Raw genomic sequence first — 819,709 nt, 5'->3', positions numbered from 1 at the left:
GAACCGGCAAGAAATATGGTGTTTGCTATAAACCGGACTATATCTTATATAACCACACCAAGGAAGAAAGAGACGCGGCCTAAGAACGATTCTAAAGCAAATTTCAAAGAAATCAACAAGGAAGCTATAAACCCGCATACCAGCAATTCATCACTGATATAGAAGGACTACTAAACCAGGAGCCGACACCCGATGATGAGAGCGATAAGGAAATGGATATATTCCTAAATAACTACCCAACCACGAAAAGCATAGGACCCGAAGACGACTCGGACTTAGAAAATGAAATCCTCTTCACGACTGGTTACGGAGCCTTAACACCAGGATTTGCGGAACAACTTATAATAGAGCTCTCTAATAACATTATGTTAGAAACCCTCGCAAAAACTCCCTATATATAATAGGAGAACTCTATAGCCTAAGGACTAAACACACCCCGGATAGGAACCGAGGAGGAATCGCCGTTTAGTTATAACGCAACCGCGACGGCAAAAACCAGGTATACAACGACGACTTTTATGGGAATAATCATTAATACAGGAGCAGCCTATATATCAACCGCCGGGCACAACCAATTCTTGGCCCTACAAAATTCGGACCCCTCAGCGACTCTAGACACTTCCATAGCTAACCAGATCAAGGTTCGCTTCGGAATCGGAGAAGCATCGTCGGCTGGTTCGGTCATATTAGAGACCCCGATTAGTACACTCACCTTCCACGTTTTCCACTCGGATACACCATTCCTCCTATCCCTTATAGACATAGATAGACTAGGCATCTACCTGAATAATCTAGAGAACCTCCTTATCCGAAAAGATGGCCTAAAAGTCCCGATTATACGCTAGTTTAGACATCCGTTCATGGTTTAGGACCAATCACTTAGGGCCTATTTGTTAAACATAACCGGAAATGACACGACAGAGAGCCGATTGACCGATATCGCATACTATTTAACTGACACGGAGCTGCGAAGACTACACCGCAGATTTGGACACCCGTCCGTCCCTCGCCTATATAGGCTACTACACGCCTTAGGACACGAGAACACCTGTGAAGGGCTAAAGCTAATCTTGAATTCAGAACTAGCTAGGCACATACTATTTACAAAATCCTTGAAGAACATGAACAATTCGGGGTGGAATCGTGAGGTATGCGGTTGGTGGGTCACGTGGTACAACCACGTGATAGTTCACCAGGATTCAACCTGTTATAATACCCCCCTCCTATTCTCCTGTTTTCCGGGGTCCATTCGAAGTCGTAATTGGTCCGTATCGTAGTTCAAAGGTGTCGAGAGCTGTGCAGTTTTCCATTGCGTCGATAGGTTCCTATGTTAGTTCTGCGTATCCTCGCCATTTCACTAATGCTTCCCTCCGCGATCCACATCCAATTTTTCGTGTCCTTGCTTATAGTGTGAAGGGCTAAAGCTAATCTTAAATTCAGAACTAGCTAGGCACATGCTGTTTACAAAATCCTTGAAGAACGTGAACAATTCGGGGTGGAATCGTGAGGTATGCGGTTGGTGGGTCACGTGGTACAACCACGTGATAGTTCACCAGGATTCAACCTGTTATAATACCCCCCTCCTATTCTCCTGTTTTCCGGGGTCCATTCGAAGTCGTAATTGGTCCGTATCGTAGTTCAAAGGTGTCGAGAGCTGTGCAGTTTTCCATTGCGTCGATAGGTTCCTATGTCAGTTCTGCGTATCCTCGCCATTTCACTAATGCTTCCCTCCGCGATCCACGTCCAATTTTTCGCGTCCTTGCTTGTAGGATCTCTTCAATTTCGTATTCTAGATCTCCTTCGACTAACAGCGGAGGCGGTTGCGAATCGTCCACGATTTATGATGGTAACGGGTCCGTTGCCGCGGGTCTTATTAACTCAACATGGAAGATAGGATGTATGCCGCTTAGCACATCCAGCTTTACTATATAAGAGGATGGCACTTCTAGAACTATGTATTTGGCGTGAAGCTAGTCTAGTTTCTTTGAAGGCCGTATCGTGCGTATATTCCGTAGGTTTAGCCATACTTTATTGTTGATATTATAGACTAGAGCGGCTCGTCTTGAACGATTCGCTTGTTCCTGTTAGCGTTCTTGGGCGATAGCCATCGCTGTATTTGCCTAATCGGTGGCGTCTTATAGCTGGTTCGTGAACGTTTCCGCTGCGATCTCTGGTCCTTTCTCTGCTTAGACTTCTATTACTTCGACTGGATCGATATAGTATCCGTGTGTGAAGAAGAATAGAGATAGTCTAGTAGAGGTTGCGTCTCGGTTATTGATCGCCATAGCTACGATAGGTAGTAAACTTGCCTAGTCGTCCTATACGTACGTAGTAAAGGCGCGTAGAATTCATTCGACTTCTTGATTTACGTGTTCCGTAGCTCTATTAGTTTAGGGGTGGAATATGGTAGATAATCGGCGTCGAATCTTTAGCTTTTCGCACACGATTCGCTAGAACCCCCCTACGAACTATAGGCCGCGGTCACTAGTGATCGCTATTAGTAAACCATGATATATATAAATATGCTTTATAAAGATATCTGCGACGCTTTCCGTAGTAATACTATGCATATCTATTAGGATCACTCCTTTAGATAGCCGATCAGTAATTACTAGACAATTCGTCGCTCTTTCTTTCCTAGTAGGTGGAAGTTCTGTGATGAAATCCATAGATAGTTCGGCCCAGATTCGTTGTGGAATTGGTAATGGTTTAAGTAGGCCTTGCTTCGAATCTCTCTAAATTGTGTTTCGTCCGTAAATGGTGTAATTCCTTAAGAATCTCCATATATTGTTCGTTATTCCTAGCCAAAAGAATCTACGGGCTAGTATTATATAGGTTGCGTCCCGTCCTGGATGTCTAGTCGTGTAGGAATCATGGACCTTCTAGATCAAGGTTATGCGTAGTGGTTCGTTGTCTAGAATCTATATCCTTTTCCTAAAGCGTAGAAGATTTCGTTTATCTAAATCACACTCGGATAGGCTTATTTTCAGGTTCGATTCGGCAGGGATTCGTCGGTCTCCCTTTTCAAGTGCGAGTGCGAACTACTAGTATATTTGATCTTCCTTCCGTGTGTTATTCCATGCTTCCTGCGTTTCTGCTTCTTTAAACATCGCTACTGGTATATCAAAGTCTAAAGGTGGACTTGGTTTAGTGCTATTGTTACGGATTATTATTAATTCGAAGAGTTTCCGGAAACGATTCGTGAGCCTCTTATCAGAGATTCCTTTAGGTTCGTCTTATCCTCGCCGGGATAGAGCATCTGGTTGGATCGCCTGTTTCCCGGGTCGATATCGTAGCTTAAAGTCGAATTCGGCCAGGATGTCTGCCTATCTTATTTGTTGTTCGCTTAGATCCTGCGCCTTATGAAAGTATCGTAGATTTTTGTGGTCCGTTAAGACCACGAATCGCGGGACCATCTTTAGCTCTGGCTTCTATTTCTGTAGCGCATGGATGATAGCGAGTAATTCCTTATCGTGTATCATATAATTGGTCTCTATAGGTGAGAACTTACGCGAGAGATAGGCGCATAGTCTTAGTGTCCCATCTTCTTGTCTTTGTGATAAGACTACTTCTATCGCCTATCTAGATGCGTCTGTTTCTACTATTGTTTTAGTGTCTTCTCGGAAATGAGCCAATATTGGTGCAGAGATAAAGAGGTCCTTTAGGGTCTCGAATGATTCTTGTTTCTCCTTGTCCTATTTGAATATTGTATCTTTCTTTGTCAACTACACTAATGGTGTAGAGATATCTACGAATCGTGGTATAAACGTCTAGTAGAAGTTAGCGAATCCAACAAAACCATGTACTTCTCGGATATTAGTAGGTGCTTCCTATAGCTTAATGGCTTCAACTTTCTTCGGGTCTATATATAGACCTTCTCTAGCTCGTATGATGAACCCTAGGTATTTCATAGAGCTCTGTTCAAATTCAGATTTCTCGATATCGCATTAAAGTCCAGCATCTCTTAGCTTCTAGAGCACCTCGCGTACTTTTCGTCTATGATCCGTGATCGATCCGTCGGAGTAAATAATGATATCATCCATATATGCTGACACAAACTCGTCGAGAAATTCGCGTAGAACTTCATTAATATACCATTAGAAGGTTGCGGGAGCGCTAGTTAGGCCAAAAGGTGTAACTAGCCACTCATAGAGCCTATATTGTGTTCGAAACGCTGTCTTCTATTCTTCGCCTTCCTGTATTCTGATCTTATGGAAAGCCGCTATGATATCGAGTTTGGTAAACCAGCGAGCCTTCGACATGTTTCGTAGTATTTCTTGAATCAGAGGTAGGGGGTAACGGTCCTTGATGGTTATGGAGTTTAACCCTCTATAATCGATATAGAATCGGATGCCTCCACCAGGTTTTCGTACTAATAATACTAGTGAAGCTGCTGGCGATTTACTGACTTGTATAAATCCTTTTCCTAGTAGATTGGTAAGAGTTTTTCGTAGAACTAATAGCTCTTCTCTATTTATTCCATATAATGGCCTATAAGGTAGTGTCGATTCGTTACCATTTCTATCGCGTGTCAAGGGTATCTTATGATCGATCCCTGGGTGATGGCTCGGAAGCTTGTCTGCTTTCTCCTGGCTAAAAACATCTAACTAAGGGAGATATTGTGGGAGAAGTTTAGCTCTCGGATCGGTGAATTTCTTAGGTTATAGCGCTTTATCGATATCGTCTATAGTCACTTTAGCTATTCGGAGGTGGTCCGGCGACGAAACGCTATCGAATAGTTCTTTGATTTCTCCTATAGATGATTGCTGTACTTTCAATCTCTTTACTTTTATTGGACCGATTGATGGGTCGATATGGTTCTAACAACAAATACACTCTCTATTTCTCGAATGGATATCTAAATACCCTCGTTTCGTAGTGTAAACTCCGTCGATATCTTTTAACCAAGGCGTCCCAAGTATCATTTCGTCTGACTATCTTGGAATGATATAGGTAAAGACTTTCTGCTATTATAGTCCATTAACATCAAGATCGAAGTATATGGCCTAAGTAATCCGTCCTTGATTCTTGATGACTCTATTCAGGATTCGCGGTGGAATCGGGATACGCGGAAGGTTAAGAGATTGCGCTAGGTGTCCGCTGATAGATATATAGCTATCGCTTCCGTTGTCTACTAAAGTCTTCGCGAATTAAATTCTATTAACTCTAGCATCGATATAGAATAACGCCTCTTTCTTTAGTAGCTTCTTAACCCCCTTCTGCTCCTGCTCGCGGTTTAGTGCAGGAGCTAATCTTTTCCCGAATCATTCTCCGCTTCATCTTCTTCGATCGCTGGCGAATACTCCCTTCTTCAGGGGTGGCTCGATCTTGGTTCTTCGACTATTGTATTCCGTACCACTACTTGGTTCGGATTCCGTGCGGGCAGTAAAGGGCATATACTTTACCAATAGTTATCTCGACTATATTATAGATATCTCTTTTCTATACGGCGACGTTGGAGTTCTTCTTTCTCGACCTATTTTATATGTTTTCCCACGAGATGTTGATCCTTTTTACGAACCTGTCTTTTTTTGTTCACGAATCGGGACGAATTTATCTATATGGTGTTTATGTTTATTATTGGAGTCTAGTCCATCCTATCCTCTATGGCTATGGTTGATTAATCTCTTTAGATTCGCTGGCGAGTGGATAACTGGCGTCTGCCTAATACGATATTTAGTGTCTCGCTATCAGTGTCGATTTCGTGGAGCTATATGATAAGACCTATAAAATCATAGGGAACACCACGATTTATAAGCGAATTCGTCATATCTTTATTAAGAGTATTTAGTAAGAGTTATCGTTTTGCTTCGTCGTGCTATTTGGTTGCACTAGCATCTACGAGCTCTCTTTCTAACTAGGGAAGGAATCGTGAAAAAGGCTAGTCGGGCTTCTATTTAAGCTGATGTAGACGCCGAGCTGCTCGTGATCGAGCGTTAGGGTCTCTATACATCCTCTCAAGATATTCTAGAAGCATATATGGGTTACCTTCGCTTCGTTGTGTCTTCATAAACGTTCCGGTGTTCTTGGCGGCTATTTTCTCTAGGCGGGAAAATATATAGAGGAATTGCTCTTGTGGGGTACCGATGGCAGCTCCGTCTACTAGCAATTTGTTCTCTATCGAGATTCTCCAGGTTGGCTAATCAGAGATGTTTCCTGTATATATCGCGGGGTCGGGGAGACGAGGGCGAGGTCGTCGACTCTGGTTATTATCGCTGGTTGATTCGATTGGTATCCCTTGTGGTTCCGTGGGTGGTTCGGGAGCGGCCCGCTCCTGGGACCGAACCACTAATTCTTCGAGTCTTCTAATTCTCTCATCGGTACTAATACTTATCTGACTGATGTGCTGCATCAACGTCCTGGCCTACTTGGGTGGGCTCGACGGTTCGCTTACAGCCATGATGATGAAGATATTCGTTTTCTTCTTGTGTTTGAATCGGATGCTTTCCGTCTTCAATTCGTTTATAGGATGCTCAACTAGATACTTTCTAAGAGCTTTTCGTATTCATTGGTATGCTTGATCGGATTCTTTCCGAGAGCGATTCGTTCGTCTGTCGTATATGGCTCGATCAGATACTTTCTGAGAGCGCTTTTCTTATTGTCGGTCGTGGGTTTTACTCTCGTTAGAGGAAGGATTTTGTATGTGAAGGGCTAAAGCTAATCTTAAATTCAGAACTAGCTAGGCATATGCTGTTTACAAAATCCTTGAAGAACGTGAACAATTCGGGGTGGAATCGTGAGGTATGCGGTTGGTGGGTCACGTGGTATAACCACGTGATAGTTCACCAGGATTCAACCTATTACATATAGGATCTCTTTAATTTCGTATTCCAGATCTCCTTCGACTAACAGCGGAGGCGGTTACAAATCGTCCATGATTTATGATGGTAACGGGTCCGTTGCCGTGGGTCTTATTAACTTAATATGGAAGATAGGATGTATGCCGCTTAGCACATCTAGCTTTACTATATAAGAGGATGGCACTTCTAGAACTATATATTTGGCGTAGAGCTAGTCTAGTTTCTTTAAAGGCCGTATCATGCGTACATTCCGTAGGTTTAGCCATACTTTATTGTTGATATTATAGACTAGAGCGGCTCGTCTTAAATAATTCGCTTGTTCCTATTGGCGTTCTTGGGCGATAGCCATCGCTATATTTACCTAATTAGTGGCGTCTCGTAGCTAGTTCGTGAACATTTCCGCTGCGATCTCTAGTCCTCTCTCTACTTAGACTTCTATCACTTCGACTAGATCGATATGGTATCTGTGTATAAAGAAGAATAGAGATAGTCTAGTAGAGGTTACGTCTCGGTTATTGATCGCCATAGCTACGATAGGTAGTAAACTTGCCTAGTCGTCCTATATATATATAGTAAAGGCGCGTAGAATTCGTTCGACTTCTTGATTTACGCGTTCTATAGCTCCATCAGTTTAGGGGTGGAATATGGTAGATAATCAGCGTCGAATCTTTAGCTTTTCGCACACGATTCGCCAGAACCCCCCTATAAACTATAGGCCGCGGTTACTAGTGATCGCTATCAGTAAACTATAATATATATAAATATGCTTTATAAAGACATCTACGACGCTTTCTATAGTAATACTATATATATCTATTAGGATCACTCCTTTAGATAGCCGATTAGTAATTACTAGATAATTCGTCGCTCTTTCTTTCCTAGTGGGTAGAAGTTCTATGATGAAATCCATAGATAGTTCGGCCTAGATTCGTTATAGAATCGGTAATAGTTTAAGTAGGCCTTGCTTCGAATCTCTCTAAATCATGTTTCGTCCGTAAATGGTGCAATTCCTTAAGAATCTCTATATATTATTCGTTATTCCTGGCTAAAAGAATCTATGGGCTAGTATTATATAGGTTACGTCCTATCCTAGATATCTAGTTGTGTAGGAATCGTGGACCTTCTAGATTAAGGTTGTGCGTAGTGGTTCGTTGTCTAGAATCTATATCCTTTTCCTAAAACATAGAAGATTTCGTTTATCTAAGTCATACTTGGATAGGCTTATTTTCAGGTTCGATTCGGCAGGGATTCGTCGGTCTCCCTTTTTAAGTGCGAGTGCGAACTACTAGTATATTTAATCTTCCTTCCGCGCGTTATTCCATGCTTCCTATATTTCTGCTTCTTTAAACATCGCTACTAGTATATCAAAGTCTAAAGGTAGACTTGGTTTAGTGCTATTATTACAGATTGTTACTGATTCGAAGAGTTTCCGGAAACAATTCATGAGCCTCTTATCAGAGATTCCTTTAGGTTCGTCTTATCCTCGCCGGGATAGAGCATCTGGTTAGATCGCCTGTTTCCTAGGTCGATATCATAGCTCAAAGTCGAATTCGGCCAGGATGTCTGCCTATCTTATTTATCGTTCGCTTAGATCCTACACCTTATAAAAGTATTATAGATTTTTGTGGTCTGTTAAGACCACGAATCGCGGGACCATCTTTAGCTCTAGCTTCTATTCCTATAGCGTATAGATAATAGCGAGTAATTCCTTATTGTGTATCATATAATTAGTCTCTATAGGTGAGAACTTACGCGAGAGATAGGCGTATAGTCTTAGTGTCCCATCTTCTTGTCTTTATGATAAGACTACTCCTATCGCCTATCTAGATGCGTCTGTTTCTACTATTGTTTCGGTGTCTTCTTAGAAATAAGCTAATATTAGTATAGAGATAAAGAGGTCCTTTAGGGTCTTGAATGATTCTTATTTCTCCTTATCCTATTTAAATATTGTATCTTTCTTTATCAACTATACTAATAGTGCAGAGATATCTACGAATCGTGGTATAAACATCTAGTAGAAGTTAGCGAATCCAATAAAACTATATACTTCTCGGATATTAGTAGATGCTTCCTATAGCTTAATAGCTTTAACTTTCTTCGGGTCTATATATAGACCTTCTCTAGCTTATATAATAAACCCTAGGTATTTTATAGAGCTCTATTTAAATTTAGATTTCTCGATATCGTATTAAAGTCCAGTATCTCTTAGTTTCTAGAGCACCTCGCGTACTTTTCGTCTATGATCCATAATCGATCCGTCGGAGTAAATAATGATATCGTCTATATATACTAACATAAACTCGTCGAGAAATTCGCATAGAACTTTATTGATATACTATTAGAAGGTTGCGGGAGCGCTAGTCAGGCCAAAAGGTGTAACTAGCCACTTATAGAGCCCATATTATGTTCGAAACACTATCTTCCATTCTTCGCCTTCCTATATTCTGATCTTATAGAAAGCCGCTATAATATCGAGTTTAGTAAACCAGCGAGCCTTCGACATGTTTCGTAGTATTTCTTGAATCAGAGGTAGAGGGTAATAGTCCTTGATGGTTATAGAGTTTAACCCTCTATAATCGACACAGAATCGGATACCTCTACCAGGTTTTTGTACTAATAACACTAGTAAAGCTACTAGCGATTTACTGACTTATATGAATCCTTTTCCTAGTAGATCGGTAAGAGTTTTTCGTAGAACTAATAGCTCTTCTCTATTTATTCTATATAATAGCCTATAAGGTGGTGTCGATTTATTACCATTTCCATCGCGTGTCAAGGGTATCTTATGATCGATCCCTAGGCGATAGCTCGGAAGCTTATCTACTTTCTCCTAGCTAAAAACATCTAACCAAGGAAGATATTATAGGGGAAGTTTAGCTCTCGGATCGGTGAATTTCTTAGGTTGCAGCGCCTTATTGATATTATCTATAGTCACTTTAGCTATTTAGAGGTGGTCCGGCGACGAAACGCTATCGAATAGTTCTTTAATTTCTCCTATAGATGATTACTATACTTTTAATCTCTTTACTTTTATTAGACCGATTGACGGGTCGATATGGTTCTAATAACGAATGCGCTCTCTATTTCTCGAATAGATATCTAAATACCCTTATTTCGCAGCATAAACTCCGTCGATATCTTTTAACTAAGGCGTCCTAAGTATCATTTCGTCTAACTATCTTAGAATGATATAGGCAAAGACTTTCTACTATTATAGTCCATTAATATCAAGATCGAAGTATATGGCCTAAGTGATCCGTCCTTGATTCTTGATGACTCTATTCAGGATTCGCGGTGGAATCGGGATACACAGAAGGTTAAGAGATTACGCTAGGTATCCGCTGATAGATATATAGCTATCGCTTCCGTTATCTACTAAAGTCTTCGCGAATTAAATTCTATTAACTCTAGTATTAATATAGAATGACGCCTCTTTCTTTAGTAGCTTCTTAACCCCCTTCTGCTTCTACTCGCGGTTTAGTATAGGAGCTAATCTTTTCCCGAATCATTCTCCGCTTTATCTTCTTCGATCGCTAGCGAATACTCCCTTCTTCGGGGGTGGCTCGATCTTGGTTCTTCGACTACTATATTCCGTACCACTACTTAGTTCGGATTCCGTGCGGGTAGTAAAGGGCATATACTTTACTAATAGTTATCTCGACTATATTATAGATATCTCTTTTCTATATAGCGATATTAGAGTTCTTCTTTCTCGACCTATTTTACACGTTTTCCTATAAGATATTAATCCTCTTTATAAACCTATCCCTTTTCGTTCACAAATCGGGACGAATTCGTCTATATGGTATTCGTGTTTACTATTAGAGTCTAGTCTATCCTATCCTCTATAGCTATAGTTAATTAATCTCTTTAGATTCGCTAGCGAGTAGATAACTAGCGTCTACCTAATACAATATTCAGTGTCTCGCTATCAATATCGATTTCGTGGAGCTGTATAATAAGACCTATAAAATCATAGGGAATACCATAATTCATAAACAAATTCGTCATATCTTTGTTAAGAGCGTTTAGTAAGAGTTATTGTTTTACTTCGTCGTGCTATTCGGTTGCACCAGCATCTACGAGCTCTCTTTCTAACTAGGGAAGGAATCATAAAAAAGGCTGGTCGGGCTTCTATTTAAGCTAATATAGACGCCGAGCTGCTCGTGATTAAGTATTAGGGTCTCTATATATCCTCTCAAGATATTCTAGAAGCATATATAGGTTGCCTTCGCTTTGTTATGTCTTCATAAATGTTCCAGTGTTCTTGGCGGCCATTTTCTCTAGGCGGGAAAATATATAGAGGAATTGCTCTTATAGGGTACCAATAGTAGCTCCGTCTACTAGCAATTTGTTCTCTATCAAGATTCTCCAGGTTGGCCAATCAGAGATGTTTCCTATATACATCGCGGGGTCAGGGAGACGAGGGCGAGGTCGTCGAATCTGGTTATTATCGCTGGTTGATTCGATTGGTATCCCTTATGGTTCCGTGGGTGGTTCGGGAGCGGCTCGCTCCTAGGACCGAACCACTAATTCTTCGAGTCTTCTAATTCTCTTATCGGTACTAATACTTATCTGACTGATATGCTGCATCAACATCCTAGCCTACTCGGGTGGGCTCGACGGTTCACTTATAGTCATAATGATGAAGATATTCGTTTTCTTCTTGTGTTTGAATCGGATGCTTTCCGTCTTCAATTCATTTATCGGATGCTTAACTAGATACTTTCTAAGAGCGATTTCGTATTCGTAGGACACTTAATTAGATACTTTCTAAGAGCTTTTCGTATTCGTTGGTATGCTCGATCGGATTCTTTCCGAGAGCGATTTGTTCGTCTATCGTATATGGCTCGATCAGATACTTTCTGAGAGCGCTTTTCTTATCGTCGGTCGTGGGTTTTACTCTCGTTAGAGGAAGGATTTTGTATATGAAGGGCTAAAGCTAATCTTGAATTCAGAACTAGCTAGGCATATGCTATTTACAAAATCCTTGAAGAACATGAACAATTCGGGGTGGAATCGTGAGGTATGCGGTTAGTAGGTCACGTGGTACAACCATGTGATAGTTCACCAGGATTCAACCTGTTATATCGCCCTTCAGATGTCTATAAAAGCCGCGAACAACATATCCGGCCTATATGGTCTAATACCTACCCTTCTCGTCTTTAGAGCATACCCATGTATGACAGAACTAGACGCCCTATCACCCACGATTACCTAACGAGCAACTACCATTCGAAAGGCGATGGGGGAAATCCAGAAGATGCGCGCCACAAGAAATGTGTCCGAAGCCCTGGCGACACGTAACGGACCCAACGTTACCATAATCCATAACCTCCTACTAAACTCGCCTATATTAGTATAGAGAGAAGGAAATGGCGGACAACTTGGGAAATGGGACGGACCTTTCGCGCTTTTGGCGCTTAAAGGCGAAACTTGCATATTGAACCTACCATATGGCCCGACTCCCTTCCGATCGGTTATCGTAAAGCCATACTATATAGACATCGAAGATGTTGTAACCAAAGCGCAACCTAAACCAATAAGGATATAGACAGAGAACCCAGCCGACCTAAGGCCGAACATGGTGGGAGAGAGGATGGAGATAAGAGCATCGCATAAAGAAAAAGAGGAACCCCCTAAACCAAAGAAACCTCACCTCTAACAAATACTATATATTAAAATCCCGATAATCCACCTATAGATCACACAACACACACCATTCGAGAAATCTAGGCAAAAGGAGATTTCGGGCCTACTAGAAAAAGGAGTATTTGAATTCGCAAGACGAAGCGACGTCCTACTAGGAACCCGGATATTCAACTCACGGTTTGTGGACGAAATCAAGCACCTAGGCACTAAGAAAGCCTTTAAGAAATCGAGACTAGTAGTCTAGGCGTTCAACGATGCTAGTAAAGAGACGATTCTTACCTAATCACCTACTATCTAACATATAAGCCAGCGAATCATCTTAGCTATAGCGGCGATGCAACCAGATATGAAACTTTACCTCCGCGATATCTCCCAGGCTTATATATAATCTATAACCAACCTAAACCAAAAATTCTTCGCACACCTACTATATGAACTCCGGGAGTTGTTCAGATTACTAGAGGACTTAATACTTAGGGTGATTAGACTATTATATAGGATCCCTAAAGCTAGAAATCATTAGTTTAAAATATACCATTCGCACCATATCGAGAAACTAGGAATAACAACATCAATATATGACCCCTACTTATTACACTAGAGCAATATAGGGGAATTTGGAATTGTTAGACTATAGACGGATGATACACTTTTCCTAGCCGACCTAGCCTTCGCAACCAATGAATAGAAGCAACTAGATAAAGCGAAGTTCTTAGTAAAAGACCGTAAGACACTCGACCACGGAACGCCCTTAAAGTTTAATAGAGGAATGATTTCTTTAAACCTAGAAGGAATCACGCTATCCTAAAAATAGTAATATAAAAAGTTGTCTATAATTAGAAAAACCTAGCACGAACCAGCCAAAATCAAGGAGCAGTATATTACCTAACGCGTAAGAGGTGCCTACATCGCGACCATCTTACAGCCAGAAGCCGCGTTTAACTTAAGTCACGCAGCTTAAATCATCAACCTAACAGCTAATGATATAAATAACCTGGATAAGTAGTTATCATAGTAGATTCAAAATACAGCGAGAGGATTATCATTTATACCATTATAACATAAATCACTCCAAATATTAGCATTCGTGGATATATTGTTCGCAAATAACCCAGACCTTATATCGTAAATTAGCTTTATTATTATCCTTACAACCCTAGAAGCCGAGGGCAAAAACGCTAACATCCTACACTAGGCATCTATTAAATATAAGAGGGTCACCCGGAGCGTGCTCGCGTTAAAGCTATATATAATAGCTAATGGTTTTAATGCTGCTATCGCTATTAAAACAAGCCTAGACCGGATACTGAATACCACCCTCCGACTCACCATTTACATAGATTCGAAATCCCTATATAACTATCTCGTGAAACTAGACTCCATAACAGAAAAACGACTCATGATTGACGTGATGGCACTCCGTGAGGTATATAAGTAAAGATAAATAGAGATCCTCTAGATCGAAGGCGACTCTAACCCAGCTGACATAATAACTAAGTCAAAGCCCTATAACATACTAATAAAGTTGATAGACTCTAACAGAATCAACTTAAAAACCATCGAATAGGTTAAAAGAGAGGAAAATCTCTCCATATAACCTATCATAAATCGGGCATCACCCGGCGATGATAAACGGCCCTAAAAATATCATCGCCAACCACTTTCTTTTAACCATTTTTCGGTATCCAACATACTTCTTTTATACACCTATTCAATGATAATTCGGCGACGGAAACACTAGGCCATTTTTCCTTTCAGAAAACCAGATCACATAATACCGTTAAAGGAAAAATCCCTGATTTCCCCCGCATCAGACACGGAAATCGCCCTTTTTCCTAGAAATAAAAGAAGAGAAAAGCCCCCTTCTCCTTCTCTGTTCGTCTATCACCTAAACACTCCTCCACCCATTATCTAAAGACCCCAACTGCCGAAAACCTTCCTTTTCCCACAAGAACGCCACCCCCAGAAGCTACTATAAACCACCCGATCGATGGCCGGAAGGGTGACAAAAGCAAAAGGAAAGGGAGCAAGAGGACCTAAAAGAGCGAAAGCTACAGGTCTAGTAGCAGGTCTAGCGGCAGGTCTAGCTCCAGCAGTAGACCCAGCCCCAGCCCTAGGAGCACCAGCAGTGCCAGCGGAACCCACCATAGTATTATCGCCGACAACCCCATAGGCGATACCAGAACAGCTAAAGTTCATGACGTATATTAGATATATTAGACACGAAAACATAAACTAGGAAGGAGAAACATTTCCCACATTCAACTACCTTTTCGATACCATAGCCAGCAAGAAATGCAACCAATGCAGAGGGGCTAGCAAAGCCATATATCACCCACCACTGTTCGGAATCTAATATAATAGCTAGATATTCCATATACTTATGGACTACGCCAGAAATACAGACCCTACCACAATATATGCGAGTCAAGGACTATCAGCACCATTTAGCACACCAGGAGCAACTAACATAGCGTTCACCTAGGCAGAAACCGCACCCAAAACAGCCTAGGCGGCAGCTAGCAACCTGATGATAGCATTCCGACAGCTAATCATAATCCACTTGACGGAATCGGGGATCGAAACGGACAAGAAATATGACCTAAAGCTCATCAGGGAATATATAGCCGTCCAGCGGGAAAAGCACAACGCCTAAATCAGACTCCTACCGCATCCGATTCGCTTCCCAAACACCTTATGCAGACTAGAATCCTTAGAAGGAGGGTACACCATGTGGCAGTCCGCCATATTATCCTTTTTCCGGGAATTAGTAACAGCTCAACTTGCGAACACCGCCGTTATCATAAATAAGGCAACAGAATACCATTTGCCATTCTGATCTTAGGGGATCAGTAAAATACCGCCAGAGAGGACCACGGATAGAAGACGAAATGGAGACTGGCTTCTCTAGGAAAAGCCCACTTTCGTGTTGTCCACTTTTTATTATTTTTTTTCCACTCACCACTTTCTTTACCCCGCACAAAGGCTGATTCTTCAACAAAAATCGGCCACCCAACAGATACAATATACAGGGCACTCGGGGGCATATCGTGCACCTATCCACATTCATTTATTTTATCGATCTATGTATATAGCGACTCAAGATTTTAAAGTTGCTCTAGTGTCGGAACATGGATATTGCAATCATGCAATACCATAAACCCGGAACGGAACAAACAGACCCCCGAGTCACGGGGGAACAACTATATTAGGAACTCAAGTAGCTATATGAATCGAACACATTTCACACCACTTTGCACAACATATATACTAAGAATCTAGGACGAACCATACCCTTTTCCAGTGTATATAGTGCAACGTGTGAACCCTGTCCTTTCAACGTAGTTGATCGACACTAACCAGGAGACACTTCGTACAAGGATGATGTGAAGGGCTAAAGCTAATCTTGAATTCAGAACTAGCTAGGCACATGCTATTTACAAAATCCTTGAAGAACGTGAACAATTCGGGGTGGAATCGTGAGGTATGCGGTTGGTGGGTCACGTGGTACAACCACGTGATAGTTCACCAGGATTCAACCTGTTACAGATGATCTAGGAAACCCATGACTCAAAGATATATGTAGACATGTTCATTGGGTTGGGTAAACCCATACCCAACCCAACCCAACCCACAATGGGCTGGGTATGGGTCAGAAATTTTACCCAAAACCCATATGGGTTGGGTATGGGTTTAAAGTAAAACCCACACCCAGCCCATAAACCCATCTTTTTGCCAAGACTTTTATTTCACGTGATATTTGTCACCTAGTTAGTACTAGATTGAGGCAAAAATTAGGCACTAAGGCACTAATTACCCTAATTTAGTTGAGGTTGAGGCGAAAATCAGGCATTAAGGCATCAAAAATACCCATATGGGTATGGGTTTACCTTACCCCTGATGGGTTGGGTATGGGTATGAATTTTGACCCATACCCAACCCATGCACATGTCTAATCCTGTCTTCCATGTTGATTTAATAAGACCCGCGGCAACGGACCCGTTACCGTCACAAATCGTGGACGATTCGCAACCGCCTCCGCTATTAGTCGAAGGAGATCTGGAATACGAAATTGAAGAGATCCTACAAGCAAGGACACGAAAAATTGGACGTGGATCGCGGAGGGAAGCATTAGTGAAATGGCCAGGATACGCAGAACTGACATGGGAACCTATCGATGTAGTGGAAAACTGCACAGCTCTCGACACCTTTGAACTACTATACAGACCAATTACGACTTCGAATGGACCCCGGAAAACAAGAGAATAGGAGGGCGGTATTGTAACAGGTTGAATCCTGGTGAACTATCACGTTGTTGTACCACGTGACCCACCAACCGTGTCAAAGGCCCGATTCCATTTACAGTTAGTCTATTTTAGTCAGCATTGGAATCCCACAATGGGATTCCTCCATTCTACAATAGATACACATACACACTTTGGTACGCATACTGCGTTCTCATTTGCCCACTAGAATCCACTATTCCTTGGTAGTCGACCTCCATTTGACAAACCGCATACCTCACGATTCCACCCCGAATTGTTTACGTTCTTCAAGGATTTTGTAAACAGCATGTGCCTAGCTAGTTCTGAATCTAAGATTAGCTTTAGCCCTTCACAGACAGACTTTGGACAGCGACGAGGGACTCTGAATTGGGAGGTAAGAAAAGGATCTTCATGGGAGAGCTTTGAGGATGGTGCCGAAATCAAGGATGGTAACCCAAGGGTATTCTACATATTTTGCCGAAAAGATTTCGGACATCCTAATTTCAAAAAGAACAAAGCTCAGAAATCAGATGATGGTCGAATAGTCATGGCTCCTGGTCCCACGCAGGGAACAAGTACTATGACACACCATGCTAAACTCTGTCGTGGCCATCAGCGAATGGCTCAGCCTCCTATTTTAGAAGCAATTCAGAAGATGGTATACCCTCTACTCTACAAGACCTTAGTGAAGGCTCTGCAAAGGCTTAGTGAAGGCTAACACTAGACGATTATAGGGCAATCATACTCCCCAACCTTCCCAACCTAGACCCCAACCGCATTGGACTCTAACCCTTACAAAATGATTTAATGTGCTTCGATGCGTGCCGCAATAAAATACTATCCAATCATAGTATTTCCTAGTATTTTTCAAGTTGCTTATTTCGGGCTGGGTACATTGCGTTATGTGGCTTACTCACTTTATGCAAGGGGCCCAGACCTTGAAATAAACAAAGTGAGACAGTACCAATATTTCACCAAGACTACGTGGTAGGTTCTTGAATTTTGAATCTCGCGCCTTCTCCTGCTCACTGTCCTAGGTCTGAGACAATTGAGTTGGGGAGAGAGGTTCAGAAATAAAGTCGTGGAAAGTCAGACTTCCACCACACCAAGTGCTGCATCCTCGCCATTGGTGTTGCAATACAGCTGAAGTGAGTTGCTCTAGTCCCTTATTCTTGACCAGAAAATTAGTGTTCCTACTAATTTTAGACTGAGTAGTCTTGAATATAGTAGTCTTGGGGCTGCTACGGGGTATTCCAAAGCAATCGGCATCCGTCATGGTCATGGCGAAATGGATCAAGAAAAGGGAGATGAAGCTCGCCCATTTGGTTGGCATGGGGAGCCAAAGTAATACTGCTGATCCAATCTCCAGCGAGGACGAGACTCGGAGTCTTCTGCGACCACACGATCCTGCTACTGCTCGAGGGTACCACACGACGACTCGGAGTAAACCGTCTCCATTCATGGCCGGCTTGTCAACAGCGCAATTCTGGACTATATTTTCGCAAATACTCACAACGCAGTTCCTCTGCTTCTTTGATACAACCATTATGGCATCCTCCCACCCAATTATAACGTCATACTTTGATGCGGCCAACTCTGCATCTTGGCTTTCGACGGCTTTCATGATAGTGACAACTGTCTCACAGCCTTTCCTCGGCCGCCTGTCGGACGCATTCGGGAGGAAGCCGCTTTTTCTCGGTACCATGGCGATTTTCTCGGCAGCCACGCTGTGGTGTTCCCTCGCCACAAGTATAGAAAGCCTCATTGCTGCAAGGGCAGTCTGCGGAATAGGTGCTGGAGGCACTTTGTTGATGGGGAGCATCATGATGAGTGACATGATACCTATCGAGTAAGTATCCGACCGGCCAACATGTTCAATGCCTTGATGCAAAACCCCTAAAGGTTTAAGATAAGCCTAACTCACGATACTTTAGACGTCGAGGCACCTATCTATCATATATCAACGTTGTAGTCGGCATCGGTGGCGGGTTAGGGGCCACATTCGGTGGTGCTATTGCCGAGACAATAGGTTGGCGATGGGAGTTTGGCGTGCAGGTTCCCCCGCTCCTAGTATGCTTAGGGATTTCTGCAGTGGTCATTCCAGATAACTTGGGCATACTTGGTGAGAGGGAGTCTGTAAGAGATGTTTTTAGAGAGCTTGACACGCTTGGTGCTTTCTTGCTTACCCTGGCTGTGTCGACGCTTGTCCTTGGTTTGAATCTCGGCGGCAATATCCTTCCTTGTAAGTTCTTCCACACAACCTGCCTGTGCCTGGTATTGTTGGAGTAGAGATCAATTAGACTAATTTGGTTACCAAGGGTCCCATCCCCTTGTTGTCGCCTCCTTGATGGTGTTTACCAGCGCTTTCCCAACGTTTCTCCTAATCGAGTCTCGTGTGGGAAAGCCGATCATGCCACTGAGATTTATCTCTGTGAGGCCCTGTGCTAATCTCATACTTTCCAACTTCCTTGGTGCGATAATATCAAGTGCCATCCTGTTCAACGTGTAAGAACAGCATGTCCCTTCCCCTCCCAGTCGTCCATTAAAATCTCCTGCTAACCACAGTCCTTTGAATCTAGGCCACTATATTTTCAAGCCGTGCTTTTAACCAGCGCCACCTCGTCTGGCCTCCAACTTATGCTTCCGACCATCGTAGCATCTGCTACAGGTGCTTTGATCGGGTTCCTAATCGCTAGAACGCGGCGCCTGCATTGGCCACTAGTGTCAGCCGCAGCATTGTATCTGTGTTCTGTCATATGGCTCATCTTCATACAGCGTGGCGCACCGACTGCTGTGTATTTGCTCGCATTAGTTCCCTACGCTGTTGCGAATGGACTACAATACACTACGACCGGTGTGGCGGTCCTTGCCACTGCTGCGCATGACGAGCGGGCCATTATTATGTGTACTCTCTCTATCTGGCGCAGCATAGGCACCGTCTTAGGCGTCGCACTCAGCAGCGTCGTTGTTCAGAATGCACTCTTACGATATCTCCATAACTTTGTTCAGGGGCTGCGAAAGGACGAGGTCATTGCCCTAGCGCGGGCATCAGTCGCGGCAGTTGCAAAGCTGGACCAACCATATAGGGAGCAAGTAGTGCAAAGCTATGATGCTGCATTACGGCTAGGATTCGGGTCCTGTCTCATAATCGCAGTTATATCTGCGCTCCTAATTGTCCCCATTCACCTGCCGCGTTTGCCGTCGCCTGCAAAGAGCTAGATTGGTCTTTATGCTTACAGATACCGTGCTTCAATTGCATGTATTTTTGTCATCTGATTCACTCTCGTGTAGACTTAATTGCCCACCGGGCTACTTGTCTACCATGCAAATGCCTTATAGTCATTGCTGTGGCTATCATGGCTACCGCAATCCATATAGACGCCAAGTATCCCTTTGGATACTCCGGTGCCTCGACCTGCTGCCAAATCAGCAGCGGAAGCCATGTCTGGACCACGTTCGCCATCTCGTTCATTGAACCCGCCACCAGGGCTCGCTCCTCGTTATCTTCAGCGCAAATCTCATGCATCCACGCATATATTAGCCCGCTAACTCCACTCGAGCAGCCGGCTAGTATGAAACATCCCCATTTCCAACCCGTTGGGATGTTCCATACCGTCAAGCTCGTATTGACAATAATAATCATGACACCTGAAAAGATAATCGGCGGCCATCTCCTGCCTTGCAAAATGGTGTCCGACATCCATGCGTAAATTAATGTGGTAATGATCTGGACCGCTGTTGTCAAGGTCGGATACGTATTAATCTGTGTTAAGCTGTAGCCTTGCTGCTTCAGCCAGATAGCAAATGCTGGCTGCGCCGATACCCCACCGCCGTTCAAGTAAAAGATGTACAATAAGGTCAAGAGGTAGATATGCCAGCTGGAGAGAACTTTCTTAACCTTGTTCATAGTGTATGGTGCCCGATTAGCACGCCCTTCGTCTTGCATGCGTGTCTGCGCCAGCACAATCTCATCGGGGCTGAAATATGAGGCCCGCGTGATCTCCGGCACATCAGGTAGGAGGAGGAAGCCAGACAACGCAATGGGCAGTGATATAACTGTGTTTATGATAAACAACCATTGCCAGCCTTTAAACCCATTTACACCGTCGAGATGGTAGACGGCACCCATGACGTAGCCGGAGAACATGCTTCCTACGGCACTGCTTGCGTGGAATACGCATGATCGCTTGCCAAGCTCGTGTTTTTGATACCAAGATCCAATGATATACTGCATGCCCGGGTAGAAACTACTCTCCGCGAGCCCGATGAGGAATCGTAGAACGTATATTTGTTGTACGTTGCTGCATTTGGCCATGATAATAGTCAAAAGGGACCAGAGAACTTCACATGAGGGAATCCATAATGAAGGGCGAATGCGCGTCAAAAGAAGATTACTATAAATGACGCCATGGTTAGTTCTATTTATTGTTTTATGATTGCTGGATTTGCACTTGCCTTGGAATTTGCCCTATAACGTAGCCAACTGTCCAACAAGTTTGCATATAATTCAGCTCGTTACCGTCGAGTCCCAAGTCCTCTTTCATGCCAGAAACAAACGCATTGTTTATGTTGATCTGATCCAAATGCTTTATAAAGTAACCGAGCGACGCTATGGTGAGGATTGCAGCGTCGAGCTTCAATAAAAACCGCTGTTCCTCAGGCGATTTGTCAAGTGTATCCCACAAGTACCTAGTCCAGTGAGGCTTGCTAGACTTGGGGATTAGGGATTCGGATTCCTCTGAGATGGGCGACGGGAACTGATCCACTTCCGGACAGCGATTCGACGGTGTTGACATTGCTATATTCCATGGGATATTTGAGAAGGAGTCAAAAAGACAATGTTGGGGTTATAGTAGTAACGAGCAGTGAGCGGCGAACGGTATAGGATAGGGGACAAGAAGATATCTTGTGACTTTCAAGTTCCTTTAGCAGCACCGGTGGCCTGCAGACATGTGATCGTTAGACACATGATCACTGCCTCAGCTGATCATCGTGGGCATTGTGTATCACTAATCTTTACAGCTCATAGCTCTGGCTCCACACCCAGGCCTCAATCACTGAAGGGATCATCCATGGATATGGTATCGCCACTAGGGCTGTGGCAGGTTATACCATATAAAGTTACTGGCCTCTCTTCATTGAAAATATAAACTCCCTGTAAGCCTTCAGATTAACCAGGAGAATATGCGACCAGGCCCGAAGTATAGTAAAGAAAATACAAATAGATCTAAGACCGTGTCAACAGAAGTGATCCAGTACTCTGAACAATAATAGATCTCAGTAAATCGATGATTTGAATCAGTGGACTCTATGGTGGGGGTTTCAAGTTTGAAAATACTCGTATATTAACTGGACAGCCCTTGGCAAACATTGTGTGGGGTATGATACGGTAAGTATGATACGGTAAGGGGTCTATTATTACAAAGATCGGCCACCCACTGGCTCTCTTTCAAGACATCTTTCATACTAAAAGGTATTTTTGCGAGACAAGAATAATGCCTTTGTCAGTATAGATCTGCCAGGCTTTTTTTCGTTTCTTTTCTTCCCCGCGCCACCCGCTGAGGCATTTCTCAACAATATCGTCAGTAAGCGCTACTGCACAAGGAATGCATGTTGTCACCTGACGCTCCGTTTGTAAGGGAATGAAAAGAGAATTAATTAAAGAACCTGGATTTGCAGTTCCCAATACGAGTTCCTTGGAGGTCTTTCCCAATTACCGAGTGCCAGACATCGATCATGTACTCCGTACGGAGTACAGCCGTTGACATATGCAGGCGTTGATGCCCCGATACTTGATGGAGCCGGGCTTGGCTCAAGAGGCCTAGATCCTGTACTTAGGCCTCTGGCGAGAACCTAAATGGCATGCATACCAGTGGAACAACCATGTATGCTGTACAGAGAGCTGCAGCAGAGGCTGGGGGTCTGTGTGCAGGTAAATGTAATGTTATGTTCTTCTGTTTCGAAATCGCAACGCTTTGATGAGATTGTCATTGCCTACTTCGTCTTGAGTGGAGTACAGCCGCAGGATATCATTCTAATCGAGCCAGCAGGGATGTTGATAGCCACGATACCTGGCCCCATGCAGTATTCGGGGAGGGGGGAGGGGGAAGTAGACCATAGCAAATTAGTTAAAATCATGTACGAATACGTAGCAAGTCTCTGCCAGTATACTAGTTATGGTGAGGATTGGCATCACCCCAGAATAGGGCTACCACTAGGTCCAAAGTCTTCAAAGTGTCGAAGCAAAATAGGACTTTAACTCTCGTCCACGCATTAATTATTTACTTGACATATCTCATCTGCGACCTGCGCAACCTCAGACGGCAAAAGAATCATGACAGACGAGATCAAAACCCCTTGGATAGAAACGCCTCTGGTGAGATCGACTAATTTGTCCAGAGCTGCTGGCTGGTGTGATCAACCCGTCATGGATAGAGCAGACAGCAATTCGAGTACTGACCACGCTTCTCCACTTCCAGTAATATATTCCTGAAATTGGAAAATACGCAACCTTCCGGATCCTTTAAATCGAGAGGAATTGGCTACTACATAGTGTGCAAATTGAAAGCTCTTCGCAAAGAACGAAATGAACCTTCAGCCAAGGCCCACTTCTACAGCTCTTCCGGCGCCAACGCCGGGCTGGCATGTATTCACACTGCAAATTTATTCGGATGCAAAACGACCATCGTAACCCCAATGTCGACGTCGGCATTTTTGCGTGCAAAGCAAAGGCAGGCTGGAGCTGTGGAGGTCATCCGGTACGGAAACACCTGGCCAGAAGCTGATGACTATCTAAGAGAGACTGTCATGATGAAACCTGGAACTATCGATGAAACTCGTATATATGTCCCGCCGTTTGACGCACCAGAGCTTTGGCAAGGCAACTCTACCATGATGCACGAAATTGTCAGGCAGCTGGGCGAGGCGACAAGTCATTACCCCATGAACACAGCACCAGAAAGGAATGGTAGTACGGCTACAGAGCTCACACCTAAAATTGATGCTGTTATATGCAGTGTTGGTGGTGGTAGTATGTTCTGCGGGTTAATGCAGGCGATCGAGGAATTGCACCTGAAAGACCGCACCCAGGTGATTACTGTGGAGGCAGATGGAGTTGACTCGCTGGCACAATCTGTAGCAAAGAGGGAACGCATCACTTTGTCTAGAATTGGTAGTTTGGCTACCAGTCTAGGGGCGAGGAGAGTTGCGCAGAGAGCATTCGAGTATGGCTTGGAGAAGCACGTACGAACAGTTGTTCTGCCCGACGCTGAGGCTATACAAGCATGTCGTCGGTTTGCTGACGAGGAGCACTACTTGGTAGAGCTGGCATGTTCTGTGTGTCCTGCCTTGTGCTACAACGGAAAGTTGCCAGACTTGATCCCTGGGTTTAATCAGAACACTACGGTCGTGATTGTCGTCTGTGGCGGAAGCAACATATCATTTGAGATGATGGAACAATATATGGCCAGCCTAAGCTAAAGAGAAAGAAATAGAAACAGGCTGGTGCCAGGTAGAGTAGCAATTAGCTCATGTTAGAAGTAGATGCCCGTTGAAGATAATGCTCTCTGTTCCTGTTCATCCGCGAAATCAACTGGCCGATCCTCCTGATGCCGTCTTCAATATCTTGCTCTGCCTCCCAAGAAAACGAAAGACGAATACTGTTATCGAAAAGTGCGCTTCTCTCGTCTCCATGTACCGCAAACAAATTACCATGGCCAACGATGATATTTTCTTCAGTCTTTAGTACATCTGCGATGAACTTTGTAGAGGATTCGCTTCCAAGCTCCAGCCAAACAAAGTAGCCACCAAAGATTTTATAGCCATTGAGGCTGCTGACGCGGGTTCTGGCCCCCAGAGGCCAAAGATATGTATGAATAGCGTCCATCATGAGCCTATGGCGTCGCTGCAGCGTAGGTCGTACTGTCTCGTCAACAAACCTTTGCAGCTGACCATTTTCGACTACTTCAGCCAGCATCGCCGCGCAGAGTTGACTCGGCGCGCCGCCGGACCTTGTAGATGCGGTGCGAGCAAGGCCAGCTATAAACACGGGCGATGCCTCTGCCCAGCCTGTCCGAACACTGGGACCGGACAACTTGCTAAAGGATGCGTTGCTCACCGCATGGCCAAACCCATGGGGATCGTCATCAGAAAGCCCCATGGAAAGGTCAATGTCACAAAGGCGTGGAAGCCTCAGTTCAGCCTGTCGGTCTTGCGTTACTGGCCCAGCCAACGGCCACTGGAGGAGATCATAAACATCGTCACTGATAATAAGAGCATCGTACTTTCGGGCAAGCTTGACAAGGCCCTCTCTCCTCCCAAGAGACATGGTTAAGCCCGAAGGATTCGAGCATGTTGGCACGGTATATATTAGATGCCTGTACAGTTTCCTATCTGCAGATGGGAGTTTAAAGGGCTTCAAAAGTATTCAAGCCACTTGTCAGCTCACACTCATTATAGACTATATCAGCGGGGTGCATTACCTTTTGGTCCCTCTTCTCCTTATCCTGCTTTTCGAATTCTTGCAGCTTGCGGTCAAAGATTGGTAGATCGATCCCCTCATCATCCTCAGGCACAGTGTGCAGTCTGCCTGCGAATCCAGAGTCCTCAAAGATGCCACAACCAAGATGATAGCACGGTGCAACTACCCAAACAGCCCTCGTGTAATTAACATCGCTGAAGCATTGCAGAATGCATACCAGGTTCTGGCTAGCGCCGCCAGTAATGCAAATACGTTCTGGGTCAGGGGTGACTCCATAGTGAGGCCCAACCCAATTGGCAAGGCCCTTCCTGAGACGAGTCAAGCCATGACAAGAGCCATACTCTTGCATTTCTGTATACTCGTCTTGGTTGGCGAGGACACGCTGGCACGCGGAGGACAGAAGTTGTGTGGGGAGGAGTCCCGGGTTCGGCCATCCGCGGAGGAAGTTGATCTGTTTGTGAGTGGTAGACATGGTAGATTTATGGCAGAGAAGAGTAGACTTTTTTACTTGGAATTAAAGTAAAATGGGTGTTCACCGCATAGGTAGTTGGTGAAAGGAAGAACAGAATGTGCCCACAGGATGCAGTTGTTAGATGCACCAGTTAGTCAGAGTTTTGCTTGGCCAATGCCAGCGGGCACGCAATCAGTATATCTAAATAAAGGGATAAATATGCAGTGCAGCTCATAAACTCATTTTTAGCAGATGCGGAGGCTGTCCTAGTATACGACAAAAGACGGAAAACTTTGAATTTCATCTAGATTTTGTATTTGTGCTATCTAGGCCATCATTCTTCTCCATTTGAATCAAGGCGTGGTTTCTCCTACTCGCTGCTAGCAGTCTGAGCCGTCCGGCCTTTGAGAATAGTATTGAAAAGCTGGCAGAGTCTTTCAAATGCAGCATCGCTAATCTGGTAATGGAAAACCAGCCGTCCCACAATCAGACTATTTGATACTTTCAGATTCAACTGGCGACCCAATGCATAAAACTCATCACGGTCTACACCAGATGCTGGCAGATCAAGCCATAGCATGTTCGTCTCCGTCGGCACCTGAAGCTTCCCTCCCAGGCCTTGCCAAAGTCTCGCCGCACGTCTCGCCTTGTCGTGTGCAAGGCGCATTTTCCCACCTAGGAATACATCCTGAATAGCTACCTTTGCCGGCGCCGTCATGATACCGGAAGAGCGAACGCCCCCGCCCAGTAAGTGGCGGCTCCATTTTGCCCTCTTGATAAAAGACGCGCTTCCAGTTATTACACTGCCAAGTGGTGCTCCAAGACCCTTTGTCAAGCATAGCTGGATGCTGTCAAAGTATTGCCCAACGTCTTCCAGCTTGCAGCATCCTGCAGTAACTGCCTCCCAGAGGCGAGCGCCATCCAGATGCATGTGAACGGGCGGGTTCTGGGCGCGTGCCCAGAGCGAGATGTCTCTCATGTCGGAAAAGGGCATTATGGTGCCACATATTGTGTTCTCCAGACTAATTATTCTGGTTGGGCAGTCGAATACTGTCTCCCTCAGTATGCTGTGTTCCTTAACGTCCTGCAAAGTGAGGTGATGCCCATTGGATGGAACAATGGTTTGTATCATCGCCCCACTGACGCTTGTAACTCCACCACCTTCCAATGTGGCGATATGGGCTCGATGGTCTGCTAGGATGGCATGTGGAGGAGCGTGTAGACTTGTCCGAAGGGCTACCTGATTGCCCATTGTTCCGGACATGACAAGAAGTGCGGCCTCATGGCCTACCAAGTCGGCAACATAGCGCTGGAAAGAAACGGTGGTCGTGTCTTCATCTGCTGTGCAGTCCCCAAGTGTTGTGTTGATAATTGCCTCTAGCATAGGCAATGTCGGCCTGGTAAATATGTCGGAGCGAAAGTCAATGGACGCCTCGCTGTTATCTGCCCACGACAACACATTGTCTGGCTTGCTCTCAGGTGGCATGCTGCAACTTTTCCCATCTGCCAATGGTATGCCGGTTTCTTTCTCGGAACTCAAGGGACCCAACTGCAAAGTACCATGCGGTAGAGATAGAATTGAGAGTGAATTTTCCATGGCTAGCGGTCTGCTCTGCTTTCCAACTGCGGACTTCTAGGTGAACTTGAAGGACTCGGAGCTTAACGTTTAACAAAGGAGTGTCATAAAGGCGTAGACAGGCGGGTAAAATATAGACTGCCAGTGCTGGATTAGGAAATTTCTATATAGTTCTCCGTACCTAGGTAGCAACTCTTCAGCTTGCAATCATTCCTTCTCAGCCAGAAAGACGTCGCTATTGTCTGTATTACCATACCACAAATACCTCCTACCCCGCCTCCACTGCGTCAGAACTTCGCATATATGAGTACCTTCGCGACCCAAACTGGCAGCTGCAAGCAGCCTGCAGAGTTCTGCACAGGCACCTGCAAGTTTGCGGGGTTTGCATCTTCCGAGCCCCGCCGGGCGGCTGCTCTACTGCTAGACAGACGATACGTGCCGGAAAAATAAATCTTTCTGCCTGGTCTGCATGCATATCGTGTACATATAGCCACGTACAGAGGTGGTCCAAGCGTTGACCGATGCTATGAGATGATACGCATCTAGATCTAGCGGGCCACATACTACTCTGGAACCCTATCGTACACCTCTTGGCCGGATATATCCCCGACCCACTGCCCCATTTTTATTTTAGCGGTAAGATATAACAAAACATCTATCCATGACCCGGAATATTCTATTGACTACTATTGAAATGGTATACATATGAAAATATCTGTAAAAACCGGTTTGTTGAATTTTATCAGAATGCTACGTTGTTCTGGAAGAGGAAAGCTTCATACACATGCAGTACCATACAGTAGGGACTCCGACTAATGGAAGTTAGCGAAAAAGGTAGATCGCGAATATATGCGGCCAGGGGGGTACTACCTGCATTGTGTTGCTGGAAATATACATGACTATCCCGCCTTCCTGCATATGCTCCGAGTTAGTGTACATATTACTACGTAGTAAAGCTATTTGATCAAACTCAGCGACTTTCAAGACAAATCTAGATGCTGAGGGATTTTATGAATTGTCGAAAATTGCTGAGGATATGCGTGAGGTGTAAACAAAGATCTGCAGGTATTGTACTGTATCTTAGTATGAGTGTGAAGGGTGGTAATGAAATATACGCTGTAATTATCAAGTATATACCAACTGTTCAATGGTTGACAAAAGCCTCCTACTATCACTCGGCTCAACAACCGATAATAGCCAGGAAGTTATGTGTTTTGTGTCTTGATGGTTTCGTTTTATTATATTTATCTTCAAGGTACACAAACACGCTCGGAGCTATAGGCACTTCGACAGACCTGTCATTGCGAGATGGTACCCCTGTAGCAAGTCTTTGTACCGTGTATCACCCGTATTTTGTAGGTCCCCAGCACACTCCTCTAGGCTTGTCTTCTCTCTTGTCACAATAGCCTCTAACAAGAAACAGTTCTCCCGGTCTAGCAGATCAGGAGCTCTCAGTATAGCATACTTAAACTCCAAAAAGGCCAACGCTATTCCTAGGAGCAAGCCGAGATTCCCTGTGGGCCGCGCACTCCACCGCAGCATGTTGTTGGCCAACCTAGCACTATCCTCACTCTGACCATGCTTAGCCGCTAGCAAAAGAACATCATGCAAACATGAAGGTTTAGCACCGATCGTGGGATGGCCAAGTTTCTGGACAAGCTCGAGGCCAATATCAACGAGACTAGTGCAAGATTCTCGCCTCAACTCGTCCATGCCCGCAACGATGTCGGATTCAATATCAAAGCCCGCTTGCGCACGTAGGAGGCGCAGAATACAAGAGTAAAGAGGACATACCGTTCGGGAGGGTATACTGGTCGTGTTCTCTAAAAGACTGATGTGCGCAAACCAAAGGGCAATGATGTCAGGGAGCTGATCCATCGAGGGTGTGTTCAACCTTGACTGTTCTTTCCACGGTGGCACTGAAACAACAGAGTCAAGTCTCTGGCACATTGTAGGTATGCACGAGTCCGCCGCCTGGAGCATTTGGGCCTCATTGTCGGGAAACACGGATTGATAGTGGTGAACCGAGTCTCGGAGCGCTGCGACGGCATCTTGAGAAGTCACGAATTGTCTCTGGGTAAATTTCCAATATAGCAAGGGTTCATCTTTTGGTCTCAATGCATCTATCCATGAGCGAAGAGTAGCAACTTCGTTGTTTGTGAAAGCGCCAAACATGCGTCCTCCCCACGAAAGCTCCCGCAAAAGCAGGCTCTTGCTGCTTTCCCCTGCAAAAACCCACGGCTTGGCTTCGCTGAGGGCTGTCAAGAGATCCAGCTGATGCAGTCCATTGGCATGCTTCCACAAGTCCGCATCAAGCCATTCAGACAAGGTATAGGGTCCTATACGTGTCCTGCTTTGAGAGTGGATACCGTCCGATACCAGAGCTTTGGATCGAAGGATGTCCATCACTTGAGTGCTAAGTGGTCCAAGTAAGACTTCTGGGCTCGAAAGACCCAGATTAACTGTTCCAGGGGAAGAATGACTCCCTAGAGTCTGCGACAAGATGTATCCCACCTGAACCCGTTTCCAGGCCTGCTGCACAGCTTCCTCCCCTTCCGTTGCTCGCACCACTTCAAGATATTCCATAACAGCGTGAGCGGCTATGGCCGTATGTCCGGAATCGGCATTATCTATTGTAATGTGGATGAGAAAGTAGTAAGGATCAATGGCAAAGCATTTCAGCTCATGGGCTGCTTGCATAGTGTCGAGCGTCACGGTTTCGAAGTGCATATTAAAGCCAAGAATTTCAGGAAGAAACTCGTTGGGGAAGAGCGAGATGGTAAGCTGGCCCACGGCAGCCTGCCAGGCCTCACGATTCTCGACTCGATTCCACTCGGGGAGACGTATAAAATCTGCACTGTGGCCATTTGGCAGTGGACATCCAATATCGTTCAGAAGCCTGTGGTAGAGATTGACGTGGTTCTTGGAAAGATCTCCATCTCCGAGCTCTTCTGACAAGAGATGCCACAGCTGTCTGGTGACGCCCCGAAGGGAAAACAGAGTGGTGATTTTGTTTACGTGTCCAAGCCATGCGCCGTCCACAAGCTTGATGGGTGCCTGCTGGACGAGCCAATCTTTCGCAGCTTCAGCAGTCCCAAATAACTCGGTATCTTCCCCCTGTTTCCGTCTCTCCAGATAGCTGGCAAATTCTGACTGAGTCTTTTGGTGTGTGTGTTTGAGGAAGGTGGAGATGCCCTCGACGCTGTAATCTTCGATGCTGAGTATGTTGCTGCTACTGTCACACTCTACCTGCCGGAGGGCGAGTGAAAGTGCACGAGAGAACATGGTCAATAGTTCCTCTCGAGCTGGTTCCAACGTTTCTGGGTGATCTTCGAGATTTTGAAGCTGAAAGAACATGTCTCGATACCATTGTGTTGATTTGAGGTGCGCGATCCTTGGGCCTGCTTTCTTCACATCCTTGGACTTGCCCACCGGCGTATTACGGACGGACGCAAGGTGGCTCTTCCTCTTGCTAAAACCGAACAAGTAGACCACAGCAGCAACCAAGACAGCTAGAAGAGGGACCAAATGGTGCTGTAACCAAGAGAGATCCCAAGGCAGATTCATAATAATGGCGCCACATATATGACCAAGAAAGGGCAGCTTCAAGGGGGCCAAACAACACGTCGAGATGGGAGGGCTGCTTGGCTTTAGGGTGGGTGTGTTAGCGTCAAGCAATTCCAGCATGAAGAATAAGAGCGAGAAATATAGCTTGGTGGGTAGAATAGTCATGAAGATGCTGTGAATGGGATCACGATCTGCCCCATCGTTCTACTGGCTTATGGAAAGCCCTGATAGTATGTTTCCTTGGAAATCTATTTTTATGAGAGTTTGCCTACGTTGCATCGAAGTGGATGAATTATATTACAATGCTGCAGTCTAGGTAATTTTATAGTATATGCACAAGTATATATTACCGCAAACACAGTACCAGTACAGTGCATGTATACGCGAGCAAATGGTCCACTAGTCGCCTGTCTGCTGTTACCCGGGTGGGCAAGATACATTCAAGTCAAGCAGGGTCAGTGCCGAGTAAAAAGGCATCTATGTGTGGTTTATAAGGCCTATGATTTTGCTCTCTTGTTCTTCTTCAAACAGGGAATGGCCGATAAATAGTACTCGTACTTTCTTCTTTGCCTCCCTCTTCTCGTCTTTGAACGTTCGTCCAACTTTCTTTATCCCAAGCCCACTATGACCGTCGAAGAAGAGATAGCATCCCTCGCGATAATCGACTACGAAGCCTTAGCAAACAAAGATGGGAAAGAGATCCAGAAGCTCGTCCAGGCGTGCAAATCTGTGGGCATGTTCCACCTCAACCTCGGCAATTCTAGGATAAAGGATGTCTACGAAGACATCCCAAACCTCATCCAGGCTGGAAATGACTTCTTCAATCTGCCAATCGATTGTGAGGAAAAGAAGCAAAGTATCCACAATGGAATGGAACGAGGGTATGAAAGGACGCGCCGTGGCTGTCTGAGCAACCATCATCGACATGTCGCCCCTACTAACTCGGTTCTCTTGTTTTCATGTAGGTATCATGCTGCCAAGACATTCGAGTACTACGAGGTAAGAGTGTTCATTCAGAAAACTATTCTCATTACTCAATCAAATCACGCCATGGCAGATTGCCCGAGATGCGTATGTACGGGGCGAATGGACCCTGCCCGCTAGCCTGGTGTCCCACGAAAAGCGCATCACCCGTACCCTGCAATCCTTGCACGGCGCCATTCAGACGATCTTGACCGAGCTCTGCACTGCCGTGAATGTGGATATCCCCGAGCTGAGCGACGATAAATCCGTTCCTAGCGACACTGCCCTCAAGCTGGTGTACAAGCCTCCAGTGCAAGAGGCTGGTGCTGTGGTCCAGCCATGGCACACCGATTTCGGCCTCATGACGCTAATGTGGTATAACGAGGTGAGCGCACAGATACCAATCTACGATGCAGACGGCAGAAAAACAGAGCGCTGGCAGGCGGTCCCCGTTGTCGAGGGTGCTGTTCTCGTCAACATTGCAGATGAGCTGGAGGCCAAATCTGGTGGCCAGCTGCGATCGACTTTGCACCGTGCGGTGACTCCACCGGGACCTAAGAAGTTGAGGAACGGAATGGTTTATCTTCTTCGGCCATACAAGATTTAGGATCAAGTTTGCTACTCAATTGGTTGGCTGGTCAGCCTTGACTGTGCCGTGTCTAATACTGCCACAAGATCTACATAGGGTAGCTAGTTATAGTCAAGGTTAAGAAATGGCAACGCAAAACTACATTGTTTGCACATATGACGCCGATTTGCTGCGGGGTTCATGTCTGGCGACAAGTAATTGATGAAGGGAAGAGAGGTGGAGAGGCTGGGGAGAGCCAAATTAGGGCATGTTATCATTAATTACACTGCACCGATTACTAGTTGCGCTGCAACCCCCTCTCTTCAAAAAGGAACCTGAAAACTAATTCAAACCTAATAAAAAAGGAAGGTAAAAAATAATCAAAAAGATGACTAAAGAAATCTCTTTTAAAAAAAGGAAGATCTACACCTGGGCATACGTATGGGAAATTGACAAGACTCGTAATCTCATGGACCTCGTGAGAGAATATTCCATCCCGGCTTAGATCCCAACATCACAAAAGTACTATACATGTAAAGTCAATTACTTGTGGCTTGGAAGAGCACGTGGTAAGACACGGCACGACAGATGGCCAGTGCTTTTCCAGTTCAGTCTATTTCCATTCCTCTCTAGCCTGGAACCTGGAATGTGAGCGCTGGTATTAGATTTCCCGGTCCCACCGCAACGCATTGCAGGAAATGCATGAAACCAGATATACATGTGCTTATTACATACATACAAATCATACATACAGTCGCCTGTCTGTTGAATCTACTACGAGATTGGTTAAACTAGGTGAACCATCTGCTTTCCCTTCTTTACGTTGAGACAGACGCGGGCTTAAGGCCTCAATCTATTCACATCTCTCGGAAACAGCGTAGTCTCGCGCACATCATCCAGTCCCAGGAAGCTCTGCAGCAGTCTATTTACGCCCAGTCCACAACCACCGTGTGGCGGCATGCCGGCCCTGAATGCATCCAGATACGGCTGCCACTGCTTGGCCTCAGGATCCAGTGGTGGGCCACACACTCCGGCACGCATGGCTTCGCACATCTCGTGGTATGAGTGGATACGCTGACTACCAGAGCAGATTTCCCGTCCACTGACTATGATGTCCCATGTATTCGAGAACTCTGGGGCGTTGGGGTTGGCCTTTGAGTTAAACTGACGCATAGATGCAGGGTATTGATCGATGGTGAAGATGTCCGTGCTTCCACGATGAGGAGAGTCGCGGAAGTGGCGGCCGAGGTCAGCCTCCTCTTGTTCGCTGTAAGGTTATCATCAGTGACTGGAATTTGGCTGTGGGAATATGGCATAGCAATGTTGGTTATGATGCGCATTGGTGGAATGTTTCTCACGTAAAGTTCTTGCTATCATCAGATTCGAGGTTCATATCCTCCCTTAGGATGCGTTTGGCTTCTGTAAAAGTGATGCGCGGTACTTTGCCATGTTTGTTGAAGCCCACTCGTAACGGCCGGCCACAAGGATAGAGCCTTTGAACAGCCTCGATATGCTGCTTGTACTGTTTGCGTCCCTGGAGTTCCCTGAAGATAAATAACAGCATGGATTCAAGCAAGTCAACCACCTCGTGGTAGTCTTCATAGAAGGTCATGGCTATATCCAGAACGGTAAACTGCATATGATGTGCGTTAACAGCAATTCTGGAGCCGTGGAGCACCTGTCGGTGGTCTTGACTTTGAGCGGTGACCTACCTCAGTCAGATGCCTAGCAGAATCACTAGACTTGACTTCAGCTCGAAATACAGGACCGATCTCAAATACACGCTCCATGTCCATAGAAAGGGCCATCTGCTTGTGTTGCTGCGAGCTCTGGGCTAGCCATGCGTCCTGGCCAAAATATGGCAGGTGAAAGTACTCGTTATCCCCTGGGACCGTGGCAGTTATAATACGCGGGGTATGAATCCACTGGAAGTTGTTTGAGCAAAGGAATTCGACAATTAGCTGGCACATCCCTGAGTGGAGCTTGAAAATTGCCCCGGATGCGGCGTATCGCACATCAAGGATGCGATTACTGAGTCGTTCCTCAAGGCCAACGCGGGACAGCATTTCTCTTCTGTAGGATGAGGATGAAGGCAGGTCTGGAGACGCCCAGGCAATGACATCTAAGCCCGACACATAGACTATTACATGCGCAGCATTTTCACTGGCTTCGCCATTATCGCTGGCCTGTGGAGCGACGTAGCCTGTGACCCTGATGATGGACTCGGTGGTCAGCTTCTGTGCCGTGTCCCATGTCGCCTTTGGAACAGAGCTGGTACTGATAATAGCTGCCAGTGACTTGTTCTGAACTCGAAGCCCCAAGTGCATCAGTTTGAGATGCTCAAATTGGAAGACTGAATCAATCCTAGCATCAAAGCTCAGTTTCTGCCCTTTCATATCGTGAGCGAATGGGCCTGTCTCATTCATTTCTGAAAGAAGCAAAGCCTGCGAGGAAAAGAGAACAAAGAGAGAAAATTGAACGAATAAATAATTGATGATATTCTAGCGCTTACAATTCTGTCAAAACCTATTGGGTTTGTCCGTATTGCGTTCAGAGCAGGACACGATGCTTGCAGGCATTAGAAGTAGTTTTGGTACAGGAACAAGCAGAAGGGAGTCTGTCTCAACCCCGCACTTGCTTATCATTCCATTCATTACCTAGGTGGGCTGTTATGGATGGCTACGAACTACCTTTCAAACAACCCTACTGTTGGACGCGCTTGCAGCGGGGTTTTTTCAATACATCAAAATGTACAGTCATCAGAAATTACTGCACGTACTTTGCATGCACCTAGGTACCAGTACGCGTAGTGTGCACTGATGCTCTGCCAAGTGATGTGGTAAATATATTCCTCTTATTGTGCAGGCTGATACAACAGTTAACGGCCACATCCATGTTACCGTTCGACGTACCTGAGCTACTAGGACTCAGATGGGTATTACGATTACGGAGTTATCTGTAATGATACCTGCAGGTGTGGATACCCCGTATAAGATGCAGAAAATCCCCTCAACTGTCATCACCACTGGGTGGGTCCCTAGAAGGTACGGGCCATGATGATGCGGGCCGTGCTGATGTGGACCGTGCGGATGCGGGGGGAGCGCATGCGCTGTGGGGCGTTCGAGGCTCGATTATCGGAAGAAAGATCTTCTGCTGATTCGATGGTCTTGCACAATGACTGCAGAGGCAGCAGGAAGTACTTTGGTTAGATCAACTGTAAAAAGATCGACAGTCATGATGTGTCATTCTTCAGCCAGCCTCAACAGTTTATTTCTGGGAATTAGTATAGACGATCCCAAAGTGCTAAGCATACCCCGCTCATTGACGCCCTGTGCTTGTAACAGATTACGGTACGATAGCTGGTATCAATGAACTCTTACTCTATAGTCTTGTTGCTCACTATTGTATGCATGTCTTGTTGCAACCACAGATGGAACATGCAACTGTGGACTGTCTGCATGCATATACCCCACTGTTGGCAGAGTAGTATAGCATACGCTGTAGCAACAGTTACGGAGGTATTGTGCGAGTTCTAGGTTTTTGTAAAATACTTTGCCAGTAACAGCGATGGGCCATAATCTCTCATCCCGTGATAGCGTGGGTTTTATGATGCGAAGACCAGAGTAAGAGATAGTATTGAGACAGGGATTGAAAGCCTACACCAGGGTGTATAGACCACAGCTTTATACTAGGACCTGGTTTTCCTGTGATAGATATCTACCTTCCCTTATCAGTTCTACGTACTTTACAATGACTGCTATAGAAGCTCCGACTAGACGGTCCTCGAGCATGCTCATAGAGGACAATGTCGGCCTTGACGACGAGTTGCGACTCATTTCCCACCCTATTCCATCACTGGACGAGTTTTGCAACAGTTATGGGCTCGAGAAGGATTGGATACTGAGATTCACTTGGGGCCTAGTTTTGGGAATCTACAGTGGTGAAAGCAATGTTTGCTTTCGTTGCATTCGTCGCGGAGCTGTTAGTAACGAGTCAACTCTGGAAGAATGGGTACATCGAATGGAGCTTGACAGGAGTACCCCTATCATAGACCTCCTGAAGAAGCTTCATGGCAATAGGTCGTGCCAGAATGGTGGATTCTCAGAAGATGTCGTCCAGGATTCAGCCCTGGAGGGTCATGACACCGTCTTGATGCTCAATATTGGTCTTGGGAGAGCTTCTCAAGTGTTAGAGGAAAATGATATGGCCAATGTAGGTCCCATCTAAATGTTCGGCGGCGGCGCCAACAGTGAAATCACCCACATTACTTACATTCGGACAGATCAAAATGATTTTGGAGGTCGATGGGCTGGTCATGAGCCTGGGCTACTGGGCAACAAAAGTCGGTAGCCTCCAGGCAAGGAGCATGGTAGCCGCTGTAAGCAGAGTCATTAATGCTCTGTTAGAGCAACCATTGATTGCCATAGGGAATCTCGACCTGTGTGATGAAGATGACATTGATATTCTTCAGAAGTGGAACAATTTTGAAAATACACTGCAAGAAGAGTGTGTTCATGACCTGATGTCCAAGCAGGCTGTGGAGAATCCCAACAGTGTGGCCGTTGATGCCTGGGATGGCCAGTTTACTTACCATGACTTGGACCGTCTCTCGTCAAATCTGGCAGTCCATTTACAGGGAATGGGTATCATTCCTGAGACCTATGTGGCTTTATGCTTTGAAAAATCAAAGTGGCTTGTTGTTTCCCTACTTGCTGTTATCAAGGCTGGAGCGGCATATGTTGTGATTGAGCCATATTATCCCCTTAAGCGCATGACAGAGATCTGCATCCAACTTCAAATTAATGTTCTTCTGGCCAGCCCAGATTTACTCCATACGGCAAGCAAGCTATCTGATCGGGTCTTGGTCGTCAAAGAGGGTTCCGAATACTTACATGACGACCGCAACGGTGAGGAGCAAAAAGCAGAGATGTCCACTAGCAACCCCCATAATGCACTCTACGTTGTGTTTTCCTCCGGATCTACCGGCAATCCAAAGGGAATTGTAGTAGAACATTCTGCATTCGTTAGCTGGGGTATGATGCTAAGACAAGCAATTTTCTTGGATAGCCAATCTCGGGTGCTTCAATTTTCGAGTTTTGCCTTTCTTATAGCTCATCGCGATGTGCTGCTCACCCTCATGCTTGGAGGCTGTGTCTGCATGCCGTCTGAGTCACAGCGCCTCAACCATCTCGAGACATTCATGACCGAATACCAGGTCAACTGGGCCAACCTCACACCTTCAGTGGCTGCGTTACTCGACCCGGAAATGACACCTACCCTCGAGACCTTGCTTCTCACCAGTGAACCGATGTCTCTTTCTAGCCTTACTACGTGGGAAGGCCGAGTAAACCTCATGTTTGCGTATGGTCAGGGGGAGAGTGTCAGTCTCTGCTGTGTGAGGCACAACCCAACAGTCGGTTCTGACCGTAAGAATGTTGGTCATAGGATCGGCAGATCAGTCTGGCTCGTTGATCCCGATGACCATGATAAGCTGGTCCCCGTGGGGGCTGTTGGAGAGTTAGTCATTGAAGGGCCTGTACTGGCTCGTGGATATCTTGATGCTGAGAGAACGGCACTCGCGTTTCTAAGTAATGCGGCGTGGGTACGAAGGCTCAAGCCAGGCCAGAGAGGGCGGCTCTACAAGACGGGAGATTTGGCACAGTTTACCGATGATGGATCAGTCCGATATCTCAGTCGAAAGGATAACTCGACCAAGCTCTACGGACAGCGACTGGACATGGATGAGGTGGTACGCCATATTCAGGGCTGTCTAGCAGGACTGTCCGACACGACAGTTCGCGATGTGGTGGTAGACCTATGCCACCCACCCAACTCCAATGACATCAAACTAGTGGCCTTTCTTGGATTCAGCCGCACCTCGCCGAATACAAGCGGTAATGTTCTCTTGGGTCCATTGGACCGAGCCTCCGCCTACCTCCAGCAAATAAAGTCCCGCTTGGCTGGCCTCGTTCCTCGTTACATGGTTCCAGCTCTTGTCGTCACGGTCTCCCGCATACCACTCAACCTGTCCGGTAAAACCGATCGCCGACGGCTGCGCGAGCTTCTTTCTCGTATGACGCCTTCTGAGTTGAATTTATCCATGGGATCCAATGTCAGCCATGAAGCCCCATGTACCGACCAGGAGCGGAGCCTGTGTTCACTTTGGTCACAGACCTTGAAGGTTGCTGAATCGAGCATCGGAAGACATGACGACTTTTTCCAGCGGGGAGGTAACTCTCTGGCAGTGATGAAGCTAGTCTCAGCCGCACATGCGGCTGGTCTTTCTTTGACATTCGGTGATGTTTTTGCAAACCCATTGTTACTCGATCAAGCAAACCTGATGGTCTCGGGGCAGGATCAGGAACAGCGAAATTACAATTGTGCTCCGTTTGAATTGATCACAAAAAGTCGGAAGCATGCTGTTCTTGTAGTGGCAGCCAGGGAATGCGCATTATCAGAGTCACAGATTGAGGACATTTACCCAGCGACACCAATTCAGGAGGGCCTCATCGCACTTAACGCTCTACGGCCGGGTTCATATGTGTCGCAGCGAGTCTACAAAATTGAAAGCGACGGCTTTAGTGTGTCCAGGTTCAAAGCAGCTTGGAATGCCACTTTGGATGCGAATCCATCCCTGCGAACCCGTTTCATACGGTGCTCTGATGACGGCTCAACTTATCAGGTCGTTGTTCGTACCGACTTTAAGCTTGACTCTGACAATGACTTGGAAAATCATCTGGCACAGGACAGGGCCAGTCCAATGAATCTAGGATCACCACTGGTACGGCTGTGCCTCATTGCCAGCCCCAGAGGAGAGGCAAACCTTTGTGTTGTCACGATGCATCACTGCATATACGATGCCTGGTCCATGTCCGTGCTGTTGGAACAAGTTCATGCCGTGTATCATGGAAACGTTTTGGCCCCACAGCCCTTCAGCGGGTTCGTCAAATATGTTCAACAATCGAACGAGAATGCATCAGAATATTGGAGAACCGAGATGGCTGATGTGCAGGCCGAACAATTTCCAGCCTTGCCTTCTACAACACATTACCTGAGCACCACAGAATCTGAGACCTTGGATATTCCCCTGCCTCCAAGCAACGCAACAGCAAATATTACACTCTCTACTCGTCTCCAGCTAGCATGGGCAGTCACTTTGGCCAACTACACCCGCCTCGACGATGTGGTATTCGGGTTGACGGTTTCCGGAAGAGGATCCCCAGTGCCAGGGATTGACAAGATGGCTGGGCCTACAATCGCAACATTTCCTTTGCGGGTTCAGTTGAGGTCAGACTCATCAATCAACGAGGAGCTTCAGGCGTTGCAGAGCCGTGTAATTTCAACAATGCCATTTGGTCATTTCGGCATGCAGAATCTCAGTCGGGTTGGGGACGACGCTGCCAGAGCATGCAGGTTTCAGAGTCTTCTGGTTATCCAGCAGAGCCAGTCCACATCCGAAAGGTCTGGGATCCTCCGCAGCATTGAGGGTCTTGGGATTGCTGCACAGGCAACCTGGGATACATATGCATTAACAGTCCTGTGTACTCCTGCTGACGATGACATGATTCATCTGGAGGCTGTTTACGACGCAGCTGTAGTACCCAAGCCTCAGGTACAACGGACACTACAGGTCTTTGCCCATGTCCTGAGCCAGATAGCCTTGTTCCCAGACAGAAAAGTGGGTGGTATCAATGCTATAAGCGCTGAAGACTTGCATCAGCTCCAAATTTGGAACAGCTCGGTGTCTCCGGCAGTGCCAAGGTTTGTCCACGACATGATCCACGACCATTGTATTTCTCAACCAGACGCAATCGCAGTTGATGCATGGGATGGCCAGCTTACTTACGGGCAACTAGATGAGTGGTCTTCACTAGTTTCGGTGATTCTAAGAGAGAAAGGACTACGCCCAGAAATGTTTGTCCCCCTTTGCTTTGAAAAGTCGAAATGGGTTGCCGTTGCCATCCTAGCAGTCGCCAAAGGCGGCGGCGCGTTCATTCTTCTGGATCTCTCCCATCCACCCCAGCGACTTGCATGGATATGTAAGAATGCGCAAGCAACAATGATTCTGTGCTCCAAGGACTTTTCTGCCTTAGCAGCCCAGATATGTGACCAACATGTGGTCCAGGTGGATGAAGGAATCACCGGAGAGACCCAATCCGTTTCACCGACAGCCTCCACACTCTATCAAACAGGTCAGATACTTCCCAGCAATGCCATTTGCGCCATATATACCTCCGGATCGTCGGGAACCCCCAAGGGAGCCGTCATGGAGCACTCGGCCTTCGCCACTCAAATTACCGCCCTTGGGCCGCGATATCATCTAAATCGACAATCCCGTGTCTTCCAGTTTGCTTCCCACGCGTTTGATGTGGCCGTTTCGGATTACTTGTTCACTCTGGCCCTTGGCGGCTGTCTGTGTGTCCCCAAGGAAGCTGAAAGCCGGGACAGCCTAGCTGGTGCCATGAGAGACCTTAAGGCAAATTGGACCTTTCTGACACCATCTGTAGCTCGGACTCTGGATCCCCGTGCTGTGCCAGAGTTGAAGCTCTTGTTAATTGGTGGCGAGTCCGCCAAGCCAGTAGATTTCACCATCTGGTCAGGCGCGGCGAGACTTATCTACGTGTACGGTCCTGCTGAATGCACCATCTACACCACTCTACAGACCAACACCCTGCCTAATGCAAATCCCACAAATATTGGATCCGGAGTGGCAGCCGCATGCTGGCTGGTAGATCCCAACGATCCAGAGAAGCTCGTTCCCATTGGGGCGGTTGGGGAGTTATTGATCGAGGGCCCGATTGTTGGTCGTTGCTATCTGGGAGATGAAGAGCTCAGCAACTCGTCATTCATTTCTCCTCCATCGTGGCTACGTGCTCTGCGGCCAGGTAAACACGGCAAGAGGCTCTATAAAAGCGGAGACATGTTGCGATATAGCCCGGTAGGAAACGGGTCGCTCGAATTTGTCGGCCGAAGAGATAAGCAAGTCAAGCTTCGCGGACAGAGAATGGAGCTTGCAGAGATCGAGCACCAGGTTACGCAGTCCTTTCCTATGGCAACTGATACTGTCGTGGAGCTGGTTATACCCTCAGGCTTGGACACCCAGAAGTTGCTTGTTGCGTTCATCTGGGACGGCGCCAATAGTACAGAACAACGCTCAAGTCCAAACACAGGCACGCTGCCTGAAACAAACCTCTTTGTCTCTCCAGATAGATCTTTCGAGCTCCGATCTTCGAGCGCAGAACTGGCCTTACGGAAAAGTTTGCCTCCTTTCATGGTCCCTTCATTATTCATTCCACTAAAGAAATTTCCACTTGGGCCTACCGGAAAGGTCAATAGGCGTCTTATGAAGGAACAAGCTTGTCTGCTCTCCCGAAAGGAGCTCAGTGTCTACCAGAGCTTTCAGACATCCGAAAAGATACCTCCATCTAATGAGTCAGAAATTTGGATGCGCCAAGTCGTTTCTGAGGTGCTTGGTTTATGCTCCAATGAAGTGGGGATGAATGACAACTTTTTCCACCTCGGCGGCGATTCCATCAGTTCTATGGTTATTTCTGCGCGCGCGACTGAGAATGGTCTGAGACTGACAGCTGCACATATCCTGGCACATCCACGCCTTCGCGATATGGCCAGTGTAGCCATGTGTGATAACATTGACGATAGCTCCTCCTTTGAAGAACACCCACCACCACTACCTTTCTCGCTGCTCCAAACGAGCCATCACCACGAGGAGTTAATGCGGGAAGTGACGCAGCAATGCAACACGGACAGGAGTAATGTTGAAGACATATATCCGTGCACACCACTGCAAGAAGGACTATTCGCTCTCACAATAAAGCAGCCTGGAGCGTACGTCTTCAAATTCACGCTCAAACTCGCTCAACAAATTGATGTGGATCGTTTTCACAACGCATGGAACACTGTAGTGGAGGCAAACACCATTCTCCGCACGAGAATCGTATGTGCCACCAGCATGGGAGGCAGTCTGGTGCAGGCCGTCATGCGCAAGACTAGCTACCGAAGTACACCTCTCGCAGCTGGCCAGTGCCCCGTTGGCCTAGGCGAGCCCTTGTTCTGCATTCAAATTTTGGCACCAGATGAGGAAGCAAATAGATACCGCGCAGTCGTGACTATTCATCACGCTCTTTATGATGGTGTGTCGCTGGGGATGATTATGACACAACTATCAGCGGCCTATTGCAATGGTGACAGTCCAGTCTCACAGCCATATAGTTGCTTCATCCGACATTGCCTCTCATTACCGGCAGAAGATGAGATCAAAAATTTCTGGGATGCCGAGTTGGGAAACGCCACTTGTCCTTCATTCAAGGCAGCTTCCATTGATTCCTACTTGTTGCAAACTCCTAAATACACGGAACGTCGGATTGCTATTCCATCCGATGCACATCTCAAGTCCCCCTTGTCAGCAGCTCTCAAACTTGCATGGGGAATAGTCCTGTCGAGATTCACTGGAGAAGGTGACGTTGTATTCGGCACAGTAGTCAGCGGCCGGATGGCGAATTTGAGAGGCATTGAGAAGATCTGTGGGCCGACAATTGCGACTCTCCCGTTTCGCATCCGTCACGTTCCCTCAATGATTATCCAGGAGGCTCTGGATGAAGTGCAAACACGCAGCCTAGGAATGATTCCCTTTGAACAGACTGGGCTACAGCGAATCCGTCAATTCGGGTATGCGGATGCGTGTCGATTTCAGAGCCTCTTGATAATACAATTCTCAGAGGACGAGGATGTTCCTGATAGCCCCTTGTACAAATTCATTCAAGGAGAGCCAACTAGGACCTTTCACACCTATCCTCTGACAATAACTTGCATTCCCTCAGCTGAGTCGGTCCATGTTCGCGCGACGTTCGATTCGGAGGTGATCACTATGGTCTTGGTGGATCGACTGCTGGACCAATACTCTCGCGTTCTCATGCACATTCATACCGTGGCGTGGGAACCCGTGTCTTCCATCCCTTCACAGAGCATAGATGATGGGAGACGGATGTGGGCCTGGAACGAGACTGTCCCTCGCAGGGAAGATACGTGTGTACATGAAATCATTACAAGCAACACTGGCAATCAACGAGGTGCTTCTGCAGTCTGTGCGTGGGATGGTGATTTGACGTATGAAGAGTTAGAGGATATGTCTACCAGACTCGCAGCGCACTTAAGGAACTCCGGAGTAGGCGTTGAGACAATGGTTCCGCTTTGCTTCGAGAAATCACGATGGGCGGTGGTGGCCACATTAGCCGTGCTCAAGGCTGGTGGTTCATTTGTTCCTCTGGATGCGTCTCAGGCCACAAGTCGAAGAGACACGATCCTGGCTTGTATAGAAGCAAAGGTGATAGTTACATCAGCGCAATATGCTTCAACGCTTGCTGCTGCTGATCGTATTATAATACCCGTGGATGATGCAAGTATCAGGGCTTTACCCATGGTAGCCCCCTCTCCAACGTCTGGTGGGCAGGCCTCGTCTCCAGCCTACGTATTCTTCACGTCTGGAAGCACCGGACAGCCAAAGGGGGTCGTTGTAGACCATGGCGCCCTCAGCACCAGTTGCCTCTCCCATGGGTCGAAGATGGGGTTCAACGAACAGACAAGAATGCTTCAATTTACAGCATACACCTTTGACATAAGCCTTATGGAGATATTCACGACACTCATATACGGGGGTTGTATTTGTGTACCCTCCGATGCTGACAGATTCACTGATCTGGAGCTGAGCGCTGACACGATGAAGGTCAATGCCGTCTCTCTGACTGCGTCCGTGGCAAGACTTCTTGAACCACGCCGCATCCCTTCTGTGCAAAAAATTATCTTTGTAGGGGAAAACGCAACTGACGATGATTTCAAAAGGTGGGCACACCTTCCTGAGATATTCGACGCATATGGTCCCACCGAATGCACCATCTTCTGCTCGATCAACAAGGTCCAGGTCAGCCATGGTGGTGGCTCTCATATCGGCAAGGCTGTCGGCTCAGTATCTTGGGTCGTGTCTCCGGATGATCATAACCAGCTGGCGCCGATTGGAGCCGTCGGAGAACTACTTGTGGAGGGGCCAATCCTAGCTCGAGGCTATCTAGGCGATGTGGAAAAAACATCAGCGGTCTTCATTGAGGATCCCCCTTGGTTAGTACAGGGCATTGCTGGTCACTCTGGCAGACGAGGTCGACTTTACAAGACTGGTGATTTAGTGCGGTATAACGAGGACGGTAGCTTGATCTACTACGGGCGAAAAGACACTCAGACTAAGATCCGTGGCCACCGTGTGGAATTAGGCGAAGTGGAATGTCACGTATGCGACTGCGTGGCCGGGGTGAGCCAGGCAGTAGTGGTGGCTACTACTCCGGACGAAGGGGGTGCTGGATCTGTGTTGGCGGCTTTCCTGTGCTTTGCTGATGCGAAACATTCATCGGAACTTGAAGACGATGTCCGTGCCGTTACAATCCCATGGTCGACAAAGGACACTCTGGCAGATCGCTTGCCACCGTACATGATGCCCAGCATATATCTTGCCATTGGGCAGTTGCCACTCAATACCTCTGGCAAGATGGATCGTCGTCGCCTTCAGCATATCGCCACAAATCATTTCCAAAGCCGGCTGGCCAATGGAGGCATAAACCAGACCGAGCAGCAGCAGAATGGCCTCAGATATCCTCCATCATCTCTACCCTCAACATTCCGTGACTCCTCGAATGAGACGGAAAAACGGCTAAGAGAAGCTTGGGCGACGGTTCTTGGAGTCCAGAGTGAGACCATCAGTGTCGATGACAACTTTTATGATATTGGCGGGGACTCTATTCGAGTCATCAGCCTTATGAGGCTCATCCAGAATGAATTTGGTGTTCATTTGGCCTCTTCACTGATCAACAGCCGCAATACAACAATTGCCAAGATATCCCAGTTCATTGATACGAAGTCAGAGGCCGCTCCGACATTGGATTTGGAGGGAGAGATAGAGGCCTCATTGTCCTCCACCTGGACAGACGTAGTTTCTCAGCCATGGTTCAACCCATCCAAGCTAGTTGATGCACCGGTCAATTTATTTCTCACTGGCGGAACGGGGTTTCTTGGTACTCAGATTCTGCGTTGTCTCCTATCGTCCAATAAAGTTGAGCGAATTGCTACTCTTGTCCGTGCCGCCTCGCCTGGTCAAGGTTTAGAAAGGTTGAAACAGACCGCAGCCGTCGCAGGGTGGTGGAGAACTGAGTACGAAAAACGCATCGAGGTGTGGACAGGAGATCTCGGCCTTCCCAAACTAGGGCTGAGTGACCCCCAGTGGCAGCGGTTGTCAGGGATGGCAGCAGTCGACAACATCGAGGCAATCATTCACAATGGCGCTGTTGTAAATTGGAATATGGACTACGATAGCCTCCGGGCACCCAATGTGCTGTCTACTATCGATCTTCTCAAGACTGCAGCTATGTCCCGTTCTTCGCGACGATTTGTCTTTGTGTCTGGAGGTGCCATAGCCGAATTGGATGTTAGCCGGGGCAATACTGCCGCTTTTGACCAGATAAGCAGAAGCAATGGGTACATTCAAAGTAAATTTGTTGCAGAGACTATTGTCCGTCGCTTTGTCTCTCAGCTGCCACTTTCTCAGAATCGGTTTTCGGTCATCAAACCGGGCATGGTAATCGGAACTACCGAGGAAGGGGTTGCGAACCTCGACGACTTCATCTGGAGGGTTGTTGCCGCTGCTTCGCGGCTACAGTTGTATCCCTTAGAGACCGAAGAAAGCTGGGTGCCAATCACAGACGCAGGGTTTATTGCAACACAGACTATTGCTCAGGTCCTTTCGAACGATATCGACATTTCGTCATATGTCAATATCGCCAGCAAGTTTGGCCTACGCGCTTCCGACTTTTGGGAGCAGGTAAATTCTGAGCTGCGGCATACATGCGAGCCAGTCCAGTGGTCTCTCTGGGTCGAGCGAGCCCTGAACGATACAAATGAAGTTGGCGAAAGCCATCCGCTTTGGCCGGTGCAGCAGTTTGTGAAGGGGAGAAAACACGGCATTTCGATACCATCACCGCTCTCACCCCCAAATAGAACGGCTCTTTGCGACGCTGTCAAAGCTAATGTGCGCTATCTAGCGCAAGTTGGATATCTCGAATGCCGAAAAGGCAATCATTCGGACCCACAGCCTGGAATTTTTAATCGGTCTACAGCTGTCCCAGCGTTGAGCGTCCAATCAAAATTTCCTACTCATAGTACGTAGAAGATTTAGTATTCCTAGACTTATTCAGCTTATTATGTGTTTTTGTAAATTTGATATTATCTCCTGTAAGTGGTTCCTGTTTAGTATTTTAGGTATACTTCAACTTATTTAATTTTCCCTCGCTCTCTATCCCTATGTGCGTGTGTGCGTGTATTGGTCTCGCGAATCTGTCAAAATCATTCAAGTTGACAAGTTGGCAAGCTTCTTTCAGGTCATGAGTAACCCACCAGAATATTTAAATTCCTGATTATTGATTCTAGAGTCAAAAACATAATTCAATAAAGATGATTTGGGTTGCTGCCTGGGTAACATCGGTGGTAGAGGCAGTTGTTGTGTTGAGAGACCTGCGCAAATTACCTAGTGATATCCTTGATGGTGCAATGATATCTGTCTATATCGAATGCAAGAATTGATTTCCACTCCCTATCGATCATCGGATGTGCACAGCCTACAAGGATTCCCTTACTTATCTGAGTCGTTTTGGAAATGCTTCTCCCAGTTGAGAGAATTATCTTAGTCAGAGGATATCATGAATAGACGACTACAAGACACCCATATGTCTTAACTCAAACTTTAGTACATGTCAATAATTGGAGAGACAATTTTCCTATTCAAATGAGCGCTCAACACAAATTGAAGTCAAACATCTTCATTTTGCAACAAGTACCACTTGATCGTCTTCATAGTTGGTGTACTTCATGTGGATTTTGGATCAAAGATGCTTTGATTGAGACATTCATGTAACATGAGGTGAGCTGACCCCATGTATTTAAATTTACGCAATCGCGGTTTTGACACAGTGACAATCTATTAATATCTTTCATAAGGGGAAATTTTCAACCATTTGTACGTAGTTGATGAACAAAACAAAGTTTATCTGAATAGATCCATGTCTCATCATCTCACTCGAATCTCATATTGGGTATTCTTTGTGACGAGAACTTGAAGTGAAGTGACGACCCCAGGAACCAGAAGCCCCTTGCTAGTCCAGCCACATTATACCGCGCTAGTTGGCTCTGTCTTGTTCTCTTTTTCCAGCTCTTCCAGCCGACTCGCCTCTTGCACGTCGAGACCCGTCTTGTTGATATTGTGTTCCCTTGAGAGGAGCTGTTTACTGATACCCAAGCTCATCAGAAGCGCTGCCCCACCAAGCGCGGTGTAGAAAATCCATTCGCTCCGAAGGGCAGTGTTGTATCGATCCCTAACCACGTTCCGGGCTGTATCTGGCAAGTACCGAATCTGATCAGACGCTGTGGTCGCACCGCCATTTGTGATCAGCTCGGCCAGCGCATGCAAAACAAAGCTCTCAATGTCACTCTTATAATCGCGGATCCGATTCTGGAAAATCACACCCCCGAAGACAATTGACATGGCGGTTGCCCTCAGAGTACAACCAATGGGTCAGCCAAGACGACTTGAACGCAGACAAACTTATCAAAAACTTCCGAAAAAACAAAAAACAATAAACCGATTGGAACCTGAATTCCGGTCGAGACGCCCTCATCAGAGGGGGGATGGCGATAATGAATCAGATCGAATTGGTATATTTTGTGGCCATGTTCAAAATCGCCATCTCAACATTTACTGGAGGAACCGGAGCTCCAGCAGGCAGAACAAATTCTTGAGAAATATCATAGAAAAAGGCCTTAATCGCAGTATTCCATGAAAGGAACCCCGTCTCCCCGTGACCGATTCGACACAGAGTATCAGGAAACACAATAGGAGGAACCTTTATAGACAGTTGTCTACGAGCCTTATCCTCCTAAGACGCGAAGTAATTTCGCAAGTTCTTGGGGTCAAAAGCCTTTTGGAGATCAAGCGCATGATCACTACAATGACTCTCAACCAAAGACCGAAACGCTACCGAAAGGGCACCGGTTGCCAATCGAGCCGCCGCTGTCCCTGCTGTAGTCCAAGGGAATATCTGAGGAACCACTCCAGGCGTCCCAAATTTACCAGACAAACCAGTACTTGGCAACGCCACCGCTGAATCAGCGTTCTTAGCCCAGTCCAAAAGCTCGTGAAACACCCCACTTCTTCAGAATCCAGGATGCGACCATCTTGAAAACTCCTTCCTAAAACAAATCATAGGCAATTCGGCCGCGATTCGTACACGAACCGAAATGCGAGGACGAACCAATCCTTGCCTCACGGGAAAACAAAGAACTCAAAGGAACCTAGCCGACCAAGTCGTTCGGCGTTGGGAAGGGGAATAGTTGTCACGGAGTTGATAATCTGTCAGAAAATTGGGCGGAAGGAAATGTTAACGATTGATTGATTGGCTAATTACGTGGGAAATCCACAGAAACTAAATAGTCCAAATAACATGCAAACAAAGCAAACAGTAACCGTCTGACACACCCCCTCAACTTTGGATGTAAGCATCGAAGTTGCCTAGATACACGCGAAAAATACACTAATATCATGATAAAATTGCACAAAAACGAGGCTTTGTTGAATGCCTTTGAACATGTGTTGAAACTGACGCTGTTGGAGCTCAGTTTTGTTATAGAAACCATATTCCATAGATTCCTACATGATTGGTCTTTGTAGACCGACGCGGAAAATTTTGATCAAGGGGTTTTACTCGATCAATTCTTCCACATCTTCCATATTGAGTAGCTTTACCCAAGATTCGAACCGTTGTCTGGGTAAGATCTTGGTAAAAACATCAGCTACTATCCGGGCGGTTAGGACCTAATCCACCTTAATGGTACCGGATTACACCTCCTGTCGAAGCCAATGTCGATGAATGTCGATATGCCTAAGCTTGGTTTCGAATCCATCTTCCGAGGTGAGTAGGGAAATGGTGCGTTGGTTATCGTAATTAAGGGTGACTTGGTTAAAAGGCATCTCTAATCCGATATGGTTCAGGATCCTTCTCCACTAAATCAGGGTCTTTCCTGCGTCGGACAACTATAGAAGCTCTGCTTCTATAGTTGATGTAACAGTTTTCTGTTTTAACGCTTTCTAGTCTATTGGTCCACTATATAGGGAGCAGACGAATCTAGCAGAGCTTTTCCGATCAGGATGATCGCTGTACGATGCATCGCTTGAGATCTTGTGAAGGGATCGTGCCTGCGTCCACGTCCATCCCACTGAGCCAAAAGACTATAATGATTTCGCTCTCAAGAAATCATACGCAGGTTCTACTTATATAGTGCCACTCTTGATCCTACACTAAACATCATTTGTCAAGGTATTCTTTTAACCTATGACAGATCTGAAGAGCTAGATCATCTATTTCTAGTTTTAGGGCGCTATAACAGAGTGCCTGATACCGCGTTTGGTATAAGTAGATAATGACTATAACAGGTTGAATCCTGGTGAACTATCACGGGTTGTACCATGTGACCCACCAACCGCATACCTCACGATTCCACCCCGAATTGTTTACGTTCTTCAAGGATTTTGTAAACAGCATGTGCCTAGCTAGTTCTGAATCTAAGATTAGCTTTAGCCCTTCACATACAAAATCCTTCCTCTAACGAGAGTAAAACCCACGACAGACGATAAGAAAAGCGCTCTTAGAAAGTATTTGATTGAGCTATATACAATAGACGAACGAATCGCTCTCGGAAAGAATCCGATCGAGCATACCGACGAATACGAAAACGCTCCTAGAATTATCTAGTTAAAGCTACCCACGAATGAATTGAACACGGAAAGCATCCGATTTAAATACCAGAAGAAACGAATATCCTTATCATGACTATAAGCGAACCATCGAGCCTACCTGATTAGGCCAGGACGTTGATGTAATATATTAGTTAGATAAATATTAGTACCGATGAAGGAATTAGAAGACTTGAGGAACTGGTGGTTTAGTCTAGACATGTTCATTGGGTTGGGTAAACCCATACCCAACCCATGCACATGTCTAATCATAGCAACATGACCGCGGAACTCAACTAGCAAGGTGCAACCTGTTTGCTGATTTGGGACGGCGGAGAGATGAGCACCTATTGCGCTAGGTGGGTACGCAAGCGAGGTACCAAGCTGAATAGTGATGCGGTCAACTGCATCGGTATTATCCGATGTCCAAATCTGAGGGAAGTATTGTAGGACGCCAGAGTCGAAACGGCCACCGCCAGAACCATGGCCTTCTTAGAGAACATCCGGTGACCGAGTAGTTAATATACTAAACTCTCGATACCTCCTAAGCATGTACTCATGGTCTATGGATGAAGAAGGCATTTCGTGGATTCCTCTATTGTTATCCTACTTGACATAACTGATATCGGAGCTGTTCAGAATATTAGAGACAGAGTTGATGATGAAATCTTGGACCTTAGGTAAAGCAATATTCAAAAAAAATTGGTTGTGAGCTTCTTTGCGAGGGTAAGGTCCGGCATGCAACGCCACTCTGGGTGCTTATGATACAGAGTCGATTTCGGGTTCACCATTTCGAGTTCGAACCATAGTCCAAAGCACAGATTGGTGGAGGTATTAGCAGCTTTAAGAGTTGTGATTTTATCCACGGTAGGAGTCAAGCCATCAGGAAAACGTTTGGGATTCGGAACCCAGTCGCCCAGCCCGGCCTCGTCAGAGGTACGAGGGTACTTATCACCGAACCAGCCATCATCCAAAACGAAAAGCTTGATGCCAAGTGCGGCCGAATCCTTGGCCAATCGATAGATAGTAGACTCATTGAATGTATCACCCAGCCCTTCCCAACTATTCAAGAAAGCAGGCCGGTCCTTTGTTGCAAACTTGTTCTTGATGACGTTCTTCTGATAGAGGTTGTGAAGCGAGCGAGACATCCTGCCAACTCCATTATCCGAATAAACAGCGACGCACTCAGTGGAGATAAGAGACTCGCTAGGGCCCAATAACCAGGATGGCTGACTGGGATTGACTCCAATGAGAGCACGTGTAAAGCCCTGAGAACCTTTCTCAACATCGATAGCGAAGGATCCCGAATAGACCAGTGAGAAACCCTAGGTGTCACCAGTGGATTCTGTACTGGCGGGGTCCATAATAGCAAGGAATGGATTATGAAGGTGAGAAGCATAGCCAGTAGTGCTCCCAAAGCTGTCGCCATTATTACACCCCGTCAGTATGTTTTCAAAAACCTCATAACTGGAGAGATAACTTACCCCTAGGTGCCATATTCGACCTTTCTTCGCTCACGCTGTGTTTCCCTTGCCCAGTCTCCCCGAAGGCTGATCATGTCCATGTCCTCATATGGGAAGTCCACACTCATATTGACTAGCGATTCGACCGTTATATTACCCTTGCTATGGTTAGTGATGTTTACACTACGCATAATTATGTTGTGCTTAGGAAAGACCGAATACGATAGATCCGCCGCAACGGAGCTATGGTTATCATAAAGATGCACAATCAAGATTGAGACCTTATCTTCTGTACCGAAAGTTGCTGGCAAGCCCGGCAGAAGTCATCCAAAGGTCCGGATCCCCACCTAACCATGCGTAAGTCAGGAGTTTTCAGAAGCATTAATTCACGCAGGTATTATTCTGCTCTTCTATAGCCTTGCTCGCATCCTATGTCCAAGAGAATAGATTGATTATGGAATATTTGAAATTTCTCTTTCGGTCATAGAAAATGGTCTTTGTGAGGATATCGACTACATTAGTGGCAGCACTGATGCTGCAGGCCCAATATGCTAGTGCTTAGGGAAATACAGATACGCTCTACATCAACACATCTGATAGTCTGGCTGGTATCTCAGCCTCTAAAGCATGTGTCGATGCCATGGCCACCAACGTGTCCTGCTATACGGGCTTAAGTCAGGTAGTCATCAACACGATGGCATGGTCAGCCAGTACACTTTCCGATATTTGTACTACTGATTTCTCCTCCTTCCTGTCCAGCTATGTCTCCTCTATGAACAAAGCTTGCGGTGCAAGCACCAAGTACAACATCTCTGGCACCTCACAAACTGCGGCTGATAGAGGAAGAGAAATTTAATGGCATTGCAACGCCACCTGCTTAACTGATACCTCCTCTGGCACCTATTACAATAATCTCTTTCAGAATGCTATTTCCAACGGTACTAAGAGCATTCATTGCAGCTCGTGCTATTTGAACTACATGTTAACGATAATGAACTCTGAATGGGGTCAGGATACTTTGCTCAGTCCTTCTGCTCTGGAACGCCAAGTATCATCTTGCTCAACCAGCGGATATTCCATGACTTATACGTCAACCTCCACTGTCTCTTCAACATCCTCGGCCTCGACCACTGTTGTCGCCAGTCACTGCAACACAACTGACCCTGATCAAACTGTCTATAAGGTTGAGTCCGGGGATACCTGTGTTGCAATCTCAGCAGCTCAAAATGTCTCCACCCCGGTCTTGATCAACCTGAACAGTCTTGATATGGGATGCACCCACATAGTAGTTGGGTCGGAAATCTGTCTTCCCGACGTCTGTGAAGTCTATCGTGTTCAGAATACGGATACCATCGACAGCATTTTTGCTAGGCTCTCTCGTCAAGTCTCCGTGCCTCAATTCGTTGCATGGAATACTAATCTTAACTCAGTGCAAATCTCTAAGAATCTGATTTCCATTGCTGGGAAGTATATCTGCGTCAGCCCTCCAGGTACTCTGACACTTCCCGATACCCTGGCTCTAAGGCCCGCGTCCACTGCTGTGTATGTTTTCCATGCGTATATCCTTGCGAAGTGAAAAGATCAATCAAATGTGCAGCTCTGTTCCTACTAACGCAGTCGCTAGCTCCAGCAAAGACTGTGGCCACTGGTACCAAATTCAGTCTGGCGATACTTGCCAGTCTGTGTGACAAGTTCAGCATCTCGATGAACGATTTCGATTTCTTGAATCTCCAGGCGGCACTAAATACGACTTCCACTTGTGGGAATTTGTGGAAAGGAAACAGCTATGTACGTTTCATTCCAATATCACACGCTGTTTTTCCCAGACTAACCTGTCCAACCACAGTGCGTACAAGCAGTGGGTAACATCAACACCTACACAGGCTACACGTCCAACTCCAGCCAAATTCGCACCACTCTTGCCAGCACCATCAATCCCAATTTTACCCGTACAGCTAATCATAGCACCACACACTTATCCTGGTCATTCCCCGCGGATCTGACCACAACCTCGACCTGGACCCCCGACTCCGCATTACTCGCATCCCTTGCTTCCTACACGCTCTGCGACCAGGTCAACACGGTCTACAATATCACCGATGGTGAACTATCAAACGAGATGTCCAACGATGAACAATGGCTGAGTTTATACGATCGCGTTTGCGGCCTACTTCTCAACGGCACTTGGCCGACTCGTGGCTTCAACTTCAGCATCACGCTAACCGATGACTCCAGCGTGGGAAGCTCAACGATGTTTATCTCTCACACAGCTAGCCCTCACGCCTCTTCTCAGATCATTACTGCGACTGCGAGTTCTACTTCCTCGGCTGCAAGCTCGACGAGTACTATCTCGCCGAATGGTCTCTTGGCTCGTCTAATAAGGATTGGACTTGTTTGGGGTCTGAGTTTAGTGATTGTTGTAGTCACTATGGCTATTGTGGGAGCTCGACGGAGCATTGTTCTAGCACCAACTGCAATACTAAGTATGGCTCGTGTTCGTAAATGCTTATGGTTAAACGAACACCCTCGTGAATCTCGCCCAGTCCCAAGGTGGCTCCGCAGAAGCTTGGATGATGGGATAGGCTGCAGTACATTCAAGTGCTTAGGTAGAACTTTTTTAGACTTTCGGCGTATTGATCAATCGATTAGAGAATCTGGAGGTATTGTATTTAATTGAGTATTCAATTGTGTATTCAATTGATCATTTAAATAGGGGTTTCCTGTGTTAAATAGGTTGATTTGGACCTGGGGAATTTGTGCTATCTGTGCTGCCTGGGGAATTTGTGTCTAGAGCTCGGCACGAATAATATTCGCACTTATTTCAGGTTATTTGTATTCGCAGTTGCTACCACTAGCTATTATTCGTATTCGCACTCGCAGTTGATGCGATTATTCGCGAATATTCGCAATTTTCTGCCACCGCCTAGTTATACTTGTACTGTCCCTCAGCCTTCTTCTATTTTTATGGTGAAATGCCCACAAAGGTGAATATCCAAGGATGGCAGCAGCTGCAAGAGACTATCTAGCTATTCCAGCAGCAGAGGTATTAGTAGAGAGACTATTTAGTAGTGTCATGGACCTACTTGGTGTTCGTCGACACTATGACAGGCGAGACTACGCGAAAGAATGTGCTACTTCGCAATGTCTTTCAAGTCAATTATCATGAGTCTGATGATCAGTCTAAGTCTTATGTATTTAAGGATAGTGAGAAACTACTTTGATGCTAGAAATTGAATTTTGTTGGTTGTGAAACCTAGTCATCTTGAAATAATTGATTAAATTGAATATGCATGAGTAGAAATATATATTTGAGAGATTATGAGAATAGTCAGCTGACACCTATTTGGCACTAATAATTAAGCCTGATCAGGAATAGAATATTTTATTCGCGAATATTCGCATATTCGTGCCGAGCTCTATTTTTGTCTTCCGGTTTCGTACACCTTTTGGGCATCCCCGTTGTTGTACACGAAGTTGATTCTGGAGGAGTATGATATGGAGTTTGAAAGATGTAAGTTAGATATTGAAATGGGGAACGCTCTAGGCAGCACGGTCGGAACGTGCAGGTCGATTCAGCTAGGAAAAACCAACCACAAGCACGAGGAAAATCTCAGTGAAGGTAGGGAGTCAAAAAGTGAAGAGGTGTGTAAAGGTGTTCATTCTGTAACTATCACAACTTCTAGATAAATGGTACTACTCGGTTCTGCCGTTGCAGACCGCTTTCGTCTTCATACTGTATAGGGCTCCCCACTACAATATTGAGAAGATTCAACTACAAGGCGGTCAAACGGTAAATAAAGCGGTATACAATCAGGCATTAAGGCGAAATTAATGCAGATATCAGGCAGAAGGGCGTCTGTTTAGCCAAAGGGGGCATCTGTTTAGCAATCTCCTATTAAATGGCCCTGTCCCGTTCCTCGCTTCCTTCTCACATTCACCTCCCCACCACCTAAAATTGGCCCTGTGACCTTGACAAAGTGGAACAGACACTGGCTGTTAGGGTCACATGACCAGATAGCTACCAGATAGCTTATAGCCCGATAAGATAGGTAGCCACAATGCATCATCTTTCACCACCCCACCTCTCAGCGTAACACTGGCCCGGAGTCATCCCATTGTTCCTTCGCAGACATGACGAACAGGTGGAAGATGTAGCCGCCTCCTCTCGCGTATGGAGATTCTTTGTCCGTGAACAGTGGGTCGACATTGAAGACGCCGCGGCGGATAAACAGAGACGAGCTCTGATCGAGCGATGGGCGACAGCAGATCAGGTATTCCGCGATGTAAACTTGGAATTTTGAAGTGGTTGAATGGATTTCTCCTTAATGACTAATACTAAGATAGAGCTATGAATCCCGAGCACCAGAAGATGAGCGTAAATTTGAAGACCCTAATGATGTATACTTTACTCCTCCATTATTCTCGACGCGAGTCTAAAAGTACTAGGATGCATGCCTTAGTGGGTTAATCCGAAGATTGGACGACGTCTATATTTGTCTCACGAAATGGACACCCGAGACACAAGAGTCTATAGTCAAGAGAAATGTTCGCTAGCATGAGATAACATCTTGATTCTTGTCAACTGCGCCATGTAGATAGTGAAAAGTAGAGTGTAGGACATCCAAGCAAAGACCTAGGCTCATGAACCCGGGAGTAGAGACAACTGTCAAGTTCTTAACTCGTAATTGATATAGGATAATGCTATACTCAGACCCCCTACTTTATTCTCAAACCCCCCTGCCTTAATATTAGGGCCTTTAAGGCATCATTTTATTTTGCCAGATATCCTGCCAGAATTATGGAATAGGAGCCCTTTATCTGTATATCTGTGCCGACCACTAAACATACAGTACTATTCCTTAGATAAATATCAGGTATTCAAACGGATTATTAATTAATTAACAGTAAGTCCAATGAGATAGAGCATAAATGCAGGCTAATGTTCTGGAACCCTTTCACTGTTCACGTAAATAATGGGGCAATTACGGCCGAACCCATTGAACTGAGTTGTAGTCGCCAAGGTATATGCTAAATGAAGTCAGCCATCTAATTCAAACTAATTAAGAAGCAGCGAAAGAAAAATTCTCGCACCTCCCATATTATTGTATATCAGCCAGTCTCCGGCTCTGACCTCCGCCTCAAATTTCATATCTCGTACGACACAGTCCGTGCTATCACAAGTAGGCCCCCAAATTGAGTATCTGTAGTTTGCAGCTACCGAAACCGTACCATTGGTCTTTCTTTTCTCTGACTTGTGCATTGCCCTTGCAATTGATCCATTTTCTGACAATTTTCTCCGGAGTAGACGGGGAATCATAACTTCTTTTTCCATTATCACATTCATAAAGTTACCATATACGCCATCATTTTGATAGAGCATGTCTGGGACACCAGTAGCCGCTGACGTCCCGATCTGACACCGTCGGGCAATCACTTGAGAGATGAGTGTATAGGCGCTGCGAGCGTAATATCTCCCTGGCTCCGCAATAACCGTGACCTGGGAGTCGAACTCGATCTTAATGGACGCACGAATGACTGATGCCATAGAGATTAAGCTATTGTCTTGAAAACCGCCGCCGATATCAAGTATTGTTGGTTGGAAACCCTGACGCTTAGCAAGGCTAAATACGTGTCGGGCATGTTCGACAGCTTGACAGAACGCTTGGGGATCTGAAGCTCCCGTTCCTATCAAGGACTCAATCCGTTAAAGAATTTCTATCACCATAGCACAAACATATGAATTTTAACTTACCGACATGAAAGCTCACTCCAACAATGTTTAGCTGTAGATCCCAGGCCCGCGATACCAGACTCTTGGCCATGTCCAAGTGTGCACCGAATTTCTCACTCAAGCAAATTAGAGCACCATCATCATGTGCATAAATTCGTAAGAGAAGAGCTGCATCCGGCAGGTGGACTTTGATTCTCTCTAATTCATCCAGGTTATCAAATGTTGTAAGCATCACACCTGCCTGATGTGCAAAATTCATAGCTGTAGCAGATTTACAGGGATTGGCGAAAAGGATTCGAGATGGGTGCACACCGAGGCTAAAAACCGTACGCATCTCTTCCACGGAAGCGCAATCAAAACCGGTGCCCAAATCGGCGAGGCATTTGAGCAGAGTCGGATCCGGATTGCATTTCACCGCTGAAAGTCTGTCAGAGAATGTAACGAGCTTGGAAGCATAGTTATATAACAGAAAGCTCAAGATGGAAATGGAAATGAAAAGGTTTACCATAGTATGGATGCACTTCAGGGAAAAGCTGTTTCCAGGTTCGATGTAGGCGAGCGACCTGGCCCAAATCGGCGACAAAAAATGGATTATCAGGTTCAACAAAGGCTTTTTCTATTCGCTCAATGTTGCTTTCAATTGCAAGATCAATCAATGTCTCAGGGCATGAGTTTTGGAAGCCTGCGCCTTGAATATTTGTGTTGCTGTCGCGAAGCTCCTTGGGTGTAGAGAGCATATCCATTGCGACGGGCAAAATGGAGTGTCCAGGAAGATGTACCCTTTATATCAGTGAACTTTTGGTCGACAGTAAGAAATACTTGACAGTAAGAAATGCTTGACAATAAAACTTGAGTTTGTTGCTTTGAAATGAAATGGACCAGATCATGTCATAACATGTCCCTGAACGCAATATCACACTATTCATATCACTTCATACCGGGGCTTCTTACAAGAAAAGAGAGTTTTTCGAGGTTCGTACGCAGTCCTCCAAAGTGGTCTCGCTTATTTCTTGATAGATGTTCTATGAACCCACTTTTGGTAAGGTGATGTATATATAATGCTATATTACAAAGGACTTTCGGCCACAACTACGAACTAGACCTTAGTGATGAATAACATTATCGCAATGAAATAGATCCAGTCACATTCATGTCAGCGGCATCTATGCATGGCGATCCACAGCGGCTGACATAGTACATGGACTAAAAGCTACCTGCATGTATGATTAATCAAAGCAGGGCACATTGGTATATTAAGTATATTATTAGGACTGCGGTGGGGCAGCTGAAAGAGTCTCCTTGACCTCTGGATAGATCATGATTTACGGGACTCACCGACTTCGTGATTCCTTGTGCATATTTCTCTTTGGATCTTCAAATTTTCAATCTAACGCCATCCTTCCTGTAATTGTCGATACATGTAGGGGTGAGATAATCAATTAATACGACTATTGAAAGCTATTCATGTGAGTAAGCAATTATTTACGCAATCGATTGACTGGCGCTCAAAGATGTTCTTAGCCTGCATATTTTCGTATCACACATTGAGGAATTACGAAGCCCCAGTCACAAGGACTTGGATTTTCCCATTTAATCTCTTAGATTATATATCTCTGAGGCCATGAGCCTTCATTTGAAGAGAGTCTCCAAAATCTTATGTCGTTTTTTACTATCATGGCATCAGAAACCTATCAAATTTCAGAGGTTTTGGCCGTCGCACGGCTCCACCCTTTCTATATCCCCTCGATCAAGTACCCACCAGATGCAGAGACCATCAAAGGGGCTCAGGAGCAAGCAGTTCGCAGTATCGAGAAGTTCGATCTCAGCTCCCAGGGCTTCCTAAAGAAGAAAGACCTGTATGTCATCTATCCAGGACCTATTCATCGAATTGTCTAACGTTCAGAAAGCTTCCATAATATTGATCGTCTTGTGAACGACATGAGTCCCCAGAATACGTATCGTAGAAGCTGCTATACAAGCATGACTGGTGGTGGATCTGGCGGAATTCAACTGCTTTTTACCACAGATGTGCATGAAAACCGCAAACATCGGGCCTATTTTGGCAAATTTTTAAAGGCAACTGGCGTTGTCGAGGAAACGGACTGGATTCTAACAACTCATTTTGAAGGTCATATATATCGGCAAGTTCTAGGTGAATCAGTATGTAATGACACACTTATCTAATGTGACCTCTATAGATCTATGGATCTCATGGCCGAGCTCTTCGAAAATGGGGGAGCCAGCGTGCTGTGTGGTGGCAGTTATATGTCAACAGCTGAGGTTGTTAAGACGCTGACTGACTACCACGTCAATGTTCTGGCCGGAGAAAGCAGTCAAGTTATTAATACAGTACAGTATATCTCAACACTTTCTCAAGAAGAGAAAGATCGAATAAATATCGGAAAGGTGATCTATACCTCAGAGATGTTGACCTCCGCTCAACGATCATTCATTTTGGAAATACTTGGGTGCGTCAAAATTTGCTCCATCTATGGAAGTGCTGAAGCCGGCCCTTGGGCGGTCAGTAGCCCCGAAATTTTAGAGCAGGGCTCTGGAGCGTCGCAAGATTTCATTTTTGATAAGCGCTCAATGGTGGTCGAAATTCTTGACCCTTCAATCATGGAAACAGACACAAGTTCTTGCTCTGCTCCTTGTTTGATTCCGGATGGAGAGCGTGGAATTATTGTCCAGACATCTTTGAACCGTCTACGAAACCCGCTTGTCCGATATGTTACAGGAGATCTCGGGTCAGTTCATCCGTTACCGGAGAGTGTTCGATCACGCATCTCTGATGCAGATTCGCGATTCTGGCAGGTTCTTCGCCTATATGGCCGTGATCGACGATTCAGCTTTGAGTGGGATGGAATGTATTTTGAATTTGAGAGCCTTGCTGCTCTTCTGAGTCATGACGAATGCGGAGTGTTGCAGTGGCAGGTGATTTTGAATCGGCTAGACTCATGCCCGAGGTCTACAATCGAGATCCGCGTCTTTCTTTCGTCCCACGACACATCATTGCTATCAGAGGCAGATTTGAAAGGGCGCATTATGAACTTCTTCAATGCCTATGCAGGCAATCAAGCTCGGCTGTCTGTTACCTTTGTCGAAGACAGGAAGGGATTTGTGCGCAGTGCCACTGGAGATAAAATTCTGAAATTCGTGGACAAATTCAACTAATATGTAACTAGAAAATAAATATCAGTTTCTGGAGATTTGTTTAAGTTCGGCCCACTAAATCTGATCTCATCATTTTCAGCCTTACGCTCGATTTCACAACATATCAATCTCACTAGATAATGTAAAATTTATCAGATCACTCCTTGATGTCATGGGGCTTTCCTACACCTGTGATCGCCTGTAAGATGAATATGCCAATTATCTGACTCGTAAGAGAGGTGTTCTTCAGCTACGCCACATATAATTACATGATGGCCACTGTGGGGCCCCTGTGTGACGAACTCCTGCCTCTCCATGTTACAATACATCTATCGATCTAGTGCATCGTATGCATCCCAATATCAACTTTGCATATGTCGATACTACTAGACCAAAGTGGGGCACAGGACCAATGGTTCCGATGCTGTTGGTTCGACATGAAGTGAATCTAGCGAGTTTTGTCTATTTAGTTACAGCGAGGATAAGATTGAATAACACACCTCTTACAACTTCGCATCGACGCACCTAGATCTATTCCATCAAGAATACTAGTTGCATATGCACCATAAGAACGTCACCGTTCCGACAGCATATTATTGACAGCAAGAAGCCACATTGTCTTAAAATAGAGGCGGGGTTTCCAACGAATTACCTCCAAGCATCTGTTTGGCCCGTTTCCCAATACTCTCAGCTGCAGCTGGGTCAGTATGGTCTATTGTAAATGTGATGAAAGGTATTTGATAGATGCAGCCGCCATTTAGTGGCTTTGACGGCTGATCTGCAAAGGAGAGTGAGAATAATAAAAATATTCATACAGAGGCAAGCTAGTGAATCCAGAGGTCTGGAAATTCCTTAGCTGACCTCAGTACAATACACGTATTCATCAAAGCTCATCAAGAATCTACTATAATTGGTCAATCTATGCGGATTCTCTGCATATATAGTGCGACTTGACAGTCAGCTATTCCTTAGCCAAACCGTTGATTAGCCCCATTCATCTGCGAAGCATATGTAGCATGCAAGTTACACGTCAATTAACATTGTTATTGCTAGTCCTGGTACGTGAGTTGCAAGATGTGCATTTCTTCTTTTCTCAGCTATATTTTTCTGGTGGATTCATTAGGGAGTAGGAGAAATTTATATTATTAAATAGCGGTGAAGATAGGTCTCAGCTCTGTAAATGACAGTGAAGAATCATCAAGGATAAGACTGTCTGTTCGTGTTATATTACCTTCACAAAAATTGCTGACAGTGCACCAATTTGATATTGTTCGAATCCATTGCCCTGTGTTTATACAAGATGTCGAATCTGTTTCAAATCCTTCGCGTCTCTAGGTTAAAGGGTAAGGGGTTTTCTACATGGCCAATACGTAAATATTGCCTTTTCTTATGTTTTAAATCACCAAATGGTTTGAAAGTGCTAACAGTGTAAAGTTTCACAAAAGGTGTCTAGTTTAGTTCCTCTGATCAATACATCCAGTCGAAATCTCGCACATGATCCGGTTCACGTCGGAGCCATCCACTCTCTTCTGAAGACGAAAGGAGCTCTTCAACTGCAACTTGACTTTGACGATGACGAAAGCCTCTACATGCACCAGCTCATGCTAAGCCTTCATAAATATCATCAACACGGATTACCCATAACACACAGTGCTCAACGCGGCTGGTTTTGGGATGTTCGGCCGTCTACAGACAAGTTCCAAAGCCATAACCATCAAGCACGATCAGAGACTATGCATCGCTTTGACTGGCACACCGATTGTAGCTATGAAGAACATCCACCAAAATATTTTGGCCTTCAAGTAGTTCAACCTGATCGATGTGCTGGTGGAACATTGTCAATACTAAGCGCTGATCAGCTGTTGGGCCCACTCTCCCGCTTCGCGAGAGAATTGCTCTCTAGCCCAATATACCAAATCAACGTTCCTCCAGAGTTCATAAAGAGCGCTGAGAAAAAATATATTGTTGGTAATCTGCTGGCAATAACAGCAGGGCCCGAAGCTAGTTGCAAACTACGATTCAGGGAAGATATTATAACTCCTTTGACTGCGGATGCATCACGAGCATTGGATGAGTTGAAATCTATTCTCTACAGCAATGAAGCCCAAAAAAAGGCCATCCATTTGACGCCGGATACTCTTCCTCGTGGGTCAATTATCATGATAGATAACCATAGATGGCTTCATGCAAGAGATGAGATCAATGATCCCAATCGTCACCTCCGCAGAGTCCGTTGGAACGCGACTCCATTCCAGATTTCAATCTGATAAAACTCTTTCTGGCTTGGTAGCAGGGCTCATTTCTTGTTCGAAATCCATCTATTTTGAATTCATTTTTCGTTATTTTCTCATTTAAAAATTGACCTCATTTTCCGAGTGCTGACCATTGATTCCGGGCAAAATGATATTGAAGAATGGCTATCTCTGATATTTTCACTCTCTGTTGGTATTTTTTACCTATACGGGCGATAGGAAATTCACATTCAGTGCCTCAAACTGCAGCAATATGTCCTTAATACTGTTCTGTAGATACTTAGGCTTTAGAACAACACTTTTTATGAGCACAGGAGCAAATATTTCGATGCAACTTACATGTATACCGTCATATATCTGTGATATTACGTCTTATGCACGAGAATTCACCTCAAGGATTTTCCAAGGTTTGCCAAACAGGGTACGGTAAGCCGCGTGATCCATATCAGCTAACCCAATGGCGCTTCATGTATTTTCGTAATACTATTACCACTTTTCAATAATGTGCTGTTTCGAGAGCTATTACACCGCTGTATATATAATCCCGCTGCTCTGCTCACAATCTCCGGCTTCCCCCAAATATTCCTCGAATACAAAGCAATTGTCAGAATGACGGACCCTCGTTTGGATAGACTTCGTCTTATTAACCTCTCAGAGGGCGGAGATTCATTTCCAAATTCCTCCGAAGGGTTAGATGTCAAGGTTCGAGCCCAAGAACGTGAAAAGTATATCGCAAATTTGAGCAAGGAGAACTCTTCTTGGCCGGCCGGTGCTGTGAATGCGTCCTGCCCTTGTCCATTGTTAATCACAGAAAGACACTCAGTTACAGTCAGAAAACTAGCTGAAGCACTTGATTTAGCACTTCAAGATATCATTGGACGCTGGTGGACTGATGAAGGGGCTTCCTTCCCTCAGCGTATGCCACTGGAGCCGGAGGAGGAAGATCTATTGCGCGTAAGTAGTACGCTTCAAAATCCTATTATGATTCCTAGATGGAAGTTCAGCATGCTTACTATAAGCCTTTTTGGCAGTGGATAAACGACAATCAGGGCCTCTGTCGCCCTTATACTGAACGAAAGGGCTCCTGGAGGCCAGATTTTGTAATTGAGAATGATGAGACAGGAGCAGAAAACTTTAGAATCTGCGAAATCAATGCTCGTTTTTGCTGGAATGGCTATATGTTCATTGGCTATGGGCAAAAAGGTCTTTGCACGTCTGATGCTGAGCAGCGGGGACTGATAAACGCGTCTGATCCTGATGTTGTAAGTGTCTTATTGACGACTCGAAAAACACTTTGTTCATGTTATGTGCTTATGATTATATAAACTGAAGATTTTCAACGGGTTGCTGAGTCTCTTTGACCCGAGTTTCCGCTTGCACCTTGTCAAAGGAAAGGAACGTGGGTGTGACATTTTTATGTTCATGGAGTTTGCGAAGAAACTCGGACTTGATCTCCAACTCATCAACCCCGATGATCTTCGAATCATGCCTGACCCGGCAGGAGTAAACGGTTTTAAGCTTTGCTGTCTTGCACCAAATGATGGTATTAGTACCATTTTCACAGAGTCCGGCGAATCGGTTGAGGAAGTTCGTCAGATTTGTCTTGAGCTTCATCAGCACGAATTTCGTGCTCTGGAATCGGAAATGCAGCGACAAATCAGTCTACGGTGCTTGAATGACATGCGGACTATACTTCTTGTTCACGATAAGAGAATGCTTGGAATTATTCGTGAAGAACTTGGATCCTTGAAATCTCGGGGCGTCATCTCTGTTGAGCAGGCAGATCGCCTTGATAAAGGCATCGCAACCACCATTTTGCCAGGCTCTTTGAAGCTTTTGGCCTTTATGAAGGATTGTCAAGGTCTCGACACCTTAAAGGATAAGTATCTTTTGAAACCTACTAGAGGAGGGAAAGGCGCAGGAATATTGTTTGGTGACGAGCTCAGCAATTCTGACTGGTTGGTTTTACTTGAAACCATGAGATCCGCCGAGATATCTACGAAGGAAACTTCCTATGTTGTACAGCGCAAGATCTGTCAGCCCCATTACGATATCCCTTTAGGGTCGGACGTTGTCCCATCTCGCTGCTATATGGTTGGAACATTTCATATCGTTAATGGGATATTCCTGGGGCTCGGGATCTGGAGATGCAGCACTAGGAGGATGTGTGCTATATCCACTGGTGGGGCAACTTGGATGGTTTCAGTCATGAGACAGCAACAGTCTAGCCATACAGCATTTCATTTTTTTTACCAGTTATGGTCAGGAGTGATTGCTACATTGAACACGTTTTCGTTCTAATATATTGCTGTTCCATCTTTGGATTTTAACGACCTCAAAAATTGCTATGTAAAATCAATGTTTAAAGCCTATAAGATAAAGCGCAAATCCCTGGATAAAGGTCTCAATTGACTGAAGATATCACATCGATGAGGTGAAATCATCGAAGCCGCTGACGGTAGGTAAAGTCACTGGTTGATACAAAATGCAGTCAGCAACCAGTGGCTGAGGTATGTATCTTCTACACAACGCAATTCCCTTGGGGTATAATTTTTACTTTCTTGCTTTTTCCTGCACTTTTATCGAGCGTCATGCGTATGATACTACAAGAAATCAATTCACAACATTGTAGCATTTATGCATCATGGCTCAGTCTCATAGTAGATTTTCAAATGGCCCTAATTTATCGATAAACGTTTCAATTATCTATTTTGGAGAGAAAATCTTCTTTGGAATTAAGCGACTAGTATTTGCTTTTTTATCTCATGCGCTCTGAGACTTTGTGTAATGAATATAGATCCTAAATTGAGGATGATGTCACCTAGGAGAAGTATTCCCACAAACGGCGGAAATGCTGAAGACTGATCCTTATAGAGGAGTCGCGTCGATTTCCGTCATCTCAAGGGCTATTTTTTCTTTGGAAACTTTTGACTTGACTTTTGTTCTGGCGACCTTCATTCTGAGCGCGCCAAGCCAGCCCAAGCCAACGCTCTCCTTCTAGCCAAATCTCACCTGCGGGGCAAAGGGTTATTGAAATTCGTGTTGCTCAGAGTTTATTTTTGAGACATAGGGGTCAATATTCAAACCAACTCGCAGCTTTGCTGCATATAGTTAAGGAATGTCCACTAGTCTATGCGCGATCCATCTCATCACGTAAAACCCATCTCAGAGCAAGGAACTGTGCATATGTTACTTGTATTAAAATAAGTTTGTAACTCGTATGATCTGACCTGTAAAAGGGATATTCACCTAGGACTTCTGGTCAGCCTCTTGAAGATAACAATCCAAGTCAGTACAGATCTCTTTTACGAGAAATTCGACCAGCGATCCTTTGGCAGAGCCCTCGATAATGAAAATCCCTTCATGGTTGAAAATGCCGAATCTCCAAGGCAAATTCAATTTGCTCTATTCGAAGTGGTTCATCGTTGTAACTGTGTTTGTCGCTTTATTTAGCGGTCGGTTTAGGCTTACTGTTTATATTTCGAATGATCAAATGCTGATCAAAGTTATCAAGAGTACTTTCTCTATGGATTTATTGTTCCGATCATAGGGTATATGAGCGAAAATCGTCTACACATAGACCCCTCACATACACAGAAGCTCACTTCCGCCGTCCTCTCCTTTCATGGGGCCACTGCCGTCATCTCAGGTCCTATTATCGGACATTTTGCAGATAAATTTGGAGGCCGCAAGATACAGCTTCTTATATCTATAATTATGTGTATCATTGGTACTCTAATTGTCGCAAGTGCTCACTCAGTTACTTTACTCTTCATTGGCCGGGCACTGCAAGGTGTAGCGGAATCCATAGTGTGGATTGTCGGTCTAACAGCGGTGACCGAAATTGTTGACGCAGATCAGCTCGGTACAGTGATTGGTTTTCTTTCCTCGTTTGTCAATTTAGGAATGCTCACAGGGCCCTTGGCTTCCGGATTTTTAATAGAGAGCACAACATGGTGGACCATGTGGTCCATACCGCTCGTCGTTTTGGCATTGGATCTCCTTGCGCGCATAATGATGAGTGATATTCCGCCGAAGGACCACCGCAAGCCCCAAAATGCAGCAGAGACAACAAGTCTGTTTTCTAAGCTAGATATTGCACAAAATACGTCAACTTCCTCAAACTTTTGGAAGGTGATGCTATGCGACAGGCGCGTACTTACAATCTTGCTAGTTGGAACCACCACCATGGCTATCAGCACAAGTTTCCATGCGACACTTCCCCTCCATGTAAAGGAGACTTTTGGATGGGGTCCCAGTAAGACTGGACTCCTGTTTGGATGTCTCATCTTGCCAATCCTTTTCGTAAGTCCTATTGCGGGATGGACTCACGACAGAGTCGGTGTACGACTCCCTGCTACAGGCGCTTTGGTTATACAGGCAGGAGTGCTTGCCCTAGCTGGAGTTGCTGGGAATGCTAGTTTCCCTTGGGCTACTCTTAACCAAGCTGGACCAGTGCTTTACATTATCTCACTCCTTGCTATTGGTACATTAAGACCCTTCACATCGACCATCGGACCGGCCGAATTGTCTTGTGAGTCTCTATATCCTATTTTTTACATCAACGCGCTCACTTTAAATCGTAGTTATTGTGAGAGAGTACGAATTTAGGAATCCGGGGATCTTTGGTCCCCAAGGAGGCTTCTCCCGCGTGTTTTCCATGACTGATGTTTCGGTCTCTCTGGGTATGATGATCGGCCCGATAGTTGGTGGTGTACTCAAAGAGACGGTGGGCTATACCTATATGACTTGGGTTTTCAGTAAATTTGTTGGTCTCTAATACAATACAAAGCTAACCTTTCCTAGGTTTAATTAGCATAGCTCTCTCTATACCTGTATTCATCTTCTTACAGTCTGGTGACACGGATGAAGATGCCACTTAAGAGGCAACATCAAAGGTGCAAGTGAACACCAGGAAATTTGGGGAAATTTGGAGAAAATTGAGCAATATTTCACTTTCGATGCAGCCTTGTTCAAATTTTCGAGGCTTTGAGTATTTCATGAACCGATATCTTGTCCGCTTGACATGCTGTTTGATGATGACCATCGACTGTTTTTTTTTGATAGCAAGACAGCTGTAGTGGTGGAACTTGTCATGTTGCTATATGCTTTCTTTATATCATTCGAATGCACCAAATTCAACTCCAGTTGGATCTCCAAAAACGTTTGTACTTAGACACTCCCCGGCTGGTGAATGTGGTGATTATCACAAATGGTGACAGCAAGTGCATTCCAAAAGATACCTCTAACCGAGAAAGATTGTTGAATTGAGTGTTATTCGTCAATTCCAGGGTATTCAGAGTGGTTTTTACGTGTGTGGGTACACACTTACACCTGCGAAAGTGGCAGTAAGTCTACAATGGTAGCTAGATGCTTTGTTCTCGCTGAGTATGGCATGTGTCATTCTTCTAAATCCCTATTACTGGATTCTATCTATTCTTCTTATCGCATGAACTGATTGAAATTGAATTCTTCGGAGTTAGGTGAATACCATCTTCAGTGAATGCGATACCAACAACAAGGAATCGTAGTCTCAGTAGTTTTTTCACCGCTAATTGGCCAAGGAACCAGATAATTGTCCTTTTGCATCAAGAAAACAATATCGCAGCTCAATTCACTAACCGATAGTATCCAGATAACTAAAATATTCACCGAATAGACGCTATTCATCGGACTAGGAACATGCAGATGATATTCAAGTTAACAGACCTTATTAACCTCCGTATCTGGGATGCACGTTACCGTGCGCAGTTACTGACGTCGAGACCTGTTAAACGCCGCCATAACTCCTGCCTTAATTAAGCCTGACAAATTGAATCTTCCAGGACTATGCGCGGTAGATAAGAATTCAATGTCTACGAGAGTCTGTACGTTCCTTTTGATAACTTGAGGACGAAGACTTTTAGCATCCTCAGGTTTATGAAGTCCCAACCCTTGTTGTGAGTCTTGCAAAATGGCCAACAAGGGACGGAAAACGTCGTCTGATTCCAAAAAAAACATTTTGCCGACTCCTTCCCTAATTCCTGTGGTTTCCTGGACCATGTCCCAAAATTGAGAAACAGTGCTTCCAGTTTCAACATCCATAACTGAAGGGGTGGCCGCGTTTTGCTGTGCAGTCTCAAATGCTGAGTTGCAGGTAGTGGTCACCACTTCTTCCACGTCGGCCATACAGAGCCACAGATTCCCTTCTTCCATAGGATATGATCCCATTCGGAGGCATACTTGAACAAACTTCCATTGGAAGTCGTCAATATTTGGAATACCCTTCTCAGTGCCGATTATAAGACCCGGTCGGACGATTGAAATGTTGTTTTTCGATTGGCGGCTTGCAAATATGGACACAAGCTCTACGGCCACAAACTTGGTTTGGCTATATCCATTAGACTGCTGGAGAACTTCCATGAAACTCTGTATGTCCTGTGTTGGGGCTCGTTGCAGTCTTCCGGAGATGAATGTGAAGCTGCCTGGTTAGACCCATTGATCGAGAGCAGCTAACAAGTCGAGGGTGGAATCAATGTTTACGGTTTCAGGGACTGGTATGGGGCTTGCCAATGAACGGCTGCACCGTTGTGGACAGTGGCAGTGATCCTGTCCTCTAGTTGGACACCAATATTGCAAAGCACCCGTCATTTCTCGGGCTGATGACCTAAACGTGGGGCGGACAAATCTCCTGACACGCATTCAATGCGGTCAATATAGGAAGAATACCACCACTGGGCCAGCGTGGCAGTGGAAACAACAGGTTTCAGCGCCTCTGCCACGGTAGGTGCTCGTACATGAACGACCACCTTATCCACGGAGGGATCGTCGAGCAATTGGCGCAATATTTGCGAACCTAGTAGTCCAGTGGCGCCAGTCAGGAAAACTCCTTTTCGAAGACGCAGCGTTTTGGACTGTCGGTTAAACTGATGATAGACATCCTTTATTTCTCTCGACAGATCAACTACTGGCAGTAAAACCTCTGCGCCACAGTTTTGTCCCTGTTGAAAACTTGAGATCATCTCAGCTAGTCCAGTAACTGTCAGCTTGGGATCATAAAGGGTGGCTACCGCAACTTCAACACTGAATTCGTTACAAATAAATGTCACGATAATGATCAGTTGAATAGAGTCCAAGCCCAACATAGACAGGGGGAAACCCCAATCGATGAGTCCGGTTCCGGTTTCGCTCCGGACACGGGAGAGTATATTTTTGTTTAAAAATAGAGCCGTGGAATTGGTCGGGTTAATCGTTTGGAAGCCAGAAATTGGCTCCTGGAGTTCAATGACAGTTGCGCTCGCACTAGGACTTCGAAGTTCAGCTTATAACCGCTGGCGATTGAGTTTAGCCGACAAGGAAGTGGGCATAGAAGCCCACATCTGATAACTTGTAGGGACCATATGACGAGACAATGTTTCACCCAGCTGGGCTTTTATGTCCGATACACTCTTGATGGTGGGAAGCACTCCCCAGCAATGGTAAGAGACTAGCCGGGTCCTTGGTACTCGGTCTCTTCCGTATGTCGTCACCACAGAAGATAAACGCCACTGGTTCCTGTGGATTTTGGGTTTTCGATCGAAATAGTTCTACCGCTGAGCCAGCAGCAAGAGGAAATAGCTGGGTGAGATAATATTCGATCTCTGCGATCTGCACACGCTGTCCTCTAATCTTCACTTATCTTTGCGGCCTTGGAAGATGAGCGACCCGTCTTCGTCATACCGAACCAGATCATCTGTCTTGTAGAACCGTGATTGCATCGAGCCACTTGGCGATACATTCGCCCAGCGAGGAGATTGAACAAAGCTGGTGGCGGTATTCTCCGGGTTGTTGAGATAGCCAGATCCAACAATAAGACCTTCTACTAGGAGTTCTCCAACCGCACCAATAGGCGCCAATCGTTCGCAATCGGTAGGATCAACAATCCAAAGCCAATATCCGGCTCCCACTCCAATGCTAGAGGGGTCGGAGTTCACCGTGAGTTTAGTCCGAACAGTCGAATTTGGGCAGCATTCCGCAGGACCGTATGCCTAAATATGGTTCAGTTTACTGGCCCGTCGATGATGTCTCGATTGAGAGGTTCTCCACTGACAACAACTGTCTCCAAAGACGGCACTTCTTCCGGGCGGACAGTTCGAAGCATTGGAGGTGTGATCTCGATGAAGTTGGCTCGCAGCCGACTAATCACTTCGGCCAGATTTCCGATGCGATCAATGCTCGATGGGACACAGACACAACCTCCAGTAATCAGTAGGTCCAATATGTCTGTGATACTCACATCAAAAGCGTATGATGCAAATGAGAAGGCCCTTGTGTTCGGTCCGACGCCCATCGTGCAAGAATATGCCATGGTCATTGAGCTGAATGCACGATGGGAAATCACAATGCCATTGGGCTGCCCAGAGGAGCCAGAAGTAAAGACCACATAAAAACAATCGTCTGGTGTCACGATTGTCCTTTTTACTGGACTGTCTAGGGCGCAAATTTGCCGTTTATTCCAAGATGCGGCATCTGCATCGACGGTGATAATGACGACTGGTGCCAGCAGGGCCGCGCTTGAGGCTAAGCTTTTGGAGCTCAGTAATACAGGTGGCCCGACAAGCTGGCAAATTTCACGAAGCGGCTGGGTTGGGTGTCCGGAGTCCAACAGTAGAAAGGGTCTTCCAGCCTTCATCACTGTGAGAACAGCAACGGAAGTCCATTTGGAAGGATCTAAGTATATTGGTACAATAGACTTTGGATTCAGTGCAAGGGAGAGGATTTCGGTCTCCACTTTAGATGAGAAGTGATCCAATTGCTCGTATGATAGGTCTCCATCCCAGGCAAAACCTGCTGGGGCTTTCGAGGCTTAACTACACTCCGTTGGATGAGCTCATGGAAGCAAAGATTTTCTTCGACAACTGGTGGCAACTTCTCATTCCAGGCCTGTAACTGCACTAGATCGGACACGCTAATAGAGGGGATGTCCGAGATAGGTGCCCGCCACGTTGCAGTTAGATGTGTGAGCAGGTGTCATATGGTTTCAAAATCCTCTGGGTGTTCTCTGATTTTCCTTTTTCTGAGAAGCGTGCATTCGTTCTAATTGCTTACTTCGGTCTTTCGCCTTTTCCCCATAGTCGAGCCTTCTTGCGATGGATTCCAGTCTTTGCATTTAAATAAAAGAAATAAGAGCGTAACAAGTGAGGTAACATTGGACACTTTCTTGTTGATGACGAAAGGCTTTGAGCGTTGTGTCACGCGAAATGGTCACACTCTACTACTCTCTCTCTTTCTCTTTTTGACACAAGGGCTTTAAACCCACTATGAAGCGTTTCCATCACTAAGGCATCGACTTAGTTTTGGGCAAACATCTCGGCTATGTCTATAAACTCTGATTGTTCGTCTTTCCCCGCGGCAATCCATATTTCGAGCAAAATTCTGCGTAAAATATCATTGCGGCATCGAGGATCATTCGCTGCAATTGCAAGGTTTTCTGTAATAAGAGAAATTGGGCCGAGGTTGCACTCATTCGCGCAATGCTTCTTTATCATACCATCATAGATGTTGCGGTAGTAGGCAAGAGCTTCAGGGGAATCTTCCCATACGCCCTCTGGTTCCATTCCCTGTTATATAAACTCCTTATATCTATAAATAGATGGATCCCAGTCCCGCTTGAGCCACCCGGGATATCTTTGGTTACTAAGAGTACGAGGCATAGTAGCGACTCCATCCCAATCAATAGCACTGCGGAGCTCACCCTCTTCAGAGACTCTGAAGTTCTGAATATCAAAGTCTGGATGTGTAATAACAAAGGGGTCCAGATCTGGCTTAGGGATCCAGCTGATGAGTAGGCGTAAGAGCATCATGGAGCCCTTAGGAATCGGGTGTTGTTCCTCTTCGGCGTGTAAATCAAGCATCATAGTGTAGTATGCTTTTAGGTCGTTAGGTACTACATACTTAACATATATTGGGTTATCGTCTGGATCTTCGTGAATAAACCATCGATCGAGCATAGCTTTTTGATCAAATCGTCTTATAGGCCTAATAGTATCTTGTGACAGGCTACCATCCTTCTCGAAGAGAAGACAGCCGCCGACTCAAAATAAAAATTTGTCGAGCTGTATCATTGCTGAGGCAATGCTATCGAGGGCGCGAATCCGCCGTAATTGAGTAGTATCAGGACTAACACAAGCGCTATCAAGGTGATGTCCAAACCAGATGTCATATAGAGGAATTCTAGAAATGAAGGTCATCATGATGTAAGGGTATTGAAAAGTGTTCTGCATGGTTGAGGAGAAATCCAAAACATCAGGCAGAGGGATATTGGTTTCGCGCTTTAGCAGTCGCATTATGTTCGCCTCGGAGGCCATAGCGGAGGCAGATAAGTCATCCCACTTCCTTAACATGCCATTGATAGGAATTTTCATGACCCAGTGAAGTCCGATTCAAAGATTAACGGGAAAAGTACATGATAAGATCCGAATAAAGGCTTGCCGACAGAAGGTTCCACATCGGTAGTTTGATTAGGCTGGAGGCTGCGAAGAATGCTGTTTGTAAGCAGGGGCAGCTGCTCGATATCAAGCGTCTAAAGAACTTCAGAAAACAGTTCTGCATTTTCATCATCCTCCGGTTTCTCAATTTGATGTATTTGCGCCATTTTTTTAGAGTAGAAAAGCTGAGAGGTAAACATAGGCTAAAGTTTGGTGGAGGCTGAAGCGGAGAGAGAGAGACAACTTTAAGTGTAGTATATAGGCGGGGTCGACCCTGCCACCCCGCCCTGGGCAATATTCGTTGGTAAAAATATATGTTGATTGCAAGATATGAGGGGAAGGAACGTGTCTGTTCACTTATGATAAACTGGAATAATTCTCTTGTTATCTGATTTTCATTCCCATATCACCTGAGCATATTTAAAGCAGCTTGGTCGTAGCAGCGAATGTGATTCATGTCAACAAACTCGACTTACAACCACAAGCATCAATAGCCTTCCAAGAATCTCGAAAGTTCATCTCTTGTATCCAGCTGGAATCAGAGATCTCCTATTATTCTACCTGATTACTCGATGAAAAAACAATAAAGCACCCTTCTTTCTCTGTCGGAGCCATGGGACACCATTGGTAGCTTTATTGATCTCCAAACAAGTTGAATGTTTATACTAACCCTGTAGCAGTCCTATATGCAAAAATTCTACACCTCCAAATACGTTAAAAAATCTCATGTTTATAAGTGTTCAATTCATGGTGAATGCTACATGCCAGGCACCTAGTGTGCCTCTTGCAAAAAAGCTGAAGAAAGAGCGGCCAACGAAGAAAGAGCGGCTAACGAAGAGGGGAAATAGAAAGAACTCGACACAAAATGAAGGAGTAAGGCTGGTAAAGGGAAATGAGAGATTGGAATCTTTTTTGTTGCGCACCATTGATAGAAACTTTCTTTCTTTTCTACTTGAGCCCGTCTTCGTAATCAACATTTCCAAGTTGGGAATTGATAACAACCACAAAACCAAAAATACGTATTATTAGTAAACCCGCTCCCATCAAATTCAATTTAGTAGTCAGATCAAAGTCTATACTTTTGTTCTAACTTTCTATATCAATATCTAAATAAAAGAACCTCTCGATATTCAATTAAATTAATTGAAAACCAAGCTAATATAACTAGAAGAGTTACCCCTAAAGCCCCTTTATCAATATGTACTAACCCATCTACTAGGTCCATGGGTTTATCTTGTGCGTATCGAATTGAACGTCTATTAGCGCGAAAACAACCTATTCCTTTATGTGATATTCATCCTTTTTGGAGAATTAGGTTTAAGACTATAATATAGGTTGGATTCCACTACTAGAACCTTCAATTAAGCCACTAAAACCAAAGAAGACAAATCCAGGTGTTTATATCGTCAAAAAAGTAGCTAGAAGGTGTTCAAATTGCAATAGATTGGGCATACTATTAGGACATGTCAGGTGATGCGTAAATTGTAAATAAGGTGTTTTATATCAAATTATATGTTCATTACTATATTCTGTCTTTACTATACTTAAGCTAAACATCAGGGAATATCTCCAATCTCTGGGGGCCAAACATAGTACGTTTCCCAGTCATCCCAATCCCGCATCTTATGAAACCCTGGCAGCTCTACCTAACGCCAGCACATTTTCATCCAACCCACATCGTTCTGGGTACACCCCTTAATATCTGGCCCATACACATCACTATTCGCAATATCTTCTTCATCAAGCATCTCTGGTTTCCATTCAGCGTAAACCACACGAACAAATGCTTCTTCATCTTCATCTTTGGGGGCACTCAATCCCGAATCCATAGCTTCTTGGTCCACCGTAATGAAAAACCGGTAGCAGCCGGTACATGGTCGGTAGTCTTCAGCAATACTCTTTTCTTCTTTTAACAAAGTCTTAGCCCACTGATTGAAGTGCTCGCGTAGAGTAGCGATTGTTGCGCCTTTAAAGGAGGGGTCTTCCAAGACCGTTAGGGTGAATGTGTCGAGGAGATCAAGGCCATTATAAAACTTAAGGCATTCTGGGACGGCGCTCACGAGGAGAGCCATAAAATTCTCCTAGTCAGTATTGTTTTGGTATGTGTATTAATAGATCACAAAGCCCCATTTTTTGAATTCGTCCTCGTCAAGGAGGTTCTCGAGCCAGCCCGCCACATTACGACCGGCATCTATTAGGGGATCACATTTTGAGGGGACCATTGTTGAAATTGTGGTAATGGTATTCCCGAAATGTGGTGGTATAAACGCGGGCTTCACGAGACGCGAAAAGCGGCTAATGGGAGCAGGAGAGCGAACAATTCTTGGGCTACTGGAAATGGGAGATTGGGTGTAGAAGCGGGGGAATACAGAGCGTGGAAAACGTGTAGTTCGAAGGAATTTTCTTGTAATCATCGGTGTGAAGGTCCCTGTGTTTTCATGAGGCGACAAGAGGTAGGAGTCGGTTAAGGAGTTGGGCGTGGCCTAGGGGCAAGTTGGGGAATTTTAAGGTTACAGGGTTTCAAAGTGGGGATACAATTATTTTCTCCAATGCTCTAATTTCTCAAATCTGCATGTTGCCAGGGTAAACTTACTTATGCCTGTCTGGGGTAGCGAAGGAGGGTATGCTACGGAGTATAACGCCACCGCCTTGCCGTTTTGCATAGTTCTAAAGATCATCCGATCACCATCTCAGCCATATTTATTATGGCGTTGTTTTACATATGAGTATTGGTCCTCCGCTAGTAATTAGTGACTCAGTCACGAGCATGAATCATACCGATTGCCATTTTTGTTCTTATTGTCGCTCGCTTAGCGAGCGTAGCTAGCTAGTCGCCGATAACTGAGAACGGTGCTCGAGGCCTTACTGCAGTAAAAGGGAATTGGAGTTTACTGCAGTAGAGAGGAGTTGGTGAGCTTCAACAAACCACTACTCAACACCGTAGACAATCCACCGATCTGGTAGTGGATTCCTACTAGTTGAATATTGCAGTTGTTGTGAAGTCTGCTTTTTCATTGATGAAAGAACTAGCTACTTATAGTACATGGGCGCCCCTCTGCTCTGGACGAATGTTAACATTCGTCCGAGACAGAAGAGACGGTGAAGACGGGACATTACTGTCGCGAATGCGCATCGCTCAAGGGTGTCGTTTGCGATGAATGCATATCGTTCAAGGATGCTGTGATATACTAATCCAGTTCCGGAGTCGCTGTCTCGGCAGAAGCTTTTTCGGCCGAAATACTTTCCGTCTGTTGATGGCCTTGTTTCTCGGCTGTCGCAACACTTATTATCATCCTTGACTCATCAGGGGCATTCAAAATCTATATTGTCCAAGGGAGACTCCAGCTATTGCAATAATATACCAATGTGACACACACGGGGTCTTATCAAGTCTAGTTCACGAACTATAGCTATCTGGGTATTCAAAACTCATCTTTCAATGTAGAAACTCCCACGCACACCGAGTACCCGACCCCTAGATAGTCAGTACGATCCAATCGCAGGATTCCACTGGTATAGTTCAACGAAAGTGAGGCTAAAATCGTAAATAATCTCGTCGCAAGTGTAGTCTAGCCAAAATCATTAGTCTTCGCTCAATTAGGGGCAAATCGATTACAGTTCATACCGCCTAAGTCAGATAGGTCAACGGAAGTGAATCAGTTGCAATTGGATGCCGTCCAGCCTCCGTAGCGTTCATCGGGAAACAGGAAGTATTATCAGCGTCCTCGGTTACTGCGTCTACAGTTAGTCTTTATCTATTTGTTCTCACCAGACATTACAACTTATAAGCAGTGCTATTCTCATACCGCAGGATGCAGTAACTATTCGCCATATCGAGAGTGCAAGTGCTCGCGTTATTTAAAAGAATCGGATTCTACGAGACCAGTCGGTTCATCAAGATACCGTAGTCTGAAGCCATGTCAACACACTGAGTATAGTTGGAGGGATTCTCGTAGTCATAGGAGTCTAGAATAGTGTCTGAAGCAGTAGGGAACAGCGCCGTTCCGGTAACCGCATACCCAGGATCACTAGTGGCGGTAGGAACATTGGTATTCATGTAATCGAAGGTGATGGGCGTGACTGTGATAGGCAGGACTCCCGTCATTTGGGTAGCTAGTGATTGAACCAACGGGCTTAACATATTATGCCTCGTCAATCTCGAGGTTGGTGCAGTTCGCATCGATAGTTAATCTTATAACGCACACTTTTCACCCCAGTGCGATTATTAGCCCGCGTAGCTTCATCTCCTTTACCATCTCAGCTGCGTACACCAGCGAGTCGATCACAGGTGGATTCCTCACTATTCAAATTCCGGTTCACTCGGATCCTTTATCAAATTCCTCCTTGCAGGAAAAAACCCAGTCTCTCACACCGCGGTGAACGATATTCGCCAATTACGCCAGCGTAGAGAGAGTCACGCCATTACCCCGGCACAAGCTAAACCTGACCTTACTGGAAATCATCACCCTCGTATCGGATGGACCATGGCAATTACGTCCGATTCAGGTGGGTCAATCCCAAAATGGGTCAAAGAAACTGGACCCTAGGGGGAGAACCACGTGCTGTAGTCGCAGATGAGGACCTTTTCATAGGGTGGACGATGCGTAGGTGTGAAGCCGTCTAGTATTCCGAATCAATATCTATCATAACTTAACATTTGAATACCATAATGCTACGTACGCTTGAGCTTGAAGAGCATTATCCCTCTGAATTCGGATATAAGCTTAGTAGTCGAACTTTCACCGAGGTATTCAACCTGTAAAGGACTAGATCCGCAAATTTAATTCTAAAATTGATCCATCATCTGCACCAGAGATGGTAGTACAGTTTCGATGCCCCGCCATGTTCCTTATTTGGTTTACCGCCTCATATACAACCCCACATATACTGTATTGTAAGGAAATTGACCCTACTGTAAAATTCTTTTTTTTGAGGGAGAACGTGGCCGAAGAATTGGAAATTATTTCAGAAATCTCGATAGATAATATTTAAGTCATATGAGCCGATGCACGACGCACGTTCGTTGTCCCCGGCCTAGGCCTTCTATTCGAATCTTCCAACCACCCACGGGGTGTACTCACATGTGCTTAGTCCAAATAATATGATAGGTACATCTTGAACTTCATGCAAATACTAATATCACGCAGTACGCTTCTACCTCTGTATTTTCGGGAAAGATGTTGTAATCGTCATTTCATCTATCAAGGCTCTAAGTTATATTCAAATGGCCCCTAAGATCATTGTCTCAACAGCGTATATTATGGAGTACGCTAGGTAAAGAATAACTATGATATAAAAACTTAAGCTTAGTAGTCAGAGTTGCCGCCACGGCCACCCTGGTTGGACGAGCCGTAAGAGTTGCCTCCATTACCATCCTGGTTAGAGCCATAGGAGTCGTTGTTGGATGAGCCGTAAGAGTCACCACCACGGCCGGACGAGCTCTTGTTAGATGAGCCATATGAGTCGTTGTTGGAAGATCCGTAGGAGTCGCCTCCACGGCCAGACGAGCTCTTGTTAGAGCCGTACGAGTCGTTGTTGTTGGAGCCGTAAGAGTCGCCTCCACCGCCAGACGAGCTCTTGTTAGAGCCATACGAGTCGTTGTTGGAAGATCCGTAGGAGTCGTTGTTGGATGAGCCGTAAGAGTCACCACCACGGCCAGACGAGCTCTTATTAGAGGAACCGTACGAGTCGTTGTTGGACGATCCGTAGGAGTCGTTGTTGGATGAGCCGTAAGAGTCACCACCACGGCCGGACGAGCTCTTGTTAGATGAGCCATACGAGTTATTGTTGGACGAGCCATATGAATCGTTGTTGGAAGATCCGTAGGAGTCGCCTCCACGGCCAGACGAGCTCTTATTAGAGGAGCCGTACGAGTCGTTGTTGGACGATCCGTACGAGTCGTTGTTGTTGGAAGAGCCGTAAGAGTCGCCTCCACGGCCAGACGAGCTCCTGTTAGAGGAGCCGTACGAGTCGTCGTTGTTGGAAGAGCCATAAGAGTCGCCTCCACGATCACCCTGGTTAGAGCCGTAGGACTGTCATTTAGTTAGCAGATGTCAATTAGAACAGGAAAACCTCGAAAAAAAACAGAAGAATGTGTGTGTAGCATAACAAGCAAGAGTTGAGACAGTAGTACGTTTATATCAACTTACATCGTCGTTCTGGTAAGACATTTTTGTGATTGATTGTAAGATCTTTTAAACTTCAAATATTATTTGGAAGAAGAAAAAAAATTGAGAGCTACAGGTCTGGGAAACTGGTCTATTTATCCATCTTCGGGGTCTTCGGATGCACTAGCTCATCAATAACTCAAACTGTAACCATGTAGAGGATTGTATGGTACGGAACAGTGTACTGAGTGACGTGCTTCGATTTAATCTCGATTAGGATCGAAAGAGGGGTTCACTAAGCGCTAATTTATGATTCGCCCATCTAAAGTTGATCGATCCTTCGAGCTCATGAACCTTGATCTCCAGGGGGACTAAGATAATTCAATTCCGATATTCCGTAGTGAGATTCCAAGTTCTGATGCTCATGATGTGGCATTCAAACAAGTAATCCATACGTAGAAAAAGAATCATAACAATAGCTATTATACGCGAAGTGATAGCATAGAGGGGTAAGGTGGGGAGAGCTTCGAAGTAGTGAACTTAATAAATAAAGGGAAAATAGGGGGTTTAACGTGATTCACCATTACCCAGCCCATAGTTATCCGTGCCCATGTTTACCAAACTCGGAAACGAGTTTGGTGCGCCCGGACCAAACTTCTAATTTTCCCAACTCCGGGCCTAAATTCTAATCCATACATTCCTGTCGCACTCGCTCAAAATACAGTATATATCTCTCTATCGCAGCTAATAAGCTAGGATCCTGATCATAGCTTGGTTTATCTTCCATTTCTTGCTCAACCTGCTCCTGTGGCGTTGGTATAACCTCCTCTTGTGGCACTGGCATCTCACGACCATATCTCTTTAAACGCTTTTGCTAGCTTATTATGCTCTGCTATCTCTTCCTTAGCTTTCCTAGCGGTAATTAAACGATTTGCATCACCGATAGTTAATATGCCAGTGTTTTGAAGTGGAGGTTGGACCTGTCGTTTGGCCTTCGCGCGACGGAGTGGTTTTTGTTGAACCCTAATATTCTCAACCATAGATGTAGAATTTCGATCACGTTTAAAGAGTAGTTGGTGGTCACGGCGAAGATATTAAAGGCCTCTCTGTACTCTTGGCTCAAGAATATCTAGATCGATATGCTTAAATATCTTATCCTGGGTAGCTTGAAGTCTTTCCAGAGTTTTCGGTGGAGTATATTTAATACTAGATGAGGAGAGTACTAGAGATGGTGTAAGACGTTTTATAAAGGAATAAGCCTAATTCAGTGGTTCTCGGCAAGACTCCACTACCAGAGGACTATTAAGGGACCTTCACAGAGCAGGTTCAGGGTCTTCTGGTTAGTGGGAAGATCAAGCCAAACGGTGATAGAGACAAAGCAATGCAGGCTGTGTACCAGGTCATTACAGTCAACTCTCATGGCCTGCACACCCGTGAGTTGCACACATTTGTCAGCGACACACTTTTTTCCTGTCTAGACTAGTTTTGCCCCACTCTTACATATAAAACTCTCGTGGGCTGCACCATCTATGGTCTGCACACTTTTTTTCCCCCTTCTGTTCGCTTACTCAGCATATCTGTCCAATCACAATGCAGGATTCTACCTCGCCGTCGCCGTCGCTCCCCTCCACCCCTTCGATCCGATCTTCGGTCGCCCTTTCAGCGAAATTACCCTATCCAAAACGATCAAATGCGACTATATCTGATGCTCAGAGAAAAGCCTTACGTATCTTTGCATTTGATACACGTCCTAAGCCTACCCAGAAAGCTTGTGCTGCATGGTTTCAAGAGAAATTCGGCCGAATAATCGATCGTACGACAGTTTCTCGAACCCTTTCATCTCAATATAACTACCTAGATAATAGCGAAGCTGGGACTAAATCAAGAAAGTCTACCGCACACTGGCCGCTGTTAGATGAGGCTTTATTTCAGTGGCAACGACGTCATACAGAGAAGGGGTTTCCTATGACTGGACCTCTGATTCGGCTTAAAGCTGCAGAATATTGGAAGAAGATGCCGATGTACAAAGATCAGACTATGCCTGCATTTAGTGATGGCTGGTTGACTGGCTTTAAACGTCGATATTCAATCAGATGGCATACCTTCCATGGTGAAGCTGCCTCGGTCCTAGACTCGATATATCATGAGATGAAAGCGATCCAGATTATCTATGATGAATATGCACCTGAGGATATCTATAATATGGATGAGACTGGTCTTTACTGGCGTCGTATGCCTAATGGTGGGCTTACATCTGAAGGTCGACCTGGCCAGAAAAGAGACAAGACTAGGATAACTATTGTCGTAGCATCGAATGCGACTGGTTCGGATCGATTACCTCTCTGGATTATTGGAACTGCAAAGACACCTCATGCATTAAGGGGTGTTAATATGGCTTCTATTGGATGTAAGTGGCGTCATAATAAGAAGGCTTGGATGCGACACGAAATTATGGAACAATGGTTACGTACTTTTTACCTATGGATCGGTAGGCAAAGACATGTACTTCTGTTAATGGATAATTTCAGTGCACATCTTGTAGCTCTTGAAAAGGCGCCACCGCCGTCTAATATAAGGATAGTCTTCTTCCCAGCGAACGCTACATCTATCTACCAGCCCCTTGATCAGGGTATTATCCAAAACCTCAAGCATTATTATCGCAAGAGCTGGATGTATTAGATGATAGGTATGCTAGACCATGGTATCGATCCACGTGAACGCATGAGTCTAAACTACATAGTACAGTGGTTAACACAAGCGTGGCGAACAAAGGTCAGTAATAAGACTATTCAGAACTGCTATATCAAGAGTACTGTTGTTCCCGGGTGCCGACCATCTAATCAAGATCTGACTGATCACGATCAGATAGAAAGTAACCCACTGGATCCTGAATTAAAGCCTCTTTATAATCAGGTTGTTGAAAAGCTTGCATTTCAACCAGATGCGGATGAAATATTACCATTTAATGAGTTTCTCAGCCCATCAGATGAAAATATTGATACCGTAGAGCCAGAATTAGAACATATTATGTTTGACTTCAGTGGTGAGGATATCGACGATGATCTACCTGATCCTGACGAGGAATATATATTTGGGCCAAGACCAGAGATTCCTTCTGATGCGGTAATTCTACGACATCTATCAGATCTATCACTATGGGCTGCTCATAGAGAGGGATGCACAGAGGAGAATATGTCATCAATTGAGGCTTTAACCAAAGCTTTCAAGAAGCTTGAGGTAGATGGGAAGAGACAGAAGACATTGATGGAGATGGGATTTAAACCCAAATAGGAAAAGCTTCATGTATATATTATATAATCATCTCACGAGCTGCACACATTGGGTGTGTGCAAGAAAAAATCCAAGCCTCAGAGGGTGTGCAGCCCACGAGAGTTGACTGTACTGGCAAAGGGGTTGTTGGTGAACGCTGTCAAGCTGAGAAGCTTCTCCCTTTAGGAAGTGATATGACTCCTCGAGTCAAAGTAGTCTGGGACTATCTCCACCATGCTTTAGAGGTGTTTGGTTTTTTGTAACTAATAGCGTGGATGTCGATAAATAGAATGACTATTTCAATATCAATTTCATGATTTGAAATTAATGATATCAGTGACTTATAATGTACAATCCTGCCACCTTGCTTGATAAATAGTCTGGAGATTTACTTAAATTTCACATTTGCTCCACATATAGACACTAGAAATGGCTAAATACCATCACCAACAAGCGCATCGATATTAAGGAAGTGATATTGATCTAACGCCTTTGCTCGACTGCCCTACCAAGGCTAAGGCGCCACAAAAGACCAAAGTTTCTAACAATAAAGCATAAATTCATATAGATCACAGAGGTTATCAAAGACGGCAAAGCCCATCATCATCCCAATCCTCACTACCAACACCCTTTCGAACGATAAACAGATTATGTGGGTTTCTAAGTGCTTTTATAGCTCGCAACCGAGGGTAATTGATGCCCCAAAATGCTTGCTGAAAATCAGGTTCATCGGCATCGGCTTCATTCAAATACGCACCCATTATACCTGACTCAAGAGATTCAAGGAGTGGTACATCCTGACCCGTAATGTTGGCGGAAATAGCTGCCTGCTCATTAGATGTCATACCTGGACTCATAAGGCGGGCGATTAAAATATGGACCATTGAGTCTCTCCATGAAGGGTTGAGTCCAGACTCGATATCACGGTTTTTGGCAACTTGACCCCCTGCAACGATAGCCCCAATGACCGCGTCTCCTGGGTGGAATTCAAGGCTTGAGATAGCTGTGGTAAGCTTTGTAGAGTTATTTGACTCAAAGAACGACCGTGATATCAGGCGAGAACCTAACCGAGTTTGAAAGCCTGTTGTGTCGTTTCCACGAAGTAATGTTGTATAGAAACCCGATAAAGATGGAAATGACACGACGTGCAGTGATGGCTCGGATCCTATCGCTTTTCTTAGGTCTGATAATAACGGCGATAAAAGCTTTCCAGCCGCTTCTGTGCTTGTTTGATTGATAAACGCCAGATGTAGCACAAATGTCGATAGACTCTGGGAGTTCGGCACTGGAGTGTTAGGTATCATTGAATAGTACCCTGAGCCACCATTGTCGTTTAGGTTAACTATGTGGCGATGGAATGCCTCTGAGCCTTTCCAGAAGGGTCCAATACTCGTGGTATAATTTAGCGTAGCGAAAACTACGGGGTAGTTAGCGTGACTTTTCACGGTTACACTTAATACTACCCCGAAGCTCCCACCACCACCACCACGTAATGCGAAGAATAGATCAGTATTCTGGTATTGGTTGACGGAGATGAGTGAGCCCTACCCTAGTAGAGTGTTAGCAATAAAAAGCGCACATGTGAATGCTTTATTCGAGGACTTACATTAGCTAGAACAACCTGGAACTCGAGAGCATTATCGCTCGCCATCCCATGAAGCCAGCCTTGATAAGAATGCCCTCCGCCTTGAATATACCCACCCGCAATGCCAATAGTATTTGCTGACCCTCCGACAACCATAGTATCCTTAGATCCAAGGAATGAATACAATTCGTGCATCTGAACACCAGCTCCAATGGTCACAGCCTTGATACTCCTGGGGACACTCATCCCGAATGGGACGGTAGGCACGAACTCATCAATGATGGAGATATCTTTGAAATTATGAGTAAAGATTTGTAAAGAGTTTGGCGAAGATGAGCGTCCAAGATAGTCGTGCCCTGTATTTTTGATGACAAGCCGGATGTTGTGCCGTGCCGCAAATTCGACAGTATTTTGAACATGTTTGGCCGTTTGCACTTTGGCCGAGTAAAGTGACACACGGCCTTGTTTGCATATTGTTGATCTAGGAGACTCAATATAGCATTGCTCATCTTCCTTGGGCCACGATTCCCAATTCGAATATTGGAGAGCACCTGGTTGCGTGAGTAAATGGCTAAGGTAATAAAATATTCTATGGACTTTATTGAGTTTTACCTGGCTGGGATGATCGATAAGACGAGTTATATGCATTCTGTTTTATCATAGTGCATTCAGCAACATTAAATTCGGTGTCATGGCAAGGGTAAGCAAGCGGCTTCACTGGAATCAGATTTCCTTCAATTGATGAATTGAGAGCAGCCCAATGAGCCTCGGTCGGCCAGCATGGTTGATATGGTTGGCAACGACAGAATGTGGCATTAACTGAACCACTACAAACTATCAGCACACTGATGCTGAGTAACCATATATTCATATTGCTATAAAAACTGGCTCATGGGCGTACTATATCTTCTATTTACGAGAATTTCGATTTAGAGTGCCAACATAGCATATAAATAAGTCCATTAAAATGTGGTAACGTGATTTCTGTGAGTGAAAACTAGGAAGGCTATGTAAGTAAGGGGCAACAGGTACAAAAGGCCATCGAAAAATGGAGGCTTTGTACAGCAACAAACGTCACAGCTCTCTTATCCATGTAGCATCAATTTCCATGTCTTCGTAACATCAGAGCAAGAATCTGTTTATCAATGTCATAATACACCATGAAGTATCAAATACCTGGGTATGCAAGCCTCTGCAAGGGGTAACTCGAACATACAGGCTCGAACATTTTTGAAAAACAAATGCTATAAGAGTTTGTAATCCAAATGTAACATCAGCACCCTGGGATCGGCCACTCCCTAGATTTGGCCACGAAAGTAATTTCATAACTTTTCTAGACGAACCCGAAATTATCCATATCAAATATATCAAGTTTGATGGTAGCGAATACCCCGGTCTCCAAAGGTACCGACGAACACTGAGGGAACATGGATTCCCTTGGTGGGCTAGTTAGAGATTTTCCACTTGGTATTATTATGAAGAAGGGCAAGGTTGGGCAGCTATTCACCAATAGGTGAAAGGTTCTAGAGCAAGGGGCATCTGGTGAGTCGAGCTATCCACCCCCGCAGGGGTTTTGTTGCGACAGCCGAGAAACAAGGCCATCAACAGACGGAAAGTATTTCGGCCGAAAAAGCTTCTGCCGAGACAGCGACTCCGGAACTGGATTAGTATATCACAGCATCCTTGAACGATATGCATTCATCGCAAACGACACCCTTGAGCGATGCGCATTCGCGACAGTAATGTCCCGTCTTCACCGTCTCTTCTGTCTCGGACGAATGTTGACATTCGTCCAGAGCAGAGGGGCGCCCATATACTATAAGTAGCTAGTTCTTTCATCAATGAAAAAGCAGACTTCACAACAACCACAATATTCAGTACTGTAGAGACCACTACACTGCGAGAGCACAGATCAGAGCACACTCATGCTCTTCAGTCCCAACCTGCTGGTTTAAGAGCTCGATACAGAAGTCGAGACAAGCTCTCTGAAGAGCGTTCAGTTTCTTGCTCTCGTACGACGTCTGTTCATCGTCGAGCTCTAGCTCTGAAAGTGAGCAGGAGAGTCGGGCCTGTCGCCACAGAGCTCTCCATGCGAGAGCCTGGCGCCGAGTGAAGCTATATCTTGGACTGTCCCAGTCATGGTCAGTCCTTGTACGAGCAAAAAACATCAGAACACGCTGCCATGGCTCGACGTGGCGCCGAATGCTGTCCTGGTCCATATACGCCTGGAGTGGGCGAAAAGGGCTCTTGTCTTTCTCCGTACGAGCCACCTCGACCCGGATCAGATGACCAGTATTTTTGGTGGCCCACTGGCTGATGCGGCCGGCTTCGCCCATCGCGTCCCAGATGGCTCGTACGAGCTGCTCAGTGCCTTCTGCATCTTCTTTCGGAGTTTTGATTGATGCCAGTAGTGGCTTGAATCTGATCCTGTCAAGGTAAACAGCCCACTGCGTACGACGTAGCCACGGGTTAGCCTCATCGACCTGTCAGACAGAATAGAAAAAAAAAAAAAAAAAAAAAAAACATACAACAGCCAGGATTCGCATGTGGTCACCCACCATACAACTAACTGGCCGGCGTGTGGCTTAAGTATGGCTGAGCGGACGGGAAGCCCTGTTCTCCACACCCTGTGGTCGTATGTGCTTGTCTTTTTAATAAGGTAGCCTATCAACAGCCTATTTAGTAAAATAAATTAACTGCTTCGTCAAAGGCGCTCAAGAATAAGGTGTTAGGAGAATTTATCCTGGTCTTGACTCTTGAACTACATTTTCTCTTAGTCACAGATGCGATCTCACTACGCGTATTATCCTGAATGAGAAATACTTTGATAGCACTTCATCATCTAATCATAGTAAGCTTGATAGGCTTCACTATTGATTTATTGCCGACCTCACGCGGCTAAGTGGAGAAAGAAGAGTGTAGTTTGGCCATAACGGGTCACCTGTTGCTGCGATCGTAGAACGTAGCGTCAGATGGGGGCCCGTTCGCACTCCCTGGTAGGAGGCAATTTGTCTGTATTATTATACATTCTATGTACAGAGGGGAGCGGGAGGGACAAAATCGAGACTTGACTACGCAAGAGATGACGAACTACCTATATAGGCAAGCAAATGACTCTCATGAGGCAAGGACTGACTCTCGTGAGGCTGCAGGCACTATGAGGCAACCCTAATAAAACTACTCTCTTTAAAAATTTTAAAAATTATTGTTCCCCGCGATGCCATATCTTTTTTGAATAACGCCCCAGCTTCTTCTGGGCATTCTTGTAGATCTCTTGCCAATCTCTATATGTCCGCTGCCTAATCTGAGCTAGAGAATCCTTGCTATGAAGCTCCTGAATATATATCTCTGCGTGCTTTATCCTTCTTAGCAGTCTTTGTGCTTCACGGAACTATGTCGTCATTTAGGATAGTTGCCTTATAGATCTCTCATCTTTTCTTAGGAGATTACCTGAGTCAGAGTCTTCCACCTCTACCCTCCTAATATAGTCCACCTCAATATGGCTTAGGCCTTCAATAATTTCGTTGTCCTTTTTGAGTTGGCTGAGTTGGGCTTTTCTCAGTGATCCCTGTTTATTAGAAACTTGCTGTCGTATGGCCTCAAGCTCAGCTTTTAGAGAAGGGATAAGAAGGGTCTTCTGCCACTCGCTGTTAAGATGTATATCGTGCTGAGAGACGTTTCTCGATTTCATGAAAGATCTGAGATGTCGCCTGCTTGGTGCAGAGTTTTTAAGGAATTCTCCCAATTAGCTCTTTCGCACGCTGGGAAGAGGAAGTGGAATAGCTCTGCCTTGATAATAGCTTAGAGTCTATATAGTGCTTATGGTGCTTAATAGATAGCTATCTAAGTCTGTTGGCAGGATCTGTAGTTTGTGGTTGAAGCTACTTGGCTTTTGACTTCTTTGCCATCCATCTACTAGTAGAGTCTCAATATCTTCGATCAGAAAAGGGCTCTACTGTTCACCATATTTTTTCTTATAGAACTCTTCAACTCCTATATAGACACTATACCAGACTTGTAGCTTGTTAGTGCGACTCTGACGGCTCTAGAAAGCCGACTGGCTAGGATACGGAATAACCCAACATGTTCAGATAAAGGTCTCCTTTAGCCATTGACGCCATGAACGTACCTATTCCATCCCGATTATCTGAGCGATTACATCAAAACATTGATGGAAAGCTAAACGATATGGCTTATTTTCCCAGCCTTTTCGAGCCCTATCACCAAGATTGCCATCCTTTTGCCAACCCTAAAGGAAGGTAAAGAGGACTTCAATATCGGTTTAAACTTTATGACCTATAGGATGAAAGGCTAGAAGACTTCTATCCTGAAAAAGAGATTGGAATCCAGGATCTATAAGTGGAACCTGCCCCTCTCTAGCACTCTTTAATTCGTCTAAACATATTGCCATAAGTGAATTTGTTAAAAGATGATTAGCAAGTGTTTTAAACACCTCAAGTCGAAAAGATCGGAGACAGAGCTATATAAGGAGCTTCAGCAATAGGGTAGAGAATATCGGGTTTTCAGAATGTTTAGAGAGGCGATCAAAGATATCATGAAACATAATGAAATCATTCTTCATCATTTTGACTGAAAGATACCGTTGGCGATAGGCAGACTGGAGGCTTGGTGTGTTAAACACCATATATGGACGGCACGATTGCTCAAAAACCATTATCGACCAATCGACCTTTTGAGCCATCCATGCATATCCAGTGTCTCTTAGCCGATTCCCTATCCCCATCCCCTCTTTTCTTTCTCTTTCATCAGATGGACTAGATCTAATATAGGGACGGCGGTCGAGCCAGAGCCCAAGGCTTTATTAAGGATGCCCACCTCCACCATAGGCAAACTTAAGATATTTTATAAACATCATCATGACTCTAGAATGCTGCCAGTGTATATATGTCCGGGGATAAAGGCTATATGTCATTTCAAAGCCAACACAAAACTTGTTTATGTTCCAACACCACTAGTCTACCATAAGCGGGGTCTTATGCTTCCAAAATGGTTAGGTGATAGCGCCTTGAGAATCTGCGGTGGTCTGTTGCTGAAAAATCTCATTCATCTTAGCCAACAACATCCCTGTAACTCGATATTCTTCTCGGACACCATAAGACTTGCTAGAACAGCCCTTTAAGGCCTGATTTGCACGCTGCTTGTTGTGGAGATATGCCCGAAGAATATGAATAGGAGAATGACTGACCGCACCTCCAACATGTTGCCAAGTTCAAACCATAGCTGGATCTAGGGCGAGGGTATCAAGGCCTTTGTTCTGGAAGAGGTACTAATTACCTGCAGCAAATATTTCCTTCGATGTATTATAATGCTGCACATATAGCAACCCTTCTTGGTAAAGCACGCTTTTATGCTTTGGCTTAAGCGTTTAAGACCCCTGATCACGAGTATAGGATTGAGGATAAAAAGTTCTTGTCCAGGGGCAAGATCGATCATGATCAACCTCATCTTCAACCTCATCAGAATCAGAATCATCAACATCAACATCAACATCAACATCAATATCAACATCAACATCAACATCAACATCAACATCAACATCAACATCAACATCAACATCAATATCAACATCAACATCAGCATCAGCATCAACATCAACATCAACATCAACATCAATATCAACATCAACATCAACATCAACATCAACATCAACATCAACATCAACATCAACATCAACATCAACATCAACATCAATATCAACATCAACATCAACATCAACATCAACATCAATATCAACATCATCATCAACATCAACATCAACATCAATATCAACATCAACATCATCATCATCATCAATAACATTATCATCCTCAACATCGCTCTCTCTTAGAGTATTACTTAGGACAAGCCAATCTGAAAAACTCTTTAAGCAGCAACCACGCCAGCTAAACGCGTATTCTTTTCCAGTGACTGGGGTGACCTCTTTAGCAATATCGTAGAAGTCATTCTTAAGGTAATCTAGATCAACCATCTGATTCCATTGTTTAAAGAACTCCATATATGCTTCAGACCAGGTTGGTTTCTGGGTTTTAAGTTTCAGGTTTTTTGCTGTTAGAAGGATGTGGCATCTAGAGAAATGAGAGTTCCCAGGTTGCTGGATTTTGTGTCCAATAACATTCCAGAGCCGACCTAGTCCCTCTTTCGGGAGATAGTAATGGAAGTCCTAGGGAGAAGTTTTATGGGAATCACCTCCTACCTGGTTCTCTTTTGATGAAGCAGTAGCGTTGAGCTGGATATGGGCTGCACTTGAAGGAATGTGCTGGTTGAGGGATATAGGGTAGACCTCCTTGATTGCTGGAAGTAAGATCTTATCCGTCCAGGTGGTATACTCATCACGAGTTATCACCCATTTGTCACGGGGGCTATAGAGACCAGGGAAGATGAGGTAGACTTCAGTTCTATAATCACCTTCAAGATTACCAAATAGGAGATGTGGAATCTGGTGAATAGGTCGATGGACTTTATGGCGGCGGTGGCTTTCTGGATCATCCCATTCCACTTCTATCTTTGGCAGATGTAATGAGCTTCGGAGGTTGCTTAAAGAGATACAATCAGATCTCCAATTAAGTCCAATACGAGCGACATCAAGACTAGAAGCAAACCCACCGCAGCTATCAATATCGAAATAAACCTTAACATCATTGAAGTTATCATCATAATCAGAGATCAGATTAATACTAAATGGCGATAGCGTTTCGGAATTCATTAGTGCTACCAAGGGGGCATTATTATATTAAGCCTCTAGTGGTGTATCCATTAGACTAGGAGATTGTCTTTCAGTACCAGTATACACCTTTTGCTGATCATAGATAGGAAACTCGTCTGCCCAATCTATTTCCCCATGTTTCATGATTGATATTTTAGAAAGAACATCTGGACATTTCCATTTGATGATCTCAGAGATTGGAACGGAACGCGGAGTAGCAGCTGGCGGTGACATATAATGATGTGGGCATCCATGATATCTATAGAGTTGATCCACAAGGGACTCAGCAAGTATCAAGAGAGATGGTGTAGCCTTTCGAGAAAATTGATTAGACTTAGCTAGTCTACTCCGACTGCTGCGCTGTTCGGTCTCTACAGAAAACATTTATTAACATATCTGATAGAATAAGTTAAGGAATAAACTCACCTAGACTGTTTATTGTTTATTAATAGTCATCTAGCATACTATCTGATTGGGCTTCTATCAAAAGAGAGCTCTCGCCACCAGGAGTAGTACTAGTATGTAAAGGCCGATGATGGAACAAAGTCTGCGATGGCCGATTATCTATCATCTCTAGATAATGTCAGTATATTAGAATAAGTTTTGAGAAAGTTGAGCCATACCTGAAAGCGGTTCTTCTACTTCCCATGCAGGATCAAAAGAATCAATCTCAACATCTGGATTGATAGAGTCAAGTGTTTGATCTATAGGACTAGTATCAAGCGAGAGCTGACGGTCAATAAGTTCAGGGGTGAGATGGACATCAGCATCAACCGCACTCTCTAGCTCAGAGAGAATAGTAGAGTCTGGTTGCTCAACAAGAGGAGCAGAGGGTAATGGTAAGGGATTATAGTGAATGAAAGATATCACTCCATCCTGAGGATTCACTAGAGGCGTCTGTTCTGTCAGGCATATAGGCTCCTGTCTTCTGGCTCGTCGAGTCTAGACATGTGCATGGGTTGGGTATGGGTCGAAATTCATACCCATACCCAACCCATCAGGGGTAAGGTAAACCCATACCCATACCCAACCCAACCCATATGGGTATGGGTTGGGTATGGGTCCCATATGGGTATTTTAGTTGCCTTAATGCCTTAATAATGCCTTACGCTAGTCTGAAATAGAGCTAGTTTACTTAGCTAATTATACATTATAATGCATGTAATTTTTGTTGTTTTAATCAATATCTGTGTCATGTGCACACCCGACTCGTTTTTTACGAGTCGGGTGTGCTTCACCGGTTCTGCCAATTTCACCGGTTCTGCCAATTTAAAATATTATTTTACTCTCTCTCTATCAATTCTGCTTTAAATACAATTCTGCTGCATCTGTTTAAAATATAGTATATCCCTTTCCATCGCCTCCAATATTTGGCCATTTCCCCCTGAATTGGCTCCTGAATCTGCTCCTGAACCTGCTCCTGAACCTGCTCTTGAACCTGCTCCTCGGCCTGTTTTTGAGCTTTTAGAGCTTCTTGGGCCTGTTTTTGTAATTTTTTTTCTAGTTGTAACTCCTCCTTGGTTTTCCTGATTTTCACAAAGCGTTTTATATGGTGTAGGTTTAATACACCAGTCTGCTGGAGGGGTGGTTGGTTAAGCTGTCGTTTGGTTTTAGAGCGCCGAATTGGTTCTTGCGCAACCCTAATATTCTCAACCGTAATCTTAAGATTTCGATACTCTTCTTGGATCAATTGGGAATGGCGAGTAAGATATTTAAGACCCCTTTAAACCCTTAGTTTGAGGAGGTCTATATCAATATGCTTGATAATCTTCTCTTGGTTCATCTGAAGTCGTACTAAGGTTTTTGGCGGAGTATATTCAATACTAGAGGAAGAGAGTGGTAGAGATGGTGTGCGTTCATCATTGTGTTGACGAAGAGGACCTATAAACCATATTGTTATGGGATCGTGCCTACGTTCACGTCCATTCTACTGAGCTAAAAGACTATAATGATTTCGCTCTCACGAAATCATACTTAGGCTCTACTTGTATAGTGCCACTCTTGATCCTACACTAAACATCATTTGTCAGGTGTTCTTAACCTATGACACCTCACTAGGTTGAAAACCACACTCATCAAAGTTATAGATTAACCGCGAAGGCATACCACGAAGCAGATCATACCAATGACCTATCTTAGCTGGATTTTTAGCCATCATTCGCTTAGAATCCTTGACTTTCTGCTTCTAAGGACCTAGTTTTAGACCTTTAGGAAGACGCTTAGTAAAGCGATATACCCAATTTGGCCCAACAGTTCTAGTATCCTTAGTATCTTCAGAACTAGAATCTTGAAGTAGGCGATTTGCCCACATCTCAACCTGTTTTGGTGTTGGTGGCATACGCCAATCAGTTAGCTGGGTAATTTAGCGTACTAAAATCTCCTCCTGGATATCGGTAAAAACCTTATTGACTGGTTTTTGTTGAGTTTTCGCGGTCGCATTGGTTTTAACGCGGTTATGGAGAGTACGTCGATTGACACCAAATTCGCGCGCAATCTTAGAGATATTTGGGTTTTTTTCGCGTTTGGCGCATCAAAGGCCTTAGAGAGATGGGCCTTAGTCGATTCAAAGGTTTTAGGCATGGTGGGTGGGAGATATTGGGTAAAATAGAATGGAATGTGGAATTGGAAGAACCGGTGAAAAAAAAAAAATTGGCAGAACCGGTGAAGCACACCCGACTCGTAAAAAACGAGTCGGGTGTGCACATGACACAGATACCATCTATAATTAAAATTCAAACATTCAAAATTTGATACTAATAACTTAATACTAACTAGAACTACCTTCACTAGCATCACCACCACCACCACCACCATCGCTAGGTAGAAGGGCGCCATCATCACCACCACCACTACTATCATCGCTAGGTGGAGGGGCGCCACCACGAACACGAGCAGCTTGTCTTTCACGTCGACGTTGTGCTTGACGCCGAAGTTGTGCTCGAGTTGGTGGTCGAGCTTCTAGTAGTGGTGGTCGATAGACATGTTCATTGGGTTGGGTAAACCCATACCCAACCCAACCCAACCCACAATGGGCTGGGTATGGGTCAGAAATTTTACCCAAAACCCATATGGGTTGGGTATGGGTTTAAAGTAAAACCCACAGCCCATAAACCCATCTTTTTGCCAAGACTTTTATTTCACGTGATATTTGTCACCTAGTTAGTACTAGATTGAGGCAAAAATTAGGCACTAAGGCACTAATTACCCTAATTTAGTTGAGGTTGAGGCGAAAATCAGGCATTAAGGCATCAAAAATACCCATATGGGACCCATACCCAACCCATACCCACGTGGGTTGGGTTGGGTATGGGTATGGGTTTACCTTACCCCTGATGGGTTGGGTATGGGTATGAATTTTGACCCATACCCAACCCATGCACATGTCTACAACTTCCTTTAGTTATACCTCACCAACCAAGCATCGTAGACGAATAAAAAGAGAAGATTTAGAATACTGTGGACAGCAGAACTCTGATGGTACTAAAATGTTAACCATAACCCTTGCTGTCACGGTTATTCTCCCAATTAGGCTTAGCTGTCACGGTTATTATCCCAATCGGGAAGTGCAACTATCTTTGTTTATACCTCACCAACCAAGCATTGTAGCAGAATAAAAAGAGAAGATTTAGAATGCTGTGGACAGTAGGAATCTGATAGTACCGGAAATTTAACCATAACCCTTCTTTGAAGATTTTGGGAGCTGTCATGATTTGCTATGTAGAATCAATCTAGCGTATGATATATCAATTTTTAATACCGAAAATGGACTTAAACGATCTTCCTTTCTGTCGCAATAAATCAGGCGATCCTTGTTCAACAATCCTTCCATTTTCCATCACGATGATCGAATCACTTTGTGAAATAGTCTCTGGCCGGTGGGCTACTACGATCATTGTGTATTGCCGAAACTCCTCGCGTATCACTTGCTGAATCAATACTTCTGTCTCCTTATCAATGCTACTTGTAGCTTCGTCGAGAAGAACTAGTTTTCCGCGAGAAAGTCGAAGCAAAAGAGCGCGTGCCAGGGCGAAAAGCTGTGACTGGCCATGCGAAAGCGGCCACTCCTGCATCTGTACGTCCAGGTAAAGACCTGGTGACAGTCCAATGTTTGAAACTCTTGCCTCTAAGATAGGCCATAGATGGACCTTCTTCAGAGCTTCAACGATGTCATCATCTGAAGTAACGCCCAGAAGATCCAGATTTTGACGAATGGAATCACTTGGGATAATGAATGCATCCTGTGGAATTGTAATTATCTGCGATCGGACTTTTTCTCGGGGGATGAAGACCGTGTCTAAACCATCAATTGTGATCGTTCCATCAGATAACTCAATCATTCGTAAGAGGCTAAGAAGGGTAGAGGACTTGCCACTGCCAGTTCTGCCGCATAAACCGATCTTATCGCCCGGTGCCACTTGAAAAGAGATATGGTTAATTGCGTGAGTGAGTTCACCAGTACCGGTATAGTCGGCGGTAACGTTATTGAACTCAACTTCACCTCTGGTTGGCCACATATCTGGGAGGGAAGCCTCCTCTTCGGGCTCGGACTCCGGCGTAACGGTCGTAGCAAACGTTCTGATGCGTGAAATGACACCCAGGGATGCATCAAAACTTGCCCATGTCTGGACAGTGATCATCAGTACGATGTTGACTGTGAGGAGCACATTCATACTGATGCCAACATCGCCGGCTGTCTCACCACCCTTTAGCGTGACGATAAAAGCAACATTGAACAGTGCCACGGCGGCGATAATCAAATCTAGCACCAGCGAAAGCCACTGCTCAATAGTAAGCAGTGTGTATGACGGGACTTGTGATTCATCAAATGCCCGATTGTTATCCAAAGCATACTCCCGCTCCCAGCCAAAAGCGCGGATGGTGGCTATTCCCTGAACAGTTTCCACGAAGCTGTTATTGGGTAAGGAATTTGCCTCCATGCTCAGAAATCGAAGTTGTCGACTGGTGCAAAGGTATACCTTTTGAATCAGATAAACTGCCAGAATAAGAAGGGGAAATGTGATCAGGTTATATGACTGGGCCATATAAAGCAAAATGAGCTGGGCTAGGAGTTTGAAGACTTGGCTTCCTAGTGCCGCAATTTGACCCGGAAGCTGACGGTCAATCTGCTTTATATCCTGAGTAAATCTCGAGAGGGTCGTACCAATGTCGGCTGACGTGATGAATGATAGAGGTGCCTTGATGACTGTGTTTAGTATTTGACTATGCAGAGCCCTGCCAGATGTGGGCACGACTAGAAGTGGCATTGTGCCTATCCCTGTCAATGAAACCCAATGTCCGATAGCCAAAGCAACGTAAACTCTAAGATAAAACCAAATGTGTTGGCTTGCAGTGTTACTCTCAGTCCAGATCCGAAGCCAGCTCTGGATCAGGATGGCGAAAATCGCAGATGAGAGGAATATCAATATTGCAGACAGAAGGCGGTATCCGCCAATTGCACTGATGTAGTGATTGTATACGGCACTATCCCCATTCTTTCGAAAAGGATCCAAAGATTCGGGACGGGACGGGGCTGTTTTGGTTTGGCAGACAGAGAGAAACTTGTCTTCTGGCTCTACTTCATCCCAATTCTCAATTGTTCTAGCGCCTCGGTGAATTTCCAAACTTTGATAGAGAGCCTGAATTTGGGGCTGATGCCAGGTCCCCTGTTCACGCATTGATCCATCGGAGTTAAGAATGACGATCCAATCAGAATCTTGTAGTATATGGGCTTTATCAAAAATTAGCGCCCCAGGAAATTTGTATCAAGAAATTGGCGAGAGACTCACTGGAATTTGTGACCAAGATTATAGTTTTGTTGAGTTGTCGTAGAAGACCATCTAGACCGAAAAGTCTGTGCATGATACAGGTTGCAGTCCGGATGTCTAATGCACTAAACACATCATCAAGAACCATAATATCTAATTTCGAGTATACCGCACGAGCAAGAGCCTTTATTAGGATTAGCGCGTTAATGTATATCTATAATAGACGGGATCACTCACCAATCTTTGTCTTTGACCTCCGGAAATAGAAATACCCCGGTCTCCCACTTGAGTGTTATCGCCATTTGGAAGATTCTGAAAATCAGAAGCCAAGTCACAGGCAAAAATAACTTGTTTATACCATTTCTCATCGGTCACCTTGGATCCTGGTGGCCCTGCTATGATGTCGCGAATCGTACCATTTCTTAGCCAAGGGCACTGAGCACAGTAAGCAACTTTGTCGTTCAGTATTGATATCTTTCCACTTTGAAGTCGACCCTCTCCGATGATTAACCGAGCAAGCGATGTCTTTCCAGATCCAGTTGGTCCAGTAAGAAGCGTAAGCCATCCAGGCTTAATGTTCATGCTGATGTCTTTCAGTACGGGGATTTCTGCCTCTTTATACTGAACCGTTGCATTTTGGATAGATATTGCGTAGGTCTCAGCGTTACCGGCGTTATCGGCGTTATCGGTTAGTAAATCTCGGTATAGCTGGTTATCATGGCTATGAGGTTTAATAGCATCTTGACATAATTCGCGACTGTTTTGGTGAACGAGCCTAGTGAGAAAATTTTGCACCCTGTCAAATGCGGTCATGGCCGTGAGCAATTCAGGCAGGATAAACATAATCGAATTTGCGGGCTGTGTGACCATCTGGATTAGAGCAAAAGAAGTGAAAGCACGATCTGTATCAAGCGGAGGGTGGTTGGTCAGTTTGGCATAGACCGCGTATATTCCAAGTGTAATCACAGGTCCAAGAGCGTTCAAAAATGTTGCTAACAGATAATCTTTTAGTGCGAAGGGCGAGATTTGAACCAGGAAAGATTCCTTACCACAAAATATTAGGATAATATCAAGCCAGTAAGTAGCAACACCTGCTTTTAGCTCGCTCTCGCGCGCTGTCTGCACCTTGATCTCCATCACGCTAGAGTATCCCATCATCTTGATCGTTTGCAGATGCTCTAGCAGGATTGTGACTAGGTCTACTCGATTCTGCGTTGCCTCGCTCCATGCTTTCTGTTTGCCCGTGAAGTGCTTAGAGACCCAATTTCCAGCTTGTGATGTAGCTAAGATATTGATATTAGAAATCGGATTTTGTGCCTCTCAGATATTATAAATTCCTTACCGATCAGCATAAATAAGGGCACTATGCTGACCCACCCAAGCTTAGACGTAAGCAGATATAGGCCCAGGCACATTGAGAGGAACGAAGACCATATAACATGAACCCATTTCATGGCCCTTTGAAGGTCCTCAACGTCACTACTGGCGAGGGTAATCACAGAATGCCCATCATTATCAGAATTCAAGGTTTTTTCGTGGAGAATACCCATCAATGAGCCTTTCGTCGCGATTGCCACTCGGCGCTCAGCAGTTTCTCGTCGACCTTTGAAAACCTATTTTCATATAAGTAAGTGAATTTAAAGAAGAGGGCAGCAACTGACAGCCAACCCAACGTAGATCAAAATGGTTGTAAGGATTAACCTGACGGCTTCCTGTTGGCGCAATTCTTTGCTTAGAGGGTCGCTGACATAGCGAATCAAGCTAGAAATCAAAGTTGGCTGTGCGTATTTCAGACCAATCGAAACCAGGATAAATGGAATAGCCCATAGATTCTCGCCCAATGTGCTTCTTAACGTTGTTAGTAACAGCGCATGTCTTTTCTCGGGGTTTACTGTAAGTGAATAGATTAGTGTTTTATGCCGATTTGACTTCATAAGTCGAATTCTACTCACCTTGGTTCTCCCAGTGATGGATCATTCTCTCTTTTAGACGGCTGGAGAATAATGCATCAGGGACTGGAGGTAGATCCGTCGCTTTTAATATTTTTGAATATCCATCTCGTATCAAAGATGTTATCCACCAATAGAAAGCCTGATTTAGAAAGCTTTCAGTTTCTTCAAACGATTTCCGCTGCCATGCTTCACGTAGAATCGGTCTTTTGCTTCTTAGTTCTAGACCCAGAAGCCCGACTTTTATGATGATCAAAGCCAAGTTCAGAAGCGACACCTGACATCCCTTTTCTTTCGAGTATAGAAAGAACACCTGGCCAAAGTCGACAAAAATTGAGAAAATTAATAGAGAATTCAGAGCGTCAAATGGACGAATCGATCGGCCGTGGTTCAAAAATGAGAAGAGTGGAACACTTGATAAACCAACAAAAGCGCCGGCAGCCAGGTAAACATATAGCGCATTTGATGCTGTCTGAATCTCAAGTATCATAATGATAAGTTCTATGAGTACCAGGCTGAATGAAAATATCTTGAAATGAAGTCCAATGTTAGAGCAAAAACTGAGGAATGGGAAGAACTTGGAATAAACAAACCACCTTCAGGCCACCTGCATAATTTCTGTTCACTTTCACTTGCTCATTTCGTATTTTCCAGTATTTCCAAGGCAGATAGAGATTGAACAAAAGTACCGGGCCCAACGTGTAGAGAAGACAGAAAATCAGATTAGATCCGTTAAGATGCTTTATAAGATTCGAACTTCGTAGTGAGGGGGAACAAAGTCTCTCCTCCATGAGACGATCACTGGAGACTATTGCCGATGTCATTTTTCGTGCCTTCAAGTTTTGCCAAATGAAGTCACGAGCTTGATTGAAGCTATGGCTAAACAGAATACCAAGTTGACACTTTTTCAGAAAATCAAGGTCAAAAGTGCAGCTTAGGATATACTTATATAATATTTTAGAAGAAACAGGTAGCTAACTAAGGTACCTGGATAGATCAACTCATGATTAGATGGGTAGCCTTGGATGCTGTTTCATTCTCCGCTCGGAGTCCGAGTCTTATCGGCAATGATCACAAGAATCTGTTTCCAGCACTTTCCTTGTTCTGGTAATATGACCACGATAACATGGTTGTATTGACTAATGTAAATCCAGGTACGGAAAACGTCAATAAAGCTTTCTTTACTAGCAGAATTCTTAGCTTTGCCGAGGTATGATACCTATCTAGGTACGGTAGCGCGAATCCTTATGAGACAAAGTGACAGGTTTGATATCCGAAGAGGGTAGACATACCCGTAGGACAGGATTTAGTGTGAACCCTCGCGGCGTTATCAAAAGTACAAACATTATGTTCATCCGAGAGCCCTAGAGGTAGTCTAGACCCAGGAATAGTGCCCCGAACCTACACGGAGCTTGACTTAAAAGTACATATTGTGTCAAACTTTTATCTCTACAATAAGCCAATAAGCTCCTGTGAAGGGATCGTGCCTGCGTCCACGTCCATCCCACTGAGCCAAAAGACTATAATGATTTCGCTCTCAAGAAATCATACGCAGGTTCTACTTATATAGTGCCACTCTTGATCCTATACTAAATGTAACAGACCAGGAACTGCTACGTGATGTTCGTAATAAGTTGTGTCAATGTGATCGAATTCTAAGTTAAAGAAGGAAGAGGAGAGAAGCTCCTCCTCGTAATGTAATCTACCTGCCACTTCGGCGGTCAGCTAGGCGGTCAGCCGATGCTGCTCTTTCTGCCTTTCGCCTGACCCGTTGTATCTGTCACATTACCCCCCTTATTGGTTCGGTTTCGTCCCGAAACCGGTGCCTCTGGTTTGTCGTCAGCCGGATCGTCTTCGAGTTCAAATCCGTCGTGCCATGCGGTCATCCACTTCTTGATGCCTCTAGGAGTCGCGAATGTCGGGTGTCTCTCGTGGAAGTCTTCAAGCAGGGCAGGGCACCCCTTGAAGTTGGAAGCCGGATACCAATTTTCCATGTCCTGCATTGTGCCCTCCCACTTAGCCTTGTATTGGACTTTTCCGTAGTGTAATCGCGAAGTGAGAATCTCCTCTACTTCCCATTCGGGCTCGTCGCTGTAGAGCTGGCCCGTAATCACTACTGGCTCTGCGTCCTGGTCTTCCTGTCCAGGGGTGGGATCTGTTGCTGCTTTCTAGAGCTTTTCGGCGTAGAACACCGGATGTACCTTCATCTGTATAGGTAGGTCTAGCCTGAATGCTGAGTGTCCTTCTTATGTAATGATCTGGAACGGTCCTGCCATCTGGTGGTCTAGTTTCTTACTCGGCCTATTGGTTGTGTAGTCCTTCATCGAGAGCCACACCATATCTCCTATCCCGAAGTCTTCTTCTCTACGATGTTTATTCGCCTGCACCGCTTGTCGAGCCTGTGCGGCTGCCATCTCTTTCTGTGCGAATGACCATGCTTCTTCGAGGCGCTGTATCCGTGTGTGGGCCTCGGCCCTCTCTAGCTTAATTCGCTTTGAGACGGGTGTTTCCCTGCTCGCGATGCTTGACCAGTCGAACGACGTCCGTGGCTGGTAGCCTAGTTTCACCTAAAAAGGGGTCGCTTATATTAAATCCTGTGTTAACGAAGATGCGGCGTGATCTAACATCGGAACTAGCTAAGGCCAGTCGTCCTGGAAGTGGTTCACGAATGGCCGAAGTCGTATGGTTATATGTTGATTGGTGATCTTGGTCTGGCCATCTATCTATGGATGCTGCCCTGAACTCAACTTCAACTTTACCCCGAGTATCGCGCAAAATTCTCTCCAGAATTCCGCGATGAATTGCGGTCCTCTATCAGAGACTATTATGTCTGGGGCTCTGTAGTGTCGATATACATTCTCGATAAACAGCTTTGCTATCCCTTTAGCATCGATCGTTTTTCTATATGGCAAGGTTATCGGTGTCTTACTTAGCCTGTCAATGATGACGAATGCCATGTCGAAACCTTCCGCGCTCCTCGGGAGCTCCTTATAGTCTATCGCGATGTGACTCTATGGGCGCTCTAGGATCGGGAGTGAATGTAGAAGACCAGGTGTCTTATCCTATGGCGTCTTATCCCGCTTACATATATAGTTATTAATATACTAGTCGCAAAACTGGGCCCAGCCGGGCCAGTAGTATTGTGCGCGGATCAGATCTTTTGTCTTCGCCTTCCCTGGATGGGCGATAGATGCCTGTTTATGTATGTCGTTCAATAGCCGTGTCTGTAATATCTTGTCTTCCTATATCGGTACCACGAGTCGTCCTTCGTAGAGCAGAATCTCCCCTTGGAGTTGAAACTTTCCGTCGCCTTGGCTCGCGAGCATCCGTTCCTCCTTCAGGGATTCAGCTTCCTTATTCGCCTAGAGTAGCTCGTCTATCAGGAATAGCCCTAGAGTTTCCATGGCCGCGATCGTGGCTCGAATCGCTGGATCTATCGCTCTCTCTGGTATCAATTGCTGGTGCCTCGGCCCTTTCCAGGAATCCGCGATATCCCCTTCGAGCTGGCCTTCTGGTCGTGATAATATATCTACTACCACGTTCTCGCGCCTAGGCCGGTAGCGTATCTAGAAGTAGAACTGACTGAGGTACTCGGACCACTATGACTGCCGTGTAGTCAGCTTTCTTTTTGTCATGAAGTATTCTAGTGCTCGATGGTCCATAAGTATATCGAATTTTTCTTTCTAAGTCAATCCTGCGAGCTCGGCTTCCTATTATTCAAGAGATTTGATGATCGCCAACATCTCTTTATTATATATATCATAATTCTGTTGGTGGGCATCTATCGTCTTCGAGAAGTAGCCTATAGGGTGCCATCGTCTATTATGTATTTATGAGAGTAGGTCGCTGACAGTCTTATCCGAAGCATCTGTCTCGAGCCTGGTTTGAATCTCTGGATCATAATATCTTAGCAGCGGGGCCTCTACTAGTAGGCTCCGTAGCTTTTCGAACGCTAACTAGCATCCATCTGACCATATAAATGGTATATGCTTCTTCGTGAGATCGTTTAGCGGCTTCGCTATCCTGCTGAACTTCGGAATGAACACTTGGTAGAAGTTACAAAAACCAAAGATTGCACCCCTTTCACTGTTTGTGGCGCCTCCTATAGGAGTACTGCAGATATCTTCTCTAGGTCGACCTTGATCCCGTCCGAGGATACGATAAACCCAAGGAACCGTGTTTCCGCTATATTAAATTCGCACTTATGGATGGCAGCCTATAATCCTGCCTAGCGGAGTCTCTCTAGCACTAGCCTAACCTGGTTGGTGTGGTCTCTCCTTACTTGTTCTATGCCGCCGCCGTCGTCGTTCGTGAATATCAGAATGTCGTCTATAAACACTACCATAAAGACGTCCAGGATATCTAAGAAAAGGCTGTTCATATATCGTTGGAACGTCGCGGGGCTATTTGTTAGTCTAAACGGCATCACCTTGAACTTGAAATTGCTATACCTCGTCTTGAATAAGGTTAGGTCCTCTGCATCTTCACTTATACGGAGTCTATGGAATCCTTGCTATATATCGAGCTTAGTAAACCTCTTCGCAGAGGATAGTTTCTCGAGTAGCTCACTGATCAATGGGATGGTATAACGGTCTTTCTAGGTGATGGCGTTTAACTTCCGGTAGTCTACACAAAACCTTAGCTTGCCATGCTATTCCGCCATAAGGATTGGTGAGGCGAACGGAGCATCACTTAGTACTATGAAGCCCTTATCAAGGTTCGCCATGATGTATTTCTTGGCAGCTTCTAGCTTCTCTGTGGACATCTTATAGAGTGGAGCGTGGCCTATGGCTTTAGAGGGGTCTGCTCCGTCTATGACTTTAATCTTGTGATCCTTCTTAGGTGCGTGCTCTGGTAAAGTATCTGATGCTGTGGCTGAGAAAACGTCTAATATATCATGGTATTCTGGCGGAACCATCGCCCTAAGCTCATCTTCAGTTTTCGGGGTGACTGGCTTCTCGCGTCGTTTGCGAAGGGCTAATACTAATCTTGAATGCAGAACTAGTGATGCCGACAAACTGTCTTTATTAAGCTTGAAGAGAAGAGAGAGAGACTAGCTATGGACATGTGGCAATATAAGGGATGCGGGTGCGGGTGGCACGTGACGAGCATGAGTGGCACAGGCATGAATGCTAAAGCAGGCACCAGCCTGTTACAATAGCCCCCTCCTATGGGTCGTCGTCGTCGGAGGCGATGTAAGCTGGAGTTCTAGAGCAGGTTGGGGTTGGTGAACGGCTGGATCGTGGGCTAGTTAAATGGCAATCCTTTATATAATGTGTTTCGGAACCGCAATAATAACATAGACCTAGGAACTGTCGCGTATCGTGGCGTACTTGGGCACGTTCTTGGGCCTGTCTCTCGGGGACGATGTATGGTTGGATCTGAGCTGTTCTTATCCTTACTTGGTTGCTTGGTGAAATCGGGCGGGTCTTAGTAGTGTTGACTGATAAATCCATTGGTTCGAGTTGGTTTATGAATTGACTAGAGGTAGGCTGGTTCTGGGACTGGTTCTGGGACTGGTTCTGGGGTTTCTTCTGGAAATTTGGCTGATTTCTGGGTTCTGGCTGGGTCTGGAATCTTGGCTGGCGACGGTCGTATCGTTGTAAAAACTCGATATAAGCTTCATACGAAAGGCTAAATAGCGAATCGCTAACTTGTTCGAGGGTCTCGCGAAGAGGGCGACGGAGTCCACGGTGAAGTGTGGTTATCGCGAAAAGCGCCTAGTCCACGAGACCTATACTTGCTTCATGCGAAAGGCGTTCAAATCTAGCTAGATAGGCGATGAGGCTTTCATCATCTCTCTGCCGGATATTGGCGAATCGAAGAATATTCTCTTGTTTCTCGCGGGGGTTATAGCATAGACGCTGAAAGTACTGGAAGATCTGATCGGGGTTGGCTTTATCTTGAAGATGTAACACTGATGCTTGTTGAGGTGGTTCTAGGCGATTATAGATATAGTTGAATGCTTGTCGTCCTGTAAGGCCATCGGCCTCTAACTTGGCTTATATTGCTGGGAGCCATGTACGTAGTGTGAAGGGCTTGCCGTCAAATCGGGGTGGGTCAGGAAGATGGTAATGCTGGTTCTGGTTCTGTTGCGAAGCGATCGCTAATAACTGGTTTTGCTGGTCTGAAAGCTGCTGCTGCATCTGCTGCACAAGAGCTAAAAGGTTGGTCTGGTCCATCATGGAAAACTGGCGGTTCGTGTACTTCTCGAAAAAGAACCGGAACCGAATCGAAAAGGAAGCTTAATAAATGCGAAGGGCTAATACTAATCTTGAATGCAGAACTAGTGATGCCGACAAACTGTCTTTATTAAGCTTGAAGAGAAGAGAGAGAGACTAGCTATGGACATATGGCAATATAAGGGATGCGGGTGCGGGTGGCACGTGACGAGCATGAGTGGCACAGGCATGAATGCTAAAGCAGGCACCAGCCTGTTACATCGTTCGGCTAATATTCGTTCTATCTCCGGAAGTAAGATAACATTTAGAGGTGCCTTCTTCCTAATGTAGTACTGGTGGAAGGCCGGAGCGCCGATTACTGCGATATGAACCAGCGGCTTCGGTTTATCGGCCTGCTTGTGTGAAGGGCTAAAGCTAATCTTGAATTCAGAACTAGCTAGGCACATGCTATTTACAAAATCCTTGAAGAACGTGAACAATTCGGGGTGGAATCGTGAGGTATGCGGTTGGTGGGTCACGTGGTACAACCACATGATAGTTCACCAGGATTCAACCTGTTATAATACCCCCCTCCTATTCTCCTGTTTTCCGGGGTCCATTCGAAGTCGTAATTGGTCCGTATCGTAGTTCAAAGGTGTCGAGAGCTGTGCAGTTTTCTACTGCGTCGATAGGTTCCCATGTTAGTTCTGCGTATCCTCGCCATTTCACTAATGCTTCCCTCCGCGATCCACGTCCAATTTTTCGTGTCCTTGCTTATAGGATCTCTTCAATTTCGTATTCCAGATCTCCTTCGACTAACAGCGGAGGCGGTTGCGAATCGTCCACGATTTGTGATGGTAACGGGTCCGTTGCCGCGGGTCTTATTAACTCAATATAGAAGACAGGATGTATGCCGCTTAGCACATCCAGCTTCACTATATAAGAGGATGGCACTTCTAGAACTATGTATTTGGCGTGAAGCCAGTCTAGTTTCTTTGAAGGCCGTATCGTGCGTACATTCTGTAGGTTTAGCCATACTTTATCGTTGATATTATAGACTAGAGCGGCTCGTCTTGAACAATTCGCTTGTTCTTGTTGGCGTTCTTGGGCGATAGCCATCGCTGCATTTGCCTAATCGGTGGCGTCTCGTAGCCGGTTCGTGAACGTTTCCGCTGCGATCTCTGGTCCTCTCTCTGCTTGGACTTCTATTACTTCGACTAGATCGATATGGTATCTGTGTGTGAAGAAGAATGGAGATAGTCTAGTAGAGGTTACGTCTTGGTTATTGATCGCTATAGCTACGATAGGTAATAAACTTGCCTAGTCGTCCTATGCGTATATAGTAAAGGCGCGTAGAATTCGTTCGACTTCTTGATTTACGTGTTCCGTAGCTCTATTAGTTTAGGGGTGGAATATGGTAGATAATCGGCGTCGAATCTTTAGCTTTTCGCACACGATTCGCTAGAACCCCCCTACGAACTATAGGCCGCGGTCACTAGTGATCGCTATTAGTAAACCATGATGTATATAAATATGCTTTATAAAGATATCTGCGACGCTTTCCGTAGTAATACTATATATATCTATTAGGATCACTCCTTTAGATAGCCGATCAGTAATTACTAGATAATTCGTCGCTCTTTCTTTCCTAGTGGGTGGAAGTTCTGTGATAAAATCCATAGATAGTTCGGCCCAGATTCGTTATGGAATTGGTAACGGTTTAAGTAGGCCTTGCTTCGAATCTCTCTAAATCGTGTTTCGTCTATAAATCGTGTAATTCCTTAAGAATCTCTATATATTGTTCGTCATTCCTAGCTAAAAGAATCTATAGGCTAGTATCGTATAGGTTACGTCCCGTCCTAGATGTCTAGTTATATAGGAATCGTGGACCTTCTAGATCAAGGTTGTGCGTAGTGGTTTATTATCTAGAATCTATATCCTTTTCCTAAAATATAGAAGATTTCGTTCATCTAAGTCGCACTCGGATAGGCTTATTTTCAGGTTCGATTTGGTAGGGATTCGTCGGTCTCCCTTTTCAAGTGCGAGTGCGAACTACTAGTATATTTGATCTTCCTTCCGCGCGTTATTCTATGCTTCCTATATTTCTGCTTCTTCAAACATCGCTACTAGTATATCAAAGTCTAAAGATAGACTTGGTTTAGTGCTATTATTACGGATTGTTACTGATTCGAAGAGTTTCTAGAAACGATTCGTGAGCCTCTTATCAGAGATTCCTTTAGGTTCGTCTTGTCCTTGCCGGGATAGAGCATCTGGTTGGATCGCCTGTTTCCTAGGTCGATATCGTAGCTTAAAGTCGAATTCGGCCAGGATGTCTGCCTATCTTATTTGTTGTTCGCTTAGATCCTACGCCTTATGAAAGTATCGTAGATTTTTGTGGTCCGTTAAGACCACGAATCGCGGGACCATCTTTAGCTCTAGCTTCTATTCCTATAGCGTATAGATGATAGCGAGTAATTCCTTGTCGTGTATCATATAATTAGTCTCTATAGGTGAGAACTTACGCGAGAGATAGGCGCATGGTCTTAGCGTCCTATCTTCTTGTCTTTATGATAAGACTACTCCTATCGCCTATCTAGATGCGTCTGTTTCCACTATTATTTCGGTGTCTTCTCGGAAATAAGCTAATATTGGTGCAGAGATAAAGAGGTCCTTTAGGGTCTCGAATGATTCTTGTTTCTCCTTGTCCTATTTAAATATCGTATCTTTCTTTATTAACTACACCAATAATGTAGAGACGTCTACGAATTATGGTATAAACGTCTAGTAGAAGTTAGCGAATCCAATAAAACCACGTACTTCTCGGATATTAGTAGGTGCTTCCTATAGCTTAATGGCTTCAACTTTCTTCGGGTCTATATATAGACCTTCTCTAGCTTGTATGATGAACCCTAGGTATTTTATAGAGCTCTATTCAAATTCAGATTTCTCGATATCGTATTAAAGTCCAGCATCTCTTAGCTTCTAGAGTACCTCGCGTACTTTTTGTCTATGATCTATGATCGATCCGTTGGAGTAAATAATAATATTGTCTATATATGCTGATATAAACTCGTCGAGAAATTCGCGTAGAACTTCATTGATATACCATTAGAAGGTTGCGGGAGTGCTAGTTAGGCTAAAAGGTGTAACTAGCCACTTATAGAGCCCGTATCGTGTTCGAAACGCTATCTTCTATTCTTCGCCTTCCTGTATTCTGATCTTATAGAAAGCCGCTATAATATCGAGTTTAGTAAACCAGCGAGCCTTCGACATATTTCGTAGTATTTCTTGAATTAGAGGTAGGGGGTAATAGTCCTTGATGGTTATAGAGTTTAACCCTCTATAATCGACACAGAATCGGATGCCTCCACCAGGTTTTCGTACTAATAACACTAGTAAAGCTACTAGCGATTTGCTGACTTATATAAATCCTTTTCCTAGTAGATTGGTAAGAGTTTTTCGTAGAACTAATAGCTCTTCTCTATTCATTCTATATAATAGCCTATAAGGTGGTATCGATTTGTTACCATTTCCATCGCGTGTTAAGGGTATCTTATGATCGATCCCTAGGCGATGGCTCGGAAGCTTGTCTGCTTTCTCCTGGCTAAAAACATCTAACCAAGGGAGATATTATAGGGGAAGTTTAGCTCTCGGATCGGTGAATTTCTTAGGTTGCAGCGCCTTATCGATATCGTCCATAGTTACTTTAGCTATTTAGAGGTAGTCCGGCGATAAAACACTATCGAATAGTTCTTTGATTTCTCCTATAGATGATTGCTGTACTTTCAATCTCTTTACTTTTATTAGACCGATTGACGGGTCGATGCGGTTCTAATAACGAATGTGCTCTCTATTTCTCGAATGGATATCTAAATACCCTTGTTTTGTAGTGTAAACTCCGTCGACATCTTTTAACCAAGGCGTCCTAAGTATCATTTCGTCTAATTGTCTTAGAATGATATAGGCAAAGACTTTCTGCTATTATAGTCCATTAACATCAAGATCGAAGTATATGGCCTAAGTGATCCATCCTTGATTCTTGATGACTCCGTTCAGGATTCGCGGTGGAATCGGGATACGCGGAAGGTTAAGAGATTACGCTAGGTGTCCGCTGATAGATGTATAGCTATCGCTTCCGTTATCTACTAAAGTCTTCACGAATTGAATTCTATTAACTCTAGCATTAATATAGAATAACGCCTCTTTCTTTAGTAGCTTCTTAACCCTCTTCTGCTCCTGCTCGCGGTTTAATGCAGGAGCTAATCTTTTCCTAAATCATTCTCCGCTTTATCTTCTTTAATCGCTGGCGAATACTCCCTTCTTCGGGGGTGGCTCGATCTTGGTTCTTCAACTACTATATTCTGTACCACCACTTGGTTCGGATTCTATGCGGGCAGTAAAAGGCATACGCTTTGCCAATAGTTATCTCGACCATATCGTAGATATCTCTTTTCTGTACGGCGATATTAGAGTTCTTCTTTCTCGACCCATTTTGCATGTTTTCCTATAAGATGTTGATCCTCTTTACGAACCTGTCCCTTTTTGTTCACGAATCGGGACGAATTTGTCTATATGGTGTTCGTGTTTATTATTAGAGTCTAGTCCATCCTATCCTCTATAGCTATGGTTGATTGATCTCTTTGGATTCGCTGGCGAGTGGATAACTGGCGTCTACCTAATACGATATTTAGTATCTCGCTATCAGTATCGATTTCGTGGAGCCGTGTGATAAGACCTATAAAATCATAGGGAACACCACGATTCATAAGCGAATTCGTTATATCTTTATTAAGAGCATTTAGTAAGAGTTGTCGTTTTACTTCGTCGTGCTATTTGGTTGCACCAGCATCTGCGAGCTCTCTTTCTAACTAGGGAAGGAATCGTGAAAAAGGCTGGTCGGGCTTCTGTTTAAGCTAATATAGACGCCGAGCTGCTCGTGATCGAGCGTTAGGGTCCCTATATATCCTCTCAAGATATTCTAGAAGCATATATAGGTTGCCTTCGCTTCGTTATGTCTTCATAAACGTTCCGGTGTTCTTGGCGGCCATTTTCTCTAGGCGGGAAAATATATAGAGGAATTACTCTTATAGGGTACCGATGGCAGCTCCGTCTACTAGTAATTTGTTCTCTATCGAGATTCTCTAGGTTAGCCAATCAGAGATGTTTCCTGCATACATCGCGGGGTCGGGGAGACGAGGGCGAGGTCGTCGAATCTGGTTATTATCGCTGGTTGATTCGATTGGTATCCTTTGTGGTTCCATAGGTGGTTCGGGAGCGGCTCGCTCCTGGGACCGAACCACTAATTCTTCGAGTCTTCTAATTCTCTCATCGGTACTAATACTTGTCTAACTGATGTGCTGCATCAACGTCCTGGCCTACTCGGGTGGGCTCGACGGTTCGCTTACAGTCATGATGATGAAGGTATTCGTTTTCTTCTCGTGTTTAAATCGGATGCTTTCCGTCTTCAATTCGTTTATCGGATGCTCAACTAGATACTTTCTAAGAGCGATTTCGTATTCATAGGACGCTCAATTAGATACTTTCTAAGAGCTTTTCGTATTCGTTGGTATGCTCGATCGGATTCTTTCCGAGAGCGATTCGTTCGTCTGTCGTATATGGCTCGATCAGATACTTTCTGAGAGCGCTTTTCTTATCGTCGGTCGTGGGTTTTACTCTCGTTAGAGGAAGGATTTTGTATGTGAAGGGCTAAAGCTAATCTTGAATTCAGAACTAGCTAGGCACATGCTATTTACAAAATCCTTGAAGAACGTGAACAATTCGGGGTGGAATCGTGAGGTATGCGGTTGGTGGGTCACGTGGTACAACCACGTGATAGTTCACCAGGATTCAACCTGTTACAATCCTTACGAGAACGGGGCACTAGTTGAGAGCTTGCCTTTCCGGAAACTCGACTCCTGATATATGCTTTCTTTAGTGCCTCGCTGTTATAGTGGTCGGCATTACCAGTCAGTTTATCTTCCATCTGCATTAGCCAGTCTTCGAACTCGTAACCGTCTGCTCCGGTAAACAGCGGTGGGTCGCATAGCTTTGCAGTTCTCTTGCCTCCGCGAGCTCTGGTGCTCTCTAAAGTTTTAGTTCCTGGGGTCTCGTCACGACGGAGGTCAGGGCTTTTATAGCGTGCCACGCGGAGTAGAGATGCCTCTAAGTCAGTGATCTCTGAGCGAGAGAATTCGATAGCATTCTTCAGGGTAGTATTTTCCTCTTGGAGGCGAAGGACGACCTCATCGGAAGTCTCCTTGGTTTCTCTGAACTGGTTGATGATACTCACCATTGACTCGAATAGGTTCTCAGGGTTCTTACGGAACCAGGCTTGGAACTGATCGAGGTTCATGCCTTCATCGTTTAAGATGTTCAAGTCGTGTAAATCATCGAGTAGGGCGTTCACGCCCTTAACAGGTTCTTTCAGCAGACTCATACGTCGTTCTGCATCAGCTCTCATGGCTTCCTATTCGTTCTGTTTTCCGTTCATTGGCGAGGAAGTGTCTCCGCGAGACGATCGAACCTCTCGAACCATTAAACGCTATCGTCTTAGTTGCGTATTCTTCGCGTCACGCCTTCTCTGATATGATCTGGTGGTTGCAACCTTTTGACGGTGAAAAGCTGCGAAACGGAGGTGGTTTGGGGTGAACTTAGAATAATGTAACAGACCAGGAACTGCTACGTGATGTTCGTAATAAGTTGTGTCAATGTGATCGAATTCTAAGTTAAAGAAGGAAGAGGAGAGAAGCTCCTCCTCGTAATGTAATCTACCTGCCACTTCGGCGGTCAGCTAGGCGGTCAGCCGATGCTGCTCTTTCTGCCTTTCGCCTGACCCGTTGTATCTGTCACACTAAACATCATTTGTCAAGGTATTTTTTTAACCTATGACAGCTCCATACTTAAGTCTAGAACCAATTAGCATGAATTTTACCGACCAAGGTAGAGAGACACGAGTCTAGGCCTCGCCCTCACCCGCACCGAGTCCCACAAACTGGAATTGGGAACCGACCCGAAACCCGCATTGCTCCGCCAAGACTCACCCGCACCCACCCGCGTTACCCGCAAATGCATAACTATTTCCTAATTAAGCTGTATAAAATTGATGACTCGTCCAAAAAGTCTTATCAACCAATTATATGTCTTCATAATTAGTATAATTTGCCAAGAATTAGGTGTTTGTCCTGTTTGTGGACCCGAAACGAGTCTGCGGGTGACGCGTACCAATTCCCTAGCCCTTCGAGAGAGGAGGATCGTCATGAGAAAGGACCCCATAGTGTAATCTTCCCCTCCTCAAGTATTTCAATGACATTTATCCGTACCAGTTGATATGTACCGAGATCCCTGCAATACGCTTACATACAGCTCTTTTGCGTGGTAAACTTTTGAATTCAACATATTTTGCCCCACTGGAGGCTTGGTGGTATGTATGAAAAACGCGCATCATATACCACTGTGGGGTTAGCGCGGCGAATATCCATTTCGTCATCGATATGCTGATTGGCGGCCATTTGTGCTGGACTCATGTAAGTCACATATGTGGCTGCAGCCAACGGATCGAATTCAAGATCAGCACTCTGCATGGAGGAACTGGGACCGAGGAATGACGGCTCCAGTAAGCCTAAAAAGACGCTCTCGGGCAAAGTCATCACTTTGTTGTGAGCCATCAAATCTAATGTTGTAGCATCGGTGCTAAGATGGCCAACATCATTGACCAAGTCAAACTGGGCCGCCGTAGCGGGAAGGCCTAGACGGTGACTGTATGGAGCGTATGGAGCAAATTGATACTGAAAGTTGTTTGCAGCGGTGTAAGAGCCTGAGTCACAAAGCTGAGTACAGAAAGAATTGAAGTCGTCATTACGAAGAAATCCAGTGGTAAAGTCTTCGTGGCTTTGTGTAAATGTGTCCCGTGGACTTCAGCATTAAGACCATCCTGCCAACCTTTCAGATATATTTTGTCGAAAGAGATATCCTGATATAATACTGCACAGTGGGTTACATCTTTCACCGGTCGGATGTTGGATGCTCTCTCAACAGCACGCATGACCTGCATCTGGTCTGATCATTTTCATGTGTTGGACCCGCGTTAGCGCGGGTCCGTAATAAATTGGTAATTTATGAAAGGGACCGGTTAAGGCCTACTTTTAGCGTCCAACGGTGTTTAGTGTTCATTACCAAGCTAGGCCCGTCCTCTTGTCAATGCACATCGTCTGAAGCCCGGTCATCAAACTCCTGAAGCTTATTATCGGTTTCTCGATTACTTGACACGGTATAATGCAGGCTCGAGGAAAGCGTAAGGTGTCTTCTTGCATCCCTTGCTACACAAGAAAACAGAAGGTGCTGGAAGAATCCTGTTTTTTCGAGCAAATGTGTGCAGAATTAATAAATATGTAAAGTGCAACCGGCAGTACCCATGCAATCATTGTACTCGCCGCCGACGCCCAGATGACTGCGCCTATTATCCATCGGAAACGCCTCAACCGGTCAACCCACCGGCACAAGCGAATGTTCAACGCAATGGAAGTGAACAAAGAAGCAGCACTCAGCCATCTGTTAGCGCTAATTTTGTCTCCCGTGACCCGTTCCCTGATTTGCAAAGCAACCAAAGTCCACAGATAGACCTAGGATCTCTGTCACTAGCAGAAGTCTTTGGCTACTCGGAGGATAGTCACACCAACACATTGGCGCTCTTACGTCTGGTAAGCCGAATTTCAAGAACAAAGCGTCCTCTAGCAACTACAGCTTCTGTATTGACATACTTTGATCAGGGAGGGCCATGGGAAGAACGCAGCCTTGATGATAGAGACCAGACCCTATCAAATGACGTTGTCGCAGACTTTCAACAAAGTTTTGACAAAATGCCGGATCGTTCGATCTTGGATTTTCTTGTGCAATACTTTGTGGCAGAAGTAAATTGGTATGTATTAGATCTCCAAAATCAACTCTCGGGCTGTTTGATCGATCGGTTGCTTTAGGATTGACCAACTGATCTATCCTCCATGGTTCCTTGAACAATATCAGCTGTGGTGGGATATGGAACAACCATCAACTGTGTTTGATATAGAATTCGCAGTCGTCATTCTAAGAATGTGCTCCTATGCCTCCGAGTTTCTCCCTTCCCAATCGTATACCATGGAAAGTATTCGTGGTATGCCGCTGGGAAATATTCGCCAACTTTGTGACAATACTGCGGACCAGTTTTCTTTAATATGCAACCGTATTAACCCGAGAGGCAGTCTTCTTCGCGTGCAGCATCTGCTATTCGCAGGGCTCAAATCACAGTGTGATGGGCAAGTGAGAGAATTTCGAGAGATACTTAAATTCGCAATACAGACTGCTTTAAGGATTGGAATTGGCAGAGAGGCTATACCGACCTCAGGTCTTGGAGAACTTGAAAAGGAGATGCGACGTCGAGTACTTTGTAACCTTTACATATGGGATAGGTATAAGCACCATGATCTCTATTAATAATTTCTTGCTGACTTTGGCTCGTACATTCTTTAAGCCTTCTATATAGGCAACAAGATCGGATTCCTATTTTTCCCTGTCTATTAAGTCCTGAAAATATGCCGCGCATGCAACTCGGCCCCGAACTTGACTACAATAAGGAAATTGATGAATTTACAGGACATCTTCTTCAAGCCCGCTTGGCGAACTTTTGGAAGGCCATATACGCTGGCTGCTGCCATTTTCAATATGACGTTGTCGCAGCTGAGGAACGATACGAAAAGTTTTGCCATGAATACCTCACCATAATACCATCTGCTTTCGCGCTACAGCCCGACACTCAATACGATAAGCGTATCTCGACACTCCCGAAACAAAGAGAAATCTTCCATATTTCCATACTTGAGTCTCTTTGCTACAACTTCTGGCCAGTGCTTATGCAAAAGCTAAGCCACATACGACCCTTCCCCAAATATAAGCAGGTCTTGCTACTATCTCAGCAAAAGGCCCTTGCAATTGCCGCGTTATATACTCTCAAGAGCACTTCCTCCCTTTATGCTTTAATGGGCAACTCCTATACTCGCCTTGTACACATTATTCGACCGACTTTTGAAGCTGCAGTGCTCCTTGTGTACCTTTCCATGGACCCAAGTCTGTTTATGGGAGATGGAAATCAGCACTCCAGCCCATCAAGGTTGGATCCCCTGAGTGATAGTATGATAGATCTTAAGGAAGACCAGTGCACGATCGCCATTCAAAAGGCCATCCACTGCTTGCAAACGCTGGCAGATTTTAGTCACATGGCTGAGATAGTTTCACGGTCTCTCATGCAACTTCTTCAAAAAACAACAAAGCAGCCTAGTACAGCTCTGAGATTGGAAAATAACGGACTATCACAAGCAAATGAAGCTTCAGGGAATCCGCCATCGCTGAATTTTACTAATTCAGACTCAATAAATTTGCCTGATATCACCATGATTGCTGCATTTGATCATCCTGATTTGAACTGGGAAGCATCGACGCCTGAACTCGGGAACCTTTTATCAGGTGAATTCGATCTCTGATTTATTTCTTGTCCATGTATAAAGATATGGCGTTCAGAGGATTTGCTGAAAATATTTTTTGTACTCAAGTACCACCAAGATCCATGATGGATATGATACGCTTGACTCCTTTAGCCTTCAAGTTGTGGATAGCTAGAGGCTGCGGCTATATGCCCAGCTTGTATCATTAATATATCTCCTATGGTTTAAACTCTATGAGACTGTATATCTCCTTCATCAGCTCCGTTCGTCCGCGTCGAATGATGATATCAGGTAATATCGAAATCTGCATTGCTATAAGGCCTGTAGCATAATCACGCTAACGGGTTCATTGATTTAGTCGCTCTATATTAAGTCAATCAATTTCTAATCAATTACTAAGAAGATTTCGGGGGAGCGATCGAATAGTGAATTCGACATATCCCGGGGCCGAAGGCGCTGGGGACATCTGGATGCCAACCGAATTATTGCGGGTTTGTTCAATTTTTTAAGAAGCTTTAGATGAAGCCGATAGCTAAAGTAACTAGGTCCAAGGAAATAATGGATATTGCCCAGGTTCTCAGAGCCCTGCTACCCGCCTAGGTAGCGAGATGACCAACTCTTCGAACCTTTCTTATCTTGGAAGTTGTAAGAAACTCCAGCACTAGCTACATTCATTCTCAGATGACAAGCATTTGAACAACCTCGAACATTAGACCTTTCACTTATCTTCAAATTTCCAAGATTCTAAGGTTTTTATCAGCCTTAAGCGCTAGGAGCCGGGTAAAGCGGTATGTAGATACGTCCATAAATATGTTCCTCAACTTTTTGACAATATTTCCGAAGGCTTTGAAATATGAGATTTTATCTATCGATGGAATTTATCGACAAAAAACTGCCATTTATAGACACAGCTACTCTTAGGTCAACACTAATTATCCTGCTCTTGCATTCCTAAAGGCACAAACGTGATCTTGATTGCCAATGGACCTGGCTTCCATGAGCCATCATTCAAAGTCGAACCTGAACTGCGTAGTATGACTGCTAAGCCCAACAATTGGGATGAAACCCGCGACTTGAGCATCTTTGACCCTGAGCGATGGCTTGTCTACAAGGAGGGAGAGTCTTGGAAGGACGCAGAGTTTGATGCAAATGCGGCTCCACAGATCGCTTTTGGTATGGGACCACGAAGCTGTTGGGGGCGCCGGTTGGCATACCTAGAGATGCGTATGATCACGACACTTGTTCTCTGGGAGTTTGATCTACTACCGGTGTCACTACCACTAGCTGATCCTAAAGCTAGCTATGGAATCGTGCACCGAGCTGATCAATGTTATTTGAGGCTGAGAAGCAGAAATTAAATTTGAGTTTGTTCCAATGTTGAGGAAATTGAGATGGAATATTTCTAGTTATTATTACAAAAGGAATCCTCTTTTTTACCTAGGTACCTACTAGATAGAGGTAGAGCACTAGACTAGGTAGTTCAAATGTTCTAGGTAGTAAAAAATTAGATTCCAAGGTTATCTTGCCTCTAACTTCTAAGAGCCCCAATAATCACCCAAGCCATCCATGGATCCTTTCCGACCCTAAGAAATTTTAAGATCGAATATTATGTTACGCAACCAGTTTAGCCAATATGCCTGCATTTTCTGGTTTCAAAAACTACCTAGGCAGACCTCGGGAGTTTTCCAAGGTTGATGCACCAAAACTTATCCTCCCTCATTCGGAATCGTAAGGCGACCTGGATACTTAAGCGACCATAACTTCAGGAGCACCACTAAATAGTTTCTGACGGCGCATTAGTAAGCTCGAAATAGATACAAGTGCTCCGCCAGTAATGACAAGAATGTACGTTTTATCGATAGCTTCGACAATGGCGCCCAAAACTTGGGTTTTGAGGTAGTGGCAATAAGGGTCATGCAGCCAACATAGAGCCCTGAGCCACCTACTCCAGCGATCACACGCCCGAGAATCATCACATTGATAGATAGAGCCGCACCACATATGGCTGAGCCAATTTCAAAAACAGTTACATGAAAGATGAAGAACCACTTAGCAGTGAGATAGCCATACATACGCCCCCAAGCCAGATTTGTGGCTGTCGCACTAAGTAGAAAGGCAACACTTAACCAGGGCATCTTTTTGATACCTCCAAGATCTTGTACAATGATAGGTTGTACATCAGCTATCACCGTTGCATAAAGAGCATACAAGAAGGTAGAAGCGAGAATAGAGGTCAGTGTCAAATACCACTTCCAGCCAATTATCTCTCGCGGTGGTGCCTCAGGTATTTCAACCAATTCTTGCTCAAGCTTGATACCAGCTTGTGTTGGCTCAGATGTATTGTCATCCGCTCGACTAGTCGAGCTTTCCTGGTATGCCTTTTCGTCGACTGGGCTACTAGCTCGTTCTTGCTTTTTAAAGAAAGTCATATTCACAATCAGGGTTGACCTCTCTGAGATGCTGACAGGATTCGAAGGATAGAAGTGTCGTTGTCGTGCCTGCAATTGTTTCGAATAAGGAATAGGTCGAGGTAAGGTAGGATGAAGACGGAAAATCGAATGTAAAGTTGACGAAAAACACAGGTATCTTAAGCTCGAGATTTCTGAGGATAGCTGTTAGCTTTAATTCCATATAAAGATCTTATAAGAAATACCTTCTGGCTGCTTTTAGTGATTTTTAACGTAGATTCCAAGGTTGATTTGTAGGAAGATGATACATGAGCTCGATAGATGAATGCGTAACTTTTATTTTGTCTTGATATCATTTGATTTATAATTATACCTAGGCTATGACAATAAATCTATAGATTTTGATAACATTTACATATAAAGGAATGTGCCTGAGCATTTACTCATCAACTAAAATATCGGCCGAAAGTTTACGGGCTGACAGAGCTAGGCCGAAAAATACCGGGCCCATACCTTCAAGCATGAACTAATTTATATTAGGATAGATAATAACTTAATATCCACTCATAAGCAGTATTTGTCGGTTGACTAGGTTATTACCGAAGCAGACAGCTATTGATATCGTTTCTGTACGTATATAATAGGTGTATGCATATTGGGTAAAAGTGAAGTGTCATTCTAAAATGCTCAGATGAAAGAAGATATAGTAGCTGCCATGCCAAGATCACATGATCTTGGTATGTCAGCTGATATTCGTTCCAACAGTATTTATTTACAGCCTAGCCTAACTAGGCTCCAGTCCGTTTTGGTTACTTACGGACAAACAAAAAGTACTGGAACATCATTTATCATCGAAGTTTCTAACCCATGGAGGTTGCTGGGATCTAGTACATCCCAATTCATTTCTTGAGTACATCCCATTTACTTTTTTGGCTCGTACGAGGCTGAAGATTTCAAATGTTTGAAATTAGTATTAGTTCTTAAATAATTTTTAATTTCAAGCTCTTCGAACATCGGGAAAAGTTGTGGTGGGTAACCCAAATTTGTAAGATATTTTGATGGGATGCGGTCGCAAAGTGACAGTCAGTATCAATCAGTGGGACAACTCCGTTTACTTCAATGAGTGTTAGGATTAGAATGGACAAGGTATCTTACCACGTGTGTGCCAGACTTCCCCAAGCGGCGTAGACCCCATGTGGCTCATGAATATCAAAGAAATCCCACTCATACGCACTAAGCCAAGAGGCCTTGGTACTGGAATATTTGACTTATGACGGTCAAGATATTGTAAAGCGGTGTATTCAGTATAGTGCTCCATGTTGCGAACCGCTTTGACAACGATTTCTGCGGAGCATTTGAACACTCCCTTCTGGCGAGCGAAGGGGGCTTTCCAAAGGACTTGACTACTCTTGAGAACTTCAAACAGCCTTTGAGAGAGTCCGACCGGTAAAGCTCGCGCAGTTTCTGACACCGGCTCGATTAATTTTGCAACCGCATCCGAAAAAGGAAACACAATTTCAACCGGGTCTGATGGGCAAGGGGATCGTCAGATGTCTTCATCGGCCTTGACAAAACCCAATGAATTAAATTTGGGTTTTTCTGGCAGACGATGATGTTAGCTATGCCAATAAAGAGCGACTGAATTGCGGTGCTTACTCGAAGAGCTTTCGGTTGGTTGTCTCATTTCCATGAGACGTTGCGGATATTCCGCGGGGAATTGCTCGGCCAAGTTGGTCTCTGGATCTTTTGTGACTGCGGCTTGTAGCTTTTTCAATACATGGGTATTGAACCTCGCGACTTTGGACTTGCTGGCAGGTTGAGCGCCCTCTAATGGCCTTTGCTCTGTCATCTTCCAGACAGCAATTTGAAGCCTCACGATCAAAAAATTTAATGTAAGTTATAACGGATAATAATTCAGGAGGCCGAATGGAAGGGGGTATATGGGTGAGTAAAAGTGAGGATAAGTGAGAAATCGGGAGTTGTCATCTGGCACAGTAGTCAGCCAGCCAATGGAATCGCTATTTAGTGCATCTTCAAGATCGAACCACGCGTTTCGGACATGAAATGTCAAGAAAATAAAAGACTACGAACAGGAGCTTTCGGTAATCTTGTCAGGGATATATACATGAAGCATACAGGACGAATGAGATATGATCTGCAGGGCCCGCTTAGTACATCTGGATTCCCTGAACGCGAAGCCTCTCTTTTTCACTTCCTCGCGCTATTTACGTCTTGTATCTAGAGCCAACTATAATTGTTCTTAACACAGATTTTTCATCGAGACACTATCCATCTCTATGTTTACGTGAGGCCCCCACAAACACACTCGTTTATCGGAGCTACGTCATCCACTCCTGGGAGCTGTAAGTCCCCTAGGAACTATGATTCTGATTCCTAGGAGCGGCAAAGAGCGTACCGAGGAAACTATTATGGATACTGGGGCCGGATATGATCCTAGGAACGCATGGGTCTCACTCGCGCAATGAAGCGAAAAAGAGGGGGAGGTCGGGCCCTCCGTAAAGCGTCCGCATTATTCGAATAGGGCCTAGCCCTTGAGCCTGAGCTGCAGGTTGTATAGTGACATCGTGAGCCCCAAGTTTAACTTGATTAATTTAATCCACTCTACTCCCTATTTTGTTGGTCCATCAAGAATGTTCACTTGTTTAAGAACGAGTCTTAAAACAAGTATTAAATGACATTATCATTGTTGGCTTCCGGGAAAAAAACAAAGACATCAGTTGGTAATCGTCAATTTCATTTAGTCTACGCGCTTGCCTTTGTACGAAGCTGCTCTCCGTACTTGTAAAAGAGGACAGGCGCTGGCACAAACGCCAAGGCAATGAACGCCAACAGGGAATTTTCCCACCCATAGTTCAGACTACTGTACATTGCGGGCCCGGCAAGGGGTAAAAATGTGCTAGACATGTACCGGAGTAGGTTGTTAGCTCCCAAGGCTGATGCCGCAGCCTCAGACCCGAAGACATCGATCAAGTACAGTTGTGCAGGTGTCTAAATTGAAATATATTAGCAACAAAACTTGAGGCTGTGATCATCAAGTAGATGAAAGCCTAACAGCGGGAACAGGATATTCGAGCTGCCCTTCAAATATCCAGGTCTATTTGGATGCGACGGAGTTCCACTTCCAAAGAAGCAACAAAAGCTGCCGAAACTGCTAGTTTCGTTCTCGCAAAGGTTGGCGATGATCATAAGTCCAACTTGTCTTTTAACCAAGATTTTTCCTGCAATTTACAAGACAATTATCAGACGAACGCTTTACTCGAAAATTCCGCCGAAATAACCGGTCAACCCCTGGACGATGGGCTGCTACTACCTGATGATATGAGTTTATTCGAGCGTGAGTCTTAGGTCAAGATCTTCCTTTTACATGGTCTAACTAAGCTATAGCCGATTACTTTCTCATGACAAGCTCCTTTAGAATTTTCACTTCGTCCAACCAGCAAGGTCAACAACTCGGACTAAACTTCAATACACTGAAGAGACCAGCTGACGATTGGATGGTGATAGATAAACCAAGGCAACCATGGTCATAAATCGAACTATAAATAGTACTACAACAAATTAGATCGTTAACAGTGGACTCTGAGACCGTACCTTGCCCTCTTTTATTTATTGTAAGAAATGTGTATAGTCTGTGAACTACGTTCCATGCTTCCTTAATGCAAAATTACCAGTACGTGATATCGTAGCTTCAACCAATTCTCTGCGCAGATTCTATCGCCTCTTTTCTAGCATTACATTTAGTCGATAAGAAGCATAAATCATGCAATTTGGATTAAATAGCGCTTATATATCGTGGCCGACCCAGTCGGTATATCTTCCGCGAGTCAAGATCCATGTACTTCTTTGAATTCTCCGAGTGAACTAGCCCTTTTAGGCCATAGAGAGACTCTTTACCGGCTGACATGCATTACTAATCCGGAGTTAATGACCGAAAAAGTATGCTCGCTGTGATTTGAAAGTGCTGCCATCGGTAGAGCCCTAATCAAAGGCCTCTGGTGGCGTCTAGATGCAACCTTCATGTCTAAATTGATAGACGTGTCCCTGATTGCTCTATCCTCTTCTGAACATTCGGCACACGCATGACCCACGAACAGTTCACGCATGTCATAAAGCCCAAGGTACTTGGCACAGAGCTCGACTTCTTCATAGTCGCCTCCAGTATCGCATCTGTGATGGATGGAGTGGACAAAGCAACTACTCTGCGGCCAAAAAATTCATGACATCTTTGGTGGACAAGAAACGCAAACGCGGAGTTGCCGGCTCCGCGTTGAACATCCCCGCTATCCTCGGCGTAGGCTACGCCGCATACTCCGATACTTTCGACTTCGATTATTTCCAATCCTTGGGATATATCAACATCAGTGAGCAAGATCTTCACATCCTGCTCTTGGAAGCAGTCCTCTCCGGACGTTTAGGCTCAAATAATACCGAGCCTCAAGTTGTCATGGGGCATCAACTAGAACTCTACGTCAAGGAATCCCACCGTCTCCTTCGAGGGACAACTTTGGCAAGACTGATGCCAATGATGTTGTTGGAAGGCTAGATAAGTCATTGGAAGAAGGGGAAAGGGTATCTGTTGTTGTTTAGTCTGTGTTTTTAGATGGAGTTTTAAATCCTATACTGATCGATATTGAAGCTGCATGCTGCATCGCTTTGTGTTGTTAAGATGTCTGAAATGATTTGTATTATTTTTTCGGGAAATTCGGTCCTCATCGCGTCCAAGTTTCACATAGCCTTGATAGAATAATCACAAAAAAAAGCGGTAAAATTGGATTCGCTCTATGTTTTTTTATTTCACCTTAGACATGGGCATTTGACGATAGTCTTCAAGAGATCTTCGAAATCAGACATACTTAGGACGAAAAGTATGCCAGAACAAGGGTATTGAAACCAATGGAATTTGGCTTACTGTAGTGAATGGACTCGGGAAGAGAATAGAATAAGTGAATGGACTCATGAAGTGAATAGAACTAGTGGAATCGGGGCATATCCGATTCCATCGCGGGAACTTAGAATAGACACACATCTTACCGCACACCGCACACTTACTCCATGTATCAACGTAGTAGTAATGGTGCATCGAGATCCATGTGAACCGACAAAAGGGCTTATGTATCTGTGAAACTATGGGGTCGAGATTTTAGGGCAAAGGCCCGGGGTTCCAAGTTCGCCCAAATGTCTTGCCCGGAGGTTTCTAATGGCTTTTGGATTATTGGCCACGTTCTTAGTCGTCCGTCAAGAATCAAAAATGACAAATACAAAAAAATACATATAACAGTCAGAATTCGCATTTCGTCACCCACCATACTACTAACTGCCCGTGGGGCTTAAATAAACGCGACCAATAATTTGAAAATTAACAAATGTCAGATTTGCCCCTCTATTCTGGTGTTCTGTCGTCGTACACCGCCTTTATTCAGGCGAAAAGACTCTATTCATCCCAACTTGACTGATAACTGAGAGTGGTGGTTGATAATGATGTGGTCCAATGCCGAATATAAATCAAATTTACCAAATTACGTTACATAAAGTATAATCTTACTTGTTAGATCTTGCATAATTATGCCTCCTTTGGCAACTATGTGCTCCAAAGATTCCCACATGTCCAACACATTCCTTTGTATTGCGCGCCCTTGATTCCAAATCAACCAAACATCAACGGGAATCAGTGACTCTAGTCCTTCATTATTGGTTAAAAAATGTGTAGACTAGGAGCCAGAATATGCCGACGCCCTTACATGACATGACAGCTTTGGTTGTCGCTCAATTAAACCCACCGAGTGGTAGGGGGTCACCATTACCATCTAGATCTTCCGGAGGATATAATAATATCCATGGAGTCACAGAACGCTTAGCTGGTTGCTTAGTTATGTGACATTGCGAGCGACATCGACCGAAGTTTGGAATGAGAGGCCACATGTACTAACATTCTTTAGGTGAAGATGAAGTCCAGAAAGGTCAAGTGAAGGGGAGGGATCTATGTCAGTGAATGCAATGAAATCGTATAAGGGGAAATCTTGAAGCGCTGTTACTTCTTTCCCTACCTGTTCACCTCTTCCCCTCATCTCTGTCATTTTCTTACCTATTACTTATATTATCACACCCTCCTTCTTGCAAAAATGCTTTTTTTGCTGTACTTCATTATTTTCATTGCCGGACAAGGTGTCGTTGCTGCTCCTCTAAATGATAAATGGGTGACTATTTTCAATCCACCTGCCACCATTATTGGATCATCTCGAAATGGAATTGACAGCTTTAATGGAATCCCTTTCGCACTACCACCAGTAGGTCCTTTACGATTGAAACCACCTCAGCCGATCACTATACCTTTTGGTATCATTAAGGCCACTGGTGGAGCCAGATCCTGCCCACAGTTCTTTTTCACCACCAACACCAAGAACTATCTTCAATCAATTTTAGGAAAATTCATGAACACAATACTACTCCAAACTGTTGTAGACGCAGGTGAAGATTGCCTTAACCTCAGTATTCGTCGCCCAGCGGGGACCAAATCTGGAGCAAAGTTGCCGGTCATCGTCTGGATTTATGGTGGTGGATTTGAAATTGGATCAACTGGGTCTTACGATGGGGGTCCATTCGTCTCCTCTGCTGTGAAATTGGGAATGCCGGTGGTCTTTTTGGCCATGAACTATCGGGTTGGAGGATTTGGTTTCATGCCCGGGTCCGAGATACTCCAAGATGGATCATCCAACTTAGGCCTTTTGGACCAGCGACTGGCCCTCCAATGGGTCGCCGAGAATATTGAGGCCTTTGGAGGGGATCCATCGAAGGTGACTATCTGGGGGGAAAGTGCGGGATCCATTTCCGTCTTCAATCAAATGTCCATGTACGATGGCAATCATATCCACAACGGCTTCCCCCTTTTTCAAGGAGCGATTATGGATTCTGGAACAATGGTCCCTGCCGAGCCGGTGGACGGTGTCAAAGGCCAGGCAACCTACGATGCTGTTGTTAGGGCGGCTGGCTGTACCGAGGCCATCAATACGCTTGATTGTCTGCGAGGTCTGGACTATCACACCTTCCTCAACGCCGCTAATTCCGTGCCGGGAGTTTTCTCTTACAACTCGGTCTCACTAGCATATGTGCCCCGACCAGATGGTACTGTGCTCACGGATTCAGCTGACCACCTTGCTGCGAGTGGTCGGTATGCCTCTATTCCTTTTATTACAGGGGATCAAGAAGATGAGGGAACCATTTTCGCCCTATTCCAAGCCAACATCACAACCACAGATGAATTGATTGACTACTTCAAAGATCTCTATTTCTTTAATGCATCACATCAACAGATTGCAGAGTTGGTCGCAATGTACCCTGATGACGCAAAAGCAGGATCTCCATTCCATACCGGTAACAGCCATAACTGGTACCCTCAGTACAAGCGGCTGGCAGCAATACTTGGAGACCTGTCCTTTACATTGACCCGTCGAGTATTTCTCTCATATGCCATCAAAGCAAAGCCAGATGTACCTTTTTGGTCGTACCTTTCCTCATATGACTATGGTCTTCCTCTTTTGGGCACGTTCCATGGATCTGACATCCTTCAAGTATTCTACGGACTCTTGCCAAACTACGCATCCAAGTCAATTCACACTTACTACCTATCGTTTGCATACGACCGGGATCCAAACTCTCGCGCAAAAGCATTCATGAAATGGCCCAAGTGGGGCGAAAAGCACAAAATGATGAACTTTTTCAATAACTACGGTGCTATTATGAGGGACGATTTCCGACAAAATGTGAGCGACTTCATTGGAAACAATTCAGAATCTTTCCACATCTAGGATGTATCCTTTTTAAGGTTTAATTATATATACTCAGCGTTAGATCTATCTTCTGCGGCGCCTCTACTTACGAATCAAGAATGAACTGAATTACGAAATAAATTGACTACCCTATCTTCCCAAAAGGTCCAATCAGTATTATGATCTCTTCTTTAGACCTTATACCGGGAAGTCAAGGAGTTTTTCATCATGCCGCCATCAGGCGAAAATGCTCGGCTGGTATGAGGAAGCCGCTGATTTGCCATTGGGTCAACTGCTGGTTAAACCAGGCTTGTGGAACCTCGTCGTATAACACGGCATTTGAAGTTTAAAATCTCCTCTATACAGGAAAAGCCCTCATAACATGCGGGTACTGTTGACCGAGGAGTTTAAAAATTTTACCTCCAACCTTTTCAGTCAGAGGGGATAAAACGAAGAATTAATAGAGAGATTGGGTAAAAAACCACCATACATGGATGTCTGGCCAGCAGTCCAGAAGTTCTTTTGATATATTTCTTCATTGTGGCTCACATACTCTTCGTTATCAAAATATATCCAACGGCGCGTAAGAATAAAGACATCGCTGTCGTCGACACAGGACATAAAAGTTGCAACTGTTCAAATTGCTGCAGATAAACTGATACATGGTTGGTTTCTGGTTGATCCTCTCCTTGATACATATCTTCTTCAGAGCTTCATGGCTCTATGTAATCCTCCTATTGGCAAAATTGGATGCTATTTGCCAGATTTTTGACACTTTTATAATAAAATATTGTGTACGGCATAGTCTGATGACGTTCTTCTTGGCTTTCATTAGTTATATTTTGGCCCAGCTACAATGAACGGTGACTTGACCTATCGCTTCACAATCATTCTCGATCTCCAAGACTATTTGAAGACTTTTTACTTCATCTTCAAATAAACAGTCCCTTTTCAGACGACAGGTTGGGAATCATGAATGAGGCGTTCCCATTACGGTGGCAAAGAGTTCAAATTAATATTTGATGGTATAACATGATCATCTGATTAATAACTTCTGCCGAGCTGGTTTCTTGGTTCTCAATGATAAGGATAAAGACCTCTGGAGCTGTATCAAATACGGGGAGAATGAGTAATCTACGTACTCGAGTTTTCGGAGCAGCCTGTGGAGGGATCCGAGCTTATTGACTCAATAATGCATTTTTGAGAGGGATTAGTCGAATGGCCCTGTTTTTGTCTGGCTCACCTGCAACAGTCCCGTATAAACAATAGTCGATCCAGAAATTATTTGCCACAGTCGCTGGTGCCAGAGTTAAAAGTGGTAAAGAGAAAGAGTGGGAGGATTGAAGGTGTTGTCATAGCTCCAAGTACGGCTTAGGCAAGGTGGGGGTTAAAAGCAACCTTGCATAGCAGAGAAATAGGGGTCATTGTGACCATCATCAAAACTCTACTAAGGATGAATTCTAAGCAAAGTGCACACTGGTATTTGAATCATTGAAAGTAAAGAGAAAGAGAGAGAAAGTATCTCGGCCGAAGAACCTGCGATCCTACAAAGATGGCGGCAAGATTAATATCTATATCTAGTGTTAGGGTATCAGAGGTCTTCGCATTTCACTTTCACTAAGACAGATAATATGATTGGTTGCTGTGGATTCCAAATTTTGATTCACAGCTGGGGTTCCTTAATCCGCACAACTGAAGAAAGTAATGATATGCATATCACAAAGCACCATTGAACTTTGAGCTAGGGTTGTCCACGGGTGCATGATATTGCCTAAATTAGTTAGTTCGACAATACCGAGGTTCGAGCCTCGCCGATCCCTGATTTGTTTCTCCACTTTCAACCTTGCAAGGTTGCCATTTCCAATTTGACTGAAGAGCTCTAGAGTATTTCTACACAGTAGAGACATAAAAAGTTGGAAGGAACCTCCGCTTGGCTGAAAGCACAACTTAATAATGCCCACATCAGATCCTCTAACCATGGGGCGTTTCTGGATTGCGCTCTGTACGCTGGTATTGGGCCATACTGTGGTGGCGATGAACTTGGATGCTCATAAGACTAGCCTCAGCAGCTGGCTAGCAACAAACACTGATATTGCCAGAAAGAGCATTCTGGACAATATTGGATCGTCTGGCGTATATGCGAAGACTGCTGACTCGGGGATCGTGATTGCTAGTCCGAGTACTAGTGAGCCGGACTGTATGAACTCACAACAACCTTGACTGAAAGATGAGAGACTGACATTTCTTAGATTACTATACGTGGACAAGAGATTCTGCTTTGACAATGAAACTTCTGACCGATCTCGTGAAGAGTGGAGATACTGATCTAGTTCCCACAATTGAGGAATACATCAATGCGCAAGCGTATATTCAGACAGTGTCTAATCCATCCGGAGGTTTCTCAAATGGCAGTGGACTGGGTGAGCCTAAGTTCAATATCGATTCAACTGCATTCACTGGCGAATGGGGTAGGCCGCAGAGGGATGGCCCTGCACTGAGAGCAACTGCGCTCATTTCGTTCGGTCAGTGGTTAATTGTGAGTCGGAAGATCTCATCTATTTCATATTTTAATCTTGGCTAGCGCTTATTGATACTAGAGTAATGGATACACGAGCACCGCGATGGACATCATCTGGCCAATTGTCAGTAATGATTTATTGTATGTTGCACAGTATTGGAACCAGACTGGTTTTGGTGAGCTCACCCACTTCATTTACCCCATACATGACTTCACTTCCAAGGTCCACTAATGAAAAAATTTAGATCTATGGGAAGAAGTTCAAGGTTCTTCGTTTTTTACTGTTGCAGTGCAGCATCGCGCCCTTGTCGAAGGTAGCAAGTTTGCAAGCCAAGTGAATTCTTCTTGCGCGCACTGCGATTCTCAAGCACCTCAAGTCCTTTGCTTCCTGCAGTCCTTCTGGACAGGATCGTACACATTAGCCAACTTTGGAAACAACCGCACAGGCAAGGATTCGAACACCATTCTCGGAAGCATTCACACTTTTGACCCTGAAGCTGGCTGCGACGACACTACATTTCAGCCTTGCTCCGCCCGTGCGTTGGCCAACCACAAGGTTGTTACAGATTCTTTTCGCTCTGTCTACAGCCTAAACTCTGGTATCTCAGAGGGGGTGGCGGTTTCTGTTGGTCGGTATCCAGAGGATGTGTACTACACTGGCAATCCCTGGTACCTATGCACCCTAGCTGCAGCAGAGCAGCTGTACGATGCGTTATACCAGTGGAACCTAACTAGCTCTTTGACTATTACTGAAATTTCTTTATCATTCTTCAAGGATATCTATAGTTCGGCTGCAACTGGCACATACTCGTCCTCTAGCGCAACTTACTCGTCTATTATCAGCGCAGTCAAGACTTATGCGGATGGATATGTTGGTATTGTGGTAAGTTGCTTATCTGGGGCCATAAATCTTAAGTATTCGATTTATTTACCAATCAACAGGAGAAATACGCCATGAACAATGGTTCATTATCGGAGCAGTTCTCAAAAACCAACGGGACACAGCTATCAGCGTACGACTTAACCTGGTCCTATGCAGCGCTCCTGAGTGCAAATTTGCGTCGTAATTCCGTTGTCCCTGCAGCCTGGGGAGAAACTTCTGCTAGAAGCGTACCTGCGACCTGCAGCTCGACCTCAGCAACTGGCACTTATAGCAAGGCTACGAATACAGCCTGGCCAACTGCCCTGGCCAGCATTGTTGGATCTAACACGACCGCGACTGGTGCTATCCAGATCGCGGCCAACTCTACAGGTGATCCGACCTCTGTGACTTTGTCATCGTTCGGCCATGTTACTTTTAGAAAATTCTTTCTGGAGTATCTCTCTTGTCTTTGGTTTCTCTTTTGTTTAATCTTTTAACCAGGTAGTGTCATTCCAGTGTATGAGATTCGCAGGGACACATGATTCTGTTTGGTGGAGTAGCTGTGACACCTGGTCTGATCGTGAGTTTGTCAAGGGCAATTGAGAGCACGCTTTGAACTCGAAATAATGAAATGAATCAATCAAAGCTTTTGTATTAGACACTTGAACTTGATATCTATCTTCGCTTTCTAAAGGCGATGGTGATGAACGAATAAACCTAATAATGAGGATAACAAAGAACAGGCCAATGACAACACTAAATCATCAAGTATTAGTACAAGTTAGGGAGGAGACATTGGCTATGAGAACTCACAATAAGTATGTTTAAGACCGGAAAGATAACATTCGACCACTATCTCCCGTACTTGGCCCGTGAGGTGGGCAATATAGTTCGTATCATCCATAGCGCGTCTGATCACCTTTTCAGAACCAGGACCATGAAGATTGAGGCGTAGTTGACGCTGGAACTCCGATCCAAGGATTGAATTGGACAGGGTCACACCGGCAGTCATTGCAAAGCTGACCTGTAGCATGTATCCAGCTGTTGCCATAGCTACTTCCTCCTGTGGAAGCATCGCGGCCATGGAGATGAATGCAGATGCGCCTGCAATACCAGTACCCATACCTCCGGGGAGAATATAAAAAGACTCCCAGAATCCGGTGTGGCCATTCCAGCGAATGTAAAGCAAGATGTAGCTGACTGAGGCAATTAAACCGGCCAAAATCAGTAAAGGCTTGTAGGCGCCCGTTCGTCTAATGAATCCACCTGCTAGCAGAGATCCCACCGTGTTTCCGACGACGGCTGGAACCATGTGCAGACCAGCCACAGTAGTTGATGCTCCCTGGGTCACCTGGAAGTAAAGTGGCACGGAGAACAGCATTCCTAGCTGTGCTATTATCTGAAGGGTGCTGGAAAGATAACTGTTGGCGACATTGGGTCTCCGTAGGATCCGTAAATTGAAAATGGGATCTGCCGCAACATATGCTTCTACGAGGACGAACGCCACGAGAAGAAGGAATCCGCCGCCGGCTAAGACGACCGTCATCCATGACCGCCATGGGAACATCTTCCCACCCTGATCCATGAGACCAGTGAAGGCAATGATTGACGATCCCAGAAGAGCAGTTCCTAGGAAATCCACTTGTCCCAGCTTTGATTTCCCATCCTTGGTAGTGTAAGTTGTATCCTGATCCACCTGGAGTTTTATCACGACGAGGAAGGCGGCTAGAGCGATAAACGGAGCCTGGATGAGGAACAGCCTAATACTTGTCAGAAAAATGACCTGGGGGATTGAAATGAAGTCGTAATTCCACATACCAGCGCCATCCAATTGTATCACTAAGCCAACCGCCCAAAGGACCTCCAATTGAGCGCCCAAGGGTCATTGAGATGTTGATATATGCTCTCCAGCTTGCAATATCTCTTCTGGGGACGATATCCGTAATAATCACGGAGCTGATTGTCATGATACCTGCACCTCCTGCACCGCTAAAAACCATTAGCCACGTTATATCCAGCATCTTATTAACACCACTTACTTACCTGATGATGCGGCCGAGAATAACAAGCCATAATTGGGGCGCGATACCGCTGAAACAATGTCAGAGACGTACTCTTAAAAAAGGCTTCGATAAATACCAAATAATGCAGCCCATCGCAAACAGGAAGTAAGCTACCAGCAGCAGTGGTCGCCGACCGTAGATGTCGCTCAATTTCCCATACTATACATAATCAGCGCTCGTTTCCATTGCGATTTCCGTCTTTCTGTCGCATACCATAGGCTGTGCAGCGCAAACACCCAGTGTGTATCCAGTTGAAAGCCAACTCGCATCGCTCAATCGATTGAATTCCGAGCTAACTTTAGCGGCCGCTGCCATCACTAGTGTAGCATCCGCATTGCTGATGAATTCTCCCAACAATAGAATGGCGATGATCGTTCCGATGCTAGTCAGGACCTTGACTTTGGGCTGTGTTGGATCGGATTGGGGCAGTAGTCGGCTCTCTTCATCGTGGATGGCAGGTTCAGTGACGGCCGACTGTTGCGATTCTACGTTTGGTGTGGCCATTGCTCCTGCAGCCCCAATTGTCTCGGATGGTGAAGATCGAGGGAGAGGGAGGTGGAGAAGGAAGAAAAAGCTTTGACATTTCGATCTGAACGATAGTTCTCGATGTACACACGGGCTTAGACCTGAATCAAATAGCCGAAGCCAATGATATGCTTAGACCTGGAGCACGCCATGGATCTCGGCCCCACAATCCACTGTGCCACATGGTGTAGTCTAAGTAGAACTGCCGGGAAGGATGAGATGGCGCATATAGCTCCAGCAAGGAATAAGATGGGAAGGTGGAGAATTTGAAGTGATATTTCATAATATTCCTTTAAGACTTAAGCCATTAGCTTAGATTTCATGTGATTGATACTGTGTTCCCTACATGAAGATGCGTTGTAATGATTGTTAAAGATCGCAATCTGAGCCACCGATGGCATCATATTTATCAGCTATCGGTGGCTTGACATTGGCTGGAAGTATACACTAGTCCCATAATGGATTAGTTCATATATGAACTTCAAATCTACCTATACCTGTGTCATGTACACACCCGACTCGTAAAAAACGAGTCGGGTGTGCTTCACCGGTTCTGCCAATTCCACATTCCATTCTATTTTACCCAATATCTCCCACCCACCATGCCTAAAACCTCTGAATCGACTGAAGCCCGTCTCTCTAAGGCCTATGATGCCGCCAAACGCGAAAAAAAACCCCAAATATCTCCAAGATTGCGCGCGAATTTGGTGTCAATCGACGTACTCTCCATAACCGCGTTAAAACCAATGCGACCGCGAAAACTCAACAAAAAGCAGTCAATAAGGTTTTCACCGATATCCAGGAGGAGATTTTAGTACGCTGAATTACCCAGCTAACTAATTGGCTTATGCCACCAACACCAAAACAGGTTGAGATGTGGGCAAATCGCCTACTTCAAGATCCTAGTTCTGGAGATACTGAGGATGCTAGAACTGTTGGGCCAAATTGGGTATATCGCTTTACTAAGCGTCTTCCTAAAGGTCTAAAACTAGGTCCTCAGAAGCAGAAAGTCAAGGATTCTAAGCGAATGATGGCTGAAAATCCAGCTAAGATAGGTCATTGGTATGATCTGCTTGAATGTGTGCTTCGTGGTGTGCCTTCGCGGTTAATCTATAACTTTGATGAGTGTGGTTTTCAACCTAGTGAGGTGTCATAGGTTAAGAACACCTGATAAATGATGTTTAGTGTAGGATCAAGAGTGGCACTATATAAGTAGAGCCTATGTATGATTTCTTGAGAGCGAAATCATTAGTCTTTTGGCTCAGTGGAATGGACGTGAACGCAGGCACGATCCCTTAATAATATGGTTTATAGGTCCTCTTCGTAAACACAATGATGAACGCACACCATCTCCACCACTCTCTTCCTCTAGTATTGAATATACTCCGCCAAAAACCTTAGCACGACTTCAGATGAACCAAGAGAAGATTATCAAGCATATTGATATAGACCTCCTCAAACCAAGGGTTCAAAGGGGTCTTAAATATCCTACTCGCCATTCCTAATTGATCCAAGAAGAGTGTCGAAATCTTAAGATTACGGTTGAGAATATTAGGGTTGCGCAAGAACCAATTCGGCGCTCTAAAACCAAACGACAGCTTAACCAACCACCCCTCCAGCAGACTGGTGTATTAAACCTAAACCATGCAAAACGCTCTGTGAAAATCAGGAAAACCAAGGAGGAGTTACAACTAGAAAAGAAATTACAAAAACAGGCCCAAAAAGCTCTAAAAGCTCAAAAACAGGCCGAGGAGCAGGTTCAAAAGCAGGTTCGGGAGCAGGTTCAGGAGCAGGCTCAGGAGCAGATTCAGGAGCAGATTCAGGGGAGAAATGGCCAAATATTGGAGGCGATGGAAAGGGATATACTATATTTAAAACAGATGCAGCAGAATTGTATTTAAAGCAGAATTGATAGAGAGAGAGTAAAATAATATTTTAAATTGGCAGAACCGGTGAAGCACACCCGACTCGTTTTTTACGAGTCGGGTGTGCACATGACACATATATCACATGATCTCGACATTAGTCACACGACATATTTTGTAGGCCTGAATATCGAGCCCACAAATGGCTATTACCAGATGCTTCATAATCCTTCACCCGATATTGGAATGAATACTCTCTGGAAATTCCAGCACTCTGATTGGCTGCTGTGTTATATATCGGTGCCTACGCTGTAACTAAGTACTAACTATGTATCAATGCCACTTTTTATTTGTTGAAGCTAGCCAATACGTCATGAAGTGATAAGCTACAAACTCAATCAACAGTTGCCACAACAACCATGAGCGTTTACCAATCATGGTTAGAGCATGGCTGACTCCCAATGTCAATCATATTCCTAATATCAACCAAGTGCGGACATAAAGCTTCTTAAAACCGGGGATGACAACCCATTGAATGGATTCCAATCCTTCGGTTCCACTGTACTAAGCGCACCATTCCTTCATTACGGGAACTGGGAAATTCGATTTGAAGGTTATATAATGTAAAGATGGACCTCCGTTAGAGCGGAGTTAGATTCTCAATTCACGTTTGAATCTCATTTAATTCACCATGGCTTCCACCGATTACAAGTTCGAGGGCTGGATGGGCCTGGATAAGGAGTCCGCCAACGGAAAGATGGTTTGGCAGGTAAGATGCCTTATTCTATGTTACGCATAAATAGCTTTATCTAACTACTTTTTTAGAGCTTTGAACCAAAGCCTTGGGAAGAGACTGGTAAGATCAGCAGCCTGCAGGTCTGACTCTAAATTCTTATTCATTTTTCATAGACGTCGATTTCCGTGTCACTCACTGTGGCATTTGTGGCAGTGATATGCACACCCTGCGCAGTGGATGGGTATGTTTCTTACTTTTTCCATTTTTTATCCTACGACTTCAGGTCAACTAATCGAGAATCATAGGGCCCCACCATGTACCCTTGCTGTGTCGGTCACGAGATCGTCGGCGAGGTTGTCCGCGTCGGCTCCAAGGCTGAAGGAAACATCAAAATTGGAGACCGTGTGGGTGTGGGCGCCCAGAGTGGATCTTGCCTGGAGTGTGAAAGCTGTAAGGCTGGTCTGGAGCAATATTGCAGCAAGAATACCAACACATATAATGGCACTTATGCGAACGGCGGCAAGTCGTATGGCGGTTACAGTCTTATGAATCGATCGCCTTCTCACTTCGTTATCAAAATTCCCGATACCATACCTTCGTCGGAGGCCGCCCCCTTGCTCTGTGGTGGCATCACCACCTATTCTCCCCTAAAGCGGTTTGGCTGCGGACCGGGCAAGAATGTTGGTATTATCGGTGTTGGCGGACTAGGCCACTTTGGTGTCCTGTTCGCTAAGGCTCTCGGCGCGGACCATGTTGTGGCTATTTCGCGTCGGGCCGACAAAAAAGAGGATGCGCTAAAGCTCGGGGCCGATGAGTATATTGCGACTGCAGAGGACGCCGACTGGGCCAAGAAACATGAGCGGTCTTTAGACCTGATCATCTGCACTGTTTCATCCTCTAAGATGCCTATCGTCGAATACTGTAGTATGCTTCGCCCTCATGGCGCCTTTGTTCAGCTAGGTGCTCCCGAAGATGGCGGTTTAGAGCTTCCTGCTTTTTCTCTAATTGCTAAGGGTATCAAGCTCGCCGGTTCGATGATTGGCAGCCCCGCTGAAATTCGCGAGATGCTCGATTTGGTTGCGGCTAAGAAGATCAAGCCATGGATTGAAGAGAGACCAATGAAGGATGCTAACCAAGCCATCCTCGATATGACCGCTGGTAAAGCTAGATACCGTTTGGTTTTAGTCAACTAGAGACATCATTTAGTCAAAACAAATAGACTCAGGAACAACGGAATATCTATGATATGATTTCAATAGAAATTTCTCGATACAAATGTGGTGAATACAAATTCACCTCGCACGGAGATAAAAGACCTACTGATTATACAGTTGACTAGTAGTTCTGTTGCGATAGCCGTATGAGAAACAAGGCCGTCAACATACGGAAAGTATTTCGACCGAAAAGCTTCTGTCAGAGTGGTAACTCTCGGTCCGGAATAACTACTTGGAGGAACTAGATTAGTATATCACGGCATCCTTGAACGATATGCATTCGCGACAGTGGTGTCCCATCTTCACCGTCTCTTCTGTCTCTTCTGTCTCGGACGAATGGTTACATTCGTCCAGGAAAGAGGAGCACCCATATACTATAAGTAGCTAGTTCCCTCCATCAATGAAAAGACAGACTTCACAACAACCACAGCATTCAGTATCGTAGCATCCACTACCATATTGGTGGATTTTCTACAGTTTTGAGTGCAGTAAGCCACGTTACAGACCACGGCGAAGCTGCAAACAATGGCCTCCTCGATGCTTAACATTTGATGAGCATAATAGAGAAGCTCCATGAGTACTCAGAGATTGAATAAGTAGCAATTGATAACTTTGAAGAAGAAATGAGAGAGCGAACGAGTCGAGCAATACGGATGAGTTGACGGGAATATCTAGATGCCCTCGATTGCACGCCATAATTGAGAATTGTACAATTTTGAGCACAAAGGCTGCTGTAGGATAATAGTGTGGCCAAAGTGAAATATTTGAAATATGACAGAAGAGAAACACTAAACTGTTTTACGAAGTTTGGCTATTCATTGTAATGAAGACTGAAATTGTTCAATTCAGAGCACAAAACAGGAAAAAACTGTCAAGATAAAGCTGCAAAATTACAAGTATAACACAAGAATATGAAGTGTAAAACCAATGTGAGAACGGAGTCATTTACAGGAGAATCATTCCCAAACCGGTCATGGCCGCGATAGCGGAGCAGAGACCAACCTGGAAAGAGCCGAAGACAACGCTAGACTGGACGGTACCAGCGGCAGCACCCTTGGAAGTTGAGGTTGAGCTGGAGCCGGAGCTGGAGCCGGAGCCAGCAGTAGCAGTGGCCTTGGTGGTGACAATGCCGGTACCAGCAGTGCCAGCCTGCTTGATCTGGCTGGAGCAGGCACCAGTGGCGGCAGTGGTAGCCTTAGTGGAAGCAGAGCCACCGAAGCTGCAGGCGGAAGCATCCTGGTCCTGCTCGTTGTAGTACTTGTTCAGGGCAAAGGCGAGTTGATCCTCGAGACCGCACATGCTGTAGACACCGTACACACCGCTGGTGGCGTTGGCGTCGAGTCCAGAGCAGTCAGTGAGGCCACAGACAGTGCCGATCAGGGAGCTCATCTTGGTATCGCTAAGGCTGGCTGCAACACAGGCGGACTCCTCATAGATACAGCTACAGAGGCTGGAATCAGCGGTGGGAGGCAGGGGGGAGGGGTCGGCTTCCCAAGACGCTCCAACAGTGGGGCAGGCCTGGAGCTCAGTGTTGGTGGCAGTGTAAGATGCCTTACTCACACCAGTGGGAGAGACAGTGGCAATGTGCTTGGAGTAAGAGGTGAAGTCGTCCAACAAGCTGACACTGGTGCTGTCAATGACAGACACCAGGCCGTAGTCGTTGGTCTCCTGGAAGTACATGTAGACAATACCGCCAGACCAGACAGCAGCCATGTCATCGCCATACAGAGCAGTCACTTCAGTGAAGGGACGAGGAGAAACCTCGTTGCACCCATACTCGGCGAAGAAGACGGGGACGGTGTAGTTGGCAAATTCTGCGGTACGATCCTTGTAGCCGGAACCCTCATAGGTGGATTTACCACACCAAGAATAGACATTGTAACCCCAGAAGTCAACAGCGTCTTCGGTAGTATCACAGTCGAAGTAGTTAGCGAGATCTTCACGGATAGTAGAGACGTCAGCAGTAGCATATCCGACACCCATAGCCCGGTAGTTCTTCTCCTTAATATACTTCTTCATGTCACGCACGGCAGCCTTGACATAAGCACTACCAGCCGTGGTGTTGACGCTGTTGGCAACCTCATTACCAGCAAAGAAACCGATAGTGTTGTTGTATTGGGACAGCTCATCGATGACACTGGTGTAGCGGTCATACAAAGCGACATTCCAGGCGGGGTCGTTACGGTTAATAGACTCTGTGGTGCTGGAAAGATCGGAAACGACGTAAATACCAGCCTCGGCGAGAAGGTCCATGCAAGCACTGTGGTCGGCTGTGGGATCAATGTAGTAGGTTCTAATCACATTGGTGCGCAATTTCCGCATAACGGCGACATCGCGCTTGCAAGTAGTCTCATCAGACAGAGGGTCTTCAGTCTGGGAGTCTGTCAAATGCATCCTGTTAGTTCACATTCATTATTAGATATCTCTTTATCGACGTACACTGGTATGCAACGCCGCGCATGTAACTATGATATGGTTAGTATCCATGCCTATAAATTTCCTCATGCAAGATATTCAAGCCTTACAATTGAGTCTCATTGCTAGAGTAGAAGAACTTGGAGCCCTTGATAACAATAGGATCCAGGGTAGTCGTAGCAGTGACAGCACCTGCTAGGGTCGCCAGCGACAACAAGGACAACTTCATAATGAAAAATAAGTGGGCGAATTAAGTATCGCAAATATGGATATAGCGAGTGGACTAGAGGAGAACCTCTGTGTTATATTTCAAAATAAACGAAAGAATGGTACTGTGTAATATTTCAAGGTCGAGAAGAAAAGAATGGCTGGTTTTTAGAATGAATGGAACAGGTCAAAAGATAAAAACTTCTTTGTCTCCTATAATCTCTCGTTAAGGGGGTGGCCGCGTACACCCATTCGCCTTAGCCCAGAATCCACCGGGTCAAATTCCTTGGAAGAGTTCTACTGCCAATGCTTGGATCTAGATGCACTGGGCCGAACCGCGTAAAGCTAGGGCTAAGCGGCTCTCACTAGCCACAATTGAAACTTAGGACCCAGCATATAATCTACTACCTCAACTGATCCTGGTTTTTAATGAGTATACTGAAATATCTCTAAGTGATTCTCTGGATAATTCTTCCCTAGCCTTGATGCAGTTGAAGTTTCTCGTGGGAAAAGTCGAGGGGGGTTGCGTGGTAGTGGAGCTTGACTAGGCTTAACTAGTATTGTGGCGTCGATAGTGCGCGTCTTGTTTTTATACATCCCGCTCTTTTTCCTCGAGGTGGAATAAAGAGGAAACTATTTAGCTGGCCTATATTCCAACCTTCAGAGGTTTTCTTGAACTTTTCCTCAGAAATTTAGCTTGAATTATAGGGAGACTGGGGTACAACACATTGCTGTCCTCTCTTCCATAAAAAATTGATGGGTATATCCACCCGTCGAAGCCTAAAAAATTAGTGCCCCTTCATGTCTCTTCTATTTTTAATGAACTCAAACCCCGTGGAAACGTTGGCAGCATCTATATATCATGAAATAAGACAAACCCACAGCTCAAATAGGATTAGGTTGTCTGGCATTTTGAATATCCAATCCAAAGACTTAACAGATACCTGGTGTTGGTCATGGTCATTTGAACCTCGGGATCGGACAAACCGCCCGTTACTGCACAAGTACGCTAACCCAAAATGATCTAGATTATGAAATTTTCGGAGAGAACAAAATTGGAAAATAAGCCACAGCGCCAACCTTGGAAGAACGAAATGGTCAATTAGTCGCAGAATGTGAACTTCTTTTTTCACGGCGGAGTACTGTGTTCTACGTCTCGTTGATATATATTTAGCCACGACTTTTAGCTATTTTTTAGCTTATCATGATTCTGACTAATCGGAGTAAATTTTCCAAAATGCGGTTAGTGCCAGTCGCTAGCAGAATTAATCTAACCATGTTCCAATGTTCCATCAAAATCATGCTGGGAAAACCTCGGTCATTTAATTAGGCTACCTTCATCAATTTTGATTCCGTGATATCGGGAAAGCAGAGGCATATATCATGTCTACTTAGAGGATTTAGGTAGGCATATATTGCGCAACTTCACGGAGCCTAAATTTAGATATTCTATAGAGCTAGACTCCGAGAAATTCTCAGACGTGGTCGGGATCAAATCTGCCTGCCGCAACCAGTGGGCCTTTGAAGTAAGATATCTATATTTTTGAGGAACGTAATTAACAGCAGGACCAAGACAACATTGAAATTTGATAAGCAAAAACTTTGGAATTGTGCGTGAAAGTTAAATTGAACCAAATAATAGCACAACGGCAGTCTTGCCGGGGTCCACGGGTGGTTTGTTTTCAAAGTTCATCTCAGAGCGTAGATTCAATATCTCGAGGCTCAGAGAATAGAATCAATAAAAAATCATAACGCCAGCCAATAAAGTAAAGTCACATCATTAAGATCCCATTATTTCATCGCAACGTAAGCAGACTCTCAAGGTTCTCATCCTTGGCAATTTGTACGCCTCATGCACGGCCTTGTCTGTGATGATTCTCAATGGCAGCCTCGAAGGCTCTAATGGTGTCGAGAGGTCGCTCTAGACGAGGTCGGGTCGGGTTAGAACGATCGGGATCAGCTGTATCACCATTAGCCTGAGTTCTTTTCTTGTCGTCCTCCAATTGAGCGAAAACATTCACATACTGATAATATTGCCGTCCCGGTCCCTGAATTGCTTGTTTCGGAGAGAATATCCATCACGAGTTCCTGGCTCGGTGTTCACGGCAACTAGAGAATTGTAAGAAATTGAACTGATGTCATGCGCATAGGTAGTGAAAGAAGAGAAGACTTACTGGGCTGAGCTTCGTAAAGAGCCATGTTGGGGTCGGCCTTGGTGTGCAAATGCGTAGAGCCGTGGTCAGAATGTTCGCTTGATGGGCTTGACATAATGGTGAATACAGGTTGTGCGGAAGAATAATAGATTATAGTTGAACGATCAAGATAATTGGTTATCTGAGGTTGTAAATTGTGTATGTATATGGAGTATAAATGGGGTAAATCGTGGGGAGGTTATAACCATGATATGATATGCTCTATTTATAAAGAATTTTTGCCTTATGAGCAGAATCTTCCTAAGAATAGAAGTACCTTGTACTTCAAACGTGTACCTTCTAATTACATCAATATCACGCCAGTTGTGGCAAACGTCGACGAATTTGAAATATGCGATTGGACATGATTGGACCGATCGTGATCGGCCGTGGGTCAAGTCACTCCAACAGCCAATTCCATATGACGTTACAGAAAGCAGATGCGGCACGCTGAGTGGATGGCCAATCTTCGACTAAGCAGGCGTAGAATGTTTAACAAGGGGCCAATCCAATCAATGTTTCAGAGACACGCAAGCCCTGGTGGCTGAAATCAGGCACATCTAGACCTCCCGGAGTACTAAATGCAGGTACCAGGTACCACAAGTGGGCTATGCTTACCCCCTCTTTCTCAGAATGTGACAGGATGATAATCTTTCTGCCTTTTCGTTAATTAATCCATGTGAATGTGACAGCCTTGGAAGGACGACCCTAGTTCCTGAGCACTGGCCATATTTGGGGGTAAAGCGGGCCCCCTTGACACAAGAATAAAAAGCTTGAAGCTCTTAGGGCAATCCACTTTGGGTCCAGAATCTTAATGACATTGTGTATTTTGTGCCAAAGGCTGCAAGCGGTGGTGCATTCCATTCAGCGTCACTGATACAATCCATCTCCAGCATTCCTGGAATCGAACTTTCGGTTAATGCCCAGTTGATCCACAACTCGTTGCCCTTCAAGTCATTGGTGACGTCTTGTGTGATGTACCTGGCGTTTTCCATATTATAATGGATCTCTTTGAATTTGATCTGCAAACAGTAGATGACTGTATCTAGGTAGAAGTGGCTGTTTGGTTGTGTAACATGGATGATACAGAGCACCTAAAAATAGAGGTATCAGGGCTACTTTCCCAAAGCCGTGGATGGATAGAGGGCAAAGTTGAATACCATGGGCAGGCTGCTCGGCGCTTAGTTTACTTTTTCACTCACAAAGACGAAGGGTGGAAGCGATAGTTTAAAGAGATAAGATGAGGCTCTGATGAATGACCCACTTGAGAGCATTTCGGAAAAAATATGGCATGATTTGATTCCCAACATGCTCAGTTCAAAGTTGTTATAGGAAATATGCCAGAGAATTCGCTCCGATCGCCACGTCATTGGTCTTGGCCTTGTAGAGACGAGATGGAGGAAATGAATGAGCGGATTTTGACTGGATGATGATGAGGACTTATAAAGAATTTTCGGTTAACGATATGACTGAGCAGACAGTCTGGTCGTGATTTCATGTGCAATCTGTTAGAGGAGCTTGTTGATGTCTTTGTAGTTGTGGAACTCAAATTTATTGTGGCAGACGTTGAGCTCGGAGACGCTAGTGATATTCCTTGTGCAGATGAAATGCCTAAAGATTAAGAAAACGAGAACCTAACAAATGGGGGGGTCGCAGTGTATTCTTGTTATCACGGGGGAGGCGATACCAATTCCCCAGATTCAATTCCCTGACGAAATTCGGATTTACAGCAAAAGAAAAAAAGTGCCCAGTGTCTTCATCGACCGGATATAAGCCTGTCCGGATACTCGGCTATTTCCTAAGGTGGAAATACCGGAGTTAATCTGATAAGCCGATCTGATAAAATCCCCGCTTATTTAGCACTCCGTAAATATATGGTGTAAGGGTCTATCCTTTTTCTCCTCTCATCCTCACTTCCTTCTCTTTTTTTCTCTCCTCCCACAGTCATAATTCATCACCATGGCTAGCAACCCCCTCCGAAATATTATTGTCGTTGGAGGCTCGTTCGTTGGACGGGTATGTTCTATTTGTTATTCCCAGGTTGGCAGATGCTGAATATTCCAGGCGACCGCTCAAGAACTTGCAGCAATCATCCCCAAGACTCACAGAGTAAGATCTGAATATCAACAAATATTTAATTATGTATCCGACCGGTGATTCTGATTATAACTCAGGTTCTCCTCACTGAACCGCACAGCCATTTCCACCATCTCTTCACATTCGTAAGACAACATCTACCAACCAGCACATGTCTTTTTACTAACATATCCATCCAGCCTCGATTTGCAATTGTCCCAGGGAACGAACACAAGGCTTTCGTTCCTTACAGCAATATATTCGCTGGTGTGCCTAATTCAGCATCGCACGGTGTGATTCAGGCTCGTGTTACCTCAGTTCAGCCCCATCACATTGAGCTTGACCAGGAGTGGAATGATTCCAAGGAAGTTTCATATGACTTTGTTGTGTTCGCCACGGGAACGACGCTTTCCAAGCCCGCAGGAATGGAAAAGGACGACAAGTTGTCCTCAGTGGAGTATCTCCAAGGCCATCAAGCGGATGTCAAGAGAGCTCGGTCTATCATTATCGTTGGCGGCGGAGCTGTCGGTGTCCAGATGGCGACAGATCTGAAGGAATATTATCCCGATAAGGAAGTCACTGTTGTCCAGTCCCGCCCCCGAGTGATGCCGACTTTTCATCCTAAATTGCATGAGATTATCACGAAGCGGTTTGATGAGCTGGGTATCAAACTTATTACTGACGCAAGGGTCAAGGTCCCCGAGGGAGGCTTCCCCAACAATGGCACCGAGTTTGATGTACAGCTCACAAATGGAACTACTGAATCCACGGAGTTTGTGATTTTGGCGACCGGACAAACGCCCAACAATAAACTAGTTGCCAACCTGAAGTCTTCTTCACCAGATGCTCCGACTATACTAAATCCAGAAAATGGATACATCCGCATTCGACCGACAATGCAGCTTCTAGATGAAAAGTTTTCCAACCTGTTCGCTGTGGGCGATATCGCTGACACTGGGGCCCAGAAGGCCGCACGACCAGGTGTAGCCCAGGCATCAGTTGTGGCCAAAAATATCAGGGCACTGATCGACGGAAAGGAGCCAACTGAGACCTTTGTCAAAGGTCCCGGTGCCATTCATCTGACTTTGGGCATGGTAAGTCATTCAGTAAACTCATTTCAACAACATCACGCTAAACAACGCAGAAACGCAACGTTATTTTCCGCAACCCTAATGTCGACGAAGGTCAGACAGAGCCCTGGATTAATGACAAGGAAGAGTAAGATCTTTTTGTTTGCCTCCTGCAAGATACCTTACTAACTGGTTTTCAGTGGCCAAGAGGACATGAATGTTGAGGGTATGTGGAACAGAATGGGTTTGACTATTGCTACTCCAAAAGAGTACCACCTCTAATTGATCGAAATGAACCTACAAATTTGGAGTATAGAAGGTCTAGCTGCATGTGCTGAGTGCTCAGGTAACCTTGCAGACTTTGCATATTGGGATAAAATCAAATCGGAGGTAAAGAAATAAAAATTAAACGATTCTCTTTGTCACTGCTTGAAATCCATTTGGATCAGCTTCAACAGGACCATATAACTCTGTCAGTTCCAAAAACAACCTGTATATGTAGATAGACATGTCAATCTCTCTCAAGACCTGGCGTGACCAGGTATATCCTTCCAGTGAAATTTCTTCAGATAGCTTCTCTCCCACGGGGTCATTAGCGAGAAAGTTTAACAAAGCCGGAAGTTCTTCCATGCTCATCGTCACTGGTATATAGTGAGCCCATGGAACAAGTCGATCATCGTGCCACTCCTGGAACCAGGTTTGCTTTAAAACGACTGCCTGTCGTGACAGCAGACGATAAAAGCGCGTACTCATACTGTTTCCGTCAAGGTCGAACAGATATCGGTAGTTCAAAGAAGTATCTTCCGGTTCGTAGCTTGCAGGCCCTAAGACTCTTTCCATATCTCGGCAGGTAGTTCGGTCCCCATTATGCTCGCATTGGGTATATGCTCCGATCTGAACGTCGAAGAAATCTTTGAAAAGAGTTATCTGGCTTTTGTCAAGACTATCGCTCTTGACACCAAAATAACGTCCTACATCAAAGACTTTGGCCGCATCTTGAAGGGAGTGAATGAATGCGACAAAACGCGCCCTGTGTCCATACATCCAGTTGAAGCGCGAAGCATTTCCGCCTGTAGATGATCCTCGCCAGTACAGCCCGGGCTTCTTCTCTAGAAACGGAATCGAGTCTGCCTCGAGTAATGGATGTTTGACGTAGCACGGGCAAGGGATCAGAATATCTCGAAATGCAGACATTCGTCCAAAGCTGAGAATTGGAGCTGGCGAGTGCGAATATGAGAACGAACTTGGCGATGCAATGAGCCCATGAAGCTCCCCTGGATTGGAAAACTGGCAAACGTCCTTTTCATGGCCGAGTCGGCTAGTCAACTCGCGAGGAATTTGGCTGCATGAATCCTTCACAATGTGTTCGATCGATTGAGCGGACTGTTCTTTGAAGTGAATCTGAGATGGCTTTTCTCCAGAAGTGCTGAGTATACGTGGCTCATCAATCGTACTCATATAAAAGAGACTATTGTTGGGTAATGCATGGATAAATGGCTCGACTAGGCTTTTCCATTGATCGTCATACATGTACTCCGCTGAACCATACATCACTCCATCACGTACTGTCAGACGCCTGGTTTGGGGCCAATTTTCCCTTTGCTCATTCATTAAGTTGAATGCTTGACGAGCCTCAGGTGTGCGATACAACTCCAGATCACGATCAATCTGGTCAAAGTCGTCTATAATCAGGGAATCATGATCGAGAGAAAATCGGACCCAGTCATGGAACCCTTTTGGAGGGTCTCGGTTATATCGACGTTTATATTCGATCACTGCCTCCTCTGGTGTTGTGGACTGGGCTCTGAGATCCTCACGAGCATGTGTTTGTGCTTTTTTGATCCGGCATACAAGTGCGGACGGAGAAAAATCAGTATCCTCGATCTTCTTTCCGCATGATGAGTATGTCGGTTGAGTATAAGTTGAGATAGAAAAGTAACGAGGTCGAAATTTCAGATATATCAAACTCAGGAACAGAAAAATTGCGAGAAGGAAGGTTAAGGATGATCTTTTGCTCCGAACTGGGGATATCATGGTACATAGGTAGCTACTACTGACAGGAGATTATTATCACATTCATTATTGCGAAGGCCCGTGTACTTAATGAACATTCGATAAGTACCCTTTGGCGAATGCAGTAGGGTCTGGTTGAGTGGACGTTTGCAGTTTCCATCAGATGTTCAAATGAGTTCCAATGTTTCAGCGCCATAATCCTTTTACACCAAATATCCGTTAATCCATGAAAAATTTTACCTCTCTAGTTAAAACTTTGAAGCTCGTAAGACAGCTACTATGGTATGATATAGCATTTGAAATGAAGGGAGTTTGAGAGGGAGATATATGATATGCTCACATTCCCGCTAGTTTGTTGCACATGCCACATGAGGGCTCCGGTATTTGACGACTTCTGCATTGGGAAGGAATTGGTGATAGCAAGGGGTGGTTGAAGAGATATCCGGGACTGAACATTGAATAAAGTACGGTTCAATCAGAGTCAGGAGTCAGGACTGGAAACCAAAATTAAAATATTAGCGACTCAATGCCCTAGAGGGGCTGATTTGAACCATCCTCGAATGGCCATTGAAGTCGTTGATTAAATCATAGAAGTTTGGGGCGATGAACTTGACGGATTATGTAGAAAAAGTTCAAAAATAAGCATTGAGAGTGTGGAAATGCATGGGTGTACTTCTCTCTAACCTTTGAAGCATTATGTGAATTCAATGTTCTCGTTAAAGATCGAGAATTAGTTGACAAATATGTCAAATGGGTGGTGGTTTAGGCTCGATTGGGCCTAGTTAGCCTGATTTGGCCTGGTTTGTAGGGTTTGCATTACCCACTTTGTATCACTATTTTAGGCGAACTTCATCCCTAGTTTAGTAATTCAGTTTCATTCATTTGTGGCATTTGAATGATTGGCCAGTCTGAACCAGTCGACTTGACAAAATATGTCAAAGGCCCGATTCCATTTACAGTTAGTCTATTTTAGTCAGCATTGGAATCCCACAATGGGATTCCTCCATTCTACAATCGATACACATACACACTTTGGTACGCATACTGCGTTCTCATTTGCCCACTAGAATCCACTATTCCTTGGTAGTCGACCTCCATTTGACAAAATATATGTGTCATGTGACTGCTGAGTCATACAATAGTCAACTAGTTAGTTATTGAGCTGGATCTGGCTTTGACCCCGAAGATGTCATCGATTCGCAATTCACAACCATATCCATCTCTCATGCTTCAAATTTCATCGAGGCGGCCTCAATCCTTCTGGTTCAATGGATCTAGATTTTTTCGTCGGGATGCGTCCTACTCTTCTTACCCTCAAACCTCCAGGTTTACAAAGCCATGGATCAAACCCAGAAACTTGATAATACGGTCGGATACTATCAACAGACGTACTATGTTGACATCTTCAATTCCAGCGTTTGTCTATCCTCCTGCTATCTTCATTGGACTCGTACTTGCCCTATGGACATGGAAATGCTTTTGGATCATCGTCATGCAAAACAAGCTTCTATATCTCTCTTGGCTACCACCATTTACAAGATCTGATCAAATATCTGAATATGCTGCTGAATGTAAACCCGTGCAATGGGAAGAGATACAAATTCGAAGTCTTGATGGGACGCGATTGGCTATCTGTGAGGGAACAGTTTCAGCCAACAATATAAATGCGAACGAAATGCAGCTACGGCAGAAGAAATCGGTTTTAATCTGCTACTTCCAAGGAAATGGTGGGTCAACACCACTCAGACTACCGCTTCTTTCCCAGATTCTCAAGACAATCTCCAAGTCCTCAAACTCTGGCGATACGGATTATAAAATAGCCGCCTTGTCATATCGCGGCTATTGGAAATCGTCGGGTCGTGCAACACAATCTGGTATCTCCCTCGATGCACAGGCATTTTTAACCTGGGTATCACAGACATATTCGGCACCAGACACACAGCTTCAGATTGTGCTCTGGGGACATAGTCTTGGCTCCACTGTTGCGGCTTCAGCTCTCTCTACCTATTTAGAAAGGCTTGATGCTGAAAAATCTACTGATCATAAAAAGCTGGCCCCGATATCAGGGATTGTCATGGAAGCACCGATCTCCAATGTCAAAGAAATGCTGGTTAGTCTCTATCCTCAAAAATGGCTTCCGTATAGATATTTATGGCCGTTTTCATGGAATACATGGTGCAGCTCGACAGCTCTAGAAAGACTGGCTCAATGGCGGGACCATCATCCACAGCAAACACTTGAAATCAAGATGAATGAACGCTCCGTACCGCCAATACTCATTCTCTCTGCTGAAAAGGATGAAGTGGTCGAGCCATATGTCGCAAGCCAACTTGAGAAGAAAGGCCAAAATCTTGGACTGGATATCATAAGGAAAGTTGTGAAAGGAGCCATGCATACAGAGGCCCCAATTAAGCATGATGGGATAAAAGCATTGACTCATTTTATTTTGAACAGCTCCTCAAGATAAGCACTGCACTATATATAACATAGTGGGTCTAAAGACCACTCGACATTGGCTAGTTCAAGTGCGGCATATGTACTTTTCTCGTCCGCATGTACCTCAAACGTACTCCGTATAGTGCAATAAGTCTATTCAATCATGAAAATCAGTAGCGGAAGTGCTAACACTTATCATTTCTATCGCTTCAATGCATTGAGTGAAGTAAAGGTAGGTCATAATTGCAAATTCCCACCCAGCGATTCATGCTTAAAGTTTCAAATCCTTGTTGAAGACTTGGGTGGGGCTTCCGAATCAGATGGTGAATTTTTCACGTATCAAAATAAGTGGACCAAGATAATTAAACAGCCAGTAAGGTAAGTCCCTGTCACTGTTGAGCGACATTATGGGTCTAGATTTAAGAGAACTTGTTCCCCTCACTTGAAAAGTAGTGTTCATTCCATTTTGCTCCACGCTTATTCTGCGTTTTCTGTTATGGTGACGATATCCGAAATTACATCTGAGAGGGCTGATTTGAAGGATGGGGAAGCGGTTACCACTACAAACTCAGAGGATAGGCAATTTCGTCCTACTCGATGGCAGAGTAATGTCACCATCGCCAGCTGTGTATTTCACCCATTATTTAGTAAAAACATCGAAACACTGACATATATCTAGTATATTGCAAACTTCAGTGACGGGTTTCAAAATAGCATTGCAAACCCGACCAATGTCGTCTTGAATCATCTTCTGGGCTCTGGTATAAATGGCTACTCCTCTGAAATGAAGACACGAGTAAGCAACGCGTCGACCGTAGGAGCCATTCTTGGGGTTGTAGTTTTGGGCTATACTTCAGATATGTATTCTCGAAAGACTGGCCTACTTTTCACATCCTCAATAGTCGTTATTGGGACATTGATGTCGACAGTTGCCCTTTCGATACACCCAATTCATAATATGCTTTGGTATTCTGTGATCGCTCGTGGTATAGCTGGCTTTGGAATGGGAGGTGAATATCCTCCAAGCGCGGCTGCTGGAATTGAAGAAACCAACGAGGTTCGTTTATACACGTATTCTTGAGCCTCTGATGAGATTATTGATATGAAATATAGAGAATGAAAAAATATAGGGGTCCCATGTTTGTGTCCTTCACAACACTGATGGCTACCACTGCTGGTCCAATTCTACAAATCATTTACTTGATCTGTCTTATTGCAAGTGATAACAACCTCAAGGTCACATATCACGCCATCTATTCCATTGCAACTCTCATTCCATTTGGAATCATGATTTTGCGTTTATTTATGGTAGATTCTTCAATGTTCTATCGTTCCAATTTCAGTGGCCTACACAAATCACCACGCCTTTTCTGGCTTCTTTTGCGCCGCTACTGGTGGCGGATGTTCACGACCTCTCTAGCATTCTTTCTATACGATTTCATCAATTTCCCAAATAGTATCATGTCAAGCTCCATCATTTCCTCACTTGTGCAAGACCATGACATTCGCAAGACCGCTATCTGGCAGGTCATCCTGGCCCTTCTGCCTGTACCAGGTGTCTTGATAGGTGCCTGGCTGACTAACGTTATTGGGAGACGTTGGACTGGAATCTTGGGATTTTCTGGGTACATGATTATTGGTTTCATAATCGGAGGCTTGTATGACAAGCTTTCCAAGCATATCGCAGCATTTGTGGTCGTCTATGGTATCTGGCAAGCATGCGGTCATATGGGCCCCGGAGCCACCATTGGCCTCATCTCTACTGAGTCCTTCCCTACTGCTATGCGTGGAATGGGATACGCAGTTGCTACTGCTTTTGGTCGAACAGGAGCAGCAGTGGGGACAGAGTGTTTTTCTCCATTGGAAAATGCTGCTGGGAAGGCTTCGACCTTTTACCTCGCTGCTGGGGTTGCAGCTCTCGGTATTTGTGTGTATTTTCTACTTCCCGAAAGTGGCGACATTGATTTGGAGGAGGAGGATCGATTATTTGAGAAGTATCTGGCTGAAAATAATTATAAGATAGAAAAGATCCAGGCTTAGGATAACGTCAGTCCGAGATTGCTTAATCGTTATTAATGGTATGGCTCCATGGCGGGCAGCTCTGGTTGGAATTCAGGGGTTAGGAAAAATGGATCCATTGGCTAAGAAAAATTCCAGCCCGGGATAAATAAAACCACCCACAACATAAATAAGTCGAGAACTACATCTACCATCTATTTTGATTTATATGTCTTTGACGTGGCTTATAGGGTGATTTCTGCTTTTAAAGAAGGTCCTTAGTTGTCGCCCCAACATAAAAGAAACAATTTATTATTTGCTAGGATATTTAGTCGGTAGAACAGCAATTTGCATGAATTTAGAATGAGAATTCAAATTTCTCTCTTGGCGAAATTTCAATACAGAAGTTTGTCATTATATAGATGACTTCTTTTTTTGGGACAAGCAAGAACTTGGATATTACGACCTACCTAGCAATAATTGGAAGGAAAAAAGGCATCTGTTTGTAAATTGATCTTCATCGAATTTGAATATATTTTTTTACCTAAGAAGCAACGATGATCAATCAAGGTGTCAAATTCATAGCTCGCTCATCAATCCTGAGATCCTACACGAGCCAGTCTTTTGAGACTCTATATTGACGATCAATTGATTATTTCATGTATGACCCGCAATTGAAAATCACCGTGTTTGTTTGTATTTGTATGTTGTCGACACCAACATTCCAAGGCTCCAAGAATGGGTCGTCAATTAAGGATCATCCAGTAATATTACGGCATCGTCTTCATCGAGGCTATATGGACATTTGTCGACTTCGGGGGAACTGGAACAATTCCTATTCGGCAGCTACCTCAAAGCCGAGGTGACTTATCATTCCATCTCAAATATTATAGATTTCATGAATGAGACAGGCCAACCAGGTGGTTTTTCACTGGAAGGCATGCACGCTGAATGGTCAACAGGCCCCGGGATGTAAAGACATCCAAAGAGCCCGGCAACTGAGAGCAAGTATTGACAGAGGCCAAGATCTACCAATGAGAGTGCACAGGAATGCCTTTGAGCACTCTACTAAAGTACGATGTTGTTGACATCTTTTGATTGTGTTTTCTCGTCTACTACGTCCTCCAAATTTTGAGTGGAGGCTGATTACAATGTATCGTTTGTCATCTCTTCTGGGCCTTATAGGTATAGCAGTTGCTGCAACTTCAAGTTCTACTGTTTGCTCCAGCACAATATTTGTCACCGAGACAATCCAGCCAAAACCAACATCATCCAGTCAGTGTTTTCGGGTTTGAATGGAGACGCGAATATTAACAAGTTACAGTCTCAGGAAATATCATAACTGTCGGGACAGCCGGTGCTCAATTCACCGCAATTCAGGATGCAGTCTCATATGCTCAAGCACACACTATTCCAACTATTAATGTATTGAAAGGAACTTATCCGGCTGTTACCATCTCTGCTATTCCAGCTGTGACAATTCTGGGCCAAACCAAAAATGAAAACGATTATTCACAAAACCAAGTTGTTGTTTCGAATTCTGGAACTGCACTCAAGGTTTCTACCAACGTCAAGGGTTTGACGGTGAAAAATATCAACTTTATCAACACGGCACCCAACGATGGCGCTGTAGTCATTCGAGGACGCAAAAACGCATTTTATCAATGCCAGTTTATATCATCTAGAAGCATGGGAATCACGACCAACCTTGGCATCGGCCTTATTGCGAACAGCTACATAAAAGCAGCAGACACCATCATCTCCGGCAAAGGAACGCTTTACGTTTTCAACACTGTCATTGTTCCTAGCGGTTCATCTACAGTAATAGCCTTTAACCAAGGCACTACTGTGGATGATACGTTATACAACTCAACCATGGTGTTTGACCGGAATTCTATCGTTTCTCGAGATGGAGACAACCATAAAGTATTTCTTGCCGGAGCCAAGAGAGCTGGATCTGTGGTCATCTACCGCAATTCTGCGCTAGGGAGCTCAGTTGTCACAAATGGTGTAAGCATTGACAGTATCACTCAAGATAAACGCAACTTTTACGGAGAATACGCAAATTCCGGTCAGGGGTCTTATCAAAGCAACGCAGCGGATAGGAAGGTTTATATGAGCCTGCTAGATCCCAGAGATCTATCACGTTTTGCTATAGATCAAGTTTTTGGAAACGCATATCCAAGTTTTGCTACCTTGGATACATCATGGATCGACCATACGACGTTAGCAGAAATTGATAGTGCAGATGTGCTTACTCCTTTGGATTCATCAGATTCGAGTACCTCATCTTCCTCTACTTCTTCTGCTTCTTCAGAGTCTTCTTCTTCGAGTAATTCATCTCCAACCTCTTCCCCTTCGTCTACTTCTTCGGATTTACCGTCTTCGGGCTCTACATCTTCTATTGCGTCATCAGGATCAACATCAGGAGCTTCAACAGACTCATTGTCCCTGGGGTCGCCATCCTCCAGTGTCTTATCAGAAGCTTCAACAGGGTCTTCAACATCAGGATTCCCCTCTTCTAGTGCCTCAGGCTCAACATCGGGGTCTGCAACCGGCTCTTCATCAGATTCTTCATCCATAGAAGCCTCTTCTAGTGCTTCATCGGACGCTTCAACATCAGAGCCATCCTCTGCTAGTGCCTCGTCAGGCCCTTCATCAGGGCTATCACCAGGGTCTTCATCAGCCAGCGCTTCATCATCTTCATCAGGGTCTTTCCTTTCGGGCTCTCCCTCTACTAGTGCCTCGTCAGGTTCTTCAACATCAGGGCCATCACCAGGGCCATCACCAGGGTCTTCCCTTTCGAGCTCTCCCTCTACTAGTGCCTTGTCAGGTTCTTTAGCATCAGGGTCATCATCAGATTCTTCGCCTTCTGCATCCACATCAGCTAGTGCTTCATTATCTTCATCAGGGTCTTCCCCTTCAGGCTCTCCCTCTACTAGTACCTCGTCAGGTTCTTCAGCATCAGGGTCATCATCAGATTCTTTGCCTTCTGCATCCACATCAGCTATTACTTCATCATCTTCATCAGGGTCTTCCCCTTCAGGCTCTCCCTCTACTAGTGCCTCGTCAGGTTCTTCAACATCAGGGCCATCACCAGGGCCGTCACCAGGGTCTTCCCTTTCGGGCTCTCCCTCTACTAGTGCCTCGTCAGGTTCTTCAACATCAGGGCCATCACCAGGGCCATCATCAGGGTCTTCCCCTTCAGGCTCTCCCTCTACTAGTACCTCGTCAGGTTCTTCAGCATCAGGGCCATCATCAGGGTCTTCGTCAGATTCTTCGCCTTCTGCATCCAAATCAGCTATTACTTCATCATCTTCATCAGGGTCTTCCCCTTCAGGCTCTCCCTCTACTAGTGCCTCGTCAGGTTCTTCAGCATCGGGCTCTCCATCATCCGTATCAAACACATCATCTTCAATCCCCTCCTCTTCAACTACTTCGGCCTTGATAGCAACATCGACATCTTTGGTGGTTTCTAAAACTCCTTCCGATGAGCAATTTAAAAGTGTAAATGAAGCACTGGCAGCTATTCCTAACGATGGTCAAGACTACATCATTGAGGTGATGCCTGGTACCTACACAGAGCAAATATCTGTCAACAGAAAAGGAAAGGTCACCCTTCGAGGCATGACTTCATTTTCCAACGATTTTACGAAGAATTCTGTCACAATAGAGAACGCCAATGGAGTATCGATCCAAACCGGGGATGATGAGAAGACACCGATAATCAAGATCCAAAATAGCAACTCCGATTCATCGGTGGCTCTTTACAATATAAATTTCAAGAATACTTTTCCTCAATCAACTGACACGGTTGCGCTCACTGCAGACTTCAGCGGTTTCATTGCCGCCTACGGCTGCGCCTTTATTGGATATCAGCATACGCTTTTTGCAAAATCTGGCAAGCAGATTTTCTCAAACAGCTACATTGAAGGATCTGGCGACTTCATATACGGCCTCTCCACTGTCTATTTACATCAATCTTACATTGCCACAAACACTCCTGGTGGTTCTATCTCGGCCCAAGGCCGCTCCTCGGCGACCACGGATGGAGGATTTGTCTTTGACGCTTCCTTAGTAACATTTACCGATTCGTATGGTACCAGATTAGGAAAAACTTATTTGGGAAGACCAATGGCTGATTACAGCCGAGTCATCTACATGAACTCATACCTGGACGGGCATCTCAATGCGGCTGGATGGACTAAATGGTCACCAGACGCTCCTCATACTAAGCATGTGACTTTCGGTGAATACAACAACTCAGGACCTGGGCAATCATCTGGTAGCCGCTCGAACTTTTCTACTCAGCTGGTCGAAGATCAACTTGGTCCTTTTTCATTATCAAATTGGATTGGTGATACTTCGTGGTTGGATATGACTGCCTTCAGCTACACTCCATCATATAGTGTGGAAAATGCAGATTTGATCATTCCAGTCGCGCCTTCTACTGCATCCTCTACTGGGCCCTCTACAGGGTCTTCATCTGAATCTGCAACAGGGTCTGCAACGACCACTCCAACTGCAACGTCAGCCGCCCCTGCCAAAGGAGGTCATCCATCCACTGGAACAAAGCCGCCGCCTGGCTCTGCTTTAGTTTCGATGTCAGGGGCGATTGATGGCTCATATTCAAGTCTCACCTCAGCTTTAGCTTCTTTGCCCTCAGACAACACAACACAAATCATCTTCATCTACCCGGGCACATACAATGAGCAGGTACCTACAATAGATCGAGATGGACCAGTCACGATCATTGGGTATACGAGCAAAGAGCCGGGTAGAAGCTTTGTTGGCAATGAAGTCACGATTACCTTCTCAGCTGGGATTTCAGTCACACCAGTATTGAGTCACACCAATGGAGAGACTGCCACTATTTCTACTGCCTCTAAGATGATTGCAATGTATAACATCAATGTGATAAATACAGACAATTCTGATGGATCGAATCCATCCTATGTGACAATTGCAGCCTCTGTCTTTGGATCTCATGTTGGATTTTACGGATGCAGCTTTATAGGCTGGAAGGACACTCTTCTCACTGGAGGAGCTCTGGATTATCAATATTATGAGTCCTCTTACATTGAAGGAGCAGTTGACGCTATTACTGGTCCCTCAAAAGCGTACTTCAAAGGCTGCACACTTGGAGCAAAGGGGAAGAATTCCGCCTTGACAGCTCAGGGCCGAGGAAGTCCTACTGCCATAGGCGGCTATATCTTTGACCAATGCCTCTTTGATGTTGCCAAAAACTCGAAACCTGGACTGAAACAGTCTGTCTATCTCGGTCGGCCATACAGTGACTATGCGTTAGTCGTGGTCAAAAATTCTTACATCACTGACGGTATTAATCCCTCAGGATGGACTCTCTCGAGTGAAGATGAGCATCGTGTCCAGCATGTGACTTTTGCCGAGTACCAGAACTTTGGTCAGGGTAGCTGGGAAAATAACAGAGATGCTCGGGAGAAGTTTGGACATTGCGAACTACTAAGTTCAGATAGCTATCCTCTAGAAAAAGTCATGGACTCAACGGATTGGATCGACATGACATATTGGGACTCGATAGTCACCCCCTCTCCATCAGGAAAACCTGGAAGCTTTTCGGCCACATCACCTTCATCTTTGTCTACTGATTCAACAACATCGTCTCAATCTGCCCCTCCTGGTACGGAAGTTCCAGCTTCTTCGGTACGCTCAGCCTCATCTTCTTCCGATGAAACAAACACCGTGACCGTTGTTGTAACAACTAGCTCTACTTTTTTGACAACAACAATCATTGCCAGTACAACATCGACAGTTCAGTCAACCAAGTCACTTGATATAACCCTCGATGCGGTGACAACGACAACGACAAAACAGTCAAGAGAGATCACCACTGTCACTATCACTAAACCAACGACCAAGACTCGAAGCTTAACCAAGACAGTGGATGCTAGCTTCATACTGACCCCGACACCGATCACAGAAACAAAGACTGTGAACGGCAAACAAGTTTTCAAGACTGTTACGGCAGAGAAAGCTACTGAGGTAGTGACAGATAAGACATCGACAACCAAATTTATCACCAAACTGTCCAAGGTCACATCTACTCAAACTGTTACCAGAACGAGCATCAAAACTCCCATCACTCAAGAAACAACAATAGTCACGTCCACGATTACTGTCACCATCGGTTTAGGGGGATCAATCATTAAGCCGGGCACAGAAACCACTATTTATTCAGGTACAACTGTCACCGAAACTAGCACATCGAGAATAACGACTACTCTCAGCTGTCTTCCGGCTCTTAGAGTAGTCCCACGGGATATTGAAATCGCCAACGTCGCTGCCAAGACAACCCATACAGAGTACTCGACGCGTCTAAAGACATCAACGGTCACACTCACAGCCTCTATGACCTTCATCACGACGACTACCACCAAAACAATCACTCATGCACCCACAACAATAACCAATACTGAGACTTTAGTGGCCACTCAGACATCATCTGTCACCATTTCTCAGGGCACCGTGTACACCACCATCACCTCGACATTTTCTAAGAGCATCTTGAAAACTTTGATCCCATCAACGTCAACTTTGACTGCTACGGCAGCAGATAGTACGACGACAACAACGGTTGCAGGTTTAGTCGAAACAACAACGGACCACACAACCATAACTGTCGAGTCAACCGCCAATGCAGCCGTTTCAACTGTGATGGACACGAAAACTACTGTTTTCCAGAGTACTATTCCACTACCAGTGCTCACATCTACAAAAATTGAAACAACGATTTTTAGTTCAACGCCATCTGTCACCATCACATATCACGCAACTTCTACCAAGACGACAACGGTGAAGATTACCTCTACCACAATCAGTACAGTTACCAAAACGGCTAGCGAAGCCACAGCATGCACTGCTTAAGACTATGGATGGAGATCGGAGTTTTGTTTTTGTTTTTATGTTGTTAATTTGTGTCAAGTATAGAGAGAAAGTACTTTTTTTTAATCGCCCTACTCTTTTGATATCCATGGATAATTTTTGAAACTTGCGACTGAAATCTACTGACGGAGATGACTGTATTTATAAACTAAGTAATTGAACATTTCGTACTTCATAAGTCTAGTGAAAAAAGCTACAACGGCGGCGGTGCTAGATCTAGCCCCTCAACGCTTAGCTTAAAGGCGTCATTGCGAGAATAGCTGCCGGCTACATCCATATCCAATCTTCCACGCTCACAATCATCTAAATTGATATGGGTAATAGCCAAGCCGGCGTCTTCTTTGCCAAGCTCAGCGGCATCATCAGTGCAGACTTCCCATATTGGCTCAGTGAGAACCTCGCCCAGCGGGGAGATAATGCAACTTCCACCGCGACAAACATAATCGGAGTCGCTTGATTGCGGTTGATCCTCGCCAGTTATCCACTCCGGTAGCTCAGATCGACGCACACACTGATTTGCTGATAGGACGAAGCATCGACCCTCAGCCCCGACTGTGCGCATAAGTGGGAGCCAGGTATCACGGGCGTCTGCTGTTGGAGCGAGGTAGATGTTCACGTTCTGCGAGTACAGACTTTGGCGTAGCAAGGGCATATAATTCTCCCAGCAGATAGCGGAGCCTAGAGTGAGCGAGACGCCGTTGAGAGTTGTTGTGACGGCACGGAGAGAGGACGGAGAGCCCTGGGCCCAAATCATACGTTCTGCACCAGTCTAGAATGTTATTAGCGTGAATTCTAAAGTACAGTGGAGGTGGTATGTCACATACTGGCATGACTTTTCTTCTCTTCCCTAGGATACCCCGAATAGGATCAACATAAACAACAGAACAATATAAACTCCCTCCAGCCCGTTCAACCAATCCAGTTACAATGAAGACGCCTGTTTCGGCTGAAACACGCTCGAGGAATTCGCGCGTCCCATCTCCACGGTGGGATTTGCCAGCTGCTACCTCCAGTCGCCGTTGCACCCAGTCTTCCCCGGCGCCAACGGGTGTATCGCCCAAATCCACTGCCGCTTTGAAGTATTCGAGAAATTGATCACGGCCTATTGGAAGGCGCGAACCTACAGCAGCACCAAAGGAACAGGTCCGTGGATATCCGCCTAGATAGGCTTCGGGGAAGAGGAGCAGGTGGACGTTTTGACGGGCGGCAATGATGGTGGTGCACTCGAGGGCAGCAAGGGTTTTACTCAGGGTAGCGAGTGTACGAGACTGCGAAACTGCGACTGTGAGTGGCATCTTGGCCAAATTGAGGTCCTAAATACTCGGAGGGGATATTTTTCGCTTGTACTATTTGACTATTTAGTTAAGTACTTAAGGTAGTTTGGTAAACACCACACTAAAGCTTATATAATCCAATATGTAATTTTTCCACCGTAACAACACCAAATTTTAGAAAGCACCATATAACAATAGTAAAGGACAACGAAGAACTTTCTTATCCCATCTTACTTGAACTTCGGTTCTACTGTTTTTCACCAGAACTAGAACATGTTCGAGATGCTTTAGAATGTTTTGCGTATTTTGCTCGCTTTCGACAATAAAAACGCCATTTTCAAACCAAATAACACAATCTTGGGCCTGTTTCCTTGGCTTTATGTGGAGATCTGAGATAAAAAAAAGAGTGAGAGGATAAATTGATTAGTAAATTTTAGTTGCTAGAGTAACTGACTTAGTTCGGAAAAGAATTGATAGGGCTAGCGTAAGGCTAAGGCTGAAAGTTGGGTACTTTAGTTTCAGACATGTCTACTGCTATAGAATCACTAATATTCAATTGAGTTACTGTAACGTAACATCACTTATGGCGACCTGCGATGTGCTTTTGTACCCTCTGATAATATTAATTCAAAGGTACTAATTTGGGTTTCTTGTCACCATATCTGTCTGGGTGCTAGTGATACAGCGTAAGTAGTTTATAAAATCCTCATTTACAGCAAGCCCCTACCCACTTAGTGCATGTCCGTCAATACATCTCCTCTCAGGAAAAATCTCCTAACAGAGACGTCCGAGAAGGCGAAAAATGAGTGGTACATCTCAGCATATTGAGTTTGCACCCAACCAAAGATATGGTATGTAGCCTTTGGAGTCCTGCAAGTTTGATCATCTTTCTAATATAACAAGACCGAATCATGGCCGAGAAGTTTTACAACAAATTCAAAGCAATGGGGAAATCATCCTGGAAAAGTCGATTATTCTCTGAGTCGCCTGAGTTACGAATTCAAAGAGCCATAGGAAACTCCTTTTCCAGTGATAGAGGCAGACGAAAAAAGTTCGGCGGCGCCTCCGGTCCCTTTCAGGCCCTGGAGATGAATTTAAAACAGTATTATCAACTTCAGTCCAAATTAAAGGGTTGGGAAAAGAACAAAAGCCGATATGATGAAAAAAAGAAAGAGGAATTGAGAAAAGAGGTCTTTAGCTGTTTAGCGATCTATATGAACGACGTTCAAAGCACAACAGGTGAATACTTTCGTGATTTATATGCTTCCCGTCTAACATGTACCTGGAAAGATTTCAGATTTCATGACGAATTACAAGACAGAAGAACTTGAGGCTGGTGATGGTTTTGAACTATGCGAGACAAATATTGAAGGAAAGGATTGGATAGCTCAGAAAAAAGATCATTTAGGTGGAGAAGAGATCCGAGGATAGTCGATTACCAAATGTATGAAACTACCCAACACTTGAATTGACATAAAGAGAGGAGAAGAAAAGGGAATATGTCTGACCATTTTCAAGGCTCTACGAAGAATGGATTCTAGCACACTGGTATTCGAAATATCGAAGCTGAAGAGAAGGAAAGAAAATGAGTGAGAAGTAGATTTAGGCCCCACTTCCATAGCGAGCATACAAAAAGCCAATAGAATAGCGCGACCAGCCTACAAGTGCCCGAGCGCTTGAGGCTTAAGTACCCACAACTAAGCTCAAAAGGATTGACTGTGCCATCTCGCCAAGCCCCCCGTGCGGCAATCATACTATTACCTACCTGATCGGGTTAAAAAAGATTGCCGAAGGATTCGCTACACGTAGGCTAATATACCATATCAACAAAATTCTCAGAGGATGAAACGATTCTTTCCTGTCTTTCTCACCCCGTGGTTGATTCATCGAGACAAGTGATGCGTGATAAAAGCCGTAGACAGCGTTAGAAATCATTTTATCTACATTACTGCTCCTTTAGAAGCCCGGTTAATATAAGCAGTCGTTCAAAAGAGGGTTTGGTTCGATAGATTCAAACCACGTCATCCGAGGAAGCGTTGGTGACAGAAAAAGTGGTTGCTTGATTGCATCCAGATGTTAATTTTGACGCCAGCTCCTGGCTCCGGCCAATCTGATTTGTGTATAATTTGAATAAATTAGAGGTTTACGGAGTATCGCTGCAACATATCACACTTATTGGTATTGGGCCGGCAACTATCCATCATAACGTTAATTAAGCTCAGTATCCTGAGTTTGTATATCCTGCAATCCTCATCAAAACAAGACAAGAGACCTCGACCGACTGATTTAGATTATTGATAAAGCTGAGGTTTGCCCAATATGCGAATTACTGGGACTCTTCCACGCAGAATCATCGGAAACAGCAAAATCCTTGAAGGAATTGAGAGGCATAATGAGAAAGACAAATGTGTCCAAAGCTGAACCCAAATATGTTGATGCATAAAATAAGGCCATCGTGAGATAAGAAGTCTAATAAGTTAGCCTAAGTAGTAACTACGTTTAATATTTTGTTGTTGTGGTGAGAACACATAATCTATTAGATTACACCTTGTGGAAATAGTAAAATTGTTTTGAGTATCAATTCCCCAAGTTATTTTGATGGATCATTGAATTGGACCTCGGCACGTAATACCCTGCATAACTCATAATTTGAAGATATAAAAACCCAACAGTGAACGTCGACGGCTCAATACGGAGTAAGGTGGGTTCCAGGAGGGAGTGAACAGTCAAATTGAACCTCATCGACATGAGATTCATCAGTAAGACACTTTGGCCGAGTGGTTAAGGCGCGCCCCTGCTAAGGGTGTTCATTCGTGAGCGCAGGTTCGAATCCTGCAGGTGTCGTTTTTTTGCTACCCCTTTTACCTCCTCGTGGCGTTGTACTATGAGTTAAGCCCACTTTCCCAACATAGGGAGGATTATCGTTGTTCCATCCGTTCCTTTTTTAGTATGTAACTAGCTATTTATTTAGTTATCTTCTATTTATTACTAAAATTACCTGTCATAACAGTAAGCTTAGTGTGGAGTCACAGGTTTGTGATCAGTTCCAAACACCAGAACTATGCTGCCTAGAGACTGGCAGTTAATAATGGTTGGGGTCTCAACAGCTTCGCGTCACTTATGTGGATATGTTTGGACTGTTTGCATCAGGCCAACATTGCATAAGTCAGTTTCATCCCTTGGATAGATAATCTATATGAACATTTTACCTTCTTATAAAAAGCCTTTGGTTCAAAATTTGACAACTAATTAACAGCCATCACGACGTCAGATCTCAAGATGGCTATTGGTGGGTGTTTCTGCGGCAATATCCGCGTTGAATCTACTGCTGAACCCATAGCTTCGGTTAGTAGATCAAAGAGAATTGGCTCTTCACCTGGGCACCTAATGTTTCTTGCCTTCATCTAGGGAGTGTGTCACTGTTATGACTGTCGTAAACTGACCGGCTGTCTCTCCACTATCAACTTCATCTTCAAAACTACGGACTTGAAAATCACTGGAACTCCGAAGGGAGTGTCGAAGACAGCGGATAGTGGAAACCATCTCAAGAACTTCTTCTGCCCAGATTGTGGTGCGTAAAGTACGTTAGTATTGATGTGAAGGAACAATCTGACGAACTCCTAGGTACGCCACTCTACGGGGGCAGTGTTAACTCTAGTGGAACTCTGGCCGAGACAATTGTCGTAAGGGCCGGGATATTTGACGACCTTGAAGAGTTGGATGCACGAAAGCCACAGTTAGAAATCTTCACAAATGGCCGTGTAAAATGGGTAGAACCCATCGAAGGGGCTGCTCAATTTACCAAATCGCCACCGTCATATTCTACTCCCACTGAGATCCCCTAGCTATATACAAACGAGTTGGTGGTCATCATCATCAAAAGTATACTGAATAGTGACCTCGCGTGTCTTTTAAGATGCCTTTCAAAAAATTTCAACAGATAGTAGCAGGAAAATACAATTATATCTCTGAACTATAGTTGTTCTAGTTAGGTCGAAGATAAGATAAGATAAAATATGTCAATCAACCAACCAAGCAACGAAGCAACCAAACAAGACCAACTCACAAGACCAACCAAAGAACCAACCAAACAATCAACCAAACAAACCATTTCCATCATGGCAGCCCAAATTAATGTTGACGTTGCCGAATTAGAACGCAAAATGGTCGCACTTATGGAGTTTGTTTCCCTCAGACGAAAATCTCAATCCAATTGTCTACACTGCGTTCTAATTTTCAACAATCCCGCACACAAGACTATCTACCGTTTCAGACTGCTAACCGTGATCTGATACAGTGCTTTCAGCGACCATCCTTTATTCATGACGCCAGAAATGCCCAAGGCATTGTGGTTCGTCGCCGACTTTGTCAAGAAATCGTGAGACCAGGTCAAGGTCGTCGACCACAATAAGTACGCCGCTGGAGACCGAGCTTCCGTCGCTGCTGTCAAAGAGGTCATGGGCCGTAACGCTCTCGCCCAAATGCTCATCACCGATACCAGCGGTAAATTGGCCATGATGTCTGGTGAAGCCACCTCGCCAGACTGGGGTGAGGAAATCTTGACCAAGGCATCCGCTATGGTTCAGTAATGAATATAAAGGTCATCGCGCACGAAGTCTGAATGTCACTTGGGTTCGGGACGTGGGCTGGAGATTTTAGCCAGGAATTTGTAGCTATGATGATATGCGAATTGTCGAAGGAATCTGACTATAAGCCCGAACATCATTCGCAAGGAAGATACTGCGGGGAACATTATTACCTGTAATGAGGTATAGTGATTGATAAAGATTGCATTAAACCATTGGCCATTTTGGAAGTATCCATTCCACAGTTCCTTTCTGATAAACCTGGAAATCAGACGGTAAGATTTTGACGATCTTCCCAACTGTCATTCTTCTTCCAACTCACTTCATAAATAATATCAAGAGCGACCGATAAATATGTGTCAACTCAATTCATATGCACCCAATATCGATCCACTTCGGACATCCTCGGGTCTGGCATTACCCAACGCCTATTCAACCGCCTCTTTCGAGATCTATCAGCCATCCATGATGCGATTCCTTATGCCTCCTTAATCTTTCCTTCCAACACCCGATTAGGAATGTAATATCTCATCTCCTCGAGTTTTTATTTCGCCCATCAAAGTCTTCACTCATTATTCATCCAGTTTTGTTGCAACATAATAATCCAAAACAAGGGGTTCAAAGCTTGCACAACAGTCACGTCAGATTCTTGAGCCTTCCCAGTGGATAAAAAAAAACGGTTAAAGGTATCTGAAATATCCAGAAACGACTTAGCTCGATTGCGGTATAAAGAGCTTAAAATGGCGAGATTAGTCCACTGCGCTAAATAGGCCTGCCGCTGCTTCCGCTCCAGGGCTTTGCAGTATGGCATAATACCTCACTAATAATTTTATATTTACTCGCCATGTGCAAGATCTAACAAGTTCTTCAAAACGATATTAGTTCCCCACAAAGTACCCACTTTATCTAACAGCGATATATAATTGGTCGAACGGGTCATTCAGTGGTTGCTCATATTAGCCTCCGATGATGCCATCTGGAACTAGATCTCGAAGCACCTTGCCATGTGGACCATCTCGCTTCAAAGAAAACGATAGACATCAAATACTGATCACTGATTTGTTATAGAAATACAGCCGAGATGACCAAACACCATTAGAATGTCGGTGAATAATGGCGTTACCTGACTAGGTACCAATCCATGGCAATGGACTTGATATAGCGACAAACACCATTACTAAAGAGTATGACATCTTATTACTTAATTTTTTTTTGAAGGACTATATAAACAACCTTATCACAAACATGTATAAGTTACTTACTACAGAATTTCTTCTAAATTTGATTTCTGGAGTTTTCCCGGGGAAAGCATCCGCGGAAGAGCATAATGGTTTACTTGTCCCAGAAAAGCCTGTGGTCATTGGCAGGTATCGTTCTGTCTGTCGCTGCCGATAGCCAATATCGCTCACGTAGTGATCTTTCTCCACCGAAATTGAACATTACCATCCCTGCAGCCGACGCCAATGGCACCGAGTATGTCTTCGTAACACCATATAATGGTGAGATCCAGCAGCCAGGTGCATACATCTATCGCAAAGATGGTGACCTGGTCTGGTCTTCTATCGGCTATTATGCCGGGTTCGTTGACAACCTTCATCCTACCACATATCATGGAGAGACTGTTCTCCAGGCTTATCAAGGCACCATTGATCACCTTCACGGCGAAGGTTGGGGCCAATTCGTTCTTTTAAACCATAAATATGAACATGTGGTCACAGCCACAGCAGCAAATCATCGTATCCCCTCCATTCATGAGTTTAATTCGATTAATGGCGAGACGGCGCTCATTGAGATCTATATCCCCACCCTGGCCAATCTGTCAGCTTACGGTGGTAACTCATCCCAGAAGTGGATTGGAAATGGGATTTTCCAGGGTTAGTCCTCAGGATTGTGATTTTAATAGATTGAATTACTGACATAGTATGGCAGAGTTCAATATTGAGACTGGTGAATTAATCTTCGAGTGGAGTGCTCTCGACCACATTGATCCTGCTGGTTAGTTGTTTCAATTGTATCGCTGCATGCTTTGATCTCAATTCTAACTTTCTTCTATAAATAGATTCTTTGGTCGCCCTGGGTTCGTCTACTGCCAACAGTGGTTTGACTTCTGAACACTCATGGGATTTTATCCACATTAACAGCGTTGATAAGAATGAAGAAGGGGATTATCTTATCTCTTCCCGCCACTTGAGCACCATATTTAAGATCAATGGCACTGACGGTTCCATTATTTGGCGCCTAGGTGGTAACTCGTCAACATTTTCTCACGACTTCACATTCGGTTTCCAGCATTACGCACGCTGGATTTCTCAGTCTACTGACGATGAGGTTGAAGTAATTTCGTTCTTCAACAACGGTGGTGATGGGACCATTACTTTCAATAATGTCTCCTCAGCTCTAGTCGTGCAATTGAACACTACAGATTCCACGGCAATTATCTTGCGGGAGGCAACTGCTCCATACGGTCTTCAAGCTGCCTCTCAGGGGAATGCTCAATTGCTCCCCAACGGCAACTTCTTTGTTGGTTGGGGCTCGGCCGGTGCTTACTCGGAGTTTAATACTGACAACGAGGTCATCTTCCATGCATTTATCGAAGATGGTATCAGTTATCGATCATTTGCGGGAAATTGGACTGGTATCTCCAATGAAACCCCCGCTATCGTTGCTTTCGAAGATGGCACTAGCAATTCCACCCGTCTTTTTGTTTCTTGGAATGGCGACACCCAAACTGAGAGCTGGAAGTTCTTTACAGGTCATGGGAGGAAACGGTCGCTTATTGCTCAAGTACACCGGAAATCCTTTGAGACCTCGTTTGTTTGGAAGAATATTGATGATTCGGCAACTTTTTATGTTGAGGCTATTGGTAAGGATGGCCATGTTCTAGGGAAAGCCGGTCCCGTCACAACATCCAACTGGATTGCGCTTTCTTCTTGATAGCAGGAGGCAAGCAAGAATACCTTGGCCCAAAAAACTTGAGATTTCGCCTATTTAATATATTTTCATCACTTTCAGTACACTTATTATGAATTTTTCTGATCAAACTCTTCATCGACAGTAAGACAATCTCCAATTCAAAATGGCCATGGGTTTCTGGCTGTTGCTTCCCGGCTTCTATTGATCCTCGCCTCTCTTGCGCAGCGCATAAATAATACAATCAGATCAGACGCGATGATTCTACTCATGTCGCAAATGGTCCTCTCTCGCACTAAAAGTATCGGCACGTGAATTTCTCACAAACCTAATTGAACTCACATCAATGCGCTCCGAGCATTCTGTCTACATTGAAGCCATGAACAACAACCCAGGCAATAGCGCTCAGTGTGCAATTGATCACATCCCAGCTTACACTGCTACAAGCGGGATGGTCGTAGATCGCAACCAGCAACCGACGAACAAGCTCAGTATAGGATACCTCTGTTCCGATATCACGCATCATCAGAGCAGTCAAGTATGCCTGCAAGATAATAGAAGCTGCCGCAACCCACTGAATGAAGCCGGCATATCGCCGAGTAGTTTTTTCTCCCTGCTGCTTAGTGATGTTTGAAACAGAACCTTTCGGACCCAAGATACAAGGAATGAAAACCATAAGATGGGCCGCGAGTAGAATAGGCATGAATTCTTTCTTGTGTGCAAATATCGGAACAGCGACTGTGTCGAGAAGCGAAAAAGCTACCGGAACGAGTTCATATGACAATTTTGGGTACCATATGAAAGTGATATCTTTCTCATTCGGTCGTTGAGATACGACTACCGCGACAAAGAAGAGGTTCGCAGCGAAGGAGACACTAACCAACTGAGCTAGAAGCATGTAGACCCAGAGATAGGGAATCCGATATCTCCGACCTGAAATATTTGGTTGTCAACATAAAGACCATAGACATTTTTTAATCTCTATCCGCATAACTCACCCACAATTCCAACAAAAAGACTCCATCCGATGGTCCAACCAAAGATCTGCCCACTCCACCAGAACCGAGTTGGATTCTCTACTGCCGTCTCCCATGCTTCTTGAAAGAGTAGCGTTTTTTGCAGCCAGAGGTCCATGCGAGTGATGGTGGAAGTGGATATCTGCGAATACGCAACTCCTTCAAGGCTGTTTGCCCAATTATTGTAGGAGCCCACAAAATATGTGATCATGTAGAACCATGTAGTACCGATGCTCAAAGCTGACAGAAAGAGAAAAAGAGCAAAGTGTGCAGGTCGTTGAGGGGTGGCCCAGTCATTTTTCTTTTGTCGTGCTAGATACCGAACATAGATGATGTTAAAGCAGGTGAAACCCAGGCCTATCACTATGGAAAGGTAGCCCAAAAATAGACCAATGGATATATAATTGGTAGGAGGAACCTGGATGACCTTTAAATCCGCCATTGAAGCAAAATGCCGATTGTGGGATGAAGAGGTGAGTTTGCGGATTGCCGTGTATCTTTCCCCACTTTCATGCCAAGATCAGATTCTACGCTTTTCAGATCTACTTTGTATTATTAGCACTGAATTCCGCCAATCACCGTAAAGATGACAGCCCCAACCTTGGAATCATTATCTGTAAAAATGCGTTTTTTAGCTATGAATAATTACCTGTCACATTCAGTCTCGAGAAGTGAGAAGTGGGGTCAAATGGTGGGAGTTGGCAACCTTCAACTCTACTGCATTCCAAAACTGGAAATAATTCTGACAGCGGAGAACAAAATATGCTCGAGGATGGAGTTCTGCTTTTAGTATGTCTTAGGGATCTTGGATCGAAAGAGATCCCCAAAACAAACAATAGTTCATTCTTAGACGCCTAGCTAGTACTTTGTATATACATCTATTCAATTCCTAGCGATATACTCTACTCCCAGTTGTGAGTAGACCTAGTTGAATTCCTCCAGACTTGAGAGTTGTTCTTGTTGTGGTATTGGGTTGTTCCCCAGTATCGCCACCGCTGATCAGGATTGGGTGAGTAATATGGCTACCCCGACGAGACTGTCACCTCGAGTCCAACAGCTTCAATGCTCTCCATATCTTAGCTAGCTTTATTAATGTTCCTGATATCTCGAAGTTAGTCACATTTCCTTAACTGATGAGCTGAAATGTCTGCTTCACTTACCTACCTTGGAAGCTTTCGATCTTCCAATTCTTGGCAAATTTTCTAAATGAAAGCCGTTGGCTACATATCATACGGCGTTAAATTTATGAAAAGGGCCAGTGAGCAGTTGAGATACCTGAATTTGATGCAAAGTCGAAAGTTCGGTACAGGCTGTTTAAATCACGTGGTATAATACTAATCACGTGATGGAATTTAACATCGCCGGCGATCCCAAGGTTTTTGGTGGTAACAGTTCGATTGACAAATTTCCTCTCTTAAGCATCAGCAACCACGTTGTACCTAGAAGAATCAAACCTGATGCAATTAATTCCGAGGTATCACCCTCGACAGCATGAGCGTTGTCAGTCAAGATGAAGCGGATCGGGTTCTTCGGTTGAAAAGTAGGGAGCGAGAAAGCCATGCATGTTATCCGTGCAAAAAACGAAAGGCTTGTCTTCCTCGCTAAGTATCAATGATAATCCCGAGTATCAATCGAATTAACATGTCATAAGGTCAAATGCGATGGGAATAACCCGTGTCAAACCTGTGTAAGGCGAAAACATCCGCAGATTTGCACCTATGACCTGGCTGTGAACTCGCGTCGCAGGTCAGTATTGCGTCAGAGGGTTGCTCTCTCAGCGTCTCCCTCTTCGTCGAATGTAGCCAGAAGTGAGAATGTTGAACAGCCGCGCCCTGATGATAGCTCCAAGAATTATGTTTACTCTGGAGACAACTCTGTTGTTTCTCTCTTGCGGTTGCGCTCGACAGATGCTAATGATTCGGTGGCCCGGGAGGTCGGGTCTGTTCTTGGGCTTCAAAACACTTTCGACAACTATCCTTTTATGGATATTAATACGCCGAAAGAAAGATGGAAAGCTTTACTGAGCCTGTTGCCCCAACGAGCTGAAGTCTTAAAGTATGTGAAATAGCGAATTCTCAGGGATCATCTTACTAACGAAAAGTAGATTCTTTCACTATTACCGCGTGACTGTCTTTCCTTTCAACCCGATCTTGGCTGATATGGATCGTTTTGAATCAGAACTATGTACCTATTTGAATGCGCATGCCACGGGAGAGCTTCACGATACCGAGAATATCACTGATCGTTGGATGACTAACAAGGCTATGGGTCATATCAGTCTGGTTTTAGCTACTTTGGCAGCAGGAGCTCATTATTCTGATATTGATTATCCACAACGCTTAGAGCTTTCTTCCGATTTTGGTTCGCGAACAATCTACCCCCCAAGACGAGACTATACTAACAGCAGGATAGCTCGGAGATCCTTTCATGCTCTTAGATTGGCCAATTTCCTTTTCCGGCCATCACTTGATGTTATACAGTCACTTCTGATCCTAGGCAATACTATGCAAAACATGGGCCAGTCTGATGCAGCTTGGGCTTTACTTGGTTCTACCGTCCGTCTAGCTCAAACAATGGGACTACACACCGCTAGAAGCACAATACATTGGCCTGAACATGTTCAGACGAAAGCAAGAACTCTATGGTAAGGCTTTCTTTTCCACTTCTTCTATAACAGGCTAATACCATTTGTAGGTCTTCAGTTGTATGGCAGGATAGCCTACTTTGTTTGTGTTATGACCGGCCGCCTATCGTCACTGTAATGGGATGGCCCTTAGAAAATTCATTCTACGAGAGACAGGACCTATCGTATGCTGAAGTCATGCACTTTCTGTGTCGGCTAGGCCTGGATATTATGCGACCTGAAAGTTTTGGCAGACACGAAGCCGATCGAGCTATTGAAGGGTTACAAGCACTAGATAATGCTTGCCAACGCGGTGTGCCTCATCTTCGAACCCGGGAAAGGTGCACGACATTGCAACAGCACCTCGAACACCTAGCCCTTAGGATGCATTCTTCTTTCTGTGTTTCTGTTATTTGCCGTCCTGCGATGAAACAATCAAACTCACTGGATCTTCTCCCTCAAACTGGTATAATGCGCGCTCGTGCGAAAGGAAGCTTGATTGATTCTTCGAATGCATTTTTGGAATTTCAGGCTCTGAGCGTCGTACCGCTTCGAAGTTGGTCAATGGTGCACACTGTTCTCAGCTCGACCTTGCTGCTTTGCATATGGGAGGAGACCCACAATGACTCAGAGTGTCGTAGCCTGCAGCAGAAGGTCATTGATGTTTTCTCATCGTTCGACTCCAAGGCTTCAGATGATGAGGGCAATAAAAACCAGTGGTTATCGGCTCGTCATATTCGGGCTTTGGTGACACTCCGCAGCAACTTGGATCGCCAGGGAGATGCGGTCTCTACTGAGAAGGATAATTTGACAGCCGCAGGATCTAATCCTGCGTTCACTTTTGAGTCTGGGTGAGTGGGATGATTGATGCCCACGGTTGGGAAATACTAACAGCAAGTAGGAATCCGGACTATTCAGAGATAATCAATTCGTTTGACACATCACCCGTATCGTACCTAGAATCGATCATGAATGGTATGTTTATATTTCATATAATGCTAGTACGTACTAATACTCAACTGATAGTTCCCTTGTTTGATTTTACACAGGATATTGGCTTCTTTTGAACACAGACAGTAATATATCACTTTTATCTATTTAAAATTTTGTACGAGGTATTCCGTCTCACAATTTACGATCACCATCAGCGAAATCAAGAAGAGCAAATTACTAGTCCTATACTTATTATAGATCTTAATGTTAACATTTGGGCTACTTTAGGCCTCTGCCGCCGGCACTAGGTAATTTTGCTGCTTTATCAGATCCAGAATCTACTATAAAACAAGCACAAATGCACTACATCGAGCTCTTCGATATAAAAAACCTGGGAGCAGAGTACGAGAACCCACTTTCAAGCCTGACAAAATCAAAATAACTTAAGGTACGCAATAGGGCCAGTAATAGTTGAGAAGATTGGCAGATTCTTCAAGATGATTGAACAGCGATAGATCGACTGAATATGAATAGCAGTTCCAACAAGGAGTAGACGACATGCTCCACTCCTCCACGGCAAAGCCTGCCGACTATTCCGACTCCCGTTTCTCGGGGCCTCGCACATCTCGGATCTCGGGGACCTCGGTCGAAACATATTGCTTCTTCTATGTTTATATCGGCTTTTTACTTTCCTGGAAGCTTCATATTTAAGCTTCGTCACGAATGAGATTTGATATTCAATCTTCAATATCTGCCGCCAATCTCGTCTCAATTCTCAACCCAGTCCTCAGCTTACCTTTCACATCGAATTGCATCAATTTCTGTCTGGCACACCTTAGTCCTCTCCGAGAACGTCTCCTTCAATCTCAAACCCCCTACACGATGCCTGAACAAAACGGACATGCTTCACAACCTGAGCGTCGCAAGCGCATCGTAGTCGCCATGACAGGCGCAACCGGCGCCATCCTCGGAATCAAAGTTCTTATCGCTCTACGCCGCCTGAATATTGAAACACACCTAGTGATGAGCAAGTGGGCCGAGGCCACAATTAAATACGAAACGGATTACCACCCTTCAAACGTCAGGGCGCTTGCAGATTACGTTCACAATATGAGCGACATGGCCGCCCCGATCTCGAGCGGCTCCTTCAAAGCTGACGGAATGATTGTCGTCCCTTGCAGTATGAAAACACTGGCTGCTATTAATAGCGGATATTGCGATGATTTGATCGCGCGCACGGCAGATGTCATGCTTAAAGAGCGTCGTAAGCTGGTTCTTGTGGCGAGAGAAACTCCCCTCAGTGAGATTCATCTTCGCAATATGTTGGAGGTTACTCGTGCTGGGGCTATTATCTTCCCTCCTGTACCTGCTTATTATATTCGGGCTGGCTCGGTGAATGAATTAGTCGATCAAAGTGTTGGACGCATGCTTGACTTGTTTGATCTGGATACGGCAGATTTCGCACGATGGGAAGGATGGGGTGATGGGAAATAGAGGATATTACTGTGGGCTTCGTGTATATTATAGGCGTTTGTATCTAGATAATTCATCATTGCGTTTGTACACTAGAGAGAAAAAAAAATACTAGCTCGAAAAGTCTTATATGTATTCCACAACAGCGTAGATTTCCGGACGTAGAGTAGAGTCTGGATATTTCTATCGTCAAGGAGTTCAACTTGAAAACATTTTTAGGTAGAAGATTTTTAAATCGAAAGTCACCACCAACAAATGACAAGCCTTCATATGTGTTAAGCGGCATAGCAATTATTTCGAAGGTTACCTGAACTGAACAATTTTTCAAACGAAGGTCAAAAAGCCACAGTTGTTGTGGGCTCCTGGTGCATCTCACTAGGTAATTCACACGATGGTCTATTTGATGTAAGAGTGCTCTAGATGCCCTACCTTTGGAATACTATGGCTTTCTAGTTGATTCAATTGGAGAACAGTCGTGCAGAAGACCTCGGGATGAGTCAATTACCCAGGTAGCATCTCCTCTAGTCACTCGTAGATTGACTGCAGGATATAGCCAGGTATCAACTTCCGAATAATGGATCAACATCAAGGACCAGACGACCCGCTCGGTTGGGAAACATGTTGACATGTGTCTGATCAATTCCTGTACCATAGCTGACAAAATATCCGGTCACTTCTTCTTCATCTAACACCTTTCGTATCTCATCTAGATCGCGAGCCACTGATGCTGTGCTTACAAAGCGACCAAAATCACCTAGTGTGCCGTTGCCGGCAGGCAAAGAAGGTGGCATTGTTCATGGCATCCACGATCTCCAGCTGGCCCTTTGGAGCTTCTTCGCGGTAGAATAGTGAAATGAGTGACCATCTGTATCGAATTTTGTTCCGAGGAAAACATGTTGTTGAAGGCAGAGAGAGGTTAACGCCTCGTGGATCCCACCCCAGTACATCGAATAGACCATTGCTGAAGCGGTTCGTCCTCTCCTCTGCAGTTTCCCAGAGGAATGACGTTCCGCTCCCTCCCAGACTGCCTGGCTGTAAGATTATTGTACGATCACTTTTGTAGGTTTGGAATGAGACATTGGACTCGTTGGTATGAGCCAAACCAGCGACCTGGAACTTGGTTACCGCAAGGCGCGGAATGCGAGAGTCTGAAGTGTTAAGATAATCAAGTGGTAGATCTATAAATCCACAGAGGTGGGTTCCCTGGTCTGTGCTACCCGTCGCTAGAGGTTGGGGTTTGGCTCAAATATGGCGGCCTACTATAGATACAGTATTTTACGGCATACAGAGGGTTTGAAATAAAGTGGATGGTTGTGACCAGTAGTTGTCTGGCGAAAGTCAGAGTAGTTCTGGACAAGGTCCGAAGTAACAAAAATGACTGCTCTGTAATAGCGGATGTTGTTGTGATTTCAGAACCAGATCGTTCAGTGTTATCGGAATTCCGTAGTACGCCGCGTCAGATTCTTAACTAGTGTTGACGACAAAATCATCGACTTACTTAACTTTGACTCCTCCTTAAGTGAAAGTGGCGCGAATATGTCTCAAGGTTCAACATTATGTACTAAGCTTATATCCAAATTCAGAGGGATAATGCTCTTCAAGCTCAAGCGTACGTAGCATTATGGTATTCAAATGTTAAGTTATGATAGATATTGATTCGGAATACTAGACGGCTTCACACCTACGCATCGTCCACCCTATGAAAAGGTCCTCATCTGCGACTACAGCACGTGGTTCTCCCCCTAGGGTCCAGTTTCTTTGACCCATTTTGGGATTGACCCACCTGAATCGGACGTAATTGTCATGGTCCATCCGATACGAGGGTGATAATTTCCAGTAAGGTCAGGTTTAGCTTGTGCCGGGGTAATGGCGTGACTCTCTCTACGCTGGCGTAATTGGCGAATATCGTTCGCCGCGGTGTGAGAGACTGGATTTTTTCCTGCGAGGAATTTGATAAAGGATCCGAGTGAACCGGAATTTGAATAGTGAGGAATCCACCTGTGATCGACTCGCTGGTGTACGCAGCTGAGATGGTAAAGGAGATGAAGCTACGCGGGCTAATAATCGCACTTGGGTGAAAAGTGTGCGTTATAAGATTAACTATCGATGCGAACTGCACCAACCTCGAGATTGACGAGGCATAATATGTTAAGCCCGTTGGTTCAATCACTAGCTACCCAAATGACGGGAGTCCTGCCTATCACAGTCACGCCCATCACCTTCGATTACATGAATATCAATGTTCCTACTGTAACAGGCTGGTGCCTGCTTTAGCATTCATGCCTGTGCCACTCATGCTCGTCACGTGCCACCCGCACCCGCATCCCTTATATTGCCACATGTCCATAGCTAGTCTCTCTCTCTTCTCTTCAAGCTTAATAAAGACAGTTTGTCGGCATCACTAGTTCTGCATTCAAGATTAGTATTAGTCCTTCACAGCAACCATATCGAACAAGAGTCGATGGGATTTCGAAGGAAAAAACTATTAAGGAAGTTGAAGAAGAAAAATTATGGAAGAAGAAAAAACGAGAACTGTCTTCTTCTTAAAACCATAACAGCTTTATCCTCTAAACCATCAGGCAAACCCCCATCTCTTTATCACTATCAATCACCCCACTTCAGAATCCAAGATGTGCCCATCTTGAAAATTTCTTCCTAACACAAATCATGGACAACTCGGTCGCGATTCGTACGCAGACCAAGATGTGAGGAAGAACCAATCTTTGCCTCACGGGAAAACAAAGGACTCAAAGGAATCTAGCCGACCGAGTCGTTCGGCATTGGGAAGGGGAATAGTTGTCACGGAGTTGATAATCTGGAAATCATGTGACCGTTATGTAATACCCACAACTACTTAACCGATCCGTACCCGGATCCCCCATGATTTCTCCAAGAATCAGTCTTGAAATGTTATCGAGTTCTTGTTCCCATCCTTGTCTTCTCTGTAAAATCCAGTAACCCTTACAAGAATACCATTTGCCATTCTGATCTTAGGGGATCATTAAATTGCCGCTAGAGAGGACCACGGATAGAAGACAAAATAGAGACTGGCTTCTCTAAGAAAAGCCCACTTTCGTGTTTTCCACTTTTTATTATTTTTTCCACTCACCACTTTCTTTACCCCGCACAAAGGCTGATTCTTCAACAAAAATCGGCCACCCAACAGATACAATATGCAGGGCACTCGGGGGTATATCGTGCACCTATCCACATTCATTTATTTTATCGATCCATGTATATAGCGACTCGAGATTTTAAAGTTGCTCTACTTTGTACTCTGCTCGGAATGACGAATATCACAGCCAAATCGCGAGTAGCAAGTGTGTTAGGTGAGCTGCTGAGGTGAGTAAAAGCTATTTACGTAATTCAGAGATATCGCAAAGGAATGAATAGGTTGATTACAGCCTTTAAGAGAGGCCCAAGAGGAATCTTGGAAATAATCCCTCAAATAATCCATACAGTTAAATTTTACTGCCTGAGGCCTCAACAACAACTATTTTGATATTCTCCGTTTTTCGGCATAGCCCAAGGAATTTCAGTAGCTTTATCTTTATATTTTCAAATAAACGCATTATCGTTACTTCATGTAAGTTAGAGCTTATCACTCAATTATGGCGACATTTCATCCCCGCTCGATGTCGTGCTAAGCTCCCTCTGGTAGCCCTTTCAGCATAAAAAGGCTGAAAACATTGCGTTCCAAACCAGCTCAAATAATTCGCAATTTTTTTGCTTCTTGTAAAAGAAACTTTAAATTATTTCTACGTCTCTAATCCATGGCACAAAAAATCTCAAGGGTCGCCGTCATCGGCGCTGGCCCTGCTGGAGCTATCACTGTCGATGCACTCGCTCAAGAGAAAAAATTTGATGTCATTCGGGTGTTTGAGAGGAGGGAGAAAGCTGGTGGCATATGGTAAGGGCAGCTTTGAAGCTTCAACCCCCTCTCCAAGCGTTGAACATTGTCTGATTACTTTTTAAAAGGATAAATGATGCAAACGAGCATCCCAAGATTCCATCTCTTCGCAAGTTGGTTGATGGAAAAGCTGACGAACCAATTCCAACACCTTCTCTCCTTCCTACAACTACACCCCAAGACCAGAAAGTCAACAGCAAGGACTACCGCTACAACTATACCCCAATCTACCCCGGATTAGTCAGCAACATAGATGATCGGATCATGAGCTATACGAAAGAGCCATTCCCGTTGACCAATTCTGAGGGTGTCACTGATCCTCATATCCCATTTCGCAATAGCGAAGTTATTCGTGAATGGGTTGAGAGTCTCCTCGATCGGAAAGGTTATCGTCATCATGTCGAGTATAATACCACCGTTGAACTGGCCGAGAAGAAAGGAAATGAGTGGATTCTTACTCTGCGGAAGACATTGCCCGGTGGAAAGCACAACTATTGGTGGCAAGAAACATTCGACGCGGTCATTGTAGCCAGTGGACACTACCATATTCCACACTTTTCGGAAGTGCCTGGTATTATCGAGTTCGGTGAGAACCACCCGGGCGCCGTGGAACATAGTAAGATGTTCCGTGGACCTGAGAAGTACCGTGGAAAGGTGAGTAGATATGCCTATGAATTTTTAATCCATCTTGGACCCGGCTAATATCAAAAATCAAATTGACTTAGACTGTTGTGACAATTGGCGCATCTGTCTCGGCAACGGATATTGCTAGGTCTATTGCAGGTGTGGCGAAGAATCCCGTGTATGCATCGATTCGCGAACCACATCGCTTATTTGGCACTGTGCCATTTGAACATCCTCAAATAGCATTGAAACCGAAAATATCCCGTGTATCAACCTCCCCAAGCAGTCGAACTGTGTACTTCGAAGATGGCAGCGAGGTTCATGACGTGGACCACATTATCTTTGCCACTGGCTATGATTTTAGTTTACCATTCCTCCCGTCTATAAAGATCGCCAACCGCAGGATTCTCGGAACATATCAACACATCTTCAAACAGGAAGATCCAACTTTGGCGTTTGTCGGCGGCGTATGATTCTTCTTACACATGAATGCTTATATTACGTACTAATTCTTGACAGGTGTCGGCGGGATTCACATTCCTGGTATTCGAATGGCAGGCCGTTCTTGTGGCAAGATTCTTTGCCGGACGCGCCCAGCTACCTTCGTTAGAGGAACAGCAACGCTGGGAAAAAGACCGACTTGCCACTATTGGTGATGGCCAGCCATTTTATAAAATCGCCCCACATTTTGAGGAGTATTTTGAAGCACTGCGTAAGCTGGCGGGAGAGCCTGGCCCTGACACTCCTGGACGGCGTCTCCCGAAGTGGAATCCAGAATGGTTGAAAATTGTAGAGCAAACCATCAAGAATAGAATTGCGAAGTGGAAGGAAGGGGCCGAACTTGCTAAACAGCAAACGATTCATTTGAAGAACGATAAAGGACCTGAAAGGCTTTCTCGGCTTTGAAAAGACATAGTTGAGAATAAAGGAGATGGTAGAAGATATAAATTGCCTTTTTGATTTCGGTCTCCTATATAATTTCTGCGATACATTATAAGTAAGTAGTACTCGGTAGTCTATCCTTCAGATCCCGATATTTGCAGCTTCATCTTAGCATACCAGTGACTTTCCGCTATTCCAGCCTCAATCAGGAAAATTTGCTCTTTCCAATACTTCAACTACGATGGCGTTGGTGTAACCAATGACCGCACACATCTTTATTCTCAAACTTTGCGTAATCTTGATATCATTCAATACTTTGGCCAGAGAGGATGGGATGAAAGCGGCAGCATCGACGATACCGATCTGCTTGAGCAAATTATCAAAGCATTCCAAAACGTCGAAAAGGATACCAGGGAAGCAGGACTACGTAGATGGGAGGACATTTACTCCATCCGCAGCTATCAAATTTCACTTGGTCAATCGTTGATCTTATTGTTGATCATTATAAGTCGTTCATGCCAAATAATCAGCGTATCTGGACAGGAGTAGGTGTTCGGGAACTGGGAATTCCAGGAATGATAATGATGGTTGAGGTTGAGGCCAAGACATAACCATCCAATTCAACCACAGTGTCTAGTCAAGGAGAGGCAAAGCCTCAATTTGTGTGCACAACGTAACCAATGGTGAGTTTTTAATTTTCAAATTTTTCTCTAAATTGTGTTTCGTCCTTGTGAGTAAACCACCACTTACGATAGTTACCAACTAATCGTTTTTGCCAGCGGGTTGTACCCGCATCAGAAGAGAAGGGCAGAAGGAGAAGGGCAGAAGGAGAAGGCGGTGGAGGGGACCCGTATATGGGAATCCATATTCCCCACCTCACTTAGTTCCTCAAGTAATTCAATGATATTCATCGAGACCTAACTTCATCGTTAGATGCGTACAAGTCCCCTTACAGTTTTCTCTTTATCCTTTTTTTTCTTCACTCTTTCACAAGAAGCTTCGTTCTCTATTTCACCGATAGCAGGAGTAAAATGGGCTGGAGCACATGAGTCAGTAGCCGAAGAAGGGACTGTTAATATCGACAAGACTTACTCTTTCTCCCCCCTCCACCCAACACACTTCCAGCAATCGAATATATGAGTGGGATCATAATGATTCTTGATCTCCAAAAGTCTAGGATAGTTTGACCCAAAGTAAGTTTCCTGCCATTCTGGCTCCAGGTAATGCGCCTCATTGAGATATGCACCACCTCCAGGACTCAATTTTTTCAAAGGGTCCAACAATTCCAGGAACCCATGGGCAACACTTTGTTGTGTATCATGCTCAAGCGGCTCTAGCCATTCTCCGACATGAATCACATGCCAAAGTGCGTCTCGCCAAGCTGGATGGGTTGCCGATTTTTGATTTCGGTCAAGATTACTGACAGGTGTTTCTGGGACAATCTGCGTTCCTGTAAGGTTAAGAAGACTCCTTGCAGTTGCAATACCTTGCAATACACCTTCAACTAGCTCACTTGTACTATCAGACTCGGCAAAGACTTTGCGAGGAATAAGTCGCGACCCCAACAAAGAGAAGATGCCCGATGGCTCGGTGATTTTGGCGTCGGCAGCAGTCACAGAGAGATAACTTGCGTAGTTGGCGTAATATTTATAGGCATTTTCAGAAATCGAAAGGTCTTTTCTCGCACTAAGAAACTTGGCAAATGATGCAGTGGCGGCTTTTAACTTAGAGCCATCGTCCCCGTAGAGCAGTACCAGCCCGACGGTGAACTTCTCAGGGAAGTATTCAATCTGCCCCGTCACCAGCTGGGCCGACCAGTCAATCTGGTTTCGTGCATGGGCAGTGAGAATCTCGCGGAGAGCCACATTCTCTGTCGCATTGGTGTTGTAACTGACACCAGTAAAATTGGCAGTAAAGGTATAAGTGTGAATTGGTAACGATGGATAGACTTGAATTCGGTACTTGGTGAGAATAGCAAAAGTCCCCCCTCCTCCACCCCGCATAGCCCAGAAGAGGTCTGGATCATTACACTGGTTGATGATACGAACTTCACCGTCAGCTGTGACAACCTCGAATTCCACCGCGTTGTCGGCCATCAAGCCGTAAGTTGTTGTAAAGGAACCAACGCCTCCGCCTTGTCCAAAACCACCAGCAAGACCAACTGACTGCTCATAGCCCCCGGGGATATCCATATTATGATCGTTGAAGAAGCGATAGGCATCACCTGCGATGACGCCAGCTCCAAGTTCCCCAATATTCTGCCCGTTTGCTGCAGGACAATTGTTGGCAGTAAAGTTGGAGTAGAATCCCAAGTTATCAAGATGATGAGTCCAGATAGCAAGGGTGTTCGGCACTGAGGAACGTCCGTAGAAATCATGACCGGTATTCTTGATACTGATGCGAATATTGTGTGTCTTCGCAAAACGAAGTGTAGCAGAGATATGGGACGTATTGCGAACATCAACATAATAAGAAGCCAGCCGCCCAATCGAGCAGTTGGTGTACATTGTCTCTTCGGGGTTTGACTCAAGAAGTGTACACCCTTGATTATGACAGGTCTCCCAATTTAGCCAATAGGTTTGCCCAAAGCTATCTCCGCGGGTGACACTGTCACCATAATCATTCTTGACAATCTTGCAGGCGTCTTCATTATAGTGTGGAGAGTTCTTATAACATGAAGCGGCGATGGGAATGGTTTCGTGAAGATATCCGTCGATGCTCGTATTGAATTGTTGCCATTCGTGTAGCATCGGCCAGCATTTTTGACCGGGTTGACAGTCGTAACCAGGATCAGTGGATGCTGGTGAAGCAAGTGCAAGAGGAAATAAGAGAAAGACTTGCGAATAAAACCTCAGATTGACCATTTTGAATTCAAATTCTCTTCGATAATACTCGGCTGGAGCGTAAGAATAAAATGAGCCATATTACCTTGACTCCACAGCACTTTATATTTTCATAGGCTTCATTATCCATCTCAATAAGAATTAACTGCCGCTATCCGTTTTAGCTAATTCGGTACAAGAAAGGTATACTCATCGACTAGAAGTATTGATTGGTCGTGTTTGACTAAGATCGTCGGAAACTAACACGACCAACGCCACACAAGCCATCTAGCGGATCTGTGATTGATGAGTATAACTTTTCAACTAAGATTCTCACCACCAAACTCCAGCTTGAACCTTGCAACCGCTGAACCAACAAAATGATGGAACTACTAAGCATCGAAATAACTGCCCTTTTGGGAAAATGGGGCATTATGGTATGTGGGCCAATCAAATCTCTATACTAATTCAACACGTGTCCCTCGGTTGCTTAGTCAGGCCTCATGAATCAATATCAGTGACGTCCCTAGCGCGAAGGGGATACGTCATGTGAGATGATGTCAAAAAATGCAATTAAATACTTCTTATGGGACTATCCATTACTAGAACTCTGCTCGTAAACAAGACCTTAAATTGTGATTGGTCCTCTAGTCCTCCGATTCATTTTTCTTCAGCGTCTGCTTCTTGCGTATTATACCTCGGTATATCTCAAAATGTTCTATCAACCCGGGGTAACGGATCACAATCTACCTCATGATCCATTCAAGGTTGGAATCTGTGATCAGTCACTATATATGTAGTTGTTGACCAACAATTTAGGCTTGTGTCGTTCCTCGACCGATAGGATGGATATCAACCAAGAATCACGAAGGGCAGTCGAATCTTGCCCCATACTCTCAATTCAATAACCTCACCTTTGATCCGCCATATGTGATGTTCTCCTCGAATCAAACGCCAGATGGACAACGCAAGGACAGTGTCAGAAATGTTGAGCAGACTGGAAAGTTTGTCTGGAATCTAGCGACCTGGGATTTGCGAGAGGCCGTGAATATCTCGGCTGAGCAGGTTCCATATGGAGTTGATGAATTTGAACAAGCCAATGTGACCAAGGAGCCTGCTACCCTCATGGATGTTCCAATGGTTGCAGAGTCACCCGTCCGTTTCGAGTGTGAATATTTCACTACTCTTCGATTGCCTGGAAATGGTCCCATGGGTACAGTGGACGTGGTGATAGGCAAAGTGGTAGCCGTCCATATCAAGGATGAGGTCATGACCGATGGTATACTGGATATCAAGAAGACCAAACCAATTGCCCGATGCGGATACTATCAGTATACTGTGGTGGAAAATACGTTCGACATGATTATTCCTGGAATGAACGAGGATCTGCTCAAGGGACTGGAGGGCAATGCAAAACATAACCAGGAGATGGCCACACGGGATAAATAGATTAGTGCTCCCAAGATATGATAAGTGAACACCATGAATGTGATTTAAATCTGAAAAGTTGACTGTGCTGTGTAACTTATTACGCGTGAGTTATTGCAGTGAATACCGGGGAAATGACGCTCCTCTTTCTGCCTTATTGTCTTCCCCTCCATTTTCCCTTCACAATTCCAACCCTCTTCATTTAATACTTCTTCCGTCATGGAATCCTCCAACACTATCGAGATGACTCAATCCAATGTCCAGATCACCGAGATCAATCCCCCTGACCATGAAATTCTTCAACGCGAGTATCCCAACGAAGAGGAGCTGCGATCTCTTCGACGCATAACTGGAAAGCTGCCCTTCGTCGTCTACACTATTGCATTTGTCGAGCTCTGCGAGCGCTTCAGCTACTATGGAACTGCTTCCGTCTGTTAGTAAACATTAATTATTATAGGGTGAATACCGTTGACAGTAATTTAGTTGTGAACTTTATCCAGCGACCCCTTCCCAAAGGCTCGATCACCGGTGCACTCGTCAGTGGATCATCTTCGAATGGTGTACCTGGTGCACTGGGTATGGGTCAGCGAGCATCAACGGGCCTGACTTTGTGTGAGTGCTACAAAGAAGTGGAAAGGTTTCTTGACGCAGTACTAATGAAGCAATAGTCAACCAATTCTGGTCGTACATTATGCCTTTGGGCGGTGCCTACATTGCTGATCAGTACCTGGGTCGATTTCAAACCATCATGGGAGCCATCGCAGTGGCCCTCGTCGGACACACTATCTTGGTCATCTCTGCAATTCCCAGGGTCATTGCTAGCGGCCATTCTATCGCCTGCTTCACTATTGGTCTGGTCATCATGGGAGTTGGCACTGGTGGCTTCAAGTAGGTAGCTATCCTCCCGTTCTCCATACAATCACTAAATATATTTCAGATCCAATATTTCACCCCTGATCGCCGAACAGTATCGCGATGATATCGCTTACATCCGAGTCCTGCCCAGTGGAGAGCGCGTTATTGTTGATCCTGCTGCCACAATTGCTCGCATCTACATCTACTTCTACCTGATGATCAACATTGGATCCTTGATCGGTCAGATTAGTATGGTGTACGCAGAGCGATATGTCGGTTTTTGGCTCTCGTTTATGCTTCCCACTTTGATGTTCTGTACCTGCCCGGCAGTCCTGTCCCTGTGCCGCAAACGTTACTACCGCGTCCCTCCTAACGGCTCTGTTTACTCGCAAACATTCCGTCTGTGGAAGTTGGCCATGACAGGCCGTTGGTCTCTGAATCCCATGCGACTGTGAGTGGAATGGAAGTCTCAGTTTGAATATTCACTGACCAGTAGCAGTATTAAGCGAAACTCACAGTCCCCCGAGTCTGACTTTTGGAACTCTGTCAAGCCTAGTCGACTGGGTGCGCAAAAGCCAAGCTGGATGGACTTCGATGATGCGTGGGTGGACGAGATTGCACGCGGGTTCAAAGCCTGCAAGGTATTTCTGTGGTATCCTCTCTTCTGTAAGTCGCCATACGTGAGTATCATCCCCGGAATTCATTGCTTATTATATTGTAGGGCTGTCTTACAACCAGATGACGAACAATCTCACTTCTCAAGCCGCTACTATGCGTCTGGGCGGAGTCCCTAACGACATTATCAACAATCTTAATCCCTTCGCGCTGATCATCTTCATCCCTATCATGGATCGTTTCATTTACCCGGGGTTGAGTCGTATGGGGTTCCACTTCACCCCTCTAAAGCGCATCACTGCCGGCTTCTTTGTGGCTGGAATCTCGATGGTCACTGCCGCAGTTCTCCAGTACTACATCTACGCCATGGGTCCCTGCGGAAATCAAGCCAATGAGTGTCTGGAGAAAGAAGGAAAGTACACTGATATATCGGTCTGGGTCCAAACCTTGATCTACGTGCTCGGAGGTATCTCGGAGATCTTCGCGTCGGTCACATCCCTGGAATATGCATTCACCAAGGCACCACACAACATGCGATCCCTTGTCCAGGCAGTTTCTCTCTTTATGAATGCTATTTCAGCGGCACTTGGACAGGCACTCGTCAGCCTCTCTGACGATCCACTTTTGGTCTGGAATTACTGCATCACGGCTATTCTTGCGTTTGCTGGTGGTGTAGGCTTTTGGTGGTGCAATTACAAGTTGGATCGTGAGGAGGATCACCTGAATATGCTCCCTCACAGCCACTATGCCGGACACAAGAAGAGCGATGAGGAGGCTAAGGTTGAGTCTTCTGATGCTCAGGTGGAGACTAAGGAGCAGGTGGTGGGATGAAGAATCTTCATCAGATCGTGACTTCCAATCATATCTCGTATGTGGCATGTGGCATATCCTTTCATGTCTAGTTTCTTAATGAATACTCTTTGAGTGGCTAATTTCAACCCATTACATAATGATATCTGCTAGTGAAGCCTCGATCTCTGTAGAATCCCCACAGTCAATAACACGCCCAACATAGCCCCCTCCGTCTTCTGCTACCTATTCTGCGCAGCCAACATCTGTCGAGATACAAACGATGAAGTGCCCTCCTGCATCTAGACCTGCGTGGCATGAATCATTTTTAGAAAAGTATTTATCGCTGGAATAATAACCTGAACACTATTCCACGTGATGATCCTTTTACAGGTAGCGTCTAAAGCACTCACCACCGATAGGATGGGCTGGCCGAAAGTAGCCTCATCATCAAGAAATGCCTGAATTATGGACGAACCAAATTGGAATCGAGGATGCTAGAATCGTTAGTAAAGGTGTCAGCTACTAATCTCAGTAACTCCCATCGAGATCTATCAGACCTTTTTCAGTATCAGTATTTGCGTCAGTGTTGATTATTCTCGAAAAGCAAAGGAACTGGGAACAAAGTCAGGAGACATGGATTGCGGGGAGACTTGACCAGGTCTTGCTACAAATCCCACTGAGGTTAAAGTCGATTGGGGTAATAAGAGAACTATTAAAATAGTTCTGCACTTCCAATGTTCCTATTTACGGACCATTTTAGGGTAAGTTCAATAAAATAATTTATATTATAACCTTGGGAGTATAGGCTGAGCATATTTAGTGACAAGAGATTGGAATATTTCAAATATGACTGTATGCCGATACGTCTCGACGCTAACTAGAGGTACAGTTCACTCCAATACTCCCCTGAATATTATCACAGGTGATCTCAGAGTACCCACTAGGACTAGTCAAGTTTATTCTTTCCAGGAGAATATTCGAACAAACCGCACTGGGTGAACAAGTCAGGCCCACCACGACCTTACCCCAGTCCCCTGAGGAAGTGCCGTAGATATTATCGAAAATAATATTGGTGACATTGACCTGGGACGGGTATTTGGCACACTCAGTCTCATTCACGTCGAAGTAACACTGATCAAGAACTATCGGTTTATCTGTGTTCTCAATATGGATGTTTCGATACGTGATGTTGTTGATACGGCCGTAGCCCACATCCTCACCAGCCCATGCCTTGAGTCGGGCACCAACCTGAAAAGTGTCAGTATTTTCTGGCTATTCAATTAAAAGGTAAATAACAAACTTACTTGGCCATTGAGCAGGGTCACGTTCTCAATATATGCGTTCTCGATAATATCAAACTCGCCAGAGTACTGTCCAATACTGCCCATACTCACCCCATGGGTATTGTTACACCAGAGATTTTGCACGAATATGTTGGAAGTATTGGGTTTCGGCGAGAAGCAGTCGTCTCCAATATCCACTCTAGTGTTGGTCACACGGAGTCCATTTACATTCAGAGAATCGAAACCATCCGTGTTTGCTGGACGGGCCTATGGCTGATGTGAGATAGGAAAATGAGATGAGAAAGGGTAACAATACCGAAGCATTTGTCGAGTATGCATGAATGTAGACATTGTCAAATGATACATCATTAGTCCTTATGAAGAAATTGGTCCAGCAGGGTGAGTTCAATTGCGTGATTCCTTCCACGCTTAGTCTAGTGGCGTTGTCGGTGAGGAATAGAATAGGACGATAGAATGTGTTGTCAGGATCCTTTTTTCGTCAGCTCTGCAAGCATTCGCCAGAATAAGATACATCTTACCAGAATTTCTTCTCCAGCAAATGAGTTATACCACTCCTGGCCATTTCCGTTCATTGTGCCTTTTCCGAAAATCTTTATATCCTGGCCACCCCACACCCAAAAAGTAATAGACTTTTGGAATGAGTAGTAGAAGTTGTTGGCCTGCCAGTAGGTAATGTTATCAGTGAACTAGAAAGGTCAGCTCAGTTCAGCCTTCAATTAGTCTTGAAGGGCTACCTTGATTTCACCATCCAGTTGCACTTCAATATCATCCAGAAAGGTGAGATCTAATATCTTTCCTATTACATAAAGCTTGCCCTTTTCCAGTAGCAGACGTCCACCATGATTAGCTTGGTGCACGCCCCAGAGGAAGTCAGAGGAGATATCGTCAGTGTCATCTCGGGATGGACGAATGGTTACGGTGCGACGGTTTGGATATTTCTGTCCGTGGGCACCAATATGCTGTAAGGCTGATTTGTCGTGTGCAGGAATTATCTGGGCACCAGAGAGGAGGTTGGCAAGGCCAATTGCAGCGTTTATGAGCAACAATATAAGGACTTGCATGATTGTTTGGTTCACGAACGAAGCTATTGCTATTAACCATTGAAGTTCTATTCATATATAGTCAATATATAGCCCCCTTGCTTCATCGATGACTACGAGCGATATTGATAGATCGGCAGGAATATTGAACATTGAATGGAACGGTATTTCTCCACCTGTCGAATTCTCTCACTACATTGGAATGGCCAAATCGAGTTAGATTGTATTGAAATGTGGAGATGCGGGGGATCAAATGCCGAACATGAACAAGGGTCTTTGGATTCCGTTTCCATCTACCCAGATGCATCGTGGATTTAAAGAAATGGAGAATTTCTCCACCAATCAAGGCACACAGAATTCCCACTTGAGCAATCTCCAGGGCTTCTAGCACCGATATCGAAAATATGGATATATACCAACTATTTATGACCTTAGTTTGTAAAAATCATTTCAGTCTCCTCGCCGCCATCACCAAACCAGTCATACAGCTTATATTTCCAGACCACCAGGCTGCAGACCGGAGGTAACTGAACCTTATCGTTTCAGTATTTGAGTAGAACAGACTAAAGGCAATTCGTGATAATGTATACCACACACCGATCCTGTTGATATATTCATTGGGAACACCAGCAAATGTTGCAGTCAGCACTGTACCTGGTCAGCTAAGTTCAAATTCCAAAGCTCAAAACTTACTTGCTGCCGCAAAGAATGGATATCCCTCGATCGCATTTGCGTTTGCTGCTTCTTCACGCTTGACCTTGTTGAGCGTCCGTCTACTAATCTTGCCGGCCTTTACTGCTGCCTCGCCGATTGTTGCCAGATCTTCTCGAGGAGCAACGTTATTGTCAATTCCAAGCCATATCTTGGTCCCTCGTGGACTCATGTAACAGTACGCTAGCACCCAGTTGGCCAGGATATATGTTGCGACATTATTTGGGACGTGGACTCCTGGATGAGCTCGCAAACCAAGAAAAGAGGTGAGAAAACTGCAATTCTAGTTAGTCCAGTCGAGGATGAAGACAATCGAGATTACCTATACGGCATGGAAACAAAATGATAGAAAGTTTAACCTGAAAGGATGGTATTTTGACAACTATTTCAAGGTTCAGGAAGACTATGTTCTTCTCATCGGCTTTCGGGTTTTATGTCTTGTAGTTTAGTCTCGTGCGGGCATGTTTGATTGCTGGATGATATCATGATGATCTTTACTCTATATGTGACATTTAGTGTTGTTCTAGTAGCTTTTAGCGTGTTTGGAGCATGGAATCCATGGTAGTTGCTAGATGCAGTCGATCGACGATAATTCACCGATCTGGAAAGACAGGGATTAAAGACCAATCAGAATAAGATATACCATCACAAAGCTGCGTATATTTTGTCGTATTCGATCCGTAGATCAATCCTCATTTAGTTGAATTCTGAAACATAAGCTAGAATCAAACTACTTCCAGTTGCCGGGACGAGCTGGGGTTTTTAGGTAGAGAAGCCGCCCGTAGTAATATACTAGTATCCCCCTCAATTTCACCGTGACAAGAGAACCGATTATTGACCAAAACTGAATTGCCATCCACGAGGCTGTTATTAGGAACTGGTTCATTCTGTGTAAGAAGGAGAAGTTCTGTTGGATGATCTCGAACGACAGGAACTCGAAGCCATCGATAGATGAGGTTCAATGCTGGTATAGAAAGTCCATGTACGACGATGGAGAAAAATACCAGAAAATACACAACTGTTACCGGTCAATATTAGTAGAGCGTCAGAATTTATTTTAAACAACTCACCGGGTATCATGGCTGCAGTCAAATGATTGATCTCGGCATCACTGTTTCCATCAGGAAGAAGACGACGGGCATATTCCACGTATGAAATAGCGCCGACTCCTAAAGCCAGAGTTATTAAAGTGACAAGGATTAAGACGAGTCAAACATACCGATCGGCCCAAAATACCCCATGAACAAAGCCTCTTTCCAGCCATTACAAACATTGGGCATAAATCGATACCCGAGCAGGATTGCAGGAATTCGTCGGAAGATTAGTAGCATAATTCCCAGTGCAATGAGGCGTGAAAGAGTAATTCCTGTAATATCAGGTAGGTGAAGCTCAGGCCATGGCATCACGGCACCGATGAAGATAAATGTTGCGAAATTGAGTATCGTCTCGATGGATGAATTGAAGGAATCATGTCGGCTTTCGGATTCGCGGTGGTATGCTCCATCCCAATTAAATGAGCATCCGGCGATAAAGCAGGCCAACGTTTCGTCGGAGCCAAAAAGGCCACACGTTCCGACCACAAATAGCTGTATAGTAAAGATGTAAGTATGGACATGGATAAAGCAGAACATCACTTACTCCAATGGCGACTGGGAAGTAGGAGAAACTCTCCTTGTCGATCCAGCGTCTAAAGTAAATATTAGAATTGTCCCTTCTGCATATATATTTATATATAGATACCTAGGTATCTGAATAAAAAGCCAGACTCACCTCTTCGAAGCTACGTTCAATGTCTTTCGACTGACAAATCCAACAAGTAATCCATACCCAGCACCCATGATAATCATGTAAAGAACGCCCTCAACAGCCCAGTGAGCCAAAGCGCGCCCAACATTTCCTCCAAATCTTCCAGTATCGGTCTCTCCGATCCAATCACGTTTCTTAGGTGCATCGTCGTATCTTAACAGAGAAATCGACAGGAGAAGGAAGGGAAATCCAAATCCGTCATTCCCACCTGCTTCTGCCGAGATGAACTCTCGTAGATGTCGTCGGACATACTTATCGGCAAAGGGACCTTTGGCGATGGCTTGTGATAAGACTGGATCAATACAGATGACACAAGAACCAATGATGAGAGCTGTAAGCTGCTATAAATTAGCGAAAACGCATTCTTATAAGGACAATAAGGCGACTCACAAATGACAAATGAGGAATCGTCAACAAAATACACACGGATGTTGCTAGCCACTGCAATGTCATCAACGGTAATAAGCAGATGGTTAAGTCAGCTAGTCGCTGCCGTATGTACTGCTTGGGTAGTTCGTATCCAACTTTGACCATCTGAATACCAATCATCAAGCGTGTCAAGGCCTATGTACAGTTAGCAGGGGCAGTACTACTATCAGCAGGCCTAGTCATACATAAGCAATCTCCCCCGTGTCATTATCAGCCCACCGATTGATATTGATCAAATTCGCACTATACGGACCCAGGATGGCTCCGACCACAAAGGACGGCACTAAGAAATCAGCCTAGAATCAAGTGATGGCAGGAAAGAAACTCACATGCTTCACCCAGATACCATCTTTGTTTTATCTTGAGAGATATGAATCCAAAAAAGAGCAGAAATATCCCTATTTTAAGGTTAGAGTAGATAAAGTATATAGTGATCCAGTTTATAGTTACCCGAAAATGTAAGAACAACGTTGAAATTACTGATATCCAGAATCGGATGAAGCATCCCGAGTAGACGGAGCAGAGCCGAAACTAACGAACCATTCCAGGGGTAGCTGGGATTAGTTGAACTGCTAGGGTAGGATGAGGCGCGTGGCGAAACGGTTCAGGGGCAGATAGAGATCGGGCGACAAGAGCTTCGCCCGGGTTCAGTCTGGCGGGTTAGGCGCAATTAAATGAGAGGAATACTATCACAAGATTACAGACGTCAGATCTAGAGGAATGCGCCCTTCATTAGGCACTCATGAACCTTGGAAGGTAGGTCTACAGGGGCGTATCCCTTTCTTCATAGTTCGATGTATCATATCGCATTAGCCAGTCCACTCTCAGCCTTTCACGTATATTATGTACGAAGTATGTATGAGTTGAATAGTTCAAACAGACTCATACCTTGTTAATTTAAATGCTAGCTGAGCAGTATAACGGTCGCCTTATGGGCTGCATAGCTGGGAATGAAGAGTGAGGCATAATTCAACATTCCCACCCAATCGGACATCACGGAATCAGTAGAATTCTAGGCAGCTTGAAATCAAATTCAGCTCGTGTACTTGACAGTCTGAACTCATAGTTCTAACCTCCTTTCATTATTAATAAATATTTATAGAATGGGATCGGGTGGTCGTCGGAATACCTTGCGCGACAAACCGGGACGGACCGACCTATCGGGACAAGATTGAACGCCCACGTATGCATAGATCGACAATGCCGATTTCCACCTATAATCAGTTGAATATGGAAAAAGCAAGAACAGCGTATCAGAGTGTGCACTAGCTCTAGTAGGAATTGCTGGAGGACTTGTAATTGGAATGTTCGAGATTGCGTGACGCTTTAGTCACGCCACAAGAGTTCTAAGGCTGTGGCAGTGCAATGTTTTCTAGAATGTTGTCAACAGTACATGATCTACAGTCTGCTAAAGGAGACATGGATAGTGTTTGATATAACGCAAAGGGATAACTATCTGGAAGTACAAATTACTATAACAAAGATTAGAAAAACGGCTAAAAAATACGAAAATAGACGAAAATAGACGTAGCCTCAGAGGGCACTGGGCACGGAGCAAAGACGGAAGAAGCCTTGTTTTCCAAGAAAGTTTAGGAAGCTTAGAGTAATTTCTGGTCTCCTGGTTCTAATCCCCTGTGTCTCCTGCTCCTAATACTAAATCCCTCATGCTGTTTCACTTCCCGGGCTAGTCTGCGTGGATTTTCGACTATATGTATCCTATAAAAGCATCGCGGTTGAAGTGGTTTTTTCTGATACCATCAATATCTTTTATATTTCACTTATCTACTAGAATTTTGACAGCTCTGTCTGTATATGTGAAAATGGCATCTATATCACCATTATCGCCATTCTCCAAGAGGTTCTCTTGGTCCATCAATAAGAACTGCTCCAATGTGTATGGCTCTAAATTTGCCTCTGAGCTTATGCCATCGGCAAAGCTTCCAGAGGGAGAAATGCCTAAGGATACTGCCTACAGAATGATCAAGGATGATCTAGTTCTCGATGGTATTCCTATGCTCAAGTAAGTTAGCCAGAGACTGTGGCTTTTCTGATATTAACCAAATTGCTTCTAGTTTGGCGAGTTTTGTAACAACATACATGGTCAGTATTTTCCTAGCTACATTTTACTCCTTTTCCAGATTCTAATCCCTCGTAGGAGGATGAGGCCCAGAAACTCATCGCCGAATCCGCCAACAAGAACATCATCGATCACGAAGAGTACCCCAAGTCTGTCGAAATCGAACAACGTTGTGTCAACATCCTTGCAGACCTCTTCCACGCTCCAGAAGTCAATGGATCTTCAACTGCAGTTGGTACAGCTTGTATCGGGTCATCAGAAGCGATCATGTTGGCAACTCTCGCCATGAAGAGGCGCTGGCAAAATAAGCGGGAAGAGCAAGGGAAGGATAAATCGAATCCCAACATCATCATGAGTACTGCGGTTCAAGTCTGCTGGGAGAAGGCTATGAGGTACTTCGAGATTGAAGAGAAGCTCGTTCCCTGTATCGAGACAAGATATGTTATAGACCCAGCACAGGCTGTCGATCTAGTTGATGAGAGAACCATCGGCATCGCTGCGATCCTGGGAACCACGTACACTGGTCAGTATGAGGATGTCAAGACCATTAATGAGCTCCTTGTTGAGCGTGGTCTGGATACTCCGATTCACGTCGATGCTGCCAGTGGTGGATTTGTTGCCCCCTTTGTGAATCCAGACTTAGTATGGGACTTTGCCCTTTCGAACGTCGTGTCCATCAACGTCTCCGGTCACAAATATGGTCTGGTAAGTGAAGTGAACAAAGTCATCCCCTTAGAGCATCACTAACTTCTTCCAGGTATACCCAGGAATTGGATGGGCTCTGTGGAAATCCATCCATTACCTTCCTAAGGAACTCGTTTTCAACATCAACTACCTCGGCGCCGACCAACTCAACTTCACCATGAACTTCTCCAAGCCAGCATCCCACATCATAGCCCAGTACTACCAGATGATCCGTCTGGGGAGACGTGGATACGAAGCCATCATGACAAACCTCACCCGTGTATCCGACTACCTTACAGACCGACTTCTAGAAATGGGATTCATTATCATGAGTGATGGGCACGGAAATGGCCTTCCAGTCGTTGCGTTTCGACTCAGCTCCTCTCAGCGCCTTCTATTCGATGAATTTGCACTTTCTCACAAGCTTCGTGAGCGTGGCTGGATCGTTCCTGCTTACACCATGGCTGCAGACTGTGAGACGATGAGCATGATGCGTGTTGTGGTCAGAATGGAATTTGGTAAAAGTCGCTGCGATAGTCTCGTTCGAGATATACAGTCTGCTCTTGAGGTTTTGGCTGATCAGGAGATTCATCATTTCGAACGCTATCAAGCGTGAGTCTTCCCAAATCACCCTCTTGGAATAATGCTAACTCACTGGAACAGCCTCATTCAAAGTCACATGATGCTTGCCAAGAAACCACATGTCGAGGAGCAGGCTCTTGTCATTGAGGCTTAGGTACCATAGCTCGGACTAGCTAGTTTCCTTTTTATTTTGTTTTTGCTTGTACAGAAGACGGAGTAGTGATAACTGGAACCATTGTGACTTGGAGCCGATATAATTTCCTTCTTTCTTTACCTTAGAACACTTGTGAAAGAAATTTGCTTTAGTTTTTGAATTTCAATTCGAAGTAAAGAGTTTCATATCAAGCTGATTGGTAAAACATCGAGCTCCAGTTCCCACAATTTCTTCTTCTAAGGGGTATTCTTATTGAATCGGCATATTGTTGAAGAAATCATTGTCCCAAGTCTCCGTTCCGCTCGTATTTAGACTATCGAACCAGCCTTCAAAATCGAGGGTCTATTGCCGTTAGCACATAATTAAATATGGATGAGAGTTTGCTTACCAAGTCAAAATCTGTCGACAGCATATAGCTAGTATCAAATTCACTCGACACGGGTTCCCCTGAAATGGGTGTAAGCTGCGTAATATTAGGAACCTTTCGAATGTTAGCATGTTGATGATAGAGGGGTCCATGGAAACACACTTGTACAGGCCCACGGTCTGCATATTTTACAGCATCATAATATGAAAGCCCAGACACTATTCCACGGCAAATCATGACCGCCCTTCTAGACGCAGCTTCAACCTTAGCCAGTGGATCCTCCCCCTTAATACGTGATTGGACTGAGCTGAGGATAATGCTTAGGAAGAAGTATGGCTTGCATCCAGAACCACCTGAATCAATTCGTCGTCCAAAATCATCCAGGATACGCTCAACTGCCTGTAGCATGACAGCCTGTTGCGACTGAACCATACTCACCAAAACACTGGAATTGATTCCCTCCAGTGAAAAATCTGTGGAGTTTCCCATTTCATGAGCCTGTAATGACAACTCCACACAGACTGTCATGGCAGCGTGGAAAGCCTCGTCTCGGAACATTCCGTTGCCAAGTTGGGTAATGTATGGACACAAAATTTGATCCGAGGGAGAAGGAAGCTCCATCTGAGAAAGCATCTCGAGAGATGTTTCCAAGCATATTTTTCGTGAATAGGAGCACTTTGGCAGTCGTACAACGCTAAGTGAGAATGGTCGATGAAGCGCAAGTAGCGTTTTGCGCATGATGTGTAAATAGAAAGATTGGGCGAAGAGGTCCTTTGCCATATGGGCGTTATTGAATCCAAATTCATTATCGTCGAACAAAGACTTCGCATGCTGAATATGTTGAAGTAGTTCCTCGCTGATTTGTAAAGCTTCATCATAGGATAGGTTAAATTTCAAAGAGTTTATCCTTTTCGCAATGTGATGCCGTAACGCTAACGTCCTTGTGAGGAGATTTTGGTAGAAATTTGATGTATAAGTCGCCGTACTAACTGGATCTGGGTTGCCTTCTAGATGTTCGAACAATTCAGAATCATCCCAGTTGGATGGAGCATCACAATCGCATTCATTCAGGTCGGTATATGGCAGAAAACCCCGATCAAGCGAAATATTAAGATCAAGTTCCACGATAGTCGCCCAAAGTCGACGGCGCATTTCAAACCAGAACGGCGTAGCTTTCTTGCGGAATCGTTTTGGGTCTCGGTGTAAGCCCATACCCATGGCGATCCGAATGAGTGAGCCCGATGAAGCCCAAGCCACATCGATGTCGTTACCCGTTGCTAGTCTCGCCACTAGAAGCAGACAATATGTTTGCAGCATTTTGAAATCGATCCGAGGAGTCACAAACGTACAAGAAAGCTCTACCTGGACCGCCATGATCCATCTCATCGCCGGCTTTCTGTATGTCTCTCGCTCCTCATCTTCGGGGACGGGTATGTAGAAGCAACTTCCTGCCGCCATAACTGCAAGTAATTGAGCTTCAAACGCTGAATCGGGTTGCTGGTTATTTGCCCAGTAGTCGTTGTACTCTTTCAAAAAAGTTGGAATATGCAAGATTCTATAAGTAGTCTCGAAGCTATCCAGATAGAGCTGGAGTAGTTGATCGGCCACTTTTCGGGGTGGAACTAACTCATGAAGTTTGAAAGCATGTTCTTGAAATGCGACCTGGTGCTCCCTGCTCTCCCGAATTTGATTTTCTCGTTTGAAACTTTTTATATCTAGAATATCTTTGTCCTTGTATTTCTCACGTCCAACACGACGGAGAAAGGATCCAATATCTTGGAACTGTGTTGAGTTAGAAAATACCCGGGTTAATGGTAGGGGAAATACATACAAACGAAACAGTTGTGGTATAATGGCTTCGACCAAAATAATGAGTTTTCCCCTTCTTTCCTCGAAAACTGACATCCGGCAAATGGCGCACTCGATCATCGACCCCCACGGCCTCTGTACTAGATGTGATCTCAGATGACCCTTCGTAGACAGAATTGTCAGGCGTAAATGATGAATTTGATTTTTGAAGTGTTTTTTCTAGAGCCCGCAAGCGATTTTGCAGCTCATGTAGTTCATCTGAAGGATTACTTTTTGAAACACGATTATATTTGTTTCTAGGGCCCAACTTGGAGTCAAAGACAAAGATTCCACTTGACTCTGACTTGTTGGAGGCGTGTAATCGCGATCGTGAAGGTGGTGGAGACATCTTTGTGGATTCGGATGCATCAGGCAAGCCAACAAAAACACACATATCGGCAGTTTTGGAGCGAACACATTGTGCACATGGAAATGAGCGATCGCATTTTACTTTTCTTTTTCGACATTCTGTGCAAGAAAGGGGAGGCCTTCGTCGGCGCTGAACCACTTTTGATGGATCTATCTCTTGCTGTTCAATGTCTGCCATTTCGTCAATCTAGTCAACCTAGGGACGTCGCCACTTAAAACCAGCACGGTCCAGTGAGCTGAAAGTCAATAGCTTTCGATGAAGAATGAAAGGGAATAGGTATTAAGTCAGCAGAAAGTGGTGTGGCGGATTTAAATAATTCTCCTTCTCGGAGTTACCTAATGTGGTGCCAAGCCCGAGAGATCATATCAATCGGCTATCAATCGGTTATCAATCAGCGACTAAAGATCGAAGTTAGGCAGAAGTTTTGATTTAGTGACTAGAAGACATCATGACTCATCGCCACTCTACATTGAAACTATTCCACAGTATATGAAGCTTAACCTTCGAGGATCCATTAATCTGTGTCTTTAACTATTTTTCACTATGACAGCTATAAAAATTCAGTAATGTTCGAATGATCATTTTCTGATTCCTATATCTCCCTATCAAATGAACATTTTCTTAAGCCCGTTCAACAGAGCTTACTACCATAATGTGGCGGGTATTTAAAGCAAATTATTTTAGACAGAACAAGACGATCTCGATCAGTACAGTAGCTAAAAAAATCCGACGCACTAATTTTAAGCCAGATCATCCAGGTATGAAGGAGGCTGAAAATAGTTTGAATATTCACCGCCACGTTCAAATTATTGTCTAGGTAGGATTTGCATCTGAGGAGGCTGATTCAAATCCCACCCTCGTCCAACCTCAACGCTTTTCGATTACCCATGTACATGAGAGATACTGAAAGACAGTAAGTATTCCCTTGATTTATCCATGCTGAGTTCTGTAATTTCTCTTCTAACGAGCACTAAAGTGGCTGTGATAATTGCATTTGATGGATTTCAGGTATCACTCATAAAAACTACAGTACTTACCCCATGGGGAATGACTGATTGATTACGTGAGCTGTCATAACCTCAACGCTGCTTTCCTGATCAATGACGAAACAATCTGCAATTTAATAAGTGGATCTGGCCTTGATTTTTCTTTCGACCTTTCCAAGTTGAAGTGTTTTATTCTTTCATCCACTTCGCAAAGTACATAAAGTACACCGGGGGCCTAGCCAGAGTAGGAGCACTCCAGGGCCACAGTGGTGAATGTACCAGGTGCTTATGAGAAATTGGGCTGCGCTGATTATCACCTACATTGGCAGATACTTACATACAAGGTACCTCAGTCAGAAATATCTTTCTTCCGTTCCAATAGACGACATCCGGAAGATTATGCAGCTCATTTCTAAATATCCTTACATGGTGCAGAAAGCACGAGGGGGGGGGGGGGGGGGTAAAACAGGGATCGGAATAAAACCACAAAATTCATGCAATCTGAAATTAAATCTTCGAGTATTCATGCTCTAGTAAGATGCTATACTCCACTGTCATCTCAATCCCCCCACAAGTCCGACTAGAAAGTATTAGCTCCTCACTAGGTGTGCGTCTAAGATGTGACGGTCCTGATGCATGAGATTGTGAATGAGACTTATTCTCCCTAGACCAATTTTCGATACCGTAGCTTCTCCCGCGACTGTCGTATTTGCGACTGGTGGATCGGAAATCACGCACATAGCCTTTGAATAGGGGTGCTAAGTATGGCACACAAGTTGTAATATTCTAGATCCGGTCAGTAGTGGGTTATACAGTCTAGCTCTGCATTACATACCCCAATATTAAATTCAATTGTACCCCATAGAACCAGCATAGTTGAGTTTCCATCACCAAATGCCACTCTCCAGATCTGACTCAGACGTAGAATCGAACATACGGTAGTGAAGAGGCCAAGGAGGAACAGACACACAACACCGGCTTTCTGAGCAGGTTTAATATTCAGTTGCAGAAGAAGTGGGATCGGTAAAAGAATAATGATCACATCAAACACAATTGTGAAAATGGCGAGTCCGTAGAATGATGCTGCAACTGGAAGACATCTACCTGGGATTAAGGTATTCCATGCCTTTTCCACCTGTTTTGCGGTTAGCAAAATTAAAAAGAGATTGATCTGACAGTATTCCGTACCGGCTGACAGTCCAGGATCAGAACCAAAGCTCCCATGGTATGCCCTAAGGTGGAAAATACAATCACAGCCCATGTTATAATCCGGTAGAATGATTTGGAAGTGCCAGATAGCAGACGAAGATAGCTAAGACAAAGGGAAGCTTTAAACCCAGCGATCCCAAGCTGATAAAAGGGACGACCGGCATAGTTCAGCTGTCGATTTTTCAGTTTTTATCTTTCACAACGATAATTCTATCCACCTACTTTTGTATATGTCTCCAAATTAGCCTTTGGTCGCATTTTGAGTGGTAGCCCAAGTCCATATCTACTTTCTGTGTGACAGTAAGCTCAAAGTTGCTCAACGAAGTGAGGGGAATCATCACTGACGAGCAATACATAAGCCACTGTAGAATATACTAAAAATCTAGATAATCGTTAGCCAAGAAAACCCAACTTATTTTTCATATGTACCTACCATACCCACAACCATCACATAGTCGGCCGCGCCCAATCGACTGGCACGAACACGTACAATTAGCCGTAAACAAACGACCGATACCATTAAAATTGTCAAGCTAAGACACACTGCGAGGATGAGCCGATACTGGGACAGCTCTTCTATTGCAGGCGTAGCATTATAGACCCATGCCATCGCGGTGGACAATTCTTGGAGTTGAGGAGCATCAGAAGCAGAACGAACGGAGAAGTCAAGACTCTACTAATTCCACGTGGTACAATAGTTTTTATAAATTCTGATCAGTATTTGTCAATATGTTTGGAAAAAGAAATCCCAAGTTTCATTGAAATTAGAAATTTCATCGTCTCGGTGCTGATAGGTTCTTTTACATTTTTCGTTACTGTTTCTCCCTTGCATTTAGAAATTATCATCCACTAGACTGGGATTAATATGCACGATAATCGGACTATAGAAATGACAAATCTCTACCAAGATATAATAGACACTCCCAGTGCCTATAATCTAAAGCCACTTAAGGTAAGATGTTCATAAAAGTCCGAAGGATCAAGGGGCAAGTCCTAACTCACATGTGTCTCGTACTCCTACATATCCGGATGTAGCAAGATCAAAACAAACTGTTTAAATTGCTTCCAAGGCTCATAATGATTGATCTACATTTTCAAACTGCATGCACTTACACCTGGATATAGTAGAATATTGCTTTGTGCCACCCTTGTATCCCCTTTTTATTGCTTTTTATTGCGACTCGTCTCTTTACACTCGCCCTCGTGTAACTAAGTCCTTCCTTTTTTATTCTCTTCTATCCCTATTTTTCAAAAGCATCTGAGCGGGTAAAAATATCCAGAATGGATGAAACGCAGTCAATTTCCATGTCTAGTACGCTGGGTAGGCGCCGCGATGATGCTGCGATGTACCTCGACGGCCATGAACATGAGATTTCAGATTTGAATCTGGCAGGTATTCGGCGCAAAATTGATCGGCAGTTGCTGCCTTGTATGTTCTGCATTTATGTTTTGCAGTTTCTTGACAAAGTGATGCTCAACGTGAGTTGAATTCCCCAGCCAGATCGACATGGGATTGATCAAGGTTGAACACAGTATGCCGCTGTTATGGGATTGAAAAAGGATCTCAATCTTGTGGGAAATGACTTTTCCAACATTGCTACCTGGTTTTTCATAGCCTATCTGATAGCAGAGGTCCCCAACGGTAAGTCCTTGGCCTCTTTTTTTACCCCTTGCCTTGTACTAACTCAACGCCAACTCTTCAATAGTATACTTTCTACAGAAGGTACCACCTGCCAGATGGCTTGGGGTTAATGTTTTCCTCTGGGGAACTGCTGCCGCTGCTTCAGCTGGCGCCACAAACTATCACACCCTCCTGACAGCCCGTGTGTTTCTCGGTATATTTGAAGCAACAGTCGGCCCATCTTTAATGCTCATAAGCAGTCAATACTATACTCGAAGCGAGCAAGCTCCTCGGTTCACGATTTGGTATATGGGCTTGGGCATTGCACAGATCCTTGGAGGAATCATCTCGTTCGCTTTTCAACACGTTGGCCATGCGGCCTTGGATGGATGGCGGATTATGTTCCTTGTTCTGGGTCTCATCACAGCATTTGTGGGAACGTTGGCATTCTTCTTTATCCCAGATACACCGATGAAAGCATCTTGGCTGTCTGATGATGAGAAGATCGCTCTCTTGCAGCACGTCAGTGAAAACCAGACAGGCATTTGGAGCTCATCTCTGAAGATCAAACAGATCTGGGAGGCTCTATTTGACATTCAACTCTGGCTACTTACCATTACAACTATTCTAGTATGTCTTATATCCGTTCAATGCCTTGAACCATTGAAAACCGACAACTGATTGATCGTGTTAGATCTCTATATCGAGTGGCGTGATAACCACTTATTCAGCCACACTAATCTCAGGATTCGGATTCTCAGGCCCGATCTCCGCCCTTTTGAACACACCATCTGGCATCGTCAGCATCTTTTTTACTCTGCTTGTGGGATTCGGTATCCGCAAGTTTTCACAACGTTGGGCCTGGCTCATCCTTTGCACAATTCCAGGAATCATCGGCGGAGGACTAATGTCCTTCTTACCCAAATCCAACACCGCTGGTGTGCTGATTGGAGTGTATCTGGTTAACTCCATTGTCGCCACTCTTCCCATTCTCTATCAATGGACAATGGCTAACTGTGCTGGTCACACGAAGCGTGCATTTGCCAGCGCTCTCGTTGCCGGGTCCTTCTCCGTGGGCAATATCATCGGGCCTCAGACTTTCCAAACACATGATGCACCAGCGTATCGACCAGCCAAAATAGCCGTTCTAGCAACACAGCTTGCTAGTGCAGTTTTATCAGCTGTCTTATTCTGTTACTACCGGTGGGAGAATCGTCGTCGAGATCAGAAATACGGATCTGTCATGTATATAGCAGATGGAGTGAAATGGGCAGGTCTTAGCGATCGAGAGAATTCTTCTTTTCGTTATGCATATTGAACTAAGTATTAAGAATACCCTTGACCATGACAGGTCACCCACAACCATCTCCTATCTAAGATATTCAAGCGGTCAAGTCTCCCATCTAATCATCTCTAATCCTACGTGACTATTCATACAGTCTCGTGACCTCTGCTTCTGCCTGGTGAGTCGCGCTAGCACCCTTTCCCTTTAATTTTATTCCCAATCCCATTTCAATCTTTCCTTTCCATTTATTTTTCAGTTTTGTTTATCTCTTCGTCCTGCCTCCAAGCTCTACCACTCTCTCACTCCAGTATGGATAACAATATCGATCCTGCGCTGCAGGGTCCGGTCACTGATGATAAACTACAGGACAGAATGGATGAGTCCCTATCCGCATCTTTTGAAGTCACTGGGCTAGACGCCCAGTACTTCACTGATCTGCACAGGAGACACCGTCACTGGTCTCTCGGACACCCCGTTTTCGGCCATTCATGCGGTTCTCAGACTAAGTCCATTTCTTATTATTATCTTTTATTTTCTTCTAACATTTTCTAGGCCCAATCATTGATCACAATCCCGGTTGGAAGCCGACTGGATGGCTTGAACTTACAGGTGGAAAACTAAAGTCCAGTGCTGAGGTCACAGCCAAACACATCCAACATGATGTCGACAATGGTTTGATACCCAATGGCTTGACCAAATTCAACAAGATGAACTTCGGTCTCTGCCCTGCTGCAGACGAAAACAATGTTATGTGCGGTATTAAGGTGAGTCAGCAGAATACCCTGCGACGACACTTTCGCCGACTCCACACAGGCTGCTTCCAACCATGCGACAGCAGGATGACGAGTGATGCTGAGAGACTTGCTGGAATTGAGAACATTCGAATGTTCGTGCTCCAGGGAGGATGGCGTGGTGTTGTGATCAAAATCGATAATGATCCTGGCGCAGGAAAGGGCGTTGCGATGTATGAAATCGCCGAGAAGTTGGAAGAGATCGCGTGAGTTTTATCAACAGATCAAAGATCTTGGAGGACTATACTAAAAGACTTATAAAGTAGGTCCAATCCGGAGTTTGCGCGCCTTTTTGGCACCGTTTTTCATCGCCAGGAGGTCGACAAGACGAAGATCAACCAGAAGAAGAACAAGCGCTCCGCCCGTAAGCCTCTCGATCCTGGAAAGAAAAAGCGTGCCACCCGTAAGTCTTGCGGAGGCTCTGACAACAAGCAGCTTGGTGGTTCCAAGAAGGAAGACTCTGATCAGGTTAAGGACTACGTGAACGATGCCAGGCGCCATCTCCAAGGCTGATCCAAGACTGACTGCATCACTCCAACTTTCTTGCCTAATCAGGCACGCACAAATCTCTTGAGGGTGTAGTTTTTTGACTTCTTGCCCATGTCAATTGGACATGCAGTTGACAGTTATCTCATATTGATACTGAATTTTATGAGCTCCTCCACTCATATGTTTTCTCAGTATTAACTTTCACTCTATTATGTTCTCAAGTATGAATATCGTTTTATTTGAGGCTATTTACCCTTATGTAGATCAGTATTACGTTGTCAATTTTCGGGCATATGCTCAGAGATTTGGATAGATGCTAAATTCGTTCCATTGAAAATATTATCTGATTATGAAATATTTCAACTTACATAGATAGCTTCCAGCCTGGATAAATGTCTACGATTCATAGGAAATTATAGAAGAGTCAAAAAGTCGACATCATGCGCATCATCAAAGACGTCCAGATTGAGTATTGTCAGCCCATCAGAATCAAACGCTGGTGGTTATTATGATGAACAGCACGTCTATTTCCACATATTCACATAAAGTGTATCATGTTCCACATTATTGTTGTTCAACCTCATCGCAGAATACGTTCTAAGGTTTTGCACATAGAAGAGCGTCGAAACCAGTGTTTTTCAGCAAGGTGTTCAGACTGTGTTGAGAAAGTTTAATTATGAATTGATGAAGAAGAAATATGGTTAGAAAGTGAGGGGATTAGATTATTGAAGTAGTTATCTATATAGTAGAGACAGATTCAGACCTCGGGAGCCGAGAAAACTGATTGAACTTGGCTGGATCGATGATCACTAGGCTTAAGAGAGAAGTCTCAACTTCTCCTGAACTTTTTGACCCTCATCCATCTTAATGTTCCAAAAACTTACCAGCCGCGCCTGTTAACCTTAATACCTTCCAAAAGGTGGTATATTGTAACTTGTAAGTGTAATAGTGACGATAGTGCCTGACAGTATTTCGCTCCCGAGTACTTGAGTTTCAACTTCATTTCCGCGTCATCGATATACTACTCTATTTCTACTTCACCAGGGAAGCTACCTCGGCTTAAAGGATGACGGTAATCAAGAAGGTTCCTAGAAAAAGCCCTTTTTGAAGGGCCCGGTCCGAAGTACTAGCGAGGTGCTGTATTGACGCTCTCATGTGCAGCGTTATTGACACCATGTATGTGATGAATGCGAATTCCCCAGGTATACCATGCAATTAGAAACTCACCTCAAATGGCCAATTACATACCAAGAGAAGAAGTGTGTATGCTCCGGCAACGTCGACTATAGTTTCTTCGTTGGAGACGTCAATCACCCGGCCTGTCAGGCCAAGGAACACCCCGATATCGGAGGCCAGAGCCAACTCCTTTCTTACATGCCCATGGTACAAGCAAATGGTCTCGTGGACAGTCAGACTGGACAGTATTGGGAATGCTGAGCAATGGTTCTTTTAGGAATTCTACATGTTGAACAGACGAAGAGAGTGAACTTCCGTCCGGTACAGAGTAAACGTGTCTACAGGTCGCGTCACCTAACATGGCAGTCGCATCACCTATCATGTGACTTAGCGCGAAAGCTCGCGTCACCTAACATTTAATTAGGCTTAGTGCGGTAAACCATTTTTCATTTCCTTTACAACTCCTCTAAAGATATTAGAATGGCTTAGAGTGGATTACAACGGGTGATCAAACTCTTAATGATCTTCTAGATTTGAGGTCTTATGATGGGAATGGAAATGACGAAAATCTTCCTTATGACTGCGGTCGATGATGAGCCTAATGAAGTGAGTTAACTAGTTATTTATACTAGATATCTGATATTTATTCTTTTATTCTGTTACTCCGTAGGCAGGTAGTACATATCAAAGCCACAAAATACTGTAATTATGTTTTTAATTACAAGACATTATTGACAAATGTTAGGTGACGCGAACTTTTACGCCAAGTCACATGATAGGTGATGCGACTGTCATGTTAGGCGACGCGACCTGGGAACTGGTCCAGATGTCAGTTACCGATAATGTATTTACCATACGGCTAATACACAATACCTGTATTGTTCACCTAATTTACATTTCTAGTTTACCAAGTAATACAGATCTTCATACGCCTAGCCGTATTAGGACTAGGTAGTTTCTGTAACCTTACGTATGCCTTTCTTGTCAAACGCTTCTATGCCAACGATGCCCACCTCGCCTATATCAGAATAATGTTTTATAATGCCCTGATCCGGACTCACCATATCACCTCGCGCAAGAAAGTGGCTGCCCTTAAACGTGCAGCCGATACCCACAAATGTTTTGTCCTCCTACGCTCCGGTGGCTGCCCCGGCATAATGTACGTGGAAAGCGATCAGATGTTACAGGTCGAGTCCTGGGTGGGCATCGTGCGAAAGCTCCGCTATAAGGACTTTCAGCTGGTCACTCGACCCGGACAATTGATGCCTGAGCTGGATCGAATTTCGGACTATCAAAGCGGTCTGTCCGAGGTGGAGAGTGTCAAGGAGTTTGGCGGTTGCATGGCTCAGCGGGGCGTTTGGAACTGGTGGCGGAAAGGTATGGGTTATACTTGAGAGCAGCCCAATCTAACTGGGCTGTCCTCCGACACGGTAGTGTCATGCAGAGGATGGAAAGTGTAATGCTGCTCAAAATACTTACAGAAATATAAATAGCACAAGGAACTGACATAAACAGGTATGAGTGATACCCCTGAAAGAATATACATCTCGTTATAAACACCCATCGCATCATCAATGCAGTTATTTTGATCTATAGTAGTAGACTTTCAACTACCGAGAACTTTTGAATGTCAATATTCAGAAATTACATATATGGTATCAATACCAGCTCACAACTCCAGAAAATGCCCAATCGCTCATGTTCCCACCCCAATACTGTACAACTAGTTCTCATGACTCTGGGACGTGGTGTGTAGGGACTAAATGGGTGCCGGGAAGCTCAGCAGCCGGCAAATATCCTGTAATCTGTGAGAAGTTGAAACAGGGGTAAAAAAGTTGCATTAGGAAATTACCTTTCTTCGCCTTCGGAAGTCATCATAAAGATCTTTCCAAACTTCCCGGTCACGACAACCTTTCTCGTCCATGCTACCCGGATTAATATCACACGCAGGTTGCATTTCTGCAAGCTGCCACGATGGCCACATCACCCAAGGCTTCGGCAGTGGCCAATCGGAGAAATGTACAAATTTGGCTTCGGCCAGAGCTTTGTCTGGATTCCACTCTCCATGATCTGCACCCAGGAATTTCCGATGGTCTTTAGTACGGAACTCCCCAGAGATTAGAGCATACTGCCGATGCGGAAGCACCATGGCAGTATCGCCATACCGGTCATTCAATATTTCCATATCAAATCGTGTAATAGTCAGGTTCAGTTGCACCTGGCCGTTAAGAGCGGGTAGGGAGGCTTCTTGAATAGAATTGAACTCTTGGAAAGATGGCTCGATGACAGCCATAAGGGATGATAGGGTCTTTGTCTCGGGTAATAGCCAGTATGCTCGAGGCATGGCGATCTTTGCTGGAGGGAGGAAAAACAGCTCGTCTAAGGACTGCAGGAGTGTAATATCGGAGTCGAGGTGGATGACTCGATTGTATTGGACCACGCCAAATGCGAATAACTTTGCCGTACTAGTGTCCCATGATGCTCGAGAGAATTCTGTAAAGAGATTAGCCTATTCAGATCTTCAACAGGTCTTAGTCCAAACTTACCATTCTCTGGATCTATCTTGATACCCTCAATGGCAACCGGCACCGGCAGGACATTATATAGATCCTTGGCCATCACCAATAGTTCACTGATTCGATCTTCTGCGTCGTCGATAACCAGGTCCCATTCTAGGGGATAAAATAGTAAACGATCTGCCTTGGATCCGAGACGGTGCAGGGCCTCGAATACCATGAGGCAATTGCAGAGGTATGTTTCTGAGGTCGCATATGTGGTGTAGGCGTACCGCGACCAGTCGACTTCATCGTAGTGTATAGGCGCAAGATGTGACGGTGGAGAATGTTCGCGGCGCATCCATTTAATCAACACGAAAAAGACCGCAAGTATAACCCAAGTACGCACATAACGAAGTTGGCGCTTTACGACAGATAAGATGGATTCTTCGGGGATATCGAAAAAGTCCTTTTCAGAAGAGTCGGATCCCCGACGGAATGGCAATGTTGTCTTCTTGATTGCCATCGTCGAGGAGGGATATCAGATAGTGCCGAGAACAGTTGGTTTATCAGTGTCAAATGGCCAGATCTATTTTAGTCTAGTGTTCTTTATTAGTCAGCTTCCGTACGCTCTTTACTGTAGTAAGATTTACTACTGCGAATACACACATATTTGAGATTGTGAAGTCTTCTGGTTGGTTCCTATAATCCCACTTCCTCGCCCAAGTTGACAATCAGTCTACGTCACGTGGCAAATAGCGTGGAATGCATTATTCATTATGCCTAATCATTGATCATAAAGTCAACTTCCGGTAAGTGATGATCATCATCAATTAATGAGATGCTTCCAGACCAGGTACTTGAGTTCCAAGTGTTCTCGTCCTCAACCAACTAATCTAACATAATTAACTATTTACTCAACATACATATCAAACATGACTAATCATACATGACCAGCACGGTAACTAGATTAAAGCAGCAACTTTCTGACGAAACACTACAAAATTAGTGGACTTTAAAAATTAAGTCCCCTGATTGGTAGCTAGGGTCGAACGGACCTCCCTTTTGCTCTTCGCTACCTCAAAATTCATTTTCGTCGTCATCAACCATCATTATCATCACCATCAATGATGAGGTTGTTTCTTCTACCCTCTATTGATTTATCTAACTAGGCAGCACTCATCAATTAAAATTCATGGCAACCTTAGGAATTGAAATTACATTATACAAAATATAAAAGACATTAGTTCTCCGAATAAGAAGGTTCACCCCCATCTGGTAATAGCCTTATAGCACCCGATGAGGCGCGGGAGTGCCTATCATCAACATCAACCTCCACAACGATATCAGTCTTGACTGTCACACATCCATCATCAATATGATCCGGCTGCATAGCTCTGGAAATCCGACTCGCAGATCGCTCATTCGTCCCATCCCAATGAGCCTGGGTTTCCTCGTCTTTCCAATCTGTTGTTGTTGCTAGCGTCGTATCCATCCACTGGTCTTTGACACGAGGCTTCATCTCGAATTCCTTACGTTGGTTTGTGTTGTCATTAGATCGTGATTTGCTCCAGTAGCCAAATGGTCGACCGTCGCGGCGAGCATCGACAACAGTCCGTAGAAACAATCTTGCGACTGGAGCACAAGATGCGAGAAGGATACTGTAGTTTTCGATTCTGGAGCATGTCAGTTGTGGCTATTAATCATAGGTAAGAGCTGCTTACTTGACCCAGAGTATGAAGGATACAATGTTATAAGTAAAGTCCAATCTATCACCCAAAGACTTGAGTTTCTATGGGATAATTAATAAGATGATACCGTAGAGTTCCGGGGAATACGAACGTATGTCTTGACAATGGAAGCTGCACCAGATAGCAAAAGTGGCCCACTCAATGTCAGCGTCTGCCAGATGCGACGAGACCGAACAGTACGGTTAATGCTCTGAAACTGAGACCAGAAAGAGGTTTTATGGTCTCTCTGTAGAGTTCTTAGAAAGAACTGCCACAATTCCACAGCGGCCAATACCGCCAGAAAGAAGTCAATGATGGAGTTGAAACCACCTTGGACAAAGCCAATAGTGGTTTGGACATTCGGTGACTGGCATTTCACCGATCCATCTTCAGGTAGTGCGGTCCACATATAATGAAAATACTGTGTTCGGTCAACCTATAGACAGTATTTAGATGGTATTCACTGTAAAAGACCGACGGGAAGACAAACAGAGCGGTATGGATTCGGTCCACACTGTAAAATGATCTGTACAGTAGTAATCATGTTGGCAACGATCTGCACAACCGCGCAGACTATGATCGACAATCGAATCTTGCGATCACTGGTCGCAAAGCACGTCAGAAGGAACCACATCATTCCTGTTCGAGAGACCATGGCAGCGGTCACTGCAAAGGGCTGAGAGATAAAGTCCCACTTTAGTGCATTCATTTTTTCCTCTGCTGTTAGGTAGAAAAAGTGTCGTCCTAAGCCCCATTGTGTACTAGTGATGTTTATTAGTGTGGATCATATTGTACTAGACGAATGATTGACTTACCTCATGTGAATCAATATCATATGAGTGAGGTCAAAGCAATAGCCCACGAAGAAGAACAAATCCTCGGTACCCCAGATTCTCTCTGGGGCACTGACCTGAGGTAATGACCATCGAAGCCAGATCTTGACTCCATATCGGAAAAGTAAAGCGAGACCAACGAGAGCCGTGAGAACCTATGTCCTGATCAGTTCATGCAGCTACAATCATGAAACACACTAAGTCCTTGGCTTACCCAGCAAACATCAAAAGTAACAGACCCTATAGAAGATCTATCAGTAAACCTACTTTCCCTAAAAAGTACTACGTAACAGAAGTACTCACCGATGTTGACATCCCCTTCAGTTGGTGGCGGAATATCCATTATGCGATGGAATGCACGCAGGGGGGCTATATAGGAACGAGAGTTCCAGGAGTGACAGAGATAGCGCGAGGGAGTTAGATCATATACAAATATCAACGCTTGTGTAAAATGAAATTGGATGTGTTTTCAACCGGTGAGTTGCTTCGTACTGATCAGTCAGATCAATATCCAGCCATTACCCAGAAGTAGCTCAGCCTGCTGCAAGCCGATGAACTTCTGCTCCGATCACTCGGTAGGTAGATTCCAGGGATACAGGACAAATAAGCATGGAATGAATCACTATAAGAGTCCACTTCTTCAAGAGTCGCTGGTCGCTGGAACCTACTAAGGTTTTGAAAATAGACTGCAGAGGCAAGGATGTCTGGCGGCCTTCACCGTGTGTCCTTGACCTCTGCTGTAAACCCATCAGCCATCCCTTCCAAGTGCCCACCGGGCTGCAGCATTCCAGGCCCCATGTGGATGGCCTAAGAGACATTCCAATGCGCTATATGCAATAACCATGTGATTATATGCAAGGGATGTGAGAGTCAGGCATTGTCATGTAGGAATTGCATGTACCGGAGAATCCCCGTAATGACAATAACATCAGTCGTAGGAATACGAAGAAAGGAGCGCAATATTGAAGTTTATCGATATGGTATAGGGAGTCAAGAAGGGTGCTTTTTGGTTTAATTCAAAGGGAAGAAGTATCCGAGTCTCTATCAAAGCTCATATGCAAGGGGATTCATAGTCGATCATTAGTTGGTTTGGTGGGAGTTTGGGAGTAAGAATTTGATGAATCAGATTACTTTAGGAAAAGTCCATGAGTTCGTCACCGCAACGCCGCAGTTTATGCACCAAGCATTGTCTAAGATAATTATCCTCGTATTCTCTGAGATGAACCCGATCTCCCGCCATAAGATCTAATGATCTACTGATCGCAATCTCGATCTCGATCCACTAGATCTGAAATTTCTGCATCTCTACTAAAGACTCCCCTCCCTGTTCGTATGCCTCAAATGTCACTTTCAAGTCACATACTTCAGCTATTTGTCTCCACTCGGCTGGACTGCGCTCCCTACCTCCGTACAGCGCAATCATATTGGCATGAAGCGATGTATAGGTCATATTCTTGGCGTACTCGATAATCAACAAGCGAGATGAGGACGACATGGCGCGCGATAGTTTCTGCAGTAGCGACACTGCATCTAGATCAGGCAAATTGTGTAGTATATGCTGTAGAGAATAGATCCGAGCGCCAGTGATGGGCTGCTCGGGAGTCACCTTGTAGTTCCATTCCATAAAGCGTACACCTGGTACGTCTTCGATAGCCGCATTAAACTCCTGCACCACCAAACCCTCTGGTTCGAGACGGGGAAAGGCAGCCTGAACCTCCAGTAGAAGCTCACCACGCCCACCACCGATGTCCACCATGGCAATTGATCCAGGTCCGCTCAAAGCTGCTTGAAGATCATACCCATTTGACCGAGCGCGTTCAGGGAATGTGCCAAATTTGAGGAACTTGCCCACCATGAACTGGTTGAAGCTGTCCATACGTCCTTGGGCCTCCATTATGGAATAAGTGTGTTCTTTGGCTAACTTCTCTTCACCCATCAGCCGATAGGCATACTGAATCGGACCATCCGCTTCGGCGAATGGATAGCTGAAGTTCGTATCTTGCAGTTTCTTCATCATAAAGGCGCCTGCCATCATGCCTTCGGTGGTGCTGCAAGTACGGTCAGCACATATTAATTCGTATATTTACGGGAACTGACAAGTGGATTGCTCCATGCTGCGAGGAGGGCATATCAACCATGTGTCGGGTGATGGCATTAGCATTGAAACGGTCTTCTTCCACGCGATCCACCAGGCCCAGACCAGCCATGATGTAAAGCGTGTCCGCTGCAGGCAGTCAGTTTCAATATCTAATTGCGGTTCCGGCAAGAACAGGGATATGCGTACATGCAAGTCTGGTACCTTTTGCCACGTTAGCATACATATGGATCTTCGCCTAAGAATAATATCGTACAAATCTCGGGTTCGTTACTCGATCGAACCTTGATTTTTGCATTGACGGCCTTGGCCACGTCTTCAGCCGTCGTGGGTTCTCCTAGACGGACCAAGGTTCCAAAGATGTCAAAATGAATGGCTACGGGTACGAAGCCAAGTGATGCTGGCTATTTCAGCATTATGATATCAGTTGTTGGAAATGTGATTTGTGAGTAGGCATCCACTTACCATAGTCACAGTTGCTGCCAACACAGCCCCCGGCGGCAAAGGGGCTTTAGAGAAGCCCAAAAGGCTAGATAGACATTCTAGGATAGACATTGGTTTTAAAAAAGTTCGGACTTCAAAAAACTGATCTAGATGTCTGGATGTGGTGGATTTGAAGATAATCAAGAAAATGTTTGGAGTTGGATTTGCGACAAGTCACAAATGTACATAGGCAAGGGGTTTCTATAGTTCTCATACTTGCCGATCACCTCTCATTCCTTTTTTTACATCCGGTGTTATTTGCTGTTTTCTTTTTTCCTTTTTTTGCTGAAAAGGGGACAAAGTGTAATCTAATGCGATCTATCTGTCAGTTGTTTCATATCCTCGTTTACGATCACGTATCATGGAAGTATAGTTTCTCGGCTTTTCTTTCCTATTCACATCTCTTTTCTTCATTTTGCCTTTTTCTTTACTGCAAGACAAAAGCCACGCGGTCTATCTAACCATGTGTTTCAAGTTATTAACTCTTTCCATGCATAAAACCTGCCATGTTACCCACCATCTATATCATCTAAGGAAACGATAGTCCCTTTATCTCCCCTTACTCCTACATTCCGGTCCGGCATTAGGACTACCAAATATGGAGAAGACTTTGCCGACCAACATGGCAGAGTTGAATAGCAGTAGTCTGTTTCCTTCTCGCGAGACTTTGGCCAAGGAAGAGAGTATAGATAATCTGGATCCTAAGAATTGGTCCCCAATGCGCAAGACAGGACTTCTGCTCGCATTAGTGTTCAGCTCTCTGCTTGCTGATGGGTACGTCATACCTTAACGAGATAGCATCACTATACTAACCTTGACAAGAGCAATGACTTGGGGCTCGACACTAATCACTCAGCAAGCAATCGACTGGAATATCACAATCAATCACTCAGCGACAAGTATGAACTATGGAATTTTACTGCAAGGATTCGGTGGTATATTTGCAGTTCCATTAATCGAGGCCTATGGACGGTAAGATCTTACCCTCATCTCAACTAAAGCTCATCGAACTCATCGAAATTGCCGGCTAGATATCCAATTTGGCTTTGGTCACAGGTCATCACAATGTTCATGGTACTAGGTGCCACGCTATCCAACGACTATTCGACCTTTACCACCTTTCGTTCTCTCCAGGGGTTCTTTGGAACAGTACCACAGGTGGTCGGATTGCCAATTATTCACGACATGTATAGTCCAGATGGTAAGCGCTGTTTAGGAACCCGACGTGGATGTAAGCTGACCTTGTATAGAATGGCCCCGCATGATCAATATATGGTAAGTTGCTATCTCGACTGACCAGATCTTATATACTAACAAAGTCAACTAGGGGAACCACGTTCCTAGTTGGTCCGTTCCTTGGTCCTGCCATTGCTGGTTATATCGGAGCCGCCACGAGCTGGCGTGTTTCTTTCGGTGTTCTTACTGCCCTATACGGGCTATCCACAGTCATAGTTGTCTTGTTCGGGCACGAGACCTACTATCTAACTGGAAAGCGTGCTGAGCCCAGCCTTGCTTCATATTTTGGCTTTAAAGATACGCAACTCTCAAAGAAGTCTACTCTTGCTTATTGGACTCGTAGTATTGTGGTCTACACGTTCAAGATTCCATTATTTCTGATAGGTAAGTTTATTTCTGAGCGCTACAAGGTATCCGGGGCTAAATTTCTATCTAGGAATCGCTGTTCTGGTAACATTCACCTGGCCTATTGGTATGTTAACTTATATCTAACATCTTGAATCATACCTGACTTTTATCTTGCAGGAATCACAACTACTATCGATACATTCCTACATAGCCCACCTTACATGTTCGACATCATCCAGGCTTCATCTATGAGATTTGCCGGTGTGATCGGGGCACTTGGAGGTATATATCTACCGTTGCCACTTTCATATGATCTTGACTAACTCGTTCAGGGTGGGTAATTGGTCATTTACTAAACGAATGGATCTACAACCGTCACCGCAACAACTGGTGCGTCGAGTACCGTCTTCACGGAGTATGGATTCCCATTGGCAGCTTAGTCGGTGGTCTTCTCACCTACGGACTTACTCTTAACTTCGCCAAACACTGGATGGGACTCGCCTTTGGTTGGATTATGGTGAATATAGGCATGGTGGCTACTATTGTGTAAGTTTGTCGGTCCAGATCTTGAACTTGAACTAACAGTAGCAGTACCATCACTGCCTACGCTTTGGAAAAATACCCCGACCAATCGACTTGCGTGTCTGCTATCTTAAACATGTGGCGGACCTGTGGCGGATTTGCTGTGGGGTATTTCCAACCAGCATGGATCGCTCGGAATGGAATCGGTCTCGTATTTGGGATTCAGGCCGCTGTTCTCTGTGTCGCCATTATCATGACCGTCACGCCTGTTCTACTGATGGATCGAACCAAGTTGCAGGTCATAGAGGAGACAGAGCTGGGTGACGTGTCTGAGTAATGAGGAATAGATTGGAAATGGCTAACGATATGGGACGGTACACTGTTGAACTTTGCATTTAATGACATTCCTAAGTAAAAAAATTTATTCTATAACTACCTAGTATCGATAATTCGGAAATAGGTTGGATGAAGTGTATCGCTGTAAAAAGACAATGAGCTGGACCTCCAAAGCGATCCAGAGAGAATGCCAAATAATCAAGGGTAATGTCTGACCAGCAGATATATTGAAGTGCCCCAGTATGTCCCAGTGTAACTCCATGCGAATGATCTCGTGGCTCGAGAAAAACAGAAAAAAAAATTCAAAGGAAAATCCAAAACGAGGGATATGGTATATGGTATACGCTGAGAAATGAGAGAGGTATGGCAGTCAAGATGTCGCAAAATCAGTTTAAAGAATGTATTCCACCTGATCACAGGAGGATTGGAAAGTTCTCAGAAGCCGCTGGACACGATGGGTGATCCAACCGGAGGATGTATTGTTGCTGGTTATACCAGCGAAGGTAGTAGAAGCATGCTTACAGCTTCCCTCATCATGATTATAGGCATACTGCAGGCATTCACTATTCTGTTCACAGGCATCGGCACAGGAGTCAACAGACGGTGTCGTGGGGGAATCGAAGATAATATCGGCTCCTGACAGGTTGTCCCAGTAGTCTCGATAGGCGAGACTGCCGTTGTGGATGAACTCCCGGTAGACATCCGCGTGGAGCATGAGAGCATTCTTGCCACTCTTGAACCACTGTCGGTCAAAGCGCCAGAACTCCTCGATATCCCGAGGACTCATGTGGTGGTAGGAGATGACTGGAAAACACCAGGGTTGATGACCGTAAGCTTCTGAGAAATGATCAACCTGCCATGGCCGAGAAGTCATCATCATGGGCCAAGCCCAGGTCAAGGGGATTTTGGTCTCCTCCAAAGCCCGCGCCAGAACGCAGTCCCCGGCCCATTCGCTCGCCGTTATCTTTTCCAGCTTCTCCTGAAACTTAGAGCGGTGCTGACTCAAACGAGAAACTGTCTCATGGGAGAGGATCACTCCTGCCCCACCATATCCAAAGAGAACTTCCCCAATTTGCATCGGGCTACCGAGGTAAAAAGGCTGGGTGTGGTCCAAATGCGCCAACCAGTTGACCAAGTTCTGCCACACAATATAGGTATCGGCCTCGATGAAGACGTACCATTTAGCGTCCGGCATGAGCTCTAACGCCTCGTCGACCATAGGTAAGAACTTCCACTTGTCCAACTTCCATCCGGGGTTTTTATCTTTGCCGAAGGGACCGTTGGTATCATCACCCCAATCCTGAGCGGTCAGCCCCTGGCGACCTTCTTTCTGCAATTGGCGGTAATATTCAAATTCCGGCTCTTTATCCATCACCGACTGGGTGATATTGTTCAAGACGTCATAGGTACGGACGCCGTTAATGATCTCCTCGTAATCGGAGAAGACGGCATAATGCGGAACACACTGGAGACCAGTACGTAATTGTGTGGGAACTTTTTGCAGAGCTTCCGTAGCACCGGTCTTGAGAATGACAAAAACGTCGTTCAGATCCTTGGTCAAGTGCCCACACTGAGTCTCCTCATCCATAATTTCAGGAGGGTGGTTATCGGATTGTGGCTGCTGTGTCCCTTCGATAACGATATAGCTACGATCAGATTGTAACCATGGTTGAGGGGTATGGGCATCCAAAATGACATCCGTTTTAGGGGTGAGTAGGAGACAGTATAGCAAGGTAAGGGTAAGAAATGGAGAGACGATAATAATCCATCGTCTTGGAGAACTAAACATGATAACCAAATATGAAATGAACGTAAAGTGAAATGAATGTGTAAATAGAAGGGAGAGAAGAGAGAGAGAAAGGAGGGGAAGAAGAAATAGGTTAGGCAGTTTAGTTAGAGAAAACCCACTTGAGGGGATGAAGAGAAATGGGACATCATAAGTGCCTTTTTTGTTCCCCACATGGGTAGATTGTCGGATAGACAGGAATGTACGTAAATTGGGGATCATCAAGTTCAACTCAAATAAGGAGTTGATAGGCCAAGCATTGCGGGATTTTGACGGGTTTTGGAATTAAAGGTGGATCATTCAACCACGCGGTTCAGGGCATAAACTGAAACACGGACGAACGAAAGAAGCGAACAAGTTCGTTCCTCTGCCCCACTAGCTGCGTCATAAGTGCGGCCTGATAGCCTGATAGGATAGAATAAGATCGACCGATCGTCAAGGAAAGTCAGATTTCTAATTGGATAGTGTCGGTTGTGGCTGAAGGGGCTGATGGGACAAGGAAGAAAGAAGGACAAGAAGAACGGGATGTGAAACAGTCACATGATGAGTAAGTATACACTATTCACATACTATCGGACCTGGGTAAAATGATAAATAATACCTTCCTTACCTTCAAATGCAATTGATGGAACCTTGAAATATTCTATTGAAATTTATTGAATTATTCACTTTGGTACATAGTAAAAGTACATAGTATAACTAGTACTATTGCACGGAGGGAAGCCCTACCGTGCGGGTATATCGACAATTAACATGATGCCTTTCCATCAATTCCCTTATGAATTCCTTATTTGAAACCACCATCTCACCCTTCTACTGTTCTAGAGTAGGTCCATTCCATCAAGGTGGCAAATCATTCGGGTTTTGGATGGATGGGGGAAAGAAAAAGGAGGACGAAGAGGAGGAAGTAAGGGGTCCAAGTCCAAGGCGAAGGTTTACCTCCTGATCACCTTTAACACAGCACAGACAAGATCTGCCTGACAATCACTACTTAGTACATGTATGGGATCTCCATAGTGGGTCATTTCGACTGGAGGTTAGGCTTTGACACACAATATCGATCATCACGTGGCCAGTAATCGCGAGATCGGCGAGATCGGCGAGATCAACTCACGCACCCATACTGGTCTCCGCTTCTTGGAATGTCTCCGGGAAAAATCCAGGGGGTGGCCATATGTCGGCGATCGATGGAGGATGCACGACAGGGTGAGATCCTACCAACCGATCGGGATCATGACAGAACGCTTGGAAGGTACTATCATCCAGGAATCCAAAGTCTTTCAGGCCAGCCTCGCGGTTGTGAGACCACTCGGTGGTGTCCAAATAGGCAAGATCTTTGAAAATGGCATCGAGGTCGTCCGTGCCTGCGGAGTTGAATCCCATGCCATCACCGCCTGGTACAGATCGATCGCTGGTAAGTTGCTTTTTATCCGAAATCCTAGCGTTGGAGGTGGAAGACTCCGTAGTGGGAGACTGCGAATGGCCATTGCCTAGGTACATGACATCTGATACACTTCGAGGAGTGACCTTGTCCGAGAGAATGGACTGTTGTATATCCATGAGAGATAGATCGGTATTGCCCATCACAGTATCCTTGGGTGTCACAGACTGTCCATCCACGGGAATACTGATCCCAAGAATGGAAGAGGTGTAGTTGACTTGCTCCACTGGCGTGAAGCCATGTGATCCACGAGGGGGTTGCATGGAGCTGGTCAGAGGAGAGGACCTGGGTAACGAAGGGGCAGTCGCATTGCCAGAATACTGTAAACGTTCCATCGCGGATACCAAGGAACCATACACGGGCCATGTCGCAGTCAGTGTGGTGGTCTTTTGACGGAATTCCTCGGCCCACTTGGCGAAAGGAAAGGTGTCAAATGGCTCCACAACCTGTCGCAGTGACAAAGCTTGTTCAAATATGGTTCGTAGGGAAATCTCAAAGATGGGCGGAAGTCCACATGTGTGAAAGTTCTCCAAGTGTTGTGAAAGCATGGGAAGTCCTCGGTATAGGAGTTTCTTGGCACCTTCAGTTGCTGGTCGCTGTGATCGATGCATCTCCTGTTCTTCGGGAATCAGGTACAAATATAGACATAGTAGTGTAGCCACGTAGGTCAGGCCAAGGTAGCTTTGATGAGGCAGCAGGGCAGAGTTTCGTTCCGGGTAGATACTCTCAGCTCCAATTAACCGGCATCCCAGTGGTAATCCATCATCCCATTGCTTCAAATCCAATACCAACTGCTGTGCAAAGGAGACTGGTTTATAGCCCATTGAAATGTTTCGTGAGATTTTGTTGAGCACACCTGCTAGTTCAACCAAGCGATTAAAGCAGCTGAGTGCCAGCAATGGTCCTCTGCGTGGGAAGTTTTTACTGTGGGAAGCGTTGGTGAGAGGGAGGACATCGGGCCATGAATTCCACTCTTCCAGTCCATCTTCCTCTAACAAGCTGATATTGGTCAAGTCATTTGACGATATAGCAGGACGTCTCGAAAGACGGAATGATAGTAAAGACTCGATGACAAAGCAACCCAAGAAGACCGCTTTGCCCTGTCTCAGCTCATCAGAACGTCGCGTATCTCTATAAGTACCCAACCCCATGGCTATGGCCATCCTCACTGCTTGGCCGCATAGAAGCCACGCGGCGGTCCAATCATCAAGGCCCATATTCACCAAGGCCAATAACAGCAGTGCTTGGATATGGCCAAGTTCATATCGTTCCTTTTCAGATGGGATGAGGTTTCGCGACACCGCATAGTACTCTCTAGCTAGAGAGACTGTCCCAATTGGGCTGGTTCGTGAATTAGACTGCGATTGGGAGATGGTGTAGCTCAGGATCGCCCACAGCGCGGCGTGATCTCCGGAACCAGGCGAAGTGGTCGCAACGGAAAAAGGGGCATTGGCGTAGAGGTACGAGGCCCGGAGAATATTATGTTTGGCGACAATAGGGAGCCATGAGTGCGTCGCAGCGAAATACACGTCGAGGAGTTGTGATGTATTGGGCGGCAGCTGCAGTGTATGGAGCCCATTTAATGAGGGTGAGCCATTGCGACCGTCCGAGGCCTGGGACAAGCGAACTCGTTTTGCACTCGGCGAAATACTTGCTGGCCCAACTATCCGTGGTGCATCAGGACCAAGAGGTATCGAATCTCGACTAGCTCTGAATCCCCACTGACTATCCAAGCCATCTTGTTGATCGTCATGAGCGTTCCACGATCGTTTTCCCGTAGTTACCGGAACAGACTCGGAGTTAGATAACATCTTCTCTAGAGCGCCAAACAAGCGACTAGACTTCCAAGTGTCATGGAGACTTTCCGAAGAGCTGTCATCCGCCCAGACCGACATCAATTTTTCGCGACGGCCGGCAGAGTTTGTGGTTGTTCCCAGCATGGCGAGCATTGTTTCTTCAAATCCATCTATGTTGCAGAGCGACAGGGCCCACAGTTTCTCTAAACCACGCACATATCCCTCAGGTAGACCTCGTTTTTTCGCATGGGGGTCGTAGGAGCATGTCTGACCGGATGCCTGGCAAGCGGAGCAGGTGGGACGAACGCCATCACATTTGTCCTGAAATTTTCAGCTGATTAACTTGCGAAGGAGGCTTAACGTTAGAAGCATGACTCACCTTTTTACTGCGACAGCGATCGCAAGCCCTAGATACCCTCTTACGCCGAGGGGCTTTATCGGAGCCCTCATCCATAAGGAAGATTAGTTCGAAGCAACAAACATGTCATGCAGGACTGAATGCAGAGGAATGCAACGACTCGGGTCTCAGCGTCTGCAGGGGAGTTGCCAAGATTCGCCAGACTATATATTAAGTGAGAGAAAGTGATTCATACAATAGCTCAGTGGATATTGATATCAGAGATGTGAAATCGACACGCGCATGTTCGTTCGGGTATCAAGAAAGATCGGGATGCAATCGGAAAGAGTCTCTTTCGGAATGCACAATGGAAGAGTGGAGAAGCAGGGAAGTGGTCTCTATCAAGCCGTAAGCCGTAGACTAAGACTTTTTGTATCGAACTATGATGTCAAAGGATAGAGAAGTTCCAGTTCAGCTCACTAGAGCAACAGAGAGGAGAGGCTCAGACGGATAATCGGGGTTCCCCACGTCCCCCACGAAGTACGGCATACGGAGTACTTCGGTCTAAACCGTTTGAAGTTTTGGACCGCTAATTATTGATTCGTACTACTGGAATTGTCAATAAAGATTCTGAGCTGGGATGAGTTGATTCGTTACATATAGTTAATATCTGATATCTATTAATATTCCCATCTACTCTCACTAGATATCCATCCGATTATCGCAGTTCGGCTGATTAAATAGATGAGGCTGAGTATGTAATCGCGGATAAGACTTTTGCCAGTTCTGAATCTATATCGAAACACTTCGCTATGGTATATACTCAATTGATATGGACATTAAAACAAACTACATGCTACGTTACAATCAATTTTTACCAATGATACATCCTGCACTCTGGGTTCCTTGCCCGCATGAGGTATTTGGCCAGATTCAGCCTTGGACAATACTACCCGTGGACCTACCACTACTTTTTATAGTCTTGGAAGTGATGGTTTGACTTACTAGATAGAAAATTGAAATCAATATCAAATTGGCCGCCTTACCTAGGTAGCAAACCAGTAGGCTGCAACAAATAGGCCAGACTAGAAAATGGGTTGAAACAAAGATTTCAATGATCTTAATGATCTTGATCTTACGCATTCCATAAGCCAAGTTGCCCAGGTGGTGCAGATCTCAAATTTGTATTTCACATTTACCTCTCTTCCTTGACTACTAGTATTAGTATAGCGTACTCCATAACTACTCCATTATGATACTCCATATTCAATTAACGTGGGGTTGAAGTTTATTATAGGCGGTGTGATACACGTGGGTCCAAGCTCTATTTCCATATCATCCAACTCAATTTAACCCTTCTTTTTCAAGGGGCTCAACTCCCCTATTATATATCGACAGGGCTTATTTTCATCCATGCTCAGCTTCTCTGAGCCCATTGGCTCTATTAATACCTGTCGGAAGAAACGCAAACATGATGAAGATTCTACTACCCTGGATAGACCGTATGTTGGTCCTCTAGCCTTACCTGTGATCCCTTGTACTAACTTCTATCTCCTTTTTAGCTCCTCATTTGTACCGCTTAGAGTAGATTGCCATGATCGTGATGGGAACTACTCATTGCCTCTGCCTCGGCTAGAGACCGATGAACGTCTATCCTTCCGCCCTCGCTGTCTTCCCCGCAAGCGCCGACTCGTCCAAACACCATATCTCTCCCTCCCAACCCATCAGCAATCATCACTCCTCTCACCCAATATATATGCCACACCGCAAGACCCTTATTCTCCACCAGTCTCTCCAAAGACTCTTGTCCCACTCGCTTATCCATCAACTACACCATCGGCTCTCCGGCCCTGTCACATCTGCCACCGACGGCCGACGACCAGACAAGTATTAGATGCATATGCAGATTGTGATCTTTGCGGGGGGAGAGCCTGCTTCATCTGCCTGCGTCAATGTGATTCCCTCACGTGCTCAAGCATCAAGTCACAAGGGGATCCTGATATATACAGCCCCGGGCGTTTTGAAAAAGACACTTCTCAACGAAAAATATGCTCGAGCTGTGCTGTGGAAGGCATAACGGAGACTGGTACAGAGACTGTTCGATGCCTTGACTGCGTGCGTGGAAACTGCACAGTATGGCCTCCCGAGTCTATCACCTCTCGGTGGTCATTAAACCACACGGATCACGACCAGATGTGCGGTTAACTCTATCTACATATTCCCTACTTGACGCAGATACATGACTATGGTCTTGACAACAAGTTTGGACACCGGATATGAAACGACAACGACTATATATTCATACAACCCTCTTCATTTTCCCACCCTTTCTACATTTGTTTTTTATGGTTTAGTACTGGCGTTGGATGGATTGGGCATGCATTCGGATTTGCATCTTTATAGGACTTTATTTTATCTTGACCCTTCACTTTAACCGCGAGCATGGCCAGTTTTTGTACTTCTTTATGACATGTCTGGCAAATACTGTTTAGCAATACCAATATAGCTAATGGAGACTCATCTATAACTAAATAATGCTCCGATAAATGACACTTCTGAATGTAGTATGTCACTACTTGAGCTTTCGGGTCTGGAAATTACAAGTTACTTTTTCGAATGGAGATGCATGGATCTCATCCTGCGCCAATACAGATGTATGCAATTTTTATGATGAGAATAAGGGTATAACAGAGAAGGAACAAAGGAAAGCCCTCTCGGGCTAATCTACCTCACCGTCCGAACCGCATTTGAGCCCCAGCGTAATGCCACAATCCCCGCATGAATCCTTGATATTCAACTGCTTCTCCATATCCAGTCATACCGTGGTTATGATCACCGGTACAATACATCTCCGTCAGACGAAGCTGCCACGGAGGATAGCCATCCAGTCTCAAGTATGACCCGAATACCAACAAAAGGTCCGGCTCAGGATTGAGGAGCTTAGACGTGTCCCGGCCAACCGAGTCTTGAAGAGGCTGGGAGGTGATGTCACTGATCTCTGCATCAATGAGCTCTTGTGTGATATCTTCTGGAGATAGCTTTCCATTCTGTGACATTTCGGCCAGAGTCTTGGTCAGATCCACAATCGTCTCGCGGCCATCGGTTGAAGATAGAAGAAGAATAGTCAGGGAAGGATTCTCGGGCTGGGAGCTTGGGGCGTTGCCATGGGCGGGGTGATGGGGTGCATACACCTGTAGAACAGGCTGCTGCGATGGAGAACCATAGTAAGATGCCATTTTTGTGGTTATGATCTGATGTAGAGCTGGAATGCCTGACTTGAGAGTACCTGTATAGTATTGTGGTCAGCCCCTACTCCTCCAGATCTGGACCATCCCAATCATACCGGTCTTTTCATAAATGCTGAGTTGCGGAATCCCGGCACATGCGCTCCAGGCAGCCAGCTCTGCCACCTCGTCCATTAAAACTGCCAAAGCATCGTCGTCCGCGCGCAGACTCAAGATCACACTCAAGTGTTGAGGTAAACGCTTTAAGCCTCTTACATCCTTGCGGATCAGCTCGGGAGTGCGGTGGTGGTGATATACGATAGCGAAGACGCGCTCCACGACAGCATGATACGCCTGCAGCAAGCGTACCACAATACCGAAGATGATGTGTGCCAAGGCATATGTGAGGTGGTGAACTTGCGATTTCACGAAAGCTCTAATAGGCTTTTTGCGACTCGCCTGGCGCTGGGAGCTCGAGGCTCGGGGATTGAGGTCGGAGGGATCTGGTAGGTATGGTTTCAAGAGTTGCTCTCGATCGCTAGGGGAGAGCTTGTTTCCCCTTAAGCGGACATCCGCGCGCAGGAGTTCGCGATCTTGCTGTGAGACCATGGTGTTGAAGAAGACGAGGAGACAAGAATAGCGGGAAGCCGTGTTTTTTTTTCTCTCTTATATCTCGGTCTTTCCACCAAATTCTCAAGGGATAAATTGGAGATATAGATATTAATACCCAAAGAGAACCTGGGCGTGAAATGGTGTTACGTCGTATAGAAATATATGCTGCTAAACGTTTCAAGGGCTTCCGTTGCTTGTGGCCAGGTGTTCGATGTCCAACGTTTAACCGTTAGTAGGTAGTGTTACCAAGTAAAATACAGTAGTAGCCGACAATAATATAAACCCTACAATTATTTCTTTAATAAAATTACTAATATTAGTAGGGGATAATATGTTCCATTTGATGACTGTAGTAAAGGAAGCTCGGTCTGAAGCTATATGGATAAGTGGCAGTACTAGATCTCGTGGCAATAGAATACCGACTCTCTCCGTCTCAACATCTCAGCTTCCCCGGATTTCCTAATTACCCCAAGTGCTACAACTTGAATTGGACTGATTAAACTACACACGTGTCGGTCCTCCGGCCCATGAATCAGACCCTGCCTTCATTATGATGTCCGACAATGCCTCCATAGTGTCCTCCAACCCCTCCCGATCCGTCTTCCCCAAAGGTCCTAGCTTCACACTTGAGGACTTCTCCAGTCGAGACTTCATCGTCAAGGAATTCATTGAGGCGCTCTCTGACACAGCCATATCATCACGCCGCTCAGCAGTGGGAACCACTGGAGCTGCGAACCAACCCTTCGATCCGAAACCCCTCATTCGTACCTTTGAACATGCACAACAGCGTCTGGGTGAGCTATCAGGAGATCTAGAAATTCGCGAAAATGAATTGTCCGCCGCTGTCCGACGGGCAGAAGCCCAGCATTCCCAGAACCTCACCACACTTGGTCGAAAACTACGACAAACCATCGAGTCTTTTCAGCAGCTCGACACATCTCTCAATGGCGGCAACCTGGAGAACTGCGGGGCTACTGGGATTACTGGAGGCACTGGAACTATGGCAGTGGAAACGGGAAGGAGATTAGAGGAACTGGATCGACAACGCCGTCGCGCTTTAGATGCCCACTTTCTGCTGGAATGCTGGGACGGGGTCAGTAATCGCGGGGAAATCTCATTGCTGGAGAACTTGCGGCGATCTGGAACAGCAGAGGCCAAGGTCCGGTCTGCGCATATTGCGCGGCAGTTGCTCCGGATCAGTCAACGACTTGATCCTCAGAGCTGGCAGAGTTCGTCCGGTAATGGCAATTACAGCAATGCATCATCATCTGAAGACTTGAACGTGCACCAGCTGCCACATAGAAATACGCGAGAGATCATTGAGAAATTCTCGGAGACGTTAGAGAAGGATCTCTTGAAACAATTTGATGAATTCTATCGCAAGGCCAACTTTGAGGGAATGAAAGACTGTGCGACTGTGTTACAAGACTTTAATGGAGGCGCCAGTGTAACTGCGCTGTTTGTCAATCAGCACCAGTTCTTCATCGACCGGAGTCAACTAATGACCGAGGAGGTTGGTGGGGATGCAGAGTCATGGGAGAAGATGGCCGACCCTGATGCTGAGCTACCCGGTGTAGAACCAAGCCTTCAATCATTACTCGATGAGGTCAAGGTAGTGGTACAGGAAGAGTCGGCGATTATCCGACGTGCATTCCCATACTACGAACAAGTCCTAGGGAAGTTTCTGCAGAGAGTTTTCCAGCAGTCCATCCAGCAGCGACTCGAGATGGTATTAGAAAAGGCCAGCGGTGTTTCATCCCTGGCCTTTCTTCGATGTCTACAGAGTTCCCGGGGCTATATCATTACATTGATCGACGATTTGAAAGCCCATGGGTTGACGGAGCACCCGGACGCTGTTTCATCACAGACGGCACTCATGTTGGACCAACAACTGGAGGAACTGTTTGTCCCCTACTTTGTCGGGTCATCCTACAGTGAACGAGAGAAGCGTACATTAGAAGAGCTCTTTAATGCGCTGCTATTTAAATTTACAAGCGCTCAAGCCCGTCGCAAGAAGGCTGGAACTACTTTCATGGCCTCCCTCTCGCGACCAGGGACAGAATCACTATCTACCACTCGCGATACATTTATAAGTCGCCTAGAGTCGCCTGATATGTCCCCCATTCAGAGGAGAACGCTTCTCCAGGTGGCTAAATTGGGGGATGTTCCAGAGACCGTACGACTCACCGAGATCAAACTCACTGACGAGGATGGCCAGCCCAACCTGAGCGATGCCAAGCGCATGCTCAGGTGGCTTGCAGAGGCTGTGGGTCGAGGGCTGGAACTCAGTGTGAACAACGACACCCATAAAGACGTTTCAGCTCTGCTGACCCTCCTCCTGGTTACGATGGATGATGGATACGTAGATGTTTGCCTTGACGCTGCCCTGGAGGCGGCCACCCAGCAAGAGTCGGGCAAGAACGAACCGGACTTTGGCTACCTGCTGTCAGTCCGGACCACGATCAGCATCACCACGTTGATGGTGATGTGCGTGGATGCGGTACTGCTACCCTTAGCTACCAGCAGCATCACTACCCGGCGTGACATGGAAAAACGCACCTCTCAAACTACATCCCGAATCGAAGAAAAGATCAACACCATCGAGCAAAAGACTATTGACGGAACTCTCGCTTGGATCAGTCGTTTACTGTCGGGGCAGAAGAAGAACGATTTCCGACCCCGTGAAACAGACAACGCCACCTGGTTGGAGATGCTGCAAACACCGGTAAGTTTGCCCCATTATCTTTAGTTGCTGACAGGATCCCAAAACTTACATGAACTGCTACTATTCTAGACGTGCGCCTCGATCTGTGTGTTCCTTACTCGACTGCATAACATGGCACGCACCTCTTTACCGTCAAGCGGCTCAAACACCCGTCAATTTCTCACCGAGATTGCAATGGGGACGCGTGGATTACTCCTAGAGCATTTCAAGCGATTTGCTATTAGCGGGCCTGGCGGTCTGATGGTGACCAAGGACATGACTCAATACGCCGATCTGTTAAAGTCATGGAACATAGATGACGAAACCAAGGGGCCTGGTGGCGCGCTGGACGTGTTGCTAGAGGTTGGTAGTCTCTTTGTCATTGGCGCCGAGGCTCTTCGTGAACGTATCCGAGGTGGCGCCGCCAGCGGAACAACGGGTGAACCTGGTGGTTCTAGTCGCGGGGCTGGACAGGAAGCCAAACTCAGTGTGCAGGAAGTACGGGCGTATGTCTCTAAACGAGAGGATTCCAACACGTTAGCCATGCAGCAGGTTCTCAACGCCCTGTAAGACGGAAGAAAAAAAAAAAAAAGAAAAGAAAAGAAAAGGAAAGGAAAGGAAAGGAAAGACAGGGCAGCTCCACCACCTTCGCCTAAATGACATGCAGTGAGACACATCATATACCCATATTGATCTTTTTTTATGTTTGAGAATTGGAGGGAAATCAACCATAGGTGCATCGGGAGTTATTCCCAGTTATAATTACTCGTATTAGAACGATCTGGATTTTGAATACTAGAAACGCCAGAAACACAAGCAACTGTGGAAATTATGAAACTCCGGTGGCTGAAAAGATTTCTTTGTTTGTACTCGGATTTAGGAGTATGGACCTATACGGAAGAGTATTCCTCCGACTATAACTTGGATTGCACAACTTATTACTTTTTTTTCCCTTACTTCTCCAGGGCTGAATCCTTAGTGTTATGTGGGATCTACTGTGTATCTTTCAAGGTTGTGGCTGATTTGGTCCTGGAGGAGCCCTAAGTCAGTAGTAGACCAACTATTCTCCGAGTCCATCTTACCTTGTATATCAAATAGTACCATACATTAATGGAATTATCTCCGAAGACCGTTTCAGATTTAATCCTAAGGTCAAATTGACGAGATTCTATATGATCAGTCACAACTCTAACAGGCGATGAAATGGTGTACTTCTCCTTACTCCGTATTGCAGCCATATTAAGTAAGACTGGAACAGTTACACAAAGATATGGGGTTAAACCACCTGCTCAACATTGAAATCAATTAAAAGTATGAGAGTAGACGTAGTTGATCTACCTCGGTAAATGTAGTGTATTCTGCAGAGCCTACTTTAACTCCGATAACCTGTTCTCTAGTGTAAGGATGGTTGAGATGGGTTCATGACTTATCATATTTATCTCCACTTGATAGACTGCGAGTTGACAGATCTAGAAATAGATCTGGTCTGTGCACCAGTTCCCACTAAACAGTGGGAGGTGAAGGTGATGAACAGTTGGTTCCAATCACTGCATATGTGATGGGCCATCCCTGGCGCTGGCGGGGTTCATGATGACTAGATTCTGATCAATTCTAGAACTCAGTTCCAATTCCTGATTCCTGTTCCTGTTTCATATCTTATATAGATCAATGATCCCTTTTTATGAAGTGCAACCTTCGAGAACTTCTTCCAGTTCCCACTGAGTTACGGAGTACATAATACTTCATACTTCATACTTCATATTTTATACTTCCTACTTAGTACTTTTGTACTTTGCACTAGTTCCTATTCCTTCTATTTCTATTCCTTATAAGTATACTATAGTACACTATATGGTACTATAGCATACTATTATTATTTATACCCTTTATCATGCGATATACCAGTGAGGATTTTGATTCTCTTCCTCCAGCAGTGAGACGAAAGGTAAGGCTCTCTTCCCCCCCCCCCCCCCCCCCCCCCTTTTCCCTCATATTTTCCATGTTTCCCCAATTTTCCCAATTTTCTGTAATTTTCTGTAATTTCTTTTTTATTTTTTTATTTTTTTTTCTTATTTTTTTTCTTTCTCCTTCCAAGTGGATCATGGACGGGAGATAGCGGATTCAATAGTCTCGGACTTGGACTTCCCATTGATACCAGGGTTCTCTTCCAACTCTTTGTTTATTTTCCCCCCTCATTTTGTGCCTCTCCCTTTCTCTTAGGAAAAAGCTTCTATTTCAGATTGACCGTTAGGATCCGCTTGAATCATGTTGAGTTTTTGACTTACACTTGTTTTGCCCCCCTGAATCCACAAAGTGGATAATGGCACTAAGATGGCGTGGCTGTTTACTACTTGAATTGGCGTTCGAGTCTCCACCACTATTTACCTCCACTTTCCTTTGCTGACATCCAACAGTTCTTCTCGAATGTCGAGCGGCTACGGATGAGACTAGCGCAGGTTGATCCCATCTCCCCTACTTTCCATCACGCCCGAGACCGGGTCAATGCTCGAAATGGGCCTGGCTCGCTTCATCCTAGTGCCCTACGTTCATCCACAAGGAGTGGATTGGATCAACGGTCTCTCCAAAACATAGCATCCCCGCAATTGCAATCTCCTGGTCTGGCTGATTCTCAATGCTTTTACTCTCTCCCCGCCAAAATTCAACTTCAACTTTTCTCTCCGGAAGAACGTCGTCGTCTTCGTCAAGCTTATCGCCATTCTCTCATTCTGGACGCCGCTGACGAGGCCTTTTATCGTCGAGATCAAACATATCATTCTAAGTCTCACTCCCAGTCTCAATTCAGTGATTCAAAAGACAGCGGCAGCCTGCCTTCAGATTCCACCATCGTGGCCCAACCCACTTCTGTATTTTATGATTCGGATTCCGAGGAGGACTGGGATCACGACTCCATTGCAGACCAAGACCTCAGTATGGATCAGTCCTTCTATGATAGCTTCCGCTGGCTGGATGAGGATGGGGATCTGGACTTGTCTCTAGATGAGTACCATGCTCATGTGGTAGACTCTTCCGCCAACACCAAAGGCTGGCATCGTCCCTCCTTTCGTCGATCCCTTTCATTTTCTTCTCACCCTCAGAAAAACCGTGTCTCAACATCTACACCAATTATGCAACGGAACCTCCCTACAAGTCAATCAGTACCACCTCTCACTTCTTCCCGTCCAGTATCTCGTCACCTCTCAGGTCATGTTCCACAGTTATCTACATCCAGTATGGATCCTGGCGCTCAATACTACCAAGACCCCGATGCCCGTCTCAAACTGAGGGTATATCTGGCGTCTCCACAGAAGTTTGACGAAGCCATTGAATTTGGCTTCCCGGCCATGTACTCTAAGAAAAATAAGGAAAATGTCGCGCCAATATCGACATTTTTCAAGTCTATTAACGTTGAGACGGATTTTGTCGGGACCTTCTTTGAAGACGATGATGGCACGGTGGTCGGTAGCCCCGGTGGTTCAGTGGAAGAAATTCCATGCACTTCCCAGTACCGCCATGAAACGCAACGCCAGCTTACCGACGCTCCAACACTTACTCGAAGACGTCAATCCTTCTTGCTAGGGTCAAAGGCGGTCCCTCAACTATTACCGGATAATCGTGAGGCGACTTTGAAAATGACTTTGACCCGACCTGACCTTCGCACTGAATCTCCCACCCCATCTCATCCTTCCCTTGACGATCCTTTAAAATTGGCTGAACTACCTCCAGCTGATCGTCAACAGCACATCTGGGACTCGAGTCCAGATGAACAAGGAACCGTGAGGAAGATGTGGCGTAAGCTACGTCGTTGTGTTTAGATTTATGACCTTTTTTCATTTCCCACTTCTCTTTTTTAGATTTCAGGCGGAATCAGCGGGTGTAGCTCTGTTCTTTTGTTTTTGTTTTTGTTTTTGTTTCCATTGGGGTATCCTTCTAGCGTAAATCAGAGGCAGGTCTTTCTACATTTGGGTCGGAGGTCCGGCATTACTTTTCTTCTAGAATTGGCAACATATTGTACATATTCAGATATTCCCCTTGAATGAGGCTTTCAATTGAATTGAGAGATTGAGATTATTTCATGTCAGATTTTAGGTACCAGCATTCTTCCTAGATACCATCTTCTACATTGTTTACCAGATAGCGATGATATCACGTGACTATGAGCTCTTGTTTGGCTGCTGACAGGTCCAAGGCCACGCAGTTCTTTCTTAACATTATTTCCCAAGCCAGACTTCCTTCCCTTTCCTTGTCTCAATCTTCTACAGTTAGGCTATTGCCTTACTTGTGCTTACTGTCAAATCTCAATACTTACACTCTCTTGACTTCGCCTCCCGGTTCGGCCCGCTCACAGCTTAAGCTGATCAGCACATACCTCGATTGAATTTACCTTCAGATGCCGAATTACCAAAGGCAATGATCCCTCGGTGGCTCTTGCTAGTGGTTGGCTTGCTGCTGGCTTGGTCAGTACAGCCGATCGCGGCGAAGGGAGACAACCCTACTACCCAGGCAACAGAGCTCAGCCATCCACCTTTCGAGCTGTTCTACTTCGAAGGCACCAATACAATCATATATCGAGATGGAAATGCCAATAATGCCCAGATCTCATTCGACGGCGGTAAAGAATGGGAGGTAGTCGCGGGTGATGATGGGAGCATGAAGGGCGCCGTGACGATGATCTGGCGGCACCCAAATGATGCCCATCGCGCCTACGTATTGGGCTCCAATGGGAAACACTGGATCACTACTGACCAGGGTAAATCATGGAACTCCTTCCAAATCGCTCCTCTTCCGATGATTTCGACGCGTAGCCCACCGTTGAGCTTCAACGGTTGGGATCCGAAGAAGGTGATCTTTATGACCATCGATTGCTCCTTCACCGGCTGTATGACGCAGGCCTTCTATACTATCGACGATTTCAAGACTGTGGAACCTCTGCGCGACATGATTCTACAGTGTTCATGGGCTGCGAGTACTCCACAGTTCGGGAAGGACCTAGACGCGTCAGAGAGGCTGGGCGATAGAGTTCTTTGCGTGGTTCCCGGGCTGCGTGGCTTTGAACGATCGGAGCGCTTGGTCTTCACGGAAGATTTCTTCAAGGGCGATTTGGATGGGACCGAGGTCAATTTGGACCGCGGACGGCCCGTCATCGGCGATGAGATCAAGTTCCGCACCGTGAAGAAGTATATTGTAGCTGGAGTCCAATCGCGAGGCACCACTGAACAGGCCCTGTACATAAGTGACGACTCGACCGAGTGGCATCGCGCAGAGTTCGGTGGACATCGCATTGAGCAGGACGCGTACACATTGCTAGAAAGCACCAACTACAGTATTCAGGTGGATGTGCAAACAACATGGCATGATAATCGGGTCGGCGTACTTTTCTCGTCCAACTCGAACGGTACATACTTTTCACCCAACATCGAACATACAAATCGAGACCTGGAGGGATTGGTGGACTTTGAGAAGATCGCCGATATTCAGGGCATCGTGATTGTCAATACTGTTAAGAATTGGGAGGAGGCTGAAAAGTCTGACAAGGAGGAGAAGAAACTTGTCAGCAGTATCAGTTTTGATGATGGGAGAACCTTCAAATCCCTCCACGCTGGTGATGAGGATGTACACCTGCACTCGATGACTACATACGATGCCTTGCACAAGCTCCAAACCCTGGGTAGAATGTTTTCTAGCCCGGCACCGGGACTTGTCATGGGCGTGGGCAACACCGGCGGCCACCTTAAGAAATACTCGGATGGAGATCTGTACGTTTCCAGTGACGCGGGTCTTAACTGGCAGCGTGCGCTGAAAGGCCCCCATCGCTTCGAGTTTGGTGACCAAGGCGGCGTGATTGTGGCTGTCAGCGATGATGGAATGACAAACGAGGTTCAATACTCCCTCGACCAGGGCAAGGAATGGGAGAAGCCCATTGAGCTGAAGCACAAGATCAAACCCCTCTACATTACCACTACACCCGACTCGACGAGTCTGAAATTCCTATTGGTTGGTTTGATCGCCGATGACAGCTATGTCATCTACCATATTGACTTCGATGGTCTCCACGAACGCCAGTGCACAGAAAAAGATCTCGAGCTCTGGACCGCCAGTGTGGGCAATGAGGGTGACCACTGTCTAATGGGCCATAAGCAAACTTTCCAGCGTCGCAAATCCAATGCTGATTGCTTTATCGAGAAAGAATTCAAGATGGAGTCTCCTGTCTATGAGAAGTGCAAATGTTCGGAGGCAGACTTCGAGTGCGATTACAATTTCCGGCGCTCCGATGATAGAAAAGATTGCTTGCCAGCTGTGTCTCTGGTAGCCCCAGAGGGTAAATGCAACGACCCAAGTGACAAATACATTGGGCCATCGGGTTGGCGACTGATTCCTGGCAATGCATGCATTCGCGAAGGGGGTGTCAACCTTGATAAGGAGATTGAGCGGTCCTGTGGAAACTCCACCAGCTCTCCCGTTACCGATGGCAAGGTCCATGCCGGTAAAGCACAGCACTTTGAGGCCACAAGGAGCATTTATTTCTACTTGGAACGACAGACAAGTAACTCTGGAGATGACGAGACCATCTTCATGCTCACCGATAAATCCGAGCTATGGGTGACCCACGATCACGGCAAGCAGTGGGACAGACCTGCCGAGCTGAAGGATGAGAAGGTGATGGAGATGATCCAGCACCCTTACTACAGCGACGGTGCATATTTCCTGACGAAATCTGGTCAAGTCTTTACGACCATTGACCGCGGTTACAAGTTCCGATCGTTCAAGCAGCCTACTCCGTGGATTCCCGCCGACATGTCCCCATTGGTCTTCCATGAGAAGTACATGGACTGGATGATCTGGCTTGGTAGTGCGAAATGCGAGGGAAACGATTGTGTCCCCGATGCGTACTACAGCAAGAACCGTGGTGAGGAGTGGCATCTGATGCTGCGCGGCGTCGGCCAGTGTGTATTTGGCTACCACGCCGATCGGAAGAACAGCGAGGAGCTTGTTCTCTGTGAACAATATGAGAAAGAGAACAAGAAGAACAATCGCCAACTGGTGGTCAGCAATACCATGGACAATTGGGAAGGTGCCTCTGTTATCAATAGCAACATCGCGCACTTCGTGACGATGAATGAATTCATCATCGTAGCAACTTATCCGACCGACAAACACAAGTTCTTGAATGTCAGCACCAGCATGGACGGTCAGATCTTCGCAGAGGCCCTCTTCCCATTCAATGTCGACGTGCCCCAGTACACGGCGCTACCTGGCTCGACATATGCGCTATTCCTGCATGTGGAGATCAGCTCCAAGGAAGGCCGTAGCTACGGTTCGCTTGTCAAGAGCAACAGCAATGGCACCTACTTTGTCCAGAGTCTGGATGCCCTGAATGTGAATGACCGCGGCTACGTCGACTTTGAAAAGATGAGCGGACTCGAGGGTGTCGCGATTGCCAACGTCGTTGGAAACTTGGACGATGTCGAAAAGAAGGGTGACCCCAAAAAGCTACGTAGTGTGATTACACACAACGACGGTGGTCAGTGGGCACTTCTGACGCCCCCTGCCGAGGACGTGAACAAGCAGAAGTTTGACTGCTCTGTTGAGGAAAAGGGCACCTGGAATTGTGCCTTGCATCTGCATGGATACACGGAGCGACGCGACTTCCGAGATACCTTCTACTCCAACTCTGCCATCGGCATGATGATCGGTGTTGGTAACGTTGGCCCGCATCTGACTGATGTTGATCAGGCCGACACTTTCCTCACTCGCAATGGAGGTTTGACCTGGAAGCAAGTCAAGAAGGGCCGGTACATGTTTGAATACGGCGACGCTGGATCTGTGATCGTACTGGTCAGTGAACTGCTGCCGACAAAGGTCATTCACTACAGTCTGGACGAGGGCGAAAACTGGACCGAGTTCCAGTTCTCGGACGTAGACATGATCATCAATGACATCTCGACTGTTCCCTCGGACACTTCCAAGAACTTCCTCTTGTGGGGAAAAGAGGCCACAGCCTCTCATGATAAAGTTTCGACTATCAATCTTGACTTCAGTGGCATTTGGGATCGCCGATGTATGTTAGATGACCAAAGCGAGGACTATTATCTGTGGACCCCCAGTCACCCGGCTCAAGAGGACAATTGCTTGTTCGGACATGTCGAGCAGTACTATCGCAAGAACACGGGGGCCCAGTGCTGGATTGACTGGCGTGAGCCACATATCAACCGAGTCGGCGGGAACTGTACTTGCACACGAGCAGACTTTGAATGGTAAAAATATCCTCGGCTCCACGATCACAGAAACTGAAATGCCAACTAACATTGTTATAGTGATTACAACTACGAGATGCAAAGCGATGGCAGCTGTGGGCTTGTAGCGGGACTTTCGAAGCCCGACCACAGCTTGAAATGTTTGGAGGACCCCGAATTAGTCGAGTACTGGGAGCCGACTGGCTACCGACGACTCACACAGACCACATGCCAAGGTGGAGATCTTTTCGACCAAATCAAAGCATTGCCCTGCCCGAGCAAGGAGAAGGAGTTTGAGAAGAAGCACGGTATCAGCGGTGTGGGCCTGTTCTTCGCCATCGTGACCCCGATTGCGGCCGCTGCTGCATTTGGATACTTCATATATACCAAATGGGACGTCCGGTTCGGACAAATCCGCCTAGGCGAGAATCGCACTTCCTCCGGAGGTTGGTTCTCTCGAGACTCCATTCTGATTGCGGTACCTGTGGCCATCATTGCAGCTATCGTGGCAGTGGCCCAGGCAATGCCGTTGGTGGGTACGAGTATTTGGCGTAGTGTTAGCGGCTTAATCGGCCGCGGTTCACGGCCATACGCGACTCGTGGCTCCTTTGCGGCGCGCCGGGGTGATTACACTCATGTGGTAGATGATGAAGACGAGCTGCTCGGGATTGATGAATTGGACGAAGAGGAAGAGGCGTGAGCTAGCAGATCACAGAATTTTCTGTACTTGAAAATAAGTTTCCAAAGTTAGCCACTCTACTGACTGGACTTTTGATGTGACATTTATCAGCGACGAATCTTTTGTTTTCTTTTTTTTTTTTTTGACTTTTTTGAGTTCACTCTACTCTATATTACAATGTATCGCCTATTTAGCTAGCCAGAGATTTGGCTTGGCTCTTCCGAATTCTAGAGTTCCTTCCAAGATTCACAGACTTGTTGCATATCAAATGGAAAATATTGAAGATGGGCTTGTATTCATCAGCTCTAATATCAGCCAAACTTGGAACAGTAACATTCCAACTAAACTAGTGGGATAGATCATCGGGACCGAATGAATCCGGCAGCAACTATAAAACAGATCAGCATCAGGTAGATTGAAAGAGATAACATAGACATTTACTTCACCCATAGTCTTGACGGTATGGTTCCCATCAGCATCATACATGTAGACAGGGAAATCCGCAGAAGTAAACTCCCGCATACTGATACCAAGTTAGATTTGCACATCTGCAGGAGAAGCGAAGATAAAACATACAACTGACGACACATTCCACAAGGAGAAGCTGCCGGTTTGATATTTGTCGCGACAGCAATAGCCTTGAACTGCTTATGTCCTGCTACCTATAAAAGATTAGCATTGTAACAGCGTTCATCCAGAAATGATAAATGAATACAATAGCAGTACCGAACGCTACTCGCTCTGCACATGTACCAACAGGATACGAGGCATTCTCCACATTGGCTCCGACGACGAATTCACCCGAGGAGGTGAGGATGCATGCTCCGACTTGGAACTTGGAATACGGGCCTTTGACTGTTTAGATTTAGGCTCAATTTAATCATATGTGAAGAACATACAGTATGCAGAGTCTTTTGCAGAAATGGCCTTTGTGGAAAGGATTTGAAGCTCTTGAGCTGTGACGGGGCTGTTGATGGGAGCCATGTTTAAGAGGTGTAAGTTGAAGCTAAGATAAAAGGTTGGTTTTAAGTTTGCTAAAGGCGGAGAAGGAAAAAAGCGGATATCATTTCTTTATCTTTTTATCTTTTAGGATTAGTCTACAATATCATCATCACTGAGAATTAATTTCTCTTCTTGTCGTCGTCGTTCCAATGTCCTAACTTTCTTTGTTGGTACCTCGTCGCTTTCTTCTCCATCTTCATTGACCTCGCCCATTCGACTACCACGAACCTTACTGATCTGGTTCAATTGCCAACTGTCTGGATCATCCCGATGGGTCTGGATCTGAGCCATGTATGGGAATTGGGTGAGAAGAGCATCGTGGCGTGACATCATCGTCACTATCGGATGATCATCACTCTTTGACACGGTCGCCTGGCGACTTTGTAGGCTTTTCCAGGACTTGACACCAGATTCAGCAGTCTGCGACGACCGCACGTGGGAATTGGTAGGGTCGAGCATATTTTTCATCCATGTATCTACCAGACCATCTATCTCCTCGGTCTTTTTCCACAGGCGCAACGAGGACGGATATAGCATTTTGTGTGCATCTGCACGACGGCCATCTACTGCCACAGCCCGCCTCTTCACTGGGTATGGCAGATGAAAGAGAAGTCCCCGGGTTGAAACCTGGAAGGCAAGCTCATCCTGTCGCAGGATGTCAACTCCGGCATTCAAGGACATCGATCCGATGCCAATTCCCGCCCGTGCACCCTGCATGGACCTGCGGTCAGCACCGAGGAGATCGCTGTCTGAAAGTGCCTCGATACATGCATTGATGTTGTCTGTGAATAAGGACCCGTCACAGGATGGTGGGTAGTTCTCATGAAGAGCGCAGATAAATGTGGAGGTGTCAGTGCCTGTTTCATCAATGAGTTCATTGACCGCTACCTGGGAGACCTTGCGATGGTAATCTGATAGATGGTCGGGTGGAGGTGGAAGCACTACAGTTTCTGCAGGCACAAGACTTGGATCAAGGCGCTTGTTGTAGACTATCTTGCCCACAGCATGAAACATGCCCAGACTCGCCTCTCTCTGTGAAATCAGCTTCAGAGACTCCTCCTCCATGGCTGTTAGTGAAGTTTCTCTGCGAGCCATCCTGGCCCTGGATTTAGTTTTGGCAATAGTACCACCCCATGTACCCGTTTTATCACCTTTTAGGCAAAGAAACTCTAGGGATGAAATGGCACTGCGAATATCTCCAATCTCTGATATGGTGTCCAGTACCGCTGGGCCTGGAATCCGAGCGCGATGAGAATCCTGTGCCTCTTTTTCGAGAATCAATCGCAGCGCCTTTTGCATAAAGGTTGCTGCAATGGCATTAAAGTCTATAATCGCCGTACTGGGGTGGTTATAAAGCGTCGGCCCCAGCAGTCGATGTACCGTCAAATTATCCGAGATAGACGACGCCGAGCTCAACAGCGTCTCAGAAACAATCATCACAATGGGTGGATGTACCAATCCACTCACTACCTGGTCGGTTGCAGCTGCAAGATATCGTTGCAATGAGGCTCGAAAAGCAGACAAGCTAGAAGAATTGCGATTTGGAGCTGTCGGGAACTCTTCCACCAAGAGAATGCGCCAATTCCGCGGCCTCTCATCTTGAGATATCTGTGACTCGACTGTATCCCTTAGGTCGAGCCCTCCAAATCGGTCACCCCGGCCTAAGAATTCCTCAAAGTGTGTAGTAACAGAGGTGTACTCTTGCGCTGTAAAGTCAGAGACAGCTGGGTTCCTCCACTCAATGACATCGAAGCCGACTGATTTGGACAGTAGGGATATTGTCGTTGTTTTTCCCGATCCTGCAGGCCCTCGTAAAACTAGTAATCTCTTGATTCAAGTTAGCATATATGCGTTGCAGCAGTAGTGGAAGCTATGAATGTGTTCAAAGTGCTAACCTCACTGCGTCTTCCGGAAAGTGCCTCCTCCAGCCAATTCTTTACATCAGAGACCTTCTTCTTGTGCACAGCCAGCTCATCTAGGTTAGTTGGCGCAAATCGTTGCGGCCAAGGGCGACGGTCCAATTTTGCAGGTGGTTGCGGAGAAGGGGATGGTAGATCGCTGCTACCACGATCAGGTGGCATAAGAAATCGTTTCGAGGAATGGGGCTGATGTCGCGTCGTCGTCTTTGGTTTTGAAGTTGGTCGAGCTGAATGGGAGGAGCCATGGGTGGATTTCGCGTCGGATGATGTTGTGGTCTTTTGGCTTATGATATGCTGGGTAAAGATCTCATCGTAAGAGTCATAATCGTCCTCGATCACGTCTGCATCGATTGTCTCTACGGATGCGACCGGTCGTCGGTTCTCGAATTTCCGTGATGACCATCGTTGCCCTTCTGTTGCAGGCTGGAAGAAGCTGTGTAAAGACTTGGGTTTGGTTGGCGATGAAGGGGATATTTGAGATGACTTTGATTGATTCTTCAAAGGAACGACTGATTCAGATTCATTCTTCCGGGCAGATCGACGTCGTTTAGAGGGAGGCTCGTCCATAATTCCATGATGTTTGAGAAAGAGAAGATTACAAGCGCGTCCGATAAGATAGTGATTATGACGATTTTCAGATATAACTAAACTCATGAATATATACTATATGTTGTAACACAGCTTGATCTGACCAGCTTGACTAGATTAATAATTTGTTTATTGCTGGATAACACTCCAGGTATCATACATAGCCACATTGGGTATCGACAGTTTCAAGGTAAAAGAAAATAAACAAAACAAACAACTATGCGCCACCAAAAACATCATAATAGTAATCTTCCTCCAATCCATCTCGCGTAGGAACTGGTGGTGCCTCACCAGCAAATGTAGCATCATCAAACCGTACATTGAGAAGCCGAATCTTCAGTCCATAGTTACCAACAAGGTCAATCAGTTTGTTCGTTTCTGCTGTGATAGGTTGCTGTTTAAGAAGCATGAGCAACCCATCCAGCCATTCAGATGCCACGCTGTGCGAGGAAGGCCGGAGTGTGAGGAGGACCACTTCCTTCAGGGTAGACTGGCTACCAGACCGTTTGTGACCATTCTTAGAGTTCGAATGGTCTGTCTGTGCGTGGCCATGGATGGTGATCTTGGTAGCAGGCTGACGTGGTGCTGTTTTGGCAGTAGACACGGAAGCATCTGATTTACTTGACACATTAGACACCACGGAAGAAACGATAGAGAGATTGACTAGATGAACAATTAGTATTATGAACTTGAAAGTCAAGTTGAGAGAATCAAATGTGGATCTCACTCTTTTCTGGCAATGCGTCCAACTCCGGAGCCCGGTCTCCCTTCGAATCAAATTCTCCAAAATGTAGATATCGTCGGTTGTGCGACAACTGAACGTACTGATACGAAGCAGAAGACCCGGATTTGGAAGAGTCCTGTAAGAACCAAGCACCGCGCAGCAAGCAACGGATACGCTGTTCTTTGACAAACTGCAGAGCTTCGTGATGCAGTTCCTCTCGAACCTGTCGCAAGTGCTTTCCCCATGCTTCCTCGTAGGTGAGCTCCAAAAGCTCCATCTGTAGCTCTCGCAACCGGTGGTACTCGAAGTTGAACAATTCTTCCTCGACATCCTGTACGTCTTTGGTCCGAGCAGCCCCGCCCACAACCGACTCAATCAGTATACGCACCAGTTCTACCAACTTATCAAAGTCCTCTGTCTCAGCCGATGTTGCTTTCCACATACGTATGAAGCCCTGTAGACCGGCTAGATGTAAACGAGTCCAGTGGAGTAGCAGCGGTCGGAATAATTTGTCAAGGCTGGAACGCGAGTCAAAAAGCATGTAGTTCTTTGAATCATCCATATCGGGCTTGTCCACGTCAAAATGTTCGTACAATATGGACGTCACCGCCAATGACGCGCGCGCAATTGGGCACCGCTGGCGTGGGGGTTTTGTCGATTGCTCTAGAAGCAACTTCTGAAACTCATTCTGGTGGCTGCGAGTATAGTCTGCCAGATCCATCATACCCAAGAAACCGACCTCGTGGAATTCGGTTGTAGGGCTCTCTGTCTCAAATCCCAGTCGCTGCCACTTTTCTGGACTGTGTCCCTTTGTGGTCTCGTCATTATTCTCCGTATGTTTAGGGCTCTTGGTTGGGTTGCTAGCAACGTATATACCCTTCAGCGCGCGTCGGTGTTCAGGCTTCTCTTGATCCATCGGGATCTCTCTCCACTTCCGAAGCAGAATTTTGGTCAGAGATTGGAATTCAAGTAGCGGCGGCGCCAGGTCGTGTAAGGCTGAGTCCTGCATCAGCACATATACCCCTCGAATAACACCCAGGTCCTGTAGTTTCTGGATAAATTTGGGCCACTCGGCCTCGGAATCATAGGTGATAGAATCGCGCATGAGGGAGTTGACCAACTGCAATGCATTGGCGCATAACGCATGATCTGCCGATGATAGGCGGGTGACAAGCATCTCCAAAAACTGAGGATAAATCGCAATGGCTGGTTTTAACGCACGGAAACCAAACATGTCGGGCTCGGAGCGATCCTCGGCGTGAGGGTGTGAAACAACGGAGACGAGTACTGACATGGCGCCTCGGAGGATGTTGACAAGTGGATGGGTCACGATGAGCTCAACAAGCTACCAAGCGTGCGATTAGCATGCGCGGTTCATGTCTAGAGGGGGGGGGGAAGAGGGAGGTCTACTCGTTCCACCAATTCCTGGTCAACACATTCCCAACCTTTGTCGACCTCAAGTAGTCTCGCAAAACTTGTCAGACTATAGGCAAGGGTATTTCCACTAGCATGTAGAGTCAAATAGCGCAGGCGAGTCAATCCTCCCTCATTGATAAAGAAGTCTGCGAAAGACGGGTCACCAATGCTGCCCTGCAGCTTGAAGACAGCCATTTTGCGCACGGCATCTTCATCACTCCCCAGGCGCTGCACCAGATCAGGGACATTACCAGTATCCATCCCAAAGTTGTGACCAAGTTGAAAGAAAAGTGAAGAGTAAAAGGCAGCGGCATAAGGGGGGGGGGACAAGTTGTGGGGCAATTGGATCTGAGTAATCTGTAGTTTAAGCACGGAGTTCTCCGTAGTACATTAACTAGAACTAGTACTAATTACTCCACAATAGAAATGGATCTAAAAAAGGGTTTTATCTTTATATTTTATGTATTTTATGGGATTTATTTTTCGCAATCCTGGAAATGGAATCAAAAATCAACCATATATCGAAACAAAAAAAAAGTGAAATGGGGGAATCTATAAAACCAGAAACAATTCCAACTCCGGGAAGATGCAGTCGCCACAGTAATACCAGGACCATAGAGGTATGAATCTGTGGATATTTATGTATGGACAGGCAAGTCCTGTCGTAGAGAAAAGGGGGAAATTCATCTTCGCCAACCCACGTTCCAGATGACATGGGCAATATCTCTGGCTGTGTTGACTGAGTTCACAACTCGGCCAAGGATGCTGTTCCCAGCAGGTTCCCCTTCACCTTCTCCGTAAGGCATGAACATCCCTGAAGCTGTGAGCCGTAATGGGCGGTTGGAATCAGCTTCGTCCTCGGGAACGAACCATTGATCTCGACGGTATTGACCTGTGAAGTCCAAACTGGGATCTTCATCATCATCGTCAAGAAGAAAATTTCCAGAGGATGGTGTTGGTCGAAGAGTTTCAACGGAAGGAGTAGGGGATAATTTGGAGGATGAGGAGAAAGCAGCCCAGCTATCAAGGACAGATTCCTCGCGGGGTTCAGGGGTATCCGGACGATATTTCAGAGTGGTAGATGGGAGAGGAGCGATGGTCTTGCTGTCGACACAGAAGCTATTTCGGGGAGTGGATCGATTACTGATCGAAGCTCTAGCAGAGATCTGTCGCATCATGATAACGCCATCATCTGATGATTCTTCCTCAAATGTTGCAGGCCAATCATCCATTTCTTTGGCTTCGACGGCGATACATTGTACAACCTCGTTGTTGAAGTGGATGTGGCGTCGTTCACTTGGAGAGGTCAAGCCGGATGAAGAAGATGCCGTGAGAATTGAATAGGTGGAACTCCCAGTTCTGAGGTGATCAAGATCGGTGTCGGTGGATGATCTCGGATAGGGGGGTCGAGTCCAACCATTCGCCTCCTGGGCCTTTAGAATGGCCCCGGCATGCTGGAGAAGGGTATGTTGAGAGAGCGACCGCTGCAAAATGGCCTCGGACGCAGTTTTCTTCTTGAGGATGGGTTTTGGCTCTACATAGGAGTTGGGGGTCTCTAATCGACTGGGTGGAGGCGAAACACCGCAATTCACCGCGTCCATGGAAGTCGAAGTCTTAAGAGGGCCGTACAGCCAAGTCACGTCACAATCTTTTAACCTGTAATATATTTCATCAGAATTTGGTTGATCCCGAGTTTAGGTCCATAATTGAGGTATACTTACCAGTTCAACGTCTCTGGCGAGATGGTACCCAGATTGTTTTTTGCCTTCGCCCACGTTCTCCATGACGCGTTTTCGAGTCGTACCCCATTGCTATAGTCGTTCTTGCGCGCCGAAACATATCGCCAGGAGGACCAAATATCTTCTTCGCGCCATTCATGGGAGAGGTAATCAACATGTCTTGAAGGTTCATCTTCTACGGCCGTGTCATCCGCAGCCGGGGTTCCGCAAGACCAAATAGCCAAGGGGGTGGTGGCTTCGGTTGATACATCACTAAACATATCTGACTCCTTAGGAGAAGAGATTGAGCTGAGTTCAGAATCAAAGGGGGGAAGAATTAGATCATCATCTAGAGAAAGGGATTCGATGGCGGAAGGGGTATATGGCGAGTGATCATGGTGAGGATGGTCATGATGGTCATGATGGTCAAGATCATGAGTTACGGGCTCAAAAGTAGTAACAGAAGAACACGCGGTTGAATAATCATCTGGCATGGATGATTTTGAAGGGATGCCTTGAAGGAAATATCTCTGCACGGTTGGTGAGCGCAGATCCGGGGAAAATTGCGAAGGCGAATACAACGAATGCCGTTCGCGGGGTGCCAGCACCGCCGTCATTTCCCAAAGCAAGTTATAGGAATAAAATGAGACGAATGTTTAAAATGGATGAACATTCAAATTCAGTTTGAGGAATTGAGAGTATAATTGGAGGGGAGAATGAAGAATGAGAGGGAGAAATTAGGCGAGAGATGAAGAAAATGGGAAATGCAGATAAGAAAAAAGGGCAAAAAGGGCAAAAAGGGCAAAAAGGGTAAGTGGTGACACAACCTCTACTAGTGCCAGGAAAGGGAATAACTATATACATATATATACGCAAAACTTGGAATTATATTATTCAAAAAAAGTTTCTAAAATATAGAAAATGTAATAGACCGGCTAGACCAGTATACTAACACATTTAATTGGTTCGTATTGATCTTATTAGCCTTCCAAGAGGCAAACCTTCGGAGTATCACGGAGGTTACAGATCTCTTAGTACTTGATACTTAGACTTAGTCTATCTTCTCTCTTCTCAGACTTGTTCTGATGGAATTGAAGTTGCTGGGGACAATCTTGATCCTTGTCAAATGGTCTGCTCGTTGGGGTAGGACATGGATTAACATGCACTAAAAAAGCATGACACAACGTGATACGCACTGTTTATTTCTATTTCTGATATTGACACCATATCTATACTACCTAGTATTCCATAGATGAGTATATATTTGACTTGGAACTTCCAAGGTTGGAACTTATAATCTCTAACCTTAGGGTTTCTAACCTCGATCTATATCTATATAGATATAGGAGTATAGACTAGTGACCTCGGGTGAGCCCATACCTTATCGTAGATCTCCTTCTCCACAGATACACTCAATTCTCCAAATCTCACATCAAACCTGTGGAACTGTGCGGTTGCGGATTGAGACAAAAGCACAAACCCGGCGGGAGGATCAGACTCGAGAGTGAACGCCACCTAGCACGGACTTAGTCGTTTCATGCCTGGAACATTGGATGATAGAGTATATGGGCTCTGGACTTTTGATCTGCATCAGAGCTTCCAAGCGAGTTCCATTCTGCTATGGCCTCAAGTCCGTGCGCTTGTATTACCAAGAGCCAAGATGCCAACACCGACTTTACTTTTGGCTAATTTAGAGATAGCTTGATGCATTGTACCGCTCATTTCCCATCTCTGGGCCCTTTTGTTTCTTCTCTTGTTATCAATGCACTGGTTCTGGCCCTCTGTTCCATCTGTCCCCTCAATTCCCTTTCCATGGTTCAGAGCTATCAGTGGCGTACTTCGGGAGATATCGTAAATATGCATGACGAGCATTCTAGTCTATCTCTAGTCTCCATTAAATCCCCGCATTTGTTCTCATTTGTACGCAAAAATAGGGGGGAAGCTTGTGAGAAGAAGCCAAGTATTGCGTCTTACCCAGGTAGTATACAGAATACATTCCTAGTTATTCTTCCACTATTGCCTTATTTCTATCCATTATCTTTTGATCTATTTATACGTAAGCTAAAGTTTCAATTTGGTGTGATGGCCCCGGAGTCGTCGTAATGCATGTCAATGTGTCAATGTGTCAATGTGTCAATGTGCTAATATTTGTTTGCTATGGAGCTAAATAGACCGTTGAAGGTGCATAACTAGTCTCATTTATAGATAGTGTTAAACAACTAATTGGAACCAATAGGTGCTCAATTAGTGCTCAACTGCCAATAGATCTACACCGTTGGGAGGCTTTGAAGCGCTGAAGTGGAGATAATGGCAATCCCTGTTTCTAGTATTATGAAGTATGAAGTACACTGTACTTTTACTCCAATTGACCTTCACTCTCATTCTCATTCTCATTCTCACTTTCATTCTCACTTTCACTTCACCACGCCTCACATAGCTAATCTCCTTAGCGACCATCCCAATTCTCCCGCTAGTAAAAGGTCTCGAACTAATGATAACGTAAAGCCCAGGACGAGAAAGACTGTCGGTAAAAAGGCTCTTTTCATCACCGACGACACGGTAGTCAGTCGAGACCAAGTTGTTGCTCGTAATAGGCAAAAATGTATTATCACACTAACTGCATAACCACAGATTTGCCATATTATTCCTTTCGCCTTGGGTGAGTCGCGCGAAAAGTACAGTCTCTTGAATGAAGAATTCCTTGTCAATGGTGCTCCTGATTGATACAATGAGCTCGAGATGTATTTGGCACCGAAGCTTCTTCAGATGAAAAGCTTATGGTTACGCTACAATTCCATTGTCTTCCACGAAGAACGTGAGATTCGATGACGAAATAGATCTTTCTCAGCAGAAGAACCGCGGCTCTGAAGACAGCCTTTACTACCAGCTTGAGAACTGCCCCCAGTATATCGCTGTGAGCGTCAGCTTGCCATCTGGCTGCCCTGTAGAGACTGGCCACACCCTTAGATTCTATATGAAGGCGAACGAGGTGTCTAATTTTATCGCAACAATTCAGCTACAGTGGGTACTTACACAGATTGCGTCAATATCGGCGTTCGCGGGGATTTTGGAATTGCAGAGCGATGAGGGCTCGGATCTTGATAAATGGCTCCAGTCTCAAATATAACTAAATACCCTGAGCCAGCATCTCCTCTAACCGAGAATCAATTCATGTTTAAAGAAAATTCTGTTCACTTTAGATTCAGCTCTATATAAACTTGTAACTATTCAATATTCACTATTCATAACAATGAAAGTGAGCTAAGACTCTAATCCATCATATATCCTATATCCTCTATTTAACTTATATTCCTTATCTTTATCTTCTACCTTCTATATCATATTCATCCTCAAGTTTGAATCTCTTCTGAACATCTCACTACTAAATGATGCCTTCAGCTTTCATGTTCTCGGGACTGTCTACCACATCTCGGGGCTCTGACTAAGAGCTTGTATATGCCTCACCATCAGTGGTACACGAGATGCAAGTATAAAAAGGACGATCACCGAGTAGGTGGCCAACCCAAATCATTACTGGGCCCCTGAGGACCAGTACATAAGTCAGTTCCATAGTGCTCTGAATATTGTGACTTGAAATGGCTTTTTTGGGGTCAAGGAGGGATGTCGTTTGTTCAAGCCTATTTCATGATTCTTAGCTTTAGTAGTTGATTGTTTCGAGACTTAGTTGGTAATGACAGTGTTTTTTTTGTATGGATTTGATGGCTTGGTCAATTTCGAAAAGATACAATCCTAGATCTCTATCAAAGCTCGCTATTATCATTCATTATCCAAAGGGTAATATATTGAACTATCTAGATAGAGCTATGATAAATAAGAGCATACTATCTATTGATGTTTCAAATTTCATTCCGAAGCTTATCAATTCAATCTCAGTTGCATAAGATTTTGGCTCAGATTACGATCTATTAAGAATAATGTACTATAACCTTAAAAGTGAAGTTGAAGTTGAAGCTAAAGCTGAGTGACGTGAAATGTAGTTCATGTCCTTATTTTTACTTCAGAGTAGATTAAACTTGATTTAAATCGAAAAATAGAGATGTCCCAACGATTCTCAGCTTTCGTAGTATATGGCTTCAGTAGAACTTGGCAACGAAAGTGTTGTTGTGTCGTTCTTACAATGTGATTTAATCTCAAAATGCAAATGCCATTAGGACTAAAGTTCGCTAATATGCTAAAGAAACGCTAATGGTAACAGATATCGAAATCCGGTTCGAGTTCCAATTCCTCGCGAATTTCGCCGCATAAACCGTCTTGTATTTATAGATCGAAATGGGCCCAGGAGTAATAAACCTGCATCAAGGAGGTCTGTGTGAATGGACAGCAATCGCAACACTCGAGGTTGTTTGTTCGAGACCCTCTTGGTGAACTTCTAGACTCGACGAATACCACGAGCGAGGTTCCCCAGACGCCCCCACACCTAACACCGGGCCCCATACATCTGGTGGGTGGGCAGAACTGGACAAAAGATTCAATACACTTGTAGGAGTAGGGATGGGGATAGAGATGGGAGCCTCATCGTTGGATAGACTGATTTCAGGAGACCGTGGAAGAACCAAGGCCAGTAAAAGTACCAAAACGCTACTGGCCACGAGAGCCCAGAATATGCGGAGACGGCGACTCGTTCGCGACTGCCACTCGGATTCTCGTCGCTCCCAGCGATCGATCTCTTGTTGGTCCTTCTCCAGTCGTTTGCCAAGCTCCTCCACCCGTTGTCGTCCTAGTATCATCCGCTTTTCCAGCGCATCCGCTTTTTGGATCTGCGGTTTGAACCCTTGGAGGTCTTGGATTTGCTTCTGAACTCCCTGGTCGAGCTCTGCGGTCTCCCGCTCAAAGTTGCTCAGTAGTTTCGCCGCAGAATCTGACAGGTCTTGGAACGATGCAATCGTTGTATTGAGTGCAGTCATCTTCTCGAGTAGGTTATAGTATGTGTAGTCGAGTCGTCGGGTTATATCAGTCGCCTGCGTTCCGATAGAGGAGAGAGTAGATCGAAGATACCTGTTCCAATAAGGTTCAGTCTTTAGAAATGGGTGCGCGCTTCAGTGATTCTCCTTACTCTTCACCCTGTTTCCTTCGTTTCTTAACCTGCTCCAGGTCCTCCGGTGACAATATTTCCCGTGCTCTAATGGGTCCATATAGCTCAAAATTATCCAGGAGGCTGCCTTTACGACTGTCTGTCCCTGCCCCTGCCTCAGTGGTTGAATCCGAGCCCCAACGGGATTGAGGGGTTCCCCGTATATTCGGTCGCAAAAGTCGGTCATCTCCCTCGCGGTCTTTTTCCCTGCCTGACCAGGTCGGTAGTAGCCCGCGTGCACTTGCTGAGGATGTCAGGTGGCTCATGTGCCGCGGCAAGCGTGGCTTGCTGTGCTTGTAACGATGATGCGGCTTCGTGCCATCGAGACTGAAAGGCTCGACCTGATGCTGATGAGAGGTTTGTCGTGATATGAATGCTGGACTTCCGTCCGGCGATGTTGATGTTTGCTCATCTGCATGAGGAATTGGATACCGGAAAGACCGTCGGTGGTTCACCTCGGCCTGACCTGCAAGTGGCTCGTCCGTCGAGGGATCATTGGACCGTTGTATGGGAGGATCCATAGGTTTGATGGAGAGCGATGGTTTGGTTTAGAAGAAGGCGAAGAGCTTATAGCCGTAGTCCATCTCAGCAGGTGGCTTGTTGATTGTCGGGGGAAGGAAATGCGGAGTTGGGAAGTTGGGGAAAATGGAGAAGCACGCAGAGAACGGCAGATCTGCATTTACATAGTACGAGTAACAATTGATATCACCCATTTATATATCGTTCTTTATTTCTTTGCTTGTTTTCTTGTTTAATTTTCTTCTACAAATGGAGAATAATAACAAATTATCATCTGGTTAAATCATGGCTGAAGATGTAAATTAATCCTGAATCCTGAAACCAAGAAACGCCGACCCAAACCAGGTCTCGATAGCTGAAATCGACCGGGTTATACATGCTATTTTTGATATAGAATAGTAAGATGCTTCTAAGAGTTGAGAAGCTTGTTGCGCTTTTCGCGACGCTTCAGTCGCTCGACGCGCTTGTGATGCATTTTCTCGGCCATCTTCTCGTATCGGGCTTTCTCTTCCTTCGCGGCTCGTCGGTCCTTGATGCGTTGAATCTTGGCCTGAAGTGAAAGCGTGAGTATGATTCAGAGAAAAATGGAGACAGAACGCAGTAATAAGAGGTAAGAGAGGGAGATGGTTACCTGACGTTCAGCCTCCGCCTCTTGCTTCATTTCTCGCTCGCGTTCCTTCACAGCATCCTGGTGCTTGCGAACCTCCTGACGCTTCGCATAAGACGTCAAGCCAGCACTGGGACGGAATGCTTTCTTTGTGCCATGCCAATTTTTGCCTGAAGAAACGAGTCAGTCGGGAGAGAAAGAGAAGGGAACTTCGTGTCGTACCATTCTTACGCATGCCCAGAGACACGCTAGGTGTAGCGGCTGGAGCGGCTGGAGCAACTGCAGAAGACATGATTTGGGAAATGTGGATAAAGAGCGTAGGAAGAATGATCAAATGAAATTTTCACCGGGCGATTATCTGATCGAGATAACACGGACTTGGCGGGAACTAGTGAAAACTTCCCTCGTCTTTGATCCACTAGTTTGACATCTTTCTCCTCAATTTACTCCATTCTTACTCAGTTTACTCCATCTTGTCTAGTCTCGCCTCGTTTTTCTACCTTCTAGAATTGAGGGATTTATCTGGTACTACTCCGTACACCGCCCCGTTACCAGTTAATTCTTTCCCTACATTTCTCCCCCCCACCTCCTACTCCCCCTCTCCCCACTTATATTTCCCTCGTTTCCTCGAAAAATGCTTCGGCGATAACCCCCTTTTCAAGTGTCCGTGTCCGTATATTGGTCCTGTGTGACTGTTTGACGCCTTGATGGCGGCAACCGAGCATGCGATCACAGTCGTCGATGAAGTGATGGAGCGACCATCTCTCCCACCCAACCAGGGACTACAAGCTATGAAGGATATCTTGTTTGGATCGGTATGTTCAGCTTGATTCTTTTTTCCCTGCTGAGTACTCGCACTAATATCATTTCGATGTTTCAGGTTGCAGGAATGGCCGGAAAACTTATCGAGTACCCATTTGACACCGTCAAGGTTCGCCTCCAATCTCAATCCGAACATCTTCCTCTCAGGTATTCTGGCCCCCTAGACTGCTTCCGCCAATCATTTCAGGTCGATGGTGTGAAGGGGTTATACCGGGGCATCAGTGCCCCCATGGTTGGAGCAGCGGTGGAAACCAGCTGTCTGTTCTTCAGCTACCGCATTTTTCAAGGCCTGATACGGACTACTGTCTACCCTGATTTAGAGCAGCTGCCCTTTACCGCTCTAGTAATGGCGGGTGCAGCTTCCGGCTCGGTGACGTCGCTAGCACTCACTCCAATCGAGCTTGTCAAATGCAAAATACAAGTCCCTAGTCAGTCAGCCGGATACAAGGCTCCCGGCCCACTTGCTGTCATTTCGACCGTGTTCCGCCAAGGGGGATTTTTTGCATTTTGGCATGGACAGATGGGAACGTTAATCCGAGAGACTGGAGGCAGTGCAGCTTGGTTTGGTGGCTACGAAGGGATCTCCTCGCTGTTCCGCAAATATAACACATCTCAATCTCAGACTGATAGCCTTCCCGTGCACCAGCAAATGATCGCAGGTGCTACGGCTGGTATCAGCTATAACTGCCTGTTCTTCCCGGCCGATACCATCAAATCCCGCATGCAGACAGAGGATATCTCGCGTCTGCCAGTCAACAGTCAACGCCAGACGTTTTGGAACGTTGGCCGAGCCTTGTGGCAGCAGCATGGTCTCAAGGGCATGTACCGTGGGTGTGGAATCACCTGTGTTCGCTCAGCACCCAGCTCCGCCTTCATTTTCACGGTATACGAAGGCCTAAAACAACATTTTGGATGAATGATATGTACACATAGAATTTTTGTTCTTTTTTCCTCCTAGGCATATACAAAAGTAATAACATACTTACACCAGACCAGGGTAAGCTGTCCAAGTATTATAAGGCTATTTTGTAGCTGTCACTGGATGCGCCCCCTTCGCGCAGGAAATCTTCTTTCTACCTTTGTTTGCGGAATTGGGCAGTTCATGCATCCACCAAAATTTTAATCTTATGGGACAAATCTGACAGATTATTCCTTCGACAAGAGTTGAAAGTGTAGTTGAGACCTTTTTCGACGCCGTTTCTCTTTGCGCCTCTTCAATGAACTTCCAATCATAGCAAGTGTCCTCCCCTCATGGCCCTATCTAGGGAGCTCAACCTCCTGCTCTTTGAGTATCATTCCTTAATTGTTTTATCCGCATAGATCCCTTGCCACTCGGTATCTCTACAAAAAGTATCATCAAGGTCAAATTGAAGGTATAAGCTTATAGTCTTTGCTTATACTAAAGAAGGCCCTATAACGATAGGTTCCAATTTTCAACGGCTCTATTGCTGTGTATGTCCTAAATACATATATTGGTGAAGCTGTATAATGACAGTCGCTTTCTTCTGTTTTGCCGACTACTTTATTAGACATGTTCATGGGTTGGGTTGGATTTGGGTCCCAAATGGGTTTTTTGGATGCCTTTATATGGGTAAACCCCGTTGCTGAGTTGGTACGTTGTAGATGCATACCGAACTTTGAAGGTTACTCATCTGTCCGAACCTGATCTTGCTGGTCCTTGGAGGTAGGGATTTCCAAAGTTTGGCCAATACCACATCTCTATCTGAAGCTGCATGACCCATTACTTGAAAGGTATGCTGGCCCTCTCAACATCAAAATAGAAAGGTTCCGAGTGGGCAGAAGGCTGTGCATCCGGCTGTCCGCGTTCCGTATACAAGGGATCTTGCACCTTTATATCTCTTCCATGGTAACCTAGATCAGAGAGTTGGACGAATTGCAGCTTGAGATAATCTGCCAACAATTGAAAAACTCGCCCCAGAGCCCCTGTATCTCATTTTTGACTTCAGTGGACAATGAGTACCAACTCCTTCTATCTTGACTCACGGCTCCTGGATCCGGTGCTGCAGTTACCGTACCAACTAAGCTGACCCATTTCATACTCAGTCATATCAGGGTCGGTGCTACTGTCCAAAGATAGTTATTCGAGAGTATCCGCCGTCACCTCGATCGAATAAAGATGAAGTTCCTCTAGCTGGGAGAACCGAATATTCTGGGACATATCCTTAAAGTATAGAGACAATTCTTCCATGAGACTCCATTGGGCAAATGTCAGAATCCTCAGTTTCGGTACAACTATGACTAGAACTTCGAGAAGATTTTTGAAGGTGTCTTCATTAAATGTGTCTTGCTCGTGATCTTTAATTCGAATGCTCATATGTAGAGTGAGATCTTTTAGGAGTGGAAGTAGTAATCGATACTGTGACTCTGGCAGTTGAAAAGACCTTGATTCCATGCCGTAATAGTGATTGCCGCAAGTGTAGAGGGCTTAGACCTTTCGGTTGGATTTGATTATGGCGTTGAGCAGTTGTGAGAATGCCAACCCGTAAGTAATAGAGAATTTCTCCTGCCAATTTCACAGCCTTGGCCAATGCCTATAGGTTTCAACGGTGCTAAATTGGCTCTTCAATTCAAGTAAGCCTAGGCAGCGGAAGTCGGTATCCTTTGATCCACCGAGGGTGAAATTTGTTTGGTAAGACTTTAACCCAACGGTGACAACGTTTTCGAGACGTGGTAGGCATTTTTCAAGGGTACCAAAGAGTCCCGAATAGTTGAGGATAGCCAGGTGTTCTGCTAGTATAGCTTCGTAAACGGGAAAGAGATCGAGCTTAGCCTTAATTTCATTCGATTCTTCCATTGTTGGACGTCCTCGTAAGTCTTGCCTTATCCATTTCTTCTCAGCTTTCGAACAGGTTCGAGTTTACCCAGATGTCTTCAACCGAGCCACAAACAGTTTGACTAGCTGCAATCTTCTCTAGACGGTCAAGGCTTTCACGTGTGAGAAGAATTGAGATTTTTTTTGAAATAGCGCGCTGTTATAGGCTTCCAGTGTTTTGCCGTATATTTGGTGGCAAGTGATTTTGAGCGCGCCCCAATCTTTTGCTAGTAACTCCGTATCTCCGCACGGAATGATCCGACCCGTCGATCTTATCAAACCTGATCTTGACCACCATCCCTCTCTTGTCTCCACAACATCCCATTGAACCCCACAGAATGATCAATGACAGTGATGGTTCCAATCGGAATTCTGAAAAACATGTCATTCGCCCTGTGAGCCCTGTCAGATCTGAAGATAGCCCCCAATTGAAGGACATTGGTATCGTGAAAGCCGTTGCCTATGCAGCGTTACCATCCTGGGTCAATGTGGTCTTGATGATCTCGCTCATATTTGGGGGTTGCTGTGCAAATGTGAGTTCGATTTTGGATTATTGGACTGAATTGTATGAAATAATGGACTGACACTGTTTACGCGCAGGTCTTTGCCCTAGAAGCCATCATCAAGTTAGTTGCCCACCTTTCGCACATTAACAGAAATTAAAGGTCAAGGAATTAAACTAATACTGCCATTGTAGAGAACAACCAACATTTGGTAAACATACCGACAATCAACTCTTCTTCCTAATATCCTAATTTTGTTGCCAACGCAGGTCCCTTGATCACCTTCGCTCAGTTCGTTCTATGCAGCATCTTTACCCTACCACACTTTTTCTCCCTCTCCGCCGGACCACGAGCTCTATTTCTAAGTGGTCGAGTGATACCATTACAGTCATGGATAATATATACAGCACTATTCCTAGCGATCAACATGTTGAACAATTGGGCCTTTGCATATAAGATTTCTGTACCACTTCATATCATTCTGCGATCTGGTGGTCCTGTGGCATCTATGGTGGTTGGATATGTCTTCAATAGCCAACGATATTCAAAGGGTCAAATTGTGGCTATTGTCATGTTGACTGTGGGCGTGGTGGCTGCTGCATTAGCTGACGCGCAAACCAAGGGCCAATCCATGGGAATGGAGTCGGGAAAAGATACTGATATAATGACCACTGTCACAGGATTTACTATTCTTGCGCTGGCTACGGTCTTATCATCATTTCAGGGAATATATGCGGACCGTCTGTACGCGACCTATGGACGAGGTCACTGGAAAGAGGCCCTCTTCTACTCGCACACACTATCATTGCCGATGTTCCTGGCCAGCTACTCTCAGCTATCATCCCAATGGCAAGCTGTATCATCGACACCCTCGTTGCTCTCCCAATTGCCCGACTTCAACGCTACTTCATCCTCTGGCATCTCCTCTAGTACATTGAGCAACACGGCACTATCTATACTGTCTATGGGGCAAAAGTACACGCCATTGGCTTTGCTCGCCTGTATTCCCACTCAGGTCGCCTATTTGATCATGAATGCACTCACCCAATACCTGTGCATCAGGGGCGTGCATCTTTTATCGGCCAAATCGTCTTCTTTGACGGTGACGGTTGTTCTGAATATTAGAAAACTGGTCTCGTTGTTGCTTTCCATCTATTTGTTTGGAAACCATCTTGCATCTGGAATTCTCATCGGGGCATTATTGGTATTTATCGGTGGTGGCCTTTATGGCTTTGAAGGAGCGCGACGAAGGAAAACTATCACAAAGAAAACTCAGTAATGATATCCCTATCACCATCGATCTATCTAATGATCGTATATGATCTTGAGAGAAATTGATCACAGTTGAAGAGAGGAAGGAGGACCATCATGTTGAAGTTAAGAGAGACATAAAAATAGACATAACACGAGCATGTGCATTCAGCTCTCGGTAATTGTACATCGACGTAATACAGAAGGTAAACCAACATCCCATATTCAAACAAGTTGCGCGTTCCCCAAACGCCCGATCTGAATCTATAACACCTCACCGACGATCTTGGCGGCCTCTTTGTATGTATCCAAAAGTCGTTCGCACTTCTCCCGCTCCGCCTTAATACCATCATCTTCGTATAGCAGCTCACCAAAAAGGTCTTCCTTGTAGAGTTCACTGACAAGGCGATTTTGTACAACATCCTTGCTGTGGTTGACGAGCAAGTGCATGATCGCCTTAGGAACCTGGTCGGCAATGGTCTCACGAACGATCTGAAAGTATGAAGAGATTAGGCGGCGGATCAGCTCAGTCTCCAGCACTTCCCGCTCGGTTAGAGTGGGCTCTGCGTTGTCATGGGGCTACCGAGGATGAATTAGTCCAAAAATAAGTGAAAAAAGGGAATAACGTAGATAGAACACTTACAAACGCAGCAGACTCCCCTCCATACTCAGAAGGAAGTGTAAAATCTTCCGGGGGCAAGACAGGCGACCGGACCTCAGCCCGGCGAATGCTCTGGCTGATGCTCCTCTCCTGATTATGGCCAGAAGATCGGCTCATTGCAGGCTGGGGCGGTGCAGCTGGATTCTGCATGCCTTCCTTTCCAAAGAAATAGTTCAGGAATGAATCCCGCGCGGTATGCGATCCACCGAATCCTGCAGGGTGAGTTGTGCCATTCAGCGTTGCAGTAATACCATTCTCCGAGTTGCGGCTCACATGAGGTGACATGCTGCGCGCACCCTTTGAAGACTGGCTTCTGGTTGGGAGATTCTGTGATTTGGATTCATTTTGTGTCTCCTCATCTTCAGCTGTGCCGTTCGCCGCTCCGAGCTCCTTCATTCGTCGCTTTTCTCGCTTTCTCTTTTCCTCGGCCAGAATGACCTTTCGTTCCTCCTCCTGTCTGTTCTGAATAATAGAGGACATGGCGGCCGCGGCCCCAGGAAAGTTGGGGTGGTTGGTGTTGATATACGCTCTCTGTATAGAAATCAGAGACTCGACGTAGCCAGAGCAAGGGCCGAGACGTTCACGGAGAAGGTCCGATACGACCTCAATCAGCTTGCCTTGAAGGCGAGGAAAGCGCAAAAGTTCCTGGGAGCCACAAGTATGGCAGATCTTGATAAGTTCCTCGTAAACCAACTCCACACACCTTTGGGCTGGAGACTCCAGCAGCTTGATCTGTGGTTTGACCAACAGATCAAACGCCAGCTCTGGAACGAAAAGACTAGGACGAGGACCGGTTGAGTTACGAATCGCCGTTCTGATGTCAGAAATGGTCAAGTTGTGTGTAGGATCAATGGTCTCCAGGGAATTGCCGAACACATCGTTGAAGATGTAGTAAATACGTGCTCCACCACATAGTTCCTTGGTTGAGATTTCTGAAGAGGTTCCGTCGATGGACGATATAAAGGACGAGGCAAACCGAGTCATCAGCTGTAGAATCAGAGATCCCCGATGCTCCTTGCCACTAAACTGCTTATTTCCGTAACTAGCCAGTTCCTGTTGAGTCTGGCCCATCAGGGTGTTCAGGCGTGCTTTGATATCAGGCAATCGGTCCCGAATATGAGACATCAGGGTCGTGTTCAAGGTTTTAGCAAGGTATTGTGTTCCACACCTATTGGCCATATTTCGATACGCAGGGTGATGACGGAAGAAATCAGCCTCAGCACTGAGGGCTTCGGAAAGCGCCTTTCCAGACTGGATGTCCTGTTGAGACCGGTTGACCACTCCAATAAATCCCAACTTCAATGGATAAACACGGCCGGACAAGATGTCCATGGCATTAGTGCCATGGTCCATGAGATCTAGTTTAGTGAGGACTCCGATCGTTCGTCGACCCATGGCGTCCACTTGTCGAGCCAACTTCAATGCCTCCGAGTTGACCAGGTCCACATTGGCTGGAGAGACGGCCAGAATGATACTGTTGGGTTTCGCGATGTATTCCAAAATCAGGGTGCGGGTTTGCTTCTCAATATCAGACGGTTGGTCTCCAATCGGCACTTTAGTCAAGCCAGGTAAGTCAACCAGGGTCAAATTCAGGACATGAGGAGAGAAAATCTTGAGGTTGATTGGTTGACGATTGATGCCCTTGTTGCTACCAGCGATTCGTGCTGTCTCTGCTTCAATTTCCTGCTTCACCATTGCAAAATCGTCAAACTTGCGGCCAGGCTGGTGGTGGAATTCAGCCCATTCATTTTGGCCTGCTACGCTGGCTGCCGTATGCGGCACATGAACCTCGTCATGTTCGGGCCTATCATGACGATCGCTCGGGATATTGATCAGTTGAAGGATCAGAGGGCGTCTGGTAACGATTCCGCTGCCTCGAGGAAGAAAGTCTCGCCCGACGATGTTCTCTAGGACTGATGATTTACCGGAAGATTGGGAGCCGACGACAACCTGGCAATGCGTTAGTTCATAGTGATATTAACTAGATTTTGGCATGTAAAGAGCTACTCTTCACAATCACTCACAATCTGAGGTAGGTCGAGAGAATCATTGCCAATGGTATTAAAAACCAAATCCTGGAGCTTGTTCACAGTCACGAGCAGATCCTCGCCTAGGGATGCCATGATGAGAGGGGATCACTGGAGTTTGAAGTAGTAACAAAGGATGATCCAAATTTATGGGTCAGATAGGACTGCCCTTCAAGGTGAATGGGGAGAGTAGCGTGATAGAGATCCCTCGTTCTTCGGACTGCATGGAATGGCAGCTCGGGGCTTTGATGTTTATCAGTCCGGCTTTTTGGAGGCACGTGATTCACTGTATTATCTAATATACCATATGACGTCTTTCAAATCCATTTCCATTTAACTACTGAGAAGATAAGGACACAATTATATTTTCAGGGATTCGCATTCTTCTATCTGCATAACGTTCAATAGTTTGGGATTGGAAATTGGAGATGAAGGAGAAGGGGAGGGAATTACTAGTAGTATTTACACACGCAACTCGAATTGATTCAGTCCTCACTGATTCAGCTCCACGTAGTTCGCAGGGAACAGTCCTCGGGCTCCGTTGTACTCCCCAAGCCACCAATCATCGTCAGGGAATTCCTATAGGTGAATCATTAGTATGAGAAGTAACAATAGTTGGACAGGAATGAAAGGTCAGAGGGTTGAGACATACCACGTTCTCAATTATGGCGTCCTCGGGGAAGCTAAGCTCATTGTCCTCTGCAGCTTCATAATCGTAGATTGCTTTGGCTGTCGGTCCCTGAGAACCTGCTGAAGAATGGACTGGAGCCACCTCAGGCTCAGGCTCGGGCTCGGGGATGTGTTCAGGCTCGGGCTCCGCAATAGGCTCTTGAGCATGAGCAGCACCAGCCGCTTCATCTTCGACAATCTCGACATAGTTAGCAGGGAAGAGACCTCGTTCTCCCTGAACATTGACTCCCAGCCACCAATCTTCATCGACCATCTCAATTTCGGTCACATATTCAGTCTCACGGAGATCAATCTCATTATCCTCAGCCTTCTCGTAGTCAAACTGTACTACGGCACGCAGGCCACCTAGAGATTGATCGGCAACGGTGGCTTCCGCTGTAGCACGGCCTAGATCGTGGGTATCATCCTCCAATTCCTTCTCATCCGGAACAACTTCCTGCAAGCTTTGGACAGGCAACGCGGGGGGTGGTGAGTGCTGCTCTTCATGTGCGTCGGCAACTCCACGGCCCACAGGTATGGCAACGCGGATGGGTGAGCTCTCGCGAACCGGAGGAGTAGGGGGAGTTGGGGAGCGTGGTGGTTGCGGCGGCGGTGGAATTGGCAGAGCCTGTTGGGCATCATTACCCACCTCAGGCTCGATAGGTCCAGTTGCGAGTCCCGGAACAGGAACAGGACGGCTGATCTGTGGAAGAGGTGGTGGTGGTGGTGCTTCTGCAGCCACAGGTGAAGGAGGTTCCTGAGAAAATTGGTCACGGACGTCAGCCACGTGCACAGGCTCCGGGGCTTCGACCGCACGGGGGTCGGAAGCCCTGGCATCTGGAACCAGCGGAGTCACCGGTTTGTCCTTGACGGTCTGCACCGTTGCCCATGACTTTCCAGCGTATCCGCTCTTCCACTCTGTCTGGCCACTAGGCTGGCTCTGAAGTGGGCTAGCGGGCACATTGGCTGAAGAAGGGGCTCCGTGTTCTTTGGCCTTGCGTTCCGCCCACAGTTGTGCAGGAGTCTTACCCCCTTGATCAGCGAAGGTTCGGCTGGCACTGCCAACTTGCACGTTTGGAGCGACTGGGCCCGTGCCTGCAGGCAGAGGAGGCTTTGTGCCGGGGAATGATGGACTGGACCCAAATTTGTTCGCAATCTTGGGCTTGGGTAAGTTGGTCAAACGCTCGGCGCTCTGGTTTACTGAGGGTCGCTCTGGCAATGTAGTGCGTTCATTGTGAGGAACCGGGCTCGGGACATCTTCACTAGCCCCTGGTTTCTGTGCGCGAGCGCGAATAGCAGAGATATCCACCTTGCCCACCGGTTCATAGGCTCCCTTCACGATCACCGGGCGATCATCTTTGAGTTGACCAGATTCTGCGGCTTGTTTCCGAATTGCTGCGATGTCCACTTTTCCTATTGGCTGATACGCACCTCGGACGACATCGGCACGGTCTTCAGTGGTGGCAGGAGCCGCCTGCCGGGAAGCTGGGGATTGGTTTTCTGACTTGAGTTGTTGCAAGTTCACTCGGGTTGGTTGATATGCTGGTTTGACCTTTTCGAGCTGAGTTCGGGTGATGGGAGGCGCATCCGGACCCCAGCCATCATCGTCCACATTGGCAGAAGATGGCTTAGAGAGAGGTACGATCGGTTTCGGGCCAATACCACCGGACCGAGTGGGTGTGAACACGGGTTTGCTGGCGACTGGTGGACGAGCAGCGGGCGCCGGTACAGATGTCTGCGATTCGACTGAGTACTTGGCTCCTGACGAGTCCGCGACTTTCTTCACGATGCCCTCGGGAGTCAAGTCACCGTCAGCGCGGGCTGTGATCTGAACATGATATCCCTACAAGAATGTCCAGAGTCAGATGATTGACACTTTGTAGGAAGGATTGATTGAGATAGGGAGGCATCTTACGTGTAGGAACTTAGAAACGGTAGCCAAGTGGCTTGTAAAGTACCCTTTCGTACGTTCTGGTACACCCTCACCACACCAAGCGATGAGAACATTTTTAGGCAAGCCAGTGTTTGGATCGGTGACCTTGACATAGGCGAACTGTACACGTCCTTCGGAAAACTCCTCAATGAGATCAGTTAATTCACCCTCTACTCAGGGAAGTCAGTGATTCTTTCTGATATATGGGGGGTTTGTAGTGATGACGAACCTCCAGAACTTTGAACCTTTAGAACGCTCTCTTTGTTGCCGGCATCTTGCTGGAAAGCATTGACTAGAGGGGTTGAGACGGAAAAGACAGCCCATTGGCCATATGTGGCTGAGCCAGAACTAGGGGCTGCATTTACGACAGCCTGGTAGCTCTTGGATATCGAGGGGCCGTTGGTGGAGAGATTGAGGGAAGCCATTGCTTCGGAATAGTGGGGGAGGATATGAGTAACTGTAAATACATAGAATGAGTTTTCAAATAGGTCTAGACTTTGAGAGTATAGTGAGTATATGTATGTATATACCTTTAAAGGAGAATCACCCTGAATCTGTAGGGGGATATATTGGGGGGGGTTGAAAGTGGGAAAGAGAGGGCGAATCGGGAAGAGCAGAGTTGACGTAAGTTTTGGGGTGCAACCACAACAAACCCCCACATATAAAAAGAGAGCAGATAAAATAACAGATGAAATGGAGAAGGGAAGGGAAGAGAAGGGGGTCAAGATGTAACTACAAAGAACTAATACAGTTAGAGCTAATTAAGTAAATAGGGAGCTAATTGTTGCTATTAGTCAGTTAAGTGGATATTTAACTAGCTAAATATTTATATATTTATGTATATTAATGGTATATAGGAGAATATGAATAACGTCATAGAGCGCAACTATCCTAACTTCAAATATAGAGTACCTATTAAGTACTATATAAGGATTAAATAGTTTATTAGGAATGGGGTTTAACTTACTTTACCCTTAAAGGGATAAGCTCCCCTTTCCTAGTAACTAGGTATTTAACTATAGTACAGTAAAATGTAAAAGTAAAAAGAGGCAGTATTTCCTATGCACGGAGTACTCAGGGTCTGAGTGTATAAATATTTACTAAAGTTGGTGTTAGTATGGTAGAATGTTATCTACTATCTGTTATCTTATCTGTGGTTTTCTCACACCGTTACTGAATGAGGGAATCCTTGCATCTTGAAAATTCTATAGATCAAAAACCTCCCTTGACTTGGATTTCTAGTGCATTTCACCGCCCTTTTCTCTTCCTCTTTCTATTATTGTTTCATCTTTCGTTCCTTCCTGTGGTGCAAGCACTACACTCAGGGAAGTCATGGGATCTTCCGAGTCCGACACGCTCAGTCGCATTCCGAATGCACCTCCTCATAATGAGCCGGACAATGAACTGTTCACCTTGGATTCTGCAGATACTTCTGCAAGTACTCCCTCTGAAGAGATCACAGAGTCAGATGCAAATATCCTGCCTCGAGACCAACAGCAAAAGACAGCGACCTACGATTATGCATACGAGAAGCAATTGAGTCACGCCGAGGCCAAACTCTTCTATCAACACCATCAGTTATCATCGAAGGGTGGTGATAATACGCTGCCTGTTAATCTAGTGCCAACAGGACGTTCAGCGGCGAGTTCATACGAAGAAGGCTCGCCGATGGCCCCCGCACATGCTAGCCCGCGAGACATCAGCCAACCTATGCCCAATGGGTCCATGGTACTCGAGCCAGAATCACAGCTGCCTTCCTCGCCACAATCTGCTCTGAGTGGGTCGTACCATGCGAACATTCAGCCGATTGCGGATAATCCGTCACACACTGGAGGACACTATCTTTCCGGCGCCGAGGGCCCTTATAGTGCCGGTCTAGGAATTGGCCTATCGCATGGTCCCAGTGGGTTTGTACCTGGTGGTGACGCCGTATCTTCGGAATTACAGGCTATCTATCGCAAAATTAAAGACTTGTTGGATAGACGGTCCAAGTACATGGCGCTGTCCCTCCAGAGACCCGGAGATGACCCCAGGGATCAAGCTGGTTGGGAAATTTATCCTCCGCCTCCTGAGCCCGCTTGGGATGATGACAAGGAATTTCAACCTGACAATTCTGGAGGTCCAGCTGATACTACTGGAAAGAGGAGGAAGATGGGCCAAGATATTGGCGAAGACTTCAACTTGGATGAATTGACACCTCTACCAGGAAAGTCTTCCTGGACGTATAGTTTGGATGAAAGCAGTGTCTATCAAGTTTTCGAATCCGATGCCGCCGCTGATCGGAATGAGCCTGCGGTGAAAATTCCCTCCCTGCGAGACTTCTACATGGATCTAGATGCTGTGATTGATGTTTCGACTGAGGGTCCTGCCAAAAGCTTTGCCTTCAAACGTCTTTCCTACTTGGAGGGCAAGTTCCAGCTGTACAGTTTGCTCAATGAATACCAGGAGATTGCCGACAGCAAAAAGGTGCCTCATCGAGACTTCTACAACGTGCGCAAGGTCGACACCCACGTACACCATTCAGCGTGTATGAACCAGAAACATCTGCTGCGCTTCATCAAGAGCAAAATGCGAAAGTCGCCAGATGAAGTGGTCCTATTTCGAGATGGGAAATATCTGACCCTCAAAGAGGTCTTTGAGAGTATCAACTTGACGGCATACGATCTCAGCATTGACACCCTTGATATGCACGCACACACTGATTCTTTCCATCGATTTGATAAATTCAACCTCAAATATAATCCGGTAGGAGAGTCTCGTCTCCGTGAAATCTTTCTGAAGACAGACAACTATATCAAAGGCCTCTACCTCGCGGAAATTACCAAGGAGGTTATTTCCGACCTGGAATCTAGCAAGTATCAAATGGTCGAGTGGCGGATCTCCATCTACGGCCGATCAATCCACGAATGGGACAAGCTGGCCGCTTGGGTCGTGGACAACAAACTGTTCTCTCCTAATGTCCGCTGGCTGATCCAAGTCCCTCGTTTGTACGATGTGTACAAGGCCAGTGGAATGATGGAGAATTTCGAGCAGGTCATTACCAACGTCTGGCAGCCTTTGTTCGAGGTGACCAAAGATCCTTCAAGCCACCCCAAGCTTCACATTTTCCTACAGCGTGTAGTAGGGTTTGATAGTGTTGATGACGAGAGCAAGGCCGAGCGTCGTCTGTACCGGAAATACCCCATTCCACGAGAATGGAACACCAAGCAGAATCCTCCATACAGTTATTGGCTCTACTTCATGTTCGCCAACATCGCCTCTCTGAATACTTGGAGACAGAGTCGTGGATTCAATACTTTCGTCCTACGACCTCACTGCGGCGAAGCGGGTGACCCAGATCATCTTGCCGTGGGTTTCCTCTGCTGCCATAGCATCAACCATGGAATCTTGCTTCGAAAGGTTCCCCTGTTACAATATCTTTACTACCTGGACCAGATTGGTATTGCTATGTCGCCACTCAGCAATAACGCCTTGTTTCTCACTTACGACAAGAATCCTTGCGCCAGCTTTTTCAAGCGTGGACTCAACGTCTCCTTATCCACCGACGACCCTCTTCAATTCGCTTTCACCAAAGAGCCACTTATCGAGGAGTACTCAGTGGCTGCCCAGATCTACAAGTTTAGCGCCGTGGATATGTGCGAACTTGCCAAAAACTCAGTCACTCAAAGTGGCTTCGAAAGTTCGTTGAAGAGACGATGGCTGGGATCAAACAGTAATCTTCCAGGGGTTGCTGGTAACAACGTTGCAAAAAGCAACGTTCCTGATATTCGCGAGGCGTTTCGGCATCAGACTTTGCAGATGGAACTTTCGCTGTTAGTTGATGACTTTCTTGACTCCCTTCATCCCTAGACTGCCGTTCTAATATTTTGAATTGTTTTTCAGTTTCTCGCGTGCTACAGAGACCTCTAGTATCGACGATCGAAACGTTTTAGCCCCGGGATTATTGCACACGGCGACACAAGCGTCTTTGAAATCCGAGAATCACGGTAAGTAGTCAGCAAGTATCGAATATTCATACGTCAAAGCCTGCACAACTGGATTCATTCAGCGTCTAAATGCTCCTCACCCGACATGGAGCTTTCCCAGCCAATTTGGCTCAATTCGTTAGGCCCGGGGATAGTACACATTTTTTTCAAATAGGAAGCCGTGCTCAGTCGTCTTACGACGACCTAAGCCAGAAACCCCAATCAATCAGATGAGACTCCTCTCCATATTATTTCCAAATATTTAGACAGTACTTCAGTAGCCAATCTATATTGAGATGTAACAATTATATATAATCTATCACGCTGCGTATAAAGTTCTAAATACAGAATTTGAAATGGCAAATGGCAAATCGCAAACCATTGAGCCTTTAGATTGCCCAGCTCCCCTTTCGTTCCGGTAAGCCCCAAGATTCCAGGCAAGATTCATCATCTACCATGTTCGGTTGCTGCCGAGCCCATTCCCGAATATAAAGGCGGAGGGCCTCCCACCTCGTGCATGCCACCCCAGTATCACTATCCGGGGCAACAACGTACCCCCGGGCATCGGTATGGAAATCATCCTGTTGAAGTTTTTCAACCGAAAATCCCGAGATCTTGCTGAGTTCATAGTCGTAGTCACGGGCAATGCAGGGATAACCCAGAGAAAGATAGTTATAAATCTGTGTGACAAATTCATCATGGAATTCTTCGGGAACTTTGGAAAGCTTCGGACTAGGAACACACAATGGGCTCAGTAGACCCATCACCTCTCCCTGGACTGGGGTATGGGATTGGGTGGTGTAGTTAGTGATTGATGTTCGATGGTCAGGATCCAATTCCATATCTTCATCTCGTATCATTGGAGTCACGATTCCCGCAAAATTATGTGGCTCTCGTCCCGCGCCCGTTTTGCTGCAAGTGCCCATCCACAGACCAACTCCTTGGTCATTGCCATGAAGATTCGTTGCACACCAAAGACCACAGCAGTCAACACACAGGCTGGCTGATCGGGAACCTATCTCAGCCTTATTTTCGCAGAATGTACCTTCTGGAGACGCGCAACGGGGTAACACGATATCTGCTCCAAGCATTGGCGGACTTGGGCCTAGTGCCTTGGATGCTGCCTTTAAGACTGGGGAGGTCAGATCTGGTTTGCGCGAAATGCCCATCGCTCTGAGTCTCTGCTCTGCCTCTTCCTTGTGCTGGCGCATATATTCAAGCTCCCATGAGAGGTCTGCTGAGGACTCTCTCCGCGATTTCAGATCACGTGGTTGAGTAGAGGCCCAGTCCTCGTCGTCTCGATCTTCCTCAATGGCAAAATGATCCACTGGCTCATATATCTGTTCATTTGGAAAAGCGGCCAGCGTCTGATCCTTGAGTTGCTCCTGCTCTGATCGAACGGCAAGAGAGAGCATGTAGTCTGAAAACTCCCCATCAAAGCTTCCTCCAAAAGATTGCTCAGTCGTGGGGAGAGCGTGGGAGGACTTCGGGGGAGATGAAGAGGATGATGGAGATCTCGAGGGGCTCCTGGAGCCACTGCTGTTTGATGATGGGATTGAAGGGAGCTCTGGAATACGGAAAGAATGTCGCCGCGTCTCTTGTCGGCGAATGAGGTTCGCGTAAGAAAACTTTGATTCAGACGAACCAAATGAACTCTCCCGATGAATGTGAAGATTTAAACGCGCCACGATCGAATGATTAGACTGTAAAGTAGCATGCTTCGCGGGGGGTGTTTGCATTTCCTGTCGCTGTTGCGGCTTCAGTGACCCTGTGACGGTGCGATGATCTGTTTCGATCAACTCGGGTTTAAATCTCCTTAGTCCCCGATGGCTGGTAGTAGTTGTTTCAATCGGCTGGGGCAAAAAACGCCGCGGTTGATTACTCTCTGGGAGAGTTTCGTTCTGCGAAACATCAAATGCCTGATCCTGATGGTCTCGGATATTGTTATCGTCGGAAGGAAGATGTCGCTTGTGAGAGCTCCGAGTAGAATTCTCGACTGGCTGAATGAGGAAACGCCGAGGGCGCTGAGGGGATGAATCAGGTCTTTGTTGATCATGCTCTTGCTCTTGCTCTTGCTCTTGCTCTTCTCCTTTGTCTGTTAATTCCTTCCATGGTGCCTCTTCAGAAGAGCCCATTTTCAAATAAACACAGTGTAGAACTGAATGTGCAACATTCATAAATATATACCATGCTCTCTAGAATAATATGGTAATGAATCAAATAAGGAAGGGCATCGACTCAGGGCCGGTTCTGCCCGATTAACGCACACTGATTCCTCATGAAGATCGGGAGGAATAGGATAGGGCTGAGAAACAAGAGCTGTTCAGATCGTACGATAGGGGGAACGCAAGAAAGCAAGAAAGACGCAAGAAGACTCGGTCAAAAAAGGTCAGTAGTGCAGTTAGTAGCTTAATAGGGGTGGTGTTGTCCAGTGGGGCAAAGCCGAGAAAGGAGGGAACTTATCTTTCATGACATCAGCAGATTAACTTCAGATAAGATTTTCAACCTTCAACCCTTAACCTCCATCAATCCTCCAATACTCAATATGCCTGACATTCATGAAAAGCGCAAACTTGATTCAGATGATGAACAACCTGTCAAGCGGCGGGTGATAGGGCCTTCACTCCCTCCAGAAGCATCAGCAGCTGGATCTGATAGTGACAGTGACGAAGATGATTTTGGGCCTAGTTTACCTCCTCCACCTGGACAAGCTTCGTCTATTTCACAAGAGCAATCTCAGGCTTTAGAATCAGCGGCGGTGCCCCAGCAGATTGAAAATTCGCGTGATGATTGGATGCTTCATCCACCAGAGCAAAGTGACTGGGCCTCCAAGATTGACCCAACTCAGTTACGAAATCGGAAATTTCAAACTGGCAAGTCTGCGCGCTCATCCACTTCCAAACAAATCGATTCATCTTGGGTAGAATCTCCAGAAGAGAGAATACGACGGCTTGAGGACCAGGTAATGGGTGTTGGTAATGCCAAAGACCACATCAATAAAGTTGATTCTTCCAGCACCAAGGCAGCCCACATCAAAGCTATGGAGGGAATGATCAAAAAATTCAATGTAAGTCAGGCTAAAATTTTGTGGGTTCATTCACAGTTGGGAGGTCACTTGCTAATATATCCAATCCTCGCTAATAGAATCAAAAGGAGAAGAAGAATGGCCAACTAGAAAAGCCCGAAAAGGCTACTAAGGAAGAGGATGATCCAAGTGCACGCGCCTTTGATCGTGAAAAAGATATGGCAATATCATCCAAGATCTCTAATGCACAGCGCCGCGATATGGTGAATCGAGCCAGTGGATATAGTTCGCGGTTTACCAAGGGTGATTTTTTGTAGTGGTCGCCTCATCGCTTAGTGTGAACATAACCATTGAATATTTCAGGCAAAGGAATAGTGCACCTGTTACGTTTTATCCGGCAGGATTGAAAACACAGGGTTGTCGCTCTTGTTATGCCCAATGGAGCCGAGTGGAACACATCACGAGACATTTCTCATATGAGATTTCACCTTCACAGATTTACCAAACCTGAGGAAGTGCTTCCGCTTTGCATCATTGATGATAGAACAGACTTATTTGGAATTCTGAAAGCTTCCAATATGAGTGTTCTTACGATTTCTCTGCCACCACATAGCCAGCCACTATTTTCTCGGCTAGTAGAGGATGAAGCCACGAACCTACGCATGTATCAATATGGATTTAAGGTCATTCTCTATACAACCCTGGCTGGCAGCGCAGACACGGAAGGCCTTGAATATAAAATCTACAAGCCGTTGTGACGTGAAGACGTTTCATGCGCAAACAGCAGCATCCGTCTGGGCTTAAGTAGAGACTATTGCGGGATGATCAGAATGATACGTTTCATGCAGCCTTGGTTAAGTGGGATATACGAGTCCACCATGCATCGTAAAGCAAATATGACGGCCGAATTACAGATAACCGCGGGAGTAAGGTTTGTTAGTATTATTATATCACGTACGATCTCCATTGTTACGTGCCGTATACTTGGGGTCCTGTTCCAGTGAAGTCAAAAGACAGCAGAGAAAAAACCTCTTTTATAGCGACTTCCACGTGAATTGGCATTCCATCGTCCATATAGTCGACAGCAGATATTTTGTTCGCGGAAAGCTTCGAATCTTGGATTTATATTTAGAAAACATGTTGTTCTGTCTACAGCCAACAAAAGAGGTACATAGGTAAGACATACCTGCACGGGGGCCATTGAATATTCTCTGATTAGCTGTCGGACCAGCCGGATACCACAAGTGTTGGCGTCAATTTGGGCTTTAATGTCGTTGACATTATCCTGGAAACACCTCGAGCCACTCAAGCCCGAGTTTATGCGGGCTCATCACAGAGGATTCACTTAATATCTTTTTATCAAACTTGCCATCCCTCTCATAAAGAGGAATGAATCAAATACACGTCCTTCTTCAGATGAGCGCTTAGAGGATGGGGGTATAGAGCTCGGAAGAACTTCGCCAACCTAAAGAGATAAGTCTGGGTTATATGATATAAATCGGAAGGCGAAACTCACGTCGGCATGATGACCACGCGATGCTGTCCAAAAGATGATCTGTTTGACTTCTGAATCAAAGACAGGTGCGATGAGGGTTAAGTCTGGGAGATGGACACCGCCATATTCTGAATAAAAGCAGTACGAGCATTTGGATCTTTAAACTAGAGCAATACAATATCACGTACCTGGAGAATTTGAAAGCAGCACATCGCCATCCTGCAATCTGCCCTCCCATTGCTCAATCTAAAACTCCACGGCAAATCCCTATATAAACTGTGAACTTCAGCTAGACTGGGTATTAGGGTGAATATCAGTTACCTACCATGGATCCAATCATATCTGTAACATAGAGTGCATTATTGACGAGATCCCCTCCAGAGGAGAATATAGCACAGCTGAAATTCAAACGCTCTTTAATATTTGCACTCACGCTAACCTTCTGCAAAACACGTCTCATCTCTGCCACACCGTAAAATCGATGGCGGAAGACAGAGAGCTGGACAGGATCAATGACAGTGGCACTGATCAGCTTATTATCTCTGACAAAATCCAATCAATAACAAGAGATCATTGGCAGTGGTCGCAGAGCAACAAGGGCTTAGGATTACAGTTTGCGTCTTGTCGACCATTAACGCCAGGCCCTTAACAGTGTTATTCTGGGACAGAAAGCCTAGTAGATAGACATGAATGTCAACCCAGCCAAGAGACTTGAAGTAAACAGACTTCTTAGTAGTGCCAAGAGACTTGAAGTAAACAGACTTCTTAGTAGTGGGAGTCGGCGCAGCAACCTCTTCATGAAGCTTATTCGAACCCTGCAATTGAGATGGTGCTTCGTTGTCGAAGCTGCTTTGTCCAATAGCCCGTACACGGATATCATCCACAAATATCCTGCGATCTGGGTTGAAGAATTGTTAATGGTGGGCATCGATAAATCTTTGCCTCACACCTTCGTTTTCGGTTACGGATATCATCATGGCAGTAAAGTGGCCTCGTCCTCCAGTAAGCTAGCGAATGGGGGTCACACATGGCCGAGTTGGCGACTTGCAGGAATCTGTGACATTTTGTATTTGTGAAAGGCAGACAAATATACTCGATTCTGGGAACTTACCCATCCGCCACTTCAGCCCATGTCATTAATTGACCAGTATCACAGTTGGTCATATCAGTTAGTTCTTGGAACTTGGTCAACACAATCTTCCAATCCAAAGGCTCATTTTCGTTTAGTCTTTGGACTAAACGAAAGTTTTCTAGAATCAATCATCCCAGAGCCAAGTTTGTATCAGTTACTATCAAAGGACCGCCTTTCCTATAACAATCTGGACCTAGGTCTGACGAGGCATTTTTCGGACCAACGACCATCAACGCATCTTTCCATGCAAGAATACTTCACCGCCAGCGGTGATCGTATTCACATTGAGCTTGAGAGCCTGAATTGTAATGCCTTCTGTTGTCTCAAAAATGTGATGGAATTGGCTATCATATCTTGACACATTAACACTCGTCCCTCTCGTATCATATCTAACAAGGGACCCTTGGACTTCTTGTCATATGTAAAACCGCCAGCTGGACCAGGCTATTAAAAACTGACGAGCACAAGTCTATTAATATATAGACTACGGAATATAATTTACCATTATGTCATGCAATCCGGAAAGTTTGAAGGCAGGTATCAACGCACCATCGGATTGCATGAATTCCAGCTAAGTATGACTATTTTCAAAGCTAGGGAAGTCGGCATCAAACTGCGAGATATATTTTTAATCGTCGGGGCCAGGTAACAGTCAATAATGATATAGCTACCCCGTGGGACAGTCTTTGGTCGCTGTGACACTTGAATATATGGGTAAATCCAATTTCCTTCGCTAATTCCTGAATCTGGAGCTCATGACCCGAGAAAGCGATGTTCATAGATTTTCTGCAGGTATTGAAAGTATTTTCAGCATCCAATGCTTTGATGATGTGCACATTCTCTCCTGATGTACCCACTACAGCATTGAGTGGTAGAGAATCTGTGCACCTCTCCAGTACCACATGCTCATCGACTTCAAACACATCGGAGTACAAGGATTGTAGCCGTCGAATAGCTAGATTAAACATGAAAGGTCCGGATTGATTAGCGACCTTGAGGAAATCTTTGAATCCAGCCTTGACGAGGAATGCGGTAATTTTGTCCTTGCATTTGCAAGGCATTCTTTGTGACTGTCATTCCCATTCAAATCTATTTTGATAAATGTCAATGTCGCACTTAGCATGGACAGACGAAAAGTCCCATATCAACATCTTTAAGGTCTAGTTGAGCACCCCAAGGATTCTTTTCGTCATAGAACTTTTCATAACTGTCTAATTGCTTCTGCAGGGACATCTGAATAGTTTTTGTGTCTACGAAGAGGATTTCGACCACATTATCCTCTTGACCAGTGACTTTGCAGACACAGTCCGCCACCCCTATGTATCGAACAGTCAGCATGAGCTCCCCAAGGTCCACAAGGATCTATTACTGACCGATTGTGGTAATCCATATTAGGCATAGTGAAGAAACTGGGGCTTAATGATATCATCTTCGTTGCTTTAAATTTCAAAAGCATGTCTACTTCGTACAACCCATCGGTCCAATATTTAATGATCATACCATATAGGCATGTCTATTACCTACACAGAGGATCCGAGCGATAAAGCTCTCGATTGAGATTATCAGTGGAGGGGGTGGACAGTGGAGTAGTGAGGGGAGACAGAGGACCGTGTGCATCAAACTCCAATTGACTGGATCGCTTGAAGCCACAGAATCTTGCATTAATTAGTTCCGATGAAATAATTGAAAAGGGAAGACAGGTTGCACATTTATCTCTTCATTCTATTTTCACCTCATACAATCAATCTTCCCACTATTTGAAACATTGAGAACATGGGATCGATAGGTCGAAACGAGCTTCACTCCAACGTAGTGAACAGTCACTCGCAAGATGGTACCTACCAGATCATTGAGGAGCCAAGTAGACGCAACAGAAAGATCCGCGTTCTTGTGATCGGCTGTGGTGCAAGTGCCATCAACCTTGCGCACGAAATAGATACCAGTGATTTGAATCTGGAATTGGTGTGCTACGATAAGAATCCATCCGTTGGAGGTACTTGGTATGAAAATAAGTACCCAGGCTGTGGCTGCGATATCCCATCGGTGAACTATCAGTACTCATGGGCCCCTTCGTCAGAATGGTCATCCTTGTAAGTGGACAGCACTGCTCCAGGATAATCGTGGTAGCCAAATGTAGCTGACTGAATCCGATCGCATAGCTATTCGAGTGCCAGCGAGATCCTTCACTATTTCAAAACCGTTGTGAAGGAGTATGGCCTGATGAAGTATATGCGTCTGAATACCAAGGTCGTGGATGCGCAATGGGACGAGGAGAGTCAGCAGTGGCGTGTCAAGATTCAGAAGACGGATGGTTCCAGTGTCGTTTTTGAGGATACGGCAGATATTTTGATCAATGCCAGTGGTGTTCTCAAGTAAGCGATAAAAACATATTTTGCAAGAACCTGTGCTAACCCTAGTTTCTTAGTAAGTGGAAGTGGCCTACCATTCCAGGCCGAGAGACGTTCCAGGGCCCAATGATGCACAGCGCCAACTGGGATGATAGTATTCATCTGGAAGGCAAACGTGTTGGTGTTATTGGATCTGGATCCTCTGCTGTTCAAATTGTGCCAAATATCCAGGCCTGTTAGTCTCAGTCCTGGAAAAAGCAAAACACTTTACTAAGTTATTTCGCAGTAGCCAATTCTGTGAAATGCTTTATTCGCAGTCAGTCCTGGGTCACCGCTAGCGTTGGCCAGCGCTTTGCTGGAAAAGGAGGCACCAATTTTCAATGTAAGTATTATCCCCGTAGATATCAGTCAGCATGGTCTGATAGGACTTTCGAACTGGACGCTGAACTATTATTCCCTAGACAACGAGGCTCAAAGGGAAATTTTGCGCAATGATCCTCAGAAGTATTTGGCCTACCGAAAGAAGATTGAGTCTGAATTGAACTCTCGGTTCCGTTTCATTCTGAACGGGTCAAAAGAGCAAGCCGAAGCCCGGAAGGTACATACTTCGTTTCTTCCCATTCTTCCCATATTCATGATTGATAACTGAATGATTGAACTCAGGCTGCTGAGTTGGACATGCGTACTAGACTAGCTAAGAAGCCCGAGCTTGCAGACCTGATAATTCCAACTAACTTTGCTGTTGGTTGCCGTCGGCCGACTCCAGGCGCTGGCTATCTTGAGGCTCTTTGTGAAGACAATGTGTCGGTCGTGTCCGAAACTATTCAGGAGATTACTCCTAAGGGAATCAGGACAGCTGACGGTTTTGAGCACGAGTTTGATGTGATTGTGTGTGCTACCGGCTTTGACGTGAGCTGGAAACCCTCCTATCCCACTATCGGACGTGAATCTCGCAATTTGATTAACGAATGGGCCACTGCGCCTAGCACCTATCTTTCTATTACTGTTCCGCATTTTCCTAACTATCTAAGTGAGTTTCATATGTCTTCTGTTTAACAAACAGTTCACTCATTTTGGTAGTTTTCAATGGCCCATTCGGACCCTACGGCCATGGCAGTTTCTTGCCCATTACCGAAATTATCTCCAAACATTTCATGATGATGTTCCATAAGATGTCTGAAGAAGGAGTTACCTCATTCGATGTGAAGGAAGATGCAGTTGCCGACTTTGTTCAGCATCGTCGCGCATTCTTGCAACGAACGGCATGGGCATCACCTTGCCGGTCTTGGTTCAAGGCAGGAACCACAGATGGTGAAATCATGATGTGGCCTGGATCTCGCATTCACTTCTTTGAGACCATGAAGTCCCCTCGTTGGGAAGACTACAATCTCAAATACACCACCGCCAACCGTTTTGGATATCTAGGCAATGGCTTTGCGGAGCGGGAGTCAGATGGTAGTGATTTGACATGGTACCTTGGACTCTTGAATGGACAGGAGACACAGCCTGACTTACCGGATGAAGACTTCCAAGAGTTTATGACTCAATAATTCCACATATTTACGAAATTGACCCTCGTAATCTTTTATCATTTTACAAGTATAATGTATTAGGTTTTGTCTAGGGTAATTATATACGTTAAAGTGGTGTTGGATATATTAATATATCAATATGGATTTATTGAATTTAATATTCATGGTTATTTAATAATTTAATTAGCATATGGAACAGAAAAATGTAAATATATTGGTATGTTGATATATTTGGAAATAGCCTCAGAAAGATATGATTTTTAGATATTAGGGTTTTATACTATAACTAAAACAAGATAAATTAATTTTTATTACAATTTAGACTAGCTAAAAAGTATTTAGTAATAGGAGACGACGCCCTGTTTATCTTGATATGTTTTTATTTATTTGGAAAGCTATATAATGATTTAAAAGTAGGCTTGATATTAGCTTAGAAGCTAGACTATTTGATCACCGTTTCATAGACTATTCAATTGAATTCAATTAACCCGATCGAGCTATACTAGTCGCATATATGCTATGCAGTCGCTTCATCCGTCTGAAGCAAGAACTTATGTCCAACGCCATCCCGAAATCAAATACAAAAGAAAATCTGGGCAGTTGCCCAACAGGTAAATTTCCACCTTGCCTCTTCCGACTCCCCACTTCCCTCTATGCCACTCCTGTAGAATGTCTGAATTCTCTCCCTAGTTGGCGTCTTCCTCTGTTCCCTTCGTCGATTACGTTCTTGTTGTGTTTTCGATGTCGATTCCTAGGTGCTCGATGCCCAGGTTTTCACGGTATCGTTACCTATTGTCATCCCCTCCTGCTCCTATGGCTGCTAGGCCTATCTGTTCTTGGTCATCCTCGTCCGGATCTGGCTCAATTTCAACATGCCGGAACTGGCCGAGGAGGCCTGTTTGGTGCATCAAGTTCGCAATGTAGCGTATTGCTTGTGGGTGGTTCATCAGTGCGTCCCAATCTGAGCGCTTTTCCGCGTCAAGGTCAGTCGCATTGATCTTTCTCCGGAGCCAGACTCTGTCCTCTGTGTATAACGGACACTGGAGAAGGATGTGCATCAGAGTCTGCAATCTTTCGTCGCAGCTACACCGATCAGAATCGATCTCGTTGATGTTGTAAAGCCAATGGCAGAGGCCAATGCGCAACGATTGCATCGGGATGATAATCGACGCATATGGCCTCGATATTCCCTCATAGAGTCGTAGCACCTTCTTCGTCGGCGCCTCTACTAGCCGCCGTGTTGGCCTTAGTTTCATTGTCTATGTAGCAAAAAAAGACAGGTAAATTGAACGATATTGAGTCTATTCTAAAAAACAATAAAAGTACAATTAGATCTTTTATTTTAAGCTTTTAATTTTCCATCTAATAAGGAAACAGATATATTTATCTATGATAAACAAGGCAAACTCTTTGAATAGAAAATTTATATTGAGTATCTATATTAATAATACGGATAAATATAAAGTCTTCATTTGAACTAAAGTATAACAAATACGACCCCTGATTACATACGACCCGCGAATTATACCCACTTTATTTCATTCTTTACATCATTTGCCCCATAACTCTATTCAATTCAGTAGAACTATGTAAATACTATTGAATCGGGCGCTATGGACACTACAACACCATTAATTGACGCGGCGATAAGCCGTTGTGCTTCCTGGAGCGCAAGACCACCTTCAACAACAATTCGGCGGTGAGGGCATGTCTTTTTTCGGCTCTTTTGCATTAGCTCTGCGAAGAGCGGCTATTTCCTGATCTTGTATTGCCATATGTTGGTCTATAGCTGGAGCTATAGATGACTTGCTGCGAGTATTACTTTAAGTCCCTCTCGATCTACTATACGGAAACGCTTCGAGGGTATTATACATAGCCTTCCAGAACGACGTCGGAAGAAAAAGAACCCCTTTAGCGCTCGTTTTGCGAAATACTGGCTTATATTCGCTTAAGAATGGTGCCAGGATATGGATTAGAAGAAATAGATCTTTTAAAAATATTCTATCTAGTAGTCAAATATGCTAAAATTGGAGACATATCTAATTTAATTTTGTTACGACAGCCGAGAAACAAGGCCATCAACAGAAGGAAAGCATATCGGCCGAAAAGCTTCTGCCAAGACAGTGACTCTGGAACTAGATTAGTATATCACGGCATCCTTGAACGATATGCATTCATCGCAAACGACACCCTTGAGCGATGTGCATTCGCGACAGTAATGTCCCGTCTTCACCATCTCTTCTGTCTTGGACGAATGTTGACATTCGTCCAGAGCAGAGGGGCACCTACATACTATAAGTAGCTAGTTCTTTCATCAATGAAAAAGCAGACTTCACAACAGCCGCAATATTCAGTATCGTAGGATCAGTGCACTACACTTGGTGGATTTTCTACGGTGTTGAGTAGTGTTGAGTAGTGTTTCGTTGAAGCTCACCAACTCCTTTCTACTGTAGTAAACTCGAATTCCCTTTTACTGCAGTAAGAACTCGAACGCTTTTCTCGGTTAGATATTCGAATATCGCCCTTTCGAGCGACAGAGAACCTCTTTTTTTAGAGCTGATATAATGTATATAGTAGTCAATCCAAGTCTTAATCGAGTAGTTGAAACTTGGAACATTTTCTACATTTTAGAATGAAATGTAGCTTAGAAGCCTCCACCAGTTGAAATGATTTCAAATCTTGAATTCGGATTATTTGTAGTTAATTAAATAAATATATAGAAAGATGAATTAGAAAAAGATCGAGTAGAGTGTACTTAAAGCTAAAATAGATAGATTACGCCGTAATCTATAATACCACCATCATATATTTATTTAATCTAGTTAAAATGAACTGATTCTTTGAGAATACTCTTATTGTTATTCCTCACTGAATATTTAAATTGTATCAGGGTTGTGGTTATTGAGATGTGATATTCAATTTTTTCGAGTTTACTATGGTGTTCTGAGGTGGCGGCTCGTTTGGAGTTTACTTTATACTAATTCCAAGCTAGATTCTAGCGTCCATAATAAATAGATTGAATATAGAGAGAGCTCTGTATAGCAAAATCTTTTTTTTGGAAAGTTAAAGAAATTCTATTACAAGATAAACCGTAAAATATTATATAATAATGATCTGTAGATCTTTTTGGTGGGCGACCGTATCAAATTGAGGATTTATCATTCAGATGTCTAGAATTCGTGTAGCGCGCGCAGGTCTAAAATTAACGGTGATTTATGAAAGGGGCCGATTAGGTATAAAATTGTTTACACAATCCTTAGATGTAGAACAATCGGCAGTGATCTCGAGATAAATTGAAGTGCCAAAGACTACAGCAGAATTATTTTAGCGGAATAAATGCGGTGAGAGATTTCTTTGAGCATCAATACTTAATTTTGTGCTTCATATTTATGCACAATGTTGCGATAAGCATCTTGCAATTTAATCTTAGGCATTGTTATTAATATAATCTAACCAGAGTAATCCATTAGTTTCAATATTCCTTACATACTTTAAAAAAACTTGGCTATATATAGAATATCTTTAAATTGGTATATCTACTACTACTAGTTGAGTTCAGTCGTTGAGCAGTTAATATTGACGATAGCTTCAATTTAATCGTACTTATGACTAGAAACATATGGTGTTTTATATTTGTTTAATTGAGAATATTTAGTTAGGGTGATTCACTATATATACTCTTTTAGAATAAACTAACACATAATAATGATCGCGAAGGCTTCTTACACTTTCTGCGGCTTGGCGCATTTTACATATTCACATGGTGTAATTCTTGAATGTATACAAGATGCATAAGTATGATAATATCGAATACTTTATGCTTTCCCCCTCCTTTTCATCTGACGGTATATCCAAGCCAGTTGGATTCCCATCGAATCCAACAAGCAAGCTATTCTCTCTTTATATCTGCCTTCTCTCTGAATATTACTTCCCTTATTAGTGTTTACCTCTGGTCCCTGATATTGTATTCACCTGAAGCATCCATACTTCTTAGATACTTCTCTATCTCTTAGGATATCTCTTATCTAGTGCCAACCGTGATTCGTATTCTATTATAATTCAAAAGGTATATATATATATATATATATATAAATAGCGTAAGTTTAGAGACCTTGAAATACTAGTCTTTATATATAGAGTAGAGTATTAATATTGTAAATACTCCATGAATTGCCCTACGACAAACGAGGGCTTTTATATATATATATATATATAGTTATCATTGAGAAACATTATTAAAGAAAATACTTTCATTAATAATAGCATCTTCATCGTTTTTTTCTAGTGAAAACTACTCCGAAATAAGAACTGTTCTATCTAGTTTTCCTGTATTCAATTGAACTAAAATAGTTAGTTAAAGAGCCAATTGCTAGAAGAGATTATTTTATAAGGAGCCAGCCATCTAGATTAAATATAGAGAGACCTAAGCATATTCTAGCAGAAAGATGCCAGGAAGTTGTGATAGTTGTATATAACATTATAGCCAGCCTTTAGGATTTTAAAGATATAAGATAAAGTAAATCACATACGAGCGGCGCACACAACCAAGTGGCGCACCTAGAACACCATAGTAAAATCGAATAAATTAAACATCATATCTCAACAACCATAACTCTCATAAGAATCAATACTGGGTGAGATAAAATCAAAAGAATCTTTATAAAGATCTCATTCATTTTAAGTAAATTAATTAGATGGACTATAGTGATACCATAAATTACGATGTAATTTATTTATCGTAGCTTTAACTACACTTTTATTGACGATTTTATATACCTTCTTCTATATTTTTATTTTATCAACTATAGTTGATCCAAGTTCAAGAGTTCAAGTCAATTCAACGGGTGGTTGTTGACATATGATATTCAACTTGTTCGAGTTTATTATGGTGTCCTGGGCGCCACTCGCATGTGTGCGCCGCTCGTATGTGATTTACTTTAGGTGGTAGTAGTAGTAGTAGTATTAACGTCGGGCGGGATCGTGCTAGCCTCGATCCCTCCCCGGAACCTCCCTAAGGGTATTCCGACGCTCAGCGTCGGCGGACCGAGCTGATGTGTCTGGCCTAAACTAAGACCTTATGGGCCCGTCTTCCTATAGGTTACCCCCTCCGTTCGGAGCTTCCCCGTTTGGTAGTTCTAGTGAAAAGTAAAAATAAAGGAAACGGCAAACGAGTTGGCGCCGTAGTGTAGACCAAGTGGTATCTCAAGGAGTCTGACTCCGCTGTAGTCCCATCTCGTAGGTATCCATCCCTTTACTTACATCCAGGAGGCCCCCTTTCGGGGTCACTCTTGCTGAGAAGGGCAGATTTCCGCGTCGGCGGAGGGAGAGGGTTAGTAGGGGAAGGAGGGGGGATGCGTGGTTTAGTGTAGGGTGGTGGTGTCTGGTGGGGCACCGTGCTGTCGTGCCTTATCGGCCTAGTTGGGGCTACCTGGTGCAGATCGTTAAGTAGAAGCCAGTTACCTCGAGGAAGTCTTTAAAGTCCCCTGGATTTAGGGATTGTAGGTATCTGACTGCCTCTTCCTCAGTGGTTGGAGGGGTGCTCGGCCGTAGGGGCCACTGGTTGAACGTGCTGTGTGTCTTACGGTAAAGTGCTATGTGCTTTGGTGTTTTTCCGTCCGCAGGAGCACTCGAGCTTAGCATCGTCATGGTGAAATTTGCGGTAGTACCAGTCGAAGTCCCTATGGCCTGACCGAAGTGCGAGCCACCTATGAAGGGTGGGCCTACTTAGGTCAAAGGCCGCTGTGGGCTTGATATGATATTCCGCGTGGTCTGCCCACTTACGGTAGTTGTTGGACATTTTGGCAAAGGCCCTGTCCCACCAGGCAAGCCTGGAGTCATTTCGAAGGTCTCGGTACACTGACCTGATGTCGCTGATGGTGGGCTGGGCTGCCTGTCCCGCGGGGTTGCTATAGGCCGCCCCCTTGTTAGTAAGTGCATCTGTAGCGTCATTGCTTTTAATGCCCTTATGCCCAGGGGCTCATTTAACCTGGATTTGGTGTGCTTTCATAGCCTCCTGGCATGCGAGGAAGGCCTATTATGACGAGGTGGAGGCATTCCCCGAACGCACCAGATTACTGAAGTGCTGTCGATGCATAGCCATATGGTGCCAGATTGCTGTTAGTATGCCATATCGTTTCGTGAGGGGGCCACCGTTTCCTGGCAGTGGGCTCTGTTTGGGTACCCTTCAGGGGGGTTTTCCCCACATATGGTAGCAGGGTCCTGAGGCACTACACTTGCGCTTGTAGACTATTTCCTTGAGCCAAAAAGGCTTATAGTAATCTTCCGTTTGGAAGATTATGCGCAAGTTCAATATATGCCAGCCTTGTAGAACACTGAACTGAGCATGATGCCGGTCGCATCTCCGCACGCCATTACAACCTCGCTGAGAGGAAGCCGGGGTTTGGTGCTGGTTTACATCATTACTATCTCCAACACCATTAATTGACGCGTCCATAAGCCGTTGTGCCTCCTGGAGCGCAAGACCACCTTCAATAGCCATTGCCATTTTTGAGCGAATTAGAGTCGGTCTTTCGTAATACAATGATTGAGAGGGTGTGAAGGGCTACGACTAAGCTTATATATCCAGCAAGGTGGTGCCAACAAACTGTCTTTATTAAGCTTAAGAGAGAGAAGGAGAGAGACTAGCTAAGGGATGCTCGGTAATGAGAGGTGCGGGTAGCACGAGCCTGTCATAATTTTTTTAAAATTAGTTTATTGTCTCTAATAGAAAGCAATTGTTATAACAGATTACTCAATATATTTACTATAGAATAATATTTTATCAATAGTACTATTAGCTTTAAATATGTGTCTCTGTTTCTATAGCGCAGGGATTGAATATTAAATTGATTAATTATTAATAACAACAAATAATAAGAATAAAAAACAAATCCTATCTTTATAATTGTTAGGGTAGTGAGAAAACTTATTTAAATCCTTTGCGTATTACACTGTCAGAAATCATGAATTAAGAAAACGCCGGTGACTAATACTTAGATTACTAACGTAGATACCGCTTGTTCGGAATACCATATCAATATTTCAAAAAAGACATAATTTCAAAACTATATTTGAGAAATACAGCCCATAAAATTGACTAAATAACACGATTCTGATACTAACTGATCTTATGTCCTATTTTACCAAATCCGGAGCTTTGTTGGCGCCGAGTTCTAAGCTTTATACGCAAATTGGTTTTAGTAAACACATTCCAAGCAGCTTCAGTATTATATCACTTCACTATTATCCCCACCACTAATATCATTCTAAAAGCTCTTCTGAGCCGAGCTCTTAAACTATCCTTCATTATAAATAGTCTGTTTCTTATTAGCGTCCCCTTTTCACCTGCCTTTTGTCAATTTATCTCTTCTAAATAAGTATAGCATTATAAGATATTATGAGCTATACGACTTAGACAATCCTAATATTTTGAATCGCAATTTTTGTAGGTTATTTAGCATTAATTAAATTAGGTGATAATTCTAGACATTGAGTAATATTCCTAGAGAGTATAGTCAGTTAAATCGGGTCAATTGAATTCATCATCATCATCATCATCATCAAGATATAAAATATAGTGATATATAAAGAGCGAGTGATGATATTATTTTATTCATAGACTTAATCCACTAAGATGATTAAACTATTGATTTAAAAGAGCCTTTCCTTTAAAGATGATATATAGAAGATCCTACATTAATCAAAACGTGTGGAATTTAACTTTCCAAGATTTTCACTTCATTTGCTATTTTTCTTGTTTAAGAGTAAGTAACTCAAGATATTGCATAACGATCTAATATGAACCTTGGGTGCTGTTTAATAGAGGAATTGAAGGTTTTAATTATTTCATATCGTAATGTCATAGTGAGTATCTATTTTGAACAACTAGAACACGGTTGAGATATGATTTCCGGGAATGAAAAGCTTTTTTCAGGGCTGTTTATGATCTAGACTGATAAATCTTTATCTCTCATTAACATATTTCTCGAGAATCTTGAATAAGAATAGATGTAAACTGTCACAATTTCTATTCTTAAGTGCTGATTTATTTGACAGATCTATTCTAAACTTCTAAAACATGCAAGCTGGCACCTACCCTACTCTATTTGATATTTAGTAAATCGATAAGAATTTCTTAATATGGTGGAAATGCTAGTCGCATACGACGAGCTAATAATGCTTACGGATTTTGAGCTCTATTATTTGAATGTTTTCAAAATGCCGCTCTGCCGGCCCTTCAGCGACTATTGCCGTGGAAGCAGTCAATTCTAGGCTTAATACATACACTATTTAGAGATATAGCTAATCTTTTACTATGGTCGCTTTTTTAACCAGCTCTGATGTCCCTCCTTGTATTAGTAAAACTTGGTAATTGGTTTTATTAAGCGTTGCGAACCCCTGGTTTTGTGTCTCTCTCGGAGATATTATTGATTATAAGAGAGCTCAAGCTAAAGACCCTAGAATCATTATACTATAATTTAAATTTACTAAAATGATCTAAGACTATGGAATATCTGTTATTTTGATAAGTCTAACTTTATAATAGTGGTGAGTACGACTTATATAATTATTACCAGTATATAAATATAGAGATAAAATCACAAAAATTTCTTCAAGGACGTAATAATAATGCAGTATAATTTTAAGCTTTACATTGAGTATAGTGAGTTAAATCGGGTCAGTTGAATTCATTATCATCATCATCATCATTCAAGCTTTACATTAATTCTCAAATTGCTTTAGTAATGGAAAATGCTATGATAAATTTTTTTAAAATATATCTCAACCCAATATCTGATAAATCTACTCTGATTTTTAGTAGAAGAAATAATTTAATGAAGAATGTTAACAGAACAATTCTCTTAAATATAAAGGGATAATAGTCTCTTAAGTTGGCTTCAAAAGCTGGATATATTCAGAGACTTACTTTAAGCTTCTGGTATTTTTAGGAAAAGGAGAGTCTTCCTTTTGCAATTTTCCTATTTAGATAATTCAATAGTAAATGAAAATAAGTAGTAGTTCACTGTTTCTAAAAAGAAGTTTTTGTCGCTCGAAAGGGCGATATTCGAATAATATGACTGAGAATATCGTTCAAGTTTACTGCAGTAGAATCAAAGAGTTGGTGAGCTCTAACTAACTGCTACTCAACACTGTAGACAAACCACCAAGTGTAGTGGCCTCTACAGTACTGAATACTACAGTTGTTGTGAAGTCTGCTTTTTCATTGATGAAAGAACTAACTACTTATAGTATAAGGGTGCCCCTCTGTCCTGGATGAATGTCAACATTCGTCCGAGACAGAAGAGATGGTGAAGACGGGATATTACTGTCGCGAATGCACATCGCTCAAGGGTATCGCTTGCGATGAGTGCATATCGTTCAAGGATGCCGTGATATACTAATCTAGTTCCAGAGTCACTGTTTTGGCAGAAGCTTTTCGGCCGAAATACTTTCCGTCTGTTGATGGCCTTGTTTCTCGGCTGTCGCAACAGTTTCAAATGTATATATACTCTTTCTCTCTTATTCCCAATTCGTCAGATATCATAAATACCCCGAAGTTTCCCAAAAGATGATTTATCTTGACAAACACCCAATGATAGCTAATACTTGGATCTATATCAATTACAAAACAGATGAAACTAATAGTTATATTATAGATCACAAGATATCCATTATTCTGATACTAACTCACATAGGATTATAAATTGACTGAATCTGAAAAGAACTCTTCTAAAATGGATTTTCTCTTTAGATAACCGTGGATCTGCCCCTAATCCTCATTATGTTGCTCAATTCACCAATATTCTACTCGTCGACAGCGGAATCGACCCTCTTCAAGTCGGACGAAGCTGTGCTTTTCAACTTCATTTGAACGTTTACCTGAAATCGACACTCGCTATTCAAAACGTTATAATTTTGAACGCGCAAAACAAGAAGACCCTCATATTATTCGCGATTAGTTTATCTTTGTTTTAAAAACTATTCGCGAGAATAGGATTCATGGTGACGACATTTATAACTTCAATGGCCACCTTACACCTGATTTCGATCAGACATGCCGCCATATTTATCCTATCTTCCATAGCCTCTAGATATACGCTATCTCGCTATTTTAATGAGGTCACATAGCCGGCTAGTCAGCTCTAAAATAGAGCTCGCATTCAACTCTGTCGATAAGAAGTGTTTCCTAGCTATATATACCTTATTACACACTTTAAAAGCCACCAGCATGGTTTGATCGGGCTCATATCAGGTGATTGTGCAGGCCATTTATTACGACGAATCCGCCAACATCGAAACCACCTTTCTGCCTTCTTCGATGTATCAATCCTAGCATTATCCTGTTAAATTACATCACCATCTTCATAGTGTGGTATAAGGCCTAGAGCCAGATCCGGACGAGGATGACCAAGAATAGATATGCCTAGCAGCCATAGGAGCAGGAGGGGAAGACAATGGGTAACGACACCGTGAAAACCTGGGCATCGAACACCTAGGAATCGACATCGAAAACACAACAAGAACGCAATCGACGAAGGGAACAGAGGAAGATGCCAACTGGGGGGAGAATACAGAGATTATACAGGAGTGGCACAGAGGGAAATGGGGAGTAGGAAGAGGCAAGGTGAAAATTTACCTGTTGGGCAACTGCCCAGATTTTCTTTTGTATTTGATTTCGGGATGGCGTTGGACATAAGTTCTTGCTTCAGACGGATAAAGCGACTGCATAGCATATATGCGACTAGTATAGCTCGATCGGGTTAATAGAATTTCGAATTGAATTGGTATAAGGCCTTCCTCTAGATTGCGCTCCATAACTACCAACTTTAAACAGCCACTAATCCATATATATATATACCCATACTATCTGTGGAATATCCTTCACATGGGCGTCAGAATTGACAAATTGACATAGATATGTCTCTGGTTTTAGCATCCATACCTACTCAATAACAAAATTTGATGTTCTTTGGACGGAATATTCGTCTAAGATTCATTTCTTCCAATACATATCCTGATGCCATTTTTGAGCGAATTCAAGCCGGTCTTTCCCAAAACGAGGGGCTAAGAGGGATCATATTCTTCTGACGTCTTTTAAAAGGCCGTAACTCTCTAAAAATTTTCCGTATAGGTAGATCGAGAGGGGTTTCGAGTGATACTGGCAGCAAGTCGTCTATAGTTCCAGAGTGGATGACAGCGCGGTTTTGAATAAGTCCAGCGTTTATCGGCTTCGCTATAGATAGGGTATGTCCACTTTAGGGAGAGATTCAAGGGGTTTCAATGGCTTTGTAGCGGTCGCCAGTATAGTAAATTATGTTGCGGGAACAGCCATAAATAGCAGCAGGTTTGGTTGGCGATACTGCCGCTCGAAAGGGCGATATTCGAATATTATGACTGAGAATATCGTTCAAGTTTTACTGCAGTAGAATCAAAGAGTTGGTGAGCTCTAACTAACCGCTACTCAACACCGTAGAAAATCCACCGATCTGGTAGTGGATTCCTACTAGTTGAATATTGCAGTTGTTGTGAAGTCTGCTTTTTCATTGATGAAAGAACTAGCTACTTATAGTATAAGGGTGCCCCTCTGTCCTGGACGAATGTCAACATTCGTCCAGGACAGAAGAGATGGTGAAGACGGGACATTACTGTCGCGAATGCACATCGCTTAAGGGTGTCGTTTGCGATGAATGCAATATCGTTCAAGGATGCCGTGATATACTAATCTAGTTCCAGAGTCACTGTCTTGGTAGAAACTTTTCGGCCGAAATACTTTCCGTATGTTGACAGCCTTGTTTCTCGGCTTGTCGCAACATATACACTATTTTCAAGGCTATAGATGATCCCAGAACGTTCATCAATAGAAAGTTCTTACTTTTTACCACAGTTTCGACTAATTTCTGTACCAAAAGGAGCCATGGTTATTGAAGAACAGAAAATTCAAAAAGGTGGGTATAGGCCTACGCGACAAAACGTGCTGAAACGCGGGAAGTGTACTAAAACTTCTTCACCCTTATATATGTTATTTAGACTAAACCTAACAATAGGCCCTCAGAGGTCTATACAGGGGCCCTAAAAATAGGAATTTTTTCAAATTCTATCAGCCATGTCTATTTGAACAGTAAGATTTTGCGTATATATATATATATATATATATATATATATATATTTCTTTACATGTGAAGGGCTAATACTAATATTGAATGCAGAACTAGTGATGCCGACAAACTGTCTTTATTAAGCTTGAAGAGAAGAGAGAGACCAGCTATGGACATGTGGCAATATAAGGGATGCGGGTGCGGGTGGCACGTGACGAGCATCAGTGGCACAGGCATGAATGCTAAATCCGGCACCAGCCTGTTACATTACGTATATTTATATTTTTTTAATACGAGGAGAGTATCAATTAGAGACTAAAATATAAATAGATAATTTTCTGAGACGCTTTTAGACCTTCTATCCTTTCTAATCTCGACCAATATGTTCTTCTACTTCCGCTGTGTCTTCTCTTGGTCAGTTGCAGAGTTAGACTCCTTGGGATACCACTTGGTCGACATGACGGCGCCAACTGGTTTGCCGTTTCTTGTATTTTCTCACTAGAACTACCAAACGGGGAAGCCCGGAACGGAGGGGGCAACCTGTAGGAAGACGGGCCCACAAGGCCTTAGTTTAGACCAGACACCTCAGCTCGGTCCGCCGACGCTGAGCGTCGGAATATCCCTAGGGAGGTTCCGAGGAGGGATCGAGGCTAGCACGATCCCTCCTGCCCGACGTTAATACTACTACTACTTCTCTTGGTCAGCTTTCTTACTGAATTAATACTCCTTTTGTTGCGACAGCCAAGAAACAAGGCCATCAACAGACGGAAAGTATTTCGGCCGAAAAAGCTTCTGCCAAGACAGCGACTCTGGAACTAGATTAGTATATCACGGCATCCTTGAACGATATGCATTCATCGCAAACGACACCCTTGAGCGATGTGCATTCGCGACAGCGATATCCCGTCTTCACCGTCTCTTCTGTCTCGGACGAATGTTGACATTCGTCCAGAGCAGAGGGGCACCCATATACTATAAGTAGCTAGTTCTTTCATCAATGAAAAAGCAGACTTCACAACAACTGCAATATTCAACTAGTAGGAATCCACTACCAGATCGGTGGATTTTCTACGGTGTTGAGTAGCGGTTTGTTGGAGCTCACAACGTTTACTATTCTCAGTCAGATATTCGAATATCGCCCTTTCGAGCGACACCTTTAGCTTTCTTGACTTCATTAGAAGTAATGATATCTATAATCTATATATATCGATGAGAAGTATTAAATTAGGCGTGGTATATTTTATAATAGCTGTTATGTTATCGAAATCCCGCTGTAATTCTATATCTAGAGTAGCCTGAGCCTTGGCACTTTTTTGATATTTTCTAATACTTGTTGAAAGCGTAAAGAGCTATGACTATATTGATCGATCTGATGATTAAGTTTACTATCTTTTTCTACCATCTTTGGAGTACTAAAAATAGTATCCTGTGGAGAGTATGAGGGTAGAGAGGGGTTTATCGAGATCATCCCTTAGAGTATGGATTATAGGAGAGTAGATCCTCTATGATTAGCTTCGGATTAATAGGCTAGAGATCTGTTAATCTAGAAATAAGCTTAATAATTCGAGGACGAAAGGGGGTGGGGGGTTTTTTTCCAGATTTTGGCGATGGAATAGAGGAGTTCATTTTTTATAAACTTTTGACATCCAGCATTATTGCAACTTCAACAGCCTCACTATGCCAATACTTATAGACGCTAAAAACACAAACATCGAGTGATTATAGTATATGGCTTATAATATGTGTGATTACCCAAGAGCTTTACGTTCCTGGTGGAGAAGAGCAGTTTCTTAGCATAGAAAATTAGCACCTTTTACCAACTGAGTACTATAGTAAAGATTTACTAAAGTAAGTCACATACGACTCGTGAATTTCATTTTTTACGCGTCATTTACGTGTCTTACTTTTTCAACCACCCACCATGCCAATGCTCAAATAGCCTAGAAACGGGTTGAACAGTATGGTAGGATCTTATTGGCTATTATTAAAGCTATAAAAAATGGTAAAATTACCTATACAAACCAAAGCTGCATCTACCTTTAATGTAACCCGCTCAACCCTCCACGATCGCCTATCTGGTGTTAAATATCACCTCGAGAAGCGCGCAAATGGTCATATATTATCAGTGAACTTCTTAAATATGTTTCTGGAGCTAATAACTCAGTTGCTAATTGTTCTGAGCAATTTTATCGTATATTCATCTCTAAGTTTTCATAATAAGAATATTTTCAGCAAAAATGAAATAATTAGCTTTATTATTTTTATTTTGGTCATTCTTGATCACAGGGTTTTGAGATCTTTTAATACATAGTAAATACTATGATTTCTTATATAACGATAAGTTATGTTTACTGTAATCAATGCTCCCTAAGATACTAATATCTACTAATAATGTAGATTTAAAGATAGAATTAATTTAGAGTACTGAATTAAGAATAAGAAGGCTCCTACGTGATGATTCTTTACTCTATTTTTAATCCTTCTTTTGAAATATTATCTTTCGATTTCCGTTTCAGCGCTATACAATATGGTTCCTAGTTCGTGGCCACGCCATCAATATTTCCAACCTCTATAGCAACCCTTCTTTCAATTGATTCTTATAGATGAGAAATAATATTAAGAGTCTAATATCTATCGTGATTTTCCGCCGCTCCTTTACCCCATGAAAATTTCAACAAAGTGTAAATTTCAAACCCATGTTTGAGGACCAAAATATAATCAATTCGATTAAATAACACAATTGCGACACTGATTGATCTTATGCCTTCTTTAACCACACCCAGAACCAGAACAGGTTGGCTGGCGCCTAATTATAGGCATTATAGGCAAATCAGTTTCAGTAGACACATTCTGAGCAGCTTCACCAATATTGCTCTAAATCTTCTAAACTCCCTAGAATAGCCTTGAACAGAGTGTATTACATAGTGATAGTACCCTTAAGCGGAGTCTATTTGTAAACAGTGATACCTCACTTCTATCTTGGATAGTAGAGGTGTCGCTCTCTGGCGAGGTAGCTAGCTATTCGCCTATAACTGAGAATAGTGTTGGGGTTTACTGCCGTAAAACAAAGAGTTGGTGAGCTCCAACTAACCACTCAACACCGTAGACAAACCACCAAGTGTAGTGGTTTCTACAGTACTGAATATTGTGGTTGTTGTGAAGTCTGTCTTTTCATTGATGGAGAGAACTAGCTACTTATAGTATATGGATGCTCCTCTGCCCTGGACGAATGGTTACATTCGTCCAAGACAGAAGAGACGGTGAAGACGGAACATCCACTGTCGCGAATGCACATCGTTCAAGGATGCCGTGATATACTAATCTAGTCCCTCCGATGGTTATTCCGAACCGAGAGTTTTTAGCATGAACTTTTCGGCCGAAATACTTTCCGTATGTTGACAGCCTTGTTTCTCATACGGCTGTCGCAACAAGAGGAGTTTCGTCTTATAAATACCTTGTCCGTAAAATAAATGAGAGGATAGATCTTACAGCTATCCTATATTAACTATTCGTAGGAATCGTATAGTTACCGACGAGTAAGTAGGTAGTAAGGCTCTTTGTACTTCGTGTTACAGGGTGAACCACAACGCCATACCGCGTATATGGCTGTAGCACGTCACGTGTCTTCTTCCCGCTTGCCTATATCAGACTCTTGCCTTGACCGCTGTTTTCTAGTCCTTAGTTAATTCTTCTTGAATGAATCACATCGGACTATTACAGCGCCTAATTTCCTGTAATATCGTCCCGTTACACTTAGTGCTCTACCTTATATACTCTCTTCTTTCCTTTTACTGTAATAAATGTCGGAAGTGACACTCCCACTATAACTTTCTTTTACTAAAGTAAAACACATACGGACCCATGAAATAGACCCACTTTTATTTCATTATTTATATTATTTGCCCATAACTCTATTTAGTTCAGTTGAACTATGTAAATAAACTATTGAATCGGGCGCTATGGACACGTCTCTCTTCTATGACTGGTTTCCCGACATATCTATCCCACACCTATGTGGCCGATGGCCTGGTTGAGAAGAAGCCGGGGTTAGCCAAAGTGTTGGTTTACACCATTACTATTTACAACAACACCCTTAATTGACGCGTCGATAAGCCGCTGTGCTTCCTGGAGCACAAGACCATCTTCAACCATTCGGCGGTTAGCGCGTGCCTCAGGAATGTGGGATTTGGAATTTACCTGTTGGACAGCAGTCCTATTTCTTTTGTATTTGATTTCTCAACCGCGTTGGGCACAAGTTCCTGATTCGGACGGTTGAAGCACCTGCATAGCATATACGCGACTAGTATAGCTCGACCGGGTTAATAGAACTTTGAATTGAATTGAATTGAATTAGCGCGTGCCTTTTTTTCTTCTCTTTATATTGGCTTTGCGAAGAGCGGCTACTTCCTGACCATGTATTGCCATATACAATAGGCGAACATCTACTACACCTTTCAAGAACTGGTCTAAGATCTGCTTTGTTTGTGTAGATGGCGATCGCGATACTGTACGTGATAGAGCTTTATGTTGGCAACGTATATCCTTCTGTCTCATCGGTGTCTTTGGAGTGTAGTTCTGGCTAGAATTGCTGCCCAGGATGGTGGTGGTGGTGTATAAAGCGAGATATTAAGCTTTGAAAGCACCTTTTCTAGATCAAATGGGTATAATTATAGTAGTAGCGAACGCATTACGGAGGTTTATTTCAAAAGTTTTTGCAGTCTTGCTTTTTTTACTATACCGAATTAAGACTAGCTGTTTTATTGACGGTAATATCTTGTATGATTTGATCTAGTGTTTTGCATGATCTCTGCCCTCCTTATACTCATTACCTCCTTCCAAGCGAATAATCTCTTCAATATGTCTCGGTATCCGCTCAATCCACTGCTGAATTCGTTTCTGGGGTAGTTGATTCCATGCTTCACTCCATACTCTAATTGCTTGAGCTCTTGACTTAGGTGCACCCTTCTTAGTAGTTTGGCGTTTCAAGAAGAACCATGTTGGCTCAATAGCATTCAAATCAGGCGAGTTTTCTAGCTAAAGAAGACGTTGAACACCAGATATATCAAAGATATGTTGTTGAAAATGATGCGCATGCGAAGGAGCTTTATCTTCTTGAACAAGAGTATTAGGCCTTTCAACCATACATTCTTGCGCAAAAGGAATTAGTTTTGGCACCAAAATAGTAGCATTATAGCGATACCAGTCGATTCCACCTTTCGACTTAGTGCGTCCAAGCTTTCCAGTTTTCGATGTAAAGCGCCAATTAAGCTTCTTCCTAGGCAGGGTTCGTCGAAGATCAAGCCGTCGCATACCATTTTCAAGCTCCCAAGCTTCACTTAGCTTAGGTTCTAACCTCGCATTCCAAGACTCAATAAGAGTATCAGATACACATTTTTCAGCAGCAGTTTCAGGAAGCCAGCAGTGATAAGGGCCTTTCTTATCATAAGAAAAGGCACCCCAAAACATAAATTCAGAGCTTCCTTTCCAACGCTCGCGAATACGGCTTCGGAGAAAACGTTAATCTTTAGTACGCCATATTCGATAGCCACCACGATGATGGAGTAGAATAACAGAAGTTTCATCAGTCCAGATAACATTCTTCTAGTCTTCAAGTGTCCAATCTCGATGCTCAAGACACCAGGCTAATTGATTAGCACGCATCTTGGCCGTCAAACCAGGTTTTCGTGTAGGTTTCGTCTTTTGTAAGCCTGCTTTCCTTAAGACTCTCCAAATAGTCACATCCGATATAGCAAGACATACCATAGCTCACCAGCAATATCAGCACAAGTCTTCTCCCGTCCGTATCGATCAAGTCGCACCTTAGCTAGCGCTGAATCTATAACCTCAGGTGTCTGCTTCTTTGGCCGATCAGAACGACTAGCATCAGCAAAATACGCATCAGTGATTATTAAAGGTCGCTATAAAGGGTCAAATCCACGCTTAATAGCTTTATCCCAGATCGAATGGATAGTTCGAGTAGGTATATCAGTTATCGCAGAGATTTGAAGGGGTTCTATCCCTAGCGCTTTCATAACAATAACACTTGAACGCGTAGCAATATCATATTTTCCCCATTTTGACGAAGGTAAATAATAATGAAATCTTAGAATCGAGTAGAATGAGGGATAAGTGTGTATTGACTAAAACCAAGCTAGTAATCTACAAAAATACGAAAAAAAGCAAGACTGCAAAGACATTTGAAATGAATCTCCGTAGATGTAGATCTAATAGCCTCTTCGCGCGAATAAAGCTCCACCCTTAATGAAAAGAAATGGGTGAAACTGTAGCCAATTGGGCCTATTGTAAGGCCTGTATCTGCGAAGCTTAGGAAGCCATTCCACAGGCTACATTGTAATTGATAGCCTAACCAGGTCTATGACACGCAGATTGGCTGCTGTACGTAAAGCTAAAGGATATTATACTATATACTGAATGCAGTCTTATTCCCCTGTCATTTACCTATTATAGTATATAATTATATAGCTATAATACATAATAATAATGGTGGAGGTATGAGTTGTTGATATCAATATGTATATTTGGTGGGTCTCAATCCCAACTGTACTAAAATTTCAAACTTGTGACCTCATATAGGGCCCGGTTAGAATAAGACCCTTCTGAAGTATAGAATAGAAAGACTAAGAGAAAGATTACTATAAAACCTTAGATATAGAGAATATTAAAGTCATGTAGCTTTAATCAGGAGCTTGCGCTAGGCATCAGAGATAGGATAAAGGAAGCTAAAATATCATCAGGTCAAATAGCTACGATAGCTTTGATATTTAGATTCTAAACCTAAACATAGTAATATCTGGAGTTGGTAAAGAGTTAGTAAATTTGGTTTTTGAAATTAAATGCTTTTTTGCTTTCGGCCCAGAACTACATAATCACGCTGCTAATATTGATGATACACACTGAAGGACAATTAAACAGCTCTCTCCCAAAACCAACTCCTATGAATGAAGAATCATTATAAAGTTAGTATAGCCCCTCACAAGATCTATGCTTCCTTAAGAAATATCTATAATTATAAAGCTTCCTTACAACTAAAAGGCCTAAGCTAGATCTAATATCTGTAAAACAAATACAGAAAAGAGTAATAATTGATAGAAATATTATTCTAAACAGAACCCTGAAGGCCATTTCACTTGCCCCCCCCCCCCCAGCTGTGAGATCGGACTTCTCACAAGGGGCGGAGGTAGAGGTCTTCCGATTGGCTGCCGCAGCACGGTGCGTACGGGCCAAATTCAAAGAACGGTGGGCAAAACAGTGGGCGAGGGAACGCACGGCAAGGCCGACACGGCGGCTAGTGGAGGCGCCGATGAAGGTGCTACGACTCTATGAGGGAATATCGAGGCCATATGCGTCGATCATCATCCAGATGCGATCGTTACGCATTGGCCTCCGCCACTGGCTTTACAAGATCAATGAGATTGATTCTGATCGGTTTAGCTGCGACGAATGATCGCAGACTTCGGTGCACATCCTTTTCCAATGCCCGCTATTCGCTGATCAGAGGGTATGGCTTAGGAGGAAAATCAGTGCGACCGATCTTGATGGATGCGCTGATGTCCTACCCATAGACGATCCGCTACATCGTGAACTTTATGCACCAAACAGGCCTGCTGGGCCAGTTCCGGCATGTTGAAATTGAGCCGGACCCGGACCAGGATGGCCACAATCTATAGGCCTAGCAGCTAAGGGTGTAGGAAGGGAAGATGATGGGTAATGACACCGTGAACAACCTGGGCACCGAGTACCCAAGGCTACGACATTAAAAATACATCATGAACAAGATCAACGAAGGGGAGTGGGAAGGAGATACCAACCAACTGGAGAATACAAAGATTCTACAGGAGTTTGGCACCGGGAGAAGGAATGTAGGATTCGGAACTTACCTATTGGACAGCAGTCCTATTTCTTTTGTATTTGATTTCTAAATGGCGTTCGTTGGGCATAAGTTCCTGCTTCGGACGGTTGGAACGCCTGCATAGCATATAAGTGACTAGTATAGCTCGATCGGGTTAATATAACTTTGAAGTGAATTGAATTGAAGGCCATTTCACTTTCATGTTTTTCACTATAAAGATTGTCTTCAGATATTATTTACTCTGTATATAGCATATGCATGAAGATCTACTTACTAAAAAGCCAGATTCCCTTATGATGGTATTTCGATCAGTTTGGTCAATCTGAAGAGGTTTTAACACAATCGTCTATAGAAGACGAGTATAATACTAAGCTTTCAAATCTAGCTAAGATTAATATTACCTCCCTCTATCCTCATTTTATGAAAAAGCTAGAATAACCTGGCTAACCTATCATTAGATCTTTACTCGGGCTTAGATTGGCCATCATCTTCATCTTGAAAATAAACCTCTTGAGGAGAGTCTTTATACCTTTTTAAAGTAATTTATAGGTAATTATAATAGGACTATATTGGACTGACACAAAATATACAGCATGGGATAGTGTCAGAAGATATATAGTGCCACCCCTAGTACTAGCAGTTGCTAAATAACTAGGGTACTCTCATCTAGACACGTGATATTTAAAGATAATATTTTATAATATAGAATTTCATATCTATATGCACAGCTCTACAAAAGATAAAACATCTCATCTATATAGGTAGCATCAAACTGTATAAAAGAGTAAATAAGAAGAATAGCGATAATACATTTTGATTATGAATTTTAAATCATAAGAAATATATCATTTTTAACAAATTCAGATCCCAATTAGAGATATTAGCTTGTTTGGATTTTTATTTGTTACGGTCGGGTACTACGTCCTTATATATATTATCTAGAGACGTGCTAAAGTTACTACACACTTTACTTCTACCACAACAATGCCTGAAACCTAAGGCCTACGTAGTGGTTTTAGCAATGTGAAGGGCTAAAGCTGATCTTAGATTCAGAACTAGCTAGGTCACAAACTGTGTACAAAATCCTTAAGGGATGCAAAAGAGTCGGCGTGGAGTCGAAGATAAAAGGTCATCGAGTCACATGATCTTACTGCAGTAAAAGTGGATAATACCAAGATCCCTTTGGCGGGCATCAGCCCGTTACAAGCAGAATAATAATTTCATAAAGATATATTCAAAAGGCTCGCGAATAATTAAATTGGATTATGAAAGAATTAAATTATCTTAAGTAGAGAATTATAATATTTTATCATCTATATAGAACATACAGATAGAGTGAGTCTTTATGAAAAATGATAATTTTGGAGTATCAACTAATTTAGCATATGAAGTTATATCCTAATTTAAATATTAGAATTAAACCTAATACCAAAACCAGTAAAGTAAATCGCATACGACCTGTGAATTTCATTTTTTAACGCGTCATTTACGTGTCTTACTTTTTCAACCACCCACCTAAGAATGCTCAAATAGCCCAAAACGTGTTGAACAGTATGGTAGGATCTTATTAGTTATTAAAGCTATAAATAAATAATGGTGAAATTACCAATACAACCAACCCAAGCTGCATCTTACTACCTTTAATGTACCCCACTCAAACCCTCCACGATCGCCTATCTGGTGTTGAATATCGCATTGAGAAGCGCGAAAATGGTCATAAATTGACTGAATCTGAAGAGGGAACTCTTCTATAAAAGATATTCTCTTTGGATTACCGCCCTAGACCTCATTATGTCGCTCAAATCGCCAATATTCTACTCACCGACCGCAGAATCGACCCATCTTTTACAATAGGACGAAATTGAGTTTCAAACTTCATCAAACGTACACTTGAAATTGACACTCGCTATTGAAAACGTTATAATTTTGAGCACGTAAACAAACAACAAGACCCTAAGATTATTCGCGATCGGTTTATCTTAGTTGAAAAAGACTATTCGCGAGAATGGGATTCATGAAGACGATATTTACAACTTTGATGAAAATGGTTTCGCCATGGGACAAACTGCCACTGCCAAAATCGTTACTAGAGATAGCTATTATGGCCGACAAGAGAAGGTACAACCCAGGAATCGCGAATGGATTACGGCTACTGAATGTCTAAATTCAAACTGGCTGGGCGCTTCCACCATGTATCATATTGAAGGGCAAAAACATGATGCAACGTTGGTTTTACGATGTCAATTTACCACCTGATATGCATTTCAAAGTGAGCCCTAATGGCTGGACATCAGACTAAATAGGCCTTCGTTGGCTACAGAAGCTATTCATCCCCTCTACTATAACACGTACGAAAGGGCGATATAGGCTATTGGTTCTATATGGCCATGGTAACCACCTTACGCCTGATTTTGACCAGATATGCCAACAGAACAACATTATACCAATCAATATGCATGCCGCCACCACCATCCCGGGGCAGCGACTCTAGCTAGAATAACACTCTAAAGACACCAATGACAAGAAGGATATACGTCGCCAACATAAATCTCTATTACATACAGTGTCGCGATCGCCATCTACACAAACAAAGCAGATCTTAGACCAGTTCTTGAAAGGCGCAGTAGCTATACATCAACATACTGCAATACAAGATCAGGAAATAGCCGCTCTTCGCAAAGCCAATATAAAAGAGAAGAAAAAAAAAGCACGCCCTAACCGCCGGTCAGGATGTGGATTGGAAGAAATGGATATTTTCGAATAAATGTCCAGAGAACTTCATATCTAATGGACATGGATGTTTAAATTAGAGATTATTCAAGTCAATTCGTTAGTCCTAAAGCCTCTGTCAAGGACGTTTTGGAGATTGTACTTAGGGTTCGGAGGAACATAACAAAAGTATCTAGCCTAGAAATTTACTCCCATTTCTAATTAGGAATAGTAAGCTTGGTTTAAAATAACCGAAATATCACATTAATAATCTCTCTGATGCCTATGATTACCGTCCCCTAGCTCTTTTTCCCTTTGTATACTCATTCCCTCCTTCTAGCTTAATGATTTCCTAGATATGGCGAGGGAGTCTTTCAGTCTAAGCCTGAATTTTTTCTTGCAGCATCTTGCGCTATACCAAGGCCGGGCACACTCAATAGCGTTTAGATCTGGAGAGTTTAGGCACCAGAGTAGACGTACTACTTCAGAGATATCATATACTGTCTGCTGAAAACGATGATTATGACCAGGAGCTTTATCCTCTTGAATCAAGGTGCCCAGTCGTATCTTAAGACATTCTTTCGCAAAAGGAATCAGCTTCGGGAGGATAGTGATTTTCAAATAACAATACTAAATAATCGATGCCTCAGCACTAAAATCTATATTATTATATCAAATTAAACTAAGCCAATATTAAGCTTTAAAGAGGAGTAGAATAAAGAATAACTTACCTACAGGTAAGTTTCCCATTCTCAATAGTAAATATCTATTTAGGCTTCTTCGGCCTAGGTGTCTTCTGGCGGAGATTTAACCGCCTCATCTTAAAGAAGCCTTCTTTTCAGCAGCAGTCTCCGTAATCTAATAATTATATGGATGACCAGACCATGGAGCATCTTCAACATAGCGATCATAAATAGCGCAATCAATATTATGATCAAAGCCACATTCTTTCGCTTGAAGGCTTACCTGGGCGCGAATAGCAAGGTCTGTTTTCATGATAATTACAGAGTAATGGTCTAGAGAAGAAGAGAGAAGTGAAATTCAGGAGAAATCGTTTTAATTACTAGTATATGGTGAATGCATCTGTATTCTACAGGTCATATTACCAATATGCAGGTGGACCGGCCAGATACTTTGTTATGGTCCTCCGTATAGGTGTATATGGACTGGTGGTCGTTCAAAGTTCTACACCCCGAATTAGTAGAAACGCGCCAAACTACAGCCGATTGGGCCTATTTTAAGGCCTGTATTTGCGAAGCTTGGGATGTCATTCCACAGGCTAAACTATGATCGACAGTTTAATTAGGGCTATGCCACATTGATTAGCTGCTATACGTAAAGCTAGGCATATTATACTAAATGCTGAATGAAATCTTATTCTCCTATCATTTACCTATTTATAATAGTGGTGGAGAAACCAGCGGTTCCCACGTTGAAACTGAGGTTAATGAGAAGCGTCACTTTAAGACGGTCAACCTCAATAATGGAGTTTGAAGGGGTTGATGGTCTCTTAATAATGTCTTGTCGAGCATTTCTTGCGTCTTTTTTATAATCTGTTTCGGTATAATTGCATAGGATTGCGGGACCGATTTGATTTTAGCGTTACCCACTTAGCCTGCTATCCGATACGCCATCCCTTCAATCATGTCATACGCCGTATCCGAAAAGGGATAAGCTTATCTGGTTTCCCGTGAAAAAGATACCAGTCATGTGACTTAGCCAATCACAGAGGGCGATATTAGTATTACAGGTCAGAATACATTATCAGCTTCGGTTCCGGTCCCGGCACATCGGCTTGTCCGCCACAACGCTCTCCGTTTTCATACCACCCAAAAATATTCTCTCACTTTTTGTTCACTGTCTAATCCAATATGTCTTTTTCAAATCTCGTCTCCGACATTGCATTTAGGGATTCCCAGGGGGATGACCGTTCGCAGATTTCTCGTGCCCAATCTCGCACAGCTAGATCCTACACAAGCACGGCTGCTACAAGTGTCAGCATCTCTGGTGACATCTCCAGCCAGCTTCATTCTGGATATAGCCACCCATTGAGCAGATCATGGCAAGCGGAAAGGCAATTGACAAAGGTCTATACTCCTAAATGATTGGACTCTGGACTTAACCCATCCTGATGCTAACTGAGTCACCAGGATATGTTGATCTACCCCTTGTTCATTACCGACAATCCTGACGAGGAGACTCCTATTCCTTCACTACCTAATCAATATCGTCGGGGTGTAAACCGACTAGCTCCATTTCTGGCCCCACTGGTTCGCAAAGGTTTGCGATCAGTGATCCTGTTCGGAGTGCCGCTACACCCGGCGGCCAAAGATGCCCTGGGCACTGCTGCAGATGATCCAGCAGGCCCTGTTATACAAGCTATTCGGATTCTTCGGGCTCGTTTCCCTCAACTTTATATTACCACTGATGTCTGTCTCTGCGAGTACACATCCCACGGCCACTGTGGTATTCTGCGCGAGGATGGAACGCTGGATAACGCGCAATCAGTCGATCGGATCTCCGATGTGGCCCTAGCATACGCCATCGCCGGTGCCCATTGTGTCGCACCGTCTGACATGAACGATGGAAGAGTGCGAGCTATCAAGCTCAAATTGATTGAGGCAGGGCTAGCACATCGCGTGCTTTTGATGTCCTACAGCGCGAAGTTCAGCGGCTGTCTATATGGCCCCTTCCGTGATGCAGCTGGCTCATGTCCCTCATTTGGGGATCGCCGTTGTTACCAGCTCCCACCAGGTGGTCGTGGTCTTGCTCGACGGGCCATCCAGAGAGACATGGCCGAGGGTGCTGATATCATCATGGTCAAACCTGCAAGTAGCTACTTAGACATTATTAGGGATGCCAAAGATTTGGCCCAAGATCTTCCTGTTGCAGCTTACCAAGTCAGTGGTGAATTCGCCATGATCCATGCCGGTGCGAAGGCGGGGGTGTTTGACTTGAAAGCCATGGCCTTTGAAAGTACAGAGGGTATACTTAGGGCTGGAGCAGGAATTGTCGTGAGTTATTTTGTTCCTGAATTCCTCGACTGGCTCTGAGTACTATATGTATCTTCTTACAGCGGCACATAAAATTAAAAGATACCCATATGTGAAATATTAATGCCATCCTCTCTTCTCTTTTTGAAAGAATATTAGCTTCACTTGCAACAAGTAGGATATTTATTTGACACGTCAACATAATGATTTTCATCGTAAAGAAATTGACATGCTTCTCCCATAATAACACGCCTGCCATAATCAGTCCATCCATGTACGAGAAATGAAGCTCCCCAAAGCGCCAACATATCCCTCAAAATAAAACCAGGAAAACTCCAGCCCCGGGAATATAACGTTTGTCACTGAATCACAAATCGAGAAAAAAAGAAAAAAGTAAAAAAAGTAAAAAAAGAGGGAAAAGTAAAGATAGTCCAGGGCACAGTTGATCACATATAGCCTGGTCTATACCCCTGGAATCCGTAGGGTAAGATGTGGCTTCTTACAATCTCCCCAGGGGCAATATAAGCACCTCGACCAAGTGTCACACCAGGGTAGATTGTACATCCAGCTCCCAGGTAAACGTCCTCGCTGATTATAATTTCAGCCCCTTGATACCGGCTCTGAGAACCCTTACGCTCCTGCATACTGGAGTGGGCAGTTGAAGTGATGAGAGTGACTTTCGGACCAATCCAGGTATGTGCACCAATTTGAATTAGACAGTCATCAACAAAGAGACAGTCATGTGATATCATGACATCTTCTCCAATTTTAATGTTGTAGCCGTAGTGACAGGAGAATGGAGCTTCCACAACAGCCCCCTGTGAGATGCTACCTATTCTCCGGGTAGCTGATGCACCAGTGGAGGGGGAGTTGACGACGGAGCTGGAGGGTGGAATGAGAACCTCTTTGAGTAAGCGGTTTTGTTCCTTGGAGTTCAGACCAGAGACGGGACTACATGCATTGTTAAACCGCCACAGTGCAAGCTTACATCGATCTCTCTCCTCTACCAGTTGTATGTCAAATGGTCGGTAGAGTTGGCCATGAATCATCTTATCCTTCTCCGTTTCATAAACAGTGGACACTGAACGACCTGATATCTGGTGCTCAATGCTTAGAGCCATCCTGGCCTGGGCTTGGGGACTGTTCGCATCGATTGCCGGGGCTGGCAAAGGCCGTTGTTCCACCGGGGCCTGAAAGAGAGGCACATTTGATTTTGCATGTGCGGCATGCGAGATGTCACGAATTGGGGGCACTGTGGGATAGTCTGGCTTGGGTGGTCCGTCCCTCGCAAGCTCATGGACCGTTGTCACATCCCGAAAGTCCTTGACTGGATGCTCCAAAGCATATGTGGGCTGACTGGCTGTAGGCCAGTTACGTTTTGACCATGATGGATGGCTTGAGCCGGTCCCGGTGGGGCTCCCGTTATTATATTGCGACACCGGGCGATCAGCGTCTTCGACCACCACAGGTCTCATCTTACGCGCATCCGCATGTTCCGTCGGATTTGACGGACGATCGTGATGTTGTGTTGCTTCCGGAAGATACTGTGCACTGATTTCTGGATAGCCCTCCTTGGACTGCAACGGAATGGGCGCCTTCGAGCCAGAAGGCTTCTGCCAGGTACTTCGTGATGTGTAGCCCTCACAGAGAAAGCCACCACGAAGACAGTTGTTGCCTGAAGGACCTACGGTTAGCTCCTTGGTCCCCACCTCACAGGTTTCACTATGTGAATACTGGTCAAACTCACATGCAGGATGTTGCTCGTCGCATTTCTTTTTGCGGCGGCGGCACGTCATGCAGCCTGTTTTGGTTCGGTTGCTAAAGATTCTTTTCCGTTTTGCCACCTGCACGGCTCCTGATCTTTCAGATGAATATACAGGAGATGATGCAGTCTGCATATTTGGCGGGGTAGGTCGACCTCCGCTTAAACTTCCTTGACCGGATTCCTGACTCTGCGTCTCTCGTTGGAGGGCATCCACCAACTGGACATCAGATGCATCCATCTGCTGGGCTCGTTGAGCCTGATGGACGAGCTGTGCATCGTATTCAGGCCAAGGGCCATTTGAGGCTGGGGGAGCCTCATTAGTATCTGAGCGACCAGACGTTGGTGGATTACCAGTTTCAACATCCGAGACGGATACAGAGCCGTTGGAATGGGGAAGCGCATTCAAGTCACTTGGATGATTGGTTAAGACCTTTTCTGGGTTTTGAGTGTCGGCAATTTGATCCTGCTCCGGTTCCCCGGACTCTGATCTCCTTCTTTTATACCTGATGGGGGCGGAGGCGCTGTGGGGTGAAGAAACACTCTGGGACCGGCCATCCCGATCCCCAGATTTGGTAGAATCTTCAACAGGAGCTCCCCGATCCTCCGAATGATGATGATTCGGAATAAGATTCCCCACAGGTGCGGATGAGTCTCTGCCATTAACCGCCGTAAAACGGGAGGGGCTGTGCTCCGTGCCTGTTTCTGTACCTGAGTCGTGGTTGGTCATCACTGGAACGGTTGCGATGGCAGTCATATTTCACTGTCCACCAAACCGAAAGAAAGAGGAGAGAAAAAGATGAACAAAAGAAAAGAAAAGAAAAAAAAAAAAAGAGAGATGAGCTGGAAAGTGAGCTGATACCGCGGCTTATCAAGTTTGTATCAGTACTTCTCCAAACAAACGCGCTTAAATAACACAAACTTATACACCATCGAAACACCAGACTCAATTGAAGAAAAATGATCAGAAAATCACCAGAGAAAGAGATCTTAGTATTTTAAGGCATTCAAGGAATGAAGTCCCAGGGAAGATCGCGGTAATCCCGGCTGGAGTGGGGCGGGACACGGTTTCAGCGTGCCCAATGAAACCAAGTCAGCTAGGAGAAAGGGAAGAGGTATAAAATACGAGAAGAAAAGATGGAAAGACGCATGGAATATAGAGAAGGGGATAGGGGGTGGGGGGAGAGAAATGGAAAAGAAAGGGAAAGGAAGAGAGTTGGGGGGTTGGGGGGTGGGGAGAGAGAGTAAAAGATGGGAGTTGAAAGGAAGAGAGCAAGAGGGTCAGGAAAATACAAAAGTCACAAAAATGACTAGATCAGTACAAAGTCAAAGGAGGGGAAAAAGATGAAAAAGGAAAGGGATAGAAAAGAGTGAAAAAAAAGAAGGGGGGCTAAGAATAATAAAGACTCTAGTATATACAAATTTTTATAGTAGGACCCCCTCACTATGTCTACTATAATTTTGAATAATTCCTCGCACAAATAATTGAATTACATATAGAGTAGAGCTATTCCACCTAACGGGTATTCAATAAACAAGTAAAAGAAGAAAAAAAAAAAAAAGAAGCACTAAAGGAAAAGTAGGATAGGGGGAAAAAGAGGAAAAGAAGTTGGCGCGATCGGCAAAGGACGGCGTCACCGGCCCCGCCAATCGGAAGAGACAGACGCCGTATCCGTGAAGTTGCGCGGGTCCGAGACACAGCGACTATTACACCATTAATTACCACAATACCGCGCGGTCCCAGGGCGGTAAGTCTGGTCTCAGGCGCCCCGTCTTTAGTGGGGCTTACTCAGGACTAGGTCTTTTGCGGTACTATTGTCATATTCGCCATTACCGCCCGCGTCAGCGCATTGGGCGGTTATCATCGCTTATCATTATATTCAATATTCAACCTTAGTACTACTCTTCTCCCACTTCAACATTCTGGTATTGTGATACATGATATTTGATACATATATTACGTACCTAGATAAGAAGCACCAACTCTGTTTACTGAATATTATTACTACGTATATGCTGACTATATATACACTTGTATACTGTCTACAATGAACGATATTCTTTAGTTCTTCAAAAATCCAGTCTTCAGTATTCAGTCTCATAAATAGTAAATAGTAAATCAGGATAGTAAAATATCAAGTGGTAGTACAGCCTAACATCTATATGAACCCTGTAGTAGACATGATATTACTCTGTACTCGTACTCACTCATGACTTTGATCGGATGACTAAGCCATCAACACGCGCCTCACCGCCAGTATCATTCGACTCAATTCTCATTCTTGTCTTCCCCTCATCCACTTTGAAGCTTCTTATGCTCTCTAGCACCAATCAGATTCATCTGGATAAAAAAAAATAATTACAACCTCCAAATTTCCGACTGAGTGTTGTTGACCCCTGCACTCCTCATCTTCCCTCTTTTTCTTACCCCACCAACTGCTTCCTTCTTCTCAAAACACAACATACCTTTTCACCCCTCATCCATCCCCCACTGTCCACCGCCCTGTCGCCAGTGACGTTGAACCTGCATCAATCCCATTTTCAGCTTCACCTGATACACGTGGTAGTTTAGTGACACCCTCTTGTGTTGTTCCCCTCCTCGGGCGAATTCGCCATGTCGATTTCGGTGCAAGAGCTGGACAACACCGTCCGAGCCTTCTATGAAGGCAAAGGAGAGGTGGTAAGTCTTATGCCTTAGCTCTTCCTTCTTACCCTTTGCTAACCCGATGATGCCATAGCAAAAACAAGCCCAGCAGAGCCTCACTGAAGTATGCCAGAACAAACTTCTCAGCTTCTCCAGCACCACTTCCTCGATCTTGCTTGACTGACTCCATCTAGTTTAAACAAAATCCTGACGCTTGGGTTACCGTGGGAAATATCCTGCAGGAAGCCTCCTACCCACAGACCAAATGTATGTCTCCAGCTTTTGAGCTTCCGAGAGGTATGCTCTGCTAACCCGTAACCACCAGACATCGCTCTTCAGGTCCTCGACGATGTTATCATGACACGGTGGAAGGTTCTTCCAAGAGATCAGTGCCAAGGTAATTAATCACCGTCGTTGAATGAAGCTATTCGGTCTACGCGCTAACGTCCACTTTTCTTTCCCCAGGAATCCGCAATTTCATCGTCAATTTTATCATCGAAAATTCCAGCTCTGAAGAAAAGCTCCACACCGAGAGGGCCTTCTTGAACAAGCTTAATCTAGTCCTGGTCTCCATCTTGAAGCAGGAGTGGCCTCACAACTGGCCTACCTTCATCAATGAGATTATCACCTCTTGCCATGCCAGTCTATCCATCTGTGAAAACAACATGGCCATTCTACGCTTGCTGTCAGAAGAGGTGTTTGACTTCTCTCAAGATCAGTTGACTTCCGTCAAGGCTCGGAACCTGAAAACCTCCATGACCCAGGAGTTTGCGTCCATTTTCCAACTTTGCTCAGAGGTTCTCAGTACCGCTAACCAGCCTTCGCTCATCAACGCTACCCTTGAGACTTTGCTTCGTTTCCTCAACTGGATCCCTCTCGGTTATATCTTTGAGACGCCCATTATCCCTACCCTGCTGGAGCGATTTTTACCTGCCCCCGAATTCAGAAACATCACCCTCAAGTGTCTCACGGAAATTGGTAGCTTGCAGATTAGTGCTCCCTTCAACTGTGATGAGAAACTGGTGCAGATGTTCACCGAAACTCTGGGCGCCGTGGTCAACGTCATTCCTCTTAGCCTCAATTTGAAAGAGACATACGCACAGAGCAACGGAAACGACCAGGAGTTTGTCGCCAACCTCGCTCTTTTCCTGTCCAGCTTCTTCACTACTCATCTGGACGTATGTGAAAATCCGATTCCCAACTTCAAGGTATTGTCGATACTGACGGATTCTGCCTCTTATAGCTTATTGAAAAGTTACCAAACCAAGACTACCTTACCCATGCACACTACTACCTGATTCGCATCAGTCAAATCGACGACCGGGAGGTATTCAAGATCTGCTTGGATTACTGGACTCGATTGGTGCAGGAGCTCTATGAGGAGATGCAACAACTTCCCATTACCGATCTCAACCCACTGGTCACAATGGGTGTCAGTGGCCTGGCCAACGGTGGAGCACCTCACCCCAACACTTTGGCCAACTATCCCCTCCGCAAGCACAAGTACGACGATGTTTTGACCAACCTGCGTACCGTCATGATCGAGAAGATGGTGCGCCCAGAAGAAGTTTTGATCGTGGAAAACGACGAGGGTGAGATTGTTCGCGAGTTTGTTAAGGAAAGCGACACTATTCAGTTGTACAAGACCATCCGAGAGTGCCTCGTCTACCTCACCCACCTGGATGTCGTGGACACCGAGACCATCATGATCGATAAGTTGGCTAAGCAGGTTGACACGTCGGAGTGGTCTTGGGTCAATTGCAACACGCTATGCTGGGCAATTGGATCCATCTCAGGAGCCATGAACGAGGAAACTGAAAAGCGTTTCTTGGTGACCGTCATCAAGGATCTCCTGGGTCTCACAGAGCAAAAGCGCGGGAAAGATAACAAGGCCGTTGTCGCAAGCAATATCATGTATATCGTTGGCCAATACCCCCGGTTTTTGAAGGCCCACTGGAAGTTCTTGAAGACCGTGGTGAACAAGCTCTTTGAGTTCATGCACGAGACTCATGAAGGTGTGCAGGACATGGCCTGTGATACGTTTATCAAGATTGCCAATAAGTGCCGACGACACTTTGTGGCCCTCCAGCCTGGCGAGTCAGAGCCTTTCATTGAGGAAATTGTGCGAAACATGCAAAAGATCACTGCGGATCTGTCACCGCAACAGATTCACACTTTCTACGAGGCATGTGGTTACATGATCTCTGCCCAGGGCCAGAAGGGTGTCCAGGATCGTCTGATTGAGAATCTTATGGCGCTGCCTAATTCTGCTTGGGACCAGATCATTTCCGACGCAAATCGAGATGCTGCCACCCTCCAGGATGCCAATACCATCAAGATCATTGGTAACATCATGAAGACCAATGTTGCTGCGTGCTCCTCCATTGGAACCTACTTCTATCCCCAGATTGGTCGCATCTATCATGATATGCTAAACATGTACCGTGCCTCCAGCGAGCTCATTAACACTGCAGTAGCTACTGGTGGTAAGTTCATCATGTATATGTTTTAAATCACGCGACGTAACTAAAGTTCATATAGGGAGCATTGCACCAAAAACACCCAAAGTTCGTGGGTTGCGGACTATCAAGAAAGAAATCTTGAAGCTCATCGACACCTACGTGGAGAAGTCCGATGACCTCATCATGGTTAATGAAAGTATGGTTCCACCTCTTCTAGAGGCTGTCCTTGTTGACTACCACCGGAACGTTCCCGATGCGCGAGAGGCAGAGGTCCTCAATGTCATGACTACCATCATTCACAAGCTTCACGTATGTTTTGCCATTTTTATTTCTCAACTTGAAGATGGACTTCTATCTAACCTTTACTTCCACTTGCTTAGAATTTGATGGAGGACAAGATTCCAGCCATCATGGAGAGTGTATTCAGCTGCACCTTGGAAATGGTCAACAAAGATTTCCATGAGTACCCAGAACACCGTGTCGAGTTCTTTAAGCTTCTCCAGGCCATCAACCTGTATTGCTTCCAGGCCCTTCTGAGACTTGACGGCACACAATTCAAGTTTGTCATTGACTCTTGCATGTGGGCCTCGAAGCACGACAACCGCGAGGTTGAGAACACCGGTCTCAGCATGTGTCTGGAACTGATGAACAACATGGCCGAAGCTGATGTGCAGACGTCGGCCATCTTTTTCCGTCAATTCTACATTTCAATTCTCCAGGATGTTTTCTTTGTTCTTACTGATAGTGACCATAAGGCCGGTAAGTTCTCCCTCCTCTTTTTTCCGATGTTTTTTTTTTCTTTTTCTTTTGCTGTTTACTAAGAATCCTTTAGGATTCAAATCTCAAGCCATGCTCCTGTCTCGCATGTTCTACTTTATAGAAGCTAGCAAGATTCAAGAGCCCATCTATTCTCCTGAACAAGCTCCAGTTGGTACCTCGAACAAGGAGTTTGTTCAGCAGTATGTCGCAAATCTGTTGCAAAACGCGTTCAAGAATCTTCAAGAGTATGTATTTCAAGTATGCTCAGTCAAAAAACATCAACTAAGCATGGTTCTAGGGTGCAAATTAAGCAATTTATTCTCGGTCTCTTTGCATACACCGATGACTTCACCAAGTTCAAGACTCACCTGCGGGATTTCCTAATTTCGTTGAAGGAATTCTCAGATGATAATGCCGAGCTCTATGCTGAAGAGCGAGAACAGGCTGTGCGCGATGCCCAGGCTGCTGAGAGAACTCGTGCCATGAAGGTTGGAGGCTTGCTGAAACCATCTGAGATGGACCAGGAAGACGAGCTGTGACTTGACACAGAGTTACGCAGCGAGTTTCTTCCGCCTGCATTTGTTAGTCCTTTGGAACGAACGGGAAACCCTACGTTCAAATCTGGGAATGATAGCTTTGATGGGTGGTCTCTTTACGAGATCTAACCATCAGGTTCCTGGATTTTTTTCTTTAATAACTGTGAAGAGTCTCCATAGAAGTTCTTAAAACTACTTGGAAGGTTCGCGAAAGACGTGCCATGATGCAACCATTTACTCCTTTTCACTCTTGCCTTTTAATGTGGTCCTCTTCCATATTTTCTGAGATCGTTTCAATATTACTTATTATCTAGGATTCTGAAGTGAATCAAGAAAAAAAAAAATCATATTGCGTGTAGACGTAGACTCTACCTCGGCTGGCAGAATACCTAATAGTAAACGGGCGGTAAGACCTTATCAGTTGTATCATGTTATCCTCGTTTCTGCCTCATTTTTTCTTAAAAAGCTCATTTTAAGCGCCTGCTCTTATTGTTTCGCCTGCAACTATTTCAAGGCATAATGTCTCAACATGTCCAACCAGCAAGAAACTCACACCTCCAAACTACCACAGAAACATCCCGAGAATCATCCGTTGTCAGGCTCACAGGGACCCTCCGATTGAGGGGAGATGACACACCAAGTACATCCACAGAACCAGCCCGACGTATCCGTTGGAGTGAGGATGTAGTAGACAATGAAGGAATGGGAAGAAAAAGTTCGAAAGGTCAATACACCAAACTTGAAAATTCCCCGGAATCAAACTGACAAATCCAAGTGTGCTGTATCTACCATAAAGCCCGACCAGTGGGTGAAAGCAGTTCAGAATCCGAGTCTGATTCCAGCACTGATTCCGACAGCGATGGTGAATCAGATAGTGGCAGAGCTAGGCCAAGTCATTCACACTCGCATTCTCGTGGACGACAGCCGTCAAGAGATCATCCGTCGGAACAATCATCGGAGCAGACTGGTACCTGTTGCTCAGAGCATAATCCCAAGAAGCGCCAGAAGAGAAAGCCCAGTCCGAACGCATATGAAAAGATGCCCAAGCCGTCTAAGAACCCATCGCGGAGCACATAATGTCAACCGACTCAGTGAAGCATGTATTCATTACTACGATCAAAAGTCCCTCCACTACCATCATTTTAGCATAGCAAAGCTTCAACCCTCAGTTCGCTCAAAATATATTAATCTTCATTAACGAGCGTCTTCTTGGAGCGAACGTTCGAGAGGTGGCGACACAAGGGCGCGTGGAGTGCTAGAAGCGGCCAAAGAAGCTAGGTCTTGCAAATATGTTGACGAGGTTGAAAGAACTAGATTCTTTTGTTTCCAAAATCGCATGGCGCGTCAGGCTCCTTGATTAATTCATGTTTCTTGAAGAGTCATGAAAAAGAAAGTAATCATTGGTGCTTTGCTTAAAAACTAAGAGGGTATATGTACTGTGACTGCTAAGAGCGGGCCCCTGTAAATACAAGGTAATTTTGTTGAACGCCAATATTTGTATCAATGCCTTTCAAACCATCATACTCTTTCGTCTGGTTGCCACTCGAGTTTCCCGATGGTTCCAGACATAGTCGTCATTCTCCGAAGTACCTTCAGTTTGTGCCTGATCTGGGGATGCCTCCAAAGAGGAATCTCCACTAATGTCGGTTTCACACCGCGATATATCGCGAGTGCTTCTCGAATTGGCAGAGTGTCGCCGAGACTTCCTGAATTGATCTGCGGATTCGCCCGTCTTCAGGAAGTTGATAGCCTGGTCTGTCATGGGCAAGTCTGACGTGTTGCTTCCATACGTGAGAGCTAGGTGGCCATTTTCATCACCTAAACTCTCGCGAAAGCTGGATGATCTGCGAGACCCATTGTTGGCCACTGCGTCGATCAGATCCTTGGTTGGGCGACGCATCTTGTCTCGCAAATTGGGCTCTGCATAACTGACCACGGCACCACGACGCCGCGAGGGTCGAGATGCACCTGTTGCGTCCGAAATATCAATCAAGTCTTCAGACTTAGCAGCTGGAGAATCACTTGTCACAGGTGCACGTCGACTTGGTGCCTCTCTTCCGACAGTTTTCTCGCGATGTTCCTTTTGAGACTCCACACCTGTTCGAGATACCCGTGTTCTAACTGTACTCTTCCTCTTTGCGTTTTCGATCCCGATCAATTTCTGGGGTGACATCATATTCTCATTCCCCCTGAGGCTTTGTGAAGGATTCTTATCGGGATATAAGGATGCGCGGGCTTTTTTGGGCGACCCAAGGTTGGAATTTGCACTCTCTGTGAGTGACAGGTTAGTATATCTGAAAGTAATAAGGGAAAATGGGATTCATACTAGGCTCCAGAACTTTTCGCTTCATGGTCCCGGCAGAGCCTCGATTCATGGTCACAGGGGTTTTGCTGGGAGATAAATCTTGTATCGTCTCGAATAAGCTGACCGGTTTAAGTGATTTTGGAAGAGGTCGGTTAAACTGAAACTCGTCGTCCTCTGAGGCCATATCTGATAATATACCATCCTCATCAGGACTAAACTTGCGCTTCACGCTCAATTTTGCGCGCAGCATGGGCTCAACGCTAGGACTCGGCTTTTGATGTGGAACTACTTCCTCACTTTGAGGGCCGGAAATGGGCTTGTTCTTCTTTCTCCGAGTTTCAAGATTAGGTGGGAGGAATGGATCGTAGTCGTCATCTTCGTGAGTTTCTAGGCGAATATCATGTATCACAGGACTAGAACTTTCCACTTCAAGCTGATTTTCGGTGAAAGGGAGAGCCAATTCTGAGAGACTATCATCGGCTTGGACCAGGCTGTGAATTTCTTGTGATCTATACGGGTCAGCTCATAAATCGAGGAAGTTGACTCTTTGGCAAAAGACTGAGACTCACTCCAGGGTTCGTCGGGGGAAATATTTATCCTCGTGGATCGATGGTAGTCGTCCATCATCAACCCCGTCATCGTACTCAGAGTCTCTCGGTCGGGATCTCGGGTCTCGAGCGGTCGCTTTCGGCTGATCGAACTCCTCCGAAGCTCTGTTTCTAAGCTTGGCAGCCTTGCGAGGTAACATTCCCAGGTCTGATGCGAGGTCATTCATTTCGGCGAGTTTTTTATCCAGTCGGGCCTTGATCTCGTAAATTCCGTCATGAAGCATTTTGCCTGCCTCCAAGCGTTCCATCCCCTGAGTCAAGTTGATAACTTGCTCACGAAGGGAAACATTCTCAGCCAAGAGATGTGTGACTTCTGATTCTAGGCTTCGGATTCGAAGGGATTGTATAGAATTGACTCTCGCGATCTCACGGTTCTGTCGCACAAATCGCCGCTTTACTAAGGAGTATGAACGCGTCAATTCTGGGATGATATTATTGAATTTAATTTGCAACTGGACTTACGGGCTTCAATAGACTCCACAGGAGCTGCGACATCATTTAGCCGAGCCATGATGGGTTGTGGCTTGTAAAGAGGGGAGGAACTGGAATTGTTGTGCAAAAGAAGGCAAGTAAACACACTCTGTTGATACTTGTCTTGATCAGGACTAGCGCGTATTTAGATGAGTCAGCCACGTCACTGAGTCAGGCAAACCCCGTGACCAAAAGATGTGAGGGAATTCAATCTTCGAATTCATAAAATAAATAACTAGGAAAAAGCACATCTCCATACGCCACATTCTTCCCCTCTGCTATAATCTCTCACAGTCTCCACAATGGCGTACTCAGGACGCCCGACCTCTATGATGCCTGGGCTTCGGCCGGGCTCCCAACCCTCTTCGGCATTGACGACGCGCATTGCGGCTAAGAAAGCCGAGCTCGAGAATCTTCGACAGCTACGTGATTTGAGTGGTACTCTTGCAATTCAAATGGAGGCACTGGAAAGCAAGATTGCCACGTTGAAAGATGGCACTGAAGGTATGCTCCTTTTTCTTTTCTTTTCTTTTTCCTTTACCCCCGCGATTTCCGACCGAATTAATTTTATTCTCAGCCGTAGCATGCGTTCTTGCTAATTGGGACAATGTCCTCCGTGCTATCACTCTTGCCTCCAGTAAGCTTGAGAGATTTCCTTATCAGTTCGATCAAGAGATGAAGTACTAATTGAATCTTAATCTTCTGTTTTGCAGCCAAAGCTAGTGGACTTGATAGCGTTGATAACGAACGCCTACCAGCCACATTGGTTCGCATTCCTACCGAGTCACGACAAGGCGAATGAACGTCTTTTTGTCTATGTAGCCGACCCAAAGTACGAAATGCACAAAATACGCTGGACGTTGGACTTGGACCTGGCCTTGGAACTCGACGGTGCGAATGATGGAGTACCTGACTCGATTTTTACCCCCTTGCACTTCAAGGCACGTTCCTCAGATTAACTTATGCAAATGGGAAAAACAAGTGCATGGTTTCCCCGCATTTGAAAGGACCGTCTCGTGTGACCATCAGTATATCTTCTTCTTATTCTGAATTGAAGCGGTGATCGACAACCATCTGCAAGAGGGCAAAAGCCACCGAAGCTAAAATGAAGCCAGTTTGATCGCTTTAAAAGCCACTTGTGAAGAAGAAGAAGCATCATTCGTCAGGCACAGGTTTGACGCTTAGGCCGTGCGCAGATGACAGGCTCGACAGAGATACCAAGTGGAGCTCATCTCCCGTTCGAGGTTCCTGCAGCTCGCATTATTACTCTCTTGGGTTGGTCTTCCCACCTTTTTTGCCTTTTTCCTTTTTTCTCATAAGCGCCCGAACCACTTTGAAAATTGAAAAATGGCCCAATACATCCCAAAACAGCCCCCTCCCCGCACCCTCCAGGGGTCATCCGTGCGAGGGGTTTTTCTTATTAGTCGATGGCATGATACCTTGGTAGATTTTGGTGATACTTGAGTGGATCTTATGAGGTGATCCATTTATATTCCTCCTTGCTCCGACTCATTTTTTTGCTCTTCTTCATACAACGCTCATCTTCTTACACTTGTATACAACCATGTCTACTGGATGGTTTTTGGATTTCTGTCTGGTCTGTGACAAACAGACCCCAGGTGGTCCTTACTGCTCACAATTGTGTCGTCTTGTCGAACTAGATCGTCCCCAGGATCGAGATCAAGATCAACGTCAAGGTCATGGCCTCAAACCTGGTCATTCTCGATCTACTACTTTGGATTCTACTCACTCTACCGACTCCCATTCTACTCCGCGGCTGTCGGCTGTCTCCTCTCAATCCTCATTATCGTCACTGAGGAGTCATTCCTCTAATTCCACCCTATCCCAAGAGCTTCGAGATTATGCCAGCTCCTTTGATCCTGTTCGCGACCTCAAACGACGATTGAATACAACTCAATAAACGTCCAATTATATTATTCTTGAGCTCTCTCCTCATACTCGCCATCACCCACCTCTATGGCCATCTCCACTACTACACCACCTCACCATCACCCCATCGCTACCACTTTATCTATCTCTCTCTCTCTCTCTCTCTCTCTCTCTCTCTTCCTGTTCCCTTTACAGCGACATTGCATATCGGAAATTCGGCGTATTGAATTTGAGATTGGAACTCGATTTATCCTTTTACATTTACCCCACTCTTCGAACCTATACCCCTCAAATCATTAAAATATTGGAGTTGTGAGACAACATGGGCTCCCGGATGTACCCTATCTTCATATCTATTTGTTATTACAGAATGTAGATTAATTCAAGCTCCCAGAGCATTAAGCGCAAAGTATAGACAGATCAATACATTACTTCCTAAATTGGAGTGGGGATTCGGGTAAATGAACAGATCAAAGTGACTCAGACATTGATCAGTCCACTATGAACATTCACACCTTCTCTCTTCGCCTTTTGTCCTTCACCCCACCACTCCGTACCTACTCCCGACCCTTCCGTGTCACTATTACTCCATACACTCTGTATTGTTAAGACAATCCCCGGGGATCGTTGGATCTCTAATTTATCAATTCCGTTCTCTTGGGCACAAATCTGAACCCAGTACCTTTGTGGGATGGCCACTAAACTTGTCGGATCCGAGTTCCCTTGAATTGAGTGCCAATCAACATGCTCGCTAGGCTCAATCTGAACACTATCCAGGGTTCGCATGAAGACATAATAAAGCTCACGATTGGCCAGCAAAAAGCCAGTACACATCCGTAAATAGCGGAGCATCCGGGTGCTCCAATCACCTCTCCGGTCGGAACACGTCTGGATCGGTCCATACGTCTGGGTCTATTCCTACTTGGTATAGAGATGGTGATGCATACGTGTTACAAACCCAGATGTTCAAAATAAATACGGTGCCTTTGGGGATTGTAATGTCTCCGCAGGTGATGTCCTGAATTGATTTCTGGGGAGGGGGAGAACCAGTCGAAGAACAGTGGAATACATATGGTCAGGGGTGAACGACTCCTTGAATTTGCCTCCTTGAATGTGAGGGGATGGATGATACGTACCGGAGACGCTCCCTGACGAGTGCTGCAACGTATACACACTTTTGATAATCTTCAGCCGAGCATATGGGCTCACCAGGGCCATAGAACTAATCGTCTGACCCGCTTTTTCCTGAATTTCGGGCCGGGTGGAGAGGAAGCAAAAACTTCAGGCAACCAGGTTGGTGACGGTATCTAACCCACCTGATAGCATCATCAAGCTAATTTTACTTGGCTTCCTTGTCGAGGATCACACTTACTTGGATGCGTGGGTTTCTGGGTGCCCTTTTCCATCAGGTGCTCCAGGTCCCGGTTGAGATATGCCAGGTATTTATCCCGCCATCTGCACATCTCTGCCCTCGAACACCTCAGCTTGAAGTCAGAGCCAGTCTCAGTCTCAGTCTCAGTATCATGGGCATGGGGTTGACCGGGATCTGGACCCCTTCACCATAACCAAGCAGCTTCTCCATAAAGACATTGGACTCGACATCCAGATTGGGGACGTAACTCTTCACCAATGGTCGATTCAGAGCTGGAGCTGTTCCATTTCTGCGCCGTTTCAGCGAATTATTGTACAGGGGTGTTTCAATAGTGGCACTGGCGGTACTAGAGACAATCTATTCACCTTTTTCAGTTTATAAAGCGCTGAGATCAAGGTTCTAGGGTTTCACACAGCGAACTGAAGGCCTGATCATAATGGCTAATAAACACTTTCGCAGTGGCTGCAGAGTTCACCACGACCACAGGGATGTTGCCCAAGTGGGTCTGGTATACATGACCGATCTTCTTGGACCAGTTACGGTACTGCTCAGCGGTATTGACTCTGATCTGGGCAAGGTTTTCAATCAGAGGTAAACACGAACGGACCCCTACAAGGACTGTGATGACCAGTGAATTCCAAAAATTCTTCATAATTGTAGCAAGCAAGGAGTGCACTCATAATGGCCATGCTGTTTGACTTTGGTCTTCACAATGTATCAGCTTTGGACTATTATACATATAGATAGATGGATAATTGGCCTTTACCCAGATTCGGGGTAAAATGCAACATTTCTGTCATCCAGTAGTTGGTTTTCTATATATACATGACCATATACTAGAAGTATATAGAAAGGTCTAACCCCACACTTTTATTTCCCCAGATTATAGTTCCGCGAGGAAAGGCTCCGCTCTTCGGGGAAACGGGGTTAAGACCTTATTCTATATATATATATATATATATATATAGATTAGATTTGGACATTTTTCATACAATGGAATTTGTCTTCTCATCCCTCGTATTATAACTGAGTACAATTCCTAGGTAAGTTGCCTCATCCAACCAGAGAAGAAAGAAAAAGCAAATAAAATGTAGAAAAGAGCTATCGAGGTCTAGGTCTGTCTACTAAATATGAATCGATCCTTCGGGAACCCTGTCCTATATCCTAGAGGGGGAAAAAAGAAGAAAGCTCCACTGTTCACGGGAGACCTTCTTAAGAATGTGACATTCTATGACTTAATTGGGTAAAAATTAGAAAAAGTAGGAATCGTGGCCTGGATAAACAGGTCGAGTGGATCAATAGGTTTTATCCCCTGAACACACTAAGAAGTGGAGAGCCTCATACGTCGGTCAGCTGGTCACGAAGAGATTTGCTCCTTACTCATACTTGACCTATAAATATATCCATATAATTAGCTGGACCATCTATAGGAGACAGTGAGACTGACAATATCAATTACGTATATATAAATAGAAACTATTTTGACGTGTCGTATGGTCTCTTACTTTGTATATGTGCAAAGAATAAAATCTACATAGTCACGGGATACTAAAAGTGGACATCAGAATAAAGCCAATTGCAGCTTCTGATTGGTGGGATTTTAAATAGTAAGAAGATGACGCAGGAAGTATTTCTCAGCCTGTTTTTGGTCAATATCGGAAGGTGTACCGATAACGCCAATCCTTGCCCTGGATCCAATCCAACTGGACTTTAATTACTCCCCTTTCCTTCTCTTTCATCACTCATCATCACTCTCCACTCTCCCTCGCCATCCTAATTAAACGGCCATTCAGTCGAGAGATTCACCTCGCAGCATATCCGGATAATGGCCGCTCGTCATTCTCGTAACTTCTTGCGACCGCTGCTCTACACCTCAGCGGCTGCTGCTGCCGGAGCAGGTGTCCTTTACATCTCATACCGTCCTCGTAATATTCCTGGTCTCGAAGCCCCCGCCGTGCCTCCGCCTGGATACCATGAAGGCAAGCTGGTACCACCTAGCTTCCCCACAATCAAGTCTCGTCTAGAGCAGATACAGGATTTGAAGAAGAGCCAGGATGAAGAACCTTATGACCTGTTGGTGATCGGAGCTGGTGCTACCGGCTCCGGTATTGCCCTCGATGCTGCGACGCGTGGATTGAAGGTCGCAGTGGTCGAGAGAGATGACTTCAGCGCTGGAACCAGCAGTAAGAGTACCAAGCTGGTGCACGGTGGTGTGCGCTACTTGGAAAAGGCTGTGTGGGAATTGGATTATAATCAGTGAGCCTTGGTCTGATTTTTGAAGATCTATTTATATGCTGATCAACGTTTTTGCGCCCACAGATATGCTTTGGTGCGAGAGGCTCTCCGTGAGAGAAAGTACTTCCTGAACACAGCTCCACACCTCTCTCAATGGCTACCTATCATGGTACCCTTGCAGAAATGGTGGCAGGCTCCCTATTTCTGGGCGGGCTGCAAAGCGTATGACTTGCTGGCTGGTTCAGAGGGCATTGAGAGCTCTTATTTCTTGACCAAAAGTAAGGCTATTGATGCCTTCCCCATGCTAAAACGCGAAAACGTCGTCGGTGCCATGGTTTACTATGGTAAGATGCTAATTCCCTCACTGGAGATATATTGGAACTCGCGCTGATAGAACACAGATGGCGCCCACAACGATTCTCGCATGAACGTTTCCCTCGGCATGACCGCGGCCCTCTACGGTAGCACTGTTGTGAATCATATGGAAGTGACTGGCCTGACCAAGGATGCCTCCGGTAAACTTAATGGCGCTGTTCTGAAGGACATCATTCCTGGCAAGGACGGCCAAGAGACCCAGGAGTTTACTATTCGGGCCAAGGGTATCATCAATGCCACAGGTCCCTTCACTGATTCCATCCGCAAGATGGATGAGCCCACCACCCAAGAGATCGTGGCCCCAAGTTCAGGTGTCCACATTATTCTTCCGGGATACTATAGTCCGTCTAACATGGGTCTGATTGACCCGTCAACTTCGGATGGTCGCGTCATCTTCTTCCTGCCATGGCAGGGCAACACCATCGCTGGTACCACCGATGCCCCAACTGAAATCACCGCTCAGCCCGAACCCTCTGAAGAAGACATCAAATGGATTCTTAGTGAGATTCGTGGATATTTGGCCCCCGATATTAATGTTGAGCGAAGCGATGTCCTGGCTGCTTGGTCGGGTATCCGTCCTCTTGTGCGCGACCCCAAGAAGACCAGCTCGCAGGCTCTAGTTCGCAACCATCTCATTTCCGTTTCTGCTTCTGGATTGTTGACTTGTGCCGGTGGTAAATGGACTACATATCGTCAAATGGCCGAGGAGGCTGTCGATGAGGCTATCAGCGCGTTCAAGCTGAAGACAAATGAGGTGAAATCGGCCCCTGATATCAGTGGTGTAGGTGGCAGCGGCTTGGTGGCTGATGGTGCAGTTCTGGATGGTACCTGTCAGACCCACCAGGTACGCCTGATTGGTGCCCACGGTTACTCCAAGACCTTGTTTATCAACTTGATCCAGCATTTCGGACTCGAGACTGATGTTGCCAAGCATCTGACTGAGTCATATGGTGATCGTGCTTGGCAGGTGGCTGCTCTGTCATCTCCCACTGGTGCCCGCTACCCTCTCCGCGGCCAGCGTATCTCTCCCCTGTACCCCTTTGTTGACGGTGAAGTTCGCTATGCGGTACGTCATGAGTATGCGCAAACCGCTGTTGATGTGATTGCCCGCCGCACCCGTCTGGCTTTCCTCAACGCTGAGGCTGCTTTGGAGGCTCTTCCCACCGTTATTGACCTGATGGCGGAGGAGTTGAACTGGAACACCAAGCGAAAGGACCTTGAGTTCAAGGATTCACTCTCCTACCTCAAGTCAATGGGTCTGCCCACCAACTTTGCTGGCCTAACCCGCCATGATGTTGTGCAGGGTAGAGTCAAGGACCTTGACGTTGCCCAACACAAGTCTTCTGCTCGTTCTGGTAAGTGTAGTTCATGATACCAACCAAATTGAGTCCCTTGGTTTTCTGACAGTGATTATAGATCCCCCAGCCGATGTTCTCCAAAGTGATGCCCCCACTCCTTCGATCTCATAGGTCTCACCAGACAATAAATAGATCTGATACATATTATATCAGCTGTACAAATATAATCCTTTTTTTTGGGGTTTCATACAATGTCCTCATAACAATCCCTGGCTCAATATAGAAGACTAAGTATGTTCATGATGTTTTCCATATGAGTTGTACTTGAAGTTGGATGAGAGTAGGTCAAATTGAGGCCATATACTAGTTCTAGATGAGGAAGTACGTAAATGCCCATGCTTCTGCCCTAAGCCAATAACCTTAAAGATCGAGTCCTTGATGGAGGTTCAGACAACAACATCCCTCTCTATCTATCATCTGATCAGTCGTCCAAATCCCCACTATCTCTCTCTCGCCGTGATCACCTCATCTCTCACCTCTTAGTGTTTCCACTTCGGTCAAACATTGACCTCCTTTCTTTGAAGAACGTCCAAAGTCTGTCACAACAATATCTCCACCACCACACAATCCAGTGATAGTGTTCACTCTATGGTAAGTGTCTGTGAATTTGTGTATGACTTTATAACAATTTCTGAAGGTTGAAGCCATCTGGACTGAATCAAATCTAGTTCCAATCCTGAGTACGCTCTACCTTTCCACACCATGGCAGTCAATCTCAGTGAAGTAACTGGCCGTCTGGTTCTGCTCTCCTACCTGGACATTTACATGTGGTCAGTCTTCGAAAGCCACCTCTACACCATTTCTATCATGATTCATATCCTGGCTGGAGAACCTGATAGTCTCATCCTGTACCTCTCCATTATCTTCCTCATTTGCTTTTTCATTAGTTTTCCCCTACGACAAGAGCTGAGACGGCACCTTACGTCCAGCTGGGTTAACATAATGAATCTATATCTGATTTGGATCTACCCTAGCTACTTTCGATATGAGATCCCCCAAGTTCTTGGTGTTTCATTCAGAATAACCATTATCTTACTTGTTTACACCAGCACAATTGTTTTTGTCTGGTCAATCTACGGACATAAAGTGACGAGGGTTTACTGGAGCTCGGCAGCCTTGCGAATCTTTGTAACGCTGGTATATGTACTGCTGGGATATCTGCTTGATCATTACAAGGTGTCTGACATGATGCAACCTCCTCTCACCTTGCGTATCATGATTGGCATTATCTTTCCTCTGGTGAGTTTCATCTGAAATGCGTAGGTGAGATGAAGTCAATATTGATTGAATATATAGCTCGTCACGACAGGGCTCTGTCACCTCCACTCTGCCGGGATGCATCTCTTCCAGCTGCAGATTTTTGGTTCATTCAAGAATGTCCCAATCATTACACACTCACCACAGTGGGTAGTCTATCCTGCTCTCTGGCTCTTGGCTTTGGCCATTGCAGTGGCCATTCGTTGTGTTTGCGCGATCATAATGCCGTATGTAAGTTTAAATCATCAAAAAAAAAAAATCCCTCACACTTTTCCATCCCTCCAAATCACTTATACAGTGTATAAATAATATGGCCAAGACTAACACTCCAACCAGGGCGTGGTCAATTTGTGTTCGTTCTGTGCAACTGTCCCAGGTGGCATCTCCATAATCCGAAATAAGTATGTCTTGTGGAATTCCTGGGGAAAACTCCACTGGCATAGCGGAGACACAATTGTGGTGATTTTGATTTCAGGATTGGTAAATCAGCAGCTGATATATGCTTCATCAGGCTCAATACTAACATGTTAACTAGTTCATGATCGGGATTATTTCGGCCATGAAAACAGTTTTTTCAGGATTTGCTGGTTGGTTTGATTGATGCAGTGGTAGAGATCACGGGTTAAGCATAAAGGGCAAGCCCATAGCCAATATTGATATTGTCCCTTCATATCTCTATATCTCCATATATTCATACCTACGTGATAAATGGGAAATGGCTTGAGAATCCACTGTCTTACATTCTTATCGACCAGTCGGAATTATGCTGCGGGTCCATGCATGTCACACAGCGCGGCTCTTTTAATACTTTCATTTATTATACATTATCATGATTAATAGGTAATGGGGATCTTATGTGCGGAGATGCCCGGATGCATGCAGTCCCAACAGGGATCTAAAACATGCCTATAATGCACCAATCCAGCTGCAGTTCAGGCTTCCGAAGGCGAAACTGCCTGCAATTATGCTCTCCCCTTTCCCCTCTCTTCTTTTTCTCCCCCCTCTTTAAATAATTTGGAAAGTTGGTGATCTGACCGGCAGAACCTTCATGTCCTGAGAATTATAGCCTATGAGACTTCATAAACATGGTCCACAATATGATTGGGAGAAAGTGTCGGTGTGGTGGTTCCTTCTTTTGGAAAGATATTACTTCTTTCTGCTTCATGCTTCTTCACCGTCCTGTAACAAACAAGGACAGTATGCAGATGATATACCACAAGATGCGACTCCTTCTGTGCTGCTGCCCAGAAAGCAGAAAGGCCTGACTCTCTCTTTCCCGGGAGCCCTAATTTTGAAAAGGCTATTTCTGACAGGCTGTTTTGGAAGGGCCATGGTTACAGCTCCAGAATCGAGCCACAGCCCGTTGGGCCACATCACGGCCTCGAAACCGTTCCATAAAATAATTGAAGAGAGGAAACTCATCCCAACTAAGTATATATGTATCTGGTTGATCTTGAATTCGATTCCAAAGATCAGTGATGGCAGCTTCAAGGATAGCAGAAGTTTGAGGGTCCACAGTGCCATCTTCTGAGTTTCGAGCACATTCCAAGGCTTGTTGAATGGTAGCCTGATCTTTAGAGGAGTTGGGCATGATGGAAGAAGTGGCGTGGTATGGACGAAGTGGGGTGGTGGTGGTGCTTGTGATTTTTAATTTTTTTTATTTTCCTCTCTTTTTTTCCCTTTAGGGCCGATGGGAATGGTGAAGCGGGTATAGGATATTAGAGGTAGTAGAACCCAAAAGGAAGTAGATTTGGAAGATAGGCAAGAAGAAAATGAAATTCAGTATGCGACCAGGCGGAAAAACCGAGTCTTTTCAATCCTCAAGTGGAGCAGGGGGGCAGGGGTGGGAAAGGGGGGAGGGGGAGAATAAAAAAAAAAGCACCCGTTGGAGTTCCGAGATACTGAGAGTTTTGAGTTCATCATGGGATTGCTGCACAAACAGGCACAAGTCGGAGTTTATACCGAAATGGTATGGATGGATAAAGAGCCTGGATCCATAAAAAAGTAGCGACATCAGGCTTGTATGGAAAGTTATGGAGACTTGGAGACTAAGAGACCATTTAGAGACGAAGAGTGTCCACAAGAGTCGGCCGAAGTGGGAAACATTCAAAAGAAGACGGCTGAACTGACTAGTCGTTGAATAGAAATCAAAAAGAAGGTTTGAAGTGGGAACGTCCGCCATTGAATGGCGTAACGGTTTTTTCGGAGCGCCAGGCTAGAGTCGAACTAGTGAAATGGAGCTAAAGAGGATCAAAACTGGACCAACGAACGGCATCTGATTCGTAGATGCAGTATAGGGTTCAAGGGTCGGAAGTTGGGTCGCTTAACAATCAGATTATTAAATAGAAGGACCAATCCAGTCTCATGAAGAGTAACGGTGAATGTGCCGGTCATATTTCATGCAACTTGTGCATCAGTTTGAGTGGGGATCTTCTATGATATGCACAGAATAGTGAGGCTCATAGACTCGGTTGGCTCTTCCGGAGTACTCATAGCTTTAGCGCTGTTCCTTGTGAAGTGACGGTAGGTAAGCTTCGTGAGGGGCGGTTGCAGATCCCGGCCGAAAGCTGTCGGCAATTTCGAGAAGCTTTGGTTGCCTTGGTTGCCTTGCTTGAATGGACACAGCTGGCAATCCTATTTAGTGGTAGAACAGCATTCGACTCTGGGCTCTCTCGCTGGTGAGATGGTAAGATCTGCAGGGTCAATGGGATAGCCGCGTCCATCTCCACCAATAAAGGCTCCCATTCTATGAAGCATATGAGGAGAGCTGGAATGATATAGGGGGTTTCTGAAATGTTTCTGAACAGTTTCCAAACTGTTTGGGGCCTTTGGGGCCGTTTGAGGTACCGCTAATGAGAAAGTTTCATAATGTCTCGGCAACGCGGATGAGAAAGCAGTCATGATATTATTTTGATAGATGATCGGACTTATGTCAGCAAATGAAATAACGGGAACTCGAACGAGTATAGATTGCCTTTAGAAGGTTCACGGGATGAAGAGGAAGATGTGTGAGGTGGAAGGAGATGAACATTCGTAAGAGACGGGAAAGCCTGAAGTCACCTCAATAAATGCCAGAAAAAGCTACTCCGCCGAGATTTACATATCCATCCTCCATCCACTTGTTAAATAGCATACATGTATATATGTATATTCTTCTCAATAAAGACGGGAAATTTGGAATGGAAAGTATACCGCGTAGCTTAAAGTATTCGGCTTTTAAAGTAGGCCGATTCTTATTAAGTTCTTCTTCTTCTCACGGCTTCACCTCGGCTTCACATGGAAATTAGGAACTAGCACAGACTAGGACTTGATCGACTTGAAGATCTATATTCAGTATCTACGGGCATCGGAACTATACATAGTAACGGGAGACATCTCGAGTAGTGGCTGAGTAATTTGAGGATAAGGTAATGATTCTGATTTATGGCAATTAAATTGGACATTGGTTCCAATGTTGTCTTTGGGCATCTTATATACCGAAATCTAAGTCAGTAGGAGATCTAAAGCCTCCGAATGTCATAGGTAGGTACGTAACTATCTATACCGTGATTTAGTATACCGGGATGAGGTATAAAGACCCCTAAGTGCCTAGTTAGGTATATAAAGTAGAAGTCTGAAGTATACATATGTATGTTCTGTACCTATGTCCCTTTCGGTATTCTTCAATAACTCACTTTTGCTGTAGAATATAGATGGAACAAAATGTACACGGCTCTTTAATTCCCAATTCGGACTAATGTTGATAAGTAAGCACTAGATCTGTCCTTACCCAACATCCCGAGTTCCTCTATGCTAAAGGATAGAATCAGAATCAGAATCAGAATCAGTAGAATAGTAGAATAAGAATAATAGGGGCTTCAATTCTACTGTTAACTGACTATTCCGTTGAATTGCTGGAAAAGAGACCAAATGGCCCACATCGAAGGATTTACTCGTACGGAGTACAGAGTACATACTTAGATATGAATGTCATTATTATGAGGATACTTGTGATTTTTACAAAATATAGTCTATATGTAATTGATCCAAGATGAATAAATATTTCAAGAAACAGATTAATCATCGAGGGCGGAAACTCCCTCAACCGCGCTAGGAGACGCTGTTGACAAGCTTCCTTCGAACCTCAGCCATTCGTCACCCTTTTGCATCCACAACCGCCCAGAATGACTGGAGAGAACCCCTCATCTGCGGCTCAAGGTATGATCATTGGCAAATTCCACTGATGACTGCCGCACTCACACCCCCGCTACCAGGCGCGAAATCCAAAAAACCCAAGAAGAAGGGCGCAAAGGCCAAGGGCAACCAAGCCACCGATCATCCAGAACCTGCCAAGAATCACGATGATACCACTCTGGTAGTTTTCGATCTACCCTTTGTCCCCGTGACTGTTTGTTAACCATCCCAGGATAATCGGGATGAACTAGGCGGCTCTGTAGAGACTTCGACCACCGGCGGCACTGAACCCAGTTCAGAAAACAATGGCGCACCTACAGAACGCGCTGGTGATTCGGATCCCGCCGATGATACAGAACGCGCTGGTGATGCCCATCAGAAGAATCACAACCCCGCACCGTCCGATGCCGAGCCGAAGGACCGGTTTGATGCGCTCGTTCGCGAACGAGACTCGCTACGAGCGGAAGTCACCGACATGCGGAAATCCTTAGAGGGAATTCAATCCAAACACAGGGCTGATATGGAGGCCTTACAGCAGAAATTGGACGACTCCGATACCAAGAAGGAACATGCAGAAACACAGTACCAGAAGCTCATGGAGCGAGTGAACACAATTAGGTCTCAGCTTGGGGAACGGCTCAAAGAGGATGCGGTACGTGAAATTGTCTTCTATGACTTGCGACTGTTTTGCTCATTTTTATCAATTTACAGGAGGAATTGGCCAACGCACGGTCTCAAATCGAAGAACTTGAAGACGACAATGCCAACATGAAATCACAGCTTACAGCCAAGTCTACGGAAATAGCAGAGCTTTCGGAAGAGTCGGTGCAAAAGTCTAAGGAGATCTCCACCCTTCGAGATCGATTCAATTTGTCTCAACAAAATTGGCTGAAGGAGAAAGAAGAGCTCATGGCGCAGGAGTCGTATCTCCAGGCTGAATTTGAACAAGCAAAAGAGGCTATGCACAACTGGGAAATCCTAGCCATGGAGGAAAGATCTATTCGTGAGAATTTGGGGGAGAAGGTTGTCGATCTCGAGGAGCAACTGAACAACCTCAACAATGCCTATGAGAAAGCCTCCACTGAACGTGACAGCCAACAATTCACAGTTGATGGGCTACAGCGGGCATTGCAGGAGATCCAATCAGCCCGAAAGCAGGAGCTGCGGGAGCTCGTAGAGAGTTCTGATTCCCAGTTGGAGGAGTTGAGAAAGTCCCTGCGAGAAGCACAGCAGCAAGCTACGCATGCCGATAAGGGTCTTCAATCTGCACAGGATGAATTGGAACGAGTGCGGCCATTTGAGAAAGAGGTCAAGGAGAAGAACCTGCTCATTGGAAAATTGAGACATGAGGCTGTCACGCTGAATGACCATCTAACTAAGGCCTTGCGATTCCTCAAGAAGGGGAAACCAGAAGACAACGTAGACCGGTGAGCCTCTTTTTGCTTCGAACCCACAGGATCAGAGTTGACTATTTTCAGACATATTGTTACCAACCATCTACTACATTTCCTTACGCTGGATCGGTCAGACCCCAAGAAGTTCCAGATTCTCCAGTTAATTGCAGCTCTTCTGGGCTGGGACGATGGTATGTGTCATCGGACCCGCCGTTTGACCTACTTTCACTAACCCAAATCTCCCCACAGAGCAACGCGAACAGGCAGGCTTGGCTCGACCAGGAACTTCAAACATATCTGGCAAGCTCCGAGTGCCTGGCACACCCCTGCGTACCCCCAGTACGACGAACTTGACGGACTTTATGGACAGCGCTTCAAGTAAAGAGACGCTGGCAGAGTTATGGTCCAACTTCTTGGAGCGGGAGGCAGAGGCTGGCAAGATAAACATCCCAGGACGAGGAAGTCATGCGGGACCGGCTAACTCATAGCCTTTTTTCAATTTTCAAGTTAATAGTGCTAGTGATGTTGTCTTAAATAATAGTTCAGTAGAGATAGATATCACCGCCTTCAATTCTGCCGGACGCTTACATCGTTGTGCAATACAACTTTCTCCTATGTGTCATTTCTATGCATTTGTTCTCGCCCTTACGTGCTGTGTATTACTGCTCTCGATATTCATTTGTCGGCCGTCGTTCTGCATTTACAATGTCTTCTAGTGCTGGTATGATAATATCACAACAAGGCGATTATAGCTAATTTATGAACTCTCGTCAGTCGAAAAGTTTCGCCCTGTGGTGGTTTCCGGTCCCTCTGGTACTGGAAAGTCCACACTACTCAAACGTCTTTTCGCTGACTACCCCGACAAATTTGGATTCTCAGTATCCCGTTAGTCTAGTCCACACACAGCACGAAAAATAGATATAGTAAACTGACTATGACTTGTCAAATAGACACCACTCGCCAACCTCGCGCTGGGGAAGAAGAGGGTATCTCATATTATTTCGTGACCAGGGAGAGCTTCCTGGATCAAGTATCCCAGGGTTTGTTTATAGAGCATGCGCAGTTCGGCGGCAACTACTACGGTACAAGTGTGCAGGCCGTCAAGACTGTAGCAGAGAAGAACCGGATCTGCATCCTCGATATTGAAATGGAGGTATGTGATTCCGATACTGCCCAGCTGTGTCTACGAGGCGTCGAGTATGATTCTGACCATGTTAATGCAGGGTGTCAAGCAAATGAAGCAAACTCAGCTTAATGCCAGATATCTTTTCTTGGCTCCACCATCCGTGGAAGAGCTGGAAAGGCGACTGCGCGGCCGTGGTACCGAGACCGAGGATAGCCTGAGCAAGCGGTTGGCACAGGCCAGGAACGAACTTGAGTACTCTCGACAACCTGGTGCTCACGACAAGATTGTGGTGAACGATGACCTGGAAAAGGCGTATGCCGAGCTACGGGATTGGATCGTGGATGGCGGCAAATTCGGAACATCGAACTGAATTCACCAGTTATAACTAGCACGAATTCAACTAGATCCTAATACAGAAATCGCAATATCAAGGGGACCTCGGGAGGTTCGCCCTTATCATAGGAATACTGTTAGGAAACTAGAATCCAATAGGGGAGCTTCTCGTCGGAGCCAATTAAAGGGACCACTAAGTACATGGAATAAGACTAGGAAAACTGGATGGAAGGCTCTTTTTTCTCAAGTAAAAAGCCCTTCGCTTTCAATAAAAAAAAGCTTAGGGGTACAGAACAGTATCAGGAATAGAAATGGGGAGGGGGAAAAGGAAAAAAAAAAAAAAATAAAATCAATGGGGATATCTGCGAGGGCATGCTGGCGTCGAATGAGACAATAATGTTTTCGTCGTGTCCCGCGGGTTTGCTATCGTTGGCCTTAAAAGCGCTCACTTCACCGATTGAACAAATCCAACGCCGTCCGAAAGGAAGGGAGAGATATTAGTATCCGTTCATGGCTGCGCGTTGCGAGTTACGGCTGAGCTCCCGGTCCGCAGAGGGGCTAATGGGACGACTGCCACCGGTGTGAGGACCAGCGCTGTTCTCCTTCAGAGCCAAAAGCTGCTTGGCACGGAAGGTCTCATAGTGAATCTGGCTGGTGGTCTCAACCAGATCCTGCAAGTGGGTGCGAGTCAGGAAGTTGCGCAGGTAGACGAACTCGCAGTGGTTCTCATCTTCAACGTTGATGACACCCCAGCGGTTCTGGCGACCCCGAACTTGCTTGCCATCGACAACGATGGTCTTCTCACTGCCGACAACAGAGAAGGGAATGATATCCTGTTCGTTCATTTTAGAATTTCCGTCAAAAAAGATTGAAAGATGTCCGGCGCTTTTCGTACCTTGATCTGAGAGTTAATGGCCCGCTCCTCATCATCCAATTCGTCGTTATCGTAAGGGTACATCTTCAGGTTGTGGAAGGCGAACTCCTCCTTAATGCGCTCCTTGAATGCCTGACGCTCGTCGAGGGTCAAAGAATCGGACTTGGCAATGACGGGGACAACGTTGACGACATCGGACAGCTTCTTCAGGACGACGATATCAATGGGCTTGAGACTGCAACATGAATGTATGTTAATTGATTTGATTCGAGGTAGGTTGATATTCGAGGAGAGGGAGTGACTGACGAGTGGCCTGAGGCCTGGATGAAGAACAAACAGCAGTGGATACGGGTATCTTGGATGTAGCGCTCACGCTGAGCAGTGAGTTCCTTGCGGAGGTACGCCGAGTGCTGATCCTTGATGTATTTGACAATTGGGTCCCAGCTAGAAAGCATGTTAGTCCGGAATACCGCAGACATCCTCATGAACAGAGAATGAGGAAAATATCCTACCAACGGTCATTGTTGACCTGGTCACCATAACCAGGAGTGTCGACGATGTTCAGACGGAGACGCACACCATTCTCCTCGATGACTAGCCGAACCGTTAGTCATTGCGCTCTCGTGCGCATTTTGAAGAATCCTCCATGGCAACGTACTGTGTGATTCAGTCTGGATCTCGGTGGTTGAGCGCACGGGCTCATTGGGAGTAAGACGACCCTTGGAGTCGATTAGGTGGGATGCGAAGATAGTGTTGATTAGAGTAGACTTTCCCAAGCCGGTTTGACCTGATGAAGGTGAAAAAAGTTAATGTCATAAATCCCCGGATGATTGAGAGCACAAATAAGAGGGAGATTAATGCCATACCGACACACATGACGTTGAATTGGAAACCACGCTTCAACAGCTTCCGCTCGATCTGGGAGGTGATGCTGTCGAAACCGACATGGCTGTGGGGGAAGACGGTGGGCTGCTGACCCGAAACAGCACTGGTAGCGGCGGCCATGATTGTAATTGTGCGTAGAAGAGGTGATGATAAAGAAGCAAGCCGTGAAGTTCGAATGCCCCTTAAGTTAAGTTGTTGTTTCCCTATCGAACTCAGGGGGGTTTGAACTAATCCTAATCGGGACTAGTATGGTTACCTCCGCGCAAAACGATTTTCGGCGCAACTCTTGAACTTTTGTATTATAATATACCCGTCCTCTCTGCTTCTCATAACCATGGCTCTACGTCTCTTTGCCCAGCCACCACGGCTATTCCCTCAATTTACAGCTTTCTCCTTCGCCCTCCCTGTCGCCATTACTATTCCTCCCCTGCTGGCCGACCTATGGGAGTCCGTTCTCCGTGCCGTCCCGAAAAAGAAGACTTCCCACATGAAGAGTCGTCATCGTCAAATGGCCGGAAAGGCATTGAAGGATGTACAGAGTCTCAATAAGTGTCCCAGCTGTGGTCAGATCAAGCGGGCCCATTTGCTGTGTGCCAACTGCGTGAAAGGTACGTAACTCGGATATATTGCGCCACACTGCGGAATGATTGAAGACTCGCTCTCATGAAAGAGATTGCGGATATCATATTGGACTTCATACAGAACATAGAAGCCAACAGAAGCTAACCGGAGTCTAATAGAAATCAAGCAATCGTGGAAGTCGGTGGAAGCCGCATGAGAACCATGATCGAATGACCAACGACACCTTGATAACTACGAGTACAACTGTCTGGATGTTTGAAGTCTTGGGGTCTTGAGGACCAATCTGCGTGTATTTCTAGAATTGGGATGTGTTTATATATCTGCTGCTGCATGGCACTTGGCGTCTGGTTGGGGATTCAAAAACTTGCGACTTATTTTACCCGAAAGTCCAAATGGACTCTGAATTGAATTGAACGAACTCCCCAAATATAAAAGAAGTAAATATATCAAAAACTACAAACTACGTAGGTAATTCGTTGATGTGAACAAAGTCCAACGAATACGTTTTTAAGGCGGAAAACCATGCCTTAACTCTCACTTCTCCCCAAAAAACGTCATGGTCTTTCTTGCAAGCTACACAACCCCATTTTCGGAGAACAACATTCCCTTAAGCGCATACAGACGGCATTGACCATGGTAAATCAATACAATGTCGCGTCATTAATTGAATCTGCAGCTAATAATCTACATAGTCGAGACAATATCTCGCGTGGGGCGCCGCGGAGAAAGGTGAGTGATGAGTTCCCTAATGAAGTCTCGCAGTCTAGCTAATTTGGCGCAGCGCACCCCGCCGACATTTTCTCAGTGGCAGTGGGAGACAAGCAGGTTCTGACCGCTTCTGGTGGCCCCTCGATCAAGGTGCACTCAACCGTAGACACGGAATTTCCCCTGGTCCAGTCTTTTGAGGCTCACAAGGTGGGCTGCCACCATGTGGTGACCGATGCCTCGGGTAAACACGCCGTGACTACTGGATTCGGAGGTGAATCTAAGGTCTGGTACTGCGAGGACGGCCATTGGTCGGAAGACCTTCCATTTTCAGGTGATCATTCTGCTAAATGAGAATTGCCTCATTATGCTAATAGAAACTACAGCCTTGCTAGCCAATGAAAACTTGTGGGCTTCGGTATTTTCTCTCGATGCTCAGCTTTTGGCTGGAATTACCCCCGAAGGCCGCATTGGCTTGTGGCATATGCCTTCTTCTAACAAGGCGCGAGACTATGAGACCAATGGCAATGTTGGTACTTGCATTGATATGGTATGTTCTCCAATTACTCTCCATTGGTCTGTTATTGAATTATATAGTCTCCCGATCAAAAGCTCATTGCCAGCGGATACGCCAATGGTGCTGTATGCATCATAAAGACTGAAGATGGTCGTATGCCGTTTTCTCTTGCAGGTGTGTGATGCTCATTGCCAACTTGCTACCGAATCTAATAAATCTACAGGTCTCGTGAAGCCTGTTCGTACCGTAGCCTTTTCCCCAGGTGGTCGACTCTTGGCTGCTGCTGGAGACGCTGGAGTCATCGTACTTTACGACACCACATCTGGTGAACAGATTGCTACTCTGTTGGGCAATACCGCGTGGGTCATGTCTCTTTCATGGAGTGATAGCGGAGAGAATCTTCTTAGCAGGTACAGTTCATATCATGAAAATAAGCTCTTAGAAGTGAGCATTCAACTGATAATATATAGCTCATTTGATGGCAAATTAAAGGTCTGGAATGTTGAAACCAAGACCTGTGTTGCAACAAACTCGATAAACTCCAAGGCAATCTGGAGCGCGAAATGGCTGCCCAAGAGCATCAGAGACAACGCATTTGTGGCTGCAGGCGCACACCGGAGTGTTGCATTCTATCGCGAAGCCACTGGGGCTTAGAAGGAGAGCTGACCCAAATGATCGGAGGACGATCTACAATGAATGATGCCTATGCGTAGAGCTCAATTAACAATTCTTATTTCATATCGTAAAAACACCACAACATCCCTCTGATTTTCTTATTCAATTCATTGTCTCTACAAACAACTTGCGCATTCGCTTAAGGAAGGCCCCGAAGTCTCGATCATCGTTAACTAAATCAACCACGCGCTCCAAAGCCTCCGGATTCACCTTGGGCTTCGTGCGAGACACTTCGTAGTCGCGACTGGCGGTACCTAGTTCAAACCAAGCTTCAGCCTCCCAGTCCTTTTCGAGAATATGGCTGTAGATGAATTTCAACCGATCCTCGCGCCCTGCCCCCTCGATCCTTAAACACAGATAGTCTTGCCAAAATTCCAATTCAGGAAAGTTGAGCCTAGACTGCGCATCCAGATGCTTTGCATGAGTTTTCTGTGCCTCTAATTTCTGGTTGATGGCCTGTTGTGTTGCGGCAATCTGCTGCTTGAGACGATCGCGCTTAGCAAGACGTGCGTCGCGTTCCAAAGTGATGGATGAGATAGCTGCATGCATCTCAGCTGCCTCAGCTGCTTCCTTTTGGAGAGTCTGCTCGTGAGTTTGGGATTTCAAAGTGACGATCTCAATATCGCGTTGTCGCATTCGCTCGTCCTCTGGATTTGAGTTAGTCTCATGGTCAGGAGGGGACAGGATAGGTTCCTACCTTGTAACTCAGCGAGGTTGATGTGAAACTGATTTCTCTCTTCCAAGACTTGTTTACGCCCTCGTTCGATGAATGCGTCGAATTTGGCAGTGAACTGAGCCATGCGGTTGCGCAGATCCTCAAACCCAAAGTTGATATTGGGGAGTGAGTCCGCCATAGACGGGGCATCTGCTGAGGCAAGGGGAGGTCGCATGCCGCTAGTCGATAGGGAAGGCTCGAAAGAAGACATGATGTATAGAAGAATGGGTATATCTCCTCAAATGCGGTGGTGAGTAAAAGATGGGTCGTAACGCGTGAGAGATCAAGAGTTGTTTTGTTGTGGTTGTTACCACAACCTTATCGATAAGCAAAAAAAAACCTGTGGTTTACTTCATCTTTGTAACTTCACCTTTCCTTGGATTCAACTCTCCTCTATTTGTCAGTCCTCGATATGATCTGGCTTGGACTTTCACATCTTGTAAGAGACAAAGCTAGATCTGATGGATGAACATCCTGATTGTGCTCTACATTACGGGCATGTCGGTCGAGCTGTCTATATTCCGGAGTCAAAGGCTTGGACATTTTCGCGCTCCTTCGCGCGACCTACCCCGATTACATATACAGGAATAACGACGAACGCAATACCGTCGCCTCATAATGTTTCCAAGTCTGAAGTGTACGGTCCTTACGGTCGACCTCCAAACCAAAGACTGATTTCATATGCACACCCTGATCTGGCTGCACACTGGGTCTCGATTCATGACGATGCCCTTTCCAACTTCGTTTCAGTGACATCAGATTTCTATGACCCCCAAGTCTCTACACTCCTTGACCTAGGATCCGCATGGAGTATCAGACATTTTGATATGGGAGCGCGGGTCTCCATTGCAGCAGCTGTGACCGGTGACTGCAGTACCACCATTACTTTCCGCCTCATGAGAGCTGATACGGTCAAGCTCACAAATCAAGGTCTTGTACGTGCGCCAGCCATCGGCGACTCAGAATCGACCGAATGGTCGACCCAAGGAGCCCGTATTCGTCAAATTTGCTTTGCGCGGCCTGTGGAGGAAGAGGAAGAAGGCGCCACTTGGATGGCTGCTCGTCTCACGGAGTCAACGGTTTTTTTCCGGCCTCTATACCGACAAAATCCAGCAGCCATGCACATATATCACGATGATCCAGCCGCATTTCCTTCAGATCTCCGCAACTCTAGGCTTGATGCCAATCCCACAGTGGAGATCTTTAGCTCGTATACGGGCGGGTTCCCGCATGCGGACGTATCATTTAATCCGTGGTGGCAGAGACAGGTGGCTATTGTTGATAGTAGAGGCAACTGGAGTATATGGATTATATCGGGTAAACTACGAAAGGCTAATTGGCTTGTTACGCCGGGTCAGAAAGGCTCACTGCCAATACTTGACTCGACCAACGCCAATAGTCCGCGACATGATGGATGGGCATCTATTGAGTGGGTTGCTGATTTCTCGACCATATTAGTCGCTGATCGCCGCTGTGCTATGCTTTTCCAGATGGTAGGGGAGGATACCAGATCCAGCACCATTGAGCTGTGTCTAGGCAAGCCTTCCGAATGGATCTTGGATATGCAAAGAAGCAGTCAAAATCCATCTCACTTTTTTATTCTCACTACAACCCGACTTCTCTGGTTTGATGTTGCAATGTCTGTTCCTAATGCAGCGGGTGTACGGCCACCTTTACGACCGCATACAGCCTGGTGTCACTTTCGAGATGTCGAGGACACAACATTACGGATCAGCGAGTTGTTGGTCAGAAGTGGTATGTTCATTTTGGCTCCCTTGGTCAGAAGTAGTTGCTAATTGAATCAGAACTGCATCTGGTTTTATACTCCCGTGTTACAGAGGTCGTGCAGGTGTTTCCATGTCCAGTTACCACGGATGAGGGCGCGGAAACAGTTGCAGTCTCTGATCCTTTTCTGCTTTCTGTACCCTCGATCAGAGACCCTTCTGCCCCCGAGAAGAGCACGCGCTATTCAACATTTATCTTCAAAGAAGTCGGTCATTCTCCTGGATCCGCCTTAGTAGAGGAGAGCTACAGCCCTAATATGACACTTGTCAAACTCTTCTGGATCGACTCTTCTCTTGCCATCCATGAAACGTTTTACAAGGGTCCAGATAAGGACCCGGATGAACAGGATACGTTTGCCAATAACAATAGCATTCTACATGTCACGCGACATTACCTACCCCGGAAGGAAAAGGATGTCGCCGATGACAGTAATTTCGTCGTTGATGATTGGGATGATTCTGTGGTTGTTCCACGGGTCATACCCATGGCGGTGGCTTCCACAGAAGTTGAAGAAGACCTGGAATGGACTGTGGATTTTTCTCGAACATATAATCTTGCCGTGGCAAATATCACGACCCAAAGTGGTGGACAGTCCAATTTTACATTTGATAAGATGATTGACAACCTCAAAAGCGAGGAAGATTCAGCTGGTTGGAGGGCAAGTGAATCAATGTAAGTTCATTTCAAGCTTGTTGACTTGATTCCGTAATAAGCTGACAAAAAATCAGACTCGAACAGTGTGGTGGCCGACCTATATTAGATGACATCGATCAGAATTCCCAGGACTTGGAACAGCTCGTCTCAATGGCTCTGGCTGGAAACCTCAACTCTCAAGGCAAATACCCATTTATGCTCCTCTCGATGCAGTTCTCTCATGTGTTTTTCGGTATGCCAGCTATTTCAGCTGGGAACCAATTCGGGTTGAATCTCCTGGAAACATACGATTATCTGATCAATGAGTGGATAACAAGTCTACCAAATGACACACCCAATCATACTCGCCGAATGAAGGAGAAAGTAGTTCGTGGCATTGCCCTTGATATCATCCTGGCACGCCTAATCCGCATTTCCAACCGAACTAGCTATCAAAACTCATCACAAGCGATCGAATCTGTTGACGATGATCAGCAGATGGAGGAACCTACAACGCCTCGTGATATTGGAGTTCAACTCTCTTCACAATTGCACTCCAGCCAGAGCGTGGTTGCTAGGGATGAGGCCTCCCAGCCCTGGGCTGACAAAAAGGCCACCTCTGCCCCATTGTACTACCATTTGTCTGCATTCACCACGTTCAAGAAGCCTCGTACGACGGCGCGGAATGTCAGTAGTCTGCTCTCTCATTGGCAGCCGGGCTCTGACCCTTCCACATACGTGCAACAGAGTTTGATGGTTGGTGAGGATCGGACATCGACACCGAGTACTCCTAAACATCGGACACGCAAGAGACGATCATACTCGCAATCGCAATCAACTGCAGTCGATGCGACATCCCTGCCTCCAACCCCCGTCGTGCCCATATCCCGGGTCTGGGGCACTCAACCCGAGCATATACTATCATCTTCACAGTACATTCCCAGCAGTCAGCCCCGGAACGAAACGATGAGTCAAACAGAAAGAGGAAACTTCGGAGCGCGTGAAGTCAAGAAGAAAACGGCAAATAAGAAGAAAAGAAGAGCAGCTGGATTCTGAATAATTCTGAAGAGTGAAGAAGAATAATGAGAGAAACGAGGTTTTGCGAAATCCACTATTATAGACAAGTAAATGACCAATCGCAGAATTCTCTCAGAAAGGAAAGATTATAAATATAGAATATAATCACGTAATTTGTTCCCTCTTACACTTTACTTCTTCTCCATATTCCATACCTGAGTACTGAGGTCTACACTCCATACTTCGTGCCCGCCTTTTGTTTATCTTCCTCTTTCCCCCGCAGCCCCGCGATTCTTCACTTCCAACTTCCAACTTTCAACTTCCCAACCTACAAACATGTCGGACGCAGACCACCAGTACAAGTTCAACGTTTCCATGAGTTGCGGTGGCTGCTCTGGTGCGGTGGAGCGTATTTTGAAGCGGCTAGATGGTATTCCATCCTACAAATCCCACTAGTCAAGACTTATCACTAACTCCTCCAGGTGTCAAGTCCTTCGACGTCAACCTCGAATCTCAAACAGCACTGGTCTCCACTGAACCGACCATATCCTACGATACTGTGCTAGCTGCCATTAAAAAGACTGGCAAGACAGTCAATACTGGCGAGGCAGATGGCCAGGTCATGAGCGTTTGAATGAGCACGGTCGCAGGCTCTAAAGCGCGCTATGACACGAGTGGGCTTCATCTGACAACTTCTTGGTTGCATTTAATATATCAGGGCTGACGATATTGTCGTAGGTGATTTTGGAGCATTTTTATGAATAATATTGGCAATGCATAGGAATGTATTTATGTGATAGACAATTGACTAGACTTGACCTGGAATTTGTCTTTGTTACAGTACTTCCGGAAATAAGTGTCACCACTTTTACTCTTTCATACTCTGTGACCATGATGCCAAAATCAACTAGATTCGATCAAGAAGAGTAGGCGGAAAATATCTCCATTGTGGCTGTCTGCGCCTTTCCAGCACATAGTGAATACATCCATCCCAGCCTGACAGCATTGGTTGCAGGACTCGGATCTTCAAAAACCCTATGCACTTATTGAGTTCTCAAGTCTGTTCTACCTAGATGTCCTCATTCGACAAAGATGATCTGCTCAGTTCATCTTCATAACTAAGTGCCATTCTCCACTTTTTCAGGAACCAAGGAGCAGCTTTCCAGCTTCCCCAGTCCCAAGGAGCACACGAACTCCTTTTTAGCATCAGTGCGTCCCTAGCATATACATCCACCTTCAATTCCCATAGGTTGAAGAATTGCGGCAAGGCAGCCGCTGCCATAATGGCCCTGTCCCGAAATTGTGGCAAGGGAATCAGGTCAAGGCTCGCATGGTGCGGTATCAGGATCTGGGCTAGCGTGGGACGGAGGCTCACTGGTACGGTTGACGATGGAAGGGTCACATCTTTCAGAGCTGCGGAGAGTAATATTTCTGGGTTATCCAGAGGCGTTGCGTCGGGTCGGTAGAAAGGGGACATGTAAAATGAGCCTGGCCCGCATTTGGCGGTCAGGTCATGGAGGTCGAAGCCTAATCTTATTGCGTTCTCGAGCATAGCTGCAAAAATTGTTGTGTGAACGGGCTCAGACAATGCTTGGTTTGGGGATAGGATGGGGAGATTATAGAAAGGTGTTGTATTACTTGGAAGTGTAGATATAGTTGTAGAGGTCTGGGAGTCCAAGTTTGTAGTACTTGGTGTATTGGTCTGTATAAATGGCGATAATGAATATTGATCCAATTGTTCCAGGGAGGGTGTATGGCCCAGGAGTAACAGCTCACTGTTTTCAAAAAATGGATCTGTTTCTGAAAACATTGTTGTACTTGACTCGCTGGGTGGCATTGGGTTGGGCATGATGCCTGTCGTTGTCAACAAAGATGGCCATGGAAGCGGAATATTGGTATCGAATATCATATCTGATATCTCAGAGTGGCTAAAATCTGATTGCTTAAAGCCTAGCTCTCGGGAAAGGCCTTCACTAGGACTGTGTAGTTGCTCCACCGTAACCAGCGTGCCAGTTGGACGCGTAGTAGGAGTTTCAATTGGATATGGCCGCAGTTCAACCTGTCTGCCTTCGCATCTTAATGTCTCCTCTCGGAGTCCCTGTAGCCTCTCTCTTCTCCTTTGCCCTGCAACCAGTGACGGTCTGTCAGATAAGCAATTACCATAATGATGTGGATAGGGCTTACTATAGACTCTCTGTGCTGCTCGATTCTGTTCTTTGCGCGCTAGAGTTATGACCCGTTTAGGTTTATCGACAGCTATAGGCCTTTGTTCGTAACTGCCTACCGTTGGTCGCGATTTTGTAGCTTGTGACATGCTATTAATAATTATATTGAGCCTTCAGAGGGAATAGTAACGAGTTATTGGACGGATGAGGTCATGAAATGTAGTTACCCACTTTTGGCTTACTCACCCGCTTTTCGGCTTACTCCCTGCCAGCCAATCAAATTGAATTTCAGTCCTAATCCTCCTGCCACTATTTCCAAAAATTGCGAAGCGTAAGCCAGTTGCAAACGAAGGATCATGCTGTATAAGGTGTATAGGGGGAGAGAGACGCTGGTCTCGCGATATTTCCACTATAAATAACGTTCAGTCCTTATGTGAATAACTTAAGGCTAAAGCAAACATATCTCAATCTTGGAAAATCACCCCCAGAGAGTCATAACAACCACAAATATGAGCACTCCCACCAGAACTATTGCCGTTGTCGGGGCCACGGGCATTCAGGGTTCCTCAGTCGTCAAGACCTTCCTGGGCCTTCCTGGCTGGCACGTCCGCGCCCTGACACGGTCTCCCGGGTCCGAGAATGCTCAATCTCTTAAAGTCCTGGGCGCTGAGATTGTGCAGATTGACCTAGCAGATCCCACCTCGCTAGAGCCAGCCTTTGATGGTGTTCATGCTATCTTCATGAACACTAACTTCTGGGAAGTTTACCGGAAGACTAAGGACGGTAAGGCCGCCTACAACAGCGAGATGCGGAACTCCAAGAATGCCGTTGAGGCCGCGGCTCGCGTCCCCACGCTCCAGCGCTTTGTGTATTCGGGCTTTGGGTCCATGGACAAAGGTAGTGGCGGGAAGTACAGCGGTTGCTATCATTGGGAGAGCAAGGCCGACGTCGTCGATTATGTCGAATCAACCCATGCGGATGGTCTGGCCAAGAAAACATCCATAATATACATGGGTGCTTATGCCTCTAATGCCTTCCTGTACCCAAAGGCTAACCCAGAGACTGGGGAGTACGCCATGGTAATACCTAGTGCTGAGACAATGCGGATGCCCATCATTGATGCTGTGAACACCGGGCTATTCGTGGAAGCACTGATCGTGCATGAGGAACCCGGTAAAAAGCTGTTGGCATATGACACTGATAGCTATCTCACTGCGACAGAGCTAATCGCACTCTGGTCTAAAATTACGGGGCGAAAGGCCAAGTTTGTCCAAGTGACACTTCAGGCTATGTATGAGATGACTCACTTGCCTTTCGAGATCTTGAATGGGCCTGCTTACGTTTCCGAGTTTGGGTACACAGCGGGCGTTGATGGGATTATTGAGCCAGAGCAGCTGAAGCACAAAGTTGTGACGCCGAGCTATGAGGAATATTTGAAGAAACAGTCCTTAGAGCAACTTCTTGGGGTAACACCTCCCGAGGGATATTAGCATCTTGATAACTAGATAGCTTCTTCTATCTTCAACCAGTCTTACGCAATCTACCATTCGTCCTTTATAGGTTTCAACAAAAACGAGGAATTTTTGATTATAGACACATTATTCACGCTTTATTTAATAGAATCACGTTGAATTAAACGCCAGGCATGCTTTTTCTTAGCCTAAACCTGACCGCCTCCTAGAGTTTGAGCAACTTTCCTGAGTAAAACGCCAAGGGCAGGCAGTGAGAAGTAAGGAGTCTCACCAAAGACTGTCCCTCAATAAGCTGGGCCGAGTCCGTGCTCCGGAAGAGGAGCCCTAGAAATGAAGCGAGATGGTGTGGTAGAGATTGAAACAGGACTTGGGTAACGACAGGTGTTGAAAAGATTCCCCGAAAGCTGCGCTTTCTCTTGGGTAAGGATCCAAGGCCGAAATTTGTCCAATCGATAAGTAGCACTTGACATATCGGGTGCAGAAGGAAGGGGTGCTCAGTAATTCAAGCTTTTTGACTCCTATGAGCCTGATCCAACTCCTCAGCAACTGAAGCTTTTCGCTGAGGACTACATTAGATCAGCAAAAGGATCCACGTCTTAGAGATTGGCCTGTAGTAACCTCATCGGTTTTACCTTGGGAACGAGAAATCTCCCGATCTATTCGTGAAGTGAAGGAGGATGTTCTAAATATGAATAGGGGAGGACTAGCCTCTATCTTGCGATAACAGGTATTAAACAAAGATTGAATTTGTATAATACATAATCTGGTCTTTTAAGATACAGGCCTAGAAAGCTAGGGTTCAAGAAATAGTAAAAGAGTGTATGTGGTGACCCGATTTTGTACAAACATATACATATTTTGCATCCTATTTAAAAGGGTATCCATTACATCTCGCCCTTGAATTAGGATATGTCGCTGGAGGATGAATTCAAGACAATTCTCCACCACTGCCAACTTCTCTAGGTGTTTACTCCCGATGTCTTTGCCAATCACGTATATGGGGAGTATATGTCTGTGGGTTTAGCTCGGCTTGGTCTACCGATGAACCATATTTATTTCTCACTTCCATGCTCGGTGGGTGTAAAGGCATAACGATGTATTGGTTGAAAGGAACAAGCTTCCATTAAAGTTGTTACTCAGGTGATGATGACGTTTAAAGTATATGGAAAAAATGAATCAGAATATGGAATATCAACTCCGTGGAGGATAATCGTGCTAGAAATACAACAATAGGGGTATCTTTACCAAAAAAGGAAAACCAAAAGAACTCCCAATCATACACTAAAAAACAAAATACACCAATAAAAACCATGCTTGAGTGTTGCTCAACCTCACATGCGTCGTCGAATACGCGGAGGCTCAAGGGACTCAAACCAACGGTCATTCAAAGGGTTACGACGTGGATCAATGCGAGCTCCGGGGGGAATAATCTCAACAGGTCGGACGTATCCATCGGCGTAATGGGTAGTTAAGGGAGCTTCGCGGTCTACTGTGATCTGGCCAGGGACTTGTCGGGCTGGAATGCCCGGACGAGGATACATAACATATTCCACTGCAATAGGGAATTGCCCGCCGGGCATGTGGTTCATGCCGGAGCTCATATCGACTCCAGGACCTGCTGTTCTATCCCATGTGTCATATCTAGACCCATGTGGGGATCTTGTGGCGTGACTGGCAAGAGTCACACGTTCCTCATTAGCGTAATGAGTAGCCAAGGGAGATTCGCGGTCCGCTGAAATATAACCAGGGACTTGCCAGGCTGGAATGCCCGGGCGAGGATACACAACATACTCCACTGCAATAGGGAATTGCCCGCCTGGCATGTGGTCCATGTCGGAGCTAAGATCTACTCCAGGAACTGCTGTTCTATCCCATGTGTAATATCCAGAGCCTTGGGAGGGTCTAGTAACTTGACTGGCAACTCGTTCCCCATCTTGCTGCTGTAGGTCATCATATCCATTCACGAAGACAGGCATATTACTGTCAATTCTGTCAGCTGGCCTGACGGAGATTCCCATGTCCCATTGAGAAAAGTTGCGGGAAACAGCATTCGCTGTTGAGTGAGGGTGGTCAGTTGACCCGTTACTATCTGCTGGTTTCTGCCTGGTTAGTTCCGATGGGACTTGAACTCGCGCATATCCAGAAATTGGTCCCTTGCCATCCAACGGAACGTATCCAAACTGGATACCGACGGGATTTTCGTCAACCTGGTGGTCTTTCGCAGTCGAAGAGTCAAAATGTGATGTGGACGTTCCAAAAGCTTCGGGAGTATGGCTTGCCATAGGAGAGACGGCATCCATGTTTTCCGAATATTCTTTCTCAAGCTCACTTCTTCTTCCACGAACAAACCATTCTTTGTGCCCGGGCCGGCTTCTCTGAAAATCAACCCATTCTTTGAAGTGGCCGTCGGAATCGTGTTTTCGTTTGAAGTTTTTGTTAGCATTGGCAGGCGTCTTGCTAGAAGATGTCTCGGTAAACGGATTGTTGTGGACCACTGTGTTGCTGGAAATGTAAACAACTTGGCTATCCTGTGAATCAGCCTCTTCGTCTTCCTCGAATTCATCTTCATCATCCGATATGACAATTATTTCACGAAACACGTCCTCCAGTTCTGGTAGGCCATTTTCATCAGGCCCACGCCACAAAATGAGCTTATCCACACAGAGTGGCTCAATTTGACTCCTCGCACCGTGATAGTTCCCACGGTTTCGCCCTGAGCGCTTGTTGCTCTCTCGGAGAATACTGTCATAGGCAGTGTATTTGTGGCGAATATGGGCTAATACGGCCATTGATGCTCTGCGACCCCAAGATAAAGTTGAGTTGGCGCCGACTTTATCTCCTCCCTAGAATCATGTTAGGTATACTTAATTGTCAAATTTCGCGGTAAGTGAATACGATACTTTCTGAAAGGACTGTTTAATAACTTCAAGTAGGTCTGAATCTGGAATGACTGGGAATAAGTCCTTGATGGCATTCCTCGCCTTCTCGTTGATTTCATCTTGTGACAGAAACTTTTCCATGGGATCACAAAAATGATCATTAGGGAGAAAAGCATGTTCAATTGCCTGGTTTATACTTCGAAGAGTAATACCAAGTTTTTCACAGGATGCTACAACCACTGTGGTAGGGAAATGGTAGCCGATGCGATTAACATGCTCAGAAAGTAGGTATTTTTGTGCATTTCGAGAGGTCTGACTTCGCCGGAGATGATCAGCCGGTTTCTGTAGAAAATTCGAGTTTAGAGGGAGTGTTAAGGCGATTTTCTTTCTTACCGTAACTACATAGACTGGAGAACCGCTTTGTCGACACATCTCCTTGCAAGCCGTCGTCAGCTTTGGATTTCCCGCCGGTATCAAAGTGTAGTCGCGTGGAGAAATCAAATCGGATGTCAACACTGTTCGAAGTGTCTTCTTCTGCTGCGACACTCGCTCATGGATGACCTTGTGTTTGCGTTTGGGAACGGCCCGACGTAGGCGAGCCATTGTGGCTGTCGCTTTGGCGTCAGAATTTTAAAGAGTTCCAAAGTACATGTTAAGTGTGTGGGGTTGGATTGGGGTGGGGGAGGTGGTGGGGGGAATCGCGTGAGTAATTGTAAAAGTCGCGTTTTCAGTCTCACGGAATGGGATGTAAAAGATACGATACGATCCAAGTTGGACGAGGTTCAAAAGTGAGAGAAAAGCTTGAAGGACAGATTGATGATGGGAAGGTGGAAGGTGGAGAAGAGAAAACAACGAAGTGAATTATAGATTCGTAGATAAGGGTGATGATGAGCTTGTTGCGGCCCAATTTGGGCTAGTGTTGCCTGAGGCACCCGAATTCTTATTTCTCTCCGCTCTTTATGTTTCATTACAAATTACACAATGCATTCATCCATGGCCCAACAAGAAGTGGTTCATGCATACCGTCAGCTTTATCGACAAGGGTTGAAAGCTATCCGGTACGCCACTCCAGCCCGACATGTCTTACGATCGTCCTTACGTGATTCCTTTCGCTCCTGTCCGCGTGAAGAGTTTGATTCTTCGAGAGTCTTCAACACGATTCGATTTCTTGAACGGGCCACCGAATACACAGGTTATGAACACAAGATTTTGAGGAATCTTTTGCTTATAAAATACTGGGCGATGCCCAATATTGCCAAAGAGTCTCGCGTGTAGGTCCATCACACCACCCGGATGCGGATGCAAATGTGGAAGTGGAGTCTCTGACTTGGTCACAGATTAAAGGTGTTAGGTCTTGCAAATGCCGAGGATAGACTACGCAAAAATGCGTATGAACACTATTACCTGACATTGGAACGACTGAATGAGAGCATAGGAACCTGCCTGAAGTGAGGACCAACGAAATTGGATGTGAGAATGTTGATCCTATTCGCTACACCGCAAATCCTTCGTTAGGCACTAGTACTTTCCCTTGGGCATGAATCTAGCATCCGGAGTACTAAATAAGGTGACAATATGGGTGCTCTTCTCGGTGGACCTGGAAGTCGAACTGTTGAGTGTCATACTTCGACTTGTCTCCACTATTTTATTTCGGTATATGTACTAGTACATAGACTGGAGAAGTCAGACGACATGTCTTTGAACTTCAAGCATCTAATTGTGACCGTCATCTGTCCAGGAAATGGGAGATATGAATAACGAATTGAATTTGTTGTGCGCATTATGGAGATGGAGGTGTAAATTACCAAAATTGAAATTGAGGTGACTCACAGTGTAAATTTCAATCTAAATATTTCCCAAAGTGCAATAACCCAGTATGAGTAGTAAGTTCTAACCAAATAGGCTATACGCAGTATTACTCCGTATACTTATCCGTGTGGAGTACAGGATAAGATGATAGTAGTTCTCGTAGTTAATAAATTGTCCCCACGATTGATGATTCAGCAGGTCGACGTCACACGGTAACACCGCCTCACTTTCCCCTTTTGCTTTCTTTGACCGTTTTGTATGTGGAAGTTCTTGCAATATTATAATATCTAGATATCTATGAACATATTAATATCTTCATTCAAACATCCTCTCTGACTTTGGATTCTAGTGAACTTTCACAACCCCCAGCCATATCCCGAGGTGGAGTCCCATCTACAAACAAAGTTGATCTTCACCATCTATCCTCAGGTTCTCTTGTTGGATTGAATTTGAAACGGCGGAAATGCAGTGCTGTGTACTGGTATTCCACTTCCCACACGATTAACAAAAGAGATGGATATGCCGAGTAATCAGGATTCAGGAACCCCAAATGGCGAGTCAACGATACCTCGGGACGAACCACCACATTCAGGCTTAGGGAACAGGGAGTCTGCTGAAATACAAGCTCATTCTTTCCGCATGGATGAGCTTGGGCAAATTTCGCTGCCAGCAGACGATGGAATGGGGTGGCTCAGACGGAAAATACACGCTATTCGGGACCTTGATCTCAGCAGCAATGAGAAAGCACGGATGATCCACGATTTGATGACAGAGAGCTACAACTCCTTCAGACCTGCATCGCTTCATTCTTTGACCGCTAAATCTCCTCCGTCAAGTCCTCCGGTCTTCCATCATGCTCCTGAAGCACAAAAGATTTTAGACCCAAGCCCGACCAGCCCCACATTATCATTATCCACCCTACAAAATGAGAGTCTGCTTTCGGTCACACCCGAAGACCAGCAACCTACATATGTTCCAGTGGTAGAGCCTGACTCCCCGGTGGTCGAGGCTCGAGATGAAGATCCTGATACGGAAGAGTTAGAGGAGACATCCCTAGGTTGTGAACACTACATGCGAAACGTTAAACTTCAGTGTTATACTTGCAAGAAGTGGCACACATGTCGCTTCTGTCATGATGCAGTCGAGGATCATCCTCTGATTCGCCGAGACACTGAACATATGCTATGTATGTTATGTGGATATCCCCAGCCTGCTGCTCAGGATTGCAATCAATGTGGCCGACAAAGTGCCCAGTATTACTGTGACATTTGCAAGCTCTGGGATAATGATAGCAATAAGAGTATATACCATTGCAACGACTGCGGTATTTGTCGGATTGGACAGGGACTTGGGAAGGACTTCTTCCATTGCAAGGTAAGTTTACATTTCTTACGCGTGATATTTACTCATATCTTGACCATGATACTGAGAATTATTTTTAGACATGTTGTGTCTGTTTGCCTATCTCAATCGAGGACACTCATCGGTGTATCGAAAGATCTACTCAGTGCGACTGCCCTATATGTGGAGAGTACATGTTCACTTCTCCGGAAACAGTTGTTGTAATGCGATGTGGCCATAGCATTCATCACAAGTGTCTTTCAGAGCACTCGAAAACTTCCTTCCGCTGTCCCATATGCAGTAAAACCATCACCAACATGGAATCGACATTTAGAAACCTAGATCGCACTATCGAAAGCCAACCTATGCCCGGTGAATTCAAAGACACCAAAGCCATAATTTACTGTAATGACTGTGGTGCAAAGTCAGCTGTCAAGTATCACTGGTTAGGCTTGAAATGTGATTTGTGAGTACTAGCGATGTCTTGATACGAAGATGAACAGAGTGTTAATAGAATCAGGTGCGAGTCCTACAACACAGCTCAGATCAGACTGGTACAGGGAGATGAATCAGGAGTGCTAGAGGAAGAAGGAGTCCTTGATCATTCCCGACAGCGATCATCCTCTTTCACAGAAGAAACCACGTCTTCGGCAGCACTACATCTAAGCACCAGCCCAGGCTCGCAATCAACACTTGGAGTTCCGATACCAACTGGCTCAGCCGGACGATTCGTATCTTACAATATGACTCATGGCCGTGCAGTTTCACCAGTGGTCAGCAATTACTTTGGTCTTCCCCCTGATCGTGTATCTGGGAAGTCTTCGTCGTTACCATTTTTCGGTGGTAACGAAAATGAGGTCGAATATGGTGCTTTGAACTACCTAAGCAAGAAGCTTCGGGACCGATATGGCTTTCTCGCAGGCGAGGCAGCATTAGATGAGGCGGCTTCAGATATTGAAGAGGAGGAAGAAGAAGGCACTCAATCCTCAGGTTCTTCTGGGTCGGAGGCCGAAGAAGAAGGGGATGAAGCAGAATACATGGACATTTTCGGTCACACATGATCTCGTTGGAACATCTTAATTTTATTCTATCTTCCAATAGAAAAAAAGAACAGCTCATTGAAATTGGAACTGCGCTACCGGAATTTCGGGGTACTCTTACATAACCACAAAGGTTTCAAAGATTTTAGCCAGGAGCAAGTATGGGGGCTCATACAAATTTCCTCAACGGCATACAGCCGTTAGAGCTTCGACTTGGAGCTCATGCGAAAGAACCGGTCTGATCCACCAAGTCATGACAAGTTTGCTTTATCAAGTGCCATTTACACTATCACCTAGCTCATAGAACTTGATTGATCATACAAGTCCCCCATACTCTTATATGCAATAGTTCCTGAAAATTCCATAGATCTAGATCATACTAGCTATGAAGCTGATAAGTTTCTATAGAGCTGAAGCATACGGGGACCTATCATAATTCATATGGGCAGTCTTCACCAAATACACCGAAGGAAAAATATGTAATAAATATGTACTAAACGGCCTTAATAAATCTATCAAATAAATAAATATTTAAATATTAGTTAACAAGAAGGAGTACTGCTTAGCTAAGCGTTGACATCTTCTGCTTGCGGCGATCAGATTCCATCTTGGTCAGCCTACCTTGTTTTGACTAGATTGACTCTTGATTCTTTCTTTTTGCGTGATCAATCTATTTTTTAGTTTCTCCTTATCCCTAATATGAACTACTAAATCTTACTTCCTGGGAACTGAAACAAAGCACGGATCTCTCCGTATTCCCAGCCTTAGAGAGAGTATGTTCAGTCATTCTTGGATTCCTCTACTCCGCAGATTACTATACTCTTCTTCCTTATTTTGGCCGTCACCGCAATCTGACTGAGAACGTGTGACATTATATGAAGATACCGTGTTGAGTCGTATAACAACGCCACGGTCTTTCGTCTAAACTATCTTATCAGTTAAGCCCTGCCCCACAGTTCCTCTCTCCTGGACTCTGTATTCCGTACGCAGTACTCAACTTGGAGGATGATGCGTCGTAACTCCGATATCGAGATACGACTCCCCGATGCAGGACCAAACCCCCTCTCACCTCTCTCCCCTGGCTCTGCTACTACCGAGCCTGACGTGGAAATGATATCTGAGCCGGCACCGCCGCTGACTCTTCCGCCACACATCGCAGCTCGTTTCTCCCACAATAAGGTGCGCCGCTCCTCTGCTGCCTCATCTCGACGAAGCTCGATTTCCTCCCTACATTCCCACCATTCAAACGCTTCATCCCATGGCGCACCAAGTGCGGACCATATTGCTCAGCACCTCCGACGCACTTCCATAATCGAAAGCCGCAAGGCTAGGCTGGCTGATCGTGCGCTTCACGCCGAGAAAGTGAGGCTTCGTGCTGCTTTGGCGAAAGCGGCAACCAGAAACCTGCAGATTGAAGCGCGAGCTCTTGCGGCTCAGCAAGCCCGAGAGCGCCTTTTAGCGGATATCACGGCCAAGTGTGAAGACCAAGTCAAACGAGCCAAGAAGAAGGCCGAGGACCAGAGAGAGAAACAGGCCGCCGAGCACGCTCGTCTGCGACTGGAAATGGCAGAAAAGTTCGCCGAAGCCGAGAAGCGTCGGGCACTCTACCAGCAAGCCCAACGGCGCCAACGCACCAGCAGCGTGCCACTCACAGTGGAAAAGAAGATGACTCGAGAGGTCACCAAGTCTCTCACACATGACGAGGCCGCTAGAAAAATTCAACGCGTATGGAGAACTCATCATGCACAGAATATCATGCACGAGTTCCAGACTTTGAATCTGTCGATTGAAAGAGCGCGCACGATGTCTTTTGAGGATGTTGGAGATCTTGTTGCTAACGAGGAAGTGCTCAATACCATGGCAAAGGTTCTTCGGCTTTGCGGCTTGCAAGATCTGGAAGGCGGGGCCATGGGTGAACGAGGTGCGGTGCGCACATTCCTCAGCAGCTACCTCATCGTCACTCATTCGACTGAGGTCATGACCGGCGACGGTGAACAGGAACAGGATCTGATTTCAAAAGCGCGTGAGCTCTTAGGGGCCTTTGACCAGGTCACTGCATTGCTTTTATCCGGTTGCTGCTCACCAACTGTGATCACGACTGATCTTCAGACTTTAATTGAATCTTACAATGTGTTTTTTTCGGCGTTCCACGCATGGAAATCTCACGATTCGACGGTATTGATCGAGATCATGCTTGCACAATTTGTGGAGTTGGAAATGATTTGGCAGACAGTCAAAGGTGATGTAGCTGGCGGGGTTGCCGAAGACTATCGACAGGGTATACGCCAGAATCAAATCCTTCTCCTGGCTCGGCTCAAGCGGCTCGCAGGATCTGACCGCGCTATGCAGATGGTGCGATCTTCTCTTCAAAAGGCCAAGAGAGAGAAGAAGCGCTCTTCCAAGCAAGTTATCCCGCGTTCGGCTGAAGTGGCGCCAGCGTCAAATGATGCACTGACGGAGAGCGTCACAACTCCCATCAGCGAGTCGTTCAACAACGTTGATGCTGCAGTCTTTCAAGAACTGGATAAGCAACGGGCTTCTCCGCATGAACGATTCACCAAAATTCTCACTGCGCTCCCTGAGAATCGGGTCTTGGTACATGAGCTCCTTCTCAACAAGGAATTCAAAATCGAAGAGTCGTCATATACAGAACCTCGAAGACAAGTCATGGAGCATATGTGTGAACAGATGAGGCAAGATGTTGAAGCGGGACAGGGCACAGCTTGGACTGTTGCGATGGCCACTGTGATCCAAGATCGTCTTCTGCGCTCCCTTCGCCCCGGTAACTCACTTCACGTACTTATTAGCGAAGTCCTGGACCCCAAACTGGTGGAGAGTCAGTGCAGAGCCGGCATATTCTCATATGAGAACTTCTTCGACTTTATGAACAATATTTTGCCTCGACTGTGTGCTCCATATCGTGACCGTGTCGTCATGGCATTTTCTGGGGATGTATCTGGCGATGCCATTGACCGACTGGCAAGACTGATGGGTATCATTGACCTGCTCTCACTGGATCACACGAATTTCATGATTCAGGTTGCAGCACCGCAGCTAATACAAGAAGCGCCCGGGTACGAACAGCGGACATTCGATCGAGGTCTTAACGATGGATCTATCAGTTTAGGAAAAACTCGAAGATTTTGGCGAACTCACCGACAGATTATTGTTGATGAGATGAAGAAACGAGACCCTGAGAATATTCATGGAGAGCCTCGTCCCCCAGCAGCACGGGTGTATGCCCACGGTCTGATAGACCTGGTGTTCAGCAATGCCACAGTATCTGAGGATTTGATCCCAGAAACCTTGGCACTAGATCATCAACGATTGGAGCGCTTACACGCCCGAGCCTTCCAGATAGTGGCGACAGCATCCATATTACTGACGGCAAAGAATTTGCTGAAGCGGGATGCACGATCTCAATGGAAGCCAGAGGCTGATCGAATTCTCTCTCTGGATTTCAACGAGATTCGAGCAGATCGTGTGCAGTCCATCTTAGAATCCACACATCCCATGCCACCCAGTGCCAGTGCTCAACTTAATGTCACAGTCAAACGAGTATTGGATCCTGTTGCAACAGCCAGCACTGCAGCTACGTCTCATAGTGCTTTATACGTTGGAGATAATTGTTCCGAAAGATCAAGCGAGTCTACAGGTGCACCAGCTCCGAGTTTCTCGGACCCCGTAGCTCGACTGATCCTCTCACGATTGCGGAGTCACGTCCTATCTCGACTGAGCGCATCTAGCGCCTCGGAGCGAGTACGAGCCACGACAACAGCGAGTCAGAGTCTGGCTGGGGCAGGTATGCCAGAATTCGTCAGTGAAGTGGGCCAGTTGGTAGACGAACTTGAGAAAATACGTCAAGTGGATTGGCTTTGCCACGGAACAGTCTATGAGCAGCTGTATTCCGATTCAACCCAGTAATGAGCTTTTTGAGGGCACATAGCAGTAATGATGTGGGTGTTTGAGATTTATATGATTTATGTTACTGGGACTATATCTATCTATGTCCTGGGAAGTTGACTGATTGGCAGGACCAGGATTGGCATTTGTATAGGTTTTAATTTGAGGTTAGTCTATTATAAGCATTTGGAATTTCAATGTTAACATGAAGTACATTACCTGAGCACATGGGCAGCATGGATATAGTCATATATTAAATTGCCTTGTCAAGACTAAACTAATCCATGGTAGTTTCATGGTTGTATACTCCATAGCTACGGAGTAGAGATCTTAAGATGACAGCAGGTCGTCTCTAGGACTGCTCCAATGGATATGCAGGAATCTACAGCCTCTTTCCTAAGGCCATCTTAGCACCCTCAGATGAGCTTGTCCACTTGATAGGTCTCATCAAGTGCTATCATTTTCCCCGATGTACACTTAGCAGTCAAGATCCAGTCAATCTTTCATAAAAACAACCATCTATCGACTCAAAGTTCAATGTCTCCCATCCCTTATCTCCTGACTGAGAACATATTAGGTCCGAAATGGCAATAAAATGTCTCGTTGACGAGAGCTCAACTGACTGCTATCAAAGCCCTGAACAGATCTAGCGAGTCTCAAGGAGCCCTTGGGTCTTGGTCAAGCCCAATTGCATCGAACTCGCAACAAGACCAAGGACAAAAATTCCAGGGCCAACTCATCATTTTATTCTGGCGGTTGATGAAAGAGTCCTCCTAATCTAGCATTGAGTGATAAAACGCAGGGAAGCAGGCGGGTTATAGAGAAATAGGGACGGTCAAGTCGAAAATGTCGAAAATTGCGATATATGAACAGACTTCCAGCAAATAATCATTCTTTTGCTTCGGATAACTAAGCTTTCACTTTCGAAGTTCTACTTCAAGTATAGAAGTGTAGTTATAATGAAAAAGATAGATGGAGTACTTACGCTGTATCTGAGGACTCTGGCTCAGTAAAGTAGTGAGTGAATAGTTAATCTTTAAGATAGTTGATTGGGTCTAGCAGTGCCAAGTATCAGCAACATCATTAGCATAATGTTCAGCCTGCGCCCATTCCAGACTCTTCCATTTGGCTGGATTCTCAACCGAGTCGATAAAATGCTTCAGGGCCAACACAGTCTGCTCAGCCCACCGCTCCTTGCTAACCTTCCCAATACCAACAGCCATCGGCGGCATAAGAACTTTTTGAATCCGATTCTGGCCCGAATGACGATTATGTCCCTCAACGGCACACATCAGGCTCCACACACACTCATACACGATTTCACGGTCCCAGCGTACATCACCCGGATCATGCATGGTCGGACAAATAGCTACCCAGCGACAGTCAACCGCGTTGGCTTTCAGGTTTTCGGGGAACTGAACCAGTGTACATGTTCCTGGCGGGGCGAACCCGCGCCATTTCTCGTATAGCTCCAGTTGCACTACACGCGTGAGAGCGTGATAATCATACTTTGGACAAAAGAATCTGGAGATTGCACCATCAAATGCGCCATCTAGACGGCCGTAGCTGTTGGCGGGTGAGACTACCAGGTCATACTTTGTATTTGGCGGAAGACTATTTAGACGTTCGTTTATCGTCGTTATTTTGATTTTCGTGCCATTTGTTGGCCATATTTTGTCGAGAGCGTTGTTTATTGCTGTTATGTACTCCACTTCCATGCAGAGGAGTAGTATTTCAGGGATGTTGGATGTCATATTTTAAATATGTTGAAGCGGGTAGCTTGACAATGAGATGAAGAAAGTGTGAAAGTGTAGGAAAGAGAAGAGAAGGGCTGTCAATCACGGTCTGTAGCTATAAACAAAATCTTTGGATTATGTTAAGCTGAAGTGAAAGTTGAAGGTGAGGTCAAGTGCAGTGGCTGACAGAATGAGTCTAAATTAGGTAAGAATCGGCAATGATATATCAACGTCATTAGGCTACACTGAATAACTTCGAGTGTTTGATAGTTGTTACTAAACCTATTATGGCAGTTTTCAGAGGTTCAACTTTTAAGGAAGAAACAAGTCTTCAACCTCCTACATTTAGAGTACCTGGATATATAAATCATCAGGGTGCATCCGTATATCATTTCTCATAAATTTCTAAAATTAAAATTCTTCAATACCCAAATCCTGTTCTTTTCGTAAAGTCGGTTCCTCGCCTTCGGCCGCAGCTCGACCCTGTTCCAGTGTCGACACAAATCGAATCAAACTCTCGCAAAGCCGATCAAGAACCCATTCGGGCTCCGTCTGCTGGGCCAGCAAAGGACTATTCTCACCGATCCAATCCCAGTTCAGAACACCGTACTCATCCTTATCGATCGATAAGCCCGCATCATTATTATCGGGATTATTTGGTGTGAATTTTGGGTCAGTGAATTGGATTAGACGGGTGAATTCTACCCACTCTTCGTAACTATATCGCTTTCGCTTCCCGCCGCGTGAATCTTGTGTGGCGCTTCGGATAGCGAAGGCAAGTTGTTGGGCTAGTTCGTATGGTGAGGGGTTTGAGTCTTTGGCAAGTTCTTCGATTGTGCGTTTTGGTCGGTCCGAAGAGGGCTTTTGCTTTGCCTTGATTAGTTGAGAAGGTTCGTCTTCTGGATCAACGGTGTCGTCTATGTCTGTCCCGACTTCAAATCCATGACTGAGTCGCTTCTTCTCTTCGTGCCGTTGTATGTATTGCATCAAAAACGGCACGCGACCTAAGAACTCTTTGTATGTGCTGGCCTGCGGCATGACGAAGTAATTGGCAAACGTCTCAGTGGAGGTTTTGAAACCAGCCACGACTGTGTCACTCATTTGAGAAATGAGCATGGTCATGGTCGGGATGGCAATAAGCGACCACATGACGAAGAAGGGCCGTCCTGCATTTGATTGAGGAGTGAAATCACCATACCCTATTGTAAGGAGGGAGCAGAAGCAGAAGTAGAGTCCCTCGAAGTAGGTGATGTCCTCTAGCTTCCAGAAGACGACTGCTCCGCAGCTCCATACTATTCCGAAGACAACAATACTGATGAATAAGTCGTTCCATCGGCGGAATCGCATTGTATCGTACTGAATTGCTCGCATGGCGTCGAACCGGTCCTTTTCTTCTCTCATAACAATCACTGGGGGCCAGTGATTATTCCCGAAGGCGTGGATTGTGTTTGCGATTGGTCGGTTTTTTTGGAGTGGTATATCATCTTAGCTTTAACACGAGGGTCTTCCATATCAGCGAGTGTGACGGATCGGTTGAATGTAGACTGTCTTTTATGCTCGATATGTTTTCTGATCACATTATCGTAGTGGACCTCGCGGGCGAACTGATGGATACTCCCAACTACCAAACCGAGCATGATGATGCCAATCGTCGCATAGGGCCATATGATACCCCTACCCACGGCCGTAGAAGCGGTCACATCGCCAAACCCTAAGGTGAGCACAGTGATGTCGCAGAAATACAATGCGTCGGCGAAGGAGATGCCTAGTATGCGCTGGAATATTGCCGCTCCAACAAGGAGCCATACTACCAACGCTGTCATCTGTAAAATTAAAGTGCGTTGATCATTCGTTAGGACAAAATGCTGCGGGTACCTGCCCAGGAAATAGCCTAGCATATTGATCATGAGGAGAAAAGCCAAAATGAAGTAGAGAATCGCCGCAAGGACAGCACTCCAATATGCTTGTGAATATACTTCATCAGGTCCAATAGGCGGACTGTAAATTGCCAGTGAAGCAGTCAGGCCACTTAACTATAGAACAAGGTCAATTCAAAGCAGATTACAACGGGAAAGATAGTCGATAGCCCAACATACCATGCCCACGGCAAGAAACCATAGAATAATAGTCACTGGCAAGGCAATGATATAACGCACGGATTGAGTGAAGTTGAGTAGTAAAAAGATGTTACCCACAACACCACAGAAGACCGAAACCGCATTTACGGCCGTAATCCTATCAATCTGTCAACTATACCGAAGGCAGTATCTCGGGTCGCTCTAAATCGTAATCTCACCAATGGGGATCAGGATAGCCTTCCTGCATCCAATTTCCAGCTTTCCCATCTATTCTGGAGATGATCGTGCTCCTCCACGGCATCACTAGTGCAACGATCGACATGACATTGGCCAGCGGACCGGCGGCTGCAGCCACTAGCGGAATGGCCGTCGAGGCAATCCACCACGACTGAGGCTCATCATCTTCAGGCGGCCTCATGAAAAAGTGGCTACACAAGCGGTCCCAGAGACTGGGGTCAGCTGGGGCTCGTGTACAAGGATGTATACTCTCGAGACCCATTCTACACCATTCTTCGGCCCGTGCGAGGCGACGAGGTCACTGCGTTGGACCAAAAATGGGCGGAGGGCCTGGAGTCAGTCAACAGTAAGATTAGTAGGATTTGTCACTGTTTACTCCAGCAGAGGTGAAGTGGTGTTGGAGATTGAAGCTATGATCTGTCCATGGCTTTACCCCAACCTATCTCCATGCGGCCTTCATGCAGGTCATGTGAGATACTAGGTTTGTATAGAGTATGCAACTGATAAAGAGTTGAGTCAGTTGACTAAAGTCATAAGATTTCAATTTCCGATTTAAGTAATAAGCTTGAAAAGAGTATAGAAATGAAAATACATTTACTATTCAGTTGAAGCGGCATTACTCGGCCTATGATGTCATCGTCAATTTGAGCCTCGAAATCCCGTGACTTCCCCACCTATTACCATGGTTCGAAGGTTAATATCGACTAAAACATATAAAAGTAGGGCTAATGGGTAGATTCAATGGTGAGAGTCTTGGATTTTGAGTTTTACGGTCTATCTTTCTGAGATCACTTAATCCTCGAGATATGATATATCCCACCGTCAGATTACAGTCAGAAGTTACTATGGCTGTCCTACATCTGGTCTAATAGCATTAAATGCCTACTTTAACCTCTTAAAGAATATTTTATTTCTACGAGTACAGGGAAGGCCTAAGACACACCTAGGCATCTGAACATCAAGTATGGGCTAGAATTGACTTGCATTTTACAAAGAGTACCTATTAGTACCTAGATACATGGTATTTATGACAATAAACTAACCAAGCATCTAACTAGACAACGAACAAGCAAAATCACCCTATGGCTAAATCAACAAATCATAATCATATCATTCAAAAGATATCACGCTCCAACAAAGAACATTGGACCAGCACCAGATCCAATCAAAAAAGCCACTATTTTCCATGTGCCAACCTTATCGGCTTACACCATGCATGCAGAACGTGCATGAAAGGAAACATGGGAAACATGTGTACATGTAAGCAGGAACCTATGAAACAGGTGTACCGAGGCCTATACTGTGTCTAATCCAATGGGGAACTTGGATGAGCGGAGGCCCGAGGAAACAAACTTGGGTACTAAAGTCCAATACATACTACATGATAGGCTCGCCACCCCATGAATAGTACCCCTCCAAACCATCTAGACTGAACTCCCCCTCTTTCTTCCCCTCTCATGTTGATTCCAAGAGCCAGCTGAGGAGAAGTCTGTGGGGCTTTGGTCTGTGCAGACTGTGCAGTTGGTAGTGGGGTGACATCGTCATTTTCTTTGGAGGTACCTGCTTCTTGGGTACTTCTTACCCATCATCTACACATGCAGCGAAGCGCTTACGCTAGTCACATCACTTACCCCATGTAGTATATGATGTACGTGGAAATAAAGCTGGCAATATTGAAACTAGAAATAGTGATTAATTGTGGACGGTCGTGGTTCTATATACAACCTGGTTCGACTCGACGTGGGAAGATTGCGTAGCACAGTGGTGCTACGGCAGGTAACTGAGGGACAAGTGTATCAAATCAAGGCGGAAAAGTAGGAACAGACGTAGTATCGAAAATCAAAAAAAAAAAAAGTGGAGGTGAACAGGAACAGAAGCAGAAGCAGAAGCAGAAACAAGAACAAGATGGTATCATCAAAGCAGATTGACGGACATCGACAGAAGGAAATAAACAAACAATGAAAGGACCCGTCAGAACAGAGCGCAGCTGACGCCCGAAATCAAATAAAAAAGACGCCGCCCCAAGGGGAATCTGGTATCAGGGAAATCAATGAGAAGGAAGCGCCGAATCCATGGTTCTTTTGAGATCCAGAATAGATCAGAGTAAAGGGAAAAAAATAACTAATAAAAGCCAGCCGAAGCCAAACCATTGCTCCAAATGCATCAACAAATGTCAAATGCGCCAGGTATATAAAGGACGAAAGTGAAAAGGAAAAATATATCTTCTCAGTCAGACTCGGTTGTTTTCAAAGTTCAGTTTTAGTTTTCAGTTTTCGGTATGTTTTGATGCGGTCTATTTGGCCGACGGTCGGCGCAGGATTTCTTCGCAGTTGGCATCAAATCGCATGTTCCACAGACGAACACTATTCATCAGTCTCTCGGTGTTTTCGAGTTCCCGATCGCGACCAAAGATGGAATCGACAAATTCACAGCCAGCGTTACGGCCCATCGAGACTGGGCCTTTGCCGCCTTCTCGCTTAGCAGCCTTCCACATGTAGAGTTCACATCCCTTGAGAAGCTTCTTGAATCGTGACCAAAGGCGATCTCCGCTTTCCAAGAAATCTTCGACTACTTCTTGGGCATCGATGTTGTGGATGCGCGGAAGACATTCGTCGGCCCGCTTGACTTTCCCCGCAAGTTTGATGAGCAGAAGCCAGAGGTCGCCTGCCACGTCGGCCATGGGCGTTGAGGCGCCATGGTGGAAAACAGTCCAGTCGTATATCCACTTGCCGAGGGAGTTCGCGTCAAACACACTGCCCAGAAGAATGATTGGTGCTTCGGTTGGATCCCAGTTCTTGATCGAGTAGCCTGGTGGGATTCCGGCGCGCTCGGCATCTTCCTCAGTAGCTGTAGGTGGAGGCTTTGATGCAGGAGCTGGCTTGGGCTTGGACGGTGTGCGGGTGGAAGTTGATTGGCGACGGGCACGGGTCTGGCGACGGGCTGCATCTATATCATCTTGGTTGGGAACCTGGTTGAAGTAAAAATGAGAATCAGTGGCTGGATTTTTGGGCTGGGTTTTAGGTTTGCTGGTCGAAGCCGTACGACGCGGATCTGGTCCATCTTGTTTTATATTTGAAGCCGGGGGATAGCCATTGCCGTAAGGGCGGGGCTCGCGAAAGCCGTAGGGCGGAGGATTCACATAGTATGCATCATCGACCACATCCACAAAGATGGGTCGCGTCTGCCATTCTGAGTTGGGTCCGTTGCCGAAGCCATCCCCCGGAGGATGACCAGTTGTTGACTTGCGATGGTGTTTGGGCGGACCCGCAAAGGAAGCACTTACATGATCGTGCTTGCGTGGTGGAATGCCATAATCTGGCATCGCCTCATAAGTTTGCGGGTGAGCCGAGTACCATCCTGGTTCCTTGGTCGTTGTGTAGCTGGCCTTGCGCGTATGGCGCCGGGAGGTTCCTCGTGGCGAAGTGTATGCGTTTGCGTATTGCGAGGCGTAGTAAGCGTAGTGAGGCGATGTTGGTGGCGACTGAGTGTAGTCGTAAGAAGACCACCCCGGTGGTGGACTGGTGTAATGATACATTATCGACCGAGCATATGGAGCTTTCCAGAGTTGAATCGAGAGAACTGATAGAGAGGCAGAAAAGAAAAGAAAACAAGAACCCGGATATATTATACAGGATATCGTGCTCCAAGCGCAAAAGACAAAGGATCAAGACGCCGATGAGAACTTGCTAGAAATAGGTAGAGTAGGACCGTCACCGTGGTACGGTTTCCGATCGGAAAGAGGAAGGTTGACACTGAATGTGCTGAGAGTGCATTTGAACGTTTTTGGATAAACCCGAGAAGAAAGGGATTTACGCCTGGTAGGATCTTTAGATCCAAGTTTGACTCTCAAGACAAGAGTCGCAAAGGGTTCAGGTGAAAATGACCCGGAGAATACGGGTTTGAAGGTCGATGAAGAGGGTGGAGAGAGGAAAATTCAAATCCAAGGAAAGATAAAATGGATCGCTTTAAGGACGATTTTCCTTCGGAGCCAATTAAATTTGGCTCCAGGGGTGGAAAAAGTGCGTGTTTTTTACTCTATTAGTTGTGGCATTAATCTACTTTTTTTGTAAGCGGATTTCAAACGCCGTTTCTTTCCTTTTATATTCCCTCCCTTTTTTAATCTATATGACTCTACATGACTCTTTATTTTCCACTTTTTCCTGACTCATATATAATAATGTAGGCAAATGTCATATTCATGATTGAAAATGAATCTGCATCATCTCTTTCTCAAAAGGTCCTTGGAAATACGGAGTAAACCAGTCTAGATGCAACATGGTAGCCTTTCTCTAGTTGATTTAGGCATCGGACAGCTGCATTCTGCCTATCGTTGGGTGTGTCAAGGCATAATACATGACTCTTAAAAAATGACAGCTTATCATTGGTTGCTCTATCATAAAATAGGAGGGTAGGAATGGGGCTGATGCCGCCACCGAGTCCTAGATTTGTTCTAACTGGTCCATTCTGAAAATACTATCGTAAGAGCAATATCACAATATTATAATCTCGTGTCAAGCTTCTGTTGGATAGTGAAATGGTATTTTTGTTAATACCATGTGCTAAGCTTCCAAGGTTCCAGAATGAGCGCCCACTTCTCGATTTCCCATGCTTTCTTAAGACACATCATTCCTGCATGAACACATTCTTAGCTGCATATCTCTCTCTACAGGTGGAAGGTTATTGATTTGACTTTGGGCTTGTTCAAAATGATCAGTGGGCAAACTAGCCTACGATCAAATGTCCGATAAATTCAAGACTGGTACCATGGATCTACTTCAATATTTCACTGGAATTTACGGATCATCCCGTCTTATTTAGTGGGTTTAAGACTCCACCCATGATCTAAAACCATCCCAAACCCACTATGTTGCATGTTGTCAAACTATTTACACTCTCTGCGTTGGGCATGCTAAGGCTTTACCGCTGGTCGCTGGTCGCTGGGCAGCAACCGTTTGGGCGAGAAAATGAAGAGTTTTCTCATGAGCAGATGGAAATTGCAGACCGCAACTTACTGAACAAAGCTTCACCTGTCATGAGAGGCTAGATTTCCATAGGGCTACTGTCTACAGGGTATGAGCTCGTATAGATCGAGTTTTGGACCATGATCTATGACCTCACTGTAGGGCTGTGCACTTAATACCAGGATTTACCTAGTGATCTCATAATTCATATGTCAGTCAATAGAAAGAAGTATGTAATTTGGTAGTGTCTCTATTTGGTTCATATGCTAAACTTCAATTTTGGTGGGGAATCAATGTCTGACTCAAGAAGCCCTAAGACGCGATCAAACGCCCTGTACTCCGTTCCCGTCTCCGTACTCCGTTCTCTGTATTAAAAATCAACATCTTTACTCTCCACGCACAAGGGATGGAATATTAAACATCTTATTTGGATTCCTTGATTTGTGTATCAAGGGCTTATCCCATTATTTGCTTTTTTTTTTTTTTTTTTTTTTTCCTTTTCATTTCTACTTTGTTCCAGATCAGTAGACGTCTTTCTAGAAAATACTTATGTAACCCCTTTCTAATTATCAGCCAAGCAAAGTGAAATCCTGCGCCACCAGAAGGCAGTGCTGATCTTTCAGCGTGCCGAGTTTGCAATATGGTTGATGTTTTTTTTTATCTCTTAGAACGAGAATACTATGTCCACGGGTACTGAAACTGTATACTTTGTTACCTGCAATAATTGGTTTCTTATGTCTAACGCTTTTGTTTGGAAGATGCAGAGCTCAGACATCGACGTCCTCAGTTCGTTTCATTCTTTCAGCTCTCCTAGGTGTCTGCCTAGTGTGGCCGGAGCGAACGGGTTTAATGGGCCACACTAAGTGGGGCTGTAGCTAGAGCTTCAACGGGCTATCATCTATGAATATCACGGACCTCGTCTATCCGAATACTACCACGTACTATATACCTATGTATGTACTTCTGCTATGTGATCCCTTTCTTTTGGTATTCTGGTATATCACATCCTTTTATAATAAGCTGAAGGAATGTACTCCGTGGGTATAACAAGGTTTCCATGTCTATAGAATGCTCATAAATGGATCTGTATCAAAGTACTGTAATTTCATTTAGACTTCAGGTGTGCTTATAGAATGCTTTTGAGCCTCTCCCCATCCCTGCTCATTTGTTTGAGACATATGCAATCTCACTCAGCCACTAGTATTAATTTCTTCTTCTCTGTGGTACAAGTGTGTGTAGATCTGATGGATCATATGCTCCCGCCCCTTGCTGGAGATCAAAACAATCATTCCTGAAGAATGTCTCACATGTCTATGAAATACAGAAGAACTCTTTTACGTCCCTTACCTGTTAAAATCACAGTTGTGTGTGCGTGCTCTGATCGCGCATTGATCACATAGGGTTCCAGGGGTGCCCTTGCCCTGAGCCCTACTGCTTTTTTTGGAATATAAAAATATTTGATAGAGATAGCCATGATGAGTTCCCATGTAGTTCCCGTCTGGTGAGGGTTCTCATCCTTCGGCTCCTACAGATAATTGCAATCAGGAATATCATTTCATACACCACTATCTATATCAAACCACCACAGACCATGATCGAAGACATTTTTATCCGTCAGAGCTTTTCTATAGAGATGAGAGAGATAATTCCACTTCCAAGGGTTGATTTCTTGAATTAGAGCGGATTACCAACCTCAGAAGTCTTCAGACTAATGGACAAGAGAAAATCTCATACCCTCCAGAGTCAGAGCCTTTTCGGAGAAGACGATACTATTTTATATTGTTAACCTTGAGAGCTAACTGGGAAATATCCTTGGGAGAATTGCCACTTAAAATCTAGTTCTTTTATTATTTAGCAAATGGTGGGCTGAGTTTTTTGTAGATTCTGATCCTTCTTCGTCCTGATACCATCGGCCATTGTATTTCCCTCATCCATGGGGTATAGGGTGGGCTGAATGTCGTTTTGGTCAGCGGAAGCTGTGGGATTTGGTTCAAGATAATTTCTCCATCGTCTATTTATCTTTTTTCGGAAAAGATAATGATTTCAAGGTTTTGTCGTTAGATTAATGTCGATACCACTAGACCAAAGTGGGGCACAGGACCAATGGTTCCGATACTGTTGGTTCGACATGAAGTGAATCTAGCGAGTTTTGTCTATTTAGTTACAGCGAGGATAAGATTGAATAACACACCTCTTACAACTTCGCATCGACGCACCTAGATCTATTCCATCGAGAATACTAGTTGCATATGCACCGTAATAACGTCACCGTTCCGACAATTAAGGTGAGAGCTCTCTACTCGATGCATATGCGTTCTTGTAGATGTGTGTAGGTCTGTCTGTTTCTAATGCTCAACTGAAAACTAACATACATTCGTCCCCACTTTTATCCTCCAATGAGCACCAAGTAAGATCCCACTCGAACGTTACCGTTCGTGCGTCCTCATTATACGTTCGTTGAAACGTATTCAGACAGGTTTGTATTCCATGGTTAGTAGAAGCATAGCGGCCACGCCGTAATTAGTTAGGTAATAACTAGGTACGACCGTCCTATTGAAACCAATCAGTCAGGAATACCACCGCTCTACATCTGATAGCATTCTAATCTAGTTACGTCGAATCTAATTATAATGCGCACATTGTCCCCCATACTTAAGATGAAACCCCAATTAAAATCCGCCGCACTACAGTAATTCCCGTGGATAGAGAAAAGCAATCTATGAATTGAGGTATTACAAACATTCCAGCTCAACATGATGAAAGGATGACAGGACCAGCACAATGATGTCACTGGAGCATCTGCACTAAAGGTCGTGTAATTCCAGACGAGCAGCTTGAAGGGCATTTCGGACATCTTCGAGCTCCTCACCTTGGATGTGGACGGCGTATACCCGTTCTAACAGTAGTTCTAAATTATCAATGTTTCCACTTTCGCAAGCATTCCGGAAGGCAGGTCCACTCTAGGCGTTGATATCGGCTCCCCGCTCCAACAGCAGTTCCACGATCTTATCGTATCCTCCACGATAGGCAGCTTGGAGGGCATTTCCGTGCTTTCCACTCTGGATGTTGACATTGGCTCCCCGCTCTAGCAGCAGTCCAACGATCTTATCGTATCCTCTAAGACAGGCAGCCTGGAGGGCATTTCCATGCTTTCCACTCTGGGCGTTGATATCGGCTCCCTGCTCTAGCAGTAGTTCCACGATATTATCGTGTCCTCTAAGACAGGCAGCCTGGAGGGCATTTCCATGCTTTCCACTCTGGATGTTGACATCGGCTCCCCGCTCTAGCAGCAGTTCAACGATCTTATCGTATCCTCTAAGACAAGCAGCCTGAAGGGCATTTCCGTATTCTCCACCCTGGGTGTTGACATCGGCTCCCCGCTCTAGCAGTAGTTCCACGATCTTATTATGTCCTCCACGACAAGCAGCCTGGAGGGCATTTTCGTAGAATCCACCCTGGGCGTTGACATCGGCTCCCCGCTCTAGTAGCAGTTCAACGACCTTATTATATCCTCCACGACAAGCAGCCTGGAGGGCATTTCCGTACTTTCCATTTTGGGCGTTGACGTTGGCATCCCAGTTTAGTAGTATTTCCACGATCTTATTATGTCCTCTAAGACAGGCAGCTTGGAGGGCATTTCCGTACTTTCCACTCTGGGCATTAACATCGGCTCCCCGCTCTAGCAGTAGTTCCACGATATTATCGTGTCCTCTAAGACAGGCAGCCTGGAGGGCATTTCCGTACTTTCCACCTTGAGCGTTGACATCGGCTCCCTGCTCTACCAGCAGTTTCACGACCTTATCGTATCCTCTAAGACAGGCAGCCTGGAGGGCATTTCCGTACTTTCCACTCTGGGCGTTAATATCGGCTCCCTGCTCTACTAGCAGTTTCACGATCTTATAATGTCCTCTAAAACAAGCAGCCTGGAAGGCATTTTCATAGAATCCACCCTGGGCGTTGACATCGGCTCCCCGTTCTAGCAGTAGCTCCACGATATTATCGTGTCCTCCACGACAAGCAGCCTGAAGGGCATTTCCGTACTTTCCACTCTGATCATTGATGTGGGCTCCTCGTTCTAGCAGCAGTTCAACGATATTATCGTATCCTCTAAGACAGGCAGCCTGGAGGGCATTTCTGTGCTTTCCACTTTGGGCGTTGACGTTGGCTTCCCACTTTAGTAGTATTTCCACGATCTTATTATGTCCTCTAAGACAGGCAGCCTGGAGGGCATTTCCGTACTTTCCACTCTGGGCATTAACATCGGCTCCCCGCTCTAGCAGTAGCTCCACGATATTATCGTGTCCTCTAAGACAGGCAGCCTGGAGGGCATTTTCGTGCTTTCCACTCTGGGTCTTGGTATCAGCTCCCCGTTCTAACAGCAGTTCAACGATCTTATCATGTCCTCCACGACAAGCAGCCTGGAGGGCATTTTCGTAGAACCCACCCTGGGCGTTGACATCGGCTCCCCGTTCCAACAGAAGTTCCACAATCTTATCATATTCAGAAGCAGCCTGGAGGGTATTTCTGTACTCTCCGTCCTGGCTGTTGGAATCGGCTAGTAATACTGAGAACTTATTGAATCCACCTAAGCAAGCAGATTGGAGAGCATTTCTGTACTTTCCACTCTGGGCGTTGATATCGGCTCCCTGCTCTAGTAGCAGTTCAACGATCTTATTATGTCCTCCACGGCAAGCAGACTGGAGGGCATTTCCGTACTTTCCGCTCTGGGCATTGACGTCGGCTCCCCACTTTAGTAGTATTTCCACGATCTTATTGTGTCCTCTGAGACAGGCAGCTTGGAGGGAATTTTCATAGAATCCGCCCTGGGCATTAACATCGGCTCCCCGCTCTAGCAGTAGTTCCACGATATTATCGTGTCCTCCACGACAAGCAGACTGGAGGGCATTTCCGTGCTTTCTACTCTGGGCGTTGACATCAGCTCCCTGCTCTAGCAGCAGTTCCACGATTTTATTGTTTCCTCCACGACAAGCAGCCTGGAGGTCATTTTCGTAGAATCCACCCTGGACATTAACATCGGCTCCCCGCTCTAGCAGTAGTTCCACGATCTTATCGTGTCCTCCACGACAAGCAGACTGGAGGGCATTTCCATATTCTCCACCCTGAGCGTTGATATCGGCTCCCCGCTCCAACAGCAGTTCTACGGTCTTGTCATGCCCATTTAATGAGGCCCACATGACCGGGTATGTTACTGTACTGTCAGGTGTGTTGATATCACTTCCATCGACATCGAGTATAGAGTATATCTCTTGTTCGTGGCCATTGAACGCTGCCAGATGTAGTGCACTCATCATAGGCGTTCTGTCGTATGGCCTAGCTGCCTTCCAAAAGATGGGAAACCATATTGAAAATGATTTCCCACTTACATCATATAATCGATGTATTCGTTCGGTTTCTTTTTGATATGAATCCAGAGTCATCTCTCGTACATGGCCAGCCCAATGTGCTCCTGAATATTCTAAGAAACTTTCAGCATGTGAGCCTGATTTGTCTTTATTATATTCTAAATCATCCATTAACAGGAATCTCAAACAGATCTGTGCCATTAGATCTTCCGCATCATATAGGCTGCTCCAGTATTTATAATTGAGATTGTTGAAACCTTTCTTAATGAGAAACTCCCTGGCCGTCTGATGTATGAGATAGATTTTTGAGTTGTGAGTAAAAATAAATAAGCCACATAGTTGCCGAAGCTTCTCTTCTAAATCAACTGGATCTAGTTCAGCCTGTTTTATCGTTTGCGAATCTGAACTAGTAGCAATACCCAGCGCAATGGCCATCTCTTGTATTGTCAGAGGACGCCGTGCCGCCACAATGATTTCCAAGACCTTCTTGACTATATCCATTTGATTAATTGGGACTCGGTAAAGGATTTTTTCATATGCTGCATTCACAGAAGACGGTACTAGTCTAATCGAATTCTCTTTAGGCCGAAGGCTGTGCTTAAAAGTAGCGCGGATGTCATCGATGGCTAGATGTAGCCAGAGATATGTACGATGACCCATTTGCAAAAGCTGATCTTCAACTTGTCGATGTAAATCTGTTGATAGTGGCACTGTTTCGGCAAGTTCTCTCGCTCGAATCTTTATCACTAGATCAATCTCTTCATGGATTCGATCATTTTCTTCCTCGCCTTTAAGATGTATTTGTGGGAAAGAATCAGTGATTGCTCGGAACTGATCTTTTATATGATCATAAGGACGACTAGTGACCAGAAATTTCAAGTATGTATCCTGTTTTGATGAAGATGGTTGGCGTCGAAACAAGTAGAGCTTCTCAATTAATCGACCCTGATCGATTTCACGACTTTCATCAAGTGCATCAAATATACAGATAGTTTGATGTGATAGATCGGCTGATGCAGCAGCTATAAAGATCCGCCAAAGCTCATCGACCTCTTGTTGTAGTCTCTCCCCATACTTTTCCCAGGACGGTATAGCATAGTGTAATAGACCAGGCCGCTGGCTAAAGAGCTGATGGAGGACTGAACATAATGCATAAGCAAGCTGATTTTGTTCGTCGTTGTCCTTAAAAAAAAAGTAACATATAGTCTTGACTGGATTAGAAGCTTCTAAGTAGTCGTCGATTATCGATCTGGCTAGCACAGACTTCCCACAGCCTGGGTCAGCCGACACCCAGAGGAGGTCGTTTTGTTTACTCTCCAACCAACAAGTATATTTAGGGCTCTGTAGGGCCCACTGACAGGTCCCTTCCTCTCTTCTCGGGATGATGTTTTTTTGCTGCTCGTAGCTGCTCGACAGCTTAAAAACTTGATGGCAACGCTTTTGCTGATCCGTTAAAGCTCTTATGACTTTCTCACGATGGTGTTGTTCTCGTTGATTATATGCTTGATCCAGCAATTTATTTGTTCCTTTTACTTCATCCCTTAATCCACCTATAGAGAATATATAAGTAGATAGCCATGATTAAAAGCCAAGGTCATGATAATTTCACTTACTACATGCATCCACCACTAATCTCTCTTGCGAAACACGTCCCAGTGGTATATATCCAAGTAGCTCTTTAGCATATGATGCTGCTGTTAATGCTGCATATCCTTGCCACTGTTTATTCTTATGCGAATCGGCGTAATCACATATCCCACGGATGATAATACAGGGAAAGTCCAGCATCAACCCGGCTGCCTCCATCTCAAAACACAATGCTCCAGTCTGTAGCCTTAACTGCTCCCGAGTCCATGCATCTTTGATGACGGCATTTCCAGAGGCAATAATACCGTAATGTGGTTGTGGATCGCTGCTATCGCGTTCACTTCTTGCCTCTTGCCATTCTGCTAGACACCCACAACAGGTGCTGGCAGTCGCTGGATGATTATGCTCAGGCTTAAACAGCCGATCTTGTTCTATGCTAGGTCGGCCAAAGCTTTTCTGGGTTCGTCTATTTCTTGCGATTGCACTAGTGAGATATTCCAGGAAGCGGGGATCATCCCTTAGCTCAGAAGCCCTCATCAAGTTGACTGCTGTCAATAGAGATCTGGGGGCGCTATTTAAAGACCCAATTCGATGGAACTCCCCGCCCGCACCGACTTTCCCCATATCATACTGTAGTACCCCACCGGTAGTGCCTTCTGGGCAGCTAATCACAACATCACCAAGCCGTATATCACGAGTAGCTGATGGAATCCCACCTCCGACCCCAACCATTAATCCAATGCGGAGTGATTTCGAAAAAGTGCGGACCATATTATTTGCGACAGTGGTGGCTGAGGTATTGCCATATTGTCCTGCAGGGAGGCAGGCGATCACAACGTTGTGTTGCCCAATTCGGCCCAATGTATAGGTATTTGAATCGGATATATCTTGAGAACCGAGAAGACCAAAGGTTTCATCCAGCATTTCCATGGCTGCGGCAGCTTCAATCGGAAGGGCACATATCCACCCGATTTGGAATGTTTCGAGCGGGGGCCTCAGGCCGTAGTTTATGAATCTGCGACGTCCAAGTTGACCCAATCGGTTGAACGAAATGGAATCGGAACAAGGATACTGTAGTAAGTACCGGGATAGTACTTTGAAACTGGAACCTGAAGTAGATGAAATAGAGAAAACAGTCTTGAAGAGTGGGTGGCCCGGGTGGGCCATCTCGGAGATCTGATCTAATCAGGATAAGAATAGAAAAAGACAGTTACAGATATTGATATGTTATCTGGGATATTTCGATGAGAAGAGAACTGTGATGGCATGGAAGATATAAAGGCCATCACCAGCCACTTGTCCAAATACAAAGGGGCGGCAAGAGATAACATACTATTGGCCAAGTGGAGAAGAATACATATGTGATATGTATTATCACGAAGCTGTTAGCTGAAAGAGGGCGTTACGGACCTGAATTTCTAGTTCGATGCTTGCCAATTTTGAAACCCTGTAGCTCAACAACGACATATACGATAGTAAAAATAATGAGTTATTCAGTATTTACAGGCAATTATGTCTAGTATAAATATAGAAAATAGTTGATAGACTTGTTTTTAGGGCTTAGTTAACACATTCGCCACCTAGCACAGTTTAATACAGAATATCCCCTCTTCAACCATCAACTACATATTTTCAACTCCATTTACAGTATCTCTCTCTACACAGTGACTCCAATTCGATCAACCACTCCTAAGCTTCATTAGAAGCAGCTCTCTCGCGATGAACGCCTTAGAATCCTTGCTTTTCAGGAAGCAGGGAAGAGTATCTCCTATATTATGGAGAAGATTGGTTGTTCACGAGGCCAGGTTCGCTATACCTGTAAACATCAACGCATTACACCCCAGAAGAAATATCGTGCGGGACGTCATTCAAAGCTCTCTGATGAAGAGATAGATGATGTTATTAAGTGGATCGGATCAAGCTCCCATAATCGAATGAAAAGCTATGATCTAATCTGTCACCAACTCTGTCTTCCTATATGTGGTGAAACTCTTCGAATTTATCTTAAAAAACGTGGAATGACCTGTCATCCGGATGTTGAAAAACCACCACCTGATAACCCTGAATGCTGAGCGAAACATCTTTGGTGGGCTGCTGAAGCTCGTAAAAATTGGACGTTAGATGATTTTCGTAAAATATCTGAACTGATGAGTGTTTTGTCTGATCTGGCCGGTATCGGCATCCTTGGATCCTTCGTTTTAATGATGGGATGTATCATGAGACTGCTGTAGAACAGCAGTCTTCGCAACAAAAGGGCTTTATGCTATGGGGATCATTTAGAAGCAATATTAAAGGACCATCCTGTGTATGGCGACCATAATGGGGCTCTGTGAGTTCTACTTGACTCTGTCAACGAATTCTACCTCTAATATGTCGTTTTATTGTTCTGCTCTTTACTTATGGTGTTGATGTATTATTGATGCAGGATGGTGCTAGATGTCATTGGTCTCGGTTTACACGTGGTATGCTCTATGAGTATGAGATTAATTATACTGATCACCCTCCATACTCTCCCGATCTGAATCCTATGGAGAATGGTCATATATTAAGGATTGGATGTCTGTAGAGTTTGGCTTAGAAGATATGGAGCTTTCAAGATTACCAGATCATATTAGAGAAGCTTGGGATTGGTACCACCATGGATATTAGAAAGCTATATTCAATCGATGCTTGACAGAGTTAAGGCTGCTATTGAAGCAGGTGATGGACCAACTAGGTAATAAATGTATTTTAAAACAGAATATTACATTGCAAAGTTTCAGATTATACAATATAATACAGGCAGAATATATTTTTTTGTAAAGGGGGGGGTATATCATCCACCTCTAACTGAGATGGTCGAATTATCGCTGTTCGGAGACATTTCACGGATACCGTGCATTTGAGAAACGACCTGATGAAGTTGGACGATTCAAGAGCCAAATGCAGGATAATCCAGTCCATTGTGCTATGGTGGCCTAAGTTCGGCACCGCTACATAATGTGTGCTCCGTCAAACAATACCTCGAGATTTTGCGAAAAAACAAGGTGACATGGGTAGCTTGGAGGAAGAATGGTACCCGGCAACATAGTCATATTTGCTACGATAGTAGTCTGCAAAATCCAGACTACCATCCATACACCTGGGTAGAGTTATGGAATTGGCTTTCTGTGCAATTGAACAAGCGGCATGTTCAACCCCTTACGAAACGAGCATGTGAAGATAGATGGCAGGAGATATTTTTCTAATATGTGCAATCTTAGACTCGTATCTATATATCGTCTTAGACGAAAGAGTCCAAAGATTCAACTCGAGAATCATATTAACAAAGCGAAAGACTGGTATCATGTTCATCAAATATCATCCCTAATTGCCGTGGTCCAATAATATCCATATGGTCCTGCCACAGAGAAGAGAAACGTGCGCAGCGTGAAAGTTTCAGGTCCGATGCTGGCAGGGTATAATTATGTGTTCTTGGAAAAAGGGGCCCAAGGCTTATGCCACCATATATTCGCCATCACCACGTTTTGCCTGCATAACATGGGACCAGCGGAATGCGTGGGCGGTGATGGATGAACCGCTTTTATCCAGTGGAGGGGGACCAAATCCAGAAGGGTAGATTGGATGGGAAGATTCGTCAGAGTGCTCTGCCCAGATCCTTTCCAGAAGGTCTAGGCAGGAAATGTTATTCACGAAGCCAGAGTCTTTGGAGATGTCGTTGCAGCGGTCCCGAATAGTGGCACGGTGGTTTTCTTGGACACATTCTGAGCCTACAATGAAAAGCGGCCAGAGTAGGTAGACATCTGACTGCACTGCGCAGAGACAATGCATTGCCAGATGTACGAGATGTTGGATACGCGGATGTTGTGATGGAAGACCTGGTTCTGCGAGGCGTTCGCAGTAGAGAAGTGCTGCGTGGCGGAAGCATTCGGAAATCTGGTAGACATCTTGGAGATTTTCCTGCGCCACTTGGTACGATTGGGAGGGAGAATATTCTGGAATGAAAGTTGGAGGGTTCCAGGCGGTATTTGAGGAGGATGGGGATGGAGAGGGAATCGAAGCTACGGATGGTGGGTCAAATCGCCAGGATTCAAGCCGCTGCCGTAATGAGTACCACTCCGTCCAGAATTCCGGAGATGATGATTTTCGCGCCTCGTCGGTACTGGACGGGGGTGTCGGCAAGGAGAATCCATACCCACTGTTTGTCAATGAACCCGGTGGAGAAGATGATGTGACAGTATCCCATCCGGGGAACAGCATGTTTGGAGGGAGCGAGGTTGATTGGAGTGTGAAATCAGCTGAGCGAGATTCATTGGGCTGCTGATTCTGACTGAGAACGTTCAGACGTCCCAACTGAGAGATCATTTTGAACAAGCGACCGTCACAGCCTGCTAGATTTTCCAGACCCCACTCGCCATCAGTCGTTGAAGTAATCTCCAAGCACTTACCGCGAAGTTGAACATCGCGATCGTTCGTAGTTGCAGTCAGCGTATCCAGCCAGGAGAACATACGGATGATCCATTTGAGGTCATCCGTAACAATAGAAGAATGACGCATCCGAATGGCCAGCAGCCTTGTCACTCCAGCGAACTGGGATTTGAACTCGGCAACTCCCGTATCACAGCCATGAAACAGACACAGAATCAAAATAGTCGCCAAAACTGAGTCAGAAAGCCTGCGCTGTGGATCTGCTAGATCGGCATTCAAAGCCTTCACTGCCATGCCGCGGTGATGGTTTTCCTCCCGAGCGTAGCCTTCTGGAACTGAAATGCCATATCTATCCTGAAATGCCTGGTCGGTGAGAGCCCGATGGGCCATAGATGACATACGCGCAGGTAGAGTTCTCTCTGTTGACTGGCCGTTTCCTTGTCGTCGTCGTCGTAAGTTGTTGGTTGCCAATGTAGCGATCGCCTCTTGCAGGGCCTCGCTTCCCATAGCCAAGCGTAGGATCTGGGTCCGAAAAGGGTTATTTGGGCTATCAAAGGCCACTACCATGGGGGCAATAACCTCGGTGTAATAACTGATGAGGTATCGGAGGCGCGGCGTGCGTCCTACAGCCCTTGCTAATAGCATCTGAGAGTAAGATGGCGAATGAGCGGCACCCTGAATCATAATATTCTCATGATTCTCATGATCGTGACTTGAGATCTCTTCATCTGCATCCTGTTTTGCAGTTGTATATTTCTGTTCTAGTCCTTCGGTCGCCACGGGCTGACAGATATTTGCTTCGATAGGCCAGATATCGAAGGTAGTGGCCTCCGAGGGGAGAGGAGGATACTCCATCAAAGCTTCTGGGTCGAGAATAGGACTCGGGCCATTTGAAACCATTGGTCGACTGGGAAGAGGAAGTCTATAAATCTGAGGTGGTATTGAAGGTGCGTTGGACCATGTGTGTGGATCCGGCATGTCCATCGACCATGATATGCCATTGGATAAATCAGACACGTTGGACCCATCTGATGGACGCCGCAGATCAGAGTTAACAAAAGTTACCCCAACTGTATTTGTCCCAGAAGATGCGGTGGTCGGAGGATTGGAGGGCAGGTGTGAAGGCTGGCTCTGAATCGGAGGAAGTGGTATCTGCTTCTGCTGCCGCTGCTTTTGGCCCTGGCGTTGGTTGCTTGTACTTTTAGTTGTCGACTCCATCACTGGGAGCTTTTGGCCCCGAAGCTTCCCGCGACTGGCAACTCCCATCCCCCATGTCAAAGTTGTTTTGTATCCCGAACATTCGTGGCCAAGGTCCAGACACTGCGAGCAATACGGACGACGTCTGTCGCATTTTGTTCCCCGTTTGGCACATGTGAAGCAGTCATCCGGGGCACCACTGACCACAGTCCTCTTTCGTCGTTTTCGAATCGGTGCCGTCGGATCTGTCTTGCGGGTCTTGCCCTTGGACGAAGGTTCCCGGGCCTGTATTAGATTCTCAGTCATGATGTGAATGAATGGCAGGTACCCTGCAAGGATTCCATCTGGGGTTGAGAGGTTGAAAGTGGTGCGGTGTAGCTTGAAGAAGTATTTGCGGCACGGGTGGATCTAATAACGTCAAGAACGTCAAGAACGTCAACGGTGGTGGGTCTGATGGAAGAATTGGATTAGATCGGATATTCAATCTCTCTATATTTATGATCGATCGGAAGATATGTCTAGTGAAAAGTAGGGATTAAAAGGGGGGCAGATGAGGAGGTTAAAAGTGGGAAGAGAAGAAGAGAGTCGGGGTCTGCGCCGTTAAGTGGAGACTTCCCCAGTGGAGGATGATCAGCACATTTAGTTCTGCTGACAAGATATTAGGAATATTCGATAGTTGTTACAGACTATTTATGACCTAAAATATCATTAGTTGTTAGTATAGATTTGAGTATATACAAAACAGAAATAGAATTAAAATATTACAAATTATAGGCCATAAGCTTACAGTAGCAATTATTCAGGGTTAGGTAGAGGCTATTAAGATCGAGGCTGAATATTGAAGAGTCCAGTCCAGATAAAACCCGCGATACTATCTTCATTCCTTCAAGAATTAGCTCCAACGAGACCAGTCTATCGTGTTTAGTCACGTTTTACGAGATTCTAGTTTAAAAAAAAAGTGAGATGATTGTCGCCAAGAGTCCCGACGATCTTCACTCTCCCCCTTAGCAACTACACTTCAATATCAATCACCCTCAGAACCACTTCCAATTGATCCATTCAAGCATGACATGTCAAGAAATGTCAGGCTGATTCACTAATTCCCCCTTATCCTTGCCATTCCTCTAACCACCCCCGAAACAATCGGCATCGGCTTTGATTGGACTTTCCGACCCCATCGGCTTTTACCACACAATGGTTGTATTCAGGCCTGCTCGGGCGAGGTCCATCCTGCTGATCGCATTCGCCTTAATCCTGGTCTGCACTGTGTATCTGTACTGGACCCCAACCAGCGCGTCATCAACGGTTTCATTAGTCCCAAGCACTGCCTTCGAAGTACCGCTCGTCGAACGCCAGAAAGATTTCTGGAAAGTCATTCATCCTATACTCGAACGCCATAATCCCAACTGTACTGCGCCGAAAAAATTGAACGATGCCGGTGCCGTTGGCTTCGAGCGCGTCAGTGATGACATGCCGCGGCCCGACTTGACGACCTTGAGTGAGGAGGACCAGAAGACCATGGAAGAAGCACATGCGAACTTTGTGGAGGACATTAAACAACTGCAAGAAAAGAATGCGCTCAAGTCTGCTCATACTCCAGGGAAGCGGGGGCTGGTTTCTACGGCTGGTGGGACCTACCTGCCTGTCTTTGTAAACTCGCTGCGCATGCTTCGTCGCGCAGGGTCTACCTTGCCCGTTGAAGTATTTATGAAAGATGCTAGCGAGTTTGAGAAACAGATTTGTAACGAAGTGCTGCCCGAGTTGGATGCGCGTTGTCTAGTGCTCGGTGATGTTCTCGGCGGCAAGGATGCGAACGGAAAGGATCCCATTTCGCACTACCAGCTCAAAATATTTGCTGTTCTGTTCTCCTCTTTTGAGGATATCGTCTGGATGGATGCTGATACCTTTCCTCTGGGAAAACCGGAGGACTTGTTGGACGCTGAGCCCTTCACGTCGTCTGGGTTGGTCACCTGGCCGGATTTTTGGGTCTCGTCGGCTTCTCCTCTATACTATAAGATTTCTCGTCAGGAGGCTCCACCCATGTCCGCTCGCCAATCCTCCGAGACTGGTGCTTTCCTAGTCTCCAAAAAGACGCACATGCTGCCTCTGCTACTTGCGGCGTATTATAACTTGTATGGCCCATCTCACTACTTTCGACTTTTGAGTCAAGGAGCTCCAGGAGAGGGTGACAAGGAGACATTTCTCCAAGCGGCTACTGCGGTCGGCGCAAGCTACTATGCCGTTTCCGAAAAGGTTCAAGCTATTGGACATCAGAACGGAGCAAAGCTGTCCGGGTCTGCCATGGCCCAATCTGACCCACGGGAGGATTCTGTTCATAGATCGGATCCATCCGCTCCAGTATCACACGTCTTCTTTATCCATGCGAACTATCCTAAATTTAACCCTGGAGAGAAAGTCTTTGGGTTGGCCTGGGAGACCAAACCTACTTTGAAAGAAGACGGCTCAGATGGCCGAGCATGGACTGCCCCGCCGGACACAATCCAAAGATTTGGCTATGATGTGGAGAAGAATTACTGGGACGAAATCAAATGGGTGACCTGCAATCTCCAATTCAAGTCGTGGGAGAAAAAGGCAGGTCTTTGTCAGAAGGTCGAGGACTATTGGAAGAATGTATTCGCTGAACCGCATGACGATGATCCAAAGTTTGAAACCGTCTGATAGGCTTGCCCTTTTTGACCCGTAGAAAACAGCCAGTGTCTGGCACCCATGGCCGCAGTGATACCTCACTTGTGTGCCTCGCTATACGTCTAGCCGTCTCATTTCGAGTTCAGGTACCATATAATGCTTTGATGTTGAACGATGGCATGAACTTGGTCCTCATTGTGCCTCGACTATATGGATTTTGTTATCTAGCGTCATTTATCATGTATATTACAGCAATCGACCTCTTCGTCGCACATAATCATAATTCATGACATATATCTTAACAGATGCAAGTTCATCATCTCGTGAGAAGAGATTAAAACTATCCTTTGAAGGTTGCGCTCAGCTCCTCATGTTGAAGACTTTTTAAAATTCATTTCTTCACATGTTTGGATGCTAAAGTAAATAATTCATAATATACAATCCATGATCTCATTTCAAGCCCTGGAGATTCATCTAAAGCCATTTGACGACTAATATTTCGCCAACAAGTCATTTTCGTTGTCTGTTCATAACGTCATATCTAGTAACTTAGTGCTTCTGGCCCTTCTGACGAAGATACTGCTCCTCCTCAGCCTGCAACTCGGCATCAATCTTAGCGCCCTTGGATGGCTCATTACCATGCAATTTGGCCTGGAAACGAGATCGAATTAGCAATTGCGAAAGTGTACTTAAATGGGATGACTCGGACTTACAGGCTTGGTGGGATCTTGCTGGCTGAACTCGGCTTCCTGGTCGTAAACGCCGTTGTGGTGGTGAGAAGAGTTAGGCTTTCCCTCCTGGGAAGCGAGCTTGTTGGCAATTGAGCGCTGGTCCTTTGAATCGAGGTTCTTGTGGCTGTGGGTTTGGCCCTCTTCGAAGCGGTTGCGCTGGTCGAGGTCGGAGTGAGGCACGTTGCGCTGATCGCCGGCCTCGTATAGAGAAGAGTTACCAACACTGGATGAACCGTGCATACTGTTTTTTTTTTTTGGTATGATGGATTTGGTAGTAAATGAAGAGAGAATTAATGTTGAGGAGAAATAGATTATGTTGGCTGTGTTGCTTTTATAGCATTCGAGTGCTCGATGTTATACTTGCCTATCATATTGTGATGTCATGCCGGAGTCTCTGAGATCATAAATATGGGCCAAGGTCCTGAGTGGCTAATAGTGATCATTCATCATCCTATCAAATTATATTGGAAATGATGAACCATGTTGCATCAGACTCATTACTCAATCAAGGCAGAAGTCATTGATATGATGCATTCTTGAAGCAAATTACATGGTTGCCCCACTGAAGCATTCTATTTCTCCACTTCCAGAGCTTTCGATTTCGATTTCGATTTCGATTTCGAGGTTCGTTTCGCTTCCTGGTCCATGCGTTTTTCATGAAATCATTTTCCCACTTTGAAGACCAATTAGGCCAATTGGTGGTGTAGTTGGATCTGCACCACTGCATACCCCCTGGATAATGAACAGCCTCGGCTTGACCGGGTCGCACCTGTTTTCCCTCCACATTCAATTAAACAGGGCATTTATATTATCAGCGCAAAGATCAAGACCGCGATTTATGAACCTCAGCAATTGCCATTCGCATGCAGCAATGAGTACCACGCCCCAGCCGACGGTTGAACCCCGCTTCCAACAACTATTCACCGAGCTAGAAACCCGCTTCCAATCAACGAGCTTAGGTAGCGATAAATGGTATATTCTGGCTACTTCCACTCTAGCAGCCAGTCCAGACCCAGAGAGAGCAGACCAGCTATACCTGCACCTACTCAGTCAACCCACTTACTCGACGTCACCAGCCAGACAGGCTCTGATCCGTCGTCTGCGCGAAGCTCTCATCAAGGCAGTCCCTATAGTAGGTGTCTGCAAACCTCTTGAGGCAATCCTGGCTATCAGCAAATTCGAGCGTGACGAGGACAAAGACTACACTTTCACTCGGGAGAATTGGCAGTGCGACCAGGCCAACCACGATCGCGGGACTGCTTGGCTGCAGAAGCTATATTCACGAAACACCTCTGGCACACTGGATTTGTTTAGTGCCCATAAGGACTTTGCGTGGTTGTCGACTGAGATCACGTATGGTCTGTATCTTTCTGATCGCCAGGTTTTGGATGATGTTGATACTCAGCTTGTCGTTCTTCCTGGGATCATGAGTCAGAATTTGCCGAATGAGACTCATTGGCATATTCGTGGAACAAGACGGTTGGGGATTCCTAAAGAGGAGGTGCAGGTTATTTGGGATTGTGTGCAGCTTGTAGCTCGGTTCTTTGATGTCAAGTTGAATAAGGTGCCTACTGTTGAATCAGTGGAATATGACATTTAAAGCCAATCTCCATAAAATAGAAGTAAGCATTGGAAACTACTGTATGCTCTGATTTGAAAGATCCAGGTATAAATCGAGCATCTGGTCGTATTCACATTTTACACCCCGTCCTAAGTAATCTCGAGGCTATTCAGAAAGAAATCTTGATAAGCGATAAGCGGGAAAAAAGTTCAAAAGCAGCCGTGGGGCAACAAGCTCACATCTTCAATCCTCAATTACATACTCATCAATAATCAAATACACAATGGGTAAACGCAAGCAAGACCTCGGTGATGTGGCTATGGGTGGCACGAATGAAGCAGACGGCGACAGCTCTGACGAGGTATGCCCGCCCACCGGCGCAAAGATTCACCAACCTAACCTCAGTAGGACACTGACATGGTCAATGTCGACTTTGAATGGTTCGACCCTCAGCCTGCTGTGGATTTCCACGGCCTCAAGAACCTTCTTCGACAACTGTTCGACAACGATGCTCAGATTTTCGATATTTCCGCCTTGACCGACTTGATTCTGTCGCAGCCCACTCTCGGATCAACGGTGAAGGTTGACGGAAATGAGACAGATCCATATGCCTTTTTGACCGTATTGAACCTTCAGGAGCATAAAGTCAGTGTATCATATTAAATCGTAAATAAGCCTCCATACTAACAGCCCACAGGACAAACCCGTTATTCAGGACTTGATCAAGTACCTCTGCGGCAAGGCTGCCGCCAACCCTTCTCTCTCCGCCTTGAACGATCTTCTCTCCCAGGACCCAGTGCCTCCGATCGGTCTGATCCTGACCGAGCGCCTCATCAACATGCCTCCCCAAGTCATTCCGCCCATGTACAACATGCTGCTGGAGGAGATTTCCTGGGCGCTCGAGGACAAGGAACCCTACACTTTCACTCACTACCTCGTTCTATCAAAGAGCTATAAGGAAATCCAATCTAAGCTGGATCTTGAGGAATCGCGGCCACAGAAGAAGTCCAAAAAGGGCGGCGACTCTGCCCAGCGATTCTTCTTCCATCCTGAAGATGAAATCCTCGAGCGACATGCTCTGTGCTCTGGAGAGTATGCTTACACGCACAAGCAGGACGACGGCCACTCGGACTCCAAGCGTGCTTTCCAGGAACTTGGAATTCGTACCGCTGGTAGCTTGACCCTCGTAGATGGAGCCAAGTTCGAGACTGCGGTCAAGGCACTCACTGAATTCATGAGCTAATCCTCAAGTAAAAAGGAGTTTGGCAAATAAACCATCCAATGTCTATTTGCGTCATGTTATTTCATGTCATTTACGAAAGTATATATCTCGCTGTTTTTTTTTTTTTTTTTTTTTTCCTTAGCTCTAAGACTCGCTCATCCCCTGTCCTTCAATTGATTCTATAGATGCCAATGAGCCAAAAGTTCATATATTCATGATGAATCAGTTCCTCTTTCTACTCCCATTGAGTGCCCTTCAGACGCTGCATGAGATATTCAACCTCGACAACCTTAGTCAGTGGGATAACAAATTCCTGCAATCCATTAGCGCTGCCTCAAATACCCTAATAACCTTCTTACCTTGTACATGGCAACGACGGCATCAATGTTGATCTTTGGCCCGTTCGAATCCGGGAAAGCAGGATCAGTACCGTAAGTCTTCGCCTTCAGACCTAAACGCTCAAGCACCTTAAGCTCAACACGAGCATCCGTAATAGCAGCGTCAATACCATCGCGGTCCTCAGCCTTAATCAGACGAACGAAGGTCTCTGGGTCCTTTCGGAATTTGGCCTCTGCAACGAACTTGCCAAAGTGAATTCGACGCGACAGCGCCTGCAAACAGGCGACGTCGCAAGTTGCTGTGGAACCATAATTCTCTTGCGTCTCGCCGCGGTCCTCACGTCCAAACTGGAGGCATACGGCTGGTAGCCATTCGTCAATGTACCTTGTCTTGATAAGGTTGTTGACATTTACGTCATTGTCGTGTAGGATGTGCGGGTACTGCAGCGGTTGCAGGATTGGTTTCTCGACTGCATCTTTGAAGAATGGGTATTCGTCTGGAGATTCAAAGCGACGCACGCGCGACTGCAGTCTTTCTTGTTCACGGAGTAGGTAGTCTAGTAGGCTCAGATCGGTACTTGGGAGCTTTACCCCTCCTGGTTGGTAGACGGTCTTGTTTAGAGGGAATTGGACTCGTTCGATTAGGTGGAAGGTGATTGTATCCTCTAGTCGACTTTTGTTCCGTTAGTCGAGTTTCAAGTTTCGAATTTATTGGTGTGGAGAGCTGGTTGGTAATCGCAACTTCGCAGCCTGGTGAGGTCTTGATTATGGTGGAATGGTGGAATAAGCTTACATTAACTGGAAACGGATGTTAGCAAGGTCGAGTGCCTTGGAGGCATCGGATAGATCAATGACTGTATCCATAGTGTTGTTGTGTGGGAAGGGATGGTAGTGTGAGAAGTCGGGCATAAGAACATAAGAACTTTTAGGTTGTACTAGTTCCCAGTAGACGGCTGGCTTTATTTATACGACATCTAAATAATGATGATTTGAAATGAGATTTAGGTTTATTTTTTTGGATTAAGCAGGGGTTCCCTGCACGTGAAATACTACTTACTATATTGATCGAGTGTAATAAATGTTTGTTTTGCTCGAGCTAGATGCGTTGTTAACTGTGTCCGGTTTTGGAGAGATACTTGCACGGTACCGAAATCTCAGTACGAAATGCTAGATCTAGCTGGTACCAACAAAGTATCTGTACTAAATTCCACTAAAAAAAAGAAAATATAAGAAGCACCTTGCAGGCCTTGCAGACTTACCTCACATAAGTTTTTTCACATACTTGACCGGTCAATTTGGGTGATATTCAAGGGTGTAAAGTACCATACTTGCTGTACGGCTCGTACCCGCGGAACGCGGTAAATCATCGCGTGAACTCAAATGACGATCGTCTTTCCTACAACCTCCGGTCTCCAAACAACATATGGGTCTTGGTTGAACCAGGACACCACTTCTTATGGCGAATCATCGCAACGACTCGCCCTCCGGTCTATCAGATATTGAAGAGGGCGACGGCCTGCTCGGAACCGGACTGACGGTAAGCTTCTTTTTTTCTCCGTCATTGGGCCAAACCACCCCTCATTGACTCATGTGAGCTCTTTCTAACTTCTCTGTTATGGGAATAGACCCGTCATATCGAGGCATTCGGCCGTACAGTCACCTCAACCGCTGGACACTTGATCGGACCGGCTGAACCAAACGGCACCCATTATCACAATGCTATAAGCGATATTCACCGCGAGTTGCGCAGGCCGACGACGCAGCGCAAAGTCTTTTCATTGACTCAGACAACTGCGACTGATCTTGTCCGGTCGAAGCTGTCGACGAGCGAGATTCAGTCTCGAGCCCTCTCTTCGCTTTCGGACGACCTCCTCGCCAACATTCCCGACGATACCAGCTCCTACTCCCTGTTCCAAGGCTTCCAGGCTTCTCTCCCCGAAGATGACCCCTCACAAAAACGATCGCGGCGGCGCAATTCGAAAAGTACGAAGCGTTTGAAGGATGTCGAAAAAGGCGGCACTTTGACTGCGGGCCCGGTTGCGCTGAAGGAGCAGCGGAAATCGCTGAGTCGGCGATTGGACTTGATGGGAATTCGGAAAAATATGTGCAGTGCTGAGATTCATGAGATTGACAACAAGATTGCCAATTTACACAAAATGCGTCAGATCGTGCTTGATCGATTAGCGGGTTTGGAGAAGGACGAGGCGTCATTGGAACACGATCGTGAGTTTGCAGCTTCTACGATGCGAATGGTTGCTTTTTGGCTAATCTGGTGAATCGCAGTCACGGAACTCGATAACAAACTCGAAGACCTAGAGGAAGAGGTGGAGACGCCTGAGCTATCTGTCACAGCCGAAGCCACCAAGTCTTCGGAGGGCCAGGAAGGCTCAATTACGTCTAGTGATCCTGCCATGGATGCATCGTTCATGTCAGAATCGATATACGAGAAAATACCTGCATCGTCACCGAAAAGTCTGAGACAACGTTCGATACGTATGAGAATCCACTTTAGAAACCCAAACAGAGTGAGTCGTTGACCAGAAAATAGGAAAACGCTCGATGCCAATCCTCCATGAACATTTTGCGCCAGGATCTTTAATCAAGGAAGTCAACGCACACACCGACATGATCACAGCAATCGACTTTGATTATCCCTTCGGCACTATGGTCAGTGCCGCATTGGATGATACTGTCCGAGTTTGGGATATGAACGTCGGTCGATGCACAGGATTTTTGGAGGGCCATCATGCCTCCGTCCGTTGTTTGCAAGTGCAAGATAATATAGTGGCTACGGGATCTATGGATGCATCTGTTCGCCTGTGGGATTTGAGCCGGGCTCGACCCGCAACACGAGACAGTCGTTTGAACAACCATGAGCGAGATCAATTGGACGACTTTGACGTTCCTTCACCTGCTTCTACTGCCTCTAACCTGGAGGACTGCCATGTGTTTTCATTGGACGCGCATGTCGACGAAGTGACTGCCATTCACTTCAAGGGTGACACTCTCATTTCCGGCTCTGCTGACAAGACCTTGCGACAATGGGATCTTGTGAATGGGCGTTGTGTGCAGACCTTGGATATCTTGTGGGCGGCGACCCAGTCATCCTCTTCTATGGGTGATGGAAATTGGCGACCATCCGGTCGTCTTCCAGATGCATCAGCCGATTTTGTCGGAGCTGTGCAATGTTTCGATGCTGCCCTGGCCTGTGGTACTGCTGACGGTATGGTACGTCTTTGGGATTTGCGCAGTGGCCAAGTTCATCGAAGCCTAGTGGGCCACACTGGTCCCGTTACATCTCTACAATTTGATGATGTGCATATGGTGACGGGTAGTCTTGACCGCAGCATTCGGGTAAGCATTTCAATAGAACTCTCCTCTCTACCATTTACTGATACTCGATTAGATCTGGGATCTCCGTACCGGCTCGATCTACGATGCCTACGCATATGACAAGCCGATCACTAGTATGATGTTCGATGCCAAGCGCATCGTGGCTGCTGCCGGTGAAAATGTCGTCAAGGTCTATGACAAGGCTGATGCTAATCACTGGGACTGTGGCCCTGGTGTTGGCATCGATGACCAGGGTCCAGCTCCAGCGACAGTCGAGCGTGTCCGGCTCAAGGACGGATATCTCGTCGAGGGACGCAAGGATGGCACGATGGCCGCCTGGACGTGCTAAGCTGAATCCTATAGTTAATCACTGCTCCTCCAATCATTGCTGTATTCTTCTTTGGGGTCTCTCTTTTTCCCTCTCTCTTCCCCTGCCTCATGCCTTCTACCCGTTGTATAGTATTCCCCCCGTAGAGAGCTGGATGGAGTGGTGGGAGTATAGTTATGATTCAACTTGTACTACAACAATTCCAATTGATTCTTTCAAAAGATACCAGAACAGCAGGTAAAATATTAAAATATTGAGAAAAAAAAAAAAAAAAAAAAAAAAAAAGGGTTGAATGTGTCTTTGTATACTTCATTGCTTTGACGCACAAAGAGACTCGGTGGAAAGAACAAACGCAAAAAAAATAAGAAATGAGGAATAAAATATTTTCAGTCTCCAAACGATTCTCAAGTCTAGCTTTCTTATTCTATTCTATTCTCTCCTGGGGTTATATTTTTCTATTTCTTTTCCTCTCCACGTTCATAGCGTAAATAGTATACAGTGAGTATAGATAGCAGAGCCCCTTCCGCTAATCGCGCCCGGATCCACCTTCAAGTCACGTCGCGTTCTCGTTCTCGAACCTCTACACCTGACAAAGTCCAACACTTAATATCCCCCAGAATCTAGTTCAGCTGGATTCAATTGATGGTCCAAAGATAATATTCATGCTTGCAATTGCATCCCCTGTAAGTATCGCAGAAAGTATCATGCGCTTGACCGAGGCGCAGTCCCTTGCCCTTCGTATTTTCATCTGCCTATACCTACCTTTCCACTCTCGACCCTCCATGTTAGTTTGTTCTTTTGTCTGACTTGGTCTAGTTTCATTTGTTTCTTTCATCTCATCTGGACTGGGCTGACCTCGGTCCGCAGAGTGGCTTGTTTCAAGTCGTCTCTCAAGGTTGACTCGCAACAGTATGTGGTACTTTGATTTCACCTTTGATATCAACAAGCACATTGTTTGTGCTTGACTTTCGATTTATCTTCTTATTATAATCTTTTCCTTCTTGTTTATCTACTGCTGTCATCATCAATGGCTGACTCGCGTGATCGAGTTGATACCCTTGTTCCTGTCTCTACCTTGATTGAAGCAAAGATATCCAAACTGAAACTAATCAACCCGTACAGATGCCTAGACGGGCGAAGGTAGATCCTCGAGTCGGCAAAGGATATGTGCTTGAGGAAGAATCGGAATATGATGTCTTCATGGACCAGGCAAATAGGGCTGTCCTACCTAGTGTTCCTATCCGCGAATCTTTCGGCTATGGAGCCCAGGGCCCGGTAGCTATGCCAAAACGTGCTATGGTACTTCCAACCAAGAATCTGAAGCAGATGGCTCGCGCGATAGATGTCACGAAAGAAATCAGCGAGAAGAATCATATAGCCAAAGCCCAGGCCAAAGCTAAAGAAGGCGGTCGACGCGTTAAGCGAGAGCCCACCCCCGATGAGACTCAGCTGTTCGACTCACTACGAGAGGCTGCTGAAAGGGGGGAAAGAGACAGTCCGACGCCTCCTCCCCCTGTTCCGCGCGCCGTGTCTACTGATCCTAGCTCGGAGGCTGAACCTCCGCAAAGACGGATGTCCATCCCAAATACTCCCCTTTACCCATCACCACTCAGACGAAATGCGCATGAAACGTTACTTCATAGCACTCCAGATCGTGAAAGCTCAGTTGATAACGCTTCCGAGATTTCTTGGAATTTGGAGCGCGATGTTCATGAGGACGACCTACAGCGAACAAGACCAGGCAAATATCGCGGAGTCAATATCTCTGCACCTCCTCGACGTCCGTCTGGTCTTGCAAATCTTGTTCAAGAGACAATCGAAGAAGAGGAAGAGGAGGACGGGGAGGAGGAACGCCCACTAGATCTATATGACTCTGATCAAATAGACCATGTGGAGGGGTGGACCTCACGAGTGCGAACAATCGTTCCCCAGATTTTCCGCTCTGAACCCAGGGAGAAGACTCCTGAACCGACATCTCACAAGGAGGGGCTAACACGTCAATGGCTTTCGGCAGTTCAAGCTGAAACTCAAAATAGACGACCGTTCACGATTGACTGGTCTTCCTGGATACGAACTAGCTTTATCGTACTATTCTCCTTGTTTCTGGCCATTTTCATTCACAGTGGACTTGCAAGTGAACTTGCAGGAAAGCTTCTTCCATCATTCTCATTCGACGATTCTCATTCGACGATATCTCCTAATATAACTGATGCGGCAGTTTTCCACAGCATGCGAAGTCAGATTTCGAAAATGAACTCGCAAGTGACTTCCCTGTCCCGTGAGCTAGTCGCTGTTCAAAATGCCCGCGGCTCAGCCCCTACTAACGCCGTGCCTATCGCATTCTCTCCTCAACAACCAATGAACAAGATCAACTTTTTGTCAAAACCCCTAGGTGCTATAGTTGACCCTTACCTCACCTCTCCCACCATAGGTCGTGACTTCCCAGAATACATACACTTCCTGCTCAAATTCTCTCCGATTAAACCTCGGACTTCGAAAGAACCCATCGCTGCTCTGCTTCCATGGCAGGAAGTTGGAGACTGTTGGTGCAGTGCTCCGCACAACCACAACGGCGAGTCTCAACTCTCCGTTGTACTCGGTCGTGCCATTGTGCCCGAAGAGGTCGTAGTCGAACACGTTCCCTTTGGAGCCACTTTAGACCCAGGATCCGCACCTCGAGAGATCGAAGTATGGGCCCGATACAAGATCAGCCACCCAAAGCGGTCAACCTGGTTTTCAAAATTCGCTCCATGGAGCTCGACGAGGAAGTACACGCCCATCGAAGCCGCATCTAAAAATGAAAATCCCAAAGACGACGTCCTATCTGACACTCTTCACGACGTACTGATGAATTCCCTTTCCATCTCAAACACATTCGATTCACCATCCGCCTATTCAGACGACCCATATCTTGGCCCCAGTTTTTACCGCATTGGAAAGTTCGAATATGATATGAGCTCCTCCCATAACATTCAACGATTTGCACTGAATACTGTCGTTGATATCCCGACTATTCGGGTGGATAAAGTTGTGTTTCGGGCGAAGTCAAATTGGGGCTCGGATATGACTTGTATCTACAGGTTTAGATTACATGGGCATATCTAAGTAACTGCTCTATTTATGACTGTGTTTCATTCTTATTTTTTCTATTTTTCAAGTTGCTGTCCGAGGCGTGCTGATTTTAAGTGATGATACCTTGCAATTAGCGCTTTTCCATGATAGGAGTCGGGATGTAGGATTGGTAGAAATTGAATACCAATCTTTTTTTTATCTTTTTTTTTCGAAGTCACTTCTATCTAACTTTCAATGATCTACTTGATAGTAGTCTTCTTCAATTCTATTCATGTAGGCTCATTAGTCTAGAAAGAACATGGTGTAAATGTCAAACAATTAAGTATATAAGTCCACAATCTATATACATAGGTATATTACAGTACAGTACCAAGGTACCAACAAAGAAGTGTCATTCATAAATTATAATTGATTTTAAAGTACAGTAGTTACACAGATAATCTAAATTTCCAAATCATAGAACCGTAATGTCAACCTCCATGGTAGGATTGCTCGTGGCTGCCGTAGGCCATACGACAAAGCGCACGCCATTGCGCCCCGTTTCCTCAAACGACCATCGTCGTTGTTTTTCAATATTGGAGGTAGCAAGTCTGGAGCGGCCATTGTGTGCTAAATTATTCAGCTTGAGCTTGAGCTTGGATAGCATCTGAGTCAACTCTACAGTGACTCGGGAATTGTTATATGGGGGCAGCGACTCAAGCGTCCTGGTCGGCACGAGTTTTGGCTAGGCCTGGCTTGCTCTGGCGCACGTCCTCTCGGTCTGTTCAGATGTATCGCGGCGCTATGAGAACCAATCATAGTATCAGATACACACCCATCATTCAAAGAGCTACGTCACTTCTGAGTTGCATCACCCAAAGATAGGGACGAGATGCGTCGTCTTGCTCAAAGTTCCCGCTTCCTCGAGCTGGTTCACCCTGGATATCATGGAGCTTCGGATCTTAACATCTAAGGCATCAAATCAAGCACATTGAAGTCGTCAAGCAAATTGAAGTCAAGCAAATTGAAGTCGCATCGAGTAGAGATGGCCGGTTTGCAAGTTTTTATGAGAGAGTTTGGAGAGGTCATCACGGATTCTTTGGAATGAGACCTTTTAGGACTAGAACATGCATGTGGCGAGAGTAAAGCGGACACAAAGCAAGCGTGCATACCGTTCAAAATAGGTAAGAAGATATGATATCCCCTTATTAAGGCTGCTTTGATATGTCACGATTTCAATCCTCATATCGAAGAGGACATAGATTGTCAAGAGGTTATAGGTCGCCAAGAACATATTAATTGCTAAGAAGCAATGGAGGATAAGAGAGGACAAGGAAGAAGAAGAGTAGGAACTCGCATATATTCTCTTCCAAGGTCAGGTTTCAGCACGTGCGTAATTATTCTGTTTCTTCAATCAGGACCAAAGTAAAAGTGAAATCAGATTGAATTGAAAGTAAATTGAGCATGCACACCGTTCAAAGTTGGCTAGGCAAAATCCCATCGGCCTGCTTCGATCTGTCATGATTTCAATCTTGGAATTTCTGGTGAAATGTGGGACCAAACTTGGCAGTATAGCCCATTGGAGGCTTATAAGTCACATACCTGTCATTCAAAGAGATGTAAACCTGGTTGATCACATTGGTCTCAAAAGAGAGGAAAGACTCAGGCTTTCATAGTAGCTAAGATTCGCATACTTGAGAGCCTTGGCTATAGGAGTTCACATGACGCAAATAAAGTTCCAGTTATAATAATGTTTGAGCTGCATCAGTTTCAGGAAGCAGTTGGAATTCCATCTTTCCAGACTTGGGTCAGTGAGCTTTGACAGTCTAGATCTTCAAGTCAATTGGGCTAAACCAAGTCCATTGCTCACTGATTAGCCCTTATAGTCAGGTTGCAGTGGGTCAACAGTGTTGGAGTAAGAGAGGGACGGATGAATGTAGTGGTAGAAGTTCCAAGCGATCAGTTAGGTTCTAGTGGAGGCATGTGGCTTTTGACATAGTGAATGATGATTGGAATGAACTCTGGATCAATACCATCGTGAAATAGAGGTGAAACTGGCAAGTCTCTCACTTCACTTTCATGCTGTAGAATAAACTCATAAATTTGAGTCAAATTATATCTTTCAGAGACACTCGGTCAGATGAGCAAATACAGAGAAGATTAGCATGGCCCCTGCACTAAGGATGATATGCTCAATCAAAAAGAAGCTGCCATTTTCCCCCACTAAACGGACCTGATTGGGGTATTATGAGGTGATACTCATTTTGAATCTTTTGATGAAAATATGAGGTTAGACGTTCGAAACCGACTGCGCGCTTTGATCTTTTTGCATATATTTTTGATATTGAGGTATTCGATATGTAGTTAGGGTCTAGATTCTATATTTATGCCTTGATAATCAGGCTGAAAAAGCATGGACCACCGCGGGGTGAGAAACATGAAAGCCGGAGAAGGATGAATGTATTATTCATTCTAGCTATTCCAACTTCTATTTGTAAAGAAAGAGAATGAGCTATATAATTGAAAATCAATCCAGTATTATTGCGATTTACTTGTGGATTGTAGAATAAATTCTCATACCCTCGACACCCCACTTTATCATGACGAAGGCGGAAGACACCCGGCCTCAACTCTCTTCTCTTCCCACTTACAATACTTTCATCATCCAATGACCTCCCAAGAGAGACCAATCGACCGGGAAGAGCGACATGGCCTGGTATGTTTCGCGAACCTTTCTTTTCTCGTCATTCTCGGATCCGCCTGAAATTTAAAGATCTGAGATCTGACGGCACACGGAGAGGAGACGGAATTTCAAATCCCCTTCGTGGGTGCACATCCAGATCTTGACTAACGCAGCGTCAAACAGAGTGCCATTCGCAACTTCCTGAAAGTTCGTAACAGCTACGACGTTCTCCCTCTCAGCTTCCGCCTCATTATCTTCGATACCTCCCTCTCTGTCAAGGAGAGCTTGAATATTCTTATACAGAATGGCTAGTCTCTCCTCTCACTTCCATGGAGTAGCTTGCTGACGAGATGAGTCGGGAAGTACAGGCATCGTTTCAGCCCCGTTGTGGGACTCCAAGGCTTCGAAATTCGCTGGTCTCCTGACCACTTCCGACTACATCAACGTCATTCAGTATTATTTCCAAAACCCCGCGGCTTTGGATCAGATCGATCAATTCCGACTGGACAGCCTACGTGGTGCGTGCTATCCTTGCTTTTGTATTTTTGGTCTTGCTTTTTATGATTCGTGGCTCAATTCTAATCGACGCGCCTTGTTCATAGATGTGGAAAAGGCATTGGGCGTCGCGCCGCCTGAGACTATTGCGATCGATCCCGAGCGTCCCCTCTATGAAGCTTGCCGCCGCATGCTGGAATCTCGCGCGCGTCGTATTCCCCTCGTTACCAACGACAGCCAGACCGACCGTCCCCATGTTCTCAGTGTTATCACACAGTACCGCATCTTGAAGTTTGTCGCGGTCAATGTTCCCGATACACAGAAGCTGCGCCGTCCACTGCGGGAGCTCTTGATAGGCACGTACGATAATATCGCCACGGCGTCGATGGATACGCCTGTCATTGATGTGATTCATATTTTGGTCGAACGCAGCATTTCCAGTGTGCCGATCTTGAACTCTGAGGGTATGTTTTGTTTCTGTCTTATGTTCTGTTCTCGTTGCTAAATTATGATCAGGAGTCGTTTACAATGTGTTTGAGTCGGTCGATGTCATTGCGTTGATCCGTGGAGGCGTCTATGATGACTTGGGTCTTACTGTGGGAGAGGTTTTGAAGAAGCGCTCACCGGTAGATCAATACCATACTTCCTTTACTTATTCAGACTAACGATCGAGCAGGACTTCCCCGGTATTTACACCTGCTCAATGAATGACGGACTCGATACCATCTTCGATACCATTCGCAAGTCCCGGGTCCACCGTTTGGTAATTGTGGATGAACTGTTCAAGCTGAAGGGAGTTCTCACTCTCAGTGATATCCTTCACTACATTCTCCTGGAAGGAGTCAATGACGAGACATGATCACAGCTTGAAGCTGGTTTCCTTTAGTATGCTTGGTGCATGAACGGGCGTTTTATTTTATTTTTTTATGACGTTTTGCTATTTGATTCTCTTCTCTCTGGATCCTTGGGCTCGTGAATGTACAAAGGTATTAAAATGGTCTTACGGTGCGAACTCAGTGCGGACTGCGATAGATTTACTTGGCAATTTGACTGTCCTTGTTCTCAATTTCCTTCCAAGGTTGTATGGTCTGTATGTTCACCCAACATGGAAGGAAGCAGCGCCGGCGCCAGAAATACCGCAGGAAAGAGCGCACGTAGAATGCCATTTCCCACAAGAAATTTGATCTGACCTATTCATATTTTTAGTTTCTTCATCCTCTTTACTATCTTTTTTTTCTTCTATCCTTCAGCTCTGAATCTCTTCAGATATGCCTCTTTTACAAGGCCTCTTCAGGTCTAAGCCCAAGTCCAAAGATGCTCAAACCCCTCGAGCCCGGGCATGGCCAAATCTGCGCCGCTGGAATTCAGTTATTACCCCACTTGGACGTACTGAACGAGGCTCTACCTTGATGAGGGAAGAAGTCGAGGCAACAACCACGGAAGAAACTGAAGTGGTTGTACCTCAATCGGTCGTTCCTAAAGCTCCAGTAGTCGTTCCGGTGGAAAAGGGTCACTCGCAGCATGGCTCTAAGCGTCTGAAGGGTATCATCATGTCGCGTCTTCATCTGAGCAGATCCGAGGCTCGCAGTCAAAGTTCGATGTCCGAACTGGAACTCCCTCCACCCTTGTTGAAGATAAAATCCCCTCCGGTCGCGGCGAAGGTCAAACTCCCTCCACCCATGGTGAAGATGCCGACTGTTTACAGGTCACCATTGAATAGCAATGGAAGCCTACCCAGTATCCCGATTAACGATGATCCTTCTGGCCCTTCTGGTTCTGGGACACGGAATGTCAGCACTCAGACGATGATGTCCCAGGTGTCGGCGACCACCGATAGTACCATCCGTCGCCATCCATCACTGCATGCGCCAATGCCAATTCAGGAGCTGGATGAAAGCGACTTTCTCTGGTCAAACCTAGTGAATTTCAATCTTGACAGGGTGTCTGCGGGCCATGCGAATGAATCTTCAGACCCGTTTTCTGATGACAAGGAAGTTGCTGTCGAGCCACAGTCCGTTGCAGCCCAATATGCGTCCAATTTGTACGAAAGCCAGCCAGATCATGATCAGGGACCGCCTGTGACACCGACTAATGTCTCTAAATCGCACAACCACCAAAATTCTCGCAAGCGCCGTCAGATCAGCGCTGGTGGTAGTGATACGAGTCGTTGCAGTCAAATGTGCCGATTAAACCCGAAGAAGGCCGTTGTCGCATTCAACATGCTGGCAAGCCAGTTGAACGTCCCCATTACCATCCCTCCGAATGACCCAACGACTGTCACCGCTGCGAACACAATGATTGAGGGAAACAACCAACCTACGTACCGGGGGCTGTTTAACCTTATACGGCCCGTTCAATCAAGCATGGCACTGGGGGATTCTTTCCAACCACTGCCTGAGAAGGCGACTAACAAGCTTCGTCGAAGCAAGACGTTTTCCAACATCGGTCGCCGTGCAAGGCCGATGAGCTCTCTGCGAGGCAGATCCCTGGAGAACATTGCCCGCCTCGGAGGACATAGCTACCTGATTCTTCCGAATGACCTTGCGCCGGCTCCCTTGCAACTGCCTGTGTGTATCGTGGCGCCTGTGCTGTACCTGCGCCAGTCTGGTATGTGAAACTTTCTTATCTTACGTTATTTTCTTTTAACTGACCCAAACTGACCCATCTGTAGGTACTTTTTCTGCTGAGCTTTTTATTAATCCCGGTAACATGAAGGCGGCCGTCCGCCTTTATGATCACTTCGCGAGCCAAGTGTTGTCGGTGCAAAACGACGAAAAGATCGCGATGACTATGCGGGTGGTTGGAATGCCCCACTGGGAGACGGGATCTCCCAGTACTACGCCCGTGCTCAGTGTGGGGTTGGTGTTCAAGGAACTACTGGCAGGATTACCCGACGGCATACTTGGATCTCTTCCACTTTACCACGCTCTACAGGGTGTCAATCGTGCAGCTCCTGAGAATCCTGCCCGAGCTCGACTGATCACCCTTGCCATCGTGGCGTTCACCAGTGAGATGCAGTGTGCACTTATTTGCGCTGTCTTTGGGTTCCTGTCAGGACTGGTTAGTAAAGCGGAGCATTCCGCCGAAGCTCAGGATGCCGGGACATCAGACCGAGTAGTGGCCACATTGGACTCTGCAGGATTGGTGCGGACATTTGGGCCGTTGTTGGTTGGTGTTCAGCAATCCGATCCGCAGCGCCAAGTGGAACAAGAAGTTGAGGATAGTCGGGTGATGAAGATGCTGCTCGGTGACTGGCGGGAGGTGAATCGCCAGATGCGAAACTGGACAAGTGGATATTCCAGGAGGATTCATGTTTGAGGGAAGTTGAGTATCAATTTCGGGTGGCAAAAAGCGATCGACAGCGGGGAAACTAGAAACACAAACTAGTATTTATAGCTCTACTCTAGCTTACCTTAGCTGTACCTTGTACCTTGCCTTTTCTCCACTTCTGTTTCCTTTTCCTTGAATGGGATGAGATCCCGATAACAAACTAACAGTATCTGTAACTCTTGTTTCTTGTTCTCTCCTTTCTCTTTACCTTACTTCTTTTGATTATTTGCTCGGATCTACTGGCAGGAATTCCTGTCCGACCGTGGTTCCTTCCAAGCTCTACCAGACTCAAGCTCTGACAGGTTGACCGAGATAACCTGGACTTTTACTTCCCAGGCACCGGCCGAACTAATCGACCGTGGTTCTGAACGCTCCCTGAGTTCTCCCAACTTTACTTGCCGTGGGGTGGGATTTGACTATCACGGTAGTCTGTATCTCACTCTCTTCCTCTTGTGTCTGATCTGTTGACACCAGTGAAGAGCGATAACTATCCTACCCTTCCCAAATAATTCTTTTCATTAAAAAAATGTCTACTGGAAACCTCAACCCTCTGCCTCCCGGCCTTGTTGACCCTCTTCACCCCACATTCCCAGTGCAAAATCTCTTCCCAAGCGAGTTTCTCCCCTTGACAACTTCAGACGAAGAACAACAGCTCTGGGGTCTAAGTCCATCAAACTGGGACAGTCGCGCTGGTGATACAGACGCAGCAGCCTTCGCTAGCTCCTCAGAGCGCGATCTCAAAAACGCCCAGGTCCGCAACGGACAACCGACACCACCACCCTATGAAGATCCACCTCGTCGTGCAGATGCAAGCAGACGCCGTCGCGAACAGGAATTAAAAACTGCCGCTGAAAGTCTAAGCCCCAACCTTGACGGCCCGCTTGAGAGCGGGAAGCGGGCGAAATTCCTTGAGCGCAATAGACTCGCTGCTAGCAAATGTCGGCTCAAAAAGAAGGAGCATACGCAGAAACTGGAGTTTCTTTTCAAGGAAGAGTCTAAGAAGAAGGAGCTGCTTCTTCATGATATTGCGCGTCTGAAATCAGAACTCCTGACTCTGAAGAATGAGGTGCTTAAACATGCTCAGTGTGGTGATGAGCCTATTAAGCTTCATCTGGCCCAGATGGTTAAGCGCATTACTGATACTGATACTGACGCTGGTGCTGGCTCGATGTTTTCTGATATTTCTGTTCATCCTGAAAATCCTACGTCCTCAGTTTATGTACCTACAGCTACTATTTCGGCTTCTGCTTCTGGATCTGGATCTGGATCTGGATCTGGGTCTGTGTCTGTTTCAGCTTCGACTACAGCCACTTCTGCTAACACACATGTATCCTTCGGCTTTGACGATTCAATGCTCGCACATGCTGCTTCAGCCCAAGCGGCGACAAATGCTCTAGAGCAGCACCTACGACGAACCTCAGACTCTCTTGCTTCTGAGTCCTCATATGGCTTTTCTGCCGATGATACCTTTGACGACTTGATCAACGTCTAATCTGACCACTGATTATTTAAATTTCCTTAGGAGCGTGTTTACGGAGCGGGGGTATTTGAAATCGGCTGTTCACATTCTTATTCATCTGACTGGATCCGGTTCCTTAGCAATGGCGTTTTTGGTGCTTACAAAATGGTACCAGGTTGTGTTCAATTTTTTTGGGGGTTTTAAGTGTGAATGCTAAGGCTTCCTCTTGCGCTCAGTATCTTTACTTGCGATGCCCAGATGGTACGGGGCGGTGTTATAAGGCTTGGAGTGTGGTCTTAAGTTTTTACTTGGCTAGGAGGTTTCGATATTTGTGTATCTTTTACTTTTGCTTCAAGGGATCCGATATCACAATGATCATTTCCGGATGGATTCTTTCTATCAATGCCCTATTTTCCATATCTTCGATGAGCAACTATTGTCCCGTTTGAACAAGGAAAAGTTCAGCTAATCTTGCCCCATTGCCAGTAAGCCACGTGAAATGGTTTGCAAAACGATTGAAATGGTATCGCCACAAAAGGCTATGGGCCATTTATGGCGTGAGGTCCTCTGTATTTGAACAGTCAATATCTTGATACCTTGCAAAACATCATGAGTAACAACTGGATAGATGGCTTTCTTAAGCTTGTTGCGTAATTTCACAGAGATACTATCAGATAGAATGGGGTTGGTTATGTTGAGCCTGATTTTGAGTCTTTTCACTTGATGCTCAAGCCCCAAAGCCTTCTAGGATTTAATTTGCACTCTCAGGGTCAGACAGGTGTCCTCGATAAAGCCACAAAGTCTTTTTGGAGGTGCTGTCAGTGACTCGGCCTTCAGGCCGATACTTTGCATGTCTTCATAGCCCTGCCATGCTTCTGCGTAGATGGTAATTATTTTAATCACTGGATGCCTAGTGGGATAATTGCACCGCTTGTTATATAGAATGGACGAGGCATGATAAGGCCAGTCATTCCTGTTTGTCTTAAAAGAGCTCGAGATGAATGTTGAAAGGCAAAACATTCCAAGGTTGGAGAATGAGGCAGATCAACACCTGGAGGTAGATAGAGAGACGAGCAAAAACGTAGACATATTTCAGCTGCATAATCACTAGGGTAGTGCTTAATACTTTCCAACATTCTGTCGATTGTTGATAGGTAGTCGTGTGGCTCCAATGAACCTCGAAAAAGGGAGCGGATATGTTATCTAGGTAGATACCTATTTAGGTACAAATTAAGCGTGGAATAAGCTCTTAATAGATTCATGCCTCCGACTCTCTGGTTTTTCAGTAAGCCTAAGTCTGATCACCCTCATAAAGGTGGCGGCAGCTAAAATAGGACCACCTGGGTATAGACATGTTGAGGCCACGATTTGGATTACATATTTTATTCAGAGCAGTACCTCCAATACCTTAGACAGTCTCTATGTAGAATTAAGAAGTTAGAACTTGCCATGAAATCATGTAACTACGGTCTACCTACGGTTTGTTAAGTTACTTGGCCTATTCTCTTGATCGATGAAACGACGTGAATTATTTAATGTGAACAGCGAATATCTATACCTATCACTAGGCATGACGTTGAATATATGAAAGAATGCCAACTGACTATAGACCCCTCGGTCATATTGGTATAATTGATCCAGATGACCCAGAATAAATGAAAAGATAACGAATGAACCAATGACTCCCTTAAACACCAAAAGCTTCAAGTTGCAAGATATACCATCCACTGAAGGTACATGTGTTTCAGTGAAACGCGGGGACACTTCTACTACTGGCAAGTCGCCTGCGTCGACTCAAAGTAACATTAACCCTTTTCGACCGACTCCAAACCGGCACTGTCAAGCCCAAACGGGATGATGCAGAACGCGAAGAATCAGAACCACACTCATCACTATCAGACACACTTGTCATTGTAGCTGCACGTGGGAAACGAGACGAAAGTGGAGAGTCTGTCTGTATGCTGGCATTCCTCAGCGCAAACTGTGCCAGACTCTCAACAGTGGCACGATCTCTCGGCGTGAAATGGCTGCCGTAGTAGCGCACAATCTCATAGTAATTGAAGCAATGTGCGAGGTCCATTGTCTGGAAATGCTCAACTACAGCGTCAAAGGTAGCGAGCGTATGAAGACTCGGCGTCTGCAGTGGCCATCGGTAAAGAGACCAGAAATACTCCCCGCAATATCCGGCCACGCCGATGAAGAACCGCAGTGGCTTCTGCCCAGGGAGATGCAGGAAATCGTCTACGGGTAGACCTTGTGCACGGATTGCTGAGATCTTGTCTGGGTTGTCATGGCATTCAAGCAGCGAGCAAACCATTCCTGCGAGTGCACTTCCTTGCGAATATGATACGATGGCGTGGATTGGTCGCCCGTAAATATATTGTGCCACGTGAGAGAGGGAGACTTCGATTCCTCGATACTTGCTCACTGTGTCTCGGCCATACCACCAGCCCAGCAGCGCCGTTTCTGGATCGTCTTGTGCTCGTAATTGGATATTGCTTTTGTCGGTTTCTTCGGGGAGTGTGCCGATTGGAGCTTCGAGCATCCAGGGGGCATCTATGTATAGGAATTCGATACCACCTGGGAACTCAGAAAGAATCTCTGGTGTGACAAGCTCGTTAATACGTGCTGAGATAGGACTTGATTTTGCACGGAAATCTTCGGCGCTTCCAGCAAAACCTGCAGGATTCTCGTTAGTTCCGTAGGTAGGAAGAAAAGTGAAGGAAGACAATTCTTACCGTGAATCATTAAGATTCGGAATTTGGTAGGATCAACTAGATTTTCTTTCAAATGCATGGTGATCTTTTCTTTCAATAGTTCAAAGCTGGAGAATGGAGGTAGAGGAAAGCACCGTGAGTACCTATGTAAGTATCATATGTCTATTATTTCCAATATTACTACACATCTGGGTAGTGCCCTAGCAAAAATCAAGGAGAGTTCTACTTTAGTCCACTTTGCTGATCTTTTAGCCACCATACTCCTGATGGAAGATGTGGATACTGTTCGAGAAATTAAGGATACTTATTGAATGCCGATCTATATACGTTTATGGAGCACAGATACGAGCTGTGGGAAAATTTACGGTAGATGGAATACTCAGGTACTTCACGTACGCTTTGAACATACCTGGAGTGGGTTATTTTGCCTTGTAAGGGTTATACATCTTGCAATGACTATGAGTGGACAGAGCGGCCTTGGAATGAATAAGTCTGCAGCACTCTTTACCTCTACCTGAATATGTATGTGTTTTCAGTTATCAAATGACCTAATAATGTCCATTAACCAAATCACATAAAGTACAAAACGCTTCAAGCGCCCGATACATCGGACTATGTGATGTTTCATACCCAAGAGTTCATAGAACCAAAAATCGGAGATAAGATTCAATGATTAAGACAAAACGTGATTGCGGAGTAAAGATAATTGCGCCTCCTGAGTCAATAATGAGCCAATGGGACGAAAACCACATGATTAATGGAGCTCATGAACGCCGCTTTCGTATACCCAAAGCTTAGGCCAACTTCCTGAATAGTATAGAAGATATCGGAAATTTCCCTCCAAGAGCTTAGTTTGAAACTGATGGAAGGATTATAGCTTTGCAACTGAGCATGACGAATAGTGAGATCACTGATAACAGTCGATATTTGAATGAGCATGGAAATGAAGATCGGAATACTTGCTCAGGAAATGGAGTCGATCGTGGTCCAATTAGGGTTCACCTAAGTATTATCGCGACGATCAGTGGACAAGTGGGGTATGCTTTGGATACATAAGTCAATTAGGAGGGGTAATAAGGAGAATGATCAACATATTACTATATCAATATTCTTTAATAGTTATTATTTTAAAGTTGTAGTCATATATCTAGCCAAATCATTCGGAAGTAAAGTAAAGCTATGTTGCGCCATGCGCCAAGATTTGCAGTTGAAACTTTAAATTAAACCTTAAAATCTGGTTTCTCTAGCTAGTTCCGTGCATTTCTAAAATATTGCTGGTTCATCGAGCTAAAATGTCGATCCTCCCCTGTCGATCTTAGTTCCTGCGCCATTTACGTAAACAGTACAAATGTCAGTAACCTCTTTCGTACCAATATTGACGACGTCTCTCCACTACGGGGTTTCCATGCCATGGATTTTGAATCTGATAGGTAGCAGATACTTGCAGAGGGTAGATCACAACTACATACGATCCTGGGCTTTCGTCTGATGTTTGCCCCCCTGTCAATCACACAAGTTGATTCTTTGAATTTTCTCCATATTTTGTTAAGATAGCAGAGCTTCTCTTATCACTAGCCTATATTTCAATACACGAAGTCAATTGAACTACCTAAAGGAGCCTCGAGGTATATAGCTTCAAAACTGAATTGACAATGATCGTGCTGTTAACTTGATTCCACGCTATAGTTGACAAAATGGCGGGCATCGTCGCGCGACAGTCGATCGCGCAAACCAAAGACGAGCGACAGCATGAACCGGCAGAAGATTTAATCACAATATTCGATCGAATCGCCCAAACACAACCTAATGATACGGCCTTGGTCTCCCTCCATCAGAAAGATAGCTTGGGTATCAGCTCTTTGCGCTGGACGTATTCCGAGCTTCGAGACGGCAGTATCCGTCTAGCTCATCGGATGTCGGCTGCAGGTGTCCGAAAAGGAAGTCGCATAGCCACGTTCCTCTTCAATGAAATTGAATGGTCGGTTCTGTTTCTTGCGAGTGCGCGTTTGGGATGTCATTTCGTCCCATTAGACCCCCGTGCACTCAACACACCTGCAGATGCGATATACCTCCTGCGAAAAGTTTGGGCGGAGACTATCGTCGTTTCAAATCTCAGCATGGCCAACATGGTCCAACGAATTCTGGAAACAGAACTCATGCCTCAAATCCAATTAAAATGTCTCGTTTCGCACAGTACTGGAGATCGACCACGCGGCTGGAGGACTCTCTCTTCGCTTATGACTGAGTCGAATGATGAGATAGAGATAGCGCCCTTACCGGTGTTGGATCGCAATGATACAATTCTCATGTTGTGCACCAGTGGCACAACGTCAAACCCGAAAATCTGCCCTCACACTTCTGTTTCTATCGTCACCCCCGCCCTGGGCATTGCTGATCATTGGTCACTCACTCGCGAGCAAAGCCTCTGTCAGCATTTGCCGTCTTTCCATGTTTTCAACGTTGCCCTGACTCTCTCCTTCTGGGTAGCTGGCGCTACAGTCATCATCCCAAGTGCTGAGTTCAACCCTGCTGCAACATTCGAGGGTCTGGCTTTTGGAAAGCATGTATGGATTGCCAGCGTACCTACAATGGTATATGCCATGCAAACATACTCGATGACAGTCGACAAGAAGCTTGCCAAACCATACGGCATTGTTCTTGGCGGTGCCCCGATCACCCCCGAAGCTTTGCGCTCGTGCAAGGAGCTTGGCGCGAGACGTATTGTCGCGGGATATGGAACAACAGAAGGTGTCGCGACGCTATATAACGTTATGTCGGCAACCGACCCCAGTATTGTCAACATGCAAGATGGCGATGATGTGCGTTTGGGTCAAGCGGTTGCCGGATCACATCTTCGAATTTGTGCCCCGGATAGTAGAGTGCCTTTGCAACGTAATCAGATCGGTGAACTCCATCAAGGAGGATACCCAATCTTCCATGGTTATTATGAAGCTACCGAGGAACAGAACTATACCTGCTACCGAGAGGGTTCCGTTCCTTGGTTCGCCACTGGAGATCGCGGATACATGGACGAGGATGGAAACATCTACCTACTCGGGCGATATAAAGATCTAATCATCAGGTCCGGAGAGAACATCTCCCCCTTGAAGATCGAACAATGTCTCTCAGGACAACCGGGAGTCAAAACTGCTGTGGTGGTTGGATCGCCGGATGACATTGCTGGAGAAGTGCCAGTGGCTGTTGTCGAAACCTATGGCCCTCAGAGCGATACTTTTTTCCGAGAGCTGAAATCTGCGGTTGTACAGGCTCTGGGTCGCTCGTTCGCACCGAAGTTGATCCTTCATCTGCAGGATGACCTCGGTCGTGAGAAGTATCCCTCCACAACCTCGGGCAAGATAAAGAAAAATGTCCTCCAGGATTGGGTAGCAGATCATCTAGAGCTGTCCCGTGCAGAGACGCCTCTAACGCCCCAATCTCTCCGAACTCCGGTTTCAAGCTTGAGCTCAAACACAAGTGTGGGCACAAACGTGAGCTTAAACCCAATGAAGTCAGTAAAATCAGTGAAGCCGGAGAGTATCCCGGCCCCTAATAGGATGAACATCGCGACCGAACTGGCAACCTGTTGGTCCTCTGTATCTGGATTGGATCTCTATGAAATCAAACCGGACATGCCTATCCGCACTTTCACCGATAGCACTATGCTGATCCAGTTCCTACACTTGGCAAAGAAGAAGGGCCTGAAGTTGACACTGAAAGACTTGATTACCGCAAATACCATCGAAAAACAGGCTCAGCTGCTTGGCCAGACTGGAGTCGAAAGTCAATTACCAGATTTCTCGGCACCAGTATCAGTACAAGTATCATCTCAGCTCAAACTTCTACCAAAGACCGATACCAAGAAGCGGGTTGCTGCTGCCAGTCTAGGGATCAATGAGAATGACATTGAAAAGCTATTGCCAATGACTGATCTCTTCCAAATGCTCGCTCTCGACCGCCCATTCCCTGGTGCCTGGGATATGCGCTTGGCCTTTTCGGTCCGACGCGCTCTCAACGCGGACGAAATTGCAGCAATCGTCGAGACATGGCTGCGTCGGCACGAGCTCCTCCGCAGCATGGTTGCAACAGTCAAGGATGAGCCCCCAGTATGGGCTGTAATGCATCCCCGGGCACCATGGCTCAGAAACCAGATTATACAAGGGCCTGCTGTCGATAATATAGACGCAGTAGAGCACTATCATCCAAATGATTATACCGACGTTGCCTCAGGGCCTCTTTGCAAAGCAGTGATTCTGCCAATCCGGGGTACTACCCATTGTGGACTTATTATTCATATACACCACGTTATATTTGACGGAATGGTCATGGAGCGCTGGATTCGCGACCTCAATCATCTTCTAGATGGACAGCCACAGTTGCAATGGTGTCCGTACAACTACTTCTCCGATAACTATATTGCACATCGAGCTTCCCCGGAGGCAGAGGAGTCGGTGCAGTATTTCGTCCGCAAGCTCACTGGAGTCTCAGCGTCGAAGAATGCCATCTGGGATACTCAGCGTATTCTTCAGAGTATGGACAGACTTGCCTCGCCTCTAGTGGAGAAGGAGAGCGATTTCACCATGATCAACGCCAAGAAAACCCCAGCGAGAACCCATCCCTCAGTCCTCCCCAAGCGCTTCGTCCAGCTCCCCAAGCTTGCTGAGATGCGTTCGCGATTCGGCATCTCTGCCCCTATCATAGCCTTAGCCGCTTGCAGTTTGATCAACTGCCGTTATACCGGTGCTGATGAAGCCATCTTTACAAACTTGCAGTCTGGTCGTTCATGGCCTGTTGAGGATGGACCTGGCTCTGAAGACGCCTCTCCACTCGAAGTTGACGGCCCTACAATGGCCAACCTCCCTGCTCGCATCGCCATCTCACCTGAAGACTCCGTCCTCGACCTGCTGAACAAAGCCCGGTCCGAACAGGATGACATGCTCGTCCACTCCCACGTCCCCTCTGCTCGAATTATCGAGGGCGTCGCACGGGGACCAGGCGGCCTGGCTGATGCCGCCGTCCTAGAGGGTCTTCTGAAAAGCCAGCTCTTCGACTGGTTGCTGGAGCCATACAACCAGGATCTCGAATCTCCGCTCGAACTACTTCTTGACACAAGTCTTTCGCAAGGACAGTGGGTTTGGCTGCCTCGTTTGAGTGATGGGAATATCCTACATATGAATATCTATCACGCCGATGCGGACTTACCTCCAGAGAAAACAGACTACATTGCGGAGGAGTTCCTGTGTGCAGCTGCTTGGTTGGCTGATCCTTCGAATGCGCAGAAGTCCATCTCGGAGTGTGTGTTTGACGGATATGAAGTTAGGTATTCGGATTATACTTATAATGTGTCTCAGTAAATAGTTATTCTAAATACCAAATTAATATGACTTTTTTTTTCAAATGAGCCCCTTATGGTATCAAGCAAAACTCAAACGATAACGCCATGACTTTCCAAGTCGTTAAATGATTATGAAAAAGTCTGGAAATAGCTCCCGTCGTACGTACCGCGAGTCTGCCCATGTGCGCGATGTATCCTGTCGCCTAGTCATCTCTTCTAACAGGAGTATGACTTTTTCTGCATTGGGATGCCGACTGGCAGTGGACTCTGACTCAGCCATACGCTGCATTTGTTGGATAATCCAACGGCGCTGCTCTTTCGAGCCCTCTAGACCAGCGATAAATAGTGGCCACAGGAAACTGACGGGGAGATGACCTTGTGCAGCACTCACAAACTCGACAGCAGCTAGTTGGATGATCTTGTCAACAGCGCCGTTGACCCGGTCAGTGCGTGGGTATATGGCGAATGCGACTCGGTGTAAATAGATGAAATTAGCCAGGAAGCTGGCTACATATTGTCGAAATGCACGGCAGATTTCGTCCGCTATCGGGCCATTAAGCATGCCGGTCAATGCATCTGACTGTCTATACACATCTATGACGGGTGGTCGGCTGTGCCAGAGGGTTTCGAGATCTGCTCCCACTTTGTGGGCTATTTGAAGAACCTCAAATTCGTCGCTGAGAGCTCCACGACTGCGGTGGTGCAGGTCGATATGTACAATACGCCGGACAACTTGCTGCGCTTGTACGAAGAATCGGAATGCTGGACCGACAATTGCCTCATACACTAGATAGCTCGGGCTGCGGAATGGGTCGTCGTTACTCTCGTCTTTGAGATCATCCGTTGTTTTCGATGTTCCCAGACCATTCTCATCTGTAGGCTTAATCAATCCTGGCGCTGGCGCTGACGCAGGGGTGTTTCCTAGTTCGGTCAGAGGGTCGCCATCACGGCCTGCGATGAGAGATTTGACATCAAGCAGCAATACCCACGAAACCATGAGGTTCCCAAGCCCCGTCCATGTCCGATTACGGCCATGAAATCGTTGTAGTAAAAGATATCCTGAATGAAGATAGGATGTGCCTGGAGCACATAGTTCAGGTGAAGAAAATAGCTCGGACAGCATCAAGAAGAATACCGTCGTAAATATATTGAGTAGCGTTGAGTCAGAAACATCCTCTAGTAAGCATGATTGAATACCAGAATTCGCTATTCGGTAATATGTTGGAGCCCATTGCCACTGCTTGCCCTCTGTCGTAGCCTTGCGAATATCTGAGTAGCAATACAATGCGTTTAGAAGAGGGGCAAAGTCTCGCGCGTGAGCCATCACAGCTGGTCGAACATACTGCCATTCTATAGTCACTGGGGCAAAAATGCCCGCCGGAGGATCTGCGGCTAAAAAATGTTGTAATAGCTGTTCTTCATGGGAAGTACCGCCCGCATCTGACCAACTCCCTCGGGTTGTTGCATCCGAAGCACTTGCACTTGCACCTGCACTTCCAATTGACACATCTACCAACGATGAGCCCTCCGGATTCAGAGTCGAGTGTCCGTCCGTGTCGAACTGCGCTTTCTCTGCACTATTTGTTGCAAGACCCGCTGCTGGGAACTGTTGTGCGGAGCTGGTAGCAAAGCCGGCCAGTCCACTCGTTAAGTCAAGATGCTTCTGTTCCAGCCCCGACGTAATACCACCCATGAATCCAAGCATATCAAACTGACCTCCCAGTTCGGGCGGGTATGACACTATATCAGCGGGTAGCCGTCTTATTGCATCCGACGCATGAATCGTACGATGCTGATCATCCGAGCGGAGAACAGTGCCGAAGAAGTTCAGATCTTGCGAACGATGTGATATAGACGCAGAAGATGACGCAGGTGTAGATGCAGATGCAGCGGGTGACGGCGATGAGGTAGACTGGGTCGCATGCGCTGACTCTTTAGATCGAAAAGAAGGCCAGGGGCCATCGAGGGCGATGGGCGGCTTATAAACACAGCTTATTCGTAGGCGATCGCAGTTTGAACAGCTCGGTTTGGTCTCATCGCACTTTACCTTTCGAGCGCGGCAGGTTAGGCAGCCTGTTCTGCGACGAGGACCTGACCTACCAGCTCCCCGGGCTTTGGGCACCTGTAGTCCGAGCTGCGTTAGCGGAGAATCAGATTTGCGCGATCGTTTCAATCGTTGTGAAGGTACCTCCATGATGAGACAACCCTGTTGATAAAGCCAAAGACGAAGACATGGTAGTCGTCAATATTCAATACTCGTCAAGTCCGAATGTGTGGAGACTGGGTTTCCCCGCAATTGGCCACGGATTGCGACATTTGGATGATTTCGGGCCCATTTTGAGGTTGATTGCAAGCTTATTACTGATTACTTGTGCCCAGTTACATAGGCAGTTATTTGATAGCCCCAGGTCATTGGGTATTCTTATTTATGAATCATATAATTCACTGAATATCCTGAAGAGTTCCAAGATCGAAGGTATTATTTGTATAGATCTCATGCTGGTATCTCTTCCCGATATACCTTGCTACCTTCCATGCATTTCGATAGATGCAGCAGATGCCCCCGTTCTCGCCGTACATATGCAGCAAAACAAGCCGCCGCCACAGTTACAGCCCCAGCACTGATCATCACCGGATACTGAAACTGTTCCGGCAAGGGCCATATGATAGTCGACGCAAATGAAAGCATTTCGAAGACGCTCTGCAACGCAATTTCCGTGGTGGAGAACCTTGCTCGAGCATGTTCTTCAATGTTCTATACCCTATAAGCATCACTTGAATGAGAATTAAGTGAATGAAACTCACCTCCTGTATAAGAAACTGAGCAGACAGATCAAAGCCCCAGAGGCCAACCCTACTCAGAGCAACGCCTATTGTCAAAGCAGCTGCAGCTAGTCGAGAGTTCAAGGAACATAGCACAAATGTAGTGGTAGCACCGGCCAAGCAGCAAAGTTGCCAATTCAAAAACCACAGTCCGGATCGAATGGGTCCAATCCGGTTCATGATGACGGGTGCTGCCCAGGTGCCTGACAACTCTCCTATTATAGAGCCGATGCGCATGCAGCTTACCTCAAACGAAGTAAAGCCACTATCCAGCAAGTATGTGACCATTGTACCCGCAAAGGAAAGGACAGTCAGGTAGAGTAGGCTCAGTGACAATGATGCCAGGAACACCGAGCTTGCGACATAGCTCTTCCAAGGAGAAATTACATCGCGCAGGTAGTTCATACCTGATGAGGTTTTTTGTGTAGATGACTGTGTCACTTCGCTATTCTCACGTTGAAAGATGGCCATTGGTCTTTTCAGAGCAGGTACAGATCGGTATACGTGAGCAATAGTGACATACTCCACCAGAACAGATGCAATATTCAGGACAAACACTGTCCATATTGCGACTGTTGTCGAGAAGCTATCCACTAGAGAGATGAAAACCGGCGCAATCAACTTGCAAAATAAGTCAATCCGTCTCATCGACGCATTTAATTCTATTGTTTGTTAGAATACCTAGGTACCTAAGGTCAGGGGTAGATCAGTGAGCCTATATAGTGCTCCGTGATCATATAGTAAGTTTCAGAACTCACCTTGTCGGGGGACATGGATGCTGTCCGAAATGACGATTGCCTAAATAAAACTCAAGTCAACAAGATGGATCGTAATATGTGTTTGACCAGAGCATACCCAATCTCGTTCAACAGCTACTGTATTCACGGTAGCTGCCAACTTCTCCAAGCAAGCAAGAAAGCCAGCAACAATGAATAAAACAGTAGCAACGCCACTACCACTTGTTGAAAATAGATATGCGAAACATAAGCAAGATGCCGCAACCGGAATCCGTTGCCAGACTGCGAAACTGTTAGCTGACTAGCCATTTCATTGGTAGCGCGCGATATCACCAATTGAATGCCGTAGAGCTACAAGTCGATCTGACTGATCAACTCGATCTCCTAACCACGACGACAGGGCAACCGTTGAGAAAGACCGGACGAGCGCGTAGATCGAAGCATACAGCAGAGTGCCGGGAAAAATGGAGGCCAGGAATAAGACAGCGCCGAACTCAAACATGCGCGAATTCCATGTAGAAATCGTATGTGAGATGTACAATCGCTTGAGCACCGATTGGGGATCGACCTCTGATTGACATTCCGATGAAGATTCAGAATTATCGGCAGGTAATAATCGAGCGGACTCGCATTGAGTCGAAGAACTGATCGCCATGTCAGACACTGATAGACAGCTTCAACCAGAGAAAGTTGAACCCTTGTTAACAATGCTATTATTGTGTATTAAGAAACCTATGTAACTAGTGGTGAAAATCGGAATCAAAACACGGGTAAGGAGGTCTCTCTCCACTATGGTATCATACTACCAACTGCACTAATTTGGAAAATTCGGCTAGAATGGATCCCGACGTCCCTAAATAAGCAGATAGTGCTAGTAATGGTGGTAGTTATATTAGTAGTCATTGGAAAAATAATATTTTCGAGGTTGAAAAGTTGAAAAGTTGAAGAGTAAAAGTTGATTGTGAGATGATCTGATAACATCTTTAAAGTACACTGAAAATAAAACTACATGATTTTGATATGCAAATGTATACGATATCCAAAACGGGGTGAATTCTAATACATACAGATGACAGGGGAAAACTTGTCATCGCAAGAAGCAAATATATTACGAGCTCTCGCTTTTGCTCTTGTCCTCGCTCTCAGCCTTGGTCTTAGTCTCGACATCGGCCTCAACATTGACAGCCTTGGCCTTCTTTTCTGAAATCCATTCAAGAAGACCCTTAGCGTCTTTTTGTACCCTTCTCGCCAGTACGTCCTGGACTTTCACGGCAACACCCTCCTTGTGACCCCATCGCTCGACGAAGGTCTGTGTGATGGCTTGTTTCGATTCCTTCCTATTTTCACGCACGTACTGCTCAATTTCGCCTTCTGTAGGGAGAGCGAATCGCTGGTGGGGGTACTTGAAATATTTGACGTCGCTGAAAAGTTCCAAGCGATTCTGTCCCTCAGGGATCTTGAAGAAGGTGTCGACGGTCTCGTGGGAAACCTCGCTCAGAGAAGCCGGTTGCCAAGATGCCTGGCGTGCAGGCTTGGACACCAGACGGGCCTTGACACCCTCGACAAAATCGGGGTGGCGCATGAAGTTTGCGGCGATCTCGTGCTCCCGCTGGAACGTCTCGGAGATGTTCCACTTACTGCCAAGACGCAATTGGCGCAAAGTCACCTTCAACGAAGTTGGGGAGCGAGCTTTGAGGGTTTCCAGCATCTTTTGTGCCCATTGGACGTTAGTGCTCTCGTTCTCCAGCGACTGGAGAATCTCTTCCACAGTGTTGAACTTGAAGTTGCGGTCGATAGCACGTCGTGAATCACCAAGAACGCGTACACTCTCTTCTTGAGGTAGGCCAACCGAGAATTCAGCGAGGGTCTTGTTCACGATGTTCAGGCGCTCGGGGAGCTCCATGTGGTCGGGGAAGACTAGCTCAGACAGACGCTGGGTCGCGCTGCTGAGAACGCTCGAGTGTAGGTAGTGGGTGGCAATACCGGTGTATAAAGCCTCTATGCCGTTGAGGCGCTCAGAGGTCAGAGCCAAGTAAGTGCCGAGCTCGCCGTCCAAGCGTGGCAGGAAGAATGAGGCACCCACGTCAGGGAAGAAGCCGATAGTAGTCTCGGGCATGGCGAAAACAGTTCGTTCGGTCGCAATTCGGAATGGAGCGTGCATGCTCAGGCCGACGCCGCCGCCCATGGTAATCCCATCCATGAATGAGATAACCGGCTTTGTGTAAGTCGCAATCGTGTGGTCGAGGGTGTATTCAAGTCCGAAGAATTCTGACGATGCTTTCTGTCCAGCTTCACCTTTCTCGTTCTGGAGTGCGAGTGCCGCAACATCGCCTCCGGCGCAAAGCGCCTTGGATCCTGCTCCAGAAATAAGGACCATGTTTGCCAAGTGGGACTTTTCCCATTCCTACATCAATCAAGTATTTAGTATATCCAGTCTTTGTCTGACATATGCCAGCTGGCTACTAACCTTCAGACGGGGCAAGATCTTTCGCGCCATGGAGCCATTGAGAGAGTTGAGTTTCTTAGGTCGGTTGAGCTCGACGCTGCGTAGACCGTAGATGGAGGTAAAGAGAACATCGTCAGGCTCGTCGCCGGGGAGCTCTTTGGGAAGGGTTGGAGATGTCGACATCTGGCTCAGATTAGTGCCTTTCTCATAAAAGCCAGGTTTGTTCGTTCATACCGCAGCTGTCCGGAAGGCAGGGTTAGTTACCTTAGCACGTAGAGGCATTGCCGAAGGAAACCGCGAGATCCAGCTCGGCGGCGAGGAAAGACGGGGAAGGGAGTGTCGAAGTAACATGAGTACAAGACACAATGAGGGATACGTGGGAGGAGGTTATAAAGGCAATTCAGATGTTCTCCGCACTGTCGACCTCGGGAGTTTTTTTGGTCTGGATTTTCTCCGGTCCGAGGGCCAGCACTTATCCGCCCAACACCAGCACTAACACCACATTTGTGTATGCAGTCCACATTAAAATTGCATAAATTAAGGGCTATTATAGGACCAATGGAGGGCAGTAAGACGCAAGAAGATAGATGAATGCTTTACTAGGAAAGCTTTATCTGGATATATTCGATTATTGTTCCAACATCTGATCAAGTTCGAAGTGAGCAGTTCCTGGTAAGATTCATATTCTATTTGTACAGATACGGAAAGGAAGGTATCAAAATGCAATACATGTTCGGATTCTCCGTTCACATCAATTGATGTATACCGCTTTGGCTGGCTTCTGGGTCAAATCCCGAGAATGATACTTCAGCATTCGGTCCAGCGCTCTCTTCTCAATGATCAATCGCGCTGTCGACAACAAATTCTTCACATCCACATCCTCCCGGTCCATGATAGTCGCGAACTGGTCCAGATTGGACATCTGTTCAAACAGCGTTTCATCCACCTCTTCGGTAATGAAAGTGGACCGACCATTCTTCGTGGCCCATCCGTTCCCAGCCATAAAGTTTTGCAGGTAAAATGGTGTGGTATTGTACGGGCAAGAGATCTTGTTATCAATGACAATCAGCTCTCCGCGCGAGAACCGGTAGCTGAGCGCAGTACGCCAGGCCTGGTCGTAGACCTTGGCTGGCAGGTCGGTGGAGAAGTCACGAGGATGAGGTCCATGGGCAACACCACCACCATTGCGAATTGGCGATTGTTTGTCGCCAGCGCGAGCTCGTCCAGATCCCTTCTGGGGGAGGATCTTCCGGTGGCTACCGTGTACGTCGTCCCTCCACTTCGTGCTGGCGGTACCTTGTCGAGTGTTATCACCCTCGTAAATGACTGCGCGGTGCAATAGATCTCTCCGGAGAGGCATCAGGAGTTCCTTTTGCGAGTATTCCACCAATCGAGCGGGTTCCATTGACGGGAATCTGTAGGTCATGACGGAGACGGGCTGATCCCACGGTGCGGGAGACGCAGCTTTAGTAAGGTCGGAAGTTGTGGAGGCATTTATTTGAGCCTCTGTAGCCATTGATCGAGCGATGCATCGTCTCTATAGCCATTTAATTGTCAGCGATTAAATTGTCCGTGCCTGTAACGACGCAGGCAATGTCCATACCGTCATGTTCTCCGATCCGGACAGTAGACCACTTGAGCTGCGTGACAGCAATCTCAATGCCCGAAGGGCCTCACTACCAGACATTTTTAATAAGGACTGGAGAAATATACGTGGTTTTGATGGTATGCGGCGTCGGAATGGGAAGAGCAAAAGTTGCTGGGGAGGGCGGTGGGCACCAGCAGAAGTCTTGGCTCAGCAGAAAAAGTTGATAGCCCGAAGACAACAATCGACCGCCCATTACTCGGCTTTCCCACCCCCAACTCAATCCATCGAGAAGCCTTTTCATCATGGCCCACTGCGAGCGAGCTTCCAAGCCGCTGCTTCAATGCCTGCGCAAATCCTACACTAAAAGCCTTCCGGTCATCCAAAAGCAGGCACGTGGCTTCCAGTCCACGGCCACTGTCGGAGAAGCTCAAGAAGAGAGCCTACCATTCCACAAGTCTCCAGATCCAGCCCTTGTGTCGAGTCCCCGATTGGAGAGACGCTTGATGCGCCAGGGAACCACCCCAATTGGATCCCGTCGTCGCCGTGCTGCCCTACAGGATTCTCCCAACCTCCCATTCGAGCAGTTACCCTACCAATGTTTCCAGGAAGCACGACAAGTGCTCCTTGCTGATCGTACAGAGAAGCTGAAGGAGATTGATTCCATGCGTCAAAAGATTGCGAATGTAGTCGCCCAAACCCCCAAAGACGCTGCCGGGAAGCAATCACAGAAGTCCCGAGTGACCGCAATGCAGTTGCATTTGGAGCGACTCAAGATTTTGGCCGATATTAACGATCCATTAGTGAAGAGGAAGTTTGAAGATGGCCTGGGTATGTTTTTTTCAACATCAATATATATGGACATAGACTAATATTCTGGTGATGTAGGCGACATGAGCAAGCCCATTTACCGCTACCTGGCTGACCGTAAATGGCGGGAAATGCGCCGTAAGATTCTGGTGCAGCGTATCACACAGATGAACCTCGTTCCCGATGTCCTGCCTCATTGCGATCCTACTGTTGATACCAAGCTGTATTTCGGAAAGCGACAGATCCAGCCCGGAGACTTTGTGCTGTCGAAGGACAGTGCCACCGCGCCCAAGCTGGATGTGCAGCTGTTTGAAGCTGGGGAGAAATTGGTGACAATTGCAGTCGTCGATCCAGATGTTCCTAATGTTGAGACAGACAGCTTCGACTATAAGGCGCATTTCCTCGCCGTCAATGTTCCCCTTTCGGCCATTAATACCAAGGTCGATCTCTCTCAGCTTTCGGCAGACTCCCAGGTTGTTCTCTCCTGGCTGCCACCCGTCGCTCAGAAGGGTAGCCCGTACCACCGTCTGGCTGTCTTCATCATGGAACAGAAGGACTCTCAGTCGCTTGACTTTGCTGCTGTCAAGGCCAAGGAGACTGAGCGGGAAACGACCCTGCTCCGCTCTCTCCAGGCCCGTTATCACCTCAAGGCCATCGGTGCACACCTGTTCCGTACCCAGTGGGACGAGACCACCCTGGAGGTTATGAAGGAGATTGGCTTCGAGGGAGCCGAATTGGAGCTGCGTCGGAAGAAGGTCGAGCCTCTTCCTTACAAGAGGAGAAACCCCTCCAGCTTCCGTTAAATCCGTTCGCTAGTTCAGGTCCAGTCCCAAGATCGTTGTTGAGTCTTTTATATTTTGTATTGTACAATTGAACATGTATGAATATGCACAGCAGAGGTTCCTTTTTTCAAATTCAATCCAAACCCAAACTCCAATTACAAATGCTTTTCGTATTCCAAGATTATCAGGCTTCAACCGGCTCCAGGGTATTCTTGATCCAATTCGCTCTCAGAAACGGGAATACCCTTGCGACAATCTTCCCATTTATAAGCCCCATTGGAACCGGCCCAGTACTTCTCGAATCTCTTGACCAGGGAAGGTTATCACCGACAAGAAATACGTGACCCTCAGGAACCTACAAGAAAGAAAGAGTTAATGACTTTAAAATACAGGATGACAGCAGGTATTATAATCTCACCTGAATCATATCCGGAGTTTTACCAACCCCATCGCTGTACTGCGCATCACGACAAACAAAGTCCCCAGGCATCCCAATAATCCTCTTGGCAGCATGGACACCAATGAAGCTAGGATGAGCATATCGCACAATATCACCGACAGCAATGTCCTTGCCATACCTGGCTCTTCGATCAATGAGCAAATAATCGCCTGCGGTTCGGAACGTCGGGTACATCGAGGGACCCTCGCATAGCTGGACGGTCGCGATGTTCTGCCATGCTAGGGAGACGGCGCAGAATATGCCAGTGCTATTCAAGGCGATCAAACCGACAGAGCGCAGGTTGCTGCCGAGGACTTTGCGTAATACGTTTTCCATTAAGAGTTGTGTTTTTGTTCTCGTATTCGTTTCAATGTTTCGATGTTCAATATCATAGCTTTGTAAGGTTTGATAGGTCATGTGACCGCACCGCAGCTTTAAAACTCAATTTTCTCTTTTTCTCCTTCCCTTTTCATTTACCCAAGTCACGAGTCGGTTTACCACCAACAGTCCTTCTTCTGGACATGCTTGGACATAATTGGACATGATTGATAGCTGTGTCTTCATTGCATTCGCCTCGTCTACCATATCGGCGTATCATTTATGCTGTGAGCGCCTATATAGTAGACGTCCGTAATGTCTTGAATAGTGGAGGAATTACCTCGACACAGGGTTACAATAGTGACCAGACTAACTACGTACCACCAGCCTCGTCTTTGCAGCAATCATTTATCTATACAAAGTTGTCTCAGCCCGTCGCTGTTGGAACTAACCCTATCTCTACGGAGTACCCATCGCTTTTCCAAACGCTAGAGCTTGCCGTCGCCGATACATTCAACTGGACGAAGCAAGTGTGGATTATAAGCAAGATTAACGCAACCGGCCAATAACTTGTTATTGGTCGTCCCCCTGTCCGTCTCAATAATGACCCCATTTCATTATGGGACTGGGTCTTTGAGACTGGCGTAGTGGGGAGACATTCCTGCAATCCTATATAGTAGAATTGAATATATGAATATATTTATTTTGAATTCCTTGTCAGCGCTAACTTCGGATATGTATGTAAACGCCCCTCTCTTGTTGCCCGATGCAGGTCAACGTCGAACATTTCAGTACCATGTGCATCAAGTCTGGACTCTTAGACGATCAGATCAAGATTACGCAACTTGGAAACCTCCTTGCACCCGGGCACCTGCTAGAAAGAAAAAAAAGCTGAGCGCTACTGCCAGGTGGTTTCATTGTGCATACAGGTCAGATGGAAAGTCAAGGCTGGATGCATGTACATTGCAGCGGGGGTATATTGAAAATCCCGAGGTACAGAGTACTCAGTACAAACTAAATCAATAAATTAGACCAGATGGGAATGAATGCAATGTAGTAAATATGCACAATGTAGTTTGTTTTGAATGTTTCATCTGATCTTCAGATTTACATGGTCTGTGTCCGTTGGGACCTAGTCCATCCGTCGTACTCCGTTACTCCGCTCTATGTTCCGTCTTATGAGTTACCTGCGTCGTAGACAAGAAAAACTAGAAAAACTCTCCGACACTAAAAATCCATAGCGTAGTTCGAGATCCTTAGCCGCGGACTTTCTAAAATCAAATGAAAAATCAAGGGCCAAGGAGGATCAAGAAGAACCAAGGATTGGAATTGAACTAAAGATAAAGTAGCTCAAAAGCAAGCAATGCACCCGACCGCCGATCTCGCTGAGGTATGAAGTACTAAGTATACAATCATAGAAACGGAGCAAAGATGCTCTCCACTTAAGAAGATATAGTAAAACTAAAAAGGGAAAGGTAAATGAAAAAATATGAAAAATTAAGTTCCAGTTTACACTTTGTTTTCAATTTGGAATAAGAAGTAAGAAGGGGTTAAAGTGTAGTATACTCCATATATTCCACCTCGGCCCAACACTGTTCCATGGTTGTTGGAATCTTGGAACATGGAAACTCGCTGACACGAGGTCCCATTTCTTCTCTTAGTTCCATATCAGCCGTGCATAGTACATACTGAACAACAATGCACAGCACATCACACGGAGGGATCGTACTATGTGTGTATGTGGATGTTGGGATGTGCCGGCTGAGCGGGTTGAGCGGGTTGACGTACTTCAGTGGGACATGGATCCAAGATGAAAAGGAAGAAAAAGAAACTAAGACGGTGTCACTCATGGATGGTTACCTACTTGGAGTGACCTAACTATGGATTAGCCATAAGCCATAAGCCACCTTTCACACTCTTTTTACTCTGACCGATACTACACAGACCACCGTACTAATGAAGCGCTAAACTAAAACCAAAAACTAGTTCAGGTGTTCTGTTATTAGTTTGGAGTCTAAAAATCTAGGTCTAGGATACTAGAAATAGATACAGGCTTTTACTTATTCGCCCTCGGTGTGATCACATTGCGTGGCGCCTCTGCATAACCCTTGCCCATCCTGTGATCGTCCTCTTCGTGGTGTAAACATTCCAACTGGCCCCCTATGCATGGGCCATGGCACATAGTCTACGAATAGCCCTTGACTGAAGGGAATGATAAGCCGCGGATTGGTTAACTAACTAGTTTACTCCGTACTCTGTGGTGCATAGGCTGGACTGATAGGTGGATCTAACTGAAGTACCATAGAAGAAACAGAAACCTGGGTCCAAGAAATGTAGCACATAAATTGGATCTCAAGTATGGTAAGCACTCCATAGTAATACGGTGTTCTCAATCAAAGGTCAAAGTTTCCCTGACCGCTTCCATTTTCTCATACTTTTACTTCCACTCTTCAAAGTACGGAGTATATCCGTGTGACTTATTCTATTAGGCTTCCCTTTGTTTGAGTCGCTGGTCAGATCTGACCCACATACACCCAGGCCTTCTGTGGCGTCGCGCCTCAAGACCCTCGTACAAGCTGTTGAAGATGGCATAGCCCTGCGACGCACGGGTCAAACCGAACTCAATCATGGGGTGCATTGTTCAAGGTACGATGACGTTGAGTCTTGTTTACTGCTCTATTTTGAGTCAATACTATGGATGACTATGTATCTATGTACTTATCTAATATTTTTAGTATAGTTCCAGGCTACAACCTAGTTCAAGGCCAGCTGTCAAGTTAGGAAAAAAAAAAAAAAAAGGGGGGGACAAGGACAATCCTACCGAGGCTGTCCCTTGAGTCTTCATTTTTCCGCCTCCACGTATGGGCCGGTCCGGCATCCTACACCGCAAGAAGATGACATGCCGCTAAAGTAAGCCAAATGGACTTAGCCCTTCCGCTGCAGACTAAATGCCAAGGACCCAGTAAACAGGTCCCAGGATTCAACCCGGTCCTCTTTTTTTTTTCAATTTCCGTCTGGAAGACGAAGGAAGGCTGGGTTTGGATCCACAGTGGAGGATGAAGATGAACGAGTCGGAGAGAGAGAGTGAGAAGGAAGTAAAGTAAATTACTATTCAATATTGTATGGGTGTGCGGAGTATGATTCCTACCATTACATAGGTACTAGGTTATCACTATTGATCACTTACACAACTCTGGAGCCCTAGTCTACGTATCACTAGTTTGTTAGTACAACACTGCAACTGCACCAGGCTCTGAGTGCACAGTCGTCCTGTAGTAAGGCCTGTACGCTGTAGAATGTACGTACACCTCCAAAGATCGACCATGGGATGGTGCCCAGGTGTCAGCTCAGGCTAGAAAAAGGAGTAGGTGGCATACTGATTGGCTAAATTTCGGGATTATACCCACCCCTTGCCCTACTAAGTATAAGCCGGTGGGTTCCTGCAAAGTAAGAAGTAGGTAACAACGGAATAGGACAAGTTAAGACTGCAAACTTGAAACATGGGAATTTAGATTGAGAAGTAAAGTCCAATCAGGAGTAATGATTAGGGTATAGACTCGTACTAGTAGACTAGTTAGTTCTTTCCGAACCTTGGAAAAGGAGGCGCTAAGTACGATCAGATCCCACGTTGTGAATGGTCTTCCTAATCCTAGTAAGATTTAATTTAATTCTATTTATCAAATTTTCACCTAGAAACTAGCTCCGAGCTCAGAAATGAGCACGATTCAATTTGCCTCAAGATTCATCACATTTACACATTTGCACATTTACACATTGTCTTGGTCCAAGAAATAATAATTCTGTCTCTCTGTACCGACTCTTCCGCCCTTGATTGAACATGATATTCTCAATAAAACCCACTGTACAACGTTATGAAGTGGATGGAGAATGGAGAACGGAGCAATGCATGGCAGTTTATAGGAAGCCCACAACACCCCCACAATAGTCAGGCTCAGACTTGAACTTAAGACTTAGACTCAGGTGATACCTTGGTAAACTGGAGAATGACTGTTGATCTTTGAATGTGCGTAACAGGAGCATAGTTCCTACTAAGCCCTGGAGGTATAGAGAGGGGCGGGGTCTATACCTCATTGGTTGAAACAAGGAAGGATCGGAATAGAATACCTCCTGCATTGCATGTAATATATGATGCGGAGAAATGAGAGAAATTACTGGGTATTACTACTATGAAGTTGAAACCCTTGCGTAATAGACACAGACTCGGTCGATGAAACGAAGGGAAGTCTTGATTGCCGATCGGGTCGGGACAGCATTCCTGTACTAAATATCCACTTAGAACGAAATAAAGTGGAAATTTTAAATAATTAAATTATTATCTCCATTCCCAATATTCCCCTGGTCACTAAAACGGTGGAACTTGCATGGAAATGACCCGTTCTATGCAGCCTGGTCTAGTCTCCTTTAGTATCAACGTCGTGTCATCGGGATCGTGGATACTAGATCGTCCCTTCCCTTTATATTGCCTTTCCCTCCTACTTTGTTATAGCATACCTAGATAACCTACATCTTCGCCCTTGATTAAGAACCGACTGTTCCTCCTATATTACTGGAGGGAACATCGGTTTATACTCTTCACTACATTTCCACCTTTCTACTACAAATTCAAATCACTTTATGGCCGACTACTGCTGGCAACAACAGGCCTCTTCAGGCTCACAATGGCTTCCAGAGAACGTATACTATAATGAACAGTCCACCATGTCTGGACAGGAATGGCAGTCTTTTCCTCAGCGACGCACAAGAGTCACAAAACCTCGAAGTGCAAGCAACAGTCCATCAACGACAAGCAGACGGAGACAAAGCGCTATGAATGCTAGCCAGTATCAACACTCACTAGAAACCGCTCTTCTCGCCTCTGCACCTCGGAACTCTCGCCCGATTAGTTGGCATCCTACTCCAGCAAGGACTAGAGGTCTTTCCAACCCAACTATCTCGGATAACTACGCCCACTTGAATATGAACATGAATCAGATCCCTAATGATCTCAATTCCAATTTCTCCGTCTACAACGACAACATGATGTCCTACCCCGTCTCTGCCGGCCCTCCCTTCTCGCCAACGAATTACTTTCCTGTTTACGACCAGGATGCCACCATGACCATCTCACAGGCTATCCCTGATTATATGTCGACTATGGATCCCGAGGGCTGGTCGATTGATATGTTCTCGATAAACAATATTCCTCCTGCCGCCACCGCTTGCCCTAGTTATGCTAATGTGCCATCGCCTGGCGAATTAAGTGGACCATCGACACCGGACTTCCTTCCTATCCAACAGTTCGACGAGCCAGCGCCGTTGAAGAAGGCCAAGTCGGACGAGGAGCTTGTCGGCATGGGGTTGTATAGTCAGCCTGGTGGAACCATTCAGTCACAGAAGGGTCTATTAGGCAAGGGTCTCAAATTGGAGGAAACCTTCAAACCGGACGACACGGACGACAATGATGACGAAGAGGATGAAGTTCAACCCCAGGCTCAGAGCTTGACCTTGAACTCGAGCTTCAACGAGTTTATCCCAGTCTCTATACCACAGATCCCTCAGAATATGTCGATGCCTAAACAAGCCACAAAACAGGCTTTGAACTTCCTCCAAAAATCTTTCTTCTTTGATCACGATTATTCCCGGCAGGTGGCGCAGCCTAATCTGAACCAATCGTGCATGAGTTATGGATGCGGGTGGATTTGAACCAATCGCTTCGAAATCCTGCTTTTTTATATATATATTCATCTTTTCCAGCGGCATTTTGGCGGAGTTTCCAAGGTTGACTTTTTGGCTTTGGCCCTTTTTTTTTTTTTTTCTTGGAGTTGCATCAACATGGATCATGGCTAGGTTGGATATTGGGTTCGGTTACTTGATGGATTTGGATACCCTGGGAAACTTATTTAGATGGGACATGTCTTTGTTCATAGGTAGATAGCAATAACAATATTATCTTATCAAGACTTTAAGACCATTATGTACTTAGTTCCAGGGTTACTACTTGATTCGGACTAGCCCTTTCCATTTATAACTGATGTGTACCGCGTACCTACTTCCCGTGCTATCTAATGCTTTGTACCTATGTACTTAAAGGTACAACATGTTCTAGACTCAAAATTGTTTAATGGATTGAACCTGGAATTAAGTCCGGTACTTAGTCACTCACTCATGACTCGGAGGAAGCGATAGGAAGGTTGACCGCATCTCAACCGTTCAAATTTTGTCCAGGTAGCTCCGAGTTTCGATCCATGCTCCTTTCATCATTGGAAGGTTCGCTACTGCAACCATCGCCCTACCCTGGTCTGCTGTTCCCATATATATGCATGTCGCAGTGTTAGTGTATGTCACATCGCTCATCACAAGGGACAAGTCGTAGTATGGAATTACTTAGGTCTGGACAAGTGGTCTTTCCATGCTCGTCATACCAGAGCCCTAGTCTGGAATGTGAAATGACTGACTCATTGAAAGCCCTGAATCTGGTGGCGTTTGGATGTTATTTATTGGCGGATGACGCTCACAATCCGGTTAATTATAGGTATCTATCTGGCCTATTTTTGATTATTTATCCTGAATTCCTTGGGACTATTGACAGAAGCGGGCCATGACAGTCGACGTGTTCTAGAACTCAGCCACGCCTCCGACTCGCGATTAGTGCCCTTCACCATAGAAACTCACGGCCATCTGGAAGCTCCCCAAATGGCCACATAAAATGGCCACATAATACCATTCGCGGGAACAATTTCCAACGCAGCCAGAGATTCCGCATGCTCCACCAGAATTGCGCGTCGGCGCAGGGTACAGTTCCGTCACCTTGATTTTTGAAGTTGAAGATCGAGCCGGGCAAGCATGCTTTACGAATGTAACCAACGGGTGAAGAAGCCACGACTGCTTGCGCATGCTCTTTCGTCATCCTCGGAAAGACTTCTTCAACGCCGCGGCCAAAATCCCGGAGGACAGTGAGAATAGCAGGAGAATGTGAACTATGTATACCGAAGCCGACGAAGCCTGGCTCTGGCTCCCCTTGGCGCAGAATCATAAGAAGCTTACTTACGAGACTATCGCGACGGAATCTAGAGCAGACGCATAGCTGTGTAATCCACCACAAATCTCGACCTCCGTAGCCCCAGCTTGCTGCGAAGATGTTTCTGGCTAGCTCGCCTCCAACCTTCACGCGGATGTAATGATCGTGCGCATTTTTCGGGTATACATTTCCTCTTGAGCCACGTTGCCTCTTGAGTACTTTCGGGCTCACTCGCCCTCGTTTGGTTAGATGCTCTTGTGTTATGTCACTGTCTTCGAGCTTCTCAAATTATCGGTTAACTTCATGGCTTTCCATGAAATACCTTCGTAGATATAACCTGGGGTCCTACTCTATGGACTCGGAAATTGATATTGAAAGATTGACCAAAATTCTTGGAAAGTGACGAGGCTCTGAGTCCTGCATCTTGACATGGACCTATTTCATCTCTAGGTCTATCCATGGCTCGGGATATGTATATTTTGACCGTGTGACCGCAGACGGACAGAACCTAGACGCGGCAAATTTTTATTTTTTTCCAAAATTATCAGACTTGTTATTTTTATTCACAATTCAGCTGATAGTGATAATTACCTAAGAAGAACTTCTTCTCAAGAAGCGTTATGATTTTGTTGTCGAGCATTGATATAAGTGGAGAGCTCTGTATCCCACTCTTATTGGCTCGAAATTGAATTATCGGAGAAATACTCCAAATGGATCAACCTTCATCCGAAAATATTCTCTGCAAACATAGAATTGACTTCAGGTCTTGATATTCAATCAACATTAAAAATGGCTAAGGTCGTCTTCACCCCATGGAAAAACAAGTCCCAACTGCTCGAGGTTCGGGCGGAATTTTACCCTTCACCATCGTATGAAGGTCCGGATCTGCGGTCTCATGCTTGTGCCTTGGTATGCTTTTCTCCAATTTTATATCGTCTCAATTTGAACTGTCAGTGCTCATTTATCACCTAGGTTGAAGCTTGGAAGCTGCGTGGTAATATCCCTCATCATGTCGAGGCGACTGCGTTGTTGACGGATGCTATTCTTCATGATGATGTACAGAGGAACTCAATTTTCTCCATTCGGGCTACTTACTCAGCTGCTTTTTGTCGGTATGTTTTTGATTCTTCTTTGATCCCTTGGAATTTTTCTCTCGCATCAGAAGATACTCCCTGATCTACGTAATTTGTTACATGAGACTGGAACTAACAGACTACCAGCTTCGTAACGGGCCTTGTGGACACGAAGATTCACGGCCAGCGCAGGACCATGTTCCAGCGCGCCATGGACCAAGGTCTTCCAGCCTCATTTGTAGAGCTGCGCCATGAAGCAACTCACCGCGAGCCACCGTCGCTCATAGTATTACGCAAAGCGTCCCAGCGATCTCTTGAGTGGCTATGGCATAACTACTGGGCCGAAATTGACTCCACTGCTCTCCCAGTTGAAAATGGCGAAGGCTTCTCTGTCAAAACAGCACTGGATCGTGTTTTGCGCCAATGCTCTACTGCTTCAGAGCCGTCCAAGAAGCGGAAACGTGACCATGACTCGGTCTCTTCGCAGCTTATTGCTATCTGTGATTCGTTGGAGGGAGACAGTGTGCGCATTTTAGCTTCGACTTTGGTAGAGGGGTATTTCTTTGATTCTAATCGGGAGTAAGTCTGCATCATTTTCTACTGATTCTTCCTGCCGCTGACACGCTCATATAGATTCGGAGACTCCTTGCAAGATTCATTCCGCAACTGGGACTCTATCTTGCAAAAGGTCACTCAAAGCCATCCTACGTTTTTGACGTATCTGACAGAAGAGCTTATACACGGTCTTGTCTTTGCTGACGATTCACCCGTCAATGCACAGTCAGAGGCTCGTTATGAATGGCTCAGCCATCTACTATCTGCACCATCGTGGGAATCTCAGCGGCATATCATCCCTCGCGGCTATATTCTCACTGCCTGCAATGAACATCCTAACCACTGGAGTAAAAAGCTTGGGGACCGTTTGAGGGAGAGTGAGAAGAAGACTATCGAATCTCAATATGCCGCAGCTGCGACTTCTCAGGAAAAGTCTGTGCAGAATGGCTCGGTTGTGTCGGATGAAATGGTGAAGTTGAGGGAACATGGATGGGGGTATATTGAGAAGTGGGATAGTCGGCCGTTGGGCATCGCGTCCAACTAGTTAGATTGTAATCTATTCACATGTGCTGCTGGCAGCACCAAAAGAAATTATTTATGAAATACAGGACCCGTGGAGCCGGTGAGCCTCAAATTATCTAGATGTACTGTGAAGATCTGAATTACCGCGAGCGTAAAAGCGTGTAAAAATTAAGAGGATATGATAGGCTGAACACCCAGATACCTCTGGCCAACTGACCTCGGGCTCAATGATACATCTTCGCCTTGATATGCTTCAGATTTTTTGACTTCGGAGTTACATTTCGGCTTGTACAAAGTACTCTCATTAGAGTCATTACTGGTGAAAATGGCAGCAAGGTGGAAAGGCTACTAATATGGAAGGGATCGGAGCGGGAGATCTATTATACGAAATCGTGATATGTAATCCAAATTGATTAACAACTGATAAGTTAGGACATCTTCTTCCCCGCACCTTTTTTAGTTATGAATCTTGCAAAAGCAATCAGATCATTTGCATCTCCATCCTATCTAAAGCACACCAGAGCCATGCATATCCAATCAATTCCTATGTGTAGGGACGACTACTTCTATTATCTATATGATCGTAGGTATGATGATCAGCGCAAACTGACATGTTTACTTCACAGGGACGGGGAAGGGAAACAACTATGCCTATCTGGTCACAGATGAGCTGACCAAGAACTCCGTGATAATTGATCCTGCCAACCCACCAGAGTTCGTTCCTCCAGGGCTGTCCCATCTGATTTCAACATGAATTGCTCTTACTAAATGTGTTTCCCTAGGGTTGCTCCGGAGTTGAAGGCTCAAATCAGTGCTGGAAAGATTGAATTGACCGCTATAGTTAATACACACCAGTATGTTATACTCATGTCAACCTTCAATGAACATTTGACTAATCCGTCTCAGTCATTGGGACCATGCTGGAGGAAACGAAGAAATGGTAGGTCTATACGATGTATGAATCCTACTCTTGAGTTGACACCCTTTCAGTTAAAGCAATTTGGCAAGCTCCCTCTTATTGGAGGTAAGGATAGCCCATTTGTTACCAAGACACCAGCCCATGGTGAGGAGTTTAAGATTGGAGAACGTATTACCGTCAAGGCTTTACATACACCCTGCCACACTCAGGACAGCATCTGCTACTTCATGCAAGACGGGGACGAACGTGTAGTTTTTACCGGCGATACATTGTTCATTGGCGGTATGTTTCAATTCAAGGCTTGCTTCAAAACCTAAGAAGCTAAGTTTTATACAGGATGTGGCCGGTTCTTTGAGGGGAATGCTGCAGAGATGCACAAGGCTTTAAACGAGACGCTTGCCTCTTTGCCAGATGATACCAAGGTTTATGTCAGTTTTTCCCCCTTGAGCTGGGTGTGATGTATACTAACTTCTTCTAGCCTGGTCATGAGTATACCAAGGGGAACGTCAAGTTCTGTCTTGCTGTCTCACAGTCAGAGCCGATCAAGAAGCTAGAGGCCTTTGCGGAATCAAACAAGGAGACACAGGGCAAGTTCACTATTGGTGATGAGAAGGTATGTAACCAGAACCCATTAGTCTTAAATAACTACGTACTGATCTTAATCTCAAGCTCCATAACGTTTTCATGCGCGTCAATGTAAGTTCGAGGTTACTCATTTCTTTGAGCAAACACTTATATTGTACTAGGACCCCGAGATTCAGAAAGCTACTGGCAAGACTAACCCAGTAGATGTGATGGCTGCTCTGAGAGAGATGAAGAACAATTCTTAGAATAGAAAGAAAGGTCTACTGAATTAGTATTCTAGAATTGTTCTATTCGGGGATCATTATGGGCTGTAACTGTACTTAAAAACTATGCTTGAAAGGTTACGTAGTTCTCTGAGACCAAAGCTTAGTCTCCCTAAAGAAATAATACGAATATCTTAGCTCGTATAATAAATCGAGACAAAAAATATTAAATTTTTTTTCGTGATAAAATGGCTGAACTTTGTAATGTGGAACGACGTCATATCCACTTTCTTATCAACTCAGTTGCATTGCTAGCTATTCCTCCAGCTCTCCGCAAACCACCATGCAAGCTTGATTGACTCACAAGAAATTCCCAAATCTATAATTCTGAGCTCAGTGAGCTGCAATGGACCATGACCTTGTGATCCACTCGGCCGTGGACGAGGTATGTGTCCCCGCAGTGTGCGGGGTCTAATCACTCATTAATCGATTGCGGTAGAACCACCCCAGCGACAATGAGTCCCAGAACCAACTTGAGGTAAGAAAAGAAGAATACCAAGTTTATATCCTTCTAACTAATGATATCCTAGGTTGTGTTCGGTCCCGACTCCAACCACCGCCGCAAATCGTCCCTTGTGACGATGGACAAACCGCGGTTCAAAATTCTCCAAGATGCCCATGACAAAACTACAGCTTGCTATGTTCATTCCTTAATTGCAGGAGAATGGGCAGGCCTCCCCCCTAGACTAGGCGAGACGCAGAGTGTGACACCCACGGTGAAGGAGGAGGAGCCCACTTTTGACGTAAGGTCTCTCCGACAGGATAATGTGGCTGCTGTAGTTGACGGTGAAAATAAGACGCTGAAACCTGTGTCGACTATCATACAATCTAGACATTTGACAAAACGACAGCTGTCCGATATGGCGTGGAATGTGCGAAAGCTGTCCAAGAAACTGGGTAGCATCAGACTCAAGCTCACAGTCAAGAATGTCTTTGTTGTGAGTAAGGCATATGATGAATCCATGGTCAGTTTGACGAGGAAAATTACCCGGTGGCTACTTTCTAAAGATCGTGATGCGCCGTATAACGTTTACGTGGAGAAGCGCATGGAGACACATCCAGACTTTGGAAAGTTGCAGTTATTGCAGGAGGAGCCAACGGCAAAGAACCGATTGAAATTCTGGGATGCGAAGCTTGCACAGGAACAGCCCCATCTATTCGACTTTGTCATTACTCTCGGTGGAGATGGCACGGTTCTCTACACCAGCTGGCTCTTTCAGCGAATCGTTCCGCCGGTTCTCTCATTTTCGCTTGGCTCGTTGGGATTTCTGACAAATTTCGACTTCGCCGATTACAAGAAGATCTTGGAGACAGCTTTCCGTGATGGAGTGGTCGTGAGCCTTCGACTACGGTTTGAATGCACCATCATGCGAAGTAAAGCTCGCTCGAAAGATCCCCATTCACGGACTCTCACCGGGCGCGACTTGGTGGAGGAGCTGATCGGGGAAGAGGGTGAGGATACATTAACGCATACTCCAGATGGAGTGTATGAGATTCTCAACGATGTCGTTCTTGACCGTGGACCAAATCCAAGTATGTATAAGGATGCAGATTGCATGCATTTCAATGCCTCTAATTTCTATCTCAGCCATGTCGCAAATCGAACTATTTGGCGACGACGAGCATTTCACTACCCTTCTTGCAGACGGTATCTGTATTGCAACACCAACAGGGTCCACGGCGTACAACCTAGCGGCTGGTGGCTCCCTCTCTCACCCTGATAATCCTGTCATACTTGTCACTGCCATATGCGCTCACACTCTATCATTCCGCCCAATTATCCTCCCCGACACCATTGTCCTACGTATGGGCGTACCCTACGACGCCCGAACCAGCTCTTGGGCTAGCTTTGATGGTCGTGAAAGGTGAGTTCTTTCATGAAATTCGAAACAAGAGAAATAGTACTGATCTTCCGTGCAGAGTTGAATTGTTGCCTGGGGACTACGTAACAGTCTCTGCTTCAAGATATCCGTATGCCAATGTTCTAGCCCAGGGACGACGCGGCGAAGACTGGGTGCACAACATTTCCAAGACTTTAAATTGGAATTCTCGAACGAAGCAGAAAAGTTTCAAGTAGCTCCGCTTCTAAAGATGGGATATGGCCTGGTAATTTTGGTTGTTACAGCTGCTTTAGGAAATTTCATACAATATCTAATCAACAGAATTCCTACCCTTGGCGAATGTAACGATTTCTCATCTACTATCCAGTACGTAAATAATTGAAAATTTGCATCGAGTGGATATATAGAAACTAGTCGAACCAATTTTTTGTTTCCGGGGCAGCTTAGCTTATCAGTCCCGCCTATAAAAACCCACTGCGGTTAAAAATTTTCTTCTTCCTTCCACAACCTCCTTCTTCGATCTTCACCGAACATAAAGACTTTAACTCTCCACTCTGATTTCACTCTTTTTCTCTCATTCTTCTATTTATCTATCTTATATATTGACTTGGTATGTTCTATCTCTTCCTCGACCTCATCACGGGCAGCCAGCCTTTCATATGATGAAAACGCACCTACATTCGCAGTTTCCACGCTAGCCTCCACCGAATTCGAACTCACCGGAGAGCAATGGGCGCATTACTTCCTTGGATGTCTGATTGAAAACACTGGCTAGCCCTTTTGGGGTTGATTGACTTGGTGTTATTGAGCCTCTACTAACGTGGTTTTCAGAACAGTACTCAATACGAATAGAGCGCGTCTCATTCGATTGTTCTCCCATAGAACAATTATTATCAATTATTGAAAATATCTGCTATTGCTCCGCATCTCCTTGCGTCGCCTAGTTGCAAGGGTTGTTCCCTTGGCTGTGGGCTGTCGCCGGGATATGTGGATTATAGTACTTAGTCCTAGTGCCAAGAATGAATTAAAACTTCTGATAATACCCAGACTCAAGTAAAATCAACGTAGCATTTGAAGAATCTCCAAGGATTCTGTGGGCGACTCTTCTTTATACGTACTCTGTTTTGCATGTGCGAAATTCCCGACTTGCGTCCTCGGGTACTTGTACTCCACCGTAGATTGTATCGCATCTCCGACCCTTGGCACTCACTAACCACAACCACCAACAGAAACAACCACAACAATTCCTCGTCCCTACCTTTCTCGCTCATCCCAAATCCGCTTTTCTCCACTCACCTCATATCTGCCTCAACACACGTCTTTATGGCTGCGCCGTCCAGGCAATCCGCCATGCTGTCGCTCGGCAACAACACGCCCACATCCAACGAGAAACCGTCACCACAACTGCCTCCAACTCCACAGCCAACAACAACTGGTCTCCGAGTACCCTCAAACAGAAAGACTATCTATGACCGACACCTCAACCGAAGCCGGACGGGCGAACTTAGCCGCGCGAGCTTCGCCTATCTATTCGCCGAGATGGTCACATATGCCCAGCGAAGAGTAACAGGCATACAAGACCTAGAGAAGCGGTAGGTCCCTGCCTCTGACTAAATTTGGGGCCTCAAAATCGGAAGATTGAGAAATCTTCTCAAATGTCGGCTTTGCGGGACTGAACTAAGTATTGTACAGATTAAACGAACAAGGATATCCCCTAGGTCTTCGTCTTCTAGACATGCTCTTCTACAGAGCTACCTCAACCTCATCCTCCGCCCTCTCAAGCTCATCAACTACTTCATCCCCTCCAAACCGCCCCTTACGCATCCTAACTCTCCTCCATTTGATTCATGGTCCGCTCTGGCGCCTCCTTTTCCAGCGCGCGGCCGACGCCCTCGAACACTCTGTCTCTCCCGACACACCTAACGAATACATGATTACCGACAATGAACCCCTCGTCAATACATATATTAGTGTTCCGCGGGAGATGAACATGCTCAATTGCGCTGCTTATGTCGCTGGTGTCATTGAGGGTGTTTGTGACGGCTGTGGCTTTGAAGCTAAGGTTTCGGCTCATAATCAACCTACCGATATGTGGCCTAGTCGGACTGTGTTCCTGGTTCGCTTTGGAGATAGTGTTATGGAGAGAGAGAAGGTGCTTGAACGGTCTGGTATTAAATAGATGCTATTTTTGGGACTGCTCGGGTATGAGCTTCACAGGTTTAATCCTGCTCTTCATTTTGCGAACTGGGATTTCGTCTTGGGAATGGATGAGAGAACCTATGTACAAAAATCTCGGATGTTACTAACGGGATATCATTCAAATTAGAGCCCCTCCAGGAGAGGGAATGATTTTAAATGCCGCACCATAAAACATGCATTGGCGATACCAAAGGAAAAGCCTTGTTTCGTAGTATCATGAACGCTCCTCCACTCGTCGCCGTTTGTCCCGATCTTCATATGGTGACGGACTGCGCTTTCGTCGCGGAGATCTAGATCTAGACCTCGATTTCGATCGTCGCCGTCGAACAACACTGGCATTCGCGCCAGTGGGCCCAGATCCCTGACCGCGGCCATCGCCATGATAATCAGGCTTAAACCGATCATCAGAAATACCGACAGGGGCATCGCCGTCGCGTCGCCGACGATTGTCAACAAGTCCGCTTCCGAAAGTCCCTGTATCCTCACTCCTCAGATCACGATAACGCGTACGACCCTTCTTTCCCAGCTTGGTCATGTCGCGAATCTGCATATACTGAGGCAAATTCTCGCGCGCGACATCGTCCACAAATGCACGGCCCATGAGAGTCCGCTGATCCAGCCCCTCGCTCTCCTGAGTGTCGCGGAAGAAAGCACCCTTGTGGAAATATTTTTGCATATATCCCGTCTGACCGCGTGATGCATCGCGCTCTTCCCTCTGCTTGGCGACGAAATCGCTGTCTTCGCGCTCTCGTTCTGCCGCTGTGAGATTTTGGCGCCGCTCCTTCTCCGCTCTCTCTTTTTCGGCTTCTTCGAACACAGCCCGTGACCGCTGCACTCGCTTCAGTTCTCGGAGCTTCCATGCTGCGTATTCCGCTTCGGGGTCTTTGCCGTCCGTGTCGTCAATGGCTTCTTCATTCTCGCCGATCTCTTCATCGTCGTCCCATGCTTTTTTAGCTGCTGAATGGGCAATCGCGTTTTTCTCTAGCTCGTCTCGGATCAGCTGATCGACCTGTTCTTGTCGTTGTTCGTATCGGGCGTCGTTTTCTGCGGCCGAGTCGGCCACGCCCGTTTGAGATTGGCTTTTGATTGCATCGCGCTTGTCCTTCTTAATGAATGTAGGCCGTAGTAGGACCCGGGGCGCTTCATCTTCCGAGCTGCTCTCTTCTTCCGAGCTTTCCTCCTCTGATTCTTCTTCCGACTCTGATTGTGGTACAGCTTCCGACAGAGTATTTGGTTCAAGTCCTGCCTGACCCGGCGCGACAACAGAGCCGTCTTCATCTTCGTCCTCTTCTTCAGTCACGAAACCATCCTCATCATCATCCTGCTGTTTTTCGGGTTTCGGTGCCGCCGCGGAACGTTGTCTCGCTTGTTGTTGTTGCTGCTGTCGTCGGCGCTGGGCTTGGGCCTCGGCCTCTAGCCGTTTTTGTTCTTCTTGTTCTTCGATATCGTCTTCCTCTTCATCTGATTCGGGAGATTCTACCAAGGGCTTTCCTACTCTGTGTCGATTGACCGGCTTGAGTGGATTTGCGGTCATCCGCCGAGAGGACTGCGGAAGAGGCATTGCTGTGGATTGATCGATGTGAAGAAGGTGGATGAAAGAGACTGATGGCTGAGGTGAAAAAGGATTGTCGTTGGAAATCTACTGTTTCATTAAAAATAGTGGTGTAAACTTGAATTTGCTGTAGCGTTGACGTCGCAGCGCAGAAGAGCTTCAAGATTAAGAATTAATATCACGTGATTTGATCGAATTACTAGTTGTGAAATATATCGATTTCATTTTGTTATTCACTCTATAGTCATAAAGTTTAAACAGAGCAGGGTCTTGAATATATATTCTTGGCTATATAGGTCAACAGAGCTACGTATAATGAGATTCTATCGTCCTCCCCGATTAACCAATTAGTAAATTTCAATATCACGTGCCCACGCGTCTTCTCGAAAGCGCGTTTTCAAAGTCCGTTGCATCAGCACTTTGACCAAAACCAAACCAACCATCCAAAAAAAAAGACCTGTGCCAATTAATACAAGATTCAACGTCCATCATCGAGAATACCCCTCAAACCTACACAAAACAAAATGTCCCTCCAAACGCCCCGCATCCTCCCCGCCCACCTGCACGCCTTCCATCCATCCAGCGGCAAGAGCTCAACACATACCATTCGCATCCTGGGCACTGTCAGTGCGCTGCACAGTGACACAGCCACTATCACATGTGGCAATAATGGCGATGTGACTCTAATCCTGAAGCCTGATTCGCATCTTCAGATGGGGAAATTGGTCGAGGTTGTGGGGAAGGTGGCTGATCTTGAGAGTGGCCAGGTACGTTAGACTTGGATCTGTCTAGCTAGTCTGGATTGTTACTGACTACCGACAGCAGGGTCTTGGAATTCGTGTTTTGGGAACTTCTGATTGGGGCAATCCTGCTGATTGTGGTGAGTACTTTCTTTTTTTTTTTTCGTGTTGAGTTGCTAATATTTGTGTAGATTACAAGATCTATGAGCAACTGGTTGAGGCTACGCATCGTGTGAAGCCTATCTTCTATGACGAATAAAGTGGTAGCTGTGATAGAAATGCATATGCTCTGATGTTCCCGGTAGACTAGAGCTCTCTGAAATACTTGAAATTCTAGTATAATAAGCTCAAGATTCCGTTTCAGGCTCATCTTTAGTTTGCCTGTCTAACACCGAATTTTTACAGATTCTCATATTTGGCTTGGTGAGATGCTAGAGAGTCTTATCTGATTCTTTTTGTTCCATACTTGTTGAATTTTACATGATGTTATGATTAAGTCCAATACATGGCAATATAGTAAATAAGACTCGGGCGACTATTTGCCTATCTATATATTCATGTCTAAATAGAGCTACATGTAGCGTTTATCAATCGCGTAGAAACCTTTGACATCTTATTGACGACGTCTAGGTATACCAAAGTTCTAAAGCTGAGAAATATTATCTTTGAATGCTTGATTGGTTTGATGCGATATTTTGATCCAGTTGAACTGGGATCTCAGTAGCATTTAGCACCTGTTGCGCAGATGACATAGCAATGGGGGAATAAAAGAGGCAAGGGAATTCGAGTCATAAAGTCGGATCAACAGTAACAAAAATCTCCCAAATAGAAAAACAACAGATGTTGACAAATAACATCCGACCGAACGCCGTCGCTAAAAATCAAAAGAAGCAAAGAAAAAAGTAAGGGATGAGAATGACAAGTGTTGGAGATATGAAGGTGAGATCATGCGGTGCTGGGGTTCCCATTTGTAGATTGAGGCTTAAATGATGGATCTGTGGAGTGGAAAGCATCTGAGCTGAAAAATCCCGAATCAGGGAAATCGGAAATCTCATCGCCATACTCGAAGGGTAGACTTCCTTGCATCAACCCAGGATTGGATAGAATCGCATTGTACATATCCTCATCACCAATTGGGTCCGATGGAGAAGACACGAGGCCTTCAGGAAGCCACTTTTCCCAAGCATTCTCACCATGTTCGCGGTTAAACATCTCGATGATCATACTGTCGAGGGGAACATTCTCTTCAGACTGCAGACTGGCTTCTCGTAAGGAGGCTATGCCGTTCTTGGGGGATCGCTTCCGTTGAGACGATTGAGAAGTCTTTGAACTTTTCGGGCTTTCTTGGATATGCTGCAATAGCTTCGCTGAAAGCCGAGTGGGAGTCAGATCAGCCCTATTTCTGGTAGGAGAACCGGTGAATGAATGGGGTAGATCCTGCACTACATTGATACGATGGTTGCGCCGACGGGGCGTTGGACTGGCCGAAAGGTTCAAGTCCATGGAGGGGGATTGGAAAAGATCATCGAAACAATCACGATCCACAGTGGAATGGTTCTCCTTGCCATGGGTTCGCTTGTCTGCAATACGAGGGCTGCGTCGGGGAGATTGTGCCAGATTGATACATTCTGTCAATGGCCCATTACTTGGGCCCGACGGAAAAAGTGCCCGTCGAACGCGCTTCGGTGTCAGAAGGGTCTCGTCGATATCGCGAGCTACCGTTTTCTTCATGGGACTGGATTGAATGGCACGTTCCAAGGATACAACTGGCTTCTGCATGATATGGGCAGTCTCGATGGATCGTGAAGGCTCAGCACTGTTAGGCCGGTGGCGTTTATTAGGGGGTTGCTCTGTCTTGATCTCTCGTCTCTCGTCTTTCTGAGCATCATCATCCTCTACCTCATCACGGTGATCTTGGGGAGTGGGAACTGAGGAAGCGTCGGTAGGGGCTGGGGATGAGGCCGTCTGGCCAAGTGCGACTTGGCTGCGAGTGCGTGTTGATAGCGGTCCTCCCGTTGTGCGTTTTCTGATAGGGCATTTTTTCACTTTGGCAGCTCCGTTCCATTTGTTTTCAGGGCGCATTCTCTTCGCCTTGTAAAGCCATAGTCCACAAGGGTTGCAGAGCAGAAGTTGCGCCCACTCCGTGTCAGTTACTGTAATAGTCTTCTTAAAGACCCTGAACTTGGCGACTGTCTGACCAGTTTCCACTTTGCCCAATTCGTAGAACAGCGTGTTTTCTTCGCTCGCCATGATGTCCTTAGCATTTTGTTCAGTATCAACTTCTCTCAGCCACGCCCGACGCCAGGTAGGGGTTTCAATACAGCCGCAATTGGCACAATATGGCGGGACCGTTCCAGACTGGATGGCCTCATTCAGACGGACTGCGATCTGCTGTGCCCTTTTGCCAGAGCATTCCTTGCGGGCGCGCTTAGTACTGACTGGAGGTGCCGGTGCCGACGATTCAAATCCTATATCACTCATTGGGCCACACCATGTATGTGCGTGTTGTAAGGGGGGGTGGGAAGGTTCAACGGGATCACTGGCTGGGAAGGTAGCCAGGATCATGTTGTCAAACTCAGCTTGGGACATAGGCGCCGGAGCCAGTGCCGGAGCCAGTGGTTTAGGAGTTGATTGTCGGGAACAGGGCCTAGAGACCGGACGAACCGGCTTTCGTGGAATCATATGATTTGAATCTGTCGCACCAATCACCAGCATTGAAGCATGGGTGTTATCCATCAGGGGACTGACGGCACTGACAGGGGAGCTGCCTTGGGCAGTGTAGCGAATAGAACGAGAGTGCCTTTCATCAGTGGTTGCTTGCGATTCAGTCCTTTCGCGATCATCCACGGGGGTGGCCGCCTCATCATCCATGAAATCTTCCACATCACCGCTCATGAAGCCCGAGTCGGTGTGAAGATGGGTGGGTAACTTTGGAGGACTGGATTTGGAGGAAATACGGCGCTCCACAACAGGAGGAGAAGATGGCATATTGAATGGAGGTTCAAAGACACCTTGGTAACGCACATCATCGGGGGATTGAGCAGTCTGGTCAGTGTGAATAATATCATCATGTTCGTACGGTGATGAGTAGCCGCTACCTGCGACAGAAGATTCGCGAAGTAGACTAGAGGCAAGTCGTGCACGTCGAGGCGGAGCACTACGAGAAATGGGAGTTGGTGGACGAATAGGTTCCTCGATGGATTGTCCGACATTTATGGAAGGATGCACTGGGGTGGGGCGATGAATACGAACAGAGGCAGCGGTGCTTGCAGCTACCCGCAACGAGTTATGCTGCCTCTCAATGTTCATGTCAGATTTGTCCAAGCCAGATTGGTAAACCTTGGCTCTCTTGCGCGGCTGCATATCGCCGCCATCTTCACCGCCACTGGCATAGCCAGACTGAACAGATTGCTTTCGAGCCTTGTAGGGCTGCGCTTGTAAGTCGCAGTCGCGCATGGAGATACTCGAAGAAGGACGTATCATGTCTATATTTTGAGGAAATCCCGAGACAGATTGTAGGTGCTGATGATGCTGAGGAGTACGAAGTCCACCAGGTGTTGAGGCAGCACAGTAGGAGTGTGTAGGCGATGCGGAGCGAACAGACTCGGTCTGTCCGTAGGAAAAGTCTCGTGGTGTAGAACCTTCACTCAGGATTTGGTGAAATCGTTCAATGCCAAACTGTCCCACTGGAGAGCTGCCATGATCTTGCTGCTGTCGTCGATAGGCATCAATAAGACCAGGATTTTGGCGCACGAAGTTGGACCAGGATTGTCCGTCGAAGCCGCTGGGAATGCTGCTATTCGAAATACTATCGAGTGATTGAGGTTGGATGGCAGTACGACCAGGCACCAACCGCAGTTTGACTTCTAAGGTCTCATGTGCGGCACCTTTCGAGAAGATACCCATCGGGTTTTTGCACACACGACCTGTAATCATGGTTTTAGACTGTGGCGGGACATCAACGGCGGAAGCGAGGACCCATGAGAGCATTCCTTGGCCAACGAGAGGTGTATCAGATTCGGAGTAGTCAAAAGCGTAAACAGTGTAGTCGTTTCCCATGTGTCCAACCAGTTCAGGACTAAAGATATTTTTGTCAGCCATTTGAAAATCTTCTTCACTTTCAGATGACAAACCTGGCAGACACTATTGCCTGAATGCATGTTTTCAACTCGATGACACCGATGATAGTATTTTCATCAAGAGGGGCGGTCTGAATATCGAGCACAAGAGGCCATCGGGCAAGGCAATTCGTCTTATTCTCGTTGTCAAATGTGTACAAAACCTTCACTGGTTTTTTTTGAACAGGTGAGCTTCTATTCCCGTTTTTTCTCGAAAAATATATACGTACACCTCATAGGGCGGACGGTGATTCCATCCTGAGATTCCATCTCATTCAACTTCCGTTGCTCACCATGAAAATAAGTATGTGACAGGTTGTTGATAAGAGAGGATTCCGACGGTCGGTGGTCTCAGGAGGTATTGTGTAATTGGGGGTCGGAGGATGGTGGGGGGAGGGATACGTGAGGAATACGGTCCGACCTTGAAAGGTCTACTGGCACAGGGGAAGCAAGGTAGCAGCTGGTCTGCTAGCCAAGCATATCCGTCAACACTCGTTGACAAGGAGAATGGAAAGATTATGCAAGTAGTAGGGGAATAAGGTCTGTAGGGCTGGAATGTTAGCCGGGTGTGCGAGAAATACTCAAAAAGGAAAGTATTACCAAGGAGAGTTAAAGTAGAAGAGTATAAATTATAAAGCAAAGATGGAAATAATTAATAATTAGGGATAAGAAGGTATAGTTGTAGAGAATGCAAGGTGGGGGAAGTTGGGGAGTATTTAAAAGAGAAACCTTGCAGCACGGTTGAAGCTCTCTCGGCAGATCTCTGAAAACAACGTGGACGCGACGTGACGCCAAATCGCGGTACCACGGGATTCAAGCCTTAATATTCAGGCAGGAGCAATCGACAGCATATTAATCACGTGACATAAACTCCGAACTTGAACTTCTAGACACTGCGGGTCTCTCGAGCTTTACCTTCCTTTTATACCTTTCCCATCATCATGTCTCCCCCTCAGCAGATCCAGTAAGTTACTCGCAATGACTCACACATCATATATTTATGTAACCTCCAGCTAACACAATTTTTTAGAGACCTGCTCGACAAGCCTAAGAACGAGCTTACGTATGTAACCCCCACAAAATTCATTTCCCAGTCGCGCTTCATTTCCATATATTCTCTATGTTTAGAATGATTTTTCATCACTATCTGAAAAAAATACCGTGAATGCGGGGCTCAACCCGCATATTCGGATGTGCTACCTCAATCACATTCCCCATGCATTGCGCAAAGACATACGTGAGCTAGAAATTAAAGCTAATCGTGCATCCCGCTTCGAACAGTGAGTATGAGGTATCTCTAATCGAAGAATACGAGCTCAGCTCCGGACCCCTCTCCCTGCTAGAGACTGCAGCACGCAACAACCTCGCCGTCTTGGTTTCCACCCGCCAGGACCGCAAAATCCACGGTCGCGTCAAGGCTTTCGACCGACACTGCAACCTGGTTATGGAGAGCTGCAAGGAGATCTGGACGGAGAAGTCCAAAGGACCCCAGAGCCGTGGTGTGAACAAGGAACGCTATATTAGCAAATTGTAGGTCAAGCTATTCTCTCTCTCTCTCTCTCTCTCTCAATGCCCTTCACCTCTCACATATCCCCGATTTCAATTGCTGATATATTCCATCATTCTATCAGGTTTGTCCGTGGTGACTCGGTCATCATGGTTATCCTTGCTTCCCAAAACTAAGCGCATGATCGCATTTGATCCCATTTCGCACTGTTGGCTCTCTCTGGTCAGAGGATTACTCGAGTTTGGTTGGCCCAAAATGTTCTGCGGGGTATAAAAAAAGAACACCAATATGGTTAAATTTCATGAATATTAATGACTCCCTGAAAGGTTCATATGAGTCTTGTAGCACTGCTACCAGGCAACGTACAGTCAGCGTTCACGCAACTGATTCCAATGGCCGTTGCAGGCCTGATCTCCTTGTCTGGTAATTGAGTCCAGAAAAGCCTTGCAAGACGATAAACGCTAGAAGCTACGCAATCAAAACAACTCGACTTGGTGAAGCGATGTCAGTTGGCCGAGTTGATGTAGATCTGTGGGGAAGTTTGATCTCCTGCTTGCATTGCTAAATCACGATCACCCGGCATAGGTAGTTACAGGAGGGTGATTTGCAGCAATATTCATGTACTGTGTAATCAACTCCCTTCTCAGTCCCAACAATATCTCGAACCCTTGCTTCTGGTCACCGCTAGTTGTTAAGGCTGATTTCTTATCTCTCCCTACCTGCAGTCCAAACTCGAAGTCACACTGGAATGCAGCGTATCTTTCTGATTTACTGGCTGCTTTTATGAATGTGTTGAATGGGGTTAAAAACATAAATCAATAGAGATAGCTCGCTCAGTCATAAACTGGGTACATACAAAAGAATAATGACATAAGTTGGATGATGAGAAAAGAGAGCAGCCTCAAACAGAAGGGCTGATGACATCTATAGGTATTGATTTCCAAGTAGGTATTTCATGAACTCATTTCCACCGGTTGTGACATACCCCGGGAGCCCGCTTGATTTGACCTGCTATCATAATATCCTATTTGACTGTCCGATCTCGCCTGCACTTGCTCTTGGGGAACGCTGCTTGCTGTAGAGTTCCTCCAGTATACCAGCGCATCAGCAGATGCTTGCCTCACAATAAGCTGCCACGATGATTAGTGATTGTGTTTGAATCTGCCCAGTTCGAGACTTGGAACTTACCCATCTGAGTCCTCCTTCTAGACTGTCTACATTCTTGGTCTTCTTGCCTTTCGCCATCTCCTTCTCTGCCTTCTCTATTTTCTTTTGATTTGTGCGACTGGCTAAGCCTCGGCCAAGCATGGCTATTGGGTCGCTGCGACCGTTTTGCTGTAATGGAGGTAGCACTCGTGAAAGAGGTGCGATGAGACTGCCAAAATATGCTCGTCTTTCCTCTGGTGATATAGCGAAGGATTTTGGTTGTTGAGAACCCGGGGCAAGACCGACTTCGTTGTTGACATCTTCTGTTTTTCCAATACTATGACGATGTTAGATATTGTTGCTGGAGGGGATCCAGGAAGGTGCTTTACCATATCTCGAGTCCCTTTGGAAGAAAGAGCTGCAGATTAGCAGTCGATAGGATCCGAGCAACTGCAGATGCGTGGCCGAGAGATGTGCCGAGTCCGACACCGATTTGTCCAAGTGTGAGGCCAATCGAGGCGGCGCCAGGTCTGTAGAACGATGGGTCAGTAGATGAAGAGGAAAGCGGTTTGCGGTGAGACTCACAGGAACCAGCCCGCGATATTCGCTCCTTTTTGGAAGATCTGATTCTCTGGATTGGGAATTATGGCGACATTGATGGCGTCCAACAATCCTATGAATTGCTGCTCAGAGATCCCATATTGACTCAGGTCGTATGTGTATCCTCGAAGGAAAGGCTGTTCATCTCCATATGCAATCTGAGGCAGAGCAATTGGATGAAAGCTACCATCTATTGACCCCATGTTTCCACGACTCATATAGAACTGAGGTTCGTTGTGGAATTGCCCTTGGTACGAATCCCGAACATCAAATGTGGGATTTTCGTAGCGAGGAGGCATATCTGAGTACTGATCATGATAATCATCGTACCTCTGCTGTATTAGGTTCTGATGTCTGGCAGAATCGTCATAGCCAGATCTCATTCCTCGAGTTCTTTTCCTTTGTCCCTGCATCTCATTTGACGACACGGAGTCTCTCTCATCTCTGTAATCGTTGCAAGAGTATCTTCGAGAAGCACATTGTTGAGGAGGTAGAGATTGTTGGTATGTCGAAGGTGAAAGCCATGCGTCGTTGTTTTTCTTTCCAAAAGGCAGTCTCCCCGTTGGCCCGGACAAGCCATTGTTCACTTGATTGACACCTAGTGCTGAGCCAAGAGCGTCACGTATCAAACCCATGATAGGATGTTGTAAATAGAAGGCTTAGGGTAGCTGTAATACAGTTGGAATGTAGTTAATTATTGGATTTCAGTTGGAATTGGAGTTTATTAAATATTCGAATTTTCAGTATGAAGGCCTGTTTTCCCTCGACGCACCAATTTCCCAATCGGGAAGTCGTTTCGACCTAGATGTTGGAACGTAACAGCCGTTAAAGCCCAACAGATATTATGGTTTCTACATAGGGAGATATCAAACCAAGATTATTTACGTGAATATTCAGTTTGACTCAGATGTTCTCAAGGCTACTAGTTCAATCCATATTCTTAATTTCTTAATTTAGTGCCCGTTGGTTGATTTACAAACTACAAGAGTGACGAGACAGCCTCAGACCAACCTCCAAGGCTTGGAAGTAAGCGGTAAATTTATTCATTTATTTCCAAGTTACTGAGCGGAGGAAGCTAGAATTAATTGACATATTTATGATTAGAAGTTGCAATGTTCACACAAAGAATTCCATTTTAGGCAAGAGATTCGTAGGAATAGCTCCATAAAGGGAGGCGATCGAAAGGACGTCAAAAAACACGAAAGAATAACTTGTTATCTACATGCCAGCTAATGAACTTCAAAACGATTGGAAAAGAAGGGGAAAAGAGAAAAAATTGACAAAAACTCACAACTACTACACGGACTCCTGGCAGACTGCAGTTGGTACTAAAACTTATATGACAGTTTTTGGAGCTTTACGAATGAACCGCGACTCAAGTCACAGACTCACAGATATATCATATTTTTATTCCAATTGCTGAACATGTCAACTGTGCCACATGGTCTTTGAAATATAGCCATTTTGTTCCTTATCACTCTTGGAAGTCTGATCTACACATCTACTTACATAATCTGCCGATCTATAACTAGTCTCGAATAGCACTAGCGTCTCCACATCTAATGAGCCGCATACTGTAAATGTCAAGAAATTGGTTTGGTCAGTTTGCATGACCCACTTTTTGGTGGGTATTTAGGGCAGATTCCGAGTTAGGAAATTCAGTTTCATTCATTTGTGACATTTGAATGATTGGTCAGGTTGGGTTCTCTGACTCATTCTCTCCGGACACTTAACTTACCTCTTCCATCGATTCCGCCTAGATATTGCTGGTATGCTCTTTAGAGACCCCCTGGCGACCATATTCTGGTGAACGACTGTTTTGATATTATTGGAGTGATCGACTGGGAGTGGACACAAACTGTCTCTAGGGCCGAGGCATTCCGCTCCCCTGTGGCCGGTCTCCAAGTTCTATGATGGCTCTAATGAGCTAACCATGGACGAGTTACGACTAGCAGCAAGTTTTCGGGAAAGAGGCTGCGCAGATCTTGCCCACTATGTCATCGAGGGTAGAAAATATCAGAGATTTTTCTTTGCTCTTGGCACTGAGAGCTCTTTTCTAAGCACAAAGGAACTTATTGATTTGTTCAAGGGGCTTTGGCGGGCCTTTAGCTTTGAAGACGAGGAGTGGGAGTCTTGGAAGAGAAAGGCCCTCGAAAATTGGAAAGATGACGGCTCACTACTTAGACTGCTAGAGCTATAATAGAATAACGAAAGCGATAAATGGCACAGTAGGGGGTTGAACGATACATATATACATATGAATTTTACGGATTTATCTAAAAGCTGTTGGAAGGTGTTCAAATTGTCGTGAAATCGGGCATTCTATTAGGACATGTCAGGTGGCTCGCAGGGTGTAAATAAATGGTTTGCTCTATCTTTTAATAGGAGGTAATTCTATGTTTTGTAAATGGTTCATTACTATGTTTTTGCAGTGGAGAAATAACCTGAAAAAATAACCTGGACAGCTTCCAAGGTTTCTCAAACCGCCTCGGCCAACCCAGTCAAAAACTCACCAAGACCACAAGCCCCAGGATCGGGAATTTTACCAATCCACTCCTCTTCACCACCGACATAAACTGAGCGACCAAGACTGGCCTTCATACTCTTAGTCGACTCAGTGCCCAGCCTCGCAGCAGCAGCCGCAACCCGCACATCAAGCTGATCAAAGAGAGTATCGCTGAAGGGCACAAGAGCATCGATGAGCGTCCGGTCACCCGGTTTGGCAGGTGTGTACTTGCTCAATGCGGTCACAGAGTGTTTTATCGCTTTGGCCCACACTACTGTGTCTGCTTGCTTTGGTGTGTCTGAGTCTTGGTCGCGGAGACCATGAACTAGTGCGTTTAGGAATATTGCGTAGATAGCGCCGGATGTACCATCCATTACGTTCTCGACTACTGTTGTGATCCGATTCACTGTGTTCACTATGTCGGCGCTTAGTGGTGGGTCGGAGGTTTCTAGGAGGGATTGGATTGCCTCTGCGCCTCGCTTTAGTCCTATACCGCAGTCGCCATCGCCGACTATAGTGTCGTAGCGAGTAATTTCGGGCTCGGCGGCGATGACTCGCTCCAGGCCTGCTCCGAGAACCTTTTTCACGATGTAGGGGTCCACTGGTTTTGTTAGTTGATATCATTTCCCTTCTACGTGGTCGACTGGAACTTACATTTCAAATTGCTGGGTATCTCCTCAGCTAGGTTAGAGACTTTGAGCTCAACAGGGGTGTCGATACGGTTGGTCCAGGTAGAGGTAGGAATCGGGGAAGACCAGCCCACAGCCTCTGCTGGAGCATCTATCAGCTCAACCATTGACTTTCCCGCGCCGAGCCCAGTATCAGCCAGCTTCAGGAGCGAGATGCTGAAACCGAGTCCATTCAGACTGGTGAGGAAGGTGCCCTGAGTGACACGGATCGGCTTCACCCGGTAGTCGCGCTCGAGTTGACGATAGACCTCATCGGTGATACCAGCCAGTTCGAGCTGACTCACGCCGCCGAGGTTATTAATCAACAAGACAAATTCATCCTCATCTTTGCGGGTGATGTAGCAAAATTCAGGTTCGTTTTCACCGAGCATTCGCTGCAGCATGGTTGAAACCAATGCGACAAGGTCTGCCTTTGCGCGGTGAGAACCAGGCTCATTGTGAATGCCCATGCCCACCTCAGCCTGTCCGTGTGGGATACTGTCTTCAGGAAGACCGCGGCCTGGAACATGGACGTGTTCCAAGGACGTTCCAATGGAGACCAGGTTTTGATTGGCTAGTTGGGCGAGGCCATGTACCTCCTCCAGGGAGCCGCTATGAGGGTCTCCGTTAATATAGTCTTTATCTTTCTGTTCAGCGGGACTTACCCAGACTCTGCCAATGCCCCAACCATCTTTAGGATGAGAACACCACCGCCAATACCACGACGACCAACTTTACCACCCTTTTCGCGACTCACACCCACATCGTCATTGATAGCAAAGAACTCCGTACGAATACCTGCAGCACGACACTTTTCAGCAGCCATACCAAAGTTCAGCACATCACCGGTATAGTTCATAGGGATGATAAACACGCCATGACCGGTGGGCACGCGGTCAATTGCAGCTCGGCGAATCTGCTCTGCAGACGGCGAAGCAAAGATAGTTCCTGCAACTGAGGCATCGCAAAGACCATGACCGACGAAGCCTGCAAAGGCAGGTTCATGGCCTGAACCTCCGCCTGTCACGATTGAGACCTTGTTTTTCTTGCGCGGTGCATCTGGCCGGCGGAAGATGACCTTGTTCTGGGCATCTAATGCTAGAGATGGATTTGTAAGGGTAAGAGAGTGGAGTGCTGTTAGAACCAGATGATTTGGATCTGAGAAGAAATGTTTGGCTGGATAGGGTTAGTATAGGCTAGACGAGAACGATAGAGCCTGGAACACGTACTCTGCATTGTTGGTCAATGTTGATCAAATGTGGATACCAGTAAGAATCTTGTATATTGAGAGTGAAATCAGATGGAGATTGAAGTATTTAATGCGGATATCGGTATTTCGGTATTGTTCTCTCCGTAAGATGTATTCTGATATCGAAATGGATAAGGATTTCGCGGGGAAGAAAGTGTGGGGGAAATGTGGGGAAGTGGAGATCTATATCTATACAAAGTACTATAAAGTACAAAGTACAGAATAGAGTCCGAGAAGAATATGGGAGAAGAAGTCAATTACTCCAATTGAACTTCCAGTGATGCTCTTTATAGTGATTTCCAAGATTTATTTCTCTTTTTTTCCAATTTTTTTTTTTTGCTCACATGAGCCTCGTCTATTTGGACGGCCTCAAAGACTTCGGATTACCGTTTACGGTAATTCCGTTTCCGACATTCCAGCATATCCGGGCCAGACCGAAAGTGCTCCTTATATTTCTCGCCCGAGTGCATGATGGATAGCTTTAACACTCGGAAGCATAATTCCTACCTTACTTCCCGAGGTCTAAGTATCTAGGTCAATTACCGTACTTTGTCTTGGCCTTTCTTACTCTATACCTTGCCTCTCACAGCTTTCATTGTGTGCCCTATAAGATCTAATGTACTTATTCAGGTTTAGCTGCATCTAATCCAGCCAGGAATTCACTCTTATAAAACTCATTACCCCACTTACGCCGAGGCTGTCCACACGTAGAAACAACACGACCATAAGAAACTCCCCCAAGTTGACCAACCGGCCGCAGCCTGTCCAAGTCAATATGGCTATAATCCGCATCAGCAGTGCCCTCTTTAACCCAAAAAAAGAGTAGCACTGACGAGAGCGTGTAGGGATCGATTTCATGTTGTCTTTGAGCGAGACTCGCCCCGTTGTCTGTTATGCCTTCCCCATACTTCCAATTGGGATATGGTGACTTGATGACTTCAATAGGCTTGCACTGGTCAAATCGGGGCTTCGGTCTCCGTAAAATTGCGTACGTCTTGCATGATCTTGTAGCTTTTCTGAGCTGTTACAGTATCATTCTCAGCTACAGACACAGAAGAACTCATTCGGAAACATTTCAATGATTAGTTTTGCATCTGATATCCGGTTCCTCTGAGATTGTGAGATCTACGACAAAGGTTAGCATGGCGCGAAGGAAGAGGAATTGGATTGCCTTGAATGGCAGACATTTCATCAAATAAATCATATTGTACCCTTGTTCCTTGGAAGAGAGGTTTTCAAGATGAGTTGTTGCTGTCCAGGAGATTTTATAATCCAACTCGACTCTTCTATGTAGGTAATATGCCCGATGTCGGATGTTCTCGCTCTTTCGCGGACATCGTCGGCTAGACTCGGCTCCCTTCACATTCCGCGGTCTCTAATCACCAGAAAAAAGCAGTAAGCACTCAGTACTAAAATGGAATGGGAAAGAAATTCTAGTAGGTTGTGTATATAGTACGAAGTAGATAGGATCGGCCTGATGCATCCGATCGGCTTGAACGATGGGCTTCTGACTTGTGGTTGGGTATGATGGCACTTTGACTGGTCTGGTGGAAATAAGCTGGAAAGATGACTCTCTACTCGTGTTGAGATGTTACTATGGAATACTTCCATGTGATATTGTATACTACAGAACACCTAAGCCATGTAGATATAGGTGTTATCATCGCCACGCTCAATGTACTCCCGCTCAATCAATCTGGTAAAGAGTTAGCGTGTTAAACGTCGAAAACATCGAAAACCGGGTTCAAGGGCCTACTTCTCAATGTTCTTCTTGATATCTACAGGCTGGAGTGTGCCCCGTGTGCGAGTTGCCTCGATGACTTCCGCAAACAATTCGGCGTGTGTGATCTTCTTGCGACTCTTCATGATGCGTACAACAGCAGCTTGTGTTTCAAAGTGTCTGTCTGCTGCCACTCGTTCGTGCATCACTTTGTTCTCCTCCTTAGTTTCCTTGAGCTGGATCTGATTGATCTTGATTCGCATCTTTGGGTCATTGAATGAGGCATTGTATGCAAATTTATCAGTTGTCTCTACTTCTTTTCCTTTTGGACTCTTGGTTAGAACCCGATACTTGGCACATGCAAGTGACTGTAGCGTTCGCTTAAGCTCCGGATCAGCTGTGCAAAGGTTAGTGGAAACCGTTTTTGATGGATTTGGAATAAGCCATCTTACAGAGTCCGGTGCTTTCCTGAATCTGTGTATAGCTTAGACGCACTCCATGAGAGACGTCATTAAACAATAGCAGCACAATTGCCTGGAAGGAGCTGACCATTAATTCTTTTTTGCCAGTAGGAAATTGGGCGCGCAGTTGGCAGTGTGCGAGTTGGTGTTTCCAGATAAGTTTGCGGCCGGTGTGTTTGCTGTGATAAAACTTTTCAAAATCACTGATCGACGATGTCACAGCTGGTGGGATCCGAACTGGGATATCCGGGTATGTCGGCCAAGCGGCTGCAGAAAGCACACTGACGTGAAGGTCAATCGCAGAGCGATGTCTACTGCTCCTTTCCTTCAGAATGGAACTGTAGTTACTCATCTCATCGCGTGCAACGTCCATATCCTTGAACATTGATTCAAGGTTATGAGTGAATCCAGAGCCGCATTCTAGAGTATGAAGAGGGTCAGAATTGGAAGGTCAAAATATAGTCATGGTACAGACCTTTCCTTAAACGAACGAGCATGCTTTTTTCGGCATCTTCGCTTGCGCTTCGGCCCAATAGCAAACGTCGAGCAAGATCGGTCTTGTAAAATGCCTCAAACACCGCCTTGCCTTGCACAAATCGAAACAGGTCGAGCACCTGATCGAGCTGTCGATGAATCTCGGTATCTTCATCTACCGCACCTTGACCAGATGACATCTTCCATCCCCCTTTCAACAAACGGTCGACATATTTAGCAATCATCTCTCCCGTCTTGGGGTTATCGGTACCACCAGTGGAATCACCAGTTTTACTCAGATTCATAAAGTGACCAAAGGATTCCCGAAGGGTATTGCTGAGTTCTTGATCGCCGTTAAAGCAAGCAGATTCGATCGAGTCTAGCTGCTCCTTGAATTCAAGCAAGCGGTTTACCATCTCCCCTTCATGCTTCTCATCAAAGACAATCCGCTTGCCTTCTTCTGAGATAAAGGTACCAAATGGTGCTTTCAGCTTGACAGAGAGGCTGCGACGGCTGAGTAGACCATATAGTTGTTTCAAAGCGATCTTGTTACCTGATCGCAGCAAGCCTACCACTTCATCTTGTTTGAGAAGGACATTGTAATGCCGGGAGATCAGGATATCGTCCAAGAGTTCAGAGAGCTTTTGCTTCGTGCTTCGATTGAGGGAGAATACCCCGCATCGCTCTACTTCGCGTTCAATCAAGTGCTGGCTCTTCTCGACGTATGAAGCAAGGGATCCTTCGGTTTCCCGAACAGCCCACGCGCTAACATAACTACTCGTATGAGCCATAAACAGAGGCTCGAAATCCTTATTGTAGACATCAAGTTTATGAAAAAGCTCGATCGCATTCCGAAGCAAGCTCGGGTCCGAAACAGTAGCGAGCTCTGGGTCCCGATCGGCTGCAATAAGGTCACAGGCACCTTGTAATGTCTTGGGCTTGAGACTCTGGTCAGCGAAGAGGTAGGACTGGAACAAATTCAGACCCATTTCATGAATAACAGGAAACTCTTTAGAATGCAAGAGGAAAGATTGGTCCAGGTAGTAAAAGACCCAGCGAACAGTAATCTGAAGCAAAGTCAGCTGTTGTATCTATTTAACGAAGTGTTAGCCACTTACAAGCTTCGCATGCCATGATGCCCACGCCTCAATCACGGTCCGCAATGTATCCACAGCACTTCCACCTCCTGCTCGGGTGACCAAGCTCTGGCGAAGTTTTCCAGAAACGTATTGTTTACATCTATCCTGGACCTTATTGGCAAGCAAAGCTGCCTGGTCCTGTCGACAAATGTTTTCAGCACCTTTGTAAAGCTCCTCCAGAGAAGCCTCTGGCTTCCGATCATTAAAGATGTCCGTCAATGCTGTATCCAGTTGTGCCCATGTTTTATCAAAGTACGGTTCGTGGTTGGCGCGAGGTCCAATGCGCAGATTCTTGACAACAAGTTTCTTCGCCCCAACATGGGGACTGAACCCACGAACAGACGAATTGGTTGAATTTGTTTTCAGCGCATTATTTGAACCTGGTACACTTTTGCCAAAGGCAGCATTATCCGGGGACTTGGATCCGAAGAAGTTATACATCGTGGTGGAAGGGTGCGTGGCGGAGAGGGAAGGTGAGACGGATAAGCGGGATCGCTTGGAATTAGGAAAGTCTGACAAATGGTGGGATTTGTTTTTCTGCGACAGAAGCTCTGAGATGGTCGACTGCTGCGATTGCTCTCCTTGATCAGACAGCTTCCTCTTGCCGATCGATTTGCGCTTACCGCTCCTCTGATCGGCGTCGCCCGAATGTTGCATCTACCCGGCTCAGTCACTGGTTGAGAAGTTCTTAGCGTGGGGCGTGTATGAATTTAGAAGAATTTATGATAGATCAAACTGGGAGATGATTGGGTTAAGAGGGGATTTGATGTCCTTGTTGAACTTCCGAGGTCACGATAAGAAATCAGATAACAGTCGGGCCTCCACCTTTTCCCTTCCACTTTCTACTGTTATTCAATTTCATACATCTCATAATCAAACCAAAAAGTCCAAACTACCGAGTTACTTGAACTTATTTTTTTGGACATAATCCTTCACGAACTGCACTTCCAAGCAAATATGCCATCCGAAGGAGACAATAAGCGCCAGGCGGCACGTGACGTGATCGACATCCTTGAGGACATCTCCAAGATTCTGGTATGCTTCATCTTTCCTATAAATCACGAATTTAAAAGGGTCAAATCTATTCAGTGCCTCACAATATCCTAGAACACCAATCTTAACCGCACGGAGCTATCCCTGTGTGTATCTCTGATTGAGAACGGAGTGAATCCCGATGCTCTTGCGGTATGCGCATGTTTACGGTTAAGCTACAGAACTTGAACTAACTGGTTTAACTATCCAGGCTGTGATTAAAGACCTGCGTGAAGCCTCATCTCCCAAGCGTGTTATGGAGTAACTGCAACACCCATGGTGTCTTTTTTCTAGTTTCTTTGGGCTTACGGCGTTACTGGTCGATTTGACCCGATCTGAATATACCCATGGCGTTGTTCTTAGTAGATAGAAATTAAAAATCTGTTATATTGACCTCTAATCAGTATCGTAAACTAATTTGGTGGAACTCCATCATGTTTCAAAAGCCGTGAAGGGAATTTTAAAAAAAAAAAAAAAAAAGATATTAGTGAACAGCTCGCCAGCGACAGGAAGTGGTCACCTTATTTCGAAGGTTCTTCGGACTTCTTGCTATCCTTAGCGTCAGAAGTGGTTTCACCTGATACGGCCTCCGCGGTACCCTTCTTAATCGGCACACTCTCCGATACATGTTCCTTGGTGGTCGTATCCTTCTCATCATCACTATCTCCGAGACTGAAGGGGTCATTCTCAGCCACGGGAGATGGCTCGACGTTGGCCAAGGGCTGCCACTTGTTGGACTTGCCCGCACTAGCGGTGTTGCGAGATGCATCAAAATTAGTATTGATCTCTGTAGGTGGGCCATCTTGAAATGAAACCGTTCGTCGATCAGGTGACGGTGACTTTGTTGTTCTTGGGACTACGCCTGCCAAGGGGCGTGGTGGACGGGACGGGGGAGCTGATGCGTAATTAGCGCGATATCTCAAATTCAATTGAGGAAGTGACTAACCTTCAGAATCTCTCAACTCGAGAGCGGAGAAATCATCGGTGAACAATTGAGGGTCTGCGTCGTATCGCTCTCGGTCCCCACTGCGACGAGCAATGTCGCCGCTGCGCCGTGCTGTGCGGCCATAGGTCTGAGGTGGCTCGTAGTTCTGGCTGGATTGCGCTTCCTCCTCCTCCTCACCATCAAGCTTCTTCTTCAGGTTTGTGACCCAAGAGTTGACCTTGGACTGTGTTTCCAAAAATCCCTTGCGCAGATTCTCGCGAATTACAGGCAAATCATCTAAACGCGGTCAGGAACAATACAAGATGACTAGCGAGTACAAGTCCCTTACCGTCAAAGAAGCTATATTCCCTTTCTTCTGAATCTTCACTTCCTCGTGGTTGACGGAATCGCGGGTCGTTCTCCCACCCTGGAGCTGGGGCCTGGCGTCTGGATCCAGATGCGTTGTAATGTTGAGCCAGTTGGCGCGCATACTGTTCGTCGGCCTCCAGTTGTCGTTGCGAGGTCGAGGATTGGGTGGGGCGAGGCGGCTTAGGAGGAGGTACCATTTCCTCTTGCGCAGTGGGATCAGTCATGCCTGTAGCCACATGTTAGTTGCCAATCTTGATATATCTGAAGATCACCGACGAACCGAGGAGGGCATGGAAGGCGCGTTCAACATTCCAGTTGCTAGCTTGTAGTATAGCCCTGACAACTGTAGCATCAATCGATGGGAATGCCTCTTGCAATGTGCTCAACGACTGTTCTCTGGGGCTCGCCGGGCGAGGGGGCTTTGGCGGGATAGCCGGGGAGTCGGTGGCAGTCGGTCCTGCATTGGTAGAGGCTGACCCAGATTCCTGGGGTTCATCATCAAAGTCCATGGGTCGCGCTGTAGTTGGTGACTCGGCACGGAGGCTACTGGGTGCAGCTGAGAGCTTGCTGGGAGTGGACTACATATACTAGAATGAGTCTCTAATTCGGGGGGGTTGCAGATAAGATCTGGACATACAGTCTTTTCCTCCTCCGACATTTTGGACAGTATCAGGGTTTTATATCAAAACAGAAGATAAAATGGACAAAAACAATGATAGAAATAAAATTAAAAGTTGGATGGTGTTGCCTACTGAAGCCCAGGAAGGTAGGCAACAACTGGGGAAGCTGACGCGCGGGGCACGTGATGAGGCGGGTAGCTTTTTATAGTCGTCGCATCCAAGTCTTGGTTGTTTAACACGTAGATTCTCGCCAAATTTAGAAATAAAGCAAAATTTCTCAGAATGTGCAGTCTGGCTGCGACAACAATCTGGATTTATGATCATTGATCTCAAGGTTAAGGGAGAGGCAGCCTCTCTATTTTATACATATCATTGATTCAAAATGGCTTCAGAGATGGAGCTCTCAAGCTCCTTCATTTCGGCATTGTACAAGCCAGCAGACTCATTGCCGATTGCAAAGCATAAGGAAACACTTCTCTACCTTGTTGAGACCTATCCGGTCACCATTGTGGTGGGCCAGACGGGAAGCGGAAAGACAACCCAGCTACCACAGTACCTGGATCAAGCAGGCTGGTGTGAAGATGGAAAGGTTATCGCCGTCACACAGGTACATCTTACACAAAAGTCTTTGATAGAAAAAAAGCAGCTGACCCTTACTCTCAGCCTCGCCGGGTGGCTGCCACGACAGTTGCGACTCGGGTTGCAAAAGAGATGCACACCAAGCTCGGTGAAGACGTGGGGTACTCAATCCGCTTTGAGGATGTCACATCCCCTGTAACCCGAATCAAGTTCCTCACAGATGGAATGCTCCTTAGAGAGGCTTTGGTTGATCCGTTACTATCTCGGTACTCCGTGATTATGGTTGATGAAGCCCATGAAAGGTCTCTAAGCACCGATATTCTTCTTGGCATTCTCAAAAAAATTAGAAAAAAGCGCCCTGAGCTTCGTATCATCATCAGCAGTGCGACTTTGCAGGCAGAGGACTTTTTGCGGTTTTTCGCTGGTGATGAGTACCAACCGAATGCTGAGCCTGATGATCGGGGCGGCAAAGTTGGACGAATTATAAGCATGGAGGGTAGAATGTTCTCTGTGGACACCTTGTTCCTTGAAAATCCCGCAAACGACTATGTCGAACGAGCAGTCAAGACGGTCATGGATATCCACACCCAGGAAGCAGAGGGTGACATACTTTTATTCTTGACGGGCCGAGAAGAGATTGATCGGGTTATCCAGATGTTATCGGAACGCGCAGCAGATCTCCATCCAAAGATGCCTTCATTACTCACACTGCCTCTATATGCCGGTCTTACAACGGATCAGCAGATGTACGTCTTCGAACCAGCGCCAGATAATTCTCGAAAAGTCGTCGTGTCGACCAACATTGCAGAGGCATCTGTGACAATAGACGGCATCGTCTACGTGGTAGACTGTGGATACTCCAAACTGAGGGCCTACAATCCGAATACCGGCATTGAGACATTAACAGCGGTGCCAATATCGAAAGCATCTGCTACCCAACGAGCCGGACGAGCGGGCAGAACAAAAGCTGGCAAGTGTTTCCGTCTGTACACTCAGCAAAGCTATGAGAAACTCCCCCAAGCAACCATCCCCGAGATCCAGCGGTCCAATCTTGCTCCAATGATCATGCAGCTCAAAGCTTTGGGTATTGACAACATTGTGCGATTTGACTTTTTGACATCACCACCAGCCGAACTGGTGATTCGTGCCTTTGAGCTTCTGTTTTCACTTGGTGCTGTCGATGATTATGCCAAGCTCACCAAACCACTAGGAATGCATATGGCGGAGCTTTCGGTGGATCCAATGATGGCCAAGGTTCTACTCACTGCGCCGAAATTCAATTGTTTGAGCGAGATCCTAACCATAGCCGCTATGGTCAGTCTCCAAGGCACTGTCTGGGTGCAACATGATGGTGAGAAACGGATTGCGGAGAGTCATCGGCGAAAGTTTGCTGTTGAGGAAGGCGACCATTTAACCTACCTCAATGTGTACCAGGCTTTTGTCACGAAGGGCAAAAAGGACTCCCAATGGTGCCGCAGGAATCTTCTAAACTACAAGGCTTTACAGCGGGCAGTGAGCATTCGTGGTCAGCTCAAACGATACTTGGAACGTTTCGGGATTTCGGTTGACGAAACCCTTTCGTCTCGACTGTCAGTGGTTGATCCCAGCAAACAGCCTGAACAGATCCAGCGCTGCCTGACAACTGGGTACTTTGCGCATGCGGCAAAGATGCAGCCAGATGGAACATTTAAAACAGTCAGCGGCGGTCTTACTCTACACCCTCATCCAAGCTCTTTGATGTTTGTAAGTTGTCCAACTGCTTATTCCGGGAGAATCGTATCCTCGCTAACTTTGATCTAGAATCGAAAAGCAGAATGGGTAATCTTCCACGAGATCATGCAAACCGGTGAAAAGACGTTCATTCGTGATGTCACAAAGATTGAAAAGAGTTATCTGTTGGAATACGCCCCGGAGTACTACCGGGTCAGATGAATGAGGATGATTCTGCTTTTCTCACTAGATACCCAGGCGTTAAAGAGAATTCAAGAAGACAGCTAAAGTAAATTTTACGAAATAAATAAAGAGAATCTTTCGAATGAAGTCTCAAGTTTTATTAGTATGTTAGATCGATCAATTTATGTCACGGGGTTCTAATGTGGAGAAGGGCAAGAGCTGTACGGAGTATATAGTATCGCGTCCTTCTCTTTCCATCTTCTCTTTTCAACTTCCCCAACTCAAACCAAACAACAACACTTCGTAAAGTTCACCATGTCTGATCATCACCACGATCACGGAAATGGCGGTCACTGTCACGATGAGCATGACCATTCTGATGATATTACCCCGGCCATTCAGTCTTTGCTCTATTCGCAGATCACTTTTGACTCCATCACGACATTGAACGGTATATCAGAGACCATTTTTGAAAATTAACATTGAAACTTGATTAACAAATATTATTACTATATAGAGGCTACGCCAAATGCTGGAGCTGCTATTGTTCGGAAATCATGGACTGAGCGATTGAATGATCAGCCCGAACTCGAGAGTGATGTCGATGAGCAAATGCTGATGAACATTCCGTAAGTTCCCTTCGCGTTTTTCAGTTATCATGCCCCCTACAAGTGAGAGCTCTGTGTTCTTTTTTATGAGAAAAAGAACTAAATCGATTCCCCTCCACCCCCCTCGTTGTTATCGGCAAAATCTAATCTGAAGCTTCCGACAGGTTCGCCGGCCAAGTCAATGTGCATTCCCTACTCATTTACACCGCCCCGACCCCCTCAGCCCCACGTACCTTGCGATTGTTCAAAAATAAAGACGGTCTCGACTTCTCAACTGCCTCCGAGCTCACCGCGACCCAGACTATTGAAGTCCCTCGACCCGTGGCTGGTGTTGATGTCTTTGAGATCCACCTCAATCGCGCACGTTGGAATGCAACAACCTCTGTCACTATATTTATGGAAGACAACTGGAGTGATGGTGAAAATGAGATCACTAAGGTCGGATATATCGGCTTCAAGGGCCAATTCATGGCTCTCAATCGTCAACCTATCAGTTTCTCGTACGAAGCTGCCGCCAACCCAAGTGACCATGTTGCAATCCCCGGCGTGAGCAGTGTTGGTCGCGCTATGCCTGGTCAATAGATTATCGGGTTGGAATGAAGTGGAATTCAGGATTGAGGATTGAATCATGGGAAGACCATGCTGTCCAGCCCAATATGTATTAATAATGTCTACATGTGAAACTATTATGAATGATGAAAACACTGTGCGAAGCAATTGACAATACCGTTTAACTCCATGCAAATGCCCTGGCTAGTCATACCAGTGACCAATCCAGATAATAAGAAGCTAAGATCATACAGCCAGCATCGCCGTCCGGGCGTTAGATTTGGATTTGGATTGATTGGCGGCGAGCGTCGCCTGTTCCGGCTCTGGGATAAGAAGTTCGGTTTTGGGAACATTCGGCAGCGGTATTGGTTCAGCGAGCTCACGCTGCAAAGCCTCCAATTCATCCTCGACGTCTTCCTCGTCCTGGTTTGTAAGATTACCCTCTAACATCTGGCTCACCTCCTACAATCGAGGCATTAGCAACACATTCGAACAAATCTAGCTCTGTTGACTAGTTCACATACCTCTTGGTAAGCGCGTGCCTCCTCTGTCTCTCCTAATAATCGCTCCACAGCCTCGATGCCTCCCATTTCATTGTTGATGGCCTTGAGCACTTCGGTACCCTGTTGCAAGCCGAACAAGACATCCTTCTGTACGAGCGCAAACTCCACCTGGCCTGCTAGTTGTTCCAGTTGCTCAAGTTGGCTGTCTGTCTTGTCTAGGAGCGACTCTTGGTATTTCTTGCGACGGAGGGCGAGCAGTGCCCGTCGCCGATCATTCTGCGCGAGACATTCTTTCGCTATTTCGGTCTCGCGATCCGTGAGGACTGTGATGCGTTTGCGGTACTGTTTTAGTTTATCGCGCTGGTTTTTGAGGTCTAAAATCGCGCTACGAGGGTGGAAGACAGTCAGTTATGCAGCCATGTGGATCATGTAAGAGGGGTTAATATCGGCTTGGCGGGGGACACAGTGCAGAGTATCGCATAGTCTATTTGTCAAGGTCTGTGGTGTAAAAGGGTCAACTCACCGATCTTGCGAAGAGATCTTGTGTGTACTATTGGTATTTCCCATTATTGAAGGTTGCTTTAAGAGGAGATCAAGTCAATGGGAAATGACGTGAGTTCCACTTTGGTCACCGATAACCGCAATCACGGGTATTTTTCGCTTTCCGCTTCCCCATTTTTTTTTAAGTTGGCATCACATATTTTTTAAGATCATATCAATCATGGCTCCCAGGAATCGCGGGGGTAGACCGACCCTCAGCCAGGGCCTGGACCGTGAGGTAGGAGCTATATCTTCTTTTGCACTTTGTATTTTGTACTCACACCTTTGTCCAGGTGTATCAAGTCGTGCGCAAAATTATTGACGACCAACCCGAAACCGGTCGTATTCGTCTTTCAGTCCCAGCTATTTACGATCAATTAAAAAAGTCAAACTCAAGTTTAAACCGGAAACCAAAGAAGTTACTAGAAGACAGCCTGGAACGAGTTTTAGAAGTGGTGAAGAGCGATCTCGGTGAAGACGAGGAGGACTCGGTGGACGGCGACTTTGAAGGCCTGGAAGAGCCTCCCGCTACGGTACACAGGATATATCGTGACCTCATTTACCCAGAATATGAATACTGATCGGAACTCTGCCAATTAGGAGCCAAATGGTGTGAATCAAAGCATTGTTGGCATGTGGTCTACAACAAAAGCAACCCCATCTCGAAAGACCGATTCGAGCGGCACACCTGCACCCCCCAAAAGACGACGAGATGGTGGTGAATCTGCGTCCAAGCGGCGCAAGGGCGAGCCGATTGATCGATCCCCACCTACACATGTCAGTCTTGCGGACTTGGGTGGACTAGACACTGTGGTCCAAGAACTCGGCGACCTTCTCATCCTGCCAATGACCCGACCCCAGGTATACCTTTCGTCGAATGTGCAGCCGCCTCGTGGTGTGTTGCTACATGGACCACCAGGCTGTGGTAAAACCATGATCGCTAATGCGTTCGCAGCGGAGTTGGGTGTACCGTTCATTTCCATCTCTGCACCCTCCATTGTATCTGGCATGTCCGGAGAATCGGAGAAGGCTCTGCGAGAGCACTTTGAAGAAGCGAAGCGCCTTGCTCCCTGTTTGATTTTCATCGATGAAATCGATGCCATTACACCAAAGCGAGAGAGTGCTCAGCGAGAAATGGAGAAGAGAATTGTCGCTCAGCTTCTCACCTGTATGGATGAAATCGCTCTGGACAAGACAGACGGCAAGCCCGTCATTGTCCTCGCGGCTACCAATCGCCCCGACAGCTTAGATGCTGCTTTGCGTCGTGGTGGTCGTTTCGACAAGGAAATCAATATGACCGTGCCCTCAGAGCCAGTCAGAGAGCAAATCCTGCGGGCTCTCACTCGCAAGATGCGTTTGGTAGATGACCTTGACTTCAAGACTTTGGCCAAGAGAACCCCCGGTTTCGTTGGAGCTGATCTTAACGATCTGGTCTCAACCGCAGGATCAGCCGCTATTAAGCGATACATGGATATTCTCAAGTCTAACAGCGGCGAGGAAATGGAGACTGAAGAGACGGACGAGCTTAGCCCTAAGGTCCGTGAGTTGCGCCGCCTCATCGTACACGCAAAGGAAACTCCCATTGGTGAAGAAATAGAAACAGTACTCGTCTCCAATGCAGATTTCTTCACTGCACTCCCCAAGATTCAACCCTCCTCGAAGCGTGAAGGCTTCGCGACCATCCCTGACACCACTTGGGCTGATATCGGTGCATTGGGTGGGATCCGCGACGAACTGGTGACTGCTATCGTCGAGCCAATCAAGAACCCAGATATCTATGAGAAGGTAGGTATCACCGCTCCCACTGGTGTTCTCCTGTGGGGCCCACCAGGTTGTGGTAAAACACTACTGGCCAAGGCCGTGGCCAACGAGTCGCGAGCCAATTTCATCAGCGTCAAGGGTCCTGAGCTTCTAAACAAGTTCGTTGGTGAATCTGAGCGCGCTGTCCGCCAGGTCTTTGTTCGCGCTCGCTCTTCCATCCCCTGTGTCATCTTCTTCGATGAGCTAGACGCCCTAGTACCCCGTCGTGACGATGCCCTTTCTGAAGCCTCGGCCCGAGTCGTGAACACTCTTCTCACCGAGCTAGATGGCCTTGGCAGCAATCGCCAGGGTATATATGTTATTGCCGCGACCAACCGTCCCGATATCATCGATCCCGCCATGCTTCGTCCCGGCCGTCTCGAAACACTGTTGTTCGTCAACTTGCCCTCCCCGCTTGAGCGTGCAGACATTCTGCAAACTCTTGTTCGGAACTTGGCTATTGAATTCACCGATGATCTGCGGAGACTTGCTGAGGAATGTGAGGGCTTCAGTGGTGCGGACTTGGGCAGCTTGCTACGCCGCGCTGGTTACTCAGCTATCAAACGTCGTGATACTATTAAGCTTGAGGACTTTGTGGCTGCCAAGACATTTATCCGACCTAGTGTTACTGATCTGAAGAAATATGAGAAACTGAGGAGGAATTGGAGTGGTGGTGGTATCTAGTCTGTCATCTTGGCTTTGGTATGAGAATCTTGCAACTATACCACCGAGTACATAAAACAGCGTCAACTTAGCCATACGTATTCACGGATATCTAGGGAATAATTCATGGGATGAAAGGCGAATACACGAATAAAGATCCATTGTAAAGGTTGTCAAATGCCCGCATATTCTGGTAGTATAGGCCCAGCTGGTGGTTGAAGAATGAAGGAGGAGGAGCGAATGAAAGGATATGGCTGATTACGAGGCTCATTCCAGTTGCTCAACCACGGAGATCTGTATTCCTTTTCCACAGAAATCCACCACACGTGAGACCTCACGCTTCCTTGACGTTGTGGTATCTCTGTACGAAATTCGAGTCCCCTTCTGATATCATCTGCTGAGAACTCTTTTGCGGGAACCCAGCCATCCATCAGCTCTGAAGGATTATTTTCCCAGACGGGATGCAGGTTGATCTTCCGATCTGCTGCACTCAGCGTTGCGAGATAAAGTCGACTGAGATGAGGCATTTTCAATGAAAGGTGTGCAAAGATAGGAACCCAAGAGTTTGAATCTTCGAATTCGATTTCACATAGTGTTAAATCAGTGATCTGTGAATGATTGGAGAGAAACTGGAGCAAGTAACCCTCGCTCAAATGGATGCCTCTCAGACTGCACTGTCGAAGCAAAGGAAATCGAAGTTCCTTAGCGACCCTGTCAAACATATTGTTATAAGGTCTATTCTGTTCCAGCAAAGTGCTGTAAAAATGAAGTTCAAGTGCTCTGAGATTAGGCATGAGCTTTAGAAATCGCGCAAGTCCGTCAAATTTCTCCTCATCGAGCAGATGATCTCCACCAATACCAGCAACATAACTAGGCCTTGTTATTCTTCTTGCTGAATCCTGATGACATCCCACAGGAACTCGAGGCGGGCGCTCTGTCGCACCAGTGATAACCTTAGTCGATATACTTAATGCTAGCTGTTCCATGTGCTTGCCTGTCATCTGCAAATAGGTGGGATCGAGTAGTTGAAGCATTTCAATATTGGTCGCAATATCATAGAGTGGAACGCTGCACCTTGGTGGTATTTGATATACACTTAGGGATTTTAATCGGACGTCACTAAGGGCAATAGCCTCCATGGTTATGCAGTAGTTTCGTGCTGCCCGCATCCATACTGGATACCAGTTCGCTGGCCCCGTATCTGTCGTGACCTTTAGACTGGGAGCTTGAATGATAGCAGCATCAAGCTCAATAATGTCAAGCTTCTGAATGTTTTTTAGACAAACAGTAAGATGAGCGACTGCTTCTTCGTAGGATATCTCATCTAATTCTTGCTGATGGGCTTGAAGCCACATGCAGGTAGGGTCATTTTGTGCTTTGAGATAAGCCGCAGCCTGTAAATTATCTTGAGGTGTCCTATTCTGCCACCTCTTCTGTATCTTTTGCTTTAGGGTTTGATCATAAATAAGGGCCATGATTGTTAGGCTCTTGACGGCAGAACCCAGAGGATGAACAATCAAATCTTGAAATGACAAGAGGGAGGACCTTGTCAAGTCTATCGTATATTGGTGCAGAAAGCTTTTGAAACGAGGGCCAGTGCATTTAACATGGAGATTGTGATTGCTAATTCGCAAAGCTTTGATAGTATTGAGATCGAGGTACTTGACGATATCCTCCAAGCACTCAGGAGGTAGAGCATCTAGGGTCAGTGGGGCGCTTGAGTCCATTTCTTCTGTTGGCCCTTGGGAACGCAACAGAAGATATCATTGGAAGTTTTGCGAAAGAGAGGACTCATTATTCCCTGAGTTGGCTTGTAGAGACTAGCACGAAGATGCGTAAGCGGTGAAAGTAGATGAGGCTTCTGAGTGGGGGCTGACTGCCCGAGGTATTAAGTAATATACATACTCCCTCTCCCTCTGTCGTACCTAGAGATATATGAGCTAATCAAAGTTCTAGATCCGGTCCCCCAAATTTAGGGCCCGGGGTAGTCAAAACATAATGGAAAAAGTACTTTTTATGGCAGTATGGGCTATACAGAACAAAACTATGCACGCATACATACAGCAAAAAAGAAAAACGCCTAAACAGAAGAGATATCGTGCACCCCTCATAAGAAAAATTACATCCACAAGCGACATGTTCCATCCGCACCGGCACTGACACACCACGCCTCACGAGGATGCCAGTCGATGTCAAGAACACCCAGCTCACCAGTGACTTTGTGACCTCTGAGAACCTTGAGCGGAACAATAGTAGCATTGCTAAGCATATCTCCAGTAACGCTACCGTGGAAGATTTGCAACGAGCCGTCGTCACTGGCATCTGCGAACAGTGGGTACCGACCACCAGGGTGGAACTTGACGGCACGGATAGCCTTGCGATGGTAACGCAGGGTCTTGTAAGGGCGCGGCGACAGGTCGAGATCGTGCCAAAGCAAACGGCGATCGTAAGAACCAATGATGATGTTGTCACCGCCTGATGCGGTGGACGAGGTCGGATGAATATCGAAGGAAGAGATCCAGCGGGCACCGGGTTGCAAGATCTTGACCAGTAATTGACGAGACAGGTCGTAGGCACGGATAGAGCGCTGGTTGGCGACGAAAAGAATCGGTTTTGAGGGATGGAAGTGGGCTGTCTGTGGGGGGCCACCACCCTTGAGGCGTCGCCGGAAGGGGAATTGGGTGAGGTGCTTGGAGAGCGTATGGATTGAGATAGCCACAGATGCCGGAGTAGATGCGCCTGAGCAGACAGTGACAAAGTAGTCACCGCGGCGGTGCCAGGAGATCGACTTGGGTACGTAGCGGAGAGGAATAACCGCGCAGATGCCAGCCTCGGCCAGAGCTGTCGAGGGCCGAATCCACCTAGGCGGTGTGTTCTTCTTGAGCGCATCGGCGGCGCTGAGAGTAGGGGCTGATGCTGCATATCCCCAGCCAGCATCAAGGATATCCAGACTGGCCTTCTCGATTTCAGGGTCGGCAATAGGAGGAACTGCGAGGAAGATGTCATCTCCGGAGGCAGCAGCAAGGATGACAGCGTCTTTTCCAGGACGCCAGCGGACCACGTTGACCGCATCCTCGTCACTCAGCTTTGCGCTCCACAGCTGTCGGCCAGTGAGCAGCTCCCAAACCCGAACTGTTCCATCATCACCACCAGTTGCAAGCCAAATTCCAGTTGGGTCCACGTTCAGCGAACGAACACGACCCTTGTGACCACGGAATAGTGTAGCACATGTAGTAGGGAAGGGCTTCAACTCTTCGGGGCTGGGCAACTTGGGAAGAAGACTTTCAGGATCGATGTTCAACTTGCTTCGTCGGACTCTGGGGGCAAGGTACAGATCCAGACAACGCTCAAACTTCTCCTTGACGAAGCTGTCGTATCCAGGCACCTTGCGAAGGGAGCCAAAGTCGTTAGGCAAGAACTTAGACTCACGGTCCTCAGGATCGGTCTGCTCCCATTGCTGGCGCTCCTTCTTGTCGGGAAGATATTCAGCAGGCGGGTGGTAGCTCTCCTCGTATCCAGGGGGAGGAAGTTTGGGTGCGGGGACATGCATTGGGTGGTCAACACGCTCAGCCTCGTCAGCCCACAAATCATAGTTGATGAGATTTTCATCCTGCTCATCCTCCTCTCCCGGTGGCTTGTAAGGAAGAATACGGCCCTCGCGGATGGCCTTCACGAGCTTCATCACACGCTTAGCTTCATGCTTGGAGGGCACAAATCGACGCTTCGGTTCTGGGGCAGCACTTATAGGCATGATCTCCAACTTAGAGGAGAAGTATTCTACCAAAGGCTCATACTGGTCGTAGCCTTCACCGGGAATCTCATTCATTTGAACCTTCTTGATCAGTTCCAGCTCCTCCTGACTCAGCTCCAATGGCTTGCCAGTTGCGGGATCAGTAAGACCGGTCCATCCCTTGGGAATTTCAATGCTATCCAACAATGCATCCAAAGCCTCACCCTTTGCTGGGCGCATGATTTTTTTGCCATTGATGTTGTAGCCAATGTGGGGGTACTGGTCGTAGAAGGTCAATGGAATATCTCCAATGGTGTTGCCATTCTCTTCGACGTCCGAATAGTCCGAGTTGTCGTCTGGGTGGATCTCGTCGTAGAGGTAACGAGCGTTGCCATTCGCATCTTTGACGATACGAACATTGGGCTCGTCGGCATTGGAAACCTTGGCAGAGTGTTTCTTCTCGGCCTCATCATCGACATCGGAGGGGATCTCGTCACTGTCAATTTCATCTTCCTCTTCTTCGTCCTCGTCACTGAAGTCGTCAATCAGTTCAATCTCGGAGTCGCTCTCATCATCCTCGCTCTCTGACAGATCGTTGGCATTATCCGAGAGGGTGCCATCCAGGTTGTCTGGGCTCAGCTCATCGCCTGAATATACTCCAGCTTCCTCCTCCACATCACGAGTAACCGCTTTGCGCTTCTTTGAGGCCTTAGAGTCGACCATGGTTGTACCTTGAATTTGGTACGTTGTTGGTCCGCGATTTTTTTTTTCTTTCCTGGCACTCTGACCGCCCGCAGGATTCAAGTTATGGCAATTTGACTTCACCGCCTTGGCCATATTTGGCCGTCTTATCGGTAACTAATCGCAGAGTCGGTTAGGTCATTGCCTTGGAATAACTAACTAATTAATCACATTTTCCAAGACAGAAAAAGAATAAAAATTTGAGAAAATGTCTGAATATATGGGGAAATTTATGCCATATAGTACTTCCACATCAACGTCAGCCTCCGAGCCAAAACGACATGCAGCATGCGACGAGTGTAGTGAGTTTTTGTGGGCTTATGTTTCGTGCATGAACAGCGCTGATTCCATCCGAATTGAACAGGGAAACGAAAGCTCAAATGCTCAGGAGAAATTATGGGGTGCTCTCGCTGCTTGAAACAGTCAATACCTTGTCAATACTCCCTACAGAAGACAATGGGCAGGCCCCCCAAGAAAAGGGCGCCAGCTGACGACGGACTCGACTCAAACAATATCAACCCCGTCTGGCCTAGTCCAGAGGATATTCCTAATAGTCCTTTTCCCATGATGACAGATCCCGCCAATGTTGCAGACTCACGGCATCTTTGTCCACTACTTTATTGGCAGTCAACTGGCCAACTGCCCTCCTCAGAGCCTGTGACCAAGCTACTCGATACTCACAAGAATCATGACCATAGCTGGTTACCAGACCAACTCCGAACCCCAAATCTGCCGGTTCCTCAATCTTCAAGTCCATGGCCGGATTTTGCAAGTGTTTCCGAAGCCTCGGCTATGCCATTCCTCTCCCTGGGGGGTTTCCCAGATATGAATTCCCTCCCTCTCACACCACAATCCATTTCCTCCGACTCCGTCGCTCCTCAGTGCACTTGTTTATCATATCTATACCTCTGCCTCAGTCATATCTCATCTCTTGCCGCCTTTCCCGTCAACTCACATACTATCTGCTCTCTCTACATAGCCGCCAGAGCGGTTCAGGATGTAATTAGCTGCCAGGTGTGCCCTAAGAACTTTGCCTCGCGCATCCAAAATATTATGTTCACGGCCACTCTACTGAATGTTGTGGCAGACGCTTGGCTACGCGTGTACAGCAGTGAGGCTCCCGAGCTGGGTATGCAAACTGCAACGCCGGAATGTGTCTCGCGTGTACTACAGAGTGACGATCCAGCGCAGACTTGGGAAAGTTGGCTCCATCATGTGGTTCGCCGTGCTATCATTGGTGGACCTCGCGATCCAGACTTCACGAATTCTCGTTGTGCAAACCAACCGGATGTCTTGACTCTTGTACAGGAATTGGAAGATCGCCAGCGAAGGTGGCATGAACCTGGATCGAACATATTCTCGAATGATTTCCATGCTCGAAATTTTGAATTCGGACCTGACCTCCATCAGCATGATGAACCGCTTGATGAGAAGGAGATGGTTTGTTTACGAGTCGCTGGGAGCACACGACGTATTATTGCAAAGTTCAACTTCGAGCCTCATGAATTCCCTAACGGGTTTATCCCTAACAACTTGAAGCGTGAAATTAGCCCATAACATTCAAAATTCATTACAGGAGTTGAGGTTTTTTGTTTTTTTGCTTGATTTATGGATGGAAGTATATACCATATGATACACGGAGCTTCAACGTTAGTGATTTCATCAGTGCGCGGGTTTATTGTTTGATTTCTTCAATTTTTGTTTACCATTACGATTATACATCAGTCTAAGTTTTTTTTTTAATAAATTTCAAATAATTACTCATGATAACTCGTCACACCGATTCTGTCATCAAAACCAATACACGTGATGAAAACATCAACTGAAGAACTTGACCTCCACATCACGACAGCCTCTCGGAGTACCAAGAACAGCGCACAACAGAATACGCCCAAATTGCTGCAATCTAGAATGTCTTCCCAGACCACACCAATAAACCCAGCCGCCTTTGCCGAAGCAATAACAGAGCTCCCTCTCTCGGCTGTCTACAGCAAAGTTTTAGAGCTCCGCAACTCAATCGCCCACCTCCATCGCTCAAACGCCGAACTCCGCCTCTTCCTGGCCGAATACCCACAAGGCACCGAGGAAGAGAAAAAGGAGATGGAGGGTTATGTTGCCGAGAACGAGGGCGTGATCGCGTCTATAGAGGAGCGGCTGTCGCTGCTGAAGACTGAGCTAGAGAATCGTGGGCAGGCCTGGGAGGACGTGAACAAAGGATCTGAAGTTACAGCAGATGTGCCGGTCACGAATGGTAATGGGAACGGGGACGTGCATTCTGGGGATCAAGATCAATCGCAGACCTTGAATGCGGGGCAGGAAGAGGGTGGGGTTTATCTTTGAGGGGTGGATTGAACGCTTTGTGATTTGCTGGTCATTTTTCATGAAGCTATGAAATGAAGCTATGAGATCATGCAGCTCTCTACGGTACGATCGGGCATTCTCAGGGATTGTCACTCGGAGAATCGAAAAAAGGTCTTTCTCCACACCGCAACCTTGCATGGAAAGATAGATGTAAAATAGGAGGTGATATACCTAAACAATCCAAAATTACATATACTATCAACATGGATGAGGTATCAAAATACCCGGAAATCTATACCCACACATTCTATAGCTAGGAAAAAGGCAGGCTTGACGATTTACATCGTTAGTGGAGAAAAAAACAAGGATCTAGATAAATATTCAAAGCACGATAATACCTAATGCTGAAACTAAACGGAGAAAGACATTGAACTTCATCAAAAACTAAAAGATCCTCACTCCCGTATGCTAAACTCTTTGCATCGTATCATAGGCGAATTCATTCAGTATTTTCACGATATGGTAGGATATCAAAGGTGAAAATGCAAACGTAAGAAACAGCGCGGCCCAACGCCAGGTTGAAGAACACGTCATGGTCGTCAATTGTTTTAGTAAGAGCACCAGGCCCGCGGAATCTTTAGTTAGAAGCCTGCTGGGCCCAGTGACCACCATTGAGAGCCTCAGGTGGGACACGCTGTTGCTTAATGAAAAGATCGATGAGAGGCTGCATTGGCTCCATCTCCTTGTCCGAGACAAGTTGGTAGTACTTGGCGACAGTCACAAAGTGCACGAAGCACATGTTCAGGATGTCGTGCTTGTTGATGTGCCAGAACGGGTTCAACCAGTGGGCGTGGTACAAATGCGCATAGCAACGGAACATCTGCTTCATAATACCCTGGCAGTCCTTGTAGAATGTCTGGGGGAAACCACTCGACTTGCCAATCCAGTCGTCGGCGCTACCATTTGGTCCTGCGGGGTTGGTCCCATCTGCAGGAGATGGGGGGATCTCCGTCGTAGTGGCAGTGGCGGCCTTAGTCGCAAAAGTCTCAGGGATACCGTTCACCTTTTCGGTAGGGAACATGACCGGGTCATGAATCTTGGTGACAATCCATTTCTCGACACGGTTGATGAATTTTGGTGCGGAGATCTTGGCTGCGCGGCCGTCAACTAGCCAGGTATAGGTCAATCGCCCAGCAGACATCGTCGGACATGTGCTCTCATTGCAGATTGGAGCACCAGTAACACTGTTTGTCTCCTGGATGACCTGGAGCATGCCGTGGAGCAAGCGATATTGTTCAACAACTAAACCAAACGATATTAGCATGATTCTCACCCCAACAATTTTATCATCATGGCCTACGTTGGTGAGCCAGCCACTCGCCAAGCTCTACGTTTTTCGGACAGGCACAGAGAGTCAAGAAGTTACCCCTGACGTTGAGCGGGGCATACTTCTCCTGGAAGAAGTACTTGGGGGCATCGGGATCATTTGCAGGGACGTTGTCGACAGACAAGCTGCCGGACAGTGACATGGAATTTGACATGGTACCAGATCTGGGTTCTTGGGGAGCTTGTGCAGGGCTCTTGGGAGGATTATTCTTGTTGCTTCCTCCCCTGCCAAACCCTTGGCGACTATAAAAGGCTCAAATTAGCAACACGTCCGATAATCATCCGTCCAGGACGAAACGAAGACAACAAATTGAGGTGAGTTCTAGTGCAGGGTAGCTATCAGGTCCAATAGGAGATGAACAGGAATCCTAATTATGTATGTGGCGGTGGAGTGCTTCTTGATGCAGTATGAGGAAGGGAGGGGGCAGGTGTAGGAGTTGCTTAAAATAGGAGTCCAGGACCACGAGAATGCAACAAGGATCTGCAATTGTTGAAAACTCACACGCTCTGAAAGAAAGTCGCCATTCTGAAAGACTGAAGTTCTTTACTTTGAATTAACTGAGAGACGTGGACAAGATGGTGAAACTGAATCTCCCTGTTTGGCCCACTTGATCACTTACATAACTAGCTCAGGACCGTAACCGGATCATTATGTTTATCCGGAGTGGAAATCAATGCGGCTTTTAGATTAGAAGTGTTATCGCAAGCTCCCTCTCTCTTTTCCTTTCCTCGTCTGTTTCTCTTCCCCACCTTATTTTTCTTGCGACTAAAATTATCATTTGTTACAATTGACCTCTTCTAATCATCTCTTTTCATCATGTCCTCTGATGACGAGGATATCCGACGCCCTGGTCGACGTACCAGTCTTGGTCTCGAGAGTGATGCTGGAAATGAATCAGCTGTTGACAAAAGTCCCTCTGCAGATCTAGGTCAGATGGATGTGGATGATGATGATGATGATGATCGCGACCTTTTCGGTTCAGATGGTGATGAAGGGTTAGATGATATGGCGTATGAATTCATTCTGCGAAGCTGAGTCTTTGAAGAGAGTACTAACTTATTATGCTAGCCCTCAATCATACGCCCTGGAAGATCACCTAAGCGACGATGATAGCCATTCTCTTCTCGACCGTATGGACGTAGAGCCGGCCGGTGAAGTACAAGTATACAACGTTCGGGACTTGGACTATTCGCGGTCGCCAGCGCCTGCAACCAGTACTGGAGAAGTATGGTCGAGATGAAAGGGTCAATCCATTAAATACTTTCTAATTCGCTCCTTTATAGGTTTACGGTATGCGAGTTCCCGACTTTTTGACGGTCCAGAAGGAAGAGTTCAGACCCGAAACTTATTCCCAGTCCTACTCCGTCGCATCCACGTCTATATGTTGGCGCAGAGACCCTAACAACAAAGATCTCTTGCAATCAAATGCACGGTTCATCCAATGGGAGGACGGCTCCATTACCCTCCAGCTCGCGTCGGCCCCGAAGGAACAATATCACATTTCATCTAAATCCCTGCAACCTCTCACCAAATCTGGCCAATATGATAGCAAGCTCGACTCGCATGTTTATCTCAGTTCTGCTTCGGAAACAGCCGGTATGCTCCGAGTGGCAAGCCGTGTCACCCATGGACTTACGGTCCAGCCGACCATTAATGAGGCCGACGACGCCATCAAGCAGCTACAAGAATCGTTGGCACGGGCCAATGCTAGTAAGAAATCTGTTGCGGAAGTTGGCACACAATTTGATAGGGTGGATCCTGAACTCGCCGCGCGCGAGGCCGAAAACGCGGAGAAGGAGGCTGCGAAACAAGAGCGTCGCCGCCAGCTGGTACTTGAACGCGAGAGGGACCGTTCCCGTGAACGTGCGCGCCGCGCGACTTACCGCAAGGCGTCGGGTAGCGGTGGTCTGGACAGTGGTGATTTGACTACACGCCCACGCAAGCCCCGAGTCACGAACCGTCGTGGTGAGATCAATACCGACGATGAAGCTGAGTACGACAGTCGTCGCCGCAACCGAGAGGATGAGTACGATGAGGACGACGGATTCCTTGTGAACAGCGATGAGGAAATCGAGCAGGAAGAGGATGAGGAAGAAGAGGAACTTGACGATGATGTCGATGCAGAGGGTGAAGTCGATGATGAGATTGCCCCCGTAAAGGCTGCCAGTAGCAACACTCCTGTTGCCCGAAGCAAACGCCGTCGTGTTGTGGACGACGACGATGAAGATGAACTGTGATTCAACAGGACAAGATGAATGGCTGTTTACCAATATGAATCTACTAATACAAGAGAAGCCAAGAATATGTCAATCTGATGATACCAATTGATCAATCTTATAAAAGCAGTAATGATAAGCACGTTGAAACGCTTGTATTTGCCAAGACTAGAGGAAATTAATGTGGAGTCTACTTACGTACTTTGAAAGTGTGGACTTTGTAGAATAGAATGAAGACAATTGCTCGATATGAGTATACATCTATCTGGGCACAGATAGTAATAGCATATTCAGGTACATCAGTAGCACTTTGATCTATAGCGCCACTCTTCGCCACTCCGCCATAAACAATATTCCGAAACCGGAATTTTGTGGCGCTAGACGGATGATTTGTATAGTACATGATTGGTTCAAGTGGGAAGCTCGTTGATCCAAGCATCATTAATTTAATAAATAGTTTTATTGGGTGACGTAGATGAGCTTACTGAGCTAGTGAATCCCTGTAATTTAGGAAATTTGAAATTTATTATAAATTAAAAGTACCCCGATATGGTTTGATCTGTTGGATCTGCAACCGACTTTCCTTCTTTTTAGCCCTACGACGCTTGGGATCTTAGGCTATAGCCTCCCCCCCCCCCTCTTTCTTTCTTTAAATCTCATCCCTACTTTTATAATTCCTTCTTCCATTATTAGTGTGACAATTGTCCACTTTTCAGTTCTTCTCATTTTGCTCTCATTTATTCTCCTCCTTCCTTGACATTGAGGCGCAATCCGCGACTTGCGCCCATCGTTTGATATCATGGCGGACGAAACCGTTTTCTCGCCGGCCAATGGTATGTTGTCTCCAATGCGCCTGAATGCGCTGTACAAAGCAAGCTATGCGCAAAGACTTATTCTTCCATGATATAGGGGCGATCGTATATGGTGAGCCAGCAGATGCAGCATCTGTTGCGACAGGACCCACTGGCAACAATCGATTCGAACTTATTTCGGGCCCGCTGATCAACTTGAAGGGTATGGACTATGGGCAGTCGCCAGTATGGAACGGTAGTGTGCTGGTTGTGACCAGGCCTGGCCAGGCACAGCCCCAGCTGCAATTGCGCCAGTTGGGACCTGTTGCGTCACAGGGAGAATTTCAGTCACACGCTCAAATCAACCAGACTGTTGACGGTCTAAAGCTATACGAAGACCCATTAAAGGCATTCTGGAGATTTTCTTTGACCGTTCCAGTCGAATCTTACGAGGCCAGCTGGGAATATGATATTCCGGGTCTGTACAATGAGTCTGGGCAGGTGAATGCTCCATGGACATTCGTTGTTCCTGCGGAAGAGCAGTCCATGCGCATTATGTTCCATTCCTGTAATGGATTCTCCGTAGGCACCGACTTGAATGCTTGGCTTGGGCCGAATTTGTGGAATGATGTCTTGCGCGTTCATAGCGAGAAGCCCTTCCACGTCATGGTTGGCGGTGGTGATCAGATCTATAACGACGGTATCCGTGTAGATGGACCCCTTAAGGCCTGGACCTCGATTGGAAACCCGCACAAGCGCCGTAACTACGACTTCGATAATCAGATGCGCGCGGATTGCGACGACTACTACTATGCCAACTATGTTCGGTGGTATAACACCGAGCCATTCCGTGCCGCCAATGGCCGTATTCCCCAGGTCAATATCTGGGATGATCACGACATCATCGACGGATTTGGCTCTTACACTGATCATTTCATGAAGTGTGCTGTTTTCCGTGGCATTGGCGGTGTTGCCTTTAAGTACTACTGCTTATTCCAGCACCACATCGCCCCACCGAAGTCGACTTTTACCACCGATGCTCCACAAACTATGCATGCGATCAATGGGACTGCCGGTGCCGATCCACGCCAGCTAGAGAACACTTTTGTCCTCGACAACCAAGTGGAGGATGCAAGCTGGATCATTGGCAAGCGGCCCGGCCCTTATGTGGAAGAGCGCAGTCGCAGTCTGTACATGCGATTCGGAAAGCGTATTGCCTTTGTCGGTTTGGACGCTCGTACGGAGCGTACCCGGCACCAGGTCAACTACCCCGACACCTACGATCTGATTTTCTCGCGACTGGAGAGCGAGATTGAGGCAGCCAATGGCGAGATTAAGCATCTAGTCGTTCTACTGGGTGTTCCAATTGCCTACCCGCGTCTCGCATGGCTCGAGAACATTCTTCAATCTCCAATCATTGCTCCAATCCGTCTCTTGAACAAGCGTTTCGGTATTGCCGGAGGGCTGTTCAATGAATTTGATGGCCAGGTCGATTTGCTTGACGATCTGGACGACCACTACACCGCCCGCCAACACAAGCACGAACGTAGGGAACTCATCCAGCGTCTTCAGGAATTGGGTCGTGCCAACTCAGTTCGAGTGACCATTCTGGGTGGCGATGTCCATCTGGCAGCCGTGGGTCGCTTCTACTCGAGCCCCAAGCTGAACCTGTCTGGTGAGAACGACCATCGCTTCATTGTGAACGTGGTCAGCAGTGCCATCACCAACAAGCCTCCGCCCAAGGCCGTGGCCAACCTTTTGGCCCGCCGAAATAAGATTCATCACCTGGATCATAGCACCGACGAGACACTAATGCCCTTCTTTGATAAGCAACCCGGTGGAATAGAAAAGAGCGCTGCATTTAACAAGGTGACCATGCCATCCCGCAATTTTGCCATCCTGACCGAGGCCATTGCGCCGGTCGCTACTAGTGCCGAGGGCCTCGAGACTGCTAAGCTCGACAAGCTCCCCAAGGATGGCCATGCACCCCTGCACAAGGGCGAGGTTGCAGCCGGAACGACCCATAGTGCGGCAGATGGTATCAACACTAGTACCATGTACGGTGGCCTAGACGTGGCCATCCGCGTTGAAATTGATCCTCAGAACCGACAGGGAGCCACAGAAGGCTATGGATTTAGCAGTAAGTATCATCCTTTGCTTCTTTTTCGAGTCTTCCTCTTAACACGTCTCCAGTTCCCCCTCTCATCGCCACTGAGGGTCCTCTCCCCTCCAGTCACAGTATGCGCTCGCGCTTTTCTCGCCATGAAGAACGGCCGGGACGCCCGTCTACTGCTCTCTAATAATAGTAATGTTTTGATCACCCCTTAATATACATGGGTTTTGTTGTTTTCGATACCTCTTGCTTTTTTCTGCACATTATATCTACCTTGCCCAATCGATGCTATTATCAATGCAATTAATACTCTCTTGACATCTACTCATATCTTTTATACTGTCCCTCTTATTACAAGAACTACGATGTTCTCATCTAGCTGGTCAAATTACCTAGGTAGTCTTTAGTATCCTGCCTAAATTACGGACCTACATATTAGAAATATATGCCTAGAAATATTTTAAAACAATGTAAGATCCGAAAGATGTAAGATATCCTTTCAATACTGAAGCCTTCAGCACGTCATGCAAAGATGAAGTTCTTGATAAGAGGACAAATCTCAGTTCGGGGTTTCCCATGTACAAGTCACCTCCCTTTGAGAACCCAGAAGATGCAAGCAACCACGATACCTCTTTGAAGAGCGCTGGAGGACGTTATGGGTGATATTTCCTTAAATATCGGAACTTGAATCAAAACCATGGGACTATGACTTGATTGCGATGTAACCAAATTACCTTCCGAAGCCCATGGCGGATAAAATTGACATCTGCCATTGTTCGCAATAAGACGGCCAATTCTATATCCAGGGATAATTTGACAGCTCAAATAAACTTGGATAGAGGGCTATGTATACTAAGTCAGGGTGCCGCCTAAGTAGATAACAAACAATACTTTAGGGACTCTATCAGCCACTGAAAGAAAAACGAGATTAATTCAGCAGGTCGAGAATGAAATGTCACCGATCTATAGCCCAGAAACTCCATACTATTACATCAAGATTTACATGCAAAAGTGGGCCTACAATTAAAGAGACAACACATGTTTGTCCTAGAACGACCAGAACTTGCCCCTGTTGGCTGATCAGGTAATGACTGAGTACTTTGTGGGCGTAACGCTTTGCGGTCCGGTTTCAAACATCCATTAATAGTTCAGTCGCGAGGTCAAGATGAGAGAGCAGCCATTGGCCACTGAGAAACGCCTCCAGAGCCTTTCATTCCACGTTACTTGAGGAGCCAATGATTACTTACCGAAAGGCCTTCCGCGCTAGGGTTTTAGGGTTTTTAGGGCATGTGTATCTTAATGGCCTATCTATATACTTACATGTGGAGACAGAGCATAGAGTGTAATAGGCAGTAGCGACTTAGCCCCCCATTCTCTTAGATATCATATTTCTCCAATCTTCCAAGGTTGGAATTCCATCGAAATTAGTACTGGTTCTCGACAGCTGTGTTTAAATACTTGTCCCTAGCTTAAAATCTAGAGATTCCACCTACATAGGCAAGCATTTGACACCATATACATCTCTGTGCAAATCTTCATCTACATCCACTCGAAAACCTTATAACGAGGCGCAGTTGAGTGCCAGAAGCAGCTTCCACCAACATACAACTCAATAGCCTCGAAATATTGCAAGATCTCCTTCGAAGCCGGCTCCTTCAACCTTACCCCCTTGAGCTTTGTGGCCTTGCACTCCTCTTCAATAATGATTCTAAAAAGCATCCTCTTTGCCGCATCTGCCGGTATATCATGCTCCTTCATCAGAACCAACACTCCATTTCTCATCCGATCTGTCTTCTGATCCTTCTCGATATTCCAACTAAAGAAGTCATTGGTCAGACCGAGGACATTTCCCATTGCAGTATCGTATTGCTCTATACTCGCGTAGTCCTCGTCACTGAGGGTCATACCCATTCCCCAGCGGACAAAGTACGAGGACATCCTAGATATCGATATGAGACTTCCTATTTTGAGCGTTCTTCAGAATGGAGCCACACTTACCAGTAACCGCAGTTGGAGATACGGTAGGGCATGTACTCGTCCATCCGGGTGAAGTCACTACCGACGCTGTCAAATGTTGCCAGGTAAGTTTTCAACATGTCGATCATAGCAGGAGCTTGACTGAGATCTATATCGATTGCCTTTCGAAGCACGCCCGCTAGTACTTTTTGTCGCAAATTGATCGACTCGAGGCCGGGGGCCGTAGGATCTATGTCAAGTCGGAGGACTATTGCCAGATCTGCATGCTCTCTGCATGCCTATAGACTGGTTAGAAGAGCATTCATCACAACTGTTCATGTCTCTTACAGCTTTGTGGTCCAATTCCTCTGTTACGTCTGTAGATACTTAATGTCGTGAATATATGCATCTTCTGAACTTTGGAGTCTTACCATCATGAATCCACATCACCTCGATCAAGCTAGCTAATAGAACCAGCCTTTCTGGAAGAGCTGAGCAGTGGCAAACGGCAAATGGATCTCCATAAGGATTGGTATGTCTGATCAGCGCTCGGCGTCGTTCCCGTGAGCCTTCTTTAGAAGCTTCCTCGCCAATGCATCTGAGTACCTCTTCAACGTCCCTGGCTGCAATGCTGATTCCAACAGGGTAGCGAGAGAAAAAGACAGGAACTTTTTGACTTTCCACGTTTCGATAAAATTGAAGAACAGCCGGAGGGAATATCTCCGTCATTTTCGAGTTACAAGGAGTCGACCCTAAAGGTGAGAGATTGATTAGATTGAATGTGGACTGCAGGAGATTGAATGTGGACTACAGGAACACGATCTCACTGGTCGATAGGGGGTCAGAGCTGACATCTGGTCAATTGTGATCAGTCTAATTGCCCAGGTGAGCAATTGGAGGTGAGGCCCGTCGACTATGCAGACTGCAGGCATTAGGACCTCGTGTACTAGCCTCAGTTAACTGGGAATGCTCAGGACCATTACTACCGAATCATTCATCCATATATGGTATACTTTGTACTATTATCTGGTAATAACATTTCAATTGATCCATTACTTATAAAACATGACGAACCTTGGATGACATGTATGTAAGGAAGTCCATTCAACTGAACCAGTTCAGCTTTAAATGACCAAAGCATATTTAAGCGAGAGATATGACGTCTCCTATCATTATCCCCCCGCAGTGTTGATGGTCCCACTTCTTCCCTCACAAACCATCTTCTACTCGAATTACATCCCATAACTCATCATGTCTGACAGCTATAGCTACAAGGGCTCTGGCACCAACAGCCAGGTAAGTAAGATCTATTCTTTATATGCTTCCTTTACTGATAGCTGCAGGGCAACCACTACTGCTCCCGTGACTACGGCTCTGATGCTGCGAACCAGAACAGCTACCACTATTCGAACTCGTAAGTGCCCTTCTTCCCTACCTGTACGCTGAACTGACCTTCTTCCAATAGTGATGGCTCTTACTATTACTCCAACTCTAATGGAAGTACTTACTATAACAGCGGCAACGGTGATTCCACTTATACTGCTCCCTCTGGATCGGGCTCGTCGGGATCGTCCGGTTCTTCAAGCTCTGCTGGCCAGAAGTAGGAGGCCCGGCATGGCATGAGCTACATTATTTCCTCTTTGGCAGGAATTGCTTGGCTCTTGGTTTTCGGACTGGAACTTTGAAATCGCTCGAGAGTCAAAGCTTTGGAATTGATCCTTTGACCTTGTATGTTTTTTGCTCACTCTACAGAGTAGCTTAAATCAATTTATCAATTGGAAGCTTCTGTCCTTACTTGACCATATCAACTTTGTAGAGCCCAATGCTGTAGCATGAGAGACTTTATATGTAATTATATTGAGATGTCTTCATTCACAAGCATCATTCCATTTCCCTACATGCTCATTGTTTTGCCGTCGTTGACGAGGCATCTTCTTAGGAGAGTGGTGAGCTGGCACCGGGATTGAAGGGTCACTCGGCCGACGCCGACGAACAAGCTGGTATCCCCGGTCCAGCTCAATTTCAATCGCTTCACGGACCTTCAAAGCGCTAACAGCTGGCCAGACACCCCGCTCGCCTTTCAAAGTCCAGTCTGCGATGCGCTCTCGGGTTGTCTTCTGGAAGAGTTTGGCCATGTCGTAGAATGACAGATCTGGAACAAGAGTGAGGTTTGGGCCTGGGATGGTTTCGTCGATTAACAGTCTGCTGACTGAGCCTGGGAGAAGTCCGATATAGTCTAGCTGCCGAAGTCTATGGCGAAGCTCGACAAGTACTAGTCGCATCATAGATCTAGATAGATTGTTCCAGCCCGTTTGGCGGCGGTCAAGAAGATTGAGCTCGGATCGCAGGATTGGGATCAAGTACGGTCGTGCTTGTGAGACGATGAAGTGGTTCACGTTGAAGAGTTCTGCGATTCGGGAGAGTGGTGATTCTCCGTCGCTGTATATGACATGTCTCCATGGTTGGAAGACCGTATCTTCCATGTGTGGCCAGGGTATTATGGCCCCGGTCTCGTCTTTGCAGAGAATGACGACTGGAGATGAACGAGATAGGGACGAGGCATTCGATGCAGCAGCGGCTGATCGAATCAACTGAAATAAATTAGATGAAACGAATAGGAGATCGATGAAAAGATAAGACATACCACATTAGGCGCAGTGAGATAGTTGAGCAAGTTCGGTGTGCCAGTTTTACCGGCCGTTGCAACCGTGATGTTCAAGATACGCTTGGACCGGGCATATGCCTCTTCGAACGTCAGATCACCCACATGGCTGTGTATGCTATCCTCTAGCAGCTCCATATCATACAAGTGACCCGTTCGAATCAATCGTAGTATTCGCCGTAAGAATGTTCGCGTCCAGCTCTCACCATCGGAAGTAATATCAAAAGCAGAAAGGTCAATCGTTTCACCATCTATCAATGCAAGCAGTTCGCTCTCCGGGTGAGTGCCCACAAGAGCAGCGATCATAGCTCCCGTGGCAGTTCCGGTGATAATCCTCGGTAAGAGACCCTGGAGATGTAGTGCTTTCACCACACCCAAGTGACAAATCCCAAATGCCGACCCGCCCTGCAAGAGCAGCGTCGTTCGTCCAAAGGCTTGCCGGGTATCATGTAACAGCTCCAGTTTTGCCTGCGACGTGAATTCACTTGCCCATACTGGAGCTGGCTGCAAGGTGGCCACATATTGGATGGAGAGCGCGACCTGAGTAATGTAGTCGTCAATCAGAAGCTTGGTGCCTGCATAGGCGTGTGTGAATAGTTTCGTTGACGTGATGTTGCCTAGGTTGCGTACGAGTCCTGACCGGAGAAGATTGGCCAGTGTGAGGATGTCGTCGCTTTCACGTGCGCGCATCAATGACTCCATTCGGCCCAGGATGAGCCGGTAGTCATAGTGTCGACTCACTGAGTTCTGGCGCCTGTGGCATACATGTTAATGAAATGCGTCGAAGCTGGGGATCGCCCGAGCCTTACCATAGGTCCTTGCTCAGGAGCTCATCCAGTTCGAACGCTGCCTCTTCCCACTGTTCATAGCTTTGGGCTGTCTCAATGGTGTGAAAGAGCCTAGCGCGAGGCGACTTTGAGGTCCACCACGACAGCAGCTTCTAGCCCTTTGTCAGTACTGCTGATTTGCGTGGATGTCGGGCTGAAGCTATCTCGAGAGGGGAGGTCGGAACTGGCCACTCACATGCTTCCAGAACTGTGCGACATCTAGCATCATACTAAATATCGCAGCTAGGAGACTCCCTAGTCCAAATAACCAGGACATGATTTCGTGTGAGGAGCTGCAAGGTATCGGAGGTGAAACCTTCCGGTGGGGGCATTCACATGCTGTGGCGCTACATGTTATACGCGCTTGTAGGTTGACAGTCGAATTATTAGTTGCTAGGTACGAATGGATATCCAAAAGGTGAATATGTAGAATATCGCGAATATAGAATTGGGATGAAATGGAGGTTAAATTAAGAGTGAAATGGGGTCTGAGATGGAAAGAATGCGGAGCAAATTACGAGTAGAAATTAGATTCGAATTACAGCAAGACTTCAACTTCTACTGTTCATAAAGTAAGGAAATCATGAATTTTGCAAGGTCGTTTGATTTTTTGTGATTTCGCCTTGCCTTCCCTAAATGCAAGTAGGCGAAATTAAAAAAGAAGCTTTCCCAGACACCCGAACCCATCAAGCGTCAATATCTATGCCTCAATAATGTTTCCCTTCTCCGACACGTACAGACCGTCCAAGAACTTACGGATATCCTTGTTTCGGACACGGCAGATCTGCTGGATGTCGGCGGCGCTCTGGGAGACGTTCTCCAGGGAGTTACCAGACAGCTGGAGCTCGTCCTTGACGTTGGGGGAGGTGATGATCTCAACACCGGGCTGAGCAGTGACACGGCGAACGTACTTCTCTCCGAGGAAGTTACTATATTAAAGAAAGACCCACGGTCAGTAAATCCATCCCATTCATGACACTCTCCTGTCGTCGAAAATCATTCAGGATCGGAAACATACCGGATCTCAATCTCAATGCGGTCGGTCTCGGCGTTCTTCTCAATGTTGACATTGATGGGGAAATGGGCGTAGACGTAACGCATCTTGTAGAGGAAACCGCGGGTAACACCGATGATCAAGTTGTTGATCAGGGTGCGGACAGTGCGGAGGGTAGCGACACCCTTGCGGGCACCGTGGTGCAACTCAATGGAGATGACTTTCTCCTCGGGGCGGCCGAAGGTGACGGCAAGGTGGGACAGGTCCTTGACGAGCTTGCCACGGGGACCCTCGACGGTCACGATGCGCGAACGGATGTGAATCTTCACTGTAGACAAAAAAAAATCACGTATCAGTTTCCGACTTTGGCTGAATTGTAGATGAATTCCAGGTTGCCAGGACGAGACCAAAAATTCCTCCTCTTATGTCGTATTCTCCAGGGAAAATAAAATGTCATTTTCCCCTCCCAATACATGGCCGTTGAAGGTTCATGAAAAGATCCAGGTCCCGTCTCGCTTTCCCGATGAATTCCTCCAGAACGTAGAAAAAGGTCGAATGCTCACCATTGTCCGGAATGGGCAGCGTCTCCTCGGAGTGAATGTACCGCATCTTGACTGCGTGGGTGGTGTTGGCCGAGGGGTTGAGTTGTCGATGTCGGGAGGATCAAAATTCGGGTTGGAGTTGGTGGTGGAGCGAAATTGAACATCACGGGATTGTGCGTCGCTTAAAGCTGGATTGGGTTAGTGTAGGGTTTCTTATCAACTCCTTATCGTCACGTGTTTTAACTATTGCTTAGTCATCGTGTCTGCCGACAGTCTAGATTCCTTCCATATTATTAGCTGTTTTTAATGTACAGTACTAGCCTACTGGGCTAATAGCCAAGGTGACCGGAAATAGTGGGATGTCTCGATATTCACGGTGGTTGAAGCTTGCTACACTTAATTGGGATAATAAGTATTAGTTTCAATGCCTCAAGAAAACAGAAGCTTCAATCGCAAAATGGTATGTGCAAGGTTGATGACCTCCGGTGCCATCGGTATATCATGATTGGGAGACAAAAAAACAAATAATCCGATCAATTTGACACACCTAGGTATCTACCTTGTGTGATCCCCGAGATACCTCCACCCCCAACTTTCCGACCATCCCCTGTAACGTTGACGCCAGGTCATCGCTTTGGTCTAAAGAAGCAATATCATCTCCACCGCCGATACTCTTGCCATTCACAAGGACGTTAGGAACCGTGCTACGACCTGTTTTCTGTGCCAGAAGGCTTTGGATTTGCGGTCCAATCGGATGCTGGTCAAGCTCCACGACAAGTGGTTTCGGCGTGATAGAGTATCCTTCCAGCAGAATGGTTTTGGCTCTCTTACTGTGGGGGCAATACGACTTGGAGAAGATCACGACTGGAATGAGAACATCGCTATTAGTAAAGGTCCTCCAACATAGTTGGCCATCGTGGCCGTAGCGCAACACGGGTGAAAGTGTAAACATACTAGGAGATCTCTTCAGGATTGAATCTAACTCGCTCTTAGCATCTAGAGGATCGGCCTCCGCAGCCTGTTCTTTGGGTGTGGAACCGGACGAGGACTCCTGTACTCCCTTCTTTGGAACTGTCATTTTTGTCCGTCCTGCAATGGGAATCTCCTCCATCTCCTGCTCATTCTCTAGAACAGCCGGTCGTTCAGCCTCGACATTTTCGACCTTTGGGACAGCATGTTGAACAGCTGGCTTGGCAATGGCCTCTTGGATCTTCTCTTTCGTCGTGGAATGTTTCGCTTCTTCCTTGGCTCTCATTGCTTCAAGAGTCGATTGGTAGAACTTTTGGTTTTGGATCTTATTTGCTTCACCCTGTATAGAGATTGCACATGTCAGTATATCGAAACTAATGCGATGCAGGGTAGCAGCAATGACAAAAGCCGTGGATCTTTCATACCGAATAGTAGAACATGAGCACAACAACTGCGATGAACGCAAATGCGGCAAGTCTTGTACGCCGTTGGGAAGGCATGATTAATATGTCACCTCTGAATATTTGTGTTGAAAAGAAATGAAGATTGGAATGGAGCCGACGCGATGCGGACAGGATAACGTGATAAGGAGTTCCCGAACGCCAAGAAGCACTATCACTCGATTGCCAAGTAATGCACCTGCGTTCAGTGTGTTGGAGTGATTATCACACTAAAAACACCAGACACAGTGTTTCTATATTAACGATTTCTTGTGTTACAGAACAGTGAATGGGAATCATGTGGGGAGTGCCAGGAGTCAAAGTTATCCCTGGACGGGGCGAATTGGTCTGAGCGGGATGCTTGGCAGAGTTAAGTTACAACGTATTTATATTGATGTACTAAATAGATATTGTAATGAAACAAGAATCTGACATTGGGTATTTTGCTAAACAACAGGGGAGGATGGATTTATAGACTAGAGACATCTCTGCGTGATAACTCCACTCCATTGAAGTGCAATCAGCCGTTATTAGGACTATGCATTGAAGTAGTAGTATGAAACAGGTGAGTGTCAGATGTGACAGGGGGCAAATTAACGTATTGACCACAGATCCAGCTGTGGCGTGGTAAATGAGAGTGATTAAAGACGGTAATATGTCAATCAGGGCCAAAATATTGCGAAGGACGTAACGCATTGGTGTTCAAAGTAGTGTAGAAAAAATGGAAGAGAAGAAACGGCACTCATCTTTGAGCAAGTCCAGGTCGTGCATTGGGACGAGCTGTGACTGTCGCTCGGCGTTTGCCTTGGACAACAGTAGTCCAGTCTTCCCACTCCTTGGCAATTTCTGTCAAGACGCTGCCCATGACAGCGGCAGAAGCCATCAGACCATGGCCTTCTCCTTCGAGAACTCGTACTTCACATCGGCGCATGGTCTTGCCAAGCCACTGGACACTTTCCATGGGAACACGAGTATCCTTGCTGCCGTGTTGAATCACGACAGATCGTGTGATGTCCACATACTGGAATCCGATGGTCTGGCGCCGTTCCAGACAGATCAAGAGGTCAACTGCTGGATTGGCATTTGTTGTGGCCAGACCCCAAATCTTGTGAGTGAGTCGAATATCATAATCTTGTTGACGTTCGCGCTCCTCTTCAGGGGATTTAACGGGAGTCCCGATGGTGGCATCACTTTTTTTGTACCCGGCGGCATTAGGGATAGCCGATGGCTGCAGGCCAGTCAATGGCGCGATATCCTCATTTGTAGGATTTGTTTGCACGTCCAAAGACCCCGGTGAGGAGACAAGTTCCTTATCCGTAGTCTCTTTCCCAGGCTTCTTCTTTACTCGACGCGGGGATTTGGGAAGACTGGTCGTTATGCTAGCACTAGTGGCACTCATGAAACTAGTGTTGGCTACCTTGAGAAGAGATGTTGGAAGAGCACGAAGAATCCGTACAGAATAAGGAACTGCGTTTGCGGGAGCAGGATCCTTTTGGAAGCCGATCCTGGAAAGTTGTGAAGGAGGGATCCATGGAGCCAAGAGGTGAATACGCCCACGTATATGCTGGGGGATTCGAAGTGCGGTTGCAAGAGCGTAAATTGCTCCGGCTGAATGAGCAAGGATAGAGAACTTGGTCACTCGCAGATGATTACAAACGATGGCAACATCATCTAGTCAATTTTAGCGTTGAGGTCTGGGGACCAGAAGTTGCAATGTACTTACCAGGCCAGCTCAGAGGACTACTCGATTCGTCATGCCGATGTGCTTCGCTCTCGCCGACACCAGGGCGGTCCAAAGTCACCAGCCTCAAGTTCAATGTTCGTGCCAGTTCATCGTAGAAGGCTGGGAGATAACGAGTGAGACCCATGCCGAGACAGCACAGTACAACATGGCCCTTGGGATCACCGACTTCAGAAAACGCAATAGTACGGCCTGAGGCGGGGTGTATCACTTTTTGGGTCAATTTCGGGGACGTAACATAATCATATACTGCCAAATCAATGGAGTCTGCACTGGACGGTCTCTCGTTATTGAAAGAAACTCGATCAGTCAAGATCGGACCAGATGGTGTGCGTCGGTGGTTCTTTGGAGTTGTAGCCTGCTCCATAGATCGCATGGACGGTTCATACAAGGGCTTTTCTGTTGGCGGAAGTGGGAATTGAGTCATCTTGGATACTAAAGGCGCACCACCAGGTTTCCCCTGTCGGTTCTTGCCCGTCATAACGGATGGCGACGGTGCGCTCTCATTTATGAGAGATCCAAATGTTTTGAGACTCTGTGCACTAATTTGACTGTGACTGGAGCTACGCGGGGTCTGCACCTGCTTCGTATGTGTGCGAGAGTATTTGGCAGGACTGTTGTCAACTTTAAGCTCAGTCTGGATTCGTTGCTGCTGATCTTTGACCTCTTGGATCCTGCGTGTAACCGGGTCCGCATCATTGCCCGTTCCTGGTGATCCATTCCCCGCGCTAGAGTTTTTAATGGTAGCGGAAGAATATCGGCGATGATGCATAGACAGGCGATTCCTCGATGGAGATCCACCATCGCCCTGTTTCATGGAAAAGTTGCGCTTTGGAATGGCGCGACCGCTTCCGATTCCGCCGGGGTTTTGATCAGGGGTGTCCTGGGGCGATGAGAATTCCCCAGACGACGGAGTACTTGCGACACGATGGTCGCTTATCTGTTTGAGGCTAGTTTCTTCTGCCACATCCCCCATTGAATACATAGAGCGCAAGCTAGCTCTATTGCGAGGAAAGTTCTGTCCCGCATTTTCATTCAGACTGCTTGCCTTGTGGGGGCGATCGCCGTGTGGTTCCTTATCATTTGTCAATTCGCGCGACGATTTTCTGAACAGCCCAATTGAATCCCTGAGACTCATGCGTGAACCATTTGACTTGATACTGGCAGCCCTCGAGACAAGAGGACCCGGTTCAGTACTTATTGTCCCAAATACAGTACTATCAGATGCTTTTAAAGAGGTGTAAGAATCCTTTGATGCAGGACGAGAGGACTCAGATGGTTTGACGGGCTTGAATTTGGGCGAGCGGGGGCTCTTTGGTAATGGCGCTGCTCTGGCCATGCGGATAACAGGACCGACTGCGGCATCGTCCGGGTGCAAAAAAGGGCCATGCGGCGGCTCCTCTGCCAACGCCTGATTTCCGTAGCTCATTCCTAGGCCATTCTGCTCTGATGGAGGAATTGTGAAACAGGGTGCCGTATGTGGTACTTCTGGCAATCCAGGTGAGCTATCCTTCGAGTCAATCCGCGGCACGCTATCAAAATGGGAATTCAGGGGCACGGAAATCGCAGAGAGGGATGAGATCAAAGACGAAATAACTTCCGGAGAAGTTGGATCAATGGAAGAGGCTGGACCATGGGCACGTTGAGGGAGGGACTGTCGGCGACGCCTTCGATTGTACAGAGCCGAATCGACCTGGGCTGGAGGCGCCGCGGCATCACCATCATGCTGCATGGCGTTCAATAGTTCAACAACTTTCAATTAGTAAGATTTTAATTAAGAGATTAGCTAGATATGCAATGGCTGGCCAGCACACATCATGCGTTCCAGACTGTACGTAGTAGGTACGTAGTAGCCCCAGGCTGGTGCAGTTTTCGGTTCCCTTGCGAGTGCCCCCTTACCGAGGTGGGGAGGAACACAATTGATAAGAGAAGAGATGATAGATAGATAAAAAAGATAGACGATCAACGAGTGTAATTAATTAGGATGAATTAAAGGCATGAAAGGGAAAAGGAGGGGGGAATGGTAAAGAAGGTTAATTATGGCGATAAGTTTCCTTTTCCAGTAGCGTTCAATCTTCATCCTCTTTCCACCCTTTCCCTAAAGCTCCACAAATGGATCCCGAATTTCCCACTGGTTTGTGTATGTTCACGATCCAATGGGTCCAATCATAGTGTATGCTTGTTTGGGTCCGAGCTCAATCTTATGCATCTGCATTCCTTTCCATCCCCCGTTCCACGTGGAATTGACATAAGAGCTTTTCTCAGGTTCTAGAAGACCCCCTTCATATTTCCAAGCGTGGAAGTGATCTGAGGGGTAACAATGGATTATTTCGATTGAGGTAGCTTGTTTCTATGGAGATATCAGGTCCCTTCTGTGCCCACATGAGCATATGGGGACCATTAAATCGCCACTTGCAGCCCTGGTCTTTCTGGGGAGACCTTCCAAGGTCAATTTGATAATCATTTCTCGGAGGTTCCCAACCTACACTTGTCCAGGTGAGCATCCATGGATGTAGATAGGTATGTGCCTGGGTATGGATAGTGCTGCAGGTGGTAGACATTCTTAGGATACATATTCCTGCGTGGACAGTCCTGTAGCTTCAACTGGTGGAAATGCACATGTGTACCTGGGTATACCAAAGCAATGAGCAGATACCCATCAGCTTTGTTAAACCAGAGGACATTTTATTGTCATTTTATGCAGTCACAAAACACGTAGGTAACCTTGGAACGCTCTGAACATTGCTTGGACGGCAGTATGGAGTATATATTTACTGACCGCCTACTAGGAACTGGCAGTATCTTGTTGTATCGTCACATTCCCTCAGCTGTTCTCTGACTCCAACTCACAATTTTGTGCCTCAAACTATTCTCAAAGTGATAGCCATCAAATCCAAAGAATCTTGAAACTGTCAAAATCTAGAGATGCGTTGACCGAATCCGTGCCCCAAACCATTGTCCGCAATGGACGCTTATCCAGAAGACTACGTCAACCACAACATTCCCTTGGTCTTGTTATCGGGGCTCGAAGCAGACCATGAAGATGAATCAGGATCTAATATTAAATACCCGCTGCTTGCAGCTAGGGGACACAAGATCTTCTCAGACTTCCCTCCACTGAGAGGGGCCGTTGCGGAGGAGCTGCGAAATGTGCTTGTTGAAGAGAATGGCTTGAAAATGACCTGGAGATCGAGTGTCAGCTCTAATGGCGGCTTGACTTCACCACAGATTCGCTTTCGAGTCAAGAGTACTGGCCGGGTGTGTCCCCTAATCCCTGGATTATCCCCAAGCTGGCCGCTAATCCCATCAACAGTCTTATCAGCTCCCGCCTCGAAAAGCAGACCCCCCGCATAACTCATTCTTTGCGGGCTCTCTTGAAGCCACAAGTACGCCATTTGTCCTTCACTCGCCCATATCACCTCTCACTCCGGGTTCTCCCACTTTTCCCGATGGCCTCCTCACGCCGTGGTGGGTGACAAAACACCAAGATCTCGTCCCCGCAGCGGTAATCAACTTTTTCCCTTTTGCCTTGGATTCCAATATGAACTCTCTTCGAGACAATCAACTAAAAATCGAAATCAATGGCCTGAAAAACGAGTGGTCTTCGTCGGGGTTCAAAACCCTATTTCTAGTCGTCTTGATTTCCGAGGATGGCGATGGTTATGTCGGAGAAATCGAAGACCGCGTTGCAGGAATACGGAGAGCAACAAATTTGGATCCGAAGTCCATATTTGTGATCCCACCGGACGCGACACCCGCAGAGTTGAGGGACTTCGCAAAATCATTGTTCTCTCTGTTGCAGCCCTCAGTCGTAGAGTATTACCGGGATTTATCAAAACATGCACGGCGCAAACGAAATAGAGGTACCATTCCTCCTCCCACTGCACCTCCTACTAGTGGAACGTCCCAGACTTTATCATCACAGGGTTGGAATGTACGATACGAGTTCAAACTTGGAATTTTTGCCGAATTTAGACAGGAAATGGATGCGGCCTGTCGAAACTACGAGGCCGCCTACGGGATCCTCTTTGGACAGGAGGTTTTCGAGAATATTGCAGGCTGGGATCCCCGTTTCAATGACGCCCGTCTCCTAGGTGATGCTCTCGCAATTCGCATTATTCGCTGTCTGTTATGGGCAGGCAATACAACTGTTGCAGTAAGATACTGGGTCGACCACCGAGCTCGCACAAAGGATATCATCAATCGAAGAGGAAAGGGCAGTAAGAACTATGGATGGGAGGCCTGGGAGGCACGATGGTCTACGGTTATGGCCCAGCTCATACGACGCTTGGAAACGTCTCCTCTGTCATCCAGTACAGATCAATTACCCGAGTCTCCTCAGATTTACATGTCTCCCGAGAAAACTATCCTCCCTGGGGAACAAGTCAACCCATGGGAACATTTGCACCATGCGGGATACTGGCTGTACCGCTCAGCTAAACATACCATGTTCCGGCGAGTGCTCGCAGAGCAGATTCCTATCGAGGATCGAGCATCTCCGGACCAATCTTCTGCTTCTAGGATTGCTAACAAAACCTACCTGTTTGATACCTACCTTGCCCCAGAGACGCATGTTGAAGCTCCTCAGTCTGGACAGACGGGGTTTGACCATTCTGGTCTGATTTTGAGCACAATGAAAGATAGCTTGGAAGAATTCTCCAAACGGCAACAAAATCGGAAAGTGGAGAGCCTGAGTCTTGAGATTGCCGAAGAGTATATGCGTAATGGGGCATGGACCGAGGCGTATAATTTCCTCAAGCCTCGGTGGTCAACTCTTAGCTGGCGCCGCTCTGGCTGGTGGCTACTGATGGAAAAATTTGGATGGGTATTGAGAGAATCTGCAGTTAAAGCGCAGGACAGTGAGATGATTCTCAGGGTGGACTGGGAACTTCTCAACAAGGGTCAGTTGTCATATTTTCATTCCTTGGAGCTAGGTTCTAACCATGTACAGTCTTTCCTTCAAGAGCCACCCAAAATTATGACATCCATAGAACGTTGGAGAGCTTTTCCTCTGAGAAGCCTAAGCCATCTGTTGTTCTTCGCGCTGAAGACACTATGGCGCCTTGTGAGTCAACAATAAGACGTAATATCTGGACCTTATTCTGATGTGTATTAGTGACCGCGTCGGTTGTCTTTGGAAAACCCGAGGGCAATGTTGGCGAGCCCCTGCAAGCTCAACTCATTATCACTTCCTGTGCTCATAAATCAGCGGCCCCCATCAAACTTGCCAATGTGAAGATTGTATTTGAAGGGTGTCTTCGCCCAGTAAAACTTCAATCTGACCATGATGAAAATCCCGACATTACAAGCAAGTGCTGTATTTCATCAGTATCACTCCGTGAGCCAAGCAATCCGGGGGATCATGGGCTTCAATCTCCAACCAGTGGCCTGTCTGCACTCATCGGCACGGCTGATTTGACAATTGGATTTTCTCAGACTAAAGTCTTTAACCTCACATGTACTCCTCGGGAGGCAGGAGAGGCTCAGGTTGCGTCTATAACGCTGCTTGTGGATGAAGAGAAGTTTGATCTTGCATGTGTGATCACAGATCAAAACCCTCACGAATCGTATTGGTGGCAGCAGACCACCATCGGTCCATCTCGCAGACGGATCGGTAAGGACCGAGACACTGGGAAATGCAAGGTCATGCCTAAGCCACCCAAGATTCGCATTTCCACCCCCAACCTTAAAGAAAATTACTACACTAACGAACGGGTTGCGTTGACGATCAGTTTCTTCAATGAAGAAGACGAACCCGCCGATGTCTCTTCCGAGATCAGACTTTTTGGAAGCCCAGATTCCACAGCTAAACTTGAGTGGCTTGATGCAGAGGCAGAGGCAGATTTAGATCCTGAGTCTCCTATGTCGGGCATGAGTTCCCCTACTGAGGGTCAATATCATTTCTTGAAGCGAACTGTCGGAATTATGCAAAGTTCTTCCAACAGAGATCTCATTGTAGCCTTTACCGACACTCAGGATGCAGCAAAGTACTCTGTGGAGATTACCGCTACGTATAACCTTGTTTCAGATGCTCAAACGCCTATAATCAAGACCATCACTGTGGATCTGTCGTTTATTCGGCCCTTCGAAGCCAACTACGAGTTCCTTCCTTGCATACATGATCAGCCTTGGCCGAACTTCTTTGCAGTCAGCGATGAGCTGCTTGGGAACGAGTCCACACCCACTGCGGGAGGCTTATTACAAAAATGGTGCCTCAATTCTAAGCTTGTTTCATTTGCCGTTGACCCTCTTGTCATTGAAAAGATGTCTTTGAAACTCATTACCCAAAATGGTGGAGCCGTGAGTACCATTGAAAATGAGGTTCTCATCAGTCAAGAGACCCCTCACATTAGTCCAGAAGAGCTTCGTGAATCCAATTTCTTGATAGATATCCAGAAAATGACTCTGGGTGACCGTCGGCCATCGGCGCTCAACTTTGCATTGGAGATTGAGTGGAAACGTTACACTTCCACAGACGAACCCCCATCTGAAAATGACAGCGACATCACTACCACTACCCTGGATATCCCTCGGTTCACCGTCCCGATGGGTGAACCTCGAGTCCTAGCCTCAGCGACGGCTTCCAGTGTCCTGTCAGGACTGATTCATCTTGAATATGTCCTGGAGAACCCATCCACGCATTTCCTCACATTCAACTTGATCATGGAGCCCAGTGAACAATTTGCCTTCAGCGGTCCCAAGACGACTGCCGTTCAGCTCGTACCATTGAGTCGCCACACCGTGCGCTACAATATTTTGGCTGCGAAACGTGGGCTTTGGATTCAGCCGCAGTTGTTGATTGTGGATACTTACTTCAACAAGACTCTCCGGGTGCTTTCTACAGGAGAAATGCGCTCTGATAAGAAGGGCGTATTGGTATGGGTGGATGCAGATGATTAGCCGAAGCCCAGATATGAGCTGTTTTCTTCTTTACTCCCCGTGGCCAGATGTCTGTTTTATTTACTTCCCTTTGTAATCTAGGTGACTTCCACTCGTCAATATTAAAACTGTATTTAGATGAATCCAACTTGCAGACAAGGTCATAAAGTTTGCTTGATCAGTTACTTGCTTGTATTAGACTAGGTATGAAGACTAAAGATCCTAGTATTATCTGTAAACAGTGGTGTATTAAAGTGAGCCAAAGGGTTTCTCACGTGTTGCCATACTTCGGATCCAAAACGGGTTAGCGGCGATCGGGGCGTTACAGCTCTCTCCATGAACTTCGTCACTTCTGCGCTTCATAACGTGGATATAGACTCCTCGGAGTTGTGAATACTGGCTTTACTTTCCGACATTGTGTCTAGATTGCTTTCACTGCAAAAGATTTCTTCAATTATTTCTCCCCCAACACGTCTCTTACTTCATTTTTTCAAACATTTGAACCAACAGCCTTTGTCAACTCGCAACCATGACAACCCAGGCAGCGCTAATATTTGATACAATTATCGGTCTAAAAAGAGCATTGCGCCGAGAATATGAAGGTCAGTGGCACTGCATTGCTCTTCGCTACTATTCTTTAAAGACACTGACATTCTGTTCCTCACAGATGCTGGCCCAGATGATCCCATCACTCAGCCGACGAATCGCGGGAATAAAATGAAGGCAAATGCGAAGTATGTGAGTCAAGGAGCACTGGGGCATATCAATGGCGAGGAATTTTACAAAGAGGTACGTGATTTTTTTCTGAGAAATTCAGCCTCGGCGGGTTCTCTGTTGTGGTGACTTGAAGGACTCAGAATAATTGACTTTGGTTATTTTATCATGCAAATAGAAAGTCGAACATGCCGGTTACAAAAGATGCATTCTACAACGTAATCCTATACGCTACGATTCAGAGGGTGAGGAGCTTGATGAAGAGGAGGAAGATTCTGAGGCCGACGCTGCCGCAGCTGAGGAGAACCCGTTCTCAGGGATCGCGTTAGAAAGTTTGTGATCCCACTTTTGATTGTTTGATTAATTGGCCTTTAGAAGTCCTGACTGTTCTATCTCTTACAGCACTTTTGTGTCCATTGAAGCACCCTTCTGAACTCTCGACCCACCCTTCGTTGTCCCAGGCCTACAGCTCCCAGGCTCTTGAACAAATGACCAAAAAGGTTGAGGAGAAGTTACGTCAAGAACGGGCTCTTTTGTGGCGCGCCCGCAATCTACATCGTGAATTCTTGGGTGATATCGGATGGATGCCGTGCGGTGCTGTCGAGACACCTGAGGACCGTTATATCTTTGACCCGAGGGTTATAGACGACTCACAACGCATGTCTGGTCAACAACACCCCATACAGAATGGAACCTCCTCTGCTGGTGGCGTGACTAGCGCACCACAAGAGATCCACACTCAATTCACGAACGGGGATCAACAAACACAGAATCAAGTGGGGAATGAATCACGGACTGAAAATAATGATGTGGCGATGGCCGAGGTCCCAGCCGGAGATTTGATTGTGAACAATTATTCTACAGGGCAGAACATCTCTCTCAAATCAGAGGAAGCCGATGCAGCAGTCAACGATCTTCCACCGCACCTTGCCAATGAGGAGGTGGACAAGGATAGAGAGATGGTTGACCCCGAAAGCACACATTCAAACCACAATGAAGGAGACGCTGAGATGCACGATGGATCTTCACCTTCACCGCCTCGTCGTATGACCACTCGTGCACGGGCTAGTGCAGCAAATCCTCAGGACGGCCAGTCTCCGTTGTCTTCAGCCGACACTGCCAGCACCATGCCCACCGCGCACCCACTGTTCATAATCCCAGACAACATCCGTCCAGATCCAAACTATGGTCTCCCAGCACTTGAAGCAGAGGAGACGCGTCGTCTGCTCTGGTCCTACATCCAGAAACAAGAAGAGACAGTGCGAGGATTCGAGCACATGCTCGACTCCTTGCTTCGCGCATGCCGTATGAAGGCCAACGTGTTGGAATGGTCTAAGGCAGAGGGCCATGTTGGAGAGATGAGCGATGGCGAGGACTGGTATGATCGTGAGAAATGGGGTCTTGCAGAGGGCGAGGATCTCAAAAAGGGTACTGATGAGGACGAGGTCGAGGTGGCGGATGATAGTCGGACTACAGCCAAGAGGGGCCGTGGACGACGAGCGTGATTTGTTTATAATCACTACCATGTTGCTTCATTTTCTTGTCCATTCTCCCCCGAGGTCTGCAATGCCCTCAGTTTCTCATAGCGTGGTGTTGTTGGTGTTGGGTGGTAATGTTTCTTCTATATCTCTTTGCTACGGGCCCTGGATATGCCATTTCATATATACCATTGCATTTTAAGATTGTAATTCAATAAGACGAGTTTCATTAACGCCTATTGCTCCAGTGCTGCTTTTACTAACGACAATTTGATCCGGAGCTCTTCGGGTCCTTTCGATACAACCCACGAGTTTCAAGGGTTTTATTATTAATGTGAAAGCATACATTTTCCGTAAATGATTTGATGTGATTATTCAATATCAATGTTGATAGGTTGTTACGCAGATATTTCCACCTTGAGTCGTCTGCTCAGGAAGCAGGATATAGATGATAACAGGAGGTCTCATTGAGATCATGGGCTTGCTTCTTGATCCAACTAGGAGAATAGGGAGGGTTTTTGCATAGGGATTTGTCGCTTTGGGTGAACGGGAGGTTTTCTTTGTCGCATGAGGGGATAGTGATAAGAGGGATGCACTCGGTGTACATCTGGGCGAGGATAACGTCTATGTTTTACGTTTTCCATCATCGTTGAAGATTTGGATGGATCCAAGGATCCTGATCCGGCGATTAAAAGCGCGTCGGTATCGTCGAAAATCGTCATGTGAGGGTTATGGTGTTGAAAGTCCATGCTGACCCTGTCGTACATGCCTATCGCTTACAGGTTCTTAACATCCTTGTTTCTGGTGCGCTGACGCTCGCGCTTGGCATAAATCTCGGCAGTAAATGGGCTAGTCGCAGTCAGTAAAAGTTTCGTCTTTCAAGGAAGCAAACCCACTCTTCCCATCGCAGAGCGAAGATATATAAAATCAAGACTTCAAGAGTCAGCAACAGACCGGCCACCTTGCCCTTCCACAGCGTAACACCAAGGAAGTTCATGGTACTCCCCCAGTACATTGGAGAGCCGGTGACATTGAAGGGAAATCCGGTCACCGGGGCATCCATGAGAATGCCGAAGTAGTCACCCAGGTAGGTACCAGTCACACCAAGAGCCCACATGCTCGAAACAACCAGGACAGAGCCACTGGCTATCAGAGTGGCGCCAAGGATAGGTTGGTGAACCGGAGCGTAGAAGGGTTGCTCATCCAGAGCGACCGAGAAGACATGGTCACGCAGAATTCCAAGGGAGAAGATGGTAACGGCGAGAAAGTAGCATCCACGGTAAGGACCGCCGAAAATACGCGTGAGAGTTCGGTTATTGTATTCTGTTGTTTGGATTAATTATCTGACTAGTCAAATATGATGGTTGCGGATACAAAAGACTAACCTGCGCGAGCGACGATGCTGCAAAAACAAATTAGTAAATGCTAGATCGCAACAGTTTTGATTTTAGGTATACGGTTGACTTACTTCCAGAAAATCGGGTTAAAAGCAATGGTAGCCGCAGATACTTTTACAGTCAGTCCGCAATCACATGCAAAATATTGGGGGGCCTGTTAGACAAGACCTACTAAGGAAAGAAGTCGATGATAAGTCGACAATATCAACCAGATGAGTCATGATGAAAGAAACGCTTTGGTGGAAATGACCAAAAGGCTAAGAGTGGAGAAGGCTACGAAGTAAAAGAGGGAGGGGATCGAAGAGAAGTTGGGGTTGGTTAGGTTGGTTAAATTGTGGGCTTAAGTAAACAAAATGACGTCTCTCCTCGCGGTCACGGGATTTATGCTTCTTAGCCAAAGCTAATTTGCTGCTTCACCGTCCACTGGCTTGCGACTTGTTTTATATCAAATTCTAGCATATCGGTCACATCTTCCTGGCCCACTTCCTCTCCTTAATCGCCACTCTTCCCGCGTTGCCGATGTCGAAGCAAGCTCCCCACTCTTGACCCACGCCGACGGCTGGCTGCCAGACGTGGAGCTCCTACTTATATTCGGGGAGAATGGAGCTTCAACGTCGCGATCTTTTACTCGCAGGTGTCGGTGGATTCATTGCTTGGGGACTATTAGTGAGCTGGTGGCCTGTCCTCCGGTACCTGGGATATGCGCTGGCGCTGGGTGTCGCCCTGTCATCTGCTAGCTTTATCGCCCTAGTGATATTGACTACCCGAAATGAAAATGGAAGGCCTAGAAGAACAAAAAGCGCTTCCATCGCATTCATCAAACCAATACACTGGCGCAAAGAACTGTTCAATGTGCGTAAAAGCACACAATATCGCGCTAAACCTCTTTATCCCCAATCCTTTGTCGTATCAGAAAGCATCGACGAACTCCTGTCTTTTATAACCCGGGACTTCATCTCATCATGGTATCACAACATCACTCCGAGTCCGGTATTTGGAAATGAAGTCGATCGAGTCATTCGTGTTGCCCTCGAAAAGTTTCGAGATAAGCTGCTGGCTGAGGACCTGACCTCTTTGGTTGTGTCGAGGATATTTCCAATTGTGACAACCCACCTGAAAGAATTTGATGTAGCTGAACGCTCAGTGCGCGGCCGAAATCTCAACCGTAAAGTGACCGAATCTGAGGAGCTCGATCTGGCCATTGCCAATAAATTTCGCGAGGGTCGCTTACATCCAGTGGTGGACCTCTCTTCTTCTGATCCAAAGCCCAGACAACAGGAGTATTTACGCAAGATGACAGTGGGACTTCTCCCTCAACTATTTCCAGAGAGCGTACTGAAGAGCAAAATTGTCTCCGTGCTGGTTCGTGAGATTATCGCATGCGCGATTCTTGTTCCACTGGCAACTGCCTTGTCAGATCCTGATACCTGGAATCAACTAGTGGAGGCATATGGACGCACGGCTCTTCAGGATCGGAAAACTGTGCGGAAACTTCGAGCTGCTCTGGATGAGCATGCGTCTGTTATTCCCAAATCCAAACGTGGACAACCATTTCCAAAACTTGCAGCACATGATTCTGAACGGGCCTTTGAACGCTTTGTTCGAACCATTAGGCGCTGCCAGAATTTATCTGATGCTCGCCGATTCCGGGCCCTCGTTGCCAGTCAGTTGAAGCGAGAGAGCATGGTTGTTGATCAAGATCAGGTCTATCTTCGGCGCTTAGAAACCGGAAAAAGAGTTCTGGATCAAAAAGTAGCAAAACTCTCTACCCCGGGAGATGCTGCGCATATTCTCCCTCCCACTCCTACCTCTCATGAACCAAATCCTGCCCTTCACAAATCCTCCCTAGTGGATGTGATGCACAACGCGTCAGGTCTTTCATACTTCATGGAGTTTATGGATCGCCAACATATGATGCCGCTTGTCCAATTTTGGATCGTCGTGGACGGCTTCCGCAACCCATTGGAGGATGACTTCGGAGATGAAGGCTCACCCACTTCATTTAAGTGGACTACTGCCGATCGAAATGACCTTTCACTCATCTATGAGACATATCTCTCAAAGCCAGAGCTCAAGGTTCCCGCGGAGTCCCGTCGTACTGTCAAGATCTTTCTCAATGCCGGGAAGCGTGCAACTCCCGAGCAGTATCACAAAGCGCGGACAGTGGTATTGACTACGCAGTCGGCTGTTCTTGAGGAGATGGAGAGCATTTATTACTCAAAATTTAAGGAATCAGATCTTTACTGGAAGTACCTTGCATCAGATCAAAGCGCAACTTGCCAGCCATCCCCCAAAGCTGTTTCATTTGACCCTCCTGAAAGACGACCTCTTCCTCCTCTTCTTATACGAACATCTTCTCAGCAAGCTCCAAGGGGAGCAAAGGACCTCCGAAGAGCTGCTGTCTCCTCCAGTGATGTGCGAGCCATGGGCAAGATGTTTGACGATGATGATTCCTCACGGCGATCTATAGACTCTGAACGATCTGCACCTCTTTTTGACGACGACTATGATACAGATAACCTGGCAATGTCCACCAATAGCCTGGGTAGGGATTCTCAAAATGGTGATAATGACGCAACCCGAAGCCGGGTTCTTGAAAACATGGAAGCAGCTCTCAATGATATTATCACCAACGAGCCAAAGAATGGCCGAGTAGAAGAGCTGAAAGGCAGCGAGGCATCCTCTTCCTCTTTGTTTGGGTTTGAACAACCCGACAACTCTCGCCGTCGAGGCTCATCCGATTCTTCGCGCACTGACACCCGATCAAATGAGAAGACTAAGAAGAGTATCTCATCTTTGGGCCTGATCGACCATGGATCAAGACAGGGTGTTTTCGAAGATGATCTTTTCCCAGATCAACGGAAATTCATTGAGGATGAATACGATGAGCCCATGGGGACCGATGAAAAGGATCCAGCAGACGATATTCACGAGGCTGCACCCGGTGACCTTGGGCTCACTGAGGCGATTGAAGCTCTCACCACAGAAATTGACAAGCTTACCTCCCAAGACTCAGTGGTCGAAGCGCTGACGCGAAAGGCTGAACTAACCAATAACACATCTGAGCTACGAATCTTGCGCAAGTCCAAGGCCAGCATACAGCGTGAAATCCACCGCAAGGAAATGCAACGACAGCAGTATATCATTCAAGAGAGTGATAATAGTCTACACGGCCGGTCAACGGTTCGCATCAAATCAATCGTGGTAGGAAAGGAGGAGGCTGATGGTCGTGAATTTGCCATATGTGAGACTCTTTCCCGAGCTGTTTTCCCTCTTTTTCAGATCACTGATATCAAAATCTAGATGTTGTTGAAGTTCAACGCAACGCCGGCGAGCAAATGCCTGCTGCTTCGTGGGCGGTTGCACGCAGATACAGTGAATTCCATGAACTCAACCAGAAACTACGTATGAGCTATCCGTCAGTTCGACAACTGGAATTTCCTCGTCGACGTGTTGTTATGAAACTCCAGAAGGAATTTCTCCAAAAACGGCGATTGGCCCTCGAAGCGTACTTGCAGAAACTACTTCTTCTACCAGAAGTCTGCCGCAGCCGTGACCTGCGTGCTTTTCTCTCCCAACGCGCTATCATACCTCGCAAGGAAGTAAACTCTCGCGGCGGTGATGGCGAAACCAAGGACCTTGTGACTAGAATCTACAATTCAGTCGCAGACGGCATGGATGACTTCCTTGGAAACTTCGGCGTCCTCGACCAGCTCTCAACCGCCGGCCAGAATCTCATATCGGCTGCAACCCAACACTCCAACTCTCTGACCACTCACGACCCCGCCCTTGCGACAGAAGATGCCGTCACAACGGCTGAGGCAGAAGCCGAGTTGAACGCTTTTGAAGACCGCGAACTTGAGCCCTTCATCAAACCTATATGTGACCTTTTCCTCGAAGCGTTCGAGCTGAACCGCGGAAATAATTGGCTGCGTGGCCGTGCTGTTGTCGTTGTGCTACACCAACTGCTCGGTGGCACCATCGAGCGCAAGGTTCGTGACGGTGCCCGCTCTCTATTCCATGAGGATTCACTGCTCCGGTACATCACCCTTGCCCGCAACGTGATGTGGCCAGGTGGTGTGCTCCGCAAAAGCGCCCTTCGCTCCACAGCCGATCGCAATAAAAGCCGTGCTGAAGCTACCGTTGTTCTAGCCACTCTTATCCCAGACTTAGCAGGTAACGTTGTCGGCCGTGCCAATGCGCAAGCTGCCGCACGCCGCATCTTTGCTATGTTGAACAACGAACCACTCAATACTCATCTTGCTTTTACCATTCTTGACGAAATCATCCTGGTGCTCTTTGGCAGTCGGGAGACTGGCCGCTCTCGATGAGGCCTGTTTTACTCATATTTCACCCCTACCCTATACACTAATTCACGACTTCCTGTACGCACTATGATTACATCGTTTCATTGTTTCTTTCCACAGGGCACTTTTGGCTCTTATTATGTTTTGTTTTTGCCTCCATGGCCATTGGTGTAAATATTCATGATATCGCATATACTGCCTATGTAATAATGCAATTTTATAAGCATACGTCTTCATGCTCTGTTCTCTCTAATTTCGATACCAATGGGTCAATCAAATGGGTCAATTTTCCAGATTTAATAAGGCGAATAGCTTCGTAGACTGGATGTTTGGATTCAGATTATCAGATGACGCAAGATACCGACAAACTGACGCATTTTCCAAAAGTCATCTAATGAGCTTCAAAATGATTGGGAAAAGAAGGGGGAAAGAGTGGGAGTTGGCAAAACTACCAGGCGTGATAGTTGCTACTAACTCAAATCTCCAACCTATGGTGCTCCGCTGCTCACTGTTATCAACTACACCATATCGGATATTAGTTATTCTTATATTGACATTATGACCTTTGACCACCTAAAGTTAGTATACTGAACCTTTATAGCTCCCCGTGCGTGGTTCTATAGGGGTCTTATTTTCCACCTAGCTTTATGTTAGTTTACCCCTCCTAATTTCATTCTTACATAGGTACATGGGAATGGTGGGAAACTGTTTCTCACAATAACAGAATGACTAGGAACTCAGAGCAGCAAGTACGCCTTGCCGCAGCTACTGCTTCCTGTTAAAAAGGCGCTTCGCCATAACCCCTGCAACCACCACTCGCTGGATGAGGCGGTGCTATGCGCCAATTCCATTGCGCCAATAGTAGTATACAATCAACCAACACCTCTCACTTACCACTTCAAGAGCGCATAAGACACAAAGGATTGTTCACCTACGCCGTCCCAACATGACGTGGCAGCTGATTTTGGCGTCCTTTAACATGACTTAGCCAGAAGTCGGATATGCCATAAATCAAATATTTAAAGGGCTGCCTTCACTAATTTTATTTCCTCGCATATGTCACAGTTAACACTTCGAAAGCGAGCGTAATGTTGGATATGACAGAGCTGAGGAGCAGATATGAGACCGTGAGGGTCACCGAGGATAGCAAGGATAAAATCATCGAGGCATGCTTAGTATATACAACGTTGCGGACCTGAACTGACAGGATTTTATTGAGCATAGGAACTTCTTTCGTGTGTGCAAAGCCTTGAAGGGGACCTTCACCGCGAGAAGAACGAATATCAAGACCAGAAGGTGCTGGTTGAGAATTACAGGGAAAAAGCCAAGGGCTTCGAGGAAGAAGCAAAGAATTCCCGGGTTGAGCTAGAGGAGAAGTCTCGCAAGGAAGTGAGTATTGTAATGACCTCTCTTTACTTGATGAATCTGTAAGCCTAAATCCTGGAATCTGCTATTAACAATATGAGTATAGGCGAAGTTGAAGTTTGCATCGGTGCTTGTTGATGGTGATCACATGAATGTCAGCGCAATGTTTCCCCACAATATTTTCACTCAAACTAAATCATTGCAGTTCAGGGACAAGTTTGTTCAAATGGGACAGAAAGGCGGTCGACAGGCAGCGAGAGCTCTTATCGAAGCAGTTCAAGATCATGTCCAAGAGGTCGTATCTGATGCCAGCCCTAACATCTGCTACAAGATTAGGGTGTATGCGAATATGGCTGGTCTAGCAAACACATATTGCAATGCTAGTGTTGTCAGTTCTCAGGGTATAGTAAGATCTTTCATCCAAGGTTTCAACATGGAAGATGCTCTATGTGACTTTGTGGATGCAGGCAGTGGGAAGGAATGCTCCGATGTGAAGATTGGAGGTAAGATAGTGCTGTCCTTTACTCTAAGGACAAAAAACATATAACTTTTCCCTAGCACTCCTGGAACGCGATTGTCTCGACATCCATTGCCAACGCATCATTTTCTGTGGATCTGCGGACAATGGCTATGCCCGTATATTGGGACCTCATCGCAAATCGAATCGTATTTCACTGGTAGAAGGTCCACCATTCGCTGATGAACTAAAAGATCTGGCATCTGTCTTCGCGACAGCCTCGTTTCCTGAAGTTTTCAGGTCGGAGAAGCTGCCAAGAAGAGTATCCTTTGGGGGAATAACAGCTACCAAAATACCCACACCGCCACAGACGCCGGCTCCGAACTACGCTGATATAGCCAAAAATACGCCTTCAATGTCAAATGATAGCTCCCTGACGACTAATTCGCCCACTAAGGCTCTCCCAACCGGCGGTGTGAAGTTATCCGTTTGCAAGAACGCGAATGGTGAACGGGTTGATAGCCCGCTACAGTTTTCCACGAAGGGCAAAATCGACGTTCTTAAGCAGCATAAATTCTGCAACCAGTTCCATATATTGGGATCCTGCTCATGGGGAGAAAAGTCTTGTATCTTTAAACATGAGCCAGGACTCGTTGAGAAAGAGGTATTTGATCTGATGTGGATTGCTCGTTTAAGTCCTTGTCCACAAGGTTTACAGTGTAATGATGTGAGCTGTATCAATGGTCATCGATGTCCACATGGGAATTGTGGACGGGATTGCAAGTTTCCTCACAATGTTGACACTAGAATTGTCACCCGGATTTGAGGGTTTGAATCACTCTAGCTATAGTTTTTCACTTCCAGTGTTATTCAACGACTGTGAAGTATTTCTTTATCATATCAAATGCTCTTTTTCTCTAGTAATAGTATTCATGAATTCAATCCCAAGAATTATTGTAGTTGATTGGCGAGCTCAGTAGCTTTCAACATATCTTCCAGCTCAAGATGCCTACAGACCTTAGCTATAAATTTTTTATGACAGTTGCAATCTTGACCACGTGCGGTATTGACATGACGTTCGAGGTCATGTTAGGATTGGCACGCATCCGTCTCTATAAATTGTCAAGATTTCCGACCAAGTAATCAGTAATCTTTCTTTAATAAGAGGGGACGGGCTCGTCGTTTTTAATTTCATTCAGTACCCTTTTAGCCAAACCTAGGTAAACTTTCGTGCTTCTATTTATGTACGTTTAACACGCGTCAACGTGTACTCTTTTTTAATACTATTACCAGGTCAAAAGTCTGATCCCATGAATACTTCTTCTACCACCTTGAAAGAGCAAACCTGACCACTTTTGGTATATGTTATTCAAACACTACATCTATAGTTAGGGAAAATTTCTGATAATTTTGCAACACAGCCAAGGGTCTAAAATCATTTAGCACTCAGCTCACCTTAAAGCAACCATAGCCTCCAGTGTGCGAAAAACTAGTAGATTAGATGGAGTAGGGATAATTATTTTTAGGTAATCGTTCACGGGGTAGCCGATGATGCCTTTCAAGGCCTTCCTACTATAGGTGGTTTCCTTGCTATGAAGCCACTTAAGAGGAGAGATTTGTAGACACTCGAATAGAGCAAGGATGCGAAAGATCGATCCTTCTATAAGTTCATGGAAGCTGATGGCCGGGACAGTGTTTGCCAGGCATTGAAGATGATAGACCTTATTAGAGGCCTTCCGCCCCAAGAAATGTATTTTATCGGGTTCATCGTGTTAAGTCGAGAGCATGTAGCATGTAGCAAGTATGCAAGTTCTGGCAACTTTGGTATCCAGATTTGATCTGGAATCTGTTCAGATATATGCCTTAACATAATTCCAGTAGTCTGGGTAGAAGCCGCTCATCTCCCAGTCCAGTATAGCTACGATATTACCATCACGAACCAGAATATTTCTAGGAGCAAGATCATTATGCGTCAGAACGATTTCATACCCATTTAATGAGTTGATAAAGCGTGTTACCATCTGAGACCACAAGTTATCGCCTCCTGCTAGTAGTATCTGCACTAGGCTCTCATGAAACTCTCTCATAGTATCGTAGGGTCCATACGTCGAGCTACTATCGAAGAACTGGTCGTGGCAGGGCAAGGAGCCGAGAGTTCCAATAAAGCTCCCCTTAATCGAGCTAGGCTCGTTCATATATTCCCGAAGTTGAGTGAGCACTCGCTGCTTCTGCTCAGGATAATAGTTCAGCCAGGCCGTATCAATGCATTCCTTCAATAAATTCCCTGAAAATCAAGCCGCGGCCTTCTGGGTTGTTGATATATGCATCCAGAACTCTAGTAACAGAAATATATGTTTTCTCTGCCACGAAGCGCATTGTCGCAGCTTTTGACATTTCACAGTCAATCTTCGTAACAGTCACCTCATTCAGGCGATAAGTTCCAGAAAATGAGGCGAGAATCTTGCACTTCTTAAGAAACTCGTAATCGACTTCTAAACGTCACCACCATAATGTATAGGGTACCCGACTCCATCACCAGCTGATACATTTTGCTGAATTCTGGTGGTATTGCTCTCCCGTTTCAATAGTTTTTTCCATGGGGTATTCATTTTTCTTTACTGAATCTCGAGGTACAACATCAACAAGTTTCTCGAAGGTATTCAACGTAAAAGTGTCAAGTCGACTGGTTCAGACTGGCCAATCATTCAAATGCCACAAATGAATGAAACTGAATTTTCTAACTAGAGTGTAATCTGGCTTAAATACACACCGAAAAGTGGGTCCCAAATCACTTCCTTTGACAAAAAGTGTCAGCAAATTGGGCGGAAGGAAATGTTAACGATTGATTGATTGGCTAATTACGTGGGAAATCCACAGAAACTAAATAGTCCAAATAACATGCAAACAAAGCAAACAGTAACCGTCTGACACACCCCTTCAACTTTGGATGTAAGCATCGAAGTTGCCCAGCTAGACGCGAAAAGTACACTAATATCACGATAAAATTGCACAAAAACGAGGCTTTGTTGAATGCCTTTGAACAAGTGTTGAAATTGACGCTGTTGGAGCTCAATTATGGTATAGAAACCATATTCCATAGGTTCCTACATGATTGGTCTTTATAGACCGACGCGGAAAATCTTGATGAAGGGGTTTTACTCGATCAATTCTTCCACATCTTCCATATTGAGTAGCTTTACCCAAGATTCGAACCGTTGTCTGGGTAAGATCTTGGTAAAACCATCAGCTACCATCCGGGCGGTTGGGACCCAATCCACCTTAATGGTACCGGATTGCACCTCCTGTCGAAGCTAATATCGATGAATGTCGACATGCCTAAGCTTGGTTTCGAATCCATCTTCCGAGGTGAGTAGGGAAATGGTGCGTTGGTTATCGCAGTTAAGGGTGACTTGGTTAAAAGGCATTTCTAATCCGATGTTGGTCAGGATCCTTCTCCACCAAATCAGGGTCTTTCCTGCGTCGGACAACCCCAGAAGCTCTGCTTCTATAGTTGATGTCGTAACAGTTTTCTGTTTTGACGCTTTCCAGTCTATTGGTCCACCATATAGGGAGCAGACGAATCCAGCAGAGCTTTTCCGATCAGGATGATCGCCGTACGATGTATCGCTTGAGATCTGAAGAGCTAGATCATCTATTTCTAGTTTTGGGGTGCTATAACAGAGTGCCTGATACCGCGTTTGGTATAAGTAGGTGATGACTCTGTCTACTGCTGCATGATGCTGAGGTCCTGGATTTAAGAGGAAATATGAAAGCTTGGTGGCCGCTTTTGCAATGTCTGGGCGAGTAATCGAAGCAGGGTATTGGATTGATCCAACCTTTTCTTGATAGAGCTTCGTTTCTGCCGTAGTTGCTGTTCCTTCAAATGGTCTTATGTCTTCAACAGGGAGCGGTGTTGAGACTTTTGGGCGACCATTTAGCCCAAATTTGGCTGCTAAGCTAGTCAAATAGCTATCTTAGCATAGCCAGAGTTTGTGGGTTTCTCGATTCCGGATGATGCGAATATTTAGGAACCATTCTGCATCTCCATGATCGGTCAATTCCTAATGCTCTTCAAGGCGCTTTTCAATCAGCTTTGCGTACATATCTACGCTCTTATGACTTACGATCAGGAAGTCATCAACATAGAAGAAGATAATGATTCCTTGTCTAACGAACACACAGGGGTCCTCGGCCAGGCACTTTAGTCTAAGCTTAAGAAGAACACGCGATGCTTCCTTTTGCCATAACTTAGGCGCGATACGTAGTCCATATAATGCTTTCCGCAGCTTCCAGACTCTGCCTGACTTCCCTTGAAAACCTTTAGGAAGTTGTGTGTAAACGTCTCTTTCTAAGAAGCTGTTCAGAAACACGGCTACTACATCTCTCTGTCGCAGATCCAGGTTGAAGGCTGCGACTAGTGCAAAGATCATTCTTGTAGTTTTGATGGCAAGTGTAGCTGATTTGACTTCGTCCGGAGTTATCCTCTCTAAGTCTCCGCGGACGCAGATTCGTGCCTTACATTTCAAGAGGAGGCCATCTTCGTCAAATTTGTAGGTAAAAACCCATTTAAGCGGTAGGACTTGTTTTAAACGGTCATTTGGCCGATCCACCTCTTGAAAGGTTGCTTTAGCTGTCAGAGCTTGCACTTCTGACTACATTGCATCATTAAAACCATCTTCGAATTAATGTCCTTTTACTTCGCGAAAGGACTATGGAGGAGGAGGCAAATCGTCTCTATGTCTTCGCACATATTGATTCGAAGAGGGTTCTACCATTCTGGTAAAGAGAGCGGTTTAGTATAGAAGTAGAGCTTCTTGCTCTTCTTCATATTCCGCCTGAACTACTTTAAAGTACGACTCATCTTTTATAGTAAAGCTGGCGAAACATGCAGATCCACGGGTTCGCCTACTAGGGATGATATTAGACTCGTCTAGGTCTAAACCGATCTCCTTATATGTTTCAAATTCCCATTGAAGTTGACCTGCTGCATCCCGTGGAAGTTGTTCTTCATCCGGTATCAGATCCTGCTCGATTTAAGGATCTTCTGCGTCTCCTACCCCTTGATCTGAAACCAGGTGTCTAATATCTGGTGTAGGCACAGATACTAGAGAGTCAGGGAGCCTTATTAGTGGTGTTTCTAGGGCTTATGGAAGTGCTCCAGGGACTGATTCCGATCGATCTGATCGTAATCTCTGCTCGTCTAAACTTGGTGGTTCGTTCGAGTCTAGAACTTGGATGGGATCTGGCGCAGATTTGGGGTTTGAAGCCTTATTCCTATCTAATTCTGGTGTCATATTTAAATCTGCTAAATCTAGTGTTAAATTCACTATATTCAGTGTTGATTGTGTTAGATCTTCGCTTAGATCTTGTACACTATCATGCTCTGGCATTGGTTCGTGAGTATTGACTCCAATTTCTTGTTGTAGTGCCTGTTCCCTTTCTGTATCATCCAGAATTGTAGGCTCTTGGTCGAATTAAGCAGGAAGAGGCATCGGAATTTCCTCCCAAGGTTGGAAATTTGGTGAATATCGGCGTTTCTCGTCAAAAATAGTGTCTCTGACTAGCTCTACCTTTCCGCGGTGAGGGAACCAAATTCTCCATATATTAGATGCCATATAACCAACAAGAAAACCAATTTCTGCACGACGATGCATCTTATCCTTCTTCGCAATCTTTTGTATACAGCAGTACGCGAGGCTACCATAAAGTCGTAGATTCGAGAGGTTTGTCTTCGGCATCTTGTCTCCTGCGAACGGACGAGCTTCCTCCCAAGGAATTATCCATTTCCCGTCCACTTTGGTTGGTGTACGGTTTAGAATATAGACTACAGCTCTCACTGATTCAGGCCACAATTCCGCTGGGAGCTTCCCTTCCTCAAGAAGAGCTCTTGAGCGTAGTATAATGACTCCACCTGCTCGCTCTACTGGTCCGTTTTGCTCAGAATGTCCAGGGATTATATGACTAACGGTGATACCTTCTTGTCCAAGGAATTTCTCTGCTGTGATGTTTACAGCTTTCTCATTATCGTAGTGGAAAGTCTTGATTAGTAGCTTCCACCAGTTTTTGACTATGGCAATAAACATTCTAATAGATTCGTTTGTCTGCCATTTGCCTTTGAAAGTAGTCAGCCAATGTATATGGATACCATCAACGTAAAAATAAGATATCCATTGCTCTTCGTTGTACGCAATTGACATATGAATCAAATCCCATAAGATTTGTCCAAATCGTCCGAAGTTGCGGCCAAGTGGGCGTCGACTGATCTGTCGAGGTGCTTGTATAAGATGACAGGTTTCGCAGAGAGATTCAGGTTCGTCTGATCGCTCTATCTTAATGCCTTCTACTAGCTTTAGAAGCTGTAGGATTGGTTCCTGATAGACATGTCCAAGGCGTCGATGCCAAAGCTCTTGGCTGCCTTTAGACGTGAGCTGCTTTATCGAACGTCGCGTTGATAAGGTGTTTTGGTTTGATGTGACCAGAGCAGTTTGTTTAGCTGGAGGTTCAATCAGAATGAGTCTTTCTTTCTTCAATCTAATGGTCTTCATCAGAGGTTTCAAATCTCTCCCTATCAAGTATTCTTTGTCCGGCATCCATTCCCCTCCTTTATCCGTAAATGAGTAGTAGGAGAAGAGGTTAAGGACAAAATCTGGAGCGTATACTACATCTGCGATAGTAATATTCACTCTCTGGTCTGTCACTGGGTGGACTCCGGAAATGACATAGGTTCCTTGTCCAAGAGTCTTTATAGAGCCTTTACCCATGTTTAATCGACCATTCATCGGTTTGAAGTTGATGAAGCTTTCTCTGTTATTACACACATGTGTCGTTGCTCCTATGTCCAGGATCCAAGAGCCTTTCAAGCCTTAGGAGTTAGGACCAGTCAGGAGTGTGATCTTAGCCTTTAGATCGAATTTAGAATCATAATATAACTGTCGAGTAGATTCTATGCTAAAGCCGTTGCCTGTGAAATAGGCTGCTTCCATCGCTAGGTTGGCTTTATCTGTCGATGCGGTATTGGTTGGAGTTGATTTTTCAGAGGACTCAGAGATAGAACTTGTCTTTGATGCTTTCTGATTTGCGCGGTTTATTCTTGAGAACACCCATTCTTTCCACTTAGGATCGTCCTTGAACGCAGCTTCGACCGCCTCTTTAACAGAATTATTTGGCTTGTAGTTTAGCGGACGATTCGACTTCTTGTTTAGGAACCAGCAGCGTTCAACAGAGTGTCGCATACCACATGGGCATCCTCTTTCTTCAAAGCTTAAGGGCTTTAAATCTATAGGAGGTTGGTTCCCGGCTTCCGGGTTGCCTTGCCAGGTAGCGAATGCTCCTTTAAGGGCTGTTCCGGGAGTTGTTTAGGTGTTAAATGCTTCGTATATAGTCCTAAAATCATCAAGAATAGTCTGAATATCAGAACTATCTCCTTGAATGACAACTTTTGAGTGCCATTGCTGCCACCAGAATGGTAGAATCTCGCGTGTTAGACGAATGAAGAGAGAACGTAAGTCTTTGCTGTCTTTTGCAAGGACAATACCCTCAGATTCGGCTTCCTGTCTCTTGGTTTCCCAAGCATCCAGCCAGAGTAGTATGTTCGTTCCTTCTCTTGGCGGATTCGTCATGACATTCATCCATTGTTCAAGAATATTGGTGTACTTCGACGTCGATTTTCCAAAGCGTTTCTGGAGAAAGACAAGCTTTGCGTACGGACCTTTCTGAGATAGAACTAGATCCTGGAGGGTCTGCTCAAGATTCGTAGTAATATACTGGTTCAGTTCGCCGATTGCTTTATGCTTCTTGTCCCACTCATTCTTATGGTATTTGAATGTGTCGACATCGTCTCTCCATTCTCTGCGAGCACGTTCGTTCTTTCTGTGTGTCTCTTCATCGTCTCCTCTCCTCAAGGTTGGTTTCTCAGGGAAGTCACTGGGTTCTGGGCCAAGTTGCCTAATCTCTGACTCAGAGAGATCTGGGTCAATATATTCCAGTATACCTTTGTCTTCCGCAAGCGTGGTCACCCTCTGTAGCCATTTCGGCCATTGAGTGACGTTTTTGAGCTTTTCGCTGCTCATTACGGAATCGAATTATCGTATGGTCCGATCTTTCAGGAGTAACCTAGTGATAGACACTCAGGGCTACTCAGGACTACTCAGGGGTAAGATTCGGGGGTTTTCCTTCACAACACGCCAATTGAAGCTGTTGAGGGTTATTCGGAGGTAAAATCGAGTAGAAAATAGTATAAACCAGTGATTTCTATGGATTTAACAGCGAGCCGGGCTCATAACTGTCAGCAAATTGGGCGGAAGGAAATGTTAACGATTGATTGATTGGCTAATTACGTGGGAAATCCACAGAAACTAAATAGTCCAAATAACATGCAAACAAAGCAAACAGTAACCGTCTGACAAAAAGTTAGAGTCATGTGATATCTATATTAGGCTTAGCGTACTAGCTGCATTTATTATGACGTCACTACATACTAAGCTTTTTGACGTTCTCCTGCCCTAAACTTGGGATTGTATTAATGCTCACTCTAATCTCATCCGATCTCACCCGGCTAACCTGGCGCTCACCCTGTCTATTGTGCACTCACCTTGCTCACTAAGGCGATACATCCCCTGATTATAGCAGCTTTATAGGTTACTTTTAATGTAATCCTACCACATACGACCACAGGGTGTGGAGAACAGGGCTTCCCGTCCGCTCAGCCGTACTTAAGCCACACGCCGGTCAGTTAGTAGTATGGTGGGTGACCACATGCGAATCCTGACTGTTGTATGTTTTTGTTTTTTTTTGTTTTTTGCTACTCTACTCTACTCTACTCTACTCTACTCTACACACGGCTAGTCTATACACCTCTAGCACCCCGGCCTCTACGGCCGAGTCTTGAAGCCTTCTTCAATGATCCATCACTGTATTATTACATATATACTGTTGATATATATTCTTATATAACTCTTTATACCTGTTGCGACAGCCGAGAAACAAGGCCATCAACAGACGGAAAGTATTTCGGCCGAAAAAGCTTCTGCCGAGACAGCGACTCCGGAACTGGATTAGTATATCACGGCATCCTTGAACGATATGCATTCATCGCAAACGACACCCTTGAGCGATGTGCATTCGCGACAGTAATGTCCCGTCTTCACCGTCTCTTCTGTCTCGGACGAATGTTGACATTCGTCCAGAGCAGAGGGGCACCTATATACTATAAGTAGCTAGTTCTTTCATCAATGAAAAAGCAGACTTCACAACAACCGCAATATTCAGTATCGTAGCATCCACTACACCCGGTGGATTTTCTACGGTGTTGAGTAGCGGTTTGTTGGAGCTCACAACGTCACCATTCTCAGTTAAGATATTCGAATATCGCCAAGCGAGCGACAATACCACTTATCTAATTACAATTTATTTTTTTGGTTTAGGGACGCAAGTAAGCCAGTGACACTATTAGTCATATTTCTCTGGTACCAAAAGGCACTTAGTTATAGATCTTAATTACTGCGTTAAACTATATAGTGGGCATATAAGCTACATGGAATCAAGAAAATACATGATCCTGAGAGGAAGGAGTGAGATCAGTACTTGGGTTCAGAAAATGTAGACGCAAGATTCGTGAAGTATCAAGGGCCAAGACTGCACATCTATAAAAACCACCTCTAACAATGGGGGCTAAAAGACATAACTATAGAAAGATCTTGAGATCTGTCATACTGACTATGCTGGAAAGATTCTGGAATATTTTTCAAGGCTCGGTCATAGAGGCCGGGGTGCTAGAGGTGTATAGACTAGCCGTGTGTAGAGTAGAGTAGAGTAGAGTAGAGTAGAGTAGCAAAAAACAAAAAAAAACAAAAACATACAACAGTCAGGATTCGCATGTGGTCACCCACCATACTACTAACTGACCGGCGTGTGGCTTAAGTACGGCTGAGCGGACGGGAAGCCCTGTTCTCCACACCCTGTGGTCGTATGTGGTAGAGTGATTACAAAAGTGAGCTATAAAGCTATTATAGTCAGGTGTATCGCTCTGGTGAGCAATGGGTGAGCAGGGTGAGTACGGACAGGAGCTCAGATTACATGAGGTTATACTTCTACACCGCCTTCGGCGGAATCGATCGGCAGGAACGGTGTTAGCCCTAACTCCAGCCAGCACCGTGACAATATCTACTCTCCAGCGTTATCCTAAAGCCAGAGAGATTCTACGACAAGGATAGACGACGGAGAAATATTCGCTATTCAACCCCATCTCTAAACGCATCACCACGGTTGCCATCTTAGACGGAATTCGCTACAATTAAGCTTACCAGTCCCTCTGAGCAGATCACCAAGATGTTTCAAGAGATTGCTTTTTTTGCTCTTGGTCGCGGCAGGGGAGAAAGAGAGAGAGAGAGAGAGAGAGAGAGAGAGAAAGAGAGAGAGAGAGAGAGAGAGAGAGAGAGAGAGAGAGAGAATACGAGACTCCGCGGAAGCGAAAGGGCGCAGTCTATGACAGGCCAAAGGAAAACGCCTATATCAGTTTCTGGTCACAGTGAATGTTTACCATCCAGTATACTGCCTTATTTGTATGTCACAATTACTCTCTTCGTACGTAATTCATAGCCACTTACTGACTTATTCATTATTGCCGTCAATACATCCATAAGCGTCTTCTATATACCAGATGGATAGAGTGTGCTCCCAGCCATCACTAGCCATTTGCCTCAGGCATTCTCAACAAAAATGACCTGTGGCCTGTAACAAAACCCTCTCAGCTTCCTCTTTGCTACCAATCTCATTTCCATGCCACGACACGAAACCATCCGGGCGCACCAACACCAGTCGTGCTCCCCAGATCTGCTGGGCATTGGATTCCCCGACAAGGGACATAATATGAAGGGGAATCTGGTGTTCGCCAGCCGCATCCCGGAAGGTGGACCCGCCAGATGACGATCCTGGCACTCCATCGACAAACTCCACCAGGGTCAGATTTTTTCCGTATTTGTCAAACATCGCAGAACTGTCGGTGAGGAACACATGAGGAGCCCGGAAGCCCGGATGGGTGGTTGGAGTATATGAGCGTGAGTCGAAGGGCGGATGACTGAACGCGCTCTTTGCCGTGATGTCCGAGTGATACTGATAGCCGTGTTCGACGCCAAAAGACTGATTTTGCGCGTCATTCGACTGCACATACTCATGGATATTTTGTCGCAGTCCTTGTCCAAGTGCATCGGACGCATCGATGATCGTAGCGTCCAGCGTCACTGCAGACGCAAGCCCCATCAGCTTGCCTGCATGTAATTTGCCCCAATGCTGCATGAGCTCGGCAACGGGACGTCGTTCCTGTTCATACGATGCTAGCAGCTGTGGTCCTCCCCAGCCCTGGATTGTTCCGGCTAGTTTCCAGCCCAGGTCAAAAGCATCTGCGATACCCATGTTCATGCCGTACCCGCCGGACGGGATGGTCTGATGGCATGCGTCACCCGCCAGGAAGGCCCGGCGCAGGGGCCCGGTGTAGGACTTGGCGAGCGCAATGGTGGGCGTCCAGGTTGACTGCTGGATGATCTCATCAATGGTAATCAGGTATGAATCTTCCATTCCTCCTAGGACGCGGTAGATCGTTTCCTCAGCGGAACTGGTACTTTGTTTCGATCCAGGAGCACGGAAGTCATGAACTGTCCACGTATCAACTTCGTTTTGAGCGATAATGGCGCCGCCCACTGAGTTTCCGCTGATCGAAGGGTCTCTGGGGAAGAAGGTATGCCAGAATCGCCCTTGCCGATAAAGATGGGTTAGGTCCCGGGACTTGAAATGGATTAACACCACGCTGCTTTGCCTATGTGGAAGTCAGTCACATTCTGGCAAAGAGATCAACATTGCGGGGATGCATACAAGGGGCCTCCTTCAAGATTAATTCCCAGGCTTTTGCGTACCAGACTGGATGCTCCATCACATCCCACTGCGTACTGGCTGCGCATCACTTTCTCGCCCCCTATGTGAGGATTTCGGACCCGAGTTTCTACTTCGGTGGCACCCTCGATGAGCTGTGTCACACCCCATCCAAAGCGGACCGTGATCAGAGGGCTTTTTTCACACTGTTCCTTTAGGAACGCCTCCATCAAATCTCCTGATACCCGCAGCCAGGGCTCAAGAGACATCGTCCCATCATTTTGGTACAAGATGCGCTCACGGAATTGGTCTACACTGGGAAGTTTCCACTCCGAGAGAGGATGTTCCACCCCCAAGCCACTAGAAAAGCGTACCGTAAAGGGGTATGCAGGGGCCACCCCTTTGGCAATGATGCGGGTTAGCTGACGATCAAGATTGTAGGAAAGAAATTCGCACCTCGGGCACGTAGTCCATCAGCCAGACCTAACGAGCGCAGAATCTCCATCGTTCGTGCGAGCGTCAAGTCCATTTTGGGAAATCTGCTAGTGTCAACGCAAATCTAAGGATGTATGCTGCAGAGGAATGCCAGACTGTGTAGTGGTGGTATTCTTCTCGAACAGAACACTACGCACATCGTGATGTGCCAGTGTAAGGGCGAGAACCATACCAACAGGCCCTCCGCCCACTATGACAACGCTGTTGTCTTTACTTTCGACATTGAGGTTGTCATTCATTTTCACGTCTCGTTAAATGGTAATTGGATCAATTGATGAAGTGAGTTGGTCGAATAACCTTGGTCGCGGCCATTCCGAGTCATCTTTTATACATCCGGGGCACATCTCCATCCTTCACTCTGATACGGAGTTTCTATCGGTGGATCGGTTCTACGGAGCTCAATTCGGCTTATTCTAACCGAGCTGACCAGTGCAATTCCCGAGAGGATTTTCCGTGGAAATTTCATTCGGAAATTTCAGTTCAGGTCTGAAATCCCAATTTTAGTCAAAAAGGTTCTACCCTCTGACTGTGATTGCAATGGCTGCACTCTATATTACTCGATGACACAGTTTCAAAGCGGAAGCAACAATGTGAGACTCATATTCTTCTAAACCGCATACACTAGCTTGTATCCATTGATCTCGCCTTTGCGGATGGCGTCCATTCCCTCCGCTATTCCAGCCAGTCCACCTCGTCGCTCCTTGTAAGGATGAGATTCGATCTGACCGGCATCTAAAAGCCCCTGAACCACTCCATACCAACTCTCGGCAAATTGCCGGTCTTGCGGCCGCGGATCCAGATTAAATGGTCGCCCCCAGTCAATTGCCTGATCAAACTGAGTAAACATGCAGATCCAGTCTGGTTGAACACTGCGGCGGGTATGCGTGCGCAGCGAAAATGGGTCCAGTGCAAGGTACTGCCCACCCGCCTTTCCTATCGCCACGTAGCAGAGCTCCATGGACCTGGTATCTGTGATGCAATCCACTGCCAGGGTGAGCTGGTTGTGGGTGTACTCGCAGATATCCGTGCCACAGGCTGGGGAATGGTAGTCAAAGGCAGCCACTGCCCCAAGTTTCTTCACACGGTCGAAACTACGCGGCGAACAGGTAGAGATGGGGGTTAAACCGGACCTTGGAAGATTAGTCTCTGTTTTTTTCAGGGCGATTGAATGACCTACAATCGTAGCAGTTGAATTACCAGGGCGCCCGTTGCGGTTCCCCCTCCATAGACCAATACCGTGGTGGGTACTTCCGGCGCAGACAATGGAAGAGGTAATCGAAGACTGTTATAAAGAGCCAGACCAGCCGTCGCGAGGCCGATTCCCAGTGTTGCAGCCGTTTGGAATGACATCTTCGCGGGAATCTTCCACACCAACTGCACAGGGACGGCTACATACTCTGCGAAAGCGCCATTGTCACGCCGGATGGGATTGTTGCCGAACACGCATCCGCATACGCGATCCCCCACTTGAAACCAACTCTTGGCTGAAGACTCTAGTACAGCGATAGTTCCTGAGAAGTCGCAGCCTGAAGTCGCTCCAACACTCGGAGATATGTCGGCGGATTTGCCATCCACCGGATTGAGGGACACATAGGCCACGCAGACCAGCACATCGCTGTCTTGTCTCTCTGGGAGAGAACAGGTCTCCATGAGAGAGACATTGCAGGCGCTCTGGACTTTCAGGGCACGTTGTGTGGGTGGGAGTTCCATCGTCAGGATACTATGCTTTCGCTGTTGTGCTTCCGTTGTGGCCGCGATGGATTTGATCTGATCAAGAGGAGTCTTTACGAACCAAACCGGAACCAGCTTAGTAGTCCTTCCCGTGATTCTATTGCAATTTTGTCGATTTGTTCACCCGAGAAGCATGCTGTTGTAATTTTGGCCCCCTGTATTTCGGCTTTCAGGCCTCCACTGCAGGGAAGAGAAAACGGGAAATTCACCTTTATCTCCGTTAGAATGTAACCTGACAGGGCTTTGAGATCTAATTTCCGTTGTAATTCCGTTATTCCTAATTTTCTGTCCACCTTGCAGCTGCACTGGTAGGAACATGTCACAGATGCCTGCCCTAGTTAGGTATCGATTTAAATCATTTTCACTTAGACGTTCATCAAATCGACATACGAAAGAGACTGATCATGGGATCCCATAATCATAGTATTCCTATCGTTCTCTCTCCGGTTGATTCGATTCGAAATTATGTCTCTTCTCCAGAGCCTTCAGAAGTGTGGCTGCGTTTATTGATCTGGAGCGTGATCGTTGTGGTCGTTTCGGTGATCTTGCGTAAAATGAAAAAGAAATTTGTATGAATCCTACCTAGGTATATCGCCCCAAAAGCAAGGATTAACGATGCATCAGGGGAGATTTCATGATCGACATGGACGGCGAATAAAGGAGCTGAAAGGGGATGCTCGTTTTTCCAAATTTATTTCAAGGTGATTCAATTCAACTATCATCTGATATTCCAGTCCCTTGATGAAGGCTAAGAAAAATCCGTCGACAGTTCAGAATTATCTCACCTAGGCGAGACCTTGGCTGGTAGTGAACCCTACATCATCCGCTCCGGGCCATTTCGTGAGCTGGTCATAAGCCAGCCAGCCCATGTCCATGAGTTCTATCGACACGATACCAAAGGTCAGTCCTTAATACCTTGAGAATCTGTGTTCGAGACTCATTGCCCTACACAGCTCATAGTAAACCTCCAAACTTCAACCTGGGCAAGCCCTTCGGCTGGTAAGTATCCTTTTCGGAAGAAATGTTCGCCTCGCAACTGACATTTATTCTCAGCCTCATGGGCAATGCCGTCGGGATCAAATATGGGGAGGCCTGGCGAAGAATGCGCCAATATTTCGACCCGGAGTTCGCCCTTCATCGGATAGCGCAGCAGATTCCCTGTCTGTCACAAGAAATTCATCAATGGGTAGACAGGATCATGGTCACTCCGAGTGTTGTTATTCATGCCAAGCGGTCATTCCAATTCCTAACGTTTCGCCTGCTGGCGGTACATCTGTATGGAGAGGCATTTAGCGAACTGGTTGGTCCTTGCCACTACTCTTTGGAGTTGCGAGTCCGTTGCTAATAAGAGTAGCTGTATGAACGCCTTTTGGAACTTAATGCCCTCCATGAAATTATCATCCGTGATATGTTGCTGAGCAAGTGCCCCGACTCAAAGCTCTGGAACATCCTTCCAACCGCTGCACGAAGACGACTGCAAGCATATATTAATCAGTGGCGTAAATTTAACCAGGCGATTATTGGAGAGGCTCGAATGGTGAGTATATAAAGTCATGTCTTCATCCCTTGTGTGGGCCAGTTCTGAACGAGAACAGCGAAATTTATCTTGTCCTATCGAGCGCATCTTCCGCGGCGTGGACCAGAAAAAAGATATGGAAGAAGATGAGGTATGAGCGCTCAATCCATTGGGTAAATCACTTTGTGGCTCATTGGGCTCATTCATTTTTCCAGTTTTTGCAAACATTAGACGAAATTCTGTTCACGAATGTCGATGTCAGTGCCAGAGTTCTGGGCACGCTATTTACGCATTTATCTATCCGTCCATCTCTGCAGGTGTTGTTGCGAGACGAGATCCAGCACTGGAAGCATGACCCCGATCTCAATCTCCCCAAGTATATGGCCCAATCGGATACGCTACTCAATCGAATGGTTATGGAAAGTATGAGGCATTCGCCGGCATTCGGTAGGTCTCTTGCTGTTGACGAGTAACGAGTAGCTTCCTGACTATGACAGGATTCTCGATGCCAGAGCGCACGTCCGCCCCGAAAATTATCGGGGGGTACTTCATTCCTCCACACACATCCGTGGTCATCGACACTCGGCGTCTCAATCTGGAAGATGTGACGTGGGGCCCAGATGGCGCTGAGTTCCGACCTGAACGCTTCTCTGAGATGCCGAAGGATAAGCTGCGATGCGGTTTCATGAGGTTCGGGGCGGGAGCTGCGTCTGGTCGCTGTTTGGGGAAATATGTTGCAGATGTGGTGTTCAAGTTGACCACGATGATCTTGGTTGAGCAGTTTTCTCTCGGTACTCGGGACACCGACGGGGCTGGAGATATTCAGGTGACACGTATTGAACAGTTTTGAAGCTATTCTGGACGGAGGTAATTGAGTTGGGAGCTGTCCATACCGAATAGGTCACCTAAGTCCTCGGTAAAATATTTCAACATTTGTTGGAGAATATATATGGGTACTATACATGCTCACTCTGACCTTGGGATAAGGCTAAAAGCCACCTAGGATGTGATGTAATTTCTTATTGCTTCAGCTGACTTGACAGTTGAACGATATATATACATTTATACCTCAGTTGACTCGAGGACTTTCCAAGTACAAATATATATACAATGTCCGACCTCGGGAGTATAAGGGCACTTGGATATATTCTATGGCGTCTTTTCTCAAAACCAAGGTTCAGCGCAAAATGTATGTATATTTGGGAAATCTTTAACTACTGACAGCAAGAAATAAGACACGGTCAAGAACAGCATTGGAAGTAACGCGGTTGAGACTAATTGATAAAGGCTAAGATAAATTCACACGATCCTGAAACTACCCTCTCCAAATGTCTCCTGTTATGTTTTAGTTACGCACAAGCTCAAGACGCGAATGGACGCGAACATACTTGCATCACCTCGTTGGGGAAGATCAGGATTCCCTGTACTGCTCCCTAATGTGACGCTGGGATAAATTTCCATGTGGGCGTACTCATTTATAAAGCGCTACCTGAACTCCAGTCTTGTTGGAAGGCCCAATTCGCATAACTGCAGTGTAGGGAGCCGGATCCCGAGGTTCAATACGTCGATAGACCTGCGCCAAGCGAGCCAACATGTACGAAGCCTCGGTGGTGACCATCCATTGCGCAGGACAACGTCGGGGTCCGCCCCCAAAGGGGACGAAGTTCCAGAACGGACGTAGCCCATCATCCATCCACCTCTCGGGGCGGAATTCATCAGCGTCTGACCCCCAAAAGTCTTTATCGCGGTGCAAAACCGTCTTGGTAACCTGCACAATATCTCCCTTGCGTACGTAAATCGGCGATTTACCATCCTGTCCCCCGCCTACGGGGAGGATGGTGTCGTTTAGGCACTGCCGCACTTGGATGACATTGTTGGGATTCAAACGGTGGGCTGCGGAGATGTTTGATTAGCATTCTCATTAATCCAAGGGGCGAAGTGGAACTGACTTTCATTCAGAACACCGTTGATGTACTTCAATCCGCGCAGAGCTCCGAAGGTAAGAGGCGCATCCCCATGGGCTGCGATCTCTTCACGGCACTTATCCCATGCGTCCAGATTGCGCGCGAGATGCCACACGCAATTACTGATGAAGATAGATGTCGTATCATTATTCGGCACAAAGAGCAGGCACAATTGTGACCGCAGCTCCTCTTCGTCGCGACAGTTCGAGGCCATGTACCACAGAAGGTCTTGACGCTCAGGTCCAACTTCCAAGCTGGCGTTAATATGGGCTTCTCGCTCTTGAACCTCACTGTACGCTTGACGGATGTGCCCGTTCATGAAGTCGTGGACAATGGTAATAGCATCATACCACCACCCCCAGCGGAGCAGCCACATGCATCTCCATATCTGAATTCGCAGTCGCCCACCACGTAGAATGTCTAGCATGGCCCAAGTGATGTTCGCCCGCTCGGGGTGCGACATAGCATCCATGGCTTCGCCAAATATGAACTTTGTAGTGACATCCAAAAACTAGAAGCGACTGTTAGCAGGGATTCTTCATAGCTATCTTCCGGTGATAACATACCCAACGCTGTAAGTGAGGCTGGATATCGAATGCCTTGCCATCATCAGGCAAGAGGTGAAGGAAGTGATCCACAAAGGGAGCGATGCGGTCTGTGCTGGTGTAGACCTTCCGATCGAAGAATGGTTTGATCAGAAAACGGCTGAAGACCCAGTCCTCACCGTCGACGGTATTGACGCCCTTGTCAGCAAAAGGCATCGAGGCCTTAGAGTTGCGTCGAATCGGACTGATACCAAAGTCCTTCCAATTGATAGCTGTCAGCGCCTTGAGATTCTCCGGCTCGATAGTATAGATTTGACGCGTTCCTAGAAAGGTGAAGCTGAAGGTTTTGGGCATATTGATATGCATTTTGGCGAGCCACGGGATGAAGTAGTGACCGCGCAAGGCGAGAAACTGGCTAAGAGCCACATCGAGTCCCCAAAGCGGCAACTGGTGACGCTTGGCGATGGGTTCACACCCGTGGACTTTACGGTTGCGCGCATCCCGAAAGTAGATAAATAGCGTCCTCAATAGAAGCCCAATGATGGTCCAGTAGAGGACTACCGTCGGGAGATCAGGTAAGCTTGCTGGGAGGACCAGCATGATGAATTGATTTGGGTGTCTATTAGGCACGAGAGATGTCTAAGGTGCCGTTTGTCGGGAACAATGAAATCCTCTTCGAGCGACCCAGGAAGCGTGATGGGGAGGCTGTGATCAATATGCCCGCTCCGCTGGCAGTCCGCAGAAATAGAGAAGCTGACTGCCAGTCGTCTGGCCACCGATTGGCCCCAAAGAGGAGAAATTGTCTCCGGCCCTGGCTACCCCTGTGGGATAATCCTGAGGTGTCCGAATTTTCCGAATTTTCCGGCTTTGTTTCATGGGTGCGACAAGGATGTTGGTCGGATGCTGACCGGAGCTTTGCCGTATATGGCGTGCATGTTGCATCGGACTTAACACCTTGTGAATTGTGAGAGAGTTCGTGATGGGGAAAGACGCCCAATCAATGGAGATGGCTATAGTAGGAGGCGGAGATGTAATAGCAGTTTGTTAAATCAAAGGTACTATGCAGATGAGGGCTAAGACCGCCGAAAGAATGATACTTGTCGATTTGACATATAATAAGACATGATTCAGAGCAATATACAGTTAATTCTACATAACCCATTACACTTATTGACTCTCCGACTTGGTTTTGGACCTGAAGACTTCATCATTCTACTTTACACATTATCCCACGCAATGCCTTCACCACAAACATGTATTCAAGAGCCCATTGCCGTAGTGGGATCGGCCTGTCGGTTTCCCGGAGGCAGCACCTCCCCATCGAAGCTGTGGGAATTGCTCAGCCAGCCTCGAGACGTGTTGCAGACGTTCGATCCGAAGCGACTAAACCTCAATCGCTTCTATCACCAGAATGGTGACTCTCATGGATCAACCGATGTACAGAACAAGTCCTATCTATTGCAAGAAGATTCCCGCGTCTTCGATGCGCCCTTTTTCAATATCAGTCCGGCTGAGGCAGAAGGCATGGACCCTCAACAACGGGTCTTGCTGGAGACGGTCTTTGAAGCATTCGAAGCAGCTGGATGCACGCTCGACCAAATGCAAGGCTCATCCACCTCCGTCCATGTAGGGGTCATGAATGGCGACTACTTTGACATTCAACTGCGCGATACAGAAACAATCCCGAAATATAATGCCACGGGAACCGCTCGCAGTATCCTCTCAAATCGAATCTCTTACGTCTTCGATCTCAAGGGTCCCTCGGTAACCATTGATACTGCCTGCTCCAGCTCGCTCGTGGCTCTGCACCAGGCCGTCCAGAGCCTCCACCAGGGCGACTGCTCGACCGCCATCGTGGGAGGCGTGAATCTGATTTTCGATGTTTCCATGTATATCATGGAGTCAAAGATGCACATGCTCTCCCCTGACTCTCGGTCCCGCATGTGGGATCAATCGGCAAATGGCTACGCCCGTGGAGAGGGTGTCGCGATCCTCATGCTGAAGCCGTTGAGCCATGCCCTGCGGGATGGCGATCATATTGAAGGCCTAGTGCGCGGTACTGGAGTCAATTCTAACGGCCGGAGCTCGGGCATCACAATGCCCAACGCAGTAGCGCAGGCGTCGCTGATTCGCCAAACATATCAACGGGCAGGACTGGATCCTGTTCGCGACCGATGTCAGTATTTTGAATGTCACGGCACCGGAACGCCGGCAGGTGATCCCGTCGAAGCCCGAGCTATCAGTGAGGCACTGTTCGATCGAACACCATCCCCAAATGCGACAGATCCACTGTATGTTGGCTCTATCAAAACAGTTATAGGCCATACAGAAGGCTGTGCCGGACTGGCCGGCGTGATGAAGGTCCTGGTGGCCATCAAGCACCGCACCATACCTCCAAATCTGCTCTTTGAGAACCTCAACCTTGCAATCCTCCCTTATTATGTCAAAATTAAAATTCCGACTGAACCTCTTCCGTGGCCTCATGTTCCAACGGGTAGTCCCTTGCGTGCCAGTGTGAACAGCTTTGGATTTGGAGGAACAAATGCTCATGCCATTATCGAGAGTTACGACTCTGATGTCTCATCTTTCAGTGATGAAATCATCCAAACAGACCGAGAGAACAAATTCATCGGTCCTCTCATCTTCTCTGCCCGTTCCAGATTGTCCCTGCTTGGAATTGTCCGGGCATTCTGGCAGCATATACTCGAAAATCCTTCTCTTGATCTCGAAAACCTCGCCTGGGTACTACAGCAACGACGGACAGCACACCGAGTCAAGATATATTTCACCGGAGAGTCCCGAGCACGACTCCTAGAGAACATGGAACAGTTCTTGCGCAACCACGAGAAAAAACCCAAGCTGGAGGCTGGTATTCAGCCACATCCCATCAACCCGACTGAAATCCCTGGTGTACTGGGTATCTTCACAGGACAAGGATCTCAATATCCGGCAATGGGCCGGGGCCTCATTCAAACCTCCGCTTTGTTTCGGAAGACGATTGATAAATGTGAAGCGGTTCTGAGTGGGCTAGTTGACGGGCCAGAGTGGTCTCTCCGCAAAGAATTGTCAGCCAATGCGTCTGAGTCCCGGATATCACAGGCAGCACTCTCTCAGCCCATTTGCACGGCGGTCCAAATTGCTCTCGTCGATCTGCTTAATGCATCTGGGATCCAATTTGATGCTGTTGTTGGCCATTCATCAGGAGAGATTGCTGCTGCATATGCATGCGGCATCTTGACTCTCACAGGAGCTATGCAGATTGCGTACTATCGTGGTCTTCATGCCTGGTTGGCTCGCGGATCAGAAGGTCAGCTGGGAGGAATGATTGCTGTCGGTATCACCATCGCTCAAGCCTTGGAATTTTGCCGTCATGCTGAATTTCAAGGACGTCTCGGAGTGGCTGCGAATAATGCGCCGCAGATTGTGACACTTTCCGGTGACCTCGATGCGGTGGAAGAAGCCAAACAGCATTTTGATGAGCAGAATGTATTTTCCCGTCAGTTGAAGGTGGGTACAGCATATCATTCCCACCACATGCAGCACTGCACCGAGCCTTATCTGCGCTCCCTTCTCGCATGCAATATCGAAGTCAGACGGCCCCGTGAAAGTTGTGTTTGGAATTCGAGTGTCCGTGGTGATACACAGTTGCTGAAAGAGGACCTCAGCTCCCTCAAGGGCCCGTACTGGGTGGCTAATATGGTCCAAACTGTGCTTTTCTCTCAGGCAGTGGAATCCTCCATCTGGCACGGTGGTCCTTGGGACGTGGCCATCGAGGTTGGCCCTCATCCTACCCTCAAGGGCCCAACCGAGCAGACCATCACAGCCGTATATGGCTCCGCCCCAGCCTACTCTGGTGTCCTGGGACGCAACGAAAGTGACGTGGAATCAATCTCGGGGGCCCTGGGCTTCTGCTGGTCCCACCTGGGTCCCTCCTTTGTGGACTTTAATGGTTATCGTGGTACATTCCACGAAAATTCACCTCGTCCTCTGCCGCGTATGCTCAAGGATCTGCCATCATATTGCTGGGATCATAGCAAAGTCTACTGGCGTGAATCACGCATCTCCAGGCGGCTACGGACTGGTTCCGACCACTACCACGAGCTGTTGGGACGCCGGATGCCCGATGACACGGAGCACGAGCTCCGCTGGCGCAATATTCTAAATTGCAGCGATATGTCCTGGCTCCGTGGCCACGACATCCTGGGACAGGTATTGCTTCCTGGAGCAGCTTATGTTTCCATGGCACTTGAGGCCGGCAAACAAATGGCAGCAGGACGAACGATCCGCCTCTTGGAGGTGCAGGAAGTCGACATCCGGCGGCCAGTCCTTGTCCCAGATACCAAAGACGGCACTGAAACAATTTTTGTCGCCAGGTTAATCGACTCAACCGATGACTCTGTTCTAGAAGCCGAATTCTCCTTTTTCTCCTGCTCCGACTCTTTATCGGAGTCCATGGTTCATACCTGTAACGGTCGAGTACTGGTTCATTTGGGCTCGCCATCAGTGGATGAATTGCCACACAGAGAGCCTGTATCGTCAAGCTTACTCGATGTCGATGTAGATAGGGTCTACAGTACGTTTGGCGGGATTGGATTAAACTACCAAGGGATTTTCAAGGGCCTGTCTAATGTGCAGCGCTCGTTGAACTATGCCACGTCGACTGCGGTATGGTCGGAATCGGACTTGGACCACGACTATTTAATCCATCCGGCATTGCTAGATGTCGCCTTTCAGTCTCTCTTCGTCGCCCGAGCACATCCGAGCACGGAGCAAATGCCGAATGCACTCCTCCCTGTGCACATAAAGCGCGTGCTTGTCAATCCGAATGTGCCGCTCGTCGAAGCAGAAGGAACAGTCAGGATAAATCTGGACTCATTTATCGTAGATCGGACTCCCTCATCAGTTCTCGGTGACATGCATGTCTACAATGCCTTTTCTGGAGATGCTGCTGTGCAAGTCGAGAGCCTCCAGTTAAAAGCCATTGCTGAACCAACCGAGTCGCAGGATCGCCAAATCTTCAGCGAGACCGTGTGGCAGGCCGACGCATCGTTGAATCTGGTTATCCCGAAATGCGATCCCACTGACGACGCGGCGGAGATGAATCTTGCTGAAGCCATTGATCGTGCGGCTCTCTACTACATACAACGTCTTCTCGAAGAAATCAGCCCTGCTGAGAGGGCCGGTCTATCGTGGTATCACCAGAGGATGTGCGAAGCCTTTGAACATCACCTAGCATCGGTCAAAAAGGGCATGCATCCGGTAGCAAGGCGTGAATGGCTCACTGATGGACCCGACGCTGTGAAAGCGCTGAACGAGAAGTATCCCAATCAAATTGACCTGCAGCTCATCCACGCAATTGGAGACTGTCTGGTCTCAGTATTGCGCGGCGAGACTCAAATTTTGGAGGTGATGCTGCAGGAAAATATGTTGAGTCGCTTTTACACAGAAGGCTGCGGTTTGATGGTCGCCAACGAGGGGATTAGATCCACGTTGCAGCAGATCACTCACAAATTCCCCCGTGCTCGGATCTTGGAGATCGGAGCCGGCACGGGCGCCACGGTTTGTCTCTCCTTTTTCGATCCCTATCAATTCAATTTCGATATGCTAACAGCGTGCAGACGCGCAGTGTTCTCAACGCCATCGGAAATGCATATGAGTCCTACACTTACACGGATATCTCGACAGGATTCTTTGAAGATGCGGCTGAGAGGTTTTCTGACCACAGTCAGAAGATGGTCTTCAAAACGCTAGACATTGAAAAGCCTGTGGCTAGCCAAGGGTATACGGAAAACAGTTACGACATCATTATTGCTGCAAACGTCTTCCACGCAACGCGTGAGCTCGGTACGACTTTGCAATATGCCAGATCTCTGTTGAAGCCCGGCGGCTTCCTCGTGCTTGTTGAGGTTACCGGTCTTGAAGTGTTACGCCTGAACTTCATCATGGGCGGTCTGCCTGGATGGTGGTTAGGAGGGGACGATGGACGGCGGCTGCACCCCGGAATTACACCCACAGAATGGGATCAACTGTTACAAGAAGCTGGCTTCTCAGGGGTTGACTTAGTCTATCATGATCTAGCCGATAGTCGCAAGCATTGCACTTCTCTGCTCGTCAGCCAAGCCGTGGATAACAGCTACCTTGGACTGCGCGACCCTCTGCTCGCGATGGGCGACCTGGCTCAAGAGGCACCCTTGCTGCTCATCGGTGGAAGGACACTGGCTGTGTCCAAAATGACTAGGGAGCTCCAAAAGCTGCTCCCATCATCCTGGCGGCGTCAGGTGCAAGCCATTACCGACCTGGATACTCTCAGTCTCTCCTCTCTTACGCCAGGAACCGATGTCATCTGTCTGCAGGAATTGGACAGCCCCCTGTTCTCCATAGCTATGAGTAACCCTCGTCTAGGTGTAATTCAGAACCTTCTTCTCAATGCAGCGAATGTCATTTGGGTGGTTCGTAACGGACAATCCGGTAGCCCAGAGTCCAACATGTTTCTTGGAATCGCACGTGCTCTATCTCAAGAACTACCATATGCCCATCTTCAATACGTCAACTTCGAATCGAGTGAGAGTCCATCAGCCATGGCTCGGACGGCCCTTGAGGCATTTGTGAGGCTGAAGATTGCATCCAGCCAGCCATCGGGAGTGGATAATATGGTTTGGACCCAGGAGCCGGAGATCCTCATTGATGGCGGACAAACCCTCATTCCACGAATTCTTCCAAATCGTGCCTCAAATGATCGTTATAACGCTTCCCGCCGCACGCTGTGTCGGCCGGTTAATAGCGCTGACACTACGGTTCGAGTGGTTGCTGGTCAAGCCACGTTATCACTGACAGAAACAATCTCGAGCAAGAGAGACAAAGACCATCTTAGGGTGACTGTGCAATATTGCCTTCAAATTCCAACCAACAATCACGAAGAGGTTTATCTCTGCTGTGGCTACCTCGAAGGATCCAGAAATACTGTTCTTGTTATGTCGCCAACAAACCAATCCATCTTGAAGGTACCAGCAGCAGGTATCATTCCTATCGATGCGCAGGATTGCAATCCGAGCACCCTTCAACAGCTTGCGACTGAGCTATTTGCTCAAGCAATCAGCAGCTTGCTAGTGTCTTCTGCAGGATCGGTGCTTGTATTTGATGCGGAAGAAATTCTCGCCACCTCCATTGAGGCTCAGTGTGCAAAGCACAAGACCAACGGCATCCTGCTGGCTTCATCTCAGCCCTTAATACAGTCAAACCAGGTTTATATTCACCCACAAGGATCTGTGCGCGCCACTCAGCGCCGCATTCCCAACAACGTCGCCGTCTTTGTGGACTGTTCGAGGGAGCTCAGCGCTCGATGTGTCATTCAGCCTTGTCTGCCGAAGGGTTGTGAGATATACAAGCTGGACACGAAGCTCTTATCATCGATGATGGTACAAGGGGGGCTCGCAAAGGCTTATTCAACGGCAAGCAGTAATCCAAACTTTTCGCACTGCTACCCCGTATTGAATGTTCAGGACCTTCCAGGCGTGTCCGTTTCCATCTTGAACGCCCCCTTCATCACCGATTGGCAGACTGCTACACCGCTCCAGGTTCCCATTCAGCAGCCTGGCGGACAAGAAATGTTCCAATCTCACAAGACATACCTGATGGTGGGCATGGCCGGCGGTCTTGGTCTTTCCGTGTGTCTGTGGGCGATCCGACAGGGTGCACGTCATGTCGTGATCGCTAGCCGGAACCCCAAGATTGATGCAAAATACTTCGAGGATGCTAGGCTTGCTGACGCAGACATTCGCATCATATCCATGGACGTCTCAAGCCGATCGTCGGTCGAGCTTGTAGTATCTAAGGTTCGGGAGACGATGCCCCCAATTGGGGGTGTCTGCAACGCAGCAATGGTCCTGTCTGACAAGTTGTTCGTCAATATGGATACTGAAATCATTGACAAGGTGTTGAAGCCCAAGGTCGATGGCACACAACACTTGCATGCCGTTTTTGAAAATGACCACTTGGACTTTTTCATCCTCTTCTCCTCTCTTGGGTCCATCGTCGGCAGCCCAGGTCAATCCAATTACCACGCTGCAAATCTCTTCATGGCTGGATTGGCTGCGCGGAGACGTGATCAAGGATTAGCGGCGTCTGTTATTCACATCGGACTAGTAACGGATGTTGGTTACGTGACGCGCCAGGATCGCAGTCTCCAGGACCATCTGAGCAGCCTACTATTCCTTCCGTTGTCAGAAACAGATATTCACCATGCATTCTCAGAGGCCGTTGAAGCTGGAAAACCAGATAGCCAGCGTTCCTTCGAGATTATCATGGGTATTGAACCGCTCTCGAAGCCCGTCGCTACAGAATGCCAACCCTGGTGGCTATCCAAGAACCCTCAGTTCGCACATTTCAAGCCATCTGTTACTGTACAGCAGGAACAACGCTCCACCAAGGCTAGCAGTGGCAGCATCAAACAGGGAGTGGAGAAATCGGACTCAGAGGATGGCGCTATTGCACTGGTTGAACAGGCTTTCTGTGTCAAATTGGAGTCGATGATGCAATTGCCCGCAGGCAGTGTCCAAGTCCAAGAACCAATTCTTGCTCTAGGAATTGACTCTCTCGTGGCGGTGGAAATCCGTAAGTGGTTCCTCAAGGAGTTGGGCGCGGAGGTTCCTGTGCTCAAGATTTTGAGCGGAGATAGCGTCGCGCAGATTTGCATCGTAGCCACCAAACGACTGCTGGCAGATATGCTTGAGAAGGTCCAGAGCATAGCCCCAAACCCAGAAGATTTGACCGAATTGACTTCCACCCCAGAGGACTCGTCTGATGCCACCTTGGGCAGTGGGGATTCCGTGGCTACAAGCGAGCTGGGCGACTCACAGGATCTGTCCATCAAAGACCAAGCATTAGAAGAGGTGCTCCCCAATATCCCTTGTGGTGACCAGTTTTACAGTGCGTCGCAACCACAAAACCCAACTTCCTTTCAAGAGGAACTTATGTCCGACCCCCAGTCTCGCATCTGGTTTGTCTCGAAGCATGTGGATGATCCCACCACCTACAATATGACTATTAAGTATGAGGTGCAGGGGCACCTAAGTATTCCGCGTCTCCGACATGCTCTCCGTACAATGCTGCAGCATCACGAAGGGCTCCGCACCCGATTCTACGCCCGTCTGGAAGATGGACACCCCATGCAAAGCATTATGTCTAATCCAGTCTACATTTTCAAGCATGTAGATAACTCTAACGACGCGGACATTGCCAGTGCATGTGAATACCTTAAACATCACATATGGGACCTCGAACGAGGCCAGACGTTGGGTATGACAGTTCTTTCCCGAGATTCAGGAAGTCACACAATCATCCTCGGCTACCACCATATTATCATGGATGGGATGAGTCTGCACTTCTTCTTGCGTGACTTGAATGTCACCTACCAAATGCAAACTCCCCAGGGCAAAGCAGGGACGTGCATTCAATATGCCTCGGAGCAACTCCAGGCCAAGCAATCCCAGATCATGCAAAGCCAGATGCAATTTTGGCAAGATGAGTATGCGTCGCTTCCCAGGGTTCTTCCTCTGCTACCGATGGCGTGTACTCGGACTCGGCCGCCGATGCAGACATCCAAAAAATATCATGTTTACCGCGAGATCCATCATGAGCAAATGGCCGCTTTCAAAAAGACATGTCAGGCTCTTCGGATCACACCCTTTCATTTCCACCTATCAGTTTTCCAGGTGATGTTGGCTCTCTACGCAGAAACGGACGACATCTGCATTGGTGTTGCGGACGCCAACCGCACGGACGAGCGTTTCGCCGAGACGATTGGATTCTTCCTGAACCTGCTGCCCGTTCGCTTCCAAGTCGTGAAAGGAGACGAATTTTCAAAATTGGCTCAAGCTGCCGCTCGTAAGGCCTTTGCTGCTCTAGCAAACTCGTCGGTCCCGTTCGGTACCATTTTGGACCAATTGAATGTGCCTCGATCGACTGCTCACACGCCACTGTTCCAAGTAGCCATCAACTATCGAATGGGTTCCGTTTGGGAAGTGCCGTTGGGAGACTGTCGCATGAAGATGAGTGATATTCAAGACGCCAGAAATCCGTATGATCTCAGCTGCGGAATCATCGAGACAAGCTCGGGTACCTCCTTGGTCGAGCTCGTAGGCCAAGAGTCTTTGTACGATGCTGAGGCATGTCAAACGATCTTGGATACATACATGCGTCTCCTTCAGACCTTCACTAAGACGCCGAATCTGCGAGTTCAGGACTGCCAGCTGAACGATCCTTCTGATGTCGCTTCCGCTTTGACAGTAGGACGTGGTCCACGAGTGCAATTTGGCTGGCCTCGGACATTGGCTGGGCAAATGCAACTGATCTACGGGAAATATGGGCCGAATGCCGCAGTCGAAGACCGATCTGAGAGCTTGATATACTCTCAGCTTGCAGACCGGGTCAACGCCATTGCTTTTCGGATCCTCGAGCTGCAGTGCGGGCCAGGATCTCGCATCGCCGTTCTCTGTGAGCCGTCGGTCGACTTTATTGCTGCAATGCTGGCTATTATCCATGTCGGCGCTGTATATGTACCTCTGGACATCATTCTCCCATCGACGAGACATGAGTCCATGGTTCAAAGTTGTCAACCGAGCTTGTTGCTCTTCCATACAGCAACAAAAAGCCTTGCTGACAATCTCACTGGCGGTACGGAATATGCTCTTCCAGCGGTAAGAGTGGACCAGATCCAAGTCCATCGAAAAATTGTTCCCTGTCTCGCGAAGCCTGATTCTCCAGCAGTTCTTCTGTTTACAAGCGGCTCCACAGGCATGCCAAAAGGTATTCTCCTATCGCAGGCCAATTTGGTGAACCATTTAGCCCTGAAAACCCAGGCGCTGGGTCTGCAGCAGGAATCAGTTCTCCAGCAGAGTTCTATGGGTTTTGATATGTCGCTCATCCAGGCTTTCTGTGCCTTGGCCAATGGGGGTACGCTGGTGATTGTTCCTGCTGAGGCCCGACGAGATCCGGTTGAGATGACGCAAATCATGCTACGCAAACGCATCAGCCTGACCATCGCGACGCCATCCGAGTATCTCATGTGGTTGCGTTACGGGGCCGAGTCACTAGAGAAGCATTTTTCCTGGCGACATGTCTGCATGGGCGGAGAGCCCGTTTCTGATCAATTGAAGGGCGAGTTCCGGCGCCTGGAGCTACCCTCTCTAGCCCTGACAAATTGCTACGGCCCGACCGAAATCACTGCTGCAGCTACTTTCCAACACATTTCCCTCCTGGCTACCGACGCAGCGGAGCCTCCAAATGCAGTTGGTAAGGCCTTGCCAAACTACTCGATTTATATCGTTGATGGCGAGGGGCAGCCTCTCCCAGTCGGACTGCAAGGGGAGATCTGCATCGGTGGTGCCGGTGTCTCATTGGGATATCTTGATTTAACCGACCTGACAGCACAAAAGTTCATTCGCGACATTGAAGCCACCCCGGAGGACCGGTTCCAGACCATGTATCGCACAGGAGATCGGGGACGTTTGCTGTCCGATGGCACATTGGTCTTCCTGGGACGACTCGATGGCGATACACAGATCAAACTCCATGGGATCCGCATGGAGCTTGGAGAGATTGAAGCTTCCATTTTGGAAATTTCACAGGGTCTACTCTGCAGCGTCGTGGTGACCGTACGGGGGGATATGTTAGTGGCACATACTATCTTTGCTGCTGGACAAACTGCCACGGGTGTAGAGCTCCAACAGCTGCTAGCTCGTCTTCAACTTCCACAGTATATGCGGCCCGCCAGAATCGTTGTTTTGGATGATCTGCCTACCAATGCAAACGGCAAGGTTGATCGCAAGGCCCTGCAGGAACTTCCACTCCCCGAACAATGGATGAGTGCTCTACCAGAGGACAAGATGACTCTCCGTGAAGGAGAATTGCGACTCTTATGGGAGAAGGTTCTGCCAGACCTGAATAACACCTATCGTCTGTCACCCAACTCGGACTTCTTCTTGGAAGGAGGTAACTCACTTCGCTTGATGAAGCTTCAGGGGGCCATCAAGGAGGCCTTGGGAGTGTCCATCTCGACGCACGAACTGTACCAGGCTTGTACCTTGCGAGAGATGGCTGCCTGCATTAATAATTGCCGAGGCGCACCCGCAATAGAACAGATCGACTGGGCTCTCGAGACGGTTGTGCCAGATTCCATCTTAGCCGCAGCTCGCGAGGGCCAAATGAAGGGGTCGCAACGCGTTCCGCGCGACAGGGTCAATGTCCTTCTCACTGGATCAACGAGTTTTCTTGGCATAACCCTGGTGAAGAGCTTAATCTCCGAGGAAACTATCCAGCAAGTTCACTGTGTGGCAGTGCTACCGGATGAAGAACAGAAGCTCCCCCGTTCTGAAAAGATCTCTACCTACAGGGGCAGCTTGTCGTCGCCAACCCTGGGTCTCAGTCCAGCGGATCATGAGCAACTGCATTCGACGGTCGATGTCATCGTCCATGCAGGTGCCAATGGCCACTGTCTCAACCAATACTCGTCGCTACGTGTTCCAAATGTTCATTCCACAAAATTACTTGCCTCTTTCGCCGTCCGCTGGTCTATCCCTCTACTGTATCTCTCCTCCAATCGTGTCGGTCTTCTGTCCGGCAATACGGCACCACTCCCGGTCTCCATGGCCTCTTTCTTGCCCCAAACCGATGGCACGGAGGGTTTTACGGCATCTAAATGGGCGAGCGAGTGCTTTTTGGAGAATTTGGCGGCGTGCGTTCCTATTACGATCCAAGTGCACCGGCCATGTGTGGTGGTGGGTGCCGAAGCACCCAACTCCGACGCGCTCAACGCGATTCTGAAATACTCGACTCTGATGCGGACCGTGCCGCGATTTGATCGTGCCGATGGATATCTTGACTTCCAGCCTGTGGAGGACACGGCGCGAGAGATCGCTGAGGACATCGTTGCTTTCGCCAAACAACCGACTACGGGACCAGTTCACTTCCGACATCATTCCGGAAAAGTCAAAGTGCCAGTCCATGAGTATCGGGCTTATATGGAGCAGGTGCATGGACATGCGTTTGCAGAGGTAGCCATTAGGGAGTGGATTGCGATGGCGTTGCAGGCGGGTATTGATCCGTTGATTACGATGTACCTGGAATGTATTGTAGAGCGAGGGGAACTGGTCACATTCCCCTACTTGGGAGACACAACGCAGTGATGTCGAGGCATGCTGATTTTCTGTTAATTAGTTGAATAACTACCTGATTGGTTAGTCTCGGGTCAAACGGATCTGGAAATTAATGGTTAGATATTAATGGAGGTCTGAATGGAGAAACTGATGTATTCTGTGTGATGATCAAGCTACAGTATCTGGACAAAAGTTTTCGTATGGCACTCCACTTTACCAAGAGAAAGATACATTCTGAGATTGTACCCTCAAATATAAATATATCTCAGCAATATCTACTCCTCTAATGTTTAAGCTGCAGCCATACACTATCTGTTTATTGATAAACTATAATATTATACTACAATATAAATAATCGATCAAATAATCCGAATTTCACATGATATTAATTAGGCATATTACCCTCTGCAGTGATACGCGTCGCAGATGTATTTTGTTTCCACCTTTTAATGGAGCCATAGGAAAACTTTTGTTCTAGAACTGTAGGTGGAGCTAGAAGAGAAGAGTGCCAGTTTCCCTTCATAGAGGTTACAATAATAGGAATATATCATTATTATTCGTTACTCAATTCCTCTTATTTCACGGTTGATATATCCTGTCAGAAAATTGGGCGGAAGGAAATGTTAACGATTGATTGATTGGCTAATTACGTGGGAAATCCACAGAAACTAAATAGTCCAAATAACATGCAAACAAAGCAAACAGTAACCGTCTGACATATCCCTATGGTCATGTGACCAGATACCCATGTCAAATGGCCAGTCCTATTTTAGTCTAGTGTTCTTTATTAGTCAGCTTCCGTACGCTCTTTACTGCCGTAAGATTTACTACTGCGAATACACACATATTTGAGATTGTGAAGTCTTCTGATTGGTTCCTATAATCCCACTTCCTCGACCAAGTTGACAACCCATCAGATATCCTTGTTTTTAGGTTTTACTATATCATTTGACCATCATTATTCCGTAAGCAGTGCTACCTCTGTATCTACGTTGTCAACCTCTCCTCCTTGTCTTCCAAGGTTGTTAAACTTGGCACCCAGCTTGAGTAGTATCTCTAGTAGCTAGGTACCTTCTATATATCAACCAGTATTATATAGAACTCGTTTAGTATTTCAAATATATTTGAGAACTAGACAGGCCCCAGGAGCCCTTACGCGAGCTATACTGGAGTATAATGCAACTCTGGATCTGTCTCTCTTTTCCTTTTGATGCCAGAAGTCTACCTAGGTAAGTAGATACACATACTAATGAATTCTAGATTCCTAACCAACTGAAGAGAAAGTACAATACAAGTAACCAAGAGATTCTTCCGACGACATTTCCCATTTGGGAAATTTCACTCCGGTGATGCTGGACCTCCACTGGAAAGATTTGAGGCTGGTTGCACAGGGTACTGATACCGTGTACCCGGGGGGGTATTGAGCGTGTTGTGAAACTGGCTGAGTAGGGCCATTGAAACCGGCAGGTGGACACTGGTTTATGCTAGGGAAGCTGTTAGCTTAATCATTTCCCCGCCAATCTATAGCATAACAGATCACCTAGCTTACCGGGAGAATTGCTTCGCGATCAAATAGGTGAATGTGCCTAGGAAAGCGACTTTGAGTGCGCCGCCCATTCCACCGTGGCGGAAACCTCCACGAAGACCGTATGCGTGTCGAGGATCGAAGCCTCGGAAAAAGGTCCGTCGAGAGGAGCGATAGCCACGCATTGCATAGGGGCCCATATTGTCTTTAGTTGGATGAGATGGATGAGAGGCTTGATTGAGATGGATGATGTGAATTGTTGAGCAGAAATTGTGGCCATTTGGGCGTGTTTAGTAGCGCATCGGGGGTAAGTCTGAAGGCCGAACACCGAAGTTTCATATACCGAGGCCGAGGTCGGGGCCGGGGCCGGGTTCTTTTCATTTCGAATTGCTGCATGCAGATCATGTTCGTCATTTGGACGTGAATCTCTTAGCCCAGGGAATTCGTAAGCTACGCTCGGAGTTAGTTATTGCCTCGGCCTAAATACTGAATAGTCATCAATGCCTCTTGTGATAGGTTTTGGAAGGTTTACACCCACCTCCCCTAGCGTGTGATATATATAGGATGGTAGAGAAATCAGCTAGTGGAGTCGATTCAAGTAGCGTGACTGAGATGAATACATTTAAATTAATAAGTCGATATGGTTGGCGAGCTCGGTGGTGAATTACCTGGCTCACTATTGTTTTTTCTACGTTTATGCCTTACCACTCGATACCCGACGTATCCATGAGACCCGGGAAGAACAAGCTGGGAATTTCCAATCCCAAGGCAGGGTCCTGAATTGTAAGTCCGATGGCAAGAACATAAAATGGGGAGGGGGAGAAGGGGGAAGAACAGGAAGAAAAGGAAAGAAATACTTACTAAAGCATCCATATCAAAGCTTGGAAGACTATCTGGCCCCGTAGTCAACGACTCCACCGATTCCTGCGGCGAACTGGCTGCATGAGAGATCTGCAGCAAGGAATAGCATCTCTTAAGGCTTTCTTGAACGGTCTCGTAAATGGCGGGTTGGATCGGCTGACCAGACTCCATTGCACGAATCTGGCTCAAAATTGCGGACAGGAAGTTGTATCGCTTCAGACTGGGATTTCCGAGCGCGATAATCTGTAGCAGTTGCTCCTGGATGTGTTCCAGGCTCCGGATCAAGGGCGCTCGATGGGCCTTTGCCATTTCATCTAGGCAATCAGCAACAAACGGGGGCGAAGATCCAATGGGTCGCGTAGAAGCCTCCTCCTCGAGTTGTGTGATAATCTCCAGTCCCAGGGAGGTAATCACATCGAAGCTCAATGCTCCTTTAAAGGATCCTCGGCCTACAATAGTCAGGTGAGAGAGGTCATCTAAGGTGTCTGACGGTAGACTGAGATGATCGGCATACGATGCAATCACAACGCAAGATTCCAGACACACTTTCCGGGACAGGTAGAATCGAGGATCTTTACGAGCCTGGATCATGAACGGGCGATGTAGGAATAAGATAAATCGACGTAGGTACGTGTCGATAAACCGGAGATGGAAATTAGTCATGCCTGGATTGCGGGCCGCATGCCTCGATTGATTCCGACTTGTGTCGAACAAGGCGGCAACATCACGGCACGCCGGCCGCAATTCATTTGCCAGCCTTAATGCGGTTTCGTATGACAGTCCCTGACGGTGCTGGTTATTTAAAAGCCGGACCGCTTCTACTCGCACGGGAAGAGACTTTAGCAGCAGAAGCTGAATAGATGAGTCGGTAAGGCGATTACTCGACTGCGGGGTGGGAAGCATCTCGGTCTCAGGGTCGAACTGCTCGTCGAACAAATTCGACGGCGCCGTGTAGTCAATGTCCTGTAGGGAGAACGGTAAGGGCATGGCGGCATCTAGCGACGATAGTAACGTCAGTTCTAGCACCGTCGCCCAGAGTCGGGCTCGCATTTCCGACTGGTACACGGACAGCGCAGGAAAGAGGTCGGGAGTGCGGTGCAGTCCCATCGATATGGCCATTCGTAGCACGGACCCCGCGGAGAGCCAGCTCGTGCCTGGAAGGATGTTCGTTTGGCGGGCTAGTAGTAAGAGACAACCGACTTGTAGGCCGTCTAGATTGACGGTCGACTTTTCCGATGGCCCGGTTAGCCACCATTGTGCGGCATAGATCCATGTGTGTGCGAGACGGCGGATATGCACCCTATTGCTTCGATCTGGGTAGAATGTGGATCCCAAGGCAAGGATCAAGACCAGCTTCATTAGGAAATGAGTCGAGATCGAGTGCGGCTGGGCCCAAAACTGACGATACTCTTCCCGGAAGGATGGAATATGAATAATCCGGTAGATGAGCTCAAAGGTGCGGAGATAGGCATCGACCAGAACATCGCACACTGCTTGGTTTGGGAGCGTGCTCAGCATATCCGGAACGGGATGGTTGAGTCGAACCGACTCTTGGGCTTTCATGGCCTGTCGAAGATGCCGACAGTCCTTGAATATGCCGGCGATCTCAGATCTGGTACCCACATTCTGCAGCAATGGCTCTACTTCTTTGGCGTCGAATTTGCCAAGGACTTGAAACTGCGATTTTAACATTAGTCAACAACAAGCCTTTTATAGGTTAGGGGAAGTCCGATACATACTTTTTCGGCGGTATGCAGCCAGTGACTAGGGCCAAAGAGCTTCGTCTTGTCGGGTGTGACACGCAGACGAGGCAGGGTGGCCGGAATAGCCCATCCATTGACTGAAGGACCAGGACGAGGTGCATCAGAAAGCTGCTCTTCGGCCCCGAGGACTCGGTCGTGAAGGTGACGCAAAACTTGAGTCTGAGAGATGATGGCATTAGGCCCGGTCGTGGCTCGAGAGGTCGGAGGGCTAGGAAGCTGTTCTTCTAAACGCCGAAGACGAAGTTGTAGGTCCTGAATGATCTTGTTTTGATCCTGATCTTGGTCCGGAGGCGGCAAGGAGGAAGTGCGTCCAGGTGGGCGGCTCTGTGTGAGCGGCTCCACGGCTTGGGAAGGAGGCGTATGTGCCTCTAGCACCAAAGGAGCCGCGGACTGGTGGTTTACACTACCGGAGGAGCTGTTAGAAGCGACTCCGGGACCGTAGAAGCACTGTATGGACGTTCTTGCACGCTCGCATTGGCCACATGGAAATTCCCGGTCACAACGGACTTTACGACGACGGCATGGATCACATGACTTCGCTGGTCGGCGACGTTTACGCGGGGGAGACATGGTCTGGCGGGGGTGGTCACGATCCTGCACTATAACTACTACTGGTATAGGCAATTGGAAGAGCAAAAGTGATGCTAAGTGAGGTGAGGTCAAATGAAAAGCCCGTCGGGCTCGGGGCCGAACTTTATCGTCAAACTCGGTCACATGATCTTATACCCGGTGTCTCCCGAGGTATTATCCCCGGAAACCCTATACCTCTTAACTCCGGTTAAATGACCGAGAATCATCGTCACCAGGATATGCTTTCTTTAAAAGGAGTCGTGAAGTTCCATTATCGCAGGTCTAGCTCATCTAGACAGCCACGATATCATTAGTCTCGCTCCAATTACCCACCAACGCACTACACCTTCACCATGGCGGATGCTAGTCTAGAGAAGGGCTCCGAGTCGCCTGCAACAGAGGCTCCTAAGGCTGCACCACCAGAAGTTCCCGATGGTGGCAGCAAGGCATGGCTAACAGTCTTAGGCGCGGCAATCGCCCTATTTGCCTCATTCGGCTGGGTCAACTGCATTGCACTCTTCCAGTCTGAGTACGAAACGAACCAATTAAAGGACTACTCGAGCTCGGAAATATCTTGGATCACGTCTATGGAATGTATGTAAAGTACTATATGTTTTTTATTCTCGATTAGCTAACAACTCTAGTTTTCTTTATGCTTTTCACTTCCCCCGTGGCAGGCAAGCTGTTCGATAGCTATGGCCCGCGCGTGCCTATTGCCATTGGATCTGCCTTGCATGTCTTTGGGCTTATGATGGCTAGTCTCTCCCATAAGTATTATCAGTTTATGCTGAGTCAGTCTGTAGTATCTGGGATTGGTTCATCGTTGATCTTCACCCCGGCAATGACTGCAGTAAGTTTCTATATACCCAATCCCGCTAAAAGGAATCATTCCTCTAATCAAGAAACTATAGCCCCAGACCTATTTCCGCCAGAAGCGGGGAATTGTTGGTGGTTTGACAGTGGCAGGATCGTCATTGGGCGGCGTCATATTCCCGTTGATGGTGCAGCATCTGTTGCCGCAGGTGGGCTACGGCTGGACGATGCGGATCTGCGCCTTTATGATCCTGGGCTTGCTAGTCATCACTAATCTTACTATCTCGTCTAATTTCTCACATAAGCCGCGTCCATTTTCCGTCATGCACTACCTCGCACCGTTGCGGGAGGCCAACTTTGGTATTCTGTGTGCGGCCAGCTTCTTCATGTACTGTGAGTACAGCAAGTTCTTGCCGAGAAGGCACGTCGCGTTGCTAACACTTTTAGGGGGAATGTTTATTCCATTTGATTACATCGTCGTCGAAGCCGTGCACTACGGCATGTCATCGCATATGGCGTGGTCATTAGTTCCGATTCTTAATGGTGCTAGTTTCTTCGGCCGTACAGTGCCCAACTATATCGCAGACAAGGTCGGTCGCTTCAACGTGATGCTTTTCATGACCACGTTATCGGCTATCCTAGTGTTGGCATTGTGGCTTCCTGCTCGAGGCAATGCTGCGCTCATCACCTTTGCAGCTTTATTCGGTATCACCTCGGGTGCGATCATTGGCCTAGGGCCTGTCCTGATAGTTCAAATCTCGCCAATGAGCGAGTTAGGCTATCGGGTTGGTACTGTCTTGGCTTTTGCTGCGGTGGGAACCTTGACCAGTCCTCCTATTGGTGGTGCGATTGCCGCCTCTGATGGCGGCAACTACACCTATACATGTGTCTTTTCAGGCGTGAGCTTCCTGATAGGAACCTTCGGTCTTGCTGCTCTACGCGTACGTCTGGGGGGATGGGGGCTTACTTCGAAGATTTAAATGAACGGCATAATTGATGGGTTAGAATGGAGGAATTGACAACGGACTGCAGGAAATGCGGGAGAGAAGAAGACTTGTTTGTCATGAGGATAATTCATAGGATAATTTATATCCCTTGACCGTGGCTTCTCGCTAATTGATGTTAATCCAGGGACGGTTCAGACCCTCTTGTTGAAATAATAAACTACCTAGTGCCTAGGCATTCTTGGAATGAGATCCATGGATGTACTTAGGTATCTTATTATCTGCACACGAAAATTAATTAGCAAAAACCTGAGAGTAAGTGAAAATTTTCATTGCAGTAATTGTCTTCGCGACATATCCCATTGTCCGTTTTCGATCCTCCACTCCAAAAGTATATACCTAGGTATCTACAAACTGGGTAGCACAACAATAAAAATCAACGAGTGAATTGCCGACGAGCTATAAAATCATTCCAAAATCCAAAATCTGGATCATTCGCAGAAGGAAACAAACACGGATCATCCGAGCCCGACGGCGACAAGGGAAGCGATATCCGTTCGCCCCGGCTGCCCCGACCAGCTTCCAATGCAGCACAACAACGATCCAAGCTCCGCTCAGCTGCTTGGTAGATAGCGGTGTTAATAGGTTTATTTGCACGCATGGCTTGGATCTGGGCGGTGGCACAGGAAAAGAAAACATAGTCATTATGAGTAGATGGATTTCGAAGCGCGCGGCGCTCAAATATCGCAATTGCGTCTTGTATGACTTGGTACAGATGATCGTGGCTGCCGCGATCCGTCATTGGGAATGCATTCTCTGTTATACTGTCGACTAGATCGAGACAGAGAGTACTGGCGGCGTGTCGGAGTGCGTTGGTGAAGAATCCGTCTCCCCATAGTAGGAGTTCGGTGTAGTGATTATCGGCAACGGTATGATCGTCGAGTTGCGGTACATGATGCGTGAGCAGCAGCGCTGCTGCTTCTATGCGCACCTTGCGGGAGTAGTAGTAGTATGGGTTGGCCTTGGGTTGGCCTGCAAACGGGGTATGTAGAGCGAGTAGAAAGCGACGGGTGCAGACGTCTAGAATTTTGAAGTGGAAGTCTGTGGGCCCGGTTGAGGACGGGGTGAGGGATTGTATGTGAGTGAGATTCGCATTGATGATGCTGTGAAGCTCCATTGCCAATTCTAGCGCATCTTGATAGGTGAGACTGGTGCCCGGTGCATTTACAAGATGCAAAATGCGCAAACGAATGCGCTGTGTCTTGGCTAGCATCGTTGATACTGTAGACTGAGTGAAGACTGTGAGTGGTTGAGGCGCTAAAGATTCATTGCCCAGCAGGTCAGCGTCATCCAGATTCGACGGCGGGGTACAGTCGTAGCCCTCGGAAGAGATCAATGGAGGAAGGCCCGACTCGAAACTGGATTGGATAGCGATTTCAAGGACAGTGGCCCATAGCCTTCGTCGCATCTCGGCCTCGCTGGGGGACATGTTGGGGAAATGCGTGCTGGGCTCTTGATGGAGCCCCAGTTTCATTGCCATGCAGATCAGGGTCTCCTTGAGTAACCAGACGGGTTTGCTTCCGACTCGGGAGGTTTGGCCATTGACGAATAATAGACAGCTGATCTGGAGCGTGTTAAGATCAAACTGGGCACTTTCAACGCTGCGATGGGTGAGCCATCGATGCCCGCCAAGGATCCACGCTGCGGCATCCGACTGCAGCGCTGTAGAGCCCGGGCAAACAAACACGCCCACTGCCATGGCAAGCAGTAGTTTCCATACCACGGAGTCGCTCACACTCTGTGGATCTTGCCAGTATTGTCGGCAGTCTTGAAGAAAGGACGGGACATGGACAATACGGACCACCGATTCAAAGGTGGTCATATATAGGTCTACTAGGCGATCACAGGTCCCACGGTCAGGAACCATACAGCGACAGTCTACGCAGGACGCAATGTCTATCGGCCGGTTTAGGGCTACTCTTTCCTTCTCTAACTCCCGTGATCGTTCCAGCAGGGGTCGGAGATTCTGAAACTCCGGTCCCAGATCATGGGGAGCATGGCGGAGAAATTGCAGTTGCTCGAAACGATCCAACTCCTTTTCCCAGTGACTAGTGCCCAAAACAGCTGCTTCGGTAAATTGATGCTCTGAGCCAGACAGGCTTTCGGTGGGTGTTCGCCAAAAAAACGGGCTGGCGAGGGGATCACAACTCGCAATACTGGAGATGGTTGGACCCGGTGGGTGATCGGCTGCCATGGCTATCGGAGCCTCAGTTGCTGTCGGCAAAACAAAATAGTCCCTCGGTGATGGCAGGTCTGTGATGGCCGGGGGAGAACCGAACAGCGTCTGGAGTGTTGAATGTGAGATGCCAGCCAGGCTCGATGGTGGCTCAGAATACACGTTTGCGTGTGATTCGGGCAACACATGACTGTATACACACGGTAGGACTGACTTGGAGCAGGGCCCGCAAGGAGTTGCGCGGTCACATCGGATTTTCCTTCTTCTGCACTCGGTGCACGCAGCCAAGGGCCTCCGTCTTCGACGTGTGGGGATCTCCATGTTGATCGGCGATATCAGATACCTACCCCAGATCAATCAATATTGAAGTTCCGAACTTCTTCAAGGCAGGAATTTTTTTTTTTTGAAACTGAGGAAGTCAATGTCATCTGGGCAAGGCTTATTGTCGGAATATCTGACGCGTCTTACTGTTGCATATGCGTCTACTATGTAAATGTATCGTTGCGAGTTGTAAGTGGTGTGTTATTTAATCTTGTCCTCGCTGTAACTAAATAGATAAAACTCACTAGATTCACTTCATGTCGGACCAACAGCATCATAACCATTCCCATTGGTCCTGTGCCCCACTTTGGTCTAGTGGTATCGACACTTATCTCTTTAGCTGTGTAAGGGATGAGGAACAAATACCTCTTGGCATATCGAATTCTTGAAATATCTCTATAACCAAGCCTTTTGGCGATCCAATTTAAACGGGAAGTTTGTAATTACTTCCGGTGCTACTAATTAAAGTGCTTCCTAGGAGCTTACAACCCAAGGTAAGAATTGATAGACCAATCAAATAAAATGCACAGTAATATTACCCCCTGAACAGGAGTGTGGCTCCTAGGACGAATGGCCATTCTAGTGAAATTCAACATTTATTGATGGGATAATGTAAACCACCCACGTGGGAAGGGATGGGGCTAGCGTGTTGCATTTTATTGAGATACTTACTCAGCTCGGTCAGTGAGCTAATCAGGGTGCTCAGATTTCACTCAGTGAGCGAACCAGACTGCTCACTGAGTACTCACCGAGTGCTCCCTGAGTGAATCAGACTACTCACTATATGCTCCATCGGGTGGGAATGGGCAGCCGAAGTGACTAGGCTGAGTCAGTTTAGTTGACTCAGCGGGATCGAAGTAGATGGTGGGTACTCCTTTCAGTCCTACTCCGATCATAATCAATACCAACCCTTACACGAATCTTAATACTACAGCATTAGTACTTGGGATCCCGAAGGAAGACCGTACCAACAAATGGCGATGCACGATCTTTCCAATCTGATATGGAATGAGGGTGGATTCCGGTTCCGACATACCTCAACTGATCTACAATATCATCGATATAGATACCATTGCTATTAGGATAAAGCGCATACCCGAATCTATCAATCTAAGGTAGAGGTTGAAAAGCAGATATATGGCCATGGTATAGAGCGATTTCCTTGTGAAGTAAGCTTATTATACAGCCATCTTTACTTGATCGAACTTAGACATGTGCATGGTGTGGAATGGGTCAAAATTCATACCCATACCCATATGGGTATTTTAGTTGCCTTAGTGCCTTAATAATGCCTTAAACTGGTCTTAAATAGAACTTGTTTACTTAGCTAATTATACATTATTGTAGTATAATCATCCACGTGGAACACTAGTCCATTTTGAACCGTACTATGGAGTGGGATCCAGCCACAAGCAGTGGGGCAGAGCAAGGCTTCTGAGGTTCAATGGATACATGATGTAGCTCAGGATAGCTCTCTTATCAAATCAAAGAATTTCGTGCTCTCTACGAGGAATCAGAAACGAAATTCACAAAATTGATGATCGTTCTAAACTAGACTGAACTGGGAAAGGGTGGCTCGAAAGCCACAGTACTTAGCGGCATCTTCCTTGTGAAGAACTTTCTCCCCCGCTGCTTTCTCGCTTCATACAGTGGTTTGGGTATCTTTATCCAACCTTCTAGCCAGAAAAACCAGAAACTATCTCTAAATGCTAACTTTTCATATTGGACCAGCTTCTGAAATTGAAATCTTCACTGAAAAAGAAAAAGGCATTACTGCGCCAGATAGCATATCAATAGTGTGAAACCTCATCCAGATCCCAGCTCCGTTGCCCAAGGATGCATCATATGAGGATTCAAGCCTATCTAGAATCGGCGCCATCTGAGATACTTATAGATGTATTTGGACCATCTTTTTTGCTAGTCAATTCTGAGGACATCCAATCTGTTAGGTACACATCCATATAGGGCTCACTGCCAGTTCTGACCGCATTCCACTTTTGTCTGTCTTTGGCTACTCATGGTTTAGGTGGGATGCTGAGGAGTCTCACCCTTTTCTCACCTGTTCCATATGTTCCAAAGTATTTTTTTTGTCACCTGCGTAACTCAACCATAAGAAGAGGAAAGAAAAAAAAGAGATGAAAACATACAACAGTGAGGATTCGCATATAGTCACCCCCCATACTACTAACTGACCAGTATGTGACTTAAACGCAGCCAGCAGTCAGGTAGGTATTGCCCTGGTGAACAACAAGTGAGCGTTGCTTTAGCATTACACGACCAGGGAGGAGCAAGGTGGGTACGGTATATACTCGCGAAGCTATTCTGGTATCTACACTCCCCCACTTTTTCCCACCACTTAGATTGGCTGCCCTGACTGTATGTAATATATATATAAATATATGCTTATGGGCTAGTATTAAGAAATAAAATTGAGGTGACGGGAAAGGTGTTCAACCACTGGAACGAATCCCTTCTGTAACTGCACCATGTTCCGTATTTAGACTATACTCCGTCGTAATATGGATAGTTGACGGGTCTAGAAGCCGTGGGCTATTGCCGCCTTGGCTGACTGAAGTGACGAAGTTTTTGTCGCCGTTGAGAATGGGTCTCTCGCTTTCTTCAGAAGAACGTCCCTTCTGTGTGCTACCATGCATTGTATTAAGCTCAACCAGCTTTCCACTGCGCTCTGGTAATGAGAAACCAGCGATCTTGTCATCGTTCTTGGAAGCAAATACGTTGTATCCCTGGCTGCTATACTGCTTCCTAGAGCTTGAGTAGTCTGAAAATCCCAGCCAGCGCACATGTCGGAAAATGGGCTTAATCCCAGGTAGAGATGCAACAATAGCGGCCAAAAAGCATTCGCGGTCGGCCCACTGCAGTGCTATGGAAAGATGGGAGACATCACCGAGGGAATAGTAGCAACGAAGGATAGAGCAGATCATGATGAAAAATCCAGACGTGAACATGATCGCGAGAATGATTTTGTGCTGAAAGGGAATTTGGAGTTTCCTGAGCATGAGGACGGGAGCAATCATGACAACAAGGTCGGATCTAGTGAGATTTTAGGGTTAACCTAAGCCACAGAAATCTCGAGGTCACAAAGAGCGGGAAGAGAATCATACAGAACATTGAGGACACAGATAACAACGTAAAGAGGTTGACGGAGAGTGCAGTGGTCTGTATAATGTGATTAGTCTGGCTTTCGTGTAGTCTAGGAAGGAACCCCACCTCCTGCGTAGGGCTTTATCTGCCAATTTCTGGTAATGGGGGTGCATATACAGATATGAGTCAGCATACATGCTAACCAGCTAACCAGACAGAAAACAGCTGATGCTAGAACGATTTTTTGTGATTTTGTTCCTTTTCTAGAATCAAACCAATGTCAGCAACAAGAAGGTCTATAAACCAGGTGTGACCTTACGTGAGCCTCCAGAAAAGCCAAAGCAAGACAGCTTTCAGACTCCACATATAGCACATATACCATATCCAGTTCATGAAAGCAAGCTTAGACCCTAGTTCCATTGTTTGAACTTGACTGTCTGGGACTTGAAGTGCCGTCGCAGTTGTGAGGCCTATATTGCTGCCGAGGGTCTCTGTTCTCAATTAGCAATTAGATCGAGTGATATATAGCAGAACATCTGGTTACCTAGATAATAAATGATGGTAGATTGAAGAGTCCAAAAAACCTAGATAGATTATCATAAGCTTCATTCAATGACCTTAGTAGATATTAGACAAACCATGGCCGCTCCAGCAAAGGCATCCTCTATCAGTAGTCCCCGAATTCCGCTGAATTTCAAACGAGCAAACATTCGAAGCACCAAAAACATCATACCAATGCCATATTCGACGAATGTTTCTGTCACTATGACATTTTCCATGGCTGTAGAGGCTCCAACACCCGTACTGTATGTAGCCGACAAAAACTGTCCAGCATTAAATTATTTTTTTGGGGGCAAATATCTTTTAGGGCAAAGCGTCCTTTTTAAGGAGCGGATACTAGTCGTTTAGATTTGCCTAGTAGAGAGTCGTAAATTCTCCTCTGAGTTAACTTTGTAATTAGAGCAGCGCAGTCTCCCTGTACTTTTGGTCCAGTACTTTTTATGCCAATTTAACGAGTATACAGGTCAAATTTTACAGGGTTACATTACTGGGACTGGCGATACTAACATGTCTGTTGCCATATTACATATTACCCGGAATTCAAAGATAAGAAAAGACAACTGAAATATATTTCTTGTGATTTAAAACTGATTAAATACGAATTGTATTAGCAAATTTTATTTTGCCAAGTCAACGCCTGCTTTAACGTTTTCCGTACGGTTGATACGCTAGAAACTGATAAGCGGCGCTAGACCTTTAGGCGAAGTGATCTCTACCGCAGTCATTATGGAAACAAAGGCGCTTATATTGATTGAGTAAAATCAAGCCAATAGTACATACGCCTGTTTGCTTCGTAATGTATTGTGGGTAGTTGAAACCGGATGTTCCTTCCCGCGCCGCACATGGATTCTTTCAGCATGATAAACATTGGCTTTTGTCTCAGCCACCAACCTCCTGTGACATCAATGTCACAGGGCGAGCTGATCGTCTGGATTTAATAATGATGTTTTGGTGGATTTCATAATAGTTAAAAAGTACGAAGAGGGGCCGAAATTCAAGACTTGAAAAGGCTCCCTAGTTTAACGAACCAGGAAAATCACTACTGAAAGAAGTATTTCCGGGCACTATTAATATTTTGAAGTATGTTAGTCAATAAATAGTACTAGAATTATCTATCCTCTTCTAAAGGCTCGGATGTAGGGATAAATACAGCCAAACATCTTCAATAGTTCAAACCGATACTCAAATTTCGCTTTGTATCCAATTCTAAGAAGAAAAAGCCCATTGATTGGAACATGGCTCGGCCAAAGGTTGCGCTGATCACAGGTGGAGGTGTGTCTGCCCATAAACAAGAAATACGATCCCATACTGATGTGCATGTTTCTAGCCAGTGGAATGGGTTTAGCCGTTGCAGAAACCCTGTCAGCTCGTGGCGACTGGATAGTGCACATCCTGGACGTTAATAAAACTCGAGGAGAGCAAGTAGGCCGTGACGTTCCCCGAGTTTTCTTCCACCAGGCTGATGTTACCAATTATGGGAGCCTCTCCGAAGCTTTCAAAAGCGCCTTTTCCCATGACAGCTGTCTGGATTTCGTTTTTGCAAACGCTGGCATAATTGAGCGAACCAACTTTTATGCTCCGCATCCAACTGATGAGAATTTTTCTGCCCCTCCAGAGCCAGATCTCCTGTCAATTGATGCAGATCTCAAGGGAGTGATTTTCACAACATATTTGGCCCAGCACTACTTCCGCATCTCATCTCATGGGAGACTCGACGCTAGCATAGTGATGACCGCAAGCTGTGGTGGGCTTTACCCGTCATTTTATTCCCCGCTCTATTCCGCCGCAAAATGTGAAGTTTGAATTCAATTTCTTTTGCAAATATGAGTTGTACTGACTTTCTTTTTAGTCGGGGTAGTAGGATTTATGCGATCAATTGTCCATTCCTTCGGCACGAACGGAGTGCGCGTGAACGCTATTTGCCCAGGAATCGTACGCACCAATCTAGTCGACAAAGTAGGATGGAACAGCTTCCCACAAAACCGCTTCATTGACCAGGAAATAATATCTCAAGTTGTTTTACAGCTTGTAGATGGCGGCAAACAGGCGGGCCAGGGCATGACTGATACCAAAGGTAGATATTTTCCAGCCTCAAAACTGGCCGGCCTTGCGGTAGAGATCTCAGACGAAGGCGTCTATTTCAGAGACCCACATGAATTCTGTGACGATGGAATGCGAGAGGTAATGACGGCGACTGTACTTGAAAATCAGGTCGGGGGTATTCTACAACAGAACTAGGTTAAAATACCACATACTTACTATGTACATTACGAGGGGCAAATCCTTTAATCCCAGCTTTAGTTCAGGCTCTCAGCCTTTGATCACCGTGGGAGGCCGCGGACTGAATAGGCTACGTCTCCGGCTTGACCTTTCCTTGAGTAGGACATGTCAATTTGGACATCCTTGGAGTGGGGAAACATGACTCATCCGAGGCATATTCCCCATCCAGCAAAAGATCTTCAGCGCCGGATCCGTTGATTTTTCATGATCCACTTCTGACAATGTACTTTGTACAGTGAGAGTGGGCAGACCACTATCCCATATTCCGCCAATCCACCTAATCCATATGGGCTGCTCACACAGCGGATGGATTCGAAAGTCTAGGCCTTCGAAATTTCTTGAGGGGTTTTCATGCACCTGTTAAAATGATATGAAAAGCCAGCTCGGATAATCCATCAGAATCTAACTCTGAACACTATTGGAAGCGGGCAGTTTCGGTCTGGAACTACATTATGGTCTTTCATATTTAATGTACTACTTATTGAAAGTTCTTCAAGTGATGATTTTTAGAATTGAGATTGTCATTTATAAAAGTGAGTATAATATAACAAACGCAAAAATTACAAAGTACATGTAGAATTTTCCAGAGAAACTCAAGTCAACTTGTAATTCAAGACAGTGCTTCTTCTAGCTCCGAATTTTCACCGTGAATCATTTCAAACAGGGGTTCCCATACAGTAGTTGCTCGCTTGGTAATTGGGCCGTTAAGTGGTTCTGGCAAGGGGTAATAGAGTAATTTCTCGGCTGAGCACTCGAGCAACTCTCCCGCCATACCCGTGGTATCTTCCAAGAAGATGTCAAATGCTTTTAATACCGTGGAAATTGGTGTTATACTAAGAAAATATCCTTTAGATACTTTGAAATTTAATCCGTGGGAAATACTTACCATTCAGGGCTGACAGCTTTAATCATTCCTGGTGGAACTATGGGTGTATCCAAGATTCCAGGCATCACAACGTTAAGCAAAATGTTTTCCTTTTGCTTCAGAATAGGAGCAGCGCCACGTGCAAACTGATTCACAGCGGATTTGGTTCCACAGTATATAGGATAAGCCTTATGAGGAAACATGCCCCCAATACTGCTTGTTATAATGATACGACCACCAGGCTGAGGGTTGTGACGCATGAAGTGTGTAGCAAGCTGGGTGCAATATATAACGCCCTTGTAGTTAGTTTCGACAACAGAGGTGTCCGGCGGAGGAGGTACATCCTCTACTGGCTTATCTTTCCAGTCAAACCGATAAATAGAAGACTTGTCGACGATGCCTGCATTGACACACACAGCATCAATTCGGCCCCAACGCTCGTGAACTTTTCTGAATACCTCAACGGAATCTTCATACTTGGAGACATCCGCGGTAAAGAACTGAGCTTTGTTTTTGGGGAGAGTTTTAAGAAGCTGATCCCCTGGCTCTTGACGTCGTGCTGTGCATGCAACAATCCATCCCTGTGCGCAAAGGTGTCTAGCTATATCGACCCCCACACCAGACTAGTTTGATGCCTAATTAATATATTGCCGAGCATTGCAGATCTATTGCACTTACTGTGGCTCCGATGAGAATGGCAACACGTTCCTCTGCATACGACCCCATCTCTGTGCTGCTGGAAGTCAAAGAGAGAATATTGAAGTTCAAGAGAGCGGGAGAAAAATTCTTACTTCCTTATTGAATGGATATACAAAGTATGAGCTGGCCTGATCCTGGACAATGCACAAAGTACATGCAACTAAGTGGGGTTAAAGCGTTGGCTCGGATCACTCCCTTGAAGACCGTTAGACTCCTTCGTCTATCACTTCCAATTTGGTGTTTTTTTAGCCACAATGTTTGACACGGGCCATAGAGTAGTACGAAGTAATCCCACTTAATATTTGAATTTGCGTGGAGCCGATAATTTAGTCAACAAATTAAGCTCCGCATCCATCGGCCATGACAGTGCTCCACTGTACAAAGTACATCACCATATGCAACTCATTCCGTGGCCCAGGAAAATTAGCGTACGGAAATTTTTAATTCATTCCTGCAAAGTGCCGTTGTTGATCAGGGATAAGGGGTAGTAGTAGCCTTAGGACTAACTAGATTGCACATTAACCGGCCCATTGAGAAAGGTGATAATTAGTTAGGCCTCGAGGCCCATTAGGCACAACTTATTTCAAGCCCTCTTCTCCTCTTCTGATTCTTTTTTTTCTAACTAGGAATCACTCAAACTGTCCATCATGGCCGTGGACAGCGAAAAGGACCAGAGTCAATCCCCAGTCACTACACACTTGACGCCGGAATCCCTTTCTGGCGCTGAGGAGCCCATAGAGCCTCCTGTTGTGACGTTGAAGACATGGATTGTGTCTATGGTAAAGGCTTGCTCTTGATTCTAGTTTTTAATGGCTTTGCTAAGAATTGATTCCTTGCGTAGGTATTATCCTGTGGTTATGGTCTCTCTTTTTGGCCTGTACCCGTCGTATCCTCTATTGGAACCAATATTTCGGCAGATATGGGAAACGCAGACGGCTATGTTTGGTTTGTTCCAGTATGTGCTCCTTCCGTATGCCTTGAGTTTTGCGGCTGACAATTCTAGGCATGGACAATTTCGATTACCTGTGCTTTTCTCTTATTGTATGCATTTATATGGATTCATATTGATAGAAAGGGAGTGGCTGACTTGTTTCCAGTGGTCCAAACACTGATCTTCTTGGGAGACGTTGGTTCCTTGTGCTAGGTAACTTGGTATGTAATGACACATTACGAGTGAGATAGCAGTTCTGACTTATCTTGTCAGATTTGCTTCGTGGGTCACATTATCGTTGCTTCATCAACATCCACCAGTCAGGTGATTGCAGGCTTAGCAGTTTCGGGCTTCGGGGGAGCTAATTGTCAGGTAAAGCCAAATTTTCTCCAAGAGCTTGGGTACGATACATACTGAAAAAAAAAAAATTTAGATGGCTGCATTCGCTCTCCCTGAGCTTCTTCCTAACAAATGGCGACATATCGGCGTTGTTATTGCAGACTCAACTGTCTATATTGCGGTCATTGTCGCTCCAGTTACAGCCCGTTTCGGATACCAAATGCAGAATTGGCAATGGAACTTCTGGGGAGTGGCTATCTTTCAGGGACTTTCTTGCATTGCTCTTTTCTTTCTCTACCACCCACCAAAGCACCCGTAAGTGAGACTCTAAGGATTTTATAACGGATTACTTATCAATCAAACAGCCTCGGTATCTCGTACTCGGAAGCGTTCAAATCCATGGACTACATTGGTAGGGTCTCCGAATTGAAGAACGATTAAGATCAGTACTAATAGTTATTCAGGAGGATTTCTCTTCGTTGGTGGCGCTGTTCCATTTCTCATGGGAATTGTGTGGGCTGGCGTGTATCCCTCTCATGATGCTCACGTCGTGGCACCCCTGGTGGTTGGTGCATTTGTCATGATCTGTTTCGCTCTATGGGAAACCTTCGGAAACCTCAAATACCCCCTGACTCCGACGGCCATTTTTACCAGCTCTTGGGGACGAGACTTCACAGCTCCAGCGATTGCTGTGGGAGTTGTGAATATGTTTTACTATTCCTCTAGCATCTTGTGGCCTCAAATGATCACTGTCTTTTACACCAATAATGGTGCCGATTGGAAATATGCTGTTGTGCTATCTTTGCCTCAAGGTTTTGCCATCCTGTTCGGTGCTATTCTTCTCACGGTCTTTGGTAGTCGCATCCGTCACTGGCATTGGCAATTGACTGGTTCGGTTTTTGTGATGGTCCTTTTCGGATCCCTTCTCGGACTTGTCACTCCCAACAACATGGGAACTATGATTGCATTTATCTTTCTTTCTCAAGCCGGCTTTGGTTGGGGGTTATATTTAAGTATTGCTCTGACTCAAATGGGTGTTGATCAGCAAAACCTTGGCAAGAGTGGAGGTATCTCAGGTTGTATCCGATTTGCGGCTGGTGCAGGTATGGTTTTTTTTCCGAATACTTACCACAAGGTGAACTACTAACATCTCTTCAGTCGCCACTTCAATCTACCAGACTATCTACAATAACAGTCTCACCAAGTACATGACAGAGTACATTCCTCCGGCAGTCACTGCTGCGGGTCTGCCCGAGTCTAAGATTGAAGGTATCATGACAGCAGTTACCAGCGGTGCCTCCGCTCTGAAATCCTACAGCCCTGCAGTTGCTGCAGCTGCAGAGGCTGCACTGAATGATGCTTATTGCAAAACTATCTTGTAAGTTTATCTGAGTCAACTATAATCTTGATTATAATGCTGATAATTGAATATCAGTGTCGTGGCTATGGTATCAATGGCCTTTGGCATAGTTGGACTGATAGCTTGCCTATGCTGCAAGGATGTTGACTCGAAAATGACGAACAAGGTAACACTCACTTTAGCAATGATAATTTTGTTGAGTCGACTAGTTTGGATGCTAAGAGTTCACAGATTGAAGTTTATCTTGAGAATACTAAACTCGCGGAACGAAACACTTTCCACTAGGTTGGATAGCTGCGCATCTCAACGCAAACATTCGTTGTTATATATGCTCGCATCTTCCCACATCATTCTCAAACTAGCTCGAAACAAGCATATACCAGACTCGACTGGTGTAAGGCAACAAAAGGGTCGACCACTATGCTTTATACTTAGAGAGCTTAGCTTATTTATTCGAGCTAATAAACAAATGAATCTTTTATAGCATACAGAATAATTTAATAAACTAATTAAAAAATGATTGAGAAGTTGAACTCTGTAGGTCCTGGTGCCCTGTCTGGATGGAGGAAAATGTCGATCAACTGCGTTGAAAGGACAGGGTTCGCACATTGCACTATATACACTGGAAAAGGGTATGATTCGCCCTATATTCTTAGTATATACGGTGTGCAAAGTGGTGTGAAGTGTGTTCGATTCATCCAGCTACTCGAATTCCTAATATAGTCGTTCCCCCGTGGGCAGGGGAGTCAGTTTAATAACCTCCTTGTGTTTTGTGCAATGCCATAATTGCCATTGACTATACTCTTTTTTTGATCAGCTGACGAAATTGTAAGTTTCTGTACCAAAGATTGAATATCGGTTACCTCACGTCAAATTTACCCAATACTTTACTTCAACTACTTCAACACCAATGATTTTTTTTCAAGAACTCATCTGCATCTTAAAGACTTAAACTTCCAATTTTGAATTTATTGCTCCGATTTGCTCGTGACTCAAGCATCACAATGTTGTGGTCAATGAGGGATTTTCCAGTGCCTCCAGTGCCTTACGTCAAGGGCTGGAAATTTACCGTCCAGTCACATATTCCCCCTCCCCTCCCCCAATACCAGTGTCCAACATGTGGTCTCTCAATAATCAGAAAGAGCGGACTGAACCGAACAACATTGGCGTAGTCCAAATTTGAAACATCCTCCACGCGAGGGAAAGAAGGGGCTATACAAAATTGACCTAGAAGTTGTCGACACTATACGAACTTGGGATGGAAATTCTGCGCAAGTCTTTCTTGTGACTCTAGCAGACACGACAGGCACAAATCCTCCTCTGTTTTTTGAAACCCGGTATGCGGTTGGTTGCTAAGGTGTTCGATCCTCTCTACATCGATGATGACGGTGGATGTTTCCATCCCTTTCGGATAGCGGATCATGGGTATACCCAAGAGTCTACCATGTATGAAAATCTGTCAGAGTACCAAAGAAAGCAAATTCCTCGATTTTATGGATCCTTCTCTCTTGATCTTCCATTTCGCGGTGAAACACGTACTGTTCGCCTTATCTTGATCGAATATATACCTGGCATATCCATGGATCAAGCCAATCCAGAAGATTTTTCACAAGAAACTCGAAAGCAGATTATGAAATTGGTTATCAACCTGAAAAGTGAGATTTACGGTCTCAAGAATATTCTACTGTATGACCTCCACCCAAGAAATATCATGATACAGGAGGGACCCGATGTTGTTCTCATAGATTTTGCAGATGCTATGACGAACCGCGGCACGGGCTTTTACCCCTGGCAGCAGACGACTTCTTCTATGGCTCCATATATGGGTGAATATGTTCTTCCGCAGCTGAGATGGAAGAATTTGGACGAACCATTTAGATCTCGGCGGAGTTTCTGAAAAGGAGCCCCAAGAGGATCGAGTCAACTGCAATTATATGTTTGGCGAAGACGAGGTTTTCGCAGATGAAGATGGACCTAATGAGAGATCTAATGAGAGATCCAATGAGGGTAAAGAGTATCCAATTAGTTGGATCGACTGGGATTGGGGTTTATGGCTAGATACGGAATGGTCTCACATGAATTCAATGATCACTTCAGATATGAGGAAAAAATACCCATATTTTGAAGAAATCATGAAAATGCCGAGGTCTGAGGTCTCTTGACTGATACCATAGATTGATAATGCAATTATGGCTCTGAGGGTTTGGCACCTAGATCACAGGTAGTTTAGATAGCGAGATTGAAAGAATATCCAATCAAACACCGAACATCAGTAACATTGGGAATCTACCTACCTGGATAGTATGTAGGTAACATAGTAGCTGGTCAGTCAGATCATATTTTTCTTCATTTGATATTGAGGTCGCTACCTACCTAGAGCTCGGCCCGAATAATATTCGCACTTATTTCAGGTTATTCGTATTCGCAGTTGCTACCACTAGCTATTACTCGTATTCGCACTTGCAGTTGATGCGATTATTCGCGAATATTCGCATATTCGTGCCGAGCTCTATACCTACCTACCTAGATACCTGTATGCACCCGATTTCCTTCCACCAATTGTGCTTTCCTACCAAAAGATCGAACGCCTCGCCCTGGTAGACTATCAAATGGAAGTAGTCTGATCTATTTGCATGATCTTATTCCAAGGTTTCGGTTAGTATTTAAGCCAGATTACGTACTAGCCGTGTCACATGCACACCCGACTCGTTACAACATGGCTACTCAGTGTGAGCAGCTAGTTCTCTACAACTTCAACAAATCAAATGTAGTATCCACAGGAGACTACACATCTATATATCGGGCTCGACCCGTTATATTATCCCCATCCTCTTCTCCCACGCTTTGTACGACGTCTCGGCGTCGTTGATTCCTGTCGTCCTGAGCTATCCCAGATCTGGAGGGCCTCAGTATCTGTGAAGGCGTCCTCTGGTTCCCATGTAGGTCGTTGATAACCTGTCTATTTCACTAGCAATTTCCTTTTTCCTCGTACAAGTTTCTCTTTTAGTATTCCTTCCATCTCGTATTCCTCGTCCTGTCTATCGTTTCCTAACAATATCGGTGGTGGTTGAGTGTCGTCTTGCTGCTGACTAGGCAGTGGGTCGTTTGCAGCTAACCGTAGGAGCTGACTATGGAACATATTATGAACTCCTGGTGGCGTATCTAACAGGTACGAGTGGGATCTGACTACCTTTTTTACTGTGAACTTGGCATGCTTGGCGTCGAGCTTCTTTGTCGGTCTGTCTGTGTGTATATTCTTAAGGTTTAACCAGACCTTATCTCCTACACGGAAGTTCTGGGACTGCTGGCGATTCCGGTTTGTTGTTTCCTCCATCCTCTGCTGGGCTACCACCATTGATGCTTAGGCCCTTTCTCTAGCTTGTTTAAGCTGTCGTATGATTGTATCGGCTTAGGCTATCGGGGAATGGTGTTTTATCTTTTCGGTGGTGTCGTGATATAGATCCAGAGGTCGTACGTGGTATCTATGTTGTAGGAAGAAGGGGCTTATGCCTGTGGCGGCCGTGTCTCTCCTGTTAATAGTAATTTCAGCTGATGGTTGTGAAGGGCTAAAGCTAATCTTGAATTCAGAACTAGCTAGGCACATGCTATTTACAAAATCCTTGAAGAACGTGAACAATTCGGTGTGGAATCGTGAGGTATGCGGTTGGTGGGTCACGTGGTACAACCACGTGATAGTTCGCCAGGATTCAACCTGTTACAAATGAAGGAAGAAACATTTTACAAATTCCTGGTAAATTATCGAAAATTGAAGCTAGGTGGCGGGGTGGTAGGGTTGAAGCACCGTAAGTCAAATCTTGCATATTACCACATAAGATGGCTATTTACCACTACCCGACGACCTTTTTTTTTTAGCTCCCCGACAAACTTATTATGATGTATCATATTACCCACAAAAAATGAAATACAGAGTTTTTATTGGCCGATAAGACGAAAAGTTCGTCGGGTGGTAGGGTGGCGGGGTCGACCCTGCCACCCCGCCGCCTGTATACTCTCTTTATCGGTACGTACCAAGAGTATTAGCTACATATGACACTGCATCATTTCATACTTTTGCTCAAAATGAGTACCGCAATGTAGTATGCTGAGCCTATTATCTAAGCCTGAGTGCTCTTCGAGTCGTGATTGAAAATTGAAGACTTAGAATTTGCTGAAATAGAAGAATCAAATTAGATATGATGTATGTGTTAAGGACTTGTACAATCGACCAATCAAAATGCTAAGATTTCAATCTGATATATCAAAATGAAGTCGTCCAAAGATAGAAGACGTAGTAATGAGTAAGATTGAGTGTTTCGTTTTGTTTCTAGTAAATGGTCGAAGACAAAAGGTCAGGCTAAAGCTGCAAGTCATTCCCGCTAATGACTCGCTCCCCACCATCTCATTATGATATATCACAAGAATCAAATCCATTTGATTGGCCAATATTAGTAGTCCATCTGTGGCCACGTGGATTCACATGGCCTTGACTGATAGGTCGAAAACTCGTACTAACTGGTGATCTCAACATTCTCCTTCTCCCTCTGACAAGCTTCCTGACATGGACCACATGACCTAAGCGTTGTTTCTTCATATTTCAACTTGGATATTAAAAAGAAGCGCCAGTGCTATCGCTGCTACGATGGAAACCGATATTGTCGCTTCACACTTAGCTCCAATTGCTCCAGCGCCAGTTAGAACAACTTCTGTCGAACCTGATAGTCCCGATCCCACTTTGACAATGATGCGCTTCAATTGCCAAGTTTGCGTACGCAAAAAGATCAAATGCGATAAGACGACACCAGTATGTTCGAGCTGCAGCAAAGCAAAGCTCCAGTGTATCTACCGCACTCCCCTGCCGCGAAAGAGACGGAGACTGCGAAGCCAGTTGGAAAACGGGGAAGACGTACATGAGCGATTAGCACGGTATGAGCGCATATTGCTCGACAACAATCTTCTCCATTCATCGTCTACGTCAATTCCATATGGCCAGAGAACGGAGGCATCAGTGGCCAGCACGCTGAGCTCAACACCAATGCCGAGCTCTCAAACCGCTACGTCAGGTAAACTTCTATCCGCCGACGGCCAGTCCCGCTACATTGACAGTGTTCTGCTTGATATGTGCGAAGCTGCTGAAGCATACAATTCCGACCAGGATGATAATTATCAGAAGGAAGCCAGAGGTAATAAGAGTACAACGGATCACCTGGGCGTTCCCGTAGCGTGCCCTTTATCTGGGGCCATACTTGGGAGCACAAAAACTATTACCGAACAACATCCTAATCATGGCACGGCGATCAAGCTCTGGAATATATACGTGCAAAACGTGGAGCCTCTATGCAAGATTCTTCATGTTCCCACGGTCGCAAAAATGGTTAACACCGTTTCAAAACAACCATCTAAGGCCTCGAAGAGCGACGAATGTCTTATTTTCGTCATTTACTACTTCGCTGTGTTCTCTTTGTCAGATGCTGACTGTTTACGAGAATTTGATCAACCGAAGAATGATATGATATCGAAATATCGGACCTTGGTTTACCAGGCACTTATCAATGCATCGTGGCTGAGCACGACATCAATACCTGTACTGCAGGCTTACACTCTATTTCTCATTGTTATGCGCAATCAAATTGATTCCGACACCTTTTGGATCTTGACAGGGATTGCTATTCGCCTCGCACAGCGTATGGGGCTTCACCGTGATGGTGAAAAACTCGGATTGCCACCTTTTGAGGTTCAGATGAGACGGAGAATCTTTTGGCAACTACTCCCTCTAGATAGCTATGCTGGCCAGGTTTCCGGTACTGGTATTGTGATGTCGTCAACTAGCTGGGATACTAAACACCCATTAAACATTAATGATGATCAGATTTTCCCTGGTATGATAGAGCCGCCTATCGAACAGAGAAGCGAGACAGAAATGATTTTTTGCTTATCTCGGATAGAATTTTCAGATTTTTATACCAGAACTGGCGTCAAATCGAGAGGAATTGGCGAAGCAATTCAATTTAGGGATGCAGAGCATATTGAGAGACTTATCAATGAGGTCGAAGATCTCATCGAGACTAATTTTCTTCGATACTGCGATATTTTAAATCCCTTACACTTTTACACCATTGGAATTACCCGATCTGCGACTGCTGCTGTTCGACTTCGGGCTCGAATGCCGCTGTTGATGACCCAGGCCACTACAAACGTGCAAAAGAGGGAAATTTGTGCACTTGCAGCAAAAATTCTCGATACTATTAACGCCATATATAGTAACTCCAACATGCGGAAGTATCGATGGCAATTACAGGCTTTCTGGATATGGGATGCCCTTCTCTGTATTCTACGCAGCATCGCGGATGTCACATTCTACTCGACCTCGGAGCTGAATGTTTCTTGGAAGAATGTGGCAGATGTTTACGCAAATCACGAAGAACTGTTTGAGGGTAGAACAGCCCTATATGTCACAATCGTCAAGTTAACTCTCAAGGCTTGGTGTGTCAATCCCCCAAGCCAATCGTCCCCAGAGCCGACTTTCATAACCTCCCTATATGCGCTACAGGAACCAAAAGTCAGGAGAGAGCAGGAGAGAGATGAAATATTGGGGATCACCAGTCTTTTAGACAGCCCATGTGATTTTGATGAGGTTTTTAACAACATTGATGGGATCAATATGAATTTTAATGGCGGATTTGACCCTTCAAATTGGATATTTTGGGATGAGTCCTGTTGATGAATGAGGATAGATTGATGGCTTTCAGTCCGGGTTTTGAAGCGGCCGTCAGCATCGGCTTTTAGGGATTTTAAGCGGGCCAAGGATCTGTATAGGACTACTCAGTCTTATATAACTGCTTAGATAGGTGGCCATCGAACAGGCTCGTGTTATCCGGAATCCGACAAGCAACCTCGCTATGCCATCACTCACGTCGGTAACTCGCATAAATGCGGCAAGTCCCTGCCCTGTCCTCATCATAGGAGCAGGCCTATCGGGTCTGGCTGCTGGACGGCTTTTGACGAATAATGGCATTGCCAACATTGTATTCGAAGCTTCTTCCCCGCAACGTGATCAAGGTTTTGCCATTTCCCTACACGATTGGAGCTATTCTCTGTTACTAGAAGCCCTTGGGGGACTGTCCCTCCAAGGCATGACGAAAGCCGTTGCACCAGACCGTTTCAACGGCGGCAGTGGTTGGGTTGATCTGGCAATGCGCGATAACACGACAGGAGAAGTGCTAATTGCGCCGGAACCTAGCGCTCGTTCGAAAGTTGTGCGGGCTAATCGCAATGCCTTGCGGACATGGATAGCTGATTGTGGCGATGAAGAACTAGATGTGAGATACCATCATAAGCTCAAGGCCATCTCGGGATCAGTCGGAAACATAAGGGCCATCTTTGAGAATGGGGCCGAGTATCAGGGCTCGCTGGTGATCTCCGCTGATGGTGTGCACTCGACAGGTATGTGGGGCGAAAATCTCATGTATAATCCACGCCTTATTACTTATCTTTGCATGCAGTACGATCGCAGCTTCTTCCCCACATTGTTCCCGAAGTCCTTCCCGTCGTAGTATACCACGGCGAATTTGAAGTCTCGCGAGACGAGTTCGATAGCTTTATAAAACCTTTTATTGGCGATGCAAATATTCTGGCCGGGGTTGGTGATGGCTTCAACACACCCATCACCATTTGCCATATGAGCAAATCTCAGGTCCATTTAGACTGGTCATACTCTCGCCCTGCTCGTAGTGACGACGATCCATTGTTTTGCCCGACTTCCAAGGTGATGGACCAGACACGTGAGCTTCCACAGGCGCTCTTTGATGAACTGGCATCGATGAAGCTCGCTGAGCCATGGGTGCGATATATTAATCCCGAAACCATCAAACAGCATTCTGTGTTTCACTGGGTTAGTCGTTGCGTGAATATGACTACTAAGGACATGCTTTGCGGTGCGCAGCAAGGGATTGTTTTCATTGGAGACGCATGGCACGCGATGCCTATCTTTGCTGGGGAAGGTGGAAACCATGCGTTATTAGACAGTGTCGAACTTGTGGCGGCCATAAAAAGCAGTTCGGACCTGGATAGTGCTATTTTGGCTTACTATGATGGTGCTGGAAGAAGATGTCAGGATGCAGTTCGAAGGTCGAAGTCTCGGTTCTACGTGCTGCATCGACCGATGACCGAATGGCAAGATGTTGCAGCAAAGCGGCGTCTTAAAGCGACTGCTTGATTGCCACACAAAAGTTCTACTCCTACTTCTACGAGTCATTGAGATATAGTCACCAAGTCTCTGGGTTCATCTCGAGCTTTATTCCCTAGGTACATGCCTAGAGAATAAAGTTAATCATCCCAAACTTTTCTGCAGTAAAGGTATTTAGCGACACTTTAGGCATAGAGATGTTCTATATCTAACTAGGATATTTTTTCTTGAAATCAGTATTCCTACACACACACAATTTATTAACGCCCGGCGGCTAAGCCGAAAGGGCAACTATCTCTGATCTATTATACATGTCATAATATAAATATATAGTACTGTGTCTCCTCAGAGCCCATACATAAAGCCTTGCAATAAATGTCATCTCAGGTGTCCGTATCGCAGCGGATTCTCGTGGGTTAGTAATTTGGTTAGTAGGCTGGCTTGAAGGCGCTTCTCCAAGTGTTCAACATCCTATCTTCGGCAGTTGAAGCGCGTCTACCATCTGAAAAACGAGGTGGTTGGTGGATTAGATCGGTAAAAAGGGAGGGGAATTTAAGTTCGTCGGCATGGTTAGGTGGCCTCGAGTCGGCCCATGGCCATGGCGAATCGTATTGAGGCCCGGACCGCCTTAAGTTCGGCGTCCACTTCTGATCATCGGAAGGCGACTTTCCTCCTGGGGAGAAGGATATATTTCCTCGGTGGGTGTTGGTACATTGTAGTAGTTCCGTTCGGTGCGCTGTCTATTTTTGACATCGAAATAGGAAATGTTCCACGGTCTCTCTCGCTTGTCCACACGCACACTGGTCCGTGTCTGCTACGTTGATTCCATAGAGATAACCATTGAGTCTTGCCATGCCGGTTCGGAGTTGAGCCGGCACGCTCGCTTCTTTCCACGATAATCGATCATATAGCTGTTGGGTGTGTTTGCCTGGGAGTGCTGCATCAACTCGTTTTGCGTGTCTCCCCACGTTTACTGGTAGGTCATTGCTGGGGACTGCTTGGGACCGTGCAATATTCAGTGTGGTTGACTTCATTCTCGGGACGCGTTCTTGCAGGAGAGCATCTTCTTGTGTCGCGACTCTGGCCTGTTCTTTAGCCAGGCCCAGTAGTTTGTTGTCTTCGCTCTTCGAGATCCATCGGATGTTGATCTGGTTTCCATTTCTCCGTAGCTTTCTCATCAACTTATACCATTTTCAATACATATGCCATCGCTGCTAGCTCCGTAGAGAACGGGTTTTGCTCTGCTCTTATACCCAATGTGACGGAGAGTGTCTTCAATTTCACTTTTCGATACCGAGGTGGCTGCTTCTCGATCGCCACCCCGAATCCGACCAGCCCGTTTCGTGCTGAGCTACTGGTTGCGACCTGCATTAACCCTCCTGGTATAATCGGTGACTGCGAAGTTGCTTTAACGCCAACCTGTACGCGTGCTTCCTATGGTGCTAATGTGAACGGATTGATGGTTTCTAGTGTTTCTATATCAATGTTCTTTAGCGCGTCTGCGACTCGATATAGCGGCGAACGGTGGAATCTTCTGAAGTTCTTGATCCGTGCTGTATTCCTGCGGAGAGGGTTGGTTTCTGGTAGGGTATGTATGTCCATCCACATCTTCACGGCTCGTCTCTAGAAACGTTGTTGAACAGTGGCAAGGTGGGCCTCTGCCTCTGCTACACTGGTCGCAACTGTGAGGAATGTTCCTATAATCGCTTGCGCTCCTACCCTTTGGACGCGGTTTATCGGCCCTATGGCCTTATCCTTGCAAGCGTGTATCTAGATATTAGACGCGTAGTCCACGACCGGCGCCACCGTTGATGTAAATAGCTGCCGCGCTGTCGCTGGCGATAGACCCCGAAGTCGTCGAAGCTCCATCGCGGCCTCTAGGCCCTTAGATGCTGCCCTCGCAATATGTTCCTTGTACTTGAGTTTCGTGTCTATAAGGACGCCCAAGATCTTGACATATTCCTTGGGCTCAACGGTTTATCCCTTGATCGTGAATGGCCCTTGGTCTAATTTATGAGCCTTAGGAGTAAAGTGTATGATGGCTGTTTTGTCTGCTTCGAAAGTCGCTCCGCTCCTTTTCTCCTAGTCGAGTGCTTCATTGATAATTGCTTTAATGCCTTCCCGGTTGCTCTAGGCGGTGGGCCCGGTCACCCATGCGGTAAAATCATCCACGAACGCCATTGCTCCGCCCTAGCTATCGATCTGAGGTTGTATAAGGTCTGTATTAAAGAAGAGAAACAAGATCGGGGATAGGGGCGAGCCCTAAGGTAGGCCAGCTTGTGGAAGGCTGTGGACCTCCGACACTTGCCTATTGATTTGAATGGTCGCCGTTCATTCTAAGCAGAACGCTTCGACCCACCGAAGCAGGTCAACTGGTATGCCTCGTGCTTTCATTCTCTAGAGCAGTCGTTCTTTGCACACCCCGTTGTAGGCGCCTTTGATATCGAAGCTGATCAAACTCAACACCCGTCGGCCTCACCAAGCTATGTAAATCTGCTATTGTAAGAGGATAAGCGCCTACTCCGCGGACCGTTGTTTTCGGGCTCCGAAATAGCTGGTCGGGAGTAAGCCGTGTGTCTCTATAGCGTGCGAGATCCTTTCTGCAACCACGGATTCCAGTATCTTGCCCAGCGTCGCGAGGAGCGAAATTGACCTCCATGTCTTCGCAATAGTATAGTTTTCCTTATTCGGCTTTTTGAGCGGTATAATCTCTGTATGTCTTCACTGTCTCGGCAACATGCCTTCTTCCAGTGACGCCTGGAACAAGTCAAGAACCCTGTGCTTGACTGTGGGCCAAGTCATCTTCCATACTATCGCTAGTAGACCGTCTTCACCCGGCGCCTTCCATGATTTCGCTGCGAAGAGCTATCGTTCTATCTCTTCTAGGCTGATAGCAGGTATCACCACCGCCTCTCTTTATGGTCTGGTACCCTCCTTATCAATAAAGTCAGGAAGAGGGGGAAAGAATTTGGACAGCAGCTCTTCTGCTTACTCTTGATGATCCGTGGTGGTAGTCCCGTCTGCTCTAACGAGCTATAGTAGCTTCCCGAATGCTGCGTCCTCTCCCGACTTCAGGTATTTAGCGGCTTTCCAGATATTGTCGTTGTCTGCGAGAAACTCATTCCAGTACTTCTTCTTTTGCTTGCGGATGGCATTGTGGTATTGTTTCGCCGCACTTTAGGCTGTCTCTTCCAGGTGCGGTACTTTTCGTCCCGCTCGGCGCTCCGAACGAGCATGGTTTCGCCAGTATATATATATATATCTAGCGTAGCTATGTTAAGTCGGCTGTCCACCATCGTTTCGCGTGTGGTGACGGTTTTGCCTTTAGAGTTAAAGCATGCACCGCCTCGCTGACCGCTGTCATAAGTCGGTCAGTCTTCTACTGCACCGTGCCTCCTGACGGAGTAGCGGTTAGAGCACTCGCGATTCTGGTATTGATCTCTTTCCATGGTGCGTTCTTTAATAGAGGTCGTTCCTGGTGCTTTGGGGCTGACCACGGCGCATCGAACTCAGTCTTAATAGCATAGTGATCCGAGCCGTGCTCTGTCCTATGTATCGCAAACTTGATCATTGAATCTATCAGATTATCAGAGGCCAGGACGAGGTCGATGGTCGACTCGCAGTCTCCACTCTGTCCACTACCATGCTATATCTTTATACCTCGTTTAAGTAAGCTGCTAAGAGCAAACTCGTTCATGAGGTCAATGATTGGATCTGCTTCGCCCTGTCTTCCCAGGGACACCTCGTCTCCTCCCCAGAGTTAATCATAGCGGTTAAAGTCTCCCACAATCATGACCTCCACCACCGCGCCTGTGTCTCGCCGCACCTTTGCAATTACCTTTCTCAGATGATCGCACGCGTCATTCAATGCTGAGGCATCTCCCCCTCGACGTAAACTGATGCTATAAAAATCAGTTGCTCGGGGAGCCGGATGACCGCCGCTGTCAGATCCGGCGATTCTATAGCCACTTGCTCCGCTTCTATCTCTTTATTGACCCAAAGCATGCTTCGGATCGCCCATCTGCCTTCCCTCCAGGTAGAAGGAACCATCTTCGTCCACTTGTGATGTCCCATCGGGGTCGTCAAGAGCCTGCCGTGAATTCTCCTCGCTTGGGGTTCTTGGATCGCTAACACCGCTGCGTCTCGAGTTTGTTCGTCATTCATCAAGCTGTCATGCACAGTGCCTTGTTTTCTCACGTTCAGTTGAATGATACGGAATGGCTTACTCATGACGTGACGGGTAGAGCTTCCGGCAGTTCTTACTATATGATTCATGCGGGCCTCCACACGGAACACACTTTAGAACCGTTTCGTTACAGTCACTGTGAAGATGGCCTACTACACTACATATGAACATGAGATTGGGATGTTACATATATAATTTTGAAAATTTCCAACTTTCCTTGGAAGGTTATTAGTTGGTATCTTCTTATATCAAAAAATAGAGCCATTTGCATGACCTGGTCATTCTTTCTGCTTAATAGCCTTGTTCCCCTAATATATTATTTCGACCATGTGGTCTTCCTCTACCATTCAATAATATTCACTAGCTGGGCGCTACCACATCAGAACACAGCCCAAACCATCGCCTCTGATTAGACCGACCTGCCTTAAATCCAACCTTTCGATCTTCAGCAAGTTTCCAAAGGACCTGCGACAAAAAGGGAATAATGGCATTATCAGCAAGATCGGCTGGCACATCGCCGTAGATGGATCTCACAATTTCGGGCAATGTCATACCAGGCGCTTTCGACGATAAAGCTGAGGTAACCTGCTGGATGCGTAATTCGTTATGCCTGGTGTATTCCTGCATCTTTGCCGGCAGATCTTTAATCTTGGCGCCATGCGCGGGGTAGCCGACTACACAATCCAGCGCCTGCATGCGTGCAAGGCTCTTCATATATTCTGCGAGGTCCTGCACCACTGAGAAGCCGTGACCTAGCATGTTGTCGCCCGTGAAGATGGCGTTTTCTTCCTCAAGCAGGAAACACATATGGTCTATAGCGTGACCGGGCGTGAATATTGCACGAATGGTAGCTCCTTCGACCTGAAATACCTGTCCGTCTACGATAGGGTTTTGCCCACGATCGGGCAGGTTCTTATAAACTTTTGATCTCAGACTTTGATCTTGTAGGATAAGATCTTGAACTCCACCTGTGTGATCTCCATGCCAGTGCGTAAGCAATATGAAGGCAAGACTGAGGGCACGCTCTTTGAGGACCTTCATAATTTGATCAATCCAAAATGGCAAACCCTAGATGCAGGAATTTCAAAAAGAATCAGATACTGGTCTCGCAATGTGATATCAAAGGAGAAAGATAGTACCTCCCCAGTGTCAATCAGAATCCGCGACGTGCCTGTTCCGACGAGATAGGTATTGGTGCCTTGCAACTGCATCAATCCTGGGTTGCCCGCGAGAACTCGGGTCACGCGATCGCTAACATTTTCCACAGTAGAAAGAGCAGGCAGTTGAGCCTCTTGACCAGCGAGGTATTCATGCCAAAGGGACTCATCAAAAGGGATTTTCGTCGTCATTGAGAGGATGGCCTTCGATCTACAGAATCAGTCGTCTTTTCGTGATCATAAATATTTGACATTATCCATGACTGTAGCCAGGACGTTGCCTCCATCTACTCGGCATTTAAGCCGGATTTTAGGCTGCCCTTAGGAGCATTAAAGTCCGGAACTGGATCGCAATCTCAGCCATATCTAGTTTGCTCTGTCGAATTGGGATACTATTCTCTTCGGTATCTTACCTCCATCAAGCAATATAAGGCATCTGCCGCTGCTCTTAGCTCAGTCATCATCCATCGCGCAGTAAATTATGACAACAAATCTTTCCACGTCCTCGGAGAGTGAGACCAAAGCAGACCTAGAGGTTGTTTATAAACCCTGGGATCTCCTTATCTACGAGATCTGGGTTCTTGGTATCGTGAGCACATGGGCTTGGGGATGCAGCACCACCACGTATCTCCTGCCACAGTTCAGCGCCAACATCGGCAAGAATCATCTCGACATTGGTAGCGGGACTGGCTACTATCTTTGAAAAGGTGGCATACCTCAAACTACGAAACTGACTCTTATCGACCTGGAAAAACCCGCACTTGATCTCGGCTTAAAACGATGCGGTAGGTTAGATGCGCGCGGAATCCAAGCCGACATCTTGAAGCCGCTCCCCACTACAGAAAAGTTTGATTCCATTTCCATGTACTACCTCTTGCACTGCATTCCAGCAACACTGGAAGAGAAGGCCGGGATTTTCTCCCACATCAAGCGCAACATGACTGCCGATGGGGTTATTCACGGGGCGAACGTTCTGGGAAAGGGCGTGCGCAATGATGGGCCCTTCGCCGCTTATGTACGTCGGGGAGTGCTTAAAGCCGGTATTTTCCACAACATAGATGACAATGCCTACGATTTTGAGCATGCGTTGAGGCAGAACTTTAAAGATGTACAGACTTGGGTGATTGGTTCAGTCTTTATATTTCGGGCTGCGAAGCCCAAGTCAGATGGAAGTACCTAAGTCAAAGCGATAAATTGTAAGACTGTTCTAAACTGCAATGGCTTGTAACGGACTTAGCTCACTACAAAAATTATATTATTAGCACAGGTAGCTAGTTAGGGCTTTATTGTTTTAGAATATTTTGATAAAAAACTATCTAACATTCTAGATAATATGAATCAAATGCATCTTGATAGATATAAATTACTCATGTATCGCTGTATAGTCATATACTAAATAAGATAAAGTGAATGTAAGCGTGAAGAAGTACCATGAGGGAGAAAACAGAAGCAATAATTTTATAAGCAGCTTGAATTTCTTGTTCTAAAGATTGGTATTTGATGAAACGATCTCTATCCTGTAGCCAGTATGTATCATAAATCTCGATATTTCTGAAGGTGGTAAATTGAACTAAGCTTGTTATGACTTTTGTATATTATCGGATTATAACTGTGTTCTAAAACCCGGATTCGGATAAAAGTCTGAATCAACTTGGTACTATTAAATTCATGATTATTTCCTTGTCAGACCTAGGAATAGCCAAAATATATTCTTAGTGCTAACTATAGTCATGCTTCGCCATTCTTTTCGCTCTGCTCCTCTCCCGCTTCATGTACAATTATTGGCAATTGGATCTGGTCAATATCCCCGGTCCCTTCGCCGCCAAATTCACAGACTTCTGGCGCCTCTATAAGGTCTGGCAATGGCAATTCAAGGAGGAACTTCCTGCATTACACAAGGCTTACCAGTCGTCTGTTATCCGCATCGGACCCAGGATGGTCAGTTGTTCGGATCCTCGCGCGGTAGAACTCATATACGGCTTTCATACGGATTTTAAGAAGGTGAGCCCTCCTAGTTGTATTTTTCTGAGAGTTCGAGCGCGGGGTGCTGATTATAAAATCACTAGTCGGATATGGTCAAAGCTATGGCTCCTATCTATAAAGGTAAAAAGCAGCCGACGATGTTTGCAGCGGCAGACAATCGATCGCATGCAAAGATCCGAAGACCCGTTGCTGGGGCATACGCTATGAATAGTATCATGCAATTTGAACCGTTCGTGGATAGTAATATCAGGCTGTTTTACAATCGAATGGACGAGCTTTTCATTCAACCTGAGCTGCCTTGCGACATTCACAACTGGGTGCAGTACTGTAGGTTTCAGTCCTCTCCTTGTGGCCAAATTACCTTGCTTATATCTTAACCACTACAGTCGCCTTCGATACAGTGCTGGAGATGACAATGAGTCGCAACCTCGGCTTCATGAAGGTGGGTGGAGATGTCGATGGTGTCCTTAAGCAATTGCAGAAAGACTTGGATTATCGTGGAATTGCGCTGGCAATGCCTATAATCGACCGCGTCTGGCGACTAAACCCCATCAGCAAGTTTCTCCAGCCCAAGCAATCCGGGCACTTTGCTATGCGATGCAAGCGCATCCTCGAGGAGCGAATCGAGCAGGAGAAGTCCACTCCCCCACATGATCATCGACCCCCAGACTTCGCGCACCGGTTTCTTGAAGCTCAGCGAAAAGACTCCTCAATCTCAGACGGACAGTTAATCGGGTATATGCAAGCAAATCTGATTGCTGGTAGCGACACAACGGCTATCGTGATGCGCACTGCCATCTACTACACTCTCAAAAATCCCTGGATTCATCAGCGGATTTGTGCAGAGCTTGACAGTTATACCGGACCACTGCCCGTCCCATTTCGCATCGCCCGCTTCAATCTACCGTTTTGTGGTGCCGTGGTACGCGAATCGTTGCGCAAGCACTTTGCCTTCATTGGGATGATGGAGCGCGAGACCCCGGCAAGTGGCGTAGAGCTGCCAGATGGAACTCGACTTCCTGGCGGCGTAATAATCGGCATGCATGGTGATCTAATTGGACAGGACAAAGGCATCTTCGGCAGCGATGCTGACGAGTTCAACCCACTACGGTGGCTGGCCTCTGTGGACGAGTCTGACTCTGAGTATCAGGAAAGACTACGAGCGATGAATGCGCACGACTTAGCGTTTGGACATGGCCCGCGCGGTTGTATTGGGAAGCATGTGGCGGAAATGGAGATCTACAAATTTCTGACAACGTTCTTTTCTCTAGTCCAGGTTTGCTAACCTTTTTCATTGTCCGGTAGAGGGTTTGATCTGACTAACGAATGAGCAGCCACGATTAACGTGCCCCGAGAAACCGTGGAAACTACGCCAGTTGTTCGTGTTCAAGCAGTCGGGTATGGAAATGACTCTAAAATGGAGGGAGGGCTAGGGCTGTTGAAGATACGATATTCGCAAGAATCAGCAATATCGGTTATCGTATCGGCAACTCATAAACCTTGGCGATAATTATCGCATATCGTATCGGTACACTTTCAAGTCTGCCGATACGATCTGAAGGTGGATAGGAGAAGGATAACATATATATATAAATATATATCTCTCTCTTCGGGTAAGATTTCAGCCAGGAACGGCTATATGCATGCACACCTCTATGTTAACTACTTATACATATCATCTAACAGCATTAAGATCCTCAATGTCTCTCCCTTCATAGAGAATCGTCGTACTCCAAGCACGTCCCGTCCTGTATTGAATAGTCTCTCAACTGAGACCTTAGAGGCTGGGATTGCTAGGTAATCCCTGGCAGCAGCAGCCATCCGAGGGTATTCCTTCTTATGCACCTTCCACCAATCACACAGCCAGTTTTGATCCTCTATATCACTTACTTCAGCCCGAGCGCCATCAAAATACCAATCAATATCAGAAAACCGAGGGCTATCTTGAGGTTGTAGTCTTTATAACATCCGGCTACCCACTTTTTGCTTCTTATGACTAGGCTCACATAGCTCTATCATACCCAGTGATTCAGTGGTCCCAGGATATTTACGGTGAAGGTCATCACGGAGAGTTTGAAGAATGTTTCTCCCAGCGTTCTCTTCACCTAACTCATTTAGGAGGAGAGCTCCTTTCACACGAGGATCCAAGACCAGTGTAGTGTAGTATAGATTAGAGGCATCCATAAAAGTATAGTACTTGATATATTTCTTGATACTCCCACCAACAGCACTTGTAATGTCCTTAGTAAGATCTGCAAAATCTTCCTTGCGCTCAGCCACATCATGGAGTAAATCGTGGAGCTCGTAGTATATTGGCAAAACGAGACTGATCTGTGGTCTTTTCTCTGAGACAAATAATATAAACTCATTGAATCTCGAGAGAACATTGTGGATATGGGAAAGCTATATCCATTCATCTGATAAGAAGGAAAGGAAGCTAGTCTCATAGTAGATGAACGTCTTAAGCTGTCGCCTTGACTATAGAGAGTATTAGTATTAAGCATATATATAGAACGAAGGACCTTGCCTTTAACGCATCCCCTAACATGCGAAAGGTTGAATTCCACTATGTATCGACATCATACTCGATAAACTTGTTGGATAAGTTCATCCGGTTGCAAGTATCGTTCCATGATTGCCTTCGTTGTGGACTCCGTTGAATCCAGAGAGCTAAGATCCGTAGCTTTATAAGTGGTTCAATAGCCTGAAATTCAAATGACTGGTGTTCTCCTTTATCAAGGTTATTACAGATAGAAGCAGCTTCTTCTGTATTACCGGACTTCAGAGCCAGTAGAATATCCTTCACGATGAGGTTGATGATATAGGCCAAGCATCTTATATAACTATCTAAACCATAGAATAAGGAATTGGTCCTAAACGCTTTTTGCAGGTTATCGTGTAGTTCTGATGCCATTCGCTCATTATTACTAGCATTATCCCCAGTAATTGAAAGCAGCTTACGCTCAAGATCCAGTTCAACAAGTAGAGCTTGAATAGCTATAGCCAAGTTCTCTCTACTATGGGGACCATGGAGCTCTTTGAATTCAAGGACTTTCTCTCGATAGTCAAATTCTTCTATAAGCCAATGGCTAATAACACCCAGAATTGGGATATGGTTCTTGCTGGTCCATACATTAAGGGATAGAGCGATTGTTTGGTATGTAGTCGCAAGCTCTTCTTTCAACTTAGCACGTTGTAAGTTGAAGTCTTCTAGAAGACGCTATCGAAGTATATATCGAGAGGTAAATGGGAGTGAAATCCCTGGTATATCCTTGAATAATTGCTGAAATTCTGGGGACTCAATGACTATGAATGGTTATTTACTGCTAATAACCCAACGAAGAAGATTATTCTCAAGAAGTTGTTGAGCTATAATCTTTCCCTTCTTTCCCTAGAGACTAATAAGATTAGGCTTCGGAGCTGGATCAGGGATGGAAACAGTAGGTGGTAGAACACCATGCTTCTCTTTCAAATGATGCCGAATATTGGTGGTAGAGCCATGCCGTTTAGAGTCCGTTGTAGACCAGTTGCATTGTGTCCCATCTTCATTGGTGATAGCACAACAAATCTCTCGATCAGTGACCTTTTTCCTTTGACTCCTCTTCTCGATCCATTCGTTCGGAATATTTCTTATCAAGAGATGTCTCCACATCCAATCATTCTTTTGGCGTGGATTCGAGCTTAGCGAACTTGTGGCTGGTTGCTAGGAGGCGGATTCTGAAGGTAAAACTTCATCGAAAGATTCAAGAAGAGAATCGATCTTGGTACCGATTGCTGATTGACTATCGCCAAAGGGTGGGGAGGATGGGACCGGCTCTTCCTGGCTAGAAATCTAGTCTTCAGGTCCATCATTCAAAGCGAAGTAGTCTAGATGGTTCCCACGGGTTTGCATGGTTGAAGTATGAGGGATAGAAAGGGTGAAGTTGGAACTCATTACCTATACTAATGATGATATTTAGAAAAGTCTGCCTACTAGTCCTAATTTGGTTAATTTCAAATGACATGTGATAGTCTGCCGATAATTATCGTATCGACGAATATTCGCGAATACGATATTCGCAACTCAAAAACCTCGCCGATAATTATCGGATATCGTATCGACAACTCAAAAGCCTTGCCGATATTTATCGGCAGCGATAAGATAACCGATAATATCGGCAATTTCGAATATTCGCAACAGCCCTAGGGAGGGCAAAGGTCCACAGAGTCTGCTGCCTTAGTACTAAATAGGGTACTTTGTAAATGATTATGAAACAGAATACCGCCACTCACCGCTCTGAGTCCAGACTTGAAGTGAACCTTTAGCTTGGTTTTTTCTCTTCCCTAACGAATCGAATTCACTTCCATTGAGCCTACTAGTTCTACCCGTAGTCTCAACAAGTTGGTCTCGAATCAAAGCTTTACTAATATTGCATCAATCAGTCGGTAGTTACGAGTTATCACCTAGTGAATGGCCATTTAGTTGTTGGCCGAAGCTTCTTATATTATTCATGGTTCGGGTTATATGTTGAATTTAGTGGCCATTCATTTGAAATTAGAGAAGAACACAAAATATCACTTCTCCCGCCGATAAATTCTCTCTAACAAAGTCTCGAACAATTCCATTTTCAGGCCTTGACTCTCATCGACGCGGGCAATCTTCCGCCTCAACTCCGCCACCGTCCGCTCCTCAAACTCACGATACACACCCTCCAACCCCAAAATACCATACAATTCCTTGACAGTCCTTTCACAAACCTCATCATCACGTCCGTAATTCTCCTCCAAGACCGTTCTCTGCTCCGCTGAACAACTTAGCAAAGCCTGATTCACCAACCACGAGCATTTGTTATCGCGAATATCGGTGCCAATTTTGCCTAGAACGGCTGGATCTCCAAACACATCCAAGTAGTCGTCCTGTGCTTGGAAATACTTACCCATTGGGATCAGGATAGACTTGGCTTGGATGAGATTTTGGGGGGTTGCAGTATTGGCGTAAAGGAGGGCGAGGGCCACGGGAAGGTAAAACGTGTAGTAGGCCGTTTTGTAGGTTACTATCTGGGTGTACTTGGATAGGGTGAAGCGATTGAGGTCATTAATCGTTTGTGAAGACGCTGGAGGTGCGGTGAGCATGTCGAACGTTTGGCCAAGTTCGATTTGGAGGGTAGTTTCGTGGAGTAGTTCCATAATGTCGACCTATATACCCAGATATTAGTGTAAGATACTTTTTTATGATGTAAAGTCCTCTCACATAAGCTGGATGATCCCGAAAATACCGTTTCAGCAACAAGTAGATAGCGCTCTCGAGCATCGCCGCGTCGTTGACAGCCATCATCCCCACTCCGGGCACCCGGTACCAGCAGGACTTGCCGCGGCGGGTGATGGAGGCGTCCATTATATCGTCGAGAACCAGCATCATCGCTTGTAGGAGCTCCACCATCCAACCGAGGACGGAGGCCTGGAAGGTTTCATTGGGAGTGAGGGACCGATCGAACAAAAGCCGGGCTGTGTTGACGACTGTGCAACCGCGGTTACACTTTCCGCCGGTTGTATTGTGGATTAAAGACTTTCAAAGTGTGAACTTTTGTTAATAGTTGAATATTAGGAAGGGGAAAAGAAGATGAACCTTTTCGAACCATTCCCATACTTCTATGGGGAGCTGATACTCCTCCAGGCAGTGATGGCGGATAGTGTCGATAATCACTGAGAAGACGGCGTTGAAATCAATCTCAGTTTGAGAGGAAGGATTACAAGGAAATGAAATCATCGTAGACTGTGACTACCTAGGTATTGATATGATTAAGGAAAGAGGATACGCCGAGAGGAGTTGATGTGATATATATTTACTACTATTTCTACCGATTGAGCTACAGTTAAAAGCCGAGTCGGATTCTGTATCCATCATACCATTGGCCGAGAATCAAGATAATAATTTCAATACGAATCAAACCGACTCCGCCGCTGGGATCTGGGCGATAGCGCTGGCGACAGCTCAGCCTGTATCTGTCCAAACCGCCGGTAACACTGCGGCAAAAAGTAGGATGTGATATCTAACTCACCGTCCTTGAAGGCAAATGCAAAGAACGCTTGCAGACCTCGACAAGTGCGTAGCTCGTTCTCCGACACCATACCATGGACCACGTTGAGATAAGCCTGCCCATCCTCCCCCTGGCCACGACGCTTCAGAAAGCCTATCATAGCCTGGATGGCATCCAGATCGCTCTTCGAATGCCTGCTAACATCTACTTGCATCTTGACGTGGGGGAAAGGGTACTTGGGATGGATGTCAAAGTAAAAGGTTACGCCACTAGTGTTGACATTCTTGTTATTGCTGCTGTTGTAGGCGTCACTCAGGCCCACATCATTGATATTGCTAAGGGGAGGCTCCAACTCGGTTGGGTAGTCAGCCGCCAGACCCTTAATCCCATACCAAAGTTCCTTCAGTTGCGCTAGGGACTGAGGTGATTCCGGCTTCCGCCCCCCGAGAGCCATGACGGCTGCGAAGTGGTTGAAGGCAAGGGTGTCTGTGGTTACGTATACCTTAAAGCGCGAAGTAGCAGCAGCGCAGCAGTCAATCGCGGTGGTGCCAAGGATAGTGAGATGTCGGCCATGCAGATCGTTCTCAAGGAAGTCACGCACCATGTTGAGGCCATCCAGCGAGGCGGTGGCGCCGTAAGCATCGCATAGCGCTTGTGGAAAAATAGTATTCAGCAGTTGCGGGACCTGCGATGGCGCCCGGGTCATGAGGCCTGCCATAACTTCGATGGTGTGAGAGTCTGGTGCACACTGCAATCCCACTAGCATCGATGAGCCCGCCGCCTGCCGTGTGGGTTCATCCGTCAACACTGGCCGCAGGTGGGCGGCAAACCTCCATGCCAGTGGCAGTTCAACCCCGGAGAGGATCTCGGACAGATGGTTCAGCATCTCCTTAGCTGCGTACTCATGCAGAGGGTCTGCCGTTGTCCCTGTCAATGGGCCCATCGCCTCGACGTAATGGCGGATTAACGGCTTGCTGCCGGGCCCCGTACCCCAGCGCCAGCTGTATCCGATCGGTGAACCATCGCCAATCCCTGGCGCTACGCGACTATGGAAATTTGGGTTCGAGGATGTGGGCTTGAGACCCAGTCGCGGTACAACCACAAAGCGGTAGAAAAGCAGTAGTTCTACCTGTCGGGACTCCGGGTAACAGGCTTCATACATCATCAGGGCAAAATGGCGCCCAGTCGTCTTCCACCAGAACGAGTGGTTCTCATCTCCTTGGGGCAGAAATCGGGTCACTTGATCAAAGATGCAGAGAGGTGCCCTTGCAAGTTGTGCGCTTTCCTTAAGGGGCGAGAAGAGAGGACTCGAGTCTATAGGGGACGCCGTAGAATCAACGGATTGGGACATAGTGATCAGGGTTCTATGAAGCTCAACAGCGTCCACTATAATAATGCGCCATAATAACAAACATAGAACATAGATATACAAGTCACCATATCACAGTGGCAAAGGATTCGGAACTTAGCCCTCCACAGTTTGACTCGGACTTTAGAACCCCAAATGGTCCATACGCTAACATCTCGAGTTCGGAGACTGTATCGGATTTTGAGCTGAGGTAATATACAGACAATTTCCCCTTGTGGATAGAAGCCGGAGCGGAATTTGACCGACTTCTTGCAGCGAACCTATCGACTAGCCTTAGAATAATGCTGTATCAGACGGAACGCTGAATCCATGCAGCGTGTTATTTACTGTGGGATATAAGAGAGATAGGAGTAATAATTTAATGATGACAAAAACATAGATGAAGGGTTCATTAAAAAGATCTCAAATAGATAGTTTGAGGAGACTAAGATTTTATATATATAGAATGGAGTAAGTAGAAGGGAATCTGAATTTTCCCTTAAAAGGTACTTTATTGGTGACCTCACGCGGCTAAGTGGAGAAAGAAGAGTGTAGTTTAGCCATAACGGGTCACCTGTCGCTGTGATCGTAGAAAGTAGCGTCAGATGGGGGCCCGTTCGCGCTCCCTGGTAGGAGGCAATGTGTCTGTATTATAGTAGATTCTATGTACAGAGGGGAGGCGGGAGGGACAAAATGGAGACTTGACTGCGCAAGAGATGACGAACTACCTGTGTAGGCAAGCAAATGACTCTCGTGAGGCAAGAACTGACTCTCGTGGGGCAGTCAGAGGGGGAGGTCCTCAGTAATGTCGGTGTGTCAATGGTTAGAATACCGCCTACCATTTGTAGCTTAGCTTACTGCATACTGCCTATTTATTACTGCCGGATTGATGCCTTACGCACTTTCTAACTAACAACAATACTCTCGTCTTTACCATTCCGGACCGCTTTCCGTATTCAATTGACACGGTGTAGACATCACGTGAGGCTGCAGGCATTGTGAGGCAACCCCAATGAAACTACTCTCTATAAGAAATCAGATATATTTTCTAAGGGTATGATATGGTTAGTGATGTCGAAGATGGAACTATGGTATTGGAAGGAACGAGTGTTATTCTGGGAGAGTCTTGTAACTTCATTATACGGGGGGGAGGTGCTGTCAAAAAATTCTGATGAGCCGATTTAAGTGGTCAACGACCGATAAAATGATGGACTTAGTCCAGAATATTGCCGTTAAACGTGCCGCACTTGCGGATGGGCCGCTCGCTAGGGATGTTTGACTTGTTTTCGGGGCTTTGTTTAATATCATTGGTAGCATTTCCGGCCTTTACCAGCAAACGGACCCGAAGATTATATTTGTTCTATTGGTCAGAGCGTCGGCCCTTAACGGGTGATCCGGTCCCTAATTGAAATCGCGCGCCCCGATTGGCTACATAACGGGACCAGCAAGATCACAGAAGTATATATAATTATTGACACAGTTTGAACATATCATCCATCCCATGCGATCTAAATTCGAATTGATACCGACAAGATGAGAAAAAATACGGAATCAAGCACGTCTGATGATGGCTTGGATGAGAAAAAAGACCTTGAAGCAGCCAAACCCACAACTCCAACTGAGTCTTGTCTTGATACCAACACCAATGCCAATAAAGACCTAAATCTTGTGACTTGGAGTGGACCGGATGATCCAGAGAACCCAAAGAATTGGCCAAAAAGTGTGAAGTGGAAGAATACCTGCGTTATCTCCCTTTTCGTTTTTATCTCTCCAGTCTCGTCATCCATGATTGCCCCTGCAATGGAAGATCTTGGTAAGGCCCTGGGGATGCACTCTAGTTTTGAGACATATATGTCTATGGCTATATTTATCCTCGCATACGCTATTGGCCCTATCGCTTTTGGTCCATGCTCAGAGCTCTATGGTCGTGTGCGTCTACTTCAGATTAGCAACCTGTGGTACCTAGCCTGGAATTTAGGATGTGGTTTTGCCCAGACAAAGTCTCAGCTCTTTGCTTTCCGCTTTCTCGCGGGGATTGGTGGTAGTGCTCCGCTGGCAATTGGAGGAGGTTCTATAAGGTTATTTAATAACAAAATCCCTGAGATATATTATAATGTATACTCACCATTCTTCTAGTGACATGTGGAGCGCTGAAGAGCGTGGCAAGGCCATGGGTGTCTACACTCTTGGTCCAATTCTCGGACCTGTTGTCGGGCCTATTGCGGGTGGCTTTATTGCCCAGTACTCAACTTGGCGCTGGGTCTTCTGGTCAACCTCTGCAGCCGCTGTTGTGATCCAAATTGCTGGGTTTATCTGGCTGCGTGAGTGTCATGCGCCAACGATCCTACGCAGAAGATACGATGCTCTCCTCAAGAAAACGGGCAATAACAAGTTATATACCGGAGAAAAGATAGAGCCGCTTGCTTATAAGCTTCTACATGCTTTTCAGAGGCCGGTGATTCTTTTTACAACACAGCCTATCGTCTTATGCATGGCAATTTTTCTGGCTTACCTCTTTGGTGTCACATACCTCTTAGTTGCGACTTTCCCAGAAGTATGGACAGGGGCTTATCATGAAAGTTCCAGCATTGGCGGACTTAACTACTTATCTGTTGCCATTGGGTCGTTCGCCGGCCTCTTCTTCAACCTTAAGCTAGTCGACCGAATCTATAAGACCCTCAAGGCGCGGAATAATAATATTGGAAAGCCCGAGTACCGCATGCCATCATTAGCTGTGGGCTCTATCATTACCACTATTGGTCTCTTTTGGTATGGATGGAGTATTGGAAATACGCACTGGATCATGCCTAACATTGGGGCGTTGCTTTTCACCGCAGGTACAATTTCCTGCCTGCAAGGCACGCAGACTTATATTGTTGACAGCTACGAAACCCATGCCGCTAGTGCTATGGCGGCTTGCGCCATCTTACGCAGTCTATGTGGCTTCGGGTTTCCGCTATTCGCTCCCTACATGTATTTGTCTCTAGGCTACGGCTGGGGTACGAGCGTACTAGCATTCATTACGATGGCTATTGGCTGGTCAGCACCTTTTGTCTTCTATTTGTATGGCCCAAAGCTCCGTGCTTTGTCTAGATATGCCGCTGGTTAGTCAGGAGTGAGTTGTGAGGCGTGAGAGATGTAATTACCTTTTGGTACCGAATCGAGTCAATCGACTTTCTGAGAATTTGTGGTAATACTCTTTTCTCGATAGAGAGCGTATCTAAGCACTTGTTGGAATAAAGATCTGCTGACATACTGAGATCATGTGATCTCGGTATGGCAGCTACTATATCTTCATCCATCCTAGCATTTTAGAATGACACTTCACTTTTACCCAATATGCATACACCTATTATATACGTACAGAAACGATATCAATAGCTGTCTGCTTCGGTAATAACTTAGTCAACCGACAGCACTGCTTATTTCATGGCTACTCTTTTAATTGCGCTGAAATGGATTTCACTGCTTTGTACTAATAGATATGTAATTGGAATAAAAGCCTCAAAAACAAAGCTACCAGCGAACAAGTTGAATACCTAGATATATAGATCTATAGCTACCTAGCTCCATATAATGGATGGACTGAAATCGCTTTTCAAGACCTTTCAAAGTTCATACTCATGCTCACTGGAATATCACAGCTATATTACAGGGCTCTGATATCCGAGAGAGGGTATGGCATAGGTAGTCAGCAGACTTGCTCAATAGCTATTGATACTGATACTGATAGGTTTTGATAGGTACCAAGGTAGATTAAGACACTTGAAATCTTATAATAACCATAGTACCTAGGAGTATGATTTCGTAAAAAGAATCCATGCTACTTTAACCGACTAGATATCTGCATTATATAAATTCGTTGAGAAACAAAACTTGGAAGTTCTAGGGTCTTGTTGAATTATCATTTCATATTTTTCAAGCTGCATAATTTTGTTGGTCGACGGAAAGTGAGTCGAAATACCGCATTTTTCGGATTCTAATGGGGGTTAAAATCCGACCAGGCAGAACCCGAAGACTTATCAAACTTATCTAGGTATGGATGAAACCTCCAACCCATTTTAGGAAGCTATTTGATTCGATTGATTTTTTGGAAAATTCTTACTCCTGACAAGAATTTCGATTACATTCGTGCACAAGTGCTCTTTGTCCTTTAGAAGCTCAATTTAGTCTTGCCTACCCTTATTGAGCCAATATATTGCAGTCATGGCGATCAATTACATCAAAAATTTTGATTTTTCACTCGCCGCTCAATATCTCACTGTCACCTGGGTAGTGTACATTATCGCAGGGGTCTTCTACAATCTCTTCTTTCACCCATTGACCAATGTTCCGGGACCAATTTACTGCAAGATCAGCAAGATTCCATGGGTAAGTACCCTGCCCACTAAGAAGTCACGGAATATTAATGACCTGAAATAGGACTATTGGCAATGGACTGGTCGCCTTCCTCAGAAGACTGCCAAAGTCCATGCCAAATATGGAGAAATCGTTAGAATTGGCCCTAACGAGCTTAGTTTTACCAATAATGCAGCGTGGAACGACATCTTTGGAAAAATTCCTGGACGAGCACAGTGGCCACGCCATCCAAAGCGAGTCCCCCAGGGTAAGAATGGGCCCAAGAGCCTCATGAATACTGCCGGAAGCGAGCATGCTCGCTTCCGTCGACTGTTGAGCCATGCCTTTTCCGAGAAAGGTCTCCAGGAGCAACAGGGGCTCATAACCAAGTATATCGACCTATTTATCAGGAGAGTGGACGAGTTTGCGCGTGAGAGACAGTCAATTGATATTACTAAATGGTTCGTTTAAGTTTTTTAACGCATCAGAACTATCTGCTGACTTTTCATGACCAGGTTCGTCATGGTGGGATTCGATATTATCAGTGACCTGGGCTGGAGTGAGCCATTCAACTGCGTTGAAAATGGAGAGGTTCATGAATGGGTAATATAATGCCATTTCCCCCGCTAGAATTCGTGCTCACCAAACATTCGGGTCAGATCAAAACCTTTGCGGAAACCGCCTTTGACACGCAGCTTAAGTTCTTACTTCGCGAGCACCACCTGATGTTTTTGGCTCCGTATATCATCCCCATGAAACTGCAACTCGCCCGCCTCGCTAATTTCAAGTATGCCCTCGCGCGGGTGGATGATCGTATCAAACAAGGTGGCATCCGTGGTGATTTCTGGGATCAAATCACCATAAAGAGTGCCGAGAATAACGTGGGAGGCGAGGGTCTTACTAAAGAAGAAATGGTGGTTGCTGCTGTAACACTCGTTGGAACAGGTTCACATACCATTTCTACACTTCTTACTGGGCTAACTTACTTCCTCGGGACCAACCCTCATGCGATGAAAAAGCTCCTTAACGAAATCCGCGAGTCTTTCGTCTCACCTGAGGAGATCAACTTTGTAACTATCCACAAGTTAAAATACCAGACAGCTTGCCTCAATGAGACTATGCGTTTATACCCGCCTGTTATCACCATGCTCTGGCGCACTCCGCCCACAGGCGGCGGCCATGCCGCTGGCATCTTCATCCCGGAGGGTGTAAGTAGTATACACATCTGGTCACCATCTACCAAAAATCCACAAAGCTGATCTATTTTTCAACAGACAGGGTGTAACATGTCATTCTTTGGCATCGCGCATAATCCCGACTATTTCACACGACCCCTTGAATTTTGCCCTGAGCGCTTCCTGCCCGACCCGCCAGCCGAATTTCTCGATGACAACCATGAGGCATATCACCCATTCAGTCTAGGGGCGTTTAGTGTGAGTCAATATTCCCGAATCGGTCTGTTGTTGATGCTCATCAAATCCAACTTACGCAGTGTCTGGGTCAAAATCTCGCTAATGCCGAGGCCCGTTTAATTATTACCAAGCTACTATGGCATTTTGACTTTGAGCTGGACAGAAACGTTGACAAGGATTGGCTGGATCAAAAGTCGTATGCTGTCTTCGTCAAAAAAGATCTCCATGTGAGATTTAGCCCGAGACCCAGTGTCGACCTTAGCCCTGTCTCTACTCTCAAGGCTGATAGCAGCAACGGCCACAAGCAGTGAGGTTCGAGAATTCTCACAAAATAATATGCACGAAAAACTTTGGTTGATCGTAAACCTGGCATATAGTAAATTGATAACGAGTGATGGGATTATAGGTTCTTTCAATTGATACTTTCTTCAAATTCCGTCCGTATCGGTACAAGGGCAAATTTCTACTATTTGATATTAGTCTCTATATATAATCCATCAAGTAGGCTACTAGACGTACTATCATACTTAGAGCTAGTTACCTTCGAACATGAATTCCTTCTCAGCCTAAGATTTCTGAATTTGCCAAGATTATCGAGAATGGAACCTTGGAATAGAAGTATGAAACATCATCGGACCTTGAATTAGATTTAGACATGCATTAGCTCTGAGATATCGTCGTCAGCAAATTCAGTTACACCTATTCGAAATCGCTATTGAAGGTGCCTACATGCAATTTAGTCCGATATGCCAATGTATCCCTAATTCAACTAAATAGGATGAAGCGTATCTACCTTGGTACCTTGGAACTTGCTTGAGCTAACGGGTTTTGTATGCACACTCCAATAAACCATTGAAAGCACTCCAGAGCTATTTCGACTAGCGCGGGCATTGCTCCAATCGGATTTTGCATGAAGCATGGCTGTCATCGGAATTTATCTCTATGTCAAAACCCGTGGAAGGTCCCTAAAGCATATCGATCTATTACTATATACCACTGAAAACAGACATTTTTGAATATTTATATATAAGACCAGGGATTCATAATAAGTTGCCTAAGAGGTAGCTTTACGCATCCAATACAGATCAAGCCAACATCAGACTACTGCTGTCAATCTACTGTTATCATCCATAAACATGTTGCATGCTAAAGCCCAGCCGACTTTGCTCTATTTTGGCAACGAACTTCCAAATGACGATGTAAATGAGCTGTTCCGCCACCTACTGCAGCATAGCAAAGACCGACGGTTTCGACTCCTAAATGCATACCTGGAAGAATCAACGTTGATTTTGCAAGACGAAATCGCCAAACTTCCACATAATGTCAAGAGTAGGGTACCATACTTTGACAACATTGTCACCTTGTCTGAGCAGGGATATTTGCGGGAGCTGGGCCTTGGGGCAGCCATGGAAAGCGCTTTTCTTCTCATCTTGCAGCTAGGCTTGTTCATCGGGTAAGTATGGCTAGTCCGTCCTTTTTCACATCGATACTGACTCAGTAGACACCATGAAGCTTCCGACAGCGAGTTGGATATCCTAAAGAATCAGACGACGGCATCTGGCTTGAGCGTTGGTCTATTCTCTGGAGCTGCTATAGCACTATCTAGCACTCTCGCAGAAGTTGTGAAAAATGGAGCTGAATGCTTAAGAGTATCATTTAGACTCGGTGCCTACGTGAACCAATTCTCTAGTAAGCTAGAGGCGCCTCAGACGGATAGCACACTTCAAAGCTGGGCACATGTCGTGACGGGTCTGACGGAGGAGGCCGTAAGAAACGAGTTGATGCGAGTCAATGAAGATCTGGCAAATCCAGAGCTCTCCAAAGTATTTATCAGTGCCGCAGATAAATCTTCCGTGAGCATCAGTGGGCCGCCATCGCGCATCAAGTCAGCCTTCTTGAAGTCAAGCGAGTTGCGATACTCCAAGTCTCTGGCCCTACCTGTTTACGACGGCCTCTGTCACGCGACACATATCTACAACCAAGATGACGTCCATGCTGTCTTGGATATCACGAGCTCCGTAATTCCCGCCTCACGCCCGCTGCGAATACCCGTCATTTCATCGCGAACGGGGATGCCGTTTACTGCCACCACTGCAGGAGAACTATTACCCGAAATCGTCACAGAATTGATTTCGGGTACCATCTATCTAGACCAAGTGTTGGCGGGCATTCTACGTCACATTGGAGCGGTCCCGGGGTTGCAGACATGTCGGATCAATTCCTTCCGCACCTCAATCATCTTCAAGGGTATTCTTGAAGCTATTGCGACAGAATTTCCTGAGCTAACCATTGAGAAGAATGATTTAGTAGAGTGGGTGTTTAAAGATTTTGGTCCTCGGCGTCGTACTAACCCATCTAACTCTAAGCTAGCTATCGTCGGCATGGCATGCCGCATGCCCGGTGGAGGCAATAGTCTCGAGGAATTTTGGGAGTTGCTCGAACAAGGTCGTGATGCATGCACTACGGTCCCACCGGATCGATTTGACTTGAAAACACACTATGATCCCACGGGCAAGACAGAAAACGCTGCACAGACGCCTTATGGGAACTTCATTGACCGGCCGGGTTACTTCGACGCCAGGTTCTTTGCGATGTCTCCTAAAGAGGTACTTATTCTGGCTAAATCTGCAAACATTATCTGGCTAAATTTTTCTTTCACATCTTAGGCGGAGCAGACTGACCCAATGCAAAGACTAGCTTTAACTACGGCATATGAGGCTATGGAGATGGCAGGTCTTGTCATCGGACGCACTCCATCCACGCGCCGTGAGAGAATCGGCAGCTTTTATGGCCAAGCCAGCGACGACTGGCGCGAGCTGAACGCATCGCAAAATATCGGCACCTATGCCGTACCTGGCGGAGAGCGCGCCTTCATCGCCGGCCGCATTAACTACTTCTTCAAACTTGCCGGCATGTGCATGTGTATCGACACTGCATGCTCTAGTTCCATGGCTGCGGTTCATACGGCCTGCATGGCCCTCTGGGCAGGTGAAGTCGACGTCGCATTGGCAGGCGGTGTCAATATTATCACGGACCCAGATAACTACGCTGGCCTTTCCAACGCACATTTCCTCTCCAAGTCTGGGCAATGTAAGGTTTGGGATAAAGACGCGGACGGATATTGCCGCGCAGAAGGTATCGGCTCAATTGTCATAAAACGGCTAGAGGATGCTGAGGCCGACAACGATAACATCCTGGCTGTCATACTATCGGCTTCAACGAACCACTCTGCAGACGCAGTCTCTATCACACATCCCCACGCTGGTCACCAGAGGGACAACTATCGCCATGTTTTACGCAAGGCTGGTGTGAATCCATTGGACGTGAGCTTTATTGAGCTGCATGGCACAGGTACCCAGGCAGGCGATGCTATTGAGTCTGAGTCTGTCATAGAAGTGTTTGCACCTCTTAAGCCGCGCCGTCGCAATGATCAAAAGCTGCATCTCGGCGCTGTGAAGAGTAATATTGGTCATGGAGAAGCTGCTGCCGGCATCTCCTCGCTGATAAAAATGCTACTCATGTTCCAGAAAAATGCTATCCCTCCTCATATTGGCATCAAGACCAAGATCAACCCGCTGCTGCCTAAGGATATGGACAGACGTAACGCCGGACTGACCTTCCAGACAACGGCATGGCCCAGGAATGTTGGAAAGAAACGTACGTCTATCATCAACTCATTTGGGGCCCACAGTGGTAATACGACGCTGCTTCTCGAAGATGCCCCAGAGCGACATAGAAGCCGCGTCTCCCCCAAGAGCGCAGATGGACATAGTTTTCATGCAATAACCATTTCAGCTAAGAGCAAGGAGTCACTTACGGGGAACCTTAAAAACCTCCTCGCCTATATTGATCGGCATACTGACACTGATCTGGGTGATCTGTCGTATACCACGTGTGCACGACGCACACACCACAATCTCCGCATCGCCACAACAGTGTCCAGTGTTTCTGGGCTGCAAAATTTCCTTCGTTTGTCGATTAAAAATGATGTCACAGCTAATTTGAAGTCGGTTCCATCCAATACACCGTCTGTTGTGCTCACATTTACCGGTCAGGGGGCGTTCGACCATGGTATTTGCCAGGAGTTGTTCGACGCATTTCCTGCCTTTCACACCCAGGTGTTGCAGCTAGACCAAATTGTCCGGCGATTAGGCTTCCCCTCGGTTGTACCCGCTCTCACCGGGAGAACTGGCGATAATGAGGTAATTTCTCTGGCTACCAGCCAGCTTAGTATCGTGGTTCTCGAGATTGCCCTCGCCCATTTCTGGGCTTCACTTGGCGTTCGTCCCAGCGCAGTCATCGGTCACAGCCTCGGCGAGTATGCAGCTTTTGCAGTCGCCGGAGTTCTCTCTGCAGCGGATGTTCTTTATCTGGTCGGTCGCCGTGCATATATCACCGAGCAACGCTGCATTCCGTATAGTCATGCCATGTTGTCAGTGACAGCGTCTCCAGACGAGATTGAACGAGTTCTGAGGAGAGCCCCTGAGACATCTAGTATAGATTACGAGGTGTCTTGCCAGAATACCCCTAATGATACCGTCATCGGTGGAACTAAAGTACACATCGAAACTATTAGGACGGTGCTCGTAGTGAACAGCTACAAATGCATCTTGCTAGATGTCCCATTTGCATACCATACATCTCAAATGGATGGAGTGGTTGAAGATCTGGAGATGTTGGCGAAGAACATGCCATTTAATGCGCCTAGTGTCCCTTTTCTATCTACCATGCTTGGCACGGCTGTTTTTGACGGCAAGACAATCAATGCAAAATACCTTCACCAGCAAACCCGCGGCACGGTCAATTTTGCGGCCACCGTTGAGGCTGCCCATGAACTAGGTCTTGTTGACGACAAGACAGTATGGATGGACCTCGGTCCGCATCCGGTCTGTATCAGCTTCATCCACAAAATTTCTCCTCAGTCTAGGATTGCGTCGTCGTGCCGCCGCAATGAGGAAAACCTCTCAACTGTCATAAAAAGCCTTGTGACGCTACATCTAGCCGGTGTCACGCCGTTTTGGAACGAGTTCTTTAGGCCCAATGAATCAGCCTACTCACTGCTCAATCTACCCAAATACAGCTGGAACGAGGTTAACTACTGGATTCCTTACTTGGGAACTTGGACACTCGACAAAGCACTTCTCAAGTACAACATCAAATCTGGGAGTGCAAAAGCCCCTGCAACTCTCCCGTCCACTGGACTGAGGACATCCACAATTCACCAGATCACGACTGAGACAATTGAAGCAACGACAGCTACACTACATACCCTTTCGGATATGCAGGTGCCGGAGTTTCGCGCCGCTATCTACGGACATACCATGAACAACTGCGGTGTTGCCACCTCATCCATATGGACTGACATGGCGCTGTCAGTGGGCGAATACCTGTATCGCAAGCTAATACCGGGGATCCAGAAGGTACATATGAACGTTTGTGACTTAGAGGTTCTGCACGCTCAGGTCGCCAGCAAAATCGAGGGCTGCTCGCAGCCTCTTGCGCTCGAAGCGCATCTAAATCTCGACACGCAGTATATGTCGCTGGCATGGTATAAGGTGAGGGCGGAATCGGGGGAATGCGAACAGGAGTGGTTTGCATCAGCCGGTGTGCGCTTCGAAAACCCCAACGCTTGGATATCTGAGTGGAATCGTACAGCGCATCTGGTCTTAGGGCGTATCGAGACGCTACAGCGCCTGGCAGCTGACGGGGTGGCTAACCGCATATCCAAAAGAATGGCCTACTCACTGTTTAAGAACGTGGTCGATTACTCGGACCAGTACCGCGGCATTGATAGCGTTATTATGCACGAATATGAAGCTGTGGCCAATATTACGCTCATTCCAGATCGTCACGGCTCCTGGCATACGCCTCCACATTGGATCGATAGTATCTGTCACCTACCGGGATTGATCATGAACGGCAGTGACGCATCTAACACACAAGATTTCTTCTACGTCACACCTGGTAGCGGCAGTTTCCGCTTGCTGAAGCCATTAGAACCAGGCTCAAAATACACTAGTTATATCCGGATGTTCCCCCTTTCCGCGGAGGCTGGTAATATGCACGCGGGCGACGTGTATATCTTCCAAGAGGATACTATTGTCGGTGTCCTATCCCAAATCCGCTTCCGGCGCGTGCCGCGCTTGTTGATGAGTCGTTTCTTTTCCGCTCCAGATGCTTCTCACACTGCCACGAGTCACCCGCAGGTGGTGCCCAAGCAAAGTTTGAACCCAGCAAGCGCAAGTAAGCCGCAACCAGCATCACAGCAAGTGACTGGTAATATACACAGTCATAAAATCACCCCTAGTGGTGTCAAAGTGAGGCATGTAGCGGCTACCGCACCAGTCATCACCCATGATCACACACATGGGCCGGTGAATGGCGCTGCGAGCGACAGTGAGAGTGGCCCTACTGATGCCGCCTCTAGCAGCCATTCTACAGCCGATACCTCATCCCCACCTCCAGAGGACGAGGAAAACCACGACTTGGGCGTGGTGGCAGAGTGTATCAAGATTCTTGCGCGTGAAACGAATTTGGAGATGAGCGAGCTGACGGCGGACGCCACATTTGCGCAGCTCGGTGTTGATTCTCTCTTGTCATTAGTGTTATCAGAGAAGTTCCGTGGCGAGTTGGGTATTGATGTCAAGAGTTCGCTGTTTCTGGAGTGTCCGACTGTGGGGGAGATGAAGGAGTGGATCGATCAAAATTGTTGAGTAGACATGGCTTATGTTCATTTCATTTCCCTTTACTCTGTTGTGCCTACGATCGAATGAGATATATTCTGCTCTTTTGGTCAAGTATGCCGTTAGTATTGTATGGTGTATGGTGACACACTGTGAGCTAGTAAAAAGGGTCGCATTAAAACTATTTACAGTCGCGTCTCATTCATTACATCTTACCATATACGTCCTTAAATTCTACCCTCTGCTATGGATATCACGAAATGCCCATCCTATTGATGATTTTGATATCAACAAGCAAAAGCGGGAAAGCCTTTGTAATCCTCTCTTCGCAATAATTGGGATGAGTTTTTTCTATTTCTCTCTAATTGGTAGTCAATCTCTCAAATTAATACTCTAACTGGCAACCAGTTTTCTTCTTCTCTTATAGGGCTCGGCACGAATAATATTCGCACTTATTTCAGGTTATTCGTATTCGCATTTACGATCGGTGCGATTATTCGCGAATATTCGCAGTTTTCTGCCACCGCCTAGTTATACTAGTCTCTATTAGTTCTAGTTATTTAAACATAATTTTATCATATGATGGTCTTTTTTCTCTTACTACTCTAACATTACAACATGAGTGATAATCAACGCCTGATGAAGCTGATCCTAGTGATCGGATTCTGTCTGAATATGGGAAGTCGAATCATCCGTCCTGATTGGACGGGCGGTTCAAGGACTCCTATTGGATGCAGCCCTATTTAAGTGGGGCAGTAGTAGTTAGAATCAACACTTCTTACCATCCTTACAACTGCAGTTAATGTTACTACACGTGTAAGAGGAGTCACATTTTACGACAGATTCTTCAGTCATCCTAAATAGATGATTCATCAGGGGATATCTTTATACGTACGCCACATTTCCTTAGACGTACGCTACATTAACGGATAATAGTTATTATTTTTTGGGATAATAGTTATTCCATAATACTGCCAGAGTTATTGGCAGAATTAAACTGGTGCCTGAACTGGCCTCAAAACCTAAATAACTAATAATCCGTAAATGTGGCGTACGTATAAAGATAGGGTTGGACTACGTTTACCCCCCCCCCCCCCCTTTCACTACATTTAATATTTAATGTAAGATTCTGCGTCCCAATTAGGTAAATTGAACCGCTGCATCCCGCTGGTTCAGCTTTAACGTAAAAGAATTCCATTTGCAGGCCCTTCAAAGAACCGTGCATTAACTGACATGAGATGCTTTCTGATTTAAAAAGGTTAATTTTGCCGCCCAGATGTTACGTTACGTCCAAAGTGTTGTAAGAAACGATTACCTATTAATCAAACTAATTATACATTGGTAGAGGGTGAAGAAGGAAAACAATTGAAACTCCAAGGCTTTAAGTTGATAATCAGAGCTTGGTTGTGCATATAAATTTGGGAGTATAATAGTCAATTGAAACTCATATTTCAAGGCACAACACTCGAAGGTTCCACTCTTGGAAGGTTGCAAACAACTTTGAAAACTCGAGCTTTTAGATTTACAATATTAAACCTGGATAAAATTCTATATTCGATGATTATGCATACTTAATATGTGACAGGTCGTGGTTGACCGATCTTTCAATCATCCGATCCCAAAATTACCCTGTTCATTCCAAATCTTGAACACTCTCTCAGATGGATATAGACTGCTGCTCCTATTCAGCCCCTGGAATGACGGCTCGTAAGTTGCGTTTCAAAGTCGAAGCCAATGATATTTCAAGCTCCCAAATGAGAGGACATGACATCCCAAAATACTTCAACCAGGCATGTAGTTACCACCGTTGATTGGAGCAAATACTATTCACAAGAGATCCTATTTAATTTTAACAGCATTTCAGCCCCAACAAAGCTCACATTATGCCTATTCAGTCCCCTGGGCAGCTTCCAAGGTTGAAAGTGGCAGGTGGAGAGACATATAAAATGTACCTACATCCCACAGAGTGGAACATCAAAACAAGATTCTCCTAAAAACCTCAGGGACCTCAACAATATGATGAGACTCAGTCTTCTTGCGATGACTACATTGGCATTAACGTCTATTGCTAGCCCAGCACCTGTCTTAAGGTCCATAACATGCCAAGCAAGAGATACGTCTACGATTGAAGCTGTCCAGGCTATTGAAGATGCTGTTGGATTCATTGACTGGCTGGACATCATGTTCATCAGTCTGCCGAACGGTGAAACAAAATGGCTCGATGCTTTATGGGAAGTAGTCTTCCCTCAAGGTGGATCATCCCCTCTTAACGACTGCGGCACGATTAACGGTCAATGCCCAATTGAAAGTCTGTGCTCTAATTACCCTAATGAAATGTCATATTGGGTTTTCCATGAGACTGACGCTCTTGTGAGCAAGGTCAATATTGTACACAGCACACTAGAGTGGAATGGTTGGCTTGATAGCCTCACCATTGACCAGATCAGCGAAGACTTTTCTTCTCCTCCCCCGAGTACACAGGCCACTCAGTGGCTCTCTGCTGCCTTTTCCATGGCCGGTGGCATTGCTACTGGGGTCGGGATTGGTGCTCCTCTCGAAGGGATGATTGGGTTTGCTGCTGCAGGATTCACAGCTGTCAGTCTTTCAGCTGACAACGGCGCTATGGTCGACACACTCTCTCTCGAAGCCACTCTGCGAAACATGTCCAAGGCTGCTGGTAATTACGTTGCAACCATGCTGTCGGATGCGACGGGGAATGGTGATGCTAGCGCTCTTCCTGTTTATACCGATACGACATATTCTCACGCCACTTCAAGATTCCTTTACGATAGCTGGATTCTTCTTGATAATGATAGTGCTAATGGCTCTTTCACTAATGCCATTGGGAACTTTTCCGCAAATATAGTGAGCTTGCGCCAAGTTTATTGCTATCTTTCTCTTGACCTCTGATATTGACCCACGTTTAATGATAGGAAAAGGTACTAGTTGATCAAGGAATGAAGTCAGTCTGGTATGTCCTTATCGGCGAAGATATCTCAGAATCGGACTGCGACATGACCGGTGCGTACTGGCTGCAAGCTAGTTCTGATACTTCCCGGTGCTTCTACTTGACCAGGACGAGTGATGACGGTTACTGCAAGGATGATGATCCTTCAACGGTATAGATTCACACACGACATTTGAAATATAGCGCGTGCTGATGATTTAAAAGTGCCTCGACTATGATTGGGAATCACCATATAATGGCGGGATGGATACCGACATATATACGAAGTTGACCTCGACATATGGGTTTGACTTGCAGGTAAATCAATCGTATCATACAAAGCCTGAAACATTTCTGATTAATTTTCATTAGGAATATTACACTTCCCTTATTGATTGCAAAAACAATGGTAATGGTACGGTTGATCTCTCAGCGAACACAAACAACATTCCAAGATGCTTTTATAGCCTCTATACCCGTGGTGGAACCTGGAAGTCTCGATCTCAATTATTTGATAACGACCAAACCTATCTCTCACTTAGCGACACATTCTAAGGTCTTGAGATTTTTGTGAAACTTTGACGGTGCCCGCCCATGGAAAGTCATGTAAAATAACAAGTCGGACACTGAGACATAAGGTGGGAGATGAAAGTATCTAGGTAGATGCTCATATGCATGAGGGAGGTATCGATTAAACTAATATTTTATAAAGCTTAATGTTTTACTCTCAATATGACTATTAAAGCATTTCATCCACTCTCATTACATATCAGAGTGAAAAAATCTTGCATTACTACTCTCCTCGCGTTTTTATCAAGCTCAAAGCCAAATTTAATAGATAAAGCATCAAGTTCAAATTCAAAGTCATGATTGAGAGAACAAGATTAAGACTCGGAGAGAAGTGTAGTAAAATCATCCCAATCATCATGATAAAAAGAACGCTTCCGTTTTTTTTTCTGTATTCCTACCTAAGGCTACCTTATTAAGATCAAATTGATCAGCAGAGAGCTGCCTATGGCAATTTGAGCAGTAACAACTGGTAGTTGAGTCTATTGAATCCAGGGTTGGTAGAGAAGAAATGAATACGGATACGCGGACGCGCGAACGCGCAAGTAAAAAATTAGTTAATCCCCCGCACGACGCTAAAGCAGCGCTCACCCATTGTTCACTTGCAATCTATATAATCCTGAGTATGGAGGAAAATAGCACATACGACCACAGGGTGTGGAGAACAGGGCTTCCCGTCCGCTCAGCCGTACTTAAGCCACATGTACAACGCGCTGAATACTTGGGTGAGTTCTTCGCACCCGGCTCACCCTAAAGCAGCAACAGAAACTCCCTTAGGGTGAGGGTGGGTGATTTATGTGAGCATGAGTGAGCACGGGTGAGCAGGGTGGGCTCGGGGTGATTACAGGGTGAGCTCAGGGTGAGCTCGGGGTGATGTCGAGAGGACAAGTGAGCAACACTTACTACTATAAGTAGGGGCTATTCTTTCATTCTAGCATCTTTTTTTCTCTTTACCAAATTGTACTAGATTTGAACTTAAGGGTGAATTTCGAAGATCTCCAGAAAATTGCTCTTGAGCGTGCCACACTTGCCGCATCACGTGGCTTCACGCTTGAGTATGTCAAAGGCCCGATTCCATTTATAGTTAGTCTACTTTAGTCAGCATTGGAATCCCACAATGGGATTCCTCCATTCTACAATCTACACACATACACTCTTTGGTACGCATACTGCGTTCTCATTTGCCCACTAGAATCCACTATTCCTTGGTAGTCGACCTCCATTTGACAAAGTGCAGCACGCTTGGCGGCAATCTTTTGAAGATCTTCGAAATCAGACATCCTTCAAATGTTCAAAATTGACGGAATGAAAAGTATAAAACATCAAATGAAGGGCCCTACCAAGGATTTATGTATTTTTTGGTCTGTAAGGTGAAAAATTCTAGGGCAGGGGCAGGGGTGCTAAGCTCACCCAAGCTCACCCATCCTCACCCACCCTCACCCTAAGGAGAGTTCTATCGCTGCTTTAGGGTGAGCTAAGTGCGAAGGGCTTTTGGACTATTTTCCGCGTTTCATAGGTGGCTTAAGTACGGCTGAGCGGACGGGAAGCCCTGTTCTCCACACCCTGTGGTCGTATGTAGTAGAAAGAAGATAGAAGTAAGCTATAAAGCTACTATAATTAGGTGTGTATCGCCCTGGTGAGCAATGGGAGCAAGGTGAGTGTGTAATAAATAGGGTGAGCCGGGTGAGATCGGATGAGATCAGGATAAGCATCAGAGTGAAACCAAGCTTATGCAGGATGAGTTAACACACTTATCATTATAATATTCTCAACTATATCTTTACACAATTAACGCTCTTCTTGAAGTAATTCGGAATGGCCGTAGGCACGTATAAGACTTCTCTGTAGCTTCGCTGTAAGAATATATGCTTAAGTAGCTTCTCTTGGTTTGTCCGAAGCATTTCCGTAGTTTTTGGAGGAGTATGTTCAATACTAGACGATGATAATGGTGAAGATGGTGTCTGTTCTTCAGGGCGTTTAGCGAGAGGACCTTCAGTAACAATAAGATCAGGTATCGCATCCCATTGACCAGGGTGCTTATTTAAGACCTTATTACTAACGTGTTTCCCGGCTAACCCGTTATCCCTGTTAAGCCGTTATCCCATCAGAATTTCAAAAAACGCATCAATTTCAATTCCATATTTAAGCACAATAACATAATTAAATTGACTTAATAACACGATTCTGACACTTAGTAATATTATGACCTTTCTTATGATACCTTGAGCAATTAATTTAACGTCGGACAGGGGGTAAAACTGGCAATTCAGTCTCAAGAGGGTCATTTTGAGCAACTTCAACACCAGATATATATTTCTCTCCACTACCATTCTCTTCAATCACAGGTTTCTGAATCTCCTTTAAACCTCTTAAACCACATAAATAAGCCAAGTGCTTTTTAGTAGTATTATTCTTTTTCGTCTGTTTCTTATTTTCTTTCTCTAAATGGCCACAGCGATCATGCAGAAAAATATGGCGGTGGACCGTCCGGGTAGTGCGATCGGAGAACGTCTTCCACCTCCTTTTAATAGAAGATGGGATTAATCTAGAGAAGAAGTCTAGAGCAGAATTAAGACGAGATTTAAATTCTTCAAGTCGTTTCAAGTTCCAAGTAGTATTGTCATCGCTATCAGAGCCAGAAGATATCGGACAATCAGAAGGTAATTCTAGATCTGGCAGACATTTAAGCCAAATATTTAGCTTATTGAGCATTTCTGATGGGCTTGGAGGTACTAAACTAGTAGCTTTAAAGCTACTAATTATAATATGTACCTTAAAAGCTCTTTGATATGCATCAGGGAAGATCTGAAGGAACTCATCTTTGTCGATTCTATACCGCATCAACTCCGCAACACGACCGCTATAATATTTTTTTTAGTAGCCTAAAGTAGCCTATATCTAAAGGCTATAAAAGATGTGATATATATAGAGGCATAAATAAAGTAACAATATCATTCTTCTTATAAAGATTGTCGAAAATAGGTGTTGGATGAGAGGATTGCTCATCAAGGATCAGAAGGCAGTTTTACCTCTTCGATTCCTAATATTAGGAATAAGATACATCTTTAACTAACCAACACTAATCAGGTCGTTATTCCGACCATTGGAGCTCTTATTTAAGCTCTAATTAGGCTCCTTTTCCTTAAACCAATGCTCCATAAACACCTTTCCTTTAAAGATAATGTAAGGTGGATGAAATCCGCGATCGGAGGATAAGATTGGCCATATTTTGACACATGGCACAGGTAAGAGCTGCTCTTCTAGATTCCATAGAGAGTAGTCATTCCTCCATCGATCAATCTTCAAATTTAGAAAATATATGTTGAGCTGACCATTTAACAGCTAGTTATTCAACACCCTTCAGCCGATCGACAAAAGTTGAACGTGGGACGCCAAATGACCGTACAACAGCTGCGATAGTAGGGTGTTTGCCATCTCTAAAAGCTTTTAGAGCTAATTCGATACAGTCCTCTTGCTCTATCAAATTTTATTCCATTTCAAGGCGAATTGGTGGCATGGTGTGTGTTTGAAAACATAGGGTCACTACAGAGACTATTTATTTAGATGGGGTAACGGGTTAACCGGGATAACGGGTTAGCCGGGAAACACGTTATCCATAGGATAGATACCACGCTCTTTTAAAGATTCTGGAATGATTTATGGATTAAAGGTCTTTTGTCGTATAGGGCAGATTACCCTTAAAAACCCAGCCTTCGTCATAGGCTCAACAGCCCAATAAGAGATATAATCATTAAGCCTTCGAAAGTGTTGTTTATAGCTTAAAAATGACTTCCCATCAAGTGGCTGGCAAAGATGCGTCGACCCTTCCACCCCGGTAGACTCGGATTTGAGTGGGGCTGTTTTGGCCTATAACCTGAACAAGCTAGGCAGCAGATAGCAGCCTAGACTCTGACAGTGGCTGTCAAAAATCTTGCCATACCTAAAGTATTATAAGGTTCATTCTTCTTCTCTCAAGTTTGGATAGTAGGAGAATTGAAAACTCCTTCCTGACCACTATGGCTGCGCTTCCGGATGAGATTCTTTTTCTCATTCTTGACCAAATTGGCGACAATAAATTACGTCTTGAGCTTCTACTGGTCTGTCGTCGTTGGTACAATCTGCTTTTCTCTAAGGTCTACGAACGCATTGACGTCAAATGTCAACAAATACGTGATCTTCTTTGCTCTGTGCAAAATAATTCAAAAATTGGCACCGCTTTTCGAGAATTATCTTTTGATGAATCTTTCACCGAGGGTTTTGATCCGAATGACATAATGCCTATAGAGATCATGAAGCAAGTTAGTCCCTCCTCAGAGTTTTACAAAGACTGGGAAAGGGATTTGTTTCATGACCATGATTACGGTGCCCATCTCGCACTGCTAGTGCCGTCATTACAATCTGTCAAGGCGCTGAGGCTCACTGGTTATTTATGCTATTCGGAACCATTCTTTGGTTTGCTGGCGCGAGCAGCTGCTCGCGAAAAGCCATTCGACTCAAAGTCCGTGCTACAAAGCCTAGAAAAAGTGGAACTCCGACCCTTACATCTGAAGGCTCACTACGGGAGAAATATCTCACTTTTTTTCTCTTTTCCTGCAATGCGAGTGCTCTCCGTCAGCCAACTGGCCGAAGAAGATATTGAATGGACAAAGTTAAATTATCCAAAACTTGTTCCTGGGTTTTCTAGTATCACTGAACTTCATTTTGAGTACTGTACCGGTTCTAAGGGCATGGCCGAATACATCGAAGCGTGTGCTAACTTGGAGGTCTTCAATTATCAACACCAAGTTCAAGCCATATGGGGAGAAGCCTATCATCGCTTTCGTCCTCTCGCGTTTTATAAACCACTACTCAACCAAAAGAATAGTCTTCGAGTCCTTCGATTAGACAATATTGGAGAATCCGATCCAGATTTTGAGGTTGAATACGATATTGACTTGGATTATGTTAGTTTTGGGTCCCTGACTGAGTTCCGTGTGCTTCGTGAACTTCGGATTCCATTGCGCACGCTGTTACAGTATGATTCAAATAATCGCCCAGCCGTCTCTCTGCTCAAGGTTCTGCCTTCCAGCATCCAAATTCTTCAGCTTGCCAAAGTTTGCGAAGAGGACTTGAAAGTACTAGTAGAAAATCTTCGAGAGGTGCTAGCACGACGAGAGGACCGATTTCCAAACCTTAACAGGCTTGAGATTCAGCCACGCCTATTGGAAAAGGATCCCTCCCGCGTTGTTTACAACCCGCATTGGGAGTGTAGTTGGCATGTATTGAAAATTCCAATATCTTTCAAGGAGGCATTTGCACCGATTCAGTTGCTTTGTGACAGTATAGGAATCGAGTTTGAATTTAATGAACAGGGCCCTCGGCAGTAGAGAGGCTTATATTCCAAAGTTGCAGCCTGTTTATGATTGTGCATAAGTATATGCCGAACTGATGACATAGGCCTCATCATATCAAACAAAGATATGTTATCTCTTGAGATCAAATCGTAGCCTCGCAACACCGAGATAGGAAACTTATTGGCTGTTTCCACTGCACTGCCCGGCTAAGTCCGTTAACTCCAATATAACACATACTACATCAAAGTTTAACATGAGATACTCCACCTTTGCATCACTGCTAACAGTCACATAAATCTGTGAAAATTGTCAGTTTCAGCACGTCTCAAACCATAAAATATCGCAATGAGTACCTCTGCCCCAAGCATTCGAAAAGTCTGAATTGCAGCATGACCCACGCCTCCAGTAGCAGAGTGGATCAGGAATGACTGGCCCTTCTCTACCAAAAAGGCTTTGTCACGGCTTCGTCATAGCCTTGTTAGACCTTCTGACTTTCAGGATATAAAAGGCATGCTATTCCAAGCTTAATGCCATCTTGATCTCACCAACCTGGGCAGTTCATCATCAATCCCTCTAATTCACACAACACAATTGACTCGAACCTTGGATCCTTTGCGAAATATTAAATAAGATGCGCTTCCCTCATATTTTTGTTCTCGCTAGTATTTATGTGCGTAGCTCCTTAGGTGGCACTCTCCAGGTCATCGACTATGGGACCTAGTGCGCGATATGGTCTACAGATAATCATGGGTGCATAGGATACTCTGCATCGTTTGGTGCTATGAAGGGCGACAAATATCCGGGTATGATTTCGGGAGATAGATAGTATAATAACCAATTATTAATAGTTTTATAGACTTAACCGAGGCTGTCGATGGTGCTCAAAAAGATGTCTCTATTCTTACCATGGTCCGTGGAGGCTTATGGTTCAGAAAATGGCGAACCAGCGGCATAGATTCAGGTCGAGACGACCGGTAAAGTCACTTTTATTGATCAAATGGTACGGTGTCAGCTTGCACGCTAAGTGACGGATTCAAAGTTGGCAGCTGGTGCACTTCTGAGGACATTACTAGCTAATATTTGTCCATGAAAAACCAACCATGGAATCTTCCACGTATAGACTTCTGGATACTTCATACTTATCTCTTACTCTTCTATATGCTCCAAATCTCGAGTATCTTCATATTTTTCTTAACATAAGCAAAGCTTATCGCTCGCTTGGATTTCAAGAAAATAATCGAGAGGCGTGGCCTTATCATGCCACATGAGGACTTCGCTATCCTTTTCAGGCACAACTCATAAGATGCTGGCATCTGCGCTGAGCGTACCATGAGCCGAGAAGATGATTCACAAGACAAGAGGTACGCATATTATCAGCGCCTCCTGCAAACCGGACTAGCCCCTCAAGACGCACGGGGGGTCTACCAGCACATAATTCGAGTCTCCGAAACTGACGGCTACCGAAAATTGCAAGACTTGCTTCGCAGGGCTCTTTTCAAAGAGACGAAGAATCCGCTCTTCCAGCCAGTGCTGCATTTGGTCCAGGCAATCTATGGATTTTCTGGACTTTCCGAGTCTGACAAGAGCAGGTTGGCTGAAGAATTCTGCAGTATTCTAGGGACTCGACGTGGTTTTTGAGCCAAGATTGTGTACTTCAACAATCTGGCTAGAGATAAGGACCAAGCGTTACACCGCTTTCACGAACTTGGAAGCTTTGCGAAAGCCCACTTCTGGCTTCGAGTAATCACCATAGAAATCTTGCATCGCTCCAGGGTTACGCAGTTGCTCAGGTTGTGGCTCGGGGATAAGTTTCAGGTGGGGTTTGTTGAAGTGGATGATAGCAAGCATCTTAGTAGGTCGCTTGTGACGCAAGAGGAATTGAAAACAAATGACTAGTTGAAGCGTGAGAGAGGTGTAGAGCTGATTGCAGAAGAGGCCGATTTGTGACTTGGCAACAATGGCACCTTCGCAGCCTCCCTAGAGGTCCTCCTTCGCTACGCACGCACCATAGGGGTCACTCATGATGAAGATCAGGAAGTCAGTGGGGTTAGTCGACTCCCGGGAGACGTGAGACGCATTGCGAATTCTGGATTTGATTGACCATGGCTGTTTCTCTACTAAATACTTGGAGAAAAAAAAATCATTGGCTACCCACTGAGGACTTGACCAGCTCAATTGCCTTCTTGACCAGCTCGCGGTCATCCTTGAATGTCAATTTCTCTAAAACCTCGTCATAGCTGTGAAATTCCACCTCAAACTTATGCTCGTGTTGGCCGACAGGCTCGTCCTCATTGACGGCAGCCACAAACCACCAAATCAGTTTAATTTCATTCTCTCCGATATGTCGTATCTGCATTACGATAGGCTCACAGCAACCTTTGAACAAGCGTGCCTCATCCGGGAGATCCTCTGTCTCGATAGCGGGGCAGACACGTGAAATCAAGTTGACAGGCAACAAGCGGCAAGGTATACCGGTCTCTTCAGTAGTTTCGCGAATCGCAGTGACTGGGCGGGACTCCCTCAGGTTGCGACGGCCCTTGGGGAGGATGTATTCGTCACGATGGAGTAGACGGAGGATGCAGACCTCGCGAGTCGAGAGCCGGAATAGAACGGTGCCGGCACTTTCCACAAGTTTCTCCGCCGCGTACATCTCCGTCTGGAATCGCGAAGCCGCCATGATTAGACCAGCCTCTAATGCCTATTGTCGTTAGCGACACCGATTTGACTAGCCATGATATGTAAAGATCTTACCAGGAGTGTTATGATAGTAAGAAGCGACAGTATCAACCGTGGGTGGCAATGTGATGGAGTTCTGAAGGGAGAGAGCAAGGAGAAAGTTGGGCGAAGAAACTTTTCTTGTTGCGGTGAGATTCGGTGGAAGACAACTTGAGTACCTACAAGAGAACGAGAAGAGAACACTACATGCCACTAGCAACTCGCACCTGCTACAGTCAGTAAATACGAGGATGCAATGCGAAGCTAGAGGCTGTAAGTTATAAACTGTCACTAAAGCCTATTCATTCTAGTTAATTATCATAGTAGTTCTAATTATAATAACAGGTGGAGGATTTCCCGCAACCTGCATGAGCCTGATACAACTTTTCAGCAACTCAAGATTTTTGCCGAAGAGAAAAAATCCTATCATTTTACCTCAAAATGGGAACGAGAAGCCTCTCAATCTATTCGTGAAGTGAAAGATGATTTTCTGAATGTAATCAAATTCACACCTTAAAGTATAGCTTGCTAATACATTTTAGTTCACAAGAACTACTACAATCTTTCAACAATGTTTTATCCATATCGACAGTATTTGGAATGACAATGACGAACCCAAAGAACGCATCGAAAAGTAGTCAGTCGCTTGGGTTACTGACGTAGTTGACTAAGCCTCTTTTCCAATAACTATACTTCATTCTGCTGGATGGCAGATCTGCTCTAAGGGCTTTATACAAAGAACTCAGGATATAATATCTGTTCCTGGCCAGTGGTGCGATCTTCTCTATAGAGAAGAGCAAAACGAGCATTTACAATTCATTTTATTTGCAGACATATATCTGATCACGCTCAATTAATTAATTCTGTTACCAGGGCTTATTGTGAAGAAGAAAAAGCTCCTGTGCTTAACTTCACTTGCGAACAATATGGCATAGACTGCCGCATCGATATTTGCGAATATTCGTACTGTTTGGCTCTAGTGGTTACCAGGTGGATAAACCTTGGCAATGGCTTAACCCCAGATGACCCTCGATGGAAAATTCAGTCTAAGGAAGACTCTGAATCAAAACTTGATCCGCAATATCTTAAAGAGAGTGCTCGACTCTGCTTTGAAGATAAGGCTCCTCCATCACTGAGCTTGAAGGCCTTGCTATCCTGCAATCTTGCCTACCTAAAAGATCAGCAATACAAAAACAATTACGCTTCATTTGGAATCTGGATGGTGGCTAAATCCACCTTATAATTATTGATGTTGTTACTTCTATGCTTTTCAGGAATTTCGGCTCCTTAGCTGATCGGTTCTGAGGCCATGTACCACTTCTCAGTGGCTATGGCTAATACAGCTTGTCATTCATTTGAGCTTCCCGAGGTCGATGTTGCTCTTGCTGTTTTTAGAAATGAAATTCCATTACAATGTAATCGCACTTTTTATCGTTTTTTGTAATCGGTTCTCATCCAAAAACCATACAAACAAAATCCGCAACCCACTCGGAACAATGCAAGATATTCTCTGGCTTATTGCTGCGGGTATTATACTTGTAGTCCTCGGCTTCATCCGAATCGTGATCGCCGCTGGCCCTTCTGTCGCCAAACAAAGCAAGTTTTGGCCCAATATTCAGGGGATTATGCTCATGGCCCTTGTAGGTAGTTCCGAGGTCTCCTTGTAGAAGGATATGCTGACCGCAATGAAGGGTCCCATCGTCGCCGCCCTCGGCATGTCCACCGTCACCGAGACTTTTTTTCAAGTATATGGAATGTGTGTGTGCCAGTAAGTGGCTTTAGACAGATTCCAGATGAAGAAAAGTTAACCCGAAGGCGTTGTTCTAGCCGGCCGTCATGTCGTGCCCGCTCCGGTGCCTCTCTTTTCAATTGGCACGCAGATTTCTTTTCTGATCATTGCATTCTGGTCCGCCATCATTACAACTTTCATCGCCTATTTGACATCGTTAAAGCACCAGGAAGATAAAGAGGGAAAGAAAATACGGTCGTATTTGAAGAAAACATCGAGGTGAAGAAACCCAATGGCGTCAAGAAGGTCAAAAAATGACAACCAAGCGTACCCACAAAGCTCCGGATGATGAGGCTGTTATGGATTCACGTACTCGCAGTGGCAATAAGCAAAAACATAATTTCTGAGGAGTTTATGATTTCAAATGAATACTGATGAATTCTTTCTGCTTCCGTGGTCGATGTGGTTATAGTCTTCTGTTTCGACGCCTTCCAGTCAATAGGTCCACCAAAAAGCGTACACATCATGCCTGTGGAGCTCTTCCTGTCTGGGTGGTCACAATATGAAGCATTGCTCGCCATATTTAATTTCATTCCGGTTCCAGCGCCATATCTAATAGCCAGGAACCGCGTGTGGAACAGGTAAAATATCACTATTTTAGCTGCGAGATGATGCATTGGTCCCGGGTTTTGCAGAAACTGGGCCAATTTTGCTACAGCTTTCGCGATGTCATGGCGAGCGATTGAAGCTGGGTATTGAATCCACTCAACCTTCTCTTGATACAGTGGTCTACACAGTCAAGTATGCCTCTGTCCTCAGCCAGTGAGAGGGCCAAGCGCAGCCAGGTTTCCTATCGTCCTGCTTCCTTTAGTTTAACGCCACTCATAGTGATTATCTATAAGTCTGAATATGGCGGAATAACACCTCCGATGTTTTGATCGCGTTATACGATCGTTTACACGCTTCCAGGACAGAGAACCGAGTTCCCCGCTTCCGACCGATTCGGGAGGGTGCAAAATAGCGTAGATAGATAGAGAATGACTATATCTAGCTATTTAATAGCAAGCCGGGCTCATAACTGTCAATTGAATATGGAAAGCGGTCTGAAATGGTAAAGACGAGGGTATTGTTGTTGGAGAGTGCGTAAGTCATCCATCCGGCAATAACTAGTTAATAGTTAAAGGCTAGACAGCCATTATTTAGTCAGCCACCTTAACCCTGTTCGATTCCCTCCTCTAACCTACCTGCGTGCACGGGTACTACCACATTTCACACCAAATTCTACACCGCGTTTTATCACCCGTACAGGCTATTATACGAGCATTGAATGATTTAAGTTGATTGAGTCATGTAGGGATATCGGAGAATCCTCTGCTACGGAATAATGTAATTCTGGATGCGGATAGTTGATGAGACAGAAGCGGGTATAGTCGAAAAGTTGCCTTTTCTCCAACATTACCCAATGGTATTTCAGAATCCAACAAAATATGCAGTAACCATACATTATCTAGCTTTACTATGTGGCTGTGTGCAGATGCGAAGGCAGCACTGCTTCAGGAAGAATTACCCTATCCAATAGTCATGAAATATTCAAGGATTAGTACAGTAGTCAGGCATTAGCTTAGTCTCACCCTGATGCTCACTCTGATCTTATCCGATCTCACTCAGCTCACCCAGCTCACCCAGCTCACCCGGTGCTTGCTTACTTGGTGCTTACTCGGTGCTCACCCTATCTATTGTGCACTCACCCTGCTCACCAGAGCGATCCACCTGACTATAATAGCTTTATAGCTCACTTTTATTATTACTCTATCACATACGACCACAGGGTGTGGAGAACAGGGCTTCCCGTCCGCTCAGCCGTACTTAAGCCACACGCCGGTCAGTTAGTAGTATGGTGGGTGACCACATGCGAATCCTGACTGTTGTATGTTTTTTTTTCTTTCATTTTAACCTCTGTTTCTTATATTTGAGTGGGAGTAGGTAGGTGACTGAGGTGAGCTTAAGCACCCTGAGACCCCTCATTTAGCTAGTATCCGCAGCCAACTCATCCGATCGTTTTATCTTACATGTACCTACCCCGCTTTTAACGAGAATATAACATAAGATGCAAGTAAATTTGTTCTTTTTTCTGTCGTTATTACCCCTAGCATAGCTTCTGGCAAGTACAGTGGTTGAATTTTAGCATGTCTCCTTTGCTACCTGAACCTTTCGAAATTCCAGAGCTCGCCCACCACAACAGACAGCTACTAAGCACCTGAGTTCAAAGTTGCGTTCTAGTAAACCAATCCCTTGCTGCGATGTCTGACCCCAAGGATTACACTGTCGGATGGATCTGTGCTATTACCGCGGAGTTTACTGCAGAGCAAAACTTTCTTGATGAGAAGCAGCAAGTACCAGAAGGTTTAGCTACAGCTGACCATAATGCCTATGCTGTAGGCCTTATTGGAAAGCATAAGGTTGTTATTGCAGTCTTACCTGACGGGGAGTATGGTATATCTTCTGCAACAGGCGTAGCAAAAGACATGTTGCATAGCTTTCCAAATATCAAGGTCGGTCTGATGGTCGGCATAGGTGGCGGTGCACCAAGCGCAAAACATGATATTCGCCAAGGGGATGTGGTGGTTAGCGCTTCCCGCGATGGGAATGGGGGCGTTTTTGTAAGGGTTAGAGTCCAATGCGGTTGGGCTACCATAAACAAGAGAAGAACTATTATGAGAAGGCTACCAGAGGACGGATGTGTGGGTATGGTATCCCATAGGGCTTGATTCCACTAGGGTAAATTGGGGACAAGAATAACTCTTGAACTCCTTTAAGAGTCCAAAGACCTCAGAGAATTAAATACATCAGGAAGTAGCAAATCTCTAACTAGCTTATCTGGGGAACCCCTGCTTCCCTGACAGCTGGTTCAGCCAGCTTATGTAGAGAGTCCATTGCCTTTCTCAGCCTTCTTGCAACCCACGCCGTTACAGTTTTCCAGTACGACTTTGGTAAAACCATACAAAATCAAAGTTTCCAATCAATAGGAGTTCTCAACCAGTCACCGGTATCCTTGAGAACAGCGCTTAGCGCACTGAAAAGTGACTACGAGATTGATGGGCATCAAATTCAAGAATCTATTGGCAATATCTTGGAGAAGAAGCCACGACTAAGACAAAATTACCAGCGACCGGACCGGAACAGTGATAGGTTATATCGGAGCGAATTTGTCCACCCTGAGAACCATGAAGGCAGCTGTCGAGTGGCGTGTGGAGACATGCTGTCAAGCCTAGTGGAACGGGAAGAACGATCAGAAGGTGTGGATGATCCAACAATTCACTATGGGCTTATTGCGTCCTCAAACCAGTTAATGAAGGACGCCCGGATCTGAGATAGACTTGCTGCGGAAAGAAATGTTCTTTGCTTCGAGATGGAAGCGGCGGGGCTCATGAACCATTTCCCATGTATTGTGATTCGTGGAATCTGCGACTACTCAGACTCACATAAGAACAAAGAGTGGCAAGGGTATGCAGCGATGGTGGCCGCTGCATACGCTAAAGACCTACTCCTTCGGGTCCAACCGAAAAGAATTGAGGCTGAGAAGAGAATTGGTGATACTCTGTCTGATTAGCTTGATATGAAGTAAAACCCTTTATGTAACTCAGTGTTAATCTTGCTATTTTAATAGGTCTCCATACAGTTGCACAGAAGCAGCTTGCGCTACAAGAGAATATATTAAAGCATAAGCTTTCAGAAAAGGAAAAAGAATGTCTTCAGTTGTTTCGCCATCCCACAAATACCGAAGGTGCTGGCTACGAATGGTACAAGAACCGTGTGGAAGCCCGAGTTGAGGGTACCTGCGAGTGGTTCCTTACTCATGGCCATTTCCAGACATGGCTAGAGGAAGATTCAGGACCATTGCTAGTCTCGGCAGATCCCGGCTGCGGGAAATCCGTCTTGGCAAGATACCTTGTTGATGAAATACTGCCGAAGTCATCAATCATCTGCTACTTTTTTTTTAAGGATCAAGATCAGAATACAGTTAGCCAAGTAATTTGCGCTATCCTCCACCAGCTATTCTCGAATAACCTATCTCTGATCAAGCATGCTATAGAGGAATTCCAGAAGAACAGCCAGAGTCTGGTCAAACTGATAGGGCCTCTCTGGAGTATCTTTGAAAAGGCCACGCAAGATCCTCAGGCTGCACCTGTGATCGTTGTTCTAGATGCCCTAGACGAATGCGATGAATCAGAGTTCATGGACCTTATGCTGAACATCAAGCGTCAAGTTCATAGTGTTAAGTCGGATAGCCGGAAACTGAAGTTTCTTCTCACAAGCCGCCCATATAATCGAATAACTGATAAGTTCAGAGATCTTCGAAATGATTTTCCTTTTATCCATATTCCAGGAGAGGAAGAATCAGAAAATATCAGCAAGGAAATTGGTCATGTCATTCAATCCCGAGTCAATCAACTATCAATTGAGAAGGGCCTCTCAGTTGAAATTCAAACTCACTTAGCTCTCAAGTTAAGCAAAGTTGCTCATCGTACATATCTCTGGATATATCCTGTGTTTGAATACCTAGAGCAAAAGAATTTCACAAAGACGATAAAAGGAATCAATCGTATGTTCGAAAGTCTGCCGAAGAATGTCTATGATGCATATGAGCAAATCCTTGCCAAATCAGAAGACCAACTCATGGTTCGCCGGACCTTAAGCATCATACTTGCAGCTGAGCAGCCACTAACTCTTTCTGAAATGAATGTTGCATTAGCTATTGATGATGAGACAAAGTTTTTCAATGACCTTGAACTAGAGAAAGGATTGGACTTTGCATCACGATTAAGAACATCATGTGGGCTGTTTATTTCAATTCATCATGATAGGGTGTATTTCCTCCATCAATCTGCTCGAGAGTTCTTGCTTGCAGATATGCTGTTACCTGCGATCAATGTTTCCGGTTCATTATGGCAGCATTCTTTTACTAGGGAAGACTCACATCGAGTCCTTGTAGAAATCTGTGTGGCCTACCTTGACTTATTCAATAATGAGACAATTCCCACAGAGAGGACGGGCGAAGAAGTTTCCCAAATTGGGAGATATTCTCTCCTAAAATACTCTGTAGTGGAATGGGGTAATCATTATCGCAAAGATTGCATTGGCGCTGATGATAATATCACTTTTGCCGCAATACACATAACTACACCAGATTCAAAGGCCTGGTCAGCCTGGTGCAGATTATTTTGGGGTTCAACAGGGAGAGACCCATCAGAGAAAGTTAGTAGCATTATGATATGTTCGTATATGGGGCTCGGGTCTATTGTCAACCTGCTTGTTGAGAAGGGTGCGGACATTGAGACAGAGGATAAAGATGGCCAGACACCACTATCATGGGCTTCCAAGAACGGACATGAGACTATTGTCAAGCTGCTTCTTGGGAAGGGTGCGGAAATTGAGACGGACGATTTAATTGGCCAGACACCACTATTATGGGCTTCCAAGAACGGACATGAGACTGTTGTTAAGCTGCTTATTAAGAAGGGTGCGGATATTGAGACAAAGGATATTGTCGGTTGACTAGGTTATTACCGAAGCAGACAGCTATTGATATCGTTTCTGTACGTATATAATAGGTGTATGCATATTGGGTAAAAGTGAAGTGTCATTCTAAAATGCTCAGATGAAAGAAGATATAGTAGCTGCCATGCCAAGATCACATGATCTTGGTATGTCAGCTGATATTCGTTCCATGTCAAAGGTCCGATACGGGGTTTATGCTGTACGTAAGCAGGATCCATAATGTGTGTATTTAAGCGGGATTTCATCCCTAGATAGACAATCCAGTTTCGTCAACCAATCTGGTTGGACGGTCAAAAAATCTCATTTGACATTCCAACAGATATAGAATACGGCCAGACACCACTATCATGGGCTTCCAAGAACGGACATGAGACTGTTGTCAAGCTGCTTCTTGAGAAGGGTGCGGACATTAAGACAAAGGATAAATATGGCCGGACACCACTATCATGGGCTTCCGAGAACGGACATGAGACTATTTTTAAGCTGCTTCTTGAGAAGCGTGCGGACATTGAGACAAGGATATAGAATACGATTTCAGAATGCACGTAAAAAGGAAGCGAGAGCATTGAATAAAAAGAATGTCTTCAAACTCGAAAAACGAAGCGCAATTCAAGAAGCGATGATTCAGTTCCGCAGACCTCGCTCTGCATTTGCACAGATTCCAAATTTGTCTACGACGCGAGAAAAGTGTCATATGATTAACATCATGACTGCTAAGTAGAGGATAAGATATTGGCTAACGCATTGAACTGTAGGTGCTTGTGTTAAAACAAGTCCTTTTTCAGCATGATTATATGCTTGAACAACTAGTCGGGATTTTTCAGTGTCATTAAAATCTTGTTCAACGTGCGTCGTACGTACGTAGTCGTTGAAATGTTGAGAGTTCATTCTTGCAGCTATTCTGACTAGCAGTGCCTTCGCGACCCACACACATGTTCCGAATTTGGAAATAGACAGAATGAGTCCCCCTTTCCACCTAATCATAGATGGGCTTTACAGGTAGGAAGAGCATTAGAATCCTTGCACGACAAGTAACGAACTCACCTTGATATCAAGCCCTCTAATACTGTTTTAGATAGAGAGGGAAATGCCTTCCTCATCGATATCAGTGGAACAGGAGGTTACACATGGGAGTGGCTTTCGCCAGAGATGAGGACATTTATTGAGGAAGACCCGGACAAAGCCCCATCGGACGCGCTCTTTGCTACACGGATCGCTACGGACTGTTGGGCTTATGGGCAACTACTTTTGATCATTGCTAAGGGAAGTGAACCAGGCAACGCAGGCGAAAAGCTACAAGTTATCTCTAGAGATTTAACAAAGGCAAACTCTGAAGTGCGCATTACGTTGCGCAATACGCTCGCAATGCTAGAAGGGAATCAGCCGTAAATAAGAACATTCAAATATTTTTCCTGTAGACTCTGCGGCGAATTATTAGGGTAGCATTCTGGAAAACGTTCGGGATATATAACAATAAAAACAATTGGTTATACATCAATGTGATCGCTCTGACTTGATGTCCTACACTCCTATCATTCCTCAAATTATTTTTCAATTTCTTCACTTTTATCATCCACAATACTCAGTTGGGCGTCACTAAAGCGCCTGCGAGTAGTAGGACTTTGGCAGATAGTTTCAGATCCAGACTCAGATTACCACTTTCGTTTCCGAGTAACACAGTTTGATTTGGGTTCTTCAATTGAGTGTGCATCGTAAGTGGCGCCGGAGGTGCGAGGTGTTAAGGTACAGCCTTTCTCTATAGCATGGATGCGGACAGAAAATAGCGGTTGAAGAATCCACAGATTTTAAGTGTAGGTCGATGTGATTTAAAAGAGTTGCTTTTGTTAGCCACTACTGAAATCTTTCGTCCGGCTTCTTGCAATTATCGCCTAAGCAAAATGGGCAGAATCCGGGAAACACAGGAGTATAACGGAATTTCAATATGCCACATCGTGGGTAGAGTTTATCGAGGTGACACTTGCAATGATTTATCCAGCTCTGCTCGCCACAAAATATCTCAGCACAGACATAACAGAACTGAACGAAACCACGCTTCACACGTCGATGAGCTCGCTTATTATTCCTATAAAGCTGCTAGTATGGTGCTCCATTCAAACTTTTCCTATAGCATTGTAGGATGTGCTTTGCTTTCGCATCTAGCGGGATGCTATAATCTGTTAATATCTTCTCTTATCAACTTATTGATTAGGCCATATACAGTGTCATAGACTTCGAACATGTTGGACATCGCCCGTTGATAGGCGATATACCGGGGTAGTAAACGACTCGGTCTGTAGATTTGCAAAGCGATACCATATCTTCTAAGCACTGTCGGCCAATTTCGCTGTCTAATGTTGTCATTTTGAATAAACTCTCGCTTAGTCGGGAACGCTCTGGGATATATCTTCTGTAGATCTCGAATAGAGGTGTTGTATCGCGTTCTGAAAAGTTATTTCCAGCAACATACTCATCATATGAGGTATCCCACCACTTTTGAACAAATTGAGTTTTGTACACCTGCAGCGCCCTCGCTTTCTTACTATAAAGTTTAGAGCGTTCAATGGCGACTTCTTTATAGGCTTCGGGTTTGCCCATAATTTTTTTTGTCAGAGTAGCGATTCTCTGATTCAACTCAACTATTTCGCCTTTACCATCGAATTCCTCAATAGCAGCCGCATCGAGCTTAAGTAGGACATTCGGGTCTCTACGGTGTGCCATGCTCAACTCGATTTCTTGGACCTTATAGTCGGGCTCCATATCATAATATAAGGCCTATACATCCAGAGCTTTCAGTGGAGACTGATATTTAAGGTAGATATCATGGCTCGTATAGTTAAGTGCCTGACCGCGAGTGGCCTAAGATGCCTTAGCTAAAATTTATGAGTGACTTAAACAATTGTAACGGCGCGGGGTACAACAAGAGGGACTAGATAGGGAGCCGCTAGAAGGCTGAGAAGGGGAATGGGCTCTCTACACAAGTTGGCTGACTAGCGGTCAGGGATCCGCAGAGTCGGTGAGCCAATCTGAGGATCGGCCTTGAGATGATAATGAATACCGATCTCAGGAGGCCCCGACGATCACTGGGGAAACAGGGATTCCCCGGGTGATGCCACTTCCTGATGTACTTAATTCCCTAAGGTCTTCGAACTCTTGAAGGACTTCAAGAGTTGTTCTTGTTCCTAATTTATTCTAGTGGAATTGAGCCCTATGGGATACCACACACACACACACACACACACACACACACACACACCCTGTCCTCTGGTAACCTTCTCATAATAGTTCTTCTCTTGTTTACGGTAGCCCAACCGCATTGGACTCTAACCCTTACAGTAGGGCTAGTATATTCTATATACGATCCGGGCATACTTACTTATATATAGCTACCCCGAGTGCGTGGCCTATATAACAGTGTTCCGTCTATAATGACGGTGAGTAGATCTAAACTTTTGTCATCGTCTTATAATGAATGGATCTCTAGCGGGTCGACCCGAACCGAGCCCCGCTCATTATGGAAAACGGTGGCGCCAAGCTATTATCCCGAGTATACAGGCGGCGGGAAGGGCAACGGCGGCTGGAGGAACAGCTGGGGCGACTGGGGGCACTTGGGCGGCTGGGGGTATTTTTGTTCCATCATGTTCTGATTTTTCAATACAAAAAATGAAAGTAAAGAAAGAAATGTAGACGGTTGTTTATTTCTACCTCTAAACTAAGCTAACCATAAATATACGGACTAGTGTATAATTTTGATCCCCAATTAAAACCCCACAGCTTAAAATCTTTTCCCCACTTCAGCACACATATCATCTTTCTCTACTTTTCGCAATGATCTACCCTGATGATAGATTTTCTGCCTTGATGGAGTAGAGTTTGGTGAACTATGTAAGCAGCAGGTCTGGGATTGGGATCAACTACGAATGATCATAGTCCAGGGAGATCTTGGCTTTATGCCAAGCGGGGAAAATGTGCAAGTGTCAAAGGACCAATTCCAAGTTAAGTTTAGTGTATTATTAGTCAGCTCTCATACGTTCTTTACTGCAGCAAATTTTACTGCTGCGAATACACACATATATATTTGTCTACTCTGTTCCTATTTCAGTTCCCATTCGACAGTTCTTTACTCCAGTAGATTTTACTGCAGCGAATACACACACACATATTTTGACTACTCTGTTCCTATTTGCTCGCACGAATCCACTATTCAGTTCTCATTCGACAGCAAGCCTTGGTAGCTGCAAAATTTGCTGATCTTCTTTCACCGAAGATTGTTTCAATCACTGTCGATAATGATGGGCTTCTCATTGGAGTGTCGTCAGATCTAGAAGAAGATCAGGATGATGACTTAAGTGACATGTTCATTCCATATACCCCCTTCTCGCTCTGTCCATCACTAGTAGATTGCCCTATCATCTACCGATTTCAAATTCAAGAACTTGATTGGCTTGCACCAGGTGTCGATCTTGTATCCTACGCTGGTCAGGATTTTGTCTTCAAATTCAACCCTATCGGTAAACCCATGCCACATGACAGGGCTTGGAAGGAGATAAACTTACTGAGCAAACTACCACACCATCCCAATATTTTGCCCCTTAGTCATGTTGTTCTCGAAGATATGGAGTCTAGAGTTATTGGATTCACAACTAGGTACATCCCGGGTGGAACACTCCACAAGACAAATCCGAAACAACTATTTCGATTCGAATGGCTACAACAGCTTACCCAGGTGGTGGATTTCCTGAATTTCGAATTAGGGATCATGCACCAGGATATTGCACCTCGAAATTTACTTATCGATTCTAAAGAAAAAAAGATCTTTCTCTTCGATTTCAATATCGCTGCCAATGGAAAGGATTCTATGATGGTCATGATGATGCCTTAAGTCTTTATATCACACTTTATGAGATCATTACAGATGACACGCATTTTTCGGAAATTCCTCATTGGGACCGGAACTGGGATATGATGAAGACTGCCGATTGGACTTGTCGCCGTGAACTAGACTCAGACGTATCAAAGTTCCGCGAATTTTTGGATTCCTGGATAGCTATGAGATCTGACAGAGTTATGGAAAGATATCTTGATGCACCAATCCAGCTTGCATGGCCGCCCCGCCCAATCCCACCAGAATACAGCGAGCCCGGTCCCTACGGCGGTCAGCGTGACTGGCGCACGGTTCGCGAAGCTCTGAAATTAGGTCAATATTGCTATAGTTGGACAAGGCTGCCACAAAGCAAACTTTTGGAAGAAGATCAAGAAGACGCCAAAGAAGAAGCCAAGAAGAAAGCGGAGAGTCATTCTGACTCACTTGGAACCTCCAACCCTTATTAGACCTGTTATTGGTTCGTGATAGTACGATTACCTGGCGATGGAAATTCCAAATCATCTTGATTATGGTAAGACCATAGAATGAGCGTATGATGAATGAAGATTCTCGGATTGAATTGAACATATAGTTCGTAGTCTATTATCTTGAGCGTCATCTCTTTAATATCCCTACAAATGAAATAAACATGAAAGTTCTTGTCGGAACGTGGATATTGCAATCATGCAATACCATAAAGCCGGAACGGAACAAACAGACCCCCGAGTCACGGGGGAACGACTATATTGCATATAATGTTCTCTTCTTATTCTTGTGTATCCTGGTACTTAAGCGTGAAGCCACGTGATGCGGCAAGTGTAGCACGCTCAAGAGCAATTTTCTGGAGATCTTCGAAATTCATCCTCAAAGTTCAAATCTAGTACACTTTGGTAAAAAAAAAAGATGCTAGAGTGAAAGAAAAGCCCCTATTTATAGCAGTAAGTGTTGCTCACTTGTCCTCGCCCAACCTCACCCTGCTCACCCATGCTCACCCAAATCACCCACCCTCACCCTAAGGGAGATTCTGTTGCTGCTTTAGGGTGAGCCGGGTGCGAGGGACTCACCCAAGTATTCAGCGCGTTCTACATGTGGCTTAAGTACGGCTGAGCGGACGGGAAGCCCTGTTCTCCACACCCTATGGTCGTATATGCTAATTCGGTAGAGAAATGGAAATATAGAGCTATAGTAAGAAGTCACTGAGATACCTTTTCGTCCAAGCAGCTGTAACTGATAAATCTTTTATTGATTCAATACTGAGGCTACGTCGTGAGATTAGACGATACCAGAGCTATGAAATTTTTTTGAGATGCTCAATTCCGCTGTAGGACGCAGACACGCTGAGAAAGAGTCGACAGGTGAATTTTTATTTAATGATTAATTCTGAACTAGGTCGAAAAGCCGTTGAAATGAATTTGGAACCATTTTATAAGGGCTTTGTTTGATATTCATATCCATATACACAGAATATGACGTGGAGGGATTTATATCGCTGATCCTGAAGGTGAGAAGGGGAAATCTTGCATCAACTACCACAATCAGCCTGCCCTTCGACATCATTTGCATGATATGAATGGTCTAAATAAAGCCATTTGGCTAAATCAAATGTCTAAGAGAAAGAGGAACTTTAACCAAATTCAATGCACCCAACCTAGAGCCAGAGCAACCTAGAGCCAGAGGAAAATTGGCCCAAGAAATTTCGCTTTTCCGACAACGACAAAATTGGTTCGCAAAGATCATCTCACGGAGAAATTACCGGAAAGGCCCTGGTAAGACTTTTCCTTACGGAAGAGGAGCTAGATAAGTGTTCGCTCTGCAAAATTGAGAAAGACACCAAACAAACTGGAGTATCGCCGTGAAACTAGATCTTGACCTTCCATTTCCATCTCCAATCCAACACTGCCCAGCGAGACAATACTACACTAACCAGCCCCACGAATAAAATAGCAGAATAAAAGCCAATGAGAATCCGAGGTGTGGTCGATTGAAGCAACTTACCCCCCACAGGTACTGTGAGAAGGACTCCAAAGGCGGCAACGACATAAATCGTCCCATAGAATCGACCATACTCTTCTGTTTTGCAGAGTTGTCCAGCACAAACCGGGGCCAAGGAAAGCCATCCACCAGAACCAAACCCAAATATCGCGACCACGATATAGAAAGTTGCCTCGTCATGAGATCCATATGGGAGCCAAATGCCCGCCATGATGATCAAGGTGGCACAGACCATAGAAAACAGAATATTGAATCTTCCTACCTGATCGGCGGCAAATCCTGGTAGAATTCTCCCTAGAATACTCATACCATTTAACACTGTGAGAGAATAATATTGAACATTTTCATCAAATCCTGCATAGCGAACATACGTGGGAAGTAGTGCGGCGCAACCGAATATAATAAACTCGAATGAGAACACAGCAGCTGCAAGAAAGCAAAGCCGAGGTGAAGCCAAAGCTCGAAGGTCAATAGTCACCATGCTATTGCTATTAATCGGGAGTCTTGCCTTGATCAGGTACACTCCAACCGTATAGCTCCCAAGAGCCATAAAAGCAATTATCCGAATTGACCATAGCCAGTCATACTTCCGATAGAGTGTTCGAAGGACCAAAGGAATAGTAGCTCCACCGGCGGATGATCCTGCCATACAAATGCCAGATGCTAAGCCACGGCGCCGATAGAACCAGTGGCTAAGAACGGAAATTGAAACGGTAGTAATGATGGCAGATGAAACGCCCCCAAGGACTCCAAGGCAAAGCATAAAATGCCAGTACTTTGTGCACTCTGCCAACAGCATATAGGACGCAAAACTGGCGATGCTGCCGCAGATTATCAGTACTCGTGGGCCGTAACGATCGAAGAGCGGCCCGACTTGAACTCCTAGGAATAAAGTCAAGAAAACAAGCACTGCTGTGATCCACCCGACATCGCTGATATTGTAGTCGGCCAATTGATGAGTGCTTATATAGTCCTGAACAGATCCGACTACAGAAGATCAGAAATATTTTCAAAAATGACGACTTTAGGTAGTTTCCTACCAGCAGTCTGAAAGCCAAAGGAAGGAAACATCATCAGGAATGAACCAAGCAAGCAAGACCAGGCGGCCCAGCTATGCTCTGGAAAGTCACCTCTTTCATTGCCCTCTCCACGCTCCCCATGGTGCTCAGATTCGGTAGTAGTCCTGACGGCGATATTCAGATGGCTGATCGGCAAACGAGGCTCGGGGACGACTGATCGGCGCATGATGATTTCGTGTCTTTATTCAAACTGCAACGAACATCAGTTGGACACATTCAAATTATCTACAGGAATTTGACCCCACAAGGTTTTTGGCGTCCACAGAGCCGGGAGAAACCGTGCAAACGTTGATAGTACTCTATTACTCGCTAAACTTTTGGGGTCTTTGCCTCGACTATATATGATGTGGTGTATCGAAATACTCAATAAACGAATCAAAAACACAACCAAAAATATCGTGATGATTCATAGGAGGAAGATTGCGGGAAAGCATTAGTGGTTCTGCCATCCGCAGGGCGTGCCATCTACTATGTACTCCGTATCTACACTTCAATTCCAAAATAGGCTTAGTATGTTTAGAAAAGTGGGGTGCACGGGCGCCCAGAGATTGAATAGAACAAAAGTCCACACAATCCTGAATGATCTAAGATAAGTGTCGGTATACCATATTGGTCCCAGGGTGCTTAAGTTCACTCAAATATAAAAAACAGAGGTTCAAATGAAAGAAAAAAAACCAAAAAAAAAAACATACAACAGTCAGGATTCGCATGTGGTCACCCACCATACTACTAACTGACCGGCGTGTGGCTTAAGTACGGCTGAGCGGACGGGAAGCCCTGTTCTCCACACCCTGTGGTCGTATGTGGTAGATTGCCAATAAAAGTAAGCTATAAAGCTACTATAATTGGGTGTTCAGCGCCCTGGTGATCAATGGGTGAGCAAGGTGAGTGCGCAATAGACAGGGTGAGCGCCGGGTTAGCTGGGTGAGATCGGATGAGATCAGGATATAGTAAATCACATACGAGCGGCGCACACATGCGAGTGGCGCAACCAGGACACCATAATAAACTCGAACAAATTGAATATCATATCTCAATAACCACCCGTTGAAATGACTTCAACTCTTGTCGGAACATGGATATTGCAATCGTGCAATACCATAAACCCGGAACGGAACAAACAGACCCCCGAGTCACGGGGGAACAACTATATTAGGAACTCAAGTAGCTACATGAATCGAACACATTTCACACCACTTTGCACAACGTATATACTAAGAATCTAGGACGAACCATGCCCTTTTCTAGTGTATATAGTGTAATATGTGAACCCTGTCCTTTCAACGTAGTTGATCGACACTTATATTATTAGGATTAAAGATAAATCCTGGGAGCTGTGGAGTAGGGTCGTAGACATTATGGCTTAGTGGATGACAGCCATTATGAAGATGTATGTATAGCAGGATTAAAAGCTTAGTGATACGGGATTAATTTTCCGGCTCATAAGGTTTATCAGCAAGGCAGAGAAATCGGTTAGACCAAGATACGCCAGAGAAACTAGACATGTCAGGTAAGGGTGTAGAGGTATGTAAATAACTGTCACGAAAGCTTTGATCGACAGACGCCCATTTTTCAATTAGAGCCCATCGCTGGGCTCTGTCGTCCTCTGGGCTAGGAAGGGGAGTATAAGATTCCTATTAGATCTATATTAGTATGACAAGTATTATTATGTCTACCTAGGTAGAGCTTATACCTTCACAAACTGGCACCAGCCTTTGATTTCTTGTGTTATTTGCACGTGATCATAATCTCTATCGTGTAGATGAATGGTGGATGGAATCCCACCAGGCCATAGCTGTGTAGGTGACAGAACTGTTTGAGTCATATCGCGGAAATAACTCGGCACGACCGAGTAGTTCCAACCCTGGAAGGTTATAGGTATTTATCTCCCTGGTAAACTATTGATTGAAGAGTTTTTCAAGGAGCGCCCGGCCCAGCACACCGATGTGGATTTCCTGGTTAGTTCGAAAAATACAAAGTAGCGCATACGGACGTTATGTTGGTGGGATTTGAAGTTTTACAGTGCGATAACTGTGACGCGAACTAGTTATAGATCTCAATTGACGGCGTTAAACTATATAGTGGGCATATAAGCTACATGGAATCAAGAAAATACATGATCCTGAGAGGAAGGAGTAAGACCAGTAATGTTACGGGATGAATGCAGGAATTTGTACGCTGTAAAGATCCGATTGATAATCAAGAAGAATTAACTAAGGAAGGGAAAGGGGTCCTGGGGACCAGATGCTCTTATGGCTCGTCCGGCTCCGCACGGATGCGAGGAGCGCAGTCTCTCCAGAGACTGGGCATTTCATCGGGTATCGACCCGTTACAAGTAACAGGGTTCAGAAAATGTAAGCGCAAGATTCGTGAAGGTATCAAGGGCCAAGGCTGCACATCTATAAAAACCACCTCTAACAATGGGGGCTAAAAGACATAACTATAAAAAGATCTTGAGATCTGTCATACTGACTATGCTGGAAAGATTCTGGAATCTTTTTCAAGGCTCGGTCGTAGAGGCCGGGGTGCTAGAGGTGTATAGACTAGCCGTGTGTAGAGTAGAGTAGAGTAAGAGTAGCAAAAAACAAAAATAAAAACATACAACAGTCAGGATTCGCATGTGGTCACCCACCATACTACTAACTGACCGGCGTGTGGCTTAAGTACGGCTGAGCGGACGGGAAGCCCTGTTCTCCACACCCTGTGGTCGTATGTGATAGATTGCCAATAAAAGTAAGCTATAAAGCTACTATAATTGGGTGTGTATCGCCCTGGTGAGCAATGGGTGAGCAAGGTGAGTGTGTAATAGACAAGGTGAGCGCTGGGTGAGCCGGGTGAGCCGGGTGAGCCGGGTGAGATCGGATGAGCCGGGTGAGATCGGATGAGATCAGGAGCATCCATCTATTTCATCACTAAGCCAAACTGGCCTGTTACCAACCTTCTGGAAAAGTTTATTCGAGATCTTTTCCTACCTATGGATCCAAGGTGGAAACAATATTTTCTTACCATAAAAAGAGTTGTATTAATTGGTCGAATATAAGAAATAATACAGAGCATCTCCTAATTTCACTGCTGCTCTTTAGCAAAATTATTTTCTTAGTTCCCTTCGAGGGCTTTTCGAAATCACACTAGAAACATAATCGCTAGGAAACTATCTTCAGTTCCAGCGTACGTTCTGGTTCTTGTTATAAGAGGTTCGCCAACTCTTCTTGAAAAAAACCCCAGGATATGACTCCAGAAAGTGATACCCGTGGAATTACTGCAAGGGTTGATTTTCAATGTACAACATGGATCCGTAAACCGAGAGAGATATTGTACAATAAGCCTTAGTCGGAGAAGATAAGAGGAAAGGTGGTTAAATACGAATCAACAGTATGTTGGATTCGATACAGTGATTAATCCTTGAAGAACTCCTTCAAGGTTCAGTAACTAGCATAAATTTTATACCCGCGGAGACCACCTGGTCTCCTGAATGGGGGAACAGTAATATAACTATCTCGATGCTTCAGCCGTCTATCGGACATACTTAGAGTCCAAGCATATCAAGCCTCCATGTACTTAATCAGAGTGGAGCAGATCACTTTTCCATTCTCCACATCCATAGGGATTCTGCGAAAGGCTGCTGCGAAAGAGCGGAGAGACTCTTCAGGAGCTGATGTATTACTGACATCAGCCTATTCAATTGGGGTCAGACTGTCCTCAATTATCTCTTGCTCTGCAAAATCGTCACCTTCAAAGAAGGCAGTGCGCAAACTCTCATTTCGACGGCCAAGCTCTTGCCAAACCTGTTGCAGGACTTGCAGTTGAGGTGTGCCTTGGATGATCAATGTGACTGACACATTGAGCGAGGCTCGGTTAGCGACTAGGTTATGCATGAACCATAGACGGCGTTGGAAGGTCGACATGGGTATATGAGCTGGGCGTGGGTTCTTCACTGCGATCACATCTGAAGTACTTGCAACTATCGCCATTTGGGACTTTTCCGTTGAGACAACCTGGGTCTCAACAGTTCCATTCAAGAAATCACTGGCAACCAGTTGTCCACATACCTTGGATACAAGGTCACCAGTGGACTTCAATCCCAATATGTCAAACAGTGCAAGGCTGACTCCAAGCTCCTTGAAAAACCACTTGCGAAATTCGACTGCCACGAGCGAATCCATTCCATAAGCAGGAAGGGGCATCCCCAGGCCGGCCTTATAACCTAGTGTACGCGTAGCTTTGGAAGGCTCTCAGTAAGCCACCTGGGCAGTCTTGCATATAAAATCCCTGATAGGTACATATGAAGATACTAGGAATAGTTCAAGCGAGACATCATGAAATTGCGATTCCAAGGTTTAATATTGGCAGTGCTCCGTACCCTCAGTTATTTTTTAGGAATAAGAATGAAAAGTTGTCGAAGATTGAAGATTCGTACTTTCGCCAAGCTACGGAGTACTAGTTTACGGAGTGGTCCGAAAAGGTGCTTCGAGTGGACATTTCTGGACCTCAGGAGTCAGGACCAAAATACAACACGAAAGTCCGCAGCCGCATGCTCGCTATTCGAGCGTATTTCCAATTTGAGAGTGGATATAGGAATTAGCCTTTGCCTCCCGTAAAGCTTGGCAAAGTCCAGATTTTAATTTTGACCAATTACTGTCACTTTAAGGGTGGATACAAGACGGGAAGTTAATGTGCCCAGTATGAAGTACGATGCGAAAGTCCGCCAGCGGGCCTTCGCTCTTCCAAGCCACCGAGCTCAAAAAACGACTGAGAAATTCAAGCTGCTTTTGTCGTAAATATTTATAGCCCCTCTCGCTCTAAATCTTATGTACTCATTCCTGAATTGCGTCTTCCTCCCTTCCTCGTTTCGCTATTTAACCTATGAATTTATATTTTCACAATCAAACTAGCGATGCCTACACATCAGTCTAATTCGACTAGCGAGTCAACTCTGGATGACGCTCCTTTAGGCCTAGACCCAGATTAGGAAAAACATGGTGATCGGGCTGTAGAGGCTCTACCGAATAAAGCTCCTGATGGTGGCCACGATGCTTGGATGGTCACCTTCGGCGCCTGGTGGGCCCTTTTCATCGCCTTCGGCTGGACTAACTCCGTCGGTGTATTCCAGAACTACTACGAAAAAGATTTATTGAACTCTTACTCAGCCTCCACGATTGCTTGGATCTCGTCCACTCAGCTCTTCATGATGTACGGTGCCGGAATTGTTTTCGGCAAGGTGTTCGACCACTATGGACCCCGGCGGCTGCTATATATCGGAGGCTTCGCGCACGTGATTGGCTTAATGATGGCCTCTATCTCCAAGGAGTACTATCAAATCTTCCTATCGCAGGCCATTTGCAGTGCCATTGGCGCCAGCGCCATCTACTATGCTTCTCTGGGCTCACTAGCTAGCTGGTTCTAGGCAAAGCGCGCAACTGCTTTTGGTATTGCTGCCTCTGGTGCCTCTATTGGTGGTATCATCTTCCCTTTTATGGTTGATCGTCTCATAAACCGGTCCGGCTTTGGCTGGACTATGCGCGCTGTTGCCTTCATCATTCTTGGGGGTGTTATTATAGTCGTCTTCACTGTGAAGTCGCAACTGACGCACGTTCCAAAGCCGATTCATGTTCGACAATACACTGCCCCATTTAAGAAGATACCTTTTCTGCTTCTGGTCATTTCGCTGTCGCTTTTCTCGTCTGGCTTGTTTTTGCCTTTCAACTTCATCACTTCTCAGGCACAGACCGTAGGAATGTCCCCACTTTGGCAAATTATCTTGTGGCATTTTTGAACGCAACCAGGTAAGATCGCTTTCAGAAACTCTTAGATGAAATTATGCTAAAGTACCCAGTGTCTTCGGCCGTATCATTCCCGGTCTGATCGCAGACCGTGTTGGGCGCTTCAACGTCATGTCTGTTGCAACTCTGGCTTCAGGCATCCTCACCTTCGCACTATGGCTTCCTGGTCGCAGCAACGTAGCAGTCATTCTCTATTCAGTATTTTTTTGGTTTCTTTTCTGGCGCTTATGTCTCTTTGACGCCTGCTCTCATTGCCCAGCTGTCCCCCATACAGGAGATTGGAATTCGCACCGGGATCCTGTACTTTTTCGTGTCGATTGCTGTGCTTACTGGAAGTCCAATTGCTGGGGCATTCGTTTCTTTGGATAAGGGTAATTATGGAAATCTAGAGATATTCGCGGGTGCAACCATGTGTGCTGGTGCTGTTTTAGTCGTCTTGACGCGTGTCATGACGGCAGGATTTAAGTGGACGGTGTTGTAAATGCTCAGGTAGGTTCTCGATAAGCCTTTCTTGCTGTTATATTGGTATATGAATTAGAAATCTGGTGATTATATCTAGATAGACTGTATTAATCGGGAAATGACAGATTTCATATTATGTTTTGTTGGCCAAAAACTTGGAAGATGCCCAGGTAAATATGAGATGCAATCAGCCTTCTTCATCTTAAATTCGTCAAAAAATTTATGAAAAATCCAGCCTTGAAGATCGTAAACTATCCATGTAAATTTTGGACCTCGGGAATATTGAGTTTGAAGTGCTCTTCAGACAGTACCTAGGTAGACAGATCCCTTCATTTGAGGCATAATTATGAAGTGATATTTAGGCTTGGTCATCACGCCAGCTTTTTTAGAGTTATCGCATTAGATCTCCTGGCTTTGACCTGCAGCTGTACTCCCATTCCCCAAATCCACCTCCCTGTGTGATCTCCTGCGAGTAGCCGTTTGTAACCAAAGCGCTCCAATGGCATCAATCACATGAGCCGCTAAAACACTCTCTTACACCAGAGCTGTAGTAGTCGACCGCTACTGTGACGGTGCGGAATTTTGGCGTGCCAGGGGTGATCTAGGCACCGAAAGAGCGAATCATACAAAATTTGAACATAATTTCGATACCCCGAGATCCAGAAGGGGGACTTCAGTGTTAGGAAAGTACAAATATTTAAAGACTCGCAGCTGTCCCATTTCAGCAGTGAAGTACACTTCCATCGCCATGATTCCCCTCAGCCCAGACGGAACATTCCTTTTTGAGATACTCCACATCCTAGCCCTTGCACGCTACAATGGTGCAGACACTGGTGAGGTTCTTGAAGCTGCCGACCACATCAAACCAGGAAATATGGAAAGTTTCCTCGATGCCTTCGCTGAGCTCGCTTGGCGCGTTCTAACGTAAGCCAAAGGAATCGATATGAAAGTCCACCCCATCTCCGCACGAGATGCCTATTTCCGTGCTTCATCATATTTCCGCGCCACCGACTTCTTCATCCATGGAAACCCCACCGATCCTCAAATCGATAGCCTTTGGGCTCAACAGACTCTCGCTTTTGACAAGACCATAGCGCTCTTACCTATCCCCGGAGAGCGAATTGTTCTCCAGGCGGATGGATTCAACGTCCATGCCATTTTCTTCCGCGCTAAGAACGACTGTGCCGGGCCCAGATCCACTCTTATCCTCGGAAATGGATTTGACGGCGCACAAGAGGAGATGCTGCATGTTGCTGGCTTTGCCGCTCTAGAGAGAGGCCACAATGTGATTGTATACAAAGGGCCTTGACAACCAACAGTCTGTCGAGAGCAAGGCAGAGGGTTCATCGGCGACTGGGAGAAAGTCGTGACTCCCGTCATTGAATACTTGATTCAGCAACCGGAAACTGACGCCGCGCGTATCGGCTTGCTAGGCTACTTACTGGGCGGATATCTAGCGGCCCGGGCAGCGGTATTCAAGCACCGTTTAGCGGCTGTCATAGCTATTGATAGGATCTAGGATGTTTATGAGTCACTTGGGGAAACCCTTTTGCCAGCTGACAGGATATCATTATTTGCAGCTGGTAATACAAGCGAATTAAATGCTCAGATCGATGAGTTCCGTTCTCAAGTAGATATACGCACGACGCTCCGTTGGGTGATTGACCAAGGATTATGGGCTTTCAATGTGGAATATGTGAATTTGTGGGTGATGCGGCGGATGACCATTTTTTCAAAGGGCAACCGGGTTTGGTGAAAAGGAATATTGGGGAGAAGGCGACTCTTGCCAGTATGGCTGCCGTGGAGGGGGCGGGTCATCACTGTCACGTTAGGGCAGGTGTGATTATGAATCAACGGCTGCTGGATTGGTTTAATGAGGTTGTTTCATAAAACTTCAGCTTTCAAAGATTGCCTAGTTTTTGTATGAATACCCAGCTGATGTCCTAACTACTGTTTTCATCAGGAATGTTATGTAAAATACTAGATTGCTATCGGCATTTAAAAATCAATCATGACACGTAGCGCAATCGTACCATGGAATAGAAAAATTGTAGCAACTGAGCATTGTGTCTTATTATATTTTCCATCTCATTTTACATCCCCATAATCTGTAGAAAAGACATGAAATTCCCTGTCCCTCGGACTCAACTGGACGAGCTGGAATCCAGGTGCGTGGTTTATGGCGATGGGTAGACGTGGATGCGACTGCAGGCTGTTGCAGTGCTGGATGCGGATTTTCTAATGGGGATATATGCGGCTGTTCAGTTATGAAGTCAAAAAGAGATTGATCAGAGAAGTGTGCAGAGTTATCTTGCATTGAAGATTCTCGTGCAATGAGATACGATGATTGGAGAGCCTGGAAGGAAATGTAGGCTGGGTGACTGAGATCTATCATCTCTAGAAATTGCGCCAGGTTTCGAGTCATAAAAGTCTCAAGTTCTTCATGGCCTGGTGCTAGTGGAGCTGCTTCGGTACCATCATGAATGGTAGTTTCTGAGATGAAATCAAATGTTTCTTGCAGTATGTGACCGTGCATTTCCACATTAGCTGCTGATATTCCAACAGATGAGAATAAAGGCTGAAGAAGTGAAAGCTGTGAGAGCGATCTAGTAAGCTATATTGACTTGTTACGTGGTAGTTCCTGCGTGTACAATGCAGGCTTGTATCATGCAAAAAAGGGAACGAGAAATCCACTCACCAATTCAAAGCACGAGGACCAATAACATTGAAGTTGCCGGAGCAAAAGCAGGCTAGATAATGCCCGTTTTCTAAGTAAAGCTAACATAGATGCACTTGCTTCGGGGAGAATTTCTGTGGGCTCATAAACCAGATTTAAGCAAGCTAAATGGATCGAAGCTGTGAGAAAGGCGCAGTATGCCACGAAAGGTGGGTTGGACGAAACATTAGAAGGCGTGAGAGAGATGAAACCAGTTATAAAATCTGTTAATGATTTCAAGTGACACACTGCGATTCGTGCGCAAAGCTGGATATATTCAGGAGAGGCGGAGGTATTTTGGCGTAGAAACATAAACATAGCAAGATGAGGCAGGACCCGGCACTGGTGGTAGACTGCCTGAAGAGATAGTAGCAGCTCTGGTGCATCAGGAAAGTTATTGGGTCGACTTCTATTAAAAGTGCGATGTGTAATGGGAAATGACAAGTAACAGGAAGTAGTTTTACTGTCCAGCGCAAATAGATCCACCCACCGCGCCGCAGGATCAGCTTTAGGTGCAAGGCTGTGAATAAACCTAAGGTTTCGAATGAAGCATCTAGTCTCATACCTAATGATTCACGTTTAGGTAGGTTGATTAAGTAGGGCTACACTGAAGAAATACATACCACAGACCCAAAATCTTTAATAGTGCCCTTTGACTTGGTGTTGTTTTGTCTCTAATGAGATTGAGAACACGCTGTGTGTGTTATCATAACCTAGAGGAAGTAGGCTCTCGGATGTAGTCGTAATATCAGAGATGTCAATATCCTGATTTAAGTCCGCAAAACTGTCATCAAGTACAAAGCACCGACAGATCAAGTCGGCCCAAATGTAGGGCCATCGTAAGCTGCGTGACTGAGCCTTCGATAATTGTGAACTCTGTAGTTGTAGGACTCGTGCAGCATGGATAACCATATCTGCAATTGATTTAGCGTGGTCAAGTATAGTCACTAGGTTCAAGACTCACTTGCGCTGGCCTGGGACTTTTCTTTCCAGCCAATGCCAAACCAATATGTGGTGAGATTAGAGAGAGTTCGAACAGTATCAGCCGAAGGAGCATGTAACTGCATAGAAACAAGATGAATAGCATTGTTTGCCCAATCTTGGCCGTGAAAGCGGGCATTTGGAGAAACACCTGATATGCTATCGAGTTGACGACATTTGATAGGTGTCCGTGCGTGACCTAGAAATAAAGATGACAATGCAAAAATGGAATGCAAAACGCTAGTGCATAATTGACCTTGCTGATAGAGACTTCTAGTATGCTCTTGCTGAAAAATGATGGCTGATGGGATGAACTGGGAGAAAAACACAGCTAACAAGACGAGCCCTGTCGTTTGCGAGGATAGTTGAGTGTCCGGCGAGAGCAAGGTCAAAAGGCTCGATGGGCCCACTGCTGGCGTAGATTGAAATATGGGCGTAGTACTATGATCAGTACTATGATCATATCTGGGAGTGGCCAAAGCGCGGACTTCTCTTTTTTTCCTCTGAAGATACGAACACTCGGTGCCTAAGTATTTACCTTGAATTTTCGACACCGCTGACATGATAGACTCGAAATATCCATAATGAGGGGCTAGAGGGAGAATGTGGACGGAGGATGAGAAGTTCTCATTGCATTGATCACCAGGTCCGCGTCAGTTCTTAGTTAGCTTACATTAGTCATCTGCCATAACTAAATAGAAGTGCTCCTACTTATTAAATAATGCTTGACTACCTAAGGTTCTTAAGTAGTGCTATTAACAAGCAGGATCGGATATCTGTACTAGAATAATTCTCCTAGGAACACGTAGCCATGAGTCACTCAAGGTTCTTTACCCATTCACATCCACAACATCTCGCATTTAATTCTAATTTCTACACACTGCAAAATCCTCGACTCACAAGATTCTGATTCCTGAATATAATTTGAGATAAGTTTCTATTGCCCCTGCAGCAACTTTAGGTGAGTACTACCGTTCTGTGGGTCTATTGAACTCAAGCTGATTGACCAGCATATCGCAATTATGCCAGTCTTAGTTGGTGATAGTGATCACCATATCTAAACAAGAAACATGATATCTATAGATGTAAACCGAGTTGATGAAACCTTCGGATCTGCTCTACCAGAGGGACATGCTATTCAATTCTGGAGTACCATGAAGTATCTGAAGGCCGCGGTCTCTGAAATCCATACCTCTCTTGCGGCGGGAACCTGGCGAAATCAATGGCTTATTGTTCACCGACTACCGGCCAGAATAATCAAATGTCTTGAAGAAGAAGAGAATTGCCTTGGAGGTATTCCTTTTCGTGTCCAATGGGAAGACAAGACGGTATCATCAAAGTCGTTGATCAACCTCATGAATATTATCACAAGGGCCACATCAGCTGCCATTCAACATAGCATGGGCGGCTTTTATCAACAACCTGGTAACTGGCTAGGTGCGGCACGGTACTATGCTGCTGGCCAAACAGCCGGTGGCAAAGAAGCCGATGACATATTTGTGCCTTTAACTCGAATCACACCTATTATGTCTGCTGCTAGTGCGGGGTGGCCCACATTTGTGATGGAAGTAGGGTATTCGGAGGGCCTGAGTCAACTCCGAGCAGATGGCCAAAAATTGTTCCGTGACTCGCTAGGCGAGGTTCGGTTGGTGTTGCTGATTCTTATCAAGCCAAACCTCCGTCGCCTGGAGTTCGAGGTTTGGCAGCTCGCTCCGGCAAATGCCCCCGCCCTCTCACACGCCAGTATATCAGCGCATTGAAGGCGACGAAACAGCGCCCTCCGATGGGGCAGCAGCTCGCTAATCAGCAATCATTCTGTATGCAGAATGTCGAAGTCGACACCGCACAGAACGGTATAAACTGTGTTCAAGGAGGTCCTTTGCGTCTGGATTGTCAAGCACTTCTCGATGATCTGAACCCTCCCACTCCTAATTAATTTCTTGGAAATATGTTCTTCGATCGCGTCGCCCGAGATTTTTGGACTTGATCCCGGGTTCTCTTTTTTCATTCTTCTTCGATAATTTGCTGGTCTTTTTCATCAATTTAGCTCTGGCTACATATTCCCCTTAAATTACCCTGCCGCCTCTTACTTTTTTCTTTAGCTCCTACTACATTTTCCTCTCTATTTACTCGGTGGCCTTTTACTTTTTTCTAACAGCTCTACCGATATATTACTTCACATGTTTTCAAACAATTCATCTTGTCGGTGTAATCCGGCGATCGCTTCTTTGTACTGAGAAATGGGTTCCGGTTTTACTGCAGTAAAGGGTGTGGAGTTTACTGCAGTAAACAAAGACTGGTGAGCTCCAACTAACTGCTACTCAACGCCGTAAACAATCCATCTGTTTTGATAGTGGGTTCCTACTAGTTGAATATTATAGTTATTGTGAAGTATGAGTTTCTATTGATGATGAGGACTGGCTACTTATAGATATAATTGCTCCTCTGTTGAAGATGAATGCGTTGCATTCTTTCGAGAAAGAAGAGTCGGTAAGGAAGGGACATCACCGTTGTTAATGAAAAGCCTTCAAGGGTATCGTTTGCGATGCATAATGCACTCCGGACATAGGTGTTGTAATGCACTTAATACAGGGTATCTTGTCCACTACTACAACATGGACATTAAACAGCCTCAAGGGAAAACCTAGGTAGTTAACTTCATCAGCATTAACTCAACCTGAGCAGTATCAATTCCACCATTAGCATCAGCTCTAGAATAAATACTAATGATGAATTTAGCGTCAGCTAGATAATTCTACTATACCAAATCAGGAAAGATCCCAAGGTTGATTTATCTTAGGTTGACTATGCGGAAATATCTCAATTTTCTTCTAAAAATGCCACGCACAATCATGGCGACTTCGTCATCCGAGTTGTACAATATGGTTTTCGGAATATAATAGTACTTAAGCACACTTATTAACGTTATAAATCTGCCCAGGTTATCTACCTACCCCACTTACCACTTCTTTTACATGCACTCTATTTTATACCCGTTTTCAGTCAACTTCACCTCAGATTCTAAGGTTATAAGAAGAAATATATCAAGTGAATTGAGTGAATAAGAAAGGAGTGAACGGATGCCGGATACTATGGCCTGACAACGGGTATCACTCTGAAGCTCGCTCCGTACGGTAAGAAAATTAATCTCGCCATACCACTGACTGAGTACAAGGAAAAACGCATTCAAAAGTACTAGCTGAGATATATATATATATATATATATATATAAGAGATAGTCTCTTCGCCCTTGAGTCTTGTTTCTACATCAAAAAACAAGAGCAAATACTTTGAAACGCAGGATAACTGGTGAATAGGTAGAGCGGAGAATGAACTTGGATACAGTCATAAAATAGGAGAGGATTTCATCAAACCTTGTATTTTCCTTAATGGGAAAGGAATGAACTATTGGGTTGCATAAAGCAAGCTACTCCTCATCCTTGGACTTCTTCTTGTGCTTCTTTCCAGGTTGTTGGGGTAGTCCTACCGCCTTCTGGTGCACGATCAATCGGGTCCAGCACTCTTCTTTGTCCCACTCGAAACCAGCGAGGTAGGGGTTCTCCAACTCGTCATCAGCCTAGTCCGAGTTCCGAGTTAGTGTTTGATAATACGTGAACAGCGTTGATGAAAGGGTGGTATTACCTTCTTTTTGAACTGTTTGTAGATTGCATCTAGTGCGTCCTTTATTGTAACTCCCTTGGAATTCCGCGCAGTCACTTCCAGACCTAGAGGGAAGTGCAAGTCAATCTTCTTGACAGGGGGGTCGATGAGTTTTAGCTTGAGGATATCCTTGTCCTCAATGGAGTTTGGAGAGGTGTTCAGTTTCCTATTAAGTTTAGAAACATGCGAAGTTTCAGCAACTTTGGAATGGGATTAGCCTACCACCCCGTTTTTTGTGACTCAATGGGTAGGGTGATCTCGATCTTGTGCTCCTCTAGTAATGTTTGATGAGGACATGAATATGAGCAGGATGCAAAGTATGCTTACCCAGATCTTTCATAGTAGTGACGCCATCCTCATGATGAGACCCGACACGCTTGTGCGACTTCTTGACTTCCTTGTGCTTGGTTTCAGGGGCTTTCTCATCTGATATGGTTAAGCCAGCGATGGCTGAATCGACCTTGGTGAGAGGTACAGTATCTGCAGACATGATTTGGGATTGAATTGAATTGGATTGTGATTGTGTGATGGATGAAGGAAGAGAAAGAGAAAGAGAAAAGACAAGGAGAAGAAGAAGTAGAAGGAAGAGGGGAAGAGCAGGTGACCTGATGACTGTTTGGGAATAACCTTGGAAGGCGGGGAAAGTCATGGATGTCATGTTGCGGATACATGAATATACATAGAGTATTTTACTTGCGCTACTTTTGCCTTTTTTTGAAACACTATTACTTTTCATTATTCAGATTGAAACCCGGGAAATAAAATGAATAATAACTGATATACTCAATCTTGACAATCCATTGTTTCTCACGGCAACCTCGGATAACACTCGTAATTGGCATCAGTGGATCCACCACAAATATAGATATCTGCACCCCGCATTCTCTACTTCTACTCCACTTGTACTTTATTTGAGCTTCATCTCTATTAATATTCCACTAGTGAGGGACATCTAGACAGAACAGATATTCACAAGATCCTCGTAGTTGATTGAATAATATCCCGACCATTTTATTCTTTCTCTAGATATCTCAGACCAAGTACATAAGTAAGTACCTTCGTTATGAAACCAGACGATCACCTGATGTCATCGTACGTATTCCCGTCAATCGGCCCACTAGAACTTCAACTATCACTGAACATGCCATCTGCAATCTATGTGATCCGAGCCTAGAGCATCCCACCTCCATCACACGCCTAACATTGTCCAGCCTTCATCTATAACCCCTGACCACCTTGCATCTTCGATAATGGAACTGAGCATGTTTCACTCGTGCTTGAATAAATAGTAACACAATACTTACTGAGAGAGGTTGCACCAACTACCCCCGAGGCTTCTACTTAATACCTAGGTAACCTTGAAAGTCATCTCCCCTTTCAAGGGTTTCTTCTCATAGTAAGTACTTTTGTACCTCGCGGGATCTGGCTCCAAGTCTTGCTGATAACAATGCAGGTCGGAATGAAACTGTCATTCCATAAGCTCTGACATGAAAGGAGTGCTGAGATCTTTATTTGGTTACTCCTGGGATGTCAATCTGAAGCATATTATTCTTGTCCATCTGGACTATATCGATTCTGTTCTCTTGAAGGTACAACTAGATTGGATTGGATTTGACTCAGAGAATGATTATTATACACTGGGTGATTACCCTTTATCCATTCCTTTGAATGTGGATGACTTCAATGAAGTCGAACTCGATGAGATTAACCATGGTCCCTTCGAAGATGCTGCAATATTCTACAAAGCCTTATTGAAGATGCTATTTGCATATTATCCAATTGAAACGTCAATATCCCCTCCATACTGGCTTATCAGTCCCTTGATGTTGTGACAGTTGAACCTGAGGGTCACTTGCAAGGATGAAGCTTGGATTAACCATGGAATCTTTCGTTTTGTTGTCTTTAGAGTCATCTAACTTTAGGCTTGATAGCGTTCAGGATATTAATAATAAGTCTGAATGTGCTTTCCTTATAACTTTGGAAAGATGAGGTTCGTAATTCTGTACATACCCTAGTCCACAGTTGTAGACTACGTCTGGAATAACACATACCTATCTGTATGCCAATGTAGATGACAGTTAATATTACCTAAAGTTACGTAAGGGCCATCCATGCTAATCAAAATCGCAATAATTTCCTTACGAGGTTTAATATTACTATTTCAAAAATACCACTTTGAAATATTGAATTATCGAGAAGCAGAGGTCTTTATGTGCCTCGGGCTTTGTTTCTGTCCATGAATATAAATACACCTGACCATCTGGGGCCGAGCTATCATCTTCTCTTTCAGTTTCAATAAGCCATAAATATTTTCTGTTCCCAGATATCCCATTATTTCTATTGCTCCATACCTTTTGGAACCACTCTACATCATCGAAGGAAAAGTCTCTAGCACCTGGGCAGTACTAATAGCTCCAGTATCGTCTTTCCCTCAGCTTCTCTACTATCAACTACCTGGACGTGTCTCATTGTTTTGTGCACACATTTAAACATCCTGTATCAAAGGAGTCGAACATTGAATCCTGTTTGTGATAATTTATTATAATCTTTATTTACTACTACTAGCATCTACTTATCTCAGTTTCAATTAGTCATTACTGTATATGCATGTCCACTTATCTTCCCCTCGATTTATACTTCACTTTCCTGGAAGGCGGTGAGACTCGTTTTTCTGCCCGAAGTCGCGCATCCAAATCAACTCCATCGACAACTTTTTGCAGCTGCTTCTTAAGCTGCGTACCCCGACATTTCTTCTCTCTCTCTCTTTAGGTGACCTTTCTTATTACCAGCAGTAAACGTCCATATTCCACTACCTTCCTTGAGCGATCCTCTTCTTAAGACTTTGCCTTTCTTCACACGAAAGAGCTCTTTCGCCCTTTGCGATGTCTTCCCTTTTCGGTAGTGCCGCAACTTCTTCGGCGGCCGCGACCCAGACCACTGGCGACATCTCCAAGGATGTCCCACTTAACCAACCCCCGGAAGATGGCATCTCCGACATGCGATTCTCACCTGCTAGTGAGCATTTGGCTGTCGCATCATGGGATAAGAAAGTTCGAATTTACGAAATCAACGAGCAAGGTCAGAGCGAAGGCAAAGCTCTGTTCGAGCACGAAGCTCCAGTCCTGAGCTGCTGCTGGTCTCCTGTAAGCCAAACCGTTTCCCTCTCTATACCTCAAAGGGTGTCTCATGCTAACGTGTCTCGTGCATTTAGGATGGAACTAAGGTCATTGGAGCCGGAGCCGATAAAGCTGCCCGCATGCTCGATCTTGGCTCAGGCCAGACTACTGCCGTCCAGGTCGCTGTTCACGATGCTCCCATCCGAAGTTGCCACATGATAACCAACCCCACTGCCGGAGGTTCACCTCTTCTCGTTACAGGCTCTTGGGACAAGACAGTCAAATACTGGGATTTGCGCCAATCCACCCCAATCGCCTCGCTAGATTGCCAGGAGCGCGTCTATACCATGGATGTCAAGAACAAGCTCCTGGTCATCGGTACCGCTGACCGCTACATCAACATCGTCAACCTCGACGACCCTACCAAATTTTACAAGACCATTCAATCACCTCTCAAGTGGCAGACGCGGGTAGTCAGCTGCTTCGCCGATGCATCCGGATTCGCCGTTGGCAGTATCGAGGGTCGCTGTGCTATTCAATACGTCGAGGAAAAGGACTCCGCCTCAAACTTCTCTTTCAAGTGCCATCGTGAGACCCCGCCCACAAGCCGTGACATCTGCAACATCTACTCCGTCAACGCTATCTCATTCCACCCTGTCCACGGCACATTCAGCACCGCCGGTAGTGATGGCACCTTCCACTTCTGGGATAAGGACGCTAAGCACCGTCTGAAGGGTTATCCAGTTGTTGGCGGACCCATTTCAAGCACTGCCTTTAATCGCAACGGAAATATCTTTGCTTATGCTGTCAGTTACGACTGGAGCAAGGGCTACTCAGCCAATGCTACCACCTCCACCAATAAGGTTATGCTTCACCCTGTCGGACCTGATGAGACCAAGCCCCGACCTAACACCCGAAAGCGGTGATTAGGGAGAAAAGTGGGAGAAATATGGGAGCTTTACATTTATTTTATTTTAGCTGCTTCCTCGGTGCAGCGACTGGCGCTATGAGCATTTTTTTTAATGAAACTTATCATATCGGCGTGTTCTTGAAACAGAAAACAAATCAATTTCAAAATCTACACTTGTCACAGAACCTCTGGGATCAATATTCTTACTACACTAAACTTGAATTTAGTCTTGACTTGAGCTAGGCGGAGAAGGGAGTAAACTGTTCTCAGTATTATGCTGATTTCCATTCCGAGAGACGGAGTACAAGTTCTAACAATAGCATAAATGCAACTATTTCATCACTCCGAAATAAAAGACCTATTCTCGTAGATATTCATGTCTAGCCTTCCAACCCAGAATCGCAGGGGAATTAATCTTGAGTCCTTTCAATTATATTCCATACTCATTTAATCTATTTTGCCGATTTACGAAGTAGGAAGAGTGACCTGTGACACACCGTCGGCGATCTTATCAACCGCTTCAGCTGTAGACTCCGCGCCGTCCTTGGCAGTGGCCTCGACACCACTGGCCTTCTTCTCCTTCTTCTCCTTCTTCTTGAGCTTAGCAGCAGCCTTCTTTGCGGCAACTGCAGCGGCCTCATCTGCCTTCTTCTTTCTCTCGGCCTGCGAGCCACCGAAGAGCTCGCGCCACTCGTCAGCCTTCTTAGGGTCAATGCGGGTGAACAAATACTGGGGTTTGCCGATCTTGTGGCCGCCCTTCAGGCTGACGGGTTTCCACCCGTCCTTGAGGTCGTCGAGGTTAGGGATGATAAGGGCAGGAGCGTTCAGTTGCTCGAGGATTGCCTTAGAAGTGGCAGGCATGTAGGGGAAGAAGACGGCGGCGAGGAGGTGGATCTGGTTCAGAACGTTACCGACGACAGCTGCAGCGCGCTCGGGGTCGTTGACAATCAGAGCGTTATCCAGGCGGTTGGCCTGGATCAAACCGTTACCAGCCTCGACGATACGCATGGCAGTTGACACGGCAGCACGGAGGTGCACTGACTCCATCTCTGTGACGTATGTACGGAGATGAGTAGTAACCTCTTCCAGGAAGGGGTTAAAATCCTCTGGGGTTGTGAACTCGGGGATGGTGGAGTCGTAAGAAGCAGCGACGAGCTTGATGACTCGGTTGACGAGGTTGCCCAGCTTTGCCAGAAGCTCGCTGTTGTTGCTATCCACGAACGAGCGCCACTCAAACTGGGTGTCACCAGTCTCGGGACGGTTCTTCAGCAGGTAGTAACGCCATACATCCGCGGGAACGCCGGTCTCCTTGGCGTTGTTACCAAAAACACCGATTCCGCGCGACTTGCTGAACTTGCCGCTTTCGTATTGCAGATACTCTGTAGCGCTGAGATGGTGGTTCATGGTCCACTTTTCGCCAGTACCGATTTGTGAGGCAGGGAAGATGACGCTGTGGAAGGGCACGTTGTCCTTACCCAGGAACTGGTACAGCTTCACTTCCTCTGGGTTGCGCCACCAGAGTTCCCAGTCGTCAGTGTAGTTGGCGGTGATAGAGGGGTAACCGATACAAGCCTCGAACCACACGTAGAGCACCTTGTTCTCGTAACCCTCCAGAGGAACGGGAACACCCCACTTGAGATCACGGGTGATACCACGCTCTTTCAAGCCCTCCTTCAACCAAGCCTCGGTGATGACACGCGAGTTCTTGGGCCAATCGCCCTTCTCAATTGCCTCCTTTGCCCACTTCTCCACTTCTGGCTGGAGCTTGTCCAGAAGAAGGTGGATGTGTTTTGTCTCACGGCGAACCGGGGTTGCGCCATCAAGCTTGCAGCGGGGGTTGATCAAGTCGAATGGATCAAGCAAGTGGCCGCATTTATCGCACTGATCTCCACGTGCATCATCGTAGTTGCATCGTGGGCACTCACCCTCGACGTAACGGTCAGCCAGGAAAGAACCGTGCTGCTCGCAGAAGGGCTGCTCAGCAGTGCGCTCGCCAAGGAAGCCATTTTCGTGCAACCGCGTGAACATGGCCTGTGAGATCTTGGTGTGCTGCTCAGTTGGGGTTCGGCCGAAGTGGTCAAATCCAATATTGAACCATTCGTACACCTCCTGATGAATTTTGTTGTACTTGGCGCAAAGCTCCTCTGGTGTGACCTTCTCTTCCAATGCCTTAGTCTCTGTTGCGGTTCCATACTCATCTGTTCCGCAGACAAATAGTGTTGATCGACCAGAAGCCTTGTGGAATCTGATTTCATCTGTATATAAGCTTCTGATTTATGCATAATCCATAGTGGGGGATTTGAGTCATACCGCGAGAACACATCGGCACTCAGCACGGAGCCGACGATATTGCCCAGATGAGGGACATTGTTCACATAGGGCAGTGCGCTGGTAATGAGAATATTGCGCTCGCCCTTCTTGGGCAAGATTTTGGTTGACATTGTGGTTTGGATGAGACGGTAGAAGGAAGCGGGAAAATGGAAAAGCGGGCTATAAACTTATCGCTCCGATTCCGCCCCGCATATCAAAAATTCCCTTTGTCACCTTCAGACCCGATAACGTCCGTTGCAGCTGTATTTGAAATTATTGTATTTCACTTCAGATATGGAATCAAATATCTTGGATAGGCTCCTTGATCTTGAGGAGCAGTTCTATCAGGAAGGCTATGAACTTGGCGTTGCTGATGGCACCGAAGCCGGCTATACAGAGGGAAGTGTTTTCGCTGTCGAGCAAGGCTTCGAGAAGTTCGTTGAGATAGGGCGTCTCTATGGCAAGGCTCTAGTCTGGGCCCAACGTCTAGCAGATTCCAAGTCCTCTGAGACAGTGGAACAGCCATTGGCCCAGGCAGGCAACTCGGACCTGTCTCTCGATCCATCAATATGTAACGGAATGCCTCGTCTCTCTGCGCATAGTGCACGCTTGACAAAAAACCTTGCCACCTTGATGGAGCTGGTGGACCCAGCTTCTATGGACATGTCCAACACTGAAGATGCCGTGAATGATATCGATGAGCGTCTGAAGGGTGCTGCGGTCAAAGCCAAGCTTGTCCAAAGAGCTATGGGCGAAAGCGAGGAGTCATTGGGAGCATTATCGCTTGCTAAAGATGTGTCCAAATCAGGAGATGGCACTGGCAGCATTGAAGATATCAGCTCTTTAAGCATCCGTCACTGAAGCTCTCTCTAAATACAGTCCTATTGAATGTCTATCAGCGATAGGAGCACATGATCGATCTCGGTGCCTATCAAGATCCCCCTACGAATCTGGCTCATAGCAGCACCGCTGTCTTTGAGAAAACGCCGATTCCCTTATCTGCCTTGATTCCGAGACTGGCTATGCAGTTGCCTTTGGCTTGTCCTCCCGCTCAGCTCTTGCACTTCTCCCTTGATCGCAAGTTGTCTTTTAAAGCAAACTTGGTCAGCCAACCTTGGTCCCAGATCTCAGTCAAGGGCTAATGGGACCAAGGCAAAAATGTTTTAAGTATTATGGCCTGTCAATCAGCCAATGAAAGAAGACTTAAATTCTTGATCTGTAAGATTGATTGTTTACAACGGGAACTTGATGGCCCCTTTAAAAGGAATCTACATGTTCAAGTCTATATCTATTTGGTGTACGTTTGCGGTATAAGTCACTGATTACCATCTATGCGTTGCGAGAGCCGATACCATATCCTTATACCAAGATTTCATGAAAAGTTCTTAATCAACAAAGTAACCATAAATTTTGTTTTGTTTCCCTCGTGGCATACCCATAATTACTCCAAGCCCCGAACAGCCATGGCCATGGCTCCCTCACGGGTCCGGTGGCCACCAATGAATCCACTGGCGTGCACGAAAACAGCTCCCTCGGGAATCTTGGCCTGGCCGTTCTTCTCGGCTTCAGAGGCAATCATAGCATCCAAGTCCTGATCACGGACTCCGCGCCAGGCCTCGGGCAGGGGTTTCCGGGATACAAAGCTAGACTCGGTCTCAGAAACGCACTGCACGCGCCACTTGGAGTCCTCTGCGCCGCTCTCGGGGTACAGAACATAATAAACCTGCGCAGCGGGGTCTCCCTTGGCTGTTGAGGCATCTTTCTCAAAGTTGTACAGATGTTCCTTCCAGGGCACGCCACCCTCGGGCAGCACAAGGATACGACCAGAGGGGTGAGCCTCGGTACGCGACTTGTATGCAGCACCAACGGTGGCACGGGCAGGCAGCCACCTGGTACTGGCGCTGTGTAGTTTGCGAGCAAACACGTTTCCAATCAGAGTGCTAGCCCGGCCGAACAGGCTATCCTCATCCTGGGGCTCACCAGGAGGGCTGGTGGGGTCTGGGTTGTTCATGTCGTTCACAATGGAGGCAAGAGTAACACCGCCATCCTTGAAGCGCTTCTCTACGCTGGCAGCGGCCAAAGCGGCAGAGTCGTAGGCGGAGATACCATTGTCGTTGGCATCAATGGCCTCGATGAAGTCGGTGTAGAGCTTCTCGTACAGCAGATCAACGTTGGCATGGTCCTCGGGCACGGACAGGTTCTGTGCAATGATGGAACGGCCAAAGTGCATGTACACTAGGCCTGCAGATGAGAGCTTGGTGTTGTGCTGAGGGAAGGTGGTGGAAAAAGTCCGCTGGTGGTGATCGTAGCGGTTGATAGCAGCGTCGTACACACCACCAACGTCAACCACAGTGTGGCATGTCTCAAGCTGAGTGGGATCACGAGTCCGAACTAGAGGAGAAGAAGAATAGGCGGGCAAAAGACGGAGAAGGTAGACTGCGAGAGCCTCATCGGCATGGAAATGACCACTTGATACTGTTGTCAGATGCCCATAGCTGGTAGATGCTAGAGGTTAGATATAGCTTACTTGTGGGTGCCAATCAAGGGCGATGATGTCTTGAGCTTCTTTGCAGCAGTTTCAGCCATTTTGAACCAGTTATTATTAAATCGAAGCATTCAAGGAAGATCCAATGATAGAGATTATGATTTGCATGACTTCTTATCTCATATTACCATATCGGGTAATTAGGGCTTGATAGGGGGGTTATAATAGGTCAGGTGACGGCAAAGCTCAGTAAGCTTGATTACTGCTTTGAGAAAGCGGGACACTATAAAGTACCAAATACATATTTCACTATGGACCATCTCATGTTTAGTAAAGTACTATCTACATCAGGCCAAGGTTTCCTAACCATGGAAAGGTCAGCTCTTACGGCGTTATCGACTTGCATGAACGACTCTCTCCTATTCCTGCTTTCTCTGCAGAGATGACCATAAATCACTTATCTCAAGATATAGAACTTGTATAGTAAACCAAATGATCTCATAAGTCACTAGTTTTTCCACTTTCCAGATCGGTGCTTTGACCGCCAGTCTTTCTCTTCCTAGCACGACACCAACACTGGTAGAACATGGGGTATTAGAAAATACTTCATTGAAATTACGAAAAAAGTATCCCCTTTTTACTTCCCTTTCTTCATACTTGGGTATTTGCCTATCATCAGCACTCTTTTTTCCACTCCTACATTCCTCATCTCTCTTTACTTCCCTTGGTTTCTTAAGCCCACGTGAGACAAGATAAGCTCGAAAAGACCAAAAAGACCGAAAAGACCAAAAAAAAAAAAAGCTTAAGTCCCCCGTCTTCTTCATCCTCTCTTCTCTTTATTCATCTCTCTACGCGGACTCGGCGCGCCCCACGTGCTTACTTCTTCCGATGTGGCTCTTCCGAGTCTTCTCGTCGGCCATATTCCTTACTGTCACGGTCTCCTCCATCCCTCTAGCATTTGATGTTGGTGGGAAGACTTGTGGTCTGGCCTTTTCACTCTCCTTGTCCGCCTTCTATTTCCTCTTTTCGCTACTTCAACTATGCACTCCAGATCGCTCTTGGTTTCGCTCATCTCTCGTTGCCACCGTTCGCGCCACACAATGGGTCATCATCCCTATTCTATTGATCTGGTCCCTGAATCGGTTCTCCGTTGATGGTGATAACAGCGGCGGTTGGGTGGAGCGCACCTTTAGTCGAAAGCGCGCGCAAGATGGCTTTATTCAGGAATGGCTATTTGGTCGTGAGGGCCTGGTAGAAACTATGAGCCTGGGTAGCTGGGATCGACTGCTAAGGTGGTCGACTCCTATCTTCCAACTGGTGGAGGGCTTTTGCAGCTTGCTGGTCATTCAGGCAGCCGGACAGATCACTCGGTGGCTTGTGAATCGAGGTGGCCGCAGTGACAGCTGGATGGTAAGTTTTGGACGAATATCTGCGCAACGCGACGCAAAAACCAGCTGACTCAGGCAACAGATCGGTCTCCTGGTGCTCTCAGCTACAGTAATCTCCAGCTCCGTTTACTTCCTCTGGCGCGTTCTACAATTTCCCGAAATCTCCAACGTGGATGCAGCTCTGATCGGTGTCTCTATCACTTGTGCCGTTATTCTGTGCGCCTGGGGTATTGGCAGTGGTCGTGGAAATCCAGTGGAGAGCTCTCTGCTCTTTGCCTATGTTGTACTATGCATATATCAGATCTTCACCGACTACCAGCCTTCATACCCGATAGAGTATACACCCTCTCCGCCTTCTCAAGTTGGGGATTTCCCTCCACTTCCGCCCATTATCATGGCATCGTACACCACTCTGATGCACGCATTTACTCAACTACCCTCAATTATCCACGCTGCATTTAACGTTATAACAGCTGTCTTTAGTGCGGTCACCCCATCCGTTTTGATTTCACTCGCCTATCGGTTGCTTGTACTGTACGCTTCAACACGCATTATTCCTGCTGTGCGTGAATCTGGGGCGCGAGCCCTCTCCCAGGAAGCATCTCTGGAAGATTCTGATGGAGTCGGTCGCCTGCTGGGATTCCTGAGCTACTTCTCTCCCTCGGTTCTCATCGCAGTCTACACTAGTCTGTTGATGCAGCATTTCTCATCCACTTTACAAGCGGTAGGAAGCAACGAGGAGTGGTGGAGCAGTCAAGACATTGGTGGTGGTAACCTTTGGCGCTGGATCAATGTTGCATGCACCATGGGCCTGTATGCGGTGGAGTTGTGGCTGGGTGAAAATGACGACCTAGACAACGGACTAGCCGGTCACTGGAAGACTGACTGAGTCAGTGTACCGAGGGAGAGTGATAGACGATTGCAGTCTAATTTGGCCCCACATAACGCCTCTAGGAGCTCAAATGCACCAGTCATTTTCCTCTATATGGTACAGCTTCGATACAATCCCAGCAGTGCAAGGTAGCCGCCATAACATGCTATCTAGCCGGGAAGTGAATCCTCCGAGATATCAATACGACACGATGAACAATGAGTCGATATTCTGGAATTGCTTCTCTGGAATACATCTGATACCATGTGTCAAGTCTCCTTTGCATCTGCAATGCATGGCGATATACGCCAACATCAACCCTCCATTTTCTGTTGGGCCCTAAAGCTTTTCCCGTGTCCATGGATACTGCTATATCTCCATGGAATTATCTTTCTACTCCATTGTCTTACGATATGCCGATCTCGACGACCCATTGTTTCTCTTTTTTCTCATGACTCTCATGATTTCAAATGCTTTTCCCTCGCTGTCTTTTACTTTATCTCAGATCCATGTACTGCCAATTATACCCTTTTTGCCTGGTTCTTCCGGCCTTGTTTGTCCTGTTGCCTCTGGATCATGCGAACCCCTTAACTTTACATGCGCTAGATCAATTCCATCGAGATATTGTGACATTATCTTCTACCTTTAGATGTCAATATAAATTAGATAAATCAGTACTCAGTATGCTAGGTAGGAAGGTCATGAAATTGAAGTTTGGAGATGCATATTCATTAATGTCAAGAATTTCCTTACGAGATAAAAGACTGGAAGATCGCACGAACTAACATATGAACAGGTTGAAAGGAGAGAACAGAAGAGATGTCTTGAATGTGTGCCTGATGGAAAACCCATAAACTGGGAAATAAAAACCCAGGACTTAATACAAGTCCAGGCGTTTACCGACCCTTTTTTTGGTGCCTTTCGAGTCCTTTCAGTCATTTTTCGGTCTTTTTTTTGGTCCCCTCCTTTCTATTGGAATAGATTCTCATTTCTTTCCACGCTTCAGTTATCTTGCCCTGACCTGCAGAGCACCTCAATCTCATCAAGAATCATTCCCATAGCGCCAGGCTTTTGAACACGAAGGAAAAGCAGCAATCCGAACCCAAAGTAAATGCAAATGGCAGATGTATCACTCAAATAGCAGAGTAAGGTATCACTGGGGGATGGGTACACCCTCTCGAGCAGCGGGAGGAGAGACACTGGGATCCTTGGGCTCGTTGTTCTCTTGTCCGGCAGAGCCTTCGCTGATGCTAGTGCTGCGGTGCAGGAAGCTGCCCTCCTTGGGGCTGCGGTTCTGGAGGCCCATGGAGCCTGGGTGACCACTGATGCTGCCGGTAACCTGTTGTCCTTGTGTGCTGATGCTTCCGTTGGTAGCTGTGGCTGGACTGGCACCAGGAGAGGTCGCGGTCAGGTGGGGAATGTTCTCCGGGACTGGGTGGCGTGAGCCGATGTTGGTGACACCCACGTCCGAAGCCTTGCCAGCCTTGCTCAGAGCATAATCGCCAGAATCGAAGTATTTGCGCTCCTAGTAAGATTGAAAGATGTTAGAACTGGGGAAGATTACGAGGAATTCACTGAGGGGGTATATCAGGGTACTGTGAGATCCAGATCGGACTTACTCGAAGCTTGTTCTGCAGCAGATCTTTCTTTGTTGGCATCTTGCCATACATGCGAAGGAGACGCTGCTCATCCGGGCTCAAGGACTAGAGAGAGGGGTCAGTGCTGTCAGTAATAAATTAGGTGTTAGTTCTATTTACTCACGCTGACGTCAACTTTGTTTTGTTGATGGGGATTCATGGTGACTATGTGAATGTTTGGAATATGGAGAGTTGTAAAGGTGAAGAAGGTGGGAAGTTGGGAAAAGAAGAAGGTGAAGGTGAAGGTGGTGGAGTTGTTAGAATTGGGTACAAAGTTGGGGCTTCCATCGATAACTGTTTTAATCTTCTAATGTGCGGGGCTGCTTCACTTTTCTATATAGTTGGAAATAATCATAGAGATGATACTAAATAAACAAATAATAGATAACATACTACGCCATTGTTTATGTCGCTATTCTATATTTTCTCCTCTGTCTACATCTATCTTGTACGTCATCAAGGAGTGGCGATGTGAAGTCGAACAACAAACAGAAAGAAAAAAATAAATTCATGCTACAGAATTTAGTAGATCAGTATTTTTCATTACCTAGGTAGACTAAGGCCATATCTTCAATTCATACTGAGGTAAATGTTGGTTATTTGAATACGTTGTTCATCCAAGCCAAAATCCAACTTTTTCTTTCCCGCTTTTTGCCCACACAACACCCACTACAACCACCATGAGTGATCAGAAGCATCAACCGACCTTTGTGGTCGAGCACTTGGATCCTGAACTTGGCCCTTGGTCTGCCCTAGAATATGCCTGTATCGCTCGGGAATCCCATGCCCGTGGTGCTCGCTTTCTGCTCAGTTCCGTGCCTGCTGAGTTACAGATGCCCACTGACCTTGCTGCTACTAAGGGCCTTGAGGTAGAGCAGCGTGGTGTTGAGGAGATCTTTGCTGATCGCAAGGAGAGAGTATGTCTCTTGGACCCATCAGCTGCAGTGGAGTTGAGTCCAGACGATGGCGATACCTTCGACGTCTTCTTGTTCGGAGGCATTCTCGGTATGAGATACAACCATACTTCAATGATCTAACTATAGGAATTATACAATGGCTGACTTTGAAATTGGTATAGGTGATGATCCACCCAGAGGTACATACTCTCGAGCGACTTGATCAATTCATATAGAAAACTTACTTTTATAGATCGCACGTCCGAACTGCGCAAAAAGGGCTATGTTGGTCGACGACTCGGACCCAAGCAAATGACAACCGATACAGCTGTGCGAGTGACACGCATTGTTGTGCATGAGAGAGGTACTGTATTCCATATATCCCCAATTGATTGAGTTTTCACTCGGGTGCTAATAGCTTTTACAGTGCCATTGGAGAAGATCTCCTATGTCGACTACCCAGAGATTCTTGTTAGTGAACATGAGCGCACTGAAATGCCCTTCCGCTATGTGACAGATGCTAGCGGTGAGCCGATCATGCCTGCGGTGAGTTTCAAGTACCCACTGAATCAGGAAAATAATACTTATGCGGCACAGGGAATGGTGGAACTGATCAAGAAGGATGCCGACAAGGGTGTCGGTGATCTTTTCTGATTCTCCCATAGAATAGTTCTTTTCATCTCCTTTGTCTAATCAGGATTACATAAAATGAATATTAAAAAGTCGGAGGCTGAGACTGAATCAGGGGCTCAATAAATAAGTAACTAGTATCTATAGATCTACTAAAAGAGTAGGTAATGGAAAAAGGAGTCTGTTTGGTCATGGTTTTTATAGTTACGGTTATTACGTATAATACATTTATTTCTCCATATTGGATATCCGTAAATAATACGAAACTGTATTAATATCAATACGTGACAGAACGTCACAGCTTCAGGCCACGCCAGCTAGTCCGCTAGTTCCGATATTCTTTGATCCTTTGATTGATTCCTCTAGTCCGTCCTTACCCACCTTATCAAAGTTCACTTTCTTTTCTTGCAGTAGCTTGCACAATCAGCTTGACAACGCTCTTTATCTATGACTGTGCCAAGAAACACTAAACTATATAAAGCTAGATGAGGAAATAGCTACTCCGAATATCATACCACGAGCATGGGTATCGGTACTTAGAATTCAGGATACATCAAAGAAATCTGTCTACGCCATATCCTTCTTCCTGATCAATTGTAGATTTTGCAGCAGACTAAATCAAAGGGCAACTCATGTGTTTTAGAATAGAAATCAAGAAATAAATTGAAAAAGTGGAACTGTATTCTACTGTATCCAGTGGCAAAAATGCACCTGGATTGATAGGCTCAAATCCTATGTCCAGTGTCGGACGTAGTTGTATTGATATTATCGATGCAAAAGTAGAGAGTTTTCAAGCTCATTTTCGACATTCAGGCTTGAAGGTCGATAACATCCTAGGCATGTCCTGTCCTAGATGTCCTAGATGTAAATGATTCTAAGAGGGTTATTCAGGGCTAGCCATATTTGTACTAGCGTTTCTTGGCACAATTGTTCGAACAAAGACAAAGTGTTCCAAGTGCCAGGCTGATTGTGTAAGCTACTGTAGCGACTATTTGGACCTTCTGATCTGTGAACCCCTAGATTCTCATTTTTTTAATACCCGGATTCGATGAGCTCTTAAATAACACATTATCCAAGGTCCCCGGCCTTACTTACACCTTGGCTCGCGCACTTCCTCTTTGCTTAATCCTATGGTTCCTACAATAGGTACCACGTCATTCCAGGTCCCCGGGTTTACACCTTGGCTCGCGCACTTCCTCTTCATTTAATCCTATTGTCCTACAATAGGTTCCTTTTAACACATATCCAATGCCCTTCGCTCGCTCGAAGGGGGCTGGCGCTTTAGCCATGCTGTCCTGGTCGCTTTCCCTGCTCCTGGGACCCACGCTTGCGGTTGCTGCCTCGGCCTCGGACTACTATGTCCACTCACTTCCCGGGGCGCCTGACGGCCCTCTCTTGAAGATGCATGCTGGGTGAGTCTAGATATATCCCTCCAGGGAAGCAGGGAGACGGGCTAACGCGAGTCAATGCACAGTCATATCGAAGTCAACCCCGAAAGTAACGGCAACCTATTCTTCTGGCATTTCCAGAACCGGCACATCGCAAACAGACAGCGCACAGTCATTTGGTTGAATGGTGGCCCGGGATGTAGTTCAATGGACGGTGCGCTCATGGAGGTTGGTCCTTACCGTCTTAAAGATGACCATACGCTGGAGTACAATCCGGGCTCATGGGATGAATTCGCCAATCTACTCTTTGTCGATCAGCCTGTGGGTACTGGATTCAGCTACGCGAATACTGACAGCTACCTCCATGAGTTGAATGAGATGTCAGCCCATTTCATGATCTTCTTGGAGAAATTCTTCGAGACCTTCCCCGAGTATGAACGAGACGATGTAAGTCCTCCCCAAATCTCATATAAATACTTATTTCAGAAGGGTCTGACTAACTTTGCTCGGTAGATTTACTTGGCAGGTGAATCCTACGCTGGTCAACATATCCCTTATATCGCCAAGGCCATCCAGGAGCGCAATCGGGCGGCGGAGAAGAACGGCACAACACAATGGCCAGTGAAGGGTCTGCTCATCGGTAACGGGTGGATTTCGCCCGCAGAACAGTACCCGTCATACTTCGAATACGCGCAAAGGGAGAACCTGATTCAGCAAGGAACGGAGACCTACAAGGCTGTCGAAGCCATGAACACAGTGTGCTTATCCAAACTGGAAACGGGCGAGAACAAGAACAAGTTGAGCCTTGACGAGTGTGAGGCGGTCTTGCAGAATATGCTGGCTCTTACCCGCGACGAAAAAACATGCTACAATATGTATGATGTGCGCCTGACAGATGAGTATCCGTCATGTGGCATGAACTGGCCTCCAGACCTTGTGAATGTGGAGCCCTATCTTCAGCGTGCGGATGTAGTGAAGGCCTTGAACATTAACCCAGCAAAGAGGACCGGCTGGCAGGAATGCAGCGGCCTTGTGAGCAATGTATTCAAGGCAGCCCACTCCGTTCCCGCAAAGCAGTTTCTTCCCGACTTAATTGAATCAGGAATCAACGTCCTGCTATTCAGCGGTGATAAGGATCTGATCTGCAATCATATCGGAACTGAGACTCTGATCCATAACATGCAATGGAAAGGCGGTGTCGGCTTCGAGACCTCGCCGGGTGTTTGGGCGCCCCGCCACGATTGGACCTTTGAGGGTAAACCAGCCGGTCTATATCAATACGCCCGCAACCTGACCTATGTTCTCTTCTATAATGCCAGTCACATGGTTCCCTTCGACCAGCCCCGCCAAACTCGTGACATGCTCGACCGCTTTATGAAGGTCGACATCGCCAGTATCGGTGGAAAGCCCACAGACTCCCGTATCGACGGTGAGAAATTGCCGCAGACTTCTGTCGGCGGTCAATCGAACAGTACCGCCGCTCAGGAGCAAGAGCAACAGAGAATCAAAGAGTCAGAGATGCACGCCTATGCCAAATCAGGCGAAGCCATCCTGGTTGTGGTCATTATCGGTGTCACAGTCTGGGGCTTCTTCATCTGGCGTAGCCGCCGTTCTCACAAGGGCTACCGGGGTGTGAAACGTGCAGAGATGAATGGTGGATCGGTGCTGAACCAATTCCAAAATAAGCGTACCACGAACGATGTGGAGGCCGGTGACTTTGACGAGTCTGAGCTGGATCAACTCCAATCCCCTATCGATCGGGATCATTATGCTGTTGGTGATGTGAGTGATGATGACACGGTCTCTGATTCGCATCCTCATCTGGCAAATGGCCACCGTGACTTGTCATAATTAGGAGCACTGAGTTGAGCCCTGGAGGCCTTTTGTCTTTTATTCCCCCCGTTGTGTTTCCATTGTTGACGTTGTACAAAGTTGAGGCGTGTTCGTCCGAATTTTTGATAGAATAAAATATATCAGACTCTTATGTGGCTGAATGATTACAAGCGAATTTCAACTATGATTTACTGAAATGCATGAACCCATGTCGGAAACTATTTCGGAAACCCCTGGAGATTTGCAACTGTCTATATGGGCAGTTGAGTATATTATATATGCACAGTTTTAATATCACTCTAACTGCAATGCCCACACCTTCACCGTACCATCATCTGCTGTCGTTACCAAGACCTCTTCGTCCTCTGTAGATCCGCGATCTGCCCGTTTCGCCCAAGCAACATGATTCATCTCATAGATATCATGTGCACCATCATATACCGCAAGAATGGTCCACTCTGTTTGGAGGTGTTTCTCAGGAGAATGAGAGTCTGTGTCCATAGCATCTGAATCAATGACAGACGCAGACGAAGATGTCACAAATCGTTCCTGATAGAGAACAATACGCCCATCGGCACCGACTGACGCAACAAGGCCAGTCTTTCGGCTCCATGACACGGCATATATAGCCAATTCGTGAGCATGTGGCAACACTGCATCCTCGACCCATGTCTCGTCTGTCCCTGTCGGTCGAATGATACTCGGGATTCCGGTCGTCGCTGAAGAAAGTTCCCCAGATTGCATGCTTTCATTGGGTAGGCGTCGCCAAACACGTACTGTCCGGTCATCCGAGCAGGAGATCAATCGTGGCCCGGAAAGAGCCTGTTGCTCACGCCACTGATTCTGCAGTGATGTCGAATCATCATTTTCGGATACGCACTTCGGAACATTCTGTGGACCTTCCCACTCAATATACCACACTGTTCCTTCATGCTTCTTGATACACGCTACCTGGCCCCAGTCGTCCAGATCCTCCCGCCATAATCGAATTGTATCGTCGTAGCCACCGCTCGCAAGACACTCCTCCACAGGATGCCACGCCACACACTTTACATCACCGCCATGTTCCTGCATCACAGCCACAGTCTCGAAATTGTTGTCGCCATCGTCGAGGTCCTCCCAGATCCAAATTGATTTGTCTCGGGCACATGTGGCCAATAACATGCCAGACGGTGACCATGATACAGACTTGACCTCGCTATCATGTCCATCTAGTAGCACTGCAAATCGCCATTCTTCTTCTTCATCACTAGTCTTGGCCTCATCCTGTGCGTCTTCTTCTCCATTTTCGCTCCGTCCATAGCTATCCCATCGCCGCCAGATCCCGACCGTTGCGTCGAAACTGCCGGTTGCTAGAACACTTTCTCCTTTAACGTGCGGCTTCCAAGCGCAAGTTCGTACGCTACGCTTATGTCCGCCTGTAATTGTCGAGAGGAGCTTGAAGTTTGTGAGGGAGTAGATTCGCACCGTTTTGTCGGAGCTACAGGTGGCCACAATTGGGAGGGTTGGGTGGGGGGCAGTGAGCCAGGTTCGTTCCTGGGAGGAAGGTGTCAAGTCAGAGAGGAGAGTGAGGTGTGGTTGGGCCATGGTTGGTGCTTTGCAAGGCTGTTGAGGGGTTATAGAGGGGAATTTTTAGGTGAGATAAGCTCCACTTATCTGATTGTATCACGTGATAGATATCAGAATGAGGCTCTGATCTACGCCCCACTTATTGAAGGAAGAATGGCGGTCAATTTTCGGCACGGTGACCCATAATCTCCTCATTTCTACTGCCTATTTGCGTTCTAATTGTTCAAATATGTGGCATCTATGTTTCTATAACTTAGAGTAATGCTTTTACTAAGTCGGTAATACATGCAAGTTATGATGGAAATAGTATTTAACAAATTCAGAAAGGAAATATGACCAAAGAAAAACCAAGTCCTAAAAGAGACTTGATTCTGCATTCGGCGGCTATTGTCTTGTAGGTCAGCATAAAAAGATATTATTGTGATGTCTAATATCGGGAGTCGTGCGCTTGATGTCGACACTTCTTGAGGAAATTTTGGGACATTTTGATGCCCCTAGAGTGAAATTCAAATGGAATTAGCCTAAATCGTACTGAGCAAAGTCTAGAATTTTGGTCCTTATCTCAGTAGGTTTTATTGCATGGACAGGGATCAATGTCATAAATTCATAATGATGAATTGGAGTATGTACTATAGAATTTAACTATTAAATAAGTCTCGGTTCCTGAAGAAGGATGAAACTTTGAAGCGTAAAGTAGAGTAGATTGGGGGTTGGCTTTATTTATTCATGCAATATTGAATATCCTTCCGAGGTTTCCAACGAATTTCTCCTTCAGCTCATTACCTATGCATATATAGATATAGCTCTGGAGAGTTCTCAAGGCGTCCTGGGTTATGTAGTACTTGCATGAAAGGCGGGGTTGGATACTGACATTAGGCGGTGACATATAAAAGTCGGCAGAATCCTTTACTGCTCGAGGGTTGACAACTCCACGCGGCTGAGAATGGACATGAGGCAGGGGTTCAACTGCTATTCGAATGGAATGCAAACATTGAGGCTCTAAGAAGTTTATGCCTAGGGCTCTAGATAGGTGGTCACTGGTCAGTCGACCTAAGCTGGCCAGCTGTTATTATGGCTGAATTGCTCGCTACACATTACCAAACAAAATCAGCCTTGCTTATGCTAAATATGAGAGCTGTTCATTTTTCTCCTCTGACTATACTATATTTGGAATAGACTCGTGGCCAATGGGGAGATGGAATGCCCACAACTACCCCATGTACGTGGCTGTGCAAAAGAGCTAAACTGCACTCCGTAACTCGTTTACTCTCACATTTTTAGTTCTTTTTCCCGTTTAAATGAAATCACTGGCAAGCCCTTAATTTTTACCAGTGCTCTGAAGTTCTATTAACATCTGACTAAAAGGGCTAGTATAAAGATGCTAGTTATCCGTTATCAGATGGCCAGGTGTGGGGAGTTCTTGAATAGTAATATCTACCTAATTATAAGTAGAATAAAGGTGGGTGAAGTTAGGGCCCAGTTCCCACTTTCTCTACTTTCTTTCCAGACCGCCTTGTGCACGTGAAGTAATCTTCGTACTCCATCCGTAGCCCATCTTTGATTCCTCTGATGATGGAGCTTTGCTAGCACGAGCGCAAAGCCTTTTCTCAAATATTTCATACTCTACGAATGTCATCCCGCTATCATTTCGTCTCATCTCTATACCTCTGCCGTATATCCTAGCCGCTCTCCCAACTCATTAGATCACTGCTCGCGCTTACTTTCCAACACCCACAAATATCTCACTATTCTCTTCTATTTAAACCAGATATTTGCTGGCGGATATTGGTTTTTTCTTTCTTTTTTCTTTTTTTTTCCCTGGCGTGATGGCGACTCATAACCCTAACCAGGGTGCAGGCGCTTCCCCCGCGGATATGAGAAATGGCAGCGTTAGCCCGTCACCCCACGCTCCACAGTACCACGACCCAACTGCAGGTCTGGGCTTGGATCCATCGGTATCTGCTACGTTTGAGGTCAAAAACACTTTTGAACACCATAACTCTGCCCTTGGGGTCGACTCGTACGGCTACCCAACTGCCTACCTCTCTAGCGCCCCACCAACGCAGAGCCTCGCCCCTCCGTCCGATCAACCTTTCCCCCAAATGATCAATTCTGGCAATCTCCCAATCTCCCAGTCATTTGAAACGGGTCTAGCCAATCAACTAGACCATGGATCATCGGCTCTGAGACCACCGCACCCGAATGAAAGTTTCCCGCTCCTCAATACCAATCCTGGCGATATGGATTTCTCCGCCTATCACAACCACAGTCCCAAGAGTGCTTCTGCGTCGGACTATACCCCGTCGCTCATTCTAGATCCTCAAATGCACCATCATCAGTCAATACACCAAGCTGTCAATCCGGCTGATCTCGTCAGCCCCATCTCCAATCCATCGTCGGACCAGCAGCAATCCTCACCAGGCCCCATGTCTCCTCCCGGGTCTATACCAGGCACATACTACACGCCTAGACACTCGCGAAATACCTCGTTGGACCCATCTACTGTGGCCTATTTGAGTGCGCAACCAAATTCAGACTGGCAATCCGTCATGAGCCACCCCGCTTTCCATGGCCACCGCAGGGCACCCTCGGAGGTCTCTGAGGTATCATCCGCAAATCACTCCCCATTTCTTTCTCAGCGCGAATATGATGGAATTGAGAACAATGCTTCGCCCTTACTGGCCCCGCAGAATGACCCTTCTCTGTACGATAACACCTTCGGCTTCGATCATTTCACGCTGCAAGAGCAGCAACAACAACAGCAACAGTCTTTCAGCCCACTTCACAGCCCATATATTTCTCCGCGATTAATGCCGCAGCAAGGTTCTGAGTTGATGTCGAATGCGCCGTATTCCTTAGGCAATGGCACCTCTCCGTTCCCTACAGCAGATATGTATGGAATGCCTGAGGATGATATGATGAATTCCGCGATGAATAATGGCCTACCAGATATTGGACAAGCATCACAAATGGCACCTCCGTCAATTAATGTGGAGTTTGCGCCACCGTCGCGAGTTCCGAGTTTCCCGCCATCCAAGCCTGGTTCAGATCTGGACTCGTTGAGTCCCCCCGCCATGAGTAAGTTCACAAGCTTCTTTCTGATTTTGTTCCTAAAATGCTGACTTTTCCAGGGTCTCGTATGCGCAGCAAATCCGATCCTTATGCGCATCCAGCCTCTCGATCGCGATCCCCTGCCACTTCCTCTACCAACAACCTTGAAGCTCTGGCTCCAATATTGGCCCGATCACTATCTCACTCCCGCAGCAACCCTGGCTCACGAGACACATCCCCCGCGCGGTCTAACCGACGTCTTTCTACATCCTCAATCGAAAGTCGAAACTACATCTTGGACTTGGCCGATCCCCAGCGCCCTGGCGCGCTACCTGGAGACTCGAAACGTGTTCAAAAGCACCCTGCCACCTTCCAATGCACACTCTGCCCGAAGCGATTCACCCGTGCCTACAACTTGCGCTCCCATCTTCGAACGCATACTGACGAACGACCCTTCGTGTGCACTTTCTGCGGCAAGGCCTTTGCGCGTCAGCATGACCGAAAACGACATGAAGGGCTTCATTCAGGTGAGAAGAAGTTCGTCTGTCGGGGGGACTTGTCCAGGGGAGGCCAATGGGGCTGTGGTCGTCGATTTGCGCGTGCAGATGCACTAGGCAGGCATTTCCGGTCCGAAGCAGGCCGGGTCTGTATCAAGCCGCTACTTGAAGAAGAGTCTCAAGAACGCGAGAGAATCCACCTAGATCAGCAGCCACACCAGCAGCAACAACATCAACCATCTGGGCACCTGCAACCAATATCACAACAACTTGTTATGCCAGGTGTCACAGGAATAGACGGCCAGTCGACAGGCAACTTTGTATTGCCAGCGGCTTTGCTTGCACAATATCCTGCTCTCCAAACGCTTCAGTGGGACCAGATTCCTGCTGCTGATGATCAAAATGACATTGGAGGCCGGAATAGTTTTGATGCTAGTTCTGGTGGCGAATTTTTCGACGATGACGAGTCTAGCATGAACGGTTATAATAGTAATCAAGGTGCCATGTACGGCGTCAATGACCCTGGTCAAATGATGGGAGTCAACCCCAGTGATTCAGGATACTAACAACGGAGTGGTTGATACAAAGGGATTTCCTCTGATAAGGTCAACCGACAAATCTCTTGTCAGTTGTTTTCAGTTGTCTTCATATGGGTCCGCTCTACATTGATCACAAAGCACTCTCAAAATAACTTCCCAGCAGGGCTTGAACAGAGCCAACTTTCCGACCTCAAATTCCAAATTACTGGACCAACCCATCAATTGATTTGGTTGATTTGGCTCTGAGCAGTCGACAGTTGAGCTATATACCCTAGCTCAACGTCTGCTCAATTACTACCGTGAACGAAGTATCCCTGCAATGTAAATATCGAACTGGCCCCAGGGAAAAGAGCAGCCATATTGTCTTGCTTGTTTACTTATTTTTTGCTCTTTCAGGCTGAAAGCCAACATAGAAAAAAGGTGTCTGGCGTTCAAAGATGTTTCTAACGATCCATCCTGAGGGGCTTCTCATTCTCATTCTGATTTTGATATTTGATCGTGAGCTAATGATTTCATTGTTTCGATACACTCAGATGTAATTTTTTACCTTTTGATCTGCTTTTTTGGTATTATTCTATCTTTCTCATGAAAGAGTTTCACTGTGATGCATTTGATGACCTCTTTTTGCCATACCCCGAGTTTTGTCCTTTATGAATTACCTATATACCTCTCAGCCTGTGTATCTTACAACCTTGGAAGCCGTCGACAATAATGCCGATTGGCTTAGATAATTCAATGTGAGACTCAACATCATTTCTCAATTATTTCTAAAGTCATATTTTACAAAGTTATATACAACATTGAAGATTCAGGCTAGCAACGTCAGATGCTACAATGCAAAATCATACGTAGTTTATTGGGGATAGAAGCTCGGCGTATAAGCTAAACACCAAAACACCTCGTTCATCTCACAAAGATCACAATAAATTCTATCTGGGAATTATAAGGGGAGATATACCAATCTAATAAGTAGCCGAAACTAACTTCTGCAACTGAGCCAACCACTTACGCGAGAACTCCTCCTCCGTGAATCTGAGAGCCGATCTACGAGCCCGCTGGCGCATAGCTACCTTCTCAGCCTCAGGAAGAGCAAGCGCCGCCTCATACGCAGCGGCGAATTGCTCCTCCGTCTCAGCGTGGAATCCAGTCGCGCCATCGCCGAGGTCGATGACGATGTCTTCGCGGGGACCACCTGAGTCGTGTGTAACGCAGATCAGACCCGCTGCTTGGTATTCCACGACGCAGATGCCAAAGTGCTCGTTCCACATCGCGTTCACGCCGACTGAGGCTGTGCCGAGGTGGGATAGAACGGTTGGCCAGCTAGCGTCGCAGATGAAGGTTATTTGATCGCGGATGTGGAGCTCGTGGGCTAGGAGGCGGAGGTTGTAGATGTGGGTTTCGTCTGGACTGGCGTGGCGGACGGAACCGATGAGTATGAGCTTTGGATTTGGGGAGTTTTCAGAGGCTGGGTTCTTGGCTCGTTCTTGTAGGAAGCGGGCGAATGAGCGTAGGACCAATGGGTGGTTCTTTTCAGGGCGGAACTGGGCAATGTAGAGGATGACTGGTTGCCGATTTATTTCACTCTCTGCATCCACTTGGATAGTGGATTGGAGTTCCGACACGGCGGTTGGTGGGAATACTACTGCCGGTGACGAAGGTGTGCCCTCTTCAGTGGCGTTTTTGCTCTTGCCTGTGCCCCATAGAGACCTAATATGGGCTGCTGTCCAGGAAGAATTGCACACCACTACGTCGACTTGGCGACCGACCCAGCCGTAGAGCTTGGCAAAGAGTTGCCAGTATCGTCGCTTGAGAGTACCCTTTAACCCCTTCCCGGCACCGGAGTTGATACCTTGCACTCCGGTCTGATCGTCGAGAGAAGCGAGCATGTCGGTAGAGATGGTCGGGTAGTGAACGTAGGCACCAGTTGGTACGGTGGGGAAGAGCCACTTGCACAGTGCCAAGGTAAATGCGTACCCCATTGTATCAATGAAGACATCCGGGACTAAGAGCGTAAAGGCATCATATGCGACTACCAAAGATCCCAGAGACTGGCCTAGCAGCGTCATTTGCGGGTATGAGCTGGCAACAACGTATTTCCGCGTGGTCAAGTAGAGTAGGACAACAGTCGGGGAATGTAGGTGAATGTTGAAGCGGGTTTTGACGTTCTCCAACATAGTGGCCTTATTGGCTTCATGGTCGCCGGTGTAGATGGCGCAAATCGCTTTCGGCCAGCGCCTTTGTGTCGCACGCACTGCCTCCCAGAGTACTCGTTCTCCACCTCCGCCGGCATTACTATGAAACCAAGTTAGAATTGACTCCACGGCAGCGAATATGAAGACGGTACCAAAACGGGTGGAAGAACCCAATGATTCCATCCCAGTCATCTGATTTCAGATCCCCTTTCTTTGAACTTGCCCCACTATCACTGCTGCTCGCAGTCCTGACTCCAGCATAGCCATCGATCTTCTCCCAGTCCTCATCGTCCGCTTGACTTCTGGCCAGGGAATTTGTTGAAGGCTTTGTTTGCGGGGGATTCACTTCCTCTTCCTCAAGTCTCGCTCGCGCGATCACATATTCGCGTCGAGATTTGGTTCTGCGACGGATCAGCCATCCCACGCTTCGAAATACCAGGCCGAGTACATTCCCGACAAGCTGTGGGAGTAGAACTACGGTCACGGTGACAATAAAGAGGACGAGGATGACGTTGGACAGGAATGCCATGGTCTCAGGTATCACGAAATATCGCAAACATACTACCTATGGCGAAAGTTGTAGGATGGAAAGTCAATAAATAATAGTTTTGGGGATCAGTTGACGTGTTATGCAAGACGGGTCACATGATGCAGTTTGTTACCCCGAATTTAGCCCGCATGAATGCGGGTTTTCAACTTTTTATTCAGGTATATACACTTTCTGCCACCCTCCAATGGGGATCGTATCCCTTTTAACAATGAATTCTCTCCGGTCATCAACCCCAAGGGCTATTTGCTCCTCTCGTCAAATGTGGCCGCGGGCGGCGCGTTTACAGCAAATCCGCAACTTCCATCCGACAAAACCCAGATTCCTCGTTAATGAAGTATTGGATGCCGCCACTGGCTTTCTCCATTCAGTACATGATTATAGCGGCCTTTCGTGGGCTGTTTCAATTCCACTCACAGCACTTCTCGTTCGAACAATTGTCGGACTCCCATTGCAAATCTATACACGAGTTCATACTCGGCGCGCCAGAGATCTTCAGCCGCTGTTGGCTGCCTACAAGGCGTGGGAAGTATTTGAATTGGCTGATACAAAAAGAACCCAACAACGGGATAAAAATGTTAAGGATACTATGAGGAGGATGCCAAGTCATTTGCGTGAGAAATGGAATGTGAAAACATTCGCTCCCGCCGTCAGTGTGTTACAGATACCCGTGTGGTTGGCGCTGATAGAAGGTCTGCGTGGAATGAGTGGAATGGGCTCAGGCTTATTTGCGACGCTCTTCTCTATATTCAAATCCCCGGAAGAGACGGCCGATGCTGTCAATACTCTCATCGAGCCTTCGTTTGCGTCTGAGGGTGCGCTCTGGTTTCCAGATCTGTTGGCAGGTGACCCAACAGGCGTTTTGCCATTGATCCTGTCGGCTTCGATGATACTGAATATTAAAACTGGCTGGTCTGCTCCGACGTGGCGCGAGATCGCCGATATGCCAAAACTCCAAATGTATCGCTCTTTTTTCCTCGGTGGCTTGCGACAGTTTTTGCAGGTCATAGCTGTTTATATTGGTTTTTCAGCATGGGCTTCCAGTATGCCAGTCGCTGTTATGCTTTACTGGATTACCAGTACAAATATCGCCACGGCACAGTCGTCCTTGCTGACCAAGTACTTGTACAAGAAGCCGCCCATCCCATCCTACGCACCGAAGTTTGCTGCCTTTACTAAAACTGGTGACCCTTGGCGTCTCAAAAACCACTGAGCATTTGGCGTGATTGTGATAGATGCATCCGGTTATTGCATTCGATATGCAGAACTTCATTATTCCATTAGTCGGGTCTCACGATTAAGGATTACCAAAGCGAGCGCAATTCCCATTTGGTGACAACTTGCTCCTCTTTTTTTCTTTGCTGGAATCTGGGGGCTTGCTGGGTCAAGGCAGCCAATAGGGGTTGACGGTGTGAAAGCACCTTTTTATATGTCACGGCAATGCTAGCTGTGTTCAAACTCCAACGACGCCAATCTCTGAAATCTCCAGATATCAGAGACGTGGATGTGAAGTGTGGACCAAAACTTCAATCTACACCTGTGTTTTAATATTGTACATTATTTCGGAATAGATCTGCCTACAGGAAGCTCGAATCATCCAATCATCCATCTGACATAAAACCTTGGAAGAGGATTTTAGCTGTTATCAGCTTTACATTTACTTAACTAGACCAAGAGTAATAAACTATTGTGTCATAAATTAAGCCACCTCTCCACTCACTAACTACAGTTGGCGGCTGAATTGTCGATCTTCCGCCTGGCCCCTCTCTCATTTCGCGCTCGGTTCTTGAACTTGAACTGATGCAATTGAAACACCCCATTTCTCTCAGATTTAGGATCTCTACCGATACCTGCTATACTAGCCACTAAAGGTTATTGTCATTTGTATCGAGTCAATCTGTCAAATGTTTGGCAATAGGTACAACTCCCGAGGTACATGGCAACATTTACTTCTTTACTAACTGTCTGATGGCACAGACCAAATGCGAAGAAGCCCGACGAGGGCCTCATCCAAAAATTCCAAGAGACCTTTTCAGATGTTGTCCGACCTATTACGAGATTTGATCCTCCAACGAGGTATATCATTTTTATACCCCACCCCGACGCCGACGACGACGTCCTTCTTCATAGTGACTAACCTGTCGCATCCTTATGCAGTCCTGCAAAAAATGCCTTACATCCAAGCTTTGCTTCAGTCGTGCAAGCCACCCCAGGCCTTCGCTTCACGCCATTTTTGGATGACTACTCGCTCGATATGCCAAATACTGCTCGAGCTCTCCATGACCTCGATTCATGTGGCTTCAATACGGTGTTCCATGGCCCGGCTGGTGATTTACACACGCCCAATTTAGGGTCGAGTCTGATAACTCCTAAAACACTTCTTGAACAATTTGCGGTCACACCTTTGCATATAAACAAGACTCCCCTTTCTTCTAGCTTGGATCCGCGATACATGAATGCGCGCCAGCCCCAAGGTATTATTTGGAATGATCAAGTTAATGCGTACCCATCCAGTTTATGTACGCACTCCCAATTTGCGGAGGGTATAGTCGAAGGATCTAGCGAACAGCTGCCTCAAGATGATTTTGTAAATCCAGAACAATTGCTCGCTGAGCTCGTCTCACCTAAAGAAAGTCATCCGGGGATTGAACAATTACCACATACTTCCACTGAGTAAATCTTCCACTAATTCTTGGATATCTTGAGTGAAATTCGAAGCTGACCGTTCTTTAGGTTTAGATATCAGGTGACTCTCAATACACCCACCGCGATGATCCAAGATCTGAAAGATGTGCCAGTGACCTATCTCAATAAAGGTCAAACATACGCTATAACTATCACTGACTTAAAGCCTCACCCATTAACCCAGGGAATAATCAAATATCGGACCTCGATCCGCGTCTCTTTCGAAGAGCGGGAACACGTATCAAAGCCTTCTGCTTATTGGGCTTTGTGGAAACAGAATCGGGGCCATGAAGCTCATCGAGAATTCGGCAATTTATATGCGGTCGAGTTTGTGGATCCAAAAGAAGATGAAGACCAACTCTACTCCATCGAGCTAGAAAAGGTTGACCTCGACGGATTCGTTGTTACATGGTACGCGGATGCAAGTACTGGAAGATTTGACTGCACTATGGGCGTCCGATTCCACTTCCTGTCAACGGATTTCAGCCACTCCAAGGGCGTGAAAGGGTCTCCTCTCCGTCTATGCGCCAAAACTGAGACTGAGGCTCCAGACACAGCCGAGCTGAGTTTTTGCAAAGTGAAACTATTCCGTGATCATGGGGCCGAGCGTAGAATGTTCAATGACGTTTCTCAGCTCAAGCGAGCAATTGAAAAGCGCAAGGCAGACTTTGACAAAGCCGAAAGTGGAAGTGACAGCCTTGGAAAACGGAAACGGGGTAGTATCTCGGCCGTTGATGAGAGCGAGAGAGATATTACAGGAAAATGGAAGGCTCAACTTCAAATCAGTCGGGATGCGGAACTGGCGAAGATGAAAAGCATCTTCTATTCTAATCATCCTGTGAGCCATTTCGGTCTTCCTGGGGAGGCGAAAGATGATCCGGATTTATTCCCGATTCATATGGTCGATGAGGTGCAACCGCCTATCAAAATTGACCAGCGAACTCTGCCAACTCCAAGCTTGACCTCAAAATCGACCAGTGTTTCGAGCAATCGGTCAGCTGGTTTGATGGAGCGCCAGCAAATTGGAAGCAGTGACTCGTCAGTTGGATCTGGTCATTCTGGGAGTCCCTCTGAGCACGCAACGACAGCACAAAGTAGCCCCGTTCCCGTTCCAGGGATGTCTTCCGAAAATGCCGAAAAGTCCGATGCACCGGGCGTGAATCACCTGCAAATACCATCGTCAAAATGTATATATATCCGTTTTCGACAGGACGATATACGCCTGGATGATTACCACACTGCGGTATATCTCCTAGAGCTGACAGTGCATGAGATGATTGTCAAAATCGCTCAGAAACGCCACTTCGATCGTGATCATGGCGTTAATCTGTTTTGGGTTAAATCAGACGGTATGAAGATACTCGTTGATGATGATGTGGTTCAGCGGATTCCAGATGGCCAGAACATGACTGCTGAAGTGCTTGAGCCCGGAGCTACCAATAGCGGTTTAGAACCTGCAGCCGTTGAGGTCAAATTGTACTTCTGAATTTACTTTCCACGTGAAACCTCAGCTTCATATTCCAAGATTGCCTCTCGCCACCATCGGGACAGTTTGATTTGCCTAAATGAGGGAGACACAAAAATCCCGAGACCGATAACATATCCAGGAGTATGATAATCTGATAAGAAAATTAAAGGTCAATATGTGTGTATGTAGGAGGGATGGGCTATAATTAACGATCGAAAATACAGTACAGCGTACCTTAACTAAGATTCTGATAATCTGATTGGCGGAAAGTAGACAAACAGCGATTATGGCAGTTTTGTATGTATGACGACGCAGAGTCGATCAAGTGGAGAAGATCGACAACTTCTCTACCACTAACAAGCGATTATTACCTAAAGTTCAGCGTTTAATGATAGAACTTGGAACCAGATAAAACGAAGCTTGGACTGTGCCGTCAATATCCACAAGTGGCAAGCCAAGCTTACTCAAGTCTAGATTGGTATTTGATGTGATACCTCGCATCTCGTTGATATCAGGTTATGGTGATGTATCCAACATCCTGTTCATTTCTGACATCATAGCTAGGTAGACAACTAACGCTCTTTGTATTGCACGATTTATTTAAGATAGGTATTCTTTAACTCATCCCCACATTCCACTTCTACCTACAGAGGGAGCTACAATCATGACTACTTTTGTAACAAGGCAAATAATGGGTACGACCATTGACACTACCGATCGGTATTCGAACTTGGAGTTACGGGGTGCTGGTTCATCGGGCGTAGTGTGGTATGGATAACCCAGCCATCGTATACTTCGAGTCTTTACTGATAGTCAGTCGGATTCTAGCTCGGCGCGAGACTCGATAACGCAGAAAAAAGTCGCCATAAAGAAAATAAGAATGCCCTTTGAAAATTCTCGTGTGGCTAAGCGAACCTATCGAGAATTGCATCTACTATGTCATATGCGACACGATAACGTGAGAATTGATCAGCTCCCAAGGTTGAAAATGGCTGCTAATACGTAGGTATTGACTAGTTGATCAATATGACTGATGTCTTTATCTCTCCATCAGAAGATCTGTATGAGAAACACTCCACTCACTGAATTTAAAGACATACTGACTGTAATGCAGTTATCTTGTCATGGACTGTATCAGTACAGACCTTCATTACCTTATTCAATTGAGAAAAAAGCCGTTGGAGGGTCAATTCGTCCTGTTCTTCACCTATCAAATACTGGTACTATCCACACGACTTGATGCGTCTATTTCATATCGCTAACGTACAAATCTAGCGAGGATTGAAATACATTCATTCAGCCGGAGTCATCCATCGCGATCTCAAACCCAGCAACATACTAATCAATGAAAATTGCGACGTGAAAATCTGCGATTTCGGATTAGCTCGAGGGAAAGAACAACAAATGACCGGCTATATCACAACGAGATACTATCGAGCGCCAGAGATCATGTTGACCTGGCAGAAATACTCCTATTCAATGGATATCTGGAGCGTTGGATGCATTCTGGCCGAGATGCTTACGAGAAAAGTTCTCTTCCCTGGCAAGGATCATGTCAACCAATTTGAACTGATTACTGAACTCTTGGGAAAGCCACCCAAGGAGGTCATGGAAAAGGTTTACAGCAAAGAGGTATGGATCAGACCTAGTCTAACAATTCACAATATGCTGACAGTATTTAGACATTGGAATTCGTTAAATCTTTACCGGAACCAAATAATCAGCTTAGTTCTCGTCTTGCTTCTCGTCTTGGAGATGTTGACCCTGAAGGTATGCTTTCCCTTTGTTTTGGCTCGGATTTTCCATATAATAACAGCCGGTAGCTATCAATCTCCTGGAGGAGATGCTCGATCTCGATCCACAAAAGAGAATCACAGCCGCAGACGCCCTATCACATGATTATGTGTCGATATACCACGATGCTGATGACGAACCTGTATTTGAGAAGCAGCTTGATTGGTCACTACTTGAGTCAGAGCTGTCAGCAGATGAGTGGAAGACCAACATGTATGTTCTCTCCTCTTCTCCAATGTTCATATCCCTGGATCTGAGCTAACGATTTCAAGGTACTTGGAAATCTTAGATTATCATCGTGGCGCCTGTGATTCAACAGATAAAGATTCCTTCGCCAAATTGAACATGAGTAGCTGGATTCAGAATGAAATGATGGTGGAGACGTACTAGCTACAGATTGACAGAAACAATTGTAACCTTATGTAAACTATCTCGAAATTATGGCTTTTCTATTCTGGAATGATAACAAGACTTGCTACAACTCCTTACGTATGAACTCTTTTCAGGCAGCACTTGATAACGATACAATAGTGGATACTTGCTATAGATCTAGTGGATCCCATATAGCGTTGGGAGTGTTTTATTGGTCAATTGAAAGTATTCACTACCCAATTGGGATAAGTGAATAGGAAGTCATTTGGAAGTACGCTAGTTGGGGGTATATGAAGGCCATCCACCTCTTCCTCCTTCTCCCTTACACAAACTCCCAAACACTCGAAAACACTCGCTACCCACCTTCTCCCACCTCGTCAACAGCACTCGCCAACGTCCATTACCTTCTACTTTCGTCATCAACACTCACTAATACTAACTGATTCTTGGCTTAACCCGACAAGTCTTGAGTCGACACTTGTGGGCATGGGATACTTTCCTTCGGGTGAAGCCAACATAGCAGGCCGATTTGATGTGCGACATCTTGACAGTTTTGAAAAACTGCATATCAGTCCTGGTGTATTAACTAATCTACCAGTGGGTGATTCCACTTGGGATGGTATATGCTACAATCCTTTGGGTGAAGCCGATACAGCCGGCCGATTTGATGTGCGACATCCTGAGAGTTTTTAAAAACAGCCTATCAGTCCATGTGCATGAGACCAATGCATCAAGTGGGATATCTATACTGAGCGATGAAAGTCTGCAAATCAGTCACTCGATTTCCCGTTGGAATTGGTCTTAACACATGTCACACTGAGCGTGCTCGGTGGATGGCTGCAAATCGCTTCAGTTTGCTTTATCACCAAGACCATTCCTTTGAGTTGGAATAGCCTTCAGTGCTTTTGCCCCATAACAATGCCCCAGGCAGCCTCTGACTTCGCATGCCGGCTTCTCTAGGTTTGGCCGCAATTTGAGAGGTACATTTTTCTACTCATAGTTAGTCTTGAACTGTTATTAGTCATGAGAATAGTTCATTAGTTAACTTACATTTGTATTCTGCTTGAGAATTTCAAGACATTAAAATCGAAGTATTCGATACAGCATTAATTATTGCCAGGTGATGGGCAGTTGCAAGATGGCCAATTAACCAGTGACCTACTTGCCAGGCTATTCTAAGGCTGCTAACAACACTTTGTCCCGCAAAGCCACTCCCAGCTATAGATTTATCCCCGATGATACAAATTGAAACAGGGAAACATGTACTTTCAACGCTACGGGACATCCAGCTCTAGCGATTCCAATCTGGTTTGTGCCAACTGAGGAAGATGAAGATATTCCTCTGCCTTTCAGTATGCAGATTGTGGGAGGTGGTATAGGGAACTGGATATTTCACGATCTGCCTATGCGAGTGAACAACCATTTACCAGCGTGTCCATACTTAGACCCATATATAGACAGGAAACCGGGAGTTTCGATTGGGATACAGGGATAGAAGTGAAAGTTATTCAAACTCTTCATTCGTATTGTACACTATTGCACACTATTGTAGTAGCTAATTTACATTTGAGTTACATCATAGCCTCTTATCTCTGACGCTCCTCCAACAACTTTTCCATCTCTCCCTCAACAGCAACTGCGTAAAGGAGCCCGCAATCATGCTTATAACTGATCATATGGAGAACCTCCATCTGAGTCCGAAATGGCATTCTAATCAAGGATTTCACGTACTCCCACGCTGGCGTAGGATCCTCCCAGTTGCCCCGATCCACGCCATTCAAGTGAATAAATTGCCTGATCTCCTCGAGTCCTTCGTGGGTCAGGTAATGGAAAGTCTCAGCAAATCGTTCCATCTCCTCCTTTACGATAACTTCATAGAATGGCCCGCAATCGGATCTGGATCTCATCATCTGAAAAATCATTTCCTGCATCCCAGCCGGGATGTCTATAAAGACCTTCACATAACCCCATACTGGCGTAATATCTGCTTCATTCCAGTTTCCACGATCGATTCCGTTTACCCGGACGTATTGTTGGAGAATGGAGATTCCTTCATTCGCCAGGTAGATCAGTTGATCGTCGAATTGTTGGTGAAGTCGTTCTAGGTTACGCCAGTGATCGCGGTTAACGACGGGCTCGACGTTTCCGTTGGCGCCTGAGTCGGCGCCTTCTTCTGTGCCTTTTTCTTGTAAGTAAGTGGTAATGGTAGACTTCCGGGTGATCTTCAGGTGTTGAATTACCTTCAGGGTGATTTGCATCACCTCGGGCTATATCCTCGTACGCTCCATTGGGGGGTAAGGGGTCCGAGGAAGAAATTTGGTGAATTTCGAAAAATTCGCGTGGAAGATGCGTTGTTACACTCTGGATGTCCGAGAGGATCACATGGCGAGCCATGTCGAGAGTAATTGTCACTGAAGAATATTCGGTGCGTTTCGGTTCACCGGACAGGGTATCTGCAACTTCCATTATCAAAGAGATAGATTCAGGTGTATTCCATAGGTCCTTAGCCCTGGCAATGTACAGCGCAGTAAGAAGTTCATGAGATGCATCTGGTGGTAAACTACCCCAGATATACTTAGGAACTGGTTGCAGGTCCAGTTCCTGGGCTATCTTGTTGAAAATCCATGGAAATCGAGACATGGCATGGGTAAGTTGGTCGCGACACTCTTCTGCTTTATTCAACCGCAAGTAGGCGAGAGCCAGCGAGCATTGAATGTTAGGGAGATGCGCCCAGACTTCACTAAACCGGGTCTGGGTGCACAAGTCGACAAAGTGCGCATACTCTCTGCCCCTCAAGGCGAGTTGGTCAATTGTCAGTTTCATACAGTATGGGTCGCTGTTGTTCAGGCTGAGAAGCAGCTTAGACCATTCATATGCGGTCCTCCAGGTTCCCTTCATTCCCAGATTCTCGATGTACCGCCAACCGGCAAGCCATAACTCTCTGTTGGCCGATTCGACGAAATCCAGTCGGGCTCTGCCCTCCATCAGGGCGTTACCGAATGTGTGATGGGCTGAGCGACCAATGGTGAAGAGAGCTCTCTCCAAGAGATCGGCCGAGACTGCATGATCTCCTTGGTGCTTTGCTAACTGGGAGACCTGAATTAGTGTGGAGATGTGGTAAGGATTCCACACGAGGAGATGAATCATCCTCTGCGTATCCATCGACTCGACGCAGATATGGAACTGGTTTTGGATACGCTGGTATTCCTCAGTGTTTACGATGCTGTAGACCGTATCACCGACGCTGTGAGGATGAGTTACGACAAGGTCCATGCCTAACCCTCCACTTGTAGCCTGAGGCCAATCGTCTTTCGCTGGCATGAGAGGATTTCGTCGAAGTTTGACTCCTGCTAGAGTTCTGCCTTGGCTCGCAGGACACGATCTCCCCGAAAGAACACTGCCAAGGTCTCCTGCTTGCTGGTTGGGTTCCTCGAAGGTTTCCAAAACAACGTTACCAAATAGCCGGCGCATCTCGTGGTTTGCATTTAGAAATTTAGACTCTGTGTTCAACAACTCATTGGTGGTTTTGGGAAAGGTGGATCGAGTGGGTTGGATATGGGTGTCGTCCTTGGCAGCCAAGTCTTGTAGGGCACGGTCAATCTCGTCGCCAGAGTTTTCATCGGGTATGGCTCGGTTTTTGGTCCTATTTGCCTTCTTCTTCTTCTTGTTCTTGCTTGCTTTTTTGGGCTTCGGGCTAGGTACTGGTTCGAAATCCGGTTCAGATTCAGCTTCCTTTTCCTCCCCTTCTTCTGGAGAACTTTCGTTGTCATCAGCATTTAGGAGATCAAAAGCGTTGAAGTTTCGCTTGTGCGGAGGACTTTCCTCCTCCGATTCCTCTTGTTCTGGCTCCAGTTGCTGCTCACGCAGCTTCTGGAGCTTGCGAACAGCACGAGAAGACATCGGGGATGTAGCCAGTCAAAAATAATAATCAAGGGTGTACAAAATTCAAGAATGGATATTCGATCAAATTCAATCACAATTCAACAAATGTTGCAATGGATAAATAATGAGATGCAGAAGTTGAAAATAAGAAAAGCTCACCGCGGGGAATGACGACATTGGGACTAGCGCGTTGTGACAACGGTAGTATCACATGATACCTTATCGTTATCGCTCGAGGGTTCCCCCAGTATTCTTCCTGCATTCTATTTTCAATCAGTCACCTACAAGGGAGCTCACCTCACGTCCAATTCCAACTTACAAAGCTCAGCTCAGATATTGCTTAAATATTCAATATCGCTCTACTTCAATGCGTCAAGTATCTGTCAAGGCGATTCAGTGCGCACGATTATGGAAAAACGGCAGTAAACGTCCGTGCCCACTCTTCGCCCCAGGCCAGGCGCTATCACTGCGATCATACTCTTCCAGTAAACTCCCAACAAACCTACCCGTCGTACGGACTCCCATGCATATCCGCCGGTTTTCGCTTGCTTTGATTTCGACTGTGGTCGCTTCCGGGGCATGGTACGCGTATCAGGGCAATGGTAGTGCGCAGTCATTAGCAACCCAGGTTAGAGGATTTGCCTCAAATGCAGTCTCGTACGCATATGCCGATAGTCCATCTGGTCCCACGCGCCGACCTGTGCTAGTAAATAACGCCCAGTTCTCCACTACCGCAATTCCCAAAGACCAACCTTTGTCAAAAACAACCGACGACTCGGACCGACGCGTTCTCAATCGGTTGACACCCGAGCAGGCTACCGAGAAACTGCGAAAGGATGAGGAATCATACTTGGTCAATCGTGGAAATGGTGTGGTTCGCTACGACCTGGTTCAGGTTCCTAGCAACTCGCCCATTGAGGATGACCACGCGGAATTGGTCGTCGAAGTACCTTCTTCAGCGGCTGCAGGAGAAGCCAGCGATTGGAACTTCTGGGCAGTCTTTGATGGTCACTCGTGAGATATTGGTTTAAACATACAATTTACAATTACTAACACAAAGGTAGTGGTTGGACGACTTCTGCAAAGCTCCGAAATGTTCTCATCGCATACGTTGCACGAGAGCTGAATGCCACATTTGAGGCTGCTGCCGCCGATCCATCGAAGCTGGTCCCATCATCTGAGGCTATCGATGCGGCAATTAAGCAGGGTTTTATGCGCCTCGACCACGAGATTGTGAATGAGAGTGTTGAGAAGGTGTTCAAGGCTAACTCTCGACGTGTGGCCGCGGAGCTTCTCGCCCCGGCTCTTTCTGGATCTTGCGCCCTGCTCAGCTTCTACAACTCTCAGTCCAAGGATCTCAAAGTTGCAGTCGCAGGTGACTCTCGCGCAGTCCTCGGCCGTCGCGGCCCCAATGGAAAATGGACTGCTACTGCTCTTTCTGAAGACCAGACTGGTGGAACTCCTTCTGAGGTGAAGCGCTTGCGCGAAGAACACCCTGATGAACCTTCCGTTACTCGAAATGGCCGAATTTTAGGCCAACTCGAGCCTAGTCGTTCCTTTGGCGACGCATTTTACAAATGGAGCAAAGAAGTCCAAGACAAGATTAAGGGACAATTCTTTGGCCGTACTCCTCACCCTCTTTTGAAGACCCCTCCCTATGTCACTGCTGAGCCCGTCATTACCACCACCAAAATTGATCCCTCACAAGGCGATTTCCTCGTCTTGGCCACTGATGGCCTTTGGGAAATGCTGAGCAATGAGGAAGTAGTCGGTTTGGTTGGCCAATGGCTCGAAGAAGAGAAGAATAAGGCAGCCGCTGGTTCCAACAAGGCATGGCTCCAGAGCTGGTTTGGATTTGACAACCAGGGAAAACTCCCTGTGGAGGAAGCACATGATGCCTCTGGCGAAGGACAGCGCCGTCCAATCCGTCAGCGCCAATATGATATCGCCGGTGCAGCCAGCCGATTTGTCGTCGAGGACAAGAATGCTGCAACACATCTAGTGCGAAATGCGATGGGAGGCAAGGATAAGGACATGGTGTGCTCGCTTTTGTCACTCCCTAGCCCATACTCTCGCCGCTACCGGTAGGTTTGAATTTCGTCTGTCTTTATCAACCCCTCTAATTTTTATTTCAGTGATGATCTTACTGTTGAGGTTATTTTCTTCGGCCACGGAGACGACTCTCGCACCATCGAGGTCAACAAGGAAGCCAGTGCTCCGCAAGAAGAGGCCCCCCAACCCAAACTATGATTTAAGCCCTCTAGAGGTTGACTAGAACAGTACCAGTGAACTTTTTTCAAGTTTGATCGAAATTGATTCACGAAGTTATTCGGTAGCTTGTTACTATATTGATATCTATTATACTGTTTCCTAGGCAGATCGCCATAACCCGAGCATGGATCCTTAGTAATCTACTCTTGGAGAGCTGGCTCTTAACTTAAACTTGAACTTTTTGAAAACTCCAGCGATGCATCTTTGGGCGTGTACAATTCAGATTTTTATATTGCCCTACCTCTCTCAAGTTGACACATCCAAGCCATGACCTTCACTCCACCTTCACTGTTCTTCTCGTCCCTATGTTACCGCCTTTGAGTTAATATAAGTTGAATCCGCGCAGTATCTGCTTCAGTATCTGCTCCTTCTCTTCCAATATTCTATTCTTTCCTTTAATCCCCATCTTCGCTTCCGCGAATGTCTTTCTCCTGTAATTTTTGACAACTCCAAAGCTTCCGCTGACGCTGGTGCTATAGGCATATTCCTATCTCATTCTTCTTACTAAGACTATAAGAATGAAGATGTCTTGCTGGGATATCTACTCAAGAAGATGCCAAGATATCTCAGTGCTGTGACTCGACTATATATATATATATCTTTTTTGTACCCTGCCTTGTTCGAGTGTTTGTTGACAAGATCGTCCCCTGAATGCGCTTACCAACTGGATATTCATTTCCGTCGACGTATGATTTCATCATTCTGTCTGGGTTGGAGTTTCTTCTTGTGGAGCACGGCTTCCTCGTTAACCTCGATGGTACGAATGGCAACACCTTGGACGAATAAAATAACAGCAACTGGAGCTAGAACAAGAGGATTCCAGGCGGAACTTGAACGTGTTTGGTCTTCTGAATGATAAAGAGAAATCGATTGAAGATGAAAGTTCACCGCGGAACTACGCCTTCGATCTTCTGAATGACGGCGAAGATGAACATGACCATGCACCAGAAGAGGAGGAGCCTAAACTCGAATCGGAATCTGAAGCAGTGCCCAGCCATTTGCCCGTTGCCCATTGCCCATTGCCCATTATCTTGGAAGCGTCTTAGCTGACGCCCTGGAGAACACTAACACTTAGTGCAAGTCCTAATCGGTTATCAGTGGGGGCAGAACCGGCCCGGTGCGCAACTATGGATTGAAAGATAACCTATCAGGACATAGCATTTAGCAATCAAATAGGCAATTACTGTAATTTATGAGCAAAACATATTATAACTCTTTATATCTCTATTTGATTTAGTGATAGCCCTTGAGGTATTAAAGTCAGTAAGTAAGTGACTGTACAAAGTGAGGTCTGTGGAAAAAAAAAATAGCGAAGTATATATATAGAAGTCCGTGCGACATCAACGTGCTGAGTCATATGGTTTTAGTCCATGCACTAGCAAGGTTTTCTAAATTGTCGTACGTCGTACTCCGTATATCATTTACTTCGTACTCGTTTTTCTTTTCAGATTTCTCTATCTGATCTCCTACTTCATACATATCATTGGACTTCACATCACATATCCATTAACTTCTTCGTGCTCTATTGAAGTCCAAAGCTTGCCCCGCAATTGGTCGCAAATCAATTGTGTCATAGCGGCGATCCACAAATTTCTCTTCTCTGCACCTGCAGCCCGCAGAATTTGACGCGCTGCATAAGACATGGCACTATCACAACTCATGAGCAATATGGCGTCACAAGGGCCAATACCTCTCACTCCTCGCGAGGCATTGTCCGGAATACTCGGTTCAGTGTCCATGACCTGCTGGATTTTCCTTCTTGTAAGAGCAGTCCAACAATGAAAAAGTAAACGCGCCTAATAATTCCCACAGGTACCCCAGCTCATCGAAAACTACCGCAACGGCAACTCAGATGCAATCTCCCTAGTTTTTGTCATCATCTGGTTCGTCGGCGACATAGCGAATCTACTAGGCGGCGTGCTATCAGGCCTCGTGCCCGTAATCGTTGCTATAGCTATATACTTCTGCATCGCAGACGGCGTCCTCATCTCCCAATGCTTATACTACAAACTGCGCAATGTGCGCCACGAAGCCCATCGTCGCACGCGCTCTTTGAGCGGGACGCCCGATCCAACTACGCCGCTGCTCGGTCGGCGGTTCAGCGACACTGTTGCGCCGCGCACGCGACGTAGGTCGTCTGGATCTTTGCGCGGGTATCAGAATCCGGGCCCACGCGATGGCTCGGCTGAGGATCCATTGGCGAAGATCCTTGAGGAGAGCGAGTTTGGTCGCAAGGCTTGGGTTAAAAACTTTGCCAGTGTGCTTGGGGTCTTTGTTATTGGCCTTGTTGGCTGGACTATGGCCTGGCGGACGGGTATGTGGGAGCCTGCTCCTTTGGATAGTCCTACTGCCCCTGATCAGGCCGCTAGTGGCCAGGTTCTGGGCTACTTTAGTGCCGTTTGTTATCTGGGGGCAAGATTGCCTCAGATCTACAAGAATTACACGGACAAGTCTTGTGAAGGTGAGATTCATTGACATTCGACATTGAAATTTGACATGCTGATTTTACTAGGCTTGTCTCTTCTTTTCTTCATCCTCTCCCTCATGGGTAACTTGACATATGGCGCCGGGGTATGTCACTATTTCTTTCCAACGAATGACTCTTAACTAACCGCTCCCAGATCTTGGCTCACTCAACAGAACGAGCTTATTTCGTTACTAACCTCCCCTGGCTGATCGGGTCATTGGGAACAATCGCCGAGGATGTCATCATCTTCGCACAGTTCCGTCTATACACAGTTCCAGGAGCTGTGATTGTATAAAAACCATGTATTTGGTTCTGTTTGACGATACACTCCCCACTTTCACTAATATTCTTCTGCGAATGCGCGGGAGACTCATAAAATGCCACGAAGATTATGGCAGCACTCTGTGCTTTGGCGTTAGGTTTCTTTTCCAATTCTTTACATAGCAAATCAACTGCGTTACCCAAGACAATGAGGATCCACAGCCAAGAGTCGAGGCCATAAGTCAAAAATATCATAGGCCAATGTGCCGGATACACGGCTAATCACGCTCTACATCTCACTACGAGGACGCCAGAATGGTGAAACAACATTCTGGGTCATTGTCGGACTTCTTGTAAAAATGAACCCGGGCCAGCAAGCTCTGGTCGATACACATCTACCTCAACCCGGAAAAGCCACGGATCGATAATAAGAAAATTCATGCCAAACGTTATTCGTCAATTCCCCAAATTATCTTGGAAGCAACAGTAGTTTTAGAATCACATCGGCATCCAATCGATTCAACTCCACCGCGGGGTGTGAACCGAACTCCCAGCTCCATTGAATGAAAACGTTTGATCTTTTGCTATTTTCTTTTTTTCTCCCCCGTGATTTAAACCTTCATAGTAGGGGTCGTGGAGTATCGAGTACAAGAGAGAATCGTCGAGGGAACCGGAAAGCGGCATTGGGATAAAAGGCGAGTGAAAAAACTAAAAGGAAACGACTTTATATTCGATGCGAAAACGCTTAGTCGAATAGTCCGAATCCCATGTCGTCGTCGGACTCCTCCTTCTCTGTTAGGGAGTTAGTACCATTCTGACGTACGGATTCGATCTTGTAAAACTTACCCTCCTCCTTCTCCTCAGCGACGGCCTCGGCGGGGGCGGCAGCGCCACCGGCAGCGGCACCGGAGGAGGCAGCGGCGGGACCACCGGAACCAACGTTGGTCAGGAGGTCCTTGATGTCCTTGCCCTCAAGAGCCTGTTGAAAATATGTGTAAGTCACAGGACTCGGAAGAATGTTGTATATCGAAATAATGGTTCATGTTCGCGGGCAGAGCGGCCTGCAAAATTCGACTGGGCGGGTTGGAGTATTTACCTTGGCGTAGATGGTGGCCCAGATGGGCTCGACCTCCTCGATCTTGGAAGCAGACAGGATGGTCTGGAGCTTGTCGGCCTGTGCAGAGAAATGTCAGCTCGAGTGCTTAACAAATTCGAACCAAAGTTGCGGGATCCGGTATTTCATGAAGTCATTCTCCTTGCATTGCGACTGCAAGTTTCCATGGGATTTCGCGAATCTTCAATCTTGAATTCCTCTTTTGTGATGCCTCAGACAGCGTGGAGATACTTACGGTGATCTCAATACCCTCATCGGCAAGGATGAGAGCAGCGTAGGAGACAGCAAGCTGGGCGGTAGACATCTTGTCGACGGGGTGTTGACCTGGGTTGAAGATGGATGATGAGAGAGAGGAAGCGGACCGAAGAGTATCAAGCGGTCGATTTGTGGAAAACGCTCGCTTAGGGCTTATCACATTAGGCCCACTTTAAATGCCAATTTAACCAATAATGTAAGCGGACAATGTATATCAATATTTAACAAAATCTACCCCATCAAAAACGTCAGAGATCCCTGGTATTATATTCGCCTTTCCACCTACATCTCGGGGCTTGATGATTTAATTAATTTCGGATATTTATAAGCTCTAAACATAGTCTTTCTTTACCTTCTGTCTAAATTCCAGGTTACTGACTCTCTTTTTGAGGTCGTAGTACGGGCTTAAAATGTTCGAAACCCTTCAACATTGTAGTTCGACCATAATAACAGTCAACAGGAGGATTAATGAATGATTAATCTGGAGAATGACTACTATTTTATAATCAAGATACCAGTCCAAATAACGTGTTGCTATAGGAGCCTCGGAAGAAATGCAATCAGCACTTCACATCATCGCCGCCTACTAAGCCTGAGACTTCTATGCACCTATTCCACTACGTATTCATACTGACTTGGTCGAGTAAAACTCCCTTCAGGCTGGACTTGTGGAACGCACGGTACTGTCCTTCAGACGTAGTCTGTCGACAGCTATGCTTCTAGAGCTTGTGTAGTGATCTGGCTCCAGATTTAATATTATGTTTTCATATTTCAATGTTGAAGATTAATTTTTATAAACACGAATAGATAGCTAGTTACGGATTCATGTCACTAAAAGAGTGAGAGAAGTTACGAATAAAGAAGGGAAAGATATTGATTTGACTACGCTGATATTTTTAGCTAGTGCTCCGTCTTTGCTGGTATAATTAATAAATAGAACTAGGACCAGCTTAATTGTATGCAAGTATTTTTTTTCCACTCGCTTCTTCTCGTTATCACTTAGTTCCTTATCGCTTTCTAGCCATTGCTTGATCCACTGGTCTAGGATAGAAGTTGCCTGGTATATTTCGTGAGGCGAGACGTGGTTGTAGCGGTCCATGGGGCCGACTATATTCGCTCTTAAGTTCAGAGCATCCTCAGCAGCTTTCGTGAGCTTGTTATGATCAAGACGATTTTTGGCGATCATTACGGAAACCCCGTGGTGCTCTTGGAAGGCGTTGGCGTAATCGTCGAGGTTGGTTGGGTTGATGTCCTTTCCAAGGAGCAGTTGAAGATCTAGCCCTAGTGGATGCTCATGTTTTCGCCAAGTCTTCATAATTCAAAAACTATTTCTAGTCCTTGCTCAGACTTGGATAATTGGCACCATGATTCAGCCTCAGTACCCAATTAGTGTAACGGATAGGTCATTTCACCCAACGGTTGAGCGTCAATGGGTTAAAGAATGGGAGAGCTCCATATGGCCCCGCCGTGTGCAATTGCATTACGCACGAGCTTTTCGTGCTTGGGCACGTTCTTTGATTCGTCCATTGGGAATACACGCTGGAACGAAGCGAGATTGAGACTGCCTGGAGGCGTTGCTGATCTGCCTCCATCTTTGCCAGAATGGACAGCCCCTTTATATTTCCCACGGCATTAAGGGCATCGTCCAGGACAAGTGGCTCCGGGTTAAACATAAACGTAGACATGGCAGGCATTGTGCCCATCTCGACTTTTTTAGGAAGGTGCTTGTTGGGCTGAGAGGTTGAGTGATGGAAGATGATGCATATAGCCTGTGTCGCCTGACCGTAACATATGCCCGGAACAAAAGAAAACGATTTCGCCCTCGAGATCGCTCAGAGTGAAGTGAGGGTTGAGTAAAGTGAAAGTAAAAGCGCGCTTATAGGATGAACACGTAGTGGTGGTAAGGTTGGGCTATGTGATGCTTAGGGATTAATAAAATGTGATATGAAGCTCTTTTGCCGAGTAATTTCGTAGTGATTTTGTTATATAATCGTAATAGTGATAAGATGTGCCTTGTAAGGATGGGATGTTGAGATTAATCGATTTAAGAACTGGAATCAGGCCCATGCTTTCTCCGCAGCACCATCCAAAGCCAGGTAATTGGAGGTTCAAATATGTTCGAACTTGTGAGGCGCATATATCATCTATGAAAGAGCGAATATATCCTTGATAGATACGCATGGATGAAAATGAGCCTTCCAATCACCTACCTAGATACAGCACTTGAGCGCTGGTATCTGTGCTGAGGGATTATCGGTCATCCAGATGTCTTATTGATATTCCAAATCTAAATCACCGTCACCATCTATGAACGAGTATCATGTCAAGGTGTAGGGAATAGTCTCATTTAGAGCTCATGAATATTACAAGTTTATACTACGACGGATGTGGGTGTAGGGCGGTGTTCTTGGGCAGAATCCAACCCCACGGGCGGTGATATCACCGGTTCGATTGTTCTCCAATTTACTGATTTCTGCGTATTTCCTCCACCTACCATCCACAAATTCTCAGTCCATTTCAACCGATCTCAAAATATACAATCATACACACGCTCTTTTCATGGAATCCCCCGCTCTACCGGTCCCGTTGGATCCCCAGGAGCAGCCCATTGTCGAGCGCCTACTCGAACTTCGCGATGCTCTTCTGCTTCTGAAGCAAGACAAATCGTCTTACATCAAATCTCGCGATGTTATCCCAATCTATGAGCAGGTTGTCAATGAAGTGGAGAAGCTTAATGCGGCTCGAAAAGGTCAAGAGCGCCATTTGATCCACAATAGTTGTGAGTATCATGCCATACCTGGTCGTTGCGAGTATTGCTGATAACAACCTTACTAGTGGACTATGCTCTGGATGACTGTTTCCAGTTGATTTCTCTGCTGTTCTTGACAGTGGGTAAGAATAATGAAGCACCAGCTGTGTGAGTGCACCATCTACTACTCAACCATTTCATCTTCATCTTGACTAACTTCTTTGTATAGTTACTCGTTAGCAACCACCATCCAGGTAGATCCAATACATTTATCAAGCTGCGCATATTGTCTTTTCTAACTTTTTTTTAGCGTCTCCTCGACCACCTCAAGGAAGCCGGGTTCTACAGCTCCAAAGATTTGAAATCCATTACAAAGACACTCGAGTCCATGCGCGAAACTCTCGAACGGGGTCGCAATACCTACTCTCCAGCCATTCTTACACTTCTTGAACGCCGGTTGGAACACTGTCAGGTTTCTCTGGCCGGCCTGCAGGAAGGATTAGCTTCGGTCAGCCCACAATTAGTCCACACGCACGAGACTCTTATCTCTATTTTGCGCTCCACATCTGCTGCGAATACTCGCACCAAGGTAGGCCCACGAAATACTGAAGTACTAAAGATCCTTTATCAGTATTAATCATAGACTTAGTTCTCCGCTACCGAAGTTAACAACCTCCGCGAACAATTAAAGAAGATCGAGAAGCACATGAAAGATGGTGACTTTGTGGATGCCGAAGGCAATATTGTGCCTGGACAAGACGAGGTCAAGAACCTGCTCCCGCGTTGCTGGCGCTGGACTGAATCTGTCCTGGAGCGAAAGGGAATAATCGATGAGCGGTTCAAGGAGCAATATGAACGTCTTTTTGACATCCGCAATCAACTCGATCGGCTGTCGGTGACACAGGCATGGTCACTGCGAGAGACAGATCTATTCGGATACCAGCGCAAACTCGACCGAATCGACGAGGCACGGGTCAATGGTAACTTTGTTGATGCCGAGGGTCAGCCCGCAGATCTCCATGCTCAGCGAGTGAGTTTACTATTTATGGTTTGAATGATAAAGCGTTAACTGATTCTTTCTACAGACATTGCTGTACCTCATCCGCCGCAGTTATGCCTACATCTATGCATTGTTGATTTCATCTGAGCCCGTTTCCGAAGCATTGCTTCCAGTCTATAACCAACTTCAGACAACTCGCCGATGTCTAATTGAGGTCAAGGAATCTGGCGGTGTGTCTACCCCACGCGAGCTCTATCCATACAGCATGAAACTGAACTCGATTGACAACATGCGCGTTGATGGAAAGTTCTACGTCGGCAGCGACATTCCCGAGGGACAAGGAAGTATCAACGCTCTACTCGCTGAGTGTTACGACCTTGTCTGGGAACTGCGAGCCGCAGTAGCCGATGACGACAGCCAGTCATAAACGTATCAATTTATTATTAAATGTGCTTGCCTTTTTCCTTTTGAATTGGTGGTTCTGGTCCTATGTTTATAAAACATTGACTATCGATGAATTTCTCTTGCCAATCTGTGATTCTATGCTTTCTGAGTTGAGCTCTACTTAATGTTTTTGTCCGAACTTTCATCTTTCATGACATGAGAGCTGTCGAATGTATTTCTTAGTGTAATCAAATTATTTCAACTCCAACTACATCACGTTGCAATATTCCTGCTGCGGTGTTGAAACAGCGCTGGCTCATGTATCCATTCAGCAATTCCCAGGCCCATCCGGGTACTGCTATCCAAATGAATGGAACCTAGGCTCCTAAGCAATCTACTGTTTCCTTACAATATCATCTCTAGAACAAATCATGTAGTTGATCAGTGAAGTCAGTACGTGGTTAAGAAATAACATGAATACATCCCGAGGTCGCCTCTAATAGATAAGAAACTAGGGTTTCCCAGGAGCTATAGCCAGCAGGTACACGGGCCTGAGAGAAAGATACGAACCAGGAAGATGAAACGTGAATCTCGCCCTGATGAAAATCGACACCCGACCCATCTCAATATCAACTGGCACGACACAATGATCGAAGACATGCCAACACTACAGAAATGAGCTTAAGAGGCTTGCCCTATCACATATACAACAAACCCCTAGAGCCCTAGAGATCGATGTCCAGAGATCTCCGAGGTTACCTCTGTTCCAACTATTTCCATATCCATGGATGGTAAATATCAAGACAGGATTGAAAATATAATACAGATCTCATTGGATATCATCTAACCCGCAACAAAAACAAAGATAAATAGCAGTAACAGTTTTATAAGATGCATAATATCCACCACGAATCAACAACTCCTGAAGGAACAGACTTTTGTCTAGGGCCTTTATTTTTTCAACCCATATACATCATCTATTGAGAGGAATTGGCCTTCTTAGCCAGCAAGTTCAAGGCACTACCAGCCAGAATGAAGGCGCACTGGTCCTTGCTAAGGGTGTGCTGGACAGGGACGAGGAAAGACTCGCCAGTCTTGCGCTTAGTAACGCGCAGCTGGATCTGCTTGCCCTCGCCACCAGCTTTCAGGACGTCGTAGAGACCGACTGTGTCGACGACGTCACAGGCGTCGATGCGGTCGTAGTCTTCGCGGTTGGCGAAGGTGAGAGGGACGACACCCTGCTTCTTGAGGTTTGTCTCGTGGATACGGGCAAAGCTCTTGGAGACGATGACGCGGCCGCCTAGGTAGCGGGGCTGGAGAGCGGCGTGTTCACGGGCTGAGCCCTCGCCGTAGTTGTCTTCTGCGACGACGAGCCACTCGAGGCCGCGGTCCTTCCACTGCTCAGCAAGCTCAGGGATGGAGTGCTTCGCGCCGTTTTCGTCGTAGGCAACGTTTGTCTCGCCGGTGGCGGCGTTCACGGCTCCGATGAGGGTGTTGGCAGAAATGTTGGGCAGGTGGCCCTTGTACTTGAGCCAGGGTCCTGCGGCTGAGATGGTGTCTGTGGTGCACTGGCCCTTGACCTTGTAGAGGACCTGCAGACCGGAGAGGTCGGACTGAGGGAAGGGAGCGAAAGGTTCCAGGAGAGCGAGACGGTCCGAGGTGGGCGATACAACAACCTCGCAGCTGGCGTTGGGGATTGCGGCAGTGGGCTGGAAGTCGGGGTTACCAGCTTCGAAACCGGCGCTGGGCAAGTGCGAGCCCTTGGGAGGTTGGAACTTGAAGGCCTCACCACTTGGGGTGGTCAGGGAGTCGGTCATTGGGTTAAAGGTGGTGCTACCGGAGTATGCGAGAGCAGTGACGAGCTCGGGAGAGGCCAGGAAGTTCATGGTCTGACGGTTGCCGTCGTTGCGGCCGGGGAAGTTACGGTTGTACGAGGTGAAGATGGCGTTGTTCTCGCCCTTGGGAACCTCGTCGGTACGATTCCATTGACCAATGCAGGGACCGCAGGCGTTAGCCAATACGATTCCACCAGCGCCTGAGAAGGTGGACAAAGTCTGATCACGCTCGAGGGTGGCACGAATCTGTTCACTGCCAGGTGTGATGAAGAAGTCCGCCTTGGGCTTAAGACCGGCAGCAGATGCCTGCTTGACCAGGTCCTCGGCGCGAGTCATATCCTCGTACGAGGAGTTCGTGCAGCTACCAATGAGACCAGCACCGAAGGTCTCGGGCCACTTCTTCTCACGGACGGTATCAGCAAACTTGGACAGAGGGACCGACAGATCCGGGGTGAAAGGACCGTTGATGTGCGGCTCCAACTCGGACAAGTTGATAGTAATCAACTGATCATATTCAGCCTTAGGGTCAGCCCGGAGTAAGTTCTGGGGACCAGAACCAGCAATCTCTGCGGCAGCCTTCGCGACGTGGCCACGGTGGGTGGCCTCTAGGTACGGCACCATGCTTGGGGAGAAGGGGAAGAGAGAAGTGGTAGCACCCACCTCAGCACCCATGTTACAGCATGTAGCCATACCAGTAGCGCTAAGGGTCTCCACACCAGGGCCGTGATACTCAACAACGAAGCCGGTACCACCACGAACAGTCAGCTTGCCTGCCAAGTACATAATGATGTCCTTGGGCGAGGCCCAGCCACTCAGTTTGCCCTCAAGACGGACACCAAGGATTTTCGGGGCCTTCAGCTCCCATGGGGCATCAACGAGGGCATCAACGGCATCGGCACCACCAACACCAATAGCAATGGCACCCAAACCACCACCGTTAGGGGTGTGACTATCGGTACCTAGCATCATCAAACCAGGAGCGGCGTAGTTCTCCAACACGCTCTGGTGAATGATACCAGCGCCCGGAGGCCAGAACTCAATACCATAACGCTTAGCAGCACTCTCCAAGAAGTCAAACACCTCGCGGTTTCCCTCGATCGAAGCCGGAAGGTCGGTGTCGGCACCACGCTCACCAACAATCATGTGGTCACAGTGAATGCTAGCAGGCACGGCAGTGGAAGGTAGACCGCAAGACATGAACTGAAGAAGAGCCATTTGAGCTGAAGCATCCTGCATAGCCACACGATCAGGCTTCAGCTTCAAGTTGGCATTGCCTCGAATGTCGCGGCCATTGTTGGTACCGGAAAGAAGAGACTCCTCAGCATTAGCCAGATGGGAGTAGAGAATCTTCTCGGCCAGGGTCAGAGCACGATCAGAGCCAAGAACCTTGCGGACTTGCTCAAGATTGCGGAGGATCTTAGGATAGGGCGGCATGCGGGACGAGGCTGCTTCGGTAGCCAGGCTACGTCGTTGTGGGGACAAACGTCCGACCAGCTGGCGAGGTCAGTTTCCAGTGGGTCACGGTAATTTAGACCAGAACTTACTCTGCGCGAGGCAGCGGCCCGTTGCCAAATCAATTGGCTCACCATATTTAATTGTGAAAGGTGGAACTGGGGTAGGAGTCAGATTTGAGGTCCGCAGAGCTTTTTTTTTGATGTCGGGATGATCGTTATTTATCTTGGGTTTGATTGGTCAATATTTCGCCGATACCGGATATTGAACTGTGGGGAAGTACAGACACCACGACGACTGTGTATCTTCACGATTTCTAATTTCTCATCACTGAAATTGATCTCTGCATAGGTAATTCTTCAAGGTTTGATTCACTCTTCTGGATATTACAGAATTGAATACTACCTACCACCTAGTATGACTCAAGTACTCATTTTAAGTCACTTCATAGTAAGCAGGTTTCAAAAATATATACTTCTCTCCATATGATACCATTGGAACTCGATATTCACCGGGAGATTCGATTGTCAACTGCCTAGATGGCCAGGTGAATCATGACATGTGCACGACCGCTCAAATGAATCTACATCCTCATATATCCTTGGAATGAACTAGCATGCTCCTAAGGTCTACTACAAATACCTAGATACCGTTGTAACATCAGCGATTGAGGAATACTTGCATATGTAGGTTGATACAAGCGGACAACTACATTCAAATCCCTCTTGCTCCATGTACAAGAATGGGAGAGAAGTTTCCGAGGTGCGAGTCCGCCACTATGGGCATATTTCTACCAGCTGCAGATTCGCGGCACCGACGAGCCAATTTCAACCTTGGACCCTTGTTATTATTTCAGGAGTAAGATCACTTCTATCTCGTTTTAGCTGCAATATGCTTGACATGGTCGTAATGAGACTCATCTGCAAAAACCTGATGATTAAGTTAGGCTAAGCGAAACTATAACCTTTCACCTAGACAACTGGAGGTTCGCTTTGAACACTCCGAACCTGGCTAGTGGGTGAAACGCTTAAACTGTTGTCTTATCTCAGTGTAAAGCGGCTATAATGTTCTTACTCGAGATTCCTGCTGTTTACCAGTGGGTCTATAACCTCGGGGAGAACGAATTCGGTACCTATCTTATGAATATCGGCAAACGATGCACACCTGGAATCAGCCCAGACTACGTACCAACCAGTACTGTATCTATATTGATTGAAGAACGTCTTATACAGAACATGATCATGTATTTGTTATAGCACATGGCAAAGCCATACACAAGTCTAAACTTACGGAGTAGTAATATGGATGGGAAAAACCAAAAGAAAAGCCGACGCTCAAAGACACGTCTCTCGCAGCCCCCGACGCCCTCAAGAGAAACTTGAATGGAACAGTAAATAGACAATAGACACCAGTCTACTCGCTATCACTGGCACTATCATGCTCAGAGTCATTGTTCTGAGTTTGCATACCCTCAGTCAAGATGTACTCATTCTGCTGGAGAGTCTGCTTAATAGCCGCGTTGTTAAAGACCAAGTCGGCAGGTTTTTGGTTATGCTTGTTCCGCACTCGGGGGTCACAGCCAGCCTCGCACATCATCTTGACCATTTCATGGCCCAACTCGGCATCTTTATCATTGGCGTAGCGTACGGCAACGTGTAGTGGCGTGTCCTTGTCAAGACGGGTCAAAGGGTCACATTCAAAGAACTGGATGTCAAAAAGGGAGTCCATAGTGTCATCTGCGGGTACATCAAATAGGTTAGTCGGGGTACTAAAAGGAGAGGGGTAATTGGGCGGGGAGATCCAACATACAGCTACCGTACGTGGCGCAGATGTGTAAAGCATGGTTCCCCATTGCGTCCGTAACCTCATTAAAAAATTGAGCTACCTCCTCGTTGGTCTTGCTCTCCATATCATTAAGAACTTGCTCGATCAGCTGTGGCTGATCTCGGCGGCAGGCTTCCACGACCAGCTCCCGGGGGGAGGCACCCTGAGAAGGATATTAGCGGCTATTTTTAGTTCTGGGGGTTATAGACCCACCTCGTCAGCCATGGTGATCAGTAGGATTGAATCAAGTGTAGTTTGTCGGTGCGGAACAGTATTCCTGTTGCGCGGTGTGACGCAGCAGGTATTTCTAAAACGCCGGCGGTCCAGATAGTTTATTGGTATAGGATTGAGAATCTTAGGGAAGGCAGATTTGGATCAAGCTGTGCGCAATCGGTATGTACAAGTAGAAAAGCCTAGTCGGACAGTGTTTCCCAGGTCCCGCGTTGCCTTCAACAGGGACCGTCCTAAACGATCATGTGATCTGGGCCTCACGTCACTTCTAAATTACGCGCGCGGTTAATTTATTCTGTCGGTATCGGTCTGGTTAAGCTATTGCGCTGCCTTCTTTCAACTCTGCTTTATTTGCAGGTATCGAAGACATTCAGCCTCAATCTCAGATTCCTCACCTTTCAGACCCTAGCCTTTTGAGTCTCACGACGAGACCACCGGATCTGCCAAGATGCCGCTCGTTTGTTCGTTGATCGATTCGCTTGCTAATTTCCGTGATCAATGAGTGAGGACCAAGCTAACTTTTCTCTCCAATAGTTTGCCCAAACTGCGCAAATGCACTTACTGTTTCCCGTGCGGACTCCGGTCTCAACCGTTTCGAGTGCCGAACTTGTCCTTATGAACAAATCATTGACAGGAAATACTACGACAAGACCCTGATGAAACAAAAAGAAGTCGAAGCTGTCTTCGGAGGCGCCGACGAATGGAAGAACGCCGACAGTGTAGCCAGTAAGAGAAGCCCTATTCCTCGCGAAGGATGGCGATACAATTACCGCACATGATGAGGAGTTGCTTCCACTACGACTTGACATGATAATGACCTTCCGCTAGCTCAATGCCCCGCCGAAAACTGCAACGGAGAGCGTGCATACTTCTATCAACTGCAGATACGCAGTGCAGACGAGCCAATGACGACATTTTTACGAGTACGATTATCCCGGCCTCCTTACATACCCGACATGTCTAACAGTCTTGCAGTGCACTTCATGTGCAAAAACCTGGCGTGAGAACTAGGGATAATATCTTAATCACTTTCCCTCTTAAAATGTTTGGTATTACGGATTACGGAGTATACGGATGAAACATCCAAAAAATATGGATCCGTAGATAGTATGGATGCATGTGTTTAGATGGAGGACTTGAACAGCGCAAGTGTATTAAATATACCCAAATTTGATCTACAAAGTACGTCAGACCACGATATAAAAAAGAGAAAAAAAAATTGGGGTCACTAGATAACAAATGAACCACGGGTCTAGGTTGAAAGTTCAAAAGTTCAGTAGGACATGAAATGATAGTGGACTATGCCTATCATAGACTCCGGATGTTTCAGATTATACTGTGGCAAAGTTTTCCTTTATGGACCCAGATTGGCGGTGACGACCTCGATTGCCCCGCGGACTTACACATAGTACGATAACAACAGTTAAACTACGAGTACAAGTCAAGTAAGAGTGAATGGATTGAAAAACAAAATTGGAAAGGAAGATTAAATTTTTTTTTTTTTAAAAAAAATTAGAAGATCCAAAATTCCTTATACTGTGTACAATGGCCCAACAAGAAATGGGTTAATGTGTTGGTGCCCAGTCCATCGAGGAAACGTAAAGTAAATAGTGGGCTGGGAAGGAGCGAGAAAAAAAAAATTCAGCCGAGATCCACTGCAACCAAGGAAACTACCGTTTAGCTATAGGTAGAAGATACATGTTATTAGTATGGTTTAAATAAGGGAGGGGTAAGTATTCAGTACTTTCTGAAGACTCTGCAGTGGATCCATAATGATAGTGGATCCTTTAATGACTCAACCAATTAAAGCACGTGATTTAGGAGGGCTTGAACCCGCCACTCGCTTCTGCCCCTCCATATAAGTTCTTCCCCCTCCTCTTCCCACAATTTTTTCCTTTCCTTCCCCTCGTCTGCGACAGTAAGTATAACTTCCCATCCCTCACTTTTCCTCTCCTTCCTTCTTCCTTCTCTCTTCTAACCTTCATCAGTACCTCTACACACGCTGTAGAATCTGCGCATCTTATCTTCTAGTCGCTTTCAAAGAACTACAAGACAACCGTCACCATGGGGTATGTTCTACTCAGCTTGAAAAATTTTCACATTCCATTTTTCTAACCCCTCCCCAGTAAGGAAGATCGTGCTCACATCAACATCGTCGTTATCGGCCACGTCGATTCCGGCAAGTCGACCACTACCGGTCACTTGATCTACAAGTGCGGTGGTATTGACCAGCGTACTATCGAGAAGTTCGAGAAGGTATGATGAACTCCTCTTCCTCTCGCCTGAATATCCACTGATACCTCCATCACAGGAAGCCGCCGAGCTCGGTAAGGGTTCCTTCAAGTACGCCTGGGTTCTCGACAAACTCAAGGCTGAGCGTGAGCGTGGTATCACCATCGATATCGCTCTCTGGAAGTTCCAGACCGCCAAGTATGAGGTCACCGTCATTGGTAAGATATACCCTTCGGCTTCCATTATTCACTCTATCCCCTACTAACTCTTCATGCAGACGCCCCCGGTCACCGTGATTTCATCAAGAACATGATCACTGGTACCTCCCAGGCCGATTGCGCTATCCTCATCATTGCCTCCGGTACCGGTGAGTTCGAGGCTGGTATCTCCAAGGATGGCCAGACCCGTGAGCACGCTTTGCTTGCCTTCACCCTCGGTGTCCGCCAGCTCATCGTTGCCCTCAACAAGATGGACACCTGCAAGTGGTCCGAGGACCGTTACAACGAGATTGTCAAGGAGACTTCCAACTTCATCAAGAAGGTTGGCTACAACCCCAAGTCTGTCCCCTTCGTGCCCATCTCCGGTTTCAACGGTGACAACATGCTTGAGGTTTCCCCCAACTGCCCCTGGTACAAGGGTTGGGAGAAGGAGACCAAGGCTGGCAAGTCCACCGGTAAGACCCTCCTTGAGGCCATCGACGCCATCGAGACCCCCGTTCGTCCCTCCGGCAAGCCCCTCCGTCTGCCCCTCCAGGATGTGTACAAGATCTCCGGTATTGGCACAGTTCCCGTCGGCCGTGTCGAGACTGGTATCATTAGCCCCGGCATGGTCGTCACCTTTGCTCCCGCCAACGTGACCACTGAAGTCAAGTCCGTCGAGATGCACCACCAGCAGCTCCAGTCCGGCCAGCCCGGTGACAACGTCGGTTTCAACGTCAAGAACGTCTCCGTCAAGGAGGTTCGCCGTGGTAACGTTGCCGGTGACTCCAAGAACGACCCTCCCCAGGGTGCCGCTTCTTTCAACGCCCAGGTCATCGTCCTGAACCACCCCGGTCAGGTTGGTGCCGGTTACGCCCCGGTCCTCGATTGCCACACTGCCCACATTGCTTGCAAGTTCTCTGAGCTCCTCGAGAAGATCGACCGCCGTACCGGTAAGTCCGTTGAGGACAACCCCAAGTTCATCAAGTCTGGTGACGCCGCCATCGTCAAGATGGTTCCCTCCAAGCCCATGTGTGTTGAGGCTTTCACCGACTACCCTCCCCTTGGTCGTTTCGCCGTCCGTGACATGCGTCAGACCGTTGCCGTCGGTGTCATCAAGTCCGTTGAGAAGTCCGTTGGTGGTGCCGGTAAGGTCACCAAGGCCGCCCAGAAGGCTGGCAAGAAATAAGTGTTGAGCGCATGATTAAATTATGCCGTGATGACTTTTTCTCTTAAAATGCTTATGGATGGAGCTAGTTGCTCTGTAGTTTAAAATTCTACAATCAATCGACTCAAGTCAATTTGTCCTCGTATTTGTAACTGTATGTAACTGTACCAGTAGATCTACCCAGTAGATGAAGTTGGAAGCCCAAACTTTAGGCCTTGGCTAAGCCTTGTACTGCTTTGAAGTCGCCCCTTGATCCTCAGCGCACCAACCCCTACACCTGGGCATCGGTATTTTGGAAGCATACCTAGGTATATTCTCATACAGTACTTCCGGAAACCGGTGTCACCACTTGCAATGACTCTATCTCGAACCCTAATGCTAAGGACTGCAAATCCATATCAAGAGTAGCGGATAATATTTATATTACTACAGCATGTATTAATACGTACTGATGTATTCGATAACCGTACTTGGCGTAAGTTATTTGTTTGATTCTTATCAAGCCGGTAATGTATAAGAAGGGCAGTAGGGGTATTATGCAGGGCTTGAAGGAAATCAAAACTGCAGAAGGAAAAAACCCAGATTTAAAAATATAAATTTATGAGCTACATAGTTTGACCAAGGCAGACTAATGCACTAGTCGCCTTCTGCTTTAAGCCGCGCTTCTTGTGTCCCACCTGCAAACGGCCAGTCTAACAACATTCCCTTGGACATTCTTTGGACTAGAAAGCATCGTACAGGGAAAAAACATCAAAACTATATCAATCCCACTCCGTCATATTAAATATGGTTTGTTCCTGACGGTGGCTACTGACTCGGCCTTGGATGATATGCACGTATATATGTATTCATTAAAGACTCCCAGACCTAAACTTTAAACCGCACCCGGCGCTAGCATAGAATGCAGAGTACTTCGGTTGAATCTAAACCTCAATACTTGACCATTTTTCAATCCAATAGCTACTTGATCATCTTGCGTATCGTGGCATGCTAGCTGCATATCTGATGATAGCCGAAGAAATGGCATCACTCCATAAAATATCCACTGGTCCTTCATAGTGAAAGTCTGTAAAGAATGTGGACTCCTATCGTACTCTTCTGTCGCAGTATCTTTAAGCCTAATTTGTTCAGTACCTGTTATAAGGTATAGGTTATCTGCAGAGAATTTGAGGTTATGCACTGGTTCCGATGTTTCGATTTCTCTTTGTGATCGGAGTTTGAGAAGGCTACCTAAGCGACGGCCAAGAAACTTTGAGGTTTTGTGAGACTTTGCAATATCCCAAAGCTTGATGGTGTTATCCCTAGAGCCTGATGCGATCTGCTTGCCATCTGGAGAAAACGCCACAGTATTGACCCAGTCTGAGTGGCCTTCGAGTGTCTTCTGAAGGTCTCCTAATGTGCTATCCCAAAGCTTGATGGTGCTATCCCTAGAGCCTGATGCGATCTGCTTGCCATCTGGAGAAAACGCCACAGTCCGGACCCCATCTGAGTGGCCTTCGAGTGTCTTCTGAAGGTCTCCTGTTGTGTTATCCCAAAGCTTGATGGTGCTATCCCTAGAGCCTGATGCGATCTGCTTGCCATCTGGAGAAAACGCCACAGTATTGATCTCGTATGAGTGGCCTTCGAGTGTCTTCTGAAGGTCTCCTGTTGTGCTATCCCAAAGCTTGATGGTGCTATCATCAGAGCCTGATGCGATCTGCTTGCCATCTGGAGAAAACGCCACAGTCCGGACCCCATCTGAGTGGCCTTCGAGTGTCTTCTGAAGGTCTCCTGTTGTGCTATCCCAAAGCTTGATGGTGCTATCATCAGAGCCTGATGCGATCTGCTTGCCATCTGGAGAAAACGCCATAGTCCGGACCCCGTCTGAGTGGCCTTCGAGTGTCTTCTGAAGGTCTCCTAATGTGCTATCCCAAAGCTTGATGGTGCTATCCCTAGAGCCTGATGCGATCTGCTTGCCATCTAGAGAAAACGCCACAGTCAGGACCCCGTGTGAGTGGCCTTCGAGTGTCTTCTGAAGGTCCCCTGTTGTGCTATCCCAAAGCTTGATGGTGCTATCATAAGAGCCTGATGCGATCTGCATGCCATCTGGAGAAAACGCCACAGTATTGACCCAGCTTGAGTGGCCTTCGAGTGTCTTCTGAAGGTCTCCTGTTGTGCTATCCCAAAGCTTGATGGTGCTATTCCTAGAGCCTGATGCGATCTGCTTGCCATCTGGAGAAAACGCCACAGTCCGGACCCCATCTGAGTGGCCTTCGAGTGTCTTCTGAAGGTCCCCTGTTGTGCTATCCCAAAGCTTGATGGTGCTATCCTCAGATCCTGATGCGATCTGCTTGCCATCTGGAGAAAACGCCATAGTCTGGACCCCGTCTGAGTGGCCTTCGAGTGTCTTCTGAAGGTCTCCTGTTGTGCTATCCCAAAGCTTGATGGTGCTATCCCTAGAGCCTGATGCGATCTGCTTGCCATCTGGAGAAAACACCACAGTATTGACCCAGTCTGAGTGGCCTTCGAGTGTTTTCTGAAGGTCTCCTGTTGTGCTATCCCAAAGCTTGATGGTGCTATCATCAGAGCCTGATGCGATCTGCTTGCCATCTGGAGAAAACGCCACAGTATTGACCACATTTGAGTGGCCTTCGAGTGTCTTCTGAAGGTCTCCTGTTGTGCTATCCCAAAGCTTGATGGTGCTATCCCTAGAGCCTGATGCGATCTGCTTGCCATCTGGAGAAAACGCCACAGTATTGACCTTGTCTGAGTGGCCTTTGAGTGTCTGTATAAGAGAATCCCAAGTGCTCTCCATCCTGGGAAACCATTTCAAATATTTTGGAATTTTGTCCAGGTTTCCTATCCTCGTAATACTTGTTTCAGGACTAAAGATAAGAGCAGAGCTATAGATCTGTAACGGCCAATGAGCTATATTATGGAAATGTCGTAGCAGAAAACGTGTAGCGTCTTGCATAAGGGCGAATGCTGACGAGTCCCTCTTTGATAGACCGTTAGTAATATCTAGCAGGGCACTGATTGATTCAAGGGCCTTAGGTAACCTGCCTAGTAAGCTAAAACATTCTAGCCATTCTAGAAGTTTAGTGTGCAGGAATAACCTAATTAGCCCTTCCTCAATAAGCCTGCTTTGTGCTATGACCTCTAGTGGGACTTTCTGGAGATGTTGTACCCAAAATGTTGTCGAATAGTCGAGGGAAGATAGCAGAACGCTTTTACTCTCACTCTTTAGTGATTTTGTAAACTTGGGAGTCGAATCAGGTCGTGGTAGGTCTATAAGATTGACTTGAAGATGTTCACATAAGTGAGATAGACAGCTAAGAACAATATCATAATGTTCATAGTGACTATGTGAGTCAAGTATAGCCAATCCACTCTCCCCTGCTAGGTAATCTCGAGCGGATTGATGGACGAATTCGATGTTGTTTCCCTGTATTCTGATGAATGATGCACAGTGATTAACTAACAACTTGATTCTATCATCTCCGCGAGATAGACCGGTCACGCTAAGAATTTCTTCGATTTTTAGAGGCCGGTAAACCAGCATCATTGCTTTTAGGAGCCGCATATAATCATGGACATCATTTAGCTGGCCTTCACATAACTCAGTCAATATCCGGTCGTAAAAAGGATGTAGTCCAGGCGGCAAGTCTTGAAGAGCGGTCAAAACTTGATCCGCACAGATATTCTCAAGCCTTTTACATGCCAGGCTCACCCATAGAAAGGTGCCCTCGGCTTTCGCAGAAAGCTCGGTTTTCAATTTTCTCCCAAGTGCCTCTCCGTATCTGTTTTGAAGGTTGAGCTCATCAACTTTGTACGAGATGTAGGTCTGTACAGACTGAGAGATATGATCTGGGTTAAGCTCTAGACTAACTTGCATCTGCTGATGCCCAGCTAGTAATGTGCGCTCTGCAGCATCTAATGGTCGGCTTGTCAGGAGCCACTTGATTTTAGTGGGTTGATCAAGGCCGTTTCGGACGACAAGTTTCAAGAAGTCGGCCATGCCACTGTCTTGACACTCATCAAGGGCATCCACGATGATATATACCCTTGAGCATTCACACTGCTCTAACATCTCCCAAAAAATGTCCCATAAAACTCGCCATGAGTTAATGTCCTCACTGAAACGGTCATTCTCAGGGTCCCATCGACGTCGTAAAGACTCTTTTAGTTCACCTTGCTGGCTGACCAACCTACTAATCAAGCCTTTAATGACCGATTCCAAGGTATTCAGCTCACTGTCGGCATTTTGGCAAAAGAAATAAGTTACCACAACAGACTTCTCTTGTTCTTGGGAGAGCACTTCGATAAGACCGATCGACATCATTGTTTTCCCTTTCCCAGCACCGCCCTTAATCCAGAGCAGACTTATATCGCTCCCATTTCGCCAACTATGATACTGCGGGTCCCGGAGAACCCACTCGAACCCTTTACGGAGTAATTTGTCCTTGGCCTCCTTTAAGCGGGTTTTCACGGCTAGAGAGTCTGGGCAGCGTAGTCTTTGGAGGCAAATCCGATCAATGTCTTCAACGGTATGTCCTTCATGGATGAAAATCTATTAGCTCATATCCAGCCTTGTCGATACAGATCAAACTTACCCTGGTGGATTTCCGCCCTGACCAGGCCGTTAATGGTACCAATCTGAAATCCATCGTTTCTGCCATGGAATATAGTCGACGTCGTCATGACCGCAAGTTACACAAAATGCCGTAAATGTATAAGAGTTGCGCCCGTTGGAGTTGCCAGCCACTCCGCTGAGTGAGGGGCATCCTGCAGCTCCATTATCAGGTGACTAGAGCGTGCCAATACGCCGTTTTCTTACTGACCATCATAAAAATCCTATCCTAGGACCTAGAGACATAATTTTCAAGCAATAATCTAAACAAAAGGATGGTCAAAGGGATACCAAATAAACATGCATTTTAGTATACAAGAACCTGGATGGTACGATAAGACAACTTCTTTGCATACTCGTATAGTTCGTATCCTGGAACTTTGTTAGATTCCAGCTATTCTATGTATGGAATAGTGTGTCTTGCCATTAGGGTTCGAGAAAGAGTCAAAGAGTGTAAGTGGTGACACCGGTTTCTGGAAGTACTGTACCTGTATTTTTTGAAGACCCTCACTCTTGCAAACCGATTCAATTAAATATTCAATTGTAACTATCACAAGTACCGTCTTCTAGTGTTCATCATTCAAAAACTCCTTCCAAGGTTCTCGTTGTCGCCGTCGCTGCCCTGAGCATACTTCAAAAGATCCTGAATAGATTTCACGGCACGAGCACGAAAATAGCAATTGAAAATTCAGATTTTATTTGAATGAGACTCTACCCAACCATATCTGGGCTACGCTGATTATATCCTCCCTATACATAAAGCTTGGCATGCAAATTTGGAGGTATGTAAGGACCGACGGACTCTGAACCTCTTCTCAATGACCTGTTTTACCTTGGACATTTGAAGTCGAGGAACAGGAAGCTGTGTATTTTGACATCAAAGAGGACTGTGTCACATCCTTTGAATTGGAGTCTGGAAGGTGGTCCTATACTTTGCATGCCCAGGTGGGTATATGCAGCCTCCAAAATAGACAGATCGCTTTCCAAGTCAATGCAGTGTAAAAGGAATCAATGACGCAAATAACTGGTGGCGTCAGTTTCGAAGAACATTAAAGAACTCCAGCTTATTTGATTCCTGTTAAGTCAAAGCTTTTCAATTGGACTGATTCAAGCTCTAGTGCTCGTGCTCCCATCTGGGAAATGTTCTTTCCCAAGTTTCAATCTGACCATTCTACTTACCTCCAGGTTCCGGGATCCCAGGCTTACTATCTAGGTACTTCTACTCTAAAGTTGCATCTACACGATCTTGGAATAGTAGAGATAACATCTGATAACTGGTACTCCTCATTCCAGTATTTCATTCTGCACTGATTACTTAACCCAAGCGCCCAAAACACCTCTTCCGCAATTAACTCCGGCGCAACAAGCTGCAAAGTATGAGCCCTAGCTCTGCCAAACGCATAAACAAACTGACTATCCTCCTGCAACGCAAGATATCTCCTGAACCTCCTCTTCCCTCCGAACTATGACTTGAATCCATTCAGTCAGATTTGATCTAACATCTTCAGTATCATTTCCATGTTTCGCTCCATATAGGTGAGCTATCAGTGAAAGTGAAGATATCACAGAAGCCCGAGATCTAGGCTACAATGTTCTCTAGAAACAAATCAAAAGCTCGAGCTCTTCAACTCTTCAGAGCTGATTTGCTATCCTCTAATCCAGCAGAAGCAACATTAGAATCAGTGGCTTTATCGGGTACTAGTGGTTCTCACACGACGAATTCCACAATGCATTGCAGCATCTACTAAAAATCCAGATAGAAGATCCTTGATCGTCACACAAACACTATTGCCATATATATCAGTGTTCTCTAGGTAGTGTTTATCCCTAGCTTATACTTGATAATTCAGATCTTACTACTCCGTACTCTGACGTTGAAGTTGAGCATCCATTGCTATCTAATTTCATAATTGTCTCCATATACTTCTCCTGTGGGCTTGAGTAGAGCTCACGCCATTGGAGGTCTGATTTCCTGTATGGTACCTAGGTAGGTAGATTTATTAGATTCAGTACATATGAAGATACAAGTGCCTATGTCTGGGCATTTGCTTCGGGTTACAGGGTTACAGAGATATATGCACGAATATTTGGGGCTGTGTGACTGAGTAATACAGCGGTCCACAGTAAAAACCAAATGCGCTCAAAGGCCTCATTTCAAGTTCCGGGTATCAACAATCTCATAAAATCTTAGAGCCATATCAAGAATCATGCATAGATCCCTCCTCAATCACTCACATCCCCCCGTTCAGCAGCATCAATAGCAGCTCGCCTCTCCTCAGTCCCAATAATCCCCAAACTACGTCTAAGCATCTCCTCAAAGCCGGAAGCAGCCTCACGATAGGCATCGACATCTCTCAAAACTGGAGCATTCGGATCTTTAACCCTCCCGAACCCATAAACCTCCTTGACAAGCCCGGCAACACCATCAGAGCCAACCTCGATCTTCCCACGCGGTCCAAGCATGTACTCGATGACCTCGTCACCACCGTCCATCTCCCGACTCCTAGACAGGTAACCTTCCTTGCAGAGGCGGGCTAGGAATTTGTCTGTGCGGTCGAGGGGTGTGTAATCGTCTGCGCGCATACGTGCTAGGTAGCGGATTATTTTCTGCTCAGGGAGTGTTCCCCCGTTCAATGCTATCACTGCGATTATGAAGGTGTAGAGACCTATGTACGTGGCTTCTGTGCCCGTTGATGGCACCTTGGCTGGTATGAGGATGTCAGCGTTGCGGTATTCGTGGGGAAGAACACTTGTCACCACCCAGGATTTAGTGGTACTTGAAGACTTTTCAGTTTTTTGCGCAGCTGCTCGGCACAGCACAACGTCAGCATGATCAAGATCAATAATCAAGAAATTGGAAGCAAAGTTCCCATGGAGTAGATTGCAGATTATAGATCTCACCTCGCCGCTGCGTAATAGTGACTTTCTCCTTGGCAGGTAACTCCGTCATTTCCATGCCAAACCGATTCCGCAGCTCATTCTGCGCAGACTCAAAAACCTTCTTGAACTGGCGCGCGCCTTGCTCGCCGAGGACTTTTGTGCTTATGTCTCCACGCCGGATGGGCAGGCGCGCGTACTCGCTTGAGATGGCCATTCGTACCATCTTCTTCACCATTGCGTCTGTGCTTGTTGGGGCGTTGTTCTCGCTGTCGCTGTCTGACATGTTTGAGTCTGCGCGGGGTCTTTGAGTTTCTGGTTCCGAGTCTGAGTCGGAATTTGCCTGGTGGTGTTAGATTGGTGTCAAGTGGGATGAATGGTATGAATTGGAGGTAAGTACCTGAGCGGTTCTTTTACGTCCTTGGGGCATTTTGTGTGGTTTGATTTTTGCTTTGTTTGAGTTGTGAATTGGGGTGTCTTTGACGCGACGTGATTTTACCGTATCGGGAGCTGGCCTGTGCGTATCTTTGGTTTCTTTGTGAGTGGCGATCATTGTATATTTTTTTTTTCACGGGAATTATGTTTTGCTGAATAAATATATAAAGGAGTCAAAGGGCTGATAAATTCAGTTTATTTTAATGATTGAACGATAAAGACCGCTATAACAAGTTAACGATAGTAAGAGAGAAAAGAAGGTGTATATTTTCTCTAACAAAGCACAAGAAATACTAAAAAAAGGCGCTGCACAAAGGAAAAATTAAGGCACAGCATAAGATATAGAGCGGAATCTACCTAGATCAAGTCCAGGTAAAAGTAATCCACTAAATGAAACAGAACCTAGTGATTGATCTTCTCGTTAACAACCTCCTTCACCTCCTCCTTAGCATTCTGAAAGAAAGTAGTAGCCCAAGCCAACGATTCAGACGACAGAACAAGACTGGTAGTAATGACAGCCTTACCCGAAGCAACGAATCCATCACCACCACACTTCTTGTACTCAGTACCAAAGGTGTCGATGACATGATGCTTGACGTCACCAGCGACACGAACTGGGTATACAGCGTTGTTGTAGATAGTACCACGGATCTTCTCGGTATCTTCTCGGATGATGGGGAAGCGAGAGTCGATCTTGCTCAGGCCCTGATCGCCAAGAACATCGGCACGAGAGACATACGGGGCGATGTAGCTGTAGGGGGTGGAGAAGTATGGGAGCACAGGCTTTGCGAAGCGAGCGAAGCCCTGATCGGCGAGATCGATGGACTTTGCTCCGTATGGGTTTTCCTTGAAGACAGCGATGGACTCAGAGACCACTGGGTAGGAGGTCAAGTGCTGTGTCATGTTAGGGTGGGCTGATTCGAGTATGGAAGAGGTGGTACATACATTGAGGAACTGGGAGTGGACTTTCTCGCCATTGACGATGGGTTCAGTCATGGTGGATTCAGCGTGAGGCATTAAGTAGGTTATGGAAGGGAATGAGGAATTAGGATAGATTAGAGGGAAGAGGGAAGAGGGAGAGAAGAGGAAGTGAAAACATGGTGGGTATATAGCTATTTTTCACATGTGATTGTGTCAAGGGTAATCCAAATCATAATCATAAGCATAATCTCCCCTCTTTCCTCTCCATTTCTATTTCCATTTCTATTTCCCTTTTTAATCCCCTGTTATTTAATCTATTCCCCATTTGCAAAGTTCTATCATTCCACACTCAATTACTTGCTTTATACTGTATTTCCTGTATTGAAATGAGAAAAAGAGCGATTCTGATAAGGTCGCTTACATGTGAATGTGGATCCCCCAACCCAGCTAGTACCAACTACTATTATAGTAGTTACTACGAATAGATAGCAGATACCAAAATACTACAATGACGAATTCAACTATTATACCAAATCCGGATATTGGAAATAGTGTACTGAGTGTAGATCGTGACAAATGAAGGCTGAAAAATAGCATTTAGAAGTTCCGTGTTCGTCCTTGTTCAGCCCTACTTACTGATTCGTCGCTTAAAACTTCCAGACTCATCTAGACGTTGATACCATCGGTCACTTTTTATCGTCTTCATCCATTGACCATTCACACTACCCCGTAGACTGATCTCCAGTTCCGCAGAACATAATGCATGTTACAGCACAGAAGGTCCGAGTGCTGGCTATTAATTATCTTTTGTACAGAACTGCTTGGTGGCTTGATGGTGTAGTACATGACAGCTTGTATACAGCCTACTTAAACGTCGGAGCCTTGGGATTTCTTTCTAGTCCAGAGAATCTTGGAGCCTAGGATTAGTTCACTGTTCACTAATTATTAACTGGCATGATTAACAGTGTAAAAGAGATTCAATAGGATGTGCCTTGTCAGGTGACTCAACTCATATTTGAATATTCTGATACAAACCTCCAAGGTAGATTCGATCCATGGATAGTTACAAAGTCCCTATCCCTGGAGATTGGCATTTTGTACCGAGCTGATCTAATAGGACATATGCTCCCACGGTCGATAGTGGTACAAACACAACATGAAACCAGTTTGGATTCGAATGAGATCTTTTTTTATCTTATCTGTCACCTTCATCACGTAATTAGTAGTAGTAAAATACCTAAAGTAAATCACCACCGAACCGCCATCACTACCGAGCTGCCACCCCAGAACACCATAGTAAACTCGAAAAAATTGAATATCATATTTCAACAACCACTAGTTAAAATGATTTCAAGTCTCGAAATCGGATTATTACTAGTTAATTAAATGCATATTTAGAAAGAAGGATTAGGAAATTATCGAGTAAAGTGTATTTGAAGCTAAAATAAATTAATTACACCGTAATTTATGATACTACTATAATCCCTCTATTTAATTTACTTAAAATAAATTGATTCTTTGTGAATATTGTTATAGTTATACCTCACCGAATATTTGAATTATATCAGTGTCACGGTTGTTAAGATGTGATATTCAATTTTTTCGAGTTTACTATGGTGTTCTGGGGTGGCAGCTCGGTAGTGATGGCGGTTCGGTGGTGATTTACTTTAGTAGATGATATTAATAGGGTATTAGAATGAATAGGGAAAGGAGCTCAGAGGGTAAGGAAGCCTAGTTAACTACCTAAGTAAATATTCATTTACCCGTACCTGTAATACTCAGATCCGAAGATAACCCTTAAGGCCTGACCTGAAGTCGAAGTTATAAATCCGTCAAATCCAATTTGGACTCAGGCTAAACATTGTTCATGTACGCAGTCCAACTGTCGTTGAGATAAGATTTGATCACATGAACTCACACCGCCAATTTACGCTCAGGTGTACTTTAATTATGACGCTACATGTGACCTTGATGTAAACATGAAAGAACATGGAAGGGAAAACTTTTCGAAGGCGCATGGGAGGGTATTATCGGTGCATCGTACAAGATTGTCGCAAGATCGTCAAGATATCGCAGTGAAGAGTAATAGTTCATATTTTCCATTCATAAGGTAGGCACCGTTTCTTAGGGCGCCCATCCTCGTTCAAACTGGATCATCGATACATTTCCGAATCTGTTCCCAGCTATGGCAATGTCTTTTCCATCCCGTATCGAATGTCCCCGATCGTTTTTTTCCCACACCCCTTCACATGAGCCGTGTGTGCGCTCAAAACGACAAAACGCCCCAAGAGAATAATCTAGAAACCTGCAGTCATAATTACGTTAGAAAAAAAGAATATGCCCACGAAACCGTGACAGGATAACGTACGCAGAGGAGTGAAGAACCAACGGTTCTTGCCGCTGGTGTAGCGGTCCTCGAGGGCCTTCTTAACAGTCTTCTTGGCATCCTCACGCTGGGAAACCTCCTTGAAGGTCTCGGCAGAGACAACGCCCTTGAGACCCTCAAGCTCGAGAGTGTAACGGGTGGGCATCAAGTGGTTGTAGTTAACGACCTTGATAAAAGGCTTGACCTTGGAGCGGCGGTCGACGAGCTTCTTGCCCATGCGCTTGGTGACCTTGGAGGGGTAACGCTCGATACCGGCAACGATGGCAAAGGGGAAGGGGTGTGCCTTGGTGCCGTTGTCGTTAGGCTGGACAATGACGACCTGTGGAAAACATCAGTAACCCAAGATTTCAAGATGTTGCACAGTGATTTTTCTGCAGATTGAAATGCGATTTCCAGATCTTCCTCGCTCGTCTCGGGTTCAAGTTTTCCTTTTTTCCATTTCCACCGTCCATCGCTTCAATCTGCTTCACTATTCCGGAGTACCAGGGTCTTTGTCGTACCTTCTTACCGGCGAAACGGCCACGGGTGATGATGGCCACACGGCCCACTTTCATGACTATTCCAACATTCTCGTCAGTATGGAGTCGTAGGGGTCGTGAGGATGCGAATACTAACACTTCATTGTGAAGGTCCGGTAGGCGGGGGATTGGCGGATGATTTGTCGACGTACGGAACAATCAAGATCGAAGTGTTCAGGTTTTCGCTTGGGGAAGGGCTCAGGGCAAGATTGGATTTGTGTGGTGGGTCGTGATTGGCCGCTTACCGACCATTAATTTATCTAACCGTATCAAGACTAGTACAATGTAATGACTAAGTCAAGCCTCAAGGATGTGGATTAACTATATCCCGGATGTTTTGTGATGGACGGGAGTTTCGGCGACAGCTGGTATTAGGCCCAAATGTCCATTTATCGGAAGAAACCCAACTATTCTGCCGGTTGTTTTGCATTCACTTAGTTTCTTGAAAATCCATGCTTGTTGAGCCTTAGATATCACATGTTCATCCTAATAGTTTACGTGGTCTCGTGAAACGAGCCAATATTTGAAGCTTGATCTCTGCAATTGATCGTATCATTCCAAGATTCATCGACAAGACTAGATTCTAGATTCCAGATTCCTAGTGGGGACTTGAGATCTACTCCGTTGAATTGTGGAAATTTTAATATAATCTCGCTCTATGAACAAGATTCATGGTTCCGAGATGATAAAATAATATGACCGTCTATTTCTTGTTGATTACAGATAGACAGTGCTTAGTGCTATGCGACGATGTCACATTAACAAGTGAAGAACCTTGGAGAAGAATATCCCAGGAACCAATGGACTACGTACTCGCGCAGGGCGGTCAGTGTTTGTTGACATGACGACGGGTTCCTGCCCGTTGCTATGGAGCCTAATGATGTGTTCGTACCTACTCTAGTCAACTTTTCTCCACTTCTTAATAGATCTCCCAGGCACTTTATACTCTCATTCTAAAACATCTTTCCCGCTGCAGTTTTTTTTCTAGCGATTTGCAGTTCCCACGACTAACGACCTTGTTTTGATTTTGCGAAATAATACTACATTCCTGTCGATAAGCGACAAATACCTCTTCGAGACAAATCTTGTCTTTCTACCACAACACGAAATCAGAATGGCTTCTCAAGATCGAGAGGCTTCTTCCCGCGATCGGGAACTGGTTCGACATCAGCTGCCTCCCAACGAGTCGAATCGACACTTAGTTCCAATGTACGTTCTCCCCATTTAATTTTTATGACCTGCAGCCTGCAAGCCATGCCTATCATGTATGATGGGAACCGTAAGCTGAGACGTAGTAAATCCAGGTGGGATAGCTCTGATCCCGAACGTGCTCCTCCGCCTCTGCCACTGAATCCCCGCTCCATGAGCCCTGTCACGCGATCCAATGTGTCGCCCAACGTCCAAGCTATCGCAGCAAAGTTCACTGGAGGGCCGAGTGAGAACCATCTCAGCTCATACACAACAAATCCTATGCCACCAACCAACAAGTCAGGCTCTCCGGAACGATCCTTGGTGAAGGGTCACTATCATAAGCGCATGCAATCTCTACAACCATCTGACACCACGGCTGATGCGCGGTCTGAGTTTATGAATTATCTCGAGAATCGCTCACCTGAACGGCCACTTCGAGCCACGATTGTTGAGCCCCAGCCCAAGCAGCAGGACGTAAGCAATGGAGCAGGCTCTCCCTCTAACCGCCCATTTGAGCGAGACATCCCTAGCTATGTTTCGAATCGTTATCTATCGAAACCGATTCTCGGAGACGCCAATCCATCTGCAACCATGTTAGCTCTTCAAAATATGCAGCTCCCTTCCGAGATGGATCCTCCCTCTCCATCCAAACCTCCTAAAATGATTACTGCCACCGCCGATACCTCAGGGCATACTATGAGCTTAATCTCTACGCAAATTCTCAGCCTCACTGATATATGCAGCAGCTTGCAGAAAGAAATGTCCAACTTGAGTCGACGCAGCAAAGACAACGCTACCGATCTTGTTAGTCTGAAAGCCGCAACCAACAGCCGTGATGAAGACATTCGCAAGAGCCTGAAGGATCTTTCCTCCAGTCTTGCAACAAAGTTGATGGATGGTGATCTTTCAAGGTCGGATCTCAGTGCTTTCTTGAAGCCAGAAAATCTCCCTAACCCCGGTGAAATGGATAGTTCTCCAACCTCCAAGAGAAGCTACTCGCATTCTCTCCCGCGTATGACGAGCCCTAGTCCCTTTGCAAACTTTGACCGAGACATATGTGGTTCGCCTACGCCTATCACAGACGGTTCAGCCAGTATTGCACTCCTTGAAAAGGTGCTGCGAGAGATGGCTACCAAGGATGGCGAGGAGCGACTCTTGGAACTTGTCGACGAAATAAAGACCCGCCCTTCACCAACAGCTTCCAGCAAGAATACCGACAAGAAGATCACCAACATGCTCGAGGAAATATTGAAGGTCGTTAAAGAAGACCCCTTGAGTAGATCTCTTATGTCGCAGCCATCCACTGAAAGCCTCCGCCCCCTGACGGAAGACCTAAGAGTATGCGATCGATGTCAATGGATCCGGAGGCCACGGTGCGCGCACTCGATATCCCTAAGCTGTCTAAGAATGATGAGGTTTTGTCTATCCTCCGCAGTGTGAAGACAAGTGTTATTGAAGGCGGTGGTATGACCAATGGTGTAAAGGCCCTCGTCCGTGAATTACGCGGAGAGGTTCTAGGCATGGGTCGCAACCTTGCTCGTCAATTGGAAACTATTGAGTCGATTCGCTCGGAAGATCACGAGGAAAAGATCCAACCGCCTACTGCAGAGGAGATATCCGCCATTGTCAACGAGAATCTTGAGGATCTACGAGAGCAGTTGGCTGCTACTATCGACGAAAGCCGACAGCATTCCACCGCGCTGTCCACTTTCCAATCCAGTTTGAACAGTGCAGAAATCTACTCAGTCGTCAAGAAAGCCCTAGATGAGTTGGAACTCCCTCAGCCCCAGGCTGAGACTCATGGCCCCGTCATGGAGAAGGAGGATATTCTCGAGACAGTCCGTGAGGCATGGGAGACCTACAAGCCTGAGATCGAACTGCAGAACTTCGGCTTGGAGCGCGATGAGATTTTAGATGTTCTCTCCGAGGGCCTCAAGTCCTATCAGCCTCAACATCAGGAGTCTTTGACATACGAGGAAGTCTTGGCTGCTGTTCACACAGGAATGGAAAACTTCAACCCTCCACCTATCGAGCAGCCTCCATCCATAACCCGAGATGAGATCATCCTCACAATTCGCGAATGTTTAGAAAAGTCCGAGCCTGTTTCCCGCGGCCTTGACGAGGACCATGTCAATCATCTGAACACCATGAGGGATGATATTCTCAGTGCAGTATCCGATAAGCTGCAACCCACACCATCGCTGGGCGAAGAACACGTCACTTATTTCAATTCCATTCGTGATGAGATTCTGGCTGCATTGGCTGAGAAGGATGAGTCGTCTTCCAGAGGTGCAGATGAGCAGAATGTTGATCACATGTACTCCATTCGTGATGAAATCATGAATGCTATGCACGAGCAACACGAATCTGGCGAAAATCATCTTACACATCTGACGTCGATGAAGGACGATATTTTGAATGCCTTGCCCGAGAAGCTGCAGACCATTCCGATATCTCTGGACGAGACTCACATCGATATCTTCCATTCTATTCGCGATGAGATCCTGGGTGCTATTGCAGAGAAACATGGATCTTCTTCGCGGGATCTTGATGAGGATCACGTGCGTCACCTTGATTCTCTTCGTGACGAGATTTTGAATGCTGTGACTGGGTCGATGGTTAGCCAAAGTACGATTAGCAAGGAGTCCTTCGATTCCGGCATCGGACGTGATGAGATTGTCAGTGCGATCTCCGACGGCCTCGAGGCCCACTTCAGTACGACGAGGGACACCCAGCCTGATGAGTCTCGTATCTCCCGAGATGACGTTGTGAATGCCATTAATGAAGCATTTTATGCTCAAAATTCTGCCCTTGTGCCGCCAAGCATTTCTCGCGAGGAGATCATGAATGCCATTGTTGACGGAATCGAGATCGTCAACAGCAACAAATCTCCAGAAACAGAGACCGCCCTCACCACAATTCAGCCATCTATCTCACGCGAGGATATCCTGGAAGCTATTGCTGAAGGTCTTGAGAGATCTGGTGGATCCGAAAAGTGCTTGACGAGCGACGTTCAACAGCCATCCATAACTCGCGACGAAGTGTTCAATGCCATTACGGAGGGCATTGAAAGCTCACACACCATGACACGAGAGATTGAACTGAACAAGGACGATCTCTTGGAGGCGATTACAGCTGGTCTTAACGAGGCAGCCACCACTGCAAATCTCAATGTTGGCGATCAAGTGCTTGAGCGTCTTCAAGACGTGGTTGAGGGTATGAAGGAAGAATTCAAACAGTACTCCGCCGCAAATGGTAGGGACACTGAACAAGTCCTGGACGCGATTAAAGATGGCCTTGCCGTCGTCAGAAAGGAGGTCGAGTCCTATGCCGGGGAAGTTTCAGGCGAGTCGAGCAAACTTGAAATTATCGACACCGTCAAGGAAGGCCTCCGACTTCTTCAAGCAGATATGGAAAAGACAATTACAGATGCGTCTTTGTCCATTACACCCCGTGGCAACCCTGACACGCCAGAGTTGATTGACGCCATGGAGAGAGAATTTGAACATCTCCGCGGAACAATCAGCACTCTCCTTGTCCGTGATAACGCGGCTGGTGACAAGGACGACATCCTGGATGCCATTCATGCACTCGGTGAACAGCACAAGTCCAATCCAAGTGATGATCAGATTATCAATCTCATCAAGGAGGAGTTCGAGAGTATGCGTGAGCGTGTTGATTCTCGTATGGAATTGAGCGTCGTCCGTTCCGAAGACTCAGAGGTGAAACCGACTTCCTCCGACAAAGATGAAATCATCACCGCCCTTCGAGACCACTTCGATACCCTTCGTGAAGAGACTATGCAACACAAGGATGGCAGTGAAAGTATGCTGTCTACGACCAGCGAGCTACTGGACGCCTTCCACGACGGCATTGGTACGATTCGCGGCGATATTCAGAGAGTCCTGGAGAAACCCGTTGATTTCGACAGCTCAGAAATCATCGAAATTGTCAAGGGTGGCCTGGCTGAACTCAGAGAAGACATTGATTCTCTCCGGGGATCCTTCCAGGAAAAAGAGCCAGATATTGAGACTGCCCGTGGCGATGAGCTTATGCTTGCTCAGGACTCCGCCATTGGAGGAGAATTCGATGCTCTGAAGACTCTCATCAGTGAGTTACATGCGAAGGTTGAATCTATTGAGTCTGCCCCTCGCACAGCTGAGCCTCCAGTTCCAGATGAGGACTCACTGAAGCGCAGCCATCTTGACGAGCTGCTCGTGGGGCTCCAGGAAGTCCAACTTGCCATGGGTGAGGCGAGTGCCAGCCGCGAGCCGCCCGAGGGTATGGCCCGCAAAGAGGATCTTGAGGTCATCGAGACTCTCATCATGGAAACCAAGGCTCAGATCGATGAGATGGTTATTCCATCCCCTGATGTGATTGCTACATCTGAGCAAATTGGTGCTCTTGAAGCAATCGTCCGGGAGGCCAAGGATGCCATCGGCGACTTGTCGACTCGTTTGGAGGCCGAGGCTTCTACAAAGTCTGATATTAGTACCTTGGAGACCCTTCTCAAAGACGTCTGGATTGCCCTTGAAGAGCTTAAAGGCAAGACCAAGGAGGATGAAGAGGGAGAAGCTGAGGACACAGACAAACTACTCAAGTCCGATCTTCAGACGGTGGAGGCTATGGTGTTTGAAGTTAAGACTCAGATCGACGAGTTGAAACTCCCTGACGTTGAAGTACTGCCCACTAAGGATGAGATCCAAGCGCTCTCAACACTTGTGAACGACTTCCGCGAGACGATGGAAGCTAGCAATGAGCAGACCGGTCAAGGCTTTGACGCCCGCAAGACTGAGCACGCCGGGCTGGCCGAGAAAATCGACGAGGCAAAGTTCGTCGTCAGCGAACTCGGAGATGAGCTGAAGAGCAAGCTTGACGGTAGCAGCGAGGGACTGACCGAGCTGAAACAAGTCCTAGAAGGCTTGGCAATCTCAGCTGAGAGTTTTACCACCGTCGAGAGCGTCAAGGAGCTCACAGACCTCATCAACCGTGAATTCGAGCGCGCTCGCGGTGAAGAAAATGCAAGCACCCTGGACAAGGAGGAGCGGGACGCCGCAGCTTTGGTCAAGCATGATGAGACTCGGGCTGCGATAATTGTCGAGCTTGGTAACAAGATCGATGAAAAGATTGAAGAAGTCCTCGCGAAGTATGAAGATGCACACTCTGCTCTCCACTCGAAGCTCTCGGAGTCTGAGGAGCGGGACCTAGCCCACACTGAAGCTGTGACGAGCACTAAGTCCCTCGCTGAAGATATTCTGGCGCATACAGAGACCATTGCCGGTACTAAGGCTATTGCTGAAGAGATTCTGTCTCACGCCGAGACCATAACAAGCACCAAGTCCCTCGCTGAAGATATCTTGACGCATGCAGAGACCATTACCGGTACCAAGGCTATTGCTGAAGAGATCCTGTCGCACGCCGAGGCTATCACAAGTACTAAGTCACTCGCAGAGGACATCAAGCTGGTAATTGGTGCAATGGGAGATAATGTCACTGAAACTTGCGAGCGCATCAGCGAGGAAAGCAAAGCTCTTGCTGGCAAAGTTGAGGAATCATCCACCCGACTAGAAGAGATGCACAGTGATATCAAGTCTCACCAACAGCAGTCTCTAGGCGAGAGCGAGCGAGCTGTTGCAGCCACTGAACGTGTGGAGGCCAAGCTGCTTGAGTTCAACCCTCAAATCCTGGAGACCGTCCAAGAAATCTTGACACTCGTGGGCCAGCACTATGACCACTCGCAGAAGTCAGCAGAAGAGGTTAGAACCGAGCTGTCTGCCCTGCCGTCCTCCCTTCCTAGTATGTTCCCTGCGCTGATGCCTCCCCCTGATGAGTCTGCTCGAGACATTGGGGACGACCCTGTACACTCGAAGCTGGATACTCTTCTGGATCATGTCAAGAGCAGTCAAATTCAGGAAGTCCTCAATACGCTTCTTGAACACTCAAAGAATGATCAACTCCATGAGAAACTTGATCGGGCCTTGGAACAGGGATCCGAATCTGGCAATCAGATCTATGAGAGATTGGATCAAATTCTTGAACATGCAACCAATGGTAGTGGGTCGGTCAATGAAAAGCTTGACCAGCTCCTCAGCCGGCCGACGCAAACCATTGACCCCGAGCAATCAGTTACTCAAATGATGAAGCTTGACGAGATGCACAAGGACATCATGGAGAACTCTCGCAAAATGAATGAAATGTTTGCGACTCAATCGACGCTTATCGCCGAAGACACTAAGCGTAAGCAGCAAGAGGCCGAGGATGCTGCCGTTGCTTTGGAACGGAGAGTTGCGCAGCGTGAGCAGGTCGAAGCCGAGATTGTCGATCTACACGAGGAAAAAGATTCTCTTCTGAAGATGCTCCACACCCTCCAGACCGAGAGGGATGATCTTGTGAAGCATAACACTAAGCTCACCAAAGAGGTTTCTGGTCTAGAAACCGCCCTTGAGATACGCCACCAGGAAATGCAGCAGATGGAGGATCGTGCCGATAGTCTTGAGAAGCGCATTCTTGAGGGTGTTCTCGACCATGCCCGCACTGTTCTACTAAGCCGAACTAACGGCGTCCATGCTATGAACTTGAAGAGAAACCGAAGCACTCGCAGCTCACGCAGTGCTCGAAGCCGCAGCCCCAGTGTTCTCAGTACCGTCAGCACCATGCGAGATTCCAGGGACAGTCGTAGCATCCTCGGTAACGGTGTTGGCATGGCCCTCAAGCGTCGTACACCGACTGTTCTGCAAACAGGACCCACTGCTGTCCAGCCGAACATTGGCAAAGAACGTCGTATTCTTAGTTTGAGCAACGTATCCGACCACCCCAGCAGCGGCATTACGAACCTCAAGCGCAGCCACTCCGTGAAATCCAACTTCTCTCTCCGCAAGGCCTCATGGGCCGGCCGAAGCTCCGTTTCAAACAAGGAGAATGAGGCGTTCCCGGAAGAGGACGAGCTTGATAGCGAGGTTGAGAGTGATGCTGGTACAGAACGCCGGACCAGCTATGCGGGTACTGAGCGGAAGTCAAGCTACGCCGGTACTGAGCGAAAAGCTAGCTACGCTGAAACTTACACAGACAGTGATTTGAATGCCGTTACTGACAGTGTCGTTTCAGATGATCGTCGCACCAGTGTTGTGAGTGCCACGAGTGCTACAAGTGTTACTACGGATGGACATGATGCTGTAGACAGCTCTATTGTAAGCTCTCTGGCTGATGAAGATCATGTGTCGGATGAGTTGGAGTCTGATCTGTCGGATGACGATGCTCAGACAGCCCGTGAGGATGATGAAGAGGAGGAGGAATCAGAGGAGGGAACACAGGAGGAGGAAGCAGAGGAAGGAACACAGGAGGAGACAGAGGAGAGCGATGGAGAGGAGCAAACTCATGACGAGGATGCCCTGGACAGGCACATGGCCGAGACTGCCTCGGCTATGGAAGAAGATGTTCAAAAGCTGCTCGGCTCGCCTCCTGATGAGTTTTCTGCCGACATGGTTGTCGCGTGAAGAATGTTTTCGTGTTGATTGGAGTTTTGGGCTTTTTTCTTTTTCATATACCACCCATTTTGTTATCCCTTCTGTTTCTTTAATTTTGTATGACTTTCCTTTGTTGTTTATGTATTATGTTCAATGAGATATTTGAGTTCTCCACCGTGATCAGTACAGATAGTCAGTAGAAACAGCTAGGCTAAATCAGCAGTATGTTATATATCAGCCCTATCAACTTCCAAATGTCCTCATCATGCGACTGATCAGGCGATCATAGGTGGGGTGGCGGCAGATCAAGTTGAACACGAGAGCTATTCACAACATTGGAATGTTCTGTAGAAGGATTACTAGAGTCTAGAATGGATTAAGAAATGATCTCAGCCAAAAGGTTAATATTAGAAGCTATGATTCCTCATCAGGGCAAAAAGGTGTTATATCAAGCTAGTACTAATGGAACATTCCCGGTCTCGTGACTTTGTGCATACATATTCGGTCCACGGTACAAAAAGGACATCACTCCCTAATTCAAGGGTACCCCACCACCCAGTCCTCGCCGACACTAAATCCTTCATCTCCTCACCACGGGATTAGTCTGGTCATAGAGAGGATCCAACCATGCTGGACCCTCTCGGCGACGCACCGGCATGGCTACAGTCTCTTGCCGAGCCGTATACACTGCGCCTAAATAGTCCAACGCTCACACAGCACATCCACGAAGCGATCCTCGCCTTCGTCTTCTACCTATCCGTCCACTACATCGTCTCACCCTTGCTCTCGCCGGTTCTCTTCCCCCGCTCCTACCCGAACTTGAACCCTCGCACTAAGTTGAACTGGGACATTCATGCCGTGTCACTCATCCAGAGCGTCATTATCAGCGGCGCCGCGCTGTGGGTTATGTTCACTGATAATGAGCGTAGCTCTATGACAGCCGGTGAGCGCGTGTTCGGGTATACGGGTGCCTGTGGCCTTATACAAGCCCTAGCCCTAGGGTACTTCGTCTACGATCTGATTGTGAGCGTGCGGTACTTCAACCTCTTCGGCATTGGAATGCTCTTCCACGCCATTAGTGCGCTTTGGGTTTTCAGTCTCGGATTTGTAAGTTGCTCCGATTTTACTTATGCTACCTTGTGTCGCCATTTCTAACTTCCATCCCAGAGACCTTTCCTGAACTACTACGCCCCGACATTCATCCTTTACGAGCTCTCAAGCCCATTCCTCAACATCCACTGGTTCCTTGACAAAATCAGCATGACCGGCTCCAAAGCTCAGTGGTACAACGGCATGGCCCTCCTCTCCACCTTCTTCTGCTGTCGCCTCCTCTGGGGGAGCTGGCAGTCTGTACGAGTCTACTCAGACATGTGGTACGCGCTCCAGCAAACCTGGACAGCGGCCTCCTCAGGCCTCGAGACCCCAGCCAGCGTGAACGCGGTTGTGTTCCAAGTTCGGGACGGAGCCATGTGCATTGACGAGACCTGTGCCCGTGCAAATGCCCAAATAACCCAGTTCAAAGACTTCACTGCGACAGGCGTACCGACTTGGCTTGTTCTAACGTACGTTGCGTCGAACGTAGTGCTTAACTTCTTGAACTACTACTGGTTCTCGAAGATGGTTGAGACCGTGCTCAAGCGCTTCCGGGTTCCCCCTGCCGAGACCGAGGCTAAGAAGAAGGAGGCTCAGAAGTTCGTTGAGGATATTACTATCCAAGCTGCGGCGAAGTTAGAGAAGGAGGAGGGTTCATTGCCTGCGGCGGCTGAGGCTTCAGGTGCTGAACTGGTCGAGGAGGCTCGGAGGCGAAAGGTTGATTTGGTTTCGAAGGTGCCCTTACCAGGGTCGTAGGTAGAGCCTTTCCTTCCCCTTATTTTAACTGCCTCGATAGAGACTTGCTTAGATTATTTGGATATGTCGGATCTGCCTTGGCTTCTATCCGTCTTTTACCTGCGAGGTCTCTTTTGGTTTGCATGTCTGTCTTTTCCTCTACCAGACTGTGACTGCGACTAAGTTGAACTATGTCTGTCAGAATGAGTTGACCTGTTTTGGTGTTCTATGAACTTTATGTTGTCATATATGGTGTGTATAGTTGCTTTGAAGTCCTACAGGACGATGCTTATATTGAGGTTCCGAATTTTGATTCAATGTTTCTTGAAATTGAAGGGTCTAATTTTCGCTTCGAATGAAGATGTTTACGGACTAGCAAATGAAATGAACGTTCAATAATGAGCAAATTTTGATAATAGATTAGCCTTGCCATACCCAGCCAGCTACCATGTTTAATAACACCACATAAGCGCCCCGGGCAATGAGAAATCAAAAAGGGGGAAAAAAGACGGACGTCAAAACACTCTATTTCTGATCTGCTTACCGGCCAAGGTGAGGATCCGGCTTGCCAAGCATGTATCGAACAGCCTCTACAGCCACAGGTGTATTCCATACACTATCATCACCTCCACGACGAAGCTCAGGGCCAGTGTTACTACCGCCAGTATTAGTAACATCACCGATGATAGTCTCGAGGTCACGACGTTGTGAGTTGACCCAGCGCTTGAGGAATTTAGCCGGGTCCTTGCTCAAGTCTGTGTAGAAGGTGTGGCGAGCAATAGAGTGAGAGAGGGATTGAATGATGAGCGCAACCTGATCATCTAGCGCGGAAATCTGGCGCATGCCAGTTGTGTACTGCGGATTCTGGGTGAGAGCCATCATCTTAGCGCGCAGGGGGTCTTCGACTGCGATTTGGATGTCATAAATGGTAGGCGTTGGATCCTTGTGGAATTCATCGTCCACGCGGATAGTGTAGGGGAGTTTAATCGGGTCCATGGGGCTGGTGTGTTCTCCAATACTCTCAGGGATTTGAGGGAAGTACAGTTGCTCGCGGCCGAAGATCTAGGAAATGTTAGTGAGTTGAAGGGTTAAATGAAAAGAGTGTGATCACATACCGAGCGCAAACGGTGGTCACAGCGCACTTGGCGCTTTTCTTCGTCTTCTTGCAGCTCCATGGCGCGAATATAGTCCCAAATACCGAGCACAATCCCGCTCCGGGTCTCCTCCTCAACGTCCAAGACCTCGGCCAACTCCTTGCTCAGCTTATACCGCTCAGGAGTTTCATCTCGCACCAAGCTAATGGTCACATTCAGGTTCTCCTGGGAGGCCCGCGAGAACTGGAGGCTATCAAAGTCGGCAGTGGGCGGTACCGCCGTGGCGTTAGGTGGTAGCTGGGGCTTAACCCAGTTAATGGTCTTCACCTCTTCAGGAACAGCGTTGACAGGCTTATCGAAATCGATAGTGATAGTCTTGAAAAAGTGCGAGAATCGCGGAGTCGGCTTCTTCGACTCTGACGACTTTGAATCTTCGCCCTCGCCCTCGCCCTGGCCCTCGTCCATCGCATCATCATCTTCACTTTGCGGTGAGGTAGGATCATTCTCATCTTCTAGCAATCGCGCCTCGATGCGCACATTATATCTACCAGCGCCAGTGTTACTACCACCCTGCCACGGCTGGTTCTCAACAGTGTTGGTAATCCAAACGCGTAGAGTGCGGTACTTTTTCACGGTTTTACTGATGGAATCTTGGATATCCAGCCTCTTTCGAACAATGGCAGCATCCAATCGCTTCTCCAAGTCGTGGAGGTGGTTGTACTGCTGAACGACTTCGCCAATGACAGCTTCTTCGACGCCAGCGGGGATGTTCTTATCTGTGGGTTTGCGACTCCGGCGAAGGGCTGCATCGTTAGGATGGGGCATTGCGCGTTGCGCGGGCATATACTGAGCATTTACGGCATGTTGGGGCATTGCGACGGGCATCGGACCTTTGGTGTGGAGTTAGATGGAGGTTCAATGGTGAGGACGGAATGGAGTGCTTACCCCCTTGCGGGCGACGTGGCGCAGCTGGGGACCGCTGGACTGGGGCATAACCCCGGGCGTACTGGCCTTGCATGGGAACGTTCATTGGCGATCCGGATAACAGGACGCTCCTTAGATAGTTTGGGTGGAGGATGAGAATGGACGGGGCAGAGAGGTCGCGATTCTTTTGCCGTCACGCTAGACCCGTTTAGGAAATCGCGACTGGAAGCAAAAATACCACAAGGTGCGTTTTATTACTCTTCAAGAAAGATATTCACGGCTGCGATATCAGAAATGGAATTTGAAGAAATATACTTTGCGTGATCATGCATTAATTATGCATATCCTCGATTATTTCCCATTCACTAACATAACTTCCATGAGTCCATTCCTACTCTAGTAGATATCTACTCTAAAAGAGAGGCCTGGTTAGTATACAGCCCCTCCACAACATTACCCAGCTTCTCAATTGTCTCCAGAGCAGCATCGTAGGCCTGGTCACGTTCAGTCTCGTCGTACACAATCAGACAGCCAGAGCCCTGGTCCAAAACACCGATGATGACCTTGTCGAGAATCATCTGCGACAATTTCCGCTCAACCTGTTGTGTATCCAGACCCACCATCTTGGCAATGTGCTCCAGCTCCACCCGACTGAATGGCTCAATAACCTTGATTAAGTTCTGTTCCAACATGGCGTCGTAAAGTCGGCGTAGGTGATTCCGGATGAAGGTGTCACTGCCGAGTTCATATCGGTAGTCGGAAAGTGCCTTCTCATATTCCTCCAGTGATCGGTTGGCATGAGCCCGCGCTACGGCCTTCATAGCCTCCAGGCGTGAACTGGCATACTTCTGTGCCTGCTTCGAGCCTAGCAGTTGCGTGACATCATCGACCAAATTCAGCATGATCTTGCACAGGAGCATATACTGGAGAGTGGCAGTGGCCAATTCCCCCTCGTCAAGGGAGTTATATCCTTCCAATGCCTCGATAAAATACGAGTAGGCGGTGTTGAAATCCTTGTCTTCGGCGTGCAGCATGCCGCTCTGCATATCGAGACTGGCCTGCAGATTGGGAGGGGTGTAGACTGATGCAGCAGATGTACGTGCAGCAGTGAGAGCAGCACGTGCCTTGGGCTGGTTTCCCAGGGCATGGTAAACACGAGACTCAAGCAGCTGCACCTCCACCAGCATCAGCTTGTCATCCAGACGCTTCAGTTCTTTAAGAAGAGAGTTGATGAGGGTGAGAGCTTCGTAGTAGGCTTGCTTCTGCATGTGTATGGCGACCAAGCGTGCTTGAAGGCTTTGTCGCAGGAAAGACCGCCGCTCGGCGATGGCCCACTCTATGCATGATTGGATGACGCTAGTTTGGAGGTCGAGGGTATTGGGAATTTCACTGATCAAGTCCAAGAGTTGTCGAACTAGGAACGTATATTAGCAACTATAACTAGTATTGCATTGGTATGCCGCTTACCCAACTTGGCGGTCTTTGCTTTGGCAAATGACGAGAAGGTGTCTCGACTGGTCTTGATGAGGTCTGCAATTTCCTGTGGCTTCTTCGCATCCCGGTGCAGCTGGCCCAACCCAACCAATGCGTATTCATAATCACGCGATGAAGCCTCTGTCTTTCCTGGACCTTCAGAGAGGATCTTCTGATAACTGTCGGCGGCTTTCGAGGGATCCTGCTTCGCCAGGTCCCGGACTTCCTGTATCCGCGGCGAGACCTGGGAAGAAACTGCCATGATGGATGACTAGAAGGAGCTGAAAACGATAAACCGTAAAATATATGATAATCCTAGCAGTGATTAAACGTGATTAAACGTGAGGAGGTGATGGATTGTTGATAAGCGGGTTGAGAAGGTGAGCATCAACTTGGGGAGCTTAAGCTGGCTGGCAGCTCACACCGCCCGCTTAGCAAATCATCCCGTCAAATGAAAAAAAAGTTCGGTCCACCAAATTATTTTCTTTACATTCGTCAAAGCACTTCACGATGGTAAAATCTACTAATTTCTTCTTGTTTTGAAATTAATTACTAATTATTGACAGAAAATTAAAGCCCTTGCCCGCCCTACGGCGTCACAGCAGGCCCCTGGGTCCTCTACAGTCCGCCAGGCGCGCAATTTGGACCCGGCCCAGCATCCTTTCGAGCGAGCGAGAGAATACACTCGAGCCCTGAATGCTGTCAAGATGGAGCGCATGTTTGCTGCTCCATTTCTGGGACAGATGGGTGACGGCCATGTTGATGGTGTGTACACTATGGCAAAAGATCCCGGCTCTCTTGAACGCTTCGCAAGTGGCAGTGGCGATGGTGTTGTGAAGGTGTGGGATTTGACAACACGCGAGGAGATTTGGCATACACAAGGTCACGAGAACATGGTCAAGGGAGTGTGCTGGACTCCTGATCGGAAACTGCTGTCATGCGCCAGTGACAAAACCATCAAACTCTGGGACCCATATGGCTCAACACCCGAGTCTCCTCCGATGGCCAGTTACCTAGGATCCGGTGCCTTTACTAGTGTCTCACACCATCGCAACCACCCATCCTTTGCTGCATCTTCATCGGTGATCTCTATCTATGACCTCTCGCGTCCTTCTTCCACGCCTTCGCAAACTCTGCACTGGCCGACCAGTGTCGACACCATCACCTCAGTTGCCTTCAACCAGAGTGAAACTTCGATTCTCGCCTCCACTGCCATTGATCGTTCAATCATCATGTACGATCTCCGAACTTCCTCTCCCGTGCAGAAATTGATTTTGAAGCTGGCATCTAACGCCATCGCTTGGAACCCAATGGAAGCGTTCAACTTTGCAGTGGCCAACGAGGACCACAATGCGTATATCTTCGACATGAGAAAGACAGACCGTGCTTTGAACGTACTCAAGGATCACGTCGCTGCTGTGATGGATATTGAATTCAGCCCGACGGGTGAGGAGTTGGTTACCGCATCCTACGACCGTACGGTTCGTCTCTGGAACAGAGATCGCGGTCACTCTCGCGATATTTACCACACCAAGCGGATGCAACGGTATGTTTTTCTCCTAGTAATATCAAATGGATCAAATACTAATGTTCTAAATAGTGTGTTCTCCATCAAGTTCACTCCTGACAACAAGTATGTTCTATCTGGATCGGACGATGGCAACGTTCGACTGTGGCGTTCGCATGCCTCTGAGCGAAGTGGTGTTACAAGTGCTCGCCAGCGAACCAAGCTAGAGTACGATCAGGCCTTGATAAAACGGTACGCACACATGCCAGAAATTCGCCGCATCAAGCGCCAGCGTCACCTGCCCAAGCCTATCAAGAAGGCTGGTGAGATTAAGCACGAGGAGCTGAACGCCATCAAGAGGCGTGAGGAGAATGTGCGCAAGCACACTAGCAAGAAGGATCTGAAGGCGAGACAGAACGAGCGTGAGAAGATGATCTTGGCTCGTGAGCAATAAACGAGGGCTTCGGACCAAAAGGTTGAAAGGCCCAAAAGAGACATTGTACATGTATTCATTCATGTGGTTGCACTGGGTCTGAGCTTCCAAGTTTCTAGACTGCCAACCGTCCTTCAGTCAGTCCGTTCTTTCGAGCTTTGTGATTCTCGATTTCGGCTACCAGAAGAAATGGCATTATCGATTCCACTCAAAGACCGAGCTATGACCTGCAGCGCAGCTGGGAACACAGCATACCAATTGACAAACATCGAAAACACCGGCAGCCTCAGCACCCCTCCCCGACCACTATTCACCGCTGCCACAATTTCACGAGCCACAACGACTGGTTCAAGGACAGGTGCAAAGAAATGGCTCGGCGTGCGAACCCAGTCGAACAGCGGCGTCGACATCTGACCAATTTCCACCAACAGCGTCTTGATATTGCCATCACTGCGAAACTCGGCTTCAAGTGTCCTGTGCAATGCGCTGAGACCTGCTTTACTTGCAGCATAGTCTGACAGTCCATTTGGGGCCAATTGGCCGATCACTGAACTGACAGTGACTATGGTACCTCCGTTCTCAGCCGCTACAATCCCGGGCAAAAAGACCTGATAAAGATGGAATGCAGCGAGGAGATTGGTGCGAATTGTCTTTTCAAAGGCATGCACGGGCAAGTCTAGCAGTGGTTGGCCATTGATCCGAGAAGCAGCACAATTAATGATAATAGTCGGCGTTCCAAGCTGTAGGAAAATTAAAAGCATAGCATTAGCGAATGAACAAAATTCCCCCTATTTCAATATCCAATAAACATAAAATAATATTAGAATAGACATACCTCGGCCTCAATCTTTCCTTGAACCTCCTCCAACGCCTTCCGATCCCCAACATCACACTGATAATACAAAACCCCCTCCCCAAAAACCTCATCCTGCTCCCCTTCGTCCATAGCCCGAATATCCAAAACAGCTACACTACCCCCCTTCATGCCATAGATTTGCGCAATAAGCAGTCCCAGCCCACTCGCTCCACCAGTAATAAGCACAACCTCACGCGCCGAGTCAACAGTACGCGGAATGCCGTACGCCACGCGATGGTTAATGACGCGCGCGACAAATACTAGAGTCAGAAGTGAAGCAAAAGCCACTGCTAGAATAAAGGCCACGTCTGTCGTTGGAGTTACTTGTGCGCGGAGACATAAGACCACTACCCAGGCTATGAAGGGGTTTAGGATTGTGCGGTTTAGCACGGCGAGGAGAGTGTCTATTGTGAGATGGTAGGACCATGATTTTGAATTGAGCGGTTGTTTGAGGGTACTCTTTGAGGTTATTACTTGTTGAGGCATGATATCTTCTCTGATCTTGCTCTGTGGTTGCTGTGATGGGTTGATGTGGAGAGTGTGATTGCGGGATGATTCTTCGCGCTAAACATGATTCGTCTGATACCTTCCAAGCTTGGAAGTTTCAATGCATGTTCCCAGGACATGTTGGTGTTGAAATAAGTCGAAAGTTTGGAGATCAGAGCTGATAACATTTAAAGTGATTTGATTACGGTAAGTCAACTCTAGAGGTCGTTCCGATGTACCTTCAGACATCGAGTGAATAACCAAGTAATTTGAACTCTGAAAGGCCATTTTAAGAGTTAGAGGGGCTACCAAGTACTATGTTCACTCTTATTAAGTTAATACAATCAATGTCAGACTACTTTTTAACTTTTGAATGCGCATTGCGAGGCATAAGCTTTCATCACAATACCCTCATTGAACCCATCAGTTGGAGCTGGGCGAATTATATATGGCCAGCAGCTATCGATTTTGATAATTGATATGGACCTAGCCCAGCTGGAGGATGGAGTCTTGCCCTTTCGCGATTCATAGAGCAGTGGCTGATAAAATCAGTTCCATATAGTAGATCATAGATGAGTATAAATGATCTGGTCTTAGTGTATTACACCTGATAAGTATATATGAATACTAATTGTGACACTTTATATAGTTTATATTTCCCCTTCAAAGCAGCTAATACTGGGACTTTCGCTTGTGAGAACGATATCATACCCCCATCTATGCCGGAAAGATGCTTGGACTTCAGCTCGAAAGCAATTGTGATGCTCCCAACATATAACGGGGGCTTGAAACCCGCCACACCAAAGAAATCTTCCGACAACCTTAAAGCACACGGCTACTTCATTTGACAATTAATTCATTCTGGAGATGAGCGCAGGTATAGCTGTGGAGTTCATAAAGCGCATGCCTATCCCAAATGGTTCTCTTTCTGTATAATTCTTCCTTATACATAAACCACTCTCTCATCTTCCATTACCTCTTAATTACTGACATCTTCTTTAGTATAAGGAACCTTTAAATCGTGACAGATCAAAGCAGCCTTCGCAAGTTGATGGAGTATTCCTTGTATACTTTCGACGGCACGCACTTTTGATGTCGAGATCTGACCAACCAGTTTGACACCGAGTAATCGATCTATTCAACCTGATATGGCCAATATTATTGGTTATGAATTCATTGATGATTCTTTGCTGCAGGAAGAACTCACCTACTTTTCCTAGAAGCACATGCACATGTTATACGAAAGACCCTAACGGTGGGTGATGCGATTCTCGACACAGTGGTGGTGGATATTCTGTTCTCGCCTCAAGGATCTGTCTCAAGGTGACAGGACCTCGGGAGGACATGACCAGCCTAAATTGACTTCGCCTTCTTCCATCAACCAGTCTACGTAACATATTTTCTGGCTCAAATCTGTAAATCATGGCCTCTCTGTTCAGGGTATCTACATATAACTGCCTCCGTACTGAAGATGAAAGCTCTGAGTTACAGGACTCTGTCGCTTCTACTCAGCTTCCAAGGTTCAGTCATTTGAGGAAAAACCTCTATTCAGGTTATCATCATATAGGTATGGTCGAGAACTCATGACACGACACCCTCTTCTTTAAGCCGAGCAATATCAGCCTCTTCATATTTCAAAAGACTGCCCAATATCTCGTCGGTATGTTGTCCAAGTGTGGGAGGAGGAGAGCGTACACCAGGCGTTGCCTCCGAATATTTAATGGGTGTGTTGACCAGCTTGATAGGTCCACAAGCAGAATGTTCAACTTCCGTGACCATGCTCCGTGCAAGAACTAGCAGCAAAGAGTTAGATATCTTTACCTGCAGGAGAAATCAATGTGTCAACATACCATGTTCATGGGTCAGCGTGTCTTGAATATCATTTACAGCCGCATAGGGCATACCGCTTCCCTCGAAGATCTCTAGCCATTCCTGTGTAGTTTTCTGTTGGGTGACATTTTCAATAAGCTCATCGATAACAGCCCGGTGTTTAACACGATCACTGTTTGTAATAAAGCGAACATCGGTTTTCCACTCAGAGAACCCAAGTCGATCACAAAGAACACCAAATAACCGATCATTTCCACCTCCAAAAAGAATGTCTCCATCAAAAGTCTTATAGCTTCGGTATGGCACGATAGACGCTAGAAACAAGAGTAAGTAGATGGTTGATCTGGTTCGGGCTTGATCACCTACGATGTGCGGTACCCCAACGCCCAGAGTCCTTCTGGCCACTAATAAGTGCCGAACTGGCCAAATTACTCAGTGTAGCAACTTGGCAATCACTCAAGCAGGCATCAATATGCTGACCCCTGCCGGTGCGGATTCGCGCAAGTAAAGCTGCCATAATTGCATTAGAAGTATACAGACCAGTTGTCAAGTCCGTGACTGCCACGCCAACTTTCACTGGTGTACCATCTCGCGACCCGGTAATATGCATCAATCCCATCTCAGCTTCTACCATCACATCATAGCCAGCTCGATTACTGTACGGTCCTGTTTGGCCGTAGCCGGTGATACTAGCATATATGAGCTTGGGATTAATTTCTCGCAACGTCTCATAGTCCATTCCATATTTCTTTAGAGCTCCTGGAAGGTAATTTTCGACCAAAACATCGGTCTCCTTGACAAGTTTATGTAGAATCTCGACGCCGGATTTGTGTTGAAATGAGAGCCCGAGTGACTTTTTGTTGCGGTTTACCTGTGGATCGTGGTGAGTATACGTAGGTAAGAAATGTGGGTGTGGGAGAGACGCATACGGCAAGGTAGTAAGCACTCTCTCCAGGTCCCGTCCTTGAGGGATCTTCATATTGCGCATATGGCGGTCCCCAGGCTCGTGTATCATCTCCTCGTACGGGATGTTCGACTTTGATCACATCTGCTCTGTACATTATTTATCAGTCGCCATGAATATTGCAGGATTCGGTGCTCCACATACCCAAGATCACCCAGGATTTGAGTGCAGTAGGGCTATTATGGAGCCAAACTATGTCAGCAGATAACCCAAGGTATAAACAATTGAATAGACTTACGCCCGCAAGAACTCGCGTCATGTCAAGTACACGAACACCGATCAAAGGAAGCGTACCATCTGAACTCGAAGCTGTGGAATAATTTCGTGGAATGCGCAAGGCATTGGCCCAGACAGAGCTGGTGCGGCGAGCAACTGCATGGGCTCTTAGGGTGAAGACCATTATGATCTGACAGACCGAGATAATAGATACTCAATGCCCAGCTCAGAGTCAGCTGTATCGGTATCAATGGCAGAGCATCTAACCCGAACGAGGTGTAGATCGTAACTCCGCCAAAACGCCGATGCTGATAAAGCGGAACCCGCAGCCGAGGTGACAGACTTAACCTTAACATTTGGCAGATCAGATCAGTCATCGCAAAAATGTTTACTGGACTTGTCGAGACAATCGGGAGTGGGTATCTCCAAATTTCCATTAATAATCATCATTAATCTTTTCCTAGCTGTCACGGCCTTGGAGCCCCTCGATATCTCGTCGAGCGGGGGCGGGGGTACATCCCTCACCATCTCGGACTGCGCTGAGATCCTCACAGATGCGCATTTGGGCGATAGTATAAGTGTCAATGGTATTTACTCCCACTTAAAATATGAGCGAACGCACTCTCACACATACAAGGAACCTGCCTCACGGTGACCGCATTCGACAAGACCTGGTTCAAGGTCGGTGTCGCGCCAGAGTCGCTGCGACGTACGAACCTGGGATCGCTGAAGAATGGGTCGACTGTGAATCTCGAGCGTGCAGTCTCAAGCGATACTCGGATGGGTGGGCACTTCGTTCAGGGCCATGTCGATACCGTTGCAGAGATTCTGTCCGTCACACCCGATGGCAACTCGTTGGTGTTCAGGTTGCAACCGCGTGAAAAGGATGTGCTGCGCTATATTGTCGAGAAGGGATATGTGACACTGGATGGAGCTAGCTTGACTGTTACAAAGGTCGTTGATGGCGAAGACGGATACTGGGAGGTTATGCTCATTGCTTATACTCAGGAGAAGGTTGTTACGGCTGGCAAAAAGCCCGGGGAGTTTGTTAATGTCGAGATTGACATTGTTGGCAAGTATGTCGAGAAGAGCGTTCAAGGCTACTTTGCTGGTACCGCCGGGGGAGACTTTGCTGTCCTCGAGAAGATGGTAGCCCGCATTGTTGAAGAAAAGCTGAAGAAATAATTTAACAACAGAAAACTAATAGGGATCTAAAATGAAGATATAACGCATTCATGCCATTCTTTCCCGATCCAGATTATCTTTCAATCACAAACTCCATGTTCCATGTACAGTTGAAACCACCAAGAAACTCGTGGGTATAAAATGGGATCTTTCACACTTTTTTACTCCATAGAATCATCCGAATCCCCTGCTGGCTCCTCGCCATCGTCAAATTCATCACTGAGCCATTCACCGTCATCCATATCCTCATCCTCATCCACCTCTTCGCCATTGGCCTTAGCCTTAGCCTTGTCCTTCTTCTTTCGCTCAACGTTGGCCTTCTGTTCCTTCTTCCTCTGCTCCTTTTGTTTTCTCCGGGCTTCCCAGCGCTTATCCATTGATCTGATTTCCGCCTGAGATTTGGTGACATAGTGATGCCACATCACCTCACCCTCACAGACACCATCTTCGACCTTCATCAGTCGAAGCTTCAACCGGGGACCCAATTCGACCAATTTGACTGCTCGCTTCTCCACACCAGCAGCAGCGGCAGCAGCCTTCTCAATCTTTTTGTCTCCGGCTCTCTGGCGTTGCGCTTCCCGCTTGTTGAGAACCTTACGGGTTGTGGTCTCAGCCATCTCCACCTCGGCGTCGGTGTCCAGCTCCGTCTCACTTGCGGATGTATATCCAGCCGCGGAGGGATCAAGGAGATAGTCTGCCGCGTCCTCCAATCTACCCAAGTTAGGGACAGCAGCACCCGTTCGATCTCTGTTACGAATCTCCTTCGGGTCCAGACGGCGAATCCGTTTTGACACACCCGTCTTCTTAGTGGCGATAGCGTAGTGTCGTAGACTCAGGACGTACGCATCCTTATCCTTGGGATCAGAAGGCTCTCGGTTAAGCAGCATGACGCGGCGAATAGAGGACAGAGGAGTAGCTTGGGGGTTGATGGGAGGGAAGAGGGATTGGAAGATTGTGGTAGTGAGGGTCTCGAGGCGTTTCGGCACTTTATCATTCTCTGTAGCATCTGGAGTGTTGAAGTTGTTCATCACCAGCAGCGGTGGTGTTTTGTGGTCTTGACCACCGCTTCTTGGGCGCTTCAATGACCGCTCAACATCTCGGCAAAGAGAATAGTTCTCAACTTGAAAGTGCATAGTTGGGCCCCGAGGTGTGACAGCAAGACGCATATTTGTATTACCGGTCTTAGACTTGGAGAACAACATAAGATGTGTGACACCGAGGGGACCAGCCATCACGGTATAATCGCGCAGTCGGTTAGATTTACGTTCCTAAAAAATAGATTAGCAACTAGGAAAGGAAGAGAAGTAAGGAATGGCCTACCTTCAGTCTAACAGCGGTATCAGGCTCCATCATCTGACGAACATCCTTCACCAACTGGGTCACACTGCTACCGACTTGAGAAGCGCCAACTCGAATGACCATAGACTTGGGCGTCTTGTTCATAGAAGCCGCACCGGCCTTATTGGCCGCAGATGAAGCATTTTGCGGCTTCAAGTGGGTGCGCTTCTTAACACGTGCCTTGGCCATTGTATTTGATTCTAATTCCAAGCTGGACAAAGAAAAATGGTGGAAATACTAGAGCTGGTAAGTCTGGCTACTGGAGGTTTTTTTTTTTGTCTCCGAAAAAAATACCCTTAGCATAGTTCTGCCAAGTCACACCGCCTTATTTTAAGAAATCTAATAGCGGATCAATAATGTTGCGGGCCCACTTAAATTATTTCAAGATCTCGACCAGCGCAACTTTTTCGATAATACAAAAATAACTTCAAAATGCCGCCAATGAAGAAGCGTAAGGTGGCCCGCGAGGCACCTGCTCCTGTTGAAGAAAAAGACGTGAACTCCTCGAACTCCGAAGCCGGTGAAGATGTCCCCGTCGCCAATGAAGAGATCGCCGATGCCAGCGCCGACGCCGACAGCACACCCGTTGACGAGCCCACTCCCAAATCCTTCAAGGAATTGGGAATTATTGACTCACTATGCGAGGCTTGCGAGACCATGGGATACAAGGCGCCTACGCCTATCCAGGCGGAATCTATTCCAGCGGCTTTGCAGGGCCGCGACCTGATCGGTCTCGCAGAGACAGGTAGTGGAAAGACCGCAGCTTTTGCCCTACCCATCTTGCAAGGTGATTCCACGAATTTCCTTATACAAGACCACGCTGACGATATATACAGCCCTTATGGAGAAACCCCAACCTTTCTTCAGTCTAGTCTTGGCCCCAACTCGCGAACTGGCATATCAGATCTCCCAATCATTCGAACTGCTAGGATCAACCATCGGCGTACGATGCTCCGTAATCGTTGGAGGAATGGACATGGTACCGCAATCTATCTCTCTTGGCAAGAAACCCCACATCATTGTCGCTACCCCAGGTCGACTCCTCGACCACCTCGAAAACACAAAGGGCTTCTCCCTCCGCAGCATGAAGTACCTGGTGATGGACGAGGCCGACAGACTGCTCGACATGGACTTCGGACCTATCCTCGACAAGATCCTGAAGGTCCTCCCCCGTGAGCGTCGCACATTCCTCTTCTCAGCTACCATCAGCTCCAAGGTTGAATCGCTGCAGCGTGCTTCGCTGTCGAACCCACTGCGCGTCTCCGTCTCAGACAATAAGTATCAGACTGTCTCAACGCTGCAGCAGTACTTCCTCCTCCGCCCTCACAAGCATAAAGATGTCTATCTCGTCTACCTGCTAAACGAATTCGTCGGCCAGTCGGCCATCATCTTCATGCGAACCGTGCATGAAACCCAGCGCATCGCATTCCTCCTGCGTGCTCTCGGCTTTGGTGCTATCCCTCTCCATGGGCAGCTATCCCAGTCTGCTCGTTTAGGAGCTCTGGGCAAATTCCGCTCTCGCAGCCGTGACATTCTCGTTGCTACAGATGTTGCTGCCCGTAAGTTTTCCCTCGTTCTTTTCCGTTCCTTCCCTTTCCCTTTCCGTTCCCTTCCTTCCTTCCACATTTGAAATGGCGAGTGCTTTACTGTGTCCTGTTATTTCCTGATCTTCTCATCATGATCTTTCATCTTCAATTACCGCCAAATATGGGGTCTTCAACGGATGATATTTCGATATTTGTCCTTTTTATGGCTTAGAACTGTCTCTCTTATACCATGCTCTCAAGAGTCCCCAATTGGAGACTGTCTCTCCAACCGAGCGTGCAATGCACGACATCCTACAGCTCTCTCCACTCGAATTTGCTGCTCGTCTTCTGCAAGTCTTTCGGTTTTTCAGAGCTCCGACAATTGCCTACTTCAAAACACTACCTCTTCATCTTGACCGGCATTGGGCTGTCTACCTCCTGGTGCTAGAGAAATATGGACACCGTCCAAGGGTCTATATCGGCAGTGGCGGCAAATCTGAGGATATCGTCAGAACAAGGATGTCAACCTACGATAGAAGATCTCGCACCTGGAAAGCCGATAGCCAGATACCATACCATACGATGTCGAAAAATCCTTGCAAGAAGGTTATGACATCACTCATAAAGGCTCACTAGCCTGGACTCTTGCTTCGGAGCGATATGCTCTCCGCTGCTTCTTGTTCTCGAAACCTTATTCACATTCTGCTCCTGGTCAATAAAAAGTCGCATAAAGGACTATGGCATGCCCGGTCTCTGTCCTTGCCCTCGCGATAGCTTCACCTACGACGGCCTTTATACACACTTCTCCATTAACGAAGGCATGGCCGGCAATAATGGCTTGACTGGTGCCAACGAGAACCTCACTCGTCAGGAAATCAATTGTCTCTACTTGGAACGAAAGCAGTTAACAAGTCTCCAATGTGTTGCCAACAATGGAGAAGGTGTGAATGCAGCCAACACTAAGGCGTATGGAGACAAAGCCTTGGAAAAGCGAAGATACAAATGCACCGTCTGCGATCTCACATTTCGCTCAAATGCAAAGCTTGTCACGCACCAACACCGCCCACTCCACATCAAGATGGTCGCTGGAACCCTTCTAGTCCTCAAATAGCCATATCGAAGAAGAAGTATTGGTGCGAAGCCTGCAAGCATGCTGCTGCCAACGCAAAGAGACTCGAGACCCCATCTAAATGCCTAAGGCACGCTACGAGGCTCACAGACTTGACGTTGAGCGCCAAGCTCGTTCAAGCCCCAACACTCTCCCACCTTTTGGACTCTATATCTTTACGTTATACATCGCTTACCACATTTTTACCAACTCTTTTTACTCTCTTTACTAACTCTTTTTATCAGGCGGTTTGGATATTCCCTCTGTCGACGTCGTATTGAACTATGATCTTCCCAGCGATAGCAAGACCTACATTCACCGCGTGGGTCGTACTGCGCGTGCGGGTAAGAGTGGAGTAGCAGTCAGTTTTGTTTCACAGTACGATGTAGAGGTTTGGCAGCGCATTGAGGGTGCGCTGGGCAAACAGCTTGCTGAGTATGACGCCGCCAAAGACGAAGTGATGGTTCTTTTCCAGCGGGTCAACGAGGCTCAGCGCCAGGCTATCATGGAAATGAAAGCGTACGATGAAAAGAGGGGGACCAGAGGCAATAAATTTGGAAAGGGAAAGCGGACTCGTGACGGGATGGACCAGGAGGAGGGTTGAGGTGGAACTATAGTCTTTCATGGCCGGTCCATTGAAGTCATTTGTACTTCGTTGTATATAAATTAATGCCTAGAATCGAAGCATAAAAGTTGTCCTGCTTAACGTTAAGTTCATTATTAGCCCGGGGAAAGGAGATGAGCAAAAATCCATATGCGCGTTCATTAATGCATAAATTTGGGTAAAACTATAGTAGAGCCTCCTTTTGCTGGGTCTTAGCTTTAAAGATACCCATCCAGGTAAGGTAAGGACAGTCTGATTCTCAAGCCGTCGCGATCTTTTGAAAGAACTCTAGCAGAATAACGCCAAGCGTATTCATCTCGAGCAATTTCATGAAAATCTAAAGAGCCCAGGGCTATTGATCTACTGGCCTTCCGAGGTGCCAGCTTCGCGAACGGCATTGGCGACACGGGTAGCGAGATCATCAGCCTCCGAGCGGCTGGCAGCCTCAGCGTAGACACGGACGGCATCCTCAGTACCACTGGCACGGGCAAAGCTACGACCCTTGTTGTAGCGGGACTGCAGAGACTCGATCTTGGCCTGCAGACCGGCAGGAGACTCTAGCTTACGCTCAGCATCATAAGCCTTGAAGATGGAACGGTCATTAACCTCGACGCGCACCAGGCGAGAGGGGAGATCAGTGTAGGTGCCCAGCCACTCCTTGGGGGTCCAGCCCTTGTGAGCAAGGATCACCTCGACAAGCAACATATCGGAGAGGGCATCGCCGACAGCCTGGTTGATCAGATCGGTCAGGGCTTGGAGGGACTCTAAAGCGTTCTGCTGACCGGGAGACTGGGGCTCGGTGCTTCTGATAGTCTTCATGGCAGTCTCCGAGAAGGTGATGGTACCGTGGCCATTAGCCTCGAAGTAGACGCCCACATCAAAGCGCAGGGCAGCGTGGTGTAGGTGCTTCACACCGGTGTTTGTGCAGATTATTGGGAGCTTGAGCACCTTGTCAATGTAATCAGTGCTCGCGCCGTTGGCGTATGCGGTCTGAACGACACCGATCTTGAGCTTCTGGGTGATACCTGCACTGCGGGCAAGGTCGCCAATGAAGGAGGCGGCGAGAGTAGCGATGCGGTCGCCGTCAAGAAGACGGAAAACGTTGCTCTCGTCAACGAAATAGTAGACCAGACGATCAGCATCGCCGTCCAAAGAGCCACAACGGTCAAGGGGGGGCAGCCTTGGAAGTGGGGGGAGCGCGCTGCTTTGTCTTGACGTAGTCGGCACCGCACTAGACGGAGGTATTAGTATTTCTGGAGGAGAGCTAACTCAAAGATCTCACCTCGGAGTTCAAGCTATCAGGGTTGATCACGTCGTCGTTGATAACCTTAATATCAATTCCATCCAGGTACTTAATAAGTTCCCGCAACTTGGGACCTCCGACACCATTGGCACAGTCAATGGTCAAGGAACCCTGGATCTTGACACCACGCATGACCTTTTTGAAGGAGTCTGCAAGCTTCTCATAGTATCCCTGCTCTGTAGGCTGGCCGTACTCGTACTGTGTTCCAAGAGTGTTCTTGCAACGTGTGACGTAGTGCAGTTGAGGAGTGGTCATATACTTGAAATCGATGAACTCGACATCGGTAGCAGTAAGAGCCGCGCTCAGAACACCCACGAGGCGAGAACCAGAGGCACGGGTGTCTCGGGCAAAGACCACGCGGGCAGGGTTGGACATTTTGACATCGATCTCCTTAACAAGTTCGTCGTATACGTCGGCGATGCTCTCCAACGGGGCATTGGCAAGTCTAGTAGCATAAGCCTCCCATTCGGCCTAAAGAGTAACGGTGAGCTTTTTCAAATTCGACCCGGATTGGATGATATATCTTAATTTTACCTCGAGCATCTCACCCTATATGCGAATAAAAATAGTTGTTAGGTTCATGGATTCTGTAGTTTGCGCCTCAATCACTTGTTCACGTACCATCGGGTCAACCAGCTTAACACCATTGTCCTCGGCAGGATTGTGACTAGCAGTTACCATAACACCAATCCATTGTCCGCTAAGCTTCTTAGAACGCAGACTGGCCAGCAGACCAACGGCGAAGACAACAGTGTTGAGCAGGTCGCTGGGAAACGGATCAGCAAGAGGTTCGGTCGACGTCAACAATAATCATGGGTATGCGGAGGGGTTCATCAGTGCTGCTAAACTCACGCCTTCATGCGGAACTATCAAGCTATCTTATTAGCAGGTTGTTCAAGAGCTTGAGCGTTCGTGGTACTATGTTTCGAACCTACCCCTGCGGTACCATATTCAAAAACCTTTCCCTCAGGCTTTGTGTACTGCAAAGCAGCCTCCGAGATAGCTTTCTTGACAGCCGGAGAGGCCATTGTAACTCGAATTAGCTGCGATCAAAGAAATAGAAATTAAAAGGGGATTGAATTGTAGCGAAAAACAGGCGCAAGATGTAGTTTTTTTTTAATGTTGGCGGGGGAGGGGATTGGAGTACTTGAAACAAAAAAATAAAGTGAGACACTCCTTATTGCGACGACCCAGGGTGGTACTAGCGGTGAGACTAGAAAATGGCGGGGGATCATTTGAAACGTCATTACCGAGACGTGGCATTAACAGACCCCAATTAAAGGCCGTGGAAATTAAACCAACAACAAGAAGTATGTTATGTTGCATTTAGAAGGGATTAATGACGATAATTGATAATCAGTCACCGGGACCTTCTAATCAGCTGTTAGTACAATTGGCATATGTGATCTCACAAATATATAAACTATTTTATATGTGATAGCTCTCTACATAACTCAACTCATGCCTTGAGTCGGCTTCCTGCAATATCGTCTTGCGTATCCTTGATGAGGAAGCTGCGGGACATCAGTTTACGTAACAAAAACGCAAGGAACTTATTTTGGAAAAAACTCGAAACTTACGAATACCACCAAGCTGTTGGAACCACGGTTCCCAGATGCCAGAGACTGTGCGCATCGATCAATCCATTCCATGGGGGAAGTCGAGCAACTCCAGGCTCATAGCCAGTATAATCCACGCGACAATCATACCAGGCCAGGCTGTCCAGGATTTAAGATATTTTTGGTATCGGAAGATACTGAATCCAGTCCATAGCACATTCTGGATAATGCCGACAACCACGTTCGCGGCCATGTTGTAAGTGTAATCCCAGGACCAAAAGGTTAGATAGCAGACATGCATGATGTACAACACAATACAGATTCCGGTCCAAAGACGACGCAAGGTGGGGCGGTACTGAGGGGTTTCCAAGTCCAGACGCAAGATTCGGATTACAGCTAGGTAGAGGCCGTACATCACACTGGCACCAGCGGCCCAGTAATCCAATTTTTCGGTGATAGGGAAATCACGAGTGTGGAAGAGCATGCTGAATGTCCAGCTTGATAAACCAATATATCCGAACATCATGTAGTATGGGCGGAGTGAGTGCCAGGAGGGAATTGAATCCTGGATCCGGGACATGCCATGCAAATGAGCGGCCAGGTTCAGGAAGGAGAAGAGCACGGAGAAGGGCTCCTGCATGCCTAGGACCCGACGGAAGGGCCATTTTCCATGGTATTGTACAACGGGATTGAGCATTGGGGGATCACGAGAGACTCGACGGTCAGTAATGACATGTTGGCAGGTATAGTCGCATTCAGCTGGGCAGGTCCATAGTAACAGGCGGTGGTGCAGAGCTGCGCGCGAGGTTAGGGAACAAACACAATTGATCTATATAATGAGGCGGAATATAGACATACGTAGCACTGAGTTACCGTTCTGACAATTCTCCGTTTTACAGACCTGGAGGTGGTTGAGTGTGGTTAGTTGCGGTGCAAGGGTCTCCTCGATTGGAGGGAGTTACCTGAACACATTCTCTGAAATCAGGGAGATGGTCTCCTAGGGACGCAGTGGACTGGCCAACAAATATGGCCAGAACAATCAGACCCAATATAGTAGAGAGATTCACTCGCCTGCCCAAATTCATTGTGATACTGCCAGGGGAGTGTAGCGGGTAAACGGGTAAACGTCAGGAGGGATATGGCAGTTGGCGGTAGCTTCGGCTTCCAATGCTAGTGGACCCTCGAAAGTCTTGGCTACATCGAACTATTCACCGCCATAAATATTCAAAATACTAGTCTCTTCACTTTTGATCTTACGTTTTATTGATTCTGCTGTTAGCCGTGTTCGGTGTTATCTTCTTACTGGCATTTGTTCTCTCTTATTTGACACTGGTTGAATTGCACTGGAATATCTCTTTCGTGATGACTTGGAGCTTGGTATTCCGCAGTTTGGGTGTTGGTGTTATCTGAGCCTTAATTCTACCGAGATACCTATTCATAGATATATTTTCAAGGGTCACAGTTCCAAGGCTGCTTACCTAGGTAGATATATCTGATTGGATTAATCGTTCTATCCTGATATTCAGATCTTGGGGTATACACCTGGCGATACACGTATATTCTCAGCTGTATTATAACACAGATTTCGAAGCTCGACTGAGCTCGAGGGAATCCTACAAATACCAGTTCAAACCTACCATTCAATATCTTTCATCTCATCCATGGTCCTTCCAAACAGCGCCCAACTAAGATATTTGTATTTACTAACGTAACTATGTACGACGATAAGATAAGGATACGACGCTAACCCTAAAGCAGTCAGGGCTCGTATCGCACGTGACTCCCCAAAGGGGTTAGCTTATGTGGGGCGATTTGGGAGTTGAAGCTTGGCGCTGGCGTTGCTGCGAAAAAAAAAGTCGCGGGCCACTTTTATTAATCTTTCATCTGGGCAACTCTTCTTTTCGTCGAGTTATCTTCACTACTTCCCTCCTCCACCCTTCTCACCTTACTTTTCAATCATCTTCAATATGAGCGAAGTTCAGAACACCGAAGCCCCCGGTGGCAGCAGCGCTGATCGCATGGTTGGCATGGAGCATGCCGAAGTTCGCTACTTCACTAGGTACGTACCCCTCAATCTCTGCCATGACTCTGATCTTTTGACTGACTTATCGACAGCTATGACCACCACGGTAAATCAACCTGAAATCGCGATAATCTTGAGTTTTACTGACTTTTCTTTTTTTGCTAATCTGCAGGTATCCACGAAGAGATGCTTGTATGTGAATCGTCCCGCATAACAATACTGCAGGCAGATGGCTGATTTCTATTGCGCTTTTTACAGAAAGATGAAGTCCGTACCAAATCCTACCGCGATTCTATCTACCAGAATGGTCACATCTTCAAGGACAAGGTCGTCCTTGACGTTGGATGCGGTACCGGTATCCTCAGCATGTAAGTTCAAGCCCAACGGAAATATCACAACACATGCTTATATCTGTACCAGGTTCGCTGCTCGTGCTGGTGCTAAGCACGTTATCGGTGTGGACATGTCCTCCATCATCGAGAAGGCCAAGGAGATTGTCGCCGTGAACGGTCTCTCCGACAAGATTACTCTCTTGCAGGGAAAGATGGAGGAAGTCGTTCTTCCTTTCCCCAACGTTGATATTATCATCTCAGAATGGATGGGCTACTTCTTGCTCTATGAGTCCATGTTGGACACTGTCCTCTACGCTCGCGACAAGTACCTCAACAAGGGTGGTTTGATCTTCCCTGACAAGGCCACTATGTACGTCGCTGCCATTGAGGATGGCGACTACAAGGATGACAAGATCGGATGTAAGTAATCGTCTGAAAATCTCCCCCGATTGCTACGCAATATTGATTTATTCTAATAGTCTGGGACAACGTGTATGGCTTCGATTACAGCCCGATGAAGAGCGCTGCTCTGACCGAGCCTCTGGTCGACACTGTTGAAATGAAGGCTCTTGTTACTGATCCTTGCCCGATTATCACCTTCGATCTGAACACTGTTACCACTGCCGATCTCGCTTTCGCAGTGCCATACACCCTGACTGCTCAGCGCAGTGATTTCATCCACGCTGTGATCGCTTGGTTCGATATCGATTTCAGCGCTTGCCACAAGGTCGTCAACTTCTCCACCGGCCCTCACGCCAAGTACACCCACTGGAAGCAGACCGTCTTCTACCTCCCCGATGTGCTCACCATCGAGGATGGAGAGAAGGTTACCGGTGTCATTTCAAACCGCCCCAACAACAAGAACAAGCGCGACCTGGACATTGATATCTCGTACCAGTTTGAGGCCAGTGACTCCAATCGCGCTGCCAAGGGCAAATGCTCTTACCGCATGTAGGTTGCACAACGGGTCATCGATCTCATAGGCACAAGCTAACATTTTCTAGGTGCTGATCTGATTTGATTTAATCGCTCGTTCCATTTTCATGATAAATTGGCATCATCTCGAAGGCAATGCAGCATACTTGCACAGGGATATTTGGCTTGATTTTCTCGGCCTTTTTTATTCGGCGTTCTCTCTTGGGTGGCAGGCAAAAGGCATTTCTACATGGCGCGATACGGAGACATGGTTATGAAGCTCCTCGAATTCCAAGCATTTTGGTTGATACCCCGAGTCGATGCTTAGTCTAGCAACTCCGACGCTTTTCTTATGTCCCAAAATCTATTTTTACTTTATTATCAATTCCTTTTAAAATTTCGAGTTAACAGTAAGAGATTAGCGACAAACAGTAGCTCACGGCTATCATTATCAGATCCTCGGCACAGGGTCGCCCCCGCAACTAAGCAACTTCCCCATATTTTAGCTCCTTGTCACTACATTGCTTCCATTGTTATCAGTTTCAAAGCCACTTTTTTCTCTGCATAAAATTTGAGATGTCTGCTCCCGGCTCTGGCCACGAGTTTCCCACAGAAGAGGTGTCATGGCAGAAACGCGACATCCTTCTGTTCGCGAACAGTATTGGCTGCAAGGCTGATGAGCTACAGTTCCTCTACGTAGGTTCAAAAACACACCGTAAACATCATACAATTCTAATCATTGAAATAGGAATTGCATCCCAATTTCGCTGTATTCCCGACTTACTCACTGATTCTTCGTATGTCGCACGAGCTCACAGGGTTCCAACTAAACTAACGCGATGAAACAGCCTTTAAACTCACCGATCAAGAAGTGACTGATTTCTATGCCCGTCAGAAGGCGATGAAAATCCCCGGTGTTCCAGATCTAGACTCCCGTTACGGAGTTGATGGCCAGCGCAAGCTCACAGTCTTGAAACCGCTTCCTCCTACTAGTGCTGGACGAAAGTTTGAGCTGCGCAACAGGGTCATTGGTGTCTATGATAAAGGCAAGCCTGGCACTGTAATTGAGACCGAGCAGTCTATCGTGGATAAGGAGAGCGGCGAGGTATACTCCAAGGTTCTGAGCAGCGCCTTCTTGGTTGGGCAGGGTGGTTGGGGTGGTCCTAAGGGTGCGTTGCACTCTTTCTTACAGGTGCCAAGACAACCATTGACATGAATGAAATCATAGGTCCAGCTACTGTGAGCTTCCCTCCTCCCGAGGGCAAGAGCCCTGATGCTATTCATGTCGTCCAAACCAGCTTGGAGACTGCTCATTTGTACCGGTATGTAAACAAAGCACTGATGCGACACAGACAAAACATCTATTGGAAAAAGATGTACTAACAAATCGAGCTCTAGCCTGAATGGTGATTACAACCCATTGCACGCAACTCCCGAGCCCGGACAGAAGATGGGCTTTGGAGGAACCATAATCCACGGGCTGTTCAGCTGGAACTCTGCTGCCCATGGTGTTCTGCGAGAACTGGGTGGTAGCAACCCTGCTAATCTCAAGGAATTCCAGGCACGCTTTGCGGCTCCTGTCCACCCAGGTGATAAACTTATTACGGATATCTGGCGAACGGGAAACGTCTCGGCAGATGGGTTTGAGGATGTTCGTTTTGTCACCAAGAACCAGAGTGGCAAGGTTGTTTTGAGCAACGGGCTTTGTCTGTTGAAGGTTATAGGTTCTAAGAGTAAGCTGTGAGTTACTGGGTACGCTGTATCTACCTAGTAACTGGAACTACATAATACTTCTAGGGGGCTTTTCATATCGTGGTAGAGTGTCCATCGTTGATGAGAGTAATGTTCAGAATCACCATAATATTGACAACTAATTAAATATGTTGAATCATAGCGAATCTAAGGACGTCTTCCGAAAAGCAGCATATCTCAACGAATGATGTTAGCCTTGAAGAGGAGCTCCTCGGGACTTAAACAGGGGAGCGCAGAAGTCCACACGGGTCTAGTACTTACCCAAATATGTGCCTAGATACAAGACATAGACGTTTGCTTGAGAGCAACTGCGTTAGCGTGTATCTATAGGTAATAAAGTATACATGGGTCATTTCCATGGACGTTTGGAATGAGATCACCAAATTGGAAAAGAATTCCATATTCATTCTTACTGACATTGTTCTATCTACAATTCCATTTATTTCCTCTTTTAGCCACCTTCACCGTAGAGCTACCTAGGTACTAAGTCCATGGGTCCACGGATATAAGTTGAATGCATCTCATACTCCCCATCTATTTACATCTATATTAAGCCTCTAGGGCTTTATCTGGACTGGCTGTTCACCAAGCTAAAAGGCAATCCTTCTAAAGGCAACTTTTGGGCCTTCATCGCCAACCCCCCTGATGCTGTACATCCATCACCTTTATCTGTCAGACAAATGTCACTTATTGCAGGCTGATGAATCTGGGTTGGGGCATCGGCTAAAGCCCCAATCAAACCATCAAGTATGAGCTTGGAAGTAAACTAACTGAAGAGAGCTTCAAAGAGTACTCTCAGGGGAACCTTGACTTCATGACTCTCTCTCAATCTTTCCCTTTATGAATCTAATCTTTTTCACGGCTAAATACAAGGGCACGTGATGGATGTAAAGTTGCGGGGTGAGCCGAGGTCGGACCTTGTTTACCCCAGGTCGTGATAGCTTCACATACATCAACACTTTTCGCAAAACACTCTCCATCGTGAAAACCAAACCCTTTGAAATGAGTTTCAAGCGACTGATCCCAATCAATGCAATCGGGGCGTGGAAGGGCCCACGGTATCTTTATCTTTGCTGTTCCTCATTGTCTTGGACTAATGTATGTCATGATTCATCAGATCTCAATTGATACGGGGCCTGGCATTCAGAAGTCAAATACTAGTAAGTCCAAGAATGTTAGAATTATAGATCGGGACTCAAGCTCGAATTTCGAAATCAATTCATTTATTTCCATCAAATTGAATATTGATCGCAATCTGACCTTATCACTACATTGATTAGTCAAATGGCCTTCCAAGTACCAAATCGTCATTTGAAAAAGGCACATTGAGCTTCTCCTCTCAAACTTGCAGGCAGAATGAACCTGAGATAGCTAAAGATTTCGCTGTCAAACATGACTATCTTGATGAAGCCCAGATGGCATGGCACACAGAATACGTGGTCATACCCTCTGAAGGTACTCACAACGACCTGCCACATTTGTTATTGTGGGTCATTGACTGTACTATTATTTTTGGTATCATGAAAGCTAACTATGGGCTGAAGTGGAAGGCTCTGGCTTCGGTGAGTGCTCGTCAAATACCCTGGAAGACAAGTGAAATTAAGGAGCTGATAAGAGCGGATCGTTTTAGAGATAACTGCCAATGTTCCAAATGTATTCATCCCGACACACTACAAAGAGCCAGTGACACATTCTCAGTTTGTCCCGCTAAATCATTTCATGATGTTTCGTGGGCTGACATTCGGCCTTTAGATCCCAGAAGATGTCAAAGTTGAAGACCTTCGCATATACCACGATAGGAAGGTTGTGATCAACTGTAAGTATTTCACGATATATGACTCAATACCGCTTCTGACCGATATATTAGGGAGTGATGGTCACAAAGCTATCTATCCATTAGGCTGGCTTGTTGCGCATCGGCAGAACAAGATAGCAGAAGCCAAACAAGGCCATGAACCAAAAACATACGAGCTCAAAGATCTTCCATCCATAAAGTAAAGCTGCTAATCTACCTTGATTCTCAACTTATTTCTAATCACTGAAAGCAGGAAAGGTACACTTTACAAGGCCGGAGATCCATATCCTGAGGTCCTGTACGAAGATGTTATGTCAAAAGATTCGTCTGTATCAGAATGGCTTGAGAAAATCGTCCGTTGCCCAAAACTTGATGAGCATCTTTAATCAAGGATTATCTCTAATATATTATAGTATGATATGGGCTTTTGCTTCGTTAAAGATGTCCCAGTCAATCCCAAGGCCACCAAAACTCTCATAGAGAGAATAGCGTTCATCCGACATACCCACTACGGTACGTACCTTCTCTCTATGTCTAAATATCTAACATATATTGCTTTCTAACGGATTTAAAGGCGGATTTTGGGACTTCACAGCGGATTTGAGCTTCAAGGATACTGCGTATACCAACGAGGCCCTCGGTGGCCATACTGACAACACGTACTTCACCGACCCAGCTAGACTCCAACTCTTCCACATTTTGTCTCACACTGACGGTGATGGAGGGCATAACCTACTAGTTGATGCCTTTGAAGCAGCTCGTGTACTGCGTAGTGAGGATCCAAAGCTATTTCAAGCTCTAGTTTCAGAGAGACACCCGTTCCACGCAAGTGGAAACGAAGATGTCTGCATCCAACCATCTGCCCGAGCTCCAGTTTTTAATATCCATCCGGATACGGGTTCTCTCTACCAAGTTCGCTGGAACAACTACGATCGGGCCCCTAAGACTGACTGGGCAGTAGAAGAGCAGAAAGTCTGGTATAAGGCAGCTCGGCGATATAACGAGATTGTTAATCAGCCGTCGAGTCAAATTTGGACACAGCTGAAGCCAGGCAACGCCCTGAGTAAGTTTATGAGCTGCTGACAGCTGTTAGCATTTGCATATCCCGTGCTAACTTTGTGTTCGAATAGTTTTTGATAACTGGAGAATGTTGCATGGTCGATCCGAATTTACTGGGAAGAGAAGGATGTGCGGTGGTTATGGTACGTATCGTGAACAATCCTTAGCTGGTTTCAGTACTGATGATGATTAACAGTAAATAATGATGACTTTATCTCACGGTTGCGACTCCTTAAGTACGGACGAGAGAAGGTATTGAAATACTTAGGCGTCGTTAGTGGTGAAGAGGGAAACCCAAATTCATTTTACTAGATCGAATTAAGTTTTAAGAGAAAGATTTAGAATCAAAAAATAACAATTGAGTATCATTTGAATTAGTAGGCAGTAGATCATTATAAAATGTCAAGACACCTGGATTATGATGGTTGATACAATGGAATCCGATCGGTGTTGATAGGTGAAACCACGTGACCCAACTGACTGATTAGAGCTCAAACCAAACAGCTCGCCAACTTTCCCATCCACCTTCCAACCTCCACCTATCATTTCCTATCGACCTTGCTGATCTACCTATATCCCTCTTTCCTAATCCGGTTGTTTCTTTACTCTCCAATCACCATCCACCATGTCGACTCTTGAGGATCTCGACGACCTTGAGCGCGAAACCCAAGACAAGAAGGAAGAGCAGGGCGATGGCGATGGCAAGAAGCCCGTCGGTGACGGCGATGAAGAAATGAAAGATTCTGACAAGAAGGATGATGGAGAGGAGCTGATTGATGAAGAAATTCTGCACTCAAGCACGGCAGACATCGTCAAGCGGAGGCGAATGCTGGAGAACGAGATGCGGATCATGAAGAGCGAGTTCCAGCGCTTGACACACGAGCAAAGCACAATGCGAGACAAGGTCAAGGATAACCAAGAAAAGATCGAAAACAACAGGTATGATTCACACTCCCCGCTAGGATTGCCGGTGGATCACCGAGAGCTCTGGAGCTGGAGCTTTGGTGCATTTGTCATTAATATTACGGGATGCTGACATGATGTTCTATCTCACAGACAACTACCGTATCTTGTTGGAAACGTTGTCGAGCTATTGGATCTTGACGTAGAGGCCGAGGCAGCTGAGGAAGGGGCCAATATCGACCTGGACGCCACACGTGTGGGCAAATCTGCCGTCATAAAGACCTCCACCCGCCAAACCATCTTCCTTCCCCTCATTGGTCTCGTCGATCATGAGACACTCAAGCCCGGTGACTTGATCGGTGTCAATAAGGATTCATATCTCATTCTGGACACACTACCAGCCGAGTATGACAACCGCGTTAAGGCCATGGAGGTGGACGAGAAACCAACGGAGAAGTACACGGATATTGGTGGTCTGGACAAGCAAATTGAGGAGATTGTAGAGGCCATTGTATGGCCGATGAAGGAGGCCGAGCGCTTCAAGAAGATTGGCATCAAGGCCCCGAAGGGTATGTTCCACTAACGAGCTTGCCTATCTACATGCTGATAATTCTCTTTTCTCCAGGAGCTTTGATGTACGGTCCCCCAGGAACCGGTAAGACACTTCTGGCACGAGCCTGTGCTGCTGAGACGAACGCAACATTCCTCAAGTTGGCCGGACCACAACTGGTGCAAATGTTCATCGGAGACGGAGCCAAGCTGGTGCGTGATTGCTTCGCACTGGCCAAGGAGAAGGCCCCCTCAATCATCTTCATCGACGAGCTAGACGCAGTAGGCACAAAGCGATTCGACTCCGAAAAGTCCGGTGACCGTGAAGTGCAGCGTACCATGCTGGAACTTCTGAACCAGTTGGACGGCTTCGCCTCAGATGACCGTATCAAAGTCCTGGCCGCGACTAACCGTGTCGATGTGCTTGATCCCGCCCTTCTTCGATCCGGTCGTCTGGACCGCAAGATCGAGTTCCCTCTCCCCAATGAGGAGGCTCGTGCCAACATTTTGCAGATCCACTCCCGCAAGATGTCTGTGGAGGATAGTGTTAACTGGGCCGAGCTGGCTCGCAGCACAGACGAGTTCGGTGGTGCCCAACTCAAGGCTGTTTGCGTTGAGGCTGGTATGATCGCGTTGCGTAAGGGTATGACCAAGGTTGGCCATGAGAACTACGTCGATGCTATTTCCGAAGTCCAGGCCAAGAAGAAGGATATCAACATGGGTATTTACGTCTAGTTGTGGCAATTCTCTCGGCTTGATGTTTCCCCCTTTTATCCTTGTTCTTTTTTCCGTGCCCTGTCATGTCATGTATGTACATTGCAGCTTAATTCGCGATGCAATACGGGCGACTACGTCTATCAAATAGCATGATAATAGACTTGGCAAAAACATTTACATCTCATAGTATCTAAATAAACTAATATGCCGATCGTAATAAAACACAAAATCAACAGTTGGAAGAAACATTGATATTAAACTAGAAAGTCGAAGAAAGTGGATATAGTTATGTATTTTCAATCCCCCAAAAAAGTTAAAAGGAGAATATAAATGCAGTGATCATGAATCCATATCAGACACCGTTCCGAACTTCTAGTTCTTACCCTGAGTATCCTTCAGAGTAACGATACGGTTCAGAACAAGCTTGTCATTAGTGGACTCCCGATCAACAGCAAAGTAAGCAACACGCATACCCTGGAAGCGAATAGAGTGCTTGTTTTCCGAAACATCACCACCATTCGCAGCCTCCTTAGGCCAAGGAGCAGACTGACTGATACTCTCAAAGCCGTTCTCAACCATAGCGTCGGGGAAAATCTCCTCGGAATCGGGGTTAATATCAGCCAAGAAGCCCTGGGGGTGAGCAGAGGGGTCATCGGACTTGAAAAGTTGGTTGAAAGCACGGATCTCAGCGCGGATAGGGCTGTTGTGCTTAGGGGAATCGGCAACCCAGTGGATGTAGGTCTTGGGCTTCTTGGGCGCGACACCCTCCTCGGGCTTCTCGTACTTGGCGTGAACGCAGGTAACGGCGCCAGTAACGGGGTCTTTGTCGAAGGTTGTGGCGGTGATTGGGTAGGGAACTTTGAGGAGGCCAACTGTCTTGCCAGGTGCGAGGCGGAAGTAGTCTGCGGCGTCGACCTCGCGGAAGTCAGATCGCTCAATGTACACGGTCTTAGTGAAGGGGAGATTGTGGGTGCCGAAAATGGGGTCCTTGGAGAAGGGCACTTCGAGCAATTCCTCGTGGTCATCGGGCAGGTCATCGATGACCACCTTCAGAGGCTCGGTGACAACCATCAAACGGGGAACACTGGTTTCCAAGTACTGACGAACGGCTTGCTCGAAACGGTTGACCTGCACATTTGTAACGGCCTTGGTGACACCGAGTTCGTTGACGAAGGAGAGGATAGCGCCTGGGGGTACACCACGGCGGCGCAACGCGATGAGAGTGTACAGACGCGGGTCGTCCCAGTCACGCACATGGCCCTCTTTAACCAGCTGGATAATCTTTCGTTTGGAGAGGACGGTACCAGTGATGTTGAGACGACCGTACTCGCGCTGCATGGGGCGGTAAACGTCTAGCTTCTCGTTGAGCCAGTCGTAAGAGACACGAGAGAGTTCGAACTCGGTCGTGCACAGCGAGTGCGTAATACCCTCGATACTATCACACAAGCAGTGCGCAAAGTCGTATGTAGGGTAGATCTTCCACTTGCCACCAGTGCGGTGGTGTTCCTTGTCCTGGGTATCCATAATGCGCCACGCGAACAAATCCCACATTTGGGGATTAGGGTCCTCGAGGTCCTGCTTCATTCGCAAAGCCGCTTCACCAGCCTTGTACTTTCCATCGCGCATAGCGCGGAACTCAGCCAGGGACTCTTCAATTGGTCGTGTTCTGTGGCTGCAGGCGAAACGCTCTCCGCCACGCTGGCCGCCCTCGCCTTCACCACGCTGGGCCTTGACCTCGGCCTTGGTGCAGTGGCACAAGTATGCACCGTCACGCTTGATCAGATCCTCCGCATACTCGTAGAGCTTGTCAAAGTTATCGCTGGCGCAGGTTTCCTGCACGGGAGTGAAGCCTAGCCAGCTCACGATGTCTCTAATAGCATTATAGTACCGCTCCTCTTCACCCTCTGGGTTTGTGTCATCGAAACGAAGAATACACTCGCCGCCGTGGTGTCTGGCAAAGCCAAAGTTGACGGCAATGGCTTTGCTGTGACCGATGTGCAGGAAGCCATTGGGCTCAGGCGGGAAACGGGTGCGGATCTTGGTGATGGTGTCCGAAAGTGGTCGTTCCTGGTAGACATCAGAGAGGAAGCCAACCTTGAACATGGCATCGGGGTCGTTGGGAGCGACAGGCTCTCTGGCTGCTTTGGTCGGCTTCGGTTGGTTCTCCTTTGGTTGTTTGGGCATATCTTTCTTTGCGGCCTTCTTCTCCAGCTTCTTCTTCTCTCGCTTGGACAGAGTGCCGGGCTCCTTAGGCAGCTCGGGCTCCTTTGGCCGCTCAGGCAGCTCAGTAGGCTTTGCCGGATCCATGATTGAATGTTAATGACGAGCAATGGTGGGGTTATAGATTATTTTTCGAGAAGGACTGCGATGCTTATCAGTCCCCATTCGCTTATCGGGCCGAATGAAACCCCGGATGAGTCATGCAGTAGATAAGCAGTCAAAACAAACTGTAACGAGATGTCTATAAATATCTACTTCTTATAAAGGAAGACTAAAAGACGTCTGGATAGTACGCATGCGGCATCATAGAGCCTTAGAAGTAGATACAGGATAACTTATACATAGTAGATCATGCATGGCAATAATTCACCGCCCTCAAGAGCTGTGATAGACAGATTATTCTGCCTTATCTCTCTTCTTTTAACGCTACATGACCATTTGTGAATGAAAACAGGCTTTGATAGTAGAAAAGGGCGTTGGTGTCCACAAATAAACTAGCTACAGACAAGAGCCCTCCAGGGCTACCTAGAGAGCGAATCAGAGTCAGTGCTTTTGAAAGTGCATATAGGAATAGTCCTGGCTAGGTGTACACGAGTGTTTGGGAAGTTGGAAGTATGTATTCAGGCCGATTACCTACATATTTAGGTAATACAGATCCAGGTCGCAAAAAAGTTGATCGAGCGCAACAAACGATATCTAACGGAATTATATGACAGAAATATAGATATATAGAAAGAGATAATGGACAAAATAGTGAAAAGTAGGATTAAATAAGATCAAGAAGCTGAAAACCACCCCCTAACATTAGATAACCAAAGAAAGCGCCAGATAAAATATGTTTAAACGTAGAATATGTACTGTGAAGATATAACAAGGAACAAATCATATAGCGAAGTGTGGGGTATATGGCGTAGTAAAGAGACAAGACGAGGAAGATGGATAGATGAGGATGGAGAGACGGAGGGAGTGAGAGGGAGAGAGTATGTGAGTGTGTGTGAGAGAGAGGGAGAGAGAGAGAGAGAGAGAGAGAGAGAGAGAGAGAGAGAGAGAGAGAGATAGAGAAAGAGGGAAAGAAAGTAGAGGAAAAAGAGACGAATGAAGGAAAGAAGAAAATGGAGAGGGTGTAAGGAGAATGGAGATGTTAAAAGAGCTTGCTGATATCGATGAGATCCGAGTGTCCTGGGCGATCTCGTTCCATATGAAACCACCAGTCCCGGCCCATTTTATGGTTCCAGGATCCAGTGCAAGTATCTTTATCCCAAGGAAGTGCATTGATCGATGCCATACTGCTTATAGGTGTAATAGGAGTTGAAGGTGTTGTGGGTGCAATAGAAGACCGACTGCCCAGACTGCCCCAAGCAAACCGGGATGTGGTTGACGACGGCGGCGTAGGAGTCCAGACCGGCGTTCCCGGCGAGACTAGGTCATCAAGGCCTGAGGATGGGAAAGTCGAACTTCGATTATCGGAACAATGGACTCCCACTCCAGCGGCATATGATAGTGACTGGTTGGACACGAGAAGCTGCTTCCATCCAATCAAGCCGCCGTCTGGTTCTTGGCCGGGGATGTCGGGGCGAAGGAGAAATTGAGGTATAGACGCGCCGGTGAGAGGGTCAACGAGACCTATGCGACCCATGTAGGCAGGCATGTGGAACTCGTATACTGTTTTTGGACCTTCTGTCGCTGGAGGATTCCTTCTATATCTCTCGACAGCAGCCCAGATGCCATAGTCGTCCATCTCCTGATCTGGATCATCCTCGAATGCTGCAGGCGCGCTGTCTGGCACATAATCATCAGAGTAGTCTTGAATAAGCACACGCAGCCCTGATTCTGTGTCTTTAACGGCCATATCGATGAAGGTCTGCGCGCGGATACGGGCAGAGGTCAAGTTATTTCCGGCTGGTAGAGCGAGAGGCCGAGTATTCACGGAGCCATGCGAGCTGCGAGGAAGACTATATCGATCTGGCCGGAGAAGTGCTCGGCCTTTGGTGATCGGTTTGCAGACAGCCTGAAGTGCACCAGGAGGTTCCACGTCATTGGGTGCACGAAGAGTTTCGAGTTTCGGGAAGCCGGCTGACAGAATGCTTTGAGCGAGATGTGAGTTGGGGGAGTTCGTTTGTTTGGGAGGCTGTTGGAATGGGTGAAGGTCCAGCTGCGTAAGAGCGGTCGGATCTGGACAGGCTACGTCCCAATGAAGATACTTGAGACTAGATGACGCCAGGATAGGTTGGAATACCATGTCCTCGCTGGGCATCACCGGACATTTGCCAGCCTGGACGAACTTGAGACGCTCTAGTTGTCGAAGCGATGAGAGAATCTTTGAGACGACCAAAATGGACTCAATATTTTGCTCCACCAGAACTAGTGACTTGAGAGAACGGGAGTCGGGACGCGCGGCATATTGCATGAGACCAGTGTCGCTAACTCCAGGAAGATTCTCCAATCTTAATGATTCCAACGGTGGCAGACACAGCAATGTACTGTCAGCAAATGCGTCCTCGTTGAAGGAGGAGATGCAAAGATTCTTCAATGATGGCAAGAGATCGAACATGCGGAGAAAAAGACTTGGTTCCAATGCACCGTTGCCGTTCAAGCTGTAAAGCATCAAGGTCTCTAAGTTCGACCATTCGACATGGTAATTGAGAAATTCATACATCTGGGATGGTCCTAAACTTCCGGCGAAAGAGGAGCCACGAGGGGACATTTCGGTCACTTCTGCAGCTTCTCCCAGCACCCAGGTGTGCTCCTTTAATTGCTTGCGAGTTGACAAGGCATGAGTAAGACGGTCGAATTGATGACAATAGGGAATGGTCAAGCCGATTAACCGTTCCAGGTTCGGGCAAACCATCACGACTGATGCAATCAAGTCGCGGTAATCCTGCCATTGGGAGCTATGTTTCGTTGTGGTGAAGAGCATGTCCATCTGAGGAACCCGGAGTTCCTTAACAAGATTGGCTAGCAGTTTTCGTTCTCGTAGGGTGCGCCGCAGTAACTTTAAGCGGCTACCCTTTTTGAGGCGGTGTTTTTTCAATTGGGCGGGGGAATCATTTCCGACGATATGAATGTGGTTATATCTGTAGAATAGTTGCATTAGAAACGACAACATTTTGAGATTGCACTTTCTTAGGCTTTCACCCACAGTTTTCCTCGAACAGCTTTTTCCCAAGACCGACTGGTCAAGGACAAGGCGTGGAGATCACGCTGGAAGCATGTTGTGCAACCCGTCTGGTGCGGGCCTTTATGTAAATTTTCTAGCTTATCGAGGATCAAATTGTACAATGGTTGTGTCATTCGACGCTCGACATTCTTTGGTATAGAGCCGACAGAGTCGAACTGACGGCAAGAAGAGACCGGAGATGGAGAAGAATAGAAAGTTGGTGCAGTAGATGTAGTGTAGTTGGACTTGTAGGATGAGATGGAAGATGTCCGAGAGGACACAGGTTGTACTGCCACAGTCCAATCTTTTTCATGAGGGGCATCAAACGGCACAGCCGTATTATCTGACCTAATGGCGACAACACTCATTGTGAGTAGGGTCGGTTGACATCGAAGGCGCAGAGACGTGAAAGAACGAAATGTAATCTTAAGGTGTAAGGAATGTAGGGATATTGTACGGGAGCGAATGTCGTAATACTCAAAGGATTGATTTCAGTTTGAAACTGCTTGAGAGAGTTGGATAAGGAAGGAAAAAAGAAAAATCGAAAGAAAATATGGCAGGAACACCAAAGAGACCGAACCACAAAACCTCAGAAAAAATGCCGTACTCTTGCTTCCCGCAGGGGTAGATCGTCCCCCACAAAAGGTAAAGGTTCCCTCGTGCCATTGAAGTTGACAGGGGGAAAGAAGGCGGTTCAGGGGGTTGAAAAACAGCTAGTGCCGAGCTTCCGCCCTATCTTTTTTACTCTTTCCCTTCCTTCTATCCTCGCCTTCCATGTCCGGAGTATACATACAGAATATACGACGTGGATGTGGATTATCTTTGTACTCCCCGCATGTCCTCCCTTGCACATTTGAACGGCCCTGCAGTTAATTTCTCTACGTATGCAGTACCTCGAACGGTTCGTGGGCCGCAGCCCTAGTCTATACTAGGTATAGTACGATGGTTCTGTGGGTCTTACGCCCCTTTTATTTTCTATTATTGGACACTAACGTAAGCATAAGCGACTCGGCAAGTTATCGAGGTTCAAACTTATATTGATTCATGAAGAACTTCCAATGCACCGTATTGTTTCATATAGAGTCATGATTCCCCAATTCATATCACTCCTGATATCCAAACATCTCAAGTTCCAAGTTCAAACTTGGAAGTGCCCAGTTTCTCGTCTCATTTACCTGCTGACAGTGAAGGAAGGATCCGGATCCGTACTATTGATCCCCAAGAATGCACGACGCACGTCCCAGAACTTGCCACCAGGTCTCAAAAACATGAACTCCGCTATATGTGAGATCTCCATACACGAGCCAATGATGAATGCTCGTCTCTAGCCACCTCCATAATTAATATGGGTCTTCATCTGTAGTGGAAACTCTCGAAAGTCAGGAACCACGGATCAACTTAGATCTTTCACTCTGGGAAGCGTGGCAGTCAAGCCAAGTGCACAGAGCATATTTGAAACTTGATCTCGGTGGAGACAAAGGTACAGCCCACTTGCGTGATGCATATCCAATTGCACCATCAAATCTTGTTCGTATTATGCCATTTCTCCAGATTGGATTTAAACCGCCTCTTATACGGAGAAGGTACTGCGATGGATATATACGGGGCCTTGGTTACGGAGTGAACTTCCACTTGGAAATCAAGAGTTGGACCAAGCCATATTCCCATTCCCCTTCCTTTCTGATGAGCAGGAGTAAATAGGCATTTCGGAGTTTATCGGATGCTATCCATGGACATCAACAAGGCATCTGCGGGATTTACCTGTTTTTTGATTGAGCCAAGATAATGCCATGTGCTAGTGGGTCGGTATCCATGCAAGACATCTAGTTTGAATTTGAGATCTGGCGTTTCACTCTTATCTGGATCAGCCACCGCAATACGTATGCACTATGTAATCGGAACTATAACCTTATTAACAATGAGGCGTTTCTAGAATGTTAACGGGTGCATCAGATAGAAGTTCCTAGGTTGGAGAGCCTATCCAACTTCAGGGCTTTCTTGGGGCTTCTTTCAAGGTTTACTTTCAAACACACGAGTGGAACGAGATTGCTTTGGGATTGAATTTAGATTCAAATACATTGAAGACAAAGAAGATAACAGGATCATTTACAACTAGAAAACCAATAACTGTAACTCGAATAATAGAACCAAACACGCCTGGAACCTTGAATAACACCGACACGTCACGTAAGCGCTAAGAAATGAAACTACCCAACTAACCAGCCTAACCGTGCAGCTATTTTTTAACTAGCTATCTATCTTAACTCAAATTAAGTTTGTAAAACTAGGAATAAATACCGTAGTCACCAGTGCAGGATATTGAGGTAAAAAAAAATCAACAAGGCTGCTACCCGGGCACTCTTACAAATGAGTATCATTCATAGAACCTTAATACTCTTGAGCATTGTTCCTTTTTTGATACAGTTAGTACATGGTTTGAATTATTGAGAACAACCTTAGAACTTATATCAAGTGAGCATAACTTTGAAATACGTACTTGTGATACATGTTGCTGCCTCCGCCTGGGTAGCTAGATACCCGCGGATCTATATACTTGCCTAGGTAGATAGGTAGCCTTCCGTCTTGAATGAATGGTTGATTAGGTATCTGGACACATATCCAGTGTGCATTGAACGCAGCCTAAATATATGTCAGTAACCTTGAGAAATGTAACTGCACTTGACAAGTTTTATATGAAAACTCACTCTCAGCTCTGTTCAAAGCTGAGCTCATCCCTCACTGAGACTCTAGACTTAGTTTCTTCGCTGGCGCTTCAACAATGGACCAGATTCATCATTGCTAGAGCGGCGTTTTCTGAGGGTTTCACCATCGTCTGTGCGACACCTTTTGGGTGGTGGACCATCTCCCATCCATTTTACAGTGATAACGTGTCTTGCCTGTCGAGTGCCGTATCTGCCTTCATAGTCATAATAGATACACCGTTCATCAATACCTGAAAGAATGAAGTCGATCCGGCCTTGATGTCTTCGAGTCCCTACAAGTCTATTTGGACGTGCTGGACCGATATGGGTAGCTTTTTCATGTGGAGCCGGTGGACTCATATGTATAGAGCCTCTCTCAAAATCGCTATCTGAATCTGAATATCGGATGACAGAATCATTGTCATCATTAATTTCAATCTCAGGTCGGTCAGAGTCGGAGTCTTCACTTGAAGAGCCAACGCTTGAAGATGGCTCGATAGGATCATCGTCATCAATGATTTCAACTTCAAGTCGGTCAAAGCCGGAGTCTTCACTTGAAGAGTCAATACTTGAAGATGGCTCAATAGAATCGTCGTCATCAATTATTTCAATTTCAGGTCGGTCAGAGTCGGAGTCATCATCACGGATTTCAGGCTTATCTTCAAGTTCGTCAAAGTCGGAATCATTTTCATCAATCATTTCAGTCTCAGGTCGGTCGGAGTCTGAATCATTATCACCACAGATCTCAAGTAAAATCTCAGGCTCTTCAGAATCAGACTCGTCACTTGAAGATTGCTCGATAGGATCATTGTCATCAATAATCTCAACCTCGGATCGGTCGGAGTCGGAATCATTATCACCACGAATTTCGAGTGACACTTCAGGCTCGTCAAATTCAGAGTCACCACTTGAAGATGACTTGCCATTGATAGAACCCCTAGTTTGCCCCGTAGACCTTGGACCGATATAGGTAGCGTTGTTAGGTGGGCCAGAGCCTCTCTCGGAACCTCTACCTGAATTTTCAACCTCAGGTTGGTCACGGGTTTCAAGTATGTTATACAAGTCCTCTTCTTCTGAGTCTTCATCATCGTTCTCTCTTTGATTCCCGAATGGGTTATATCCACCTGTTTGCAATTTCTCTGGCCCAGATTCACTCTGAACCTCAGGTTGGTCGCGGATCTCAAGCATGTTATACAATTCATTCGAACTGATGTCTTCTGATTCTTCATCCTCGTTCTCTCCTTGATCCTTGAAGGGGTTATGCCCACCGTCTTGTAATTTGTTTGGTCCAGGACGGACTTCAACCTCAGGTTGGTCAGAGTCTGAATCATTCGAGGATATAACAGCAGTGTCATTACTCTCACGGATTTCAACGTCAGGTGGCCTAGCTGAGTATAGAGGTGGGGGATCAACATGTGAGGATCTGATGGAATAATCATTACTACCACGGCGGATTTCAAGCATATTATATAGTTCATTCGAAGTGATGTCTTCTGAATCGTCATTCGCATCCCCGTAGGCGTAAAATCCATCCTTGGTTCCTTTCTTATCTGTGGCGATTTGTGATCTGCCTGCCATGCTTACCTTCGAAATCGCCTCCGTTACTGCAGGCGAAATAGAGCTACCAATACTTTGCGCTTGAACTGTACCAGAGCTCTCAGACATTTGCTGAATTATTTCAGGGCTCTTAGAGCTTCGTCCATCCCCAGGGTGGTGATCTTTGTCACTGCTTTGATATGTCGATGATTTAGAATGATTTGGATTAGAGCTCCCTGAGCTTTGCTGGGGCGATCTCCATCTCGTAAAAGTTTCTGTTCTTCGCTCTTGTGACTCTGTCGGTGGAGCATCGGGCATGGATATGTCCAAATCTTGTGTTTGTGACGCTCTGGACTTACGCCCTTTGCCGGCACTTTTTTGACCCTCGCGCCAACCCCTAGAAAACCCACTTTGGAAGCCATGGATAAAGCTCTTTGTGTCCTCCTCTTCATCCGCACTTTCAGCTTCAACTTCATTTTCATTCTCCACTTGCCCATCGTCCCTTTCCCTATCATCCTCACCCTCCTCTTCTTCTTCCTCCTCCTCCTCCTCCTCTTGTCCCTCTTCTTCTTCTTCCCCAATCTCCTCTTCATCCTTAACCTCCGCCGTAACATCTTCTTTGAGCTCTTGGGCTTTGCGCTTAAGCATATTTAAGGCAGTTTGCATAGCCCCCAACCACAATGAGATGTCAATTCAAAAAATGAAAAAAGCTTTAGAGTAAAACAATCTAGTAGAAGGAACAGACATACCTACTTAAAAGTTCAGCAATGAGGTGCTTAACAAAGAAGGATTCTACCAATGTAGAAGATAGCTGATGCTAGAACCTTCGCTGGACATAAAAGAAGTACATTTCGTCAAAGAGAAGAAACCCCGGAAGTCTGAGCAAATTAGGACATTGAAAGGCCTAAGGTTCTTTCAGTCATTGTGATTATGATAGTGAGTCTTCTTTTTCCCCCTAGAAGTTCCGAGATTTCATCCGGCCCACCAAGACATTTGAGGTTGATTCTTACAGAAATTCTCTCTCTTGTTCTTTGATGTATTAAGTTATGTGTTTATCGTCTCTTTGGCCCCGATTTGTCTTTGGAATGCTATTTGAGTGTCGATTACATAGAATGAAAGTTCCTATCCTTGCAGACACAAAGGAATGGCCAGTTTATTAGAATTCGGACAGGTGGTGGCCAGAAGCCTTTCATTCATCAAAGAACATTTTGCTCGGTCTATCAATGGAATAATTAAGAAAAAGCCCTGCTCAGGGAAAATTATGGAAAAATAGAAGTCTTGGTGCCTTGTAAGACGAGGTACATTTCCAAGGTTCTTGCTCGACAATCAAAGAAACCTTGCAATTTTACTACATACCTGGGTACCCATGGATGCCGAAGTGCTTAATTTGTAGTTGTTCATCCACCTACCCAATGAACTGGGAAACAGGAACACCATAGTGTGTCTGCCTGCGAACCAGACACTCCACAAACAGACGCAGGATCGGAGGAGTAGTGGAGATGAAGGAGACCAACTCATAGGAGAGAAGCTGTCTAATGGTCTCATCTCTAGAATGTATCACTTATATACACATACTGCTTACTCGGGTCACACCGCTAACTAGTTAGTCTACCTCTAAATATGACTATTTTAGACACCGATGATTACGTAGGTCCACGGGTATAGAGTAACAGCAACGAGACTTGAGCGCGACCTCGGGACTAAGATGTATGCCACCTCTATAATTTTCGCACCTACTTGAGTCAATCCCCAACAGATTTACAAATAGCATACGAACGCTAGTATTGTTTAAATGGATGCGAGATCCGCCACAGAGCCTGTATCATAATATTCTATTGATTCAATGCCATTTCGCTCAATCTCTATAACTAATAAAGCCATTTATAGCTCAGATATAACAAATTTTATTAACAAATATTATGAGAAAAATTCCAAGAATTGAATATTGGCCAAAACAAAAACATTTTGCAGACATTACGGGCGTACATGGCGAACAAATTTTCCAATGGTGTAAGTCTAGTTACTGTCAAGAACAATAACCTCTGCTTCAACTTCCCCAATACTCTCAACAGAAAGACTGTCTCCAGCATTCACCATGGAGACGAAGGCACCATCTCCTTCTTCCAAGATAGTATCATCACTACCATTAAGCCTGACTTTGGACTTGCCCTTCTTGGTCATGGGCAAGTGGATATAGACATTGCGCTTCTTCTTAGACTCGACAATGTCACCTGCACCCACATTCCACTTGAACGTGGTGGCGGGCTCGATAATTCCAGCACCCATGATGAAGTCAGCATGAATTGGAATAGTTTCAGGAATTTTAGGAACAGCAGCCTCTTCCTCCGCTGGAGTGGCCTCAGGACCAGCAGCAAGTGGTGATAAGATAGGCACAAATGCCTTTCTCTTTGCTTCCTCGCTGAAAGTCATTGTGTGATACGCTGGCTTGAGGCCGTGCTTCCAGGGAAGAGCCCAGATTTGAAGAAAGTGGACTTCCTTATTTGACTCGTTCTGTTCGGAGTGCGAGATTCCTGGTCCTTTGTTAGCATAACTTCCGGCTGATCGAGATTATAAAGAAAACTTACCAGTTCCACCAGTAGTAAATTGGACATCTCCACGCTTCATGCGGTAGAATTGCTTGCCCTGCGCTCCCTCGGTACCCTTTTTGATCGTACTATCACGGTGAGTGAGCTCGCCATTGAGGATATAGCTGAAAATCTCCGCATCCTTGTGGGGGTGTGTCGCGAATCCATTCCTGGCGGAGACTCGGTCTTCATTCAAAACACGTAGGCTACCATGATTCATAAACTTGTGGTTGTAGTAGCCAGCAAAACTAAACGTGTGGAAGGTCTTAAGCCAACCGCCATGTTCTGCGTATCCGCGCTCGTTGGAATGGCGGAGAACAATCTTGGCGTGAGCAAGTGGCTTCGACATGGTTTTTTTTTTAAAGACTTTTCTGAGGTGTAAAGCTGTAGAAGAAGAATCAAGATTGTGTCTGAAAAATGGAAGTTTCCATCAACAAGGGCGAACAATCAGCTATATAAATGGGTTGGCCAGTTGAAGTCTCGTCATAGATTATGAAGGTCTTAGGGATCATCAATAAGCCCTGGATTAATACGCTAGTACTATTAAGGTATACTGGACCCACAATTATGTTGCTCAGGTCCACTGCAATTGGTTGCCAAGGGAATTCCTGATTATCTCTATATCACAAATCAACAGTCACGACCTCGGGAACCTTCGACGGCTAAATTAATGTGCAGAATGTGCTAGACTAAGCACGAATAGGCACGTTATTACAAGACTTGCTCATTTGTAATGACTTGATGCCATCATATGGACTACACATTACAATTTGAAATATTTGAAATATGGTTCGTCCCAAATCCCGATCTAGTTTAGCGTGATTTTAGGTAAAAGCTCCAATGTTCGAATCCGACGAGATTTAAAGACCCTTGGGATAATGTATCACTAAGATACTCGACTTAGTACTGTCATCACTGCTGTCTACTTCCATAGTTATATCTGTAACCTTGGACCTAATTTTAGAGCTAATGTCGAAGTTTATCGCTCGTTTCTACATTTGCTTCTGCCTAGGCTGCCAAGGTCAAGTCAACCTATCGCCGAATACTTAATTGCCGACTTGCACCCCTAATTTTAGCACTTTTCCACTTGGGCATGTTGACCTGTCTCTTTGAGTTAGGACTGGTCACTTAATGGCTCAATTTGATTTGTTCAAGTGTAGCCTTATAAACGACGCGTGTCGTACTTTGTACTGTTCTAAAGTACACGCTGACCTACAGAGTGGAGTCCGAATGATTGACCTCCACTTAATCAGTCGCTTTCTAAGGTGCACCTTGGCAAGTCTTGTATGGGTTGAGATTTCCGATTTCCGACTTCCGGCCCCCCCCCCTTAAAATATTCTAAAATTTATTCTTGATAAAAGCCCGTCGCATATTCAGACAAAAATATAATTGTCATAGACCACCCGGATTTTGAAAGTCACTCTTGTATATTTTCGTGAATGCAGGTGATGGATAGTTGTTGAACAATGCTTCACCCACGGCTGTCCTTTTGGCTTGCTCCTAAGAGACTTCTCGCTGTGATCCTTGCACTGACTGTGATTGGCGTGCTTGAGGCTTCTTTCCTATTGCTTCAAGATAATTTCAGAGGATTTAAAGGTACATAGAGCTTTTCATCTGCAGGGACCACCCGTGGATCTGAGCACTTTTTGACAATCGTCAATGCAGATAACTGGTTATATCCAAAACGCCGCGAAACAGTTCGACAACTTGCAAAGCTTACGAACTCGTATATTTCACATCCTGTCAATTCCAGCGTTGGCCTTGTGCTTTCATCAATAAAAAAAGATGACTTGACCTGGCTTAATGATTATTGTAATGAGATGTCAGTCATCCACCGCTCATCTACGGTCATCACTTTTCTGTTCTCTGGCTAAAATGACCCAGGGGACACATACCTTTCATTTATACAACAGAAAAGTCCCCCGAGTCAGGACTTCTTCTTCCGTTCACACGTCGCGGCCGAGAAACAGCCGCCTACTTATCCTATGTCGTCGACTTCTACGACCAACTTCCAGAATACTCCATTTTTATTCATGCATACCCAGAACAGTGGCATAACGATATCTTGGGACCATACACTCATAATACGCTGAAACATATCCGTTTTGAGGCCGTGGATGTCCACGGCTATGTCAACCTTCGCTGCGAACTAAACCCCGGGTGTCCAACAAGCATTTTCCCCTTGAGCCCATCTCAGGCCGACATAGATGCACACGACATCCGCGCCTCGTTCTCAGATGCATATCAAGAAATTTTTAGTGTACCAATTGACAAAGTGCCTGTGGAACTAGGAAATGTGTGCTGTGCGCAATTTGCCGTGAGTCGAAAAAGAATTCTAGAACGACCTCGAGAAGATTATATGCGGATGTTAGAATGGGCGGCCACGACAAAAATGACCGATGATTTTGGAGTGGGCTGGGTGATGGAGAAACTTTGGCACATTATATTCGGGATGGATGCAGTCCAGTGAGTCTGATTATTGATTTTAAAGCTTGATTGGAGGATATGCTAATCTTATCTTACAGCTGCCCTCGATATGAGCAATGTCGTTGCGATGTATACGGGTGGTGCGGACCATTGCTTAACGGAGAAGTACTCCAAGCGATAGTGAAGAAACACCCTTGAAGGAGAGATTAGGATGATATAATATCTAGAGACCTCATAACGGAGGACATGAGCAAGGAGGAACTTCGAGCGATGGGAATTTTTCTTTCGAAGGCTCAGGGTTCCTGGTTCGGAATTAAATCACCCGCGGTCGCGTGGCGCTCCACACACTTTTATTAGTTATTCCTGTATACGGTGTATAGATGAGAACAAACCAAACGGACCGGGATTATGATATTAGCCCTGGAATGTATACTTAGTATGAGTTGGCTTTATCGCAATCCTTTTTGTGCCAGCCAATCAAAACTGGAGGATTTTAACTCAAAACTTTAAAGCCGTGCGGAAGATAAAGCTTAATCACTATTATCAATTCGTCTAATCTTTCCCGGGTCGGGCGATCCGACGAAGTCACTTATCTCCATAATCAGATACGCACATTCTTACACCCAATGAGATGACAATGATTCATCACCTTGCCAGTATTGATAACTATTCCCGGCAAAAACCCGGGGGATTATATGCTCCTCTTTTGAAAGTGACTTATCATTTGTTTATACTTAACAGGATTAATGGCACCTGGAGAAATCACTTGTCGAAGGCAAGAGATCGAGCTGACCTTTTTCAATCACCATTATGTTTTTCTCAAAGGTACCAGCAAGGACTGATACACACATCTCGAAGACAATATGTCGCTCTTCAAAGGTACTCATCGGCATGCTTATCTTAGTATGCATGGTTCAATCAGCTGTAAGTCTTTCATACACAGTTCAAGACTGCCCAGGGTCAGACTAACTCGGCGATAGACATACGGCTATGATTCGTCGATGATGTATGGCCTTGAATATCTCCTCTCTACTCCGTATAGAATTAACCTTTGGAACCTCTCAGGAATGGACTGAACATCCTGCCTTCCTATACCGAATATTTCAGCCTTACCACTGTCACCACAGCACTGAACACATCGATTGTCAGTGTTGGAAATTGTGTAGCTGGCTTTTTCAATGGATGGATGTGTGACTATCTTGGTCGCCGACCCACTCTATACATCGCCTCGGTCATTGCCTTGATCGGTATTATCATCCAATCTGCAGCTCAGAACATCGGCATGTTCATCGCAGGTCGTTTCATCATTGGTTTCGGTGTTGGAATATCTATTACAGCAGCACCGACCTACTTGTCTGAGATTGTTCCCGCGAAATACCGTGCTTTTACCCTTGGTCTGTACTATGACTTCTGGTATGTCGGTAAGTAATCAAAATAGCCCACATCTTTCTGTCTGGCTCAGATTATCTGACCGGCTTATATACAGGCGCTTTGATCGCAGCTGGAATTACCTACGGTACAGCCGAATTACAGTCAACCTGGGCATGGAGAATCCCTTCCATCCTGCAGGCCTTGTTCACTATCATCTGCATTATTCTTTTACCTTTCGTTCCCGAGTCTCCACGTTGGCTCATCTTCAATGGACGCGAGCAGGAGGCACAAGAAGCGCTTGCAGCCACTCACTCCGATGGAAATATCTCCGACTCTGAGGTTTTGATCCAGATGGGTGAAATTAAAGCAGCGATCGAGTGGGAGAGAAACGCCGGAGAGAAATTGACTATGATTGACACTGTAAAGACCCCCGCCAACCGCAAGCGTATGATGCTTGCTCTATCCGTTGCAGTCTTCTCAATGATGTCCGGTAAGAAAAGCCCTATCGATGTAAACTATCGAACATGACTGACGAATATAAAGGCAACAACGTTGTATCCTACTACTTGGGTGATATGCTGGACAATGCCGGTATCACTGATACTACCACCCAGCTTGAGATCAACATCATTCTCAACTCCTTCTGCTTGGTGGTCAGCATCATCGGTTCATTCTGCGCTGAGCGTATGGGTCGTCGCATGCTGGCGATCAGCAGCACTGCTGCACTCACCATTTTCATTTTCATCATGGGCGCATTGACAAAGGTTTACGGCAATTCTACCAACACATCCGGCATTTATGGTACAGTGGCTTCTATCTTCCTCTTCCAGGGAAGTTATAGCTTCGGCTGGACTCCTCTGTCTGTCATGTATCCTCCAGAAGTGCTTCACTATTCCATTCGTGCCAGCGGAATGGGTATCTACACCTTCATGGCATCTGGATTCGGGTAAGTTGGCAATCGTCTTCTCTTTCCATGATATTCATCTAACATTTTTCTTAGACTCTTGGCTACATTTGCCTTCCCTATCGGACTTGAGAAGATCGGCTGGAAGATTTACATGATCAACGGTGTTTGGGATGTTATCGAGCTGCTCTTTGTCGCTTTCTTCTGGATTGAAACAAAGGGCAAGACTCTTGAGCAAATCAACGAGCTTATTGATGGTGTGAGGCGCACTCCTGACTCTGCCTACCTTGAGAAGACCGCTGGTGCTTATATTGAAGGCCAGGAAGTAGTTGAGACTGAGACTGAAAATGTTCTACCGAAGAAGGAGTGACAGATTTAGAATTTTGATAGATTTACCCTGAGAGGGATTTATGATAGACTATGAGGATATAATGCTCTTTAATTGGTTGACTGTGATCTTGAGTTCAATTGATAACGATTCGTTCAATTTTGCCGGAATCTCAGCTATGGTGGTAAAGGCTTGACAAGAGTTAGGAAATCGGTGTCACCACTTTTACTCTTTCATAATTTCTGTGACCCTAATGCTAAGATAAACTACGGATAGACTCGATCAAGAAGAGTGGGCGGAAAATATATAGACCTGTATTATTATATAGTATTTTACTCTGCTTAGGCGATAATATCACGTCTCGTATCTGTATGGGCATTGAATCTAGAATTATCTCAACACAAACAACGTAATTTATAATATATGCGTATGGAATCCCGTAATCAAGACTCGTCCATCTCGAAATCCGAGTGCAAGTGTGGCATTTTTGACAGCCTGGCATGAAAATGAACGATATTCATCAGGGAGCCATAGTATATTCTCCCCTCTAAAACTAACCCAGTTACTCGATAATGATATCTGGAAAGTTTCAGGAGCTTTTTCGAGAAGCTCACCAGGATAAGTAGAGAAGACTGATGAGTTAATGCCACTTGAATGGCCCTCTAGCGTCTGCCGCTGCGTGCCCGTCGCCGTATCCCAGAGCTTGATGGTGTTATCATCCGAGCCCGATGCCAGCGTGAGCCCATCGGGAGAGAAGGCCACTGATGTAACCGAATCTGAATGGCCCTCTAGCGTCTGCCGCTGCGTGCCCGTCGCCGTATCCCAGAGCTTGATGGTGTTATCCCATGAGCCCGATGCCAGCGTGAGCCCATCGGGAGAGAAGGCCACTGATGTACCACAATTTGAATGGCCCTCTAGCGTCTGCCGCTGCGTGCCCGTCGCCGTATCCCAGAGCTTGATGGTGTTATCATCCGAGCCCGATGCCAGCGTGAGCCCATCGGGAGAGAAGGCCACTGATGTAACCCTACCTAAATGGCCCTCTAGCGTCTGCCGCTGCGTGCCCGTCGCCGTATCCCAGAGCTTGATGGTGTTATCATCCGAGCCCGATGCCAGCGTGAGCCCATCGGGAGAGAAGGCCACTGATGTAACCCAATGTGAATGGTCCTCTAGCGTCTGCCGCTGCGTGCCCGTCGCCGTATCCCAGAGCTTGATGGTGTTATCCCATGAGCCCGATGCCAGCGTGAGCCCATCGGGAGAGAAGGCCACTGATGTAACCCAATGTGAATGGTCCTCTAGCGTCTGCCGCTGCGTGCCCGTCGCCGTATCCCAGAGCTTGATGGTGTTATCCCATGAGCCCGATGCCAGCGTGAGCCCATCGGGAGAGAAGGCCACTGATGTAACCCAATGTGAATGGTCCTCTAGCGTCTGCCGCTGCGTGCCCGTCGCCGTATCCCAGAGCTTGATGGTGTTATCCCATGAGCCCGATGCCAGCGTGAGCCCATCGGGAGAGAAGGCCACTGATGTAACCGAATCTGAATGGCCCTCTAGCGTCTGCCGCTGCGTGCCCGTCGCCGTATCCCAGAGCTTGATGGTGTTATCCCATGAGCCCGATGCCAGCGTGAGCCCATCGGGAGAGAAGGCCACTGATACAACAAAATGTGAATGGTCCTCTAGCGTCTGCCGCTGCGTGCCCGTCGCCGTATCCCAGAGCTTGATGGTGTTATCCCATGAGCCCGATGCCAGCGTGAGCCCATCGGGAGAGAAGGCCACTGATGTAACCGAATCTGAATGGCCCTCTAGCGTCTGTAGACTTAGGCTCCAGGAATCCTTTACCGCTGGTAGCGGCTGGATCTGATTTGGAATTTCGCTAAGAAATGTCTCCTTGATGACACTTTGTGTTGGTGCAAACGCTAGACCGGAACAGTAGAGCTGTAGCGGAGCAATGCCAGCTAAATAAGCATTTTGAAGAGTAAATCTTCTTGCATCATATAAAAACCCTGAAAGAGCAGGATCCAGTTTCTTCTATGATATCTATTAGTTGGTATCTTAGTATAAACTTTCGACACTGACCCATATGCTTGACTCTAGTGTCTTTATCATTGTTACAGCTTCGGATATGTTTCCCATCAAAGCTAGGGCCTCCAACCAGTAAAGGAATCTTTTTTTAAGAAAAGAGAGAACTTCCCATTCAGAAATACCACCCTGGCTCTGCTTTAGATGATGTACCCAATAATAGCAGGAGTATTGCAAATCAGCTGGGAGGCGCTGCTGGATGATCTGAGGATCGATATCTCTGCACTCTTGGCCGTAACTTGCTAGATCACAGATATTGTGGCTAAGCCTAGTCTCCATGATGCGGAGACAGTTCGATGCTATTTTTCGATGTGTATCATTCTTGTTAATACGGAAGTCACTTTCTGTGCTGAGTAGAAAATCTCGAAACGATAGGTGTAGAATAGAAACTGGAGTGTTTGTGTCGCTTGGTAAATTGAGAACCGAAGATAGAAAACCCAGTAAGTCATTGAGTTCATGTGATGACTTTTGTAAAAGCAGAGCAAGAGATGTCACTGAGAGTGGGGTAGCAAGGAGGATAATAACCCCGACGATCTCTTGAAACTCTTGTAGAATCTCTTCATCGTTCCTTATAAGTTGATCTAAAATTGGTCGGTATGTTTTCTCCATCTGTGTTGCACTTGTGATTCCAATATCAAGATACTTCTGAAGCTGCTTTTGGGGATGTAGTCCATCTTTGATAAAGCGACATGCTGTGGCTGCAAAGATAAACAAAGGCACAGCCATCTGCACCAGCTTATCAATATTGTCATTCCCTGGCCAGTCCGAGGGAAGTTTCTTCTCGTGTTGTATCACTTTAAGCTTGTATTGCAGAAACAGGCGAATATCGCGTTCGATCACTGGAGCAGGAACTTCCTGGAGGACTAAGTCTTGGTGATTCTTTTCCTCCTGGAAGCCGTAACGAATTGGAAGCTCAGGTCTACTCGTCAGGATCACCCGTAAACGTATAGACTTAATCTCTTGTAATTTAAATAAGAGATGAAGTATAAGCTTTATGTCATCGTCCCCGTCACATTCATCTAAAGCGTCAATGACAAACACAGTTGTGGTTGATTGGTCTGATTGTAGTTTTGAGAGAGGTTGGTAGAGAAGCTGGTCAAATTGAATGTTTAGGAACTTCGATGTGATTCTCGGATCAGTCCTGATGGCGCTCAAAACTTCAGGTGCCAGTTGTCTGTATTTGGTAACTAGCTGTCCCACGATGCTGGTTATCAAGTAGGTTGCAATACCACGATCGGCTTCGCCTCGTTTGAAGAAAAACGTGGCACCAAGCAGTCCCCTGTCTTTAAATATTTGTGCAACTGTCCGTGCAATAGTAGACTTTCCGGTCCCTGCCATCCCGTTTAACCAAAATATGAGTTTATCATCTGACTCCGCCCAGTGTATGATACGTGAAAGGAGTTCGGTTCTAGTTCCTTGAAGGCAGGGATCCTCATGCTCGTGGCCATGAGCGTCATATAATGCTCTCTCCACGACATGTAGATGTTCAAAGCTAGACTTCTCGAGAAGAAGCTTCATAGATTCGCCTAGGTCATCGATTTTGACAAGGAGGTTTTCTGCGTCCCTTTCATGGCGAAGGTATCCGCCTAGCTGAACCCAACGGCCTAAATATTCCCTTTCTTTTTCGAGTGAGGTCTTGAGCTCCGTAAGTGGGGGGCCAGTAATAGAGTCCAAGAGAATCCTTCCCATACTAGACTCTTGGGCATTCCGAATCTGTGCTGAATAGTGCAGAACTGATCTGTAGAGACTGATCATTACGCTTCGCACATGATCTCGGGTATCTGGGTGGCCGTCCAGATAGAATTTCCGTTCGATAAAGGCACTTTGTGCAAGGACATCGGCTAGGTACTCTGATGATTCAAACAATGCATTTCTTGCATTCTGATAGTTTTGGGTCATCTAAAATACCTGTTAAAGAATACTTCGATGGCATATCTAGGAAACCCGTAATACATACTGATAGACCAAGCGACACGACTGTCCAAGCACTAGCTGCATGCTGTGTAGGGTCAAGTGCAGCAACCGCAGTAATAATATCCTTAAAGGATAGTACCGCATTGATGATCTTTTGCGAAGATTTCCGGATTGTATCGTCTGACTTCTGCTGGTATGTCTCGTATTGTTGCTTTGTCACTCGGACGATATCGTCGATCAGCTCCCTCGAGCTAGCGTTCTTGTCTTTTGATTTAGAAGGGGTTTGTATGCTAGACAAAATCTGCTGCTGTTTCACATCGAGCTGGTCATAGGCAGCCTGCCATAGGTCTTGTGGCTCAAATATCTCGGTTGATTGGGTTGGTTGGATTGCAGCCTGGCTACCCGTTGACTTTCTAGCATTTGTTGCGCTGTCTCTTTGGTCCACCACTTGATCAATGCCGGCGTCCTCTTTCCCAGTCTTCTTGTGTTTGAGAAGTAGTCGATTAAATTTGTTTTTTAGACGTCCGGTCATTTTTGCAAAGTATTTTCAAGTGACTGAATTTCTGCGTTTCGTGGAGAGATTCACACTTAGGCTGGAGAGGGGTAAGCTGTTCGGTCCTATCTTTTTCCTGCGGTGGACAAATGTACTTAACCCCTGTGCACCCTTAATAGAATAAGTATCCTTGCTTCCACAGAATAAGGAACACACTATTTACATAGTACATTCTATGTATACCAACTAGCATGGAGTACCTATCTGACATTATTTTCTGTTTCTAAAAAACAGGTCCTTATTTAATGTCATACTATAAACACTTCTCTATCTAAATTAGCTCTATTAAGACCTGCATGCCAGACGTGTCCCAGCTTCTAAACATATCTGAGTGATGAAACGAGGTATTATCCATTACTAATACAGACTTCGGCTCCGGCCATTTCCCGCAATGCTTGAGAAGCTGTTCAATATAATCCTCGAAAACGAACGCATCAGTAGAGCCGCGGAACACTCGAGAGAGAACAAAACCATATTGGGCATATGTATGATCACGATGGAACTTGGAAACTTGGGTGGAGACCGGTTCGTCTGAACCTAATTCGCTTATCACAGATTCATCTAGACGAGCTGATGTGAGCTAAATTCCGGGATTAAATGATAGAAATCATCACGCAAGTCCGCATTTCGCTCTTTAGCCTTTTGTGTAACTGTCTTTTTTGACATTGGCGGTGTAGTTGCTAATCGTCGATTTGGGTATGGAGACGTCGAATTTGTCAAGAATAAATCCATCTCAGAAAGGAAAAACTGGCTTCTCGAGCAGATGATCACACAAGACTTCTAACATGATCGGTGTGATACTTCGTGGCCCGCTTTGATGGGGTTTTGATGGTACCAAATAGTCGCAGATTAGGATCCTAAAGATACAGTGATCCTAGCACCTGATAAAGTAAAACACAAGCGAGTGGAGATTACACGCAAGTGGATAATCCTTTTTTTACGCGTCATCTGTTGCTTTTTTCAACCACTATGCCACCACCTACCTCTCAAATGGCCCAACCCCGGGAAGAACAGGAGGGTAGGATCTTATTAGCCATTCAAGCTTTAAAAAAAGGCCAAATTGCCAATGCAAGCCAAGCTGCATCTATCTTTAATGTCCCATATACTACCCTCCGGCGTCGCCAATCCGGCGTTACATATCGCGCTGAGACACGCGCAAATAGTCATAAACTGACTGAGTCTGAAGAGGAAACTCTAGTCAAATGGATTTTCTCTTTAGACGACCGTGGGTCTGCCCCTAGACCTCATTATGTCGCTCAAATCGCCAATATTCTACTCGCCGACCGTGGAATTAACCCACCTCTTACGATCGGACGAAATTGGGTTTCGAACTTCGTTAAACGTACACCTGAAATCGATAGTCGCTATTCAAAACGTTATGATACTGAACGCGCAAAACAAGAGGAGCCTCAGATTATTCGCGAATGGTTTACACTGGTTGAAAAGACGATTCGCGAGAATGGGATTCATGAGGATGATATTTACAACTTTGACGAAACTGGCTTCGCTATGGGACAAACCGCCACTGCTGAAATCGTTACGAGGGCAGGCTATTATGGCCGAAATGACAAAGCTCAACCTGGAAATCGAGAGTGGGTTACAGCTATTGAATGTTTAAATTCAACTGGTTGGGCGCCTCCGCCATGCATCATATTTAGGGGCAAAGACATGATGCATAGCAACGCCAATTTACCACCTGATTGGCTCATTGAAGTAAGCCCTAATGGCTGGACATCAGACCAAATAGGTCTTCGTTGGCTACAGGAACTATTTATCCCTTCTACTATAACACGTACAAAAGGGAGATATAGGCTGTTGATTCTAGATGGCCATGGTAGCCACCTTACACCCGACTTCGATCATATTTGCCGACAAAACGACATTATACCACTCTGCGTGCCTCCGCATTCATCTCATCTTTTACAGCCTTTAGATGTATGTTGTTTTGCTGTTTTAAAGCACTCTTATTTCCGAGAGGTTGGTATCAAAATGGAGCTAGGATTCGACTCTATCGACAAGAACGATTTTCTAGCTATATATCCTACCGCGCGTGAAGAAGCTATAAGATCTGCATCTGACGCCTTCGCCGCCACTGGAATTACACCATTTGATCCAGAGAGGGTGCTTTCAAAGCTTACTATCTCGCTTCGTCCGTCAACACCACCACTACCACCATCCCGGGGTAGCGACTCTAGTAAGAACTACTCTCCAAAAACGCCAATGACACAGAAGGATATACGTCGCCAACATAAAGCTCTATTACGAGCATTATCGCGATCACCATCTACACGAACAAAGCAGATCTTAGACCAGTTCTTAAAAGGCGCAATAGCCATACACCAACATGTGGCAATACAAGATCAGGAAATAGCCGCTCTTCGCGAAGCTAATGAAGAAAAGAAGCAACAAGAGGCACTATCGAATGCGGAAATAGTCATTGAAGGTGGCATTACTATCCAGGAAGGCCGCCAGCTTATCGACGCGTTAAGAAATCGTGATGCAAATGGTGATGTAAATGGACGCCAAACCCGGGCATCTTCTCCACGACGCCAGCGGTCACGCAGATGTGGAATATGTAAAGAGACTGGACATAGGAGAGATACGTGTCGACAGCATCCGATTCAATAGGTTATTTATTTACATAGTTTTATTGATGTCAATGGAGTTTTGGGACATCTTCACCACTCGCCCGTAATCTCAAGTCGCTTGTGTTTTACTTTATCTGGTTGCTTTGTCTCATGAAACTCCTTTTGTGTATTTGCTTCTTTATCTGCCTATTGGCTAGAGACAGGATTATGGTCCATTCTTAGTTGAATCATAGGGTATACAGGACAAGATCTTTGGAAATGAGATTTCCCCTGGAACAACACGAGATCTCGCCAGGACAGCAATTGTACAACCGGAAGGCCAGGTAACCCGCCATGAGTTCCAAGTAGAGGAATACTGGGGACCGGCTCCTGTAAGAGCACTCGCGGTGTCACAGGCTCCCTTGCTTGAGATAACGACATCTCGGGCTCCAGAGTATTGATCGATATCAGCGGGAGAAAGTGTCGGTCAACCGATCAGCAAGCGTTAGCCACTGAATGGTGGAAGTCCACTATCTCGGTCAGCTGTCGGTCTGCCCGATAGATAGCGACGCATCGAGATCGTTCTATTCCTGCTCCCAGTAGATTTCCGCAGTTATAAAGTGTATGCCAGTTACTGAACCATGAAAGAGCCCTTCAAGTCTTAATCACAGTATTAATTCAATAATGTTGATCTACAACAACACCTCTTTATACCTTCTCTGCCTGAGGCCTATTGTGCAATTCCTCTCTTAGTTTACGACAATATAGGTACCGTACATTTGAAAGCAGCCCTTACATTCCATGACCGGATATAATTCCTTTTAGGGACCCAAATTTCAAAGTGGTATTTTTATAGATAAGTTCGGTAAGGTCTCCGGCCTCTATGGTTAAAATAGGTAAGAATATTGAGTATTTTGGAAAGTGGTCCATGATCACTAAAGTCGTATTGATATATTCCCTTTTATAATACTAAAGCACTTTTACCCACTGTAAAGTGTGTCCATTATACCATTTGAAGAGATTTGCGACAAGTAATGTTGAAACCTTGTATCAAAAGTATCACTTACCAGCATTGCTAAGAATAGTTGGTCACATTTTGCCATAAGTAAATTGACTGCAGCGAGTCCAAAGACATCATGGTAACCCCCAAAAGTTCGGGGCCCTCTAAGTGTACCAGGATATCCTGACGTAATTTTTCACTTCATGTGGTGTTGCGGGGTATGATATACACATCCGCACAGCATGTATTAAGGCTCATGCTGTTTCGATACAAACCCCGTTTTCTCCGCCTGTCACCAAAGTGACCTTTCCCGATTAGGAGCCAAGAACGTTCTCATTGCGGACAACCTGCATTGTAGTTGATCGCTGGTCACCACCCCGTTTAGATGCTCGTACAAAAGACCGTATTGTCCAAGATGCTTGACAATCGACATAAAAAAAGGTACCTTCTAAGATTGTGTAAAGTAGCGTCGAGTAGTATTAGATGACCGTAAATGAGAAAGGGCTGTGTTTTTTATAGCGACAATATTGAGATTTGAGTGCTCAGGTTTGCTTGAAGTACAACCATTCTCCACCCCTGTCCGCCCCTTGGTACCTGATAGAACATTTATTACCAACAGTAAAAAAGATAAAACTTAGAATATACTTACAGAACTTGAGACTACATGGGCAGTATTGACGAAGTTTTCCTCGCTGGTCCGCTCCCGCTCCCGCTCAGGAGCGGGATTCTGAGTAGGAGCGGGACTATTGGAACCAAAAGCAAGGCAAAGCCAAATGATTAAGATATAAAATGAAGATATCACTCCAATTCACTTGTTTCAAGAACGCTCAACTTCGGTACTAATATCACTTTTTCCCTTGAACTTTTTTTCCTCCCCCGATTTCATATTTCAACCAACATGTCAAGCACTACAATTAAAAAATGGCTCATCACCGGCGCATCATCGGGACTGGGTCTTGAAATGGCACTTTCAGCACTACGTGCAGGCCATCACGTTATAGGGACCAGCCGAAATATCGAAATCGCCGCTGCTAGCAACCCTGAATTCGACAGACTTGGTGGCAGATGGTTGAAGCTCGATGTGTCTCAGCCTGAGGCGCAGGAAGTTCTGGAGAAGCTATTTTCCCAAGAGGAAGAATATCAGCAGAGTCAACATTGGGTGGTCGTGAATAATGCAGGCAACAGTCTACTTGGAGCAGTGGAGGATATGAGCGAAGGTCAAATTTCCGCCTACCTCCAAATCAATCTCTTCGGACCAATTCGCGTATGGAAAGCCGCCTTACCGGTGCTTCGTCGCCACAAAATGGGAACTCTTATCACCATATCTTCCATTTGGGGAATTGTGAACAAGTCGGAACATATGATGTACAGTGCTGCCAAGGCGACTATAGAGTCATTGACTGAGTCCTACGCCGACGTACTTGCACCGTTCGGGATCCGAGTTATGATAATTGAGCCCGGAGGTTTCCGCACAAAATTTCCTGCCAATGCTAGCAGATCGGACGGAGGAACCACGGAAGATTACGCAGAGAGGATCAATGCTTGGGGGGACATCATTGATGCCGCAGGCAAGGATGAGACAATGGTGAACGGTGACCCGGGACGCTTTGGGGAGAAGGTCTTGGATGCTGTTGAGAAACAGGGGGATTTTAAGAAGATATGGATGGATCAGGTGAAGGGAAAGGTGCTTCGTGTGCAGTTGGGATCTGACTGCTACGAGATCCTGGGCAAACGATTGAGGGAATTACAGGATGGATATGAGAAGATGTCTGAGATTGCAAAATCGACGGACATTTGCTGATACCTACTTGCTTGAAGCAGTTTATGCAACTAATGTCTGCGCTAGCCCGCTAATGCTAGGCTGTGCTAAACGCCTCATTATATAATTGGACTTGCCTGTCTGACTACTTACTTGAGACAACAGACATTAGACCCGCACTCTCCTTCTCGAGCATCAAAATATAAGCATCTGTTCATGTCGTTAAATCAAACGAGTCTCGTATTTACAATATATCACACACATACCAACAGTTTTCCAAACCTTGCCCAGAGCTTTGAAGGCATCAATCATTGATATCAACTGCATCTCCCTAGCCTCACTTTTTTCCTCTCGATAAAGCCAACCACATTCAGATATAGCCAAGTAAAGACAGTGACAAAATAATGGGCTTAAGTGGAGGATATTCGTATCATCTGACCCTGAGATATAGCGCAAGATACGCTCCGCAAGTAAGTACACATCCTCGATCACGTCATAGATGCCTTGAATAGAAGCTTCTTGCATAGTAGTTTCCTCCGCTATTGGGGTACATTCAGCAGAAGGATTTTCGTTACATGCATAGATCTCATATAAGATTATCCGGGCGGAGCTGCAGAGTGCCAAAGCAACAAAGTGGCTCTTCTCTATGTCTTGATCCAGAGAACATAGTTGATTTAGATGTGATCTGAGGCATGTGAGAGTGAGGTGAAGCTGATATGCCTCCGAAAGAAGCATTCGGCGATCGATAGCTGAGGCATGATCACGATGCCGTACCACGTTCCCCAGTAAATGTGCTGCCTGGCAAGTATTGGCAAAAAGGCCAGGTAGGTAGTTAGCTGGTGAGTGGTCAACGAATAGAGGCTGGTTTGACCCAACCTGTCCACTATCCCAGCGATCTTCCCCACACGGAAGAAGCTCTGCACGTCCAGGCTCGGGGGTCGCAAGAGGCAAGCCAGTAATCCTCGCATTTGAAAACCTTGAGATCTTTGGTAAGCAGAGCGAGACACTGATCAGTTCTAGTATCCACTCACCAATCAAGGATCATAATAGCCCACCAAGTCCTTCTTTCTACCTCTCGTCCAGTCCATGTATCGGGTTTCCTAAAAATTTGTGGCTTGTTTCTATCATGAAGCCCTATCAATAAACCTAGTCTTGCAGCCCGTGATACACTCAAGAAGCCAGCAGGATATATCCCATGTGCAATTTCATATATTGACATCAATACCACCGACTGGATCAATTCAATCGAAATTTGACCCAAATGTTCTAGCCTTGAAGATAAATCCCTGACCGCATGATAAAGGGGAGATATATTTGCTTCTCCAAAGGGCGGCGTGGATGATAGTTTCATGCTTAAAATCAAGAGTGATAAGCCGCTATCCATTGTAGTATCATCAGCACTTATTTTCTGGCCTATTTCTTTCTGGCTGAGAATGGGAAGCCAGCGATGTATTCCGGAAAAGTATTGTAGGTATACAGCGTCAATATCACTTTGAGAGCCGATGAGGCTGCGAAAATTCTCAGTGATGGGAATCTTCGGCAGCGCGTAGAGAGAAATGGGCTGATACGGATCAGAATCAAGAAAATAAAGACACTGGGCATCTGTGATCTCATGAACGGGGGGCGGTAACAGCTCTGAGCCAGAATGCTCTTCGAACTCTAGTGTTGTGCCGCTTCCAGGAGAGCGCTGTACGACCTTGTAACTGCAATTTTTACGTAGACGTAGACACTAACAGATCTTATCAGGATAATTGTCTCCATTATACCTGGCAAAGTTACCTACCAAGGAGCACGCTGGCAGATCTCGCGAACATTTCCGTTTTAATGTCCTAGTAGCGTCAGCATTCATTAACTAATTTTCATTATTTACGTGAAGCCGAATGTCAATCTCACCGGCAATTTAGACATGCTCGAAAAGCTTGAGTCTCCATGACTAGAATCTAGATTGGTGAGCACTGGGCTTCTGAATTGTATTCGCCTCGACCTGGATTGAGGAGTAGACGAGACTATCAGCCCCACGTTAGCCACTTTTTATTGGTGGATTACGATATCGGACTGTTAACAGGAACATGAACAATACAGACTACAATAAACACATCCTTGCAAATCAATTGACTTGGTTAATAGAAAAGATGAAAAATAAATATCTGAATTAGGGTTTACGACTTCACAGATAGCCGAAAACGGAGTAGAATCAATACATGGTTGGAGTGTGCAAGAGCGGACTGAAACTGGAGCGGACTACTTCTAAACCTTTGTAACAGGTTCATCGACACTGACAGGCGGATCACGCTTTTTAATGCGATATCTTTCTGTCATATCTAGGGCTATTCACTTGCTATTGTATACCTAGGTAGAGTATTAACCTCGAAATGTGTTCTAGGACCTGGACGAAAAAGAACTAAAGTTTTTAGGCGACGTCCGACTAGCGAAGCGGATCCTCTTCTTCCATTTCATTATGACATATAGTTCTGAAAGGGGTGAGGATGGGCCTATATTGGACATATATTGAGAAAAAGAGGCATTGGTCTTCTTGACAAAAATTGAAGCACAGAAATATTGGCCCATGAAAGGGCCAAACCTCCGAAAATCAATGCTGACGACTGTTGCCCGGATAATATCAGGTTGTGAGCTGCCACAGAGTTTGGTGGAAGAGTAGAGGCAAACCCATAGAGAAATCAAATTTAATTTGTTGATACATAATGCTTCCAAGTTACAACCAGGAATCACCTATACAGTACATAGAGCGACGCTCGAATATAAGTCGCGCGACGCAAAAGTAAAGAAAAAAACAAGCGCGACTCAGCTCTACTTCTGCTGACCTTGCTCGGCACCAGGAACCAACCCAGTGAGTGGATCAAGACGAAGCTCTTTCTCAGTAATAGGCGCATACGTAGTCTTTCCCTGCTTGGCCATAGCAAGCCGCCTCTCCTGACCAGCCTCACCAGCACGACCCAAAACACCAGAAATCAACGAAATAGCCCGTAGACTGTCGTCATTAGCAGGAATAGGGTATGTGACGCGAGTAGGATCAGCATCGGTATCAATAACACCGATAGTAGGCACATTATTCAAACCACACTCATGCAGCAGCACCACGTTCTCTAGCGGGTTCAGACAAACCACCAAGTCAGGCTTAAGTGTCGGCCGATCCGCAAGATCCATCTTGAACTCGGGCAGCTCCTCATCTAGCGCGTTCACCACCTTCGTCTCGCAATGGCCCAGGATTTGCTGCCCATTAGTCAGACTACCTGGGATCCACCGCTCAAAGATATGATATCCCTTTGCTAGCTCGGCCGCTCGCACAACAGCCTGCTTCTGGCCCTTACGTGTACCAGCGAAGAGAATGATGCCACCGCGCGCGGCAACTTCCTCAACGACCTTCGCCGCACGGCGGAGGTGGGAAGCTGTCACGTCTAGAGAGATAATATGCACACCCTCACGTATACCGAAGATGTAGCGCGAGTTCTGTGGGTTCCAGCGGGAGGTAGAGTGGCCCATGTGCGTACCAGAAGCGAGGAGAAGCTCGAGGGTGATTTCGGAGGGTTTGATGGGGTTGGTGATAAGGTCTTTTGGGTCGTAGATTTCTTGCATTTGGGTACCAGTGCTTTGAAATTTGTCCTCTGAGAAGCGATGGAAAAGAAACTTGTTAGTTTTATTTTTTTCCCCCGGTGTTGTCCGATGGGAGTGCCTACTTGATTGTTGCCATTTTGCCCATTGGGATTTTGGAGTGACTCCTTCCTTCACTTCTTCGGATTTTTGAATTGGATCAATTGGCCGTGCTGAGGGTGTTCGCAGCGCTGTGTCGACTGGTGTCTCCGTGGAGAGAAAGCGGCCTGAGATTGGGGCTCGTCGGCTCAGAGCCAGTAATTGGCGGCCTGGAAAATTGCGGGTTAGCCGGAGCGCTTCATTTCGTGGAGCTATTGTTGAGAGATACTCACTCTGCCGCACATATAGCTTTTGTACAATCATGTTGAGTATAGGGTTGTTGAGTCGTCGCAGTGAAACGTACGGGACTCTGATCCTCGCGAACTTTTGTCGGTCTTGGCTTTATGGCCTGAGGCATAAATACAGTCTTAAGGCATCGATACACTAACCCGCATCAGGATTCGATCACCCCGCGATGGTTCTTTTGTTGCGATTTCAATACAATATACGAGTACGATGGATTGATACTATTCCAAATATAATCCATTCCTTGATATCATGCAAGAAAGTTATGAGAATCTAGCCTTGAAAGGCAACTTGAAAAAAAAAAAGGTGAAAAAAGAAGCGATTGGCCTTAGCACATGCAGTGCCACTCTCAGTGCCACCCTCAGAGCGGAATAACGAAAGGAAATTCATGGGAGTCGCAGAATCATCACGATGAAAAAGAAAACAGCAATAAGAAATTTAATAAAAAAGCAAGAGGCTGAACGGTTAATGGAAAGCAACTCTACTTCTTGAAGAAGCCACCGAGCTGGTCCATCATGCCACCGCCTTGGCTACTGGGAGGACCGTAGCCGGGAGGACCCTGGTTGTTCTTGTGCTTCTTGACAGCATCTTCAGCGATGCTACCGATGATAGCGCCACCGATTGTTCCAAGGAAGCCGTGGTTGGCCTTGTGACCCATGAAGCCACCGGCGGCACCACCTGCAAGGGCACCAGCAAGACCACGCTCACCCTCCTGGGCCTGGCCAGGAGCACCCTCTTGACCCTCGTAGTATCTATCATGGATGTTAGCATTTGACCGAGACGAGAATGACGCGGAAGTGGAAGGAGACTTACCCCTGACGGGAACCGTCATGGCCGTACTGGTGCTGTTGTTCACCATATTGCTGCTGCCCACCATATTGCTGCTGGTGCTGGCCTTCATAACCCTGCTGGGGGTATCCTTGTTGCTGACCGTAGCCCTGATGTTGGTGCTGACCTTCGTAGCCTTGCTGAGGGTAGCCTTGTTGCTGACCGTAGCCTTGTTGCTGACCATAACCTTGCTGCTGACCATAACCTTGCTGCTGATCATAGCCGTGTTGGCCACCGTAACCCTGTTGAGGGGGTAGCCACCCTGCTGGCCGTAGCCTTGGTTGTGTTGGTTGTAGTTATCGTATCCAGACATGATTTTGATGTGGGATGATGAAAGGGGAGTTTATGGAAGGGAAAGAAGATGTAAGAGTGAAGGTGGGGGGAGGCTGGTTTTATAATCAGCACGGGAGTAGGTGAGATCGAGTGACCACAGGGCTGACGGCAAATCCCCACATACAAATCGTGAATTTACGGAACGCCGAGGCGCAGTACTCTTAAGGTGAAATGTGAATGGCTGAAATCGAAAGAATTCAACCTTGGAAATTCAGCGGCACCGCCACAGTTCCGGCTTCTTCGGATATTTAGGCACGTCCAGTTCATACTGCAATGTTGATCGTGGCAATGCATATAGGAGCTGAGCCTCTTACGGGTATGATACGCGGCCTATACGCGTCCCATAACGTGGCCTCATGACTAACATGCGTTATTTACGGTTTCAATACATAATACACTGAGACTTCGCCTTCTTGAGTAAACTATTCGGTTCCTGAAGTTTCCAAATATAGTATGCTCTTCGCCTTCTGTCGTCATTTTGATATCAATCTATTTTTTTTTCATGTTTCTCTGAGTTGATATCTTATTAGCATTCTTTTCATTGAAGTCGATTGTTTGGATAAAAGCAGTCATTACACCTGAAACATCAGCTGACTTTCCAGCTCATCTGAATCATTGACTCCCGGAGTCCATGTGCCCCCAAGGCTACAGCAGGAGTATTATGCTGGTAAGAAGAATACCTAAGCGGCTAAGCCTACGGTGCCTACCGCGGTTTACTTTCAAGGTGTAAGTCTTACTACGGAGACTTGAAAGGCTTCTTGTATGAAACGTAGTATGAAGCATTTATTACCATGAAATTATCTATTAACACATTGCTTCTAACATTCTATAAATTTCGTACATTTGAAGGAGCCGTCGCAATATAAGAAATACAGCCATATGACTCACAGAACAACCAGAGTCATGAGAATGGTGGTCAAAGCGGCAGTCATAGAGGATATCGAAAGCTTGATCACGGATGCTGCACCAGTGTACAATGGTCCCACGACACTGGTAGTAGGGGTCTTGCTGGAGGTTGAACCATTAAAGGCTGAGCTGTAAGGGCCGTGGATGGCGGTCACGTTGGCAGAGCCTGCAAGACTAGAGAAAGATGCGGATTCCGTAGCTACTAAAGAGGGTACGCTACCCAGTACTATAGTGGTAGCAGTGGCCTGGCCATATGCCACGCTGTAACTTTCGTCGCTTGAGACTTCGCTGCCAGCACTGGATGTGGGAGCAACAACACCAATAGCATTGGTCGCACTTGTATCTACTAATACCCCTGAAATGACCCTGGAACCTGCGGCGGCAGTGGCTCCGACAGTAGTCACTGGACAAATGGTAGTCGAGAGCGCAATAGTTTCGGTTGTGACAAAGGTGCTCTTTGCTGAGGCTGGGCAGTTAGTCACGGTCGAAGGGCAAGCAGTGACAGTAGAAGTGCGAGTTGCGAAGACTGTAGAGGTTGTAAATGCCTCATCTCCGGAGCCAGAGCCAGAGCCAGAGCTAGGGGCAGAGCCAGAGCTAGTCGTAGCAGTAGCCTTGGCAGTAGTCACTGGGCAAACAGTAGTCGAGACGACAACAGTCTCCGTAGTGACGAACGTGGTCTTTGCCGAAGCTGGACAATTGGTGATACTAGCAGGACAAGCGGTGATCGTAGACATGCGCGTGCTGAAGAGCGTGGAGGTTGAAAATCCTTCATCACCGGAGCCGCTGCCACTACCACTGCCGCTAGAGAGTGAAGCAGAAGTCGTAGGAGTGGATTCAGTTACAGGGCAGACAGTTGTTGAAAGCACAATGGTCTCAGTAGTAGTAAAAGTTGTCTTCTGGGAGGCAGGACAGTCAGTCACTGATGACGGGCAGGCTGTGATAGTAGCAGTGCGCGTAGCAAGGACAGTTGACGTGGTAGACTGAGGAGTCGAAGATCCGGATCCAGTGACTTGCGTTCCAGAAATTGCTGTCACGCTACCAGAGCCGTTGGAGCCAGAGGGGGACTGAGAGGGAGATGGAAAAGATTCAGACCCAGAAGTAGAAGATGGTAGCCCGGTCTTGACTGTAGCAGAAGCAGAAGCAGAAGCAGAGTCGGAGGGAGCACCAACAGGTGAGCTTGCAGTATGAGACGAGGCAATAGGCAGAGAAGAAGATGACGAAATAACAGAAGCCGGAATGGACGAACTAGGTGAAACACCTGCGCTAGATCTTGAGGAGCTGGTGATTGGACTTCCGGAAGGAATCGATGATTGAACAAGTGTCGAAGGAGCGACAGACGAGGAAACCAAAACTGGGCTTGAAGAGACCAAAGGAGCTGAAGAGCTAGTAGAGGCAACTGGCGCTGAAGAAGAAAGCGGTCTTGAAGAGACAGGTTGTCTGGATATAACCGAAGATCTGACAGGTGGCGTATGAGTGACAGACTGGGAAACGGAAGCCGAGCTTGGGATCAGAGATCCAACTGGAGTATCAGATGGGGAAGCGTGAGCTGAACTCGAGATCATAGATGCTGAAGAGCTGATAGTGGTGACTGGCACCGATGAGGAAACTGGACGTGATGAAATAGGTTGCCTAGATATAACAGAGGATATGACCGGTGATTTCGAAGCGCTGCTAGAGGAGATAGCGACTGGGGTTGAAAAAGGGCCTGTAGATTTTATCGGAGATGCAGACACAGCAGCCGAAGAAGAAACAGACACAGATGACGTGGGACGCACAGAGACAGAGACAGACGGCGTACCACTAGGAGTCGGGGTCACTGTCACAATACTAGTCACACAGGAAGTAGTAGCGACTCCGTTGTTGATATTGAAATTATCAAAATCAATGTCATAAACGCCCCCAGGAATGTTGTACTCAGAGCAAATGACCTGCGTCCCGACCCAGTGCGATCCATCTGTAGTCGGTGTGAAAGTAGTCGAGAGAATATTCCAAGTATCGAGGACTTCTACAGTCAGCTGGGTAAGCTGGGATGTACCTATCCAGGAATCTAGATACACTGCAAGAGTGCACACATCAGGAGGGTCTCTACTCGACACCTCCCCACTCGTAACTGCGCGCCAATTGAATGAAACAGTGTAAGTTTCTCCAGAGATGTAAGCATCACTGGATTGATACAACCAAGGTCTATCTGGAATGTCCGGGAATTGCCTGTGAAAGATATGACAAAGTTAGCCCTAAAAGATGCAACTTCTCAAAGAAGAAATTAGTAGGCAGAAAGAAGTCTTACACATAGTAACTACCATCGGTAGCATCCCCGCTGATAATTCGATTATATGAGCCTCTCCATGTGCTAAAGCCACTTTCAAATGAAGGATTCTGGAGCAGATTTGGGACTGCTGTCGTGCATGATACAACCGTTGAAGTGATGATTGAGTTTGTCGGAGTAGCAATGTTTGAAGGAGGTGCAGAAGAGCTAGCAGATCTGATTGGAGATGAAGAGGCAGGGCTAGAAGCTGCAACCGAAGAGGATGAAGAGTGCACAGACGGAATGACAGATGGAGTGGCGGTAGGAGTCACTGTACTAATAATAGTACTAGTAGCACAGGTCGTAGTAGGAATTCCGTTGTTAAAATTGAAATTATCAAATCCGAGGAAGTAAGGGCTATCTCCTGAGATAGGATCGCAAGAGAGGGAGATTCCAAGCAGTTGGCCTCCATCTGAAGAGTCAGGAGAAATAGTAGTCGAAACAGTATGCCAAATGTGAGGTGAACCGGCATATGAATTTTGGAAAACTTGGGTTTGCCAGCTGTCCAAGTATAGCTTCAATGTACAGCTATCGAAACCTTCATCTGAAATTTTCCAATCCATTGAGAAGGTGAATGTTTCACCAGCCTTGATGCCATCGATGGATTGATACATCGTCACACCGCCACCGCCGTTAGATTTGACGCGCCTAGAATTCAATTAGCTCTATGTACGCAGGCGCCTAGGGTAAAAGCCCAAAAATGGAATCGAAGCCTAGGAAGATAGAAGGAAGATGCCTAACTTACATGTACCATGTGCCATCACTGGCGCCTCCCCTATCAACATATACTTCTGCTACTGTGGGCTCCGTGATGGTGAAGTCGTACCATCCATCCTCAAATGAAGAGTCCTGAATCAGATTTACCGGAGCTCCCGTTGTACAAGATACAACAGTTGAGGTAATGACCGAGTTTGTTGGGGCAGCAACGCTTGAAGGAGGCGAAGAAGCGCTGGCAGAGATGATCGGGGACGAAGACACCGAGCTAGAAGCTGCAACCGAAGAGGACGAAGGGCGCATAGACGGAGTGACAGATGGAGTAATAGACGGAGTGATAACAGGAGTGACAGAAGGAATACATGAGGTGGTCGCAATTCCAATGACAATGTTATCAAGATCAATGTTAAAATAGCCACTACTAGAGCCGCTGATAGAGCAATAGAGCTCAACTTGGACTAAGTGCTGTCCACCTGATGGTTTGAATGTGCCTGAAACAGAATTCCAAGCTGTGCCTAGAAGTCGGGCCGATGAAGAAACAACTACGTTGCTGTCTGTGTCCAAAATGACACTTAGGACGCAGCCATCTGTAGTGGTACTCTCTGCACGCCAGTCTGCCACGAACGTATATTCTTCTCCATCGATAAAAGTGATGTATTGAGCCAAGGTAATTCCGGATGAAGTTTCGACTTGTCTAAATTTAAAAGTGTAAGCCCTAACTGTATAGAGTCAAGAGGTTGTCTTTTCTTACAAGTAATGGTCACCATCTGCAGCATCACCGCTCGCCCAGTTGGAATAGGCATTTGCATTTCTAGTAGACCAGAAGCCACTGATTCCATTTTCGAATGAGGGGTTCGGGACCAGGTTCGTCGGGACTACCGTTGTACAGGACACCGCAGCCGAGGGAACGATAGGGATTGAAGGAGTCGGTGTCACTGTACTAGTAACAGTGCTTGTAGCACATGAAGCAGAGATTCCGTGCATATTGAAATTATCAAGATCCAACGCAGTAACGGTAGCTGAATTGCGACAGTTCATCTGTATCACGAGCTCGTGATACCCGTCTTTGGTGGGTGTAAAAGTGGCCGAGAATTCATTCCACGAATTAGCTTCGTGTATCGTTACAAAGCCTAATGCTGTATTGGTATCTGAGGTCACTGATAGAGCGCACTCAAAATTCGTATCACTAGCAATCACACGCCAGTCAAATGTGAGAGTGTAGATTTGCCCAGATATATAGCCATCGATCCATTGAACAACACTTCCACCCCCTTGAAAGTTCGCTGCGTCCTTTTTGAGGGTAGTCCTGTAGTTAAATATTGAATATTAGCCTCAAGATGCGCAACTCTTAAAAGTAGAAGAACGGAGTCAGATAGAAAGAATTCTTACAAATAGTGACTACCGTCAGCAGCCTCTGCGGGGCCACTGACAATGGTTCCATAGCTATTCCAACCGTCGCTCCCATCTTCGAATGAGGGATTCAGGATCAAGTTCGTCGGAGTTGTCGTTGTGCAGGACACGACAGTTGAGGTGATAGTCGAGACAGTGGGGCTCGGAGGCCCAGCAGCTGTTAAAGTACTACGAGCCGAAACAGTCAAAGGCAGAGTCGCCGCCAAGATCCGCATAAGATCCTGCGAGAAACGCATAATGAAATGAATGGAACAGTTTCCCAGATAAACGAGTGACTGGGAAGCTTAAGCACAGTAAAGCAAAAGACTACTAGAAAAGAGGAATGTTTTAACTCGAGAGGATCACTATACGTTAAACTATTTTCAAGAAAGTTAGTGGTCGGGTATTTTTGCATTAAAAAGTTGATGGCTTCGTCTATATGGTTTATTGTGCTTGGCGTTTTCCTACACGGAAATATCCGATTCAGGTACGCGAGATCACGATCTAAATTTAACTTTATATTGCACCAACACGTGGTCCACCTTTAAACCCCTACTTCGATCAATATCTGTTAAGACTCTTTATTGATTCTGCTCGAACAGTAGGTATCTGGGTAGTCGTGCTACTTTGGTTGTTATAGATACTAGTTCCCTACTACACTCTAGCGCTAGGCTCAAATGGAACCGGCGATATCAAAATCCACCGGCGCCAAAAAAGAAAAAGAAAAAAAGGTTAAACCCCCTATTGGTTCAAGCTATGCGATTATCACTTGTGGTTCTCAGGGTGAAAAGGGTCCAGACTTTTTGAATTCTTGCTATTTGATATTTTCACTAGCTATCTTAACCTTGGAACTCTCCAGTTGCTTGAGCAGAACAGGTCTATTTAAGAACGAAAGAACGAAAGAACGAAAGGGCAGACTTCAGGATATCAGAGACTTCTCATATGCTGGAGAATTTGGAAATTTTGAAACTCTGAGCGCCAACTTTGGAAGAATCATCAATGGAAGAAAATTGATATTCACTAGACTACTTCCTCACCAAGTAAAAATTAAATGAAGCTATCGCATATCAGGAACTCCAATCATTCAGATCAACCGGAAGTAATTAACCGATCCAACTTTCCTCTTTCCTCTCCACATTCCAAGGTTAGTGCAGAGTAGTACACTCACAGACCTGGACCCCTGATCCACCGCCATTTGGGCGTCCGTTTCCCGATCTCGGCCGTATACAAAAAAGTCTGAGATTGATCTGGTTCCAAGGACGTTTCATTTTAGTCCATATTTGGCTTTGTATTCTGATATTGATAGATCTTCACGGCCTTGAAACTAGGCACATGGGAGTTAACAACCTTGGAAAAAAGATTAAAGTAATGAAAAATGTAAAAGTGAGAATGATAGTTAGAAGATGAAGAAGAGTAAGAGAAAGGAAGTAAGATAAGAGTGAGTGTTCATGATTTCATGCCAGGGCTGAATATGCTATCTGAACGCCCATGGTTCCATCTAACGGGGTTTATTTTTAGATCTACCCGCCCTGGATTTTCGAGACAGAGATGAGTCTAACATATATAATACTGTTCAGCTTTTTGCACACCCATCGATTTTTGGGTCGGGTGCTGAGCCGTGCCCTAAATAAAAACGCTTAATGATCCAATCTTGGAATGTATCAAGCGCTTCAACCAAGAACCTTCATGGCGAGTTCGACACTAGAAAATAGTTAGTCGTGAATCCTCAAGTCCTGCAGGTAAATTGAGAACATACGTAACGAAGGTTCCAGCCGACACAGGCATAGCTCTCAGCAAAGTAGGCCCAATACCCTTCCAGAAGCCACCAAAGCCCTCAACAGCAAATGTCTTCTTGAAACAGTCACGCATGCTTTTGAACTTCCGGTCCGCACCAAATCCATCGGTCTGCATCTTACTCTTGACAACGTCGAATGGATAACTGGCTAACCACAGGGCCTCACCGGCCAAACCACCATAAGCAGCAACCTTAAGGGTGGAGATTTCCTCACGCTTGATGTTGTTGCGCTTGGCATCCTGGTTCATCATATATTCAAAGGCCAAGAACCAAGTACCATAAGCCTGGGCCTCACGGAGAATAGTAACCGCCTGGCCACGGAATAGACCACGAATCAAACCATCGTGTGCAGATATTTTACGTACGCAGTCTAGAGGACCATCGTAAAGACGTCCAGCACCGTGGGGTTGGGCTTGTAGACGAATACGCACGTGCTCGATAGGACCCGATAGCACGGAGTTGGTGACACCGGCGAAGGAACCGGCTAAGAAGAATTGCCCGTAAGAGAGAGTAGAGTCGGCATACTTCTTCTTATTCAATTGCTCAAGACGGCGACGTGCCTCGTAGAATGCGCCAAACTGAACGCTGACCTATGGGGTGGATTAGATTGGCCGCTCCGAGGTTGAGAGTCGAGACCACTTACGCAGGCACCAATTCCGATCAAGGGTGTCAAGGTTCCCTTATAGAAGGCTGCAGGGCCCTCATTTTTGAAGATGTTGGTTGCGCACTCCAGCGCGCTCGAGTATTGAGTGGTGGTCTGTAGGCGTACCTTGACGATATCTGTCGGTGGTTAGAGTCGGTTTATTTTCTGTGTGCTAGGGATTCACGAACCAAATGGTTGACCTAGTGTCGTGTTAGCAGATCTATTACCTAGATGATCCCTTCCAGCAGGCATCGACTCCATTTGAAGTAGAGAACTCCATCAATTGATATTTCTAGCTTGCACATACCAAGAAGAACTTGTGCTATTCCACCAGCAGCACCCGCGGCCAAGTCCTTGACAGTGCGGAGAGGGTCAGCAACCTTCTGAGTAGTCTCAATCTCCATTTTCAATTATTTGAATTATTCGTAGGAGGTGGAAAGATCAAAAGAAAGCTCCTGGAGTCTATATCATAGCAAAGGTACTCTTATCGTGAATGGCGCCATCTGCACTGTGATTCGACGAGAACGCCGAGAACGATTATGCAAACAGATGCAAACATAGCTTGCCCGCGGGAAATGTTACGTAATCCAACTTGCCTAATTGGAAAATTGAAGCTTGTGAAACTAGACAGCAGTGGAGTATCGCAATATAGCAATGTACCGGCGAGCTGTTTTTAGGGTATGGCCTTTTTCGGTATCATTTTCGCAGTGACCCTTTTAACACTCAGTGTAGATTCCGCGTCCTCGCGTCGATATATATTCCACCGGCTTCCCCGCGCTCACTCCGACACGTTCCTCTCTACGGACATTTCGCTCCTATACGATCCGTCTAGATTCCGAAGATGGGAATGGTAATGGCAATGGATCAGCCCTAACCTCCCCGGCCTTTGCGCCCAAGTTCGGTAATCGGTGGGGTGGAAAAGCGAAACCAATTACACTAAGCGCTGCAGAGCAGGCTCTACGCGACAATATACCGACTGGAAGATTTGTGTCAAAATGGGGCGCTAAACAGAGCTCGAACGGATCTGGTCTCACTGCCGCTGAACAAACATTACGTGATGCCCTCGTCGCAAGGGAAAAGAACCCGACCCCGAAAGCTACTACTCCCCAAGCGCCCAGGCCAGGGAGAGATTTGGATTCAACGTTAACCCCTCGACAAGAAAGGAGAAAGGAATTTCTCAGGAAATCAGTATCTCAACGGCAAGGCTGGGAGTGTGGAGAATGCAAAGCCACTGTCTGGCGCAAGAACGACACATGTCCTTTCTGCAAGACAAAGAAGCCGAATGCGACCCATGAACCGACTGTATATGAGACGAGGGTGATGAATTGGGATTGCACAGAGTGCAACACATATAACATGGCACGACGGACTGAATGCAAAGGCTGTGGCGGCCCGCGGCCTGATACAGCGCATGCCCACCTGCAGAAACCACGCAGGAATTCCGAGCAGTCTGATAAGTTCCGAAAACTTGGCCAGACTATTTTGGCCGAAGAAGAGCCAGCGAGACGCAACTCCACAACACAAAATAAAGATCGACAGAACGTTAAAAAGGAGCTTGATTCTAGTGAATCTAATACAGTCAAGGCGAAACAAGACTCCGAGGCCCAGGCTACGAAGAATAAAGAGGATCTGTGGGCATGGGACATGTCTTCCCTGGATAAGTTGGCATCGCTAGAGGAAGAAGAACCAACGGTGCCTCAGAAGAAGCGCCGTGATGGTCGAAAGCCGCTTCAATCTGCATCCCAGGAAACCGATTTTGATCCCGAGGAACACAAGCGCCGCCGTGATGAGCGCAAACGCAACAAAAAGTCGAGACAAAAGGTTGAGGAATCTGCTCCTGCGCCATTATATCTTCCCGAATTTATTAGTGTCACCAATTTGGCCGATGTCATTGGCGTCCGGACAAATCAATTCATCCAGCGTATGGAAGAGATGGGATTCGATGATGTTGGATACAACCACGTCCTGGACGCCGAAACTGCTGGGTTGGTGGCTGCTGAGTTCAACTTTGAAGCAATCTTCGATACCGGAGTAGATGATTTGGAGGCTGCACCTGTGCGGGAGGACAGGTCTGGTCTACCAACTCGGCCGCCAGTTGTTACTATCATGGGTCATGTCGATCATGGCAAGACAACGATTCTGGACTGGCTGCGAAAGTCATCCATTGCGGCTGGCGAGCACGGAGGTATCACTCAGCATATTGGTGCATTCTCTGTAGCCATGCCCTCTGGAAAAACCATCACCTTCCTGGATACACCCGGGCATTCTGCATTCTTGGAGATGCGTCGTCGTGGTGCCGACGTGACAGATATCGTTGTTCTCGTGGTTGCGTCTGATGACAGTGTCAAGCCACAAACCATTGAAGCTATCAAGCATGCCACGCAAGCGAATGTCCCAATAATCGTTGCCATCAGTAAGATAGACAAGGAGGGTCGTAATCCGGATAAAGTGAAACAGGACCTCTCAGTCCATGGTGTTCATGTCGAGGATTATGGTGGTGATGTTCAGGCTATTGGCGTGAGCGGTAAGACTGGACAGGGAATGCTTGAACTTGAGGAGTCCATCCTGGCCCTCTCGGACATGCTTGATAATCGGGCGGATGATACATGTAACGCAGAAGGTTGGGTGCTGGAAGCTACCACGAAGAGTTACGGACGAGTGGCCTCGGCACTTATCCGTCACGGTACTCTGCGACCAGGCGATGTCATCGTCGCAGGTAATACTTGGGCTCGCGTGCGCACACTTCGCAACGAAGCTGGTGTTGTCATCAGCGAGGCCACCCCAGGTATGCCGGTCGAAATTGATGGCTGGAAGGACCAGCCCACTGCCGGTTCCGAGATCCTTCAAGCGCCTAATGAGCAGAAGGCCAAGGACGTTGTCGACTACCGCAAATCAAAGTCTGATACACGAAAACTGAGTGAGGACATGGTTGCCATCAACGAGGCACGACGCGAGACAGAAAAGCGAAAGACTGAGGACCTAGACTCAGATGAAGCATCGGCCGCTCCTACCCAACCGACTGGCCCTCAAGCGGTTAATTTCATCATAAAGGCCGATGTGGACGGCTCGGCTGAGGCAGTGCTGAATTCGGTTGCTGCCATTGGTAACAATGAGGTCTATGCCAATATTATCCGTTCAGGCGTTGGTCCCATCACTGAATTTGATGTTGACCATGCTGCATCTTCTAATGGAAGAATCATCTCATTCAACATGTCCATCGAGCCCAATATGAGCCGCATGGCTGAGCAAGAGGGTGTCAAGATTATGGACCACAATATCATTTACAAACTCATCGACGACGTCAAGGCAGTGATGAGCGAACAGCTCGCACCTACAATCACCCAGCGTGTCACTGGTGAAGCCGAAATTCAACAAATATTTGAAATCACTGTCAAGGGACGCCAGAAGAGTGCCATTGCAGGATGTCGTGTGCGCAACGGTCTGATCAACAAGTCTAAGAAGGTCAGAGTTATTCGCCGCAACGAAACGGTCTACGATGGTAAGCCTGAACACTCTCTTACATTTAACTCTTCCCAATTTGGCATACTAATTCGCTTTTTAGGTCTGATTACCTCTCTGAAAAACGTCAAGAAAGATGTGACTGAGATGCGCAAAGACACTGAATGCGGTATCAACTTTGAAAATTGGGATGGCTTTGCAGTTGGCGACCATGTCCAGTGCTATGAAGAAATTCATGAGCAGCGCTCTCTGTAGCCTTTCTTTGGTCTCTGTATCTCTACCACCTCCTCGTCCCCCTGTCACCTCCCTCCTCTCCCTGTTAATTACGCCATGTATCATACTTTTACTCTTTGGTTGCATCTAGGGTTGGGGTGTTCTTGTTTTATAAAAGCCGAAATTAAATCGGCCAAAACCTGGGATATACCTAGTGTAATCCGACATGTACCATATTTATTGCAATTTACTTCCAAAAGTACCTACTCCATTTCTTCACTTCGTCTTCCATCTCACCTTACTAACCCACATCGCCCAATCCTGTACATCCTTCCGCTCCAATATTCTATCAACAGTAAACCACTCTCTAGCAAGCTCCTCATTACTAGCCATTCGATGCACAAAACTATGACAAGCGCGACACAACCAAGCAACACTATTAAGCATCCACTCATCATGCCAGCCCTTCTTCAGCACTTTCGCATGCACGCCGCGCGGAATAAGATGATGATATGAAAGAGGAATCCAATCCCGATCACAGATTTCACACGCATCCGTGCGCGTATTCGACCATGCCGGCGGTCCGGTTGTCACGCTTGCAATATACTCTGTCAGGATAGGCGTCAAAAACTCGGGGAAATCGTTTACGTCCGGGATGAGTCCGTATACGGCGAGGGAGTCGGTGACGTCAGGTGGGACGACGGAGGTGACGGAGTCGAGCACGGCGCGATTGAGGGGAGTATCTACGTCGGGTGGGACGTAGAGTGTTGATAGATTGGGGTCATGCTGGACAGCGGTGTAGGAAAGAGTTCGCAAGGAGTCTGGGAACGAAGAGAAAGTTTCTGACGCGATGAACTATTCACCATTAGCAATGCGCTTTTGGTGTGATTCTTGGCTGGATGGGGCTACCTACGTCAATAAATTCGGCCCACTCGTCTGGATCGACTCGCTGGGGAGCTGCCGGCTCGGTATATGTCACATCCTTGTCCTTGTCCTTGTCCTTGCCAGCGCGCTTGAGTTTGGGCTTTCGTTTCGGTTTCGTTTTCTCTTCAGAGCGAGCGACGATTGAGCTTGAGAGACATTCTCGAAATACGGTGTAATTTTCATCTGACATTGAGGTGCATTGCGTTTAATATCCCTTAGGATTTTTCTTTGACTCGTGCTGCGCTGCGGTGTATGCGCTGCAACCCGGCGGCAGAATCTTGGAATCTGAAGATTGACATAATTCAAACCCTGGGTTCGAAAGGCGATTTAAGGACTCAACAAGCGGAATGAAAGTTTTGAGAGATTCGAAACATTGTACCTAGTTCGACCTCCAGATGGGATCGAAGGTAATGTAGGAAGACGTCGCGTGATTTCAAGCCTCCCAAGGGTCAAACTAGATAGCTTGGAGCATTATACTCCTCAACCCCTTTAAAGTCTTCATAGGTAGCTCCTATGCAGATAGCTGTGGAGAAATTTGGAATATTTACAGCGACTAGGAATATTCATCGACGATGTAAAAAGTGATTACGAGGTTGAGAACAGATAGAATGGTGTCACATTGTCAATATCAAAGATAAAAAAGAGGAATGTACCGCTGATATATATTTCCAGACACTCCATGTGGAGAGGAGAGTACGGGGTAAGCCAGCAGAATCAGTCTATCCTTCTATTTCCCCTCTAAGAACCCATTGCTTGGTGAATTCCCGAGTGAATAAAGAAGGAATCAGTTTTTATGTGAAGAAAGAAAAAGAAAAGCGCCAGAGAATTTTTTTGCGGCATAAATAGTGGCGCTGACTAAGAATGTATCATGTGATGGCTTATCGATAAAGCTGTTGCATGTTCCAATTTCAACTGAACCATCGACCCTATTTTCTTTTATCATGGCGTTGGATACCACTCGGGCAGCGTGGCTGTATCCTCTTTGGGTATTATCCAAATTTCCAATCAATACCTTCGCTAGCCACTGATTATCTTATTACAGGGCATTTACTACTTTGCAACTCATCGCTGGCTTTGGCCTTTGTTCAAGGCCCGGCTCCTTCCTATCGTTCTCTTATCGACTTTCGTTTACTTCCTTCTCTTCTTCTTTACATACATTCCACAGGTGGCCTTTTTGGCCATCTTCCAGGGCCGCGGGGCATGGGTGAGCGGTGTATTTTTGGTACTCGGAGAAGGTTCTGCCGTTGTTACCGCATTGTTTGAGGCGTTCTTCGTAGACGAGACGTTGGTGGATATTTTCGACTCCGTCTTGGTGAATGAAGGACACGAAGAGCTTGTCCTGACCTCACGAGTTCTGTACCCGGATGGAGACCCAAGAACTCGTCTTGGTACCCCAACTACCAGCGCTGTTTACTCGCCATTTTCCTTGCGACAAATCATCGAACTTATCGTCTTGCTACCTCTGCACTTTATCCCAGTGGCTGGAGTTCCCATGTTCCTAGTGCTAACTGGTTACCGTGCCGGTCCGTTCCAACACTGGCGCTATTTCCAGCTGATGAGTTACACAAAAAAGCAACGAAAGGAGAGCGTGCGTAGACGACAGCTGCAATACACTACGTAAGCCTTGACCCCCCCTCACACTTATATAACCAGATCTAACAGAGGTAGGTTCGGCACTGTCGCCTTGCTATTGCAACTCGTCCCCGCCCTCTCTATGATGTTTTTAATGACTTCTGCTGCTGGCTCTGCGATATGGGCTTCGGAGCTTGAGAAGAAACGACAACTTACCGCTGAACGTCCTCGCCAACAGGAAGGTGCTTATCAAGATGATGTTGCGTGATTTAACCGCAATGCATTTAACGTCATGGATATACGGTATTTACCGATGTCGATACTCGATGCGGAGGACGACAGGTAATTTGGATGTACAAAGCAATGAATTAAATGACTAATCAGGTCAATTGAAAGATGACGATGAAATCGGAATAGAATGATAAAGGCAAGTTTATACACATAGGGGTTGCGCTCGTTTCAAATGTTCAGGCCAGTATGGCACTCGTGCTAAGGGCAGAATTTCGGGCCTGGCGGAATCAGAAGGAATGGATCTTCCCCTGAAAATGAGATTGACTGAATATATTTACCTCTAAGAATCCCAGTTGAATGTTCAATTCGATAAGTCTTTTCGGTATTAATCCTAATATAAAGGAAATTATAAAAATCCTTCAACGTTAGCTGTTGAAACAAAGCATAATTAAGGTTTGATTGCACAACACGTGATTTCCCTTCGAAATACCGGATGAAAGCGCACAAACGCTCTCCCCTCATTCGTCCCCGACCCCAAGGCGGCTAAAAGCGCTAACAGTCAGGCCAGTTCCTACTAGATCCAAAACACTAGTAGTTTCCCCGTTCAGAATCCTTTGTCTCATCCCCAGTTTCAGCCCTGTGCGCGACTCAATTTACACCACAGACGCGACACTTTTTAAAAGAACCTCTTCTCTTCATCATCGGCTGTTGCCGAGCACACCCCCCGAACATCACAGCTCCGCTTCTGGTTTCCGGAAGTGGGTCAAGGGTCCCTCGTGGCATCTGCATGTCAAGATCTTTTGCAGCATCCAAGCACATAATGCTTACTGGATGAACATCGTATGACCGTTTTCAAAGGCAATGTTGGTTGACCGATCACTTTACGAATGGAATCCAAAACGAGGCTGCAAAAGGCCTGTGATGCCTGCAGTCTTCGCAAAGTGAAGGTTAGTAGTCATTGCTGGCTAATTGCCAGATCTATAGGCTAACATCTAATTCAAGTGCGACACTAGTGGCCCGCCATGTCGGTCGTGTGCTAGCTTGGATATCCCATGTACGTATGAAAGACCAAGCAGGCGTCGCGGACCACCAAACCGCCATGCCGAGGCACTGAAGAGGCAGAAGCTCGAGGCTCCTGATGCTTCACCAGCTAGTCTGCCTGATTATCCTGCTGCAAGCACTCCGCAAGCTCCAATTGTAACCAACGTCTTCCCCCCAAACTCGAACTCCGCAGAAGCAATTTGCTCGCTGCACACTGTGCAGCTTTTGGTTGACGACTTCTTCACCTATATTCACCCATTGGTACCAGTTCCACATGAACCTACTTTTCGAGCTGCATTCGAGCGTCGGGAAGATATGACAAGTGGTACATTTTTAGCCCTCTTAGCGTCTATGATTGGGTTTCTTGTTGCGTCTTTCCCCCGACGACCAAAACTGCGCCTCAACACCGAGGCGGAGCGATCTGCATTCCCAAATTCCATCGCTCTGGTCAAACGGTGCCACGCTGTGGCCATCCAAGCTCGAGGCACCGGGTACCTCGATCGTAATGCAATGGTATATGATGCGGCCATCAGTTATTTCTTAGGTGTTTGTGCTGCCTATGCTTCCAATATGCGTCAATGTGGTGTGTATCTGTCCGAATGCCGCGCTATGATCCAGGTGTACGATCTTTGCCGCTCTCCCAAAAAAGTCCCCTCTAAAAATGCGCTGGACATCATGAGTCCGATATCAGCTGCCTCGCCAGTGTCACATGAACAGTGCTATCAAAGCCTCACGGAAAGCAACACTGTGGATCTCATAACCCAAGAGCTTGCGCGCCGACTGTTCTATGTCTCGTTGGTCGGCTACCAATCCCTTTATCAATTGGGGTCTGCCGATGTCAAGATTTACATACCACCCGAAACACCAACTGAGCGCTACCCGCCGATGCCGCTTGAGATTGACGACGAGTTTCTTTTTCCAAGTTACGTAAACACCCAGCCTGCCGGACGAGTATCACAGATCGTAGGCTTCAATGCCAACGTCCGAATTTATAAATCTTATAACGCTCTCCTGGCGGGCGAGATTGCATTTGGTAGTGGGCGGATCTTCAACTGGGAACATCAGCGCTCTACACTTTGGGACTGTTTACAAAATGCCAAATCTGCGCTTTTGAATGTCTCTGTTGAGTTATCTCTCTTTCATCCTAAGAAACCTCCGCCTGGGCATGGCGAAGATGGCTCGTTATTCACATATGCGGACGATCATATTGATCAAGAAAAACGAGCTATTCAGTACGAAATCCAGAAAGCGAACATTTACGCCAGTCAGCTGTGTACTCGTTCATTCCTAGTTGAGAAATATTGGAGTCTGTTTGAATCGTTCACCAAGTACGAAAACCCTGCCAATCCTACTCCTGGCGATCAACCTAAGACTGAAAGACTATCCGAATCAAACTCTACAATAACCACAGATATGTCGTCGCAAATTCTAGCCCATGTACAAACAGACTATATTGGTCGTATGATGGCCGAAGAGCGAAAGCTGGTAATCAAAGACCTATTCGTGCTCCTACAGACCGTCAACGAAGTAAACATGGAACCAAACGGCGCCAGCATTGTGAGTTCTACCTCACCATTGATCTCATAACAGCGCTAATCATTTGTTTAGACTTCCAAGATCCGTCTGGTTGCATCCACTCTGCTCAACTTGCCATACCTCCCAACACCATCATCCAACTCAGTTGAATTACCACCCTCTCATTTGACGTCCGAGCCCATTTCTACAGATTCATCCGGTCTGCACGCCCTTACTGCTGCAGAGGCAGAATCTTACCTTCACGCCTTCATTGACACGCTTGTCCATCTCGAAGGCCATTCTCTCACAATCACCGAGCCTGGGAGTATCGCTGATAGTACAACCTCCGGGAAATGGCGAGCTACGAGTTATTTGAGTGACTACGAACGAGATCAAGAGGAACTTAGCCAGTGGGCTAGCTTGAAAGAATATCAGCAGAAATTCGCTGAAGCAGGTGGCGTGTTGTCTGAACTTTAGACTATTGCTATTATTATTAATCCCTCCAAACTGGCGTTTTGAAAGCGAATTTCCAAGTTTACTACATCAAATATTCTTTACGAAGCAAACATTTGAACTAGACATGACTCATACAGAAGAAGTATTTAATCGAAGTAAAATGATCCCAAGTTAAAAAAAAAAAATGAAAAATGAAAAAAGGCATTACCTCAATATTGATTATGACAAGCGTAACAACCTCAGCTAGTAATCATATCCGTAACAGTGGTTGTAGCAGTCTCCGTAAAACTAACAGTCTCCTTCAACGTCTCAGTCGTCGTAACAGTAGCAGTAACAGTAATGAAAATAACACTCGAAGAAGGTGTAATAGGGATAATCACCAAAGCACCCGTCTCAGAAGCAGTAGCAGTATCCAAAGATGTCGTCTTAGGAAGCGCAGTTGTCACCGGAGCAGCTATGGCCGGGAGAGCGGATGTACTGTTCGGTTCTGTGGTTGCAGCAGATGACGTGCTTGTGCTAGGCAGTTTTGCAGAGAAGATTGTACTGAGTGGTACGACGATGATTCCATCCACTGATTCCGGTTGGGTACTTGTTTCTGGTGATGGTGTAGGGGTGGAAGTTGAAATAGACGTAAAAATGGCAGTGGGACTGAAAGCTAAGGCGGAGCTGGAGTCGGAAGAAGAAATTGGCGCGGGAATAGGGGCAGTAGCAGTAGCAGGAGCAAGAGCAGGAGCAGTGGTAGAAAGAATCTGCGAATCAGTCACGGTGTAGGTCTTTCCGGAGGCCGTAACAGTGACATCCATCGTTCTGGTAGCGTGTACAGTGACTGTTTCTGTTTCCTCGGAAGTCGTACGAGCTGGCTCTGACGTTGACGCTGTGTCTGCGAAAGTTTGCGAGTTTTCAGAGCTAGTGAGCGTCTTCTCGACGATATATGTCATGCTCGCTCCAAGAATGACTGTGCTATCGGGGATACCGCCACCATTGGGGGTGTAGACCATTTTTGTCATTGTGACATAGGAGTCTGCAATTCCTGTGGAAGACTCATCGAGGGGTGTTGATGTAGATGCTGAGGTAGATTTGGTCGTTGGGGCTTGAGTTGATGTGATGCTCTCTGGATATGTAGTTCTAACGCTTGAACGGGTGGTACTGCTAGTACTACTGGTACCAGTAGCATCTATAGGGATGACAATCCCGGGTTCCAGGCTCTTCGTTATAGAGCTGCTACTTGACGTAGTTAAAGTGCTGAGCGGTGTTGATGTTGATGTTGATGCAAATATGGTCGTTGGAGTTGGAGTTGAGCTCTTAGTGCTGATGCTGGTACTGGTTGTACTACTAGTACCAGTGGCATCGATAGGGATGACAATCCCGGGTTCCAGGCTCTTCGTTATAGAGCTGCTGCTTGACGTAGTTAAAGTGCCGAGCGGTGTTGATGTTGATGTTGATGCAGATATGGTCGTTGGAGTTGGAGTTGAGCTCTCAGTGCTGATGCTGGTACTGGTTTTACTGCTAGTACCAGAGCCATAAATAGGGACGATAATCCCAGACACCAGACTCCTCGTTGTAGAAGTGCGGCTCAAAGTGCTTGGTGTACTAAGTGATGAAGTGATATGTGGTGTTGATGTTGATGCTGATGTTGATGCAAGCAAAGGTGTGCTGGCCGTAATTAGGCTGGTTGAAGTGCTACTTTCCAAAAGAGTACTTGATCCAAAGATGGACAGAGGCTCGAGGAAACCGGCTGACTCGGGCTTTCCTGATGTTTCCTCGGGAGAAGATGATGTCGTGACAGTGGGTGTTGCTGTGCTCTCACTTTTCGATGTGACCTTTGAGGTATCTGCACTAGAACTTGTGGAAACAGGGGTGGGTGTAGTTGAGCTGTATAGGGTCTCGAGGGATCCAGCTAGTTCAGTGCTTGCTGCAGTAGTCGTTGCAGGTGATGTGGTAGTGGGTGTAAATCTTGAAGACTCAGGTGCACTTGAGCTTTTCTGAACAGTGGGGGAAGTCAAGACAGAGCTCAATTCCATAGGTGACGAGCTTGAGTTTTCCGCAGCTTCTGAGGTTACTGATGTTGAAGGACTCGCTATTTTGGATGAGGGGTTGTTTGATGTTGTAGCTTTTCCAGTAAAGGTAGAAGATTCAGATGTCGGGAAGACAATGACCGGCATTGTTGCAGTCGAGGTAGAAGACGACAATAGCCATGAAGGCGTTATAGGAATGACAGTAATGACGCCATCACCATCATCAGACACATCTAGGACCCTTTTACTCGTGAAAGCAGGGATTTCAGTCGGAGATGTAAATGAGAGAACGACAGAGTCGGAAGCAGCACGAGCGATCGGACCAGCCAAGCACTTCCACGCAAAAATCAAGATGAAAACAATCTGGCCAAACTGCATCTTGGCAAGACCGAGATTGTTTTTTAAAAAATAGAGGATGGTAAGAGGGGAATGATTACCAGGGCACCGCCGAATATGAAATGAAAAGACAGACTGGATGAGAACGCAGAGAGGATTAATGCAAGATGGATAAAGAAAGCTGTATTAAGTCAGGAACCCTAGAAGAGCATGGCTGGGCTAACAATGAAAGAATTGCTTGATTAATCGGTAGTGACAGAGGCAGAAGCAAAAGAGTGAGATGATCTGAGGCTAAAGTGGAAGTAAACAATAGACTGGAAATGAAGGAGCCTCGATGCCCTAATATGCGACAGTCCAGGCCAGATCCAAACCAGGTACCATTTGAAAAAACTCAATGGTCGAATACTATCGTTGAAATTTATTGACAGGGGCTTTATAGTATAAATAGAATAGATAGTATAAAGATTAAGCGCTTTGTTGCAGTAAACGCCCTCGATATTGACGCTGATTGGCCACCTAGAGCCTCCACCAATAGGACCACATAGACAAAATTAGATGCATTTCTGCAGAAACATTTGGAAACTGCTTATTATAACTGACATTCAGTCTTAATGTAGACTGAAATAGTTGACTTCTCTTTGTCATTTGACTCTCCGTTTCATATACACGCCACGATTGACTCGTAAGATCCTACGCCACCCTGAATTTTCCCCCGATGCCCTCAAAGGGCGTGATCTTCCCGAGTGGATCCTTTGAGTCGCCATAATAATGCATACGATAGTATCCAGCTTGAAGAGTGTTGGGATCATCAACGCTGTAATAGCTGTCCTCGATCTTCCATGAGATAGTCACCTCGCTGCGTCCAAGGATGGTATCAGTTCGCTTCCACAAGAATAGCAGATTCCAATCACGGTCATTGCGCACAACTACCCAATTGGTAGGGCTCGATTGGTATTCAACGGTTGCAAAAGTGGATTCCAGGTGGAGATGATTTCGGGGGTTGGCGCCAATAAAGGTGGTATTGACGACGTCTTCGCGTCCATAGGTTTTATTTCCGGGATTGGAAAGGACGTCGCCAAAAGATTTCCCAAATGGTGCACCGTCATACACCACACCAGTAATGAAGCTCAACGATCGATTGGTGTTGACGGGTGGCCTGGGCCCTGGGGAGATGGTTGGCAGGTTCACGATATCACGGGCGCTTCCCAGGTACGGCAGGTAGGTCAGGGTCAGATTGACGTATGCCGCGAGGGTGTTGGGTCCGTATAGGGTGGAAGCTCCTTCGTAGCGCTGTGCACTGTACTCTTCTTCTGTTGTAACGTAGTGAGCATAGCTGTTGGCCGGGGCACCCAGCACGACCAGTGGGTCGGATTCAGAAAGGGTATGCTGCACACTCCTAGCGATCGCCTCCTTCCACCGTCTTCCAGACATGGTAGTCACCTCACTGGAGGAGACAATAATGATCAGCTGCCCCACTCGGAGAAGTTGGATGTCGACAATGCCGGGCGCCCACTCGTAAGGCTGCGTAAGAGTCCCAACATCCAAAAGGATATTTTTCGCTCCCTGGCATCTTATCTGATCTTCACTGGGATGATGAATAAATTCCCGAGCGAATCTCCACAGGAGGTTACCGGTTGCCGGACCAGTGGCATTCTGAGTAAAATCAAACGCGCCTGGCCCATCTGTAGTTCCGGCAGCAAACGAATATCCCAGAGCAGCAGGGCACGTCCTCAAGATTCTGTACGTGAAAGGAGACAAGAAGGTGAAGTTATTGAAATCATGGTAAACATGGAATGATCTAACAAACGAACTGCCAACGATCGAGGTCGCTTTGAAGCTCATCTGCCCATAAAGCTTCTTGGCCGCCGAGTATTGGCGTCGGCCGATTTCGAAACAGCTTTTGGCACCATTATCTTGCTCACGGAAGAACGGACCCCTTCCATGACAGGCTTCGTTTGTGTGACCACAGACGCTATCAGTGTATGTGCACATAGTACCAGATCCGTCCTCACACCATGCGCCCAAGATGTTGGGGGATGTATCGCCGACACTGGCCTGTGAGAAGCCGATAACAGCATCGTCGGTAAACCTCGAGTCACCGATAGTACTTCGCTCGAAAAGATAGGCAGCAACTCCCTTATTGTCCCCAGTAACCAGGGTATTGTTGTTGTACAATGATGTACCATGAACTGGAAACCAAGAAAGAACAGCTACCGTCTTGTTATCTGACTCTCGATCAAACCGCAGGAGTGTCAAGGTCTTTTCCACGTTCGACAAATATCGAGCCTTTTCCTGCGGTGGGTTCTGATCGTATGCATACGGACTGCGATTGATATTCGCATCTTCCAGGTCGATGGATCCAAAGGAAAGACGGCCTGGTGTCAGGTTTTTGTGAGCGCGCTGGATTGATAAAATCACTCCATCCACGATAGCCTGGTAACTTTGCTTGTCAAAGCCCCTAGTCGGAATTTGCGGAAGAAGGTAGTTCATCCATGCTCCAGGTCCAGAGTGTGAATGAGTGCCCGTCAACGCAACATTTTGCTCGCCGTAGCGTGAGTAATTGCCACCCAATGCCGAGAGACCTTCTAAGACTCCACGTCGCACAGCGGTATCACCAGCAACACCATCGAGAACAAGGTAGACAAACGTATCATCTGGTTGGCTGGGATTTGCAATGACGAAAGCGCGAGAGTATATTCTCTGTCGCAACCCCGTTCCCACTTGATTTATGCCTGCATAGCCGTTGAAATCAATCTCAACCACTGGACTATACATGGATCAGCTCAATATCATCAACGGATCCAAGCAAAAGCAGTGATAGTATACCCTGTCATATCAGCCTTGCCAGCGCCTATTAAGAACGTCTCACTATTAGCCGTAGTGTTGGTTTGGATTCTCGACTGGTTGAAGCTGCGCGGAAAGCTAGGCGTGGGAATCCGGTCACTTTTCCCTGTGAACACTGCAATTAATTGCACAGAGACCATCAACAAGATGATAGTCGCAGCGAGAACGACGCCAAATTGAAGATGTGGCATGATGTCGAAATGATGAATCGTGATGCAATGATATCAGAATCATGAACTCATGAGCATGGGAGGTGTATTTAAGGGTGGGAACGCAAACAGATTAAGGTCAAAGTCAGACACCTTACATTGGATAAAGCATAATCCCGTATCTCTGTGCATCACTAATGTTCCAAGGTTCCTACGTAGCCTTTCGAAAAGGTAACGGGTTACAATTAAGTCACGTCACTCTCCTGTAAGACTGCAATAGGTAAGAGAAGATAACCGAAAATTACTGTAAAAAGAGCTTGTAGCTGGGCTATAGTAATATAGATCGGTGCCCCACTTTTCTATTTGAGACTGAAAACCGAACAATCGCTCACCCATTGCTCACCACACACCTGACTATGGTAGCTATAGCTCACTTTTGTAATCATTCTACCACATATGACCACAGTGTGTAAAGGACAGGGCTTCCAACTCAGCCGTACTTAAGCCATCTATGGAACGCGGCCAATAGTCTAAAAGCCCTTAGCACCTAGCTCACCCTAAAGCAGCAATAGAACTCTCCTTAGGGGGTGATATGGGTGAGCCCGGGTGAGCTTAGAACCCACAACAGAAATATCTTTAATCTCTAAATAGAAGGCCCACTAGTTACGGTATTGCTGTATTTATTTTATTTTACATTCTGGCTTGTATAATAAATATTATATCTCACGATATCACATAACATATTTGATCCAGTAATAGTAGCACCCGGACAACATTTCTTTTAATTTTCTGACCTGGGGTGACAAGTGGGAAAGCAAAGGAGTAACTTAGCCCAGCAAGTGAAGCTTGACCCGCTCTGCAAACAAAAACCATAGCTTGTAAAATAAGCAGTAAGGACACTGACAGCGATCACAATCCGGCCCGGGACTCCCACGATGCAAATCGCTATGAGCTCCTCTTTTAGTAGTCACTTTTGCTGTCAGTTGCTCTAGCCTTAGGGTCAGGGATATTTCTGATGGTATAGCCACTGATCCGACTGACTGTTGGCAGCTGAGAATTCCGAGATAAACGCGGCTCGACGGTGTCACGAAAAGAATCAATGGCAGCGTCGACAATTGTTTGAACTAGACCGTAGATCTGATCTCGCTCGCCGTTCCAATGTAATATCCTTTCAGAGTACTAAGATCATTAGTATAATTAGGAATAATAAGCATAAACTTCACTTACCTTATTATCATTGGTGAGGTGTAGAAAGGTCCATGTTTTGGCATCTGTCAGGATACCGTGGAGGTTTGCATCTCTGCCTGCCATCTTGCGAGCTTTGTGGATCTTCGCCATATTAAGAAGTAGCTCCCAAGGCTGTCGACTAAGCCGTGTAGTGCTCATGACAATCAGGTTCGTTTCGAGCTCATCATATGCTCCGTACCAAAACACCTAATCCATGATATTCGTCGAAGGCTGGCCGATGCCATCTACATCAGGGCAAGTGATTTCCATCTTGAAATCCCAGTGACATCTGACAGGTCGGCCAGATGCCTCTTGTTCCCGAAGAGTTCTCGCAGACTGAAGCAGTAGAAGCGAATATATCCTCACGTGTATCATTTGATTTGAGCCATCGTCTTCAGTGAGATAGTCCACATTCTCCCACGTGGCGACTAGTGAATTATCAGAGACCGATCACTCTCCACGGAAAATGTCGATGAAACTTACGTAGATGATCAGGAATATGGAGGTCGGTGGGCGTCTAACATAGGCAGAGCATTTTGATTTCGCTGAAGGTTGAAGGTATCTAAAACACGTCGGAAGTTGTCGCTATTGGTGTTCGCCATTTTGGGCTCGTTTTTCGTATCAGTCATAGATGCGTGGTACAGTTGTAGTCCGTAGACTGTAAGAAGAGAAAAAAAATGTATTTTGAATTTGACGGTGAAGAGAGAAAAAGATGATGACCTCAATAATTAAATAATAAGGCCCTTAAATATTTACATAATTTACATAATTTACTTCCGCTAGTCTAAATTCAGGGGACACTAGGCCTGGTCGTCCGTATGCTCATAGTTGCTCTATTTTTCAAATTTTCAGCATTCCCCCAAAGTTTTTCAATCCCCACGATATTAGTATATTGCTCAGCTACCAGCCTCCAAATGAAGAAGGTTAAGCGCATCGCGAAACGCATCGAAAACTTCGCGAGCCAGGCTAGAGAACACTTGATAAACAACGACCTGGATAGAGTGCATGCCACAATTCTCAAACTATCCAATGCTGCTGCAGAGCTCAAAGAGAAGCCGAAGAATTTGGCTGTTGGGGAGCTTACAATGGAAGATTTGCGGACCAAATTCAGTCTATCATTGAAGATAGGAAATGAACTTTCCCGTATTGTCAACATCAAGATGCCAGACCAGATCTGTAAGTCGAATAGTTTGCCGCATTGATGATCTACTCCTAATCAAGAATGACTAGATTCTGTCCTCGCAGAATATAAATATGTAGCAGATGACTCTCCAGCGACAGAGGTGTTGTGTGGAAGCAAGATTGACCATGTCATTCTGATGACCCTTGCGCAGTTCAAGCATGCGGCGGATGCCTTGAAGGTTTCAGCAAGCAAGATCCCACGGCCCCGGTCAGGCTCGATTCGCCGTGCGCCATCTGATGCATCATATATGTCTGCAAAGTCACTGCATTTGCAGTACGAGTGCCACATGCAGATAAATCACCCAGTAACAGAGCGCTTGGAAGCCTGCACTATTTCCGGTATCGTGGACTACGCGGTGTGGTACTCACGAGAGGGTGAGATCGGAAACCCGAAGGATCCGACCACAAATCTGGTCATGGTTGAGGCCAAGTATCATGAAACTTTTAGTTCAGGCCAGTCCCAGTGCCTTGGATACATGGGTAAGCAATAGTGATTTTAGCTATGTTGACGGCAAACTAACTTATGGATAGTAATGGCACTACATGAACGGATAGCTCAAGGCCTCAGTACACAAATTTGGAGCATTGTGACCGACGGGAGATCATGGGACTTCCTCATTTTAAGAGAAGATATGACGGTATGACGACTTATGATTTATTCTTATTCATGAATCATTGCTAATTATCAGTTTGTATAGTGGATGAGCAGAATCTTTAACTGGGGTCTTGACATTGACAACCGGCAGATCGTCAGCCACATTACACACATCTTTGCCCGGGCATCGGGAAGATACAATGCCACTGGCATGAACCTCGGTCCAACAATGCTACCTACGAATGAAGAGGATCAGGATAGCCAGATGACAAATGCTTTTTGATTGGGCGGTAGGCTTGCAAAGGACCAAGCCCAAGCACTTCAATCACCTCAATCACCGGTTACTATTGTTAGCTACAGCATTTTTTGTTTTGTTAGCTTCAGCCTTATGTGTGGCGTTAGTTTTGTGCATCCGCTTTAAAGTAAGGCTTCTCTGCCAAACTAGTCATTCTCGTTCCATTTATTGGCTCATTTCCTTCATAGTCCCAAGAAGCATTGTGAATAGTGATTCGATTATCCCAAAGAGCCGAAGTTCGCGGTGTCCACTTGAACCGAACTTGGATATCAATATTCCTCTCATACACATCAAACAGGTAGTTGAGAATCGAGTTACTCTCGACCTTGTCCAAGCCCACAATAAACTTGATCGTGGAGCGGTTAACCCATAGAGCTTTTCAGCCAGTAGCTGGGTGGACGGTCTGTCTAACGAGATTGGACATACAGAGCCTTTACTTATTAGTTAGCTACACTCGACGGAATCATTTCACATATACTGGCCTGTACAGCCCAATTGATGAGGTTCCTCTGCACTATGTCTATCGTAAAGGAATCAAATCGAGATTTATATGCTCAGACACCACGGGCAGCTGCATTTATAACTCCTTCCGCATCTGACTTGGGAGGCGAACAAGAATGAACTGCCATGATTTAGGGATAATCATATAGGGATCATGATAGAAATGGAGATACAAGAGTGGTCGTATATGCTGTAATCAACTAAACTTGAGATTATATAATATAGTGTTGGTAACTAGTTAGTTATAGGTCAAAGGTTTGTTGTTCCCCTTTAGTCATACTAGAGGTCAACCCCACATTGTCGAGTGCTTCTCCACACCAGTGGGCCGGCTGACAGTTACTGCCGGGTCTCACCACAGAGAGTGGGTTTTTATTTTGTAGTAGTTGTAGATTTATCATAAAACGTTTTCACAATGCCGATCCCAAAAAACGTCAAATTTTATCAAGGTACGTCCGGCGAATACCTTGGTGGATTTTATCAAAATGGCTCAGTGTCCAAGAACGACGCCTACATGTTTCTCGAGAATGTATACCTTATTCTCACCTTGCCCGTCAAACTACGCATGAAGGAGACAAATGAAATTGTCCGTCGGGATAATTACCGGTTGCCAAAGAAGGATTATAATGTTTTTTGTGATGGCCCGATCGTGTTGAACAATGAGGTCACTATTGATCGCATCTTGTCCTTTAAAAATACTGCTCAACAGGTGTTTTGTGACCAGGTTCGCCAGCGAGATCGAGGGTACGTTTTAACTGGTCTCATAATTCCCAAAGACTTTGAAGATTTCTGACAGGTCTCGCTGCGGCCCACGTTTTTCTCTTTAGCTAGTGAGTCAGTCTTTGTGTCCGAGAATTTTGACCGGTATATCACGAATTATCACCCTCAGGGTACGACGAATGCCCCAATCAACTCCTGTCAGAATGGGCTGCTAATGGACTACACGCTTCATCAGGAGTTTGATTTGTTCCAAATTGGAATCAACCCTGATAATAACTACAAAATCACTCATCTCGCGTGGGATTGACACCGCATTGACGGTAAATAGTTATCACCAGCTTGCCGAATTCCCGGTGACCCCGACGCAGTCTCACCTCAACTATTACGGTGGCACTTTCACCAATGTGTCCTGAAGAACATGCGGGCGGCAGCCGAGCCTATTTGGGAGCATTATTTACCTCCTGGAAGCGATATGATCGGCACGATCCAGTCTGGGCCTCGACCTAACGTCAGAATGGAGTTGGAATTATTTTCACGCCTATATGGTTTCAAACAAGAGGAGTCCTCTGATGAGGATGAAAACGATCTGGCAACGGAGCTGAAAGCTTTCCAACGCTTGGAATGCTGATTCCACCATTCATCCGCCATTTACCTATCGTTCCCCCTTTCTTATTCGCTCTTCAACCTAATTCGCCTTATCTATTCCCCTCACCCTAAGGACAGTTCTATCACTGCTTTAGGGTGAGCTAGGTGTTAGGGGCTTTTGGACTATTGGCCGCGTTCCATAGGTGGCTTAAGTACGCCTTAGCGGACGGGACACCCTGTGGTCGTATGTGGTGAAATAACTATAAAAGTGAGCTATAAAGCTACCATAGTCAGGTGTGTATCGCCTTGGTGAGTGCACAATAGATAGGGTGAAATTGGGGTGCTACCTTTTCATCTGCACACAACTACATAATAAGTTTGGCTAATGCATAGTATCATCCGTTTACTGATAATATCTATTTATTTCATAGATGTTAGGAAGTGATCGATGCAAAAGACAAAAGTGAAGTATTTTCCAAGTCATATAATGAGCTTGGTGATCATTACAACGAAGGGAAAAAAGAGCAAGATTTGTAAAAGTTTGGCAAAAACTCGCTCCTACTAAGGTACTAAAACCTGTACGACAGTTTTTGGGATTTTCAGACATAAGCCGTATTGGGACTATCCCCTGGTCAGATACATTAGCCACTTAGCCACTCACATCTATATATTATAGTCCACTTTGGTATACGCTAAAACTGCACAATACGACAGCCCTTACAATTCCATGTTTGCACGAAGTTGATCGTTGCTTGCCTCTTGTTGCAACAATATCATATGACATATATGGTTACAATTTAATCATCTTTAGAAATCAGCCTCCAACATACTTATTGTAGATACTAACGAAAGTGTAAGAGTTGAATCCAATACGGATGGAGGACCGCAAACGAGAACTAATGTTAGCCGTGCTCGGAAAGCCATGATTTTCTTCTACTGCGGCAACTATTGATATCACATCTTCCCATCGGCTTATGGGGAGTAACTCTGTAATGAATACTGTAAGGCCATTCAGTCCTCATTTCTTTGCCTCTTTTTCGCAAGAAACCGTTTCCCATAGCCGGCCCAGAAAGTTTTCATTTATGTCTTGTATATCTGCCTATGAGGGAGCCATTGCCAACATATTAGCGGCGCTTTGACGATCCAACCGTGCTTGCTGATTTCATGGATTCTCAGCTTGAAATGCCAATGGCTTTCAAGATTGATTCGCCAGGCTGACCAGCGAATCAGTCTCATAATGAATTCGGGCCCCTCAAAAGGCTGAGAAGTATACCGCGGCTTGTCAACTTTGGCCTAGCAGCCAGACTTGAGGCAGACGATGACTGGGGCATCTGGCCTATCCAGCCAGACCACTATCGGGTGTCAGAGATTATACTAGGTAATGGATGACAAATGCCTGCAGATATATGGAATCTTGGTGCTCTGACGCGTCCAGTTTTCCTCCAAAGCTGTTATATCCACTAACACTAAATCAGTTGTGGGATATGATCAAAGGCAAAGAGCTATCTCGGCATATTCATGGTCAAAAAGGTCGCTTCGACGCTAAACTACACCTCGCCGAAATGTTAGCCCTAATCGGTCCACCTACTCCAGAGGTTACACAACAGTATTAATACACCTAGGTATGCGAGAGTATTCATGGCCGGAACCTCTTAGACGAGAAGATGGCAGAGTTTGCGAGACGGCGGATGTCTACTTTTGTGGGCCATTCTTCAACAATAATGGTATTACTGGATTTCCTATCTTGAATGAATTCCTAGACTCACGAAATATCTCAGGTCACTCCCTCTATGGCGACATGATTCCCGACCGGAAACTAGGCGACACAATATCACTCCTTGAGGGAGAGAAGAGGGAAGCGTTTCTAGATCTCGCAAAAGAAAAGCTTGGGAAAAGCTTTTCTGGCATCCGGACGTGAGAAAAATGGCAGGCGAACTGGCGGGGCATTCTTTTCTTCAACTAAAGCCAACAAGCACCTGATTTCTGTGTGTTTACTAGCGGAATGACTCAAAATCCGAAATCGTGTTTGATCACCACCGAGGGCCATCAGATGACCGGTTGAAGCGTTAACGTAGCTATGCTTTTGAATGATATCTAATAGAATCAGTTGGTCTGTCTTTGATCGGACATTCATAGCACTATATCTTAAATGGCATCCAATGTATCAATCGCAATTTTATCAGGGTCATTCATTATTCTAAAAATTGCTGTGCTGTGAAGGTTGAATATAATGTAGTTGATAATCTAATTGGATTTATAGTACATTTAAAAATCCACGTCATTAATCCATTTATTTAGAGTCAGGCATGTAATCTAGTTTAGACAGCTTCCAGCTGCTAAATGTCTCTCATATTGCTGAATAAGGGCTTTTGTTGATGTGGACGAAAGAGGAAGTCAAAGTGGAAGTGGAAGTGCAGTAGTCAACGACAGTGATAAAACCCACGAAAAGTTCAAAGTTCAAAGTTGAAATGAATTCAACTTCTTTTTCCTATCATACTCCAGAATTCTTCTATAATGACACCAATACTTGTCAATTGTTCGCGACTGTACCTCATAAGGTGAGTGCACGGACCAACTCACAGACCAAATTTTTGTGCGGGCGGTGAAGACCAAGCGGAGATTTGCTCACAATTTTTTTCTAGTGATCCGGACGACGTCGATTTACTACGGCCAGTCGATTATTACAAGGATTACAACAAAATGGATGATATCGGGGTATGTCAAGATGCAATTTCTAGTTTTTCTCTGGATGCTGATTGATTCCAGGACCGCTTGCGCAGCCATGCTCAGGCTTTCGATGGCCTTTTGTCCCTAATCCCCGCTAAGTACTACTACGGCGACGACACTACCGTATGTGCCCTCTCTCTCCTCTATCCTTCTTAGCTTTTGTTTTCAAGTCTCCCGCTTCATTTTTCTTCTTTCTGACCAATTTCTTCCTCTTGTAGGATCAATGGAAAAAGAAAAAACAAACTAAGGAGCAGGCTCGCGAGGCTAAGAGAGCTAAACTTGATCCCGAGGCTGCGAAGACCGCTAAGGACGTCATGGATGAGAAGGCGCGTAAACGCAAGCGTGAGGATGGCATCATCGAGACTGACGAGTCTGAGGAGGAACTCGGCTCTGAAATGCCCCGAGAGGGTTTGACCCGGGGCGAAAAGGCCAAGAAGCAGAAGCAGGTCGAAAAGTCTGCAATCGATGCCACCGCCAAGTCAGAGGAAGCCGAGGCTCGCAAAAAGCTCAAGGAGGAGAAGGCCAACCAGAAGAAGGCCGCTCAGAAAGAGAAGAAGAAGGCAAAGGAGGCTGCCCGAAAGGAAAAAATTCAGTCAACCGAGAAATCCGCCGACGCAGACGAGACCAAGACTGAGACCAAGACTGAGAAGACCGAGCAGAAGCCCGCTTCCACTCCCGCTGCCGCTGAAGTTGAGGATTCCGACAACGAAGACGGTGACGATATCGAGGATGGTGTTGTGGAAGAAGGTTTCTCAATTGATTTCAAGGACGAGCCTGAACAAACCTCCACCGACTCATCTACTCCTGACGACGCCTCGAACGACCAGTCAGGTAGTTCATCTATTTCTTCTATTGTTCCTCCCACCTCCTCCGCCAAGTCATCCGAGCCCAAGCCTCTCCGAACCACATCGGAAAATCTCAAGCAACGTCTACAAAAACGACTTGATGAACTTCGGGCAGCCCGCTGCGCAGACGGTCTCAACGGACAGCCCGCACGCAACCGCCACGAGCTGATTGAAGCCCGCCGACAAAAGGCCGAGCAACGCAAATCACACAAAAAGGAGCTACGTCAAAAAGCCCGCGAAGAGGCCCAACAAAAGGCTGACGAGGCCATGGTCCGTCGATTCTCACCCGGTGGCTCTGGATCCCTCCTTGCCTCACCTCGCTCGCCCGCCGAGTCGGTTGGCTCTTCCAGCAACAATTTCTCTTTCGGGCGTGTTGTCTTTGCAGATGGTCAACATGCCGATGCATCACTGACCGGCGTTCTTGACAAACACAAGAGCAATGGTCCTACCGACCCTGCCGCCCAACTCAAGGCTGCAGAGGCCAAGAAGGTCCGTCTCGCCGAGATGGACCCCACCAAGCGTGCCGAGATTGAGGAGAAGGACCGTTGGCTGAACGCCAAGAAGCGTGCTCACGGTGAGCGCGTTCGTGACGATACCTCTCTACTCAAGAAGGCTCTTAAGCGCAAGGAGACTGCCAAGAAGAAGTCTGCTCGGGAGTGGAGTGAGCGTATCGACACCGTGTCGCACAACAAAGAGCAACGCCAACACAAGCGTGAGGAGAACCTTCGCAAGCGCCGTGATGAGAAGGGCAACAAGGGCAAGAGCAAGAAGCCCAGTGGCAATAGCGGCAAGAAGAAGGGTAGACCCGGTTTTGAAGGCAGCTTCAAGTCGAAGCCTGGCGGCGGCGGCAAGAAGAAGTAAACACCTTCTCTTGAATCCATTTCCTTGTTCTTCTTGACTATCTCACCTTGTACATCACTATGAGAAGATGTCAATCAACCAAAAAAAGAAAAGAAAAGTGTTTTCAGACATCAAACTGGGATATCCATTCGGGGTTAAAAGGGGTTTGGTGTTCGCGCTGTTTCAGCAGCATACTTCGTCCGTCATGGTCTATTGTTTGCATCGGTAGCGTTTTGTCTTATTTCATGTGAATACACAATCAAAATTTTTTTTTAATTAAAACTGGCTTTCTTAAGGGCGCAGAAGTAGGCCGTGGTATAACTAGTCCAGGACGTATAAAACATCCAAGTTGCGGGGTCGCGTAGCTTATCCGAATATTTGTTCGTATTGATTTGAACTAAGAAATAAGAAACCTGCTAGATTCCAGAACAAAAGAAAGAAAAAAGAGACAAAGCAGTCAGTTTCCACGTGAAACAGACCACTTCTCTTGGGAGTAGACTGATACGAGGTGATAAAAACAGGTCGAGGGGGAGTTATATACAAGATGTTGATGGGTGGTAGAGGGTTTATTAAACCCAGTTCTAGTTTTTCATATACGCCAATTGACGACGCATTGGGGAGTAGGCTTGCTCCGCGAAGTCAACTATTTCATTCATTGATCGCTAGAATGCGACACGAAGCCAGTTTATCGGTAAGGAGCATCCGCGCGAGCGGCGGCGGCAATCTCAGGCTCCCACTTGTCACCGTTGGCGAGTAGCTTCTCCTTGTTGTACAGCAATTCTTCGCGGGTCTCCGTGGCGTACTCAGCGTTGGAGGCTATAAAGAGGTCAAGATGTTAGTCGATTGAATTGAACATAGCTGATCTGTTTAGGGTTAGACTTACTCTCAACAATGGCGTCCACGGGGCAGCTCTCCTGGCAGTAACCACAGTAAATACACTTGGTCATGTCGATATCATAACGGGTCGTCCGGCGGCTTCCATCCTCGCGCTCCTCAGCCTCGATGGTGATGGCCTGGGCCGGGCAGATGGCCTCGCAAAGTTTGCAGGCAATGCAGCGCTCCTCGCCGGTGGGGTAACGGCGCAGGGCGTGCTCACCTCGGAAACGAGGGGAAATGGGACCCTTCTCAAATGGGTAGAAAATGGTGTAACTGCAACGAGGGAGCGTTTCAAATTAGTCAATTGAAGCCAATTGAGATCTGGCGGAGGTGCCATATTTATGCTAGGAGCTTCTATAGTAGACTTACGGTGGTCGGAAATATTGCTCCAGCACGACGTACATGCCGCGGAACATCTCAGCCAAAAGGAAGTACTTGCTGGCCTTGTCGAGAGAAGACTCGGCGCCCTGGTCCCAACGCTTGGGAGGGGCAATACGGAAGCCGGGCTGAGGGGGTCCAGCTGGGGTTGCTGCGCGGGATACCGAGGAAGAGAAGTTTGCGGTCGAGCCGATGGGCATGAAGGGAGACCGACGGTAGGCGACCAGCCTCGCGACCTGTCTGGTAGAGGCCATTATTAAAGCGAGGAGCAGAAACTGGTGTGAGAGGAGAGGGTGGGGGAGGGTCTAGAGACACAAAAGGTAGGGGAGAATGAGCTCTGAGTGAGGTTGAGAGGTGTTTGCAGGTTTATGCTTAGGTCATTCCTTTCTACCGCCCGATGATTGGTTGGCGGGCAGGATTTTGCAATGCATCACTTCCGACCATCTTCTTCTCTCTCCTCCTCCCCGTCTCCTCTCATCTCCAATTCCTTCCTCTCCCTCCCCCCTCATTTTCTCTGCTCATTTCTAGATCTCTAGCCGTCGCGCTTCCTTGATCTTTCAAATCACATCATGTTCCGCTCCGCCATTGTCCGGTCCTTGAAGGCCTCCATTCCCCGTACCGTCAAGGCCCCGGCTCCCTTCCAGATCCGCAGCTCCCCCATTGCTGCGCGCGCCTCGCAATTCACTCCATGCTTCGTCTCCCAGGGTGCTCGCTTCTACTCCGCTCCCGCTGGTCTATCCAAGACCGAGGTTGAGGGCCGGATAGTCAACCTGCTTAAGAACTTCGACAAAGTGCGTCAGCTCGTTATCTCCATTGTCTCGCGTGTATCAAACTCGCAATCTGCTCAAATATATATACTAACTAGCTGGAATATAGGTCCAGGACGCCTCCAAGGTTAGTTTCGAACTATGCGACCCTTCGGCAAACTTCGGCCTAGCTCTTAGCTAGCATAAGGTCTGGTCCGAAATATACAGCAATTAACAACTATCAGATCAACGGTGTTTCCCACTTCTCCAACGACCTTGGTCTGGACAGCTTGGATACCGTCGAGGTCGTGATGGCCATTGAGGAGGTATGCGATCAAGTTTCCCTTAAGAGAAGGTTGGAGGGGCAGTTAAGCTAACTGTGTCAACAGGAGTTCAGCCTTGAGATCCCTGACAAGGAGGCCGACCAGATCCACAGTGGTAAGTTTGAATGTTCCGATTGATCAGGAGGTAATGGACAAACAACTGACGTATTTCGTGTGAATAGTTGAGAAGGCTGTTGAGTACATCCTCGCTCAGCCCGATGGTATGTCAGCCCTTCTTCGGTGAATGTCGAACGCTACTAATTTTCTTGCGCAGCTCACTAAATATTTAATTGAAAATCCTTGAGCCTGGATTTGGAGGTCAAATAGAAAAAGGAATGGGCTTTTGGCGCCTGTCGAGGTGTTCGCTCGATAGAGTGACCACCACGACTCCCGCTGTGCTGTATGCTGAAATTCATACTAGTGCGTTGTTTTCTGTCTCTGTTCCTATATCGTGTATATCATGTTGAATGCAATTTTGAAACAATGACGGTTGAGAGGCGTATTTTTTTCACGAATCTCAATATAGATTGAGCGCGAGGAACATTTCCCAAGTAAGCGCTTATCCGCCACTGTCTATATTCTCCGACAATTCCAATGTTATTTAGGCGACGAAATGTAAATATTTGTAGTAGAAAACAGATTGAAAGCACTTAAGTAGGTAACTAGTATTATACATCGGTAAATCTGAGGAATCTAAGAAATGGACTGATGAGATCTAAATAGTATGAACTCCGGGGCTCTACTATGCTCTATCGGGCGCAGCAACCACGAGCCACAAGTGGGCAAACTGACTTCCCATCCTTTTTTCTCTTTATTCCCCCTCCGCCTCTTCATTTAACATTTTACAATTCTTCGCATTCAAGACTGGTCCATTGATCTGTCCTTGTGGAATCTAATCTCATTTATTCTCTGGTTCCCCTGACAGAGAGGGGTTCCACTCAGGCGGCAGACTTTCTGTCTACGCGGTATTTCTTACATCTCCAACTCCCACGCCTACTTCGGCTCTCTGTGAACCGGTACACAGATCGGCTTTCACAAAGGACATCTTTGATTCCGCAATCCCTATCGTCTTCCCCCGTTCCGTAACCCCCTAAATCCAATCCAATGTCCTCAGCCGGGGGCTTGACTCGCCGACGTGGCGGCGGTCGAGCTGCCGACGAACAAGACGACAGCCGAGTATCCTCGCCTGTGTCAAAAAATGGTTCAGCAGTAGAGAACCGTGGTCCAGAGACTTCGTACACCAGCGCAGAAAATGGTCACAAAATCGCATTTGACCCCCGCGATCTCAGCGAGACCGAGGAGCGGAGCAAACAACCGAAGCTTACCTTAATGGAAGAAGTTCTATTGCTGGGCTTAAAGGACAAGCAGGTAAGCAGATGGGGGATTTTTTTTATTCCTTATTTGTTGGAGCCCGACTAATTATGTATTTCTGCGATAGGGTTACCTGTCCTTCTGGAACGAGAACATCTCCTATGCCCTGCGAGGGTGCATTGTAATTGAACTCGCGCTTCGCGGGCGGATAAGTATGCAGAAGGATTCGTCGCGGCGACGCTTTCCCCTGGCTGACCGTGTGATCGAGGTTGTTGACGACACATTAACTGGGGAAGTCTTGCTGGACGAGGCGCTGAAGATGATGAAATCGAGCGAGAAGATGAGTGTGAACTCATGGATTGATTTGATGAGTGGTATGACTTCATGCTGGCGGTTTTATCTTTTGAGCTGATTTTACTGACCTCCTGTATAGGCGAGACATGGAACTTGATGAAGATTGGATACCAATTGAAACAGGTGCGCGAACGTTTGGCTAAGGGACTTGTGGATAAAGGCATTTTACGAACCGAGAAACGAAACTTCCTCCTCTTCGACATGGCAACGCACCCCGTGGCCGACGGTGGTGCCAAGGACGATATTCACAAACGTGTGCGCAACATCTGCAGCAACCGAACTGTCATCATCCCTCCTTCCCCTTGGCTTCCTGAGGATGCCGAGTTCCGCTATCTTCGCACCGTGACAATGGTCTGCGCTGCATATGCGGCCAACGTGCTGGAGAATGCGTTAGTTACTATGAGCCACGAATCGCGCGAGAGAGCCTTTGCACAGGTGGATGAGCTGCTGGCGGAGTATTCGCAATGGCCGTTTGGCCGACGGACTGGTGGCTCTCAGGCGATCGGTGCCAACCTGGCTCAGGTGATCAATGATGAGGTTACTCGTGGCAACAAGGATCGAGAACTTCAGCTGGAGGTAATCATTACTACTTCAATATGGCTAATACTCTTTGCTGACCTTCTACTAGATTGTTGCCGCATGCTTGAGCGTTTTTACCAGGCTTGATTCTTTACTTTAAACGGTTGGACCGTTTTGAACTAATACAATGCTTCTTTCAATTTCCTTCCGTCTTCCGTTGCCCTTTCCCTCTACCAATCGTGTAGCTCGTCATGGAAGTGAATTGGGGGCGTTTTTTGATATTGCACCGAACAGGGCAAAAATTCATGCTGTCTGGGATATTTTGATCTACCTGCTTATTACATTGCTGACTTTTGCTCCATCCCATACTTGGTCAGCACCCTTAACGTTCGGCGCACTATGCGCGTGTTTTTGAAATCCTTGAAGATGCGTTTGATATGAAAAGCTCGCTGCGTATCTTTCCTATACCTTTCTTCCCATACTGATTCATTTCTCAATCTTTTCTTTTCATCCCAATATATTTACTTTTTTTTCTCTCTCTCTTTCTTATGGGATATCTCGGCTTATAATTTGGTTTGCAAGCGGGAATTCAGCTATTAACAGCGAAAATCTGGAATTTATGTATGGAAATCTACTCGAATTAAATCGCAGCTCGATTAATTGACACGGACAACCATCATTCCTCCCCGGCGAACACCAGCGGCACCCGCTGCTCCTGCTTCCAAAAGCTTCGCTGCATTATCAAGAAAGACAACTTGTTCCTGCCTACCTCGAAGCTCACTAGCCTCCACTAACTCTGCAATGCGTCTCATCACCTTATCATCAGGATTAGGGGGAACAAAGTGGCTGCGTATTCCCCGTTTCCGTCTCTCCAAGGTTTCCTCGGTATCCGGCTTTCCAGCCTCCAGGGCCGGCCTCGGATCAACAGATGTAAGGACAGAGCCGTTGTCCTTGATTACATCAGGCGAATGAGCCATCTCAAATACCTCTCCGCCGGTACAGTCCAGCACAATATCGCAAGGATTCCACCGCCGGGTCCGGAACATAGCACCAAGATCACACTCTTCACGGGTCGGTAGATGAGGAATTATCAGGATCTCATCAATATCCCACTCTTTGATCGCAGCTTCTTCGGCCTCTGTACATGTGACACAGATCCAGGGCCGCGTGATTTCTGGAAAGAGCTTCTCCGCTCGTAACAGTTGCACAGCTACCCGACCAACCTCGCTGTCTCGGGCGTTTGTGACTAGGATTCGAAGCTGGTGTACTTTGTGGTTTCTTTTGATCGCGACACCTGGGAACATACTTGGTCGTCGACCATGGCCGCCCTCGTTGTTACCTGTCGGAAACAAACTGAATCGACGGCTTAGACCTTTTTTAGCGTTTCCCCCTGGGAACAAACTGAACCGACGTTTATGTTCCTCCTCTTTGGATGTTAACGTGGGCTTGGCATTGGCATTGGCATTAGGAGTTGGATTTGAGTCGCTGAATTTGACACTTGGAGTTAGCTTTGGGTCGCTGAACTTCACCTTGGGGCTTTTCTTTCGATCGTCGAGTTTAGGTCTGGGCGCTTTATTTTCACCGCTGGTCTTGAGGCTCTCAATTTTATCTTCTCTCTCCTTGAAGATATCGGTATTGAATAACTCACTGCCCCGTTCATTTTTAGGTCCGATATCGTCATCATGTTCCGGTATCTCTAGAACCTCGTCGGTCTGTTCAAATTGACTCTTTTCATCCCCCTTCTCTCTAGACTTGGGCTTGGGCTTGCTATCACCTTGACCTGACCCGATCTTTATAACCACAGGTCCGATAGAAAGCGCCCGGCCCTTTTTCTGCTTATTGGCATCGTCATCATCATCGTCATCTTTGGTCTTATCACTGCCCTTATTGGTAATGCTCTCCCACAAGCTCTTGCGACGGCCAGGCGGACTCTGACCCTCGTCCTCATTTTCACCAGCAAGCTCTTCTACCTGCCTTGTCGGTGCGTCAGGGTCAAGTCCAGCAAACGTGAAAAGCGCCTGCCACGCCGTTAAGGCCGGCAAGGCCAATGCAGCCCCCTCTGCCGCCGTGATATTCGATGGTTTGCGCGCTACTTCTTTCTCGGTCGCGACGACGAAATCCGCCGCTCCACCATCGCGCATATAACTCACAACCCCAAATACTGATTCGCCAACCTTGTACCGTGCACCAAGAGGTCGATCTGGATCTTGTGTCGGGGTCCTTAGTATAGTGCCGCAGATACTGTGCAGTGGGATCTGTGATGTTGTCAAGGCCGGATTGAGAGCCTTGACGAGGCGCATCTCATCTTGGCAGAATGCTGCTGCTTGCACTTTGAGCAGGTATTGGCTTGGCGAGGGGTGTGGTGTCGGGAAACCTTTGTCGAGGACGATACCTGGCCCTGGACTGACAGTGCGTTCTGGGAGAGGGATTATTTCTTGATCGGATGCGCTCTCATCGTCTGAAAGTGGTGCTTGCAATGCCATGTGGATCTTCGGAGCTAGAGAGTAGTAGAGCGCTCTCATCGACGAAGGGATTCTTTGAGTTTCTTCGTTCACGACCCGCAACGGTGGCGGCACGAGGGTTGCGTCCACCATGACTCTATGCTATGCTGTGCTGAATGGGAACCTAGTAGATTTGATTTGACTGGGTTTACACGGGGTAATTCTACAGGACTATGCGCCTTGGGATCTAAAGTATTATCTAGTTCTCGTTGTTTTGCCCTCAAGGTGGCTTTTTGCCTTCCACGAATATTGTGCCACTTGTTATACCTCATTTTATTCTCTCATGGTGACGTTTGTTGTCATTTGTGTCAGCATCGCCACAATTAGAAGTGATTTTGGTGGCATTTTTAGCGGCAATGAGGGGGTTTCTTACCTCTTCCAAGGTTCGATTTGGTATCTGTTGTTTCAGGCCCTATTCCAAGGTTCGTTCTCGTGGTGGCATATCGTGACTAGGTAGGTATTTACTATGACGAGGCTTTCTTATTTCAGGTGCCGCCGCTTTGATGTGCTCAGAGTCACTGCTACTGGCTCATTTCATCACATAAATTAGTACGCCGAATTATCCAAACAGAACAAACACAACCCTTGGTTGACAAGTGATACTCTTTCCAAGGTTGACTATCTTCTCCTCGTAACTTATTCAATCAAGTCTTACACTGCATGATGGAGAAATATTCATCACACTACCCGCCCTCTTTGAGTAGGATTTGGGCCAACTCTTACGGCTTGGCTCAACTGCCTATGAATATACTAGTACACGGCGCACACATAGTATACTCTCTCTCTCTTACGTCTTATACTTACACTAGATATTCAAATGCGTAAAATTATATGTTCAATGCCAAAATTGTACAGAAAAGCCAAGGGCTCTTTGGCTTCAGCCATTAATAGCAATGGCAGGCAGGTGGTAGATATCTATAATGCAAGATCCTCCATCCCCAGCCCATCCACAAAGCTATACAGTTCCTTCGGATCCTCGAAAACAGTCCAAGCATGATCGGGAACATCCTTGAAAGCTGCTTCAAATCTCTCAGGCTTGTTATTCTCATCCATATTCGCCACATCAAAGACCTTTCGAATACAAATCGCATGAATCCACCCCGGATACCGACGATAGATCTCCGCATAAGCCTCGGGGTCTCTCTGCGTAGAATCTCCTATAGCAAGTACTCTCCGCTTAGGGAACCACTCATGAATCTTATCCATCCGGCCAACTTTATACTGCTGCGTATTCGCAGTGAACACTTTGATCAACCCGCTGATATTCAAGACATAGTCGTCGCGCAGCAACAACGTGCCAGGACAGTAATTCTCGTGCAGGAACTTGTGCAGGAATGGGTACAGGTTGTACGGTGATGCAGAGAGGTAGAACCATGCCGGGTGCAGCTCTTTCTGCACATATTGGTAGAAATCAGGCATACCCTCTATAGGCACAGGCTCTTCGACGAAAGTCGTCCTCAGAATCCCTGAAGGCTGCATCGTCATCGTGTGTTTGATCGTGTCGTCTATATCACTGATAATAATCCAGCCCTCCGGCGCGGCGAATCTCGTCGCCATCGCCGGTCCATTTGAATGAAAACTCTGCAGCGTTGACTGCACGACTGTGCCGTCTACAACATTGCTCCCGTCCAGCTCGATTGTCTGCGTGATGATGCCGTTGCGATCCGACGGTCCAAGCTGATGCGACTGCGGCTTTTCGACTTTGACATCTAGCGTGATGGATCCACCCAGCGAGACAAAGTCTAGGAAGGGCTGTACTCTGTGCGCGATACGCTGGCGCGTCCTCTCGGTATCTTGGCCCGATGGATCCAAGCCTAGATAACTGGCTATCTCGATTACGAGCTTGTCGATTTCTTTCCGACCCTCTTTCTCAAAGATGCAGGCTACGACTTCTGCGTGCCATTGCGACTGGCCCGCGTCAGTTATAGACTGGTAGGCTGTATTGTCCAGAAGCCACACATTATTTTTTAGTGGGTCCACCGGGAATGTGACCGGGCTCTTGGAACCCAAGATTGAAGCTACGAAGCTCATGAACGTTGAGCCACGCCGTTTCGGGACTGGCGGCGCTTCTTCTGCATCATTTTGGCCTTGCAACTGTACTGTGACCACTGTCTTAGCGTCAGGGGCTACAGGCAGTGTCACTGTTGGGTTCTCCATGCTGTCTGTTTTTTCTGTTCCTTTTTTTTCTTTTTTTTTTATTATCTTTTTTCCCTCCCCCTATTCCGTGGAGCCAGCACTACTTAGTAGTGTTTTGAGTCGTGAATGACTTGGCGCGATCAATGTGATATGTTGGACTTGGCCAGCTTAAATGAGCCGGGAAATGAAAAAGAATCTGAGAAATTGTCTGAAGAAAAGATCTACCGAGAAGCAACCCCGTTATTGTACCTTGTATGCCTGGAATCTGGGTTGATCAGGGGGGACAAGACGCTCATCTAAAAGGATCAACTTAGCGTGTTCTCCTTTTCCCCCCACCCCCGCTCGAGACTATTGAAGTCTGTGGTGAAGAAGGTCGCAAGGGCATGTCAGCAGTCATTTGGATGTCATTTGAAGACAAGCGGTGGCTGATATTTGGGCCATGGGGTCTAAGCTAATAAGTCATGCGTTTTAGACGTTTGACTCCAAACAAGAAGGATGTTCTGGAAGGCTTCGATCTATCTAAAAAATCAAAATTAGTGCGAATCCGAAATTCGACCTCGATTTACTACTTTGTACTGTTTCCTGAAGAAAGTACTTCCCGAGTAACTTTGGATTGTTAGTCGAGATTAGTGCAATGCAAGAAGTAATTAATAAACCTGACCAAAAAGCCCTGGAGATACCGGAGATCTCTTTAACCTTATTAATCCTGGTTGTCTCACGTGGTACTACGTATGATGCTGTCGAGCATCTCCCTCCATAGACCACTATCAGCGTGCCAACACGTGAGATGGTGTAATGAACGTCCACGAGTTCCTTGAGACGATACACTTTCCTCGGAAACCTACAACTTACACGAGGCAGCCAAAAAGCCATGCAAGTGCGGCTCTTCTGGGGAACGTGGTTGAATTCAACCACTTCTAAACCTATAGAAGATTCACGTTCCCAATTACTCTCAAAGTTATCATGGTCATTATGGCTGTCAAAGCAAGCACTGCTGCTCACATGTCAACCCCAGACAGCGCTTGGCCCTGGACAGAATGCCCAATACTCAGTATAGCCGATCACGCTAAGATTACAACGAAAGATGCCAGAATCACGGGAATAACCAGGAAAAAAGTGACAGCAGCCAGAACTGATATTCAACTACAATCTTTACAGAGTTGCTAATCTGAAAAGTGGAGGAATCGACCCGAAAAAAAAAAAAAAAAAAAAAAAAGCAAACACGTCCGTAATCGGACATATGAACTAAACTCGCATGGGAATCTACACATCCAATTTACGGGTCCAATGCGACTCATAAATGGCCAGCTGGTCGCCACCGACAGGGATCCCATGCAAATTCAAGGCTCAAACATCCATCGATGATCGGTGCCCAAGCCCCCCGTACTCCGATTTCTCACCAGATTCAAACGGAGACGGTCACTGAACGCCGCTCTTGTCCACGGGTCCAGGGCTCAGCATGGAGACGAAGTCTACTCAGAGTTCCGGCTCCGGCTTCCAGCTTTACGGAAAGGTGTGCCACAACCTTGCAAACCCTCGAAGAGTAGACGTCGAGTTCTGACCTAAACAACCCATTCTGACTTGAACAGGCATGTCAGAACTGCGCTAGGTCAAAATGCAAATGTGTCTCTCGCACCGATAATCCAGGCTGCGAAAGATGCTTCCGCTTGAAGAAAATATGTATCCCGGGCAAATCGACTCGACTGAGCAACGTGCGACGAACGAGCTCGACGTCGCGCATCGACCACCTAGAAGGCAAGCTGGACGAGATAGCCTCTTACCTAACAGCTCCAGCAAATACCACGCTCAGAGCCAATTTCAATCCAAGCTCCTCTCTCTTTTCGACTCTACCCCCAAGTGCAATGAATGCGCATTCCACTTTCTCAATGTGGATCCTACCCAGTATAGAAATCACCCCCGACGACGCCATCATTCACTTCCGCAGTAAAATGCTCAAGTACTTCCCCTACGTCTATGTCCCATGTAACGCCAGCTGGCTAGAACAAGAAAGACCTTTTACACTTCTTTGCATTATGAACGTCACGTCGCAGGCCACAGAGACGAAACTTGCCCTTGGCGCGCGGATTAAACAGATTCTGACGCACCGCGTGTACGTCGACGACGATCCGCTCGCTTTAAATCTCGATCTGGTCATGGGTTTGCTCGTCTGGATTGTGTGGGGGTATGATCACATGCTTCACGGGACTGTGGCAAAGGTGTCACGGTGGATGCAGCTGGCTATCTCGATAGTCTTCGACCTCGGTCTTGGAAAGCCTCCGCAAGAGCAGATATCGTTGCTTGCAGATGGGGTCTTATCATCTGGGAAGACGGTGCCGACGCGCTCGATTGAGGAGAGACGCGCTGTCCTGGGCTGCTATGTTATGAGTCTGGTCGCTTCTTCGTACTGGGGACAGAGACAGATGGATCCGATGCTTTGGACTCTGTATATGGATGAATGCATGGATGTGCTGGCTCATAGTCGGGATAGTCCGTTTGACCAGATGCTTGTTCATCAGGTGCAGCTGCAGCGGATCGCTGGCGAGATCGAGAGTACTAGAGTGAGTATGGACACGCGGGCTGAATTCTTCGTTACGCTTCTTCAGCAGAAGATTATGGCTGTCAAGGTACGCATACCGCCGCATTTGCAGCAGGATGGTAAGTGACGTGACCTAGATCTTCCGTGCGATGTGACAAATGCGATGTGACAGAACTGACGATAGGTGTGCAAAAAAGAGGTGCTCCTCGCTACAATGTACTACGCAGAACTGAGCGCTTTCGGTCTCCTCCAATCGACTGAGAACTCCCCTGATTTCCAGAAATTCGAACTGCTCTACCAATGCCTCGAGACGGCTAAGCTTGCTATTGACAACTTCTGTAATATTCCCTCAGCAGAATTGCCCCGGGTTTCGATCCCCTTTTACACGCACTTCGCGCGCGCAATGCTCGTTGTTTACGAGCTCTCGGTGCGGAATGATCCTAACTGGGACACGGCACTTGTGCGCTCTACGGTGGATATTCTCGCGCTGCTCGATACTATGATTAGTCGGATTCAAGAGGCTAGAGCGCTGATGGGAGAATTGGCTAACGGTGGCGTTCTTGACAAGTCGCTGTCTCTGTATACGCATGCGAAGAATTCGTGTGCGCAACGACTTGCTGAGATGATGGGTGTGTCAGAGTCCGATAACTACGAGACTCAGCAGGTTACCAATTGGATATCAGGAGATACATGGCTACGAGAACAATTCTTCTGATTAAGGTGAGTGAGAGTCGTTACTACCACCAATCACATGAAATATAAAGTATAGATCAAATGGAATCTTTGTGTTTAGCATCGGCAGAATCAGAGAAATCACTCCCCTCTATCCTTGAATCTTCCGCAATCAAGAAATCCGGCCCGTCAAATAAGACGGCAATAGCTTCGAGGGGATACCCCTTTGTTTCGGGGTAGACGAAGTAGGACGTGAAACCGAAAGCTAGGAGTACAGCCACGAATACGAAGAAATATTTCCAGCCTAACGCGGCCAGAGCGATTGGATTGACAAATGTGTTGAAGAAGATTGCGCAGATGGTGGAGACCCACATCACTACTAGCCCGCGTGAGCGCATTTGGAATGGCCAGATTTCGCATGGGTAGGAGGTGAGTAAAGGCGTTCTGGGATCTAATTAGCAAACTGAACGTGGTTGTCAGTCAAGGTAAACTCACAGGGCAATGCAGTAACCGGCGAAGAAGGTATAGAGGAATGGGATGGTGACAGCGCCAATATTTGAGTCGTGGGTGTTTGCGAACGAGCCCGACAGTGCCGTGACCAGCACGTAACTGACGAACATTATCGCGGCAGAGGCCATGAAAAGAGGACGGCGACCTAGTCGGTCAATGAGATATGAGCCCAGAACGGCGAAGCACAGATTCCAGATTTGAAGGCAAGCTGAAATGAGGGTTTGGTCCCGGACTTTGGTTACTCCCACCGCGTCTAAGACAAGAGATAGGTAGTAGGAGATGACTCCGTTGCCAACCCATTGAGAAAACAATCCCAGCGTTACCGAAATCAGCAGACGGTGTCGGTTCCCGGGCGTCTTTACCATCTTGATATAACTCCCGTTGCGATGGGCTTCCCGCTCTGCAGACAGGGCCGAAACAATATCTTCAAACTCCGAGTTGGCAAAGGGTGAATCGGCATCGCCGCCAGCGTGATAGTTCACGAGGATCTGGTGTGCCTCGTCTTCGCGTCCTACCGAGATGAGCCACCGCGGGCTTTCGGGTGCTAGCAGGAGGCCCGGTAGCCCAATTACAGGGACTAAGGCTTGGAGGATAGAAGGCAGCCTCCAGGCCCAAGAACTCGAGTAATCTCTTGTAGCAAAAACAACCCACGCAGCGACAGTTCCACCAATATACCAGCCCGACATGAAGAGACAATTAAGCAATCCACGATGAGCTGGATGCGCGATCTCATTGACCAAAAGAGCCGTATTCGAAAACAGAGCGGCAGCCAATCCCAGGAACATACGAGCCAAGATGAAAGCCGTAGCATTACCAGCCGCTGTCTGGAGAGCGCATCCGAGCGCTAAGAAGAGATATCCGATATAAACGCCAAGCTTGCGTCCATACTTGTTAGCTATCCAGCTTGTGACCGGAAACCCAACTCCGCAGCCTAGCCAGTACACAGCGTTTATCAAGCCTAACCAGCTGCCGGTTGGGTTGTTCATGAACGCTTTCCACTGGTCTAGCGCTTGCAGGCCATTCATCAGGGACCCGTCATAGCCGTTTGATGACGAGTAGAGAACCAGGGAGATGATTGTGAGGTTTAGTTTCAGAAGATGGCGCTGCTTGTACCATGGCGTGATATCTGGTGGAGGATGGACTGACTGGGTTTCAATTTGAGTGCTAAGTGCATCGACTGAAATGGTGCCCATAGCGAATGGGAAATACCTAGGTAGAGCGTAGCTACCTAGGTACTAAGCGGAAAGTGCGTAGAATAGATGAAGATTTGGTCTTGAAAAGGGCACTTGGGAGGGGAAATTTTCCGAGCCGGCTACTTGCAAAGCTTGATCAGCGCACGACCTCCATCTTCTTTTGAGTGGATTTCCGCTTGGTCAAGACGGCCTTTGTATAGAATGGTATATGGTATAATAATTTGCCGCTGGAACTTCAATTTCAGATTTGTTATCAGCTTTCGGACTTTTGACTGTCAGAATGATCCCCAGATTGTGGGGGAAACCCCCGGAATCGGCGAAGGCGGAGAAACGGACGAAATGAAGTGGGGAAGTAATAGAGGAAACATGGATTCACATTGAATTTAGACTCTGGCTGGCTATTCTCAATTTGTCGCTATCATCACGTATTCTCTTAGATAAGCCAGTAATTATACAGTATCAAGTCGTAATCCCCATGGAAACTAGTTAACATCCAGAATATTTTACCATCTGCCTCTAATTCTTGGTCTTTACAAAATACCTAAATAAGTCTCAAATGTATCATAATGATTCCTATCTCAAATCAACACTCCCATCCCATGCGCCACCAACTCCAGGATTATGAGGTTATCCCACTAATCTAGACGGTTCTAGTTTCCTGTAATCATCAAACCATAATAGGAAAAAGGAGAGGAAAGAGAAAAGAGGAAAGACCGTTAAAGTCTTATCGTTTGAGGTAAAATTGAGTGAAAAAAAGAAAGACATGGGAGGAAAACGCTGGCATGAACCTGAACCTGAACCTATAGCAGGTAAAAGGCAAAAAACTCAGAGGGAAATGTATAAATGATGTCGGCCATGTCCATCGGAGATGCAGGCATTCCCGAGTTGTCGTGTCGGAAAAGATAAAACGGGGGTATGTAGCTGGAAAACAGCCGAGCAGAACGTCGAGCATAATAAGGAAAACATTCCAAGATGGAGGGTTAAGCTCCCCATCCATCTGCAGATTCGAAGAATAAAATGATAACCACCAGAAGAAATAAAAGCAAAAACGAATATGAGCCGATATAATGAGGGGCTAAGTACGCATCCAAGGGCATATACAGACAAATTAAGACTCCATCATCATGCAATAGGAGAGTTAAGGAAAGCCGTAATCACATGTCAAAGTTGTCATCAACGTTAAAAATGCCGGGTTCGTCACCTTTGGTCTTTGGAGCTGGCAAGTGCAAGTCACTCGAGTTGGTGGGTCGGTGGTGGTGCCACGACACCTCGTCGTGCAAGAGTTCCTCCTCCATGTGCTCCACCGGTGCATGCTGCAGGTGGTGGTCGATGGAGCTTTCGTTCACAAAGGTGAATCCCTTGAAGTTGGCCTGCATGCCAGGAGACAGCGGTGTAGTTCCGGGCATGAGTCCATTAGCCAATGCTGCGGCGCGCAGGTTCAGAGAGTTGTTGTTCTCGAGGGCGTTGGTGAACTCCGGATCGAAGTTTGAAGTGTCCATTTCGGACGCGAGCTTCGGCTTGAAAGGAGGAATGACCTGCTTGTGGCTGAGTGCATTCCAGTCGATGTCGTTAAAGAATGGATGTGCCATCAGCTCCTTTGCATCACCGTTGGCTCCCAACCGGTGCTTTGGATTCCGGTTAAGAAGACCCTTGACAAAATTGCGTCCTTCGGTGCTGAGAGCGTCGCGGGGGAATCTAACTTTGCCAAAGGCGATGTTCTTGTACATCTGTTGGGTATCTTCGGCGTAGAAAGGACTCCACCCACAGCACATTTCAAAGACCAAAACACCCAGAGACCAAAAGTCAACCATCTTGGTATATCCTTGCTCGTCGAGCAGAACCTCAGGAGCAAGATACTCGGTGGTTCCGCAGAACGTGTTGGTGGTGTCATTCTGAGTCAGATTGGCCTTGGACAGACCGAAATCACAGAGGGCGATGTGACCATTGGCATCCAATAGAATATTCTCCGGCTTCAAATCGCGGTACACAATGTCGTGGTCGTGAAGATGCTGGAGCGCCAAGATCAACTCGGCAATGTAGAACTTGGCCCGAGCTTCTTGGAACCGACCTTCCCGCTGCAAGTGCCAGAACAGTTCACCACCGGACATGTAGTCCGTCACCAGGTAAAGGTCAGTCGGTGTCTGGAAGGAAAATTTCAGGCCCACGATGAAGGGCGAGGCTGTCATCGCAGTTCGAACCAGAATGTTGCGTTCGCCTAGGGTATGTGCCACTTCCTTCTTCTGGATGATCACCTTTTTCGAAAGGACCTTCATGGCGTAAATGCGTTGAGTATCCTTCTTCATGACCTGGTAGACCTGACCAAAAGTTCCCTTTCCGATCAGCTTCAAGATCTGGAAGTCACTGGGTCCGACCGTCATTTTGTCGGTCATTTCAAATCTCATTATAAGATGAATTTCACCAGAAACCAGGCTATCTCCAGCTCCCCGTGCGGCCAGAGGGAACCACCCCTCAAGTCGGCTGTGATCTTCCTTCAGATTAATTCCTAATCTTACGTGACCGATGAAAGCCTCTTGGTTGCGGCCATCATAAACAGTGACATCGACTTGGGATTGGTCACCGAGAACATCACTGGAAAGGGGTTAGTTGAATAAGACTGGGAAAGGTAAGAATTGAACTTACAAGACGGCTTCGTGGTCCCAATGAGGATCTGTGACGGGCATCTTTCCTGCCTTGTTTTCATGTCCTTCCTGGGAACTGTTGTTACTGCTTTGACGACTTCGCATCGGAATGGCCATTGGTCGTCCGGCTTCTTCGTCGGCTTCGATCTGGCGCTTCTTTTTGGTTTCTTCTTCATCACGAGTACCCTTTGAAATATACTCATTCCATTCAAAAACACATACAACGTATGGATCAATACTGGGACGCAAACCTCGGGCTTCGGATATTTTGACGAACAACTTGCCCTTGATACGGCCGACGGGGGCACCGCCCTGGGGGGAGGGTTGGCGTGGAGGGAATGCCTCGTCGAGCTTCATGGTAATTTCTTCGGTAGGGCTATCGTGAGTTTCCTCTGTCGGGGCCGGAACAGGGGTAGACTGCTTATCCTCTTCGTTGGACATGGCGCGGGGGGTCAAGGGTGGGGTATTCTTATCCGCCTCGTTTCCAGTCAGCTTGGCCAAGTTCTCGGATGAGATTGAAGTGGGTTGCTTTTCGTGGTCGAGTAGGGAATTATCAATGGAATAGGCGGGGGAAGATGGGTTGGAGAAATGGGTAGCCAGAACAGGGACTTCAGAGACACCAGAAACTGGTAATGAAGTTTGACGGCGTGAAGAAGGGGGTGGCGGAGAAAGGTAATTTTTAAGGGTTTGGAAGATGCCCATCTCAGGACATGAGGCGAATTCCACCTCATCCAACCGAAGCAAAGAGTGGGGAGGCGTGGGTGGGCTTGCTTCGCTCTTATCAGACTCTTCTCCATCCTCTTTATCCAACACGACGAAGGACTCGGAGGAGGAGTTGGGTTCCGAAGATTTCGAGAGGCATGCCCATAACCGAGGGAGTTTATCACCAGAAAGAGGACCAACCTGGAAGTAGTTGTGCATGATTGAAGGTAAACGCTTGTCGGCGGGATCAGGTTGAGGGGTTGCGATTCCAGTTGGAGTGGACCCGTTGGACCCAATCTGATCAGGGGTATCGTCTTCAGGCACGGAGCTAAAAGTTTAATGTTAGTCATGGTTATTCTTGTTGAATGATGTTCAAATGAGGTTTGTCTGTATCTTAGGGGGGATGGGAATTTTCAACGGGCAAACTCCGAACGGGTGATTCTATAGCGAGTGAAGACCGGGAGAAGTGGATAAGACGATAAAGTGATCAGGGACATAAAAAGCCAACCCCAAAATGACCAGGATGATAATGGTAATGCAATGCGGTGTAAGGGGGGGTAGCCCTGGTAGTTTGAGGGGGGGGTAGGAAGACCCTTTTTTTAGGTGTATAAAGGACGAACTTGGTGTGACTTACGGTGACTTCAAGTCCGCATCTCCGTGTAAATCGGTTTCACTTAACGAAGCAGCCATTGTGATTCCATTCAATAAAGTGACTCCCCTAAGAGAGAAGAGAAGAGGGTATTGGAAGAGGGGCGAATAGTAGTGGGGGGGTAGTTGAGGGAGTGAAGAAGCGGGAAACACAGAAAAGAAAAAAAGAAAGTTTAAGACGCCGCCCGAGATTTGATGAGCTAAGGGACTTTGCGGAAAACCGGATCGACTTCGGCTTCTTCCCGACCACTAGATATTGATATATCTATTGAGATAGCGAAGTTGAAGTGAAATTGAAGTGAAGTTGGGAGGAAAGAGGACTCGATTCCTCGAGGCATATATGAACAAAGACCCCCCACTGGGGTGAGGTTGGGTCAACCTAAAAGTGAAACAAAACTCGGGGTGTTAAACAGATAATAAGAATATATAAGAGTAGAACTTATCAGAGATCATCGATTATCTGTCTTATTTTAATTAATATTTTTTTTTTAAAAAAAATATCTTATGTCAGTCTTGAGAGGCAAAATTTCAAGGTTCCTAGGAGTATAGGGCATAGGATACGGCGGTTATTCGAAAATGATCTCTATATACTTACTGGTCACAGTCATATATTGCAATTCCATACCTCCTTCACCTTTCCGAGTTCTTCAGCTATACTAAAATGAGCATGATCGACAATGACGAGTTCTGTGGGAAACCTGGAATTTGCCTTCTACTTAGGTACATTGATCGGGCATACATAATACGGAGTACTCCGTGTACTATACCTTTATCGTACTACATAGATCAAGTCCGATCGGTGAATCCTCCCGATCCTGCAGCTTTGAGCTTCATTGCTTAACTTCAAACCTCGGAATGTTCCTTGCATCATATACTACTATAGTGAAGAACAACTGACTTTGGAGTACGTACACAACTGTAGTATTTGGGAATTGTAAGCAATTCACACGAACGAGACTACATCTTCCTACATCTTCCACTGCATGTGGATCTCATTTGCGTCATGGGGCGTCCGCCATCAAAGCCCCATGCTCGTGAGAGATGCCTGATTTGAGAGGAGCTTAGCTGCATGTGCCATACGCCAATGCATACCTAGAGAGTAACGCTGGAGCTACGGAGTACTCTTCCATCCTTTCGGACTTACCCCATGTGCGCCGGGGGATCTACACATCCATGGCTTCAACACGAATAGGATAAAAGACCCATAGTTCATTACTCGACCAGATGGATGAGATTGGTTGCCTTGAACGGGTTCTTGCAGGCTGATCGTACCTCGTACCCTGTTGTAATCAATGTGTAGTCAGGGTAGTGGGTCGATACGATAACCAAAGAGGCAAGACTCTGACTCCATTCGTAGGTCATCTGCAGGATGCGGGGGTCACTGCAGACATTCGACATCATTTCACATAACGGCGGTAAGCAATATTCCGTATGTCAGATAACTATCTAAGCACTCTGCATAATCTCAGGTCCAAGCGGGGGAACTTCTGCGCTATCATCGGTTATACTCAAAACCGTGGAGAACTCTGAATCACATGGGGACTGATGGGTTACTACAGAGCATACCATATAAATATTTAAGAGCGTCTGTAGTATATAGACGGTGAAATGGAATGGACCGGGCGCACGAAGCCAGAAGATGGAAATCGGGATCGGGAAATAACGGTGAACTTTAGCCGCTCGGTGAGCATTTAGGGTGCCCAAATATCTTGCAATAGCCGATACGTTATCATGATCAATATCGATGCCTCCAGATTGTTGGGGGCACGAGTACTCCGAAGTACTGGTGTTGATGTATGGTTAAAGCGGTTGCAATCGATATTCTAGACTCGAAGAGAATGCCACTACAGTCGTCAGTGACGTCACGATGATCTCGATGCCTTATCCTACATATAGATTGATGCCTTAATTATTATTAGGGGTATGTCTCACGTGACTACGTGCTTCGGATTATCAGTACACCCGAGCCAAGCAAAACAGCCTCCACATCCCAGGAATTAAACTTGAGGTATCGGATACCCTAACGCGTACATTAAAATGCCTAGAAAACCCAGGGCAGCTGCTCAAGCAGCAGCAAAGTCAATCAGTCAGTATTCCTCTCTTTTCACCTAGTCCCATATCTATTACCACGTCTTCCCCTTTTGAAGACGCGCAATTAACAATTATCAGAAAACGTTCCCCAGCTTCCTGATGCTGATGGTTCTGACGATGAAATGGTTGATGCACCTCCCTCAGAGGCTTCATCACCTGTCATCGAAGACAATGATTCTGCTGATGAAAATGCGCACGCTGAGGCTGAACCTGAACCTGAACCTGAACCTGAACCTAAAGGTGATCAAGATGGCGACGCTACACCCGCTCAGCCCGACTCCCCTAAGGTTGAAGACGCAGATGCAGCCATGTCAGAAACCCCTGCCACAGAGCAAACCCCACAGGTAGAAGATGCAGAAGGAGCAGAAACTACCTCATTCACTGGTGGGCGCCAATCAGCCATTCCCCGCAAACGTCGTCTCGGAAGACCCCCCAAGAACCGTCCCCCAGACTGGGATGCACCTGACGGTCCAGATACCCCTCTTCGCGTCAACACTCCAAAACGTAAACGCGGTCGACCTCCAACTGGTGGTGGACGTTGGGCACGCAACCGTGGACCATCACATTTGACCCAAGTACCCATCGACAAAGAAGGAAACATGATGGATGTAATCAACGATGAAGTAGCACTTCCACCGAATGAACTAGGTGACACCAAAGTTGACAAGTACGGAAACTTACAAGGTGGACGTGAATACCGGGTCCGTACTTTCACAATCCTCAATCGCGACAACCGTCTGTATATGTTGTCGACCGAACCCGCGCGATGCATTGGTTTCCGTGACTCGTATCTCTTTTTTCAGAAGCACAAGATGCTGTACAAGATTATTATCGATGACGACGAGAAACGTGATTTGATCGAGCGCGATCTGATTCCCCATTCCTACAAGGGCCGAGCAATCGGCGTGGTGACTGCGCGCTCGGTATTCCGTGAGTTCGGCGCAAAGATTGTGGTCGGTGGCAAGAAAGTTATCGATGACTACGATGAACAGGCGGCCCGTGAGCGTGGTGATGTCGAGGGTGATGTCGCTGTGCCAGAAGATAAGCTGCCCGGCCCAGGAGAGACCTACAATCGCGACAAGTTTGTGGCGTGGCATGGAGCCAGCGCCGTTTACCACACTGGAGCACCGTCAGTTCCTATGGGTCCTGGAAACCCGGTTGTCGCCAGCAGGCGACGCAAGCAAGTGACGGATGACAACTGGCAGCTGGAGCACGCGCGAGCAGCATCGTAAGCTATTCCTTTTTTCTTGATACCGCTTCATATAATTAACATTGTCCAGCGCTTTCAACTCCCGTCTTGTCACGATGCGTCGTGCAGCCCTCAGCGGTGTTTACGATGTGCATACCAACATTATGCAATATCCCCAGATAATGCAACCAACCCATGCCCGCTTCGAAAGTGTACCTCCCCCCGACGCCGCAGGATTAACAGCCGATCTGTCATCTCTGAACATTGATTCCGCCATCAACGACCATGCCTCTCCAGAGGCTAATTCCGCTGAACCTCCGGCCACGACTATATTCCCACCCGTCCCTGCCTCAATGTCCGACCGATACGTCGTCCAGGACATAATATATGAAAGCCCACAATACTCGAACATGGGAATCCCAGGCCCAGACGGCGATCTGCGTAACCCGAACCAAAACGGTCTTGTGAGTATCGCAAACGGCCACCCGGAGTTCATGTCCCCAGAGATCATTGCCATGCTTCCCGATGACTGCAAAGAAGCTTTCATAAAAGCTGCCGCTGATGAAGCGGAATGGAAATTGAAGTGGTCGACTGAGGCCAACGATGGCGCACGGTCACTCCCGCACAAGGGTACTGCCTGGTACCCATAAGTCTGAATGGGCATTTTTTCACTTATGTTTTTTTTTTCTTTCCTTTCGGACGATTCAGCATGGATGTTTGGGATATAGGTCAAAAGACCGGAGTTTTTCTGGGTTCAATCTGGATTCAACTGCCATAACGGCTTATGGTTGAACTTTTGGAGTTCTTTATGTTGTATCGATTTGGATTTGAATAGAGTCATGATGGCTTTATTGTCCAAATTTTATCGGAGGGTTTCCTCGTCTCAATCAGGATTTGAAATCGGCCATTATGGCTTAATGGTTAACTTACTTCGCAGTTTGTTTAACCAGATATCTTTAAAATATACCTTTAAGATTTTACTTTTCGTTTAGTGCTTGCTTATGGCTTTTTATCACTTACTTGTAGTACCTAGAGTCTCACCTGTCATAGAGTGTCGACGAACACCAAGTAGGTCCCTGACACTACTAAATAGTCTCTCTACTGATACTTCTGCTGCTGCCATCCTTGGATATTCACCTTTGTGGGCATTTCACCATAAAAATAGAAGGCTGAGGGACAGTACAAGTATAACTAGGCGGTGGCAGAAAACTGCGAATATTCGCGAATAATCGCATCAACTGCGAGTGCGAATACGAATAATAGCTAGTGGTAGCAACTGCGAATACGAATAACCTGAAATAAGTGCGAATATTATTCGTGCCGAGCTCTAGCAGTAATAGCCTATATATATATCTTTAATCCTATGTGAGCATAGTATATGCAACTCATTTCCTCTTTCGTCGCCGCAGGATGTTTAGTTTGCCGTCAGCACTTAGCAGTGGACCGCAGTTTTTAGACACTGTTACTAAGCTGATAACATTTAGTTAACTAGTTATTTAATTTGAACTCATGACCGAACTAGATAAACCCCTTTTATTCTATCACGAATTTTCCTTTGACTGGAGATAAAATTCTATCTACATTGCCCAGAACTTCTAAATACTATCTACAACATCAATAATCTTATTCAACAGATTATGTCTTTCCAACAAAAGGAATTCACCTCTTTACCTCCACCTCCACCCCCAGGGACAACGTCTGACTTGTCCGTCGCATACCCATGGCGCTCTGTGTGCCCGGGAATCTGGGAACTGATACTAAATGGCTCCGACGAGCACAAGTCAACACTACAATGGTGGGAGCCGCATTTCACAACGGATACCGACCAAATAATCACCCATACTTTCATCGAGGAGGTATGTTTCCTTAAGGGTGGACTAGAAGATCTGAGTTTGGGTCAATCATGGGGTGTTGGTGCATATGCGTATCGGAAGCCTGGAATGGAGCATGGACCTTACCGAGCATCGGCGGATGGATGTTTGATGTTCGTAAAAGTGACACCTCCTTAAATATATACCTAGGTTGAGTTTTCATATGCGGTATGGATACGTAAACCAAGAAAGGAATTGTGCTTAAGACAGAATTGATATAAGAGCCTTGTCGAAATATGAGAAGTGTCCACTTTGAATGCTCAGGTGTATTTTATCCCAAGTAACCCAAGGATTAACGCTATTGACAAAGCAACTTGGTGCCCTCACTCTCGAAATCTAGCCTTTGACCGGATAGTGTTATTTAAAAATAAGCCTTCCTGTGGTAATTTGGATTATATCAGTGGTAAGAGGTAAGTAAAGATACAGTCTGTCAGGACTTGACATGGATTCAAATAATCTCGTCCGTTGGGCAAATGTCAGGATCATATTCGGTCCTCCGGACTTTTGAAGAAGTACTTTGCCCTCCTTATCAATGATGAAGAGACTTCAGCAAATAGCATGAGGAGCCAGGGCCGCTTGAATCCCATGACTCTGATCAGATTAGCCTTTCTGTCAGTGCAGATGCTACTCAATGCTTATGCCGATGTCAATGTCTAGGGTGGAGAGTATAGTAATGCCCTCTAGGCTACTATATACCTATGTATAGAGGAAGTACCAAGGTAGTGTAGATGCTGTAACGAACCTACGATATACTAATGATAGCATAGATCGGTGTCTCGTTTTCGGATTTCAAGTTAAAGAAGAAAGGAAACTAATATCACATCGTACACTAATAAGTGCTCTGAAGGCGGTAGAACAGGTATAATCCAGATCGCCAATCTTCAATCGTCACAGATGCTACTTATACTTATACTGATATGAATAGGAGATTGCTAAACTGAGACGCAAAATCAAAGACACGAGACATGGTATCCATATGCATTTTAAAAAAGTGAGATTGTATTTCACTACTGGCTGTCGTCCACATGAACTGTTTAAGGCCCTGTAGACAATAAAATTTAGAGCAGGTTTCAAGTGGCGATAATGATTGTATTCATGGATCATTGGAAGCGAAAAATTTGCCTTTGCCGGCTCTGATGGCCGTAATCCTTACTCGGAAACTCCGTCGCGTTGTATTCTTTCACGCATCCACCAAGCTGATCTACAGTCTTGCAGTAACTTGCAGTAACCATTCCGGACCCAGTTCTTCCAGTTTCATAAGATCAAAAATAACGTACCAGATGTCGTGCCAGAGCAGTGGCTTCTCAAACTTTCTCCATTCCCGAAATCCGACCCATGACCTGCCAACCTTATGTTAGTAAATGGCTTCCAAAAACAAAACCTGTTTGAATACTCACAGTTTCATGATCTTTGGGTACCAGAGAAGATTCTGGTTTCCAAAGGGCTCGCAATGCATACCCATCTCGTAAATTTTCCTAATTATAGACTTAAAGTTAGCTCATATCTTTCTTATAGTAAAGAGTGCATTTACTCACGGCAGCGTCTCTTTAAATTGCTTACGAATTTCCCGACGTTCTGTTTCTTCTAAGTTTCAATACGCAGAACTTGAAGAGCCATCAGAAAGTTGAAATCCAGGGATAACAGCCCAAGCAATCCATGTGATAAATCCTCCAGGGATGATACCTGAGGGCTCCTGACGCCCTTCTTTATATCCAAGGAGTTGGGGAGTGATTGCTGAATGATTATCGGCCAGGGTCTTGTATGCCGTGAGCTCCAAAGGTGTGAAGGGTTTTGCTTGCTTTGCACGAGTTGTAGCGTCCTCAAGTTCCGTATACTTGTGTGAAATTTGGATAATGACTCTGATCATGGCCTCTTGGGACTTTTTGAGGACCCTGGTGCAACGGAGCTTCAGGGAGGCGTAAGAAATTGATTTTTCATCTTTTTGGTACCGGGATTCATGTTCATTGAGGACTTCGACAATTTTCCATTTGCTTGGCAAAGGTGAATCCAGCATAACGATTTTGCCGGGCTGTACAGCCTGGCCCATAGAACCCTGGACAAACCAGGGGGGTCCGAGAAGAAGGGCTATGAGACATTGGGATGCTTTGGCTTCAAGCCTGGCTTAAGCTAGATGGAGAAGCTGCCTAGGTGATGATGGATGGGAAACTAAGTGAAGCTAGAAGAGGGAAAAAGTGGGGCTCGTCCTGTCGTGTCAAGGCGAACGAATTAGAATGCTATATGGGGCGATTGTATCTGCCACTAGTACTAAAGTGGTTATCTCAGCTCATCTCATAGATCATGATAATAACAGTCCACAATTGATATGCTGTATCTGTACCAGAATTGTTTTTTGCACGAGTAATGATCTAATTCTCGGATTTACTAAAATCGAAACATGTCCTTGATTTTCAAGTTCATATAAATATTTCTAGATAAAAGGAAATTTAATGCTATTACGAACATTCAGATAAAAGCTCAGTAACTTCAAGGCAGATATAAATTTGGGATCTTGACCAAGGGTGAGAAACTATGTAGTTTTCAATCTCAACATCAAGACATACCCAGGTAAAGTGATTATACGGAAGCCTTGAATGTTTAGTCCTAAGCATCTCGATTGAAATGAAGCTTAGATTTATGATTGAATTGATATGCATAGTTCAAAACATTCTTGCAAGGCATTGAAGACATGTCTGTCATAATTGCCCAAACTAAAATAATCTACTAAAATATCAGATTCAGGGAGCTCTTCTGTTGCTCTACTATTGGATAATTTGTTGTGGGGATCTGGGGGAACTTACCTAGAGTACGTAATTTTTGTTTTCGTCAACAAGAATGCGTTCTACGTTCTTCATGAATCTGAAAGTTATGAGACTAGCACTTCGGCTATAATCAAACTTCAAAATTCCAATTACTGTTACTGGAGAGTTACTTCATTGATTGTCAAAGCTCTCAATGGCTATTCTAGTCTCGGTCGCAAGACGCTAAAGCGGCGCTCACCCATTGCTCACCAGGGCGATACACCTGACTATAATAGTTTTATAGCTCACTTTTGTACTCAGTCTACCACATACGACCACAGGGTGTGGAGAACAGGGCTTCCCGTCCGCTCAGCCGTACTTAAGCCACACGCCGGCTAGTTAGTAGTATGGTGGGTGACCACATGCGAATCCTAGCTGTTGTATGTTTTTTTTTTTTGTTTTTGAATAGTTTTGCTATATGCACTGAATGAATAGGAGGACCTAGTAGATGTACGGGATATGATGTATTTCATAAGGAGTATTCTGTACTCTGTACTTGTCGCTCGCTTGGCGAGTGTAGCTAGCTAATCGCTCGTTTACTGAGAACAGTGAGCTCCAACGAACCGCTACTCAACACCGTAGACAATCCACCGGTCTGGTAGTGGATTCCTACTAGTTGAATATTGCGGTTGTTGTGAAGTCTGCTTTTTCATTGATGAAAGAACTAGCTATTTATAGTATATGGGTGCCCCTCTGCCCTGGACGAATGTCAACATTCGTCCGAGACAGAAGAGACGGTGAAGACGGGACATTACTGTCGCGGATGCACATCGCTCAAGGGTGTCGTTTGCGATGAATGCATATCGTTCAAGGATGCCGTGATATACTAATCTAGTTCCCGAGTCACTGTCTCGGCAGAAGCTTTTTCGGCCGAAATACTTTCCGTCTGTTGATGGCCTTGTTTCTCGGCTGTCGCAACAGTACTCAATATCTTTATTCTAGAGCACATGTTAATAATGCATGGTCATAATGCGTAGTATAGTTAGATTCAGTTTTCTTATTGCTCGAATTTTTGATAATTGTATTTTATAACTTCTTCTTTGAACCTATCTACCACATACGACCACAGGGTGTGGAGAACAGGGCTTCCCGTCCGCTCAGCCGTACTTAAGCCACACGCCGGTCAGTTAGTAGTATGGTGGGTGACCACATGCGAATCCTGACTGTTGTATGTTTTTTTTGTGTTATTTCATAGTATATTGAGTGATAGTGGGTAAGCTTAGAAGCCCTGCTCTGGACTTTTAACCTCATAGACCAAAAAATTAATGGCGCTACGAATAGAGTCGATAGCGTTCATTCTGGAGTCGACTGAAGTGTAAGGTAGAGGTAAACTTCACATTTATGCACTGATGGCGTGTTTACGAAGTGATGTCTTTTTGACGCTACGAATTCGCCAGGTGGTTTATGAAGGGAGTTTACGTGGTTTAGGGGAGATTGGGGCGTCTATGGTGGAGGAGAATGGTGTTGAAGAGAGATATATATCTGCTCCTGATCTAGTTGAAACTGCTCCAACTGAACCATATTTACCTATTTTAACACTGATTCGGCGTCGCCCAACCTGTTCTGGGTGTGGTAAGATAGGGCATAAGATCAACCAATGCCGTAACTGTGAAGGGCTAAAGCTAATATTGAATTCAGAACTAGCTAGGCACATGCTGTTTACAAAATCCTTAAAGAACGTAGACGATTCGGGGTGGAATTTTTTTACCTTCTTTACCGCCTTTACCGTCGGGAGGTCGGGATCAGATCTACATATACATACTACCATATATTTCTTACTCCGGGAAACATACTGTGAAGGGCTAAAGCTAATCTTAGATTCAGAACTAGCTAGGCACATGCTGTTTACAAAATCCTTGAAGAACGTAAACAATTCGGGGTGGAATCGTGAGGTATACGGTTGGTGGGTCACATGGTACAACCACGTGATAGTTCACCAGGATTCAACCTGTTACACATACACTCTGTTCTGCTGCATCTTAGTCACCGCTTTTACTCTGCAATAAGGATGCAAAAAAATGTAATTGTATTTCAATCTTATCACCAACTTGAAATTTCAATCCATAAATGTCGATCGCACTAGGTTTGTTCGGGCCTCCATGTAAGGGTTACTGGATTTTACAGAGAAGACAAGGATGGGAACAAGAACTCGATAACATTTCAAGACTGATTCTTGAAAGAATCATGGGGGATCCGGGTACGGATCGGTTAAGTAGTTGTGGGTATTACATAAGGGTCACATGATTTCCAGATTATCAACTCCGTGACACTCCACACGGTACACTGTATACTCTATGAAGAAGTGAAGTTTCAATGATAATATCTATGAAATAGATTAATGAGGAAGGCGGTGGGGGACATACGGCAGAACAGAGTGTATGTTTCCCGGAGTAAGAGATGATTTGACAGATAGGATGGTGACATAAGCTTGGTTTTCCCCTTTGCCAAGAGATCGGGTTATTTTAATATTATAAATAAGGGTTGAACTAAATCTACTCCCCTCTGCTTACAAATTCAGGCTTTAAGGCATATTAAGGCACCAATTTAGTTATGCCAATATTTCTGCCAGTATTATGGAATAACTATTTAGCCGATCACCGGCCATAGTCACATCTTGACTTTCAACTTTTCCTTTCGTCGCATCTCCCTAATTTTACAGCTATGTATTCAGTTTGTTTTGCGTTCTGATTTACATACTTAATTTTATATATTACGGTATTAGTATACGTGTTTATTTCAACCTGAATAGAGTGTTTAATTTGAACTAATAATACTCCATATCAGGATCATTCACTGGACGCCGAACACGAACAGGTCTTGAGTCACCCTGAGTGGTGTCGTCACCATCACTTAGGGTGCTTTCAATACCCCGTTTTTCGGCTACACCGGCGCGACGAGCTGCATTCTGTATTGCAGTTACATGGAGATAATTAAGAAGTAAGGCGGTCAGGCGGTAAGTAAAGCGGTAGGGAAAGTAGAGAAAATCTACTGGAATAACTATTAATCCGGTAGAAGTAGATTTAGTTCGACCCTATTTTAATACTTTTTGTGGGTCCTGTGGTCTGCATACTACTTCTTGTCCTGTTCTATCACTTATTCATCTCTCCTGTGATCTGCATACTGCACCCCCACTTGTTTCTCTCCATTACTATGAACACAAATTGGGTTCGATATTTTCATGGCCAGACGGGGGATAGGCTTGGGCAGGTGAAGCAGCATGGGGCAATTACCAATACGAACTTCATCAACATGATCAATTTTGTCATCGAATCATCGGCCCCGATCATAATCATCTCGTCACAGACTGGTGCCAAACTTTTGGCGGGTCCCCAACCACTTCAGATCGGCGATTATGATATCTATCCCACTGGCAATGCAAGAATTCAATTCACCTCCGATGTCTGCGTTCGACGGGCCCCCTCTCATATCGCGACTAATGCTACTCCCCGGGAGCTAGCATTCCGTGACGGGGTGCGACTCCGAGATGGAAAGTGCGTCATCTCGGGAAAAATCAATGGTACACTCCTGGACCCTCCAGAATATCAATCATGGCGCGGGTTTCAGTCAGCCCACGTGTTTCCTCTAGGACGCGAGTCGCTCTGGCGTTTAAACAATTTTTCACGGTTTATCACCAATAGCGTTGCAGGAAATCATCGAGCTGCTATAAATTCCCGTCAGAACGGACTATGTCTGAGCAACGACATCCACGATCTCTTCGATGATTTTATTATCACCATAAATCCAGACGACAATTACAAAATATACGATTTTGGAGCAAACAATGAGAGAGTAGACGGGAGAATTCTGGACCCCGTATGCCGCGCTCCAGGAGACTCTAATCGGGTCTCTGACGACCTTCTCAGATGGCACTGGCAACAATCTCTACTCTATCATATGAAGGCTGCAGCGGAGCCAAGCTGGGAGTCAGACTTTCCCCCGGGATCTGATATGATCGGAGAAATTCTCGCTGGCCCGCAGCCAGCTGAGCGAATGGAAGCGGAGCTCTTCTATCGTCTCCATCGCCTGATTGATGATGACGACTAAGTACCTTCCCTGTCATCATTACCTCTTCCTCTATCCATCAATTTTCTCCATGCCCTATTCTAGTCATCCTTTATCTCCATATTTCTTATTTGTCTTCCTACTTCACTTTCTTGGTATTCTCTCAACCCTCAATATTTGCTTCAGCGTATTCAATACCCCATTATCGTCGAGCCTCAGAAATCATGATCATCAGATAAACATTTTAAACAGCACATTTTCTAAGGCCCTCCTTCTGGACTTTGATTCTGTGTATTTCCAAGGTTCCCTATAGTCTCACACTCCTAAGAACCAGAACTGTAAGGCCCGAGGGCATTCGATCTCTACATAAACCTAAGCCCCAATTGCTGCTATCTATAATTTTGTCTAAAATCAGCAGTAGAAATAGCAGTCAGGGATAGGAATTTTTCGAATTCCAATCGAAAATTATTGTTAGCCTTCGTTGCAAAGCGCGTCAGGTCAAGGTTCCAATCGGATTTCAATTGATTATAAATTTTGGAAGGAAATATCTTCTATAGGTGACCGTCACGCACCCCTGGTTTGAAGTCGTCGCCGATCACTCTCAGATGAACCTTCTGCCTCAGTTAGTACTTAGTTTAGTCTTATAATTGACGTTAATGGGTGCTCACAATACGATTTCCCGGTTTACCAACAGGATTTGCCTTGATGCCGACCACGACTGTGTCTTGATCCATAGGGCTGAAGATCTCGATGAACATGACGAACTAAAGTACAGTGAATAAGTGTTCTTATATCCTCCGAATCATATTTATGGCCTTTTTTACAAAATATGCAGTGACTATAATGTATAATTAGCTAAGTAAACTAGCTCTATTTCAGACTAGCGTAAGGCATTATTAAGGCATTAAGGCAACTAAAATACCCATATGGGACCCATACCCAACCCATGCACATGTCTATTTCGAAGCTAATATGTAGAGAATTTTCCACCTATTTAATTATCGCATTCAACAGAGTCATTACAAGAGCTTGCACACTCGATTCACCAATGTCGAGGCTAAGCAGGCAGTCAACTGGCCCACCCCAAGGAGGAAATACGGTTGTTACTGATGCTTCCGAATATTTATTTAGGCTAGTTAGGAAGGATTTTCTGATCGCGTCACATATAAGCCCACTAAAAACAGCAGCAATGCCCTTTAAAGAGGCATGCTCAAAAATCTCCTGTGAGTTCGCAATATCTGTGTCGATTCTCCATTCGCCTTACAAAAAGCGGGAGTGAGCTGTAAAATATTGGTTGACTTAACAACTTAGGGCGGGTGCTGTGTACTCTTTTTCGACTTCAAGACTGGCCTGGGTTCAATATTTTCTTTTTTGTTTAATGGTTACCCTAGGTTTATCAGTCAAGTTCCTCTAGGATCATAAGAGGACTATATATAGGGCAAATGATTACCTTCCAAAAGGCCTGCTACTCGTGTATCACCCATAAAGCTAGGAAATGAAGGATTATTGATTATAGGACGATATTTTTCCTCTCCCAGCTTACAGGCGAGCGCACTACGGTGACTATTACTCATGTCTCTGACATTATCTTGACCAAGAGCAACGGCGCACGAGCGCACACCTTATAGCCCACAGTTTTGACGCACTTCGTGAAGAAAGAGTCGATATTTTCGATGACTTGCAGATTCCACTGGATGATTTATAAGAGAAAACGCCTCGGAAACCTGCTTGGACTCTTTTTTAACTAGATGCCAGTCAATTCCCAGTCTATAGGCTGTGCTCTCTACTTTCTTCCAAGCTTCTGTACTGGTAAGTGATTTCCGAGGAAGCCGTCGTTTAGTGCGTTAGACCATGATATAAAGCGATAGAGATGAGATGGAGATACGAAAAAGATGTGGGGGATAGATGGAGGGAGAGATGGAGGTATTCTGAGGCGAAGTACGATGAGGTATGGTGAAATGGCAAGCTCCTCATGTCAGAGCCAGCCACATGGCCTGAGCAGAAAACTTCATAATATATATCAGACTTCTCAATTTATGATCGAGGGTTCATACTTCCTATGTGAAGTAGTTAAACGCCTCTATTATATATGACTCTGCACGCAGAAAAATCAGCCTCGGCGCTAGATTCACTATAATGATTTTCTGGTGGTGTGCGTATCATGGCGCCTAGGTTTGCTATAAATTAGCTAGAGCTACTATTCAACATAAAATAATCCGGTCTTATTCGGGGCGATTACCACTGATTCTAGAAGCGCTTCAGGCCAACTCGAGGCATTACCCAGTGGTCTTGCAGAATCCAAGAAAACATGCAGTAATCATTCATTGCCTTGAAAAGTGGCTATGTGCAGATGCGAAGGCTCATAACTGTCAAATGGAGGTCGACTACCAAGGAATAGTGGATTCTAGTGGGCAAATGAGAACGCAGTATGCGTACCAAAGAGTGTATGTGTATAGATTGTAGAATGGAGGAATCCCATTGTGGGATTCCAATGCTGACTAAATTAGACTAACTATAAATGGAATCGGGCCTTTGACAGATTATCAACTCCGTGACACGTGGTTGTACCACGTGACCCACCAACCGCATACCTCACGATTCCACCCCGAATTGTTACGTTCTTCAAGGATTTTATAAACAGCATGTGCCTAGCTAGTTCTGAATTCAAGATTGGCTTTAGCCCTTCACAGAAGCAGTACGTTAAAGGCAAGGCTTTAAAAACTTCATCTGATCCATTTCTCGTTCAACCTATAGACTGCGACGGGCAGTTTCCTCTAGCAAAATTCCACTCTAGCAAGGTCGCACTATCAATTCTCTTGGAAAATACCAAAATTCATCCCAAGAATCCTTACAGTGATCGCTGAGCGCTAGGAATTAGAGCCAGAACTGGTGCCTAGGATCTGGCTATT

General features: G+C 46.1%; 328 protein-coding genes across 328 annotated transcripts; 166 read left to right on the top strand and 162 right to left on the bottom strand.

Moving 5' to 3' along the window:
- Positions 1 to 17,991: 17,991 nt before the first annotated feature.
- Positions 17,992 to 19,936, top strand: N7495_001962 (uncharacterized protein; the record flags this gene model as incomplete). The annotated part of the gene is made up of 4 exons (XM_057204632.1): positions 17,992 to 18,566; positions 18,652 to 18,959; positions 19,036 to 19,222; positions 19,297 to 19,936. 4 exons carry the CDS (start codon positions 17,992 to 17,994, stop codon positions 19,934 to 19,936), a joined length of 1,710 nt encoding a protein of 569 aa, XP_057068705.1.
- Positions 19,937 to 19,994: 58 nt separating this feature from the next.
- On the bottom strand, positions 19,995 to 21,513 carry N7495_001961 (major facilitator superfamily domain-containing protein; the record flags this gene model as incomplete). The annotated part of the gene is made up of 2 exons (XM_057204631.1): positions 19,995 to 21,111; positions 21,173 to 21,513. 2 exons carry the CDS (start codon positions 21,511 to 21,513, stop codon positions 19,995 to 19,997), a joined length of 1,458 nt encoding a protein of 485 aa, XP_057068704.1.
- A 1,538-nt stretch (positions 21,514 to 23,051) lies between these two features.
- On the top strand, positions 23,052 to 24,196 carry N7495_001960 (tryptophan synthase beta subunit-like PLP-dependent enzyme; the record flags this gene model as incomplete). The annotated part of the gene is made up of 2 exons (XM_057204630.1): positions 23,052 to 23,128; positions 23,197 to 24,196. The coding sequence occupies 2 exons, from the start codon at positions 23,052 to 23,054 to the stop codon at positions 24,194 to 24,196; spliced, it is 1,077 nt and encodes a 358-aa protein (XP_057068703.1).
- Positions 24,197 to 24,239: 43 nt separating this feature from the next.
- N7495_001959 (aminotransferase-like domain-containing protein) lies at positions 24,240 to 25,668 on the bottom strand (the record flags this gene model as incomplete). The annotated part of the gene is made up of 2 exons (XM_057204629.1): positions 24,240 to 25,108; positions 25,164 to 25,668. The coding sequence occupies 2 exons, from the start codon at positions 25,666 to 25,668 to the stop codon at positions 24,240 to 24,242; spliced, it is 1,374 nt and encodes a 457-aa protein (XP_057068702.1).
- A 349-nt stretch (positions 25,669 to 26,017) lies between these two features.
- On the bottom strand, positions 26,018 to 27,244 carry N7495_001958 (l-allo-threonine aldolase; the record flags this gene model as incomplete). The annotated part of the gene is made up of 1 exon (XM_057204628.1): positions 26,018 to 27,244. The coding sequence occupies one exon, from the start codon at positions 27,242 to 27,244 to the stop codon at positions 26,018 to 26,020; it is 1,227 nt and encodes a 408-aa protein (XP_057068701.1).
- A 1,254-nt stretch (positions 27,245 to 28,498) lies between these two features.
- On the bottom strand, positions 28,499 to 30,910 carry N7495_001957 (iron-containing redox enzyme family protein; the record flags this gene model as incomplete). Its single annotated transcript, XM_057204627.1, has 1 exon — positions 28,499 to 30,910. One exon carries the CDS (start codon positions 30,908 to 30,910, stop codon positions 28,499 to 28,501), a length of 2,412 nt encoding a protein of 803 aa, XP_057068700.1.
- Positions 30,911 to 31,414: 504 nt separating this feature from the next.
- Positions 31,415 to 32,360, top strand: N7495_001956 (putative oxidoreductase, 2OG-Fe(II) oxygenase family; the record flags this gene model as incomplete). Its single annotated transcript, XM_057204626.1, has 3 exons — positions 31,415 to 31,671; positions 31,756 to 31,789; positions 31,848 to 32,360. The coding sequence occupies 3 exons, from the start codon at positions 31,415 to 31,417 to the stop codon at positions 32,358 to 32,360; spliced, it is 804 nt and encodes a 267-aa protein (XP_057068699.1).
- An 801-nt stretch (positions 32,361 to 33,161) lies between these two features.
- On the bottom strand, positions 33,162 to 34,747 carry N7495_001955 (putative aspartate-tRNA ligase; the record flags this gene model as incomplete). The annotated part of the gene is made up of 3 exons (XM_057204625.1): positions 33,162 to 33,588; positions 33,680 to 33,954; positions 34,034 to 34,747. 3 exons carry the CDS (start codon positions 34,745 to 34,747, stop codon positions 33,162 to 33,164), a joined length of 1,416 nt encoding a protein of 471 aa, XP_057068698.1.
- A 611-nt stretch (positions 34,748 to 35,358) lies between these two features.
- On the bottom strand, positions 35,359 to 35,557 carry N7495_001954 (uncharacterized protein; the record flags this gene model as incomplete). The annotated part of the gene is given in 2 exon segments (XM_057204624.1): positions 35,359 to 35,520; positions 35,537 to 35,557. The coding sequence occupies 2 exon segments, from the start codon at positions 35,555 to 35,557 to the stop codon at positions 35,359 to 35,361; spliced, it is 183 nt and encodes a 60-aa protein (XP_057068697.1).
- A 514-nt stretch (positions 35,558 to 36,071) lies between these two features.
- N7495_001953 (uncharacterized protein) lies at positions 36,072 to 36,548 on the top strand (the record flags this gene model as incomplete). The annotated part of the gene is made up of 1 exon (XM_057204623.1): positions 36,072 to 36,548. One exon carries the CDS (start codon positions 36,072 to 36,074, stop codon positions 36,546 to 36,548), a length of 477 nt encoding a protein of 158 aa, XP_057068696.1.
- Positions 36,549 to 36,609: 61 nt separating this feature from the next.
- ftmA (nonribosomal peptide synthetase ftmA) lies at positions 36,610 to 46,542 on the top strand (the record flags this gene model as incomplete). The annotated part of the gene is made up of 1 exon (XM_057204622.1): positions 36,610 to 46,542. The coding sequence occupies one exon, from the start codon at positions 36,610 to 36,612 to the stop codon at positions 46,540 to 46,542; it is 9,933 nt and encodes a 3,310-aa protein (XP_057068695.1).
- A 996-nt stretch (positions 46,543 to 47,538) lies between these two features.
- On the bottom strand, positions 47,539 to 47,913 carry N7495_001951 (major facilitator superfamily-domain-containing protein; the record flags this gene model as incomplete). The annotated part of the gene is made up of 1 exon (XM_057204621.1): positions 47,539 to 47,913. The coding sequence occupies one exon, from the start codon at positions 47,911 to 47,913 to the stop codon at positions 47,539 to 47,541; it is 375 nt and encodes a 124-aa protein (XP_057068694.1).
- Positions 47,914 to 50,763: 2,850 nt separating this feature from the next.
- Positions 50,764 to 51,922, bottom strand: N7495_001950 (uncharacterized protein; the record flags this gene model as incomplete). Its single annotated transcript, XM_057204620.1, is given in 4 exon segments — positions 50,764 to 50,908; positions 50,926 to 51,482; positions 51,494 to 51,576; positions 51,676 to 51,922. Coding segments are annotated over 4 exon segments (1,032 nt in total), but the record flags the coding sequence as incomplete, so codon positions are not given.
- Positions 51,923 to 52,110: 188 nt separating this feature from the next.
- N7495_001949 (uncharacterized protein) lies at positions 52,111 to 52,476 on the top strand (the record flags this gene model as incomplete). Its single annotated transcript, XM_057204619.1, is given in 2 exon segments — positions 52,111 to 52,174; positions 52,193 to 52,476. 2 exon segments carry the CDS (start codon positions 52,111 to 52,113, stop codon positions 52,474 to 52,476), a joined length of 348 nt encoding a protein of 115 aa, XP_057068692.1.
- Positions 52,477 to 52,611: 135 nt separating this feature from the next.
- On the top strand, positions 52,612 to 54,202 carry N7495_001948 (LysM peptidoglycan-binding domain-containing protein; the record flags this gene model as incomplete). Its single annotated transcript, XM_057204618.1, has 5 exons — positions 52,612 to 53,162; positions 53,245 to 53,268; positions 53,318 to 53,408; positions 53,467 to 54,114; positions 54,164 to 54,202. 5 exons carry the CDS (start codon positions 52,612 to 52,614, stop codon positions 54,200 to 54,202), a joined length of 1,353 nt encoding a protein of 450 aa, XP_057068691.1.
- Positions 54,203 to 55,678: 1,476 nt separating this feature from the next.
- Positions 55,679 to 55,921, top strand: N7495_001947 (uncharacterized protein; the record flags this gene model as incomplete). Its single annotated transcript, XM_057204617.1, has 2 exons — positions 55,679 to 55,710; positions 55,750 to 55,921. The coding sequence occupies 2 exons, from the start codon at positions 55,679 to 55,681 to the stop codon at positions 55,919 to 55,921; spliced, it is 204 nt and encodes a 67-aa protein (XP_057068690.1).
- A 635-nt stretch (positions 55,922 to 56,556) lies between these two features.
- N7495_001946 (type III PLP-dependent enzyme) lies at positions 56,557 to 58,094 on the bottom strand (the record flags this gene model as incomplete). Its single annotated transcript, XM_057204616.1, has 4 exons — positions 56,557 to 56,648; positions 56,712 to 57,305; positions 57,373 to 57,768; positions 57,857 to 58,094. The coding sequence occupies 4 exons, from the start codon at positions 58,092 to 58,094 to the stop codon at positions 56,557 to 56,559; spliced, it is 1,320 nt and encodes a 439-aa protein (XP_057068689.1).
- A 931-nt stretch (positions 58,095 to 59,025) lies between these two features.
- Positions 59,026 to 60,525, top strand: N7495_001945 (uncharacterized protein; the record flags this gene model as incomplete). The annotated part of the gene is made up of 3 exons (XM_057204615.1): positions 59,026 to 59,207; positions 59,259 to 59,492; positions 59,550 to 60,525. The coding sequence occupies 3 exons, from the start codon at positions 59,026 to 59,028 to the stop codon at positions 60,523 to 60,525; spliced, it is 1,392 nt and encodes a 463-aa protein (XP_057068688.1).
- A 1,279-nt stretch (positions 60,526 to 61,804) lies between these two features.
- On the top strand, positions 61,805 to 65,057 carry N7495_001944 (uncharacterized protein; the record flags this gene model as incomplete). Its single annotated transcript, XM_057204614.1, has 5 exons — positions 61,805 to 61,847; positions 61,939 to 62,732; positions 63,414 to 63,710; positions 63,788 to 64,018; positions 64,089 to 65,057. The coding sequence occupies 5 exons, from the start codon at positions 61,805 to 61,807 to the stop codon at positions 65,055 to 65,057; spliced, it is 2,334 nt and encodes a 777-aa protein (XP_057068687.1).
- A 1,254-nt stretch (positions 65,058 to 66,311) lies between these two features.
- Positions 66,312 to 67,367, top strand: N7495_001943 (uncharacterized protein; the record flags this gene model as incomplete). Its single annotated transcript, XM_057204613.1, has 1 exon — positions 66,312 to 67,367. The coding sequence occupies one exon, from the start codon at positions 66,312 to 66,314 to the stop codon at positions 67,365 to 67,367; it is 1,056 nt and encodes a 351-aa protein (XP_057068686.1).
- Positions 67,368 to 68,507: 1,140 nt separating this feature from the next.
- Positions 68,508 to 71,406, bottom strand: N7495_001942 (non-ribosomal peptide synthetase; the record flags this gene model as incomplete). Its single annotated transcript, XM_057204612.1, has 5 exons — positions 68,508 to 69,220; positions 69,409 to 70,056; positions 70,202 to 70,398; positions 70,440 to 70,762; positions 70,825 to 71,406. 5 exons carry the CDS (start codon positions 71,404 to 71,406, stop codon positions 68,508 to 68,510), a joined length of 2,463 nt encoding a protein of 820 aa, XP_057068685.1.
- A 658-nt stretch (positions 71,407 to 72,064) lies between these two features.
- On the bottom strand, positions 72,065 to 72,331 carry N7495_001941 (uncharacterized protein; the record flags this gene model as incomplete). Its single annotated transcript, XM_057204611.1, has 2 exons — positions 72,065 to 72,204; positions 72,265 to 72,331. 2 exons carry the CDS (start codon positions 72,329 to 72,331, stop codon positions 72,065 to 72,067), a joined length of 207 nt encoding a protein of 68 aa, XP_057068684.1.
- Positions 72,332 to 72,337: 6 nt separating this feature from the next.
- N7495_001940 (uncharacterized protein) lies at positions 72,338 to 72,724 on the bottom strand (the record flags this gene model as incomplete). Its single annotated transcript, XM_057204610.1, has 1 exon — positions 72,338 to 72,724. The coding sequence occupies one exon, from the start codon at positions 72,722 to 72,724 to the stop codon at positions 72,338 to 72,340; it is 387 nt and encodes a 128-aa protein (XP_057068683.1).
- Positions 72,725 to 74,847: 2,123 nt separating this feature from the next.
- Positions 74,848 to 75,423, bottom strand: N7495_001939 (uncharacterized protein; the record flags this gene model as incomplete). Its single annotated transcript, XM_057204609.1, has 2 exons — positions 74,848 to 75,282; positions 75,322 to 75,423. The coding sequence occupies 2 exons, from the start codon at positions 75,421 to 75,423 to the stop codon at positions 74,848 to 74,850; spliced, it is 537 nt and encodes a 178-aa protein (XP_057068682.1).
- Positions 75,424 to 77,075: 1,652 nt separating this feature from the next.
- On the bottom strand, positions 77,076 to 77,342 carry N7495_001938 (uncharacterized protein; the record flags this gene model as incomplete). Its single annotated transcript, XM_057204608.1, has 1 exon — positions 77,076 to 77,342. The coding sequence occupies one exon, from the start codon at positions 77,340 to 77,342 to the stop codon at positions 77,076 to 77,078; it is 267 nt and encodes an 88-aa protein (XP_057068681.1).
- A 1,165-nt stretch (positions 77,343 to 78,507) lies between these two features.
- N7495_001937 (uncharacterized protein) lies at positions 78,508 to 79,371 on the bottom strand (the record flags this gene model as incomplete). The annotated part of the gene is made up of 2 exons (XM_057204607.1): positions 78,508 to 79,233; positions 79,351 to 79,371. 2 exons carry the CDS (start codon positions 79,369 to 79,371, stop codon positions 78,508 to 78,510), a joined length of 747 nt encoding a protein of 248 aa, XP_057068680.1.
- A 1,527-nt stretch (positions 79,372 to 80,898) lies between these two features.
- Positions 80,899 to 81,987, top strand: N7495_001936 (uncharacterized protein; the record flags this gene model as incomplete). The annotated part of the gene is made up of 1 exon (XM_057204606.1): positions 80,899 to 81,987. One exon carries the CDS (start codon positions 80,899 to 80,901, stop codon positions 81,985 to 81,987), a length of 1,089 nt encoding a protein of 362 aa, XP_057068679.1.
- Positions 81,988 to 81,996: 9 nt separating this feature from the next.
- Positions 81,997 to 82,599, top strand: N7495_001935 (DDE-domain-containing protein; the record flags this gene model as incomplete). Its single annotated transcript, XM_057204605.1, has 1 exon — positions 81,997 to 82,599. One exon carries the CDS (start codon positions 81,997 to 81,999, stop codon positions 82,597 to 82,599), a length of 603 nt encoding a protein of 200 aa, XP_057068678.1.
- Positions 82,600 to 83,159: 560 nt separating this feature from the next.
- On the bottom strand, positions 83,160 to 85,034 carry N7495_001934 (FAD-dependent oxidoreductase; the record flags this gene model as incomplete). Its single annotated transcript, XM_057204604.1, has 3 exons — positions 83,160 to 84,122; positions 84,185 to 84,714; positions 84,776 to 85,034. The coding sequence occupies 3 exons, from the start codon at positions 85,032 to 85,034 to the stop codon at positions 83,160 to 83,162; spliced, it is 1,752 nt and encodes a 583-aa protein (XP_057068677.1).
- A 1,267-nt stretch (positions 85,035 to 86,301) lies between these two features.
- Positions 86,302 to 86,565, top strand: N7495_001933 (uncharacterized protein; the record flags this gene model as incomplete). The annotated part of the gene is made up of 1 exon (XM_057204603.1): positions 86,302 to 86,565. The coding sequence occupies one exon, from the start codon at positions 86,302 to 86,304 to the stop codon at positions 86,563 to 86,565; it is 264 nt and encodes an 87-aa protein (XP_057068676.1).
- Positions 86,566 to 89,615: 3,050 nt separating this feature from the next.
- On the top strand, positions 89,616 to 90,011 carry N7495_001932 (uncharacterized protein; the record flags this gene model as incomplete). The annotated part of the gene is made up of 1 exon (XM_057204602.1): positions 89,616 to 90,011. One exon carries the CDS (start codon positions 89,616 to 89,618, stop codon positions 90,009 to 90,011), a length of 396 nt encoding a protein of 131 aa, XP_057068675.1.
- Positions 90,012 to 90,344: 333 nt separating this feature from the next.
- On the bottom strand, positions 90,345 to 90,887 carry N7495_001931 (uncharacterized protein; the record flags this gene model as incomplete). The annotated part of the gene is made up of 1 exon (XM_057204601.1): positions 90,345 to 90,887. One exon carries the CDS (start codon positions 90,885 to 90,887, stop codon positions 90,345 to 90,347), a length of 543 nt encoding a protein of 180 aa, XP_057068674.1.
- Positions 90,888 to 94,630: 3,743 nt separating this feature from the next.
- Positions 94,631 to 98,629, bottom strand: N7495_001930 (P-loop containing nucleoside triphosphate hydrolase protein; the record flags this gene model as incomplete). The annotated part of the gene is made up of 6 exons (XM_057204600.1): positions 94,631 to 96,615; positions 96,674 to 96,836; positions 96,890 to 97,935; positions 97,995 to 98,265; positions 98,314 to 98,543; positions 98,605 to 98,629. The coding sequence occupies 6 exons, from the start codon at positions 98,627 to 98,629 to the stop codon at positions 94,631 to 94,633; spliced, it is 3,720 nt and encodes a 1,239-aa protein (XP_057068673.1).
- Positions 98,630 to 100,334: 1,705 nt separating this feature from the next.
- On the bottom strand, positions 100,335 to 101,015 carry N7495_001929 (chromo domain-containing protein; the record flags this gene model as incomplete). The annotated part of the gene is made up of 2 exons (XM_057204599.1): positions 100,335 to 100,756; positions 100,898 to 101,015. The coding sequence occupies 2 exons, from the start codon at positions 101,013 to 101,015 to the stop codon at positions 100,335 to 100,337; spliced, it is 540 nt and encodes a 179-aa protein (XP_057068672.1).
- A 3,306-nt stretch (positions 101,016 to 104,321) lies between these two features.
- Positions 104,322 to 104,783, bottom strand: N7495_001928 (uncharacterized protein; the record flags this gene model as incomplete). Its single annotated transcript, XM_057204598.1, has 2 exons — positions 104,322 to 104,575; positions 104,627 to 104,783. The coding sequence occupies 2 exons, from the start codon at positions 104,781 to 104,783 to the stop codon at positions 104,322 to 104,324; spliced, it is 411 nt and encodes a 136-aa protein (XP_057068671.1).
- A 5,910-nt stretch (positions 104,784 to 110,693) lies between these two features.
- Positions 110,694 to 111,222, bottom strand: N7495_001927 (uncharacterized protein; the record flags this gene model as incomplete). The annotated part of the gene is made up of 2 exons (XM_057204597.1): positions 110,694 to 110,704; positions 110,775 to 111,222. The coding sequence occupies 2 exons, from the start codon at positions 111,220 to 111,222 to the stop codon at positions 110,694 to 110,696; spliced, it is 459 nt and encodes a 152-aa protein (XP_057068670.1).
- Positions 111,223 to 113,033: 1,811 nt separating this feature from the next.
- Positions 113,034 to 113,717, top strand: N7495_001926 (uncharacterized protein; the record flags this gene model as incomplete). Its single annotated transcript, XM_057204596.1, is given in 4 exon segments — positions 113,034 to 113,057; positions 113,156 to 113,458; positions 113,528 to 113,668; positions 113,688 to 113,717. 4 exon segments carry the CDS (start codon positions 113,034 to 113,036, stop codon positions 113,715 to 113,717), a joined length of 498 nt encoding a protein of 165 aa, XP_057068669.1.
- A 608-nt stretch (positions 113,718 to 114,325) lies between these two features.
- On the top strand, positions 114,326 to 115,270 carry N7495_001925 (uncharacterized protein; the record flags this gene model as incomplete). Its single annotated transcript, XM_057204595.1, has 1 exon — positions 114,326 to 115,270. The coding sequence occupies one exon, from the start codon at positions 114,326 to 114,328 to the stop codon at positions 115,268 to 115,270; it is 945 nt and encodes a 314-aa protein (XP_057068668.1).
- A 995-nt stretch (positions 115,271 to 116,265) lies between these two features.
- On the top strand, positions 116,266 to 116,589 carry N7495_001924 (cytochrome P450; the record flags this gene model as incomplete). Its single annotated transcript, XM_057204594.1, has 1 exon — positions 116,266 to 116,589. The coding sequence occupies one exon, from the start codon at positions 116,266 to 116,268 to the stop codon at positions 116,587 to 116,589; it is 324 nt and encodes a 107-aa protein (XP_057068667.1).
- Positions 116,590 to 117,027: 438 nt separating this feature from the next.
- N7495_001923 (uncharacterized protein) lies at positions 117,028 to 117,660 on the bottom strand (the record flags this gene model as incomplete). Its single annotated transcript, XM_057204593.1, has 1 exon — positions 117,028 to 117,660. The coding sequence occupies one exon, from the start codon at positions 117,658 to 117,660 to the stop codon at positions 117,028 to 117,030; it is 633 nt and encodes a 210-aa protein (XP_057068666.1).
- Positions 117,661 to 118,560: 900 nt separating this feature from the next.
- N7495_001922 (uncharacterized protein) lies at positions 118,561 to 119,488 on the bottom strand (the record flags this gene model as incomplete). The annotated part of the gene is made up of 3 exons (XM_057204592.1): positions 118,561 to 118,583; positions 118,795 to 119,166; positions 119,296 to 119,488. 3 exons carry the CDS (start codon positions 119,486 to 119,488, stop codon positions 118,561 to 118,563), a joined length of 588 nt encoding a protein of 195 aa, XP_057068665.1.
- A 2,388-nt stretch (positions 119,489 to 121,876) lies between these two features.
- N7495_001921 (uncharacterized protein) lies at positions 121,877 to 122,203 on the top strand (the record flags this gene model as incomplete). The annotated part of the gene is made up of 1 exon (XM_057204591.1): positions 121,877 to 122,203. One exon carries the CDS (start codon positions 121,877 to 121,879, stop codon positions 122,201 to 122,203), a length of 327 nt encoding a protein of 108 aa, XP_057068664.1.
- A 1,576-nt stretch (positions 122,204 to 123,779) lies between these two features.
- On the top strand, positions 123,780 to 125,462 carry N7495_001920 (putative extracellular lipase; the record flags this gene model as incomplete). Its single annotated transcript, XM_057204590.1, has 1 exon — positions 123,780 to 125,462. The coding sequence occupies one exon, from the start codon at positions 123,780 to 123,782 to the stop codon at positions 125,460 to 125,462; it is 1,683 nt and encodes a 560-aa protein (XP_057068663.1).
- A 1,938-nt stretch (positions 125,463 to 127,400) lies between these two features.
- N7495_001919 (putative glucan 1,4-alpha-glucosidase) lies at positions 127,401 to 129,345 on the top strand (the record flags this gene model as incomplete). The annotated part of the gene is made up of 6 exons (XM_057204589.1): positions 127,401 to 127,620; positions 127,673 to 127,959; positions 128,021 to 128,117; positions 128,187 to 128,824; positions 128,884 to 129,257; positions 129,309 to 129,345. The coding sequence occupies 6 exons, from the start codon at positions 127,401 to 127,403 to the stop codon at positions 129,343 to 129,345; spliced, it is 1,653 nt and encodes a 550-aa protein (XP_057068662.1).
- A 257-nt stretch (positions 129,346 to 129,602) lies between these two features.
- Positions 129,603 to 131,370, bottom strand: N7495_001918 (uncharacterized protein; the record flags this gene model as incomplete). The annotated part of the gene is made up of 5 exons (XM_057204588.1): positions 129,603 to 130,563; positions 130,622 to 130,792; positions 130,847 to 130,894; positions 130,943 to 131,025; positions 131,080 to 131,370. 5 exons carry the CDS (start codon positions 131,368 to 131,370, stop codon positions 129,603 to 129,605), a joined length of 1,554 nt encoding a protein of 517 aa, XP_057068661.1.
- Positions 131,371 to 133,947: 2,577 nt separating this feature from the next.
- On the top strand, positions 133,948 to 135,185 carry N7495_001917 (NAD(P)-dependent alcohol dehydrogenase; the record flags this gene model as incomplete). The annotated part of the gene is made up of 4 exons (XM_057204587.1): positions 133,948 to 134,025; positions 134,082 to 134,112; positions 134,166 to 134,233; positions 134,298 to 135,185. The coding sequence occupies 4 exons, from the start codon at positions 133,948 to 133,950 to the stop codon at positions 135,183 to 135,185; spliced, it is 1,065 nt and encodes a 354-aa protein (XP_057068660.1).
- Positions 135,186 to 136,151: 966 nt separating this feature from the next.
- Positions 136,152 to 137,850, bottom strand: N7495_001916 (glycoside hydrolase family 72 protein; the record flags this gene model as incomplete). Its single annotated transcript, XM_057204586.1, has 3 exons — positions 136,152 to 137,587; positions 137,646 to 137,671; positions 137,732 to 137,850. The coding sequence occupies 3 exons, from the start codon at positions 137,848 to 137,850 to the stop codon at positions 136,152 to 136,154; spliced, it is 1,581 nt and encodes a 526-aa protein (XP_057068659.1).
- Positions 137,851 to 139,678: 1,828 nt separating this feature from the next.
- Positions 139,679 to 140,096, bottom strand: N7495_001915 (DUF2406 domain-containing protein; the record flags this gene model as incomplete). The annotated part of the gene is made up of 3 exons (XM_057204585.1): positions 139,679 to 139,788; positions 139,854 to 139,937; positions 140,003 to 140,096. The coding sequence occupies 3 exons, from the start codon at positions 140,094 to 140,096 to the stop codon at positions 139,679 to 139,681; spliced, it is 288 nt and encodes a 95-aa protein (XP_057068658.1).
- A 706-nt stretch (positions 140,097 to 140,802) lies between these two features.
- On the bottom strand, positions 140,803 to 141,015 carry N7495_001914 (uncharacterized protein; the record flags this gene model as incomplete). Its single annotated transcript, XM_057204584.1, has 1 exon — positions 140,803 to 141,015. The coding sequence occupies one exon, from the start codon at positions 141,013 to 141,015 to the stop codon at positions 140,803 to 140,805; it is 213 nt and encodes a 70-aa protein (XP_057068657.1).
- Positions 141,016 to 141,979: 964 nt separating this feature from the next.
- N7495_001913 (NAD(P)/FAD-dependent oxidoreductase) lies at positions 141,980 to 143,448 on the top strand (the record flags this gene model as incomplete). Its single annotated transcript, XM_057204583.1, has 6 exons — positions 141,980 to 142,036; positions 142,085 to 142,129; positions 142,195 to 142,242; positions 142,297 to 143,190; positions 143,241 to 143,314; positions 143,367 to 143,448. The coding sequence occupies 6 exons, from the start codon at positions 141,980 to 141,982 to the stop codon at positions 143,446 to 143,448; spliced, it is 1,200 nt and encodes a 399-aa protein (XP_057068656.1).
- Positions 143,449 to 143,571: 123 nt separating this feature from the next.
- Positions 143,572 to 145,200, bottom strand: N7495_001912 (uncharacterized protein; the record flags this gene model as incomplete). Its single annotated transcript, XM_057204582.1, has 1 exon — positions 143,572 to 145,200. One exon carries the CDS (start codon positions 145,198 to 145,200, stop codon positions 143,572 to 143,574), a length of 1,629 nt encoding a protein of 542 aa, XP_057068655.1.
- Positions 145,201 to 146,572: 1,372 nt separating this feature from the next.
- Positions 146,573 to 147,646, top strand: N7495_001911 (uncharacterized protein; the record flags this gene model as incomplete). Its single annotated transcript, XM_057204581.1, has 1 exon — positions 146,573 to 147,646. The coding sequence occupies one exon, from the start codon at positions 146,573 to 146,575 to the stop codon at positions 147,644 to 147,646; it is 1,074 nt and encodes a 357-aa protein (XP_057068654.1).
- Positions 147,647 to 148,111: 465 nt separating this feature from the next.
- N7495_001910 (uncharacterized protein) lies at positions 148,112 to 149,655 on the top strand (the record flags this gene model as incomplete). The annotated part of the gene is made up of 3 exons (XM_057204580.1): positions 148,112 to 148,243; positions 148,295 to 148,672; positions 148,729 to 149,655. 3 exons carry the CDS (start codon positions 148,112 to 148,114, stop codon positions 149,653 to 149,655), a joined length of 1,437 nt encoding a protein of 478 aa, XP_057068653.1.
- Positions 149,656 to 150,515: 860 nt separating this feature from the next.
- N7495_001909 (pectinesterase family protein) lies at positions 150,516 to 151,718 on the top strand (the record flags this gene model as incomplete). The annotated part of the gene is made up of 3 exons (XM_057204579.1): positions 150,516 to 150,693; positions 150,938 to 151,636; positions 151,690 to 151,718. The coding sequence occupies 3 exons, from the start codon at positions 150,516 to 150,518 to the stop codon at positions 151,716 to 151,718; spliced, it is 906 nt and encodes a 301-aa protein (XP_057068652.1).
- Positions 151,719 to 151,772: 54 nt separating this feature from the next.
- N7495_001908 (uncharacterized protein) lies at positions 151,773 to 153,022 on the bottom strand (the record flags this gene model as incomplete). Its single annotated transcript, XM_057204578.1, has 2 exons — positions 151,773 to 152,965; positions 153,019 to 153,022. 2 exons carry the CDS (start codon positions 153,020 to 153,022, stop codon positions 151,773 to 151,775), a joined length of 1,197 nt encoding a protein of 398 aa, XP_057068651.1.
- A 155-nt stretch (positions 153,023 to 153,177) lies between these two features.
- Positions 153,178 to 156,516, top strand: N7495_001907 (pectin lyase-like protein; the record flags this gene model as incomplete). The annotated part of the gene is made up of 1 exon (XM_057204577.1): positions 153,178 to 156,516. The coding sequence occupies one exon, from the start codon at positions 153,178 to 153,180 to the stop codon at positions 156,514 to 156,516; it is 3,339 nt and encodes a 1,112-aa protein (XP_057068650.1).
- Positions 156,517 to 156,727: 211 nt separating this feature from the next.
- Positions 156,728 to 157,829, bottom strand: N7495_001906 (nitrilase; the record flags this gene model as incomplete). The annotated part of the gene is made up of 2 exons (XM_057204576.1): positions 156,728 to 157,303; positions 157,359 to 157,829. 2 exons carry the CDS (start codon positions 157,827 to 157,829, stop codon positions 156,728 to 156,730), a joined length of 1,047 nt encoding a protein of 348 aa, XP_057068649.1.
- Positions 157,830 to 161,087: 3,258 nt separating this feature from the next.
- Positions 161,088 to 161,653, top strand: N7495_001905 (GFA family protein; the record flags this gene model as incomplete). The annotated part of the gene is made up of 3 exons (XM_057204575.1): positions 161,088 to 161,153; positions 161,217 to 161,379; positions 161,433 to 161,653. 3 exons carry the CDS (start codon positions 161,088 to 161,090, stop codon positions 161,651 to 161,653), a joined length of 450 nt encoding a protein of 149 aa, XP_057068648.1.
- A 273-nt stretch (positions 161,654 to 161,926) lies between these two features.
- N7495_001904 (uncharacterized protein) lies at positions 161,927 to 162,397 on the top strand (the record flags this gene model as incomplete). The annotated part of the gene is made up of 3 exons (XM_057204574.1): positions 161,927 to 161,988; positions 162,106 to 162,175; positions 162,221 to 162,397. 3 exons carry the CDS (start codon positions 161,927 to 161,929, stop codon positions 162,395 to 162,397), a joined length of 309 nt encoding a protein of 102 aa, XP_057068647.1.
- A 1,324-nt stretch (positions 162,398 to 163,721) lies between these two features.
- Positions 163,722 to 165,328, top strand: N7495_001903 (arylsulfotransferase family protein; the record flags this gene model as incomplete). The annotated part of the gene is made up of 3 exons (XM_057204573.1): positions 163,722 to 164,268; positions 164,324 to 164,389; positions 164,454 to 165,328. 3 exons carry the CDS (start codon positions 163,722 to 163,724, stop codon positions 165,326 to 165,328), a joined length of 1,488 nt encoding a protein of 495 aa, XP_057068646.1.
- A 319-nt stretch (positions 165,329 to 165,647) lies between these two features.
- N7495_001902 (uncharacterized protein) lies at positions 165,648 to 166,762 on the bottom strand (the record flags this gene model as incomplete). The annotated part of the gene is made up of 2 exons (XM_057204572.1): positions 165,648 to 166,237; positions 166,303 to 166,762. 2 exons carry the CDS (start codon positions 166,760 to 166,762, stop codon positions 165,648 to 165,650), a joined length of 1,050 nt encoding a protein of 349 aa, XP_057068645.1.
- A 1,049-nt stretch (positions 166,763 to 167,811) lies between these two features.
- N7495_001901 (Zn(II)2Cys6 transcription factor) lies at positions 167,812 to 170,010 on the top strand (the record flags this gene model as incomplete). The annotated part of the gene is made up of 7 exons (XM_057204571.1): positions 167,812 to 167,860; positions 167,946 to 168,375; positions 168,425 to 168,681; positions 168,733 to 168,964; positions 169,015 to 169,794; positions 169,845 to 169,918; positions 169,970 to 170,010. The coding sequence occupies 7 exons, from the start codon at positions 167,812 to 167,814 to the stop codon at positions 170,008 to 170,010; spliced, it is 1,863 nt and encodes a 620-aa protein (XP_057068644.1).
- Positions 170,011 to 170,758: 748 nt separating this feature from the next.
- On the top strand, positions 170,759 to 171,370 carry N7495_001900 (UbiX family flavin prenyltransferase; the record flags this gene model as incomplete). Its single annotated transcript, XM_057204570.1, has 1 exon — positions 170,759 to 171,370. One exon carries the CDS (start codon positions 170,759 to 170,761, stop codon positions 171,368 to 171,370), a length of 612 nt encoding a protein of 203 aa, XP_057068643.1.
- A 729-nt stretch (positions 171,371 to 172,099) lies between these two features.
- Positions 172,100 to 173,161, bottom strand: N7495_001899 (Peptidase S33 tripeptidyl aminopeptidase-like C-terminal; the record flags this gene model as incomplete). The annotated part of the gene is made up of 2 exons (XM_057204569.1): positions 172,100 to 172,572; positions 173,035 to 173,161. 2 exons carry the CDS (start codon positions 173,159 to 173,161, stop codon positions 172,100 to 172,102), a joined length of 600 nt encoding a protein of 199 aa, XP_057068642.1.
- A 1,961-nt stretch (positions 173,162 to 175,122) lies between these two features.
- Positions 175,123 to 176,789, top strand: N7495_001898 (uncharacterized protein; the record flags this gene model as incomplete). The annotated part of the gene is made up of 4 exons (XM_057204568.1): positions 175,123 to 175,259; positions 175,328 to 175,913; positions 175,985 to 176,350; positions 176,403 to 176,789. The coding sequence occupies 4 exons, from the start codon at positions 175,123 to 175,125 to the stop codon at positions 176,787 to 176,789; spliced, it is 1,476 nt and encodes a 491-aa protein (XP_057068641.1).
- A 25-nt stretch (positions 176,790 to 176,814) lies between these two features.
- On the top strand, positions 176,815 to 177,314 carry N7495_001897 (rutC family protein YjgH; the record flags this gene model as incomplete). Its single annotated transcript, XM_057204567.1, has 2 exons — positions 176,815 to 176,848; positions 176,965 to 177,314. 2 exons carry the CDS (start codon positions 176,815 to 176,817, stop codon positions 177,312 to 177,314), a joined length of 384 nt encoding a protein of 127 aa, XP_057068640.1.
- A 539-nt stretch (positions 177,315 to 177,853) lies between these two features.
- Positions 177,854 to 179,629, bottom strand: N7495_001896 (FAD-binding oxidoreductase; the record flags this gene model as incomplete). Its single annotated transcript, XM_057204566.1, has 1 exon — positions 177,854 to 179,629. The coding sequence occupies one exon, from the start codon at positions 179,627 to 179,629 to the stop codon at positions 177,854 to 177,856; it is 1,776 nt and encodes a 591-aa protein (XP_057068639.1).
- A 338-nt stretch (positions 179,630 to 179,967) lies between these two features.
- N7495_001895 (flavin reductase family protein) lies at positions 179,968 to 181,036 on the top strand (the record flags this gene model as incomplete). The annotated part of the gene is made up of 2 exons (XM_057204565.1): positions 179,968 to 180,024; positions 180,407 to 181,036. The coding sequence occupies 2 exons, from the start codon at positions 179,968 to 179,970 to the stop codon at positions 181,034 to 181,036; spliced, it is 687 nt and encodes a 228-aa protein (XP_057068638.1).
- A 198-nt stretch (positions 181,037 to 181,234) lies between these two features.
- N7495_001894 (uncharacterized protein) lies at positions 181,235 to 183,316 on the top strand (the record flags this gene model as incomplete). The annotated part of the gene is made up of 6 exons (XM_057204564.1): positions 181,235 to 181,448; positions 181,499 to 181,627; positions 181,684 to 181,903; positions 181,953 to 182,321; positions 182,370 to 182,536; positions 182,592 to 183,316. 6 exons carry the CDS (start codon positions 181,235 to 181,237, stop codon positions 183,314 to 183,316), a joined length of 1,824 nt encoding a protein of 607 aa, XP_057068637.1.
- Positions 183,317 to 184,150: 834 nt separating this feature from the next.
- Positions 184,151 to 185,642, bottom strand: pgxB (uncharacterized protein; the record flags this gene model as incomplete). The annotated part of the gene is made up of 5 exons (XM_057204563.1): positions 184,151 to 184,525; positions 184,582 to 184,827; positions 184,877 to 185,050; positions 185,100 to 185,267; positions 185,316 to 185,642. 5 exons carry the CDS (start codon positions 185,640 to 185,642, stop codon positions 184,151 to 184,153), a joined length of 1,290 nt encoding a protein of 429 aa, XP_057068636.1.
- Positions 185,643 to 186,303: 661 nt separating this feature from the next.
- Positions 186,304 to 186,504, bottom strand: N7495_001892 (uncharacterized protein; the record flags this gene model as incomplete). Its single annotated transcript, XM_057204562.1, has 1 exon — positions 186,304 to 186,504. The coding sequence occupies one exon, from the start codon at positions 186,502 to 186,504 to the stop codon at positions 186,304 to 186,306; it is 201 nt and encodes a 66-aa protein (XP_057068635.1).
- Positions 186,505 to 187,057: 553 nt separating this feature from the next.
- On the bottom strand, positions 187,058 to 188,687 carry N7495_001891 (putative plasma membrane antiporter; the record flags this gene model as incomplete). The annotated part of the gene is made up of 6 exons (XM_057204561.1): positions 187,058 to 187,296; positions 187,403 to 187,501; positions 187,552 to 187,918; positions 187,971 to 188,019; positions 188,103 to 188,469; positions 188,561 to 188,687. The coding sequence occupies 6 exons, from the start codon at positions 188,685 to 188,687 to the stop codon at positions 187,058 to 187,060; spliced, it is 1,248 nt and encodes a 415-aa protein (XP_057068634.1).
- A 1,700-nt stretch (positions 188,688 to 190,387) lies between these two features.
- On the top strand, positions 190,388 to 192,064 carry N7495_001890 (uncharacterized protein; the record flags this gene model as incomplete). Its single annotated transcript, XM_057204560.1, has 5 exons — positions 190,388 to 190,587; positions 190,640 to 190,667; positions 190,723 to 191,349; positions 191,402 to 191,940; positions 191,992 to 192,064. 5 exons carry the CDS (start codon positions 190,388 to 190,390, stop codon positions 192,062 to 192,064), a joined length of 1,467 nt encoding a protein of 488 aa, XP_057068633.1.
- A 249-nt stretch (positions 192,065 to 192,313) lies between these two features.
- Positions 192,314 to 194,826, bottom strand: N7495_001889 (uncharacterized protein; the record flags this gene model as incomplete). The annotated part of the gene is made up of 3 exons (XM_057204559.1): positions 192,314 to 192,406; positions 192,453 to 194,213; positions 194,263 to 194,826. 3 exons carry the CDS (start codon positions 194,824 to 194,826, stop codon positions 192,314 to 192,316), a joined length of 2,418 nt encoding a protein of 805 aa, XP_057068632.1.
- A 1,316-nt stretch (positions 194,827 to 196,142) lies between these two features.
- N7495_001888 (uncharacterized protein) lies at positions 196,143 to 197,454 on the bottom strand (the record flags this gene model as incomplete). Its single annotated transcript, XM_057204558.1, has 6 exons — positions 196,143 to 196,421; positions 196,471 to 196,770; positions 196,824 to 197,015; positions 197,067 to 197,134; positions 197,190 to 197,226; positions 197,278 to 197,454. The coding sequence occupies 6 exons, from the start codon at positions 197,452 to 197,454 to the stop codon at positions 196,143 to 196,145; spliced, it is 1,053 nt and encodes a 350-aa protein (XP_057068631.1).
- Positions 197,455 to 198,125: 671 nt separating this feature from the next.
- Positions 198,126 to 199,783, top strand: N7495_001887 (putative MFS transporter; the record flags this gene model as incomplete). The annotated part of the gene is made up of 4 exons (XM_057204557.1): positions 198,126 to 198,323; positions 198,378 to 198,486; positions 198,551 to 199,095; positions 199,160 to 199,783. 4 exons carry the CDS (start codon positions 198,126 to 198,128, stop codon positions 199,781 to 199,783), a joined length of 1,476 nt encoding a protein of 491 aa, XP_057068630.1.
- Positions 199,784 to 200,059: 276 nt separating this feature from the next.
- On the top strand, positions 200,060 to 201,054 carry N7495_001886 (uncharacterized protein; the record flags this gene model as incomplete). The annotated part of the gene is made up of 3 exons (XM_057204556.1): positions 200,060 to 200,243; positions 200,303 to 200,747; positions 200,808 to 201,054. The coding sequence occupies 3 exons, from the start codon at positions 200,060 to 200,062 to the stop codon at positions 201,052 to 201,054; spliced, it is 876 nt and encodes a 291-aa protein (XP_057068629.1).
- A 1,185-nt stretch (positions 201,055 to 202,239) lies between these two features.
- N7495_001885 (uncharacterized protein) lies at positions 202,240 to 202,467 on the top strand (the record flags this gene model as incomplete). Its single annotated transcript, XM_057204555.1, has 1 exon — positions 202,240 to 202,467. One exon carries the CDS (start codon positions 202,240 to 202,242, stop codon positions 202,465 to 202,467), a length of 228 nt encoding a protein of 75 aa, XP_057068628.1.
- A 770-nt stretch (positions 202,468 to 203,237) lies between these two features.
- On the top strand, positions 203,238 to 203,600 carry N7495_001884 (uncharacterized protein; the record flags this gene model as incomplete). Its single annotated transcript, XM_057204554.1, has 1 exon — positions 203,238 to 203,600. The coding sequence occupies one exon, from the start codon at positions 203,238 to 203,240 to the stop codon at positions 203,598 to 203,600; it is 363 nt and encodes a 120-aa protein (XP_057068627.1).
- A 365-nt stretch (positions 203,601 to 203,965) lies between these two features.
- On the bottom strand, positions 203,966 to 205,227 carry N7495_001883 (Glucose N-acetyltransferase 1; the record flags this gene model as incomplete). The annotated part of the gene is made up of 3 exons (XM_057204553.1): positions 203,966 to 204,004; positions 204,059 to 204,699; positions 204,753 to 205,227. 3 exons carry the CDS (start codon positions 205,225 to 205,227, stop codon positions 203,966 to 203,968), a joined length of 1,155 nt encoding a protein of 384 aa, XP_057068626.1.
- A 717-nt stretch (positions 205,228 to 205,944) lies between these two features.
- On the bottom strand, positions 205,945 to 207,607 carry N7495_001882 (uncharacterized protein; the record flags this gene model as incomplete). The annotated part of the gene is made up of 6 exons (XM_057204552.1): positions 205,945 to 206,377; positions 206,426 to 206,493; positions 206,544 to 206,867; positions 206,922 to 207,192; positions 207,247 to 207,419; positions 207,479 to 207,607. The coding sequence occupies 6 exons, from the start codon at positions 207,605 to 207,607 to the stop codon at positions 205,945 to 205,947; spliced, it is 1,398 nt and encodes a 465-aa protein (XP_057068625.1).
- Positions 207,608 to 208,546: 939 nt separating this feature from the next.
- N7495_001881 (putative O-methyltransferase) lies at positions 208,547 to 209,914 on the bottom strand (the record flags this gene model as incomplete). The annotated part of the gene is made up of 5 exons (XM_057204551.1): positions 208,547 to 209,312; positions 209,362 to 209,488; positions 209,549 to 209,563; positions 209,616 to 209,763; positions 209,825 to 209,914. The coding sequence occupies 5 exons, from the start codon at positions 209,912 to 209,914 to the stop codon at positions 208,547 to 208,549; spliced, it is 1,146 nt and encodes a 381-aa protein (XP_057068624.1).
- Positions 209,915 to 210,440: 526 nt separating this feature from the next.
- N7495_001880 (putative MFS transporter) lies at positions 210,441 to 212,285 on the top strand (the record flags this gene model as incomplete). The annotated part of the gene is made up of 9 exons (XM_057204550.1): positions 210,441 to 210,616; positions 210,665 to 210,814; positions 210,874 to 211,043; positions 211,093 to 211,117; positions 211,170 to 211,462; positions 211,515 to 211,550; positions 211,604 to 211,708; positions 211,759 to 211,972; positions 212,018 to 212,285. The coding sequence occupies 9 exons, from the start codon at positions 210,441 to 210,443 to the stop codon at positions 212,283 to 212,285; spliced, it is 1,437 nt and encodes a 478-aa protein (XP_057068623.1).
- A 390-nt stretch (positions 212,286 to 212,675) lies between these two features.
- On the bottom strand, positions 212,676 to 214,073 carry N7495_001879 (uncharacterized protein; the record flags this gene model as incomplete). Its single annotated transcript, XM_057204549.1, has 1 exon — positions 212,676 to 214,073. The coding sequence occupies one exon, from the start codon at positions 214,071 to 214,073 to the stop codon at positions 212,676 to 212,678; it is 1,398 nt and encodes a 465-aa protein (XP_057068622.1).
- A 1,107-nt stretch (positions 214,074 to 215,180) lies between these two features.
- N7495_001878 (putative C6 transcription factor) lies at positions 215,181 to 217,761 on the bottom strand (the record flags this gene model as incomplete). Its single annotated transcript, XM_057204548.1, has 2 exons — positions 215,181 to 217,628; positions 217,687 to 217,761. The coding sequence occupies 2 exons, from the start codon at positions 217,759 to 217,761 to the stop codon at positions 215,181 to 215,183; spliced, it is 2,523 nt and encodes an 840-aa protein (XP_057068621.1).
- Positions 217,762 to 219,057: 1,296 nt separating this feature from the next.
- On the top strand, positions 219,058 to 219,849 carry N7495_001877 (uncharacterized protein; the record flags this gene model as incomplete). Its single annotated transcript, XM_057204547.1, has 2 exons — positions 219,058 to 219,146; positions 219,207 to 219,849. The coding sequence occupies 2 exons, from the start codon at positions 219,058 to 219,060 to the stop codon at positions 219,847 to 219,849; spliced, it is 732 nt and encodes a 243-aa protein (XP_057068620.1).
- A 524-nt stretch (positions 219,850 to 220,373) lies between these two features.
- On the bottom strand, positions 220,374 to 221,477 carry N7495_001876 (ditrans,polycis-polyprenyl diphosphate synthase; the record flags this gene model as incomplete). Its single annotated transcript, XM_057204546.1, has 2 exons — positions 220,374 to 220,930; positions 220,988 to 221,477. 2 exons carry the CDS (start codon positions 221,475 to 221,477, stop codon positions 220,374 to 220,376), a joined length of 1,047 nt encoding a protein of 348 aa, XP_057068619.1.
- A 553-nt stretch (positions 221,478 to 222,030) lies between these two features.
- N7495_001875 (exocyst subunit SEC10) lies at positions 222,031 to 224,754 on the top strand (the record flags this gene model as incomplete). The annotated part of the gene is made up of 2 exons (XM_057204545.1): positions 222,031 to 224,205; positions 224,275 to 224,754. The coding sequence occupies 2 exons, from the start codon at positions 222,031 to 222,033 to the stop codon at positions 224,752 to 224,754; spliced, it is 2,655 nt and encodes an 884-aa protein (XP_057068618.1).
- Positions 224,755 to 226,075: 1,321 nt separating this feature from the next.
- N7495_001874 (uncharacterized protein) lies at positions 226,076 to 227,996 on the top strand (the record flags this gene model as incomplete). Its single annotated transcript, XM_057204544.1, has 2 exons — positions 226,076 to 226,129; positions 226,599 to 227,996. The coding sequence occupies 2 exons, from the start codon at positions 226,076 to 226,078 to the stop codon at positions 227,994 to 227,996; spliced, it is 1,452 nt and encodes a 483-aa protein (XP_057068617.1).
- A 595-nt stretch (positions 227,997 to 228,591) lies between these two features.
- On the top strand, positions 228,592 to 233,115 carry N7495_001873 (vacuolar protein sorting/targeting protein 10; the record flags this gene model as incomplete). The annotated part of the gene is made up of 2 exons (XM_057204543.1): positions 228,592 to 232,436; positions 232,497 to 233,115. The coding sequence occupies 2 exons, from the start codon at positions 228,592 to 228,594 to the stop codon at positions 233,113 to 233,115; spliced, it is 4,464 nt and encodes a 1,487-aa protein (XP_057068616.1).
- Positions 233,116 to 233,440: 325 nt separating this feature from the next.
- N7495_001872 (cytidine deaminase) lies at positions 233,441 to 234,078 on the bottom strand (the record flags this gene model as incomplete). The annotated part of the gene is made up of 5 exons (XM_057204542.1): positions 233,441 to 233,482; positions 233,536 to 233,617; positions 233,671 to 233,756; positions 233,810 to 233,943; positions 233,994 to 234,078. 5 exons carry the CDS (start codon positions 234,076 to 234,078, stop codon positions 233,441 to 233,443), a joined length of 429 nt encoding a protein of 142 aa, XP_057068615.1.
- Positions 234,079 to 234,186: 108 nt separating this feature from the next.
- Positions 234,187 to 236,582, bottom strand: N7495_001871 (uncharacterized protein; the record flags this gene model as incomplete). Its single annotated transcript, XM_057204541.1, has 2 exons — positions 234,187 to 235,923; positions 235,992 to 236,582. 2 exons carry the CDS (start codon positions 236,580 to 236,582, stop codon positions 234,187 to 234,189), a joined length of 2,328 nt encoding a protein of 775 aa, XP_057068614.1.
- Positions 236,583 to 236,820: 238 nt separating this feature from the next.
- On the bottom strand, positions 236,821 to 239,004 carry N7495_001870 (ELMO/CED-12 family protein; the record flags this gene model as incomplete). The annotated part of the gene is made up of 3 exons (XM_057204540.1): positions 236,821 to 237,266; positions 237,331 to 238,672; positions 238,738 to 239,004. 3 exons carry the CDS (start codon positions 239,002 to 239,004, stop codon positions 236,821 to 236,823), a joined length of 2,055 nt encoding a protein of 684 aa, XP_057068613.1.
- Positions 239,005 to 239,426: 422 nt separating this feature from the next.
- On the bottom strand, positions 239,427 to 241,078 carry N7495_001869 (protein phosphatase regulator REG1; the record flags this gene model as incomplete). Its single annotated transcript, XM_057204539.1, has 2 exons — positions 239,427 to 240,399; positions 240,465 to 241,078. 2 exons carry the CDS (start codon positions 241,076 to 241,078, stop codon positions 239,427 to 239,429), a joined length of 1,587 nt encoding a protein of 528 aa, XP_057068612.1.
- A 2,122-nt stretch (positions 241,079 to 243,200) lies between these two features.
- N7495_001868 (uncharacterized protein) lies at positions 243,201 to 243,588 on the top strand (the record flags this gene model as incomplete). The annotated part of the gene is made up of 2 exons (XM_057204538.1): positions 243,201 to 243,276; positions 243,299 to 243,588. 2 exons carry the CDS (start codon positions 243,201 to 243,203, stop codon positions 243,586 to 243,588), a joined length of 366 nt encoding a protein of 121 aa, XP_057068611.1.
- Positions 243,589 to 244,777: 1,189 nt separating this feature from the next.
- Positions 244,778 to 246,074, bottom strand: N7495_001867 (uncharacterized protein; the record flags this gene model as incomplete). The annotated part of the gene is made up of 2 exons (XM_057204537.1): positions 244,778 to 245,477; positions 245,536 to 246,074. The coding sequence occupies 2 exons, from the start codon at positions 246,072 to 246,074 to the stop codon at positions 244,778 to 244,780; spliced, it is 1,239 nt and encodes a 412-aa protein (XP_057068610.1).
- A 407-nt stretch (positions 246,075 to 246,481) lies between these two features.
- N7495_001866 (CGR1 family protein) lies at positions 246,482 to 246,971 on the bottom strand (the record flags this gene model as incomplete). The annotated part of the gene is made up of 3 exons (XM_057204536.1): positions 246,482 to 246,622; positions 246,704 to 246,849; positions 246,902 to 246,971. The coding sequence occupies 3 exons, from the start codon at positions 246,969 to 246,971 to the stop codon at positions 246,482 to 246,484; spliced, it is 357 nt and encodes a 118-aa protein (XP_057068609.1).
- Positions 246,972 to 247,386: 415 nt separating this feature from the next.
- amcA (putative mitochondrial ornithine carrier protein AmcA/Ort1) lies at positions 247,387 to 248,417 on the top strand (the record flags this gene model as incomplete). Its single annotated transcript, XM_057204535.1, has 2 exons — positions 247,387 to 247,494; positions 247,560 to 248,417. The coding sequence occupies 2 exons, from the start codon at positions 247,387 to 247,389 to the stop codon at positions 248,415 to 248,417; spliced, it is 966 nt and encodes a 321-aa protein (XP_057068608.1).
- A 1,182-nt stretch (positions 248,418 to 249,599) lies between these two features.
- Positions 249,600 to 249,836, bottom strand: N7495_001864 (uncharacterized protein; the record flags this gene model as incomplete). Its single annotated transcript, XM_057204534.1, has 1 exon — positions 249,600 to 249,836. One exon carries the CDS (start codon positions 249,834 to 249,836, stop codon positions 249,600 to 249,602), a length of 237 nt encoding a protein of 78 aa, XP_057068607.1.
- Positions 249,837 to 250,672: 836 nt separating this feature from the next.
- Positions 250,673 to 252,116, top strand: N7495_001863 (uncharacterized protein; the record flags this gene model as incomplete). Its single annotated transcript, XM_057204533.1, has 4 exons — positions 250,673 to 250,867; positions 250,935 to 250,960; positions 251,032 to 251,048; positions 251,107 to 252,116. 4 exons carry the CDS (start codon positions 250,673 to 250,675, stop codon positions 252,114 to 252,116), a joined length of 1,248 nt encoding a protein of 415 aa, XP_057068606.1.
- A 236-nt stretch (positions 252,117 to 252,352) lies between these two features.
- Positions 252,353 to 254,872, bottom strand: N7495_001862 (dynamin-related GTPase DNM1; the record flags this gene model as incomplete). The annotated part of the gene is made up of 3 exons (XM_057204532.1): positions 252,353 to 252,667; positions 252,732 to 254,699; positions 254,774 to 254,872. The coding sequence occupies 3 exons, from the start codon at positions 254,870 to 254,872 to the stop codon at positions 252,353 to 252,355; spliced, it is 2,382 nt and encodes a 793-aa protein (XP_057068605.1).
- Positions 254,873 to 255,268: 396 nt separating this feature from the next.
- Positions 255,269 to 257,803, bottom strand: N7495_001861 (putative actin binding protein; the record flags this gene model as incomplete). Its single annotated transcript, XM_057204531.1, has 4 exons — positions 255,269 to 255,355; positions 255,429 to 257,288; positions 257,361 to 257,548; positions 257,608 to 257,803. 4 exons carry the CDS (start codon positions 257,801 to 257,803, stop codon positions 255,269 to 255,271), a joined length of 2,331 nt encoding a protein of 776 aa, XP_057068604.1.
- Positions 257,804 to 258,710: 907 nt separating this feature from the next.
- On the top strand, positions 258,711 to 261,227 carry N7495_001860 (uncharacterized protein; the record flags this gene model as incomplete). The annotated part of the gene is made up of 1 exon (XM_057204530.1): positions 258,711 to 261,227. The coding sequence occupies one exon, from the start codon at positions 258,711 to 258,713 to the stop codon at positions 261,225 to 261,227; it is 2,517 nt and encodes an 838-aa protein (XP_057068603.1).
- Positions 261,228 to 261,732: 505 nt separating this feature from the next.
- Positions 261,733 to 263,478, bottom strand: N7495_001859 (uncharacterized protein; the record flags this gene model as incomplete). Its single annotated transcript, XM_057204529.1, has 1 exon — positions 261,733 to 263,478. One exon carries the CDS (start codon positions 263,476 to 263,478, stop codon positions 261,733 to 261,735), a length of 1,746 nt encoding a protein of 581 aa, XP_057068602.1.
- A 410-nt stretch (positions 263,479 to 263,888) lies between these two features.
- On the top strand, positions 263,889 to 264,685 carry N7495_001858 (GPALPP motifs-containing protein 1; the record flags this gene model as incomplete). The annotated part of the gene is made up of 2 exons (XM_057204528.1): positions 263,889 to 264,410; positions 264,488 to 264,685. 2 exons carry the CDS (start codon positions 263,889 to 263,891, stop codon positions 264,683 to 264,685), a joined length of 720 nt encoding a protein of 239 aa, XP_057068601.1.
- Positions 264,686 to 265,713: 1,028 nt separating this feature from the next.
- N7495_001857 (uncharacterized protein) lies at positions 265,714 to 268,056 on the bottom strand (the record flags this gene model as incomplete). Its single annotated transcript, XM_057204527.1, has 6 exons — positions 265,714 to 265,833; positions 265,885 to 265,991; positions 266,052 to 266,109; positions 266,189 to 266,395; positions 266,475 to 266,761; positions 267,849 to 268,056. The coding sequence occupies 6 exons, from the start codon at positions 268,054 to 268,056 to the stop codon at positions 265,714 to 265,716; spliced, it is 987 nt and encodes a 328-aa protein (XP_057068600.1).
- A 712-nt stretch (positions 268,057 to 268,768) lies between these two features.
- On the top strand, positions 268,769 to 270,893 carry N7495_001856 (flavin-containing monooxygenase; the record flags this gene model as incomplete). Its single annotated transcript, XM_057204526.1, has 7 exons — positions 268,769 to 269,085; positions 269,155 to 269,367; positions 269,421 to 269,578; positions 269,630 to 269,725; positions 269,805 to 269,941; positions 270,007 to 270,373; positions 270,424 to 270,893. 7 exons carry the CDS (start codon positions 268,769 to 268,771, stop codon positions 270,891 to 270,893), a joined length of 1,758 nt encoding a protein of 585 aa, XP_057068599.1.
- A 5,560-nt stretch (positions 270,894 to 276,453) lies between these two features.
- N7495_001855 (uncharacterized protein) lies at positions 276,454 to 276,672 on the bottom strand (the record flags this gene model as incomplete). Its single annotated transcript, XM_057204525.1, has 1 exon — positions 276,454 to 276,672. One exon carries the CDS (start codon positions 276,670 to 276,672, stop codon positions 276,454 to 276,456), a length of 219 nt encoding a protein of 72 aa, XP_057068598.1.
- An 11,899-nt stretch (positions 276,673 to 288,571) lies between these two features.
- Positions 288,572 to 289,110, bottom strand: N7495_001854 (uncharacterized protein; the record flags this gene model as incomplete). The annotated part of the gene is made up of 3 exons (XM_057204524.1): positions 288,572 to 288,686; positions 288,731 to 288,888; positions 289,012 to 289,110. Coding segments are annotated over 3 exons (372 nt in total), but the record flags the coding sequence as incomplete, so codon positions are not given.
- Positions 289,111 to 295,420: 6,310 nt separating this feature from the next.
- On the top strand, positions 295,421 to 296,602 carry N7495_001853 (porphobilinogen synthase HEM2; the record flags this gene model as incomplete). Its single annotated transcript, XM_057204523.1, has 2 exons — positions 295,421 to 295,636; positions 295,700 to 296,602. 2 exons carry the CDS (start codon positions 295,421 to 295,423, stop codon positions 296,600 to 296,602), a joined length of 1,119 nt encoding a protein of 372 aa, XP_057068596.1.
- A 386-nt stretch (positions 296,603 to 296,988) lies between these two features.
- Positions 296,989 to 299,061, bottom strand: N7495_001852 (uncharacterized protein; the record flags this gene model as incomplete). The annotated part of the gene is made up of 1 exon (XM_057204522.1): positions 296,989 to 299,061. The coding sequence occupies one exon, from the start codon at positions 299,059 to 299,061 to the stop codon at positions 296,989 to 296,991; it is 2,073 nt and encodes a 690-aa protein (XP_057068595.1).
- A 1,857-nt stretch (positions 299,062 to 300,918) lies between these two features.
- N7495_001851 (exportin CRM1) lies at positions 300,919 to 304,708 on the top strand (the record flags this gene model as incomplete). Its single annotated transcript, XM_057204521.1, has 10 exons — positions 300,919 to 300,984; positions 301,043 to 301,072; positions 301,143 to 301,215; positions 301,274 to 301,345; positions 301,414 to 302,126; positions 302,192 to 303,434; positions 303,490 to 303,719; positions 303,791 to 304,169; positions 304,243 to 304,414; positions 304,468 to 304,708. 10 exons carry the CDS (start codon positions 300,919 to 300,921, stop codon positions 304,706 to 304,708), a joined length of 3,219 nt encoding a protein of 1,072 aa, XP_057068594.1.
- Positions 304,709 to 305,224: 516 nt separating this feature from the next.
- On the top strand, positions 305,225 to 305,782 carry N7495_001850 (PPP1R11/YPI1 family protein; the record flags this gene model as incomplete). Its single annotated transcript, XM_057204520.1, has 2 exons — positions 305,225 to 305,429; positions 305,481 to 305,782. The coding sequence occupies 2 exons, from the start codon at positions 305,225 to 305,227 to the stop codon at positions 305,780 to 305,782; spliced, it is 507 nt and encodes a 168-aa protein (XP_057068593.1).
- A 433-nt stretch (positions 305,783 to 306,215) lies between these two features.
- Positions 306,216 to 308,129, bottom strand: N7495_001849 (shugoshin family protein; the record flags this gene model as incomplete). The annotated part of the gene is made up of 4 exons (XM_057204519.1): positions 306,216 to 306,976; positions 307,032 to 307,519; positions 307,580 to 308,015; positions 308,072 to 308,129. The coding sequence occupies 4 exons, from the start codon at positions 308,127 to 308,129 to the stop codon at positions 306,216 to 306,218; spliced, it is 1,743 nt and encodes a 580-aa protein (XP_057068592.1).
- A 262-nt stretch (positions 308,130 to 308,391) lies between these two features.
- Positions 308,392 to 308,891, top strand: N7495_001848 (DASH complex subunit DAD2; the record flags this gene model as incomplete). The annotated part of the gene is made up of 3 exons (XM_057204518.1): positions 308,392 to 308,593; positions 308,667 to 308,726; positions 308,803 to 308,891. The coding sequence occupies 3 exons, from the start codon at positions 308,392 to 308,394 to the stop codon at positions 308,889 to 308,891; spliced, it is 351 nt and encodes a 116-aa protein (XP_057068591.1).
- A 762-nt stretch (positions 308,892 to 309,653) lies between these two features.
- On the top strand, positions 309,654 to 310,010 carry N7495_001847 (uncharacterized protein; the record flags this gene model as incomplete). Its single annotated transcript, XM_057204517.1, has 1 exon — positions 309,654 to 310,010. One exon carries the CDS (start codon positions 309,654 to 309,656, stop codon positions 310,008 to 310,010), a length of 357 nt encoding a protein of 118 aa, XP_057068590.1.
- A 449-nt stretch (positions 310,011 to 310,459) lies between these two features.
- N7495_001846 (cytochrome P450) lies at positions 310,460 to 311,197 on the bottom strand (the record flags this gene model as incomplete). Its single annotated transcript, XM_057204516.1, is given in 3 exon segments — positions 310,460 to 310,891; positions 310,902 to 311,009; positions 311,027 to 311,197. The coding sequence occupies 3 exon segments, from the start codon at positions 311,195 to 311,197 to the stop codon at positions 310,460 to 310,462; spliced, it is 711 nt and encodes a 236-aa protein (XP_057068589.1).
- A 4-nt stretch (positions 311,198 to 311,201) lies between these two features.
- Positions 311,202 to 311,442, bottom strand: N7495_001845 (uncharacterized protein; the record flags this gene model as incomplete). Its single annotated transcript, XM_057204515.1, is given in 2 exon segments — positions 311,202 to 311,312; positions 311,323 to 311,442. 2 exon segments carry the CDS (start codon positions 311,440 to 311,442, stop codon positions 311,202 to 311,204), a joined length of 231 nt encoding a protein of 76 aa, XP_057068588.1.
- Positions 311,443 to 311,459: 17 nt separating this feature from the next.
- Positions 311,460 to 312,003, bottom strand: N7495_001844 (3-hydroxyphenylacetate 6-hydroxylase; the record flags this gene model as incomplete). The annotated part of the gene is made up of 2 exons (XM_057204514.1): positions 311,460 to 311,708; positions 311,803 to 312,003. 2 exons carry the CDS (start codon positions 312,001 to 312,003, stop codon positions 311,460 to 311,462), a joined length of 450 nt encoding a protein of 149 aa, XP_057068587.1.
- Positions 312,004 to 313,176: 1,173 nt separating this feature from the next.
- Positions 313,177 to 315,430, top strand: N7495_001843 (glycerol-3-phosphate dehydrogenase GUT2; the record flags this gene model as incomplete). The annotated part of the gene is made up of 4 exons (XM_057204513.1): positions 313,177 to 313,607; positions 313,671 to 313,930; positions 313,988 to 315,316; positions 315,378 to 315,430. The coding sequence occupies 4 exons, from the start codon at positions 313,177 to 313,179 to the stop codon at positions 315,428 to 315,430; spliced, it is 2,073 nt and encodes a 690-aa protein (XP_057068586.1).
- Positions 315,431 to 316,507: 1,077 nt separating this feature from the next.
- Positions 316,508 to 316,967, top strand: N7495_001842 (uncharacterized protein; the record flags this gene model as incomplete). The annotated part of the gene is made up of 3 exons (XM_057204512.1): positions 316,508 to 316,558; positions 316,616 to 316,807; positions 316,875 to 316,967. The coding sequence occupies 3 exons, from the start codon at positions 316,508 to 316,510 to the stop codon at positions 316,965 to 316,967; spliced, it is 336 nt and encodes a 111-aa protein (XP_057068585.1).
- Positions 316,968 to 317,876: 909 nt separating this feature from the next.
- Positions 317,877 to 318,167, bottom strand: N7495_001841 (uncharacterized protein; the record flags this gene model as incomplete). The annotated part of the gene is made up of 1 exon (XM_057204511.1): positions 317,877 to 318,167. The coding sequence occupies one exon, from the start codon at positions 318,165 to 318,167 to the stop codon at positions 317,877 to 317,879; it is 291 nt and encodes a 96-aa protein (XP_057068584.1).
- An 898-nt stretch (positions 318,168 to 319,065) lies between these two features.
- N7495_001840 (uncharacterized protein) lies at positions 319,066 to 319,299 on the bottom strand (the record flags this gene model as incomplete). Its single annotated transcript, XM_057204510.1, has 1 exon — positions 319,066 to 319,299. One exon carries the CDS (start codon positions 319,297 to 319,299, stop codon positions 319,066 to 319,068), a length of 234 nt encoding a protein of 77 aa, XP_057068583.1.
- A 1,440-nt stretch (positions 319,300 to 320,739) lies between these two features.
- On the top strand, positions 320,740 to 322,631 carry N7495_001839 (putative Golgi matrix protein; the record flags this gene model as incomplete). Its single annotated transcript, XM_057204509.1, has 6 exons — positions 320,740 to 320,773; positions 320,830 to 320,930; positions 320,982 to 321,401; positions 321,461 to 322,176; positions 322,228 to 322,334; positions 322,393 to 322,631. The coding sequence occupies 6 exons, from the start codon at positions 320,740 to 320,742 to the stop codon at positions 322,629 to 322,631; spliced, it is 1,617 nt and encodes a 538-aa protein (XP_057068582.1).
- Positions 322,632 to 322,848: 217 nt separating this feature from the next.
- On the top strand, positions 322,849 to 323,639 carry N7495_001838 (guanylate kinase; the record flags this gene model as incomplete). The annotated part of the gene is made up of 4 exons (XM_057204508.1): positions 322,849 to 322,864; positions 322,918 to 323,028; positions 323,094 to 323,296; positions 323,367 to 323,639. 4 exons carry the CDS (start codon positions 322,849 to 322,851, stop codon positions 323,637 to 323,639), a joined length of 603 nt encoding a protein of 200 aa, XP_057068581.1.
- Positions 323,640 to 324,099: 460 nt separating this feature from the next.
- Positions 324,100 to 325,481, bottom strand: aspD (septin aspD; the record flags this gene model as incomplete). The annotated part of the gene is made up of 6 exons (XM_057204507.1): positions 324,100 to 324,435; positions 324,498 to 324,711; positions 324,783 to 324,920; positions 324,989 to 325,070; positions 325,135 to 325,263; positions 325,343 to 325,481. 6 exons carry the CDS (start codon positions 325,479 to 325,481, stop codon positions 324,100 to 324,102), a joined length of 1,038 nt encoding a protein of 345 aa, XP_057068580.1.
- A 214-nt stretch (positions 325,482 to 325,695) lies between these two features.
- On the top strand, positions 325,696 to 326,139 carry N7495_001836 (mitochondrial 54S ribosomal protein bL32m; the record flags this gene model as incomplete). Its single annotated transcript, XM_057204506.1, has 2 exons — positions 325,696 to 325,969; positions 326,102 to 326,139. 2 exons carry the CDS (start codon positions 325,696 to 325,698, stop codon positions 326,137 to 326,139), a joined length of 312 nt encoding a protein of 103 aa, XP_057068579.1.
- Positions 326,140 to 326,576: 437 nt separating this feature from the next.
- N7495_001835 (SKI complex subunit WD repeat protein SKI8) lies at positions 326,577 to 327,819 on the top strand (the record flags this gene model as incomplete). Its single annotated transcript, XM_057204505.1, has 7 exons — positions 326,577 to 326,579; positions 326,636 to 326,672; positions 326,725 to 326,982; positions 327,035 to 327,198; positions 327,246 to 327,339; positions 327,389 to 327,575; positions 327,636 to 327,819. The coding sequence occupies 7 exons, from the start codon at positions 326,577 to 326,579 to the stop codon at positions 327,817 to 327,819; spliced, it is 927 nt and encodes a 308-aa protein (XP_057068578.1).
- Positions 327,820 to 327,942: 123 nt separating this feature from the next.
- Positions 327,943 to 328,766, bottom strand: N7495_001834 (kinetochore Spc25 family protein; the record flags this gene model as incomplete). The annotated part of the gene is made up of 2 exons (XM_057204504.1): positions 327,943 to 328,487; positions 328,538 to 328,766. The coding sequence occupies 2 exons, from the start codon at positions 328,764 to 328,766 to the stop codon at positions 327,943 to 327,945; spliced, it is 774 nt and encodes a 257-aa protein (XP_057068577.1).
- Positions 328,767 to 329,016: 250 nt separating this feature from the next.
- Positions 329,017 to 332,029, top strand: N7495_001833 (uncharacterized protein; the record flags this gene model as incomplete). The annotated part of the gene is made up of 3 exons (XM_057204503.1): positions 329,017 to 330,310; positions 330,361 to 331,012; positions 331,069 to 332,029. The coding sequence occupies 3 exons, from the start codon at positions 329,017 to 329,019 to the stop codon at positions 332,027 to 332,029; spliced, it is 2,907 nt and encodes a 968-aa protein (XP_057068576.1).
- A 297-nt stretch (positions 332,030 to 332,326) lies between these two features.
- N7495_001832 (copper metallochaperone ATX1) lies at positions 332,327 to 332,624 on the top strand (the record flags this gene model as incomplete). The annotated part of the gene is made up of 2 exons (XM_057204502.1): positions 332,327 to 332,420; positions 332,473 to 332,624. The coding sequence occupies 2 exons, from the start codon at positions 332,327 to 332,329 to the stop codon at positions 332,622 to 332,624; spliced, it is 246 nt and encodes an 81-aa protein (XP_057068575.1).
- Positions 332,625 to 333,059: 435 nt separating this feature from the next.
- On the bottom strand, positions 333,060 to 333,870 carry N7495_001831 (uncharacterized protein; the record flags this gene model as incomplete). Its single annotated transcript, XM_057204501.1, has 2 exons — positions 333,060 to 333,692; positions 333,799 to 333,870. 2 exons carry the CDS (start codon positions 333,868 to 333,870, stop codon positions 333,060 to 333,062), a joined length of 705 nt encoding a protein of 234 aa, XP_057068574.1.
- A 794-nt stretch (positions 333,871 to 334,664) lies between these two features.
- On the top strand, positions 334,665 to 335,645 carry N7495_001830 (uncharacterized protein; the record flags this gene model as incomplete). The annotated part of the gene is made up of 1 exon (XM_057204500.1): positions 334,665 to 335,645. One exon carries the CDS (start codon positions 334,665 to 334,667, stop codon positions 335,643 to 335,645), a length of 981 nt encoding a protein of 326 aa, XP_057068573.1.
- A 1,313-nt stretch (positions 335,646 to 336,958) lies between these two features.
- Positions 336,959 to 339,109, bottom strand: N7495_001829 (DUF2293 domain-containing protein; the record flags this gene model as incomplete). Its single annotated transcript, XM_057204499.1, has 3 exons — positions 336,959 to 338,470; positions 338,528 to 338,848; positions 338,900 to 339,109. The coding sequence occupies 3 exons, from the start codon at positions 339,107 to 339,109 to the stop codon at positions 336,959 to 336,961; spliced, it is 2,043 nt and encodes a 680-aa protein (XP_057068572.1).
- Positions 339,110 to 339,487: 378 nt separating this feature from the next.
- Positions 339,488 to 339,958, top strand: N7495_001828 (uncharacterized protein; the record flags this gene model as incomplete). Its single annotated transcript, XM_057204498.1, has 2 exons — positions 339,488 to 339,777; positions 339,844 to 339,958. The coding sequence occupies 2 exons, from the start codon at positions 339,488 to 339,490 to the stop codon at positions 339,956 to 339,958; spliced, it is 405 nt and encodes a 134-aa protein (XP_057068571.1).
- Positions 339,959 to 340,786: 828 nt separating this feature from the next.
- Positions 340,787 to 342,717, top strand: N7495_001827 (RING finger and CHY zinc finger domain-containing protein; the record flags this gene model as incomplete). Its single annotated transcript, XM_057204497.1, has 3 exons — positions 340,787 to 341,689; positions 341,758 to 342,122; positions 342,177 to 342,717. 3 exons carry the CDS (start codon positions 340,787 to 340,789, stop codon positions 342,715 to 342,717), a joined length of 1,809 nt encoding a protein of 602 aa, XP_057068570.1.
- Positions 342,718 to 343,701: 984 nt separating this feature from the next.
- Positions 343,702 to 346,620, top strand: N7495_001826 (IQ calmodulin-binding motif domain protein; the record flags this gene model as incomplete). The annotated part of the gene is made up of 1 exon (XM_057204496.1): positions 343,702 to 346,620. The coding sequence occupies one exon, from the start codon at positions 343,702 to 343,704 to the stop codon at positions 346,618 to 346,620; it is 2,919 nt and encodes a 972-aa protein (XP_057068569.1).
- A 1,034-nt stretch (positions 346,621 to 347,654) lies between these two features.
- On the bottom strand, positions 347,655 to 348,353 carry N7495_001825 (uncharacterized protein; the record flags this gene model as incomplete). The annotated part of the gene is made up of 1 exon (XM_057204495.1): positions 347,655 to 348,353. One exon carries the CDS (start codon positions 348,351 to 348,353, stop codon positions 347,655 to 347,657), a length of 699 nt encoding a protein of 232 aa, XP_057068568.1.
- Positions 348,354 to 348,746: 393 nt separating this feature from the next.
- Positions 348,747 to 350,158, bottom strand: N7495_001824 (potassium channel family protein; the record flags this gene model as incomplete). The annotated part of the gene is made up of 2 exons (XM_057204494.1): positions 348,747 to 349,744; positions 349,834 to 350,158. 2 exons carry the CDS (start codon positions 350,156 to 350,158, stop codon positions 348,747 to 348,749), a joined length of 1,323 nt encoding a protein of 440 aa, XP_057068567.1.
- A 469-nt stretch (positions 350,159 to 350,627) lies between these two features.
- N7495_001823 (uncharacterized protein) lies at positions 350,628 to 350,912 on the bottom strand (the record flags this gene model as incomplete). The annotated part of the gene is made up of 1 exon (XM_057204493.1): positions 350,628 to 350,912. One exon carries the CDS (start codon positions 350,910 to 350,912, stop codon positions 350,628 to 350,630), a length of 285 nt encoding a protein of 94 aa, XP_057068566.1.
- A 2,031-nt stretch (positions 350,913 to 352,943) lies between these two features.
- Positions 352,944 to 354,185, bottom strand: N7495_001822 (uncharacterized protein; the record flags this gene model as incomplete). Its single annotated transcript, XM_057204492.1, has 1 exon — positions 352,944 to 354,185. One exon carries the CDS (start codon positions 354,183 to 354,185, stop codon positions 352,944 to 352,946), a length of 1,242 nt encoding a protein of 413 aa, XP_057068565.1.
- Positions 354,186 to 355,514: 1,329 nt separating this feature from the next.
- On the top strand, positions 355,515 to 355,694 carry N7495_001821 (uncharacterized protein; the record flags this gene model as incomplete). The annotated part of the gene is made up of 1 exon (XM_057204491.1): positions 355,515 to 355,694. The coding sequence occupies one exon, from the start codon at positions 355,515 to 355,517 to the stop codon at positions 355,692 to 355,694; it is 180 nt and encodes a 59-aa protein (XP_057068564.1).
- A 2,877-nt stretch (positions 355,695 to 358,571) lies between these two features.
- N7495_001820 (uncharacterized protein) lies at positions 358,572 to 363,491 on the bottom strand (the record flags this gene model as incomplete). Its single annotated transcript, XM_057204490.1, has 2 exons — positions 358,572 to 362,524; positions 362,588 to 363,491. 2 exons carry the CDS (start codon positions 363,489 to 363,491, stop codon positions 358,572 to 358,574), a joined length of 4,857 nt encoding a protein of 1,618 aa, XP_057068563.1.
- A 2,544-nt stretch (positions 363,492 to 366,035) lies between these two features.
- N7495_001819 (Zn(II)2Cys6 transcription factor) lies at positions 366,036 to 368,471 on the bottom strand (the record flags this gene model as incomplete). Its single annotated transcript, XM_057204489.1, has 1 exon — positions 366,036 to 368,471. One exon carries the CDS (start codon positions 368,469 to 368,471, stop codon positions 366,036 to 366,038), a length of 2,436 nt encoding a protein of 811 aa, XP_057068562.1.
- Positions 368,472 to 369,359: 888 nt separating this feature from the next.
- On the top strand, positions 369,360 to 370,844 carry N7495_001818 (alpha-mannosyltransferase; the record flags this gene model as incomplete). The annotated part of the gene is made up of 1 exon (XM_057204488.1): positions 369,360 to 370,844. One exon carries the CDS (start codon positions 369,360 to 369,362, stop codon positions 370,842 to 370,844), a length of 1,485 nt encoding a protein of 494 aa, XP_057068561.1.
- A 516-nt stretch (positions 370,845 to 371,360) lies between these two features.
- On the bottom strand, positions 371,361 to 371,782 carry N7495_001817 (uncharacterized protein; the record flags this gene model as incomplete). Its single annotated transcript, XM_057204487.1, has 2 exons — positions 371,361 to 371,462; positions 371,525 to 371,782. 2 exons carry the CDS (start codon positions 371,780 to 371,782, stop codon positions 371,361 to 371,363), a joined length of 360 nt encoding a protein of 119 aa, XP_057068560.1.
- A 631-nt stretch (positions 371,783 to 372,413) lies between these two features.
- Positions 372,414 to 373,142, top strand: N7495_001816 (uncharacterized protein; the record flags this gene model as incomplete). Its single annotated transcript, XM_057204486.1, has 1 exon — positions 372,414 to 373,142. The coding sequence occupies one exon, from the start codon at positions 372,414 to 372,416 to the stop codon at positions 373,140 to 373,142; it is 729 nt and encodes a 242-aa protein (XP_057068559.1).
- Positions 373,143 to 373,386: 244 nt separating this feature from the next.
- Positions 373,387 to 374,346, top strand: N7495_001815 (protein-transporting protein BCP1; the record flags this gene model as incomplete). Its single annotated transcript, XM_057204485.1, has 3 exons — positions 373,387 to 373,464; positions 373,512 to 373,748; positions 373,801 to 374,346. 3 exons carry the CDS (start codon positions 373,387 to 373,389, stop codon positions 374,344 to 374,346), a joined length of 861 nt encoding a protein of 286 aa, XP_057068558.1.
- Positions 374,347 to 374,560: 214 nt separating this feature from the next.
- On the bottom strand, positions 374,561 to 375,527 carry N7495_001814 (chorismate mutase ARO7; the record flags this gene model as incomplete). Its single annotated transcript, XM_057204484.1, has 3 exons — positions 374,561 to 374,638; positions 374,685 to 375,336; positions 375,457 to 375,527. 3 exons carry the CDS (start codon positions 375,525 to 375,527, stop codon positions 374,561 to 374,563), a joined length of 801 nt encoding a protein of 266 aa, XP_057068557.1.
- Positions 375,528 to 376,107: 580 nt separating this feature from the next.
- mdv1 (uncharacterized protein) lies at positions 376,108 to 378,345 on the top strand (the record flags this gene model as incomplete). The annotated part of the gene is made up of 5 exons (XM_057204483.1): positions 376,108 to 376,200; positions 376,289 to 376,886; positions 376,947 to 377,156; positions 377,212 to 378,017; positions 378,070 to 378,345. Coding segments are annotated over 5 exons (1,983 nt in total), but the record flags the coding sequence as incomplete, so codon positions are not given.
- A 1,101-nt stretch (positions 378,346 to 379,446) lies between these two features.
- Positions 379,447 to 381,429, top strand: N7495_001812 (uncharacterized protein; the record flags this gene model as incomplete). The annotated part of the gene is made up of 1 exon (XM_057204482.1): positions 379,447 to 381,429. One exon carries the CDS (start codon positions 379,447 to 379,449, stop codon positions 381,427 to 381,429), a length of 1,983 nt encoding a protein of 660 aa, XP_057068555.1.
- A 421-nt stretch (positions 381,430 to 381,850) lies between these two features.
- On the bottom strand, positions 381,851 to 382,042 carry N7495_001811 (uncharacterized protein; the record flags this gene model as incomplete). Its single annotated transcript, XM_057204481.1, has 1 exon — positions 381,851 to 382,042. The coding sequence occupies one exon, from the start codon at positions 382,040 to 382,042 to the stop codon at positions 381,851 to 381,853; it is 192 nt and encodes a 63-aa protein (XP_057068554.1).
- Positions 382,043 to 384,043: 2,001 nt separating this feature from the next.
- Positions 384,044 to 385,412, top strand: snf4 (AMP-activated serine/threonine-protein kinase regulatory subunit SNF4; the record flags this gene model as incomplete). The annotated part of the gene is made up of 5 exons (XM_057204480.1): positions 384,044 to 384,091; positions 384,242 to 384,369; positions 384,422 to 385,017; positions 385,070 to 385,179; positions 385,230 to 385,412. 5 exons carry the CDS (start codon positions 384,044 to 384,046, stop codon positions 385,410 to 385,412), a joined length of 1,065 nt encoding a protein of 354 aa, XP_057068553.1.
- A 409-nt stretch (positions 385,413 to 385,821) lies between these two features.
- Positions 385,822 to 387,871, top strand: N7495_001809 (uncharacterized protein; the record flags this gene model as incomplete). Its single annotated transcript, XM_057204479.1, has 2 exons — positions 385,822 to 387,160; positions 387,225 to 387,871. The coding sequence occupies 2 exons, from the start codon at positions 385,822 to 385,824 to the stop codon at positions 387,869 to 387,871; spliced, it is 1,986 nt and encodes a 661-aa protein (XP_057068552.1).
- Positions 387,872 to 388,409: 538 nt separating this feature from the next.
- atfB (bZIP transcription factor atfB) lies at positions 388,410 to 389,375 on the top strand (the record flags this gene model as incomplete). Its single annotated transcript, XM_057204478.1, has 1 exon — positions 388,410 to 389,375. The coding sequence occupies one exon, from the start codon at positions 388,410 to 388,412 to the stop codon at positions 389,373 to 389,375; it is 966 nt and encodes a 321-aa protein (XP_057068551.1).
- A 1,711-nt stretch (positions 389,376 to 391,086) lies between these two features.
- On the bottom strand, positions 391,087 to 392,138 carry N7495_001807 (uncharacterized protein; the record flags this gene model as incomplete). The annotated part of the gene is made up of 2 exons (XM_057204477.1): positions 391,087 to 392,021; positions 392,081 to 392,138. The coding sequence occupies 2 exons, from the start codon at positions 392,136 to 392,138 to the stop codon at positions 391,087 to 391,089; spliced, it is 993 nt and encodes a 330-aa protein (XP_057068550.1).
- A 1,615-nt stretch (positions 392,139 to 393,753) lies between these two features.
- N7495_001806 (class I adenylate-forming enzyme family protein) lies at positions 393,754 to 397,410 on the top strand (the record flags this gene model as incomplete). Its single annotated transcript, XM_057204476.1, has 1 exon — positions 393,754 to 397,410. One exon carries the CDS (start codon positions 393,754 to 393,756, stop codon positions 397,408 to 397,410), a length of 3,657 nt encoding a protein of 1,218 aa, XP_057068549.1.
- Positions 397,411 to 397,512: 102 nt separating this feature from the next.
- On the bottom strand, positions 397,513 to 399,585 carry N7495_001805 (Zn(II)2Cys6 transcription factor; the record flags this gene model as incomplete). The annotated part of the gene is made up of 1 exon (XM_057204475.1): positions 397,513 to 399,585. The coding sequence occupies one exon, from the start codon at positions 399,583 to 399,585 to the stop codon at positions 397,513 to 397,515; it is 2,073 nt and encodes a 690-aa protein (XP_057068548.1).
- Positions 399,586 to 399,885: 300 nt separating this feature from the next.
- On the bottom strand, positions 399,886 to 401,594 carry N7495_001804 (putative iron-regulated transporter; the record flags this gene model as incomplete). The annotated part of the gene is made up of 5 exons (XM_057204474.1): positions 399,886 to 400,146; positions 400,197 to 400,876; positions 400,973 to 401,012; positions 401,070 to 401,233; positions 401,285 to 401,594. Coding segments are annotated over 5 exons (1,455 nt in total), but the record flags the coding sequence as incomplete, so codon positions are not given.
- A 465-nt stretch (positions 401,595 to 402,059) lies between these two features.
- N7495_001803 (mitochondrial 37S ribosomal protein mS47) lies at positions 402,060 to 403,679 on the bottom strand (the record flags this gene model as incomplete). Its single annotated transcript, XM_057204473.1, has 3 exons — positions 402,060 to 403,355; positions 403,419 to 403,580; positions 403,632 to 403,679. The coding sequence occupies 3 exons, from the start codon at positions 403,677 to 403,679 to the stop codon at positions 402,060 to 402,062; spliced, it is 1,506 nt and encodes a 501-aa protein (XP_057068546.1).
- A 469-nt stretch (positions 403,680 to 404,148) lies between these two features.
- On the bottom strand, positions 404,149 to 405,084 carry N7495_001802 (mitochondrial 54S ribosomal protein uL4m; the record flags this gene model as incomplete). Its single annotated transcript, XM_057204472.1, has 2 exons — positions 404,149 to 404,934; positions 405,001 to 405,084. 2 exons carry the CDS (start codon positions 405,082 to 405,084, stop codon positions 404,149 to 404,151), a joined length of 870 nt encoding a protein of 289 aa, XP_057068545.1.
- Positions 405,085 to 405,287: 203 nt separating this feature from the next.
- On the top strand, positions 405,288 to 406,595 carry N7495_001801 (mitochondrial 54S ribosomal protein mL38; the record flags this gene model as incomplete). Its single annotated transcript, XM_057204471.1, has 2 exons — positions 405,288 to 405,813; positions 405,871 to 406,595. 2 exons carry the CDS (start codon positions 405,288 to 405,290, stop codon positions 406,593 to 406,595), a joined length of 1,251 nt encoding a protein of 416 aa, XP_057068544.1.
- Positions 406,596 to 406,758: 163 nt separating this feature from the next.
- Positions 406,759 to 407,349, bottom strand: N7495_001800 (putative mitochondrial inner membrane protease subunit 1; the record flags this gene model as incomplete). Its single annotated transcript, XM_057204470.1, has 2 exons — positions 406,759 to 406,929; positions 406,993 to 407,349. 2 exons carry the CDS (start codon positions 407,347 to 407,349, stop codon positions 406,759 to 406,761), a joined length of 528 nt encoding a protein of 175 aa, XP_057068543.1.
- Positions 407,350 to 411,966: 4,617 nt separating this feature from the next.
- N7495_001799 (uncharacterized protein) lies at positions 411,967 to 413,034 on the top strand (the record flags this gene model as incomplete). Its single annotated transcript, XM_057204469.1, has 1 exon — positions 411,967 to 413,034. The coding sequence occupies one exon, from the start codon at positions 411,967 to 411,969 to the stop codon at positions 413,032 to 413,034; it is 1,068 nt and encodes a 355-aa protein (XP_057068542.1).
- Positions 413,035 to 413,986: 952 nt separating this feature from the next.
- On the bottom strand, positions 413,987 to 414,772 carry N7495_001798 (uncharacterized protein; the record flags this gene model as incomplete). The annotated part of the gene is made up of 2 exons (XM_057204468.1): positions 413,987 to 414,579; positions 414,754 to 414,772. 2 exons carry the CDS (start codon positions 414,770 to 414,772, stop codon positions 413,987 to 413,989), a joined length of 612 nt encoding a protein of 203 aa, XP_057068541.1.
- A 366-nt stretch (positions 414,773 to 415,138) lies between these two features.
- N7495_001797 (rRNA-processing protein LAS1) lies at positions 415,139 to 416,521 on the top strand (the record flags this gene model as incomplete). The annotated part of the gene is made up of 4 exons (XM_057204467.1): positions 415,139 to 415,258; positions 415,322 to 415,461; positions 415,570 to 416,001; positions 416,056 to 416,521. 4 exons carry the CDS (start codon positions 415,139 to 415,141, stop codon positions 416,519 to 416,521), a joined length of 1,158 nt encoding a protein of 385 aa, XP_057068540.1.
- A 503-nt stretch (positions 416,522 to 417,024) lies between these two features.
- On the top strand, positions 417,025 to 418,248 carry N7495_001796 (hydroxyacylglutathione hydrolase; the record flags this gene model as incomplete). Its single annotated transcript, XM_057204466.1, has 9 exons — positions 417,025 to 417,082; positions 417,126 to 417,213; positions 417,282 to 417,353; positions 417,406 to 417,439; positions 417,490 to 417,700; positions 417,755 to 417,846; positions 417,897 to 418,031; positions 418,088 to 418,114; positions 418,165 to 418,248. 9 exons carry the CDS (start codon positions 417,025 to 417,027, stop codon positions 418,246 to 418,248), a joined length of 801 nt encoding a protein of 266 aa, XP_057068539.1.
- Positions 418,249 to 418,612: 364 nt separating this feature from the next.
- On the top strand, positions 418,613 to 420,343 carry N7495_001795 (putative NAD+ kinase; the record flags this gene model as incomplete). The annotated part of the gene is made up of 5 exons (XM_057204465.1): positions 418,613 to 418,651; positions 418,706 to 418,744; positions 418,797 to 419,799; positions 419,855 to 420,131; positions 420,187 to 420,343. The coding sequence occupies 5 exons, from the start codon at positions 418,613 to 418,615 to the stop codon at positions 420,341 to 420,343; spliced, it is 1,515 nt and encodes a 504-aa protein (XP_057068538.1).
- Positions 420,344 to 421,430: 1,087 nt separating this feature from the next.
- Positions 421,431 to 422,286, top strand: N7495_001794 (trafficking protein particle complex subunit 5; the record flags this gene model as incomplete). Its single annotated transcript, XM_057204464.1, has 2 exons — positions 421,431 to 421,699; positions 421,800 to 422,286. 2 exons carry the CDS (start codon positions 421,431 to 421,433, stop codon positions 422,284 to 422,286), a joined length of 756 nt encoding a protein of 251 aa, XP_057068537.1.
- A 234-nt stretch (positions 422,287 to 422,520) lies between these two features.
- Positions 422,521 to 423,867, bottom strand: N7495_001793 (microfibrillar-associated 1 family protein; the record flags this gene model as incomplete). The annotated part of the gene is made up of 1 exon (XM_057204463.1): positions 422,521 to 423,867. The coding sequence occupies one exon, from the start codon at positions 423,865 to 423,867 to the stop codon at positions 422,521 to 422,523; it is 1,347 nt and encodes a 448-aa protein (XP_057068536.1).
- A 515-nt stretch (positions 423,868 to 424,382) lies between these two features.
- On the top strand, positions 424,383 to 424,857 carry N7495_001792 (putative ssDNA binding protein Ssb3; the record flags this gene model as incomplete). The annotated part of the gene is made up of 3 exons (XM_057204462.1): positions 424,383 to 424,625; positions 424,681 to 424,738; positions 424,790 to 424,857. The coding sequence occupies 3 exons, from the start codon at positions 424,383 to 424,385 to the stop codon at positions 424,855 to 424,857; spliced, it is 369 nt and encodes a 122-aa protein (XP_057068535.1).
- Positions 424,858 to 425,543: 686 nt separating this feature from the next.
- On the bottom strand, positions 425,544 to 428,986 carry N7495_001791 (putative GATA transcription factor (Ams2); the record flags this gene model as incomplete). The annotated part of the gene is made up of 3 exons (XM_057204461.1): positions 425,544 to 428,676; positions 428,732 to 428,885; positions 428,947 to 428,986. The coding sequence occupies 3 exons, from the start codon at positions 428,984 to 428,986 to the stop codon at positions 425,544 to 425,546; spliced, it is 3,327 nt and encodes a 1,108-aa protein (XP_057068534.1).
- Positions 428,987 to 429,657: 671 nt separating this feature from the next.
- On the top strand, positions 429,658 to 430,250 carry N7495_001790 (mRNA splicing protein SMD2; the record flags this gene model as incomplete). Its single annotated transcript, XM_057204460.1, has 3 exons — positions 429,658 to 429,680; positions 429,747 to 429,779; positions 429,998 to 430,250. 3 exons carry the CDS (start codon positions 429,658 to 429,660, stop codon positions 430,248 to 430,250), a joined length of 309 nt encoding a protein of 102 aa, XP_057068533.1.
- Positions 430,251 to 431,124: 874 nt separating this feature from the next.
- N7495_001789 (uncharacterized protein) lies at positions 431,125 to 432,352 on the bottom strand (the record flags this gene model as incomplete). Its single annotated transcript, XM_057204459.1, has 5 exons — positions 431,125 to 431,147; positions 431,209 to 431,353; positions 431,412 to 431,706; positions 431,759 to 431,899; positions 431,955 to 432,352. 5 exons carry the CDS (start codon positions 432,350 to 432,352, stop codon positions 431,125 to 431,127), a joined length of 1,002 nt encoding a protein of 333 aa, XP_057068532.1.
- A 1,550-nt stretch (positions 432,353 to 433,902) lies between these two features.
- N7495_001788 (uncharacterized protein) lies at positions 433,903 to 434,169 on the top strand (the record flags this gene model as incomplete). The annotated part of the gene is made up of 1 exon (XM_057204458.1): positions 433,903 to 434,169. The coding sequence occupies one exon, from the start codon at positions 433,903 to 433,905 to the stop codon at positions 434,167 to 434,169; it is 267 nt and encodes an 88-aa protein (XP_057068531.1).
- Positions 434,170 to 434,447: 278 nt separating this feature from the next.
- On the bottom strand, positions 434,448 to 436,379 carry N7495_001787 (uncharacterized protein; the record flags this gene model as incomplete). The annotated part of the gene is made up of 4 exons (XM_057204457.1): positions 434,448 to 435,076; positions 435,130 to 435,755; positions 435,809 to 436,319; positions 436,373 to 436,379. The coding sequence occupies 4 exons, from the start codon at positions 436,377 to 436,379 to the stop codon at positions 434,448 to 434,450; spliced, it is 1,773 nt and encodes a 590-aa protein (XP_057068530.1).
- Positions 436,380 to 438,027: 1,648 nt separating this feature from the next.
- Positions 438,028 to 440,843, bottom strand: N7495_001786 (cullin family protein; the record flags this gene model as incomplete). Its single annotated transcript, XM_057204456.1, has 5 exons — positions 438,028 to 438,088; positions 438,149 to 438,509; positions 438,565 to 438,993; positions 439,049 to 440,114; positions 440,166 to 440,843. The coding sequence occupies 5 exons, from the start codon at positions 440,841 to 440,843 to the stop codon at positions 438,028 to 438,030; spliced, it is 2,595 nt and encodes an 864-aa protein (XP_057068529.1).
- Positions 440,844 to 441,143: 300 nt separating this feature from the next.
- On the top strand, positions 441,144 to 441,483 carry N7495_001785 (mitotic-spindle organizing protein 1; the record flags this gene model as incomplete). Its single annotated transcript, XM_057204455.1, has 3 exons — positions 441,144 to 441,221; positions 441,294 to 441,371; positions 441,430 to 441,483. 3 exons carry the CDS (start codon positions 441,144 to 441,146, stop codon positions 441,481 to 441,483), a joined length of 210 nt encoding a protein of 69 aa, XP_057068528.1.
- Positions 441,484 to 441,739: 256 nt separating this feature from the next.
- On the bottom strand, positions 441,740 to 443,170 carry N7495_001784 (uncharacterized protein; the record flags this gene model as incomplete). Its single annotated transcript, XM_057204454.1, has 5 exons — positions 441,740 to 442,113; positions 442,165 to 442,440; positions 442,493 to 442,738; positions 442,793 to 443,090; positions 443,150 to 443,170. 5 exons carry the CDS (start codon positions 443,168 to 443,170, stop codon positions 441,740 to 441,742), a joined length of 1,215 nt encoding a protein of 404 aa, XP_057068527.1.
- Positions 443,171 to 443,514: 344 nt separating this feature from the next.
- N7495_001783 (putative ATP dependent RNA helicase) lies at positions 443,515 to 445,511 on the top strand (the record flags this gene model as incomplete). Its single annotated transcript, XM_057204453.1, has 2 exons — positions 443,515 to 443,739; positions 443,796 to 445,511. 2 exons carry the CDS (start codon positions 443,515 to 443,517, stop codon positions 445,509 to 445,511), a joined length of 1,941 nt encoding a protein of 646 aa, XP_057068526.1.
- A 408-nt stretch (positions 445,512 to 445,919) lies between these two features.
- On the top strand, positions 445,920 to 446,794 carry N7495_001782 (PITH domain-containing protein; the record flags this gene model as incomplete). Its single annotated transcript, XM_057204452.1, has 2 exons — positions 445,920 to 446,055; positions 446,367 to 446,794. The coding sequence occupies 2 exons, from the start codon at positions 445,920 to 445,922 to the stop codon at positions 446,792 to 446,794; spliced, it is 564 nt and encodes a 187-aa protein (XP_057068525.1).
- A 213-nt stretch (positions 446,795 to 447,007) lies between these two features.
- Positions 447,008 to 447,831, bottom strand: N7495_001781 (ESCRT-III subunit protein VPS20; the record flags this gene model as incomplete). The annotated part of the gene is made up of 3 exons (XM_057204451.1): positions 447,008 to 447,223; positions 447,286 to 447,649; positions 447,788 to 447,831. The coding sequence occupies 3 exons, from the start codon at positions 447,829 to 447,831 to the stop codon at positions 447,008 to 447,010; spliced, it is 624 nt and encodes a 207-aa protein (XP_057068524.1).
- Positions 447,832 to 447,985: 154 nt separating this feature from the next.
- Positions 447,986 to 450,288, top strand: N7495_001780 (putative AAA family ATPase/60S ribosome export protein Rix7; the record flags this gene model as incomplete). Its single annotated transcript, XM_057204450.1, has 3 exons — positions 447,986 to 448,042; positions 448,098 to 448,337; positions 448,405 to 450,288. 3 exons carry the CDS (start codon positions 447,986 to 447,988, stop codon positions 450,286 to 450,288), a joined length of 2,181 nt encoding a protein of 726 aa, XP_057068523.1.
- Positions 450,289 to 450,440: 152 nt separating this feature from the next.
- N7495_001779 (F-box domain protein) lies at positions 450,441 to 451,994 on the bottom strand (the record flags this gene model as incomplete). The annotated part of the gene is made up of 1 exon (XM_057204449.1): positions 450,441 to 451,994. The coding sequence occupies one exon, from the start codon at positions 451,992 to 451,994 to the stop codon at positions 450,441 to 450,443; it is 1,554 nt and encodes a 517-aa protein (XP_057068522.1).
- A 392-nt stretch (positions 451,995 to 452,386) lies between these two features.
- Positions 452,387 to 454,720, bottom strand: erb1 (ribosome biogenesis protein ERB1; the record flags this gene model as incomplete). The annotated part of the gene is made up of 1 exon (XM_057204448.1): positions 452,387 to 454,720. One exon carries the CDS (start codon positions 454,718 to 454,720, stop codon positions 452,387 to 452,389), a length of 2,334 nt encoding a protein of 777 aa, XP_057068521.1.
- A 226-nt stretch (positions 454,721 to 454,946) lies between these two features.
- N7495_001777 (Zn(II)2Cys6 transcription factor rglT) lies at positions 454,947 to 456,295 on the top strand (the record flags this gene model as incomplete). Its single annotated transcript, XM_057204447.1, has 2 exons — positions 454,947 to 455,040; positions 455,103 to 456,295. The coding sequence occupies 2 exons, from the start codon at positions 454,947 to 454,949 to the stop codon at positions 456,293 to 456,295; spliced, it is 1,287 nt and encodes a 428-aa protein (XP_057068520.1).
- A 252-nt stretch (positions 456,296 to 456,547) lies between these two features.
- Positions 456,548 to 457,078, top strand: N7495_001776 (uncharacterized protein; the record flags this gene model as incomplete). The annotated part of the gene is made up of 1 exon (XM_057204446.1): positions 456,548 to 457,078. One exon carries the CDS (start codon positions 456,548 to 456,550, stop codon positions 457,076 to 457,078), a length of 531 nt encoding a protein of 176 aa, XP_057068519.1.
- Positions 457,079 to 457,676: 598 nt separating this feature from the next.
- Positions 457,677 to 458,950, bottom strand: N7495_001775 (Mob1/phocein family protein; the record flags this gene model as incomplete). The annotated part of the gene is made up of 3 exons (XM_057204445.1): positions 457,677 to 458,341; positions 458,400 to 458,668; positions 458,928 to 458,950. 3 exons carry the CDS (start codon positions 458,948 to 458,950, stop codon positions 457,677 to 457,679), a joined length of 957 nt encoding a protein of 318 aa, XP_057068518.1.
- A 292-nt stretch (positions 458,951 to 459,242) lies between these two features.
- On the top strand, positions 459,243 to 460,663 carry N7495_001774 (Paf1-complex subunit LEO1; the record flags this gene model as incomplete). Its single annotated transcript, XM_057204444.1, has 3 exons — positions 459,243 to 459,436; positions 459,495 to 459,651; positions 459,710 to 460,663. 3 exons carry the CDS (start codon positions 459,243 to 459,245, stop codon positions 460,661 to 460,663), a joined length of 1,305 nt encoding a protein of 434 aa, XP_057068517.1.
- Positions 460,664 to 461,441: 778 nt separating this feature from the next.
- Positions 461,442 to 463,733, top strand: N7495_001773 (uncharacterized protein; the record flags this gene model as incomplete). The annotated part of the gene is made up of 3 exons (XM_057204443.1): positions 461,442 to 461,475; positions 461,552 to 463,573; positions 463,627 to 463,733. 3 exons carry the CDS (start codon positions 461,442 to 461,444, stop codon positions 463,731 to 463,733), a joined length of 2,163 nt encoding a protein of 720 aa, XP_057068516.1.
- A 1,352-nt stretch (positions 463,734 to 465,085) lies between these two features.
- Positions 465,086 to 466,309, bottom strand: N7495_001772 (terpene synthase family protein; the record flags this gene model as incomplete). The annotated part of the gene is made up of 4 exons (XM_057204442.1): positions 465,086 to 465,485; positions 465,545 to 465,801; positions 465,851 to 465,879; positions 465,934 to 466,309. Coding segments are annotated over 4 exons (1,062 nt in total), but the record flags the coding sequence as incomplete, so codon positions are not given.
- Positions 466,310 to 466,753: 444 nt separating this feature from the next.
- On the top strand, positions 466,754 to 467,106 carry N7495_001771 (uncharacterized protein; the record flags this gene model as incomplete). The annotated part of the gene is made up of 3 exons (XM_057204441.1): positions 466,754 to 466,798; positions 466,846 to 466,916; positions 466,968 to 467,106. 3 exons carry the CDS (start codon positions 466,754 to 466,756, stop codon positions 467,104 to 467,106), a joined length of 255 nt encoding a protein of 84 aa, XP_057068514.1.
- Positions 467,107 to 467,370: 264 nt separating this feature from the next.
- On the bottom strand, positions 467,371 to 469,268 carry N7495_001770 (triacylglycerol lipase family protein; the record flags this gene model as incomplete). The annotated part of the gene is made up of 4 exons (XM_057204440.1): positions 467,371 to 468,093; positions 468,147 to 468,918; positions 468,974 to 469,104; positions 469,188 to 469,268. 4 exons carry the CDS (start codon positions 469,266 to 469,268, stop codon positions 467,371 to 467,373), a joined length of 1,707 nt encoding a protein of 568 aa, XP_057068513.1.
- Positions 469,269 to 469,691: 423 nt separating this feature from the next.
- N7495_001769 (60S ribosomal uL6 domain-containing protein) lies at positions 469,692 to 471,996 on the bottom strand (the record flags this gene model as incomplete). The annotated part of the gene is made up of 5 exons (XM_057204439.1): positions 469,692 to 469,920; positions 470,010 to 470,313; positions 470,549 to 470,594; positions 471,087 to 471,836; positions 471,922 to 471,996. 5 exons carry the CDS (start codon positions 471,994 to 471,996, stop codon positions 469,692 to 469,694), a joined length of 1,404 nt encoding a protein of 467 aa, XP_057068512.1.
- Positions 471,997 to 472,678: 682 nt separating this feature from the next.
- On the bottom strand, positions 472,679 to 475,403 carry N7495_001768 (alpha/beta fold hydrolase; the record flags this gene model as incomplete). Its single annotated transcript, XM_057204438.1, has 2 exons — positions 472,679 to 473,607; positions 473,660 to 475,403. Coding segments are annotated over 2 exons (2,673 nt in total), but the record flags the coding sequence as incomplete, so codon positions are not given.
- A 1,238-nt stretch (positions 475,404 to 476,641) lies between these two features.
- On the top strand, positions 476,642 to 480,577 carry N7495_001767 (uncharacterized protein; the record flags this gene model as incomplete). Its single annotated transcript, XM_057204437.1, has 4 exons — positions 476,642 to 476,935; positions 476,991 to 478,578; positions 478,629 to 478,742; positions 478,794 to 480,577. 4 exons carry the CDS (start codon positions 476,642 to 476,644, stop codon positions 480,575 to 480,577), a joined length of 3,780 nt encoding a protein of 1,259 aa, XP_057068510.1.
- Positions 480,578 to 481,085: 508 nt separating this feature from the next.
- On the top strand, positions 481,086 to 482,775 carry N7495_001766 (RXT2 domain-containing protein; the record flags this gene model as incomplete). The annotated part of the gene is made up of 4 exons (XM_057204436.1): positions 481,086 to 481,158; positions 481,200 to 481,345; positions 481,449 to 481,602; positions 481,673 to 482,775. The coding sequence occupies 4 exons, from the start codon at positions 481,086 to 481,088 to the stop codon at positions 482,773 to 482,775; spliced, it is 1,476 nt and encodes a 491-aa protein (XP_057068509.1).
- A 749-nt stretch (positions 482,776 to 483,524) lies between these two features.
- Positions 483,525 to 484,299, bottom strand: N7495_001765 (bifunctional phosphatidyl-N-methylethanolamine N-methyltransferase/phosphatidyl-N-dimethylethanolamine N-methyltransferase; the record flags this gene model as incomplete). The annotated part of the gene is made up of 4 exons (XM_057204435.1): positions 483,525 to 483,597; positions 483,645 to 484,071; positions 484,134 to 484,150; positions 484,217 to 484,299. Coding segments are annotated over 4 exons (600 nt in total), but the record flags the coding sequence as incomplete, so codon positions are not given.
- Positions 484,300 to 484,745: 446 nt separating this feature from the next.
- On the top strand, positions 484,746 to 488,476 carry rgsC (putative intermediate filament protein (Mdm1); the record flags this gene model as incomplete). Its single annotated transcript, XM_057204434.1, has 2 exons — positions 484,746 to 487,389; positions 487,449 to 488,476. The coding sequence occupies 2 exons, from the start codon at positions 484,746 to 484,748 to the stop codon at positions 488,474 to 488,476; spliced, it is 3,672 nt and encodes a 1,223-aa protein (XP_057068507.1).
- A 1,064-nt stretch (positions 488,477 to 489,540) lies between these two features.
- N7495_001763 (CCCH zinc finger DNA binding protein) lies at positions 489,541 to 491,100 on the top strand (the record flags this gene model as incomplete). Its single annotated transcript, XM_057204433.1, has 5 exons — positions 489,541 to 489,627; positions 489,677 to 489,841; positions 489,924 to 490,320; positions 490,376 to 490,938; positions 490,993 to 491,100. The coding sequence occupies 5 exons, from the start codon at positions 489,541 to 489,543 to the stop codon at positions 491,098 to 491,100; spliced, it is 1,320 nt and encodes a 439-aa protein (XP_057068506.1).
- Positions 491,101 to 497,137: 6,037 nt separating this feature from the next.
- On the bottom strand, positions 497,138 to 498,343 carry N7495_001762 (uncharacterized protein; the record flags this gene model as incomplete). The annotated part of the gene is made up of 2 exons (XM_057204432.1): positions 497,138 to 497,604; positions 497,692 to 498,343. The coding sequence occupies 2 exons, from the start codon at positions 498,341 to 498,343 to the stop codon at positions 497,138 to 497,140; spliced, it is 1,119 nt and encodes a 372-aa protein (XP_057068505.1).
- Positions 498,344 to 500,981: 2,638 nt separating this feature from the next.
- On the bottom strand, positions 500,982 to 502,870 carry N7495_001761 (uncharacterized protein; the record flags this gene model as incomplete). The annotated part of the gene is made up of 4 exons (XM_057204431.1): positions 500,982 to 502,083; positions 502,140 to 502,536; positions 502,593 to 502,675; positions 502,728 to 502,870. 4 exons carry the CDS (start codon positions 502,868 to 502,870, stop codon positions 500,982 to 500,984), a joined length of 1,725 nt encoding a protein of 574 aa, XP_057068504.1.
- A 368-nt stretch (positions 502,871 to 503,238) lies between these two features.
- On the bottom strand, positions 503,239 to 504,341 carry N7495_001760 (zinc-binding alcohol dehydrogenase family protein; the record flags this gene model as incomplete). Its single annotated transcript, XM_057204430.1, has 2 exons — positions 503,239 to 503,761; positions 503,809 to 504,341. 2 exons carry the CDS (start codon positions 504,339 to 504,341, stop codon positions 503,239 to 503,241), a joined length of 1,056 nt encoding a protein of 351 aa, XP_057068503.1.
- A 425-nt stretch (positions 504,342 to 504,766) lies between these two features.
- N7495_001759 (cytochrome P450) lies at positions 504,767 to 506,728 on the top strand (the record flags this gene model as incomplete). Its single annotated transcript, XM_057204429.1, has 8 exons — positions 504,767 to 504,911; positions 505,116 to 505,262; positions 505,316 to 505,361; positions 505,416 to 505,662; positions 505,717 to 505,899; positions 505,958 to 506,029; positions 506,094 to 506,325; positions 506,376 to 506,728. 8 exons carry the CDS (start codon positions 504,767 to 504,769, stop codon positions 506,726 to 506,728), a joined length of 1,425 nt encoding a protein of 474 aa, XP_057068502.1.
- A 621-nt stretch (positions 506,729 to 507,349) lies between these two features.
- N7495_001758 (cytochrome P450) lies at positions 507,350 to 508,987 on the bottom strand (the record flags this gene model as incomplete). Its single annotated transcript, XM_057204428.1, has 3 exons — positions 507,350 to 507,771; positions 507,828 to 508,353; positions 508,409 to 508,987. 3 exons carry the CDS (start codon positions 508,985 to 508,987, stop codon positions 507,350 to 507,352), a joined length of 1,527 nt encoding a protein of 508 aa, XP_057068501.1.
- Positions 508,988 to 509,022: 35 nt separating this feature from the next.
- N7495_001757 (uncharacterized protein) lies at positions 509,023 to 509,355 on the top strand (the record flags this gene model as incomplete). The annotated part of the gene is made up of 1 exon (XM_057204427.1): positions 509,023 to 509,355. The coding sequence occupies one exon, from the start codon at positions 509,023 to 509,025 to the stop codon at positions 509,353 to 509,355; it is 333 nt and encodes a 110-aa protein (XP_057068500.1).
- A 268-nt stretch (positions 509,356 to 509,623) lies between these two features.
- Positions 509,624 to 521,568, top strand: N7495_001756 (uncharacterized protein; the record flags this gene model as incomplete). The annotated part of the gene is made up of 2 exons (XM_057204426.1): positions 509,624 to 513,946; positions 514,006 to 521,568. 2 exons carry the CDS (start codon positions 509,624 to 509,626, stop codon positions 521,566 to 521,568), a joined length of 11,886 nt encoding a protein of 3,961 aa, XP_057068499.1.
- Positions 521,569 to 522,876: 1,308 nt separating this feature from the next.
- On the bottom strand, positions 522,877 to 523,343 carry N7495_001755 (uncharacterized protein; the record flags this gene model as incomplete). Its single annotated transcript, XM_057204425.1, has 2 exons — positions 523,088 to 523,343; positions 522,877 to 523,012 (listed from the first exon to the last, which is right to left on the bottom strand). The coding sequence occupies exons 1-2, from the start codon at positions 523,261 to 523,263 to the stop codon at positions 522,877 to 522,879; spliced, it is 312 nt and encodes a 103-aa protein (XP_057068498.1). The 5' UTR covers positions 523,264 to 523,343.
- Positions 523,344 to 523,764: 421 nt separating this feature from the next.
- Positions 523,765 to 526,484, bottom strand: N7495_001754 (C6 transcription factor; the record flags this gene model as incomplete). The annotated part of the gene is made up of 4 exons (XM_057204424.1): positions 523,765 to 523,839; positions 523,925 to 525,601; positions 525,664 to 526,298; positions 526,475 to 526,484. 4 exons carry the CDS (start codon positions 526,482 to 526,484, stop codon positions 523,765 to 523,767), a joined length of 2,397 nt encoding a protein of 798 aa, XP_057068497.1.
- A 126-nt stretch (positions 526,485 to 526,610) lies between these two features.
- N7495_001753 (MCT family MFS transporter) lies at positions 526,611 to 528,050 on the top strand (the record flags this gene model as incomplete). The annotated part of the gene is made up of 4 exons (XM_057204423.1): positions 526,611 to 526,851; positions 526,902 to 527,107; positions 527,169 to 527,463; positions 527,518 to 528,050. The coding sequence occupies 4 exons, from the start codon at positions 526,611 to 526,613 to the stop codon at positions 528,048 to 528,050; spliced, it is 1,275 nt and encodes a 424-aa protein (XP_057068496.1).
- Positions 528,051 to 528,450: 400 nt separating this feature from the next.
- On the bottom strand, positions 528,451 to 530,571 carry N7495_001752 (uncharacterized protein; the record flags this gene model as incomplete). Its single annotated transcript, XM_057204422.1, has 1 exon — positions 528,451 to 530,571. The coding sequence occupies one exon, from the start codon at positions 530,569 to 530,571 to the stop codon at positions 528,451 to 528,453; it is 2,121 nt and encodes a 706-aa protein (XP_057068495.1).
- A 2,450-nt stretch (positions 530,572 to 533,021) lies between these two features.
- On the bottom strand, positions 533,022 to 534,452 carry N7495_001751 (uncharacterized protein; the record flags this gene model as incomplete). The annotated part of the gene is made up of 6 exons (XM_057204421.1): positions 533,022 to 533,622; positions 533,694 to 533,748; positions 533,869 to 533,936; positions 533,993 to 534,164; positions 534,218 to 534,257; positions 534,312 to 534,452. The coding sequence occupies 6 exons, from the start codon at positions 534,450 to 534,452 to the stop codon at positions 533,022 to 533,024; spliced, it is 1,077 nt and encodes a 358-aa protein (XP_057068494.1).
- Positions 534,453 to 535,469: 1,017 nt separating this feature from the next.
- N7495_001750 (uncharacterized protein) lies at positions 535,470 to 536,472 on the top strand (the record flags this gene model as incomplete). The annotated part of the gene is made up of 3 exons (XM_057204420.1): positions 535,470 to 535,506; positions 535,562 to 536,026; positions 536,084 to 536,472. 3 exons carry the CDS (start codon positions 535,470 to 535,472, stop codon positions 536,470 to 536,472), a joined length of 891 nt encoding a protein of 296 aa, XP_057068493.1.
- A 652-nt stretch (positions 536,473 to 537,124) lies between these two features.
- On the bottom strand, positions 537,125 to 538,105 carry N7495_001749 (Short-chain dehydrogenase/reductase SDR; the record flags this gene model as incomplete). The annotated part of the gene is made up of 3 exons (XM_057204419.1): positions 537,125 to 537,347; positions 537,401 to 538,002; positions 538,058 to 538,105. 3 exons carry the CDS (start codon positions 538,103 to 538,105, stop codon positions 537,125 to 537,127), a joined length of 873 nt encoding a protein of 290 aa, XP_057068492.1.
- Positions 538,106 to 538,725: 620 nt separating this feature from the next.
- On the top strand, positions 538,726 to 540,993 carry N7495_001748 (uncharacterized protein; the record flags this gene model as incomplete). The annotated part of the gene is made up of 11 exons (XM_057204418.1): positions 538,726 to 538,857; positions 538,920 to 539,033; positions 539,082 to 539,119; positions 539,176 to 539,230; positions 539,283 to 539,381; positions 539,443 to 539,663; positions 539,714 to 539,760; positions 539,813 to 540,451; positions 540,507 to 540,726; positions 540,784 to 540,874; positions 540,940 to 540,993. 11 exons carry the CDS (start codon positions 538,726 to 538,728, stop codon positions 540,991 to 540,993), a joined length of 1,710 nt encoding a protein of 569 aa, XP_057068491.1.
- Positions 540,994 to 542,152: 1,159 nt separating this feature from the next.
- N7495_001747 (uncharacterized protein) lies at positions 542,153 to 542,605 on the top strand (the record flags this gene model as incomplete). Its single annotated transcript, XM_057204417.1, has 1 exon — positions 542,153 to 542,605. The coding sequence occupies one exon, from the start codon at positions 542,153 to 542,155 to the stop codon at positions 542,603 to 542,605; it is 453 nt and encodes a 150-aa protein (XP_057068490.1).
- A 921-nt stretch (positions 542,606 to 543,526) lies between these two features.
- Positions 543,527 to 544,063, bottom strand: N7495_001746 (uncharacterized protein; the record flags this gene model as incomplete). Its single annotated transcript, XM_057204416.1, has 2 exons — positions 543,527 to 543,667; positions 543,701 to 544,063. 2 exons carry the CDS (start codon positions 544,061 to 544,063, stop codon positions 543,527 to 543,529), a joined length of 504 nt encoding a protein of 167 aa, XP_057068489.1.
- A 1,284-nt stretch (positions 544,064 to 545,347) lies between these two features.
- On the top strand, positions 545,348 to 548,920 carry N7495_001745 (uncharacterized protein; the record flags this gene model as incomplete). Its single annotated transcript, XM_057204415.1, has 3 exons — positions 545,348 to 547,264; positions 547,554 to 548,148; positions 548,259 to 548,920. The coding sequence occupies 3 exons, from the start codon at positions 545,348 to 545,350 to the stop codon at positions 548,918 to 548,920; spliced, it is 3,174 nt and encodes a 1,057-aa protein (XP_057068488.1).
- A 398-nt stretch (positions 548,921 to 549,318) lies between these two features.
- N7495_001744 (uncharacterized protein) lies at positions 549,319 to 550,068 on the bottom strand (the record flags this gene model as incomplete). Its single annotated transcript, XM_057204414.1, has 2 exons — positions 549,319 to 549,626; positions 549,684 to 550,068. The coding sequence occupies 2 exons, from the start codon at positions 550,066 to 550,068 to the stop codon at positions 549,319 to 549,321; spliced, it is 693 nt and encodes a 230-aa protein (XP_057068487.1).
- A 599-nt stretch (positions 550,069 to 550,667) lies between these two features.
- On the bottom strand, positions 550,668 to 551,549 carry N7495_001743 (uncharacterized protein; the record flags this gene model as incomplete). The annotated part of the gene is made up of 2 exons (XM_057204413.1): positions 550,668 to 550,774; positions 551,312 to 551,549. 2 exons carry the CDS (start codon positions 551,547 to 551,549, stop codon positions 550,668 to 550,670), a joined length of 345 nt encoding a protein of 114 aa, XP_057068486.1.
- A 720-nt stretch (positions 551,550 to 552,269) lies between these two features.
- N7495_001742 (uncharacterized protein) lies at positions 552,270 to 552,461 on the bottom strand (the record flags this gene model as incomplete). The annotated part of the gene is made up of 1 exon (XM_057204412.1): positions 552,270 to 552,461. One exon carries the CDS (start codon positions 552,459 to 552,461, stop codon positions 552,270 to 552,272), a length of 192 nt encoding a protein of 63 aa, XP_057068485.1.
- A 293-nt stretch (positions 552,462 to 552,754) lies between these two features.
- N7495_001741 (uncharacterized protein) lies at positions 552,755 to 553,120 on the bottom strand (the record flags this gene model as incomplete). Its single annotated transcript, XM_057204411.1, has 1 exon — positions 552,755 to 553,120. One exon carries the CDS (start codon positions 553,118 to 553,120, stop codon positions 552,755 to 552,757), a length of 366 nt encoding a protein of 121 aa, XP_057068484.1.
- A 316-nt stretch (positions 553,121 to 553,436) lies between these two features.
- nscB (metallo-beta-lactamase type thioesterase nscB) lies at positions 553,437 to 554,425 on the bottom strand (the record flags this gene model as incomplete). The annotated part of the gene is made up of 2 exons (XM_057204410.1): positions 553,437 to 554,144; positions 554,216 to 554,425. The coding sequence occupies 2 exons, from the start codon at positions 554,423 to 554,425 to the stop codon at positions 553,437 to 553,439; spliced, it is 918 nt and encodes a 305-aa protein (XP_057068483.1).
- Positions 554,426 to 554,714: 289 nt separating this feature from the next.
- N7495_001739 (S-adenosyl-L-methionine dependent methyltransferase) lies at positions 554,715 to 554,936 on the top strand (the record flags this gene model as incomplete). The annotated part of the gene is made up of 1 exon (XM_057204409.1): positions 554,715 to 554,936. The coding sequence occupies one exon, from the start codon at positions 554,715 to 554,717 to the stop codon at positions 554,934 to 554,936; it is 222 nt and encodes a 73-aa protein (XP_057068482.1).
- An 87-nt stretch (positions 554,937 to 555,023) lies between these two features.
- Positions 555,024 to 555,317, bottom strand: N7495_001738 (uncharacterized protein; the record flags this gene model as incomplete). Its single annotated transcript, XM_057204408.1, has 1 exon — positions 555,024 to 555,317. One exon carries the CDS (start codon positions 555,315 to 555,317, stop codon positions 555,024 to 555,026), a length of 294 nt encoding a protein of 97 aa, XP_057068481.1.
- A 686-nt stretch (positions 555,318 to 556,003) lies between these two features.
- N7495_001737 (cytochrome P450) lies at positions 556,004 to 557,649 on the top strand (the record flags this gene model as incomplete). Its single annotated transcript, XM_057204407.1, has 4 exons — positions 556,004 to 556,234; positions 556,300 to 556,543; positions 556,603 to 557,492; positions 557,551 to 557,649. The coding sequence occupies 4 exons, from the start codon at positions 556,004 to 556,006 to the stop codon at positions 557,647 to 557,649; spliced, it is 1,464 nt and encodes a 487-aa protein (XP_057068480.1).
- A 3,121-nt stretch (positions 557,650 to 560,770) lies between these two features.
- On the bottom strand, positions 560,771 to 561,962 carry N7495_001736 (FPP/GGPP synthase family protein; the record flags this gene model as incomplete). Its single annotated transcript, XM_057204406.1, has 3 exons — positions 560,771 to 561,391; positions 561,447 to 561,761; positions 561,822 to 561,962. 3 exons carry the CDS (start codon positions 561,960 to 561,962, stop codon positions 560,771 to 560,773), a joined length of 1,077 nt encoding a protein of 358 aa, XP_057068479.1.
- Positions 561,963 to 562,129: 167 nt separating this feature from the next.
- Positions 562,130 to 563,584, bottom strand: nscD (prenyltransferase nscD; the record flags this gene model as incomplete). The annotated part of the gene is made up of 1 exon (XM_057204405.1): positions 562,130 to 563,584. One exon carries the CDS (start codon positions 563,582 to 563,584, stop codon positions 562,130 to 562,132), a length of 1,455 nt encoding a protein of 484 aa, XP_057068478.1.
- Positions 563,585 to 565,114: 1,530 nt separating this feature from the next.
- On the top strand, positions 565,115 to 566,690 carry N7495_001734 (MFS transporter; the record flags this gene model as incomplete). Its single annotated transcript, XM_057204404.1, has 2 exons — positions 565,115 to 565,659; positions 565,718 to 566,690. 2 exons carry the CDS (start codon positions 565,115 to 565,117, stop codon positions 566,688 to 566,690), a joined length of 1,518 nt encoding a protein of 505 aa, XP_057068477.1.
- Positions 566,691 to 567,787: 1,097 nt separating this feature from the next.
- Positions 567,788 to 569,642, top strand: N7495_001733 (cytochrome P450; the record flags this gene model as incomplete). Its single annotated transcript, XM_057204403.1, has 6 exons — positions 567,788 to 567,952; positions 568,004 to 568,380; positions 568,435 to 568,522; positions 568,579 to 569,127; positions 569,194 to 569,352; positions 569,412 to 569,642. The coding sequence occupies 6 exons, from the start codon at positions 567,788 to 567,790 to the stop codon at positions 569,640 to 569,642; spliced, it is 1,569 nt and encodes a 522-aa protein (XP_057068476.1).
- An 825-nt stretch (positions 569,643 to 570,467) lies between these two features.
- Positions 570,468 to 576,044, top strand: nscA (non-reducing polyketide synthase nscA; the record flags this gene model as incomplete). Its single annotated transcript, XM_057204402.1, has 3 exons — positions 570,468 to 570,784; positions 570,833 to 571,937; positions 571,998 to 576,044. 3 exons carry the CDS (start codon positions 570,468 to 570,470, stop codon positions 576,042 to 576,044), a joined length of 5,469 nt encoding a protein of 1,822 aa, XP_057068475.1.
- A 1,986-nt stretch (positions 576,045 to 578,030) lies between these two features.
- Positions 578,031 to 578,924, top strand: N7495_001731 (uncharacterized protein; the record flags this gene model as incomplete). Its single annotated transcript, XM_057204401.1, has 1 exon — positions 578,031 to 578,924. The coding sequence occupies one exon, from the start codon at positions 578,031 to 578,033 to the stop codon at positions 578,922 to 578,924; it is 894 nt and encodes a 297-aa protein (XP_057068474.1).
- Positions 578,925 to 583,544: 4,620 nt separating this feature from the next.
- N7495_001730 (uncharacterized protein) lies at positions 583,545 to 584,894 on the top strand (the record flags this gene model as incomplete). The annotated part of the gene is made up of 1 exon (XM_057204400.1): positions 583,545 to 584,894. The coding sequence occupies one exon, from the start codon at positions 583,545 to 583,547 to the stop codon at positions 584,892 to 584,894; it is 1,350 nt and encodes a 449-aa protein (XP_057068473.1).
- Positions 584,895 to 586,190: 1,296 nt separating this feature from the next.
- N7495_001729 (uncharacterized protein) lies at positions 586,191 to 586,499 on the top strand (the record flags this gene model as incomplete). Its single annotated transcript, XM_057204399.1, has 1 exon — positions 586,191 to 586,499. The coding sequence occupies one exon, from the start codon at positions 586,191 to 586,193 to the stop codon at positions 586,497 to 586,499; it is 309 nt and encodes a 102-aa protein (XP_057068472.1).
- A 48-nt stretch (positions 586,500 to 586,547) lies between these two features.
- N7495_001728 (putative NUDIX domain) lies at positions 586,548 to 587,538 on the bottom strand (the record flags this gene model as incomplete). Its single annotated transcript, XM_057204398.1, has 2 exons — positions 586,548 to 586,838; positions 587,017 to 587,538. 2 exons carry the CDS (start codon positions 587,536 to 587,538, stop codon positions 586,548 to 586,550), a joined length of 813 nt encoding a protein of 270 aa, XP_057068471.1.
- A 4,067-nt stretch (positions 587,539 to 591,605) lies between these two features.
- Positions 591,606 to 592,675, top strand: N7495_001727 (uncharacterized protein; the record flags this gene model as incomplete). Its single annotated transcript, XM_057204397.1, has 2 exons — positions 591,606 to 591,965; positions 592,178 to 592,675. 2 exons carry the CDS (start codon positions 591,606 to 591,608, stop codon positions 592,673 to 592,675), a joined length of 858 nt encoding a protein of 285 aa, XP_057068470.1.
- A 39-nt stretch (positions 592,676 to 592,714) lies between these two features.
- On the top strand, positions 592,715 to 595,389 carry N7495_001726 (ankyrin repeat domain-containing protein; the record flags this gene model as incomplete). The annotated part of the gene is made up of 3 exons (XM_057204396.1): positions 592,715 to 592,895; positions 592,973 to 594,727; positions 595,190 to 595,389. 3 exons carry the CDS (start codon positions 592,715 to 592,717, stop codon positions 595,387 to 595,389), a joined length of 2,136 nt encoding a protein of 711 aa, XP_057068469.1.
- Positions 595,390 to 595,850: 461 nt separating this feature from the next.
- Positions 595,851 to 596,253, top strand: N7495_001725 (uncharacterized protein; the record flags this gene model as incomplete). Its single annotated transcript, XM_057204395.1, has 2 exons — positions 595,851 to 595,863; positions 595,940 to 596,253. The coding sequence occupies 2 exons, from the start codon at positions 595,851 to 595,853 to the stop codon at positions 596,251 to 596,253; spliced, it is 327 nt and encodes a 108-aa protein (XP_057068468.1).
- An 816-nt stretch (positions 596,254 to 597,069) lies between these two features.
- On the bottom strand, positions 597,070 to 597,621 carry N7495_001724 (uncharacterized protein; the record flags this gene model as incomplete). The annotated part of the gene is made up of 1 exon (XM_057204394.1): positions 597,070 to 597,621. The coding sequence occupies one exon, from the start codon at positions 597,619 to 597,621 to the stop codon at positions 597,070 to 597,072; it is 552 nt and encodes a 183-aa protein (XP_057068467.1).
- A 1,594-nt stretch (positions 597,622 to 599,215) lies between these two features.
- N7495_001723 (uncharacterized protein) lies at positions 599,216 to 600,192 on the top strand (the record flags this gene model as incomplete). Its single annotated transcript, XM_057204393.1, has 2 exons — positions 599,216 to 599,725; positions 599,833 to 600,192. The coding sequence occupies 2 exons, from the start codon at positions 599,216 to 599,218 to the stop codon at positions 600,190 to 600,192; spliced, it is 870 nt and encodes a 289-aa protein (XP_057068466.1).
- Positions 600,193 to 601,583: 1,391 nt separating this feature from the next.
- Positions 601,584 to 602,962, bottom strand: N7495_001722 (putative MFS monocarboxylate transporter; the record flags this gene model as incomplete). Its single annotated transcript, XM_057204392.1, has 2 exons — positions 601,584 to 602,704; positions 602,758 to 602,962. 2 exons carry the CDS (start codon positions 602,960 to 602,962, stop codon positions 601,584 to 601,586), a joined length of 1,326 nt encoding a protein of 441 aa, XP_057068465.1.
- A 3,508-nt stretch (positions 602,963 to 606,470) lies between these two features.
- N7495_001721 (Acetyl-CoA synthetase-like protein) lies at positions 606,471 to 606,959 on the bottom strand (the record flags this gene model as incomplete). The annotated part of the gene is made up of 1 exon (XM_057204391.1): positions 606,471 to 606,959. The coding sequence occupies one exon, from the start codon at positions 606,957 to 606,959 to the stop codon at positions 606,471 to 606,473; it is 489 nt and encodes a 162-aa protein (XP_057068464.1).
- An 875-nt stretch (positions 606,960 to 607,834) lies between these two features.
- On the top strand, positions 607,835 to 609,057 carry N7495_001720 (MFS general substrate transporter; the record flags this gene model as incomplete). Its single annotated transcript, XM_057204390.1, has 4 exons — positions 607,835 to 608,149; positions 608,201 to 608,556; positions 608,630 to 608,753; positions 608,836 to 609,057. 4 exons carry the CDS (start codon positions 607,835 to 607,837, stop codon positions 609,055 to 609,057), a joined length of 1,017 nt encoding a protein of 338 aa, XP_057068463.1.
- Positions 609,058 to 609,786: 729 nt separating this feature from the next.
- N7495_001719 (uncharacterized protein) lies at positions 609,787 to 609,966 on the top strand (the record flags this gene model as incomplete). The annotated part of the gene is made up of 1 exon (XM_057204389.1): positions 609,787 to 609,966. The coding sequence occupies one exon, from the start codon at positions 609,787 to 609,789 to the stop codon at positions 609,964 to 609,966; it is 180 nt and encodes a 59-aa protein (XP_057068462.1).
- Positions 609,967 to 609,981: 15 nt separating this feature from the next.
- On the top strand, positions 609,982 to 610,347 carry N7495_001718 (uncharacterized protein; the record flags this gene model as incomplete). Its single annotated transcript, XM_057204388.1, has 1 exon — positions 609,982 to 610,347. The coding sequence occupies one exon, from the start codon at positions 609,982 to 609,984 to the stop codon at positions 610,345 to 610,347; it is 366 nt and encodes a 121-aa protein (XP_057068461.1).
- Positions 610,348 to 613,889: 3,542 nt separating this feature from the next.
- On the top strand, positions 613,890 to 614,671 carry N7495_001717 (uncharacterized protein; the record flags this gene model as incomplete). Its single annotated transcript, XM_057204387.1, has 2 exons — positions 613,890 to 614,432; positions 614,480 to 614,671. 2 exons carry the CDS (start codon positions 613,890 to 613,892, stop codon positions 614,669 to 614,671), a joined length of 735 nt encoding a protein of 244 aa, XP_057068460.1.
- Positions 614,672 to 616,162: 1,491 nt separating this feature from the next.
- On the bottom strand, positions 616,163 to 616,885 carry N7495_001716 (uncharacterized protein; the record flags this gene model as incomplete). The annotated part of the gene is made up of 4 exons (XM_057204386.1): positions 616,163 to 616,312; positions 616,378 to 616,561; positions 616,618 to 616,669; positions 616,723 to 616,885. 4 exons carry the CDS (start codon positions 616,883 to 616,885, stop codon positions 616,163 to 616,165), a joined length of 549 nt encoding a protein of 182 aa, XP_057068459.1.
- Positions 616,886 to 619,277: 2,392 nt separating this feature from the next.
- On the top strand, positions 619,278 to 620,437 carry sonA (putative nuclear pore complex protein (SonA); the record flags this gene model as incomplete). The annotated part of the gene is made up of 2 exons (XM_057204385.1): positions 619,278 to 619,538; positions 619,607 to 620,437. 2 exons carry the CDS (start codon positions 619,278 to 619,280, stop codon positions 620,435 to 620,437), a joined length of 1,092 nt encoding a protein of 363 aa, XP_057068458.1.
- Positions 620,438 to 620,886: 449 nt separating this feature from the next.
- Positions 620,887 to 622,862, bottom strand: N7495_001714 (methionine--tRNA ligase MES1; the record flags this gene model as incomplete). The annotated part of the gene is made up of 2 exons (XM_057204384.1): positions 620,887 to 622,666; positions 622,732 to 622,862. 2 exons carry the CDS (start codon positions 622,860 to 622,862, stop codon positions 620,887 to 620,889), a joined length of 1,911 nt encoding a protein of 636 aa, XP_057068457.1.
- Positions 622,863 to 623,025: 163 nt separating this feature from the next.
- N7495_001713 (Yae1 family protein) lies at positions 623,026 to 623,592 on the top strand (the record flags this gene model as incomplete). The annotated part of the gene is made up of 1 exon (XM_057204383.1): positions 623,026 to 623,592. One exon carries the CDS (start codon positions 623,026 to 623,028, stop codon positions 623,590 to 623,592), a length of 567 nt encoding a protein of 188 aa, XP_057068456.1.
- Positions 623,593 to 624,172: 580 nt separating this feature from the next.
- N7495_001712 (MYG1 family protein) lies at positions 624,173 to 625,317 on the bottom strand (the record flags this gene model as incomplete). Its single annotated transcript, XM_057204382.1, has 2 exons — positions 624,173 to 625,199; positions 625,259 to 625,317. 2 exons carry the CDS (start codon positions 625,315 to 625,317, stop codon positions 624,173 to 624,175), a joined length of 1,086 nt encoding a protein of 361 aa, XP_057068455.1.
- A 787-nt stretch (positions 625,318 to 626,104) lies between these two features.
- Positions 626,105 to 627,493, top strand: N7495_001711 (ICE2 family protein; the record flags this gene model as incomplete). The annotated part of the gene is made up of 2 exons (XM_057204381.1): positions 626,105 to 626,626; positions 626,687 to 627,493. The coding sequence occupies 2 exons, from the start codon at positions 626,105 to 626,107 to the stop codon at positions 627,491 to 627,493; spliced, it is 1,329 nt and encodes a 442-aa protein (XP_057068454.1).
- Positions 627,494 to 628,628: 1,135 nt separating this feature from the next.
- Positions 628,629 to 629,272, bottom strand: N7495_001710 (endosulfine family protein; the record flags this gene model as incomplete). Its single annotated transcript, XM_057204380.1, has 3 exons — positions 628,629 to 629,000; positions 629,095 to 629,178; positions 629,237 to 629,272. 3 exons carry the CDS (start codon positions 629,270 to 629,272, stop codon positions 628,629 to 628,631), a joined length of 492 nt encoding a protein of 163 aa, XP_057068453.1.
- A 520-nt stretch (positions 629,273 to 629,792) lies between these two features.
- On the top strand, positions 629,793 to 630,662 carry N7495_001709 (SAM-dependent methyltransferase; the record flags this gene model as incomplete). Its single annotated transcript, XM_057204379.1, has 5 exons — positions 629,793 to 630,117; positions 630,191 to 630,208; positions 630,262 to 630,372; positions 630,436 to 630,554; positions 630,606 to 630,662. 5 exons carry the CDS (start codon positions 629,793 to 629,795, stop codon positions 630,660 to 630,662), a joined length of 630 nt encoding a protein of 209 aa, XP_057068452.1.
- A 1,224-nt stretch (positions 630,663 to 631,886) lies between these two features.
- kexA (serine-type carboxypeptidase kexA) lies at positions 631,887 to 633,877 on the top strand (the record flags this gene model as incomplete). Its single annotated transcript, XM_057204378.1, has 3 exons — positions 631,887 to 632,050; positions 632,113 to 632,473; positions 632,540 to 633,877. 3 exons carry the CDS (start codon positions 631,887 to 631,889, stop codon positions 633,875 to 633,877), a joined length of 1,863 nt encoding a protein of 620 aa, XP_057068451.1.
- A 276-nt stretch (positions 633,878 to 634,153) lies between these two features.
- On the bottom strand, positions 634,154 to 635,446 carry cia1 (iron-sulfur cluster assembly protein CIA1; the record flags this gene model as incomplete). Its single annotated transcript, XM_057204377.1, has 1 exon — positions 634,154 to 635,446. The coding sequence occupies one exon, from the start codon at positions 635,444 to 635,446 to the stop codon at positions 634,154 to 634,156; it is 1,293 nt and encodes a 430-aa protein (XP_057068450.1).
- Positions 635,447 to 637,254: 1,808 nt separating this feature from the next.
- Positions 637,255 to 639,542, top strand: crzA (putative C2H2 transcription factor Crz1; the record flags this gene model as incomplete). The annotated part of the gene is made up of 2 exons (XM_057204376.1): positions 637,255 to 638,506; positions 638,560 to 639,542. 2 exons carry the CDS (start codon positions 637,255 to 637,257, stop codon positions 639,540 to 639,542), a joined length of 2,235 nt encoding a protein of 744 aa, XP_057068449.1.
- A 935-nt stretch (positions 639,543 to 640,477) lies between these two features.
- N7495_001705 (alpha-1,2-mannosyltransferase ALG11) lies at positions 640,478 to 642,236 on the bottom strand (the record flags this gene model as incomplete). Its single annotated transcript, XM_057204375.1, has 2 exons — positions 640,478 to 641,807; positions 641,860 to 642,236. The coding sequence occupies 2 exons, from the start codon at positions 642,234 to 642,236 to the stop codon at positions 640,478 to 640,480; spliced, it is 1,707 nt and encodes a 568-aa protein (XP_057068448.1).
- Positions 642,237 to 642,516: 280 nt separating this feature from the next.
- Positions 642,517 to 643,467, top strand: N7495_001704 (putative mitochondrial export translocase Oxa2; the record flags this gene model as incomplete). Its single annotated transcript, XM_057204374.1, has 1 exon — positions 642,517 to 643,467. The coding sequence occupies one exon, from the start codon at positions 642,517 to 642,519 to the stop codon at positions 643,465 to 643,467; it is 951 nt and encodes a 316-aa protein (XP_057068447.1).
- A 691-nt stretch (positions 643,468 to 644,158) lies between these two features.
- Positions 644,159 to 646,425, top strand: N7495_001703 (uncharacterized protein; the record flags this gene model as incomplete). Its single annotated transcript, XM_057204373.1, has 4 exons — positions 644,159 to 644,172; positions 644,232 to 644,330; positions 644,412 to 644,927; positions 644,988 to 646,425. The coding sequence occupies 4 exons, from the start codon at positions 644,159 to 644,161 to the stop codon at positions 646,423 to 646,425; spliced, it is 2,067 nt and encodes a 688-aa protein (XP_057068446.1).
- Positions 646,426 to 647,433: 1,008 nt separating this feature from the next.
- On the top strand, positions 647,434 to 648,591 carry N7495_001702 (uncharacterized protein; the record flags this gene model as incomplete). The annotated part of the gene is made up of 6 exons (XM_057204372.1): positions 647,434 to 647,468; positions 647,522 to 647,627; positions 647,683 to 648,039; positions 648,090 to 648,177; positions 648,231 to 648,414; positions 648,474 to 648,591. The coding sequence occupies 6 exons, from the start codon at positions 647,434 to 647,436 to the stop codon at positions 648,589 to 648,591; spliced, it is 888 nt and encodes a 295-aa protein (XP_057068445.1).
- Positions 648,592 to 650,159: 1,568 nt separating this feature from the next.
- Positions 650,160 to 652,473, bottom strand: N7495_001701 (transcriptional repressor TCF25 family protein; the record flags this gene model as incomplete). Its single annotated transcript, XM_057204371.1, has 2 exons — positions 650,160 to 650,752; positions 650,814 to 652,473. The coding sequence occupies 2 exons, from the start codon at positions 652,471 to 652,473 to the stop codon at positions 650,160 to 650,162; spliced, it is 2,253 nt and encodes a 750-aa protein (XP_057068444.1).
- Positions 652,474 to 652,822: 349 nt separating this feature from the next.
- ptcF (type 2C protein phosphatase ptcF) lies at positions 652,823 to 654,705 on the top strand (the record flags this gene model as incomplete). The annotated part of the gene is made up of 3 exons (XM_057204370.1): positions 652,823 to 653,469; positions 653,520 to 654,539; positions 654,591 to 654,705. The coding sequence occupies 3 exons, from the start codon at positions 652,823 to 652,825 to the stop codon at positions 654,703 to 654,705; spliced, it is 1,782 nt and encodes a 593-aa protein (XP_057068443.1).
- Positions 654,706 to 655,377: 672 nt separating this feature from the next.
- Positions 655,378 to 655,772, top strand: N7495_001699 (uncharacterized protein; the record flags this gene model as incomplete). Its single annotated transcript, XM_057204369.1, has 2 exons — positions 655,378 to 655,483; positions 655,534 to 655,772. 2 exons carry the CDS (start codon positions 655,378 to 655,380, stop codon positions 655,770 to 655,772), a joined length of 345 nt encoding a protein of 114 aa, XP_057068442.1.
- A 622-nt stretch (positions 655,773 to 656,394) lies between these two features.
- On the top strand, positions 656,395 to 657,488 carry N7495_001698 (PQ-loop repeat-containing protein; the record flags this gene model as incomplete). The annotated part of the gene is made up of 4 exons (XM_057204368.1): positions 656,395 to 656,487; positions 656,539 to 657,187; positions 657,239 to 657,297; positions 657,348 to 657,488. The coding sequence occupies 4 exons, from the start codon at positions 656,395 to 656,397 to the stop codon at positions 657,486 to 657,488; spliced, it is 942 nt and encodes a 313-aa protein (XP_057068441.1).
- A 711-nt stretch (positions 657,489 to 658,199) lies between these two features.
- On the bottom strand, positions 658,200 to 658,872 carry rpp1 (ribosomal protein P1; the record flags this gene model as incomplete). Its single annotated transcript, XM_057204367.1, has 4 exons — positions 658,200 to 658,246; positions 658,301 to 658,433; positions 658,551 to 658,628; positions 658,804 to 658,872. 4 exons carry the CDS (start codon positions 658,870 to 658,872, stop codon positions 658,200 to 658,202), a joined length of 327 nt encoding a protein of 108 aa, XP_057068440.1.
- Positions 658,873 to 661,382: 2,510 nt separating this feature from the next.
- Positions 661,383 to 662,999, top strand: N7495_001696 (uncharacterized protein; the record flags this gene model as incomplete). Its single annotated transcript, XM_057204366.1, has 6 exons — positions 661,383 to 661,602; positions 661,659 to 661,740; positions 661,802 to 661,826; positions 661,883 to 662,161; positions 662,222 to 662,602; positions 662,658 to 662,999. The coding sequence occupies 6 exons, from the start codon at positions 661,383 to 661,385 to the stop codon at positions 662,997 to 662,999; spliced, it is 1,329 nt and encodes a 442-aa protein (XP_057068439.1).
- A 934-nt stretch (positions 663,000 to 663,933) lies between these two features.
- On the bottom strand, positions 663,934 to 666,380 carry N7495_001695 (aconitate hydratase ACO2; the record flags this gene model as incomplete). Its single annotated transcript, XM_057204365.1, has 2 exons — positions 663,934 to 666,285; positions 666,336 to 666,380. The coding sequence occupies 2 exons, from the start codon at positions 666,378 to 666,380 to the stop codon at positions 663,934 to 663,936; spliced, it is 2,397 nt and encodes a 798-aa protein (XP_057068438.1).
- A 1,276-nt stretch (positions 666,381 to 667,656) lies between these two features.
- Positions 667,657 to 668,292, bottom strand: N7495_001694 (ankyrin repeat-containing protein ANK1; the record flags this gene model as incomplete). The annotated part of the gene is made up of 3 exons (XM_057204364.1): positions 667,657 to 667,979; positions 668,053 to 668,230; positions 668,281 to 668,292. 3 exons carry the CDS (start codon positions 668,290 to 668,292, stop codon positions 667,657 to 667,659), a joined length of 513 nt encoding a protein of 170 aa, XP_057068437.1.
- A 454-nt stretch (positions 668,293 to 668,746) lies between these two features.
- N7495_001693 (DNA-directed RNA polymerase III core subunit RPC11) lies at positions 668,747 to 669,077 on the top strand (the record flags this gene model as incomplete). Its single annotated transcript, XM_057204363.1, has 2 exons — positions 668,747 to 668,759; positions 668,833 to 669,077. 2 exons carry the CDS (start codon positions 668,747 to 668,749, stop codon positions 669,075 to 669,077), a joined length of 258 nt encoding a protein of 85 aa, XP_057068436.1.
- A 1,285-nt stretch (positions 669,078 to 670,362) lies between these two features.
- Positions 670,363 to 671,916, top strand: N7495_001692 (translation elongation factor EF-1 alpha; the record flags this gene model as incomplete). Its single annotated transcript, XM_057204362.1, has 4 exons — positions 670,363 to 670,367; positions 670,425 to 670,554; positions 670,610 to 670,748; positions 670,808 to 671,916. 4 exons carry the CDS (start codon positions 670,363 to 670,365, stop codon positions 671,914 to 671,916), a joined length of 1,383 nt encoding a protein of 460 aa, XP_057068435.1.
- Positions 671,917 to 672,769: 853 nt separating this feature from the next.
- Positions 672,770 to 676,575, bottom strand: N7495_001691 (G-protein beta WD- 40 repeats containing protein; the record flags this gene model as incomplete). The annotated part of the gene is made up of 2 exons (XM_057204361.1): positions 672,770 to 676,365; positions 676,488 to 676,575. The coding sequence occupies 2 exons, from the start codon at positions 676,573 to 676,575 to the stop codon at positions 672,770 to 672,772; spliced, it is 3,684 nt and encodes a 1,227-aa protein (XP_057068434.1).
- A 2,152-nt stretch (positions 676,576 to 678,727) lies between these two features.
- On the bottom strand, positions 678,728 to 679,811 carry N7495_001690 (MAGE domain-containing protein; the record flags this gene model as incomplete). Its single annotated transcript, XM_057204360.1, has 3 exons — positions 678,728 to 679,308; positions 679,406 to 679,724; positions 679,782 to 679,811. 3 exons carry the CDS (start codon positions 679,809 to 679,811, stop codon positions 678,728 to 678,730), a joined length of 930 nt encoding a protein of 309 aa, XP_057068433.1.
- Positions 679,812 to 680,218: 407 nt separating this feature from the next.
- On the bottom strand, positions 680,219 to 680,833 carry N7495_001689 (putative pathogenesis associated protein Cap20; the record flags this gene model as incomplete). Its single annotated transcript, XM_057204359.1, has 1 exon — positions 680,219 to 680,833. One exon carries the CDS (start codon positions 680,831 to 680,833, stop codon positions 680,219 to 680,221), a length of 615 nt encoding a protein of 204 aa, XP_057068432.1.
- A 2,201-nt stretch (positions 680,834 to 683,034) lies between these two features.
- N7495_001688 (60S ribosomal protein eL27) lies at positions 683,035 to 683,745 on the bottom strand (the record flags this gene model as incomplete). The annotated part of the gene is made up of 4 exons (XM_057204358.1): positions 683,035 to 683,042; positions 683,106 to 683,442; positions 683,624 to 683,679; positions 683,739 to 683,745. 4 exons carry the CDS (start codon positions 683,743 to 683,745, stop codon positions 683,035 to 683,037), a joined length of 408 nt encoding a protein of 135 aa, XP_057068431.1.
- A 1,129-nt stretch (positions 683,746 to 684,874) lies between these two features.
- On the top strand, positions 684,875 to 692,325 carry N7495_001687 (uncharacterized protein; the record flags this gene model as incomplete). The annotated part of the gene is made up of 2 exons (XM_057204357.1): positions 684,875 to 686,121; positions 686,172 to 692,325. The coding sequence occupies 2 exons, from the start codon at positions 684,875 to 684,877 to the stop codon at positions 692,323 to 692,325; spliced, it is 7,401 nt and encodes a 2,466-aa protein (XP_057068430.1).
- Positions 692,326 to 692,922: 597 nt separating this feature from the next.
- On the top strand, positions 692,923 to 694,143 carry N7495_001686 (TLC domain-containing protein; the record flags this gene model as incomplete). Its single annotated transcript, XM_057204356.1, has 2 exons — positions 692,923 to 693,402; positions 693,463 to 694,143. 2 exons carry the CDS (start codon positions 692,923 to 692,925, stop codon positions 694,141 to 694,143), a joined length of 1,161 nt encoding a protein of 386 aa, XP_057068429.1.
- Positions 694,144 to 694,662: 519 nt separating this feature from the next.
- On the bottom strand, positions 694,663 to 696,246 carry N7495_001685 (SWIB/MDM2 domain-containing protein; the record flags this gene model as incomplete). The annotated part of the gene is made up of 3 exons (XM_057204355.1): positions 694,663 to 695,184; positions 695,238 to 696,106; positions 696,162 to 696,246. 3 exons carry the CDS (start codon positions 696,244 to 696,246, stop codon positions 694,663 to 694,665), a joined length of 1,476 nt encoding a protein of 491 aa, XP_057068428.1.
- A 301-nt stretch (positions 696,247 to 696,547) lies between these two features.
- Positions 696,548 to 697,875, bottom strand: N7495_001684 (proteasome regulatory particle lid subunit RPN6; the record flags this gene model as incomplete). Its single annotated transcript, XM_057204354.1, has 2 exons — positions 696,548 to 697,554; positions 697,608 to 697,875. 2 exons carry the CDS (start codon positions 697,873 to 697,875, stop codon positions 696,548 to 696,550), a joined length of 1,275 nt encoding a protein of 424 aa, XP_057068427.1.
- A 248-nt stretch (positions 697,876 to 698,123) lies between these two features.
- N7495_001683 (rRNA-processing protein SOF1) lies at positions 698,124 to 699,574 on the top strand (the record flags this gene model as incomplete). Its single annotated transcript, XM_057204353.1, has 3 exons — positions 698,124 to 698,126; positions 698,180 to 699,159; positions 699,214 to 699,574. 3 exons carry the CDS (start codon positions 698,124 to 698,126, stop codon positions 699,572 to 699,574), a joined length of 1,344 nt encoding a protein of 447 aa, XP_057068426.1.
- Positions 699,575 to 699,687: 113 nt separating this feature from the next.
- N7495_001682 (uncharacterized protein) lies at positions 699,688 to 700,895 on the bottom strand (the record flags this gene model as incomplete). Its single annotated transcript, XM_057204352.1, has 2 exons — positions 699,688 to 700,293; positions 700,389 to 700,895. The coding sequence occupies 2 exons, from the start codon at positions 700,893 to 700,895 to the stop codon at positions 699,688 to 699,690; spliced, it is 1,113 nt and encodes a 370-aa protein (XP_057068425.1).
- Positions 700,896 to 702,476: 1,581 nt separating this feature from the next.
- Positions 702,477 to 704,089, bottom strand: N7495_001681 (CaiB/BaiF CoA transferase family protein; the record flags this gene model as incomplete). The annotated part of the gene is made up of 6 exons (XM_057204351.1): positions 702,477 to 702,688; positions 702,746 to 703,039; positions 703,092 to 703,596; positions 703,655 to 703,778; positions 703,834 to 703,865; positions 703,928 to 704,089. The coding sequence occupies 6 exons, from the start codon at positions 704,087 to 704,089 to the stop codon at positions 702,477 to 702,479; spliced, it is 1,329 nt and encodes a 442-aa protein (XP_057068424.1).
- A 200-nt stretch (positions 704,090 to 704,289) lies between these two features.
- N7495_001680 (riboflavin synthase) lies at positions 704,290 to 705,090 on the top strand (the record flags this gene model as incomplete). Its single annotated transcript, XM_057204350.1, has 3 exons — positions 704,290 to 704,320; positions 704,370 to 704,492; positions 704,543 to 705,090. The coding sequence occupies 3 exons, from the start codon at positions 704,290 to 704,292 to the stop codon at positions 705,088 to 705,090; spliced, it is 702 nt and encodes a 233-aa protein (XP_057068423.1).
- Positions 705,091 to 705,251: 161 nt separating this feature from the next.
- N7495_001679 (Brix domain-containing protein) lies at positions 705,252 to 706,617 on the bottom strand (the record flags this gene model as incomplete). Its single annotated transcript, XM_057204349.1, has 2 exons — positions 705,252 to 706,358; positions 706,411 to 706,617. The coding sequence occupies 2 exons, from the start codon at positions 706,615 to 706,617 to the stop codon at positions 705,252 to 705,254; spliced, it is 1,314 nt and encodes a 437-aa protein (XP_057068422.1).
- Positions 706,618 to 706,860: 243 nt separating this feature from the next.
- Positions 706,861 to 709,666, top strand: rrp3 (RNA-dependent ATPase RRP3; the record flags this gene model as incomplete). Its single annotated transcript, XM_057204348.1, has 3 exons — positions 706,861 to 707,215; positions 707,265 to 707,987; positions 709,308 to 709,666. The coding sequence occupies 3 exons, from the start codon at positions 706,861 to 706,863 to the stop codon at positions 709,664 to 709,666; spliced, it is 1,437 nt and encodes a 478-aa protein (XP_057068421.1).
- Positions 709,667 to 710,026: 360 nt separating this feature from the next.
- agm1 (phosphoacetylglucosamine mutase PCM1) lies at positions 710,027 to 711,997 on the bottom strand (the record flags this gene model as incomplete). The annotated part of the gene is made up of 7 exons (XM_057204347.1): positions 710,027 to 710,773; positions 710,847 to 710,897; positions 710,949 to 711,440; positions 711,504 to 711,518; positions 711,591 to 711,735; positions 711,822 to 711,835; positions 711,905 to 711,997. The coding sequence occupies 7 exons, from the start codon at positions 711,995 to 711,997 to the stop codon at positions 710,027 to 710,029; spliced, it is 1,557 nt and encodes a 518-aa protein (XP_057068420.1).
- A 610-nt stretch (positions 711,998 to 712,607) lies between these two features.
- On the bottom strand, positions 712,608 to 713,613 carry N7495_001676 (PGAP3/PER1 family protein; the record flags this gene model as incomplete). The annotated part of the gene is made up of 3 exons (XM_057204346.1): positions 712,608 to 713,323; positions 713,387 to 713,429; positions 713,491 to 713,613. 3 exons carry the CDS (start codon positions 713,611 to 713,613, stop codon positions 712,608 to 712,610), a joined length of 882 nt encoding a protein of 293 aa, XP_057068419.1.
- Positions 713,614 to 714,495: 882 nt separating this feature from the next.
- Positions 714,496 to 715,894, top strand: rmtA (protein-arginine omega-N methyltransferase HMT1; the record flags this gene model as incomplete). The annotated part of the gene is made up of 7 exons (XM_057204345.1): positions 714,496 to 714,587; positions 714,644 to 714,657; positions 714,724 to 714,743; positions 714,810 to 714,919; positions 714,972 to 715,303; positions 715,363 to 715,834; positions 715,888 to 715,894. 7 exons carry the CDS (start codon positions 714,496 to 714,498, stop codon positions 715,892 to 715,894), a joined length of 1,047 nt encoding a protein of 348 aa, XP_057068418.1.
- Positions 715,895 to 716,374: 480 nt separating this feature from the next.
- N7495_001674 (putative peroxisomal dehydratase) lies at positions 716,375 to 717,542 on the top strand (the record flags this gene model as incomplete). The annotated part of the gene is made up of 5 exons (XM_057204344.1): positions 716,375 to 716,494; positions 716,547 to 716,595; positions 716,647 to 716,967; positions 716,991 to 717,120; positions 717,197 to 717,542. The coding sequence occupies 5 exons, from the start codon at positions 716,375 to 716,377 to the stop codon at positions 717,540 to 717,542; spliced, it is 966 nt and encodes a 321-aa protein (XP_057068417.1).
- Positions 717,543 to 719,070: 1,528 nt separating this feature from the next.
- On the top strand, positions 719,071 to 720,716 carry N7495_001673 (putative trimethyllysine dioxygenase TmlH; the record flags this gene model as incomplete). The annotated part of the gene is made up of 7 exons (XM_057204343.1): positions 719,071 to 719,247; positions 719,303 to 719,544; positions 719,596 to 719,698; positions 719,759 to 719,858; positions 719,920 to 720,408; positions 720,476 to 720,547; positions 720,601 to 720,716. The coding sequence occupies 7 exons, from the start codon at positions 719,071 to 719,073 to the stop codon at positions 720,714 to 720,716; spliced, it is 1,299 nt and encodes a 432-aa protein (XP_057068416.1).
- Positions 720,717 to 721,029: 313 nt separating this feature from the next.
- On the top strand, positions 721,030 to 722,591 carry N7495_001672 (proteasome regulatory particle base subunit RPT5; the record flags this gene model as incomplete). Its single annotated transcript, XM_057204342.1, has 3 exons — positions 721,030 to 721,343; positions 721,461 to 721,876; positions 721,933 to 722,591. 3 exons carry the CDS (start codon positions 721,030 to 721,032, stop codon positions 722,589 to 722,591), a joined length of 1,389 nt encoding a protein of 462 aa, XP_057068415.1.
- Positions 722,592 to 722,945: 354 nt separating this feature from the next.
- On the bottom strand, positions 722,946 to 724,880 carry N7495_001671 (glutamine--tRNA ligase; the record flags this gene model as incomplete). The annotated part of the gene is made up of 1 exon (XM_057204341.1): positions 722,946 to 724,880. The coding sequence occupies one exon, from the start codon at positions 724,878 to 724,880 to the stop codon at positions 722,946 to 722,948; it is 1,935 nt and encodes a 644-aa protein (XP_057068414.1).
- Positions 724,881 to 725,934: 1,054 nt separating this feature from the next.
- On the bottom strand, positions 725,935 to 728,318 carry N7495_001670 (uncharacterized protein; the record flags this gene model as incomplete). Its single annotated transcript, XM_057204340.1, has 2 exons — positions 725,935 to 727,867; positions 727,933 to 728,318. 2 exons carry the CDS (start codon positions 728,316 to 728,318, stop codon positions 725,935 to 725,937), a joined length of 2,319 nt encoding a protein of 772 aa, XP_057068413.1.
- A 2,385-nt stretch (positions 728,319 to 730,703) lies between these two features.
- On the bottom strand, positions 730,704 to 732,836 carry N7495_001669 (uncharacterized protein; the record flags this gene model as incomplete). Its single annotated transcript, XM_057204339.1, has 1 exon — positions 730,704 to 732,836. The coding sequence occupies one exon, from the start codon at positions 732,834 to 732,836 to the stop codon at positions 730,704 to 730,706; it is 2,133 nt and encodes a 710-aa protein (XP_057068412.1).
- A 1,368-nt stretch (positions 732,837 to 734,204) lies between these two features.
- On the bottom strand, positions 734,205 to 735,122 carry N7495_001668 (pirin family protein; the record flags this gene model as incomplete). Its single annotated transcript, XM_057204338.1, has 2 exons — positions 734,205 to 734,719; positions 734,774 to 735,122. 2 exons carry the CDS (start codon positions 735,120 to 735,122, stop codon positions 734,205 to 734,207), a joined length of 864 nt encoding a protein of 287 aa, XP_057068411.1.
- A 1,117-nt stretch (positions 735,123 to 736,239) lies between these two features.
- Positions 736,240 to 737,243, top strand: N7495_001667 (DUF3431 domain-containing protein; the record flags this gene model as incomplete). Its single annotated transcript, XM_057204337.1, has 3 exons — positions 736,240 to 736,369; positions 736,394 to 736,620; positions 736,692 to 737,243. The coding sequence occupies 3 exons, from the start codon at positions 736,240 to 736,242 to the stop codon at positions 737,241 to 737,243; spliced, it is 909 nt and encodes a 302-aa protein (XP_057068410.1).
- An 848-nt stretch (positions 737,244 to 738,091) lies between these two features.
- N7495_001666 (MFS sugar transporter-like protein) lies at positions 738,092 to 739,845 on the top strand (the record flags this gene model as incomplete). Its single annotated transcript, XM_057204336.1, has 6 exons — positions 738,092 to 738,124; positions 738,181 to 738,206; positions 738,266 to 738,621; positions 738,687 to 739,061; positions 739,115 to 739,517; positions 739,572 to 739,845. 6 exons carry the CDS (start codon positions 738,092 to 738,094, stop codon positions 739,843 to 739,845), a joined length of 1,467 nt encoding a protein of 488 aa, XP_057068409.1.
- A 372-nt stretch (positions 739,846 to 740,217) lies between these two features.
- N7495_001665 (uncharacterized protein) lies at positions 740,218 to 744,322 on the bottom strand (the record flags this gene model as incomplete). Its single annotated transcript, XM_057204335.1, has 3 exons — positions 740,218 to 741,825; positions 741,874 to 743,775; positions 743,834 to 744,322. 3 exons carry the CDS (start codon positions 744,320 to 744,322, stop codon positions 740,218 to 740,220), a joined length of 3,999 nt encoding a protein of 1,332 aa, XP_057068408.1.
- A 4,486-nt stretch (positions 744,323 to 748,808) lies between these two features.
- On the top strand, positions 748,809 to 749,711 carry N7495_001664 (SDR family oxidoreductase; the record flags this gene model as incomplete). The annotated part of the gene is made up of 1 exon (XM_057204334.1): positions 748,809 to 749,711. One exon carries the CDS (start codon positions 748,809 to 748,811, stop codon positions 749,709 to 749,711), a length of 903 nt encoding a protein of 300 aa, XP_057068407.1.
- A 2,766-nt stretch (positions 749,712 to 752,477) lies between these two features.
- On the bottom strand, positions 752,478 to 753,641 carry N7495_001663 (mitochondrial 37S ribosomal protein uS2m; the record flags this gene model as incomplete). The annotated part of the gene is made up of 2 exons (XM_057204333.1): positions 752,478 to 753,547; positions 753,611 to 753,641. 2 exons carry the CDS (start codon positions 753,639 to 753,641, stop codon positions 752,478 to 752,480), a joined length of 1,101 nt encoding a protein of 366 aa, XP_057068406.1.
- Positions 753,642 to 754,104: 463 nt separating this feature from the next.
- hel10 (putative high expression lethality protein Hel10) lies at positions 754,105 to 754,764 on the bottom strand (the record flags this gene model as incomplete). The annotated part of the gene is made up of 1 exon (XM_057204332.1): positions 754,105 to 754,764. One exon carries the CDS (start codon positions 754,762 to 754,764, stop codon positions 754,105 to 754,107), a length of 660 nt encoding a protein of 219 aa, XP_057068405.1.
- A 904-nt stretch (positions 754,765 to 755,668) lies between these two features.
- Positions 755,669 to 760,355, bottom strand: N7495_001661 (uncharacterized protein; the record flags this gene model as incomplete). Its single annotated transcript, XM_057204331.1, has 6 exons — positions 755,669 to 756,813; positions 757,489 to 757,898; positions 757,978 to 758,643; positions 758,741 to 759,403; positions 759,461 to 760,015; positions 760,099 to 760,355. The coding sequence occupies 6 exons, from the start codon at positions 760,353 to 760,355 to the stop codon at positions 755,669 to 755,671; spliced, it is 3,696 nt and encodes a 1,231-aa protein (XP_057068404.1).
- A 1,413-nt stretch (positions 760,356 to 761,768) lies between these two features.
- Positions 761,769 to 762,940, bottom strand: N7495_001660 (uncharacterized protein; the record flags this gene model as incomplete). Its single annotated transcript, XM_057204330.1, has 5 exons — positions 761,769 to 761,799; positions 761,855 to 762,483; positions 762,537 to 762,673; positions 762,725 to 762,736; positions 762,793 to 762,940. 5 exons carry the CDS (start codon positions 762,938 to 762,940, stop codon positions 761,769 to 761,771), a joined length of 957 nt encoding a protein of 318 aa, XP_057068403.1.
- A 250-nt stretch (positions 762,941 to 763,190) lies between these two features.
- N7495_001659 (translation initiation factor 2) lies at positions 763,191 to 766,250 on the top strand (the record flags this gene model as incomplete). The annotated part of the gene is made up of 3 exons (XM_057204329.1): positions 763,191 to 763,214; positions 763,269 to 766,035; positions 766,099 to 766,250. The coding sequence occupies 3 exons, from the start codon at positions 763,191 to 763,193 to the stop codon at positions 766,248 to 766,250; spliced, it is 2,943 nt and encodes a 980-aa protein (XP_057068402.1).
- Positions 766,251 to 766,484: 234 nt separating this feature from the next.
- On the bottom strand, positions 766,485 to 767,322 carry N7495_001658 (HNH endonuclease; the record flags this gene model as incomplete). The annotated part of the gene is made up of 2 exons (XM_057204328.1): positions 766,485 to 767,063; positions 767,122 to 767,322. The coding sequence occupies 2 exons, from the start codon at positions 767,320 to 767,322 to the stop codon at positions 766,485 to 766,487; spliced, it is 780 nt and encodes a 259-aa protein (XP_057068401.1).
- Positions 767,323 to 768,073: 751 nt separating this feature from the next.
- On the top strand, positions 768,074 to 768,972 carry N7495_001657 (EI24 domain-containing protein; the record flags this gene model as incomplete). The annotated part of the gene is made up of 3 exons (XM_057204327.1): positions 768,074 to 768,118; positions 768,175 to 768,749; positions 768,801 to 768,972. The coding sequence occupies 3 exons, from the start codon at positions 768,074 to 768,076 to the stop codon at positions 768,970 to 768,972; spliced, it is 792 nt and encodes a 263-aa protein (XP_057068400.1).
- Positions 768,973 to 769,822: 850 nt separating this feature from the next.
- On the top strand, positions 769,823 to 771,968 carry N7495_001656 (uncharacterized protein; the record flags this gene model as incomplete). Its single annotated transcript, XM_057204326.1, has 3 exons — positions 769,823 to 769,882; positions 769,938 to 771,533; positions 771,585 to 771,968. The coding sequence occupies 3 exons, from the start codon at positions 769,823 to 769,825 to the stop codon at positions 771,966 to 771,968; spliced, it is 2,040 nt and encodes a 679-aa protein (XP_057068399.1).
- A 739-nt stretch (positions 771,969 to 772,707) lies between these two features.
- On the bottom strand, positions 772,708 to 774,340 carry N7495_001655 (uncharacterized protein; the record flags this gene model as incomplete). The annotated part of the gene is made up of 3 exons (XM_057204325.1): positions 772,708 to 772,754; positions 772,801 to 773,058; positions 773,647 to 774,340. The coding sequence occupies 3 exons, from the start codon at positions 774,338 to 774,340 to the stop codon at positions 772,708 to 772,710; spliced, it is 999 nt and encodes a 332-aa protein (XP_057068398.1).
- Positions 774,341 to 774,988: 648 nt separating this feature from the next.
- On the bottom strand, positions 774,989 to 777,333 carry N7495_001654 (neutral/alkaline ceramidase; the record flags this gene model as incomplete). The annotated part of the gene is made up of 2 exons (XM_057204324.1): positions 774,989 to 777,065; positions 777,125 to 777,333. 2 exons carry the CDS (start codon positions 777,331 to 777,333, stop codon positions 774,989 to 774,991), a joined length of 2,286 nt encoding a protein of 761 aa, XP_057068397.1.
- A 918-nt stretch (positions 777,334 to 778,251) lies between these two features.
- N7495_001653 (uncharacterized protein) lies at positions 778,252 to 778,629 on the bottom strand (the record flags this gene model as incomplete). The annotated part of the gene is made up of 2 exons (XM_057204323.1): positions 778,252 to 778,470; positions 778,519 to 778,629. The coding sequence occupies 2 exons, from the start codon at positions 778,627 to 778,629 to the stop codon at positions 778,252 to 778,254; spliced, it is 330 nt and encodes a 109-aa protein (XP_057068396.1).
- Positions 778,630 to 779,432: 803 nt separating this feature from the next.
- Positions 779,433 to 780,578, top strand: N7495_001652 (uncharacterized protein; the record flags this gene model as incomplete). Its single annotated transcript, XM_057204322.1, has 4 exons — positions 779,433 to 779,694; positions 779,749 to 780,180; positions 780,232 to 780,338; positions 780,399 to 780,578. The coding sequence occupies 4 exons, from the start codon at positions 779,433 to 779,435 to the stop codon at positions 780,576 to 780,578; spliced, it is 981 nt and encodes a 326-aa protein (XP_057068395.1).
- Positions 780,579 to 781,503: 925 nt separating this feature from the next.
- On the top strand, positions 781,504 to 782,115 carry N7495_001651 (HNH endonuclease signature motif containing protein; the record flags this gene model as incomplete). Its single annotated transcript, XM_057204321.1, has 2 exons — positions 781,504 to 781,832; positions 781,920 to 782,115. 2 exons carry the CDS (start codon positions 781,504 to 781,506, stop codon positions 782,113 to 782,115), a joined length of 525 nt encoding a protein of 174 aa, XP_057068394.1.
- Positions 782,116 to 782,226: 111 nt separating this feature from the next.
- N7495_001650 (HNH endonuclease-domain-containing protein) lies at positions 782,227 to 782,436 on the top strand (the record flags this gene model as incomplete). Its single annotated transcript, XM_057204320.1, has 1 exon — positions 782,227 to 782,436. One exon carries the CDS (start codon positions 782,227 to 782,229, stop codon positions 782,434 to 782,436), a length of 210 nt encoding a protein of 69 aa, XP_057068393.1.
- Positions 782,437 to 783,475: 1,039 nt separating this feature from the next.
- Positions 783,476 to 784,006, top strand: N7495_001649 (protein kinase domain protein; the record flags this gene model as incomplete). Its single annotated transcript, XM_057204319.1, has 3 exons — positions 783,476 to 783,482; positions 783,616 to 783,752; positions 783,869 to 784,006. The coding sequence occupies 3 exons, from the start codon at positions 783,476 to 783,478 to the stop codon at positions 784,004 to 784,006; spliced, it is 282 nt and encodes a 93-aa protein (XP_057068392.1).
- Positions 784,007 to 784,907: 901 nt separating this feature from the next.
- Positions 784,908 to 786,826, top strand: N7495_001648 (putative 60S ribosome biogenesis protein Rrp14; the record flags this gene model as incomplete). Its single annotated transcript, XM_057204318.1, has 4 exons — positions 784,908 to 784,951; positions 785,036 to 785,108; positions 785,160 to 785,243; positions 785,339 to 786,826. The coding sequence occupies 4 exons, from the start codon at positions 784,908 to 784,910 to the stop codon at positions 786,824 to 786,826; spliced, it is 1,689 nt and encodes a 562-aa protein (XP_057068391.1).
- A 664-nt stretch (positions 786,827 to 787,490) lies between these two features.
- N7495_001647 (NuoI/complex I 23 kDa subunit family protein) lies at positions 787,491 to 788,313 on the bottom strand (the record flags this gene model as incomplete). The annotated part of the gene is made up of 3 exons (XM_057204317.1): positions 787,491 to 787,621; positions 787,689 to 787,954; positions 788,051 to 788,313. The coding sequence occupies 3 exons, from the start codon at positions 788,311 to 788,313 to the stop codon at positions 787,491 to 787,493; spliced, it is 660 nt and encodes a 219-aa protein (XP_057068390.1).
- Positions 788,314 to 788,628: 315 nt separating this feature from the next.
- On the top strand, positions 788,629 to 789,410 carry acpA (acyl carrier protein; the record flags this gene model as incomplete). The annotated part of the gene is made up of 6 exons (XM_057204316.1): positions 788,629 to 788,850; positions 788,936 to 788,953; positions 789,051 to 789,131; positions 789,195 to 789,243; positions 789,311 to 789,349; positions 789,403 to 789,410. The coding sequence occupies 6 exons, from the start codon at positions 788,629 to 788,631 to the stop codon at positions 789,408 to 789,410; spliced, it is 417 nt and encodes a 138-aa protein (XP_057068389.1).
- An 822-nt stretch (positions 789,411 to 790,232) lies between these two features.
- Positions 790,233 to 791,472, top strand: N7495_001645 (GOLPH3/VPS74 family protein; the record flags this gene model as incomplete). The annotated part of the gene is made up of 4 exons (XM_057204315.1): positions 790,233 to 790,496; positions 790,567 to 790,813; positions 790,873 to 791,369; positions 791,422 to 791,472. 4 exons carry the CDS (start codon positions 790,233 to 790,235, stop codon positions 791,470 to 791,472), a joined length of 1,059 nt encoding a protein of 352 aa, XP_057068388.1.
- Positions 791,473 to 791,968: 496 nt separating this feature from the next.
- On the bottom strand, positions 791,969 to 793,906 carry N7495_001644 (uncharacterized protein; the record flags this gene model as incomplete). Its single annotated transcript, XM_057204314.1, has 1 exon — positions 791,969 to 793,906. One exon carries the CDS (start codon positions 793,904 to 793,906, stop codon positions 791,969 to 791,971), a length of 1,938 nt encoding a protein of 645 aa, XP_057068387.1.
- An 822-nt stretch (positions 793,907 to 794,728) lies between these two features.
- Positions 794,729 to 795,970, bottom strand: N7495_001643 (phosphatidate phosphatase App1 family protein; the record flags this gene model as incomplete). Its single annotated transcript, XM_057204313.1, has 1 exon — positions 794,729 to 795,970. One exon carries the CDS (start codon positions 795,968 to 795,970, stop codon positions 794,729 to 794,731), a length of 1,242 nt encoding a protein of 413 aa, XP_057068386.1.
- A 1,340-nt stretch (positions 795,971 to 797,310) lies between these two features.
- Positions 797,311 to 799,200, top strand: N7495_001642 (fungal specific transcription factor domain-containing protein; the record flags this gene model as incomplete). The annotated part of the gene is made up of 3 exons (XM_057204312.1): positions 797,311 to 797,492; positions 797,676 to 798,608; positions 798,720 to 799,200. The coding sequence occupies 3 exons, from the start codon at positions 797,311 to 797,313 to the stop codon at positions 799,198 to 799,200; spliced, it is 1,596 nt and encodes a 531-aa protein (XP_057068385.1).
- Positions 799,201 to 799,255: 55 nt separating this feature from the next.
- N7495_001641 (uncharacterized protein) lies at positions 799,256 to 800,860 on the bottom strand (the record flags this gene model as incomplete). Its single annotated transcript, XM_057204311.1, has 2 exons — positions 799,256 to 799,601; positions 799,653 to 800,860. 2 exons carry the CDS (start codon positions 800,858 to 800,860, stop codon positions 799,256 to 799,258), a joined length of 1,554 nt encoding a protein of 517 aa, XP_057068384.1.
- Positions 800,861 to 802,014: 1,154 nt separating this feature from the next.
- On the bottom strand, positions 802,015 to 804,891 carry schA (serine/threonine protein kinase SCH9; the record flags this gene model as incomplete). Its single annotated transcript, XM_057204310.1, has 3 exons — positions 802,015 to 803,449; positions 803,501 to 804,529; positions 804,836 to 804,891. 3 exons carry the CDS (start codon positions 804,889 to 804,891, stop codon positions 802,015 to 802,017), a joined length of 2,520 nt encoding a protein of 839 aa, XP_057068383.1.
- A 1,170-nt stretch (positions 804,892 to 806,061) lies between these two features.
- N7495_001639 (uncharacterized protein) lies at positions 806,062 to 806,247 on the bottom strand (the record flags this gene model as incomplete). Its single annotated transcript, XM_057204309.1, has 1 exon — positions 806,062 to 806,247. The coding sequence occupies one exon, from the start codon at positions 806,245 to 806,247 to the stop codon at positions 806,062 to 806,064; it is 186 nt and encodes a 61-aa protein (XP_057068382.1).
- Positions 806,248 to 806,886: 639 nt separating this feature from the next.
- On the top strand, positions 806,887 to 808,779 carry N7495_001638 (chromatin structure-remodeling complex subunit RSC7; the record flags this gene model as incomplete). The annotated part of the gene is made up of 3 exons (XM_057204308.1): positions 806,887 to 806,935; positions 807,019 to 808,168; positions 808,221 to 808,779. 3 exons carry the CDS (start codon positions 806,887 to 806,889, stop codon positions 808,777 to 808,779), a joined length of 1,758 nt encoding a protein of 585 aa, XP_057068381.1.
- A 987-nt stretch (positions 808,780 to 809,766) lies between these two features.
- On the top strand, positions 809,767 to 810,138 carry N7495_001637 (uncharacterized protein; the record flags this gene model as incomplete). The annotated part of the gene is made up of 1 exon (XM_057204307.1): positions 809,767 to 810,138. One exon carries the CDS (start codon positions 809,767 to 809,769, stop codon positions 810,136 to 810,138), a length of 372 nt encoding a protein of 123 aa, XP_057068380.1.
- Positions 810,139 to 811,201: 1,063 nt separating this feature from the next.
- On the bottom strand, positions 811,202 to 812,047 carry N7495_001636 (uncharacterized protein; the record flags this gene model as incomplete). Its single annotated transcript, XM_057204306.1, has 3 exons — positions 811,202 to 811,340; positions 811,398 to 811,475; positions 811,599 to 812,047. 3 exons carry the CDS (start codon positions 812,045 to 812,047, stop codon positions 811,202 to 811,204), a joined length of 666 nt encoding a protein of 221 aa, XP_057068379.1.
- Positions 812,048 to 816,047: 4,000 nt separating this feature from the next.
- Positions 816,048 to 816,842, top strand: N7495_001635 (HNH endonuclease signature motif containing protein; the record flags this gene model as incomplete). The annotated part of the gene is made up of 1 exon (XM_057204305.1): positions 816,048 to 816,842. One exon carries the CDS (start codon positions 816,048 to 816,050, stop codon positions 816,840 to 816,842), a length of 795 nt encoding a protein of 264 aa, XP_057068378.1.
- Between the last annotated feature and the right edge of the window lie 2,867 nt (positions 816,843 to 819,709).

The sequence above is a fragment of the Penicillium taxi genome (genome assembly GCF_028828555.1).
Source record: "Penicillium taxi strain IBT 34144 chromosome Unknown utg000001l_segment0_segment0, whole genome shotgun sequence".
NCBI lineage: Eukaryota > Fungi > Ascomycota > Eurotiomycetes > Eurotiales > Aspergillaceae > Penicillium > Penicillium taxi.
This window is presented reverse-complemented; position numbering and strand designations above follow the sequence as displayed.